This window comes from Homo sapiens, chromosome 6 (assembly GCF_000001405.40).
Source record: "Homo sapiens chromosome 6, GRCh38.p14 Primary Assembly".
NCBI lineage: Eukaryota > Metazoa > Chordata > Mammalia > Primates > Hominidae > Homo > Homo sapiens.
The window spans coordinates 76486392-77639824 of record NC_000006.12 but is presented as its reverse complement, the minus strand read 5'-3'; the positions used below and the strand labels follow the sequence as shown (position 1 = coordinate 77639824).

At 36.1% G+C, this 1153433-nt stretch overlaps 2 protein-coding genes, 6 long non-coding RNA genes and 3 pseudogenes across 20 annotated transcripts, besides 22 other annotated features; 6 read left to right on the top strand and 5 right to left on the bottom strand.

The window, feature by feature from the left end:
* Positions 52884–53053: an enhancer, noted in NCBI's record as "experimental_95327 CRE fragment used in MPRA reporter constructs". NCBI's record gives its function as "activates a minimal promoter by MPRAs in K562 erythroleukemia cells, with activity observed for the introgressed 6:78296574 variant allele {active_cell/tissue: K562}" and the evidence as "EXISTENCE:reporter gene assay evidence [ECO:0000049][PMID:34662402]".
* LOC124901493 (uncharacterized) lies at positions 135753–152156 on the bottom strand. The gene is made up of 5 exons (XR_007059926.1): positions 152012–152156; positions 151026–151120; positions 148147–148328; positions 137884–138040; positions 135753–136053 (listed from the first exon to the last, which is right to left on the bottom strand). It is a non-coding gene; the product is annotated as an uncharacterized LOC124901493 (long non-coding RNA).
* Positions 143363–143727, bottom strand: RPS6P7 (ribosomal protein S6 pseudogene 7; annotated as a pseudogene).
* Positions 152157–153685: 1529 nt separating the features above from the next.
* On the bottom strand, positions 153686–236221 carry LOC105377864 (uncharacterized). Of its 5 annotated transcripts, XM_047419660.1 has the most exons (9): positions 236135–236221; positions 233994–234066; positions 229698–229755; positions 199321–199511; positions 198392–198526; positions 165174–165299; positions 163485–163548; positions 158660–161155; positions 153686–156087 (listed from the first exon to the last, which is right to left on the bottom strand). In XM_047419660.1, exon 9 carries the CDS (start codon positions 155029–155031, stop codon positions 153994–153996), a length of 1038 nt encoding a protein of 345 aa, XP_047275616.1. In that variant the 5' UTR covers positions 155032–156087; positions 158660–161155; positions 163485–163548; positions 165174–165299; positions 198392–198526; positions 199321–199511; positions 229698–229755; positions 233994–234066; positions 236135–236221; the 3' UTR covers positions 153686–153993. The 5 variants fall into 5 exon arrangements, with proteins under 5 accessions (XP_047275616.1, XP_047275615.1, XP_047275617.1 ...); XM_047419659.1 differs by lacking the exons at positions 198392–198526; positions 199321–199511; positions 229698–229755; positions 233994–234066; positions 236135–236221 and adding exons at positions 169109–176989; positions 177225–177790; XM_047419661.1 differs by lacking the exons at positions 198392–198526; positions 199321–199511; positions 229698–229755; positions 233994–234066; positions 236135–236221 and adding exons at positions 162097–162270; positions 176707–176792.
* Positions 173285–173344: an enhancer, noted in NCBI's record as "active region_24764". NCBI's record gives its function as "activates an Ori minimal core promoter by ATAC-STARR-seq in GM12878 lymphoblastoid cells {active_cell/tissue: GM12878}" and the evidence as "EXISTENCE:reporter gene assay evidence [ECO:0000049][PMID:35858748]".
* Positions 173555–173604: an enhancer, noted in NCBI's record as "active region_24763". NCBI's record gives its function as "activates an Ori minimal core promoter by ATAC-STARR-seq in GM12878 lymphoblastoid cells {active_cell/tissue: GM12878}" and the evidence as "EXISTENCE:reporter gene assay evidence [ECO:0000049][PMID:35858748]".
* On the top strand, positions 176334–178901 carry HTR1B (5-hydroxytryptamine receptor 1B). Its single transcript, NM_000863.3, has one exon. It carries the CDS (start codon positions 176422–176424, stop codon positions 177592–177594), a length of 1173 nt encoding a protein of 390 aa, NP_000854.1. The 5' UTR covers positions 176334–176421; the 3' UTR covers positions 177595–178901.
* Positions 177324–177468: a silencer, noted in NCBI's record as "fragment chr6:78172074-78172218 (GRCh37/hg19 assembly coordinates)". NCBI's record gives its function as "represses an EF-1alpha promoter that drives an FKBP-Casp9 reporter gene in an ReSE screen in HepG2 liver carcinoma cells {active_cell/tissue: HepG2}" and the evidence as "EXISTENCE:reporter gene assay evidence [ECO:0000049][PMID:32094911]".
* Positions 301479–301648: an enhancer, noted in NCBI's record as "experimental_95197 CRE fragment used in MPRA reporter constructs". NCBI's record gives its function as "activates a minimal promoter by MPRAs in K562 erythroleukemia cells, with activity observed for both the introgressed and non-introgressed 6:78047979 variant alleles {active_cell/tissue: K562}" and the evidence as "EXISTENCE:reporter gene assay evidence [ECO:0000049][PMID:34662402]".
* Positions 308118–308287: an enhancer, noted in NCBI's record as "experimental_95189 CRE fragment used in MPRA reporter constructs". NCBI's record gives its function as "activates a minimal promoter by MPRAs in K562 erythroleukemia cells, with activity observed for both the introgressed and non-introgressed 6:78041340 variant alleles {active_cell/tissue: K562}" and the evidence as "EXISTENCE:reporter gene assay evidence [ECO:0000049][PMID:34662402]".
* On the top strand, positions 322346–571161 carry LOC101928570 (uncharacterized). 5 transcript variants are annotated; one of them, XR_241864.5, is made up of 10 exons: positions 322346–323189; positions 366518–366798; positions 368332–368485; positions 380048–380158; positions 425074–425199; positions 427772–427844; positions 487851–488006; positions 488545–488624; positions 567486–567526; positions 570687–571161. It is a non-coding gene; the product is annotated as an uncharacterized LOC101928570 (long non-coding RNA). The 5 variants fall into 5 exon arrangements; XR_001744206.2 differs by lacking the exons at positions 380048–380158; positions 425074–425199; positions 567486–567526; positions 570687–571161 and having other exon boundaries at positions 322352–323189; positions 488545–496267; XR_007059650.1 differs by lacking the exons at positions 380048–380158; positions 425074–425199; positions 427772–427844 and having other exon boundaries at positions 322353–323189; positions 567486–571161.
* Positions 465413–465913: an enhancer, noted in NCBI's record as "H3K27ac hESC enhancer chr6:77883629-77884129 (GRCh37/hg19 assembly coordinates)". NCBI's record gives its function as "activates a minimal SCP1, AML or CMV promoter by ChIP-STARR-seq in naive H9 embryonic stem cells {active_cell/tissue: H9 hESC(naive)}" and the evidence as "EXISTENCE:reporter gene assay evidence [ECO:0000049][PMID:30033119]".
* Positions 507242–507411: an enhancer, noted in NCBI's record as "experimental_95029 CRE fragment used in MPRA reporter constructs". NCBI's record gives its function as "activates a minimal promoter by MPRAs in K562 erythroleukemia cells, with activity observed for both the introgressed and non-introgressed 6:77842216 variant alleles {active_cell/tissue: K562}" and the evidence as "EXISTENCE:reporter gene assay evidence [ECO:0000049][PMID:34662402]".
* Positions 523706–523875: an enhancer, noted in NCBI's record as "experimental_95009 CRE fragment used in MPRA reporter constructs". NCBI's record gives its function as "activates a minimal promoter by MPRAs in K562 erythroleukemia cells, with activity observed for the non-introgressed 6:77825752 variant allele {active_cell/tissue: K562}" and the evidence as "EXISTENCE:reporter gene assay evidence [ECO:0000049][PMID:34662402]".
* On the bottom strand, positions 542037–864875 carry LOC105377862 (uncharacterized). 5 transcript variants are annotated; one of them, NR_187980.1, is made up of 4 exons: positions 864750–864875; positions 864559–864657; positions 566499–566611; positions 542037–542250 (listed from the first exon to the last, which is right to left on the bottom strand). It is a non-coding gene; the product is annotated as an uncharacterized LOC105377862 (long non-coding RNA). The 5 variants fall into 5 exon arrangements; NR_187979.1 differs by lacking the exons at positions 542037–542250; positions 566499–566611 and adding an exon at positions 788870–790183; NR_187978.1 differs by lacking the exons at positions 542037–542250; positions 566499–566611 and adding an exon at positions 824685–825461.
* LOC124901345 (uncharacterized) lies at positions 695026–722438 on the top strand. The gene is made up of 2 exons (XR_007059651.1): positions 695026–705755; positions 721278–722438. It is a non-coding gene; the product is annotated as an uncharacterized LOC124901345 (long non-coding RNA).
* Positions 740079–740248: an enhancer, noted in NCBI's record as "experimental_94782 CRE fragment used in MPRA reporter constructs". NCBI's record gives its function as "activates a minimal promoter by MPRAs in K562 erythroleukemia cells, with activity observed for both the introgressed and non-introgressed 6:77609379 or rs72674552 variant alleles {active_cell/tissue: K562}" and the evidence as "EXISTENCE:reporter gene assay evidence [ECO:0000049][PMID:34662402]".
* Position 740163: a transcriptional cis regulatory region, noted in NCBI's record as "Neanderthal adaptively introgressed variant 6:77609379 (GRCh37/hg19 assembly coordinates) or rs72674552 in the experimental_94782 CRE". NCBI's record gives its function as "modulates activity of the experimental_94782 enhancer by MPRAs in K562 erythroleukemia cells {active_cell/tissue: K562}" and the evidence as "EXISTENCE:reporter gene assay evidence [ECO:0000049][PMID:34662402]".
* Positions 743710–743879: an enhancer, noted in NCBI's record as "experimental_94761 CRE fragment used in MPRA reporter constructs". NCBI's record gives its function as "activates a minimal promoter by MPRAs in K562 erythroleukemia cells, with activity observed for both the introgressed and non-introgressed 6:77605748 variant alleles {active_cell/tissue: K562}" and the evidence as "EXISTENCE:reporter gene assay evidence [ECO:0000049][PMID:34662402]".
* Positions 763058–763630: an enhancer, noted in NCBI's record as "OCT4-NANOG-H3K27ac-H3K4me1 hESC enhancer chr6:77585912-77586484 (GRCh37/hg19 assembly coordinates)". NCBI's record gives its function as "activates a minimal SCP1, AML or CMV promoter by ChIP-STARR-seq in naive H9 embryonic stem cells {active_cell/tissue: H9 hESC(naive)}" and the evidence as "EXISTENCE:reporter gene assay evidence [ECO:0000049][PMID:30033119]".
* Positions 789772–790403: an enhancer, noted in NCBI's record as "H3K27ac-H3K4me1 hESC enhancer chr6:77559139-77559770 (GRCh37/hg19 assembly coordinates)". NCBI's record gives its function as "activates a minimal SCP1, AML or CMV promoter by ChIP-STARR-seq in primed H9 embryonic stem cells {active_cell/tissue: H9 hESC(primed)}" and the evidence as "EXISTENCE:reporter gene assay evidence [ECO:0000049][PMID:30033119]".
* Positions 848932–849101: an enhancer, noted in NCBI's record as "experimental_94698 CRE fragment used in MPRA reporter constructs". NCBI's record gives its function as "activates a minimal promoter by MPRAs in K562 erythroleukemia cells, with activity observed for both the introgressed and non-introgressed 6:77500526 variant alleles {active_cell/tissue: K562}" and the evidence as "EXISTENCE:reporter gene assay evidence [ECO:0000049][PMID:34662402]".
* Positions 864876–912548: 47673 nt separating the features above from the next.
* On the top strand, positions 912549–945459 carry LOC105377861 (uncharacterized). Its single transcript, XR_942697.3, has 4 exons — positions 912549–913408; positions 914532–914697; positions 915484–915581; positions 939689–945459. It is a non-coding gene; the product is annotated as an uncharacterized LOC105377861 (long non-coding RNA).
* Positions 930404–930930: an enhancer, noted in NCBI's record as "NANOG hESC enhancer chr6:77418612-77419138 (GRCh37/hg19 assembly coordinates)". NCBI's record gives its function as "activates a minimal SCP1, AML or CMV promoter by ChIP-STARR-seq in naive H9 embryonic stem cells {active_cell/tissue: H9 hESC(naive)}" and the evidence as "EXISTENCE:reporter gene assay evidence [ECO:0000049][PMID:30033119]".
* Positions 931528–931697: an enhancer, noted in NCBI's record as "experimental_94632 CRE fragment used in MPRA reporter constructs". NCBI's record gives its function as "activates a minimal promoter by MPRAs in K562 erythroleukemia cells, with activity observed for the introgressed 6:77417930 variant allele {active_cell/tissue: K562}" and the evidence as "EXISTENCE:reporter gene assay evidence [ECO:0000049][PMID:34662402]".
* Positions 935501–936330: an enhancer, noted in NCBI's record as "OCT4-NANOG hESC enhancer chr6:77413212-77414041 (GRCh37/hg19 assembly coordinates)". NCBI's record gives its function as "activates a minimal SCP1, AML or CMV promoter by ChIP-STARR-seq in primed H9 embryonic stem cells {active_cell/tissue: H9 hESC(primed)}" and the evidence as "EXISTENCE:reporter gene assay evidence [ECO:0000049][PMID:30033119]".
* A 30966-nt stretch (positions 945460–976425) lies between the features above and the next one.
* Positions 976426–979435, bottom strand: LOC100131680 (52 kDa repressor of the inhibitor of the protein kinase-like; annotated as a pseudogene).
* LINC02540 (long intergenic non-protein coding RNA 2540) lies at positions 1046202–1117377 on the top strand. The gene is made up of 3 exons (NR_149101.1): positions 1046202–1046298; positions 1053259–1053377; positions 1117021–1117377. It is a non-coding gene; the product is annotated as a long intergenic non-protein coding RNA 2540 (long non-coding RNA).
* Positions 1076834–1077371: an enhancer, noted in NCBI's record as "OCT4-NANOG-H3K27ac hESC enhancer chr6:77272171-77272708 (GRCh37/hg19 assembly coordinates)". NCBI's record gives its function as "activates a minimal SCP1, AML or CMV promoter by ChIP-STARR-seq in naive H9 embryonic stem cells {active_cell/tissue: H9 hESC(naive)}" and the evidence as "EXISTENCE:reporter gene assay evidence [ECO:0000049][PMID:30033119]".
* Positions 1077372–1077911: an enhancer, noted in NCBI's record as "OCT4-NANOG-H3K27ac hESC enhancer chr6:77271631-77272170 (GRCh37/hg19 assembly coordinates)". NCBI's record gives its function as "activates a minimal SCP1, AML or CMV promoter by ChIP-STARR-seq in naive and primed H9 embryonic stem cells {active_cell/tissue: H9 hESC(naive and primed)}" and the evidence as "EXISTENCE:reporter gene assay evidence [ECO:0000049][PMID:30033119]".
* Positions 1078451–1078990: an enhancer, noted in NCBI's record as "OCT4-NANOG-H3K27ac hESC enhancer chr6:77270552-77271091 (GRCh37/hg19 assembly coordinates)". NCBI's record gives its function as "activates a minimal SCP1, AML or CMV promoter by ChIP-STARR-seq in naive H9 embryonic stem cells {active_cell/tissue: H9 hESC(naive)}" and the evidence as "EXISTENCE:reporter gene assay evidence [ECO:0000049][PMID:30033119]".
* Positions 1082071–1082172, top strand: RNU6-84P (RNA, U6 small nuclear 84, pseudogene; annotated as a pseudogene).
* Positions 1084230–1084774: an enhancer, noted in NCBI's record as "OCT4-NANOG hESC enhancer chr6:77264768-77265312 (GRCh37/hg19 assembly coordinates)". NCBI's record gives its function as "activates a minimal SCP1, AML or CMV promoter by ChIP-STARR-seq in primed H9 embryonic stem cells {active_cell/tissue: H9 hESC(primed)}" and the evidence as "EXISTENCE:reporter gene assay evidence [ECO:0000049][PMID:30033119]".
* Positions 1117378–1153433: the final 36056 nt, after the last annotated feature.

Sequence of the window (1153433 nt, the reverse complement as noted above, 5' to 3'; positions counted from 1 at the left end):
TCAAATGCTAGCTTCAGAAAAGTTACTTAACCTCTCCAAGCCTCAGTTTTCATATCTATAAAATGAAGATTATAATAGGGCTGTGAAAATTAAATGAGAGTATTTCAAGTGCATAGCAGAGTATGACACATGGAAAATGTCCAATATGTTAATTATTGTTAAAAGATAAATAAGACATACTAATTTCCTTACTATACTCAAGACTTTCTACAAAATGACCATGGTGCTTGCCCATTAAAGCCATCAGCATTGTATGAGTATGTGTCAGGGTGAGAGTATGTGTATTAGAGGAGAAAGTAGACAGCATCATCCCTATTTTTAAATCATTTCTATGATTCTATAATCAACTTTTTTTCTGAGAAATACATTCAATTGTGGTTTTTGTTTCTGACGTTCATGTCTACAAGCCCGAACTTAATTTAGAAATTTAGAGTTGAGATATTATTTCTAAATTTAGAACAGAACAACAGAAGAGAAAATTAGGTACAAATGTTTTGTACTTCACAAATTATTGCCAGGAGCATATTATAACTATGAAAAGAAAAATTGCATATTAAAAATTTATGACTCAACACAGTAAGGTTCTATATTGCCTAAGTAGCTAATTAATTTATTGAATCAATCTAAAGATACCAAAATTGTTAAATATAAAATATGATTAGTTATTAATTTATTAATATCAAATTTGAAAAGTTACAATTTTCTCATTTGTTTTAATCTGTATGTTTTAGGTAATGCCTTGCACAAGTAAGGTTCAGAATACATGGAGTAGATTGAATAACAAAGCAAAGAATAATGCTAGCATCCTGCATAACATTGAGAGGCTGCTTAGAGAAGGTTTAAAACTGAACTCATATCAGTCCCTGTCTTGTCAAGAGATTTGAATTTTTTTTTTTTTTTTTTAGACAGAGTCTCGCTCTCTTGCACAGGCTGGAGTGCAGTGGCACCATCTCGGCTCACTGCAAGTTCTGGGCCGCCAGGATTCAGGCGATTCCCGTGTCTCAGCCTACCAAGTAGCTGGAACTACAGGTGTGCGCCACCATGACTGGATAATCTTTTTGTATTTTTAGTAGAGACTGGTTTTTGCCACGTTGACTAGGCTGGTCTCCAACTCCTGAACTCAGTAATCCGCCCACCTCAGCCTCCCAAAGTGCTGTGATTACAGGGATGAGCCACCATCCCCGGCCGGAGCCACCGCGCCGGGCCGACTAGTGAATTTCTAATTAAATGTCTAATTTTGCAACCAAAGCTAGCTGTATTCATCAAGCCTATTTTAGCTTTTAAACAATTAGCTGTGTGCCTTTGATTATGTAATTTAACCTTTCCTGGTTTCCACATTGCCTCATCTGTAAAAGGATGATGATAATGTCCTGTGTTGTTGGAAACAGCCCGAATCAGGAATATTTGACAAGGCTTGCCAAACTAGCATATTCCAGGGCTCATTTTTAGCCTTTTGATTAAAAATCTCAGTGACCAGGCTTGGGAAGCTACACTGAAAGAAACCCCTATGTGGTTCTTACGTAATCAACCTTTGAGAACCGCTGGTCCTCAAAGTTCCCATGTATGACTAATCGAAGGAAAGGAGTTACTACTTAGCATCAATGAATATGAGTTGAGCTGGCGTATTGTCTCCTCCGGGAACAGAATTTAGATATCTAACAATTTTCTAAAAGTTATAAAACAGAATAATAAAAATATTTATTTACATAGAAGTAAAAATAAATAATATCATATACTAAATTGTTATTTACTGCCTCCAGAATCAAGTAAACAATAATGAAAAACAATATTTTTTATGTGAATAATATATCACGGGCTTAGAAATTACAGTTTTTCTTAGAACTTAGGTTAGCCTTACCATACATGTATAACTTTGCTATTATGTCTATATTTTTAGTTTTCAAATCCATACAGAGCACAAAATCTGTGGCTAGGCATTGTTATAAGCACTTTACACATGCTAATACATTTAATAATCATGCAGATATGCAGCTTTTTTGGTACTATATGAGTTTCCATTTCCAGCACACGTTCATACTGGCTTATCAAAAGAATAATTAATAGGAAATGTACTTTCTTCACACAGATTCCCTCTTCAAAATTGGAATGTGAGCAAAAGAGTGCTATTCTGTTTGAATTGATTCTGTTTGGCTATTTGGCTGCCTTTTTACGGTAAAATTGAAAAGGCTCACACAGAATTTAACCATTATATGCAGAAAAGGAAGCCAAAGATACCAGGGAAAAGTAATTCAGACAGTATTCATCTCACAATGCATTTTCTAGCAGAAATAAAAAAAATTGCTAGAAACTTTCAATGTTTCTGTATTTTCAATAATAAATAATTTGAATAATGTCTCTATCCGATATTTTTACATTTTTTTTCTTTGCAAAACAGAATATATTGTTACCACTGACTCAGCTCCAGAAAAGATAAAGGAGAATCACCTTTGCTCAATGTAGCAAAGGCCTTGGACATAGCTACCAAAAACACTGTACACTTTGTAGGGAGTCTGACTACTTTTAAGCAAAGCATGAAAACTTGAAAATGGAAAAAAAATACATTAAAGTTTTAAAATACGTCAAATGATTTTTCTGCTGGCAAGTGTTTCCTAAGTCTCATTGTAATCAAAATATACTTGATTTTTCACAATTTCAGTGTATATGTCTATAATCATTTTACCAGAGACATGCTTGCATGTAAGCAGCTCCTAATGTTCAAATTGACATGACACTAAACCAGAGTCTGCAAACCAGCCCCCACAGTTTTCTTCCAGTTCTACTGTCTCACAAGTGTATTGGCTCTTTGATCATCACTTTATAATTCTCTTTATTCACTGATTTAACAAATGATTGTAAACTTAATATATGGTACTATGTTAGACTTAGTAGGTAAAACAAAAAAAAGGGACATGCTCCACCCCTTCAAAATGTTGGACTCTCAATACCCCCAAATTTCTAGAGTTTTTTTTATCTAAAGCCAAGTCCCAATCAAGTTGAGGGAAGATACTATCAAATTCTAGTGCCTGTTGATTTTATTCCTAGCACCTATCTCATATATAACTATACCCTATGTGTACGTACCTCACATGCATTGAAATTAATTGCTTTATCCAAATATTGCCCTTATTTTGTGGTGAGAAAATGTCTCTCAAAAGCAGTGAGTGCTCCTTACTTGCAATTTCTGAACTGCTATTAGTAAAATAAACTATAACCCAATACCTATTTCTTTGCAGTTTTTACATGTAATTAATATGACCAAATATTTTTAGTGATTTATAAAAGTTTATTATATATATGCTATCAGTCTCTTGCTTGGGCTAATATTTCATCAATTAAAATACTGCTATTTTAAAGTTAATGATAATAAAAATTAAAGGTTAGTTATAGGAGCTTAGGATTTTAACCAAATTTTGGAAACAATTATGCTTAAAGAATAAAGGGAAAATATAGATTTCCTGACTACAGCAGGTTATGGCCAGCATAAAGGCCTGAATGGGCTTAAACCGCCTGGAGGACCTACCTGATTATACCAGGAACCAGAAATGCTAAGAGGCTCTTATGAACACAAGTCCTCCTACTCAAAGTAAGGGTCACAGCCATGGAGCATCAGTGGCTAAAAGCAAGAGGGGGTCTTGACAAGGAGATGGAGCCGAGGATAAGGAGCCAGGGAAAGCCAAGAAAAACAGAGCAGCTCAAAAATTAAGCTGAACCAGGGTTCATAACTGCCCAAGTTTTTTCTTGATTGGACATGAGGTGGGAATATTGTCTGAAAGGTAAAATACAGGGGTAAACAGTTTTGGTTCACAGCTCTGTGACAACAGAGTAAGCACTGACTCTGTTAATAATCCCAATAATAAAGGATATTGTCTTACAAAGCTTATATAATCATTCATTCCCTCTCACAACTTTTTTAATTCTTAGAATGATACAATATCTAGTTTTCTGGACATTATTCAGAATAATCCACCTTATTTATTCATGCCACCAATAGTCATATTCAAATTCATGCTTTGAGATGAAAAGGTTGTGAAAAGCTACTGAACTCCAGAGATACAAACCTTCAAGCTAACAGGTGATGAACGAATTATAATGTTCACATTCTCTGAAAGCAATGTTATTTAGCAGATATTTAATAAATTTGTAAAGGTCTACGGATTTTAGACTGCATATTTTTTAAAAGTTATTTTGTTAAAGATTTTGCAAAAAATGTCTTCAAGTGTTTATCCTCCTATTCCCTAGTATAAAGATGAATAGCCAATTATTTTAAAATTAAGGAACATTTGTTCTTTGAAGATGATGACCATTTCTCTGTGGCTTATTGATAAAAGCTAAAATGCAGAGCTTCATGCACATATTAAAACTATAATAATTCTCTCTCGATATATATGCCCCAAATCCTCTGTTCATTTTTCTGCCAATTCATAACTCTAGCAACAAAGTTTTCTCATTTCTAAGAACAAGGAGAAACCAGTCCCCAGACTCTTCTTCCCCAGCCCCATCATCTCACAGAACCATAGAGTACATTAGGTTCAGATTACTTTTGGTAAAATAATGTATTCTTATATTACTGTTACCAGAAAGGTGTCCTGAGCCAGACCCCAAGACAGGGTTCTCGGATCTCACGCAAGAAAGAATTCCAGACAAATCCATAGAGTAAAGTGAAAGCAAGTATATTAAGAAAGTAAAGGAATAAAAGAATGGTTACTCCATAGGCAGAGCAGTGATGTGAGCTCCTCAGCTACTTATTTTTATGGTTATTTCTTGATTATATGCTAAACAAAGGGTGGATTATTGATGAGTTTTCCAGGAAAGGGGTGGGCAATTCAAGGAACTGAGGGGTCCTCTCCTTTTTAGACCATACGGAGTAACTTCTGGACTTTGTCATGGCGTTTGTAAACTTTCACGGCACTGGTGGGAGTGTCTTTTATCATGCTAATGCGTTATAATTAGCGAATAATGAGAAGTGAGGAACACCAGAGGTCACTTTCATTGCCATCTTGGTTTTGGTGGGTTTTGGCCAGCTTTTTCTTTTTTTTTTTTTTTAACTACAATCTTTTATCAGCAAGGTCTTTGTGACCTGTATTTTGTGCCGACTTTTTATATCATCCTGTGACTAAGAATACCTAACCTCCTGTGAATACAATCCAGGAGGTCTTTGCCTTATTTTACCCAGCCCCTATTCAATATGGAGTCACTCTGGTTTAAACACCTCTGACATCACTACATTCTTTTTGTAATTTTTTAAGTATTTCATTATACCCCACCCTGAGAATCACACAGCCAGATCCAGAGGTGAGGCTGACTGCACTGGCCTCCAGGGATCCACAGACTTGGCAGGAATATAGGTATCAGTGAGGCTCACATATGACTTGGGCTTTCTTTGACTCCTGCGTTTGTAGCCTGTGGCACTTCTGCTCCTTAGAACTTCTATAATTCACCAAATTCTCTATTAGTGTTCATTTGAAATAAACAGAAACCTCAATTCAAACTGGATGAAATATATAAATGTACATCACAAGATGCCCACAACTAGGTTGGATTTCAGGTTTGATTCAGCAGCTGAACAACATCTTCAGGAACCCAAGTTCTTTTCATCTCTCCATTCTCTTATCCCCAGAGTCAAATTCCAACAGTTTGTGGTTAGAAGTTGGCTGTGAGCAGCAACCACTACATAGTTTCTTATTCAAGGCCAGTGAGTGAAAAGTAGACTTCCAGTTAAGAATGATGAAGAATTTTCCCAGATGCCTCCAGAAAACTTCTTGCATCTGTGCTTAGCCCTTTACATGAATTTCCTCATTTATTTCCACAACTAGCCTATTAAATAGGTACTATTTGTATTTTTCATCTTGCAAGTGAGGACACTGAGGCTAAAGAGGTTAAGTATCTTGTTTAAGGTTGCCTAGCCAGTACCGGAAAGGAAGTCCCATCACCAAAATACGAAAAGTGGAGATGAATTCTTGCATACAGGTTGAAACTAAAAACATGTAGTTTTTTTACTGAATAACTGACATTATTTTCTGAAAAATAATGTCATAAACAGATACAGTAGTAATAGTAGTACTATTGCTTAGCTGCATTACATATGAAATAAGGAGTTTTTTTGAATCCACCTCATGGAAGCTAAACATTCTTTCAAAAAATCATTTGTATGAGAAAGCACATTCTTATGTTCAAAAAGAGAGAACATACCATAAAGTGTGATGTCAGAGGTTTAAAAACCACACACTAGGTTGAAAAAATTGAAATTGCTTAAGGGTAACTAAAAAATACACGGACTTAAAAAAATATCTGGTTCATTGTTGTTCATATTTAGGTGAATTATTGGTTATTTGATAACAAAAATTGGTGGAGAAACTTTATCCACCTTCTTTAATTTTAGAATGTACTTGAAGACAAGTAGATAAAAAGATAGTAAGTGGGATACACACTGAGTGAAAAACAAAACCAATAAAGAAATTAATTACGAAAAAAATGAATGGCAGGAGTACAATTAAAAAGAAATGCAATAGTGACACAGTCTGAAACACTGATTGACAAATGAATTAAATAATTATTTTAATAAGAAAAAATACTTTTACAGATATTTTGTCCACACTGAAGTTTGATAGGATAGCATGAGAAGGGAATTTGCAAGAACCAAAATGGTAATATTAAAATATGGGTGAAATTTTTCTAGTAATAGCTTCAGGGAAAAAGGGATAAATTATAGAAGTTTCTTGAAGGGAAAAGTAAATTTTTAGCCAAATAAGATGAAAGAAAAATGATCAAAGGTTGCCCCTGATTTGCTTGCTTGAAGGGAGTAACAATAATGGATGGGAAAGATGAGAAGAGAAACTGAGTGGAATTTTTTTCCATTCATGGACATTCAGAAATGCCACCTTGTTCGTATGATAGCTGAGGAAAAACAGGTCAAATCTATAAGGAGAAAATTAATGTGGGCCATGTACAATTGTGATTAAAGCAAGTCAAATGATGGAAAATTACAAGCTTCAGTTTAAAAGATTCATTTTAAAAACTTCAGAGTGAAAAATCACCGTCAAAAATAAGAAACCAGATTAAAGAGTATCAGAGAAAGAAGACAGTGGGAGAATAGTAGAGATGACAAAAACTACAGAAGTTATTTATTTTTATTTTTAAGAAAAAACACAAAGGTACTAAAAAATAACTTTAAAATTGTGTCAGAATTTAGTCCAAATATTTTAAATCAGAATAGTTGGGGTTATTATTTATTAAATTTGTTTCTAAAGCCTTTTCTATAACGACACAGAACTTGTGGAGAATAGCATCTTTAAAAGTACTAGAAATATAATAGTTACTATTAAAATAAAAAAACTTTCTGGTTCAATAAAATTTTTCTTTGAAGAGAGAAGACATTATGCCTGTGTACTAGTGTATAGATTCTTTACATTTAAGTCAATCAAGTTGTGTCAGTTAAAATTTTCATTGAAAGCTATTGCTTATGGCATCTAGTTTGTGTTAAATCTTGTCATCTTAAATAAAATTTTCAAAGAGCTGATAAATATTACATCATTTCAGATTGAAAACATAGCACTAAAATTGTCTAAAATATATTTTTACAGGGAAATGGAAACTCAGGTCTATAGTATTTTATGAATTTAGCCTTTAATGGTCAACTTTATTAGGTTGATAGGAAAATATATTCTGACAAACCTTCCAGAAATGATTATGGATTTGATATGTCATGTTGGTTGAATATTCCAATATTCCACACAAGTTATTAACAGAAGTCTAGAATGTAATATCGCCATAGTACTGCTTCAGTGATTTTTTTATATGATTTTATGAACTCTAAAGTAAAAATGATACTTTATTGGCTCTTTCTCAACATTAATGTAGGAATTTGGGGAGGGGAATATCAGAAAACACAATTTAGAATGTAGTATTACAGTAGCTAAAATTTGCAAGAACTGGAGATACTGAATATTCAATTGGTTAGAATCAGTTATTTGTTTATAATGGTAATAATTACAACTTTATTTTTAAAATATGTATATATATAGAGAGAGATCTCATATATATAGATCTCATATAATAGTATTCATATTAATATATATATGAGATCTCTGTCTCTCTCACTAGATAGATAGATAGATAGATAGATAGATAGATAGATAGATAGATGATAGATAGATTGATCTCAATTTTAGAAATGAGATCTTGCTATGTTGCCCAGGCTGGTCTTGAACTCCTGGACTCAGGCAATGTTCCCACTTCAGCCATCTAAAATATTGGAATTACAAGCATGAGCCATTGATAATAACTTTTTAAAAATAAATCTGTACTTTCCATTTTTCATATTGGCTCTCTGTCCCCCAAATTATTGCCTTACTTGTTTTACACATAGGAAATTAACCGTGAAGTGATTTGCCCAAGGTCATTCATTCCTGTTCAAATTGAACAACCAATATGGGTTTGCAAAACAATCTGCTCAGGGAATAAATTAAAAACATACCTCAATAGACATGAAAGTTCACAGTTTAATTATATCCACATATCCATAGCTTCTTCCACACAAATTATTTAGTCATCTCACCAGAGTGGTTACTCTGAAAGTAAGAAAACTGAGAGCCATTTTCAATTGTCATTTTAATGGCATGCTCCTGAGAAATTCCATTTGTAAGAGCATTTTCTAAATTTCTAAATTAATGCACAGTATCTCATCAGGATACTGTGACCTTCCACTAATTTAGGAAATGCAAAGTGCCATGGATCCCAGGGCACTTTGTTGCCATTCTGACTGGGTCTAAGAGAGGCCGTAGACAGCTGTTTGGGCAGAAAGTTTTTAATTAGAGATAATGGTCAATATTGAATTTTGCAAGTCTTTAGGACTCATGCATTTGCTTTTTTTAATTAAAATTCTAGTTATTCATTCATATCTTTGTTTTTCATTTTTAATGCTGGAATACTTGTCTTTCAACTCATCATTATTATCACAGGTGCAATAATTCCACATCTAAAAAAAGCAAATATGTGAGCACCAATATATCTATGTATGCTCATAATGGCATTTTTAAGAATGTATAAAAATTTGAAAGTGCTACAATAGAGAATGCAGGCTCACGCCTGCAATCCCAGCACTTTAGGAGGCGGAGGCAGGTGGATCTCTTGAAGTCAGGAGTACAAGACCAGCCTGGCCAACATGGCAAAACACTGTCTCTACTAAAAATACCAAAAAATAGCCGGGGGTGATGGTTTATGTCTGTAATCCCAGCTACTCGGAAGGCTGAGGCAGGAAAATTGCTTGAATCTAGGAGGCAGAGGTTGCAGTGAGCTAAGATTGCACCACTGCACTCCAGCTTGGGCGACAGAGGGAGACGCTGTCTCAAAAAAAAAAAAGAGAGAGAGAATGGTTAAATAAATTATGAGATCTCCTAAACCATAGCTTATTATTGTACAATTTAAGATGATTTAAACATCTTTTTTTACGTGAAAAAAATTATTAGAATGAAATATTTTAAGTGAAAAATAGGACTACAAAGTAGACATACAGCATGACATGACCTAAGTCATGTTAAAATTTACACGTGTAGATAATACTAGAAACACACTCCAATGTTAATGGTAGCTTATTTTATCAGTGGCAATTATGCATAATCATCACTTTCTTCTCTGTATTTGTCTTGATTTCCCAATTGCATCTAATGGGCACACATTTGATTTATAATTAAAAATACATACTACTTTTAAAAATGGCTATTGCTCTTGATGTAAATTTTTAAAATGTAAATCATATCTTTTACTAGTAATTATATTCAGAACAAGTCATTTCTGTGACTATACATAATTTCAGTTCCTCCTGACTGTGGAAATTGACAGGTGATATCAAAGAAAGCCATAATTATTGTTATTTTCTATAAAATCATGTTATACTTTAATGCTTCTTGGGTACTTTCAGACAGCATGGGTCTTTATAAAGTCCGTGAAACATGGCATGAATGATGTGCAAATGGAAACTAAAGCGTGTTTAGTACCCAGAGAATACAGAAATTGTTCATGCTCTCATTACCTGGAGTTTCTTCCATGGCATACCTTGAAATGTGAGTCTTGTTTCAAGAGAACAAGGCAGGAATTTCTGCTTTAAAATTCGACCAATGGAACAGAACAGAGGGCTCAGAAATACCACCACACATCTACAACCATCTGATCTTCGACAAACCTGGCACAAACAAGAACTGGGGAAAAGATTTCCTATTTAATAAGTGGTGTTGGGAAAACTGGCTAGCCATATGCAGAAAACTGAAACTGGATCCCTTCCTTACACCTTATACAAAAATTAACTCAAGATGGATCAAAGACTTAAACAAGACCTAGGATCACAAAAACCCTAGAAGAAAACCTGGGCAATACCATTAAGGACATAGGCATGGGCAAAGACTTCATGTCTAAAACACCAAAAGCAATGGCAACAAAAGCCAAAATTGACACATGGGATCTAATTAAACTAAAGAACTTCTGCACAGCAGAAGAAACTATCATCAGAGTGAACAGGCAACCTACAGAAAGGGAGAAAATTTTTGCAATCTATCCATCTGACAAAGGGCTAATATCCAGAATCTACAAAGAACTTAAACACATTTACAAGAAAAAAACGAACAACCCCATCAAAAAGTGGGCAAAGTATATGAACAAACACTTCTCAAAAGAAGACATTTATGAAGCCAACAGATGTATGAAAAAATGCTCATCACCACTGGTCATTAGAAAAATGCAAATCAAAACCACAATGAGATACCATCTCATGTCAGTTAGAATGGCAATCGTTAAAAAGTCAGGAAAAAACAGATGCTGGAGAGGATGTGGAGAAATAGGAACGCTTTTACACTGTTGGTGGGACTGTAAACTAGTTCAACCATTGTGGAAGACAGTGTGGCGATTCCTCAAGGATCTGGAACTAGCAATACCGTTTGATCCAGCAATCCCATTACTGGGTATATACAAAGGATTATAAATCATTCTACTATAAAGACACACGCACACGTATGTTTACTGCGGTACTATTCACAATAGCAAATACTTGGAACCAGCCCAAATGTTCACCAATAATAGACTGGATAAAGAAAATGTGGTGCATATACACCATGGAATACTATGCAGCCATAAAAAAGGATGAGTTCATGTCCTTTGCAGGGACATGGATGAAGCTGGAAACCATCATTCTCAGCAAACTATCACAAGAACAGAAAACTAAACACCACATGTTCTCTCTCATAAGTGGGAGTTGAACAATGAGAACACATGGACACAGGAAGGGGAACATCACACACTGGGGCCTGGGGGGGGTGGGGGGCTAGGGGAGGGATAACATTAGAAGAAATACCTAATGTAGGTGATGGGTTGATGAGTGTAGCAAACCACCATGCCACGTGTATACGTATGTAACAAAACTGCATGTTCTGCACATGTACCCCAGAACTTAAAGCATAATAAAAAAAATTCACACAATGTAAGAGATTTCAAAATCTTTGGGAAAATGTCAGTGATTAGAAAACATAGGATACCTAATTGTATACAAGAAATTAAATTAAAAAATTGCAAAGAGGAACAGAGAAATTTTATATTATTGTGGATTCATTATGAATGTCAACTTGAGAATCTCTTAATTATACCTCAAGATTCCTCACTACCTATATTAGTTTTGTAATGCTGACACAAGAATTACCACAAACGTGATGGATTAAAAGAACAGAAATTTATTTTCTCACAGTCCTGGGGGGCTAGAAGTTTAATCAAGTTGTTGGCGGCGCCAGGATCCCTCTTTAGGCTCTAGGGAAGAATCTTACCTTGCCTCTTACTAGTTTCCGATGGTTACTAGCAACACCTTCATCACTTTAATTTCTGCCTTCTTTTTCATGTGGCTATCTTCCCTCTGTGACTGTCTGTCTAAATTTATTTCTTCTTACAAGGACATCTCTTGTAAGGACATCATTGGATTTGTTCCCACTCTACCAGGGATTTTTAACTTCAACATATTTTTTGAGGAGAGACACAAATCAAAGCAAAACACACTCTCTCTTCTGTCTTTTCTTCCTTCTTTTTCTCTTACTTCCCTTTCTTCTTTCTTTCCTTCCTTCAGCAAATGGAACACTTTCTTCTCTTATCCTTGAAGCCATGATCTCAAGATGTATTTACACAGCATTGGCCACTTCCTGTCAGTCTCCTTGCTGGTTCCTCCTTTTTTTTGTTCAACCTTTAAAGTTTACTGAGCCCAGTACCTGATCCTGGGCTTCCATGCCTTTATAATCTTTACATTTTCCCTAGGTTATTGTATCAATTTCCAGGCTCTAAATACCGTGTACAAACTCTTGTATTTTGGAATTCCTCGGGCCTTGGTACCAGGCCATCTTACTACACACTCCAGTGCACTTACTATGCATCTCTTTACTATGCACTCATTCCTTGGGTGGTATTGTTCACTTTAGGCTTTCAAACATTATTTACAAGTAGAAAATGTTTATACCTGGCAATCGCCTTCCTATTTTCTGAACTCTAATCCTTTTTCCCACATGCCTATTGATCCTCTCCATTTGGTATCTCACAGGCATCTCAAAATAAACATGCCCAGAATTCATTGCAAAGAGCTCTCCCCCCAACTCCTAAGAGAATTCCTCCTTCAGTGTTTCTTATCTCAGGAATGGCCCTAACTTCCATTCAGTTGCTGATGGTAATGATTTATGTCAAATAATTCAGATTTTAAGCCCAATTCCCTTGATTTGCTTCCAAATATTAGTGGAAAAGAAAAAACTCCCAAAGGAGACTGAAAACGGGCCAAGGAGTGAGAGGATGGAGCATCATAGGAGCAAAGGGAAAAATGTCTTAAGAAGAGATTTGCCAGTGGTTTAAAAGGTGATGTATTTCTTACAATGAAAAATATAGTTTCCATTAAATAGAACAACATCAAATTCAGTGATGACTTTAGGACAGGGGTGTCCAACCTTTTGCCTTCCCTGGGCCACATTGGAAGAAGAATTGTTTTGGGCCACACATAAAATACACTAACACAAGCGATACCTGATGAGCTTAAAAAAAAAAAAAAGGCAAAAACATCTTATAATGTTTTAAGAACATCTACAAATTTGTATTGGGCCTCATTTGAAGCCATCCTGGGCTGCATGTGGCCCATGGGCTGTGGTTTGGACAAGCTTGCTTTATAAAATGGTCCTTTAATGGAGATGTTGCCAAAGAAAGCATTGAGGCATAAATGGAGGATGAGAAAGCAGAGAGGAATGGCAAATTAGGTCAACTCTTTGGAGAGAAGCATGGCTGTGAGGGCAATAAAAGAAACAGGATGGTGGCTTGACAGTGTTATGAGGTGCAAAGATAGATTTGCTGCTTAATTCATTTGTTTATTAATTTGTATTATTTTTAAATTGAAAAAGAGCAAATTTTAATGTAAATAGGAGAGTCCCATTACAACTATCAGAGATGGGGAGACAGGACACTTGATGAAACAAAATCTCTAAGAATATAAATTGGGATGAAATTTATCATATATTCTGAGAATATATAATAAACCTGATTCCTGGTAGAAAGACTTTCACCTCTGAGATTAAAATAGGTATCTTCCCCTGAAATACTTTCTAGTACAAATAAATCTGTGGTTAAGTGATGAGAAAATAAAAGAGTAAATTGTTGATGTCTTCTGTTTTTGCTGGAAATAAATGGGAAGATCTTCACTGAAAGTGAATTGATGGGGGTAGGGCATGATTTTTCTGGGGAGTGAAGAGGATGGGAAATATTTTCCATACAGATTAGGAGAATAAGCTGACTAGAGAAGCATGGAAGAGAATCTGGCAGTCTTGGGGGCCAAACTGCAATTGATAATAAAAAATTTAGGGTAATAATAATATGCCTGCTGGTTTAATAAATTGCTCTTATGTAGATTGCCAATATACTGATGAAGAAGTTGGAGATGTGGTTGTCATCTAGGGCAGCCAGCTGGTGGCTGCTGGGGACATTACAAAATGGCATTGGCCTTGGTGAATCCACCACAAATTAGAGGCTGGATCACCGCTAAGCAGAATTAGAACTTTGATGTATCAGACTCTGAAAGGTCATCTTTTGGGTGCAAATCTATGTCACTCAGACTCATAAGATATAATGTGTATAAAATTTATTAAAGACTGAAAATTTATTATTCTGTAATTATTGACAACCAGTAACTTAAAATCACAGTGGCAATTTATTAATTTATAATTCTTTGTAGAATTAAAATGCCCATACTAGCATGATTCTCACTTTTTTCTCAATGCCCCAAATACTAGATTATAATGAAATACTGGTTTTATAAACATGAAATTAAAGTGAAGGGAATTAGTAAAGAAATTATGCACTCGATTACACAGAATATACGATAGCCTTAAAAACAGCTTTTAGCTAGGAGGACAGAGATGTCAGATAAATTGGGCCCAGACACCTTATCTTTAGGCAGTGACAGGCTGTGTACAGCCAATGCAGGGACTCTACCTCATCTCTTTTTTAGCTTTCTTCACCTCTTTTTTCACTCTCCTAACACATGACTTGTTTTTTTCTATAGGCTTATGTTGGCCTGGGACCCATTAAGTAACATTCAGTGACTTCACATATCTCTGCTTTATTTCATTACATGCAAATTCATAATTAATTTCCTCATGACAATCGTAAGTTTTCTTTCCATGTTCTTGAAATAGATTGCCAAATCATATCAATCTTATCTATGCTTTAACAAAATTAGTTTATATTCAGATACTTCATTAACACAATAGAATTAAGGAATACCATATTTTCTTAGTTTTCCCCTGATTTTATAAGTTTGTTATTTTTAGTTTGTGACCAATGTATGAAAAGAAAGGTAATAAAGATAATCTTAAAATTTACAAGTGATATATGAAGATTAAGTTAAATGGTTTTCTTTAGCATTTATCAGCATCTTCTAGAGAAAATTTGCAAGTCGCTTACTGCTTATTAGCCGAGTTTACACAAAGTAAACACACAGTACTTTTAACTAGAGAACAAATTATGTCCTGTTAATTAGTTTGGTTTACGCAAAGTAAACACGCAGTACTTTTAACTATAGCTTTAATCATTTTTAAATGAAGTGTGACTATTTATGCAACATTTATCGTTTGAGTTTTACAAACTGTAGAACTAAAATGCTGAGTCAAGAAAAACTGATTTTTTTCTCAGTTTCTCAAGCAAGTTCTATCCAAAATATTTTCAAAAATCCACTTTAAGACATTTAGTTGCCATAGGAATATGCAAAAAATGAAGTCACCAATCTTATCAGAGTGCATGCATTTTTAAAATCTTTGAAAAAGTTTAAAGGACTTTTCTATTAGTCTTAATCTTACTTTGATACTTAAATCTATCCAGATTTTCTTATACTCCAACTATTTCTTTCCTAGATGGATGCTAAAAGACTGTTAAAGAGAAATAATATATTGCATATACTCATTTAGAGGCAACCAGGAGTCCTAATTTCCGATCTTCTATAAACCCATTGCTGTAAGTAAAGCTAGAAGTCAGTTGGGCTCCGTTTCTACCAATGTCCTCAATATTAAGTGTTTACACTGTGCTACCTTAAGAATAGCAATACAGTTATGACAGTAATGATGCTAATAACAATGTTTGAATATTTTTCCCCTCCAAAACTCATGTTGAAATTTAATCTCTAATGTGGCAGTATTGAAAGGTCGGAGACTTTAGGGGTGATTAGATCATGAGGGCTCTGCCTTCATCAATTGATTAATCCATTCAATTCATGAATGAATGGATTCATGGATTAATGAATTAAGGGATTATAATGAGAGGTAAACTTGTGGCTTTAAAGGAGGACAAAGAGAGACCTGGGCTAGTGTGTTAGCACAGAGGCCTCCTTACCAAGTGATACACTGCACCACCTCAGGACTCTTCTGAGAATCCCCACCAGCAAGAAGGCTCTCACCAGATGCAACCCCTTGACATGAGACTTCTCAGCCTGCATCATTGCAAGAAATAAATTTCTTTTATTTATAAATTACCAAGTTTTAGATATTCTGTTATAAGCAAAAGAAAATTGACTAAAACACCACTTTTTCAATGAGTCCCTGTGTATCAGTAATTTTCCTTATATTGTTTCTCTTAATTCCATTTAATCTTCAAAGTAAACCTCTCAGCAATAAAATTGCAGGATAGGCCCTACACTGGTTTAAGGCCTGTTAGCAGGACTCCTAGAGACTTCTGGGTACATTTTCATCATTCTGGATTCACACCTAGGGGTTTTTGAATCTACTTTCACCTGGCTCTGTTAGTCTAGGGAGGCTGATAATAAATCCTAAGAATTTCATTTAAACTTAACTGTATATCATAAATTAAATAATTCTGTGATCAACAGGGAGCACCTGGCTCAAGTAAAAGGGTTGCCAGCGTGTTTTTAGGCAAGGCTACTTGAAGGGTGACCTAGTCTTATATACGTAAAGCTGCACATCTTGGGTAACATTTAGGCCTCATGAATTTTTAATGCTACCTCACTTCCTCACTGTATGATCAACCATAAATATGCACCCTACCACCAATTCCACCAACTCCACTTTGTCTCCCACCCTACCTCTGGGGTGAAGCTCTACCCTGGATGATGTTTATCTGCCTTGTATCCTCACCATACTGACTTCCTTCTATATCCTTTAGATAAGAACATCCTATATGATTTGCTCAAATGTTTTCTCTAGGTCTTTCCATTGATTGGAACTTACTTTCACCAGGTGTTTATAGAGTGGTCACAGACCATTACTATTCCCTTTTTCATTAATTAAAGGAAAAAGGCACTGAAGGGGAACATGGTTGAGTAAAGTTACAGTGCCATCTAGCATCCAAACACAGGTCTGTGTGATTTAAATACAATATACCCTACATTTCATTATGACCCCAGTGAGATATGATATTGGCCATGGAAACCAAGGGATCATTCTAAGTAATATACCACATTCTAAACTAACACTCACAGCACTGAAGCAATAGTTGAATAAGACAAAATTTTAATCCCTGGGGCACACTGGCAATATCTAGAGACACTGTTTGATTGTTATGATTTGCAGGGGTGAGGTTGCTACTGGAAACTAGTGGATCAAGACTAGAGATGTTGCTAAACCTCCTACAATACACAGAATAGCCCCTCACAACAAAGATATATCAATAAACCAAAATATCAATAATATCAAGGTTGATGAACCCTACCTTAAGCTCGTTAGTTCTCTGTGAAATAGTACAATACTTTGACTATTCGGGAGACAGGTGTGCTTTATCTCTGACCACTCCCCACCTGTCCATCTAGACATCTCTGCTAGATGCATTATGCTGTCTCATTTACTGATTTCTCTGAAACTATTAGAGGTTGCTCATTTAAAAGTATTCACCTTCATGTATTGAATGTTTATTCCTTTGGCCTTTAGTTATGCAAATATTTTTAAAAGTGAGCACCCTAAATAATTATATGATTACAAATTTATTTCCCAAAGCCCTCAAGAAGTATATGTGGCAGGGGGGAAAAAAGAGAACTCTGATTCAACTCATTTTTGTCAGTATATAATCTGAAGCTGTTCATCTACTTTAAACATGCAACAATAATTTGTAACATATTAAAAGAAATCACAAAAGTGCATTTCTGTGTTTAACATAAGAAAACTACTTTTAGAGATGAAAAATGAGAAGAAGCATACAGAAGTATATGCACAGCTTTCTCATAGGTACTGTATTAGTTGGTTTTCATGCTGCTGATAAAGACATACTCGAGACTGGGTAATTTATAAAGAAAAAGAGGTTTAATGGACTCGCAGTTCCACATGACTGAGGAAGCCTCACAATCATGGCGGAAGGCAAAGGAGGAGAAAAGTCACATCTTACTTGGCAGCAGACAAGAGACAGAGCATGTGCAGCAGAACTCCCCTTTATAAAACCATCAGACCTCTCAGACTTATTCACTATTATAAGAACAGCACAGGAAAGACTCGCCTTCATGATTCAATTACCTGCCACGGGGTCCCTCCCACAACACGTGGGAATTATGGGGGCTACAATTTGAGATTTGGGTGGGGATACAGCCAAACCATATCAAGTACAAAAACAAGCAAAGGTAAAGAAGAATTCTACCCTTGCAGAAAAACAGAGGTAAAAAGTTTCCAGCCTCAACAACAACAACAACAAACAAACAACCCAATGAAAATATTGGCAAAAGACCTGAGGAGATATTTCTTCAAAGAAGATATAGGAATGGCCAATAAACACATGAAAAGATGCTCAACATCAGAGGTAATTAGGGTAATGCAAATTAAAACTATAATAAGATACCACCTCACACCCATTTACATGGCCATTTTATATATATATATATGTATGTATATATATATCAACAACAAATAAACAAAAAATTACAAATGTCAAGGATGTGAAGAAATCAGAATCTTTGTGCATTGCTGGTGGGACTGTAAAATAGTATAGCCACTATGGAAAACAGTGGTGTAGTTCCTCAAAAATTAAACATAAAATTACTATATGACCTTTATGGGTATATGCACAAAATAATTGCAAGTGGGGACTCCAACAGACAGTTGTACAACCATATTCATAGCAGCATTATTCAGAATAGCCAAAAGGTAGAAGCAACCCAAGTGTCCATCAATAAATAGATAAACAAAATGCAGTATATACATATGTATTGAGTATTATTCATGCTTAAAAATAGGAAAATTCTAATATATGTTACAATGTGAATGAACCTTGAAGACATGGTGCTAAGTTAAATAAGCCAGTCACAAAAAGGCAAATATTGCATGATTCCACTTACATAAGGTACGTAAAATAGACAAATTCATATAGATAAAGTGAAATGGCAGTTGCCAGGGGCTAGTGGGAAGGGGAAACAGGGAATTGTTGCCTAATGTGTATAGAATTTCAGTTTGTGAGGATAAAAAAGTTCTGGAGATGGATAGTGATGATGGTTTAACTACAATGTGAATGTACTTAATGCCACTGAACTGTACTTAAAATAGTTAAAGTGGAACATTTTATGGTACACATATTTTATCACAAAAAGCTTTCCAGTCCAACTGGAAGCGACCAAAATATCTATCAACACTCAAATGGATCAATAAATTGTGGTATATTCATACAATGGAATACCATACAGCTACAAAGCAACAGCCTGAAGAGATTTCAGAAATAATGTTGAATTAAAGAAGCCAAAGAGTAGGATTCCATTTATGTGAAGCAGATCAGGCAAAACTAACCTGCAGTTGTAGTAGAAATTAGAATAATGCTTACCTTTGTGGCAGCTATTGACTGAGAAGGGATATGAGGGAGCCTCCTAGTGGCTGGAAATGAGTGACAGCTAGATCTGGGTAGTGGTTACAGGGTATTAACATATGTAAATATTTATTGAGCTGTAGGCTTGAAACCTGTGCATTTTATGGTGTGTTTATACCTAAATTTAAATTTTTAAAATTCCCATGCAAAGCTGAGGGCCTAAGTCAGTTTTACTTCCTGAAAAACAGAGTTGGTTGGTATTCTTACACTCTTGAAGTCAGAAAAAGACTGCAGTTGACTTTGCCTGCTGCTGTAATTAAAATAAAGCTGCTGATCTGTGGAGGCAGGAGTAAAGCCAGGATGTGGCTGTGCAGGAAGAAGTAGACACTACTTGAGGCATGCACTGGGTTATTATTCCACCAGCTTGGTGATTGATTGGCAGTAACCCCAATGTCATTACAGGGTGGTTGCCCTGACCCAACAATATAAGTCCTGTGGAAGGAGAGATATAATTTAAAACTTTAATGTGTTTTTCCCTTTCTGAGTAATGACCTCCTATCAGTTTATCCCAGGAATCATTTTGTTCGAGCTGGGGAAGTGGTGATGGAAGTGGTTAGAGATTAGAATTTGTTCGGGAGGATTGCTATGAAAAAGAGGTAATAGCTTCTGTAACTCAAAGTAGTTTTATCCAATAAAAAAGTAGCCTTGCAGGCCAGCTTAATATCTTGAGAAAGAATGTTCCAAATTATACAATTCTTCCATATCCCAATTTTCCATCTCCAAGTATTTGGTACATGAAGGGAGATGGGGGAGGATATATACTGTGTAAGGAGGAGGAGAATGAAGGCAATTCCAGATATTACATGCCAAAGGAACAGCATCACAACAGTGGCAACCTTTCACCCTAACAGCTCCAAGACACTTAAGCCACATAATTGTCATGTCCCTCCAGTTAACCCTATGCTATCTATTCTGGTTATCTCTCACTGCAAAATAAACCACATCAATTAAACCATAACAATTATTTGCTTTCCTCAAGAATCTGGACTGAGGGAGTTCTCACTTGGAGTATTTCATGCAGTTATAATAAGGAGTGGCCGAAGTCATCTTGAAGTCTTCTTCTTCATGTGGTCTCTTTCCATGATGGCCTCAGGGTAACTGCATTTGTTACACGGCAGCTAAAAGTAAATGTGCTTAGGTAAACAGACAAGTTGCCTGACCTTTTAAAACCCAGCCCCAAAAGTCACAGAGCATTGCTTTGACCTGAATTGTATTTGTCTATTTATTTAGCCACAATAGTTGAGCCAGGTTCAAGTAGAGGTAACATAAACTTTATCTCAGTGATGGGAAGAATATTTCAGAATTTGCATAATTATTTAAAAAACACCACATGATATTATTATGAGAAGAAAGAGGAAAGAAGCTTTCTGAAAAACAAAAACAAAATCTTTATTTAACAGAGACTAAACACTGCCTGAAGAGACTGTTTACAATTTTTAATCTAAAAAAGCTACAATTAGATTAGATATTTAATTAATGCCTTTTTCCATCTGGATTCCCAATTAGCCAGTATTGGTGGGAGTGGGGGATGGGATGGAGGGAGAACAGGAATAGGCTCAATTAATTATATATTAAGTTAAAGAAAACCCTGCAATTTTGATAGAGTTTCCTGTGTACATAGTAAGAAAGATGATAATGTATCAAACATAAACTGGGATATAGCTTTGAGTTTGATAATATCAGCTGTTCCTCTGGTTAAACATTATTTCTGATACAAGACTTAACGAGTTTAAGAGCCCCTTATGGGAACCTCACCTAGATAGCCGTTAATATAAAGAGGAGTCATTTTCTCCATTCTAGCTACAAGCATTGTAATCTTTGAACAGACATTCTATTTTCTTTTTGATCCAGTCTAACAATGATTTTCACTACAATTTTTTCATATAAAATGTAAAATTTATATGTAAAATTTATTCATATAATTTTTTATATAAATTTCACTTATAAATAGCTAATGAGAAAATTATAGAGAAAATTATGAACACTCATACCTGAATAACATAGTAAAACTTATTAGATGTACACCAAATAATACTTGAAAGTAAAATTTGATCTTAAGAACAATTTATTAAAAACTTATTAAACATCTAAAAATAATAAAAATAAATTTATGCTATTACCCTAGCTTACACGGTGGATCCTGAAACCAAGGTCTTTCTTTATGTCTTAGTCCATTTGTGCAGCTACAACAACATGACATAGACTGGGTAATTTCTACAGAATATGATTTTTTTTCTCATAGTTCTAGGAGGTGGAAAGTCCAAAATCATGGCATTGGCATCTTGTGTGGGCCTTCTTGCTGTATCCTCCCATGGCAGAAGGTGGAAAGACAAAAAGCATGAACTGATTCTCATAAGCCCTTTTAATAGTGGCCTTAATTCATTTATGAAAGCAAGACCCTCATGACCTATACACTTCCCAAAAAGTCCCACCTACCAACACTCTTGCATTGAGAAATAAGTTTTTAGGGCATGAATTTTGAGGGACACATCCAGACCACATAACATATAGGGGCCTGAATTTCAGTCACCAGCTGAGCTGTTGTGGAGAGCTAGGCCCTACACCCTGAATCCAGAGTCATTGTAGCTCTGCACATGCTCCTGTTCCCATCTCCAGCTCCCTGGATGCTTCACAAGCACTAAATCTTACACATCATTAACAACCCAAAAGCAGGAATGCCTGCACCCCAGGCACTAGTGCCATCACCACTCCAGACTACAGAGCTATAGTCCCTAAGTACATGCCCATGTTTTAGACCTCAGCTCTGTGGCTGCACCATGGGTGCAACTCATAAGACATTTGTACCACCACTACCACAAATGGACCCACAAACCAAACCTAGTGACAATAGGGATTCCCTCAGACACAACTTTTTCCAGTGGGATAAAAAGAGATCAGGAAAATCTTAGCAACCATCACCACTAAAGGCCTTAACAGACCTCACTGCCACTGTGACACCCACCGAAGTGATCATTGAGGATCCCTGAAATTTTTAATGTCAAACTAGGTGTATAGAGCTGCACAGAAACTATGGTTCTGTACCCTAACTGGTGCCAGAACCAATGCTCTCCCCCAGGCAACACCAACTCAGTCTCCCACAGGGCAAGGTTTTTCATCACCATACCAGCCTATAAAGTTTGGAAAAGGAGTCTGGTCCACCATATGTGCCAACACCAACATGAGGCAACAAGAAACATGAAAAACCAACAACACATTTCAGCATTCACAGAACATAATAACTTCCTGGTAGCTGAGACCAAAGAAATGGAGATCTCTAGACTGCCTGACAAATAATTAAAAATAATTGTTTAAAGGAAGCCCAACAAACATCAATAAAATATAGAGAAACAATTTGATTAAATCAGTAAAATAATAAATGAACAAAATTAGAAATTTGACAGAATTTGAAATAATAAAAAACAAAAATATTTACAGCTGAAGAATACAATGAATAAAATGAAAAATGCAACAGAAAACATCAACATCAGAATTGTTCAAGTGCTAAAGAGAATATGTGAACTCAAAAAAGGTGTTATTTGAAAATATACCTCCTAATGCTATCCCTCCCCCTCCCCCTACCCCCCACCCCACAACAGTCCCTGGTGTGTGATGTTCCCCTTCCTGTGTCCATGTGTTCTCATTCTTCAATTCCCATCTATGAGTGAGAACATGCAGTGTTTGGTTTTTTGTCCTTGCAATAGCATTAGGAGATATACCTAATGTAAATGACGAGTTAATGGGTGCAGCACACCAACATGGCACATGTATACATATGTAACAAACCTGCACATTGTGCACATGTACCCTAAAACTTAAAGTATAATAATAATAAAATAAAATAAAATAAAATAAAGAAAATACACAAAGAAGAAAAAGGAAACAAATGCAAGAAAGAAAAACATAGAATTTCTGGAACTCCATCAGGGGAGCTAACTTTTGCATTATAGGAGTTAAATAAAAAAAGAGAAACAGAAAGGGGGAAGCAAGCTAAGTTAAAAAAAATAGCTAAAAATTACCAAAATCTGAGGATAGATATAAATATTTAGATACAGGAAGGTCAAAGGTCTCTCATCAGATTCAATGCAAATAGGACTACAACAAGGCACATATCAAACCGTCAAAAATTAAAGACAAAAATAGGCTCCTGAAACAGCAAGAGAAAAGAATATCACACATGACAGAATTTTAATATCATCTCATTTATCAGCAGAAACCGCACAGGCCAGGAGAGAGTAGGATGGTATATTCAAAGTCCTTTAGGAAGAAACAAAACCAGAAAACTGTTAACCAAGAATGCTTTAGCTGAAATAGCTGTGTTTCAGAAATGAAGAGCTAAAGACTTTCCCAGAAAAACAAAAACCAAAGGAATTAGGTAAAGAACAAACTAAGCTCAAAGCCCAGGACCCCATGGCTTCTCTGCTGAGTTCTACTAAACATTTAAAAAAGAATTAATACCAATTCTTCTCAAACTGTTACAGGAGGGAATAGTATAGCCATTATGAAAAACAGTTTGGAGGCTCCCCCAAAAATCAAAAATAGACTTACCATATGATTCACCAAGCCCACTACTGAGTATATATCCAAATGAATGAACTTAGTATGTCAAAGAGATCTCTGCACTTCCCTGTTCACTGCAGCATTATTCACAACAACCAAGATATGGCATCCAAGGCTGGTTCAACATACAAAAATCACTAAACGTAATCCAGCATATAAACAGAACCAAAGACAAAAACCACATGATTATCTCAATAGATGCAGAAAAGGCCTTTGACAAAATTCAACAACCCTTCATGCTAAAAACTCTCAATAAATTAGGTATCGATGGGACGTATCTCAAAATAATAAGAGCTATCTATGACAAACCCACAGCCAATATCATACTGAATGGACAAAAACTGGAAGCATTCCCTTTGAAAACTGGCACAAGACAGGGATGCCCTCTCTCACCACTCTTATTCAACGTAGTGTTGGAAGTTCTGGCCAGGGCAATTAGGCAGGAGAAGGAAATAAAGGGCGTTCAATTAGGAAAAGAGGAAGTCAAATTGTCCTTGTTTGCAGATGACATGATTGTATATCTAGAAAACCCCATCCTCTCAGCCCAAAATCTCCTTAAGCTGATAGGCAACTTCAGCAAAGTCCCAGGATACAAAATCAATGTGCAAAAATCACAAGCATTCTCATACACCAATAGCAGACAGAGAGCCAAATCATGAGTGAACTCCCATTCACAATTGCTTCAAAGAGAATAAAATACCTAGGAATCCAACTTACAAGGGATGTGAAGGACCTCTTCAAGGAGAACTACAAACCACTGCTGAATGAAATAAAAGAGGATACAAACAGATGGAAGAACGTTCCATGCTCATGGGTAGGAAGAATCAATATCATGAAAATGGCCATACTGCCCAAGGTAATTTATAGATTCAATGCCATCCCCATCAAGCTACCATGACTTTCTTCACAGAATTGGAAAAAACTACTTTAAAGTTCATATGGAACCAAAAAAGAGCCCGCATTGCCAAGTAAATCCTAAGCCAAAAGAACAAAGTTGGAGGCATCACACTACCTGACTTCAAACTATACTACAAGGCTACAGTAACCAAAACAGCACGGTACAGGTACCACAACAGAGATATAGATCAATGGAACAGAACAGAGCCCTCAGAAATAACGCCGCATATCTACAACTATCTGACCTTTGACAAACCTGAGAAAAACAAGAAATGGGGAAAGGATTCCCTATTTAATAAATGGTGCTGGGAAAACTGGCTAGCCACATGTAGAAAGCTGAAAGTGGATCCCTTTCTTACACCTTATACAAAAATTAATTCAAGATGGATTAAAGACTTACATGTTAGACCTAAAACCATAAAAACCCTAGAAGAAAACCTAGGCAATACCATTCAGGACATAGGCATGGGCAAGGACTTCATGTCTAAAACACCAAAAGCAATGGCAACAAAATTGACACATGGGATCTAATTAACCTAAAGAGCTTCTGCACAGCAAAAGAAACTACCATCAGAGTGAACAGGCAACCTACAGAATGGGAGAAAATTTTTGCAACCTACTCATCTGACAAAGGGCTAATATCCAGAATCTACAGTGAACTCAAATTTACGAGAAAAAAACAAACAACCCCATCAACAAGTGGGCAAAGGATATGAACAGATACTTCTCAAAAGAAGACATTGATGCAGCCAAAAGGCACATGAAAAAATGCTCATCATCACTGGCCATCAGAGAAATGCAAATCAAAACTGCAATGAGATACCATCTCACACCAGTTAGAATGGCGATCATTAAAAAGTCAGGAAACAACAGGGGCTGGAAAGGATGTGGAGAAATAGGAACACTTTTACACTGTTGGTGAGACTGTAAATTAGTTCAACCATTGTGGAAGTCAGTGTGGCGATTCCTCAGGGATCTAGAACTAGAAATACCATTTGACCCAGCCATCCCATTACTGGGTATATACCAAAAGGATTATAAATCATGCTGCTATAAAGACACATGCACACATATATTTATTTCGGCGTTATTCGCAATAGCAAAGACTTGGAACCAACCCAAATGTCCAACAATGATAGACTGGATTAAGAAAATGTGGCACATAATACCATGGAATACTATGCAGCCATAAAAAATGATGAGTTCATGTCCTTTGTAGGGACATGGATGAAGCTGGAAACCGTCATTCTCAGCAAACTATCACAAGGACAAAAAACCAAACACTGCATGTTCTCACTCATAGGTAGGAATTGAACAATGAGAACACATGAACACAGGAAGGAGAACATCACACACCGGGGACTGTTGTGGGGTGGAGGGAAGGGGGAGGGATAGCATTAGGAGATATACCTAATGCTAAATGACGAGTTAATGGGTGCAGCACACCAACATGGCACATGTATACATATGTAAAAAACCTGAACGTTGTGCACATGTACCCTAAAACTTAAAGTATAATAATAATAAAATTAAAAAAAAAGATATGGCATCCATTAGTGAATGAATAAGGAAAACTTGGTATATATACACAATGGAATACTATTCAGCATTAAAAAAGAAGCAAGTCTTATCATTTGTGACAACATGGATGAACCTGGAGGACATGATATTAAGTGAAATAAGTCAGACACAGAAAGACAAATACCTCATGATCTCATTTATTTGTGGAATCTAAAAACAGAGGAACTCATAGAAGCAGAGGGTAGAGTGGTGGTTGCCAGGGGCTGCTTTGGGGTTGGAGGGAATCGTGGAGATGTCAAAAGAATAGAAAGTTTAAATTAGATAGGAGGAATAGGTTTAAAATATCAATTTACAACATGGCGAATCTAGTTAATAACAATGTGTTATATACTTGAAAATTGCTAAGAGATTAAATTTTAGGTATTCTCAACACACACAAAAATAATGTATTAGTGAGGTAACGCATGTTAATTTTCTTGATTTAGCCATTTCACAATATATATATCCATCAACACATCATGTTTTATATTATAAATATATAGAATTTTTATCATTTAAAGTAAATTAAAAATTATGTGAATTAAAAGTTAAATTATAGAAGAATCTCTATTGTATTTTCATATTCCCATGAAATTTAAAACCATCTCAAATTGAATATTTTGAAAAGATAAATATGAATATTTGAGGGGATGGAAGTAAACAAGATTAGAGTGCCTTAGAAAGATCTTTGATTCTATGTATAAGTATTTGTTTATTTACAAAGACAAAATATAAAATATTTGAAACATGTATGAAGAAAATCTACAACTGAAAAAATTGCTATGTTATGGTAACAGAACCAAAGTCCTTTCTTAAAAATTCCAGTATTACTTTTATATGTTCTATTCATTTTTATAATAATTTCTTCAACATAATTATTCCTCTAATGGTGGTATTTCACCAGTTTGAACACTTCTATATAGAAGACACTTGTTCAGTGGAGCCCTATTTATCAAGCCCTATGGATCATTGTCCGTCTTACCCTGCAGCTAACCTATGCTATTGTGATGGTTAATTTTATGTGTCAACCTGGGTGGGTCATGGTGCTCAGATATTTGGTCAAACATTATTTTGGATGTTTCTGTGATGACATTTTTGGATGAGATTTAAATTGGTGAATGTTGGATAAAGCAGATAGCCCTCTCTAATGTGGGTGGGCCTCATTCAATCAGCTAAAGGCCTGAATTGAGCAAAAGATTGACTTGCCCAAACAGAAAGTAATTCTGTTGCAGATAGCCTTCAGATTTGAACTGCGGAATGCAGGATTCGTTCTCTTACCTCCAGCGTGATTGCCCAGCCTGCATATTTTGAACTTGCAAAATCACATGAACCAATTCCTATAAATAAATAGTTTTCTCTCTATGTATATACTTGCCCTATTGGGTCTGTTTCTCTGGAGAACCCTGACTAGAACAGCAACTTTTTTCTTAGATTGAGTGTTTTTATTTTTATCAAAAATGATGTTGCATTTTATAACAAATATATGGTAATGGCTCCAAATTTTCACCCTAAAATTTAGCTTATAGATAATATAACCTACCAAATAATAAAAGTCAATATAATGCTGTCGTTGTAATGTATAGGAAAACAAAGTATACATCTACAAAAATAATACATACTTTATTATGCAAATGCGCAGGCTTGACTATGCTAAAATACATAATGAAACTTTCAATAATTTGTAAGAACTTTAGCTATAAGATGAGAAAAAAGACCAGAAATTATTCTCTACCAGAAGTACCAGCAAATAAAGGTTTTTGATGTACATTAAAGTAAAAACTACAGTTAGAAGAAGACCATTATAAAGACCAGTATTCTTCTCTGATAAGGAGAGAGAAAAATAACTTTGATTGAAGTAAGAATAATGTTCCAATTCAAACTGTAGACTATTGAAATGATTGATAGAAATGATAAAATATAAAACTCTGATACTATAGCAAATGGGCTGCTGTATATTTACATGCGTTATCTCAAAGCCCTGATGGCTCACACCTGTAATCCCAGCATTTTGGGAAGCAGGTGGATCACTTGAGGTCAGGAGTTTGAGACCAGCCTGGCCAACATGGTGAAACCCTCTCTCTACTAAAAATACAAAAATTAGCAGGGTGTGGTGGCGTGAGCCTGTAGTCCCAGCTACTCCGGAGGCTGAGGCAGGAGTATCCATTGAACCTGGGAGGCAGAGGTTGCAGTGAGCTGAGATTGTGCCACTGCACGCCAGCCTGGGTGATAGAGAAAGACTCCATCTCAAAAAAGCAAAAAATTCTCCATGCTATATATATGTTATCACATAAAATACATCTTTACCTAGAATTCTATTAAATATCTCTAAAATTTAATGACATTCTTTGATAGACAACTGAGTATACCACATAACTTGAAAAAAGAAGCAGAAATTTAAAAAAGTTTCAACAAGTAATTTCACAACATGATGTCTTAGTATGGTGCTATGAAATTAGAAAATAGAAAGACTGGCAGCAAGATGAAATATTTTAAGATTTACTAATAATATTTAATAAGATCCTTGAATTTCATGTATCTTCATTAATTTAATAGTATTTGTTTCTAAGTATGTTTTTTAAAAAGAGTCTCAACTATCTCTGCTATGCAACTGAATAGGACAACTGTAAAGACAGACTAGTATTTAGGAAGTAGTATGTTGTTATCTCAAATATCATCAGCAGTGATAATGCTGTTGGTCATATGATTTTATGAAACTAAAAACTCTGAAAATTCAGAACCAAACAAGTGCAAAGGAATGTTGATTTGCACAGCAGTCACATTCCTGAAAATTTTACAATATATCAGAAAACAAATTGTTAACCTTACTGGAATTAACTCCAGTAGGACAGTCGAGGATAATGTAAAACTCAAGGAAATTCAGTTGTACAGGACTACCCTGTGCATTGTGAGAATCCCAGAATCCTTGGCCTTTGCTCCTTAAATGCCAGCTAACTCTCTCCAGTCATAATGACAACCAAAATGCCCTCATAATTTTTCAAAATACCCTCTAAGAGGTAGTAACACTCAGGTCTAGAATTAAAGTTTCTAAGCAAATTATTCACAAACTATTATCCCCCAAACCAGACAGCCTCCTGCTGCCTGCTCCACACGGCCCCTTTGATGAGAAATCAGCATCGAAAACTTGAACATGACCAAAGAAATTGTGGATCTCTCCACTCATGCTTACTTTTCGTCCCCCAATGTTACTCATCTCAGTCAGTAGCCAGTCCACTATTCCTACTCCATTATTCAGCTCAGAAACTTTGACCTCTTTCTCTTACATACTACATCTTTTACGGAATTTATCCAGAAACTAATACCTGTCACCACCTCCACTAATACCATCCAAATGCAATACAACATTATCTCTTACCTGACTTAGTGCAATTGTCTCCTAGATTCTACCCTCACCATGTGGTCAGATTTATTCTTTAATCACAGAAGTCAGACCATGTTACCTCTCTGCTGAAAAACCCCACTAGCAACTTACTATTTTCCTCAAAATAAAAGCCATTATATTTTAAGACCTGTAGGATTGGCCCCTTCCCTCACCACTTTGACCTCATCTTACACCATTCTCTCTACCTAATTTATTCCTCTTCAGCTACACTGGCTACTTTGCTGTTCCTTGATCATGCTGAATATGCTCCTGCCTCAAGGCCTGTGCACTAGCTGTTCCCATTTTTTGGACTAATTCCTTCAGATGACTTTGTGGCTAGCTCTCTCATTTCCTGCAGGCCTTTACTCAAATACAAGTTCATCAGTTTTTTTTCACTACCTTATGTAAGAAACCAAACACCGCATGTTCTCACTCATAGGTGGGAATTGAACAATGAGAACACATGGACACAGGAAGGGGAACATCACACTCTGGGGACTGTTGTGGGGTGGGGGTAGGGGTGAGGGATAGCATTAGGAGATATGCCTAATGCTAAATGACGAGTTAATGGGTGCAGCACACCAGCATGGCACATGTATACATATGTAACTAATCTGCACATTATGCACATGTACCCTAAAACTTAAAGTGTAATAATAATTAAAAAAAAAAGATAGCAATCTCTTCCTCACCATTGCCTTTACCATCCTTCTTGTATTATTAGTCAGCATTCTCTGGAGAAACAGAACCAACAGGATCACCCCCGCCTCAACCCCCACCTCTGTTGTCTTGGGAAAGATTTTAATGAATCAGCTCATGTGATTGTAGGGGTGGGCAAGTCTGAGTCTGGAAGGTAGGCTGGCAGTCTGCAAGATCCAGAGCAGAACTGTTGCAGTGATTAATCCAAATGCAGTCTAGAGGCAAGATTAATTCTTTTGAGGATCTCAGTTTTGTCTCTTATGGCCATCAATTGATTGGATAAGGCATACCCATATATGAAGAATCATCTGCTTTACTCAAAATCTACTGACTTAAATGTGAATCACATCTAAAAAATACCTTCACAGCCTCATCTAGACTGGTGTTTCACCAAAAATTAGATAACATGGCATAAGCAAGTTAACATGTAAAATTAACCATCACATCTCTTGTTTAGCTTTATGTTTCTCCATAGCACTTATTATCTGATTTTATATAATTGCTATTTGCTTCTTAGAAAGAAGCTAACACATAAGCTTCTTTAGGATAGGGACTTAGTTAATTGTTCACTGCTGTGTATCCATAGTATAGAACAGTGCCTGGGATATAGTAGGTTTTCTATAAATATTTGCTGAGTGCATAACAGAATGCTATGCATTCTATTATACGCCACTGAAACTACTTGACCACAGTCATCAATGACTATCATGTGTACAACAGAGAAAAATCCAGTTGAGGGCAATACAATTTCTCAGTTCCCAAGAGGTGAAGATTATACAAAATATATACTTTTTGTAATGTTTTATGTAAGTTTCTATACATATATAAAGGATGTTTAATTTTTATCCCAGAGTACATGTTCAACAAATAAATCTTCCTGTTGGCTTGAGAGAAAGAAAGAGAAAGAGAGAGAGGAGAGAGAGAGACAGAGAGAGAGAGAGAGAGAACTCCCTTAAAGTGATAGAGAATCATGAATCCTGTGGTCTTTGTTGCAGATGTTTTTAAAAAGCTCGTGCCTAAAAAAGATAAACAATATCTCTAACAAAACAAAAATTTATTTTTTCTAGGTACACTATGTATCACATTGCTCTTAAATATATCTTTTATAAATTTCTTGTGTAAAAAATAACAAGAAAATCAGGTTTTCATTTTCAGAGAAATAAAAAATTTATTAAAATTTCAATTTCTATTGCGTGAATAAGTTTTTTTTTCATTTTTTCCAAGCAAACACAAAATAACTATATATTTACTTTGTGGGTATGTTCAATATTTTTTGTATCCTTTATTCTCCTAAGCAGAATAGTCTAGGGCATAAATTTTTCTCAGATTTTTCAAGTCACAAAATCTTCTCCTAGCACTGAATATGGAAATGAATAAATAGTATAACTATAATACCTGACTTATAATATATTTCATCCTCTTTATCTTCAGCAATTTCTAGAATACTATATGGAGAACCTATGTGCCATTAGTCCATTTGACTAGATTTATATACCCACTTCATCTCAGGTCTTTGTCAGACTAAATTAGGGTTTTGTTAGGTGACTGATTTGTAGGTTCATATTTAGATGATATCAATATACGGACCAAATAATGATATAACATGTTTAGACTAGGAAAATCATTAATCGTGTATCATTTGCTACTCAGTGATTAGACATGTTCTTTGTACTTTGGTACAAAACACTGTTGCCCTCACAAGATTTAAAATAAGATGTGTTTTAAGTTAGATACCCTTGACCAACTAATTCCTACCTGAAGGAGTGGCTATGACATGGCTCTGAATTTTCTACCAACAGGAGAACTAAATTGCTTTTAAGGTAGAGTTCAGAGAAGGAAAGTGTAGTTCTCAAAGCTTACTGTTTTCCAAATAACAGAGGCCCAATTCAAATAAGTTAAAGCAAAACCAACTTCTCTTTTCTGACATAACTGAAATAAACGCAGGGTTCCAGGTGCTCAAATTATGTCACTGATATTCTTCTCCCCTCCCTTAATTATGATTTCCTGCATGTAGCTTCACTCTCATGAAGAAAAGCTGTTCCATTATTGTGACACGTCTACTAGCAACTCCATGCTGACATTTCCACAATTCCACCCCATGAAAACAAAGTGTGGGCCCCTTTCACTCAATAATTTCAGCAGAGGTAAGCCACATATGTATCAGTGACCTCTTCATTGTTTCCAGAGAGATAAAATATGCTGACGGGTGAATTTGTGCCGCATGTCCATTCCTGCAGTCGGGGCTGGAGAAGATACTTTAGAAAGAATGGGGCATAGCGTCATGCCAACCTAAATGATAAGGACTAAGTGTGGAAAAGAGATAGTTTGCAAAGAAGACCAAGGGGAAATGGGCAGGTGAAAACCATCATATGTCCACTACTTTCCTTTAACATTGCTTCACATTTAGAAAGAGCAGAGATTTTTTTAAAAAAAGGATTGGAAAGAGAATAGTAAAAGAAAAATGATGAGAGAGAAAACCTAGATTTTCTATACAATGGGCAGGAGTTGTCGGGGAAAATAGGGTGATATTAGTTCAGCAACAAGAAGAGAGGGAGAGAAATTCTCATAGGAATGACTTTCCACATCATTTAGTATACTTTTAATGTGGAGTTAAACATGGATTTCACCTCTTCCAATGATTACCAGCACTTCAGGAGGGAAAAATGGATGTTAGCCCAGTTATTTGAGCTTCCTTCACTCTGAAACTTTCTAGATTATGTAAGTCATGGCTTTCAATTTTATGGTCTAGAGAGTATTTCTATAATTTTTATTTTGTGCTGTTTAGGTAAAAAGCAATCTTTATGTCTCCCATTTTGTCCTGAGAAGAAAGTCTGATTTAATTGGCCACCTACAAATTGCCAGAACCTATGTTAAACACCTTTACATATATAATCTCAAAGAATACTAGGCATTCACTGGGAGAGCAAAACAGAGTCATGTAGGAAGTAAACATGGTGGGTTGGTTGCATTATATAGTGATTACAGGTATGCAGCGGTCTTCTACAGGCTGACTAAATGAAATTTACAGAGACCACTGGCTTTAGGTTGCTTGCAGCAGCAAGTTATCTTCTTTTAAGTAAATCGTTATATTCTTTCTTTTTTAAAATAGCTCTTTTTCTTTTTCTGAGATTGAAGTCCACCACTCTACTAATCTTTACATGTCTGTGTAGATTTCTCACATATATAAAAAAGTACTACTTTAATTTGACCGAAAACATTACAATGAGAAGGAAACTAGGAGTTCTAACAAAGCCAGAAGTTCATCCCTCCAGATCATGGACATTTTCTACTACCCTGTTTCGAAAGTCTTGAAAGCCATAGAGAAAAAGAAAAAGCAATACCTTTTTCTTTACATATTATCAGGCTCTCGTTTCATTTTGCTAGGATGTATGAAGAGTAAATACATATATTTTTAAGTAAATGTTAAAGTTATTTTTATTGTACTTAGGAAACAAAATCAAATACTTATGTCATAAGTTGTATTATTGATACAGAACTTTCTGAGAGATTTTTATAGAGGTTAATTATTTTTATAATCAACAAAGTTTTAAGAGTCCACAAATTTTAGTGATTACTCAGACATACATCCTTTAGAATATCAGATCATTTAAAACTGAAAATGATTTTATTTTATATATGCATATTTATTAAGAGAAAAGCTAAGTAATTACTTTGGTTACATATTCATAGTTGATATTGATTTTTAAAAAAGAAAAAGGAAGTTGATGATATAATAATTTGTTCCTACAAGATTGAAGTATTTTAGTCTGACTTTGCTACCAGTCAGCTAGATGACCTTGGGCAAGCCACTTAACTTCTAGGGACCTCATTTTCCAATCAGAGCATTGGATCATATAATTTCTGTGGATCTCTGGAGCTCTAAAATTCTAATATCCTGAAAGTAAAAACGTCTGTTATATTTAATCTGTCTCTAAATAAAATGGGATTTAAATAGTCCTGGACAGATAGATATCAGTAATATTTCAAAACAAAGCAAGTGTATAAAATGAAAAATGTGTTTCCTAAATATGTGGTAATTTTTGTCACATTGAAGTTTTATTCAATATGAGGAAGTACTGAAAAAAATTTGTACTGCAAAAAAATACATCTTGAAGTCGTATAATACAACCAACTGACTATATTTACTTCCTACATGACTGTTTTGCTTTCCCAGTGAATATCTAGTATTATTTGAGATTACATATGTAAAGGTGTTTAACATAGGTTCTGGCAATTTGTAGATGGCCACTTAAATCAGACTTTCTTCTCAGGACAATATGGGAGCATACGGATGAAGATTGTTTTTTACCTAAACAATACAGTATAAAATTCATGCATGAGGGATCAGCTATAGAATTGGTAGCTTGTAGACAAATTTTTTGCAGTACTTCCTCATCTTGGTACCCCAAATATAAACTGTATGGTTTATGACTATAGTTTAAGTTCTTTTTAGGTCCAGCTGAAAACAAACCAATACCTGAAAAATTAATGGCATTCTTCATTTTGCATATTTCAGCCAAGGTTTTTATAATTTCTTAAAATATATAGTCTTAAACCACATACAAAACTCGAGTCTTTCTTCTTTCCTAAAGATTGTTCAAACTTAGACTGACAATATCTAGACTTCCCTGTAACAAAGCGACCCTCTTCTTTGTCCCCATGTAAGGTAATGCCTCATTTCTCAATCATCTCGACAGGCTTATGTTGGGCAAAAACATAGTGCAACTAAAAAGGTCAATGTATGTGATATGTCATTTTTGGTGCTTATGTATCTTCGAAGTATGGGTAAAACTTGTGAGACTCATCAAGGTGATAAGTAGAATGGCCATCTTTTCCTCATATTCTGGACCTCAAACTGTTCTCAGTTTAAGTTCTAATTCTGTTGTAAGTATTGTTCTATAGAAGGCTAAAGCCAAGTGATAATTTATTTCATAAGAAACTCATAAGAATAAAGACTTTATAGAGCAATAGTGTATGCTAATCATTTTTTCTGGAATTTTTCACATTCTGATACAAAGCAAGTATTAAGGAGAGTTGCTACACAGTTTGTTGAGTTAAAACTAATCTATACTTTGTATTCAATTCCCCAAGCATTAGATCACATTTTAAACTATATTTCAGGGCAGGAAATACATACATACAAGTTTATATGTTTTATATTTTATTAATTTATAAATTTCAGAGTCTATTTGAGGCAAATTTAATACATTCAGTAAATAATTTTGTGACTGTTTTTCGTCTTATTTTAGATAACTCATGGGAAGAACTGTGATATTTTGCTTTTTATACCTGTCCTATTATGAAATATGAAAATTCATATTTTTTCATGTAGACTTATCAGGAGAATAAGGATTGAAATTTGATTTTCAATAATTACGTTACTCATTAAATTTGCCTTTCAGTTGTCGCTGTCACTTAAAGCTTTTTGACTGTCATATTGATAGGAAAATAAAAATAATAGAACGCTATCCATAACCTTTGTAATATTGTCATAAATTTAAAAAATCAGATAATATTAACGATGTAAAGTGACATCAATTTCAGGAACTTCCTCCCGTTGTCCCTTTTCTTGACATCAGCACCATCCTGGTCTAGGCCCTTATTGTCTCATATTTGGCTCTTTACAGAAACGTTCCCAACTCTTCCCCCTGCATCCAACATCTCCTCCTCCATGTCCTTCTGCATTTTAATGCCAGATTAATTTTTATGACCAATTTTATTATGTAAAATTACTACATAATAAAACTATGTATTATTTTTAACAATTCGTAATAAAATTATGTATTATTTTTAATAATACGTAATAAAATTGTGTATTATTTTTAATAATACGTAATAAAAGTGTGTACTATTTTTAATAATACGTAATAAAAGTGTGCATTATTTTTAATAATACGTAATAAAAGTGTGCATTATTTTTAATAATACATAATAAAAGTGTGTATTATTTTTAATAATACGTAATAAAAGTGTGCACTATTTTTAATAATACGTAATAAAAGTGTGCACTATTTTTAATAATACGTAATACAAGTGTGCATTATTTTTAATAATACGTAATACAAGTGTGTATTATTTTTAATAATACGTAATACAAGTGTGCATTATTTTTAATAATACGTAATACAAGTGTGCATTATTTTTAATAATACGTAATAAAAGTGTGCATTATTTTTAATAATACGTAATAAAAGTGTGCATTATTTTTAATAATACGTAATAAAAGTGCATTATTTTTAATAATACGTAATACAAGTGTGCATTATTTTTAATACGTAATAAAAGTGCATTATTTTTAATAATACATAATAAAAGTGTGCATTATTTTTAATATTACGTAATAAAAGTGCATTATTTTTAATAATACGTAATAAAAGTGTGCATTATTTTTAATAATATGTAATAAAAGTGCATTATTTTTAATAATACGTAATAAAAGTGCATTATTTTTAATATTACATAATAAAAGTGCATTATTTTTAATAATACGTAATAAAAGTGTGCATCATTTTTAATAATACGTAATAAAATTGTGCATTTTTAATAATACGTAATAAAATTGTGTATTATTTTTAATAATACGTAATAAAATTGTGTATTATTTTTAATAATACGTAATAAAATTGTGTATTATTTTTAATAATACGTAATAAAATTGTGTATTATTTTTAATAATACGTAATAAAATTGTGTATTATTTTTAATAATACGTAATAAAATTGTGTATTATTTTTAATAATACGTAATAAAATTGTGTATTATTTTTAATAATACGTAATAAAATTGTGTATTATTTTTAATAATACATAATTGGGAGCCTTCCTTACTGCCCACCACTGAAGTTTAAGCAGCTCAGTCCAGCATCCAGTAGTGTCTACTATGCATCCTCTCTCCTCTTAACTCTTCTTTTATTTTGTTAGGTTTTTTAATGCCATATTTACTTAGTCCTATAATTGTATTATTATTTTTCTCTTATTTATTTTTATTTTTATATATTTTTTATTATACTTGAAGTTCTAGGGTACATGTGTACAACATGCAGGTTTGTTACATATGTATACATGTGCCATGTTGATGTGCTGCACCCATTAACCCGTCTAGATTACTTAAAAAGTCACTCGATCACATTACAGCCCTTAAATTCTTGTCATAGCACTTAGTCTATCTGGTATCTTCTTTTTTTACTCCCTATTTCTCTCCTTTCTTTTTAAAATGTCTCCAATTACCATAATGTAATTGTAGGAGTTTGGAGACTTTCTCCAACTTGTTCACTTACATATGCCTAGAAACTTGAACAATGCCTGAAACTAATAAGTGCCCTACAAATATTTGTTGAATAAACAAATAAATCAGTTCTTCCGTCTTGAGTAAACTATAATAAGTATTTCAATATGGATCCTTTTAGTCTTCTTTCTCTATACTTATTATGGTAATTTAAAAATTTTGAATCAACTGTTTTTACTTTATTGATTCATCTCAAAATCTGCTAATTACATAGCTGGAACCTCAGGGGTGATGATTCTGCATCCTCTCTTTCAAGAAGCTTAACATTGTTATGTGTGAATTTGATCCTGTCATTATAATGTTAGCTGGTTATTTTGCTCGTTAGTTGATACAGTTTCTTCCTAGCATCGATGGTCTTTACAATTTGGCATGTTTTTGCAGTGGCTGGTACCAGTTGTTCCTTTCCATGTTTAGTGCTTCCTTCAGGAGCTCTTGCAGGACAGGCCTGGTGGTGACAAAATCTCTCAGCATATGTTTGTCTGTAAAGGATTTTATTTCTCCTTCACTTATGAAGCTTAGTTTGGTGGGATATGAAATTCTGGGTTGAAAATTCTTTTCTAGCCTCTAGCTAGATTGGTTTGAAAGCCAGAGCTTTAATTTCAATTTTAGGAGTAATGATTGCTTTTAAAGAAGGTATGTGAGTGATGTCATTGGACTATTATTTTTAAAATATTTTTCTGACTTCTCTTTGTGAGGAAGACTGTAGCAGGGAGGAAAACTATTGTGGTGGTCTAGAGAGCAGATTATGGAGAACTGGACCATGATGGTAGCAATAAATAGAGAGAGATGGAAACATTCAGAAAATGTTTTGGAGAGTGGAGTGACAGCATTTGGTTAGAGATTAAATATGAATATTGAGAAAGACTGAGTAATCAGAGATCAGGTTGGAACAGGAATGGAGGGTTGAGGAAGGGTGGTATCCCTTCATGAAATGGAAGATTAAGGTAGAGTAGGTTGAATGCAGGGGGAAAATCACTGTTTCTGTTTGGTCCCATTAAATTTGTGATGCTGACTAAGCATCCAATTAGAGATGTAGAATAAGCACTTGTTTTTAATTTTGGAGTTCTGGGGAGATTAGCAGATGCAGAGCTGGAGAGAAACATTTTGGAGTTGTTGATATGTAGATTCTATTTATAGCCATGAGACTAAATAAGGTCACCTTGGAAGACAGTATAGCAAAGAAAAACAGAGAGAGAAGAGGAAAGAGAATTTTATTAGATACCTCAAAGGAGAAGAGCTACAAAAAATTTATAGATAACATCACAGGCAAACAAAAAAAGAAGAAAGGAGAAGGAGAAGGAGAAGAAGGAGAAGGAGAAGGCGAAGGTGAAGAAGAAGAAGAAAAAGAAGAAGGAGGAGGAGGAGGAGGAGAAGAAGGAGGAGGAGAAGAAATAAATTGTGATGTGATGTGTCTTGGTCTGTTCAGGCTGCTATAACAAAATGCCCTAAGGTAGGTAGCTTATAAATAACCACAATTTAGTTTTCACAGACCTAGAGCCTGGAAAGTCCAAGATCAAGGTACTAGCAGATTTGTTGTCTGGTGAGGGTTTACTTTCTGGTTCTTCAACATTTCAACATTGCCTTTTTGCCATGTACTCACATGGTGAAAAGGGGAAGCTAGCTCTCTGGACTCTACTTTATAAGGTACTAATTCCATTTAGGAAAGATGACAATTTTTTTTTGTTCCCCAGTACAAAGTAGTGTCTGTCCATAGCTTCAGTATTCAAACTATTTATTACTAAATAGCAACAATCCAATTTCTACTAGAACTTAGATAAGTTCCCTGAGAGAATTAAATTTTATTTATTTTCTATTCCCAATGTACTACCTAGCACAGTGTTTGATCAATAGAAGACATTTAATAAATATTATGTTTACAATGATATTATGAATGTCTAACAAGATGGGATCATATTTTATTCATCTCTATATCTCTGAAATCTAGAACAATATCTGGTTTAGATTATCCATTCTTTCATTTCCAGGGTATTTATTGAGCAACTACTATGTGGCTCACATAGTTCAAAGTGCCTGTAACTAAATAGCAAACAAGATGTCAGGGCTAACAGTCACATGGATACTGAATAAATGTCAGTTGTATTTATCTGTTTTTATATAAGTCAGTTAGAGCTCTGTCTTCCTATAAGCTTGGCATTATGGAAAGTTGTATCTCTCTTGATTCTATCCTTGCTTGCTACATTCCCTTGTCTGGGCACAGTAATTCTGATTTTGAAACTGGAATAACCACTGCTGCTCTTGTCATTCAGAGAGTATTTTTAGAATCAACATAAACCCCTTGTCTAAAATAATTCTAACCAAAGAAACAATTTCATTGACTAAGGTGGTATTGGCAATTATACCAATATAATTGCCAGTACTTAGATAGTATGCTACAATAAGGATGGTGATTTTTATTGTTTTGTTAACTTCTATATTTTCAGAACTTAGGGTAGTGCTTGGCATAGAAAAGTTGCCCCCCAAAATTTGTTGATCACATTTGTGAATAAAGATGTCTTGTATCAGCATTAAATAAAAGTTTTATGGATGAAATATTATGTAAAATCATTTTTGTGGAAATAATAGTAGTTATGGGAGCCAAAATATGCAATACAAAATGTAAAACAAACAGAAAATTTAGGATAATTTTATAATTAAAATATTTCTTGAGTTAAAAGGTAGAGGAGTTGGGTTCTGAGTGCTTTGCCACTAACTTGCAATATGACCTATGTCTCATCTTTTTAAACTTTATGAGCCTCAGGTTTCTCATCTGTGAATTAAGATGTTAAAATCGATTTTAAACTTTCTTCCAACATCATTTTTAAATCTAAATGATTGTTTAATCTAAAAGGAATGGTACCTGGTTGGAGTTATATAAACCCTCATTGAACTATTCTATAGGCTATCTCAATAAGTTATGAGCCATTTCCCCACATTCTAATTTGATTACTGTCTCATACTGGAATGAAGGTGGTAGATGAGCAAGCTGTAAGACAAACAGCAATGTTAACTTACAGGAAAAACTGTTTCCACATGAGACTTTAACTAAAAATGAAAATAAAACAAATAGCTAAGGGGTGGGGAAGTAGAAACGAAATAAGCTGATGCATTTTTGTCTCCATCTTATATGGTGCAATTGAATTTAGGTTATCAATATCAGGAAAAGGTTAGAACATAGATTGATTCAGGAAAGCTGACTTTCTTTTTTGAAAAATCTCTCTTAGAATTTCACATTTCTAACATACCAACTCTATTACTTATATTTTAATAGTGATAAATCTTAGTAGATATATTACTTATATTTAATATATAATAATTTCTGATAAATTTCCATAAATGGGTAGAACAATGCCTTTGAAGCCATAAAATAAATAACAGTGATATTTAGTTTCTTTCTGTGCTCAGTCCTCTTGAGAATTAACACTTGCAAAACACATAGCTCACGTTATTGAGGATTGCATTGGGGAAGTCTGCAATTGCCATTTATCAAATATACAGCTATTAGAAGCTTTCATTGGAAATGAGAAAGCTTGGACAAAAACAAAGATTTACTCTGGAGTCTGAAATAGGCAGACGAAGCATAAACAGTAAGCAATCTTTTCAGATTGATTTTATTTTGGCTCATGTCAACAGTCAGTGTCACTGATGTCTGGCTTTCCCCAGGATTCATGACATGAAATCTCTATATTAAGAAATCTTTGTAAAAATAAACAAACAGAAAGTACTTAATGTGTGTTCTTCTCATGTGATTCTGGCAATCTAGCACTAGGCATATTTTTATATATTTCATAGTTATATATCTGACTGTAACTTTTTTAAAGGATCTGATTCTGTGAATACATTTTAAGTGTATATAAAGTTAACTTAAATTCAAAATATATTCTGCTTGAATTATTTCAATTTTAGATGGTTACTAAAATACAAAACCACAAAAAATTATAAATATTTATGTTTGGATTTTCAGTAGAAACTTTTAAGAAGCAAACGACTTTGATTCATTATACTTTGGGCTGGTTAAGGAAATTAGGTGATTTGTATAATTCTTCTAAATCCCTTTTTAAGGGGTGAAATAAAAAGTTTATGACTAAAAAAAAAATGACCTCTCAAAAAATTCAAGACACTAATTTTTAAAGAAAAAGCCTATGATTAGTAAGTGACATAACTACAGTGAAACTAATTTTAAAATAAAATTTTAAATAAATTTCAAGTGCATCATATTCTTCTTGAAGCTAATTCTAGTTAATTTTCCAACTTTGTATCTGAACCTAGCCTCTGTTGTCTAAATGATTGATTTTGATGTGAGTTTCAACACTCGTATTGCATATTGATTTCTTTAGACATCTCCCTGATTTTTGATTCACGTCATTTCCAGGAAATTATAGAAAATTATTTTATTAGAGTTTATATTTTATATTTCTTCAATTCAAATGCTTCAACTATAGTTGTCTTGCTAAAAAAGGGCACCTTATTCAATAGCAAAATTATCCTTTCTATTTATACAGTTCTTCAAAGAATACACCCAGTCCTTAGATCTCCAACTTTAACTTCTCAGCTAGTTATCACCAAATTCACTGAGCTATTAATTCCATCTATAGATTTTTTTTTAGTATCTTATTATGTGTTGGGTGTTGTGATGGTTAATACTGAGTGCTGACTTGATTGGATTGAAGGATGCAAAGTATCGATCCTGGATATATCTGTGAAGGTGTTGCCAAAGGAGATTAACATTTGAGTCAGTGGACTGGGAAAGCAGACCCACCCTTAATCTGGGTGGGCACAATCTAATTAGTTGTCAGCGTGGCCAGGATATAAAACAGGCAGAAAAACATGAAAAGGATAGACTGGCTTAGCTTCCCAGCCTACATTCTTCTCCCATGCTGGAAGCTTCCTACCCTCAAACATCAGACTCTAAGTTCTTCAGCTTTGGGACTTGGACTGGCTTCTTTGCTCCACAGCTTGCAGATGGCCTATTATGGGATCTTGTGATCATGTAAGTTTAATACTCCTTAATAAATTCCCTTTATATCTATTTATCTATCCTATTAGCTCTGTCCTTCTAGAGAATGCTGACATACAGATTTTGGTACCAGGAGTGGTTCTAGAGGAACAGAATATTAAGGATGGAGCTTTTTCATTGGTTTTGGGGTTTCTAGAGTTGGCTGCTTAATATAATTAGGCCCCATAATGCTAAGGACTGTACTTCTAATAGTATAGAGAACACTTATAGTCTTTGGTATGAACTGTTTAGAGAGTTGTGCAAAATATATCCGTTTATCACTCCTGATTCACCGCTCATGAGAGGCAAGGAGTTTAGTGACTCTTATACATAATACCTTTGACAATATCTGGAGAACGAAGGAATACAACGAAATTGGTTGGTTGCTCCTAAGTTCACTGGACAAAGCAATGTAAGAAAATGATAGGCTCAGAAATTCTATCTCCCGGCTTCAGAAGCAGATACTGAGACTCGAATCTGCTAAAATTGCCCTGAGTGAGAGTCTTCCTTCCTGCAGAGAAAGAGCTGAAATTGTGGAAAAACAGTCACAAGCTCTTATCTTGCAAGTAGCTGACCTTCAATGAAAGGTGCATGCAAAGCCTCTCCAGGTGTCTACTGCTAAAGTGAGGGCATTGATTGGAAAAGAATGGGACCCTACAACTTGGAATATGGATTTGTAGGAGGACCCTGATGAAGCTGGGGACACTGAGCTTGTAAACTCTGATGAATGTTTTTACCAGAAGAAACAGCTTCCCATCCCCACTACTGACAACATCCCCTTCCCAACCCATGCTGACATCAGCCTTTCCACCTTTGTCTGAGTAGATAAACCCTGCACTGCCTGAGGCAACAGTTATGGCCTCCCCTGAGGCAGTTGCCAGGCATGATAATGTTGATTCTACTCAGGAGCCATCCCCAACACCCCTGCTTGCTTCTAAACCTATAACTAGACTAAAGTCCCAGCAGGCCCCTAGAAGTGAGGTTGAGAGTGTGACCCATGAGGTGGTGTGTACTACACTCGAAAAGAACTGCTTGAGTATTCTAATTTATATAAGCAGAAATCTGGAGAACAGGCATGGGAATGGATATTAATGATGTGAGATAATGGTGGAAAGAACATAGATTTGGATCAGGCAGAATTTATTGATTTGGGTCCCCTAAATAGGGATTCTGCATTTAATGTTGCAGCTTGGGGAATTAAAAAAGGTTCTAATAATTTATTTGCTTAGTTAGCTGAAATATGGATTAGAAGATGGCACAGTGTGAGGAAGCTGGAAATACCTAATCTTCCTTGGTTTAATGTAGAGGAAGGAATCTAAAGGCTTAGGGAGATTGGGATGGTGGAGTGGATTAATCACTTTAGAACTACTTATCCCAGCTATGAGGGTCCAGAAGATATATCCTTGAGCAATGCCTTGCAAAATAGATTTGTGAGGACAGCACCTGCATCTTTGAAGAGCCCTTTAACTGCTCTTCTGTGTATGTCAGATCTCACAGTGGGAACCACAGTAGCTCAACTACAAAATTTTAAAACAATAGGAATAATTGGAGCCCGAGGTGGTAGGAGCAAAGTGGTGACACTCAACCATCAAAGGCAAGGTGGGCCTAGCTACCTTAATGGGCCAGCAGAGGCAAAGCAGCAATCAGAATAGTCTGACTAGTGTAGAATTCTGGCATTGGCTAATTTATCACAGTGTTCCTAGAAGTGAAATTGATAGGAAGCCTACTGCATTCCTACTTAATTTATATAAGCAGAAAACTTCAAGGTTGAATGGACAAAAGACTAATTTGAATTGTAAAAACAGAGTATCCCTGCCCCTCAATCAATTTCCAGAGGTGAGCCAGTTTACAGACTCAAAACCCCTTCAATGAAGGTGAGGCCAGGTCCCCTTGAGGAAGGACCCTACTATACTACCAACAATTTATGCTCTTAATCTTTCTCCCATCCTTCCCTAAGGAGACCTCTGGCCTTTTACCAGGGTAACTGTGTACTGGAGAAAAGGAAAAGATCAGACATTTTGGGGACTACTGGACACTGGCTCTGAGCTGACATTGACATCCTTAGCATCTGGCAGAACCCCCACATTGACTCCCTGACTAGCAGGGTGAGGGCTATTATGGTGGAAAAGGCCAAATGGAAGTCATTAGAGCTGCATCTACCTAGAAAAATTGTGAATCAAAAACAATATCACATTCCTGGAGGGATTGCAGAGATTAATGCCACCATCAATATCTTGAAAGACACAGGGGTGGTGATTCCCACCACATCCCCGTTCAATTCTCCCATTTGGCCTGTGCAGAAGACAGATAGATCTTGGAAAATGACAGTGGATTATCATAAGCTTAATCAAGTAGTGACTCCAATTGCAGCTGCTGTACCAAATGTGATTTCATTGCTTGAGCAAACTAACACATCTCCTGGTATCTGGTATGCAGCCATTGACTTGGCAAATGCCTTTTTCTCCATTCCTGTCCATTAGGCCCACCAGAAGCAATTTGCCTTCAACTGACAAGGCCAACCTTTACTGTCCTACGATGGGGTATATCAACTTCCCAGCTTTGTGTCATAATCTTATTTGAGAGACCTTGATTGCTTTTGCTTTCACAAAATATCACACTGGTCCATTACATTGATGACATCATGCTAATTGGATCCAATGAGCAAGCAGTAGCAAACACACTGCACTTACTGGGGAGATATTTGCATGTCAGAGGATGGGAAATAAATCTGACTAAAATTCAGGGACCTCCTACTTCAGTAAAATTTGTAGAGGTCCAAAGGTATGGTGGCCTGTCGAGATGTTCCTTTTAAGGTGAAGGATAAGTTCCTGCATTTAGCCCCTCCCACAACCAAGAAAAAGGCCCAATGCCTGGTGGGCCTATTTGGATTTTGGAGGCAACACATTCCTCATTTGGGAGTGTTATTCTGGCCCATTTATTGAGTAACTCAAAAAGCTGCCAATTTTGAGTGGGGTCCAAAACAGGAGAAGGCTCTGCAACAGGTCCAGACTGCTGTGAAAGCTGCTCTGCCACTTGGGCTGTAAGACCCAGCAGATCCAGTGGTGCTTGAGGTTTCAGTGGCATATAGGGATGCTGTTTGGAGCCTTTGACAGGCCCTCATAGGTGAATCACAGTAGATAGAGGCCTCTAGGATTTTGAAGCAAGACCATGCCATTCTTCTGCAGATTACTACTCCCCTTTTGAGAGACAGCTCTTGGCCTGTTACTGGACTTTGGCAGAAGCTGAATGTTTGTCATCAAGTCACCATGTGACCTGAACTGACTATCATGAACTGAGTGCTTTCTAACCCATCTAGCCATAAAGTGGGTCGTGCACAGTAGCAATCCATCATCAAATGGAAGTGGTATATTTGGCTTGAGCAGGTCCTGAAGGCACAAGTAAGTTACATGAGGAAGTGGCTCAAATGCCCAAGGTCTCCATTCCTGCCACCCTGCCTTCTCCTCAGGCTGCACTGATGGCCTCATGGGGAATTCCCTATGATCAGTCAACAGAGGCAGAGAATACTAGGACCTGGTTGACAGATGGTTCTGCATGACACCCAGGCACCACCCAAAAGTGGACAGCTGTTTCACTAAGTGCCCCTTTTTAGGAAATCCCTGAGGGACAGCGGTAAAGGGAAATCTTCCCAGTGGACAGAACTTTGAGTAGCGCACCTGATTATGCACTTCTCAAGGAAGAAGAAATGGCCAGATGTGCAATTATATACTGATTCATGGGCTGTAGACAATGGTTTGGCTGGATGGTCAGGAACTTGGAAGAAGCATGATTGGAAAATTAGTGACAAAAAAATCTGGGGAAGAGGTATGTTGGATGGACCTCTCTGAGTTGTCAAAAACTGTGAAGGTATTTGTATCCCACGTGAATGCTCATCAAGAGATGACCTCAGCAGAGGTCTCTCCTCACTGGAATAGACATTCCAGATATTGGTTTGCCCATCTTGCACAAAATGCTTCTGCCAAAACTACCATTCATGGACTCATGGAATGCCTTATCTACTGTCATGGTATTCCAACAGCATTGCCTCTGATCAAGGAAATCACTTTATGGCTAAAGAAGTGTGGCAGTGGGCTCATGCTCATGGAATTCACAGGTCTTACCATGTTCTCCATCATCCTGAAGCAGCTGGATTGATAGAATGGTGGAATGGCCTTTTAAAGTCACAATTACAATGCCAACTAGTTGTCAATACATTGCAGGGCTGGGGCAAATTCTCCAGAAGGCCATGTACACTCTGAATCAGCATCCAATATATGGTACCATTTCTCCCATAGCCAGGATCCATGGGTCCAGGAATCAAGGAGTGGAAGTGGAAGTGGCACCACTCACCATCACCCCTAGTGATCCACTAACAATTTTTTTGCTTTCTTTTCCTGTGACATTACATTCTGCTGGCCTAGAGGTCTTAGTTCCAGAGGGAGGAATGCAGCCACCAGGAGACACAACAACGATTCCATTAAACTGGAAGTTAATATTGCCAACTGGACACTTTGGGCTTCTCCTGCCTTTAAGTCAACAGGCTAAGAAGTGAGTTACAGTGTTGACTGGGGTGACTGACTCAGACTATCAAAAATTAATCTACTTCACATGGAGGTAAGGAAGAGTATGAATGGAATACAGGAGATCCATTAGGGCATCTTTTAGTATTACCATGCCCTGTGATTAAGGTCAATGGGAAACTACAACAGCCCAATCCAGGCAGGACTACAAATGGCCCACACCCCTCAGGAATGAAGGTTTGGGTCACTCCACAGGAAAAAAACCACAACCTGCTGAGGTGCTTGCTGAAAGCGAAGGGAATACAGAATGGGTAGTAGAAGAAGGTAGTCATCAATACCAGCTATGACTACGTGACCAGCTGCAGAAACGAGGACTGTAATTGTCAAGAGTATTTCCTTCTCCTTTTGTTAAAAACATATTTGTGCATGTATACACTTGTACTAAGAAAATATCTTCATTTTATTTCCTTTTTCCTTTATCATGTGACAGAAGATTTATTGACTTTATATCAGCATTTAGGTATTGTTAACTTTATGGAAGAGTATTTGGGTTAGGGATTGGTGTGTTTCTGGTTGTACAAAGTACAGTTGTATTATGTTAGGTGTAATTATGACCTTGGCTTTATTTGAAAAGTGTGTATGATCTCAAGAGATGTGTATGGGTTCAAGCTGAGAAGGGCAGATTTGTGATGGTCAATACTGAGTGTCAACTTGATTGGATTGAAGGATACGAAGTATTGATCCTGAGTGTGTTTGTGAGGGTGTTGCCAAAGGAGATTAACATTTGAGTCAGTGGGCTTGGAAAGGTAGACCCACCCTCAATCTGGGTGGGCACCATCTAATCAGCTGCCAGTGAGGCCAGGATATAAAGCAGGCAGAAAAACATGAAAAGGATAGACTGGCTTAGCCTGCCAGCCTACGTCTTTCTCCCATGCTGGATGCTTCCTGCCCTCAAACATCAGACTTTAAGTTCTTCAGCTTTGGGACTCAGACTGGCTTCCTTGTGCCTCAGCTTACAGATGGCCTATTGTGGGACCTTGTGATCATGAGAGTTTAATACTCCTTAATAAACTCCCATATATATATATATATATATATATATATATATATATATATGTATATATATATATATATATATAGGAGTGTATATATATATATATAGGAGTGTATATATATATATAGGAGTGTATATATATATGGGAGTTTATATATATATATGGGAGTTTATATATATATATACACTTATGACAACTATATATATTTTATATATATAACTATATATATAATATATAGTTATATATATTATATATAACTATATATATAATATATAGTTATATATATTATATATAACTATAATATATAACTATATGTATTATATATATAACTATATATATTATATATAGTTATATATTATATATGTTTTATATATAATATATAACTATATATTACATATATAACTATATATGGTTATATATAACTATATATATTATATATAACTATATATTATATATAACTATATATTATATATAACTATATATTATATATATAACTATATATTATATATAACATATATTATATATAACTATATTATATATAACTATATATTATATATAACATATATTATATATAACTATATATTATATATAACATATATTATATATAACTATATATTATATATAACATATATTATATATAACTATATATTATATATAACATATATTATATATAACTATATATTATATATAACATATATTATATATAACTATATATTATATATAACTATATATAATATATATGTAACTATATATTATATATAACTATATATATAATATATATGTAACTATATATTATATATAACTATATATATAATATATATGTAACTATATATTATATATAACCATATATTATATATAACTATATATATTATATATAACTATATATTATATATAACTATATATTATATATATAACTATATATTATATATAACTATATATTATATATATAACTATATATTATATATAACTATATATTATATATATAACTATATATTATATATATAACTATATATTATATATATAACTATATATTATATATATAACTATATATTATATATATAACTATATATTATATATATAACTATATATTATATATATAACTATATATTATATATATATAACTATATATATAGTTGTCATGAGTGTGTGTGTGTGTGTGTGTATATATATATATATATATATATGTATATATAAAATCTGTCCCTCTAGAGAAACCTGACTAATACAGGCATTGTGCTGAGAAGACACTGTTGAGAAGCTTTCCTCTCTCATAATTTATTTCTTCTTGTTCTTCATTCATTCTTTTGTTCAACAAATATTTATTGAACTGCTACTTTGTGTCAGGTAAGTACCAAGTGCTGAGGTTTACATAGGAGGCTCTGGAAGATGAACAGGCATGAAGATTCAGGGAAACTTTCTGCATTATTTAGAGTCTTGCCTGCGATAACAAACCCAAGCCAGTTGTCTTGGTTTGCGTTTACCTAAAAATTGACCCTGAGACAAGGATGCAAGTGAAAGTAGTTTATTTGATAAACTAGTAGATGAGTGTGGAAGTAAAACAGGGAGAAGCGGGAGTCAATATAAAGTGTATACAATTAAGCCAATTACTGTGGGCAGTTACAATGTATACACTCTAGGGAACTCTGAGAAAAGTGGTATACAACTGAGTTACCTACCTTACCCCATCCCAGGGTGAAAAACCTAGTTTTTATCCACCAACTCCTTGTCTGTTATTGCTGATTTGGCGGATATTGATTCTTTGAAACTTCTACTTTGTTGTATGCATGTCTGAGTATGCTTTTGTGACTGAATAAAGCCTTTAGACCAATAAGGGCAGATATTCACATTGATTAGTCTTTGGTGTATATGACTATCACAGGTATATTCACAGGATATGAATGAACTTTCTTTAGAGAAAAGACTTCCCATTAAATAAGTCCTGTGTTGAAACCCCTCTGTGCTCAGTCCTCCTGAAAGTTCTCTCTGGTAAGGAGCTATAAGTAGCACATCTCCAGGTTGCCATACCATGTGACCATGGCTGCCTTGTTTCCATTATTGTGAAATCTTGACAGAACCCTTCCTCTCACTCACTTCCTACCACATTACTCCAACATAATATTGTGTACATGGGTGTGAAGTTATGCTTCGTGACCAATTTCTCACTTTAGAAGCCAGTCATAGGCTCCATCTTTTTCTTGATTATTTGAGAAAAGCAAACACATAAACAAACATCTTAAGACTTTCAATTGTTACAAGGTTATGAGTTCCAACGTTTCTTAGAAAACCAAGAAATTTTCTAAGAGGCATAGGATTCTGATGGTTGTTTAATGGAGGATGTTAAAGGTGATGATGAGAGGGAATGTCCTGAGCAGTGACAAAGGCAGAATAAAATATGTGTTAGAAGAATCCAGAAATAAGGAGGTGAAGATATCTACTTTTATAAAGGCAATCTAGCTCAACTTCTCCTATTAAGAAACAGATGAGAAAAATTAGGCATAAATTCACTGGGTGCATTACAGACATTGTCAGGCCCAGTTCTGTGGTCTCCTGACTTCCCTTTGTCATTTGTGTTCTGCTCTGCACCCTTACTTCCGAAGTGGGTATCTCTTTTGTATAGGACTTTTCCACCAATCTTTACTAACTAATTAATTCTATTTGGAGGTCATATTCTACAAAAGAAACTGAACAGATATAAAGTGATTTGGGGTGTGAGAGGTCAAACTGAGGAGGTCATTTTGCTGGAAAATGAGAGATTTTGTTATACCAATAAAGCATAATAATTGGTGACTGAGAGCCATAATGCCTTATGCTCTGGTTAACCTAATCAACAGAATCTGCAAAATATCAATCCATTCACTGCTTACCCTAGGAGGTGCTTTTGGGGAAATGCTAGGCTTTCATATTAATTGGAACAAATTTCATGTAATGGGTTTTTCTAAATGGTCTGGTGCTTCACACTGTCAAATCTTCATAGTCCAGATCTTGAGAATCACTCTCTTGGGTATAATGATGCAAACAGCTTCATCTTCCCTAAGTTGTCCACCTGAGGTATAAGTGGATCGCTGCATGAATCATAAGTAATAGGAGTTTGCTACTCTTTTCCCGATTGTTGTTAAGCAGAAAATAAACTGCAAAGCTAAACGCTTGCCCCAGGCTTACTTACATCTTCATGTCCTTACATCTGAGAATTCAGGTGTATTTTCAACAAGTTTACAGCCTCATAAGACATTAATATGGCCCTTTGGTTGCAATAATGTTCTGTCAAGTGCAGTGTTCTCAGAATGGCACCACGTGTACTATTAAAAGTACATCAAATCTCTCTCAGGCCCTGCCAGCCACTATCATCAAGCTTGTTTCAGGAGAGCTGTTTCAAGAGGTTGCTGATTCTTAGTATCAATAACAAGAAGCCAAGAGAGAGGGCTGTTTTCAATACTGAAACTGTGTCTTGTTTTGCAACAGAAACTGATAACCCTGAGTAGGATCCTCAAAAGAGAGAGGGTAACTGGTACAATTAGGTAACAATAAAGGCATCATGTCAACTCCAGTACAAAGATGAAAACTATTAGTGGATTTTAATATTTTAATATTTTAAAGACAAATCCACTATTTTGCACCAACTAGATTGGTGCAAATGTAATTGTAGTTTTGGACTGTGAATTTTAAATCATTATAACTAGGCTCAAACACATCTTATTAATCAAAATAGGAACGATTATAATCAACATATTTTTCCCAATGAGAAATAAATGTGTTTATTCTTGTAGTGCAAAAATTGCACTTCAGGATTCAGTGAACTCTTGGAAAGCATTTTCTGCATCCTGCTGGTTGTAGAAGCGTTTTTCCTTTAAAAAGATGTTGATACACTTGAAGAAGTGGTAGTCAGTTGGCGAGAGGCTAGGTGAATATGGCCGATGAGACAAAACTTCATGGCCCAATTTGTTCAACTTTTGAGACACTGGTTGTGCAACTTGTGGTCAGGCATTGTAGGAGAGAAGAACTGGGCCCTTTCTGTTGACTGCAGACGTTTCGCTTTTTGGTACATCTCATTGAATTACTGAACATACTTCTCAGATGTAATGGCTTCGCCGGGATTCAGAAAGCTGTAGTAGCTCAGCCAGGCAGCAGACCACCAAACAGTGACCGTGACCTTTTTTTGGTGCCAGTTTGGCTTTGGGAAGTGCTTTGGAGCTGCTTCTTGGTACAACCACTGACCTGGTCATTGCCGGTTGTCGTATAAAATCCACTTTTTGTCGCACATCACAATCTGATTGAGAAATGGTTCAGTGTTGTTGCATAGAATAAAAGACAACACTTCAAAACGAGAATTTTTCTGATTTTCAGTCAGCTCATGAGGCACCCATTATCAAGCTTTTTCACCTTCCCAATTTGCTTCAAATGCCGTAGAGTGGTTCACATTGAGTTCATCGACAACTTCTGTTTTGTTTTTTGTTTGTTTGTTTTTTGAGACAGAGTCTCCCTCTGCTGGCCAGGTCAGAGTGCAGTGGTGCAATCTCAGCTCACTGCAACCTCTGCCTCCTGAGGTCAAGGGATTCTCCTGCCTCAGCCTCCCGAGTAGCTGGGATTGCAGGGGCCCACCACCACACCCAACTAATTTTTGTATTTTTAATAGAGACGAGGTTTCACTGTCTCTATTAATGGATTACTTTACAATCCATTTTCACCATGTTGGCCAGTCTGGTCTCAAACTCCTGACCTCAAGTGATCCACCGCCTAGGCCTCCCAAAGTGCTGGGATTACAGGCATGAGCCACTGCGCCCAGCCAGGAACTTCTGTAGTTGTAAAAGGATCAGTTTCGATGATTGCTCTCAATTGGTTGTTGTCAACTTCTGATGGCCGACTACCATGCTCCTCATCTTCAAGGCTCTAGTCTCCTTTGCAAAACTTCTTGAACCACCACTGCACTGTACATTCGTTAGCAGCTCCTGGGCCAAATGTGTTGTTGATGTTTCGAGTTGTTTTTGCTGCTTTACAATCCATTTTGAACTCGAATAAGAAAATCCCTCAAATTTTCTTTTTGTCTAATGTCATTTCGATAGTCTGAAATAAATATAAAATATATAGCAAGCAATGTCATTAGCAAAAAAAGTGAGAAATATACCCTAAAATGATGAATAACATAACCATATTTATTTAAGAATGTATTCCAATATCAAATGGCAAATTTTAACAATGCAAAACTGCAATTACTGTTGCACCAACCTAATAATTGGATCAGGGTTGTGCTAGCTTGTCTTGATTTTTCTGTTCTGTTTCCCAATCTTACTTAGGAAAATGTGCCTCTTGCTTAGGAAAACGTGCCCAGGTAGTTGTAATACCTTTTATCAAATAGTAAATGTTTAAGAGTAAGTAAAAGAATACTCAGACATGAGTGGCTCACTTACCATTGTGTGTGTGTGTGTGAATGTCTGTGTGTGTGTGTGTGTGTGTGTGAGTGTGGTGAGAACACTTGAGATCTACCCTCTGCTAATTTGAAGTATATAAGACAATATTATTAACTGTAGTCACCATGTTGTATATTACATTTCCAGTACTTATAATCTTTTAACTAAAGGTTTGAACCCTCTAATCAATAGCTCCCCCTTTTCCCCACATTCAGTCCCTGGTAACCACCATTCTATTCTCTGTTACTATGAGTTCAACTATGGTAACTATGTGAGGTGATTGATATATTAGCTAGCTTAATTGTGGTAATTATTTCATAGTGTATATGAAATATATATATTACGTATATCTCACATTATCATTACATATACATAGTGTATATGAAATATATATATTACATATATCTCACATTTATTAATCATACCTTACTAAAGCTGCAAAAAAGAGTGGCTCAGGCAGCAAAAACATTATCTCAAATAGCAAGAAATCAGAAAATAGGTGGTTCCAAGGTTTATTTAGATATTTAATTAAATTATCAATGATTAAGGGTCTTTCCATCTTTCTAATCTACCATCCAACATTTACTCTGCTATGGTTACTACTATGGTTGGCCAAAGACTGTGTTGACCATTTATTAATTTAAACAATTCAAGAAACAAAAAATCCCAGATTCCCTTTGGATTAAATGCTAATTTATAAAATTAGAAAAAGAATATAGATTAATACTTTTAAGACTTTATTTTAGGAAAGAAAATAACTCTTTAAAAAGTCAAAAATTTTAAAAATATTTAAAAAATATTAATTTGACTGTATTAAAATATTTTACATATCAAATTGTTATGAAGAGAGTGAAGATTTAAGCCACAAATTAAAAGATATTTGTAACACAAACAGCCAACAAAGAAATAAATTAAAAATATATATGTTATAACAATGAGTCAATAAGAAAAATACAAACATTTCAATAAAAAATTGACAAAAGGTACGATCAAGCATTTTACAGCAGAGGCAAAAGAAAAAAAAAAAGTCCTTAAGAGACATCCAACTTCTTTAGTAATTAGGTCATTAGTAATTAAAGCTATAGTGTGATTTCATGGCTGTTATGAACTGAATGTTTTTGTCCTCCTGAAATTCATATGTTGAAGCTCTAACCCCTAATATGATGATATTTGGAGATAGGGGCTTGGGGAGGTAATTAGGGTTAGATTAGGTCTTGAGGGCGAGGCTTTTATGATGGGATTAGTGGCCTTTATGATGAGAGAAAGAGAGTGCAATTTCTTTTTGTAAGTGCACACCCTTGCCAGGTGAAGATATAGCGAGATGGTGGCCATCTAGAAGCCAGGAAGAAGGCCCTCACCAGAACCTGACCATACTGGCACTCTGATCTTGAACTCCCAGCTTACATAACTCTGAGACAATAAATTTCTGTGTTTAAGCCACTGAGACTATGGTATTTTGTTATGGTAGCGTGAGCTAAGACAATAGTATACTTCAGATAGACAGCTATTTAAAAATCGGATTATATTATATGTGTGTTGGTCAATTTGTGAGCTAAAAGAATATTCACTACTGGTAAGGGTGTAAATTGGAATAATCATGTTAGAAAATAGTTTAGCATTCACTAGAAAAATTGAAAATGCAAATAATCTTACCTTTAGCTTTAGAAACTTACCCTAAGAAAACACTTCCAAATGCCCCAGGGGACAAGCATATGAATGTGTAAAACAGCACTGCCACCATGGACAAAGACTAGAAGGAGCCTAAATGTTCATCAACAGTGTAATTGATAAATATATTTTAATACATTGTACACATAAACTGCCACTAATAATCAACAGGGTTAATGTCAAAAAAAAATCTAGAATGAAAGAAGCAAGCCACAAGATATTTATTTCAATGTGATTTTATATAAAGATCAAAAGTATAAAAACAGTTTAGAAAAACATGATTAAGGCACAATTTACATACAATGAATTGTACATAAATCTGATAGGTTTTGACATATGAATATATCTGTTAAACCATAACCAAATCAGGACAGTGAAGATAACCATCACTCCAAGAAGTTTCTTTCTACCCTTTTGTAATTCTTCCTCTCCATCTCTGTCTGCTTCACATTGCTCTATTCCCAAGTCACTACTGATCTGCTTTCTGTTGGTATATATTAGTTTCCCTTTTCTACCATTTTGTACACATAAAATCATACAGTATATATAGTTTTTTTGGTCTAGTTTCTTTCACTCAGCATAACCATTTTGAGATCATCCATATTGTTGTATCAATAGCACATCTCTTTATTTCTGAGTGATATTCCATTGTATGGATATACTATTATCTTTTTAATCCATGTACCTGTTGGCAGACATTTTCATTGTTTCCAGGTTTTAGTTATTATAAGTAAACTTGCTATGGACTTTCTTGTACAAGTCTTTGTATGAACATGTATTTTCTTTTCAAGTGAAACAGTTAAACCTATGCTAGATGTATGCTTAACTATTTAAGAAGCTACCAAATTATTTTCCAAAGAGATTGTACCATTTTACACTTTCACTAGGAGAGCACTCTTGTTCCTCCATATTTTTGCCAACACCTGGTATGTTCAGTCTGTTTTATCTTAGGCATTCTGATAGGTGTGTAGTATTGTTTCACTGTGATTTTAATTTGCATGTCTTTGGTGATTGATGACATGGAGCATCTCTTCATATGTTTGCTTGCCATCCCTGTATGTTCTTTGGTGAAATGTCTGTTCAAATCTTTTGCTTGTTTTCAAAATTTGCATGTCTTTATTTCTTATTGTGTTTTAAGAGTTCTTTACATAATCTGGATACAAGTCCTTTATCAGATGTAAGCTGCAAAAATATTTATTTCTAGGCTTTTTATTCTCTTGTGTCTTTCAAGGAGCAGAAGTTCTTGATTTTGATGAAGTTTAATTTATCAATATGTTCTTTTAGGAATTACTCTTTTGGTATGATATATAAAAAAATAATTTGAGAAACCCAAACCACAAAGGCTTTCTCTTATATTTTCTTCTAGAAGTTTTATGGTTTTAGGTTTTATTATGATCTATTTTGAATTTTTAAAATATATATGAGGCATAAATAAAAGTCCATGTTTCTTTTTGTATCTGAATATTCGATTATTTCAGTACCATTTGTTGAAAAGACTCCTTTCTCTACTATAGTACCTTTGCACTGCAGCCAAAAACTCAGTTGTCCCTATCATGTGGGTTCATTTCAGGATTATTCATTCTAAAACAATTTATTGTAATATTTTATTTTATTTTTTTGGAACAGCATTTAGCTCTGTCACCCAGGCTGGAGTGCAATGGCATGATCATAGCTTACTGTAACTTTGAACTCCTGGGCTCAGGTGATCCTTCCACTTCAGCCTCCCAAGTAGCTAGGACTATAGGCATGTGCCACCACTCCTGGATAATTAAAAAAAAAATTTTTTTTTTGTAGTGATAGGAGTCTTACTCTGGTGCCCAGGCTGGTCTCAAACACCTGGCATCAAGCGATTCTCTTGTCTCTGCCACCAAAAGTGCTGGGATACCAGTCATGAGCCGCTTCGCCCAGGTAAAACAGTTTATTTTAAAACAATTCATAGGTAAGTGGTGAAACTAGAAAGCAAACAAGCACATTATTCAAAAGAATTTTTAAGACCAGTAACCCCAAGCTGATGTTCTCATAGGTTCCATTAGCCGAAACCAGTTTACATGGCTTTCTCCAATACAATCATTGCCAAAATTGTATTGAACTTCTATGTGTTGCAAGATGACCAAAGCCATTTTCTCTTCATAGCTGCAATCCCATTCTTCTATAGTTTGCTTTGTGATGCTGGGCTGGGATTCTGCAAGCATTTCTGCTTGTCTGGCTTCTCCCCTATTAGGTCCTGAGACTAGAGGAAACCAGAAAACCTTAGGAGAGAGAAGAGATACGTGACTTCCTTTTACGTATCCTTCTGTTACCATCCCAGGCAATGGGTCCCTCCACAGTCAATTGATTCAGTTTTCAGGTGGTTTTCCACAGTTTCGGACTAGCCTCAGAGTAACTGGAACTTGCCCCCTTCTCCAAGGTCTGAGAACAGCTCTCTTCCCAGCATCTAGGTTCTCATAACCCAAACTCTTCCCTTGTTTATTCAAGACCTGCTGTTGGAGGCCTGTAATTTTCTATCATTGTAACCTCCCTATTCCCTTTTTGCCTTGTAGTCTCTCAACTTCTTCCAATTAACCAATTCTATGTATAAAATTCACTCTTCTAAATAGCTGTAGTGGTTTTAGTTTTACTGATTTGATCTTGATTTTGTGTCATTCACATTTTTTTTTCTGGAAGATATGGATATCCTCAAAAAGAAAGAGATACATGAGGACTACTACATAAATTTTTCATTTTTTTTAACAGAAGGTGTGTTACAATAAGAGCACGTCTTAGACCAAATTTTGCCATATACTTCAACATTTATTAGCCAGCAGGAATGAAAATACTCATACAATCAATTCTGTAACTCAATGAAGTCCCAGTTTCTGTTCTTGTAAGTACTTGACAAAAACATTTCATAAGACAGGGTTCCATGGAGGCAGTTTCACCATTGTGTAATAGCAGGGTTCTGCTAACCTTCTAGTCAGATCAGGTGAGAAGATCTTCCACAAATATTTTCACACAGTTATTAAGCATAAGTTAGGACTAAGTCTCAAGTTCTAAGGACAACAGACTACTGGGATCACTAGATTTTTCTACCCTTTCCATGAAATGATGAAAAGCCCAACCCACTACTATTAATTAGAGATAACGGTAGTGGAAGCACTTACAGTAGATACTCTGAAATGTTGGCACCTGAATAGAATCTTTCAACTTCTAACTATTCACACCTAGATTATGTGTATTTCAAATGATAACAACCCCTAGAGTATATGAAAAAATAATATATATATATACACAAAGAACATATATATATACATATACATAATACACATACAATGTCATGACAAATCATGACATTGTAAATTTTATTTGATGATGATGTATTAGATGATAAATTATACTCAGTATAAAAGGAAGCATGGTTCATTCCCTGAGGCTGGAAGAAGAGACTTCTTTCCCTTAACACATTACTCTCCCCTTGCGTAAATAATACTGGGGTTCTGTTATCAAGGCCAACAATATATGCCTGAAACCTAACTGGATTTATAAATATTTTTACATTAGGCTGGTAAAATTTAACTTTGTTTATTTACATTAGGAAGATTACAATTTTATTTATTACTCCAGTTAAAATTTTCCAGCTTTCTTCTAGGATACATTTCTGTTGTCTTAACACACTATTAATAACAATCTATTTTATTTTTCATAATGATCAGGGTTGGACAACATGGTCGTACTAATTCTAGTAAGTAGAATAATAACATGAATGGTGATATCTATTTTCATTGTCAACATGTTAAATTACGTGGGTAGGCATATGAAATGCTGTATAGTCTAAAAATATTTTTTTAAAGTTGAAGGGTGATTATTCAAATAATTTTTCAGAACGGCATCAGATTTTACTACAATACTTGTCTAATCCTCTACATACATGTATGTATACACGTATGAGTTTAAAGTATTTTTTCTCTGTGTGTTGGGAGAATGTGCTATGTAATTAAAATAAAAAATTGAAATTGATGAGAAAAATCTGTTCTCTGTTTCCAACAAATGAAATGTCAATGTGTTCTTAGATTATATATGAGAGTTTTCAACCAAAAAATGTAAATTGATTAGGAGTGATTTAATTCAACTCACTGCATCTGTACTAATTATATAAACTAAGAAATCATCTTTACTCAGAAATTTGAAAATCTGCTACAATGTAAATGAAAGCATAAGCAGCTAAAACCTCTGACTTTTAATTGAGCTTATCAAAGCCATATAAAGAAATTAAAGAAGGAAAAAATATGTAAAAAACCAGAGAAACCTTTAAAAGTTCAAATAGTGGAAAAGAAGAGGTTATGAAAAACAGGTTCCTTGAAACTACAATAATTAGACTTGACTAACAGCTGAGCAAAAAGTGAAACATAAAACCTAAGAGAAAAAATTACTGCATCTGATTTACATGGAGGGTATCATATTTGTAAAAAAGGCTTGGAAACAATTTTTTTCTCCAATTTTGCATACATGAGAGAATAGAAATATGTATGATGTTCTATTAGCTTTGAGGTGTAGACCTCTTGAGTTTCTCTAAAGTGCTTAAGAGAAAAATATTTGAAGAAGCTCTGAAGATAATTTTAAAATGTCCTTAAAGATGAAGTCCAATGTTCTTGGGATGCAGTTGAAGGAAATGCCTTCTAATCCCAACTTTTAAAATTAATGGGTCTGGAAACACTAAGTCTAACACAATTTTCAGTCCTGTCTTTCTGCCCTTTCTTGTATAGGGCAGTGTAAAAATAATCTACAGTCCCTTCCCTTTCATCAAGTTTATAAAGATAACAGGCCATCATGCTTATCTCTGCTGATCAGGCCAGGTGTGAGGACGCTAGGCTTCTGTTTAATTTTCAGAGCTGGACCAGCTCTTCTACCAAAGGTCATTGGTGACAAAAGATTTTGATTTCCCTTATTCACTGTAGAACTATTTATTGTAAAATAACCCCTATAATTGAAATTAAAGGGGATTTACTTTGTCTAGCCTTAAGAAGATAAAGCTTAGAAAAGTGACATAATTTCTTTCTGTAGTCTATTCTATGAAGTGGTTTTTCAGTTCCATTAAAGATTGAGGCAAAAAGTATAGAGCTAAAGAACAAGATAAATGTATGGTAGACATTAGAAACTTTTGAATTTTGATTTGGGAATAACTAGGAATCATTTGTCAGATGTTTGCTTTTCTGAAGATATTTTTAAAAGAGTACCCAAATAATCATTTTCTGGAGAAGATTGGAGTACTATTTTGCTGGCCCAGAGTAAATAGTTAAATAATAATGCTATTATTTTGAAGTTGAATATATACAGCATCTATCTTGTTATTTACCTTTGAAGGTACTTTATAACTATAAATAAATTTTATGAGCCTAAATTTATCAAACGTACCTACCAACCAATGAAAACAATATGACTTTTTTGAGGAATTCAAATTCCTCAGTGGCACACATTAAGTTTATAGTAACTTGAACATTTAAACTGCTTTCTGTGTGAATGTGTGAGTGAATGGGTATATGTGTTTGTCTTGAAAGCATAGCTATGCTAATAGCTTAACTTGATCATTTCAAAACATTTACATATATCAAAACATCACATTGCACACCAGAAATGTATACAATTTTATTTGTCAGTTATACCTTATAAGGCTGAAAAAATAGTAAAGTTTTATTTCAAGGAATTTGGAAACTACAGCAATTTATATAGAATTTCTTAAATTTCATTTACTTTCAACTCAAAGACGTTTCTTAGCATTGTGATACACTGTATTCCTTTAATATGCATATGACTATTCTTCTGTCTAGGGAAGTTGTGTGTTTTTGTTTTGCATCAAAAGTAAAATATCATGTAAATAATTTTGTTTTCTAATTAACTAGTTTTTAATAAAATTATGTATGATTTTAAAAAAGCCTCAAATCAAGAATATCCTGTTTCATCTAGCTAAGTGGCTACAGAAAATAATAACAAAAAGTAAGTTCTCAAGCTGCTGTGCAAACTTGGAGGAGGGCAAGGAGTGTAAGGAATATAAGGAAATAATTGTTTTGAACTTGAACATTAACATATCCAATTATTTGGTGATTTCTTAGTGGGTCAGACATAAAACTAGAAGGTAATAACAACTTGTTCCTCAACAAGTTTAAGTCTTCATTGTTTGACAGAAACTAATAAAAGGTCTTATACCATTATAAGATGTTTTATCTGGCCATTAAAAAAACCCCCAGCTTTCTCATTTTTTACCTCTGGCAGATAGTCTCTCCAAGTAGGCATATTTATTTAGTTTTGGCTATTGAGTCCCATATTTAACTTTTAATTTTATTGCTGGCATTTTATCTTCAGTTGTAAGCACAAAAACATTTCAAATCCTGCGTTATCATGTTCTTTCCATTAGTGCAATTACAGCAATATGCTAGCTACTGTAGCCATGTGATTGTTCAAAGATATTTAGCTATTGGAGTTTATCAAAAAAAGAATTTGTTTTGTTTTGTTTTAAATAGCCTTGGTAGCATCTTTCTTCAGAATAGCCAATGAATGATGTCATTGAAAAGCATATCCTTGTAAAGAATGGAAAATGTCTTCATAAAATGGTTACTTTTGAAAGATGTTGGCATGTTCTTTTTTTTTTTTTTTTTGAGATGAAGTCTCGCTCCGTTGCCCAGGCCGGAGTGCAGTGGCGCGATCTCGGCTCACTGCAAGCTCCGCCCCCGGGGTTCACGCCATTTTCCTGCCTCAGCCTCCCGAGTAGCTGGGAATATAGGCGCCCGCCACTACGCCCGGCTAATTTTTTGTGTATTTAGTAGAGACCGGGTTTCACCGTGTTAGCCAGGATGGTCTCGATCTCCTGACCTCGTGATCCACCCGCCTCGGCCTCCCAAAGTGCTGGGATTACAGGCGTGGGCCACCCCACCTGGCCGGCATGTTCTTAATTGTTACTCTATGTGCTATGCAACATTTAGAGAAACTGAGTACGTTTCAGCAATAGCTTTTACAGGAATCTAAGTCCTTCATTTACTTCTGCTGTAGCTTCGTTTTTGTGAAGTTATGCGATTTTTTACAAATGGCTCAATTATCAGTGTGTTATTTTTATACATATATTTATAAAATATATTACAGTGTTTTATAGATAACATTCTTTGTTATACTCATCTCCTTGAACACGTTATAAAAAATTAGCAAAATGAGAAGATTCATCAAATATCCAGAATTATAAAAATGTCATACAATCTCTGTTTTTGAGCTGATCAATCAAGAAAGGTAGGTGGAGATTTTTGTAATCTCCTTGAACTGTAGTATCAGTGTTACTGATTTTTATAGTCACCTGCTCGTCTTATCTAGGTTTTACAGTATTAGCAGCACACATTTAAATAGCTCTCCCCAGTCCATAATAAGTGCTTCTCCTAATACGTTGTGATATCTTAATTCGAACTATGCTATAGGTACACTTTTATTACCTAATTGAAATGTGTTTAGGGAACCATTTCAGATCCTCTGAGGAATCCCAAATTCTATAGAATATTGCTAGTAAACTGGTCTAGGTGAAACTCAAAGCTTTTGCATTTATTAACAAAAGTTATTGTCCATGTAAATATCTACATCTACACTGATATGTTTCTAATCAGTTTGTATTTGAAATGTGGTATTATTCCATAACTGTTAAAATATATCAAGTCAGTCTATAGAAAGGCAGAATAGACTGATTTTGAGAGAGATAATAGGATAACTCATCTGTGGATTGTCAAAGCTGGATCCTAAAGAAGTTCTGACACTAACTATGATGTTGGAAAGATCATATTAAACCAGCATAACTCCAAAGTTAGTATGGCCTTAGATATTTCCACAAAGAAACGTTATCAATCCACCTACAATAAACCTCATGTCCTATACTTACAAGATCTCTGTATATGGAAAAAATCTCTACTTGGTTTATTTTCCTACTAAGAAATGATAGAGAAAAGATCAATAATCAATAATCTTTTATTCCCAAGGACAGGAGCCTATGGACTACAATAGATATAGTGTAAGCAGTTTTTTTGTATGATTTGGTTTGTTATATCAGCATAAAATTGAAAAATATATACTGATGTATACTAGTGAATGTACTTGCTCTGAAAACCAAAAAAAACAAAAAAATAGAATAGTAAAAATAATCTCTGCTGGAAATGCAGAATCTGTTTGTATTTTGAGTTTTATTAGTTTTAGATCTATGTATATATTTCAGATGTGTACAATTTACTACCACTTGGTTTCATTGCAGGCTCTGTCAGATGCACGATCAATCTGTGCTTTTATATGGAGTGTTATGGTGTCTAACGTTCTATTATCTAAACTGTGGTTATTCAACCGGATCAAGAGTTCTTACATGAAAAATCGTCTCTATTTCCAAATGAAAGACAGAGATAAGAATTATGAAAGCAAAAGAAAAAAATAATAAAACTGTTTATTGATATAGTCCTTTAAAATGTATTACTATCAGGCATAAAAATTGGAAAAATATACATGCTATTTCCTCTGCCTTAAATCCCTTTCTAGGTACTCTTGGTTGGCAAAATCTGACCAAAATATAAGGTGCAAATTAAAAATAAATTCCTCTATGAATTTTCCTGACATCCACTAGGCAAAGTCAGGCAGCTTTTCTTTTTGCTTTTACATGAATCCAGATTGGGCTCAAATAGGGTTCAGACATTTCTGGTAGTATTTGATCAAGTCTTGGGTGTGGACTGGAAGAGTAAGTTTGCTTAAGCATTTTAAGCAGCATATTGGATTCCTAGCGCTGCTCTACCAAAGTACCACAAGCTGGATGCCTTAGAAATACACATTTATTCTTTCACAGTTCTAGAGGCTAGAAGTTCAAAATCAAGGTGTAATCAGGGCCATGCTTCCTCTGTAACTTTGGGTAGAATCTTTCCTTGCCTCTTGCTCATTTCTGATGGTGGCCAGAAATCCTTGGCACTCCTTGGCTTGCAGCTCGTAGGGGCCAAAAGAAAACTTTCCTTTGTCTTCTGTAGGCTCACCAAAAATCAACTGACAAATGGCATATTAATAGGATATAAGCATAATTATTTATTAGTGTGCCCGAGGTGGGTGGGGGGAATCACAGAGTGACAACTCCACCAAACCATGGGTTACAGTTGCTTGTATACACTACATTTTAGGGGAAAGAGAGATGGGAAGTGTGGATGGTTTTAGGGGGCAGTAAATGATTTTTAGGGGAATTCATAAATATGAATTCCTCTAAAATACCTACTTGGAGAGACTCTCTGCCAGAGCTAAAAAGTGAGAAAGCCGGGTTTTTTTTCATGGCCAGATTGAACATCTTATAATTCTTTAGGGGAAGAACATATAATGGCCTGGAACAAAGTCTGTTGGATGTGCAGAGCAGACACTGATTTGTGACAAAAGTCAGCCCAGGTATGTTGACAGCTTCAGTCTTTCTTTCTGCAATATGCGTTCAATTGTTTAAAACCCAGGATAAGGACAGAGGTTTTCTTCTTCGGTAGATCTGGACTTTAGGCAGATAAGAGAACTTCAGAGAAAACTCCATCCTGTGCTTTGGGAGAGATAGAGGATTGAGAGACAGGAGGGCGGAGGTGGGGAAGGTCAGACAGACCTTGAAGCCTCTTCTTCAGTTCAGCATGTCAAAGTACTGTATTTTAGGGTCTCAGTTACTGAGCTCTGACAACTTTTATTACTCCTATCTCTGCTTCTCTCCTTCATGACATGATGGTCTCCCTGTGTCTTTCTGCCTCTTCACATAGTAAGTTCTTTCTTTGTCTTCATGTCATCTCCTTATAAGAATAGCAGTCATATTGGATTAATAGATTACTCCATTTCAATGCAATCTTACCTTAAATAGTTATATTGGTGACAACCTTATTTCCAGATAAGGTCATATTCTAAGATAATGGGGATTGAAACTTTGGCATGTCTTTTTGAGGGGATGCAATTCCATTCATAACAAGCAGAAAAGAAAAGGTATGTTTTGTTACAGAGTCTGGGTCAAAATCTAAATGTAGAATGTGTGTCAGACCCCTATTGACTTACCATATTAGAGAAGCCAAAGAAGAGATCTGGAGCCAGTGAAAAAGACAAACTGTTTATTGAGGGACTTACATATAGGGCAGTCCATTGGCAGCAGGCTGGGCAAGAGAACTGCTACCATTTATAAAAAGCATGCAGTTCTTAATAGCATTTTCATATAGTACTATCCCCTTAGCAAACTCCACCCAGAAACTTTCACTTAACCCAAAACAAAGGGCCTTGATCCCCTGCATGGCCCACATTACGTGGGATGGGTCAGGGATTCAGATATGCCACTCTCAGATTTTTAGCCCAGAACTCTGAACACACATTATTTTTAGAACATAGGGTCATCTTCAGAGTATGCTGAAGTTATTGCTGTCAGATGTGTCTGCCATACAGGGTCATTCTCAGGGTATGGTTAAGTTACTGCTGTCAGGTGCATTTGCCATATAGGAAAATAGCTTGTTGTCAGTCTCAGATATTAGTCACTCAGCTTAGCATTTTGATTTGTTTCTGAGCTCTATGAGGATAGGGCTTGCAGGTAGGGGCCCTCTCCTCATAGAGCTCAGAAACAAATCAAAAAGGGGAAAGTTAATGAGGATATACATCTGCGAGACATGGGGAAGGGCGTGAGTTTGGGGAGACAAATATGGCTGGAGTTTACAGGAAAGAATACTGAAGAGGAGAGAGCTGAATGAAGAGAAAACCCTGAAAATCTGCACACATCCCCCTTGAGTATTCAGCTGAATACTGATCAGCTCATATGTGTGAAGAAACTATTGAAGGCTGGAGAAAAGAACACCTGAAATGATTGCAGATAGCAGTGCACTACAAGAAATGTTAAAATTCATCCTTCATGCAGAAGGAAAATGCTAACACCTGGAAATATGGATTTGCAGAAAAAAAAATAAAGACCTCTGGAAATGATAACTACATGGTAAAGATATAACATTTTAAAATTATTGTTCACATCTCTTTAAAAGATTATTGTTTATGCAAACATAATAACAACGTGTGGTATTTTCTGCTAAAGAAAACATTCATTAAGGATTCTTTGCTTTTCAAGCGGGGAGCCCTGAGAAACTAGAAGAATTATTGGTAATGGAAAGTAGGTGATTTTTACCCTAAAGGGTGTCAGCTGTGAATTCTGGTAGCGGACTGTCTTTATACTAAGGAACTTATGGGTTGCCACAAGTTTGGCTTTTAACAGAATATAATTGCAAAATCTGTCAAAGGCTTTTTATTCTCTCTCTCTTTTTTTTTCCTTTGTTTTTTTTTTTTTTTCCTTGGAGACAAGGTCTGGCTCTATCACCCAGGCTAGAATGCAATGGTGTGATCTCAACTCACTGCAACCTCCACCTTTTGAGCTCAAGCCATACTCCCACCTCAGCCTCCCATGTAGCTGGAATGACAAGCGCACACCACCATGACTGGCTAATTTTTTTGTGTGTGTGTTTTTGGTACACATGGGGTTTCACCATGTTGCACAGGCTGGTTGCGAAGTCCTGAGCTCAGGAGATTCACCCACTTTGGCCTCCCAAAATGCTGGGATTACAGGCGTGGGAAACCATGCCCAGCTGATTCTCTTTCAACACTGAAATATGCCCTTAGAGCACTTTGGGTAGCTTTAAAAATTTGAGAATATTTTACTAATGTAAAGTAGCTTTTAGCTGTTTTCTGATATGAGACATTGTGGAAAGGTGTTTGGGGAGAACATTTTCTAGAAGTCCTATGGAATAATGAACTCAGTAATAAGCCTGATGAAACTTTATCCCAATAACTAAATGTGAATTTGATACTAATGTATATAGACTCATAAAAGAGCAGACAAAGCAACAGGAAAATTGAATTTTAAGTCTCTCTGAATTTTGACAACCAACATAAACATGATGCCAAATATTTCATCAAAACATATGTTTACTTTGTGAAATCAATAACAGTTGTTAAAAATATTTAAAACAAAGAGGGGGGTGTAGGAGAGGAAAACAAGAGAAGGAAGAGGAGGAGGAAAAGAAAGAGTAGGAGAATAAATCAAAATGAAATTATGAGTGAGAGTTCTAAGAGAGTTTTCCTAATAGAAGCTCCTATTGTATTGCTAAGAGAATTTTAATAATAGAAGCCCCTGTCATGTTATTTTAGTCACATGTTCCATTTATGATGTTGACTGTTCATTAGAAGATTTTTACTATGGGCAATTAAACTATTTCTGTTTTTTTTAATTTTAATTTTTATTTCCTGAGTCTGCTTGGGAACATAGATGACAATTCCATAACAGTCAGATACCAACAAAATCAGTCAGATTTAGAAATATTCAACATTTATTTCTGAGATTATTTCTGGAGTTTATCAATCTCTTGGCTTAAGATGATACAAGTAGTGCTGAATTCGGGGAGTGTACATGGCCGCATGAGCGTGGCAGTTAATAAGACTGGACAAGTCAGGAGGAGTCAGAGCAGAAGGACGTAGGAACACTGGATTCCACTGGCCCGCTGTTCACTCTTTGGCACAGGCACCAATGTTCCAAGTGGGCTGGAAGTTAAAGAATAAACATATAGCATCTTTCTGGAACATCAATTTTGTTCAAAGTACGGTAAGGTGAGATTTAAAAATTAAAAAGCTTAAAAAGTTTAATTATAACTGATATGATTATGTGATGAAGTATGAAATTTATGGTATAATCTGTTCTTTCATTATAAAATGAGATGAATACTACCTGTCCTGCCTGGATTGCAAAGTCATTGTTGAGCTGAGAAATTGTAAGCAGCAGAACCTTTTAAACTGTGAAAAATCTCCTGAAATGTAAAGAAAGAAAGAAGAATAAGGGAAGCAGCAGTGATAAAATCAGAAGAAAATTCTTAAGGATGATGAAACTTTCTCAGTTGCAGGGAAGAAACTCAAGGTTTTTTCTATAAGATTTATTCATTGTCACATAGTACTTAACTGGATACTTCTCTTACTCTATGTTTCTGAGGTGCTAGAGTACTATCCAGGTTTCCTGGCTACTTTTCAGAGTGTTAAATGTTAATTCCCTCTTGAATATCTTCTTAAATCTTAGAATGTCCTCTTCAACTATATCTTCCTTTCCCAGAGAGGTTTCTAATCTCAACTTCGGCTCTTTTAGACTCATCTTCTGCCTCTAGCCCATGCTATTCTCTTTTACACCAAGATGTGTTTCCCAAATGGACCAGGATCTCACATAGCTTTATGCCTTTTTTTTTGCAATTTTCATTCCCAAATTACATTATTGGCAAATTCCTATTCAACCCTCAGCTCGAGTATTATTTCTTCAATGAAGCATTTTCTGTTCCACTTGGTCCTTCAGGCAGAATGAGGCGTATCCTCTTTCTGTTTTGAGATATAATATGTGCAGTATGATATCATGCTATCAATTTTTAGAACTATACTATTGACTTTTTGGAATAGTTTTACTAGGATTAGTAAAGGTTCTTCTTTGTATTTCTGACAGAATTCTGTTGTAAATTCATCTTTTTTTGGTTTGTTTTTTTAACTTGGTAGGTTTTTTATTACTGATTCAATTTCGGAACTTGTTATTGGTCTGCTTAGGTTTTCACTTTCTTCCTGGCTCAAACTTCGGAGGTTGTGTGTTTCCAAAAATTTATCAATTTCCTCTAGATTTTCTAATTTTTGTGCATAGAGGTGCTCATAATTGTCTCTGAGGATATTTTATATTTCTGTGGGATCACTTGTAATCTTTGTCATTTCTGATTTGTGCTTATTTGGAACTTCACTTTTTTTTCTTAGATAATCTATTTAGCAGTCTATAAATCTTATTCATTCTTTCAAAGAACCAGCTTTTGGTTTCATTAATCTTTAGTGTTGATTTTTGCATCTCAGTTTCATTTAATTCTTCTCTGATTTTAGTTATTAATATCTCTTGTCCTCTGCTAGCTTTTCTTGTTTGTATACTAGACATTGTGGATGATGTGTGTAAAATCTTCAAAAATTATTTCTTTTTCTCTAGTATGTTATTATATTACTCATGGATCATTTAGAGCTTTTGGACACTTGCTTTTGGCTTTAAGTGGACTTATTTCAGTCTTGTCAATAGGTCTATGGCAAATTTCTTAGTTCTGGAACATATTTCTTACTCCTAAGCCGTGTTTTTCTGGCATTTCAATAAAATATGTGAGCTATTCTAATGCAGATGCTCATCAATTTACAATGCATTTATGTCCCAATTAACCATCACAATTTGAAAATATCATAAATTGAAAATGCATTTGGTATACTTAATCTACCAAACAGCATTGCTTAGCCTAAGCTACCTTAAATGTACTCCTAAACCTATACTAGCCTACATTTGGGCAAAATAATCTAACAAAAAGCCTATTTTACAATAAAGACATTTTAAAGAATTTTGAATCATGATTCAAAATTTAAAATATGTTTTTTTCTTAATGTATATCACTTTTACAGCATCATAAAATAGAAAATTGTAAAGCCAACCATCATAATTCAGGGACTACCTGTATATTGAAATTTGAACGCCAGACTTTTTCTCTTTTGCAACTGGTACTGAAATCTCTGCTAAGTTCTTTCAGCCTTCCAGTTCTTATTTCCTTCCTGGGCTTCTGTAGTTTCTTTCTTCTATGTACAGGTTAACAATTGGACAAGAATTGAAGAAAGTGTGTATGCAGATTTTGGGCTTTCTAGTCTGTGGAGCCTCCTTTCTCATTTTTTTGTTTGTTTTTTTGAGACGGAGTCTCACTCTGTTGCCCAGGCTGCAGTACAGTGGCACAATCTTGGCTCTCTGCAACCTCCGCCTCCCAGGTTTAAGGGATTCTCCTGCCTCAGCCTCCTGGATAGCTGGGACTACAGGTGTGAGCCACTGTGCCCGGCCTCCTTTCTGAGTTTTTTCCCCTTCAATTTCCAGCTACTCTGGTAATATAAATCTAGCTAGAACACAGCATGGTTCTCTTCATTCGAGTATGGACTCCCCTCAATTTTTCCTGCTGTTTTTTTTACCTATGCTGTCATCAACAGTTCTTTTTCTATTTTATCAAGAGTTAATATTTGCTACCACGTGTTCTCATTTATAAGTGGGAGATAAGCTATGGGTATGCAAAGGCATACAGGGTGGTATAATGGATATTGGAGACTCAGAAGGGAGGAGAAGGGAGGAGGGATATAAAACTTTATTTTGGGTACAATGTACATTACTCAGATGAAGGATACAGTAAAACATCAGACTTCACTGCTATACAATTTATCCATGTAACCAAAAGCCACTTGTACCCCCAAAGCTATTGAAATTATATATATAAATATACATACATATATAAAAATATATGTAACATATAAAGTAAATAAAAATTTTTCAAAAATAGTTAATATTTCATATACGTAAGAGTACACATCTAATATATGCTACTTCACCATTACTGGACTCAATAGTATGTTTTATTTCTTCTTTTTCTTTTTCTGAACACCTTGAGTGACAGAGTTTTTTCTTATTTATTTTTGTTCCTAGGACACTATCTGACATACAACTGATGCTCAGTATATGTATGTTCAATGAATGGCTATGACATTTTTGACCAGGTACCATGAAATAGGGAATTCTGAAGGCCAAAATAATCTAACAAACCTTATGAAAAGGAGAAATTTTCAAAAATTGGAAGGCGTTTAAATATTTGCCATATTGTGTTTGAGATAAAACACCTGGATATACATTACTGCTGACTATGAATTTAATGTGTTAAGGAAATAAATCCACATCTTTAGCAGTGCACTTTCATTCTATTTTGTCTCTCAGAATACTTGGAATTCTATTTACAGGAAGTCAGAATATCTCCAACAGCTACCAGTAAACAAAATCTGAAGGACTGTGGCAATGAAGATGTAGTAATAGTTTTATTTAGAAGTAGACAATACTCCTTTTTCTATTTGTATGCAAAAGCAGTCAATTCCAAGCATGTTAAATTTAAATGATCTTTTTTCCATTGTGCTTTCTTTGTGAATGGCTGCTACATTTTGCTATCTTCATAATAAACAGCCCAAACTGAAAGGCATAAGCTTTCTTGCCCTGGTCCACAGCATATGGTATTTTAACTAGTCTTGTTTGGCTGCCTTTTTTTCCTTCACGTAGTAGTAAGGATGTATTAATAATATAAGTCAGAGTTTGCACATGCAAAGAAAAAGATTAATTTTGTGAAAGAAGAATACAAGCGCTTTTGTGGCTCTAATCAATCACTTTTGACTCCTGCTGATACCTGAGACTGAAAAAGACACTGGATGATATATAGGACACCATGTGAGATACATTTTTTGTGTCTCTGTCAAGACAGTGAACTACAAAATAAATGATATTGGGGCAAGTTTAATGTAGTTCTCAATTAACTGTTTCCAAAGGAAAGAATTAAAAGAACAAAAATAGACAAAGCATAAAGAGTCTTCTTTTAGAAAACATTTGTCAAAGACAATATATCTTTTGAATATATTTCTCTGATCAATTGCTGAGTAAAGCAACCTGCATTCCAACAAAAATATAACACAGAATACAGCCACACATACTGTCTGCTGTATATAATCAATTCTGCCTTCCAATACAAGGTTTTCAGGGAACTTCACTTACTGACATCTCAAAGATGGCAGATTAGAGCTAAAGGTCACACTCTTCTTTTGAAAAAAGGGTCTGCTTATGTACCATAGTTAAAAGGGATTATCAAAATAAATTTACCTTGCAAGGATGTGTGAGAACCCACCTGAATTAAATATTTAAATTAAGATATTAAAATATTTAAATTTGGACCAGGACAGATAAAAAGACACTAATTTTATTATTATTGACAATTTAGCATTTTTGTTCAATGTACTTTAACTAACATTTGTTGAGTACTGGACTGGCCACCTCAGTGGCCATGAAGATAAGTAAAACACAATTCCTCATTTCAAGCTAATTTCCACAGCAGCTAGAATACAACCAGATTATTTTAAGTATCGTAAGAAATATATTTACAAAATGCTATGTATATTTTAAGGAGGAAGAGTGAAAATTCAATTAGGAAATTAGAACCTACTTTATCAAGGATACAGCACTTGGGATGAATCTTGAAGAAATCCTGAATATAGTTCATAGAAAGAGAAGGGAAAGAGCCATGACACTAAATCAGGATGGAAAAAAATGCAATGACACTGTTTTTTTTTTTTTTGATACAGAGTCTGGCTCTGTCATCCAGGCTGGAGTGCAGTGGCGCCATCTTTGCTCACTGCAAGCTCTGCCTCCCAGGTTCACGCCATTCTCCTGCCTCAGCCTCCTGAGTAGCTGCGACTACAGGCGCCCGCCACCACTCCTGGCTAATTTTTTGTATTTTTAGTAGAGACAGGGTTTCACCATGTTAGCCAGGATGGTCTCGATCTCCTGACCTCATGATCTGCCCGCCTCAGCCTCCCAAAGTGCTGGGATTACATGTGTGAGCCAACGCACCCGGCCTCAATGACACTTATTAAGTTGGTGCAAAAGTAATTGAGGTTTTACCATTGAATGCATGGTAAGAAAGACTTTATTAAGGACCATCAAGATAGGTCTAGGGACCACTGCAATGGGATTTTAGTCAAGCATAGGCAAGTGGGAATTTATAGCCAGGGAGAAGGGTGGGAGTTAATGGATGAAAAATTCCTGAGAAGAAACATCAGGGGTGAGGAGGATTCTGGGTAAACCAACCTAACAGGATTCTTGCTGAAAACAGGCCAGAAAGATGAGATATTACCTGAGGGATGGTAAAGGATGAGAAACTCTATGAAATATTAAGCGTGGACCATTTTGGCTAAACTGACTTAGCAGACTTCTTACTACAACTGGATTTTATAGGAAGGGCACAGATGAGCCTAGAAGGTTTAAGGAACCTGACTAAAATTTGATCAAGCATAGAACCTTTCTAAATATATTTAGAGAATAGCAAGTCAACTAGTCCTACAAAGATGCAGGAGACTAGGTTACATGAAGCTTCTATTAATGATTTACTTCTTACTTTCATATGTCTCAAAACCACACAATGTCCCCTCCTTCAAACAGATCCACCCATTAACACATGAACTAAAAATATGAAATTATGTAAAGATTTAGTGGGTAGATGCAGAAGAGTCTTCATAGCACACAAGTCAGAGAAGTGATCAAATTCCCCAATAGGTATTTCTGAGTTTCCCGTCATAGTTCATCTCTTATCAGTTGACACCACCTTATTTCTTCTGCTCCCTGCATCACCCCACTCCACTCCTTCTGGATCAAGTTTCCTGCAAGCCAGATAGTTCCTACATCACTCTAGGCCATTTATGATTTGTTTATCTGCTTCAATTTCCTGAAGCTAAGCTAAACCATCGGTACCCACTATGCTCAGGCTGGCATGACCATCACAAACAGGGGGAGCAGAGCACAGTGGCTTTACTAATGGATAGAGGTGGGTCAGCTCTGTTTATTTTATGTGGTGATTTGCTGATTTGAATAATCTGCCCTACAGAAGATCAACCAATTGTTCCTACCCTGCTAATCCTATGATTGTGGCTTTAGGGCCTGTAGTACTTTAGGAGTTGTATATTCCGCTGAAATATGTATCCAAATGTGCCTAATAATTTGACGTGAAATTAGATAAATTATATAGTGCAATTTTTTTTCATGAGAACAACAGGACATGTTATTTGCAACATCAGGAGATGTATTTATTTCTCGATTTAAGAGGCATTAGGGATTCTGAGGGTCAATGTTATCATGTCTTTGGCCTTGAACTTCATGAACAAAGACCACAATATGATGAGCTGACATTTGTTTAGAATATTCATTCATTACTAGATATCACTTTCTTCCCTTCCAGCAATTTGTTCCAAACTGCAGCTTAAAATGTCACATTATTGATGTGGCATTATCAAGTTTCATCATGATTGACCTGATGTCACACTGTTTTGTAACACAACTGGTTGCTGTCTATCAAAGGCACTTACAGAAACCTATTATAAACATGGAGAACAATTTGTGCCAGCAAAGAACCATCTGGTATACTCTTTGCTTTAAAGATGAGCCTTGTGGTTATTTAAAAATTATTAAAGTTTAAATGTGAATTTTGTTACTATTAAAGCCTTTGCTTGATCCTTGAAATTGTCAACATTTTGATACTTCTCTGAGGTAGGTAAAAAGTTTTAGGACTTTTCTTTATGTATGAGTTTTAATTAATGTTGGTGACCCACAAGAGCGATCAAAAGTGGAGGTTCACTTATAACCCTTCCTCGGAAAAGAAAAGGCATTTTTTTATGAGGATGCTTTGTGTGTGTGTGTGTGTGTGTGTGTGTGTGTGTGTGTGTGTGTGTGTTTGAGAAAGAGAGAGAGAGACAGGGACACAGAAGGGTATTGTAGGGAGAGAAAGAAAGGGAGAAGTTGAGAAACAGAGACAGAGAGATCCGGCTAAGCTACATAAAAGGGGGGAAATCAGAAAAAGTAAAGGCAGTGCTGCCAGTGAAGTTCTGAGAAACAAGCTGGGTCTCACAGAGCACCCAGCATTCATCTAGGCTCTGAAGCATGACCTCTGTTCTGGTGCCGCTGCTTTCTGCCTGATGTGTCATAAAGCCTCTACATGAACTCTCTTTTCTGGGTTAGTAAATGCTGCTATTTCCGCTGATGAAACTTTGTGTAAAAGTGACCCTCACACGTCTCACGCTTTGAAATCAGTTCTCTGGATTTTTAAAAAGCAAGGAAAGAGAGTGATGGGTATAGTTTAGAGAGAATGTGGGAGAAGGTCAAGTGTGGGCTGCAGCTCCCTCACCCTTCCTCTACTAGACAAGAGGGAGTTCTTTGTCAGTAATGGTTTGGCTGCAAGAAAATCTCTGTCTATATCCATGAAAATCACCTGGGAGTTGTGGATTATGCCCATAATCCCAGTCTGGGAGGCCAAGACAGGAGGATCACATGAGGCCCAGAGTTTGAGACCAGCCTAGCAACATAGAGAGACCCTGTCTCTCTAAAACTATGTATATTATATCCATGAAAATACTGTGGATAATTTTCCTTTTATCTTTGTGCTGCTTTTTTTTTTTTTTTTTTGAGACAGGGTCTCACTCTGTCGCCCAGGCTGGAGTGCAGTGGCTCAACCTCGGCTTACTGCAGCCTCCATCTCCCAGGCTCAAGCAATTATCCTGCCTCTGCTAATTTTTGTATTTTTAGTAGAGACAGGGTTTCACCATGTTGGCTAGGCTAGTCTCAAACTTCTGAGGTCAGGTGATCCTCTGGCCTCAGCCTCCCAAAGTGCTGGGATAACAGGTGTGAGCCACCGCACCTGGCCAGCTCCCGGCCACTGTTCTTCATTTTCTTAACCATTCCCTTGTTAAAGTCCTTCTGCTTCTCTAGATTTAGGCACCTTGATATTCCTTTTACCTAACTATGCCTTCCTGTGCTCTAAAGATAGGTATCACCAGGATCAGTCTTATGTTCTCCTTGCTTTCTTTGTCTCTCTGAAATCTCATCAACTTTACAACTTCAATAATAATTCTTATGTAGATTTCTAAAAGCTTTAGCTCAAGCCTGCAGCATATTCCTTTATGCAGAAATAAATGTTCATTATTTCTAACTCTCCAGCTTTTATTATGTAGGAGACACTTTGAAGAAAAGGCAGCATGTTAATAGTTACATAATGACCAATACAAATAATAAATCACAATGTTAACTGCCTGACAATAGCTAGTTTTAAGTCCTTTTCTTTCTTCCTTTTCAGATTACTTATTTCTCAGGACAGATAGGATTTCAATACTTATAACTCTCTTCCAGATCTGCTCTCTTCCAAATGTAACATTGGTGTCTTATTATAAAAGCTAGAAGTGGAAAACATTCAAGACATTACATGTTCTGTGGCCACTGGCAGAGTTACTTCTGACAATGAATGATTTTAGCACTTATTTCAGCATTTTAAAAGTACATTTAGAAAGTGAGACTCTTCAACTTAATTTTCTAGCTTTTTGTTATACATTCAAGCTTTAGCAAATGCCTTATAATGCCTCTCTAAATGGCTCAACAAAGGTTTGTGTGACAAGGTTGATTTTAAAATTATAATACTACACATAACATGGAACACATGACATGAGAGAGTATCTTGCCAACTCCAGTCATTTTATAAGACAAAAACCACAAAATAAAACAAAACAAAACAAAACCTGAAACACACAGAGGCAAATAGATTTGCTCACATTACACAGCTGGTAATGATGGTTATAGGATCAGAATGCCAGGAATCTGAGACATATATATCTGCTTGTTTGATTATACTTTTAAAATGTTTTTTAATGTACACATACTTTTAAAAATGTTTTCGCAAAGATTTTCTCAGTATTTGTGGCTCCTCTCTCTTTACCTGAATCAAATATTCTCAACTACTATCCAAGAGTTCTTTGAAGAAGAAAGGGTAAGCTAGAAACAAAGAGGGAAAGGTGGGAAGCCTGACAAAATGTATACTCAGTTTTAAGAGTTCCAGAAGAGCTACTTCTTTTGAGTGTCATCTCTAGTACCCACTTCTATAAATATGACTGCTTTTGAGCCCATTATCTTAATTTTTTCCTATTATGTGACCTTTAAAAGTATTTCTTTATATTTAATTTTCATTTTATTATATTTAATTTTCATCATTTTTTCTCTATATTTACTTCCTGATTATATTTGTATTTGCATAATTTGTCACATTTTAACTTGAAAACTACTTGTATTCTCTTTTCACCAGCATGTTATTAAAGTTATTTTACAACTAATTCAGTTAACACACTTAGATATGTGCTGTCTGAATCACTTCTATATGCTTGCATACTTTAAATATGTTTTTTAAATTGATTGCATTTTTTCCCTCTGAGTAATTTATTGCTTTAGATCGTTCCAGAAACTTTTCTTATTAAAATTTTATATTTTATCTCTTCTTACTTTAGTCATGATTAATTACATCTTCCTTTTCATATATTAACTGACCTATTTTCCTTTGCGGAACTTCTTTTAAAAGATCTTGACACAATTCCATCCATACCTTTTATATCAAAATTGGCCTCATGGATTTTAACAGGCAAAGTGTCCCAGGAAAATCATCCCTTAGGATGTTTTTCTCCTTCTCTCTATATTTTAACCACTTTTTCTTGTTCGTTTGCTTTTTTAATGTGACAGACATTTATGTCTTTTTCATGTTTACTCAGTAGAGAAAAGCAGGAAGACTGAAAACAGTCCTCAAAAGTTCCTCTAGTTCAGGCTTCTGTTTTACAAGCAGCTGATATGGTTTGGCTGTGTCCCAACACAAATCTCATCTTGAATTGTAGCTCCCATAATTACCACCTGTTGTGGAGGGCCCCGGTGGGAAATAATTGAATCATGGGAGTGTTTTCCCCCATATTGTTCTCGTGGTAGTGAATAATTCCCATGAGAGCTGATGATTTTATAAGGGGTTTCCCCTTTTGCTTAGCTCTCATTCTGTCCTGCCTGCTGCTGTGTAAGACATGCCTTTCACCTTCCGCCATGATTGTGAGGCCTCCCCAGCCATGTGGAAATGTGAGTCCATTAAACCTCTTTTTCTTTATACATCACCAGTCTTAGGAATGTCCTAATCAGCAGCATGAAAACGGACTAATACAGAAGCACTACTCCTACACTATGGAAATATTTAAAAATCACATCCTGTCTGACCCCTGACCTTAGGAAAGCCAACCCTCTCAGATGCTGTGTATACCTGGGAAGCTGCATTCTGACATGGCCCATTTTCTCTCTGACACCAAGCAGTGACTCCCAACTCTTGTTCACAGACCCAAATATCATCCTCTGATACTGGGCAGGGCCACCAAGGGTAGTGAGAAGGCTCAGTCTAGTTCTCACAATGGATGTTAATGACACTACTGAGCTGTGTAAGCAGACCTCCTTCTCTACATGAAATACTAGCTCCACTGTTTGTAGGATCTTGAGAAAAATGTGGAGAAGGAAGGCATCTATATTAACAGTATCCCTCTTTTAAAGAGTTTCACGAACAGGTGCAAAGGCAGCTGTATTTTGTTGTTTTTACTCGCACCTTTAGAAGAGGGTACTTTCATTTTTTCCTTCACCTTGATATCATTGCAGATTGCTGTAGTAAGACCTAGTTCTTCTATATGTTCCACCTGCTTCCAATTGGTAGGATGCTGAGGGGAACAATAAGTCAGCTTATGTGTATCCAGTAATAATAACTTTCTATTATCTTAAAAGACTGAGGGTATTCATTATGGTTAATTACTAATTTTATATTCAGACCTATACATTGTGTTTCTCTTGGCTCTTTTCAAAGCAGTCTCCTAAATTTTCAAAGTATGCTCAAAATTCTTAACACTTGAAATTGCTGGAGACCGAGTTAATGAATTGTAATTTACCTTAGGGTGGGTATCCACTCAATTACATCTTAGTTCTTCCTTTCTCTGATGATTCCACCTTATAAATCCTCACAGCCCAGTTGTGACCTAGCTTGACCACAAAGAAATTCTCTGCTGAAGCTTGCAATGAAATAATTTGAAATCCTACATCAATTTTCTATTTGAACATCTTCTGCTTTGTTACGTTTTGCTTTGTTGTAAGAGATGTGTTCCCTTTATTTCAGGCAGTTTCTATTTATACCCATTGCTTCAGTGGCAAGTTGATGGACCAACAAACTTCTGGTCGTATAACATTAGGCCAAAAAAAAAAAACCCTACTAAAAAAGAAGTTGTTTTTTTATTGGGTAAAAAGGTATCCTAGAAAGGACGCTGGACTAGAAGGAAATTATCTGTCAGTTCTCTAGTAGAGAGTTTTTATTTCTTTGTTGTTTAGTTCTTTTTCTGTTTTGAAGAGAGAATAAATGAGTCTCCAAGAGAACAAGCAAAAAATAAACTAACATTAGTCAGTGAATCAATTAATTTATTGAATCCCTACTGTGTTCTAGGCAGTGTAGTTTGCTCCCTAATCTACCCTCGGTAGACAAGCAAAATGTAATGGAGGTTTTTAATGATGAGTGAAAAAGAAGATATAAATGGCAAACCATGGGGTGCTGAATTCAATTTACAGGCAGATTAAGTAATAAAGGAAAATTCTAATAAGAATACATAAGATTATATGTTTAAAAGCATGTACCCTAGAACTTAAAGTATAATAAAAAAATATAAAAAAGCTGATAATTAAAAAGTTAAGTATTAGTAAGAATGGAGCCAGTTTTACTAAACTTTTTTTGAAAATTGATAGCTTGTTTATAAAGAATTTTTCACTTGAGTAACTGTTTAGTATATTTAATGATTTTTCATCTGAAAAGTGTCAGAAAAAATAATGTAGTTCTCTCAGTAATACTTGAATTGTTTTACTGTAACACAGTATCACCATCTGAAGATGCAGAGCCTCTGTGGCCAGATTGGTGGGATTTTTTCTTTTATTGAGGCCGAGTGTCACTCTGTCGCCCAGGCTGGAGTGCAGTGGTGCAATCTATGCTCACTACAACCTCTGCTGCCTGGGTTCAAGTGATTCTCGTGCCTCGGCCTCCTAAGTTGCTGGGACTACAGGCACGTGCCACCATGCCCGGCTAATTTTTTTGTATTTTTAGTAGAGACGGGGTTTCGCCATGTTGGCCAGGCTGGTCTTGAACTCCTGACCTCAGGTGATCTGCCCGCCTGGGCCTCCCAAAGTGCTGAGATTACAGGTGTGAGCCACTGCACCCAGCCTGGTGGTTATTTTTGACATTGAGAAGCGAATAAATTATTTTCTGAAAGTTATTTGAGTTGATTTCTGCCCGTTAGTAGTTATGCAGAGGAGTAATTCTGTGTTTTCCCAGTCATGAACCCATGGATTAAAACAACTTGTAAGGCATGATGAAGTATAAGAATGTTATGACTGCAGGTTAAATGCATAAGTTCTTTAGGTTCTTAAGCTAGCCTTGAAAGCCCCAAAGGCTGAGGAAATCGATGTATTACCACTCATGCGATCTCTAGCACACGAGTATCAGAAAGCTTTTACCTAGAGCATGCTACTGGTTAGGCAAAGCTTGATTTGTTTTGATGAACATTTCTCACATTTATTTGGTTCAGATCAGGATCGTATAACTTGAATAATAATTACAGAGCAAATTTTCTTGCTGCCAAATCATAACAAAGTTCTTAAGTAGACAAACTGATCCCCTGGAAAGTTGAATAGTGGCATAATTATCCAATTGCTCTCAGGGGTATTTTAAAACTGTTTGAGAAGCTGCATGGTTAAAATACTTTTAAAGACTTGAATATTTGGCCACAAGCACCATAATGGAGCACACAAAGAATCTCAATGTGATTGTTTCATTTTGTTGGCTAGAAGTGTTACAAGGGAAATTTGGTTCCAGTTGTTCCCTAGGAAAAATTAGTCATTTTTATTAGACATTGACTTCTAAAAAGTAGCAGAGAAAGCAGAGGAATGAAAGCACACTAGAAGCAATTTTCAGGTAACAGATGACATCTCTATGGGTGACCTAGTACTAATTTGAGAAGAAAATGTTTTCATATTCATATATTTTAAGTTAGTAGAAATGACTGCTCAAGGAAACATGATAGCCCGGTACATATTAATACTAATGAATCGGACTGTTCTCAGAAAGAGGCCTGTTAAGTGTTTGTGTGAGCGAATTCAAGCAAGGAGAAATACACAAATAAGTCTATCTTGTTAGCTAAAGTAGCCAAATGTCACAAATGTTGGTGTATGAACAATTAATTCTATGAACATAGTGGTGGTTTTACTTAGTAAGCCTTGGCAGGTGGTAAAGAGAAGCCAGAAGAGGGAATAAAATTAAACAGAAAGATTTAAATTGTAAGTTTTTCCTAATTTTGACCTACTCAATAATTCTAATAATAAATGATATCAGTATAAATGACTTCAGATGGAAATAAGAATGTTGTGTACTTCATAAAAACTTTGATGGCATAGGAATTTTGCTCTGCAAATGCAGGTAATAATTCAATCACCAAATAAAAAGAAGTTCATTTTATATTGAGTAAGCTTTATGTATAGTAAACAAATTTTGTTATCCATGTTGAACAAGAATATTGCTAATTGGTTCTATTATTTACCTTAAAAGGCAAAGCTAGCAACTAAGCCATCCCGCCTCCAGGGAGCTTTGCAGGAATCAAGTGAATTCATAATTGATCTGATTTTACATAAGGAGCTCCTGCCCATAGGGTTTAAAAAGTTCTCTTTTCACATGCCTAAGGGTGAACTTAAAAAAGTTAATCAATCCAGTGAGAACAGGAGGGTCATGTTATCATCTGGTTACCAAATTTATGTTTATCCTGCCTTTTAATAAGTGTTATTATATAGCATAGTGAGGCAAGAATAATGTTTGTGTCAGATATCTGTGTTAGACTCACAACTTTGTCCCTTTTTTGTGGTTTGGTTTCAATCAGGATGGCTGGCTGAGCACATATTCTATATCTCCCACTCACCTCAATAGCTTGAAATTACAAAAAAAAAAATTTTATAAGCATGTGTAAGCATACTGGAAGACAAAATGTAAAAACACATTTTGACAATAATAATAATAATAATAATAATAATAATAATTGGGATTGGCTAGATGGGTAAACAAATTAAAAATTAAGCTCCCTAAAAGACCTATATGATGCTGAGAGTGGAATATGTCTTTGATGCCTTCACACTGGACTTTCACTCTCTTGCAAAGAAGCAGACAACAGAAATGTTTGGTCCATGCTAAGTAGGAGATAGAACCTGAAATGCAGAACAGTAGCCAAGGCAATTTACAAGCTTCAGTAGGCAAATAGAACCCACAAAAATAGAAATCAAGTTAATTACATATCTTTCCTTCTGCACACCTTATACTTCTGCTGCTATAAAAGAAAAAAAAAAGATCTAGTGTTTGTAATTTGCATCCACAAGCAGACAAATAGGAAGTATGAGATACAAAGATACGAAGAAAAACAAGAATTACCAGACTTTGAAAAATTTATGTATGAAAGACAACAAACCAAGCAATAAATCAACAACTTGGCAAGTGAAGTAAAGTAAGCAAAAAGAAAGTTTTAAAGTAAATGTGATTAATATGCTTTGAAAGATTATATCCTATTCACAAAAGATTAGGAAACAGATGACATAAAAACCGATCTTCAAAATATGAAAATGTAAGATATAATGGAATAAAGAATAGGCTTAACTAAAGAATGAATACATTAGTTAGAAGAGTGAGTGGAAAGATTGTCCTGATCTAAAATAAAAGAAAATTATATTTAAAAAGATATTGTTAATATAATAAAATATTCCTGAAATTGCTAAAAGAAGTACTGCAAGTAAATAATATATGGGTATGTGTTTAATGGGGTATTGGAAGCAAAGAAAAATAGAAAACAATATTCCAGGGCTGAAATAATTCTAAAATCTTGGATTGAAAGATTCCAAAAGATGAATAAGATAAATTTAAAAGGATATACATAAGCCCAGGCATGGTGGCTTATGCCTTTAAGCCCAGTACTTTGGGAGGCCCAGGCTGGCGGATCACTCGAGGTCAAGAGTTCAAGACCAGCCTGGCCAATGTGACGAAACCCTGTCTCTACTAAAAATATAAAACTTAGCTGGGTGTGGTGGTGGACATCTGTAGTCTCTGCTACTCAAGAGACTAAGGTAGGAGAATCCCTTAAAACAGAGAGGCAGAGGTTGCAGTGAGCCAAGATCACTGCAATCCAGCCTGGGTGACAGAGTAAGACTCTGTCAAAAAAAAAAAAAAGTGATCTACATAAATCCATCATGGTGTATTTCACATTTCAGAGCTCTAAGAATATAAAGAAGACAAAACTGAGAAGAGAGAATAAAAGTTAACTGGAAACAAAAAAAAGCTAAAACCACATGACTATTTCAGCAACATTATAGAATGGAAGACAATTAATTAATATTTTCAATGTTCTGACAGAAAATAAATTTGAATTTAGAATCACAAAACAATGATATTAATCCTTAAGTAAGAACTGAGAACATTTATGACATTTTTGAAGTACTTATGAAAAGGTAAGCTCCAGCCAAATGGGAAGAAGGAATCAAAGTAAGGGTGTATATATATCAATTGGTTTTAGCCATTCATAAAAAATAATAATTGTAAATATGCATATTACTTAGGACTCATCACTGGACTAAATATCTATAATAAAAAAATTTATTTTTATCTTATATACTACTAAAAGTATATAATATTCTAGCAAAACAAATATTCTAGCATATCAAATGTGATCAGAAAGATATCAAGAAAGAAAACAAAAATAAATTGAAAGTAGAAAACAAAATAAGATAGAATTATGACAAAACATCAATAGCAAAACTAAACATCAATGTACTTATTTTTCTATTAAATATCTCAAACTTCAGATTGCTAAACTAAAAAATTCCATCATACACTGCTGACACAGAGAAATTGCAAATTACAGAATAGAAAAAGGCTCATTTAGCAAAATGTTTAAAAATTATAATACAATACCTAAAGAGCTAAAAAGTATTAGTACACCAAACTAGACAAAATAGATTCAACACAAAAAGTATCAAATGAAAAAAAAGACATTTCATATTAATAAAATTCCACTGCATAAATAAGGTGTAATAACCACGAACCTTGATGCAACTAACCACAAAACTTGGAAACATATAGTCTAAAAGTCTTAGGAAGAATGTGATAAAGCCTTAAAATTTGCAATATATTTCTCTTAACACAATTGGCACAATTAAACTGGAATCTCAATTTCCTTAAGAAACAATTCTCTAACCACAATACAGTGCACTTCTATGTAATGTATACGTCAAAGAATAAATCAGAATGAAAATTTAAAAATATAGTTTGAACTATGTGCATGATGGTATGTGCTTCTAGTCCCAGCTACTTGGGAGGCCGAGGCAGAAGGATTGCTTGAGCCCAGGAATTTGAGGTCAATTATAGGTTTGTGTCAGGGGACTGACTTTATTTGTTAAGCATACAATAATGATATTGTATGAACAGTTTTAGGTTTGTATTATATCTTCCAAATGTAATGCTCATGTTTTCTGTAGAATGGGAACATATGACTCATATTTCTATGACTTGTGTTTCTGTGGTCCTCATTTTCTCTGGAACTCAGTTTCTTTATCTTTAGTATAAGGAGTTTGGGTTTTATAACATTCATAGTGCCTTATATAGCTAAAATTTTAGAATCATTTGAATATAATAGAAAATATATATTTAATTATAGGGACTTTAAACCTAACTGAGAATACAGGTTTAATGATATGGACTTAAAACCTAATTTAGAATACCTGTACTATGCATATATGATTCCACCACATGCATTATGTTTTTGCCTAAAACATTTATTAGTTTTCCCTGTATATGGTGAAAAAAATTTTATTAACATATCTAAATTATGTATAGAAATACAGGAATTTCCCAACAATAGTGGGTAAATGTCAGAAAACATTAAAGCTGTCTGTGATACATGCCATGGTTAATTTCTTCTGCAGGCGTTTCAGCAAGGACACATAAAATTTGTTCTCTAATAGTGAATCAGGGAAAATAAAAGAGATGGATGAAACCAACTACTTGTGATAGTTAAAGCACGCTGACTCTCTAATGCACTAAAAATAAAGCTTAACATAGTTCTAATTGTATAATTTCCTTAACATTATTTAATGCAAATGCAATTATCCCTATAACTTTGACTATGATAGTGTTTAATAAATTAACCATGTAGTAATGAAAAAATATGAGGAAATTGATTAAAATTATGTTGATTAGGGGGTAAGTCCTAAAATTATTTTCTAAAAGATATTTTACTGAGTGAGCAAAATAAATAGAAATGGATCTAAAGAGTAAGAATGGTGATTCATTCATAAAGAATTTCATATGTGTACCTATTGTAAATAATCTCTAGAGGTAAACCAAGGCCACTACAGTGGCTTTTTATTACTTTTATTCTGTAGCAATATTTGTCTGGATTTTGGATTTGTCACAACACAGCATCATTACCTCTGTTCACCTCCAAATGATATTTGACTTCTGGTGGCAACGCAGCACAATAGCGCTGTTCACTGAGGCTTCTCAAATGCAGAGAGGCAAGACACATCACTGGGAGCAGCACATGGCATCTTGGTCCTCTTAGAAAATATTCAAAAAGCAGGCCCAGCTTCTGCATCACTTTAGAGCAGTTTGACCAAAATTTCACTGAAATTCTAAACCATATATGGGATCATAATTACTGATGTGGTTTAAACATGAACCTGAGCACCTCAGGCTCCATTACTGGCCTCACAATTTCTGGATGCTGCCACCGGCTGGTTCCATTTGCTTCTATGCTACAAAAAGGCCTCAACTAGCAGATGGTGTGTGTGTCCTCACTGTTCCCAATATTCTTGTTCTTGGGGTCTTCTGACTTTGTGGTTTCTAGCTAGCAATATTCTGATAAATGTTTAACTACTGATTCTCTGAAGGGAGGAGAAAAAAGCGCTGATCTGTAGCATTTCCCAATTTTTATGATATAAATACTCCCATCATGGCCAGTTTCAAGCTACCAATATGATACCTCAGAAGGCAGAGATGGAAAGAAATGCACACAGTTAGCTTTGCAAGCTGATATATGCTTGCTCCACCACACAGTTGCTTTGAGCTGTTTTTTTTTTTAAATCCTTTATGTTATCCTCCTTCATCCTACCAAAACCACTTGTAGTTCTCATTTATGAAGGATAGGTCAGTCCTTTCTGTTTATAGTTTCCCTGCTGCTAGTGTTTCTCCTGTTTTTGCCTCTTATTCTTCTCCTCCCTCTCTCCCTTTTCTCCTCACACTTTTTATGTGTTTAAAACTTTTGGGTCAGAGTAGATTTAAGTAGTACTACCCATTATCCCACTCCAGAGAGTATATTCTCACAGACCATTGTTTAAAAGCAAAATACCTGATTTCCCATACCTCAAAGTAAGCTTATTGCCCATCCTATGCATACCTCCACATATAAACTCAAAGAAACTATGTGAATTAGAATAGAACACATTGCAGTCCACACAATGTTTAAATAAATGGCATCATACCCAATTTTTCCCCATATGGGTATGAGAGACATAAGCTGAATTATGAACAGACAGTCACGGAGCAATGCTCAAAGTCATTAAATAATTATATTTTGCCATTTTCCCGCTTTAATGCTTTCTCTGCTATATCTATTAATTTTTCAGACCTTGGGGCAGGGACAAAGTGAGAAAGGAATATCAGTGGGGCAGATCCAGAGTTCATTTCTTTGCTTATTTTATTCTTTTTCCTAATCCAGATACTTAAAGAGCCTTAGCTTATTAGAAGAAAACAAACGCTAATCTTGAATACTTCATTTCTTTGACCTAATGAGTGGCAGATTCATAAAGGCGTTATCACAATTTGGCATTATTATAGCCAATTAAAGTGTATGCTCTTGTAAATATCATGGTTTTGGTTTTTGCTTTCTTATATTTACCGGTGCCAGCATTTCTCAATTGGGATATGCCAACAAATCAATTATTCAAAAGGTATGAAAAAGGGTTCATTGTTTCATATCTAGTGGCTGAGTTTAAGATTTGGTAAATACTGAGCCAGAATTTTAGTGTGTGGTTTTATTACATGACAATACTCATTTTTAAGTTGAGATCTCTTTAGCTTGACCCTAAGTGTTTTTATGTTTTATATACTTTCCTGAACAGTTTTTCTTCTCACCCTGTACACCCTGGTTTATACCTGCTTTCACCTTCCTGGACTGACTATTGAATCTCAAGCTTACTTTTTTGTAAGATTCAATAGTGAGCATTTACTTTTTTCCTTTTACAACTTCTAACCATTTGAATATCTTTTCTGTCAGTCCTCCTAGTACAGGAGTCTAAGGGCTGAGCTATTCCCTTGTCCAATTCTGACACCCTGTATGTAGACATGTGATTTAGATGCAGCCATTGCATGGTTTCAACTAGGACTTTGAAACTTGGACTGATGCAAATTTGAAGGGAAATGGTGAAATTAATCACTGTGGTTATATTTTTGAGAGTCCAGTTCTGATGGTAGAATCCTAGCCAGAATGTTCCTGGGACATTGACTTGATTATTTTTCTGCCCAAATTCTGACCCTGGCTTCCTACTCTTGCCACAGATCTGTAAGCCCTCTGATGTCGTTCCAAAAAATTCATGATTTCTCTTGAATGCAGCTAAATACTCTAACAGTGCCACAATTATGTAATTTACTGCAATGATACTATAAAACTGCATGTATCCTCATCCATATGTTGTAATTAGTTTCATCAACCATTTATACATTGGTAGAGTGATTTAGTTTTTACTGTGCATTCTATTGCTAAGCTCAATAAGTTCGTTAATTCTTTTAAAAATCTCCCAATTATATTCTTTAGAAATTGGCTATTTAATTTTCTAAATTGAAAGCATGTATTTGTAACAGTAAATTAAAGTGGACCTTTCCTGGTTCAGTTTCAACTGAGGCCTCAATTCATCAAAGCCTATATTCCCAAGTTAGTTTTTCAACATATGATAGCCAAGAAATGGTTAGATGACTTTACTGTATGAATGCAGGAGACTGCTTGAATTAATGGCCCTAATGCTTTCTCTTTTCTGCTTCCATGTACTTTGACATATAGCTTTGTAATTCTTTTCTACTCTGGTTCTGCACTTGGCCAAGTGACTTGCTTTGGTGTATACGGTGTTGGAAAATGTGATGCGTGGGCATGTTCTCTTTTCCTCCTCTGCCATTACTATGAGAACATGGCAAAACTAGCTGGCTAGAGGATGATACCTGAGTAGTAGTACTAACACATCTGGTTCACCTCAGCAGAGGCCATTCTAGATTGGCCAACTCACAGCTGAGTGCAGACAGATGAATAAATCTAGCTAACATATGAGTGGATAGTTCAACCAAGTACAAACCAGATTATTGAATTACAGCATGTTGGACAACATGCAAAATATTGTACAACATTATTGGGATGATAAATAAATGACATACAAAATATATAGAAGAGATTTGAGAAAGATTATTTCTATGAAGAAATCTGTGCTATGTGTCTCAATCTATTCTGTTCAATACAGGGGTGAAGATGTGCTTTCCCTTCCCCTCAAGCCTACAGAGACAGGCTTGATAGGGATCATGAATTAAATGTGACAGCTATCTCCTTGATTTTATAAACTCAGCAGACTAGAGTCTGACTTACACTTGGAAATTTATGAGAGAGACTTTGTCTACTGTTCTGAGTTATCAGAGCAAAAGGCATGCCAATTGGAAACCAGCTATACTCCCATTGCTAGCAGAGGCAAAGTATGTATGTTTCTCTCATGGACTAGGTGTAGGCCATCTTGGAGCTATTTTGTATACTTTCCAAAGATCTCTGGAAGGGTGATGAGGCCCATACTGAGAGAACCTATAGTATATTCCTCAAAACAAGGATAGTAATGGGAGTGTCAGTCAGAGGAAAACACAGCTTGCAGCAATTTCTTTGTCACCATTCCCTTGTCAGGGGTAGCACCACTGAATATTTTCAGTGAGGAATCACCGCAGAATCCTTAAAAACACTCATGAGCAATGAATAAGCAAATGAATAAATACATCTGGAAACATTTGCCAGACTAAAATGTACAGTGCCTTCAAGCCAGAATCTTCTGGCTCCCTTTTCCATTTTTCCTTCCCCAGATTTAATCTGGGAGTGGGAGCTAGATGGGGGAGAAAGGGTAGAAAAATAAGGAGGGAAACAGAAAAGGCCAAACCCTATCCAGGTGGCATGCAATTTGCCTGCAGATGGCCAGACCTGGGGAAGTGGGGAAAAGTCTTACCTGTGGTTGAAGATTGAAGTGTTGATTAATATGTTTGACTAGATATTCTAATTTTAATTTCTGAAGGAGGGTGGTTAAATTTTACTACTTAAAAGAGCAGAAGTCTTTGTGTTAGCTTTTAAAAATAATGAGATTGCCAGAATTTTCATCATGGATCAGGGTAAAATCTCTCCCACCCTCATATAAATAAATTTTAAAGAGATAGTGGAAGATGAAAATAAAAATACTTTTTGATTCTTATGCTCTACAAATACAAATTTTGCTTGCTTAATATCCCAGTTACACATATAATGAGTTCATCATTTTTCAAGTAATTAACATATAAAATATGTTCGTGATTCTAAAGCCATACTAAACTTCACTTAATTTCAACTTCAAAAGGAATGTCAGAATCTTTCAATGCCTTATGTTTTTTGTTATTCATCCACTCATCACATATTCATGAATTTCTACTATATACCTGGCATTTTGCTAAGTTATAAGAATACACTTGAGGATAAGGTGTGTATTGTCTCTGCTGAAATACAAGTAATAGCCTATGGAGTAGATTGGCATTAAATAAAAAATCACAAAGATAATTACACTGTTGAAAAGGCAAAAGATGGAAATACTTACTATAGCTACATGATTATTATGTGCCTATAAAAAAAGTCTGTGCCATCATATGGTTTTCTGCTTATGTAGGAGATAAGAAATGTATACAGAGTATTATGTTAATTATGATTACATTAAAAAATTATTATATTAAAAGTTAGAAAGTTTTAACTGCTATAAGGCAATCCTATGACAATTCAGAGCGAGAAAAAGACAATGTTACTGGTTATACAGGGAAGGCAATGATCATGCTGGTATTATAGCTGGACTTTGAAAAAAACAGTGGAGTTTTGGCTCCTGGAAATAATATGTCAGTCTGGAGAAGCAGTCTAAATAGAAAAAAGAATGGCATAGGGAAACCTTATAATATTTGCAGAGAACAGGTGATAGTTAGACAAAAGCTATACACGTTTTCCCCATCCCCATAAGAAAGACATGGCAGGATCTTGACTTCTCTCCCTGTTTGGCTCTTTGCCTTTCTTGGTTGGAGTGAAAAATCTCCCGCTAGAGTGATCAGAAGACAGAGTTCCAAGCCTTACATTTGCAACTATATGGTGGTCCAGTGGCTCCCAGCCCTGACCTATCACCACACTAGATAAGGGTAGACTGACTTAAGCACTAGACTGTAGCTGGTTCTCATGATGCTCTACCAGGGGCCAACTACCTCCTTAGGAAGTCAGATGGCACATAATAAACCTTGACCTAATTGATCCTTACCTGAAAAGAAAGTAAAGGTGGCCAGATGTGGTGGATCACTTCTGTAATCCTAGCACTTTGGGAAGCCAGTGAGGAGGATCACTTGAGCCCAGGAGTTCAAGACCAGCCTTGGCAACATGGCGAAACCCCGTCTCTACAAAAAATACAAAAATTAGCCAGGTATGGTGGCACGGTCCTGTAGTCCCAGCTACTCTGGTAGCTGAGGTGGGAAGATGGCTTGAGCCTGGGAGCTGGAAGTTGCAATAAGAGGCACTGCACTCTGTCACCCAGACCCCATCTAAAAAAAAAAAAAAAAGAAAGAAAGTAAAGATACTTTTCCCACTTGAAAGCTCTGCTAAAACATACTGAAGCCCAGAAAATTCACAGAAGCCTATCTAGCTGGGCTAGCTTATGTCCAAAGTGAAAACTAAGTATTGCCTTAGTTTGCCAGACATTGGCATCATTGGCAGGCATTGTTAGAAGCTTTGACAATTTCGAGCGTGTGAAGAAATAGCTATAAGAACTGAAAGTAGAAACTGTGACTACAGAATTCACATTGAGGTAGGAAAGGGGCGTGATAAGACAGGTGCAATAGTGTTTTTTGTTGCTTTCAGCAGTATTTGCTTTAAAAAAAAACCTATGTACATCAGTTTCTATGATTAAAACATTGTAAAACTTAGCAAAATAAGGAAAAAACACATTGTGATAAGCAGAACAAAAGGTAGTTTTAATGGACTTCACACAGGATTGCATTTAGTGCCACTGACCTCAACTTTGTTAATAAACTTAACCTGAAAGGAAAACTGTCAATTCAATATATACATGTGTTCGTGTCTGAAACATTCTGTCTTCAGAAATAAGCGTTAAATGCCAGTTGACACTTGTTCCAGCTTCCCAGCCCCCCAAGGAGCCCACACTACTACTGGTCAGATGTTGCCCAGGGTAATATACCTAGAAAAAAGACATCATTCTGACAGATTTGTCTTGTGGCTGCAAAAGGGACTCATTCCTCCAGAGTTTCAAACGTATTGAGCTGCTATTATTCAAGCTGTGTAGACCACAGCTGTGAGTAATTATATAGAAGCTTGACCTCTGTCCTGTCATGGGTCATTACTTGGAAATAGTAAGAATAACCAATTTTTAGGACAGAACATGTAAGACTATTCATTGCTATCTGTGTATTTTTTGAAATAAAGAAACAATCTTTGACCTGGAGAATTAACTTGTGACCAGAATCCTGACTCTTGGTTCTTTTGTTTCTCATGAACACCCAGTGAAGTACTTATTATCTCTATTTTTGAATGCAGACACTGTGGTAAAGTCACACAGTAATGGATATCAGTTCGATATTCCTTCAACCTTTTCAACTAAGTCACTTAGATCAAATCACTTTGACTCTTGAGGTCATAGTTTTGAAATGGTGGCTAACATACCTTACTTGGCAGACGGAATACTTCTAAGCATAAAGCATCAGAAGGTGAAAGGTAAAAACTAGTGGAGAAATCTGAGTTTCTTTTTATTTCAGCTCATTCATTTTATTCCATTCTGGTTGGCCCTCTTGACTTTCAATGTTGGTGGCATCTTACAACCACTGCAACAACACATATCCTTGGAATAAATATTAGGGGACAGAATTTTAAGGTCAAAACACCTTTGAAATTGGATTTCTTTGTCGGATGCCTTTATGTTCAAAACTTTTGGTTCTAAATAAGTCATGCACAGTGGTAGTCTCAAAGAAAAAGAGCAGAAAAATAGAATAGAACTTCAACGGAGTGAGATAGAAAATATGTGTTATCTTCTTTGTCCACATATTTTAATAGTAGCAACAACACCTTGGGCACCGTGAGAAGAAAAATTGTCACACTATGCCTTCATACTATCTGAAATAGTGACTTATTTAATAATTCCTTAAATTTTTAAGTAAGGTTCTGAGTGCTAGGCTCTGTGTTATATTCTAGAGTTACAAAATGTATAAGATCTGCACCTAGCTCTCTAGGAGCCAATAGCTTACCCAATAAGTCATTCTGTCCACACAAATCTAGATCAGTGTCTTATGTTTACAATTTGCCAGTTCATTCTTGGTTATGTTTATGTTTTCCTGGCAAATAAAGTTGTTCCACATAGATACGTTGAATACCTACTATTTACTAAGCATTGTGTTAAGTATCAGGGAGACACTGATGAGAAAACTTAATAGGACCCTATCTTCATATGAATTGCCTAGTCTGCTAATTAAAAAAAAAACTTTTCAATTCCTTCTTCCACAAAAAGCCGTATCTTCATTCAAAACTGTATTGGCCATTACTGTGGTCTCAAGAACAATGTTCTGCTTGAACCAGTTCATTTGAATTATACCAGTATTCATGTTAATAAGAGAGAAAGGGTACCTGGGAAAATGCAATGTGTAACCACATTAGAGAGCCATTCATTTCAGTCTCCTTGATTACAAAATATTTTTCAAGCTCTATTAAAACTATCAAAATTAGTTGTTGCATTATACCTTCTGTTCAATAATCATCAGTCAATATGCACTGGAAAATCAGAGAATTAAGAGATTCTTTTATTAAAATTTTACTACACATCTGCTCTTTGTGGCCAAACATTGTGCTGGGCACTCAGGTTATAAAAAAAGCTGAGTTATGTTCCATGCACTCAAGGAAGTTATCAGGAGAGACAGAGAAGTAAATGAAGTGTCTGGGTAAAAAAAATATGTATATTGATAAAATAGAATTTCCCCACAATTCTCTGTGGGCTGCTGTATTTTTGCTATTTATGCCTAAGGCTTAACCAGAAGTTGACTCAGTAGTAATAGTCAGCCCAAGTGACCATATTAAGAGAAGTTCTTATATTTCAAGCTACTTCTACCTTGTAAAAGAGAGACTTTTTCCCTGACAGTTTATGCAGATTTTCAACAAAGTAAGTTTTCTGTTAAAAATGGCTCTGGTTTGTAATAGACAAAAATGTGCGTGTCTCCGTAAGACATTTTTTAGCTACTAAAATTAAAAACAACTGCAGTACTATTTCATCACAGTTCTGCTGTGCATTTAACTTCTGCTGCTCCCTGAAAAACAGTGCTATTCAGCCTGTGCTCTTTTAGAAGACTCTAGATATAACACATTACTGTTCCTTCCCTGTATGTTGAAGGGATGCCACTTCTCATTCTTCAGTATATTATTTCTCTTGGGAAAGGACAACTTCATTCGTTGTGTCTTTCATATTCATATGGTCCTAAGAGTACACATCTCTACACTTCCCGTGTTTGATTCGGTCCTTGCAAATGACATGAAAAACAGTTTGATGTTTTAAGCAGACAGTAAATCTCAGTGGCATAGATTTGAGTTAAAATATTTTCCCTCTTCTTTCAGAGTCAAGGTTCATTTGGCAATCACTAAGAATTTGGTGAGGAAAAGATGCTGGGCAGCCCTGCAAGTGACTGGTCCTTTGAATGACTAGAAATGAAAAGTGACAGTTCACTGCTCTTTACAGTCTGAAGCAGCTGGATCACTAGAGATGCCAAGTCCCCTCTGAGAAAAATTCAAGCTCTTCTCAATTATCATTCTCACTCTTTTTTTGCACTGGTATCAAGAATACTTATAGATTAAATAATGCATATGAATATATATTAATATCTCTATCTCTATATCTATCTTCATTAATAATCCCTAAGAAGCAAAATAACTATAATACCTAATGAATAAAACAATATATTTCTCCAATATATGTATCCATAGATCTATAACTATATCCATCTTTCTCCCAAATATTTTCAGAATTTTAATTTAATATGAGATTATTATAATATAAATACATAATAATAATAATCCCTAATTAAATAAAAACTGAATGTATTGCATATTATATGTAATATATTTTCAGTTTAAAAAACATTTAGTCAGGGATTATTGTAGTATATACATGAAGTCAATATATTTACTTGCCAGGATATTAAATTTTCATGTTTTCAACTGGTCTTTGGGTTTTTTAATGTTTCTCCATGATTTATTGTCTGGTTCATGGGCATTCCATAGTGGAAAGACTAATTATACATTGGCTTGCTCTCTTTGAGGTCACATGACTGTGTAGCCTGGTTAAAAGGATGGAATCACTCACAAGTATTATCAGTACAACATGGCTTGCAGGAAAGCGATTTTGCTATTGCTGAAGTGAACAGCACCACATCAACTGCAGCACTCCTTGGCTTCCTGGGTCATTAGCCTCCACTTACAGATTGCTCAACTCCTAGCCCACAATCACCAAGGACACGACTGCATTTGGCTATCAGCTCCAGTAATGAAGCTTGAGTTTGATTATTTTATAGGTTCCTGCTTTGGTCCTTGTCCTACCATCTGTTCTTCTATTTACCTGCCTTGGATTTCTGGGCCATAAATTATGACCAGTATTACCTTACGTCTTGCAAGCCTGAGCTCTGATCAGTCATCCTCAGCCCAGCATCCTTTGCATCCACATTAACTAAAACATCTTCAAGTTCATTGTGATTGTCGAATGACCCAGTTTTTCCCTTTCTCTTTGCTACTTTTCCCCCTTTCACTTCTCCCTGCTCAGTCTCTACCAGGAAAGACCAGGAAATTTCCCTTATTAGACTTAGAATAGAGCCTCAGATCAGTTGTCAAAAATTCAGGAGGGCAGAAGTGCCAGCTGCAAGGTCTTTTGAGGCCTAGGCTCACAACTCCATCTTCTGCTGAATTCTGTTGCTCAAAACAAGACACAAAGCTAGATCAGATTCCAAGACAAAATATTAAATCCAACCTTTGGTGGAAAGAGTGGCAAAGTCACATTACAGAGATACAGGGATGTGAAGCATTATTATTTCTGTCTTTGCAAACAGCCTTCCCTCTGTCTACAATTTTTCTTATCCTTCTCACAGGCAAATACATTTATCCCTTCTCATAAGTCTCTTCCTTCTAATACATCAGGCCCAAAATTGAGGGATATGAAAACTGAATTTGGCCTGGATGTGGATTGTCAGGAGCTCAGCTGAGCTAGAGAGAGAGGGGGAGGAATGAGCTGCCATGTTTTGGAGCAGCTGAATAAAGCAAAAAGCCAAAAATGAAGGTAACCATAAAGCAAGAGTCTAAAGTGGAAGGAGTGCCAACTTCCCCTTTTCCATTTTCTCCCATGGAATGGTGCACTGGTCAAGGGTCAGGTGGATATGCACAAATGTGGGGTCATCTCACTGTTGAGAGCATCCTGAACAGAAGGATTCTGTAGTTTTATGGACTCAGGGGCTTGGAGGAGGAAGTCAGGCTAGGAGTGGAAAAAAAAAATGAGCACTGAGTTGGACTGAGGAAAAATGTCTTCAAAGTTTCCCGCTCCTTCCCCCGATAAACAGGCCTTGGTAGACGTACTTGAAGACAACCTTGGCTGAAGACCCCAGAAAGACTTGTAGGAATGAAGGTTCCTTGGCTAAAAATGCTAAAGTATGTAAAAGCATGACTGAACAGAGGATCCCGAGTCCTTGACTGCAACTCTCCTTAGTGATGTAATGCACTAGTCTGCACTAAGTATGATGTGGAGAGGGCAGCTTTTTTCCACAAGACCTATCAGTTAAAGCCTTTGTAATTGACCACAGCCAGACCTGAAAAATCGCACATAGATTTTAACCGGAAGCCAAACTCCTCATAGATAAGGCTGTAGCTTCTTCTGTGTGACTTCTTTTAATCCAGAGACAAGGGGACTAAAACGTCAAATTATACTCTCCCCTTCCCCAACCCACACACATTCAAAAATGATTTCTTATAATCCTTTGCAGACAAATTTCTCTCCCAATTCCTGGGCTTAAGCAGCCATTGATCTGCTTTCTGTTACTGTACTTTTGTCTTTTCTAGACTTTGTATTAATGTTATCATAGATTATATTATTTTGTTTGTGGCTTCTTTCATTTATCATAATACTTTAGATATTTATCCATATTTTTGCATGTATCAATAGTTCATTTCTTTCTATTGTTAACATTTCACAGTATATCTATACCATAATCTACTCTGTGGTATTATGTGTTTATTCACTAGCTGTTGTACATTTCATATTTTAATGTTCGGCTACTAACACTGAAACTCTTATGAACATTTGCAAGTAGGCATGTGTGGACATATATTTTTATTCCTCTTGAGTGCATACCTAGGAGTGAGATTCCTGGTCAATGACAAGTACATGTTTAGCTTCATAAGAAACTACCAACTTTCCTCCCTCTCCATTTTTCAATCCCATCAGAAATGTATGAGAGTTGCAGTTGCTCACATAGTTTTCAACACTTGGTAGTACTGGTCTTTTTAATTTGAGACATTGTAGTGAGTATGTAGTGATATGTCACTGTGATTGTAATTTGTACTTCCCTGATGAGCAATGTTGAACATCTCTTTATGGATTTATTGTTTGTTTGCACATTTTTTTTGTAAAATATGTGTTAAAATATTTTGCCTTTTTAAAAAACTGGGCTGTTTTTCTTGATATTATAGTAGTATAAGAGTTCTTTATGTATTCTCCATGCAAGTATTTTGTCAGATAAATGTGTGACAGACATTTTTTCCCAGTTGGTGTCTTATCTATCCATGTTTTAACCAGGTCTCTAAAAGAACGAAAGTCTTTAACTTTGATGAAGTCCATTTTATCCATTTTTGCTTCATGATTTCCTCTTTCCTATTTAAGAAATCTTGCCCTATCCCAGTGTCACAAAGATTTTTCATGTTTTCTTCCAGAAGTTTTATAATTTTAGCTATAACCATCAGGTCCATGATCCATTTTTATTTAATTTGTGTACATGGTATTAGTTAATAGTCAAGGATAAATTTTTCATATATGTAATATATATGTAAAATGTATAACATATATTACACACACACACACACACACACAGATTCTCTTTCTCTCTATTATCTCCAGCATTTCCAGATTTCCATTGAGTTACCTTGACATCCCTATGCCAAATCAGGTGACCTTATAAGGGTGGGTCTATTCCTTGACTTTCCATTGATCTAAATGACTGTCATTATTCCAATAGCTCACCACCCTGCTATGTAGTTGTATAAAATGTCTTGAAATCTTCCAATCTTGTTATTCTTTTTGAAATGATTTGATTATTTTAGTTCTTTTGCCTTTACTCACAATTTCAGAATTAGCTTGCCAATTTCTTCAAAACACCTGCTAGAATTTTTACTGATATTGCAATGACTCTGTAGCTCAATTTGTGGAAAAAGCCCATTTTAACCATATTAAGTCTACATTGGTTACATTTTCTATCTTCCAAATTACTCCAAGTGACAGCTTTGCCGAAGTTTCTGGCACTATATAACTCACTCTTTTTTGAGATACATATAGCAGCCTCTTCACTGCATCTCCACCCTCTACTAACAGTTCTTTTGTTAATGCCACCAGTCGTAGATTTTTTCCTATGGAAGCACCACCCTCTCAGTAACAAGTCACCCTAAAATTTAGTGAGTTAATACAGCAAAACATTTTATTTGCTCACATTTCTTTGGATCATTACTTTGGGCTGGCTCAACTAGGTGATTCTGCTGGTCTCATCTGGAATCACTTAGGCAGTGAATTATCTAGCCACTCCACTGGGACAGAATGGTCTAAGGTGGTCTTTGTCATATGCTTGGAAATTGTTGCTGGCTGACAGCTAGGCCATTCCTTGCTGTCTTGCATTCATAATAAGGCTGGAAAACTTCTCATGGTAATAGTAGCACTTTGGGATGAGAACAGAGGCTGCAATGCCTCCTGAGGCCTTGGTTTAGAACTCCCTAATAGATCTTCTACCATATTCTATTGGTTAATTCAAAATAAGAGGCCTGTCCAGATTCCAGGGGTGAGGAAATGAGCTCTGCCTCTTACTTACAGAGCCAACAAAGCCACATTTCAAAGAGGGTGCATGACTAGAAAAAATTATTGCTGTCATCAGTGCCAATATTCTACTAGAGATGTTTCATAAATATTTTTGTTACAAGGAAATTAGGCTAACACTAAAGTGTCTATAAATTAACCACTTATCTACTTAGCCAATATAAATATCATTTTACATTTGATTGATAAACCTAATGATGAAACCATTTCTACCATTATACTCACAGTTTCTCTCCATATACGTGTATTTTCTTCTCTTTTCTTTTCTTTCTTTGTTTTTTGTTTTTTTTTTTTTTTTTGTAAGACAGGGTCTCACTCTGTCACCCAGGTTGTAGTGCAGTGATGTGATCTTGGGTCATCCAAACCCCAATCTCCTGAGCTCAAGCTATCCTCTCCCCTCAGCCTTCTGAGTAGCTGGAACCACAGGAGTGTGCAACCACACCCAGCTAATTTTTGTATTTTTTGTAGAGACTGTGTTTCCCCATGTTACCCAGGCTGGTCTCGAACTCCTGGGCTCAAGCAATCCACCCACCTTGGCATCCCAAAGTGCTGGGATTATAGGCATGAGCCACCATGCCTGGCCCCATATATTATCCTTTTTTTTAAATTTTAAGTTCCAGGATACGTGTGCAGAATGTGCAGGTTTGTTACGTATGTATATATGTGCCATGGTGGTTTGCTGCACCTATTGACCCATCCTATAAGTTCCCTCCCCTCGCCCCCCACCTCTCAACAGGCACTGGTTTGTGGACACCCTCCCTATGTCCACATGTTCTCATTGTTCACCTCCCACCTATGAGTGAGAACATGCAGTGTTTGGTTTTCTGTTCCCATGTTAGTTTGCTGAGCATGATGGCTTCCAGCTTCATCCATGCCCCTGCAAAGGACATGATCTCATTTCTTTTTATGGCTGCATAGTATTCCATGGTATATATGTACCACATTTTCTTTATTCAGTCTATCATTCATGGGCATTTGGGTTACTTCTATGTCTTTGCTCTTGTAAATAGTGCTGCAATAAACATATGTATGCATGTGTCTTTATAGTAGAATGGTTTATATTCCTTTGGGTATATAACCAGTAATGGGATAGCTGGGTCAAATCCTTGAGGAATCACCATACTGTTTTCCACAATGGTTGAACTAATTTACATTCCCACCAACAGTGTAAGAGTGTTCACATTTCTCCACATCTTCTCCTACATCTATTGTTTCTTCACTTTTTAATGTTTGTCATTCTGATTGTTATGAGATGGTATCTCATTGTGGTTTTGATTTGCATTTCTCTAATAATCAGTGATGTTGAGCTTATTTTCATATGTTTTTTAGCCACATAAATGTCTTCTTTTGAAAAGTATCTATTATATCCTTTGCCCACTTTTTGATGGAATTTTTTTCTTGTAAATTTGTTTAAGTTTCCTGTAAATTCTGGATATTAGACCTTTGTCAGATGGGTAGATTGCAAAAATTTTCTCCTCTTCTGTAGGATTCCTGTTCACTCTTATGATAGTTTCTTTTGCCGTGCACAGGCTCTTTCATTTATTTAGATTCCATTTGTCAATTTTGGCTTTTGTTGCAATTGCTTTTGGCGTTTTCTTCATGAAGACTTTTCCCATGCCTACGTCCTGAAAGGTACGCCTTGGTTTTCTTCTAGGGTTTTTATGGCTTGGGGTTTTACATTTAAATCTTTAATCCATTTTCAGTTATGTTTTTGTATAAGGTGTAAGGAAGAGGTCCAGTTTCAGTTTTCTGCGTTTGGCTAGCCAATTTTCCCAGCACCATTTATTGAATGGGAGATCCATTCCCCATTGCTTGTTTTTGTCAGGTTTGTTGAAGATCAGATGGTTGTAGATGTGTGGTATTATTTCTGAGGTCTTTGTTCTACTCTATTGGCCTATATGTCTGTTTAGGTACCAGTACCATACTGTTTTGGTTACTGTAGACTTGTAGTATAGTTAGAAGTCAGGTAGCATGATGCCTCCAGCTTTGTTCTTTTGCTTAGGCTTGTCTTGGCTATATGGGGTCTTCTTTGATTCCATATGAAATTTAAAGTAGTTTTTTTCTAATTTTGTGAAGAATGTCAATGATAGTTTGATGGGAATAGCACTGAGTCTTTAAATTACTTTGGGCAGTATGCCCAGTTTCACAATATTTATTCTTCCTATCCATGAGCATGGAATGTTTTTCCATTTGTTAGTGTCCTCTATTATTTCCCTGGACAGTGGTTTGTAGTTCTCCTTGAAGAGGTCCTTCATATCCCTTGTTAGCTATATTTCTAGGTATTTTATCCTCTTTGTAGCAATTGTGAATGGGAGTTCACTCATGATTTGACTCTCTGCTTGTCTATTGCTGGTGTATAGGAATGCTTGTGATTTTTGCACATTGATTTTGTGTCCGGAGACTTTGCTGAAGTTACTTATCAGCTTAAGGAGTTTTTGGGCTGAGACAATGGGGTTTTCTAAATATGCAGTCATGTTATCTGCAAACAGAGGCTATTTGACTTCCTCTCTCCCTATTTAAATATACTTTATTTCTTTCCCTTGCCTGATTGCCCTGGCCAGAACTTCCAATACTATGTTGAATAGGAGTGGTGAGAGAGGGCATCCTTGTCTTGTGCAGGTTTTCAAAGGGAATGCTTCCAGCTTTTGCCCATTCAGTATGATATTGGCTGTGGGTTTGTCATAAATAGCTCTTATTATTTTGAGATATGTTCCATCAATACCTAGTATATTGAGAGTTTTTAACATGAAGCAATGTTGAATTTTATCAAAGGCCTTTTCTGCATCTATTGGGATAATCATGTGGTTTTTGTCTTTGGTTCTGTTTATGTGATGAATTACGTTTATTGAGTTGCATATGTTGAACCAGCCTTGCATCCCAGAGATGAAGCCGACTTGATTGTGGTGGATAAGCTTTTTGATGTGCTGCTGAATTCGGTTTCCCAGCATATTATCGAGGATTTTCACATAGATGTTCATTAGGGATATTGGCCTGTCATTTTCTTTTTTGTTGTGTCTCTGCCAAGTTTTGGTATGAGGATGATGCTGTCTTCATAAAATGAGTTAGGGAGGAGTCCCTCCTTTTAACTGTTTGAAATAGTTCCAGAAGGAATGGTACCAGCTCCTCTTTGTAACTCTTGTAGAATTCAGCTAGGAATCCATCTGGTCCTGTGTGTGTTTTTTTTTTTTTTTTTTTTGGTTGGTAGGCTATTAATTACTGCCTCAATTTCAGAACTTGTTATTGGTGTATTCAGAAATTCAATTTCTTCATGGTTTAGTCTTGGGAGGGTGTATGTGTCCAAGAATTTATCCCTTTCTTTTTAGATTTTCTAGTTTATTTGCACAGAGTTGTTTATAGTAGTCTCTGATGGTAGTTTGTATTTCTGTGGGGTCAGTGGTGATATCCCCTTTATCACTGTTTATTGTGTCTATTTGATTCTTCTCTCTTTTCTTCCTTATTAGTCTAGCTAGCAGTCTATCTATTTTATTAATTTTTTCAAAATAACAGCTCCTGGATTCATTAATTTTTGGAGGGTTTTTCATGTTTCTGTCTCCTTCAACACTGTTCTGATAATAGTTATTTCTCGTCTTCTGCTAGCTTTTGGATTTGCTTGCTCTTTCTTCTTTAGTTATTTTAATTGTGATGTTAGTGTGTCAATTTGAGATCTTTCTTGCTTTCTGATATGGGCATTTAGTGCTATACATCTCCCTCTTAACACTGCTTTAGCGGTGTCCTAGAGATTCTGGTATGTTGCCTCTTTCTTCTCATTGGTTTCAAAGAAATTTTTTCAAAGATTTTTTTGCCTTAATTTTGTTATTTACCCAGGAGTTATTCAGGAGTAGGTTGTTCAATTTCCATGTAATTGTGTGGTTTTGAGTGAGTTTTAATCCTGAGTTCTAATTTGTGCACCAGAGCAACTTGGACATATTCTTAATATCATGGGATGGTTTAGTTCATGTTTCTTTGAAGGTTTAAGAAATCAGCGGCAGCTGTTTCCCAACATAAAACCCCCTCCTCTGATGTGCCATGCTGTCTGCTTCTGTACTAGTAACCCCATATCTTTAGATATAGACACTGGCTTCCCATTTGAAGGACATTGATGAGTTGAGTAGAAGTATACTCTGTATTCAGACTCCTAATTAGTTTACATATTGCTTTTTTTCTGAATTTTTACCTCACATGATCTAATCTCATCACCCCAAAATTATGGAAATATTTCTAACCCACTGAACGAAGCAGTATGTGAGCTACTGACTATGAAAGCTAGAATGTGTGTGTGTGGTGTGTGTGTGTGTGTCTCCAGTATCTAGCTGAATACTTGATTCATGGTAGGTACTCAATAAACATCACAAACTTTCCACCAGAGTAAAACTGTCCCATTAAGCTGTTTCTGAGAAGCTTCATATGACATATAGTTTTGTGCCAGAAGTAGAGAGGTGGGTGCATGTCACGAAGCAATCTTCTAGAACTTTGATATTTTGTTGGTAATCGCTGCTCATTCATGTTACCATTACACCGCTCTAATTACTAAACTTGTCAGCCACTACCTTAACTTGGTGTGTCGAACTGATGACATTAGAGCAGTAATTGCCCCACCCATCCCACAGTACTCATCATTTATCAATTATGGCACTATTGCTGACTAAGCACAGCAGCAACAGGGAAATTCTTTTTAAAAACAGTGTTCTAGAATCCACTACCAATCAATTTGAGTTGAGATGAGATTTGAAACCCATTGTCGTTCTTGACTTGTTTTAGAAGATTATTTTTGTAACGTCAACTCAAGGTAAAACTTGCCGCCTAATGATATATAATAACTACTTGTTGATGTTTTTAAAAATATGATAAATATGGATCATTGGATATTGTTATATTTCTCTGATAATGCTAAAGTGAATTTGAGGAAACAATAGTTTTTTGACTAGTTAAATATATTTGTAAGAGATGAGAAGAATTGATATTTTTGTGTACCATTGTGTTTTAAGCATTGTATATCTTTTGATAATTTAAAATGTACATTTTATGTTTTTCATGTTTTAGATTGTAAAGAAATGGAGGCTTTCTTGGTAGTATCTAGAAGATGTACCCAAATCCCCACACTGTTGCAATTTGTATGACTAACTGCAAGTTGTCTCCTTAAATTAATTAGCTGAAAGCTGATAGCAATAGCTGTTTTGCCTCTAGTGAGACAACCTTTCAGGACAAAATTCTGGCAGATGTTAACACGGTTAATAGTAGACTTCTTTTTCTGTTTCTATTTACCAATTATGAAGAATATTTGGCTTCCTTGCTGTTGAATTTCTTCATAGACAACATGTAGGTTTTTTAAAGTGACATTGACTTCCAACAACACTATATGGCTATGGTATTGTTCTTCCTCCAAAGAGGAGATCAGGCAAGTGACCTGAAGCCAGGAAGCAGATTATTATATGCTCCCATTGTGTTACTTATCTATCTTTCTCACTTAAAAAAGCCCAGAATATTACTTCTCAAAACTCTATAGATAGGTGGTTAGTTACCTTATAGGTTAATCCAATCCTAACAGGAATAATTATAAAGTAAATTCATCAGACATATAGCTAATAGAAAGATGCTCGTCATGCAGGAAACTATGATAAGATTAGCAGCAGAAGATTATGAATGGAGCAATAAGTGCAAACTAAAACACACACACACACACACACACACACACACACACACACCCTGTTTGGTAGTAAAGAAAATAGATATGGTTTTGCTATTAGTTTATTCAGTCACTTGTAATAGGCAACTCTAATATGTAGCCCGTCTTATGTAATCACCCAGGATGGTACTGTGGAGATTTTAGCAGTCAACCTCAGCATGAGAACTGGATAATATTTATAAAACTCTGAATGGAGCCCAACATTTCCTTGTGTTGGATGTTAGAAAAAGGCATTGGAAGGAACACCAGCCTTTAGAGGGCAGGAACATCTTATATGGCTTAACAGTAATACTCTCCTTGACTTTCAAGTTCTCCTTCCTTACAGTAAGAAGTCAGCTAACTGGAAGAAAATTACTTCTTTTAACTCATGAAAACAAGGAGGCTTCACAACATCTGGCTTTGGTTTAATCATAAAACCTCCCTGGTAAACCCATTCACTATTACAATGGTTTTTTTGTATGTTTGTTGCTACAGATTGTTGATTCAGGTTTATTCTGTCTTGTTAGCAGGTGATCATTTGGTTGATTTAAAATGAGTCATATAGAACAGACAATATTTTCTCATTCTTAAGTATAATTTGTGGGCTTTAATAACTTGCTATCTATAGTTATGCTATAGTACAAATTCAAATCTATTTAATACCTTAGCTTGCTTATTTTATAGCTGAGAATCTATTCACTGAAGGTAAGTTTTTACATTTTTCTCACAGAAGCTCATGCATATGTCCTGGTAAAATTTTCTTCCATTGCTTTTTTCTTATTTCTTATTTTTATCTTTTTTTCCACTGAATTAATTGTGTTGCTATCACATCATATTAAATATGTCCTAAGATGAACTTATTTTTCATTTCGAACCAGACTGGTTTCTCACTTTTCCTTCTTTGTCAACGGTGGAAGTATTTGTTCATTTATAAAGTTAGAAATTTTTTTCTTTTTCTTCCACTGGTAGTCATCTATTGTGCCTTCATTTTATTCCTAGCGCCCTTTTCTCAGTCTAAAGTCAGCTCCTTGATCTGTCATGGCACTAGGAAACTCTCTGGCCTGTTTCCTGTCTCTCCCAGCTAGATTCCTAACTGTTGGATGTGAGATCTGGGTTGTATACTTCTGTATCCCAAGGTGAAGAACATGGCATGGCACACAAATATTTATCCTTCAGTAAATACATGGTGAAGAAAGGAATGAAAATTAGTTATCATTAGTTTATACTTAGAGTAAAAACTGAATTCTCTTTTTTTGTATTCTACTGCCCAGCAAATCTTACTTAAACATTGATTTAATTATCTACTCATTTGAAAAATTAAATCCCTTCTATTATTATTCTGCTGCACAAAATAAATATGTATGTTTGTGCACATCTATGTACACATATACATATATATACATACACACATACATATGTATGTATATAGTCATCTCTTTATGATTTTGTCCTCTTTGCACTTAGCCAACTTAATTTTCCACTGCCTTCAATATGAAACTTCCTTTTTTAAAAAAAAAAAAAACACTGGTCTCCCCACTGTCCAGAGAATACATCATGTTCAACTGTGCTGTTGCCTGTGTTTTTTTTTTTTTTTCCTTGAGTGGAATACCTTTATTTTTCTCTGCTTATTTAAGTTCTACACAGCCTTCCAGGCCTAACCTACTTCCACCAGCTCTGTAAAGTCTTTTTACACTACTCAATTTTTCTTTCCTTCTGATCTTCTCTGACTATGCACTCAGTGTTGTGTACATCTTGGTACTTAATGATGCATTTCATATGCATTGCTTACTGTAAAACTGTGTACTTGTCTTAGGTCCCCATTAAATGCAATCTCCTTTAGGCAATACTTTCTAGACTTTAAAACAGGAGTTCCAATTCTTGGCTGAGAAATGCTCAATAAATCACCAACATACAGATATTTAATAAATAAACATTTTCAGTCATTAGTGTTCTCTTAAAATTCAGATCTGTATATTGAAGTACTACTGGATGTTTGTGCATAGGTACTTGATTAACATGTACACAAAATAATTTATTATATACTATGTCATTTCTTCATTTATTCAATCTCTTTCTCGTCCTTTAAGATCAGAATCTTTTAACTATACTGCTATTCATCCACCAGGTACTCAACAAGAAATTTCCAGGGATACCTTTGATTTTTCAAATTTCTTTTTCCGTAACCAGTTGCTTCACAAATTCCATCATTCTGCTTTGTGAATCACACTTGATCATATTCCTTCTTTCTCCTTTACTGTGCTGGTTCAGGTTGTATAATGTGTTTCTCTGGTGTCAACTTTCTTCCTCACTTAGAGTCCAAACTTCGAAGATTGCAAAGGGCCCACCCTATATCTTCAGACCTTCTCTGTCCTCATCCTTTTAGGTTAGGCTACTTTTGTAGGAATATATATACCTCATTCTCAAGTAGGATTCCCATGCCTTTGTTTATGCTTTTCTATCCTCCAGTTACCTCTTTCACCTTTTAAAAACATAATGTATATCTGACTTAAGATTTATCTGAAACAGGCTGGGCACAGTGGCTCGCACTTGTAATCCCAGCACTTTGGGAGGCCAAGGTGGGTGATCACCTGAAGTCAGGAGTTCAAGACCAGCCTGGCCAACATGGTGAAACTCTGTCTTTACTAAAAATACAAAAAAATTAGCCAGGCATGGTGGTGTGCACCTGTAATCCCAGCTACTCGGGAGGCTGAGGCAGGAGAATTGCTTGAACCCAGGAGGTGGAGGTTGCAGTGAGTTAAGATTGTGCCACTGTACTCCAGCCTGGGCGACAGAGCCAGACTCCGTATGAGAAATACATTTTTTCGAATCCCCTCATATTCCAAGCATTGTTCCTTTCTTCTTTTCATGTTTCATATTACACCACTATATTGATATATAGCTCTCATCATATTTTATTATAGTCAATTGTTTATATGTCTCTCTGCCCAATTAAACTGAGGAGTCCTCAGGGACTTAATTTTGCTGTTTTTTATGACCTGGTCTACCACAGCACCACTCATTTAGAACACTGTTATTACTTATTTGTCTTCTCAATTCCAGCTCAGTTCTCTACTTGTAATAACAATGGCATATAATTCACATTGATCCACAAATTAGTCACATGTTCTTTTCCATTTCTATTGAATATAAACAAATTATAGCTTTTTCCTGATTTAAAAAATCCTAATCTATTGTTAAAAAAATTATTCAGTGATTCTTATTCAAGTAAGAAAAACCTTATTCAGGACCACTGTGATTGGTATAAGGACGATGACAGTGGGATTTTGTGGTGAGGGCATTAGATTGGGTTCAACTCTGCATACAGCATTGCCAGGTGGTAATTTATAGCCAAGGAGTAGCCTGGGGGTCAGTGGATAGAAAATTACTTGGAGGAAACCTCAAGGGGAAGGGGAATTTTGGCTAAACCAACCTAACAGGATTTTTGCTGAAGACAGGTCAGGATGATCAGACACTGGCGGTTTGATAGAGGATGAGGAACGAATAAGATATTGAGGGTGAAGGGTTCTTGCTAAAATGACTTAGCAGTGTCCTTGCCAAAACTGGATTTTACAGAGCAGTGTACATAGTGTACAGATGGGGTTAGAAGAAGGTTCAGGAACCTGACTAAAGTTTGGTCAAGCGAAGGGTCTTTGTCATTTGTCACTACTGGCTTGCATTTCAGGTTGGATAATTCTTTGTTGTAGAAGGCTGTCTTGTGCATTATAGAATGTTGAGCAGCATCCCTAACATCTTCCTACTAGATGCCACTATCAGTACCTCCTTCCTGTAGATGTGACAAGCAAAAATGTCTCTTGGTATTGCCAAATATTCTCTCACGGGCAAAATCTCCTGGTTGAGAACCACTGCTTTGGGAGGATCCATTCCAACTCCTCTCCTAGTAGCCCTGTGCAGCACCAAAGAACAGAAGCATTTGCCCTCCTGGTTGTGTTGGCAAGGTAACTCTTAGTAACAGGGCATACACAAACCTTGACCTTTCGGAGCTTTTTTTGTATGTAGGCCACTGAGAACTGCCAAACTCTTGGTTCATAAACTTTCTTCAAAATCCTGCACTAAGAGACTTGATGAAACTGTAACATACCTTCTGGCAACCAAAGATTTAATCCCTGGGAAGACCCATCCAGTTTTTGTCTGGGAAAGCTCAAGACTGTCAAAGCAATTTATTGTGTTCTAGCCAGCATCTGAGATAGGCCCCGACCTCCTTTATTTAGAGCATTTTCTAAAAAGTGCTTATAATTGCAAATATGTTTCTGTTCTTTAAGATATATACATATCTCCTACATCTCAGGAGTCCTCAAGGACCAGGAAGCCATTCTTAGAAATGTAATCATCAGGAAGGACAGAGCCTCTGTCCCCCAGTCTGGTGGTGGTGGTGGTTGGAGGAGACAGAATCATAACTTAAAATAACTGCCAGGTAAAATATACAGCTGGCCTAATTAGCATTTACATTGACCAACACTTTATACTTCTTAACTTCCCTGTCACTGCTCAAGCCCCTGTTAATCCCCCTCCTTTCTCTTATTCTCTCATTCTCCCTCTAAAATGCCCCGTCACCTCTGTACAAATTCAAGTTGAGTTTAGTTCACACTGGACTCTCTTCCCAACTGCAATAGTATATTACTGATTAAAATCTATCCTTATCACTTTCACTAGTGTCTGGCTTTGTTTATTTTGACATTGCACAGTTTAAGGGAAACTTACATTCCCTTCTACTCCTCCTAGTTTTAACTTCCAGAACAATTGAGAGTGGGTAGGTAAAATCCTGGTGTAAAGCATTTGGAAATACACTTGGCTGCTGGTCAAAGCTGCATTCTCAATCCAAATTTATCAAGTCTGTTCTTCATCTGTGTGATCCTTGCATATACCTCTCATTTGGATTCACATTCAGAAAAGTAGTGATATTAATTATTCCTCAACAGCACCAACAAAAACTATAAAATCTTGTACCAAAGTCTATTTATATAATCAATCACTGGTTATATTCTAACTAAATTTCAGTCCCTTTCTGTCTTGATGCTAATAGTGAATAAACCTCAATGTGTTGCACTTTTCAAGGACATTTGTCCTTTAAAGGAATTACACTGAGTTTGTAATATTTTAACTGAAAGAGTAACTCTCTTTGGTAAGAAACTTAAGCCATCTTAATAGCCTAATGGGAAAGTGGACCTAAGAGGATTGGAGACATTTAAAAAGCTGTTAATAGACTCCTCAACCCTTCCCACACTGCTGTGTCAACTCCATTGAGTCTGATCTTGTGTCTGGGTAAATAATGCTGTTTCCAAGGCACTCCTGATTTGCCTTTAGAAGAAAGTAAAATTTTCATCAGGCTAAAACTCTTGCCAAAATATCTGAGTAATAAATACTATTATTTGGGGACGAATTCTGATTTTGTTTCATTTTGTTTTTTTTTTTCTCTCACAGTGTATAATAAATAGAATTTATATTAAAATATAGTCATATGAATGTCAGAAAGTTCTATCTAAACCAATGTAATTATGAAGGCTTTGTATATTAATGTAATTGTCTACCAATTTGAAGGCAGCATAGATACAGTGAAACAAAAAATTGCTTCAAAGGTGCCACCAACTGTTTTGATTGTAAATTACAATTTGGGACCTTTATCATGAATTAAAACAGTCTGTTAAATATTATCATATTTTCAGCCCTCTCAAGTTCTATTGTTCTAGGAAACCAATCTCAACCACTTGTTCTTGATTTCTAGTGAATTCATCTAATGCTGTAAAAAGTTAAAATATTTTATCATTGCATATACTTTTTATTATGGCTAGTGGCTATGTAACTAATACAGTTATTTTCAGTGATAGCTTCTTTGAACTATTAATATTAAAAGTTACTTGTTCAGGAGGTACTATGATAGATATAACAGAGAATCTTATAATTTTGCATTGAAAACAAATATCTGGTATAATTAGTTTTGCAGGTTCTCTTACATTTGAGGAAGTTAAAAGATAATTGAGTCTAAAATATGTGTGTAGAAGAGTAAGAAGATGAGTGGATACTTGGGAAAGATTCTCTCTATTTTGTGTTTGGTATTGAAGGGAGAAGGATGTGATAGGTGGTACACAGAAGACAAATTTAGCGGTTAGATTTTGAGAGAAGATACTTTTTAAGAGATTAAACAATAACAACAAAAAGCAGCTTAAAATTGTTGACAACATATCTGTTAGAAGGAGAGAAGAAACCTTAAGAGAGTTTACTTTTTAGAAACATAAAAATAAAATATAAAAAGTAATTATCTGGTGATATTTCAGTAGAGCATTTTTTGGTTGTAGTTTTGTATACAAAGAGCCAGATATAAATTTTGAATTTGGTAAATCTTTTTGTTTTGTATCAGAAAATGACGGTTATAATTTTAGTTGTTCTTCATTATATATGTATTATGTGTAATATAATATCTATGTGTAATTCACAATTATCTCAAAACTGATTTTACAAAATAATTTCAACATCTTCAAAGATTTTAGAGATATTGCCTTTAAGCATTAGAAAAATCAAAGTAGTGTATTCTAAAAATCATGCATATTTTTTTCAAATTTTCTGAAATATGGCAAAAGCCCTAGTAGTCATCAGGTTATGTGATTTACTGATGTATCTTGAAATGTACCAGATGAGGATGTTTAGAAAAAAAGACAGAAAATCTTTTATAGCATTGTAATTATGCTACTAAGGTTTTTGCTAAGTGTAATAGTATAGCTTACAAAGCATGAGAAAAAGCTCAATTAAATAACTATGACGGCGGTCTAGACTTAGGAAGTCCTTATTTTCAGTGTTTGTCATTTAAATTACAAAATCCAGGGAGTTATAACAACTGGGAGCTTTCCATTTTTAAAATAAATGCAAAGAAAGATCAAAATATGAGATCTAGTAGAGTCTCTACCATCTGAGTCTCACATATTCAAGCTGTAAATAAAAAAAAGGAAATAAAAAAATCATTAGAGTGACATGAAGCACAGTTATTGACTCCTTTTCTTCTGACTAGAAGACTTATCATCTTCTTTAGATGGAATGGTTTTGTGTAGCATGCTTTCTACCAAATCCTGGCATGCCTTTTACTTCTTATAGAGAAACAATGGAAGCTATTTGTGGCTTATTTCTGAACATCTAAATTTTCCATTATCTACAATATTCTCAGACCTGTTTACTTTTGATAAAAAAAAAAGCTCCTCTCCTCTCCAGCTGACACCTGAGTAAGTTCCTGAGAGTTAGGTTGTCTCTTTATTCTGGATAGAACTTTCTGGGGGCTGCCAGGGGTAAGGATTTGGTGTTTTCCACTGCAGTCTGGTGGAGTACCCTTTCCTCGGGTGCCTGATAGTTGTATGAGCTCTATTTGTATGTAAATATTTTGAATAAATACTGAGATATGTCCAAGGATATATCTGCCATCTGTAAGAAAAAAATGAAATTTGCTTGTCATTGACATTTTTTATTTTCCTTTGACACTTTTTGTATTTAAAGAAGTTAAATCTGCTCTAATCTATGGAGAACTTAACCCCTATTTATTAATTCAGATCACTTCTATTAGAATAGGGGTGGGTTGTTTTGTTTTGTTTTGTAACTCAGTCACAAATATTGTGGTCGTTCCTATCTCATGCAATTCCTTTCATTTAAAACAGTCTCCATTATTTTTGCACTTACACATATTTTTCAAAGTGCAGTCTAAACCACACTTCTAGGAGGCCTTCGCTGAATACTTTAGACCCACTGACCATCTTTCCCTCTCAGGCTTTTGGGTGCGCACCCTAACATTTGGCTTTGGTTTACCCTTAGACACCCTCTTTTAGCTTATAACCATACATTCTCCCTCATAATTCTTGGCACTGATCTTGAAAATGCTCCAGTAGCTGTAAATTGTACAACTGTACAGTTGTACAATTGAACAAACTTTCTTTTTTTAAAAAAAATCAGTGAGTTGTTCAACTTTTTCAGCTTTTGTTTCTCTTGTTCTATTCTGCAAAGATTAGAAACCCGACCATTTTCTAGTTATAGTGGGGATATCTATTTGGAATCTTTTTCTTGGGAATCCTGGTGAGCCAGGTCATGCTGCCAGATGCTGTCACTACAAAGGACAACACAGAAAGCATACTGTGATGCTCACTCTTCAATAAACCTGTGATGAAAAGTCTCAAAACGTAAGTCAAAAGATAATAAACAATCTCATTAAAACAGACATAAGGAACAAGGGGAGGCAGAAGGCTCATTTTCAAGGAGGAGAAGTTGATGTTTTATGTTCTGTGATTAACCACTGGCTGGTGTTTCATACAGAAGGCAGCATTTGGTGTGCCATGGGCATTCAGTGTTCTTTGAATCAGCCAAGTGCAAACGTGTGCCAGTGTATATAAGAGAGGGGGCTCAGCCCTACATTATTTCCTTGTTGCAGACACTTCCTTCTAACTTTCTCAACTATACCCATTGCTTCAGATAGGATCCACGTGCAGAGAGGTCCTATTTGTTTATACTTTCAGCTCAGACTTCTCTTCTTAGACTTCATCCATTGCATAGGCCCAGCTATGTAATATACTCTTGAATGTCTCAAAGGCATATCAGTTCTATCTTTGTCTTCATGATACCTTGAATCTTGGATTTTTCTTCTGAACTCTTCCAAGGCTCTTATTCTGCTCAGATTTGGGTGACGTTCATTGCAGTATCTGGTTCACTGCTCTGGACTCTGGCTGTGGCTCCATGGGCTGCTCTGGTTAGATACTGAAGGCCCTGGGATACTCTGCCTCCCCTTGGCTCTACCTTCACCCTCCTACATGCATCCCAGTGCTGCTGGAACTTCACTCCTGAGACATAATAGGACAATGGACATCTGTGAATTCTTGTGTCAGTTTTTCTAAGGAGAAAATAAGAATGAGTTTGAGATGCCTTGTGACCATTGTGGGACAAGACCAGGCTGGAGTTCCATACTGGGTTTTCACATGTGCCTTTTCCAACTGAGAATATTCGTGTGAACTTACTGTCAAAATACTGAATGTAGAGTGATTTGACGTTTGTTCAAAATCCTCAACAAAAATAACCAAACTAAAGGGACTGTCCATATCAGATAGAATCAAATGGTTTATTAATATTTCAGTGGTTAATGAAGTTGCTGGTGGGCCTTTGTTATGAAATGTTTCAAAATATAAAGCATGAGCTTAGATAAAAAGTGGATTGATGATGTTCGCTGACAGGGAGAAGAAGGGAAATGAACATGACAAAAATGGATGCTACTAACACATGACTAATTAACACATGACCTCTAATTAGCAGAATATTGTGACATTTAAGTGTTTTTGGTTGAATTTCTAAAAATACTCTGGTAATTTGGAGACAGGTCTCTGAAGAAAAACAGTAAAACAGAATATGAGATACTTTAGAAATATAATTTATTTTGAGGAGCATGGCATGAGTGGCAACCTTAGCATCATGGAATCTTCCTACCCCCTAAATCTGACCTGAACCTTTGGGAGGTTTTTAACATACAAAAAAAAATAAGAGATTGTCTTGAGTTACAAACAGCAGTCTAGGGGAATACAGCTCCAAAGAGGGAAGCAAAATGAGACTAGCAGAAGACCGAATTTGTGTGGTTTATCATTCACTCATAAGGACCCAAAGAAAAATATATCCTCCCACTCCTTTCTGAGGAACTATCGTGTGACTTTGCAAGAGTGGCTCTTACAGAGTTTCTGTCATACCTTACATCAAAATTTTATTTTGATTTTTTTTCAGCCAACTATTAATTTTAGAAGCCCTGTTGTTTAGGAAATAAGAGAGGTCTTGGGAATCAATGAAACTAGCCTGTCAGACACTGGTGTAATTAAAGCACTCTTGTGACAGCTCTGAGTGCTTGGATTAATAGTCCTGTGCATTTTAACACATGCTGAGTATTGCAAATAATATGTTTTAGTTTGCTTTAGGAAAGTTTATTGGCCTGATGACCATGTATGTTTTGTCCTGCCCCCATTTTCTCCTATTACTGAGTTTCAGTCTCTGTTTATGATGCCAAGGGCAGAGCAACCTGTCAATGAGCATCTTCTGGCTGAGTCTGGGTCTAATGGTTGCTTGGGAAAGGCAACCTCTGGTAAGATGTGATCTAATGAAATTCCAAAGACTTCCTCATATCTTTGGGACCTTCTAAGCCATTGACTGTCTTTTGTCAGACCACAGTTCTGTGGACACACAGCTAAAGGATGTGTTTAGAGAAGTCACTACCCATGTCACTTTTCTAAAACCACTACTGCCTTCTGCTAAATGCCCTCATATCCACATTTTCAGAGTCTCTCTGTTAGCATTGCTTTTCCCTTTTTATCTTCCCTATTTCTTATATCCTCCTTTCTCCATTTAACTTATAGCAGACCTAGGATAGCAACAAAAGGTTAGAAATATAAAATACGAATTAAAAGGGTTAGAGATGTTAAAAGCATTATCAAGGACACAGGATTAAGAGAAATGTGCTATTGCCTCCATTGCTGTGACCTTGTGTTTGCAGGGCCTCCTCATTTTAAAAAAAGCACTTGAATAGATCTCATCACATTAAACTTTCAGATCAGCTCTAAAACCTATATCCCACAGAGTATTGCATTTTACTTATTAGAAAATTGCATTTTACTTATTAGAAATTGCTTTATAAAGAAATAAAATACTTTGTATTTTATTTTGTATTTATTTTGTATTGTATTTTATTAAAATACTTTGTATTTTATTTCTCTCAGTAGTTTTTTTAACTTTATTTCTGACATATATGCAGATATGTCACAATATAGCAGATTGCATAACATCTTGCAGGTTTATGTGAATGAATGGGTCATTTTCAAAAATTAAAAGCTTGTCATTATCTTCTACATAGCATCCCCGGAGCATGTGGTCCAGATCCGGACATATAGTTAATATCCATAAATACATGGCAGCTTTCACCTTAACACTAAGCTAAGGCTATTTGCATAGGAGTTTCCAGGTCACCTTGATAAATCCCAAAGCCATTTGTGAGAAACTTATACATTTTTCATTATTTTCAGCCTCTCAGCACCCAACGATATTTGAATCTGTTCATTAAAATTGTCAAAAAGTTTTGGCTGCTTGTCTTGACCTCTCCTGTCCATCCCCAAGATGCATTATATATATATACTTTTGTTTTGAATAAAGTTATTCAAGCACAGGTGTAGTGATCTAGGCCTCCCAGAAATGTTTATTCTGTGTAAAATGCTGAAAAAATATGTCTCCAAGTGCTGAGTTCCTTTGGCCTGATTTATAGAGCCATGCAGACTATGTACATTTAGAAGGGCAGTGCTTCAGATATTTCTCATTTGTACACATGAATATCTATTTTTCTTTAATTTATTCAAGCCATAACTTATATCATGTTTTTTTTTTATTATACTTTAAGCTCTGGGATACATGTGCAGAAGGTGCAGGGTTGTTACATAGGTATACATGTGACATGGTGGTTTGCTCCACCCATCAACCCATCATCTACATTAGGTATTTCTCCTAATGCTCCCTCCCCTTGCCTCCCACCCCTCAACAGGCCCACTGTGTTGTGTTTGGTTTTCTGTTTCTGTGTTAGTTTGCTGAGAATGATGATTTCCAGCTTCATCCATGTCCCTGCAAAGGACATGGGCTCATTCTTTTTATGGCTGCATAGTATTCCATGGTGTATATGTGCCACATTTTCTTTATCCAATCTGCCATTGATGGGCATTTGGCTTGGTTCCAAGTCTTTGCTATTGTGAATAGTGCTGCAACAAACACATGTGTATATGTGCCTTTATAGAAGAATGATTTACAATCTTTGAGCATATACCCAGTAATGGGATTGCTAGGTCAAATGGTATTTCTAGTTCTAGATCCTTGAGGAATAGCCACACTGTCTTCCACAATAGTTAAACTAATTTACATTCCCACCAACAGTGTAAAAGCATTCCTATTTCTCCACATCCTGTCCAGCATCTGTTGTTTCCTGACTTTTTAATGATCACCATTCTAATTGGGGTGAGATGGTATCTCATTGTAGTTTTAATTTGCTTTTCTCTAATGAGCAGTGATGATGAGCTTTTTTTCATGTTTGTTGGCCGCTTAAATGTCTTCTTTTGAGAAGTGTCTGTTCATATCCTTCACCCACTTTTTGATGGGGTTGTTTTTTTCTTGTAAATTTTTTTAAGTTCCTTTTAGAATCTGGATATTAGCCCTTTTCTAGATGAATAGATTGCAAAAATTTTCTCCCATTCTGTAGGTTGTCCGTTCACTCTGATGATAGTTTCTTTTGCTGTGCAGAAGGTCTTTAGTTTAATTAGATCTCATTTGTCAATTTCACTTTTTGTTGCAATTGCTTTTGGTGTATTAGCCATGATGTCTTTGCCCATGCCTATGTCCTGAATGGTATTGCCTAGATTTTCTTCTAGGGTTTTTATGATTTTTAGGTCTTACATTTAAATATTTAATCCATCTTAAGTTAATTTTTGTATAAGTTGTAAGGAAGGGATCCAGTTTCAGTGTTCTGCATATGGCTAGTCAGTTTTCCTAGCACCATTTATTGAATAGGGAATCCTTTCCACACTGCTTGTTCTTGTGAGGTTTGTCAAAGATCAGATACTTGTGGATGTGTGGTGTTATTTCTGAGGCCTCTGTTCTGTTCCATTGGTCTATATATCTGTTTTGGTACCAGTACCATGCTGTTTTGGTTATTGTAGGCTTGTAGTATAGTTTGAAGTCAGGTAGCATGATGCCTCCAGGTTTGTTCTTTTTGCTTAGGATGTTGCTCAGGGTGTTGACTTTTTTGATTCCATGTGAAATTTAAAGTAGTTTTTTCTAATTCTGTGAAGAAAGTCAATGGTAGCTTGATGGGAATAGCGTTGAATCTGTAAATTACTTGGGCCAATATGACCATTTTCACAATATTGATTCTTCCTATCCATGAGCATAGAATGTTTTTCCATTTGTTACTGTCCTCTATTATTTCCTCCAGCAGTGGTTTGTAGTTCTCCTTGAAGAGGTTCTTCACATCCCTTGTAAGTTGTATACCTAGGTATTTTATTCCCTGAGTAGTAATTGTGAATGGGAGTTTGCTCATGATTTGGCTCTCTATTATTTGTGTATAGGAATGCTTGTGATTTTTGCACATTGATTTTTTGTCCTGAGACTTTGCTGAAGTTGCTTATCAGCTTAAGGAGTTTTTGGGCTGAGATGATGGGGTTTTCTAAATATACAATCATGTCATCTGCAAACAGAGATAATTTGACTTCCTCTCTCCCTATTTGAATACGCTTTATTTCTCTTGCCTGATTGCCCTGGCCAGAACTTCCAGTACTATGTTGAGTAGGAGTAGTGAGAGAGGGCATCCTTGTCTTGTGCCAGTTTTCAAAGGGAATGCTTCCAGCTTTTGCCCATTCAGTGTGATAATGGCTGTGGGTTTGTCATAAATGGCTCTTACAATTTTGAGATATGTTCCATCAATACCTAGTTTATTGAGTGTTTTTAGCATGAATGGGTGTTGAATTTTATCAATGGTCTTTTCTGCATCTATTGAGATAATCATGTGGTTTTTGTCATTGGTTCTGTTTATAAGATGGATTATATTTATTGATTTGCATATGTTGAACCAGACTTGCATCCCTGTGATGAAGCCAACTTGATCACAGTGGATAAGCTTTTCAATATGCTGCTGGATTTGGTTTGCCAGTATTTTATTGAGGATTTTCGCATCAATATTCATCAGGGATATTGGCCTGAATTAATTTTTATATGTGTCTCTGCCAGGTTTTGGTATCAAGGTGATGCTGGCCTCATAAAAAGAGGCAGAGAGGAGTTCTTCTTTTTCTATTGTTTGGAATAGTTTCAGAAAGAATGGTACCAACTCCTCTTTGTACCTCTGGCAAAATTTGGCTGTGAATCCAGCTGGTCCTGGGCTTTTTTTGTTGGTAGGTTATTAACTGCTGTATCAATTTCAGAAATTGTTATTGGTCTATTCAGGGTGTTGACTTTTTCCTGGTTTAGTCTTGGGAGGGTGTATATTTCCAAAAATTTATGCATTTCTTCAAGACTTTCTGGTTTATTTGCATAGAGATGTTGATAGTATTCTCTGATGGTAGTTTGTATTTCTGTGGGATTGGTGGTAATCTCCCCTTTGTCATTTTTTATTGTGTCTATTTGATTCTTCTCTCTTTTCTCCTTTATTAGTCTGGCTAGCAGTCTATCTATTTTGTTAATCTTTGCAAAAATCAGCTCTTGGATTCATTGATGTTTCAAAGGGTTTTTCATGTCTCTATCTCCTTCAGTTCTGCTCTGATCTTCGTTATTTCTTGTCTTCTGCTAGCTTTTGAATTTGTTTGTTCTTTCTTCTTTAGTTCTTTTAATTGTGATGTTAGGATATCGATTTTAGATCTTTCCCACTTTCTCCTATGGGCATAAATTGGTACTGTAAATTTTCCTCTAAACACTGCTTTAACTGTGTCCAAGAGATTCTGGTACGTTGTGTCTTTGTTCTCTTTGTTTTCAAAGAACTTATTTATTTCTTCCTTAATTTTGTTATTTACCCAGTAGTCATTCAGGAACAGGTTGTTCAGTTTCCATGTAGTTGTGGGGTTTTGAGTGAGTTTCTTAATCCTGACTTCTAATTTGATTGCACTGTGGTCTGAGGGACTGTTTGTTATGATTTTTGTTCTTTTGCATTTGCTAAGAAGTGTTTTATTTCCAATTATGTGGTTGATTTTAGAATAAGTACTATGTGGTCTGAGAAGAATGTATATTCTGTTGATTTTGGATGGAGAGTTCTGTAGATGTCTATTAGGTCCACTTGGTTCAGAGCTGATTTCAAGTCCTGAATATCTTTGTTAATTTTCTGTCTCATTGATCTGTCTAATATTGACAGTGAGGTGTTAAAGTCTCCCACTGTTATTGTGTGCGAATCCAAGACTCTTTGTAGTCTCTAAGAACTTGCTTTATGAATCTGGATGCTCGTGTATTGGGTGCATATATATTTAGGTTAGTTAGCTCTTCTTGCTGCATTGATCCCTTTACCATTAGGTAATGTCCTTCTTTGCCTTTTTTGATCTTTGTTGGTTTAAAATTTGTTTTATCAGGGACTAGGGTTGCAACCCCTGTTTTTTTTTTTTCTTTCTATTTGCTTGGTAAATCTTCCTCCATCTCTTCATTTTGAGCCTACATGTGTCTTTGTGTGTGAGATGGGTCTCCTGAATACAGCACACCAATGGGTCTTGACTGTTCATCCAATTTGCCAGTCTGTGCCTTTTAATTGGGGCATTTAGCCCTTTTACATTTAATGAAAATATTGTTATGTATGAATTTGATCCTGTCATTATGATGCTAGCTGGTTATTTTGCCCATTAGTTGATGCAGTTTCTTCATAGTGTCGATGGTCTTTATATTTTGGTTTGTTTATATAGTGGCTGGAATCAGTTTTTCCTTTTCATATTTAGTGCTTTTTTCAAGAGCTCTTCTAAGGCAGGCCTGGTGGTGACCAAATCCTCAGCATTTGTTTGTCTGTAAAGGATTTTATTTCTCCTTCATTTATGAAGTTTAGTTTGGCTGGATATGGAATTCTGGGTTGAAAACTCTTTGCTTTAAGAATGTTGAATATTGATCCCCACTCTCTTCTGGCTTGTAGGGTTTCTGCAGAGAGATCCACTGTTAGTCTGGTGGGCTTCCCTTTGGGGGTAACCTGACCCTTCTCTCTGGTTGACTTTAACATTTTTTCCTTCATTTCAACCTTGGTGAATCTGACGATTATGTGTCTTAGAGTTGCTCTTCTCGAGGAGTATCTTTGTGGTGTTCTCTGTATTTCCTGAATTTGAATGTTGGCCTGTCTTGCTAGGTTAGGGAAGCTCTCCTGGATAATATCCTGAAGTGTGTTTTCCAACTTGGTTCCATTCTCCCCATCAATTTGAGGTACATCAATCAAACATAGGTTTGGTCTTTTTACATAGTCTCATATTTCTTGGAGGCTTTGTTTGTTTCCTTTCATTCTTTTTTCTCTAATCTTGTCTTCACACTTTATTTCATTAAGTTGATCTTCCGTCTCTGATAGCTCTTCTTCTGCTTGATTGATTTGGCTATTGATACTTGTGTATGCTTCATGAAGTTCTTGTGCTGAGTTTTTCAGCTCCATCAGGTCATTTATATTCTTCTCTAAACTGGTTAATCTAGTTAGCAATTCCTCTAACCTTTAATCAAGTTTCTTAGCTTCCTTGCATTGGATTAGAGCATGCTCTTTTGCTCGGAGGAGTCTGTTATTACCCACTTTCTGAAGCCTACTTCTGTTAATTCATCAAACTCATTCTCCATCCAGTTTTCTTCCCTTGCCAGTAAGGATTTATAATCCTTTGGAGGAGAAGAGGTGTTATGGTTTCTGGAATTTTCAGCCTTTTTGTGCTGGTTTTTCCTCATCTTCATGGATTTATCTACCTTTGGTCTTTGCTGTTGGTGACCTTTCGATGGAGTTTTTGCATGGTCTCCTTTTTGTTGATGTCGATGCTACTGCTGTAGCAAAGGCTGCAGAACAGCAAAGACTGCTGCTTGCTCCTTCCTCTGGAAGCTTTGTCCCAGAGGGGCACCTGCCAGATGCCAGCCAGAGCTTTCCTGTATAAGGTGATTGTTGACCCCTGTTGGGAGGTGTTTTCCTGTCAGGATGTACGGGGATCAGGGACCAACTTGAGGAGGCAGTCTGTCCCTTAGCTGAGCTCGAGTACTGTGCTGGGAGATCTGCTGCTCTCTTCAGAGATGGCAGGCAGGAACGTTTAAGTCTGCTGAAGCTGCACCCACAGCTGCCCCTTCCCCCAGGTGCTCTTTTTTCATCCCCAGGGAGATGAAAGTTTTGTCTATAAGCTGCTGACTGGGGCTGCTGCCTTTCTTTCAGAGATGTCCTGCGCGGAAAGGAGGAATCTAGAGAGCCAGTCCGGCTACCATGACTTTGTGGTGTGGTGGTGGGCTCTGCTCAGTCAAAACTTCCAAGTGGCTTTGTTTACACTGTGAGGGGAAAACTGCCTACTCAAGCCTCAATAATGGCAGACACCCCCACAACCCCCGACCAAGCTTGAGCATTTCAGGTTAACTTCAGACTGCTGCGCTGGCAGCGAGAATTTCAAGCCAGTGGATGTTAGCTTGCTGGGCTCCATAGGGGTGGGCTCCATGGAACAAGACCACTTGTCTCCTTAGCTTCAGCCCCCTTTCCAGGGGAGTGAATAGTTCTCTCTTGCTGGCATTCCAGGTGCCACTGGGGTATGAGAAAAACTCCTGCAGCTAGCTCGGTGTCTGCCCAAACAGCTGCCCAGGTTTTTGCTTGAAACCCAAGGCCATTGTGATGTAGGCACCCAAGGGAATATCCTGGCCTGTGGGTTGTGAAGACAGTGGGAAAAGCATAGTATCTGGGCCAGATAGCACTGTCTCTTTCAGCACAGTCCCTCACTGCTTCCCTTGGCTATGAGAAGGAGTTCCCTGACCCCTTGTGCTTCCCGGGTGAGGAGACACACCACCCTGCTTCTGCTCACCCTCTGTGGTCTGTACCCACTGTCTAACCAGTCCCAGTGAGAAGAACCAGTTACCTCAGTTGGAAATGCAGAAATCACCCACCTTCTGCATTGGTCTCGCTGGGAGCTGCAGACTGGAGCTGTTCCTATTCGGCCATCTTGCCAGGGAATCCATGTCATGTTATTGAAATAAATTGTTCTCTGTTTATCCCTCTAGACCAAGGGCCTTGAGGGTTTTGTATGAAGTACATAGAACAGTTCTTGGGACATAAACACCTAAGAAATATTTGTACAAGCTTATTGGAATAAACTGAGGATGGATGATGCTATTAACAGAGAAAAGCAGGATGCGTTGGTGGGGAAGGTGAGAGTAGGGGGCAAATAATCAGTTCATTGGATTGGGACATGGTAATTCTAAGTCTCAGGGGACATTCTGAGAGAAGGATTGCATAGGCAGTTGTTGATAGGAGACTAGTGCTTGAAACAAGGTCAATGTCATTGGTTTAAAGGTCATCAGCCAGTAATACCATGGAAGTAGATAAAATCATTTATAGAAAGGGCAGGATGTGAACTGAATGCCTCTTTTGGGGAGCTTGCATGAGATCCCAAGCCTGATGGTGAAAACAGCTTCTGGAGTGTGCAGTTATCACTTCAATTGAGAAGTTGTGGAAGCAAAGAGTGCTTTTCTGGTTACATGCACAGTTTGGGCTGTTTTTCTTGTGAAAGTAATTAATTAGGTCTGTGATAAATATAAGCTCATCTTGCTTGTTATAGGAGAAAAATAAACTCCTTTAAACCACTGTATTTGAATTTTATGTCAAATGTGCTGACATAAAATGTAATCCCTGATTGATAGACAAGCTCTAGCTGACTTGGTCTTCACAGAAACCCAAAGAAGTAGGTTTTATTGCTATTCTATTTTTAGCTAAGAAAAATAAAGTGTAGAGGTTAAGAAACTTGTTTTAAATCATACAGAAAATAAGTAGGAAAATCGTCATTTGAACTCAGCTCTGCCTGATTCCAAATGTCATGCCTGCTCCTCACCTTGATGGAGTAGTGTCTGCAAAATGGTAAAAAATGTGGGTTCTAGAATCAAGACATAGCTAGCTCTGTAACAGACTAGTTGTAAGACCTTAGGAAGGTTCCTTACTGACCTAACTTACTATCTAACTAATTAATTCCGTTTCCTCTCCTCTAAAATTCAGCTACTAAAATGCGGCTATTAGTAATGCCTAACTCAATTATTTATTTAATGGGTGTTTATGGTACATAAGACACCAAGTAAGGCCAAGGGGAGACAATAGCAAACAAAACATTAAAGCTTTTTTTTTTTTCTGCCTTCATAGAGGTTATGTTCTACTGGAAAGTGATAAGTAACCTATTCAGTCATCAGATAATGAGAAATATAATGGAGAAAATGAAAGCTAGAAAACGTATTTCAATACTAAGCAGTGCAACTGTTATTTCCACTTTTAAATATTATAATCAAGAAATTCCTCACTAAGAAAGAGACATTCAAGCAAAGGTCTGAAGGGATGAGGGAGTGAACCAGGCAGATAGATGACAGAAGAGTTGTCCAAAAAGAGGCCACAGAAAGGGCAAATCCCCTGAGGCATGCCTGGGCTGGCATGTTCCCAGAACAAGGAGGACAATGTGGCTGCAGTGCTCTATAGGAGGGAGAGAAAAGTAGCAGATGAGGCAAGGAGGTAATTAATGGCCAGATCATGCCAGCCTCAAAAGCCATTTTCTTTTCCATTTCTCTTTTTTGAGTATTTTGAGCAAAAGAGCAACATGATCTCACCTATATATAGAAGAAAAAGCAGGTTATCCTGTTGGAATAAACTGTAGAGTGGACAAAGGTACATGGTTAAGAAGCTATTGCAAAAATCTAGATGAGAGATAATAGTTGCATGGACCAGGGTGGTGGCAATAGAGTGATGGAAAATAGTCATGAGGCACCCTCGTCATTGCTACTCAGAGTCAGAACTGCCCAGATAAGCTACTCTTGAATTCCTGACCCACAGAAATTATGTGAAGTAGATATTTATTATTGTTTGGAACCCTAAGTTTTGGAGTGACTTGTTCCACAGCAACAAGTAATGTGTATGTGAGGTAGCACTTCAATTTTGATATTTTTACTTGCATAATCATTTCAGCATGATTTTAAAACTTCTGTCTTCAATCAACTGCAAGATTAGCTCTGTTGTATTTTCATTATTTCTTTTAAAAATGTTTTGTTAGTGACAGGGTCTTGTCCTGTTACCCTGGCTGGAGTGCAGCCTTGTACTCCTATGCTCAAGTGATCCTCCTACCTCAGCCTCCCAAGTAGTAGTTTTGTCATAAATAAAGTTTGCAATTATAAAAAAAGGTCAGATTTTGCATATATTTTGAAGGTGGCATCAACGGGATACGCTTACACATTGAATAAAGTATATGAGAGAAAGAAAAGAATCAGCATCTCAGCACTTTGAGAAGCTGAGGCAGGTAGATCACTTGAGCTCAGGCGTTTGAGACCAGCATAGGCAACAGGGCAAAACCCTGTCTTTATGAAAATACAAAAAATTAGCAAGGCTGGGTGGTGTGCGCCTGTAGTCCCAGCTACTTGAGAGGCTAAAGTGTGAAAATCACCAGAGCTCAGGAAATAGAGGCTGCAGTGAGCTGTGACTGCACCATTGCACTCCAGCCTGGCTGAAGGGAGTAAGACCCTGTCTAAAATGAACAAACAAATAAACAAACAAAAACAAAAAACAAGAGTCAACAATCACTTCAAAGTTTCTGAGCTAAGCAACCGAATCAGTTGTCATTAACTGAAATGGGAAGGGCTATATTTGTCAGGGATTAGGAACTCAGTTTTGAATATATTAAGACTGAGATGCTTATTAGACATTTAAGAGAAGATATCAAGTAAGAATTAGATATAAGAGTCTGGAATTCACAGGTGAGGTCTGAACTGCAAGCATGAATTTGGGAGTCCTCAGTGTAAAAATAGTGTTTATAGAAAGAAGAGTAGATGAAATCACCAAGATTGTGGGTATAGACAGAAAAGAGGATACTCAATGAGTGAGTTCAGGGATACTCCAGTATTTAGATGCTGGAAAACTGTGGAAGAGCCAACTAAGGATATTGAGATAGAGGGAAGTCCTTAGGACTAGAGTGGAACCAGAGTGTGAAGCATCCTGGAACTGTAACCACTCATGGTTCACCTTGCCTGCTGCCTAGATAGAGCCTATTTATCAAGACAAAGAAACCGCAATAGAGAAAGTAATTCTCGCAGAGCCCGCTATCCAGGAGACCAGAATTTTATTATTACTCAAATCAGTCTCATTGGGGATTAGTTTTTAAAGACAACTTGGTGAGTGAGAGGAAGCCAGTGAGCTTGGAGTGCTGATTGGTCAGCTTAGAAATGAGACCATAGGGAGTTGAAGCTGTCTTCTTGCACTAAGTCAGTTCCTGGGTGGGGTCCACAAGATCAGATGAGTGTTTATCAGTCTGGGTGGTACCAGTTGAGCCATCAATTACAGGGTCTACAAAACATCTCAAGCACTAGTGTTAGGTTTTACAACAGTGATTTTATCCCCAGGAGTAATTTGGGCGGGGTCCGAATTTTGTATCCTCCAGCTGCATGACTTCTAAAACATAATTGTTAATTTTGTGGCTCATTTGTTAGTTCTACAAAAGCAGTCTTGCCCCCAGGCAAAAAGGGGATTTGTTTTGGGAAAGGGCTGTTATCATTTTTTGTTTCAAACTATAAACTAAGTTTATCCCAAAGTTAGTTCAGCCTCTGCCCAGGAAAAAACAAGGACAGGTTGGAGGTTAGAAGCAAGATAGAGTTGGTTAGGTCAGATCTCTTTCACTGTCTTTGTTATAATTTTGCAATGGTGGTTTCAGAACCAAGTGAACAAAGTGTTTCAAGAAGGAGAGGGAGGTCAGCTGTATCAACTACTTTTGAAATATAAGATGATTACTGAGAATTTAGTAAGGGATTTTGGCAATTAAGAGGCATGAGTGACTTGATGAGCAGTTCAGGCAGAGTGGTAAAGGTGAAACCCTTTTTAAAATGTGTCAGGAGAGATAGAGAAAGAGACAGAGAGAGAGAGACCAGATAATGGAATTTAAAAATAGGTAATTTTCTAGAAATTTGATATAAGGGCAAACTGAGAAATGAAGTAGTAGCTGGGGAATATGTTGTCCAAAAAGGTATTTTTGTTTGTTTTTAAAATAAAATAAATTATAAGATATTTGTATGTTGCTGAGAATGATTTAGTAGTGATATAGGAGTTAAGAAGAAATCATGTAGGCAGATAGTAAGTGTATGGGAGTCCTTGGTAAGGCTTTTCTTTTTAATGAAAAACAGTCCCAAATCATTTTTTAACAAAGAGCAACCGGTAAGGTTGAGCTGCAGACATAGGCAAGCAAGCTAGGAGCTTGCATAGGTGAATGCTGGCAGGAACTAGGAGGGACTAGACATGTTCAAGATGATGGCTCAATCATCCCTTCTCTACCAGCCATGTGTATAGTAAGGGGCAGACAAGATGGCACCAGCCAAGGAGAATTCATTTGCATGATAAGATTACAGTGGGGCAACCAATCCTGCCTGTACATTATGTAAACTTCATACCTGATCAAACCAATCTGTAAGCCCTACATAAATCAGACACTGCCTCCTCGAGCTGGACTGTAAAATCCAGTGCATCTGCCATCAGCCAGTCTTTTCTGCTCAGAAGACCCCTCTATCTATAGAAAGAGAGCTGTTTTTCTTTCTCTTCTCTTCTGCCTATTAAACCTCTGCTCCTAAACTCATGTGTGTCTGTGTCCTAAGTTTTCCCGGCATGAGATGGGAAACCCTAGGGTATATAACCCAGACAACATAGCCACTTCATATTGGAGACCTCATCTGGGATACAAAGGTATAACATTAATCAAAATGTGGCTAATCCCAGTAGAGGAGCAGACTCTAACTCTATCCTTTCATTTCAAGCCTTTCAGTCTCCATTTTAGAATGAAATCAAACCAAACACTGGGCTCCCTTCAGCCATTTAAAAAGGATTAGTGTGACTGTCAGCCTTACAAGACTTGGAAGACAGGCTTGCTGGGGAGAACATGGAGAATCACCCAGCACCCACGGGTTGCTGGGCATATTGACCATGTTTGAACCAGCTTTCTTTCATGAAGGACTTAGCTGTCACATGGGGCTGGAAGAAGTTTTGGAGCAACTGAGGATTTCTGGCTGGAGCCAACCCCTGGTGTTATCCAAAGGCTTCTGGACTGACCCCAGTCTCCAACCACCTGATAGGGTGTCAGCAACAAGATCTCCAACTTTTCTATCATAATTTCTTCCTTTCCTGTCTGTAATCATTATCTCTCCTCTCCTCTCTGTATATGCAATGTGTGGGAAATTTTACAGTTCAGGGAAGTAATCCTGTTTGGCAAGTAAATGGAGATATGGCTCAAGGGATGGTGTCTTTGTAATTTTCTAGAAACAGAGGGTCCCCTACAGAGTAAGGGTCACTCTCTGCCCTTGCTCTGGAGAGCACTTGGCACTTCCAGGCCTCTCTCTGCCCTTGGTCTGGAGAGCACATGGCACTTTCAGGTCACTCTCTGCCCTTGGTCTAGAGAGCACATGGCATTTCCAGTTCTCTCTTGGCCCTTAGTCTGGAGAGCACATGGCATATCAAGGTCACTCTGCCCTTGGTCTTGAGAGTACATGGCATTTCAAAGTCAACAGTGCTGCCTAGTGGAATAGAGATCCTGTCCATGAGACACATTGTGGGTCCTTTACTGAAACACCCTAGCTTCCCAATTTTCTTTTTTTGCACCTCTCTACTAGAAACCAGGCTTCCTGCTGCTTCTGTAAACAGGAAACTTCTGCCTTCAACAACTAATGGTAAAATATCCTCTGAAGCCAAATTTTAGTCTCAATACTGTTCCATCTGCAGGAAAATGACCATTTGGTCCCTAAATTCTTTTAAAGCACTATTGTGTCTCCAATTAAAATGTCACTTAATTAGTAAGCGGATTTTAAGTTTGGAAGTTAACTGGAATCATTCTCTAAGGGTAAATGCTTTAGCACAGGCCATAATAGCAGGATATAGAGCTCCAACCAGAACACTTCCTCTATTCAAAAGGGAAGTGTAACAGTTGCCCAAATGCAACTGTCACATAGTCTTTTCTGAGATCCATTTTTTTTTCGGGGAGCCAGGCAGGTCACACAAGTCTAGGAAGTCAAAGGGAAATCACAGGCAGAGGACTAGAATTGCATGGGTGAGTGTGACTAATCCCAGTCACTTAGTTCCTCTGGTTTCAGGGCTGGGGATCACATGTGCAGCCATGGGTGGCACATTCAACAAGGTGCCATGACTCAGGAACCACAGAGGGAAAACAGCAGTGGGGTGTGCCCCCACTATCTCCCAATCCACCCTGAGTCACAACACAAGGAAGGAGACTAAAGAGTTGCCTTTTTCTCACTTCTCTTTCTAGATGGGTAACAGATCATCTTAGCCTGTACTCCTATAGAGTGCATTCTGAAGCACTTGGACTCCTTTAACCCAGAGACTTTGAAGAAAAAGTGGCTCATTTTCTTTTTCACAAGAGCATGGCCTTCTTACCCTCTTGAACCAGCCTGGCCTGTGGAAGAAAGCCTTAATTGTTAATATTATCCAACAATTAGATCTTTTCTACAGACAGGAGGGCAAATGGTCGGAGGTACCTTATGTACAGGCTTTCTTTGCCCTGTGAGACAACCCATACCTTTGCAGACAAGGCACAATTGACCCAGCCCTTTTAGCAATCATATCAGGCAGGCCCAAAGGGAATAATCCCCCAAGGCTACAAAAGCAACTTCCCCAAAAACCATCTGAGGCAGCTATTGTGTGTCCAGCCCTTCAAGTCCATGCCACCAGCTCTTCCACCTCCACCATTGCCAAAATTTCTCACTTCCCCACCTTAGCTTTCACCCCTACAGAAAATGCCCAAATGGGGGTGATGCCACTAGGGTTCAAGTTCCCTTCTTATTGCAGGAACTTAGGCAAGTAAAGGGAGACTTAGGCCAATTTTCCAATAACCTTGATAGATATATAGAAGCCTTTCAAAATTTAACTCGGGTATTTGACCTCTTATGGAGGGATGTTATGCTGCTCCTAAGCCAAACCCTAACCACAGCTGAGAAGCAGCCAGCAGAGAAATTCAGAGATGAGAAATATGTCTCCTATATTAGGCCTAAAAGGAAAAGAGAAAATAGGGAAGGTGAAGAGATAATGGAAACACCATTCCCAATACGAAGGAAAGCAGTTACTCTTGACAATCCTAGTTGGAACACCAATAATGTTGCAGATGAATGGAAAAGGAATATGCACATATTAATGTGCATATTGGAGAGCCTATGAAGAATGAAGAAATTGAGCCAAACCTCTTAAATACTCTAAACTGTCAATGATAAAGCAAAACCCAGCTGAGAATTCTGCAGCCTTTATGGAAAGACTAAGAGAGGTACTAATAAAGCATGCCTCCCTATCCTGAGTCAGTGGAGGGACAGCTCATCCTAAAGGACAATTTATTACACAGGCAGCTCCCAATATTAGATGAAAACTACAGAATCAGACTGTAGGACCAGAGAGCACCTTAGAGAACCTCCTGAAGGTGGCCACCTCAGTCTTTTATAATATATACCAGGAGGAGGACCAGGTGAAAGAGAGGAAGCAAAAGAGAAGGACATAGGCTCTAGCAGCTTCTTTGCAGGCTTGCAAAGTCCAGGATCCCTGAGATGCATTTACTAGTTGCTATTGGTGTGGCAAATTAGGGCACTTTAAGAAGGGAGTGCCCAGAAAGCAAGAAGAAACCAACATGACCCTGTTCAGAATGTGGCAGGGACCACTGGAAATCGGACTGCCCCTGGAGATGAAGGTGACTGGGTTCAGAACAATCTCACAGGTGGTGTTCAAACCCCTGGCTCCAGCAGCTCAAACTGCCATTACAGCACAGGAGCTCCAGGTGATTCTGGAAATTGAAGGAAGAAAGGTAGATCTTCTGGACCCTGGGACCAGCCTCTCTCTTCTCCTCTCTCATCCACGCCTCCCCCTTTCCCATAGCATGACTGTGAGGGGCGTCTCAGGAAAAAACTCTAATTCGATATTTTTCTCAACCCCTTAGTTGCAGATGGGGAAACCTACTATTCACACATGCATTTTTAGTCATGCCAGAAAGCCCCACTCCTTTATTATGTAGAGAGAGTTAACTCACATGGGGGCCAGCATCCTTATGGCCCCAGGACAATCTCTTTGTCTTCCCCTGGTGGAAGCTAATATCAATCCAGAAGTGTGGGCAGCTCAAGGAAGAATAGGTCGAGCTGTAACCACTAGACTAGTCCAGATCCATCTTAAGGATCCCACCATTTTTCCTAACCAGAAACAATATCCCCTGAAGCAAGATGCTAGGAAAGGGCCAGAAGCTATTATTAATAACCTGAAGATGCAGGGCCTCCTCAAACGCTGTAAGAGCCCCTGCAACACTCCAATATTAACAGTGCAAAACCAACGGGGAATGGAGACTTTTCAGGACCTCCACCTCATTAATGAGTTCATAAACCCAATCTATCTGGTAGTACCTAATCCCTATACCTTGCTGACCGAAATACCTGAGGGAACTAAATGGTTTACAGTCCTAGATTTAAAAGATACTTTCTTCTGTATACTGTTATATCCTGACTCTCAATACCTGTTTGCCTTTGACAATCTGTCTGGCCAAACCACCCAGTTTACGTGGATGGTGCTGCCTCAGGGATTTTGAGATAACCCTCATTTCTTTGGACATGCATTGTCAAAAGAACTCTCCAAGTTTTCCCATCTTCAGGGGAAGGTTTTCAATACGTGGATGATATGTTGCTCTGTACCCCAACTGAGGCAGCTTCTCAGGAAGGCACTGAAGCTCTTCTTAATTTCTTAGCCAGCAGAGGCTATAAGCTTTCAAAATCTAAGACCCAGCTTTACAAAACCTCAGTGAAGTATCTGGATTTAGTGCTGTCTAATGGGACCAGAGCATTAGGGGAAGAAAGGATTAGTCCATTTTCTCCTTCCCCTTCCACAAAACCGTCAAGCAACTAAGAGGATTTGGGGACATTCCAGGATTTTGCAGGCTATGGAAACCTGGTACAGTGAGATAGCTCATCCTCTATATCACCTCATAAGAGAAACTCAAGCAGCTAAAACTCATATCCTAACCTGGGAAACTGAAGCTCAAAAGGCCTTTAAGCAGCTAAAGCAGGCCCTACTTAAGGCAATAGCTCTCAGCCTTCCCGTTGGAAGAGCCTTCAATCTGTATGTATCAGAAAGGAAGGGAATGGCCCTGGGAGTCTTAATGCAGGCCCAAGGACCAGCTCAACAACCAGTGGGTTATCTGAGTAAGGAACTTAATTTGGTGGCTAAAGTATGGCCAGCATGCCTCTGAGCCATTGCTGCAGTGGACTTAATGGTCCCAGAAGCCTCCAAATTAACCTGGGAAATGACTTAACTGTTTATACCCCACATAATGTGGCAGGATTACAGTCCTCTAAGGGAAGCCTTTGGTAAACAGACAGCAGCCTCCTTAAGTATCAAGCTCTATTGTTAGAGGGTTCCACCATCCAGTTAAAAACTGGTTCTCACTTAAACTCAGCCACTTTTCTCCCCAAGGGAACTGGTGAACCTGAACATGACTGTGAACAAGTTGTGGTACAGACCTAAGCAGCCAGGAAAGATCTCAGGGAAACTTTCTAGAAAATCCAGATTGGACCCTCTTCACAGATGGAAGCTCCTTTGTAGAGCAAGGAGTCTAAAGGCAGGATGTGCAGTAGTCACTCTGAATAATTTTATTGAAAGTGCATCTCTCTCTCTCCAGGCACAAGCGCTCAACTAGCTGAACTGAGAGCTCTTACAAGAGCACTTGAGTTAAGCAAGGGAAAGGTAGCTAACATTTACAATGATGCCAAGTATGCTTTCTTGGTTCTCCATACTCATGCTGCCATTTGGAAGGAAAGACACTTTCCTACCACCAATGGATCTGCTATAAAATACCCTCAGGAATTTAACAGGTTATTACCCTGAGTTTTCCTTCCATGAGAGGTAGCAGTGATGCATTGTAAGGGACATCAGAAGGGAGTAGATTCAGAAATAGCTGAAGGAAACAAGCTAGCTGATTAGGTGGCCAAGTCAGCAACAAGGAAGCCTCATGATATCAACACACTTGAAGCACCTCTAATCGGGGAAGGCTTCATAAGAGAAATCAAGTACTCCCCTGCAGAAATAGAATGGGCCACTTCTCGAGGGTACACTTTTCAGCCCTCAGGATGACTTAGTCAGAACATGGCAAGCTTCACTTACCAGCCAGTGGAAAGTCCTTAAATTCTTTCATCAAGCTTTTCACTTGGGAAAGGATAAAACTTATCAATGTGTCCATAGATTGTTTTCAAGAGATAACTTACTAAAAATAGTAAAATAGATTGTTAATGCTTGTGAAGTCTGTCTTAAAAATAATCCCCTGAACAGACGGCTTATTCCTCCTCAAACCCAAAGGATGGGAAGCTATCCAGGGGAGGACTGGCAGATAGACTTTACCCACATGCCAAAGATGAAGCATCCAATACCTCCTGTATGGGTAGATACTTTTATTAACTGGGTAGAAGCATTTCCATGCTGTACAGAAAAGGCCTCTGAGGTAGGAAAGGTGTTAACTAATGAAATTACTCCCCATTTTGGTCTACCTAAGTACCTCCAAAGTGACAATGACCCCTCACTTAAGGCAGCTGTCACACAGGGGGTCTCAAGGGCACTAGACATATGGTATCATCTCCATTGCACTTGGAGATCCCAGTCCTCATGAAAGGTAGATAAGACAAATGATACCATCAAAAGACATCTCAGGAAACTGGCCCATGAAACTCACCCTCCTTGGGTAACTTTTCTTCCCATGGCTTTCCTGCCTATAAAAAACACCCTTCAAAGTTAAGTCTAAGCCCTTTTGAGATGCTGTACAGATGGGCTTTTCTCACCAATAATTTCTCATTAAACCAAGAGACCTCTGAATTGGTTAAGCATGTTGCCTCTCTGGCTTGCTTTCAACAGGAATTAACACAACTAGCAGAAGCCCAATCCCAAGAAGTAGGACCACCTTTTATTTAACCCAGGAGATTTGGCATTGATAAAATCTCTCCCTTCACTTTCTCCTTCCCTAAGCCTAAGCTGGGAAGGATCTTATACCATTCTCCTTTCAACCCCCTAGGCAGTAAAATGTACAGGTATCTATTCCTGGATACATTACACTCAAGTCAAAGCCTGGAAAGCTGAGAGAGCAACCTCTGACAGCCCAGAGGAACATCCTGGATACCAATGTGGAGGAATAGGAGACCTTAAGCTGAAAATCATAACAGATAAGTAAATGAGCAAGGGCAACTTGTCCTACTCAATTCCACCTCTACCATTCAGTCACTTCTACTTTTTCTCTTGAGATTTGCTGTCAAATATCGGAGGTTCTTTTTGACTCATAATTACAGGGATAATAGTTACCAACAAGAAGGGAACATGAAAGGTTTACTATCACTGAGTCTGCTAGGACTTTTTATTGGGTTTAGTGATACATCACACCCGTTAGCTCCTGCAATATCAGCTATGGCCCATTTGTACAGTAAGACTAATTGCTGGGTCTGTCCCAAGTAGTTTGCTCAGTTTAATAACACTAAGAAACCTCCTGATCACCCAGAACTTACTGTCTTAGGATTCCTTTTGTTAGCCTTACCTTTAATCCTAAAAGATTTATGAGGTATAAATGGGACACGGTATAGGAGCAATTTCAACTGAATAACTAACTCTGCTCAGGAAAGCACTCCACCCCTAGTGCCAAGGAATACTCTCCCCAAATATAAGCCTCACAACCTCAGGCTGGGAAAGTTGACTGGGTAATGGCAAATGTCTCCCATTGCTTTAAAGGCAGTGGGGAAGAACCATACTTTAGAGATCTCAAATATTGTAATATCACACTTGTAATTGCTGATAGTTCTAAGATTTGAGGAAGAAGGTGCCATAAGCATGATCTAAAAGGATCAGAAGCCCTATGGGGGGCTTTCAGAATCTAGCCGCTCCATCTGGTTGGAAGTCCCAATGAGAATGGCATGCTCTAAGTAACCACCTTGATTATGATGTAAATAATAACACATGGGCCTTTCCAAACATGTCCCCTCATGGAATTCCAGATCCTTGTATGATGTTTGCTAATAGTAATGGCCTACGAATTTGTGGGCAAACTGGAGACATCTGTACCAACAGCCCTTGCCACAAAGATCATCTGAGATACTGGCCAGGGCATATAATGTTAATTTTTTGAAACTTCATTTGTTGGGTGGACCCTTCTAATTTTGCATGTAAGATTCCAAATCGCATTGTGAATGACTATTCTGAGTATGGATATCCCCATCCCAAAGATGCCCCTATTATATATAAGGGGGAAAAGCTTCTAAGATATGAGAAAGATCTGCCTGTGTCCCTCACAGGTCACAACTTAAACCATCCCTTCAAGAGACAGGATTATATTTCCATTGTGGCTCCTTAATCCTCCCTAGGCACTAGAAAGGAACCTATACTATAGTAGCAGTGGTCCCCAACCTGTTACTTTTAAATTCCCCTGACAAGGATGCATCATCTAGGGACAACCCTAATCTAAGTTCCTTTTTAGAAAGTGCACCATCTCAGATACACGAAACAAAGAGATCTATCATTTCCATGCCCTCATATGGAGATTTAACCAAAAGAGAAAATTGGGGAGGGCATGCACATGACAATCCCATTTTAGAAAGATCATGGATGGGAAATTCTATAATAAGAGGAATACTTCTTCTGGTTTGCTGGTATTCCTCTTTCTGAAAGGTCAGTACTTAATATATTCATTATGATGTATTGAGGATGGAAGGCAACAGTAGGATCCATAGAAGTCTAATCCATAGACTCTTTAGCCTCACTAGTAGCACAGAATAGATGAGCCCTGGATGTTCTTACAGCCGAGGTAGGGGGTGCCTGTTCAGTCTTAAATGAAACATGCTGCTTCTAGATCAACACCTCTAGTCAAGTAGAAGAAAACCCACAAGTGCTTAAAGATCAAGTTAAAATCATTAACAGGTTAAGAAAAAATGCAGGCTCCAGCCCTGGATGGCTACAATTGCTCTTTAATGAATTTTAGTCTTTTTTGTGGAACTGATTAGCTCCATTATTAAGTCCTCTCTTGCTCATATGTTCTATATTAATGTTTGAACCCTGTCTACTCAATATTATAACTCAAATTGTTTCCTCTTACCTAGAAGCAATGAAACTTAAAATGGTGCTGCAGACTGAACCATGCATGGACACACCTTTTTTCTGAGGACCCTTGGATTGACCCCAAGAGGAGCCCCAGCTGCTGTTGTTCCCTGCATGATGCCCCTTTTCAGCAGGAAGTAGCCAGAAAGAGTCATTGCCCAATAACCCCTAACAACAGTTAGGGTGACCACTCCAGAGGGTGGAATGATATAGGAGTTAAGAAGAAATCACTTAGATAGATAGTAAACGTATGAGAGTCCTGGGTAAGGCTTTTCTTCTTAATGAAAAGCAGCCCTAAATCATTTTCTAACAAAGAGCAGACTGTAAAGTCTAGCTGCAGACATACACAAGCAAGCTGCAAGCTTGCACAGGTGAATGTCAGCAGGAACTAAGCACTAGACATGTTCAAGATGGGGGCTCCACCATCCCTTATTTGCCAGTCACCTGTACAGTAAGGGGCAGACAAGATGACGGTGGCCAAGGATAATTCATTTGCATAATAAGATTAGGGTGGGGCAACCAGCTTTCCTTCGCACTATGTAAATGTCACACCTGATCGAACCAATCTGTGAGCTCCACATAAATCACACAGCGACTCCTCAAGCTGAACTATGAAATCCAGTGCCTCCGCTGCCAGCCAACCTTTTCCACTTGGAAGACCCCTCTCTCTCTATAGAGAGAGCTGTTTTTCTTTCTCTTCTCTTCTGCCTATTAAACCTCCACTCCTAAACTCCTCGTGTGTGTCCCTGTCCTAAATTTTCCCAGCATGAGATGACTAACCCCAGGGTGTATACACCAGACAATGTGGCCACTTCAATAGTAAGAGAATAAATTAAGAATTAACTTTGAGAATTAATTCTGATAATGTGTGTAAAGCACTTAGCACAATACATAGAATACCACATAGAAACTAGGTATTAGTATTTTGTATAATAATCTTTCCCAAAATTATTATAGTATAATTGTATTTTATAATGTGTTGCAACTGTCTTCATAGATTCCCTTACTTTTATTTTTATAGATAGTTTATTTCTCACTCAACATCTTAAAATTGCTTGATTTAAAATGCTTCATGTATTAGTTAACTTACTTTGCAGTTTTTTATTTAGATCACTCACTTCCACAATATATAATTTGCACCTTCCCAATAATTTCATAATATGTACTATAGCTGTACATCTTCAGGTGAATTATTTCAGATTGATAAATTTCATCACTTTGATTAGCTGGCAATCACCTGGACACTATGTCAGCTGCAAGCCTAGGTCACTCAAATTGTTATTGAAGTGCTGTATTTGAGCTGGGATGACAAAGGGAGACAAAGAAATATAGGTTATTGGAAACTTGTGCTATTTGTTATCAAATAGATTGGGATTTATATAGAGCAGTTTCATTATGAACTATAAGAAAAATGCATTTAATTTTTTAATACTCAATGTACATCCTTATTAGGAAATTTCACCTGAAAGAGTTTCACAGAATGGATCTTAGAAGACAGAATTCATCATGAATCTTACTTCTATTTGTTAGTTCTAAGAACACAGCACAGTTGAGTACTCCCAAAGTAATGAAAACCAGTGCAGAACTAGTATTTCCAGATTCTGGCCTTATTTTAGCTATCTGTTGCTATATAACAAATTAACTAAAAACTTAGCAGCTTAAAAGGACAATACATATTTATTGTCCCACACTGTTTCTGTAGGTCAGGAATCCAGAATTGGCTTTGTTGGTTGGTTCTGGTTCAGGATCTCTCATTAAGCTGCAGTCATCTCAAGGCATCAATGAGCCTGGGGGATTTATTTCCAAGCTGTCTTGCATTCCCAGCCAAGTTAGTGCCTGTTGCTGGCCAGCACTAACTTGGCTGGGAATGCAATTTCCTTGCCATGAGAACTTAGCCACAGAGCTTGTTGAGTATCCTCACCACATGGCAATGACTTGCTCCAGATGACTAATGTAATAGAGAGCAAGGCAATGTGTTTCTACGATACTGCCTCAGGAGTCATACTCTGCTTTTTCCACAATATTCTATTAGTTACCTGGACCAGACTAGTCAGTGTGAGAGGGAAGCACTAAATACCAGGATGCAAAAATCTTTGAGGCCTATTTTAAAGGCTGGCTACCACATCACCCTTGAACGGGCTATATAGACCATGGGAATCAAATCAGGTGAATGGTTTAGCCCTAGCTGAAGCTCCTATCATGATGTAAATGTTCTCTGCCTCCATTTTTATTACAATTAATGCCCAGAACTCATACAACCCTAGTTTCTTCAGGATATATATGTATATATATATTCTGGCCAGGAGCAGTGGCTCATGTCTATAATCCAGCATTTTAGGAGAACGAGGTGGGTGGATCATTTCAGGTCAGGAGTTCGAGACCAGCCTGACCAACATGGTGAAACCCTGTCTCTACTAAAAAATACAAAAATTAGCCAGGCGTGGTGGCGGGCACCTGTAATCCCAGCTACTTGGGAGGCTGAGGCAGGAGAATCACTTGAACCCAGGAGGCAGAGGTTGCAGTGAGACGAGGTAGTGCCACTGCACCTCCAGCCTGTGCAATATAGTGAGACTCCATCTCAACACAATAAAATTTTAAAAAATCCAATCAGTATGCTTTATAGATTGTGAAAATATCAAATGGGTAGATATGTGACTTATTTCTTTTAAAAAAGAAAATATAATGTAGAAAGAAGAAAATACAAATAATGTAATACAAATGAGTTTCAGTTATTGCCGTACAAATTATTAATTGTGTTGATTTTAGGCAAGGAGTTCTCATCTCTAAAGTGAGAATTATGATGACAATAATGATAGAAAAAAACATAGTGTGATTGTAAAAATTAAATATAAATACATTTGAGAAGTCACTACAAAACTGTAATGCATTGTGAATATTGTGAAATCAAAGTGATGTCTGATAAGTGGTGGCTTACATAACACCACCTTATCCTGAGTCTGGTTCTAGCTGCATGAATAAAAATGGCAAACAACTACTACTGCTAATATGATAACTAATATCAAATTTGAAGAAAATGAAGAGAGGAAAGCAGGAGAAATCCATTAGACTGTCCTGGGGCAAAGTTCTGCAAATCAGTATGGAAGCTGGTGAATAAAACTACAGCTCCTACCATTAAGTTGAACAATTCTGGGAGGCCTTCTGTATACTTCTCAGCATGTCAATGGAATTGAGCCTCTGTTGCCCTAGCAGTGATCTCAACAATACATTTTTATATTAGCTTTTCTCCTTTCCTTATGCTTCATGGCTATGTACAAGCCACCTTTCCCCTAGTAGTTAAGATTAAGATAGGTATGTAGCATAACTGTATTGAGAATAGGAATGCTGCTTCTGGAACATAGATGCTGACAATAGCAAGCTAAGTGATTGAAGAGGTGGGAGTGTGGCAGTGGGAGCAGTCCACCAGGGTATGCAACAATGAGCTACAGTATCCACAGAGAGTACAAAAACAATAATAAAACTAACAACATATCAGAATGCTTTCCAAGAATACCATGTACCAGCAGTTTTACATAATGTCAGTGACAAAATCCTCTTTCCAGCCAGGTTAGGCTGATCTTGCCACCTGTCTTTTCGTCCTTGTGCCTCTGGATGCTGATGTTACTTTTCAAGTCCAATCATGATCTGTAAGTTGGATGCGTCATATTGATAGTTTGAACATTTAAATGTGGATGGGGTGCGGGATATGTAGCTGTGCCAGGCTCAGTTTTAACATGAGCAGTTTGATTGACTTTCAACAATAAATTGTCATTTTTTATGTTAAGCATGCTAGAGGCTCTTTTTGTTGTCCCAAACAGAGCAGCTTGGAGTGAAAGAGAGAGACAGGTTCTTGGGTGCCACAAAGATCCTAAATATTCTTTTAAAGTTTTAGGTACTATGGTAAATAATGCCTAAGTCAATGCATTTATATCCAAGAATACTATTGACTTGCTCTAAGATATGCCGCAAATCTCTAGTCAATAAGATGGAATCTCGGAACTATTCTTTGGGGATCTAGAGTTTCAGTGGACATTACCAATTTTGTTATCCAAATAAAATTAGCTGTAATATTGTATACATTCTATTGTCTTCACTTTTCTATTTTACCCCAATGCATTATGTCTTTGAGGGAAATCAATAGCTTATACTTATGTTTTTCACACAGAATTATTTCCCAGATATTTAGTAGTTTTAAATGGACATTGATGTACAGTCTTTTCAATATCCATTATTTGATAAACATGAAAGCAATAAAGGGTTTGCCAATTTGTTCCCAAATGTAATTAATCATTGACCTCAACATATTGTCTCCTGGGGAAGTACAATATTACTAATTAGGGCTTTTTCTCCTCTGTGCCAATGAAATAGAAAAAGAATATATATGAACTGATTATATAAAATGTACTTTCACAACTCTTCTTGTCATGGCAGTCATGACTAAGTCTGATCAATTTTTTCCCCACTCCTAAGTTGAAAATCTCATTGTCAAAAAATTAAGATGTATTTATTATAACATATATTAAGTTCACAAAAGAATGTGCTGGGTTAGTTCCTAACCATTAATGATCTCTTTTTAAACTTAATATGTCCTAGACCTTAGTAGTCTTATAATAATTTACTTATTTTCTTTAGCATAAATTTTTGTCTTTACTATAACAAATATGAAACCAAATATTTTAACTTGTGGTTATATATGCCATCTTTGAGAATCAGCCTTATTAGCCATCTAGATAACCTTTTACTTAGTGAAATATTTGAAAATGAAGACTGTAAAATCCCTTTTAATAAAGGAATAACTTATCGACTAATTATTTTAATAGCTTTGTGTGTTGGGGTTGTCTATGGTGGTGTGAGGAGGCAGGCTTGAATAGAACTTAGTGAGGTTTATAGAGCGGGACAGAAGAATTATTTTTATAACATAAATGAAAACAATTTAGGGGAATAAAATTTGAGAGTGTATCATAACGCATATTAAAATGACAACTTGTAACTCCAAAATTAAACTGCTATTGTTATCTGTCATTGAAAAATGCAGAAAGAGCTATGAAAAGCTGTTGAATGTTTGCATAGAGGCCACATTTGGAGGTAGTACCTCGCACCATGTAAGTAGTTGCACACCCTAGGCCAGAGTTTCTATTTGGAAAGCAGAGATATAAACTCCTTGACACAGATTAGAATGGAATATTTTGAGGCCTCACTATCATGAATTGCTATTCAGCTGCCTAGTGGTTCCTGGATTCAACATAGTGTAGGTATCAAAATTTCATAGTGGGAGTTAAGAAATGAGTGCCTTGAGCTGAATGTAAACACCCATGTGACCATCTGCAGGTTCCTAGATCCTCACAAGTAAATAGATGGCCTGTGTGCTGTTACCCTCACTCCTACTGATAGGGTTTGGCTCTCTGTCCTCACCAAAATCTCCTGTTGAATTGTGATCCCCAGTGTTGGAGATGGGGCCTGGTGGGAGGTGTTTTAATCATGGGGATGGTTTCTAATGGTTTAGCACCATCCTCTAGTGCTGTCTTGTGATAGAGTTCTCAGGATATCTGGTTGTTTGAAAGTGTGTAGCACCTCCCCCTTCACTCTCCCTTCCTCCTCCTTCTGCCATGTAAGATGTGCTGGCTTCCTTTTCCCCTTTGGCCATGATTGTAAGTTTCCTGAGGCCTCCCCAGAAGCAGAAGCCTGTACAGACTGCAGAACTGTTAGTTAATTGAATCTCTTTTTAAATTTTTTATAAATTACCCTGTCTCAGGTATCTCTCTATAGCAGTGTGAGAACAGACTAATACACCTACCAACATGAGCTTTTCCCATACTACATTTTTTTACTGACCCTGTATGTGGCTCCAGGATTCTCTCCAACACACAGAATCAAGAAGCTAATTTGCAGAAACTGGCATAAAGCTTACTTATTATGTTCTCAAAAAGGTAATTTTCACTATCTGTTTTATTTCTGTTATTTTTAATGTTTGACTATGGTTCCAGGGTGGGTGAGGGGCCTAATTTTTCCCGTGTATTAGACAGAATCTCATTGAATAGGCTAGGCGACAATCATCAGCAACCAGGGGTGGTTGAGATCATGCTATGCACCCCTTAAATACCTACTGTTGTGTTTCTCTGCCCTCTAGTTCAAAATATTTTTCCTCTTTTATGCACATATATACCAGCAGGAGCTCTAATGCAAATTCTTTTTTAATCTGTCTTCTGTTACATGCTGATTGTAGGCTTATTGGTTTAGTTGTATTTTGGTTTCCTTTTAAATTGCATCCTTCAATACAAAACTGTGAGCATAGTGACTCCAGAAACAATATAAATGAATTTTTGAAGCATGGAGTAAAAATCTTCATCAGAACTATACTGGTGTTTTAGTTATTTATTTGGGATCTCCCAGCATATAAAAATAGCATTTACTCCGCTTCTTGAGAACTGAAGGATTGGAAAAGAGGTGACTTCTGTTGAAAATCTTTCTCTCTAATAATTTTTGTATTAATAAATAGGAGAACTGTCATATTTACATACTCTGTTCATTAAAATGTATTGACTTTAAATTTTCAAGGAAATTTGCATTTCTTCTGACTTTCTTTTTGTAACCTAAGATCATCCTCTTCCATCTCAATTTAAGAAATATTTATTGAGCACCTAATATGTGTCTTAATTATTCACATCACCCACTCCCACAGTAAGGGATATCATGATGATTGAATCTGTATTTCTGGCTTCCCAAGACTCACAACTTTAGAAGGAAGTGATACACAGAATCAAGGTATATAAAGAAAAATTCCAAAGTAGGGGCACAAAAACTGCAGAGAGTGACCTGGGGAAGGAGAAATTAATTCAACCTGTGGTATAATGCAACTTAGAAACTGTCATGGGAGACATAACATTTGCTATAAGTGCTCTGCCCTATAGTTCAAAGTATTTTTCCTCTTTTGTGCACATATATACCAGCAGGAGCTCTAATGCAAATTCTTTTTTTAATCTGTCTCCGGTTACATGCTGATTGTAGGGTTATTGGTTTATTTGTATTTTGGTTTCCTTTTAAATTGCATCCTTTAATACAAAACTGTGAGCATAGCGACTCGAGAAACAATATAAATGAATTTTTGAAGCATGGAGTAAAAGTCTTCATCAGAACTATAGAGGTGTTTTAGTTATTTATTTGGGATCTCCCAGCATATAAAGATAGTATTTGCTCCACTTCTTGAGAACTGAAGGATTGAAAAAGAGGTGACTTCTGTTGAAAATCCTTCTCTCCAATAATTTCTGTATTAATAAATAGGAGAACTATCATATTTACATACTCTGTTCATTAAAATGTATGGCTAACTTGCTATAGTCTTAAAAGATGAGGATAGTGTTGTATGGCCAGGTTTTAAGAACTTTTAATGTTCTTTGCAAGTGGAGTGCAGGGCATAAACAAAGCCAAAAGAGATGTTTTTCGGAGAATGACAGGTGAGTTAATAAAGCTAAATGTTGCTTTGAACTGGAGAAATGAAAGAAAGGTATGGATTGGAAGGGTAGGTAAACAGGCTAGGACCAGGCAGTGAAGGAAACTGTCAGTCTGGAGAGGAAAAGCATTTCTTTTTAATGAGATGATGAATCTTGGTTTTTCGTTTTATGTTTAAAAAAGATTCAGTAGCTATAAATATCTAACAAAATTTTTCTTAGGAATAATACTCTAATTCTTGTATTTGATCAAACGAAGCTATTCTACATTCATTTTTCTAGCCAAGGTAGGCTTCTTTTATGCAGTTGAAAGTAATCAGGATTCTCATGGCTTAATAAATGGTTTTAATAACCAACTGCTAATCTGGAGGATAGAAGCTTGAATATTTAAATTGACCACTTGTTTGTGATACACACTATTTTTTTCTCTCTCTCTCATACACACACACACAGAGAAATATTGGGTAGGCAGAACAATGGCTCCTCAAAATATCCACATCTTAATTAATTACAAGAAACTGTGAAGATGTCACCTTACATGGCAAAGGGGACTTTGCAGGTGTGATTAAATTAAGGATCCTGAGGAGGTTATCCTACGTTATCCAGGTGGACCCACCATAATGTCAAGGGTGCATGGAAAGATGGAAAAGGCAGGGAAAAGATCAGAGAGAGAGCTTTGAAGTTGTTAGACTGCTGTCTCTGAAGATGGAGAAAGGCATCATCTGCCAAGGAATGCAGGAATCTCCGAAAACCTATTCTTTCCTGGAACCTCAGAAAGAATGCAGCTGGCCAACACCTTGATTTAATTTAATTTAGCAATTTTGTGAGGGAGACTGATCTATTTATTTGTTACTCAAAAAAAAAAAAAACTGGCTTTTGACTAGACTCAGACAAGTAGAAGCTCACAGAGAGGGCAGTCTGTGTTCCTGGTGGGTTTTTGTTTTGCTATGGTTTTATTTTTGTTTTTAGCCTCTTTCATTTACTTGGCCAAAAGCTTAGCATATTCTACAACCTCTTCCTTACTTTTCTTAGTAAGCTGTTTCTTCAGAGAAATATGCCAGCATTTATGCTTCAGGACATGTAGTAAAAATCTCAGGTGCTTTGGCCCCAGGTTTCTTACTTTCTTTTTTTGAGGGCTTTTTTTAAATTTTTTTTAAAAATTTTTTTTTACAACATATTGGCAGACATCATCTTTTTCAGACAGATTGAAAAGTTTGCAGACTCTGCTAGCTCTTTTGGGCCTCAGGCAATGAGGCACCATAGTATCAGTCAGTCCAGGAATATCCTTCTCTCTCTCTCTCTCTCTTTTACAAAAACGGTGTTAAGAATGCTCAGATTGGCATCCATAATGCAACCCTAAACAGATTTGCATTTTCTTTCTTCAGTTCTCTTTGGTCTAAAACAGGAATACCCCTTAGTCACAGGCAGATACAGCCTTGGGTCAAGATACCCTGCTTCAAGGGGAAATCTTATTTGTGGTTCCCACCACTGATGTGGACAACATAACCCTTTCATTCTTCACCCAGAGCATCTATAAAATAATGTATTTATATTGTTTTTAAGCCACTAAGTTGTGATAATTTATTTGCAGCAGGACTGGGAAATTAATACAGGTAACTATTTTACACTCAAATACTCACATGGGCAAAACTCTGTTTTTTTCTTTTTTAGGCAGAGTCTCACTCTGTTGCTCAGGCTGGAGTGCAGTGGCGCGATCTTGGCTCACTACAACCTCCACCTCCCAGGTTGAAGTGATTCTCCTGCCTCAGTCCCCTGAGTAGCTGGGATTACAGGCTCCTGCCACTATGCCTAGCTAATTTTTCTATTTTTAGTAGAGAAGGGGTTTCATCACGTTGGCCAGTCTTGTCTTGAACTCCTACCTCAGGTGATCTGCCCATCTCAGCCTCCCAAAGTGCTGAGATTACAGGTAACTTTATTTTTTATTAATCAGTCTAATTTCTGATTCAAAGTTCTTAATCAGTCACATAAAGTAAACATAACCTAGTCATTTTTCAGGTAAGCGTAGTGAAATTCTGTAACTTTTCATGCATTTTAATTTGTTCTCCTGCCCATTGCAAGCCACTAGCTCTAATGTTCACCCAAGATGTGAAAGGGTCTTTAAGAAATATCACTAAGCACTGGCAAAGAGTACATGAGTGACCTTGTTTCTACTGGACCTCACAGAGATATAGAACCATCAATTGATGGGATTTTAATTATTTTGGTCTTTAGCTTCTAACCCTGCTACTTCTACAGAGGTGTCAGATCTCCTGCCTGACCTTGGGACATCATGCCAGGAGATAGTTCAGGTAGTTCTTCCTGATTTTGATCTCTAGTCTCCATTGGTTGTGCTGGCCTATGCACAGCCCTTCTTCAGGCCTTTGATCCTTTTTCAAAGGCAAAGAAATGTTTAGTTGTTCTCTTGTTCTGCTATATTGGCCGTGGGAGACCTGGGGCTCTTGATGAGCATTGACTCTGCCCCTAACATTCCTACTCTATCTCTGTTCTATCACTATTAAGGCTAGAGGAACACCAGCAAGTTTGTTAGCCACTTCAGTTCAGAGAGGACAGAAGAAGTCCTCCAAGTATCTCTAAAATAGCAAGATGACAGAATGAAGAGACAGGCCAACTTCCTTGCTGGACTCCTTACTCCCCAATTCTCTTTTCACTCCTCAGATCATATGGTCTTTATCAAATGGGCAGGATATGGGGGGAAGTACTAGAGAAGAACCAGGAAACAACTTATCCTCCAACTAATTCTACTTTTATCTTTTTCAGTCTTGTATTTAGACCTTACCTGTTGAGCTGAAAAGCTAGGAATCTGTTACTTGGTCTAATATGATAACTAACTCCAGGACAAATGGAGGTTCCAAGGTTTAAATTATGAAGAGGTGAGTCCAGGGCTAAAACAATGGAAAGCTCTCTCAAAAAAAAAAAAGAGAGAGAGAACATTTCATATTATTTTTCCACATATAAAGGAAGAAACTGAGGCACAGGGAGATTAATAAAATGGAGTTTGTAGAGTAGGAGTCAAACTCATAGCTCTCTGAATTCCATCCCGAAGTTTTTGAGATGTCATGCTGCATCCTCAGTAAGTCATTAAAATCATTATTCAGCCTCAGTTTCTTCATCTCTAAAGTGAAAAGCTTGAACTGATGAATTCTAAGGCTCATTATAGCTCTAAATGTCCCTTAGTTTGTAAATATTCAGCACTATCTAGGTGAGAGAAAAGAAATGTGTGTGTCCTTACCCTCAGGTGGACTCATAAGCCTTCCCTTAAGAAAGAACATAAATAGGGATCCTGCACTAGACTGCAGAGACCTCTGTATTGCTAGTACCAATGTAAATTTTCTATCTATTAAAAATCAGTGGCAATAAAAGAGGACCTATAACTACCAGTAGATATTCAGATTATTTTATGTTCATATAAATATTTATTATTTTTATCTCTAAATGTAAGCCTTTGTAACTCACATACTCAGCAACTCTTTTAATCAAATTAATACATTAAAAGAGATTCACTCATAATAATAATTATTTTTTATGCAACCTAATTACTATTTGGCTCTATTTTAATATTATAATTTGTATACTTGGCATTATAACCTTCTTAATAGTGGCATTAACTTTGATTTTTCTCAATTGATTATTTCTCAAAGAGCCTGATCTTCAAATTCTTTTCCAGTATCTAATATTGAAGCTCAGGTTGTTTGCTATCCTCTATCTTAACTGCATGATTTACACCTGGCCAAATACTGACAGTTTGAGTTAGTTTCAGGCAATGAAATATGAAAACTCTGATTTACTATGTATGCTTGTCTAGAACAGACCTGCCACTGCTTCAGGAGAAGTCCCACTTCAAATTTTTTCCCAATTGATTCTGAAACTTGAACTGCAGTAGCATTTATCAAAGAGATTAGAAATGGCTCAGGTGCATTCCCTGGGGTAGAGAATACCACTGGAACGTGACTGTGCCCTTCATCTAGCATGTGTAATAAGGATAGTCACTATCTATTGGCTCATTCATCTTTTTACGAGGGAAAGACAAAAAACAAACAGCTTTCTTTAAAAACTGTGTTCTCCTATTTTTTTCTAAATTTTAGGATTCATATATAGGAAAATTCCCTCAGTTAGTCAACATTTTATCAGTTAAATTGATAGATACACCTCTTTGAATCTACAAAGTTAAATATTGTACCCAAATACATCAGAGAAGAGGTCTATTTTACAAGTTGAATTCAGAATTAAAAGCATAGAAACATATGTTTGAGTTAAGGAATTAATTGACAATTTCAGTATTTTTCAAGCCAATTTGTTTTAGAAAAGGGAAACCATGAAATTCAAAATTTTTGGTGACAGCTTATTTATTTTTCATTTATCTATATTGCCTTAGGACAAAAATGAAGCTAGAGTTAGTGAAGAAATATGAATTCAAGAGGCAGTGTTCTAATTTTGTACATGGAGGTCTGTTTTATATGAAAATTATATTGCATAGAAAACATGCAATAAAGGTAGCAAGAAACAGACAGAAGGTAACAAGTATTTCAGGGTAACAATGGATGATGAAGAAGTAGGAAAGAAAACTTGACACTTCAAATTTAGCTGGAGCAACATCAGGATGCTAAGCATTGAGGAAATGTCTGAAGACTGGTTAACTACTCTGGTACATTAGCACTAAACTTTATGAAAATGGTTTATTTGAGTCTAGGTAAAGATCTTTCTCTAAGATCTTAAGCACCTAATTTCCCTCATCAGCAGGGTTTACACATTAATATTTTCAACATAAAGCTTCCTTGTAGAGAAAAGAAGAAAAGTCATATTTACTGATTGCTCACTATGTGGAACTGTTTGGTGAGGCTGAGTGACTTGCTCATACACCCAGATCTGTCAACACTACCACACCCCGGAGCTTTGAAGTCCACAGTGCCAGCTATTTCCAGGAGGGGATTCAAAAACAGATAAAGGCCTTCTGTATTTCCGGGTACCTTATAAAGGGAACATTCACCAATCTTATTTTGTAGACTAGGGGTCAGCAAACATTTTTTTTCCCTAAAAGTTCAGATGATAAATATTTTAGGCTTTTCAAGTCTTTGCATTCTCAGTCACACCTACTCAACTCTGACACTAGCACAAAAGTAGCTATATACAATCTTGTATATAGCATAGTTGTGTTCCAATAAAACTTTTTCACAGAACAGTCAGTGGGCTAGAATCGACCTATGAGTTACAGTTGGCCAATCTCTGACGTAGACATTGGTAGAATTGATAATGACTTTTGGGACTTTAATCAATTTTCCCATTGGCATGTTTTTGTGTGTGTGTGTGTGTGTGATGGAGTTTTGCTCTTCTTGCCTGGGCTGGAGTGTAGTGGCCCGATTTCGGTTCACTGCAATCTCTCTGCCTCGCAGGTTCAAGCAATTCTCATGCCTCAGCCTGCTGAGTAGCTGAGATTATAGGCACCCACCACCACATCCAGGTAATTTTTTTTTTTTTTTTTTAAGTAGAGATGGGGCTTCGCCATGTTGGCCAGGCTGGTCTTGAACTCCTGACCTCAAGTGATCCACTGGCCTTGGCCTCCCTAAATGTTGGAATTACAGGCATGAACCACCCCACCTGGCCAGCTGGCACACTCCTTCTTAAGCATAAGAGGTAAGGGTCAATAATCATGAATGAATGCTGAAGAAGGAATTAAAAAATAAGAACTATTAAGTAGTGGTATCCTAAGCCTTGTAACAAGCTAGCCAGTAGACAACACACAGATTCCTAATTATTACAACATGTTGCTCACATTCTTTTTTCTCCTACTTAAGAAGAGAATCTGGGAAACACATATTCTTGTGTATAAAGCAGAATATCTGAAAAACTTAAAAAAGTAAAGACCAAAAAACACCTCCAAAATACACTTCCTCAAAAGTGAGTAAAGAATGATTTATCCTGGTTAGACTACTCACCTTAATATAAAAATCCTTCTGCTCAAAAAGACAGAGTACTTCCTGAGAAAGCTCAGTGATCAGAGACTGCCAAGACAGCTCCATGCCCAGGAGATGCTATTGATCCTAACTTGGTGGAAGGGAAAATTGAGGAAGTATCTGTGAGGCTAAGTCAAATAAATGGACTTGAATGGATCACAAATCTGTTGACGATAGAAGAAGAAAATGTTAACTTCACACATTATTGGAAAATGGCACATAAAATACAGTCTTAATAAAAACCAGTTTCTTATCATTGAGAAGATAAACAAACAAACAAACAAACAACCTGAGATTATATAAATGAAAGAAAAGGGAATAGATAGTATTTGGGATTTTCTTTCTTCTTAATTTTATTCCAAATGAGACAGAGCAGAGCAAAAAAAAAAAAATTCAACAAGCTAAAAACTAAACTATTCTCACAAATAAGTATGGGATTTGTATTGTTTTGGGATGACATCTGAAGTATAAGAAAATAAATTTATATAGGAATATTGAAAAATCTGCAGAAGCCTTAGTAGAAAGAGTAAAAATGAAACACATGCTCCCGTAAAAAAAAAGTAGCTGAGACATGGTTACTTATTAGGTGTAAAAGTTTCTTGAAAATCTGATTGCTAACCCAAATATTCACTTCCCATTTACGTTTTTGTAGTAATAGCTCAGCTGAATTCTGAAGGACTATATCCACCCCAGTTTGCACAGTGAATAGTTTTAAAAACCAAAGCCACACAGAGTAGAACCAATGGTGTTTTTGAAAAGTAGGTTAACAATTTTGTTCATAGCTTAGGGAGACAAGATCAATGACAGCTTTTAAATCCAATACTAGAAGATGAGAGAGAAAAATACAATCATTTAATTATAAACTTAATTTTATGTTCAGGTGAATTCAGCCTGTCAATAAAGAAGGAAGTGCAGTGTGTATGAAGATGAGCAAAGCAGTCAGGTAAAAACTATTCTCCAGATAAATTGAGCAGTTTCATATGGGAAAAATAAGTTTTCCTCAGAAAGCATGAACATACATATTTCCAAGAATAAGCAAAAAGAAAATATTTGCACATTGCTCTGGGATTATACTGACTATAAATTTCCATAAAAAATGAAATAATCAGCAAATTTTTAAACTTTTACCTTTATTTTTATTCTATAGTTAAAACTTAAAGAATTTTCAAATAGGTTTCCCAGGTAGAAAGTAATAAGTACAATCTATAATGGCATCTCTTAGAGAAAAAATTGATACAATGAACCAAGTTGAAACTTATGATTGAAACAGATTTCATATGCTTTTATCACACAATTTAGAGAAAAATATCAGGAATTACCTCTATTCTTTGATATTTATTTTTAACTGATGCTTGATTGTTTTCTTTTAAGAACTGATAATATGTAAATGTACGTTTTATTTTGGTCAATTGATCTGACCAACATGTCTTTGCTATTTGTACAAAGAGTGCTTTTTTTATAAAACAAGAACTGAATATGTTAAAGTATCCTAGTGAACACTGTTAAATGCAACAGAAATAAATATGAATCTACAGAGCACTAGGCAAGAGTCTACTGAAAACCAAAAGAGGTAGATTTTTTTTCCTTTTTTAAAATGTCAACATGTCTTCATACTTTGAAATGTTTACTAGCAGCTATTTAATATTGTCCACAGAACATATCTTATATATTTATTTGAAACCAAAAAGACTTAAGAATAAAATGTGTTATTAAAGCAATGATTTTTTTTATCATACTTTACGTTTTAGGGTACATGTGCACAACATGCAGGTTTGTTACATATGTATACATGTGCCATGTTGGTGTGCTGCATCCATCAACTCGTCATTTACATTTAGGTATATCTCCTAATGCTATCCCTCCCCCCTCCCCCCACCCCACAACAGGCCCTGGTGTGTGATGTTCCCTTTCCTGTGTCCATGTGTTTTCATTGTTCAATTCCCACCTATGAGTGAGAACATGCAGTGTTTGGTTTTTTGTCCTTGCAATAGTTTGCTGAGAATGATGGTTTCCAGCATCATCCATGTCCCTACAAAGGACATGAACTCATCCTTTTTATGGCTGCATAGTATTCCATGGTGTATATGGGCCACATTTTCTTAATCCAGTCTATCATTTTTGACAATAGGTAACCTATTCAATCCAGACGATTCAATCACCCTGATCACCTGAAATTGAAAATTTTTCTAACGCAAAGTGATGGTGTGCTTATTGTAGAAGACTAAAATTACTGCAAACTTAAAGGACAGATGTCACACCAATCCAAAGACCATTTTCTGTTGTAGAAATAACAAACTGATACATTTTGGAAGATGATTTTGACCTTAACATCTTGAATTTTTTTTCAAGAGAGGAAGTATAAAACACTAATGCATGTGTTATTTTGGACTATATTTTTAAAACAAGAAAAATGTGATGTATTGATTTAGATGTCTGGATGTGCTAGAAAGAAATACTGTCTTGTCTTTTATGCCAAAAGTTTAAAAGTTACTTATTCCCAATAAGATCTCAAAAATAAATAATTCTTGACTATTTATTCAAAACTACTCTCTCACTTTTTAATAGACTCAATTCTAGGCAAAGTTTTGAATTGAAGTAGGAGAAAGGAGTTGGTGTTCACATTTTTGTTTTCAATCCTAAAAAGAAAATCCCAGCCAATAGTGCTTTTGACTAGTGTCTAGTGAAAGCTAAGATTCTAGTTGATGCATTGCCTACAGCACCAAAATATCAGCTCATGTTTTCAATTTTCACAAATTTTTTACAGGTAGAAAGTAATAGACACAATCTATAATGGCATTTCTTAGAAAAAAAGTTGACAGCATTAACAAAAGTATAACATAATTAGAAAAGATCTTATGCACTTTTCTCACACAATTTGGAGACAATATCATGAATTCCCTCAGTCTAGGATCAGGCCTTTTACATCTTTTGTCTGTGTGGAGGTTCTTAATAAACACTTATTTAATCAAGAACAAAAAAGATTTTATTGATGAGATAATCTTATAACTTTCTCCAAAGTAAAAAAAAAAGAAAATACACAATGTGTATTATGATAAAAAAAATCACTCAAATATGCATTTTTTATTGAAAAGAGGAAAATTCTAGATAACTCTACTGCACTTATTTTACCACGTAATTAAATTAAACATGTAAGTTTCAAATTGCATTTAAAAAAGTTATTGATTTATCCGTCATGGTTAATCAAACATTGTTTAGTAGGTTAGCTCAATATAAATGTTTTGAAATATATACTGCTGATTTCTAAGCCCTAATGCGTTGCTGCTCCAAAGCTATTTGGAGAATGAAGGAAACTGTGTACACAGTTACTTCTTAATCAAGCCTTGGATATCAGTTAGCATTTATGACTAATGTTTAAAATAAGGTAATGGAAGCATTTTATGACTAGGCTATAATCATACTGTACTCACTAAGTGTCAATATTATCTTTTAAGAAAGTTAGGAACAGTGTTTGGCTGCTAACTCATAGTCTGGAAATTGCAGTGACCTACTAGAGTTAAAGAAGTCTGGAGGTAGGCAGTACAGATTTAGAATGACAGTTTCACAGACTCTTTCAGTCTTTCTGCTTCAACATCCTGAGCATGAGAGCTGCCATGCTCAAGTCTTCCTTGTTGTGCAAGATGGCTGCAGGAACACCAGCCATTTTAATTGCAAAACAGGATCTGCCCAAGAACTTCTGCTTTTATATTACTCTATTTCCCTACAAAGAAGATGAATAAATGTACTTTTTGAGGTGGGCAAATCACCCAAGTTTTATCTTAATAAGGAAAAAGAAAGAATGGATATTATGCAGGCAATCAACTGATAGTAGGTAATAAATTATATATACCTAAGATCACATAGAAGCCAAATATCTTGATTTCCTCTGGCTTTCATAACTGCCATTCTACCTGTCCCCTTGAAGAGAATAAATGGCATTACTAAATGGCAATTAAAGCTGCATATTTTGATCTAAACTGAAGAATAAAAACAATGATTTTAAAAATAAGACCAAAATAATTTCAATGAGTTATAGAAAAAGATTTTTATAGGAAAACTTTAGACTTATGTGGAAACATTATATGAAAACATTAAAAATGATCTTCAAAAAGTAAGTAATGTATGAATTTTATATATCAGATGAAATTTGTAATGACTGTTGAGGAATATTTTATAAATTTTATGAGACTGACATGTTGCTTACTGCACTGAGGCAGGTTATATTAAGTTTTAAAGCACCTTCATAAAGATCTTCAGACTAGCAATGATGTATTTATTTTATGCTCCCAGCTCTGTTTTGGAATAGCTATTGTTGACTCATGGTACAAATAGTTATTGAGCTTCCTACTATGAATCCAGCACAGTGCTTGGCCCCAAATCTATTGTGTGAAAATAAACTATTATGATCCCATCCTCAGAAAGCCATAGAGCATGATAATTTCTGCTTTATTTTCTTTGTAAATATTAAATTTATCTATTGAATAATACAGTTTTGCTGATGTTCAAACTACATTATTAAATCAGTAAAATTGGCCAGAACATGCTAAGAGTGTGACCTGGAGAAAAAATCTTCATGTAAACAATAATATTTTTCAGGTTCATGACTGAACAAAGTATGAAATATTTGTGTTGAAATATGACATTTAAATATAGATACAATAATGTTATAATTTTAAAATACAGTATTCAGAAAACTGGAATTTCAAATTAAGCTGATATTTCATTTTTAAGAAGTATTAGTCTTTATTGTGAGATAATAGCACAATTTTCTCAAATGTGTAGTCAATATGAACATAAAATTTTGGAGAAATTTGTAGTATGTAAATTATTTCACTCTATCTGGAAACATTTTCTAGGCTGCGCATAGGAGATTTGTTCCTATTACTAAATACAATTTTTTAAAACAAGTATCACAAAGCCATAGATGTACAACATAAATTACTAAAGATTAAAATTTGAGCCAGGTTATAAATCAGCATATTATCTAGCATATTAAAATATGTGTAAACATTATTTTAAGGGCTAAAATACATGTTGTCATTTTGGTACATTTTCCAAATTTGAGGATAAGTTCGACCTAATTTTTCTTGTCTATGCCCATTAACTTGCTATAATTTCCAGATATTGAGGAAACTTCCTTGAGACAGTTAAAGAGCTTATAAATCAGATACTTCAGCATAATCTCTACATGAGATATCTTTATTTAAATAGGCCTTCAGTTATGTTTTGGCATGCAGGTCTTATCTAGGATGATTCTTATTTTTAAGAGATAGAGTACAATCTCAATAGCTGCTAAATTTGAACTAATTGGTTTCCCTTGTGAATAATAGAGATATTATGCAATATTAAATAAATTCTGAGTTTAGAACTGTGTAGTATCATAATTTTTACATTGCTTAGGGCACCTAATTTATTTCTTCTACAAATAAAAATAGTTTTATTTTTATTTATTAAAATAAAAGCAATCCATACTTAATTTCAAATGAAAATAACAATTCAAAACAGAATAAAGAAGCTACAATTATCTATAATCCCTCCACCCAAAGAATATCAATGGTAAACCTGTTAGCACACATCCTTCCCAACTTTTTAGTTGAATAGAATTTTGGTATTTTTTAATGTACAGATTCTTGCACATCTAAGACTATCTTCCTGTTTACCTTACACCTAAATAACAAATAGGCTAGATATAGGAATCTGATTTTGCAACCTTTATTTTCTTGAAACTCAGCAAACATTTCTCCATCATCTGGTAATAGAGTACTGATGAAAGAAACATTTAACTGACTTCAGTCCCTTTGTTAAAGGCAATCTATTTTATTTTTTTCTGCATCAGTTTTTATAAGATTTTTTCAAATTATCCTGGAAATAAAACAAGCAAACATGATAGGCTGTATGATATATATGATATATATGATATATAGATGATATATATGATATATAGATGATATATATGATATATACATGATATATATGATATATACATGATATATATGATATATATGATATATACATGATATACATGATATATATGATATATACATGATATACATGATATACATGATATATATGATATATACATGATATATATGATATATATGATATATACATGATATATATGATATATATGATATAGACATGATATATATGATATATATGATATAGACATGATATATATGATATATATGATATAGACATGATATATATGATATATATGATATATACATGATATATATGATATATATGATATATACATGATATACATGATATATATGATATATACATGATATACATGATATATATGATATATACATGATATACATGATATATATGATATATATATGATATATACATGATATATATGATATATATGATATATATGATATATACATGATATATATGATATATATGATATATATGATATATACATGATATATATGATATATATGATACATACATGATATATATGATATATATGATACATACATGATATATATGATATATATGATACATACATGATATATATGATATATATGATATATATGATACATACATGATATATATGATATATATGATATATATGATACATACATGATATATATGATATATATGATACATACATGATATATATGATATATATGATACATACATCATATATATGATATATATGATACATACATGATATATATGATATATATGATATATACATGATATATATGATATATATGATATATACATGATATATATGATATACATGATATATACATGATATATGATATACATGATATATACATGATATATGATATACATGATATATACATGATATATATGATATATACATGGTATATATGATATATATGATATATACATGGTATATATGATTGATATATATGATACATATATGATATATATGATATATATCTTTTCTTATTAATTGGTCTTGAATTTGTAAACATTTTCAGTAAGTAAACATATTTTCCTCAATGCAGTATAGCATCTTTATTAATATCATTGGTGATTCTGTGTCTTCTTGTTTCTTTCTCCATGTATCTGTCATGTTTATCTCTTTCAACTTAATCACTTGCTTCTCTTTCCCCACATTCCATGATATTCTTAATATTGTACTTTCTATTACTGATTCAAAATTCTGTATCATTATTGCTTTTTCTTATTTCTGGAATGTACTTACATATTGATATTTTAATACTTCCTTGAATTGTTTTATCATTTGGATTGCTTTAGAATGCTGTCCCACATGAAACAGTTCCTTCCATTGACCCCTTAGTTTCATGCCCTTACACGACTTTTTAAATGTATCTAACATTTCTCAAATTTTTTCTCTTTAAAAAAACCAACTTTGTGCTATTGTATTAGTTTTTACAACAACAGCTTTATTTTCCTTTGTTATAGTTTTTAAACTTTTGGCTATAATTTTGATTTTTTTTCATTTACCATATCCAGTCAGATTACCAGAATTAGACTCACAAACTTTATTCACAAATTAATCTTAAATTCTATTGATTAGTAATATTCATTCTGGCTCTTAGTAGATAAACAATGAAATTTTAATCTTTGCCAAATTTCTGAGATGAACATAATATCACTTATAGGTTTTAAATATTTATGAATAGACTATGCATTATTAATATTTTAAAAATATTCTGATATCCTCACACAAAATGAACTATGTAAACACAAGCTATAATGAATATGCAGGCAAAGCTGATCATCAGCAGACCTGTCATACAAGCTGTTAAGCATATTGAATTTATCATATTTTATCAGGTCTAAGATAAACTTTTCTTTGTTACCTTTGAACATCACTGAAATAGGGCTGCATTTTGTAATTATGGATAAAATTGGTGATGTGGCTGTCACTTGCTTCACGTTTCTATGCATCTTGAGAAAAAGCTGGCAGAATATTGCCTTGGGAAAAAAATACCAGAGTTAATAGTGAAGCACTCTTTTAGAAAACATTATATTAGCTATGTCTTGATGATAGATAATAATGTTGTATGGAAAAATACAGAAATTAATGACTATGTTGAAAAGTGATTCAGAAGACTGAGATTCTTAATGTAAAGAAATTTTAGAAATACCTTAACCAATTAATTTTCTTATTCTGTATATGCACAAAAATGATACATGATAGAAATATATATTTCAATGTCTGAAAGCAGTTCTTTCAATGGAATAACCTAACAATTCTCAGTGATGAGAAAAACTGTGACAATGTAGTTGGTGACATTTTACCAGGAGTAAGCAAAATAATGATTCATTCTACGATTGATGCCTTTTGAGATTGAATGAAATATGATATATTAATACTTCCTCATTCATTGGTAGTTCTCACCTAAAACCACTCAGTGGGATCCTCTTTCCTACCACAGCCACTCACACCTCATCTAGAGCCTCCTGAGATCTCTCCACATTGCAGCAGTGAGTCTGCAAGACTTGCTCCAAAAAGATTTCCTGCTCTGATTCATTGGGGCTGTTTCCTGCCTCTGAAGTGAACCTGAGATGTTTAACAGGGAAAATAGTAATATCTAACCTCCATGAGTGTTTGAAAATTAACTAATAGGGATACAGGAGCAGAGCATCAGAGAAGGTGTGCTGTGGTAGGGTTACAGCTGTGTAGGGAAGGGATGTGATATAAGACAGTGATCCTTCAGCCCTTGGATGGCTCTGTAGGAACAGAACTCCTGGAACTCCATTAAACACTGACTCTAGATCAAATAGTAGTAACACATTGTTCCATCCCAAATATATAAAATGGAATGTGGTGGCTCACGCCTGTAATCCCAGCACTTTGGGAGGCTGAGGCGGGCAGATCATGAGGTCAGGAGATAGAGACCATCCTGGCCAACATGGTGAAACCCCATCTCTACTAAAAATAAAAAAAATTAGCCCGGCATGGTAGCTCATGCCTGTAGTCCCAGTTACTCAGGAGGCTGAGGCAGGAGAATTACTTGAACCTGGGAGGCGGAGGCTGCAGTGAGCCGAGATTGCACCGCAACACTCCAGTCTGGGCAACAGAGTGAGACTCTGTCTCAAAAAAAAAAAAATATGCCTCTGTAGGGATTCTGTTGCAAATCCTACAGTTATAGCTTGATCTTACTATTAGCTTAATAAAATGCCATTTCAAAAAGGCAACCAAGTTTGCATATGGGATTCAACATACTCAGGAATTCTTAATCTGTAAATCCTTATTCATTGAACCAAAGAATTTAACACACACAAAGGAAAACACGATAACAGTAACAATAACACCACCATGCAAAAACATTCACGAGCAAAAAAGCCTCTTCATAGGACATAAAGAGACCAAGACATGATGAAAATGTACTTTAACACAAAGTAGGAGTTTGAGGATAGGACAAAAATTTGGCAGAGGAGTACAGTTTTCCAACAAGAGAAATCACTTTAAACTGGAATTTTCATTCAGATTGAGAAAAAGGACATATCAGAGGGAATAATCCAACCAAATATCCTTGACTGTGTAAGAAATACTGATCAAGAAGAAGCACTTAGATATTTCCCTAGCCTTTGTGTCAGAAATCATCCTTTATTCTTTATAACTATGTGGAAGGAAGGCTGGACAAGTTTTATAAAGAGCTGATAGAGCTCTATTCTCGAACTTAATGGGGAGAGCAGAGTTAGATTTGGGAATTGGCAAATAGGTGGAGCAAATCACTATATGCCGTAACTATAAAGTACCCTGGCACTAAAGAATATATAATTTAGCCTTTCTTGAGAATATAGTCACCCCTCAGCATTCAAAATTTGTGGAAACTCAAGTCCCTTATATAAAATGGCATAGTATTTACATATAACCTATGCATATCCTTCAGTATACTTTAAATCATCTCTATGTTTCTTATAATTCCTAATTATATGTAAGAATTTATATGCTATGTAAATAATTGTCATACTGTATTGTTTTTAATTTGTATTGTTTATTGTTATATTCTTATTTTTAATTTTTTTTGTTTTCAAATATTTTCAATCCATGATTGGTTGTATCCATGGATGAGGAACCCATAGATATGAAGTGCTGACTGTACTACATTTCCCTAAGCACATGGAGTAACTGCATACAATGGGAAAAATGTGTCCTAGTTCATTGTTTTAGAGTTTGGAGGCAAATTGATTTTTAATTCATGTAAATTAAGATTATCAGAGTAAGCATAATATAACCTAAAGGTATCATTGCCTACTAGATGGCAGGGCTATAGAGCAGCTGTCATCACAGATGAGACACCAGGCATATAATCACTTTAGCATCTTTGACAATAGCAAAGCCTCACTAAAAAATCTAGTCAAATTTTAAAATTAGAATTTACACAATAGAGTGCAATTAGTATGCAATGACACCAGCAAATTTAAGGAATATTTAAATATTCCATACAATTAAATAACTGAAAAACTGCAGCACCAAACCCAGTATTCGAAATTGAATTTTCAGCTGAACATGGATATATAATTTTAGAAAATATACAGGACAAGGTTTGTATGGCCATCATGTCCTTCCGATCAGTTTTCTCCTGCTCATGAGCTCATGTGCTCAAAGTATATTTCATTCTGGGGAAAGGCTGCCATAAAACCATGCTCCATCCCTCTTTCCTTTTCCTTGGAACAAGTCCACTGAGGTCTGTAGAAGAGACAGAGAAACATGACAGTGACTCATTCATTGAACATTTACTAAGAGTTTAATTAAGGCAGGGTATTCCTATTATCTCTAAATTATTTCTGACATAGCTGGTAATGTACTTTTGTACTTCACAAACAATAGCAATGGAAACTTCATTTTGATGTTATGAGGTCTCAAAGCTTGAATACTTTCTGCCACCAACTCTACATAAATCTTTTAATTTTGTTATACTTTTTACATATTTTCTTTCTAATAGTGCATATTATTTTATCATATTCCATGTGAAAAACCTGTATACAATTTAGAAACTAAAGTATAAATTTTTTTAAAAACCTCCTTTTATTTGTATTTATTTTAAAACATTAAATTTAGTTCTAAATTATTAATAGCTTCATATAGTTCAAAAATCATAATTACACAAAACGTATTCATTAAAAAAATCTAATGGCTGTCCCTGACCCATAATCCTAAATCCTTTATCCCTTTCATAGGTAAAACCTTTAAAAATTGAAATAATTTCAGAATTACAGAAGAGTTGCAAAAATGCTACACATAATTCCTATATACTCTTACCTAGTTTCCCCTTACATTAACATCTAACATGGAATATTGATCACAACTAAGAAATTAACATTGGTAAAATACTGTCTTTCACTAATGACCTTTCCTTTGTTTCAGAATTCAGTTCAGGATCCCACATTGCATTTATGTGACATGTCTCTTTGGTTTTAGGTACTCTATGACAATTCCTTAGGCTCCCTTATCCATGACGCTGATATTTGGAAGAATACTGATTATTTATTTTGTAGAGTGTCCACCAAATGATTTGTGTGATGTTTTCCCATGTTCAGGCAGTGGTTATGGATTATGTGGTAAGAATAGTACAGAAGTGAAGTACTCTTTGGTAATATCATATAGGGGAAGGAGGCATATCACATAAGTCATTGCTGGTGAGGCTCACCTTGATCACTTGACTAAGGTTGTATCTGCTAGCCTCTCCATGGTATATTTACTATTTATCTCTTTGTGGTTCCTAATTATTTTGAGAGAGGCACTTAGAGACTATGCAAATATCCTGTTTCGGAAAATATTTTTTTATCCACTAATTTGAACATTCACTGCTGGATCTTACCTGGAGCAATTATCCCTTTGAGATTCTAGTAATAATATCATATTTCTATCATTCCTTCTATCTTTATTAATTGTATTTTTTTCTGAAGAGTTGGTATTTTCCTCTATTTATTTTATTAATCCATTAATTTATTTGCATTAGTGTAAGCTCATGGATATTATCTGATTATTTTCATTATAATCTAACAATATCATTATTTATTTTCTTATTCAATATTTTTCAACTTTGACCATTCATATTGGCTTCTTTGTTTTTAAGAGATGGGGTCTCGCTTTGTTGCCCAAGCTGGGCTTGAACTCCTGGGCTTAAGGGATCTTCCCACTTTAGCCTTCTAAGTGCCTGGGACTACAGGTGCACACCATTGTGCCCAGATAGGTTGGTTCCTGTGTGTTTTTTATATGCTCCATTCTTTTCTTTGTTTCCCCTCTTCTATCCCTTATTTTTTAAGTGCTTTCTTTTTTCTGTCATCACAGATACTTCAGACTTCTCCTAAATTTTTCTTACCCTCACCCTGGAGTCAAGTAGACCTCCAAGGAGCCCTGTCTTTTTAATTGAAAAATTATATTCATAGATCTAAATCTGGATGCCACTGATATTTGTGACTACTGGGGTGCTGCTGCTTTTGGCTTTCTCAGTAGATAGAGATAAAAAATACATATGTATAAAAAGTCATGCTTATACACATCTGTATTTGTTTCTATGTCTACTTATGTAGATAGATGTGTTTTAAAGAAACCACGATTCCACATTGGTAACTAGAACTCCTATACAACACCACGGTTCATTTTATCCTTCCTTTTTTTGTTGTTTGTAGCTTCTTTCATTGACAGCGAGAAACCTGGTTCTCATTATATTCTAACATATTTACTTGCTTGCTCAACCCTAATATACAAATAAAGTAGTTTCAGAATTTCTGGCTCCTTCCCCTCTGAGAAACAAATGTATCAACTAAAGTTTATGTCTATATATACTTATTTTTTGTCCTTAGCCTTGCATTATTAAGCCAAAGCATTTTCTAAAGTTATGGAGATCATCAACTTTCTTTCCATCTTCTTCATTGTGGTTATCTAATTCATCTGTAGTACAGTTAAATTCATTTGTCACAGTCTGCCTTCTGTCTTTTCCCTCATATTGTTGCAGTTTTTCTGCTCCTTAGCTCAGCTCAGTCCGAGGTCTTGTCACACAACCAGGAAGAATTAGGCACACGGACACTGAAGAGAGAATGGAGTAGAATTTATTAAGCAAAAGGAAAGTTCTCAGCAAAGAGGGGACATGGGGGATGGTTCCCCTACCCAAAAGCAGGAAAGTCCCCCATGTGGCTATTTCTGGGGCCTTTTATAAACTCAGAATGGGGTGCATGCTGATTGGTTTGTGAATATGCAAAAAAGATTAAAGTGAAGATACCACTCAAAGGTGGGCATGACAGTGTAGAAAAACCAATTAGGAAAGGGTAGGTATATGTAAAATAGGAGAAGGGTGGAGACCAATCAGAGGAAAATACGCCAAATGGGAAGACAAGTTCTTAATCCGATCTGAGGATTTAACCTGTAGCTTGGTTTTCAGGCTTTAAACTGTCTTTGGCTTGGAGGTCGGGTTCCACTGAGGACCCTCCCCTATCTCTGTAGGCATTTGGCTGCCTCCTGCCGCTCTCATTTCCCCCCTCTGAAGAGGTACATCTAACTGTCATTAGAATAGGGATAAAGACTGATCTTAACTGCTTTCTGCTGACAGGGTGCACTGTTTTGTGACCCACATAATTTAGACCACATATTTACATTTTGAAGACGTTTGTATTTTACCAGTTATCTTTCAAACTACTTTTATTTTTCAAAGATTAAAGTCACATGAACTAAAAGACACTATGGCCTTTATTTTTCCTTCCAAGAATATTTCTTCTAAGTGCTTATTTTCTTTAAACCAATTAATTAAAGCTTTTTTATATAACCGTCACATACATAATACATGTACAGACAGAAGAAGATCCAGTATTTATAAGATTTTTCATTCGCCCATCTCTTAAATGGATTATTGGCCTCAGGGTGGAGCCCTTCAAGAAGCAGGGCTAGGAAAGCACGCAGTTTCCAGGGCCTAATAAACAGTAATAGATGGAAGACAAAAACAGATTTGACAGAGATTTATCCACTTTTAATACCTGGGGTTCCATGAGGAAAACAGACGTTTTATCTTAAGATGGGGTCCGTAGCACCTTTTCTATTTTTCTCAAGGAGTCCCATGATCTCAGAAATTATCTTAGGGCCTCTCATGTTTGCACCAAGAATGGCAAGACAAAATGGAGAAAAATAATTCAGTCGACTGAGAAAAAAACCTTTTCCAGAAGAACAAGATCCATGAAGAGAAAAATATAAAGGCCTTTTAAATATACGTATAGCTTAGATGTTTACTTTTAATTAGGCTGAGCCCTCTTTAAGAAAAATCCTTTTAAATCCCTTTTTACCCAACTTTAGTCATGACCAGTGGTCAGTATTTCTGGCTTTCGAACTTTATCAAAAGTAACCTCACAGATGAAACCAACAAGCCTCAACTAAGGTTATGACTTAACTGGGAATGCATAAGGTATTTTCAAAGAGGGGGTAAGCAGTTTTCACAAAACCTAGACTCTTTAATGGTAGCTCAGAGAAAGGAAGATTTACAAAAGGAAGCTAGAGGCTGGGCTCCGTGGCTCACGCCTGTAATCCCAGCATTTTAGGAGGCTGAGGTGGGCAGATCACGAGGTCAGGAGATCGAGACCATCCTGGCCAACGTGGTGAAACCCTGTCTCTACTAAAAGTACAAAAAAAAAAAAAAATTAGCCAAGAGTGGTGGAGCATGCCTGTAGTCTCAGCCAATCAGGAGGCTGAGGCAGGAGAATTGCTTTTACCCAGGAGGCAGAGGTTGCAGTAAACTGAGATCATGCCACTGCACTCCAGCCTAGCGACAAAGTGAGACTCCGTCTCAAAAAAAAAAAAAAAAAAAGAAAGGAAGCTAGAAGTTGTTCATGGAGGGGAAGAGAATCAGCAAATGGTAAAAGTTACACAGATATTAAACAGAAAGTATTCATTCCCTAAGCTAGGATTGGACCTGGGGCACCATTGTAAAATGGCAGAGACCAAAAGAAAGTACTGCTACGTGGTAACAAGGTTAAGCTCCCAAAAATTTAAAACAAGATGGAGACCTGCAGCAAAGTTTGTTACTGACCAGTTTGTCAGGCTGGCTTGAACAGCAGGCTTATGAGGTCCTAGGCCCGCATTCTATCCTAAGGTACCCCTCTTTATGACAGAACCATACAGAAAGACACACAAAGCACACCAGATTGACTGTAGCTTAAGACTAGCCTCACAATTTTTTTTTCCATTAATCAAAACTTTACAGAGAATATAAACAGTGATTTTGTCACCCATTGAACTGATTTGCACAGGGAAAGGGAGGCCAGAAGTCTGACTGGTAAAAAGCTTTTACCCTTTTGCTGGCATGTCAGGCTTCTAGGTTCCCTTCCCCCAAGCTCAATTTTAAGCCAAGCAGTTTAAGGTTTGGGAAAATTACCTTTTCCCAGTTTGGCAGATGCACCCAAGGGGAGTGTCCTGTGGTATGGGTACACGATTACCATCTGCAAAGAGAGGACAGGGGAGGAAAAGGAGAAAGGTGTTTTTTTCAAAGGAGTGCCAGTGATTCAGGAGGCATTTAAGAGAAGTACAGACTGAAGATGATTGGTTACCCATATGGAAAGAGGGGAACAAGGTGTCCCTAGTTCCTTTCTCTTCCTGGAGTATGTGAGGGAGAGAAAGAAGAGGTGTCCCCCTTTCTTTCTTGCGTCCTTATATCCCAGAGTCCTGGTGACCTCGGCAGGGTGCTGCCCATGGGTGCCAATGCAGCTTTCACTCAATGTTAACAGGGTGGCCTAGGAGGTGGGAATTATCCACACTCACCCACATGCTGCCTTTCCCCCCTGCTGTAGATAACCGTAGAGGTCCCCAGAGCTCATTTATCCGATGGATACTAGCATGACCTCTATCCATGAAACAGGCACTTGGCTTAATCAACAGGAATTAGTCCTGCTCACCTACGCTGTGCCCCTTGACTTCTGCTGTCATCTTCCTCTGGATCCCTCAGATCCAGTTTTCCTTACTAGGGCTTCAACCCAAAGCATGGAATTGAGTTTGGGGCAAGAAGGTAACTCAGAAGCGTTCATGAACTCATTAAGTCCCAGGTGACCCTTGCCAGATTGCATCCAGCAGCCGGCAGGGCTGCTCCTTCCCTGCTTCCTTATCATAATTCAAATGCTAATGTAAAGCTGTGGAGGCCGGTCCTCCTCAAACGAAAGAGAAAAAAGAGAGTCCCATGAATTGGGGCCCTGGCCTAGTAAAACACCGTTCAAAAGAAAAAAAAAAACTCTCACATAGAAAAGCTCCCTGTATTTGCAGGGCTGTGTTAACTCTCGACATGGTGGAGAAGGAAAAAAACAAAAAAAACAGCTTAAGTGCAGGACGGGTAAGGTGCCTGGGGAAGAAACTCTCTTGCACTGTCCAAATTGGTTCCTCCAACAGGAAGAGGAGTTCTTAATTACTGTGCCCTTTTTCTAGTTCAGAATGAGCTGGACTAGGTTAGGAAAGACTCCACGGGTGCGTGGCAGGAGGCGGTGGTGACCGGGAAACACTGCCAGTAAGCTGCGTGGGGCCTCTGGCCCCTGAGACCACCCTGGGGCCTGGGCAGTGGCTGCGATACACTCCTGCCCTGCATGGTCATTGGATGTAGCATGTGCACACGGCGGACATGACCATGCGCCCCAGCTGGGAGTGGGGGGGTAAGTGGGCAGCCACTGCTCACCCATCCATCTGCCTCGTGTGCCTGTGGCCATTAGGGTGGGAGGAGGGATGCACCTCTAGGAACAGACAGATATCACATTTTTCTGAATCGCATGTGTGATGGCTGGGCCAAATGCTCCTTCTATGGAGTAGTATCTCTGCAATTTGCAGCAACACCCTTAACATTATAAAAGAAGAGATAGAAGCCATTTCAAACCATGAAAGAAGGAAGAAAAAATACCTTAGAAAAGTCTGGGAGTCTTGGTCAATGCCCTAATGAGTGATCAGGAAGGAAGCCAAGTCTAAGGGCCTTGTGGCAACACTGAGAAGTGGACTCAGCCAGATGCTTTCAGTTGCCCCAAGACTGTATTCTGGTCCCACGCAACAGCTAGACCTCCCTGAAGGGAAACAAAACCGACATCCCTTTTACCTGAAAGAGAGAGATAGGTGGCAGGGTTGCATCCTGTCTTCTGTAACTGCGCCATTTGTTCTTAATTGGCTCACCCGAGGTTTGGTGCTTCATCTGCCTTCAGAAAAAAGTCTGAGGATGAGAAGCCTTGAAAATGAAAGTGAAAGAGAGTTTGGGTCCGTATTTACTAACCCTCCAGGTATCCCTGTACAAGCCACCAAAATGTTGTGGTTTTTCTGCTCCTTAGATCAGCTAGATCCGAGTTCTTGTCTCACAACTAGGAAGAATTAGGTGCCTCGACACTGGGGAGTTAGTGGAGTAGAATTTATTAAGCAAAAGGAAAGTTCTCAGCAAAAAGGGGACATGGGGGATGGTTCCCCTACCCAAAAGCAGGAAAGTCCCCCATGTGGCCGGTTCTGGGGCCTTTTATAAACTCAGAATGGGGTGCATGCTGATTGGTTTGTGAATATGCAAAAAAGATTAAAGTGAAGATACCACTCAAAGGTGAGCAGAACAATGTAGAAAAACCAATTGGGAAAGGGTAGGTATATGTAAAATAAGTGAAGGGTGGGGGCCAATCGGAGGAAATTGTGCCAAACGGGAAGGCAAGTTCACAATCCAGTCTGAGGATTTAACTTGCAGCTTGGCTTTCAGGCTTTAAACTGTCTCCAGCTTGGAGGTGAGGTTTCTCTGAGGACCCGTCCCTATCTCCCTAGGCAATTAACTGCTTCATGCTGCTCTCAATATCTTGATTGATTACTTTAAATTTTTATATATATATTTTATATATTAAAATGCATCGCCATAGTACCATAGAAAGCCATTCCATCATACCAGAAGTTCTGTGCAATTCCACAGATGACTTCACCCCAACCCCAATCGCTGGTAATGACTGTCAACTGTTTTGCTCTCTGTAGTCTTGCCTTTTTCACAGTGTCATATCAATGGAATTGTACAGTTTTGGATCTGCCTTCTTTGACTTAGAAAAATGCATTCAAGTTTGATCCACATTGTTGCATGAATCAATAGTTCATTCTTTCTTATTGCTGAGTAGTACTCCATTGTATGAATGTACTACAGTTTGTTTTTCATTCATTGGTTGAAAGCCATCTGTGTTGTTTCTAAATTTTGGAAATTATAAATATAGCTACTATAAGCCATGTGCAGTTTTCTGTGTGAACATAAGTTTCATTTCTCTTGGGTAGATAACTTGGAATAGAATTGCTGGATTGTAGATGTACATTTTATTTTATAATAAACCTGCTAAACTGTTTAGCAAAGTGGCTGTGCCATTTTACATTCCAACCAACAAGATTTCCAGTTGCTCTGCATATTTGTCAGCATTTAATATTGACAGTATTTGGGGCAGGCATTATAATGGGTGCATAGTGGTATCTTATAGTGACTTAATTTGCATTTACGTGATGGTTAGTTACACTGACATTGTTTCATATGCTTTCATGTCATCTATTTACCTTTTTTGATGAAGAATCAATCACTTGAGATGTGCTTTGTGTCTGGCATATATTCTATATTTGTAAGTGTTCCAACTGCTTTTGAAGAAATATATGTTGTACAGTGGTAGAAATAGAATGTTTTCTATGCCATTTAGTTGACCTTGATTAAGTATATTGTTCAAATCTTTCATAGCCTCATTAAATTTTTGTCTATTTTACTATTTTATTAGCTAACAAGAAAATTATGTTCAAAACTAAATCGATTATGGCCTTGTCTAGTATTCCTTTTAGTCCTATCAAATTTTGTTTTGTGTAGTTTGAAGCTATGGTCCTAAGATTCTTACGTCTTTCTGCTGAACTTAAATACCTTTATCACTTATTTAGCAATGTAAGAATTTTCTAGCGTTCACTCTGTTTATACTGGACAGCAGCCCTTTGTGCTATTGTGGGCATATATTTTAATTATGCATATTTTATAGGACCGGGAAAACATTATTTTTGTATCTTTTCATAGGTTTACACTCTCCTTTGCTTTTCATCCCTTCTTGAAATCTCTGCTTTCATGTAGTATCATTTTCATTTAGCCTGAACAACTTCCTTTATTATTTCTTATGGTCCTGTTCTGCTGTCAACAAATTCCCCACCTGTTGTTTGGCTGACAGCATCTGCATTTCACCACCAATTTTTAGGATATTAATTCATGGTATAGAATTATAGGTTGCCAGATTAAAAAAACTTTTAGCTATGATAAGATGTCATTATATTACCTCCTGACTTCCATAGTTTCTGTCAATAAGTCAACCGCAGGCTTTCTGGTGCTCCTTTGAAAGTAAGTATCTCTTTCTCTAGCAGTTTTATGAATTTTTAAATTTGTCATTAGATTTTTTTTTATTTTTAATTTTTTTTACCAGTTTTATCATTATGTTCTTAGCTATGGCTTTCTGAGTGTTTATTCTGGCTAGAGTTCTTGGAGTTTCTTCAGTGCTGTTTGTTTGATGTATTCACTATGTCTGTACATTTTTGGATATTATCTCTCCAAGTACTTTTTCTTTCCCATTCTCTTGCTGTGCATGTATTTTAGATTATCTGACTCAGTCTGACTCTTACATTCTGTTTTTTTCTTTCCACTTTTCTTCTCTCAATGCTTCAGTTTATACTTTTAAAAATTATTTTGTAATTATTTTCATTACTTTGTGAGGTTGCTAATCTTATCTTTTTCTTTGTCTGGTGAGCTAATGCATCCATCCAATAAGTACTTAATATCAGATACTATATGTTTATTTCTAGAGTGCTTATTTGACTTTGTTTTTAAAGATTTCCATTCATTGTTGAACTGTTCTACCTTTCTGTCCATTTAGACTATTTTTCTTTATTTTCCTTAGCATATTAATAATAGTTATAGATGCTTCCTGACTTATGATGGAGTTACAAACTGATAAAATATCATAACTTGAAAATTCATTTAATACACCTAACCTACCAAACCTTGTAGCTTAGCCTAGCCTACCCACATTAAACATGCTCGGAACACTTACCGTACCACATGTTGCTAGCTCAGGAAAAGATCAAAATTCAAAATTCAAAGTACAGTTTCTACTGAATGGGTATAACTTTCACACCATTTTAAAGTTGAAAAATTATGTGTTGACTGTTCAAAGTACAGTTTCTACTGAATGGGTATAACTTTCGCACCATTTTAAAGTTGAAAAATTATAAGTCAGGGACTGTCTGTATTTTAAAGTCCTTTCATGCTAACTCTAATATCCATATTATGTATGGATTTATTCCTATTGTTAGGTTTTTTAAATTATTGATCAATTTTACTTCCACAATGTATATATTATACTTTTTATTGCAATCAGATATTGTACATACAAGGGCTGTAGAGGCTTCAAATATTATTTTGCCCAGACAGAATTCAATGTTTCCTCTGTCAGGAAGAATGCATGAAGAGCTGACTATATCAACCGGTCAGAGACTGAGCTGAGTCAAAGCTGATTTGTAATTAGACTCAGTCCATCTGTGATTCATCCTGTTCTTTGGGCCTTGCTTTTGATTGACAGCCTGGAAGGTCTCTCTCTCCTCAGTCCTGAAATACTGCAGAAGATTCTTCACTGCTTTCAGAAATTTGAGCTTTACTCTTGTACATTTCCCCCACTGAGCTTCAAAATCTTGCAAATTGCTTGAAGGGAAGACCAGTCATATATTTGACATAGACTCCTTCTCTATAGGGGAACTTTTTCTTCTAACCACTCCAAGACTGTGAAAGATTTGATTTGCCTATTAGAATTTCCTTACCCAATCCCCTAGTCTCCTGTTTAGTTGCAACACAGAGCAAATGTCCACATATCACCCTGACCCCAATAATCATTGAAAGCTCTGCTTCTTTCCCTTTTCCCCAGTACAATCTCTTTGCCTGGACCATGTCCAATCCACAATCTGTTCCCAGAATCAGCAAATACCTTAAGGAAATAAAACAGGCAGTAATCATTTACTCACCTAAAAAATACATTTCCTTTTGCAGAATTTTAGTTTATCTAATTATTCTTGCTTCCACACTCTTCAAAGTTTTTAAAATATGGTTTTTTTATATTTATAGCTTTTTCAGTTGTTACTTTGGTAATGTTCACCTTTCATGACATCCTGCATTTTACTCAGAAACAGAACCCATTTCTGAGGATTTCTTAAAGTGGATCTGATTCAGATTAGTTTCTAAAATATAATTGAAGCTGCAAGATGTAAAGTCAAAAGGTGTTAATGGCTATGTTTTAACAACATGAGAAAAGCCCATCTACAGTGAAATAGATGAAAGAAATCTACCTGCAGACAGCAACCAACAGAAAAAGAAGAGTTCTGCTTGCGTTCCAGAATGCTGGTTTTTCCCAAGATGCAGCTGCATTCCTACTTTGTCCAAAACTTGGTGGTTCAATTCCTTTTTTGACTCTAGGGAGCCCCAATCTCCTTGAAATAAATTCCTGTCTTTTGTTTTTAGGTTGATTAAATTGGTTTTCCATCACTTGTAATAAAAGTCTTAGTTAATATATCATATTATTAAATAGGTCAACACAAATCATAATGTTGTTATTGTCATTCTTTTAGGCTTTTGCTTCTTAATCTTTACTCTAGATTTCCTGGCTCAATTTGCAATAAAGATGATAAATGTGGCATCTTGCTGCATTCAACATGCTTATCTGACATAGTTTCTCATCCATTTCTTATATCTTCAGGGGCCTTGGAAAACATATAGCTAAACATATTAGAACTGTATATTTGGCAAGAAGAAATAAGATCTGAATGAGGCTAGGAGGAGCTCTGCCATACATAAAGTGCAAAAGTTTTAGAACATTGGCACTTAGATTTGTTTTTGCTTACATTTTTGGTGTTTGCCTTGTTCTTAGTAACTGAACATGCTACACCAGGGATTTTTGGCTAATATGTTCTTTAAATAACTTTATTCAAATAAGTGTATCACCAGGGATAGGTCTTTTTATCTTTGATGAGTTCCTGATCCATAAGGGGAAAAAGTCAGTTAAGTTCAACACACTAGGAAAAAAGAAAAGCAATTTAATTTGTATCGGTTATTTTTGTAACTGATATTCAAACTAACATGGTTAAATATGGAGAACAGGGGATATCGCTGTATTTAATACATTCCATCCTTACAATTTTTAAAAAGCTTTAATTAATTATTTATTTCAATGTGTATATTTATGGGCCTAGGGAAAGTGTTAATGATAAAGAAAAAGATAATGAGAAGGAAGAGAGAAAAAAAAAGAATGGAAGATAACAGCAAAAATTAAAGCACACCCTGAATATAATTATGCCAAAACTAATCTGGAACAGCTTAGCTTGATTTCTATTTGGGCTGTGCACATCAAACTATGTAGTATATGATCACCTATCAACAGTACTTTTGAAATGATAGCTAGCTACACATAATCACAGTGCCCAGTTTTCTACCTGATTTTTACCACAATCACCCCCAACCTCCAATCCCTACCTTCACCCCCACATAAAAATTTGAAGGCGTCTAAACGAATATTACTATGGAGACTTAAATAGCTATGAGCAATGACGTCATCTCACAGGCAGAAGGAAACGAAGTCATGGTCAGGTGAGCAAAATGGGTGGCTACGCTGAGCTGCATGGCCGATCCAGTGTAGAATACTGGTCAATGGTTGTAACTTGAAATTAGAGACTTGAACTTGAAAATTGATTCTATCACTTACCAGCTGTCTGACATTGGCAAAATTACTTCAATTCTCTAAGCCTCAACTTCTTTATCCCGAAAATGAGAATGATAATGACAACTCTCAGTGTTATAAGAAATAAGTGTAAGAATGTATGTAGAATACATAGCATATGGCTTAGTATATTGTGTTCAATAAAGGATAATGATTCTTATTCATGAATGACAGGTAAAGAAGCAATAAAGCACCAGAGAGTGATGTCATTTTTCCTGTTTGAAATTAAGAATTTTGCTTTTCTTCGGCAAAATAAGTGTTTTGACTTTTCTTTATTTGTTTGAAAATAAAGACTTTGCATTTCTATTGCTTCGTCACTTAGGCTGAAAGATAACTTCACCATCAAATTGTTTGGTTTGGTTTTTCAAGAGAGACTTCATCTTGAACAGAGCTGCTTAATTACACTGCCAACTTAAAAAAGCAAGTTGTTTGTAAGTTTGGTGGATTTATTGGCATTGTTTTTTCATTCAGATATTTCTCATTGCCAAATCTCACTCTGTCCAAGAAAAAAAAAATTCAGCACACCATACTCTATGTAACCTTACTTACATTACTTAATAGTAGCTGTAAAATAGAATTTTTTTTTGAAGACCTACGTCTTCAGCCAGGAAATATGTGATTAGATCTTAATTGGGAGCTGGCTCTTCTAGTTGGATCTGGGCTATCTTTGAACCAGTAGTAAGTTACTTGTTGCAAGTATCTGTTCAAAGTAGCAAAGTGTTTATTCATATGGAGATAGGTATTAAAAATGTCTAAGTTATATATATTTGCTCTAAGTTTTGTTTGCATTCTTCCTTAAATAGAAATATGGCTTACATGATATTTGTATCCATATATAGACACATAGGAGAATTACCAATTTTTAGGGATTAAGTTACACCAAACTAACATTTAGGGAATAAAGCACCTGCCTTCATTATTTGGTAAGAAAGACCTCAAAATTTCTAATAAAACAGATGGAATGTAAATACCATGACACAAATATCAGGTCAAAGGCCTAATGTGAGGGCCAATGAATATGGAAAGGGATCTGGGCCTCATATGGTTTGGAAATCCTCAGAATTTGTCCGCAAAAATTACATGTATATCTATGTATGTATATGGTCATTTATCTGAACATTTTCATAGTTTTCATCAAGGAAGTCACAAAGGATGGTAAGAACCAAGTCACTGGGTGGACCTGATAGTTTCATTGCCATCAGTCAGTTCTTTAAGGAATAGTTACTGGAGGAAGTATAAGATAAACCTAGAAATGGGCTGCCAGCACACATTAGGATGGTGCACACATGAGCTGGTGGTCTCCTGCTGCCCGTTTCTGAAGTGAAAATATATATATATATGCTGGCCATAGATGGAGGAAGCAGAATTTGAAAGAAGCAGCAAGACAGGCCTCCACACCAGATTTCTCAAGCAGTGGGATGGTGAGTGCGGGGTTGTATTTTCCTGTATCAAAGGAGAAAAGTGACAGGCGCATGAGTGTTCTAACGTTTTTCTTTCAGCAAAGCAAAGATAAAATCAGGACTTTCTTTGCTCCTGGGCCTGGACCTCTTTCAATAGTTACTCTCTGGATGGAAGACTCTAGGGATGCTGAAAGCAAGACTCAGTCGCCGCAGGCAAGAGAGCTGGCTAGGGCTGACTAAGGTTAGCTGACTGCCAGCTTACATAGAGTTGAGTTGCAATAAATTCCGTGAGATATCTCTTGTGGTTGCTGTAGGCAGAGTATGCTTCCCTTGACAGTGTCCAGTCTGGTTAGCGCTGCGCTTTAAACTTCCCAGCCTGCGCCTCGAATTTGGTGCTGCAGCTGTAGAACTACATCTTCCTAGCATGGGAGAGGGTTCCTCGAGGATTCATTTTTCTTTGGTTCCTCCGCAGCCAGCTCACCGCTAGGATCTGGTTTTGTGTCGGTTCACTGACTTCATTTCAGTTCCAGAGTTATTCTCCACTTACTCAGCTTCTGCCAAACGTACACGTGCGTGGAATTGATAATAAGGGAACCACATTAATTCGCAGTTTTAGTGCCCGGTGTTCATACGGGAGCTTATTTCTACTCAACTAAGTTTTGCTGCGCTCAGGTAATCCATCTCCACCCTTTCCCTTCCGCTACTGATTCCCTCTCTGCTCCTCCCCTGTCAGGTGAATTTCCCCCAAAACTTGCCTGGAGGTTCCTTCTAGCGCCGCTGGGGACTGCAGAGCTGGCACTTGGACCTTACCCAGCGACCCCTACTCCGAAGGGGTGACCCAGGCACAGGCGACTTTACAGGGTCTCTTTCTCTCTTGGGTGTTTCACACACATGCGCCTCTGTGCAAACACCTATGTTTTATGTGTTTTAAAGTGAGAAAGGAATACTTGAAATGCGGAAGTCAGGTTAAGGAAATGGGGTTCTTCACTGAACTCTGCCAACATCCGGTCAATATGATGGCGGTGTGTGTTTAAGCAGCTCTTTACCAAAGAGGGTAAAATCAAACTGCCTACAAGGGGCGGATTCCTCTGGGAGTCTGGGACTCTGCGAAGCAGTGGAGGCATGGCTGGAGAAAGCCACAGGTCCCCAAACCGCTAAAGCCAAAAACCGTGTGGGGAACAAATTTTGCTTTGTTTTTTCTCCGTCCCATGCTCCCGAGCAGAAATTAAAAGAGGAAAGGTCGCATGGAGCTGGTTACATTCCTGTCGGCCTTCCCCCGCTTCCCATCCCTTTAACACTTGTCTCTAATCGTTTCCAGTTCTCCTAGGATAACGGGAAAATTGTTTCCTGGCACCCCGCACTCCCACAGGACACACCCGCAATCGCACACACTTTTGATCCGTCCTGGCCAATGCCCCCACCTAGCGGTTTAAACTCGCCGGCTTTGCTTCCCTCTTCTATGGTTTCTAAGTGAGCGCTGCAGTTGACAAAAATAATTGTTTATCTAGGTGGATGGGGTGGGAGAATGGGAAGGATCCCTTAAAATGTGGTGAAAATGAGGCTTAAGGTTGGTGGCAAAATGCTAGGTGCTAGGACTGGAGGAGAAAAAGAGAGAAGGCTGTGCTTTTATCCTCAGGGTGGCTGCTGCAGCCCAGACCGCATCTAGAGGACGTCCTTGAAGAGCTGCCACCTTAGTTAAAGGAGTACCCTCACTCTCAATGCATGCATGTGTGTATGTGTGTTTTTCTTCAAAACACTTAACACTACAGAAAAGTATAAGTATTAATTATTTACTTGTTCATGTAGTTATTGTCTGTCTCTTCTAGAATGTAAACTGCTGGAAAAGAGGGTCTGAGTCTACTCCCACTGGCCTCCATACCTCGGATGCCTAGAAAAATACTCAGCATAGAGTAGGCACTCTATTTTTTGCCTGCTTGCCTGGTTTAGAGAACCGGGAATTAAGGGAACTTGGGTTTGTGCTTTATTGCCTTGGGTAAAAAGCTCTTCTTTCAAAGGATCTCAATTACTCTTCCTCTAAAACTGGGTGGAGGGATCAGATCAGATAGCCTTAGGTTCTGACACAGAATGATTCTCTTTAAAATATATGTGCGCTTAAACAGATGAATTCATTTACAATGCAGTTTTTATTAGATACACTCTAGGTGCCAAACATGGATCTAGGCTCTAGGAATTCGTAGTGGGGATCATTTAATCCTTCGAGCTGAAAATACCTTGTCCTTTCCTGGAGCTTTTCTTCATACTTTCTGATTTGCATCTCTACCCTACATTTGTTTCTGTTGAGGTCAGAGGAGAAACTGAGGACAGGGGATCCGTCCCTGGTCATGAGACCTAGGTACTGGTATTGCATGCTGCAGCTTATGGCTGACATTCCCACATATTAGTTGAAGGCAAAGGAGACACACAAGATGGTGCTGATGATGGTTCCAGTCCTCCCCGCCCCACCATCCCCCTTTTTTCTTGAATTCTGATGACCTCCTTTCTAGGTAGGCTGTTGGAAGGAACACGCTTACTGGCAACTGTTTTCCAGAGGCACTGAAGCACTGAGCAGCTGGAAGAGGATGGTGGAGCAGAAGGTTTAATTTCACATACAGTTGGCTTCTGTTTGTGATAACTTTTACATTTTCGCAGATAGCTTGTCTTTTTCCCTGTTGACTCATAGTTGAGTGAAAAACACAAATTTCTAAAACTAGATGAAAAAATAGTTTTTATTGTATCAAGAGTTAAGGACGGCAAAGTACAAAATGCAAACATTGGGCCCTCTACAGCGATATTACTGGTGCCTCCTAACCTGGGTGTGGCCATCAGGGCTGGATATGATTTTAGAGCGGAGAGGTCAGAGACCAGGGCTTCCCCGCCTAACACTGGCCTCCTAGGGTGGGAGTGGTAGGCAGGAGCCTAGGGCCAGACTGCTGGACTAAACCTGTGACCATGGCTAAGGACATGGGTCTCACTGGAGGTCAGCGCAGCAAGCTCTGATGTCCGTAGAGGCGAGAACAGGACGCCTTCTTCCCCTGACCAGAAATGCAGCTCCAGGTTGTCAGGGCTGGGAGGATGGCCCAGGGTGGGAAGCGGGGAGATAGGGCGGTAGGACCCGGCGGGAGCTTCCTTGGCCAGGAAAGGAACAGGGCGGGGGGAAAAGAGGGAGGGAGAGAGAAAAAGGGAAGGTGATGGGGAGCGGGCGTCCGCACCCGCCGCGCCGCACGAGTTGCACTGCTCTGGCGGACCGGACCTGGACTCTATATAAAGAGCCCATCTGCTCCGTAGCTCGCACGCTTCTCCCGGGCTGGTGCACGCCGCGTCCCTCCAGCTCCCCCAGACACCTGCCCCTTCCCAGTGTGCCGCGCCAGGTCCTCCAGACCCGCGCACCCAGTGGCATGGCTCCGAGTGGCTCCCGTGGGACCAGGGTGGCGGTGGCGGCGGCGCGGCCCGAGCAGCCGCAACTCCAGCCCCCGTGTCCCCCCTTTTATGGCTCCGTCTCCGCGGGGCAGCTCGTCCGAGTGGCCAGAGAGTGAAAAGAGAGGGAGGGCAGAGCTCCGGCGCGAGGCGCGGCGCAGCGCTGCTCCTAGACTTCACCCCACCCAGCTCTGGCGGCCGCTGCAGCCCCCCAAAAGTGCCCCAGCTTGGGGCGAGGGGTGGGAATGCAAGATCTCGGGACCTCTCGCTGGCCTGCAAGCTTTGGTCTCTACACCTAGGAAACTCCTGTGGGCAAAGTCTGCAGATCCAAAAGCGTCCAGGTTAGGAGACGCTCAGCCTCAAGCAACTGGGGTAAGAGATCCCATTTGGTCAAAGCCTTCTCCTCAAGCAGTACTTCACCCTCCTGCACTAGACGCCTCCAGGGAGCTGGAGCGGAGCAGGGCTCGGTGGGCCAGCTCTTAGCAACCCAGGTCTAAGACCCGGTGTGGAGAGGAACAACCACAGACGCGGCGGCTTAGCTAGGCGCTCTGGAAGTGCAGGGGAGGCGCCCGCCTGCCTTGGCTGCCGCACCCATGACCTCTAGTTTCAGCTGTGAACCTGGGCGGAGGAATAATTGAGGAACTCACGGAACTATCAACTGGGGACAAACCTGCGATCGCCACGGTCCTTCCGCCCTCTCCTTCGTCCGCTCCATGCCCAAGAGCTGCGCTCCGGAGCTGGGGCGAGGAGAGCCATGGAGGAACCGGGTGCTCAGTGCGCTCCACCGCCGCCCGCGGGCTCCGAGACCTGGGTTCCTCAAGCCAACTTATCCTCTGCTCCCTCCCAAAACTGCAGCGCCAAGGACTACATTTACCAGGACTCCATCTCCCTACCCTGGAAAGTACTGCTGGTTATGCTATTGGCGCTCATCACCTTGGCCACCACGCTCTCCAATGCCTTTGTGATTGCCACAGTGTACCGGACCCGGAAACTGCACACCCCGGCTAACTACCTGATCGCCTCTCTGGCGGTCACCGACCTGCTTGTGTCCATCCTGGTGATGCCCATCAGCACCATGTACACTGTCACCGGCCGCTGGACACTGGGCCAGGTGGTCTGTGACTTCTGGCTGTCGTCGGACATCACTTGTTGCACTGCCTCCATCCTGCACCTCTGTGTCATCGCCCTGGACCGCTACTGGGCCATCACGGACGCCGTGGAGTACTCAGCTAAAAGGACTCCCAAGAGGGCGGCGGTCATGATCGCGCTGGTGTGGGTCTTCTCCATCTCTATCTCGCTGCCGCCCTTCTTCTGGCGTCAGGCTAAGGCCGAAGAGGAGGTGTCGGAATGCGTGGTGAACACCGACCACATCCTCTACACGGTCTACTCCACGGTGGGTGCTTTCTACTTCCCCACCCTGCTCCTCATCGCCCTCTATGGCCGCATCTACGTAGAAGCCCGCTCCCGGATTTTGAAACAGACGCCCAACAGGACCGGCAAGCGCTTGACCCGAGCCCAGCTGATAACCGACTCCCCCGGGTCCACGTCCTCGGTCACCTCTATTAACTCGCGGGTTCCCGACGTGCCCAGCGAATCCGGATCTCCTGTGTATGTGAACCAAGTCAAAGTGCGAGTCTCCGACGCCCTGCTGGAAAAGAAGAAACTCATGGCCGCTAGGGAGCGCAAAGCCACCAAGACCCTAGGGATCATTTTGGGAGCCTTTATTGTGTGTTGGCTACCCTTCTTCATCATCTCCCTAGTGATGCCTATCTGCAAAGATGCCTGCTGGTTCCACCTAGCCATCTTTGACTTCTTCACATGGCTGGGCTATCTCAACTCCCTCATCAACCCCATAATCTATACCATGTCCAATGAGGACTTTAAACAAGCATTCCATAAACTGATACGTTTTAAGTGCACAAGTTGACTTGCCGTTTGCAGTGGGGTCGCCTAAGCGACCTTTGGGGACCAAGTTGTGTCTGGTTCCACAGGTAGGTCGAATCTTCTTTCGCGGTTTCTGGGTCCCAGCGAGGCTCTCTCTCCTGGGCAAGGGCAATGGATCCTGAGAAGCCAGAATAGTCCTGAGAGAGAGCTCTGAAAGGAGAAGTGTTGAAACTAAATGTAGAGCTTCCCTGCCCAGGAGGAGGCTCACTTCCTCCCCTCAAGCCCCGGGCTCAGCACTGACCCTGCGGCAGCCAATCCCAAAGGGGGTTGCAACTTTTAAAAATTGATAATGGAAGGGAATCCCTGCCCTGCTTTGGTATCGTGGATAATGCCCACTAGAAGCAGTGTACTTGTAATTGTTGTCTGAAGCCTGTCTGAGACAGATCTACATACAGCCTGGCAGTACTTGAACTAGACGCTTAATGCCCTGTGTTTTTGGGGGGAGAACTTTGTGTTACAGCTTAATTTAAGAACAGTTACTTTGGCATCATTCAGTCTTCACTTTTTGTCTATTTAAACTTGGTTGGAGAAACTTGTGGATTTGGTGCTTCAAACCCTATGTGTGGCTTGGATGGCGCAGAGAAACCTTGAAGAGTTAACAGCAAAATTCTGATGCTGAGATCTCTATTTTTATTATACTTGAAACTATATGGGGGTGGGTGGGTGGGAATGGGAGATGAGGAGTGTTAAACTGAGAATCAACACCTATGATTGTTTGTTTTCTGCAGATTTACAATTTTGTAATTCCTGTTTAGCGATTGTCAAGCCACAACTCTAACAAACAAACCATTATGTGTGCTAGTGCCGAAGTCTGCAGACTGCTTTATTTTTTCTCTTAATTTCATGTACCTGTCACTTTACACATTTAAATCCCCATAAATGAAGGGTATGATGGGTGACTCAGCCCACACTGCTGCTATATTTCTTACTAATGCAATTGGTAAAACCGATTAGTATTGGAAATATACTGTTTCTTAACAAGAAAAGTGTCTTTATTTCTTATCCAATTTAGTGAGATGTGAAGGAGACTGATGACATGGGGATAGTTCTTACACAATTGAGGAATGGGGTGGGGGCAATAGGAGGATGTATATTTTGACTTGTAAAAAAATCTTAAAATGCATGAAACTTTTATCTGATAGTCATTTGCACTCTCCTTCCCATCTGTGATTCCTTGTGTGCTAACATATAAAGAAACCAAGAGAACTATCTTCCTTCTCCAGAAACCTTAAAAATACAGTTAAGGGCCCTAAAAACGATATTGAAAAGAAAATAAACTTGTTTCTTTTTTGTTGTTGTTGTTATTGAAGTTTGGGCAGGAGAAAAGATTGCTAGAAAATGACATATAAGAACTTTAGAAAAGCTTAGAGAAACTAAAATTGAGCCTGTTTTTGTCTTGTTTTTTGTTTGTTTAAAAAAGAAAAAATTGCAGAACCAAACCTCAGACTTACTAACAATCAGGAAACTGGCAAGCTTTTGACCTTTGTAAATTTGTTACCAACCTGATATCTCAATTAATATAATATCTGGAATACTTTAAATTTATCAGTCTTTTCAAATTTCAAGAATACTTAGTTATTTCAAATTTCCTCTGAGAGCTCCCTAATACAGGATAAAGTCATGAAATAAAATATGAAAAAAATGTATATTTTAATAAGAAGTAGCCCTGAGGGATTATCTGCACGGAAAAAAATGTATATGTACAGCATTTAACATGCCAAAGAAAATTCACACTCCTTTCCTCAGAGGGCATTCTGCAGTTGATACCTTTTGTCTGCAGAAGCAAGTTGTCTTTGTGAAATGGATTCACTCCTTGCTTGAAACTCCCCAGTCCTGTTTGTCAGACAATAAATACATTGAGCTGAAGTACACTGCTTGCCTACTGTGCAGACCTTCACCTTGAGTAATCACTCTTGAAAATATACTATTCAAAGATTCACACATAAGCTAACTAAAAAGGGGAGTTTTGATCAATATTTATACCTGTCACTGGTGTGAGAGAAAATTTTAGGCATTAGATTTGCCTATACTTCTGCTGGATCCCAAGTTTCTTTGTTTGCTTTTTGTGATATTTCTCCTATGGAGGAATGTGCATAGAGCGTGGTGTTTGTTTTTATGTTATTAATACTGTGGTCTTCTGTTTATACAGTTGTATTTTCTTTGGTCCTAAGAGGCAATTAAGTCAACTTCTAAGAGCCTTAGGGGGAAACATTAATTGAAACAAATAGCCACTTTCAAATGATTTCTTTATAGGGTACCTGCAATGATGGTGTCCTCACATTAACAAAACACAATCAGTTTAGTCGAATGGGTTGTTTGCCATTTTGTAGATTAACCACCTAAATTATTGCTTGACTATTTGGCTGTATTGCCTGGATTTGGGGCATATTGTATGAAATAGAAGCTTGCAAACCCTTATAGTTATAAGAGATATAGAATCATCATTCAGCATTGCACATGATTATGCAAAGTGTAGTATTCATCCCAGGGGTATGTAGTTAAGACTGTTAAGCTCCTTTTCAGTTACTGTTGCCTATAGCATAGTTTATTTCATAAACTAGGCACATGGCTTTTTTGCAGAACATGAAGCGGGAGATGGAAATGTTTAACTTACATAGCAATGGAAATATATTTTCATTGGCTGTGGTAATAAACAACATTTTCCATATTGTTTAATTGCACAAATTTTCACAGAAATATATGAATGTATACTCACTCAATATTACCAGTATTGTCTTGTGTTTCTAGGAATTTTAGAGTTTCCTTTTAAAAATGGACACTACACCCATGAATGAATGTTTATTGAGTTCAACAAATTTTCTAAAGAACAATATTCTTAACTTTTCCTCTCTATTATCTTAGTTTTGTCTTCTTTAACCAGGAAACCCTGAGAAGATTATAATTCACTGAAGCAGTAAAATATCAGATTATGTGTATTTGATGGAGTTGCTGTGACTGAAAATTGCCTTTGGTATTCCATCTTTCAGGAAATGTATCATTGGAAATGAAATTTAGGAAAATAAATAAAAGTCCTTTTGTGTTCTAAAAAGCGTCGGGTAGTAGTTCTATTATTATGGAAAGATTGGTTCCTTGGATTCTGGGGTTGTGTTTAGGAGTTTGACCCTTCATGAGAGAATGACTAATAGTAAATGATACTGTGGCTGCCTGATATGTGCTGCCATGACTTGGGGGATTTAGTTTATATCTGAAGGAAGAATTTGAAAGGAAAGAAATGGGTTGTGCTTTCCTATTCTGCAAAGAGAGAGGGTTAGATCCACTATCACAAGAGTTTTCCAGATTAGTTTTTAGAGGGGACCTTTAGTCTCTAGGCTAGGTAGTGAGATTCCAAGGACTGTATGGTGCTTAAAATACAGGAGGAACTGGGTTAGAAGAAGACTTAAGAGGAGTAGACTGACCTATCTTAAGACCAGTGAAGTAGGCAGAAAGGTAGCTTTTGTAGTCAGTCCTAGGTTTGAATTGCAAATAAAGTATGTTAGAAATATGTGGTTCTTTTTCTCAAATACTGTCTACTTACAAGTTGATGTGAAGGCCTAGAACCTATACATGTAAAGCACTTATTGAGATGCCTGACACTTTTTTGGCTCTCAGCAGACAGGACTTCCTCTTAGCCATTATTTCCCATTGTCTCCTTTGTGGATGCAGAGTGCCTGTAGCACAGAACAGGGGTACTTGGGAGAAGTTGGACTGGAGAAGATCAAACTAGCCTGAATGGGAAAAACTTGGCAAAAACTAGAAGCGACTGAGCTTTACAGCCTTTTACAACTAATCCCCTATGCAGGTGACATACACCCCAAAGAACAAAAGGGAACATGAAGGATGGTTTGCGGTGGCTCTATCGGCCAAGAAGAAATTGCCAAATGTTTAATTATTTCTTATAGCGTCCTTTTATTCACTTTTAAACCCTCTTCCTCTTCCTTGTCTAGAGATTTCTGGCTGTCTTTCTAGAATCCAAAGTCCCTGGCCACATCCACATTTTTAATTTGCAGCACCTCATTTTTCACTTCTCTACTTTTTTCTTACCTGTATCAAATCATGATAACCAATAATGATGTTTATGGTTCTTGTTTTAACTGTGAAGGGCTGATTAAGTAATTAAGGGTTTTCACATTATCTAAAAGGGAATTGTTGAACCAAAGGAATGTGTAATTGGTGGGGATAAAGGCTTTCAACTGGGGCATCTACTCGAGGTAGAGAAAGGGTGGGAGAAGGGAAGTCTGCACTGTTAATCGAAACCCACCCTGGAACAATCCACCAGGGGGCAGAGTGTCTCTGAGATGTTTAGCAGAAGCAGGCGCAGACCATTCAGGATCTCTAAATCCCTCTTCCAGGACATTTTGCAACTGATACTAACGCCTCTAGACTCAGTGAAAACAAAGTTCCATGAGTCAAGGGAGAGGAGGTTTATCGCTGATTAGAAATAGCAGATTTTTCAGAGCTGTAAATTCAGGCAGAGAGTCTCCAAATCAAACCTAAAGTTTTTCTTCATATATGCAAACTCAGTTTTTTAAATTCATCTCTAGTCCTGATATAATGCTAAAATCTTAGCATTTTAAAACATTGTGACCTTTTATTAATGTGGCACTGAGCGAATCAGAAGTTAGGAGACAATGTACCTATTTCAAAATAAAAGGAGCTAATTATTTACATAAACATGTTTAACCATTATGATTTTTCTCATCACTGTGTTTTTCTTTTCAAAAATTGTTTTGATTTAAGGTTGATATATCCATAGTTCAAAGGTAGAACACTTGCCATTTATGATTGAAAGAAATGTCTGTTTTTTTTTTTTTTTGTTTGTTTTTTTTGCACAGAAGTAAGGTTTATTTATATGTCAGTTTTTCCCAAAAGACAGACCCTGAAGTCTGTGTAATTTTGACATTTTAAAAACAGGCATATAGAAATGTGAGTACAATCTTATGTTTCACAAAAATAAATTTCAGCATCAGAAAATGGATCACATAAAACGAGAAAACGAGTGAGATTATATCATTGCCATTCTCCTATAACGTAACTGTTACTCTAGCATTTTCATTATCCCCAATGGGGAGTTTTCTATGTGCCATTTCATACATCTGTCAGTTAAATCAGAATTTTAAAGTCAACACTCATATCTTAGGATTATACTAGGATTTTCAGTGCTCCCTGAGGGAGAGCTAGTCCCTGGAATTGAGCCATCTGTCAAAGAGAGTAACTTAACACTATTCCGAGTATAATTTGTAAAAGAAAATGTCCACTTCTTTTTACTTATTTGTATATATCTCAAAAGATCAGAGAAATCCTTTTCAAAACTACTAAATGAAAATCCATATGACAAGAATGGTCTTATAATATTTCCTGTACCAAAAGTGAACAGATGGTGATGAGGGGATCCATTTATGGTAAATGCTTTAAAAATCTACACAAGCCTTGCTTAAATGATGTAAGAAGGCATGACTCACATCCTCTCTGACTCTGTGGGAACATTCCACCCATCGGCCTCTGGCTGGTCATCCTATGTAGGGAGAACCAGATTTCAGGATATCTCCTGCTTACAAGTATGGTGACCATATGTGGTGATGGGACAGTAGTGATAGAGCAGTCCACAAAGGTTAGGTTCCTTGGCCTGAGAGCTGTGCCCACAGTACTATTGTAAACACTCTTGCATGTCTCTTCTAAGCCCATTTGCTTAATTCAGTTTGTGACAGAGTCTGTTGACATGCAGATCCCCCTGTGGTTCATCAGTCCATTTGCTCATTTATAATCGCAATTGGCTCAGGAGAGGGGCTGATCTGATTTTCTGGAGAAACAGTTTCACCACTCTTCATCTTTCCATCCCAGTCTTGCCTAGCCTTAAGGTTCTTGATGTTCACTCTTCTGCCCTGCCCCTCTAGGCTTTCCCATACAATGCTGCATGTTGGGGTAATCACACAATGGGAAGTTGGGAAGTAGCTACTGGTCTAAAACCCTCCAACATATTGATGGGTATAAAACGCAAGAGAAAATCTTTGAAGTCAGACAGACCCAACTTTAAATCTAGGTTTTGCTATCATGAGCAAGTTCCTCTGTGATGTAATAATGCACACCTTGATGTTTGAAGTTAAGAATTAAGTAAGATAATGTAATTGTTTTCAACCTTGGTGTCACATTTGATTTATCAGGGGAGATTTTAAAAAAAACTTGCTCAGACCCTGTATGAGATGAATTACATTACATTATTTACAGTAGGGTCTCATATTCTTATTTTAAAACTTCTCCCTAGGTAAAGCTCTTAGTATAATACTTACCTCAAACAGGATGTATAGGTGTGAAGGGGGACCTTGAATGAAATGGGAAGTCAAATAGTTTTGGTTTTTCACAATGGGGCTTCTCAAAATTTACAATGGGCCCATAAGTCACCTGAGAAGTTTGTTACAATGCAGATTCCAATTCAGTAACTGGTCTGTGATGGGGCCTGGTATTCTGCATTCCTAATAGGCTCCAGCAGATGCTGATGATGGTGGTCAATGGATCACACTTTGATTAATAAGGATCTACAGGAAAATATATCTTAGTTATGCAGCATTGGTCATTGACTATATATATATCTCAACCAAAACAAAAACAACACATAACTTGCAGATGAAAAAATTGTGCTTTTTAATGTACAAAGGTTGTGTTTTCTCAGCTTGTTTACATGGTATTCATATCTCAGTTTCAGCAGCTGTTAAATGTTTCTCCTTAAATGCTTTCTCCCAGATGCTTTAAATCCTCAATCTACCCTAAAACAAACTATTCACTTCTGGGTCTGAATCAGCAAAGCATGACCCTCACATTCAGGCCTCTGTTTTTACATAATTTCTAACTAAGGACTTTGCCTTTTGTTAAAAAAAGGAAATTCATTTAAAAATGAAAGCAAATGATAAAACAACAAAGAAATAACAATTGCTAACATATGGCAAAAGGCACAACTTCTTTGGTGCTCTATTTCACTTAATAAACCCACTAGGCTTCCTTTTGTTAATACATATGCATGCATACTCCCACATACACATTTATATGTTATATAGATATTTATGTTTTGTGAACAAAAGCAACAATTTAATCAAAGCTGCAAGAGGTGTGCTTTCATCCATTAATTTTATTATTACTGTCTTTTAGAGACGTAATACTCAGAGCAGTGATCCAGCAACTTTTTGATTTTATAGAAAGCCCCTCCTCATTTTAAATCTCCAAAATATTTTGTGAGTATTTTTCATGGAAAGTAATTTAAACTATTTAATGGGAAATGTTTGTCAACTTCTTGGCATCTGCCCATAAAACCAAAAACTGTTGTTTCCTAAGCCTAGGTTGGGAATAAAGAATCAAAGGATCTCACTTCAGAAAAGATCCATTATTTTATTTTATTTTTACTTGTGTTTGAAGTTGTGGCCAAGTAGGTCTTTATTCAGCGTTACAAAACAAAGTTAAAGGTCTTTCATCTCTTCCGTGAACAATTATGATGCTTCAAGTTTGATTCCAGAAAAGACACATTGCTGGAAATTCAACTGTTTTATTTCAAAGGAGCAGCAGCTGGGGATGGAACTGGCATGACTGAGCACTTACTGTGTGTCACATACTTAAATATCCACCCACCCCATTTAATCATCGTAACACTATCAGGGGGCAGGTATTATATTAGCATCCTCACCAATCAGGTAGTATGACAATTTGATCCAGTTTTTCAGGTTACAGAGTTATGATGACAGCCCCATTTGAATACTTTGTATTCAGATTTTAAAAGGAAACTACATTATTATGTCTGTTTCACTCAGTCTTTGAGAATAGTGGTTTTTTTAAAAATGCTATTCTGAAGCATTAAAGTAGAATAGAACTTTAGGGATATATTTCTAAGTACAACGTTGTATCTAGGGAACATGAGTTTCCTCTTGGGCTGCTCCCAAACATCTCCCCCTCCCTGTCTGACTCCAACCCTAACCAACCAGGGCACATACCTTGCCTCCTGACCTCTTCTAGGGAAGTTGGTATGTATAAAAATATAGATTTTAACTCCTGGATATGGTACTATTAAATATAGATGCTTTTGCTATGATGAGTAATGCATGACAGGAGGAGGCGTTTACCATTTATAGAACGTTAGTTCGAGATTTATATCCCGTTTTTACATGGAGTCAAATTTCTGGGTGAAAAGTAAACTCAGGCAAATAGCAAAATGTTTTCAAATGTTACGGTTGTTTTTGCATTACATAAATAAAACTTCTAAATTAATGTCTTTATCTTTTTTTATAATCATATTCCTTATTAGCAGAGTCCCTCCTGCTAAGAGCTTTAAATTGCTTTCCTCTCCCCTCATAATCCACCCCCAAACCCCAAAACAACACCATAAACAACAAAACAAATAAATCTCAGGGATAGAAACTTACCAGTATTCACAAAACTACAAAACTGACTTAAAACCCAAATATTTAGACTAGTTGTAAAAGAAATTAAGGAGCAAACATTATAATAGCGAGTGTGCAAAGTTGTAGACTCGCCTTTGGGAGAAAATTTTACTCGAAATACTTTTTGTCCTATGTCTTTGATTATTTTCATTCATTTTTAGGTGGAACAAAAAAATACACAGAAATTTTAGTAAATTTGGAAATAGAATTAAAGCCCAGGCTGACCTGGATTCAAATTCTAGATTTGTCACTTACCCGTTGTGTGACCTTAACCTCAGTAAGCATTAGTTTCTTTATCTGTTAATGTGGGGAAAATAGTGCCTTATCCATAAGCTTATTAAGAGGATTAAACAAGCTACTGTGCGGTAGGCTGAGGCAGGAGAATCGCTTGAAACCAGAAGGTGGAGGTTGCAGTGAGCCAAGATTGCACCACTGCACTCCAGCCTGGGTGACAGAGCGAGACTCCGTCTCAAAACAAAACAAAACAAAACAAGCTACTGTGTGGCATTTCTTAGTCTAAATAGTCTCTAAACATTATAGGTGTTTACCAGATACTGGCTTCATTCTGTTCAGACAAAATAAGCCAGGTGTCTATCCAAAGATTATGAAATTTGGAGTCAGCACAGCTGTTTAAAATGTTGGGTTTTTTTCTTACCAGTATGTGATTTCAGAAAAAGTATTTAATCTCTGTTAAGTCTCAGTTTTCCTGTCTCTAAAATAAGACTAATATGATCTATCTTGAAAGAATAAGGGGATTATATTATTATTATATAGTAAGCGTAGACACCTGAGACAGTTCTTGCAGCAAGGCAATTGCTCAGTAGACCTTAGTTTTCTTCTTTTTCAACTTTCTTTCCCATCTTTGGAAGTTAAGGCCTGATATCGTATTCTATGCTTCAATGTTGGTTAAAATTCCATTTATTATTGAAAGTGAGATCTGTGTAACTTTGTGAGATTGGAACCAGTTTTACTGATACTGTTTGGAAATTGCTTATATGCCGTGATTCAAGGGGTGCTAGAAAAATTACCCCATTTCCTGCCTAATATGTATTAATTAGAATCATCGTTTTGAATATTTTAAATCACAAATACATTTTGAGGTTTTAGCACATTATCCATTTACACCTTATTGTGAATTAGTTTGTTCATGCTATAGATTACTTGAGAACATTAAAATAATGTTTACTCATAGGCTGGGTGTGGTGACTCACGCCTGTAATCCCAGCACTTTGGGAGGCTGAGGCAGGCGATCACTTGAGGCCAGGAGTTCGAGACCAACCTGGCCAACATAAGGTCTCTACTGAAAATACAAAAATTAGCTGGATATAGCACGCCTATAATTCCAGCTACTTGGGTGACTGAGGCATGAGAATCACTTGAACCCAGGAGGCTGAGGATGCCGGGAGCTGAGATCACACCACTGCACTCCAGCCTGGACAATAGAGTAAGACTGTCTCAAAATAAATAAACAAATAAATAAATAAAAATAACATATTTATGCAGAACACTAAAACAGTGTGGGGTTTGTATATAAAAAGATAAGGTAGGACTTATTTTGAGCTACAACATATTTCTAGATAGGCAAAAATGAGTAGTTTGTCATACAGCCATGTGAGGGACCTGGAGAAAGAATGAAATTTAAGAGGCTATTGAAAAAAAACTTAGCCCCTTTGTAGTTTATTTGGTAAATGTATGCTTGTATGTTATACTGTCTGTTTCTGTAAGATTTTTAATATTTTTTAGATACTATGAGCATTCAAGTCTTCAGGGAGAAAAATTAATTTGGGATGGTAAATATGTCACTACACTCAGCTAGAAAAATAGAACCCAGCACATATAATCTGTCCTGCTGTGTTTCTTAATGATCACTGTGGATTTTACCATGTTAAAGGTGGCTGTCCACTGTGAACTTCTAACAGGGAAGCGTCTGACAGAAACATGGCGGTGTGCTTTCCTGACCTCGTATAGAAGCGGTCTCAGGTACCACAAGTGCATACGGAGTAGATATTTGTCCACAATAACCCAAACACTGTCCAGAAGCAGTGAAATAATTTTAAAGGTCACTTAGTCTGCATTTAATCAAGTCTGTTTTCATTTTTGACTGCTTGAGTTACTCAGTGGTATTCATAAAACACAGATATTTGCTATAGCAACTGCTGCAGGCTAACACCATAGGGCAGATAGACTGGGAAGATTATTTTCATTCCACAAAGGAGATACACCTGCCTTTATGAAATGATGTCTATGACCTATTTTAGATCAAAAGTAGAACAAAAATAAGAGTTTAAACACTGCATTATATAACATTTTAATTTTCTTATTTATTTTATTTAAATCTGACCGTTCCTGCAAAGAACAATAATAAGTATACTGGGTAAGTATAAAACTAAAGTACACCAAGGTGATTATCCACTTCAACTCCCTCTCCCAGCACACACAAAAAACATGTTGTTTACTTTTATATAAATAATGGATGCATCTCTACATTTTTCTTGTTTCTTTGCATATTCAATTTTGAAGGTGATCAAATCATTTCCTATAGAAAATTAATTGAGCAACTTGATTAGCATACACAGAGGTTTCTCAAGCTCAGCACTATTGACATTTTGGTCAGAGAATTCTTTGTTGTGGAGGCTTATTCTGTATAAGATGTTTAACAGCATTTCTGTTCTCTACTCTCTAGATGTCAGTAGTGACTCCTCTCTCCAGCAGAAAACCAAATATATTTCACAACATTGACATTATTTGTGTCTATGTGCATTTACATATTTTTCTTGGATAGGAGGATTTTTAATTTGTAGTAAAATACAAATAACATAAAGTTTATCATTTTAATAATTTCTAAATATAATGGACAAACCTTTTATTAGATTCTTTATGAGGCCTCTTGTCCAAAAAATGTTAAAAAATTATTGTTAATAGAGAGCACCAAAATGTAGGGTAATTGAACAATGTTGTTGAATGCCAAAACCTACTCCTAATCATGTAGGTCCCAGTTTACTTGCCTCCACCTCTGGAAAACCCTTTCTGATTTTCCATATTGAGATATTTGGTTCCTCTTATATGCTGCTTTTGCAGTCTTTCTCCCATATACCATGTGGGCTGTGATGCTAAAGGCCTACAAATGAGTTTTTAAGAGAATTCAATAGTATCTTAGCACAAAATAAAGGAGAACTTAGCCTGCAAGTTCTCCCTTTCTAAGTGGTTCTAGTGTTATTTGCCACTGCATTGCAGGGCCTGGCAGAGTGCCTCATACTTTGTAGGAGATCCATACGTGTTCAGTACATTAATGTGGGAATGAATGAGTGAACATTTTATCTTGCATAATAATTTTCAATAAAATATTTTTCAATCATATGGTTTCCTAAAATTCTTTTAGTTAAAAGTATACAAGTGAAAACAATGTGTTACCATAAAAGAGAAACTATTTGCTTCTAATCAGGTATTACAAGATGTTGAATCATCAGAAAAGACTAAATGATTTTACTTAGGGAGAACAGTGCACTAATACATTCTAAGAAGATTTTCAGTAAGTAGCAAGTGTCACAATTGAGGATCATGATACTTTAGAGCCAAATATGTCTCACTTAGCAACAGAAAGCAAAGTTAAAAGGACAGCCTCATTTTCTAAGCTTTCAGACAATTGCGGTCTTATTGTCATTAAATGTTTTAAATACAAATTTTCATACATTGGTCTCTCATGGGATCACGTTTTTAGTCATAGAAATGTAGGGTTATTGAACCCTACAGTAGTCATAGAAATGCCTTCTGTACTTCTACAAAGGGTGTCAAGGGAAGATTTTCTAAAGGGATGAGACTTTGGTGAACTCATTGAGTATGGAGGGAAGCCTAAAGCAGTCAGGAGGGATGCTTGGCCGGCTCTGGGGTCCGGGCCGGGAGCGCAGTGCCTGCCAGAAGGAAGGCATTTTTCTGTTTCTTGGCTGTTCTATGATTCACTCTGAGTGACACACAGTGTGGTGAAAAGTTTAGTGGGGAAGAGCTGGTGGGGATGCACGCATGTGGGTGGTGGGTTCATAGGTCCATGGATAGAAGCAGTAAAATCCAACAGGCATAAGACCTCACTCTGGCCCAATGATGGTGGTCTGTGATTCCTGTTCTACTCAATCAAGACTTTACATACTCAGATTTGAGTGACAAACATAACTACACTAAATGTCTTCCTTTACTTGTTTGCAAAATAATTAATATTTGAATTAGAATACAAAAGGATTCTTATTGGGCACATATGTTTCAACAAAGGCCTAACTTCCAAGTAAAGTTAGACTAATTTTTTTTCAAACAATTTTGGCATTTATACAACAACAAACAACGAAAGCATAAGATTTTGGTAGCCTGAATAATTAATTTAGATTTGCAGTTTACATTGATTGATTGATTTCACTGGATAAGTGCACATTTCTATTCTTTCTGCTCTTGTGAACCCACAGCATTAAACCTTTGAACAAATGTTAAATGTTGGGAAATTTTTGTTTATTATGTAATTCAACAGCCAGCATTAGAGCTGCTTATTAGGTGATTGCAAGATGCAAAGAAGAAGAAAATTACCATTTTCTTGGGCTGACTGGTACACACAATTGGATCAATTAGTTCTGGCTTTTAATTATGCAGAAATATGAAGTGCCATGCAAGTACTAAACTGGAGAATTTTTTTAAGGGAAAACAAAAGACAAGGAAAAAAGGAGAAAGATTGTGACAGAAGATTAGGTTTATTGTGACAGGCCTTATTGCTCCAATATCAAGTTATTTTCTTGGGCTGAGTGGAGAGAAGGCAAAGCAAGTACAGGAAAGAAAAGGAAAGAACTAATAGGAAAAACAGTACAACGGCAACAGCAATATTTCTGATCATTTATCATTGACACTCCCAAATGAGTGTTTGAGAATTAAATTATCTTGTCATTTCCCTAAGGATTGAGGTCATGAGTAATGAAAGAAGGAGCCAAACTCACACCCCTTCCCTGTAAAACTGACATCTATCTATGCAAGTGAATTTCATATAATGACTGGTTCTAATGAATTACTGGATTGCTTCACTACTTCTGAAGCTCCTTGTCATGTATATTGGTTCTCACTGAAAACGTCAGATGATAATGCTGCCTGGAGTCTCTGGTGTCGAAAACAGCTTTGTATAATATGCATGCCATTTCTATTACATGGCTACCCAAATGAAAAATTTTATTTGATAAACAGTGGATTTATTTTCGTACTAGGAGACATTTTTCTTCTTTTGGATTTATAGATATATAAAAAATCTCAAATCCTCTGTTCCAAAACAAGTGCCAGCATTTACTCAATGCTTAATGCAGCATCAGACCAATATTCTTCTATGCCTCATCTCCTTGAACCTTCTCAACAACATGTAGATAGTACTACTATGCTCATTGACAGTCCTATCTCCAGCTAGGCCTTCTTGTGCACCCTCTCCCAAGACACATTAAACAAACTAGCCCTTTGAATATTTGTGCCATTTCCCAGCTCCACATACCTGCTACTCCTTCTATTGCAATTGGACCTGAGAATGAGGAGTCATCTTCTGAGATGCAGCTCAAATTACAACTCTTCTTGACTTTCCTAGGCAGGGTTGGCCCCTGATTCCCTTTGTTCTTATAACACTTTATAACATCTTCTAACTCCACTATATTGCAATTATACTTTTATGTTAATATTTTTAAGTGACTTGAGCTCTTTTAAGAGTGTGCACTATCATTTATTCATCTCTTCATGGCCTTAGTGCAGAGTCTAGGTGCTGACCCATTAAAGATACTCAATAAATGTTTGCTAAGTTGTTAAATTATTATGGTTAATTTCATAGACTTATTAATGCCTCTGCATTAGCATCTAGCCTTATCACAAGCAATGTCAAGTTACTTGTTTCTTTATTCTTCCTGATAAGTATGCCTAAGTACTTTAGTATATTTATGAAAAAAAAAAGGTTTTTGCTTGTGCACATTAGAATTATATCATATACCAAAATAATAAATATACATGCTCTTGTAGGTGCACAATTAACATATACAATGTCCCATTTCCACAAAATTCTGATGAAATTTTTCAGATTTATATTCACTCACATTATCAAAAATGTGATATGCTGGGGAAAGCACAAGATTTAGAATTCAAATACATGAAATTGAGTCATAATTGTTTCCACTAATTAGCCTGGTAATATTGGGAAAACTCACTTAACTTTTATCAGCACCTTTTTACTTATGGAATCATTATGAGGTTTAAATAGGAAACTTATTGAGTCACTGCTCTTTCCATGATACTGGAAATACAGAATGAATCAAATTTCCCAGTCCTTATCCTCATGAAACTAAAATTCCTGAGGGGGAACTCATACAATAACCAAGGAAATACAGATCATGTGGTGGTGAAAAGTACCATGAAGAAAACTGCCAGTGATATGCAGCTGTGGGAGGGAGTGAGCCAAATTGGTATGGGGGAAGAGTGTTCCAGGCAGAGGTCAGCTATTATCTTTCTTTCAATAACTGCTTTGAACGTTCTGAAAAGTGTAAAAGTGTAAGACATATCAGCAATGACAATAGTATCAATGGAAGCAAAGGGGGTATAATGTAAAATTGGTTTTGAGACATCATCTCCTTTCTACAGTGCCTGAAGAGTCTGTCTTCACTGGGTTGCTTTCATTGAAATTAAAGACAGTTGACTTTCCCCAATAATGGTAGATTGTTGAATTGCTAACATATCTGTGTGTTCCCATGTGTATTTTATTTAAAAAATTATTAATTTAGAGTTTCTAAATTTGCTATCATTTTTCCTTAAAGGTAGTGCCTTTCTCCTATATATATTGGCTAAACCAATTACTTCTTTGGAAATACACTGAAAGAAAATGAGAAAAGTAAATGTATAGACAACTAATGCTAAAATGAGCTTTGCTATATAAAGTTTAGATGCATAGAGAAAAGGCTTTTTAAGTTAGCAAAATATGGCAGTTTTGAATGTGAATAATCTCAGAGTATCTTTAATATTTTATTTGTCTAAGGTACCAACTTTCATTTTGCTCTGTTCTAGCAGATAAATAAAAAAGTAGATATTTCCTTCATAACAGCACTACATATATTGGCATTTATTGATTTCCATTAGTATTTGAGGTGGTTGGCATTTTACTTCTATATGCTGCATTAATAAATTGTGGTTGAATGATGCCTGTGCACTTTAATTGCGGGCCCTCATTTCCTCTTGACTATTTTCAAAAATTCTTCTGAGTTGTGGCATTTGCATTTTCCTTGTTCTTTGTTTTCTTTTTTGAGAAATGTACATATAGCACCACACAATTCTATTTCCCAAGAAATGCTAAAGCACAGAAAGGAATATTCTATTCCAATTTGTGGAAGTTATTTAAAGGATCCCTTTGTTGTTTTCTCTTTCTAAAGTCCAAGAGAACAATGCTTTGCATATGCTTAAACTTCAAGATTGCAAATCAAAAAGTGTGAAATTCATCTTGGCACCTAGGTAAAATTGGTGTGAGCTAATGCAGTCTTTTCTGTGTCATTTTTCAAGACTGGTGTTTATCAGTGGTCAGTTTTCTCTAAATCCACAAGAAGTAAGAGAAATAATACTGATGAATTAAATTTCTTATAAGGTAGAACAAATTAAATTTGCATGTCTACTCTAAATTCAAGGATATGGCATTTTAGTTTTTTGGTGTTAAATTGTCTTTTGTATGATTGATGGAGATAGTGCATAATAACTGTAATTATTTTTATGCCTACAATAATAATTTTTATTTTTTGAATAAGAAATACATTAATGTGACTCAAATATTTTAAAAAATATCCCTTTCAACATCTGTCTCCCATATGCTGTGTTTCCCCTGACCCACACATTCAGGTAATTACTGTTATTAGTATCTGTTTGGAGTTCCTTTGTACACACGTAAGCAAAAACAAATATGATATTTTTCCCTCCTTCCCCCTTCCCACAAAGTATTAACATAATACATATACAATTCCACACAATGCTTTTTACTAACTTTTATTTTAAAAGAATTATAAACGTAGTGGAAGTAGTTTAAAAACTAAGCACGAGGAGATTTCTTGTACCCTATACCCAGTTTTCCCAAGGGTAACATCTTGTGTAACTACAGTACAATTTCAAAACTAGAAAATTGACATTTATACATTCTACAAAGTTTATTCAGATTTCACCAGTTTTGCATGTACTTGTGTAAAATTGGTGAAATCTGGCAACCATTGATCTGTTCTCCATTTTAAAACTTTTATTTCAAAAATGTTTTATATATGAAATCATATCGTTTGTAACCTTTTAAGATTGCTTTTTCTACTCAGCATAACGCTCTTGAGATTCATCAGGTTGTTACACATATCAATCAATAATTATTTTTCATTGCTGCATAGTATTCCACAACATGGATGTATCAGTTTGTTTAATCATTTGCCTGTTAATGGACATTTGGGTCATTTAAATTTTTTGACTATTAGAAATAAAACATCTATGAACATTTGTGTACAGAGTTCTGGGGTAAATACCTAACAGTACAATTACTAGGTCATATGATATGTGCCCTTTTTGATTTATGAAAAACTGCCCAGAGTGGCTGTACCATTTTACATTCCTACCACAGTGTGTGACCACAGCATTTGGTGTCACCACTTTTTCTTCTAGCTATTTTAATAGGCATGTAGTAATATTTTATTGTACTTTAAATTTTTCTAATGGCTAGTAACGTTAACATGTGCTTATTTGCCATTTACATGTTGTCTTTGGTAAAATGTCTGTTCATTTCTTTTGCCCAGCTAATAATGTGTTTTTCTACTACAGAATTTTGATAAATATATATTTATATATATAGTAGATATACGACATTTGTTTGGTATATGGCTTGCAAATATTTCATCCTTGTTTGTAGCTGATCTTTTAAAAATCATTTTTATATGAGGTTTCACAGGATAAAAGTTTTAATTTTGATTAGTTCCATTTTATCAATTTTTTCTTTCACAGATTATGTTTTTGGTGTTATGTCTAAAACTCTTCCATTTATAAGTTCTGAAAATTTTCTTCAGATGATTTGTTTGAAAAAAATATACTTTTATGGTTTATATTTAATTTCATGGCCAAATTTAAGTAATTTTTGCCTAAGGTGTGAGGTTTAGATCAGGGTTCAATTTTTTGCCTATGAATGTCCAATTTATCAAACACCATTTGTTGAAAAAGCTATTTAGCCTTCTTTTATTGAATCACTTGTGTGCCTGTATAAGAAATCAGTTGGTGGCCAGGCACGGTGGCTCACACCTGTAATCCCAGCACTTTGGGAGGGCAGAACACTGTCTCTATTGAAAATGCAAAAATTAGCCAGTGTGGTGATGCATGACTGTAGTCCCAGCTACTTGGGAGGCTGAGGCAGGAGAATTGCTTGAACCCAGGAGGCAGAGGTTGCAGTGAGCTGAGATAGTGCCATTGCACTCCAGCCTGGGCAACAGAGCAGGAAAAAATTAAAAAGCTATCAATTGGCTATACTTCTATCACATGATTTCTGAGCCCTCTGTTCTGTTCTATTGAATACTTGAATACTGTAGCTTTATTGTAAGCCTTGATATTGAGTAGAGTGATTATTTCTACTTTATTACTATTTATCAAATAGTTTTAGCTATTTTAGGTCCTTTGTCTTTGCATACAAGACAAGCTCGAATAAGCTTAAATAAGCTTGTTTATGTCTACCAGTTTCTGACAGGAATTGCATTAAATCTATGGATCACATTGGGGAGAGTTGCATCTTTACTAAATTAAATCTTTCAATCCATGAACATAGTATGTTTCATATTTATTTAGATTTTTTTCTACCATCAGCATTTTGTAATGTATAGTATACGGACATATTTTGTTATATCTATAACTATTTTATTTTCTTTGGAGCAATAATTGTACATAGCTACCTTTTTTTAATAAAAACTTAGTTCACTTTATAGAGAGATTCTTCATTTCTTTTTATAGCTTCATAATATGGCATTATGGATAAGTGCCATATTTTAATTAAGTAATGATCTACAGATAGATACTTAGACGATTTCTAATTTCTTGCTATGATATTTTTTAAAAAATTATATATAATATGTGATATATGATAATATATGTATATGTTTATGGTACACATATATCTTTATAATACATCCCCATAAGTGGGATCATTAAATCAAAGGGTATTTGATTTATAATTTTGAAACATATTTCAACACTGTCCCCCACAGAATTTGTACTACTACCAACAATATATGAGAGCAATGGTAGCCTCACCAATACAGTCTGATATCAGTCTTTCTGATACTCTCATACAGTGTAGTTTTAATTAGCATTTATCTTATTATGAGTCAGTATAAGCAAGTTTTCATTTGTTAAATGGCTATTTGTGTTTGCTTGTTTTTTTGCTTTTGGTTGATGTGATGGTTAGTTTTAGGTTATAATTTGACTGGGTTAAAGGATATACAGAAAGCTGGTAAAACATTTTATTTGAGTGTCTCTGTAAGGGTGTTTCTTAAAGAGATTAGTATTTGAACCAGTAGACTGAGTAAAAGTCTGTCTTCATCAGTGAAGATGGGCATCATTTGCTTCACTGAAGGCCCAGACAGAAGAAAAAGACAGAGGATGAGTATATTTTCTCTCTCTTCTGGAGCTAGAACATCCATCTTCTCCTGCCCTCAGGCATCAGAACTTTATGTGCTTGGGCCTTTAGACTCCGGTACTTATACTAGTGGCCCCCCAGGTTCTCAGGTCTTTGAAATCAAACTGAGAGTTACAGCATCAGCTCCCCTGGTTCTTGAGCTTTCAGGTTCAGACTGTATTACACGACCAGTTTTCCTGATTCTCCAACTTCAAACCACATATTGTGGGACTTCTCAGCCTCAGTAATTGCATGAGCCAATTCCCATAATAAATTTCCTCTTATATATCTATATTTATCCTATTTTGTTTCCCTGAAGAACCCTGAATAATAAATACAGTTGGTGTGAAGGGAGGCTGTTGCTTCATGTCTTTTACTCTTTTTTTTTTTTAAATTGGGTTATTGAGATTTCTCATGGCAGTATAGAAATCTCACTGTATGTTGGAGAGTTTAACCCTTTGTCTGCACCAGCAGTTGTCAATATTTTTCTCATGGTGTCATTAGCCTTTTGACTTTGTTTATGTTGGTTTTGGGCATGCTATAGCAAACAATGTCACAGTGAATAGTTGCGTACTTATAGCATTTCACACATGTGTGCCATATCTGCAGGATGAATTCTCAGTCGTGGAATTTTTTGCATATACAGATGTTTGTAACAATGTTCTGAAGACATAGCAATCATAAGATGTCATTTTTTTTCTAAGTTATTTTGTAATTTAACCTAGTGTCATTAATAAAAACCAACATGCGACCGGGTGTGGTGGCTCACGCTTGTAATCCCAGCACTTTGAGAGGTGGAGGCAGGTGGATCACCTGAAGTCAGGAGTTCAAGACCAGCCTGGAGCCTGGCCAACATGGTGAAACTCCGTCTCTACTAAAAAATACAAAAAAATTAGCCGTGCGTGGTGGCAGGCACCTGTAATCCTCGCTACTAGGGAGGCTGAGGCATTAAAATTGCTTGAATCTGGGAGGCAGAGGTTGCAGTGAGCCGAGATTGTGCCATTGCGCTTCAGCCTGGGCGACAAGAGCAAGACTCAGTCTCAAAAAACAAAACAAAACAAAACAATCCAACATGCTTCTTTTTTAACTGAGTGAGCTAAAGTTCATATGAAAAAATAAACAAAAAGTAATATTTTGGAAAGTTCTTCAAACTATAAAAAGTATGGGGAAACTAGTCCTACCAGGTATGAAAACATATTGAAAGTCTTGTATAATTATAATGTGATAATGCTTACAAATGAATAGACCAATAAAATGGAGTAGAATGTTCACAGATAGCTGTATCCTAAATTAATAAAGAGAAAATGGATTATGCTACATTAAGACATCATTTTTTACATATAAGCTTAGCAAAAAATCCAAGCTATATAGCACATTCTGTAAGACTATGGGAAAAACAGTCCCTCAAATTTTGCTGGTAGGTATTTAGGTGACTACGACATTTGTGAAACGCCATTGGCAATTTTTTTTTTTTTTTTTTTTTTTTGGCTTGGAGAGATGTGTTTTTTTCTGATATTTGACAAAGATTGTGTTTTTGGTTTGGTCGTCATCTTCATAAATTTACATAATATTTCTCACATTCTACTACATTGGATATTAATTTCTTAGTTTGCTACTATGCACAACAATATAGTGTTTCTTATTCTCTGTCCTCATCATTTCCTTTGTAACCCAATATCATTCATTATTTGTACTTTTTAAGTATTTACCCTGTGTCATAGCTTCTCTTTGACCCTCCAGATGTGTTCTTCATCCTGTCCTACTCTGATCTCTGCCCAGGAGGCCGACCTGTGTGGACTGTATCAACTCTTGCCACCCAGTTTCCAGTTAGGTTCAGCATAGATCTGAAAGAGGGAGGAGAGTGGAGTCAAGAACTTTCTATGGTGTCACCTCAGACTGTTGTACTCTACAATCTTTCAGGATATCCTTTTCTACAACTGTTTCTGATAACAGTTCTCACCTCTACCTATGGGCCATAGGCTTGGTAACAACTGCTTTTAGTATCTTCACAATGCTTGTACCTTTGACAATATTCTCTTTAATTAAGCCTCCCTTGAATGACGCTAATTTGACTATGCAGTTCATTTCTTCCTAGGTCTCTAAATAATTCAATTACTATATATGTATATTTACATTTTCCATACCTTATCCACAATTCTGATGTGTAAAGATTTCTAAAAGCTATTTTTTTTTTTTTGTAAATTTGGTACAACTCACTTGGTAGGCAAAACTTGAGTAGAACTCATTACAGTCTTTTTTCTATGACTCAGTATAAATATTTATATGGCTCATTACAGAAAAAATGTAAAGCTGCTTTTAGCTGTCTTTCTATTATGGAGAATTTTGAATATACACATAAGTAGAAGAGCCACATGGAGCTATCACGCAGTCCTAACATCTATCAACTCATGACCAATCTGGCCCCATTCATACTATCATTCACTTCCTCTTATGCTCAGTCAGGAAACAGAAACCACACATGAACTTGCATAGGAAAATATTAATATGAACAGTTGTTAATTATAACAAGGCATTGTAATAATGAGCCATGAGATAGTAAGAAGTAAACACTACTTTAAAGAATGTAGTTGTAATAGATATAAACACCAGTCTCTACCCCTTGGGCTGAGATACATACCCAAGGAAGAGAGCCCAGGCTGAGATCCAGACCTTTATTGGCGATCATAGGCTCACCAGATGACAGAGAAGTCACTGTGGTGCTAAGCTGGTAGAACTTGCTGGCAATCTGCCCAGTATGGTGCTATGGAAAGCCATTCATATGGAGGTGTCCTGCTGGAGTTACGTTGTTATGAAACTTCTGTTGCACTGCTACAAAGTTGAAGTTATTATTCCAACTGATATTCACATTGTCCCATCTTGCTATCTAGCATGACTATCTATTCTAATTGTATCTTATACATGTCCTATGCCAGACCTGAAATCATTTATTTCTCCAAAGAACCCTGATTCCTTTCAGTGGGAAATAATATTTGGAGACCCCTATCTATTTGCTTCGAGTGTTCTTTATTGCTGGGTTAATTAGTTTCTAGAGATTTTACAGGACATAAGTAGAGGAAAAATGTTTAAATTGTCATGAGTTCATACTGTTTTTTTTTTTTTTGAGACGGAGTCTCGCTCTGTCTCCCAGCCTGGAGTGCAGTGGCCATCTTGGCTCACTGCAAGCTCCGCCTCCCAGGTTCACGCCATTCTCCTGCCTCAGCCTCCTGAGTAGCTGGGACTACAGGCGCCCGCCATCACGCCCGGCTAATTTTTTGTATTTTTAGTAGAGACGGGGTTTCACCGTGTTAGCCAGGATGGTCTCGAGCTCCTGACCTCATGATCCGCCCGCCTCGGCCTCCCAAAGTGCTGGGATTACAGGCGTGAGTCACAGCGCCCGGCGAGTTCATACTGCTATTTTTAATTCAAATTCGGACAACAGGGCTAAGTACTTACCTTCTTTCTTTTCTCTGTTATCTCACGCTGAAAAGCCTAGCTCTCAGGAACATTGGGGTTGATAGAATTTCAAATAATTTGTCATTTGGTTTATCCTATATTAACAATGCAACAGTCTCAGAGTAGCAACTATTATATTGCTAAATGATTACTTAAACATCTATTTTATTGTTGTCTTTGATATATTTATCCAGCATCTTAAATTCACTTGTATTGGTCCCTATTTATGTGATTGTGCCACCAACTAAATAATGAATATGTTTGTTTCACTTATTTTAATTCTAAGATTTATTTTTATTTTGAGATAATTTTAGGATTACAGAACATTTGCAAATGCAGTTAAGAAAGTTCTAATATATCATTTGCCTAGTTTGCACTTATGTGAACATGTTATATAACCATAGAAAATGTATCAAAACTAAAATATTACCCTTGGTCAAATACTATTAACTAAAGCACAGAACTTGCTTGGATTTTACAAATTTTTGCATTAATGTCCTTTTTCACTTTCAGGATTCTATACAGAATCCTAGGTCATATTCGGCTTCCACATCTCCTTAGTTTCTTCCCATCTGGGGCATTTCCTCAGTCTTTCCTTGTCTTTCATGACCTTGACATGTTCAAAGAATATTGACCTGTTAGTTTGCAGAGTGTCTCTCAGTTTGGTTTTGTGTGATGTTTTCTCATTATTAGATTGAGGCTACACATTTTTGGGAAAAATGCCATGAAGGAGACGTGACCATGTGCCCTTCTCAGTGCATTATATTAAGGGATACATAGTATCCGTTTGTGCTACTGTTAATGTTAACCTTGACCATTTGGCTAAAGTGATGTCTTCTAGGATTCTCTATCATGAAGTTACTGTTTTATTTCCTTTATAATTTATACATATTGGAAGGAACGTACTTGAGACTATGCAAATATCCTGTTTTCTCTTAAACTTTGCCTGCTAATTTTAGTATCTATTAGAGAATCTTGCCTGTGGCAATTATTACTGTGGTGTTCTTATAGTAATTTTTTCTATTTTCCTATTTCTTTATTTCTTTTCCTCTTTCCTTTTTTCCTTCCTCCCTTCCTTGTTCTTTCTTATAAAATAAATACTTGTGCTTTTATTTTTTAAGAGCTGTATTGTGGTTCTAATTGATGTAGAAGGAACTATGCTTATTTAATGTGTACAATTTGAGTTTGAATATATGCATACACCTGTATTACCATCACTACAATCAAGTAATAGACATACCCAACACCTTCCAAAACTTCTTTGTGCCATCTTGTTTTTGTTTTTGATTTTTTGTTAGTTTGTTTTTTGTGGTAATGACACTTAATATAAGATCTACCCTTTTAACATTCTTTCTACATTTATTAATTTGAATTCTTCTGTGAAGATATGATATTACTTTTCTCCTATTTTATTTATTCATTTATATAAATTCATAATATTTATTTTATTATTTGGATTATAAAACAGCTACTGACATTTACTGTTTTGCTCAAGTTGTTCCAGCTTTGGCCATCTAGAGCTCCTTCACATTTGTTCGTGTGCCTTTTTGATATTTCTTCATTATTTTTGTGGGGGTAGGGAGGTCATTCATACTTTCTGGCATCATGAGACTTTCCTGGCTAACCTCGTATATTCTCTTCCCCAGCCCTAGAATCAACCACTTTTCTAAGGAGCTTTGGTTCATTTTATTGGAGAATGGTGTATTTATTTCTACATACATACATCTATATTTATTTTGTACCTCCTTATCAGAAAATATATTTTAAAAATTAGTCTGTATTGATACTTCTGACTTTAATCCAATGTCATCATGTTTATTCTAGCATCTCCTTTTTCTTATTTGTAACTTATTTCTCTCTTGGTGAGATTCCTGCCTCTCATTATGTATAATATATTTACTTACTTGTTCAACCCTAGTATACAGATAAATTGGTTTCAGAATTAGTGTTCCATATTTCTTCTTATAGCCTTGTCTTCTCCCTGATCTTAGAATAAAGCATTAAGGCTTTCACTATAAAAGACATTTGTGCATTTTTCAGTTTCTTCTTAAACTGCATTTTGTCCATAGCCTCTTCAGATTGTATTGTCCTGTACCACACTTTGTAGTGTTGAAGGAGAAGGAAGGGCTAAATAAGTTTTCAAAACTTTATACTCCAATGACTACATTTGTTGTCATAAAATATGGCTCTGGATGAACTATGTGATTTTTATACAGACCTTAATTTTTGTTCCCCAGAGCTAATTAGTGTAAAGGATTTCTTTCAACAGTCCTGGTAACACCAGTGCCTGTATTGGAATAAGTAGGCAATGCAGCTTTTCTTTTTCATGGTGAATCTCTCCATGCAATTTTTGCTGATATTTTCTGAGTTGTATTGGTACTTTATCCTATGTTCTTCTGTTCTTTTCACTTTCTATTTAATATTAGCAGTCATACTTAATTTGGAATCCGCAGATCATACAAGATTATCTCTTTCTTTTGCAGAAAATGAACATTTAAAAAATTATCTGTTGCTTTTCTATAATTTTTCAGCTTAAGAAGAGAAACAAACCACTCATTTGATTTTTAATGGCTAAATACACTTGGTAAAAGGAGAGTGTGGCAATCCTATGTAGCTCTTTCTCTCTCCCATTCTCTCCCTGTCCCTCTTTTTTAAATGTTAGCGCTACAAATTCGAACACTAGAAAACCAGTAGTGTTGGTTAACAAATCCAAATTTTATAGCTAGAGAAATCTGAATTGCAATTCTGCTTTATCACTTACTGTTTATGCAACTTACTTGTGCTGGACAACTTATTATCGAGCCATGGTTTCTTTAGATATAAAATATGGACCATTATAACCATATCACAGGGTGGTTGCAAAGACTACATGAGGAAAGCTGTTCCCAGTGTTTGGTCCTATCAGATGTTTAATATTTATTAGTGTCTTTCTTGCTGCCAAAAACCCTAATGAATTTTTCAACAGATACTTGGATAGCATTAGGAGGGTTTGTGTGTGTGTGTGTGTGTGTGTGTGTGTGTGTGTGTATGTTGTTATTGTTACTTTAACTAAATCTGTCCAAATAATACATTTTAATCTCTTAAACTGTTGTACCCCTTGGATGGGAAGAGGCCAATTCTGCAAGAAATCATTACTAAGAATATTGGTATAGGCTTTGAGTAAAAAAAAAAAAAAAACCCAAAACCTTTAATTTTTTAAGGGAAACATGGGTGAACCAGAAGTTCCTATATCAATAACCACTCAAAATGTACATTTATTAGACACATTAAATAGAGCTTGTCTAGTTGCCTTTCAAATATTATTGGAATTGGATTCTTTTCACCTAATAGTTCTGTAAGTACTATGATGTCAGGTAGAGAAATCACTTATTTTCCCTTCTTTTATCTGTGAAAAATAAAAGTCATCTCTACAGATCACTGAGAAAATTTTCTGCTGCTTCTTGTTGATTATAAGTGCACTTACTGTATTTACATGGTGTTGAATAGCTTTTGAAAACTACCATAATGTACAGGTTTTCTTTCTGACAGTTTATTTTATGAAAATCTTGTTTTCAAATTTCAAGGAACAAAGAAAAGGAAGCAAATGAGACAAGAAACAAGAATGCTTCAAAGGAAGGATGGTTAAGAATAATGTCAGTAGGTTCCTGAAACATAGCACAGAAAGTGTTTCTGTCTCGTTTTCCTCTCTACCATGCACATGCACATATATGTTCAATACTGGTGATAACAGAGCTGTGAGAAAGGAGAGCAGAGGTTTAATTTTTTCCATTTTTGAAACATTAAATATTAAATTTCTTTATAAATAGAGACATACATTTTTATATACACATTTTTTGCTACCCCTGTTCTCTTTGTGCTCCAAATATATGTAGTCTGCCTACTGGTACTCCAGGACAAGGTGAAGCAAATATGTCTGTTTGTTTTGAGAATACAAAAGGCTTTCCTACATAAGCCTTATTTATATAAAGGCATTTGAAAGACAATGTGGTTTTCTGAAGTAACTCTGGGTAGTTTCTCAAAAATATCTGGAAAAAAAGGTAAAGAAGCCCAGCTATAATACCTTATTAAACAGAAAACAACCTACATTTATATTATATGTTGTATGTTCCCACTTTGCTATTTCTTAAAAAATTCACGGACCAATATTTCTCCTCTGAAATTAAGATAACCTCCATTTAGAAAGCACAAATATCAAACCATAAAAATATGGAAACTTTAATTTTACAGAGGTTAAATAAACAGATTTGAGGTATGAGTCATTATGATAGTGATATTTGGTATTTGTAATAGTATATTTTCTGAGATATTTTATGAAAATATTACTTTTCTTCTGTACTCATCTCATTTATTATGTGAAAAGAAAACATGGTAACTAAAATGAAAATATCATGGATATAAAAACTGTATGAAATGATAATTCCAGAAAAGAAATTTTGAAAAAATGTTAATTGAAAATGGAATATAGTAATTCAAAAGTATAAGTTAAATTTAATTTATGTTTATTTCTAAACTTAATAGTTGAAATGGAATGCTATATTTTAGATTACAAATCTTTAAAGCATCCCTTGCTTTTTCAAAATAAAATACTTTTTTAGAGGGAACAACATTGAATAAATAAATAGGAAATTTGATCTCAATAAAACTGCAGCTCAGTAAAAAGGAAGAAAAAATCTGAGACAAAAGAAAACAAAACTCTAAAAAATCTCTACTATTTTATAATAATCTGATGAATTATTAAAACCCTGAGGTTAAATATTTTAACTGCATTGTCTATTGTGCATAGTATAATTGTGACTATCATAGTGTAGATATTGAATTCTCAGTTTTACTTGTAATACTTGGTTTCTATGTAATAGTGATTTAGATCTTGAGGAAATATCATGGGTTATTGAGTCCCTTCTTTCTTAACCCATGTGAGGAACGCAAGACTTGAGATAATAAGTGATTTGCCTTGAATCTTCCAGCTACTAGTATTGTGATTTCTCTATGGGATAACTCATAATTACTCATTACTAATTGAGTCCTTCAGTCTTGCCTAAGTTAAATGGGAGGAAAGCTATCATCTTCTGTACAACCATAGCTGAAGAGGCAGGATATTTTTATTACCATTTCTTGGTCTTCTCCTGGCAATGTTATTTTCGCATTTCTTACATTTTTAAAAAAGATGAAGAATTATATTTATTTTAAAAATCCTATCTATTTTTCCCAGAACAAAAACAATCTCATTTTTTCTCATTGTATTTGGAATTATATGTATTCTGTCTAGCATTTTTTGTATTTTTCTTCTATAGTTCCTTTTTCAAACCTTTGAGGCTTTTCCCATTATGCCATATTTCACCTTAGGAACTTGCTGCCTCTTGCTAATATTTGAAACTGCTTGAACATTTACAATGTCCTTTCACAGTTATCTCAATATCTGAAGTAATCCTGTAAAGCAGATGCCACTGTACTGTGGGGAGCCCTGGCTTGCCTGGTTTTACGGTTTAGTAGAACTTGATTACAAATCTTAGAGTTGAGGCTCCAGTCCTCATAATCCTTCCAGCATACCACACAGCCATCTTAGGGAAAACTGCATTGACTGTGAAGCTTAATGTTAACACAGGAAAGTACCTGTGTTTGCTCAGCAGGAGTGGAGAACGGAAGGGGCAGGATATAAAGGCTATGTTAATATGTATTACATTGGTTTAGCCATTATTCTAGCTGACTAGCTTACATAAAATTTAGGAAAATGTGGTGCGCTGAGAAGGTAATTTGAAGCTACTAAAGACAATTGAACAGAAGAAACAGGAGTCGTATGGAATACTTATTGTGCGTCAATTGCTGTAAAAAGTGCTTGTAAATACAAATGTATCGAAGATCTATTGTTTTTCTTCTGAACTTTCTCCTTTGGAAATGGCCCTTTCCTTCCTCTGAGATCACCTGTCCCCATCTCTTCTCTCTTGTTGGTAAAAACTATATATTATTGTTGTTGTAGCAACCATGTTATAAACTGACTCAATTCCTGATCACTCTTGGTTCATTCAAAGGGTGGACACTTAGGTGGCCAATGAATCTCTTCCTATATTGGACTTGAAACTTAGAAAATTACACAGTAAAGCAACAAAGCTCAAGAAATGTACAAAACCATGTTTGATGCCACAAGGAACAGGAAAAGTGAAGCATCATATGAAGAAGTAATACATTAATCAAGCCAACATGGGAAGGAGAAAACAGATGAAATATAGTCAAGGTATTCTGATGTTTTAAAATATTTTAATTTTAATGATTTTTGGAGGCTCAGATATATTCCTGTTTTTGGTCCAACAACACACTCTATGATTCATAAATTCCTAAATTTTGTTTAAACTAGTTTGAGTTGTGTTTTTGTCACTTGCAAACCAATTAACACAATTATTTTGTTTTAGAAAATAATTCTGTCAGCATTATGTGAAACATATTAGAGAAAACAGAAGCTGAAGGAAATACTAAATAGTTTAAGACAGTGGCAATAAGGGCCTGAAATTGAGGGCAGTGGGAAAGATAAGAAGAGGAAATAAGAAAGAGGGTTAGATATAAAGTAGATTACAGCTGAAGAAGTAGATTAAACAAATATAGATATATTGTTAACTGAAATGAGTGATAAGGCAAGAGTCTCAATCTATGGAGGTTCATTAAGTCAGAGCTTGAGGGTGTGCCTGGAAAAAAATAGGAGTCGCAGATGCCTCTGTGGCCAATGTTAGCTGAAGGGGTTTTCAAGAGATTTAGTATTTACACATTTCCTTAATGTGGGAAAGGCATGTAGTGGCAGATAGGCAGAAGAATGACTGATCTTGTCTTTGTTCTGTACCTAGGAAGAGAAGTATCAATCAATGTGAAATCTAAGGCTTTAGTTTTAGGAGCTAGACTTGGATCACAGATCTTTAAATTGACACATTCTTGTTTTATGAGAAGATATGCATATTGAAAGATTTTGAGGCCAGAAAGCATCTGGAGATGCCTGATTGTCTGTTTCATGGGAGTCTGGCTGATGTATACAAAGCTTTGACAAAGGTTGTGAAGTAGCAGCTATTAATTTGGAAAAAAGATGGCAGTTTTAAGTGACTCCATCTGTAGGCTTAACTTTCCCTTTGGCATAATCTGTTTGGGGGTTCTGAGATTTCTTTTTCCTTTCTAAGATATAGATATCACATACAGATATACCCAATACAAATGGGTGCACATATGTGCACACACACACATGCTATCACTTTAAACATTCTGGTTAAATGGAAGCAGCTGAAGTAAAGAATGGACATTCAAAAGTCAAGAAGTATAGGTTATTTTTTAAGAGGATGGAATCTGGTAGGCAGAAGGGAAAGTGTGAGTCAGTGGTACAGAGGATGAGAATTTGAGAACATATTACTATAGGACCTTGAAGAATATGGAAGATGTAGACAAAGCATGGTAACTTCATATGGAAGAAGAATTCTTCAGCTTCTCAGTTTCTCCTTCCAGCCATGGGCTTCGACAAAGTTCTCAGAGAAACAGACTCCCAGACGACGCTGGCCATTCCCTGGCAACGGCCAGGTTTGCCATTATCCAGCCACTCTGAGACCTGTTATCAGGCCTGAGGTGAGTCTTAAGAAGTCAGGGATAAAGTCAGAGGTCTTGGGGTGCAGTGCCCTAGCTTTCTAATATTGGGAGCTCCCCTTGCTAAGTGAGAAAGACTCCCAATTGACCCACTCTCTTCCATCCAACTTGGGACATTGGCTCTGTTTCCACCTGATACACAGGGCCTGATGGTCAGGTCCAGGACTCCTACAGATGTGCATCTGTGGCACAGGATTGTGGGCAAAAGCTTCACAATACCCAAATCCCTTAAGCTCCTGTAAGTCACAGGAGATGGGGAAACTACCCACTTCATTCTTGGAGTTCCAGGAAGGCCTTAATTCTGAGGCCTACAGTTTCCAGGGTGCTAAGAAGGGAGTAAATTTATCTCTGGGAGCGTCCTCACTACATCCCACTGCAGGTTCTGAAAGATGTCCTTGTTACAGAGACTGAGGGAAGTCTCTACTCCCCCTCACCTCTGCTCCCAACTCTGTCCTTCCCCTACTTGCAGCCTCTGTTGGTTGATTTATGCCAGATCTCTTAACTTCTATGTATGCAAACCAGTGTGAGGCTCAAGCCCTCTAATAGAGGCCCCTTAAGGTGGCTTCTTAGCCCTATGTTGTTTTAACCTCTAGATGCCATGGGACTCCCTCCAGGAACTCTTTTATGATGATAGTACATTGAACATAAAGGAAGATATAGATACACGAAAATGTTAAGTTGCAGAAGAGGAAAGATGGGGGAGCTCACATAAGATGGCTTCAATCTTCTCAGTGGAGGAGGATTGGAGGTAATTTGCTTTTAATTAAGAGGACAGAGTAGTGTTAGAGGGCCCAGGAAACTTAAAAAAAAGGCTTGGAATGACAGGCTGAGGGAAATTATGAGATTCAACATATTAATACAACTCTACTCAACAATAGTTGAAGACCCAGGATGGGTGAGTACAGTGTCTTCAGTAGAGATTTCTTTATTCCTCTAGAAAAGCTGGACAGTCTAAAAGTAGGAGCAGAGAAAAATGACACTGAGTTGTACCCTGACCTGGGAGATGCCATGTGGGAATAGCAGAAGATAAAAAGTCCTAGGGATACTAGAGGTGGTAGAGACATCTTTCAATGTTGTGACTATCACACAAGAAACAAAGCAGCAGGGGAGGAAGATAATGAGAGCCAAATGATTTGGTTTGAGTTCAAGGTTTTAAAGAAATAACAGTTGGGGGTGATTTTACAGAGAGGTTGAAGTGTAATTAAGATCAAAGTCACTGGTGAATGTAAAAAAATATGTTGTGAAGCCAAGACTTTAACAGGTTGTTCAGGAATAGAATTGTGAGTAAAACAAAAGCAAAATTAAATATCATCTCCAGCACACCACCACCACCGCTACCACTCATCACCACCAACACTAACAGCAAGAACACAATCTGTTTGCCACATGTGTAAAGCACTAGGAAATTTAGCAGAGTGTCCCAGAGGGTGAAGCATAAATTAAATAAAGGGAGTGGATTATTCGAATTATATGAATTCCAAAAGGAGAAGTTGTTGAAGGATGGGGGTAACAATATTCGCTGGAGTAAAAGTGAGTTACATAGAGTCCATTTGTGAAAAATACCATGTTATCAGGTTTCATATGAATGAAAGATGTCAAAAGAGTGTTTGAAAAAAATTTCTGAAGGGTGTTTATGGGACAGAGGAGAGGGCTGGGCAAAAAGTAGTAAGAGAGGAATTGGCCTGGAATTGATGATGCTATAAATGAGAGAAGGCAAGAAGTAATAGTGGTGAAAGATTTGGAAGGGGCTTTGGAGAGAAATGAAAGTAAAAGAGAAGGAGAAAAACAAAATAAGGCTACTCTTGGGGAGGATCACAGAAGGCTAGTAGAAGGGCATTTATCTGGAAATCTGAACAGCAAAAGCATTCAAATAAAGCAATTGTTATAAAAGGATTATGTGTGGTCATCCATTAAAAAAGAAGTCATACCAATGTACTGTTTAAAAATGATTTGCTGGAGTACTGAGGCTAAGTAATGGTGTGATGCAGAAACAGTGGTCCCTAAAAACTTGGTTTGTGATGGCAAGTTCACCTAAGTCATGGGATATAGAATCCAAGTATGGACTTTAAGACAAGCAACACTGTAACTAATAATATTTGAGAAATCAGAAATGATGGTTCCTAGTTGTTATATCTTAGCAGGTAAAAAAAGTGTTTCAATGTGTTGAATTACTAATAGGCAGATATCTAATTTTTAATAGATAGGCAGAAAATTTCACTAACAGATATTTTAACTCTTGATTTTTCTATGTATCTAAAAATAGATATTTTCCTAAAAGTAATTTAATGCTTTGAAACATTAAAATTACACACACACACACACACACACAAACACACACACACACTTTGTTACTCTGTAGGAGATGGAAAATCCAAGAGCTAAAATTTGGGAGATGGCAGGGCTACATCACATTAAGTGGTAGAAGCAAAAGGCCCTTTGGGAATAAATGTATCTAACTCCAGAAATACTGTTACTCTTGAAACAGATCAGATCCTGTTCATTTCAGGTAAATGATCTTTGAAATCAGTTTCAAGTTTCTAGTCAAGAAAGTAGATATGAGATTCTACCTCTATAAATTTACCTCCCATTACAAAATGAGCAATAGTAATATTGTTTTAGGAGCCACAACTATTTTTAGTTCAAGTAACATCTTATGTAGCATCTTTGAGAACTCATTTTTTTCCATGCAAATAGTCTAACTATTTAAGGAATATAGAGAGCACAAAACATGGGTAAAGACATACTGTTTCGGGCTGGGCATGGTGGCTCACGCCTGTAATCCTAGCACTTTGGGAGGCACAGGCAGGCAGATTGCCTGAGCTCAAGGGTTCGAGACTAGCCTGGTCAACATGGTGAGACCCTGTCTCTATTAAATTACAAAAAAAATTACCTGGGTGTGGCGGCATGCACCTGTAATCCTAGCTACTTGGGAGGCTGAGGCAGGAGAATTGCTTGAACCCAGGAGGTGGAGCTTGCAGTGAGCTGAGATCGCGCCACTGCACTCCAGCCTGGGCAACAGGGTGAGACTCCATCTTAAAAAAAAAAAAAAAAGGACATACTGTTTCTCTAACTTTTGCGATGTGTTTCACATTTTGATGTAATTGACTTCGCTTATGTTTTGGAGTTTTTGTTGTCCCTCCACCTGCCTTGGAAGACTTGTAGAAAATCAGAATTTTGTGAGATTCCAATGCAAAGGAAATCATTTAGTTTTACTTTAAGCAACTCTTAAGTAGGCAAGAGTATTAGGATTCTCCAGAGAAACAGAACTAAATATGTCTATATATGTATATAAAATATATACTTCTATGTAAATCTATATTGTACATGCAAACACACACACGCACCCACACATGCGTGTGCACACACACACAGAGAAAGTAAAAAAGTGGTTCACATTATTGTGGAGGCTGGAGTCCCAAGATCTGCAGTGGGCAAGCTGAAAATACAGGGGAAGTCATGGTATAAGATTTAGTCCAAGTTGGAAGGGCTGAGAACTCAGAGTCAATGATTAAGTTCCAGCCTGAGGGCTAGAGAAGATCAATGTCTCAGCTCAAGCTGTCAGGCAGGCTAAGTATCCTCTTAACGCAACCATTTTGCTCTATTCTGATATTCAGTTGATTAAATGAGACCCACACTCATTGGAGAAGGCAAGCCACTTTACTCAATTTACCAATTCAAGTGTTACTATCACCCAGAAACATCCTCACAAAAACGCCCAGAATAATGTTTGACCAAATGTTGGGAACCCCATTGCCCAGTCAAATGAACCCATAAAATTAATGATCACAATTGGAGAAATAATCATTTGTAACTGCTGTGCCAAATTCTTTCTGTAGTTTTGTCTATACCATGGCTAGACATGTGCATGAAAGATATTTCATATTGAAAGATAAATATATTTAAAGAATAAATATCATTATGAAAAACTTGCTTAAGACTGGTATTATCGTGAGTGTGTGTGTGTGTGTGTGTGTGTGTGTGTGTGAGTTGGGATCTCTCTCTGTCTCTCAGGCTGGAATGCAGTGGTTCTATCATGGCTCGTGGCAGCCTCAAACTTCTGGGCTCAAGCAATTCTCCCATCTCATCATCCCAAGTAGCTACGACTACAAGTGCATGTCACCATGTCTAGCTAAAGTTGTTTCTTTTTATTTTTGTACAGGCAGGATCTTGCTATGTTGCCCAGGCTGGTTTTGAACTTCTGGCCTAAAGTGATCCTCCTGCCTTGGCCTCCCAAAGTGCTGGGATTACAGACGTGACTCATCGTGCCCATCCTCCTATTATCTTTTTAACATTTTTGCTTTCTTTGAGATTTTATATACTACAAAGAATGTCAAGTTGGGTAGATTTATTGTAAATAGAATAAGGTATCTCTGGATTTGTGTTTATAGCATTAAAGACTTCAATAAAGATTTATACATTATATCTGAGTTGTGTGCCTGTTATCTAGTATGTTTTACTGTGCTCTGCTTACACAATAAGCTGCCATTGTCTTGAGTGATTTAATCTATTTCTTCTGTCTCTCTTTCCCTGTGTGTATGTGTGTGTATGTGTGTATGTGTGTCTGTGTTGTTTACACCTGACTCCCTAATGTAAAATTTCAGAAATATAAGCTGAATAAAATGAGCTAACATACTGCCCAAATGGAAAATGTTGCACAACCTAATAAATTATTTATTTCTGCAAGATGCACAGAACCCAATGAATATAGTCTATTCGTGAAGGAAACAGAAGGTTACCTTAGAAATTATTTGTATAATTAAAAAAATATAAAGAATGACACATTTTGTTCAAATAAACAAGAAATGTCAAACATTTTTGATCATTAAAAATGATTTGCTTAGGACATCTTTCTAAGCTGGACACATTTCAACAGCATGATATTTTGAGACCTACTAGCATTTCTATTTAGGATTCACTAAGCACAGCATTCCACTGGTTAAAATATGTATACATGTATGCAAGTATGCTTTATTTATTATTTTACATTTGCAGAGGAAATAGACTCAGAGAGGAGCAACAAAATATGGCATCCAAAGAAATGACCATGCTTGGAAACAATTTTCATTTCATTTACCTGGGTAGTTCAATCAAAAGAAGGAAGCCCGTGTACTTCGAACAAAGTGAGGGCACCACCAGGTTCACAAACATTATGGAAAAAATTTAAGAAAAGAATTATGTTTTCATACTTTGCATACACCATGACAAATTGCAATTATTTGCTATCATTGTTGGGGAGATAATAGTAAAAGTAAAAACTAAACCTGAGAATCTCTAACAAAAAGACCAGTTCTGACTTAGCCCTGATGATTACCATTTGGGTTGGCAAGCCTAATATTACCAGATAGTTCATATTTTTCTTTTTCTTTTTTTTTTAATTTCACTTTAAGTTCTGAGATACATGTGCAGAATGTGCTGGTTTGTTACATTGGTATACATGTGCCATGGTGGTTTGCTGCACCTTTCAACCTGTCATCTAGATTTTAAGCCCCACATGCATTAGGTATTTGTCCTAATGCTCTTCCTCCCCTTGCCCCCTACCCCTCGACAGGCCCCAGTGTGTGATGCTCCCCGCTGTGTCCATGTGTTCTCATTGTTCAACTCCTACAACTCCTTAAGCTGATAAGCAACTTCAGCAAAGTCTCAGGATACAAAATCAATGTGCAAAAATTACAAGCATTCCTATACACCAATAATAGACAAGCAGAGAGTCAAATCATGAGTGAACTCCCATTCACAATTGCTACAACGAGAATAAAATACCTAGGAATACAACTTACAAGGGATGTGAAGGACCTCTTCAAGGAGAACTACAAACCACTGCTCAACAAAATAAAAGAGGACACAAACAAATGGAAAAACATTCCATGCTCATGGATAGGAAGAATCAATACCATGAAAATGGCCATACTGCCCAAAGTAATTTATAGATTCAATGCTATTCCCATCAAGCTACTATTGACTTTCTTCACAGAACTAGAAAAAACTACTTTAAATTTCATATGGAACCAAAAAAGAGCCTGTATAGCCAAGACAATCCTAAGTAACAAGAACAAAGCTGGAGGCATCATATTTTTCATGAAAGCTGGAAATCAAAATTCATTTGTGAAATCTATTTTTATACATTGAGAAACAACCAAAATCCAAAAATGAAAACATTCTGTGGGCTAAATATAGTCTGCCAAACATAACATGTCAGCCAGTTTACACAATTTATGTAAGAGTATGAGGACTCTGGCATCTAACCCAGTTCCATTAGTTCATTGTGGTTTCCATCCTTAAATAATATCTATCTTTAGGGTATAATTGAGGAGTTAATAATAACAAGCAAACATTCATAAAATCCTCACTATATATCAGACACTATGGTATGTACTAAATACCTCATCCCATTTAATCCTCACAAATTGCAGAACTAACATTAATCTTGCTTCAGCTGAGAAAATTGAAGATTAGAGGTAAGGGATGTGCCTAAATTCACCAAATTAATAAAGTTGGGTAAAGCATCTATCACAGCAATGACAAACTCAGTAGTAGCAATCATTATGATTACTTCTAGCTGAGCAAAGTTCTGGTCATGGAGATATTTAGTGACCGTTCTCAAAGTTGCCCATGTGTTGAGTATTAGGCAACAATACCATAGACATTCCCCTTCAAACTAGTTCTTTTTCATCAAGCCAGATTGCCTTGAGTTTTAAAGTGTCTTGTCTCTGAGTTCAGTTATTTCAGTGAGCTTCATCAAATGCAATAAGGCTTTTCTTTTTGTCTCCCTCCATCTTTACCTAATCAATGTGTCAGCAGTGCATGAAGCAATTTCCTCAAGAAAGTGGGTGGAAGAAATTCTGTAGTCATATGCTTCTTCAGAAATCTTTTCTTTTAAAGTGATTTCGTGAGCATATATTGCTTTTCTGATGTATTTCTTAAATCTTTTGCTTGTACATCAAAAAGAACCTCATTATGCATATTTCTTTCTTTTACTTTGAAGATTTAAGAGGAAAATATTGGTTTACTTACACACTTCCCGAAATACCTCACAAATCTTAGAGAAGCTTGATAATCTATCTCCAGGGCCTCTAAAGGAACATAACTCCTTTACCAGAGAATGGTTATCCAAGTTTCAGAGTTTCGCAATAATAAAATGTCAAGAATCATGACTTTCTTGAAGTTAAATGCCACCTACTTCAGTCCTTTTCTTAAGTGTTTTCCCTGCAAAAATGTTAAGAAAAGTGATAACTCCTAAAGCTACTTATCTTCACAATTGTCTCTTTTCACATTATGTATGCATCATGAGAGACAATTTAACATTTCTTTATCATCAAGGCACAAATAGTAATGTTCACTCAGAGGTCCTGGTCTTTAAGCTCGGTTATTCCAGAATCCAAACTTGGAAATAAGATTTAATGGAGTGAAAACTGGAACTCTATTGAGTGTCACACAATTTGTGTGTGTGAGATTTCATGTCAGTGATTATATAGCAGATATTGTTGCCCTGTGTGATGCCAGTTATTGGACAGTCAGCCCTGAAAGTTCAAGATTCACATTTTTATTTTTGTTAATACTGCAAATCATATTGTTATTCATAATTACTGGTATAATTACTTTTCTCAAAACACTTATATTTTTGTTTTTTGTTTTTTGTTTTTTTTTCTGAGACAGAGTGTCACTCTGTTGCCCAAGCTGGAGTGCAATGGCACGATCTCTGCTCACTGCAAACTCTGCCTCCCTGGCTCAAGCAATTCTCCTGCCTCAGCCTCCCAGGTAGCTGGGATTACAGGCGCCTGCCACTACACCCAGCTAATTTTTGTATTTTTAGTAGAGATGGGGTTTCACCACGTTGGTCAAGCTGGTCTTGAACTCCTGACGTCAGGTGATCTGCCCGCCTCGGCCTCCCAAAGTGCTGGGATTACAGGCGTGAGCCACCACGCTTAGCCAAAAATACCTAATTTTTAAAATGAAGGCAAGCAGTTTTCTGCTGGGGAGCATAAGCTATATAAAAATACAGTTGTCTTTTATTTGATAATTTGTCATATACAGCCTAAGAATTATTTGAAAAGATTCATTCACTTTCTATCTTGACTCATGTGTATATCATTGCCATTTTCATTAAAAAATAAACTGTCTTTATATAAATAGCCATGAATCGTTCAACACTTTTATTCCTAAAACATACTATCAAAGAGAATTATACTTAGTGAATACAAATAGGCCAGAGTTGTCAGGAATTTTGTAGACAACTATTATTGAAACTAGAACCATAGTTGCCAATTAATATTGAGTAATAAATATGGCTTCACTGGTAGAGTTATTTGGAACACTGTTTTTATAAAACTCAGGATGTAGATTCGAATCTGAAGTGATCCAATTAATTTTGCTCAAAAGAAAAGTTTTAGATTTTAATCTTAATTTAGACTATATGTAAATTATTGCTGGCATGTAAGATTCAATAAAACCATACAGTCGATTTTGTGAAAATCCATCCGTATTTTTGCTTTAGAAGCATAGAGTTATAGAATTGGAGAATCGAAGTTGGTTTCAGAATTCATCTGATCCAATTTCTCTAGGAATCTCTTCTTTAACACCCCTGGCGAACACTCACCCAAAGCCTCATAAATTCTTCTATGAACGAGTGGTTACTTCTCATGGAAAGCATGCCCTATTATTGAGATGCCATAGCAATAAGAAACTCTTTTTGAGTTAAATATTAAAATAAACTGTTGGCTGGGCACGGTGGCTCATGCCTGTAATCCCAGCACTTTGGGAGGCCGAGGCGAGAAGATCATGAGGTCAGGAGTTCGAGACCAGCCTGGCCAACATGGTGAAACCCTGTCTTTACTAAAAATACAAAAATTAGCTAGGCGTGGTGGCAGGCACCTGTAATCCCAGCTACTAGGGAGGCTGAGGCAGGAGAATTGCTTGAACCTGGGAGGCGGAGGTTGCAGTGAGCGGAGATTGTGCCATTGCACTCCAGCCTGAGCGACAAGAGAAAGACTCTGCCTCAAAACACAAACAAAACAAAAATAAAAAATAAAATAAAATAAACTGTCTTCCTAGCATATCCTTACAATTTAATTCCTGCAGAATTTTCTCCCTTATTTACATGACTGCCTTCCAAATACTAAATGACAATTTTTGTACTTTCCCCTCATGAATTCTTACAACTATTACTTAAATAATATAGTTCAAACCTTTTACCAAGCAGGTCACATTTCCCTGAAACATACTAGAGTTTATAATTTGCATCTTTAAATGAAGGAACAAAATTGGTCACCATGTTCCACATGTACTCTGACCAGCAGAACCTACTGAGACTATCACTTCCTGTGACCTAACTATAAGCTTCTATCATCATATTCTGAGTATATACTTTTATTTGAGAGTAACATCATTTGATTTATTTATATTAAATCTGAAGTCCTGGATACCCTTTTGGTAAACATTAAAATATGATTAACTGACCATATTTTTCCATGTGCAACCAGACTGTGTGGAAGATTCAAGTTTAATTACAAATTCCTGTGCTTGGCATATTTGTTGGCTTCTTTGCCTTTGTTCTTATTTTCCACTCCTTTCACATGTGTTTCCTTTATAAAAAGAGATTAGTTGAGAACTAATGAAACATTTATATAAGTGCTTCAAAGGTCAACCTCATTGGTCCATTCATAAGTGGATTCTCTATGTCTATAACTCATTCAAATGATCAGTCAATTAAGCAGTCATTAAACTCAACTATAATTTCTGAATAATTACCATGTTCAAAGCACTGGTACAAAGAAAAAAGAGAGAAGATTTGTCATTATAGGCCCTTCTCCAAGTAACTCATAATCAACTGGGGATAAAAGACATAAAATCACAAGGTAGTGGTGCAGTGTAAAAAGTAAAATACATCTATACACCATCTATCCATCAGTCATACACTGGGACCATTAATGACATACTAGATATTTGTTCTAATTTTCTAGTGCAGAGATTATTCTCCTGCAAAAACAGAAGTTGAAAATGAATTGGAAATTGAGTAATATCTTCCTGTCTTCCAGCATTTTCAAATATTTTGAAATTTTCTTGTTGTCTTTCCAGTTTTATTTCACTGTGGTCAGAGAATATACTCTTGTTTTAAATTTGTGGAAATGTGTTTTGTGGCTATGTTATCTATTTTACTTTATGTTCTATAGATAGTTGAATAGGTTTTCTGCTATTGTTGAGTGAAATGTTCTGTAAATGGTGATTAGATCTTGTTGATTTAGTTGTCTGTAAGTTCTCATCACTGATTTTTCTCTTTAGTTGTTGTATCAATTGTTGAGAAAGGGGGTTGAAGTTCTTAACTATAATTCCAGATTTGCCTCTTTCTCCTTCTAGTTCTATCAGTTTTTGCTTCATCTAGTTTGCATCTGTATTGTTTGGTGCATATGCATTTAGGATTGATATTTTTTTCTTGTTAGTTTAACTGTTTTATCATTATATAATGTCCCTTTCTGTCACTAGTAAACTTTATTTTTTTCCAAAGTCTACTTTATCTTATGCTAATATTACTACTCCTGCTTCCCTCCAATAAATGTTTAAATATCTTTTTCCATATTTTTACTGCTGATCTGCTTATGTTGTTTTATTTGAAGTGGGTTTCTTGTAGACAGCATATAATTTGGCAATGTTTTAAAATAAATCTCTTTTAATTGGTGCTTTTGATTCCATTTACTGAAATATATGTTACAGTTACAGCGTTTTCATTTCCAAATTCCCCATTTTGTTCTTCTTTATATCTTTTTTTTTTTTTTTGCTGAGCTTTTCTAGTTTTTTGTTGTTGTTGTTTCAAGTATTTTTGTAATTGCTCATTTAATCATTTTTACTGTGGCTGCTTTAAAATTTCTCAGATTATTGTAACCTCTTTGTCATCTCAGTACTGACATCTGTTTTATTTTAAAATTTATTTATTTTGTTGCATATATATTTAATTGAAAAATGAAGATTGTATATATTTATGGTGTACAACAAATGATGTATACATATATATACACACACATACATAAACACACACACATTATCTATACATACACATTATGGAATGGTTAAATCAAGTTAATTAATATATGCATTACCTCACATGCTTATCTTCTTTTTGTGGTGAGATCACTTAAAATCTCTATTGACAATTATCAAGTATATGATAAGGTGTTATTAACTATACACACCATGTTGTACAAAAGATCTCTTGAACTTACTTCTCATACATAATTTAATTTTTGTCTCCTTTGACCAATATCTCTCCATCCCCTCCCGCAACACACACATCACACTTCGGCCCCACTCTACTCTCTGCTTCTATGAATTCCAGTTTCTTAAATTTTTACATTTAAGTGAGATTATTTTTTAGGGATAAATAGTATTCCATTGTGTTTATATGTTACATTTTATTTATTCATTTTTCTTAGCCCACTCAGAAGGCTATAACAAATAACCTCATACTGGGTAATTTACAAACAACAGAAATTTATTGCTTACAGTTCTGGAGGCTGTGAAGTCTAAGGTCAAGGCACCAGCAGATTTGGTATCTGCTGAGGTCCTGTTCCTCATAGTTGGCACTTGGTGGATGTGTCGTCACATGGCAGAAGAAAGACAGCTTTTTTCAACCTCTTTTATAAAGGCACTCATCCCATCAATGAGGACAGAGCCCTCACAACTTAATCACTTTCCAAAAGCCTTCACCTCTTAAAACTATTCAATTATCAGGGGACAACATCTGAATTTTGGGGAGACACCAACATTCAGACCACAGCATTCTTCCCATGGCCTCCACAAATTCATGTTCTTCTGACATGCAAAATACAGTAATTTCACCCCAGTAGCCCCAAGTCTTAACTTGTTCAAGTGTCAACTCAAAAGTCTAAAATGCAGTCTTGTCTAAACATCACTAAATCAGTTATGGATGAGATTCAAAGTATGATTTATCTGGAGGCAAATTCCCCTCCAGCTTTGAGCCTGTGAGATCAACTGAGTTAGGTGCTTCCAGAATACAAAAGAGGGAGAAGCACAGGCCAGCAGCCATATCTTCAAAGCTTTGCTGGTTGCTACCAAAGCCCCAGCTCACAGGGATGCCTAGGTACAACTCAAGTTTGAAAGGACACCAAGGTTTTAAGCATAGCAACATTGATTCACTGATAGACAGATTGATTACATATCTTGGTTATTATCAATAATGCTGCAAATGAACATAAGAGTATACGTATCTCTTCATTATACTGATTGCATTTCCTTTAGATCCATATCCAGCACTGAGATTGCTGGATCATATTGTAGTTCTAGTTTTAATTTTTTGAGGGACTTTTATACTGGTTTCCATAATGACTGTCTTAATTTACATTTCCACCAACAGTATGACAGGGTTCCCTTTCAATACATTCTCACCAATACCTATTATCTTTGTCTTTTTGATAATAGGTGTTCTAACAGGTATGAGATGACATCTCATTGTGGTTTTAATTTACATTTCCCTGATGATTAGTGATATTGAGCATTTTAAAATACACCTGTTGGCCATTTATATGTCTTTTTTATTTTTATTTTATGAAATGAATGGTTCTTTTTTGAGTAAAAGTTAGCAAAAATTACAGTGGTCAAGAGCATGGTCTCTGAAGTCAGAATGACTAGTGGTGTTCATAGTTACACCTATACAATTTTTTCCTGTTCATGTATGTTTTTATTGATACATAAAAATTGTACATATTTATGGGGAACATGATATTTTGATGCATGCATACCAAGTATAATGATCAAATCAGGGTAATTAGTGTATCCATCAGTTCAAACATTTATCATTTCTTTGTGTTGTGAATATTTCAAATCTCTTTTACCTATTTTGAAATATACAATAAGTTGTAAAATATAGTCACTCTATTTTTGAGAAATGTCTATTTAGGATCTTTGCTCATTTTTAAGTCATGTCTCTTGTTTTCTTACTGTCAAGTTGTTTGAGTTTCTTATGTATTTTTGATATTAACTTCTTATCAGGATGTATGGTTTGCAAATATTTTCTGTTATTTGATATGTTGTCTCTTCATTTTGTTGGTTGTTTTCCTTTGCTATGCAGAATGTTCTCAGTTTGGTGTATTCCCATCTGTCTGGCTTTTTTTTTTTTTTTTTTTTTTTTTTTTTTTCAGTTTTTTCACCTGTGCTTTGGGGATCCTATCCAAAGAGTCCTTGTCCAGACCAATGTCATGGAGCTTTCCTCATATGTTTTATTCTACTAATTTTGTAGTTTCTGATTCTACACTTATGTCTTTTTTTTCATTTTAAGTTAGTTTGTGTACATATATGAGATAAGGGCCTAATTTCATTCTTCTGTATATGTATATCTAGTTCTTCCAATACCATTTATTTATGAGGCTCTCCTTTTTCCATTGTGTGTTTTTGGCAGTGGTACTGCCATCTTTTGATTGCCTTTAAAAAATTCAGGTTGAGATCTTCCTGGTTCTTGGTATAATGAATGATTTCTTTTGTTGAAATTTGGACATTTTCATATTATAAGATGATGGATCTTATTTAAAACTTCTTAGCTTTCTCTGATACCAATGCAGAAGGAGAAAGTTGGGGCTATTTTATTACAGCTGGTCAAGGTAGAATTCTCATTTCCTATTGCCCTTAATTAACACACAAGAGAAAGGGAGTACTCTTCTTTCTAAGTGGGAGTAGGTGGTCTTGTTAACCCTGGGTGCTGCTGCAAGTCTCTACTTTCCACTAGGCCTCCTGCAACACTTTCCCAGCAGGTAATGTTACGAGGTGATGTTGCAAATTCAGGCTTTCCACTGATGGTAGTGACGGAGGAGTGGGAAGGTGAGGGGATGTCCTGGACAGCAGGGAAAAAAGTTTCAGCTTCCTAGTTGGCCCTCTTTACATTGCCCAGTAGGGGTTTTGTAGTACCTCCTCACAGCTTCACTACATTGGAAATCTTGGCTCCCCACTCAGCTTTTTCTGGCATATGGGTGAGGCCACAGTTTTTATTTTTTTATTTTTTAATTTTTTATTTTTTTCAGTGTTTAGCTGTAGTAGAGTAGTTATCATCTGAAAATTTTCTCTTGCTAGGATGCTCCTTTCCTGGTCATTTGCCTAAAGGGTTTTGTTGGGACCTTTTTTTTTTCGTCTGAACTTGTTGACATATCTGGTTTGCAAGCTTCCTCAGCTCCACATTTGTGATATGTGAGGCAAAACTCGGAGGACTCACCACCATATTGTCCCTTAAGTCTCAAGGTCCCTAGCAAGTCTATGTTTTCTTTACCTTTTGCAATCTTATGTTTGTTTTACACATACTCTCCAAACGTTTTAGTTGCAGTTAGTGGGAAGTATAAGAAACAATAATCTACTCTATCTTCTCTGAAGTGGCACTCCTGGTGGTAGTTTCCAATACAGTATCTGCTTTCTCCTTCTCACTGGGAAAACCCCATTTTGGTGGGGGAGGCAATATGCCAAGTTAGAAATACTCATGTCCCTGGATTTCCTTGCCTTTAAAGATGGCCATGAAATCAAGCTTTGGCCCATGATAAAATACCCACAATCTACTGGGTAAGACATCTGGAAAAACTATTATTCTTCTAGTAAAAACAGAAAGATGGAGGGCCATGTTTCTTTTCTCTTCTTCACCTTTCCCTGCTTCTTTCTGTCTGAAATGGGTAATGATGCTTGGAGGTTTAACAGCCAAGAGAGCAAACTGCATGCTAAGATTGGTGGAGCAGGAAGCTAAAAGGAGACTGTGTCCTCCATCAACTCCTTTTACAGCTGTGTTAGCGTCAAGCTTTCTACCTAAGGAGAGTTTATTATGTAAGAAGAAAACAAAGCAAAACAAAATTCTGTTCTTTTAAGCTACGCTAGTTCTGTGCTCTATGCCAGCTGACTTTTGTTGTGCTCACTAAACAGCATCCTGACAGTTATCCACTCTGCTGTCTTTCACCTGATTTTGGAATCAAGCTAACTTTCATTTCACCTTCATCTCAAGGCCACTTCCACAAGGATGACTCTCATGTTCTTACCATAAAAGAGAAGTTCTCTTCAGCTGCCCTAGCCAAGTGCCGCCCACCTTTGTGCCTCATCTGAATGCAGTGTTTAATTTATGATTCTGTCTTCTTCACTAGCTAACTTCTTAAGGTCAGACATTATGCTTGGTATCAGGTGTAGGCCTGAAACTTCTTAGCTACACAGTAAATGGCTGTCAAAAAGGAAGTTAAAGCTTTTTTCTTTGTGTGTGTGTGTATATATATATATATAGAGAGAGAGAGAGAGAGCGTTTGTATTACTGCAATTTGTATTTGTTATATGCAACTATTTTTCAAGTAATCAGCTCGTAGAATATGGCTGTGTTGGCATATTTCACTTTTCTCAGCACTCTTGGAAATAGCTGAGATACTGGACAGGAATTATTGCCAGAGTTATATTAAATAGATTTAATTAAAACAACATTAATTCATTTCTTCTTTATGAAATTGGCAAGCCCACTCTTCCCATTTTGCCAAATTTTGGATATATATGTATTTTGTATCTAGAAACTAGTTTACAGAGCCTGAAGGTGTGGGAGAGCTTCCTGGACAGATTTTCTAAATGTTCTGCCTCCCTAAGTTCTTATGTGATAAATGGAATTGTCCTTCTGGGATCCATTTTGGAATCACTAAGTGCTCGCAGTTTGGCTGCCTGCATGATGCTAGGATGCTTTTATGACCATCCCAAACCCTCATGATTTTGCTGGAGAAGGGGTGAACTACTTTTCCTTTCTGCTGAAGTCCTCATCTTTTATTTCCATTACTAGAGACTACTTCCCATTTCACCTCCTCTTTAACTCCTGGATTGGCTTTTTTGAGAAGATAAAATGATCCTAAGGGATACCTCAAGTCTGGCAGCTCTCTAAAGGCAGTAACAGTAACTCCCAGAACAGGTCTTCTGAAATACCCTGAGGGACGTGGGAGGCTTCTGAAGTAGAGCATGGAAAGAGTGAAGGAATGACCAGTCTGCTGGTGTTTGCCTCCTCTTTTCTTGATTGTCATGTGTGGGTCCCTTTAGTGTTTGTATCTTCTTTAAGAGGCATGTAATACACAAACTGTGTCCATATAAGATTATGAACTTCATTGGTAAATGTTGTGTGTGTTCTGACTGCTGCTCCACCAACTGACTGGTCATGCCTGAATGTTCCTATTTCCTGAGACACAGCAACATTAGAGTTAAGCTAATTATTAACCCTACACTGGCCTCTAAGTGTTCAAGTGAAAGAGAGAGTCGCATGCCTCTCACTTTAAATTAAAAGGTAAAAATGATTACACTTAGTGAAGTGGGCATGTTGAAAGGTGAGACAGGCTGAAAGCTAGGCCTCTTGTACAAGACAGCGAAGTTGTGAATGCAAAGCAAAAGTTCTTGAAGGAAATTAAAAATGCTACTTGAATGAACACAAGAATGATAAGAGAGTGAAACAGCCTTATTGCTAATATGGATAAAGTTTGTGGGATCTGAATAGAAAATCAAACCAGCCACAATATTCCCTTAAGCCAGAGTATAATCCAGAGCCAGGTCCTAGCTATTTTCAATTCTATGAAGGCTGAGAGAGGTGAGGAAGTTGCAGACAAAGTTTGGAGCTAGCAGGGGTTGGTTCATGAAGTTTAAGAAAAGAAGCTGTCTTTATAAGATAAAATAGCAAGGTGAAGCAGCAAGTGCACATGGAGAAACTGCAGCAAGTTATCTGAAGATCTAGCTAAGATAATGGATGAAGATGACTACATTAAACAACAGATATTCACGGTAGATTTTTTTGAAAAAACCTTCTATTGAAAGAAGATGCCATCTAGCTAGAGAGAAGTCAATGCCTGGCTTCAAAGTTTTCGAGGACAGGTTTACTCTATTGTTAGGGACTAATGCCATTGGTGATTTTAACTGAAGACAGTTTTAATTTACCATCCTGAAAATTCTAGGACCCTTAAGAATTATGCTACATTTCTTCTGCCTGTGTTCCTCTAACAATGGAACAACAACCTGGATGACAGTGCATTTGTTTACAGCATGAGTTACTGGATATTTTAAGCCCACTGTTGAGACCTGCTGCTCAGAAGAAAAGATTTCTTTCAAAATATTACTTTTCATTGACAATGTACCTGGTCACCCAAGAGCTGTGGTAGAAATGTACAAGGAAATTAATGTTTTTTTTCTATGCCTTTTAACACAACATCCATTCTGTAGCTCATGGGTCAAGGGGCAATTTTGATATTCTAGTTTTATTACATACAAAATACATTATGTAAGACTATAGCTGCCACAGATAGTGATTCCTCTGATGGATGTGGGCGAAGTCAATTGAAAATCTCCTAGAAAGAATTCACCATTCTAGATGCTATTAAATACATTTTTAATTCATTGGAGAAGGTCAAAATGTGAACAGTAACAGGAGTTTGGAAGAAGTTGATTCCAACCCTCATGGATGAATTTCGGGGTTCAAGGGGGAAGAAGTCACTGCAGATATGGTGGAAATAGCAAGATAACTAGAATTAGAAGTAGAGACTGAAGATGTGACTGAATTGCTGCAAACTTTTTCATGATAAACGTAAATGCATGAGGATTTTTGTGAGGATCTTTTTTAATAAATGGGCAAAGAAAGTTGTTTGTTGAGATGGAATCTACTTCTGGTAAATATGCTGTGAACATTTTAGAAATTACAACAAAAGATGCAGAATATTACATAAACTTAGTTGATAAAGCAGTGACAGGATTGACTTGATTTTTGAAAGAAGTTCTGCTGTGGGTAAAATGCTATCAAAGAACATCACATTCTATAGATAAATCTTTTATTAAAGGAAGAGACAGTTGATACTGAAAACTTCATCTTGTCTTCTTTTTAAAAATTTCCGCAGCCACTACAGCCTTCAGCAACGACCATTCTGATCAGTCAGCAGCCATCAACATCAAGACAAGACCCTTCACCAGCAAAAAGATTACAACTCTCTGAAGGCTCAGATGATTATTAGCATTTTTTAGTAATAAGATAATTTTTAATTAAGGTAAATGCATTGCTTTTTAGATATAATGTTATTGCATACTTAATAGACTACAGTGTAGTGTAAACATAACTTTTATATGCACTAGGAAGCTAAAAAATGTGTGAGTTGCTTTGTTTCAATACTTGCCTTATTGTGGTGGTCTGGAGCTGAACATACAGTATCACCAATGTATGCCTATATCTGAATTATATTCAATTATGTCCCCAAAACAGCTATAGTAGGAGATGCTTCTATATGGTTAACAAGTTTAAAATTTAAAACCACAAGCACATTATTATAATAAATCAAATAATAACAGAAGGCTGATAATCAGAAAGAACTATTTTTATTTCATTCCTATTACTCAGAAGACCACACCTGACTGCAGTGCTGTGAGACCCGAGCAGAAATATTGTGGGATAACAAATGTATGTTGTACTAAGCCACAAGTTTGAGGTAATTTATTACACAGCAATAGAAGGCTAATACACATAGCAACTTGTTCTTATTTTGTGGATGGAATGTCTTCCTCATCATCCCCCTCTGAAGATACTAACAAGAGTTTTCTTTTGTTGCCCTCCATTACTTTCATTGGTTCTTTTATTAATTTAGGCTATTTCTTGAGTTAAAAGCTCTCTTCAAATAGAGGTAATTCTTTGTCTTTCTTAAATTTAGATGTGAGACACTAAAAAAGAGATCAGGTACCCAAATGATGCTTGTGACAAGTAAGTTTCCATTTGGGTAGGCAGAAGCAGATGTATGGAGATCTTTTCCCTGTTCCTATTGAATTTCTCCAACAGAGATATGTTTGAGCTCTGGCTAAGTGCTAATGACTGGCTACTAGAATTCCACTTGTGAGATGGCCAAGGAAGTCTGAGCATTTGACCATCTTATTGGCTATTATGAAAGACAGTTTATGGGAAGTCATTGTTTTGGACTAGCCTCCTGCACTTGGTCCCAGCAGACCAGAGCAAACCAAAGTGGAGTCACTAATGCTAAGTGGAAGGAGGTCCCAAAACAGACCTTTCAGTTTTTCCTGAAAGCAGGACGTTGACACCAAACAATCAGAAAGAACTTATTCTACTTAAGTCAGCATAATAAGAAAACCAGCTCCATTTTAACCCTTACAAAGAAAGTGACCAACAGTGACCTGTTAACCAACCCCACTTTAAAAAATTGAGGTTTCCTTAAAAAAACCAACCATTCTATAATGTCCAGTGGAAAACCCATTCTATTTCATAGAATGAGAAGTTGACTGATTTTAGAATTGCTAATAAAAGACAATTCGATTTTTAAACTAAATTTATTTTAGTTTTGTCTTTTGACACCATCAATTAATTCCTATAATCAGCCCGAGGCCACATTTTTACTAGGACCATCTTCAGTTTAAATAGTTCAGAAAATACACCTCAGATCTCATCTTGTCTAGGAGTAGATGTTTGAATGCCAATGTTCTGTGTGTCTGTGCGTAGACACTTTATGTATTGACTTGCAACAAACTTTTGCAATGTGAAGCCTCAAAGCTGCTATTTGCTGTACCTATGGCTGGCCTCTGAGACCTTCTCTGGTCTTTGCCATAAATCAATTCTCTCCAATTTTGTGTTTCTTTCTATACACATATTAGATTATAGGATTCACAAATGTTGATGAATAATTAACATTTTAAAAACTGGAAATTAAGAGAAGAGAACAGCTAACATTAAAAAATTAGGATGGGGTCTAAAAATTGTGTTAAATCATTGTAACTTGGGAACCATCTGTATTAAATATTGTGCTGTGGAGCTTTACTAAGATTATTTTTTATTCATATGATATGTAAACTGCTGTTTACATTGCAGAAGCATTTACATTATAAGGGAGGAGAGAGTTAATTTATTTTATATGGTTTAGAATATGAAGCTGATAAATATTATTTTGCACACTCATGGTTTTGAGAGTGACTGCAAAATTTTGACTGACACTGGAGAGAATCAGTTGTCACAATTTCTCCCTTCTTTACAGGCCATTGTCTAGCTGTTGTCCAGCGGAAGGAAATTAAGTATTTATCTCAGGGCTTCTTTACCAGTGGCATCCAATGTTTGCCACCAACCATTTTCATTTTTTCACTGCTCATTGCTCCCGTCCACCCAAATGGCAGAATTCCTCATTTACAGAAGTGAAGCTGCTCTGCTTATGGAAACTCCCCTACTGAGTAGATAAATATCTCCATGCAGAGAGCTCATGTTAAGCAGCCCCCAGGTAGGGTTAGCATTTCATAATTGTACCTCCTCAACTTATAATGGGAGTTACATTCAGATAAACCCATTGTAAATTAAAAATTTCATAAGTTGAAAATCTGTTTAACACACCTAATCTACCAAACGTCATTGTTTAGCCTAGCCTACCTTAAACATGTTTAGAACACATACATTAGTCTACAATTGGGCAAAATCATCTAACACAAAGCCTATTTTATAATCAAGTGTTGAGTAACTCACAAAATTTATTAAATACTGTACTGAAAGTGAAAAACAAAAGGGTCATATGGGTAGTTGAGGTACGGTTTCTATTAAATATGTGTTGTTTCTGCACCATTGTAAAGTCTAAAAGTAGTAAGTTAAACCATCATAAATTAGGGACCTTCTGCATTAGGTATTGTCTCTGCCTGCTAGGTGAGGCAAAGATGAACAAAAGCAAATAAATGAAGTCTTAAAAATGTTGGAAAGGAATCTGGAAAGAAGCTATTTTTCTATATTAAGAATTCATAAATACATTAATAAGACAAATTCATAGGGGCTATGTTAAGAATGACATCAATATTAGAAATGTGAAAGACTCCTCATGCCCTTAGTCCTAAGTTCTAATGAAAACTACAGAAATTATAAATATATTATATACATGTGTGTATATATACAGAGAGAGAGAGAGAGGCATATACAGGTTAAACTATTACGAAAGTTATATAAATTAATAATGACATGTTAAATGGAAAGATCATATGAAAAAGGCGGGATTTGAGCAGAGTTTAATAATGTGCAATAAGTTACAAATATAGTGTGCTATTGCCCTATTCCTTTTGTGTGTAGATAAAATCTATGCCTTCATAACAAAGAACAAGAAAAGGATTCAGTTTATATTCAAAGATTCTGGAGGATATAGAAAAATTGACAATGACTGTTTCTAAATGACACATAGCTCATCATTATTTCCAAAGAGCTTTTAGACTTTGAGGAAATGTTCATCAAAATTATATGTAAACTGCTTACTTATTTCAACTATGTTTCTGGATTTTTAAAAATGTGATACAGCACTCACATTATTATTGCATTTTTGGAGGGAAGGAAAAAGCAATTATTATTATTAATATTAGTAATAAAAAACAGTTGTGATTGCAGAAAATAAGATCAGTAGAGGCAGCAGAAGTAAAAATCACATTTTATTTATTCATTGCACTCATTAAAATATGCCTATTGCAACAGCTTATGTGCATGTGTAAAAATATAAAAACTATAATTTTAAGTTAAAATATAAATGCTATAAGAATGTAATAAATATGGACAGAAGACAAATACATAGTACAAAAATATCCTAAATTCCCTTAGCACACTAGGTACTAAGAAAACCAGATTGGATGGTATATGATGTTACATAATTTCAAAAATATATTAATTAAGCTTCCACTATTCCCAAGAAAGAAAAAATATCTAAGCTTTTTCTCCCTTTTCATAAGTGATTTTGAGTTTTTCCTTTTTACATATGCCCAGAGGTATTCTGATGGGTTATTTTGAACATATACTATAAATATGTTCAAAATATATTTATAGAATATATTTATATTCTATAAATAGAATGAGATAATACCATGTATTTTTTCATGGGCTGAGAACCACGCTACTGAAAAAATATGTAAGGAAGATATAGTAACTATTATTTAGTGAAAAGATGAAAAATCTATTTTATCTACAAAATCTATAAAATATTCACTTACATAAGGTGAATTATCTTTTTCATGCAGCTTTGTGTATGTTTCCTCTTCTCTCAGTGACCTGAATAGCAATATCCAGACACCCCAAAGGTGCAAGTTAACATCATATCAGATGACAGTTTATTTCAGAACAATGTAATTTTACTTGTTAGGTTAAAGCTCTTCAAATGCTTGGGCAACTTTGCCAGTGACCTGACAAGCCTCAAATTAGTAATAGAAATAAATTATTTCACACATTACTTTGTTTTTTTTCTTTAATCCCATACTGGAACTGATTTTAAAATAGACACTTCAAACACAATTGCAGCTGACACCAAAAAAATGTAAAAAATCATTTATGGAGTCAAATGTGTTTACAACTAACCTTTTGCTTTTCTCTCATTTTATAAATACACAGCATACAGAGTACATGAGGCCATATGGAATAATGGAAAGTAACTGTAATAAAATTCCTTTTATATGAAAAATTTCTGTTGAGATATTTCTGTTCTTTTTTGCAAAAATTAATAACATATCTTGAATAAAAATATTTAATAATTGCTTCCTTACTATTATGGCTTTAGAATGCAATTAAAATGAATAGCTTCTTTTTTTTGTTTGTTTGTTTTCCAGAAATGTAATAATTGATACTCCCACTAGCAATGATAAGGACTCTCTTCTCACACCACATTCCCCAGTGTGGAGTATTATTTAGAAAACAAAGTACACTTTGTCAATTTGATTGGCAAAAAGTCTTATTTTTAAAAATTTGCCTATCTGTAATTACTAGTTGGTTAAAATTTTTATGTATATATTTTATATGAATTGCCTATTTTTATCATTAGCTTATATTTGCCATTACACTTATTTTTGTTTATAAAAATTCTTTCTATATTAAGTATATAAATCCTTTGCCATATTTTTTGCAAACTTTTAAAACAATTTTTTTTATTATACTTTAAGTTTTAGGGTACATGTGCACAACATGCAGGTTTGTTACATATGTATACATGTGCCATGTTGGGGTGCTGCACCCATTAACTTGGCATTTACATTAGATATATCTCCTAATGTTAACCCTCCCCCCTCCCCCCACCCCACAACAGGCCCCGGTGTGTGATGTTCCCCTTCCTGTGTCCATGTGTTCTCATTGTTCAATTCCCACCTATGAGTGACAACATGTGGTGTTTGGCTTTTTGTTCTTGCGATAGTTTGCTGAGAATGATGGTTTCCAGCTTCATCCATGTCCCTACAAAGGACATGAACTCATCATTTTTTATGGCTGTGTAGTATTCCATGGTGTATATGTGCCACATTTTCTTAATCCAGTCTATCATTATTGGACATTTGGGTTGGTTCCAAGTCTTTGCTATTGTGAATAGTGCTGCAATAAACATACATGTGCATGTGTCTTTATAGCAGCATGTTTTATAATCCTTTGGGTATATACCCAGTAATGGGATGGCTGGGTCAAATGGTATTTTTAGTTCTAGATCCCTGAGGAATCGCCATACTGACTTCCACAATGGTTGAACTAGTTTACAGTCCCACCAACAGTGTAAAAGTGTTCCTATTTCTCCATATCCTCTCCAGCACCTGTTGTTTCCTGACTTTTTAATGATTGCCATTCTAACTGGTGCGAGATGGTATCTCATTGTGGTTTTGATTTGCACTTCTCTGATGGCCAGTGATGATGAGCATTTTTTCATGTGTCTTTTGGCTGCATAAATGTCTTCTTTTGAGAAGTGTCTGTTCCTATCTTTCGCCCACTTTTTGATGGGGTTGTTTGTTTTTTCCCTGTAAATTTGTTTGAGTTCATTGTAGATTCTGGATATTAGCCCTTTGTCAGATGAGTAGATTGCAAAAATTTTCTCCCATTCTGTAGGTTGCCTGACTTGGAAATTAAGGTCCTATTTTGTGTATCTACCATTAGGAATCAATGACCTTTTTTTTGTATATAAAAAAAAACTATTGCATTAATGACCTGGTAGTTTTTAAAGTATATGAACTGTAACTTATTGGAAATTAATTTGACCAGATATCACTGGTGAATTAGCCTTTTATCTTATGATATATTCCATGTTTGAAAGTAACAGAAACTATTTCCTTAAATATAGTTGCTGTTTTATAAAATCTTATATAATTCAGAATTTTCACAGAGTCAGACTAGCCAACAACCCTGTTATTTCAAATTAATGAGTTTTTAAATTAATTTTACTTTTATTAATTCTAAAATATTTATGATGCTTTTCATATTCATCAGATCCTGTATATATGTGTTGAATGGAGCTCAGCCCTTTCTCTCAAAGAAATTTTTGTCTGGTTTGACATATGACAGGTAAATAAACAATTATAAACCAGTGTGATAAATGCAGTTACAAAGGGGCAAACAAAGTCCAGTGATGTACAGAAGGTGGAAAGTCAGGAATGTATCATAGGAGAATCAACTTTTATACTGAAATTTAAAGGTTGGGTAATTTGGATAAGCAATAGTTAAAAGAGCTTTCTACTCAAAGGAATCATATGGAAAGTCATTAAAAAATCAAAATAGAATTCTGAAGATACTTACATGAAATGATTAAAATTACTTATGAAGTCAAATTGAAATAATATCAGTTAATATTTATTTAACTGAGACTCTAAGGGCTAAGTTGAGATGAAATTCACATCAGAATTTTGTAGAATTAATGATGAAAGTCTTCTGACATCTTTAATTTAGACCAAAAGTATATCAATATCTCATAATTTATAAATATTTCATAATTTAAATGGATGTTCAAAATGGCAACAGAAGGGGAATAGGAGGTTTCAAGTACATAAAATAATAGGAAAGTGGAAAATAAGAAATAAGGCTCACTCTAATTTTTTTTATTACTATTATACTTTAAGTTCTGGGATACATGTGTAGAACGTGTAGGTTTGTTACATAGGTATGCACGTGCCATGGTGGGTTCCTGCACCCATCAACTTGTCATCTACATTAGGTATTTCTCCTAATGCTATCCACCCCACGATAGGCCCCAGTGTATGATGTTTCCCTCCCTGTGTCCATGTGCTCTCATTGTTCAACTCCCACTTATGAGTGAGAACATGTGGTGTTTGGTTTTCTGTTCCTGTGTTAGTTTGCTGAGAATGATGTTTTCCAGCTTCATCTATGTCCCTGCAAAGGACATGAACTCATCCTTTTTGTGGCTGCATAGTATTCCATGGTGTATATGGGCTCACCCTAATTTTAAAGCCAAAACATTTAACAACAGTAAAGAATCAAATTAAAAATCTAAAAGCAAACAATTAGCAACCTACAAAATGGGGGTTATATTTTCCTTCTTTTGTAGCTACTTCCAAATACTGTTGCATTCATAGACAAAGTGATGTTACACACTGTCTTAGTAACCAGGAATGCCCTAACCCATTGTTCTAACTGTCCTGCCGAGACATTGTTTTCTTAAAGGTATTCCTAGAAATCTTTCAAAATAGATATTTCTGAGAGTAGCTATCCAAACCAACTTCTAAATTAAAAGTAAATATTTCCTCCACCTTTATGTGACTCTTTGATGAAGCATCCTATATAGAGAAGCCAAATCTTTATTGACATTATTACGCAGCTTCAAATTTTAGTTTTTAGAGTGCATGCATAAGAATATGCACATGAGAGTAAAGGCTTTCTTGGGTTTAGTTCCTGGCTACCATTAACTCTGTGGTGATGGAGAAGCTACCTAGGTATTTGTTTCTATATTTGTAAAAAGAGAGACTGAGGAATACTTTAACCTATTAGACTGCTGTTTTAAAAGAACCATTGCATATAGACAATTTACCCGTATGCATGTTACATACAAAAAACTCAATAATATTAGCTGTTGTGAAAAATCATTATTGTTCTTAGTGTTCAGCTATAGATCAGAATAGATCCAGCAATAAAGTGGGCTGAAGTTTGTGTAATTTGAGGCCATGCATTAAAACATTGCAAAATATACTAAACTCAATAAAAAGATTATGTCAGTAAAAATGGAAAGGACCTCCAAATATTCTTCCCACATAAAAGTGATAAGAGTGGCAAAAATTTTCAGAATCTTTTTTAGAACTCTGGAAGTTAACCAAAGCCTTGCCAAAATCTGTAAAAACAGCTGAATCTAAGTAAGAAGAGTAAGCTTTATAGCAGTTTAACTTTTCTTATTTCCATACCCTATTGCCCAGTTCTATGGGAGTCTTAAAAGCAAACAGCCCACAATCACAGTGGAAACAGCAATTTGGCAGCTGTTAGCAGGGTACAATGGAGTTAGAGTTCCTCCAGATACCCATTCCTAATTATCACTATGTTACCTCACTGATGGATCTTGCTGGCAAGGTTGTTTTTACTTGACCTGACTTGAAGCAGGTCTCTTCCACAGAGCATCTGTCAAAAACAATCAGAGAAAACTGTTACATATTTTGACTGCCTGAGATGGCATTGAGAAGATATAATAATTATGTCTTGCACCTAGTATCAAAGTCCAAAATATAGGAAGCAAAACTGACAGAGCTAAAGGGGAAATGAACAATTCAACAATAATAGTTGGAGACTTCAATACCTCACTTTTGATATTATATAAAGTAACTAGACAGAAATAGGAGACTTGAACAACACTGTAAACTAACTACATTTAATAGTTATCTAATAGAAGGTTCCATCCAACAGAAGAATACACATTCTTTTCAAGTCCATAAAATGCTGTCCATGATAGACCATATTTAGTCTGTAAGACAAGTCTAAGTAAATGTCAAAGGATGAAAATAACACAAAGTATGTTCTCTGACCACAGTGGAATAAAATTAGAACTCAATGATGAAGGAAGTATGAGAAATTCACATATATGTGGAAATTAAATGACACACTCCTAAATAATCAGTACAGCAAAGAAGAAATCACAGGGAAATTTTAAAACACTTTGCTGTAAATAAAAACACAACATACTAAGGCTTATGGAAAGCAGAAAAAAGTGCTAAGGAAATTTGTAGCTATGAGTAGTCCAATGAAAATAAAGATGTCAATTCAACAACTTAAATTTCCACCTTCAAACACTAAAAATAAGAGAAAATTAACCCTGAAACAAAGCAAATATTAAAAATTGAAGACTACAGTAGGAATACAGGAAATAAATAATAGAACAATATAGAAAGCCAACAAAATCAAAATCCAGTTATTTAAAGAGATCAATAAAATTGACAAACCTTTAGGTAGAATGACCAAGAAAAAGCGAGAGACAGAGGGAGGCAGAAAAAGAGAGAGAGAAAAAAAGCGAAGTCAAGAATGAGAGAAGAAATGTTACAATGACCTCATTGAAGTAAGAAAGATTAAGGAATACTGGAACAATTGTATATCAGCCAAGTAGATAAACTAGATGAAATGAATACATTCCTAGAAAGACATCCAAATTACTGAAACTGACTCAAGAAGAAATTAAAAATTTGATTAAATTAGACAACGGAATTAAAAAGAAGAAAAAATTCTAAAAACCTGGTCTTATTTTATTTTCATTTGTTTCTTTCTCTAAATATACTGTGTATAATTTTTGTTTTAAAATCATGTTGGTAAATTGAATGGTCTGGTTAGTTGGGATCAAGCTAGTTTATGGGATAAAATGTCTCCCTTTATTGCTAGTCTGGACCATATGAATGACTACTCAAAAAGTTTTCTAATATTTTTTGAATGTTGGTATCGTGCTAGCTAGGAACAACATACCCGTATTTATGATTAGAAAAGGGATATCACCTTCATATTATTTCATTTTCAGGTATTATATTAAAAACACCAACAATAAACTCTTCTTTTTAGTTTTTATGGTAGGTACTTACTGTGTAGAAACTGATAAATATGTCATCATGGTAGTAACTCCTTATGGTAGCAGGAGTGATTTTTATTATGACATAAGCTGAGTACTTCTTCCAATTTAAATACATACTGTATAGTTTCTATTTGGCTCCTTACAGCATATTTGAAATTAATTCAAGTGCTCGTGAAACTCTACCTAGTGCTAATGAGAACATGATCAGTTACTCACATTTCCTTCAAATAAAGGCCCCAAAGCCAAAATTTTAAATATGGTGCCTGGACTAGATATATGCAGTTCATTAATCTAGTTTTTTTAGTTTTATATCATTATTTTTATTTTACTTTCAAAACTATGCCATCATGTGTCACTTTCCTCTCTGAGAAAAAAAATGATGATAGAAATGCATCTGAATGTCAATTCAGAATAGCAGATGATTATTCTCCAGTAGAAGTTTTATATTTCTCCTGAGTTTTATATTTCTATGTCCCTTTAGTGTGACCAGCTGACTGTAATTGCCACTTAGTGATTGGCCAGAAAGCTGTTATGTCAATCAATCAAACAAATAAATGGGTGAATTAATTAATATTTTTGTTGAAACCAATTTAAAAGAATTATAGCAAAGCAATTTTGATTTTCAACAGTCCTACTCACCATCTGCATTTGGTAAGACTCTTGACATTTGTCTGGGTTGCTAAGCAATAAATTCCTCTGCCATGACTCCTGAGTCCCTGGGATCACTCCATTATTTTGTCATTCAAGTATGTCACACTGCTTGGTGTGGGCCTCCAATTCCTGCACAGTCAGAAATATGGACCTGCTGTTTCTACAGTAGAAAAAGAGTAAATAAGAGAATTGTGGGACAGAAAGATGATTAAAAGACTGAGGAAGTAAGGCTACATAAGCCTCAGAATTTGGAGGATATACTTTTGAAAGAGAAGTCATCATAAGCTCAGAAGTTTCATCACTTTAAAAACGTAGTTAATTTTCACACCCAGCGGAAACTCACCACCACTGGGGTAGTTAAAGTAACTTTGTGATTTCAGCAACAGTTCTCATATAAAATACACTATGTTTTGTAAAAGCTTCTATCACATTTTCTATTTATCAGAGGATAGTCCTGATCATTTGATCATCAGATATGTTAGAGTCTTGACTTTAGTGAACACAGGAAAAGCTGGTGAGAATCCTTTGCTAATTTAAAGGTTTTGACAGTAGTCTGACTAGTTCAAGAAGCCTCCAACTATTAGGATGGTATATAAGTATTTACTGAAAATTGACTTTTAAAAAATGTTTTGTTTTGATGCCAGTGCTAGATTTTGTGAGACTATTTCTCTTTCTAACTATATTATGATATTGATACATAAAATGAGTAAGACTGTTTGAGCTATAGGAATAAAGAATGTATGATATGTAAATTTTTCTAAGCCTTCAATCAAAATCCTGTTCATCTATTTCAAATTAGTAACTTAGTACTTTGGAAGAACTAATTTAGATTACATAAAATAAATGGGTCTTGAAAAGATAAATTTGATCATATTAGGCAGAGCTGAGATGAAAAAGAATACAATTATCTCAACTTCCTAAACATATCTTCTTAGGTTGGTTTTTCTAGTATAAATACAAAATAGCCAGGGTTAGCACAGTTTCAAAGGTCATATTTAACTCAAAATCTTTTTCATCTTTAATGTAGGAATGGAACTAAATGCATTAAAGGAGATTTATCCAATATGGGAAATTCAGTGAAACCAAAGATAATCTGCAAAATGACCTTTGATTTCCTCTTTGTATATTACATTTTAATTTGTCTTAATGTAGCATGTTAAATAATAATCTAAAGACATTAAATTTCTGACATTCCTTAGCACTATGACAGTGAACCATCAGAGAAGTAAAGTGCATCTATGGAAAGAAATGACCAAAATGTGAAGTGACCTCAAGATCACATAGCCTGAAAGTATAAAGCTAGGATTCAGATCTACTCCTGACAGCCAGACCAGAGATGTTCATAGCATAATGCTTTCCATTATAGAATAATAAGTATCAGAATATTTTTATTTTTAAGCTAAAGTAACTGAGGCTCAGAGATGTAAAATGACTTACCCCCAGGAGGACCTTGGAATGGAGACTGGCATCCATATTTCCTGACTTTTATCCTGGTGCTCTGTCTTCTTATATCATCCAGATTCAGAGCAAATCCTCATTCTTCCTCCATTGTATTTTGAAGAATAAACATTATAGGAAAGAAAAAGTGAAAGCATTAGAATTTCACAATACTTTGGTACTAAAAATTTGGGCCAGTTTCTTGAATTGTTCAACCTTGAGTTATTTGTGTTTAATGAATTTCCCCTGCTGACTTTTTTTAAAGGTAACTCAGATATCTACTGGCTTCTCAGTCCTTGATTACAAGAAAGCAGGAGCTCAGTCTCATTTTTTAAGTATCCTTCAGCTATTTTATGATGCCCTAAAAGGGCTAGCACTTACATATGCACTTATGTATTTTGTCAGGTACAGTCTCTGTAAATGAAAATAACCCATAACAAGCATATATCATAATGCTTCACACATAAGTACACAGTAAATGATCATAATACTTCACACATAAGTACTCAATAAATGATGGAAATGAGGAATGATTATTTATTGATCACTTATGTGTGAAGCATTATGATGTATGCTTGTTATGGGTTATTTTCATGAATATCTTTTTAATATTGGTACCATATATGGTATAATATATGGTACCATATACCACAGGTACTATTAGCTCTCTCATTTGACAGGTGAGGAAACTGAAGCACAGTGCAGCTCAAGATTTTATAGCCATTACGTGGCAAAGCCAAGTTTAGATTCCTGACAGGCTGACTCTAGAGCTGATGCTCTTACTGTTGAAGTTCCACAGCAAACCTGCTATTCCCCTACTGTTCCACGTGCCACATGTTCCCACTTGTGACAAACTGAGTCATTTGAAATAGCTTTTGCACTTATATTAAGGTATGCAGTCTCCAAGTATTTGTCATGTTTCTAATTCTTAGCCATAACTGGATTATCACTCCATGACTGGAAGCCTCTATTCCAGCTCATGCTGCATTTAGTAATATGAGCCCCTAAAATACCTATGCACGTGTATATTTTTATAAAATGAACAATTGCAACATCTTCTCACCCTTTATTTCTTTTCTTTTCTTTTCTTTTTTTTTTTTTTTTTTGAGACGGAGTCTCGCTCTGTCACCCAGGCTGGAGTGCAGTGGCGCGATCTCGGCTCACTGAAAGCTCCGCCTCCCGGGTTCAGGCCATTCTCCTGCCTCAGCCTCCTGAGTAGCTGGGACTACAGGCGCCCACCACCACGCCTGGCTAATTTTTTATATTCTTAGTAGAGGCGGGGTTTCACCGTGTTAGCCAGGATGGTCTCGATCTCCTGACCTGGTGATCTGCCCGCCTAGGCCTCCCAAAGTGCTGGGATTACATGCGTGCGCCACTGTGCCCGGCCCCTTATTTCTTTTTCGCAGAAACTCAAACCAAGTGCAAGAGGCCATAGTGTAACCGAATGCAAGTCACGCTGCTTGCTGCTTGGAAGCCAAAACACAATACATGAGATGTGGTGAAAAGAAATCAGCTTTATTAATCAAATTCTAGCAGGTGAGAGATGGCCAGGCTCACTCCTCAAATAAACCATTTCCAGTTTTGAGCTGAAGGCAGGGATTTAAAAAGGGGAACCTTGGTATAGGAAATACGTAGGAGTGAGGCAGGGTGCAGGTCTGTGTGTCTTGCTCTGATAGTCATTTTGAGTTATTGTCCACCTGGAGTGCTGGCTGGTGCTATGTCAATTGCAGCCAGGCTGTAGATTATCCGTACTGAGGTAAATTCTAGGTGAAGGAGAACTAGCTGGGTTTCTACACCAGGTGTGTTTAAACTTAACCTGGAATTTCTTAACAAGCCGCAGTTAGATGAGTGTGCACGGTGCAGAGAGGTGTTTGGTGGGAAAGGGACAGAGTTTCAAAATATGTTTTAAGGCTATATTGTAAGGATAAGGGAAAACAAGGTTTTTGTTTGAAACAAAGCAAGTTTGTTTCAAAGTTGCATCTTAAGACTAAAGAGAAAGGAGAAAAATGCATTTTAAAATACATTTCAAAGCTAAAATTCTCAGTTACATGTCCAGTCTACTGATGAGCCAATTGAGAGCATTATTCATTCCTGTTATTGTGTTTTGATTTCTGCATTTCCTTTTAATTCTGAGAGTCTTCATCTCTGTACTTAAATTATTCATCTTTTTCTTCATATTATCTACTTTTTCCATCAGAAAAAGCATATCAATTATCAATTAGCATATCAATTATTTTAAATTCTCTGGTTATTTCAACATCTGTTTTATATACTCTAGTTTTGATAACTGCATTTTATCTTTACAGTATTTTATCTTGCCTTTATCATGTCTTGTAATTTTTTGTTGAAAGCTGACCACATTGCTTAGGGTAATAGGAAATGGGGTAATAGGCATGTAGTGTGAGGATTTCTGTTAATCTGGCTAGGAGTTGGGCTGTGTTTATTGTTTGATGTAGTTATAGGTATCACAGGCTTCAAATTCCTCTATAGTCCTTGTTTTTGTCTTTCCTCTTGATTTTGGGCTCCCCTGAGTACTACTTAGGAAGAGTCTATGTCTTGCAAATCCTTCCGCTATAATACAATTATTATATTGAAGCCCGGTTGGTGTGGTGGTAAGGCAGGGGAGAGGAGTGCTGTTCTATAATCTGATTAAATTGTAGTCTTTCAGTGGGTTGATGTGTTGGGACTGTAATTTTCCAAATCCAATCATGTAGCTTTTGACCATTCCCTACTTCCTTTAACCCTTCCCTGGCTACAATATTCTCAATCTGTTTCCTTAAAGCTTTGGCTCCTGATGACTATGTTTCCCACTCCCCGCCCCACCCCCACTTAGGCTTAGGTGACACAGGAATGCTTGAGGATGATCCAGTTGGGAGAAACTTTCTGTGCCTGCTGAGGTGAAGTTTCAAAATTGAGTTCTGGCAAAATCCTTGGAGAGTAGGCATTGATTGTACAGAGGGTCTAGGCCTATTTCAAAATGGCTATTTTCCCAAAACCAAGGGATTTTTCTCAAATCCTAACTATGAGAACCTGGTAGAATTCCTAGAGGGAAATTCCACAAAAGTGTGGTGAGGTCTCCTAAAATGGTAGCCCTAGGAGTTTTTCATTCTCAAGCTAATTCACACTTTGCCTCCCCCAATTCATTAACATTACCATTTCAGTGTTCCTGCCAGTTTATAGCTCCATTAACTTCTACTCCAGTTCTCAACTGTTGTATTTCACTAAGCATTCCCAAGTCTCCAGGTTTCAAGTTGCCAATATGACCTGTGACCATAGTTCTCTGATTGACACCAGCTCAGCTTTTTCTTGTTTTAAGGATAAGAGTGTCAGCTTTTAAGATGTTTAGTGTCAGAGCTCTAAAACGTGTATTTTTTATTTCACAATATATCTTGAAGTCTATCATGTAACCATGTAATCTCCTACAACATAATTAATGCCTATGTGGCATTGTACAAATTTACATTGTTGATTAAACCATTTAACCATTTTTGGGCATTTTTCATTACTACAAATAGCCTCATGATAAATATATTTGAAGCTAAGTAGATATGTTTACAAATCTATGATTATTTCCTCATTATACATGATTATAAATAAAACTTACAGGTCAGAAGGTCTTTATATTTTCAAATCCATTATTGAATATTGCTAAATTACTCTCCAGAAGATTTTACTAGTTTATGCTCCTTCTAGTCATTGAGAGGCCCTGATTTTCTGCACTTTTATTAGCACTGAATGTTTTACATTTGTAGATTCACATTTTATGTTTTTGTTTTGAATTGCATTTTTCTGATTGCCAATGAACTTGAGTATTTCAAAATATGTTTTAATATATTTTCTACTTTTTTAAAATTTGAAATTCCTGTTGATTTAATTGTTCATTTATATAATTTGCTCTTTTTTGGCTTTACAAATTTTAAATATTTAATCAATTCTTTTGTTTCATTTTTCATTTTCTTTTCTTTTTGCCTCAAATAGCTAAACATATTCTTTCAATTACGATGATGTTAAAACAGGACACAGTTAATTAAAGTTGAGTGGAATTTCAGAATACTCTTCCTGGAATAGGAAGAGTACCTATCTTAGGCTAACAAAGAGTATACTATAGACTCAGCTAAGCCTTTGCTGAGAATAACTATCCCTACCCTAAACCTGAAAGTTTCCTTGTATTTTCTCATCCTATCCACATAACGTACAAACAATTGTTTTTGCACACTAAGTAGCGTACCTTTTTCACACACTTAGGTAGCATACCTAAGGGCCTCTAGTTTTCAATTTTGAAAATATAGGCTATCTAATAAATATGTGTAGTATTCACTGTGTTGAATTACTGTAAGCCTAGGGCCTTATATTAGTGCAGTAATAATACTGAGTTAAACTCCAACAAGATAAGGTGAAACGTGGCAGCAAGCAAATTGCTTAGGTGGTAGACATGAAACATACATGTCATGCTTCTGCTATTTTGTGAACAGATAATTTGGTCTGACATAAAGTTTTAAGTGTTCATATGGCATTAATATGAGTCAGCTACAATAGTGGTAGCTGACCATGAGGAATGGTATTGTGTTTTGTATCATGCCTGGTCATGACTGATAAAGAGGAAATTTTATTTTTAAATTTAATTACTAACATCAGGCCTGTTATTCTAAATGTAAGATTTTTATTATCATAAAAATAATATTCATTATAAGAAGCAAATGAGAGACAGAAATGATGAGAGGGCGAACTTCCAAACTTAAGCATAGGCTAACAGCTTTGGTGAGGATGAAATGGGCTTTTGTGCAGCTTGGAGCAAATTGTATGCATTACTTTGGTATGAGCCTGGAAATTGAAGCCATTGGGTTGGATCAAAATGCTTAATGTCTTTCAGAATGAATACAAGAAAAGACATTAAATCTAAGAAATATCTTTCCTTCTACAATTTATTGCTCAGTTAACATTTAATTATTACTCTGAATAGTCAAGATTGCTATTCTAACATTCAAAAGAAGTTTAAGTGAATATGTTTGCAACCATGAAATGAAAATATTTGCATGCATTAGGGATTATTTACTTAAAATAAATACCAAGAAAGTGAATTTATAGATGAAAAAAAGTATGCATATTCCCACCTCATCTTGAATTCCTTAGTAGATAAACATCTTGAAGGCAGTGCTCTGTTTTACTCATGTATTATCCTCATTGCCTAACACATCTTACAGTTGAGGAAACCAGAGTCAGAGAGCTTAAGTAATTACTTAATTAATGTTAAGTGAAACAAATCGGTTAGTGAAAAAAACTTTGAAAGATTAAAGGGAAGAAAAAAGATCTTTTGAAACAGGCCACATCACACATATACCCTGGAATACTATGCAGCCACAAAAAAGAATGAGTTCATGTCCTTTGCAGGGACATGGACGAAGCTGGAAACCATCATTCTCAGCAAACTAACACAGGATCAGAAAACCAAACATCGCATGTTCTCACTCATAAATAGGAGTTGAACAATGAGAACACATGGACACAGGGAAGGGAACATCACATACCAGGGCCTGTCAGGTAGCAGGGTCAAGGGGAGGGAGAGCATTAGGACAAATACCTAATCCATGCAGGGACTTAAAACCTAGATGACGGGTTGATAGGTGCAGCAAACCACCATGGCACATGTATACCTATGTAAGACACCTTCATGTTCTGCACATGTATCCCAGAACTTAAAGTAAAATAAAAACAAACAAAAAAAACAGGCCACACAACTTAAGCTATAAATAGTTGCACAATTATCTTTAGTCTTAATCTTATGGTGACATTGATTGATTATTTTTTATCCTCTTGACTTAATTATTTCTGATGCAAAAGTGGCTGGATATTGCTAAAATTAATTATAATACACTGTTAAAATAAATATAACAACATATGTATAAAGAGACACATATTTCCAAATACCCACCTAGGATTCCACTTAGTACGAGTGCCATCTCAAGTGCTGCTTTGAAAAAAATGGGATATTTACAAATACATCATTGGATATTTTAACACATCATTCATTCAGTAGACATGCAGAATATCTTTTGTATAATACTTGTGATAAATGCTATAAGAACCAGAAAATAATAGAAAAACTGGTCTTTCCCCTCAAATAAGTTACAGTATAGTTGGATCAGAAGTACAGAGTTGAAATATCTGAAGAATGCTAGTACAGCTCCAAATAGTAATAAATATAAATATAAATATTTCTCATCGAACTCAAATGTGTGGACAACTTGTTGGCTTGAGGAACAAAGTCAATCAGTAAAGCTTTAAGAATGGAGGAATGATTGGAAACGGTAAATTGGCACCTGAATTTGAGAAGAAATTAGAGTTATAAATTGGCAAAGATGTGGGAAGCAAATACATTAATTATAGTATTGTTGTATTCAAAGGCAAGAAAGTTGTTGAAAGAACAATTTTGTAGAGAACAGAAGGGATATTCACCTGATTAAATGAGAATGAGGTTAGCAAAAAAAAAAAAAAAATGAGAAGGGAGTTGACTAAGCAGCAATCCAATGAGGGCTGAGACCACAGGGAAACTGCATGATGGTGGCAAGAGCAGCACATTTCTAGCTCACATGAATCAGAGAAAGCCAGGAAAAAAGAAATGGGAGTAGATTATCGCAGTGTCATTTTGCAGAAAAAGGATCAGCCCTTCAAAATATCAGAAGAAAGATATTTTGAGACTGCTGATTCTGGATGATTCAATGTGTGTAGTGTGCTGTGTGTGTGTGTGTGTGTGTGTGTTTCTTGGAAGAAATATAAGTAATAGTATCCAATTGATTACTTGAGCACTGAATACTCTTTTGGATTAATAATTTAAACCATAAAATACATCATCTCACCAACTTCACGCTGCTAACTCCATTTAGACACATGATATGGCTTAAATAATTTACGTTAGCTATTATATATGTATTTTTTGTATAACTGTGGTGCAAATATTATTTAATTCAGAACCACTTGATTTGCACCAAGGGCTTATCATTCATTTTTTTTTACCTGCACATCAGCAAGTTAATATGAGTTCTGAAGTTATTTGGTATTCTTTATACATGAATGATCTCTGAATAGAAGTATGAGAAAGCACCCTATGGAGACAATGAGGAAAAACTCAGGCTTTCAAACAATGAGACAGCCTGATTTTAGAGGGCCATTCTAAGTAAATCACCTGAATTTTCACAGTGTTCTTACCAGTCTTGATTTTTATTCATGTAAAAATATAGCATTTTCTAAAATTGTTGCAACAAAATTCTGAGATATAAAATGATGTTTATATCTTAAAAAATTAAACAACATATACTAATTATTTCTTTTTTTTTGCATATCACTTATTCCTAATCATCAAGGTTTTAAATCTCAACACCAAGTTACTAAAAAGTTATTTCTCAATTCTTTTAAACTTACCATAAGAAGTGTAATATTTTCCATGAAAAGATTCCCAATTTAAGAAAGGAGTGCAATGGAATTTTTTTTAGCTTATAAAAAGTGAGATAAAAAGCTCTGGAGTTCTTTAATTAGTTGTGAGTAAAACCTTGGGGTTGGCCATGAGGGTAATGGACAAAGGCAATCAAGGAAGGGACTTATGGTAACAATGATGAAAATGTAAATGGCAGACATTAGGGGAAAAGGAACCTGCATCTGACAGGGTGGCTTGAACACATCCATCAGTTTCAACAATACCTGCCACAAGCAATGAATATTATCCTAGTAATATGATAGCAACCTTGGTGGTGCCATCTCAGATCAAGTTAGCCATCCCCAGTACAGTTGCATGGGTAAGTTCCTCACAGGCATATTTTACTTTAAAACATTGATGCTGACAACATTAGAATCCACTCGTTTTTTCCTTTTAATTTGTCATAGTCTCGAGGATTGCTGTTTGAGCATGGATGATAAATATAGAAATCTTGTCAAGTCATGCACAAAACTGAACAAGCATTGCATCAATGCTAGCAGTCTATCTCCTTGATAGAACACTACATTGGGTAAAAGGAAAAGCAGAATGTGCTGATCACATTAAGATCATATTTCTGAAAAATAAGTCAAAAACTGACAGAAACACAAGTAGGCCTTTTTAAAGCTAATAAAAAAGACACAGTGAAGTTATAAAATGTAATTGACAAGATTGAAATAATAGTGAATAAATATATTACTTTTGATAACAGAATGGAACCTAATTTGAAATGTCAATGGGAATGATGAGATGAGATCACTGTTCTTTCTATAATATGTGATTAGATACACAGAAAATAAAAGAATCAATTGAAAATGTTGATGATAAATTAACAAGAATGTCCCAGCCTTGGCAACATAATGAGACCCGATCTCTAGAAAAAAAAATTTTTTTAAATCACCTGCATATGGTGGTTTGTGCCTGTAGTCCCGGCTTCTCAGGAGGCTGAGGTGGTAAGATGGCTTAAGTCTAGCAATTTGAGGTTGTGGTTAGCCATGATTGTACCACTGCACTCCAGCATGGGTGACAAAAGGAGATCCTGTCTCAAAAAAAAAAAAAAAAAGTCCAATAAATTGGCTGGATAAAACCTGAGTGGAGTCAATTGTCATTATTCTTGATTCTGTCTTTGCAAATCTGCCTATTAACTCAAATTTATTTGTAACCCCCAAATCAATGCTTGCCATGTTTTGTGTTAATTTGCAGATGTGCACAGGGTGGCAAAAATTTTGAGTGGCACATTCAAATTTTGGGTGGCACATTCCTGGCTGAGGTTAAACAAGGCAAGCCTCTGCCTTCTTGTTTCAGCTCTCATATTGTAAACAAGTGTGCCTTTTGTGAGGTATTTAATACCTTTTTTTTTCATTTTTGTGGTTTTTTCTTAGTGATTTCATTAATTAAAATGATCCCAAAGTGTAGTGCTGAAGTATAGTCTACTGTTGCTAGGCACAAGAAGGCTGTGATGTACCTTATAGAGGAAATACATATGTTAGATCAGATTTGTTCAGGTATAAGTTATAGTGCCATTGGCCGTGAGTTTAATGTTGATGAATCAATAATATATGCTAAATAAGGTGTCTTTAAACATAAAAACACATGAAACAAGGTTATAAACTGACTGATGAAAATATGGTACCAGAAGTTTTCAGAAACCTAACCCTATATTTTTCCTAGAGTCACAGACTCAATATTTGCGAATTCACTGTTCACAGTGACCTTAAAGAACATAGGTACTGTGAATAATGATAATCACCTATATATCAAAACCCACATCATCTATGGCTAATAGCAGGTTTGGAAGTACAATATAAAAATATTCAAGTGAAAATAGCAACACAGATATACTAATATAACAATGAATTTAAAATCATTTTGATGTTATTAAATACTTTGTTCTTTTCTTTCTTTAGAATTTACATGGCCTGAGGACAGATAATATCAGATTTAATGCTACAACCCCAGATCCTGAAGAGTGTCTGGCACATATAAGGAACCCAGTTAGTGGCTAGTATTATTGCTTTCTGTTGGAGTTTTGCCTTATTTTATTTTTTATACTAGTTTTAGAATTATGAACTAAATGATGAGATTTAAAAATTGTACTAGAAAAGGGAAGTGACTAGTGACTATAGGGTCAACTTTATAAGAGCAATAGAAAAAAATGTAGTGAGAAATGCAGAGCAATTTAACTCACATGCAGTTCTACAAATTAAAACACACAGTACAAAATTAATTGACAAGAGGAGAGAGAATTCAGAAAACGGCAGAATAGGAGGCTCCTGACCATTTCTCTTCCCACAGACACATCAAGTAAACACCTACACATGGATCAGTTCTCTCAGAGAGAAAGTCAGAATGCAGTTGAAAGACTCCTACACAAAAAAAGCCTGAGAAAATATCCATATCAAAATGAACAGAAAAAGTGAAGAAACACTCATACATGAAACTCCACCCTGAGCACAGCACCTCATAATTGAGAAGGAAACCCCAACTCCCACCTTTCTGTTGAAGGGTGAAGGAACATGTAGTACCCAACTTTTAAAGTCCCTGCCAAAGGGCTTGGATCTTAAATCATTATGCTTGAGGATAGGCAAGAATAGGACATTGAAAGATTTCCTTCAATCACAAAGAACAAAGGGGTTTTGAACCATATGAGCACTCCCAGCTGCTGCAGACCCTGGGATCAGCCTAGCTTCTACTTTTCTTCTGAAAAAGTTTTGACCACGTGCTTTCCTATTAGTTCCCTATTGTTCTTGCCTCCAATGAGCACTATTTGGAAGCTTACCTAGCTAATAAAGAATAAAGCCCTTTGAGCATAAACGGGAGGGATGCTATTCCTCACACCTTCTTCCCTGGCTTGCTCCAATGATAATTCCAGCTCTAGAAACTCTCCATGAAGAGTGACTGGAGGTCTCATACAGCAAGAATAGGAGGGAGGACATCTCTGCATCCTCTTCTCTGGCTTCCACCTTAAATAAATTATTGAGATAAAGTTCTCCAATTTCTCATTTAGGGAGGCTGAGGAATCTACATGTGCCTGAAGGAGAAAGGAGACACTTCTTGTGCCTTTTCTCCTGGCTTCAGTGATAACTCCAGACGAGGAATATCCTCCGGCTAGGAGGGTGTAAGACTTATAATTGCTTGAACCAGAGAGTGGGCACTCCCAGCACTTTTTTCCCTGGCTTGTCCCAGAAATACCTCAAGATCTGCAGACTTTCTCTGGAATTAGTTTCTGCCTGCATGCAGTGCCCCAACTTTTACATCCTTCATCCAAAGGACTGGCTCCTAAGTCACCTGGCTCTGGGATTTGTCAGAGCTCTGCACTCCTGAGTCTCCTAGACCACAAATAACACAATGGTGACAAATAAACTTTCAAACACTAAGCAGCTATCTCCCCAGGTTGAAAATGAGAAGTCTGATAAAAAGTATAGATATCTGCTTCAGATTCTCTCCTTAGTGTAGGGCAGAATAAGTAGAAGACAAACTCTTCCTCTCAGCTTCTCTGCAAGGAGAGGAGAAAGTGGAATGCACATCCCATACCCCAACGTCTGCAGCTGCATTTCAAGATACTGGCTTCTATCACACTACACTCAAGGTAATAGCACAACTTTTCATTCTCTAATTTCTTGGGTGTCACCAAGAACAAAGGCATTAGGTTGGACAAGCAAAGAGTGTTTGAGGCACTTAGAATCTCTGGCTGGGGTGATTAGGGAGGATAACCTTCTACACAAGCACAGCCTAACAAATTTGGAAGAGTTGGTCCTTTTACATAATGTGCAGAAACCAACACAGAGAATCAAGGAAAATGAAACAGAGAAATATGTCACGTATAAAAGAACATGATAAATCTCTGAAATCCAAACCTAATAAAATGGAAAAATGATTCATCTTACAGAAAACTCAAAAAAAAAAACAGTTATAAAGATGCTTATCGATGTAAGGAGAACAATGTATAAACAATCCAAGAATTTTATTCTTTTAATAATTAACTGTTTGAGTGAGGGTTCTTAAGTTAAACCACCCCGATTGCCCTCTGTAGGCAGAGCGCAGTTTACTTTTGTATATTCTAGGGAGACATGAAACATCAATCAACATATGCAAGCTGAACATTGGTTTGGTCTGGAAAGGTGAGACAACTCTAAGTAAAAGTGGGAAGACTTGACAACTCTAAGTAAAAGTGGGAAGACAACTCTAAGTAAAAGTGGGGAAAGGACTTCCAGGTCATAGGTAGATAAGAGACCAATGATTGCATTATTTTGAATTTCTGATTGGCCTCTCAGAAGGAGACAATCTGATATTCATTTATCTCAGTGAGCAGAGAGGTGACTTTGAATAGAATGGGAGGTAGGTTGGTCCTAAGCAGTTCCCAGGTTGACTTTTCCCTTTAGCTTAGTGATTTGGGGGCCTCAGGATTTATTTTTCTTTCACAAGTAGCATAAAAACCACTTAGGAGTAAATTTAACAAAGAAGATAAAAGATCTATACACTGAAAAGTATAAAACATTGATGAAAGAAATTGAAGAAGTCACAAATAAATGGAAAGCTATCCATGTTTATGGATTGAAATAATTAATATGATGTCCCTAATACCCAACATGATCTACAAATTCAATAAAATTTCTCTCAAAATGCTAGTGTCATTTTTTTCACAGAAATAGAAAAAAAAATCTAAAATTGGGTTAAAACCAGAAAAGATCGTGAATAGCTAAAGAAATCTTGAGCTAAAAGAACAAAACTGGAGGCATCACATTTTCTTATTTCATAATATATTATAAAGCTATTGTAATCAAAACAGCATTGCACCGGCATAAAAGCAGACTAATGGAAAAGACATAGACTAATGGAAAGGAAAGGAAGCCCAGAAATAAACTTAATTATTCACAGTCAATTGATTTTTATTAAAGGTTTCAAAAACATACAATGGGGGAATGGCAGTCTTTTCAATAAATAGTGTTGTGAAAACATGATATTCACATGAATAAAAATAAAACTGGACCTTTATTTCACAACATATACAAAAATAAACTTAAAACAGATAACATATTTACATTTAAGACCTGAAATTGTAAAACTACTAGAAGAGAACATACACACACAAAAAAACTCCATGACATTGGTCTTGGAAATTATTTCTTTGATAGGGTTCTAAAAGCAAAGGCAACAAAAGCAAAAACAGACAAATGGGATTACATCATAATAAAAAATGCTTCTGCACAGCAAAGGAAACAAGAGATTGAAGAGACAAACCAAGTATTGAGGGAAAATATGTGCAAACCATACATCTGATAAGGTGTCTGTGTAAGGTGCTCAAACAAGTCAATATCAAAAAAATCAAATAATTAAAAGATGGACAAAAGATCTTAACAGGCATTTCTCCAAATAAGCAATATGAAGGGCCAAAAATATGTTAAAATGCTTAAAAGTCTCTAACTATCAGGGAAATACAAATTAAAACCACAGTGAGATATGACTCTATACCTTTCAGAATGGCTGTTATCAAAAAGATGAAAGGTAACATGTGTTGGTGAGAATGTGAACAAAAAGGGGAACACTTGTACACTATTAGTAAGAATAGCCATTTTGGAAGATGGTATAGTGTTTACTCAAAAACTAAAAATAGAATTACCATTTGATCTAGCAGATTTCACTTCTGTGTATATATCCAAAGGAATTGAAACTGGTATATTGAAGAGATATCTACACTCTCATATTGATTTCAGCATTATTCACTATAGCCAAGATATGGAAGCAATCTAAGTGTCCATTAACAAATGAATGGATAAAGAAAAACGTGGTATATATGCATGATGGAATACCATACAACCTTAGACAATAAGGATATTCTGCCATTCAGGAAACATGAATAAAACTGGACAACATTATGTTAAGTTAAATAGGCCAAGCACAGAAAGACGAATATGGTCTGTATGACCTCATTTATATGATCTGATTTACATGGCAAATCTAAAAACAGAGGAACTCACAGAAGCAGAGAGTAAAAAGGTAGTTACCAGAGGCTTGGGATGAGGTGGGGGAAAGGAGGATCAAAGGGTACTAAGTTGTACTCTTCATTGATGAAAGGGTACAAAGTTTCAGTTAGACTGGAGGAATATGTTCTAGTTGCACTGCATGATGTTCATAGTTAACAATAATGAATTTTATATTTCAAAATCGCTAAAAGAAGAGATTCTTAACATTACCACAAAAGTGGATAAATTGATATGGTGATGAATATATTAATTGTCTTAATTGTATCTTCCAATACTGTATGTGTACATCAAAACATCACATTGTATCCCATAAATATACACAATTATTATCTGTCAAAGAATCAATAGACAAGGAACGTTTTACAAAGCAGTAAATACAAATATATATGACTAAAAGGGACTAGATGTATTTATATATATAAATCTCTCATAAAAAATAATTAGAAAACTACAGTGTCAATAAACATATACAAAAAAGGCAGACTACATAAGAGGAAATGCAAATTGATAAAACTAAAAAAAAAATTAACTTCATTTATAACCAGAAAGCTCAAATGATAAAAAACAGTGAATTCAAATTTCTGAGGCCTATCAAACAAACAAAATTGTGTGTTTTTAAGTAAGGTTAATGAGCACTGGAAAATTAGGACATAGCACAATGAACATTCTCATCTACTGTTACAAATCGGTTTGAGGTGGAGCTGAAAAACTATTATAAAAGGTTTATGCCCCATACAGAGGAAAACTACTCAAGGATGTTCATATTAGCGTTATTTATAAAAGCTGAAAATTAAGATCAAACTATACTCCGGTAAAGGAGAAAAACTGTGAGAATCATGTTATATCTACCTAATGGAAAGGTATACATTAATTAAAAACATTGTTTATGACAGCTTTTAATAATATGGGGTAAATGCTTAGGTCAGTTTATGCATTCTGCTGAATAGTAATGCTTTGGTTTAGAAATTAATGTTATAGATATAAAGGTTGCCATTATTGAATCATTTTGAGAAACTGGATTAATTACACAAACACATACACACCACACCCCCCCGCCCCAACACACACAGACACACTTAATGTTCCTTTTCTGGAAGGTTTCTCAAAGCCCCTTATATACCATGCATTTTATTAACAAAAATCACTGGCATAAATATCAATAAACTTACATTTTAGAAGAAAATGACATCACAGGAAATAAACAGAAAACTTAAAGTCATAATAATTATCATTCAGGCATTTTTTTAAGTTTACAAAGGATTTTCTCCAAAACAGATACAGTTCATTTATTTATTTATATGAGCTTTGTAAATATTAATATGTTTTTACTTTTTACAATTAACTGTTTGAGTGAGGGTTCTTAAGTTAGACCACCCAGATTGCACAGATTTAAATCTCTGCTAAGAGACTAATCATCTGTGTTCCTTTGCATTGTTACTTTTTCTTTCTAAAATTAAATTTTCTTACTTGTAAATTGAGAACAATAATAGTAAAGCCTGTCTTACTTTTTATTATGTTTTAAAAATTAAATGAAGACTAAAGCTTTTAGCAGAAGTAAATAATGTGTGTTAGCAATTATTATTATTATTTCCAATTACTAATGAAACAGAGAATTGAAGATTCTAAAGAACTTGGCCAAATATAAATAGCCACAATTCCAACTTATACCTTCTCTGATTTCAAACTCATTGTTAATCCAATTGCACATAATGCCTTAGAAAATTGTAGGATTGAAATGACCTAGAGGTAGAAAATCAGAGTATAACCCAAGCATTTTGATATAACACTGATTATTTTTCACAATTTTTTGCTTCTTCCAAATATCCTTTTCCTTTTTTTCATGACCAAAGTGCACCTCTCCTAAATGAATTCTTATGGTGGTACTCCTGCTTATCTTTGTCTTCAGCACTTGTTTTGTGGACACTAATAACCAGACAGTGGGTTTTAAGCCCATGGAATTAACCAAACTAAGCAGTCTGAAATTAAATTAAACAAATTAAAGCATCTCTTCTGAAGTGTGGTGTTTCTAAAGATATAAATGCTTCTTTAAATGTTTAAGAGAAGACAGTTAAATTCTCTTACTTGCTTTTGCATTCAATCTGTTCTATTATCACATTATCAACATTGTCACATAACATGTAGTCTCTGGAAAACTTCACTGAATAGTTGTGAGAGAATAAGAATGAAAAAGACAAACAATGTCTTAGTATTATTATGAAAATAATTTTTATATAAAGGATCTCCAATCTGCCATTGAGAACCACTGATTTAAAATACATGTAGGTAAGATATAGAACATAGAAAGTTTATAAATATGTAAAACAAGTTCTTTTTCCAGTAACAGTATGGTTCTCTTTATTTAAAAATTTAGTATTAACCTCTAAGTATGTACCAGCTATTATTTTAGAAGCTGTATATAAAGATTAGTTACTCGGATTATCTAATTTTAAGGGACTTAATAGTATAAGAAAAGGGAATCACAGGTTTGAGAAAAAATGAGAGAGAACATATTAAATGCCATAAAATGGCCCACAAAATACCAGAAAGATTCAAAGAAATGATCACATCCATTTGGGGAGGTTAAAAAGGCTTCCCATTTCTGAAAAATCAGTAGAATTTTGACACTATGTAATGTTTCTTGATAGTATATTTTCAGCCACTCACTGTTATAGGAACTTTGCATGTACCAAGTCATTTAATTCTAGTAACAACTCTCTGAGGCAAGCAGTGTGGTACCTGTGTCTTTAATAAATACAGTTATTATTTTTCCAATGGGAATTTTAAAAATGTGTATGTGTACATGAGTGTGTGTTATGAGAGGTCAGTCAGAAGAGGATTGGGTAATGTAGTTCTAATTAGATAGATTATAAAAAAATTCAAAGAAAAATGGTAAAATGTAAGCTTAAAAAGTAATTTCAGGCCAGGTACTGTGGCCATGGCTTGCACATGTAATCCTGGCACCTTAGGAGGCCAAGATGGGAGGATCACTTGAGTCCAGGACTTAGAGACCTGCCTGGGCAACATAGTGAGATCCTTTCTCTAGGAAACGATTTTTTAAAAATTCGCTGGGCATGGTGGTGTGTGCTAATAGTCCTAGCTACTTGGAAGGCTGAGGTGGGAGAACCGCTTGACCCGGGAGTTCTAGGTTACAGAGAGCTATGATTGTACCACTGCACTCCAGCCTTAGCAACAGAGTGAAACTCTGTCTCTAAAACCAAAGAAAAAAATAATTTCAGATTATACTTTGGGGACTCTTGATCAATAGATTAAGAGTTACACAGAATTAGACAAGCAGTAGAAAGATACTGAAGACATTGGGAAGACTACTAAAGTGATGAAAACTAGGAATCAGAAACATTAATCTGGCAACACAGTATAAAATGGATTGGAAGAGCTGGACACATTGAAAGTTATTTTGCTATAGAGATTGAGAATGAGCCAAAGGGGTCTAGAATTTGGATTGAGTTGTGGCAGTAAGAACAGAAATAAAGCCATGGTGGAAGCAGAATGTACAGGGCCCTGTACTTAATGAGATATTCAATGTTTTTATTTTTTAATTTTTTTTATTTTTTTAAATTTTTTTGAGACAGTTTCGCTCTTGTTGCCCAGGCTGGAGTGCAATGGCGCAATCTCAGCTCACTGCAACATCCGCCTCCTGGGTTCAAGAGATTCTCCTGCCTCAGCCTCCCAAGTAGCTGGGATTACAGGCATGCGCCACCACATCCAGCTAATTTTGTATTTTTAGTAGCGACGGGGTTTTGCCATGTTGGTCAGGCTGGTCTCGAACTCCCAATCTCAGGTGATCCCCCCGCCCCCCCGCCTTGGTCTCCCAAAGTGCTGGGATTTCAGGCATGAGCCACCGCGCCTGGCCCGATATTCAGTGTTTTTATATGTGCTGGAAGGGGATGAACGGAGGGAGGTGGTGATGAGAAAAGTGAAAAACAATATCCTATATGTTAATCTGAGCCATGGCTTTCCAAACCTCATTTGAAGCTGTTTGATCTCCGTTTGCAAGACTAGCAGTTTCAATTTGATTTTGTTATGTTTTATTATGTTATTTTCCATAATTTATTTTTTATTGTGGTAAAATACACATAATACAAAATTTACATCTTATTTTTAAGTATATAGTTCAGTGGTATTAAATACATTCAGAATATTCCTGCAACCATTATTACCATTCATCTTTATAATTCTTTTCTTCTTATAACATTAAAACTCTGAACCCATGAAACAATAACTCCCCATTTCCCGTCCCCTTCCAGCCCTTGGAGACCACCATTCTACTTTCTGTCTGTATGATTTTTGACTACTTTAGCTACCTCATTGTGATGGTTAATATTAGGTGTCAACTTGATTGGATTTGAAGGATGAAGGATGCCTAGATAGCTGGTAAAATGTGGTTTCTGGGTGTATCCGTGAGGGTATTGCCAGAGGAGATTATCATCTGAGTCAGTGGACTGGGAGAGGAAGACCCACCCTTAGTGTGGGTGGGCACCATCCAATCAGCTGCCAGTGTGGCTAGAACAAATCAGACAGAGGAAGAAGGGATAAACTGGCTTGCTGAGTTCTGTCTTTCATCTTTCTCCCATGCTGGATGCTTCCTACCCTTGGACAGCAGACTCCAGGTTCTTTGGCCTTTAGACTCTTGGACTTACACCCATGGTTTGCCGGGGGCTCTCAGGCCTGTGGCCATAAACTGAAGGCTGCACTGTTGGCTTCCCTACTTTTGAGGCTTTTGGACTCAGACTGAGCCACTACTGCTTTCCTACCTCCTCAGCTTGCAGACGGTGTATTGTGGGACTTCACCTTGTGATCCTGTGAGTCAATTTTCCTTAATAAATGCCCTTTAATATACACATGTATGCTATTAGTTCTGTTCCTCCGGAGAAACTTAATGAATACACTCATATAAGTGGAATAATATAGTATTTGTCTTTTTGCGGCTGGCTTATTTCACTTAGCATGATGTCCTCAAAGTTCATCCATCTTGTAGCATATGTCAAAATTTCCTTCCTTTTTAAGGCTGAATAATAGTCCATTGTATGTATATATAACATTTTGTTATCTATTCATCTTTCAATGGATACTTCTATTGCTTCCATCTTTTTGTATATATCCAGATGTGAACTTGCTGCATAATATAGTAATTCTATTTTTAATGTTTTGAGGAACTTCTGTACTACTTTCCACAGTGGCTATACTATTTTTACATTTCCACCAACAGTGGAAACTCTCCATTCCCTCATCAGCAGGAAGTAGCCAGAAAGAACACGCCCCCTGGTCCTTTTTATAACTATAGGGATGGATTTACAGAGCAGGAGCGAGGAGCGTCACCATCTTGGACAAGCGCTGCCATTTTAAAGTTCACCTTGATCAAAAACTGCCTAAATCCAAAGGGCATCAGCCTAATGGCTAAGGTCAGCTTGACCATAAGTCACAAATAACATCTATGACCAGAAACATTCCAAACATAAGATAAACCCCTCCCCTACCAGAGACAGGCCTGCCCTAAGATAACCTCCTCTCTGGTCAGAGAGATGTCAGCCCCAAGATAACCTCCCCTCAGACATTCCAACTCCACCATCAACTTCTCCCCCACACGAAACATTCCAGGCCTGGGTTGCAAGATAACTCTCTCACCCTGAAACCAATAAATACTCTTAGTCTATAAGAGAGTGCTCCTGACTGAAATCGGCCAGAAATCCTAAACAGTATTTCACTGTTGAGCCACTTTTTGTGTTTCTTTCCTCATTCTTTAACTCTTAAAATAAGCACATCATTGAGAGTAGGGTATCCATCCTCTCAAGCATTTATCCTTTGTGTTACAAATAATCCACTTATATTTTAAAGTTATTTTAAAAATACAATTAGTATTGATTATAGTCACCCTAATACTAGGTCTTATTTATTTTTTCTTTTTTTTTTTGTACCCATTAACCATCCCCAACTCCCCTACAACCCCCACTACTCTTCCCAGCCTCTGGTACAATACTTCTACTTTCTACGTCCTTGAGTTCAAATGATTTATTTTTAAATCCCACAAATAAGTGAGAACGTGATATTTGCCTTTCTGCACCTGACTTACTTGACGTAGTTATCTTCAGTTCCATCCATGTTGTTGCAAATGACTGGATCTCATTCTTTTATATGATTAAATAGTACTCTATTGTGTAGATGTACAATATTTTCTTTATCCATTTATCTGCTGATGAACACATAATTTGCTTCCAAATCTTAGCTATTTTAAACAATGCTGCAACAAACATAGGAGTGCAGATATCTCTTTGGTATACTGATTTCCTTTGTTTTGGGTATATACCCAGCACTGGGATTGCTGGATCATATGGTAGCTCAATTTTTAATTTTTTGAGAAACTTCCAAACTTTTTCCACAGTGGTTGTACTAATTTACATTCCCACCAACAGGGTATCAGGGTTTCCTTTTCTCCACATCCTCACCAGCATTTGTTATTGTCTGTCTTTTGAATACAAACCATTTTAACTGGGGTGGGATTATATCTCATTGTAGTTTTGATTTGCATTTCTCTGATGATCAGTGATGTTGAGCACATTTTTATATGTCTGTTTGACATTTTTATATCTTCTTTTGAGAAATGTCCATTCAAATATTTTGCCCATTTTTTTGGTCAGATTATTAAATGTTTTTCCTATAGAGTTGTTTGAAATCTTTATATATTCTGGTTATTAATCCCTTGTCACAGGAGTACTTTGCAAATATTTTCCCTCATTCTGTGGGTTATCTCTTCACTTTGTTGGTTGTAACCTTTGCTGTGCAGAAGCTTTTAAATCTGATGTGATCCCTTTTGGCCATGTTTACTTTGGTTGCCAGTGTCTCCTTTTATTTGCATTTTTCTAATGATTTATATTGTTGAGCATCTTTTCATGTGCTCATTGGCCATTTGTATGTCATCTTTGGAGAAATGTTTATTCAAGTTCTTTGCTGATTTTTTAATCAGGTTGTTTGCTTTTCACTGTTGAGTTTTAGGAGTACTCTATATATTCTAGTTTTTTTTTATAAAATATATGATTTGCAATATTTTATTCCATTGTTTTTTGCCTCTTCACTCTGTCGATAGTGTATTTTAATGTACACAAATTTCAAAAATTTCATGAAGTTTAATTTTTTCTTTTGTTGCCTATTCCTTTTTATTTTATTTTACTTTATTTATTTTTTTGAGACAGAGTCTTGCTCTGTCACCCAGGCTGGAGTGCAATGGCATGATCTCCGCTGACAGCAACCTCCATCTCCTGGGTTCAAGCGATTCTCTTGCCTCAGCCTCCTGAGTAGCTGGAATTACAGGCACACGCCACCATGCCTGGCTAATTTTTTTTTTGTATTTTAATAGAGCCGGGGTTTCACTGCGTTGCCCAGGCTGGTCTTGAACTCCCGACCTCGTGATCTGCCCACCTTGGCCTCCCAAAGTGCTGGGATTACAGGCATGAGCCACCGCGCCTGGCCCGCCTATGCCTTTTTAAAAAGATTTTTTAAAAGTATATCTTTAAAATAATATCTTAAAAGTGATAACTAAGAAATCACTTTTATTTTTTTGATGTCAACTCTTTTGTATTTTATTTCATTATTTTTATTTTATTTTATTTATTTTAAATTATACTTTAAGTTCTGGGATACATGTGCAGAACGTGCAGGTTTGTTACATAGGTGTACGTGCACCATGGTGGTTTGCTGCATGCATCAACCCATCATCTACATTAGAAATCACTTCTAAATTGAATGCTGTGAACCCTTTGCCCTATGTTTTTTTCTTATAATTTGATAGTTTTAGGTGTTAAATTTAGGTCTCTGATCCATTTTTAATTATTTTTTAAATACAGTGTTATATAAGGATTCAACTTTATTGATTTGTACATAGATATCCAGTTTTCCTAGGACTATTTGTTAAAAAAGATGACCTTTCTCCATTGAATAAGTTGACATTCTGCCAAAGATTATTGGACCATATATGTGAGAGTTTACTTCTGGGCTCTATTCTATTCCATTGGACTATGTATCTGTCTTTATGCCAGTACCTCACTGTTTGGGTTACTGTAGCTTTGTAGTAAGTTTTGAAATCACTGAGGGTGAATCCTCCAGCTTTATTCTTGTTTTTCAAGATTGTTTAGGCTGATCAGGGTTCCTTGAGATTGCATATGCATTTTAGGATGAGCTTTTCTATTTCTTTATTTCTGCAAAAAAAAAATCATTGGCATTTTAATAGAAATTGCACTGAATCCATAGATTGTTTTAAGTAGTATGAACAGCTTATTAAGTCTTCCAACCCATGAACATGAGATGTGTCTATATTTATTTATATCTTCTTTAATTTCCTTTGACAATGCTTTTATAATTTTTACTGTAGAAGTCTTTCCCCTTCTAGGTTAATTCCTAAGTATCTTATTCTTTTTGATCCTGTTGTAAATAAATGTGCTTTTGTAATTACCTTTTCAGATTGCTTATTGTTAGTGTCCAGCAATACAACTGATTATTATTATGTGTTGACTTTATATTATGTTGCTTTGTTAAATTTTTATGTTAGTTCTAACAATTTTGTGAGGGTGTGTGTGTGTAGAATCTCAGTGAATTTTCTACATACAATATTATATCCATTTTTCACAAGGGTAATTTTACTTTTTTCTTTCCAATTTGTGTGCTTTTTTTTTTAACTTGCATAATTACTCTGGCTAACATCTCATTTATTTCAAAAAACATTTTTTGATTGTTCATTATGTGCAAGACATCATACCAGATGCTTCTAGGGAAATAAAGGCTAATAACATGTATTCTTACTCTTTAAGGAAGTTTATGTTTAGAAACTCGAGTGGAAACTTCATGAAAGCAAAGATTTTTGTCTGTTTTATTAATTGCTATTGTTCTTGCATTTAGAATAATGCTTAATACATAATAAGAGCTTACTGCCAATATTAATAAATAAATTAATTAGGAGGCTACTTTGAAAATGAAACAATAAAGAAAGAAGAAAGTCCATGTCTAGACAACTGCAAAATGAATAAGGAAATAGCCAGCATCTTGATTTAACATTTGGTCACTGAATATTATAGGATAAAGAGACAATTGTAAAATCCTGTCCTCCAACCTGGATCTGAGAGCAGGAGATAGGCATCATAGAGGGAATACCTTTAAAAAGATTTTTCAAAGGCATTTAACTTTCAAAGGCATTAACATCGTTAACTTACATAATTCAATTATTACTTCAACAACTTATTTAAACAAAAATTTATTGCTATCCTACATACCAAAAACTATGCTCTCTGATGAGAAAATAATGATAAAATAATATAGAAAAGTTTTTTGTTCTCATGGAACTTACATCCTAGTAAGACAAAATTACATTGTTGGGGAATAGGGGGCATATTCTGATGTATGGAAGGAAAGTAGGAGACAAGGTCTTAGGATAGAGAGTAGGGTGGGGCCTACTTAAGTAAGGAAGATCGATGAAAGCTTTCCTGAAGAGCGTGCATTTAGGTGAGGTCTGGTTCATATGCAGGATCTAGCAAGGTGGACCAAGGAAAGAGTGCTCAAGATGAATGGAAGAACCTGGGCAAGGGCATCACCTGGGGAGCAGCTTGATGTCTGTTGGGGATGTTGGCCAACCCATGACTGGGGCCTCATGACTCAGGTAGCGAGTGGCATTAGGCAGTTTACAGAGACAGGCAGATCCAGGTCATAGTGTCTTATGAGTTAGAGTAAGCATTTTAAAAATTGAAAGGGTCCCCAGAAATCATCTAATTCAAGTTACATTCAGACAAAGAGAACAAGATTCAATAATGTCACTGATGAATGACAAATGTGGGTCTTGAAAATGTGAAGATAAAAGTCAGGATTGTACTGTGATCTATTTGAAAAAGAAAACAAAGGATTTTTTAAGTGATAGAAAACTCTTTACCTTATTGACAAATTTTTTTAAAAATACAGTTTTACCAAGTCAGTTAATTGGAGTTTTAGGAGGAAATGATAAAAGGTATTCATAAAAGCCAGAGTCTTAGCTGTGCATTGTCTCATGAACCACAAATTACTATAGTATCAGAATGTAATTAAGTTCATTTGACTGGATTGTCATTGCCATTATCTACAATAGTTGAGAGAGACTGTGGATTTCTACATCAGTGGAAATAATGCTTTTTTCAATTATTTGGAAATATTATTTGTTTAAACTTCCTTCTAAAATATATTACTTCAGTTTCAAAGAATAATTTACTTAGTTGCTTAAAAACAATGATCTAATTAAGCCTGTGCATTATGAGTAAGAGAGTTACAAATGTTAAATCAATGTTCATTTTAGAATTATACTGAGGTAGCCATTACATGATTAATTTATAAATATAAAGACCTTAATTAGTAATTAAATTTCTAGCCCTTCGGTGGCATTTTATTTCACATTGTAGAAGTTTCCTCCTGTGTTTGGGCCAAAAACAGATATAACAGTTGTTCAACTAAATTGATCTAAAGGAACAGTTAAAATAACAAAGTAATCTTTAAGGGTGATTTTTGGCTCTCAAATATTATCTGGAGTCTTAAAGCCTGACTCATCTAATATAACTCCTAATGTAATGATGAAATGAAAGAACTTTTAAAAATAAAGTAGGAAGGGGAGGAAAGACACCTGAACTGTAGCTTCTAAATATATTTGATGTTAGCCAAAAAAAATATTATTTTACATTATAGCCATTATATACGTGTGTATGTATAAAATATACAGTATAATACACGTGCAATGATATCTAAAATTGTGTGTACTCTAGTAAGTGGGACACTCTAATATTTTCATATCTGCTCTTTTTAGATATATTGCATTTCATTCCATTAAAATGAAAGCTTATCTTCTTATTTTGATCAATGAAATTATCTAACCAATGGGGCGGTAACCCAGAACTTGACTATGGCACGGCATTCTAGAGAAGATAAAAAGTTAAACAAAAAGATAGAAAAGACAAGAGTGTAACTATATACAATAAAAGGGATTTTGTGCATTTCATCAAGGATCTGATGGTGAATTCATGGAGTGCTCCTTTTCCTGGGGTTTAAAAGCCCACCTGTGAGGAGGAAACTGGACAGGCAACATAGAAGACTAGGCCAGTTGCTTCCTAGCAAAATCTTATCAAAGACAGAAATAAGGGGAGGAAATAAATTGAAAGCCGTGTCTGAAGAGCAGAGGAGTAATGAATATTTGTTTAAGGAAGAATTGAAAGAGTTCCTAGTATCTTGTAAGATCTTGTGTCTGAGGAAGAGGCCTGGGAAACAGAAGGTGCAAGCAGCAAGAAGTGACTTTATTCTAAGAAAAGGGAATAGAGTATCAGTCAACAGCTGTGGATACCATGTATGGGTTTCCTAATGATGGTTCCCTATAAATTTTTAATGTCTAAATTTAGTCTACCTACTTAAAGTTTGCTATATTGTTATAGAATAATTTCTGCTAATTAAGGCACGTTATGTAATTTTGTAACAAGACTGCTTGCTGAGTGAAGGAAAAGTAGGTTACTTTCTATCTAATAATATTTCACCAAACTGGTTAACATGAGTTATCATGAAAGTTTGCATAAATATTTGAGCTACACTGAGGCTCATTTGGGGTATTTTTTATGATTGCTTGCTTTGCTATAAATCACATCCCTGCATCTCTTGTCAGAACTGAGGTAATATCAGAGATGTGAACACTGTGTAGCAAACTGCAGAAAGAAGAATAATCAGGTGATATGGTAGTTAGAGGCCTTATGTAGTGGAAAGAACATATATTCCCCTGAGACTTGTTTGATCTTGAGAATACCCTTGGACTATGAGTGAATAAGTATTGAGAGGATGCCACTGACCATGTTGGTGCCTCTGCAGTTTAGGAGGACAAGTAATAGAGGAATCCCTTGAGCCAGAGTTACCTTTAAGATCTTCTAAAGCAGGAGTCAGCAAACTTATTCTAAAAAGAGCTCCACAGTAAGTACTTTTGCTCTGTGGCCCATACGGTTTCTGTCTCACCTTCACAACCCTGCTGTTGTTGAAACAGCATTGGTAAATGGCATTGAGCCATTGGTAAACAAATAGGTATGACTGTCTTCCAATAAAACTTTTTATTTACCAAAACAAGAAGAGGACTGGTTTGGTCTCTGGGCTGTAGTTTGCTGACTCCTACCCTAGAGAGAATATGAACATAGGCAGAGCTACAGTATTTTTGTAGAAAACTATTTACTTCTTTTTTTGTGAAGAGAACTCTCATTGGCTATTAAATTGCCCAGTTATCCTCAAGTCTTGCAAAAGCTGAAAGAGGAGCAAAGCAAGAGCAGTTAGAGGCAAGTTTGCTTCCTGAGAAGCTCCACACTTAACAGCTCAGGCATTGCATGCAGCTGGATCAAAGCAATTGTACCTGGAAAGCCTCTTTGATGCTGCCTGAGAATGTATTCCTCTCTCCTTGGTGTTTATCACCTTGTTTCCCTTTCTGTCACAATTCGATATCACCTCTAGGCCAAAGAGATACTTCCCATAGCCATTGGGTCCTCTATTTGGTTCTTTATATTTCAGTTTTCCAGCATCTTCTATAATTTATTGAATCTTAACAATTTAAAAACTCAGAGGAGAAAACCACAGCCCAAGTAAGTAGGCACAAGTGAAATTGGCTCCTTACTCCAAAGACAGCTGTCTTTCCATGATACTACACTTTCCTCCTACATTCCCAATGAAAAATCCATACCCACAAATCTGCTACAATCCAATCTGCATCAATATTGAGCATGACTTTACTGTCAGCTTTGAAATGAGCAATAGTGTTTCCAGTGTCACGGCAGAGAAAATGTATTCTTCCAAAGTCCAACTCCACCTTCCTCGGATAACTAGGGAATTTGGTTCCTAAGAGAATCCTTTGGTTTCCACTTTATCTGTAGCTCAGATTCAAATAACAGTTCAGTAAGAGCTTTCTCTCCATTCTGACTTTCAGAAAGCAGAAACATACCTTGGGGATATTATAGAGACAATTTTGAACAAATGTGGTGAAATTATTTATAATCTCTAGTCTTCCCTGAACATTTTAGTTGGATGTCTTCACTGGATAAAATGCCAGATACATCAGATTTCTGAGCATGCATCACATAAAAGGACAAGTATAGTGGCTCAGAGGGCAGGTTCTGGAGCCACACTGCTTGGCTTAGTAGCTGAGTCCCTCCATTTCCTAATCTGTAAAATGGGGATAATTATAATACATCATTGGATTGTTGTGAGGATTACAGATAAAGTACTTGGAACAGTGCCTGGCATATCAGAAAAATTCAATAAATATAAGAAAAAAGAGGTCTAAGACACATATAAATAAAGGAAAAGAGGGAGGAATAGATAGTACATATTCTCATGTAAAGTTATGCTAGTTTTCCTCTGTGGATCCATTAAAATTAAATAGTTCATAAGTATTATATCATTTATTTTCTCTCTCTTTGATTTTTTCTCTTTCTCCAGTGTACAAAGAAGAATCTTTGATTTTTATGATGTCAAAAATACATTCAGAGCAAGGTAGAAAAATTTTAAAAGTTTCTTGTGCATACTCTTGGTTCATGAACCAGGAGATCTCAAGCCAAAAGTGATAAGAAGCCCTGCTCACAGCAGTTACAGCACAATTTATAAAGCAAGAAGGAGGAGGTATTTTGACCTTTTCTGCGATTGGCTGTTACATATTAATATTCTTTTTTAGGGCAAGTAGAGCTGTTTAAGCTGATCTGTCTATAGCTGATTGGTTTAATTTCACTGAATCATGCTGACAAGGATATAAAGCTTACATTTTCTGTTTCATTTATGATTAGAGCTAGCATTTGGGGGGAATCAGGACAAGTCAAATTTTTATTATACGGTTATGAGTGGTTGGCCTTTAAATATATCTGAACTGTAGCCTGTACTTTTATTTTTATTTTTTAGCAATGGGCTTCATATCATTTGAGGAAGGTGATGGCTGTTGTACTGATTTGGAAGCTTCAGTATTTGAATTGTGACTCTGTGAATCGCTTTTTATATGATGAAGTAGAAAGTGGCATCATGATCAAAAGGTGATTCCCCTTTCTGTCTCAGCTTTCTAAAGTACAAAAAAGTTTTATAATATACACCTTGGAGAATTATTGTGTATATACAGTGGCAAACACAATAAAAAAGTTCCAGTAGTTGCTCAGTAAATTAGGGATATTATAACTATTTTATTATGTTTTTAATTCTCTGGTGATCACTACTTTTCATGTGAAACTTAAAGAAAAGAACAGTAAACTAGGAGGTTGCAATCAGAAACCTGAGTTCTGGACCCACCTGTGCCAAGAACTACCTATGAGACCTTAGGCAATTCACCTGTCTTGTCTGTATATTCCTTTTCTCTTTGAGAAGATGAAGAGGTAGTGTTAACCATGTTACCCTGAGTGAGGTATGGTGAGGCCGGAGGCACATCAAAAGAGAGAAACCAGAAAGAGTTTCACAGTTTTGTTACTCACATTTCCCTGGGAAAAACACAGCCTTGCCACACTGGGAATGAGGGAAGCATGAGGCAGAGGAAGAATGGGACACTGTGAACAAGCACGTTTTTTGTGGTTTCTGCAGGAAGAAAAGGGTGATGCAGGGTAAACAAGTTCGGTATTGGCTAATTTGCATAATATCAGCTGGCTCTGGTCATAAGGTTTGCCTCTGGTTATCTGGTACCTGGCCGTGGGGCAATTAGGGCAGGTGCACAGTGGCCTGGAGTGTGAGAGTCAGATAAGGGAAGTGGTTGAGATGTGAACTTAATTGGCTACTCAAAAAAGGTAACAACTGGCCTCTAGCCAGGACCTCAAAGCTGGGTCAAGTCAGCACACAAAAAGTTGTATTACAGAAGTTAAATTAGATGAACTTAAGATCCTTTCCAGGCTTATCTTCTAATTTGAGAATCAGTAAGTTGCTTGCTTGGCAATTGTTGGGCCAGAATATACTTGCCACACATGTGCAAGCAGGGATGGCATGGTCTTTCTTTGGTGGGATCGGCCAGGACTACTAATGCTTCTGCTTACAGACTTGCCCACAGGAAGCAACGAGGATCCTTTCCTCTGGGAAAATAATCAGTCAGGAAGGTCTGGCTTGGAGGCAATAGTCATTTTGCAGCTTACAATAAGTTGAAGTTTCTCATCTTGTTCTGTGTCCTACAGACCTGTATTCCAGGAGGACTTTCTATTGACTTTCTAAATAACAGTAGAATCTGGCATCAAATGCTCAAAGGACGTTATACACTGATTACAAACTAATTGATATGTCAACCCATTCCTGAAACTGCAGTTCCCTTCAGGGTAGAAGGTAGCAAGCAGTAAGCACTGTGCAGCATCACAAAATAGCATCCTGGCTTGCAAATTAAAGACTACCTGATCTAACTCAAAAGTTGACAGAATGCAATTAATGACAATTTGAATCTAGTCTGGGGTGAAACTGCAAAGTTTAAGAGAGAGCATAGCTTAGATAATTTCTAATTTACATTGGATCTTAGTATTTTACTGGCATAATGTCTGCAATTTCCTAATTTCTGTACTTTGAAATATGTAATGTTGGCATTTTAACTGTTTTAAGTGGATGAAATAAGCTTAAAATGAAATAGAAAAATAATATTAAAAGAGAGCAAAGGCAGATCTCTTTTGGGAAATTCTAATTGCAATAAGTCTGTGCTCCAAAATACAAATTATACTCATAATCACATTCTAACTCTTGGCTTTTTTTCCCCATAGTATCTTTTATTAGCTGACAAATGCTTATGGTTATCTATTTGAAGATTAGTCGACTTCCCAAACTAAAACGAAAGCAGGAATTTCATTTGTCTTATTGACTATGGCACCTTTACCACCTACCACTTAATACATACTTCAAAACGTTTGTTGAATATTTACATGTAAAATAATATTTACACATTTTAGCTACCATTAGCACTAATAAAAATCTTTATTTGCAAAAACAAAATTTAATATTGTTGTTGCTGCACTTTTCTTAACACATGATTTTGCTATGAAGATAGTCATACAATTGTAGACCCAAACATCTAAGTGAGAGCCTGGAAAACTTCAGTGAGGCACACCCAGTTCTTTTACAACTCTCAAGTCAAAGCCACCCACAATGCGACAGCAATAGATGGTCATTCTCCTTGTTGACTCTTTCATTTAGTAGTTCATTTGCTTTATTTTTGGGGAATTAGCCTCATTCAGCAAATACAATTTTCAACTTTTTAATCTAACTCAAAAAATAGGTTTTTCTGGAGAAATGAGATGAACTTCTTAAGTATTAAGATAGAGAGTATGTGTGAATGTTGGATACCTATCCTAACTTGTCCCATGGTAAACACATCACACTCAACATAATAACTTATTTTATTGATGAATCATGGTCATAGTTATGAGCAAGCAATGATATAATATGTATCTATCTGGAGATGGAGATAAATATGATGTGATGCATTGGGATATAGCTGCTTGTTCGAGCAGTGGCCTGAAACTTAATATTTTCTAAGAAGCCCTCCCTGAAAGTTGGTTCTTTGCCCATTTTCTTTTCTCTTGAAGATGTACAGAATCCTAACTTCCTAGGAACTATAAAGCTGATGATATTTTTGAAAATGAATTAGCACATTGAAGACTAAAACACTTACTGGTTTTCTTATGGTTCAACAATTATTTCATTGGCTTTCTAAAAATGATAATTTGCCAGCGCCAGGGAGAGGGCATTTCCTGATAGTCCACACCTATTAACATCAAAATGTTAACTGAATGCAGGCCCCAGGGAGAAGAAACGTCCTGGGCATGCAAATTAAGAAACAAAAAATAAGGAAGTATGATCTGGGTACACCCACCGGAAAAAGGAAGAAAGACTCAGATGGGCATGCATGTAACTCCCTAAACACACTGGGCGTGCTCAGTTCCTTAGGGTAAGGAGGACACTGCATGCAGGAAGCCCACCCTAAGGGAAGAATCATGACCAAGAGGTGAACCTATAAAGTCCCAGGATCAAGGTTAAAGGCCCTTCTCTTCTCTTTTCTCTCTTCGACCTCAGTGGCCATTTGGATTTCTTCCAGGCACACCTCCCTTTCTTTCCTGTTCTAAAGCCTTTTAAAAAAAACTTCCACCCCTGCTCTGGAACTCACCTGGGTCTCTTTTTCTGCTTTATGCTCTTCAGTCAAAGTCTTTCTTCTGAGGAGGTAAGGACTGAAGTTGCTATGGACTCATATGGACACACCGCCAGTAACTCAGAGTAACTCAGATCTCTTTCACCCGTAACACACTCTATTCTAGGACCTGTGCCAACTAACTGTTAAAGATGTTTTAATAAACTGGTTTCAATACTACATATTTTGTTGAGAAATTGGTTATCTGAGTTTTTTAAAAATGTATATCTCAAGGTTTGATGATTGAAATAAACATTTAGTGTTATATCACTGGATAAACAGTCTTGTAGAAAGAATAAAATGAGATCATTTATTGAGATTAAGAAGATAACAAAATATGAGTGGATAGAAGAGAAAAGAAAGTGTATAAGAGACACAGTAGAGAATGCAATGAAGAATAAGTAGGTGGTAGGTAAAAGGTTTATTTAGCAACAGAGAGAGCACAGATGGAAATAAAAAATAGACGAGATCAACATTTTTCTGTGCCTTTCTCTAGCATCTCTGTGCAATTAGATAGATTTCTTATCTGGAGGATTTACTGGGACAAAAAATAACGTGCTTTCTTATCTCTCAGGGAGTTAGAGCCCAGGAAAAAACTTGAGACTCTCTTGAGCAAGAGTAAGAGAAGGGGTTGAAATAGTGAATTTTTGAAAAATATTCAAACTTTGTGAAGTTCAAGAAGATGATAGATGTTGAGAAAAATTTTAGAGCAGACAGGTGGAAATTTGTCTATCATAGATCTAGCATATACAGGGCTTTGAGGGGCAAATCACAGTGGAAAATAACATAGGAAGTGATGAAGATTGTTGGATGGAAATGAGAGTTCCAAGAATAGTCGGAACTTATTGATACAAACAGTGTTTTGAGAGGAAGAGCAGAAATACAATCTGTATTATGGGCAGGCTGAGAATAAACAGAATATTGGGGATGGCAAGATGTTTGGCAGAGGATGGGCTTGAATATACTTTTTAAGCAAATAATCTCCCATCAGTGATGTCAAGAACATATGAGACTACAATATTGTGTTTCTGGCTTCCAGGAAGAATTCCTTAAAAAACAAGCAAAAGAACAACAAAAAGAAACACTTGACATTCTGATATCTGTTTCAACTGGCTGGATATCTTCTGTCATTCAAAATCAGGATCATCACAAGTAATTTTACGGGGGCTAATAGTGAATGATCTTTATATTTCACTATGGCCCAGAGAAGGGTCTACATTCAAAGCATGGGCAGCCATAACTCTTAGTGACTCCTAACGCACTACATCTCTCTCTTAATATTTAACTTGTTCTCTCCATTCCAGAAAATGGGGGTTGCATTAACACGCCAGTTTCTTCTTGTTAAATGACAAGTGCTTTATACTTGGTAGAAAGAAATTCTATGTGTCATGATAATTCCCAGTCTGGAGAGCATCAGATTATTTTCAGCTTCCCCTGTTCTATTTATTCTACACAGCCATTTAGCCTTTAAGGAACAACTAATAATAAAAAACTAGAGCCTGGTTCTGGGCAAAGTCTAGACTCAAGAGACATCAAATAATTCATTATCTTTGTATTTAGGGGTCAGTTTTATAGTCCCTGTGCAACTGAGGTTGACACTCATTAGCCTGCTAGTTTGCTTTTGTAAAATACCCCTTCAGTTGTTAGCAAGCAAAGGGAAGAGTAGTGACATCAAGTATTTGCTGAGCTCTGTAGGATAAGGGAAGTCTGGATTAGCTGTTGTTTTTGCAATATTGGCCAGCCTTCTGTTACTGGGATCCAATAATTTCCCAGAGAGTAGAAACTTCATGTATCATTGAAGGATCGGAAAAGCCTGGGAATGGGGCCACAGTTCTGGGAGGATTATTAATATACTTTGAAATGCATAGCTTGAATTCAAACAGTACAAAAAGGGTATCATGAAAAGAAGAATTCTGCTCTCCATATCTCCCCAGCCACCTACTTCTCTGCCCAAGCCTGTATCATCTTTAAGTTTTCATTTCATTTTATTTATCTGTGTGATGTCCTAGAGATATTCAATGCATATAAGCACAGACCATATATTTCCTTTAGTAATAATAAATGGCAGCATGACTTGTAATAATTTCTTTGTATTTAGCAACATTTTTGTGGAGATTATTCTTTGTCATTACATAAAGTTCTGCCTCATTCTTTTAAAATGGGTTAGAAATAATCCTAATTTATTTTCCTGTTATCTATTGGTGAATATTAGGACATTTCCAATCCTTGATATTGCCTACAATGCTTCAGTGAATATTCTTGTATCTATATCATTTCCTCCTATGTGAATATATTTGTAAGATAAAGTGCTAGAAGTGAAATTTCTGGGACAAATGTTATATGCGTTTAAAATTTTTGCCAAACTCTCCATAGAGTAACACAGGATTGCTGGGAAGGGAAGAGTGTAGTCCCTTTAAATGATACGGAAGCGGGGAAGGGAAGTGCTGGGTAGAGGAGGGCGTGGTCCCTGGCTAGGGCTCCACCCCCATGGACCTAGCTGAGGACAGGCACTCCTGCCTTCCACCTAAATTTTGCATTTCCCGAGACACCTTGGCCCGCCATTCCCCCGTCCTGTGCCTGTAAAAACTCCAGGCCCTAGAAGGCACACACGCACAAGTGGCTGGACTTCGTGAGGAATTCATAGGGGAAGAAGATGCAAGTGGCTGGTCATGGAGAGGACTTTTTGACGAGCGCCGGCAAAAGAGCACAGCGAAGAAATCCCAGGATACGGAAAGCCCTCTGTACTTGCAACAAGGTAAAGAGTCTAATTGAGCTGGTTAACACAAGCCGCCTATAGACTGCAAACTAAGAGAGCGCCCTGTAACACACGCCCACTGGGGCTTCAGGAGGCCTAAACATTCACCCCTAGACACTACCATGGGCTTGGAGCCCCACAGCCTGCCCGTCTGTAAGCTCCCCTAGAGGTTTGAGCAGCGGGGCACTGAAGAAGCAAACCACACCCGTTTCAGAAATAGCAATTCAAGTTTTTCACTAGCACTGTATAAGATTACCTGTGAGTACACATCCTTACTAACACAAGGTGTTATCAGATGTTTTGATCTTTTTTAATCTGACAGATTCAAAATATATCTCATAACTTTAATGTTTTAAACATCTTTTCCTATGTTAGGGTCACTTAATGTTCCTTTTCTGTAATATTTTGTTCATTTCATTTGCTGAATTCAGGGGGAAAAACAGGGTGCCTTGAGAACAAAGTACTCTTTCTCCAAATTGTAAGAATTTAAAAACTTGCATAATTAGGAGTTTGCAACATTAACAAATATTATATTTATGAGGACAGTTTAGTAGGTTGCTAAATTGAAGTTTTCAATAAACTCTAGTAGTACACAACACTTTTTAAAAATGAATACCTAATTTAGTGGTTCTTTATGCCAATTTTAAGTATTAAAAGCAAGTAACCATTTCAGACCTAAGACAAAAAGGAAATATTAGGAAGTGAATATCACTTGCTCCAAAGAATGAAATAAAAGTGTTGAATTGGGGATCAATTTATACTTCATCAATGGCTTCTCATTACCCTACCACTGTCTAATCTTTGAGAAATATTATTGTACATGGAAATAAGATCAAAGTATTTGCCAGAATATCAGACCACAATTCCTGTTTTGCAGTGAAGTGACTTTATGGACATGGCCAAATCATCTAAATTTCCTGGTTCCTAGTTTAGCTATAAATATACAGAGTTGAATTTTGATGCTTGAAAAGTCCAAAGTTGGCAAACTTCACAAAAAATATGTGTCATAACTCCTGGTGTTCTAATAATAAGACATAAATTATTCAATGGTAGTCACTAAACATTAGAAATAGAACTAGTGTCATGAATATTCCAAACCCAATTTCTCCACATTCTAGGTAAATTTAATTATTCACTTGCTCCTCTGAACCCCTATACTTGTACAATATTATTTAAAGTTATCTGAAAAGTCTTTGTGCTTTGGTGGTAAACAAAATGAATTCACATACAGAATTTATGTGACCAGATCAGTTGACTAGACACAAATGTTAATAATTATTCTTCCTCTAACAGTTTGTGTCAACACAATTGACCAGATTAAGATTGTCTCAATATGTCTAATGCAGTGATTTTCAACAATGAGAAGTTTTGCCCCCAGGGGATACTTGGTAAAGTTTGGAGACACTTTTTCTTTTCACAAGGGCAAGGAGGGGGATCCTGCTGGCATCCAGTGCATGTCAGCCAAATATGCTGTTAAGCTGTCTACAATGCAGAGGATGGTCCCCTACAACAAAGAATTATATGGCCCAAAGTGTCAACAGATCTGGAGTCTAATGACAGAAGATTCAATTAGTTCTTAGATTGCTAGATTACTGTCAAAGGGACTGATATAACGATATATCAACTTTAACATAAACATGTAGAATTTGGGTCCAGTGGTTTTTCTTCCACAAACTAGGGCATTTGTTGTCTTAAATGTATGCCACTTTTTGCTTGCTATAGTTGGTGGACTGAGATTTGTTACATTTGATGTAATGATACATTCTAATTATTCAAAGATTAAACATTTCCCTAACCTCAAGGTGGTAAATTATGTCAGAGCTAATATTAAAACCCCAATCTGACACATAATTGCCCGTTATCTTGGTAGTTTATAATCAACCTTTGGAACTTTCTCTGTTATCCCTCCAACCTCCCAGCTACTCCTTTCCCATTCCTAACCAGCCTACCTTCAGCTGTGACTTCTTTCAGAATATCTGCTTTCATTGTTGCACTATGGATGTCCTAGGGAAAGAAAAATATAATAATTCATTCAGTGAACCGTAACAATCTGAGAGCATGTTTTGCCTAAAGTGATAAAGTGAAAAAAGTTCTGTTTTTATTCTATTAACATACCAAACTAATGAAACAATCCAAAAAAGGCCTAGGTAATACCAGCCACTTGTATAGGTAAACGTTTATATGTGTATAATATATTGAATCAACTGTGTGTTTGGCTTCATGAAGAAACAGTGACAGAGCAGTAATGGAATTTGGTTGTTTAATGCATAATATACATATTGCTAATCTTTTTAAATTAACATATGCTTCAAATGCATATGGTTGTTTTAGAAATAGTACAGAAAGTTCACAGTTAAAGCACATGGATGGTATGTATACTTACAGAAGTGTGAAATCATTATAAGAGAATAATTGAGCAATTACAAGCTTTTTTATGGGAAGTTCGATAAAAAGAATAGTTCTGTGCAATTATATTAGTCCATTTGCACTGCTAGAAAGAAAGACCTGAGGCTGGGTAATTTATAAAGAAAAGAGGTTTATTTGGCTCACAGTTCTGCAGGCTGTACATGAAGGATAGTGCTGATATCTGCTTCTGATGAGGGCATCAGGGCATTTACAGTCGTGGTGGAAGGTGAAGAGGAGCCATCATGTCACATGGCAAGGGAAGGAGCAAGAGAGAGGGAGCAAGAGAGAGAGGAAGGAGGTGCCAGTCTTTTAAACAACCAGATTGTGTATGAACTCAGACTGAGAACTCACTCATTATGTTGAGGACAGCACCAAGATATTCATGAGGGACCTACTACACTCATGACCTAAATACCTCCCATTAAGCCCCACCTCCAACATTGGAGGTCACATTTCAACATGAGATTTGGAGGGGACAAGACATCCAAACCATTTCAGCAATCAAATGAATACATTTTAGCAATATATGGCACAAATTTTCATGGTTTTAATGTATCATGTTTTCCAACTCCCCATAGCAAGACAGAGAAAAGAGAAGATAACTTGTTTTATGAGTTTTACAAATAATGGGCAGTTGAGAAAAACTGTTTTTTTCCTTTTTAAAAAATTATGGTTAGTGCATTTTATTTGATAATAAAATAAGATTTCTGTTAACATATGTATCCTGTGGTTTACAATTTAGCTACATGTATGTTCACAAGAATTCTAAACTATTGTTGCTAAGTTTTGTGCTTCTTTAGGAAATGATGGTGAAACTATATATTGATATTAATAGTCTATGATATACCATCTGCATAAAAAATCATATTTTTAATAGCTTCTGGATCTCTCAGTAGTTCTATTCATTTTATTACCATAGCAAACATCTTAAGGAAATGATGTTCAAAATATTCTTGTGACCTCTGGGAAGACTCATGCCTATGCATCAGAATCCCAGTGGGGAATTTGCCATACCCTGGTATTTGAAGATAGCTAAAATTTTTCTGAGACTTTCTACAAGCTTTTCACTGTACATTTCATTACCTTTATAAGGACAAATGTTCAATGAGCCAAGGAAACTTAATGCATGTTTTAACATGCTTGTTGCCTTTATCATATTTCTATATTTATTTGGCTAAATAGCATATTTGATTCCAGAAAATATCTCTTGAAGAGATAGCAAAGATGCTTTGCAGAAAGAAAATAAAATTTGAGCATTGAAAGCAATAAAATGAGCATAAAAAGCATATTAAAGTTAGAAGATTAGTTACTTATTTCGCTGAAAAATAAATTCCTAGGTCATAAAAATTTTGAGTGTGATATCATGATGCTTCATATGGAATTGAATAAAGCCTGCAGATGGTATTACTATCAGAAGATTAGCAAACTGAGAAAAAAAAATCAAAATTTGTATGAAGTATCTATTCCAGCGAGGACAAATTGCTATCTCATTTATGAAAAAAAAAAGTCTAGTATAATTAACCTTCCACTAGCTGGCTGACTGATCCCCTAGGGTTTGTTACTTATTAAAGGATCAGGTCAGACACAGCTATTGGCAAATTGAACATTCAACTGTACTAGTCGCCAGGTCAGTCTTGGAGAGGGAAAATCTATTGAGCCCATGCATAACATCTGTTCTTTTCAACATGGACCGCTTGCTAATAAGCTTAATGAACACTCACTGAGTTGGCTGTACAATGAGGTGGATTAATATCCACAGAGCAGATCATTATATCCATTTGATTATCGAAAGCCTCATTTGCAGTAGAAACATTTTTAGAAAACATTCACATAGTATAAAAATATTCCTACATTTAAGACCCAGTCTACTACATATCTTGTTCTCAAACCACCTTGTCTTCAATCATCCAGTCTTATTCCTTCCAAGTTCTTGGTTATCTACCAGACTATTTCCCAGGAATCAATGAATCACAACAATGACTATTGGAATTTCTGGTTACCATTAATATTTTCTGACATCAGTGTGCCCTTCATGGTCACATAAGCGGGACCGCCACATAAATCTACTTCTATCAAGTGCCACTGTGTCCTGCCAAGAAACCTGAATAACTGGCTAAAATGTTTTCTTCTCAATTATCTGATCATAGGGAACCCCATCAAACCCAAAGTAGGGGTCAAGACTGGGTTGGCAGTGGAAGTTTAGGCACAACATTCACAGGAGAAACCTGCTTATGAAACTCCCTTGTGCATTTAGCACCTACCTATACTCACTCTCATATACACTACATTCACTTTGTATGCTGCTGAGGACATCACAGTTGTGAGGCTTGATAAGATAATACCCAGTTAATAAAGGTAGTTCAGGTTCATGATTCTCTCCTAGAAGTTAAGCATTCCATTTTTATTGGAGCTTAGAAGCAAGGCAAAAGCTGCCTATCAAAAGAATATTTACTTTCAAACTTTAGGGACATCTGCTGTAAATTTTTTACCAAAATGCAAGAGTCATTATTCAGCATCACAATCTGGCATAGATATTTCAAGAACATTGCATCTGTGGTCTAGTCATATCAGTCATAGCAGAGAGCCGTCTTTTGTTCAAGACCCATTCAAAGCTGGCAGCCTTTGGGTCATTCAACAAATGGGTTGTAACAACATATCCAAATGTGCCATTTGTTATCTTGAAAATGGAAAGAGTTTCACCAAATACTGTATCTTCTACTTTGAGTTAGAATTTGCAAGGTAAATGCTTTCTGGAAGCTTTATATAAAATTTTAAATAAAACGTCTCATATAGAAACAAAATATTGGTACTAAGAAGTGAGGTGTTGCTATAAAGATACCTGCAAATGTATAAGCAGCTTTAGAACTGGGTAATGGGCAGAGGTTGGAAGAGTTTGGTGTGTTCAAAAGAGGACTAAAAGATGAGCAAAGTTTGGAGCATCTTAGAAACTGGTTGAGTGGTTGTGACAAAATGCTTATAGAAACGTAGTAAAGGTCATGCTGATGAGGTCTCAGATGGAAATGAGAAACTTTTGGGGAACTGTAGAAAAGGTAAACCTTGGCCTGGCACAGTGGCTCACGCCTGTAATCCCAGTACTTTGGGAGGCCGAGGCAGGTGGATCACGAGGTCAAGAGATTGAAACCATTCTGACCAACATGATGAAACCCCGTCTCTACTAAAAATACAAAAATTAGCTGGGCGTGGTGGCACATGCCTGTGGTCCCAGCTACTCGGGAGGCTGAGGCAGGAGAATCGCTTGAAACCGGAAGGTGGAGGTTGCAGTGAGCCAAGATCGTGCCACTGCACTCCAGCCTGGGCAGTAAGAGCGAAACTCCATCCTGCCCCCACCCCCACCCCCAAAAAAGGTAACCCTTGTTATACCATAGAAAAGAAGTTCACTGCATTGTGTTCATGCCTTAGGGTTTTGTGGAAAGCTGAACTTAAGAGTGATGATCCAGGGTATCTGGAAGAAATTTTTAAGCACTAAAACGTTTAAGAAGTGGTGAGATTACTTATAACAGCTTATGATAAGAAAGGGCAGCAAAGCAATGACCTAAAGGTGGAACTTATAATTAAAAGAGAGGTAGAGTGTATAAATTAAAAAAAAAAAAGTTTACAATATGGTCGTGTGGTAGAGAAGAAAAGAAAGTTTTCAGGAAAGGAATCCAAGGGTGCTATAAAGCAACCACTTGCTAGATAGCACAGATAAAATGGAGCCAGGTGCTACCAGTCAAGGCAATGAGCAAAAGACCCCAAAGGCATTTCAGAAATCTTTGAGGATGTGCTTCCCATCAAAGACCCAGAGGTCTAGGAGAATAGAAGTGTTTCAAGAAAGAGGCCTGTAGCTCTGTTGCCCTGCACCACCTCAGGATGCTGCCTGTAGCTCTGTTGCCCTCTGCACCACCTCAGGATGCTGCTACCTGCATCCTGGTCACATTGGCTCTATCTGCAGATGACTCCAGGTACTGATCAGGCTGCCACTCCAGAGGGTACAAGCCATAAGATTTAGTGGCATCCATGTGGTGTTACATTTGCAAGCACCCAGAATGCAAGAGTGGTGGATGATTGGCATCTTCAGTCTAGATTTTAAAAGATGCATTGAAAAGCTTCACATGGCAGAGCCACTCCAGAGAGCCTCTGCTAGGGAAGTACCTAGTGGAGCTGTGAGAGCAGGGCCAGTGTACTCTAGACCCCATAATTATAGAGCCACTGGCAGTGTGAAACCCCACTCCTAGTACCAATTTTCTGTCGGTCTATTTTGTTTTGCTATAAAGGAATTCATGAGGCTGGGACATCATAAGGACAAGTAAGGACAAGGTGTTTATTCGGCACATGATTCTTCAGGATGTACAATGAGCATGGCACCAGCATCTGCTTTAAGTGAGGGCCTCAAGTTGCTTCCATGCATGGTACAAGGTGAGAGGCCTACTGATGTGTGAAGATCACATGAGAAGAGAGGAAGCAAAAGAGAGGAGGAAGATTCCAGGCTTTCTTTACAGCCAGCTTTTGAGGGAACTAATATAGTGAGAACTCAAACCCAAAGGGAGGTATTAGTCTTTTCGTGAGGGATCCACCCTTATGATAGACACACCTCCCAGTAGGCCTCATCTCTGACATTGGGAATCAAGTTTCAACATAAGATTTGAAGGGGAAAAACACTGAAACTATAGCACGCCTTATGGGCAGTCTGTAAATAATTGGGGCTGGACAATGCTCAATATATGCCCAAGCAGATAATTTTGAGGTATATTTCAGAGCTCCACAGAAAGCAGGACAGTACCATATATTTCTTACTTCCTGTCCTGTGGCAACTCTCACCATATGGCATGGAACCCAGTGGAAACATACTCAGATTTCATGACTTCACAATTTCATGACTTCACAACTACATACGTTGACCAAAGGGAAATGGAGCTGGTGAATAAATTGTTCTCTTTCTATTCCTTAGGGAAAGAGTTCAGAGGCACATTCTCTACAACTTAGAAGGTCTAAGGTGAATTGACTGACTCAATAAAATGGTTCTCTTTCCTTTCTTGTTTTACTTTTCCAAGTCCTTCACTTCTGTTTCCTTGGATCACTTCCTAAATAAACTACCTGCATGCATCAGACTCTGCTTTATGAAATGACACAGGCTAAGAAAAATGGGAAACATGCCTTGGACTCCTTGGCCATTAGCTTTACTTAAGTTGGCTAGTGCCATGTATCACCTACTTTCTGACACCTGTCTTACAAAGGCATCTGTAGTTTCATTTTCTGTTTCGCTACATTTTCTGAGCATGATGTAATGACCAAAGAAGATCAGAATGATGCCTTGGAGACTGTGGGATGATCAAGCATCCTGTGGACTAAATTGTGGTCCAGTTATGAAGAGCTAGTAAAAACCTGCTGTAGTATGCTGGGTGTGTGCAGCTGTACCTGTCAGGTGAAAATAAATAGCTTCTAGGATTTTCTAACTCAGATGGAAGTGGAAAAAAAAGAGTCAGATCAATAAATACATATCAGGTATCCAGAACTGTGGTGATTTCCTAGGAAATAGTCCCCTTCTGGGATAGCAGCTGTGATTGGAATCACTACCTGATTAAGTTTATGTTGATTACATAAAATTTCCAAGAGTCCTCTGTCTGCACATGCCAGTCAAGTTAAATGGTGATATGTTAGCAATCATCATGCCTATTTTTTCCAGTCTTTAGTGGTGACTCCCACAGAGATGTATAGTATTTTTGTTTATTATTTTGATACGGGGTGCTCAAGAGGCTTTTCTTAGCTTTATCAAAATATTCTTAACTCCATTAGTGAATGCTGGTTCAGAAGTTTATCTTTTTATCTACATTCTTGAAAAAAGCAAGATTTTAACACAAGTTGGGCTTGGGATCCCATTGGGCCCCAAATGAGATGAAATTTGTTTAAGCTCTATTTTCCACCTGAAGCATGATTTGTTCCTGCTTCAGTATTGCTCTTTTCTGCCAATGCCAAAACAGTACTTGAATGCCTGTCCTTTCTCCAGCTACGATTATGTGACAGTTCTGGCTAAGGGGATTTCAGAAGCACCTGAAGAGGACTGTACTTCCAGAATAAAGCTGGCAAAGTCATGTGAAGAAAATATTTGACTTTGTCTTTTGCCTCACTTTCTTTTTCCTGCCTAAATGCAGATGCAGTGCACAGAAGTACAGATCCCTGATCAACCTCCTTCTAAACTGCTCATTACATGAAACACATGGGAAAGGGTAGCCTCTGACATGTCATTTCACCAGTTTGGTAGATTTTTCTCATAATACGATTCACATACATAACTGAATAGATAGACCACACAAGTTATATCAGTCCCTACTCTGAGCAGTGACCATACAACCCAATCAATTTGGAATGGTGTTTTTTTTTTTCCTTTTACCCAGTCCACAGTTATGCCACTGTAAGATGAAAGTTATATTGAAAAGTGCTAGGAGAAAAATGTACTATACAGATTGTTACTGCAAGTCTTTCTTTAGGTTTATCTTATCCTTCATGTATCCAAGGAACTCTCAGTCCTGAACTGACTCAAATCTGGGATTAGTCAAGGGGCTGTGACTATTGTAACGGTATTAATGTTACATCTCTGTCATCAGACTGAGAATGTATTTACTTATGGCAAGTGCATAGACCTTAATTGGCTTTGCATGTATTTGAACATGTCGATTTCATGGCAAATAATGATTTCAGTCATCTCTATAGGTAGTATTATTTTGATTGCCACACCACCCCTACTGAGTATTACAGGAGTCGTGGTTACTTCTGCCTATGAATTAAGTAGCACAATTTGGCCTCTGCCAGCCAATAATTCCTTCATATTCTTTAAAATTAAGAAGGCTGGCCGGGCGCAGTGGCTCACACCTGTAATCCCAGCACTTTGGGAGGCTGAGGTGGGCAGATCACCTGAGGCCCGGAGTTCGAGACCAGCCTGGCCAACATGGTAAAACCCCCTCTCTACTAAAAATACAAAAAAAATTTAGCTGGGTGTGGTAGTGGGTGCCTGTAATCCCAGCTACTTGGGAGGCTGAGGCGGGAGAATCGCCGGAACCTGGGAGGTGGAGGGTGCAGTGAGCTGAGATTGCACCACTGCACTCCAGCCTGGGCAACAAGAGTGAAACTCTGTTTCAAAAAAAAAAAAAAATTAAGAAGCCCATTAATATCAGAATCTTCTACCGGTATACTTATCTTACAAAAATTATCCACTGTAACATTTTTCAAAGATTTAAGCCCTTCCATCTCCAGTGTATTTCTCAGTATTATGGTGGAAAGATCACCTTCTGTCTTACTACTGGGACCAATTTCAATATGAATCAATATTCTTAGTTGTAAAATCATAGTAAGTTTTACATAATAAATTTACAGAACCTTTATTTCTCCATATACCATTGGATTACTTTAACTCTTTAAATTTCTAGCATCTCAAACTTTAGTTCACTAGGAAGTGAACTACTAGGAAGTACATTTTTCAGTAAAACAGTGGAGAAAATTAAAGCTACTTTCACCTACCTCAGCTAGTACACTGAATTTGAAATTTTTTATAAATGTCTCTATCAGTAAATTCAATCAGATGTAAGTGTTTTTCCTTCTTTAGTCTCCTTCTTTATTTAAGAGTGGTGACTCTTAAAATCCATTCGCACCACATAGTTTCCAAATATTAAATGATATCAATTAGCAACTGTATTAGTCAGTTCTCACACTGCTACGAAGAAATACTAGAGACTGGTTAACTTATAAAGGAAAGAAGTTTAATTGACTCACAGTTCTGAATTGTTGAAGAGGGCTCAGGAAACTTACAATCATGGTGGAAGGCAAAGGGGAAGCAGGTACCTTCTTCACAGTGTGGAGGAATGGAGTGAGTACAAGCAGGGGAAATTACAGACACTTATAAAACCAGCAGATCTTGTGAGAACTCAGTTACTACCATGAGAACAGCATGAGGGAAACTGCCCCCATGACCCAATTTCCTCCACCTGGTCCCACCCTTGAAACATGGGGATTATGGAGATTATGGGGATTGCAATTCAAGATGAGATTTTGGGTGGAAACACAGTCAAACCATTTTAGTAACATATTGAATCTTAGTGCATAAATCTTTTCATCCCAGAGTCTAGAAGCAAGGATGGCTTATGAGAGGGCAAGGAGAAATTGGATTGATTTTGTGTGGCAGAAGCTATTAATTGTATATCACAACATTTTTACTTTTCTACATTGATCTCAGACCCCACTTTTTAGATGGACAGCCATATGTCCTAAGGCAAATATTTCATTTCACCAACCTTTGCACCTAGACTTTCTGTATGACCAAGTCTTGTCTATGAGAGCAATATAGACATTATATGGTCTTTCTGAGAAGCTTCCTCAAAGGTGGGGGAGTTCATCCTTCTTTATCCCTCTTCCTCTCATGCAGTCTTTTATTAGAACTAGGACTGGAGCTTAAAGTGTCATCTTGGACAATGTGACAGTACACTAAAGATGAGAAATAGAAAGATAATTGGATCCTGGGATGCTAGTGACCATGAAAAATCCATTCCAAGTTCTTGACTATCTGTTTTTAGACTACTTTTAGGTAAGGGGAAAAACAATTCTAATTTGATTAAGTAATTTAAGATGTTTTCTGATAATGAAGCTAGACTTAATTCTAATGGTTTCACTTTTCAAACTAACTGTTTGGATAAGGTTATCAAAGTGTCTTCAAGCAAGACCGAAACAGCCACATCTACCAGGAGTCCAGAGGATGGTTCTGCAGTAAAGGGAAGCTCAGTCAAACTGGGGAGTTATTATTACTCAAAGCTAGTGATTTCAATAGGAGTGCTACAGGCATTTTAGACGGAGCGATTCTTTTTTGGGCAAGATTCCCCTCCCCCCGCCCCCCGCCCCCCCATATTTTAGGGCATTTAAAATCCCTAGTACCAGCTGGGCGCGGTGGCTTACGCCTGTAATCCCAGCACTTTGGGAGGCCGAGGCGGGCGGATCACGAGGTCAGGAGATCGAGACCATCCTGGCTAACACGGTGAAACCTCATCTCTACTAAAAATAGAAAAAAATTAGCCGGGCGTGGTGGCAGGATCCTGTAGTCCCAGCTACTGGGGAGGCTGAGGCAGGAGAATGGCATGAACCTGGAGGCGGAGCTTGCAGTGCCGAGATGCGCCACAGCACTCCAGCCTGGGCGACAGAGCGAGACTCTGTCTCAAAAAAACAAAAACAAAAACAAAAAAACCCTAGTATCCAAGTGCTAAAGGCCAGTAGCATGCCTAATTAGAAGAATCTCCACATACTATAGGAGCCCTCTGGGTCTGGCAGTACTTGCAGTTGTAAACCATTACTTTAAACTGTGTGTATCTTTCCACAAATTCTGATTTCATTTCTTGGATAATATATCATTCCCAGTATGTCATTTTTAACATTTACATAAGAGATTTGGCAAAGTTGTAATTCAACTGATGTTATAAATTGACAACCATAGAGTTGTATGCCAGCTTCTTTTTTTGCATTCTTATTCCTATGGCTGCAAGTGATAAAAAATTCATTTAGCACAGTCACCAAAAATCCCTGATTTTCTGACTCTGCTTTGAATTAAAAAATTTGAGTTTGCCATCCTTTCTCTATACTTCTCCAGTGCTGTTAGGAAGCCATTAATCCATTTCATAGTCCTCATGCTCATTATATGGTTTTATATAATTACACATTGAGTCTTTCAAACTCTTGCCATGAATGTCACTTAGTGCCAAGTGACCACAGGTGATAATAAATGAGAAATCTATCTAGCCAGAGCATGTTATAGCATGGAGTCTCAATTTGTATTAGAAGTTATAATCTTACTACCTCAGATCCAATGAAGCAAGAAAAATAATCCCAGATTTAGATTTATTTATTTAAGAAACAGTTGTATGCAACTAAACTAGCACCAACTTCTGAAATAATCAGTATACTTAGTTATAACAAACAATTCTCTCAAGGTCATTTCAAATAAAAAGTAATAACCAAGATTAATCTCAGAGAACATGAGAAGAGGATCAATCCCCCAGTTATACCATAGGGGTTGCTGCAGCAAGGAAGCCGCCACAGCTGCAGCTGAGCACATTACAGGTACATTAGCAGGCCCCAGTGAGTATAGGGACAGCATGCCAAAGTTCCACCATCACAGTTCTTGATAATGAATTCCACAGTGTAACCATTTACAGGTGACTGCTTCTTAGCTGAGGTCTTACATGAGTTTGTCTGATAAAATATTGACACCATGACCAAATGCTGTTTCATAATGTTGATAGACTTGTTTCAAGTTTGTGGTATTTGGGTTCGTTAAGGAAGCCCCTCTATCATCACAGATTATTACCGCTTCATAATCACTATAATCTCCATCAGCTAGATAGTAATAGTGTTTACTAGTTTTCATGTTTTAGCAGCTTTGTTGACATATGGTATCTTTTAAAAAATATTCACTATTTTGATTACTGTGAATATTGAGAGGTTGTTATATATCAATCTCCCATTTAAATTTTTCTGTAGGAATATTTATGCTTTTTTCTCCCACTAAATTTTCAGTTGTAGTGTTGCCTGCATTCTTTATTCATAAAATATTTGTTTACTTATTGAGAATAAAAACTTTTCTTGTCATATCTGCAATAAATGTATATCCCCCCAGTTCTTTGGGATTATCTATTTTTGATTAAATATAGTTAAATCCATCCTTCATTTACTTGATAATATCTTCCATTGATTTTATTCTGAGCAAATCTTTCCTAATTCCAAACTAATTAAATTTTTGTTCATTTTGTTTAAAATAGTTTTGACTTGTTTCAATCAGCAATTTAGTCAAGGTGGATTTATTATTAGAGTACATGGTACAAATTGCAGTTATAGCTATGTTCTTTGCCCCAAATTTCCCAATTTTCCCATAACCAATGATAAATATTTTATTGTATGCCTCAGATTTTTTTTATTATTTATTTATTTTAAAATTTATATTTGTTTATTTTTTAATTTTAACTTTTAGTGGGTACATAGCAGGTATATATATTTATGGGGTACTTGAGGTGTTTTGATACAGGCGTACAGTGTATGAGTATTACATCATGGAGAATGGGATATGCATCCCCTCAATGATTTATTCTTTTTGTTACAATCCAATTACATTCTTTTAGTTATTTAAAAAATGTACAATTAAGTTATTATTTACTATAGTCACCCTATTTGTACTATCAAATAGTAGATCTTAGTCATTGTTTCTATTTTTTTTTTTTTTACCCATTAAGCATCCCTACCTCCCCACCAACCGCTCAATACCCTTCCCAGCCCTACTCTGTATGTCCATGAGTTTAAATTGTTTTGATTTTTAGATTCCACAAATTAATGAGAACATGTGATGCTTGTCTTTCTGTGCCTGGCTTATTTCACTTAACATAATGATTTCCAATTCCTTCCATGTTGTTGCAAATGAAAGGATCTCATTTGTTTTTAAGGCTGAAAAATGCTACATTGTGTATATGTACTGCATTTTCTTTATCCATTCATCTGTTGATGGACACTTGGGTTGCTTCCAAATCTTATTTATTGTGAGCAGTGCTGAAACAAGTATGAGAGTGCAGGTCTCTCTTTGATATACTAATTTCCTTTATTTTAGGTGTATACCCAGCAGTGGAATTACTGGATCATGTGGTAACTCTAGTTTTGTTTTTTTGAGGAATTTCCAAATGGTTGTCAATAGTTGTACTAATTTACATTTCCACTAACAGTGTACCAGAGTTCCCTTTTGCCCACATGCTCACCAGCATTTGTTATTGCCTGTCTTTTGGATAAAAGCCATTTTAACTAGGGTGAGATAACATGTCATTGTAGCTTTTATTTGCACTTCCTTGATGATCACATGTGATCATTTCAAGTTAAAAAGCTTCTACACAGCAAAGAAAACCATTAACAAAGTGAAGAGACAATCCACAGAATGGGAGAAAATATTTGCAAACTACCCATCTGACAAGGGATTAATAACCAGAATATAGAAGTAGCTCAAACAACTTATAGGAAAAGACCTAATAATCTAAACAAAAAAAATAGGCAGACAATTTGGATAGACATTCCTCAAAAGAAGACATATAAATGGGAAACAGGCATATGAAAAAGTGCTCAACATCGATTATCAGATTTATTGAAAGTACAAATAAGTAAAAATGGAATGATAATTACAAGAGTGTCATTCTTCTACTGTTATGTGTATTCGATTTTGTACTCATACTATTTTATATATTACAATTTTATTGTATTTCAAGTGTTGATAAAGTAATTCTCTGTCAAGACATTTATTTTTTCAAAACTTTTACAATTATTTCATCTCTTAATTTTTCTTGGAATACTATGTACTTAATTTGCTATATTACACTTCCCTATAATTAGATTGAAATTTTAATTATCTGAGGATTGAGTCTATAAACTAATTGGAATTGTTGTAATTTTAATACTGAGAAATAAGAAATGTCTACTTATGTAAATCACTGCTTTTAGTAATTAATAAAATGTTCATAACTACAAGTCTGTCACAAATATTTTGTTGAATTTCTTTCTACGTATTTTAGCATCTTTTAAAGTTCGTTTTTGTTACTGTAAATGGATTCTGTGTTCCATAAAAACAAAATTGATTATGACTGGCATAGAAAAGTGACTGGGTTTTCAATATTTATGACACATTCAAGACTTTCTGCTCAACTCACTTGTTAATTCTAGGACTTTATCAGGTTTTTGGGGGTGTTTTCAATATACCCGTGTTTTACATTAATTTCATCACCTTTTCTCCAATGGCTACTCTCCATGTTTATGTTTGGTTTTATCTAGATCTTTCAGAAAAAGTCATCAAATAATAATCATGAAGAATTTTTTATGTGAATGTTGATATTAACTGGAATTTATTTAGTGTTTTATTATTTTTCTGTTATTTAAAAAAAGGTAGTACTGGAGGCAGAGCAAGATGGCAGAATAGAAAACTCCACCAAAATTGCTGATGCCATCCCTCCTTCATCCCCAGCAACAGCAGCTTGGTGCAGAGGCATTGAATTGAGAGCTGTTCTGTTAGAGCAGAAAGAAGACCCAGACTAAACTCAGCTGATGCTCACCCACAGCAGGCCCTGGGCAAGACCTAGCACTGTGCTAGCTTCAGGTCTGACCCAGCTCAGTCATAGTTGTGATGGCCACAAGGGTGCTTGTGTCACTCCAACCCCAGCTTTAGGTGGCTCAGAACAGAGAGAGAGACTGTATGTTTTGGGAAAAGTAAGGGAAGAGAACAAGTGGCTCTGCCTGGTAATCCAGAGACTTCTTCTCTATCTTGTACAAGATCATCAAAGAAATACCTCTACAAGTCTGCAAGAACAACAGTGTTACTGAGGTTGGGGTGTTCCCTAAAGCAGAAACAGCTTAGATTGCAACACCCTAGTGATTTCAAGTATCTAAAAAGCCTTCTTAAAACAAATGGTTTGTATCCAAAAGACAGGCAATAACAAATGCTGAAAAGTATGTGGACAAAAGGGAACTGTTGGTGGGAATGTAAATTAGTACAACCACTACGGAGAACAGTTTGGAAATTACTCAGGAAACTAAACATTGCAAACATATGATCCAGCAATCCCACTGCTGGGTATACGCCCAAAAGAAAGAAATTCAGTATATCCAAGAGATATCTACACTCCATAGCTATCAACTGGAAGCAACCTAAGTGTCCGTCAACAGATGAATGGATAAAGAAACTGTGGTACATAGACACAATGTGTATTATTCAGCCATATAAAAGAATGAGATCCAGCCACTTGCAACAACGTAGATGGAACTGGAGATCATTATGTTAAGTGAAATAAGCCAGACACAGAAAGACAAACATCTCATCCTCTCACTTATTTGTGTGATCTAAAAAACAAAACAATTGAACTCATGAAGATAAAGAATAGAAGAATGGTTACCAGAGAATATGAAGGGTAGTGGGGGGTTTTGGGGTAGTTGCGGATGGTTATGGATACAAAATATCGAAAGAATTAATAAGACCTACTATTTGATATCACTGCCAGGTGACTATGGTCAGTAGTAACTGCACATTTTAAAATAATAGTGTAATTAGATAGTTTGCAAGTCAATGGATAAATGCTGGAGGGGATGGATACTCTATTTTTCATGATATGCTTATTTCACATTGCATCCCTGTGTCAAAACATCTCTTGTACTCCATAAATATGTACACCTACTATGTTTCCACAAAAATTAAAATTTTAAAAATTAAAAAATAAACTATAGACACTTTTTAAAAAGAGATAATATTTACCAAATTTAAATAATAGTTTAGTTCCAGTTTTATCAGATTCCTTTTAAGAATCAATTCTGATTTTATTGGCTTTTGACATGTATTGTCATTAATTGTTACCAATTTATGAATATTATTGATCAATACATTGATGCAATAAATAAAAATTATATATTTTCTTCTCTTACATGATCATCACATTTCACTATCAAGGCCCATGTTATTTTATGAATATTCCATTAATGTGGTGTTAATACAGTAAACATAATACAGTTTAATACAGTAGAATTTCAGATATTGTATTTCTAAGTTTTGTTTTGTTTTGGTTTTTTTAGACGGAGTCTCACTCTGTCGCCCAGGCTGGAGTGCAATGGTGTGATCTCGGCTCACTGCATGCAACCTCCACCTCCTGGGTTCAAGCGATTCTTCTGCCTCAGCCTCCTGAGTAGCTGGGATTACAAACACGCACCACCGTGCCGGGCTAATTTTTTTTTTTTTTTTACTTTTAATAGAGATGGGGTTTCACCATGTTGGTCAGGCTGGTCTCAAACTTGTGACCTCGTGATTGGCCGGCCTCAGCCTCCCAAAGTGCCGGGATTACAGGCGTGAGCCACTGCGCCCAGCAGTATTTCTAAGTTTTAATCGCTCATTGTTTTATCCTTCTATGATTGGTTTCTGGTTTATTGCATTGTGGGCAACTATTATAGTTCACATAATATTTTAAGAAAATGCAAAAAAAAAAAAATTAGCCGGGCATGGTGGTGGGCGCATGTAGTCCCAGCTACTCAGGAGGCTGAGGTAGGAGAATGGCCGTGAACCTGCGAGGTGGAGCTTGCAGTGAGCTGAGATCGGATCACGCCACTGCACTCCAGCCTGGGCGACAGAGCGAGACTCCATCTCAACAAAAAAAAAAAAAAAAAAAAAAAAAAGAAGTTACGGATACTGACCCTGTGGCCTAATATAGCATCCATTCATTTCAGAATGGGGATACTTGAAAAGTTTTAGTTTTGTAAGATACAAATTTTCAAGTTTAACATATTATCTTCATTCTTTATATCTTTATTTATTGTGTGTTTGTTATGTCAAAGTTGTTTGAATACAGTTAAATTCATCACAAAACTGTGCTTCCATTAATAGCTTATGTGTTTACTGAGTTTTTATTGTGCATAATTTGATCCATTAGTATCTTTGTATGAAATTTCTTAAATATTATATGAAGAATCCCACCCTTTTATTGTATACAGTTGTCCTTAAAAATGCACTGAATCATTGATTATATTTTCCCTTGAATTTGAATTGGTAATTACATACCAATGTAATTTTCTTTACGTTGGTATGCATTTGAGAATGCTTTATGATTTTACTTTTAACAATTGTCATTTTATTGTAGTTATGTTTTTTATCAGCCAGAAAGATTAGAAATAAAATGTTGTTCATTAAAGCTCTTTTTTTTTTTTTTTGAGACAGAGTCTCACTGTGTCAGCCAGGCTGGAGTGGCATGATCTTGGCTCACTGCAACCTCCGTCTCCCGGGCTCAAGCAATTCTCCTGCCTCAGCCTCCAGAGTAGCTGGGATTACAGGTATGTGCCACCACGGCCGGTTGATTTTTGTATTTTTAGTAGAGACAGGGTTTCACCATGTTGGCTGGGCTGGTCTTGAACTCCTGACCTCAGGTAATTCGCCCGCGTCGGCCTCCCAAAGTGCTGGGATTACAGGTGTGAACCACTATGCCCGGCCAAAACTTTTTCTTACCTTTAAAGTTTTTTCTCTTACTTAAAAGTCTTATCTATGCTGTTCCAGTAATTACATTATTTTTTATTTATTTCACTATGCCAAAGAAAATATAAAAAATTTATAATATAGTCTGTATACTTAAAATCTCATATTACCACTCTTAAATTATTATTTTTATTTTTACATTGCATATCTTGCAGTGGACATATATTGTTTTATCTTTTAAGCACTGCTTCCTTATTAAAGAGTAGTCTCTTATCTTGGCCAATTACTCCTTTCTACCCTGCAGATATATCTTTCCAACAGGAATGTTGTTTGTAGTGTATTGTCTAGGTGGCCATGGTTAATTTGCACTGTGGCTGGTCCCTAAGCAAAGACAGGCTAACCTGAATTCTTCTTCACAAATTTTAGAAGTGTGTCAAAAGATCATGTTAAACTATATTTAACATGTAATATATAAAATATATTATGGAGCAAAAATGTGAATTATGAAGTATGGGAAGTGCAAGGGCTTATGATTCTGATTCTAGACCTTTGGGAAGATGCCAGTCTAAGAGAAGAAATGGAATAATAATCAAAGAGAAACAGAGATAGAGATAGAGATGTGGTCGTGTTGTTGTTTGAACCCCAAACTTCTAACATTCTTGAGCTCCAGTTGTTTGTCTTTCCTGTTGTTGTGTTAACCATCCAGTCAATTCCCCAGACTTAACATGAAAAGATGGCTTCTGATGGGGCCAATGGCTTCTGATCCAGGCCAGTGGAGTCTGGATAGCTCTCTAAATAATTCAGAAGCCTTAAGGATAACCTCTTGATTAAAGCCTTATGTAACTAAACCCAATAGCAAACACAGGCAAATTCAGGAAAAAAGGTATATATATGCCTTTACGCATATACATACATATATGTGTGTGTTTGTATTATCTCTCTCTATATATACACACACGTATATGATATATATAACATGTATATATAACATATATAAATATACACACATGCACACATACTTTCTGTTAAACAAGCACACTTTTGTTTCTAGCATCTTAGAGCACTTTGGCCAAATTCTTAGCATATATTAAAGGTAATTTAAGATAAGACATTTACAACAAGATACTATCATATGCATTCTTTTTATTATGGATACATTTTGTTTGTTCATAAATTTGTGTTAGCTCACACTTCCTATCTCTCATTTTATATATATATATATATATACATATACACACACAGATATATATGTATACACACACACACACAGATATATATATGTATGTATATATGCACAGGGTACACAGTTTAATTGTTCCTCCATTCATTGCATTGTGTAAAAAATCATTCAGATAATTCTTCCTCTGTATGATTAAAAAAAATAAAAAGCTGATGGGTTGAAGAAGTTTAATTTGGATTGATTTGAACTTATACTAAGGAACTTTATTAGGTGAACAAAAATTTGTTCATCCCTTAATAATTCTGAAAACATTTCTGAAAATGAGTAACACCACTTCTGATCTTAATGGAATCTTAATAAAAGTGGCAGAGTACTTTTATTTGAAATATGACCTTTTCTAAAGTTGATCCATTGTAGTTCATCACCATTTTACATAAATGATGCAGTTTCACTAATTAGTGAAAAGTTTAACTTGTTTCATTTTAATTCAGAAAAATGTGCCATATTTTCAGGACTTAAATGCTGATTGGCCTAGATCTGAATGCTATTACTTACTGCTTGTCTAATAACTGCAGCTCATTAAAAAAAAAATAAAAAAGCAGTATCTACTTCACTGTAGCATAGTAAATGAGGATTTTTATCTCTAAGCAGGTCGTAATTGAGTAATTTGGGCAGCTTTGATAATTAATTTCCAGAATTATGTAGTTTTTCCACAGCTGTGAGTCCAATATCTTAGTAAAGTATTACAGAAAATTTATATATATATAGTTAATTTTTCTGTGATTATGAAAAGCAAAGACACAAATTATAGAAAGGTCAATTTATAAGACAACTATAATTTTTAGAACCTTGTTGAGCTTTTACTATTTTGGCTTTCTTATAATTATGTTAAGCCAGGTATCCTTAAATTGGATTCAATCATTTAGAAAGTCCTTGTATTTGGAAAGGAATAAATGCATCTTTATTTTCACTAATTTCTAATTGAAATTTAGATTTTTTAAACAATTTAGGTAAAATATTTAAGTAATATTACTAATAGTACTAAGCAAAAACATGGAATGAACCTGAGTGTTCATCATTGGATGAATGGATAAAGAAAATGTGGTATACCATGGAATTCTATGCAGCCATAAAAAGCAATACAATCATGCCCTTTGCAGTGACATGGATACAGCTGGAGGCCATTATCTTAACTGAATATATGCCAGAACAGAAAACCAAATATCGCATATTCTCACTTATAAGTGGGAGCTAAACATTGAGTATTCATGGATGCAAGGATGAAATCAATAGACCCAGTGGACTACTAGCAGGAAAGGGAGGAAAGGAGAGTTGAAAAATTGCCTCTTGGGTACTATGCTCATGACCTGGATGACAGGATTTATACCCTAAACCTCAGCATCATGCAATATACCTATGTAACAAACCTGTGTATGTATATTCTGTATCTAAACTAAGGTTGAAATTATAAAATAATAATAATAGTAATATTATCAGAGTCTGTAATTTGTCATCAATAGAAATTATATTTCTCCATAACATAGAACAGAAAGTACTATTTACATTTATAGTCACTTCAGAGTTATAGTAGTTATTAGACCATCTCCAATGTCTTGCAATTTTGTGCTTTAATAAAGAAGCATATATATTATCATACCGCAAATGCAAATACATTTTGAATATTTTGATACCTGCACTTCAAAATTACTGTTTGTATTTACATATATATTTTTTTGAAACAGAGTCTTGCTCTGTCGCCCAGGCTGCCATGCAATGGTGCGATCTCAGCTCACTGCAACCTCCATCTCCCAGGTTCAAGCGAGTCTCCTGCCTCAGCCTCCCCAGTAGCTGGGATTACAGGTGCCCACCACTACGCCTGGCTAATTTTGTATTATTTTTAGTAGAGATTGGGTTTCACCCTGTTGGCCAGGCTGGTCTCGAACTCCTGGCCTCAAGTGATCCGCCTGCCTCAGCCTCCCGAAGTGCTGGGATTACAGGAGTGAGGCACTACGTCCGGCCTGTATTTATAATTTATATGTTATTTTATGCATTTAAAAACATTATGGTCTGGTATGGTGGCACACATCTGTAATCCTAGCAGTTTGGGAGGCAAAGGTGGGCAGATGGCTTGAGCCCACAAGTTTGAGACCAGCATGCGCAACATGGTGAATCCTCATGTCTACAAAAATAAAAAAATTAGCCAGATGTGGTAGTGTACATCTGTAGTCTCAGTTACTTGGGAGGCTTAGGTGGGAGAATCAACTGAGCCCAGCGAGGTCCAGGCTGCAGTAAGCCGAGATCACATTACTGTACTCCAGCCTGGGCAAGAGTTGAGACTCCAACTCAAAAATATATATATATATATATATATATATATAGAGAGAGAGAGAGAGAGAGAGAGAGAGAGAGAGAGAGCTATATGTAATATGTATTATATTATAGTTTATATATTATATATCTATTGTACTATATATAATAATGTATATTATATATTATAATATATAATATATTAATTAAATTAATTATATGTAATATATATAGAGAACTCTGTATATATGTCATATATATGGTGTGTGTATATATATATATATATATATATATATATATATATATGCGCCATGGTCATAACAAAAGATTAAGAACTCTTGTTGCAAACTCATGAAAAATGAAAAAAGTAAGAAAAAGGAAGAATAAAAGATATTTTTCAAGGACCATTTCATTTTATTTTTATTTTTTATGAACATATTGCTATTTTTACTTCAAAAATGTTTATATTTTTATTAGAAATAGAACACAAATACATTAGTTACATACCATGATTTACATAATACATTCTATAAGTAAGATTAGTTAAGAAAAGTTAAGATTAACAAACTACTCATGGACCTTGCATTTACCAATAGAAGTTAAAATTCATCAATAAAAGCAAAAACACTCAAAACAATATTTAGTGTTTTACACTTATAGATACATTTTATTTGGCAGTGACTGCATGATAAAACATTTATACATAATCAATTTTAAAAGTCTGTTTAAAAAATGCACTGTAGATGTGCACAACTTTATGAAAATTCAACATTAAAAATTACAGTGTTCATAATAGGTACTTCAGGCCTGATTACAAAAGCATATTCTGAAAAGTTTTTAAAATGTGTTCTTTTTGTATAATTTCTTATTTAAATCTCATTAAATAAGGGAATGTTTATTAAAACTTCAAACTAATGTATTTAATGTTTCTACCAATTGAAGATGATATTTTCAGCAGAATTAAATGACAGATGTTTGAGTTGATGGGTATCTCAATTATGCTGATTTGGTCATTACACATTGTATGCATATATCAAAACATCACACGTATCCCATAAATATATACAATTATTATGTATCAATAAAAATAAAACATACATTTATGGTATTTCTACATCGATCTAATTGCAAAATTACATTCCATTTTCATAAGACCAGATATTTTGCATAAATTAGAGCATAACTCAAAACTCTTTTTAAAACTTTCAATTACTGTGAATACATAATACTTAGACATATTTATAGGGCACCTGTAATATTTTGACCCAAGTATATAATATGTAATGATAAAAATCAGGATAATTGCAATATTCATCACCTTAAGTATTTATCATTTCTTTTTATTAGCAAAATTCTAATTCCACTCTTAGTTATTTCAAAATATACAGTAAGTTATTGTTAGCTATCATCACCTCATGTGCTACTAAACACTAGATCTTATTCATTCCATCTAACTGTATTTTTGTACCCATTAATCATCCCCCTTTCCTCCCCTCCCCACTACTCTTCCCAGCCTCTGGTAACCATCATTCTACTTTCTATTTCTGTGAATTAAATTACATTTTAACTCCCACATGGGAGTGAGAACATGTGATATTTGTCTATCTGTGCATGGTTTATTTCACTTAACATAATATCCTCCAGGTTCATTCATGTTGCCATGAATGACAGGATTTCATTCTGTTTTATGGTTGGATAATATTCCATTGTGTATATGTACTACATTTTCTTTATCCATTCATCTAATGATGGACACTTATGTTGATTCCATTATCCTGGCTACTGTTAATAGTGCTGCAATATATTTGAGAGTGCAGACATCTCTTTGATAATACTGATTTTCTTTCTTTTGGATACATACCCAGTGGTCGATCCATGGTAGTTCTATTTTTAGTTTTTTTTTTTGAGAAAACTACATGCTGTTCTCCACAGTGGCTTTATTAATTTACATTCCCACCAACAGTGCATGAAGGTTCCTTTTTTTCCACATCTTCACCAGCATCCATTATTGCCTTTTTTTTTCCTGTAGGATTTTACTTTAGTTTTAATTGACATTTTGCCCAAAAGCACAGAACGGTAACTATTTCAATGGTTTAATGTTACAAGATTACAAAATTCTTAAACAGTTACAGTATTCTACATCAATTATTTCACATTAAATACCTGATTAAAAAAATCAGTGCTTGAATGAAGCACAAGATAAACACGTCAATTTAATAACAAATAAAATTGAATCTAGCATGTTAAAATAAATATCAATAACCACTTTATGAAAGTATCATTTCAATAGGGGGACACAGATCACCAAGGGTACAAACTAATAACAGCATTTTCAAAGCTGAGATGAAATTTGTGTAAACACACATTGGCTCATACAGTGAACATGTCCTTCTGTTCCTTGGGCCCTCCCGATGTAGGGCTGAAAGGAGATCCTGCTGGCCCTCTCTTAGATTCCAAATATGAGAAAATCTGCCTCAGGTTGCAGACCACAGGCTGGAAACACTTAAGTGCAGCAAAAGGAGATTAATGTGTCTGAGCAGGTTGGAGCCCTTTTTGTGATGGGCCGACTAGTAACATTTCCAATGCATACCTAGGGTCTTCCAAGCCAAGGGTGCACATAGTAACAGGTCGTCTACCTGATGTGACCCTGACTTCAAGGAGAGACCTGAGTGCAGGACCAGATACAGATGAGGATTGATTGATGGCCCAAGCTCCCCACAGCTGACACCACTTTTCAACCAGAGAATTCTAGGCCAACCCAGATGGAATACACACGCGTGCGCGCGCACACACACACACACACACACACACAACCATTTGTGATTCTTAGCCCGCTATGACCAAATAGCTCTTAAATACAGAATGTCTACACTGTAAGTCTCCCTTTTATTAGTATTTTCAAGCATTAATAATTAGTTCTTTCCAGTGTGATTCTTACAGATACTCACAAGCTAACCATGTTTTCTTTCTTGTAAGCACTCCATCTTTAACAATGAACTTTGGAAACTTCAGGTCTTACTTTTAACAAGTACAGTTGGAAAAGAAATACCAAGAAGCCGACTCAGTGGTAAATTATTAAGGTGATGCAAAAGTAATTGTGTTTCTATCATTGTTTTTAATGGCAAAAATTGCAATTACTTTTGCATCAACCTAATATTTGCATTACAGTGTTAGGAAAAAATAATTGCTAGTGGATTTTTTTTTCTAAATAATTCAGGGTTTAGCATTTACCAACTGTTCAGACCAAAAGTCATTTCCAATAGGAAAGCTCTTTATCCAGCTTCTGCACTGGCACTTGTGCAACATAACTTAACCTATTCCCAAATGATTATGGAAGAACTTATTTGCTTGGCTGTTACTGATGCTGAATGGACTTATAGACCTAAAATGCCATAAGGATGGCTGTTACAAGGAGGATGCTAAAATTGCTTCCTATCAACACCAGGTTCTGCATGCGCAGCACTTCGTATGTCCAACTCTGCTCTGGAGGACCCACAGGGCTCAGGGCGTCTGCCTGCTCCAAGAGGCTGCATAGGTCAAAGCATAGCCACCATAACACAAGATGCAACATCTTCCCTGGCCCCTTGACTATCTTTTCGATAAAAGCCATTATAACTAGGATGGGATGATGTCTCATTTGTGGTTTTGATTTGCATTTCTCCGATGACCAGTGATGTTGAGCACCTTTTCATATGCCTGTTTGTCATTTGTATGTCTTCTTTTGAGAAGTGTCTATTCATATCTTTTGCCCATTTTAAAAATCAGATTATTTGTTTTTCCCTATTGAGTTGTTTGACATCTGTATATATTTTGACTTTTAATCCATTGTCAATTGGGTAGTTGGTAAATATTTTATCTCATTCCATGGGTTGTCTCTTCACTTGGCTGATTGTTCTCTTTGCTCACAGAAGTTTTTTAGGTTGATGTGATCCCATACTTCTAATTTTGCTTCTGTTGCCTGTGCTTTTGAAGTCTTATTCAAGAAATTGTTGCCTAGACCGTTTTTCCAGAGTGCTTCTCTAATGTTTTCATTTAGTAGTTTCATCAAGAGATTCAAGGACAAAATCCATGTGATCGTTTTAATAGATGTTGCAAAATCTATTTTGATAAAATTCAACATCCCTTTGTGATAAAAACTCTCAAAAAACAGAGTAGAAAAGGAACATACCCCAACACGATAAAATCCATACACAACAAGCCCACAGCTAGTATCATACTTAATTGGGTAAAATGGTCAGACAGCCTTTCCTCTAAGACAGACACTCACTTTTACTACTTTTGTTCAACATAGTATTGGAAATCTTAGCTAGAACAATTAGACAAAATAAATAAATAAAACACATTCAAATTGGAAAGGAACAAGTCAAATTATTCTTGTCTGTCCATGACATAATCTTATATTTAGAAAAACCTAAAGAATCTGCAAAAAAAAGAGTTAGAAGTGATAAGTTCAGTAAAGTTGCAGAATAAAAAAAACCATACAAAATTAGTAATATTTCTATATGCCAACAGTGAACAATCTGAAAAAGAAATCAAGAAAGCAATCCCATTTACAATAGTTACAAATAAAATAAAATACCAAAGAATAAACTGAACCAAAAAAGTAAAATAAAATCTCTACAATGAAAACAATAAAATATTGATGAAAGAAATTGAAAAGGACACAAAATTGGAAAGACATCCCATGATCATGGATTGGAAGAATGAATATTGTTAAAATGTTTATATTTCCTAAAGCAATCTATGTATTCAATGCAATGCCTATCAAAATACCAATTACATTCTTCACAGAAATAGAAAATAATAAAATTTACATGAAACCAAAAAAAGACCCAGAATAGCCAAAACGATCCTAAGCAAAACGAATAAAGCTGGGAGGTTGCAGCAGGATGGTGGAATGGAAGCCTACATCATTTATCACCCTGCAGGAACACCAGATTTTAACAACTATCTGCACATAGAAAAGCACCATTGCAATAACCAAAAATCAGGTAAAAAAAAATCACAGTATCTAGTTTTAACTGAAAATCTCTAAAAGGGGTATTTAGGACAGGGTAGACAGTTTTCAATTGCCACTACTTCCCCATCTCCTGGCAGCAGCCATGTGGCATGGAGAGTTTGTGCACTTGGGAGAGGGAAAGCATAGCAACTGGGAGACTTTACATTGGACTTAGTGCTTCCTTGTCATAGCAGAGAGGAAAGCTGCTCTGGGCTTAGCCAGTGCCCACACAGGGAGGGAGCATTAGGACCAGACCTAGCCAGAGGGGAAGTGCCCATCCCAGTGGTCAAAACTTGAGTTTCTCAGCAAGCCTTGCCACTGCACGCCAAAGTGCTCTTGGGTCCTATGTAAACTTGAAAGGCAGTATAGAACACTAGGACTGTAATTCCTAGGCAACTTTTAGTACTGAGCTGGGCTCAGAGCCAGTGAACTAGGCTGGCATGTGACCTAGGGAGATAACAAGCTGACATGGTTAAGGGAGTGCTTGTGCCATTTCACCCCTTACTGCATGCAGTGCAGCTAACAGCAAAGAAAGTGACTTCTTCCTTCTGTTTAAGGAGAGGAGAGTGAACAGTAAAGAGGACTTTGTATGTATCTTTGATACTAGCTCAGACACAGTAGGATAAGGGCACTGGGCAGGGTCGTGAGGCCCCCATTCCAGGGTCTGGCTCATGGACAACATTTCTAGATATACCCTGGGCCAAAAGCCAAAAGGGTATCTGCTACCTTGAAGGACAGGAACTATGAATAGTTCTGGCAGGATTCATCGCCTGCTGATTAAAGAGCCCTTGGGCCCTGAATAACCAGCAGCAATACCAGATAGGGTAAACATTGTTTTCTTTCAGCACTTTATGTCATGCCACTCTCTCCTGGTCTGTAAGGTTGCCGCTTAAAAGTCTGCTGCCAGACATATTGGAGCTCCCTTGCAGGTTGTTTCTTTTTTCTTGCTATTTTTAGGATCCTTTCTTTATCCTTGATCTTCAGGAGTTTTATTATTAAACACCATCAGATAGCCTTCTTTTGGTTAAATCTGCTTGATGTTCTATAACCTTCTTGTACTTCGATATTGATATTGCTGTCTAGTTTTGGGAAGTTCTTTGTTATTATCCCTTTAAATAAACTTTAAGGGATACACCATAGACCTTGGACTATACACCATAGGTCTTGGACGTCATAGACCTAGTACACCATAGACCTTGGACTCTGAGACATGCTTATTTCAGGTATGACCCATCACATTCCCAACTGTGGTGATTGTGAAAGACTCCTATTTGACAATTGCAGAGGTAAAGGGGACTTTGTCTTGAACCTTAGGTACCAGCTAAGCCACAGTGGGGTAGAGCAACAGGCAGGCTCTTGGTGTCCCTGAGTCCAGGCATAGCCTCTTAGAGAGTACTTCTGGACCTGCCCTGGACCAGAGGGGATTTCACTTCCCTGAAGGGTGAATCACAGGCCTGGTGGCATTCACCACGAGCTGACTGAAGAACCTCGGCAGTGTCATGGCAGAAGCTCCCATGGGCTGCTGGTCGTGGTGGCCACAGGGAGAGGTTCCTCTGCCTGTGGAAAGGGAAGGGAAGGGCAAGAAGGACCTTGTATTGTGGTTTGAATGCCAGTTTAGCCACAGTAACGTAGAATATCAGGTAAATTTCTAAGGTTTTTGATTCTAATCCTTGGCTGCCAGTCATCATCTCTGGACTTGACTGGGGCCAGAGGAAGCTTGCTGCCCTGAAGGGGAGAACACAAACATAGCTGGCTTCATTACCTGCTAATCATAGAGCTCTAGGGCCTTGAGTGAACATAAGTAGTAGTTAGGTAGTGGTTACAGCGAGCCTTGTGTGACACCTAGTGCTGTGCTGGCTTCAGTTCTGAATCAGCTTAATCCTATTGGTGGTGGCCACAGGGGCGCTTGCATCATGACACCACCAGTTGGAGGCAGCTCAGCACAGAAAGAGAGACTGTTTGTTTGGGAGAAAGTAATGGAAAAGAAAAATAATTTCTTCCTAATAATCAAGAGAATTCTTCTGGGTCTTATCCAACACCAAGAAGGCTGTTCCTCCATGAGTCTGCAAAAGCCACACTGTTACTGAGCTTGGGGCCCAAGTCCCTTTGAATGCCTGGGAAGCCTTCTCAAGAAGAAAAGACACAAAACAGCCCAGACTGTGAAGACTACAATAAATACCAAACTCTTTAATGCCTGGACATATGAGCATCCACAAGCATTAAGATCATCCAGGAAAACATGACCTCACCAGATGAGCTAAATAAGGCACAAGGGACCAATGTCAAGGAAACAGAGATATGTGACCTTTCACAGAGAGAAGTAAAAATAGATGTCTTGAGGAAACTCGAAGAAATTAAAGATAACACAGATAAGAACTTCAGGATTTTATCTGATAAATTTAACAAAGAGATTGGAATAATTTTACAAAATCAAGCAGAAATTCTGGCATTTCAAATGCAATTGGCATACTAAAGAATGCATGACAGTTCTTTAATAGCAGCATTAATCAAGCAGAAGAAAGAGTTAGTGAGCTTGAAGACGGGGCATCTGAAAATACACAGATAAAGGAGACAAAAGAAAAAAATGATAAAATACACCTCTGAGATCTAGAAAATAGCCTCAAAAAGGCAAATCTAAGAGTTACTGGCCTTTAAGAGGAGGTAGAGAAAGAGATTGGTGTAGAAAGTTTATTTAAAGGGATAGTAACAAAGAACCTCCCAAAACTAGACAACAATATCAGTATGCAAGTACAAGAAGGTTATAGAACATCAAGCAGATTTAACCAAAAGAAGGCTATCTGATGGTGTTTAATAATAAAACTCCTGAAGATCAAGGATAAAGAAAGGATCCTAAAAATATCAAGAAAAATGAAACAACCTGCAATGGAGCTCCAATATGTCTGGCAGCAGACTTTTAAGTGGCAACCCTGCAGACCAGGAGAGAGTGGCATGACATAAAGTGCTGAAAGAAAACAATGTTTACCCTAGAATAGCATATCTGATGAAAATATCCTTCAACCATAAAGGAGAAATAAAGACTTTCCCAGAAGACAAAAGTCGAGGGCTTTCATTAACAGGAGACTTGTACTAAAAGAAATGCTAATGGGAGTTCTTCAGTATGAAAGAAAAGGTTGCTAATGGGTAAGAAGAAATCATCAGAAGCTACAAAACTCACTGGTAGTAGTAAGCACACAGAAAACCATAGAATATTATAACATTGTAATTGTTATATGTAAACTACTCTTAGGCAGAAAGACTAAATGATAAATCCATAAAAAATAATAACTACAACAACTTTTTTAGACACAATACAATAAAGCTAAAGAAAATCAATAAAAATTAAAAAGGGGGGACAAAGTTAAAGTGTGGAGTTCTTATTACTATTATTTTCATATATTTGTTTATGCAATCAGTGTTAAATTATCAGTTTAAAATAATGAGTCATAAGATATTATTTGCAAGCCTAATGATAACCACAAATCAAAAAACATACCATGGATATAAAAAAATAGAAATGAAGAAATTAAATCATGCCACGAGAGAAAAATTACCTTTTCTTAAAGGAAGACATGGAGGAAGGAAAGAAAAAAAGGCCGCAAAACAACCAGAAAACAAGTAACAGAATGGCAGGAGTAACTCCTTACTTATCAGTAATAACACTGAGTTTAATTGGACTGAACTCTCCAATCAGAAGACATGGAGTGGATAAAAAAACAAGACCCAGTGATTTGTTGCCTACAAAAACACACTGCACCTAAAAAGATACACATAGAATAAAATTAAAGGGATGTAAAAAGATAGTTCATGCCCTGGGAGGTGGAGCTTGCAGTGAGCCCAGATCGCACCACTGCACTCCAGCCTGGGCAACAGAGTGAAACTCAGTCTCAAAAAAAAAAGATAGTTCATGTCAATGGAAACAAAAGAAAAGCAAGAGTAGCTATATTAATATCAGACAAAATAAATTTCAAGACAAATTTGTAAGAAGAGACAAAGAAATTCACCATATAGTGATAAAGGGGTCAATTGAGCAAGAGGATACAAAAATTATTAATATATATGCACCCAACACTGGAGCACTCAGATAAATATAATATTATTAGAGTTAAAAAGAGAGAAATCTTATGAGCCCCAAGAATTTGAGACAGGTCACAATTAATTTAGAAAATTTATTTTTCCAAGGTTGAGGGCACACATGCCCATGACACAGTGTCAGGAGGTCCTGATGACATGTACCCAACATGTTCAGAACAGAACTTAGTTTTATACATTTTAGGAGGAAATGAGACATCAGTAAACATGTAAGATGATCATTGGTTCAGTCTGGAAAGGCAAGACAACTGGAAGCAGGAGGGGGCTTACAGGTTGTAGGTAGAACAGAGACAAATGTTTGCATTCTTTTGAGTTTCTGATTAGCCTCTCCAAAGGCAGCCAGATATGCATTTATCTCAGTGAGCAAAAGGGAGACTTTGAATAGAATGAGAGGCAGATCTGCCCTAAGCAGTTCCCAGCTTGACTTTTCCCTTTAGCTTAGTGATTTTGGGGCCCCAAGATATTTTCCTTTCACAAAATCAATACAATAATAGTTGGAGCCTTCAACACCTCACTTTCAGAATTGGACAGATTTTCCACACAGAAAATCAACAAAGAAACATCAGACTTAATCTTCACTATAAAAGAAATGGACTTTATAGCTGTATACAGACTTACAGTTTCTTTTCATCAGCACATAATTACTCTCAAGGATAGACCATATGTTCAGTCAAAAAACAAATCTTAAAACTTTCAAAAAATTGAAATAATATCAAGCATCTTCTTTGACCACAATGGAATAAAACTAGAAATCAACAACAAAAGGAATTTGGGAAACTATACAAACATGAAAATTAAACAATATGTTTGTGAATGACAAGTGTGTCAACAAAAAAAATTAAGAAGAAAATTTAAAAATTTATTGAAACAAATTATAATGCAAACATATCATTTCAAAACCTATGAGATACAGGGGAAAAGTCCTAAGAGGCAAATTTATAACTATTAGTTATAAATAAATAATATAAATATTATAATATAAATAAAAAAGAATAAAAACTTCCAATAAATAATCTAATGATGCATCTTAAGAAACTAAAAATGAAAGAGCAATCCAAACCCAAAATTAGTAAAAAAAAAGAGATAATAAAGACCAGAGCAGAAATACATGGAAATGAAGTGAAGAAAACACTATACAAGATCAACAAAACAAAAAGTTATTTTCTGAAAAAACAATCAAAACTGACAAATCTTTATCTAGACTAATAAAAAGTGAAAAGACTCAAGTAAATAAAATCAGATATTAAAAATGAGACATTACAACTGATTCTGAGAAATTCAAAGGATCATTATGGGCTACTATGAGTAACTATATACCAATAAATTGAAAGGCCTAGAAGAAATAAATTCATGGAAACATACAACCTACCAAGATTAAACAATGAGGAAATCCAAAACCTGAACAGACCAATAACAAGTAATGAGATTTATTCTGTGATAAAATTTCTCCCAGGAAATAAAAAGGTCAGGACCCAATGGCTTCACTACTGAATTCTACCAAACATTTGAAGAACTAATGCCAATCCTACTCAGACTATTCCTAAAAATAGAGAAGGAGGGAATACTTGGAAACTCATTCTACAAGGCCAGCATTACTATGATACCAAAACCAGATAAAGACACATTAAAAAAAAGAAAACTATAGGCCAATATCTCTGATGCATACTAATGCAAAAGTACTAAAAAAATACTAGCAAAACAAATTCAACAATGCATTAAAAAGATTGTTTATCAGATCCAAGGGTGATTTATCCCAGGGATGCCAGGATGGTTCAATATATGCAAATCTATCAGTGTGATATATCATATGAACAAAATAAAGGACAAAAACCACATAATCATTTCAATTGATGCTGAAAAAGCACTTGGTAAAATTCAACATTTCTTCATGATACAAACCCTCAAAAAATGAGTGTAGAAGGAATTTATCTTAACATAAAAATGCCACGTATGACAGACCCACAGTAGTAGCATTCTGAAGGAGAACACTGATAGCCTTTCCTTTAAGATTCAAAACACAACAAAGATGCCCACATTCAAAACTCAATATTCAACATAATAATGGAAGACTTAGCTGGAGCAAACTGACAAGAGAAAGACAGGACATCCAAATTGAAAAGGAAGAAGTCAAATTATCCGTGTTTGGAAATGATATAATCTATGTTAAAAAGCCGTTAAGACTCCATAAAAAACTATTAGAACTGATAAACAAATTCTGTAATGTTGCCAGATACAAAATCAACACACAAAAATTAGTTTCATTTCTATATATCAACATTGAACAATCTGAAAAAGACATTAAAAAGTATCCCCATTTACAATAGTCATAAATAAAATTAAATACCTAGGAGTTAACCAAATATTGAAAGATTTCTACAACTAAAACTATAAAACAATGATGAAAGAAACAAGACAACACAAAAGATTGGAAATATATTTTATGTTCATAATTTGGAAGAATCAATATTGTTAAAATGTCCATAGTACCCAAAGCAATCTATAAATTCAATGCAATCCCTATCAATATGCCAATGACATTCTTCAGTGAAATAGAAAAAGTAATCCTAAAATTTATATGGAACCACAAAAGACTCAGAGTATCAAAAGCTATCCTGAGCAAAGAGAACGAAACTGGAAGAATCACATTACTTGACTTCAAATTATATTACAGAGCTATAGTAACCAAAGCAGCACAGTAGTGACATAAAAACAGACACATAAACCAATGGAACAAAATAGAGAACCCAGAAACAAATCTGCATACTGACAATGAACTAATTTTTGACTGAGGTGCCAACAGTATATACTGGGGAAAAAACAATCTCCTCAGTAAATGATCCTGGGAACACTGTATATCCATGTGGAGAAAAATGAAACTAGATGTCTGTCTCTCACAATATACAAAAATAAAATCAAAATGGGTTAAAGACATAAATCTAAGACCTCAAGCTATGAAACTACTACAAGAAAACTTTGGGGAAACTTCAGTGCATTGTACTGGGCAAAGATTTCTTGAGTAATATCCCATAAGCACAGGCAACCAAAGCAAAATGGGCAAGTGGAAAAATGAGAATCCTTGTACACTGTTGGTGAGAATATGAATTATTAAAACCATTATGGAGATCAGTGTGAATTTCCCTCAAAAACTTAAAAGTAGAGCCACCATGTGATCCAGCAATCCCACTGCTGCATATATATATCCCCAAAATGAAGGAAAACAGTACCTTAAAAAGATACCTGCATTCACATGTTTTTTGCAGCACTGTTCACAATAGCCAAGATTTGGAAGCAAGCTGAGTCCACCAACAGATGAATGGATAAAGCAAATGTGGTACCTATACACAATGGATTATTATTCAGCCATAAAAAAGAATGAGATCCTGTTTCACAATAACATGAATGGAACTGTCACAGGATCCTTAGGGTATGGCTTCACCAGCCAGAAACTTCTGTGGCTGGCGGCACCTCTGCTTGGGTTTGCTCATGCCCCAAAGCTCGAAGACTCCAGGATGGTAGACCCCCAAAGACAGTGTTACAGTATGTCACAGCCCAGGCTTGGGAAGCCCCAAGGTCTGGAACCCCAGAAGGGCCAAAGCTCTTCTCTCCTTCTTGCTGCCTGGAGCACAGTGAGCTGAAGGGCATGTTTCAGGGGGGCGTGTTTCAGCCCATTTTTGTTATAGCTCTTTTAATCCCACCACCCAACTCCAACCTGTGGCTCCTGGGCTGGCCCAGCCCTGTCACTGCTTCTCAGGCACCAGGGGAGGGCAGGAGGGCTATAGTATTATAGCAGCTTTTGCTCAGGGAACCCTGAGGTCTGGGCCCCTGGAAGGGTTGCCACTCTTCACTCCCACAGTCTGGGAGTGTGTCACTGCCTGCAGCTCAATGAGCCGGCCTGGTACATGTTACAACTCCTTCCACTCCCGCCATTCAGCAGGTCTCAAGTTGTCCCATGTCCAAGAAGAATGAGGTTATGCAGACAATTGGTGGGTGAGCAAGGTGGAGAGGTGCTTTATTGAGCAACAGAACAGTTCTCAGGAGACCTGAAGTGGGTAGCTCCTTTCCTTAGGCAGGTCATCCCAAAGGGTCTAAATCTGGCTGAATGTGGTCTCTTTATGTGCTCAGAATGGAGGAAGTGTGTGCTGGTTGATTCATGGGCAGCCATAGGCGGGCCTGGAAAAAGCACCATCTGATTGGCCTAAAGGCATCAGTGAAGTTCTGGCTCCAGTCCCGACTCCACACGAAACTGGCAGGCTGGCCTCCAAGCTTCAGGCCATCCCTGGATTAAAGGTTGGGTTTCACCAGGGACCCACCCCTTCCTGCCTAGGAATCTTTCTGCCTCCCACCACCATCAACATGCCATCCATGATGCCCAGGCTTGTCTGCACCAAAGGGTACCGTCAAGCACATGCCAAGCCACCCCCAGCACCCCTTGCTTCCATTCTCCACTCCTTGGCACCCAAAGTTCAGAGGGGGGCAGAGCGGTAGGGGGCTAGTGTGTCAGCACTGCCCTGAGTGCACTTACACCTGGCTATGTCACAGCAGTGCCCGGTCTCGACCACAGCTTTGCTCCACACCTGATTGGGTGCCGCAACTTTGTTTCACACCAGTTTGGATGCTGGGAGTTGAGAGAGGCCAGATAGCAGGAGCAGGCACTTACAAGCCTGCAGGGGCAAGCGGCTTCTCAGACCCCCGAGAGTGCAGGAATGCCTGGGTCTGGAGATGTGCCTGGGCACTTACAGCTGTGCCCAAGAGCATGTTCTCCTGCTCCGCCAACTCGGTAGAGTGTGGGGCTCCCACTGGGATCACCTATTCCCAGCCCCTGCTGGCTCTGCGGAGCGTGCAGCCCAGGCGGTACCTCCCCCACTGCAACTGGAGTCCTTGCAGCAGCCACTCCAGATGGGCCACCACTGCCATCAGAACTGGAGGTCATTATGTTAAATGAAATGAGCTAGGCACAGAAAGACGAACATCGCATGTTCTCACTTACTTGCGGGATTCAAAAATCGAAACAGTTGAATTCGTGAACATAGAGAGTAGAAGAATGGTTACCAGAGGCTGGGAAGGGTAATGGGAAAGTGGGAAGGAGATGGGATTGTTAACTGGTACAGAAAAAAAAGAATCAGTAGGACCTAGTATTATTTGATATCACAAAAGGGTGGCTCTAGTCAATAATAATTTAACTATACATTCTAAAATAACTAAAAGAATATAATTGGATTGTTTATAACACAAAGAATAAATTCTTAAGTGGAAGGATACCCTGTTTTACATGACTTTATATTATGCAATGCATGCTTGTATTAAAATATCTCATTTACCTTATAAATATATACACCCATTATATACCCACAAAAATTAAAAATCAAGAAAAAGAATAAAGTTAGAGTATTCACATTGCCTGTATTCAAGTTACACTACAAACCTATAGTAACCAAGGCAGCATGGTACTGGCATTGAAACAGACCCGTAGACCAATGGAACAGAATAGAGAACCCAGAAATAAATCCCTGCATTTACAGTCAACTCATTTGTGTTAAAGGCACCAAAAATATACATTAGAGAAAGGACAATCTCTTCAATAATTGGTGCTGGGAAACTGGATATCCACCTGCAGAAGAATAAAACAAGGTCCCTATCTTTCTTCATATACAAAAATCAAACCAAAATGAATTAAAGAGAAATCTAAGATATGAAACTACTAGAAGAAAAATTATATTTTAATATTTCATGAAAATAGAAGTAAATTAATGTCTTAAAGACAAGCCATAATAGTATTTTAGCTATGCTTTCTAGTTTGCCTGGGAGAGTCCTGTTTTAGCCTGCTTTCCTAGAACAATTATTAAAGTATTCTTTTTCACTCTCAAAACAGTCTCAGGTTGATTATAAATGATATATGTATGTGGCATGGTATGTTTCTAAACACATAAGAAAGTTTGACATTAATTTATTATAATATGAAGGAAGAATAAATAGAATATTTAGTTTTCTTTCATTTTTTTCACTTTCCCAGTTTCTTTTATTGGTTAAATGCAGGAAAACAACCAAATAAAATTTTCTTTGATATTTTCTTTTAAACTCGCAAGTGTCAAGATGTCAGTTTCTTTGGTACTCAAAATATTGGAAAACAATGGAGTATTTTCAGTAAGTTTCTATGATTAATTAAAAGCCCTCTTAAGTGGAACAGAAATATTCATTGCCTTACCCTGTCCTATCTTCTTTTTTCTAGTTTAATATAATCCACACAATAATCATAATCTAAAATCTTGAATAAACAAAAAGGCCATGCAGTAGAATATAGACTGTTATTCACATTGGGATATTATTTAAACATCTAAAAAGCCATCCAACATTGACTTTTCTTAATGCATGTGAAACAAGTTCTTACCCAAACAGGAGAATATGAGGATTGTATATGAATAAAAAAATTTCTTTGTAAAACTATAGAATAGGGTTGCAAGAGTTCATCATATAAAACTTGGGGAAACCTTTTAAAAAATAGACCCCTAAAAACTATTTTATAATATAGTTTTATCATGTTTACAGATTAATAGAAAATTTCCATGGTAAGCAGAATAAGCAATTTATGCAACAGTGGTACTATTTTATTGGTAAGAAAATATGCAACAGCAGAAATCGGCAAAAGCTGACTCAAGGAAGTGTAAAATCTCAGTGTGCTTTTTGTTAACAATTAGATTTTTCTGTTCCAATGCTTGCAGAAAGAAACTACAAAGCATTTATAATCTCTCAGCTGGCTTGTCTTCAGAAACAAGGGTATTCACCTTTGACAGGTGAATCATAGAAGTCGCTTTCCATATTCTTTGGTTGCCTTAAAATAGATTTTTTGTCCTCACATTTTTGCTTTAATCAGGAATGGGTCAATAGCGTTTTGTCCTTGCCTTCCTTCTTATTTAGATGGCAGTTAGCAAAGATTTTGTAGTTGTTATTGTTCTCCTAATCTATTTCTTCGTAAATACCAAAAACTTCCAAATGAAAATCTATATGCTGCTATTACTTTAAAAGTGAAATAATGTCATTCCAAAGAGTGAAATTTCCTTTGTGAGTGATTTAAGACAATTTTTAAAAAGACAATAGCATGTTATGAAAGGTACATAAGAAGCAAAGTTGTCTTTTCAAAATAAATGGTCTGAAAGAAAAGCAAAAGCGTGTGTTTAAAAAATCAAAAGCAGCCATAGCAAGATGTAATCCAAATATTCTATGGACTCTAATCTGAAATACTGTGATGAGATTTTGTAGAAATATGCTTTTGAGGGACATTCTTAGTAAATTAGTGGACTGTTGTTTTGTTTTGTATTTTGTATTTGAATCATTAAATCATTGAGAAACAAGTGAAGTTAAACATATCAGAGAATATTACAAAGTAGAATAAATTTAAAACATACACAACAAAATATGTTTCAAAATATTTATACAAGGTCAAAAGAAAGATTTCCTATTAAGTAAAATTTTTAAAAATTACCCAAAAGATGAGTTAACCAACAAGCATAGAAAACAGAGATAGAGAAAAAAAAGCTATAACAAAATTACTACCAGAAATAATGCAGGAACCAGATTTTTTCAGTGAGTTAAAAACAAACAAAAATTGATGTGAAAGATACTTCTTATAATATGTAAACTCATCTAGAGTATAAAATGATAGAAAGATGTAGAAAATATTTTTACCATTATAAAGTAGATTTGAGAGCTTGAAACAAAAACAAAACTAGAGATAATCTTTTATAAAAATTAAAGAAAAATATGCAAATAAAATGAAATCCAACTGCATACTTCAGAATGAATTATAATGCAAAATATCAGTATTTTATTAGAGAAAAACTTCTTTACTGTCCACAAAATGGATAGTTAAAAATTTTACATCCATAGATGCTAAAAATATTTTAATGCAAGAATGGGAAGTAGACTGATAGTTACACACATACATACATATATATTCTTTTACATATATTTCTTTTATACACACATACACACACATATTCTTATATGTAATCCAAAAATACATACACACATATATATACATATATACACAATGTAAAGCTATATACATATAACACCTTATATATACATAGTATGTGCTAAATTTGAAAGGCGAATGACTAAAAAGTTACAAAATATTATAAACTCATCAAAGTGAGCTTGACTATTTGCAGAAACATTTCAATGGGATTTCAGTAGAATTCAATAGAATGGACCATTCAGTAAAAATATGAACTTGGACAAGGGACTTTTACAAATTATCTGAGAAAATACATGGATAGAGGGGACAAGACAATTCTGAAAAACTAAAAAGGAGATTTGTGTTTCTTTTAGACAGTTACATATTTTTATAGAGGAAAAAATAACTAAAATGATGTGATGTTTCTGAACAAATAGACAAAGTATTGGAATAGGCCAGAAAGCCTTAAAATATTCTTTATTTATACATAAAACTAATATTTATAAAGAAGGATTCATCAATACATGGAGCTGGAGTAATTATTTATTTTTTAAAAAATTACCTGAGCACCAAAATATAGTCCAGATGGATAAAATACTTAAGAGCAGAAGGTAAAACCATAAGAAAGTAGAGATAAGTATGATTAATTTTTTAGCTAACTTTCTCAGCTTACTGGGTAAGAAAATAAATAAATAAAAATTGATAGGTAAATCTAGTTCAAACTTGGAAATGTTCTCTTTAAGATGTAATACAAATTATTTTAAGAAACTAAAAATCTAGAAAAAATTGTGTTATATATACTTAGTATATTTAATACATAAGGAACTGTTATTACAAATTAATAAGAAAATTATGAAAATCCAGATAGAGATTGTGAAAGGCAATTCATAAGGGAAAAGTAAAAATTGCTAAACTTTGATTTTAAAATTACTATTATACAAACATATAAATTAAACATAGTTTGTATTTTTTTAAATTAAAAAGAAAAATTATAGTTTTGGTGTAGTTGCACTGAAACTGAAAATATAGTACCCTGCTCTTAGAAATGTAAACTACTAGAACCTTTCAGGTAAGAAATACAATATCCAGTTATCAAAAATGTAAAATTGTTCATATCTTTTCTGAGCATTTGAATCTTATCCTAAAAATAAAAAAATAAAAAAGAAAGAAAATAATATAACAGGATCTTTATCCTATATTATTTGTCATAATACAGATAAGCAATAAAATGTTCAATCAGAAAATTATAGTGTATCCACATGAAATGTGAGGTACATATTATAGATCATAGTCTTTAAAACAGTAAGGAAGGATAAACACTATAATGCAAAAATTTTATATACATTTATACACATCAAATATAATCCTCAAAATTATCTATTATCTCAAAAATGTATACATACATATTTATATTTACATGTAACCAGAAGTTTACCTTATTAGAGTATCATACATTAGCTGTGAATAATATAATAAACTATATTATTTTCTTGTTAAAATTATCTCAACTTTGGGAATTTTCTACATTAATATATTACTTTTATAATCAGAAAATGTTATATGATATTGCTTGTTTTTATGCTTGTGGCTATTATTCTCTTTCCAATATGGCATTAACTTTGCAGAAAATGATTTGGCCTATCACAGGATGGTTAGAGAATACAGTGCACCTGTTATGAGCAATATTTTTCTGCCACTTGGCTGAAGTGCTCTAGTTGGTCCAGTGGCTTTCTGACAAGAAATTGGAATGATTTTGAAATGACATTTGGCTGTGGATAGAAAAAAATATAAATTTCTGGTAGATAAAAATCATATTTAAATGACCAGTTTTCCTCTTTTAACATATTAAAAGACAGTTTGCCACCTCCAATCTTTCTGAAAGTTGAAAATACTATGAATTAATATTTTATTTAAGCAAAAATAAAGTTCAAGATTTCTATCAAGGAAGTTGGAGAGGATACAAACTAGGATCTCTTTACATAAAATTCTAATTATATTTCTCTTTTAGTGAGATTCACTTATTAAAAATTCCAAAATTTCTTTAAATGTGGTTATTTTGGCATAATCTGTAATTTTCTCTGTTTTCAAGTTTGGGTATACTCCAAAATATGCAATTTAAATTCCAATGTAAACAAAGGTTTAGCTGATTGTATTGTTCAGCATATCTTAGTTTTGCTATACTTTATGACATTCTTGAGTGAGTTTTTTGTTAACTATATATATGTATGTGTGTATGTGCATGCATGTGTGTATTTGTAGTTTTGACAAAGTGAAAAATTAATTTGAAATGTCTGAAGTTGTTATATCTATTTATAAAATAAATGCAAATACCATGTCATCCTTAAAATTAATATATGTAAAGCTCACAAGATATTGGGAAATATGAGCCAATGCTTCATCTGTTCCAATTCAAAAGACTCCTTCTTCCAACCTCAAACTTCCAAACAATAACAATTACAACAATATGCATGTAGCTAAAACAATGCAAATATCACTTATACAAGTACAATTTTGCTTTTCTTTGTCTCCAAATGTTGTTAACAAAAATTTCAACAGTTAATGCCATCTTCTTCAAGGTCAAATTCTCATATTGTTTTTATTCCTCCTCTAGTTATTGCTTTTGGATATTCTCTAAACTATGAACTAAAAACTGTTAAAACTAGCCACTACCTACATACCCTGCATCTAAGAAGAAAGGAACAGAGAAAGGGAACAAATATAAACAAGTTAAAATCACTTAAATCAGATCGTGACACTGAAAGGGTACAGATATGAGTAGATACCACAGCTCATGAGTTCACAATCAAGTCTATGTGCTAGTACATTCTGAGGACCTACCTGTACTCTAGGCCTTCAGGACTGATACAGTTTGGCTGTGTCCCCACCCAAATCTCATCTTGGATTGTAGCTCCCATAATTCCCTCAGGTTGTGGGAGAAAGCAGTGGGAGATAATTGAATCATGGGGGCAGTTTCCCCCATTCTGTTCTCATGGTAGTAAATAAGTCTCATGAGATTTGGTGGTTATATAAGGGAAACCCCGTCCAGTTGGATCTCATTCTTTCTTGCCTGTTGCCACCTAAGATGTGCCTTTCACCTCCCTCCATGATTGTGAGGCCTCTTCAGCCACGTGGAACTGTGAGTCCATTAAACCTCTTTTTCTTTGTAAAGTTCCCAGTCTTGGTTATGTCTTTATCAGCAGCGTGAGAACCATTTAATACAAGGACTTACCTTACATTAGGATAGAATAGCTCCCAACAGTCACTAAGCCCTGTCTATTATGGACTTCACTTCACCTCCTAACATTACAGATAGTGTCAGCCTCCTTCAGTTCAAGGTCTGGGCTTTTGCCAGGCCCCACATAGTCTATCGGCCCCAGTGCCCAGGTTCATTACAAATAAAACCACTAAATCTCTGACTTTTCCAAAGTTAGTAAGAGGGGCTGATTAACACAAGCTGGAAGAGAGGGGCTCTTATCTACCCATTGGTTGAACTTTGACCAGTGAAAGAGAGTGTGAAGTATCCAGTAGATTCATTGCATCCCCTTCCTGCCTATAACGGACCATTCCTAGAGGTAATGGTTTTATATGGTTTCTCTAAAAACTCCCTTGACCTAGAAATCACTGGGTTCTTTTAAGAAACTCGGAAAGTATAAAATGCACTACTCTTTTTTTGCTTCTCCTTCTTTCTGAGTCATTTCTTTTTTTTTCCTTTCACTATTGCTTTCCTGGAATTGAACACTCATCCCTAAAACATTACTATATAAACTGTGCCTTAAGCTATACTTTCTAGAGAACCCGAATTAAGACATTATTTTTCTGCTGTTGTCAGAAGGCTACTTCTGATATTTATGCTTTCATTCTCCATTAATCATTTAATATTTTATTTTCCTTCATCAGCCAACACTGCAGGCAGTTGAGGCTTTTTCCATGATGAAGTAAATCCAACTATGATTTCTGAAGAATAGAATTTATTGGTGGTCCTACCTGTGTGATGTTTCTGCAGTCTCTGAGGTTTCCGGAGTCTTCCAATAAATTTTACTCCTGTATGTGTCAGACTAGGAGGCACCCAAGATAAGACCTTGGGGTCTAAATATACTACAACCGTATCCCCAGCAAACCTGTTTCTCCTTGATAATCAAGATCGATACCTTCTATTTTGCATCTTTGACCTGCAGTATGAAGAACTTGAAATGGACAAATGGCAATTTGAGACTCCAATTCAGCGAGACCATTGTAGGGTCTTCTGATGGAGTAGCTTATCCTTGTGTTCTAAAACTTCTCATCAAGGCCCTAATACAGGCTAGCAGGACCCAGAAATGGAAGAATGGAAACACCTTGTGAAGGTTTCATTAGGTATGAGAGTGACAGTTGTAACACACACTCTGGCCTGATTCAGAGAATACACACACTTCACATTGGATAGCAGTCTAATTTATTAGATGTTACCTATGGTCTTACTTCCATTCGGTTTTCAGACAATTTCAACTCTCCGTAAGGCCACGTGATTCTGTGGGATAAGGTACATGGTAAGACAGTAAATTCTATGATTTTTAGGCCATTATCTCAGTTGTGTCCACATAAAATTAGTAATTTGGTCAGAAGCAACATTATAAATAAAGCATTATGTAAGCCCAGAGATGGAGTTGCTGGCAGGAATGGAAGAAAAATCCTAATCCAGAGTAAATGCCTAGTCTAGTTGGAAAAAACTATTATCCCCTTCATGATGGAAGAGGCCCAATATTTTAATCCAAAATCTGTGGTTGGCTGGATCATCAGAGATTAACACATTTAGATTTGGTCTCTTTCACTGGTTCTGGCAATTTAAATATTGAGCAGAGGCGAAAGCCAGTAAGCTGTGGAGTAGGGAAGTATTTGTTGCCACATAGCATCTGACTCTGCCAGCAAGATTGTGGAGTTCATTGGCCAAGCAGTAAGGAAGCTTGGAAGAGAGGCCAACTGAGAACCACTAGAGAATTGAGAGTCCCAAGTAGTTTTAGTGAACATTCACATTTTACATGTTGCATAATATCCTCACACTCTGAATCCATTTCAAAAGTTCCATCTATATACTTCTTTCTAAAACATCCTAGTAACCAATCCCAACATACCAGTTTTTTTCCAAGTTCTTCTCTGTCCAAACAATTGTCCACCCCCTACTTATGTAGATTTTTATCTTTGTTTTATCCAGCCGTTCTATCTTTTGCCAGAAGAATTAGATGCTACATAATTCAACTCGTGAGTCGGACTGAAACGCTACAACTCTTCTTTTCCTATTTCCAGCGTACTATGGAAGGTCTTCAGGAAATCTTTTGGCTCTTGTTTACAGCATGCTCCTCCTTCTGCAGTTATGTATTGAGGGAGGGGTAGAATTATGTCAGGTGTAAATTCAGTGGAGGCATTAGTTATTTATTAAAGTAACATACATGTGCTTTCAGATTCTGTTCACATTTTTGCTTCATGATTTAGGGCTGAAGAACATGCTTGATTTCTCAGGCTCATACAATCTGATAACATCCAGACATGATAGGCAGCTCAGGTTACCTGCCTACCGAGTTTTATAATTAGGCATTCAGTCTCTACCAGGACTCAGGAGTAAGCCAATAATTATTTCTCTAAAGGAGAATAATTACTTGTCAGTGAAGGTCTGACTTTACTTTAAAAACATAGAAACTTTGCTGTGATTCTCTGAGTGTGGGCTTACCACAAATGCCATATATTATCCAGGTATGCCACAGACACTTTGAACAATATTGGATTCCTTAGGTCATAAGGTTTCAGTGAGAGGCTACTGGCATAAAGCCCAAATCAGTTTGGCTATCTTTTCTTTTTTATTTTTCTCTCAATACTGGTATCATTTTGGGCTACTCTGTAAATGAATTAGAGCAACACACACAAATAAATTATATTTTTCCCGGAAAAATCCAAAAGAATGTACTATGTGTTATTTTTCATTCTTTGTGCTATAGAGTGCAAGGTGAAGCAAACTATCTTTCATTTTGAAAGGAATATCCCAATATTTGTAGACTTCTAAATTCTCCAGAGTTTCACTCAGGAATCCTGCTCCTGTGTTTTCATAATATTTATTTATTTATTTCCTATCCTCTAGAAATAGTGTTTTCCCAGCCACCTGGCAGACCTGTTGTTTTCTGTTCATCAGATCTTGGGAACCTGATATTATCAAGGTAGTAGAGTAGTGTACAGCCTTGGTGAGAAGATTGAAGATTAAAATGTCTTGAGTGACACAGATCCATGCAAGCAACTTAATAAAGATACAGTGCTACCCTTACTAAATAAATGAATCCTGATTATTTTGATAACTTTTGGGATAGAGGAAGAAAACATATTCAAGGTTAATACTTGCATATAACTTGCTAGGAGTTATGTTGATATGCCCAAGAAGACACCACATGATTACAATGTGATAATGAATAAAATGTGAAATAATATCAGTAACTTGAATCACTAACTTATTGAATTTATGGTAATTTACTCATTCTCCAAGATCCACCAACCTTCTGCATGGAACAATAGACATGTGAAATCATGATATGATTGCAACTAACACTGCTATATCTCTTGCTTTTATCAGTGGCACTAATTTCACTCACCCGTGAGATTTTACAAATGTTTTACTTTTTTGAGAGGAAGAATGATGATCAGAATCTTCCTATTGGCTCTTCCATCCATATTATCTTTTAGACCAGAGAACAGAGAGTTATTATGGATACTGTCTCAGGTTCCGATTATATTTATTCTTGTCTTAATTTGGGAATCAAGGTGACAACTTGTTTGGTTCAAAGATTCACTGGACCACATGAAAAGAGTTAGTTAATTAGTCACTTATTACCAATTTCAATAAACTACCACTTGGATCTGTCTACTAAAGTGTTCTGGATTCCCAAGTGTTAGATTAGGATAAAAACAGTAGAACCCAAATAGTCCAAGAAATATCAGGATTTTTCCATTTCCTCATGTGTTCGTGCTCTTGTAAATAGCTGCAAATCCCTTTGGGGAAAGACAGAATAAATTTATAGCACATGCTTCTGATATCGCAAGGTCTTTTTCAAGTGTGTTCACTGTATTATGTCTGTTGTCCTCTTCTCTATGCTTCACTAAGAAGACAAACATCCTACGCAAGACAAAATTTATTGCAAGATCAGCAAAGTTTTAATAAACATGCCTCACACCAATATTATTTTTCATCTACTACAAAAAACTTGTTTGAATTCCAAAGAGTTAGTTAGAATACACTGCAATGAGATATTTATGTTCAACTACTGGTATCACATAATTTATTAAAAGTGATTTCAAATGGGATTAAGAAAATTTAAACTTTCCTTCATGTGGTCATAAGAAAATACAAACTTTCTTTTCAACGGTCATAATACACAGAAAACATTTTAAAAAATTCTATTCAGTGTTTTGACAGGGTTGACAAACAGCAAAGCAGTCACTTGTTAATGTTGATTTACCAATTATCTCTAACAGGGTTCCATTCCTGGCCTCTAGAACTTGCTGTTTGACCATGATTAACTACTGAATGGGACTTTCATTAGTGATACTGAATTGAAAAAAGAAATATCACTTTTCATAAAGACATAAATTAAGTTTATATTATACTTTAGCATTTAGACACTGTAAACATGTTCATCACATTGATCAAATGCTTAAATGAAGAAAAAGCTGCCTTTGAATGTATTTGCACTAGATAAGACAGTTTGTTCAAGATTAAAGGTGACAAGGCATGTTTCCAAAATTATTCTACACTTAAAATTTTACTAGAAGGCAAAATGTCATAAAGAAAATAACATTTTAAAAAAATATCTAAGATACCTAAGTTTGCATAGTGGATATGCTACCAGATACACACACACACACACACACACACACACACACACACACACACACACATAATATATGATAATTATTATATATTATATATAATTATCATATATATTATATATATTTAATTTAGACAAGGGATTTAACTTTTCTAAGCACTAACTTGTGAATTTTCTATTGGAAATAGAACTATCTACCTTTCTTATTCAGCAATAATGTTTAAAAAGCACATAGCCAGAGTTTGGTGCATAGCAATTAAATAGTAGCCATTGAGTATAGGATGTAAAAGATACAAATTATGAGATCATTATTTCATGAAAGAGTATTCTGAATAAATACCCTTAAAAAGAGAGAGAAGGTTGTCATTCATATGGGTGACATTCATATGGATCTTTACAGAGGTGTGTGACAGCAAGATCTCTTCTTTCACATTCTACTTCCATTTCAGTCAGTCCTTACTAATGACTGTGCATGCTGGGGCCTAATTCATACTAGGCTTGTGGGGGTTGGTTCTTAGCAATTGTGGAATATTGAGGTAAATAAGTCCAGGAGTACAAGGCCAAGGAGTCACAAAATAGCTTTAACCAGAGGGACAATATTGGTAACCATTTTAAATGTTGACCTTGGAAGTAAGATTTAATCTGAAGAATTGATTATATGCTGCCTATTTTTTGAAAACTAGCCTAGACCATATCTTCACGGCCTTTGAGAATAATAGACGTTAGTGAAAACACAAACAAGTGCCAGATGAATGTTATCTTCTGTTTCTTCATTAAACACATACTTTATCTTTCCGTAATGATAGACAAGCACAAAGCCACAGTAAATGTGTCTTGTGTTTTTATGTCCCTATAAAAGGAAATTTAGTTTTTGTTCTAGCATGTCCCTTTATAGTGAAGTGAAGTAAAATATTCTAACTCTCATAATTAAAAACATAAATATTATCTTATTTCAAAAATTTTAATATAATTTTCCCTTTTTAAGACTAAATGGTTGTGATTAATTTATTACAGTAACCAACAATATCAGACTGGAGGAAAGTCATATTCTTTACTGAGGTACAATATCTCACCATTTTATAAGAAATTAATCAGCATTTTCTCTGAGGGTAAGAACGTATTATGGAAAGTAAGCACATTGACAAGTCTCTAGGGCCTTTATGTACATTACTGTCTCTAAAATATTTATATTAGTAATATTTTAAATGTGCAAAATTAACATAGAAAGGACAAAGTTTCTCTTCTGGTTTGACCACTGTTCCCAAAAAGCTCTTCTAATAGTGCTGAGCTAATTAATAAATATGGAGTTACCAAATAACTAATTATTTCTTGCATTCATTTTTCATAAGGTAAAACAGTATTTTTTTTTCAGAGGCCTCTGAAAAATCTAAAAATTAGTTTCAGGTGAAAAAACAATTCTGAATATTTTTTTCTAAATTTATATCCATGTCATAGGAAAGTGAAAATCATGAGTCAGTTGGACCAAAGATATTTGGTCACTTAAGTACAATATGGTCATATATGCCTCAGAAAAAGTATGCAAAGTTGTTTCTCCATTCTTCTTCTGTCAGTTCCAAAAATGATAGCTAATGATTATCCAACATTCAAAATCTGTGTCATCATTCTTGCATCTTTAAAAAGAAAGCAACCCACTTTGTCAAGCATTTTATAGCATTTTATGGCTACTCTTACACACTAAGTTTTTTTTCATTCATTTAGCATTTAAGTAAAATTGATTTGGTTATCTTTTCTGGAAATAAGCAGGACTAGGCTAAAGTGAGAGGTTTGGAGTTCATGGAGATACTCCTGGATGCACATATTACATATTACTGAGTCCTTAATACCTGGATTTTGAATGCCCCTTCTCAATTAGGAGAACAGTAAATGCAATTCATATAGCTTGCAGTTATCTTTATAATTTCATCTTCCATAAGAATTCTTGGAACAACTCTTTCTTGCCGTTATACTCTACATTTGTCCTCAAGGGAATTGCTTGGCTAGCTGAAACTGCTGTGCTTTTCGAAACTACCCTCCAGAAGAATCAAGATTCTTTCTTCTCTGGCATGCTTTCTGTCTAAAGATACTTAAGTTCTAACAATTTATTTTTCTATAGTATTTACAGTGTCCACTACTGGAAAAAATATATCATCCAATACTAAATAACAATAACAAATACCTAAATCCGTTAATTTAGCAGGCCATTAATCTAGTTATCAGATCACAGTTGAATTTTTATTAAATAAAGTCAGAGGTAAATGTTGACTTTTCAATAATCATTAAAAATCTGTAAAATTATCTTAAAATTTCACCAGAATTTGTATTATGAATATATCACCTAAGATAAAAAACCAGTCATAAAAACTCTCAAAGATGTTTATTCTCATATTTTTTAATCATGGTAACCCCAACAGTGACAAAACTATATCTCTACTATTTACTAGAGAAATCGGTAAGCTGACTGTAGAAACATTTCTGAATGGAACATTCAGAAATAAAGTCCTATAAAATTATTACATTAGTGATTATATTAATATGGAAATGACTTACGTTGTCATGTTAAGTAAAAAAAGCAAAATGAAAATGTGTGATCATAACTATGTAATACAAATGAAAAAAAAATAATAGCAAAGAATCTAAAATTAAGTAACCTATATTTTATATTGAGTTGTTTTAAGTATGAGATATTTAAGCAATTTTTTCATTTTATTTTCTGTGCTTTCAAGTTCACTTATTCAAATATTTTAAAAATACCTATAATGATGTAGAAATCATCATGGGCATTGGAAAGATAAGAAGAAAAAGACAGACATAGCCATTTTCTCATAGAGCTTTCCATGTAATGGAAGCAATGATTATTCAACAAATATATAAAAACTTCTAAAATTACAGTGAGGACAGGTAATGTGCAATGTAAGCATGTAATATAAAGATATAACTTGTCCTAAAGTTTTATTTTGTGGGAGAAGTAATATATAATCTCTGACTGTATAATTCTCATAACACAAATATTTTCTTTTCTAATAAACATTCTTAAACACATTGCTTAGTCTAAGAATTAACACGACTAGTTTAATTGTACCTGTGTGCTCTTCCATTATATTAGTCTATTACTGCTTTCTACAGCAAATTAGCATGCTTAATTTTGAGTTGATCACTTATTTGCGTTTTTGACCTTTTGTTATCATAACGTATCTTTAAATACACACCAATGTTATTGATTTTTTTGCTGGATTTTACACTATAATATACTGCTTACGCTGTGTATAATCATGTGGGACGTCTTTTCCCCTCAGCATTAAGTTACACAATTCTAATGTTCACAAGTGTTCTCCTCTCTTTCTCAGCTTTCTCATACTTGGTTTGGAACACAGGGTCAATTTTGAGAAACAGACCCTGAGCAGAAGTAGTGTGTATAAATTCTGGACTGCAACAATTGTTGGTATAAAATTGCCTCCAGTGCTCTTTTTAAAATGATATTGTGATCTTGGAGAAGCCCTGATTCTGAGGTGCCAAAGGATCAAAGCAGACTGAGTCTCTGACTACTACAAAAAGCTTTTCTGTGGTATATTTTAGTATATTTTTAAAATATATCTAAAAACTGCAGAAAGCTTTTCTGTAGTAGCTCAGAGGTGCTCTTGGAAATCATCCAGAACAAGGATCGGCAACTATGATCATGGACTAAATCCAACCCCCTGCCTGTTTTTGAAGATAAAAATTTATTGGAACACAGCCATGCCCAATACAATCATTTATTGGTGTATTGTCTATGGTTGATTTCATATTTTGATGAAGGTAAGCAGTTGCAACAAAGACTCTGTAGCCTGCAAAGTCTGAAATATTTGTCATCTAGCTCCTTACAAAAAGAGTTTGCTGATCCCTGCTTTGGACCGATGGCAGTGTTAGAATGTGTAGTATTAAGCCGGTGTTCTCTTTAGTCATAAAGATTATCATATATTGTTTCTGAAGTGGCATAATATGTCTAACACCAAATATTATATAACATTCACTTATGCTGTGGGATATAGCTATAACTCATTCATTTTTAGGGTTGCTTAACACTCCTTTTTGTGATTATAACACAATTTATGTAACCGTACCACTGCCGGTGGACACTGGGTTATATGCAGTTTTTTGCTACCGAAAACATTGCTTCAAAATTTTCAGTTTTTGCAATGGTGGAATAGCTCCTATTGGGACAAATAACAACCACAAACTCTAGACACGAAATTAAAATAACTATCTGAGAGCACTGGAGAGTGACTGAAAGCAGGAAGATCTGGTTGGAGTCCCTTCTTGGAAGAAAAAAACTGTACTGTGTGAGATTTTGTCCCTTTAAGAATAAAATATGTTTCAGTATGTGCTGTGCCAGGTGGCTAATATGGGCATAAGAAAACCATCATTCCTGGCTAACATGGTGAAACCCTGTCTGTACTAAAAATACAAAAAATTAGCTGGGCGTGGTGGCGGGCGCCTGTAGTCCTATCTACTCGGGAGGCTGAGGCAGGAGAATGGCGTGAACCCAGAAGGCGGAACTTGCAGTGAGCAGAGATTGCGCCACTGCACTCCAGCCTGGGCGACAGAGTAAGGCTCTGTCTCAAAAAAAAAAAAAAAAAAAAAAAAAAAAACTGCTGCACACCTATTAGGATGGCTAAAATCCCAAACACTGTTAACATCAAATGCTGACAAGACTGTGGGACAACAGCAACTCTCATTCAGTATTGACTCATCTATTGTAACAATTTGTCCCAATTTGTCCCAGCATATTTTAGTGAATAATTTATTCTATTCTCACTGAAATCAAGTTTAGCCATCATAATAATGAATTGTCCATATATCTAAGTATCTATTTCTAGATTTTCTATTCTCTTTGAAATACATCTATTCAAATACTAGTACCATACATTTTATTACTATGATTTTAATATATTTTATATGTAGTAGGGAAATCCCCTACTTCTTTATTCTTTAGATGAAACTAAATATTGATATACCAAATTGTTACAAGAAAAAGAATGCCCTGAGAACTTGATTGTAATAACATTAAATTTATCAAATAATTGGGGGATAATTGACTTAATCATAATTACAAGAGCTGTTTCAAATCTTTTTAAGTACCAAACACAATAATATTGTTGAAATACATTTGCCATGTTTATGAAATTCTTAATGTAATATTATTTGTAATGGTAATATTAGTAATAGTTTGATATATTAATAATTCAGTTGATCTAAGCATGCATTCTTTCATGATGATGATTATGGTCAAAATATGCCAAATGTGTCTGTAAATATCATGCATAATATAATCACTTAGCAAATAAATTGCTGAAAGAGAAGGAAAAACGTAGAGTTGGTTCTAAAGCTGTGGCAATGTTGCTTTTAGTCATATGTTCTCATTTACTCCATTCCAGAATGTTTATGTGCTATTGCATAGTCCCTGGCGTGCCATCTGTTCCTGCAGTCAAGACCAGTAAACTCAGGTGAATAGAGGATGTTACATTTTTTATTTCTGAATAGATCAGTTAGCCACGCACAGAGAAGCATTCTGTTTTGTGGCCACTTATTATACTCTCAAATCATATAAACTCTCCTGCAAATGTGTGCAATGTATTACATGGGAGATTAGATAAAAGAGCATAAAGCGAAGATAATCATATTACAGCATTTAAGGGCATATTTTTTAATTGAACACTCTAAACTGAAATTTGGCTCAGCCATTTACTAGCTCCATGACCTTGGGCAAATTAATAACGTACTTTAAGCCTTAATATCCTCAGTTGTAAATCTTAAAGATAAAAAAGGAACTATGTATTATGTATTTTTATGTATGTGAAACTGTTATTACCGTACCTCACTTACTGTAAGCATTCAATCTTCATTAGTTGCCATTATGATGCGCTTTACTAAGTTAGTGCAAATAGCAACTTTAGTAGGTTGTTAATGATATCATTTATATTATAAAATAAAAGGGAAACATAAAGTGTATTTTACTTTACTGTGGATTAAAGATAACTGATAGAATATTTGTAAGATCATATAATGTTATTCTTAACTGATTTGGAAGTAAAATCTAGTCCTTCTGATAGAAATCAAAGTTCTTTCCACCAGCCTGGCATACTTAAACAAACTTTCTTTTTAAAGACTTGTCAGTTTACGCAAAGTATTTACTGGGTTTTACATGGTTTAGTTGAAGTAAGACATCTATTTTATTTTTTTATATTTTATTTTTATTTTATTTTATTTATTTTATTTAATTTTATTTTTTTATTATACTTTAAGTTTTAGGGTACATGTGCACAACGTTCAGGTTTCTTACATATGTATACATGTGCCGTGTTGGTGTGCTGCACCCATTAACTTGTCATTTAACATTAGGTATACCTCCTAATGCTATCCCTCCCCCCTCCCCCCACCCCACAACAGGCCCCAGTGTGTGATGTTCCACTTCCTGTGTCCATGTGTTCTCATTGTTCGATTCCCACCTGTGAGTGAGAACATGCGGTGTTTGGTTTTTTGTCCTTGTGATAGTTTGCTGAGAATGATGGTTTCCAGCTTCATCCGTGTCAAACAAATTTACAAGAAAAAAACAAACAACCCCATCAAAAAGTGGGCAAAGGATATGAACAGACACTTCTCAAAAGAAGACATTTATGCAGTCAAAAGACACATGAAAAGATGCTCATCATCACTGGCCATCAGAGAAATGCAAATCAAAACCACAATGAGATACCATCTCACACCAGTTAGAATGGCGATCATTAAAAAGTCAGGAAACAGCAGGTGCTGGAGAGGATGTGGAGAAACAGGAACACTTTTACACTGTTGGTGGGACTGTAAACTAGTTCAACCATTGTGGAAGTCAGTGTGGCGATTCCTCAGGGATCTAGAACTAGACATACCATTTGACCCAGCCATCCCATTACTGGGTATATACCCAAAGGATTATAAATCATGTGGTTATAAAGACACATGGACATGTATGTTTATTGTGGCACTATTCACAATAGCAAATACTTGGAACCAAGCAAATGTCCAACAATGATAGACTGGATTAAGAAAATGTGGCACATATACACCATGGAATACTATGCAGACATCTATTGTTATTTGATTTCAAAATAAGCATAGTTTCAGCCTACTGGCCACAAGTAGCAATATATAGAAAAATATGAAAGGTGGAGGAAAGGGTCATGGCAATTTTGAGAATCACTTGGAGAGATATAACTTTAATGAGTAATTTTTGGTTAAAACAAAATCCATGTTATTTATTCAAATAGTACTACAATTTGCCCTGCATATACATAAACAAAGTCAATTACAATCTGAGACATGTTACTTGAAGTCAATCAATAAAACCTAGTCAACAAAACTCAAAAAGGGGCAAAATTCCACTACTTCTTTCTTGTTAAAAGAGAGGGATTGCTGTCTCTTTTCCAGATAATTATTTATTTTTTTTCATAAACCACATTTCTTTTTCGAACATATTTTCAAACATTTTGTTCGCCTTTAGAATTTTCCCTTGCCATTCTACGAATTTTTCTGCAATGGGTCCCAAAAATATGTTCTGTACCAAAATGTACCTTATAAATTTAGCAATGCCTTACAAAATGTTTGCTGCACTCAAATGAGCAAATACTTTCCCAAATGTGGTATTTTCTATTATTCTTGATCACCCGTCATAGTTACTGAAATCTAGATATATTTAACTAAAGGATGGAGATTTTGTAATATATAAATTTTTATAGAAATTATATTTATCCTATAATCTTTGCATTTGGCTCATTTATATTTTCTGACACTACCTAATTTTCCTCCACGACATTTTTATACCATTATTCATATGAGTATATTAGAAAATAATGGATAATGTAAGAGTTTCTTTAGTATCTAATACTATGTTAAAAATACTTTGTTAGCCAATAGGAGCCTAAGGCACAACTAAATAAGACAGACTCTTCAGTTAAGGATTAAGGATTTCTCAGTGCAGTGCTGGAGACAAAGAGCTAAAAAACAGACCCTAATTAGCATCATGAGGAATATGCTAAGATAATGATGAAAATATGACAAAACAGAAAGAAGGCTGCATTTAATTATGATTAGTGTTCCATGACACTTCCCAGTGGGTAGTCTGGCCTTGTAATAAGTTATGATTTCCAAAGTGTCTATTGGAAGGGAATAGGCAGAGCTCAGTAGGAAGTAAATATGGTTCCTGAGGCTTTGCCTTATTTCTATTCCTTGAATCTATCAACCTCATTCCTTCCCTGGGTCTATAGCTGATACTTTCACCTCTACTGGTAATCATCTTTCATAAGAATTTTACCATGGACAGCTCCTTCTTACCATTCAGGTCTCATTTCAAATTTTACCTCTTCAGATGGGCCTTCCTCCGTCTTTCAAATCATTTCTTTTTATTTTCTATAAGCATGTTTCAATCTTTATCATTTATATATTTTCTTATTGTCAATTCACCCCCACTCATTCCTCCCACTATAATGCAAATGTCATAAGGATGAGCACCTTGCCTTAGTCCCCACTCTGTCCCCAGCACTGAGGACAGTACTGGATAACTAATAGTTGCTCAATAAATATGTACCCAATGACAAAATGGATGAATTACAATGAGGGAATAAAATCACTGGGGACCAAACTAGAGGGTCTTTATTTTAGGGCAGCCCTTCATCTACTGAAAGGAGAGAAGTGTAATTGAGGATAAGGGACTTGCAACTTGCAATGAGGCGAAATAATGATGATGAGCTGCTAGTGTAGAATTTCTTTAATTCATCTTCTTAGGACTATTACTCACAAACTAATGGTGTGTAAAAGTCTGAACCTATAGATAAGGGTTAAATAAATCTTAAAGAAACATAGAAAAAGAGGAAAAAAATTATTATATTGTTTTATTTGCCCCTTATGAAAAAGCAAAAATCTTTTAGCAAAAGCCTCCCTGATATTTGAGTTAGTTGAAAGTTAGATTCCCAAAACTAGTGCACTTACATTTGACATATAAGACAAAAGCATCTGATTGTTTTAGATAACTGTCTCGTTACACTTGTTTTTGTATTTCAACAGCAAAATGATGACTTTCCACCACAAGCATCTTTTAATAGAGTTGAAGTTTAGAGACTAAGAGACATGAATACAATTTTTTTTGGCCCTTCAAACAGATTAGATTAAGGTTCTAGGTCCTTGCAGTACTATCCCACTTCAAGACTAGTTTATTCCAAGGATAGTGCAAACTAGTGTGTTTGCAAAGAGAAATTGAGAGAGAACATTATGACACAGTAGAGTTTGGTCCAGGATTGCAAAAAGGCTTAATATAAAGAGCTTTAGATAATATTCACACCTAGTTATAATTAAACAGATTTAAACTTCAGTAAGCAAAGGGCACAAGCACAGTCTCTATTTCAGTATAAAGGTAAAAACAAAACTACACTAAGCAACATATGTGATAGTAAAAAATTAATTATATTCTCAACAAAGACTGTACAGTAAGAAAAGATTGCCCATTGTCACTGCTACTATTCAGTATTTCACTGGAGATTAACAAGAGAAAAAAAAGAAAAGCACTTGTAACTATTTGAAGGCACTATTACTGTTTATTTATAAAATCTAAGTAAATCAATTAAAAAATTATAACTCATAAGATAGTCTATTAAGGTAGCTAAAAAAAGATCAACATCCAAAATAAATAGAACTTCTTCTGCTTAAAAATACATCAGAATTTATTCAGGAACAGAAGAAATCAATCTATTTTACTATTGCAAGAAAATAAAACACATAGGAATAAGTCTAAGAATTGTTCCTTTATTAAAAAAACTTTTCCGAGGGAGGTATGCAAATCAATCAATTAAAGAGCCTTACTATTAATGTAAATTCTATGAATTCAATGTCATTTCTACTGGATGCAAGGAGGATAATTTATAAAATTTGACAAAATTTAAAATCACTCTATAAGGAAAAATTGCAAAATAATGCTAATATTTTGAAAAAAATCCCAGTGTGCTGTGACCTACATTACCATATACTTAATTATACCTAAAAGCTATAGTAATTTTAAAAATTATATTGAGACATTAAAAGACAAGTAGAAAAACATTGCTTTAAATAGCATTCATAAAGAGATATTTTTACATAAGAATTTGGTTGATGATATATATAGAATTTTAAACTAGGCTTGCCAGGTGGGTCAGAGAAAATACATTATTTTAAATTAGAAAAATGGGTTATTCATCTGGAGGAAAAAACAGGTTAGACGCAATGCTACCTCATTCCCTGACAAAACATAACTCCAGGTGAATTAAGACCAAGTGTAAAACACACAAAAAACAAACTAAAACAAAATTAAAGAAAACATTAATCTGAAAAATAATCTTAAAATGAGAAATGCTTCCCTGAGTAAGACATAACCTAGCAGCCACAGGAAAGAATGCTAGATCAGATGACATGCAAGTTCACAGTAGATCAATAAGGATTTTACATACAAAGTTAAAAGACAATTAGCAAACTAGAAGAAAATCTGTGCAATACATTTAACTGAAAAGGATTTCTATGCAGAATATATAGAGACTAAAAGGACAAGGATCTCAATTAAAAAATGTGGAAAGGCTTTCATCAGTCATTCACAAAGAGAATACGACTGTCTAATAAACATATAAAAAGTGCTGAATCACAGTTGTATTTGAGAATTTAAAAAAGTGAGATTGTTTTCATCTATAACATTAATACATATTTTAAGTTTGAAAATGTCACGTTTTGTTGAGAACACAGAAATATGGGCATAGTCACACTCTTGTATCTGTTAGAGACAATGAGAGGAACCTAAATGTACCAACACAAAAAGACATGTAAGTTATAATAATTACATAGGAAGCATAGCATACATACAATGATTTTAATTTACATGTGAAATCTATGTATAAAAATAAATCTGTACACATAGAGAGGCCTGACAGAAAGCAGAAAGCATACTGGATCTCTGGCAGTGGCTTACCTGTGTAAAGGAAGTGGTAGCAATAGTTGGTAGTGGAGAGGCTCCTATTTTGCTTTGTCTATTTCTATACCACTTAACCTTTTCTAAAGAGAATGTTTTAATGTGATTAAAAATTTTTTAAAGCAAGAGAAAGTTATGTACTAAGAAAATTTCATCTGCCATTGGTCAAAGCAATTGCATTTTGATACTAAGACTGCTTCTTTCTATCAACATCAAACTTAACATATTTTCATTGAAATACCTACCTATTCATCATGTATTTTTTGAACTTCTAATAGGTCTTAGCAGAAAAAAAATGCAATTATAAATTTAAGACTCACACAGACAAAATTCTGAAAACTATTCTTCTTTCAGGTGATTGGTCTTGGTTTTATTTATTCTTTCACTGACTTACTAGTCTATTAACTAGAAAGAACTAGAAAATAAAAGTATAACTGACATCAACAGCAAGATAGAGCTGACATATTTATTGGCCTAGGTACACGAAACCTGGGAGTTAGTTTAATACCCTGAAGTGTGGTTTATTTATTAAAGGAAAATACATGCCTGTCAAAGAAGTTCCTACCTAAACTGGTTATATTCTTGTTTCTGAGACAAGAAGTATGGTATACTATGCACACACAAACACACATTTACAGGCGTGCAAGTGCACACAATAACACATATAAAAAACCTGAAAATGCACATCTGAAACATCAAGAAAAAATGATCTATTCTATGTTTACCAAGGTCACAGCATATCTGATTTGGAGAGAGGCCATAAAGACTGTGTAGTCCTTCTCATGCTATAGATGAAAAGATGAGACCTGGGTTTGTTCAAAGCCATGTTAATTATTAATGTATAGGTTAAACTAAATCCCAATTATCCCAATTTCTATCCTAGCATTGTTGCTATTATACCCATTTTCCATGATGATAATGAATGTCCATTTTTATTTGGATGAAAATAAGGTTGTCATGGATACTAACGGAAGATTTAGCTTAGAGAATCATTGCTTCTGAAATAATTTTTCAAATGAAAGAGTGTGAGACTTTTCTGCTATGGCCTAATTTTAGCAGAAAGTGTGAAAATTTTATTTGTGGGCTATTATTTTCCTACATGTGAACTATGTTGGCTGCCCTAAAAGACACTCTTCTGGTAGTCAGTGAATTACTTTAAAAGACAGTATTACTTAACTATTAATATTACTTAATCAACTAGATTAGCCTGCCTTTCAGACATAATCTTCCCTTAGGTATTATTAGTGAAATAATACCTATTTCTTTCCATGTTATTTTACCTATTTTCATTCCACAACATCTATTTCTTTATTCAACAAATAATACTCATTTGCTAGACATTTGTTTAATAGAAGCATACAAAATAAACAAAAATTTTTCTCTGTTAAGGAATTTCCCACTTATATTTCAGTCTCCATCTAAAACATCAAAATCTGTAAGGTCATAGGTCAGACATAGCTTTTTTTCTGCCTGTTCTTGGCTTTCATAAAACTTTGTACATCGTTTTATTATAGTGCTTATTACACTAAAGGTATTTGGACGCTTATAACTAGTTTTCATTATTAAAATGTGAATCTTCTGAGGAAAGTTCTCAGTTCATCAACAGATTTTCTTATAATACACACCATCTTTCCCACTATCCTAAGAATGTCTGAAGTTTTAGAGTTGTACATTTACCATAAGTTTTCATTGGTTTTTAATTAACAGGGAACATATAGCACAAATATCAAACACTGACATTACACCCAGCATAGTAACACAGAAAATTTTAGGGAAACATATTTTAAATAGTTATTTCATCTTTCTTGTAACTATTGTTACTCTTTCCTAACTCCTTAAATGAAGGATTATGAATCCAAAATCCTCTGAGTATCACAACTCTATGTTGACTGTAGTCCAATGTCTGAAAATTATCTCATATATTTTACCAGTTTAGAGTTGGACAATATATCAGTCCCTGTTACTCTGTCATGGCTGGAAGTGGAAGTTGCCTTCTTCTTCATTAATGAAACATAAGAGAAATCCTCTAAATCTGGGATAGCCTAGCTATGTTAAACTGTACTCACTTTTGTGCATAAAGCCTGTAATCGCAGCACTTTGGGAGGCCAAGGCAGATGGATCACGTGGTCAGAAAATCGAGACCATCCTGCCTAACACGGTGAAACCCCGTCACTACTAAAAATACAAAAAATTAGCCGGGCGTGGTGGTGAGTGCCTGTAGTCCCAGCTACTCGGGAGGCCGAGGCAGGAGAATGGCATGAACCAGGGAGGTGGAGCTTGCAGTGAGCTGAGATCGTGCCACTGCACTCCAGCCTGGGCGACAGAGCGAAACTCCATCTCAAAAAAAAAAAAAAAAAAGTTTACCCAGAAACTGGAAAATCATGATAAACTCATTACATATCTTACAATTTGTTTTAATCTTATTTAAGCATATTCATCTTGTTTATAACCTGTAATTGTGTCAGCCTAATTAATGTAATTCTTATCAGCATTTTTCAAGCTTGGCCTTTTAGTATATAAGATCTGTATGCTATAGGAACCTTACAATCTTTGGGGGAACAAAAAACAAAACAAAACAAAGTAACAAAAAGCTCAACAACTTTTGGCCAGCTGAGTTACACTCTCCAAAGTTCTTTTATAGTCTCCTTTCCATAAAACCTCCAAATGCTAATCCGGTCTGAATTAAACTATTTTACATCATTCTTTTGTTAAAGGTGAATTTCATGACTGTTTAACATTTCTTTATGCTATAAGCATGTGCTCTACTAACTTTACAGATGTTCCTCCTAGAAATCCTGATAGAATATTATTTGTTGAGGTCTTGTATCTTAATCAAGGAATATTATATGTTAGACATGTTATAACATCTGAACCACCAACAACTCATTCTGTTTAATTGGCTAAATGGATAGCTCTCACACATTATGTCCCCTTGGTCTGTTTTTGTTGTTGTTGTTGTTGTTTGAGACAGAGTCTTGCTCTTTCATCCAGGCTGAAGTACGGTGGCAAGATCTTGGCTCACTGCAACATCTGCCTCCCAGGTTCAAGTGATTCTTGTGCCTCAGCCTCCCAAGGAGTTGGGATTATAGGCATGCACCACCATGTCCAGCCAAATTTTTTTTTGTCTTTTTGGAAGAGACAGGGTCTCACCATGTTGTCTAGGTTGGTCTCGAACTCCTGGCCTCAAGTGATCCACCTGCCTTGGCCTCCAAAGTGCTAGGAGTGCAGATGTGAGCCATCATGTCCAGCTATATGTTTTAATAGTAATATCTATACTTATTATAAATATATCTTCCAGCTTGTACACTATTTTATCATGATATAGATATGAAAAACGTTTCTAAGTAACTAAGGAATCTCATTACATTAAAAAAACAAAAAACAAATCTATGACTTTCCAACATGCAAAGAAAATCTTTATTATTAAGATGGAAATACATACTAAATGTATACTTTAAAAGCAAAGGGACTGTCCTTGTTAACCTGCAAAATGAATATTACTTATTGATTTTACAAGTAATGGCATTATAAACATAAAGGGTTGATTTGATTCTCAGAATCCAGAAGAATATATTTAAATAAAATCACATACCCATACAGATGAGAAACCATGTTGGCCATTTTAATACTCTCTCGTGGATGATGTTGGATGATGAAAATTCCAAGGCTTAGCCAGCATTGTGATGTGCACCTGTAGTCCCAGCCACTCAGGAGGCTGAGATAGGAGGATCACTTGGGCCCAAGATTTTGAGGTTGCAGTGAGCCGCGATCATGCCATTGCACTCAGCCTGGGTGACGGAGTAAGTCACTTTGTCTCAAACAAAACAAAACAAGCAACAAAAATTCCAAGCAGTTTCCTTGGAGGTTCCTAAGGCCAATTGCAAAACCTTCATGCTATTGCTTCAAGAGAGCATCCATAATTACAGCAATAGGTTGGTTTAAACTTCACAAACATGAGAGGGGGATTTAAATTGAAAGACTTAATGAGTGACTGAATCTTGCCTTTCCTATAATTTACATAAACTGTGGATTTGCTACACAAGTAGGGCAAGTCTGATAACCTGTATTTCAATGATGATTTGAATAGTTACAAAGGATGTCATTTATGCAAGTCACAAGCCATTGTGCAAATCATAACATATAGAATGTGTTTTAGAAATAGTATATTTTCTTGCTGAATTGAGGCGTACCCTTACCAAAAGGTGGATGGCCTGTTATACGAAAGTTTATGATTCATTTATCGGCATTTATTGAGCTTCCTTTATAAGTTTACACTGGGCTAAGAAATGTGGATCCAGTAATTAGCAAGACAAACTCATTTCTGAGGAGGTAAAGCAAGATGGCTGAATGGAAGCCTCTACTCATCCCACAGTAACACCAAATTTAACAACTATCCAAATATAGAAAGCCAAGAACCAATTCAGGCAAGTGATCACAGTACTTGATTTTCACTTTATGTCTCTGAAAGAGGTACTGGAGAGAGTAGAAAAGACAGTCTTGAATCACCAAGGTCACCTCTCCTCCAACATCCCCAGTAGCAGTTGCATGGCATGGATAAATAATCTGGGCACATGGGCAGTGAGAGTGCAGGAATTGTGGGACTTTGCATTGGAACACCGTGCTGCCAACATTGTGCAGAAATCAGCCATTCCCCACAGAGAGAGCATTTAGCCCAACCCTAACTAGAGGGGAATCACCCATCCCAGCAATTGGAACTTGAATTTTAGCAAGATTCAACATGCAGGCTACAGTGCTTTGGGGTTCTAAATAAACATAAAAGGTTATCTAGACTACAAAGTCTGCAATTCATGGACAAGTGCTAGTGCTGTGCTGGGCTGGGAGCCAGTGAAACTGGGGGACACATGACTTGGTGAGACACCAGTGGGGCAGTCAAGGGAGTGCTTATATTACCCCTTCCCCAAACCGAGGCAGCAAAGCTCACGGCTCCAAAAGAGACACCTTCCTTTGGCTTGAGGAGAGAAGTGGGGAGTACAATAAGATATTTTGAATTTTTATTTATTTTCTTTTTGCTTGTTTGTTTTTGCAATCAGTGTTATGTTGTCATCAGTATAAAATAATGTCTTATAATATGGTATTTGCAAGCCTCATAGTAATCTCAAATGTAAAAACATACAACAGATACACACAAAATAAAAATTAAGAAATTAAATCATATCACTGGTGAAAATTCCCTTCACTGAAAGAAAGAGAGGAAGGAAAAAAAGAGGGAAGAGAAGACCATAAAACAACCAGAAAATAAATAACAAAATGACAGCAGTACGTTCTTACTTATCAATGATAATATTGAATGTAAATGGACTAAACTGTCTCATCAAAAGAGAGAGTGGCTGAATGGATAAAAAACAAGGCCCAGTGATCTGTTGCCTACAAGAAACACACTTCCCCTATAAAGATACACATAGACTGAAAATAAGATATGGAAAAAGATCTTCCATGCCAATGGATACCAAAAAAAAAAAAAAATAGGAGCAGGAGTAGCTATGCTTATAGCAGACACAATAGCTTTCAAGACAAAAATTATATATAAGACAAGAAAAAGAAGAAAAGAAGAACTCTATGTCATGATTCGGGGTTCAATTCAGCAAGAGGATATAATGATTATAAATATGTGTACACCCAACACTGGAGCACCCAGATATATCAAGCAAATATTAGAGCTAAACAGAGCTAAATGGAGAGAGAGAACTACGTCCAATAATATCCAGGCACTTCGACACACCACTTTCAGCATTAGACAGATTATCTAAACAGTAAACCAGCAAAGAAACATGAAATCTAGTCTACCCTATAGACCCAATGGACCTAACAGATATTTAAAGAACATTTCATCCAATGGCTGCTGAATAAAAATTCTTCTCAGCACATGGATTATTCTCAAGGACAGACCATAGGCTAGGACACAAAGCAAGCCCTAAAACGTTCAAAATAATTGAAATAATATCAAGTATCTTTTCTGACCACAATGGAATAAAACTAGAAATCAATAAGAAGAGAAATTTTGGAAACTAGACAAACACATGAAAATTAAACAATATGCTGCTAAATCACCAATGGGTCAATGCAAAGACAAAGAAGAAAATTGAAAAATTTTTTGAAACAAATTATAATAGAAACACAACATACCAAAACCTATGGGATACAACAAAAGGGATACTATGAGGAAAGTTTATAGCTATAAGTGCCTACTTCAAAAAAGAAGAAAAGCTGAATTAGTAACCTATTGACATATGTTAAAGAAGTAGAAAAGGAAGATCAGAAGAAAATAAATAATAAAGTGAGTAGAATAAAAGAAATAATAAAGATCAGAGCAGAAATAAATGAAATTGAAATGAAAAAACAATACAAAAGGTCAATGAAATAAATTTTTTATAAAAAAAGATAAAATTGACAAACCAATAGGCAGATTAACTAAGAAAAATACAGAGAAGACCCACACAAACAAGATCAGAGACGAGAAAGAAGACACCAATACAGCAGAAATTCAAAGGATCATTAGAGGTTAGTAAGTGCAACTATATGTCAATAAATGGGAAAACCTAGAAGAAATGCATAAATTCCTTGACACATGCAACCTACCAAGATTGAACCATGAAGAAATTTAAAATCTGAACAAACAAATAACAAGTAATGAGATCAAAGCCATAATAAAGTCTCTCAGCAAATAAAATATTGAGAGCCAATGGCATCCCTGCTGAATTTTATCAAACATTTAAAGAAGAATAAATACCAAACCTATTCAAATTATTATTTAAGATAGAGGCAAAGAGAATAACTTCCAAACTCATTCTATGAGGCCAGTATTTCCCTGATATCAAAATATCAAAACCAAATAAACACATGTCAAAAAAAAAACAACACTACAGGACAATATATCTGATGAACACTGATGCAAAAATCCTTAACAAAATACTAGAAAATCTAATTCAAGAACACATTAAAAAGTTCATTCATCATGACCAAATGTGATTTATCCCAGAGATACAAGGATGGTTCAATACAGTCACATCAAGAGAATGAAGGACAAAAACCACATGATCATTTAAATGGTTCATGAAAAAAACATTTGACAAAATTGAGCATTCGGTCATGATAAAAACTCTAAAAAAGGCTGGATGTATAGAACACACCTTATTATAACACAACCATATATAACAGACTCACAACTAGTATCCTACTGAATGGGGAAAAAATGAAAGCCTTTTCTTTAAGATCTGGCACATGATGAGGATGCCCACTGTCACTACTGTTATGCAACATAGTACTGGAAGTCCTAACTACAGGAATCAGACAAGAGAAGGTAATAAAGGGCATCCATATTGGAAAGGTAGAAGTCAAATTATCCTTGCTGATGATATAATCTTATATTTGAAAAAACCTAAAGACTCCACTGAAAAATTATTACAATTGATAAATTCAACAAAGGTGCAGGATACAAAATCAACATACAAAAATCGATAGCATTTCCATATGCCACCAGTGAAAAATCTGAAGAGAAATCAAGAAAGTATTTCCATTTACAATAGCCACAAATAAAATTAAGTACCTAGAATTAACTTAGCCAAAGAAGTGAAAGATCTCTAAAATGAAAACTATAAAACACTGGTGAAATAAATTAAAGAGGATAGAAAAAAATGAAAACATATTTCGTGTTCATAGATTAGAAGAATCAATATAGTTAAAATGTCCACAGTACCCAAAGCGATCTACAGATTCAATGCAATGCCTATCAAAATACCAGTGACATTTTTTAAAGAAATAGAAACAACAGTTCTAAAATTTATATGGAGCCACAAAAGACCCAGAATAGCCAAAGCTATCCTGAGCAAAAAGAACAAAACTGGAGGAATCACATTACCTTACTTCTAAATATACCACAGAGCTACAGTAAGCAAAGTAGCATGGTACTGGCATAAACACGTAGACCAACAAAACAGAATAGAGAACCCAGAAACAAATCTATATATCTACAGTCAATGCATTTTTGACAGAGGTGCCAAAAACATACATCGGGGAAAGGACAGTCTCTTCAATATATGGTGCTGGGAAAACTGGGTGTCCATACGCAGAAGAATGAAACTAGACACTTATCTCTCACCATATACAAAAATCAAATCATAGCGGATTAAAGACCTAAGAGCTCAAAATGTGAAACTACCACAAGAAAATGTTGAAGAAACTCTCCAGGTCAGTTAAATGGGCAAACATAATTCTTGAGTAATACACCATAAGCACAGGCAATCAAAGCAAAAATGGAAAAATGGGATCACATCAGGTTAAAAAGATTCTGCACAGCAAAGAAAAAATATCAACAACATGAACAAACAACATGAAGAAACAACCAACAAAATGGGAGAAAATATTGGCAAACTACCCATCTGACAAGAGATTAATAATCAGCCTATATAAGAAGCACAAATGATAGGAAAAATAATAATCAGATTTTAAAATGGGTAAAAGATCTGAATAGACATTTCTCAAAAGAAGACATACTAATGGCAAATAGGCATATGAAAAGGTGTTCAACATCATTGATCATCACAAAAAGGCAAATCAAAACTACAAGGAAGTATCATCTCATCCTAGTAAAAGTGGCTTTTAACCAAAAGTCAGGCAAGAGCAGCAGCTGGCGAGGATGTGAAGAAAAGAGAACCCTGTATACTGTTGGTGAGAGTGTAAATCAGAACAACCAGTATGGAGAAGTTTGGAAGTTCCTAAAAAACTAAAAAAGAGGCCAGGCATGGTGGCTCACACCAGTAATGCCAGCAATTTGGGAGGCCAAGGTGGGTGGATCTCCTGAGGTCAGGAGTTCAAGATCAGCCTGGCCAACATTGCAAAACCCTGTCTCTACTAAAAATAAAAAATTATCCAGGCATGGTGGAACACGCCTGTAATCCCAGCTACTCAGGAGGCTGACGTGGGAGAATCGCTTGAACCCAGGAGACAGAGGTTGCAGTGAGCCGAGATTGTGCCACTGCATTCCAACCTGGGTGACAGAGTGAGACTCCATCTCCCAAACAAACAAACAAACAAAAAACCCTAAATAATAGGTACTATATGAGTCAGCAGTTCCACTGCTATATATGCAAAAGAAAGGAAATGAGTATATCCAAGACATATCTGCACTCTTATGTTTGTTGCAGCACTATTTACAATAGTCAAGATTTGGAAGCAATCTAAGTGTCCACCAGCAGATGAATGAATAAAGCAAATGTGGTACTAATATGCAATGGAGTACTGTTCAGTTCTAAAGAAGAATGAGATCCTGTCATTTGTAACATCATGGATGGAATGGAAGGTCATTAATTTAAGTGAAATAAGCCAGGGACAAAAAGACAAACTTCACATGTTGTTCTCACTTACTAGTGGGACCTAAAATCAAAACTATTAAACTCATGGAGATAGAGAGTCGAAAGATGGTTACGAGACTGGGAAGGATAGTGGGGGAGTTGAGTGTGGGTGTTTAATGGGTACAAAAAATAGAAAGGATGAGTAAGACCTAGTATTTGATAGCACAATAGAGTGACTATAGTCAATTATAGTTAGTTGTCCATTTAAAACTTAACTGAAAGAGTGTAATTGAATTTAACATAAAGGATAAATGCTTGAGGTGTTGAATACCTGATTTGCCTTGATGTGATTATTACTTATTGTATGTCTGTATCAAAATATCCCATGTACTTCATAAATATATATACTTACTATATAACCACAAAAATTAAAATTAAAAACAAACAAAACAAAACTTATTTCCTGCTGTTATACCTTATATTGTCTCATGTGTAGTAACCATTGACCATAAAAGGTATCCAAAGTAAATGTTGAAATGCAGTCTGGAAAACATAATGGGATAGAACATCTGCTTAAAGAGCTAAGTGCACTATTCAAATTAATAATTCTAGATTCCTCTAGCAATATTCACAAACAATTGTTAATTGAAATACGAGACACAATAAAGCATTTGAATGTTTTACTGAAGAATGAACATACTGTTTCTTAACTAGAGATGTGCATCAGGATTATATGGGGAAATTTTAATAATACCTATGCCAAGTCTCATTTCTAGAGGTTCCTCTTTGGGAGGCATTTCTATTTTAAATATTTCTCAAGTGATCTTATCTCATATCTAAGAACTGTTATGATGTTGAAAATCCTTATCAGAGAGGCAGGTAGCCTACATGCCTCACTAATTGTAATAATATTTTAAAAGGCAAAACAAAGATAGACATGTAGTGATTAAATACATTAACCAATAAGAGGCTAAGCAATATTCAGTGACTCAAGTGAAGGATGCTTTTTAACTGTTAGTGATCCTTAGTGTGCAACTTCTGAAGTGGTTAATGCCTGAGGTAAATGGACCAGTAGAATCAAGAGAAAATTTCTTCCACTTATTCTATGGATTTAAATACTTGAGCAAAGGACTAAAGGAGTTCAGTTCTTGACATAGTAATATATCTCTAGTAGCTGGGATTACAGGTGTGAATTCGAAAGAGTCAAGGGAAAGGTATTAGGTGATAGTACCTGGTGTATTTGAATTGTTTCCTTTTGTTTCCCAATAACTCGAGAAAAGAAAAGAAAAAAAATAGAGTGGCCACTAAAGATCAGTGACAATGTAGAAAATGCTAGAAAAAATTATCCCCCAGTAAGTTTTATTAAGTATATAACTAAGAGAAGTATAATCTCTTATCAAATTATTCTATCCAACTGAAAAACTTCTTGGAGTTTATGCTTAATTCTTTTAAGTTAACATAAAGAAACAGAACACATTGACTATACAATGCACTTGTATTTACTATCCAGTTATTTATGCCTTTATAAATAGTGTTAGAAAAAGTGTTTCTGCGAGGGCACATATACTTTTAGATATTTTATTTAATCACATTGCTGCCTGCCAAAATAAAACATATTTCTAAAAGGATTTGCCCTTCTGAATGTGCCAACATGATTTCTGTTGTCATTAGGAATGCAGATGGTGTGGGGTCTGAGAGGCCAAATCTTTTTTCATTCTGTTGTGACTAGAAATAATAAATGAATCCTTAATTAGTATGCAAGGAAATATGTTTCATTCCATAATACAAATGCATTATGTTTACTATGTTAATTATATTACCAAGGAAACCTAAAGCTTTGGGTAGAAATTCTTCAAAGTGAATGAGTGAGTGAAACAAAGTAGAGAAAAGAGGATTTGGAATTAGGTGTTTGGGTTCAATACACATATTTCTAAAAAATAAGACTTATTTAATTTAATTATATAAGTATAAACTTTATAAATGCTTGTAAACACTTGACATAGGGTATTTATTTTATATCTTGCACATCTGTCTATCTTGTGTCAGTTCTTTACCTCTCTTTGTATTGTGAAACTTTTTTTTTTTTTTTTTTGAGACGGAGTCTGGCTCTGTCCCCCAGGCTGGAGTGCAGTGGCGCAATCTCGGCTCACTGCAAGTTCCACCTCCGGGGTTCACGCAATTCCCCTGCCTCAGCCTCCCGAGTAGCTAGCACTACAGGCGCCCGCCACCACACCCAGCTAATTTTTTGTATTTTTAGTAGAGATGGGGTTTCACTGTGTTAGCCAGGATGGTCTCGATCTCCTGACCTCATGATCCACCCGCCTTGGCCTCCCAAAGTGCTGGATTTACAGGCATGAGCCACCGCACCCAGCCTCTATTGTGAAACTTTTAGAGGTAAATAAAGGACTTGGGTTATCAGAAACTTCCTGTCTCTAATTCCTAGAAATTCATAAAATAGATGAAATCTCTCCATTGCTACTTTTCTATATTAAATTTCATTTAACATGTTTCTTCAATTATTTTTCTTAACCTGTCAATTTCTGAAGGAGTAGGTGAATAAAAATCCATATGTGAAAAAATAGAGGAAATAATGATATAAAAGTAGTATTTAGATTTGGGTCTGCAGAGCTGGTGAGAAGTTGATAAAGAAGAAAATTAAAAACAGTAGACAGTTTCAGTAATGCTCAGTGATGTTCTCTATAAAGAGGAAAATAGACTCAAAGGAAGAAGAAAAAATGCTTCTGTATCTACAAACACTCACTTTCTCTACATGTTGCTACTGAGATACAGGTTACATTTTTGGGCTAGCTTTGTATGTATCTCAGATAATATTGAATTCATTGATGTGCAAGTTGTGAGCATATCAGCTTTTCTCTGTATAAGATTTGCTAGGTGGGAAACATGTAACTGATACTTTGAAGCAACTTATACCTTCATAGCATGTTTCCCACCTAGCAAATCTTATACAAAGAAAAACCCTGTTGTGCTCACAGCTTTTTATTATTTTTGTCAAAGAAGCCTCATAATAATTAATTTTGCATGTTAATAAAACTTCTAAGAAGCTCTTTTCAAGCTTAAAATTCTAGATCAAAGTTCTGTTTTAACAATTTCTGTATAAACCTAACTACTTTTTATGAAAACTATTGAGTGTAGGGAAGGGTTGTTTAGAAAAAAAAAAAAAAAACTTTTGATTACAATAGCATTTTCCACTGATGACATTTATTCATATATTTGCTAGATAATCAAGAGAAGTTTAAACAAGACTAGTGCTTCCCATGCAGACAATGAGGTCAAACATTGCTTTGATAATAATACTAAGTTATTTGCCTTTTTCACTGTGTTGACGTTTTCACTGATGTTGCAGAAGCAATGGTAAATAAAACTGAGAATGTCTTGGCCTAGAGTCAAATCACTAGTACTAAACTGTTCCTGTAATCATTGTTTTCTTTACTGTCATCCACTCATAGTTAAATATTTTTAAAAACATAAAAATAGTTTCACTTAAAAATGCTCATAGTGGAGCCATAATACATTAATTGTGTTAAATCTCTGACTTTATATACACTATTCTTTAATATTTTGTGTGACAAAAGAGGTGATTTGAATAGAGCGCTTCTGTCAGTTGGCAAAACGGAATGGTTGTTTCAGAAAAAAAAGAAGCGTTTGTATAATTTTTTGATCTGTGAGCTGAAATTAGCAACTTTATAAAAAATTGGACATTACCTTTACTTGAAAGAATGATAGACAGACAAACGTGCTTTGAAACATTTGGATATTAGGCCAAATTTTCTGGGAAACAAACAAAAGAGCTCATCAGGTCAAGAAAAAACAGACAATATTTATTGCCAATTATAAAATTTAAATTTTCAAGCAAAAATCAGAATTTTGGAAAATTTTTATCCACCATCATGAGCTTCATGGCTTTCCAATATGTAAAGACTTTTCTAATATATGTTGTAATATTTAAAATGTGATATTTTGAAATTATATGATGAAACATGCCAACATTTAGATGAACCATGTAATTTGGTGAACCAACATTTCTCAAATGGCCAATGTCTGATTTTATAAAATCAGACATGGAAAATATAACCATTTAAATTATAAGCTGGTAACTAAAGAGTATAATTGGAATGTTAATAACACAAAGAAATTATAAATGCTTGAGGTGATAGATACCCATTTACCCTTATGTGATTATTACGATTTGTATGCCTATTTCAAAATAGTTCATCTATAAGTATATGCACCTACTATATACCTGTAATAATTAAAAATTTTAAAATAAAATTATAATGCAAGATGAACCAATGGATTTTATTATAATAGAATATGAAAGGGAGTATAAAAAATGATCATATAGATTCAGATTCTATACTGCAACTAATATTTAAGGAATAATACTTATAAAATCTTGGTGTCACATCAAAGAAGAATATTCAAAGTTATTTGAAAAGGTTATTAAATACTCCTTCCTTTTCTAAGTAGTTGTTTTTGTAAGGCTGCATTTTCTTCATATATTTCAACCAAAACAAGATATTGCAGTACATTGGATAAAGAAACAGATATAAGAATCTAACTTTCTTCTCTTAAGAAAAATGAAAGAAATTTTCAAATGCATTAATAAAGCAATGTTACTCTCCTGAACAATTTTATAGAAAATAGTTTTTTAGAACAAAATCTATGTTATTTATATTAACATATAATGTCTTTATTATTATTAGCACTATTATTATTTTTGAGAAAGGGTCTCACTCTGACACCTATGCTGGGGTACAGTGACACGATCGTAGCTCACTGCAGCCTTGAACACCTGGGCTCAAGCGATACTCTTGCCTCAGCCTCCTGAGCAGCTAGGACTACAGGAGTCCATTGCCACATCAATTTTTAAATTTTTGTAGAGACTTGGTCTTGCTGTGTTTCCCGGGTTGGTTTCAAAGTTCTGGTCTCAAGCAATGCTCTTGCCTCAGCCTCCCAATGTGCTAGGATTACAGTTATGAGCCATTGAGTCCAGCCTGTTATTTTAAAAACAATTTATAAGTAAATATGTTTAAATGTGTATATTAATTCTAATATGGTGAATATTGATAGATATAACTCATATGTTATAAAAAAGCTCTTTGACGTTTCTCCAACGAAGATACAAATAGCCTACAGGCATATGAAGAGATGTTCAACATCACTAATTATGAAGAAAATGCCAATCAAAACCATAATGAGATATCACCTTACCCCGGGTAGAGTGGCTGTTAGTGGAAAGACAGAAGATAGCCAGTATTGGCAAGGATGTGGATAAAAAGGAACCCTTTACACACTGTGGGTGGAAATGTAAATTAGTACAGAAATTACTATTATGCCATTATGGAAAACTGTGTGGAGGTTCCTCAAAAAAGTAAAAATAGAACTTCCATGTGACCCAGCAATCTCACTACTGGGTATTATTCAAAGGAAATAAAATCAGTTGTCAAAGAGATACATGCACATTCAGTTTATTGCAGCACTATTCTCCATGGCTAAGATAGGGAATCAACCTAAATGTCCATCAACAGATGAGTAAAGAAAATGTGGTATGTGTACAGAATGGAATGCTATTCAGCCATAAAAAAGAATAAAGTCCAGTCATTTACAACAATATGGAAGAATCTGGAGGGTATTACGTTAAGTGAAATAAGCCAGGCACAGAAAGACAAATACCACATGATCTCACTTATACACAGAGTCTTAAAAAGTTCATCTCATAAAAGTAGGAAAATAGAATGGAATTTACCAGAGGCTGGGGTGGTTGGCAGGAAGGAGACAATGGAGAGAAGTTGGTCATAAGATGGATAATTACAGTAAAGTAGGAGAAATAAGGCCAGGAGCTCTATTATGAAAGCATGGTGATTATAGTTAATGATGATATATTTTATTCTTAAAAAATGCAAAGAGAATGAATGTAAGTTTTCTCATTACAAAAGTAATACCTATGTGAGGCAATACATTTGCTAATTACCTAGAATTAACTATTCCACAATGTACCTATACTTCAAAACATCCTATTGGACACAATAAATGCATACAATTTCATCTGTCAATTAAAAAAATTTAACAACTCCGCTCTTTGGGGCCCGTAATGGTTTCTAAGAGTATATATAATTCCTATGCCATCATCACATATATTAATAATATTCCATTACTAATACCCAACATCTTGTCTATATTAAAATATTTCCAATTTTCCACAAACATATGATTATAGATAATTGTTTGTCAAATTAGAATCAAATTAAGTTCTCATTGTTGTGATTTGTTTCTGTTTCAACTCCAAATGTGCAGCCCACACCCTACTTTTGATGCCATTGCTATGTTGGAGAAACCAGTTCTCTTATTCAATGGAATGCTTCAATTTCCACGTTTGGATGAGCATTTCCTTTGATGTAATTAATTTTTCTTCTATTCTCCGTGAACTTGTAGTTAGATGTGGAGGAGTGATTAGATTCAGACACATTATTTGGCAAAAATACGTCCCATATGGGTGGATGCTTTCAACTTCCCCTTGAAGGATATCTTGAAACACAATGTCTTGTTCTTGTGTTTTTAGTGAATGCTGAAGTTGATCAGTGGGTACAGGTGGGGTTAACCTAATTTATACCACAAAGTTTCTCATTAACATTTCACTTAATACCTTTAGAATCCATTTAATAATTATGTCTTGGGGCCATTAGCTTACTTTGGGTGATTTTCTAATTCTATCATGCTTCTTGCATTTTTTAAGCTGAACCTTTTCTATAAAGAACAATTTTTCCTCACTTTCTATTGGTTATTCTGAAAATCAAGCCATTTAGTAATTATAGAATAAATGCTTGAACATTTTCCTTTATTTTTCAATGTTAATGTTAATGAATTGGTGCACTAGTAGTCAGCAATGCTGTCCAATAGGGACTTTTAAAAAATAATTTAACAATACAGTAATTTTATATATGATTTATTTTAATCAATTGCAATCAATATTATTTTAATAACAAAATTAGTCCAACATTACTAGTAGCAGGCCCTTCATGTTGGTTCCTAGGTTGCATGTCATGACTCTGACTAGTCATTTGAAAACTCTTCTTCCTGGTAAACTAAGATTTCCCAGGCTTGTCTTGTACATTTCTTGCCCCAAATATGGAAATAGCCATTTCTGCAGAAGTGCCTCAACATCCCTACTTAAAACAATTTAGAATGTCCTAAATACTTAGGGAAAGAAAGATAAATGAGGCAAACTCAAAACTTTCAGATTTTGAGGTCATAATATTTAATTCGGGTATTCTGTTTGATCAAATTACTCAGATAATTTATAAACACCATTACAATTTTGATAAGATATAAAAGATGTACAGTTCATTGTGTTATCACTTTGATAAACTTTTTTCAAATCCATTATTTTAACACTTCTTTTAAATAGAGTATTACCTATAGCCCCAATAATGGCAAATATAAAAAAAAAGCATGACTAGCTACTGTGTTTGAAGCAGAGATTCGTGGGGGTCCAGGCTGAGAGTGAAACGCTGAACCAGGAGACTCCAGCCTTGCCCATTGAAACATTTCTTGGCTGACCCTTATGTGAGACCCTCTAGATACCCCCTAGGGTTCTCAGGCTTTGTTGAATGTAGCTTGAAAGCAATTGATTTATATCAGTTATTTTCAAAGTGTGCTACCCAGACCTGCAACATCTGCATCACCTGGTACTTTAGAAATGCACATTTTCAGCCCTAACCCACACCCACTGAGTCAGAAATCCTGGGACTAGAACCCAGAAATCTATGTTTTAACAAATCTTGATGCACACTGAAGTTTGGGTGTCACTGCTTTTATAACAGTCCATGTTTTTCAAAGTGCCCTTTCCTATACCCACTCCTTATATTTTTATAACACCCATGGTGTGCAGATGCTATCTCTTCTTTGTAGATGGGAGACCCTAAGAAGGTTATAATTAACATTCAGGTTTTCTCACTTTTGAATTGGGACACTTTTTATCATATCATTTAACCATGATGACCTGTCTCTTCTGTCATGGAAATTCTGTATTTCAAATGCTGGGATGTATTTTTAAATGATACTTGGCAATTATGTAAGGAGAGCAAGAAATGCTTCACTTGTGAAAATTCCAGAGTTGTTGATGGAATACATATACATGCCTGTAAAACTGTAATCTGCATGCAGAAGTTACATTTATCTTGTGGGGCTGCAGGAGCATCACATGAAATCCAGCTCTGGGTCTTCACTTAGGGACAGCAGTGTATTGCTGCACACATGTGAACTTAGCTACTCCCAACATTCCCCCTTCTATTGTTTCTTAAGCAATCACCTATCTAGAGAACTGGCTGCAGGATAAAATGCCTCTATTTTAAATGACTCATTCTTGAGGCATCCTGGACTATAAGAAACACTTTAGACTTCAGTCATTCCTTGCAAGACATGCAAGAAACTGAGTTTAAAGATAAGAGTATATTTTTTCCTCCCAAGAGACAAATGGCTTGATTATTTGTTCAGGTCTCTGGAGCTGCTGGAGCAGTGGCTACGGTGTAAAGGGCATCGTGGGCAGTGAGAAGGAGATTTAGCACCCAAGGAAATGAAAAAAAATATTAGCACTGTTGTTATCTGTACTTACAAAGGAAGACCTGCATGGCAGATAACAGCATTCGAAGTTCTCTTTTCTATTTATCTTGCTTTACATCTTCTGAACAAAACCAACGTGTAGACAACTGAAGCTTGTTCTAATAACAAAATTGTTGCCTGAAATGAAATTCTTGACATACCAATCATTCTCTATAGCCAAATCATTTTTTTCATACAAAACATGTTTGAAGAACACTTTAATGAATGTTTTGCACTTAGTCATCTACTTTATTTTCTTTGCTAAGAGGTCCTTCAATAACCATAAAAGAACAAATTTTGCTGGGAGGCATAAAGTATTTCCTGGAATGTTATGAGCATAAGGTCTTCCTAAGATGTTAACGGAAACAAAAACCGATGATAACTAGAACAAAAATGACTTTGTGTAAGAGTGTTCTAAGAGAATTGCCTAATAGACTTTAGAAAGGCCAAATACTAATTAGACTCTTAACTGATGAGATAGACCATGACAAGTTTAAGGCCATAGTCTTTGAGTTTGTGGAGAGTGCCTGGAGACACATTTTAGGGAAGGAGGCAGTGACTCTGGGCTTAGCCCAGATAAACCAGTGTCTGCATGTATATTATAATTTCCCTTGAGTGAGGCACACCTCCCCGCCTTGTCCTGAACCTCACTATATCTGAACCTTTTATGCCACTGATAGAAGTCAAATTTTGCATGAGCTATCCTTGAGTAGAATAAAATTTTTTAACACTATGGTTAATATCAGCTTCTTTTCTGAGAGCAGGTGTTGGAAACCAAATGGAGTATGAAACAGGGAGTTTATATCTCCACTTAGTTAGACTGCCTTCTGAAATACCTGTAGAAAGAATTTAAAAAGCAAGCATCTATCAATACAGTCACTTGTAAAATAACGTCCAGTGAACTTTACACAAAATTGGTTAGAAACAGAGGCAATGAACTTGCTCTTCTGTCTCACCTCATGCCCTGCCAAGGGCAAAGGCTGTGGTTTGAATACAAAGAACAGTTAAATCAAGGGCTTATTTACTAGATATTTTATTTTACTTCACTTACAATGTAGGTTCTACGAAGCTGGATAGATTGACTCTATTTAATCATATTTGCCAGGAGTTTTTGCAGTTACTGTTTTCTCCATCTCGTTTTTTAATTAACTTTATTTCTTTTTAAAATATATTTTCATATTTCAATCACTACTCTTCTTTATAATTATATCCTTATTGTGATTAAATGGGCTTATTTTATTGCTGATTTTATGTCTAATCACTAGAATTGAAAATTTTGTTCTTCAAATGCCTTTTAACATTCAAATATTGTTCTTACCTAATTTTGTAATACTCAAGCATTTTATTGTACTTTTGGTTTATTTCAAGCTTAAATATTTTGTAATGTCTTCCTGATTTCCACTTTAGCTTATGAATTATTTAAAGTTAACATTTTAGCTTTTGAATGTTATATTTTAGCAAACATTTTGTTTTGAATTCTAATCACACTGAATTGCAGGCAGTGAACATGGACTCTATGATACTGATTTTTTGGAGAAAATTCATGAGATTTTGTTTGTGATCTAATAAATGTATAGTGAGTATTTTATATCATTCTTGTTTCTTTTTATTAATGTTATTTGTATCTCTGATTTCCCATCAATAACTTTTCCTTGAAGTATATTTTGTCCAATGAAACTGGATTTTATTTACTATTTGTGCAATATAATTCATTCCAGTCTTTATTCTCATCAGCTCTATATTATTTACTTTTAGTTTCATTAGTTATAATTTAAAAATTATATTAAAAAAATCTAATCTGATAATTTTCTAGTAACTAATATATATATACATATATGTGTATATATATTCATATATCATCTAACATATACCTATATCATATATACATATATCATATATATATCATATATACATATATGATGTGTGTCTGTGTGTGTGTGTGTGTGTATATATATATGTATATATATATATGATTTGGCAAAATGTTAACGTTCTCTACATTTCACATTCCCCTGAACAAAATGAAAAGATTGTCATAGTATTAGCAAATTTACACCTGGAGATTAGGTCAGAAATGATCTCGCTTCCTTTATAACAGAGGGTAATGTGATAGAAAGAGAGAAAACAACAGGAAAAAGAGAAAAGAGAATTCTAGGGAGTACCAACAGCCTGAACTGGACTTCCTGTTAAGAGGGGGAAATGGATGACTGTGTCCACTGATTACAATGATTACTAGATTACTGTGCACATTGGTAGGAAGTAAATACATGTGATAGCCATTCAGTTAGAGAACTCTCTGTTCAGTATGCCTATTAGGCATTGCTTGTAATTTTATATCTCTACACAATAAAAGTAAACATTATTTAATACTATAATCAGAAGACATATACTGTGTTGAAGACACTTTAAAGAGATAACTGTATAAAACAGAAGTTTGGTGTCTCTAAAACTGTCTTTGGGGACAAGAAACTCCTGGTCCCTAAACTGATGGCAAAGGAATAAAAGTACTTGGCAAGGATAATGGCAGAGGCTTTTTAATAAGTGTGGCTCTGGATCTCCTTAATCAAAGAAAACATACTCAATGGATTCAGGTGAGTCAGAATCCTTTGGGACCCTGAACACATTAAAGAGAGAATCTGAAAGTATCCCACTTTACATCCTCCATTTCATTTTGCAAATGCTGCTTAGAAAGCAGAAATAGCATCTGAGTTACTTTCTGTCTTCAGTGCAATAATCTGAAAGAATCGTCCACTTTCCAGGAAAATGAGATTTCACCTTCCCCATTTCCCCTTTGTTTCCTAGGAAAAAGAAGAAGAGAATGTTAGGCAGAAATCAGGAAAAACAGGCAAATAATTTTGACCTTGTGTGGTCTTCTTTTTTTTTTTTTTATATTTGGAGAGGGAGTGAGAGGAAAGGAGTACGTATGTGGCAAGATGAATAGCTGAGAAAATATATCTCCATTGGAGGGAAAAATTTCAGTGATAGTGCGAGGGTCTGTAATTTACCATATCCAGATTTTCTACACTCTGATCTCTGTCACTGGTTCTTCTCTATTTTGGGTTTCTCCCCAGACTATGATATAGCTACTGTGTCTGAAACTTTAGACTCTAATTTATTTGTTTTTAAAATTTCTGAGCGGCCTACTTGCGTTGTCATTTATACTTGAGCGCTGGTAAATTAGCGACACAAGTACTGAATGTCTTCATGGAATAAGGTGTTTCCAAGGGTTCATATTCTACCATAGCTTGAGTCTGCTAATGTAGCTATCTGGGGATGTTAAGAGAAATATGTGTCTTTATCTTTGGTTACATGAGGATGTGTTAGACTTGTAAATGTTATTATTTATTGTTTCCAGAAACAATAGTCAACTTTGTGCAAGTTGACATAGAGAAAGAAAAAAAATGAGATTTTCTTGCTCCCATTTATTTCCTACTATGAAATCTATTTTAAGATATGTTTACTTCTAGGACAATTCTATACAATGTATACATATGGACTCTTCTTCATTCTTCAATTGAATTGAGTGACAAGAACAATGGATCACACACACAAAATAGAAATATAATATATTTCAACTTTCACAGAGATTTTGGTTTAGTTACACAAGACAAACTTATACAAAAATAAAATAGTTTAAATCACACTCACATTTAGTGCATCTAGCCAATTCAAGATTCCACAACTGTAGGTATAGAGGTTTAATGTTCTCCTCAGGGAGAGAAGATTATAAACAAAGTAAAGTGTTAATAAAAATTTACTCTGAGTCCAAAATAGCCTAGGATATTCTCTTGATCATTTGTGTGTTTTCAAACTTTTTTTTAGATCATACCCATTGTCAAATAAATCTTATGCAAAAATATGATTATGAAAAGATATCAGTGAAATTTGTATTCATTTATTTTCTAAAATTAAAGTTCAGGATAATTATGATTTTTAAAGTAAGCGAATCAGTAAAAATAATTTAATGAATGTAGCCATTTTAAATTCATGGTTATGGATTATAGTTTCAGAATTATATTAATCACAGTATATAGTTATGCTTTACATTTTTTGGTTAAATAAAATTATGAAAAGGCTGAGTCAACCAGGTACATGTTTTTTTTTGAAAATGAAAAAAGTTAAGATATAATACCTTGCAATCTCAGAGTATTCTTCAAGCAAACTGACACAGGGCACAATTTTTATCTCAAAAGTTTTTTGAAATTGAATTACAGAAACTGACATGTTCTTGCTCTGTCAGCAAAGAAGCAATGTTACTCCAAAGGCGATGTGTTTTTATGGAACAGATCTTTATTTTTAATACTATTCTCCAATAAAAGATGTCATGGCTTCTTAAACAAATGAGTGGTCTAGCACTGGAGAAGAAAATTTATGAGATAAGTCTAGAGCATCTTTTAGAGCCAGACAGTATGGTGAATATGGTGAACTAAAAAATCAAACCCCACAATGAGTGGGTATATCAAAAGTACACAGGAGCAAACTGAAATAGTCCGTGATTGTCAAAGCTGGCAGAATTTGAGTAACAAGATAAATAATGTAGTGTTGGACTATAGCCCAAAGTATAAATTAAATATTCATAAATCCATAGACACATATGCAAATGATTGAATAAATAAATAAATAAATAGAGGAAAATATACAAATCTCCTATGTCGAATAATTTCAAATAATTTATATTGATATTCTTCTCTAAAGGAGGAGTAACATAAATCCCCACTTCTTAAGTGATTGTCTTTCAAAAAGTATGCTATAGAAAGTGAATAAACAGAATATGGAAAGGGCAAGAAAAGAGTCACCTACAGTGGAGAATCCTGATCGGTACTAGTTCAGCCAGGGAATTAAAAGTTAATGCTGTAAATAATAATTCATGTTGATATGATCTTGTGTGAGTGAGGTAATAAAAATGACGCTTGATCTCTGTGATCTCTACCCTTCACTGAAGAAAACGCCCACAAATCCAATTTAAACAAAAGAAAAACATCAAACAAATTCCCACAGAGGAGCATTCTACAAAATACCTAGCCAGCACTTATCAAAACTGTCAAGGATATCAAAACCAAGTCTATAGAATATTGAACAAAACGAAGAGTTTAATTGTGATAACAACAAATATGATAAAATACTTAGAAATAAATTTAACATAAATGTTGGAACACATAAAAATATCAAATACTCTGGAATTTTACAAAAGTAATATTGAAAAAAATAGCTCTTTAGGATATCGAAACAGCATCAAGATATAAATTCTCCCTAAATTAATTTATAGACTTAATGTGATATGAATAAAAATACCATAGAGTTTTCTCCGGAGCTAATCAAGTTGACTAGGAAAATTTACACATAAATATAGCTAGGTTTTGGCATCAGAGTGATGCTAGCCTCATAAAATGGGTTTAAAGTGCTTCCTTTGCTTGTGTATTTTTGGAAGAGTTTGAAAGGGTTGATATTAATTCTTCTTTGAATATTTGGTAAAATTTACCCATGCAACCATCTGGTCCTGGGATTTTCTTTGTTGGGAGGTTTTTGATTACTGATTCTATCTCCTTATTTGTTATTGATCTGTTCAGGCTTTCAATTTCTTCTTAATTCAGTCTTGGCAGATTGTATGTGTTTAGGAATGTGTTTATTCCTTCTAGGCTATTCAGTTTGTTGGCATATAATTGTTCATAATAGCCCCTTATGAATATTTTTATTTCTGAGGCATCTATTGTAGTGTCTCCTCCTTCATTTCTGATTGTGAGTCCTTTGTCTTAGTCTAGCTAAGAATTTGTCAATTTTGTTTATCTTTTCAAAAAACAACTTAGTTTTGTAGTTTTTTCTTTACTTTTTACTATTTTAGTTTTTCTCTAATCTTTATTATTTATTTTCTTCTTCTGGCTTTGAGATTTGTTTGTCCTTCTTGTCCTAGTTTATTAAGATGTAAACCTAGGTTATGTATTTGAGATCTTTCTTCTTTCTAAAGGTAGGAATTTCTTGCTCCATCTTGCTCCAAAAGCACTGCTTTTACTTATGGGTTATAATTTCCGGTATGATGTGTTCTCACTTCATTTGTTGCTAGATACTTTTTAAATTCCCTTTTGATTTCCTTTTTGATCCGATGGTTGTTCACAGCTATATTATTTAGTTTCTACGTATTTGGGATACCAAAGGTGTATGGTCCTTTCAATGTGCTGTTGAATTCTGTTTGCTAGTATTTTATTGGGGATTTTTCATCTATGTTTATTAAGGATATGGGCTGTAGTTTTTCTTTTTTTGACATGTTTGTTGGGCTTTGGTTTTAGAGTGATGCTGGCCTTGTAAAAAGAGGCTGAAAATGTTCCTTCTTCTCAATAATATGTGAAACATAAAATAGTCAAACTATTAGGAAAAGAGAATAGAATGGTGGTTGCCAGAGGCGAAGGGAGGGAAAAAGGAAAAATGTTAGTGAAGGGGTATAAAGTTTTAGTTACGCAATATACAAAAGTTCTCAAAATATAATGTACAGCACTGTGACTATGGTTAATAATACCATATTATATGTTTTAAATTTGCTGAAATATTCTCACCACACGCACACACACACAGATACATCCACACACAAGAAGATTGTAACTATGTGAAATGATGAATGTTAATTATCTTGATTGTGATAATTAATTCATAATTCATGCCTATATAAACTCAACTTGTGCATTTTAAAGCTAAAAATAGATAAGACACTACTGGAAAGGTAGAGCTTTGTGTAGAAATCATCTTTTACAATATGTTAATATACTACAAAGTCTTTATAATGAAAATATGTATGATTGGCACATGACTAAACAAATAATTCCAGAAATAAACCCAAGTACATATGCAAATATAGCACATGGTAAAGAAACATCTCAAATAGGGCAAAGTTCAGTTTTTAAGCAAATGATGTTGGAACATTTAGATACATTTTTGAAAAATAAAATTAGACATTTCCTTCAAAACATACACAGAATATATTTCAAATAAATCAGAGTTCTGATTATAAAATATAAAACTGTTGAAGTACTAGAGGTAAACTTGAATGAATTTCTTTATGACAGTGTAGGGAAAGGCTTTCTAGCTACATATCACAAAATTTGGATACAGTACAAATAAGCATAATTACTTCAGACTTTATATGTATTTGTTTTATAAATATTTATTTAGATATACGTAAGTGTGTATAAATGCTTATACATACTTATGTCAATAAATGATTATATATTTATAATAAATATTGTACATTCATTAAAATTTGTATGGAAAATACAAACTTTTCATCATAAGAACATCATAAGCAAAATCAAAAGGCAAATGACAAACTGGAAGAAAATATTTTCAACATCTAACACAGATATGAAGTTAATATTCCCAATATATAAAGAAATTTTAATAATTTTGAGGAAGAAAAAATCTTACAGAAAAATAGGCAAATGGCATGAATAGACATATACATCTGTAGACACATACATAGAATTTTTAAATTTTTAAATATATGAACAGATGTTCAGCTTTACTCATAACTGAAACACTGGACAAAATTCAAAAGCTTGACAGTATATTTTACTAGGTCTATGTTGGTGAAACTCTCGGGAAACTGTCCATCTCAGACGTTATTGGTGAGACTAAAACGATACAACCACTACAGAGGGGAATTTGGCAAAGCCTAAAATTCTACATATGTGTTTATCCTTTGACTCACCAATCTATATTTTGGGAATTAACTCTGAAGATACACCTCCAACCGTACAAAAATAGCTTGTGTCAATGTTATTTATTAAAAATTGTTTGTAATTATAAAATATTAATTTAAATGTCCAAATACAGGGAAATGTTTAAATTAGGTATGGTGCACACAACCAAATAGATACTGTTCAGCTGTGACAAAAAATGAAAAAGACATCTATAAACCGATTGAATTTATTTAAAAAAGTATTGTGATATATTTTATAATATGTAATATATTAGAAAAGTAAATTATTTTTTCCATTGCATAAGAAAGATGAAGGAACAAGAAAAGCTACATGAATTTGCTTATTTTTGTTAGAGAAAAACACAGGATGGATAACTAGAACGCTGTGAAATTGGCGAGTTATGGTGTCAGGCTAGGCGAAAAGGGATAGAATAACACTTCTTTTGAGTATACTTTTTTATTAGTTTTGGAAGCACATTCATATTCTAATCATTCAAAATTAAATCAACAAAGATAAAAAGAATTCTAAAATGAACTGCAAACAGAAGGAAAAGAACCCAACTATTATTGTAAGTGAATAACAACCACAATGAACCAGTAAAGAAAATAGCTAAATAACCACTAGACAATAAGACTTTGACTAATTAGGGAAATATTAGGAAAACAATTTGACTCAAATTAGGGAAATTAAACTGAACTAAACTAAAAATCTGTACCTATATCTTATCTCTGTCCACTAAACGACCTAAAAGTGATGATGATCTAGTAGTAATAAGTATACCTAGCTGCCGAAATTTTGGTTTATAAATACCATTTCCCACTATAAAGGATTAGACCTCCTTGGAAAAATGGCTCATTCCATGCCTGGGGCAGAAAAGGTCCAAGGTGAGCCCAGAATTTATTGTTATGCTGCAAAATAAGTAGTGTAAAAAAAACTGAAGGGGATGCAGGAGAAAGATTAACGAGATTCCCACTGACCAAATTTGGTTCACTTTGAATATCAAATGAAATGTGTTCAATAATAAATTATAACTTTTTGTAAAAAATAGTTTATTAGCTAGATAGATTAGATAAGTATCTCTTATAGAAAAATGCAGATTGATAAATATACGTGGAGTAATAGAGTTGGAGAATTATTATTTTGCAATTAGCATTTTAAATATTTCAAGAATCATGAATCAGTATTAAATCTAGGGGAGCAAAATTTGATGGAGATTAGGATATCTGCATAATTTCATTGTCTACCCATAGATTGCTTATTAGTTGCAAAGCAAAAATAGTAGCTATTCAGTGAGGAAACTAGAGAACATTCTGACCTTGTGATCAAAATTAACATCACCAATAAAGGGTAGGTAGATGCCGTGTGCCTCCAAATGGGATATTCTGTAAAGATCAAAATATTTTTTACACAGTATACCTAGAGGTGGGAATACATTACTTGAACTGATTATGAAGAGACATCAGACAAAACCAAACAGGAATATTCTATAAAATAATTATCCAGGGCCGGGTGCGGTGCCTCATGCCTGTTATCCCAACACTTTGGGAGGCCGAGGCGGGTGGATCACCTAAGGTCAGGAGTTCGAGACCAGCCTGGCCAACATGGTGAAACCCCATCTCTACTAAAAATACAAAAATTAGCCAGGCATGGTGGCATGCGCCTGTAATCCCAGCTACTCGGGAGGCTGATGCAGGAGAATCGCTTGAACCCAGGAGGCAGAGGTTGCAGTGAGCCAAGATCATGCCACTGCACTCCAGCCTGGGTGACAGAGCAAGTCTCCTTCTCAAAATAATAATAATAATAATGATAATAAAGAATTATCCAGTATCTTTTAAGCTGTTAATGTTATGAAACACAAAGAAAAGCAAAGGCATTCTTCCAGATTACAGGAGATTAAAGAAACCTGAGTAATTGCAACATGTAATCCTAAAGTAGATATTGTCCTGTAGGGAAAAGTGCCATAAAATAAATTGTTGTGATAGGTAATGAAATTAGAATATATACTGTATACTAAATTAAATGATTTTAACAATCTTAATTTTTCTGAATTTGCAACATTACTATGGGTATAAAAATATTCTTATTTGTAGCTTTCTTTACTCTCCTCCTTATAGGTTTATGTATTTATCTACATACACAGAAAATCACAGCAAAAAAGGTGTAAATTTTCATTTTATTTGTCATACATATTTTTAAAACATAAGAGGAAAAATGATTTTTATTTTTACCAACATATTTACCATGTATCTTTTATTCTTGAAGTTTACAGTTTACCTCTAGTTTTCTTTTTTTTTTTTTTTTGACGGAGTGTCACTCTGTGCCCAGGCTGGAGTGCAGTGGTGTAGTTAACTGCAACCTCTGCCTCCCAGGTTCAAGAAATTCTCGTGCCTCAGCCTCCCAAGTAGCTGGGATTACAGACGAGTGCCACCACACCTGGCTAATTTTTGTATTTTTAGTAGAGACAGGGTTTCACCACGTTGGCCAGCCTGATCTCAAACTCCCAACCTCAGGTGATCTGCCCGCCTTGGCCCAAAGTGCTGGGATTTCAGGTGTGAGCCACCGTGGCTGGCCTCAAGTTTCATTATCCTTCAGCCTGAACAACTTTCTTTAGCATTGTTTTAGAGCAGGACTGCTGGCAACAAGTTCTCTTGGTTTTCCTTCGTCTAAAGTTATACATAGTTCACTTCATTACTGCAAAATGTTTTGTTGGATGAAGAATACTGGGTTGTTTTAAAGATGTTTCACACATGGTCTACTAGCCTCCACAGCTGTCCCATTAATATCCCATTTTCTTTTATATATATTGAATTAAGTTTTTTTCTTTAGCTTATATTTTCAGTAGTTTAATTTATGAATTACCTGGACATAGTTTTCTTTGACTTTATTTTATTTTGATTTGATGAGTTTTTCCAATCACTTATTTATATCTTTCACCAAACTTGGAAAGATTTCTGTTTTCTCAAAAAATGTTTTTTTCTGTTTACTCTGTTGATAGTTTCTTTTGCTGTGCAGAAGTTCTTTAGTTTAATTAGATCTTATTTGTCAATTTTTGCTGTTGTTTCAGTTGCTTTTGGTGTCTTTGTCATGAAATCTTTTCCCATTCCTATGTTCTGAATGGCATCGCCCAGGTTGATTTCTAGAGTTTTTATGATAGAGGCAGGAGGCTGACAGGGACAAGTCCTTGGTGAAACCCCACCTTCAAGCCAAAAAGCCTGAAACCCACAGCCCAAAATGAGAACTTCTATTTTGTTTGCCCACTCTCTCCTGATTGGTTCTTTTTGAATAATGCCTTTTTGCCAGTCTAATGTTGCCTTTTCCAAAACTACTATGGCCAGCCCTGCTCCCCCATCCTGTGCCTGTAAAGACCCCAGGCTCAGTTGGTAGGGGAGAGAGAGGCAGCTTGACTGGAGAGAGGCAACTTGACTTTAGAGAGATGGCTGTACTTCAGATGAAAAAGGTGACTTGACTTTGGAGAGATGTCTTGACTTCAGGGAAGAGCTGACAGGACTTCAGGGGAAGAATACCTGCCCATCTTGTCCCCTCTCCAGCTCCCCTCTCCACTGAGAGCCATTTCTGTTGCTAAATAAAATTCTCTGCCTTCATCATCCTTCAAGTGTCCACATGACCTTATTCTTCTTGGATGCCGGACAAGAGCCTGGGATCCACCGCTGTGGATACCCAAAAAATGATGTCACGCTGGCCCTTTGCCATTGCTGGTGAAAAACAGCCACCCCCACACAATAAGGCAAGGAGCCAAGTGAACTGATACACACAGTGGAGCTAAAGGAGCATTGTAACATGTTCTCTGGGGCTTCAGGGTCACAGGCACCCCTACTGGGGCACTGCCACTGGCCCTGCATGGAGCTTGTTTCTGTTGGCAGCAAGATGGATCCCTCACTAACTTGCTCACATGCTCCCTCCTGCAAGGGATTGAGTGTGGTGTGCCAAGTAAACAGGGCACCACTGTTGCAAGTCTGATGAAGAGGCTGAGGAAAATCCTGCATCATTTAGAGTGTGGGGCTTTTACATTTAAGTCTTTAATCCATCTTGAGTTTTTTTTTGTATATGGTATGAGGAAGGGATCTAGTTTCAATCTTCTACATGTGGTGAGCAAATTGTCCCAGCACCATTTATTGAAGAGGGTATCCTTTCCCCATTGCTTGTTTTGTCAGGTTTGTTGTAGATCAGATAGTTGTAGGTGTGTGGTCTAATTTCTGGGTTCTCTATTCTGTTCCATTGGTCTAGGTGTCTGTTATTGTACCAGTTTCATGCTGTTTTGGTTACTACAGCCCTGTAGTATAGTTTGAAGTTGGATAGCATGATGCCTCCAGCTATGTTCCTTTTGCTTAGGATTGCAGTGCCTTGGCTATTTAGTCTTTTTTTGGTTCCATCTAAGTTGTAAAATAGTTTTCTTTTCCTAGTTCTCTGAAGAATGTCAGTGGTAGTTTAATGAGAATACCATTGAATCTATAAATTACTTTGGGCAGTATGGCCATTTTAATGATATTGATTCTTCCTATCCATAGCATGGAATGTTTTTTTATTTGTGTGTGCATCACTGCTTTCTTTGAGCAATGGTTTGTAGTTCTCCTTGTGGAGATCTTTTGCCTTCCTAGTTAGCTATGTTTCTAGGTATTTTATTCTTTGGTCCTTGGCTTGCCTGTCGTTGGTGTATAGGAATGCTAGCCATTTTTGCACATTTATTTTATATCCTGAGACTTTGCTGAAGTTGCTTATCAGCTTTAATAAGCTTTTGGGCTGAGATGATGGGGTTTTCTAGATATAAAATCATGTCATCTGCAAACAAAGATACTTTGACTGTCTCTCTTTCTATTTAAATACGTTTTATTTCATTCTCTTACCTGATTGCCCTGGCCAGAACTTCCAATACTATGTTGAATAGACATGGTGAGAGAAGGCATCCTTGTCTTGTGCCAGTTTTCAAGGGGAATGCTTCCAGCTTTTGCCCCTTCAGTATAATGTTGGCTGTGCATTTGGCTTTTATTATTTTGAGGTATGTTTCTTTAACACCTAGTTTATTGAGAGTTTTTAACATGGGATGTTGAATTTTATTGAAATCCCTTTCTACATCTTTTGAGATTATCATGTTGTTTTGGTCTTTAGCTTTGTTTATGTGATGAATCACATTTATTGATTTGCATGTGTTGAACCAACCTTGCATTCTTGGGATGAAGCCTACTTGATCGTGGGGGATAAACTGTTTTATCGTGGGGGATAAAATGTGCTCCTAGATTCAATTTGCCAGTATCTAGTTGAGGATTTTTACATCAATGTACATGAAGGATACTGGCCTGAAGGTTTTTGTTTTTTTGTATCTCTTCCAGGTTTTGGTATTAGGATGATGCTGGCCTCAGAATGCATTAGCGAGGAGTTTTTCTTCCTCAGTTTTTTGACATAGTTTCAGTAGGAATGGTACCAGCTCTTCTTTGTACATCTGGTAGAATTCAGCTGTGAATCTGTTTGGTTCTGGGCTTCTTTTTGTTGGTAGGCTATTATTGCCTCAATTTCAGAACACATTATTGGTCTGTTCAGGGATTTAATCTCTTCCTGGTTCAGTCTTGGCATGGTGTCTGTGTCAAGGATTTTATGCATTTCTTCTAGATTTTCTAGTTTGTGGGCACAGAGATGTTTATAATATTCTCTAATGGTTGTTTGTATTTCTGTGGGGCCAGTTGTAATATCCCCTTTATTGTTTCTGATTGTGTTTATTTGAATCTTCTCTCTTTTCTTCATTATTAATCTAGCTAGTAATCTATTTTATTTTTTCAAAAAAACAGCTGCTTGATTTGTTGATCAGTTGAATAGTTTTTCATGTCTCTGGTTCCTTCAGTTTATCTCTGATTTTGGTTATTTCTTGTCTTCTGTGTGCTTTGGTATTTCTTTGCTCTTGGTTCTCTAGTTTTTTTAGTTGTGATGTTAGGTTGTTACCTTGAAATCTTTCTAAATTTTTAATATAGGCATTTAGTGCTATGCATTTCCCTCTTAACATTGCCTTAGCTGTGTCTCAAATTCTGGTACTTTGTATTTTTGTTCTCATTAGTTTTAAAGAAGTTTTTGATTTCTGCCTTAATTTCATTATTTACCCAAAAGTCATTTGGGAACAGCTTATTCAATTTCCATGTAATTGTTGGTTTTGTCTGAATTTGTTAGTCTTGAGGTCTAATTTAATTGCACTTTGTTCTAACAGTTTGTTATGATTTTAGTTTTTTGCATTTGGTGAGGAGTGTCTTACTTTCAATTATATGATCAATTTTAAAGTAAGTGCCATGTGTCAATGAGAAGAGTGTATGTTCTATTGTTTTGGGATGAAGAATTCTGTAGATTTCCTTCAGGTCCATTTGATCCAGTGCTGAGTTCAGGTCCTGAATATCTTTGTTAATTTTCTGTCTCAGTGATCTATCTAATATTTTCAGTGGGGTGTTAAAGACTCCCACTGTTATTGTGTGGGATTCTAAGTCTCTTTGAAGGTTTCTAAAAACTTGCTTTGTAAATCTTGGTTCATCTGTGTTGGTGCATATATATGGAAGGTGTTAAGAGGGAGAAGATCAGGATAAACAACTAATGGTTACTAGGCTTAATACCTGGGTGATAAAATAATCTGTACAACAGTCTTCCACCACACAGGTTTATCTGTGTAACAAACCGGCACATGTACCCCTGAACTTAAAATAAAAGTTGGTATTTTTTCTGCATTGTCTTTCTCCTCTGCTTCTGAAACTTCAAATACATAAATCGTTAGCCTTTTGTTATTGTATCATAAGCTCTGGAGGCTTTGATATTTTTTAAAAAGTATTGTATCTGTTGATTCCACGAATTAGATAATTTCTTTTGTTCTATATTCAAGGTCACTAACTTTTTTTCTCTGTTGTTGCCATTCTGCTACTGAGCCTATTTAGTGAATTTTCTACTTTAGATAATATATTTTTATTTCTGAAATTTCCAGTTAGTTGTTTTAAAGTTTCTATTTGTCTGCTCAGAACTCTCTCTCCATTCATTTTAAGCAAGCTTAATGTCTACCTTGCCTCATGGTTATCATAGCTTCTTCAAAGTCTTTGTGCGATAATTCCTACATGTGAGTCAAATCAGGTTTATCATCAGTTGGTTGTCTTTTTCCTTGAGAATTAGGTATAGTCATAGATCATATTCTCTATGATGTATTTATGCCATGTAATTTTAGATTGTATCCTCAATGTATAGATCATTTTGTTATGAAAATTTGGATCCTATTTAAATCCTCCAGATAATATTGATTTGTTGCTGCTATTGCTGATGTTGTTTTTCTTGGTAATCAACCTGGTTAGGCCTAACCGCAAGTTCTTTCTTGCCTTCTGCCAGCAATGATTCCATTATCAATTAAGTTTTTGAAGCCTCTGTTATAGTGTTTGAATGTTACCATGCCACTCTTTGATTTCCAGGAGTTGGTAGTGGTTCTCAAAACCTTCACTATGCTGTTGGGGGCCTTTTTCACACATACCCAGGTTGTGGGTAAGTCCAGTAGTTGTCTTGGTTTATATACATAATTATCGAATTCCTTCTCAAGTTCTATCCTCTCTGAATTTACCTCTAACCTCTGGCTACCAAGGATCCTCTTTCCCAGTTTCTTTGGCCAGAAAAATTAGCTTCTTTCATAGTTTTATCTGGCCGAGTTGGCAAATCTCACTGACTGGGGATTATTACCCACACGGCGAAGTTGTGAGAGAAAGGAGAGAAAAAAAATTAGAAAATTCATGCCATGCACTTTTTAGACAGCATTCACTCCTTTTCTTGGCTCATCTAGCCATAGACACAGGTTTCACATTGAAATTTTATATACCTATGGCTCCACCTCTGCTACTGCAAGACTGATTCATCTCTGCAATAGGGTTTGCTTTGCAGCAGGGCTGCAAAAAAAAAAAAAAAAAAAAAAATTCACCCAGTACTCCCCACTTTTCCTGGCCTCAGGGTAGAAAATGTTTTCCTTCCAGTGTTCACTGCACAGTTTCATAACCTGAGCTACTAGATCTTTCTTGGGTGCAGGCTTAGAAATAAATAGAGAAAACAAAACAAAACAAACAACTTATGAAATGTGCTGTTGCTGGTCCTTCTTCAAGTTTTAAATTGCCCCTTTATCTTTCTGTTCTTCTTTACCTTTTCAGAGTCCTCGGGTAGTTGATGAGTTTATTCATTTCAGAATTTACACTTGTGACCAGGCCCTTGCTATCTTATTCCATTTTGAATGGTACTGAAAATTCCCATTCTTACTTTTGGAAAAATTCCTTAAGTATCAAATGGTAAAGCAACATATTGTATGCAGGTTATACTGAAATAGTCCATAAAGAGTAATTATATGTATATAGATAGATAGATCTAAATATAGATATAGATATAGAGAGAATGTTAAAATGTAGCAAGAAGTTAATAATTCATGAATCTGTGTAAAATATATAGTTATCTGTTTTATCCTTATAACTTTTCATTAAATTTAAATTATTTCAAGAAAAAGTTTTTCTTTTTTTTACAAAAAGAAAAATAACTCTGAAACATCTTCAATCCAACACTAATTATTTAAATAAAATTGTCTAATGCACTTCATTTGCCAATACTGTTTGAAAGATCTTGGCATCTTCATTGGTGACTTGTGCTTTCCTGGGCAACTTGGAATGACAGATTTAACACAATAAATCTTCATTTTATAAAAGAATCTGTTCCTGGAGCAATTATTAAAATTTATTTTGCCTAATAAACTTAGAAGCCACTGTTCTGCTATAAATTAATATGATGAGATGCTAAAAACTGATGGAAATACTTTAGGGCACCTTTGTTATATATGTGTCAAGTGTTTTGAAATTATTTTATTTTCATTGTATTCACTAGTATAAAAACTGCATAAAAATCAGCAAAAAAGAGATGAACACAATGACTGTGCTCTATTCTAGCTGAACTGTAATATCCTGCTGAATCATAAAAATGTCACCACATCTTATTCTTTAAATACATTCATCAGTTATTCTAGGTGTTAATATTTGGATTAAACAGTGATAAGAACTACATTATTTTTTGTAACATTTGCTCATAAAAACACCTCTTTCAATGTGAATGGCATAAAACTTGGAAGATTTTTTTTCTGTCTACCATTATGTTTCTTCCTTTCCTCAAAATAAAAAAATTTTAATATCATAGTGTCTATAGAGTTTTTGGGCAACATTTCACTATAGAAAATACTAACTAATTTGTTTTACTATAAAACATGAAAGTTTATGTATTATCCTAGTTTTTTTGTTCAAATGACTTTGGATGGAAGTATTTAGTGATTTATGCTTTAATTTAGTATCACTAATTGACAGTTGAAAAACATTTGGTTGATGGATACTGTATTAGTTTGTTTTCATGCTGCTAATAAAGACATACCCGAGACTGGGTAATTTATACAGGAAAAAGGTTTAATTGACTTACAGTTCCACATAGCTGGGGAGGCCACACAAGTATGGCAGAAGGCAAGGAAGAGCAAGTCACATTTTACATGATGGCAGCAGGCAAATAATGAGAGCTTGTGCAGGGAAACTAGTTTATAAAATCATCAGATCTCATGAAACTTATTCACTGCCATGAGGACAGCAAAGAAAAGACCTGCCCTCATGATTCAGTCACCTCCCACTAGGTTCCTCCTATGACATGTGGGAATTGTGGGAGTTACAATTTAAGATGAAATTTGGGTGGAGACACAACCAAACCATATCATTCCACCCCTGGCCTCTCCCAAATCTCATGTCCTCACATTTCAAAACCAATCATGCCTTCCCAACAGTCCCTCAAACTCTTAACTCATTTCAGCATTAACTCAAAAGTCCACAGTCCAACATCTCATCTGAGCAAGGCAAGTCTCTTCCGTCAATGAGCCTGTAAAATCAAAAGCAAGTTAGTTACTTCCTAGATACAATGGGGGTATAGGCATTAGGTAAATACAGCCATTCCAAATGGGAGAAATTGGCCAAAACAAAGGGACTACAGGTCCCTTGCAAGTTCAAAATCCAGTGGGGCAGTCAAATCTTAAAGCTCCAAAGTGATCTCCTTTGGCTCCATGTCTCACATCTAGGTCATGCTGATGCAAGAGGTGGTTTCCCATGGTCTTGGGCAGTTCCACTGCTGTGACTCTGCAGGGTACGGCTTCCCTCCCAGCTGCTTTCATGGGCTGGTGTTGAGTATCTGCAGCTTTTCCAAGTGCACAGTGCAAGGTGTCAGTGGATCTGCCATTCTGGGGTCTGAAGGACGGAGGCCCTCTTCTCATGGCTCCACTAAGTGGTGCCCCAGTAGGGACTCTGTGTGGGTGCTCCGGCCTCACATTTCCCTTTTATACTGCCCAAGCAGAGGTTCTCCATGAGGGCCCCACCCTTGCAGCAAACTTCTGCCTGGACATCCAGGCATTTCCATACATTTTTTGAAACCTAAACAGAGGTTCCCCAACTCCAATTCTTGACTTCTGTGTACTTGCAGGCTCAACACCACATGGAAGTTGCCAAGTCTTGGGGCTGGCACCCTCTGAAGCCATGACCTGAGCTCTACATTGGCCCCTTTCAGCCATGGCTGTAGCAGTTTGGATTCAGGGCACCAAGTCTCTAGGCTGCACACAGCACAGGGACCCTGAGCCCACCCCATGAAACCACTTTTTCCTCCTAGGCCTTCAGGTCTGTGTTGGGAAGGCCTGCTGTGAAGACCTCTGACATGTCCTGGAGACATTTTCCCTGTTGTCCTGGAGATTAATATTCGGCTCTTTGTTACTTATGCAAATTTCTGCAGCCAGCTTGAATTTCTCCTCAGAAAATGGGATTTTCTTTTCTATCGCATTGTCAGGCTGCACATTTTCTGAACTTTTATTCTCTTCTTTCCTTATAAAACTGAATGCCTTTAACAGAACACAAGTCACCTCTTGAATACTTTGCTGTTTAGAAATTTCTTCAGCCAGATACTGTAACTCATCTCTCTCAAGTTCAAAGTTCCAAAAATTTCTAGGAAAGGGCCAAAATGCCATCAGTCTCTTTGCTAAAACATAACAAGAGTCACTTTACTCCAGTTAACAAGTTCCTCATCTCCATCTGAGACCACCTCAGACTGGACCTTATTGTTCATATCACTATCAGCATTTTTGTCAAAGCCATTCAACAAGTCTGTAGGAAGTTCCAAACTTTCCCACATTTGTCTGTCTTCTTCTGGGCCTGCCAAACTGTTCCAACCTCTGCCTGTTACCCCGTTCTAAAGTCGCTTCCACATTTTTTGAGTATCTTTTCCCACATTTGTCTGTCTTCTTCTGAGCCCTCCAAACTGTTCCAACCTCTGCCTGTTACCCAGTTCCAAAGTCAGTTCCACACTTTTGTGTGTCTTTTCAGTAGCACCCCACTCCTGATACTAATTTACTGTATTAGTCTGTTTTCATGCTGTTAATAAAGACACATTGATACTGGATAATTTATGAAGGAAAAGGGTTTAATGAACTTACAGTTACACATGGTTGGGGAGGCCTCACAGTCATGGTAGAAGGCAAGGAGGAGCAAGTCACATCTTACATGGATGGCAGCAGGCAAAAAGAGAGAGCTTGTGCAGGAAAATTCCCTTTTTTAAAACTATCAGATCTCATGAGACATATTCACTACCATGGGAACAGCATGGGAAAGACCCACCCCCATAACTCAATTACCTCCCACCAGGTTCCTCCCATAACACATGGGAATTGTGGAAGTTACAATTCAAGATGAGATTTGGGTGGGGACACAGCCAAACCATATCAGATACTATATATCAATCAGTTCAACGTTTATCCTGCCTTCATGGAATACAAATTTAATGGGAAGAAATATAAGAATGATTGACAAATAGATAAATGAGGTTGATTTCAAATAGTGATTAATAGTGTTTTAGAAGATACAAGTTTTAGAAGACCAAAGAATGGGAATATTTCAGGGAGAGAAAACTCTCAAAAATGTAAGATGAAGAGCTACTTAGTATTCTTGAGAAATGAACGGAAGGTAAATGAGGTTGGAGGTTAGTGAATGAAAGGGAGAGTGGCAAGATCTCACTGTGAAATAAATCTATTAGTTATTCCAGGTGTTAACTGGAATATCATGTGGGACTGGGAAAAGCATGTGTGATGTCATAATAAAGGATGGGTATTTTATTCTAAATGCTAAGGTAAGACATTACAGTTTTTGTTTTAGGTATGAGCCTTGCAAGAAGACATACATATTTTGCTGATTGCCAAGGGGATAATGCATTGGGTATAAGAAGAAGGAAAGTAGAGGAACCAATTAAGAAATATTTACTACAATTAAGAAGAGATGATAATAACTTCGACCAAGGTGGAGGCTATGAAGATGGAGCAATGCGAATACATGGAGACATGTTTTTGATGTAGACTCAGCAAGAAATTCTAATATATTAGATTTTATGTTTTGGGAGAAAAAGAGACATCTCCAAGATTATGGCTTGAATAGATTGGGTAATTATGCAATTTGTTTTTATGGTGAAGAATGGGGGGGATATTTGTGAGGAATTTAGGAATTTGATTTTGGTCATGTTAAGCCTGAGATTCCCTAAGCAGTAAGCAAATAGAGATGGCAAGTAGAGTGGTGGAATATACTTCTTAGCTAGAACTTCAGAAGACAAGGCTGAATCAACGACATTAGAATTCACTAACAAGTTGGAGATAAAGGCATGGGACAGCATGAGGAGAAAAAGAGAAGAGACATAGGATCTAGTTCTAATTGAAAGCATCATTTAGTGGTTGTGTAGAGAAGGAGTCAATGAAAAAACATGAAAAAAGGTGACAGTGAGGTAGAAAAAAAATCATGAGAGGGTGCTGTTACAACAGCTGATAAAGATAAATGTTTCAAGTAGGAAGAGGTAATCAACTGTGATGAATATGGCAGACAAGTGTAGTAGTATTAGAAAAACGTCCATTTTCCTATGGTAATGTAGAGGTTCTTTGAGATAAGCAACATAAACTTTACATAAGCCTTTGTGAAGTAGGGGCAGTGCCAGATGGCAGTAGATTTAAGAGTAAAATATAGAGGAGGAAGAAGAGAAAGTGTGCGTAAGACAGATGGGTCTTTTGAGGTTTAGCTAGAAAGTAAGTGGGTGGTAGCTGGGATATTTTTATGTAATTTTTTTAAGAATAAAGGGAAAAGAGTACAGTCTTACATTAATGCAAACAACTTAGTAGAGAAGGAGAACCTAATAATGTAGAATGAAAATAATAATAGAAGGGAAATAGTTCCTGAAAAGACAGAAAAAAATGAGATCCAGAGCAAAAATGGAGGGGGTTTAGCTCTTAAAAAGAGGACTCATCTTCAATCTAAGAAAGGGATGAAAGATGAAAATTATGATAGCTTTTTATGTTTGCTATTAATGAGATTAGGGATATACTTTGAGTGGGTTTTAATCCCTCAATAGCACACAAAATAAGATCACTAGCTGAGAGAGATAGAGATAGAGAGACAGAGACAGAGGTAGAGGTAGAGATAGAGATAAGAGAGAGATAAAATATTACATGGGGCTAAGACAAAGTTTCTGGGTTTGCTATCAACTGATATTTGGACATCAGTGGGATTAATGTGAAAGAGCCCATAAAGGAAGAAATTTAATAATGGTTAAAAAATACTATTGCAGAAAGATTAATCTGGCAAAGTCATAAGAAATACATTGAAGGAATGGAAGAAAAATAAAACAAGAAATTATACTACTAAAATAATTTTGAACATGCAGTGCCATGGACTGAAATCAGAGGCGTAATTTGGGTAATAGAAGGTTGAGATAGATTTGAAAGGTCTTATAAAGTATAGATAAACAGTGCTTATGTATTACCTGGAGATGGTATTATAATTAAAAAATAAAAATCTGGATTTTAGTTTTATTTTATTATTTTAAGTGTTAAGATATGGTAGTATGGTGGTGCTATTGAAAGAAATTTAAATGTATAATGTAAGTTTTTTAGGGAGAAGATGGGTTAAAGTTTGAATGTGTTTTATTTTAGGACTAATAGTGAAACTTGAGAGTGATCACATATGGAGATGAAAGATTGAAAGACCTCTCGCTGAACATAATATAGAAGGTCTAAAATACTCTCAAGTCCCCTCCATCTCAAAATGACAGCAGTAACAGTGAAAACTAAACATAGCTGTACCAAGGTAACAAATAATCTCTTTGTTTTATTCTTTCCTTAATTCATTTATTTAATTAATATTTCTTAATTTCTTTATATGTTCATTATATGTTCAAAATCCTGTGATCTGCTTTTGTGAATGATGAGAAAAAGGGCGGGGGATAGTGAAGCAGGTATGACCCCTGCTCACTCTCACATAGCATATAGCTTTCAGTGTGGAGATAGATTAAACAAATGGTTACATAATTAGATAATTACATTTATAATAAGAGGTAATGAAGAGAAGTTTATAATTATATGAGAGCACATAATGGGGTTGCCTTTGTACTGTGAGTAGTTGGAAGAAACAAGAAAGTTGGAACTAAAAAGGTGAGAAGGAATTGGCTAGGTTAAGAGACAGCAGAGTTCTGTGCAGAGACAACAGTATGACACAGTCAAATAAGAAAGAGGGTTGGTGTGCCTTAGACGGAGAAAACAAGAAGAAAGGTCATGAGCTCTGTGGCAGAAGTAAGGGGCTCAAATCTATAATTTTTTAAATTCATATTTGCATTTACAATGGCATAATGCATATCTCCATTTAGATTTTTTATTGGCTTCTGAACTACTGAGTGCATCAGGCTGAATTAATTAATTTCCCTCTCCTATGATATATTGATTAAAGGCATTAAAATCTATTAGTCATTCACACACACTCTAAAATCTGTTTATCTTTAATTTTTCTCCTTTATCCTTCACACTCAATGACTCACAGAGGATGATTCTACCTATGAAATTGTTTTTCCTGTGAAATTTGTCTTTTGTCAGAGAAAAGTGAATGTATCATTTAGTTAAGTTTTTGTAACTTTGCATTTTCTATCTCCTAAGCATCTATAATTCTAACCTCTATTACCCAATTAGCCAATGGGCTATGAGCCATATTTCATCTTGACACTTTGTATCTAGCATATAACATACATCTATTAATAGGTACCAAATGGTAAATATATATAAATATAAATATATATATATATATATATATATATATATATATATATATATATATATATGTATGTTGCATGAATGGAGGGAATGTAGAATGATAATTGTATGAATATTATCAATAGAAAATAGAAAGATTTGAAGGCAAAGCAGAATGTGAAATTGTTGGATAAGTGGTTCCCCACATTAAAATTGCTCAGGGGGCAGCTGTTGAAGTAATTTAAAAAAATCGATTCCCAACAGTTATGACAAGATACCTATATGACAACATACTCAAATCTTGTCATAAGAAATTTTTTATTTAACTGGTCTTGGTGAGGCATAGGAACAATAAATTATTTTCTTTCTTTATTGAAACTCTGATCACTTCTTAGCTCAATAACTCTTTATTGATTTTATTTGTCCCATCCCAAACTCATCTCTCCTAATTCATAGATGGGATGGGACAAATAAAAACAATAAAGGGTGATTGACTCAGGATAAAGGTACTCCATGGGTGATTTTAACATGTAATTCTTTCAGGGAACAACTTATCTAACAATTTTACATTCTACTTTGCCTTCAAATATTTCTGTTTTCTATTGATAATATTCCCACAATTCTCATTCTACAGTTCTTCCATTCATTCAGTATACATATTTATTTATCATTTCCAATCTTGGCATAAGTAATTCTGATTTAACTGGCCTTGGTGAGGCATAGGAACAGTTATATTAAAAAAAAAATCCTCAAGTGGGTATGTTATACAGTCTTAGGTAAGAATCATTAGAATAGATGAGTTTGGGATGGGACAAATAAAACCAAAAGAGTTATTGAGCTAAGAAGTGATTAGAGTTTCAATGAAGAAAAAATAATTTATTGATATAGCCAAAACACCTTACACTCTGGCCAACATACAGTGCTACAGAGAGAGAAACAGGAGTTTATATATTTTAAAAATCTGTTGGTGTTTATGTTTAAAAAGTCATCATCAAACTTTAAAGCAGCAATTTTACTTGTGCAGAGAGAAACAGATTACAGAGAAGTGGTAAAACAAGTCTTGGGAGAGTGAAGGGTTAATAAAATATATTTAAGAAATTTAAGTAATTTGAGAGAAACTGGTTGTTAGCATGAAGAAGCGATCATTGAAAGATTTTAATTTTTTTTTCTTGTAGTACCGATCTAATATATTGGAAAACATGGTAGGAAATAGTAAAGAGAGAGAAATTATTTAGGGTCAAGTATCTCAGAGGAAGTGGCAGAGTATAGTATTTAGGGCAGATGTACAAGTTAACCTTGGGAAATAGAAGGGAATTTGTCATTTTTTCTCTTAGTGAAGTGGACAAAGGAGTGACTCAGAATTTAAAGACAGAGAAGTATATTTTGTGTAACAATTATGAAAATTGTACTAAATAATTGTATTATTCAGGGTTATCCATAGAAACATAACCAATAGGATATATAGTATATATATGTGTGTGTGTGTGTGTGTGTGTGTGTGTGTCTGTGTATGAGGAAATTTATTATAGAAATCTGTTCACAAAATTATGATGGCCAAGATGTCCCACAATATGCTGTCTTCAAGCTGGAGAACGAAGAAAGTCGGTGGTGTAATTTAGCCTGAGGTTAAAGGCCTGAGAACCCAGTGGGTAAAAGGACTGCTGGTGTAAGTCCCTGAAACCAAAGGCTCCGGAACCTGGAGTCCTGATACTCTCTTACACAGGAAAAGATGGATGCACCAGCTCAAGAAGAGAGAGAGAGAGAATTTGCCCTTCCTCACAGATTGGATGATGTCCATCCACATTAGTGATAGTGGATGGATCTTCTTTACTCAATCTACTGACTCAAATTCTAATGTCTTACAGGAACACCCTTGCAGACACACTGAGAAATGTTTTCACCAACTATCTGGGTATTCTTTAGCTCAATCAAGTTGACACATAAAATTAGCCACCACCACACATTCTTAAACTTAAGGAGTCCTTTCTGGAATGCAACTCTGCACACTTGAAATTTTAATGAATGTTAAAATCTTCTGGTACTGGGCTGAGGAATCACTTATTATGAAAAAGTTTGATGACATTCTGCAACAAAAATTTCCTAACTTTATTCAGATAATTTTTAAATGGCTTTGCCTTCTATGTTATGAGCAACATTTACACCCAAAATTGTGTTTAAAATTTCCGTAACTTGGAATGATTTATTTTTCTCAGCTAAGAATGTTTAAATTTCTAAGTGAGGCAAGCTTAGGGTCTGGGCTCCAAGATAGGAATGTGTTGAAAACAAATGAAGAGAATTTGAGATGATTTTGCAACTACTGAGAGTATATTGGTGTTATGAGTGTGTTGTTTAAAACGTAGTGTTATAACAGATAGCACCTCTCCTTGATCCTCTTGATCCTGAGACCACTAAGTTTAGCTGATTGTCTTAGTCTGATTGTCTTTGTTTTCTGTTTCTATAAAGGAATACCTGAGGCTGGGTAATTTATAAAGAAAAGAGGTTTATTTGGCTCATGGTTCTGCAGGCTGCACAAAAAGCATGGTGCCAGCACCTGCTTCTGATGAGGGCCTCGGGCTGCTTCCACTCATTGCGGAAAGGAAGGGTGTGCAGAGACCACATGGTGATAAAGGAAGTAGGAGAGAGGGGAGGGAGATACTGAGCTCTTTATAACTTTAGTTTCCAAGGAAACTGATAGGACAACTCACTCACTCTTGAGGGATGGCATTAATCTAATATTTATGGGGTATCTGACCCCATGACCAAACACCTCCAGTTAGGCCCCGCCTCAAGCACTGTGGATCAAATTTTGGCATGAAGTTTGGAGGGTCAAACATCCAATCTATAGCACTGATTAAAGACTTAGAGGCAGGCCTTGGGGTGCTCTTGACATAAGATGATTTCTCCCTTGATGACTCTACTGGCTTATACCAATTTCATGGAATCAATATTGGTTGCCATTCAAATGTTGCATTGACTGGATAGAGTAGCCACTTGTTAAGGATGTAAGGTTGGATCTGAAAGCTTTGTATGGAGAAAATATTTAGAGTCCCCAGAAAAACTGAAAGTAATAAAAGAGGGAGTAAATTTGCATCATTTTGGTAAATATGGTAAAATTTAGTGGAGTTGATTGCCAGTAATTACAAATAGAACCAAGAATAAGTCTTTCAATTTTTGGCATAGCTACCATTACTTGGCGATAATGTGCTTAGATGAGATTTTTAAGAGGAATCTCATTTATAAAACAAGATCTGTCCCCACATGCCTTGTAGTGCTATTTAGTATGTTGAAAGGTGACCTCAGATATTGCTAATACAGGCCATTGGTTGGGATTTTCTTTTTTAAAGCTGCAGGCATAGAGAGAACATAAAATTACCCTGTAAAGCTGTGTTTTTGGTAAAGTATGTTGGAATATTCCATACTAATTTTGCTGTAGTAAGTATATGAACCATTTTTCTCTTATCATATGTACCAGACACCAATGTGCACCAGTGAAATGACTCTGGGCAAACACAATGGATAAATTCTATCTATCCCTTGAGAAGAAGTGTAATATAATAGTTAATGACATATACTCTGGAACAAAACCACTTAGCTTTAAATTCTGTCTCTGTCACATACCAGCTGAGTGATCTTGGCAACATCATTTTATTACTTTGGGTATCAGTTTTCTCATTTTAAAATGAAGGTGATACTATACTTAACCATACAGGGTTGTTGGTGAAATTAATACATATAAATATTCATGTTCAATGTATTATGGCACTAAGAGCACTGTCTGTGGGAGAGCAAGCACAAAGGAATGTTTTACTGTCATGTTGATAAGAACGGGGGGCAAGAATAAGCTTTTGGGTTTTAAACGGTGCCTCCTTGAATCATAACTAGAAATTTTTGCAACAGCTCCTGAATACCTTCCTTGATTAAAGTCCAATTTAATTCCCAGCCTGTATCTCAGTTTATTTATTTTTTTATTATCTCAATCTGTTGGTACTGCTGTCAGAATTTGCTTTTTGCTTCTGTGATTCCTCTTTTGATTCCTGGTATGGTCTGAATGTTAGTGCGTCTCCACCCCCAATTTATACATCAAAACCTAATCCTCAGTGTGATAGGATCCTCAATGTGTATTAGAAGTCAGGGCATTTGGGTAGTGATTAGTCATTAAGTCAGATCCCTCATGAATGGGATTAGTGCCTTTATAAAAGAGACCCAAAAGAGCTATCTCGCCTTTCCACCATGTGAGGACATAGTGAGAGGCACCTAATACAAGGGCCCTCGCCAGACACCAGATCTGCTGTGCCGGGGCCTGGACTTCCCAGCTTCCATAACTGAAAAATAAATATTTGTTTATAAGCTACCAACTTTCTGGTGTTTTTGTTATAGCACCCTAAACAGACTAAGACAATTCCTCATCAAGGACTTTTCTTGTATCTACCTCATATCTTCTAAATTGTACTCACTTTGTAATGTATCCACTTCAGATGCTTGGGAGAGCTGGCATTTAGCTGACCCAACAGGCAGAACATTAATGAAAACAGATGAGGGTCAAAGATTATTCCCACTTGGAGGCCAAGTGTCCTGATTAGAACTGGAATTCCTTATTCCCTTTCTTAATAAGAACATAGGGCTCTAGTAAAGAGGGTTGTTGGTTTAATGAACTTTTACTGGAGCACCTTTGGCTCCAATAGTGTGTACACTCCGCTAGCAGGGATGTTGTCTCATGGCACTCACTAGTAAGTAGGCAGGCATAATCGTAGTCCTGAAGTGCAGGCAACATAGTGATTAAGCAGCCAGTCTCCATAACCAGATGGCTTAGATGCCAATACTGACTCCTTCACAGCCCTGCTCAGTGACCTCGGATAGGGTACCTAAGCCATCAAATAATCTGCTTGGTTTTCTCATCTATAAAATGGAGGATAATTATATTTTCCTCTGAAGGTATTCTGAAGATAAAATGAATTCATGGATGGGAAATAGGGCTTTACATATGGGTTACTCACTGTTACTATTAAATAAATACTTGATATTCTTTGTGGAATTAACTTATTAGCCCTGCACGCCTTTTAGAGTGTGTGTGGAAACGGTCATGGCAACCCACAGGATTTGTGAGCAGTGAACACATCACCACCCTAGGTACTAAAGGAAATGGTGAGATGATGGCACTAATGCTAGTGAAAAGTTGAACAAGAACAATGGGTACCCGGTTGACCTTTGTGGCAAGGCTCCAGCAGGAGGCAGCACCTGCTATGCCCATCTCAATGAACACCTGCTTTCGTTTTACGACAGATGTGTGACTGCTCCAAAGTTTGGCTGTAAAAACTATCCTGAACCCTTAAACATGATATAGAGGCAATCTTGCCTGTCTACCAATGGGAGACAATCTGGCCTCGAATCTTCTTCACAGCCCCTGGAAAAGTGTGACATTCCTCATGGTGGGGCTTACATCCTAGGATGCCCATACACAGAGTGGCCTGTTTTACCGTCACCATGTAGTGTAGCGTGGTACTATGTCCAGTCCCCAACCCCACTGCCAGTAGGTTATGAACACTTTCACTCCATGACATTCTGTTGCCATTAAAATGTTTTTGAAGAGTGTATAACAATATGGGAACTTTATGTTATAAACCAAGTGAGAGAAAGTATGAAGTTTTCTAAAACAGTATTATTTTTTATTTCTTACTCCACTCTTGAAAAAATGATAAACTCACCTCTCTTGTATGTGCCTATTTTCATCACCATACAGATAAGTACATTTTGAGTCACATATTGCTTTTTTAAAAATGGCATTTTAAATTAGAAATAAATTCCTCAAGGGCAGATATAAAATCTCACTTATTTTTCTACGCCAAGCCCTAATACAGTGCCTCACATATAGCAGTTATCCAATGAAAGTTTACTGAGTGAATAAATAAATGAGCAAAAATGTTTGCCATTGAGATATGGAATTAACCTGAGTGTCCATCAACAAAAGAATAGATAGGCCGGGTGCGGTGGCTCACACCTGTAATCCTAGCACTTTGGGAGGCCGAGGCAGGCGGATCACTAGGTCAGGAGATCGAGACCATCCTGGCTAACACGGTGAAACCCCGTCTCTACTAAAAATACAAAAAAATTAGCCGGGCGTCGTAGTGGGCGCCTGTAGTCCCAGCTACTCGCGAGGCTGAGGCAGGAGAATGGCGTGAACTGGCGAGGCGGAGCTTGCAGTGAGCGGAGATCGCACCACTGCACTCCAGCCTGGGCAACAGAGTGAGACTCCGTCTCAAAAAATAAATAAATAAATAAATAAATAAATAAATAAAAGAATGGATAAAGAAAATGTAGTATATATACACAGTGGAATACTATTCAGCCACAGAAAAGAACAAAATCTAGTCATTATCATCAACATGAATAAACCTGGAAAGCATTATGTTAAGTGAAATAAATCAGTCACAGAAAGACACATGCCACACCATCTCACTCATAAGTGGAATCAAAGAGTTGATCTCATAGAAATAGAGAGTAGAATGATGGTTACCAGAGGCTGGGTTGGCTATCAGGGAGGGGAGGATCTAGAGAGCTTGATCAAAGGATACGTAATTACGGTAAAATAGGAGGATTGAATTTTGAGAGATCTATTGTACAGCAAGGTGATAATAGTTAATGATAATATATTCTTGAAAAATATAAAATTAGGAAACATTGAGTGCTCTTATCACAAAAATTATAACTATGCGAGACAATGCATTTGTTCATTAGCTAGGTTTAACCATTCCACTATATATATATTATATATATGTATATATATACACACACACACACAGAAATATGTTATTTGTATGTGTTATCTGTCAAATTAAATTTAAAAAATAAATTAAGGAACAATTTTATTTTTAACATCTGACAATGTTATCTGTCAAATTAAATTTAAAAAATAAATTAAGGAACAATTATATTTTTATGTACTTTCAATATCATTCTTAGAAACATGGAAATAACCTCTTTGTTTCCTTTTGTCCTAAGTCTCGGTGGTCAGTTTCTTTTTATAAACTCACATAAATTAGACTAAATAACATCTTTCTTTCTGTGGAAAAATGGTATTACTGTTCAGACTCATGGGCCTCATTGTCATTACATCACCAATCTATACACATTTAGCTCCTTAGGCCTAACTTGGAAATTGATGTTTCCCCTCCCTAGTCATTTCTGTTGCCTGTCTCTCGCACTCTTGATGAGGCTGTATTACCTCAGACACTGTTATCTGATGCAGTCTCCCCAGAGTTTTGTAGGAAAAGGCTATTACTTTCCCATCCTAGGATCTAATGTCTCTTCATATGCAGCCTTGAAAATCACTGCCTGTCTGGGTACCGTATTACATTGTGTGCAATTCTAATTTGTCTTCAGTTTTCAGCCATTTGTCTCCTTTGGTGATACTGATTTCTGGAGCAATTCTGCTCTTTGACTTCAGACTATTTTCCTGAGGTCTATTCTTGTTTGTTCTCTTCAGCATTTATGGAGAATTTTAGAAGTTAGCATTCAGTCTTATATACACTCACTTTAGGATAAGTCTCACATCTTTGAAATATTAACAGCTCTTTTCATTTCACCACAAGTAACAGAAATGTACAACAAACCTCTCTAAGATGAATGAATTTTCTGTGCAAACTAAATTAGGAAAATGCACTAGGGAAGCTGGGGTGGAGATGATGATTACAAAAATCTCGTTGACCTCTTTATATGCCCTTGGACAAGTCAATTGACTTTCTAAAATCTCATCTTGCAAATTTGTATAGAAGGTAAAAAAAGGCTTCTTAAAATCCTTATCCACAACCTATTTCATATACTTGTTATAAGGATCAATTGAAATATTGGCTATAAATATTTTACAAAGACTTCACAAAGGTGAGTTTAGTTCAGGATAAAGAAGCAGTGATCATGTTCAATATAATTTAAGTTAAATGTTAAGAAGAGTTAACAATGAATTAAATGAAATAATCACTAATGCCGACTGCTGGTTGAAGTTTTGTTTTTGTTTGTTTGTTTACAGTTTTCCAATTGTGCCTGCATCATAGTCACCTGCATGTTCACTAAAAGGGGATGCTATTCACTGAGGTTGCTCTTAGATGTGTCCTATCTCCTAAAAATTAAAAACATCTATAAGAATTTAAAAGTACTCAATCAGGCCGGGCTTGGTGGCTCACCCCTGTAATACCAGCATTCTGGGAGGCTGAGTTGGGCTGATCACCTGATATCAGGAGTTCAAGATCAGCCTGGCCAACTGGTGAAACCCCTTCTCTACAAAAATACAAAAATTAGCTGGGCATAATGACAGGTGCCTACAGTCCCAGCTACTTGGGGGGCTGAGGCAGGAGAATCACTTGAACCTGGGAGGTGGAGGTTGCAGTGAGCCGAGATCACACTCCAGCCTGGGCGACAGAGGGAGACTCCATTTCTAAAAATATAGATTAATTAAAAAAATAAAAGTACTCAATCAGATAGACCTGGTTTGAATCTCAGCTCCACTGCTTACTAGCTTACATGTGGTTGGAAGAGTCATTTAATTTCCACTGTCAGTTTCCTCAACTATAACATGAGCACAATGTGTCATCATCTGGGTGAAGATTGAAGGAGAATGCAAGCCAAGCCATGAAAACAATGTCTGGCACATATTTAGTCTCAATAAATATGTGCTATTCCTAAATATCCTTTTAGATACATTTGACTATGAGCATTCCTGGACTTATCCATCTATCACTGGAAAAATGGCTGTGTATTCCTTTCTTTCTTCATGTGGTAGGTTTCTATGTTGGATGCTGGTGGTATAGAAATGAATTAAATTGAATGTGCATTCACTAGCTAGGACTTGAACTTGTTCATTGGTGTTCCTACTGACTAACACTGCACCTGGTGCATAGTCCTTACTCAATAGTTTTTTTTTAATTAAATGACTTAATGTCTCATCATGCTTTCAGCTGAGCAATGGAGATGATTATGTAAACAATTTTATGAAGTGCACTGCAACAAGTGCTATAACTTAGGTGTCTTCTTCTCGATTTAATTTTGTTTCTTCAGCTATTCTATTATTGTTTATCTAAATTTTATTTTCTTCCCTTTTAATTTTTCCTGTTATGGCATCATTGTTTTTGGTTCTTAGGCTTTTCCAACACTTGCAGTGTCTCCTTATTTTGTATCATGTAAAAATTTCATTAACTTGGTGTTTATTTCCTCTGCCTGACATTGAATAAAAATAATTTCATACAACAGTTACTGAGACCCACACTCATTCAACAACTGTCCTTCCTAGCCTGTTAAACACATTTCATTATTTGCTTTGATCTCTGGCCTTTGAGCAAGTTTGAATTTTCACAATTAGAATTTTATCACAGGCAATTTTTAAAACATTTTTCGGGAACATTCTTAGGGAAAAATTTATGAGGCCTACCACTGTAGGTGTGTGTGTGTGTGTGTGTGTTTGTATATGTGAGTGTGTGTGTGTGAGAGAGAGAGAGAGGGAGAGAGAGAGAGGGTCATGTAAATCTTAATTGTGTTGAATGTCTTATGTTTAATACTAATCATGTGATAAAATCATCTCAAGGGAAACTTTTTTCAAAAGCAGAATATATGTTAGATTATGAATGAGGATGTTCAGTCTCAAGTAAAATAATATTAGCTAATATTTTTTGAATATTGCAGATTGTCAGGTATTGCTTTAGGTGATTTTATAAATTAAACATTTTTATGAATCAATTTGAGAATTTTCATTCATTTACAGATAAATAATTTGGGGTACAAATCAGTTGAAGAAGTTATGCTACATCACAGAGCTGGTGAACACATGGCAGAACTGGGATTCCAATTCCCATATGTGGGCTGCTGGGCTCATTTTCTTCTCTACTAGAATTTTTAGCTTTTATAATTTTGGCTGTCCAGAGTTCAGTCTTTCTGTTTCTGTTAAGAGCAACTTGATTTAGCTTTGGGCACCACCCCAGACCCATTGATGAAAGACTCAGTAGGTCTATCCATCAGGCTTCCTGACCTCTCTTTACGAAGAGATTTGTGTGTGACCCAAGAGCAATCACACTCTTTCTTTCCAAAACTTTTATCTAGATTGCAGAAACAAAGACTGAAAATGATTGGAGTTGATTCACCATGAAGGCCACAACCCGAAGAGACTTTCCGTTAGTTCCTGCTTTTAAGTCTCTAAAGCATCTCTGAGTTTTGAACTTCCAAAGTATGGTTTTTATCATTTTCTTCAGTTCTGTGAGGCTCTGGAGTAAGCCTGTGGATTATGATCATATGGGTTATGCACTGCCCAACTGCAGAGGGTACGAGCCTCGGGCAAAGGCAGCCTTGACCCTCACATCCTATCAGCACACTACTTTTGGGTGAAATGAGTTGCAATCAGTATCTATTGCTTGCAATTAACGAACCCTAATTAGTGTTCCAGGATACAGTGGCTGTTATGGACTAAAGTGTGTATGCATTAGAGCCTTAATCCCCAAAGTGATTGTACGTGCAGAATCAGCCTTCAGGGAGGTAATAAAGGTTACATGAGGTCATAAGGGTGGGGCTGCAATCCAATAGGACTCTTGTTCTCATAAGAAGAGGAAGAGACACTAGAAATATCTCTCTCTCTCTGTCTTTTGTACACACTCAGAGGAAAGGCCATATGAGGACATAGCAAGAAGGTGGCTGTATACAAGTCAGGAAAAGAGGCTTCAACAGAAACCCACTCTGACCAAGCATCTTGAACTTGGACTTCATAATTGTGAGAAAACAAACTTCTGCTGTTTAAACCACCTGGTCTATGGTATTTTGTTACGGTATTCCCAGAAACCCATGAATGTTGGCACCACAAAGTGTCGTGCTACTGTAATAAATGTCTAAAAATGTGGAGTGACTTTGGAACTAGGTGCTGAGTGCAGGCTGAAAGAGTTTTGAGGTGCATGCTAGAAAAAGCCTATGGTGCTTTGAAGGGACTCTTCGCAGAAATATAAATGCTAAGGGTGATTCTAGTGAGGTCTCAGGTGGAAGTGAAAAACATGTTATTAGAAGCTGAAGGAAAGACATTCTTTTCATAAAGTGGCAAAGAATTTGGATGAACTATTTGTTTTTTATTATTTTGGAGAAGAGAGAACATGTTTTCTAGACGTGTTGATAATCTGGCCTTATTTCTCTTTAGTTCTTAGAGTAAAATGCAAAAGGAGAGAGAGAAACTGAAAAATTTCTTGGCTGGGTGTGGTGGCTCACTCTTGTACTCTCAGGACTTTGGGAGGCCAAGGCAAGATCGCTTGAACTCGGGAGTTTGAGACCAGCCTGGGCAGCATAGCAAGGCCCTGTATCTACAGAAAAATAGAAAAAAAATAGTCAGGCCTGTTGGTAGCATGCACTTGTGGTCCCAGCTACTTGGGAGGCTGAGGCAGAAGGATCACTTGAGCCCAGAAGATCGAGATTGCAGTGAGCTGAGCCACTGTACTCCAGCTTGGGTGACAAACCAAGATGCTGTCTCAATTTAGAAGAAAGAAAAAGAGAGATAGAAAGAAGGAAGGAAGGAAAGAGAGAGAGAAAGAAAGAGAGAGAGGAAGGAAGGAAGGAAAGAGAGAGAAAGAAAGAGAGGAAGGAAGGAAGGAGAAAGAAAAGAGAAAGAAAGAAAGAGAAAGAAAGAAAGGAAGAAAATGAAAAAAAAAACTGTTAAAGTGGAACCAGAACTTGAAGATTTGGAAAATCTATCATTCTATTCATATTGCAAAAAAATGAGAAAATGTTTTCCAGAGAGAACATCAAAGATGGCTGGACAATCAGTCCATAGGGAGATTATCCATGGAGTTAATCAGCCATCTAAGCAGCACCAGCAATAGAGGTGGAATTACATTAGCTGAGACACTGCCAGTTTGGACTGAAGGGAAGATAAAAAGAAGAAATAAAAAAAGGCTTTCAGGCTTCTGAGATTCCACAGGACTGGACAATAGAGCTATTGGGCTCCAACATGCTTTATCGTTCAAGAAAACGGAATCCCCAGTGGTTATCAGAGCTACCACTCTCACTACACTCCTGGAGGGCAAGTCTCAGTTTCATAGGGTGGGACCTCCTACTTGGTTTTAGCAGGCCAAGCCATATCTGCCCAGTGCCCCAAGAGCAAGACCTCTGCCCAGAACTGAGGGGGCAAGGCTGCAGTCTTGGGCTGTGGGAGGGATGTTGCCACTGGACTGGGCCTGCAGGAAGAGCATCAAGACAAAGAGGAATATTATTGAGCTTTAAGATCTAGAATAATTTGCCTTTCTAGATTTTGGACTTTCTTGGGACCGGTCATCCCTTTCTTTTTTCTGATTTCTTCCTTTTGAAATGACAATATATATCCTACACCTGTCCTGTCACCGTATTTTGGAATCATATAATGTGTCTAGTTAAAAAGTTTAGAGATAGAAACTGTAATTTTGCCTCAGAATGAATCATACCTAAAGTCTCACCCATACCTGACTTAGATAATATTTAGATGAGACTTTGAACTTGGAATTGATGCTTGAATTCGTTAAGGCTTTTGTGGCTGTTGGTATGAGGGGAATGTATTTTGCATGTGGTAAGGACATGAATTAGGGTAGGAAGCAGAGAAATGTGCTATGAACTGAGTGGTGCCCCCTCCCCATTCATATATTAAAGCCTGAACCCCCAGTGTGACTGCATTTGGAGGTAGAGCCTTTAAGAAGGTAATTAAGATTAAATAAGGTCATTAGAGTAGCACCCTAATCCAACAGGACTGGTGTCTTTTTTTTTTTTTTATACTTTAAGTTCTAGGGTACATGTGCACAATGTGCAGGTTTGTTACATATGTATACATGCACCATGTCAGTGTGCTGCACCCATTAACTCGTCATTTACATTAGGTATATCTCCTAATGCTATCCCTCCCTGCTCCCCCCACCCCATGACAGGCCCCAGTGTGTGATGTTCCCCACCCTGTGTCCAAGTGTTTACATTGTTCAATTCCCACCTATGAATGAGAACATGCAGTGTTTGGCTTTTTGTCCTTGCGATAGTTTGCTGAGAATGATGGTTTCCAGCTTCATCCATGTCCCTACAAAGGACATGAACTCATCCTTTTTTATGGCTGCATAGTATTCCATGGTGTATATGTGCCACATTTTCTTAATCCAGTCTATCATTGATGGACATTTGGGTTGGTTCCAAGTCTTTGCTATTATGAATAGTGCTGCAATAAACATACGTGTGCATGTGTCTTTATAGCAGCTTGATTTATAATCCTTTGGGTATATACCCAGTAGTGGGATGGCTGGGTCAAATGGTACTTCTAGTTCTAGATCCTTGAGGCATCACCACACTGTCTTCCACAATGGTTGAACTAGTTTACAGTCCCACTGACAGTGTAAAAGTGTTCCTATTTCTCCACATCCTCTCCAGCACCAGTACCTGTTGTTTCCTGACTTTTTAATGATCGCCATTCTAACTGGTTTGAGATGGTATCTCATTGTGGTTTTGATTTGCATTTCTCTGATGGCCAGTGATGATGAGCATTTTTTCATGTGTCTGTTGGCTGCATAAATGTCTTCTTTTGAGAAGTCTCTGTTCGTATCCTTCACCCACGTGTTGATGGGGTTGTTTGTTTTTTTCTTGTAAATTTGTTTGAGTCCTTTGTAGATTCTGGATATTAGCCCTTTGTCAGATGAGTAGATTGCAAACATTTTCTCCCATTCTGTAGGCTGCCTGTTCACTCTGATGGTAGTTTCTTTTGCTGTGCAGAAGCTCTTCAGTTTAATTAGATCCCATTTGTCAATTTTGGCTTTTGTTGCCATTGCTTTTCGTGTTTTAGACATGAAGTCCTTGCCCATGCCTATGTCCTGAATGGTATTGCCTAGGTTTTCTTCTAGGGTTTTTATGGTTTTAGGTCTAACGTTTAAGTCTCTAATCGAACTTGAATTAATTTTTGTATAGGGTGTAAGGAAGGGATCCAGTTTCAGCTTTCTACGTATGGCTAGCCAGTTTTCCCAGCACCATTTATTAAATAGGGAATCCTTTCCCCATTTCTTGTTTTTGTCAGGTTTGTCAAAGATCAGATGGTTGTAGATGTATGGTATTATTTCTGAGGTCTGTGTTCTGTTCCATTGGTCTATATCTCTGCTTTGGTACCAGTACCATGCTGTTTTGGTTACTGTAGCCTTGTAATATAGTTTGAAGTCAGGTAGCATGATGTCTCCAGCTTTGTTCTTTTGGCTTAGGATTGTCTTGGCAATGCGGGCCCTTTTTTGGTTCCATATGAACTTTAAAGTAGTTTTTTCCAATTCTGTGAAGAAAGTCATTGGTAGCTTGATGGGGGTGGCATTGAATCTATAAATTACCTTGGGCAGTATGGCCATTTTCATGATCTTGATTCTTTCTATCCATGAGCATGGAATGTTCTTCCATTTGTTTGTGTCCTGTTTTATTTCGTTGGGCAGTGGTTTGTAGTTCTCCTTGAAGAGGTCCTTCACATCCCTTGTAAGTTGGATTCCTAAGTATTTTATTCTCTTTGAAGCAATTGTGAATGGGAGTTCACTCATGATTTAGCTCTCTGTTTGTCTGCTGTTGGTATATAAGAATGCTTGTTATTTTTGCACATTGATTTTGTATCCTGAGACTTTGCTGAAGTTGCTTATCAGCTTAAGGAGATTTTGGGCTGAGACTTGGGTGTTCTAAATATGCAATCATGTCATCTGCAAACAGGGACAATTTGACTTCCTCTTTTCCTAATTGATAACCTTCATTTCTTTCTCCTGCCTGATTGCCCTGGCCAGAACTTCCAACACTCTGTTGAATAGGAGTGGTGAGAGAGGGCATCCCTGTCTTGTGCCAGTTTTCAAAGGGAATGCTTCCAGTTTTTGCACATTCAGTGTGATATTGGCTGTGGGTTTGTCATAAATAGCTCTTATTATTTTGAGATACGTCCCATCAATACCTAATTTATTGAGTTTTTAGCATGAAGGGCTGTTGAATTTTGTCAAAGGCCTTTTCTGCATCTATTGAGATAATCCTGTGGTTTTTGTCTTTGGTTCCGTTTATATGCTGGATAAAGTTTATTGATTTGCATATGTTGAACCAGCTTTGCATCCCAGGGATGAAGCCCACTTGATCATGGTAGATAAGCTTTTTGATGTGCTGCTGGATTCGGTTTTCCAGTATTTTATTGAGGATTTTTGCATCGATGTTCCTCAGGGATATTGGTCTAAAATTCTCTTTTTTTTTGGTGTGTCTCTGTCAGGCTTTGGTATCAGGATGATGCTGGCCTCATAAAATGATTTAGGGAGGATTCTCTCTTTTTCTATTGATTGGAATCGTTTTAGAAGGAATGGCACCAGCTCCTCCTTGTATCTCTGATAGAATTCGGCTGTGAATCCATCTGGTCCTGGACTTTTTTTGTTTGGTAGTCTATTAATTATTGCCTCAATTTCAGAGCCTGTTATTGGTCTATTCAGGGATTCAACTTCTTCCTGGTTTAGTCTTGGGAGGGTGTATGTGTCCAGGAATTCATCCATTTCTTCTAGATTTTCTAGTTTATTTGCGTAGAGGTGTTTATAGTATTCTCTGATAGTAGTTTGTATTTCTGTGGGATTGGTGGTGATATCCCCTTTATCATTTATTATTGCATCTATTTGATTCTTCTCTCTTTTCTTCTTTATTAGTCTTGCTAGCGTCTATCAATTTTGTTGATCTTTTCAAAAAACCAGCTCCTGGATTCATTGATTTTTTTGAAGGGTTTTTTGTGTCTCTATCTCCTTCAATTCTGCTCTGATCTTAGTTATTTCTTGCCTTCTGCTAGCTTTTGAATGTGTTTGCTCTTGCTTCTCTAGTTCTTTTAATTGTTATGTTAGGGTGTCAATTTTAGATCTTTCCTGCTTTCTCTTGTGGGCATTTAGTGCTATAAATTTCCCTGTACACACTGCTTTAAATATGTCCCAGAGATGCTGGTATGTTGTGTCTTTGTCCTCATTGGTTTCAAAGAACATCTTTATTTCTGCCTTCATTTTGTTATGTACCCAGTGGTCATTCAGGAGTAAGTTGTTCAGTTTACATGTAGCTGAGCGGTTTTGAGTGAGTTTCTTAATCCTGAGTTCTAGTTTGATTACACTGTGGTCTGAGAGACAGTTTGTTATAATTTCTGTTCTTTTACATTTGCTGAGGAGTGCTTTACTTCCAACTATGTGGTCAATTTTGTAATATGTGTGATGTGGTGCTGAGAAGAATGTATATTCTGTTGATGTGGGGTGGAGAGTTCTGTAGATGTCTATTAGGTCCACTTGGTGCAGAGCTGAGTTCAATTCCTGGATATCCTTGTTAACTTTCTGTGCTGTGGATCTGTCTAATGTTGACAGTGGGGTGTTAAAGTCTCCCATTACTATTGTGTGGGAGTCTAAGTCTCTTGTAGGTCTCTAAGGACTTGCTTTATGAATCTGGGTGCTCCTGTATTGGGTGCAAATATGTTTAGGATAGCTAGCTCTTCTTGTTGAATTGATCCCTTTACCATTATGTAATGGTCTTCTTTGTCTCTTTTGATCTTTGTTGGTTTAAAGTCTGTTTTGTCAGAGACTAGGATTGCAACCCCTGCCTTTTTTTGTTTTCCATTTGCTTGGTAGATCTTCCTCCATCCCTTTATTTTGAGCCTATGTGTGTCTCTCCACGTGAGATGGGTCTCCTGAATACAGCACACTGATGGGTCTTGACTCTTTATCCAATTTGCCAGTCTGTGTCTTTGAATTGGAACATTTAGCCCATTTACATTTAAGGTTAATATTGTTATGTGTGAATTTGATCCTGTCATTATGATGTTCTCTGGTTATTTTGCTCGTTAGTTGATGCAGTTTCTTCCTAGCATTGATGGTCTTTACAATTTGGCATGTTTTTGCAGTGGCTGGTACCGGTTGTTCCTTTCCATGTTTAGTGCTTCCTTCATGAGCTCTTGTAGGGCGGGCCTAGTGGTAGCAAAATCTCTCAGCATTTGCTTGTCTGTAAACTATTTTATTTCTCCTTCACTTGTGAAGCTTAGTTTGGCTGCATATGAAATTCTGGGTTGAAAATTCTTTTCTTGAAGAGTGTTGAATGTTGGCCCCCACTCTCATCTGGCTTGTAGAGTTTCTGCTGAGAGATCCGCTGTTAGTCTGATGGGCTTCCCTTTGTGGGTAACCTGACCTTTCTCTCTGGCTGCCCTTAACATTTTTTCCTTCATTTCAACTTTGGTGAATCTGATAATTTTGTGTCTTGGAGTTGCTCTTCTTGAGGAGTATCTTTGTGGAATTCTCTGTATTTCCTGAATTTGAATGTTGGCCTGCCTTGCTAGGTTGGGGAAGTTCTCCTGGATAATATCCTGCAGAGTGTTTTCCAATTTGGTTCTGTTCTCCCCACCACTTCAGGTATACCAATCAGATGTAGATTTGGTCTTTTCACATAGTCCCATATTTCTTGGAGGCTTTGTTCGTTTCTTTTTACTCTTTTTTCTCTAAACTTCTCTTCTCGCTTCATTTCATTCATTTGATCTTCAATCACTCATACCCTTTCTTCCAGTTGATTGAATCAGCTACTGAGGCTTGTGCATTCATCACGTAGTTCTGATGGCATGTTTTTCAGCTCCATCAGGTCATTTAAGGACTTCTCTACATTGGTTATTTTAGTTAGCCATTCATCTAATCTTTGTTCAAGGTTTTTAGCTTCTTTGCGATGGGTTCGAACTTCCTCCTTTACCTTGGAGAAGTTTGATCTTCTGAAGCCTTCTACTCTCAACTCTTCAAAGTCATTCTTTGTCCAGTTTTGTTCCATTGCTGGTGAGGAGCTGCATTCCTTCAGAGGGGGAGAGGCGCTCTGATTTTTAGAGTTTTCAGCTTTTCTGCTCCATTTTTTCCCCATCTTTGTGGTTTTATCTACCTTTGGTCTTTGATGATGGTGATGTACAGATGGGTTTTTGGTGTGGATGTCCTTTCTGTTTGTTAGTTTTCCTTCTAACAGTCAAGACCCTCAGCTGCAGGTCTGTTGGAGTTTGCCGGAGGTCCACTCCCGACCCTGTTTGCCTGGGTATCAGCAGCAGAGGCTGCAGAACAGTGAATATTGCTGAACATCAAATGTTGCTGCCTGATTGTTCCTCTGGAAGCTTCATCTCAGAGGGGTACCCTGCCATGTGAGGTGTCAGTCTGCCCCTACTGGAGGTTGCCTCCCAGTTAGGCTACTCGGGAGTCAGGGACCCACTTGAGGAGGCAGTCTGTCCATTCTCAGATCTCATACTTCGTGCTGGGAGAACCACTACTCACTTCAAAGCTGTCAGACAGGGACATTTAAGTCTGCAGAGGTTTCTGCTGCCTTTTGTTTAGCTATGCCCTGCCCCCAGAGGTGGAGTCTACATAGCCAGGCAGGCCTCCTTGAGCTGTGGTGGGCTCCACCCATTTCAAGCTTCCTGGCTGCTTTGTTTACCTACTCACGCCTCAGCAATGGCAGGGGCACCTCCCCCAGCCTTGCTGCCACCTTGCAGATCGATCTCAGACTGCTGTACTAGCAATCAGCGAGGCTCTGAGGGTGTGGGATGCTCTGAGCCTGGCGCGATATATAACCTCCTGGTGTGCTGTTTGCTAAGACTGTTGGAAAAGCGCAGTATTATGGTGGGAGTGACCTGATTTTCCAGGTGCCATCTGTCACTGCTTCCCTTGGCTAGGAAAGGGAATTCCCTGACCCCTTGCGCTTCCCGGGTGAGGCAATTCCTTGCCCTACATGGGCTCACACTCAGTGGGCTGCACCCACTGTCCTGCCCCCACTGTCTGACAAGCCCCAGTGAGATGAACCCGGTACCTCAGTTGGAAATGCAGAAATCACCCATCTTGCGTGTCGCTCATGCTGGGAGCTGTAGACTGGAGCTGTTCCTATTAGGCCATCTTCTACACTCGTGTCTTTTTAAGAAGAGAAAAAAGACACCAGAAAGACTCTCTCTCTGTCCACATACACACAGAGTAAAGGCCATATGAGAACACAGCAAGAAGGTGGCTGTGTACAAGTCAGGAGAGGCTTCACAAGAAACTAGCCTTGATGTTACCTTAATTTTGAATTTGTGGCCTCTAGAACTATGAGAAAATAAATTTCTTTTGTTCAAGTCACCCATTCTATGGTATTTATTAGTTAATACCATTAATTAATATTTATGGCAGCCCTAGAAAACTAATACGATTGCCTTGAGCTCTTTCAGGGTTTGAAGGGGTATAACTCTGTCCCCTCTTCTGTCTGTCCAGAGGCTAATAAAGGCTATTTTGGTTATCCATCCCAGAGTTCATTATTGTATGTTAAGCAGTATGCAAAGCAAGGAGGAGTCAATGGTGAACAAGATAGACCCATGTCTTACCCTCATAGAGCTGAGTTAATATATATTAAATTAATTTTATGCACAGCCCCTTTACTTCCTTAAGATTTATGCTAAAACATTAATTCGTCAGAGGTCTTCCCTGACCACCTAGCCAAAGAAACAGTCCTTTAAGTGTGAGCTCTCCCAGTCCTGCTATGGTATCTTTCTTCTACAACATTTGTCAGTTGACATGTTATATATGCATTTTCTAATCTGCTCATCTTATGTTTTCTCACTAAAAGGTAATCTTGAGTCCATGGTCCTATTTTTTCCACTACCGCATCTCTTTCACTTAATGCCAGACATCTGAAGATACTTGACATATTTTTATTAATTTGCATTAATTAGAGAGTAAATAAAGTACATAGCAAAGTAAAACTGAATTAATGTCAACTCAAAATTTCTTTAACTGCTTTCTGTACGCTTTTCCACTGCATGAATTGCTTCTTTCTTCCTTGGCGTGTTTCTTTTCAGCATAATTTTTTCCCCTCGGCTTTTTAACTCTGTCCTTACCACTCGCTCTCTTTTTTTCTGTCTTCAAACCTGCCTCTTCTGCTCACTCTCCCACTCATATCCATTTTTAGTTACCATCTTCATAACTTATCATAAGATACATTATATCCTATATATTCAATACTTAAGTGGTGTATGTATCCTTGATACTTACAAAGCAGATTAAGTCATTTAGTTTATATTAAAAAATGTGTAGGCAAAGTTGTAGTTGATCTACGTCATAATCAAATTGACTTGTGAATCATGAATTTAAAAATAATATTTCTCAGCCCTATAACAACTCCAGTGCTTCATTCTGAAGCCATGATATTCCCACAAACATGTATATCTTTTTAAAATTAAATTTAGTTATCAACATAAAAATTGCTTAATGCCATACGTTAAAAACTCTAAAAACTTGGATTTCTGGCTCTTCTTAGGAAATAATATCCTGAAGAGGTCCCTGTTGCTGGCTTATTATCAGCTGCCCTGTGTGCTCTAGAGATTTTCCCTTCTTTTCCCTCATTGTTCCTTTTCAGATTCCCTGCATCTGGCTGCATTTGCCCATGTGCACCTCATGGTTGACCCCTGGAGGTATGTGACATCGTAACACTGATTTACCCAAAGCAATATTTTTGTAGGATATATTAGATCTTCTTAAGTAGAGCTACTGCATTGAGTTGAACCTTTCTAGAATATCTGCATGGGGTAAAAGGGATTTCAAATTTAGATCAATTGGGACAAGTATTATAGTTAATTATCTATTCATCAAACTTACGGTTTTCCTTATGACTCACCTCCTGTCTGTCCTCTAAATGGCTACAGCAAAGGTTAAAAACATCTCTGGCTAAGGAAACAATACTTCTTTAGGATATGGACCCAGCATTATCAGTCTTCAAAAAGGGCTCTTGTCAAAAATCTCAATCTTACAGCTAATTCTGCTCTTCCTTTCCATCCCAAGTTCTAAGAGCTAGGATCTTTCATTGTGGCTGTGGCCAAGACCACAGCTTGCAGCTCCATTTAAGTAACAAGCCTTTCTCTTCCTGGCCTTTTCAGTAATTCCAGTATTGATGGCCCATCTGTTCTTACCAATTCTTATAGGGACCAGATTATTGCCTTTGAACTCATATACATACAGTTTATATACTCTTCCTTTATGGGATTTAGGAATCCCTAATTATCTAAGTTCTTTAACAATTTGAGAAGTAGATGTATAGTGCCAACTGAAAGCAAAGCACAGCATTAGTCCTATTTCGAGTAAAGTTGGACTGGAGACCATGTTTATGGTTTTACTGGAAAGAAGACCTCTCCCTATTCTCAAAGCTATATCTTGAGACATTTGTTCATAAAGTTGGCACACAGACATGGCATTTTTACTTGGAGATGCCACAAAACCTCATCAGAAATTTAATTATCAAAGGATGAAGAATTCCAGAAACAAAGGAGGAAGACAGCCAGGTAGTCCTCCAGGTAGACCTTTAGACAGTCTGTTTTACTACCTGGGTCAGAGAGATAAAAACCCTCATTAGTAATTAGAATAGCAATAGAGAGATAAGCCCAGGCCCTCTTCTTTTGTTTCATGCTGTGACACCACTCAGGGTTAATGTGATTGCATATATCGGGCTTTGCTTAGGTCTAATTAGAATGTCATTCCTCTTCTTTACATTTCAGTAAGCAAGGGAAAAAAAATGCTAGAGAGGAGGCAGTGACGTTTAGCAGTGTCCTCTCTTGGAGATAGAGTGATTGTCCACAATTGCCAATATAAGAACAGGAGAATGTTTCCTCTGATAGTCATAACAATTTCTGGCATCAACATAATTACAATGTTTGTTTTACAAGTGAGGAAACTAAGACTTAGAGATATTAAGTAAATTGCAGAAGGGCAGATGTATGTCTAGTAAGTGGACAATCTGAACTTGAACTTGACCTCTATACCTCGGACTACCCTGAATAGGAACACCTGCCTGGCTAGCATTTCATCTATACTGCCGTGAATGGAACCAGAGTTCTTATCTCATTCTAGTTTGTAGGTCTGTTCTGGAGGCTTTTCCCCATCTCTCATTATGTCCACACATGGCAGCTAAGCCCTAATTCTGACTATTTCAATGAATTACAAATAATCTGCTTTGGGTAAAATGTGGGGTATTAGGAAGAAACATGAGAAGAATAACTCTAATATTTTTGTTTAACTTTGTAGGGTCCAAAATGAGAATAATATTCTTAAAGTCATTAAATGTCTATTTTGGGGAGTGGCATCATGCAGAGAGTAGGTACTGTACTTTCTTAACAAGAGAAGCAGATGTCCTGGCACAGATAAATTAATTTACTTGCTCATTCAGAGCAAAGACACTTTTGTAGATAATAAAAAAGATTTAATTTATTTCATTATTTGAGAAAATACCCGACTTGTAATCTGTAAGCAAAAGTGCCCCGTGGCTTTTAGAGAGATCTATGATAGATCTACCTAATAGGAAATAGTGTAGTGAAATTAAATTTAGAGGATAAATTTTAAAGCTAGAATGTAAGTCCCCTGAGTGACTTTTGCCCATCAAATTCATAGCTATAACCCTAGCACTTAGAACACTGGATCATAATATGTTAGACATATTCTTAATAAGTATTTCTCTTCTTAATAAATATTTGTTGAATGAATGAGTAAAATTTTGAAAGAATATTAAGTTATAGGAAGTTGGGGCATCAGAGTATGGAGATGAATTATCAGTACTGTGATAGGACGTTGTTGTTCAGAATTTACTTCATTTTGGTGCAACTCAGTTAGCCATGAGTGTACCTCTGAATTAGCTGAAGTTTGCATTTGGCCCCCAATGCACTTGAGCCCCTTGGAGACACCCCCTTTTTACTCAGTTTAAGTGTCCATTTCCCTATGGTCCTTCTTTTCATTTTCACTTTATGGCTCCCAAATCAAGCACATGCTTTTTTCTTTTTAATTTTTGTGATTATACGTATCAGGTGATGCACATACACCCTGATTTTAAATTTTTTTATGAGGATGAACATATAAACTCAATACAATAAAAAGAAAAATGAAAAAGGAGTCCCACTGGTTTAATTTCAGGTAAGTGACAGCAAGTATAGAATTTACTAATGAAGCCGTCAGATCCTTGCTGGCCCCTCTGTCATGGCGGTGCAGGCTGCGCCTGTTCAATCTGCATTTCTGACCAGTCCGGGAAACTGAGTTTGTGACTACACAGACACATTTATTAATATTACTTTAAAGTGTTTAGTGTTACTCTTAGGGTGTCTTTCTGGGTAATAAGAGCTACTCAATATGATTATATTTTGGACTTAAAGGAATAGTTTTTAAATGGAGCTGCTTCAATTACAGATTTATTAAGGTTCAAAGTAGAACCTTGAGAAAGAAGAGTATAGAGTCATCAGGATGTCAAGTTCGTTCACTTCACGATAAATCTATGTAACATAATGAAAAGATTCATCATGTGGAGGTAGTAGCAGAGGTAATCATACAAAGACAAGCCACAGAGCAGAGGGAATCTAAATGTATTATGTATGTAATTTAACGAATCTGCCCGTGAATCTAATTCCTTCAGGGATTTATAAACACTAGTGCATAACCTAGGGAAAGGGGAGTCATTGCTTTAAATGTCAGCCTTGTATTCACTTACTGAGGGAAGAAAATGAAAAGTTTATGGAGAAATAAAAGAAATGATAATATGTTCCTCAGGTTATTTGGCTTATCCTAAATTTAGACTGAGCAATTTCCAAATTGCGAAAATGTAGAGTATGGAAACAATAGGAATATTCCCCTTGGTATGTCATATTATATGTGAGACTTTAATTATTTTAAGTCAATACCTAGTGTATCTGTGGAAACTGCTTTCTTATTTTCTATAATACAAATTATAGTAGCAGGCGTATGAATATTGCTGCTCAATAAATATTACTTTGTGGCAAGAATCAATAATTTCTCCCCACCCTTCTATAATTTCTCTATTTAGTGTCATATTGGAACATCAACTATAATGATACAGGTAAAATATATATAGAAATACAAAATAGTACTTACTATTCTCTCTCTAGAAATTTTTATCTACTTTCACATTTTCAGTTTGTCAGACTCATAGTCTGACAAGACTATGTCAAAGTATTCTGCAACAGGAGCATAGAATAGCAGGGAGTCATTCTTATTATTAAATTGTATTTTTTTGTTGTTGTTATTGTCTATTTGGGTAGGGGAACGAGAGAAAATAGTTTGTTCGGGATTAACGTTGTTCTATTAAGCAGTTAGTATTTTATTCTGTGCTAAGGCCCATGCATTAGGCTGGAGACTGCAGGGAGAATTCTGTACTATCCTTCCCAATGATGCCTGTCTTCAAGTTAAATGTACCTCTGGTGCAGCATCAGAAGCATCATCCTAATATTTATATCAGCTTATACCAGATTGAAGCCTTACAGATGCGCCCTCTGGTGTGTTGGTCAGGTCCTGAGGAACGACCCCTCATCTCCACACTCAGCCTCCTCCAGAAAGAGCTCCTTGCATTGGCTCTGGGACTTGTTTCCATAACCTTTTATGGTGACCGATTCCTAGACTCTATTCTGTTATCTCAAGCAGATGGACACCAATATTACTTGATGGGAGAAGGCACAAAGCAACAGTGTCAAGAAATACAAATTAAGAGAATTAGGAACGTTCCCATTCGTATAAGAGCTCCTAATGGGAAGGAAGGCAGTGGAGTTTAGTGGGGAACAATGCTGGAGCAAAACCACTTAGGTCTGGATTCTTCCTCAACCACTGATTAGCCCCGGTGTCCTTGGGCAACTTAGTTCAGCCTCTTTAAGCCTCACTTTCCCTACAATGACTCCTACTTCAAAAAGTAGAAGTTGTGAACTTCAAGAGAGATAATATATGCAAAGTTGTAATACACAGTAAAAACTCATATTAATATTATAATATCTTGTTTTTCATGAAAACCAGCTTAACCATTGCTGGCGTAGTAAATTTTCATGTGTCTCGGCATAATTCTTGATAAGTTTTAATAACTATGTCTTTCAATTATCAAAACAAATTGGAAATTTTTAACCTTACAAATAGCTCAAAATATGATTTTCAGCTAAAATTATACTATACACAAGCTGGATCTAAAATTTGTTGGGTGCTTCTAGTTGTTACATAAAACTTGAACAAAAGAGAAGTCTGAATAATGCTACAGCTTCCTTTTATCCTCTTCCCGCTCAGAGACTTTTAGTCTTCAAAAAGATTCTTTGATAAGTCAGAGTACAGTCTGTGGTTTCTCATTTTCCTGAAGAAATGAGTAAGTTCTATGTTTTTAATTGTTATTTAAGACCTTAGCTTCTCTCTTGGGAGGATGAAGACAAGTACGGCATGTGAGCCACACTTTCCTCATTCATAAGCACAGTTCAGGGAGAAAAAAAAAGTCCTTGAGTACTTCACAGGCTTAGTAGCTCTGCAGCTCTGGAAGTACAATGTACTTCCAAGAAGGCTTATACAGTGGCCTGTTAGCAAGACCTGAGAGCATGACTCTTTCTTCTGGCTGTATTTAAAATTATAAAGAACAGAAAGGGTATTGGTTTTTCTCAGTGCGGCAGAGACATTGTGCCTATTCCTTGTACAAAGCTTGATTTGGTCATGTTGAAAAACAGAAAGAAAAAAAAAAGAAGGAAGGAAGGAAACTTATTTTAGGTAAGGAATGTGATATGGCTTGGATTTGTGTCCCCACCCAAATCTCATGTCAAGTTGTAATCCCCAGTGTTTGAGGTGGGGCCTGGTGAGAGGTGATTGGATCATGGAGGTAAATTTTCCCCTTTGGTGCTGTTCTCATGATAGAGTTCTCATGAGATCTGGTTGTTTAAAAGTGTGTAGCACCTCCCCTCTTGCTGGCTTCCCCCTGCTTCAGCCATGTGAGATGTGCCTTCTTCCCCTTTGCCTTCTGCCATGATTTAAAGTTTCCTGAGGCCTCCTCAGCCATGCTTCCTATAAAGCTTGGAGAACTACCAGTCTCAGGTAGTTCTTTATAGCAGTGCGAGAATGGACTAACACAGAATGGTTCCTTTCCATCTTTTAAGATCACTAAGAATTCTGTAGCTATACTCACACAAATTTAATGCCTTGTTCCTATCCTACTGTGTTCTTGCTGCAATACCTCCAACCCTGCCCCCACTTTGAGAATAAATTTGAAAGAAGACTAATTTTTCACTTTCCTATTTCTTCACAATATGTTCACCCCACTTGGAATTCCCTCTTCCATTTCTCTCCATCCATCCTTGTTCAAGTATCTAACCTTCTTCTCAAACCTACCCTAAACATTGTAAATCCAAATAAGCTCTTCTTTATCTGTAAACTGATACTTGAGTTACTTGCGCCTCTCATTTGACACTTAATCATGTACTGCCTCAAGGGACAGGTCTGAGGTTGTTGTTTTGCAATGCTATTAAATTGCATAGAGTGAAATCTTTTCTTCTAATCCAGATTGTAGGTTTCAGGGTACCATTTATTCTGCTTTATACAAGGAAGTTTCTCAGCATTTCTTTTTCCTTTTGAAATGGACGCTTATTATTTTATTCTGAAATTTCTTTTTATAAACTGCATCTTTATTGTCTGCTTGTCAAAGAGTCAAGAAGAATAAGACAGATACTCTAATTTGTTGCTTAATTTGCTTCTACAGTGTCCATATAAAAGCTGACATCCCCTAGAATCCTGACACTATTGGGAATCTGCGAAATCACTTTTTGCTTCATCTTTAGTTCTGTATTGACTCATATGCTCAGAGTACATGTATGTCTCTTTTTAATAAAGATGTGGTATTTACCCTAAAATTTATAAGAAGATGTTAGAGATCAAAACAGAATCACATTAATTAACTAATAGGGCTTTGGGATAATGAAAATTAAAGTGAGTCTGTAAGATTTTTTTTTTTTTTGAGACAGAGTCTTATTCTGTCACCCAGGCTGGAGTGCAGTGGCACGATCTTGGCTCACTGCAACCTCCGTCTCCCGGGTTCACGCGATTCTCCGGCCTCAGCCTCCTGAGTAGCTGGGATTACAGGCGCACACCACCACACTTGGCTAATTTTTTGCGTATTTTTAGTAGAGACAGGGTTTCACTATGTTGGCCAGACTGGTCTCGAACTCCTGACCTCGTGATCTGCCCGCCTCGGCTTCCCAAAGTGCTGGGATTACAGGCGTGAGCCACTGCGCCTGGCCTGTAAGATTTTAATCAATGTAATTAATTCATTGATCTGAAAGGCAGTGGTCCCTATTAGTGTATCTCAAAATAGTTCTTGTTAAAATCATTGTCTTTGGATGTATTGATGTCTTATAACTATTTGAAAAAGGATATATGATTAGAATATTGAGCTTAATATAATTACTAGGCAGGCATGTGTCTGGAGTCTGCCTGCTCACCCACCCCTCCAAAAAAGCATGGAAGCAGTTGGAATGTGGCTGAAGTCGTGAAGGGTTCCAGGTAAGATTGTCCCTCTCACTTCAACACCCGGAGTGTGTACCACATGGTCCAAGCAACCCTGTCTCTCCACCTTCACCTTGCCTTGCCAAAACTGCCTTGAGCCAAAAGGGTAAATCTCATGCCCTTAGTTCATGTTTATGTCAGTATTCAAAAAGTGCAGCAGGTCGTCCCTTCCCTCACAGGGCATCTCCTCCCAATGTAGCTCAATGGCCTGTGGTTCACCGTCACTCTCCCTGTCCCTTCTTTCCTTAATTTTTGTCCATAGCTCTTATTGCCAGCTGAAATACTTTATGTTTTACTAATTATCTGTCTCCCCGACTCAGATGAATGCTCTGTGAGGGCAGGTTTACATGTGCATGTGTGTACAAATTGTTTCCATATCTCCAGTGTTTAGAATAGTGCCAGCACATAGCAGGCACTGAATAGGTACTTACGGAATAAATGCGTGAACACACACACGAAAGTCCTCCTGGTCTACAAAGGAGGCCAGGCTTGCAGAGGCAAGCCATGACTGGGCAGTCGCTGAAAAAGTTCTACTTAGTTACAGCTGCTTGTTTGCAGCTGCTACCACTTGGCTATGCCTTAAAATGTTTGTGAATGTTTTCAAAGCCATTTTGAAATATTTAAACTTCAAGGGCTCTATGCTAAGGGTTAATCCAAAAGAAGGGTAAACTTTAATATCCATAAATGCTTGCTGAAATCTCATTGAAAATAACAAGCCATTCATTCATTCATCTGTTTATCTGTCTGTTTCTCTATTTAACAAATTTTCCCCTTCCACATATTATGGGCTAGAAAATGTGTTAGATGCCAAGAGTATAATGGTGAGCAAAATCGTCAGTCCTTGTTCTGAAGGAGCGTTTATAGCTAGTGGAAATGACATAAATTTTTAATATCAATACAATAACTCTGTAGGTTGAATTGGATATGATTACTTGTATCATATTTTATCTACTGGTGATAAAAGGATTGTGTATTGTCATATTATTATCCTCCTCCCCCTCTCTAGCCACCCTACCTTACCTCCACTCCAGACCTTTTCCTCATTAAGTTCTATGCCTGGAATGCCCTGTATTCCCTCAACTCCCTTCCTGAATGAGGCTCATTTTCTCTTGTCTGCTGCTATCTGCATATCTTTATCATAAATCACCACATTGTTCTGTAATTTTCTGCGTATTTATTAGCCTTCTCCCTTTCAGTACCAGCTATTCAAAATAAAGTGTGTTCTTTAGTAATTACTGAATCTCTGACACTGAAAACACTCTCTGACAATACATGTATGTGAAACAATGCTTGAATAGATGATACAATTTTAGCACTCTATAAAATTATAGAAAAAGTTGAAATTTGATATGGTCATTCTTTAATATTTTAATCATATTCAGTAAATACAAATTTAATCTGCGAAGTGAACTTTTATCTTCCGAGTTTTCTTATAATTGTTGCCCTCACTTATATATGAGAAATTTGAGCTTCTCTGCCCCAGAGGTTGATGCCTCTAATTTGTAAGTGATAGGGAGAAAAAAGATACCCTGAAAATCTGTATCCCCTTAATGCAATATATCTACCCCCTTAATGTACTCTAAATCTCTATTTCTGCAAATTAATTTAATTTCTATAGAGCCTGTTAGAATTTACATTACCAGTAATATGGGGATAATATTATTCTCATTATGATTGATCCCCTTTAGGTTTACTAAATTATTTTTGTTGGGATTTCTATTTTGTTTGATTTAGGATACAGTCAATTGTGTAGTTTAAAAAATATTTACTTAGGGTTTAATATACAACAGTCACTGTGCTAGGGCCATAGTGAGAAATACACAAGGCAGACACATTTCATGACAAAAAATATTTATTTCAGAACTTTCCTACCTATTTAATATCCTGTAGCCTGAATGTCACAATCTCCACTATCATTTTTCCCCTGCAAAATTGCTTTTCAGTAGGTGCATTGGTCATAATCACTCACATTGGCTAACATGATGCAGTCTCGTGATCATAGCTCACTGCAGTCTCCAACTCATGGGCTCAAGCAGTCCTCCTGCCTCAGTCCCCTGAGTAGCTGGGAAGATAGGCATGCCATAAATACCGTAACATGTTTTTATATAGTATGTAATGAAGTTATCTATGAACATTTATCAAAATGCACCTTATCATTTGCCTTCAATTTATCAGTTCGTCATGTTTTTAATGAAAAATAGCAAACATACAAAAATATAAAAAATACATTCAGCAGAATGGGGAATTCCCAAGAACCAACAACTCTGCTTCAATAATTGTCAACTCTTGGTCAATCTTATTTGAGCTATACCTTTACCAATTTCTCTTTCCCATTCCACCTCCACCCTGCATATTGTCTTGAAGTAAGTATATGAATTCATCTCTAAATATTTCTATATATATCATTAAATATAGGTACTAAATTACTATTTTAACAAAATCACAAATGTCATCCTAAAAATTTTAACAATAATTTCTTAATTTCAGTGTTCATATTTTCAGTTGTTACATATACATCATTATTTTTCTTGTTGAGTCAAGATACAAACAAATTACATGTATTGAAATTGGTTAATATAACCCTTAATTTTCTTTTATATTGTAGGTCTTATCTTCTGTAATTTTTTCGTTTTCAATATATTGTTAAAGATTATTTGTCTTTTGTTCTGAAGAGTGTTGCAAAGTCTGGATTTTGCTGATTTTATCCCTGTAGTATCGTATTACATCTTCTTCTGTTCTGAAGAGTGTTGCAAAGTCTGGATTTTGCTGATTTTATCCCTGTAGTATCTTACTGCATGTTCTTCCATCCTGTGTATTTCTTATAAGTTAGTGGTTGGATCTCAAATAGTAATAAAATTTAGATTCAACATTTTTGTCAAAAAATTATCAAAAATGGAGATTTGATTTTCTGTCATATGACAAGTATCATATGTCAGTATCATTTTTGTGATAATTGATACTCAGTTTCTATATCAATTCATTTATTAGTACCTGTGAAAAAGTGATATCCTAAAACTGGCCTTGCTTTATTTATTACTGAAATATTTCTATAAAATAATTTCCTTCCTTGGCTATGTACAATTAGTATAGAGGAGTCAAAATAAATACCTAAATTCTGTCCTTAATTTTCTACTTTTCAAACTAATGAATTATTTTATTGATATCCATTAACAATGACTTTTCTTTTTGATTATTATAATGAATTAAAGAGTTAAAATATATTTGATACTTCAATGCATTGCAATTATTATCATTATTACTCAAAGTGTCCCAACTTTGGCCAGTTGGAAATGGTTCAAATTGCACTTGAATCTTTAGATAGAACCCTACTGTATTAGTTGGGGTTCTCTAGAGGGACAGAAATAATAGGAGATATATAAGTGTGTATATATATATATATATATATCCTATTATATAATATCCTAATATACATACACATATATATACACATATATGCACACATATGTGTGTGTGTGCATATATGTGTATATATATATGGGAGTTTTTTAAGTAGTATTAACTCACATGATCACAAGGCCCCACAATAGGTCATCTGCAAGCTGAGGAGCAAGGAAGCCAGTCCAAGTTCCAAAGCAGAACTTTGAGTTCGATGTTTGAGGGTTTGAAGCATCCAGCACAAGAGAAAGATGTAGGCTGTGAGACTAGGCCAGTCTAGCCTTTTCACATTTTTCTGTCTGCTTTATATTCTAGTCACACTGGAGCTGATTAGATGTTGCCCACCCAGATTAAGGGTGGTCTGCCTTTGCCAGCCCACTGACTCAAATGTTAATCTCCTCTGGCAACACCCTCACAGACACACCCAGGAACAATACTTTGTATCCTTCAATACTTTGTATCCTTCAATCCAATCAAGTTGACATTCAGTTTTAACCATCACAAGTCCACCCCTTGTCAACTTGAACCCACATGCATCTCCGGAGATCATACATAATCTTCTAATAAAGACAATAATAAGGTCATTATTATGCCTAACATAATACAACTATACTTTGTACAACTGGAAACACACCAATACCCAACCCAAATACTATTACATAAAGTTAACAATACTTAAATGCTGACATGAAGTCAATAAATCTTGCATCACATGAAAAAGGGAAAAGGAAATAAAGTATATTTTGTTAATACAAGTGTATACATGCACAAACACGTTTTTAAGAAAAGGAGGAAATACTCATGACAATTATGGTCCTCATTTCTGCAGATGGTCATGTGGTCATACCTGGTATTGCTGACTACCTTCTTCTACTACCCATTCTGTATTCCCTTTGCCTTCAGCAAGCACCTCAGCCGGTTCTGTTTTTTTTTTTTTTTTTTTTTTTTCCCGGTAGAGTGGCCCAAACCTTCATTCCGGAATGGTCTGTGCCATTTGTGGTCTTGCCTGGATTGGGCTGTTGTAGTTTCCCATTGACCTTAATCACAGGGCATAGTAATACTTAGAGATGTCCTAATGGATCTCCTGTATTCCATGCATACTCTTTACTTCTGTTGTGGAGTAGTAGACTGATTTCATCTGGATAGTCCAAGTCACTCAATAAAGGGGCTGGAGTAACACACCCAAATGAGGAGTGTGTTGCTTCCAAAATCCAGACAGGCCCACTAGCCATTGTGCCTCTTTCTTGATTGTAGGAGGGGTCAAATGCAGCAACTTATCCTTCACCATAAAAGGAATATCTCAACAGTCCCCACACCACTGGACCCCTAAAAATTTTATTGAAGTAGAAGTTCCCTGGAATTTAGTGGGATTTATTTCCTACCTTCTGGCACAAAAATGTCTCACCAATAAGTCTAGTATGTTTGCTACTTCTTGCTCACTAGATCCAGTCAGCATAATGTCATCAATGTATTGGACCAGTTTGATATCTTATGGAAGTGAAAAGTGAATAAGATTATGACACAAAGCCGGAGAGGTGATAATACCCCTGAGGTAGGACAGTAAAAATATATTGCTGACCTGGCTAGCTGAAGGCAAATTGCTTCTGGTGGGCTTTATGGATATGAATGGAGAAAAAGACATTTGCCAACTCAATGGCTGCATACCAGGTACTAGGAGCTGTGTTGATTTGCTCAAGCAATGAAATCACATCTGGTATAGGAGCTATAATTGGAGTCACCACTTGGTTAAGCTTATGATAATCTACTGTCATTCTCCAAGATCCATCTGTCTTCTGCACAGGCCAAATAGGAGAGTTGAATGCAGATGTGGTGGGAATACCACCCGTGCATCATTCAAGTCCTTGATGGTGGCACTAATCTCTGCAATCCCTCCAGTGATACTATATTGTATTTGACTTACTATTTTTCTAGGTAGAGGCAGCTCTGATAGCTTCCATTTGGCCTTTCCCACTATAATAGCCCTCACTCTACCAATCATAGAGCCTACGTGGGGGTTCTGCCAGCTGCTAAGTATGTCTATGTCAATTACGCATTCTGGCACTAGGGAAATGACCACAGGATGAGTCCCAGGACCCACTGGACCCACTGGACATTAGACCTGAGCTAAAACTCCATTACTTGCTGACCTCCATAAGCCCCTACATTAACTGGAAGCCCACAATAATGTTTTGGGTCCCCTGGAATCAATATCAGCTTAGCTCCAGGGTCGAGTAGTCCCTTAAATTTCTCATCATTTCCCTTTCCTCAATGCAGTTATCCTGGTAGAATGCTGGGGATCTCCTTGGGGAAAGACAGGAGAAAGATTAACATCATAAATTGTTGGTAGTACAGTGGGGTCCTTCCTTAAGGGGACCCAGCCTCCCCTTCACTTAATGAGTTCTGGGTCTGTAAACTTGCTCAAGTCTGGAAATTGATTGAGAGGCTGTGATTCTCTGTTTTTATAATTCAAATTAGTCTTTTGTCCATTCCTGATAGTCCGGGTCACTCAATAAATGGGCTGGAGTAACACACCCAAATGAGGATATTGATTGAGGGGCTGTGATTCTCTGTTTTTATAATACAAATTAGTCTTTTATCCATTCAACCTTAAAGTTTCTGCTTATATAAATTAAGTAGGAATGCAGTAGGCCTCCTATCAATTTCACTTCTAGGAACACCGTGATTAATTAGCCAATGCCAGAGTTCTACACAAGTCAGACTATTCTGATTGCTGCTTTGCCTCTGCTGTCCATTATGGTAGCTATGTCCACCTTATCTTTGATGGTTGAGTGCTGCCACTTGGCCCCTGCTACCTCGGGATCCAATTATTCCCATTTTATTTAAATTTTATAGTTGAGTGACTATGGTTTCCACTGTTAGATGTGATATCCAGAGAAGAGTAATTGCAGGACTCTTCAAAGATGCAGGTGCTGCCTTCACAAATCTATTTCACAAAGCATTTGTCAAAGATATATCTTCTGGACCCTCCTAGCTGGGATGAGTAGGTCTAAAGTGACTAATCTGCTCCACCATCCTAATCTCCCTAAGCCTTTGGATCCCTTCCTCTGCATTAAACCAAAAGAGATCAGACATTTCCAGCTCTCTCACAGTGGGCCATATTTTAATCCATATTTCAGTTAGCCAAAGAACTATTAGAACCTTCTTTAACTCCCTGAGCTGCAACATTAAATGCAGGATCCCTACTTCGTGGGCCCAAATCAATAAATTCAGCCTGATTCAATGGTGTTCCTTCCACCATTATCCCACGCTCTTAATATCCATTTCCATGCCAGTTCTCCAGATTTCTGCTTATATAAATTAGAAAACTCAAGCAGTTCTTTTCAAGTGTAGCACACCTCCTCATGGGTCACACTATGAACTTCACCTTTAGGGGCCCACCAGGACTTTAATTATAGGTCTAGAAGCAGACAGGGGTGTTGAGGGTGGCTCCTGAGGAGAATCAACATTATCTTGCCTGGCAACTGCCTCAGGGGAGGCCATCACTGTTGCTTCAGGCAGCACAGGGTTTATCTCCTCAGACAAAAGTGGAAAGGTTGATGGCAGCATGGGTCCGGGAGGGGATGTTGCCACTACTGGGGATGGGGAAGCTGTTTCTTCTAGCAAAAAAGGTTCATCAGCGTTTACAAGCTCAGTGTCCCCAGCTTCATCAGGGTCCTCCCACAAATCACCATTCCAAGTTATAGGGTCCCATTTTTTTCCAATCAATTCCCTCACTTTAACAGTAGACACTTGGCAAAGCTGTGCATGCACCTTTTGTTGCAGGTCAGCCACTTACATGATAAGAACTTGTGTCTGTTTTTCCACAATTTCAGCTCTTTCTCTAAAGGAGATAAGACTCTCACTCAGGGTAATCTTAACAGATTTGAGGCTCAGTATCTGCTTCTGAAGCCAGGAGTTAGAATCCCTGAATTCATAATTTTCTTTCATCACTTTGTCCAGTGAACTTAGGAACAACCAACCAACTTAATTATGATCCTTAGTTCTCCACATATAGTCAAAAGTATTTTGTATAGAGGCACTAAACACCTTTTCTCTCATGAACAGTGCATCAGCAGTGTCAAATGCATTTATTTTGCATAACTATCAAACAGTTCATGCCAAGGACTATCAATATTCTCCATAATATTAGAAGTATAATCCTTAGCATTTTTGGGTCTACTCATATTAAGCTGCCAAAACCAGCAACCTCAAAACCAATGAAAGAACTCCGTCCTTAATATTCTGTTCCTCTAGAACCACTCTTGGTACCAAAATCTGTATTAGTCAGAGTTCTCTAGAGGAACAGAACTAATAGGAGATACATATATATATATATATATTTTTTTTATGAGTTTATTAAGTAGTATTAACTCACACAATCACAGGGTCCCACAATAAGCCACTTGCAAGCTGAGGAGAAAGGAAGCCAGTCTCAGTTCCAAAACTGAGGAGTCTGGAGTCTGATGTTGGAGGGCAGGAAGCACCCAGCACAAGAGAAACATGTAGGCTGGAAAGCTAGACCAGTCTAGTTTTTTCCTGTTTTTCTGCCTTCTTTATATTCTAGCCATTCTGATAGCTGATTAGATTGTATCCACCCAGATTAAGAGTGGGTCTGCCTTTCCCAGCCCACCGACTCAAATGTTAATCTCTTTTAGCAACAACCTCACAGACACACCCAAGATTAATAATTGGCATCCTTCAATCCAATCAAGTTGACACTCAGTATTTACCATCACATGTACTCTACTTTGGTGGACTTCTTATTGTTTAGTAAAACATGTGGATCTAGCATATTTTAAGCCTTAAGTATGGAATTATCCATTACTCCAAAGAATTCGTGTTTATTTTAGTAGGAAAGGATATTTGAAAAACTGAATCTACATATTAGAGGTATTGATTCCTATTAGATTATTACTATTTACAGGCATCTTCAGTGAACCTAGGAAATAAATTTGAATGCTTATTTTTTAAAGATTAAATACTAAATAATAAATAAATATTGATAGTTTTCATTAAAATGTAGAATACAGAGTTCTTAATGTCTTAGTTCATTCATGCTGCCATAACAAAATACTTAAGGGATTGGGAAATTTACAACAGATTTCATTGCTCTTCAGTTCTGGAGTTTGGAAAGTCTAAGATCAATGTGCCAGCAGATTAATTGTCTAGTAAGAGCCCATTCCTGATCCTCATAGATGGATTCTTCTTGCTGTGCCTTCCCAAGGTGGAAGAGCTAGCCGTTTAAGAGATGATAGGTCATAAGAATGCCAGCAGATTCAGTGTCTGGGAGAGCCTGCTGTTTTCTGTTTCAAAGATGGCATCTTCTTGCTCTGTCCTCAAGTGGTGGAAGGGGCAAAAACTGAGAAGTTCCCTCAAGCCTCTTTTATAAGGGCATAGATTTTATTCATGAGGGCTGCCCTCATGATTTGATCACCTCCCAAAGGCCACATCTTTTAATACTGTCACACTGGGGATTCAATTTCAACATGTGCATTTTGTGGGGACAAACATTTAGATCATACTTTCTTCTAATTTATATATGTCTCTCCTTTCTCCCACAATAATAATCCTGACCACTCTGTGAATGATAGAACCTGAAAATTGCACACTCAATTACTTAATCCCATAATATATACAGTGTATGTATCCCATAGAGATAATCATTAGAACATATGTTAGAGTTTACCATTTCTTAATATTGCATATATTTACATATATCTCCATGTATGTATCATATATACATATATAAAATATGTGTATATTTGCATACACATATGTGCATATATTTACTTTTTTCTCTTCTTAGCTAAATATTATATTAGTAGGCTTTCCCTAGGGTTTCTACTTTATTTGTTATTTATCTAGTTGTTTTGTTTAAAGAAATATTCTATATTGATTTTAATGGTTATCTTTATGGTAGTACTCTTATAATATTTGTAGTTTTCTCTTTTTTGGTTATTATCTTTTGGTTCACTTTGATAATTAATATTGCATTTAACTAGTAGCTTATGTTTTCCCATCTTTTGTTTTTCCTCCTTTTCATAGTACCATTTGACATGTGGTCCTTTGATTTTTGGCTTTTTTTATTGAAAGGTTCAGGTAGATCTAAGAAGCATGTAGCTTCTGTCTCTGTCTTTCCAGTTAGTACACTAATATAAAACTTACTTTTCTATTTCCATTGAAGGACATTATTGGGAATTTACCATGGGAAATAAAGAGCTGAAATGTATTATTTAACTTTTTCTCTTACAATATTTCCAACACAAAGGGAAGTAATTTAAAATATGTTATGTTCAAAATAGAAAGTAAAGAAGTTTGTGGATTCTAAATGTTCAAAAAGTAAATGTTCATCAGATTCAAACCTTAACATTACAAATTGCCGTGTAATTGCTATTCTCTAAATGTTAAAATGCTGTGAAAAGTTCTACACATTTGGTATTTGTCAAATGTAGTCCAGGTTACTTTGCCTTTAGTCCTTTTCTTAAAAAAAGTTAATTTCGTAATTAACAAAAAGCAATTACAAAGTACTCATAAGTACTCATGTCTATAACTCAAAAGGGTTTTAGACATACTCAATAATAACTTTGAACTCTGTATGCCTTTTATAATTTGTAAAATTTTACATTGGATAAAAAACAACTACCCTAGAAAATAATGGATAGCTCCACTTTGATGCATTCAGTAACTGTGGATAGCAGGTTGAGGGGTCTCTGAGGAAGAAGTTATAAAACAATCATTGCACTGATGGCAGTGGGGGTACAGCTTGTGTATTTTCCCAACCAAATCCCTTCAGTAATGAAGTATAGCTTTTGCTCTGGGTAAACCCCTCTCTGGATCCTTGAATTTTAGACCCAGCATTTGTGCTGTGGAAGAGATTCATCCCAAAGTCTCCCATGCTTCTGTTGAATTCTGGAATTACATTTGTGCTCTGGGTTGAGTTACAATTATTTGCTCCTAGCAGTGTGATTACCTTATTAGAAAAAATAAAAGGGGGAAAGCTGATTTCTGGTGGCAAATACTCAAAATATATCTTCTTTCCTATATGAGAGATTGTTCTTTTCAAATTTTTTAGTTCTACATAAACAGCAGGTAACAGGGAGTAAAAGATATCTGTGACTATAAAGAATATATTTGTGGAGTTTTACCCTACCATGTGTGCTGTTTGAAGGCTGTCTTGTGCTATATGTATGAGACACTGATTGGGGGAAAATCATGAAGTAAAAGTTTGTCTTTACCTCTATCTCTGCCTTTGCCTCTGTATTGCAAATCTGGGAAGGAGACAAATAAATCCATTTTGGAAGAAATTTTTTATAACATGTTGTTGTCTGCACTCAGAATTAGGTTCTACCCCTTCCCCAAATGTTACCAAAGAACTATTTCAGTTGATGCAGATCAAATGGAAGATTATTTACACCTTGAATGTGAGTTCTGTAATCATTAGTTTCTGAACAGAGATTTGTGTCCTGGTTTGCCAATGAGAAGGAGCCAGAGTCTTTAAGACTATTCCTGAGACTAAATCAGAATAGAGAGGGATTAAAGCCCTGGGGTTTGGGTCTTTTCTGAGCTGAACAGTCAGCAGAAAAGCATTCCTCATTCCTACTGGGCTGGTTGAAGGAGGAATTTCCCAGACCCTGCACTCTGTGCCTTTTGGTGGTAATTTCTTTCATAAAGGCTGACATAATGACATTACCACCTACTTAACAATGTAGTGATAATGAAAGCTGTTTTTCCAGGGAACAACACACTGCAGCTAGAAGTTCAGCAGAGGTAGAGAAAGGCAGCACCAACTTGGTGCAAGCTGGCAAACTGATAAAAAGCACTCAGACCTCAGTGACTTGCTCCTGAGTGCACTTGAAAGACTTCAGTAGTTATTTCTTATTTCCTCTTACAACATTGCCATTGCCCATGCCCACAATGCCCAGTTTCAGCCGATTGCCACAGCTTATTTCTCCAGATACACTGGCTTTCATTTGTTGACTTCATCATGCCAAGCTCCCTTCCTGCATCAGGGTCTTCTCTGGCTTTCTTCTCTGCCTGGAATGCTTTGCTCCAGATCTGCTGCCAGATCTTCCCATGGATGACTCATCTGGCCAATCAATTTTTGCAGAAGTTATTGTTTTCTCTCCATCTCTAATGTAGCCCTATTCATTCCCTAGCACACCATCTTACAGCATTTTATTTATATAATCTCATGTGATTTTGCTTATTTATTGATTTAATTATTTTGTAAACTGAGCCCTTGTATTAGTTCATTCACACACTGCCTTAAAGATACTACCTGAGACTGGGTAATTTATGAAGCAAAGAGGTTTAATTGACTCACAGTACCACATGGCTGGGAATGCCTCAGGAAACTTATAATCATGGTGGATGGTGAAGGGGAAGCAAGGTGTGTCTTACGTGGTGGCAGGAGAGAGAGAGGTGAGAAGTATCATACTTTAAAACCATCAGATCTTGTGATAACTCACTATCACAAGAACAGCATGGGTGAAATGGCTCCCATGATCCAGTCACCTCCCACCAGGTCCCTCCCTTGACATGTGAGGATTACAATTTGAGATGAGATTTGGATTGGGACACAGAGCCAAACCGTATCAGCCCTCTCCCCAACACACAAACATTAGAATGTGTGCTTTATCAAAGAAAAGTCTTCATCTATTTTGTGTACTGTTGTATCTCCAATGCCTCAATAAGCAGGCACTCAGTAAATATTTTTTGAATAAATAATCATTCATATTTTCTGTCTTTTGTTGAAGGCAAATCTCTAGTCTGATAAAGTATTTTAAAATCAAGAGCATTTGATTTTTCTTGAATATAACTGTTATAGCAGGTACTAAATGGCTATCCAAAATGTGAATGCACTTCTGCAAAAGCCAAAATTCTGATAAAGGCTTAAAGAGTCATTAACGATCTATGGAAGAATCCATACTGACAATGTGGTTCACCCTTAAATGACTCATCAATTGGCTCAAATGACTTTGATGACATAGGTTCCACTCCCTTCACCATGAGCTAAAAGGGTATAACTGATTTAGTGTTGTTAGCAGATTTTTGCTCTTAAGTTGGATAATTTTAAGTATTGATGTTATTTTATATATATATATACTTATGTCCTTTCATATATTTCAAAGTAGAGGGGAAAAAAGATTTACAGTTTGGTAAATATAAATTAAAAGGACTCATTAGCCTTTATGTAGCTTTCAGTTACACATTGTTGTTCTGTTTTTCTCTATGTAATTCATCCTATTTTGTGACTTTCTGGAATTGATTTTCACATTATTGACTAAATTGATAGAAGCATCTAATGCCCCCCACCATCTGTAAAGAGTTTTATTATGTTGATATAAATGTTTGTCGGAATTTTGAATCAGCATAATTGAGTGATTGGTTGGGGCCATTTGGACAAGCTCTCCAAATAGCAGGTTTCACCAGAGTGACTGATGGGGCCACATTTGTACTCAGCCTTATAAAAAATGGGATATCTCAAGGCTCCTTTCCTGAGAGGCTCTATACAGAAGTCTTCACTTTGCAGCCGTGCCCACTGCAGTTACTGCTGGACTCCATGGTCGGGTATGGTGACTAGAAGAAGCTGACTTAGTATCGTATTGGAACCAAATTTGCTGAGATGAGCTCTTACATTCCTTTCTCTCCATTTGAGGGTGGTAACTTTTGCATGAAAATATAGGAGATGCCTTCCACTAGAGATCCACCCTCTTTTCCTTCTGAGAGAAGGGTTTGAGGGAAATGATCATTTGCTTTAAGCAAAATGAGGTCTTTGGTTTAAAAGTGTGTTTTGCCCCTTGCCGTTTGAAACAGATGAAAGTTTTTTTGTTTTGTTTCTTTGTTTGTTTGTTTTTTAAGACTAGGTACAAATGTGCTACTAGATCTGTGGCCTGGTCATAACTGATACATATAATTGTACCCTACATTTTCTTGCTTTTCATCTAAGTTATCTATTAGATAACCCAATTCCATAATTTATTGAGAACAAAACAGACTATATAATAGGTTGGTCTTTAATTTTGGAAGATGTGAACTTTACCTTTTACATATTATTTTTTTTCATCTAAATGTTTAGTGAGTTCAATTATGGTAAACTATTTGTCAAGAATTGTGATCTGGCTATTAACACAGTACCTAAATTCTAAAGTTTACAGGCCAAGAGATTTTCCAGCATCTTATTAAAAATCATGGTTTTTGAAATCAGAAACTTTGTTTCCAGTTTTGGCAAAATACACACTAGCTGCATTAATTTAGGCAAAATACTCAAACTATTTAATCTTCCCTGCTCCTGCTTTAAGATGATGATGATATCTATTTGATGAGGTTGTTAGGAGAGTAAAATGGAAAATAATTATGCAAATCTTCTCAAACAGGACAATAAATAGAAGATATTATTTATATTAGAGATTTTAAATTAGGTTGAGTTACTGGATCCCAGTTGAGGAGATCTCTTGAAGCCAGAAAATAATGAATGATTATTGTTATTATGTCACTATTGAGTAAAATAATTTAATTAAATAGTAGTACAAATTTGCATCCTGACAAAGGAGAGAAAAACTAGAAGACATCTAAGAATTTCCAGCTATATGTATATAAGCTATCTATAGAGAGATTATGTCTGTCTATCCATATATATATAATCTACCTATCTTATAGATTATATAGATATAATAAATATATATTATATTTATTATATAATCTTATAGATTATATAATAATCTATAAATCTGCAATAATATATTTTGTATGATTTTATAGATTATATCTATATATAATCTATAAGATGGGTATATAACATAGACATAGATAGGAAGATATACATACACACACACACACACATATATATATATATCTCTACCAATCTAACATGTTCATATCTAGACAGGGAAAATAATTAGAACCTTTGGATTTTCTCTGCATTTAGACATTTAAAAACATAATAAAACATTGTCAGTCTAAGTAGAGTACTCTATTTGCCTTTGGGGGTTAGGGTCAGGTAAGTTTCTGTGTCAATAATTGTGCCTGGACTAATAGACTTTGGTCATCTATGCTCAGGTACAGTACATTGATCCTATTAATGTGAGAAAAATTTATTTATTTATTTAATTTATTTAGTTATTATATTCCAGCAGCAGAGAAGGGATGGAAATGGAATAGAAAGCCTGAGGCACAGATTGATTAGGCCTATGGATAGGGAAAGTGAAATTCACTACAGAAGTGAAACTATCAGTGAGAGAGCTTCTTGGAGTGGAATGACCCAGAGAGGTAGAGTGGTTGGTGATACAGGATAACACAAACACTCTTTGCTTATTTCAAAAGTTAAGACTTGTGTTTTCTCTGAGAATAATTTCTCACTCTCTTCTCAGATGTCAGTTCAATCTGATTTGAAGTCTAAAGAAGTTATTAAGAGAACAAAAGAGGCTGATTTGTTTTTACTTGGCAACAGCTGACTCTCCCTGCCTAAAACAGTACCAAACACTTGGTAGGCATTCAGTAAATGTTTGTTGAACAAATTAATGAATAGTTTATATCCTAAGAGCATGGTTTTATTGTCCTCCTGAGAGTCACATTTAACTTGAAAGTCTGCAAGATTTCTAAGAATGTTGTTGTGGGGCGTGGGAAGGTGAATTTAGGTGAAGAGATCCACCTAGCTTAAAAGAAGTAATTTACTTCACAGTAAGAAGACCTCTGAAAAATGTATCATTGTATAAGAAAAAGTAAAACTGTTGCTACTTTAGAAATTTTTTTAAAAACTGTCAGATTTAAGAAAAATCTTTAATCAAGAATGACTTGTTTAAAGCAATCTGTATTCTTTGTGGCATTCAATATGGAACCAAATCTGACACCTTGTCTTGCCTCTATAAGATAGTGTGCACATCACAAACCACAATCATAGAGTGAAAATGGCACCTTTAAAACTGAAATAAACAAAAAATACATGGTAACCCTGTATACTTCTGGTCTCCCAAATAAATTAGCTTTGAGACTTTTCTGTAAGTTACGGATTGACTTCCTAAAAATCCACCAGTATTCCTGACTTTCATAGTGCCTATGTCTAAGATACAGAATAACCTTTGCAAATATAGTAAATATCTGAAGAAAATAGTTAATTTTCCACCATAAATTGACTAACTGGAAGATAACTTTTGTAATATAGATTTATTTTTCTTTAATTTTATTTCTTTATTTTTTTCAATGTGGAGATCAATTTCTAAAGCCTAGATTCCCTTGCACAACCTTTTTTCCAAAACATTACTTTACTTTTCTAAATAATTTTATCACTTTAATACTTCCGTCACGAATATAAAGCAAATATATTAAGTATTATAACACAAATATATTAAAATGTTTTCTGAAAATTATGTATTATAGGCTGTTATGGTTTAGCTGTGTCCCCACCCAAACCTCATCTTGAATTGTGGCTTCCATAATTCCTATGTGTTGTGGGAGGGACCCAGTGGGAGATAATTGAATCATGGGACAGTTTCCCCCATGCTGTTCTCATGGCCTTCTGCCATGATTGTGAAGCCTCCCCAGCCACTTGGAACTGTGAGTCCATTAAATCTCTTTCTTTGTAAATTACTCAGTCTCGAGTATGTCTTTATCAACAGCATGAAAACTGACTAATACATAGGCCAACATAGGTATTAATGTGTCTTAGAAGAAACAGATGGTGAATTCTAATGTAGGACTTTAATGTGGTTTGGTTGTAGTATTCCTCTATGCAAGCAGTAAATTAATAGTAAACATAGTAAAAGCAAGAGAGAATTTATAATAATTTTAAAAAACTTTATTAAAGAACATGAAATCACAATAATTGGAGAGATATACTACTATCATCGTTTTTGTTGTTGTTTGTTTTGAGATGGAGTTTTGCTCTTGTTGCCCAGGCTGGAGTGCAGTGGTGCAATCTCAGCTCACAGCAACCTCTGCCTCCCGGGTTCAAGCAATTCTCCTGCGTCAGCCTCCCAAGTAGCTGGGATTACAGATCTGCACCACCACATCTGGCTATTTTTTTTTTGTTGTTGTTGTATTTTCAGTACTGATGGGTTTCACCATGTTGGTCAGGCTGGTCTCAAACTCCTGACATCAAGTTATCCACCCACCTCGGCCTCTCAAAGTGCTGGGATTACAGGTGTGAGCCACTGCGCCTGGCCTAATCATTGTTGAATTCACTCGAGTACAAAGATTTTCAACCTCTCCCAAAACTATTAAGCAATTAGAATAAAAATTCCAACTAGATGATTTCAGAACTAAATAATTTTGGACAAGCATATTCTAAAATATATGTGCAAGAATAATAAGTAAAAGATAGGCAAGTCAATTTTAAAAAAGAAAAGCCAAGTAAGAACTTGCCCAACAATATTTTAAAAATCTACTTAAAATTTATGATAATAACACAAATGGAACTGGTTCAGGAATAGAAAAATAGAGCAGTAGAGCAGAATAGTGATATCAGGAGAAGAACTACATAAATATAGAAAATCGATTGGTGGTAAAACCAGTACAACAAAAAAATGAGGTAGGGTTAGGAAGCTGTCTCAAATATAAACAAATTCAAAGCAAGATACTTAGCTTATACCATACGTAAAAACTGTAAATGTAAAAAACAAAAGTATAAGGCTAATAAAACAACATTTATGAGAATATTTTTGTCACTTAAAAGTGGGTAGATTTTTTTAAAAGGTCCAAACAGCATAGATCATATGTCAAAAAACTTGATTGATTTGTTGATATTAAGATAATAGCTCTGAGGTCAATGAGATTACATGAACAAAATTGATAGATAATAGATGACTGTTTAGGAAAAGATATTTTCAATTCTTAAAACCACAATAGGGATTTATATATTTACTGTAAAGTGAAATATTTCAAAACCAAGGAATATATGGCAGAATACCCAGTTAAAAAGATGGCTAAAAGATAAGAAGATTTTAATAGGCAATTCATAGATTCGGAAACTCACGTATATAACAAGCATATGGAGATGCTAAAACTCAGTAGCAAATTTGAAAAATGCAAATTGAAATAACATGCATATTCATCTGAATCACAAAAACTAGAAAAACAATAATAACAATTGTTGACAATAAGTTTTGGGGTAAAAATTCTCATGCCAAAATTATGGCACTATGTGCTGGTACAAGTCTAATGTTTTTTGAAAATTGTTTTTTTAAAAAAATAAATCTGGCAGTATTTAACAGAATTAAGAATGTGTATCTTCAGTGTCACTATAGGTAGCACTCCTGGATATATAAACCAATTAGTTCACAAACAGATTGTAAGAAACATAAACAAGGACAATTATTCTTGTTATGTTCTGGATAGTAGAGAGCTGGAAGCAAACTAGGTATACTTTCAGGGAAGGATAAATAAAATGCAGCCACTGCATACTGTAGTGTTCTCTGTAGCAGCTACAATCAACACATAGACACTCTAAATGTGTATATGGTAGCATGACTAGATCTCTAGTGTGGAGTGAAAGAAGAAACAGAATGCAATTTATAGCATAATGCCATTTAAAACAAAACAATGCACTTATTTGATGAAGACATATGCATATTTAAGTAATTATCAAGCTACCAGATGGGTTCTTATAGCTATAGAGGGAAATGGGAATACGGATTTGCAAACAGGGTGGGAAGCTGAAATAAAATAAAACAGTAGAGGGACTGTATGGACTGATGATGATAACATATTGTGAAATGAGGAGTATGATTATCACAACCCATATCTTTGAATGCTACCCCTTCCCCTACCACAGACTCATAGTGAGCATCAACTCTTTTTAATTCAATTAGTTTAATGTGTTAATGACAGAAGCACACTCTCTTTCAGTCTCTCTCTCTCTTTCCTTTCTCTTACCATGGAGAAAAATTATTTTTGAGCTTTGTCTTCTAAAAATATTGTGTATTCTCTCTTTTTGTACTCTCAAGAAATAACCAAGAAAGAAGATTTCCTATCACATGCCTGAATTCTTGCAATTCAACTGAAGTGATAATTAAGAAGTCCCAGTTGAAAGAACCTCTGGGGTTTGCCTAACAGAGACTTTAATTTTCTCTCTGCCTGGAATAATTTTATTGTTCATTTCCAATCCTGCGTGAAAGGAGGAGTGAGCTTTTATATTGACCTCCTTTGACATTTATCTATTGGTATTATTATCTTCACATGACTTTAGGATGACAAAATCTGTATGGTTTTGTTTTGTTGATGACAAACCAGGTTCTTTTGGGCATGGAGCTAATGACTTCTACCCCTTTACAGTAAAAATACAAGTCCTCCAACTCTGCCAACCATTAAAGATCCATGTGAGCTTTTTGGATTTGCATGTGCAACAGTACTTAATTATATATTTATCTATCTTCATTGACATGGAATTAGATGTAAGGGCATTTCTATACAGAAACTGTCCCAATGTAGATAGCTATTTCTAATCTCTGTTAATGTTGTCTTAGTTGTTTTTAAATGATGTATTTTGAGAACTGGATGCAGGGTATCCAAATAATCTCAATAAAAGATGGTAGTCCTTAATTTGAAGTGCCATGCTTTGCTCTGAATTCCAATGAAGGAAAAAAAGGAAAAGAAACTTTTATCTCTTATCTTTCATATCTTAATGCAAATGCATGCCAACACTTTTTTTCTGTCAATAAAATAAGAGAAAGCCAGAAGTTTGAAAATGAGGTATTAGCAAACAAATCCCATAACATTTACTACAATATAAATCTTGCCCTCTTTTCTTACTTTGTAAGTTAGAGGAAAGTTTACTTGATTAAGATCAGTCATCTAGACAAGCAAAGATTTGTGTCTAAGCTCTAAAGCAAACTAGCTGCGTTACTTAGAGAAACAAACTTCAATTTTCAGGCCCAAGTTTGCTTGAAAGATTAAATAAAATAATGCATAAAATAGTTATTCACCACATGTAACACTTGACAAGTGTGTGCGGTAAAATATATAATATGATATTTGAATTAGTGTGTTTCCATGCTGTTGATAAAGACATACCTGAGACTGGGCAATTTATAAAAGAAAGAGGTTTAATTGGACTTACAGTTCCACATGGCTGGGGAGGCCTCACAATCATGGTAGAAGACAAGGAGGAGCAAGTCACATCTTACGTGGATGTTGGCAGGCAAAGAGAGCTTGTGCAGGGAAACTCCCCCTTATAATTCCATTAGATCTCTTGAGACTTATTTGAGAACAGCAATGGAAAGACCCACCCCCATAACCATAATTCAGTCATCTCCCACCAGGTCCATCCCACAGAAGGTAGGAATTATGGGAGCTACAAGATGAGATTTGGGTGGGCACACAGAAGCAAACCATATCATTCTGCCCCTGGCCCCTCCCAAACCTCATATCTTCACATTTCAAAACCAATCATGCCTTCCCAACAGCCCCCCAAAGTCTCAACTCACTTCAGCATTAACCCAAAAGTCCAAGTCCAAGGTCTCATCTGAAACAATGCAAGTCCCTTCTGCCTATGAGCCCATAAAATCAAATGCAAGTTAGTTACTTCCTAGATACAATGTGAGTACAGGCATTGGATAAATATAGTCATTCCAAATATGAGAAATTGGCCAAAATGAAGGGGCTACAGACACCATGCAATTCCAGAATCGAGCCGGGCAGTCAAATCTTAAAGTTCCGAAATGATCTCCTTTGACTCCATGTCTCGTATCCGGGTCATGCTGATGCAAGAGGTGGGTTCCCATGGTCTTGGGCAGCTCCACTCTTGTGGTTTTGCAGGGTACAGTGTCCATCCTGGCTGCTTTCATGGGCTGGCATTGAATGTCTGCAGCTTTTCCAGGCACACAGTGCAAGCTGTTGGTGGATCTACCATTCTGGGGTCTGGAGGACAGTGGCCCTCTTCTCACAGCTCCACTAGGTGTTGCCCCAGTAAGGACCCTGTGTGGGGGCTCCAAGCCCACATTTCCCTTCTAGGGATTTTTCATGAGGGCCCCACCCCTGTATCAAACTTCTGCATTGGCATCCAGGCATTTCCATACATCTTCTTAAATCAAGGTGGAGGTTCCCAAACCTCAATCCTTGACTTCTGTGCACCCACAGGCTCAACACCATGTGGCAGCTGCCAAGCCTTAGGGCTTCCACCCTCTGAAGCAACAGCCTAACCTGTACATTGGCCCCTTTTAGTCACAGGTGGAGCAGCTGGGACACAGGGCACCAAGTGCCTAGGATGAACACAGCATGGGGACCCTGGGCCCAGCCCACAAAACCATTTTTTCCTCCTAGGCTTCTGGGCCTGTGATTGGAGAGGCTGCCTTGAAGACCTCTGCCATGCCCTGGAGACATTTTCTCCATTGTCTTGGGGATTAACATTTGTCTCCTCGTTACTCATGCAAATTTCTGCAGCCAGCTTGAATTTCTTCTCAGAAAATGGAATTTTCTTTGCTATCGCATTGTCAGGCTGCAAATTTTACAAACCTTTATGCTGTGTTTCCCTTTTGAAACTGAATGTCTTTAACAGCCCCCAAGTAAGCTCTTGAGTTCTTTGCTGCTTAGAAATTTCTTCCGCCAGTTACCCTAAATAATCTCTCTCAAGTTCAAAGTTCCACAAATATCTGGGGCGGGGCAAAATGCCACCTGTTTATTTACTAAAACATAACAAGAGTCACCTTTACTCCAGTTAACAAGTTCCTTTCCATCTGAGACCACCCCCGACTGGACCTTATTGTTCATATCACTATCAGCAATTTTGTCAAAGCCATTCAACAAGTCTCTAGGAAATTCAAAACTTTCCCACATCTGTCTGTCTTCTGAGCCTTCCAAACTCTTCCAACCTCTGCCTGTTACCCAGTTCTAAAGTTGCTTCCACATTTTTGAGTATCTTTTCAGCAATGTCCCACTCTATTGGTACCAATTTACTTTATTGGTCTGTTTCATGCTGCCGATAAAGACATACCAGAGACTGGGCAATTTACAAAAGAAAGAGTTTTAATTGGATTCATAGTTCCACATGCTTGGGGAGACCTCACAATCATGGTTGAAGGCAAGGAGGAGCAAATCACATTTTATGTGGATGGTGGCAGGCAAAGAGAGCTTGTGCTGGGATACTCCCCCTTATAATACTGTCACATCTCATGAGATTTATTTGCTATCACGAGAACAGCACAGGAACAACCTGCCCCCATAATTCAATAATCTACCACTGGGTCTGTCCCACAACATGTGGGAATTATGGGAGCTACAAAATGAGATTTGGGTGGGGACAAAGAGCCAAACCATATCAATATTTAATTTTTTTCTTTGCCCTTAGTGTCTCAATGTGTATATTGTTTTTTTTTTTTTTTTAATTTTATTTTAGGACAGGCACAGTGGCTCACGCCTGTAATCCCAGCACTTTGGGAGGCCGAGGCAGGTAGATTACCTGAGGTCAGGAGTTTGTGACCACCCTGGTCAACATGGTGAAACCTTGTCTCTATTAAAAATACCAAAAATTAGCCAGGCATAGTGGCAGGTGCCTGTAATCCCAGCTACTCAGGAGGCTGAGACAGGAGAATCACTTGAACTGGGGAGGCGGAGCTTGCAGTGAGCCGAGATCATGCCATTGCACTCCAGCCTGGGCAAAAGAGCAAAACTCCATCTCAAGAAAAAAAAAAAACAACTTTTATTTTAGGTTCGGGGGTACATCTGAAGTTTTCTTATATAGGTAAACTGTGTGTTCACAGGGCTTTGGTGTATAGATTATTTTTTAACTCAGGCAATAAGTATAGTATTGACTAAGTACCTTTTCTGATCCTTGCCTTCCTCCCACCCACCACCCTAAGTAGACTCCAGTGTCTGTTGTTTCCAACTTTGTGTCCATGCATTCTCATTGTTTAGCTCCCACTTATAAGTGAGAACATGCAGTATTTGGTTTTCTGTTCCTGCATTAGTTTGCTTAGGAGAGTGGCCTCCATCTCCAACCACGTCCCTAGAAAGGACATGATCTCATTCTTTTTTTATGGCTTCATAGCATTCCATGGTGTATATGTACCATATGTACCATATTTTTTGTATCTAGCCTACCACTGATGGGAATTTAGGTTGATTCCATGTTTTTGCTACTGTGAATAGTGCTTCAGTGAACATATGCATGGATATGTCTTTATGGTAGAAAAATTTATATCCCTTTGGGTATATACCCAGTTATGGGATTGCTAAATGGACTGGTATTTCTGCTTCAAGATTTTTGAGGAATTGACACACTGCTTTTTGCAATGGCTGAACTAATTTACACTCTCACCAACAGTGTGTAAGCATTCCTTTTTCTCTGCAACCTTGCCAGCATCTGATATTTTTTGATGTTTTCATAGTAGCCATTCTGACTGGTGTGAGATGGTATCTCATTGTGGTTTTGATTTGCATCTCTCTAATAATCAATGATGTTGAGCAGTTTTTATATGCTTGTTGGCAGCATGTATGTCTTCTTTTGAGAAGTGTTTGTTTATGCCCTGTGCCCAATTTTTAATGGGGTTGCATGTTCTTTGCTTATAAATTTGTTTAAGTTCCTTACACATTCTGGATGTTAGACCACTGTCAAATGCACAGTTTACAAATATTTTCTCCCATTCTGTAGGTTATCTGTTTACTCTGTTGACACTTTGTTTTGCTGTACAGAAGTTCTTTAGTTTGATTAGGTCCTATTTGTCAACTTTTGCTTTTGTTGCAATTGCTTTTGGCATCTTCACTGTGAATTTTTTTCTAGGTCTTATGTCCAGAATGATAGTTCTTAAGTTTTCTTCCAGGGTTTTACCTATAATTAAATGTAAAAGCTATAATTTTAGGTTTTACATTTAAGTCTTTAATCCATCTTGAGTTGATTTTTGCATATGGTGTAAGGAAGGCGTCCAATTTTACTCTTTTGCATATTACTAGCCTTTTATTTCAGCACTATTTATTGAATAAGGAGTCCTTTTCCTATTGCTTGTTATTGTTGGTTTTGTTAAAGAGCAAATGGTTGTGTGTGGCTTTATTTGTGGGTTCTCTAATCTGTTCTGTTGGTCTGTGTCTCTGTTTTTGTACCAGTACCATGCTGTTTTGGTTACAATAGCCTGGTAGTATAGTTTGAAGACAGGTAACATAATATCTCCAGCTTTGGTCTTTTTGCTTAGGATTGCCTTGGCTATTCAGGCTCTTTAAAGAGTTTATGTAATATGATAGAAGTATAAGGGAAATAAGAAAAAATATTAATTAACACTAATTTTTGGGAGATGATGCATTAAATAAGAGACTATTTTCAAATTCTGCTTTCCTTGGAGAGTCAATATTTAGAGAATATGTTAATATTATCCAGTCTCCATAAGTGGAGTCCTAGAAGATTCTTTTCAATTTCTTTGATAATTAGTTGCTGAATTGTACTGCTTGTGTAAGATTACAGTATAAGGATATCTCTGAACTTACATCAACTTGCTTGTAAATAGTATCCTTTATGTCAGTAAGTTTTTTTAAAGAGCATAAAATTCTTTACCCTTAGATTTTATTTTCTTTAAAACAACCACTATTTGGAAATGAGGTGTTTACTGATAAACTAGAAAAAATATTTTTATTATGCATGAATAATTTGTAAACATTGTTAAAATAAATCATACTGCAGCAGGTAAGCAGCCAGAGCCAACACTTACACATTTGCAAATAAATATATATTGACACATGATTTTCAACAAAAACATGCACAGAAATATTTACAATTATGGAAAAATCTGTTCTTTAATTATACACCAGTTAGTTGTCTCAATAATTAATAATTATTCATGTAAAATGAGTAACACTAGGAAAGCTACTTTGCTTCCTGGATATAAATGGGATATTTTCATATAATGAGCTTTCTAACAGAAATTTATTGGTAGTTTTTAACTGACATGGTGACCCTTTACTTATTTGGAATAAAAGTATGTTGAATAAAGCCACTTTATCTACATCATTATTACTAGGTAATCTGTTAATAGGGTTAGAATTCCCAGAACTTGAGATCATTTTCACTGTAATCTTTTCTGATAGAGGTCTAGGAATCACTTGTTAAAATGTAGGTACCCCTGGCATTAGCTAATAACTATCAATTATCTATTATCATCATAGCATTGGCTATCATATTAACTGCATTCATCTAGCTGCGCTCTTCAGGAGACCATACTGGGAAATAATTGTCTATGAGTCTTTTATGTTTCTGCATGTCTTGACAGTAAGATCACAGAGTGCCCTTTGTTCTTTTCAAAGATTTTTTTCAATTCCAAACTACCTTGGAAGATAGAAATGGTATCTCTTTCCAGAGCAAGAAATTGTTTTCTGCCTAGTATAATAAATTAATGTCTTTCACCAAAGCCAAGTTTAGGTAGGTTTCTTGCAGCCCATTATAAAAGACTTTTTCCTAAGCTTGAAATTCCTTAACAAAACCCACTGTGTGGAGCATCCATCTAGATTTCTATATATCATTTCCATGTGACTTGAGTGCCAAAAGGAACAAATGTAACCAGTAAACTCATGCTGCTTGCTGTGCTGTGAGTAATGAAGACTTTTTTCTCTGAACAAGTGTTTCATATTTTCTACCTGCATCCATGAAACTGAAGCAGGCTAACTCATTAGCTTACAAGTAGGATGCTATCACAAACCATTCAGCATTCTTGACAGGCCACAAAGGAGATAACACTGTGTTGGGAAAGTGAAGAAAGGGATAGATCCAGAATGTGGGTAGTCTATGGAGAATAAGTACACATGTGTTATCTGGATGCAGAAATATGTAGAAAGTGAGGGGTACTGGAATCTCAAGGGAAAATGTTTGAAGAAGAGAGGATAATTTCAGAGAAGAATGAAGGGACTTTGTAAGAGACAATGATCCATTTTACTTTTTGAAATTAACAATCTAATGCCTTTTAAGTCTTTAGCATGAGGAGAAGGTAGGGCTTATGTTCAGTCTCAATGACCCTAGAATATGAAAAGGGAAAGTCCTATTGTCAATTTGTGTCCCTGGAGAGATGAAATAAATTGTGCTAAAATGAGAAAACACTCTTTTAAATGAAGAGAATATTGAAATCAAGTAAAGTCATCAAAGAAAATAATGAAATATGCTTCTATGCTGCAGTAACAAGTGAATAAACAGTAAAGAAAATACTCAGGCCTTCTAACTATTCCCATCCCCCTTCCACTTTCAGTCCATTTTCCATATAGCAGCTAGAATAATTCCTCTAAAATCTAAGCCACGTCCTATCAGTCTACTGCTCAAAATTCTTCCTGTGCATTCCTAGAGTTTTCAAAACTAAACCCAAATTTACTCTCCATGACATATAAAGCCCACTATGACTTGGTTGCTTACTATCCCTCTGGCTTCAACAGTGATCATTCTTCCACTCATTTTCTCATCTCCAGCCACTCTGGCCACCTTGCTATTCATCATACATGCCAAGATTTCTCTCATCTTGGAGTCTTTGTACTTGCTGTTTTCCCTGTCTGGGGTGCTTCCCCACTATACATCCTTCGGGCTTGATTACTTATCTTCTGGGGTTTTTGTTTTTGTTGTTAAATTTTTCTCTTTAAGAAAGACTTTCTGACCTCCATCTATAAAATAGCACTTATTTGCCAACTGCCACTCTCTATTCTATTTTTTATTCTTTTTAAAAATTATACTTAATGCCACATGACATAATATATGTACACATGTACACATGACATGTAAGTGCACACACATGCACACATAGCCACTTCCAGGTTACTTCATCTGCCATGTATATGAACATCTAAAAATCTCCTTTGTATGTGCATTTGATCAGGTGACATTTATTAGGAAGCAGTTGATGATTATGTCCTCATTTACAGTTTTACAAAAATGAGTTTATCATTCAACAAGGCCTCTGATATTTGATAAGTAGAGTGACTATAAAGTTTACTATTCAAAGGAACCTAGAGAACAGCACCTTGAGAATCAAAGATATAGTTGATAATTTCTTTAGGATACAAGCAAACTTGGATTTTCTTAGGCAATCCATGAGGCATAGTTATCCTATTGATAAGTGAAGCTGGTTGGGAATTCAGGCAAGAAGCTTCCTCCTGTGTCAGGATTGCCCCACTCCACCAATATTTTATGCTTCTGTTTATGCTTCAAGACTCTCCTCCTACTTCACTTCCTTCCTGAGACCTCTGAGGATGCCATTATGCCCTTAAGGGTCAGAAGAGACAGCTACCATTGTCTTTCTCTCAGACTTTTTTACATATCTAAGTTCAGTTGTGACCCCTCATGACCTAGCAGTGCCTAACTCCCATTAGACACTCAATAAATCTCCACTGTATGATTTAATTAATGACTTGAGGCTAACTTCTTACAGAAATGTGCAGATCCATCTGGGAATGGGGCTTGGGTTGGAATATCAGACCACAAAATCCACTAACAGGTTGATGGAGAGAGTCAATAGTCTCTTGATGCAGGTCTCGGTCCTGACCCTATTATCAGAGATGAAAGTTCTGACCTTTATATCTGAGAGAGTGATGCTCTACACCACAAAATTCCAAGGGAAAACTCATTTTTCTTTTCAAGATAGCTTTTTTTTTTTTTTGGCCAACTTCACATTTTTTCTAAAAGGCAAGAAGCCAACTGCCCGTCTTTCTAGCAGCCATTTGAGCTGCCTGCTTTACTCTCCTCTGGAGCTTGGCAATTAACTACTGCTAGAAACTCTCTCGTCAGGACTCTAGGAAGTCTTTTAATACCATCACTTCTTCAATTTTCTCTACTAAGGAAGTCTTCACAGTTCATTAACTGAGTATCAATTCTAGCATAATCTTTCTGTATGTTTTTCTTAAACCTGCAACATTTCACCTTTTGGGCATTGGACATATATCACATAAGTTTTTTTATTATTATTTTATTTTCTTGTTTTAGTTTGTTGTTTTTTCCCCCATTTTTTCTTAATAAGAACATCATTATTTATGGAGGAGTCATGTCTTTTGCTGGAAAAAGAAAAACCTTCAGAAAAGAAATCACTGAAGAGTAGTTTGTTATTATTATTATTTTTTTGGTGGGTGGGGAGAGTGCTTAACAAACATGGCAGGTTATTTTATTTCCAAGAATAGTAAAGGAGCCATAAGAACAAAAACCATGGTCTTATTATCAGTTCATCTTAGAACATAACTCCATGTTGTATAGATCCTGGTGTTCAAAAAACACAAAGAGCTGAAATGTCTAATATGGTAATCACTAACTTAGGTGGCTAGTTCAAATTGAGATGTGTTATGTGTTAAATGCACACTGATTCCAAGACACAATGTATAAAAAAGAATGTAAAATATACTATGAATACTTTTTATATTGATTGCATTTTGAAATGATAATATTTTCTATATAGTATGTTAAATAAAATACTTTTTTTTGAGATGGGGTCTGGCTATGTTGCCCATGCTGGTCTTGAATTCTTGGCCTCAAGTGATCTTCCCTTTTCACCCTCCCAGTAGCTGGGATTACAGGAGTGCAGCACTGCAACTAGCTAAAATACATTTTTAAAATGTCACTTATTTGTTTTTATGTATTTAATGTGGCCAGTAGAGAAATTTACAAGTACATATGCAATTCACATTATATTTCTCCTGGAAAACACTGACTTAGAGGATTAAAAACAATAAGTAATCAATAAAATAGCTATGCAAAACATTTAATTCTTTTTGCCTAATGATTATTATACCCATTGATGTCCCTCTTTCTGAAGGAGTATAAAGAGAGTATGCCTTTGTTTCATGCTCACTGTTTTGAGTTCTAATGCTGCTTTGACAATTTAGGCTTCTGTTTGTTGTCTTTGGCAAGTGGCTTAACCTCATGAGCTCTAATTTTCTCACTTGTAAAATCTGGCAATATCTATATCCACCAATAAGGGGGATTTTGAAACTATTTTATTCACAGTAAATATTATAAGTATTTTATTTGTCTTGTTTTATAGGAAGCTGTATTATTTTACTATTCAATTATGTTTTGAATGTTTAAATATTTGATTAGACATTTTGGCTGAATGGAAACTTGCCTAATATCTTTAAAAGAAGAAATACATGATTAACTTCATCATCTGGTAGAAAAAGATTCTGAAAGGTAGACAATCTGTGGAGAAGAAAGTAAAGAAGTTGAGTAAGTATGCAACAAACATACCAAAGCACCTATGCACAAGTGTACACTGTATGTGTCAAGGTAGTCTCTGTTTTTACTTTCATATTTAGTAGCAACCTGTGTAAGTATATTTTATGCAAATTTCCTTCAAGTACTGATTTTCAGATAATTTTGTCAAGTTGATGCATTCTTCTTTTCAAATTCTTCCATAAATACCATATATATTAGGGACCCACTTGCCCTGGATTCATGTTTAAATGTTCAATTAAGAGAAAATTCTGTCTAACACCTTTTCTAAACACTCTGTGGCTTGCTTATAGGCAATGACTATTCCTGGGAAGCCCCTGTGTCTAAAAGCCCATTCACCTCACCTGCAACCAGGAATACTCAATTCATCTTGGCTTGGCCTGCAAACCCATGAGGTGCATTTGCCTCTCAATTAAAGATATGCATTTATTTCTTCTGAAAATTTCTTCAAGTTCTTGACCTATATATTAAGAGTAAACACATACTTTCAGGACTATCGAGCCCTGCCAAAGAACACAGACAAAGTCTTAGAGGCAGACAGGCAAACTCTTGAATATGTCTCAGCTCAAGTGTCATTTCTGGTCTTCAACTGTGGCGTATCCATAGGCCATAAATAGACTCTCTACCTAAGGCTCGCATGTGGCTGAAAACATCCAAGATTTAACAAGGAAGAAAGGAAAATCAATACTCATTTTTATCTCACTTTTTCCCTTTTTTTCCAAGCAGTCTTGAGTCACCTCCATTGCTATCTCATTTCTTTCTTCGCTTTATCCTCTGATGACCTCTCTTTACCATTTGTATTCTGGACTGAATCTCTAATATCGTCCTCAATTTGCTCGTTGTTATTTTTAAAACTTTTCTTTTGAAACTGTTTTCAAAGTCAATTGTCTTTCATATTAAATAGCCATTTATTATCAACCTCTAAATGTGCGTCAGTAGTTCCCACATTTAAGCCTGCATCAGAATCACCTGGAGGTTTGTCAAAACTCAGAGTTTCCGATTTAGTAGGTTTGGGGTGGGATGTAAGCATTTGCATTTCTAACAAGTTCCAAAGTGATGCTGAAGCTCTTTGAGAACTGCTAACTTAAGCAATGCTGTTTGGGGCCATCATCATGACAACTAGTTTGAAGTAATATAACTATCATGACTGATTTCTACTTAGGTTTTGGGCGATTGCATTGAAAGCAAGATCCCTAGCTTTGGAAGTTTGAAGGCTTGAGGAGTCTGAGGCTATAGTGCTGGGTCAGTGCTCAATTTGGTCGATACACAACGGGCATGAGGACTAGTGGATTAGTTGGGGAGTCTTTTTTTTTAAAATGCTCTGAACTGAGAAATAGTTGGCTACTGCAAAAGATTATTCTTCTATCTTTTTTTCCAGGTGTCTGCTGTGTGCTTGCTAATTAAATTTGAGAATCTGTAATACACTGCTTAGAACAGCAGGGATTTGTCATATTTGGACGAAAACAGAACAAAATTAAAAAAAAAATCTAGATAGCCTGTCTTTTTGCCATCCTTTTATTTAACTTAAATAAAAGAAATAGTATAAATACTAGGCTCTGTCATTTTTCACAAATTTAGCTCTTAAAGAACATCATTTCTCTCTGGTTAAAAGCCTGTGGGCTCAGTACCACGGCCCTCAGGATCTTATTTCTCCATTCTCTCTCTTGTTTCCTCCTCTTTGATAAATGTATATTTCTATGGTGACTCAGTTTTTAGCTACTTAGTATTTTACTGTTGCTTCAGCAGAAACATGAAGGAGGCCTTTGAATTAGGCCTTCCAGCCTCTAAATTGTTACATGCCATTAAGGGACATTAGTGCCCATAAACCACAAACTAACCAATGAAAACTGAACTGCTGGTTGCATTTATAATAACGAAGGAAATGCAGTATATGAAAAATCATGGAGGAATATAGTTTCCTAATATATTCTGAAAGTGTGTGTTTAGGGATCTTTTTTTCTTTTCTTTTTTAATAATTTAGTTTGGAATGGATTGCACTAGATGATAGCTTGATGAATTTTGCTGACTGGGGGCAGTAGGGTAAAATGAATTCTAATTGTTTATTTTTAAAAATCAATGTCTTCCAGTAATGTCGGGAACTAAATGCACTCTGGTAAAGAGGATATGCTAACTAAAGCCATGTTTGATAAGTGTTTAGTTTCCTTGTCAGTTGTTTTAGTTGAGTCCAAGTCAGCATTATCTTTCTGAATGGATATAGGGCTTATCTAATAACACTTCCAAAATAGAAAGTCAAATAATCTCAGTCAATGAGTTAAACTACATGCTTCACCTTGCCTGTTTGCTTAGTTTCATCCATCTCCAAGCTGCCTAAATTCCAAGTATTCAAATTATCCTTTCATTTTTAAATGACTCGCCTTCAAGGTTTAAAAAATGACAGCACAACTACCATTTGCCCCAATCTGTGATGATTAAACGTAGCAACTCACGTACTCAGATGGCTAGTGCAGAAAGAAAAAGAGGGAGACAGTGAAATGAAATTAGAAGTGTTAAGAATCCTTTCCATTACTCGTATCTTTTTTATCCCTTGTTCTTATCACTCTATTAGGTCTTTATGTGGCTATTGCTTTGAAGACAAAGAATAACGAAGATTGAGCCCAGCATCTTGCTATTAAGGAAAAGTGAGTTCTTTTCCTTCTCTCATAAACTAAATTAGGCCAAATAAATATTGTATTTCCCTTGTTTACCTATTTTTTGTTCATCTTACAAATATGGCAAGTCTAGGGCTACAAATCAAAGATAAGTCATATAATTATCTGATTACCAACTATTTTAATGTTTACAATCATGGCTGTCACATAGAGGTTTAGCTTGAAATTATTACTATTATTATTATGATTACTATTTGGGGGGTGGGGGGAGACGGAGTCTCACTCTGTTGCCCAGGCCGGAGCACAGTGGCACGATCTTGGCTCACTGCAACCTCTGCCTCCTGGGTTCAAGCAATTCTCCTGCCTCAGCCTCCTGGGTAGCTGGGATTACAGGCATTTGCCACCACTCCAAGCTAATTTTTGTATTTTTAGTAGAGACAGGGTTTTGCCATGTTGGCCAGGCTGATCTCGAACTCTGGACCTCGTGATCTGCCTGCCTCGACCTCCCAAAGTGCTGGGATTACAGGTGTGAACCACTGCACCCTGTCAAAAATTTTTAGTCCAAATTGCCACCATTCTACTGCTGTGTGGCCAGGGTTTGGGGTCTATATAAAGAGTCCCATAGTTATTACCTCCTGCCGTAGGCTGGGCATAGGTGCTATAAATTTGTTTTCATTGTTGGTTATAATTTATACTCTTCTAAGGTAATGGTGCACATATAAGTTAAGCATAGCAGTAAAAATTTGCTTCAAACAAATAAACAAAATACCTATTTTTAAAGTGAAAAATGTGCAAAGAATATACATTTTAGGCCCATAAAAAGGATATGGGACATTCTCTTTCCTATCCCAATATACCTATTCATTTCCTTCAGCTCACTGAAACTTCATTTTATGAACTTACTTAATGTAAATAAACAAATGAAAAAATAAACAAATAAACTTCTTGGTGCCATGCTAAATGTTTCAACTATGTTGCAATTAAATATCTTGTATCAAAAATTTTAAGAAAACTAAAAGTTGAAACTAAAAGGTGTGAACAATCAATCACAGGACAATGATTTTATGCCTTTATTTTAAAAATGGAAGGTGAAATTGAGCTTTGCTTTTCTACAACATCCATTAACTGCTCTTTTAAAAAAGAAATACCAAAAAGCATAACGTCGTAGTAATAAATTGATTTGGGATAGAAATATACACACAAAAATGTTACTGCTGAAAAATCTAAAGACTCCACCAAAAAAGTATTTGGACTGGTAAACAAATTCAATAAAAATGCAGGATACAAAATCAGCATACAAAAATCAGTAGCATTTTTTTTTTTTTTTTTTTTTTTTTTGAGACGGAGTCTCGCTCTGTCGCCCAGGCTGGAGTGCAGTGGCGGGATCTCGGCTCACTGCAAGCTCCGCCTCCCGGGTTCATGCCATTCTCCTGCCTCAGCCTCCCAAGTAGCTGGGACTACAGGCGCCCGCCACTACGCCCGGCTAATTTTTTTGTATTTTTAGTAGAGACGGGGTTTCACCGTTTTAGCCGGGATGGTCTCGATCTCCTGACCTCGTGATCCGCCCGCCTCGGCCTCCCAAAGTGCTGGGATTACAGGCGTGAGCCACAAAAATCAGTAGCATTTTTATGTTCCAGCAGCAAACAACCCAAAAAGGAATTAAGAAAGTAATTCCATTTACAAAGTAAAAAAAACACATACCTAGCGATAAACTAAATCAAAGGAGGGAAAGTTATCTACAATGAAAACTATAAAGTTGATACCAGAAATTGAAGCAGACACGAAAAAATGGAAAACTATTCTATGTTTGTGGATTGGAAGAATCAACATTGGTAAAATGTCTACATTACCCAAAGTAATCTACAGACTCAATGCAATCCCTTCCAAATATCAATGACATTTTTCACAGACATAGAAAAAAATCCTAAAATTTAAGTGGAACTACAAAAGACCCAGAATATCCAAAGCCATCCTGAGCAAAAGGAACAATACTGGAGTAATCACATTACCTGACTTCCAGTTATACTACAGAACATCATGGTACTGGCATAAAAATAGACACAGAGACCAATGGAACAGAATAGAAAATCCAAAAACAAATCCAAATCCATACATCTATAGTGAACTCATTTTCAACAAAGGTGCCAATAACATATATTAGGAAAAGGATAGTCTCTTCAATAAATAGTGCTGGAAAAACTGGATATCCAGACACAGAAGAAAGAAACTAGACCCCTATCTCTCACTATATACAAAAATCAAATTCAAATTGATTAAAGACTTATATCTAAAACCTCATACTGTGAAACTACTAAAAGAACACATTGATAAACTCTCCAGGACATTAGTTTGGGCAAAGATTTCTTGAGTAATTCTCCACAAGCACAGGCAACCAAAGCAAAAATGGACAAATGGAATCATATCAAGTGAAAAAGCTTTCACACAGCATTGGAAACATAAAAAAAGTGATGAATTTATTTATCTGGGAATTATTTATCTGGGAAGCCCCGTCTAAATGAGGTGATGAATAGCCCATTTACCTTGATGTGATTATTACATATTTTATACCTGTATCAAAGTATCTTCTGTACCCAATAAATATATACACCTACTATGTACCCATAAAAATTAAAAATAAAATTATTTTAAAAATTAAATTATATATAATTCCATCTGCAAACCATGAACAATTATGAGATTTTTGTTTTACTGTGGTTTTAACCATTGTTCTTTAAAATACCTTGTCCCTCCTTCTAGTAATATTTCAATTTTAGATTAAATGAGTTGTTATAAGTACAGGTCTAATTCAATTAACTAAAAAATATTGTAGTCTAGCTTATTGTATTAACTATATAAAATGTGTGAGCAAAAGAAGGTGAACACTATTTAAAATATAACACATTTCTGGGAGGCTAAATTGGGGCTAAATTGGTCATTCTGCCATATTATTATTCATGAAAAAGAATACTCTCCCTCAAAAAGATGAATATTTGCTATCCAAGGGGCATATATAAACAGAGTAGAAGAGAAAACCTCTAATTATTTTTACCAAGGACACAGCTAGATTGCCTGTTTCCTGGTGTTCTGATACGATACTTATCAAACAACCTTCAGATTTTAATTTGACTATCCATGTGGCTGTTCCACAGGGAAAGAATAAACTAACCATTAAATGTAGATATTCATTCTACTTGGAAGAGTCTTTTTATATAAATGAATACATTTTAATTTCAATTTTATGCATTAGCCCCTTGAGATTGGTTAGCTTGAATCTATCCCAGAGAGACTGATTAATTCTCAATGCATTGATAAAACAGAATTTCTCATCACTCAAAACTGATGAGATATTGGAAATAGTGACAAAACTGAGGTGCTATTTTAGACGGGGCTTCCCAGATATTAGAAGACTGAATTCAATTTGTGAATAAACAAGGTGGCAAATAATGTGTGTCATGAAAAAAATACTTGAGAAGTAAAATCACCAGTTTAATATAATTGATTGGGAAATGCATAAGTATATGATACTGTCTATAATGCTGGGAGTAAAAGTAACAAATCAATAAAATATTTCTATCTTTTGTCAATGCAATGCTGTTCAACCCTTCTTGCAGGTGGTAGGTGTCATATTCTTTTAGGGATGCTGTAATAAAATAGCATAAACTGAGTAGCTCATAAAGAAACAGAAATATATTTCTCACAGTTGTGGAGTCTGTGAAGTACAAGATCAAAGCACCAACAGATCCAGCAAGTTCCCACTTCCTGGTTCACAGAACAATGCCTTCTTGCTGTGTCCTCGCATGGAGGAGGAGGCCAACAGTCTCCCTCAGGCCCCTTTTGTAGGGCATAAATTCCATTCATGAGTTTGAAGCCCTCATGATCTAATCACCTTCTGAACCCCACCTCTCAATACCATCACCTTGGAGGTTACAACTTCAACATATAAATTTTGAGAGGGCACAAACATTCATAGTATAGCAGCAGATGAGGCCATCTAGAGAGTGCTTACATAAGCCAGTACCACAGCATACTCACCAGCAGCCAGTGCTTAACAGGCAGACATTTTGCTAAGGAAGGGATGACATGGACCAAGCCAAAAGCTAGTTTCTTGGCCTGCCACAGGAACAGTGAGGGAAAAGCCAAAGATGAACTTTTGAATAATGAGGCTGAGAATGACAATCTATAAGAGAGATTAGAATTGAAACAGCTGGTCAATATTAAAATGCTGAGGGAAAGAAATTGTATTCGAGTGAACTGGGAAGGACTCATCATATTCATGCTCTAGATTTTCTCATCAGCCTTCAGTCGAAACTATAACCTTCCCATCTATGCAGTTGAGTTCAGTTTTGTCCTGACTACTTGGAGCATCAGGTATGTGATGATTAATTTTATGTGTTAAATTAACTGGGTCACAGAATGTCCAGACATTTGGTCAGAGATTATTTTGAGTGTGTCTCTGAGGGTGTTTCTGGATGATAGTAATATTTGATTAGGTAGAGTGAGTATAAAGGGGATTGTTCTTTCTAATGTGAGTTGGCTTAATCTAGTCAATTAGAAACACAAGTAGAACCAAAAGTTTGAATAACGAGGAACTTTTGCCTGACTGCTTGAGTAGGAACACTGGTCTTCCTAGCTTTTGGACTATGATTGGGACAACATATTGGCTTTCCTGGATCTCCAGTTTGCCAACTGCAGATCATGAGATGTCTCAGCCTCCAAAATCATGTGAGCCAGTTTCTTGTAATAAATCAGTAAATCTCTTTCTTTATAGATAGGTTGATATCTATAAAGATATAAATATAGATTGAATGTAGATATAAATATAGATTGAATAGATAAAGATTTTCTGAATCTCTCTTTGGTTCTGTTTCTCTGGAGAACACTAATGCAGTTCTTTTGGTACCAAGAAGTGGGGTGCTGCTATAACAATTGCCTAAACATAAGGAAGGGACTTTAGAACTAGGTGATGGCTAGAGGATGAAAAAGTTTTGAGGTACATAGAAATATGGATGTTAAGAGTGATTTTGGTGAGTCTCAGATGAAAATGAAGAATATATTACTGAAAATTGGAGAAAAGGAGATTCTTTTACAGTGGCAAATAACTTGGCTGAACTGTGCTCTAGTGTTTTGTGGAAAGTTGAACTTGTGAGTAATAAAGCTGGATATTTAGCTGAGGAAATTTCTAAGCAATATTATTGAAGAAGCAGCTTGGATCCTCCTGACTGTATTAAAATGTAAAAGGAGAAAGTCAAATTGAAGGATTTGTTAAAAAGAAAAAAGAAACTAGAACTTGAAGATATGGATAATCCGTAGCCTATCCATATTCAATAAATTAGAAAACAGTGTTCTAAAGAGAACGTCATGGGTGTGGCTAGACTATTAATTGATAGAGATTTAATAGGATTATGAAGGTAGAAACACTGCCAGTTCAAACTGAAGAGGATGAAGATGGGACAAAAGGAAAAAACACTATCAGACTTCTTGAATTTGACAGGACAAGGCGATAGAGGTATTTGGCTGCAAATGTATCCTCTTCTTAAAGAAGAGAAAAAAATGACCCTGAAAGAGATTCATATATCCCGGCCACTGGCTAAGTTTCAGCAGCCAGATGGCCTCAACCTGGGATGATTCTGCCACTCTTATGGAGCTAGATGGCAAGGCATTGAGTCAAAGAGGATGATTCTTGAGCCTTAAGATCTATAATGGCAATTGCTTTGCTAAATTTTGGATTTGCTTGGGACACATCAAACTTTCTTTATTTCAATTTATTTTTTTTGGAATGAAAATGTCTATCTTATGTCTGCCCCACCATTGTATTTTGGAAGCCAGACATAAGTTGTCTGGTTTCACAAGTTCACATGAGAGGAATTTTGCCTTAGGATGAAACATTCCTTGAGTCTCATCTGTTTCTGGTTTAGATGATGTTTTGATGAGACTTTGCACTTTAGACTTTAGAGTTCATGCTGGGACAAGTTAATATTATTAGAGCTAATGGATGGAATGAATGCATTTTGTATGTGATAAGGACATGGATTTTGGAAGGCCAGGGATACAGTGGTATGTGTTGTAGCCCTAACCCCAAATGTACCGGTATTTAGGTTGAGGTCCTTAAGAAATAATTGCATATATAGAAGAGACACCAGAGGGCTTGCTCAGTCTGTCTCTCTCTGCCATGTGAGGAACCAGCAAGAAAGCAGCTATCTGTAAGCCAAGAACAGAGCCCTCACCAGAAGTCAAACATGCTGACATCTTGATCTTGGTCTTTCTGACTCCAGACCTGTGAGAAAGTTAATTTCTGTTGTTTAATCCACCTAGTCTAGGGTATTTTGTATGGCAGCCCAAGCTGGCTAAGACAAAGAGAGACTGTCAGAGACTGGACATACAATACTGAAATCAGAAGAGAGGACTGAGTGAAAGAGTTATCCAAAAGTCATTAGGGAGGAATGAGAATCATAATCACATATAAATGCTCATCTAGTCAGAAAAGGGACATGAGAGACATACAGGTAGGGGAACTGGTTCAAGGAAAAGTTTGAAGCCAGGAATAAGCTTATGATGTGCTTGAAAATAGTAACTTAAAAAGCTAGCTCAAAGGGAGGGTTTTTGAAGGAAGACATAAAGGCTCAAAGTCCGTTTTGGGCCATAGGGTAATGAATCATGTTTTAAGATGATGCATGCATTTCTGAGACTCTATGCATTGTCTGGTTTGGTGGCTGTAGGGATAAATTTATACTGATCTTTCCATATTTTTTCTATACTACTTCTTGAAAGTAATACAGTAGGACAATTGAAGTCCTTTCAAATCTCAAGGTACTCTGATCCAATTGCACATTTTTAACATGCCTGACTGAGAGGAAGGACATAGTCTGTATATATAAAAAGATATTAAATGGCCGTAAGAACTATCAAAGCTATGACCTTCAATTTGCTGACAACAATATTTAGTATAGTGATCACCAAATTGGGTCTGCAAACTCCTCAGGAGTATACAATGTGATCTATGAGGCCACTGTCAGAAAAAAAAATATTGGCATGTTTATTTATGTTCTTATTTATTTGTTTTGGAAAATATTTTAAGATATGCATAACATAGCAATTATATGCTATGAAGCAATTATATACTTATGAAGGTGTATTTAAAATATTTGCGAATAGAATTGTGCAACATAAGATTTTAAAGATCATTGCTTCAGTCAACTGAATTATTCAGTAGATGAAAGATGACTGTCTGGTAGGGATATTAGGTGGTTTCCCTGAGAAGCTGAAAATCAGATGAAGGAATTTAAATATGGAAATTACAAAGTCAGATTGTTTTTCAGAGAGCTCATTCTGAAAATTCACTGGAATACAGGGGTGGGGATGACACTGAAAAGCAGTTTAAGCAGTCAATAACTTCTTCTCTTCAGGTAGTGAGGGTTTGCTCTAGAGGGGATGATAATGGGGACTGAGAGGAAAAGACTGAACAGATAAATAATGATCAGGTAAAATAAGCCGAACCTGGCGATTGATTGAATGAGGAGTGTGAAAGAAAAAGAGAAATGAAGGATGCCTCCACAGTTTTTAACGTAGACGACCATTTAAACATTAATTGCAATAGATAATAAAACTAGGGAAGGTTTGTGGGTAATTTATGACCAGTACAGTTGTAACCATGTTGAGTTTGAGATACTCAAATCCCTTTTTAGGTGAAGATAAACAGAAAAGAGCTGGAATATGAGGCTCAGAGGAGAAGTCTAGATAAACATATTGATTTGAGAATCAGAACAGGTATAAGTGGAGGGGCTATGAAAGCATAAAGAGTAATAGTATCAGATAACACATGCAGGACCAAGAATGCCCCAAAATATTAAGAATATACATGTGCCAGGAAAACAAATACAAAACACTTTATCTGATAAAAACTTTGTAATGTGATTTTTTAAGGGAATGGTGAAATGAAATGGTGATTCATAGTGATATGAAATGATGACTAATAGATAGTGATATTTTTCAATTTTTGAAAGCATCTGCTATTCAAGATGGCATCATGAGGTGTGAAAAAAATTTCATCCTAAAGAATTGGTAGAAATGTAATTTTTTTCTATATTACAAAGAATAATGACCTTAGAATAAATGTTGGAATTAAAATAGCTAAATACATGTGAATTTATGCATTTCATTTTGCAAAACATTGGCCAAAATTGGTTCAGATAAATTAAAAATAACTCCATCTAAATTAATATTTTACTTTATCATACCCTCAGGAAAATATGTATGAAAAAATTAGAAAATTTATTGTTTTATCTCAGACAATAAAAATAGGCCATTCTTTTACTTTTTTGAGCCTTTGATTATATTGTTTAAAATAATTTCAACTTTTATTTTAGATCCAAGGGGTATACATACAGGTTGGTTACCTAGGTGTACTGTGTGATGCTGCGGTTTAGGGTATGGTTGATCCTGTCACTGCAGTAGTGAGCATAGTACTTAATAGTAAGTTTCTCAACCCTTACCTCCCTCTCTCGCTCACCCCTCTAGTAGTCCCCAGTGTCTATTGCTGTCACCTTTATGTCCGTGAGTACTCATTATTTAGCACCTTCCTATAAGTGAGTATGTTTAGTATTTGTTTTTCCATTTCCCTGTTAATTTACTTATAATAATGACCTCCAGATGCATCCAGTTGTTGCAAAATACATGAGTTTATTCTTTTTTATGGCTATGTAGTATTTCATAATGCATATATATGACATTTTCTTTATATAATTCACCATTGATGGGTATGTAGGTGGATTCCATGTCTTTGCTATTGTGAATACTGCTGTGAAGAACTTATGTGTGCATGTGTGTTTTTGGTAGAAAGATTTATTTTCTTTTGGATATATACCCAGTAAGAGGATTGCTGGGTCAAATGATAGTCCTATTTTAAGTGTTTTGAAAAATCTGGAAACATCTGTCCATGGTGGCTGAACTAATTTACATTCCCACCAATAGTGTGTATAAGTGGTCCCTTTTCTCCAGAGTCTCACTAGTATTGTTTTTTGACTTTTAAATAATAGCCATTCTGATGGGTGTGAAATGGTATCTCATTATAGTTTTGATTTGTATTTCTCTGATGATTAGTGATGCTGAACATTTTTTCATGTTTTTTGGTCACTAGCATGTCTTCTTTTGAGAATCGTCTGTTCATGCCTTCCCCATTTTTAATGAGGCTATTTGGTTTTTGCTTGTTGAAATGTTTAAGTTCCTTACAGATTCTAAACATTAGACCTTTGTTGGATGATCAGTTTGTGAATATTTTCTTTCATTCTGTAGGTTGTATGTTTATTCTGTTGATAGTTTCTTTTGCTGTGCAGAAGCTCTTTAGTTTAATTAGGTCCTATTGTCAATTTTTGTTTTCATTGCAATTGCTTCTGAGAACTTAGCTATACATTCTTTCCCAATGCCATTGTACAGAATGGTGTTTCCTAGGTTTTCTTCTAGAATTCTTACAGTTTGAGGTCTTACATTTTAATCTTTAATTCATCTTGAACTAATTTTGTATATAGAAATAGGTAAGATCCCAGTTTCATTCTTCTGCACATGGCTAGCCAGCTATTCTGGCACCACTTATTAAGTAGAGAATTATTTCCCTGTTGCTTAATTTTGTCAACTTTGTTGAAGATCAGATGGCTGTAGGTGTGTGGCTTGATTTAAGTGTTCCCTTTTCTTTTCCATTAGTCTATGTGTCTGCTTTTGTACCAGGACCATGCTATTTTTGTTACTATAGCTGTATTTGTCCATTTTCATGCTGCTGATAAAGTCGTACCTGAGACTGGAAAGAAGAAGAGATTTAATAGACTTACAGTTCCATGTGGCTGGGGAGGCCTCACAATCATGGTGGAAGGCAAGGAGAAGCAAGTCCTGTCTTACATGGATAATGGCAGTCAAAGAGAGAGCTTGTACAGGGAAGCACCTGTTTTTAAAACCATCAGATCTCATGAGACTCATTCACTATCACGAGAACAGTACAGGAAAGACTTGCCCCCATAATTCAATCACCTCCCACTGGGTTCCTCTCATGACATGTGGGAATTGTGGGAGTTACAATTCAAGATGAGATTTTGGTAGGGACACAGCCAAACTATATCATTCTGCCCCTGGCTCCTCCCAAAACTCATGTCCTCACATTTCAAAACGAATCATGCCTTTCCAACAGTCCCCCAAAGTCTTAACTCATTTTAGCATTAACTCAGAAGCCCACAGTCCAATGTCTCATCTGAGACAAGGCAAGTCACTTCTGGTTATGAGCCTGTAAAATCAAAAGCAAGTTAGTTACTTCCTAGATACAATGAAGGTTCAGACATTGGGTAAATACATCCATTCCAAATGGGATAAATTGGCCAAATCAAAGGGACTACAGGCCCCATGTAAGTCTGAAATCCAGCAGGGGAGTCAAATCTTAAAGTCCAAATGATCTCTTTTGATTCCGTGTCTCACATCCAGGTCATGCTGATGTAAGAAGTGGGTTTCTATGGTCTTGGGCAGCTCCAACCCTGTAGCTCTGCAGGGTTCAGCCTCTCTCCTTGCTGCTTTAATGGGCTGGCATTGAGTGTCTGTGGCTTTTCCAAGCACACAGTACAAACTGTCCATGGATCTACCATTCCGGGGTCTGGAGGATGGTGGTCCTCTTCACACAGCTCCATTAAGTGATGCCCCAGTAGGGACTCTATGTGGGGGGTCCAACCCCACATTTCCCTTCTACACTGCCCTGGCAGAGGTTCTCCATGAGAGCCCTGCCCTTGTAGCAAACTTCTGCCTGGACATCCAGGTGTTTCTGTATATCTTCTGAAATCTAGGGGGAGGTTACCAAATCTAAATTCTTGACTTCTGTGCATCCATAGGCTCAATGCAACATGGAAGCTGCCAAGGCTTGAAGCTGGCACCCTCTGATGCCATGGTGCAAGCTGTACCTTGGCCCCTTTTAGTCATGGGTGGAGTGTCTAGGACACAGGGCACCAAGTCCCTAGACTGCACACAGCATGCTGACCCTCAGTCTGGATCATGAAATCATTTTTCCTCCTAGGGCTACAGGCCTGCGATGGGAGAGGCTGCCATGAAGACTTCTGCCATACCCTGGAGATATATTTCCCATTGTCTTGGAGATTAACATTTGGTTCCTCATTACTTATGCAAATTTCTACAGCCAGCTTGAAGTTTTCCTCAAAAAATGAGATTTTCTTTTCTATCACATTGTCAGGCTTCAAATTTTCCAAACTTTTATGCTCTGCTTCTCTTGTAAAACTGAATACCTTTACCAGCACCAAAGTTATCTCTTGAATGCTTTGCTGCTTAGAAATCTATTCTGCCAGATACCCTAAATCATGCCTCTCAAGTTCAAAGTTTCACAAATTTCTAGGCAGAGGCAAAATGGCACCAGTCTGTTTGCTAAAACATAACAAGAGTTACCTTTGCTCTAGTTCCCATGGTGGAAGGCAAGGAGGAGAAAGTCACATTTTACATGGATAGCAGCAGGCAAAGAGAGACCTCGTGGAGGAAAACTCCCATTTTTAAAGCCATTTTTAAAGGTCTCATGGGACTCATTCACTATCATGAGAACAGCATAGGAAACACCTGCATCCATAATGCAATCACCTCCCACTGGGTTCCTCCCATGACATGTGGGAGTTGTAGGAGTTACAAGTCAAGATGAGATTTGGGTGGGGACACAGCCAAACCATGTTAGTAGCCTTATAGTATAGTTTGAAGTTGGGTAATGTGATGCCTCTGGCTGTATTCTTTTTGCTTAGGATTTAGTTGGCTATTCAGGCTTTTTTTGGTTCTATATGAATTTTAGAATAATTTTGTCTAGTTATGTGAAAAATGACCTTGGTAATGTAATAGAAATGATGTTAAATATGTAGTTTGCTTTGGACAGTGTGGCCCTTTTAATGATATTGACTCTTCAAATCCAGGAGCATGATATGTTTTTCCATTTGTTTGTGGTGTCATCTCTGACCTTTTTCAGCAGTGTTTTGTAGTTACACTTGTAGAGAACTTTCACTTTCTCGGTTAGATATATTTTTAGGTATTTTTTGTTTATTTGTATTTTGAGGCTACTGTAAATGTTATTGCAGTCTTGATTTGGCTGTCAGCTTCAATGTGATTGGTGTAGAAATGCTTCTAACTTTTGTACATAATTTTGTATCCTGAAAGTTTACTGAAGCCATTTATCAGTTGCAGGAGCCTTTTGGCCAAGCCTTTGGGGTTTTCTATTTATTGAATTATCTCATCAATGAAGAGAGAGTTTGGCTTTATCTGTTCCTATTTGGATCTATTTTAATTCTTTCTCTTGCCTAATTGCTCTGGCAAAGATTCCATGATTATATTGAACAGGAGTGGTGAGAGTGAAGATACTTGTCTTGTTCCAGTTCTCAAGGAGAATGCTTCCAGTTTTTCTCCGTTAAGTATGATTTTGGCTGTGTGTTTGTCATAGATGGCTCTTATTATTTTTAGGTATGTTTCTTTGATGCCTAGTTTCTCCAGAATACTCCACCCATCAAATACAGAATATACATTCTTCACATATACACATAGAACATACTCTAAGATTGATCACTTGCTTGGCCATTAAGCCAGTCTCAATAAATTAAAAAAAAATCAAAGGAATACCAACCGCTTTCTTAGTGGAAAAAAAATAGAAATCAATATCAATATCAAGAGTATCTCTCAAAACCACATATTACCTGGAAATTAAACAATTTACTCATGAATGACTTTTAGGTAAACAATAAAATTAAATAATAAATAATAAATGTAAAAATCATTTAAATTAAACAGAAATGCAACATACCAAAATCTCTGGGATGCAGCAAAAGCAGTTTTAAGGTAAAATTTTAGAGTTAAATGCCTACCTCAAAAAGTTAGAAAGATATCAAATTAAAGATCTAACATCTCACCTATAGGAGCTAGAAAAACAATAATGAAGTAACTCTAAAGATAGCAGAATAAAAGAAATAACTAAAATCAGAAAAGTACTGAATGAAATTGAGACACAAAAATTTATACCAAGTACCAACAAAACAAAAAATTGGTTAATTGAAAGAATAAACAAGATCGATAGACTGAGTAGTTTGACTAATAAAAAAAGAGTGAAGATCCAAATAAGCACAGTCAGAAATAAAAAGGGTGGCATTATAACTGATCCCACACAAATACAAAAGATCCTCAGACTATTATGAACACTTCTGTGCACACAAACTAGACAATCTAGATGAAATTGACAAATTTCTTAAAACACACAACCTTCTAAAATTGAATCAGGAAGAAATTTAAACCCAGCATAGACCAATATCAAATTCCTAAATTGATTCAGTAATAAAAAACCTACCAACCAATAAAAGCCCAGACCCAGTGAATTCACAGCAGAGTGCTTCCAGATATACAAAGAACAGTTGGTATCAATCCTTCTGAAACTATTCCAAAATATTGAGGAGGAAAGAATCCTCCCTAACACATTCTGAAACCTGACAAAGACACAAGGAAACAACAAAAGTACAGGCCAATTGCTAGGATGAACCTAGAGACAAAACATACTCAGCCAAATACTAGGAAATTGAATCCAGCAACATATCACAATGTTAATCCACTGTGATCAAGTAGGCTTCATTCCTAGAATGTGAGGCTTTTTCAACATGTGCAAACCAATAAATGTGATTAACCACATAAACAGAATTAAAAACAGTAACTGTATGATCATCTCAGTGGATGTGGAAAAAGCTTTCCACAAAATCTAACATTCTGTCATTATAGAAGCCCTTATGAATATCCCTTTTTCTTCATCTTAAATGTTCTTCCTTCACATTGCTGCTTAACCTTCAATACCCAATTCCTAGGTAGCATGCCCATAAAACTTTACTTGACTTCTACGTGTGTTGTCTCACTTATCTTTCCTACCCTACAGGTTTTTTTTAACCTAATTTATCATATTTTCCTCTAATCATTTATTCTCTTTCATTGTAGATTGCATTTATTTATTTACTTTTAATAGAACATAGTTGTTGTATTTTTTCTTATTGACTCTCAGGTACAGAGAATTAATTATGTTCTTTAGTTCATGGTACATCATCATTCTTTTCCCATTTGCATTCTTCTCCCCCATCCATAGGTAACATACTCATGTATCTGTTATTTATTGTCATAAAAGTATGGTATAAAGAATGTACCTTAAAAGTGTTTCTTCTTTTTTGGTCGAAAAAAGAGATAGACATCTATATATAGATCTAGACATAGATAGATAGATATAGAATCCATTGATATATGGGTATATATGTATGGTATATAGGTATCTATCCATATGTATGGGAATATATCTATAGTATCTGTCTATAGCTGTATACTCATACATATACAGTGTATGTGTATATGTACATACACAATATATAGCGTGTATAGTATTTATATGTGTAGTATATATAGTATATGTATATACACAAAATATAGTATACTATATATTATAGTATATAGAGATATATATAGAGGTATATATACTGTATAGTATATATCCATATATGATATGTACATTCATAGATATATATACTATATAGTATATATATGCATATGTATATCATACATGGATATATAGATATATAGCCTATATATCTGTGGATATATAGGCTATATATAGATATAGATACTATATATATAGTACCTATATATAGTGTGTGTATATATCTACATATAGGATCATATATTCATAGATGTATAGGCTATATATCTATACACTATATAGTACATATGAATATATATCTTATATATCATATATATCCATATATATGATATATATTCATATGTGCTATATAGTATATAGACCTATATATCTCACTATATATCCATAAGTAGTATATCTATATCTATGGATATATATATAAAATAAATATATTCATAGACATATATATCCATAGATAGTATACCTGTATTATATATTATTATAGATATACGTATACATATATGTTATAGATATAGATATTTTATATATCTGTATAGTATATGTAGACATCTAGGTTGTATTGCACATTTTAATCTGTTGCTTTTAAGAACTTCATAATATCCCTGGTGTGCTTTCTCTACATTTTACTTCAACTTGGAGTTAACACAAAGACTGCTGTAATGTATATTCTTGAATATATTCACATAGAGTCATAATTGATACAGTTTTTCAGCTGTTGAATTACTGAGTCCTGGAATATATGTGATTTTAATGTAAATAACTATCAGACTATTCCCAAGAGTAACAACAGGAACAGGAGAGCTCTTCTATCATTATATCTCTAACAATACTTGGCAACAGCTAGTATTTTAACTTTTGCAAACATTTCAGTGTAAATGGATAACTCATCTTAATTTTGCATTTCTAATTAATGAATTTGAAGATCTCTTCAAAAATTGGTTGGACATTTGAAGCACCTTGTATAATTTGCCTGATTATAGTTTTTGTTAATTTATTATAAAATTTTGTTTCTCTTTTTGATTTGCAAGCATTTGGGTATACTTTAGATATTATATTTGTATCAGTTTCAGATACTACAGGCATCTCTTTTCAGCCCATCAATCATCTGCTAACTTTTCTCATAGTGTCCTTAATTGAAGAAGAATATATGAATGTGATATAATTTAAGTCCTTAACCATGTGCCTTTATATATTTACATAAATTATAAAACATGTTTGCTAGATTTATTTTAAAAATCTAGCAGATATATGATTAGGACTTTTGGTAATACTTTTGTAACACTTGAAATGTTCATAATATTAATATTCCAATGGAGTAGCATGGCATTTCTCTCCATTTTGAAAGGTTTTATATATTATTAGAGTTTTAGATTATTTTCCACATTTTTGGTGTATTCTTTGTTGATTCTTAGGTATTTTAATTTTTAACTGATATTACAAATTATATTTTACTACTGGTAATATTTTGTAGTTTGTTATGGCTGATATACAGAAACAGCATTTATTTTCATATGTTGATCTTGTTCCAGAAAACATACTAAATTCTGATACCTTATTCATTCTATTGGTTTTTGATAATTTATTGGTAATAATTGGTAAATTATTTTATTATCTTTAAACAATAACAGTTAATTTCTTCATTTGCAAAGTTAATACTTCTTATGTGTCTTTTCCTATTGTATTTTTTCAGAACCCCAGTATTCTTATTATTGTGAAACAATAAAAATTATAACTGACATTTTGGACATTCTTGTCTTGTTCCTTATTTTAACAGGAGACTATATCTAAAATGTCTATTTTAAATGAAATATTCACTGTCAGTGTTTTGGATTAGAAACTTGACCATATCAATGAAACTCTCTTCTGTTTATTATTTGGTTTCCTTCCTCATGCTATGTGTTGATTTATACCAGATGCTGTTTCTATATCTCTTAAGTAATCATGAGTTGCTACTTTTATCTGTGGCCAATTACATGGATATATTTTCTGATATGGAATCATCCTTGCATTCTTGAGATAAACAATACTTGATTATTAGGTATTGTAATCACATATAGCAATCTGTTGGATTTAAATGGTATTTTTAAAAATATGTGCCTCTATGATCATACATTAAAAAGGACTATAATTTCTTTAACACTGTCTGTATTGAAAATTGGAATGAAAGGTCCAGTGGTCTTGTAAAATGGCAATATTTTGGTGTATTTCTTTCTCTCACTCTTAATTGGTACATGGATAGATATAAAATATAGTTATTTAAAATAGTATTATCCTATATATCTGTCTATATATCTATCTAGTTTTTATATTTCTTATTTTCCTTAACAGTGTATCTCCATCTCACCACATTTCAAAGTTATCATTTTTATAGTAATATAATATGCTATGAAATAGTAATGAAATATTCTATTAAAGTAATCTGAATTTTTTGGAAATGTTTTTCTTTTAAATAATAAAGCTATAATGATAACTACATGCTTTTGACAACTCAGTGCACCTATCCCAATACTAGTAAGTTCCCTTACCCCAGGGCTACATTTTCAACTTTGTATCCTTAGCACATAGGACAGCTGAGTTGTTTATTGTCTGTTGTTTTCCCATGATTTTTTAAAAAAATTTTCTGTTGGATGATAATGAAAGCTACTTTTGGGGAAATTTTTATGTTTTATTCTACTTGTAAACACTATTCATGAAGGACCCTCTTTTTTGGCTCAGAGTAGTTGCAATTTCTCAGGGCTGCATTTTCATTTTACAACGTGGTTCTCATGAGAGTGTCTCCACTGAATATAAGCACTTCGTTAGATAATGTTAGAGATAACTTAATACATTTTGCTAGCTACAGGAAAGCAATCACACTCCAAGCTCTGAATTTCATCCCTTAGTGAATCAAGAGCAAGTTTCCTATGGAAAGATAGGTTTTTAGCTGAGCTTTTGTTGTTTGAGGAAAGTTAAAGTACAGGATCAAAGGTGAATTATATTGTTATGTCTGCAAAGCCTTTTATTGTTGTGCTGACGTGTTTTGCTTATAGATGAATTCACCAAGAGAGAAGGAGAATGTTTCAGGTGCTACTAGCAAGTGTATATAGAAATAATGACAATTAGGCCTGTGTATATCCACCATTAATAAGAGAATAATTGAGTCGTTTGTGAAATTTTGTGGTCAAAGGAAAGAAAACATATAAGAACTGGATATACACAAGTCTTCTACTGTAATTTTCACCACAGCACGATTCACAACAGCAAAGACGGAATAAACCTAGATGCCCAGCAATGTTAAGAAATCTTTTATTATAGTTTGTGAACTCCATGCCTAAGGGCACCAAGATTCTTTCCACTGTATATGTGGATACCTCTGGTTTTCTTTTTCCTCTGTCTTCCTGCCTTGGGCCCTTGTCCTTGTACAATCTTAACTGAGAAAAAATAAAGAAAGAAATTCCTAACACTAATTGAGTAGGCACGTCTTCCCTCCTGATAAAGGTATTGTGCCATAATGCAAAAGGTGTAGGTTTGAAGTATACTTTGCAAAATGCAGAACTGCAAAATTCCATTATGAATAGGAAAACATTCCTTGTATTTTATGTTATGCTTTATTTTCTGGGATACAACTCAGAATTGTAAAATAGTTTGATTATAAAGATCACATATGCCCTTATACTGGAGCTGCAGGAGCTGCATACTTAATGTTTGTATTATATACGTTTTCTTCTCAATGTATTTTAATCAGTGAATTATAATTGCCTGGAATTTTGTCAGTCATAGACATTTTTCAACATCAAAGTGCTTTAATAAAGGAGACAAAGAATAGGAATAGTATTGTACCAAAGGCATATAAATGCACAGCTGTAGTCTCTATCTTCCAGACACTTTCTATCCTAGACATAAACAAATAAAATGAGCTTTTATTTTTATTGTATAGATTATTCTGATCAATACCCATATTAGCAAATTGTGTAGGCTAGGCCACACAATGTTTTACAGGACTACTTAAATTAGAGTTAATATTAGAATATGTCTGTAGAATGGATGCCGTAAATCAATTAGGTTGCAGTTAATATTTTTGAGTCTCAAAGAAAGGAAGCTATATTAATAAACAGCACTTCCATTAATAATTTTACTCTGTTCTAGAAACAAATCTACTTTTCAGTCCACAATTGGTGTAATGTTACCTGACTTCATTTCATTAATCCGTGCATAGAAATAAAGAAAATATAAATACATAAAAATAAGAGAAAAATAATGACAAATAATGAAAAGATGTAACAATTTAAAACAATTTTTGAGAGTTGAAAGGTAAATGGTTTATACAAAGATTCAAATTAATAGAATTTTTTTCTAAATGTGGTAAAGTGTATAACTATGCATGTGTATACATTTCTTTTTAAACATCTTTTTGTGTTTATAAAAATTGTTCTCACTATAAAACTTCTGGAAAATTTAGCAGCATGTGAAAAGAAAAAAGCACCCAATCTCTCATTATCATTCAAACCCTTGATTCTGTTTGGCATATTTACTTCGAAGCCCTTTTCTGTATTTGTAAACATAGTTGAGACAATTTTGTTTATATGTATTTTAATTATTTTTATTTGATTTTATATCTCCAAGTTTTACCCTTAGTAGCAAATCACCCCTGTTATTAAAACTTATTAAGCAGTGGGTTTTCATCTTACTGGCAATGAGATAAATGATCCTGGCTTACCATGGGACTTTATTTTCTCCCACTCTCTTCTCACTCACTCCACACCAGCCAGCCAATACCTACTTGTTCTTTCTCGACCATGCCAAGAACACCTCTTTCTTTTGGGGTCTTTCCCTTTGCCATCCCCTCTGCTCACAGTGCCCTTTCTCTTAGTGTATATATGGCTTGCTCTCCCTCTTAATTCGAGTGTCTGTTCTAATAACAGCTCATAAGAAAGCCTATCCTTTAAGAAGCTTTATCTAAATAAAGTTTCTCATTCCATCACTGTGTATATTCCTAGTTTACTTGGTTTTCTTCATATTACCTATGATAAGTATTTCTTTTCCTATAGTCTACTTTTTTCCCTGATTTTAGACACACACACCCCCCAAAATTCTAGTAGAGTCTTGTTTTATTGACTGCTCAATTAAGAGAACCTAGACCAATGTTTGATGCATAGTACATAATAATTTTTTTATTTTAGCATTATTTTTTTGAGACAGAGTCTTGCTCTGTCACCCAGGTTGGAGTGCAGTGTTGCGATCTTGGCTCACTGCAACCTCCATCTCCCAGGTTCAGACAATTCTCCTGACTCAGCCTCCCCAGTATGGATTACAGGCATGTGGCACCACGCCCGGCTAATTTTTGTATTTTTAGTAGAGATGGGGTTTCACCATGTTGGCCAGGCTGGTCTCCAACTCCTGATCTCAAGTGATCTGCCCACTTCAGCCTCCCAAAGTGCTGGGATTACAGGCATGAGCCACTGTGCCCGGCCACATATATAATAAATAATTGTTGAATGAATAAGTTATTGGTTTTAAATATTCAATTTCATATATATATCTTATTTCATTTAACTGTATGGTTGGGCAGTGCTTCATTAAATAGTGAAATAATTAGCATATTTAAAATAAGTTTTTTCAAACTATACCACAGGGCTACAGTAACCAACACAGCATGGTACAGGTACAAAAACGGACATATAGACCAATGGAAAAGAATAGAGAACCCAGAAATAAGGCTGCACACTATCAGATCAGATACAAAAATCGGATCTTCCATGAACCTGACTAAAACAAGCAATGGGGAAAGGACTCTCTATTCAATAAATGTTGCTGGGATAACTGGCTAGCCAGATGCAGAAGATTGAAACTGGACTCCTTCCTTATACCATATACAAAGATTAACTCAAAATGGATTAAGGACTTAAATGTAAAACCCAAAACTATAAAAACCCTGGAAGACAACCTAAGCAATATCATTCTGGACATAGGAATGGGCAAAAGATTCATGACAAAGACACCTAAAGCAATTGCAGCAAAAGCAAACATTGACAAATGGGATCTAATTAAACTCAAGAGCTTCTACACAGCAAAGGAGACAGTCAACAGAATAAACAGACAACCTGCAGAATGGGAGAAAATTTTGCAAACTATGAATCTCATACAGGTCTAATATCCAGCATCTATAAGCAACTAAAACAAATTTACAAGAAAAAACAACCCCATTAGAAAGTGAGCAAAATAAAATGTGGTACATATACACTATGGAATACTATGCCGACATAAAAAAAACACAAGATTATATCCTTTGCAGAGACATGGATGTAGCTGGATGCCATTATCCTTAGCAAACTAATGCAGAAACAGAAAACCAAGTATTGCATGTTCTCACTTACACGTGGGAGCTAAATGATGAGAACACATGGGCACATAGAGAGTAACAACCCATACATAATCTGTACAACAAACCACCATGACACAAGTTTACCCATTTAGCAAACCTGCCTATGTTCCCATGAACTTAAAATAAAGTTTAAAAAAGTGAGCCATGGACAGGGACAGATGCTTTTCAAAAGAAGAGATACATGCAGCCAACAAGCACATAAGAAAAGCTCAGCATTATTGATGATTACAGAAATGCAGATCAAAACCACAATGAGATACCATCTCACACCAGTCAGAATGGCTATTAATAAAAAGACAAAAAATAGATGCTGGAAAGGTTGTGGAGAAAAAGGAACACTTATACATTGGTGGGAGTTTAAATTAGTTCAACCTTTGTGGAATACAGTGTGATGATTCCTCAAAGACCTAAAAACAGAAATACCATTCAACCTAGAGATCCCATTACTAGGTAGTGTTTTTTTTAAAGTAAACATTAGTGTTCTTCTTTGCTTTTTCCTTTTTTTCTGGTGTTTTGCCTGTAGTCTTTGGCATTTCTTGGCTTGTAGATACATCACTCAATCTTTCACCTTCAGGTGGCATTTTCACTGTGTCTTTGCATCATTTTCCTGTGTCCAAATTTTCACGTTTTATAAGGACACTAATCATATTGGATTAGGGCCTGCTCTAATAAATGCAGCTTAACTTGATTACCTCTTTAAATACCCTATTTCCAAATGGGGTCACATTCATAGTTATTGAGGATAAGAATTGCAATGTCCTTTGAGAGGGATGCAATTCAACCAATAACACTAATGTTTACTTAAAAAAAACATGTTTTACTTTATTTTATTGATCAATATCTGTATTGTAAAGTGCACTGATTTAATAATTATAGTTTCATACTGTTTTATTTGTATAATACAATCAGCCTTCATATATCAACTTTTAAAAATATCTTATTCTCATTTTTATTTACAGATGGGTTTCAGAATATTTTTCTTCCCACATCTGCTAAATCTATAATTTAATCAGGAAAAAATTAATATTTTTCAAGTTTTTTTTCTGTTTAGGAGCATGGTATATTTCTCTATTTTTTTCTTTTATATATGCTCACATGGTTTTATACTTTTCTTCATAAAATACTGTCAGAATGCTTGAGCAGGTTATTTTTTAATTTTTGTGGGTACGTAGTAGGTGTATATATTCATGGGTTGCATGAGATATTTTGATATCAGCATGCAATGTTTAAGAATCATATCAGGATAAATGGGCTGTCCATCACCTCAAGCATTTATCCTTTATGTTATAAACAACCCAGTTATACACTTTTAGTTATTTTAAAATGAACAACTAAATAGTTTTGTACTATAGTCACCCTGTTGTGATATCAAATAGTAGGTCTTACACATTCTTTCTATTTTTGTACCCACTAACCATTCCCACTTCCTCCTTACATCCCCCTCCCCTACCTTTCCCAGCCTCTGGTACCTATCCTGCTATTCTGTCTCCGTGAGTTGAATTGTTTTGATTTTCAGATTCCACAAATAAATGAGAATATGTGATGCTTGTCATTCTGTGCCTGGCTTATTTCACTTAACATAATGTCCTCCAGTTCCATCCACGTTGTTGCAAGTGACTGGATCTCATTCTTTTTTATGGCTGAACATTACTTTATTGTATATATGTACCACATTTTCTTTGTCCATTCGTTGATTGATGGGCACTTAGATTGCTTCTAAATCTTGAATATTGTGAATAGTGCTGCACTAAACATGGGAGTGCAGATATCTCTTTAATATATTGATTTCCTTTCTTTGGGGTATATAGCTAAAAGGGGGATTGCTGGATCATATGGTAGCTCTATTTTTAGATTTTTGAGGAACCTCTAAACTGTGGTTCCTCTGTAGTGGTTTTACTTAGGTACATTTCCACCAACAGTGTTCAAGGGTTTCCTTTCACCACACCCTCACCAGCATTTGTTATTGACTGTCTTTTGGATACATGCCATTTTAACTGGGGTGAGATGATATCTCATTTTAGTTTTGATTTGCATTTCTCTGATTATCAATTATGTTGCACACCTTTTCACATACCTGTTTTCCATTTGTACATCTTCTGAGAATTGTCTATTCAGATCTTTTGCCCATTTTCTAATTGGATTATTAGACATTTTTCTATATAGTTGTTTGAGCTCCTTATGTATTCTGGTTATTAATTTCTTGTCAGAGGGGTAGTTTGCAAATATTTTCTCCCATTCTGTGGGTTGTCTCTTCACTTTGTTGATTGTTACTTTTGCCATACAAAAGTTCTTTAACTTGATATGATTCGATTTGTCCCTTTTTTGCTTTGGTTTCTTTTGCTTGTAGAGAATTACTCAAGAAATTTTGCCCAGACAGATGCCCCGGAGAGTTTCCTTGATGCTTTCTTGTATAATAGTAGTTTCATAGTTTGAGGTCTTACATTTATGTCTTTAATACATTTGATTGGATTTTTATACATGGTTAGAGATAAGAGTCTAGTTTCATTTTTCTGCATATGGATATCCAGTGTTCCCAGACCATTTGGTAAAGATGTCCATTTCCTAATATATGTTATTGGAATCTTTGTCAAAAATGAGATGTATGGATTTAGCTTTGGGTTCTCTATTCTGTTCCATTGATTTATATGTCTGTCTTTATAGAAATACCATGCAGTTTTTGTTACTATAGCTTGGCAGTATAATTTATAGTCAGATAAAGTGATTTCTTCAGTTTTGTTTGGCTTGCTTAGGATAGCTGTGGCTATTCTTGAATTTTGGTGGTTCTATATAAATTTTAGGATATTTTTCTATTTTTGTGAAGAATGTCATTGCTATTTTGATAGGGATTGCATTGACTCTGTAGACTGCTTTTGGAAATGTGCATGTTTTACCAGTACTACTTATTCTATTGGAAAATATTTTCCCTTTTTTTTGTGTCCTCTTCAATTTCCTGAACCAATATTTTATAGTTTTCATTTTAGAGACTTTTCACTTGTTTGGTTAGTTAATTCCTAGGTATTTTATTTTCTTTGTAACTATTGCAAAGTAAGTAGAATTATTTATTTTTCAAATTGTTATCTCTCTGACATATCAAACTGCTATTAATTTTTTAATTTTTATCTTGTACCTTGCAACCACGCTGAATTCATTTATCCATTCGAATAGTTTTTTTGTGTGGAGTATTTAGTTGTTTCCAAATATAAGAGAATTACACCATCTTCAAACAAGAATAATTTTGATGCCTTTATTTTTTCCTGTTGCCTGATTGCTTTGGCCAGGACTTCCAGTACTATGTTGAATAACAGTGGTGAAACTGGACATGCTGTCATGTTCCTGACCTTAGAGAAAAGGCTTTTGTTTTTCCCCATTTGGTATGATACTAGCTATGTGTCTTTTATTATGTTGAGAAATGTATTAATAACTTCTATACCCAGTCTTTTGAGAGTTTTTTAAATGAAATCATTTGAATTTTATCATATGCTTTTCCAGCATCAATTTAAATGCTCATACGGTTTTTGTCCTTCATTCTGTTGATATGATGTGTCACATTGATAGATGTGCATATGTTCATCATTTTTGCATACTTGGAGTAAATCCCATTTGGTCAAGTTGGATAATCTTTTTAATGTGTTGTTAAATTTCGTTTGCTAGTACTTTGTTGAGGATCCTTGCATCAATATTTATCAGTGATATTGGCCTATAATCTTTTTCTGTTGTGTCTCTGTCTGGATTTGGTATCAGCATAATACTGGCCTCAGAGAATGAGCTTGGAAGTTTTCCCTCCATCTTTATTTTTCATAATAGTTTGAGTAAAATTGATATTAATTGTTCTTTAAATGTTTGCTACAATTCAGCAGTGAAACCATCGGGCGTGGGTTTTTCTTTGATGGGAGACTTATTATTACAGCTTCAATTTTATTACTTGTTATTGGTCTGATAAAGCCTTGGATTTCTTCATGGTTTAATCTTTGTCAGTTGTATGTGTCTAGGTATTTATCCATTTCTTCTTGATTTTCCTATGTATTGGCATATACGTTGTTCATAGTAGCCTCTAATAATCTTTTGAATTTCTGCAGTATTAGTTGTAGTGTCTCCTTTTTCATCTCTGATTTTATTTATTTGGGTCTTCTCTCTTTTTGTCTTAATCAGTCTAACTAAAGCTTTATCAATTTTCTTTATCTTTTCAAAATATCAGCTTTTTGTTTTGTTGATTTCATATATTATTTTCTTCATTTCAGATTTATTTCTGCTTTAATCTTGATTATTTCTTTTCTTCTACTAATTTTGAGTCTGGTTGGCTCTTGCTATCGTAGTTCTTTAAAATGCATCATTAGTTTGTTTATGTGATGTTTTTCTTCTTTTTTGATGTAGGCACGTATAGCTATAAACTTCCTTCTTATACTGCTTTTGCTGTGTCACTTAGGGTTTCAGGGTTTTTTTTTTTTTAATTTTTTTTTTGTAGACAAGGTCTCACTATGTTGTTTAGGCTGGCTTTGAACTCCTGGGCTTAAGCAATCCTCCCACCTCAGCCTCCAAAGTGTTTGCCTTACAGGTGCGAACCATCACACCTGGCCCAAAACTGTTTTTTTCTGTTCAGTATCTTCAAGTTGAGTATGTTTAACAATGTGCAATATTTGCATTTTATGTTTGAGATTTGTTTTTATATGAAATTGTCATATATAGTAAAAGAAAAATATTATCCTTCAATGACATTTATTTTTTCCAGTAATTAGGTTTTCTATGTGTGTGCGTGTGTGTGTGTGTGTGTGTGTGTGTCACAGTTTTACTCTGTTGCCAAGGCTGGAGTGCAGTGGCACAATCTCGGCTCACTGCAATCTCCATCTCCCGGGTTCAAGTGATTCTTGTGCCTCAGCCTCCTGAGTAGATGTACTACAGGCATGCACCACCACACCTGGCTAACTGTATTATTAATAGAGATGGGGTTTCTCCATGTTGGTCTGGCTGGGCTCAAACTCTTGACCTCAAGTGATCCACCTGCCTTGCCTAGGTTTTCTACTTCTTAAATGAGTTTTTCATATCATTAAAACCCTTGTTATTTTTTGGTATGTTGTGTTTCCATTATCATTTGTTTCAAGAAAATTTTCAATTACATTCTTAATTTTTTCGTTGGCCTACTGATCATTCAGATGCATACTGTTTAATTTCCATGTGTTTGTATTGTTTCCCAAATTCCTCTTGTTATTGATTTCTAGTTTTATTTTATCATAGTCAGAGAAGATATTTGATATAATTTCAGTTTTTTTGAATGTCTTAAGACTTGTTTTGTGACCTAACATATGGTCTGTCCTTGAGAATGGTCCATGTGCTGTGGAAAAGAATGTGTATTCTGCAGCCATTGAATGGAATGTTCTGTAAATATCTGTTAGGTCCATTTGGTCTATATTAAGATTAGGTCCAATGTTTCTTGGTTGATTATCCTATATATAAGATTAAGTGCAGTGTTTCTTTGTTGATTTTCTGTTTAGAAGATCCATCCAATGCTGCTTAAAGTGGGTGTTGAAGTCTGTAGCTATTATTGTACTGAAGTCTTACCTTTCTTTTTTTTTTTTTTTTTTTTTTTTTGACAGAGTCTCACTTTGTCGCCCAGGCTGGAGTGCAGTGGTGTGATCTCAGCTCACTGTAAGCTCCGCCTCCCGGGTTCACATCATTCTCCTGCCTCAGCCTCCCGAGTAGCTGGGACTACAGGCGCCTGCCACCATGCCCGGCTAATTTTTTTGTATTTTTAGTAGAGACAGGGTTTCACTGTGTTAGCCAGGATGGTCTCGATCTCCTGACCTTGTGATCTGCCTGCCTCGGCCTCCCAAAGTGCTGGAATTACAGGCGTGAGCCACCGCAACCAGCCTATCTCTTTCTTTAGCTCTAATAATATTATCTTTATTATCTCAGCGCTCCAGTGCTGGGCACATATATTTTTAAAATTGTTATATTCTATTGCTGAATTGACCCCTTTATCATTTATAATGACCTTTTTTTGTCTCTTCTTATAGTTTTTGTCTTGAAATCTATTTCATCTGCCTTAAGTATAGCTACTCCTGTTCTTTTTTGGTTTCTATTGACATGAACTATCTTTTTCAATCTGTTTATTTTCAGTCTATGTGTCTTTATAGGTGAAGTGTGTTTCTTGAAGGCAACATATCATTGACTTTTCTTTTTATATCCATTCAGCCAGTCTGCATCCTTGATTGGAGAGTTTAGTTCATCTGCATTCAATGTTGTTAAGTAAGAACTTACTCCTGCCATTTTGTCATTTGTTTTCTGGTCTTCTCTTTCTTCTTTCCTATATCTTTTAGTGAAGGCAATTTTCCCTACTATGATTTAATTTCTTACTTTTTCATTTTTTATATATTCATTGTATTTTTTTTATTTCAAGTTACCACGAGGCTTGCAAATAGTATCTTACAACACATTATTTTAAGCTGATAACAACTTAATACTATTTGCATAAATAAACCATTAGAAAACTAATTTTAAAACTCTACACCTTATCTTTATCCCCCTACTTTTTAACTTTTTGTTGTTTCTATTTATATCTTATTGTACTGCCTATGTCTTGAAAAGTTGTAGTTATTATTCTTGATTGAATAATCTTTTAGTCTTTCTACTTAAGAGTAGTTTACACACAACATTTACAGTTTTATAATATTCTTTGTTTTTCTGTGCACTTCCTATCTGAATTCCTTCTCCGTTGTCTTGAATGTCACTGAGTTTCCTCAAAACAGCTGTTTTGAATTATCTGTCTGAAAGGTCAAATATCTCTGTCTCTCTGGGATTGGCCTCTGGTGCCTGATGTAGTTCATTTCAAGAGGTCATGTTTTTCTAGACAGTCTTAATGCTTGTGGATGTTTGTCAGTTTCTGGACATTGAACAGTTAGGTGTTTATTGTGATCTTTGCAGTGTGAGCTTGTTTGTACCAATCCTTTTTGGGAAGACTTTCTAGATATTTGAAAGATCTTGAGTATTGTGATCTAAGTCATATCTGCATTAAGGGGCAAGCCTACTAACATGTGGTTACCCAAGCCTACTAACACTGTGGCTCTTGCAGACTTGTAGAGGCACCACCTTGTTGACCTTGGATAATATCTGGAAGAATTCTCTGGATTACCAGGCAGAAACTTGTTTTCTTTCCGTACTTTCTCTCAAACTAATAGAATCTCTCTCTCATTATGAACTACCTGGAGCTGGGGGTGAAGTGACCCGAGCACCCTGTGGCCACCACCACTGGGTCTGTGCTTGGTCGGACAGACCTGAAGCCAGGACTGCACCAGGCCTCACCCAAGGCCTGCTGTAACTACTACCTAGCTATTGCTTATGTTTCCTCAAGGCCCTGGGGCTTTACAATCAGCATGTGGAGAAGCCAGCGGGGCTTCGTTCTTCCCTTCAGGTTGGCAAGTTCCCCCAGGCCCTAGGTGAGTCCAGAGGTGCTGTCTAGGAGCCAGGGATGCAGTCAAAACCTTAGAAGTCTACCCTGTGTTCTACTGTACTGTGGGTGTGCTGATGCAAACCATGAAATGCAGTACTTTCAATTCCGTCTTACCCTTTCCAAAGGTAGAACAGCCACACCCTATGGCTACCACCATCACAGGCCCACAGGAAGTACTGTCAGGCTACTGCCAATGTTCTCTTAATTCACACAGGTATTGCTGGGTGTTTCACAGGTGTGTTGTTATTGTGAATGGGTTATTATTTTTTATTTTCCCAATGGTTATTACTAGTATACATAATGATACTATTAATTTTTGTACACTGATATAATATATAGCACATTTGTTTAATCACTTTATTTATTGTAACAACATATAAACTAGTTTTAATGCATGTCCTAAGCATGTAATCATATTACCTACAAGGACTTCCATTTTTACAAAATGATTACACTATTTTGGTTTATTTCCAGACATATTTTATAGTTAAAAACTTTTAGGAATAATAATTATAAAAAACTAGAGTGAATACCATGGTCCTTTTCTTAGGCACTTTATTATCTATAATATTTTATCATTTATCTATGATTTTGCATGCTCGGTAGACGTATTCATTTCTTATTCACAAATATTATTCACTTTTATTTTGAGGTTTTAAATGAAAAATTGAGTATTTTAGTTTTATAAATAGCTTTTGTTTTACATAATCTGTCATATTACCTAATAAATCTGTTGATAGGAAACATGGCAGTTTACCATAGGAATCTACATCATATGAAATTGCTTTGTCCTAATTTTTCTATTCTAGGCCAATATCATTGATTGTAAAATCCTGATCTCTAATCAGAGTACCTGTGGTTTTATGATGAAATTCTGTGAAGAAATTTTAAAGTACTATTTTCCCTTTTAAATCTCAGTTCAATATAATTAACATCTAGAAAATGTGGAACCAACTCCTAGAAAGAGTGCTTTTTATTGTATATAAATTGTATCTCAATAAAATTGATTTTTCTAAATACTGAACCCACATTTGTTTAGTTTTTGTATTAATCTATTAATAAATTTAACTCTAGGTACTATGTTAGAACACTGGGGATACAAAAATGAGCAATGAAGAGTAAGAGCAGAAAACATACATTTTCTCCTTCTATTATGGGAGGAAGTGGTAGCACATAACATTCAAATATTCACATTATGGAAGAGGAGTTTATAAATGCAATAAATAATCTAATAGAATAAAAATATTTAATGGAAGCATGCAGGAATAGGGAAAACAGTTATGTTGATGAGGGAGTGGTGGTCTGAGAAGGCTTTCTAGCAATGGTAATTTTTGAGATGAGTTTGGAAGTATTAGTGAGAATGACAGTTTGAAGGAGAGAGGTAGGAGTGTCATAAAGAAGGGGAAATGCTTATGTAAAACCCTTGTGTCCTAAGCAGCTGAAATGCCTAAGAAACTGAAAGATTATTAAAGAAGCTGTAACTCTATAAAGTGAGCAGGAGAATATTAGATGCAATTGGTAGGGCCAGATGATGCCATGTCTCTATGGATTATGCAAGGAATTTTTATTTTTATCCTAAGAACACTGGGCAGTTGCTGAGGGATTTAGCATAGTTAGGATGAGTTAAATTATCATGGATCATGGTGGAGACAGGTGAAATGAAGAGGAGTGGATGAAGTGACACTTATTTAGAAAATAAAAGTCTATAGCTAAATGAGAAATTAAATCTTCTTCAAAGGTCCCGCCAAATTAGGAAAATGAAACTATGCAGGTCTCATGTCAGGTTGAGCTGCAACAGTGTCTGTTTCCTTCTGAAACTGGAAGATGTGCTTCAGAAAGTGAACAATTGCTCTGGGAGATCGAGTGTATTGCTGAAAACTGGAGTTTTTCTATACCTTATGGATTCTTTTACGTAATATTCTTACACCCCAATATTACAGTTTTGAACCAAAAAACATTTTCTTTAAAACTATATAGCTCACACCTTTAAATTAAGAATGAGTACTTTCATTTTACAAATAGCTTTCATTTTGCATATATAATCCTTGGTCTTTGAGACCTCGCACTTCCTTTAATTTCAATGTATCCATTATCTCTATGCATTAGTTAAGACTATTTTGGTTATAATTCATATAAATTAACTGCGGTAGCATAAGCAAAAGCCACTGCTCTTGCGGAGGACGCATTAATTGTTGAGAAACCAGATTGCATACTTTCTGTGTCCATCTCTCTCTTCTGCCTTCTCTATGTGTCATTTCTCTCAAATGACTTAGTGAAATGTGACTGCCATCAAGTTTACATATTATAGATCCATTTACCAGCCCCCCTTTGTCTCTCTCTCTTTCTCTCTCTTTTTCTCATTGACTAAATTCTAAATTCCAGTGGAAGGGACTCTGATTAAACCAGTTAGGATCAAGTTTCCATCCCTTGTGCAATTAGCCACAATCAGAATGATTGGTTATAAATGAAGATGGCTTCTGTGGATGCCTCTTGATCTGGGAAAAGGAAGTGGCTGGGAGTAAAGGGGTTGAGTTGAGGTGGGAGAACATTCTAAAAAGTTTGCAATTTTGCAGATAATTTTTCTCAAATACTCAATTTAAAAATGGCCTTGATAATACTGTATTTTAATACATCTTTCACAAAGTACAACTGTTAATATGTTATCAAGACCCCTAGAACATACACTTGGAAATATTTTATAGTATTCTAACATAACTATTTTACATAAAGATTTATAAATGTAATATATATTATGACCTGTTATTTTGAAGGCACAACACACATGAGGATAACAACAGAAACTCTTTTTTTTCTATTAAGTTTGCTTAACAATTCCTTTCTCCCCTGGAATGAAATTTTGTGTAAGTCCCATTGCTTTCCCAGTCCATCTAAATAATGAAAGTTGTCTGGTCACTTCAAAAATCTTAAAGAATACGTTTTAGTGTGATAACTGAAATTTGTAACATCCAAGTTAAATTTTTTCTCATCTCTGAGCTTGAGTTTACCTCAGGTAAAAAAGTAGATGGGTAGTTCCCCGTCCCTCATTTGACCTCCTTCCAATTCACCAGCCCTTGTTTCTGCCCTTAAGAAAGAAGATTTAGGTTAAAAGGCACAGATTCATGTCACTGATAGAGTTGTTCTGGGGCATTGGAATGCCTGAGAAGTGGCATATTTGAAAACTAATTTTTCTGTTATGAGAACATGATTGAAGAATCCTTCTGGTTGATTGCTTATGACTCATTGCTTAGCTCATCCACGTGGCCCTCTTGGAGGAGGGTCTTTAAGATAACTCCAGGCCAGCTCTGATTGACAGGTATCACAGCTAGACACCAGAAAACAAACATTTTCCAAGTTAATGAAAGTGCCACTTGCTGTTCATGCAGCCGTGTCTTGGCAGCCTAAAGCAATATAGTCAGAGCCTCTCTCTTCAGACTTTTAAGATATAGGTCAGAGTCCTGTGCTTTCGTCCCTTAACTCCATGAGATCTATGTCATGCTGTTTTAGTGATCATCTTGCAGCCTCTGTCCCTGGACTTAATATAAAAAGGAAGCACTCTTCTTATTCTCCACAGAGCACACCAAAAATTATTCTTAAATTTCCCTTTCACTCTTGAAGTATGGTCTGTGGAGCCGCAGTATGACCTAAGAAATTGTTGAAATTATACAATCTCAGGTCTCCCCTCAGATCTAATGCATTTTAGCAAGATCCCCAAGTGATTTGTACACAAATTAAAGTTTAAGAGCATTGTTTTATTTCACCTCTACTATTTTATAACTTCAATATGGAAGATGGATTAATATTGGCTGAAATGGATTTTGTAATCTCAGCATATCCCGCATAAGTAGTGCAGCACTTGGAAAGGGATTTTGGTCTTTGAGACCTCAGCTAAGACAGAATAAGAGAACTGCTTCAATATATGCATTATTCTAATACTTATCATAAAAATGCAAAATTCAAGAAAATAGGAAGTTGTTATGATTATACTAGTCAAAGACAATTATTGGGAATGTTTTCACTTTTATGTCTATGCCAAATTACATATTTGATATTTCCTTCAAAATAACAATGTAATAAGAATGTGCAATGTTAGTATATTCATAAAGGAGAAACAAAATATTTTATTTTTAATATATTTATTATTCATGAACACGTGCTTATAAAATCATACTACCAAGGAATTTGGTTAAAAGCCTATAATTCCCTTTCATTCCTCTACTCACTATCTCATAACTGATCCCCTCTTCTTAGCCAATTTTCCTATATTATTTGGTAAATATTGTTCAAGACTTTTTTTCTACATATACACATACTGGAAAATGTTTAACATAAATTGGTCTGTAATAGAAATCTGTTTTGCAACATGATTTTTACAGCCTGGAATGCCACAGTGATCCTTGTGTGTTAATACATTTAGATCTAAGTCATCTTGTTAATTACCAGTGTACTAATTATGAATATGCCAGACATTAAGCCACTTCCCTATTGGTGTGTATTTAGATTGTCTTTAAGTTTTACTGTTCTAACATAGCTGCTCTGAACCAAGACTGTTCTAACATAGCTGCTCTGAACCAAGCATCAATTCTACTCCTGCATCACTTCTCATGTTATCAGTGCACTGGAGTTCCTTTAAGTTTTCTATTCTTAGAAAGTATTTGGCCTACACCTCTATTTGAAGTACAGATTTCTCACTCATGCGCTACACTGTTGAAGATCCATGAGACTCACTGTGAGTCAACAATCTTCCTCAAAGCAATTTGGCAAGACTTTCCCACAAAGTCTCATTCTCTGGCTGCTCACTGTCTACGGCCTAATTCTTGGATATTTTTCTTTCCATTTTTAGATTATCATGTCTACTTTTGGTCTCCTGAGTTTAAACTGCCTTCTCTTTCTTTGTAGAAACAGATTCCAACTGAGTCCCTGGCACTACCCACCCATCCAGGTTCAGCACTCTCTCCAGCTTTGGGTGTGAAAATTCTCAAACCAGCTCCCAAAAGATTCACCCAGCATTAGGCATATGAATGCAAATTAAAACCATGATGTGACAATTTTTTGTGACATTAAAAGAAAGAAAAAAAAATTACAAAACACAGTGTTGATGAAGATGTGTGGAAGTCAGTACTCCTTTTCACTGCTTCTAGTAGAATTTATATCACAAGCTTTAAAACGGCGCTTCCCTATTGACGCAACCGTTAAACTTCAAGAAAAAGTGTTCTGAGAACATATTCATGATACTTGCAAATCTTTATCTTTAGTGATTTCAGATCCAGAATGGTTTATAATTGCAATACATTTGAAGCTACTGTTTGTCCTAGAAAGGACTAGTATTTCGTTTTGAAGGCGGGGGGTGATAAAATCATTAAAAATAATGATGTGAAAGATTAACTGATAACATAAAAAACTTTTCCTTATATTGTTAAATGAGCCAAAGCAAGTTATAAACCAGTTTATACAGACTACTCTTTAAGGAACTGTAGATCAATACTTTCTCTGTCTAGTTTTCTAAATTTAACCTTACTACAGATAATTTCTCACAATCAGACAGAATAGTCAGGATAGCACATGCTGGAAGCCTAATGACAATGCCCTTGATGTCAGTGAGTTTTAGTAGCCTGATAAAGTATATTACTTATAATGTGATTTGTTTTATATTTTAATTAAAATCATTGTTTACTAGTAACTTAGTTTGTAGACTAATTTATTTTGAGCATAAAACCTCTAGTCTTTTGCTAATTTGAATTGATACCATTTTTATAAGAATTAGTGAGAAATGCTAACGTCAGTCTTTCTGCCGTATTTGACACAGTAGAGTTATCTTCCTGATTAAATCTCTCTGTCTTGCCTTACAAAACATTTTATAGTCCAGCTTTCTCCCTCCCTGATAGTACTATTCTCTGGCTTCCTTTCTTCTTGTTTCTCCATTATTATGAATATTCCCAAAAATTCCACCTTTGAGCTTTGCCCTTATTTCTCATTTCTAATGGCAATAGCAATTCATTCATTCACTCACTCACTCATTCATAAATATGTTTTTTCAACACATACTTATTACTTAATGTTCCACACACTGGGATGGATGATGTCATACAATTTTGAGTAGGTCAGACTGACTTACTTAAATCACACAAGACATTTAAAGTTTAGTGATGTTGATGTATGAATAATAGTAGCCAACATTATTAAGTGTTTTTAATGAGTAAGGTACTAATACATTACATTAAGTTCTCACAAAACCTAATGAAGTGGACATTAATTTCATCCAGAATTTAGAGAAGAGTCTTATCATCATAAGTATGTTTTCTATGTTGTATTTATATGAGCAGGTGAGGATTTTTTCAATAGGTCCATTCTCTTCACCTGCCTAGTAGGGGCGAACCATGCAGTGGTTTAATGACAGTAGTTACTGCCTGGGAATCCCATTACAATCACCTGGAGGAGCTTTTGCAACTTTCAATTCCCAGGACACCTTTCAAACCAACTAAATCAGAAACTCCTGGGAAGGCAGGGGGGCATCAATGTTATTTAAAACTCCCAAGATAATTTCAATATACTGAAGTTAAGAATCACAGCTTAAACTTTGTTTGCATATCAGAATTATCCAAGGGGCTTCAAAACCTGATGTTAGGCATTCCTAGCAATTTTGATGTAATTGTCCTGAGGTTGAGACCAGGCATTAATACTTTTGAAAATCCATAGATAGATAATTAGATAGGATTAAGAATCTCTGTAATGGGACCCCCCATTTACTTACTTATAATTGTTAGATATGTTAAATTATCTTAAATGATTGTTTAGCCCTACCTTAAACCTTTTTCACTCAAAGAAAATAGAATGTCTTTGAGAGTTTATTTAGTCTTTCTGCAAAGAAGTTGGTTCTATAATCATAGTTGGCTTTATTCCATTTGCTAAAAACAATACCCTTAACAGGGAATTGCTCACTCATTCATTTGTTTTAGTTTTAAAATATTGTTTTTCCTTACCAAATTGTTTAATATTCAACCAAGACAAAATAATTCAAGTAATTCAATAGGTATTTGTTTACTAATAATTATGTGAAATGCCATACCATACCATTTTCTGCCAACTTAATGCAAAGAAATACATGAACATAAAATAATCATTGACGTAGTCATTCTGAATATCACATAAAAGAAAGTTAATTCTAAAATGTGTAGTTTAACATTGACTTAGAATTGGTGAGAAAGCACACCAATATCACACTATTAAACTATGCAATAATTAATTGAATATTTAAATTATTATATTTTAATATTTGTACTTGTCTAACCACATATTGTCCAATATATTAATAAAACATCTGTAATCCCTTCTTGTAGCTGTAATTAAAACAGAGCCTTGCTTTAACTGAAAAATGATTTTAACTAATAATGTATATTTACACAAAACTTACCATATGTAACATAATACATATAATATTATAATACAATACATATTGGACAAGACAATTTTTGTGGCCACGTATTTGCAGCATTCTTTAACAGGAATTGTTGGTGCTATTTGAAAACATACCCTGAATATAATTATTTATCATATTTCTACTGTCAAAACTCTAATCCAGTTCTCCATAGTCTTTCACCTGGACTACTGTGGTACCCTACTATCTAGTCTTCCTACTTAATTATTTTTCCCTATAATCCATCCACTCCACATTAACAAAAGTAATATTTTAGGAATACAAATCAGGTGATATACTTTTCTTGTTTACAACTCTCCAATGGTTTCTGTCAGAATTAGAGAGGCCGGGCACCATGGCTCACACCTGTAATCCCAGCACTTTGGGAGGCCGAGGCGGGCAGATCACCTGAGTTCAGGAGTTCCAGACCAGTCTGGCTAACATGAAAAAATCCTGTCTCTACTAAAAATACAAAATTAACCAGGCATGATGTTGCATGCCTGTAATCCCAGCTACTCTGGAGGCTGAGGTAGGAGAATCACCTGAACCTGGGAGGTGGAGGTTGCAGTGAGCCAAGATAGAGTCACTGCACTCCAGCCTGGGCAACGGAGTGAGACTCTATCTGAAAAAGAAAAAAAAGATTTAGAATAATTTTTATCACAATTAAAATAGAAGGTCCTACCTCTCTTTCCTCTCCTCATGTCATTTACTCTGTCATTCACTAAGCTGTAGTGGCATTAATCTTTTTTATTGTTGTTGTTCCTCTAATATGCCAGAGCATTTGCAACAGCTCTAGCTTCTACTTGAAATGTTCTTCCTGTAGATCTTTGTGTGATCCCTTTAGTACCATGAAGAACTGAATGATCAAAGCATCCTCTCACAAACCATAGCACTTACCAATACAAGAGTGCCAAATAATTACTAAAGTATACAAGGAAAAAGCAAGTAAACAAACCATATTTCACCATTGTTTCCAGGATAGCCAATTGAAATCATAGGCATGTGATTCATTTGTTACACAAGATAGATTAGAAAACCTGAATAGCTATATGACTGTTAGGGAAATTGAATTTGTAGTTACAGCCTTCTGAAAAATAAATTTCTAGGCTCAGATATATCCACTATAAAGTCTACCAAACACTTAGTGGAGAAATAATACCAAATCTGCACAATCTGTGCCAAAGAATAGAAGAGAAGATTACACGTCCTAACTCATGTTATAAAGTCAGGATTAGCCTTGTATCAAAATTATACAGATAATAAAAAAGAAAAGAAAATACAAACCTATTTCCATCATGAATATGGATGCAAAAATTCTCAAAAATATGTTAGCAAATAATGCCCATGAATATATTAAAACATACTAAAACACTAATGTACCATGACCAAGTGGGATTTAGTCCAGGCATACAAGGATGGTTTAATATTAGAAAATCAGTCAATGTCACCCACCACATCAGTAGTCTAAGGAAGAAAAGTCGCATTTTCTTATCAATGGATGTAAAAATATTTGAACAAAAATCCAACACCTATTGAGATTAAAGGTTGAACTTATTTTTTTCCCCAAGATGGTGGATTAGAGGCTTTGTTAGCATGCCTCATCTACTTGTAAATAGCAAAATAGTGTGTGGAATTTCACAGTGATCTTTTATTCAAGAAGGAAAATGAGAATTCATTGGAAAAGTGAAGTACACTTCAGATTCCGGGAAAGAGAAGTTGGGCAAGCAGCCTTTATGATCACATTTGGCTGAGAACTGTGAGTGTAACCCCAATATGGGAGAAGGACAGAGAGTGTACCTCTGTGATCTACCTTTCAATGGGGGAACCATACAACCAGGCCATGGAAGAGCACCTTGTCCCTCCCAAGTGCTGGATCTGACTTGGGGAGTGGCTGAGTGACTGTGAAAAGGAAAGGCGCTAGAAAAGACTTCAGGCATTTTCCCAGGAGGATGCCATTCTCTATCCAGGCACATACCAAGCCAGGTAATATTTGGCAATCTGGCTGCAGTGGCCACTGAGTACATTTAAGTCTTGGGCTGGAGATTGAAGCACTTGGTTTGGAGTATGGGAAGGGCGCCCATCAGCAGAACTGAGAGGCAAGTGTGGAATGTACTCCAGCTGCAGGCACTGGAATTGGGCTCTCTCCCTCATGGGACTAGAGCAGGAGGAGATTTTGCTGGAGCCACAGTTTTGCCTGGGTGGCAAGATTGCAGACAGCAACAGCTTTGTACCTGGGGACCAGTCTATGTGTGACATTGCAGGGTACCTCATCTTGCTCTCTTAGGAAAGAGACTGAACTCTGCTGATTCCGAGGAGTGGGAGGGAGGCTGATCCCAATCCTACTTGCCTGGATTGAAAGCGTGGGCCACCCCTCCCTTCCTGTGCGGGGAACTTGGTGCATCAGTGGTTTCTCAACTCCTTGCCTGGGCATATCTCTGGGCATTTGGTGGCTGCCCCTTGGACTCCCACTGAAGCTGGTGCTTGCACCAGCCATTGGGGGACTCACGTGTCATCTTGTCCAGTCCAGCTCTGCCCAGCTTCATTTCCCCCACTCTGGAGCTAAGTATGGAGCCCGGGTGACGGTACATTCCATGGCCCTGCCCATTGCCTGAGACACTGGAGAACTCCTGGTAAACAAAGATCAAGCAGAAGGCCTACTGTTACTTCCACATCCAGCTTTTGCCTGCTAGCGTCACCTACTGGCCTAGAGGTAGGCCTGAACAACCCAATACATAATCTGCTGACACAACTGTATGGCACTTGGGAAAAACATACAGTTCTTAAAAATCCTGCCACCTCAGCTTCACAGGAGGCTGTGAGACTGCTCACATGCACAGTGTACCACTTCTACAACCAGCATTTGAGCCACCACAATAAGGCTATCTATAACCAAGGAATTCATACGGTGCGTCACCATTGAAAACATACAGAAGCAAAGCCAAATAATCCATGAAAACATACAGAAGCAAAGCCAAATAATCAACATACATTATAGTCACATCCTCAAGGAAAACAAAGTCCTGTCCCAGTGAAAATAAACTCGGAGAGTGGACGGAAGAAAGACACAGAAGCTGGGATGAAGGGAGAGAAAGTTGGGAACCCGCATGGGCTATTGTGCACCAGGATTCGTTTTTAACCACAATAGCTCTGAGGCAATGGGTGAGTTGAACTGGCAAGGAGCAACCCACTCTCACCATGGGCTCTGAAACCCCACCAGGAAGGGACCCCTTGACCACCACAGACACTTGAGATGACTGGGAGAGTTGCTTAAAGAAGTGGGGTGGGGCAGCAACCAGCTGATGTGGAGCCCAGAGGGTTGGTGCTGGAGCACCTGTAGTGGAGCATGGCCAGGGACAGCCATTCTTCTAGGCTCAACTTTCTCCCATAAGAGACTTTAGCCCCAGGGGCACTATTTGATGTGATCTTTGCAGGATGGTCTTGCACATCAGACGGTGCTGGTCGGACCTGAGCACCCGTTGGTCTGCTGGCCTCTCCCAGGGGCCCAGCCTGCCCACATCTGCTTACAGGGCAGTCTTGGTTGCCCTGCGGGCCCACACCATAGCTTCTGTGCCTGACCAGTAGAGAGCTCCAGTGAGGTGACCCCTATGGCCGCACACTAGCCTGCATGCTCTCTTCCTATACTGCAGCATCCCCTGAGCCCATGGCAATGGGACTGGTATGTGTCTGCATGGGTGCGTTTTACTTTACTTGCACCACTAGCAAATGAGAGTGCAGTCCATCACCTCTCTCCATGCTTGCCACCTTTGCAGAGCAAGCCTTGGTGAGCACAGAGCCAGCCAGCCCCATCCCCACCAGTGCCCCAACCCTGCACTAACACTGTGCAGAGAACAGTGGATCCTCCCATACCCTGAACAATCATTCCTGCTTGTGAGGCTAGCCAAATCCAGTAGTGCCTCAAAAAGTTTATCCACCACAGTCAAGTAGGCTTTATCCCTGGATGCAAACTTGGTTCAACATACACAAATCATTAAATGTAATTCATCACATAAACAGGACCAAAGACAAAAACAACATGATTATCTCAATAGAAGCAGAAAGGTCTTTCAACAAATGTCAACATCTCTTCATATTAACAACCCTGAATAAACTTCGTATTGAAAGAACATACCTCAAAATAATAAGACGCATGTATGAAAAACACACAGCCAACATCATACTAAATGTGCAAAAGCTGGAAATATTTTCCTTGAAAACCAGTATAAGAGAAGTACGCCCTCTCTCACCACTCCTATTTAACATAGTATTGGAAGTTCTGGCCAGGACAGTCAGGCAAGAGAAATAAATAAAAGTCATCCAAATAAAAGAGGAAGTCAAACTATCCCTGTCTGCAGATGACATGATTCTATATCTAGAAAACCCCATAGCCTCAGCCCAAAAGATTCTTAAGCTGATAAACAACTTCAGCAAAATCTGAGGATACTAAATAAATGTGAATAAAATTACTAGCATTCCTACAGTCAATGTAAGAGCCAAATGAGGAACATACTCCCATTCACAATTGCCATGAAAATAAAGAATACCTAGGAATACCGCTAACTAGGGAGGTGAAAGAGCCCTGCACGGAGAACTACAAAACACTGCCCAAAGAAATCAGAGACAGCACAAAGAAATGTTAAAATATTTTATGCTTATGGGATAGGAATAATCAATATCATTAAAATGTCATACTGCTTAAAACAGCTTACAGATTCAATGCTACTCCTATTAAGCCACCATGAAATTCTTCACAGAACTAGAAAAAAAAAACTGTTTTAAAATTCATATGGAACCAAAAGAGCCCGAATATCCAGAGAAATCCTAAGCAAAAAGAACATGGCTGGAGGCATTGTGCTACCTGACTTCAAACTATACTACAGGGCAAGAGTAACCAAAACAGCATGGTACTGATACAAAAACAGACACATAGACCAATGGAAAAGAATAGAGAACCCAGACATAAGACTGCATACCAACAAGTATCTGATCTTCATTGAATCTGACAAAAACAAGCAATGGGGAAAGGATTCCCTATTCGATAAATGGTGGTGGGATAACTGGCTAGCCACATACAGAAGACTGAAACTCACTCGTTTTGTATACCATATACAAAAATTAGCTCAAGATAAATTAAAGACTTAAATGTAAAACCAACCCAAAACTTTAAAAAACCTGGAAGATAACTTAGGCAATAACGTTCTGGACATAGGAACAGACAAAAAATTTATGAAAAGACACCAAAAGCAATTACATAAAAAGCAAAAATTGACAAATGGGATCTAATTAAACTCAAGAGCTTCTGCCCAGCCAACTGTCAATAGAGCAAACAGACAATCTAAAAAATGGGAAAAAAAATTTGCAAACTCTTCATCTGACAAAGGTCTAACATCCAGCATCTATAAGGAACTTAAGCAAACTCACAAAAAAATAAAAAATGGGCAAAGGACATGGAGAGACACTTCCTAAGAAAACATATATGTGACCAATAATCATATGAAAAGATAAAAACTCAACATCACTGATGATCAGAGAAATGCAAACAAAAACCACAATGAGATACCATCTCAAACCAACCGAGTGGCTATTACTAAATAGTCAAAAAATAACAGATGCCAGTAAGGTTGTGGAGGAAAAGATGTACTTATACACTGTTGGTGGGAATGTCTATTAGTTCAACTACTGTGGAAGATAGTGTGGAAATTCCTCAAAGACCAACATACAGAAATACCATTTGACCCAGCAATCTTATTACTGTGTTTATACCCAAAGGAATATATATTTTTATGTTATAAAGACACATGCTGGCCAGGTGAGGTGGCTCATGCCTATAATCCCAGCATTTTGGGAGGCTGAGGTGGGTGAATCACTTGAGATCAGGAGTTCGAGACCAGCCTGATCAACGTGGCAAAACCCTGTCTGTACTAAAAATCCAAAAAAAAAAAAAAAAAAAAAGCTGCACATTGTGGCACACGCCTGTAATCCCAGCTACTTGGGAGGCTGAGGGAGAATTGCTTGAGCCTGGGAGGTGGAGGTTTCAGTGAGCTGAGATAGTGCCACTGCACTCCAGCCTGGGCAACAGAGCGAAACTCCATTTCCCAAAAAAAAAAAAAAAAAAAAAAAAAAAAGACACATACATATGTTCATTACTGCGCTATTCAGAATAGCAAAGACAGAATAGAGTTAACCTAAATGCCCATCAATGACAGACTGGATAAAGAAAATGTGGTAAATATACATCATGGAATACTATGCAGATATAAAAAAAGAATGAGATTAAGTTGTTTGCGGGACATGGATAAAGCTGGAGGCCGTTACCTTCTAACAAACTAATGCAGGAACAGAAAACCAAACACCACATTCTCTCACTTATACATGGGAACTAAATGATGAGAACACAGGGACTTACAGAGGGAAACAAATCACATTGGGACTTATAAGAGGGTAGAGGTTGGGAAGAGGGAGATGATCAGAAAAAAATAAATAATGGGTACTAGACTTAATACCTGGGTGATGAAATAATCTGTACAACAAACCTCCATGATACAAGTTTACCTATGTAACAAACCAGCACATATACCTCTGAACTTAAAAGTTAAAAATAATATTTTTAAAAGTACACTCAAAAATAAGAAGTGACAGTCACTGCAGATGAAAAGAAACCAAAATAACAATTCTAAAACTATTTTAAAAAACTGTTTTATGAAACTCCTAAAGGATCACACTAACTTTCCAGCAATGGGTCCTAAGCAAAATGAAGTTATTGAAATACCAGATACAGAATTCAAAATACTGATTTTTAAAGAAGCTCAATTAGGATAAAGAGCAAACTGAAAATGGTTACAAATAAATCAGAAAATCAATCTAGAACATGAATGACAAATTTACCAGATAAACAGATGTTTAAAACATCAAAAAGAACTTCTGAAAATGAAAAATCTCTTGAAGAAATTACAAAAAATAGATAAAGTCTTCAGCAACAGACTAGATGAAGCAGAAGAAAATAAATCTCAGAACTTGAAGAAAAGTCTTTTGGATTAATCCAGTAAGACAAAAACATTTTTTAAAAATGAATTAAAAATAATGAAAAAGGAGTACAAAATATGGCCAAACATATAAGTCAAGCAAAAAATTTGGAAAACTTATTTAGGAAAGTAATTAGTAAAAAATTCCCTAGTCTAGCAAAAGATTTAGGTATCCAGATACAAAAGTCACAACAAAACCCAGAAAAATACATTGCAGGAAAGGCTTCATCATGAAATACAGTCATCAGACTTTCTAAGGCCAATGTGAAGGAAATAAATATTAAAATCAGGAGGAGAAAAGCATCTATCACCTATAAAGGTAACTCCATCAGACTAACAGCAAACTTCTCAGCAGAAGCATTACAAGCCAGCAAAGATTAGGATTCTATTTTCAAAGTGCATAAAGAAAAAAAAATGTCAATCCTGATTTTTGTGTCCTACTAGAATAAGTTTTATAAATGAGGAAATAAAGTCTTTCCCTGACAAGCAGATGCTGAGGGACTTTATCACCACTAGACCAGACCTCCAAGCAATGTTCAGTGAAGTTGTAAACATGGAAACAAAAGACTGATACTCACCTTCATAAAATCACACAAAACTATAAAACTCACAAGTATAAAAAACAATTTCACAAGTGAAGAAGAGAAAGAAATCAAACACCAATATGACAGAATTCAAGCAAACTAAAAGACAAAAAGAGAAAAAAAAACAATGAATCTACACAGCAACTAGACAACAATTAACATCATGACAGGAACAAAACACTCAGATTAACCTTGAACATAAATAAATTTAATGCTCCACTTAGAAATAAAGTGGTGAAATGGATTAAAAATACAAACCAACTATATGTTACTTATAAAAAACTTCAACTTACTGGTAAAGACAGTTACAGTCCGAAGGCAAATGGGTGGAAAAGGATATTTTATGCAAATGGAAAGAAAAAGCAAGCAGGAGTAGCTACCATTATATCAAATCAAACATACTTTAAATCATCAACAGTTAAAAAAAAAAAAGAAAAAGAAACTCATATCATGGTAAAGGGACCAATTCACAAGAAGATATGAAAATTCCAAATATACATGCACTTAACACTGGAGCACCCAGATTCATGAAACAAATATTACCAGACCTAAAAGAGACAGACAACAATACAATAATAGTGGAGGACTTCAACACCCCATTGACAACACTAGAAAGATAATTGAAACAGAAAATCAAGAAAGAACAGTAGACTTAAATTGAACTTTAGACCAAATAAACTTAATTTGTAGAGATTTCTGCCCAAGAACTGCATAATACACATTCTTTTCATCAGTACATGACACATTCTCCAAGATAGACCATATGTTATGCTACAAAACAAGTCTCAATTAATGTAAAAAATATAAATTATGCCAAGTATTTTGTCAGACCACAGAGGAATAAAACTAAAAAATAAATTAAAGACAAACACTTGAAATTATACAAATATAAAAAAATTAAACAACATACTCCTGAACAATATTTAGGTCAACAACAAAATTAAGACATATTTTGAAAATTTTATTGAAACAAAAAGGGAAACACAACATACAAAAAACTCTGAGATAAAGCACAGCAGTGCAAGAGGGAAGTTTACAGTATTAAATGCCTAGATCAAAATATCACAAATTAGCAACCAAACATCTCATTTACCTCAATTAAGAAGTAAAACAAGAACAAACCAAACCCAAAGCTAACAAAAGAAAGGAAATAACAAAGATCAGAGAAGAACTAAATGAAACTGAGAATGAAAAAATCATACAAAGGACCAAAAAAACAAAAAGTTTGCTCTTTTTGTTCTTTGAAAAGATACAAAAAATTGATTGAACAATAGCTATATTAACCAAGTTAAGAGAATACTATGCAGCCATAAAAAATGATGAGTTCATGTCCTTTGTAGGGACATGGGTGAAGCTGGAAACCATCATTCTCAGCAAAGTATCGCAAGGACAAAAAACCAAACACTGCATGTTCTCACTCATAGGTGGGAATTGAACAATGAGAACACATGGACACAGGAAGGGGAACATCACACACCAGGGACTGTTGTGGGGTGGGGGAAGCGGGGAGGGATAGCATTAGGAGATATACCTAATGCTAAATGACGAGTTAATGGGTGCAGCACAGCAACATGGCACATGTACACATACGTAACAAACCTGCACGTTGTGCACACGTACCCTAAAACTTAAAGTATAATAATAATAAAATTTTAAAAAAGACTCAAGCAGATATAATCAAAAATTTAAAAAGAAACATTGCAACTGATATGACAGAAATACAAAAAATTATCAGACTACTATGGAAAACTGTATGTCCACAAACAGGAGGAAATGAATACATTCCTGGAAACTTCCCAAGATTGAACCAGCAAGAAGTAGAAATCCTGAACATATCAATAACAAGTAGTGAGAATGAATCAATAATATCTCCCTAGTACCCCTAGAAAAAAGTGAAGACCAAATGAATTCACAGCCAAACTCTACCAACTGTGCAAGGAAGAACTATTACCAATCCTCCTAAAATGCTTTCAAAAAAATCAAGGAAGAAGCTTTCTAACTCACTTTACAAAGCCAGTGTTAACCTGAAATCAAAGCCAGGCAAGAGCACAACAGAAAAGGAAAACTTAAGACTAATATTTCTAATAAACATAGATGAAAAATCCTTAACAAAATATGAGGAAACGGAATCCAACAGCAAATCACAAAGATAATACACTGTGATCAGGTGGGTTTTATTCCAGGGAAACAAGGATGGCTCAAATACACAACTCAATATACGTGATTTATCACATAAACAGAATTAAAAACAGAAACCATATGATCATCTCAATAGATTAAAAAAAGCACCTAATAAAAGTTAGAATCCCTTCATGATGAGAACCTTCAACAAATGAAAACCATCAACAAACTAAGCATCAAAGGCACATTCCTTAAAATAATAAGTCATTCATGGCCAGGTGTGATGGCTCACACCTGTAATCCCAGCACTTTGAGAGGCAGGAGGATCACTTGAGCCAAGGAGTTTTAGATTAGCCTGGGCAACACAGTGAGACCTCATCTCTAGAGAAAATACAAAAATTAGCTGAGTGTGGTGGCATACACCTGTAGTCCCATCTACTCAGGAGGCTGAGGTAGGAGGATCACTTGAGCCTTGGAAGTCAAGGCTATAGAGAGCCATGATTGCACCACTGCACTCCAGCCTGGGCAACAAAGTGAGACCCTGTTTAAAAAAACTTAAAAGCTATTTATAACAAATCCAGAGTAAATATCATTCCTAACAAGAAAAAGCTGAAAGCACTTTTCCTGAGATCTTGAACAAGGCAAGGATACCCACTTTCACTATTCCTTAACATAGTACTGGAAGTCCTAGCCAGAGCAATCAAGAACGAGAAAGAAATAAAATGCATCTGAATTGGAAAAAGAGGTAGTAAAATTATTTCTATTTGCTGATGATGTGATCTTACATCTAGAAAACCCTAAAGGTGCCTCCAAATGATTGCTAGATTTAATGAAGCAATTTAGTAAAGTTACAAGCTACAACATAAATATACAAAAATTAGTCGCATTTCTAAACACCAATAATGATAAAGCTAAGAACCAAATCAAGTAGTGAATCCTATTTACAATCATTAAGACATTCCTAGAAATATATTTAACCAAAGAAGTAAAAGCATTCCATGTTCATGGATTGAAAGAAGCAACGTCATTAAAATGACCAAACTGCCCAAAGCAATCTACAGATTCATTGAAATTCCTATGAAAATACCAAATTCACTTTTCATAGAATTAGAAAAAAATCTAAAATTCAAATTTAGATGAAACCAATAAAACAGGCCGAATAGCCAGAGCAATTCTAAGCTGAAATAATAACGACAAGCTGGAGGCGTTACAGTACCTGACTCCAAATTAGACTACAAGGCTATGGTAACCAAAACATCACGCTACTAGCACAAAAATAAATACATTGATCAATGGAACAGAATAGAGAACCAATAGAGCAACATAATTATATCCAACTGATCTTTGACAAAGTTGACAAAAACATAACCTGGGGAAAGAACTCCCTATTCAAGATATGGTGCTTGGAAAACTGGACTGCCATATATAAAAGAATAAAGCTGTAGCCCTCTCCCTCACCATATACAAAGACTTAAACATAAGACCAAAAACTATAAAAATCCTCCAAAATAAGCTAGGAAAAACTCTTTTGGATATTGGCTTGGGCATATAACTTATGACTAAGGCCTCAAAGGCAAATGTAACAAAAATCACAATAGATAAATGGGACTTAATTCAACTAAAAAGCTTATTCACAGCAAAAGAAATAATCAACAGTTAAAAAAAAAAAGACGTACAGGAAAAGAAAATATTTTCAAAGTATGCATCCAATGAGGTAAATATCCAGAATCTACAAGGAATTCAAACAACTCAACAAGAAGAAAACAAACAATCCCATTAAAAAGTAGGCAAAGGACATGAATAGACATTTTGCAAAAGAAGACATAAAAATGGCCAAGAAGCATATGAAAAAATGCTCATCATCACTAATCATTACAGAAATGCAAATTAAAACCACGATGAGATGCCATCTTATGCCAGTCAGAATGGGTGTTATTAAAAAGCCAAAAAATAACAGATGTTGGTGAAGATGCAGAGAAAAGGAATGGTTATACAATTTTTGGTGAGAATGTAAATTTTTACAATCTCTACGTAAAACGCTAGAAGATTTCTCTAAGAACTAAAAATAGTACTACTATTTCATCCAGTAATCCCACTACTGGGTATCTACCTAAGGAAAAGAAATCATCATTTTGAAAAGATACATGTACAGCACTACTCACAATAGCAGAGATATGGTATCAAGTTTACATCAGTGGATGATTGAATAAAGAAAATGTCACATATATAAATAGAGCTTACCATGAATGAAGCTTGCAGAAATGGGAGCTGCTCTGGGTGAGTCAGTGAGTGAGTGGCAAATGAATGTGAGGGCCTAGGAGTTTACTGTACACTGTTATAGAATTTATAAGCACTATAAACTTAGTCTACACTAAATTAAAAAATAAAATACCATCAATATTCAATTAATCTTAGCTTACTGTTAACTTTTTTACTTTCTAAACTTAATTTTTTTTATTATTTATTTATTTATTTTTTTTTTTGAGGCGGAGTCTCGCTCTGTCACCCAGGCTGGAGTGCAGTGGCGCGATCTCGGCTCACTGCAAGTTCCATCTCCCGGGTTCACCCCATTCTCCTGCCTCAGCCTCCTGCGTAGCTGGGACTACAGGCGCCTGCCACCGTGCCCGGCTAATTTTGTGTATATTTAGTAGAGACGGGGTTTCACCATGTTAGCCAGGATGGTCTCGATCTCCTGACCTTCTGATCCGCCCGCCTCGGCCTCCCTATAAACTTAATTTTTTAACTTTTTGACTCTTTATAATTCAGTAATTCATAACTCTTTGTAGTAATACTTAAACATAAACATTGTACAGCTATACAAAAATATTATCTTTCCTTATGTCATTATTTAACCTTTTTTCTATTTTTACATTGTTTCTTTATTTTTCTTTCACTTTTTAAATGTCTTTGTTAAAAGCTAAGACACAAACCCAATCATTAGCCTACACCACACAGGTTAAGAATCATCAATATTACTGCCTTCCACCTCCACATCTTGTCTCACTGGAAGGTCTCTGACCTGCTTGGAGCAGTCATCTCCTATGATAACAATACCTTCTTTTGGGATACCTCCTGAAGGACCTGCCTGAAGCTTTTTTACAGTATACCTTTTTTAACAAGCGGAAAGAGTAAACTCTAAAATGACAAAATGTGTAGTATAGTAAATACATAAACCTGTAACATGGTAATTTATTATCATTATCAAGTATTATGTATGTTACATAATTGTATTGCTATACTTTTATACAACTGATAGCTGAGAGGGTTTGTTTACATCAGAATCCCACAAACATGTGAGTAATGCATTGTTATGATGTTAGGAAGGCTATGATGTAGATAAGTAATAGTAATGTTTTAGTTCTGTTATGTCACAACTTATAGAATGATTTTCAGAGATGTGGCTCAATGTTGACCAAAAGATTGTTAAGTGGCATATGACTGTATCAGTGTTGAACATAAAAATTAAATTCAATACAATTTAAAATTACTCCAAAAAATGAAATAGTTATATACTTTAAAAATGCCTGATATCCATAGACTGACAATTATAAAATACAGATGGAAAAATTAAAGTAGGCCTACATAAATAGAAAGGCATATATTTATGAATTAGAAGTCAACATAGTAAAGATATTAATTATCCCTAAATTGATCTATAATTTTAATGCAATGTTATCAAAATTTAAGTAGCTATGTTTTTCAGATATAGACAAGCTAATTCTAAAACTTACATGAAAGATGAAGAAAGTAGACTAGCTAAATATAATATTGAAAAAGAAGACTAAAGTTTAAGGAATTATATTCCCCAATTTTAAAACTATATAACCACCGTAACTAAGTCAGTGTGGTGTTGGAGGAGGGACAGACATGTAAATCAATGGAGCAGAATAGAAAATGTATAAATTGACCCACAAATATATAGCAAAAGCAATTCGATGAGGAAAGAGTAGCCTTTTCAATACATTATTTGAAATAGTATGAATCTAACCCAAACTTCATATCACACATAAATTTACTTAAAATGGATAATAGATACAAATTTAAAACATTGAACTATAAATCTTTTAGGAGAAAATCTTTGTAACAAAAGGCTAGTTTCAGTGTTCTTAAACATGACACCAAAAAGGTGATCCAGAAAAAAAGGATAAATTGAAACTTCATCAAAATTAGCATTTTTCCGTCAAACACCTAGTGAAGAGGATAAAAAGTTAAGCCACAGACTGGGAGATAACATTTGCAAAGCACAGAAGAAGTCAGTCAAATCCCTTCTACAATATATAGAGAAAGATGTTTCGCCAAAAAGCATATGCAGATGTCAACTAAATATATAAAAAATGTTCACATCATAAGCCAGATTAGAGAACAAATTAGAGTCATAATGAGATACCTATACCACACACAGCAATGAGAATGACTAAAATAAAAAAAAGAATACTGATAATATCAAGTGCTAGCAATGATGCAGAGCTACTAGAACTCTCTGACTTTGCTGGTAGGAATGTAAAACGGTATAGCCACCTTGAAGAGGTATTTGTCACCTCTTTGTCCATTTCTTATGAAGTTAAACATTCACTTACTGTATGATCTAGTGATCACTTCTGTGTATATATTTATACTCAAGAAATAAAATTTTGTGTCTATTCAAAAACCTGTGCATAACAGTTCAGAGCGGCTTTATTTGTAATAGATAAAACTGAAAACAAGTAAAATGTTATTGAATAGGCAAATGTATGAACAAGCTGTGGTACATACATACATACACACTATGAAATATTACCTACCTATATAAAGAAATAAATTATTTTTATACAGGCACCCACCAAGTAGGATGGATTGAAAGGGTATAATGCTGAATGAAAATAAAAGCCCATCTCAAAGGGTTACATATTATACGATTTCATTTATACAACACTTCCAAAATGACAAAACTGTATTGATGGAGAATAAGTATCTAGGGTTTAGGGATAGAGTAGAGTCTGACTATGAAGAGGAAGCAAGAGGGTGTTTCTTTCCGGCAATGTAGCATATTTGTGTAATGTTTGCAGTGGTTGTTAAACCAATCTATACATGTGATAAAATTTTGTCACACTATACCCCAAAAAGAATACAAGTGTGTGTAAAATTTGGTAAAATCTGAAAAAAATTATAGTTTGACTAATAATATTTATACCAATATCAATTTTCTAGCTTTAAAAAATGTACTATGACTATATAATATGTTGTTATTGGGGAAAAAGTTGAGTGAAGGTTACATGAAAACTACTATTTTTGCAACTTCTTGTGAGTTTTATCTCCAAATAAAAAATTAAAAACAAAAATGGAGCACCCACTATGACCAAGAATAGGTCTCTTTTGCTAGAGATATAGGGGTATCTTTGCCCCCAAGTAGCTCGCATTAAAGCAATACTGGGCCTTTAACTGAAATGGAAAACATAAGAGGCAAGCTAGAAAGTGAAATTTTGGCGATGTCTGCAGAAATCTAAGTGCCAAGTACAAGAGAAGATTGTATATAATCGTAGTTCAGAAGAAAGGACAACTATGTATGTTTGAGAGTCATCAACATAGGGTGAGATTATCAGCATAGAGTGGGGATATGTTAATAAAAGAGGACCTAGAAAGGCACTCTAATAATTGCTAGACATGTTCTCTGTGAGCTGCACAACTACACTAGCTTGAGGTGGTGCCTTCTCTCACTCCATAAACATATTGGTACTTTGATGGAGGTCACAAACACAAATGCTAAAAAATAACATAAATACATAATTTGAGCCTGGTATAAACAAGATAGAAATTCAGAAGGGCCACTGGAAAATGGGAAGAAGCATTTAAACACTTGTTTAAAGTCATTAAAATTCAAGCATTGCACAAACACTTTTTTGTTAGCCAAACAAAACAAGATTGCAGCCAGATTCTGCTAAGAGCAGCTGGTTTGCAACCTGTGTTTGGGTAAATTAATTGACTTGTTTTCTAATCTCTTATTAAACAATGGCACATCAATGGCTTAATATGTTACCTTTTTCAGCTATATACATTTTGGAAAAGAATTTTGTAAGATGCAGTATTTTTACCCCATGGAAATTTCACAGAAACACCGTAAGGTATTATAGGAGATTTATTTAAGCAATGCCTTCTAAATTACACTACAAAAAACAAGTCATGTGAAAAACTGACCATTGTTTAAAAGGTATGTCTCACAAGAAAGAGACCACAAAACAACTAGAAAACAAAGTTAAAAAATGGCAGGATTAAATCCTTACTTATCAAAAATAGCATTGAATGTAAATAGATTCACCAATCAAAACGTATAGAGTGGCTGGATGAATAAAAAAGCAAGAACCATTGATCTGTTGCCTGTAAGAAATGCACTTCACCTATAAAGACACACATAGACTGAAAATAAAGGGATGGAAAAACACAGTTCATGCCAATGGAAACCAAAAAAGAGCAGGAGTTGCTATACTTAGACAAAATAGATTTCAAGACAAAAACATTAGGAAGAGACAAAGAAGGTAACTATATAATGATAAGGAGGTTAATTCAGCAAGGGGACACAACAATTTTAAACATATATGCACCCAACACTGGAGCACTCAGATATGTAAAGCAAATATTATTAGAGCTAAATGGAGAGATAAGCTCCAATAAAATAATAGATGGAGACTTCAGCACCCCACTTTCAGCACTGGACAGATCTTTCAGAAAGAAAATTAACAAACAAACATCCAACTTAATCTGCACTATAGAACAAATGGATCTAGTAGATATTTAGAGAACATTTCATCAAAGATCTGTGAAATACACATTCTTTTCCTCAGCACATGGATTATTCTCAAGGATAGATCTTAGATTAGGTCACAAAACAAGTCTGAAAGCATTCAAAAAAGTTGAAATAAAATCAAGCATCATGGTGTTTTAGACATGAAGTCCTTGCCCATGCCTATGTCCTGAATGGTAATGCCTAGGTTTTCTTCTAGGGTTTTTATGGTTTTCAGTCTAATGTTTAAGTCTTTAATCCACTTGAATTAATTTTTGTATAAGGTGTAAGGAAGGGATCCAGTTTCAGCTTTCTACATATGGCTAGCCAATTTTCCCAGCACCATTTATTAAATAGGGAATCCTTTCCCCATGGCTTGTTTTTCTCAGGTTTGTCAAAGATCAGATAGTTGTACATATGCGGCGTTATTTCTGAGGGCTCTGTTCTGTTCCATTGCTCTATATCTCTGTTTTGGTACCAGTACCATGCTGTTTTGGTTACTGTAGCCTTGTAGTATAGTTTGAAGTCAGGTAGCGTGATGCCTCCAGCTTTGTTCTTTTGGCTTAGGATTGACTTGGTGATGCGGGCTCTTTTTTGGTTCCATATGAACTTTAAAGTAGTTTTTTCCAATTCCATTGGTAGCTTGATGGGGATGGCATTGAATCTATAAATTACCTTGGGCAGTATGGCCATTTTCACGATATTGATTCTTCCTACCCATGAGCATGGAATGTTCTTCCATTTCTTTGTATCTTCTTTTATTTCATTGAGCAGTGGTTTGTAGTTCTCCTTGAAGAGGTCCTTCACATCCCTTGTAAGTTGGATTCCTAGGTATTTTATTCTCTTTGAAGCAATTGTGAATGGGAGTTCACTCATGATTTCGCTCTCTGTTTGTCTATTATTGGTTTATAAGAATGCTTGTGATTTTTGTACATTGATTTTGTATCCTGATACTTTGCTTAAGTTGCTTATCAGCTTAAGGAGATTTTGGGCTGAGACAGTGGGGTTTTCTAGATATACAATCATGTCATCTGCAAACAGGGACAATTTGACTTCCTCTTTTCCTAATTGAATACCCTTTATTTCCTTCTCCTGCCTAATTGCCCTGGCCAGAACTTCCAACACTATGTTGAATAGGAGTGGTGAGAGAGGGCATCCCTGTCTTGTGCCAGTTTTCAAAGGGAATGCTTCCAGTTTTTGCCCATTCAGTATGCTATTGGCTGTGGATTTGTCATAGATAGCTCTTATTATTTTGAGATACGTCCCATCAATACCTAATTTATTGAGAGTTTTTAGCATGAAGGGTTGTTGAATTTTGTCAAAGTCATTTTCTGAATCTATTGAGATAACCATGTGGTTTTTGTCTTTGGTTCTGTTTATATGCTGGATTACATTTATTGATTTGCATATATTGAACCAGTCGTGCATCCCAGGGATGAAGCCCACTTGATCATGGTGGATAAATGGGATCTAATTAAACTAAAGAGCTTCTGCACAGCAAAAGAAATGACTATCAGAGTGAACAGGCGACCTACAAAATGGGAGAAAATTTTTTCAACCTACTCATCTGACAAAGGGCTAATATCCAGAATCTACAATGAACTCAAACAAATTTACGAGAAAAAAACAACCCCATCAAAAAGTGGGCGAAGGATATGAACAGACACTTCTCAAAAGAAGACATTTATGCAGCCAAAAGACACATGAAAAAATGCTCATCATCACTGGCCATCAGAGAAATGCAAATCAAAACCACAATGAGATACCATCTCACACCAGTTAGAATGGCAATCATTAAAAAGTCAGGAAACAACAGGTGCTGGAGAGGATGTGGAGAAATAGGAACACTTTTACACTGTTGGTGGGACTGTAAACTAGTTCAACCATTGTGGAAGTCAGTGTGGCGATTCCTCAGGGATCTAGAACTAGAAATACCATTTGACTCAGCCATCCCATTACTGGGTACATACCCAAAGGACTATAAATCATGCTGCTATAAAGACGCATGCACACGTATGTTTATTGCGGCACTATTCACAGTAGCAAAGACTTGGAACCAACCCAAATGTCCATCAGTGATAGACTGGATTAAGAAAATGTGGCACATATATACCATGGAATATTATGCAGCCATAAAAAATGATGAGTTCATGTCCTTTGTAGGGACATGGATGAAATTGGAAATCATCATTCTCAGTAAACTGTCACAAGAACAAAAAACCAAACACTGCATATTCTCACTCATAGATGGGAATTGAACAGTGAGAACACATGGACACAGGAAGGGGAACATCACACTCTGGGGACTGTTGCGGGGTGGGGGGAGGGGGGAGGGATAGCTTTAAGAGATATACCTAATGCTAAATGACGAGTTAATGGGTGCAGCTCACCAGCATGGCACATGTATACATATGTAACTAACCTGCACATTGTGCACATGTACCCTAAAACTCAAAGTATAATAATAATAAAAAATAAAAAAATAAAATAAAATAAAATCAAGCATCTTTTCTGACCACAACAAGGTAAAATTAGGAATCAATGACAATAGAAATTTGGAAACCACAAAGATACATTGAGATTAAACAACATGCTGCTGAATGACCAGTGATTCAATGAAGCAATTAAGAAGGAAATTGAAAATTTCTTGAAACAAATGATAATGGAAACACAACATACTAAAACCTATGGGATACAAGAAAAGCTGTACTAAGAGGAAATTTTATAGCTATTAAGTGCTTACATTAAAAAAGCAGAAAAACTTCAAATATATCACCTAGTGATGCATCTAAAGGAACTAGAAAAGCTAGAGCAAATCGAACCCAAAATTAGTAGAAGAAAAAAATAAAGATTAGAGCAGAAATAAATAAAATTAAAATTAAAAATACAAAAGATCAATGAATTAAAAAGCTGGTTTTATTAAAACATTTAACAAATTTGGCAAACCTTTAGCAAGACTGACTAAGAAAAAAGAAAGACGACCAAAATAAATAAAATCAGAGATGAAAGAAACATTACAGTTGATACTTCAGAATTTCAAAGGATCATTAGAGGCTATGATGAGCAATTATATGCCAGTAAATTGGAAAATCTAAAATAAATAGACAAATTCAACCTACCAAGATTGAACCATGATGAAACCCAAAACCTGAACAGACCGGCAACAAGTAATGGGATCAAAGCCATAATAAAAAGTTTCCCAGTAAAGAAAAGCCCAGAACCCAATGTCTTTGTTGCTGAATTCTACCAAACATTTAAAGAACTAAAACCAATACTACTTGAACTATTCTTAAAAGTTGAGGTGGCGGGAATACTTCCAAACTCGTTCTATGAGCCAGTATTACTCTAATACCAATACCAGACAAAGACACATCCAAAAAAGAAAACTACTGGTAAATAACTCCGATGTGTATTGATGTAAAAATACTCAACACAATACTAGTAAATCAAATTCAACAATACATTAGAAGGATTATTCATCATGACCAAGTAGGGTTTATCCCAGGATGCAAGAATGGTTTAACATATGCAAATCAATCAATGTGATACATCATATCAACAGAATGAAGGACAAAACCCATATGATCATTTCAACTGATGCCTATAAAGCAATTGATAAAGTTTAACATTCCTTCATGATAAAAAAATATAAAAACTGGTTATAGAAGAATAACAACATAATAAAAGCCACATGACCAACCCACACCCTAATATCATGCAGAATGGAGAAAAACTGAAAGCCTTTTCTCTGAGACCTGGAACATGATGAGGATGCTCACTGTGACCACTGTTATTCAATGTAATCCTGGAAGTCCTAGCTGGAGCAATCAGACAAGAGAAAGAAATAAAGGCATCAAAATTGGAAAGGAAGAAATCAAATAATCCATGTTTGTAGATGATAGGATCTTATATTCAGGAAAACCTAGAGACTCCACAAGAAAACCATTAGAAACTATTGCCATTTTTATGTGTGATCAACAAGTTCATTAAAATTGCCAGACACAAAATCAACATACAAAATTCAGTAGCGTTCCAATATGCCAACAGTGAACAATCTGAAAAAATATCAAAAAAGTAATCCCATTTACAATAGCCAAAAATAATTAAATACCTAGGAATTAACCAAAGAAGTGTAAGATCTCTGTAGTGAAAATTATAAAACATTGATGAAAGAAGCTGAAGAAGATACCAAAAAGTGAAAAAAAATTTCATGTTTATGGATTGGAAAAAAACAATATTTTAAATTGTTAAATTTTACCATATGGATATGGTAAAATGTCCATACTACTCAAAGTAATCTACAGGTTCAATGCAATCTCTATCAAAATACTAATGACATTCCTTGCAGAAATAGAGAAAAATCTTAAAATTAATAGGCCACTACAAACGACCCAGAACAGCAAAAGCTATCCAAAACAAACAAACAAAACAAAAAACAAAAAACAAAAAAAACTAAAGGAATCACAATATCTGATTTCAAATTATTCTGCAGAGCTATAGTAACAAAACAGCATGGTACTGGCAAAAAAACGAAAAACAAAAAACAAACAAACAAAAAAACAACCAACCAACCAACCAACCAACCAACCAAACAAAAAACCCCACACATATAGACCAATGAGAACTCAGAAACAAATCCACACACCTACAGTGAACTCATTTTTGACAAAGTTACCAAGAGCATACATTGAGAAAAAGATAATCTCTTCAATAAATGGTGCTGAGAAAACTGAATATCTATATGCAAAAGAATGAAACTAGATTCCTATCTCTTGCCATACACAAAAATCAAAACAAAATGGATTAAAAACTTAAATTTAAGACCTCAAACAGTGAAATTACTACAAGAAAACACTGGGGAAAATCTCCAGGAAATTAGTCTGAGCAAAAAATTTCTTGAGGAATACCCCACAAGTGCAAGCAACCAAAGCAAAAATGCACAATTGGGATCACAGCAAGTTAAAAAGTTAACAGCTTATCTGTGCACTTTGTCAGTTGTTTTGGATATAAAATCATTGGCTTGTACATTTTTTTTCTTGAATACATTAAACGTTTTTCTCAATTTTCTTCTTTCTTAAAGCGTGGCTCTGGAAATTGTCATAATAATTTAATATATTTTCCCATATAAGTCAAATGCTATATTTTCTAGGTGCACAGCAAATAAGACATGAAGAAAGTGAAGAAAAACACCCACAGAGTAGAAGAAAATACTTGCAAACTATCCATACATCGGACAAGAGATTAAAAATCAGAATATATAAGGGGCTAACACAATTCTATAGGAAAAAAATCTAATAATCTGATTTGAAAATGGGCAAAAGATATTAATAGATATTTCTCGAAATAAGACATAAAAATGGCAAGCAAGTATATGAAAAGATGCTCTACATCATTGTTCATCAGAGAACTACAAATCAAAACTACAATGAGATATCATCTCACCTTAGTTAAAATGGCTTATATCCAAAAGACAGGCAATAACAAATGATGGTGAGGATGTGGAGGAAAGGGAAGCCTTGTACAATGTTGGTGGGAAGGTAAATTAGTATAGTCACTATGAAAAACAGTTTAGAGGTTCTTGAAAAAAGTAAAATTAAAGTTACCACATGACCCAGCCATCCCACTGCTGAGTATATACTGAAAAGAAAGGAAATCAATATATCAAAGAGATATCTGCACTACTATGTTTGTTGTAGCATTGTTCAAAATGGCCAAGATTTGGAAGCAACTTAAGTGTCCATCTACAGATGAGTGAATAAATAAACTGTAGTACATGTTCACAATGGAGTACTATTCTGCTATAAAAAGGAATGAGAGCCTGTCATTTGCATCAGTCTGAATGGAACTGGAGATCATTATGTTAAGTGAAATAAGCCAGGCAAATAAAGACAAATATCACATGTTCTCTTATTTGTGGGTTCTAAAATCAAAACAATCGAACTTATGGACATAGAGAATAGAATGATGGTTACCAGAGGCTTGGAAGGGTAGGGGGGATGCTGGGTGGAGGTGGGGATGGTTAATGGGTACAAAAAATTAAAAAGAATGAATAAGACCTACTATTTGATAGCATAAATGTGACCATAGTCAATATGTACACTTTGAAATAAATAAAATAATATAATTGAATTGTTTGTAACACAAAGAATAAATGCTTGAAAGGATGAATATCCCATTGTCTATGATATGATTATTATGCATTTCATGTCTGTATCAAAACATCTAATGTACCCCATAAATATATACAACTACTATGTACCCACAAAGATAAAAATTAAACAGATATGTTACTCTAACACAAAGCGAAAGTGACCTTTGGAAATTCTCTGTTTATTCAATCAAAACAATTTATCCTGCCCTTGTTGATTGATTTATGAGAAATGCTATATAAATAAAAGCATACCTTCTTATTTGTACTTGTTAGTTTTTAATATAAAAAGTTTCACTCAGCAAATTAATCAACTAGCAAGGATTTTGAGATACATAACATGGACCAATCATTTTTATAATTATGATTGGAATCAGACACTTCACATCTTGTGCTAATATAACGATTCAGGTGACATAGTAATTTGAAATAAATTATTTATGCAAAGCGTCATCCCAACATTGATAACAAACAGAGGTTAGGAAGAAATTGCTTTAAGGATATCAGATTGCAACAAGTGTCTAAGGAGCAACACATAATGTTTACTGTGTTAAGAAATTTGGAAGCTATGTGAGGCTACAGAACGTAAGTGTTACTAATCGATAAATTCCTTACTCTGGTTTACAAGGTACTATATGATTTGGTCCATGTCTACACCTCCAAGTTTATCTACTATTTTCTAGCTATATGGTTTTGTTTTTCATTTATTTAATATGCCATACCTGTTGTAGCTTTTGTCTCTACATTAACTTTTCCCTTTGCCTAGGAAGCTCTTCCTCAAGGTATTTGAACTCCTAATTTTTTCTTGTGATTTGGATTATTGTTGAAATACCACTAATTCCTAGAGACTTTCCAGAAAAATTAATCTTAAACAGTTACCTAATGACTTTCTATAATATAGCTTCAATTATCTGCAGGTACCAGTTGCTGGCTGATTTTTGTTGTTGTTGTTGTTCATTTGTAGTCTCTCTTGCATCTGCACCCATCTATAAGCTTCATAAGAGCTGACAGATAACACAGGCTTCCTGTAGTGGGTTGAATTTGGCTCTGAAAAAAAAATATGCTCATATCCTAATATCAATAACCTGTGAATATTACCGGATATAGCAAAGGATGTGATAAAGTAAAAGATCTTGAGAGAAGCAGCTTATCGTAGACAATCTGTGTGAGTGGGGCAGAAGGAGTTTTGAGACATACAATGAGGGATGCCAAGGCATACCAGCAGTCACCAGAATCTAGGACAGGCAAGAAAGGATTCTCCCCAAAATCTCCAGAGTGGCCATGGACCTGCTGAAAGCTTTATTTCAGACTTATGACCATTAGTTATTATATTGGACAGTGAAAATATGAAATAATTTCATTATTATTGAAAATTTTGTAAAAAATGGTGCAGAGCCATAAGGACTCCCAGGTCATAGCACCTAGGTGGAATGTCTCCTTTTACCATAGCCTGGTCCCTTTTGAGGCCTTTCTTGCTTTAGGTATCACTGAAAGCTGACAGTCTTTCAAATCACTGAGGAAATGAATTAGGACCAAGTTTCCCAAGAATATGCTGCCTCCAGAAATCAGCATCTTATGAGGTCCTGTGTTTCTTACTTGTGGGATATGCAAAATTTGATTATTCGTCCTATACATTCGATTGGGTGTACCAATATGACCTGGATTTCTGGAGCCACAAAACTTCACCTACATGGCACATTCTTGAATCTTTATAGAGTTTATCTCCCACCCTCTAGGGCCTGTGTATCTTACTTCGCCCTCCTTGTGAGTTGCCACTTCCTGTTCATCCTCCTATCAACGTGATATAAACACCAAAATAGACCAAAGTAATTATCTGGGGAATGTCCAGAGGGTGTTTACCTTCAGAAAATTAACAGCTTTGAGACTAAATCGTAAGTATATACTGTTGTTCATCTCATGTGGCGCTAACTATTTGTTATGCTCCTTTAAATATGATACGGAAAATAAGCTGTTAGCCAGGTCAATAGCTACATGTGCCATAAGCTAAATTAATCTGCTCTAGCAAAGATACCGTATTTGGCATAATAGCTGTAATTAGAGCTACTACTAAGTAAAGTTTATATGAGGCCACTGTGATCCATATAATCTATTTTTTTAGGGACTAGAGCACTGAATTATATGGGAATCTGGTGGGGACAATCACACCTGTTGCTATGGATGAAATGTGTCCCGCAACATCAATGCGTTGGAAAGTTAATCCCCAATGCAACAGTGTTTAGAGGTGAGACCTTTAAAGAGTCGATTAGGTTATAAGGGCTCTGACGTCATGAGTGGATTAATACCATTATCACTGGAGTGGGTTAGTTATCTCAGGTATGGGTTTGTTATCAAAATAATGCATTTGCTATAAAAACTAGTTAGGCCCCCTCTAGCTCTCATTTGCTCTCTTGTCTTTCTGTCTTCTGCTAGGATGACCCAGCAAGAAGGTTCTCATCAGTGGCTGACCAGATGCCAGAAACATGCCATTGGAGTGCCCAGCCTTCAGAACAGTGAGCCAAACCAATTTCTGTTCATTATAAATTACCCAGTCTCAGCTATGCAGTTATAGCAGCACAAAGCAGGCAAGACACCAGTTATCTTTTAATATTTTAAGGTGACACTAATCAATTTTTTTCAAATATATAATATTGTTTCTTTTTTTTTTCTGGGGAAATGAATAGTTTAAGAAGTTTCCAATGGGCCTTCCCCACTATAATACCTCTTACCACACAAACCAACAAATCAATGTTGGGATTCTGCCAACTACCAAGTCTCTTTATTCAGGTTATATTTAGAAATCAGGAACATGCCCACTGGACAGTTCATAGATCCATTAGATCCATAGTGAACCAGACATGTTCCAGAACTTCATTAATAATGTCACTCTAACAAGAGGAAAATGGTGGTGCTTTGGGTCCACAGATATCAATGCCAATTCAGATCCATATCCAATAATCCCCAAAAGGTGTGGCTACGTCCTTTCCTTCAAATGTCCTTATTTACTACGTAATTGTCAGTTATTTTCAGAAAGAATAGGAGGAATTACTTTTTAATATACTTGTGGTGTTGCCTCATCCTTTCTCACGCCGCTGATTCTGGATCTGAGAACTGTACTCAGGTCTTAGGACTGGGAAAGGGAAAACAATATTTTATTAGTATAGTTGCATTCAGTCTCCTAATTATCCATTCTTTATTTATTTTAATTATGTAAATTTAGAAACATATTTGATGGTTTCCTAAGTTGTCTTTGAAAATATTGTGTTATATTAATCATATGTATAATCATATCACTAGTCATATATCATGCATATATATAATCATATATATAACATCTCTGAGGTGCATGCCTCCTCTGCCTGCCACTTCAGCTTTGGTTCCCAGGGTGGTAAATGTGTCCTTCTTGCTTTGACAGTTAAGAGCCACTATCTGGCTTCTTTTTATTTCAGGATACTCTCATACCTGTTTCTTTCAGGGAGGCCAGTCCTGTCACAGTATTCCCTGGCCTACAGAGGAGAACCATACTGAGTTCAGAAATGACGGTGCCTTTTTCACCAGTGTAATGCGTGTTGCTTTAGTGAATTAGCTGTGCTTCTAATCTTTCTTGCAATATAGTTTACTGATGGTTATTCTGATCTTACATAGTATGCCACTGTAGCATGCACATTTAATGCCTTCGTCTTCTATCTGTCACACAATTCTGGCACTTCTGCTACATTTATATGGGCCATTACTTTTTCAAACTTCCCTAGTGCCTTTCTGCTGATATATCAGTGTTTCCTGGTGTCCTTGCCAGTGTGTTAAATTACATATCATGAGAGAGTGCTCCATATTGATAAAGTATCTCATATCCAACTCTAAGTTCTATGCTCCTTTTTACATCACCTTCAGATCCAGTTTCATTCATGTTCTCCTGGCTCCCATGGTACCTATTAGACAGCTGCTACAATTCCTTTACATATAGTCTCTTTCTTCCCTTAACTAGTTCAGCACTTGTCTCATTGGAATGTGCTGGTAATTAACCCTTATTATTGGAATATTTGCCTGGAAGGGAAAAAGGATAGTTCCTTAGTGTGTGGGGGTCTTAGACGGAAGCATTGTCTTTTAAAGGACCTAAGTCATTTGAAATTTCTGTATTATCTCCAAGCAATGCTTTCTTTAAAATAATACCACTGTCTTGTATCAAAGGAATTAGAAGATGCTTCCACCAAAAAAGAGCATTTGGGGGGAAAATAGAACTTCAAGGTTTTCAGCTACGTCTAATCAATTATCTTCATTCCAAATCTAAGGGGAATATTTCTTTCTTGTTAGTATCTTGACATTGGCTTACAAAACCTGCTGAGGCTGAGAATCCAACTATCTCTGAAGCTCCACTAGTTGTATTATTAACTTTTGAATTTAGTCCTCTAGTGACTGCCCACCAGTGGCAGATGATTAGAGTCTCCTTAGATTCTGCCAAGAATCCTTCTGGCTTTCACATTTTACCTTGGAATGATAACTAATTAATCACCTGAGCTCATCATTATCGATGCTTAAATTAAAATAAAATGATTCTCAATAAAGTCTATTTACTTTGTAGCCCTTATACTTACTATTTTCTATATGACATTAAGTTCCAGAAGTAATTACATAGCCAGTGTGTCTTCTTCTACCAGTACTGCACTTGAGTTCTGAGTTCACTACTTGCAACAATTTTATCAACTGTGAAAGGTGAAGTCTACTCATCCTCCATTTACCACCAGCAATGCAGCCCTCATTGCTAGATGGCCTGAACATTTTGATCCAGCTTTGGAATATTATTCTACAGTTTGTTTTCTAGGACCCCTTCTAGTAACAACAGAATCATATGAAGTTCCCTAGACATAGTCTCTAAGATGGAGAGTTTTATGCAGAGAGGATTTATTGGGGAATGCTCTTGGTAGATGTTATCTGTGATGAACCAAAAAAAGCAGGATTGAGCAGAAAGAGAAGTCAACCCATAACACAGTTTCAATAAAGCTTTAGAACTGGAATGGCTCTTCAGTGTTTTTCTGACATGAAATATAGTGTCTAGGCCTTTATATCATTGCATGATCCAGTGACGGAGTATGGTGTCTCCCTAGTAGGAGAATACTTTTAGAATAGAGTTCTCTGTGGCCAAGGGCAATTTCAAGGGAGGAAGTCACCTCTGAGCTATCAGTCTCAGACATCCTCAGTAGCTGGGGTATACAAGGTTTACCAGAGTGTCAATTATCTATTATAGCATACACACGGAAAAATTTACAAGTGTATGTGTACACCTGTATTTGATAAATTATTATATAGAAAGCATACACATATAGCCACTATACAGTTCAAGAAATGTAACACCTTTAAACTGCAGAAACCTTTACAGGGCCTACTTAGTTATTAACCCCATTTCCACAATAAAAATAAATTACCTAACTTTTAGCACCATAGCTTAGTTTAGCTTGTTTTCAAACTTTGCATAAATTGAATCAAAGCAGTGGGATTTTCGTGTCTAACATTCTTCTTTCAATATTATGATTTGGGAATTCACTGGAGTGATTATATACATCAGTTGTTCATTAAATATATTTTTGTATGAATATATTACAATGTGTTATTCTAAGTTTGATTGACGTTTTAGTTGTTTCTAATTTTTTACTGTTATCAATAATGCAGCAATAACATGTTTACACCTATATTTTGGTGAAAATAGATATGTAATTCTGTTGTAGTTATACAAAAGAGTAAAACTTGTAACAGATTCAAAAGATACTATCAAACAGGGTTTTTGCCAGAGGTTAGATCAATACATAGTCCCACTAGAAGAAAATTGATGCTTCAGTTGGCCTGCATCTTCTCCCACACTTACACTTAAGAGTAGTCAGAGTTCTTTTTAATTTATCATTTTATTTTAGTTGGTATGGAATACTATCTCTTTGTAGTTTAATTCACCCAAGATATAACACCTTAAAAATGTATATTGATATTTTTATGTAAAACTCAAGACTACAGAACTTTGATGTTTTTGTTATCTCTTGGTTCTAAAGAAGAAGATGATAAAATTTGGATATTCAATAATTTCTCATTTGTTATATATTACTTTTAGAATAACAGTACAAGTATTAGCACTTAAATGACTATTGATCATTTTACTTTTTATCTTTCTCCATTGTTTACCACAATCCCTTCATAAACAAATGGTCAGAATGCATAGTCATTGTATACTGTCTTCGTCTTAGCTCTCATGTCATCTTAATTCTATGGGCAACCATATGGTTAATGCTCACATCAGTCCTTATGTCTGGGTCTCTCTGGTCATTGTGGTTATCTATATGTTATTCTATGGTATATTTTGGAGGAAATGCTCATGGGAACATTATTTTTTGAGTGCTTTCATGTTGTTAAAAGCTTATCTGTGCACTTTGTCAGTTTTGGATATAAAACCATTGGCTTATACATTTTTTTTTCTTGAGTAAATTAAACATTTTTCTCAATTTTCTTCTTTCTTAAAATGTGGCTCTGGAAATTGTCATGATAATTTAATATACTTTCCCATATAAGTCAAATACTATATTTTCTAGGTGCATAAATAATTTGTCCTTTTCTAATAATTTTACTGGAATGTGTAATGGTATTGGTGACTCTGGGGCAACACTCTTAGATTTATGGTTTGCTATGTCAGTATATATTTCAAGTCTTTTACATTATTATTTCAGGGAAGTTATTTTATTATCTCGCTTTGGCTTTCATTTCTGTAACTTCTATTAAATACTTTAAACCTTTTCTGCCTATCTTTGATATTTGTCATTTTTTAAAATTATTTTCATCTCTTCTAATTTTTAATACTACTTTTAAAATGTACTCTTTTATACATTCTATTTCTCTTAAAGATTATCTACATTTATTCATTATAATTTTCTTCTTACTTTAGTATTATTTTCTAAATAATTATTTTTATTTTTGTTTCCTGAAGACTGACATATTATTTCTGAATTTTTTTAAATTTTTATTTATGTTATATTGTTCTTTTATGTCTTGTATCATTTCCTTAGTGTCATTTAGCTTTCTTATGGGTGTATCTTTATGATATGCTTTCATTGTTGGGGTATATTCTTCTTATTCTTTTTCTTGTAATAATTTTATATTGTACATTTTTATGTAAAATTAGGCTCCATACACTTTTAGGATGAAGGGACATTTCAAGAAAGCTTTGATAACTTCACATGGCTCCCCTCTGCTGTTCTCTGTAATGCTCAAATGCTGGCAGCTTACTTTCTGAGATATTCTGCATCTAGACTCCTCACCCACTTTGGTTTAGATCTTTTTTTATTTGTCTCTACTGCCCCTGTCCTCCTCAATTTTGATTCTTCTCTCAGAAGTTTTTCTTTAATCTGAGGCCTTGTCCCCCAGTGGAGAGCTGGAGGGCCAGTTTTTCAAGTTCATAGGCACCAGACTGTTCCAGCAGTTAATTATCTTTTTTTGTAAAACTTTGACACATTTTATTATTCTCTTGAGAGATACTAGGGAAGTGGGTTCCACATTAAATAGTAAGAATGTTAAAATTTTCAAATGTATTGATATATGATCCCAAACTTCTTTCATGATATTTCATGCCGATTTTATCCTTATCAGAATGGAATCACAAGCCCCATCTTATCATACACATCCAGGTCCTGAATATTGTTTTTTATGCTTGACAATTTAATAGGTAAAAGGTGGTTTATCATTGCTAATTTAATTTGCATCTCAGTTTACACAAACAAATATGCTTATATGCCTCAGTAATATGATATCCATGAGTTAAGTGGTATGTGTGGTTCGCAAACTCTGAAGTAATTGTAGCAACTCTTGGACATTAGATGAGGCATCAAAATCCAGATTTATTGTGACTGGCTTTCTTTCATTATTCATGTCAGAATTAAAGAATTCTTCCAGACTCTTGTCATGATGCTCCTCTTCCTGCTGCCCTGCCAGTCTCTTCTCTTCTGATGATGCTCCTTAATTCCTCAATAGTTTTAACACAAAGTTTCTCCTTTATACCACATATTTTTCACACTAATGGCTGCTGATCCACCACAGTGCTTAAACTCCAGCACACAAGCACACACACATATACACACACAATCACAGATGCCTTATTTTCTCACAAAAATGATCTTTTTCCTACAAATCTGGACACTCTAAAATTCTAGTGTAAAAGCTGAAGTTTCACAAGCACTCCTAGGATCCTAAGGTTTCATTTTGCAGTCTAGAAAAGAGGTCACAGGCCTAAGAAGCTTTCAAATATTCATCACGTGACAATTCCCAAGTGAGTAGATTTAGAATCTAAACCCTTTTCTTTTTAAAAAATGCATTAAAACATCAAGTATTTAGAGTCTATGGTCTTTGAATAATATTAAAATTACCTATTACAGTGCATTTTAAGATATATATAGTAAAAATTAGAGTGATTCATAAGTGTAATAATAACCTGATATTTCTAAAATCTGATTAGAATAAATCAAACCAGATTTTTATTCAAATATCTTCTGTTCATAGGTCCATGAGTGTTTCTTGTGAGGGGGCAGAGGAGAGTCAATGAGTGGGTGTGTGTCAGGGTGGGCTGCCTGCCTCTTCTGCAAACTTTGGTTCTTTTCCATAGGTTTGGTTAACTTTTATGCCCTGTCTGCTTCTAACTAGGCCTAGACAGATTAGCATGACATTTTGATGGGAAATTGCATAAGATTTGCTAATTTTGCCATTAAGAGATGATTTTCTCTTCTTAACCCACTCCTCCATTCTGCAACACAAAGGCCTTACTTAATATGATAATTTAACTAGTTTCAGTGTACAGTATTAAGAGAAAGGAGGAAGAATTTTTCGTGAAAGATCTTCTTGGTTATTACCAAAATAAATACTTCTAGAAATGTTATTTTATAATTTTAAGCTTATTTTAAGTTTGCTTAAGCTTTATTGATTCCATTTCATAAAGAACAATTCCTTAATCATGAAAGAAATTACCAATGCTGGTATACTGTTTTAAAATCATGACAATAAACAAATGCTATCTTGCATTTAATTTTTCTCTATATTTTGATTATCTGAGTTAGGTTACAGAATACTCTACCCCTACTTTCTAAAATGAATTTTTAAAGAAGTTAAAAACGATCATTTTTCTGAATATATACTACCATTTACTAATGAGTTATCTCTTTTTCTCTAGCATTGTGATTAGTATGTCATAATTTTGTTCATTCAGCATTCTGATAAGAAAAGTAATAAAAAATACAAAACAAAATTAAAATGCACAATTAGATATATTACCATAACTTGGCTTTGCCCTTTCAAGTAATTTTATTGATTTTCCTAAATCTACATATGTTTTATAGTAAAACCAAATTTACTAGAAATTATACTTCTTTCTAAAGCCAAAATGTCACCTGAAATTTGCCAAGCATTTCTGAGTTCAGACCGAGTGGTGTCCAGCTGTCTGTTCTCACGGTCCAATAACAAGATACAGGCAGACTGGGAAAGAAGGGAGTTTATTTCTACAACTGGTTACAGTGAGAAGATCGGAGTAACTCACCAGACCAACTCAAAGTTAAAAGTGTTCTCTAGTGCTTGTATACATTCAATGCACCTACAAACTGAAAACCAAAGTGTTTTACTCTATCTAATCTTTAATTAGGGTACTGGGCCTAGACAATTACTTCAGACCCTTGGAAAAATTATCTATCTAAAGTGGGTTCTGGTACAAGGTGTGTAAGACCTTATCCATTACTTTAATTAAACTCTAAGGTTCTGAGAAAGCATAGGTGTGGTCTTAATGGACTTGTTTTTACGTTCTAGCCTTTGTACCAAGGTACCAGTTTCTTCTTTTAATGTTTAACTTACACATTCATCAGAGTTACATTAAGGTGTTGGTGAAGGCCGACTGCTCTGGTTGCTGATGGAAACCTGGCTTGCCACATTTTGAGAGTTTTAATACCCAGCAAATGTTACTTGTACTTGAAAATTTTGTTTTGATTTTCTCAAACTTGTCCCTTACATAACAACTCTGTTTTGCTCTTTGCATGACCTTCTTTCCAATGAAAATTTTAATTTCATATATATGTAAGAGAAGTCATTTAAATACCATTTTGTGCTTCTCTTTTTAGTAGCTCTTATCTCAAACAAGAAAAATAGAATGTATAAGCATTTAAATATATATTATATATTTATAATTTTATATTATATGGTATATATTTATATTTTATAAATATAAAATATTTATATATTTTTATATATTTTATATATTATAAATATATTTTTATATATTTTATATATTTTTCAAAATATTTTTTGAAAAATATATTTATATTTTATAAATATTTTATATTTACTATATTTTAATATATTTTAATAAATATAAAATATTAATATTTTATATTTTTCAAAAAATATTTAAAATATGGTAAAGTATATGTTTACTTAAAAATAATTTAAATAAAATAATTATATAATGGTGAAGTGTTAAATATATAAATGTGTATGTATATATATATTTATATATTCTTCAAATGAAAGGGAAAACTATTTATTTTGTGTGTCCTTACATCAAATATTTTAGATGCTGCTAGATTTCTGGTATATTCATTATTAGATATTAGGGCCTTTATTAGATATTATTAGATATTAGGGCCTTTAAACTATTTTAAATAATTAGATATTAGGGCCTTTAAAATATTTTAAATAAATAAGTGAATGAATGGAAAACTTCATGAATAGCACATTTTATCATCTCTGAAAACACTGATGCTCAGAGAGATTGAATAATGTGCCCAGGATTACCTGGCTAGTTAAAATGAGCCAAACTTTTAGATACGTCAGTCTGCCTTACAAAAAACCTATGGTCTTCTTACCAAACCAATTTGTGTAACAATATGGTAGGCTGGAGTACATGCATTTGGTAACTCAAGCACAAGGAAGGCATTTACAAAGGCAAAATAACTCAGGAAAATTTTGCCCTCATATAAAGCATAGCTAGCTCATTCTGCATTGTAACTTTAAAATAATACCACTATTAATCCTATTTTTCATCTAATTATAAAATCCTTTATGATCAGAAGATTTGGGGTATGACTTAAATAGTATAACTAAAGAAAAGATAAATATGTTTGGATTTTTTACTTTTTGGAAATTTTTGATGTCTGGAAAAATTAATTATAAGGGTTATCTAGATTCACTATTGCTAATACAACATTCATATGGGAGAAAGATAATACTGCGTGAGATAAGAGCTACTACAAAGAGAAGCATTAAATGGCCTTAAATGACTCTTTTATAATCTATGTAAGGAAAAGATACTTTATTTACATATTCATATCCACATATATTTTAATTTGTAAGGAAAACATCACTCTGTGAGGTACACATTATAAAATAACTAAGGATCTATGACAGAAAACAAAATATGCAGATATTTTTAAATAAAATGAGATTAACAGGCTTATCCCAGTTCCAGCTTTATTCTATGACAAGGTTATCTTAATTATCTTATCCATCCTGCCCGGACCTCAGAATGCTGACAGCAATATTCGTAGGGTTTTGATTAGATACCATTTCTTAAAGATATTTGCAGGAACTTTTACAATATGTGATATTAGACTGACTATGTGAATTCTATTCACTTTATAAAACAGTGAATAGGAATGTATTCACTTTATAAAACAATGAATAGAAATATACAGTTTCCTACATTTATTCACTAATTCAGCACATATTTCTTGAGTATCTGTTACAGGTCTGGTATTTTACTGGACTTCGTAGATATTGAATGAGCCAAACCAGTCACATCTTCTGCATCTAGAACAAATATATCTCAATCAAATTGTCTAATATAAAATTATTGCTAAATATATTTTTTAAATTCATGCTTGCTCTTTCCCAAGATTGAATTTACTAGTAAATCTTACTGACTTTACCTCCAAAGTATATGCAGATCCTAAATACTTATCATCTCCATTTCTATCTGATCCTAGCTCCCATCTCTGAGTCCAGAATTATTCTAATTATTCTATTGGTCTCCCTTTTTCTGTCCTTTGGCTTACCTTCTCTCAATGCCTACTCTCAACACAGTAGCTACAGTGACACTTTCAAAATACGTTAGATCATGTCACTTCTTTGCTTAAAATCTTCCGGTGGCATAATGTCTCACCCAGAATTCATATTCAAAGTCCTCTCCATGACCCTACATCTGAAATATGCTTTTCCTGTCGCACTCTCTGATGTCTTCTACCAACCATCCCCCCAACGTCTTTGAATTCCTTGTTTTTTCTCAAATGCCAGACACATCCATGCCTCACCATCCCTGCCTTGCGCTTCTTACTGTCTGCAATTTTTGCCTCATGTATTCACTTGGCTCACTTTCTCACTCCCTTCAGGTACCAACTCAAGTGAAACCTTAGTGAGGTCTCTTATTCCTTACATGGAAAAGTTACACTAATCCTGCCCCTTTTATCCTTAACCTGCTTTATTATTTTATTGTATTCTCTGTATTGGACACCATTTGCTACCTGGTAATTCTCATATGACTTAATTTACTACCTGATACATTGCAAGTATTCATTAAGTATTTGTTTTTGAATAAATATAGCTAAATTATATGTTGTCATTACAATATGTTGCTATATGTCATTCTATATAGAGGTGACTAATGATGTAGAAAATTTGCAAAACACATTAAGCTAAAAGATAGATGATAGATAGATAGATGGTAGATAAAATCAAAATGTTATTTTGGTGTGGGCTTTGTTATGGGTGATGTTTTTATGTGTGACTTCCTATTTATTTCTATTTTTATGATATAACACAAAATATCAGTAAAATGCAACAAAAAAGTTTTAAATAAATGAAGAAAACAATTCAAAGAAGTGTTCAGATATGTAACAATAAAATTAGGAATAATGTCCTGGGATAACTTTAGCAGTAGTATTTTACTACTAATCAATCATTTCCTAGTATGGATTACTTGGGGGCTGAAGCCTTTTATAGTTAGGAAAAAAGAGAATTGTGGTCCTGTTCACAAACTTGATCATCTTTTTTCATCATGTTTCTGTGGCTTTGATTTCCATTCTCCTTTTTCACCATCTCATTGCTCTGACCTATTACTAATATCAAAGATTCCTGCTCATGCAAGAATTATTAGTTTCTTTACCTTAGAGGCCATCTGTTCTGTTTCTAAAAGAGCTCAACAACTCTATTTCTATTGTTCTTGCAAGTTCTGTTTTGGTTTCTAATTTTACTTACATGAAACCGTGCTACATCATGCATTCCAGGAAGGGAAATCTTCTGGTATAATTCCTTTGGAAGGTAGATGTACGCTGGCCTGAATTATTGCCTATGACTATATATAAAAAGTGCATTGTGAAATATTCTATTTTATATATTGGACACTTCCCATAAAGTTCTTCTGTACTATTCTTTAAATGCTCATCCTTAGCTGATGATAATTTTTTTCATAACAGATATGTTCACCATATTCTATCTTGATATTGAATTTAATTGAGTCCCCTGGGGCTTTGCTCTTTTACTGTTTGGTAGAAAATCATGCCAGGTTTTGGGTTAACTTGACTTCAAATATCTACTAAAATCATAGAGATAAAAGAACCCTAAAATAATATACTGGAAATCCTTAGTGGTTTTGAATATTAGCACTTGAAATTGAGTTGGGGTTGGCCTGGGAAGGGGTTTCCGTGAAATTTGACAACATTCTATTGGTATAGCAACTTTGTTTCTTAGTTCCCAGAAACTTCAAATTATTTGGCCATCTTTTCTGTGCTGACCTAGTTTTATTTTAGGGCAATTAGATTGTGACCTAAAATATCCATTACTTTGTAAATATATTGACAAATGTAAGACATATTTACCAAGATATTCCATATCGTAAGACTATAATGAACACTTGGGCGTGTGTGTATACCACATATTTGTATATGCTACATCTATATGTATAGCATAGGTATTACATATATGTGTAGTATATATGGCACACAAATATGTACATGCATATACATAAATATATTTATATATTAAATTTTATTAACTATTGAAAATCTTTAAAATCTATGATTATTCTTGTTTACTTGATCTGATAAATTCTTTATTTATTTTTTCTGAGATGGAGTCTCACTCTGTCACCCAGGCTGGATTGCAATGGGGTAATCTTAGCTCGCTGCAACCTCCGCCTCCCGGATTCAAGTGATTCTTGTGCCTCAGCCTCTCAAGTAGCTGGTATTACAGGCCCACGCCACCACGCCTAGCTAATTTTTGTATTTTTAGTAGAGATGGGGTTTCACTATGTTGGCCAGGCTGGTCTTGAACTCCTGACCTCAAGTGATCCTCCTGCCTCGGCCTCCCAAAGTGCTAGGATTACAGACATGAGCCACCGTGCCCAGCCTGATAAATTCTTAAAGATGAGTATTTCGATCACATGAATTTCTCATTACATTTACAGTAGTTCTTTCCTTGATGTGCTTCTCTGCTAGTTATTTTACCTTCTTCAGTAGACAATCACTTTGTCAGTGGTTTTGTCCTTCAGGTCCACTTTACATGATACTATTCATTGTATTTTATAATTTTTAAATTATGATCTCCATTTTGTTCTAATTTTATATTTTATAACTAAGATACTCATATATCTTTGAACAGCCTTATTTTACACCTGCTGTATAAGTGCAGTTAGTGACCAAATACACACATGCCCAGGAGGAAAATAACAGATGCCAAAATTTTCCTCTGACTTTCTGTTGTTTTTCTGACTTGAACACTTTTGTTATTGCCTACTTTTTATGAAGTAGGTCCATATAAATGCTTAGTTTGTTTCTCCATCTTGAATGTTATTTTCCTATTATTACTAGACTAAAACCATGTTTTATCATATATTAAAATATTTGATTTCCATTTTATTATAATAATAAATAAAAATAAAACAGGTATTATTCTATTTTCCATTCAGTAGGGTCTTATTAGATATTTAAAATTCCCCTTCTCTCCCTTTCTCTTTCTCTCTCTGTGTGTGTGTAAATATTATTTTCCCTTTCTCATTTTCTATAAAGATTTTTTCCTATATTCTGGTTTCTAATTTTGTACTCAAGAAGTGTAACACTAGTATATTTTTTTCCTAATTCAAAAACTTATATTTCTGTATGGAAGCTGATAATTTTTTTTTACTTTTAGGACATAGAATTGTTATCAGTATCTGTCTAGGTAAAATCTAAATGTGTGTCTTTTTACGTTTTAGTTATTAACCCTGAATAAAATTTTTAATTTATTTTCATTAGGAGACCCAGCATTCCTATTAATGTAAGATTCTTTTCATAATTTCATTAATTATTGTATCTATCTTTTATTATTTTTCTTCCTGGAAAAACATTACTTGCATGTTAGTGCTTTTGAATCTGCCCTTGAAGGCATTAGTATGTTTTCTTATTATTTACATTAATTTTTTTGTTAAACATTATGGGAATTTTTTTTAAGTTTGTGAAGCCTACCGCTTAGTTTTAGAACATGTGTATCAGATTTTTCTTCCAGTTTATCCATTGAATTATTACATTTAGAAATTATGATCTTATTTCTTTACATTGTTTTGTATCTTATGTTTTTCTCCTTGAGAGTCCTTAGTATCACTCCTAAATGTTTTCTACTGCCTCCATAGGAGCTAACAATTTTAACATCTAGCTTTTTTTGTCCTCCCTTACATCCACAACTCCTTGTAAATAAGCATATTTACTTTTATCTTTGCGGATATTGTTTCCAAAGTAGGGAAATTGTTCACTGACAGGAAGTGATAAACCAGTTGCAGAACATGAACTTACCTTTGCAGTGGATCACTGGCTGACTGACATGGGGAGAGTGGATGGCTTCTCTGCTTCCAGGTTTCTTCATGTACAAGGGAGGATGGTGTGATCCTGCAAGACATAATGAAGCAATTTAAGTTCCATCGTCAACTCAGAATCCACTAGCAGAGTAGGTATATAACAGACAGCTCTTAAAACTGTCAAAGCAATGCTCTGACACCTCCAACAGCCAAGTATTCCGTGGATATTTCCCCAGATGCTACTGTTAACTTAGAAGCCCTGGGCTCATCAGGCATCCCAGACAATTTTCTCTGGAAAGTTGCTAGGCCTGTAATGCACGAAGATTTCTCTCATCCATTCATCCATCATACTTATTTTATTTTGTGAGTACTTTTTTGGTAGGTGTTAGAAGAGAGGGGAGTTTAAAATGTATGTTTCTAAAATATCTTCACCTTTTTCTGATATCCCACTTTATTTTACATATTATAAACCATTTAAAAGTCAGCAAATGGGAATCTAAAAAGGAATGGGTTGTTGTCTTTAAACAAGCAAAATGGAAATAATAATCATGATGATGATGATGGTAAAGAAACCTTATTGTCAAATGATACAAAAAAGGTATATACACAAAAGTGCTAGTAGAGAATAGACCTAGTAATCACATTTATTCACACATTCACTTACTAAGCCAACAGTTATTTATGCTAGGCACTCTGTTTTTTGCTGGGAATACAAAGATGAGTAAGAAACAATTTCTTGTCTTGAGAGGCTCACAGTCTGAAAGTTTTCATAGCATTAGCTGCAGCAATAGCATAGCACTAATAATCAACATTTCTTTTATACCTAGAATATTCTATGTTCTCTACTAAGTGCTCTGCCTGTGTTTTCTCATTTACAAGCGTTCAAAATGTTTTTATGAATAGGATATTGTTATTATCCTCATTTTGCAAGTTAGGAAACAAAGGCATTTGGAGACTAAGCAACTTGTCCGAGATCATGCAACTAGTATAGAATTCAAATGAAAGTAGTCCAACTCCAGGATCACCTTGTATGTAACAATGATGTCTTCTTGAGCCTATATAGTTTAGAAAGCCATTCATTAAATAGTGATAATACTAACAATAAAAGAAGAGACATTTAACAATCATCTAAGCAACACCGAGTAAGCAGGGAAGAGCACTGCTGTGGAAGAGCAATTAGAGAGTTTTTAGTAATCCATGCATTGATCAACATGATGTTGATTTTATTGGGCTAGCTGAAAGGTTTGTATTGGAAGGGAGCACCATGGGAAAAAAATTTGGATTATAAAAATTATCTTGTTGAAGAAGAACATGATAAAACAGGGAAATGTAATGTAGAAAAGCTTACAGTATTAGGTAATTAAGTTCAACTCTTCAAATATATGAGCAATTAATTTTTTTAAACTCCTTCAGATCATGAGGATTAATATATCAATTCTTATGAAAAACATTTTGGAAATTGAAGAAAATACCAAGTCATTTCAGTAAAAAGCAGAAAAAAATTATCTGAATAATATGAATCATTGAGAATTCTTGACAAGGTGAACACACCTTATCTCCATTTTAGTCAGAAAGAAGAAAAGAAAGAAAATATTATTTCAGTTGAGTCATTTGAACATTTAAGCAAATACAAGTATGATGACTTAACAACTCTTAGGTGTGAGTAAGAGTTTAGTGTTCTATTATTACTAACAAGATAGACTTTTGTTAACTTTCTTCTAAGAACTGTTTCTTTTCACTTATTCAGCACATGTGGCAAAACAAAGTCATCAAGCAAAATGGACCCTACAAACCATGGATAATATAAATTGTAGAAAATTCTAAGATGAATTTTTACACATTGCCTTTTCAGTGAGGAAAACATTTATTGACAGAAGTTGTTGTAGGAAAATTGAGCTGCTTCTTTTGGGTGCTGAGGAAAGAGTACAAGAATCTCAGGCCGTATATTTTAAAAATTTCATAGGTCTATTCTGAACTGTTTTAATATATCTTATTTTTGGATAGTGAAAACTAAATCACTTTAACTTCAGTACCCAGAGCTCCTCATTCATGTTCACATCTATGCAGATACCTTAACAATTACTATGTTTATATCCATAATATCCACAAATAAACAGCTTTAATTTTTTCTTTCTAATTTTTGTGACTTTTTCTTGCCTTAGAGCACAGACTAAGATTTGCAATATAATGTCGAATAGAAGTAGTAAGAGAAGTCAAGCTTGTATTATTCCTCATCTTAATATTTCACCATTAAATATGATTAAAGTATTTTGTTAGTAAATGCCCTTTATTGGATGGAAGAAACCATCATTTATTGCAAATTTGCTAAGATTTTTTTTTTATTATGAATGATTGATGAAGTCTAACAAATGTTTTCTCTATATCTACTGTAGACTCACACATTTTTATTATGCTTATGTGATGCATTATGTGAATTAGTTAATGATGAATCAACCATTATTGCATTTAAAATATATTTCTGGATTTACATTGTTGATTTTTGACAATGATTTTGCTTGTCTTATCAAGAGTAGTATCGGTATGTAATTTCCTTTTGATATAATGTCCCTGGCCTCATATAATAACTTGGTAAGTGTTTAATTCTTGTGTACTTTCAAAATTAAAAATATGTAACATATGTATTATTTCTTCCTTCAGAGTATGATATAATTCATCAGAGAAGAGCTCCAGAGGCCTGGAGTTTTCTTCATAAGAAGTTTTTGGTCTAATCAATTTTTAAAATTTATTAGATACATTTCAATTAGTTTAATGATTACATAACTGTTTTATTAAATGCACTTAATAAAAATACTTAATGTGTAGTATTTTAATAGCAATACTAAGTATATTTATATATTGATAATTACATTTAATAATTATGCATTTCATGTTTATTTTGATAAATTGTATTTTTAAGGAATTTGTGCGTTTTGTCAAAATTGCCGATTTTAGTGTCATAAAGTAATTCATATTTCCTCATTTTCTTTGCTCTTTATTGACAAATAATATTGTGTTATTATCCTTTTTATGTTTATAGAATCTCTTATGATATGAAATTTTTTATTCCTGATATTAGTGAATAGTAATTTCTGACTCCTTTTATCATAATTTTTAATAGCTATTTAGTGGTTTTAGTAATCATTACAAAAAAAGAATCCTTTGCATCTGTTTATTTTCTTTAATGAATGCATGTTTTAAATTGCATTAGTTCTGTTCTTATTTTTATCATTTTATTTCTCCTATTTCCTTTAAAGTTATATTCTTTTATTTTCTCAATCCTAATGTCTTTCAGAACTATTTGAGTTCTATCTTTTAATCCGATCTAAAATCTTATTTTTACTGTATCTACATTTAACCTATTACTGTTATTATTGCCTGTAAGTCTGTCATCCTGATATGTTTTTGTCTTTTTGACTTGTTCCTTTATTTGTTCTTTCTTTATTTCTTTTGTATTATTCCAAAATATGTATTTTTAAATTTTTCCATTTTGTCTCCTGCTTGCTTTTTAATTTCATTTTTGTGATGCTTTCAGTATAATTAATTTATTGATTATTCTAGAAATTACAAAATGCAAGCTTAGCTTAAAACAATTTTCTTTATGTTAGTACTTTTACCATCTTCCACAATATAAAATCTTACTATAGTTTAACTACCATTGTTTTATCTCTGCTTTTTGTGATACAAACTGCATACATGGGACATCCTTTAATATATCTATCTCTGCTACATCCTGTTTAGTTAAGTTGTTTTTCATTCTTTTTTGTCTTTCAGTTTCCTTCTGGATAATTTTCTGCCCACTAATTTACTAAGCCTTTCTATATTCCATATATTTATTTTTATAGCTCTAGAATGGTCATGGGATTATTTTTCTAGATTCTGTTTTCAATTGAAATATTCTATTGATTCATCCAATTTACCCACATTTAGTTCTGTTTCCTTTCACATGTTAGATGTAGTTAAGTTCTTGTTGCTGATCAGGATCGCTATAATCTCTGGGTTTACTTCTATTGGCTGCCTTCACTCTTCATTATCAGTCAAATTCTTCTCAATGTATCTAGTAAATTTTGATTAATGAAACATATTGAAGATGACATAATATAGGAGCTCTGGACTATGTTATTTTCCCCCAAAGAGTAGTGGATTTAGTTCTGTCTTGTAGCCAAATTACCTGCTGATTTTACTAATCTTCCTGAGGCATGGTTTTAGGCTTGATTGGGATAGTTCTATTTTAATTTTTCTCTTTCTCCAAGGGTATAGTTCTTCTTCATAGGCTTTACAGATAGGATATGTATTTTTCTGGAATCTTCATTCAACAGCCAAGGTATGCATTAAGGCTCCTCCACTCTGGCTGGGCCTGAATATCAAAGTCAACATTGCTCCAACACTCAGCAACTTTTGAAATATCTTTAGCTTCCTGTCAATTTCTTGTCCTTGTTCTCTCTCTCTCTCTCTCTCTCTCTCACTTGCAATAGTCACAGTCCTTGCCTTTACAGTTTAGAAGGTGGCCAAAGATCGGATGGAAATGTTTCATAGATATCTAGGGCTTCTATTCTGTAGATACCTTCTTTCCAGTAATCTGACTCTTCCTCCATCTTTGCTGCCTTAGCAGTATTGAAGCCAATCTGTTTCTTCCCACTCTGTGGCTCTCCGTTTGCACTGTAGTTCAGAATGTGCCCTCAAGGAGTAAATACGGTGTAAACATGGGCTCACTTAGTGTGCCATCCGTCTCTTGAAAATCATAGCCCAGTATTAGTTGCTGTCTAGTGCCTGCAGAAAGTTCTTTTTAACATTTTATATTTTTTATTTTGATATATATATATATATATTGTAGTCGTGGAGGGTAAGGCATTCATGGCCAGAACCTAAAGGCCCATTGTCATTTAATTACTCAAAATTATTTATCGCAAGACTGAGTTAGTTTCTGAGAATTCGATGTTGTGCAAAATAACAGGCTCTGCTTTCAATACCCATGTTTTCATGGAGAATGCACACAACTAGAGACATATAGCATTTTGTGTCTGGCAAGGAATTTATAGTCTCATAAAGCACTCCAAAATTGATTTTTAAAATCTTTAAAACTCTTCATGTATCTTAGGTTTCTTTCCCCACGAGTCTCCACAGAATACCTTTGACAAGAAGATATAATTGAGATATATGGCCCTAACTTACTGGCATAAATTATCAATCTTTGAAGATGGTCATTAAAATATTGATGAAAACTTTAAATATAGCATGCTTTCTTCTTTAAAAATATAATACATATATCAATGTGCATTATATCTTTAGTTATATATACATTTTGAGATTTATGACCATAGAATGATGCAGTTATTTTCAAACAGAAATGTAGAGTGAAGAATTTTGCCAAAGTATCTATCTCTGCAGAAACAAGCACATATATTACACATTTACATGTAGATAAAATACTAAACAAAAAATTAGTATATTAGTATTTTTCTGTAAACAGCTAATGTTAGTATTTTTTAACATATCAAGGAGTTTAGCAGAAAATTTTCTAAAACCTTCCATTATCTGCAGACCCTTATTTAGTCAGTTGATGTAGGTGAAATTAGACTGTGTAGAATTTTTATTCTCATTACAAATAAGTATTTTTTAAATGACCTTTCAAAAAGTTGTGTAGTATATCCCAGAATGTCATAAGTAAAATAAGAACTTTTTCTTTATCTATAATTTCCAAAAGCAGGGGATTTCTTATTTAAAGTTTAAGTAAATTGCTCACAAATTAATAGAATTACGGTCATCCCTAGATTGTTCATAAGGTGGTTTTAATATCCTAAACTATTTGAAATGAATTTTATAATGCTTCTGATGTTTTTATGTGGAGAAAGTCTTAATCCAGATAAACAATTTCTGGTTCCAAAGAATATGAAAACTTAAAAAAAAACCTCCAATTAATTCAGCCTTAATCTGATTTTACTGAAGATGTGTTGATTTTTGTTATTGTTTTTAAAGCTTTTACCACATATCTTAGAGTATTTAGAAGGTCTTAGTTTTCATAATCTATAAAAAACATATGACCTGCTGTATAAGTCTCAGTCTATCTTGGAAGCATACAAATGACAGTGTTTCATATTTCTTTGTTTATATTAAAGATAAGTCTGGGAAGCAAGATGCTACTCAGAGTTTCTCAACCTCACCACTATTGACATTTTGGGTGAGATAATTATTACCTGTTGTGATAGGCTATCCTTCGCATCACTGGCCATTTAGCAGCATTCCCACCTTCCAGCTACTTCATATTTTCCACCCTAGTGTGACAATCAAATACATTTCCGGACATTGCCAAATGTTCCCTGGCATGGGAGAGGGTTTTGTGTGTGTGCTAGACCAAATGATCTAGCTCGCAATAGAGAAAATGTTGCTAGAGAAGATATGTCCGCAACAGCAGAATGGCAAAGCAGAAGGGCACAGAGTAGTAACAGGTACAATAGAACAAAACAATAACTAACACATGTAGTGCTTTTTAAGCGTCAGACATTGCTATAAAACTTTCTGTTTAAAGTTGCGTTATATTCTCAACAAGCTTATTAGTTAAGTATTATCATCTGCATTTTACAGACTAGGAAACTGATGTACACAGATTTAAAATTACTGCAACATACAACTAGTAAGTGGTTTTAATCTTGAGAAGCATATCTCTAATATGAATTTGCTTATCATTTTTGTTTGTTTTGAGATGAAGTCTCCCTCTTGTCACCCAGGCTGGAGTGCAATGGAGTGATTTTGGCTCACTGCAACCTCCGCCTCCCAGGTTCAAGCAATTCTCCTGCCTCAGCCTCCCGAGTACCTGGAATTACAAGCGTCTGCCACCATGCCCAGCTAATTTTTGTATTTTTAGTAGAGATAGGGTTTTACCATGTTGGTCAGGCTGGTCTCAAACTCCTGACCTCAGGTGGTCTGCCCACCTCACCCTCCTGAAGTGCTAGGTTTACAGGCATGCGCCACTGCGCCTGGACTATTTATCAATTTTTAATATAATTTTTATTTATAATAGTTTTATTTTATTTACTTTTTTTATATAATTTCAACTTTTGTTTAGGATTCAGGGGGTCCATGTGCACATCTGCTACATGAGTATATTGTGTGATGCTTAGGTTTTGGGTATGATTGAACCCATCACCCAGGAAGTGAGCATAGTACCCAACAGTTAGTTTTTCAACACTTGCCCTCCCACCCTCACCTCCCTTTCCCCTTTGGTAATCTCCAGTATCTATTATTACCATCTTTAATTCTGTGAATACCCAATATTTAGCTTCCATTTATAAGTGAGAATTTGTGGCATTTGGTTTTCTGTTCCCGTATTTATTCACTTAGACTAATGGCCTCCAGCTGTATTCATGTTGCTGTAAGGGACATGATTTTATTCTTTGTATGGCTGCATAACATTCCATGTTTTATACGTGACACATTTTCTTCATCCAATCCACCAGTGATGGACAGCTAGGTGGATTCCATGTCTTTGCTACTGTGAAAAGTGTTGTGATAAACATACAAGTGCATAGGCCTTTTTGGTAGAATGATTTTTTTTTCATATATGTCTAGTAACAGGATTGCTGGGGAAAATTGTAATTCTGTTTTAAGTTTTTTGAGAAATCTTCAAACTGGTTTCCACAGTGGCTGAACTGATTTACATTCTCACCAACAGTGTATAAGCCTTCCTTTTTCTCTGCCAGCATCATTTGTTTTTTGACTTTTTAATAATGGCCGTTTTGATTCGTATGAGATGGTATCTCATGAATTTGATTTTCATTTCTCTGATGATTTGTGATGTTGAGAATTTTTTCATTTGTTTCTTGGTCACTTGTATGTCTCCTTTTGTTGGTTCATGTCCTTTGCCTACTTTTTCGTGAGGTTGTTTTTTTCTTGTTGAATTGTTTAAGTTCCTTACAGATTCTGGATGTTAGAACTTTGTTGCATGCATAGTTTAGAAGTATTTTCTCCCTTTCTGTGTGTTGTCTGTTTACCAGGTTGATAGTTTCTTTTGATAAGCAAAATCTCTTTAGATTAATTAGGCTCCCCTTGTCAAGTTTTGTTCTTATTGCAATTGCTTTGGAGGACTAGGTTATAAATTCTTTCCCAAAGCAGATGTCCATAATGATGTTACTTAGGCTTTCTTCCAGGATTCTTGTATTTTGATGTCTTACATTTAAATGTTTTACATTTATTTTTTATTTTTTTGAGATGGAGTTTCACTCTTGTTGCCCAGGCTGGAGTGCAATGGCACAATCTCGGCTCACCACAACCTCTGCTTCCTGGGTTCAAGTGATTCTCCTGCCTCAACCTCCTGAGTAACTGAGATTACAGGCATGTGCCACCACGCCCAGCTAATTTTGTATTTTTAGTAGAGACGGGGTTTCTCCATGTTGGTCAGACTGGTCTTGAACTCCCAACCTCAGGTGATCTGCCTGCCTCAGCCTCCCAAAGTGCTGGGATTACAGGTGTGAGCCACCGCACCCAGCCTACATTTAAATCTTTAATGCAAACTGAGTTAATGTTCATATATACTGAAAAATAGGGGCTCTGTTTCATTCTTCTGCATATGGCTGGACAGTCATGCCAGCACAATTTACTGAATAGAAAGTCCTTTCTCATTGCTTAGTTTTGTCAACTTTGTCAAAGATCAGAAGGCTGCAAGTGTGCAGCTTTATGTGTGAGTTGTCTATTCTGTTCTATTGGTCCATGTGTCTGCTTTTGTACCAGTACCATGCTGTTTTGGCTACTGTAGCCTTGTAGTATGGTTTAAAGTCAGGTAATGTGATGCCTCTGGCTTTGTTCCTTTTGCTTAGGATGACTTTGGCCTCTTTTTTGGTTACATATGAATTGTAGAAGAGACTTTTATAATTCTGTAAAAAATGACATTGATAGTTTGATAGGAATAACATTGAATCTGTAGATTGCATTGGGCAGTATGGCCATTTTAACAATATTGTTTCTTTCAACCATGGCCATGGAATATTTTTCCATTTATTTGTGCCATCTCTGGTTTATTTCAGCAGTGCTTTGTAGTTCTCCTTTTACAGACCTTTCATCTCCTTGGTTAGATGGATTCATAGGTATTTTATTTTTCCTGTGGCCATTGTCAATGGGATTGAGTTCTTGATTTGGCTCTCAGCTTGAATATTATTAGTGTATACCAATGCTACTGATTCTTGTATATTGTCTTTGTATTTTGAAACTCTACTGAAACTATTTATCAGTTCCAGGAGACTTTGGGCAGAATCTTTATGGTATTTGATCTATAGAATCATATTGTCAGCAAAGATAGATAGTTTGACTTCATCTTTTCCTATTTGGATGCCCTTCATTACCCTCTCTTGCCTGATAACCTGGCTGGGACTTCCAGCACTATGTTGAATAAGAGTAGTGAGAGTGGACATACTTGTCTTGTTCCAATTCTCAACAGAAATATTTCCAATTTTTGCCCATTCTGTGTGATGTTGGCTGTGGGTTTTTCAGAGATTGCTCTATTTTTCTGAGGTATGTTCCTTCAGTGACTAATTTGTTGACAGCTTTATCATAAAGGGATGTTGGATTTTATTGAAGGCTTTCTCTGCATCTGTTGAAATGATCATAAGGTTTTTGTTTTGAATTCTGCTTATGTGGTGAATGTCATCCATTCATATGCGTACACATATGTTGAAACAACCTTGCATCCCAGGGATCAAGCTTACTTGATCATGATGAATTAACTTTTTGACGTGCAGCTGAGTTTGGTTTGATGGCATTTTGTTGAGGATTTTTGTGTCTATTGTCTTCAGGGATATTGGCCTATAGTTTTATTATTATTGTTATTCATTTTGTGTTTGCCAGGTTTCGGTACCAGGATAATGCTGGCTTCATAGAGTGAGTTATGGAGAGTCCTTCCTCTTCATTTTTTTTGGAATAGTTTCAGTAGAAATGGTACCAGCTCTTACTTGTACATCTCATAGAATTCTGCTATGAATCCATATGGTCTAGGGTTTTTTTGGTTGCTAGTTTTTTTTTTTTAATTAATGATTCAATTAGGAGCTTGTTATTTGTCTGTTCAGGGTTTGAATTTCTTCCGATTCAATCTTGGGAGGTTGTGTGTTTCCAGGAATTTATGCAATTCCTCTAGATTTTCTGATTTATATGCATAGAAGTGTTCATAATAGTGTCTGAGGGTTTTTGTATTTCTGTGGGATCAGTTGTAATGCCTCCTTTGTCATTTCTGATTGTGCTTATTTGGATCTTTTTTTTTCTTTATTAATCTAGCTAGTGGTCTATTAATCTTTTTCATCCTTTCAATAAACTAAGTTTGGTTTCATTGATTTTTAATGGATTTTTTGCATCTTAATTTGGTTCAGTTTTGCTCTGATTTTAGTTATTTCTTTTTGTGCTAGTTTTAAGGTTAGGTTGTGCTTGTTTTTCTAGTCCCTCTAGATTTGATGGTAGATTGTTAATCTGAGATGTCCAGGTAGGAATTTAGCACTATAAACTAACCTCTTACCACTGCTTTGCTATGTCCTAGAGATTTTGGTATGTTGCGTCTCTGTTTCATTTATTTCAAAGAATTTTTGGATTTCTGCCTTAATTTTGTTGTCTATCCAAATGTCAATCAGGAAGAATTTGTTTAATTTCCATGTAACTGTGCAGTTCAGGGAGATCTTCTTGGTATTGATTTCTATTTTTATTCCACTGTGATCCAAGAGTGTGGTTTGTATGATTTTGGTTTTTTTTTTTTTTTTTTTTTTTTTTGAGACGGAGTCTCGCTCTGTCGCCCAGGCTGGAGTGCAGTGGCGGGATCTCGGCTCACTGCAAGCTCCGCCTCCCGGGTTCATGCCATTCCCCTGCCTTAGCCTCCCAAGTAGCTGGGACTACAGGCGCCCGCCACTACGCCCGGCTAATTTTTTGTATTTTTAGTAGAGACGGGGTTTCACCGTTTTAGCCGGGATGGTCTCGATCTCCTGACCTCGTGATCCGCCCGCCTCGGCCTCCCAAAGTGCTGGGATTACAGGCGTGAGCCACCGCACCTGGCCGGTTTTTTTTTTTTTTGAAATTATTGAGATTTGATTTATGGCTGAGCATGTGGTTAATCTTGGACTATGTTCTGAGTGCGGATAAGAAAAATGTGTATTCTGAGGTTGATGGGTGGAGCGTTCTGTAGATGTCTATTAGGTCCAATTGGTCAAGTGTCAAATTTAACTCCACAATTTATTTGTTAGTTTTTTGCCTCAATGATCTATCTAACACTGTCAGTAGGATATTGAAGTCCCCCAGTATTACTGCCTGGCCATCCAAGTCTTTTCATGTATCTGGAAGTAGTGGTTTCACAAATTTGGGTGCTGTAATGTTGAGTGTATATATATTTAGAATAGTTAAATCTCCTTGTTAAATTGAAAATTTTATCATTATGTAATGACCTCCTTGTCCTTTTTTGTTAGTGATCCTTTAAAGTCTATTTTATCTAATATAACAGAAGCAATCTCTGCTCTTTTTTTCCCATTTGCATGATAGATCTTTCTCCAATTCATTATTTGAAACTATGAGTGTTGTTATGTGTGAGGTGAATTTTTTGACAACAGCAGATGGATGGGTCTTGTTTATTTAACTGGCAACTCTTTGCCTTTCACATGGGGCATTTAAACTGTTTACATTCAAGGTTAATACTGATATGTATGGCTTTGATCCTATTGTGATGTTTTTAGCTGGTTGCTTTGTAGTTTCTATCATATGGTTGCTTTATAGGGTCTGTTGGCTATGTACTTAAATGTGGTTTTATGGTAGCCAGTATCATTCTTTCATTCCCATTTTTAGAACCTTGTATCTCTTGTAAGGCTGGTCTAGTGGTAACAAATTTTCTTTGTGCTTGTTCGCCTGGAAGATTTTATTTCTTTTTTCACGGATGAACCTTAGTTTGGTAGGATATAAAATTCTTGCTTGGATGTTCTGTTTAAAAATGCTGAAATAGACCCATAGTATCTCCAGGCTTCTAAAGTTTCCGCTAAGAAGTCTGCTCTTAGCCTGGTGGGGTTTCCTTTGTATGTAATCTGACTTTTTCTCTATCTGCCTTAAGGATTTTTCCTTTAGTGTCAACCTTGGACAGTCTGATGACTATATGAGTTAGTGATGTTCATTTCATATATTGTCTCTCAGATGTTTTCTGAATTTCCTGTATCTGGATGGCTATCTCTCTTGCAAGATTAGAGAGATTTTTACCAATTTCCTCAAATATGTTTTCCTATTTGTTTACCTTTTTTCCCCTCTCAGGAATTTCAATAATTCATAGGCTTGGTTACTTTACAGAATTTCAAATTTCTCAAATATTATGTTTGTTTAAAGTGTTTTTTATTTATTTTTGTCTGACTGTAAAAGATTGATTTTCAAGTTCTAAAATTTTTCTGCTTTGTTCAGACTAATGATAAATCTTTCAGTTGTACTTTGAAATTACTTAAGTTTTTTTTTTTTTTTTTTTTTCAATTCTAGAAGCTCTGCTTGACTCCTTTTTAGGATTTTTATTTCTTCCTTCATTTCCTGGATTGGGGTAGAAGTTTATTTGTGTTGATTTTCTACCTTGTTTTAGATCTCATTACGCTTCCTTGCAATCCATGCTTTGAATTCTTTTTTTTTTTGGCTTGAGTTTCTTTTTTTTTTTAATTTTGTTATTATTATACTTTAAGTTTTAGGGTATCTGTTATTTCTGAGTTTCCATTTTGGTTAGGAATCATTACTGGAGAGATAGTGAGATCCTTTGGTGAATCCCACATTCAGATCTTTCATGGTGCCAGAATTCTTGTGCTTACTCCTTTTCATCTAAAGACACCGGCACGTCTCATTTTTGTAATTATTTTCATGCACGTAGGATTTTTTCCCTCCTTTCCCTATAATATTATTGTTGCCTTTTACTTTCCTTTTTTCTTTTTCCTTTTCCCAAGGTGGCGTGACTGTAGAGAATGCTGGGTAGGATATATTGGCTTTGCTTCTATAACCCTATGCAGTTCTTTTATCAGACTTTGTATTGGGCTGTGCAGTTTGACTTACAAGGCAGTAGAGGGTGCTTATGGGTAACAGCTATCTGCAGCCAACATAGCTAGGTGTATACTTAATCTTTGTTTACTGGGTCTCAGAAGCTCTCTGTTACCTCAGGCAATGGGCTGATTCATGGAGTGCACAGTGGTCTGAGCTCCCTGCTCTACCCTGGGAGGTTTGAAAAGCAAAATAAATGTGGTCAGATTAGGCAGGCCAACCTGCAGGTCCTCCAATGGCAGGCACAATCACCAGTGCTGAAGGAGAATCCAGAGGACAGACACTAAGCAACCAGAGGCGAGCCTAGACATGGACCTAGGAAACTTCCTAGGCCCCAAGTTCTCTTTACAGAAAGTGGGGCAACCTGAATTCTTAATCCAGGATAGTGAGTGCTCCAGATTTATGGATATCTGCCTGGCCATGAAGCAAAGAGGACCCCTGTGCTCCAACACACACACACACACACACACACACACACACACACACTCACCCCAGGATCTCGGCACAAGAAGGGTGGGGTGGGTCAGGCTGGTGATTCAGGCAAGCATGTGCTCTGAATGCCTGAAGATCTGCTTGGGGTTGGGGCAGAGAGGGTCCCACTGCACCACAATCTGCTTCCATGAAGGTTGGGGTAGCTTAAGCTGCAGGTTCAGGCAAGTGAGTGCTCCAAATGCCTGGAATTCTTCCTGGTCATAGAGCAGAGAGGGCTCCACTGCACCATGATCTCAGTGGAGTAGTCTGGGGTACCTAGCAATGACACATGCAGAGTGGCTCCAGGTCATCAAGTTGGCCTTGTCTTCAAGGCCACTTGTCACTCAGAAGAAACCACGGCAGTAGCAGCTTTCCTACCACCCCAGGTCTGTGAGAGGGCAGAGCACAATTCCAGAGTTTACTACTCAGCTGCTTTTCAAAATTCTGTCTGTTAAGTCCCCTCACTCACTCCAGAACAAGGGCCCCAATCTCTTGCCCAAGACAGAAATGTCCATACAGCCACGCTGTCGGGTTGCCAATGAACAGATGAGTTTGTATGAGCCCAGATAAAAAATGGCATCTTGCTCTCAGTCCTAGATCTGGAAAAATGCCTGCAGCTTCTGGTGTCATTCCCTTTCAGTGCCTCCAAGCCTCTCCCCAAGTTAGCACCAGCACTTGGGAGAAAGTACTCTCCCTCAGCCTGGGATGCTTCACTCTTCGGTGGAAAGGTGAGTCACAGAAGGAGGCTCTCTGTCTCTTTCACATACTGGGGTTTCACTCACTTTTATCAGCTAGTTGCTGTCATGGGGGCTGTTTGGCTATGTTATCCTCCCTGGGATCTGGAGTGTCCATAATTTTAGTGTGTTCCTATTTTCCTTTTTGAATTAAAGCTCACAGAGTTGATGTTTATGCATTGTCTCGCTATTTCCAAGTAGCCGAGGCACACTAAAAACCTCTAATCCACCATCTTAGGGGAAAAAAAAAAAACACAAACACTTTAAATTTACAGAAAAGTTGCAATTATAGTACAAAGATTTCCCCTGTGGACCATACCTAGTTCTCCCTATAGTTTCCCCTACTTTTTATTACTATGGTATATTTTTCACAAATAATGAATAAATCATAATACATTAGGATTAACAAAAGTTTATACATTATTCAAATTTTTCAGTGTTACCTAATGTTCTCTTTTTCCTCTAGGATCTCATCCAGATAACATGTTATATTTAGTGTCTTAGTTCCTTAGGCTCCTCTAGACTGAGTTTCACAGATCTTCCTTGGTTTTTTTTATGACCTTGACAATTTTGAGGGGTACTGGTCAGGTATTTTATGGAAAGGTAATTGGCTGGAATTTGTCTGATGTTTTTCTCAGTAGCAGATTGGGTTCATGGGTTTTAGAGAAGAAGAACACAGAGGTAAACTGACATTCTCTTCTCCTTAATTTTAAGCTGCATTCAAAAGTACAACTACCCCACCTCCAAGCAGATCTCCAGGCATTCAGAGCACATGCTTGCCCGAACCAGCAGCCTGACCCACCCCACTCTTCCTGTGCAGAGATCCTGGTGTGTGTGTGTGTGTGTGTGTCTTTGTGTGGGGGGCCCTCTGCTCTATCACCAGGCAGATACTATCAACTTGAATTATCACGGATGATGCTAACTTCACATACCTGACTGAGATATTGCTTGTCAGATTTCTGTAAAGTTACTCTTTTACTCAAGTTCCTCTTTTTTAACTGTAAGGTGTTTTTTTCAATACTTCTTTTTCATACTGCACCTCTGGGAGAAGATCACTATGCGCAGCCTAAAATTAAGGAGTGGGGAGTTCTGTTGCACCATAAATGCATGTACATAAATTACTCTGGATTCTTCTGTATGTGATATTTGTTTAAACTGCCCATTTATTTATTTAATCATTTAGTTATATTAATATGAACTTATGGCTATTTGTTTTGCATTTTGTGTTATAAACCGGTACTCCTTTACTTATTGCTAAATTATTTCCAGCTTTGGCCATTGAGAGCTTTTTCAGTTGACTCCTGTGTCCCATTGACATACCCCCATTAATGTGTGTGACTCTGTGTGTGTGTGTGTGTGTGTGTGTGTATGTGTGTGTGTGTGTTTGTTGAAGCACTTTCTCTCTTTCTGGCATTATAAGATGTTCCACAGGCATCTTGTACATTCCCTGCCTTAGCCGTAGAATCAATCATATCTCCAAGAAGTCCTGGTTCATTTTATTGGAGAATGATGTTGGAAAGAAAGATCTGGGCACTTGGAGCATTCATTGCCACTGAGGAACCCTTGCTTCTAGGCCCTCTCAACTAACAAAGGAAGGGAATATATGTGTGTATAATAAGTTTTATATATACCTATATCTATAAATATTTACATATGTATTCCTCTGTATTTCTTCTGTGTTTGTATTATACTGATTACACTGATATCTCCAACTAATTAACTGCTTCATGAATCATACAGGTTTTCACCCCTTACTTATCTGAGCTTTTATAAAACTAATTATTAAAGTGTATAATCATATTATAGAACTGTTTTTTGTACTTCAATATAGGGTGATTGAAAGGGAAGTTTGTGAGCATTTATTTAAAAATCTGTCATTTAACAAATATAAAAACTGAGGCATATAGTCTGCATTCAAAAGAAAATAATTAGAGAATTTCATTTCACATATCTTTAAAATGACCTATAAATAGAGCTTTTCTAAGAATAAGTTGAATATATTCTGCTCTCACCTAGGATAATGCCTCTTGTCATTGACTTCTCCCTATGTTAAGTAAAAATTTCCTATCCTCCACTCCTTTGGAGCCTCTGAAAAGTCTACATGTCCCAGCACCTTTACAGTCAGGCAGGGAGTGACAGTGATACTTCCAGGCTGAAGGTGGTGAGTGAAATCCCAGGTGACCTTTCAGCAATCTCTTACCCTAAGGGGAAGCAAAAAGTATAAATTTTTTGTCTTGCTTTTGTTTATGTAATAGATAATAAATGGCAATTTATGTTAGCATTCAGCCACTTTGAAATGTTCTGTTTCAATTTTAGCTTAAAAAATCACACATTATACATAACCTTTTATTGTTATTGCTATTAAATTAAATGGCATTTATAGTTGAGTGGTTGTAATTCTGGGTATATTGAGTGATTCTGGAAATAAATGACAAGTTTTGTAATGACAATTTAATGGTATTGAAAGAGAAAATACCTGCTAGTAGAAATAAGGGATATTTTTGGGGGGATAATTTTTTGTTGTTTTTAGCACCTAGATTTAGCACTCTGAAAGGGTAGAGCCTATTTGTCAATTTAGGAGAATTCCAGGGGAGTAATTTCATTCTGGTGGAAGACTGTCAGATGCAGTTGAAAATGGAAATGGCTAAACTAGAGCTCATAAACTGGTGACAATAATTTTGAAGTGGATACATTTAGGCAAAATAAAAAGAGATTTTACACACACACACAACCATCATTATGTACATAACTAGGACATTTTATATTTAAATTACATCGTAGAAATAGTTGCTCAGAAAAGTTCACCTATCGATACCCCTGGAGAATGTGTAATCGCTTGAAATTATCTTAAATTGTATTTGATAAAGTCTCAGTGGAAACTTATATGTTTTGCTCAAATAATATTTTGTATTAAATATAGTTTCACATTTTCATTGTCATAAAAAGAGACTCTCACTCAAGTCACTATGAGGTTTGACATTGAAAAGACAAAATAATACATACATTGATTCCTACTAGACAGCTGGAATCTGAAAGCTCCTGAAGAATAAATGAAACAACAAAAACTGAGCCTGGAAAAAGTAATGGAATGGTATTTGTTCTAACACAATCCTTTCAGACTATATCAGAATTTCCCAAAACAAATAAATTCTTCTCTGGAATGTTTCTGAAAATCAGAAGAAATTTCAGAATACTTTTAGTTTAAGTTTTATAGATACCAAAATTAAAAAATCAAATGAAATCAGTTCAAAAACAAACCTCTTTGAACATCGAGTACTCAGAGATGGAAAACATCTGGGCATCATATTTGAGGAGCACACAGGCAGGGAAAGAACACAAAGACCAAGTGTAATCAGCACTCTAATAGAGCCTGGTATTCACTACTAGGAATACAGCGATGTATTCCTACATCTCTGTTTTGATTACAAGGTCTGGTTACAAGGTGGCATGAGGGGAAGAAGATAGGAACAGATAAAAGAGCAAGGTTTTATGCTCTCAGTTCATTGTCCAACAATTTAATACACAACTCTTAGACTCTCATTACACTAATCACTAAAATAATAAAGAATTGAGAACAATAAAGAACAAAAATGATTGCTGCCATAGTGCAGTCTTCCAGTGAGGACATGACCTTGTAGACACCTCACACTAAAATAGGATCTTAAAATTCGGGGCCCTCTGAAGACCCTGCTTTTTGGAATAGAGGATTTCTTCTTGAGAAATTATTTCATGTTGTATATTTGACTGAAATAAGAAATTTAAATAAAAGATACAATAGAAAACTAGAGACTATTTAGAGAAAAATGTTGGGCTTGAATTTGTTTTACTTAAGAAAACACAAAATATCTCCATTACCCATTCAGATTGAAGACATAAGCTGTTCATCTATCATAATGATTTTATTTATGTATTTGAAATATTAATAGAAGGATTTAATAAAATATAAGCAAAAGATGGCGGCAGCCTAAGAATTTGGCAATGAAGGAAATTATATTTTTCCTTAAAAGGTAAAATAAGCATACAAGATGAGAAGAAATCGTGAACATTACCAAAAGGGAAAATATGTTTTGATCCTTGAGGACAACTGAATGGATGAAAAGTATATGAACTCAGATAAGTGGAAGAGTAGAAGAGATAATGGTCAACAAAAATAGTCCAGGGAGCAACCAAAGAATTTTTAAGTGTGTTATGTATGTCTGCCCCCATCACAGAAAGCAAGCTTTAAGAGACTAATGACATTAAACATTTAAAATATGCAAGTGACCTTCTTTGTTCTTGTTCCGCACTTATTAAGAATGCTTCTTTTAATTTGAATTCCCATGAGCTGCCTTTAAAAAATATTCTCAGCCAAGTCACTATGAGATAGTGATGTTTCTGGACAGTTATTTGTCTCATTGTAAAGTATTAAAGAAGGAATATTTTTTGCTTTTTGTTCTGTTCTTCGGGAATATTTCATATCCCATGAAGTGCTAACTTCAAGACAGTTACAGTTCAATGATAGACATATAGAAAAAATTATAATTTATGTTTCTTAAAAGAATAACTTTTTGAAGCATTTGAGCAAAAGGCCACAAAAATGGCAAGCTGAACACCACCTCAAAGAAACCACAACTCATTTTGGTACTACTTGTGTTAACTAGAGAGATGAGGAGAAAACGTTCTAGTAGTAAAGAGGTACTATACCTAGGAAGGAGTAAACATAGGACATAAAAGCTATGGATTCTTACTTTGATGTCTGTTCCAGGAGATGTTTGGATAGCAAACGTATTAGAACACTAAAATTCCTCCCAGTATTCCCATTAGACCTGTATTCAAGGTTTATTTCAAGTTCAAATATACAAATAAAGCCTTGGGTTCTCTGTGATCACAGAGAGAGTAGGAGATGGGAGTTTTGGGGAAAGCTTCCCAGCAGCTGAGCATGGACTGGGCCATTTCTTCATTCTCCCTGTATTTAGCTTGCCCTTAGTAGGCCAGTCTGCTGTGCACTGAGATACACTACATGGAGCTGTACTTCTGTGAGACTATTACCTTCTCCTAAACTAAGAGCTCTGCAAACAGTCTTCAACAGATAAACTGCTTTAGCTAGTGCTCTTAGAAAGATAGTAGGAAGTATAATGTGGAATGGAATGCTTAGAACGGAAGTTCTATGGACTGCTGTTGCCATTCTTAGTGGAATTAGGCAGGACAGCAATGTTTGGAGGTCTAAGCATGGCCTGAAGTGGTAACCCACTCTCTGAGCTTGCCTTACCACTCCTCATTCTCTGGTCTGTGGTAATTTGCAGCTATGCTGAATTTCCTTTGTTTGATTAGATTGAAAAAAGAGAGGGACAATATACAATTTTTAACTGTAAAAATAATGATTGTAAATGATTTGAAAGAATTAAGTTCTAGATAATTGTAAAGCTCTTCGTAATAAACTGAAAATTACCCCGCACCTTATAGCTTCAGAGCTGGAAGGGCCTTTTGAGAGCTATTTAGTTCAAACATCTTTTTTCACAGATGAGAAATTGGATCTCCAGTTGCTGAGGCTTGAAAGAGAAGATATGGGAAAAGAAAGCTCATTCATAATTGAACAAATGAAATTTGAGTTTCTAGTAAGATGTCTGGTGGGAAATATTAATTAGGCATTAGGAAATTTGATCACAGAACAAGGATTCTTCCTCTTTCTATATAGTATTTATTTTGGAACAATTTTTTTTTCCAAAATATTATGGCTCTGATAAGTATCACACATGTGTTCCACCAAGAAGGATTATATTTCTCTATCTATTAGGAACAAAGCAATTAAACTAATATTACTCCAAAATTTTCCACCAAGTCCTTTCTCTCTAGGATTATGTTTATGAATCTGCAGCAATTGTAGCTTTTCCTGGGCCTTCCTTTACTCTTTGAGAGTTACTCTCTAGAACTTCTGAACACAGTTCTTTTTGTAGTAGCCACATCCTCTATGTAAGTGCCTGAAGTCTGTGAATGCAGAACATGCTGCTGTGGGCCTCCAACTTCAAAACACAAACCTGCACAGGTGTTTCAATATGCATCGCTGGGGTGAAAAAGTCAATTACAACATAGGAGGAAGGTTAAAACCACATATTTGTCCCTTTCTCCATTGTTCAATTAAGAAAAATGTATCCGAAAATGAAGCACACTTGAAGCATTCTTTTATGGAAATGTCCTGGCTTCAAGTCCTATTTTAAAACCTAATGATTATCATTTCTGGTTTCCCATTAGAATCACTAAAGTTGTTTGTTTGATTGTTTGTTTTGTTAAATGCAAATGTCTGACTTGTCATCGGACAAGTGAAATTAATATCTTTGAGGAGGTAGACCAAATAATTGTAGTTTAAAAAAAAAAAAACTTGTCAGGTGATTCTAAGTACAACCAGGTTGAGAAACATGGCCCTAATTGCTGTGTAGTATTCTCCATCCACTGTTTCTGAAAACCCGCTCCACTCATTGTGACTCCTCCCAGTTTGGGCTCCAAATTCACAAGTGACAAAAAATTACTTGGGACTGAGACAGAGCTGGATGATAGGCCTAACAATATAGTAAGTGGTAGTTACTTTTGGCAGTACAATTCCTGAGATAAGGGAGGGATTTTGATGCTGTAGGCAACACCGTACAGTTCATCTTATACATAGGATACCAAACAAAAACCTTCTGAGCTCTTTCAACAAGCCATAGATACCAGTCAGCAAGGATTACAAGCAAATTTTCATATTATTTAGGTCTTCCAATTGGTAAACACTAGAATGCTTTGAGAGCCAGGCATATAATACGCACTTCAGAATTGAATCTGTGTAAAGCAGTAAGGAGTGGGGACACCCATAATGACCAGAAAGAAAGTGTCATATTCACACAAAAAACCCCCCAAAACAGTAGATTTTTTTTTTGGAGTTTGTCTAACATGTTATTAGCTACAGAAGTGTTCGTTTCTTTATTTTTTTAAATCCACATCTTCTTGTACTTATAAATTGTGCTCCCTTAGTTCTGTGGGGAATAATACACAGAACCACTGTGAAGCCCAATAGCTTTCATTGGCTGCTACCTAAAGACACACTGAAAATTTTCCATTGCCTTTCCCAAGGGTTCCATTAATTTTTGCCAGTGGGCTTTTTTGTTGTTGTTGTTGTTGTTGTTGTTGTTGAGATGGAGTCTCACTCTGTTGCCAGGCTGGAGTGCGGTGGTGCAATCTCGGCTCACTGCAACCTCCTCTTCCTGGGTTCAGGCGATTCTCCTGCCTCAGCCTCCCAAGTAGCTGGGCCTACAGGCACACGCCACCATGGCTGGCTAATTTTTGTATTTTTAGTACAGACAGGGTTTCACCATACTGGCCAGGATGGTCTCTATCTCTTGACCTTGTGATCCGCCTGCCTCAGCCTACCAAAGTGCTGGGGTTACAGGCGTGAGCCACCGTGCCCGGCCCCAGTGGTCATTTTTATTTCCACTCTCTCTCTAATAGGGATCTGAAAAGGATAGGAAGGAAATTTTGTCTGTTTGATTTGTGGTTCTTCTATGCCCACTGAAGGTAAATTGCTCACAAATCCAGGCTCAATCAGCTACAACAGAAGCTCACACAATCACCAAAGTATGGACACAAATTACAATATTTTAAATTTTATATCTTTAAATATAGCATGAGGTAATGATAATTAGTTACATATTTATCAGGACATCTTTTAAAGGATTTTCTATGTAGTATTTCAAAAGAAGACAAAGCAATTGCAGGAGAAAAATATTTGAACATACTTTTCTTATCTTCTCCAATAGAATGCAGGGACTGTGAAGACAGGAGGCATGCTTTACTCTATGTGTGTAATAGGTAGTGCTTATATAATGCTGAACACATTGAAGGCACCCAAGAAGCATTAGTTTGATCATATATAATTCTACATTGTGTATTATACAAAAAAAAAACCTATAAGGCATCATCTTTCACTGGGCTACAATAGATACTAGGCTGGTTTCCTCTGCATCTTGAGAAAGACTGGAGAGATATTCCTTTCAGTACTAATGAACACTACTATAAAAGTGCTGAATAGCTTGCTAGGAGGAACATAGCAACACAGGGACCCTGGGGAGGAAACCTTGAACTTTAGGTACACTAATATAAGAGGTTGCATTATCATGTTCATTTACTGTTTGTTGTTTGCTTGTTTTTTGTTTTTGCTGGAAATATTTTGAGACCATTTTTTTAGGTGTTGCTCTGGTAATTGTTGGGCTGCAAGTACCCACCGTTAATGTACCACTGCTTATGATTCCTCAAAAATCACTGTGTCTAAGCAGGGACACATGTCAACAAGAAAAGTTATTCCTACAAATTCATTTGTTCATTCAAAAATTTTATTGAGATTCTACTCTGTGCATGTGTTATTCAGGAAACTTGGGGCAGAATAAAGAACAGAGCAGACATAAATCTCTTCCCTCGTTATGTTTCAATTCTAGTGAATAGAATTCTTTTCAAGTATAGTTAAATATTCATGAATACTAACCAATTAGTGTAGTTGACAAAATGTTGATACACATTTTGCAGATGTTTAGTGGAATATCCATTAATTTAAATTTTATGGTTTTCCTTTAGCATTTTAAATCACATATGTATATAAGTGCATACATACATGTATACATGCACATACACATACTATATATAGTTATATAAATATATTTTATACAAATAAAACGTGAGTATATTTTTTTTCCTATTTTTACCTTTCTTGAGCCCATGACAAGCTCAAGTTTCTAGGCCCTCTTTCTAGTTCATAAAAATGGTACAACTGTTCTGGCCTAAATTCAATGTACTGAATTAGAGAAATGTTCGTTGGCTCAGTGCTAAAAATAGTGCACAAAACACAATGAATAAAAAGTGCTAAATAAAACCTGTGATATGCAAACCTTCAGTACCAAAATGGTGCAGAATACATATCGATTAATTCACATTAAGATTTCCATCAAAGACCAAAGCTTTTAAACTTTCAGGATATTTGAGGTCAATTAAGCTGTGATATCAGGATATTACTATATTTTTTAGGAAACCATCACTATTTTATTCTTCACTTCTGATCTTTTCCAAGACCTACAAAAGACACGTCAGTAACCTTTTGTCAAGGCATTGGTTTCCTGCAACCATTCTAGGAGTGTATGATAACAACCACAGCTTCATTTCTTGTTGCTTAAAGCAACAACAAACTCTATAGATATGTTCTAGGGCCAAAGGCTTCCACAGAATAAATGACAGTGTGCCCGTGATTTATTGACATTTTCTGTTTGTTTGTTTTTTTGAGATGGAGTCTTGCTCTGTTGCCAGGCTGGAGTGCAGTGGCATGATCTCGGCTTACTGCAACTTCCACCTCCCAGGTTCAAGTGATTCTCCTGCCTCAACCTCCCAAGTAGCTGGGACTATAGGCATATGCCACCATGCCCAGCTAATTTTTTTGTATTTTTAGTAAAGACAGGGTCTCACCATGTTGGACATGATGGTCTCAATCTCTTGACCTCGTGATCCACCTGCCTCAGCCTCCCACAGTGCTGGGATTACAGGCGTGAGCCACAGTGCCACATTTCTATTACCAGATGTAATCTTTTACTTCAGATAATTATTGTAGCATTCAAGGTGTTTTTGTAAAAAACGTTGAAACTTTTCAAGAACTGAATCTCTCCTTAGATTTTCCTCTTTTATGATAAGAAGATATTTGGGGCAACTTTATTTTTTTCAAAATTCAACTCAGTTAACAATGGCCCTGAATTATGTGTTCTGTTTCTTTTTCCCTGAGGTTTAAAAGAACATATGCATCCTTACAGTGTAAATGACCCTAGAATAATAGCCCCCATGAATATAGGCTATGTTCAAACTCATATTCAAAATAAAGGCATTAGAAATTCTAGTAATTTTTAGTCAATGTTCTGCATCACCACATCCAAAACAAGATGCTACCAGGAAAAAATCTTGATTAAATTTTACCTTATTTTCATCAGACTAATGGTAATAGCTGGTATATAATATGAAAAACTGTTTTTACTTTGAAATCAATTTCATCTTTTATTTTCTCATTTTAACAATTATACATACATATAATAGAAATTATGCAAAAATAGCAGCAACATCACTAAAAAATCACCCATAGCCCCACAGTACAGGGATACCCAATATAAATACATTTATATTCTAATATTTTCATATAATAAATATTTGAGTTTTTAAAGAGCTATAAACACACTATAGCTAAGATTTTATAGTCTGCATTTAGTAAATTATTGTTTTATCTTTAAAATTTTCTGCAGGACTGACTTGTAAATATTGTCTTTTAGATTTTGTCTTCTACCTGAGGAAGAGAGTGAGACAGAGTAACATATACATAGAACAACAAGGATGGTCGTGTGAAAGAAAAATCAAAGGAACAGTGTAATAGAAAGACAGTCGAGCTGGCACTCCAACTGCTGGAGCTGCTCCTGTCTATCCTGTCAATACCCAGCTGTGTTATGCCTTCTCACTCCATCAAAACATAAAATAAATAAAAGAAAAACGTATGTGCTTGTAATGAACAGACTCTAAAAGGGCCTTCAATTATACTCACCTTTTTGTATTCATATTCTTGTGTATTCCCCTTCCTTTGAGCATGAGTGGGACCTGTAACTTGCTTCCAACCAGTGGGACATGGCAAAAGTAATGAGATGTCACTTATACAGTTACATTATATAAGAAATAGTAACTGTCTTGCAAAGAGATTCCCTCCCTTGCTGGCTTGGCTAAAGCAGGTGACAATGTTGAGGAGTTCCGCATGGCAAGAAACTGAGAGTAGCCTCCAGGTAGTAGGCAGAAAGAAAGTGAGGCCCTCAATCTAACAGCCTTTCAGGAATTAAATTCTGCCAACAACCACATGAACTTAGAAATAAATCTTTCCCCGTTCAGACCTTCAGATGAGAACTCAGCCCTTTCTATCACTATGATGGTAACCTTGGAGAAGACCCAACTAAGCTATGCCTGGGCTCCTGATCCACAGAAACTGTGAGATAATAAATGTGAATTGTTTTAAACTGTTAAATGTGTGGCAATACTGTTATGCAGTAATAGGGAACTAATATGGTGATATTAACTATGTTTTGACACTGTGCTAAAGGTATAGAATTAAGCAAATATTATATAATGTAAGGGACTTCTCACTTCCTTGTTATGCAAATAATTTAAAACAATACAAATTATAAAATTAGTTGGTGCAAAGATCTGTTGAGGAAAGTAAACAGCAGAAAAAATTATTTTATTTGGAGAAATTAAGGATGCCTTCAAAGATAAGATAGATCTTGAGGAATAAATAAAGAACAAATGGAAAAAGAAGGATGAGAAGGAACTTAGGGGTATAAGTCAAATGAAAATGGACTGATGTGAGATCAATTTCTCTTATGTATGGAAAAGGAAAACCAATCAGTAAGCAAAGTGGTGTCTTTGGAAGAACACTTGTGGCAGCAGGGAATGCAAAATTGTACCTCATGAAGAGTACCATTTCATTAGGTCAGCATTAGGCACATTTTTTCATTGTTTGTCTCTCTTCCTCAGCTCTCCTGTACATCTCCCAACTAGCAAACATTCATATGTGTGTGAGCACATACACACAAGCACAGTAACAACTGGCTTTGTGATTTAGAAACACACTGGCTTTCCTCTACTCTTTTGAATGTGTAGAAGAATATAAAGTATCAGTTTTCCAGGGAGCTATTATAATGCCTGGGACAGGTGGAGTATGCAACACTTGGGAATTGTGACAAGAGATAGGTGTCAGATGGGAATGTCTCTTCCTCAGTTTCTGGAAGATTGGACTCATTCTATAGAAATTAGAAAGTCAAGCACTGGTAACTAATTAGAAAATATTTCCTAGTCTTCTTATCAATATGTTTATATTTATATATTTTTAACATTTTAACAGCTTTATTAAGAAAAGCAATGGTGGAAGACCTTATTAGATTGACAATGAGAAAGACTATTCTGTAAGCTTTTATTAAAAGGTCTTCAATTGAACCTCTATAATGTTAATGAATTAGTGTCATTTATTCACATTTCTTTTTCTTTTTAGAGTTTTGTTTCCATACGTAAACCTTGTATAATGCAAATTTTCACTTACAGAGGGGTTACTTTTCTTCTTGATTGCAGGGGTTACTTTTCTTTTTAATGTTCTCTTCTTGATAGCAACCATGGCTATCAAGCCAATAATAAACTTCAGGTTATGGGAAAAAATTGATTTCTTTGACTTATGTTTATTTCATGAGTAAAGAGTGAGAAGGCCAGGCTCGGTGGCTCACATCCGTAATCCCAGCACTTTGGAAGGCCAAGGTGGGCAGATCACTTGAGGTCAGGAGTTAGAGACCAGCCTGGCCAACATGGTGAAACCCTGTCACTACTAAAAATACCAAAAGTAGTTGGACATGGTGGCAGGCGACTGTAGTCCCAGCTACTTGGGAGGCTGAGGCAGGAGAATTGCTTGACCCCTGGGGGCACAGTTTGCAGTGAGCTGAGGTTGTGCCACTGCACTCTGCCCTGGGCAACAGAGAGGGACTCCATCTCAAAAAAAAAAAAAAAGTGAGAAAATCTTTTATCTGTGGAAGTGTCTTAGTCTTGAAGAACAAAACTATTTGAAATTTAAAACTATAGAAAATGAAATAATGTTTACTTTTTATGGTTAACATTTTGGTGGTTTTTTAATCAATATACACTATTTATAATTCAAATTTTGAGGAATTACCTTTTTAAGCAATACATTCAACAAATTCATAGGAAGACTTGAATTACAATGTTTATACATTTTACCCTGGTGCATTAATAAAGCACAATTTAAAATCATATGTTTCTTTAAGCATTTAAAGAAAATTATTAGAAAATGATACTTGTCAATAGATGCACTTCCTTATTTGTCAGCCTCTTTTAGAAGAATACTCCTTAGAAGGACTCCAGGTGTGATTTTTTTTCGGTGAGAAAAACATACAAAGAATCTTTGTTTCTGGTCCTTCATCTGAGTAACATTTCACTACATATCTTTTTGCCTCATATTAACTATGTAATCAACTGGCTTTGTGATTTAGAAAACAATGAAATACCTGTTAAGTTTTCCATAAATCTCTTTCTGTAAGAATTATACACCCCAACTGTCATGATTCTATTCCATCGTTTTTCCCACCATCATGCCTACAGTTGATTGAACCAGTTAAGGATGTCTACTCCTAGCTAGACCAATTATTTTTCAATTTGAAATTTGGTATAAAGACTAAGAAAATTTGTATTTAATCTGGTTAGATCAAGAAAATAAAGAAACTAAACTCAGGAAACCAAGGTTTTTCATTTGTATATGAAGAATCACAGAGAACAAGCATGCAAGGAAAGAAGAATGAATCAGACAATGGAAAGATAAAAGGATGAGAGAGTGAAGAAGGTGTGCTGTTTAGGTTTCTGATGGCTTTCTACTTATTAGTTCCAATCATGGCCACAGTTATAAGGATCAACTGCTTTTGATTTCCATGAAATGGCAAAAGCTTCATCAAATGCATTTACTTATTTTGCTTAAGCTCACTTCAGTTTGGTCAGAGGCGTTTCAACCAGTGCAACTCCATGTTGAATAGGGGCTGGGTAAAATAAGGGTGAGACCTACTGGGCTGCCTCCGCAAATGGTTAGACATTCTAAGTCACAGGATGAGTTAGGAGGTTGGCACAAGATACAGGTCGTAAAGACCTTGCTGATAAAACAGTGTGCAGTAAAGAAGCCAGATGGCGACCACAGTAACCCCTGATCGTCCTACTGCTAGGCTCCCACCAGCACCGTGACTGTTTAAAATGTCATGGCCATGTCAGGAATTTACCCTATATGTCTAAAAGGAGAGGCATGAATAATCCACCCCTTGTTTAGCATATAATCAAGAAATAACCATAAAAATGGGCAACCAGCAGCCCTCGGGGCTGCCCTGCCCATAAAATAGCCATGCTTTCTTCCTTTACTTTCTTAATAAATTTGCTTTTAGTTTATTCTACAGACTAGCTCAAGAATTACTTCTTGCAGTAGATCCAAGAACTTTTTCTTGGGGTCTGGATCTGGACCCTTTTCGGGTAACAGCTTCTTTCTGTTATTTACAATTCAAATAGTCATAACTGAGGTATTTCCTAGTTCTCCTTCAAGTAGAAACAAAATGTTTTCATATTGGAAAAATTAATAGAATAAATTTTTCAGAAACTAAATGGAAAACTCAATATATATTCCTAATACTATAGACAGATTAGAGAGAGAGAGAGAGAGACAGAGAGTGAACTCCCAAAATCTGAGACAGGTTTCAATTTAGGATGTTTATTTTGCCAGAGTTAAGGAAGCATGCCTGTGACACAGCCTCAGGAGGTTCTGATGACATGTGCCCAAGGTGGTTGGAGCACAGCTTGGTTTTATACATTTTCGGGAGACCTAAGACATCAATCAGCATATATAGGATGAATGTTGGTTCAGTCCTTAAAGGTGGGGCAACTGGAAGCAAAGGTGGGACAACTCAAAGTAGGGAAGGGGCTTCCAGATCATAGGTGTATAAGAGAAAAATGGTTGCTCTCTTCTGAGTTTCTGATTAGCCTTTCCAAAGGAGGCAATCCGATATGCATTTACCACACTGAGAAGAGGAATGACTTTGAATAGAACGGGAGGCAGGTTTGCCCTAAGCAGTTACCAGCTTGACTTTTCCCTTTAGCTTAGTGATTTTGGAGCCCCAAGATTTATTAGATAGACAGGTTAATTTGAGACGCTGCTGTGGGATCATACCTCATTTTTGGTTGAGTTCCACAATATTTTATTGCACATATATTTTGGTCAGAAGGGAGACTCAGTAATGAGAAAAATATTTCTGTCTTTTGGAAGCTTAATGTAGCAGTGAATATATATGTCTGAAGAGAAATATTTAAGTGTTTGCCCTTAATTTTTTTAATGAAATTGTAATTGTAATTTTGTAATTTGGGGTAACACATGGAACGAGTTAAGAATGGAGTTGGGCTATCCTAGGGAGAGTCTTAAAAGGAGATTTATCAGGGCTACCGCCTTGCTCTAAATTATTCAGTAAAAGCAGCATTTAGTATATTTCTATGCCTCAGAAATATTTTGAGAATAAATGAAATAATATATGTGAAGTTTCTACATTGGAAAAAGGCAGTGCTATGTGTCTGTAAGTAGGGGAGAGATCTAGAATTCAGTTTCAGGGACTGCTTTTCATGGGCTTAACCAGGATTAGTATTAACTATAGATATAATTTTGTATCCTATTGCTGGGTTATGAAAACTAGCAAATAAGCAAAATTGATGTCACAGGTGGAAATGATTTACACTTGTAATTGACACATACTTCTGATAACCTGCAATTTGACAGGGAAAACAACTTATTCATAAACCTGTGGGCAGTATAATTTTATAATAGGCTGAATGCTTTAAAATGGAAGTGAAAAAATTCTCTCTGAATTTTAAAAGTTATAATTCAAAAGAATTCACAATGCCTATGAACAATACTATTTTCTGTATAACACCCACTTTGTCCTCAGCACCATATTAAATGTGATACAGCAAAAAAACAGTCTCCTTTCTCCTTTAAGGCATTTTCATCTCAGTAAGGCATAACCATTACACAGATTCCTCTCTTCTTTTGAAAAATGAGCTGGATAAAACTGGCAAATAGATTTGCTCTTCTATATATTGTTTCACTTGTTTGTTGGCATAAGGTAATGTTCAGAGTTACACCCATCTCACGTGAGTTAGGCACATGAATGTATAAGAGAGAGTGGAATTGGCTTCAAGCATGTGAAAAGAGACAACAATAAAAAGAAGTGAAGAATGAGCCATCTAGAAGGTCCAGGAAGGAGAGTAGGAGGGAGTAAATGTAGCCATGAGCAAAGCTTTTATTAGTGAAGCATAAACAGGAATGTGGGCATATTATGGAATATCTGCATGTCATGGCAATGAGGCAGATTAATGAAGGCTCTACAACCTAGAAACAATTAAATTTGCTAGAGAGTTTGAGAGTCTTGTAAAGAGAAATTTCCTGTACAAAGGAGGTGGTAAGAAAAAGTATTATGAGAGTATCTTGAGAGTTTTCTTTCCATTTTAAAGAATTAAGCCCCAAGGTATTCATTGCCTTAGGAAAGAAGGAGAAAGTGAGAAGTCCAAAAGTGTACCAAAGGAGTCTAAATATGTCTTGTGGGAAGAAAGAAAAAGCAGGAGATTCAAGGAAAAAATAAAATGGCCTAGAACAACTACATGGAGGGTGACAACTTCTATATTTACAAAGAAGTAACAAGGAAAGATGAGTAATAATTGGGGAATAAAACTTGGGTGACGGAAAAGACAATGTTCACGTTATTTCAGCAGGATGTGTTTACCTCTGGGCTCCTAGAAAACAACAAACAAGGGTGAGGGGAGGTCATTCATTTTCACACCCAACTAGGAGGGTGGCAGAAACTATTTCTAGGTTGTGTGACTCAGAGCAGCCAAGGCCTAGCCACTGAAATTCTACCTCCTGAGCTGAAAGGATCTGCACCTCTCTTGTAACTAGGTCTGAACTAGGTGTTATGTTTTGTTTTGCTTTCGTTCTAGGTTATATTGTCAGTGGCAATAAAAAAAAGTGAAATATTTCATTGGTTGGTTTAAACACAGACACATTGGCAGTAATCGCCATGAATTATATGATGAAATTAGCTCTGTTCTCTAGCAATGAGTAATTTTTTCCACAGAGTAAAAAAAAAATAAATAAATAAAATGAGATAAAAGAAACCGGAGAAAGAAACATAAAAGATGAAGCTTCATGACCAATAGGAAAGGGAGGAAGGATGAATGGGTGGAAATAAAAAGAATTGTCTATCTCACACATTCTAGGGCCTCTGTGAATATGTGTGGTATATTCACAAACAACATCTGTGAGGTGGATTTACTAAACATGTTTTATAGATGAGAAAATCTGCAAGGTAAAAAACAATCTGCTCACATTCATATATCCGGTGGCTTTATGCTCCTGACTTTTCATACATTTCCTTTCCAATAAATGGCTCTACCCTTTCTGTCTGGTAAAATCATATTCATAAAGCCATGCTTGGCCCTAATTTTCTCTGTGAAGATTTCACCAACATTTACCTAACAATAAAACTGTTTTCAATTAACATAAGTCCAAATTCAGAAAAATAATATTGCCTCGAATGTGCAACCTTAGTACCGCTGACCAAGACAGTTTTAATTTCCCTTCAGCTTGCCTAAACTTCAGAGAAATTTCTTCCTGACACTAGTCCCCTGATTTCCCTTTTGTTAGAACTACTTTAGAAAACTTGTAATTTGAATTTTTTTCTCTGTCTCTTTTGTAATGTACATAAATCTTCCAGCCTCTTGTTAATTTTAGAACCCAAGGGTGTCTTTCTTAAGGACCTGGGAGTCATCTTGTTGAAACGTAATCATGAAGGCAAATGTGCTTCTATTGCCTAGTCTCTGTGGGAAGGTATGAACATAACTTCCATGGACACAAATTAGCAAACACAGATGGTTTAATTACAGAATGAAATATTCACAAACTCAGAGATAATTCCATATACTCCACATATCCTATTGATCAACCTCACCACACCCAATATCCTTCAGCACTTTTCCACTAGCTCACTCCAGAGCTTAAAAAGCCTTCTGCCTCTTGTTTCAGTGGAGTTATATTTAATCTCTCTCCTCTATTGTAATGTTGTAATAGTCTTGAATAAGTCTTTCTTGTCTAACTTTGTCCAGTGCAATTGTTATTTGACACTGAAAGAGAATAACATAGATGAGGGTAATGGTATTATCCTGGGTTATCATTGAAGAGGGACTTATTACTTGAGCACCTATTATGTACAAAGAGCTACACTAAATACTTTTATTCATAATCTCATTTAGCTGTTATACTATTTAATCCTGTTAGGAAGCTGTAGTCATCCTATTTTTTTGCAAATGAGAAATGAGCTGAAGAGAAATTAATTTATTAGGTAGATATGTATAGATATAGATTAATATGTAGGAAGGTTAGGATTCTAATCCTGGTTTGTTCCCCCAAAACATGTTCTTTTGTACATTTTTGCATACTACTTTCCAAAGTGTTTTTGCATATCTTAACTAAATATTCCTTTTCTAAATCTTATAAAATAGATGTTATCACTCTCATTTTGTAGAAAAATATATTGGAGATAAACTGGTAAATATTTTGTGTATGGTACATGGTGATGGTCAAAACAGAAAGTTATAAGCTATATTTTGAAAAATTTATATCTTGGGGATAAATGAGAATGAAACAGAAGTTACAGGTGTCAGCCAAGTGAAAGAAAATATGAGTATGTAGGCTTAGGAGCATTGAAAAGACAAGCACTTAGCTAAGCATTGAATCTTGCCAGAGAGATAGTACGTTAGCAAATATTTACATGCCTATTACCATAAAGTTAAATATATACTATTGTCTACTTTATTATCATAAAGTTGTGTTTCTAAGCCTGTTTGAGTAACGGATAAGAGAGCTATTCTTTACTATTAAGTGATTGTTTTACCTGTTTTAAGGCTTACTGACTTGTAACCTTAAACTGGAAAATATTTGGTGTAGAAAACTGCATTTGTATGAATGTTTGCTGAAGGAAACTATTCACTTAAAGTTGTAAACTGTCTTTGTCACAGAGGTTAAGTTTGCCTACCGGTCTTGATAATTAGCTCATTATGACCTAACTAAAATTGTTCCAATTAACTATATTGGTATAAAAGAACTGTGCAGAAACTGTTAACATTAGGGATATTAGCTGAAGGCAAATTCTTCCTGATAAAAATGTATTTTACAAGTAAAAATAATGTGATTAACTGTTCCAGTAAAAAAAACATGGTGCATTCAAGGGAGGATAGTTGAGAAATTTGAATGGAGAGGCAAATTACCAAAGAAGTGAACAGGATTAGGGAAAACTAACCAAAGATGGTGAAGCTCTCTGGTGCTGGAAGGGAGCACTTACTTGACTATTTCAGAATGATTAAGAAATGAGAGCAGTTACAAGCATTCAGAAAGTAGTTGTAGCTGTGTGTAGTGCTACTCATAGGAGCTAAGGTTTTTGGTAGATACATTCAGCTTATCATGTAGGCTTATCATGAAAAAAGATGGTGAAATAAATATCCTAACACTCTTCCAGCTCTCTGATCTTCTGCTGGTGACTTCCACAAACCCAATCCAACAAGAAGCTAGAGGGCAAGATATCATATTGATTCATCAGGAAAGGTCTGCATCCCAGGGCACAGACTTGGCACAGGAGGTGGAGAGCAGATATGGAGCAGCAGTTCAAAGTCTTTTACTCCTGTCCCTCCATAGCCACACTTATCCTTTGCCCAGATTAAAAATCTCACTTCAGGGAGTATGCAAGTCTTATCAGCTACAATGTCATCATGAGGTGAAGTCAATTCAGTAAAAAAATCACACCTAAGACGTAGTCAATGAGCAAAAATGGATGGAGGAACTAATTAACACAATTCACTGTTGCTATAGGTCCCACTTATGTAGGTGGTCAAAATGCTTTAACAAGAACAGCTTCACTCTTCCACACCCATGCCATGTTCTCTTTATGTTCTGTTTGCTAGTATCATAGTTGGACAAGCTGGGGAGACCGAATATTTTATTGCTATATGATCTGAGTCCTTGCTTCTCTTTCTTTATTGGGTCACTGCAGTTCTTCACTAAGAAAAAGAGTCCTAAGAAAGTCATTCAAGTTAATTTCCATGGCTGGTGACCCTCTCTCTGCCTGTTGGTTCAGTGGCAGGAACATCCTACTCACAAATTACCAAGAGAAATCATCAAATTTCAAATTAATACAATAAGTATGATTCCTGGTGGAAACAATTCCTTCCTTGTACACCCTCCAAATGAACCAAGCCCTGAATTTCAGGAAGGGGAAGTTTCAAAAAATGAATCTCTTATATGGGATCTACTGCTACCTATAACGGAGGCTGCTAGTTTAAGAAATCCACCCTTTTCTATAGGATAGTGCCCCAACTGTACAGGGTGTTCTCTCCCATCTGGTTCTTTAAGTGAACATTCATATTGTTATTCCACCACTCTATCTGGTAACTTCTTTTGGGTGATGGCACACATGTAAGTCTTTATTTCACAGGTGGGAACCCTCTAAACACTTTATTTGCCATAAATGAATTCTCTATTTGGGGCAATTTTGTATTGGTATAAAACTTTTCCATGGAAATAAAAAAGAATGTTGTAAATTGTATTAGTCAGGGTTCTCTAGGGGGACAGATGGGAGTTTATTTAGTATTAACTTCCATAATCACAAGGTCCCACAATAGGCTGTCTGAAAGCTGAGGAGCAAGAAGAGCCAGTCTGAGTCCCCAGACTGAAGAACTTGGAGTCTGATGTTCAAGGGCGGGAAGCATCCATCACGAGAGAAAGATGTAGGCTGGGAGGCTAGACCGGTCTCTCCTTTTCACATTTTTCTGTCTGCTTTATATTCACTGGCAGCTGATTAGATTGTGCCTACCAGATTAAGGGTGGATCTGCCTTCCCCAGCCCAATGACTCAGATGTTGATCTTTTTCTGGCAACACCCTCACAGACACACCCAGGATCAATACTTTGTATTCTTCAGTCCAATCAAGTTGACACTCAGTATTAACCATCACATAAGTCAATAAATTCTGACATTAGCAGAAGTGTTGTGAGCAGTGAAGGTAAGTCAGTATCTACTTCTTTAATTCTTTTAGCTCATAAGCTATCTGCTTCTGGGCCAAGTCTTGTACCTCTGCATCTGCCTATATTTAACTCTTCCCAATTCTCACTATAAGCCTGGGAGCAATGAGGTCCTAAGGAAAAAACCATCTCTTTGTGAGGCAGTTGTGAAATCATTGAAAGGCCTTCATCTGGTAGAAAACATGTTCTCTCAGCTTAGAGCAGCAGGAAAGAGACTTCACTCACAGTAAGAAAGAATTTTGGAATACAGCGTTCTTAACTTTCCTTGGGTATATTCATCTATCCCTGTCTCACACTTCAGGCTCCATTTCTTCCCCTCTAGTGTCTTTACCTTATTATAAAAGACTTGGCATTGTTCTTCAGGTGATTGTAGCTGAAATTATACCTTTACAATCAGACCCTAAACTTCAGCCTCAACTATGTCTATCCTTGGGCTATAGAAAATAAACCACTCCTTCAAACCTAGCATATATATATATATATATATATATATATATATATATATATATATATATATATATTTGCTAGGTTTAGCGCATATATATATATTAGCATACATATATTAGCATATGTATATATATATTAGCATATATATATATATTTGCTATTCTACCCATGTTCTGAATTAGGCATTCAGGTTATTAGTTTGTCATTTTTTTCTCTGTATAATTTCTAGATCCATCAAAAGCAGCAATCCATTGCAATAATTTGTTTTAGTGACTGCTGTTGCAATAGTGACTAAGAATCACAGCTACTTGCTCTACCAATGTCTGCCCTTCCACTTGTACATCATATCAAACCACTACCTGTGATAATCCATGATAATCTGTGATATCTCACTTTATGCTAAGTATTAACACTTTCTTATTTTCCCCTGGCAAGGGAGTTATCCATGTACTTCTCAAATATGTGCACAGTCAAAGCTGGGCTTCCAATCTTTGCAAGGGAAAGCCTTGACAGTGCCAACCCAAGACCTGGAAGGAAGGAAATCTAGCCTCTTTTTCTGAACCTGCTCTTTTCCTGACTTCCAAATTTATGCTTGTGATTTTAATGGCCCAGATCCAAATTGAAGTTGTGTGGCAAGGAGCCTGTTGATGTAGTTTATATGTCTGGAACATATAGCAAAGTAAGATCGAGTAGAGCAGATATAAGAACTAGGCAAACAGAATATTCAGCACATTTGCAGAATACTTTAAAAAACAATGCAAAATCTTCATTGGAAATGATGGTTATAGGAGTTAAACTCAGGTTGTTTGACTATGTCAATCTTTTTCTCATTGCCTATGTTGTAAATACCCATTTTGATAACTTTCCTACCTCATTCTCAAATCTCACTGCAGACCTTTAAAATGAAATAATTAAATAACCACTAAGCAGGACAAGATGAGCTAGAAGTCAGCAATATCGTAGCTTTCTCTAGTTCTCAGCATTCACTATCAAATCCATCTTGTATATTTTGCATACCATATTTAACTCAGGAATATAAATGGAGATAAAAATAAAAGACAGTGTGAGTAGCTTCTTAAAAAGGAGATGGCATAGGAAAGTGGATAGACTTCTATTCTCATTAGCACTTTTCTGATCCTGTGAGATTTGGGAATTATCATCCATTTGAAGCTATTAAAATTGTCAAATAATACCTTGCTAAATAAATAACTCAGTGTTTTTCTCTCCAACCCCCTGGAATTCCTGATGCATCCAATTCCCCTGAGAAGCCTGAGTTGGCATCCAGGCCTCCACATGTGATTTGTAGGCCTTGATGGAACAGGTGTGGGCAGAATTGAATCTTTAAACATGTTAACTGTTTATGCTCATCTCATTTGTCCCTTCACAATGGAAATTTGAGAAGCGGTGATCCACCATTTCTCTATGTGTCCCACTTCTCTGTGTTCTCGACTCTTCCTTTGTTATCACTAGACAGATGTTTTTATATGCTCAGCATTAAAACTTTGATGAACTTCTCTGAAATGCTACTTTAGGGATATATACTGAATATATTATTAGTATTATATACCACTAGATGATGAAAAAAATCTAGATTCTCCATTGCTCTGTTATTAAGAGCAACAAAAAAACATGAGTTCTTTGCAAATAAAGTCCTCAGCAAAATAATTTTGTAGCTCTTCATGAACTTATAATGTTAAATTATTAAAAGCCTTCTTAAGGATTTTGTACTTGAATTCACTAATAAAAAAGGGCTTGCAAGCAATAGAGTGACAGCACTATTTTATACTTTAATATACACAAACATATATGTATGTATATATATATATATGTGTATCTATATTTAAAATAAAGTCCATTTTACCTCTTGAAGATTTCTTTTTCTACTTAGTATGGAGATTGACCAAGAACCTTATCATTGACCCATGTCAACCCTACAAAGCCTATCCACTGATTTCATGCTCACTCCCAGCTGTGTGGCTGTGCTATTATTTTTGTTTTCCTCTCCTGCCTACACATTTAGATTGTACTCATCCTTGTCTTTGTGTATCAGAATATTCCATTTCTTTCAAAATACCTCAAATCCTTCCCCATGAAACTTTTCCAAAGGCTTCATCTCCTTCTGAAGTGGAAGTTTTTATATTATTGTTGCAGAACTTTCTCCTTAGTTCAGCAAAAACCGGGCTCTTGTCACACAGCTAGGAAAGATTAGGCTAACAGACACCTAGAAGCATGAGGAAAATAGAAGTTACTGGGCGTAAAGGAAATAGAAAAAATAACTTTCAGCAAAGTGAGAGAGAGGTCTGCTAGCAGATTTCCAGCCTCACAGACTGAAGCCCAGGTCATCACACAGGAACAGGAGAGGCTAGGCTTCTCCCCACTGCAAACAGCATGAACTTCCCAAGCTCCGCACTGTCCAGTGCACAGGTGGGCATTATTCAGAAAGAATCAGTCAGGAAAGGGCAGGCATTATCTGGGACCAGAAATCCAGCTTTTCAGCCTTCAGGGTGTTTTAGGCTTGAAGGCAGGGTTTCGCCAGGGACCCTTGGCTGTCTCCTGTCTCTATCATTCCCCCCTCTGAAAAGTACACCTGATTGCCATTAGAATAAAGATAAGGAAAAGGATGAAGACTGATCTTAACTGCTTCCTGCTGACAGGTAGCACTGTTTTGGGAAAAGAGCAGTCAGATCTCCCTTAGAGGCCTATCTAAGGGTTCCCAGCAAAAGGAACAATTGAACCAGGCTCCGGTTGCATGACCATTTGGAGATTGATGGCCAGAAGGCAAGAAGAGACAAACTGGGTTATTAGAAAACAAGTCTTAAAACAAAACAAGGTGGTGGGGGAGGTTAATGACAGCTCAAAAATCCCAAGACTTTTTACTAATTTGCATGGGTAGAGGAAGCCCAAAAGTGTGGTTGGAAAAAAAAAAAAAAACTTTTACTGTTCTTTAGGCATGCCAGTCTTCTGGTTTCCCTTTCCTTGAGCCCAGTCCTAAGCCAACCAGTCTAAGGTTTGGCAAATTAACTCTTTCCAGTTTGGAGGATGCATCCTAGGGGAGTGTGCTGTAGTATAAAGACATAATTACCTATCCATGAAGGAGGACAGAGGAGAAAAAAGGGGGAAAAAGGCATTTTTTTTCAAAGGAGTCCCGGGGTGCAGGATGAATTCAAAAGGTGTACATACTGAAGACAAATGGCTACTCATCTAGAAAGAGAGGAGCAGGCCTCCCTGGTTCCCTTCTTTTCCTAGCAAATACCCGGGGTACATGAGGGAGAGAAATCAAGGCATCTCTCATTCTTTATTCCGTCCTTGTATCTCTGAGTCCTAATAACTGTGACAAGGTGCCACCCAGTAGTGTCAAAATGATGTTAACAGGGGGTTTAGGTGGTAAGAATATCTGCTCTTACCCACATATGCCCTATCTCCCCTGCTCAGTACCTTTGAATTCCCTGGACCTCATTTATGCCATGGTTACTAGCATGATCTTTATCCATGAAATGGGAAACTTGGCTTAATTGACAGGAATCAGTTATGCTCACCTGCACTATGCCTTTTAACTCTCATTATCATCTACCTCTGAATCTCTCAGATCCAGTTTTTTGGATGCAAAGCTTGGAATTAAGTTTGAGACAAAAAAATGTGTTTCAGGGATTGCAAGAACTCCTTATCATAAACCAAACGCTAAGGTGAAGCTGTGGAATTGAGTCCTCCTCCAACAGGGGAGAGAAAAAGATGTCTTGTGACATGCCCAGATAACTGGTGGCTATAGTTATACTTGCTAAGATTTTGGTGCATGGGGCTTGGCTTTCGTTGGCTCCCTTGGTCTTACTTTTGCAAAAAGGCATCCTCCAGGTGATGGGCATCCTATTTATTCCCATTACCCAGCAGGATTTGCAGGACAATTGCTCAGAACCAGAATAATTGATCCAGAGTTTTATATCACCCATCCCTTTTTTTCCTTCTGAGCTGCAGTCAGAGATTGCTGGTTGGTTCACAGGAAAAAGCAGGGTTAGTCTAATGTGGGCAAAAGCTTAAAAACAGCTAATGAGTCTAGAATCAAATGACAAATGTATAATACATTTTGAAACATAATTTCTCTCTCTCCAGTCCTCATTCTGTTAAAAAAATCATAATAGGACTGAATGTTTGCAAAATAAATTTTAGTCTTATAATTGACCTGATTATTTGTGTAAAGTGCAGCAGGAATAATTATTTATACATAAGCCTTTTAGATTGGCTTGGATGAAACTCTGTTCCACAAGGAATCTCAGATAAGACCATTTAAATCCAAGCCCAGCCATGGGTTTGTAGCCTCAAATACCTGTGAGTTGCATAATCCTCTCCTATTAAGGTCCCAAAATAAACTTGGAGCTCCTGTGCCTGTCAGAAAGTGACACTCTTTACTAACCCTAGGTCAGGAACCCTGTACAAGACCGCATAGACAAGAGTATGATGCCAGTTTTCTCAAAGACTTTTTATCAGCTCTGCAAGTCGAAATTGACTCCTTAAAGGGAGGCACTCCCTTCTAGTCAAAGCCCTGATAAAACAACCAGTTTCTCCAATTGTGCCCTGTTGCAAAACAAAATGGATCTTATTTCACTGATGCAAACAACTATATTGCTATAAGTTAAGAATACTCACAACTAGTTTCCAAATTCTGGAAAAGCCAGGCAGAGACAAATATGCTTCAAATTTTGTTCACAGGAGTATACATTACTCAATAATTAAAGGCCATAAATAGTTCAAAATAAATTTTATTGACTCTAAAAAACAAAACAAGAATCAGCAATATTCCAAACAAAAGTAAAAAAGATGGCTTCATTTTTCTGTGAGTTTAGTCCATTTAGTTAACTCTTGTTTAGCTTGATATTCGTGAACATTTAAGCTCTTCATGAGTCCTGTACATTTTTCCTTTATTCCAATGTCCCAATCTCCAAAGTTATCAGAAACCTGTATTTGAGAGCACGTGTCAGAGTTCTATGGCTGATTATAAACCATCTTTTGAAAAGGATCAAAACAAGGAAACAATTGTCTGTGAACAACAAAATGTCCAAGGCAGTTACAGTTAGAAACACAATTGACAAATAAGTTTGGTTATCTCTGTGGTTCACAATAACTTAGCATAACAACCTTAATTATGATTGATACCATATACTTTAGACATTAAAATTCTAGAAATCTCCTACAGTTTTAGAACATATATTAATATTATTCACCAAAATATAACCTAAAGAATATTGAACACCACTTTGGCAAGTCCATGTAACTAAACATGTCAAATAATCCTGTTTACCTCTCTTGTGAATACTACAGGGGCCCTCTGTAGCAGCCAAAGCTTGGCATCAGAAAAGACAATTTTGAAACTGAAGTTTGATTTTGGGAAGTCTGATAGATGTGTTAGAGGTTTAAAACACTTCATGTTATTAAATAGAATTTCAGATTACCATAAGTTATTTATTTTGCCAAAATGATGACTCAGAAATTTTAAAAAGCAAAAACCTTTTATAACCCCTTACAAATTTTGCTAAAAAGCAGATTAGCACCTTAAGAATACCTTGTTGTGCTTTTATTTCAATGCTCAATGTACAGAAAACCCCTACTGAATTTAGTCAATATGCTCATACGTGGAATTTATTTTGCAATATTAATTTTTACAATCTTTCCACCAGTTGTTTGAATTTATAGCTTTATCTTATCTAATTTAAAACAATTATTTAACCCTAGGCAAGAATTTATTTTTTTGCCTTTTAATAATCTTTTATTAAAAACAAATTTTACTGTTTTTACACACCTTGTATGTAAATATATTTCCAGCAGTTTCTATTACATGTTATAACGGCAACTCCTAGCAATTTTTAACTTTAATGTAAAGCCTGGTAAGTTGTTTTAATTGTGTTCTAGGTGCAGCCACGGTTTGAATGTTTGACTCCTTTAAGCATAATTAAGGGTGTGATTAGTTCCATATGTTCCCAGGTCTTACCAGTTGTTAGGCAGGAAGTCAAACAGTTCTCAAAAACCAAAAAAGTAGTTAATAACCCCAAAACATTTAGCAAACCTAGTACCTAACCTGCATAATTTAGTTCACCTATTTACATTTTGATGACCTCTGCATTTTACTAATAATTTTTAAGGCTGTTTTTATTTTTCAAAGATTAAAGTCACATGAACTATAAGGCACCGCAGCTTTTATCTTCCCTTAAAAAATATTTGGTCCAAGCACTTATTTTTCTTTATGCCAATTAATTACAGCTCTCTTTTATAGACATCACACACAACCCATATGTAACTACATAGACTGGCAGAAGAAAACCCAGTGGCTATAAGATTTTTCATTTGCTAATCTCCTAATTGGATTATTATCCTCTCATGCATACATTAAGAGTGGCAAGACAAGGTGGAGAAAAAGAATTCAGTCAACTGAAAAAGAATCAGTCAACTGGAAAAAACTTGTTCCAACAAAACAAGATCCCAGAAGAGAAAAACATAAAGGCCTTTTAAATATACCTATAACTTGAATATTTACTTGCAATTAAGCTGAACACTCTCTAAGAAAATCCTTTTAACTCTCTTACTACCCGACTTTAACTGAACCAGGAACCCAATATTTTTGTCTTTTAAACTTTACTAATGGTAACCTCACAGGTTAAACCAACAAGCCTCAATTAAGGTTATGATTTAACTGTGAGTATATGAGGTATTTCCAAGCGGTGTGAGCAGTTCTTACAAAATTTAGAACCTTTCAAGATAACCCAGAGAAAAGAAGATTTAAGAAAAAGGCTAGAAGTTGTTCATAGAGGTGAAGAGAATCAGCAAATGGCAATAGCTATACAGATATCAACCTAAAGTACTCATTCTCTAAGCCGGAATTGAACCTAGGTGCCATTGTAAAATGGTGGAGGCTAGAACAAAACATCGCCATGTGGTTTCAGATCATGGTAAAACAAGATGGAGGCCTGCAGCAAAGTTTGCTACTGAACATACAGAAAGTTAGGCAAAGCACACTGGATTTGCTTCAGTTTAAGACCAACCCCACAAATCCTTTTTCATAATTAAAATTTTACAGAGAATATAAACAGTGATAGCTGGGGTCCTGCCCTGTAAAATGTTTTCTAAAAAGAAAAAAAAAAGCCTCTCACATAAAAGTTAACTTCTGACAGGTAGAGAAAAGGAAAAAATAGTTAAAGTGCAGGGTTGGAAAGATGCCTGGAGGAAGAACCTCTAATTCTTATGCCAATGGGTTCCTAAACTTAAGAGGGGTTGCTGGGGAACCACCAGTTCACCAGTCCATCCTGAAAAGAGAATGAAATGGCCAACAATTCTGACCCCCAGGAGTAATGTGGTCTGGTGAGGCATAATTTTCTCCACCCTCAGAAAAAGGGTGAGGACAAAAACAGCTTAGAAGTCAAAGAAAAAAAGATGTTTTAGTTTATATGTTACCATCCTTCTTCAAGCCCCATGTCTGGATGCCAAAAGTATTGCAGAACTTTGTCCTTAGTTCAGCTAAAACAGGGCTTTTGTCACATGACCAGGAAAGGTTAGGCTCACAGACACATAGAAAGGTGAGGAAAATGGAATTTACTGCGTGAAAAGGGAAAAGAAAAAATAACTCTCAGCAAAGCAAGAGAGAGTCCTGTTAGGTTTCCTGCCTCACAGGTTGAATCCCAGTTCACAGCACAGGAACAGGAGGGGCCAGGCTCCTCTCCACTCCCCTCCCCCGCAAAACGGTGCAAACTTCCTGAACTCTACCCCCTCCTCCTAGTGTACAGGTGGGCATTATTCAGAAAGAATCAATTGGGAAAGGGCGGGTTTCATTTGCGACCAGCAGTCTGGTTTTTCAGCCTTCAGACTGTTTTAGGCTTGAAGGCAGGGTTTCACCTGGGACCCTTGGCTGTCTGCTGTCTCTCTGGACATTTTTCTGTGATTTAATTATCTGAGCCACACACCGTGGTATTTTATTAAATAATGATGCAAAGTAGTTTCATAAAATTTAGCAATTTTAAAAATCAGACTACAATTTAATGCTTAATTTAGTGTTTCCCAGCCTGGGAAGCCTTGAAAAGGAAAAAAAAAAAAAAAAAGTTGGAGATATTATTGCATGCGATTGGTACTATAGGGACTACAGCACATTACAATGAGCATCTCTGAAATGCATAAACTTTCTAAAGCATCTAAATCATCAATATAGAGCTACAGAGAAATAAGCAGGATAATCTAAAAATGACCCTGGGAACTTACTAGGGTTTTCTGGACAAGATAGCTTGGACTGTAAGGTCCAATTTTCCTCAGAGACAGGATATGCCCCCAGGTTCAGGCTTTCATCAAACTAATGACTCTATCCCTATGACAAGGCCTTGCAATATTCCACAGGCCTTCAGGTCTCTGGATGCTGGGCAGCCTATATTGCAGATAATGCCTACAAAGAGCTGGCACACTGATCCAGACTCTTCTGCTTTGACAGCCTCTAATCTCCTCATTGGCAAGTCTACTTTCCCCCAGCTGACCTTTAAAAAGGGGGAAAAGCTGGGAGGAGGAAATAGGTGTCCACACTGTAGGCGCTGTAGCATCTGGGTAGCAGCACTCACCTCTGGGGGACAATAAGGGAATTAAAGATTGTGTAACTGTATCATCCCTACGCTTGCTTATCCTTGGGTTTTGTAAAATTTCCAAACGAGGTCTACCCCTAAATCTTGCTGTATGACTTTGTGGCATTTGTCTAGAATTCCTTTTCGTGACAGGAAATCTAGAGGGAATCCACCATTTAGGACAGAAAATTAAAAAAAAAAGTTAAATGTACAGTTTATGTCGTAAAACCTGGTAAAAGCCTTACTCTGAGAGGAGCACCTTACAAATACCTTGTGTTTGTATGACAGAATGTTCTAAAAAGAAACTGATCCTCCAAACAAATTTATGGAGAAGTAGAGTAGATGATCACCTTTTTCCTGTCCTGGGCAGTATAACTTGTTCAGTGTTGCTGGACAAAGGGGTCTTGATCCAGACCCTGAGATAGGGTTCTTTGATCTTGCACAGGAAGGAATGCAAGGCAAGTCACAGAGTTCGGTGAGAAAGATAGTTTATTGAAAGCTACTCAGCTACAGAGTAGGGTGTTCTCAGAAAGCAAGAGGAGGAACACGTCATCTTTGTTTTAAACTCTTCTTACATAGGGGCCTCATCTGTGTAAAAGCTAAGCTAAATTAGCTCTACTTGTGGGTGAGCTGACAACATGACAAAATTTAGTACTTTGTTGATTTAAAGAAAGTTATATTTGGTATTATAGTGCCTAAGTACATCAGACATGACTATTACTATCTTAAAAGCATGTGTTGTTATGTGATATCAGGACATCTGAACATTCCACTGTCGTAGGAATTTGTCCTTGTGGGAAAGCATTACTAAACTGCTTCAGTAGTTGTAAACATCTCATGACCATTGCTCATGACTATCAAGGAATATGCTTTGCTAGTTTTAAGATGATGTTGATTTTAAAATGATGTTGCCCTGGCTCTCCTATGGTCCTTTTTCCCTAACAAAAGCATATGCATGCTCAGGTCACCACACTGCTGAAACCCTGTAAACGTCCCTCCTGCCTGGGTAAAATAAGTTTGAGTTTCTTAGCTTATGAGTGAGAGTTTCCATGATGTGGCCTTTGTCTATCATGGAAAAGATCCATGATACCCATGGTTTCCAAAACTTGCCATACTCTTCCACATTACCTTACCTTTGCAGAGGCTGATTCTCCTGCCTTAGCTAAGTTCCTTTTCAATGCCCTGACACTAATTACGGAATGCCAATTTCTTCGTAACAACTCTGTTACATTTGTATTTTGGTCCATATTTTTTCTATTTTATGTTGTCTTTTTAAAAATTATGTTTATTTCCCCCTACTAGATTGCTGCAAACTTTGGAGTTCATTGTTTTATGTACCTGCCATGTAGCATAAGGCCTGGACCATTGTAAATTCTCAGTAATGAATATTCAGTGTCATTAAATTGTATTACTATTATTTTTCCTTTGAAGGATGACATAGAAACTCTGCTGGACCAATATCCTAGCTGATAAAAGTCATAGTTGATACTTGAATTTGCCTTTTTACCTTAGCTCAAAGAAGTTCTGTCTACCATACTGATAATATGAATAGTAACAATAAAGTTATTCTTTAAAATTTTACTTTTAAAAGATGGAATTAGAACAAAAAAATTAAGAAAGGGTTTCCTTTTTAACTTGAGTCAGTCAATTTAACAGGTTTAACATTGAAAATCTTATAAAAATTCAATTTATTCTCTGGTGGATATTTTAAACTTCCATTTTTTTAATGACAAAGGATAGTATTACTGACATCTGAATGTACTTACTTACCCTTCCTAATGTTGTAAACAAATTTTTCTTAGAATTCTGACATTTTAATTAATCATTTAATCGGGAAATTAAAAAAACTAAATGTATATTTTAAAAGGAATATTTATATTACTGGTCCTTTAAGATAGTATTTTTTAAATTATTCTTTCATATTAGTCTAAAATACTCTCTAGTTTAAATAATTCTGGAAATTATACTATATCACCTTTTATAGATTCATCAAGCATATGAATAAAACAAAACAAAATAGAAGACCGAAATAAAACCATTAATTTGACTTAAGCCAAGATTTCCCAAACATGTTTGTCCACAGAACTTACTGTGGCATTACATCTATTAAAATCCTATTTGTATTTTTTTTAAATCATTATTATTTTGGTTTGTGGGGAAAGTTTGCTTAATGCCAAGGGGGTGAATATTGTTTCACATCAGGCTGGAGTGCCACATCTTATCCACAGGAGGTAACTAATGCCCCATCAAGGAATTCAAACTAAAGCACACAAAATCTCCCTCCCTTCACTTTTTAGATAGTTGGTCACAAAGTTGTATTTTTGAAAAACAATTTGTTTAACACTGATCAGGGAGTTTGTGACTTAAAAATAATAGCAAGAGCAAATTGTGGGTTGCTGATTAATCCAAATAAAATATTTCTGCCAAATTACTACTCAAGAGACAGATTCTAAAATTCTAATGTGAAATAGAATCAGTCTATGTCACAAATAAGGTGAAACATTCCTGTCAATAAATCCTAAAAGAAGAAACCTAAAATTAAATTGAGCTAAATTGAAAGAAATTTTATCTCAGGGAAAAATCCTGATGGAGTAAAGTCTGGAGGATTCCAGTGGGGAGAGGAGTGGAATGGATGGGGGGGAGCCTACCTATGAAACCCCAAGCCTAGCCCCCTAATGGTTGAAACCAGAGTGGGGATGAAGACGACGGTGATGAGGGATGGGAAGAGAACAATCAATATCAAACTGTATTGATCTGACTGAAATCTATTAATTGCACTGATGATTGTTCAGTTGGTCACTCTAATTCTCCCCTTATGGAAGTAACTACTTAGGACCCATTTTATGGCTGTGACAAAGAGTTTGTGCAATTTTGTGGAGTTTGCTATACTATACTTTACTGTAAAAGCCTAGTTGGGCTGCAGTGACTGGATAAACATATTTAGTGTAGAAGTTTTCCCTGATTAGCTTCAAATCTAAGGGAACTAAATTTAAGTCTGTGAGAGAAGTAACCATATACTTGAAGTGTTTCTCATGTAATTATAAACCTGTTGTCAGAGACACTATCTTACAATGTTGAGGCCTGTTTAGGAAGCACCCACTGATAAGAGCTCATCTACTGCTATACAGAATGAAAATGTAGTCTCATAGAATAAAAGCTACCTGAACCTCTTCATTTTTGTTAATACTTAATTTTTTCACTAAACCTTGTAAAGCTTCTAGAACTCCTGAAAACAACCAGAACAAGTTTGTTTCATTTACATTCTCAGATAAAATATTTTGGCCTCTTTAAAAAATTTTCCCTCTCAGTCAAGAGGATTTTGAACAAATCCACAAAGCAATGATATATTTTCAACACCTACAGAATTCCTAAGTGTTAAAATATTTTCTTTTTCTGATTCTCAGAGACTATTTTGAAAGTGCTATTATCTTAGTGGTGAATCAATATACTCAGTTATGAGAATCTCGTACATTTCCACAAGAATGCTCTGAAATAAAAATGAATTTGTTGGATGGAAAATTGGTGTTTTTTAATGAAGAATGAGATCACTGGCTTCTCAATGGTAGTATAAGGAACAATTCCACTTATGGTGCTGTTTTTCAAAGGGAATGCTTCCCTGCTATAGCAAAAAAAAATGTAGCAGAACAGGGGGTATGGCTGGGTTGATCTGGTTTACATCTCTCTAAAAATGCTTGAAGTATGCTCTTGGATCTCTGTAAAAATTTCCTTTAGAGATCCGAGATTGAAAAAGAAAAAGTAACTACAGCATAAGGAGGATGTTAACTAAAGGATGTTGTCATTATAAATAGGGTGGGGAGGGTAAAACTTATTGAAAAGGTGACATTTGAACAAAGGTTGGAAGAAGGTACAGGAGGCAACCACATTGATTCTGGGGGAAGAAAATTCCAGGCAGAGGAAACAGCTCTTACAAAGTCTCCAAGGAAGGAGCATGACTCAGGTATTAAGAAATAGCAAGGATGACTGGAACAGAATGAGCAAAGATGAGAATAATTGGAGATGGGGCTGGAGAGCAAAGGGAGTGGAGGTGGAGATCAAGTCAGGCCTTGTAAATCTCACAAGAACTTTGACTTTTATCCTGAGTGAAATAGAATGCCAATGGAGGATTTTGAACTGAGGAGCAAATGAGTTTTAAAAGGATCAGTTGGATTCTCTGTGAAGAACAGTAGGTAAGGACAAGAATGTAAGCAAATGACCATTAGGATGCTATTGAAACATTCAAGTGAAAAATAATGGTGGCTTAAAACAGAGTGGTAGCTGTGAAGATGGTGTGAAAGGGCCAGATTCTGGATATGTTTTGAAGGTAGAGACAAAAGGATTTCCAGAGAAATTGAACAAAGGGTGTGAGAGAAAGAGAATTGTTGATCATAATTCCAAGGTCTGTGGCCTGAGAAACTGAAATACTATTTGCATGGTGGAGTTTCATATTCCTGAATTCCCAATTAATGTGATATCCAATTAAGGAGGTTGTGCTTTGGTGACAACTAGCATGAACTGCTTTAATCCAATTTTGTAACAGTTTAGAAAACCTGATTCCAGTTGTATAATCTTTTGGTTAAATTTCACCCAAAGACCCAAAGCCAGTCTATAGCACCTAGAAAAATGACCCACTAACATCCTAATGTGACACCTGTAACTATAATATAGGTGTGCATATTTGCCAGAATCCATCTACACTAACACTGGGCTGAGTACACCATCCAGGAACGGCTAGAGCAGCATCTTGCTTTGACTGGTGTGCAGAGGTAGATAATTCTAAGAGCAAAACACTGGCTTTGGAATGAGGCCCAGGTAAGTTTGAATTTTAGTTCTGGCCCTTTAAACTCATCTTGAGGCTTTCATCTATAAGATAAGGCATATAATATTACTTCCTCTGTTTTTTTAAATTATCATTGAATGAGATGCATACATACTCTAATAACTGCTGATTCTCATTCTCTGCTCATCTTTCTCCTAACTTCTGATCCCTGATCATGTGCTAGTACTGGTAGTCTGGATGGTACTTGTATCATGTTTCACTGTCAGCCAAAAAACTCATTAAAGCCTGCATCCCTTTGTATTCCACTTAAACTGTTCTCTTTTGGGTGCCTTTTGTGAAGTACAAAAAGTCTTCTTACCTAGACTTAGTAAAAATCCTATTTTAAAAAGTAGGTTTTCTAGTTATGTTACCAAAGCTTTTCATTTTTGATTTTACTACCTTTATGGTTTATATAGTTGTTCCTGTGTGGCTCATGGCAAGAACTTACTGAACATTATCTGTTTTTAATAATAGTAACATTATTATTTGACAATTACAGGTGATGGAAATCAAAGTCTATGGTGTGGCTCCCTTTAAAAGCTTATGGCTGCCCATGAGTTTATGAGAACCTTTTTTTCACAAAAAGCCTCCATTCCCATTGTTGTTTTCTACTGTCAATTGAAAATGCCTGGAGAAGCCAAGATGGCCGAATAGGAACAGCTCCGGTCTACAGCTCCCAGCGTGAGTGACGCAGAAGACGGGTGATTTCTGCATTTCCATCTGAGGTACCGGGTTCATCTCACTAGGGAGTGCCAGACAGTGGGCGCAGGTCAGTGGGTGCACGCACCCTGCGCCAGCCAAAGCAGGGCGAGGCATTGCCTCACTTGGGAAGCGCAAGGGGTCAGGGAGTTCCCTTTCCGAGTCAAAGAAAGGGGTGACAGACGCACCTGGAAAATCAGGTCACTCCCACCCGAATATTGCGCTTTTCGGACTGGCTTAAAAAACGGCACACCACGAGATTATACCCCGCACCTGGCTCGGAGGGTCCTACCCCACGGAGTCTCGCTGATTGCTAGCACAGCAGTCTGCGATCAAACTGCAAGGCGGCAGCGAGGCTGGGGGAGGGGCGCCCACCATTGCCCAGGCTTGATTAGGTAAACAAAGCCAGCCAGGGAAGCTCAAACTGGGTGGAGCCCACCACAGCTCAAGGAGGCCTGCCTGCCTCTGTAGGCTCCACCTCTGGGGGCAGGGCACAGACAAACAAAAAGACAGCAGTAACCTGTGCAGACTTCAATGTCCCTGTCTGACAGCTTTGAAGAGAGCAGTGGTTCTCCCAGCACGCAGCTGGAGATCTGAGAACGGGCAGACTGCCTCCTCAAGTGGGTCCCTGACCCCTGACCCCCGAGCAGCCTAACTGGGAGGCACCCCCCAGCAGGGGCACACTGACACCTCACACGGCAGGGTATTCCAACAGACCTGCAGCTGAGGGTCCTGTCTGTTAGAAGGAAAACTAACAGAAAGGACATCCACACCAGAAACCCATCTGTACATCACCATCATCAAAGACCAAAAGTAGATAAAACCACAAAGATGGGGAAAAAACAGAACAGAAAAACTGGAAACTCTAAAACGCAGAGCGCCTCTCCTCCTCCAAAGGAACACAGTTCCTCACCAGCAACGGAACAAAGCTGGATGGAGAATGACTTTGACGAGCTGAGAGAAGAAGGCTTCAGATGATGAAATTACTCTGAGCTACGGGAGGACATTCAAACCAAAGGCAAAGAAGTTGAAAACTTTGAAAAAAATTTAGAAGAATGTATAACTAGAATAACCAATACAGAGAAGTGCTTAAAGGAGCTGATGGAGCTGAAAACCAAGGCTCAAGAACTACGTGAGGAATGCAGAAGCCTCAGGAGCCGATGAGATCAACTGGAAGAAAGGGTATCAGCAATGGAAGATGAAATGAATGAAATGAAGTGAGAAGGGAAGTTTAGAGAAAAAAGAATAAAAAGAAATGAGCAAAGCCTCCAAGAAGTATGGGACTATGTGAAAAGACCAAATCTACGTCTGATTGATGTGCCTGAAAGTGACGGGGAGAATGGAACCAAGTTGGAAAACACTCTGCAGGATATTATCCGGGAGAACTTCCCAATCTAGCAAGGCAGGCCAACGTTCAGATTCAGGAAATACAGAGAACGCCACAAAGATACTCCTCGAGAAGAGCAACTCCAAGACACATAATTGTCAGATTCACCAAAGTTGAAATGAAGGAAAAAATGTTAAGGGCAGCCAGAGAGAAAGGTCGGGTTACCCTCAAAGGGAAGCCCATCAGACTAACAGCAGATCTCTCGGCAGAAACCCTACCAGCCAGAAGAGAATGGGGGCCAGTATTCAACATTCTTCAAGAAAAGAATTTTCAACCCAGAATTTCATATCCAGCCAAACTAAGCTTCATAAGTGAAGGAGAAATAAAATACTTTACAGACAAGCAAATGCTGAGAGATTTTGTCACCACCAGGCCTGCCCTAAAAGAGCTCCTGAAGGAAGCACTAAACATAGAAAGGAACAACCGGTACCAGCGGCTGCAAAATCATGCCAAAATGTAAAGACCATCGAGACTAGGAAGAAACTGCATCAACTAACGAGCAAAATCACCAGCTAACATCATAATGACAGGATCAAATTCACACATAACAATATTAACTTTAAATGTAAATGGACTAAATGCTCCAATTAAAAGACACAGACTGGCAAATTGGATAAAGAGTCAAGACCCACCAGTGTGTTGTATTCAGAAAACCCATCTCACGTGCAGAGACACACATAGGCTCAAAATAAAAGGATGGAGGAAGATCTACCAAGCAAATGGAAAACAAAAAAAGGCAGGGGTTGCAATCCTAGTCTCTGATAAAACAGACTTTAAACCAACAAAGATCAAAAGAGACAAAGAAGGCCATTACTTAATGGTAAAGGGATCAATTCAACAAGAAGAGCTAACTATCCTAAATATATATGCACCCAATACAGGAGCACCCAGATTCATAAAGCAAGTCCTGAGTGACCTACAAAGAGACTTAGACTCCCACACATTAATAATGGGAGAATTTAACACCCCACTGTCAACATTAGACAGATCAACAAGACGGAAAGTCAACAAGGATACCCAGGAATTGAACTCAGCTCTGCACCAAGCGGACCTAATAGACATCTACAGAACTCTCCACCCCAAATCAACAGAATATACATTTTTTTCAGCACCACACCACACCTATTCCAAAATTGACCACATACTTGGAAGTAAAGCTCTCCTCAGCAAATGTAAAAGAACAGAGATTATAACAAACTATCTCTCAGACCACAGTGCAATCAAACTAGAACTCAGGATTAAGAATCTCACTCAAAACCACTCAACTACATGGAAACTGAACAACCTGCTCCTGAATGACTACTAGGTACATAATGAAATGAAGGCAGAAATAAAGATGTTCTTTGAAACCAACGAGAACAAAGACACAACATACCAGAATCTCTGGGACACATTCAAAACAGTGTGTAGAGGGAAATTTATAGCACTAAATGCCCACAAGAGAAAGCAGGAAAGATCCAAAATTGACACCCTAACATCACAATTAAAAGAACTAGAAAAGCAAGAGCAAACACATTCAAAAGCTAGCAGAAGGCAAGAAATAACCAAAATCAGAGCAGAACTGAAGGAAATAGAGACACAAAAAACCCTTCAAAAAATTAATGAATCCAGGAGCTGGCTTTTTGAAAGGATCAACAAAATTGATAGAGAGCTAGCAAGACTAATAAAGAAAAAAAGAGAGAAGAATCAAATAGACACAATAAAAAATGATAAAGGGGATATCACCACCAATCCCACAGAAATACAAACTACCATCAGAGAATACTACAAACATCTCTACACAAATAAACTAGAAAATCTAGAAGAAATGGTTAAATTCCTGGACACATACACTCTCCCAAGACTAAACCAGGAAGAAGTTGAATCTCTGAATAGACCAATAACAGGAGCTGAAATTGTGGCAATAATCAATAGTTTACCAACCAAAAAGAGTCCAGGACCAGATGGATTCACAGCCGAATTCTATCAGAGGTACAAGGAGGAACTGGTACCATTCCTTCTGAAACTATTCCAATCAATAGAAAAAGAGGGAATCCTCCCTAACTCATTTTATGAGGCCAGCATCATTCTGATACCAAAGCCGGGCAGAGACACAACCAAAAAAGAGAATTTTAGACCAATATCCTTGATGAACATTGATACAAAAATCCTCAATAAAATACTGGCAAATCGAATCCAGCAGCACATCAAAAAGCTTATCCACCATGATCAAGTGGGCTTCATCTCTGGGATGCAAGGCTGGTTCAACATACACAGCTCAATAAATGTAATCCAGCATATAAACAGAGCCAAAGACAAAAACCACATGATTATCTCAATAGATGCAGAAAAAGCCTTTGACAAAATTCAACAACCCTTCATGCTAAAAACTCTCAATAAGCTAGGTATTCATGGGATGTATTTCAAAATAATAAGAGCTATCTATGACAAACCCACAACCAATATCATACTGAATGGGCAAAAACTGGAAGCATTCCCTTTGAAAACTGGCACAAGACAGGGATGTCCTCTCTCACCACTCCTATTCAACATAGTGTTGGAAGTTCTGGCCAGGGCAATTAGGCAGGAGAAGGAAATAAAGGGTATTGAATTAGGAAAAGAGGAAGTCAAATTGTCCCTGTTTGCAGACGACATGATTGTATATCTAGAAAACCCCATTGTCTCAGCCCAAAATCTCCTTAAGCTGATAAGCAACTTCAGCAAAGTCTCAGGATACAAAATCAATGTACAAAAATCACAAGCATTCTTATACACCAATAACAGACAAACAGAGCCAAATCATGAGTGAACTCCCATTCACAATTGCTTCAAAGAGAATAAAATACCTAGGAATCCAACTTACAAGGGATGTGAAGGATCTCTTCAAGGAGAACTACAAACCACTGCTCAATGAAATAAAAGAGGATACAAACAAATGGAAGAACATTCCATGCTCATGGGTAGGAAGAATCAATATCATGAAAATGGCCATATTGCCCAAGGTAATTTACAGATTCAATGCCATCCCCATCAAGCTACCAATGACTTTCTTCACAGAATTGGAAAAAACTACTTTAAAGTTCATATGGAACCAAAAAAGAGCCCGCATCGCCAAGTCAATCCTAAGCCAAAAGAACAAAGCTGGAAGCATCACACTACATGACTTCAAACTATACTACAATGCTATAGTAACCAAAACAGCATGGTACTGGTACCAAAACAGAGATATAGATCAATGGAACAGAACAGAGCCCTCAGAAATAATGCTGCATATCTACAACTATCTGATCTTTGACAAACCTGAGAAAAACAAGCAATGGGGAAAGGATTCCCTATTTAATAAATGGTGCTGGGAAAACTGGCTAGCCATATGTAGAAAGCTGAAACCGGATCCCTTCCTTACACCTTATACAAAAATCAATTCAAGATGGATTAAAGACTTAAACGTTAGACCTAAAACCATAAAAACCCTAGAAGAAAACCTAGGCATTACCATTCAGGACATAGGCATGGGCAAGGACTTCATGTCCAAAACACCAAAAGCAATGGCAACAAAAGACAAAATTGACAAATGGGATCCAATTAAACTAAAGAGCTTCTGCACAGCAAAAGAAACTACCATCAGAGTGAACAGGCAACCTACAAAATGGGAGAAAATTTTCTCAACCTACTCATCTGACAAAGGGCTAATATCCAGAATCTACAATGAACTCAAACAAATTTAGAAGAAAAAAACAAACAACCCCATCAAAAAGTGGGCGAAGGACATGAACAGACACTTCTCAAAAGAAGACATTTATGCAGCCAAAAAACACATGAAAAAATGCTCATCATCACTGGCCATCAGAGAAATGCAACTCAAAACCACAATGAGATACCATCTCACACCAGTTAGAATGGCAATCATTAAAAAGTCAGTAAACAACAGGTGCTGGAGAGGATGTGGAGAAATAGGAACACTTTTACACTGTTGGTGGGACTGTAAACTAGTTCAATCATTGTAGAGGTCAGTGTGGCGATTCCTCAGGGATCTAGAACTGGAAATATCATTTGACCCAGCCATCCCATTACTCGGTATATACCCAAAGGACTATAAATCATGCTGCTATAAAGACACATGCACACGTATGTTTATTGTGGCATTATTCACAATAGCAAAGACTTGGAACCAACCCAAATGTCCAACAATGATAGACTGGATTAAGAAAATGTGGCACATATACACCATGGAATACTATGCATTCATAAAAAATGATGAGTTCATGTCCTTTGTAGGGACATGGATGAAATTGGAAGTCATCATTCTCAGTAAACTATTGCAAGAACAAAAAACCAAACACCACATATTCTCACTCATAGATGGGAATTGAACAATGAGATCACATGGACACAGGAAGGGGAATAGCACACTCTGGGGACTGTGGTGGGGTGGGGGGAGGAGGGAGGGATAGCATTGGGAGATATACCTAATGCTAGATGACGAGTTAGTGGGTGCAGCGCACCAGCGTGGCACATGTATACATATGTAACTAACCTGCACAATGTGCACATGTACCCTAAAACTTAAAGTATAAAAAAAAAAAATTAAAATTAAAAAAAATAAATAAAAAAAAAAAAAAAGAAAATGCCTTGCTGCCTGTCTCAGGTCTAAGCCAACCCAGCTTGGGGTTTGCTGCTTACGTGCGTCGTGTTCTTCCTCATGGGCTCCACAGAGGTGTGGATCTGATAATTTTTCAGGTGAATAAAATAAAATTGACAAGGATCTGGTAAAGGTAATAGGAGAAGAAACTGAGTATGGGAATGGAATTCAGGTTCTCTGTAAAAGCAGCAGTTGAAAGATGTACATTAAAAAATCAATTCAGATTTTTCAATTTTTCTTCTCTCAAGGGCCAATTTGCTGAGGAAAATATTTTATTTAGATATGCAAAGTCGGCCTTGTTCGCAGTAAACTCACTAAGTAAATTATAAATTAAACGCTAATTTCAAAAGCATTAATTAAACCTTTTGATTAAACCCTTCTGCCCTAAAGAGAAAAAAAAATTTTTTCACAAAAATGCTTTTTTATGCATTTTTCATGGTTGAATCTTTAGTACTCATCACTGTCTATATTCACACAAGGCTTCTGTGGATTTCAACAAGTAACTGTAATGTTTTAAAAAATTAATTAATACATAATAGATATACATATCTTCTGGGTACAGGTGATAATTTAATACACACTTAAAATGTATAAAGATCAAATTAGTGTAATTTGGATTCTACCACTTAAATATATGTCTTTTATTTATGCTAAATCCCTTCAAATTATTCTCCTCTAGCTGTTTTAAAATATACAAGAGATTATTGTAAACTGTAGTCACCGTATTGATCTATCAAATTCTAGGTCTTAATTCTTTAGTCAAACGGTATATTTATACCCATTAATCAACCTCTCCTCATTGTCCCTCACCATTGCCCTTCACAGCCTCTGGTAATCACCACTAGTCTCTGTCTTTAAGAGATAACTTTTTTAACTTTTGCATGTGAGTGAGAACATATGATATTTGTCTTCCTGTGCTTGGCCTATTTTATTTAGTGACTTCCATTTCCATCCATGTTGCTGGAAATGACAGAATTTCATTCTTTTTATGGCTAAAAAATATTCCATTATGTATATATATCACATTTTATTTACCCATTCATAGATTCATGGACACTTAGGTTGTTTTCATATGTTGGCCATTGTGAATAGTGCTGAAATAAACATGGGAGAGCAGGTATTGCCTTGATATATGATTTTCTTTTTCTTTTTGTATATATACCCAGTAGTGGAATTACTGGATCATATGGGAGTTCTATTTTTAGTTTTTTTGAGGAACGTTCATATGATTTTCCTTAGTGGCTGTACTGATTTACATTTCCATCAACAGTATACAAGGGTTTTCCTTTCTCCACATCCTCACCAGCATCTGTTATTACTTGTATTTTTAAGCCATTTTAACCAACATGAGATGATATTTTATGTGGTAATCATTTCTCTGATGACTGGTGATATTGAACTTTTTTTCCTGTATTTGACGGTCACTTGCGTGTCTTCTGTTGAGAACCATCTACTCAGATTCTTAGCCCAATTTTAATTGGATTTTTTTCCCAAGTAGAGTTGTGTTTGCTCCTTACATATTCTGGTTACTAATCCTTTGTCAGATGAATAATTTGCAAATATTTTCTCCCATTCTGTGGGTTGTCACTTCACTTTGTTGACTGTTTTCTTTGCTGTGAAGAAGCTTGTTAACTTGATATAATATTATTTATCTTTTTTGCTTTGGTGGCCTATGCTTATAAGGTCTTATACAAAAATTCCTTGCCCAGACCAATCTCATAAGCATTTCCCAATGTTTTATTCTAAGAGTTACATAGATTCAGGTGATAGATTTAAGTTTTTAATTCATCTTGATTCAATTTTTGTATATGGTGAGAGATAGGAGTATAGTTTCATTCTTCTGTATATGATTATTCAGTTTTCCCAGAACCATTTATTGAAGAAACTGTCTTTTCCCCAATGTTTGTTTTTGGTTCTTTTCTCAAAAAAATAAGTTGGCCATAAGTGCATAGGTTTATATCTGGGCTCTCTATCCTTTCCCGTTGGTTTGTGTGTCTATTTTTATGATTGTACCATGCTGATTTAGTTACTATAGGTTTGTAGCGTATTTTGAAGTGAGGTAGTATGATGTCTCCAGCTTTGTTCTTTTTGCTCAGCATTGTCTATAAGAGGTTTTTTGTGGTTCTATATAATTTTTAGAATTGTTTTCATATTTCTATGAAGAAAGACATTGGTATTTTGATAGAAATTGTATTGAATCTAAGTTTCTTCAGGCAGTATTTTCATTTTAACAATATTAATTCTTTCAATCCATGGGCATGGAATTTTTTTCAATTTTTTGTGTCCTCTTCAATGTCTTTCATCAGAGTTTTATTGTTTTTCTTACATAGCTCTTTCACTTCTTTGGTTAAATTGGTTCATAAATATTTTATTTTCTTTGTAGCTATTGCAAATGGGATTGCTTTTCTGATTTCTTGTTCAGATTGTTTGCTGTTGATGTATATAAATGGTACTGATTTCTGGATGTTCATTTTGTATCCTGAACTTTACTGAATTTGCTTATCATATTTAACAGTATTTTTGGTGGAAGGTATTTCTAAGTATTACATTTTGTTATCTGAGTTAAAAGCCAATCTGACTCCTTCCTTTTCAATTTGTATGCCTTTTCTTTCTTTCTCTTGTTTAATTGCTCTGGCCAGGGCTTCCAGTATCATATTGAATAAAACTGATGAAAGTGGCCATCCTTGTCTTGTTCTTCATCTTTGAGGAAAGACTTTTGTTTTTTACCCTGTTCAGTCCAATGTTCATCATGGGTTTGTCATATATAGCCTTGTATCATTTTTAGGTATTTCCCTTCTATACCCATTTTGTTGAAGGGTTTTAATCGTAAAGGAATGTTGAATTTTATTGAATGCTTTCAGCATCTATTGAGATGAGAGTATGATTTTTGTTCTTGCTTCTATTAACGTAATGCATCATGTTTATTGATTGGCACATGTTGCATTCATCACTTGCATTCCTAGGATGAATCCCACTGGTTCATGGTGAATGATCTTTTTAATGTGTTGTTAAATCATATTTGCTCATATTTTGTTGAGGATTTTGGAACTATATTCATCAAGGACATTGGCCTGTAGTTTTCTTTTTTGGTTATGTCTTTGTCTGGTTTTGCATCAGGAAAATGCTAACTTTGCATAACAAGTTTGAAACCTTGTTATGCAAAGGTTTCCTTCTCTTAATTTTTTGAAGAGTTTGAAAAGAATTGTTATTAATTCTCCTTTAAATGTTTGGTAGAATTAAACAGTGAAGCCATCATGTCTTGGGCTTTTCTTTGATGAGAGACTGTTTATTACAGCTTTAATCTTATTACACATTATTTATTTGCTGAGGTTTTCTATTTTGTTGTGGTTCAATCTTGGTAGGTTGTACATGTCCAGCAATTTACCCATCTCTTCAGGTTTTCCAGTTTGTTGACATGTAGATGTTCATAATGGTATCTACTGATCTTTGTGTTCTGTGGTCTGAGTTGTCTTCTTTTTCATTATTGATTTTATTTATTTAGATTTTCCCTCTTTTTTCCTTAGTCTAGCTAAAGGTTTGTTGATTTTATCTTTTCAAAAAACCAAGTTATGTAGTTGTTCTTCTGTTTCTGTTTTATTTTCTTTTATAAGATACCACTTTTAGCTGTTTCTGCTCTTATCTTTATTATTTGTCTCCTACTAATTTTTAATTTGCTTTGTTCTTGTTTTCTTGTTTCTTGAGGTGTATCATTCAGTTGTTTATTTGAAGTCTTTTCACTTTTTTTCTTGTAAACTCTGATGAAAACTTTTTTGAAGTGTGTTTCTATAAACTTTCCTCTTAGTACTGTTTTTGCTGTGTTGTGTACACTTTGCTATATTGTATTTCCATTTTGATTTGTTTAAATTTTTTAAATTACCTTATTAATGTCTTCATTGACCCATTGTTAGTTTTGGAGCATATTGTTTAACTTCTAGGTGTTTGTATATTTTCCAAGTTCCTCTTGTTAATGATTTCTAAATTTATTCACTTGTGGTCAGAAAAGATGATCGACTTGATTTCTACCTTTTTAAATTTGTCAAGACTTATTTTGTGGCTGACAATATGGTCTATTCAAGAAAATGTTTCATGTCCTGATTAAAATAATGTGTATTGTGCAGCAATTGAGTGAAATGTTCTATAAATGACAACTAGGCCTATTTGATCTAGTGTGTAGTTTAATTCTGATGTTTCTTTGTTGATTTTTTGTCTGTGTTACCTTCTCATTACTGAGAGTGGAGTGTTGAAGTTTCCTATAATTAAGGTATTGTAATCTATCTCTTCTTTTAGATCTATTAATATTTGCTTTATATACTTAGGCACTCTGGTGTTAGGCATATGGATACTTAAAATTGTTATGTCCTCTTCATAAACTGAGCCCTTTATCATTTTATAGTGATCTTTTTGTGTGCTTTTAAAGTTATTGATTTGTATTCTATATTGTGTGATATAAGAATAGCTACTCCTGCTATTTTTTGGTTTCTGGATGCATGGAATATTTTTTCCACCCCTTCAATTTCAGTCTAAATGTGTCTTTATATGTGAAGTGTTGCTTTCTTTCTTTCTTTCTTTTTTTTTGGAATATGGATCATGTTGTTGAGTCTTGTTTCTTTATTCATTCAGCCACTCTATGCCTTTTAATTGAAGAATTGAATCCATTTACATTCAGTGTTATTAATGATAAGTAAGGGCTTACTACTGCCATATTGTTCTTTGTTTACTGGTTGTTTTGTAACTCCCCTCTTCCTTTCTTCTTTGCTTACTCTGTTTCCTGTGGCTAGGTGATTTTCTCTGGTAGTATGTCTTAATGTGTTGCTTTTGATTTTTAATGAATCTATTAAAAGTTTTGCATTGCAGTTACCATGTGGCTTACAAGAAACATCGTATAGATATTATAGATATGACAAGTTATTTTAAATAAAGATTCCATCTTAGATCACAAAAAGAAAAATAATGGAAAGAAATATGCTACACCAACTTCATTTTTAACTACACATTTACTTTACGTTGTCTCAATTCATGTCTTTTAATGTTGCCTATCTCTTCACAGGTTGCTATTGCTATTATTATTCTTGATAGAGTTATCTTTGGGCTTTATAATAGAGTTACAAGTGAATTGCACAACACAATTACAATATTAGAGTATTCTGGGTTAGTTCATGTACTTAATTTTACCAGTGTGTTTTATACCTTCTAATGTTTTCAATGTTAGTGTTTTTTTTTTTTTTCATCAGATTTTTTTCAGATGGAAGAACTCCCTTTTGCATTTCTTATAAAAGGGTCTGGCGTTGGCAATTTTTTTCAGCTTTTGTTTGTCCGGGAAATACTTTCTCTTTCATGTGTAAAAGATAGCTCTGTGGGATAAAATATTCTTAAATGGCAGTTACTTCTTTCAGTACATTGAAAATGCCTTCCCACACCTTGTTGGTCTGTGTGGTATTCATTCAGATGTCAGCTCCCTGATGAATTGGAGCTCTTTTACAACTTGTTTTCTTCTTACTCTTACTCTTTTTAGAACCCTCTCCTTGTTTTAACCTTTGAAAGTTTGATTAATTCCTGCCCTGAGGTAGTCTTATTTGGGTCAAGTTATGTAGTGTTCTCTAGCCTTCCTGTACTTAAATATTTGTCCGTTTTTCAGAGTTTGGAAAGTTTTCTGTTTGAGTAAGTTTTCTATCCCTTGTTTTTGCTCAGCTCGTTCTTAAAAAGCAATAATTCTTAGATTTGATCTTTTGAGGTAGTTTTCTATATCTTGTAGGTAAGCTTTCCTTTTCATTTTTTTCTCATCATATATATTATTGAATAGCTCACTGATCATTTTCATGCTTGATCCATTCTGCTCATGAGAGCCTCTAATGTATTTCTCAGTTCAGCAAATGTTTTTCTTAGTTAGAAGATTTTTGTTTGATTTTTAAAATTATTTCAATCTCTTTGTTAAATGTGTCTAGTAAATGTCTGGACTGCTTTTCTGTGTTATCTTGGAAATCACTGAGGTTCCTTAAAACTACTATTTAGAATTTTATTAAGAGCATTCACATGTCATCGTCCCAGTGGAGCCAGTCACTGGTTCCTTGCTTTGCTCATTTGAAGAGTTCATGATTCCATTTTTTTTCCTTGTAGATGTATGTCTATATATTTGCATTGAATAATTAGTTACTTCTTCTAGTGTTTGCTGTCTGTTTTGTTTTTTATAGGATATGTTTGCTTAGATTTTTTTTTTTGTAATTTGCCTGTTGATGTTTTTATTTTTACCCCAACAAGGTCACTGTCTCCTTTTCAGCACTTGATGGCCTTAAAGCCTAGGTTTGTCTCAGTTCTAGTAAACAATCAGAATGCTGAAGGTCAGAATGGGAAGGTCCCTAAGCGGGTATTCCATTAGTGTGGGAAGGCTGGCTACAGATGTGTGTTCAGGGGACCTGTGGAACAAACTTTCTACAATGTGATGCTTCTGAACAGCCACTCTGATTTGGCAACTCCTTTAGCAGAGTTATAGAGCAGAGTTTCCAGAGCAGGGGATGGTAGTCCTACCTCCCTCCTTTGTTTAGGGTGATTCTCAGGGATATTCCTCCCTTCAGACACTGTTGGTGATTTCTGTGGGTTGAAGTAAGGACAGGTCTCCTGCCAGGGAATCTAAAATGATTGGGAAGCTGGTAGTCCATCTTAATTTCATTTTTCCCTCTCTAGAAATCATGAGTCATAAAATTCTCATGCACTTGATGTGGGGCATTTTCGGGGCAGGGGCATCATGGATATAGAGGTTTGATTCTCTTTCCATGTGCTTCGAGTCTTTTCACTTCCCTTTGGCTCTGGGAACTGTCTTATCCTCTTATTTGAATTCTGGGATATTGCTGGTGATAATCTCAGTGCTATATATTTGTTTTTGGTTTTCTGTGGGGGAGAGTTAAGCCAGCTTGCTTCTTTGTCACTATTTTGGAACCAGAAGTCTTTCCAACAAGTAACTGTTTGATGTCATTTTTATATGCCTATTAGGTCAAGTTCTGATTTGAGTTAAATGTGGGATATGCAGTAAATATATAGTTTTCTAGAGAAAGTAAGTTAATTTATAACTTTGAATGGGGAACAAGAATGCTCAATTCAGTGTTATTGCCAAATGTGTTCATATTCTGTCTATATTTTTCTCAGTGAATAATGATAATGCAGTTCTGAGGCCTGAAAAATTCTTACAGTCTCTTACCAAGTCTTTGATCTATCTTGGGATTTCATTTGTTTCCTTACTGCTAGGAGAAAGGTGTTACTATATACCTCGAAGAGATGCTATAAGAATCTGTCTCAAATCATTATTTAAACACTTAGAAAACATGCCCATTTGTTGTTCTACAAGAGACAAGTAAGATGATAAATGCTGTGTGTTATATAAATTCTGTCCTAAAATAGAGGTTCATGAATACATTGAATATGTATCTGAGAAATTGTATTAGGACAGTGGTGACTCATGCAATACTAAGGAAAATTTTATCCTGTGATTTTAACTTTTGGAATAATTTAAAACAGAATGTAATCCATACTTACAATTACTTAGGAATATTTCTCAAAACTGTAAATGCATATTTGCTTACATAATTAGAAGTGAGAAAATTACTGGTGCTTTCTGTGTTACTCTCCTCCAGACAATGAGGGAGGATGAAGATAATCATTAATACTTTTGGGAATCAAAGTAAATTAATTACGCATTTATTTTCGAGTACCTGAAGAAACAGTTAAACTTCGGTGGCTAGCCAGTCTGTTCTTTTGGTAATTCTGCTCTTTGTTAATGATCTTTTAAATGCGTATTTTCTACACAGTTTCTTTAACAGGGTGAAAGTAAAAGAAAGCTCCCTCATAATAAATACACTTTCACTTCCCTAAAGTAAATAGTAGCTTTCATCAAAATGCTTGAGAGAGGACTGTGCAGACATTTTTCACTGAATATTTAAGCAAAAGACAATAGATTTGTCATTATCAGTAGTGTATTAGTCTGTTTTCACACTGCTGATAAAGACGTACCCAAAACTGGGAACAAAAAAAGATTTTATTGGACTTACAGTTCCACATGGCAGGGGAGGCCTCAGAATCATGGTAGGAAGTGAAAGACTCTTACATGGCAAAGGCAAAAGAAAATGAGAAAGAAGCAAAAGCAGAAAAGTGGAAACCCCTGATAAACCCATCAGAGACTTACTATCATGAGAATAGCACGAGAAAGACCGGCCCCCATGATGCAATTACCTGCCCATAGGTCCCTCCTGAAACACGTGGGAACTCTGGGAGGTACAATTCAAGTTGAGATTTTGGTGAGGACACAGCCAAATCATATCAACTATCATCATATATCTTTTTGGCCATAGTTGTTTTCTTTTAGCTTTCGTGCTTATTTCACTATCCTTATTTTTTTCAAGTGAGTTTTAGAAAAATAACTTAAAAAAAGAAGAATAAAAGCTCTGGTCACTTAATTTTAGGTTAATATAATTTGGTAATTTACTAGTAGTTAACCCTCATGCAATCCATGAAGATTATTTGATGTGAACATATAAATGGCATACTTGCAAGAGTTCTTGTAAAATAAAGTGAACAAGATCTACCCCACCCTTATCCCTGAAGAAGCGAGTCTATCTAGGAAACATAAATCCAACCTTGAAAGTGGAAAATGTATTTACTGATTGTGACCAAATAAATTTGTCACTCTTTTCCTTTTTTTAACATCCTATTTAGTGTAAAATTTGAAGGTCATTTAACTGATGAGTTTCACTAAAAATACAAATTATGTTTGGTTTAAAATATTGGACTTGAAAAGTTACTGGTGTCCAGGTATTCTGATTTTTCAGATTTCAGTTCCCAGTTCTGAGTGATTACCTAATCAGTGAATTTCATGAAGCCTAAAATTCTCATCTCATAAAGTCTAAAATGCTCACAAAACAGGAAAAGAACCTAGGATTACCTCTTTCCTGCCTTAGCTGCCACTCAGCTCCTCCATTTCTTAACAATGGCTCAGCATATATTCGTTTTATAAATTGAAATTCTTGTGAGGTTTCATTTGAAGAAGTAATTCTGCTGATTCCAAAATTTTGAAAACTGCAGTTATAAACTATTGGGAGATTACTTACTCACCAGTTTTGATGTTCTGCCAGAATCCAAAGGCCAGAACTTGCGGACCTTGTTGACAGGTGTGACTACCAGGTCAGAACAGAAGGGGATCAGGAACTCACATAGGAAATCCTTTGCTACGGAGAAAGCAGGCATAAAATGTTAGAGCAGAATAAAGTTCTACATTCTAGGCAGAGAGGTAAAGTTTCATTAGTTGGAACACCATGAAATGGAATTGACTTCGTTCTGTATGTTCCAATTAGATTGGTCCCAGGGTGTGGGTTTTTTGATTTTGTAAGCACAAACTGATTAAGGTCTGTTCCTGGTTGCAGAGCTGATGAGAATGTGTTCTTATTTGACAAACAAGTTCTCCTAATGTGCTTTGCCATTTTGTTAAGTAGTTAAACAGATTATGAGTTGCAGCGTATGGTTTAGATTGGTGGTACTCCAACTGTTGTGTACATTGGAATCAGCTGGAGGACTTGTTAAAAGGCAGACTGCTGGTTTCCACCTCCAGTTTCTGATTCAGAGACTGGGTTTGGAAGTGTGGTCCAAGACTACATTTCTGAGTTACCAGTGATGCTTCTGCTGCTGCTCTAGGAAACACACTTTAAGATTGCATCTCTGGTTTAGAAATGACTATAGTTCACTTTTTAGTTAAATGATTTCTATATACCAGGGTAAAGTATTTTTCTTTCCTAAGTGACTTTTTTTTTCTGCCTTAATCCCCATTCCCCCATCCTTTTTCTGTGGAAATTCTTAACACAATATGTGAAATTTTTGCCAAGAAGATCAAAATTTAATCTTATAAAAAGGTATCTAAAAACCCTACAACTAACAATGATGATACAATGAATTATTTTTCTCTAAAGTCAGAATAAGGCAAGTCTGTCCACTGTCACCACTCCTATTTACACTATACTGGAAGTCTTAACCACCAAAATCAGCTATGAAAAATAGAAATGAAAGATGAAGATTGGGGAAAAATCAACATATTTTCTCTTTTTGCAGGAAACATGGCTGTATAAGTAGAAAACTTTGAAGAATTTGCTGTAAGTAACAAATATGTTTAGAAAGGTTACAGACTACAATATCTAATTTAGAAGTCCTTTGTATTTCTACATATTAGTAATAAATAATTGGAATTTAAAATTTATAAAAAGTACTATTATAATAGTACTATCTAAAATGAAATACTTCAATATAATCTAACAAACATTTGAAGGATCTATATACTGAAAAGTAAAAAATATTGATTAAAAAATGAAAGTCATATATAAAAGGAGATATTATTCAATTACCAGATTGGAAGTCTTATATTGTCAGTCCTCCTCAAAAGAATTCATAGATTTAACGCAATCACAATCAAATTTCTAGAATTATTTTGGTAGATGTTTAACTATTTATAATACATATGTATATATAGAAAAAGCAAGGGGATTAGAAAAATGACAAGGAATGAGAGTAGACAAAATAATTTTGAGAAAAAACCCACAAAATTGGAGGACTCACATTACCCAATTTCATGACTTATCATAAAAATATAGTAATCATGGCAGTAGGTATTGGCTGAAGCATGTATGCACTGAGCTAAACATGGTGGCTTGAACATATAATCCCAGCTACTCAGGATGCTGAGGTGAGAGAATCACTTGAGCCCAGGAGTTTAAGACTGGCCTGGACAACATAGCACTATCCCATATTAAAAAATAGTAAATAAAAACTAAAAAGAATAGACACATCAGTCAGTGGAACTGAATACAGAAACAAAAACCTGCCCTGTACAAATACAGCAAGCTCACATGAACAAGCATGAAAAGGCAATTCAATGAAGAAAAAATGAATAATTCATAATCTCAATGCCAATGAAGAGAATCTTAGCCTATACCTTTCATCTTAGACAAAAAGCCTTAAAATAGATTATAAGACTAAATATAAAATCTAAAACTATAAAACTTCTAGAAAAAAAGATAGAAATATATATGTGTGACTTTGGGCCAGGCACGGTGGCTTGCACCTGTAATCCCAGCACTTTGGGAGGCTGAGGCGAGTGGATCACGAGGTCAGGAGATCGAGACCATCCTGGCTAACACGGTGAAACCTCATCTCTACTAAAAATAGAAAAAAATTAGCCGGGTGTGGTGGCATATGCCTGTAATCCCAGCTACTTGGGAGGCTGAGGCAGCGGAATCACATGAACCCGGGAGGCGGAGGCTGCTGTGAGCTGAGATTGTGCCATTGCACTCCAGCCTGGCAAAAGAGCAAGACTCCATCTCAAAAAATATCTATATCTATATCTGTATCTAGATATAGATATATCTGTGTGACTTTAGTTGGGCAAAGAGTTTTAGATATGACACCAAAAGCATGATGAATAAAAGAAAAAAATTGATTGGATTTCATTAAAATTACAAATTTTGGCATAGTGAAAGATAACTGTTTAGAGAAAGAAAGGCAAAACACACTCTGAGAAAAATATTTGGAAATTATAGTTGATATGGTTAGGCTTTGTGTCCCCACCCAAATCTCATCTTGATAAATTGTTATCCCCGGTTGTTGAGGGTGAGACCTGGTGGGAGGTGATTGGAACATGGGAGTGGTTTTTCCCATGCTGTTCTCATGATAGTGCGTGAATTCTCATGAGATCTGATGGTTTTATCAGTGGCAATTTTTCCTCCCTTGCTCTCATTCCCTCCTGTGGCCTTGTGAAGAAGGTGCCTTCTTCCCCCTCAGCTTCTGCCATGATTCTAATTTTCCTGAGGTTTCCCCCAGCCATTCAGAACTGGGAGTTAATTAAACCTCTTTCCTTTATAAATTACCCAGTCTCATGTATTTCTTTATAGCAGTGCAAAAGCTAATTAATGCATTAAATTGGTACTACAGAGAGTGGGGTATTGCTATAAAGACACACAAAAATGTGAAAGTGATTTTGGCTCTGAGTAGTGGGCAGAGGTTGGAACAGTTTGGAAGGCTCAGAAGACAAGAAAATTTGGGAAAGTTTGGAACTTCCTAGAGACTTGTTGAATGCTTTTGACCAAAATGTTGATAGCATGGACAATGAAGTCTGGGGTGAGGTGGTCTCAGATGGAGATGAGAAACTTATTGGAAATTGGAGCAAAGGACACTCTTGCTATGCTTTAGCAAGGAGACTGGTGACATTTTGCCCCTGCCCTAGAGATCTGTGTAACTTTAAATTTGAGAGAGATCATTAAGGGTATCTTGCAAAAGAAATACCTAAGTGGCAAAGCATTCAAGAGGAAGCAGAGAGTAGAAGTTTGGAAAATATGCAGCCCAATCATGATGTTTTAAAGAAAAACCCATTTTCTAGGGAGAAATTCAAGTTGGCTGCAGAAATTTCGATAAGTAACAAGGAGCCAAATGTTAATTTTCAAGGCAATGTGAAAAATGTCTCCAGGGTATGTCAGAGACCTTCACAGCATCCCTCCTCTCATCACAGGCCCAGAGGCCTAGAAGGGAAAAAAGATTTCATGGGCCAGGCCCAGGGACTTCCACTTTGTGCAGCCTCAGGACTTGGTGCTCTCTGTCCCAGCTGCTCCACGTCCAGCCATGGCTAAAAGAGGCCAAGGTATAGCTCTTGCCATTGCTGCAGAGGGTGAAAGCCCCAAGTCTTGGTGGTTTCCACATAGTGTTGGGCCTGTGGGTGCACAGAACTCAAGAATTGAGGTTGGGAAACTTCAGCCTAGATTTCAGAGGATGTGTGGAAATGCCTGGATGTCCAGGCAGAAGTCTACTGCTGATATGATCATGGATAACCTCTGTCAGGGCAGTGCAGAAAAGGAATGTGGGGTTGGAGCACCCATATACAGTTCCCATTGAGGCACTGCCTAGTGGAACAGTGAGGAGAGGGCCACCATCCTCCAGACCCCAGAATGGTAGATCCACTGACAGCTTGCACTGTGCATCTGGAAAAGCCACAGGCACTCAATACCAGCCTGTGAAGAAATTGCACAAGGCCATGGGAGCCCAACCCTTGCATCAGCATGCCCCCGAATGTGAAGTGGAGTCAAAGGAGATCATTTCGGAGCTTTGAATTTTAATGACTGCCCCACTGGATTTTGGATTTTCATGGGGCCTGTAGCTCCTTTGTTTTGGTCAATTTCTCCCATTTGGAATAGAAGAATTTACCCAATGCCCATACCCCCATTGTATCTAGGAAGCAACTAACTTGTTTTTAATTTTACATCCTCATAGGTGGCAAGGACTTGCCTTCTCTCAGATGAGACTTTGGACTGTGGACTTTTGTGTTAATGCTGGAATGAATTAAGATGTTGGGGGACTGTTGGGAAGGCATGATTGGTTTTGAAATGTGAAAGGGACATGAGATTTTGGGAGGGCCCGGGGTGAAATGATATGGTTAGGCTTTGTGTTGCCACCCAAATCTCACCTTAAATTATAATCCCCAGGTGTTGAGGGAGAGACCTGGTGGGAGGTAATTGGATCATGTGGGTGGTTTTCCTTATGCTTTTCTCATGAGAATGAGTGAGTTCTCATGAGATCTGATAGTTTTCTACATGGCAGTTTTTATTCCTTTGCTCTCACTCCCTCCTGCCACCTTTTGAAAAAGGTGCCTGCTTCCCCTTCACCTTCCTCCATGATTGTAAGTTTCCTGAGGCCTCCCAGCCATGTGGAACTGTGAGTCAATTAAATCTCTTCCCTTTATAAATTACCCAGTCTCAGGTATTTCGTTATAGCAGTGCGAAAATGTACTAATACAATATTTCTGACAGAGAACTTGTATCTGAACTATAGAAATAATTATCAAAGCACATCAATAAGAAAAATAAACAATGGACCAAATATATGAACAGACACTGCATCAGGAACATATGTGATGGCAAATAATTACATGAGCAGATGATCTACATTATAATCTATTAGAGAAATGCAAATTAAAACCACAATGAGATACCAAAGTATACATTTCAGACTGCCTTAAAAAGCTAGAACAGAGGTAAAGAAATTGAATTAGTAACCAAAAAACTTCCCACCAAGAAAAACTCAGGCCAAGGTGGTTTCACTAGCAAACTTTAGCAAACATTTAAAGAAGAAATAATGCAATACTCCACACATTGCAATACTTCACAATCTCTTTCAGAATAAAAATGAGATACACTTCTCAGTTAATTCAGTGACAATAGTATTACCCTTATACAAAAAGCAGATAAACGTTACAATAAAAGAAAATGACAACTCTATTAAATGTAGACAAAAATATTCAACAAAATTTCTGTGAATAAAATTTAATGATATACAAAAAGACTATCAGTATGACTAATTAGGACTTATCCCAGAAATGCAAGATTAGTTTAACATCAGAAAATGAGTTATGTAGTATACCATATTAATATAGTAAAGAAAAAAATGGTTTTAATCATCTCAATAGATACAGAGAAAGCATTTGACAAAATGAAATATCAATTCATGATTTAAAAACAAACAAAATTTTTTAAAAAACATTCTTGACAAAGTTGGAATAGAAGAGAACTTCCTTGACATAAAGGGCTCTTACAAAAAAAAAAAAAGCAAATATACTCAATGGTGAAAGATTGAATACCTTTCCCATAAATCAGAAAAAAGGTGAAGATATTTGCTCTCTGCATTCCTATTAAACTTTGTACTGGAAGACTCACTGCATGCAATAAGAGAAGCAAAAGAGGCCAGGCGCGGTGGCTCATGCCTGTAATCCCAGCACTTTGAGAGGCCGAGGCAGGCAGATCATGAGGTCAGGAGATCGAGACCATCCTGGCTAACACGGTGAAACCCTGTCTCTACTAAAAATACAAAAAATTAGCCGTGCGTGGTGGCGAGTGCCTATAGTCCCAGCTACTCAGGAGGCTAAGGCGAACCCAGGAGGCGGAGCTTGCAGTAAGCTGAGATCGCGCCACTGCACTCCACCCAGCCTGGGCAACAGAGTGAGACTCCATCTCAAAAAAAAAAAAAAAGAAGCAAAAGAAATAAAAGGCACCCATAATGAGAATTAAGAAGTAAAACAGTGTTCACTGGCAAATGACGTGATCTTGTTTGTAGACTATTTTTTAAAAATCCACAAGAAGTTATTAGGATTAATAAGCAACTACAACAAGGTGGCAGAAGGTAAGTAAACAAAACAATTATCTTTTACATATGAGCAATGAATAATCTGAAAATGAAATAAAGAATATAATTCATAATGAAAATGGGAATAAGATTCAATTAGAAATACATATTAAAATCTGTGAACTTCAACTAAAGCAGTGCCAAGAGATAAATTTATAGAACCAAATACATTAGATAAGAGGAAAAGTATAAAATCAATAACCTAAGCTTCTTCCTCTAAGAGCTAAAATTAGAATGGCAAAGCAATATTAAGATAAGCAGAAGTAAAATAAAAAGCAGAAATTAATAAAATTAAAAACCAGAATACAATAGCAAATAACAAAAACTTCATTTTTTGGAAAGAATAACACAAACTTCCAAGACAACTGAGAAATAAAAATACATAAAGTATAGATTACCAACAACAAGAATAAAATGAGGACAATACTATAGGCCCAGCAGACATCAAAATAATATGAAAATACTACAGATGACACTACACATGAATTTTTAATGACCATTTTTCAAAAGCACAAACCACCAAAACTCATCCATTACAAAATAAATATCTACTTACAAAACTTCAAATAGTTTTATAACCAATAAGGACATGGAATTTTTAACTTTAAATCTCTTAAATGATAAATATCTGGGCTCAGTTGGTTTTACTGGAAAATTCTACTATATATTTAAAGAAGAATTAACATTTCTACACAATATCCTGAAGAAAACAAAAGAGGAAGAAAGATTTCTCAATAGGTTTTATGAAGTTAATATTACCCTGATACTAAAACCACATAAAGATGGTATGAAAAAATGTAGATACATACCTCTCATAAATATAATTTCAAGATTCTCAAAAGAATACTAGCAAATAGAATTTAGCAATATATAAAAATAATTATACACCATGCGTAAGTGGTGTTTATTACAAGGATGCAACATTGGTTTGATATTTGAAAATCAATCAAAGTAATCTACCATTTGACAGTTGAAAGAAACAATATATGATTATATTAATGCAGAAAAATTTGAATTAATTCATCATTGCTTATTTAAAAAACTCAGATAAACATATAGAAATTGATTTTATTACTATATACTAGCATTAAACATACATATACAAAACATTAACAATAGTTTACAATCACTGAAAAAATAAAATATGTATAAATCTAACAAAAAATATATATAACTGACCTTCAGAAAAGAAAAATACTACAAAAAGCTGGTGAAATAAATCAAAGAAAATCACACTATTTATATTTTGGAAAACCCAACATAATAAAGACTTAAATTCTCCCCTAGCTGGTATACCTATTTTAAAAAATCCAAGAAAAATCTCTGTCAAAATGACAGCATTATTTTTAGGTATAAATAAGATTATTCTAAAATTCATATGAAAAAGATAACAAGAGAAACTCCTAGAATAGTGAAACAATTTTGAAAATGAAGAATGCAGTGGGAGAAATGATTCTCCAGTTTTTAAAAATGTATTATATAACTACAGTAGTCAATATTGTATGGTATTGGTGGAAATTTAGATATAATAGATTAATGAAACAGTTTCAAATACTGACACTTAGGAATTCATTGAGTGAAATACAAAATATATTTATAAACTTCAACAATAGACTAGATCAAACAGCGTAAAGAATCTCAGAGCTTGAACACCAAGACTTTTGAAAGAAGAAGCCAAAAATTGCCCAATGCAGGCATAGCAAGATGAAAAAGCAATTCAGTGGAACTTTGAAAAGTGGCTTTTTCATCAGATTGTGAGAGAACAATTGGACATTCATAAGCAACAACAATAACAACAAAAATTAAACTTGACCTACATCTCACACCTTGTATAAAAATTAATGCAAAATGAACATGTAAATTTAAACTAAAAATCTTTTAGAAAAAATTAGAACACTTTCAGAATCTAGGACTAAGCAAAGAATTGTTGACTTGACACCAAAAGCAAAATTCATTAAAGGAAAAAATTGATTAATTGAACTTCATCAAAATTAAAAATTTTGCACTGTGAAAGATCTTGTTAAGAGAATGAAAACACAAGCTACAGACTTGGAGAGAGTATTTGCAAACCAGATATATGAAGAACTAGGGTCTATCTCTCTATCTTCCATCAGTCTATCTATCTATCTATCATCTATCTATCTATCCATCTATCTTCTAATCTATCTATCTAGTAAGCACATAAAATGATGGCACAATATCATTATTAGAGAAATCCAAACCAAAACCATAATGAGATATCATTGTACACCTATCAGAATGGCTAAAGCAAAAAATACTGGCAATACCAAGTGCTGGTGGAGATGAAGAGAAACTGGATCATCTATACATTGCTGTGAGGAAGTCAAACGATACATCCATTCTGGAAAACAATTTGGCAAATTCAAATTCTAAAGAAAAACATGTAACTATCCTTTGACGTAGTCATTGAACTCCTGAGCTTAATCTAGATAAACAAAGATTATGTTTATACAAAAACCTGTAATAGTCAAAAACTAAAAACAAATAAGAAATGCTTAAACAAATATAGTACATCTATAACATTAAATAGAATTCAGCAACAAAAAGGAAGAAACTATTGATAAACACAAGAAATAGGTTGAATCTCAGAATTATGATGAATGATAAAAGTCAATAACAACAAATTATGTATAATCCAATTCAATTTATATAATATACTTGAAATAAAAAAATTATGAAAATGATAGGAGCTTTAAGATGGGTGACTAAATGTGTCTGGTACTTGCCTCTTCCACAGAGAGGAACCAAAACAATGAATAGACAATCACACTTTAAATAGATCATCTAAGAGAGAACATTGAAATTCAACAGAGAAATGATGGGAAGCACCACAAACAAGGAAGGAGAGGGAAGGGAGGAAGCCTGTTTGGCCAGGATTGGCTGGAACTCTGGACGGGCTCCCTAATGCAGGAAAAGGGTGAGTGAAAGACACCCAGTGATCCACATTCCAAATATGAGTCCTACAATCCTAGCCATGAGAGAGCACCTCGACCTTCATGGGACCTGAGACTAACATAGGAAGCTGCCTGCAGACGAAAAGAAGTTATTGCTGCAGAGGTAGCTCATACTGGGTCCCACAAACTCCCAAGTCCTAAGAAGTATGGTGCCACTTTGAAAGCCCATCCTGCACTAGACTGCATCCTGCCCTGGGTTACAACAGCCGCTGAATCTCTACATCCCTAGAGCCCCATTGACGCTCCCTCACCACAGCTGCCACCACTGGGGCCAACTGCCAGTAACCTAGCCCACCTACAGCATAAGGGCAGCTATGCATTTTCAAATGCCTTGAGGACAAATTCCACTGCCTATAACATCCACTGCTACAGACTTCTGTGAAGCTGAGGCATGAATGAAGCGTGTGCCCCATTGACATCTGCTGATGGCTGCTCCCACTGCAAGCAACTCTGCCTTCCTCAGTAATAGAACCACAGAACAGTGGCTGCTGCCCCCAACTGAGCACTCCACTGGGGGCCTGGCTCTACCCTGTTCCTGCCTATAAAAGCCAGTCCCTACACGCACCACTGGGAGGCTTGAGGGTAAGTCTCTTCGGCCCAGCTCCACCCCCACCAGGTACCCGAACATGCCAACTAAGGAACTGGGGATCACCTAGCCCAGCCCACAGTTTGCACCTGAGCATTCCTTTCAGCATTTGAGATCAGGTCCATGCCACCTTTCACTACCACCACAGCTTGCAAACCACTCATGTGCAGCACCTGTGGGCCTGAGGACTGGTGCACCCAGCCCTCTGTAGACACCACCACCACCAGTACGACCACCTGGGTCTCAAGGGACATGGACAAATATTTAAAAATTGAAATCATATTAAATATCTTCTCAAACTGCAATGGAATAAAGCTAGAAATCAATAACAAGAACTTTGCAAACTGTACAAGTACATGGAAATTTAACAACATGCTGTTGAATATCCATTAGGTCAAGGAAAAAAATTAAGAAGTAAATAAAAAATTTTCTTGAAGCGAACTGAAATAAAAACACAGCATACAAAAAACCTACGGGATATTGCAAAAGCAGTACTAAGAGGGAAGTTTATAGCAATAAACACCTACATCAAAAAAGTAGAAAGATTTCAAATACACAATTTAATGATGCACCTAAAGGAACTAGAAAAGCAAGAACAAACCAAAGCCAAAATTAGTAGAAGTAAGGAAATAATAAAAATCAGAGTAGAGCTAAATAAAATCCAGGCAAAACACAAAATAAAAGATCAATGAAATTAAATGTTGGTGTTTGAAAAAAATGAAAAAAATGGATAAACCATTTGATAAGCTAACAAAAAAGAGAGAGAGAAGACCCATATAAAATCAGAAATGAAGTAGGAGGTGTTACAACTGATAAGACAGACTGATACATCTGAGACTATGATGAACAACTGTATACTTAACAAACTGGAAAACCTAGAATAAATGCATAAATTCCTGGAAATATACAATCTGCTAAGATTGAATCAGAAAGAAACAGAAAACCTGCACAGACCAATAATGAGTAATGAGATTGAATCAGTAATTAAAAGTCTTCCAACAAATAAAAGCCCAGGATCAGAGAGCTTCACTACTGATTTGTGCCAAACTTTTTTTTTTTTTTTTTTTTAATATGGTTGGGGCCTTTGAAGCAAAGAACTGTGTGTAGACATAGATCAATAACAGAAGTGAATACCATAGCATATTGTGTTATGATATGCCACATGGATTTAATTAGAATTTCAGCTGGGGTTTTTTTTTTTAATTTTTTAATTTTTTTTATTATACTTTAAGTTTTAGGGTACATGTGCACATTGTGCAGGTTAGTTACATATGTATACATGTGCCATGCTGGTGTGCTGCACCCACTAACTCGTCATCTAGCATTAGGTATATCTCCCAATGCTATCCCTCCCCCCTCCCCCCACCCCACCACAGTCCCCAGAGTGTGATATTCCCCTTCCTGTGTCCATGTGATCTCATTGTTCAATTCCCATCTATGAGTGAGAATATGTGGTGTTTGGTTTTTTGTTCTTGCGATAGTTTACTGAGAATGATGATTTCCAATTGCATCCATGTCCCTACAAAGCACATGAACTCATCATTTTTTATGGCTGCATAGTATTCCATGGTGTATATGTGCCACATTTTCTTAATCCAGTCTATCATTGTTGGACATTTGGGTTGGTTCCAAGTCTGCTATTGTGAATAATGCCACAATAAACATACGTGTGCATGTGTCTTTATAGAAGCATGATTTATAGTCCTTTGGGTATATACCCAGTAATGGGATGGCTGAGTCAAATGGTATTTCCAGTTCTAGATCCCTGAGGAATCGCCACACTGACTTCCACAATGGTTGAACTAGTTTACAGTCCCACCAACAGTGTAAAAGTGTTACTATTTCTCCACGTCCTCTCCAGCACCTTTTGTTTCCTGGCTTTTTAATGATGGCCATTCTAACTGGTGTGAGATGGTATCTCATTGTGGTTTTGAGTTGCATTTCTCTGATGGCCAGTGATGATGAGCATTTTTTCATGTGTTTTTTGGTTGCATAAATGTCTTCTTTTGAGAAGTGTCTGTTCATGTCCTTCGCCCACTTTTTGATGGGGTTGTTTGTTTTTTTCTTGTAAATTTGTTTGAGTTCATTGTAGATTCTGGATATTAGCCCTTTGTCAGATGAGTAGGTTGCGAAAATTTTCTCCCATGTTGTAGGTTGCCTGTTCACTCTAATGGTAGTTTCTTTTGCTGTGCAGAAGCTCTTTAGTTTAATTAGATCCCATTTGTCAATTTTGTCTTTTGTTGCCATTGCTTTTGGTGTTTTGGACATGAAGTCCTTGCCCATGCCTATGTCCTGAATGGTAATGCCTAGGTTTTCTTCTAGGGTTTTTATGGTTTTAGGTCTAACGTTTAAGGCTTTAATCCATCTTGAATTGATTTTTGTATAAGGTGTAAGGAAGGGATCCAGTTTCAGCTTTCTACATATGGCTAGCCAGTTTTCCCAGCACCATTTATTAAATAGGGAATCCTTTCCCCATTGCTTGTTTTTCTCAGGTTTGTCAAAGATCTGATAGTTGTAGATATGCGGCGTTATTTCTGAGGGCTCTGTTCTGTTCCATTGATCTATATCTCTGTTTTGGTACCAGTACCATGCTGTTTTGGTTACTGTAGCCTTTTAGTATAGTTTGAAGTCAGGTAGTGTGATGCCTCCAGCTTTGTTCTTTTGGCTTAGGATTGCCTTGGCGATGCAGGCTCTTTTTTGGTTCCATATGAACTTTAAAGTAGTTTTTCAATGAAGGACTAACACAAAATCTCCTCAAATTGTTCCAAAAAATGAAGAGGAGAGAATTATCCCTAACTCAATTTATGATGCCAGAATTACCTTAACACCAAAACCAAATAAAGACATAATGAAAACAAACACTGCAAGCCAATATCCTTGATGAATATAGATGCAAAATTCTCAACAAAATACTAGAAAAATGAATCCAAGAGCACACTCAAACATAATACCCCATGATCAAGTGGGATTTATTCAAGTTTCATACTTTAATCAATAAATGTGATACATAACATCAACAGAATGAAGAAGAAAAAACACGAGCATCTCAGTAGACATATAAAAAGCACTTGATAAAATTTAACATCCCTTCATTACAAAACTCTCAACAAACTAGGCACAGAAGCAACATAGCTTAACATAATGAAGCCTATATGGGACAAATCCACTGTTAACATGACACCAAATGAGGAAGAGCCGAAAGTCTTTATCCTGAGAATGGAACAAGACAGGATATCCACTTTCAGTACTTTAATTCAACAAAGTACTGGAAGTCCTAGCCAAAGCAATGAGGCAAAAGAAAAAAAAAAAGGCGTTGTATTTAGAAAATAAGTCAAACTTTCCCTTTTTACTGACAATATGGTCTTATATCTGCAAAAAACCTAATGACTCAGTAAAGTTGCAATGGATCCAAAGTCAACATACAAAAATTGTTGCTATAGAGAGTAAATAGATATCCGAGGCAGGTAAGAGTATGTGCGGGGGTGAGGGTATGAAGCGAGGTTTATCAATAGGTACAAACATACAGTTAGGTAGAAGACAAAAGTTTCAATGTGCGATAACAGAGTAGGGTGACTATAGTTAGCAACAACATATTGTGTGTTTCAAAGTAGTTGGAGAAGATAACTTGAAATGTTCTGAACATATAAAAATAAAAAGTACTGAAGGTGATGCATACCCCAAATACCCTGACTTGATCATTCTAATGCTATGCATGTAACAAAAATCACATGTAGCACATAAATATGCAAAATATTATGTATTTAAAAATATTCTACCAAAAAGTTACAGCAATAGAAAACAGTTAGTAGTTGCTAGTGGCTAAGGAGGAAGAGAAGGGAAGTGGACGTGGCTAAAATTGGGCAACATGAGTTACCTTTTGGTGACGAAACTCTTCTGTACCTTTACTGTATCAGTGTATGTTGATGGTAATAGTATACTATAATTTGCAAAATGAAACCATTTGGGAAACTGGGGAGATGGGGCAAAACAACTCTCTATACTACATCTTACAATCGCATGTGAATATGCAATTATCTCAAAATGAAACGATTAATCGAAGCTAGCAGTTGTGTTTCTACACACAATTAACAATCCCAAAACAATACAGAATACAACTTAATTCACAACAGCATGAAAAGAGTAAAATATGTAGCAACAAAATTAACACAAAGTACAAATGAAATTTATTGCTTATACACTGAAAGTGACAGAATATTGTCACAGTAAATAAAGGAATACTTAAATAAATGAAGGAATATTTTGTATTCATGGGTTGGAGGACTCATTAATGTCAAGATGGCAATTGTCCCCAAATTTATCTATAAATTCAACATAATATCAAAATTCCAGCAGACATTTTTATAGAAATTACAAACTGATCCAAATACTTATATGAAGATACATAATAATTTAGAGTAATCAATTTTTAAAAATTAATGTTGGAGGACTTCCACTCCACACCCAACACTTTAAAGCTGTAGTTATCTAGACAGTATGGTACTAACATAAGACTAGACATGTAGATCAAGATATCTGTACTGATTAAATTGAGAGTCCAAAAATAAGTCATTATATTTAAGGTCTACTGATTTTCAACAAAGGATATATGCCAACTTATTGGGAAATCATACACTTTTCAAGTAAAGTTTCTGGAACAATTAGATATTCATGCACAAATAATAAATCATATACAACAACTGTGTAATTCACAATGTTTTCAGTCACAGATAACTTTTAAAAATTGGTTTTGTATTGAATAATAAAGTCAATACATTTCAATAGCTTCGTATCATAAATATATTTTTTGGCTGTAACATAATTAAAATAGAACAAAATTTATGTATGTTTACATGTTAAGAAACATTATTTCCAAATAATCTCTGAATAAATTAGAAAGGGAAAATGATCAAAACTGAGTGATTAAAATGCTACTTATTGAAAATTGGATACAGTTAAATTAGTATCCTGAGTGGAAGTCTGGAGTCTTAAAATCTTACTTAAAAAAAGAAAATCAGTGACTGAATTATCTATTTTGAGTCAGAAAAATACCAAAAGAAAACATGGATAAAATAGAAGTAATAAAATGATTAAAACTGAAAAGGTTAATTACATAGAAAACAAATGTATAACAGTGAAAATGAAAAAAGTAGTTTCGTTAAAAAGCTTCATAAATTATCAATTTTCCTAAAAATTGACTAAGAAAATAAAAAAGAGGGCTTGAGATCAAATAGAATTAAAAATTATACATGAATACAGATGTGGCAAACATTAAAAAGATAGCAAAAAAATTGCTTCAATATATTTGAATATTTATGTGGAATTGACAAATAAAAGAGATACAACTAACATATATAACAAAGAACTACCATAAGAAAACAAAATATGGATAGACATATTTATTGAAGAAATTAAATTATTAAACTCTTTCCACAAAGAGAACTCTAGGCACAAAGAGTAATATTAAATAATTATTAGTAAATTCCTTTCTGGCAAATGATTCTACTCTCATAAAACTACTCTTGAATGTAGAAAAAGAATGAAAACTCATTAACTCATTTTTTTTTAAGACTTGCATAACTTTCATTCCAAAAACCTGATGAGGAGAATTCTAAAAGGAAATTCACTGGGAAATCTCACTCATGGATTCAGATACAAATATACTGAACAACATTTTAATCAACTGAATGCAACAATATATAACAAACATAATTTACCATTATCAATATATTAATAGTTTAACATATGAATGAAAGTTGTTTAATGATAAATTAACTGAGTAAAACTATAATTTATATATCTTATTAGCTTCAGTAAAAGCAATTGAAAAAAGTTATATAGCCTCTTATGATAAAATCTATAGCAAAATATTAATAAAATATTAATGAAAACATTAGTAACCTATTTAAAGGTATTCATAAAAACCTACAGCAAATATCTTGTTTAAAGATTAAATGTTAAAAAATAATTCTGAAATCAAAAATGAAACAAAGGGTGCCTCCTTTAACCACTTTTCTCTGTAATTATACTGAAAGTCCTAGGCAGATTTGTTGGGCAAGGAATATAAAAAAAGTCATTGCTTACAGATTCTTATTTCAAAATAATTGTAAAACATGCTCTAAAATATTCAAGAATATGTTAATATACTGATAATATTAACAAAACAATGAAAATTAACAATACTACCTCTGAGATAGATTAATGTACCAAACCCACCATGTATTTGTATGGTGGTAGAATCAGATCATCTTTTTTTTTTTTTAATTTTATTATTATTATACTTTAAGTTTTAGGGTACATGTGCACGACGTGGAGGTTTGTTACATATGTATACATGTGCCATGCTGGTATGCTGCACCATTAACTTGTCATTTAGCATTAGGTATATCTCCTAATGCTATCCCTCCCCCCTCCCCCCACCCCACAACAGTCCCTGGTGTGTGATGTTCCCCTTCCTGTGTCCATGTGTTCTCATTCAGTTCCCACCTATGAGTGAGAACATGCGGTGTTTGGTTTCTTGTCCTTGCAATAGTTTGCTGAGAATGATGGTTTCCAGCTTCATCCATGTCCCTACAAAGGACATGAACTCATCATTTTTTATGGCTGCATAGTATTCCATGGTGTATATGTGCCACATTTTCTTAATCCAGTCTATCGCTGTTGGACATTTAGATTGGTTCCAAGTCTTTGCTATTGTGAATAGTTCCACAATAAACACACGTGTGCCTGTGTCTTTATAGAAGCATGATTTATAATCCTTTGGGTATATACCCCGTAATGGGATGGCTGGGTCAAATGGTATTTCTAGTTCTAGATCCCTGAGGAATTGCCACACTGACTTACACATGAACAGGCAACCTACAGTATGGGAGAAAATTTTTGCAACCTACTCATCTGACAAAGGGCTAATATCCAGAATCTACAATGAACTCAAACAAATTTACAAGAAAAAAACAAACAACCCCATCAAAAAGTGGGCGAAGGATATGAACAGACACTTTTCAAAAGAAGACATTTATGCAGCCAAAAAACACATGAAAAAATGCTCATCATCACTGGCCATCAGAGAAATGCACATCAAAACGCACATCAAAACCGCAATGAGATACCATCTCATGCCAGTTATAATGGCGATCATTAAAAAGTCATCCTGGAGAGGATGTGGAGAAATAGGAATGAGACCATCTTTGATTGCAGACCTGGCTTTAATACTCACTGGCTCTACAGGCTCTCTCTCGTATCTTTCCCTTCCTCAGCTGTAAATTATAGATAACATGTTTGCCTTGAAAATTTGTTTCAAGGATAAAATAATATAATGCACACTATGCACCTTATTCATAATATATAATTATTTATTTTACTAATATTGTTAGTATTAATTGCAGGTTTTTCTCGGTTTCCTTTGCCACAGTTCAACCACCCGCATAAAATATTTTATTTAAATGTAAATGTCCATATTGTAATTTTTGTGTTTGTAAATCTCAGAAATAAAACCAATTTTAAAGTAAAATATTTGTTTTTCTTCATCTGTGAGTTTAATTCAGCAGGTTATGATTGAGTTTTACCATTTCAGAAAACTTGTAATTGGCTACAAAAATGCTAATTTTTGTATTGCTTCAATATTGGGTGGAAAGTGCAACTGTAAATATGAAAAGATAGATGGCTTATTTCCTATCCTGTCTGCCCTTCCTCCTGCCTACCTAAGAGATTGGTCTAGTTTCAGTCTGCTAGTGCAGCTGTTCAGCTGGCCAGATTCCTTAGTTTACAGATGGGCATTTGGAACCTAATCCAGGCATCCCTTAAATTGCCACCGGTACATATTTTTCTTTTGCAGCCAAGTTTCTAAACAGCTCAACTCGCACCCCCTCCTTCACTCTCATCTGTCTTGGTCATTGCGTTTGCTATAATACCCCTGCTGTATCATCTTTTAACCTCCACACTGCTCATAGCTGATTACCTTCTGCGTTCACTCCATCATAGTTATATATACCCCTGTCCTATGGCCGTAATCTCCAACCATACTTGGACTGTTCCTCCTGGCTTGCCAAAGCCTCTGGGACCTTTTCTGCCTCCTTCTGTAGGAGAGACTCTCACCTGGCTTTATAATCCAAGGTAATACTGGAGAGATGAAATCAATTTTGCAAAATTTGCGGTGAGCTCAAAGTGTCTTGTTCTTGGGCATAAATGTAGGTTATGGATGGCCCTCAATCAAATGTATGCACAGGTTAGTGCATCCCAGAATCAGCATCCCTAAAACTCTAACCAAAACTTCCCCCTACAGTCATAGTCATTGTAGTCTGTAACTGACTTTGACATCTTCTCCCTTACCTTACCCTTTAGGGAAAGGGAGGTAAGATGAATAAATAAAGATGGTCAATTAAATGACCCATTTAGTCTAAAGCCTATATTCCTATGCTACTTTAGGAGACGGTTGCATTTGCAGTGCCAGATCTTTCTATTTTTGAAGAGAAATCTGCTACTATATGTGAAATATCCTAATGTTTTAATATTTACAAGTAATTAAGAGTCTTGGAGTCTTGCTGCAAGCCCAACAAAAAGACAGACAAGGACTAAGTCTGATCAGTGGACCACCAATTTGAAGCCTCTATTTCAGGAGTTGACCTAGAGGCAAAGTCTGTTTTCTACCCTCCCATCTCAAGGGACATTTAAGCTTCCATGATTGAGTTTTTGTTTTTATTTGAAGAGCAGAAATACAAAAATGTAACGGTTATAGCTCCATATTTCCTGTAAAAGATTTAAGAATGGGTGAGATTACTTTTGTTTAGGCTGGTGTATGACTTTAGATTCCTTAAGGTTTATCATTAGTTTATACTAAAAATCCTTGGAATGCTGTTTGCAGCATTAATGTTTTATAAAAGTTTGAAAAATGATCCATTTTTGGTTGCTAGGTTTTACCACTAGTATTGTTGCTTTCTGGTATAACTCAGTTTGTCCCTGAAACATACCTCCTTTTGCCAAGCACTTGAAGATGTGACAGCAGTACAAATTATATTATTATCATGCTTTAAGGCATTCCAAACCTGTGTAATGAGAAAAAATGTCCTGGCAAGAAGGAACAAATATAAAGGAAGCAGTATATATTCACTGATTTCACAGATTCATAGATGTTTCCTCACTGCACAAAAGAAGGGCTCGTGGCTTCTAAATTCCAATATATTCTAAATCAAACTGTTATACCTAAGGCAAAATAGCAGCCACTGATAAAATTCATAAAAAAGACTTTGAGGAAATTAATTGATTGGCAGATGTAAGAACTTTTGATGGGTCTCCCACTTCAATGAGTTCAAAAAAGAAGGAACTCAGCGTGACTAAATAAAAACCTAATATTAGTCAATCATGGGAGTTTGAAATATGCACTGAATTAGAATAAGCCAAGTCTGATAGGCCACTTTTATTATTATTTTTTAAAATTCAAGAAAGATTTTATTCTTTAGAATATAGTAAACAAAGTAAAATCTTAGACGAAGATGTTAACTTTATGTTTAATGCCTTTGGGGGGTTTTTATGCTACTTTCTTATGACCACCATTCATGCAGACTTACAATTTAAAAAGTCCATTATCATCTCTACATCTAAGACTTTGACTAGTACAAAACCTTCATAACAATTCTTCTCTGAAAGCTTCTTTTTTTATTATACTTTACGTTCTAGGGTACATGTGCACAATGTGCAGGTTTGTTACATTTGTATACATGTGCCATGTTGGTGTGCTGCACCCATTAACTCATCATTTACATTAGGTATATCTCCTAATGCTATCCCTGCCCCCGCCCCTCACCCCTCGACAGGCCCCGGTGTGTGATATTCCCCTTCCTGTGTCCATGTGTTCTCATTGTTCAATTCCCACCTATGACTGACAACATGCGGTGTTTGGTTTTTTTGTCCCTGTGATAGTTTGCTGAGAATGATGGTTTCCAGCTTCATCCATGTCCCTACAAAGGACATGAACTCATCCTTTTTTATGGCTGCATAGTATCCCATGGTGTATATGTGCCACATTTTCTTAATCCAGTTTATCATTGATGGACATTTGGGTTGGTTCCAAGTCTTTGCTATTGTGAATAGTGCCACAATAACAATCCTAAGCTAAAAGAACAAAGCTGAGGGCATCATGCTACCTGACTTCAAACTATACTACAAGGCTACAGTAACCAAAACAGCATGGTACTGGTACCAAAACAGAGATATAGGCCAATGGAACAGAACAGAGCCCTTAGAAATAATACCACACCTCTACAACCATCTGATCTTTGACAAACCTGACAAAAACGAGCAATGGAGAAAAGATTCCCTATTTAATAAATGGTGCTGGGAAAACTGGCTAGCCATATGTAGAAAGCTGAAGTTGGATCCCTTCCTTACGCCTTATACAAAAATTAATTCAAGATGGATTAAAGATTTAAATGTTAGACCTAAAACCATAAAAACCCTAGATGAAAGCTTCTTATTGAAATGTTCACTTTTGAAATTCTAGAGGATTCTGAGTTCAGTGTACATCTCCCATTTCTTTATTTTGAATAATTACACTGAAGACCTGGAATACATATCAAATGTTGTCTGTAGATTATGAATCTGAGCTGCACATGAACAATTATATTCCACAAAATAAATCCAGTTCAGCCAACAGCTTCCATACGTGTATAACAATAATAAATTATAATGCACCCCCTTCTTTTCTTCCAAAATACATTTATTGAATAACAGACAAAATTAAAATGAATGCAATGAAGTTTTAATGCTATAGAAATATGTCAATCTCAGGCCAGAGGCGGTGGCTCACGCCTGTAATCCCAGCACTTTGGGAGGCTGAGGTGGGCAGGTCACGAGGTCAGGAGTTCGAGACCAGTCTGGTCAGCATGGTGAAACTCCGTCTCTACTAAAAACAGAAAAAATTAACCGGGCATGGTGGAGCACACATGTAATCACAGCTAGCTACATGGGAGGCTGAGGCAGGAGAATTGCTTGAACCCAAGAGGTGGAGGTTGCAGTGAGCCGAGATCACATCACTGCAATCCAGCCTGGGTGACAGAGTGAGACTCAAAAAAAAAAAAAAAAAAAAAAAAGAAAGAAAAAAGAAAAGAAAGAAAAAAATATGTCAGTCTCATGTTCAGTTAAAATGTTCAGTAGAACATAATGTTGGGTTCAATGTTCTACTCAGCCTGGGAATGGTTCTATATTTAGAAAACAAACCAACAAAGTAAAAATTGTTGCCCAACGTGGAGAAGGGTACAGAAGGCATGTTCTTTGGTGGAAGGTTCTAGCAGTGAGTAACTGGGAGGAGAGAAGGTTTCCCTCTTCAGAACATTACAGCTGTCTTCAAATATTGACATGATGCTTGCGATGGGATACACCTGATTCTGAATTGCTCTAGCAAGCAGAACTAGTACCAAAGAATACCAGGAAACATACCTTGACTTCTTTAAGGGAAAAATTTCTAATAATTAGAAGTGGTTAGCAACAAAATGGACCACTTTATGAAAAGGCAATTTCTTTTTATTTCATTTATTTATTTATTTATTTTATTATACTTTAAGTTCTGGGATACATGTGCAGAACGTGCAGTTTTGTTACATAGATATACACATGCGATGGTGGTTTGCTGCACCTATCAACCTGTCACCTACATTAGGTATTTCTCCTAATGTTATCCCTCTCCTAGCCTCCCACCCCACAACAGGCCCCAGTGTGTGATGTTCCCCTCTCTATGTCCATGTGTTCTCATTGTTCACCTTTCACTTATGAGTGAGAACATGTGGTGTTTGGTTGTCCTTTCTTGTGATAGTTTGATGAGAGCAATGGTTTCCAGCTTCATCCATGTCCCTACAAAGGACATGAACTCATCCCTTTTCATGGCTGCATAGTATTCCATGGTGTATATGTGCCACATTTTCTTTATCCAGTCTATTATTGATGGATATTTGGGTTGGTTCCAAGTCTTTGCTATTGTGAATAGTGCCACAATAAACATACATGTGCATGTGTCTTTATAGCAGCATGATTTATAATCCTTTAGGTATATATCCAGTAATGGGATTGTTGGGTCAAATAGTAGTTTTAGCTCTAGATCCTTGAGGAATCACCACACTGTCTTCCACAATGGTTGAACTAATTTACACTCCCATCAATAGTCTAAAAGTATTCCTGTTTCTTCACATCCTCTCCAGCATCTGTTGTTTCCTGACTTTTTAAGGATCGCCATTCTAACTGACGTGAGATGGCATCGCATTGTGGTTTTGATTTGCATTTCTCTAATGACCAGTGATGATGAGCATTTTTTCATATGTCTGTTGGCTGCATAAATGTCTTCTTTTGAGAAGTGTCTGTTCATATCCTTTGCCCACTTTTTGATGGGGTTGCTTGTTTTTTTTCTTGTAAATTTGTTTAAGTTCTATGTAGATTCTGCATATTAGCCCTTTGTCAGATGGATAGATTGCAAAAAATTTCTCCCATTCTGTAGGTTGCCTGTTCACTCTGATGATAGTTTCATTTACTGTGCAGAAGCTCTTTAGTTTAGTTAGATCCTATTTGTCAATTATGACTTTTGTTGCCATTGCTTTTTGTGTTTTAGACATGAAGTGTTTGCCCATGCCTTTGTCCTGAATGGTATTGCCCAGGTTTTCTTCTAGGATTTTTATGGTCCTAGGTCTTACATTTAAGTCTTTGATCTGTCTTGAGTTTATTTTCGTATAAGGTGTAAGGAAGGGGTCCAGTCTCAGTTTTCTGCATATGGCTAGCCAGTTTTCCCAACACTTATTAAATAGGGAATCTTTTACCCATTGCTTGTTTGTGTCAGGTTTGTCAAAGATCAGATGGTTGTAGATGTATGGTGTTATTTCTGAGGGCTCTGTTCTGTTCCATTGGTCTACATATCTGTTTTTGTACAAGTACCAAGCTGTTTTGGTTACTGTAGCCTTGTAGTATAGTTTGAAGTCAGGTAGCGTGATGCCTCCAGCTTTATTCTTCTTGCCCAGGTTTGTCTTGGGTATGTGGGCTCTTTTTTTTTTTTTTTTTTTTTTTTTTTTTTTTTTTTTTGGCTCCGTATGAAGGTTAAAGTAATTTTTTCTAATTCTGTGAAGAAAGTCAGTGGTAGCTTGATGGGGATAACACTGAATCTATAAATTACTTCGGGCAGTATGACCATTTTCATGATATTGATTCTCCCTATCAATGAGCATGGAATGTTTTTCCATTTGTTTGTGTCCTCTCTTATTTCCTTGAGCAGTTGTTTGTAATTCTCCTTGAAGAGGTCCTTCACATCCGTTGTAAGTTGTATTCCTAGGCATTTTATTCTGTTTGTAGCAATTGTGAATGGGAGTTCACTGATGATTTGGCTCTCTGTTTGTCTGTTATTTGTGTATAGGAATGCTTGTGATTTTCGCTCATTGATTTTGTATCCTGAGACTTTGCTGAAGTTGCTTATCAGCTTAAGGAGATTTTGGGCTGAGACTATGGGGTTTTCTAAATATAAAATCATGTCATCTGCAAACAGAGACAATTTGACATCCTCTCTTCCTATTTGAATACACTTTATTTCTTTCTCTTGCCTGATTGCCCTGGCCAGAACTTCCAATACTATGTTGAATAGGAGTGGTGAGAGATGGCATCCTTGTCTTGTGCCAGTTTTCAAAGGGAATGCTTCCAGTTTTTGCCCATTCAGTATACCAGGAAGAAGTGGAATCCCTGAATAGACCAATAAGAAGTTCCAAAATTGAGGCAATAATTAATAGCCTACCAACCAAAAAAGTCCAGGACCAGATGAATTAACAGCCGAATTCTACCAGAGGTACAAAGAGGAGCTGGTACCATTCCTTCAAAAACTACTCCAAACAATAGATAAAGAGGGAATCCTCCCTAACTCATTTTATGAGACCAGCATCATCCTGATACCAAAATCTTGCAGAGACAGAACAACAACAAAAAAATTTCAGGCCAATATCACTGATGAACATCTATGTGAAAATCCTCAATAAACTACTGGCAAACCAAATCCAGCAGCACATCAAAAAGCTTATCCACCACGATCAAGTCAGCTTCATCCCTGGGATGCAAGGCTGGTTCAACATACACAAATCAATAAACATAATCCATCACATAAACAGAACCAATGACAAAAACCACGTGATTATCTCAATAAATGCAGAAAAGGCCTTCGACAAAATTCAACACCCCTTCATGCTAAAACTCTCAATAAACTTGGTATCGATGGAACGTGTCTCAAAATAATAAGAGCTACTTATGAAATAGGCAATTTCAAATTTCAAAATGTTCTGAAAAACTGGACAATCATCTGGATTTCAGGTATTATTCTATCAAAAAAGAAAAAATATACAGTGCCTTTCTCCTCTAACTTACTGTGAAATTTTTCTTCTAAAGTCATGTTTACTAGTATCTAGTCTCTCTGTCATCTTTTCTAAGAGAAGTATCCTTTGCCCATGGCCATATCCTTCCAACCTGGTAACCATCACTAATAAATTTCAGTGCAAATTAGGTACAACTATAATTCCCTGGAGTCCATTATGCTAATGTACTTACTCCCTAAGATTACTCCCTAAGATTATCCAAGTACTTTACAGAACACCTATTCCTTAAACTAGAATGATTCAAAACTTAGCTTGGCAAAGTGTCTCACTCCTATAATACCAGCACTTTGGGAGTCTGAGGCGGGCTGATCACTTGAGATCAGGAGTTCGAGACCAGCCTGACCAACATGGTGAAACCCCATCTCTACCAAAAAATATAAACAAACAAACAAACAAAATTAGCTGGGTATGGTGGTGTGTGCCTGTAGTTCCAGCTACTTGGGGGGCTGAGGCAAGAGAATCACTTGAACCTGGAAGGTGGAGGTTGCAGTGAGCCGAGATTGCACTACTGCACTCCAGCCTGTGTGCCAAAGCAAGACTCTGTCTCCAAAAAACACACACAAACAAACAAAACTCATTGAATATCTATTTAACTACCTTTAAAAGCTTAGTTATTGAATGTTTATAATTTTCCAGGCACCAGGCCCAATGTCTTGATAAACAGGATGAACACCATCTTCACAGACTGTTAAAGAGGTGTTAAGTGACCTCTTATCCCTTTTAAAGCATACAAGCTCCAAAGTGACTGATTTCCTTATACTAATTGTCTAGGCAAATATTTAGATGCAATTTATGTAATTGTACTTTGTATAGGTTTCTACAGATGAATGCTTAAATTCTAAGCATCCCTAAATTTTGGGATTTTGTGTAGTTGCCACAGTTGTACTTGATTGAAGTAAAGTTGATAAAAGTCACAGATAAATTATATTAATTCTTATAATTAGCTTTTACAACTGTAAAGGCAGCATTATTCTTATTTGAAATAGATCCCCAATCTCTATAACCACCTCATTAGAGTAATAGTACTGTTCAGTTTTTTTGAGAAGTTTAATCTATTTTGTTTTATGGAGGAGTGGTTATTTTTTATATTTCCGAGGCCATTCTTGGGTGTTTGGAGAGGTACTTGGCAATCCCTTTCATATATATTTCTACAGGCCTGGTTCAGAACGGTACAAACAATGAATCCACTAGATTAGGTTATTAGTGCATTTTGCCATGGTATTATTCATACCTATGCCTCTTACGCCTCTTGTTAACATTTGGCTTTTGCAAGCCATTATAACACATCCTTGAACTTATTCATTTGCCAGGTTGAAGCAGAAGCTAATGATAGCTGTTGCTAGATTCTGACAATCTCTCTTGAGATCAGATTTCAAATATATGTAAAACCCTATCACTATAAATTGGACAGTTCTTTCTCGATATATCATCGTTTATGTATTTTGGAATCTTAATTATTTCAATCTATATGTATTAGGTTTGATGGATTATGCCAAGCACATTATTGACATGTAGAAGCAAATGATGCTGGCTATAGGCGGTGGCTCATGTCTATAATCCCAGCATTTTGGGAGGCCAACGTGGGCAGATCACTTGAGCCCAGGAGTTCGAGACCAGCCTAGGCAAAATAGTGAAACCTGTGTCTCTACAAAAAAGCAGAAAAAATTAGTTTGGTGTGGTGGTGTGTGCCTGTAGTCCCAGTTACTTGGGAGGCTGAAGTAAAAGGATCCCTTAATCCCAGGAAGTTAAGGCTGCAGTGAGCCTAATTGTGCCACTGCACTCCAGGCTGGGAGACAAAGTGAGATCCCATCTAAAAAAAAAAAAAAAAAAAAAAATTAGAGCTGGGCTCGGTGGCTCATGCCTGTAATCTCAGCACTTTGGGAGTTCAAGGAGGGTGGATCACGAGGTCAGGAGTTCGAGACTAGCCTGGGCAACATGGTGAAACCGCGCCTCTACTAAAAGTACAAAAATTAGCTGGGCGTGGTGGCGGGTGCCTGTAATCCCAGCTACTGGGGAGGCTGAGGCAGGAGAATCACTTGAAACTGAAAGATGGAGGTTGCAGTAGGCCAAGATTGCACCACTGCACTTCAGCCTGGGCAACAAGAGTGAAACTTCCATCAAAAAAAAAAAGAAAACAGAAAGAAAGAAAGTAAATGCTGCTGATGTTTCAAATCATTGTTGTATCAAATGTAGCAGGTTAAGACAGGCAGTCAGTGGATTTTTTTTTTCAGTTTTCTTTTTTTTTTATACCAATGGAAAATTTCTAGTTTAATATTGTACTATATTATTATTATATTATTATACTTTAAGTTTTAGGGTACATGTGCACAATGTGCCAGCTAGTTACATATGTATACATGTGCCATGCTGGTGTGCTGCACCCATTAACTCGTCATTTAGCATGAGGTATAATTATATCCTTTTCTAAAACACTCATTCCCTCACCAACACATTCCAGCCAGAACATAAAAAGCAAGTGTTAGGTCAGAATGACTCCTGTTTCTCATTTGGTATGGATTTATCTTAAGATATGAAGATGTTCCTCAAGGTGCCCATATTGTTCTCGTGCCAGGATATCTGTATGGAGAATAACTATTTCATTTAAAGCGTTTATTAGTATTACATCTTTAATTAATCTCTTCATTTACAAATGTTCAGTGTTCACATGTACCATTTGAATTATATGAAAATACCATATATTAAAAATTTTCACAAGTCTCCCTGCCATTCTACGTCATCAGATTGTGACACATGGACCAACAATATCAGCATCATCTGGGAGCTTGTTAGACATTCAGAATATCAAGGCCCTTCCCACATCTCCACCAGTCAACGTCCAGTCAGGAAGAAAAGGATAAGACTGTCATTTTATCAGATAGAATGTAAGATTAAGAATTAAGTAGAATTAAAGATGCTACATAGATACATTTTTAAAGGCAAAAAGAAAACACTAGGGTATTATAGATGTAACAAGTGTAAGAAGCGGCTCCACTCCAAGGGCTAAATTATTAAATCTTAGGAGCATGAAGAGACTCCATGGAGATAACCAGACCAACAGAAGAGGGATGCTGGTAGCTGATATTGGTGACACTGAACATAGAGAACGGACTCCACTGGGCTGGGACACTTCATAAGAGCCAACTGGCACTGGCATCTCAGCTCAAAGAAGCAGCCTCCATGAATCTGATGATCAAGTCTTTGAGTGGGGAACTCTTATGGACTAGTGCTGGTTTTCTGTGATGGAGGGGAAATGCAATGAGACTACTTCCACAAGTGTTAGAAAATATAAACCAAATTCATCTGTTGCTGCAGGAAGGAACTGTACTGTCAGTATGAAACAATATTGTTAAAATGACATTCACAGGCACATGAAACAGACAGGAAGCCCAGAGAAAACAAACAGGAAGGAACAGATTTCCTTTTCCTTCATCCTTGCAGTCTTCATCTAGTGCTCAACTGTTAGAGTCTAACACAGACCAACTTGGCAAAACAGAAATGTTAACTGAAAAGCCTTAGCTTCATCCATCAAAACACAGACTACAGAAGGGAGGCTATGGAGACAGAAGTGATGCCATCTTGGATGCTAGTCTGCTATTTGGACTTCTGATTAACTCCAGTCCCACGAATGCCTCCTGATTCCTATTTTATTTACTGTCTTTAGTGTAATAACATGTATTTAGTATAAATCTTGCCTTTAGATAGAAGCAATCTTGATGTTATCACAGAAAATATAGGCTACGAAGCACATAGCTTTCTTATCTGTTCTGGAGGGTTGCCTTTAATTGTCTCACGTATAGACCCCATAGACTCATGGTATATAGGTCCTGGGTCTAGAGAGTAATGGTGCTGAGACCTACCTGTCTTGCTACTGTCCAAGACCATGCTTCTGTCTGTAAATTCCCCCAATAAATCACCCTTTGTCAACAAACAATTTTTCTAACTAATTATTAGGTTTCTAGACTCCTTCTGTGTTTGGGGGTCACTTTGCATATTATGGCCTTTTTACAAAACAGTGGCTTTGGAGCTCACAGTCTCTAGCTCACCCACAGAATAAAAATCTTCAGTTTAATGACTTTCTTCCCCTCATTCTCCATACCCCACAATTCACAAGCACAGTCAAATATTAGCAGCTCTCTTTCAGAGTTTTTTTGTTTTTTTTTTGTTTTGTTTTGTTTTTTGTTTTTTTTTATTATACTTTAAGTTTTAGGGTACATGTGCACATTGTGCAGGTTAGTTACATATGTATACATGTGCCATGCTGGTGCGCTGCACCCACTAACTCGTCATCTAGCATTAGGTATATCTCCCAATGCTATCCCTCCCTCCTCCCCCCACCCCACCACAGTCCCCAGAATGTGATATTCCCCTTCCTGTGTCCATGTGATCTCATTGTTCAATTCCCACCTATGAGTGAGAATATGCGGTGTTTGGTTTTTTGTTCTTGCGATAGTTTACTGAGAATGATGGTTTCCAATTTCATCCATGTCCCTACAAAGGACATGAACTCATCATTTTTTATGGCTGCATAGTATTCCATGGTGTATATGTGCCACATTTTCTTAATCCAGTCTATCATTGTTGGACATTTGGGTTGGTTCCAAGTCTTTGCTATTGTGAATAATGCTGCAATAAACATACGTGTGCATGTGTCTTTATAGCAGCATGATTTATAGTCATTTGGGTATATACCCAGTAATGGGATGGCTCGGTCAAATGGTATTTCTAGTTCTAGATCCCTGAGGAATCGCCACACTGACTTCCACAATGGTTGAACTAGTTTACAGTCCCACCAACAGTGTAAGAGTGTTCCTATTTCTCCACATCCTCTCCAGCACCTGTTGTTTCCTGACTTTTTAATGATTGCCATTCTAACTGGTGTGAGATGATATCTCATAGTGGTTTTGATTTGCATTTCTCTGATGGCCAGTGATGATGAGCATTTTTTCATGTATTTTTTGGCTGCATAAATGTCTTCTTTTGAGAAGTGTCTGTTCATGTCCTTCGCCCACTTTTTGATGGGGTTGTTTGTTTTTTTCTTGTAAATTTGTTTGAGTTCATTGTAGATTCTGGATATTAGCCCTTTGTCAGATGAGTAGGTTGCGAAAATTTTCTCCCATGTTGTAGGTTGCCTGTTCACTCTGATGGTAGTTTCTTTTGCTGTGCAGAAGCTCTTTAGTTTAATTAGATCCCATTTGTCAATTTTGTCTTTTGTTGCCATTGCTTTTGGTGTTTTGGACATGAAGTCCTTGCCCACGCCTATGTCCTGAATGGTAATGCCTAGGTTTTCTTCTAGGGTTTTTATGGTTTTAGGTCTAACGTTTAAATCTTTAATCCATCTTGAATTGATTTTTGTATAAGGTGTAAGGAAGGGATCCAGTTTCAGCTTTCTCCATATGGCTAGCCAGTTTTCCCAGCACCATTTATTAAATAACAAAGTCTCAGGATACAAAATCAATGTAAAAAAATCACAAGCATTCTTATACACCAACAACAGACAAACAGAGAGCCAAATCATGAGTGAACTCCCATTCACAATTGCTTCAAAGAGAATAAAATACCTAGGAATCCAACTTACAAGGGATGTGAAGGACCTCTTCAAGGAGAACTACAAACCACTGCTCAAGAAAATAAAAGAGGATACAAACAAATGGAAGAACATTCCATGCTCATGGGTAGGAAGAATCAATATTGTGAAAATGGCCATACTGCCCAAGGTAATTTACAGATTCAATGCCATCCCCATCAAGCTACCAATGACTTTCTTCACAGAATTGGAAAAAACTACTTTAAAGTTCATATGGAACCAAAAAAGAGCCCGCATCGCCAAGTCAATCCTAAGCCAAAAGAACAAAGCTGGAGGCATCACACTACCTGACTTCAAACTATACTACAAGGCTACAGTAACCAAAACAGCATGGTACTGGTACCAAAACAGAGATATAGATCAATGGAACAGAACAGAGCTCTCAGAAATAACGCCGCATACCTACAACTATCTGATCTTTGACAAACCTGAGAAAAACAAGCAATGGGGAAAGGATTCAGAGTTTTTTTGTAAGTGATAGAATATCTTATTTGGAATGTTTAGTTTAAATTCTTCCAAAAAGATTAGCAATTATTCTAACCTAATGGTGTTGGTCTTTACTTACATGTCTGAAGCAACATTAGTTTTTAGTAAATATTAATCTTAGTTTCCATTTTTTGAAATAATAAAGCTGATAGAATATTATCTATCTGTGACATCACATAGCAAATTTATGAGGATCTGGTTGGTTTGTACAGATAGCTCGATACTTCAATAATAAGAATAATTGTTAACTTGTGATCTCTGACTCTCTGAAGAATTTAAGCAGAATTTCATGCATGAGTACTTGCAGCTTCTGTTGTAAGAATCAGGCATATTTTGTAGGTGTATATTGAGGCTGTGTTTGTGGTTTCATCATTACCTTTATTATCCTTTTTGCAGTGAGTTCTTTAACTTGTGCCACCACATAAATGGAAATGTGACTTACCAGCTCTGTTCCTCAAAATTGTGTAAATATATGTTGGGCTTTCAAGTTATGAACCTCAGGAGAAATAATGCATGTATGAAAGTGAAGTGCAGGTATAAAGAAGTAGTATTTCTTTGGGGCAAAAATTCCAGCATTTACCTACTAATTTCAAAATTATCACCCTGGAGGGCTATAATGTTTGTATATTCCTAACTGGAACTTCTTCCTGGGATTATACTTACAGAATTAGATTTAGTTTTAGAGATAAATGTTTCTGAATATTCTGTGTTGTAGCACAAAATCCTTTTGAGTGGGATTTATTTTAGAAATACACCCTTTCAGCACTCTCATTAGCCCATCCCACTAAGGAAAAAAAATCTCTATCTTGATTTTTATAATTCTAGTGCTAAATTAGGGCATGACATGTAGAAGACTGCACCAAGGTTTGTTGAATAAGAGAACAAATGAATGGCTAAGTAAAAGAATATGGGCGAACAATGTAATTTAACTTTTTGCTGAGCTATAACAGTAAAATTGTTATAAATACAGCTAGAAAATAGATATAAAAAGTATTTACCAAAAGGAAAATCCAAAAAGAAAAGTATATTAAGCAAGGAAATAAGCATAGAATTGCAAATGAAAGAGAAAGCATTGACCTCTCAAGATAATTTCTTGTTAGGTTTACACTACTCTAATTATAATAATACATATATATTATAATATGCTTTTATATTTACAAAGATGATTAAAAGTTATGTTTATTATATTTGTAAGTGTATCTCTCCATGAATTATTTTCCAAAATTGCCACAGTGCTGAGAATCAACTCAGATACACTAAATCCTCAGTAGTAATATTAGCCTTTTTAGTGTAAATTGCTAATATTTGTGTAAAGCCAGGATTGGTCAATAACTGAGTTTCTGATCATCAGCTGAGAATTCTATTTAACTGCATTGATCCACAAAATGTCATGCCACTCCAGGATGCAATAGCTCTCGAGATCTTTGCAGCTGCACACTGACCTATTCAGAAAAGATGACATTTGGCTGGCTAAGACTGTATGTCTGGAAATTGTTTAGGTTGGAAGAAAGGTCTGCCATTAGATTGAAATATTGAAGCATTCTACATGGAAACCCTAGAGAGTAGTAGCGAGTAGTACTAGACCCATATGGCAAAGACAGAGCAGTGGCTGGAAGCTCTGGAGCCAGGGCCCTTCCTTGTATGTCTCTTATCCCCACAAGGCCTAGAATGCCAGTACGGATATTTTGACACAAAATGATAAACAAATGGTGCAAATTCCCTGAGAGAACACAAAGATAAACAAATCTGAAAATGTAGAAATTGTAATATAAAGACCTTTATCTGGTGACTTAAAAAATGTATTATGTATTAATGTTCATTTGATAGATGCCCAGAACCACTTGTCATCAGACTCATGATCAATTATTATGTGACAAAACATTTCCCATTTTGATTAAATATACAATAGAGCAGCAAAAATTTTAAAATAACTGTGACAATTGTTGTCATAATTATTATCATCTTTCAGGGAAGAAAAAAAAAAACATTCTTTCCAGGCTGGCCTTAGGCAATATTATGAAATGAGATTACTCTTCCTTCTCCTTTTCTCTGTCTTCAAAGAATAAATTCAATGGCATAAAGTTGTGTGAATTATGATAGAACAGCTATAGAGCAGTCACTGGGTACCAGGCACTCTACTTTCAGTGTATGACACCTTTAATCCTTAATCAACCCTGACTGACACATTCTATCTTTTCTATATTTTACAGATGAAGTACTCAGACAGAAACAAGTTAAACAACTTGCCCAAATGCCCTAGGCCACAAAAAAATAACTCCAGAGTCAACGTGCACAAGCACTAGCATTTATAGGAAAATATCCTTGAATAAACGCATTTGCAGTTTAAGAGATTTAGTTCAAAGAAATATCTTAGTAAATAGCCTAAGCGATTTTGTCAGTGGAGTTCATGAACTGAGTCTGAACTGAGTCACAGGCTGTATTCATTGAGAAAGGACTTGTTAATGTTCTTGGAACAGACACTCATGGGGAGCTAACCCCCTCTGACTAATTCAGGTTTTGCCAAATTTGGGGCCATAGAAAGGGAATCAGGGATGCAGGCTGTGAATCTGATGAAAATGTAATCTTCTATGCAGTCTGTTAAACCTTTTCTTTTGTGGACCTTCATGTGTCCTTGACATGGGAGAGATGTTTGCTCTTGCTGCAGCCTCCCAGGACTTCCTCCACTACCTTCTAGAAAAAGTTAATTGCTTCTTCTCTGAGTCCCCAGGACATTTTCCCTCATTCTGTCCAGCACTGCCTATGCTGTAATGATGCCACGTGTTTGGTGCTTGCTTCTTATTAGAGGTGAATGAGTTCCTGCAGTAGAGGGACCACGCCACTCTTCCCTAGATTCTCACCCCCTAATACAGTCCCATAAATGCCAGGTTTTAGGACTCAAGATCTTTACGATGCTGGTGTTTGTCAACAAAATTTAAACAAAACATGCTCCTGATTTGAGGTCTCAAATACAACTGAGTTCACAAGTGGAATTGAGCTTAGAGGAGAAGAATAGCATTAGATACACTGTGCCAGCGCAGGTCAGTCAAGATCTCTCTAGCTTGGGACTCTAAGAAACCCTATGTAAGGGTGATAATGAAGGTGAAGACTGAAGAAGTTAAAGGAAGAAAATTACAATAAACAATGGCATACTTCCTTTTGAGGTTTAAGTCTATAACTCAATAAGAATCCCCTGGAGGCTATAATTTTAATTTCTGTCATTGTCTTTTGTAAGTAAATATTGTAATGTTCTTTATATAGTAGATGTCAAATGAAATTCTTGGACTTTACATTTTTTCACCCTAAAATTGTACGAAATCTGGTGTAGAATGTCAACGTAGTCTCTCCTATCTAAAGTACTCATACATTTGTAGATTTAGGCTTTGTGCTGCTGATATTCCATGTTTCTGGTTCCTTCACCTATGGTGAGGTTACATACTTTGTCTCTCAAACCCATGAAAGCATCATACATTCATATTTAAATGTTATCACTCACAAGTCACCTAAATAGGTAATAATAGAAGTTAACATTTATGGCAGGCTAATTACATATTGCAGACCTTTAGCCTAGCACTATATGACGACTAATATTGTCCTCACAAGAATCCTGTAAAGCAGTTTTACAAATAGAGAAACAGAGATGAGGTAACTTGCCTGAAGTTGCTCATCTAATAAACGATGGAGCCAGCATTTATTCTTGGGCACTCTGAACTCAGGGAAGTTACACTATACATCTTTATTATAAACTGATGAGGACACCCAGGAAGAGCAATCTCACATACTGGGAAAACATTTAGCTATAACTAAAACATATAAACCCACATGAATACGGCTCAGAAAGCAGGACTGTGCCACAGCCCTTCCTCTCTTATGCTGACTCCAAAGCAGACAGCCCAGTGGCATGCTACATGGTGTCAATCAGGATCAAGCCTTGAGGTGACACATGGGAAATGGTGTGAAGCCAGATTTAAGGCTACATGTTCCATTTTCCTGAATCTCATTTGAAGGCAGTGTGTTACCATAAGAAAGCTGTGAAAGAATGAATAGCCCATTCCTCCAAGTTCTGATTGGCCTTATAACCTTAAGTATAAAGAAACAAGGTATTTGAAAAGAGTATTTCAATATCTCACATAATTCATGGAATTTGGCCTATTCTAGAATCTGTGGAGTGTCAGATTTCTCTGTATCCAGTGAAATACTGTGACTCACCCTTACAAAATCCTACAAACTCAAGCTGAAGCATCCAAATCCGAGAGAGGAAAGGCCGTGTCACAGTCCTGCTTTCTGAGCGGCATTGAGTGCCTGTGGCTTTTCTAGGTGCCTGGTGCAAGCTCTCTACCATTCTGGGGTCTGCAGGATGGTGGCCTCTTCTCATAGCTCCACTAGGCAGTGCCCCAGTGGGGACTCCATGTAGGGGCTCCAACCTCCTATTTCCCATCCAGACTGCTCTGGAAGTTCTCCATGAGAGCTCTGTCCCCACATCAGACTTCTGCCTGGACATCCAGGCATTTCTACATGTCTTCTGAAATCTAGGTGGAGGCTCTCAAGCTTTAACTCTAGCCCTCTGTATACCTGCAGGCCCAACACCACATGGAAGCTTCCAGGGCTTCTTATAGCTTGCATCCTCTGGAGCAGTGGACTGAGATGTATCTGTGGACTTTTAATCATGGCTGGAAATGGAGTGGCTGAGATTCGGGGCACCATGTCCTGATGCTGCACAGAGCAGTGGGGCCCTGGGCCTGGCCCATGAAACCACTTTTTTCCTCTTAGGTCTCCAGGCCTGTGATGGGAGAAGCTGCCACAAAGGTCTCTGAAATGTACTGGAGGCATTTTCCCATCATCCTGGCTATTAATATTTGACTCTTCTTTACTTATGCAAAGTTCTGCAGCCCTGAATTCCTCCTCAAAAAAATGTGTTTTTCTTTTCTACCACATGGTCAGGCTGAAAATTTTCCAAACTTTTATGCTCTGCTTCCCTTTTAAATATAAATTCTAGTTTCAGGTCATTTATTTGCTTTTGCAAATGAGAATAGGCTTTTAGAAGCAGCCAGGCCACATCTTGAATGCTTTGCTGCTTAGAAACTTCTTCCACCAGATACCCTAAATCATCAATCTCAAGTTCAAAGTTCTACAGATGCCTAGAGCAGGGGCACAATGCTTCCAGTCTCTTTGTTAAAGTATAGAAAGCGTGACATTTACTCTAGTTCCCAATAAGTTTCTCATCTCCATCTGAGACCACCTCAGCCTGGACTTCACTGTCCATATCACTATCAGTATTTTTGTACATTCAGTATATAAAACCATTCAACAAGTCTCTAGGAGTTCCAAATTTTCCCACATCTTCCTGTCTTCTTTTGAGCCTTCAAGCTGTTCCAAACTCTGCCTGTTACCCAGTTCCAAAGTCACTTCCACATTTTCAGTATCTTTATAGTAATGTCTTACCTCTCTGGTACCAATTTTTTGTATTAGTCCATTCTCAAACTGCTACAAAGAACTACCTGAGACTGGGTAAGCTATGAAGAAAAGAGGCTTAATTGACTCACATTTCTGCAGGCTTAACAGGAAGCATGACTGGGCAAGCCTCAGGACATTTACCATCATGGCAGAAGGGTGAAGGTGAAGTAAGGACCTTCTTCATATGACATAGTGGGAATGAGCGAGAGTGAAGGAGGTAGTGCTACTCACTTTTAAACAACCATATCTCATGAGAACTCACTCACTATCATGAGAACAGCAAGGGGGATATCTGCATGATCCAATCACCTCCCACCAGGTCCCTCCCCCAACACTGGGAATTACAATTCAACATGAGATTTGGGTGGGGTCACAGAGCCAAACCATATCACTGGATAGTTTATGAAGAAAAGAGGTTTAAATGACTCACAGTTCCATGGTCTGTACAGGAAGCATGGCTGGGAGGCCTCAGGAAACTTATAATCATGGCCGAAGGCTGAAGGGGAAGCAAGCATGTCTTCACATCATGGCAGGAGAGAGGGGGAGAGAGAGGAGGAGGTGCTGCACACTTTAAACAACCGGATCTCTTGAAAACTCTATCATGAGAAAAGCAAGGAGCAAGTCTGTCCCCCTGTGTTTCAATCACATTCCACCAGGCTCCTCCTTCAACACTGAGAATTGTAATTCAGTTTCAGATTTGAGTAGGGACACAGAGCCAAACCATATCAGGAAATATGGTAGCATTTGCTTCTGGGAAGACCTCAGGGAGCTTCCACTAAGGGCAGAAGGCAAAGGGGAAGCAGACACTTCACATGGCAAATACAAGAGCAGGAGAGAGTGTGGCAGGAAGTGCTACACACTTTTAAACAACTAGATCTCATGAGAATCCACTCGCTATCATGAGAACAGCACCAAGGGGATGGTACTAAACCATACATGAGAAATCCTCTCTTATGATCTAATTACCTCCTACTAGGCCCTACCTCCAACACTAGGGATTACAATTCAACATGAGATTTGGGCAGGGACACGAATCCAACCTATTTCAGTCAGCTAGGCTGGTTCTCTTTTGAAGTCCCTCTATGGTAACCCATCCCTTTACCTTTTCTAGTTTCTAGAGTCTGCTTGCGTTCCTTGGGTCCTGGCCCACTTTCATTTTCAAAGCTAGGAATGGTGTGGTGAATCATCATATTGCTTCACTTCAATCTTGCTGCCATTGTCACATCTTTTTCTCTCTCTTTTGACAGAGCCAGACCCTGTCCCTGTTAGAGACAGGGTCTAGGACTGTCATCCAGGCTGGAGGGTAGTAGTGCTATTAAAGATCACTACAGCCTTGACTTCCCAGGCTCAAGCGACCCTCTCCCCTCAGCCGCCATGGTAGCTGGGACTACAGGCATGTGCCGCCATGCCTGGCTAGCAGAAATGGAGTCTTTCTGTGTTGCCCAGGCTGGTCTTGATCTCTTGGGTCCAAGCAATCTCCCCACCTCAGCCTCCCAAAGTGCTGCAATTACCGTCATAAAACATTGCACCAGGCGCTTCCACTTTTAAAGATCCTGTGAGCATTGAGCTTATCTGAACAATCTAGGATAATCTTCCTATTTTAAGGTTGATTAATTATCAACCTTAATTCCATCTACAATCTTAATTCCTCCTTGCCATATAAAATAACATACTCTCAGGTTCCACAGATTAGGACATAGACATCTTTGGGAAACACTGTTCTGCTGACCACCAATAGGAATTATTTTATATCCCCATTTCACAAATAAGGAAACAGAGACAGAGGGTTTAAAAATTTTCACAGGGTCACATAAGTAATAATTGACAGAGTTAAGAATTTGACTCTTTCGCTCAGACCCCAAACTCAGTGGATTATTTTTAGAAGACAGAAAAGTTGTTCTCAAATAGCTTTCTGAAGAATGCTATATTTTCATTGTTTAATGTGACAAATTCACATCACATCACATTTAAATATGAAATAGAACATTCTGAAACTATAGTGGGAAAATTATCTTTTTGCTGGATACATAAATATTAATTTGATCATAAGCTTCTTTGAATGAATGTAAAGAAAAATAATTTCTCATCATTGGGTCCTCAACTCAAAGTTATCTTAGGGATGCTGTCCATGAGCCCCAGTTTAAACAGTAGCCCACCCTCACCTCCATGCTGTTCCTTTGTCACATTATCCTTTATTTTCCTCATGGTACTAACAACTATATAAAATTATCACGTCAAGGTATTTTTTAAGCTCTCTCCTCTCACAAACACACAGCAATTTAAGTTTTCTGAGAATAGTGAATATATCTCTTTTATTTATTTATCACCACAATTAATGTAGGATCTGGTATTTATTGGAAAATTGATAAATAGCTATTCAATGAATGATAGACAAAATCATCCAGGTCGAAGAGGGCTAGACCAGGGTGGGGTAGAAGAGGGTCTTTGACCAATTCTGTTCTATACCATAGATAATGAAGAAGCAACAACATTTTTATGCAACAAAGTTTATGTCGTCATCCCCTTATGATTTGATTTTCAAGGAATTTATTGTTTCCTTTTTTTTCTGTTAAAATTAACAGTGTGATTAACATCATTTTACAAGTTTATTTTTCTTTGTCTTGATTTTATCGTTGGATTAAACTCTGACCTATTGAGTAGAAGTGTCAATATATTTTTAAGATTCTTGATAAATATTGTCTATTTTTTTCTAGAAAATTTGTATTATGAGTATTTACTACTAAAACGTTCGCTAATTTGAGAAGCAAAATAAAGAAAATCTCATTGCTTTTTTGTGGGGGCTGTTTTACTTTATTAATGAGCTGCACAATTTTCATGATCACTATGTTTTATAAATCTATTTATGATTTCATATGTTACAAATTGTTTATATCTTTGTCCCTTTTTAAAATTAAATTATTCTATTTTTTAATTTAACCTTTTTTAATGTTAATTATATTAAATCCTTTTACATTTGTGGTATTTCTCTACTTTCTCATTTATATTTTTATTTTCTTTGATATATATAGAATTTTTTTTTTAGATCACTACACGTATGTTGACTACAACCCTAAGTTTATTACATGTTGTGTTTATCAAGCTATAAAATGTTCTCCTTTTTCTTCCTTAATATGTATTTGGTATGCATAGCTTAAAACATACAGTGTTTTATTTCACATATATGTTTTATTTAAAATATTATTTTTATTAATTTTGATTCTATCTTGATTTTGAAATCTACTTATGATGCCATGTGAAAATAGGTAATGGCCGTGTAGCACTAAATCGCATGTTTTAATCACAGTAGCAGATGTTGTTGGTGTTCTGCCCATCCCCTCAGACTTCCTTGCTATTTCTGTGTTTATCAGATTGATTTCCAATGACTAGTACTTGAGGTCTGTCAGTGGTTTGCCGTTGACCTGCAGGAATTCACTTTGCTGAAATGCATAGCATTCCAGAGTGCTTGGAAATTCACATCCACTGGGCAGCTCTTCACAATTGCTACTTGGTGAGAGTGTATAAATACCTTTGCTCCTCCGTTGGCTGAGATTGTTCTGAGATGTGTGTTTTTCACAATTTTCCACAGCCTGCCTGCGGATTAAGTTTCAGTTGCCCACTGTAGTAGCTGGCTTAAGAACGAAGCACTTATTGGCTACTTTCCCTTGCTGTTTTAACTTCCCACTTCCCTGAGGAAGTCTGGGAATACTTGCCCTTCTAGACATTATAAAGCAGAATTGATTAAAACTGTGCTGACACCCTTTTGGTATCCTCAGTGCTTGTCTTAAAATCTGCTTCTGGAGAAAACCCTAGTAAGTAGCCCTAGCAAGGCAGTCACTCTTTTCTTATCTATACTCTTTGTGGTTGGTTGATAGTTGTTTCCAATACTTTGTTACCATTAACAAAACACATTGTGATAAACATAATTGTACATTTTCTCACGAACTTATGCAGGAATTTTTGTAGGTTATATTACCCATGAGTCAATTATAGAGATATCAGGTGTATTATCCAAAGCCATGTAGTATATAAATATGTAATTTTACTTTGTGCTTCAGATTACTTTTGAGAATTGCTTCCCAAGTACAATATATTCTCTTTCTCCCCCACACCCTTAGCAGGAATTCATATCATGCAACTTTCCAGTTTTTGCCATAATGTGGGTACCAAGTGGTTTTTTATTGCTATTTGATTTGTGTAAATCTAATTACTGGTAAAGTTAGTTGTATTTTTTTCTACTCTTCTTAACTGAATGAGTTTCTATTCTGTGAAATGTGTGTTTTTACCCTTAATCCCATGTTTCCTCTGAGCTTCCTATTTTTCTTGCTGATTTACAAAAACTCCTATATATTCTAGGTGATAATTATTTCTTGTCTTTTTTTTGATATTACAAACACATCTTCTTATGTGTCACCATTTTATTCATGTTGTGTGTAGTGTCATCCATGGAACAAATACCTTTGACTTTGATGCAGTGAAATCCACCAAACTTCCTCATTGTAGCTTATGCTTTTGGGGTCTTAAAAACTTCTTCCCTACCCCAAGGTCACAAATATATTTTCTTTCATTTAGTTTTTTTCTAGTATTATTCCATTTATATTTACAATTTTAATACATTTAAAGGTTTTATTTCTATCTATTGCGTGATGTAGAAACCCAACTTTTATCTTTCTTCAGATCATAATCTAACTTTCCTTACACCATCAGGCATATAGTCAATTCACACTGCACCGATTAGCGATGCTATTCTATACTTTTATAGGCTTACGACTTTGTTGGACAGCTCCATTTGTAAGCGCATGTATTAATACAACACAGTTTTAATCAATTCTGCTTTATAATGTCTAGAAGGGCAAGCATTCCCAAACTTTACCTCTTCATTTGCAAAACTGCCTTAGATCTTAACAGATTGTTTTTTCCACGTTTTTAATCAGTCTGCTAAATTTCTCAAGAAAAATTCTTCTGAGCAATTGATCAAATTGCATTAAATTTATGGGATAATTAGTAATGAATTTAATTCATGGAAATTGTGCTTACAATGTATTTTCTTATCCTCAAGACATATATTCACATATACTTTTAATTTTTAATAAGTTTATTTTTAAACATTTAACTCAATCATTACATCTGGAATTCATATTTTAAGTTATAAGGGTAAAGTTTTGATTATATTTTTGCAATGAGTTAATCTTTGTTTAGCTGCTTCTTCACTAATTTGGGATACAAATCCTATTTCAACTTCTTACAGAGCTAGGATTATTTGTTTTCTGCTATCTGTTCTGTGGCAAAGTTTGTTGATTACATTTTGTAATTATAAGAGGTTTAAAAATATATGTAATTCTTGGAAGGGTAATAGCCCCACTAATTATTCTTATTTCCCAACATTTTGAGAGACCCTTCTTGTTTCTTTATTCTTATATATGAACAATTGGAATACCTTATCAATTTTAATAAAATATCACATTGAAACTTTTTTTTTTTTTTTTGTGAGACAGAGTCTTGCTCTGTCACCCAGGCTGGAGTGCAGTGGCCCAATCTCAGCTCACTGCAAGCTCTGCCTCCTAGGTTCACGCCATTCTCCTGCCTCAGCCTCCTGAGTAGCTGGGACTACAGGCACCCGCTACCACGCCCGGCTAATTTTTTGTATTTTTAGTAGAGACGGGGTTTCATCGTGTTAGCCAGGATGGTCTCGATCTCCTGACCTCATGAACCGCCACTTCACATTATTTTGTGAAATTACATACTCATAACTATATATTTTTAATATGTAGTCTTATTCATCCAAGTCTTCTTCCATATCATTCATATGTGTCTTTCATATACAACTTGCCTTAGAGATCATCTTTCTAAGTAGTCTCAGGTCTCTCTCTCTTCTGGTGGCAGGAACTGATAAGATTGGGAATTATTTGGAAATATTTTGTCAAATTAAATACATTGTATAAGAATAACTTTGAATGTTAGTAGGATTGATGCAGAGCTATATCTCTCCTGAGATCAATTGTGACGTGTAACAAAGAAATACCACAATATCCAAAATCAACAGATAAATATTCCATGTATTAATTAGGAAAGGGCTGCATACAAAGAAGGTTATAGAATTGAATGACTGAATGCTGTAATTCTAACTTTAAGGTAATTTTTCTAAATATTATATACTTGAATAATTTATTTAGTAATTTAACAGGGCTGGGCTATCACAATTTAAAAGTGGATCCTGTCATGTCAATTCAAATAGTCATACTTCTGAGCTTTGCAAACCACACATTGTTTGCATTCACTTTTGATTTAGCAACAGCTTCAGAAATTTTGCACGCTGCAGATATTTTCTACACATGACGTCACTAATCATTACAGAGCTGGGAAAGAAGACAGAACACTTGACACTCATGCCGCTTTTTGTTGAAAATCTGCATTTGCAGTGTGCCCCTTTATTTTTTGTTGGTATTTTTTTTAATGACTTTAATTGCATTGTGGCAGAGGTCTGTAAGGATTGAGTCAGGAAAACAAGATTCAGGATATCCCTGAGGATCAACTCTCCAGGCAGCTTATTAATCTTTACCTAGGCAGCTCATGTTGCACTGGTGTTTCCAATCATAGACTGGTGCAAAACGTAATTAAAAGTTCAGAGTAGTCACAGAGTTATCAGGTGGATGATTCATATGCCTGTATCCTGACAGCAGCACTCATTCTCAGCTGTGGGAGAGCAACGTTCCCTTTCATTTTCAACTACTGAAGTCCCAGAAGATTCACCATAAGAATCTCTCGAGTAGCCGTTGGCTATGGTAGAGAAGTTATTGCAATACACACAAAAAAATTCAAGTTCAGATTATTAAAAACACAAACCTACAGATAGCTGTGACTTTTTCAGTACCAAACCTGTAGGTGCCTGAAGTGAATGAAATCACCTGCTAAATTCCAAATCATATTCCATTCTAAGGCTTGGTTCATGAAGCCTCACTTTGTCTTAGCCTTGAATCCAGCTGTACGGTTCACCTTAGTATCTACAAATGTACCCCAAATATCTTGCTCACATTCATCACCTACTGCTATTATTTGTCTCCATACAGCTACTAGGTTCTTACCTATAAAAAAGATACTGCATCACTTCCATATTCAAAATTGTCTAATGTCAAAATAAAATCCATTCTTCATTATCACCAAAAAGGTGTTGCATAATCTCACCTCTGACTTCTTTTTTGAAGTCATTTCTTTTCACTTTCCTTTTGGCTCTCTCCATTCCAACCATACTAGCCTATCTATGCGCTGTTCCATGGACTCACTAAGCTTATTCCTGCCTCAATGCTTTGCTCAATCTCTTCCCTCTGCTTAATGTGATCTTTCCCAATGTTATCACAAATTACTTTACTTAATGCAAGTCTCTGTTTAGGTGAAATATTGTCTAGGATCCTTTCCTAAACAATCTCTATAGAACACCACTCATCATTTTCTTGATCTGCCTGTTTTTACCTTTATCTTCATAGTTTGTCTTCTATACTAAAATTTCAGCCACACAAAACAAAAATTATTGTATGTTGTTTCTCATTTGGTACTCCATTCTGTGTTTCATAGATATTTGTTCATGAGCACCAAACATATGTGAGAATCAAACTCACATTGGCTGCAACTTAACTGATCCCAGTTGTGGAGGAGTTTAAAAGAATATGGCTTCTAGACTTATTCAGTTATGGGGATATTTGATCTTCAGTTGTTCAATAGTAAACAATTATCAACTGAGTACTTGCTATGAGTTGGGCACTGTTCAGGGCACTAAGAATACAGTGGTGAGAAAAACAAACATGGTCTCTGATGTCCAGAGTTTACATTTTAGTGACGGTGTTCATATTGCAATTATGGCAAGCTTTCACTCATAGGTAAATCTGTGATAATCTTGGATCTCAATAAGAAGAAATCCTTGCCACTTAAAAGACTAGGCTTTCTTATTTCAAGAGTGTCTGAAGAATGTAGGGACAGAAAAAGCACTCAATAGCATGTCCAGTGACAGGGCAGTCTCAGCACCCAGTAAACACTTTTATCAGCTAATTCTGGAGAAGTAAGAGATCTGTAGAAGATATTCAGTAGCACATATTTCAAAGGAAATGACCACTTCCTTAAAAATACTCTTTTAAAAAATTATTATTATACTTTAAGTTTTAGGGTACATGACTAGAAATACCATTTGACCCAGCCATCCCATTATTGGGTATATACCCAAAGGATTATAAATCATGCTTCTATAAAGACACATGCACATGTATGTTTATTGAAGCACTACTCACAATATTAAAGACTTGGAACCAACCCAAAAGTCCAACAATGATAGACTGGATTAAGAAAATGTGGCACATATACACCATGGAATACTATGAAGCCATAAAAAATGATGAGTTCATGTCCTTTGCAGGGACATGGATGAAGCTGGAAACCATCATTCTCAGCAAACTATCAGAAGGATAAAAATACTCTTAAGGAAGACTGTGTTAAGGAAGATATGTTACAAAGGGAAGGGGAAGTAGCTCTAAATCAGCTCACTGAATGTTTCTCCAATTTTAAAATTCTTTTACATCCAAATGAACTTCTTGATTCTATATCTAATCATCAGGAAAACATGAACTGGATAATTCAGTTTGAATCGCACACACAATCTCAATGGCAAATGTCATCAGTGTCAGAACTCCGTTGTTCTACTATTTTATTTTCCTTATGTACCAAATAGGAAATATCTATATCTTAAATATTAAGTCTTCAGATTTACCCATAGTGTGAGGTCTAGTATTGTTGACTTTACCAACATGATTACTTAAGCTTTCCATCCCAGAGCATATTGCTGTTCTAAGTACATTGGATCAAATCTCTTTTTTGAGTGAAAGCCTACACTTCCAATATGGAGGGCTAATACTGTCCTTTGTCACCAGTTCTACCTGTAAAATTTCTGAGGGCTGAACAGGGAGCTTTGCCTAATTTCCCTATTATTGAATGAACATGGTTAATTAGCCCCTTAAATGTACTCTTAATGTGCAGACTTTATTTAATTTTAAATTATGTGTCTCCTTTATTCATGGATGTTTGTCCATGTGTTTGACTTTGCAGTGAGTTTCAAGGCATAGAGTATGTCTCATTCTTTTTTCCCTCCCCATGACTTGCCTAGTTTCTAATACATACATAAAAGGTGCTCAATAAAAACAAAACAAAATAAAAACCCACACTACTAAATGAATGAAGTAATGCTCTGGAATCAGTAAACAGAAAAATTTGCTTATAAGGGGGAGTGTTGTTGTAAAATATTACAGTAGTTCAGAAGATAAAATGTTTTCAGAAAATTATTTATAATTTCATTTTCTCTTTATTTAATATACAGCCATAATTTTTATCATCAAGAAGTACTACCCAAAATTCTATCTCTGATCTGATTGCTTCATAAAGCAGTGCCCTGTATTAGAACCTTAACTGATGAAAGGGATTTTATATAAATATATATATGCACACCTATATATATATATATATAAAATATATGTACCAATTTTATAGTGTATATATAATATATATAACACATATATTTATATACATAAATTTGTAGTGTATGTATTATATATCATATATATAATATATACCAATTTTGTAGTGTGTATATATTACACACTACATATATAACATTATATATATACACACTACAAAATTGGTGTATATATATATTATATATATGAGAGAGTGAGAGAGAAAACTGATATGTATTTACTACAAAATTGATAAGATAATATGACCTTAAAAGTACCTGTTGGCTATTTTGGATATTTCTTTCTTTTCTTTATTTATAGCAGTTTATAAGCAGTGTAAGGAAAACTTTTGAAGGCTATAATTGGAAATGTAATCGGATAAAATACATTGCCAATAAAATAGCTGAATACAAGAGGCTAGATGGTCATTCTTTTTTTTTTTTTTAAGGTTTCTTTTCTCCTTAGACCCAACCATTTGACCTAGCAGAAGGACTGTAGAAATTTGGAATACAAAGACACTGATTTTTTTCTTTTTTGGTCTGTTTTGAGACAACAAACTTCAAGGGGAACTGAGTGGAGAGATTTGTCGATCTAAAACAAAGGCTTAAAATACCATCAGAAAATATGAAATCTGCAATTTTTGAATGATAATGGAGGCTAACTTTTGGGAGTTGGTGTATTTTTCCATAAAAATACTTAATTTTTTATTTAAAAAGTCTTTCATAATAATTTATTTGCCACAGTGTTCTCTTTAGAGTAGGTTGATATTTTTCCCATAGCATGAAAAATTTGTCATAGAGATGTTTAACAAAACAGCCAAAGTCTTAAGTGTTTAACTTCAAGATTTTTTAAATGTCTACCTCCACAACTCTTTCTTGGACTTCCTTTCAATTAAGGTTTTAATATAGGGCACTGCTTTCTGAAGCAATCAGATCAGTGATAGGACTTTGGGAATACCACTTGATTAAAAAAAAAAATGCTCTCAGCTTGCAGAGAAGCCACGTTGCTTTGCCGGCCACTGAGCCGTCTAGGTTTGACATTCCAGTCATGGTGTGGTCGTCCTTTGGATGTATGACCATGACTGTCACCAGTTTTGCATCTTGCTTCCTAAGAAGGAAAGATTGCCTTAAAAAATATCACCTCCGTTAGGTAAGTAGGATCAAAAAAGGAGGAGTAAAAATGAGACACAGAACCATGAGCTTCATTTATGTGACCCGGGGTGTGAAAAGCACTGGAAGCAAAATTGAGTTCAATTGAGCAGAAGATAATAAAATCTGTGAGTTTCCAGATGAGAAGGGATTTGCTCTGGCCTTTCATTTATAACTGCAATTATGGAAGTATTATCACAAACAAAAGAAAATGATTTTCAGTAATCAGACCTTCTGTAGAAAAGTATCAGAACTGGCTAGCCAGAGTTCAGGAAGTACAGAGGCAGTTGCAATAGGATATTACAGGGGTAACAGATCCATGCACATTGCTGAAAAGAACGAAATTGAGATAAGTGGGTGATTTAAAACACAAACAAAGCAAAAGTGAAACTATTTCTGATAATAGGGAAAATTCAAGGTAAAATAAAGCAATTAGACACATATTACCATTTTAAAACCAATAAATTCTGAACAATATTTGGTGGCATATGTTGCAATTTCTGAAGTAAAGGTGGTAGAACAGCTCTTCAAATAACTAATGGGATGAGACATGACATCTTGTATAGTGACGTAAGCTTAGTCTCTGAGATTTTGTTATAGATAAGATACCAAATTCCTCCATTGGAATAAACCAATTTTCTAAGCCAGTAGTCAGCAAAATACAGCCTGCAGGCCAAATATGGCCCACTGACGGTTTTCATAAGTAAAGTTTTATTGTAATAGAGCTACACTTATTGTTTATGAATTGTCTATGACTGCTTTTGGAAAGCAAAACAATAGCAGAGTTGAGTTGTTGCAGCAGAATTGTATAGCCTGCAAAGCTGAAAATATTTACTATCTGACCTTTACAGAAAAACATTTGCCAATTTCTACTCTATGCCAAAGTATATTTTGATTTTTTCCGTCATTATATTAGATAGAAATATTAGGACACAAAAAGAAACCACTAACAGGGTTTCACAAAATCTTTCTCTTATTATCATAAGGTCCCCCCCCCAAAACTCAGATATTACTCCTTCCTGAAGGTAGAAAAGAAATCCAGGCAGTTGTGAGTCTCTGAGTTGCCTTGCTCATGTTAAGGACAGACAGATAGAGTCAGTGCACACAGTTTAAGGCTGAATTCTGCGGGGAAGTACCAGATCCTAAGAACCTGACAACTGGACTAAGTGCCCTAACAGCCTATTTTTGAGCCCGAGGGGATAGATGTTGTGGTTTAAGAACCAGATTTGTTCACAGTCTCCTGGGATTTAATCCCATTATTTCTTGCTGGGAAAAATACTTGCTCAGGCTATATTACAGCAACAGCAATGACAACAAAAGCATTTTCCTAAGGAGAGAAGAGCAAATAGATAGAGGCAGGACTCCTGAACAAAGACATGGCATTTGCAAATGTGCTCGATACGTCCTTAACACAAACCTGCAAACATCTTTTTCCTTTGCATGTTTTTTGGGGTATTTCATGTCATCTTTTTAGAATACTCAAATGACAGATAGGACTAGCCAGCAAGTTTGCCTAAGCAGGAGAAAGTAAAACTCCTATAATGTTGCTCACATAATATTCATTGTATTACTTTTCTTGGAAACAAAACTACAATTTTATTCAGGGTGGCAATATACATAGCTGAAACACAACTTTTCCCAGATACCTTTGTGTTCTGGGCCAGGAGCTATAAGGTGAGATTAATAGATAGGACTCTGAGGGAAATTCATTAGTGGGAAGACAAGATACCTGATAAGCACTCTTTTTAGCTCTTCCTCCCCTACGGTAATTCTTGCTTTAAATGTAAATGTAATAGTTGTATTTCCAGAAACCATCTGGGACCGTGAGGTACCTTTTAGTGGGAGGAGAATAATAATATTTTAAGGTTGACAAACTGGATATACAGAAGAGACCTGAACTCCCGGGGTACCCTGGTGTTGCCGTACTTTATGTTATTTGAGAGAAAAGTAACTCTTTAAACCTTATTTAGGCCATTGTTATTTGTATTTTATCTTATATGCAGCCCCCCAATCATATTCTGAATATTACAAATAAAAAAGTCCTAGAGAATTGTCCACAATAACTCCTACCAAACCCTTTTAAAAGAGAATGACCAGCAAATGTATCTCATCAAGAAATACACACACACACACACACACACACACACACACACATTTGTCTACCTAGGAATACAAAACACAATAAAAAAAGACATTATTAAATACAAACAAATATTTATTGTAAAATAAATGTGGATGAAGAGAAGTAATGGATGACAATAGGAATAGATACTACTTTTAGTCTTTAATATTAGAAAAAGTAAGTTTAACGGAACCACTAGAAAAATACAAATAAAACGTGACTTTCAAACATTTTTAAACTTTTATGTTAAAAGTCTACATAATACTTAATGCTATTTTGAATGTATAAAAAATATTAATATTTGAATTAAAATATAAAACATGCCCCAATATCTAAAATACATACTGATTTAACTTTTCTTATCATTCATACATTTGGTTCATATACCACTACATTATAATCACAGTCACATAGCAGAAAATAATAAAATTTTCACGTGTGATAAATATAAACTTTTTTTTCCCAAATGAGGGGAGTCAACCATATGAGAAAATGGAGTAGTGCCTTTTAAGCACTATATCAAATTTAATGTTCTGGTTAGAGTGATCTTAAATTTGAGAATAAGGCAAAGTAAGACAGAACTGAGCATTTAGAATGCTACAGAAAAATAATAGGAAATAGTTTATGTTTAAGCTCAATGACTTATTTTTGATCAGTGATATTCTTATTTGAACACTGTGTTTTTACTATAGAAGAAATACTTTTGAAAGAATATGTTTATCCCCAATATTATTTGCTTACCATGTGGTACAGTTCATGTAGGAAACACAAGATAAATCTTGCTATTTTTCCTTTATTTACTGAGTTTTCAAGAGAATGTATTGATTTCTTATCATCTTCAAAAGGTAAGTGTGTGTAGACAGGTAAATATAAATACACACACACACTACATGTATATACAATTATATATATACAATTATATATATACACAATTATATATATATACATATATATAGTCATTTGTTTAAACATATTTATTGAGTTCCAACCTATTATAATTTCCTATTCACGTGAAAACTTAAATTGGTCTATATGTGGCCACTGGGCCCTCTTCAAACTGGCTAGACTTGGTAACCCTTTGATATTTTGATATGTCTGTAGTAGTTTTCAATAGGTTCCTTGTCATTTGGGATAGATCTTCCAGGTTCATCCTTAACATTTCCTGCCACAGACCAGGTTCAGACAATTCTCAAAAATGTCCTGATATTTCATGATATTTAATAGGAAACATTATTTTAGAAACTCAACCAGAGTAGTCACACTGATTTTTTTTTAAGTAACTTATTTAATGTAGATTTTCCACTTGGTTTAAACCATAAAATGGTGTTATTATTCCTAATAAATGCTACTAATTGTGCTTTATTTTCCCAAAAAATCACTATAAAATTTGTCAAGCATACAAAAAATGATAAACTATATAGGGACCATTCATTATCCCTTTATCTAGATTCTGCCATCAACATTTTACTGCATATATCATCATCTAACCATACCATTATCTATCCATCAACACTCCCCAAATATCCGTTCTTATAATTTTATTTACATATAGCTTGCATAACATAAAATTCCTTCACTATAACTGTACAGTTTGCTGAAATTTAGCAAATTTATACAATTATGTAGCTATCACTACCATCTGGTTTTAATTATTATTATTTTTAATTGCCAAAAAATTGTACATTTTATCATGTACAAAATGTCTGACATATGCATATATCATGGAATGGCTAAATCGAGCTAAATAATATATTCATAACCTCACATACTTATCATTTTTTTCTGGTAAGAACACTTAAATTCTACTGTGCTAATGATTTTTAAGAATACAATAAATCGTGTTAACTATTGTCACCATGTTATATAATAGATCTCTTGAACTTAGTCCTCTTATCTATCAAAAACTTTGTATCCTTAGACCAACACCTTATCCAGCCCCTGGTAACCACCATTCTAATCTCTGTTTCTGGGAGTTCAATTTTTTTCAGATTTCTCATGTAAATGAGATCATGAGGTATTTGTTTTTCTGTGCCTGGGTATTTTGCTTAACATAACATCTTCTAGGTTGTCACAAATAACAAATTTTGCCCACTTTAAAGGCTGAATAGCATTTCATCGTGTATACAGTCAACCTTCTGTATCTTCAGGTTCCATGTCCACAATTGAACCAACCCCAGATCAAAAATATTAGGAAAAAGCATTTAAAAGTAACAATAAAATAATACAAAATACAAATTAAAACAAGTATAACAACTATTTACATAGTATTTATATTATGTTAGGTATTATAAATAATATACACATAATTTAAAGGAGAATGTCCCTAGGTAATATGCAAATATTACACCATTTTTATTGATAGATAATATTAATACATGTGATACAGGGTACTTGTGATATTTGGTGACATGCAAAGACAGTGTAATGTTGAAGTCAGGGCACTGGGGTGTCCGTCACCTCAAGTATCTATCATTTCTATGACCATACTCTCTTATATAAGAGACTTGAGCATCCACAGATTTTGATATTCCAGGGGGTCCTGAAACAAATCTTTTTTGTATGCCAATAACAATTGTATTTACCACGTCTTCTTTATCCATTTATCTATCGATGGACACTTAGGTTGATTCCATATCTTAACTGTTGTGAATGCTGAAATAAACATGGAAGTCTAAATATATCTTTGACATACTGATATTATTTTCTTTGAATATGTACTCAGTAGTGACACTGCTGGATCACATCTACTTCTATTTTTAATTTTTTGAGGAACTTTTATACTTTTTTTCATGATGACTGTACCAATTTTTATTCCCACCAACAGTGTACAAGGGTTGACTTTTCTTAACACCCCCAGAGATATTTGTTAACTTTGGTCTTTGTAATAATAGCCATTCTAACACGTGTGAGGACGTCTAATTGTTGTTTTAATGTGCATTTTCCTGATGATTAGTGATGCTGAGCATTTTTCATACATTTTCATTTTATATTGGCCATTTGAATATCTTCTTTTGAAAAATGTCTACTCAGGTTATTTGCCCACTTTTAAAAATTAGGTTATTTGCTTTCGTGCTATTGTGTTGAATTCCTTACATATTTTGGACATTAACCCCTTATCACATGTATGTTTGTAAAATTTTCTCCCGTTTTGTAAATTTTCTCTCCACTCTGTCAATTGTTTACTTTGCTATACGGAAGATTTTTATTTTTATGCAATCCCATTTGCCCATTTTCACTTCTGTTGCCTGTGCTTTTTGGGTCATATCCAAAATAATTATTGCCCTTAAAAGTGTCACGAAGTTTTTTTCCTATGTTTACTTCTAGTAGTTTTATAGTTTCAGATCTTACATTTAAGTATTTAATCCATTTTGAACCACTAATTTAGAACACTTCCATCTAATTTAGAATTTAGAACACTTCCATCATTCCAGAAAGTTTTAGAACTTCTGAATGCATTTTACATTCAGTTTTAAAACATTCCAGAAAGTTTTCTTATGCATGCATAAATTCTACATAAAATAAATATGTTGAATGAACAGTATCTAACACAATAATCTTTTCCTAAACAGCACCATCTAGTTAGCTGTTTGCAATCTGCAATGAATTGAAGATCTGTCTAATAAATCATGTTGTAGTTTTGTCTAATGATAGAAATGCTTAGATTTGTGTTGACTATAGTATATGAAGTTCAGTGAAGGTGCTGACTTTTTATTTTCTGGTTAGCTACAATCTTAATGAAGTTACTGGAGAAGAAACTTCTTGCAAAGTGAGATATTACCATATTTATTTCATGAATTTGAATCATATCATTCCCCAAACTACCAAATACTGTTTAACACCCAATCAATTTTCCATAAATATTCGTTAAGGGATTGGAAATATTTTCTCTCATAGTTGTAATTTGGGGGTTTTTAGTTTCAAAAGAATATAAGAGGTATGTTTTTCATCACCATGTATACTCTCCATCAAGCCAGTAGGCTCAGTGCAATAGCTGTCCAAAAAGAATCACTTGAGTGGTAATATGAATATTTAGTTTAGATTATAGATGCATAGTTGATATTCTATAGGATGTCTTCTTGCACACTTTCTGTTAACTTAAAAGAGATTTCAGAATCTGATATATTGCATCCACTGTTCTCAATTTAATATTGTAAATAATTTTTCTGAAAAGAAATTGTTTTTGACATATTTCAAAGAGCAATTTTGAAGATTAATTTGGACTATAAAAATGTCTAAGGTGTCTTTCAACTTCCTTGAAGTTCATATAGGAAATGCACTTAAGCCATATGGCTCTGCTCATTACCTTGTGCTTATTCATTTATCTCGTAAGGTGTTATAAAAGTGGACAGATAAACTTGAATAAACAGCTGCACTGTTTTCAAATGCTTTTACTTATTTAAAGTTACATAATTCAAAAAGTGAATCTAATTATCATAAATAAATGTATTTAATTTATCCTAGATTATAGTACTCAAATTATTGAACACTTTTCATAGGTAACCAAAAAGTAAAACTTCACCATTCCCTCTTAAACTCTTCAACTCCCCTCCCTCTTAAACTTACAAGTGAGGTTACTGTTAAGGCCAGTTTTTTTTTTTTATTCAAAAGTTGTCCTACTGAAAGGAAAATCAATCAAGCTCTTTCCATCATAACATGACCTGACCTGAGAATATGTTTTATCCATGTCATATATTCTACAATAATCTGTCATCTTGAACTTCACAAGTAATAGGACAAGTACATTTTTCTATTATTTTATCTCAGATCTTATTTGTGGTGATAGCTCAGCCTCTATTTCAACTCCTACTCTTTCCAATCAGGTACAGTATGGCAGCAAATCTTCCAAGGCAATGTCATAGCTTCCCTTCTGTAGTCTTTGTATAAATTATTTGATGATAATGGCTTCAAAAGAAAATAATTAGCTAAAAAAGAGTCAGTGGGTAGCAATTACCACTAAATACATTATGTTTTAATGAGAACAATGACATTCATCAGAAAAATGTAGATTAACTGGTTTCTTTTAATACATTTCTTTGTAATCATAATCTTCAAATTTTAATATTGAAGATAAGGTTATTGTAAAGTTTATACATTCTGAGTTTGAAATATGGGAGTCAAATCAATGTCATAAATTCTGTGTATATTTTGCTTTTTTGTTTGTTTTTGACTGTCAACTCAACCAAATTGAAAAAAATTTACCTATCACTATCTACAGAAGAAAATTGTGAATAGTATTACAGTTTTAGCACCTTTTAACTAACCAGGATGGACATTTCAATAATAAATATATCACAGTTAAATTAAAATGCCTGAACAAGAGCAAAACATTTTAGTAAACAGTATCAATTAATTTGCATTTGTGACAGTAGATTATAATAACTAATTTGATTAGGTATTTGAAATTTCACATTTCCATTCTGGAAATGCCTACTTTTCAAAGGCATTTTATAAAGTAGAAGATGATAAGTAGTAGATTCAGTTAATGAATTTTTAAATATATATTTTCAGTGCACTTTGCACTTAGACTATGCAACCACAGATCTAATAAATTATGTAAACAAAACATTGCATCACTTCTTAAAAAAATATTTTCCTTAACTAGAAATTTGAGAATTTAATGACATGATCAACTTCAGACAGGAAGTTATGATACATTAAAAGATGACCATTAAAAAACAAAGTAGCCACATTTAAAATCTCCTGTGTTATCTTTCATAAATTATGGATGCTTACTACAGCTGTCATCTTTTGTTTACGTCTAGAAATTTATCCAGTGCCCACTGTGGCCGGAAATTGTTGTCAATCCTGAAAACCAAGACCTCAATCTTGATACGAAGACTTCTTCAGCTTTCTAATTTTAAATAGATTTCTTTTTCTACCAGATACTTGAGATTTTCTCAGTGATTTATAATGATTTTCTTTATTCATATTATCCCATATATTTAGTACTTAAATCTATTTATTTCTCAAAATAATTTGGATTCTTTTTTTAAAGTTATACTCTACAAATCTCTGAACTATATCCAATAACTATGTTTTGAATCCTGCTTATGTTCTTTCATATTTCCAGCTTTAATTTGATTGTCTTACATTTCAAAAAAGTTCCTGGATAATCTTGCAGAGAATATAATTTGTATTTTTTATATTCATATTCTATAAATCCCCAAATAATTAACTAAAATATATTTTTCTTTCAAGAATAATATGAAACTTCACATTTCTAAAGAATTTTTGAAAGTTTATAATAGCCTAACTTTATTTTTTAATTATTAGGTTTAAATTTTTCTATAGTAGGGCTCAAATCATTGATTAATAACTTGCCAGTGACAAAATATATTTAGAAAATGTTTCTAAACTATTTTTTCCAAGTAAAATCATAAAATTGATATTTTTATATGTATTAATTTTTTTTCAAGACAAAACCTAAGAGGAAGTAAAATGTTAGTGAAATCAATTTCAGAAATTGCCAAAACAATATTGCTCAAACAATGAGTGACAGATTGCTAAAGGACATTAAATGCACATTTTACTGGGTTATTAGCATACATAGCTATCAAATATATAGCCTAATATTTAGGAGAAACATTAACATTTTCATTACATAACTCTTACTTTGAAGTATGAAGAGGATAGGTTAATGCAATTAACTATGATATGTACCATTTTGTTGTGTTGTGTTTTGTTTTGTTTGAAGCCAATATGTATGACAAGAATATCTAATACCTCTCCCTCACTTTATAGGAGCAACATTGATGCAGATCTGTTTGAATAAATTAGATTCTATTTTGTATTGTCTTATTTTATTGGAAGTGGCAAGATTACATGGCCATGATCTAGCTAGTTACACCTATATTTCCATCTATAATAGTAGCCTTATATATTCACATATCCCATTTGTTTAGATAGTTTCTACTACCTATTACCTATTACTGAACAAATTCTAAATTAGCTAGGAAAAGTTGAATTCCTAATCTCTGCCACACATCACTCACTTGTTCACTCAGCCCCTGGGATGCTGTGATTCTCCAGGGGCATGCCTTCTACCTCATTGCCTACCCATCACTATAAGTTTTAATAAACATTATGGGGTCTTTTATAATAGCCATGGAAAAAAACTAGCTACCTGTATTGCAGTCCTCAAGCAATCCTTACCAACTAGGTCATTAAATGGGACAGCTGACAGATTTCTGGGAGCTGATCTCTCCAGCAGTTCATGTAGTTTATGACCTCTATGCCCGTCTCCAAATGTTGACCAAAGTTCAGAACCTAAAATTACAGAATTCAACCTCATGGCATTGCCACATTCTATTGATATTTCTTGCTTTTCTCTTGAGGCCCGTATTTTTTTTTCTGACCTGTACACATTGCCCAATCCATGTGTTTGAAGCCTGACAATGACATTTTAGCCAACTAACCTTGCTGCTCCTCAAGCAAGCTATTTTGGAATATTAATAGAATCACAAAGATCTCTGCAGTGTGTAGTTTATTTGCCATAAGAAAATGCCAAAAGAATGGAAGATAACAAGATTCCCATTAAAGAGCTGCTTCTTCCACTTTCCTAACAAAGAAACTTCAACTTTGTAAAACTTCCAAGCAGAGGTAGCCTATGGTAGAAAACACCCCGAATGTCCCTTGTCTAATTTTTATTATGTTGTTATGAACATTTTCTAACAATGGTTCCACTTAGAGTAGGCACTAAACCTCATTATTATGTGAATCAAATTCACTCTAGCTTTATGTGAATCAAATTCACTCAGCTTCATGGCCCCTTCTCTTGCTGTTTCCTCTGCCTACCTCGTGCTATCCCAAAATATTCACAGAAGAGGTCTCTTCTCATCTTTCAGCTCTTAGTTCATTGCTCATTCTCTTCATCAAGCTCTCCCTATCCATCCTAGAGCACACTCCATCTTTTATTATCTTTTTTACTGTCTCATTTAAAAAATTAGCAATTAATACCATTGGATTTATCTTATATATTTGCTTTCATTTTCATTGCCAGTTTCTTCTCACAAGAATGGAAGCTTTATTAGGGCAGAGAATGTGTCTGTCTGAATATGTCAGAAGGTACTCTGCCAAATTCCCAGATATTAATAAATACTTCTTGAATCAATGAAATTAAATTACAATGAAACTATAAAGCTATGAAAATGGATGATCTGTTGAAAATAAATGTCACTCTTAAAAATATTTTTGTTCCATTTCCCGTGCTTCTAAAGAACATCCTCTTTCATTGTTATAGCCCTGTTCATATTGAATTTAATTGCTCATGAATTTATCATTCCCCTAGAATGACAGCATTACAAGTGTCGTGGCTTTGCATCAACTGTGGCACCCTGTCATGGTTCCTGGAAACAAAGAGAAATTCAGTCTATTTGTTGAATTATTAAATAGGTAGATTAATTCATTTAGTATTTATGAGAAAGTGTTACAAGTGTGCTATTCACTTTTCTAAATATCTGTGTCATATTTACAAAAATAAGCATTAGGAGATTCTGGTTTGAATAACATGTATCTCCAAGTAAATGTTTTAAATTTCTCAGAACATTGTTACTTAATACCTAGTACAAGATTCACATCTGTGTATCTTCAATTCTGTAGGAGAGTGCATAAAATAGATACAAATTTGGTCAATTTATTGCATAGCCAAATTAGTCACGGAATGCCTGTCACTAGTTTAGAAAGTGATCTTCAAGATCTTCACGAGATTCTAGGGTTCCCTCAACCAAGCCAACATTCTTGTTTTTTTGAAGCCAACCTCACACCTTATCTTATGGAGCCTAGTTCATCCTGCCTGTCATTAAACAACTATACTCCTGGGTCCCTTCACTTCACCTAAGATCTTCCCAAAGTAATCATGTTTCCTCTTAGGTACTCTGTTTGATGATGGCCTTCCTACTATAAGTATCATTCTTGTACACAATGTGTACTTAATAACTATTGCATGAGGATGATGGTTGCATCACAGGACGTGAATTCAGGTGCAAACTATTGTCATTATCTTCACGTCGTCAATTAGGAGAATTTTCTTTTCACTTCTTGATATGCTGCATTTTCTTGTGGTCAACAATTTTCTTCTGTTTTCATTATTTTCTCATCATTCTCTGATAGTTTTGTAGGCAGATTATTATTTTTTCTTAATTCTGAAAGTTAATACATGTTCCTAGGATTATTAATAATAATCCTGTTATTATTATTCTTTGTTGAGAATAAAACTCTAAATAAGCCATTTTTTCCTACATGAGTGTCTTCCCTCAATTGCTTTTTGAGCTATGAAATGAAGATCATCTTTACCTGACATTACAAATGCAGTGCTAAGGACACTGGAAGTGGGAGTACTTATTTCTAAAAGCCTTTGGAATAGACAGCTTCCAGATTAGGATCTTTCCTCTTCAAATCCACTTTCAGACATGTGAGAAAGTAGAACTTAGGAAAGTAAGCTACAGGGAGATTTCTGCTGGTGAGTCATACAACTGCCACCAGTCCAAGCTCTTTCAGAATGCTCTGTATGTAACTGGGTCGAATTGAAGAAACTGGAAGCTGCAAAAGAACAGATTGACTATGTACAAGTTGGTAGGTTTAAACAAATAATAAGTGGCTGTTAAAAGAAATCAATTTTCATGAATGAGCTAAAAGGGGTGACTATGGAAACAAATAATTAGAATGGCAATTCTAATCAGCTGCTTCCAGCAGGTCTTTAAAATAATTACATTCCCATATTTTGACTGCCAGAGAAAAGCCACATGCTGTGGATTACTAATGAAGTTTAATACTTTTGAAATAAGTCTATTATTTGCTTCTTCCCTTTCTTACTTCCTTTTTTCCTTTCTCTTTCTTTCTTTGGGACAAAAAGAGGCTGTAGAAAAAAAAACAAATCCAAAGCAGGGAAATGAGAAAAATCTCTTCTACTGCGCATGAGATTATACCTCAAATTAGAGTGTAGTTAAAATATAAAATCCCAAATGACATATTCTAATTAATGAGTAGCTGTTACTATTTTTAACTGTTCTGTGTCAATGTTATTTAATAAATATGCCTTTTAAAGTCCCATGGCTGCAATCCCTAGTTTTAGTTGCTTAGATAGAAGCGTATCCTCTCTAATTGTAATGTTTCATGGGGCTTTGACAGGAACTTTTTCTTGACAGAAATTATGTGGGTGATATTTCATATTTGTCTGCCATAATAATTATTTTTGGCAATTGTAATATGAACATTTCATTCTGACAGATTAGCTTTGAATAAAGCTTTTTGTTTTCTTTTCTTTTCTCTCCCCAACAATCTGAAAGAGTTATTGACCAATGTTTTCTGGAATTTTTCATTCACTAATCTGTTAAGCCAAGCAGCCACCATTTGAGTCTGACAAAAACTCTGTCCTTGGCCAAACTTTAGTAAAACTCCTCTGAGCTCTCTTCTCAATAAGGCCTCAACCTCGGCCTCTGTTTTGTCTTTGGCCTACCCAGCTCAGTTTTAGCAAAGAGTCCTGCTAAGTCAGTTTAGTGAGAATCACCCAATCCTTGATATTTGATTACTCTTAATATCTGATCAGTTTCTTTATCATCCACCTTTGATGTCTAAGTCCTTGACCTGTCTTTAGCAAAATTCCATTTAAGATACTTGATGTCTCCGCTTAGTAATTTTCCATCCACTGACCTCCACACCCTGTTCCTTGGTTAGAAATCTGCAATTGGGCCGGGCGCGCAGGGGCTCACGCCTGTAATCCCAACATTTTGGAGGCCAAGGCGGGCGGATCACCTGAGGTCGGGAGTTAGAGACAGCCTGACCAACATGGAGAAACCCCATCTCTACTAAAAATACAAAATTAGCCAGGTGTGGTGGCACATGCCTGTAATCCCAGCTACTCGGGAGGCTGAGGCAGGAGAATCGCTTGAACCTGGAAGGTGGAGGCTGTGGTGAGCCAAGATTGTGCCATTGCACTCCAGCCTGGGTGACAAGAGCAAAACTCTGACTCAAAAAAAAAAAAAATCTGCAATTGGACAATTGTATATTGTCCTTGTTGTGTTCAGAAAGGAATCCAATCACTCCCTTATTGCAATATCTCTATTGCAATACTCTTGAATAAACATTTCCTTACCATTTAAAAAAAGTTTCAGGATAATTTTTTCTTTATCAGCATGGTTCCCATACAGAATCAGATTCATTATTGTCCCCTGGACCTCTCACCAAGGCCCCCAAGTCCACATCTTTGAAGCCTTTGTCTTTACTCCTTAGCAATTGATTAGGGATCTGTTGGTGAGTCTTGCTTTGGATCCAGTCCAGTGCTCTGGATAATATTTTGCTGAAGCTCCGCAATAACAGATTTAGAGTTTCTGAGCATACACTCTGAGGCTGGTTTAGAGTCTTGAGCTTCTTTGTTTGGGACACACTATTAGTTAAAAACATGGGAGTTTCTCAGTGCACTGACATCACCGATCTCTAACCCCTCTGACCATATCGTCCACCACTGTGGCACTTATCCACTCCCTTTCTTGTTGGCATGATTTTACTAATGATAATATGGAATATCATTGCCTTCTTGGGAAACTTAAGATCATCCCAAACTAGCTTATCTAGGACTCCTCCCTTTCCCTTGCCTCGATTTTTTACCTCCATATCTCCTTCCTCCTTTTAACCACTTTCAGTTCTTCCTTCAGTTCCTTTCAATACATTGATATATCTCTCTTCAAATCTTTTCCTCTACAATCCCTCTATTTACCCCTAAAAGACATTTCTTTTTCCATTGCAGCCCCTGAACTTCCTACAAGATATCAGGGCGAATGAAAATTTTAAAAGTCTCCTCCACAAATAAAGTCTTATTTGAATTTTATCACAAAAGTTACAGTACATATATGACATTATAACTATTTATTGGGCTATATGCTCACAATCTGTGCACTTTTCTCTTTTCAGAAAACTGATAGCAAATTTTGCTATGTTTCACAGAATAGTCATTTTAGTTGGCATATTTGCAATTCTTGAAATGTGTTACCTTTCCAGGCAAATGGCAATTTGAAGCTAGATAGTTAAGAATCTTGAGATAGGGAAATTATCCTGAATTATTCCTATCTCAACGGATATGGAATACCCCTTGAGATATGGGCCTACTATATCACAAGGACATGGGCCTACTATAATCGCAGGATCTTTATAAGTAGAAAAGGGAGGCAGGGAATTCAGAGGGGATGTGATGATGGAAGCAGAGTCAATACTATGTGAGTATGTGAACATACTTTGCTTTCATTGCCTTAGATGAGAATTCAGTTGTCTAATACAGTCACTTTGTTGAAGGAAATGTGTCTTTTTTTCTTACTGCTTTCAATTTTTTTGGTTCATTGTTTATTTTTACCAGACTTGTTACATTGCCCAGACCTAGTTTTCTTTATGTTTACTCTGTTGTCTGTTTGTAGAACTTCTTGAGTTTGTAGCTTGATACTTTTGGCTAATTGTAAAAAGTTCTTAGCTTTCAACTTTTAAATATCTCTTCTGCCTATTCTTCTTTTCTCCCACTCTTGGATTACAATTATGTATATGATAGTGTCACAGGCTCCTTGGGGTGTCACCAGCCTAAAATCTTTGTGGCTGGCGGTGCCTTCTGCCCGAGTATTGCTTGTGCCTGATGGGCACGTTCTGCCCACTTGGCCTGACAGGCTGTGCTCAGTTTGCACTATTGGCCTGGATCCCACACCTGCCAAGGGTGAGCCAGGTATGGAGTGGTGAGGGGTGTGTGGGTGAGTGAGCAAGGGTCCCCCCACTGTGCACAGCCAGGCGTGCTGGCTGCTGTGGCAGGGCCGACAGCTCCAGATGCTGGCTCTGTGTGAGGCTGCAGCTAGACCAGATGTACTGCATGTAGCTTCCACTGCAGGCATCCGCCCCTGGATGAAGGCAACACAGTGGTGCCCAGAGGGTGTCACAGCCGTGGTTCAGGGAGATCCTAGTTCCGGGCTCCCTGAAGGGCAGCAGCTCTTCTCTCATTGACTGCAACATGGAGAGCAGGGGGGCTTGTTTCAGCCCTGTTTATGTTACAGCTCTTCCAGTCCCGCCATTTGGCAGGTCGCAAGTTCTTGTCTCATGTTCAGGAAGAATGAGGTAGGCAGACAACTGGAGGGTTAGCAAGGTGGAGAGCAGCTTCACTGAGCACCAAAACAGCTCTCAGGAGTCCGCAGTGGGTAGTTCCTTTCCACAGGCTTCCTTCCAATGAGTGTCCAGCTCTCAGTGGAGAGGGGACCCACAGTGGGTGGCTCCTTTCCAACAGGCAGATCATCCCAATTAGTCGAGGAGACCAAAGCAGATAGCTCCTTCCTGCAGCTGGTAGGCTCAACATCTGCTTGAGTCTGACTGATTCCAGGGTTTGTATGGGCTCAGAAAGAAGGAAACATGTGCTAAGTGGTCCATAGGCAGCCATAAGTGTACCCAGAAAAAGCACCATATGTTCTCACTTTGGGCTACAAACTCTACCTGGCACTGGCAGTCTGGCCCCTAGGCTTCATGCTGTTCTTGGCTTGAAGATGAGGTTTCACCAGGGACCTGCCCCTTTACACCCAGGAACCTGTCTGCCTCCCGCCATCAACATGTCATCCAGACACCCCGGCTGTTCGTGCCAAGGAGCGTCTGCAGGCCCCTGCTGAACTGCCTTCAGCGCCCCCCGCCCCACCCTGCCGGCCTTCCTCCCATGCTCCCTGGCGCCTAAAGTCCAGAAGGGGCTGAGGAGGCCGCGGCTAGTATGTCAGCACTTCCCCAAGCACGTGCACACCCAGCCAGGTTGCGGCAGCACCCAGGCTTGGCCACAACTTTGCTTTGAAATAGAAGTGGGTGCCAGGAGAGGGAAGAGTCTAGGGAGGGGGAGCAGGAACTTCTGTGCCTGTAGGTGAAGGGAAACATCCTGGGCCCTGGAGAGCACAGGGATGCCCGGGTTCGGAGCCATTGCTGAGAGGCTGCACCCTGGAAGGGCAGGGCTCCCACCACTTTAACTCAGCAGTGGGCAGGGATCTCACCTGTTTCCGGCCCCTGCCGGCTTCATGGAGCACATAATCCCTTCGTTGCAGTGACCACTCCAGACTGGCTTCCACTGCCATCAATAGCCATTTAAAATATGTATCATGTATCTCTTATGCTTTTTTCCATATTTTTCATTCTTTTTCTTTCTTTTTACTATGGCTCATCATTTTCTACTGACTTATATTCCAGTTCACAAATCATTTCTTCAATTATACTGACCTATATTCCAGTTCACAAATCATTCCTTCAATTATTTAATCTGATATTAAACTTAACTATTGAGTTCTCAGTTACAATTATTATATTTGTTGGTTCCATACATTATATTTGATTTCTCTTTTAGACATTCAAATTTTCTGCTGAAATTATCTATCTTGATTTCCATCTCTTGAGCATATTGATTTAAATTCCATGTTTGATTAATATCAAGATCTGTATTTCATTTTCCTGCGTTCTCAATGTTACTTAATGTTTTGCATTTAGTCATTTTTGTATGCTAGATAACTTTAATTAAATGCTGGGTATAGTGTTTGAAAGTCTGTAGGAATATTTTGAGAATCTAGATGTTCTGTTTTGCTACCAAGAATTCTTTTGTAAATGGAAAGTTGTTAGACTTGGAAAATCTCACATCCAACCAGTTTGAGACTGTGGTAATTTGTGACAAGTCTTCAGACTTTGTAATGGTGGATCTAGTTCTAGACTCAACCTGTTTCTATTGAAAACCTATGGTGTTTATAAGATTCTTTTTACTACGATTGGCTCAATTCTGAAAATTCAACTCCAAATTCCTATAAAATGGCTCACCTCTCAGCCTCCTGACCTCTGATTGCTGTATGGCTCTGCTGCCACTTAAATCCTCTGCTACTAGATTTATTCAACAGTTCACTTTTAGCCTTTAGGTTGCAGTTGTTTAAAATTTGGCAAACATCTCAAGAGAAATAATGGCTCTGAATCTCAGTATCACTCTTAAACTTTGCTTTGTAATCTTGACCCCTCAAAATCTTGAGGTCTTGGTGATGCTCAAATAGAATTTAATTTGCAATAGTTTTATATATATTTTCTTGTTATTCACAGAAAGGTCTGATACGAGCTAGAACACCACAATAAAAAACAGGAATTCTAGTTACCTTTTAAAATGATTAGTTTTAATCAGAGTTTTAGAAGTAATGACTTCATATAATGATTTCTTTCAAAGTAACTTAATAACATTCTACGTGGAGGCTTAGTAATAGCTCTTATCACATAATAACCAGAAGACCCTGATTCACTATATATATATATACACGTATATGTATATGTAGCCAGAGCTTTACAATAATTTAAAAAGGAAGTGATAAAAGTTGTATTTCATATCACTATTTGAATCTTTATTTTTAATTCAGATAAAATAACTGTTTCCCTTAACTAATTTCACATATTTTTTATTCCAAGCATTTTTGTACATGCATATCATGGGAAGTAATAGCTTTAATTCTTTGATTCCATTAGCAGAAGAACATTCCAAAAATTTCTCTGTTTGCTACCTGCCACGAATATGATTTTTTAAAATAATTGAAACTTTGAATAACTGCTTTGAAAATGTTACAAAATTAAATACAGTACCAGTGTCTTCAGTGCTTTGAAAAATTTGATCATTGTTCAAAACTCACTTAAAAATCTGTAATCAGCAATTAAAATGTTCAAACTCCAACTTTTCAAGTTTTTAAAAAATTTCAATTACTGAAAGAAAGGTTGCAAATGGCTGAGTAACTGAATAAAATATGTGAAAATATAATAATAATATCTATTCTGCTGTGCTATTTTCTTAAAGTTCCAATAATCAAATAAAAGAAGCTTTAATTTGTTTGTTTTAATACATGATAAGTTCTTATTATTTTAGAAATGTTTTTTGAAATTAACCTCTAAAAATATCAATACTGTCTAATAAACTGGCCTGTCATTAAATAAATAAAATAAACAAATTTCAATAATTATCTCATTTTAATTATTTTATCACCTCTGGTTATTTTTATTTTGGTAAAACACACATAATATATATCTTTTAAACAAAAGTTTAAGTATACAGAACAGCAATGTTAACTATAAATGCAATGTGGTTCCACAGATCTCTAGAACTTTTCATCTTGCGTTACTGAAATTCTATAAATATTGAACAGCAACCTCAAATGTATTCTTTTTCTCAGCCGCTGGCAACAACCATTCTACCTGCAATGAGTCAGACTACTTTAGATACTTGATATAGGTGGTTTCATGCAGTGTTTGTACATCTGTCCCAAGTTTTTTCACTTAGTATCATGTGCTCAAAGTTCATTCATGTTGTAGCATACAACAGGATTTTCTCTTTTTTATGGCTGAATAATATTTCATTGTATGTATAGACCACATTTCCTTTATTCATTAATCTATCCATGGACGTTTAAATTGTTTTCCTAACTAAGATATTGTGAATGATGGAGCAATGAACAGCAGAGTGCAAATATTTCTTTAAGATACTGTCTTCAATTTGTTAATATACATACCCAGAAGTAGGATTGCTAGGTCATACAGTAGTTCTACATTTAATTTTTTGAAGAACCTCTATACTGTTTTTTATAGCACCTGCACCTTCATCATTTTACATTACCACTAGTAGTACACAAGTATTTCAATTTCTTCATATCCCTGGCAACACTTGTTATATTCTGGGGATTTTTTGTTTGTTTGTTTGTTTTTCTGAGATGGAATCTTGCTCTGTCACCCAGGCTGGAGTGTAATGGTGCGATCTCGGCTCACTGCAACCTCTGCCTCCCAGGTTCAAGCCATTCTCCTGCTTCAGCTTCCTAGGTAGCTGGAACTCCAGGCATGCACCACCACACCCGGCTAATTTTTGTATTTTTAGTAGAGATGGGGTTTCACCATGTTGGCTAGGCTGGTCTCGAACGCCTGATCTCAAGTGATCCACCTGCCTTGGCCTCCTAAAGTGCTGGGATTACAGACGTGAACCACTGTCCCTGACTGTTTTTGTTTTTTGTAATGGTAATCTGAATCGTTGTGAAGTGATACCTCATTATAGTTTTTCTTTGCATTTCGCTGATGATTAATAATGTGCACTACCTTTCCATTTACCTGTCTGCCATTTGAATGTCTTCTTTGAAGAAGTGTCTATTAAAGTCCTTTATCTATATTGTAATAGGGTTGTTTGGTTTTCTGCTATTGAGTTTTAAGGGGTTGTTATATATTTTGGTTGTTAACCTTTTAACAAATAGATGGTTTGCAAATATTTTCCCCTATTCTATTAGGTTGCGTTTTCATGCTGTCAATTATTTCCTTTGCTTTGCAGAAACTTTTTGGTTTCATTGGTCCCACTTGTCTATTTTTTCTCTTATTGCCTCTGTTTTTGGTGTCATGGCTGAGAAATCATTGCCACGACCAGTGTCAAAAAGATTTTCCCCTGTATTTTCTTCAATGTGTTTTATAGTTTCAGGTCTTATGCTTAAGTTTTTAATCCATTTTAGTAGATATTTGTGTATTGGTGTAATATAAGTGTCCAATTACATTCTTTTGTGTGGGGGTATAGTTTCTTTACACCATTTGTTGAAGACACTATCCTTTCTGCACTGCGTAGTCTTGGTACCCTTATTGAAAACTAGTTGACCATGTATGAATGGATTTATTTGTAGATTCTGTATTCTGTTCCATTGGTCTATATGTCTTTCTTATGCCAGTACCATACTGTTTTGATTATTATAGCTGTGTAATAGGTTTTGAAATGAGGCTATATGTGGTATTTATCTTTAACTAATTTCTCAAGATGGTTTTGGCTATTTTAGGTGCTTTATGACTACAAATGAATTTTAATATTTTTTTCTATTTCTGTAGAATAAAAATGTTATTGAAGTTTTGGCAGGTGCTGCATTGAATCTATAGATCACTTCGAGTATTATGGATATTTCAACAATAGTAACTATTTTAATCCATGAACATGAGATGACTTTTCATTCATTTTTGTCTTCTTTAATTTCTTTCTGCATTTTTTTTTCGGTTTTTAGTGTACAACTCTTTTACCTCCTTGATTGAGTCCTATCTATTTTTATTCTTTTTGCACTATTGCAAATGAAATTGTTTTCTCAATTTCCTTTTCAGTGTGTTTGCTATAAGTTTATACAAATACAACTGATTTTTGTACGTTGATTTTGTATCCTGCAACTTTGCTGAATTTATTAGTTCCAGCAGTATTTTTGCAGAATATTCAGTGTTTTCTGCATTTGAGATTATATATTCTGCAAATAGAGATAATTTCTCTTCTTCTTTCCAATTTAAATATCTTTTATTTATTTTTTATGACCTAGTTGCTGTGAATAGTATTTCTATAACTATTTTGAATGGAGTAATACTGTTTCGAATAGAGTAATACTGTTTTCAGAATAGAAGCTTTGTTCCTGATTTGAGAGTAAAAGCTTTCAGATTTTTATCATCGAATATGTTAAGTGGTGGGCTTTTCATATATAGCCTTTATTATGTTCATATAATTTCCTCCTAAGGCTAGTTTGTTGAGTGTCTTTTATCATGAAAGGATGTCGCATTTTGTAACATGCTTTTCTGTATCTATTGAGATGATCATGTGATTCTTTTGATTCTTTATTTTTATTGTGATGTATCAAATTAATTGATTTTCATATGTTGAACTACTCTTGCATCTCAGGAATAAACCCCACGTGGTCATGGTGTATGATTTTTTTAATTTGATATTAAATTCTGTTTGCTACTATTTTGCTGAGTATTTTTTTGTATTCATCAGGGATTTTGACTTGTAGTTTTTGTTTCATTTTTAAAACTTTTTTTTATTAAAAAATTTTTTTTCTTCCCTTTGTGAAATGGCATACTTTTTTTTTTCTCCTTTTCATGTCTTACGACTTTGGTATTAAGGTTATATTTGCTTCATAAAATGAGTTTAGATGTGTTCTCTCCTCTTAAATGTTTTTTGAAATAATTTAAGAAAAATTGGCATTAATTCTTTTTGAATGTTCAGTAGAATTCACCAATGAAGCCATCTGGTCCTAGGCTTTTCATTTTGGGGATTTTTTTTTTTTTTACTAATTTAATATTCTTGCTAAGTAGAGGTCTACTCAGACTTTCTTTTTCTTCATAATTCAATTTTACTTGTTTGTTTCTGGAAATTTATTCATGTCTTTTATGTTATCCAATTTGCTGACATACATTTATAATAGTTTCTAATAATCTTTTCATTTCTGTGGCATCAGTTCTAACTTCTCCTTTTTCACTTCTGAATTTATTAGTCTTTTTTTCTTTATTTAATTTAACTAAAAGTTTGTCAGTTATGTTGTTCTTTTCAAAATACCAACTCAGCTTTATTGATCTTTTTTATTATTTTTCTATACTCTATCATGTTAATTTCTGCTCTAAACTCAATTATTGTCTTCATTTTGATAACTTTGGGTTTAGTTTGTTCTTTCTCTAGTTGCTTAAAGTACAAAGTTAGGTTGTTTATTTAATATTGTTCTTTTTTGTAAATGTAGGTATATAACTCTAAACATCTCTCTTGTTACTGTCTTTGTTTTATACCATAAGTTTTTGGTAGTATCTCTTTGAATTACAGTTTAAATAATAAATTATATGACAGTTTTACTGGCAGGTTATCATTATATTGGAAAGACTCCTGAAGAAAGAGTCAGAATATCAAATATGTTTCTGATTTCTGATTATGTTGGAACCTTAGATACTCTTATGATTTTCGGCAGGCTTAGGTTTCCTTACTAATTTTACTAGTCAAAATAACTAATGCTTGGTGATGCATAAAACTACAAGTTTAAAAGCTTAACAAACTAGAAGAGTTCTTTTTCTGTTCACTGAAAGTCAATACTGAGTTAGTTGACTCTTCTGGGTAGCACTCCTACTGAAAGAGTGCAAGAATTGGGCTTCTTCCACTTTGTGATCTGCCATCTTGAATTACCTCTCTTTTAGCTACATGAGCAGGGAAAAGAATGTGTCAGTGTGATAGACCATACGCTTTATGTGTTGTCTCCAAAGTGACACCTATTATTTATGTTCACCTTATATTATCACTAAAATACAGCAGAAAACTTAATAACTAAAAGAAAGGATTTGGGTACTTATGAGCACAGCAGTCTTTACCACTAAGAGTGATAAAAATTAATTTTTAAAGTTTATATCTCAAATTTTCTGTTATTATAAGCCTTTAATCTCATTTGTATGGTTATTTTAGGAACCATTTATGTACAAACAATTATTAGATTCACAACTTTCTTCTCTCTTTCAAGCACTTCTCAAAATCTTCAACTCTGTCACATCTGTATTAGTCTGAGTTCTTCAGAGAAACAGAAACAATAGGATGTGCACATATATAGAAAAGATTTACAGGGAATTGACTCATGTGACTATGGAGGTTAGTAATTCCAAAATCTGTGGGGTTGGCCAGCAGGCTAATGACCCTGGAACACCAATGTTGCAGCTGTATGAATGTATGAAGGCTGGTGGGCTGGAGACCCAGGAGAACTAATGTTCCAGTTTGAGTCTAAAGGCAGTCTTCTATAGAACCAGTACAGGCCTATGCTGCAAATGATATCTGAAAGAAGCATGCTAGACAATTCTCTCTTCCTCAGGGGAGGCTGGTCTTCTCGTTTCACTCAGGTCTTCAACTGTTTGAATGAGGCCCATGCACATTATGGAGGGCAATGTACTTTATTCGAAGTCCATGAAATTTAAATGTTCATCTCATCCAAAATACCCTTACAAAGGCAACCAAAGTAAGATTTGGTCACACATGTGGACAACCTGTGACCCAGCCAAGTTGACACATAAAATTAACTATCACAACATCCAAACTCCTCTTTTCATAATTTTCTTAGATTGAATTAAAATTATTTCATGTCTTTCTTCACAGATAATGAGCTCCTTATAATAAGTTTTCTCAACTTTTTCACTGTTGTCATTTTACACTAGATAATTATTGTGAGAGGCTGTTCTGTTCATTGCAGCAGGTTGACAGTATCATAGTCTTTACCTACTCCATGCCAGTAGCATCTTCTGTCCTTCAGTTACAGGGATAAAAAATGTCCCCAGACACTGTTCAAAAGTGCTCTTGGGCAAATTGACCCCATCAAGAGCCACCACTTGAATAGGGGTTCTGGGTTTTCATCTTGGAATGATAAGCCCTGAACATAGGAGTGAAATGTTGAAATATTTGCTATAGTAATCAATATATCAGTAAATGAATGAATAAAATGTCAAAAATAAATAATGCCATTGAAGTTTAGTGGGATTTTTTTTTTAACAGAGTCTCACTCTGTGGCCTAGGCTGGAGTGCAATGGTGTGACCTTGGCTCATTGCAACCTCTGCCTCCTGGGTTCAAGCAATTCTTGTGGCTTAGCCTCCTGATGTAGCTGGGATTACAGGCGTGTGCCACCATACCTGGCTAATGTTTGTACTTTTAGTAGAGATGGGGTTTTACCATGTTGGCCAGGCTGGTCTCAAACTCCTGGCCTCAAGAAATCTGCCCAACTCAGCTTCCCAAAGTGCTGGAATTATAGATGTTAGCCACAGTGCCCAGCTGGGAAAAATTATTAATGTTTAGCTTTTACTCAACAACACCCTCACTTAGCTCTAAAGAAAAGCATTGCCTGGTCTCTCCTTAGACTGTTAGCACCCTGAGGGTAAGTACTTTTTAAAACAAATCAATACATGCTAAATCCCAGCACATAAAAGGAGTTTGATAAAAAACGTGGTTGACTAAGTGAACAATAAACTCTTCTAAAAGTAAAAGCAAAATTATGGGCTTGGCTCTTGCTCTGCTGTGTGCTTTTATCTGTGTTGACATCTCTCCTAACCTCCATAAGACTATCTCTTAGTACCTTGTCATTCCAATTGGCTTTACATGTTACCATACTAGAAGTACCAAGGCATTCGGGCACAAATGATAGTGATGGATTACAGAATGTACTGAATTTATATGTCATTTTATTACTTCTAAGTAGTTTAGGGAGTGATAATTTTTTCTAAGTGGTATTCTTTTGGAGTAATGACACAAGCACAGAAAATACAAAATGTTTGCTTTTTAAAGCCATTTTCTTTCTTTAGTTATAAGACAGTTTTTTTAACAATGGCTTAAAAAAATCAATTTTATCTTTCTACTACAGAGAGCTTTTACTTTTAGCTATCGTTACATCTTAATATTGCACCTACTTCAATGAACTGAATGTTCATATTCCCCCAAATTTATATGTTGAAATTCTAATCCCCAAGGTAATGATATTAGGAAAAGGGGTTAGGCCTTTGGGAGGTGATTAGATCATGAGGCAGAGCCCTCATAAATGGGATTAATGCTCATGGAAAAGAAGCCCCAGAGATATCCCTCGCCTCTTCCACAACATCAGGTTAGAGCAAAAAGATTGCAATCTATAAACTGTCGGAGCTCTCATCAGACAATGAAATTGTAGGTGCTTTGATCTTGAACTCCCAGCCTCCGCAGCTGTGAGAAGCAAATTTATGTTTATAAGTGACCTGGTTTATGGTATTTTGTTATAGCAGCCTGAACAGACTAATACAACATACTGTTTGCCACTTAAAAATTGATGCTGATAATCTCTTCTATGTTTCACTTCTAGTTTCATTCTTATTCATTGAAGATACAAATTAATTTTATGCAAATATTCTTTCCCATTTAAAATAATAATTTAAAATCAACTATATCGAGGTAAAATGTACAGATAATAACATTTACAAAGTTTAATTGTACAGTTGGGTTGGTTTGACAAATCAACTCATCTGTGTAGCCCCACACTAATCAAGATATAGAATAAAAGCTCCCTCATTTCCCTTTACAATTAATATCTCCCCGCTTCCTAAGCTAATTGATCCAACGTAGGTTTTACCTTTTCTAAAACCTTACACGAATAAATTCATACAGTAAGCAATTTTTTTCTTTCAGGTTTACTTATTCTGTTGGCTATATTGGCAATTTAATCATTTTTATCCTGATTAGCATTCCATTGTGCGAACCTGCCACAATTTGTTTTCTAATACATCTGCTGATGGACATTTGAGATGTTTCCACTTTTTTTCTATTATAAATACAGCTTTTCTAAACAGTGTGCATAACTTCTTGAAGGCTTGTGTTTTCATTTCTCTAGGATAAGTAGCTAGAAATAGAACTGTTGAAGATTAGGCTAGGCATACATTTAACTCTTAAAACATTACCAAAGTGACAGTACCATTTAACACTGGCTATAATAATATGAGTTAACAGCTGCTCCACATCCTAGCTAGCATTTGATATTGCCAATATTTTTACTGCTATTCATTCAAATGAGTGTGAAATTGAATCTCATTGTAGTTTTAATTTGCATTTTCTTGATGGCTACAAATGTTAAGCATCTTTCCATTTACTTATTGTCCATTCAAATGTCTTCTTTTGTGTCAATTTAAGATTTTTGCCCATTTTTAAAATAGTTCTGTTTCTCTTATTGAGTTAAAAAGGTTTTTTATGTAGTCTGGATACAAGACCTTTCTCAGATGTGTATACCGGATATGTTTTTTTTCCAATTTATAGAATACCATTTCATTTTTTAATGGTGGTTTTGAAATAGAATTTTAAAATTTTGATGAAGTTTAATTTATTACTTTTTCCATTTGCATATGAGTTAAGAAATATTTGCCTAATCCAAGGTCATGATGTTTTCTTCTAACTTCTTTCTTAAAAATTTAACAGATTGTGATTTATGTTGTCTATTATCCACTTAAAATTAATTTTTGTGTATGACGTTATTTTAGGGTTAAGTTATAGTTAATCAACCATACCTAGCTGATTCAGCACCATTTGTTGAAAACATTATTTCTTTTCTTTGTAATCATTTTGGCTATTAGTATAAATAAAATTATTATGCATATGTTTATTTACTGCTTGATTCTATAAACTGTTCCATTACTTTCTTTTTCTATCTTTATACCACTATCACACAGTCTTGAGTATTACCAAATTATGAGAAGCCTTGAAATCAAATAAGGTGAGTTCGCAAACTTTGTTATTTTTATTTTTTGCAACACTGATTTTGCTGTTTAAGGTCTCTTGAAATTCCCAATAATTTTAAAATCAGTTTGTCAAACCATGCTAGGTGTTAGGTTTGTGATTATGTTAATCTATGTAACAATATTGGGAAAATTAGTATCTCTAGTTCATAAATTTGTCATATTTCTTCATTTATTTGACACATTTTAGTTTATCTCAATGATGTTTTGTAGCTTGCAGTCTAGAGTCCCTCTACACTATTGTAAATAAAAATTTGTTAAGTTTTATTTACCAATTGTTTGTGTGAGCTTATCAAAATAGAAATTATTTTTTATATGAAGCTTATATTCTTCAACCTTGTTGCTTAACAAATTTAATGAGCTTTTATTGATTTCTTGATATGTCCTATGTAGACAATATGTCATATACCAGTAAAGACAGTTTTGATTTCAGCTTTCCAACATTTTAAACATTATCAAATAATTTATTGTATTTATTGAGTTAATCACATAATTTATTGTATATATTGAGTTAATCATATAATTTATATCCCTAATTAGATTAATATGGTTGAATAACTTAATTGATTTTCAAATATTGAACTAATGTTGCATTTTAGGGACAAATCTTACTTGATCATGATATATTAAGCTCCTTATATATTGCTAAATTCTAATTTCTAATACTTTATGATGATAGTTACATCATGTTTATTAGGATTATTGGCTTGTAATTAATTTTTTATGGTTATTAGAATTATTGTAATTAATTACTTTTCAGATTTTATTATCAGGGTTATGCTAACCTCATAAGACAAGCTGAGAAGTTATTTTCTCCTCTTCTGTATTGTGAAAGTGCCTGCAAAATTGATTTATTTTTAATATTTGATAGAACTCATCTTGTAAAATGACTTGGGCATGGTGTTTTCTTTTTGGTATTCATATTATAAATTCAATTTTTAACAGCTATTGAACTAGTCACATGTTATTACCTCTCCAGTATTATTAAATTGCCTTTTAGAACAAATTATCAATTGTTCATATTTGGCCCTTGTTATCCTCTCAACAGCTGAGGTTTTGACAATATTTCTGTCTTTTATAGCCAGTATTGATCATTTGTGCTTCATCTCTTTTTCCCCATTCAATTTTGCTAAGAATTTATTCATGTAAGGTTAATTCAAAGAAGAATATTTTGGCTTTGTTAAATTTATTTATTGTTTGGTATTTCATTTACAACTGCTCTTATATGTGTTGTCTTCTTTCTCTTATTAATTTGATTTAATTTGTTTTTCTTTTCAAACCTGAGAAAACTTAGATAACGATTTTAAACTTTTGTTCTTTTCTAATAGCATTGGATGATATATATTTCCTTCTAAGCACTACTTTGCATTCAACAAATTTTGATGTATTGTCTTTTTATTTTCATTGCTTTAAAATGTTTTCTAATTTTCACTGTAATTTTTTCTTGAATTTTTAAGATATTTAAGTGTGTGTTTAATTTCCATTATTTATGGATTTTTCAGATATCTTATTAGTACTGAATTTCATTTTCATTATAGTCAGAAGACATATTTTATAAAACTTCCGTTTTTTGAAATTTATTGACATTTCTAGACATCCAGCATATGGCTCTTCTTGGTGAATTTTCCATGTGTACTTAAAAAAAAATGTGTATTTAATAGTGTTGGGCTTCATATTTGGTAAATATTAATGTGACCAATTTGATTGACAGGGTTATTTAAATCTATATCCTTACTAATTTTTTCCTACTTATTACATTAATTACTAAGACATGGTTGTTAAAATCTCCACTTATGATTGTGAATTTATCTATTTATTCCATTTAGTTCTGTCAGTTTTTAATTCATGTATTTTTAAACTCTTTTATCAGGTACATTTTTATATCTTCCTATTGAATTTATCCTTTTTATCAGCAAGCATTATACTTCTTTATCTCTATTAATATATTTGGCTTGTAAGTCTACTTTTTCTGATATTAATATGACCACATCAGCTTTCTAATTTTTAGTATTTGCAAGTCATGGCATATATGATTTTCTATACTTTTAGTTTCAACTGGATTTTGTTTTTATAATTAAAGTGTAATTTTTACAAACATCCTATGTAGGCTAAAATGCTATTAAGATAATCATTGCATTTTATTTAATTTATACATAGTATAATTATTTGTTTATTTTTAAGTCTACTGTACTGTTATTTGTTTTCTATTTTTGCCATAAAAGTGAGTAGCCAATTTTTATTAAGTTCTTACATTTCAATTTGACATCCACAAATATTAATGAACAACACATCTAACACCACTGGAAAACTGGGCTTAAATAACACAAGGCCATTATTAAATGATCAATTCAGAAGAGTTAATCGTGAAGTAGTACTATGCTGAATCTAGCAGACTGTGGTAAGTTAAGAATTTTTATTGTAATTTCTAACATAATATGGAATTTTATAAAATATTATATAATTAATATAGGAAACAAAATAAAATATTAGAATTATTAAATTTTACTTAAAAATTTTAAATAAATTTTTTAAATTAAATTATCACAAAAGAAAGAAGAGAAAAAGGAACAGAAAAAGTATAGGCCTTTCTTGTTCCTACTGGTGCAATATTCCTAGAAAATTTGTTTACAGTTTTGTTTCATTATGTTTTGAAACATTAATCTTAGAAGTTTATGACCTGTGTATCTGTCAGTCCTTTTTCTCTTAATAACATCCTTCCTTGGAAGTCTTAAAGTCTTTTGGAAAGTAAAATTCCTGGAGACTTGCTCTAATTTCCTAAAGGTCCTATGCAAAGTACATATATAAAACCCCCATTGTTACCCTTGCCATAACCAGAAGAAAAATAGTAATAATAACTATTAGAAAAACATATTATTTGTTTATTGCTTACTGTGCACCACATGTGAGCTAAGCACTTTATATATGGAATCTCATTTAAATGCACAAAAATTCTGGAAAGTAACCTTATTGCACAAGTAAGTAATTTGCCCAAGGCAATTTGGAACGATGGAAGAATGATGCTTCAAATCTAGATTGGTTTGGCTCCAAAGCATTTTCTCTAACCTTACCCTACATTGCTGTAGAAAATAAATCTCATTATTCTATCCACATTTTGAAGAAATACACATTCTACTTCCTGATGATTCTACACATAATACACTGCTGCTGCACACTCCTTCAGTCTGTCTTGATTATCTTAGAGCTGGGCCATGAAATCATTTTGTTGATCAGCTGTCCATTTTGTGTTTCTATTAAGTTGTAACCATTCTAATCCAAGCTCTTAAAAGTCTTCTGAGGGTCTGGGTTTTTATTTCTGTATCTTGACATAGATTAACATTTGAAACATATCTGTTTTTCTGTGATTACGAATCAGTATTTTAATAATTTTAGACATTTTGCAGCATCCATAGTTGCCCACAGATCTCTACAATACCTAGTGCTTTAAAAATAGGCTTGGAACTTTGACTCTCTTTTTAATCCCTTATTGTTTTTTTCTACAAGGTATCTTTGGGCAAATTTTTGTTGTTAATCTAAGCTTCTAAAGCAATGTACTGGTGTTCATGAGCATGGTCTGTCTGATTATAGCTTCATTACATATGATTTATTAATTCTTGCAAGGACTAAGCTGAATTTAGAGACCAATCTTCTGCAAGCATGTAGAGAACCAAAACCTGTGATCAACAACCATCAGTTACTTTAATTCTTTTGACCATTTACTTTATTATAATTAAATAAGACTGAAATACCTTTAGCACATTCAAATTACGGGCATTGCTGCCACAGAGATCTTACTGTATTAAAAACAAATTTAAAGGATCATTACTTCTGTTAAGTTGAAAACTTGTTAAGAAAGTCTACCTTGCATCTAATTGAGCTTTCCCTTAAGACAGTATGTCACAACTTTCTCCTCATCTTCACATAGTGAAACCTTTAGACACGTTATGCCTTTACCAAAAGTGATACTGATTCTCAGAAATCCTCACCCTTGCCTTGGTTATGGCCCTACTTATCCAAAAAAGGTATGTGGGAAAATTCCTCATGCTATGAGAGGAAAGAAGGAGAAAAAACTCTAGTATTATCTGGTAAAGAGACTTAAAAATTGAATATCAAAAGCTTAATTCTGACATGATGCCATTTCTTAAAGAGGGAGTCTTCTAAAAAGAACATGTATTTTAGTACTTAGGATTGGCATAGTGTAGGTTAAGTATGCCCTTGGCAATTTTATTAATAATGATTTGACTAAATAGTTTTTACACATAGAAATTATTCAAGCAATGAAGATAATGATATCAATTAATGGTCCAATGGCAATGCTCTAATCCTTTACCAGTGCTAGAAACCATGGAGGTGGTGATAATACTGCCATTTATTGAGTGCTTATTTTATAGAAGAAAGAAAATATACATTTTTTCATTTAATTTTATGAACAACCATAAGAACTAGATACTTTATTTCTGATTTTCAGATAAAGGAATTAAGTCTCAGTCCCTAATGTCAAAACTGGTAAGTTGAGCCAAGATTGGACTGTAAGTTCTGTTTGGTTCTATATGCCTGCATTAATATTAAAAAGCTAAATGACAGGTTTATGCCACTAGACTACTTAAAAAATTAAAATTAAAACTTTGGAAAAATTGCTGGTAGACTATGGAACAAAATTTGTGCACCTTTGTTTTTTGGTTTAAGTCTCCAAACAAGAGTGTGATCCAAAAAAGAGTTTCAATAGAACTCTTTATTAAAAGATATGAAGCTTTTGAATGCACTGTCAGGACAGCCAAAGATCATTCTTTATCAGCTGGGAACCGTCTTCTATTTTGGGACTTTTCCTTGATGTCTAATAGGCTAAGTCTGGACAATATCATTTTAAGCAGCAGGTTTTCCAGATTGCCAAAGAAGGGGAGAGTTAGCAGGCTTTTCAAGATTACGGTTAAAAAACTCTCTAAAAATAACAATTCTCAGAGCCATTCAATCAACAGAGCCATTCATATAGGAAATATTCTTTTGTTTGTTTGTTTGTTTGTTTGTTTGTTTTGAGACGGAGTCTCGCTCTGTCGCGCAGGCTGAATGGAGTGCAGTGGCGCGATCTCCGCTCACTGCAAGCTCCGCCTCCCAGGTTCATGCCATTCTCCTGCCTCAGCGTCTCAAGTAGCTGGGATTACAGGCACCCGCCACCATACCTGTCTAATTTTTTGTATTTTCAGTAGAGACGGGGTTTCACCGTGTTAGCCAGGATGGTCTCCGATCTCCTGACCTCGTGATCCACCCACCTTGGCCTCCCAAAGTGCTGGGATTACAGGTGTGAGCTACCGCGCCCGGCTAGTATTCTTTCTTTTACTAAAAGTGGCCACCTTGTGTTGCTCCACATACTGCAATATATTAGACAGATATAAATATCCACTACATCAGGCATTTGAGGACCCTAATCTAGGCCCTGTGCATTAGAGTCCCACTTTGTTTCACTCTAATTGCATTCCACCCCAAGGTGAAGGAGTCCCTGGAATCACTAAGATATATCCATCAGGATCCATCTAGAGTTCACAACCCAGCTTGAACTTCAGAAATATCTGTTTAAATAAACTTGCTAACCTGTAAACAGAGGTGCATTCTCTCTCCCAAGTCACATTTCTTGAGGATGTTTTGAGCTGCCAGTTGTTCGGGGAGGGTGAGTAAAAAGATTTTGGATGTGTGACTGGATAGCCGCATGCATGTAAGAAAGGCAACCTGCAATGTATGGTAGTGTTAGAGGTAGGAAGGGAAGGCAGATGGCCCACACATGTATTAAATATTAATAACAGAAGTGGTTGAGAGTATGTGCATGAATTAACAGGGGTAAATGCATATGTATTTGCTAGGATGATCAATGAAAAAGATGAAACTATACTTCATGAACCTTCAATTTCAACTTGGTATATAATCTATATAATGTCTGTTGTTACTGATCCACCCATGCCTCACCTCACTGAGATCTTAAATTATATCAGTCTTTTTTTATTGTTAAAATAACTTCCATGAAAAATCTGGAGTAGCTTGGCTGTAATGATCATAAAGAACTGTTTCTCAAATATAATCCTCAAATTTGCAATTCATAAATAACTTTAGAGAGGCCTCATTTTGTCATGCCTTTTCACTATTAAAAATTTGTATGATGAACCTAATTAGGATTACATCATTTTACATATTCATGTGAAAAAGATGGCATGTCAAATAATGTGTGGACAAAAAGTATAATAATGCTATGGATGCTTTTCTTAATATTCTGAAAGAGTCCCTTTATGATGCCACAAAGGATTTCGAGTGGTTTGATTATGACCATAGTCTGTCAAAATAACAAAATCAATTTGGTCAAACTTCAACCAAAAGGGGAAAAGGTTGAAACTGTTATTGAATCTTAATTGATTTGAGGGTAAATTGAACTTACCAGTTAATTATTTCAAGAAAGCTGATGTAGTAGTTCTACATGAAATATTTATCTTCCTTCTTAATAGTCCCTTGTCCTTTTATATAAATATTTTTAAATTTCTATAAAAGCCTGTGTTAAGCTTAGTTGTAAGGAAACAAAAATAAATCTAAATAATACCTTTGTTTTATGGAACATTGAACCCCGAATCTTATAATCTAAACAATTATTGCTATTTTCTATTTCTCAGAGGATTGTGCTTAATTGCATATTTGTTATTCTAGCTTTTCACATTTCCACAAACTTCTTAAGTTTTGGTTCAAAGAGGAGAAAAAACTATTAAATTTGTTTTTTTAGTTTGATGATACAAAACCTAGTGCTGAGCTAAGGTGTATCAGTTTACATAGTAAATAATGGAATATATCATCACAACTAAAAAGTACAATCCAAGGAAATCATCTTTTTTAACCCTCTTTGTCAAGTGAGATGTGTCACTAAAGAAATGGCTAATTATCAGCTAAACCTCTGCTTAGAATGCCTACTGACAGCAAATAAAATATCTCAAGAAGAAAAACAACATAGTGGGGGATTAAATAAAAATGTAGTAAGAAGGATTCAAACTGAACTTTACTAAAACAATGCATCTTCTTGAGGAAAACATCTGAGTCCTAGAAATGACTTAAAAGAATAAAAAGAAGAGGCGACACCTGAAAAACACTAGATCTTCAAAATGACTTAGAAGGCACAAGAGAATTAATGAGCAATCTAACATTGTTGGTGGATCCAATGATAAACTCATCATTTGGGGAAATTATTCTAGAAAGAATCTCAAAACTAAGTATACAAGAATCATTCAAATTGGCTTTGAAGAGCTAGGGAATTTTGTAATGTAACTGACTTTCCAACATGGTACAACATGAACTAATTGAAAATTCTCTTTTGGAGAAATTGGAGTTCTCACATACAGTCTTATTGAGACATATCTCATTTGGTCTATTAGCTTAGGAAAATCTCTTAATTCTGGGCAGGATGTAGCAACATGGGACCAAGACAGGAACAGGCCACTAGGCTCAGGCAGGTGATGGGATGCCCTAGGCTTTATGTCCTACCAGCAGGACTTCACAAGAGAAAGGCAAAAGGATAGACATCAAAGGTCTGAAATAGAATATATTTTGAACACTGTTGATCCAAAATGTTATGGTGGGACATATAAACATATGTCAAGCAGTCTAGGCTTCTTTGTAATTGATGCAGACAAACCCTGTGCATTTGGGAGACTATCCTAAACGTCTGGGTTGGTCCCACTCTTGGGGAATTCATTCAAGGCTGGATCTCCAAAAACAAGAAAATTAACTGAGCGGAGTGGAGGGGGAAACTAAGCACTGTCTTTGAATATGTTTCTGTCTCACCCGGGGAGGTTTTTAAAAATATAGATCACAACCCCTACTCAAAATCTCTCGGATAAAAATTTACTGGGGCAAAGACCATGAATCTGCATTTTAGATAAATACCCAAGTCATCCTGTGTTGTGAAATGAAAATCAAACAGTGGAGGATATGATAAACTTGATGGTTTAGTTGAATAAGACTTCATGATGGAGTTCAAAGAGCAACTAAGTATTAGAATGAGAGATGTTAAAGGTGGAAGTGGAATGAGATATAGGTATGAGAATTGTATGTACTAGTTTTATTGAGATGGGAAAAGCTCTTTTTTTCCCCTGGAAGGGTGTGCAACAGGGGTGTGACTCGCTTCTTCAGTGCCCCTCTGCTCAAACTCCTAGGGGGAGCATGCAGTCGGGCATGTTGTGGGGAACGTTTGGGTTCTGGCCCCAAGGCAGCGTCTAGGGTTGTGTTTACAGCTCCCGAAGCCCCAGTCGGCATGCGGTTACAGTGTGCTCTTTGTTTTGCCTTCTGCAGGCAGCTTGTGTTAATCAGCTCAATTGGATGTTCTGCCTTATCACAAGGACAGAGGGCTTTCCGTGCTCTAGTGTACCAGAAAAATCAGATCACACGTGGGCTTGGAAGATGGGTGCAGGTTCTATGGAGTAGAGGTACCTCTCAGTGAGGTGGATGGGGAGGCAAGAAGGGGGAAGAAGTGGGAAGGTGGTCCTCCCTTGGGGTCAGCTGCCCAGCAGCCGAACTCTCCACCGACCATCCCCCGGCTGACTTCCATATTTTCCCACTGTCGATGGACGATAGACTGCCAGCGTCTGCTGGCATCTGCCCTTTTGCTCCTCTGCTCCTTTTGACATCTAACCACTTGTGTGTGTGCCCACTAGGGTCTCAGGATTTTTATAGGCACAGAATTAGGGGTGGGAGGATCCCTGGTGGGCCAGAGCGGTCTTGAAAAATGCAACATTTGGGCACAAAAACAGGAGTGTCTGTCCTCACTTAGGTCCATGGGCACATGTCCAAGGGTGGAGCCCTTGCCAGGGACCCTGCCCTTCTCTATCCAGCACTTCCCTGCCCCTCTCCTGTATCATTTCTCTCCTCTGAAGAGACATATCTAACTGCTGTTAGAATATGGAGGACAACCGGTCTTAGCTATTTCCTGCTGACAGGGGGGTCTTGTTTTGGGGAAAATGGCAGTCAGATTCCTCCCAGAGGTCTATCTAAGGGTTCCTGGCAAAGGAGAGCCATCGTCTGAGGCACCAGTTGCCTGTCTGTTTGGAGTTTGATGGCCTGTAAGTGAGAGAAAAGAAACAAATTTTATAAGGTTTAGTATGCATGTGTTAAACATGTGTATTATACCAGGAAAGAATCTAGTGCCAAGGATTACAGAGATAAGAAGTGAAATATACTAACAACAACATTGTACCCTGAGCTGTTTCACCCTGGTGAAAGAAATTAAACTTTGTATGTGAGCAGTTAAACTTTAGAAGAGAGATAACTGTTCTTGCCATATCTTTAACAGTTAACAGGTGTACCATGGGGCTTCTGGGGTTGGTGGGCTTGCACAGTGATTATTAAAGCTTCTGCCTCTTTCTTGTGTCTCCCTTTCTCCATTGTAAAAGACCAAGGTGGCCACTTTCAGGAGGTCCTCTAATGTACTATCTGGTCCGGAGGCCCGTTTCTGCAACTTCCTCCTGATATCAGGAGCTGCCTCAGTAATAAATTTATTCTTTAGGATTAGCTGTCCCTCGACCGAATCAGGAGATAAAGAGGTGTGCTTTACCAAGGCCTCTCTTAGCCTTTCCAGGAATACAGTGGGATTTTTATTAAACCACTGGTCAGTTATGGACAACTTAGTATAATTGAGAGTCGTGGTCCTAGTTCTACATAAGCCTTCCATTATGTACATTTGAAAGTGTCTCCTCTTCCAGTCTTCCATCTTGTCATTGTGATCCCATTTAGAGTCATTTAAAGGTACTTCTTCTCTTCTAGTTGGATAATATTTGACCCCTTCTCTGGTGCTATATATGATGCAAAGCTCATCCCCAAATTTCTCTGCTGCTTGCAGAGTGGCCTGCTTCTCATTATCCATCAGGGTCTGATTCAAAAGTAACATAACAGCTCTAGGGGAGAGTTCAAATATTTGGGTGAAATTCTGGAAAGCCTCTATGTATCTCGCAGGGTCATCTGAAAACTTGCCAAGATCTCCTTTAATTTGCTTTTAAGTCTTGTAGGGAGAAGGGGACCTAGACCTTACTGAGCCCAAATTCACTGGACATCTGTTGGAGGGACAAGAGTAAGACTGGGACTTGTTTAGGATGAGGATTTCTAGGAGTGGTTAAATGAGAGGCTGAAACTGGGTAGGGAAGTCAGGGTGGACCTGGAGGAGCAAGGCTTGAGGGGGCTGGCTTCTCTGCTGGGAATGACTCTTGGATTCGTATCTTTAATTCTCTGGGCTTGCCCATTGCAGCATTCCCTGAGACAGCAAACAGGAGGGCTGGATCAATTCTACACTCTTGGCAAAGGTCTGAATTGCCTTGTGAGGTATAGAAAGCCTGAACATATGGGGCCTCAGACCATCTGTCCTTAGATCTACAGAAGAGTTCCAACTGCTGGATGGTATTGAAATGAATGGCTCCTTCCTGGGGCTAAACCAGTCCTTTATAATTTGGTCACACCTTTGTACAGAGGTGTACAAATGCCTCTATGAGGCATTTTTCCTCCAGATTCTGAGAGTCAAAGCAGACCCAATGTTTCAGGATACACTCCAGAGGAGTACAAGCTGGGGGTGGTGAAGTGAGCTGGTTGCCCATTCTGAAAGACAGGGAATAGAGGCATTCCCCATTTCCCTTCTTTCTTTCAGTGAAAACTCAGGGTGTGACAGAGAGTGAAGGCGAGTGCCCTCCTTTCCCTCCCATATTTTTATCCCTGAGTCCCAGGGTTATTGGCAGGTGCCAGCCATAGGTACAATGCAGTGTGTACCCATGAAGCAGGGAAAAACCTAGAGAATGGGAATTAACCACCCTCACCTACGCCTCCATTTTCCCCTGCTATCGACAACCTTTGAGTTCCCTGGGCCTGTCAATGCCATGGAGCATGGCCTCCTTCCATAGGGTGGGGGGTTCAGTCAGCAGGAATTGGTCCTGTCCATTTACATTCTGCCTGTTGCCTAGCTTTAGATCCATCAGACCTAGCTTTCCTTTCTAGGACCTCAGCCTGAAGTTTGGAATCTAGTTTGGGACTGAAAAGGTATTTCAGAGGTTGTTTGTATCTATCTGGAGTGTCTCAAATGAACCCTGCCAAATTTGCTGTTATCAGCCAGTGGGGCTATTCCTCCATTAACTTCTCTATCACAAACAGAGTGCTAGGAAGGGGAGCCCTCTAGAAAAGGAAAAAAGAAAAAAACAGTTTATGGAGAAAAATGGGGAGGCCCTGGGGGAAGAACCCATTGCTCAGTGCAAATGGGCCCCTTTAATCCTTGTATCTGTCCCCAGGTTTGGACTGGCTTGAATTTCTTGGCTAGGGGAGAAAAGTTCCATTGGCCCAGTGGGCGAGAAGCATCCGCTCATGGGCCCTGTGGGGTCCTGGCTACTAGCTGTGGTTTTCCCCCACCCCCACCTCATGGCTGTTGGACTTTGCATGCAGTGAATGTGCCCACGTGCTCAAGCTGGGAGAGGAGAGGGGAAGGGAGGTGCCCTGAGCAGCACACGCCTGCCACAGTCCGTGTGGGGGTAGAGATGGTACCTCTAGGAACAGTTGGTCTGATTTGCACCTTTGGCAGCCTGTAGCAAAACTCTTAACATTATAAAGAAAGATATAAGAGCCATTTCAAACAGTGAAAGAGAGAAAAAAATAAGAAGTCTGGGGATTTTAACCAGCCCAGTTAGGGCAGTTAAGACTCCATGAAGGGAAACAGAGCTTTTTACCCACAGGAAAGAGAGAGAGAGGTGGCCGGGTTTTGGAAAAGAGGCAGATCTGACAGTTTCACATTTGCACTCACCTTTGGGGATTCCGGACAAGCCCCCAGTTGAAACAAGAAAAGTTCCTTTATCCCCTTCATAGGGACTGCAACAGGGGTGTGACTGGCTTCTTTGGTGCCCCTCTGCTCAAACCCCAAGCGGGTGGGGAGCATGCAGTCAGGGAGGCTGTGGAAAGCATTTTGGGCTCCAATCCCATGGTAGTATCTAGGCTTGAGTGTTTACAGCTCCTGAGGCCCCAGTGGGCATGTGTTACAGTGTGCACTTTCAGTTTTGCCATCTGCAAGTGGCTTTTGTTAATTAGCTCAACAAGGACAGAGGGCTTTCTGTATCCTGGGTTCTTGCCTTCATGTACCGGAAAAATTGGATCACACATAGGCTTTGAGGGTGGGTGCAAGATTTTATTGAGCGGAGGTAGCTCTCAGCAAGATGGATGGGGAGAACAGAAGGAGGATTAAGTGGGAATGTGGAGTTGGCTGCCCAGTGGCCAGACTCTCCTCTAATCATCCCCTGCCAAATTCCAAGTCATCCTCATCCTGCCCTCGATGGCCTGCGAGCATTTGCTGGTGTCTGTCAGTGTGCTCTTCTGCTCCTCTCAACGTCCAGCCACTTCTGTGTGTGCCTGTTAGGGTCTCGGGATTTTTATAAGCACAGGATGGAGCATGTGTTGGGTCAGAGTGGTCTTGGAAAATGCAACATTTGGGTGCAAAAACAGGAGTGCTTGTCCATACTTAGGTCCATGGGCACAGGCCTGAGGGTGGAGCCCTCACCAGGGACCCCATCCTTCTCTATCCAGAACTTTGCTGCCTCCGTCCTGTATCATTATTAGCAAAATGAGGTTGATATAGCATATTGAGAAATCATATAAATCCAGAGTTTAGAAGATTAGAGTCTTCCTTGGAGACAAGTTTTGCACAGAAATACATCTGGATACAAACAAAACATAGAGATCAAAATAACAGAAAGATTGATCTTGATGCAAAAATCACCTAACAGAAAAACAACCCTAATAAAATACACTCCTGGAAGTCTTAGTGTTAGAGCAACAAGACCAAAGATAATAAATTGACTGCAGATTTAAAAAAATAAAAATTAAAAATAAAAGTAAAGTTAGATAACACAGGTTATTTTCTGTAATAAGCAACACCCAAATCCCAGTGGCTCACATTTATTACATATCACAATCTAATCATCTTGTGGAAAATCATTATGTTTCTAGGATCCTGTCCCAGTGCCAAACAAGCATCTGTATCTCTAGGTGAAAAGCAGGAAAATTTTCTTGCCAAAGGTGAGCCAACTGCAGATTATAGGCATGATTTGCTGCAATGGATAGAGTTGCAGAAAAGCTAACGGAAAAAACAAAAAACAAAACTAGAACCAGGACATAGTGCTCTAAGTCTGAGACTGGATCTAAACCACATAGAAACTTTCTGCCTCCTTCAAAAGCCTAGCACCAAGTAACAAGCTAGAGTAGTCCACTGCTGGGAAAAGGGTAAGACCATGAAGCAAGACTCCCTTTGTGGCACATGTGTAGGATAACCAAATTACAGAGTCAACCCATAACAATGCCATACCAGAACAACAACAAAAATATATATAATAATATAATGTATAGTCAATTATTATATATTTTAACATAAGAATATGACAAACAGGTATTTATTTGAAATTATGTATGTTCCATTTTTTTTTCCTTTTCTGATACATAAATACTATTGATTAATCAAAACCATTATAGGACTATCCCACAGTGACAATTAGTAATTAATAGTAAAACTAATAGAATAATTCTAAAAGAATAGACATTTAGGTATGAGAAAAATATAATATTTTTATGATGTTTATGTCATATGATACAGCAATTCATTTAAACTTGTGAAACTATGGGATATTTAAATTTTCCAGACTATGTTATTTTGTAATAGCAATTTTGTAGGCACATGTCTAAGGAGACTATTCCCTTCCATTTCAATAAAGTAAGAAATTAAATTATAATATATAAGCGTTTTTAAAGAGAGCATAAATTACACAAATATTGTGTTTCTTCAATAAAAATAGCAGTGATACGTTTCTTTTATCACGTAGTACAATAAGATAATTTTACTTATTTTTCCTTTTCTAATAATACTTTCCCAAACAGCCTGCAGACTTTAAAAACATCTTTCTTTTCTTTTATATAGTGGCAAAGTTGAAATAATAATAAACTTTATTCTGACTTGCAGCTCTGTTTTGATCAAGTCTACATCATACACCCTTCTGATATGAAGTCCAATATGATGACATTAAACAAAATGTCCCCTCAACAAAAGCATTTGAATATTGGACACTAAAAATTTTCACTAACTTTTAGACATATAGGCATTAGTTTCCAGCTCTCCAGAAATGGTCACCCACTTTGCATCTACAAGATTGTTTTGGTAGACCAGCTATTTGTCAATTAGGTCCTTTGGATCTATAAATTCATCATATAAGTGGCCCATGCCAAAAATTTTCAATAGTTTTTAAATACTCTGAAACACATTGAATATTATCATTAGTTAAACCTCTCTTTCTCAGGGAAATGGTTTTAAAACACAAAGTTAATTCAAAAATGTAAAAGTTGCATTCTAAAAAAGTCACGGTTTTAGTAAAGTGTGAAAGTTGTGCTTAATTTGGCTGCTTTTATCTGGTGACATGTTTTTGAGTTCTGAAGCAATCTTATTTCCAAAAATGTTGTCTTTGTGTGTGTGTGTGTGAGTTTCTATTACAACCTAAACATAACATTAAACAACACAAGCATAGTCAGTTCATCCTTTTCTTGGCAAGTGATGGCCTCCTTAGAATCATCCGTTTGGAGAAACAAAATGTAAATTTCTATTTTTCTGTAATCATTTACTTAATTCTTATATCCATTAATTTTTAAATTGGAAGACACTATTCTTGTCCCACAGTTTAAAAATGTCATTTTATGGCAGAACAATATTTTGACATATTTTCTATGGCAGAAACTAATAAGCATTTTGTAAATATATATCTAAGGAGACTATCTCTTTCCATTTTAATAAAGTTAAAAAATCTCATTAAGTGTTCCTGTGCATTTTGAGGAAACTAAAAACTAAACAAAAAATTTTATGAAAACCTCAAAATCACAGGTAAACAAGTTATACTCCCTTTTGGAGTGTCGTGTACAAGGTGTATAGGACATTTAGTAGATAAGACCTTTCAGGTTTCCTTGATGAAGAAGTTTATAGACTTAATTACATTTGCCAACATTTACATTTTTACTATTTGCCAAATATGCAGATAGAGAAGAAAAGTATACTGTGTATTTGGACAAAAATATCCATAATCTTTAGTTTTATATTTTCTTACATTTCATTTAAACCTTTATAGAAATCAAAAAGGTGATTTGAGACTCTATCACTCAAATAAATGTTCCTTCTAATTGTTTGAAACGAATATTCTTGTTGTTGCCGTGATTCAAAAAAACTAATGCAGTAACAGAAAACCAAATACCGCATGTTCTCAGTTATAAGTGGGTACTAAATGATGCGAACACATGGACACATAGAGGAGAACAACACACAATGGGGCATTTTGGAGGGTGGATGGTGGGAGGAGGGAGAGGATCAGGAAAAATCACTAGTGGGTACTAGGCTTAATACCTGGAGATGAAATAATCTCTACAACAAATCCCCATGGCACATGTTACAAATGTAATAACAAACCTGCATATGTAACCCTGAACTTATTAAAATAAAAGTTTTTAAAAATCACTTTATATACTCTGGAAAGCATGATCTTCATTAAGATTTTAAGGAATCTCCATACTGAAGGGAGCACCACATCTGTTATTAAAATTTTCTCTTCAGTACTTCCACAGAACATTTTAATTGCCAGTTTTGAATAAGGAAATGTATATTTATTGAGTTTCATACAGCAATCAAAGGAACAGTACTTTAATATATGTTTGATCATGTAGTATCCCCAAACAAATTCAGTCACCCTTATTTTTATCTGAGCATTGGTTTCTTTTGGGGAGGCTAAAAACTTTTTCTTGGCTTGAAGTATCTGCCTATTGCATGTTGGACTTCAAAGCTTCCATCTTCCTGTGTGCTTTCTTATTCTCTTCTCCCCTGTGTTTAAGCCCAAATTCTTTTTTATGTATTGTACACTATGCTCTGTTTTGATTATTTATCCCCTTATTCCAGTCGTGTGTGTCCTTTCATTTGTTATTCAAATTGCCCAGTAATTTATCCTACTTTTTCAGTGATGTCTTCTGCATGCTTGTTTTCATATTGCAATTGCTTCATAATTTTAGTACTTAGAAAACATGGTCACAATATTCACAATGTTGAAAGCTAAAGTAGCACTAAGCATAACAGTCAATCCCTGGGCAAAATCAAAGATGAACTGCTAAAGGTCATAATTATTAAATTGCACATTTAAGTCATATCAATCAGTGTGATGAATCATGGATGATTCATTGTCATGAACTGCAAATCATATAGTATTCACTTGAAACTAAAAACATGGGTGCTTTCAGCCACTATTTTGGAAAATACAGCATGAGTTTTGTACATTTCCATCAATTTTTTGCCCCATCACCAAAAAGCCAAAATTTTCTGCCTCCTAGGGAGGGGTTTCTGGAAAGTAGGTTAAAACTGGAACAGACCCGGCCGGGCTCTGTGGTTCACACCTTGTATTCCCAGAACTTTGGGAGGCTGAGGCAGGTGGATCGCCTGAGGTCAGGAGTTCAAGACCAGCCTGACCAACATGGAGAAACCCCATCTCTACTAAAAATACAAAATTAGCTGTGCGTAGTTGTGCATGCCTGTAATCCCAGCTACTCGGGATGCTGAGACAGGAGAATTGCTTGAACCCGGGAGGCGGAGGTTCCAGTGAGCCGAGATAGCGCCATTGGACTCCAGCCTGGGCAACAAGAGTGAAACTCCGTCTCAAAAACAAACAAACAAACAAAAAACTGGAACAGACCCAGGCAAAGTGGGACAGTTGATGACCCAATCAGCTAGGCAGGGACTACTGAAAATTGAGTATGGAGTAGAACACTGAGAAAAACCTCCAAAGTTAAATTAATCTTGCATTTTTAGTATAAACCACCATTGTATATAGTATAGACTTTTTATGTTTCCAGATTGTATTTGCTGATAATTTGTTAAGAATTGTGTTAAAGAGTTTTGAATGTATGTTGATAGGGGATATTGGTCTATAGTTTTATTTTCTTATGATATTTTTGTCTGGTTTTTATACTTCGTTAATACTGCCTTCATAATATGAATTGGGAAGTGAATGGATCTAAGACGACCAAAATGTCCTCTTCCTTTCCATTCAGATTCTATCATCTTATTCTAGGTTTATTTCACCAAACTGGTCTTTTTCAACACTTCTAATTTCCTGTTAGGCATCTAGTCATCTCCCTTATCCAGTCCTACTTGCATACCACTGTCAATTCAATGTTAAAGATGCACAAATTTTATATCTTTATTATTGTATTTAAAGGACTCCTGGTTTCCTATGTAACAAAATAGAAATATTTTTTTAACATCACATCTAAAGTCCTTCACCATCTGTAATTTTCCTTTGGATCTTCAAATTCTTTATCCCAGCAGTTTTTAACTGAGCTGCATATTAAAACCACTTGTGGAACATTTTAAAAATAGGTTACATCATGTCGTAAATTATGTTGTTGCCGTTGTGGCCTCCAAGTATGCACTGAGCAAGCTATTTAAGAGGTCACAGAATTGAAAAGTTCACAGACCAAACAAAAATTCTTGAAAGGGTTGGTAATTAAGTCAATTTAAACATACACTGAGAAGCAAAGAGACAAAGATGTATGGATTATCACATTCATAATAACATACAAGCAGGAAGGACTCACAACTGAATCCTGACGTGTTCAATGATTACATGTGTTGTATCTCTCTCTCTGCCACATCAGGCTTCCCCACTGATGGTACGGTCATAAGGACCAGAATTGTTTTAAGCAATGGACCCCTCATATGGAAGGTGACTTGGTCTTGCTTTTTTGGATAAATGCAAGAACAACTACTTCTGTCAGCAGCTATAGCTTGCCAATTTGGCTGACAAGCTCCCATGGATTTTATTAGTGTGTTTTGGGCAAAGAACACATGGGGCTGAAAAGTTCTCCAGATGGTTCCACTGTACATCTGTGGCTGAGATTTCCTACTGTATTCCACTGAGGCTGGCTAAGAAACCACCCCTACCAATATGCACCACACCAAGAGTCCTTACCTCCTCCACATTCTTATGCATGCCATTGCATCTCACACTCCTGGGATCTCCCTTTCTAGCAAAATTTTATCTAAGATTCATTTCCCCGTAAAGCTTTCTGTAATCATTCATCTATGTTACAAATTCAGCGTCTCAGATGTTAATTTGCAATGAATTTAGAACAATCCGCAATTCAAATTTTTTTCTGAATATCCACTATCATTTTCTACTTATTCCTACATATGCTGGACTATTACTCTTACAGTGTTTCCATTTATTTATGTATGGTACTTGATTTATTGTTACTGAACTCCTCATTTGTGTATATTTACACTGTGCAATGATAAGAATTTGGGCAGCAGCTGAAGAAAGAGTGAATATGAAACAACCTCAAGCAACCTCAGGGTAGTTAAACTTATGAAAATAATTATGATACAGCCAAACAGACTTGACCTATTGTTGCCAGGAGAGAAAGAGGGAGTAGGAGAAAGAAAGACAGGGAGCTTTTAAATTTTAAAAATGAAAATTCCTGTAAGTAAAACAGAATCTTCCCTGACCACCTCAGTGGATCCAAAGACATCATCATCTAATGAAAAACTGCACTTCATTTCAAATTACCCTACTTATCCCTTTTATAGACTATAGTTTTTTAAAAAAAAATCTTGAAGACATATTTGTGTTGTTAGTTATGGCGTATCCCATCTTTGTTCACATTCTCAGCAGTAAGTGGCACCTAATTTACATAGACAACATCACACACTAGAACAAATAATAAAAAGCCCAATAAATAAAACTCTGTTTTTGCTGACACCAAGTAGGATAGCATTTAGAAAACTTGTATCTTTGTTTTTGTTTTCTAATAACCTTGTTTTGTTTTCTTATAATTTATAACACCATTTAGTAAGTTACCTGTATTTGCCATTAAAGAAAAAATTTCTTATGTTACGCAAACTTTAAAATTATCTATTTGGGCCGGGCGCGGTGGCTCATGCCTGTAATCCCAGCACTTTGGGAGGCCGAGATGGGAGGATCACGAGGTCAGGAGATCGAGACCATCCTGGCTAACATGGTGAAACCCCGACTTTACTAAAAAATACAAAAAATTAGCCGGGCATGGTGGCGGGGGGCCTGTAGTCCCAGCTACTTGGGAGGCTGAGGCAGGAGAATGGCATGAACCTGGGAGGCAGAGCTTGCAGTAAGCCAAGACAGCGCCACTGCACTCCAGCCTGGGCGACAGAGCGAGACTCCGTCTCAAAAAAAAAAAAAATTCATCTCTTTGATTTGATGATATAGTTGTTTTAATTAATTCAAAAATATTATCTTAAAATTTGATTTTGAACACATATCTGACTGAATTAATGCTGTTTATTAAAATTATGCAAAATAAAACTTTAATATCAGGTTTGTTATGTGTGTAAAGAGAAATACACTCCCAGTAGAATTATTGGGGGATAGAATTTTCCATTAGGTTGTTAGAATTATTGATTGAAACTACTGCTATTACATTACACATGACAAAAAGTATTAAGGAACTGTTGCTCACAAAGTGTTATGAAACACTGTCTCCTAATCCGTCAGTAAGCAGCTGGGAAATACCTGAAGGTATGCTGTGGCCTTGGTTAGATATTAGGTAAATTATTAATTTATCTTGTCAAAAGTTGCTATATATTATAGATGGTTAGAATTAAAAGTGCCACTTTCATTACTGATATCTTTAAGCAATTAACCTCATTTGATTTTTTTAACGTCCTCAATTCCTGCAGCAAGTGGAATACCTTAAAATCTCCTTCTACGCTTGAATGATTATTATTATTACATTATAAATGCTAATAAATACAAAATGTTATCAGGATTATAACTTATGTTATATTTATTTTATTGTTTGTTTGGGCTAGACTGAACTACCAGTAAAAGTTAAAGGTTTTGAAAAGTTTAATGCCAAGATAAAGACAAATTATGTGTGTGCCTTAGTCTGTTTGTATTTCTATAAAGGAATATCTGAGGCTGGGTAATTTATTTATTTTTATTTTTATTTTATTATTTTTTATTATACTTTAAGTTCTGGGATACATGTGCAGAACGTGCAGGTTTATTACATAGGTATACACACGCCATGATGGTTTTCTGCACCCATAAACCTGTCATCTACAATAAGTATTTCTCCTAATTCTATCCTTCCCCTAGTCCCCCAACCCCCGAGAGGCCTCCGTGTGTGATGTTCCACTCCCTGTGACCATGTGTTCTCAATGTTCTACTCCCAAATTGACCACATTATTGGAAGTGAAACACTCCTCAGCAAATGCAAAAGAACGGAAATCATAACAAATAGTCTCTCAGGCCACAGTGCAATCAAATTAGAACTCAGGATTAAGAAACTCACCCAAAACTGCACAACTACGTGGAAACTGAACAACATGCCCCTGAATGACTACTGGGTAAATAACGAAATTAAGCCAGAAATAAACAAGTTCTTTGAAGCCAATGAGAACAAAGACACAACGTACCAGAATCTCTGGGACACAGCTAAAGCAGTGTTTACAGGGAACTTTATAGCACTAAATGCCCACAGGAGAAAGTGGGAAAGATCTAAAATTGACAACCTAACATTACAATTAAAAGAACTAGAGAAGCAAGGGCAAACAAATTCAAAAACTAGCAGAAGACAAGAAAGAACTAAGATTAGAGCAGAACCGAAGGAGATAGAGACACGAAAAACCCTTCAAAAAATCAATGAATGCAGGAGGTGGTTTTTCGAAAAAAATTAACAAAATAGGTAGACCACTAGGCCAGACTAATAAAGAAGAAAAGAGAGAAGAATCAAATAGACACAACAAAAATGATAAAGGGGATATCACCACTGATCCCACAGAAACACAAACTATCATCAGAAAATACTATAAACACCTCTACACAAATAAACTAGAAAATCTAGAGGAAATGTACAAATTCCTGGACACATGCACCCTCCCAAGACTAGACAAGGAAGAAGGCGAATCCCTGAATAGACCAATAACAGGTTCTGAAATTGAGGCAGTAATTAATAGCCTACCCACCAAAAAGAGCCCAGGACCAGATGGATTCACAGCCGAATTCTACCAGAGGTACAAAGAGGAGCTGGTACCATTCCTTCTGAAACTTTTCCAAACAACAGAAAAAGAGGGACTCCTCCCTAACTCATTTTATGAGGTCAGCATTATCCTGATAACAAAACCTGGCAGAGACCCAACAAAAAAAGAAAATTTCAGGCCAATATCCCCGATGAACATCAATGTGAAAATCCTCAATAAAATACTGGCAAATCGAATCCAGCAGCACATCAAAAAGCTTATCCACCATATCAAGTCGGCTTCATCCCTGGGATGCAAGGCTCATTCAACATATACAAATCAATAAATGTAACCCATCACATAAACAGAACCAATGACAAAAATCACGTGATTATCTCAATAGATGCAGAAAAGGGCTTTGATAAAATTCAACACCCCTTTATGCTAAAAAATCTCAATAAACTAGGTATTGATGGAATGTATCTCAAAATAATAAGAGCTATTTATGACAAATCCACAGCCAATAGCATACTGAATGGGCAAAAGCTGGAAGCATTCCCTTTGAAAACCGGCACAAGACAAGGATGTCCTCTCTCACCACTCCTATTCAACATAGTGCTGGAAGTTCTGGCCAGGGCAATCAGGCAAGATAAAGAAATAAAGGGGATTCAAATAGGAAGAGAGGAAGTCAAATTGTCTCTGTTTGCAGATGACATGATTGCATATTTAGAAAACCCCATCGTCTCAGCCCCAAATCTCCTTAAGCTGATAAGCAACTTTAACAAAGTCCCAGGATACAAAATCAACGTGCAAAAATCAGAAGCATTCTTATACGCCAATAACGGACAGAGAGCCAAATCATGAGTGAACTCCCATTCATAATTGCTTCAAAGAGAATAAAATATCTAGGAATCCAACTTACAAGGGATGTGAAGGAACTGTTCAAGGAGAACTACAAACCACTGCTCAAGGAAATAAGAGAGGACACAAACAAATGGAAAAACATTCCATGCTCATGGATAGGAAGAATCAATATCATGAAAATGGCCATACTGCCCAAAGTAATTTATAGATTTAATGCTATCCCCATCAAGATACCACTGACTTTCTTCACAGAATTAAAAAAAACTACTTAAATTTCATATGAAACAAACTATACATATATATATGTGTATATATAATATATATATTTTGTGTATATATTATATATATATTTTATAAATATATATTTTATTTTATTATATATATAAAATATATATTTTATATATAATATAAATATTTATATTTTATATATATAATATAAATATTTATATTATATATAATATATATTATATAATATATATTTTATATATATTATAAATAATTTTATAAAATAAATTTTATAAATAAATATACATATATATATTTTAAAAAGGTTTATCTGGCTCATGGTTATGTAGGCTGTACTAGAAGCATGGCACCACATCTGAATTTGGTGAGGGTCCCAGGCTGCTTCCACTTATGGCAGAGGGTGAAGGGGAGACTGTGTGTAGAGATCATATGGCCAGAGAGGAAGCAAGAGGCAGTGGGCAGATGTCAGGCTCTTTTCAACAACAAGTTCTCATGGAAACTAATAGGGAGAACTTATTACCAAAGAGAATGGCACCAAGCTATTCATGAGAGATTTGCCCCAACGACTCAAAACACCTTCTACCAGGCCCCACCTTCAACACTGGGGAACAAATTTTAACATGAAACTTGGTGGGGGCCAAACAAACCATACTCAAACCATAGCAGTGGGCCTTTAGGTAGATTAGATAATTATATAAGAAATAGTAACTGGCTTCTAATCCTGGAAATTTCAATTTTTGGCAAAAATATAACATTTCAAGTTTTTGAATGTTCAAATTAATTTATAGTAATGAAAATCATATTCTTTTATTTATCATTTATAATATAGCAATATATAGCATACTTACCTTTTACATAAAACATTTAAAAAGGAAATTCTTGTGGAAAGTTAAAAACTTATCTTTTATAAAATGCTAGATTTCTTTATTTGAATAGCATCTGTCCTGATATAAGTGCCTCCTTTGCAAAGATGATATGAAAAACTCACCACTTAAGGATTCCCTATTTAATAAATGGTGCTGGGAAAACTGGCTAGCCATATGTAGAAAGCTGAAACTGGATCCCTTCCTTACACCTTATACAAAAATCAATTCAAGATGGATTAAAGACTTACATGTTAGACCTAAAACCATAAAAACCCTAGAAGAAAACCTAGGCAATACCATTCAGGACATAGGCATGGGCAAGGACTTCATGTCTAAAACACCAAAAGCAATGGCAACAAAAGCCAAAATTGACAAATTGGATCTAATTAAACTAAAGAGCTTCTGCACAGCAAAACAAACTATCATCAGAGTGAACAGGCAACCTACAGAATGGGAGAAAATTTTCACAACCTACTCATCTGACAAAGGGCTAATATCTAGAATCTACAATGAACTCAAACAAATTTACAAGAAAAAATCAAACAACCCCATCAAAAAGTGGGTGAAGGACATGAACAGTCACTTCTCAAAAGAAGACATTTATGCAGCCAAAAAACACATGAAAAAATGCTCATCATCACTGGCCATCAGAGAAATGCAAATCAAAACCACAATGAGATACCATCTCACACCAGTTAGAATGACGATCATTAAAAAGTCAGGAAACAACAGGTGCTGGAGAGGATGTGGAGAAATAGGAACACTTTTACACTGTTGGTGGGACTGTAAACTGGTTCAACCATTGTGGAAGTCAGTGTGGCGATTCCTCAGGGATCTAGAACTAGAAATACCATTTGATCCAGCCATCCCATTACTGGGTATATACCCAAAGGATTATAAATCATGCTGCTATAAAGACACATGCACACGTATGTTTATTGCGGCATTAATCACAGTAGCAAAGACTTGGAACCAACCCAAATGTCCAACAATGATAGACTGGATTAAGAAAATGTGGCACATATACACCATGGAATACTATGCAGCCATAAAAAATGATGAGTTCATGTCCTTTGTAGGGACATGGATGAAATTGGAAATCATCATTCTCAGTAAACTATCGCAAGAACAAAAAACCAAACACCGCATATTCTCACTCATAGGTGGGAATTGAACAATGAGATCACATGGACACAGGAAGGGGAACATCACACTCTGAGGACTGTGGTGGGGTGGGGAGAGGGGGGAGGGATAGCACTGGGAGATATACCTAATGCTAAATGACGAGTTAATGGGTGCAGCACACCAACATGGCACATGTATACATATGTAACAAACCTGCACGTTGTGCACATGTATCCTAAAACTTAAAATATAATAATAATAAAATAAAAAATAAAATAAATAAATAAATAAAATAAAAAGAAGATTGAGGGGAGTAACTAACTCATCTCTTTGTTTCTGCCCAGTCTGGGCCTTTTAATACAAGGTGTTTTCTAAAAGCTTGTTTTATAAAACAATGTTTTACATTACATTATTATGGAATCATATACAAGCTTATAATCCATTAGGGGAACAATATTTAACCTAAATCCTTATTATTGCAGTTTTTCAAAAGCTAGAAAAGCAGATTTAGTATTTTATATTTCTCTTAATTTATGAATGCCAACTATTAATAGTTTAGAGGTAGTATTAATAAGTATAAATTTATCAATTTGGGCAAAAAATAAAGAAAGAAAAGTAACTCCTCCTAAAGAAGGCATTCAGAATAAAAACTACTTTTCTAATCTAACTATTTTCTAATCTAACTATTTTCTAATCTAACTATTTTCTAATCTAACTATATGACCTGCTAGCAGTAGGTATATTAGCAAATAATAAGAGGAAATACCGAGAAAATCAATCTTGCTCTGCATGGTTCAAAGGGAACCATCAAGAAAATGAAAAGACAACACACACAGTGGGAGAAAATGCTTGAAAGTCATGTATCTTCATAGGGGACTTATACCTAGAACAGCTAAAGAAGTTTTACAACTCAATCATAAAAAGACAAATAGCTCAATTAAAAATGGGCAATATATTTGTTTGTTTGAAAAATTCACTGTGTATATTTGGAGTATATAACATGATGTTATAAGATATATATATATATACCTTAATATCATTGCTATAATGAAAAAAATTAACATATCTATTATTTCACAAAGTTACCCATCTCCCCCACCATGTTAAGAGCAACTACAATCTACTCATTTAACAAAAATTCTCAATGCAATACACTATTATTAACTATAATCCTCATGTTGCACATTAAATCTTTTGACTTATTCATCCTACATATTTTCTTTTTCTAATTTGAATAGTTTTAGGACATGAATATTCCTCCAAAGAATACACACATATCATTAGCAAATACATAAAAAGTTGCTCAACATCGTTATTCATTAGCAAAATGCAAATAAAGACTAAAGTTGCATGTTACTTTACACCCACTTGGATAACTAAAATAAAAGACAGAAAAAAGTGCTGACAAGAATGCTGACAAATTAGAACCCACATACATCACTGGTGGGATTGAAAAAAATGGGAAAACCACTTTGGAAAACATACCGGCAATTCCTCACAATGTTAAACAAAAAGTTACTATATGACCCTGAAATTTCATTCATGAATATATATCCAAAAGAAATAAAAATTTGTGTCCATGTAAAACCTTGTACGTGAATGTTCATAGCATCATGATTCCTAATAGCTCAAAAGTAGAAAACATCAAAAGTTTCCATCAACCTATGATTGGATAAACAAAATGTGGTATATTTATACTATGTAATACTATTCAGCCTTATAAAGAAAGGAAGTACTGATACTTACCACAACATGGGTGAACTCCGAAAATCTTATTCTAAGTGAAGCAAACTAGACACAAAGGCAACATACTGTATAACTCCATTTATGCGAAATTTCTAGTATAGCAGTAGGATTGGAATAGAGTAGAATGGGGAGTGACTGCTAATGGTTATGGGCTTTCTATTTTGGTGATAAAGTGTTAAAAATACATAAAGGTGATGGTTGCACAACTATGTGAATACATACTTTAAAATGATGAATTTATAGTATGTATGTAAGTTATATCTCCAAAAAGCTGTTATAAGAACAAAGACTTAAAACATTTTATAAAGCTTGCAGAATCTGTGTGCTTTGGGCCAGGCATTGTCAGAATGGCTTGACTTTGTCTCATATTGTCTGGATCTTCTGCTGGAAAGACTCAAGGGACTGCATGTGGCTCTATGGCTGGAGGCTAGGATCATCTAGAAGCATCATCACTTTTGTGTCAGTCAGTTGATGTTGATTGTTTTCTGAGACTTTCAGCTGGGACTGTTGGTAGCATTTACTCATCACCTCTTCATGTGCTCTGGGCTTTCTCACCACAGCATGGTGGCCACACAGCAATCAGACTTCTTATATGGCAACTCAGTGCTCCACAAGCAAGTGTTGCAGCAAGGAACACAAAATTATATTGTCTTCTCCACATAGCATCAGAATTTATGCATCACACTTCAGCCTCTTTCTATTGGTTTTGAGCAAGTCAGGAACTCATCTTAGATTCAAAGGGAGAAGATGCAGAGTCTGCCTCTAAAACAATGTCAAATAATTTATGCTTGTGTTTTTTATTATTGTGGTAAAATAAATACAAGATTTGCTATCTTAACCATTTCTAAGTGCACACTTCATTTGCATAAGTACATTCACATTGTTAATCTCCAGAATTCATATCATATTAAAAAACTAAAACTGTACCCATTAAATAACAACTTCACATTGCCTCCTTCCAGCCGCTGGCAAACATCATTCTACATTATGCCTTTATGCATTTGCCTACTTCTAGGTACCTCATATAAGTAGAATAATATAGTATTTGTCCTTTTGTGACTGGCTTGTTATACTTAGTATTATGACCTCACGATCTGCCATGTTGTAGCACATGTCAAAATCTCCTTCTTTGTTAAAGTTGGATAATATTTAATTGCATGTACATACCACATATTTTTATCCATTCATACATTGATGGACACGGTTTGCTTCTATGTTTTGGTTATTGCAGTTAATGTTGCTATGAACACGGGTGTACAAATAATCTCTATGAGACACTGTTTTCAATTCTTTTGGGTATATACCCCAAAGTGGAATTGCTGGATCATATAATAACTCTATTTTTAATATTTTGAAGAACTATTATACCATTTTCTACAGTGACTATACAATTTTATATTCCTACCACCAGTGTATAAAACTTTGAATTTCTCCACATCCCCAACAACACTTGTATTTTCTGTTTTCTCGTTTTGTTTTAGATAGTAGCCAACCCATTGAGTGTAAGATGCCATAGCTCTGCTTAAATACAAATAGGATGATAGATGCAAGAGGAAAATATCACCATTAAACTGCTCTCTTGTTTCATCAAAATGTTTTGTTTTGTTAAATTTGAGATAGCCTTGTGCCTTCGCTAATAGGATGGAAAAGAAATCGCATATTATGAAACTTCAGAGCAGAGTGTCAATAGGTGTTAAAGTTGTTTCTATTACCTTCTTAGAAATCTTCCCTGGAGTTGCCAAGTAAAAAAACAACACACTAGCCTGCTATGGTATGAGAGTTCATGTGGAGGAGATTTAAGGTATCCCAGCCTACAGTGAGCACCAATTGCCAGACATGTGAGTGAGGTCATCTTAGTCCATCCAGGCCCTACTGAGATTTCAACTGACTACCACCACATGAGTGAGTGATCCCAGAAAAACAGAAAAAAAAAAAAAAAAACACAACAGCATAGGAACTACCCAGTGATGCCACCCAACAATTTTAAGCAAATAATCAGTTGTTTAAAGCTGATCAGTTGGGGTAGTTCATTACATCACAACAGAAAACTGATACTGTCAAGTTTGTGGTGTGTTGGATGCAGCTCCTAACAGGCCAAAAAAGTCATGTGTGTGCAACTCTTCTTGACTTCACGTTTAGTGAACTTACATTGCAATTAATAGCATGAAATTGTTCATGCTGGGAGTATTTACGCATGGAAATTAGTAAACAAACGAGCTATTTTGTTTGCTTTACAGAGTCAAACATTTACAACACATCAGTAGATACAGCCATTTAGATGCTAAGAAGATAACACTTAGCTATCTGGTGGCAAAGAAACAAACTTGAAAAATCCTGTGAAACTGCTGACAGAAGCAACTGTTGGGAACTAGTGGAGCTGCTGGCTCTGGCTGTAAAGTTATTTAGAGCTCCTATTACTGTTTGGAGTTGTGCTGCCACTGTTACTGGCTTGGGTTGCTGGTTCTGTGGCTCATTGTGTGCTAATGGAGCTGCTGCAACTAGAGAGAGGATGTGACAATATTCATCAGAACTGAAAGTTGCTAAATATATCTGCAATGGGACCAACTGCCCTGCACAGAGTGGGTAGATTACATGGGATATAGGATATAGGCTTAGCTTCTCTAACAGACATCTCAGAGGTGGAATCTCAAATGGTAGAGAAGTTTATTTCCCTCTCATCACAGACCAAAAGGATATGGATTGTGTGTAGGTGGTTTTGTTTCATGAGGTCTTCTAGGTGCCCAGATTATTGCTAACTTGTTGCTCCTCCATCTCTCAGGGTGTGGCCCTTGTCTGCATGCCAAAGCTTCCTTGTCAGGTTTTCAAGTAATGACAATAAACAGAAGGAACATAATTTTTTTCCATGAAAGTGACTCAGAATTTGCACACATCACATTTGCTCACATACCCTTTATACGCATATATTCACATTATTCCCCTGAGTACATGGGGAAATTTGTTTCTAACCAAGCAGCCATATGCCCAGCTGAAACTCAGGGAGCAATGTCTATTGGTAAAGGAAGAGGGAAGAATGATGTTGAGGAATAATTAGCAGTCTTTGCCACATACAAAATCATTATTTATAGAATCATCCATTGATCTGACAAACGTGAATTGAATTATATCATGAGGCTGGTACTATTTTAGGTACCATCCCACCACAGAGAAGAAAAACTTAGTAATTACCCACAAAGTTCTCACAGTATAAGATGGAGTGTAATAACACGTGAAGTTATAGGAGTGCTGTGAACAAAATTCTGTGGAACCACTGAAGAAAGATCAGTTAATTTTGCCCTGGGATGTTAGGAAAGGTTTTGGTGAGTTGGAATGTAAGTAGAATCTTGAAGAATAAATAAATAGGCATCATGAGACAGAAAAAGGAAGGCTTTACAAACATAACAAGTCCCTTGATATCCATGACATGTCCTAGATTTGTTGAGCCCTATGGTAAAACCTAAGGAAACTGTAAGCTCAGAAACACATCAGTCAGAATTGTGCAGGAGAATGTGGTTCAAAGAATTAAAAAAAAAGGGTATCATAAAGTTATAGATGAAACTGCTTAGTGTAATATGCATAAACCTTGCATGTATTTATAAAGTTCATGTAAAATGCCTTTCCAAATTTTAGCCCTAAAATGTAAATATTTAAATGTTAAATGTGTCTGCGTGAGAGAATCAAGAGGATATTGTCACCTGATGCATTTTTCTTATTTTTTTTTCAACTTTTATATTAGTTTCAGGGGGTAGATGTGCAAGTTTGCTACATGAGCAAACTGCATGTCACTAGGGATTGGTGTACAAATGATTTCATCACCCAGGTAGTGAGCATTGTACCTGATAGGAAGTTTTCCAATACTTACCCTCCTCCCACTCTCCACCCTCAAGTAGGCCCTGGTATCTATTATTCTCCTGTTTGTGTTCATGTAAACTCAGTGTTTAGCTCCCACTTATAAGTGACAATACACAGTATTTGGTTTTCTGTTCCTGTATTAATTCACTTAGAATAATCGCCACCAGTTGCATCCATGTTACTGCAAAGGAAATGACTTAATTATGGCTGCATACTAGTCCATGTTATATGTATACCACATTTTCTGTATCCAGTCCACCAGTGATGGACAATCCAGGTTGATTCCATGTCTTTGCTATTGTGAATAGCGCTGCAATAAACACACAAGAGCATCTGTCTTTTTGGTGGAAATATTTATATTTGTTTGGGTATATACCCAGTAATGAGATTACTCGGTCAAAAGGTAGATCTGTTTTAAGTTCACTGATAGATCTCCAAACTGCTTTTCACTGTGGCTGAACTAATTTCCATTCACAGTATCAGCATTTCCTTTTCTCTGCAACCTCACCAATATCTGTATTCTCTGACTCTTTAATAATAGACATTCTGACTGATAGGAGATGATATTTTATTATTATTTTGATTTGCAGTTATGTGGTAATCAGAGATAATGAGCATTTTTTATATGCTTGTTGGCTGCATGTATGTCTTCTTTCGAGAAATTCCTTTTCATGTCCTTTGCCCATTGGTGAATGGGGTTGTTTTTTGTTTCTTGGTTTGTTTAAGATCCTTATAGATTCAGGATATTAGACCTTTATCAGATGCATAGCTTGCAAATATTTTCTCTCATTCTGTAGGTAAATATTTTCTGTCATTCTGTAGGTTGTCTGAGTACTCTGTTGATAGATAGATACATTTTTGGTGCAGAAGCTCTTTACTTTAATTAGTCCAACTTCTCTATTTTTGTTCTTGCTGCAATTGCTCTTGGGGACTTCATCATGAAATCTTTGCCAAGGCTAATGTCCAAAATGGTATATCCTAGGTTTTCTTCTAGGGTTTATATAGTTTTAGATCTTACATTTAAGTATTTATCCATCTTGAGTTTATTTTTGTATATTTTGAAGGGGAATGGTCAGTTTCAATCTTCTGCATATGGCTAGCCAGTTATCCCAGCACCATTTACTGAATAGAGAGTTCTTTCCCTATTGCTTGTTTTTGTTGACTTTGTCAAAGATCAGATGGTTGTAGGTGTGCAGCTTTATTACTGGATTCTCTATTCTGTTCCATTGGTCCATGTGTCTATGTTGTACCAGTACCATGCTTTTTTGGTTACTGTAGACATGTAGTATAGCTTGAAGTCAGGTAATGTGATGCCTCCAGCTTTGTTCTTTTTTTGTAGGTTTGCTTTGGCCATTTGGGCTCTTTTTTGGTTACATATGCACGTTAGAATAGTTTTTTTTTTTTTTCTAATTCTGTGAGGAATGTCATTGGTAGTTTGATAGGAATAGCATTGAATCTATAAATGGCTTTGGGCAATATTGCCATTTAGACAACATTGATTCTTCCTATCCATAAGCATGGAATGTTCTTTTATTTGTTTGTTTCATCTCTGATTTGTTTCAGCAGTGTTTTATAATTCCCATTGCAGAGATTTTTCACCTCCTTGGTTAACTGCATTCCTAAATATTTTATTTTTGTGGCTATTGTGAATAGAATTGCATTCTTGATTTGGCTCTCATCTTGGATGTTGTAGGTGTATAGAAATGCTACTCATTTTTGTAAATTGACTTTCCATCCTGGAACTTTTCTAATGTTTATCAGATCTAGAAGTTTTGGGGCAGAAACTATGGGTTTTTCTATGTATAGAATCATATTATCTGCAAACAGAGATATTTTGATAGGTAATAACGTTTGTTAGTTCTCTGCCTCAGTGATCTATCTCACACTGTCACTGGGGTGTTCAAGTCTAGCAGTATGTATGATTATCAGTTTATTCATAGGTCTCTAAGAACTTGTTTTACGATGTTCTCTCTTCCTATTTGGATACCTTTCATTTATTTCTCTTGCCTGATTGCTCTGGCTGGGACTTCCAGTATTATGTTTAATAGGAGTTTTAGGTACTCCAGTATTATGTTCCACTTGTCAAGGGGAATGCTTCCAGCTTTTGCCCATTCATTATGATGTTGGCTGTGGGTTTGTCATAGATGGCACTTATTATTTTGAGGTATGTTGCTTTGATGTACAGTTTGTTGAGGAATTTTAATGTTAATGGGATATTGAATTTTATCAAAAACCTTTCTGCATCTATTGAGATAATCATACAGTTTGTGTTTTTAGTTCTGTTCGTGTGATAAATCATACTTCTTTATTTGTTTGTTGGACCAACATTGTGTCTCAGGAATGAAGCTTACTTGATCATGGTGAATTCACTTTTTAATCTGCTGGATTTGATTTGCTAGCATTTTGTTGAGGATTTTTACATCTATGTTCATCAAGGATAATCCCCTAAAGTTTTCTTTTTTCATTGTGTCTGCCAAGTTTTGGTATCAGAATGATGCTGGTCTCATGAAATGAGTTAAAGAAGAGTCTCTCATTCTCAATTTTTTGGAATAGTTTCACTAGGATTGGTACCAGCTTTTCCTTGCACATCTGGTAAAATTTAGCTGTGAATCCATCTGGTCCAGGGCTTTTTCTGGTTGATAGGTTTTTTTTATATACTGATTACATTTTGGAACCTATTCTTGGTCTTTTTAGAGTTTCAGTTCCTTCCTCGTTCAATCTTGAGAGGTTGTTCCTTTCCAGGAATTTATCTTTTTCTTCTAGTTTATCTAGTTTCTGTATATATAGGTGTTTGTACTAGTCTCTGAGTGTTGTCTGTATTTCTGTGGTGTTGGTGGTAATGTTCCCTTTGCAGTTTCTAATTATGTTTATTTGGATTTTTTCTCTTTTTTCTTTAATAATCTAGCTACTGATCTATCATCTTATTTATTGTTTCAAGTAATGAACTTTTGATTTCATTAATCTTTTGTATGAATTTTTGGATATCAATTTCATTCCCTTCAGCTCTGATATTGGTTATTTATTTTCTTATAGCTTTGGGGTTAGTTTGCTCTTGTTTTTCTAGTTTCTGTAAGTGTGATGTTAGATGTTAATTTGAGATTTTTCTGATTTTTTTATTTAGGCATTTAGAGTTACAAAACTTCCTTTCACTGCTCTAGCTGTGTCCCAGAGATAGTGTTAAGTTATATCCTTGTTTTCATTTGTTTCAACTAGAGTTTTATTTTTGCTTTAATTTCATTATTTACCCAAAAGTCATACAGTTCAATTTCCATGTAATTGCATGGTTTTGAGAGAACTTCCTGCTATTGGTTTTCTATTTTCATTGTGCTGTGGTCTGAGACTGCGTTTGGTATGTGTATTAGGCCATTTTCATGTTGCCAATAAAGACATACCCAAGACTGGGCAATTTACAAAAGAAAGAGGTTAAATTGGACTCACAGTTCCACATGGCTAAGGAGGACTCACAATCATGGCAGAAGGCAAGGATGAGCAAGTCACGTCTTACATGGATGGCAGCAGGCAAAAAGAGAGCTTTTGCAGGGAAACTCCCCTTTTTTAAAACCACCAGATCTCATGAGACTTAGTCCTTATCACTAGAAAAGCATGGGAAAGACCTGCCACCATGATTTAGTTACCTCCCACTGGGTTCTTCCCACAACATGTGAGAATTCAAGATGAGATTCAGGCAGGGACACAACCAAACCACATCATTCTGCCCCTGGCCCCTCCCAAATCTCATGTCCTCACATTTCAAGCAAATCTTGCCTTCCCAACAGTCTCCCAAAGCCTTAATTCATTTCAGAGTTATCTCAAAGGTCCACAGTCCAATGTCCGAAGTCTCATTCAAGACAATGCAAGTCACTTCTGCCTATGAGCCTATAAAATCAAAAGCAAGTTAGTTACTTCCTAGATACAATGAAGGTACAGGCATTGGGTAAATACAGCCACTCCGAATGGGAGAAATTGGCCAAAACAAAGGGGCTACAGGCCCCATGCAAGTCCAAAATCCAGCAGGGCAGTCAAATCTTAAAGGTCCAAAATGATCTCCTTTGACTCCATGTCTCACATCCAGGTTATGCTGATGCAAGAGGTGGGTCCCTATGCTTTTGGGAAGCTCCACCCTTGTAGCTTTGCAGGTCACAGGCTCCATCTCAGCTGCCTTTAAGGGGTTGGAATTGAGTGCAGCTTTCCCAGGTGCATGGTGCAAGCTGTCAGTCGATCTATCATTCTGGGGTCTAGAGGACAATAGCCCTCTTCTCACAGCTCCACTAGGCAGTGCCCTCATAGGGACTCTGTGTGGGGGCTCCAACCCCACATTTCCCTTTAGCACTGCCCTAGCAGAGGTTCTCCATGAGGGCCACGCCCTTGAAGCAAACTTCTGCTTGGGCATTTAGGAGTTTCCATACATCTTCTGAAATCTGGGAAGAGTTTTTCCAACCCTAATTCTTGACTTTTGTGCACTTGCAGGCTCAACACCATGTGAAAGAGCTGCTGAGGCTTAGGGCTTGTACCCACTGAAGCCATGGCCAGAGCTCCATATTGGCCACTTTCAGTCATGGCCAGAGTGGCTGGGATGCAGGGCACCAAGTCCCTAGGCTGCACACAGCATGGAGACCCTGGGCCGGGATCACAAAACCACTTTTTCCAACTAGGCATCCATGCCTATAATGAGAGAAGCTACCGTGCAGACTTCTGACATGGCCTGGAGAAATTTTCCCCATTGTCTTGAAGATTAATATTTGCTCCATGTTTCTTATGAAAATTTCTGCAACCAGCTTAAATTTCTCCTCAGAAAATGGAATTTTGTTTTCTATAGCATTGTCAGGCTGTAAATTTTCTGAAACTTTATGCTCTGCTTCCCTTATAAAACTAAATGCCTTTAACAGCACCCAAGTCACATCTTGACTGCTTTGCTGCTTAGAAATTTCTTCCACCAGATACTCCAAATCATCTCTTCCAAGTTCAAAGTTCCACAAATCTCTAGGGCAGGGGAAAAATGCCATGAGTCCCTTTGCTAAAACATAACAAGAATCATCTTTCCTCCTGTTCCCAACAAGTTTCTCATCTCCAGCTGAGACCACCTGAGCCTGCACCTTATTGTTAACATCACTACCAGCATTTTTTCAAAGCCATTCAACAAATCTCTAGTAAGTTTCAAACTTTCCTACATTTTCTTGTCCTCTTCTGAGCCCTCCAAACAGTTCCAACCTCTTCCTGTTACCCAGTTCCAAAGTCACTTCCACATTTTCAGGTATCTTTTCAGCAACACCCTATTCTACTGGTACCAATTTGCTGCATTAGTCTGTTTTCACACTGCTGGCAAAAACATACCTGAGACTGGGCAATTTACAAAAGAAAGAGGTTTACTATGACTCACAATTCCACGTGGCTGGGGAGGACTCACAATCACGGAGGAAGGCAAGGAGGAGCAAGTCACATTTTATGTGGATGGCAGCAGGCAAAGAGTGAGCTTGTGCAGGGAAATTCCCCTTTTCTAAAACCATTAGATTTCATGAGACTTATTCACTATCACGAGAACAGCACAAGAAAGACCTCTTCCCATGATTCAATTACCTCCCACCGGGTCCCTCCCCCAACACATGGGAATTCAGGATGAGATTTGGGTGGGGATACAGCCAAACCTTACTAGTATAACTTTTTAAAAAAATTTTGGTTTGAGAATTGCTTTATGGGTGAGTATGTGGTTGATCTTAGAGTATGTGCATTGTGAAGATGGGAATAAAGTATATTCTGTAGTTGTTGGGTGAAGTATTCTGTAGATATGTGTTAAGTCCATTGGGTCAAGTGTTTATTTACGTTCTGAATCTGTTTGCTAGTTCTCTGCCTCAGTGTTCTGTCTAACACTATCAGTGGAATCTTGAAGTCCAGCACTCTTATTACATGTGATTATCTAAGTTTATTCATAGGTTTCTGAGAACTTGTTTTATGAATCTGGGTGCTCCAGTGTTGGATGTAAATATATTTAGGATAGTTAAGTCTTCTTGTTGAATTAAACTCTTTATCATCATGTGATGTCCTTCTTTGTCCTTTTGGATCCTTGTTGGTTTAAAATCTGTTTTCTCTTACACAAGCATAGAAACCTCTGCTCTTTTTTGTTTTCTGTTTGCTTGGTATCTCTCTCTCCATTTCTTTAAGTTCATGGTTTCCATTATATGTAAGATGGCTCTCTTGAAGACAGCATTCAGTTGAGTGCTGCTTCTTTTTTATTTATTTATTTATTTATTTATTTATTTATTTATTTATTATACTTTAAGTTTTAGGGTACATGTGCACATTGTGCAGGTTAGTTACATATGTATACATGTGCCATGTTGGTGCGCTGCACCCACTAACTCGTCATCTAGCATTAGGTATATCTCCCAGTGCTATCCCTCCCCCCTCTCCCCACCCCACAACAGTCCTCAGAGTGTGATGTTCCCCTTCCTGTGTCCATGTGATCTCATTGTTCAATTCCCACCTATGAGTGAGAATATGCGGTGTTTGGTTTTTTGTTCTTGCGATAGTTTACTGAGAATGATGATTTCCAATTTCATCCATGTCCCTACAAAGGACATGAACTCATCATTTTTTATGGCTGCATAGTATTCCATGGTGTATATGTGCCACATTTTCTTAATCCAGTCTATCATTGTTGGACATTTGGGTTGGTTCCAAGTCTTTGCTACTGTGATTAATGCCGCAATAAACATACGTGTGCATGTGTCTTTATAGCAGCATGATTTATAATCCTTTGGGTATATACCCAGTAATGGGATGGCTGGATCAAATGGTATTTCTAGTTCTAGATCCCTGAGGAATCGCCACACTGACTTCCACAATGGTTGAACCAGTTTACAGTCCCACCAACAGTGTAAAAGTGTTCCTATTTCTCCACATCCTCTCCAGCACCTGTTGTTTCCTGACTTTTTAATGATCGTCATTCTAACTGGTGTGAGATGGTATCTCATTGTGGTTTTGATTTGCATTTCTCTGATGGCCAGTGATGATGAGCATTTTTTCATGTGTTTTTTGGCTGCATAAATGTCTTCTTTTGAGAAGTGTCTGTTCATGTCCTTCGCCCACTTTTTGATGGGGTTGTTTGTTTTTTTCTTGTAAATTTGTTTGAGTTCATTGTAGATTCTGGATATTAGCCCTTTGTCAGATGAGTAGGTTGTGAAAATTTTCTCCCATTTTATAGGTTGCCTGTTTACTCTGATGATAGTTTCTTTTGCTGTGCAGAAGCTCTTTAGGTTAATTAGATCCAATTTGTCAATTTTGGCTTTTGTTGCCATTGCTTTTGGTGTTTTAGACATGAAGTCCTTGCCCATGCCTATGTCCTGAATGGTAATGCCTAGGTTTTCTTCTAGGGTTTTTATGGTTTTAGGTCTAAGGTTTAAGTCTTTAATCCATCTTGAATTGATTTTTGTATAAGGTGTAAGGAAGGGATCCAGTTTCAGCTTTCTACATATGGCTAGCCAATTTTCCCAGCACCATTTATTAAATAGGGAATCCTTTCCCCATTGCTTGTTTTTCTCAGGTTTGTCAAAGATCAGATAGTTGTAGATATCCGGCGTTATTTCTGAGGGCTCTGTTCTGTTCCGTTGACCTATATCTCTGTTTCGGTACCAGTACCATGCTGTTTTGGTTACTGTAGCCTTGCAATATAGTTTGAAGTCAGGTAGTGTGATGCCTCCAGCTTTGTTCTTTTGGCTTAGGATTGATTTGGTGATGCGGGCTCTTTTTTGGTTCCATATGAACTTTAAAGTAGTTTTTTCCAATTCTGTGAAGAAAGTCATTGGTAGCTTGATGGGGATGGCATTGAATCTGTAAATTACCTTGGGCAGTATGGCCATTTTCACGATATTGATTCTTCTTACCCATGAGCATGGAATGTCCTTCCATTTGTTTGTATCCTCTTTTATTTCCTTGAGCAGTGGTTTGTAGTTCTCCTTGAAGAGGTCCTTCACGTCCCTTGTAAATTGGATTCCTAGGTATTTTATTCTCTTTGAAGCAATTGTGAATGGGAGTTCACTCATGATTTGGCTCTCTGTTTGTCTGTTGTTGGTGTATAAGAATGCTTGTGATTTTTGTACATTGATTTTGTATCCTGAGATTTTGCTGAAGTTGCTTATCAGCTTAAGGAGATTTTGGGCTGAGACGATGGGGTTTTCTAGATATACAATCATGTCGTCTGCAAACAGGGACAATTTGACTTCCTCTTTTCCTAATTGAATACCCTTTATTTCCTTCTCCTGCCTTATTGCCCTGGCCAGAAATTCCAACACTATGTTGAATAGGAGTGGTGAGAGAGGGCATCCATGCCTTGTGCCAGTTTTCAAAGGGAATGCTTCCAGTTTTTGCCCATTCTGTATGATATTGGCTGTGGGTTTGTCCTAGATAGCCCTTATTATTTTGAAATACGTCCCATCAATACCTAATTTATTGAGAGTTTTTAGCATGAAGGTTGTTGAATTTTGTCAAAGGCCTTTTCTGCATCTATTGAGATAATCATGTGGTTTTTGTCTTTGGTTCTGTTTATATGCTGGATTACATTTATTGATTTGTGTATATTGAACCAGCCTTGCATCCCAGGGATGAAGCCCACTTGATTACGGTGGATAAGCTTTTTGATGTGCTGCTGGATTCATTTTGCCAGTATTTTATTGAGGATTTTTGCATCAATGTTCATCAAGGATATTGGTCTAAAATTCTCTTTTTTGGTTGTGTCTCTGCCTGGCTTTGGTATCAGAATGATGCTGGTCTCATAAAATGAGTTAGGGAGGATTCCCTCTTTTTCTATTGATTGGAATAGTTTCAGAAGGAATGGTACCAGTTCCTCCTTGTACCTCTGGTAGAATTCGGCTGTGAATCCATCTGGTCCTGGACTCTTTTTGGTTGGTAAGCTATTGATTATTGCCACAATTTCAGATCCTGTTATTGGTCTATTCAGAGATTCTACTTCTTCCTGGTTTAGTCTTGGGAGAGTGTATGTGTCCAGGAATTTATCCATTTCTTCTAGATTTTCTAGTTAATTTGCGTAGAGGTGTTTGTAGTATTCTCTGATGGTAGTTTGTATTTCTGTGGGATTGGTGGTGATATCCCCTTTATCATTTTTTATTGCATCTATTTGATTCTTCTCTCTTTTTTTCTTTATTAGTCTTGCTAGCAGTCTATCTATTTTGTTGATCCTTTCAAAAAACCAGCTCCTGGATTCATTAATTTTTTGAAGGGTTTTTTGTGTCTCTATTTCCTTCAGTTCTGCTCTGATTTTAGTTCTTTCTTGCCTTCTGCTAGCTTTTGAATGTGTTTGCTCTTGCTTTTCTAGTTCTTTTAATTGTGATGTTAGGGTGTCAATTTTGGATCTTTCCTGCTTTCTCTTGTGGGCATTTAGTGCTATAAATTTCCCTCTACACACTGCTTTGAATGTGTCCCAGAGATTCTGGTATGTTGTGTGTTTGTTCTCGTTGGTTTCAGAGAACATCTTTATTTCTGCCTTCATTTCATTGTGTACCCAGTAGTCATTCAGGAGCAGGTTGTTCAGTTTCCATGTAGTTGAGCGGTTTTGAGTGATATTCTTAATCCTGAGTTCTAGTTTGATTGCACTGTGGTCTGAGAGATAGTTTGTTATAATTTCTGTTCTTTTACATTTGCTGAGGAGAGCTTCACTTCCAAATATGTGGTCAATTTTGGAATAGGTGTGGTGTGGTGCTGAAAAAAATGTATATTCTGTTGTTTTGGGGTGGAGAGATCTGTAGATGTCAATTAGGTCCTCTTGGTGCAGAGCTGAGTTCAATTCCTGGATATCCTTGTTAACTTTCTGTCTCATGATCTGTCTAATGTTGACAGTGGGGTGTTAAAGTCTCCCATTATTAATGTGTGGGAGTCTAAGTCTCTTTGTAGGTCACTCAGGACTTGCTTTATGAATCTGGGTGCTCCTGTATTGGGTGCATATATATTTAGGATAGTTAGCTCTTCTTGTTGAATTGATCCCTTTACCATTATGTAATGGCCTTTTTTGTCTCTTTTGATCTTTGTTGGTTTAAAGTCTGTTTTATCAGAGACTAGGATTGCAACCCCTGCCTTTTTTTGTTTTCCATTTGCTTGGTATATCTTCCCCCATCCTTTTATTTTGAGCCTATGTGTGTCTCTGCACGTGAGATGGGTTTCCTGAATACAGCACACTGATGGGTCTTGACTCTTTATCCAATTTGCCAGTCTGTGTCTTTTAATTGGAGCATTTAGTCCATTTACATTTAAAGTTAATATTGTTATGTGTGAATTTGATCTGGTCATTATGATGTTAGCTGGTTATTTTGCTTGTTAGTTGATGCAGTTTCTTCCTAGTCTCGATGGTCTTTACATTTTGGCATGATTTTGCAGCAGCTGGTACTCGTTGTTCCTTTCCATGTTTAGCGCTTCCTTCAGGAGCTCTTTTAGGGCAGGCCTGGTGGTGACAAAATCTCTCAGCATTTGCTTGTCTGTAAAGTATTTTATTTCTCCTTCACTTATGAAGCTTAGTTTGGCTGGATATGAAATTCTGGGTTGAAAATTCTTTAAGAACGTTGAATATTGGCCCCCACTGTCTTCTGGCTTTTAGGGTTTCTGCCGAGAAATCTGCTGTTAGTCTGATGGGCTTCCCTTTGAGGGTAACCCGACCTTTCTTTCTGGCTGCCTTTAACATTTTTTCCTTCATTTCAACTTTAATGAATCTGACAATTATGTGTCTTGGAGTTGCTCTTCTCGAGGAGTATCTTTATGGTGTTCTCTGTATTTCCTGAATCTGAACGTTGGCCTGCCTTGCTAGAATGGGGAAGTTCTCCTGGATAATATCCTGCAGAGTGTTTTCCAACTTGGTTCCATTCTCCCCATCACTTTCAGGTACACCAGTCAGACGTAGATTTGGTCTTTTCACATAGTCCCATATTTCTTGGAGGCTTTGCTCGTTTCCTTTTTTTTCTTTTTTCTCTAAACTTCCCTTCTAGCTTCATTTCATTCATTTCATCTTCCATTGCTGATACCCTTTCTTCCAGTTCATCACATCAGCTCCTGAGGCTTCTGCATTCTTCACGTAATTCTCGAGCCTTGGTTTTCAGCTCCAACAGCTCCTTTAATCACTTCTCTGTATTGGTTATTCTAGTTATACATTCTTCTAAATTTTTTTCAAAGTTTTCAACTTCTTTGCCTTTGGTTTTAATGTCCTCCCGTAGCTCAGAGTAATTTGATCATCTGAAGCCTTCTTCTCTCAGCTCGTCAAAATCATTCTCTGTCCAGCTTTGTTCCATTGCTGGTGAGGAACTGCGTTCCTTTGGAGGAGGAGAGGCACTCTGCTTTTTAGAGTTTCCAGTTTTTCTATTCTGTTTTTTCCCCATCTTTGTGGTTTTATTTACTTTTGGTCTTTGATGATGGTGATGTACAGATGGGTTTTTGGTGTGGATGTCCTTTCTGTTTGTTAGTTTTCCTTCTAACAGACACGACCCTCAGCTGCAGGTCTGTTGGAGTACCCGGCTGTGTGAGGTGTCATTCTGCCCCTGCTGGGGGGTGCCTCCCAGTTAGGCTGCTTGGGGGTCAGATGTCAGAGACCCACTTGAGGAGGCAGTCTGCCCGTTCTCAGATCTCCAGCTGCGTGCTGGGAGAACCACTGCTCTCTTCAAAGCTGTCAGACAGGGATATTTAAGTCTGCAGAGGTTACTGCTGTCTTTTTGTTTGTCTGTGCTCTGCCCCCAGAGGTGGAGCCTACAGAGGCAGGCAGGCCTCCTTGAGCTGTGGTAGGCTCCACCCAGTTCGAGCTTCCCTGCTGCTTTGTTTACCTAAGCAAGACTGGGCAATGGTGGGCGCCCCTCCCCCAGCCTCGCTGTGGCCTTGCAGTTTGATCGCAGACTGCTGTGCTAGCAATCAGCGAGACTCCGTGGGCCTAGGAGCCTCCAAGCCAGGTGCGGGATATAATCTCGTGGTGCGCTGTTTTTTAATCCCGTCGGAAAAGCGCAGTATTAGCGCAGTATTTGGGTAGGAGTGACCCGATTTTCCAGGTGCCGTCAATCACCCCTTTCTTTGACTAGGAAAGGGAACTCCCTGACCCCTTGCGCTTCCGGAGTGAGGCAATGGCTCGCCCTGCTTCGGCTCGTGCACGGTGCGCGCACCCACTGACCTGCGCCCACTGTCTGGCACTCCCTAGTGAGATGAACCCGGTACCTCAGATGGAAATGCAGAAATCACCAGTCTTCTGCGTCGCTCACGCTGGGAGCTGTAGACCGGAGCTGTTCCTTTTTGGCCATCTTGGCTCCTCGGAGTGCTGCTTCTTTGTCCAACTTACCACTCTGTGTCTATAAGTGGGGCATTTAGGCCATTTACATTTAAGATTAATATTGAAATGTGAGAATTTCATGTTGTCATTGTGTTGTTAGCTGGTTATTATGTAGACATTATCATATACTTGCGTTATAGTGTCCGTGTGCTATGTACTTACTTACCTGTGAGTTTTTATCGTGACAAGTATTGGTCGTTTGCTTTTATGGTCGAACACTCCCTTTATGATATCTTGTAAGGCAGATCTGGTGGTAACAAATTCCCTTAGCAGTTGCTTACCTGAAAAGTATTTTATTTCTCTTTCTTTTATGAAGCTTAGTTTGGTTGGATGTGAAATTCTTGCTTGTATTTTTTTAAGGATGCTAAATATAAGCCACCAATCTCTTGTGGCTTGAATGGTTTCTGCTGAAAAGTCTGCTTTTGGTCTGATGGGGTTCCCTTTGTATGTGACCCCACCCTCCTGCCTTTAAGATTTTTTTCTTTCACATTGACTTTGAGGAATCTGATGACCATATTGCTTTCTACAGTGGTTGAACTAATTTACACTACCACCAACAGTGTATAAGTGTTCCCTTTTCTCAACAAGCTTGCCAGCGTCTGCTATTTTTGACATTTTATTAATAGCAATTCTGACTGATGTGAGATGGTATCTCATTCTGGTTTTGATTTACATCTTTCTAATGATAAGTGAAATTGAGCTTTTCTTCATATGCTTGTTGGCTGCATGTTTGCCATCTTTTGAAAAGTGTCTATTCAAGTTCTTTGCCAACTTTTTAATGAGGTTGTTGGTGTTTGTATTGTAATTTGTTTAAGTTCCTTATAAATGCTTGCTATTAGACCTTTGTCAGATGGATAGATTTCAAATATTTTCTCCCATTCTGTAGGTTGTCTGTTCACTCTGATGGTTTCTTTTGCTGTGCAAGTGCTCTTAAGTTTAATTAGATCCCACTCGTCAGTTTTCGTTTTTGTTGCATTTGCTTTTGGTGTCTTCATTATGAAATCTTTGCCCATTCCTATGTCCAAAATGGTTACGCCTATGTTGCCTTCAGGAATTTTACAGTTTTAAGTTTAACATTTAAGTCTTTAATCCATCCTGAGTTGATTTTTGTATATAGTGTAAGGAAGGGGTCCAGCTTCAGTCTTCCGCATATGGCTAGCCAGTTATCCCAGCACCACTGATTAAATAGAAAGTATTTTCCCTATTGCTTGTTTTTGTCAGCTTTGTCAAGATCAGGTAGTCATAGGTCTGTGGCCTTATCTCTGGGCTCTATATTCTGTTCCATTGGTCTATGTGCCTGTTTTTGTACCAGTACCATGATGTTTTGGTTACTGTAGCCCTGTAATATTGTTTGAAATAGGGTAACGTGATGCCTCCAACTTTGTTCTTTTTGCTTAGGATTGCCTTGGCTATTTGGGCTCTTTTTTTGGTTCCATATGAATTTTAAAATAGTTTCTTTCTAGTTCTGTGAAGAATGCTGTTGGTAGTTTGATAGGAATAGCACTGAATCTGTAAATGGCTTTGGGCAGCATGGTCATTTTAATTATATTGAGTTTTCCTATCCATGAGCATGGGATATTTGTCATTTGTGTCTTCTCTGATTTCTTTGAGCAGTGTTTTATAATTCTCATTGTAGAGATCTTTTGAATCCCAATTAGCTGTATTCCTAGGTATTTTAAACATTTTTTGTGTCAATTATCTACTTAATTCTAGTAAACTCCATGTACTGTAGTGAAATTCATAATCCTTTTAGTCATATGCCTACCTTTCTAGACTTAATTGTGTGTATCTTGAACCTCTCAGGTTTCCAGAAGTTAGCTAAAGCATTAGCTGATTCTCTCTGGGCATCACTGAACACCACCTTTATACACAGAGAATGTAACTAGATTAATGCAACATCCCTGATTTGATCAATTCTATGGAGATCGTGTTTTAATCCACGTTGAGAAGTTTCCTTTCCAGACCAACCAATACTACATTTCTGGACTCTCTCTATCCTTTTAATTTCTGCTTGAGAAATGGCTACTATTTTTCTGATGTAGCTTTTTTCATCACCTTTTTTCACTACACCTTTTTTCAAATGTAGCTAATAGTACTTAACCTATGCTACTAATATTGTGTTTTATAACCTCTTCACCTAAAGTCACAGACTCATTAGAGACACCATGTTCCTTTTACGTTATTTAAGGTAAGCATTTTATCATGTTTTGACACTTCATAATCTCAATGATGATCATTCTATCCTCCAATAATACTATAACAGGTATTAAGAGCCAGTGTATATAAAAATAGTCAGTCAATACAGAGTAAAGAACAGTGATATATTTATATTAAAATTGACCATCCACAGAATAAAGTAATTTGTAGTTATTTAGTAAGTTTTTACTAAAGGATAAAACAGTTTTATGTCTGAGAATAAAATAGGTGAACCATATGTGATAAGCACGATAAATTCTTATTTGGCATTTACAGTATGACAGGCACTTTTAAAATTACTTACAGGTTGAGCATCCTTAATCCAAAAATCTGAAATGCTCCAAAATCTGAAATGCTCCAAAATCTGAAATTTTTTGAGTGCCAATGTAATGCCACAAGTGGAAAATTCCACACCCTATCTCATTTGACAGGTTTCAGTCAAAATGCAGTGACACAACACACATTTTATTCAGTATCCTCAAAAGGAAAAAAAAAAAAAAAAGACCTTTCAGCCCTCTCAGTTGCAATGTAACTTTTCTACACATGCCCAGAATTTTCCATATAAGCATCCCATCCAAAAAGGGCTATTATATGGTACGTGTCCAAGATGGACATATCAAAGGCAGATTTTCAACAATGCCCTACATGAAGCCAAGATCTACGAGCTTTACTCACTGTGATTTTTTTTTTTTTTTTTTTTTTTTTTTGCTTATTACCTGCTTTATGGTGTAAAAATATTGCTGAAAATGTCAAAAAGGTCTGCAGACACCACATGGGGAACAGTCATTAGGAAAAGGGGAAGGATTATGTCTATTTACAGCTAAAAAGTCAAGCTGTTGGAGAACCTGAACAGTGGTATGAGTCTTAAAAGAAGAGTAGGGTAGTAGAATGATCACCAAACATGACCTGAAGAAACAGAAGAATAAACTCTTGAAGGTGTATGCTGAAAATAATGAACATAAGTTTATAAAACATTTTATAAACTTAAAGTTAAAAATGAAGATCCCTATTGTGTATTGCTAGAATTGACCTGTTAACATCACAGTGAACACATGCCACTCAATGGTACGCTAATCATAAAACAAAGAAAGATCTGTTGCTATGAACTGAAAATTAATGGAAATTGTGAAAATTCAATGGGCTGGTTGCAGAAACTTCTGAAAAGACACAACATTAAATTTTTAAATATTTGTGGTATAAATCATCTGCTGATCATGAAGCAGTGGGGAAATTAATTGACAAGTTTGCCAAGGTTATCGCTGATGAAAATCTGATGCCAGAACAAATCTGTAATGCTGATTACACATCTCTGTTCTGGCATTATTGTCCCAGAAAGACATTAACTACAGCTAATTAGACAGCCCCTACAGTAATTAAGAATGCCAAAGACAGGATAACTGTGCCGGGATGTGCTAATTTAGTAGGCATGCATAAATGTAAATTTGCTCTGATAGGCAAAAGCTTGTATTCTCCCTATTTTCAAGGGGTGAACTTTTATCAGTCCATTATTATGGTAACAAAGAGGCATAGACCACCAGCAACATCTTTTCTGATTGGTTTCACAAATATTTTGTACCATTGTCTCATGCTCATTGCAGGGAAGCTGGACTAGGTGACAACTGTAAGACTTTGTTATTCCTTGAAAACAGTCTGCTCATTCTCCAGCTAAAATTCTCATTTAAAAAAGGTTTATTTCATGTACTTTCCCCAAAAGGTGATTTTATTAATTCATCCATGTAACCAGGGTATCCTTACAGCAACAAACAGAAATATAAAAACAATTTTTGAACAGCATGCTAGCAGCAGTGAACAGATGATGGATAGGGAAGGTTTTCAAAAGGAGTTTATCATGAAATTTAGCATATTTTTGCCAAATATGCTGTTGCCAACACTTAGAACACAATGACTGGAGACACAGTTGTGCGTGCCTGGCACAACCTCCAGCCTGTGTCTATGTTCAGTGATGATGATGAGCAAGGTGGTGACTTTGAAGGATTTTGTATATCAAGTGAAAAGAAATGATATCTGACCTCCTTACATATCTAAAACATATACCTTCAAAATCCATCAATAAGCTGAAAGAAATAGATATCAAAGAATATTTTAACATCATTAATGAGGCTCCAGTTATTCATTCATTGACCAATGGTAATATAGCTGAAATGATTCTGAATCAAGCTGATTATGATAATAGTGATGATGAAGATGATGTTAATACTGCAGAAAAAGTGCCTATAAATGACACAGTGAAAACGTGTGGTTGAACAGCATGCATTTGTAACAACAAGAAATTATGTCAGTTTATACAATCAAAGAGAGACCACTGAGTGAAAGCCATTGTTAATGAGGCAGATGAGTCTGCAGGAAACATTTTAAAAATTCATGCAACAAAATGCCTTCTTATTCCTAAAGGACTCACTTCTTCTATGCTTCGGATGTTTCTTCTCATCAAAAAAAAAAAAAAAAAGTAAAATGTAGCATATAGCATATAGTTAACCTTGAGTCAAAACACAGCATTGTAAGTGGAGACTGAAAGACTACCATTGCTTGTTATTGCTGTTGTTTAACAGCTGATACAGGTATTCTGGTGATGCTGCTGTGCTGCTTCATTGCCCTGAAAATACTGTTTTCCACTATATTAATGGTATGTCATATTTTTACCACCAATTATAAAAAATTGATTGAGGCCGGGCGCGGTGGCCCACGCCTGTAATCCCAGCACTTTGGGAGGCCGAGGCGGGTGGATCACGAGGTCAGGAGATCAAGACCATCCTGACTAAGATGGTGAAACCCCGTCTCTACTAAAAATACAAAAAAAAAAAAAAAAATTAGCTGGGCGTGGTGGCGGGCGCCTGTAGTCCCAGCTACTCGGGAGGCAGAGGCAGGAGAATGGCATAGCCAAGATCGTGCCACTGCACTCCAGCCTGGGCAACAGAGCAAGACCCTGTCTCAAAAAAAAAAAATTGATTGCTTATTGGTAGCATGTCAATTCAGAGTCAGGAATGACGGTGATGCCAGACAGCCACAGATTATCCACATGTGTTGATGGGGTAGTGACACCTTTGCTTCCTAATGGTTCAGTGTACCCATACTTTGTTTCATCCACAAAATTATTATAAATATTGTATAATATCAGCTTCAGACTATGCATACAAGGTGTATATAAGACATAATGAGTTTCCTGAGTATACTTGGATACCATCCTCAAGATATCTTATTTTGTATATATGCAAGTATTTCAAAATCTGAAAAAAAAAGTCCAAAATTCAAAACACTTCTGGTCCTAAGCATGTTGAATAAGGGATACTCAATCTGTAATATGCACTAACTAATTTAACCATCACAATGACCCTGAAAGTACATCCAATTTGTACCTCATTCGCAATATGAAGAAACTGAGACAGAGTTTAAGAATTTGCCCAAAGTTATCCATTTAACAAGTGTCAAAGCTAGTATTTAAACATACACAAAAAAAAACTGACTCCATAGTTAGCGTTCTAAACAAGTGCATTTCAATCGTTAATATACATGATTCAGCTGGGGATCTGTTAAAATGGAGATCCATATTCAGGAAACTGATGAGGGTTGGGTTTTTATTTCTAACAACCTCTTTGGCAGATTGCTCATGTGAACTCCCACTGTTGAAATGGTACAGCTACCAAATACTATGGCTCTAGATATTTTTCTGATCCCTTAGTCATCAAAAGTTTTCAGATGGATTTATTGATGGATTTTTCCACATTAACACTTTCTGACATAATTCAGTGAGATAATAGAATCCAATTAAGGAAACTGATTACATGAATTATGTAGTATTACTAGGACATTGATGACTCTCCAGCATCTAACTTGTTGTATAACTTGTATGTGTGATAGCCTTCTTATTCTGCAAATTAGAACACATCTCTCACCTGCTATCAACCTCTGAAAATAATGATGCTTGACATCAGGGTGGAGAATAGATGTTGCCTATCTGCCTTGGCAGCAGTGGTCAGAAACTGAGATGCAATGTGTAAGCTTTCCTTCACCAGACTCTTATCTATTCTTTCTTTCCTCATTTTAATCCCATCCCACATCCCCTTTTACACATTCTATTGTCACATTTTTTTTCTTCCTGACAGATGCTGCTATGTTTGGACATCACTTAAACTTCTGTCATGTTATTGCTTTTGGATTTGTAACAAACATGATAAAAGGCCCAGCGAGATGAATAACATACAAGGGTTTGATGGCTATTCACTGTGAAAGTGGACATATGATAATTAATTGTATGCATCATCTTTACTGGGCCAAAGGGATGCCCAGAAACTTGGTAAAACAGTATTTCTGGATATGTCTGTGAAGATATTTTCAGAAGAGATAAGCATTTAAATTGGTGGACTGAGGAAAGAAGATTGCCCTCCCAAGTGTGAGTGGACATCATCCAACCCCTTCAGAGCTCAAATAGAACAAAAACACAGAGGAGGGTCGAATTCCCTCTCTGTATGACTGCCTGAACTGAGATATCAGTCTGCTCTTGCCCTTTGACTGGTACTTATACCAGTGATTCTCCAGGTTGTCAGGCCTTTGGACTTAGACTAGAATTTACACTACCAGCTTTCCTGGATCTCCAACTTCAGATGGAAGATTGTGAGGCTTCTCGGCCTTCATAATCACATGAGTCAATTTCTTATATAGTTGACCCTTGAACATGGCTTGGAACTGTCCACATCCACTTATACACATATTATTTTCGAACCAAAAGAAGATTGGAAATACGGTATTCAAGGGATGCAAAAACTGTGTATTCAAAGGGACAATTTTTTTTAATATATATGAGTTCCGCAGGATCACTGTGGGACTTGAGTATGTGCAGATTTTTGTATACTCAGGAAGTCCTGGAATCAATCTCCCATGTGTATACTGAGAGATGATGATAATACATACCACTCTAAATATATATCCATCATTTCTGTTTCTCTGGAGAACCCTGACTAATATAGAATGCCTGCATATGGATACAGGTTCTATTCACACCTCACCTAACCCTCATTTTAATAGCTGTGGACATTTTTGAGCTGTGGACGTTTTTGGTATAACTTTAAGGAATTGAAACTGTTACTGACTGGAAGAATCTTTAGAGATTTTATGAGGGACACATGCATTCAAATTATTCACTCAGATTTATAAGCAATAATATTAGAATTTTTCCACTCCTGCAGAAACCCTTCCCTTTTCTACACCATGGCAATGAGAATAATGAAAGGGTCAATAATAGGATAGCTTGATGCTGACTTGTCCAAGAGACTTGGTTTTTCTATGTGATTTTCCAAAGTTTTTACCACCATCAGCAAATTAGTCTTTATGCTTTAAGGAAGCAAATTTCCTTAAATTTATTTATCATTAGTATTGTTTCCCTTGAGGGAGTTTGGGAGAGAGTGTTTTAAATAACAGTGCATTCTGAAGCAATCAATTACTTAATTAAATCCAAAGGAAAATCACAAGGTAATTTTCTATGGAAATCTATGTCCATCCAGTGTCGTTCCAAAGAGAGGAAGATTCTAAATTTAAAAGTGCTTATTTATTATAAGTATCTGTCTTTTGTATGCTGCTTAGTATTAGTCCTCAATAGATAGATGTGAGCCAGTCCAAAATTAGAAAAGCTGGGACAAAATTAAGATCTAGCAGCAAGATACCTTGTAATTAGAACTGAGCAGATTATGAAAAAACTTTAGCCTAGGACATAAATAAAGATATAAAACTTCAGATAGGCTGAAGTAGGAGAAGAAAGGTTATAGAAGCATAAAAAAGTTTAGACCACAAATATACATTGAATTGTGTACCAGGAATTAACTGGCACAGCAGCAAGTGTGGGGTTAGATTCAATTCAGGGAGTCAGAAATTAGACTAGATCATATGAAGTTATAGACAGATGAGAGAGAGAGAGAGAAACAAAATTCTGCTAGGTCCAAGCAGAATTCTTTTGGACTTCTGTAGCTGTTAAATATTCATCTTGTTTCACTTTAGACACCATTGTTACTCTCCCTATCTCCTCTCATTGTTGTAATAATACATATACAAGTATATACTGATATAAAATATGCACAGACCTTACTTAGAGACACGAAGTAGTTCTTGATACTAACCTGTGCCCTTTCTGTATTTCCTTTCTAATAGAATTCAAGCTCTCTGAAGGTAACGATTTTGTCCGATTACCTCACTACTGAATCCTCAGTGCCTAGTGTAATCAATGTCTTGCATAAAGCTGAGTGAATTAATTTATACAAAAGCAATTCTATTTTCTTTCTTTACAATGTCATGTCATTACTCAAAGCAGTCCTCAAGAAACCACCATCTAATAAACTGCCAAAACCTTGGAGTAGCTGAGTTGATAGTACAAAATACACCTGCCATTTATTCCCCATCATACTTTGATCATGGCTGTTGATCTCGGTTATCCTCAGAAGCTTCACCTCCCTGGTCATCATCATTACCTAGATTTATAAAACTCCACTTCCTTTGCCATTCCATACATCTGCCACATGCTATGAAACTTGAGTTATATTTTCCAGTAAAATAAAAATATCCTTGTCTTCATTAACTTTTCCTTAAAAACACCACTTTCTTTGCAGGCCTTTCAAATTCAAGCTCTTTTATTCTATCAGGCACTGTATTTCTCAAAGGCCAAAAAGTGGCATTAGTGACATTCTTGCTACCAGTTTCCACTTCAAGAATATCACTGTCATCTCCTGACAAATTTCCTTAAAGGCTTGCTGGTCTCGTGAAGGGCCTGACCAGGCACCTTGGTTCTGGGAACTCACTTGAGGTTTTTGTAAGTATTTTTTCACTGAGAACAGATCTCCTGGTTTGGGATCAATTTTCAGACTTACTTCCTATTGGGACATTCCTTAAATGTTTAATCAAAAGCCTTGTTTCAAGTTGACATCAGTTCTCATCCTACACTGTTTTTTCTTGAACTCTTGTGCTTTTGTGACCTTTTCCCCAGCAACAGAGCCTGAGTTCTGACAATTAATTAATGTGGCTGCTAGTCTTCCTTAATTTTCAATTGCTTTTTCCATAGTAACAACCCAATCATTGCCATGGTCAGCATGTATAGAGATTGTTTCACCTAAAAGGAGTCTCCTAGTTTGGATCAAGGAGTTGACAACAGCATATTCTAAAATAAAATTCGAACTTCCTAGCAAAGCTAATTAAACTGCTGAAATGTGTTAGAGTTTATTTACTATAACAATGTTTATGAATTCAAGATGGTCTAGAAATGGATATCATTGACTAAAAGAGAGATGATTCGATTTAAGTATTTTCAAGTAATTATATTATAAAAAACAATATATTCATTATTCTAATCTTATCATACCTTATTTTATTCTGTATTTGTTGATCAGATTCTAGTGGAGTTCAGAGTCATTGAAATGAAGGCCAATTTTTGTTGTAAAATATTATGTCTTGTAAATTTAGAAAGTGTTCAGATGGGGCTAAATAAAATTTGATGGTTCAAGCAACCCAGGAATGTATGTGCTGTTTATTTATTTATTATTTTTGTGAGTATATAGTTGGTGTATACATTTATGGTGTACATGAGATGTTTTGGTATAGGCATGCAATGGAGAAAGGTGTAATCATCCCCTCCAGCATTTATCCTTTGAGTTACAACAAACAATCCAATTACACTCTTTAAATTATTTTAAAATGTACAATTAAGCTATTATTGACAATAATCACCCAATTGTGTTATCAAATAGCATGCTTTATATATTATTTCTATTTTTTTTTTTTTTTTTTTTTTTTTTACCTATTAGCTATTCCCACCTCCCCTGTGAGCCCTCCAACTACCCTTCCCAGCCTCTGGAAGCTATCGTTTTACTCTCTGTGTCCATGAGTTTAATTGTTTTGATTTTTAGGTCTCACAAATAAGTGATAACATGTGATATTTGTTTTTCTGTGCTTGACTTATTTCACTTAATATGAGTATCTCTAGTTCCATCCATGTTGTTGCAAATGACTGGATCTTACTCATTTTTGTGGCTGAATAGTACTTAATTGTGTATATCTACCATAGTTTCTTTAATCATTCGTCTATTCATGAACACTTAGGTTGCTTCTAAATCTTAGCTATTGTAAACAATGCCATAACAAACATAAGAGTACAGATAACTCTTCAGTATACTGATTTCCTTTCTTTGGGGTATATGCCCAGAAATGGGATTGCTGGATCACTGAGCATAAGAATTGGTACCTCAATTCTTCGTTTTTTGAGGACCCTCCAAACTGTTTTCCAAAGTGGTTATGCTAATTTACATTCCTACCAACAGTGTAGAAGGGCTCCCTTTTCTCCGCATCCTCACCATCATTTCTAATTGCCTGTTTTTTGGATAAAAGCCATTTTAACTGGAGTGATATGATGTTTCATTATAGTTTTGGTTTACATTTTTCTAATGATCAATGACATTGAGTACCTTTTCATATGCCTGTTTGCCATTAGTATGTCTTCTTTTGAGAAATGTCTATTCAGATTTTTTGCCCATTTTTCTGATTGGATTGTTTTTCTTATAGAGTTGTTCGAGCTTCTTATGTATTCCAGTTATTAATCCCTTGTCAGATGAGTACTTTGTAAATATTTCCTCCCATTTTGTGGGTTGTCTCTTCACTTTGTTGATTGTATCTTTTGCTCTGCAGATGCATTTTAAGTTGATGGGATTCTTCTCATTTGTCCATTTTTGCTTTGATTTGCCTATGCTTGTGGGGTCTTGCTCAAGAAATTTTTGCCCAGACCAATGTCCTGGAGATGTTCCCCAAAGTTTTTTTGTAGTAATTTTATAGTTTGAGGTCTTAGGTTTAGTTCTTTAATCCATTTTGATTTGATTTTTGTATATGGTAAGAAATAGGGCTCAAGTTTAATTCTACTGCATATGGATATCCAGTTTTCCCAGAAATCATTTATGAAGAGACCATCTTTTCCCCAGTATATGTTCTTGGCACCATTGTCAAAAATGAGTTCACTGTAGGTGTGTGAATTTGTTTCTGGGTTCTCTATTCCTTTCTATTGGTCTACGTGCCTGTTTTTGACAGTGTCATGGTATTTTGATTACTATAACTCCATTATATAATACAAAGTCAGGTAATGTAATTCCTCCAATTTTATTCTTTTTGCTTAGGAAATGTTTGGCTATTCTGAGTCTTTTGTGGTTTCATATAAATTTTAGTATTTTTTCCTATTTCTGTGAAGATTGCCATTGGTACTTTGACAAGGATTGCATTGGATAGTATGGACATTTTAACAATATTGATTCTTCCAATTCATAAATATAAAATACCTTTCCATTTTTTGTGTTCTCTTCAATTTCTTTCATCAGAGTTTTATAATTTCCATTATAGACGTCTTTCACTTCTTTTATTAAGTTAATTCCTAAGCATTTAATTTTATGTGTGGCTATTGTAAATAGCATTACTTTTTTATTTCTTTTTCACATGGTACGCTATTGGCATATAGAAATGCTACTAATTTTTGTATGTTGATTTTGTATCTTGTAACTTTACTGAATTTATTGGTTCTAATAGTTTTCTTGTGCATTCTAGGTTTTTCCAAATATGAGATCACATCATCTGCAAACAAGGATAATTGTACTTCTTTTTCAATTTGGATGCTTTTTATATCTTATATCCTTCTCTTGTCTGATTGCTCTAGCTAGGATTTCCAGTGCTATGTTAAATAACAGTGGTGACAGTGGGTATTCTTGTTGTGCTCCTGATCTTAGAGGAAAGCTTTTCAGTTTGTCCCCATTCAGTATGATACTAGCTGTGGGTCTGTTGTATATGACTTTTATTATGTTGAGGTATATTCCTTCTATCACCAGGATTTTTGAGGGTTTTTATCATGAAGAAATGTAGAATTTCATTGAATGCTTTTTTAGCATCAATTTAAATGATCATACAGTTTCTAACCTTCATTCTATTGATAAGATGGATCACATTGATTGATTTATGTTGAAACATCCTTGCATCTCAGGCATAAATCCTACTTGGTCATAATAAATACTTTTTCTAATATAATGTTGAATTTGTTTGCCTCATATCTCGTTGAGGCTTTCTGCATCAATATTCATCAGAGATACTGGCTTGTTTAACTGTCCTTGTATCCCAGACACAAATACCATTTGGTCATAAAGGATGTAATGCTGAATTTGTTTTGCTCATATCTTGTTGAGGATTTTTGCATCAGTATTCATCAGAGATATTGGTCTGTAGTTTTCTTTTTTTTTAATGTATCTTTGTCTGGTTTTGGTATCAAGGTAATACTGGCCTCATAGAATAAGTTTTGAAGTATTCCCTCGTGGTCTATTTTCCAGAATAGTTTGAGTAGGACTGGTGTTAGTTTTTTGAATGTTTAGTAGAATTCAGCAGTGAAGCCATTGGGTTCTAGGCTTTTCTTTACTAGGAGAGTTTTTATTACAGCTTTGATCTCATTATTTGTTATTGGTCTGTTCAGGTCTTGGATTTCTTTCTTGTCCAATCTTGGTAGTTTGTATGAGTCTAGGAATTTATTCATTTATTCTAGATTATCCAACTTATTGGCATATAGTTGCCCATAGTAGTCATTAATGATCCTTTGAATTTCTGCAGTGACAGTTGCAATGTCTTTTTTTTTTTCATTTCTGATTTTATGTATTTGTATGTCCTCTCTTTTTTTCTTTTTTTTAAATTATACTTTAAGTTCTAGGGTACATGTGCACAACATGCAGGTTTGTTACATAGGTATACATGTGCCATGTTGGTTTGCTGCACCCATCAACTTGTCATTTACATTAGGTATTTCTCCTAATGCTGTCCCTCCTCCAGCCCCCTACCCCCTCACAGGCCCCAGTATGTGATGTTCCCCTCCCTCTGTCCATGTATTCTCATTGTTCAACTCCCACCTATGAGTGAGAACATGTGGTGTTTGGTTTTCTGTCCGTGTGATAGTTTGCTTAGAATGCTGGTTTCCAGCTTCATCCATGTCCCTGCTGTCCTCTCTTGTTTTCTTATGGCTAAAGTTTTGTCAATTTTATTTAACTTTACCAGAAACCAACTTTTTCTTTTGTTGAGCTTTTTTTAAAAATTTTATTTATTTCTGCTTTGATCTTTATTATTTATCTTCTCTACTAATTTGGGGTTTGGTTTTTGTTGCTTTTGTCGTTCTTTAAGATGCCTCATTAGATTGTTCATTTGAAGGTTTTCCTCTTTTTTGATGTGGGCACTTACAGTTATAAACTTCCCTCTTAGTACTGCTTTTGCTGTATTCCATAGGTTTTGGTATATTGTGTTTTCATTATCATTTGTTTCGAGAAATTTTTCAATTTTTCTCTTAGTTTTTTCATTGACTCACTCATCATTCAGGAACATATTGTTTAATTTCCATGTATTTGTATAGTTTCCAAAATTTCTCTTGTTATTAATTTCTAGTTTCATACTATTGTGGTGAGAGAAGTTGCTTGATACTGTTTCAATTTTTTCAGTATTTTAAGACTTGTTTTGTGACCTAACATATGGTCTATCTTTGAAAATGATCCATGTGCTGAGGAAAAGAATGTGTATCCTGTAGCTTCTGTATGAAACGTTCTGTAAATGTCTACTGGATACATTTGGTCTATAGTGCAGATTAAGTCTGGCATTTCTTTGCTGATTTTCTGCCTGGAAGATTTGTCCAGTGCTGTAAGTGGGTTGTTGAATTCTCCAGTCATTATTTTATTGAGGCCTATCTCTCTCTTTAGCTCTAATTATATTCGCTTTATATATCTGAATGTTCTAGTGTTGGGTGCATATATATTTAAAATTGTTATATCCTCTTGCTGAATTGACCCCTTTATCATTATATAGTGAACTTCTTTGTGTCTTCTTGTAGTTTTTGTTTTGAAATCTATTTTGTTTGATATAAGCATGATGGCTTCTTCTCTTTTTTGGTTTCCATTATCATGGAATATCTTTTCCCATCCCTTTATTGTCAGTATATATGTGTCTTTATAGGTGAAGTATGTTTCTTGTTGACAACAGATTAGGGTCTTGTTTTTGCATCCATTCAGCCAGTCTATGTCTTTTGGAGAGTTTAGTTCATTTACATTCAGTGTTATTATTGATAAGTTAGGACTTACTCCTGGCATTTTGTGATTTGTTTTCTGGATGTTTTATGTCTTCTCTTTCTTCCTTTTTTCCTTCCTGTCTTCTTGTAGTTAAGGTGATTTTCTCTGGTAATATGATTTAGTTTATTGCTTATTTGTATGTATGCATAGTATGTTTTTTGCTTTGAGGTTACCATGAGGCTTCTAAATACTATCTCATAATCCATAATTTTAACCTGATAACACTATTTGCATAAACAAGCAAGCAAGCAAAAACAAAAAAGATTAAAAACTTTATGTCTTGACTTTATCCCCCTACTCTTTAACTTTTTGTTGTTTCTATTTGTATCTTATTGTACTATGTCTTGAAAAGTTATTGTAGTTATTATTTTTGATTGATTAATCATTTAATCTTTCTACTTAGGACAACAGTAGTTTACACACCACAGTTACAGTAATATTTTATGGTTTTCTGTGTACTTAATAGAACCAGTGAGTTTTTTACCTTCAGGTGGTCACTTATTGTTCATTAATGTCCTTTTCTTTCTGATTGAAGTACTCCCTTTAGCAGTTTTTGTGGGACAACTCTGGTGTAGATGAAATCATTCTGATTTTCTTTGGGAGAGTCTTTACTTCTCCTTCATGCTTGAAAGATATTTTCAGCAGACATGCTCTTCTAGAGTAAAAGTGTTTTTCTTTCAGCACTTTAAATATTGCATGCCATTCTCTCCTAGCCTGTAAGGTTGCCACTGAAAAGTCTGTTTCAGACTTATTGAAGCTCCATTGTACATTGTTTGTTTCTTTTCTCTTGCTGTTTTTGGGATCCTTTCTTTATCATTGATCTTTAGGAATTTGATTATTAAAGGCCTTAAGGTAGTCTTCTCTGGGCAACATCTGCTTGTTGTTCTGTAATCTTCTTATACTTAGATACTGGTATCGTTCTCTAGGTTTGGGAAATTATCTGTTACTATATCTTTGAATGAACTTTCTACCCCTATCTCTTTCTCTACCTCCATGTTAAGGCCACTAACTCTTAGATTTGCCCTTTTGAGGCTGTTTCCAGATCCTGTAAGCATGCTTCATTTTTATTATTTTTTCTTCTGTCTCTTCTGTGTATTTTCAAATAGCCTGTCTTCAAGCTCACTATTTCTTTCTTCTGCTTCATTAATTCTGCTATTAAAGGACTCTAATGCATTCTTCAGTATGCCTCTTACATTTTTCAGCTCTAAAATTTCTGCTTGATTCACTTTCATTATTTTAATCTCTTCAGTAAATTTATCTGATAGAATTCTGAATTTCTTCTAGGCATTATCTTGAATTTCTTTGAGTTTCCTTAACACTGCTATTTTGAATTCTCTGTCTGAAAGGTCACGTATCTCTTTCTCCAGGATTGGTTCCTGGTGCCTTATTCAGTTCATTTGGCGAGGTCATGATTTCCTGGATGGTCTTGGTGATTGTGGATATTCGTCAGTGTCTGGGCACTGAAGAGTTAGGTATTTACTGTAGTCTTCACTGTCTGGGCTTATTTGTACCCATCCTTCTTGGGATGGCTTTCCAGATATTTGAAAGGACTTGGGTGTTGTGATCTAAGCTGTATGTGCTTTAGGGGGCACCCTAAGTCCAGCAACTCTGTTTATTGCTGACTCATAGAGGGACTGCCTTGATGGTCTTGGACAAGATCTGAGAGAATTCTCTGGATTACCAGGCAGAAACTTTTATTCTGTTCCCTTACTTTCTCCCAGAGTGTCTTTCCCTGCTCTGAGCCATGTAAAGCTGGGGGTGGAGTGACACAAGCACCCCTGTGGCCACCACCACTATGACTGCACTGAGTCAGACCTGAGGCCAGCGCAGCACTGGGTCTCACCCAAGGCCTGCTGTAACCACTCCCTAGCTACAGCTTATGTTTGTTGAGGGCCCTGGGGCTCTACAATTAGCCTCAGCTGGTGGCAAAGTAAACCAGGCCTATGTCCTTTCCTTCAGGGCAGCAAGGTCCCCAGGTCCTGGGTGGGTCCAGAGATGCCTTTCTAGAGCCAGAAACTATAGTCAAGAACCTTAGAAGTCTCCCTGCTATTCTATTGTACTGCAGCTGAGTGGTACTCAAACTACAAAACATAGTCCTTCCCATTCTTCCCACCCCTTTCCAAAGGCAGAGGAGTCTTACCCCATAGCCACTGCCACCCCAGACCACTGTGAGTTCAATGACTCACAATTACTGCATTCTCCCTCCTCTAGTGCCTGGAGAGGCACTCTGCATTACTGCCAGACTGGCTAGCCAATGTTCCCATAAGGGCCAAAGTCTCTTAACTCAGCATGTGGTAAATACTGCATGGCCTGGGACACACCCTTCAGGACAGTGGGCTTCTCTTTGGCCCAGGGCAGGTCCATAAATGCTATGACTCAAATCCTGGAATTAGCGACCCCCAAAAGCCTGCTTGTTGCTCTTCACCCCTGTAGCTGTGCTGCTACCTAAGATGCAAGACGAAGTCCCCTTTACTCTTCCCTCTGCTTTTCTCAAGCAGAAGAAATTTTGCCCCATAGGCACCACATCTGGTAATGTCCTGAGTCTCATCTGAAGCCAATAAGTCTCAGATACTCACCCCAGGCCATTAATGTAGTACCTGGGTATAACTGCTGGTTATTCAGGGCCTAAGGGCTTTTCAGTTAGCAGATGATGAATGCTGTCAGGACTAGGGTCTTTCCTTCAAGACAGTGGGTTCCCTTCTGGCCCAGAGTGTGCCTAGAAATGTTGTCTGGAAGCTAGGCTTTGGAATGGAGGCCTCATGAGTCTGACAGGTACCCTATCTTGCTGTGGCTGAGCTGGTATCCAAGATGCAAGAAAATGTCCTCCCTACTCTTCCCTCTTCTTTCCTCAAGCAGAAGGAAGCGGTCTCTTTTGGAACCACAAGCTGGTCAGCCTTGCCTTAGGGGAGAGGTGATGCCAGCACTCCCTTAGCTGCCTTAGCTTGTGTCACAGTAGATCACGTGCCCCTCCCTTCCATCCAAGTTCACTGTCTCTGTGCCTAGTTCAGCACTAGGAGTTGCCTAAGATTTGCAGATCCTAAGGCCTAGACTGCCTTTCAAGTTTACTTGGAGACACAGAGTACTGTAGACCTTGACAGCAAGGATTGACAGAACTCAAGTATCAACTACTAGGATCAGTGATTCCCATCTGGCTAAGGCCGGTTTAAATGCTCCCTTTCTGGGAAGGCATCAGCTGAATTTGATCTGGTTTTCCTTTCTGCTCTAACAGAACAGCACTGAGTTCAATGCCTCAGAAAGCCTGTGTTCTCCCTCTCGCAGCACCCAGAGAGGTTCTCTGCACCACAGGGCCACTGCTGGGGTAGGGGAGGGATAGCCTCAGTGATTCTGGACTGTTCTATGTCTCAGTGCCTCTTTCAGTGATATGAAGTTAAAACTGGGTACTAAGAGTGTTCATCTGATTTTTTGTTCTTATGAAGGTTTTTTTTCTGCATAGCTAGTTGTTAACTTGGTGTCCTTGTAGTGGGAACAATCAGTAGAGCCTTCTATTCTGTCATCTTGCTCCACCTCTCTATGCTGTTGTTTTAAATATAACTATAAAGCAAAGTACTCCTAAAGTAAGAGTCAGTGCCTTGAAAATAAGTACATAATAATTATTGTATTTTAATGTTTTAAATGTTTTACAGACTAACTGAAAATAGCAGAAAATGACAAAAATTTCCTTTTTCCATATCTTTCCTACAATCAAATTCCTCTTGTTCTGTCTTGCAGTGTTTTAGTTCTGTGAACTTTTACTTCCTTTCCTTTTTAATAAGCAGGATCTTTTTCAATTACACTTATTATTTTTTAATAATTACAGATTATCATGGTGTTGTCACAGATAGTACAAAAATATTTCATGTACACTTTGCCCAGTTTCCACAGTGGTAAAACTTTCAAAACAATAGTAAAGCGTCACAATCAGGGTATTTACTTTGATACAATCAAAAGACAGAACATTACCATCACCATATGGATTACTCATTTTTTTCTTCTTTTTATAGCCACGCTAATTTTCCTTTTTCCTCTCCTTCATTCTACTTACTTAAAGCTTGAAAACCAATAATCTGTTCTCCATTCACTATTTTTTTTTAATTTCAAGCATATCATTTAAATGCATTCATGTAGTATATAATATTTGGAGATTGGCTTTTTTTCACTCATCATTTTATTTAGGAATTTATCCAAATTTCTGTGCATTTCAACATTTTGGTCTTTTGTATTGTTGCTTAGTATTGCATCACATGGCTGTTTCAAAGTTTGTCTAATTATTCACCCACTGGAAGACATTTGGATTGTTTCCACTTTGGGGCTATTATGAATAAAACTGCTATCAACATTTATGTATAGGTTTTTCTGTCAAGATAAAATTTTATTTCTCCATTGTATATTTAATTTTTTAAGAAACTGACAGTTTTTCAGAGTAGCTGTACCATTTCACATGTGCCCGTTTCACCACTTCCTTATCAGCATTTGGTGTTGTCACTACTTTTTACTATAATTTTTCTGATAGGTGTGTAGTGATAAACAACTGTGATTTTTATTCGTATTTCTGTAATGGTTAATGATGTTGAACACCTATTCATGTGCTTATTTGTCATCTGTATGTCCTCTTCAGTGAAATAACTGTTCATTATTTTGCCATTTTCTAATGGGATTTTTAAAAATGTGTTGTTTGTTTTTGTTTCTTAGTGTTGACTTTTGATAGTTTCTTATATATTATAAACACTAGGCCTTTGTCAGCTATATAATTTGCAACTATTTTCTTTCAGTCTGTAGTTTGGTTTTTCATTTTCTTAACAGGGTCTTTCATGGAGCAAAAGTACTTTGGTGAAGTCCAATTTATAAAAAATTTGCTTATGTGAATTGTACTTTTGATGTTAAGAACTCTTTGCCTAGCCATAGATTCTGAGGATTTTCTGTTTCTTTCTAAAAGCTTTACAGTTTTATATACTACATTAAGTCTGTGATCCATGTTGAGTGAGTTTTTATATGAAGTGTGAGATTTAAGTCTTAAGTCAAGGTTTTGTTGTATTTTTCTTTTGCCTAGCAATGACCCATGGCTGAAATGGCTTTCAATATTCTAAGAAATTGCTTTTGCACATTTAACAAAAATCAGATACTCCACTCAGAATAAGTGGAGTTATTTCTGAGTTTGCTATTTCTTTTGATCTACCTGTCTATTTATCTGCCAATACAACTAGAATCTTGATAGCTATAGATATATAATAAATCTGGATATTGGCTAAACTATTTATCTCACTTTATTTTTTCAAAATTGTTTTAGCTATTTGAATCATTTGATTTTCCATATAAATTTAAACAATCTTGTCTATATCTACAAAAAACTCTTGCTGAGATTTTATAGGTATTGTAGTAAACCTGTTTATGAATTGGAAGATATTTGACATCTTTATTATTTTGAGCCTTCCAATCCATGAACACTGTACATCTTTCCATTTGTTTACATCTTCCTTGACTTCTTTCATCAGCGTATTCTAATTTTCAGTATGCGAGACCTATACATATTTTGATATAATTGCACCTAGATATTTCATTTTATTTTTAGTTATTTTACACAGTATTGCATCCTTAATTTCAGTGACCATGTTTTCTAATACACAGAAATTAAACTGATTTTTTATGTCTATCTATTTTATGTTCTGTATGTCTTCCAATGTTAGTGGATGCATCTATTTATTCTCAAATGATGTTTATAGATTCCTTGCAATCTAAAAAATCTATGTTTGCCTGCAAACAGGAAGTTTTCTATTCAATTTTTGTATAAAATTATTATTATTTACCTGATTATATTATCCCAGAACTTTAGTGAAATGTTGAACAAGAGTGGAGAGAGCATGTATTTTTGCCTTGTTTTTATCCTAAAGAAGGCTAATTGTCTATTTTTGTTGTTGTTGTTTGTGTTTCTGCTGTCTCAATTTAAAAAGCAATAACCTAATGTAAGGTTATAAATATTTATTTCTGCATTTTCTTCTAAAAATTGTATGGTTTTATTGTTTACATTTCCATCTCTGATCCATTTTGAGTTATGTTTTGTATAATACATTTGATAGAGATTCAGTTGTGTTGTTTTCCATGTGAATATCCATTTCATTTGTCCCAGCATCATTTTGGAAAAGGCTGTGTTTCCCCAATTGTGTTGTCTTGGCATCTTTCTCAAAAATCAATTGACTGTTAATGTAAGGTTTATTTCTGAATTATCAGTCATATTTCATAGATTTTTATGTCTATCCTTATGTCAGGAAATGTTATTTTTATTATTGTAGCTTTGTAGTAGATTTTGAAATCAGAAAATGTAAGACTTTCAACTTTTATTTATCAAGGTTGTTTTGGTTATTCTGGATCCTTTGCATTTCCATATGAATTCTAGGATTAGCCTATACATTTCTGGGGGGAAAAGGCAGCTAGAATTTTGATTGGGTTTGTGTTGAATCTATAGTTCAATTTGAAGAGTATTTAATCGCAAGAACATTAAGTTTTTCAATTCATGGAATAGGATGTCCTCCAGTTATTTAGATATTTCTTAATTACTTTTAGTAATATTTTGTGGTTTTTAATGCTAAAATTTTATACTTTGTCAAATTTATTCTTAAATATATTATCATTTTGATAATTCTGTGAATAAGTTGCTTTCTTAATTTTAGTTTTCAATTGTTAATTGCTAATGTGTGTCTGCAAAATTGACTTTTTATAGTGATCTTGGACCTGCAACCTTGATTAGCTATTTTTTAATTTTAACTTTTTAAATGTGTGAATTACTTAGGGTTTTTTAATATAAATAATCATTTCATCTGTGGAGAAAAAAATTTACTTTTTCCTTTTTTATCAGAATGCCAATTATAATTTTTTATCTTAACTAATTGCTCTGGCTAGAACTCCTAGTGCAATGTTGAATAGAAATAAAAAACAGTAGATGTATTTGTTTTGTTTCTGATATAAGGAGAAAGCATTGTCTTCATTAAATATGATGTTAGCTGTGAGTTTTTCATAGATATACTTAAGATGATGAGATCATTTCTTTCTACTTCTAGTATGTTGAGTGTTTTTATCATAAACACATAATGGATTTTATTAAGTAATTTTTTTTACATCTATTCAGATGATCATATGCTTTTGTTCTTTATTCTGTTAACATGCTATTTTACAATAATTGATTTTCAGATATTAATCCAACCATAGATTATTTTGATAAGTCAAACCAGGTCATGATGTATAATCTGACTTTCTATTTATATTTTTGTCCTTCATTTGTTTCTCAGACTAAATAATCTCCACTGACCTATCTTCTAGTGCGCTGTGCCTTTCTTTTCGCAGTTCAAGTCTGGTTGTGATTGCCTCTAGTGAATTCTCTTTCATTTCAGTAATTATACTTTTCAATTTCTGAATTTTAACTAGGTTCTTTTTTAATAATTTCTATCTCATTGATGTTTGGTGGCACATTATTCTCATACTTGTGTTTAATTACATGTGTTTTTCTTTACTGTTTTCAGGATATTTATTATGGTTGATTTAAAGTGTATTTCAGATAAGTCTAACATCTGGATTTCCTCAGATACACGATCTATTGCTTCTTTTTTGTCTGTGTATGAGCTATACTAATTTCCTATTTTTTACATGCGTCATAATTTTGTGTTAAAAACTAGACATTCAAATATGGATATCTAGTGGCAAATTCAGAATAGTTTTCCACCAAACCAAGATGTGCTGTTTTTATTTGTTGTTGTTACTGTTGTTGCTGTTTGTTTGTATAATGACTTTATTAATTTTGTAAAGTATGTTGTATTCTTTTTCATGTGTGAACACTTATGTCTTTCTTGGCCACTTTATTCATCACCAAATGATTGGACAAAGATTTCCTTAAGTGCCTTGAACAAATAAATCTCCCAACCTTTGTCAAAGGACCCCTGTTTATATTGGGAGAATCTTTCGACACTCCAGTGGACAGTTTACATCTCTAGTTTTGCCTTCACTCCCTGGTTACATCAAGCCTTATCCTCAGCCAGCTGTGAGAGATTAGGGCCCTCTTAGGTCTTTCCTAAGTGTATTCACAACCCTAATCATATGCATAATTTTTTTAGGTTTCCATGAGTGTATTAGTTTTTATTTTTAAGGGTATTTTATTTTTCTAAAACAGCTTCTTGTTAGTCACAACTGGAATCTCCACTGAAGGCAGCTGCAATATTAAGCAATTGCCTCTGATGGGTTGTGCTAGTTGCACAAAGCAAGCTCTGAATCAGCTCAAATAAAGACAAATGTCGACAGTAGAGCTTTTTATGCGACTTTCAGATGGGCTAAATAGTGACAATTTTCTGGGAATGGGACTTTCTCCAAACACATTCTGCCCTTACAGTGACTTCTAGGATGCTCGTTTTCACAACTCCTGTATTTGCAAAGTTATGGTTTTCAAGGCTACGTGGAACTGGAAAGAAGGGAATAAGAATGGGACAAAGTAAAACACCACAAAACTCACTGTTCTTACTAAGATACACACATTTGTCTTGAATAATTATTCCCCAGATTGTTTCAACCCTTGGCTTATTCCTAGAATTCTTTATTTTGAAATTGAATTCTAAAAAAAAAATTGATTTTAACAATTTTTGCAAGTGCTCTCATTTTTTTTATTTTGGAGGAGTAGATATTGGAGGTTTTCATTTTTTTTTATTTCAGATGTGCTTTTGTATTTAGATTATTTTTAATAACAGCCTTAAATATTTGTCAATATTTTCTTAATTAAATCTTGCTTTAAGTTGCTCAACTGCTGCCTATAGAGTAGAACAAAATACCTTAGTTAAATATTCAAAATTTTCAATATTCTGACTCCAACCAATCTTAAAAACTTAATTCTAAATATTTCTTTCTTATATTATACCTAACCCTCTCAGTCAGTCTGCTAAAAATTCACTTATTTACTTCAAACTTTAAAAAAAAGTTTTCTTTAGAAAAGTAAAGATATGTATATCTGGGATGGACTTTGTATCTGCCATCTCTGTATGGCCAAGCAAAGATGCTATCTATTCTATGATCATTTTATTTAATAACTCAGAAAGAAATATTATCTTTTTTAAATTCTTAAAGCAATTATTTTTAACAAATATAATATTTTCAATTATATTCTTTGTCTTTATATGAATTAGTATTTTGTTATATTTCTTCTATTATAAGAAAAGCTCTTAGGAAATAGGATAATAATAATATATGTAGCCTTGGAAATATGTCAGGCATTCAATAACTACTTCCTGAACGATTAAACTGATAATGAATGAATGAAAAAAATATAAATAAATACTATTCTCTTATCACCATTAAATAATTATTTCTAATTTTTATTTTTCACCAGTATTTCCTAATGGCATCTTTTGCATGTAATAACAGGATATTAAATTACTAATCAAAAAAGAAACTATTTTATAATGTATGAGTTGAAAGTTACATTTGTTGGTAATTTCCAAATCTTTGAAAACATTTTTAATGTTTCAAGGGGTGACTGTACAAGGGCACTGACACTGAAATAATTTGAACCAATTTTCTTCTAATATCAAATGCTTATATTTGATATACAGTAGCTAGCATATTAAAAACCTCAGCTTATAATTTGTATACCTAATTTATACTGACTATATCAGTGTTATGGATTCCTAACAATAAACATTCATAATCTATAGGCTGAAATAGATTAGCTACTTTATTTGTTGATTGCAAATATGCATTAAAAAGTCAAAAACAACTATTTTGACAGAATTTTTCTGTATGACGTAGCAGAAAAAGAATATGGATAATACAAATGCATCATCTATCAAATACATAGCCAGATATCACCTAAAAGTACTTGCATTCTGCTAAAAATACACTATTGTCCCTCTACTACGAGAATGAAATCCTGCTTTGGAAAATCCTCTTATCTTTCTCAAGAACCATTTAGTAATTTACTTTTAAGTAATGGAAAGGATATGCTTTAAAGTTTCACTCCTATTTTTATTGCAAAATATAGATAAAGAAATAATATCTTGGCTGGATTAGTAATAAAAATTAATAAAATTGGCTGAATTATTGCTTTGGTGTGACTGATATTAACTTGAGATTTATTGAGATACCCTTGTAATATAATTTAAATTAAAGCAATATAGCTTATTTTGTCAGTTATACTTTCTTCTTTCCTTGAATTTTTCCTTTGAGTAAAAATTTGTTAAGGTTACAGCACAGCTTTTCTATATTTTTCCTCATGATAGGCATTTTCTGAAATGCTTAACATTTTATGAAAAGCAGCCTCATACCAATATTTGTTTTCATAGCCAGTCTCTACAACTGGATGAAAATGCATCAAATCCTTCTGTTCCCCTCATTTGAAGATGTCTGGACATGAACACATGCTCCCAAGAGAATGAACTGAGGATTTGTCTTTATAATCACTGTCTTGATTCCATGCTTCCTATTTCTTCATAAAAGTAGAGAGAGACATTTAAGAGAGAGACATGGAGTTGTAAATATTATTCAAGAAGAAGAACGAATTCTAAAGTCATCCAGAAAACAGTGGGAGCTTCCCAGTCAAAATTGGTGAGCCACAACACAAAGATAATAAAACATCTTCTATCCTTAGAATAACATTATAGATGTATCATATAAAAAAGTAAATCATACTCTAATTCTCTCCATAAAAGGTGTATTGAAAATATGTTTAATTTGTTATGTATTTTAAAATAAATATTATATAGTAACAATGATTTTTGGCTTAGTTAGTTATAACAGCATTTGTTAAATTATGTATCAGAATTAAATGGAATCATGTACCTAGAGATGTTAAGATATATTTCCAAATGTATGTTTGGATCACAGTCAAAATGGAGTTAAATCAAATTAGTAGGCTTTTTGTCTTTGGATTTTAAAATAATACATTTTATTTTTAAGTATATGTTATGAATTCCTAAAAAAGAATTTCCCACACCACACTTATTTTGCTAGAGTCATACTCCTACTGTACTTTTTTTTTTTTTTTTTTTTTGGCTAGAATGCAGTGACACAATCGTAGCTCACTGCAGTATCATACTCCCAGGTTCAAACAATCCTCTTGCTTCAGTCTCTTAAGTAGCTAGGACTACAGGCATGCACTACCATGCTCAGCTAATTTTTCAAATCTTTTTGTAAAGATATGGTCTCACTGTGTTGCTCAGGCTGGTGTTGAATTCCTAGCCTCAAGTGCTCCTCCAGCCTTAGTCTTTCAAAGCACTGAGATTACAGGTGTGTGCCACAACAACCAGCCTCCTATTGTATTCTTATTGTTATCTCATGTATGCTCTTTGAAAAGTAATTTAGAATACATATTTTCAGAATTTTATACAATTTTGCACTGTCCAAAATCTGATGAAGTTAATTATCCTTGTTTTGTTGCATAACCCAATGCAGATGACCATCTCTAAACTTTCTAGAATAGTCCTAAGGAGAGCTGATAAAGAAATAAGAAGACCAGTGCAAAGGCAGGTTCCACAATTAAGAAAATAGCTACAACATGGCATGCTTTATGATTCTAAAAAAAATAAATTGTATAGTAAAAAAACATTTAAACTGATTTATCTTTTAATTTCTTTTGTTTTCTTTCACATTTTTATTATAGTAAGAAAGTTACACAGAAAAGTGGAAAATAATGAAACCCTCCAATGCATGTACCTATTATCATATGCCACTTTTAAAGCTTATGGGGAAGTCAGCTTTACCCAAACCACCTAGACTGAGAGTAAGACAGTGGTGGCCCATTGAGGACAAGGGAATTCTGTTATACCCACAAAGAAGAAATTATGATTAGGAAAAATAAGATATTTTCATGGTAATTATGTTGCACAGAGTTATAACAAATAGAAGTATAAAAAAATTACAACTCTTCCAAATTGCCTGAATTAAAACACACACACACTCATATATGCATACACATCCAAAAACATAGGAAAGAAGAGCCTAATCATTTTTATTGTATAAAAACTCTCAGAAAATAAAAACATAAAAATAACAACAATAGAACAAATAGCCCCTTTAAAAATTGGGTAAAGGATATGTATAGACATTTTTCAAAGAAGACGTACAAATAACCAAAGAGCATATGAAAAAATGTTTAACATCACTAATAATCAGAGAAATGCAAATTAAAAACAAAATGAGATATCATATTATACAAGTCAAAATGGCTATTATAAAAATAAAATAACAGATGATACTTATACACTGTTGGTAGAAATGTACAATAGTACAACCTACATGAAAAATATGGAGATTTCTACCATTCGAATCAGCAATATCACCATTGAGTATTTACTCAAATGAAAATAAATCATTATATCAAAAAGACCTGTGCTTGTATATTTATTGCAGCACTATTCACAACAGCAATGATATAGAAGCAATCTAATTGTCTATCAACAGATTGGATAAAGAAAATGTGGTACACATACACAATGGAATACTACTTAGTCATAAAAAAGAATAAAAGCATGTCTTTTGCAGCAACATTTAATGAAACTCTAGGCCATTATCTTAAGTGAAGCAACTCAGAAACAGAAAAACAAATACCACATGTTCTCACCTAAAAGTGGGAGCTTAATACTTAATGAGTACAATGTACATTATTCAGTGATGAACACTCTAAAAGCCCAGACTTCACCACTATGCAATATATTCAAGTAACAAAATTGCACTTTTGCCCCTTAAATTTATACAAGTATAAAGAACTGCACAATTAAAGCAAAATAGTACAGTATAACAACAAATATAAATGGTGACAACTCATCTACTTAAATTTTGAAAAAAGAAAAAGCTAAGGTGTATTAATCAAATGCTGTGGTTGTGATACTGGAACCAGATAAAGATAATTTAGTATACAAATATGCTGAAAGGTTCAGTCCATTAAAGGTATCAAATCAAACGAAAATTCCACAATAAGGTCTACTTCAGCTAATTAATAAATTAGGAAATATTAATAACAAAATTTGCGAAGTATAAATTTTGTGAACTGAGAGGAGATGACAACAGATAATAATAGGTAATATTTATTCATATAATCATAACAAATCATATAGACAAATCATATAAAAATGTAGGGAATCTGAAATATGTAACCAATAAATCTGAGTAAATATAACTTAATTTTAATAACTTTATAGATAGCAAATTTTTCATGTGTTCACTTTACATATACAAAGTGATTATGTATTAGAACACAAAAAATACATTTTAAATTTTAAATACAGATAATATTTTGACAAAATTAGTTGCTAGTAGAAATTAGTGAAAATATAGGAATAAAAATTCCTTAAGCAACTGGAATTTGAAAACACTTTCTTTACAATTCTTAGGTGAGGAAAGGAAATCAAATTCAGTCAGAGATAGCCAAAAATAATATTAATGGAAAGGCAACATATCCAAATATGGAATGCTGCTAGAGATTGCTATAGAAAATTTGTTATTAAACTGATTTAAACATGTATTAATAAATATAAAGAAATGAAATTACTCAGAATTCAATTCACGAAGTTAGACTAGACAACATAAAACAAAGGATCATGGGGAGAACAAAATAAAGATAATACCAACAAAAACAAAAACAAAATTTGTAAATTAATCCAAAAAATAATCCACCAGAAGTGAAATATGATACTTTTTTTGCCAACCTATGCAAGAAAAAATGTAAATTGCAAAAAAAAAAGTTTAGAAATACGATTTACAGGGGAAAATCATAGATATAGAAGATACTCTGAAAAATTTAATTTTTAAGCAACTTTTAACAATTCTAAAAATGTGTTTGCAAGCAAAGGTCTATTCAAATACACTCAAAAATGTGAATTAATTAAACAATTTTAGAGAGAATGTAAATACCACTAATGTTCTTGTCATCCCAGGGTGCGCTTTAATTTGTTTTACGTCTGTTTTAAGAAGGCTAAAAATGCTTTTAGAGAATTTCTTCTCTCTGAAAACACACAGGTACAGATACACACACACACACAGACACACACACACACACAAATCCCTGTTGATTAATAGATAAATAATTATTTTTAAATTTTTTTTCCAATTTTCAAAATTATAGAAATCAAATACTAATGTAATGTCTCCCCAAAAAATTAAGCCGAAACTCTTCTCAATTTATCACACATTTAGGTGGTACATGTGAATATATTTCACATGCATAGGATGTATAATGATCAAGTCAGAGTATTTGAGGTGTGCATCACCCTCAGTATTTATCATTTCCATGTTCTGGTAACATTTCAAGTCCTCTCTTCTAGTTGCTTTGAAATATACAATATATTGTTGCTAACTATAGTCAACCTAGTCTGCAATCTAACATTAGAACTTATTTCTTCTCTCTATTGGTAAGTTTGTACCCATTCACTAACCTCTCTTTATTTTCCCCTCTTACCTTCATACACTTTCCAGTGTCATTCCACTGTATCTCCATGAGGTGAAACATTTTAACTGTAAGATGGGAATTTTTAAGTGTTTGAAAAGCTAAAGAAGGCAATGTCAAGGGAAGCTGCCACTAACCATCACTGTTTAGCTAGTTAACACATTGCAGAAACTACAGAAAAACACGAGGGATGAGCACAGCTGCTGGAATCTTTGAAACAAGTGATTTTTGGGGAATTTTCTGGAGACAGCTATAGAAGATCAATAGTCCAAATCGCTTGTTTAAAAGTTTATATTTTTCCAAAAATGGTTGCAGTGATATCCCGTTTTCTCCGTACTTTTCTGCCATGCTGCTTTCCACTACTACAATAAGATATGGAATTCTCTATTACCATTGTTATGGACTGAATATTTGTTTCCCTGCAAAATTTAAATGCTGAAGCTCTAAACCCCATTGCTATGGTATTTGGAAGCAATTATCTTTGAATTAGGTTTGGATGTGGTTTCTCTGATGGATGTGTTGATATTGACATCTATATGATTAAGATGAAATATATTAATGTAGCTAGAATTCAGAATAAAGCTAATTACATTTCAAGAAGTAAGAAGAAACAAAACACCTCCCATTTGTTACTCATTATTAGGCCTATATTATTCAAATGATTTTCACAAATGTTCTGAAAATAAACGTACCAGAAAGAAAAGCTTTATCATCCACAGTGATCTCCTACACTATCTTGTTTCCCCTGTTCTCTCTCTGAACTACCTCTTTCTGTAGGTCTAAACTGGAATAGTTAGTGCCATTATTATGACTGGCCTTCCTTTTTTAAATATTCATCCAGTTCAGTGTGATAAGGTTGCAATATTTCTAGAACTTATTTTAAGAGAAATAAGCATTATTTAATAATTTAGAAATGTATCTGTAATTTGCTAACATAAAGACAGACTTTGTAAATGTAAGGTACTAAGCTTTCTGTTTGTGACCCAAATGTCTCTTTGTTGATATAAATACTATATATAATGTAACATATAGTATATATATAAAATATATATACTATATATTATATTATATATTATATATACTGTATATGTTATATATAATATAATACTATATATATAATGTAATATATAGTATATATATAAATATATACTATATATATATATTTTTTCTTTTTTCCAAGATGGAGTCTTGCTCTGTCACCCAGGCCGGAGGGCTGGAGTGCAGTGGCATGATCTTGGCTCACTGCAACCTCCGCCTCCCAGGTTCACGCCATTCTCCTGCCTCAGCCTCCCGAGTAGCTGGGATTACAGGTGTGTGCCACCACGCTCAGCTAAGTTTTTTGTTTTTTTAGTAGAGATTGGTTTCACCATGTTGGCCAGGTTGGTCTCAAACTCCTGACCTCGTGATCCACCCACCTTGGCCTCCCAAAGTGCTGGGATTACAGACATGAGCCACCTCATCCGGCCAGTTGATAAATATATTAAAACTTGTATTCATGTTTAAGTTGAGATCAGTCCTGACATGTTTTCTGAGAGAATGTTTATTCCTATCTAGAATATATTTTTTATCCTTCTCTTAGACTATGAATCTCCTCTACTTGATTTATTCTCAATGTTACTTTGAGTTTTTAAAAAACAAAATTAACAAAGTTTGTTTGCCAGTGGCTGCATTTAGATAGTCAATTGTTTTACTATTTGGAATCCCTAGCTTACTTGCCTTTAGGTCTCTGGTCCTATAAAGAATTAAAACAGAAGGCTCCTGATTAATTTGAAAGGCAAATGCTTGTCATTGATATATGGCTACAGACACTTTTTTAGCTCCTGAAGATATCTCTTACTTTCTTTTGAGTTTGGCTATGTATGTAAACAACATTTGCTATATTACCTCTAGCATTTCGAAGTTTTGAGTTGAGAGGATTTTCAGGACATTTGACCTGTCATAAGGCAGAAATAGAGTCTTCAATTAATGTTTTATTAATTTGCTCAAACACATCAAATTGAGTTGCTATTGTGTTAGGAATACCTTTAGCACTATGATTCAGCCATGATGAAAACAGACAAAAATCTCTGCCCTCTTAAAATATGCAATCCAGTGGGGGTGATAAATATGAAAAAAAAAAAAAACGTACACATAAGAATACTTGGGCATTCTGGTGGGACTTCTGGGTGGAGTGATCAGAATGTGCAAAGGCCCTGTGAACAGAGTGTGTCTGGCATGTTTAAGGCCCATCTAGTTTTCTAGAGCAAGCAAGAGGTGAGTTCAGAGAAGACCTGGGGTGAATAGGGTTATGACCATGCATAACCTTAGAGATTATTTTAATGACTTGGACTTTTGCTCTATGATGCAGAGCTATTCAGGGGATTTATGCAGAGAAATGACATGATCTGACTTCAGTTTTAGCAAGATCACTTTTAAGAATAGCTATGATATGACATTGCCTTATGTATTAGTGAACTTAAGACCATTTGACATGAATACCAAAAGTATAGGTTTGGAGGTCACATTAATTGACTACTGTTGACAACTAAATTGGATAATTTGACTTCCAACATAGAAATTTTGGCTTCAGTTTTTCTAAATTAGATGTACATTTTTATTAATTTAATTTTGTTTCTCCAAGCTTCTAATGTACATTTTGTGATTACTATCTGAGTCCTTGGTCTCTCCAGTTCTCCAAAATTGAGTGTAGGTCAAGTAAGAAGCAATAAAAATGAGATCTCTATGTAAAAGTAAATCTGTACTAGATTTCAAAGATGGATTCTATAAGCAAAACCAATTAAAACTGTGTTTTACAAATCAGGATTCAAAATGTTTTAGTAACTCTATCTTTCATAAAATCTTTATTCCTAAATTCTGTCAAAGTACAATTCAAAATACAGTAATCCAATGTCTGGAATAAAAGCTAAATGAGGGAAAAATGGCATACAAAGGAACTAGAAAATGCTGCATCATTTTAATTTGCTTTTACAACCTTCCACAATGACCTTTCCTTGAATATGGCAGCATATTCTAGCAAACAACTAAATTTTACTAAAATCAATAAAATGACCTACCTCTAACTTTTAAAGCAGCAAGACAAATGTCATATTTTATATTTATATTCAATTACCCGTACCTAAAAATATAAGATGTGGAGTTTAAATTTGACCATTATGACCTCCATAATGCAATTTTGCACAACCCCATCTTAAGATATTATCTCAGATTTCTTGCTGGAAACCAAAGGATTATCAGAAAGAAGCTTAAATAATTATGGGAATGGGAAGAAAAAAATTAATAAAAACCTATAAAGGTAGCACTTGAAAGCATAAAATTCAGACTCTGGAAGAAAATAAGTGCTCAAAAATTATTTGAACATAATTTTAACTAATTTCTCTAAGAATCAGATAAACATCTATAGGGTAATCTATTAATATATTAATTTTGTGTATTACCTATATCACCCATGTTATAAGACATTTTATAACTCATTGTCTTAGAGAATTTTGCTGTTCAAAAAGCAGAATTTATTTCAAAATATTTTCATTTCTGAGTTTCATTTTTCTAGAGCTTGAGTCCTTGCATGGATTGTGCTAGGAGTACCACAAGGAAGACAAAGGGCAGAGTACCTCTAAGAAGCAGAGAGGTAGAGGTAAGATTCATTCAGCCTCAAGAGGGTAGATCTGTCTGTCCCCTCTTGGGACCAGCACCTGCAAAGGTAGGACACCAAGAAGCCTAGACATTAGTTTAGGGGTTTCCAGGGTCACTAAAGATGGGGTGTTCCTTGTAGTGGTCCAGAGAAAGCAAACACATTGTATTGAATATTCTTGGCAATTGAGCCCCCATTAGAGGAGTTTCCTTCATACCTTAGTGACTTTTATACAACTGTAGGGTAGCAGAAATCCCAATGATAACTAAAATTTAATGCCCATTGATTTATATAAGATGTTAACTTCGATTCCTTTCAAGTAGATGAACTAACTTGAGCTGATTTTTTCACAATTAATTCTGAAAAATTTGGGAAGGAGAGTAAAGCATGGAACCCAGTAACTACCACAGTCAACTAGATAAAACAGAAAGAAATCTTTTCAGGTGACCAAAGGTGCCTTACAATCATGGTGGAAGAAGAAGCAAACTCATCCTTCTTTACATGGTGACAGGAGAGAGAAGTGCAGAGTGAAGGAGGGGAAAAGCCCCTTATAAAGTGATCAGATCTTGTGAGAACTCACTCACTGTCATGAGAACAGCATGGAGGTAATCGCCCCCATGATTCTATTACCTTCCACTAGGTCCTCCTGTGACACGTGGGGATTATGGGAACTACAGTTCAACATGAGATTTGGGTGGGAACACAGCAAACCATATAACACTCATAATGTCCAGGCTGATAGTCAAATCAAGCACACAATCCCCTTTACAATAGCCACAAGTAAAATCAAATACCTAGGAATACAGCTAACCAAGAAAGTAAAAGGTCTCAACGAGAGATCAGTATCATTAACATGGTCATACTATCCAAAGCAATCTACAAATTTAACAGTATGCTTATCAAACTACCAACATCATACTTCACAGAATTAGAAAAAAAATTCTAAAATTCACATCGAACTAAAAAAAAAGAGCCCAAATATTCAAAGCAATCTGTGTAGTCCATTTTCTCATTGCTATAAACGAATACTTGAGACTGGGTAATTTATAATGAAAATAAATATAATTAGTTCATGGTTCCACAGGCTATACAGAAAGCATGATGCTGGCATCTGCTTGACTTCTAGGGAGGCCTTAAGAAACTTACAATCATGGTGGAAAACAAAGTGGGGGCAGGTACTTCATATAGCAGGAGCAAGAGTAAGGGGAGGAGGTGCTGCACACTTTTAAACAACCAGATCTCATGAGAACTCACTCTCACAATCATAACACAGTACCAAAGAGATGGTTGGTGTTAAACCACTGATTAGCAATCTGCCCCCATGATCTAATTACCCTCCACCAGGCCCCACCTCCAACTTTGGGGATTACAATTTGAAGTGAGGTTTGGTGGGAACACAAATCCAAACCAGATTTTTCCACCCCTGGTCCCCTAAATCTTACGTTCCACTCACATTGCAAAATATAATCATGCCTTCTCAATAGTCCTCTAATCTTAATACATCTCAACATTAACTCAAAAGTCCAAATTCAAGTCTCATCTTAGACAAGGCTAGTTTATTCAACCTATGAGCCTGTAAAAATCCAAAAAAAATGTTTGTTACTTTCAAGATACAATGGGGGTACAAGCGCTGGGTATACATTCTCATTCCAAAAGGGAGAAATTAGCCCAAAGAAAGGAGCTACAGGCCCCATGCAAATCCAAAACCCAGCAGGGCAGCTATTAAATCTTAAAGCTCCAAAATAATCTCCTTTGACTCTGTGTCCCACATCTAAACCATACTGGTGCAAAGGTTTTGCTCCCAAAAACTTGGGCAACTCCACCTCTGGGCTCTGCAGGATTCTGTCCCCTCAGCTACTATCAAGGGCTGGTGTTGAGTGCCTGCAGCTTTTCCAAGCTCAGTGTGCAAGCTGCCAGTGGATATACCATTCTGTGGTCTGGAGGAAAGTGGTCCTCTTCTTACAGCTCCACTAGGCAGTGCCCCAGAGGGGACTCTAAAGCAGCTCTAACTTCACATTTCCCCTCCATGCTGCCCTAGTAGAGGTTCTCCATGAGGGCTTTGCCCTTGTAGCAGGCTTCTGCCTGGACATACAGGCTTTCCCATATATCCTCTGAAATCTAGGCAGAGGCTCTCAAGCCTCAACTCTTGCACTCTGTACACCTACAGGCTTAACACCATGTGGAAGCAGCCAAGGCTTACAGCTTGCATCTGAACCAGCAACCTGAAGTGTACCTGGTGATCTTTTTAGCTACAGCTGATGCTAGAGCAGCTGGGATGCCATGAGCAGTGTCTTTGGGCTTTGTAGGGTAGCAGGGCTCTGGGCCTGGCCCAGGAAACCATTCTTCTTTCCTAGGCCTCTGGGCCTGTGATGGGAGGCACTGCCTCAAAGGTCTCTGAAATGCCCTCAAGGCCTTTTCTTCATTATCTTGGCTATTAGTACTTGGTTCCTTCTTACTTATGGAAATTTCTGCAGCCTGCTTGAATTTCTCCCCAGAAAATGGGCTTTCTTTTCTACCACATAGCCAGGCTGAAAATTTTCCAAACTTTTACACTCTGCTTCCCCTTTAATTATAAGCTCCAACTTTAGGTCATTTCTCTTCTCATGCATATGAGCATAGGTTGTTAGAAGCATCCAGGTCAATATTGAGCACTTCGCTGCTTAGAAATTTCTTCTGCCAGATTCTCTTAATCATCACTCTCAAGTTCAAGGTTCCACAGGTCCCTAGGGTAGTGGCACAATACAGCCAAGCCCTTTCCTAAAGCATAACAAAAGTGACCTTTGCTGCCATTCTCAATAATTGCCTCATTTCACTCTGAGACCTCCTCGGCCTGGACTTCACTGTCCACATCACTATCAGCATTTTGGTCATAATCATTTAACTAGTCTCTAAGATGTTCCAAATTTTCCCTTATCTTCCCCTCTCTTCTTCTGAACTCTTCAAACTCTTCCAATCCTCCCTGTTACCCAATTCCAAAGCTGCTTCCACATTTTCAGGTATCTTAATAGCAATACCCATCCCTAGTAACAGTTTTCTATGTTAATCTGCTCGCTCATTGCTATCAAAAAATACTTGAGACTGGACAATTTATAATGATCCTCTCTTTGGATCCTCAAAGACCTTTGGAAGTTTGATTTCTGTGTTTCTTTGTGTAGTCTTATTTGGTTTGAATCCATTTGGTATTCTCTGACCCCCATTTACCTTGGTATTTTTATCCTTCTTAAGTTGGGGGAAGGTTCCTATTATTATATCTTTGAATAAGCTTTGTACCCCTTGTTCTTGCCTAAGTCCATCTTGAGTACTAAGAATTCTTAGATCTGGTCTTTTGAGGTAATTTTCTATATCTTTTAGGTGATTCTTGTTCCTTTTTCTTTTTTCTCCTCTGTAAAAAAAGCCTGTGTCAAGCTCACTGAGTCTTCTTTCTGCTTGATTTGTTCTGCTATTGAGAGTCTCTAATAAATTTTTCAATTCAGTAAATGTATTTTTCAGTTCTGGGATTTTTGTTTAATATTTAAAATTATTTTAATCTATTTTTTAAATTTCATAGATAAATTTATGAATTGGTTTTCTGTGTTATCTTGGAGATACTGTGTTTCCTTAAGACTTCTATTTTGAATTCTTGGTGAGAGAGTTTACATACCTTTGTCTTGTTCGAGTCTATCACTGGTTTCTTGCTTTGTCCATTTGGGGAGGTCACGGTTCCCTGTTCGCTACTATGAATGTATATGTTTCATATGAACGTATCTGTATGACTTTGCATTGAATGATTAGTTATTTATTCCATTCTTCTCTGTCTTGTTTTGGTTTTTATTGGGTATGTTTGCTTAGATATTGTTTGTAATTTACCTGTTGATTTTCTTTCTTTTTTTTTTAAATTCCATTGGTTCACTGCCTCCTTTTTGGCACTAGATGGCTACTGAAGCCTTGCCTCTAGCAAATGATTAGAGTACTGCTCATACTGAATGGGGGTCTTCCCAAGGTGGATATTCCTAGCAGTGTGGGGAGGCTAGCTATAGATTTGTGCCAAAAGGACCTGTGGAACGTACCTCCTATAGCAAGTAGCTGCTGAACAGTCAATGACATTTGGCATCTCCTTTGGAAGAGTTGCAGAGCACAGTTTCTAGGACTAGGGTTGGTAGTGCCACTTGCCTCCTCTGTCTTAGGCTGTCATCAGGAACATTACTCCATTCAGGCACTGGCAATTCTTCCCATAGAGTCAGGCAGGAACAGGGCTCCTGCCAGGGAACCCATGATGGTGGGGAAGCTAGTTTTCCACCTCAGTTGTGCTTTTTCCAGTGCAGAAACCATGAGTTGGGAGAAATTTTTCTATGTACTTCATGCTGGGCTTGTTGAGAAAAGGGTTGTTGTGGATAGGAAAGTCTTGTTTTCTGACAAGCTATTTGAAGATTGTTTACTTCTCTGTAGCTCTGGGAAATGGTGCACTCTCCTATTTGAATTCTGAGATATTGCTGGTGATAATTCCATCACTGTACATTTGGTTTTGGATTTCTGTGTGAGAGGGTAGAGCCAGCTTGCTTCTAAGCTCTGATTGTGGAACAAGACTCCCCACCTTTTTTAGCTACTTTGAATAAAGCTGCTATGAACATGAAGGTACAAATACTTATTTGAGTTCCTGCTTTCAGTTCCTTAAAGCATATACCCAGAAGTTGAATTCCTAGATTATATGGTAATTGTATTTTTGATTTTACAAGGAATTGCCACATTGTTTTCCACAGTGACTGCAATATTTTACATTCCCACCAGCAATGTATATGGTTCCAATTTCTCCATATCCTTGCCAAAAACTGTAACCTGTTTTGTTTTGTTTAATACTAGCCATTCTAATAGGTATGAGGTGGCAGCATTACTTTTAAAAAGTAAATTTTTATCTCTCTCATTTGGTATACTTATCTATCATATTTTGAATTTCTGTAGGATTTGAGTCCATTTCGGAACTTTCCTTTTTTTTCTATTGATCTGTCTATTCATTGGCCAGTTACCACTTTATTTATTGAGGCTGGTAGTATGGGTCATTGTTTGATAGGGCTAGTCTTTTCTCACTAATGTTCTTTTCCCAAGTTTTCCTGATTATTTAACTTCTAATATAAACTTCAGAATCAGCTTTTATAATTTAAAAAAGTTGGCATTTTTACTGAATTTTAAAAAGAAGTTATCTTGGGAAGAATATGCACTTTGCAGAAGCTGATTGTTCTTAAGGTAATGATATAGCTTTCTATTGATTTATATCTACCATTATGTCCAACATAAATATTATAAAGATTTTTTTCAAAGAAGTCTTACATATTTCTTGTAAATTCACTCCTAGGTGTTTTGACTTCTTGGATTGCCATTGTAAATATTGGAATGCCTTCTGTTATATCTTCTGACTGGTTTTTGAGTGTATACAAATATATATATATACACATATATTATATATATTATATAAACATACACACATATACATTCATACACCTATATAAAATTATGTTAACAAATGCATATGTAATTTATGTATAAATATTAAGGAAATATTTGTTAATATTTTAAATGTTTTTTTCTCTAGAGTGGGTATTGAATGTTTATTAAGTGCATTTTTATTCGATATGAGGCAAATTATAAAATTTTCTATTTCACTGCATTAAATATAAAAATATATTATTAAGCATTTCAATTATGAAACATCTTCGCATTTCTAAAAAATCCACATACCATGGTATTTTATTATACAATGTGATGTTGAATTCTATTAATATATGCAAATATCTAACAGAATTTTTGCATAAATTGATCTATAGTTTATTTTAGAAATTTTGATATCAATGTATTTGTATTATAAAAGCAATCTCGGAGTTGGGATTTTAATTTATTTTTTACTTTTTTATACTCTGAGAAGGCTTAGCAAACATCAAAATCTTATCTTTGTAAGTTTAGTAGAAGTGGCTGTGGAAGCATGAGAATCCAGTTCTTTAGAAGAAAGAGATTTAGCTCTTTTGCAACTTTCCCTTTCTCTATTGCAGAAATTATAAGTTTTAATCTGTTTTATAAAACAAAGTCTGTTTTAATGAATTCCATTTTTTCTCAAAAATTATCCATTTCATTCAAGATATTTTTACAGATTTGTGCAAAGTGGTGTTTTATTATTATAAATTTTTATCTCAGTTTCTGTGATTGTTTTCCCCATTGGTCACTTCTATTGTGCTGTGAGTACCTTTATTTATTCCTTAGTTAAATCAGCTAATGATTTAACTATTTTACTGACTTCCAAAGAATAAAGCTTTAAAAATTTGTTCTATCATTTTTCTAATAATATTTTTATAAAATATTTTGTTTAGTATATTTTGTTTTTTAACATTTCAAAATCAGATGCTTAATTTACATATGTATGGATAACATCAAGTTTAATTTGTAACAATACATAAGAAAATTTAATATTATGAATGTTCCCATTAGTATTATTTCATCTGTACTTTCATTTGTACTTACATGCAAATCTTATGATATTAATTGAACCTCTCCTGTATCAAGAATTTCTTAAGATAAAGTTTTAAAATCCCTTGTCAGGGAAACTATTTTTTCTAACTTTTAAAACTTTAATTTCTATTTTTATTAAGCTGTGATCCAAGAATATTGTATTTATTATTTTTATTTATTTGGAATTTGTTAAAGTTGGCTTGTGTGTTTTTTTTTTTCATAGTTGGTCCATTTTATGTACGTTTTATGGGCAGATAAAAAGAAGGTATAGGCTTTACGCCTGTAGTCCCAGCACTTTGGGAGGCCGAAGCTGGTGGATCACGAGGTCAGGAGATCGAGACCATCCTGGCTAACACGGTGAAACCCCGTCTCTACTAAAAATACAAAAAATTAGCCGGGCGCGGAGTCAGGCGCCTGTAGTCCCAGCTACTGGGGAGGCTGAGGCAGGAGAATGGCGTGAACCTGGGAGGCGGAGCTTGCAGTGAGCTGAGATCGCTCCACTGCACTCCAGCCTGGGAGACAGAGCGAGACTCCATTTCAAAAAAAAAAAAAAAGTAAAATATTAAATATATATTCCTCAGATTTATCATATTGATTTGAATGTGTAAGTATTTGATAATCTTTTTTTGTTCATTTGATCTGTCTTGGAACGTGACAGACTCAAACCTTCTAATATTAGTGTTGTGTAATTTTTTTTTATCTCTTGTAATTTCTGCTTAATAAAAATTATTGTTAAATTACTTGGCATAAAGATAATTACAAATGTTACATTTATATTATGAATCTTACCTTTTGGTATAATAATTTGTGTTTTTCTTATGTAATGAGTTGTAGCCAAAATTTTACCGTGTCTGGTAGAGAAAGACCTCTGCTTCGTTTTACTCCATTTTACTGAAATACAGCTGTCCAAAATTTTATTTTAGCATTTTGAAATAATTTTGTTTACTGTGACACTTGTATAAACAACACAGTTGTCACTTGCTTTGTGATACAATATGAAATATTTTTATTTTAATAGGTTAATTAAACCTATTTACAGGTATTGAATCACATTTCATTGGCTTTCTCTCTCTCACACATTATATAATTTATAATTTTTTTACAGTTTTAAGATTTTCATTGTCTTGTCTGCTTACATTGCTTTGTGTGTGTGTGTATGCTTGGCTTCTTTCTTGGTGGTAACCATAATATTTTTATTGAATGGAATCTTAGCATCTTTTTAATTTAGACAATTAATTTAGATAATTAGATATTTAATTTAGATAATTCTTATTTATTCCCCACTACAAGCAAAAATAAAATTTTTGTCTCCTTTTCTTTTATTACCCAATTTTATTCAATAATGTTATTCATTCTATTGCACTCTAAATTTCTACTGCTGTATTTATTAGGTTTAATTGATGCTGTTTGACTGTTATTAAAGATTTAGAAATTAACTGTACAATTTGACTTAGCCTGTCTTCCTTTGTTTTTATTTCTTCTTTGTGGAAATATAGAACATTAGGGTGGGGCAAAAGTAATTGCAGCTTTTGCAATTACTGTTATTTTATTTTGTCACTCTTAAGCTTTACTTGTTCTTGTATTTCAGCTTAAATACTCAATGCTCTGCAGCATTTTTACATTTTTTGCTGAGGTTTCCTCAAAACATCTGTTCAGCTGAATTTTGTTTGAAACCTTTTCCAGAAGAACCTATATCAACAATATTTCCTTAGTCCTCCCTCTCCTCCTCCCTTTGGACTTTATACCTGAAGTACATTAAATAAGTTGAGGAAGAAAGAAGAGCAATGGAAGTGAGAATGTGAATAAGAATACCTACAATAATAATGTGACATAAGCTGTAGTTAGAAAAGTATTAAATGCTACACTTGATAAACACCTGAATTTTGGACATGAAATTCATACGCACTAAATATCATCATTCTAGACAATCTTTTAGGATCCAGGGATGAAGTAAAACTGTCTATGTTAATCTATTTTAAATGATGCTACTCTATGAGTTGTAATTACAGGCTGTTTATTCATTCAACTATTTACTCTGCAACAACGTATGCCAAGCACGGTTCTTTGTGCAAAGAAAATAGACAACAATTTTCGTCCATCTGGAGCTTACGGTTTCGTTAGTTCGAAGTATTTGTGCTTCAGAATATATCTTAACCTAATCTTTGGACATTCTGTTTTTCTGAGTCTGTGATAGGCACTGAATTTTAACAAAATTTGTTTATATTTCTGCAACGTCTTTTAGTTATAGAGAACTACATATGTCATTATTTGGCTCACTAAGTACTGTGTTTAAAAGAACAATAATGTCAATTGTGTTTATCAGGAAATATATCAGTCAATAACTAAAATATAGTTTACAAATAATGATTAAGATTCATAAGAACCATAAATATTGGAGCTAGCTTACCTGAATTAGCCAAGAATTTAATTAACTCTAATTCCTTACAGCTCTTAGGTATTTTATGTAGTAACATGTTCTTTTGCCTTCAAAAGGCAAAGGAACATTGTTTTTAAGTTGAATTGGAGATTAAGCAGACTTGTTTTACATGAAAATGTTCAAATTCTATTTATATATTCTACAACAGCACTTTATGTACATCTGTATCTTAGTTCTTGCTATATGCTACTGAAATTGTCTATTTCTGAGCCCAATTCCCCATCTGGAATATAAACTCTTTCATGGATACGGATGTATTATCCCTTCATCTTTATATCTACTATGCTCATTAAAGGATCTGGCACATCATAAGACCTTTAGTATATGTTTTCTGCCTTGAATTACACCTTGCCCTGCAGGATAGAAGCTGTGATCATACTCGATTTGCTATTCGAATGCTTATATAAATAATAGAATACTTCCTGCCTGTGTCTACCTCAGTTTTTTTCTCCAAGAAAATAGGAGTGATTTGCTTATATTTCCAGCTGTGGATGGCCAGATTTACATGGTAGAGAGGGAACTAGGTCACAGAAACCACTTAGGTTATCTACAGGGAGACCTGCATCTCAGCACCGATAAATGTTGCCCCTTGGTGAGATGCTTTCTAGCACCCTACTCAGTGTGTTGCACATAAGGAGTGGATTCAGTGGCTACTCTCTCCTGATTCTCAGCCCTCTGGTTTTTCTGTGTGTCAGCCTCATACAGAATGCTTTCCTTAAATTGTCTCCCCTGAGCTTCATACAATTTAGTCGTGTCCTAAATAACTAAGAAGTGGAAAATGGATGCACAGGAATTGGCATTTTCTGCCAGGCAACTGGAAACAGTGTGCCATCAAGTTGTGAAACCAAATTGAAAGTCGGTGTGGATAATGTAAAGTCACAGGAAGCTAGAGGTCAAGCAGAGAACAAGTCCAAATGTGCTCACTCCTGAAGGCCAGAAGCCTACAAACCTACAGAATTCTAGGATCCGACAGGTAGAAAGGACTTCAAAAGTCAGCTAGTAACTTCTAGTTTCCATAGAACAATCCCTTCTGCACTGCCAGAGCAAAAGGCCATCCAGGCCTTTCTGGAGCACGTTCATTGAAGGAAGAAAATGTAGGCTGTAGTATCTCTTATCTTTAGAATATAACTCACCAAATCTATGTGTAGTAACTGAAGCCAAAGAGATCATATGTGTATTAACATTACATTTTGAGGGGTAGACAAAAATGAAATCTATTTCAATATACAAAGGCAAAAAATTATTGAGGCAATGACCAAATTAGATGAATTAAAATATACAGCTTTACCTGAAATACATGTACTATTTAATGCCTAATACTGGGAGAATTAATCACACTTTCTGTTTTCTTTCTAAAACAACATTAGAAATAAAAACAATTCTTCCTTACTTCTAAAACTCCATCTTGCATTATACTTTTTTAAAAACTGACACACAGTAAGAAATACATTTTTTATCACATCCTGATACAATACACACATACAGCTGAGATGAAAACAAAAGCATCCCAGAATAATATTTGCCCCAAATATTGACATCACCTGATGTTTTCCATTATTTTCTATTCTATTCTACTTTTTTGTTGTTCTTTCATATCTTCAAAACCTTAATTCTTGTTCACATTAAGTGTACATTCTAAGTCAGCTGTGACTCTGCTACATACTGTCTTCAATAAGAACCTAGCTGATGGAATAGGTTCTATGTTAAACATTATTCTTTCTTGTGGCACAAAAAAATGAGAGGTCATGGAAAGACTATATGCCAATAACTTAAGTCTTTTGTTCAGAAATGAAACACATCATTCTACCTACATACCATTCGCCAAAGCAAACCACATGTCTAAGTGTGATGTTATTGAGTTGGGGAAACATAATTCATCTTCAGTGATGAATCACAAATATTTGTGAAAAATGGTGCAGCCTAACTCAGTGCTTTAACATACATACATAATTTAATATAAGTATTAAAGCCATGCTGATATTAAGTTTGATTCTCCCTATTTAAATGATAAAAAATGAGGCTCATTGACCATAGAACTATTAAATGACATAGCCTATATTCAGAGCAGTTCTAAGATATATATAGCCCATTTTCATAACGTATCCTGCATATGTTTTTAATCAGATCCCAATAGACTAAGTTTTTTTTTTCAAAGATCTCTTAAAAACTAATTGTGGTACTAAAAACATAAACATGATTTTCTTATCCTGTTATTTAAAAACATTTATTGTCACAATCACTTGTAAAGGACTCAGGTCTACAATTTGGAAAATACCATTCTATGGAAGTTCAAAGAGATTCAGAATATAGAGAAACATCTTTGTTTTTCATAATGACTGATTCTCAGAAAAATAATATTGAATTGAGAAACTAATATTACAGAGCCATGAGATACTAGAAGTGCTGGAACTAACACTGAAATAAATTCTACAGACAAATGGTAGTTAAATCTTATCTCAGAAAAAGACTTGTCTAAATTAAAGCCAATTTTTATGCAAGATACCTGTCTGTAAATATTCATGATGGAAAAGTAGAATTAAAAAATCCCTGCTAAAATAAATTGTTAGCAATTTTCTGTTTTCCTGCATTTTTATTAGAAGACACCTTTGAATAATAATAATTCGTAGCCCTCTATGAACACTTACAATGGGTGAAGCCCTGTTCTAACTGCTTTCCATATTTTATTGTAATTAATCTACACAACAACTTATGAGGCAAAGACTGTTGTCTCCATTTGACAAATAGAAGAACAGAAAGGGAAAGATTAATGTGCTTATGATCACTCGGCCACTGAATAGCAGAGCCAGGGTCACACCCACACACTCAGGCTCTAGAGATTATGTTCTTTTTAAAAATATTGTGATAATGCACCACATAATATAAAATTTACTGTTTTAATCATTTTGAAGTGTACAGTCAGTGGCATTAAGTATACTCACATTATTGTGCAACCATAACCATCTATCTCCAGAACTCTTTTCACCTTACAAAACTGAAATTCTCTATCTGTTAAATAACTCCTTATTCTCTCTTACCTCCAGCCCCTTTCTGCTGAAATACCATTCTACTTTCTATCTCTATAAACTGGATTATTCTAGATACCTCATTTAAGAGGAATTATACAATATTTGTTATTTTGTGACTAGCTAATTTCACATAGCATAATGTCTTCAAGGTTCATCCATGTTGTAGCATATTTCAGAACTGCCTTCCTTTAGAAGGTTGCATAATATTCATTATATATATATAAATGTGATATATATATATATTTGCCCCAAATATTGACAAATATAATATTTGCCCCAAATATTGACATCACCTGATGTTTTCCATTATTTTCTATTCTATTCTACTTTTTTGTTGTTCTTTCATATCTTCAAAACCTTAATTCTTGTTAACATTAAGTGTACATTCTAAGTCAGCTGTGACTCTGCTACATACTGTCTTCAATAAGACCCTAGTGTGTATATATATATATACCACATTTTGTTTATCTATTTATCCATCAATAATACTTGAGTTTCTTCCAATTTTGGCTATTGTACATAATGTTTCTATGAACATGGGTGTACAAATATCTCTTAAGATTGCTGCTTACAATTCTTTTGGGTATCGGAATTGCTGGATCATACGGTCATTCTGTTTTTAATTTTTGAGGAACTGCCATACTGTTTTCTATAGCAGATGCACAATTTGACATGTCTACAATAGTGTCCAAGGTTGTCAAATTCTCCTAATCCTCACCAAAACTGCCTATATTTTGTTTGCTTTTTAAACTAATAGTCATTCTAATGTATATAAATTGGTATCTCATTATGGTTTTGATTGCATTTCCCTAATGATTATTGATGTTGAGTATCTTTTTTATGTATCTGATGTGTTCATGAATTTGCTTTGCATCTGTGCTTAATGGCCATTTGCATAGCTTCATTAGAGAAACTCCTATTTAAGTTATATGCCCATTTTTAATAGGATTATTAGCTTTTTGTTGTTGAGTTTCATGAATTCTTTTTGTACTGTGGATATTAATTCCTTATCAGATATGTGATTTGTAAATATTTTCTCCCATTCTATGGGTTGTCTTTTTACTCTGTTGATAATGTCTTTTGGCATACAAAATCTCTAAATTTTGGTGTCCAATTTGTCTATTTTTCCATTTGTTGCAACCTGTGTTTTAGGTGTTATATATCGAAACATTGCCAGATCCAGTGTCATGAAACTTTTTAATTATTTTGCCTTAAGCCTTTCTTCTATGAGTTGTTATAAATTTGGCCCTTACATTTAGGTTTTTGTTCAATTTTGAGTTAATTTTTGTATGTGGTGTTAGGTAAGGGACCAACTTTATTCTTTTGCATGTTGATGTCCAGATATCCCAAAACCATTTGTTGAAAAGATTGTCTGCTCTCCATTGTGTGGACTTGGTACCTTTATCAAAAATAATTTGATCACACATACAAGGGTTTATTTCTGGATTTTCCGTTCTATTCCATTGGTCTATATGTCTGTCTTTATGCCAGTACCACATTATTTTGTTTACTGTGGCTTTGTAGTAACTTTTGAAACAAGAAGTCTGAGACTCCAACTTTATGCTTCTTTTCCAAGATTGTTTTGACTATTTTGGTTTTCCTGAGATTCCACGTGAACTTTAAGATTGATTTGTTTATTTCTGAAAACAAAAACAAAAACAAAAACACTGTCTTGGTCCATTTTGTGTTGCTGAAACAGAATATTTGAGACTAGGTAATTTATAAAGAAAAGAGATTTACTTAGCTCACGTTCTGAAGACTGACAAAGACTGGGCAGCTTATCTGGTAAGGGCCTGGTGCTGCTTAAATTTATAGTGGAAAGCAGAAGGGGAAGACTTTTACAAAAAGAAAAATCACTACGGGGAACTTTGCTTTATAGCAATTAGCTCCCAGGGTAACTCGTCAAGTACCTTGAGAAGAAGAACTCACTTCCACAAGAGGGCATTAATCCATTCATTAGAAATCTGCTGTCATGACAAAAATGTCTCCCACTAGGCCCCACCTCCCAATACCTTATTGAAAATTGAGACCAGGCCTGGCACGGTGGTTTATGCTTGTAATCCCAGCAATTTGGGAAGACAAGATGGCAGATCACACTTGAGCTCAGGAGTTTGAGATTAGCCTGGACAACATAGCAAAACCCTGTCTCTACCAATAAATACAAAAATAAACCAGGGAGGTGGTGCATGCCTGTCGTCCCTGCTACTGGGAGGAGCTGAGGCATGAGGATCACTTGAGCCTGGGAGGCAGAGGTTGCTGTGAGCCATAATTGGGGCACTGTACTCCATTTTGGGCATCAGAGCTGCACCCTGTCTAAAATTTAAAAAAAAAAGAAAAGAAAAAGAAAATTGAATTTCAACATAAGTTTCAGAGAAGACAAACCATATTTAAATCATAGCAACATCATTGGGATTTGATAGGACTTCCATTAAATTTGTAAAACATTGAGGGAATTAATATAATAACAATATTAAGTCTTTCTATTCATAAATAGGAGATTTATTTTTCCATTTATTTGTGTCTTCTTTATTTTCTTTCAGCAATGTTTTGTAGTTTCCAATGTATAAGTCTCTCACCTCCCTGGTAAATTCTTAGGTATTTCTATTCTTTTGGATGTTATTGTAAGTGGAACTGTTTTCTAATTTTCTTTTCAGATTGTTCTTTGTTAGTGTATAGAAACATATTAGCTGATTTTTCTGTGTTGATTTTGCATCCTGATACTTTGCTAAATTTATTATTTGTAACAATTATTTTTGTGGAATTTTTAGGGGGTTCTATGTATAATATTATATTATCTGTGAACATAGATAATTTTATTCCATTCGCAATTTAAATAAATTTAATTTCTCATTTCTAATTTATCTGGCTAATATTTTCAATATTGTGTTGAATAGAAATGGCAAAAGCAGGCATCCTTGTGTTTTTTCTTATCTTAAAGGAACAGCTTTCATACTTATACCATTGAGAATGATGTTATCTGTGTGTTTGTTTGTTTTCATAATGGCTTCTATTATGTTGAGGTAGTTTCATTTTATTCCTAGTTTGTTGAGTGTTCATATCATGAAAAAGTGTTAAATTTTGTCAATTTTTTTCTGTGTCTGTTGAGATAATCATGTCATTGTTATGTTTTATTTTTTTCATTCTGCTAATGTGGTATATTAAATAGATTGAATTTGGAAATTGAATCATTCTTGCATTCCAGGAACAAACTCCAGCTGGTCATGTTGTATAATCCTTTAAATATGCTGTTGATTTTGGTTTGCTAGTATTTTTTAGAATTTTTCCATCAATATTCATCAGTAATATGTGTCTGTGGCATTTTTTTCTTGTAGTTCTTTATCTGGCTTTTGTATCAGCATAATGCTGTCCTCATCTAATGAGCCTGAAAATGCCCCCTCCTCTTCAGTTTTTTGGGAAGACTTTCAGAAAAACTAGTATGTTGGTGCTTCCTTAAATGTTTGCTAGAATTGGCCGGGCGCGGTGGCTCACGCCTGTAATCCTAGCACTTTGGGAGGCCGAGGTGGGCGGATCACGAGGTCAGGAGATCGAGACCATCCTTGCTAACACGGTGAGACCCCATCTCTACTAAAAATACAAAAAATTAGCCGGGCGTAGTGGCAGACGCCTGTAGTCCCAGCTACTCAGGAGGCTAAGGCAGGAGAATTGCGTGAACCCGGGAGGCAGAGCTTTCAGTGAGCCGAGATTGCACCACTTCACTCCAGCCTGGGTGACAGGGCGAGACTCCGTCTCAAAAAAAAAAAAAATGTTTGCTAGAATTTATCAGTGAATTCAACAGGTCCAGGGATTTTGTTTGTCAGATTTTTAAATTATTGATTCTGTTGCCTTACTAGTTTTAGATTGATTCAGATTTTCTATTTCTTTATGATTCATATTTTTATGTTTAATGTTGCTAAGAATTTGTTCATTTTATCTAGGTTATGCAATTTTTTGGCAAACAGTTATTCATAATACTGTCTTATAATCCTTTTGACCTCTGTAGAATAAGTGCAATGTCCTAACATTTATTCCTGATTTTGACAATTTAAGTTTTCTCTCTTTCTCTTAGTCAATCTAGGTAAAGATTTTCCATTTTTCTAATCATTTTTAAAGAATCAAATTTGGATTTCTTGAATTTTCTCTATTGTTTTCTGTTCTTTATAGATCGCAGCTCTAATCATTATTTTCTTCATTCTGCTAGCTGTGGATTTTATGTTGTTTATTTTTATTATTAATATTATTAATAATATAATTATTCCTTTTGTATTTCCCTAAGTTGTAAAGTCAGGTGTTAATTTGGGATTTATTTTTCTTTTTAAATGTGCTTATTACTATAAATTTTCTCCTTGATATCACTGTTGTTTCATCCCAGAAGTTTTGGTATATTGTGTTTTTATTTCATTGTGATTTATTACTTGGCCCTATTATTATTTAAGCATGCTTTGTTTAATTTCCACACATTTATAATTTTTTTCAGTTTTTCTTAGTTATTGATTTCTAATTTCATTTAATTGTGGTTGGAAAACATACTTTTCTTAGTATATATCTTTTTATTCCCATTGAGACTTAATTTGTGACCTAACATGTCTATTCTGAAAAATATGTCATGTACACTTGAGAAGAATATGTGTTCTGTTGTTGTTGAGTACAGTATTCTGTGTATATCTGTCACACATAGTTAATTTTATTGTGCTATTCAAGCCTCTCCCTACCCTTTTGGTTTTAATTTACCTCTGTGTGGTTGTCCTATACATTAATGAGAATAAGTTACTGAATTCTAATACTGTTATGGTAGAACTGCCTATCTCTCCCTTCAATTATATCATTTTTTGCTTCAGAAAATTTTTGACTGTCAATGCTTCAAATATTTTGATTGTCTATTATTATGTGCACAAATGTTTATAATTGTTATAAACATTTCTTGCTGCATTGAGCCTTTTGTTGTAATGCCCGTTTTTAATTGTAAACATTTTTTATTTAAAGTCTATTTTGTCTGATATTAATACTGTCATACCAGTTCTCTTTTGGTTACTATTTGCATGAATGTCTTTTTATATCTTTCACTTTCAACACGTTTGTGTCTTTGGATCTAAAATGAGTAGAGAACATATAATTGAAACATTTTTTAAAAAATGTATTCTTCCAATATCTCTTGATTGGAGAATTGAATTCATTTACATGTAAAATAATTACTAATGAGAAGTGCCTTACTTCTATCATTATGTTATTTGTTTTCTATATGTCCCATTGGGATTCCCCCTACCCAGCTTTCTTCTGCATATTACTTTCTTTTGCATTTAGCTGACTTTTTGTACTAAAACTTTTTAATTCCCTTTTCATTTCCTTTATTTATATTCTATAGCTACTTTCTTTGTAGTTACCATGAGATATTTAAGTTATAACAATTTAATTTGAACTCATATCAGCTTAGTTTCAATAAAATACTAAAGCCCTGTTTCAATATAGCTTCTTTATAACATTTTTCAGTTATTGATATCATAAAATTACTTATAATAGTTCTTATGCATTAGTATTTTAAATAATGTAAAAAAAGATGAAATTATAAACCTAAGTTGAAGCAATACTTACCTTTATAATTATCCATGAATTTATTTTGACCAGAAATCCTATTCTTTCACACAGCTTTGAGTTACTGTCTCAGTCCTTTTATTTCAACCTGAAAGAATTCCTTATGATTTTTTAAAGGGCATGCCTAGTTGTAATGAATTCCCTCAGCTTTTGTTTGTCTGGAAACACTTTTAAAAGATAGTTTTTTTTAAACTCACTTTTAAAAGATAGTTTTTTGAGATGCAAAGTTCTCATTCTTTGGGTTTTTTTTTTTTTCTTCAGCACTTTAAATATATCAACCCACTGCATTCTGGCTTCCAGGGCTTCTCATCAAAAATGTCCTGATCATATTATTATGGATCCCTTCTATGTAATGAGTCAATTCTTTCTTGCTGTTTTCAAGGTTCTCTCTTTGTCTTTGGCTATGACTGATTATAATGTGTCTTGGTGTGGAGTTCTTTGAGTTTATCCTACTTGGAATTTGTTGAACTTATTGGATATTTATATTTTGTCTTCTATTATATTTGGGAACTTTTCAACCATTATTTCTTCAAATAATCTTTGCCCCTTTCTCTTTTCTTCTCACAATGTGTATGCTGCTTCTCTTGACAGTGTCCCACAGACCCCTAAGCTTTGTTCACTTTTCTTTTTTAAAAAAATTGTTCCTAAAACTTGGTGATTTTAATAGTCCTGTCTTCAAATTCACTGATACTTTCTCCTGCCTGCTGTGTTTCTGGGACTCCTAAGTGAATTATTAATAACAATTGTTATAATTTTCAACTGGAGAATTTGGAATGGTAGGTCCTTTTTACATTTTCTTTTTATTTAGATTTTTATTTTGTCAACTTATTATTTTCTTGACTTTGTTAAAAATCTTCTTTTAACTCTTGAGTGTTTTTAGATCTTTTTCTAGTAAGGCTGCCATCTGGTATTTCTCAGGGATGATTTTTGTTGACCTTTTAAATCTTTTTTGAATTGATCTATTTTAATGTTTCCTGGTAATTTTTATTGAAAATTGGATATATTAATCTTTTAATGTAGTAACATCAGATATGAGAGTATCCCCCTTTCCCAGGGCTTATTGGTAGTTGTCATTTGATTTCTTGTAGGGGTTCTTGGTGCCAAGCCTGAGTGTAAACTTATGGTCTTCTCAGTTCTCTGCTTGTATATCTCTCCCTAGACATGTGATGTGACTTTCTAAATTATCCTTTATCTATGGTTGATTTTGAATATTCTAGTCCTTAATTTTCTGTCTCCCATAAGGAGAAAAAAAGAAAATGAAGGAGGAAAAGAATGCTGGACCATTAAATCTCCCAGATATCTCTTCAACCATAAAGAGAAAGAGAGAGGCTTGCAACATTTGTGGTAGGGGATGCAATGATGGCTGCCCACTTTTGTGTCTGCACCTCCACAATCAGAACCATCAATAAATTATCAGAAAGCAAGTCCCTAGTATTTAAAGGGTAGGGTCTTTATTGCCCATCCTGACTCCCACAAGCTACTTGTAAGTTCTTCTAAAAACACATGCACAGTCAGCTCCCATAAAGCTGTAAAGTGGAGAATAGGTAGCTGCTACTGCACTAAGAGTTGTACCTGGCTGACATTAACTGCGATTTAACATCCAAGCCTTCCTCTAGAAATCACAAACTTTTAATATATTCCACAGTACCAATACTGTTATATTGGAGAGATGCTGCCATTATAATTGCTGACTAAATGGGGAGTTGGATTCCTGGTGCTTCCTACATTGCCATCTTCCCTAAAATTACTCTTTAGAGAATATATTCTTGACCACTACACCACAATTTCCCATCAATGTATTTTTTCCTCCCCTGAACAAAATTAGCCAGTTGGCTTTGTTATAATTGGATATATGAGATACACAGGATAAAAATATTGTCCAGACTTTTCAAAATAAATCAAATCAACAAGGACTGTGTGGCCTACACTCAAGGCTCGAGCTGCTCTGTTAGCCTAGGAAGGATTTCAATTTTCCAGTTCTCTGTTCATGCTACTCTACTGCCTTGCGATGATCACTCTTTTCTCTTAGAGTTAAAATAGGTCTAACTATGTAAATAATTCATAAAGTTTACTTTGTATTCTCATTTTTCCTGAAATTCTATTAACAATATTCATTTCCCTTTCAACATCACAAAGGGATCTGGATGATATGGGAAAGGGAATGTTCTTTAACAAATGTCAATAACCTTTAAGTATAATTCTATTGATTCTATCTCCTGGATGTTCATCTGTCCTGCTCTTTACCATGACAAGTACTAGTGGTATCCTAAACCAGCCTTTCTTCATTTCTCTTTTAAATTTTGTTATTTATCTTCTAATTGCCTTTCTGTCTCCACTATCTCCTCCTCTAATTGGTCTTCTATACTAGCATAGTGTAATCTTTCAAAAACACATGTCTGATCACATCACTAGTCTGTTCAAAAATTATGTTCTTGGTATATGAGCACAAATGTTCACATAGTGTTGTCGTTGGTCACCATTAGTTTGATGCAGTGTGAGTCTCCATCTCTGGAGCTATGAATAGGTGATATGTGGAAAGCTACAGCCCACTGAAGATTATTGTCCTGTGGTTAGAAATAGGGAAACCAAGGTATAGAGAGTGGTAATGGTGGATTTAATAAATACTATGTTGAAAGAGACAAGTGAGAAACAGAACAAGATATATATATATAAATATATATGTATAAAATATGTATGTATGCATATTACATATAAAACAATATTAAATATATAATATTCTTGGAAAATGTTTAAATTTAATCATGAGAAAACAATTTAAAAAATTAAGTATGTGAACTTTCAAGAAGGCAGATGGCCTGTGTTCTTCAAAGATTTGATTTTATAAAAAACAAAATTAGGGGGAGGAGCCAAGATGGCCGAATAGGAACAGCTCCGGTCTACAGCTCCCAGCACGAGCGACGCAGAAGATGGGTGATTTCTGCATTTCCATCTGAGGTACCGGGTTCATCAAACTAGGGAGTGCCAGAGAGTGGGCGCAGGTCAGTGGGTGTGCGCACTGTGCACAAGCTGAAGCAGGGCGAGGCATTGCCTCACTCGGGAAGTGCAAGGGGTCAGGGAGTTCCCTTTCCTAGTCAAAGAAAGGGGTGACAGACAGCACCTGGAAAATCGGGTAACTCCCACCTGAATGCAGCGCTTTTCCGATGGGCTTAAAAAAGGGTGCACCAGGAGATTATATCCTGCACCTGGCTCAGAGGGTCCTATGCCCACGGAGTCTCGCTGATTGCTAGCACAGCAGTCTGAGATCAAATTGCAAGGCAGCAGTGAGGCTGGGGGAGGGGCGTCCGCCATTGCCCAGGCTTGCTTAGGTAAACAAAGCAGCCAGGAAGCTCAAACTGGGTGGAGCCCACCACAGCTCAAGGAGGCCTGCCTGCCTCTGCAGGCTCCACCTCTGGGGGCAGGACACAAACAAAAAGAAAGCAGTAACCTCTGCAGACTTAAATGTTCCTGTCTGACAGCTTTGAAGAGAGCAGTGGCTCTCCCAGCACCCAGCTGGAGATCTGAGAATGGGCAGACTGCCTCCTCAAGTGGGTCCCTGACCCCTGACCCCCGAGCAGCCTAACTGGGAGGCACCCCCCAGCAGGGGCAGACTGACACCTCACAAGGCCGGGTACTCCAACAGACCTGCAGCTGAGGGTCCTGTCTGTTAGAAGAAAAACTAACAAACAGAAAGGACATCCACACCAAAAACCCATCTGTACATCACCATCATCAAAGACCAAAAGTAGATAAAACCACAAAGATGGGGAAAAAACAGAACAGAAAAACTGGAAACTCTAAAAAGCAGAGTGCCTCTCCTCATCCAAAGGAACGCAGTTCCTCAACAGCAACAGAACAAAGCTGGACAGACAATGACTTTGACGAGCTGAGAGAAGAGGGCTTCAGACGATCAAATTACTCCAAGCTACGGGAGGACATTCAAACCAAAGGCAAAGAAGTTGAAAACTTTGAAAAAAATTTAGAAGAATTTGTAACTAGAATAACCAATACAGAAAAGTGCTTAAAGGACCTGATGGAGCTGAAAACCAAGGCTTGAGAACGACGTGAAGAATGCAGAAGCCTCAGGAGCCGAGGCAAACAACTGGAAGAAAGGGTATCAGCAATGGAAGATGAAATGAATGAAATGAAGTGAGAAGGGAAGTTTAGAGAAAAAAGAATAAAAAGAAATGAGCAAAGCCTCCAAGAAATATGGGACTATGTGAAAAGACCAAATCTACGTCTGAATGGTGTACCTGAAAGTGACGGGGAGAATGGAACCAAGTTGGAAAACACTCTGCAGGATATTATCCAGGAGAACTTCCCCAATCTAGCAAGGCAGGCCAACATTCAGATTCAGAAAATATACAGAATGCCACAAAGATACTCCTCGAGAAGAGCAACTCCAAGACACATAATTGTCAGATTCACCAAAGTTGAAATGAAGGAAAAAATGATAAGGGCAGCCAGAGAGAAAGGTCGGGTTACCCTCAAAGGGAAGCCCATCAGACTAACAGTGGATCTCTCGGCAGAAACTCTACAAGCCAGAAGAGAGTGGGGGCCAATATTCGACATTCTTAAAGAAAAGAATTTTCAACCCAGAATTTCATATCCAGCCAAACTAAGCTTCATAAGTGAAGGAGAAATAAAATACTTTACAGAAAAGCAAATGCTGACAGATTTTGTCACCACCAGGCCTGCCCTAAAAGAGCTCCTGAAGGAAGCACTAAACATGGAAAGGAACTACCGGTACCAGCTGCTGCAAAATCATGCCAAAATGTAAAGACCATCAAGACTAGGAAGAAACTGCATCAACTAACTAGCAAAATAACCAGCTAACATCATAATGGCAGGCTCAAATTCACACATAACAATATTAACTTTAAATGGAAATGGACTAAACGCTCCAATTAAAAGACACAGGCTGGCAAATTGGATAAAGAGTCAAGACCCATCAGTGTGCTGTATTCAGGAAACCCATCTCACGGGCAGAGACACACATAGGCTCAAAATAAAAGGATGGAGGAAGATCTACCAAGCAAATGGAAAATAAAAAAAGGCAGGGGTTGCAATCCTAGTCTCTGATAAAACAGACTTTAAACCAACAAAGATCAAAAGAGACAAAGAAGGCCATTACATAATGGTAAAGGGATCAATTCAACAAGAAGAGCTAACTATCCTAAATATATATGCACCCAATACAGGAGCACCCAGATTCATAAAGCAAGTTCTGAGTGACCTACAAAGAGACTTAGACTCCCACACATTAATAATGGGAGACTTTAACACCCCACTGTCAACATTAGACAGATCAACGAGACAGAAACTCAACAAGGATATCCAGGAATTGAACTCAGCTCTGCACCAAGAGGACCTAATAGACATCTACAGAAATCTCCACCCCAAATCAACAGAATATACATTTTTTTCAGCACCACACCACACCTATTCAAAAATTGACCACATACTTGGAAGTAAAGCTCTCCTCACCAATGTAAAAGAACAGAAATTATAACAAACTATCTCTCAGACCACAGTGCAATCAAACTAGAACTCAGGATTAAGAATCTCACTCAAAACCGCTCAACTACATGGAAACTGAACAACCTGCTCCTGAATGACTACTGGATACATAACGAAATGAAGGCAGAAATAAAGATGTTCTTTGAAACCAACGAGAACAAAGACACAACATACCAGAATCTCTGGGACGCATTCAAAGCAGTGTGTAGAGGGAAATTTATAGCACTGTATGCCCACAAGAGAAAGCAGGAAAGATCCAAAATTGACACCCTAACATCACAATTAAAAGAACTAGAAAAGCAAGAGCAAACACATTCAAAAGCTAGCAGAAGGCAAGAAATAACTAAAATCAGAGCAGAACTGAAGGAAATAGAGACACAAAAAAACCTTCAAAAAATTAATGAATCCAGGAGCTGGCTTTCTGAAAGCATCAACAAAATTGATAGACTGCTAGCAAGACTAATAAAGAAAAAAAGAAGAATCAAATAGATGCAATAAAAAAGATAAAGGGGATATCACCACCGATCCCACAGAAATACAAACTACCATCAGAGAATACTACAAACACCTCTACGCAAATTAACTAGAAAATCTAGAAGAAATGGATAAATTCCTGGACACATACACTCTCCCAAGACTAAACCAGGAAGAAGTTGAATCTCTCAATAGACCAATAACAGGCTCTGAAATTGTGGCAATAATCAATAGCTTACCAACCAAAAAGAGTCCAGGACCAGATGGATTCACAGCCGAATTCTACCAGAGGTACAAGGAGGAACTGGTACCATTCCTTCTGAAACTATTCCAATCAATAGAAAAAGAGGGAATCCTCCCTAACTCATTTTATGAGGCCAGCATCATCCTGATACCAAAGCCGGGCAGAGACACAACCAAAAAAGAGAATTTTAGACCAATATCCTTGATGAACATTGATGCAAAAATTCTCAATAAAATACCAGCAAACCGAATCCAACAGCACATCAAAAAGCTTATCCACCATGATCAAGGGGGCTTCATCCCTGGGATGCAAGGCTGGTCCAATATATGCAAATCAGTAAATGTAATCCAGCATATAAACAGAACCAAAGACAAAAACCACATGATTATCTCAATAGATGCAGAAAAGGCCTTTGACAAAATTCAACAGCCCTTCATGCTAAAAACTCTCAATAAATTAGGTATTGATGGGACGTATTTCAAAATAATAAGAGCTATCTGTGACAAACCCACAGCCAATATCATACTGAATGGGCAAAAACTGGAAGCATTCCCTTCGAAAACTGGCACAAGACAGGGATGCCCTCTCTCACCACTCCTATTCAACATAGTGTTGGAAGTTCTGGCCAGGGCAATCAGGCAGGAGAAGGAAATAAAGGGTATTCAATTAGGAAAAGAGGAAGTCAAATTGTCCCTGTTTGCAGATGACATGATTGTATATCTAGAAAACCCCATTGTCTCAGCCCCAAATCTCTTTAAGCTGATAAGCAACTTCAGCAAAATCTCAGGATACAAAATCAATGTACAAAAATCACAAGCATTCTTATACACCAACAACAGACAAACAGAGAGCCAAATCATGAGTGAACTCCCATTCACAATTGCTTCAAAGAGAATAAAATACCTAGGAATCCAACTTACAAGGGACGTGAAGGACCTCTTCAAGGAGAACTACAAACCACTGCTCAAGGAAATAAAAGAAGATACAAACAAATGGAAAAACATTCCATGCTCATGGGTAGGAAGAATCAGTATCGTGAAAATGGCCATACTGCCCAAGGTAATTTACAGATTCAATGCTATCCCCATCAAGCTACCAATGACTTTCTTCAAGAATTGGAAAAAACTACCTTAAAGTTCATATGGAACCAAAAAAGAGCCCGTATCGCCAAGTCAATCCTAAGCCAAAAGAACAAAGCTGGAGGCATCACACTCCCTGACTTCAAACTGTACTACAAGGCTACAGTAACCAAAACAGCATGTTACTGGTACCAAAACAGAGATATAGATCAATGGAACAGAACAGAGCCCTCAGAAATAACGCCGCATATCTGCAACTATCTGATCTTTGACAAATCTGAGAAAAACAAGCCATGGGGAAAGGATTCCCTATTTAATAAATGGTGCTGGGAAAACTGGCTAGCCATATGTAGAAAGCTGAAACTGGATCCCTTCCTTACACCTTATACAAAAATTAATTCAAGATGGATTAAAGACTTAAACGTTAGACCTAAAACCATAAAAATCCTAGAAGAAAACCTAGGCATTACCATTCAGGACATAGGAATGGGCAAGGACTTCATGTCTAAAACACCAAAAGCAATGGCAACAAAAGCCAAAATTGACAAACGGGATCTAATTAAACTAAAGAGCTTCTGCACAGCAACAGAAACTACCATCAGAGTGAACAGGCAACCTACAAAATGGGAGAAAATTTTTACAACCTACTCATCTGACAAAGGGCTACAGAATCTACAATGAACTCAAACAAATTTAGAAGAAAAAAACAAACAACCCCATCAAAAAGTGGGCGAAGGACATGAACAGACACTTCTCAAAAGAAGACATTTATGCAGCCAAAAAACACATGAAAAAATGCTCACCATCACTGGCCATCAGAGAAATGCAAATCAAAACCACAATGAGATATCATCTCACACCAGTTAGAATGGCAATCATTAAAAAGTCAGGAAACAACAGGTGCTGGAGAGGATGTGGAGAAATAGGGACACTTTTACACTGTTGGTGGGACTGTAAACTAGTTCAACCATTGTGGAAGTCAGTGTGGCGATTCCTCAGGGATCTAGAACTTGAAATACCATTTGACCCAGCCATCCCATTACTGGGTATATACCCAAAGGACTATAAATCATGCTGCTATAAAGACACATGCACACGTATGTTTATTGCCGCATTATTCACAATAGCAAAGACTTGGAACCAACCCAAATGTCCAACAATGATAGACTGGATTAAGAAAATGTGGCACATATACACCATGGAATACTATGCAGCCATAAAAAATGATGAGTTCATGTCCTTTGTAGGGACATGGATGAAATTGGAAATCATCATTCTCAGTAAACTATCGCAAGAACAAAAAACCAAACACCGCATATTCTCACTCATAGGTGGGAACTGAACAATGAGAACACATGGACACAGGAAGGGGAACATCACACTCTGGGGACTGTTGTGGGGTGGGGAGAGGGGGGAGGGATAGCATTAGGAGATATACCTAATGCTAGATGATGATGACGAGTTAGTGGGTGCAGCGCACCAGCATGGCACATGTATACATATGTAACTAAGCTGCACATTGTGCACATGTACCCTAAAACTTAAAGTATAATAAATAAATAAATAAATAAATAAACAACAACAATAAAAAACTAAAGTGTGAAGATAGTTCTGGATTTCAAGAGTAGAATATGAGGATGCATTGCATGAACTTTAAAGGGCCTCTGAATCAGAAAACACACACACACACATTCACGTAGCTATACAAGTTTTTATGGTATAACTGGAGAAATTAAAATATGGCTACATTCTAGTTAATAATACTACATTACTATTGATATCTTTAGTTGGGATCTTGCTCTGGGAGAAAGTTAGAAGTGCTGCCTGAAGATGAAGCCATCTTGATTTGACAAGAATAATTATCCCAACACCCTGTACCTCAAATTCAGCTAGAAAGCATACAAACAGATAGAAAAAAAATCTCCTGTTACTACTGAGATAAACTCTAATTCCCTTAGTATTATCCATGAGTCTACTTGTCTATCACTTCTGACAAACTGCTTCATTATCTTCCCTCTATCCTACACAGGCACCAGGCAAAAGTACAGTGATTCTTGTAGACTGCTATGCTCTTTCATATTTCTACTGTTTTGTTCATGCTGATTTCCCTGCAAAAAAAAAGAAAGCGTTTTTCCTTTCTATATCTAGCAAAAATCTACTTATTTTTTCAGATGTATGAATTTGTTAAAAACTTCTCTACTCCACTCTTGCCACTTTTTGAACTCTCACCTCCCTCTTTCTCACTGTCTCTCTCTCCCCCACTTTATCTCTCTCTTTCTTTCCCCTTTCCCTTCTATTTCCCACTACATATTGAACTCTTCTTAAGGTAGAATTCATGTTTTATTCAGGTTCGCTTTTCCAAAACTGAGCATAATTATTGATATGTGGATTGTCTTTATCTGTTTTGCATTGCTATAATAGAATGTCACAAACTGGGTAATTTAGAAGGAGAAGAATTTTATTTCTCACAGTTCTAGAGGCTGGGAAGTCTAATATCAAGGTACCAACATCTAGTGAAGGCCTTCTTGCTGCATCATCCCATAGCAAGAGGCTTCTGCCTCTGATCCAACTGAGAGACTGAAACTCTTTTATTACTGACATTCATTCATTCATGAAGGTGAAGCTCTCATGGACTAATCACCTGTCAAAAGTCCTACCTCTTAACATTGTTGCATTAGAGATTAAGTTTCCAACACATACTTTTGGGGAACACATTGAATTGAAAGCATGGAAGCTCAACAAATATCTGGTATATGAATTTAGGAAAGAAGAACAGCATGGTCTTTGATATGGTTTGACAGTATTCCCTGCCCCACCCATCTCCCACCAATTTTCACTTGAATTGTATTTCACAGAATTCCCACATGTTGTGGGAGGGACCCAGGGGGAGCCAACTGAATCATGGGGTTTGGTCTTTCCCATGTTATTCTTGTGATGGTGAATAAGTCTTATGAGATCTGATGGGTTTATCAGGGGTTTCTGCTTTTGCTTCTTCCTGATTTTTCTCTGCCGCCACCATGTCAGAAGTGCCTTTCCCCTCTCACCGTGATTCTGAGGCCTCCCCAGCCGTGTGGAACTGCAAGTCCAATTAGACCTTTTTGTCCCAGTTTCTGGTGTGTCTTTAACAGCAGTGTGAAAACAGACTAATACAGTCTTATTATATTCTCAGGTTGCTGACCAGAAGGTGAATTGTTTGGCAAGGTCAATAAGTGAACAAATGAATCAGTAATAGCTAAATCTTAGAACAGAGCCTCCTGATACAGTACCTTATGCAATCATGCTGTCTTCAATCATTTGCATCCATTTATTGACTACCCACAATCTTCTTGAAATAATTTATGGATCTGGGGAAATAGATGAGTAAGACACTATTTTTCTGCTCAAATATCTTATAATCTAGTGGAAACAATAAAACATATCATGCATTTGTAATATCGTAAATGATATCTTAAAATAAAAAATAAAATGTTTGAGAGGTTTATAAGAGAGATTAGTCCAAATTTAGTGTAGAAAATGAAAATTTTTGAGAAAAAATGGTTGCACTGATCTTAAAAGTTGCATAAAATTCAGACAGGTAGGGGGAAAGTAGAAGGAAAATAGGAACAGTAAAGGGGATACCACAGAAATAAGATAAACTGTGGTATGAGATAGGTGGGGAATAAGAGCGAGTGAATACCTCAATCCTTTCTGTCCTACTTGTGAAACTTATATTCTATGAAACACCTTGAATTATCTTTGCTAAAAAAAACAGATATGGTAAGTCACTGACTCAATATCTAATCCTCTGCTTCACCTCATTAACAGAAATCTGTTTTGAGTGTGTCAATTTACCCACCTAAAAACTATTTTTCCATTTCTCTTGAAGATTTGGGTGACCAATATTATGTAAAGTAAAGATGTTAAGAGAAGCCTCCAAGAAAGCTCCTTAAAGGGACTAATTTTGTTAACCCATATTGCCATTTATCTTCCCCCCATTTCCCCTTCTTTCTTCTTGGAAATCAAATATAATGTCTAGAGCTGTAGCCACCATCTTGCTGCCAGGAGGATAAAAATCATGCTCTAAGGTTAGTGGTGCAGGAGGAGCAAAGGAGATTGGATCAGTGACAACATCATGGAACCACTGCTCTCCCTGTAAACTGCCTGCTTCCAGACTTAAGAGACAAGGAAATACCTTTTTATCTTGTTTAAGACACTGTTCTTCATGTTGTAACAGCTAAATTTAATTACTAACAAATATAGTAGAAAATAGGAGTCCATGAAAATATCTGAGAAGCAATGACAGAGGGATCAGATGGGAGACTAGAATGATATTTTAAAAGAAGATAACTTGATTTTGTTAGGGTGCTGTGGTAGAAAGTAGAGAATAAAGCATGTAGAATGTACATTCCATATTTTAACTGAAGAAGAGGCCAAGGGATAAATCAAAGGGAAAATCAAGGATGGAGCTAAAGAGGTTGAAAGGAAGTTGGAAACATTGTCAGACATGGGAAAGTTGAGGACAATTTAATCAGGTACAACAGGGAACAAGTCATTTTATATAAACTGGTGGTGGTAAGCCAATTAGATACCTGTGTGGTGATGTCTATGAGGCTCTCAGACATTTAGGAATGAAGGTAGCAGACAGGTCTGGATTTGAGCTTAACATTTAACATTCATACACACAGACTTAGAGCAACACTCAAACATTATCAAGGGAGAGTGAAAGACAGGAAAAGGAGAGTACTGGTCTTTGAGGAGCAACACCATGAAGAGGCAGCAAGGATGTCCTTTTTCATAGTAAAACCGGAAGAGGTCGGTGTCATGTAACTAAATAAAAAAAGAAAAACAAGTGGTGTTATGTGTCAGTGTACACTTCAGTAAACTTTGATCATATTTAGATTGCAGGCTCTTTGAAAGTAAAGGCTATAGCTTAAAGAATATTTTTAATTACCAAATTTCTTAGCAAAATCCAGTAGATAGTTGGCTCTGAAAAAAATATTTGCAGTTTTGATTTTTCTTGATCCATTTAGGTCAGGGGAAGGCTTCATGCTGTGCAGACAATGAGGCGCTTTTGGGTATTTCCAGACTGCTGATGCTGAACTTTGCATGTAACTTGCTCTGTTCTTTGGGATACTTTAGAAGTGAAGTATAAATATTTAAAAAGGAAAGGGTTATTACTGTGTTCACTTTGATTGATATAAGTGAGGAAGGAAACCTGAAAATTTAAAGATATTCTATATGTTCTCTCTTTGAATCAACTGAAATAGCGTCAACTCTAATCACCTCCAGGTTGCTCTGGTAATGTCTTTTCTAAGGTAAAATATAAAGTAACATGGATATTACATTATTATTTTAATATATGACAAGATTCCAAGAAAAAAATAGCTTATCCCTGCGTACATGTAAGAAATCAGTAAATGTTAAAATAAGCAGATTGCTATAAAAATGAACCTGACTTTTAGCCATAGCAAGTTGCTTCAATTTGTAAATAGCAGAAATCTTTTGGTAAAATGATATGAATTGAAAGTGAGAATTCTCCAGCCTTTTATGAGGAAGACTAACAATGGCACAACCTAAAGTACATATATTTTTATCAGTCTTAGCAAAATTGCACTTAACAGAAGTTTGCATGATTTCTACATCACAACCTAGTCCTCTTTACAACACTAATCTGTTTTTGCACAAGGCTGCTATGCTGAACCCCCTGGTGCTTCCTGACATTATTATTAACTACCACGTTATTCCATCATTTTTTTATGTCTATCTTCTCCAGTGTGCCTGACAGTTTGTGTTAGGCCATTGTCACATTGCTATAAAAAATACCTGAGGCTGGGTAAATTATAAAGAAAAGAGCTTTAATTGGCTCATGGTTCTGCAGTCTGTATAGAAAGAATGGTGCTGGCATCTGCTTCTGGTGAAGCCTCAGGGAGTTTACAATCATGGCAGAGGTGAAGAGGAAGCTGCTGACATTTCACATGGAAGTAGTGGCAGTGAGACAGGGAGAAGTGCCACACTTTTAAGCAACCAGATCTCATGAGACCTCATTCACTAACTTGAAGACATCACCAAGCCATGAGGGATCCACCCCCATGACCAACCAGGCCCCACCTCCAACACTGGGGATGACATTTCAACATTAGATTTGGGAGAGGACAAATATCCAAACTGTATCAGCATAATTTCTACTATAATTTCTAGTATAGACAATTGATATGATTTGGCTGTGTCTTCACTCAAATCTCATCCTGAATTGTGGTTCCCATAATCCCCATGTGTTGTGGGAGGGACCAGGTGGAAATAATTGAATCATGGGGTGGTTCCCCCATCCTGTTCTTGTGTAAAACCCTTTATAAGGGTTTCCCCTTTTGCTGGGTGCTCATTCTTCTCTCTTCTGCTACCTTGTGAAGGAGGACATCTTTGCTTCCCCAACTGCCATGATTGTAAGTTTCCAGAGGCCTCCCCAGCCATGCTAACAGTGAGCTAATTAAACATCTTTCCTTTATAAATTACTCAGTCTCAGATATGTCCTTTATAGCAGCATGAGAATGCACTAATACAGTAAATTGGTACCACAAAGAGTGGGGTGCTCTTGTAAAGATACCCAGAAATGTGGAAGCAACCTTGGAACTGGGTAACAGGCTGAGGTTGGAACAGTTTGCGGGGCTCAGAAGAAGACAGAAAAATGTGGAAAATTTGAATCTTCCTAGAGACTTGGAGGGCTCAGAAGACAGAAGATGTGGAAAAGTTTGGAACTTCCTAGAGACTTTTTTAGTGGCTTTGACTAAAATGCTGATAGTGATATGAACAATAAAGTCCAGGCTGAGGTGGTCTCAGATGGAGATGAGCGACTTATTGGGAACAGGAGTAAAGGTCACGCTTGCTATGCAAAACACTGGTGGCATTTTGCCCCTGCCCTAGAGACCTGGGGAACCTTGAACTTGAGAGACATTATTTAGAGTATGTGGCAGAAGAAATTTCTAAGTGGGCAAGTGTTTAAGAGGAAGAAGAGCATAAAAGTTTGGAAAATTTGCAGCCTGACAATGCAATAGTAAAGAAAAACCCATTTTCTGGGGCGAATTCAAGCCAGCTGCAGAAATTTGCAGAAGTAACAAGAAGCCAAATGTTAGTCAGCAAGACAATAGAGAAAATTCTCCAGGGCATGTCAGAGACTTTCAGAGCAGCCCTTTGTATCACAGGCCTGGAGGCCTAGGAAGGAAAAATGGTTTCCTGGGCTGGGTCCAGGGAAGTCTGCTCTATGCATACTCAGGACATGGTGCCCTGCATTCCAGCTGCTTCAGTTCCAGCCATGGCTAAAAGGGGCCAATGTACAGCTCAGGCCGTTGCTTCAGTGGGTGCAAGCCCCAAACCTTGGTGGCTTACATGTGGTATTGGGCCAGTGGGCACATGCAAGTCAGGAATTGAGGTTTAGGAACCTCCACCCAGATTTCAGAGGATGTATGGAAATGCCTGGATGACCAGGCAGAAATTTGCTACAGGAGTAGAGCCTTCATGGAAAAACTCTGCTAGGGCACTGCGGAAGAGAAATATGGGATTGAAGCCCCCATACAGAGTTGCCACTGGGGCACTGCCTGATGGAGTTATGAGAAAAGGCCTATTGTCCTTCTGACCCCAGAATGGTAAATTCACTGACAGCCTACATTGTGTGCCTGGAAAAGCCACAGACACTCAATGCCAGCCCATGTAAGCAGCCAGAAGGAGGGCTATGCCTTGGAAAGCCACAGGGATGGAGCTTCCCAAAGCTGTGGGTGCCCACCTCTTGCATCAGCATGACCTGGATATGAGACATGGAGTCAAAGGAGATAATTTTGGAACTTTAATGATGGCCCTATTGGATTTCATACTTGCATGGGTCCTGTAGCCCTTTGTTTTTGCCAACTTCTCCTATTTGGAATGGTTGTATTTACCCAATGCCTGTATTACCATTGTATTAGGAAGTAACTAACTTGCTTTTGATTTTACAGGCTCATAGGCAGAAGGAACTTGCCTTGTCTCAGATGAGACTTTGGACTTGGTCTTTTGAGTTAATGCTGGAATGAGTTAAGGTACTTGGGGGACTGTTGGAAGGGCATGATTGTGTTTTGAATTTTGAGGACATGAGATTTGGGAGGGGACAAGGGAGGAATTATGTGGTTAGGCTTAGTGTCCCCACCCAAATCTCATCTTGAATTGTAGTTTCTATAATCTCCATGTGTTGTGGGAGGGAACAGGTGGAGACAATTAAATTATGGGGGTGGTTTCCCCATTTTCTTCATGTGATAGTGAGTTAGTTCTCATGAGATCTGATGGTTTTTTAAGGGGCTTCCCCCTTCACTGGGAACTCATTCTTCTCTGTCCTGCTCCCTTGTGAAAAAGAATGTGTTTGCTTCCCCTTACACCATGATTGTAAATTTCCTGAGGCCTCCCCATCCCTGTGGAACTGTAAGTCAATTAAACCTCTTTCCTTTATAAGTTACCCAGTCTCAGGTATGTTCTTTATAGCAGCTTGAGAACAAACTAATACAATACATAAAAATATAAAGATTTTATCTGTACCACGAAAAAAGTGTTAAAAATATATATTACTTTGATTAACCTCAGAGAAATATTTTGATCTTAAAATTTCCTGAAAGTATTTAGTAGTTATGTGAGGTTCACCCATTCCTGCAGAATAGAAATTAAGAACCCAGAGCTATATTCAAATTTCTGTTCTGATTACTGACTGTATGACCTTAGGCAAGCTGCTTTATCATCTTGTAGCTCAGTTTTCTTATTCACACAATATAGACAAAGCTATACTTACGCTAGGATTTTTGCAAGAATAATTATATGGAAAGTCCTTCGCTAAGACAATTCCTGAATTACAGTAAGCCATCACAAAATATTAGCAATTGTTCTTTAAACATACTTAAGAAATTTCTGCTCATGAAAGTCTATGTATATTTTGCTGTGGGAAATGGAAAGAAAAGACCAAACTTTCTGCTGGTCAGTCCCCAGGCATCACAGACAAGCAGACAGTGATGATGGTAGTAATGCCTCCTTCGAGCTACTTCATTTCCAAAATTCCTAAGTATATACTACCAATTATTTGCAATGCAAAACCGATGCTCATGCAGAGGAAAATGCTGAAACTATTATGTTAATCTTCAAGTAGAATAAATCTCAAGCCCGAATATATATTTCACTTGCATTTTTATTAAAAGTGTTTTTGTTTATTTCTTTTGCCTTGCTTTTGATAGTTCCATAAGAAGTTATTGCCAGTAAATGAGAACACACATGGAGAGTATGCAGAATGTCACTTTTATCAGCAGTTAAAAGAGTAAAAACTTTATATGTTTTGTACAATTATTTAAGTGTGAATCACCAGTTCTTTCTCAATCTATTCAGTGTTCTCTCTAGAGGGATTCTCAGCAGATCTCTTGATGGTTCCAATGCACTATTCTGAAGAAAAAATGGTTTCCACTGGAATTTTATTAAGTCAAACTGGGACAAGCTGAATATAAGTAGAAAATGCTAGAAAATGGGACAAGCTGAATATAAGTAGAAAACGCTAAAATAAAAATGGCATGAAGAATAAAGTCTCAACATGCTCAGTCAGTATTTTTTTAATTATATCTTCTTTAAGTACACAATTTCCTGTACCTTTTAGGAAGATTTCAAAGAGGATATTTAAGTGTATGATCTTTTTGATCTGAAAATTAGCCTGCCATGCAGTAGGCAAAAAATCATTTTCTTTCTTCACATATAGTATATTCATACTGCTTTTGTTTGAAATTGAAATTAGGATGAATACTTACCTTTCTATGTTGTAACTCAAATAATTTTCTTTTTTTATATTTTATTATTATTATACTTTAAGTTTTAGGGTACATGTACACAATGTGCAGGTTAGTTACAGATGTATACATGTGCCATGCTGGTGCGCTGCACCCATTAACTTATCATTTAGCATTAGGTATATCTCCTAATGCTATCCCTCCCCCCTCCCCCCACCCCACAACAGTCCCCAGAGTGTGATGTTCCCTTTCCTGTGTCCATGTGTTCTCATTGTTCAATTCCCACCTATGAGTGAGAATATGCAGTGTTTGGCTTTTTGTTCTTGCGATAGTTTACTGAGAATGATGATTTCCAATTTCATCCATGTCCCTACAAAGGACATGAACTCATCATTTTTTATGGCTGCATAGTATTCCATGGTGTATATGTGCCACATTTTCTTAATCCAGTCTATCATTGTTGGACATTTGGGTTGGTTCCAAGTCTTTGCTATTGTGAATAGTGCCGCAATAAACATACGTGTGCATGTGTCTTTATAGCAGCATGATTTATAGTCCTTTGGGTATATACCCAGTAATGGGATGGCTGGATCAAATGGTATTTCAAGTTCTAGATCCCTGAGGAATCGCCACACTGACTTCCACAATGGTTGAACTAGTTTACAGTCCCACCAACAGTGTAAAAGTGTCCCTATTTCTCCACATCCTCTCCAGCACCTGTTGTTTCCTGACTTTTTAATGATTGCCATTCTAACTGGTGTGAGATGGTATCTCATTGTGGTTTTGATTTGCATTTCTCTGATGGCCAGTGATGATGAGCATTTTTTCATGTGTTTTTTGGCTGCATAAATGTCTTCTTTTGAGAAGTGTCTGTTCATGTCCTTCGCCCACTTTTTGATGGGGTTGTTTGTTTTTTTCTTGTAAATTTGTTTGTTAACTCAAATAATTTTCAATACATGATGGTAAATTCAGTATCCGTGGGCTGTGCCCACCAAATAACAGGGACTAGGTTTGCCTTCATATATCAAATGTATAGACATAATGTTTCAAAGTCAGGAAAACCTTGAAATTTAATGTTTTTTGTCCACAGTGGTTAGATATCCCTTTAGGAAATAAGTCTATTAATGAATATCAGGACTTCAGAAGTAAAAATAAATGGCCCTTTGAACTATGTAATACATAAATTCGTAAACCAAACAAATAAAATATGCAAAAAATGATCATGCAAAGCATAAATGAAAAATGATACATTTATTCATTTTTATAAGACTTACAATATGCCAGGAGGTTTTAGTTGCTGAAGATAAAGTGTTAAATATGAAAAGAACTTGTCCTCCTAGAAATTAGCACTGTAATAACAGTGATGCCTAAAAATGTATATGTACACAGACTTACATCAGTTAAGATGCCTAACTGTATCTTCATGCTTGAAGAAATAATTACTTTGGGATCCTTTCTGTTTTACTATTTCAGTACTTTGAAAAAGCTGTAGGTGTATCTATGTAAAAATAAAAATCAACTAATAGCACTATCTTTAGAATTATGATGTCTAGCATTTAGAAAGTATAAACGACAAAATGTTATAAAGTTGTCAGACATTTTTATGCCTGTTTATGTAGAAATGATTTTAATCTGAGAAGAAGGGCAAAGTCTGGCATAATGACAGAAATAATGGCATGAAATAAATGATATGAAATAAATGGCTATTTAGAACTAAAAATAATGAAATGAGGTGAGTTCTACGAAGATAGTGGGTAATTATCTAAGGGCTAGTGATTAAAATGTAGATGTGATGTCCAAAACTGTAGCAGCCATTTGGGACTATGAAGCAACAATCCTGTGAAAGAAGAGCATGCATGGTGAAAATAGTGGAAATCAACAAACTCATTATTTGTTTAAGCTACTGTTACAGGTTTTTTTCTTATTTGCAGCTGAAGGTATTTTTCATATGACAACTAGCATGAGTGAAAAGCAAAGTTTGGATCAAGAATTTTTCATACCGTGACATGAAGGCTGTTTAACATGATGGTAACAAACCTACACTAGGGTCATGATTTGACTGAAAGAATAACCTGGCTACTAATCCTGCGGGACAGAACAAGAACAGAATGCAAAGATGTGCAGACAGAACAGAAAGCAATAAGCAAGCTTTGCATATACAATTGAAAGTAGTAATTTGCTAAGGTAAAATAATTCAAGAGAAGGCTTTGTCTGTGCTAACGTTGTAAGCATAAGGGGAAAGGGCAACTCTTAGTGCAGTGGTAACTCCTAAACCCTCATTTCATCTCTGTGCTCCACATATCCATCTGTGTAGTTAATCAAGCTTTTCTTTCCCTTATGTGTATTCATTTTTCCTGGTATTAATTCCTATGTAGCATTAATTTGTAACAAGCAATGAACCTTCCGTAAGCATTATTTTCTATCTTGGAAAGAGTAAAATTAATTAACACCTTTGACATTTGAAAAGTATAAAACTTGCCTATGGTCACCAAAATAAGCACTCTTGGGTCTTTATTATCAACATTTTGCTTAGTCCACCTGGTACCTACCTGTAGGTCTATTTTTATCAGAATGTTTAAATAAATAAATTATTTATGTCCTAATTATAAAGAGGTATTATTTCACCAGGTTATTAAAAATGGCCAGAGGAAATATATCAAACTGTGAAGTAAAATCATATTCTTTGACTATAGAAAGATAAAAAGCAGTTTTTGAAAGGAATAAAAGGGAATGGTACAGTTTAGGGAAGTAACATACAGATATAGATAAAAGACATAATTAAAACTAAAACAGAAAAACTAGGAAAGATCCTTAAAAAACAGTATGCTGTATTCTAGAGAGAATTTTAGAAAAAATACAGCAGCATAAAAAAAACAGCATAACAAATATCTCTTCAGTTCATCCTTACAAAGCAAACATTGAATGAATTTAGATTTTGTAAATTGCTTCAAGCCTTTACATTGAATTATTTTACAAGAATTAAGAATATTGCAAATATTATATAATTTTAGTAGGATACATATTTTAATGTAAAGTCCCTCTGCTATAGTTTAGTTTGTTTGACTCTCCCAAATCTCATGTTGTAATTGGATCGCTAGTGTTAGAGGTGGGGCCCAATGGGAGGTGTTTTCGTCATGGGGGTGGATCCCTTATGAATGGGTTGGTGCCATCCTAATGGTAATGAATGAGTTCTCACTCTCTTAGTTCTTGCGAGAGCTATTTATTAAAAACAGTGTGTCACCTCCCTTCTCTCCTTCTTGGCTTTCTTTTTTGCTATGTGGTCTGTGCATGCACTGGCTTCATGAGTGGAAGCAGCCTGACACCCTCACCAGAAACAGATGCTGGCACTATGCTTCTTGCACAGCCTTCAGAATCATGAGCCAAATAAACCTCTTTTCCTTATAAATTACCCAGCCTCAGGCATTCCTTTGCAGCAACACAAAGGAGCTAAGACACTCTCTTTCAGGACTATTGCCAATGATCTGGCTTTTTCCTAGAAATGTAGCAAAGTAAAATCAATTCCAAGTCCCCAGTTTATTGATTTTTTCCTTGTGCTACATATATACTTTCCTGTTACACATCCTCCAGATTGGCCAGGATTTAGTGAAGGGGACAGAAATGTAATATATCTGTTCAAAAAAAAGCTTTCCATTTTAGATTCAATGCCATTTGAGAATAATACTAAATTCCTAGACACTGCATCTTCTTCTCTTTTCAGTACATTTAGCTAAAAGGGATAGTGGTGGTATTAAATACAAGGTAACATGGGGTTCTGAAAAATATCTAACTCACAGGCAATTAATTAGAAGGTAAAGAAAATAGTCTTCCCTTTTATAGCATCTGCCAACCCGAAATGGGTTGGTACTATTTGCCTTCATGTGTGTCCCTTAGTCATTAAAAAAGAATTTCATTTTACTCGATAAGGACCAAATTATGAAATTATGTTTTATGATTTGGGGAAAACAAATTAAACCACTTACAACTTACAAAAATGTGCAAGATTATTTTCTTGTAAAAAATGTTGATCCTATAGTTATTTGTAAACTGCAGGAAAATGCAGATAGAAAACAAAGTTTAAAAACAGCAAATAAATAGTTTGTTTCACCACATGAAATTCTATGCATTATTTAAATTATTTGATGTGGAGCTCATTTGTTGATCAAGAAAGACATATATTATATTTTAAGTAAAAAATTAAGCTTAATGTCATAAAAATCCATTTTTATTGAAATGAGTTTTTGTATGTGGAGTTTCTACATCAGTGAAATGCACAGGGGGAAAAGTGTAGAATGATACACAGCAATTGTAACAATACTGTTTTTTAAGGGATGTGATTTTTATGGACATTTTTTATTTTCTTCCTTGTCTTTTGTTTTTGACTTTGATAATGGCAGATAAAAATATTATTTTTAAAAAATAATATCGTAGAACTTTAAATTTAGAACTTTATCAGTCCCATCTTCTACCTAATAAATTAGAAGTTTATCCAGTTCCATCTTCTACCTAGTATTAAGATGCCTTCTGTAGTATTCCTATCATATGATAACTCAGATCCTAGTTCAATACCTCTAGGCAAATGTGGTTTACTTAATTTCTAGGCGGGCTAAATAGAAAGCTTCTATCATGGGAAATGTCTAATTTTTTATATTTAAATTCAGGTCTCCCTGTTTATAACTCCTCTTTGGCTCTCCTTGTCTTCTACAAGTGGGTCTAACAGGCTTATTCCTTCTTTTAGAAAGCAGGCTCCCCAATACTTAGGACAACTTTACACTCCAACTCCTTCTTTTTTCATGACTCTTTGATCTCTTGGCAGAGGCAGATGGTGTAAGGGTGTAATGAAGGGCAAGTAGATCAATCAAGATTTTTGCTGCTTGAATAGATTATCTGTTTCCGTGAACAAGCTGCCAGTTGGCCCCTCTTCAAGGACTGCATTCCCTATAAGCAGGTCTCCCATGGGTTCCTTCAGGAGGCTGGGGATGAGGGCGGGTGGCAAAGCACCTAACACAAGATAACGTAAAGACACATGCACTTCTTCCTGGCCTAATAACATGAGATTCTGCCTCACCTTCTGCTTATGTGATCTTGCTAATATCTGGAAGTGGTCAGATATTCAATGGACCCATGGTGAAAGGAGAAGAATGGAAAGATGAACTAAATATAACAAAGTTGAATACATGAAGAAAATCTTAAAATGATATTTTAAAACCTACAACTAATCACATGTATTTTAAATATTTCTATTATTAGATTGTCAGTTATTTGAGCAATTTAAGGCTGGAGTGTTTCTTTGAGTCACTGCTAGTACCTGATTTAAGCTTTGTATTGACCAACACTTAATGATATTTCTTATGCTTAACTGCATTTTGACCTTCAAACATATCCATAGTCAGGCAAGCATAGACCCTCATGATTAGAATCGCATGTGCCTAGGCTCTCTTGAAACAAGCCTATCAATAATTCTACATATTAAAAAAATCCACATTGAAAAATAAGCAACTTATAATTGTACCGGTCAGTTAAACTACACACAGAGCATGAATAAAAAAATTGACAAATTATTCTCCCCTTTTTGGATATGGGCTGGCTTTATTATAGCATTATTAGTAAATTAGCTTAGAAATTAATTGAAAAAAATCCCATACGATCTTCAAGGGATTAAATGGGCATTTGCTGGTTAAAGTCAGGTTTCTTAAATACTTGGTGGTCTTAGTCTGGTCTCTGGATATAAGCATTGGTTTCAAATTGCCTCCAGAATCTTTCTGGCCAAAGAAAATACAACAATGCAAGAACAGTTTCCAACTTGGCAGAAAATACGTATTGAGAAACATTTAGATCCTTTGGGAAACATTAACTCATGAACATTATAAAAGCAGGTAATAATTCAAAATGCTATTTTCTAGGATCCTAAAATCTCCCACAGAGGCCCTATTTATTCAGATTTTCAAAATAGCTCAGCACAGAATAGAGCATGAAATGCATTTGGGCCACTGTGTACATAAAAACATCACAGTGAGTCAGCAGTCAGTCACAGTTCTCTGTCCCATGGGTCATGGATCTGTCTGTTCAAAACCCTGTGAGGAAAAATTCCTGTCAGGTTATATAGGGTGAAAATTCTCCTCTTACTTAAGCAGGAGAGGAGGGCAGCTCTCCACAGGACTCGTTTAGTTCTGCTACTCAGTTGTCACCCAGGGACAACAACGGCTCACGTTCTTGATGGTAACCAGAGACTGGTAGCACTCACCCATGCACCTCAAAGCAGAGCAGAACTGTGGCAGAACCATCCCTACTTCAACAACTCAGCCTGAGTGCAAAAGCAGCTTCCTCGGCCCAAGGAAAAGCCAATGCCAGACAGGATAGAACCATGCAAGACTAGGTCAAGGGCAAGAGAGACAAACATGTAAAGATGGAGAGAGACAGATACACCTATGTCAAACTGTGTAGCAACACTTTGGCCTGCCTCTCCTCCCTCCTTTAGTTGGGTCTATTTACTGGTTTAATTTGTCCATGCGGTTTTTAATTTCAATTACCATATACATCATTTCTAGTAGTGTTGTGTTGTTCCTTTCTCAAATCTGATTGGTCATTTTTGTTTCTTTCTGTGGTCCCTTGTTCTCTGGTAACATTTTCATTCTTTTTAGTTCTCTAAGAATATTTAGCATAATAATTTTATATTTCTTGTCTGGTAATTCTAATATCTGAAGTCTCTGTGGGTCTGTTTCAGCCCTGTGTTGTTTCTGCTGGATCTCACTCTTAGGAACTTGTTTTGTGATTTTCTTTTTTTTTTTTTTGAGGTGGAGTTTCGCTCTTTTTGCCCAGGCTGGAGTGCAATGGCATGATCTCAGCTCACCGCAACCTCCGCCTCCTGTCTCAAGCTCCCTAGTAGCTGGGATTACAGGTATGCACCACCACGCCTGGCTAATTTTACATTTTTAGTAGAGACGGGGTTTCTCCATGTTGGTCAGGCTGGTCTTGAACTCCTGACCTCAGGTGATCCACCCGTCTCGGCCTCCCAAAGTGCTGGGATTACAAGTGTGAGCCACGGCGCCCAGCCTGTTTTGTGATTTTTGACTATAAATGAAGCATTTTTCTTTCAACCTTGTTTATGAGAATTTGTTGAGATGTGAGTTGAAGTTGAATTCCTCAGAAAGACTCTGGGCTTTCTTCAGTCAGTCTCTGGAGCAACCTCTGATTCAGAACAATTTGCAATTAAATTATTAGCTTGAGGCTGATCAGTCTACTCTGGGTGTGTGAATTCAGAACACAGCTCTTGAAAGATATTCAGTGTTATTGATGCTCAATATAGATCTCCTCAGCACAACTCAAAGCCATATCAGGCTCTATTTCTCCACTTGGCAGGGGTTACATCATCTTACACTGAGGGTATAGCCTGCTAGCACCTATGCAGGAGTTTGTTTTTAGATCCCCAACCCCGAATCATGCCAGCATCCTAGTCTTTATTTATGTCTTTACTCCATGAAGCCATCAAAATGAAAGACTAATTTATCTTCCGAGGTTGTCAATCTGATATCTTTTTTCAATTTTGAGTTTTTCTTATTTTGTTGTGCCAGGTCAGCTCAATATTTTAATTGTTTCACACAAGAGGGTAACTGAATATATCTATTCCACCAAACTGCCAGAAATAGAAGTTATTGCTGTCTTAAAAATGATTTATGTTTTGACATATTTCTGCCATGGACTATGTTAATAATCAGTCTATTTCTAGGACCTTGTGCAGAGCCGACCCAGAGTGGAACTAAGTTAAGACTTAGATTAGCAAAACAAATGCATTTTCATGCCATCCTCCCCATGTGGACTCTGACCTCAGCCACATTGGCTTTGTTTGGTTCTTCATATTTATCATGTTCATCCCCACATCAAGACTATTGCTTCTTCACCTCTCACCTTCATTAATTCCAGCTCAAAGGTCTCTTCAAACAAGGTCGAGTCTGCCTAATTTACATTTATGTAGCACTCTTTAGATTCTCTTCCATGGCGTTATCACAATCACAATGAAATGAGGATTGTTTAATGCCAATCTCCCTAGCCAGAAAAGAAGCTCATGAGGAAAAAAAGTGTGTCTTGCTCATGGGAAGGTCTGCAGTGCCTGGCAGAGCGCCTGGCACATAATAGGTGTTTGTTAATTCTTTGTTGAATGAGTATGTAAATAAATAATTGAGAGGCATTATGTAGAAATAGTTGTTTTTTTTTAAAGTAGGAATTGCACAGAAATCTCTTTCTTACCTTTTACCTTAAATGTATAACAAATATGTGAATTTAGAAAGGTAGCCAGGAAGTCATTCCTTTCTTTAGGCCTTGGAAGTTGCATTATTTAAATCCTCAGTGGTTTAAAATCGAGAATAACATTTATTTTAACCTACTTATATGATTTAAACTTTTTATCCTCTCAAATTGACTTGAAATTAGACATTGCATGCTTAAAATATATAATTATTCATGATTCAACTTCAATATTTCCTATGGGGCATTTTAAAATAAAGATAATATAAAAGACAACTGCTGTCTGTATAAACCAGGGAACAATCCAAAATACTAGCATCAATAATCAAATGTATATTTTCCCCTTTACTGTGTTATATCATTTTGGGTATCAAATGAACCTTTATGACAGTCTTATTTGATAAATTTCCATTTTATTCTAACGTGAAATGAAACTGTAAGAATAGAAAACTCATAAAATAATGTTTTCGAGAAATATCATATTTATTCTAGATTCCTTTAGTAGCATTCTCTTTATGATATGACAAGAATGGGAAACTCATCTTAAAGATATAAGAAATAAATTTATGCTAGAACCCTAAGACAATGCTGAATATTTCATAATAATGTTAGTATATTCACTTCAATTGGAATATTCTGTAATTATACTTAATTCCATATATCTGCATGACAAAAGGCATTTTTCTTTCTTATATTTCCTATGAAGAACAAAAACAAAAACAAAGCAAATCCTCTACACTGAACATATATAGGTTTACGTTATAAAGATAATTAAAAAGAGAATTTCAATTAAGTCAGAAATGAATCGGCAAAATTGTTTTGCAACATTTCATATTCAGGAATTGTTAACATTTCTGTAAATAAAACTGAAAATGAACAAATAGCACCTCTTGTTTAAAAAAATCACTTTTTATACCCAGACGATTCAGAATGTGTGTGGTATGTAAATGATAGCAGCCAAAAAATCAATTCACAGGGTCAGCAAATTACTTTGTTTCACTAAGGGAAAGGTGGAAGAGGGAGGTTTTGTTTTTTTTTTTTTAAGGCAAGCAGGAGTGTTAGCTAAATCAAATAGGGGAGATTTAACCAGGAAAAATAAGTGAAATTAGAAATATTTGTGACCCACTTCACAATTTATAAACCACTTACAAAACATGTTATTATTTCACTCATACAACAATTACATTTGGTGACTCAAGGAAGGCACCAGATAACCTTTTAAAAATGAGGCGTCTCATAGAGCAACTCGCCCTTTTTTTTTTTGAGGATCAAACAGCCTATATACAGCAGAATCAAAACTGGAGGCCAGGTCTTCTTACTACAAGTTAGATGTTTTCCCCATTAATACTGGGTTACTGAATTCTAACCGAGAAAATGAACTGTTCCAGCAGAGTATGGGAAGATATGGTGCTGCGAGAGAAATGAAAAAATAGCATGGCACAACATGAAAGTATAGTGTTCATTAAACAGTGGGCCAGATTAATAGAAACATAGATGAGTGTAAAGGAGGTGATCTCTGCTTTTAATCTGTGTTGCACAGACCATAATAAGAATATTGTGTCAAGTTCTGAGACTTTGGCTTTAGAAAAATTATATCAAAAATTATTATTAGATAGCAGGCCCAGTGAAATCCAGCCCACACTGGATTTACTCAGCCAAAAGAGAATGAAAAAGTGGAAACATTAATAACTTTAGGCAATACAGGCATTCAATTTCCCATGAACTTGACCACTCTCTAGTGTCTCATTTACAACTATTGTACACATTTCTTATATTTCCCTACCCCTTGCAGGGATTTGATTTTCCAGACTATTTATATAAAGACTTTTTTTTCCAAAAAGAGTGGCTAAATGGTGAAAGGACAGATGGTGTCATTTGGGAAGTGGTTAAAGAACTGAGTATATCTAATCCAAAAAGGATAAGGCATGGCTATGCGATCAAATTAAATGAAATTTAAAGGCAGATTTCATTGTGTCACTTCTCTCTGCTTTTAACCATTTAAAGACTGCTCATGCCTATAGAGCAAAGTCAAGTTATTGCCTTCTCCTATAATCAGACCTTTCCCTAAACTTATTTTCTCTCAATGAGGAAAACTACAATTAACCACTTTAATCCAGATGTTCTCATGACTGCATGTTCTTGCTCAGAGTAGCTTATCTGACGTTAACATTTTTGTCCAAATAGATCATCTGCTTTCTGCAATTCCACTCAAGCATTCCTTCTTCTTAGAAGCCCTCTGACAAGTGACACTTGCTCAGGCCCAGGCTGTATTTTTATTGTGGGTCACTTTTCCCCCTCCTACCTTACCCCAAGATACCTTTCAGGAAAGGATTGTGTTTTCTTTATTTTTAAGCTCTTAGTCCTTACTGCAGTGTCTGGCGCATGGAAGGTCCTCAATTAATGCTTATCAAATGATACTAATATCTCCTTTTCAATATTTGAACACCTGGTGAATGGAAGAAAAATTAGGATTACCTTATGTAGCTGAGGACTAAACTAGGACTGGTGAGTGAAACTCACAGCAGTACAGATTTCTATGTAATGAGAGAAAATCTTTCCAAGAAATCAGAGCTCTCCCAAAGACGAAAAGTCCTCCCTCAGTTCAGGAGTGAGGAAGACAGCCAAGACATGTCAAGACAGCCTTTAGCATGGGCCAGGGACTGAGTATGGTACTTAAAAGTGAGTTGGTTCAGTGGGACTTTAAAATTCCCTTCAATTCTGAGCCCAGTAATTCTCCAAATGTGTGACTGCCCATGTGAAGAAGCTGCCGTGCACAGAAGTACCATGCTAAGTTTTGGGGGAAGTAGTCTCCTCCCTGAGGCTGGGAGTAGGAGGGTATTCTACTGCAATAAGTTGGATCTTAAGGCAAAAGAAAATCAGAAGGGTCAATCTGGTAATTAGTGTGGTTCTGATGACTCTTGCTGAGGTTTTCAGAATGTTTCTAAATCACTAGTTTTCACACGGAAACATGGCCAGCAATGTAACTTCCTCAGGTTCACAACCAGAAATAGAAACCACAGGCTTTCTCTTATTGAAGGATAGACATTATGCTCTTTAAAGGCTCCAGGAATCTGGGCACCTTGAATTAAAATTCATGAATAAAGACCAAAAATAAATATGTTCAGCAATCTGGAGAGAAAAAATTTTTAGAACACAAATACTTTGTTCCCCTTTTTGACTTGCCACAAACCACCCTCCACCTTCTATTCTCCTTTCTTTGTGCCTAAATACTTATCAAACTTGGGTCCTTTCTCTCTCTCAACTTCCATTTATCTATCTGCCTACCTATCTATTTACCCATCTGAATCCATTTAGGTTGTTGTTCTGTTTTTTAACGGTATCTTTCTTTCTTCTGCTTAAGTGTAGAAATATTCTCTGTATTCATTTCAAATTTCACTGAATTACAGAGACACGACGTTGCTTAAAACTGTTTCTTCAGGCTGGGCATGGTGGCTCACACCTGTAATCCCAGCACTTTGGGAGGCCGAGGCCGGCAGATCACTGGAGGTCAGGAGTTCGAGACCAGCCTGACCAACATGGAGAAAGCCCGTCTCTACTAAAAATACAAAATTAGCCAGGCGTGGTGGTGCATGCCTGTAATCCTAGCTACTCGGGAACCTCAGGCAGGAGAATCGCTTGAACCAGGGATGCAGGGGTTGCGGTGAGCCAAGATCATGCCATTGCACTCCAGCCTGGGCAACAAGAGTGAAACTCCATCTCAAAAAAAAAAAAAAAAAAAAAGGAAAGAAGAAAAGAAAAAACAAAACTGTTTCTTCTAATAATCCAGTCACAAAGATTCTACCTTCTACCTAGAGTTCGCCCAGATAGGAATGGAGATGTTTTAATTCTTGCTTCACACAGAACATTGAGTTTCTAAAAGTCCGCAAAAGTGTTACATAGCTACAATTTATGGAATCCGAAGTTTTAAAAGATGAATGAATACAGATGAAAGGTAGAGAGATAACCAAATTGTTATTAAAATCCACAAATGTTGACATATGGCACTTTATGAGGCAATTCTTTTCAGAAGAGGGCACATGGCCTGTTCTCTGAAGCAATCTCCAAGAAGGCAATACCATGGAGTATTTAATGTGCAGATGCTGGAGTCAGACCATTCAGGTCATATACATGATTCACCACAATACCAGCTGTGTTGTTGTCAAAAGCTTCTTCAATTTTGTACATTTGTTTTTATGTGTATAGTAATAACAGTACTTATATCATGTTTTTTTGTATGGATTAATGAAATTAATCCTTGCGAAATGCCTAGATATCCTGAGTGTTTAAAAAGTGCCTTTAAAAATCTTGTTTAAGTTTGTTATGAGGTCAAATGGCCCCCAAGATATTGAATTCACTGCAATCCAGATAATAGAATAAATCTCAAACCTTGCTGTATATTTAAGTGTAAACAATTGGTCACAAGACATGTGTGACATTGTAAATGAATCAGTATAAAATTATCCCTACTGCTATGGAGAAAGAAGTCAAATATGATTCAAAAGAGATATTCATTCATTCATTCATAACTCATACATATTTATTGATGTCCATCTAGGTACAGCATTTATAAGAACAGCTCTTTCCCAGAAGAACTGATGGGATGCAAAGTTAGCATTTCCTTTGTCAACTGCGAGACAAAATGAGCAAACAAACCCAGCTTATGCCTTTATTTTAAACGTATGTTTCCAGGTATGGTGCCCCAAAACAATTGCCCCTTGCATTACTCAATAGTTTTATTTCCTTCAATAAAAGCAATTAGATTTCATATCACATAAACCAAGTGTCTTCTGAATTGTCAAATCTTAAGTGATATAAGCATATGACACACAAAAAAAGTGCCTGGAGTATTTTTTTATTATCCATACATGGCTAAATAATTAATTGTGATTCTAATGTGATTACAGTGCCCAATGGGGCACTGGCTTTCTAAATGGTGTGCACACAGGATGGACAGTGATGGTCCTGCTAAGATTTCATAGCCCAAAACCACACAAGTCACACAACAGCAGGATCATCAGTAAATGTTACACATTAGATGCAATATCTCTCTCTCTCTCTCTCTCTCACACACACACACACACACACACACACACAAATAGAACAAATGAAAACTATTGGCTATAAGGAAACAGCACTTACTTATTAGATCATACATTTCTGAAGAATTACTAGATTTAGACTACAAATAGTCTATTGAAAAATTCCATTCATCTCAATGAACATTTCCATTGAAAGGAATTTGCTTTAGATGGTCAGTGTTAAGAAACTTTCATTTTATGACTACAGTGAGTAATTTCAGTTATTTCCAGTAATGCCAGTGATTATGTTTTCCTTGCATTTTCTTTAGGTTTAGGAAAAGTCTTCAAATCTAATTTTAATTTGATAAATTAAAATTTCTAGAAGTTTTTCACCCTCCAGATCAATTTTCATCAGACCTGCTCTTCATCCCTAATTCTGCCCCATTTCTTACAAATTTTCACTTCCCTTTGGCTTGGATGGTTGATAAATTATCCTAATAATGCTATCTGTGTTGAAGCTAATGACCTGTCTAAAGGAATTAGAGATTTATGTTACAAGTGAGAAATGTAACTACCAAAACAGAAGGTAAAAGAAGTCCAGTCTGGAATAACAGTTTTGGGGCTGTAAGAGTGATTTTTCTTTTAATTTGCTAGAATTTTATATCATCTGAGCAATAGTTATAGTATATATCAAACATGAGCTTCAGTATGTTGAATTAAACTCTTGGTAGAAATAGTACATAAAGAACACATCTTCAAGCAATGTCAAATGAAATATAGATTTCAAGTAATTTTATACAAAATATAAAATTATATGTTTTATACATAAGATATAGATACTTAAACATGACTCACAGTTTAAATGTACCAAATAATGCCTTTTTTTAAAGCTATTTTATCTGTTGCATAAAAAATTATTTCCTATTCTGAGGAGTTCCTTATGATTCTTTATATTGCCTGTTTCAAAACTGGACCACCTTATTCTGTGCCTTTGCTGAATCCTACTTAAATGGATCTTGGGCAAAGGCTCAAAAGGCAACTTGAGGCATCGACATGAAAAATAATATTCCTTTCTCATGATCCTCAATTTTTTTAAAAAAAGCAAATTAATTTTGGGACCCACAAACATAATTATCGAATTCTATGAAATTTTGGAAATTGATTTGTTTATTTTAGGGTGAGAAAATTTTAAGCTAAAAAAGAAAAGAACTGAAACACACACACACAAAAACACTACTCTAATGAATTTAACAGAAAAAAATCTATGTTGAAAGTTTATAGCTGCTGTTTAAAGGATTATATAGTTTAAAATATCATATGTTATAACCTAATTTATAATAGAAACTTGATAAATATGAAATGATAGCCTTCTGGTGGGTAAATGTAGGTCTCATTTTTAATGTGGTAGCCTAAACACCACCAGTCAAGGTCATAGATCTCGCAATTTATTTTGGTATGAAAAGAGTATATTTTTGACCTACATATTCAATAAATAGCCAGGTATTTCAGTTATAAGTGTATTGACTCTCAGATCCCAATTTACCTTTCAATATTTGTCCTGCAATAATAGAAGAAACTCAAACATCTCTTCTTTACAGTATGCGCGATGTTAAACTTTCTCAGTAGGGGTCGCTGGTGGGATATGGCAGGAAGAAGGGACACTCCTGCTCTTTTTGTCTACAGCTTCATGGGGGAGGAGCCAAGATGGCCAAATAGGAACAGCTCCGGTCTACAGCTCCCAGCGTGAGCTACGCAGAAGACGGGTGATTTCTGCATTTCCATCTGAGGTACCGGGTTCATCTCACTAGGGAGTGCCAGACAGTGGGCGCAGGCCAGTGGGTGCACGCACCGTGCGCAAGCCGAAGCAGGGCGAGGCATTGCCTCACCTGGGAAGCGCAAGGGGTCAGGGAGTTCCCTTTCCGAGTCAAAGAAAGGGGTGATGGACGCACCTGGAAAATCGGGTCACTCCCACCCGAATATTGCGCTTTTCAGACCGGCTTAAAAAACGGCGCACCACGAGACTATATCCCACACCTGGCTCGGAGGGTCCTACGCCCACGGAATCTCGCTGATTGCTAGCACAGCAGTCTGCGATCAAACTGCAAGGCGGCAGCGAGGCTGGGGGAGGGGCGCCCGCCATTGCCCAGGCTTGCTTAGGTAAACAAAGCAGCCAGCCGGGAAGCTCAAACTGGGTGGAGCCCACCACAGCTCAAGGAGGCCTGCCTGCCTCTGTAGGCTCCACCTCTGGGGGCAGGGCACAGACAAACAAAAAGACAGCAGTAACCTCTGCAGACTTAAATGTCCCTGTCTGACAGCTTTGAAGAGAGCAGTGGTTCTCCCAGCACGCAGCTGGAGATCTGAGAACGGGCAGATTGCCTCCTCAAGTGGGTCCCTGACCCCTGACCCCCGAGCAGCCTAACTGGGAGGCACCCCCCAGCAGGGGCAGACTGACACCTCACACGGCAGTGTATTCCAACAGACCTGCAGCTGAGGGTCCTGTCTGTTAGAAGGAAAACTAACAAACAGAAAGGACATCCACACCAGAAACCCATCTGTACATCACCATCATCAAAGACCAAAAGTAGATAAAACCACAAAGATGGGGAAAAAACAGAACAGAAAAACTGGAAACTCTAAAACGCAGAGCGCCTCTCCTCCTCCAAAGGAACGCAGTTCCTCACCAGCAACGGAACAAAGCTGGATGGAGAATGATTTTGATGAGCTGAGAGAGGAAGGCTTCAGATGATCAAATTACTCTGAGCTACGGGAGGACATTCAAACCAAAGGCAAAGAAGTTGAAAACTTTGAAAAAAATTTAGAAGAATGTATAACTAGAATAACCAATACAGAGAAGTGATTAAAGGAGCTGATGGAGCTGAAAACCAAGGCTCAAGAACTACGTGAAGAATGCAGAAGCCTCAGGAGCCGATGCGATCAACTGGAAAAAAGGGTATCAGTGATGGAAGATGAAATGAATGAAATGAAGCGAGAAGGGAAGTTTAGAGCTTCATGGGTTAGCCCTATGGGTGTAAGAACATTCAGTGGAGTTCTGCGCCAGAGCGACGTCCCGAAGTGCATGGTTCGTCAGTAACCTTGATATTTAACTTGGCAATAACCTTACAGCTGCCCTCTCATTCCAAAACCATCACCCAAAGGCTTCCTATCCAAACCATTAACAAACCTACTCCCCACTACACACTCAAGGACATCTCGCCCATGACGGCACCCATATTCCTAGGGCAATCCCACTCACAGTCGACCTTTCTTCCCTCCAGGAGGTGTCCAGTGAGACTTTGCTCCCTCTTAGAGCCTGCACATCTTGCCTGTGTTCTGGAAAGGCTCCAACCCCTCTCCTCCCTAGCTGCGCTTACTTTCTGCTCACCCAAAGACTGGAAACCAACTCCAGCCTGGCCAAACCGGCAAAACTGTTAGCTAGTGCTTGGAATTACACCTTCTCCAGCAAGTTCTGAATATCTTCGAAGTTTGTACTTCCTAGGGTACTCTCCCTTATCCCTAGGGTACCATATTGAGTTTTCTTATATCATATAGTTAATTTTTTATTATAGTTAAATAATTATTTATATTAACTTTTCCCTGTTTAATCTACTATGGAGATTCTACCTCCTGAAGGAACTCAGACTGATATATCAGAATACGTAGCTCTAAATCTGCATATATCCATATTAGGAATAAAAATAAAATTATATGTAAAATTTCAGGGCTCTCCATTTAGGCTTCATAAAGTCTCTTCTCACTTTTCAAGATCTTTATACTGAAAAAAATGAGTCAATTTTTCTTGCCATAAAAACACTGATTAATAATTTTACACTAATGAGATAAGAAGCAAGCACATTGCTAATAATTTTATTAGTATTTAATCTTATTTTATTAAAATAATAACCTCTGAAATTCTGCATATGGCCATAATATTAGATTTGGTATTAGATTCTTCTTCCATAAACAACTAGAATACTAAGCCAAATATATAAAAATATTTTTTTCAGGCTTTGGACAGCATGCAACACTGGAGTATCCTACCTGAGAGAAGTAAAACAATGTAAATCCTAAAATAAGACTGATTTTATCCTTTGAAGCACTTTTCAGGCCTCAACATAGAGAGAGGCAATCTAAGCAGAGAATGCTAGCCTCACTAATTTGAGAAAACAAAGATAAAGTGTTTGAAGGCTAAGATGATGTATGTAGCGCAACACCAGAAGGGAGGGATATATGCTGAGAAAAAGCTCTAGAAATCTGCCTAAGGGTTACAGTGCCACATATATATTGAATGAAAGTTTATAATGACAGGCAAGGTGTGACTGGGGACCTGTGAGCTAAATGGGCCCTACAGCTCATACAGGGCTGGTGGATATTTAATTTCTAGTGGACCAAGGTGGAAACATGTAGTTTAATGCTTGTAACACCTAATGATACCAGAGGTTCACACTCTGGTAAGTAGGGCTAACCTACTCAAAGGCAAAGGCTACCCTGGGCCTGCTCTATTAAATCTCACAAATGAGGCTTGATGCGATGAAGATAATCTACAAGTAGTTTAACACCTTCTTAAAATGAATTTCAACACTGTCTACACAGAGAAAACAGAACCAAGATACTCATCAATGTAATATTAACAATGTCCCATATCTAATAAAAAATTACTAGACATTCAAAGAAACAGTAAAGTATGATCATTAGTTACAAAATAATTAGTTAATAGAATAGATCCCAAATGGCAGAGATGTGAAAATACCAGATAAAAATTTTAAAACATCAATTATAAGTCTACTCAAAGATTTACTGTAAAATAAACATAATGAGTAAACAAATAATTCTTTAGAGAGATACTACTGAAGAAAATACCAGAAAAATTAAATATGAGTAGACACTATACAAAATAAGAAATGTTGAAAATTTGAAAACATTAATTTAAAAAGTAAATAATATATTACACAGTCTGTTTGAATTTGGGTAAAGAAAAAATGTTTGTATTTTGGTAGAAAAACAATTATGTTAAATATCAAGAAATAATTATTTCTAGTTTATTTGAATTTGTAAATTTTGGCTTTGGCACATTTCCTTTGCATCAAGCATTTAGCAATATAAAACTTAAAAAAAAGCATAAGCCTATGACATAAATATTCCTAAAATAAAACTAGCAATATAAAAAAATGAAGACTAAGAAAATAAGAGAAATTACACAAATAAAAACTTGACAAAAGGGAACAGATGAAAACAGGATAGAAATTTTTAAAATCATAAATTGAAAAATATTTGTGTAAACACATTTTAAAATTATATAAAGTGAAAAATGTATTAGAAAATGCAAATTTCTGAAATGGACTCCAGAAGTAATAGAAAAGCCGAATGAACCAATAAAATTCATCTAAGAAGTTGTGTTTCTTTGGGACTTATCTCTTTTCTTCTTTATTAATCTAGCTAGTAGTCTATTTTATTAATTTTTTCTAAAAACCAGCTCCTGAATCCATTGCTCTTTTGAATTTTTTGTGGGTCTTGATTTCCTCCAGTTCAGATCTGATTTGTGTTATTTATTGTCTTCTGCTAGCCTTGGAGTTGATTTGTTCTTGTTTCTCTAATTCTTTCCATTTTGAAGTTAGGTTTAATTTGAGCTGTTTCTAATTTTTTGATGTGGGCATTTAGTGCTATGAATTTCCTTCCTAACAATACCTGAGCTGTGTCCAAGAGATTCTGCACAGTAAAAGAAACTATCATCAGAGTGAACAGACAACCTACAGAATGGGAGAAAATTTTTGCAAACTATGCATCTGACAAAGATCTAATATCCAACATCTATAAGGAACTTAGAAAAATTTACAAAAGAAAAACTAACAACCCCATTGAAAGATGGGCAAAGAACATGAACAGACATTTTTCAAAAGAAAACATACATTCAGCCAATAAGCATATGAAAAAAGCTCAATATCACTGATCATTACAGAAATGCAAATCAAAACCATAATGAGATATCATCCCACACCAATCAGAATGGCTATTAAAACGTCAAAAAATAACAGATGCTCACAAGATTGCAGAGAAAAGGGAACACTCACACACTGTTGGTGGGAGTGTAAATTAGTTCAACCATTGAAAAGCAGTATGATGATTCCTCAAAGAGCTGAAAACGGAACTACCATTCTATCCAACAATCCCTTTATTGGGTATATACCCAGAGGAATATAAATCATTCTACCATAAAGATACATGTATGCAAATGTTCATTGCAGCACTTTTCACAATAGCAAAGACGTGGTGTCAACCTAAGTGTCCATCGATGACAGATGAGATAAAGAAAAGATACATATATACCATAGAATACTGTGCAGCCATAAAAAAAGAACCAGATCATGTCTTTTGTGGGAACATGGATGGAGCTGGAGGCTATTATGCTCAGCAAACTAATGCAAGAACAGAAAACCAAACACCACACATTCTCACTTACGAGTGGGAGCTAAATAATAAGAACTTATGAACACAAAGAAGGAAACAATGGACACTGGGTTCTACTTGAGGGTGGAGGGTGGAAGGGGGGAAAGGAGCAGAAAAGATAACTATTTGGTACTGGGCTTTATACCTGGGTGATAAAATAGGATGTACAACAACCCCCTCGTGACACATGTTTACCTATGTAGCACACTTCAGTTGTACCCCCAAACCTAAAACAAAAGTTAAAAAAAAATTGAATCTAATGTCAAGTATCTCTCTCTTCAAAAATACATCAATCTCAATTTATTTTTATGAGTTAATTTTATTTTTAAGATTGTAAATGCTATTTTTATTTTTAAATTCACTGTCCACATGTTCATTGCTAGAATATAGAAATACTATTAATTTTTGTATTTTTACCTTGTGTTCCTGAAGTCTTGCTGAACCTAGTTATTAGCTCTCGGAAATATTTTAAAGATTTCTTGGGATTTTCTACCTAAACAATCATGTCATCTGCAAGTAGAGATCATTTTTTCTTCATTTTAAATCTATTGATATATGCATTTTATTTTATTTTATTGCCTTATTTCCCATGCTTGAATTTCCAGTACTATGTTGAAAAAGGTAGTGAGAACAGATACTTTTCCTGGCTTCTCATCTTAGAAGTAAAGCATACATTCTTTCACCATTAAATATAATGTTAGCTGTAATATTTTTTACATATTTTTATCAAGTTGAAGAGGTTTTCTCTATTCTTATTTTTCTGAGAGTTTTGTTTCTATTTTGTTTCTAAAAAAGTATTGCATTAAGTGAAATGTATTGTTTCTGCATGAATTGATACAATAATGTGATTTTCAAAAAAATATTTAGCCTATTAATATGGTGGCTTATATTCATTGATTTTCAAATATTGAAGCATTTTTGCATCCCTAAAATAAGATCTACTTGATCTTGGTGTATAATTCTTTTTATTTATTGCTGAATTCTATTTCTTCTATTTTTGTTAGTTTTGAGTCTATATTTATGAAGGACATCGGTCTGCAATTTTCTTCTTCCGTACTGACTTTGCTTTGGAATCAGTGCATTAATAGCTTCATAAAATGAATTGGAAAATGCTCTCTCCTTTTCTTTTTTCTGAAAGAAATTGTACAGAAATTCTTCTTTAAGCTGTTGGTTGAATTTTCCAATGAAATAGCTTGGCTATATTTCCTTTGGGAGTGGTTTTAAATTATAAATGTAACATTTGTGGGTCTTTAATAGTTTTAGAACTATTCAAATTGCTATATTGGGAGAATTGTAGCTATTTGTGTTTTTAAGGAACTAATTGATGCTTATCTAAGTGTTCTAATTTTAGGTATAGAGTTTTTTTTTTTGGTAGTATCATTTCTTATCATATTGATGTCTGCAGGCTCTAGATATCCCGTTTCATTTCTAATATTGGCAATTTGTGTCTTATCTCTTATTTGTCAGTCTTTCTAGAAATTGTCAACCTTACTTTACTTTCAAATAACGAACTTCTTGTTTTATTGATTTTCTCTATTATTTATCTGTTTTCAATTTTATTGATTTCTGCTTTTATTTTTATTACCTTTCTTCTTTCTTTGCCTTTATTTTGATCTTTTTTTTTCTAAGTTTTTAATATGGAGTCTTAGATCCTTGATTTAAGTTTATTTTCTTTTTTCTAATCTGTGCATTTAATTCTATACATTTTCCTCTCAGCACTGCCATAACTTTGCCACACAAATTTGGTATATTGCATTAATAATTTCATTTTCAATGTATTTTAAAATTGATTTCCCTTGGGACTTCTTTGACATGTGGATTATTTGTAAGTATATTGTTTAGTTTCCAGTTTTTACATATTTTTCTGTATTTTTTTTTTGTTGTTGCTATTGATATCTAGTTTATTTTTATTTGAGTCGCAAATAAATGAAAAAAATACAATTCTAAATGATTTCAATTATTTTAAATTTTTTGAGCCTTTTTTTATACACCAGAATGTGGTGGTTTTTCTGACACATTGTGTGGACACTAGAAAGGCTCTATTCTGCTGTTGTTGGGTGAAGTGTTCTATAAATATCAATTAGATCCTGTTGGTTGATAGTGTTGTTGAGTTGTCTTATATCTATATCTTCTATATATATACCTTATATAATATGTCACACATATCTCATAGGTATCATAAATATACATGATATATGACATATTATATATTATATTTTTATGAGATATATGTCATATATGATACATATGATATATTATATGAAAAATACATATATATGAGAGATATATAAGACAAATATATCTACATCTGCTATAAGTATATTAGTAAGATTTACTGTCTACTAGTTCTATCAATTACAAAGTAAGGTATTGAAGTCTTGAAATGTAATTGTTGGTTTCCTCTACTTTTTCCTTCAGTTCATTCAGTTTTTCTTCACATATTTTGAAGCTCTGTTAATTGGTGCATTAACATTTTGAATTTCTATGGGAGGATCGACTCTTTTATCATTATATAACATCCTTCTCTGTCTTTTGTTATTTTCTTTGTTCTGAAGTCTAGTTAATCTGACATTGATATAGTCTCTTTCTTTTTGTTTAATGTTTGGGCAGTATATCTTTTTTCATTTTTTTGAGACAGGGTCTGGCTGTCTCACCCAGACTGGAGTACAGTGGTGTGATTTCGGCTCACTGCAACCTCCACCTCCCACGTTCAAGTGATTCTCATGCCTCAGCCTTCCAAGTAGCTGGGATTACAGGCATGTGCCACCAAGCTCAGCTAATTGTTGTATTTTTAGTAAAGACAGGTTTTCGCCGTGTTGGCCAGGCTGGTCTCGAACTCCTGACCTCAAGCAATCCTCCTGCCTTGGCCTCCCAAAATACTGAGATTACAGGCAAGAGCTACCGCACTGGGTCACAATATATTTTTTTTTATTCTTTTACTGTTGACTTATATATTTCACTATATTCAACAGAACTTCTAATAGTACATATTTAGATCATATTTTGTAATTAACTTCATATTTTAATTGGTGTTATTTAGACTATTCACATGTAATATACTTCTTGATATGTTATGGCTTAACCCCATCATTTTTTTTTTCTTTTGGATGTTTTCTGTTTGTTCTCACTGGTTTTTATTTCTCTGTTGTTGTTGTTTTTCCCTGCCTCCCCACTGATCCCTTGAACTTTTTTTTAGAATTGCATTTTGACTTATTTATAGTACACTTAAGCTATTTCTTTTTATGGCATTTTTGTCTTTTTTGGGTATTACATAACATTCTTGTTGACTGGTTTTATCATTTTGTCGGTTCAAATGAATTGTGAAAACCTTTTATAACCCTTGAACCTTTTATAAATCTCCATTTGCGTCTCTTTTCCCTCCGCCCTTTATAATGTAATTGGCTTAAATATTTTTCTACATACATTTAGAACCACATCATACCGTGTTATAGATTTTGTTTCAACTGCCAAACATAAGACTCAGAAAAAAGGGATAATGTATTTGTTCTTATTTTTTCTCCTTCCATTGGTTGCTTTTCTTTCTTAATGTTTCAAAATGTCTTCTATTATAATGTTATTTTCATTTTTAAAACTTCATTTAATCATTTCTTTATAGTAAGCCTGATTGATTACAAATTATCTAGCTTTTCTCATCTGAGAATGTCTTGATATCCCCTTTATTCCTAAATATAATTTTACTAGACATAAGATTCTGGGTTAGATGTTTACTTTCAGCACTTGCAAAATGTTGTGCCACTTCATTCTGGCCTCCAGGAGTCCTGATAGGAAATCTGATGCTATTGAAATTATTTTTTTATTATAGGTAAGATTGTGACTCTTTGGCTGCTCTTAAGATTTTTCTTTGTTATTTTCACAAGTTTGTCTGTGATGTGCATGGGTGTGAAATTCTTGCATTTGTATTATTTGAGGTTCACTTAGTCTCTTGAATCTCTGGGTTTATTTCTTTTGCTAAATTTGGGAACTTTAAAACCATTAATTATTTGAATGATTTTTCAGCCTTAACCTCCTTTTTCTTTCCTTTCATTTTAGTATTCCACTGACACAAATGTTAAATATTTGCTATATACCCATAGGTCCCTGAGACTTTGTTTTTTGTTCCACTCTACTTTCTGTGTTGTTCGAATTGGATAATTTGTATTATTTTGTTTTCAAGTTTACTGATTCTCTCCTTTGTTCCCTCCTTTCTGCTCTTGAGCCCATCCATTGACTTTATAAATTTAATTTATTGCATTTTTCAGTTGCAAAATTTCCCATTTAATTTGACTTTCTATCTTTTATATATTTGCTGTGACCTTCTATTTTTTCAGTTTTTTAAAATGTGTTAGTTGCTCACTAAAGCATTTTTATGATAGCTTCTTTAAAATACTTTTCAGGTAATTCTAATGTCTTTGTCATCTCAGTGTTAGCTTCAGTTGATTTTTTTTTTCTCATTCAGATTTAGGTTTTCCTCATTCTTAGTATAATAAAGGATTTTCAGTGGTAACCTCAACATTATTGGTAGCATATTGTGAAACTCTTGGTCAGTTTAAAACCTATTTTAACTGGCTTTTCTGATACCATTATGGCAGAGGATTGTCATTGCCCCTTGTTATTGCCACGTGAAGTTATAAGTCCAGATTCAACACTTGACCTCTGTTTACACCCAAGTTGGGGGCTTTAAATTGCTACCAGGAGAGAGAGAGAGACAGAGAGAGAGAGAGAGAGAGAGAGAGAGAGACTGGTGGGGAGTCTTTTAACTTCCTACTGGGCTTCCACAATGCCATCCTGGTTGGGATAGCTGAGGGTGTCTTGTTGCTCCTTCTCATAAGGCCTAAACTGACTCTGAGGAAGTGGAGTGAGTGGCAGTCTTATTATCGTTGAATAGTGAAGAGATACCTGATTCTCTATTCGACCACCTCTGACCTCATCCCAACAGTGTTTGTGTTGTGGGGCATTAGGGAAAGAGGCAGTTGTTGCTACCTTTTAGAGATGGAAATTCAAGAACTCCATGTGGTCTCCACTGACACCAAAGTGAGGAGGGTTTTCATCCTTGTGAGGATAAATCCAGGCCCTCTATTCAGGCTTCTCTGACCCCACCCCAATATTGTCGTTGGACAACCTTATTTTAATCTGATGCTGGTGGAAATGTGGCTATCCACTTAGCCTTTGCTAATGTGTTCGATAATGAGGCTACAGTTTTTCCTGTGATGTTTGGCTGGAATAGAGTGGCTGTTTTTACAAGTTTTGGTCCTCAGCTAGAGAGCAAAATATTGTTCAGGCTTTTTTTGTCTGTATCCATTGACCTATGTAGGTTGCTGGCTTTTCCAGCACCCAGTCTTGGATATATGGGGCAAACATAAAACTGAGAAAATTCACCATCATGTCGTTCTTTGAATCCAAAGATCCCTAGCTGATCAGCCTTCTCTCCAAATTTCAGAGGATTCTTAACATTTCTTTTATATATAACGTCCATAGTTTTTAGTTGTGTTTGGCTAGAAGAATAGGAAACATACATGTACTTCATCTTCACAGAAATAGAAATATGCCATGGAATCTTTTCAAATAAATAAACTGAACAGTGACCACAATGGCCAAGAATGTCAATTTGGGATCAGACTGTGTTTGACTTCCAGCTCCAAAACATTTTAGCTTTGTGATCATGTGAGAAATAATGAATCATTACAAGTATCAGCTTCTTCATCTCCAATAGAGATAAATACTAGCACCTCCACCACAGGATTATTATGAGCGGTAAATGAGAGTCTATATATGAAATACTTATTACAGTGCCTATCACTGGAAAAAATTTTAAATAATTATTTGTATTGTAGAAAGAGTTTGTAGCAGGCATGCAATCTATTCCTGTCCTTTACTGGTGAATGTCTCATAAAACAAATAAAAGAAAACGAGAAGAATCTCCTTGTAAGCAAGCCAACTGCAAATCTTTTGGCAAACACACTAATATCATAGTGACTAGGAGATTGTCCACATTTATGGAATGGTTTCGGCAGGATGTGCCAGGTCTGTGTAATATTAATTATAGGAAAAATCCTGGATTCTATTGACTTATGAAGTATGGCTCCCTGGAAAATGTCACATAAGCTTTGTAAATATTGGAGAACAAAATGGAGATGTTTTCGTGATTAAACCAGTTCCCTTTTGTGTAAGTGATGACCATATATAGCCTTTAAATGCCTCATATATTAAATCTACATTAGAGCACCTACTAGAACAGCAAGATAAAAGGGATCTGTGTTGACAATCCTGGACTTTTCATGCTTGGTCTGTGCTTCACAACCGCCTGAGTTTGACATTGGGTAAAACTTCTGATTTTATGTTCCTCTGACTTCACAATGCAACTCTTTGTATTATCTCTATAGTATATACAAAATTATCCGTAAATCCATATCATCACTCATAGAAAACTGTATGTAATGTTTCAGTCTTTTCTTTTTCTGTCTCTTTGAATAAACACCCCTAAAATTCAATCATACGATACATAGTAATGTTTACTTTTTTATTTTTTTCACTTTTTATCATGTTGCGAATATTTTCCACACCACGTGTCTTAAAACAATATTTTTATTGATTAAATAAATCTATCAAATCATTATTATATTTTATTTAATACTCATGTCTTAAAAACCAAGAAGGTTGGTACATTTTTGTAGTTAATGCAAATGTGTCTAGGTTTATTCTTGTATGTTTTTCTAATTACCTTTTTAGAATAAAATCGTAGGGTTTTATCTATTGGGCAATGTTTATGATCACTTTTAAGTCTTTTGATAGTTTGCCTAGTTTTCCTCCCAAAAACTATGATCAATTTATACTACAGTTCAAGTATGACAATTTGTCGCATCCCCACAATACTGGGTACAAATTTTTAAAATTTTGAAAATAATTTTTGAAAAATAATAAATAATACATCACTTTATTTTAATTAGCATTGTATTGTACCTGAGGTTGAAAATATACCCATTTATAGTTGTTATTTCCCTATGAAGTCCTATTTTTTATACAGTTTTGAATAAGGTATCCATACTTTTTGATGATTTGTTCTAGTATTTTTATGTATTAACAATATGAGTATATTGGTTCTATCTAATTGGTTGCAATTATTTTCTCCACTTCCTAATGATTTTTAAATCCATGTGTTAGCATTAAGAGGACTTGTCTTATTTTTATGAAAGTAGAAAATTTTCAAAATAAAATAAAAGGAAGGTGAAACTCACAATAATCTCACCCTAGAGAGACAAATGCCTTTAAGATTTTGAGTATTTCTTATAATTTTTATATATTTTCTGTTTATTCAAATTTTGCTAGAAATTTTCATAGGAAACTAGAAGGCAGACTATTAAGCACTTGTGCTTACAAAATCATCTCAACCAGAAAAATTTCAATACTTTACCTATTTTTAGGAAGGATGATATTTCAAAATAAGAGCACAATAAAACATGCTGTCACTAAAAAAGAATGGCTTTCCATTCCTCATATGCTAGGACTTTTATAGAGAGAGCAGGTAATTTTGACCAATAAGAAAGATAATTATAGAAGAAGAAGCCTTCCTCAGTTGATTAGCATGGTTCAATGAGCTTCTATCTCATGTTCCAGTGCTGTAGCTGCTGCTAACAGAAATGGAAAAGAATCAAAACATCCTCCTCTGTCATTTCTTTCAACATGACCTCCACTGTTGGCTGCAGTAATATAAGAAACTTGAAAAAGTCTTAAAATCACATGAAGAATTTTAAATATAACACATACAGCTAACTGTTTAAGAAGGACATTCATACCTGCTCTCTCCCGGGTAGGCAGGGCAGAAATTTGGGAACTAGGATTTGGACACAGCAAATTCTTAAACCAAGTTAACAGAAAATACTCTGAAAGAGAGCTCAAGGTTGGGACGGGCTTCAGTACTCTTTGAACATAATAAGGCCAATTTTATAATAGCAAGGGGATTATGAGTCTTATTTGAAAAGCCGGTAGAGACTAATCAGATCTGTGTAAGATATATTTGATCTATCTAGACATTCAGGGTAACCAAAAATTTTTTTTCAAATAACATAAAATGCAATGCATAGTGCAGGATTACAAACACTGTCTTTTCTCTTTGCCTCCTTTCCTGGCATTCAAAGTTTGTCATGAACTCCTTCTCCCAGAGATATAGGTCATAGGAAGATAAAATATCTCTGACTAACAACACAAGTTGGGATGCTGCAAGTTGTAAACTGTAAGGGCTCCAAATAGAGGCTGGATAGTGTTAACTTTTAACTGGAAGAATAGTGGGCCTAAAAAGCAGGAGATTTTGTGATGTGAGAGGAAGTTAAAAAGTCAAAGGCAAGGGATAAGAGGTAATGTAGGCAGACAGAAGCAATCCTAAGAAAGAATTATTCAAGTGGAAGACACTCCCCTGGCCTAGAAATCATCTGTGTATAGACATCATGATAGTGTAGCCAGTGAAGCTGTACAATCATTTACAGATTGAGGGTTAGAGTAATTATTCAATAGTAGGCTTTCATATCTGAGATCCTTCACAGAGTGCCATTTTAATTTTACTACTGGAAACCTAAAATAAACAGATGCTTAAAACTTCTTTGAAATATATGTATGTGAGTATTTACTAAAGGGATCAAGATTGTAACTGGCAAATAGAGGGATGCATTTTCTCCAGTCCTTTGCAGTCAATGTCAAGGATGGAGAATCCTTTAATGGAGAAAGCGTGGCAAAAGATCAATTAAGAGAAGAGAATAAACCAAAGATAAAGTTATAGGTTTCCTCCCAAAAATCATTGCCTCTCCTACACACCAACAAAAACTCCCCAGGAAAGCTACAAAGACACCCTTTAAGCCAAAACTGATCCCCTGGCCTTGGGTACGTTTCCAAAAGAAAGTCAAATTATAAAACTTTTCTCTTGGCTAAATTACTTGTATTAAGGAAATGAGGACAAAGCATAACATTTAAAAATTTTAAATTCTGGGGCAGCAGTTGGATAACATAAAGCTAAGTAAGTACATACATTTGCTAGTGTGTTAGATATTAGATGATAATTCACAATGACACTATGCCCACCCACTTGAATTTTATAACACAATTAAAAACAGACCTAAATACATAGATGATCCTCTCACCACAATTATGCATATTTAGTAATGCAGAAATGTATGACAACAGTGAATACTGACATTAGCTTGAGCATTGTGTATCTCTGCAGTGGGGAAGCAGTCCAACAATAACTTTTTATCTCACTTTTTAAAAACTCTGGCAGAACTACCAGAGAAATGGCCTTGCAGAGAATGAACGCACAAGGAAAAAGGGATTTTTCTGCATCACCTCTAAGGCATAACAAGTAGAAACAGCCTATCTCTTAATCTCTTAAATTAATAAGTACATTTAAACAATTCTCAAATTGCAATGAAATATGATACCATATTAAGGTAGGAAAATTTAGTAAATAAAAGAATGAATTTTTTTTTCTTACAAATCATTGCATTTTGCTCTACTGAACTTGGTCAAATTACATTTGCTTCCATTTCCAAATGATTTCTTTGAGGATAGAGAAATCTTAGCTTTTGTGGATACAACAGTAAAAGGTTGAATCATTTTTCAATCATTGCTTTTAATTGAGCCCTCTGAGCCTCATGACGCAGCTAAATAATGTTTCCTTTAATGACATCTCAACATATTTCATGACTTTTTCATCTCTTTCAGTATTTTAACAAACTCATTTTAGTTGCTGAGAGTTGGTCCCCCTCATTTTAAACGTCATTACCTTGTCTGATTTAACATGCTTTCATTCCTTCCCCAAAATTCATTTACCATCTTGGAATGGAGTGAAAGAGACATGAGCTTCTACCATGCACTTTTTTTTTCTCTTTTACTAACTTTATCCTCTGAAGTTGGGGCAGTGCTCAAGGTCAATTCCATGGAAATTAATTTGCTGAAATCAGTTCACCAAAAAACAATTATTCTAATGGTCAGATTGCCAAATGGTTGATTGGATGAAAAACCTATTTGTTTCTTTTAACTATACATAAATTCTATAGCAATTTCATATTGCATGCTATTTCTGTGGGTTTTAAGTTTTTTATGAGGGTTATTTTAATGACTTTTCATTTTATCTTCTTTTACAGCATTTTATACTTTCCTGCCACATATGGTTGTGTGGGATTTTACTGTAGCAAGATTCTCAGGAAGAAAGGAGGGTTGCTGAACTTCAACCCATGTTCTGATTGTGAAGTTATGAATTTATGGAGCTCTTTCAAACTGGAAGAAATTATTTATTTAATATAATGTAAAAAAAGAGATGTGCTATAAGGAATTAATAGAGAATGAGGCACTGAGAGGAAGGAACAAGAAAAAGGATCCTTTACTGGGAATAAGGTGTAAAAGAGCATAAAAAGGTAACATTTCTTAGGCTGCTAAAATGCAGGATGTAATGATGGGGGAAAAGAAAGGTCAACTGAGGGGGCAAAGATAGGAGATAGTAAAGATATTAACACCGAAAGGCTAAAAGAGGGTTGAAGCAGTAGGAAGTAGAGGTCTCTGATAAAGTTAGCATTACTTTTCTGGTATTTGAGTTGGACAGGTGAAGGGCCAACTTGTCCTACTGCAAAGGAGGTTCATTTATGTGTAGTTTGTTTAAGCTCAAGGTGTTCCTTTAGTCTCAAATGGATGACATCCCGCTGGCACCCTCTGGTGTGTATGACTATTTGTAACCACATGGTGGCAGTACTGGTAATACTGTATTCTCCATCTCCCTTTCACCCTTCCACCACCCTACCCTACCCAGAGGTGTCCAATTTTTTAGCTTCCGTGGGCCACATTGCAAGAAGAAGAATTGTCTTGGGCTACACATAAAATACACTAACATTAATGATAGCTGATGAGCTACAAAAAAAAAAAAAAATCTCATAATGTTTTAAGAAAGTTTATGATTTTGTGTTGGGCTGTATTCAAAGGCGTCCTGGGCTGCATGTGACCCACAGGTCACGGGTTGGACAAGCTTGCTAGACCCTTGGCAGATCTTGGACATATGAGAAGGTGAAAAATCTAACTCCTGTTTCTCTTAGTAATCTGTAAATTAAGGAGGAACAGTACCTGTCCCATTTCTACAGGCAGTCTACCTTTCTTTTTGATGTTCCGCCAATAGCACAAGAGAAGATCACGATGTTTCCAAGTCAATGGGCATATCATTGCCAGTCTTCCATTTGTGAAAGCAACCTCCCTGATGAGAAGGAACTGAATTTTACAGAGCTGTTCTCCTGGTCTTCTGACATTATCAGAGGGTAAAAGTGAAAATAGTATTAGCTTTTAGAGCCACATTGGTTTTTTACAGCTGGCATCCATTTGAATTAGTCAGTGTTGTGCCAAACTGGTTAGTAACTATTTTGAATATCATACATGGTTGAATTTATTCTCTGAGCTGGACCCTCTCAATAATTCTTTTTGAAGGGGTGGCTGGCCCTAATCTCAAGTAATTCTCAGAACCTACTAATTGTAATACTTCCTCTGGTCTCCAGCTTTGGGCCTTGGTAATAATTCTAGGGTGAAGAAAAATCCAGCTGGTCATTTTATACCAGTCTCCTAAAGAGTTTAATAATGCTGCCATGACAATAGGTAGTTCATTCCGTTTTTATTTAATAAGAATCTCTTTTATTATCTTATGCTTGCTTTGATTAATAGTAGAGTACATTATGATGTTTATCCATTTACTCATATAGGTATTCAACACATAAATACGTAGTTTGTATTATGTTTTAAGCAATTTAAGTAAAACAAAAATAAATATAAATAAAATTATAGCCATAAAACCAAGATGCTTAAGTTTTGAGATGAGAAGAAAAAAAGGTCTTAGTATGTTTAGATAAAGCATAGTGACAGTTGAACCAAAGAGATTATGTATATATTTGGAGCAGATTAATTTTACCTGGTTCTTGAAGGAAAGATAGGAATTGAAGCCTCAAAAATAGAAAAGATGTAAGATGGAATGGAGATATCATCAGAGCATTTATCTTCTCATCTGATTTTTTTCTTAAAAGTAGTTAATAATTTTTTCTGCTTTGAATTATATTTCTCTATTCTTATAAAATCTTGTCTGCATCTTGATTAATTTAGACATTCTTAATGACCACATCATAAACTTTTAAGAAAATAATTTCTCTATCTAAATTTTAGTTACATTTTGAGTGCCTACTTATTTGCCTTTCAGAAATAAAAGATACTGTCTTTACCGTCAAGGAACTCACAATCTAGTAATAAGGAAATATGATGGGTAATTAATACTATTCCATTCAAAGTTTCAATTTTGATAGAGAAGCAGGCAACTTACAGTCAAGGTTATTCTTTGTGTGTCAAAGAATTATTGAGAGGGGCAATAATGTGTGTCAAATAATAATCTGCATTTTGCCATCCCTGAATTAGTCTTTCCCCATCTCTCAGTAAGTAAAAATTACTTATTGATGGTCAGGGAAGGTTTCATCTTCATTTCACCCTAGGAGTTCTGGACTGGCATATACATGTCTTCACTTCTTAAAATCGACAGAATTTGAGTAGCTTGTGTTCACTGAATTCTCAGCAACGTGTGACTCACCTTGCACCAACTTCGTACCAGGAATTATTTAGAAAAAGCTTTCTACTGAACTCATCATTTTTTCCTGATGTAGAATATATATACACAATGTGAACAAAATAACACAGCAGACCCTCTTGTTGTGAATTAAAAACAGAATATTTATAAACTTAACAAAAAGATAGGTAGATTTTTAAATGTCATGAACAACTTTAAAATGTTACTTATAAAATCTGAAATTTAAAATGTTTATATATAATATGATTAGTCTTAATATTAAATGGATTTTATGATACTCTTTTAGAAAGGAGTTAAAACACAAAAGAAAAATGAAAGGATCGAGACATCATTATATAATTCACCATATATATTTACTATGATTAAAACTAAATAATAATAAAAATTCTCTATCAATAACTTCTAGAACATAAATATCTCAAACCTTTAAGATAAGTTATTTCTGATGGTAGAACCATAGCTGAATTTTATTTTACTTATAATTTACTGTATTTTCCAAAATTTCTAAAACATATGTATATTATTTTTATCATCATAAAATATTAACATTTCTATAACGAAAAATTTCAAACATACATTGAGAGAAAAGTCCATTCAACTTTCACACATGCAAGTTCCTATTAACAATTAAGATTTGCCCTAGATTGCTTCATCTATCCCTTATTTTATTTTCTTTTTTCAATGTTGAATTTATTTTAAAGCAAATCACAGCTATCATCATTTGCCTCTACATACTTCAGTGTGTATCTCCAAAAAGTATGAACGATTTCTTGTATAAAAACAATGTCGTTATCATTCATAACAAAACTAGCAATAATTCCTTAATACTAAATAATATCAAGCACATAAGCAATTTCCCCAGATTTTTAAAAAACTCTTTTGTACTATTTGTTTTGTCTGAATCAAGATCTACCAAATTTCCACACATTGTTAACACTTGTGTGGAACACTTATGTCTCTGTATGTCTTTCAATATGTAACTGTTCTCACTAATTTTTCTAAGCCACTGATTTGTTTCAGAAAAAAAAAATTTTAACTTCTGGAGTGGTCCTATGCTTAACTTCCTATCTCTTATACTAGTCATAATTATAATCTTTTCTTTTTCATTCCATTTAGTCTACGTATCTCTCTACGTATCTGTCTATGAAGATTTTCTTCATGTCCTGGCTTTCATTTTAGAAGAAATTCCTTCAATCGAGGATTTCTTTCTATTTTACCATTTTCTCTGACATATTTAGAGGAGCAGGATTTCCAATATATTTAGAAAGGAAGAAAAATATTTTCCTTTCTGTGGGAATGGTTTTTGTTTTTATGTTAGAGAAATCCTGCCAGAGGATGATAATTTGAAATATTTGTTCAATGCTTCTGCTCTTTCAGATGTAGAAAAATCCAGCACTCCAAATTGTTAAAAAATTTGTTTGTAAGAATTTCCCTTTTGTCACTTTTGATTAATTAAAATGTTTCTCTCTTTCTCAAGACTTTCCCTATAATAATTTTAGATCATATTCATCATATACTTGATTACTTTTTGCCTTTTTTCTTAATTTTTCTTTTGTATTATTTCATATTTATTAATCTGTGATTAATATAGGAATACAAAACAGTATACTTAATATACACAAATTCAAATAACAGATGCTGGTGAGGATGCAGAGAAAAAGGAATGCTTACACACTGTTGGTGGGAACATAAATTAGTACAACCTCTATGAAAAACAGGATGTAGATTTCTCAAAGAACTAAAAATAGAGCTATTATTTGATCCACTAACCTCACAACTAGGTATCAATCCAAAGGAAAAGAAATCATTATATCAAAAAGATACCTGCACTTGTATGTTTATTCACAGCGCTGTTCACAATAGCAAAGATATGTAATCACTCTAAGTGTTCATCAATGGATGATTGGATAAAGAAAATATGGTATTTATATACCATGTAATACTATGCAGCCATAAAAAGAATGAAATAATGTCATTTGCAGCAACGTGGATGGAACTGAAGGCCATTATCTTAAGTGAAACAACTCAGACACAGAAAAACAAATACCACATGTTCTCACTTATAAGTAGGAGCTAAATAATATGTACACATTAATGTAAAGTATGGAATGATAAACAATGAATACTCAAAGGGTGAGAGGATAGGAGGAGCTGGATGATGAGAAATTAACTAATGAATTCAAAGTAGGTTATTCTGGTGATGAATACACTTGAATCCCTGACTTCACCACTACACATTATATCCGTGAAACAAAAGTACACCTGTACCTCATAAATTTATACAAATAAAAAGCAGTGTTAACCTAATTTTTTGAAACATTGAACCTTGTGCTAAATATTTTTTAAATTATTAAATATGCCACTATGTCAACTTTATATTCCAAAATAGCTTTATTTAATAAGGACATTGAGTACATTTTTTAGAAGTCTGATCTTTTATACATTTGAAAGAGAATTTTTTTGTTGTTCTGAAAAAAAAAAATCTTATTCAAACTTTAGTGTTTTCTTTAAACCGGATGAATAAAATCCTGCCAGATTATTTCAGCAGTGCTTGCAACCTAGCTTCATTTTCTCTCTTCTAGAATCAGATTTGGCTTCCATGAAGAAAATAGGGCACAGTAGAACAGATTCAATAGCTCCCCACTGTCATCACAACTCAGTCACCTTAAACACTGTGTACCATGCCACAGTGTCCTCCCCCCAGTCAAAATGTATATATTTATTTAGCTTTATCTGAACATATGCTTGTTTTCCTCAACCATGTAGAATTACATTGTTTGGGAAAAAGATGTACTATAACCAAACAAAAGCAAAGCACATAAATACTTGCTGTTTTCTTATAAAGACTATTTTCAACAAAGTAAATATTACAGATATTCCTTTACTCTAAGATCATGATAAATTTTTCTGAGCCCAGCAACAGAAACTAGGAATTACTGATCAGGTTGCTGGAGTAATTCATCCCTTTTACATTCAATTCATGGAGGTTTTTGTTTCTCTTTTACTATTTTAGTGAATTATTTCAAGCACATGACAGTCAGGAGTGAACTGAGAGAAGATCAGTACTTGCTTTAAATATTCCTTCTATTTGGATCCAAAGAGCAAATTCACATTCCTAGTCCAGTTTTTGACACTGAGACACATTGAGCCAATTCCTTTTCTTTCTTGAAATTTCCCACCACTGTGGTTTTTTTTGCTCTTTTCTGTGATTGTCCCAGCCAAGCATGCAACTTCATTGACCAGTCTTTATTATGCCGTTGTACCTTCATATACGTTCCTGTGACTCAAGTATTGAGAGACTAGTGAGTTATTTGAAAGAAAACATATTCGAAGTATCAGAGCACAAATTATTGCATTTAGAGTTATTTATTATTACTACATTTAAGTTCACCTATTTATCTATCTGTTTAATGCTGATTTCTTTGCCCGAATTGCCTTGGCAGCACCTGTGTCAGCATTATCAGTGTTGGATTGTAAATTCCTCAGGGACAGATTACGTCTGTCTCGCTTGCTGTGCGCAACAACTAATAAAGCATGTTACAAAGATAGATTCTCAATGTGTTCTGATGGTGATAAATTTTACTGAGTATATTCTAATATCTTATTCTGGTTAAATTTTAAAGGAAAAACTTTACTATCAGTAGATCACACAATTAGCCCCAGTGCATTTGAAAAAGAAAACTAAGATATGAAATGTATTTCAAGTTTAGATCTGAATTATCTGAACTGTATTAATTTTGAATAAATAATTTGTGTAAGATACAATCCAAACATCATTGAGTGGCCAGTAATTTTAAAATACCTTGAAGATGAGGCTCCTGTTAATATCCAGTTAATGATGCAATGGTTTAAAAATATGTTTAATTTAGTCTTTAGTCATTTAAAATTTTAAAGTTAGGTTTGGCTGAAGATTATTATACTTCATTATGGACTGATACCATAGTTATATAATTCTTCAGTAATTAACATGCTGTTAGTATTCTCAGTTTATTTTAAGGTTGCAGTTGTAAGTGGAAGGATGTGAAAATAAATCACTTATAAAACAAGCAAAGATTTGTCACAATATTTTTATTTGACATTAGTAATAATAAATTATACTCCAATGAATTTAGCAACTACTTTTTCTGTCAAAATATTAAAGTGAATTTTATTACAGAAAAGTTTTTTTTAACTTATTGCCCAATGTATTTTCATCCAATGTAAGCAACAGGATTGTGGACTTGTTTTTAGACATCGCCATCTTGGAACATGCCTAATTTACTCTAGCTTCAGAAGAATGTCTACTCTAGAAATTTTAAGAGAAACAATGTGATTTGGATTTTGCAATATTCATAGCTAGGAAGTATTGTTCATCTTTTAGATGGAGATGAACCAACAGTCAGAGAATGCTCCATAGCCCTTCCATAATCCAATCTGCACAATGTCACATCAAACAAATTCTATTTGAATTTCAATACAAAGCACATTCCAAAGGAAATTAAATATTTCACTATTTTAAATAAAGAATGTTTCTTATCTATTCAATTAATTTAGAAATAGGAATATATGTAGATTGTTTTAATGTTAGGCTCTCTCATACTTTGTAAATTAAAGCTACTATGGTGACACTCTTGCATTGCCTGTCTGATCCCTCTAATACTGCCAAGTGAATTAGTGCATTAAGAGGCATTTACCTTCTGTTACCTACCATGGCATTTTTGCTTAGGTCCCTTTTTTGGAATGTTCTTTCTTCCTTTTCTTGGAATATTATTTTTTCTCTTAAAATTGATTTCCCGCACCTGTTACAAGTTTCCAGTTCAAGTTGTACCTTTAATTTGAGGGCTTCCTTGACCATTCTCATTCACAATCCTCTAAGAATATGCCAAAATGTATTAGACACTCATAAAAAATTGTCATATGACAATTGCCATCTTTGTTATTTAAGTGTTATGTTATTGTTAAACTTTGAATGTTTACAAACTTTTCTGTAGAAAATTCTATGTATTTATTTCTTTGCCAAGTGGAATACAGAGGGTTCAATAAATATATACTAAAAAGAGTGAACAAAGAAAATGAATGAAGGAAATGGTCTACAGGGCATTCTCAAACTGAGTAAACATTGTATGGCTCTATGAAGTTGTTTCATTTGGGTAATACCAAATCAGCACTTTGATGGCAAGCAAAAACAGGCTTGTCTGTTAATGCTGGGAACGTAGAACTCATGTTATAAAGACAGATGATTTAATGCTATGAATACTATGGTTTGCTACTAGATATTATATTTTTGATGGATTAGAACTAGTCATATGTTCAGAAGTCTTGGCAACAAACACACTTTTACAAATTGGAAAAATAATTTAAAGTACTATTTCTTTCATAAGTGAGTAATGAAAAAATATAGCAGTCACAAGTGGCTATTTGAGATAAGTTGGATTCAACATACACTCTAATTGGCAAGCACTATCTTTCTTTATTCTTTTTTCACCCATTAAAAATAAACAGGAATGGATATTTTCATAACTTTTGAAGGGCAAGGAAGTTATTAAGAAATAATTTCGCCTTGAAGGGTAAATATTTGTCAGTGTAGGACAAGGGCTTTTCACATTTTGTTCACTTTATTTGCTTGTTTTTTATTTGATTGTTTTTAACTGAAATGTTATATATACATAGATGCACACAAACAAAAAAACAAACAAAATTGAAGTTCTTGCAGAAAAAAAGATGAACCATAAAGAGAAATCATTTGGTATTTAAAATTTTTGTTTTTTTTATATTTACAATGATAGGAAGCAGAGAAAATATGAGAAGAAAAAATATATTAGGAGAGAGAAAAATCTTTTTAAAGAATAGATCATTTTTATTCATCACAATAGATATTGACCTTTTATTTCTGAAGACTTATCTTACAACCATACTTCCACTTATGTTTGGAATTCAGAGCCCCTGTGTTTCTGAGAACCCTAAATCACTAAGGAAGGCTACTTCCCTACCTCTTCTATTTTTCATGCAGACTTTACAGAAAAATATAAGGTGCCTTGTGAAATAACAAAAAAAAAAAAAAATGAAGCAAAATGCATTAACATTTTATGGGAGAACCACTTTTTTCCTTCAACAGTTTTCATATTTCACAAAGTTGGGCCTAAGTTAGCTTTGTCATGAGCACTGAGTGTGAAAGTCCATAAACTTCTCAAACTGGGGTTAGCAAATATATTTTTAGGATTTATAGATTATCTACCAGAATTTTATGTTAATATTCTATTTTCATTTAAATAATTACCCCAAAAAGACAACAAAATAAAAGCAACCTAAAAATAAGCTGAGACTTTTTATATTTCACCTTCCATGGGATGTTGCATTTAGCATAACAAACATAGCAACTGAAATAATTTAAAATACATTTAACCTTTTTGACGTGTCAAAAGGACCTTGAAATCAATCTCATTTGTAATCCAAAATAATGCTTTCTGAAAACTCTCTCCTGTTCCTCTAGCTTTCAATATTGCTCACATCCTTCAGCCTCTGTCTCTAAATTTTTACTATTAAACCTTCTCTAAGCTCCTGCCCATATAATGATTCTTTTCTTTTTTCCCCTTTCCCTTTCCTCTCTTCTTTATTTCCTCTTCTTTATTTTTTCTCAGGTAACTGAATCTTAACCATTTCATAAGCAAATACTTCCTCCTCCCATTTAGTATCTCTTGCCCACATCCCCAAACTAACCAAATGTGAAAGTACTTTGACACATGTAAAGAAACATTATAATCTGCAAAGTAAGCACTAAGAAAAGAAGAGAGAATGCTCAGCTGGTGAGTCATGCAAAAGTAAGAAAGAGAAGAGGCTGTGAATATCCATAAACCAGTAGCTTTCAATTGTTAAATAGCATAACCTTTTTTGGATGGCCAAATAATTTCCATTCTGTTTTTGAGCAACAGTCCCGTTAGTGCTGTGTGACCACATAAATTAAGAGTACTTGCACTTTACCATTACATTAAAAATTTTTCAACCTAAGGACTAGAGTTTGGGAGAGACCATAGTTATTTTCTCAACAGTCCTCACATTTTCACATTTGAGAATGAATATAATGAAGTGGAAGTAGAATGAACCTTCTAAAGTGAGGGTAGATGATTGGATAGAATTGCACAGTATGCTTGGGATGAAAAAAAATGGGAGAATAGTAGGGAATGAAAAAATGAAGAGATCTAGGTGTCACTGAGCACAAAATAGCGAATATAAGAAGGAAAGGGAAATAGATAGGGAAATGCCAAGTGTGTCCTGTGAGAGGAAGCAATAATTTCTACAGCCATCTAAGTTGGCTGGCTTGAACAAAAAAAAGATGGAAATTCATTTTGTTAAAGGGGCCAGTTTAATCAACATTCTTTCAATAATATATATTCACTTATTTTTATTTTCTAATTGACACATAATTGTACATATTTATAGGGTATAACGTGATGTTTCAACACATGTATATATTGTGTAATGATCAAATCAGGATAATTAGCATATCCATCACCTCAAACATTCATTATTTCTTCGTGGTAGGAGCATAAAAAAATCTTCTTTTCTAGTTGTTTTGAGGTATACAATACTTTCTGTTGACTGTAGTCATGCAACTGTGCAATATAACCCCAGAATTTATTCATTTTTTCTATTGTAACTTTTACTGCTTGACCGTTCTTTTCATATATACCCCTTCAGCCTCCCCTCTCCAGTCTCTGGTAATCACTCTTCTACTTTCTACTTCTATGATATCAACTCCTTTAGAATCTGCAAGTGAGTGAGAACATGCAGTATTATCTTTCTGTGTCTGGCTTATTTTACTTAACATAATGATCTTCAGATTTATCTAAGTTGTGGCAAATGACAGGATTTTACTCTTTTTTAAGGCTGAATGGTATTCTGTTGTATATGCCACATATTTTTATTCATTCATTCATTGTTGGACACAAGTTGAGTCCACATTTTGACTGTTGTTAACAGTGCTGCAATAAACATGGGAGTACAGATATCTCTTCAACATACTGGTTTCATTTCCCTAGGATATATACTCAGTAGTGAAATTTTTGGATTATATGGAAGTTCTATTTTTAATTATTTGAGGAAACTCTGTACTGTTTTCCATAACGGCTATAATTTTTTTAAAAAGAGGGAAAAGGATTAAGTATTGTTAAGGATGTGAAGAATTTTCAACCCTCAGACATTGCTGGTTGGAAAGCAAAATGATCTAGTTGTCATGGAAAACAGTTTGGCATTTCCTCAAAAAACTAAACATTGAATTACTTTATGATTCAGCAATTTCACTCCTACATATATAACCTAAAAATTGAAAACAGGTACTCAAATATCTATACACAAATGTCTGTAGCAGCAAAAGTTCATAATAGGCAAAAGGTGAACAAAATCCAACTTTTCACAAATGAATCAATGCATAAAGAAATTGTGGTATATACATAAAATGGGATGTTAAACAGTCATAAAAAGGAATGAAATACTGATATATGCTACAATGTGGATGAACCTCAAAACATTTTGCTAAGTGTAGAAAGCCAAACAAAAACTATTTTGTATAATTCCATTTATAGGAAATATCTAGATTGGATAGATTCATGGAGACTGAAAGCAGACTAATGATTGCTAGGAGCTGAGGAGAGGGGAAAATGATAGCTGACTGATTAATAAGTATGAAGTTTTCTTTTGGGGTGATAAAAATGTTTGAAACTTAACAAAAGTAGTGATTCCACAACATGGTAAATGTATTAAATTTCACTTTATTTTTCATCCTAAAATGTTTAATTTTATGTTATGCTAATTTTATTTATTTTATATATGTACACAAATATATGTATATATGTGTGTATATGTGTATATATGTATGAGTATATATGTGTGTATATATACACACATATATATATAAACTATGCTGGGATACCATTTTTAATTTATTAGATTTGAAAAATACAAAAGCTTGATAATGAACAAAGTGGACTAAATTGTGAAGAAACAGTTACATTCATACATTGCTGTTAGAAATGTTGATTAAGACAAATGTCAAGGAAGAGCAATGCATTTTAATATGGCAACTCCAAAATATAATTGCAGCATCATGTATAATAATATAAGATATACCCCAAATAGCTAAAGTATAATAGAGTCACACAATGGAATGCTGCACTATGCAGCTGAAGAAACAACAACAACAACAAAACTCTGTATAAGCTAATATAAAAAACTTTCAAGCTATATTGCTAAGTATAAAATAATCCAAATTCAAGTGCCTTAGTGTAAAAGAAGATAAAATAGATTTTACATTTATGTATGTGTATGCATATAAAATCTTTGATGATCCTGTGGCAAGATGGCCAAACAGGGACAGCTCCGGTCTGCAGCTCCCAGTGAGATCGATGCAGAAGGTGGGTGATTTCTGCATTACCAACTGAGGTACCCGGTTCATCTCACTGGGACTGGTAGGACAGTGGGTGAAGCCCACCGAGGGTGAGCTGAAGCAGGGCGGAGCATCGCCTCTCCTGGGAAGCGCAAGGGATCGGGAGATTTTTCTCCCCTACCCAAGGGAAGCCATGAGGGACTGAGCCTGAGGAACTCCAGCACAGATACTGCGCTTATCCCATGGTCTTCACAACTCACAAACCAGGAGATTCCCTCCAGTGCCTACCCCACCAGGACCCTGGGTTTCAAGCATAAAACTGGGCGGCCATTTGGGCAGTGAGTGAACTAGCTGCTGGAGTTCTTTTTTTCCATACCCTAGTGGCACCTGGATCGCCAGTGAGACAGAACCGTTCACTCCCCTGCAAAGGGGTGCTGAAGCCAGGGAGCCAAGTGGTCTGGCTTGGCAGGTCCCAACCCCACGGAGCCCAGGAAACTAAGATCCACTGGCTTGAAATTCTCACTGCCAGCACAGCAGCAGTCTGAGATCTACCCAGGACATTTGAGCTTGGTGTGGGGAGGGGCGTCCACCATTGCTGAGGCTTGAGTAGGCAGTTTTATGCTCCACAGCTCACAGTGTAAACAAAGCCGCTGGGAAGTTCCAACTGGTCGGATCCCACTGCAGGTCAGCAAAGCTGCTGTGGCCAGACTGCCAGATTTCTCTTCTATGGGTAGGTCATCTCTGAAAAAAAGGCAGCAGCCCCAGTCAGGAACTTATAGATAAAACCTCCATCTCCCTGGGGCAGAGCACCTGGGTAAAGGGGCCGCTGTGGGCACAGCTTCAGCAGACTTAAACATCCCTGCCTGACAGCTCTGAAGAGAGCAGTGGACCTCCCAGCACAGCGTATGAGCTCTGCTAAAGTTCAGACTGCTTGCTCAAGTGGGTCCCTGACCCCCGTGTATCCTGACTGGGAGACATCTCCCAGTAGGGGCCGACAGACATCTCATACAGGAGAGCTCTGGCTGGCATCTGGCAGGTGCCCCTCTGGGACGAAGCTTCCAGAGGAAAGATCAGGCAGCAATCTTTGCTGTTCTGCAGCCTCTGCTGGTGATACCCAGGCAAACAGGGTCAGGAGTGGACCTACAGCACATTCCAGCAGACCTTCAGCAGAGGGGGCTGTCAGAAGGAAAACTAACAAACAGAAAGGAATAGCACATCCACTCAAAGACCCCATCCGAAGGTCACCAATATCAAAGACCAAAAGTAGATACTTCCACAAAGATGGCGAGAAACCAGCACAAAAAGGCTGAAAATTCCAAAAACCAGATTGCCTCTTCTCCTCCAAAGGACCACAACTCCTCACCAGAAAGGGAACAAAACTGGACAGAGAATGAGTTTGACGAATTGACAGAAGTAGGCTTCAGAAGGTGGGCAATAACAAACTCCTCTGAGCTAAAGGAGCATGTTCTAACCCAATGTAAGGAAGTTAAGAACCTTGAAAAAAGGTTCAAAGGGAAGCCCATCAGACTAACAGCAGATCTCTCTGCAGAAACCCTGCAAGCCAGAAGAGAGTGGGGGCCAATATTTAACATTCTTAAAGAAAAGAATTTTCAAACCAGAATTTCATATCCAGCCAAACTAGGCTTCATTAGTGAAGGAGAAATAAAATCCTTTGCAGACAAGCAAATGCTGAGAGATTTTGTCACCACCAGGCCTGCCTTACAAGAGCTCCTGAAGGAAGCACTAAACACAGAAAGGAACAACCAGTACTAGCCACTGCAAAAACATACCAAATTGTAAAGAACATCAACACTGTGAAGAAACTGCATCAACTAATGGGCAAAACAACCAGCTAGCATCATAATGACAGGAACAAATTCACACATAACAATATTAACCTTAAATGTAAAAGGACTAAATGCCTCAATTAAAAGACACAGACTGGCAAATTGGATAAAGAGTAAAAACTCAGTAGCATGCTGTATTCAGGAGACACATCTCACGTGCAAAGACACACATAGGCTCAAAATAAAGGGATGGAGGAATATTTACCAAGAAAATGGAAAGCATAAAAAGCAGGAGCTGCAATCCTAATCTCTGATAAAACAGACTTCAAACCAACAAAGATCAAAAGAGGCAAAGCAAAGAAGGGCATTATATAATGGTAAAGGGATCAATGCAACAAAAAGAGCTAACTGTCATAAATACATATGCATCCAATACAGGAGCATGCAGATTCATAAAGCAAGTTCTTAGAGACCTACAAAGAGACCTAGACTCCCACACAATAATAGTGGGAGACTTTAACACCCCATTGTCAATATTAGACAGATCAAACAGACAGAAAATTAACAAGGATATTCAGTACTTGAAGTCAGCTCTGGACCAAGCTGACCTAATAGACTTCTATAGGACTCTCCACCCCAAATCAACAGAATATACAGTCTTCTCAGCACCTCATTGCACTTATTCTAAAATCAACAACATAATTGGAAGTGAAACAGTCCTCAGCAAATGTAAAAGAACAGAAATCATAACAAAAAGTCTCTCACACCACAGTGCAATCAAATTAGAACTCAGGATTAAGAAACTCACTCAAAGCTGCACAATGATATGTAAACTGAACAACCTGCTCCTGAATGACTACTAGGTAAACAATGAAATGAAAGCAGAAATAAAGATGTTCTTTGAAACCAATAAGAACAAAGACACAATGTACCAGAATCTCTGGGACACATTTAAAGCAGTATGTAGAGGGAAATTTATAGCACTAAATGCCCACAAGAGAAAGCAGGAAGGATCTAAAATTGACACCCTAACATCAAAATTGAGCTAGAGAAGCAACAGCAAACAAATTCAAAATCTAGCAAAACACCAGAAATAACTAATATCAGAGCAGAACTGAAGGAGATAAAGACACGAAAAACCCTTCAAAAAATCAATGAATCCAGGAGCTGGTGTTTTGAAAAGATCAACAAAACAGATAGACCACTAGCCAGACGAATAAAGAAGAAAAGAAAGAAGAATCAAATAGACATAAAAAAATGATATAGGGGATATCACCACTGATCCCACAGAAATATGAACTACCATCAGAGAATACTATAGACACCCCTATGTAAATAAACTAGAAAATCTAGAAGAAATGGATAAATTCCTGGACACATACACCCTCCCAAGTCTAAACCAGGAAGAAGTCAAATCCCTGAATAAACCAATAACAAGTTCTGAAACTGAGGCAGCAATTAATAGCCTACCAACCGAAAAAAGTCCAGGACCAGACGGATTCACAGGCGAATTCTACCAGAGGTACAAAGAGGAGCTGGTACTATTCCTTCTGAAACTATTGCAAACAATAGAAGAAGATGGAATCCTTCCTAACTCATTTTATGAGGCCAACATCATCCCGATACCAAACCTAGCAGAGACACAACAAAAAAAGAAAATTTCCGGCCAATATCCCTGATGAACATCGATGCAAACATCCTGAATAAAATACTGGCAAACCGAATCCAGCAGCACATCAAAAAGCTTATCCATCACGATCAAGTTGGCTTCATCCCTGGGATGCAAGGCTGGTTCAACATACGCAAATCAATAAACGTAATCCATCACATAATCAGAACCAATGACAAAAACCACATGATTATCTCAATAGATGCAGAAAAGGCCTTCAACAAAATTCAATACCCCTTCGTGCTAAAAACTCTCAATAAACTAGGTATCAATGGAACATATATCAAAATAATAAGAGCTATTTATGAAAAACCCACAGCCAATATCATATTGCATGGGCAAAAAGTGGAAGCATTCCCTTTGAAAACCAGCACAAGACAAGGATGCCCTCTTTCACCACTCCTGTTCAACATAGTATTGGAAGTTCTGGCCAGGGCAATCAGTCAAGAGAAAGAAATAGAGGTATTCAAATAGGAAGAGAGGAAGTCAAATTGTCTCTGTGTGCAGATGACATGATTGTATATTTAGCAAACCCCATCGTCTCAGCCCAAAATCTCCTTGCACTGATAAGCAACTTCAGCAGAGTCTCAGGATACAAAATCAATGTGAAAAAATTGCATTTCTATACACCAATAATAGACAGACAAAGAGCTAAATCATGAGTGAACTCACATTCACAATTGCTACAAAGAGAATAAAATACCTAGGAATGCAACTTACAAGGGATGTGAAGGACCTCTTCAAAGAGAACTACAAACTGCTGCTCAAGGAAATAAGACACAAACAAATGGAAAAACATTCCATGCTCATGTATAGGAAGCATCAATATCGTGAAAATGGCCATACTGCTCAAAGTAATTTATAGATTCAATGCTATCCCCATCAAGCTACCAATGGCTTTCTTCACAGAATTGGAAAAAAACTACTTTAAACTTCATATGGAACCAAAAAACAGCCTGAATAGCCAAGACAATCCTGGGCAAGAGGAACAAAGCTGGAGGCATAACACTATGTGACTTCAAACTATACTATAAGGCTACAGTAACCAAAACAGCATGGTACTGGTACCAAAACTGATACATAGACGAATGGAACAGAACAGAGGCCTCAGAAATAATACCACACTTCTACAGCCATCTGATCTTTGACAAACTTAACACAAACAAGCAATGGGGAAAAGATTCCCTATTTAATAAATGTTGTTGGGAAAACTGGCTAGCCATATGCAGAAAACTGAAACTGGACCCCTTCCTTACACCTTATACAGAAATCAACTCAAGATGGATCAAAGACTTAAATCTAAGACCCAGGACCATAGAAATCCTAGAAGAAAACCTGGGCAATACCATTCAGGACATAGGCACGGGCAAGGACTTCAGGTCTAAAACACCAAAAGCAATGGCAACAAAAGTCAAAATTGACAAATGGGATCTAATTAAACTAAAGAGCTTCTGCACAGCAAAATAAACTATCATCAGAGTGAACAGGCAACCTACAGAATGGGAGAAATTTTTTGCAATCTACCCATCTGGCAAAAGGCTAATATCCAGAATCTACAAAGAACTTAAACAAATTTTCAAGAAAAAAACAAACAACCCCATCAAAAAGTGGGCAAAGGATATGAACAGACACTTCTCAAAAGAAGATATTTATGCAGCCAACAGACACATGAAAAAATGCTTATTATTACTGGTCATCAGAGAAATGCATATCAAAACCACTATGAGATACCATCTCATGCCAGTTAGAATGGCGATCATTAAAAAGTCAGGAAACAACAGATGCTAGAGAGGATGTGGAGAAATAGGGAAGCTTTTACACTTTTGGCGGGAGTGTAAATTAGCTCAACCATTGTGGAAGACAGTGTGGCAATTCCTCAAGGATCTAGAACTAGAAATACCATTTGACCCAGCCATCCCATTACTGGGTATATACCCGAAGTATTATAAATCATTCTACTATAAAGACACATGCACACATATGTTTATTGTGTTACTATTCGCAATAGCAGAGACTTGGTACCAATCCAAATGTCCATCAGTAATAGACTGGATAAAGAAAATGTGGCACATATACACCGTGGAATACTATGCAGCCATAAAAAGGATGAGTTCATGTCCTTTGCATGAGTTCATGTCATGAATGAATCTGGAAACCATCATTCTCAGCAAACTATCACAAGAACAGAAAACCAAACACTGCATGTTCTCACTCATAAGTGTGAGCTGAAATATGAGAACACATGGACATAGGAAGGGGAACATCACACACCGGGACTTGTTGGGGGGTGTAGGGCTACGGGAGGGATAACAGTAGGAGAAATACCTAATGTAGGTAATGGGTTGATGGGTGTAGCCAGCCATGTCACGTGTATGCCTGTGTAGCAAAACTGCACGTTCTGCACACGTACCTCAGAACTTAAAGTATAATAAAGAAAAAAATAAAAAGTTGTTAAACCACATGATTCTTTCTGATTTTAAAACAATATAACTGTTTGGAATCCGTTTTTCATTGAAATATTGAAGTTATCTTACAGCATTTTAAAACATAATTTTCTTTGGATCTTGTATGAAATTACAATAAATGACGTCAACAAGTAAAAACAAATCTTTGGAAGAAAAGTGAAGACAGCAATAACAAAAAGGATGTTTATATATAGGTGTTCACTTCATCCCTTCTCTACTCCTATTATCCCTTTCCCACCTGCACTCTGTTATTTTCCAATGCATTATTGCATCTACTGTCAAAGACACCTCTATTTCACCAAAATTGTATATACGTCTGTGTCTGCATCTCCCAGAAACTCTCTCCCCAACTCTTGACCAAATAAAAGCATATTCCTTCTTGAAGCTCTCCCATTCACAGCATCTAGAGCACCACACTATTCTGATTCGCTGTTAAGTTTCTGATTGCTCCTTCTCAGTTGTGTTTGTTTGTTTTGGCTTCTCTTTGTCTTAACTTCTAAATCCTCTTTGCCTCAAAGCTTAGCCCTAAGCCTTCCTTTCTTTTCATCTAGAATCTTGGTCCCCAGGGAATCTCATCAATGCATATGGATAAGATTCAAATATTATGCATATGCTGTGGACTCCTTGTGTTTCCTCTTTCACAAATTCCAGGTTTGTATGTCCAAGTGATTACTGGATATCTCTTGGCTATCACATAAATACCTCAAATTTGGTACATCGAAAAGGAACCCTTGCTATTCTCCTATGTATTTCTCCCTCAGTGTGTCCTACCTTAGTGAAAGGCACTATGTCTATCTTAGTGCTCCAGGCAAAAGCTGAGGAATTATCTTACTCCTCCCTAATTCATTCTCAAGTCCTATTTATTCTACCTCAAAAATATGTATCTACTTTCACTCCCTCCAAATCACTGTCATCTCTCCCATGGGCAATCATAAAAGTGTTGTAACTCTTCTCATTACTTCCTCTCTTGCCTTTTCAAAACCATTCTCCACAAAACAGCCAGAATGACACTTTAAAAGCATAAATTATTCCCACTTACAAGTTTTTAATTGGCTTCTGATTGAATTTAGAATAAAATTCATATTTCTCTTCATCCTACAAAGCATGACACAATCTGACCATGGTCTGGCTACCCTTTCATTTCCTGTTTCTAATAAACTTTTTCCAGCCACACTGACTTCTTGCATTTCTTGGAACCATCCATCTTGCCTTGGCTTCTTTCCATTTACTTTGAAATGGATGCATATGCTTCCAGTTTTTCACATGGCTAACATCTCCTGTTTCATCTCTCAGCTTAAAGATCTCCTGCCCAGAAAAGCCTTTTCTGACAACACTATCTGAAATAAGGCCCTCCTCCATTATTCTCTATATAGCTGGTCCTACAGATTTTCATCTTTAGCAATTCCAAATTCGGTATTTATTTGTGTGCTGTTATTTTCCATTTGCTATATTGGACTGTACGTGCCAACAAAAGAGGCTTTTTCCCTCTTTTTCATCATGCCTTTTAGCTACCCTCCAAGAAATACAAGAGAAATAGGGGAACTATCAGACTATTCCCACATCTAGTATATTTTCTGCTGCATATCATTTTTCTAATAAGTATTTTTAATTTAATGAATTATTTACTGATTATCTATTACCTACCTGACACTCTAATAGGAGCTAAGCAATCAACAGGGAGGAGCAGTTTACAGTCTTAGGTGGACTACTGGTAGGTGAAAGGACATACTAATCATACGTGCTCCAATAGGAGGCAGCACACAGCGATGTATGAAGCGTATGTCTTTACTTCCTTGAAAATGCATGAACCCTGGATCCAATTCCAGGCACAGTCCTTAACAAGTGTGACAGCTGATTCTTTTCTTTCTTTCCTTTTTTCAAACCCCAGTTGTGGTGCAGTCAGACACGTAAACCTCATGGAGAATCCCTATGTAAGTGCTCCAGTTCACTGCCAGCTGTGTGAAACTGTCTTGAATATCCAGGTGAAGCCAAGGCTTCAGATTACTCAAATCCCAACCACCATTTTTCTGACTGTAACTGCAGGAGAGATCCCAAGGAAGATCACAGTTGAGCCTGACCCAAAGCCAACCCAAATATCTGTAAGAAATAGTAATAAATTGTTGTAAGCCACTAACTTTTAAAGTGGTGTGTTATATAGCAATGGGTAACTAAAACAGCAATGAAATTTTTGTTTTTGCTCTAGTGTTGCTAGATTGTGTTTGTTAATACATGACAAGAAAAGAAGAAGGAATGCAATTGTTTAGCTAAGAGCAAATAAGGCAAAAGAAAACATTCAGATCAGCTTCACATTGCTTTGTGGACACTCAGGCAGTCTCTTAATGCTTCTGAAGCCCCCTTTCCATACATGGATCCACTCATCCATCCATCCATCCATTCATTTCCCCACCCATCATTCATTTAACATTTATGGAGGGAGCTCCTACTCTGAGGCAGGCTCTTCATTAAGCAATGAGATGCAAAATGGAATGAAACAGGATTTTGCTCTCAAAGAAAATCTGTCCAATTAGGAAAATTTATCATTCTAAAAAAAAGTACAGGTAGGTTGGGAGAGTTATAAAAATAGAAGATAACATTTTTGTTTGTTTATTTTCCTCCATGGCATTTTTGAAAACAACCATTTATCCTAAAAGTCTCAGATAGTTCTGTTAAATCAAAATCTCAAACCCACTTCTCTGTTCTCCCTATGTATTGGTTAAAACAAGTCTTGACTGAAAATAGTTGGGAATCTACTGAGGAAGATGTGTTGCTGTGGGGGATAGGTCTGGAAACAGAGAAGAGATGGAGCAATTGAAAAAACAGGTATGTGCATCGTGTGCACTAGCCACTCACCAAGAAACACCAACAGATGCAGAAGTATGGGAGTCAGAGAAATAAGAATAATCAGGTAGTCAGCTTTAGAAACATCAGGTTTGCTAGTCACATCGATTGCAATTTCTTAATTTTATCTACATTTATTTATTCACTTTGATTCATAAGTACACAGCTATATTCATACAATATCAAATATTAAAGCAGATGAGATGCCTGGCAACATTTATATCCATTTAATTGATGTAGGCTATATAATATGGTTGGTGCTAATTTGAAAGCCATATTAGATTATTTACAGTTTTATTATCCAGGTGATTCTGCATTTCTTATATATTTTTATCAAGTATCTGCCCTGCTGCAATGACACCGGGAGTAACTTAAAGTGTTCTGAACTGATTATAAATATCTATGCATTTTATTTTTTGTTTCCCTTCCATCCACCTAGTGTTTTTTCTACAAGTATGTTTATCTTTGGTAGTCAGACCATGTTGCATGCAGTGAACCATAAAAAATTCATAAGTTTCTCAAGTTCACTTCAAAAGCAATACCTGATCTGTCAAAACACATTTTAAACTGTCAAAATGCTTTTCCATTATGGCCTTATTTGGTGCTGTGGTGCTTTATAACCCCAACGTGCTGGGAAAAAAGAGGTGAAAAGACTCACGTGGAGATGTTCTGCTGCAAAAAGTCAAAAAGCAATGCATTGATGTTTGGCTGAACATCCATAACCAGCAATGATTTAATAATTTATATTTGTAAATTATGTAAATACCCATTTAGACCTTGAGGAAAAAACATGTCTTTAAAAATGAAAATTAAAATCTATCATCAGGATTTTTAGATTATTTAAGATAAAACTAGCAACATTAGCCCCCTCACAGTTTACACTCTTAATTTTAAGGTATATATTAACCAGTAAAAATTTTTTGGACAACTAGGTGTGAAGATACTGACAGTTTCAGTCTTAACACGTACTTTTATATGCAGTGTCAACTGGGGGCATAAAGCATAGTAGAATCATTATAAAAAACTTGATAACTGCTGAACTGTAATTCTGAAACTCATTAGTCATCGCATTTCAGTATTTATTACTTATCTTGCTACATAGTTCAAAATACTTCATTGTATTGCTGCTAAGATCACTTGCTCAAAAAAAAAAAAAAAAGCTTATTGGTTCCTGTTATCAGCAAGGCCAGTTAGCTTTGTTCAAATTCCTGATCTTAGGTGACCCTAGCACCTCAGCCTCACTCCTTCACAATATATTAGTAAATCTGTGTGATAACGAATATATATTAAACATATTAATGCAACTTCATCATTATAAGAGAAAAAAATCTCAAATAGAGGGCATACTCATAGTAAAACCATAACCACAAGTACATGTGTGAGAGTTCATAATCATTACATAAATGTCTGTCTTACTTTTATACAGACATGAACAAAAGTATTCTACTATGTGACAGACACTGTGCTGAGAATTGAGAATACTCATAGCTGGGAAGCAATATAGACATTGTGCCTGTCCTCCTTGATTTACATTCCCATAAGGAACATGATGTAGAGGAAAGTACAAGTACCTTAGCCTCAACCTAGGGCCTCAGCATAAGGTGACTTCAGCACCAAGTCATCTTGGTTTAGCCTATGCCAACAGATGACTTAATTTATATGATCTTGCTTACCTTATGAGGAAAAAAAAAGAGTTCTAGAATATAAACTGAAAGAAAACAAATGTAATATAAAACAATACATAATATACATTAAGTCAGCTTAAGAATCTGATACTTAGAATTTTACGGAAGATAAAAAAGTAATTATTCCTTTGATTTGTTTTTTCTGTGAACACAGTCATTTTCTTCTATTCTGTGAATCATTTTGAGATAGAGAAAAGGAAGATTGACGTTAGGCAGAATCCAGTCTCCCCTGGGACCTTATGTCTGACTGTCAAGTTTTCTGTGTTCATATTTCTCTATAATACTGTAACCCTATAATACTGTAACCCTGACACTAGTTGGGCTGCCTATTCTCTGAAAGATTTAAATTATATTTGTTCAAGTTCTTATCCCACACTCTAAAGGAAGTCCAGTGACCTAATCAAGAGTTCTGTGATGTACTAGGCACTTAAATATACCAGATGCCTTCTGACCCGGAACCACTACCCTCGCCGAACCCATGACTTCAGTCATTTTTCAACTCTTACTGCTGTTTCTCACCTTCTCTCCCCTGGCCACCATAAATTTCTATGCCTATTCCTTTTCTTTGATTTCCCCTATGTCTTAGTTTGTCTTGTGCTACTATAACAGAGTACCTGAGACTGGGTAATTTATAGGCAACAGAAATTTATTTCTTACAGTTCTGGAACCTAAGAAGTCCAGGGCCAAGGCTCTACCATCTAGTGAGGGCATGCTTGCTGTGTCCTTACATGGCAGAAGGCAGAAAGGGAAAAGAGGATAAATGCTATGCCCGTACATGGCAGAGGAGCAGAGGAGTGAGAAAACTCCCTCCTGAAAGCCATTTTTTTACATTGATATTACTCTATTAATGAAGGCAGAGCTCTCATGACCTAAACATCTCTTGAAAGTCCCCACCACCTCCCAACACCGTTGGCATTGGTGATTAAGTTTCCAACACATGAATTTTGGGGGACATGTTAAGATCATAGCACCCCAAGATGACTTCATTAATATTTATCTTTGAATATGTAGCAGCCTTCATTAAGTATTGAAGTAAAAGATAAGCTTTAAAGTTACTAAAATATGAGGCTTTAAGACTTAACCATCTTTCTTTAAAAAGACGGTGCTCATTTTCTGCCAAGCTGTGCAGGAATCTTTCCTCTGCAAAATTTCTGCATTTCAATTCTTTTCACATTATTATGCAGAACATTAGCTCCTGCTACCCAGTTCACTCTTGCCTGCTAAAATAAAGGACCATCCACTCCAGACATGAGTCTTTGCTAGCACAGGAGACCTATTCAAAGCTTTCTTTTTCTTTTATTTTTTATTTATCAATCTCTGTTGCAAGATAGATGAGAATCATATACTAAAGTGATTTAACTTCCCACTACTTAACTACTCTGCTTCAACTAGAAGACAGTGGAGAACAAAGGCACTTTGGGTTTTAAATAATGTTTTTTTCACTCTGTTAAAAAAAAATCGTGCTCTGATTTGGAGTTAGGTGCCTCCTCCTCACTCCCACAGGAGTCATCACAGTACAGATTACCCTCTATTGTCATTATCTATTTAATCATCTATGGCTCTCACTAGGTTAGATTTCCACAAGGAAAGAAACTCTGTACATTTTTATCTGTTTTTTTTTTTATAATATCTAGCATTGCCTAAAAGTAGCTACTCAAGAAATATTTGTTATGTGAATGGACGAAAAATATTATATTCCTGACAATAACAAAACCTGGATTTTCTACATTTTCTATATTTATAATGTTTACAATATAGCAGATACTATGATCAAATGATTATAATAAACACTACAAACAAAAAACCCAAAACATACTGCTAGACAAGTCTCTCACTCAAAAGCTGAGGACCTTGTGGTGAGAGAAGAGAAATGAGAGCTTAGTCTTCTCACTCTGTAAGGACTTTCCTGGGGTTAGAAATCAGGCTTCCTCTCTTTCTGGGTCCTGCATCTTTCCATTATACCACATCTTAGCCTGAGGAGTCAGATAGCCTGCCACCCTGAATTATGGAAGAAGCTAGTAAACAGCTTTCCAGAAGCAAGCATCGATTGTTTTTGCATCTCCTTACAAGCAGTGTAGAATAAGAAGCAGCTTCCAACTCCCAGAAGCTTGAGATGGCTTTTCAAGTGTGGAAAAATAACCAAGCGGGAGCACCAGCGCCTTGAGCCTCCAAGGTTGCCTTATATTCTTGGCAAAAGTACACTGGTTGTTCAAGGGCATTTTACGTTTTCAAAAGCTGTTTTTGGACACTGGGAAGGTTTAGTTTCATGAAGGTGATTTAAACTGCTTGCTTTGGGTGTGGAAAGATTAGGATTTAAGAATCGTTAAGTGAAATTCATTTAAGAATAATAAGGATTAACAGTCAAATACTGCTTGCTTGCTTGCTTATTTGTTCTGCAGCTATATCTTCCAAGAAATATTTGCATTGCACATCAAAAATGAAAATAGTTTGAAAATAACTGATAATCCATAGATTAGAAAAACCTCATTGAGGATAACCATTGGATATTTAATTTCTACTGTGTCCCTCTCCTCACTCTTAAAGTTTTTCTGCATCCTATCTCTTTGGCCTCATTTCCAACCTGTCCTTCATTCAATCCTTCATGCAGCTATAGATAAGTTGCTAGAGTATATTGTAAGAGAGGTAATATATCAAAAATTGCCTCAATTCAAATCCCTGCCCCATCACTTTCTAGCTATGTGACCTTCTAGCTGTATTGACTTAGTGGTCTTGTTACTCGTCCGTTGTTAAAACATGTAAGGCACTTGCATAGCACATAATAATTTATCAATAAATGTTACATAAGGCTGACAACACCTTCTCTACAATTCCAAAGCTACAAATTTGAATGTTTCTGTGTAGTTTCTTTTATAACAAACCCTGACCTGACCTGAACACATCTGACAGCAAAGCCTGACTTGGACTGACTTTAGAGTGTATCTAGTCTATATTTATTCCACATAGTGTAAATATTTATTTATTTTATTGGAAAAATTAATTCATTTGATTACAGGGTACATTATCAGATCCCATTGAGTGTTATAGAGTATGTGTGCCTTACTGTGTTTCTGAAATATAAAAAAGATCTGAATTCTGAAACACATCTGTATCCAAGAGCTTGTATAAGTCACGATGGGACTCCAGGTTATAATTACTTTAATACAAGCTTCTAAATAGACTATGTTTGCTTTCAATACCATTACCTCCTTCACAATGTTTGAGCTACTCTCATCCTACCCTGTACCCCTGATTCAGTAAGTCCCAGATCAAGTGTGTATAGCTCTGTAGAAGTCCCTTTACTATTCCAAACATTGGAACTTTTCCTCTTTTTGTCCCTCTAGTTCTTAACACTGTGCTCCATACAGTTTTCTTTGCTTTACTTTGTAAATTGTATTTTTTAAAAAGTAAGTGTCACTTCAGTGAACATATAAAATTGTTCCCAATGATGATTTATGCTAACACTGTTTACTTTAGAAAAGCAATCATTGAATTTTCTAAAATCTGGTTTAAACTGATACCAAAGTGTCAGTCATTTTTAATAACATAATTAAATTATGTATATAATAAAAATACATTCTTTTTGTGATTTTAAAAGATAAAGCGTGTTATTGTGAGAAAACATGTACTTATATGTACTTATGTATAATTTCATGAAAAGTACATGTAAACAACAACAACAAAACAGCAATCTGCTCATTGCCAAAAGAGAAAGTATTCCCATTGAGTACTAAACAACCACAAATGTTTCCATAATCTGCTATTTCAGATAGTTTCATGGGACCAATTCCAGCAAGATATTAGAGGATATTTTAAAGCTTCTTGAATCTGTAAAGTTACTATGCACTATATTTATTTTAAGACTTTAGGCCAAAATAATTTGAGAAATTGTTCTTTTTTTCACATTTATTTTTTCTCAGTACAAAAATAACACGGTTGTAGTAGAAAAATTAGAAAATACCTATAAGCAAAAAGTTAAAAAAATGTTGCTAGCAATCTCACTATTCAGAAATGTTATTTATATATTTACAAAATTATTTGCCTATGTATGCATATTTAAATAGCATGTGGAGGTATGTTTATGTGTTCTTATATACATGCATATATCAAAAGAAGATTATCATGGATCTACTATGTTTTAGTTACAATAAAGTTGTTATGAGGCCAAGAAAACAGTCATACTTCAGAATTTTTAAATATAATTAGATGTAGAGGAGGAAAAATTAATGAGTCACAAACACATAAGTATACAGTCACAAATTGTGATTTGCTATTGAGGAAACAAACAAGGCACCAAAGCATAGGAAAATGGTGGCAGTAGATAGGGTAATTAGAGGAGATGTCCCTGAGGAGAAAATTGTAAAGGGCTTTGTGTCTGAAATACTGAGCAAAGTAGAGAGTGACAAAGGATGAAGTGGAGAGGTCAATAGAGACTAGATCATGCAGTGGCTTGCATTGCATTGCATGAATAACTTACTTTGATGAACAATGGGAAAACATCATCACTCTCTATAGAGAGACTGATGTGATTTGTATAACCTAGTGATATTTTGAATCGGATAATTCTTTGTTATAGGGAGATAGCCTTCACATTTTAAGATTTTTAGAAGGACCCCTGGCCTCTATACACCAAATGTCATTAAGACCTTCCTCAGATATAACAAACAAAATGTTCCCAACGACTTCCAAATGCTCCCTGTTGGTTAAGAGCACAATCATCCTGCTTAACATCACTAGTTTAAGTGAATGAAAACTCTTCTGCCTACTAAGCAAAGAATAAATTTGCTTCTTCTTTTATTGGAGCATACCTGACCAAAACAGGCAGCCACCTTATGACCACAAAGAGAATCAGCCTTAAAAATGACACTCGGTGGATTTCAGAGCAACATTAAATAAACTGGATCCTTGATGCATTCATTAGCAGCTGGACCAACCAGCCTTGAATCTAACATTATGTTTATCTTATTATTATATGATAAATATTAAAACTGTAATGTAATAGAATGTGGGAGTGAAGATGAGAAAGCAAGTCAAAATGCAAAATGGAAGACAAGCAAGTGAGGTAGCTAGTTGTTCATGTAGAAGATGATATGTTGGACAATGGAAACATGCCTTCAATTTGTGTACATGCTTTCTAGAGTGTCTTGGCATTGTGGCCATGGAGAAGTTATAATAGTCAAGATTTTTTTTTGGAGCTAGAATAGGCATGGCTTGGCTCTATACTTCAGTCCAGGTATTTCCTCATTCCTTTGCTCCATTTCACAGCAAAACCTCTCATAGGGGTTTTTCATTTTCTAGAAAAAGAGGAAAATACATTGTGTGTATTATCTTGGCATATAGCCAAGATTACTATCTATATCAAATCAGATAAAATGGAATGTTTGATAAATGTTGTTGGAACAAGTGACATTCTGAATTATACAAAAAAAAATCCCTATACTTGGAAAATAAAATTCAAATAGGTTAAACACTTAAATTGGAAAACAAGATTTTAAAACTATGAGAAATAATACAGGAGAAGTTTTTCATGATACTGGGATAGCAAGGGATATTTATTGATGATACCAAACAAATCACATGAAAGAAAAAAATAATTAAAATATGTGACATCTGTGACATCATTAGAACAAAATTTTTCTATCTTGTAAAAAGACTCCATAAACAAAGTATAAAGGCAAAACAGTCTTAGAAAATATGTTTATATGTATAATAGGCAGAATGTACATACAAAATACATGAAGAACTTTTTCACATCCAAAAGAAAACAGTAATCCAATTGAGATATGTGTTAAGTGATTCCTAACAGAGATACACCACATGCCCCTTCCCTCACCAAAAATAGTATATATATTCAGCTACCCAACTTTACTAAATTAGGAAAACACAAGTTAAAGCAAGAACAGTAAATTTCACTCACAGAATATATTATACTTACAAAAGCAATCCTGACAATTCCCAATGTTATTAAACATGTAGAATGCAAGAATTCTGACAGTGTCTGATAAAAACAAATCAGGATAAACTGTTTCTCACAGTGATTTGTGAATATTCAAGACTATTTCAACTGTGCTAATTTAAAAACATCAAGACATTTAGCTTCTGGGTATATGTATACCTTAGAGAAATTCTGTACAAGTGTATCATGAGACATTGCAATACTGTTTATAGTAACAAGAAAATCTTAATAGTCACACAATGAAAATATCTAAAGCAGTTAAAATGAAAGAACTGTATCCATCTATCAACAGCCTAGAACTGAAAAAATATATAATGTTAGCTATTATAAATAATGTGCTATTGAACATTCTTGTGCACATACTTTTGGTACTCATGTATACACATGTACGTTGGGTGTTCGCCTGAAAGTGAAATTCCTGGTTTAGACAGTATAATGTGTTTTGCTTTAGTAGATTAGTTTAGCAGATTATATTACAGCCCAGCAGTTTTCAAAGCGATTATGCCAATTTACATTCCCATCAATAGTAGAAAACTGGAAATAATCCAAATATAACCAGCAATAGAATGGATCAATAAATTGCAATACATTCATACAATGAAATGCTACTGACAGAACAAATGTTTCACACTAAAGAAAGAGATAAATATCATACGCATAATGCTAAGTCAAAGTGTGTGTATACACGTACACACACACATAAAGCATATATATGTGTGTATGTTGTGTGAAAACTTTTAAAAATAGATTGGAAAAATTGAGATGAAATTCAGAATAGTGTTTGTTTCTAGGGAAGAAGAAAAGCCAGAGAATGAACCTGGGAAAAGTTGAAAATAAAGAACTTCATTTCTCTGTAGTATTGAATTTATGTTATTAAACACCTCAGCACTAAAATTGACAAATGTGGTAGGGGTGTGGATGTTTAACACCTTATTACCTGTATATTTCAGTTACTTTTAAATGTATAAAATATTTTAGACATTAAAATGTAGAAGTTTCTTATTCCCAGAAAATTGCAATCTAGTAGCCATGATGACCGGGAAGGTTATGATAAGTAATCTGAGAGAGGCACTAAGTGCCTTGGGAAAGCAGTAAGAAGAGGTCATTTGGTAAGGCGGGATATGGCAGAGTCATGTTCAGTGATCTGGTAGAAAAGAGTAATGGACTTGGAGCCACCTGCCTGGATTCGAATCTTGGCTTCACTGCTTTCTTATTTTGTGATCTTGGATAAATTACTTCACCTCTTCACTCCTGCCTTTCTTCAGGCTGTTAAGTAGAGATAATGATAACACCTACTTCACAAGCTGTGAGATTATGAGTTAACGAATATGAAACAGAACCTTGCTGAGCACAAAGGGACACTGATACGGACCATGATGATTGTTTTCACCATAGAGGGATAAAAATTCATCAAGAAGTATAATTAGCCTTTTAGCAGTAGAACTTTGGAAGTGTCGCTTTGTCATCTACCATATAACTGAGTTTAGTAAATTGACAGTTTTTACTCTTCGAAAATACATGTTTAATAGACGTGTGTATGGACATGTGTATATGTATCTCTCTGTATATGCATGCATAAATATTCTCTGAAACTTATCTCTTGCTGCAGATGTGAATATAATTAAGTGAATGAAACTTGCTATATTCAGTAGCCTCAAAAAGGAATGACAAATGTCTTAAGTTAGATTAAACTCTAATCTTTAATCATGGAGCAATGTCATTACCCTGTCTCCATAGAAAAACTCCGTTATAGTAGAAGATTTAATTATTCAAGTTTAATGGCTAATTACAAGCTTCAAAATTTACATTTTTTATTTCAAAAATGACAAATGAGACAATCAGCAGAGAGGACAAGTTTGGGTTCGTTACAATGCATATAAATGTTACTGAACTGTCTATTTATCTATCAGTTTAATTGCTCTGTTTATTCAATACATGATGTGGTATGCTTTTTATCCCAAATCATTATGACCCTTGTCTTTACTCCAGTTCTACTTTATAATTATCACCAACAACATGGTAAAAGATCTCAGATATGCACTGGTTTTAAAAATAAATAAACAAGAAGGCCAAGACTTTGTGATTTAAAGATAAGTTTAAATACTGGCTTTTATTCATTAGAAATGTCTATAGGAAGTAAAAACATACAGGATATACAATAATTTACCTGAACTCTAGCTAATAACTCTCTTTCAGACAAATACAAATTTTCTAATATAGGAGAGCCAGTGCATTGAATTGATTGAATCAAGCACTTGCTTTAAAAAATAATTGTATTACTATTTATTGAGCACATACCATATGCTGACACTTGACTGGTCCTGAGGATAAGTGGTGGTCAAATAAGATTAGTTTTCCATTCTCTTAATGTTTAATGTCTTTTGGAAAAGACAGCACATAATTATGCGGAGCAGCTGCAATTGTGATAAGTGCCCTGAAGGATAAATATTACCTGATATGAAAGCACTGAACAAGTTGGGCAGGACAGGACCTGTCAGGAAAAGCTAGTGAGACTGTTCTTTCATTAAATGCATTCTTAGTGTGGGAGCAAAAAAAAAAAATGCTTCTGCTACATTGTCTCAAGAAACTCTAACCCGGCTTAAGGGGATTGACATACGATGTGAGTAAAATTTATACATTTATTTTTGTTCTTTTACTGTGTTTCCCTAAACCTGATTTGAAAACCATGATCAGCTTTTAAGGTAATAAGAAGTAGGACTTAAGCCAAAAATAAATACATTCTTAATGAACACATTATCATTTTTATGCTCTTGTATTTAAAATGTGTACATAGGAATGTTGTTTATAGAATTCAAAATTGATCAAGTAATTCCTTGTGGGGTTTTATTTTTGTAGAGCGTGGGAAGAAGTAAGTAACTCATTCAAGGCCTTCTTCATACTACAAAGTTAAATAGAAGACCCTAATCAGAATAAACTTTTCCCATATTTTGACACTGAAGTGAAAATAATTTAAACACAGAGGTTTAAAATACTAAACTATGATAGCATGATAATGACAATACATTATCTTCTCAACAAAAAAGTATGTGTATTTTGCTTCTAAAAATAACTGGTATCTAAACTTTAAAACAATGTAAGTCATAATGGATTAAGGTGGGAAGGCAGCTTGATTTAGCAGAATGGAAACAATATGTATTAGAGTTCAATTCTTGAAAACTCTTCCAGATTTAATACATCTTAATGTCCTCAATGACCTGCTCCCAGACCGATTTTCAGAAAATCATTCACAGGATCCTGACATAGTTGAAGAAGTGTTTTGGAATCACTGAATTGAAATGTCCCCTCTAACTCTAACTCTAGCATTATATGATTTTATATATAACAGAAAGGGAAAACCATTGGAATATATATACACATATACATATATATGTGCTATATAGATATGTGTATATACTGGAATATATATACATATGTATACATTATATATACATATATACATGTTTACATTATATATGTATATATATTCCAATATTTACACATATCTATATAGCATTATATATAATGCTATTATATCTAATAGCATACACACACACGTTTACATTATATATGTATATATATTCCAATATATACACATATCTATATAGCATTATATATAATGTTATTTTATATATATCTAATAGCAAACACACACACGCACACATATACACATATGTATCTATATGTTCAGGTGTAGTACCAGCCATAAAAATTCCAGCCATTTTGTTGACTTTTAGAAAAACATCTTTGTGAGTAATTTTTTGGTTATGGAAGGCAAGATTTAGTTACAAAACTTTGAAAGAAGTTTGGCCAAAAAAGAAATATTAAGAAGGAAAGATGCATAAAATAACATGTTGCAGTCATCACAGATCAAGTACTAACTTTATAATATTCTGTAATACTTTAAGTCATGTAAGTCAAATGGTTTTTAATGCTTCATAAATATTAATATAAATGAAATACACTTTTGTCCCTTCTTTACAGATGAGGAAACTGAGGCATAGAGAGATGAAGTTATTTCTCAAGTCCAAAGAGCCAGGAAGTCTCAGAGTATGATTTGAACCCAGGCAATCAAGATCCACAGGCTATAATCTTAACTTCAGTTCTATGCAGTTTTTCTAATAGATAATTGAAACATATAGATATCTAGGTTGAATTATAAAATATATAAGACACTGACTTAAGATAACAGAAAACTTAGATAATTTGGACCAAAATAGCTAATAATGAAAATTAGAAAACCTAGACATTTAATAGAATTTGCCAGAAGTTGTCAAAGAACTGACACTGCAGTGAGAAACAGGAGACCAAGAAAGAGGCCTGACATATTTACTTATTGATATGAGAAACCAAGTGATAAATTGGGTAGCATTTTTGAGTTTCATGGATCTAAGCCACAGAAGTTGAAGCACAAGGCCCATGAAGAGTGGAATGTCTAGCAACCCACCCACTATGTGTAGTTATAATGGCAAAAGGCTGCACTCAGGGAATAAACAAAAATTTAATATGCAACAGTCTCTGCACAGACCATAGCTAAACTTCAAATCATCTGGATATGCCCCAAAATGTTAATTATTGAAATTGAATTATAATGATACCACATTGTTAGTGGTGTCAGTGCCAAACAAACAAAATCCTTCCTGGAGCAAAATGATATTGTTTTTATCTAGAAAATCTTCCTAATTCTATTCAAACAAACTATTCAGTACAAAATGAAAAATTAAAAGAGACATAAATATAATAAGCAACATGATATAAAATCAGCAAAACAACTAACGGTGGAAGCAGTAGCTCCAGAAATAAAAATAATCAGACAGATTTTAACATAAGGTTATCACTACATTAGGGAGATAAAAATTAGACAGAAAATTAAAGCACACAGCTGAAATTAGAGCACTGTGGGAAAGGAGCCAAAAATATAGAAATGAAAAACATAGTAACTGAAATTAGGAAGGTTGTAGTGAGATCATAGCACTGATGAGTTAATTATGAAACTAAAAAATAAAGTTAGAAGAAAATAAGTAGAAGTAAAAGCACGAACAAGCAGAAAAGATGAAATAAAGAAAGAGGCACATGGTAAAAAGATATAACATACATATAATTGGCATCCCAGGAAAAGAGGAAAGCAAGAAATAGAGTAGAATCAACGTACAGAGTGTGGCTAAGATTTTTCTCAATTTAATAAAAGACATCAAGCTACACATTTGGTAAGCATATTCGAGAAATTCAACTTAACCTCCAGGTTCAAGAAATTCACACTTAGAAATATGATAATAAAAGTACAGAAAAACAACAACAAAGAAAATGTAGTCAAACTAACCAGAAAAAAAGAGATAGTCTACAAAGAGTAACTTACAAGTCACTTCTATGTGAAAAATGGAAGCCAAAGACAGTGGTATGACACATTCCTAGTGGTGAAAGAAAACATTACCAGAAAAAAATGCTATACTAATAAAAATAAATTTTAAAAAAGAAAGTGAAAGAAAGAAATGTTCTGTTCAAAAACTCAAAAACAAAATATTATACTGCAGACATTGCACTGAAAGAAATATTATAATAAAGACATTTTTCATCTGAAACAAATCATAAATATTATGGAAGGTTAAAGACTCAGGAAAGAATAAAAAGAAACCAAAAGGTAAATGTGTGATAAACATAAATAAATACTGACCAGATAAAATAATAATATTTATAATAGCATATTAATAACAGAGTATACATAAGTATTATTAAAAATAAATTAAAAATCATAAAAGTAGTAAATAAAACTAAAATATTATAAGGTTTTAGTGTTGGCTGAAAAGAGGAAAGTATTGGCAATGAACGTTAGATTTTAATTAACCAAGGACATGTAATGTGAATTAGCACTAAAATAATAATAAAGTCACTTATAGTTTACAAATGACAAAGCAAAGCAAGTTAATAATAAAAAATATAGAATCATCCTAAAGGAAGTTAAGAACATTATGAACATGGATTATAGAACTGTCAGGAGAAGTATGAAGTATTCACTAACATGGTAAACATTAGTATTTCACTAGTTACTAATATTAGCAATCACACTGAAAGTAATTGGACAATTAGGTGAATTTTACAAATAATGTTATATTCTGGAAATAAAGCTCCATTCTATGTGTAAGAAACACATGTAAAACATAAGTAAACTGAAGAATAAAGAAGACATACCATGCAAATATTGACTAAAATAAAGGTGGTTCAGCTATAGCAATATTTGAAAAAAAAAAAAAGGCACTTTAAAGGAAAGGAATATCAGTAGTAAATAGAGACAATTAAAATCATTACAGATTCCATTCACAGTGAAAATACAGGAGTTTTAAATTCTAAATTTCTATACATGAATTAAATGACACAAATATAAGATATATATGGTTTTATGTCTGTGAGTGTGTGTGTAGGTGTGTGGTGTGTACTTCACAATTGAAAATTGACAGACTGCAAGGTAAAAACTAAATCAACAATCTAACTGGGAATTTTTAATATGCTTCTATCTGTAACTCATAAAATGAAAAGACTATAACTCAGTAAATCTTTAGAATATTTGAACAAAAGATTTACAAAACTGCTCCAAGGCTATACAGAACATAGTTGGAAAATTACAGAATCCACATTATTTTCAAGCACATATGAAATATATTTAAATGTTGAACAATTTATTGAGACTTAAAGCAAGTCTTTGAGAATGTTCAAAGGATTAGAATCACAGTTTATGTCCTCACAACAGTAAAATTAAATTAGAAATTAATAATAATAAAATTATTAGATGATACCAATCTTTTGGAAAATTAAGTTATAGTTTAATCATGAGTCATAGGTATAATAATAATGAAAACTAGAAAAAATAAATCTAATGACCAAAATAATTTTACATATTTTATATAAATGTTATTATATAAAAATGTGTAGTTTAAAATACATGTGTCAGAAAATAAGAAAGTCTTCAAATTAACGATCTTGTCATTCACTTCAAAAAATTTAGTAAAAAGACACATTAAATATAAAAAAGAAGAAAATAATAAAGACAAATACAGACCATAATGAATAGAAAATAAATACACACTAGAGAATAAATAAAGCCAAAAGATGCTTCTTGACAAAATGAATAAACCTATTTTAAGATTTTTCAAGAAAATATAAATAATATTCTCTCTTGCTTCAAATATAAAGGATAAATGATGGACAAGTAGCTGGATTCACCAAGATAAAAAGAGAAGTTTCAAGTGAGCACAATCAAAAATGATAAATGTGACATCACAGCACATATCACAGAAATTCAAAAGATCATCAGAGTAAAGTTTCAGGATACAAAACTACCATACAAATACTAGCTGCATTTCTATACATCGACAATGTTCAAGTTGAGAACCAAATCAAGAATTCATTGTGTTTACAATAGCCACACATACACACACCTAGGAATACATTTAACTAAGGAGGTGAACAATATCTACAAGGTGAACAAGAAACACCGATGAAAGAAATTGTAGATGACAAAAACAAATGGAAAAATATTCCCTTCTCACGAATAGGAAAAATCAATATTGTTAAAATGACCATACTGCCCAAAGCAATCTACAGATTCAACACAATTCCTGTCAAATTACTAACATAATTTTTCACATAATTAGAAAAAAAACAATTCTAAAATTCATATGGAACCAAAAAAGAGCTTGAATAGCCAAAGCAATCCTAAGCAAAAATAACAAAGCTAGAAGCATCACATCACCTGACTTCAAGCTATACTATAAGGCTATGGTAACAAAAACAGCATGGTACTGGTACAAAACACAGACACATAGATAAATGGAACAGACTGCACAGCTGAGAAATAAAGACATACCTGCAACCAACTGATTTTCAAAAACTCAACAAAAAGAAACAATGGGGGAAGGACATCCTATTCAATGCTATTCAATGAATGGTGCTGGGAAAACTGGCTACCCAAATGCAGAAGAATGAAACTGGACCTCTATCTCTCACCGTATACCAAAATTAACTCAAGATGGATTAAAGACTTAAATATAAGACCTGAAACTATAAAAATCCTAGAAGAAAGCCAAGGAAAAACTCTTTTGGACATTAGTCCATGGAAAGAATTTATGACTAAGTCCTCAAAAAGAGACACAACAAAAACAAAAATGGACAAATAGGACTTAAACCAAAAAAGCTTCTGCATAGCAAAATAAATAATCAATAGAGTAAACAGATAACATACAGAAGAGAATAATTTAAAGGGAGAAAATATTTGCAAACTATGCATCTGACAAAGGGATAATATCCAGAATCTAAAAGGAATTCAAACAACTTAATAACAAAAGCTAAATAACCCTGTTTTAAAGTGGGAAAAAAAACATGAATAGACATTTTCCAAAGAAGACATACAAGCAGCTGACAAACATAAAAAATCTCAACATTACTTATTATCAGATAATTCAAATTAATACCACAACGAGATACCGTCTCACACCAGTTGGAATGGATATTATGAAAAAGTCAAAAAACAATAGATGTTGGAGAGAATGTTGGAAAAGTGAAGGCTTATATGCTGCTGGGAAGAATGTAAACTAGTACAACCTCTATTGTAAACAGCTTGGATATTCATCAAAGGAATGAAAATATAAGTACCATTTAACCCAGCAATTCCACTACTGAGTGTCTTCCCAAAGGAACAGAATTTTATCAAAAAGTCACGTGGACTCACATGTTTATCACAGCAAACAATATTTACAATAGCGAAGTCACAGATTCAAACTAAGTGTCCATCAGAGGATGATAGTTTTTTAAACATCATGTAAATATATACTAATTGTATGTACGGTTGAATACTAATCAGTTATAAAAAGAATAAAGAATCAGAAGTGATAGGGGTAACATCACCTCTGACCCCACAGAAATACAAGCAACCATCAGAGAGTACTATAAACACCTCTATGCACATAAACTAGAAAAATCTAGAAGAAATGGATAAATTCCTGCAAACCTACACCCTCCCAAGACTGAAAAAGGAAGAAATTATATACCTGAATAGACCAATAATGAGCTCTGAAATTGAGGCAGTAATTAATAGCCTACCAACCAAAAAAAATGCTCAGGACCAGATGGATTCACAGCTGAATTCTACCAGAGGTACAAATAGGAGTTGGTACCATTTCTACTGAAACTAACCAAAAAAATTTAAAAGAAGGTACTCCCCTCTAACTCATTCTATGAGGGCAGCATCATCCTGATACCAAAACCTGGCAGAGATACAACAAAGAAAAGAAAACTTCAGGCCAAAATTCTTGATGAACATTGATGCAAAAATTCTCAACAAAATACTGGCAGACTGAATCCAGCAGCACATCGAAAAGCTTATCCACCACGATCAAATTGGCTTCTTCCTTGGTATTCAAAGTTGGTTCAACATTCGCAAATCAATAAATGTGATTCATCACATAAACTGAATTAAAGACAAAACCACATGAGTATCTCAATAGATGCAGAAAAGGCCTTCAATAAAATTCAAGATCTCTTCATGTTAACTCTCAATAAACTACATACTAAAGAAACATATCTTCCGGGAAGTCAGGGACCCCGAACAGAGGGACCAGCTGGAGCCACGGCAGAGGAACATAAATTGTAAAGATTTCATGGACATGTATCAGTTCCCAAATAATACTTTTATAATTTTTTATGCCTGTCTTTACTTTAATCTCTTAATCCTGTTATCTTTGTAAGCTGAGGATGTATGTCACCTCAGGATCACTGTGATAATTGTGTTAACTGTACAAAGTGACTGTAAAACATGTGTGTTTGAACAATATGAAATCAGTGCACCTTGAAAAAGAACAGAATAACAGTGATTTTTTAGGGAATGAGGGAAGACAACCATAAGGTCTGACTGCCTGTGGAGGTGGGCAAAAAGAGCCATATTTTTCTTCTTGCAGAGAGCCTATAAATGGACATGCAAGTAGGAGGGATATCACTAAATTCTTTTCCTAGCAAGGAATATTAATATTAATACCCTGGGAAAGGAATGCATTCCTTGTGGGGAGGTCTATAAACGGCCACTCTGGGAATGTCTGTCTTATGCCGTTGAGATAAGGACTGAGATACGCCCTGGTCTCCTGCAGTACTCTCAGGCTTACTAGGGTGGGGAAAAACTCCGCCCTGGTAAATCTGTGGTCAGACCGGTTCTCTGCCCTTGAACCTTGTTTTCTGTTATTTAAGATGTTCATCAAGACAATAAGTGCACCACTGAACATAGACTCTTATCAGCAGTTCTGCTTTTTGCCCTTTGAAGCATGTGATCTTTGTACCTACTCTCTGTTATTACATCCCCTCCCCTTTTGAAACCCTTAATAAAAAACTTGCTGATTCGAGCCTCAGGTGGGCATCATTGTCCTACCAATATGTGATGTCACCCCCTGCAGCCCAGTCATAAAATTCCTCTCTTTGTACTGTGTCTCTTTATTTCTCAGTCAGCTGACACTTAGGGAAAATAGAAAGAATCTATGTTGAAATATTGGAGGTGGGTTCCCCGATAAACATACCTCAAAATAATAAGAGCCATGTATGAAAAAGCCACAGCCAATATCATATTGAATGAGCAAAAGCTAGAAGCATTCTTCCTAGAAAACCAGCACAAGACAAAGATGTCCTCTCTCACCACTCCTATTCAACATAGCATTGAAAGTTCTGGCCAGGAAAATCAGTTAAAAGAAAGAAAGAAAGTGTGTTTAAATAGGAAGAGAGGAAGTCAAACTATCCTTGTCTACAAGATGACATGACCCTATATCTAGAAAACCCCATTATCTCAGCCCAACAGCTTCTCTCTCTTTTTTTTTTTTTTTTTTTCAGATGGAGTTTCATTCTGTTGCCCAGGCTGAAGTGCAGTGGCATGAACTTAGCTCACTGCAACCTCTGTCTCCTGGGTTCAAGTGATCCTCCCACATCAGCCTCCCAACTAGCTGGGATTACAAGTGTGACCCACCACACCTGGCTAATTTTTGTAGAGACTCAGTTTCATCATGTTGGCCAGGCTGATCTCAAACTCTTGACTTCAAGTGATGCACCTACCCCCGCCTCCCAAAGTGCTGGGATTACAGGTGTGAGTTTCCACACCAGGTCCCCAAAATCTCCTTAAGCTGGTAAGAAACTTCAGCAACATTTCAGGATACAAAATCAATGTGCAAAAATGGCTAGCATTTCTATACACCAACAACAGTCAAGCTGAGAGCCAAATCATGAATGAACAACCATTCACAACTGCCATAAAAAGAATAAAATACCTAGGAATACAGCTAACAAGGAAAGTGTAGGACCTCTTCAAGGAGAACTACAAACCACTGCTCAAGGAAATCAGAGCGGATACAAACAAATGAAAAAACATTCCATGCTCATGGATTGGAAGAATCAGCATTGTGAAAATGGCCATAGAGCCCACCAAAATTTATAGGTTCAATGCTATTCCCATTAAACTACCATTGGCATTCTTCACAGAATTAGAAACACACTATTTTAAAATTCATATGGTACCAAAAAAGACCGCAAACAGCCAAGGCAATCCTAAGCAAAAAGAACAAAGCTGGAGGCATCATGCTACCCAACTTCAAACTATACTACAGGGCTGCAATAATCAAAACAGCATGGCACCCATACAAAAACAGACACATAGACCAATGGGAACAGAATAGAGAACCCAGAAATAAGACTGCATACCTAAACTATTTGATCTTCAACAAACCTAACAAAAACAAGCAATGGGAAAAGGATTCCCTGTTTAATATGTGGTGTTGGGAGAACTGGCTAGCCATATGCAGAAAATTGAAACTGGATCCCTTTCTTATATCATATACAAAAATAAACTCAAAATGGATTAAAGACTTAAATGTAAAACCAAAAACTATAAAAATCTAGAAGAAATGAATGGCAAAACCATTCAGGGCATAGGCATGAGCAAAGATTTCATGGTGAAGACAGTGGAAGCAATTGCAACAGAAGCAAAAATTGACAAATGAGATCTAATTAAACTAAAGAGCTTCTGCACAGCAAAAGAAACTGTCAACAGAGTAAACAGAAAACCTACAGAATGAGAGAAAATTTTTGCAATTTATCCATCTGTCCAAGGTCTAATAACCAGACTCTATAAAGAACTTAAAAAATTTACAAGGAAAAAACCATTAGTTCGACCATTGTGGAAGACAGTGTTGCGATTCCTCAAAGACCTAGAGGCAGAAATACCATTTAACCCAGCAATTCCATTACTGAGTATATACCCAAAGGAATATAAATCACTCTGTTATAAAGATGCATGCACGCATATATTTATTGTGGCACTACTCACAATAGCAAAGACATGGAATCAACCTTAATGCCCATCGATGGTAGACTGGATAAAGAAAATGTGGTACATATACACTATGAAATACTATGCAACCATAAAAGGGAACGTGATCATGTCTTTGCAGGGACATGGATGGAGCTGTAAGCCATTATCTTCAGCAAACTAATGCAGAAACAGAAAACCAAATACCATGTGTTCTCACTTACAAATGGGAGTTAATGATGAGAACATATGGACACATAGGAGGAACAACACACACTGGGGCCTGTCACATGGTGGGAATGGGAGAAGGGAGAGCATTAGGAAAAATAGCTAATGGAAGCTGCACTTAATATGCAGGTGATGGAATGACCTGTGCAGCAAACAACAATGGCACACATTTACCTATGTAACAAACCTGAACATCCTGCACATGTACCCCACAACTTAAAATAAAAGTTGGAAATTAAAAAAAATAAAATAAAATCATGTCATTTGCAGCAACATGGATGGAGCTGGTCATCATTATCCTTAGAGAAATGACTAAGAAGCAGAAAGTTAAAAGTTGCCTGTTCTCACTTATAAGTTGGAGCTAAACAATGGGTGCACACAGACATATAGAGTGGAATAATAGATACTGAAGATTCCAAAAGATGGGAGGATGAGAGGGGGGTGAGAACTGAAATACTACCTACTGGGTACAATGTACATTATTCCATTGTACCTGTTGGGTACAATGTACTTTAAAAGCCCAGATTTCACCACTACCCAATATATCTTGTAAAACAACTGCACTTGTACCCCAAATTCATGAAAATTAAAAAATAAATAAATAAAAATAAATTAAAAGTCAATGTTGTTTCACATTCTAGTATGAAAATGTAGAATTTGTGTAGTGTGTATCAATGAAATCATATAGTGCATACATATTATTTTCTGTGTAGTATCTTTCACTCGATGTTAGGTTTATATGATCACACCATGATGTGGCTGCAGTTCATCCATACTGCATTCTATAAATATATAAAAATTATTTTCACATTCTACCATTGATTATTTGAGTTGTTTCTATTTTATGACTTGTGAAAAATTCCATTATGAACACTCATCTATATAGTTCTTAGTAGCCTACTGGGTAAATACCAAAAATGGAGAGCTAACCAATGGATGCATATGGACATAAAGATGGAAATAATAGAACTGGGGACTCCAAAATTAAGGAGTGTAGAAGTGGAGTGAGAGCTGGAAAATTATCTAATATGTACAATGTTTACTGTCTGGATAATGGGTACACTAGAAGCCCAATCCCCACCAGTACATATTGTATCCATGTAAGAAACATGTACATGTACTCCCTGAATCAAAAATAAAGTAAAAATTAAGTTCAATTTTACAAAGAAAAAATGCTAGAGTAATTAACTATGGCCATGGATTCAAGAATAGACAAAATTTTAAAACCTAGTGAGAATACCCACACGTATAATGATACGTGATTTAAAGCAAAGATGGCACAGCTGAGCAGTGGAGGAAGAACAAGTAGACTGTTTTCAAAAACTTGTGCTTAGACATTTAGAAATCTGTCTAGATAAAAAGAGAATTGGACCCTATATCACATCACTCACTTAACAATAAATTCCACACATTATAGACTCTTATGTGAAGCATATAGACTCTTATGTGAAGCATAGAACATAATGCTTTTAGAAGATAATATAAGCGAATATCTTCATGTCATCATTCTAGAGAAAGATTTCTTAACTAGGACACAAAGCACACTAACAATCAAGGGAAAACCTTTCCCATTTGGCCACATTCAAATTACGAACTTTTAAAAAGAACAACTGAGAGTATGAAAAGGCAAGCCACATATCAGTAAAAATTTGTAACCCTGTAACAGACAAGGAGTTTGTATCCAGATTTTGTAAAGAAGTACAAATCAATAAGAAAAACACAAGAGACAGATTTTCCATTAAAAGACAGAGAGAGAGAGAGAAGACTTGAATAGGCACTTTATATAGAGGGATATTAATAGCTCGTAAATATGAAAATGTAACCGTCTCAAGAGAAATAAAAAAATGCACATTAAAACCGCAGGGAGAAGCAACCACTGCCCACTAAATAGATACAATAAAAAAGACCAATAATACCAACTGCTGTCAAGTATTGAAGCTACAGGAACTCATATATACTGATGATGGGACAACTGTTGGGAAAAAAACTTGGCATTATTTACTAAAGTTTAACAAGTTTGAACTGTGCATTCCCTATGACCAAGCAATTCCACTTCTATACTGCATTGTATAAATATATAAAAATTATATATTTATTTGTTCAGCAGGACACTAAAAACTATTTAGAAGAGTGTTCATAATGAAATTGTTCACAATAGTTATAAAATAGAAACAACCCAAATGATCAATAGTAAAATGTGAAATTAATTTATATATTTATACAATGCAGTATGAACTGCAGCCACATGCATGATATGATCATATAAGGATAACATTGAGTGAAAGAGCCCATATACAAAATAATATTTAGACACTATATGATTTCATTTGCACACACGACCTAAATTGGCAAAATTAAAATTTCTGTAGAAGCTCTTCCAACGAACATGTTATGAATTATGAAAATAAAAGAAGTGATTACGTAAAAATCAGGATAGTAATTAAGGGGAAGGAAGGAGACATAGGGTTGGGGATGGGGAATATGAGAAGCAGGCCTCTGGAGTACGATAATGTTCAATCTCTTGACCAGAGTGATGTCACGGGATCCTTGGAGTGTCACTTCTTCAGCCAGAAACCTCCCTGGCCAGTGGTGCCTTTGCCCAAGTTTTACTTGGGCCCCCTGGGCTCATTCCACCCACCCAACCTGGCAGGCTGCACTAGGCTGGCACTACCAGCCCACATCCCATACCTGCCAAGGGCAAGCCAGGTGCGGAGCAGTGAGGGGCGTGTGAGCTTGTGATCATGGGGTCTGGCCACTGCACAGAGCCGGGCATGTTGGCTGCAGTGGGGCAGGCAGCTCCAGGCAGACATGGGTGCTGGCTCCCTGTGAGGCTGTGTCTGGACCAGGCATACTGCAAGTGGTTTCCACTGCAGGCACCAGGGAAGGCAGTGGCATCTGGAAGCTTGGGGACACCAGGAACCGCAGAGCCCCAAAGAGGGAGTCACAGCCCTGGCTCAGGGAGCTCCTAGGTCTGGGCTCCCCAAAGGGCCTCAGCTCTTCTCGTCACCTGCAATGTGGCAAGTAGGGGACGTGTTTCAGCCTTGTTTGTATTACAGCTCTTTCAGCCCCAACATTCAGTGAGTCCTAAGTTCTTGTACCAGGTCCAAGAAAAATGAGACATCTGGACAAGTGGAGGGTGAGCAAGGTGAAGAGGTGCTTTCCTGAGTGACAGACAGAGGAGACCTGCAGTGGGTAGCTCCTCTCCAAAGGCAAGTCATCCCAACAAGTGCAGCTCTCAGCAGAGAGGAGACCCACAGTGGGTAGCTCCTCTCCACAGGCAGTTTGTCCCATTTTCTGCCCAAGTCTAGGAGACTCTGGAGTCTTTATGGGCTTCCGAGGGGAGGAAGTGCATGCTGATTGGTCCATGAGTGGCCATGGGCAGGCTGGAAAAAGCACCGTAAGTTCTCACTCCAGTCCACAAAACTGGCAGCCCAGCCCCCAGGCCTCAGGCCGTCACTGGCCTGAAGGTAGGATTTCATAGAGTACCTTCCCCTTTTTGCCCAGGAGCCTGTCTGCCTTCTGCTGCCATTAACCTGCCATCCACAGTGCCCACAGCACCCAGTGCATGTTGAGGGGTGTCTGCAGGCCCATACTGAGCCGCTCTTAAGCCCCCCATGGGGTCCCTCTTGTGCTTCTAGATGCCCAAAGTCTGGAGGCAGCCAAGGTGGCAGGGAACTGGCGTGTCAGCACTGCCCTCAGCATATGCACACCTGGCTGGGTTGTGACAGTGCCCAGGCTCAGTCACAACTTTGCTCTGAAACTGGAGTGGGAACTGGGAGCGGGTAGAGGCCAGGCAGCAGGAGTAGGTACTTCTGTGTCTGCAGGGGCAGGGAGGCTTCCTGGGCCCCCGAGAATGCAGAGATGCCTAGGTCTGAAGCCATGGCTGGGTGGCTGCAGCTGTGCCTGGGACGGTAGGGCTCTCGCCCCTCCAACCTGCAAGGGGACAGGGCTTCCACCTGTTCCCAGCTCCTGCTTGCTCCCTGGATCATGTAGCCCAGGCAGAGCCTCCCCCACTGCAGCCAGCATCATGGCAGCCTGCTCTTAGACAGGCCATAGATGCCAACAGTGGTAGTTACACAGATGCTCATTTTATAATAATAAATGTGACCATTTGTTGAGGGGTTGCATTTTTGGCATGTGTGTTAAATTTCACAATAATAAAGTATAAAAGTTATATATTTGTTTCAAAGTATATTCAGGAGACTATTTTTTATTAACCTGTTTAAATTTGTATCACTAAAATAAAATAACACTATATGGATGAAGGGGATGAAGGATGGGCAACAAGTGCAATATCATTATTATTGTTTCTCTTATATCCGCAAGGAGCTCTAATATATTAACCAAAGGAAGAAAATACAGAGAAAAAGATACTCAAATTATTTGAGTCATATGGATGCAAACAGGCACTATCAACTTTTTTATTGCATGATTACAATGAGTAAATATGATACAAGAGATGTTTCTTACTGCTAATATAATTGAGGAATATACAAATCATGTAGTCTCTTGAAGATCTGTTTAAGACTATTAATTTGTAGACTCCTGATATTAAGTGGACCAGGTGTCTCATCACTTGAGAAAAATACTGGACAAAATTTGTTGAGGTGTCATACAGGTATTTCCTTTGCAAATATAATGAAGGAAAGATTGCCTTTTTGCCTTTGACTTGTTCTGGGTTTTGTTTTTGCTTTTTATCATAGTTCATTATTTTTCAGTTGAATAAATCTACATTTTATTCCATAATAATCTACATTTGAGTGATTATGAATCCCACATATGCATATTATGCATATTCTTGACACAATGAATTTAACATAATACAAATGGAGCCTGATATATGAATGACGTTTCAGATATATATCCATGTGTCATACTTATTGCATGCATCTTATTTATGCTGGTTTGTACAGTCTTCAAAAGAGTGTTCTGATCAACTTTCTGTCAGACCAGTGTGATTCATTTATAAGAAGGCATATTAGGCAACACAAAGAAGCATTAGTTTTTCCATGAATTATAGAAAGTCTGTTCTAACAGATTTGACTAAATGCTGTTAGATGTGCAAATGCTTCTTGATTATTTGTTAAGTATATAAACCAAACCTTGAACCTAAAATTGAGCCTATCCATAAAAATATCTGACATTTGATGAGCGTGTTACTTATTAAACCTTTCCTGTTTCAAATTGGTATACATGCAATAAAAAGCAACAAATACAATATCACCCATCATGAAAATTTAGGTATATATTATTATTTCTATTTTATAAAAAAAAAATCCCTCCCCCTCAAAAATTAGGTACATGGCAAAAACATGGCAGATGAAAAATGAAAAACAAGTTATTTTTTCTACAAAATTGGTTCTTTTTTTTTTCAGACAAAGATATCCACTTCATTAAAAAGTACTCTTTTGGAAATTTGTAAGTTTGTTGTTGTTTTAATATTTTTTTAAACATTGTTTTAACATTTTCTTTTTCTGCTTAGATGTAGACTTCACTTGTCAAATGACATAACCACAAATTCTAAATTGTTTCTCACTCAGGGGAGAATTTAATTCAGTATGTTTTTTACACTGTTTTACACAAATAATACTTTGAAACATAGATTATTGATGCAGAAAAAAAGTAAATATAAACTTAAATCCCTGCATACTTAGTACATAAGAACATAAATGTTTCCTTTCCTGAAAACAGAAATTCAATCTATTTTAAAATACAGAATAACAGATTGATTCATAGTTTTTCACCCAAATGCAAACCCTCTTTTAAGCAGTAATCATTAGAACTGCATATCACAGAAGATTAAAACTATGAAATCATAGAAACATTTTATTCTGAGTAGTTATTAAACATATATTTATTTGGTAAATGTTCTCTACCACTAAGAATATTTTATAATTATGTCTGTGCAAGACAGTGTAGAAGGCATTCTTTTGAATTGTCACTCTGCAAGAGCCTGTTTATAGAATGGAAGCTTGCTGATTATCGTTTTACTACTCTCCCAAATCTATAATTCTGTATTCAATAAATGCTAGTTTTACACTCCTTTGCTTCAGCTACTTAAATAATCACTTAAGCTTTCACTACATGTGGATTGACAAAACTCACCACGTATTTCCAACGTAGTGTGCCTAGCTAAGAACATGCCTGTAGCTCAAAGTAGCTGCAAGTAATTTTCCTTCTGCCAGATAACAGCAGTTGCTTGTATTGCCTTTCAGTAGTTAACGTGGGAGCAGCTTGTGTTAGAGGCTACTGATACTGTGGACTTTTTAAAAAATGTATTCTTTCTTTAATCTCATGCTCTGTGCTCTTGCTCTTATTCCTAAAATTCCATAACTGACTGCAGTAGTTAACTGTAGCCCCTAACCTCAGCTGCTTTCTAGATAGTCACTTTCCCAAGGGAGAAAAACATTTTGTGATCTTGACCTTATGAAACATGTTCAATAATGTTGGAAAAAAAAGAGAGGAGAGTACATCTTACGAAGATGTAAGATGGGAAAGACCAGATGTCAAGACATAATAACAATTTGATTACTTAAATGTTTCTATAAATGTTTGACTTTCTTAATTAACCCTCCACCCCCATTCTCCAAAATTTAAAATAAAGGGCAGAGAGATAAAGTTGTTTAGAGGACAAAGTACTACAGAGTGGAAATTTTCATCTGACCCTAGTGTACAAAAATGTCTTCTGGATTTTTCCCTCCGATTTACAAGGTCTATGTTTAGAAATCTGGCTGTGGGATGACTTTGCGAAATAGCACTCTGAAAAATCACATAGTCAGTGCTTAGGCAATTCACACTGGCTCTTATCTAGGACAAGTGTTTAAGGTATTTTTTTCTTAATTCAAAGTCATTTTTCTAGGTTGAAAGCACTCTTTAGTCTCCATAGTAATCTTTTGACTATTCAATAACATAATCTTAAATAACTTCATGTTTGTTCTGAAATAAAAGATCCTGCTGTCTTTCTTATTACTTGAACACTTGGAAGAAGAGGAAAAAATGCTCCAGAATAATTCCATGACTAAAGGATGAAAGCTCTTCAACAAAAAATTCCTGGTTCTCATCTGTCAGGGCTCTGTGGGAAAAGAAAAAATCTGGGAACAAGTTCTAATAAATATCTTGGCCCCTTTTCTGAAAACAGTTTAACATCCAAAGTATAATAGGGAATAGCCTACTTAATATTAATACTTGATATATAAATAGATTATATACATAGATATTTTATATTCATTTATATATTTGCATATATGATATATATACTATATATACACTTTATATTTAGAATATGTAACCACAGAATATAAACACTATGTAACCACAGTATATAAAATATTTTGCAATTATATTAATTTTAGATTTGCAATTATATTAATTATACATTTGCAATTATATTTAGGACTAGGTAGAACTAAACTCTAGAAGCTTACTGAGATAAATTGAAACAAACATGCAGGTGAACATTTTTGTACTCTTATTAATATGAAGAGATTGTTGCCTACCATGCCTAATAATAACCAATGCCATATGTGTTTGTATTAGACCAAGTTTCAGGAAGCCAGAATAATGCATAATAGATATCTCGATTGATAATGTAAAAGGAAAATAAAGTCTCAGGACCCCAAACTTACTATGCCGAAGGGAAAAGTTAATCTTGGTAACTTAGTCACACAAAAAGTACCTTCCTTTTGTTCCCAAAGCCATGACTCTAATTTTACATGGTTACTTGTATTAGGTAAAAAATCTAGATTTACTGAGAACAAGATTAATGCATAATTGACTTTCCCTCTACCCACTTCTTTCCACTTGTAAAATGTAGATTCACTGAGCACTAATCAGAGCCTCACAAGAAAATAACCACTTGCCTCATTGTCTACCCTCCCTTCCTTTTTTTTTTCTTTTTTCTTTCTCACATGTTCTTTCCCTTTAAATATCGAAGGTCTCATAACCCTCTTTGAAAAAAGCATGGGACACAGATCCTACATTGACTTGTGTTTCTTTTTCCTGGGCATGTCCTTAATATTGACAAAATAAACCTCTAAATTGATTGAGATCTGCCTCAGTCACTTTTTGGTTTACAATAAGGAGTCTAATGTCTTTAATTAATGATGGGAAGAAAACCACATGGCAGTGGTGAGGGAATAGCAAGATGGTAAATTATAATGGTGTTAGCCTCAATGTAGTAGTGGCTCTTTCTAGCAAAGAAAATAAAAATAATAGTTTCCAAAAAATGCAGCTTGCAAAGAAGCTGTTGACCCAAGCTGTTATCTTAGAATACTTCATTTTGAGAATGCAGTCTTCATGAGATAGCCAAGTTTAGTTAAGATTTGAAGGTAGAAGAGATATTCAGAAAGGAGACTGCGGATTCAGGGCTGATCACTCATTTGCAATTCTAAGAACACAGACTTGGATAGCACAGGAGGAGTGCACAGATTAGTGCACCGTAAAGGTAGGAGTTCCACTGATAATGGTGACTATGGAACCTCAAAATTGTACCAGTGCCTAAATTAAATGAGCATGGGCCATGTTGGAGTTTGTCCTGATAGTGTCTTAGAGGACAGTGGATGTTCATACTAGTAAGAGTAAGGTAGCATCAGTAAGATGGCTTATGAGACAGCCTTTCCCTGACACAGTGTATCTCACAATGACTGGAAATAGGATGGGAGATAAGAGTCAATAAATAAACTGATGTTACAGATAGACAAGCTCAAGAGAGCACTACTAACAAAGTTATGCGGCATAAACAAACCTGGCAACATTCAGAGACTTCAAATAGTTAAGTATGGCTGAAGTGAAGCCAGTAGAGAGGGTTCCTTTGAGAGTGAGTGCTGGAGACAGTCAGAAGTGGCTATGAGGGCCTTGCTGGTTACATCAAGACAATTTTCTTGAAACAGTGGTCTAAAGGCCACGTGCACCTAAAGCACCTTGAGTTATTGTTAAACACCCAAACTTCCAAATCCCTCTCCATTCCTAATAAGTAAGAATTGCTGAAATACAGGGCCTGGGAATCGGCTCCTTAAAAGGAGGCAGGGGATTACTACAAAGACTACCTGAAAGCAAGTTTTTTGACATTTAATTTCATAGGCAAAGGGAGAAAATGAAGTGTTCAGAAAGGGAGTATCATCATCATCATCCTATTTTTATGGCTCCATATAGAAAAGTATTTGGTGTACATACAAAACTACTGCCTTCTAATGCACTTTATAAGTTTTAAGTTAAACTAAAATTTAGAAATGGATACTTTATTTTTATTACATTTTGCTTTTACCAACTATTTCATCTTACTCATCCTGAATATGCCAAATATGAAAATACTAACAGTAGCTGGCTATGAAGTTGAGATTATTAGTGATCTCTGTTTAAATTATATTTGGTGTTTTCTCCACTTGGTTATGAAATTAGATTACTTAAGTAATAATAAATATTTTATATGTGATAAAAATGAAAGAAAAGGCAAAATGTTATCAATCTAATGTAAGCAAATCCTGGATCAGCTACATTTAAATGAGAGTGAGATATTAAAGATGAAAAATTATTGAACGGAAAAGGGAAGGTCATTTTACATAAATGAAACTAAAGTCTACAAATTTTAAGGGCAATTAAATAACGTTACATAAAAAATAAGAAAGCTATATAAATATATTTGTTATAGGTAACACTTTAATATAACTCTCTATAGATTACAAAAATAAAAATTTAAATAAGATAAAATTTAACTAAGTAAAATAATTAAGCAATATAGGCCAGGCACGGTGGCTCCCACCTGTAATCCCAGCACTTTGAGAGGCCGAGGTGGGCGGATCATGAGGTCAACAGATGGATACCATTCTGGCCAAAATGGTGAAACCCTAAAATACTAACAGTACAAAAGTTATCTGGGTGTGGTGGCACATGCCTGTAGTCCCAGCTATTCGGGAGGCTGAGGCAGGAGAATCGCTTGGACCCGGGACACAGAGGTTGCAGTGAGCCAAGATCATGCCACTGCCTTCCAGCCTGGTGACAGAGTGAGACTCCATCTCAGAAAAAAAAAAAAAAATTAATCAATATAATGAACATTTTTTTCTATAAATATTTTCCATTTCCTTAGGCTACCAAGGTATTGATCATTTGTTTGTGAACTCTATCATTTAGAGTCTTGGCAGGAAACAAATTGCACACAAAAGATAGCTAATTTGAGAAGAGTTTTAAAAATAGGCTATTTACAAAGAAAAGGTCAAGATATAGAGAAACCACAGGGAGGATGCAACATCCAGAAGCTAGCTCCAGATTCCTGAAAATGTGAGGGGAGGGAGCCTAAAAACCCTGAAAGAACTATCAGAAAATGTTGTAACGTTCAAAAAAGGGAAGGAGCCGAGGGAATAAATATCTTAATTGTCTTCTCTCTCTTTTGTCTCCAGAGGAGCTTACTCTTTCCTCCTCTATGGGTAAAGACAGTCAGCAGCCAGTGGGCTCACAAGACCATGGATTATAGCCATACAATTCAGCCTCCTGTGAGACATGTAATGCAGAAAAATGTGCACATCTGATCCGTCAGGTCAAACAGAAGATAGCAAGCATCATCACAAGGACAAATTCCAATATGAAAATAAAATAGATGAACTTCATTCTCTAATCATAATTATTTCAATTTACTCCTAATTTAGCTAGACTCATTGAACTAGATGAAAATCATTGTCACTCTCATACCAGAACCATAAAGAAAAAAATTGGGTGTTGTATGTAGAAAAAGACTGAATGCATGTACATATGAAAGACCATATCTTGACTGATCTCCCCATTCTCAGTTACTCCCTCAGTGGGAAAACTGAAGGACAAAGCCATCATGCAACTCTCATGACCAGGTTCTGAAAGGAGAGACTTCCCTGATTCCCCTCGCAGGAAGTGCGACAAGGGTGGGTGTCGCCAGCTTGGTCGCCCAGCAGCTCAGACCCCTAGCGGGAGCACGCAGGCAGGCGCAGAGGCCCACGGGAGCGCTTTTGGGCTCCAACCCCAGACAGTGTCTAGGAGTGGGTGTCTGCGACTCCCTAAGCCCAAGTGGGCGTGTGTTACCAAACTCTTTCAGACTTGCGGTCTGCAGATGGTTTGTGTGTTAACCAGCTCAATGGACCCTTTGCCTTATCGCAAGGGCAGGGGGCCAGTGTGACAGCCTACTATATCCTGAGTCCTTCCCCAGTGTACCAGAAGAATCGGATCACAAGTGGGCTGGAAGGATGAATGCAAAGTTTTATTGAGTGGTGGAAGTGGCTCTCTGTGAGATGGATGCGGAGCTGGAATTGGGGGATGGAGTGGGAAGGTGGTCTTTCCCTGGAGTTGGGCCGCCCAGCGGCAGGACTCTTCTCCGCCTGCCCGCTGCTGAACTCCCCTCAAGTCCAATCCCTACTCTTCTCTCTTTTTCTGCTGCGTTGTTCCGCAGTGGCTTGGTCTGCTGGTCCCGATGTTCAGCCGCTTCTGTTTGTGCCCGCTAAGGTTTCAGGTTTATATGGGGGAAGAATGGGGGTGCAGCGGGCCAAAAGGCAACTTTTGGGGCGTGAAAACAGAAATGCCTGTCCTCATTTAGGGCCACAAGTCTTCAGGCTTGAGAGTCGGGCCTTTGCTGGAGAACCGCCCTCTTCTACCCAGTATTTTCCTGTCTCCCGTCCGTATCATTTCCAGGCCATCCTTAGAGTTTTCCCCAACTTCTGTCTGTATAAGTCAGACCTGCTAAATTGCTCTATCCCAAAAGTTGGCAAAATATGGCCCATAGGCCAAATCCAACTTAACACTTGTTTTAAAACAACACAAAGCAACAATCACAAAAAAAAAAAAAAAAAACAGTTGTATTGGAACACAGCCATGCACATTAATTTACATATTGTCTATGTCTTCTTTTACACTACAACACAGTTGAGTAGCTGCAATATAGACAATACAACTGGCAAAAGTTAAAATATTTACCATCTGGTCCTTTACAGAAAAAGTGTGGCAGCTCCTTCTCTGTCCCCCTATATTAGTTACCTCTGCAGTAGAAGGCATATTTTCTATTGATATATTTACTTCTACAGCTTGCTAATTAGAATATCGCTGAATTTATTAGCTCAATTCTTTCATCTTGCTTAGTTAGACAAAACTTAGAGGTATTAAAACAATATCAGGGCCAGGCTTGGTGACTTACTCCTGTAATCCCAGCACTTTGGGAGGCTGAGGCAGGCAGATCACTTGAGGCCAGGAGTTTGATACCAGCCTGGCCAACATGGTGAAACCCCTTTTTTACTAAAACTACAAAAAAAAAAAAAAAAAAAAATTAGCCAGGCACAGTGGCATGTGCCTGTAATCCCAGCAACTCAGGAGGGTGAAGGACAAGAATTGCTTGAACCCGGGAGGTGGAGGTTGCAGTGAGCCAAGATCACACCACTGCACTCCAGCTTGGGCAACAGAGTAAGACTCTGTCTCCAAAAAATAAAAATAAAAATAAAATAAAACAAAACAATATCCCTGGTAGAATTTGGCTATTGTTTTATTTTATTTTTATTTTTTGGAGACAGAGTCTACTATAAAGACACATGCACATGTATGTTTATTGCAGCACTATTCACAATAGCAAAGACTTGGAACCAACCAAAATGTCCACCAGTGGCAGACTGGATAAAGAAAATGTGGCACATATACACCATGGAATACTATGCAGCCATAAAAACAGATAAGTTCATGTCCTTTGAAGGGACATGGATGAAGCTGGAAACCATCATTCTTAGCAAACTATCACAAGAACGGAAAACCAAACACCACATGTTCTCACTCATAAGTGGGAGTTGAACAATGAGAACACATGGACACAGGAAGGGGAACATCACACACCAGAGCCTGTCAGTGGGTGGGGGGCTAGGGAAGGGATAACATTAGGACACATACCTAATGTAGGTGACAGGTTGATGGGTGCACCAGACCACCATGGCACGGGTATACCTATGTAACAAAACTGCATGTTCTGCACATGTACCCCAGAACTTAAAGTATAATTTAAAAAAAAAAGAAAAAAAAAGTAACAATCATAATTATGATCGAATGCAGTTATTAAAAGAAGACAATATCAGGTTAACTATTTTGTGCTTAGTACATAGTATTTGCCTCTTATCATACTGCATATAAACAATTTTGAAAATTATTCTTTGATTCTCATGAACAAATTTAAAGTTTTTCTTTCCCCTAAATATGAAATAACCATTAGCCTAAATATGAGATAATCACAAATAAAATTGAATTTCCTAAATTAGAGCTTAAAAGGACAATTATCTGCATAAGGTGTGTGAAATTGGTCAGGTATAAAACAATAGGTGCTGAATTTCTAGAGTTATAATCAATTCCTGCATAGTTAACATTGCATCTTAAAGACTATTCACAGACATAACAAAATTTCTAAACAAAATATGTCCCTTGGTGGAATGCAGCCTTGTGGCCACCAGTGTGATACCTACTGAACAGAGTAATTTAAAAATGTAATAATTAAAGTTCAAGCAAGTAATTTCAGTTACTTAAAAAGCAAATGCTGTTCCTATAAATAACGGGTAAAAAAACTAATACAAATAATTGCAGATGATTTATAAAGTTATGAAAATGATTACATTATTCACAGAAATATTTCTTATAAAGTCAGAGTTGCACACAAATATAAAATTGCATACATCACTTCACAAGAAAACTTTTAAACTAAAGTAATATTGTGAGACAATAGAAAAGAAGCTGTTAATGCTTCCAGAAAAGACAAATAAAAGAAAGCAGAAATTAATGAGATTGCTTTAGAGTTTCAAAAATAAGAATAGTTATTGTAAAGAGTGAGAAAATTATTTCCCAATACTATTTGTCTTTTTAAGGCACAAGAGCAATATTCAGTAAAATTTATTAGAAGGAAAAAATACAGGTATCTCCCTGGTTACAAAATAAATGTTCACAAAGTAAAATTTATTTATACACTGAATAATCTCAGGAAATTTAATGGAAATAAAATATTGTGTAAAAGGGAGTTTTTTTTTTTTTTTTTTTTTTGAGACAGGGTCTCACTCTGTCACCCAGGCTGGAGTGCAGCAGCTCCATCACAACTCATTGCAGTCTCCACCACTGGGCTCAGTGATCCTCCCATCTCAGCCTCCCCAGTAGATGGAACTACAGGCACGCACCACCATGCCCAGATAATTTTTTTTATTATTTGTAGAGATAGGGCTTTGCCATGCTGCCCAAGCTGGTCTCAAACTCCTAGGCTCAAGTGATCCAGCCGCCTCCGCCTCCCAAAGTGCTGGGATTGCAGCCATGAGCCACTGCACCCAGCCAAATATTGTATTTTAAAAATCTACAAACTTATCTTAAATAATCTGTAACCATCTTAACAAGAAATATAAGAAACATAAATAAATAACTAAAATATTTACTACAAAGTCTTAAAAGGAGACTTATATAAAGTGGGGAACAAAGGCTTATTTTCTTGAAAATAAAAGCATGATATTATACAAATTATTCCTAACAAATATTTATAAATATGTAATGTACTTGCAAATAACATTCCCATAGACACATGCTTTTCATTTCTCTGAAGTCTATCAGGAAGGAATAAACAGAAAAGCAAATACTTTTTTTTCCTGGAACAGTGAAGAATGAGACAATCTTATATCTGCAAAATATTAGTGTAATATAAAGAAAAAAAATCAGGCTTCTGGTTATAAATAGTGAACTAAGCATATGTATTTTCCTCTGCTTCTTTCTAAACTCCTTAAAATAACAGTAAAATATGTTGTGTTGTGTTTTGTTTTGTCACAAAATTCCAGAAAGAAAAGAGACTGGAAGAGGAGAAAATAGAAACAAAATCTGAGATGTTTAGCAGGAAATGAGTGGTAAATAACTTAGAAGACCCCAGAAAACTGAACTGTAAGCAGGCACCGGAGTAAATTCCATTACACTGCAGAAACTTCTGAAGACTGAAGATGGATGGCATCATGTAGCTCTGGAAGTGCGGATAAAATTAGGGCTAATGGATCAGTTAAAATTGCAACTAACAAGTTACACCCTTGAGTACTCATGTTGATTCTGAGCAGAATAGTCCCTCCCATTCATCTCTCTTACTATGGATTGAGGATTTTTTTTTCTAGTGAAAATAACAGAATTCTGGCCTGGGAATCACTAGCACAGTTGAGGGTTAAGAGTCCAGCACTTACTGCAAACAGGGGCCTCAGTGAACCTTTACTCACTGAAGTATTGAAATATCTGGTATGACTTCCACACATACAGCTGCCATAATGTTGGCATTTTATACCTCTAGATAACTCATTGTAAAATTATTTTTCAGAAAATCTAACCAGGCCACGAAAAACATTCTACTAATAAAGATACATTGAGGTCAAAGTAATCCTTGTCAAACTATGTTCCATAGGAGAATTAATCATTACTTCTCTAGGGCTTCTGTCATATACAAATAATTAGCCTATCTTCTCTCCATTTAGAATGATACTAGCTATATAGCTTCCTTTGAAAGAATAAGAAAATAGTCACTCAAATAATATTCTGTCGCACTTATTTATTCTCTACTAGAAACCTAATGAGACAGATAGAACCTACCATGAAGTCTACAAAGCCCATTTATGCATAGAATGTGTCTAGGCATAGAATTATGCATAGAAGTTGTCAATCAGCTCCATGTCCTCTCAAATGTAAAAAAGTAAGCTATCTCAGACACACATAAGAAATGCCTGTTCTCATTTAGGGCCACAGGTCTTCAGGCTTGTGTGTGTGTGTCTGAGGTAGTCCTCCAATGTAAGAAATTGAGGCCAAGACAAACAAGTAAATATGCAAAGAGGAAAACAATACTTAGTAAAACAGACTACACAATATTTCTAAAATATTGCATCCATGAAACAAAAGCAAAGTGCTTTAATAAATGAATATTAGAGAAAAAAGAACATTTAGAAATCATAAACATGTTGGCAGAAATGAGAAAACAATAGAATGATTGGAAGATAAATTAAGATGATATGCTGGGAAGCAGATCAAAATTTTAAAAATGAAGAAAGGTAGTAAAAATATTTTTAAAGCTCACTTCAGTAGATCCAATATGCAAATCAGAGTACTATAAAGAAATTTGGGAAAGGGAATCATCAAAGAAATTTCCCAGAAGTAGGATTATGAATTTTTACTTTGAAATGATCCATTGAGTACTCAACACAATGGAAAAAATAAATTCACACACTCTCAGAATAATTTAAAATGTAAGGTACATCCCCATAAAATTTTAAAATGTAAGGGACATAGAAGAAAAATAAAAAAGCACCATACAAAGAATAATGAATCAGAATGTCGACAGCAACATGATATTGCCTTTAAAATTCTAGAGGGATGAATATTTCGAACCTAGCATTCTATCGCAGGCTGACTAATACAAAAATGGCAGAGCAGAATAGAAAACACTTTCCGACACACAATACCTCCAAAATCTTATCTTCCATGCAGCCGTTCTAAGGAAGAAACTGAGAGAGATCAAGAAAGAGGGAGACGTGGGATTCAGGAAACAAGAGATCGCTATGCATAAAAGAGACAAACAAAATGGATAATGGCAAAAGAAGATAATAAATAGCCTTGCAGGAGTGCTAGAAAACTACCGGTCTTGATTGGATCAGGCCATGAGTCCCTGGGAAAGATGTCTGGAAGAAAATGAAATTAATAAAATACTGCTCTGTTTAAAGACATTGAGAGGCAATTTAAGCTAGTGGAAGAGATTTAAAGGACACACTACATATAGATGAGGATAATTATTAATTCAGGAGAAAAGTATAGTTTTCAAACTATACTATATCATATTGTGCAACATAGGTCGTCTTTGAATTCATTCTATATAGTCAAAATATATAAAAATAAAAATAATGCAAACATTATTACGATATAACCAACTTGGAGTCATGAGGAGACAGGATTTATGCATGTGAGTAATAGAGTGGTAGAGAATATAATAATACTCATCTTGAAGAGTGGAAAGTTAATAGATAACAAAAATATAATGAAGCAGCCAGATAAACACATGATTCATAGATATGGAGGTAAACATCAAAAGTAACACCTGAAAGAGTTGCCAGAGCTTGCCACTTGCACCACAGATGCACTACCTTCTCTCTTATTCTATGTGCCCTAGTGTCTCCTGCCACAGAATCTGTAATCATGGGGTTCTTCCTGACCCTTCAATCCTTTTACACATTAACATCTACTCAATTTTTAGCTTTCACTCAATTGTCACTTCCTTAGAAAAGACATCTTAAACATTTAGAAACTCCATACTATGTCAAATTCTCTTATTTTGTCCTCTTATGACATTGTAAACTGTTTTGTAAAATGTGCCGTGGTTCCAATTGTACCTTACACTGTGAGCTCAGAAACCACATTAGTTTTGATATCCACTGTACTCTTGATACACAGCATAATGACTGCTGCAAAGTGGTGCCAATTAAGTATTTGCAAAATAACAAAATTAAACACTACAACTAATTAGCACAAAAGTACAAATTATAAGCCTACCTTAAAGGTTATGAATTTTAAAATTCTAAATAATATATTTACAAATAAAATTTAGCTATATATTAAAGAACAAATTTACCACAATTCAGCAACATTGTTTTCTGCAATGCATCTGTTACGAGAATTGATCTAATTAACATGAGAAATTAAAAAAGAAATATGAACACAGGGATTAAGATGGCAGAGAGAGGGCAGGACTAGCTTGCAGTTCCTGCTTGGATAGACAGAGCAGCATGTGGAGACTCATATCATGAACTTTTGTTACAAGAACTACTGTGGGAACATACTAGGAAAGCCAAGAGAATCCACAGACCCTTCAAAGGAAGGAATTAGATCACTGCTGGAGGCTTCCTGGGATGCTGAAAACCTGTGAGTCTGCTTGCTTTCTCAGCTGAGAGGCTTGTAGTCTGAGGCAAGTTCTCAGCCCTGGTTACCAGCTGCCTGGAAATATAGACTCGGTCCTGTTCGGGGGGTGGGGCACGATGGGAGTGAGACTGGCCTTAGGACTATGGGCTGCATGGGAGTGGTGAGTCCTGTGACTGCCAGCTTTTCCCCACTTCCCTGGGGACCTGTATGACTTAGCAGAAGCAGAATAATCCCCTGGGGAATATAACTCCATTGGCCTGGGAACCACATACCCCTCCCTCACAACACACACAGCAAGCCCTGCCCAAGGAGAGGCGGAGCTTAAACACACCGTTCCCTGTCCCCACATGGTGCACTTTCTCTACCTGCCCTGGTAGCTGAAGACAAAGGTCATAATCTCTTGGGAGCTCTATGGCCTTGCCCAACACCTGATAAGCCTGAATACTTAACCAGGTATTCCTATGGCAAGTTTGCATCCTCATTATAGGGCCACAGCTGAGACACTCTTGAAAGTGCTACCTCCTGGCTGGGGGTCAACCGACACAAAACCAGTGCACTAAACAAAAACACAACCAAAGATCCTCACAGAGTCCCCTTCCCTCCTCCCCTGCTACCTCCACCGGAGCAGTTGCTGGTATCTATGGCTGCAAGAACTGAAGATGGATCATATCAAAGGACTCTTTGCAGACACTCCTCAGTACCAGCTCAGGGCCCAGTAGATTCACTGGGTGGCTAGACCCAGAAGAGCAAAGACAATCACTACCATTTGGCTTTCAGGAAGCCCCATTCCTAGGGGAAGGGAAAGGACACCACATCAAGGGAGCACCCCATGGTACAAAAGAATCTGACCAGCAGCCCTTGAATCCCAGATCTTCCCTCTGACATAGTCAACCCAAATGAGAAAGAACCCAAAAAACAATTCTGGTAATATGACAAAACAAAGTAATTTAACATGCACAAAAGATCATATCAGCTCACCAGCAATAGAGCCAAACCAAAACAAAATCTCTGAGTTGCCAGAAAAATAATCCAGAAGTCTGATTATTAAGCTAATCAAGGAGGCACAAGAGAAAGGTGAAGTCCAACTTAAAGAAATCAAAAACATAATACCAAATATGAAAAAAAAAATTCTTCAGTGAAATGGATGGCATTAATAAAAACAATCACAACTTCTGGAAATCAAGGTCATACTTAGAGAAATGCAAAATGCACTGGAAAGTCTCAGCAACTGAATTGAACAAACAGAAAAAAAAAGAACCTTAGGGCTCAAAGACAAGGTTTTTGAATTAACCCAATCCACCAAAGACAAAGAAACAATAATTTTTAAAACGGAGCAAAGCCTCTAAGAAGATTGGGACTATATTAAATGTCAACCTAAGAATAATTGGTGTTCCCAAGAAAGAAGAGAAATCTAAAAGTTTGAAAAATATGTTTGAGGGAATAATCAAGGAAAACTTCCCCAGCCTTGGTAGAGATCCAGACATCCACATACAAGAAGCTCAAAGAACACCTGGGAAATTCATTGCAAAAAGATCATCACCTAGGCACATAGACATCAGGTTATCTAAAGTCAAGAAAATGGAAAGAATCTTAAGAGCTGTGAGGGAAAAGCACTAGGTAAACTGTAAAGAAAAACTTGTCAGTTTAACAGCAGATTTCTCAGCAGAAACCCTATAAGCTAGAAGGGATTGGGGCCCTATCTTCAGCCTCCTTAAACAAAACAATTATCAGTCAAGAATTTTGTATCCAGCGAAACTAAGCTTCATAAATGAAGGAAAGATACAGTCTTTTCCAGACAAAATGGTGAGAAAATTTGCCACTAACAAGCCAGCACTACAAGAACTGCTAAACGGAGCTCTAAATCTTGAAACAAATCCTTAAAATATGCTAAAATAGAACCTCCTTAAGGCATTAATCTCACAGGACCTATATAACAATAACACTTCGGAAAAAAAAAAACAAAGTATTCAAGCAACAAATAGCATGATGAATACAATAGTACCTCACATTTCAATACTAACACTGAATGTAAAAGGCCTAAATGTTCCACTTAAAAGATACAGAATGGCAGAATGGATAAGAATTCAACAGCCAAGTTTCTGCTGTCTTCAGGAGACTTAACTAACACATAAGGACTCACATAAACTTAAGGTAAAGAGGTGGAGGCCGGGCAGGGTGGCTCACGCCTGTAATCCCAACACTTTGGGAGGCCGTGGCGGGCAGATCACAAGGTCAGGAGATTGAGACCATCCTGGCCAACATGGTGAAACCACATCTAAAATACAAAAATACTAAAATTACAAAATTTTACTAAATTTACAAAAATACAAAATTTAGTTGGGTATGGTGGTGCATGCCTGTAATCCCAGCTAAAATAACAACTACAAAAATTACAAAAAGTAGTTGGGTGTGGTGGTGCATGCCTGTAATCCCAGCTACTCAGGAGGCTGAGGCATGAAAATCACTAGAACCTGGGAGGCAGAGTTTGCAGTGAGCCGAATCACACCACTGCACTCCAGCTTGGTGACAGAGCAACACACTCCATCTAAAAAAAAAGAAAGAGGTGGAAAAAGATATCCCATGCAAATGGACAACAAAAGCAAGCAGGAGTAGCTATTCTTATATCAGACAAAACAAACTTTAAAACAACAGCAGTTAAAAAAGACAAAGAGGGGGGCCAGGTGAGGTGGCTCACACCTGTAATCCCAGCACTTTGGGAGGCCAAGACAGGTGGATCACGAGGTCAGGAGATCAAGACCAATGTGGCTAACACGGTAAAACCCCATCTCTACTAAAAATACAAAAAATTAGCTGGGTGTGGTGGCAGGCACCACTAGTCCCAGCTACTCGGGAGGCTGAAGCAGGAGAATGGCGTGAACCCTGGAGGCGGAGGTTGCAGTGAGCTGAGATCGCACCACTGCACTCCAGCTTGGGTGACAGAGCAAGACTCCGTCTTAAAAAAAAGAAAAAAAGACAGAGGGATATTATATACTGATAAAAGGACTAGTTGAACAAGAAAATATCACAATTCTAAATATATATGGACCTAACATTGAAGTTCCCAAATTTATAAAACCATGACTACTAGAACTAAGAACTGAGATAGATGGCAGCACAATAATAGGGGGGAAGTTAAATACTCCACTGACAACACTGGAGAGGTCATCAAGACAGAAAGTCAACAAAGAAACAATGGACCTAAACTATACCCTACAACAAATGGACTTAACAGATATTTACAGAACATTCTACTGAACAACTAAAGAATATACATTCTATTCATCAGCAAATGAAACAATCTCTGAGACAGACCATATCGTAGGCCACAAAACAAGTCTCAAAAATTTTCAGAAAATCGAAATTATATCAAGTACTCTCTCAGACCACAGTAGAATAAAATTGGAACTCAACTCCAAAAGGAACCCTCAAAACCATGAAAATACATGAAAATTAAATAAACTGCTCCTGAATGATCATTGGGTCAACAATGAAATCAAGATGGGAATTCAAAAAAATTCTTTGAACTGAAAGATAATAGTGATGCAACCTATCAAAACTTCTGGGATACAGCAAAAGCTAAGAGGAAAGTTCACAGCATTAAATGCCGACATTAAAAAGTCTGAAAGAGCACAAATAGACAATCTAAGGACACACCTCGGGGAACTGGAGAAACAAGAACATTCCAAACCCAAACCTAGCAGAAGAAAAGAAATAATGATCAGAGCAGAACTAAGTGAAATTGAAACCAAAAAAAATACAAAATATAAATGAAACAAAAAGTTGGTTCTTTGAAAAGATAGATAAAATTGATAGACCATTAATGAGATTAACCAAGAAAAGAAGAGAGAAGCTCCAAATAAGTTCAATTAGAAACAAAATGGGAGCTATTACTACTGATACCACAGAAATACAAAATATTATTCAAGGCTACTATGAACACCTTTATGTGCATAAACTAGAAAACTTAGAGGAGATGGATAAATTCCTGGAAATATACAACCCTTCTAGATTAAACCAGGAAGATATAGAATCTCTCAGCAGACCAGTAACAGTGAAATTGAAATGGTAATTTTAAAAATGCCAACAAAAAAAGTCCAGGACCAGACAGATTCACAGCTGAATTCCATCAGACTTTCAAAGAAGAATCAGTACCAATACTATTGACATTATTCAAAAAGATAGAGAAAGAGGGAATCCTCCCTAAATCATTCTATGAAGCCAGTATCACCCTAATACCAAAACCAGGGAAGGACATAACAAAAAAATAAAACTACACAACAATATCCCTGATTAACATAGATGCGAAAATCCTCAATAAAATACTAGCCAACTGAATCCAACAGAATATCGAAAAGATAATCCACCATGATCAAGTGGGTTTCATGACAGGGATGCAGGGATGGTTTGACAAAATAAATGTGATACATTACATAAACAGAATTAAAAACAAAAATCACGTGATTATCTTAGTAGATGCAGAAAAAGTATTTGACAAAAATCCAGTATACCTTTATGATTAAAATGCTCAGTAAAATCAGCATAGAAGAGACATAACTTAATGTAATAAAAGCTGTCTATGACAAACCCACAGCCAACATTATATTAAATGAGGAAAAGTTGAAAACATTCCCCCTGAGAACTGGAACAAGACAAGAATGCTCACTTTCACCATAGTACTGGAAGTCCTCACCAGAGCAATCAGACAAGAGAAAAAAAAAAATAAGGGCATCCAAATTGGTAAAGAAGAAGTCAAACTGTCACTGTTGGCTGATGATATGATAGTCTACATAGAAAACCCTAAAGACTCCAAAAAGCTCCTAGAACTGGTAAATAAATTCAGCAAAGTTTCAAGATAAAAAATTAATTGTACACAAATCAGTAGCTGTGCTATACACCAACAGCCACCAAGCTGAGAATCAAATCAAGGGCTCAACTCCTTTCACAATAGCTGCAAAAAAAGTACTTAGACATATACTTAACCAAAAAGGTGAAAGACCTCTACAAGCAAAATTACAAAACACTGCTAAAAGAAGTCATAGACAACACAAACAAATGGAAACACATCCCATGCTCATGGATGGGTAGAATCAATATTGTGAAAATGACCATACTACAAAAGCAATCTATAAATTCAATGCAATTCCCATCAAAATACTACCACCACTCTTCACAGTACTAGAAAAATAATTCTAAAATTTATATGGAACAAAAAAAAAATCCCACATAGCTAAAGCAAGATTAAGCAAAAAGAGTAAATCTGGAGGCATCACATTACCCAACATCAAACTATACTATAAGGCCATACCCACCCAAAGAGCGTAGTACTGGTATAAAAATAGGCACATATACCAATGGAACAGAATAGAGAACCCAGAAATAAAGCCAAATACTTGCATCAAACTGATCTTCAACCAAGCTAACAGAAACACAAAGTGGGAAAAAAAAAGACATCCTATTCAGCAAATGGTGCTGGGTAAATGGCAAGCCACATCTAGAAGAATGAAACTAAATCCTCATCTCTTATACAAAAATCAACACAAGATGGATCAAAGACTTAAATTTAACACCTGCAACTGTAAAGATTTTAAAAGATAACATTGGAAAAACCCTTCTAGACATGGGCTTAGGCAAAGACTTCATGACCAACAACCCAAAAGCAAATGCAACAAAAACAAAGATAAGTAGATGGGACTTAATTAAACTAAAAGCTTCTGCACAGCAAAATAAATAATCAGCAGTTAACAGACAACCCACAGAGTGGGAGAAAGTCTTCACAATCTGTATATCCATAAAAGGACTAATATCCAGAATCTATAAAGAACTAAAATCAGCAAGAAAAAAACAAACAATCCTATCAAAAAGTGGGTTAAGGACATGATTAGAAAATTCTCAAAAGAAGACATATGAAGGGCCAACAAGCATGTGGATAAATGCTCAACATCACTAATTATCAGGAAAATGCAAATCAAAACCACAATGCGATACCACCTCACTCCTGCAAGAATGGCCATAATTAAAAAAATCAAAAAATAATAAATGTTGGTGTGGATGCAGTGAACAGGCAACACTGTTGATGGGAATGTAAACTAGTATAACCACTATGGAAAACAGTGTGGAGATTCCTAAAACTAGATCTTCCATTTGATCCTGCAATCCCACTCCTGGGTGTTACCCAGAAGAAAAGAAGTCATTATATAAAAAAGATACTTGCACATTCATGTTAATAACAGCAAAATTTGCAATTGCAAAAATATGTAACCAGCTCAAATGCCTATCAATCAATGAGTGGATAAAGCAAATGTGATATACAGACACACACACACATGCACACACACACACACCCCATGGAATACTACTCAGCCATAAAATGGAATGAAATACTGGCATTCACAGCAACCTGGATGGAATTGGAGACTATTATTCTAAGCTAAGTAACTCAGGAATGGAAAATCAAACATTGCATGTTCTCATTCATATGTCAAATCTAAGCTATTAGGATGCAAAGGCATAAGAATGATATGATTGGATTTCGGGGACTTGGGGTAAAGGGTGGTAGGTGGAGAGGGACAAATGACTATATGTTAGGTACTGTGTACACTGCTCTGGTGATGGGTGCACCAAAATCTCAGAAATCACCACTGAAGAACTTATTCATGTAACCAAACACTACCTGTTCTCCAAAAAACCATTGAAACAAAAAAAAATTAACGTTAAGAAAATATACAGTATACCAAAAAAAGAACAGAAATATGTGGTTATCTCACCATTAGAAAAGATGTAATTATCTTCCATATCAGAAAGTCTAGAAATAGATCCCATTATTAAAGAAATTATATTTATAAAACATAGAAGAATAATAATGACAGGCCAGCAACATCATTATATTTGATGGTAAAGCACTGCAATTACTCACTTTAAGAACTAACAGTAGTGTGCTTATTGTCTCAAGCATTGTTTAACATTATTTGCAATTGAAAGACTAAAATGAAACAAACAAAAAACTCTCAGAAAAATCTTTCACTAGGATCACAGTTCTTTTAGCACCTGTCCACTAGAACCAGTTGAAAAAGTATAGTAAAAAAGATCCTGCTTACCATAGTGAAAACAAATATAAAAAACTAAGCAGAAATTCATGGTAGTACTCAGAGGCACTAGAAGAAAAACAATAGAGAAAGCCATTTTTAGATCAGAGAAAAGAATGTTTTAAGAAAGAGAATTTAGAAGAGTATCAAAATCTGGTTAACATTCCAGTAAAATGAAGACTTAAGTATGGATATTGGATATCAAGACAAAGAGGTTACTGGTATCCTAATGAAACCTCCAAATAAATAAACCAGAAAATTTTACTGAAGAACATAAAATACTTAGCCAATAGGAAGGTATGCTGTATTTCATGATGCAAATATTTAATTTACTGAGACTAATAGTTAAATTAGTTCAGTTTCACTCAATATTGTAATTGTTATTTTTTAAACTCAGTGAAAAGTTATAGATTGTTTTCCAACATGAAAATATGTATTTGATTTAGCCCAATTCCCAGTATTATTCTTTAGGGAGAAACACTAGAAAATTTTCTAATTAAATAAAGAAAAAGATACCAGATACCACTGCTATTATTTGACATTTACTGGAAGTAAAATGAAAGAAGCTAAAGCTATAAAAAATGAACGAGATAGAACTAACACTATTCGCAGATAATATGACAAATTGTAAGAGAATTCAGTAAGATAGGCATAAAATTGACATACAGAGACTAGTGTCATTAATATAATCAGTTAGAGTTTAATGTAGAAAAAACATTCAATTTCCAGTAGCCATAAAAATATAAATTACCAAGAAAGGAACTTAACTATGAATGTGTAAAACCTTTATGAAGAGAAGTTTAAAATACTACTAAAGGATACAGTAGAATACCTGAACAAGTGGAAGAATATAACAAGCTCTTGTTTGAAACTTCCAACAGCAACATTATGTCATTATTCCTAATCGATAACTTTATTATGATTCAAGCTTATTAAAGAGGATTCTTTGGAAGTAAATAATCATAAAATATAGAAAAATAAGCAAAATATATAGAAAAGTCTCTGGAAAAAGAGCAATGGGGGACAGACACTACCAGATGCTCAAATGTATTATAAAATCTCAACAGTAAAAGCAGTAGGAATGCATATAAGTAGCTACACCAATGAAATTAGAATAGAAAGCCCAGAAATAGACTCTAAGTGGGAATTTAATATATAATCAAAGTAGAATATAAAATCAGTAAAAAAAAAAGGAATTGAGAATTTTATAATTTCATATTTCCCCTAATTTCATAGAAAATTAAGCAAAAAAATATTGAACTTATACTTCAAGTCATATGGGGGATAATTCTAAAAGAATCAATAATATATACTTTAAAATGAAATAATGAAAATATAAAAAATAAACGTAAAATTTCTTTATAACTAAAGAAGAAAAGGCCTCTCTAACAATGAGTCAAACTCAGAATCCATAAAATTGACTGATATAATTTAATTACATTTTAAAATCTGAAAAAAAGTCAAGCCAAAAATAAATAATAAATTGGGGGAAGATATCTTTAACTCATATCACAGAGTATATTGTTTTTATATTTATACAGAGCTCCTAGAAAATTTTCCAATAAAAATCGAAGAACTAGATTTTTAAAAGATCATAGACTATAAATAGATAGTTTGCTTTAAAAAAAAGAAGTATAATGACTGTTAGACATGTGAACAGATGATTATTATCACTCATAGTAGGAAAAATATAAATGTGATGTCATTTTTCATGTTCAGATTAGCAAAAAGTCAGAAGTTTGATAGTACACAATGTTGTTACAGCACAGCTATCCTCATACATTGCTGTGAAGATTATAAATTTGTGTGACCTTATATAGCAATTTGGTGAGAACTATCAAAATTATAAATACTTGTACTTTTTGACCCAACAAGTATTTCTGATAAATTGTTCTACTGACAAACTTGTTCTTATGCTAATTTGTGCAGGTACAAGTTTTCTCACTGTAGTATTCTTTGTAAGAGCAGAAATTTGGCAAAACATTAACTGTCCACTAATAATAGACTGGTTATATAAATTACAGTACATCCATAAAATGCAATCAAATAATAAAAAAGAATAAAGATGCTGTCAATACATTAAAATGAAGATATTCCTAAGTATATTGTTAAATAAAAATATCTTGATAAGTAGTTCCTTTTTTCATAAAAATGAAATTCTGGAAGGATACATATGAAGCAAATATTAGGGCTTACTTTTTTGTAGGAGGCAGGTGGCATGGAAACCAGGCAAACAAGTCTGGAGGGGGAATTTTCACTGTATACCTTTTAATATCTTTGGCTTTGAATACCATGAATGTTAAAAAAATGTATTCACATAATGACAAATGATTTTGAAATTTATCACAAAGAATAAACTATTAGGAATAGACAAATACAATTGTGAAAAGATGCCTTCCGCTATTGGATGGTAAAAGGCACATGTAAAATGTTATCATTAAAACTGTGTTTCATTGGCCCCAATAAATATAGATGTGGCAAAGGCACCGGACATAGAAATATGTCTACATATGTACAATGTATGGTATTTGATAAGTACGATAAATGTCAGTAGAGAAAAGACAGATTACTCAACAAGTGATAATTAAGTTAATGGGCAACAATTTAAGAAAGAAAATTTTATGTCCCTATCTCATACCATATTGTAATGTCATCCTAAAAAAGCAAAAGAAAAAAAAATGAGACACTTTCAATAACAGACATAGTACCAAGATAATCCTAGATATTGTTTATAAGAGTGGGGTGATTGCATTTGTAATCCATGTCCAAAAACCATTTAAAATGTTCTGTGAATAAGCCAAATTAGGACTCCCTCAGAGAAGACATCTTTCAGAACCATCTCAGTCTCAATAGCCCATGAAAAACAAGTTATTTCAAATCAGTTATTTGCAGGCAGCTAAACAGAAACTTCTGTTGATTATGCTGCAAAGTATCTTCCTTACTAAAAATTCGCAGTTGTTCTTTGTTTTCAGCTTGAACTATCCAGCAGTATTAGTTTTGGTTATTTTTTCCAGGTTTAATCCTACAGCAGTTACCTAAGTAGTTATTGTAATTGGCCCATCTTCTGGGTTGTGTTGATATCTTGGTATTTTCCTAAAAGTGCTCTTGATTTGCACTAGAACCCTAAACCTAGATTCTCAGCATTAAATGTCTTTGTTTTCCTGGACTCTTTTCTCCCAGCATCAGTTTTCTTCATGAATTTATATTTTATTGATAAAATACTGCCTTTAACACTATAATGTGTGAGTTAGGCAAACAACTATTTTTTAAATCTGAATTTATTTTAGAATTTCTTTTCTCATTCCGTTCTCTGTCCTTCTTCCTCTCTATCAAAGATTTTACTCATGACCCTCTAATCTGACAATTATATAGAAAGAGAAATATTTACAAACACATAAGGTATCTGAATACACCTGGCTTAACCCTCCTATTTTGTTTTTTGTTTGCTCATTTGTTTGTTACTGGCTACTTTGTTTTAATAAAGCAAAGCTAAAGAGTAAGGGTGGAGTCAAAATGTATCTGCGTTCAATCCCCATATTTGCCCGTAATAGTGAGATCACAGACACACTACCCAACCTTGCTGAGACTGATTCCTATCTATAAATGAGGAATGTTAACACTTGTTAATTGTAGCAAGGATTAAGTAAAATAGTTTTGCTATAACACTAACTGTACTGGTGCTAACAATAAATACTAGTTGTTTATTTAAATTCCTAAATAACAGCATTTTGGCAATTATAAATATTCATACTATTATTTCTGAAAGGATGATGTGAAAAATGAATCAGTGTCCTCAGCAATCTAACAGTCTCATTGTGAATGCCTGTCTGTTGTTATGCAATGCTTGCTATCATTCTTTTGATGTGTGTCACATAAATGTATTCTAGACCCTCAGAGACTCATGTTTTTTGCAAGATGTAATTCCACAGGGATGCCTTCAGGCAGAGAAGCTGAACCCTTCGCAACCATCCTCCCATTTCAGAAACCACACAGGGTGTTGTATGGCTGCCCACAGACAGATATACTCCTACACAGGGAGAGACATAATCTTTAAGAAGTTAACCTGAGGAAATGGGTTAGTAGTCAGGAAGATTAGAAAATGGATCACAAGTAATGAACTCATCCTGACATTAAACTCTGTTTCAGAAACCCATGCAGAGACCCTGATTGAAGCAACCAATTGAACAGAGCAGCACTGTGGAAACTGTAAGTTAATGCACTGCTCCAGCACAGGAAGAGATTTGCTTCAGAATTGCAGACCTGCTTGTGAGTGTACCCTTCTTTAAATCATATCTGTAATTGATGTAAATCAGTGGTTTAAATGTTCAACTGAACACATCTCTGGCCACAGAACAGAGTAACTTCTGGGGATTTATCTCTATATTCAGATGTGGAAACCTAAATTTACAAGTACACCAGCATCTGCTTAGCAAAAGTTATTTAGTCTAACCCACATAAATTCTGACAATGCATATACAGTGGTGAGGCTAAAAGGTTTCAAGGGTGTGATGGACACCAAAAAGTACTAGAAGCCTGTACTGAAGAAACATGGTAATCAAGTTTGTATCTTTGTCCCTTCCCAAATCACATGTTGAAATGTAATCTCCGTTGTTGCAGGTGATGCCTGGTGGGAGGTGATGGGATCATAGAGGAGTATTCCTCGTGAATGGTTTAGCACAATCCCCTTGGTGCTAATCTTGTAATAGCAAATGAGTTCTCATGAGATCTGGTCATTTATAAATGTGTGCCGCCTCCTCCCCACTGCTGTCTCTCTCTTATAAATTATCCAGTCTAAGGTATTTATTTATAGCAATGCAAAAACAGTTTAATACACATGGGACAGGTAAAAGTGGTAATTCTCTCATGAGTAGTGTAAGCAGTAAACAGTCTTTAGAACTAACTCCAGATGGTCTTAGATATGGCGAATGGTGCATATAGGTACATTGATATTCCACCTCAGATTTCAGCTTATGACAGCTAGAAAAAGGTGTAAACATATTTGATGTACCACAAAGAATCAGAGGGAATTACTTTAAGAAAAAGAATGCGAATTGGTCATCTTTTTCTAAGTCCTATGTGTTTCTATATCTTCCTCAAGTTTCCACAGCCAGAATTAACAGAAGTTAACCTGATGGCATTGAGGAGTAGAGAGAGAAGGTGCCTTCCCTTGACGTCTTGGCACCGGGTGTCAATGTGCCATCTGATATGGTTGGGGTCTGTGTCCCCACCCAAATCTCATGTTAAATTGTAATCCCCAATATTGCAGGTGGGATCTGGTAGGAGGTGATTGGATCATGGGAGCAGATTTCCTCCTTTGGTGCTATTCTCATGACACATTCTCATGAAATCTGGTTGTTTAAAACTATGTAGCAATCTCCCCTCTTACTCCTTCTCTGGTCATGTAAGACATGCTCACTCTCCTTTTGCTTTCTGCCAAGATTTTGAGTTTCCTGAGGCCTCCCCAAGAGCAGATCTTGCCATGCTTCCTGTTCAACCTATGGAACTGTGAGCCAATTAATCCTCTTTTCTTTATAAATTACCCATTCTCAGGTATTTCTTATAGCAGTGTGAGAATGGACTCATACTGAAAATTGGAATCAAGGAATGAGGCATTCCTATAAAGGTGCCTGAAAATGTGACAGCAACTTTTGAAGTGGGTAACAGGCATATGTTGAAAGAGTGTGGAGGACTCAGAAGAAGACAGGAAGATGAGGAAAAATTTGAAACTTCCTAGAGACTTGTTAAGTTGTTGTGACCAAAATGCTGATAGTGATATGGACAGTGAAAGCCAAGCTGAGAAGGTATCAGATGAAAATAGAGAAGTTATTGAGAACCAGAGCAAAGGTCACTTTTGTTATTCATTAGCCAAGAACTTGGCAGCATTGTGCTCCTACTCTATGGATATGTGGAACTTTGAACTTGAGAGTGATAATTTAGGGTATCTGGTGGAAGAAGTTTCTAAGCAGGCAAGCATTCAAGATGTTTCCTTGTTGCTTCTAGCAACCTATTCTCATACGCATGAACAAAGAAAGGACCTGAAACTTATATTTAAAAGGGAAGCAGAGTATAAAAGGATAGAATATTTGTAGCCTGGCCATTTGGTAGAAAATGAAAGGCCATGTTTGCCGGGAAGGGGAATTCAAGCTGGCTGAAGTAGTTTGCTTAAGTAAATAGGACCACGATGCTGATAGCCAAGACAATGGGAAAAAGGCCTCCAAGGCACTTCAGAGACCTTTGAGGTAGCCCCTCCCATCACAGGCCCAGAGGCCTAGGGGAAAGAAATGGTTTCATGGGCCAGGACCAGGGCCCTACTTCCCTGTGCAGCCTCAGACACTGCTCGTCACATCCTAGCTGCTCCATATCCAGTCCTGATTAAAAGGTGCCCAGGTACAGCTCAGGCTAGTGCTTCAGAAGGTGCATGCCATAAGGCTGGGCAATTTCTGCTTGGTGTTAAGCCTGAGGGTGCTCAGAGTGCAAAAGTTGAAGCTTGAGAGCCTCTGCCTGGATTTCAGAGGGCGAATGGAAAAGCCTGGATGTTCAGGCAGAAGCCTGCTGCAGGGGTGGAGTCCCCATGGAGAACCTCTACTAGGCCAGTGCAGAGGGAAAATGTGGGGTTGGGGTGCCCACACGGAGTCCTCACTGGGGCACTCCCTAGTGGAGCTGTGGGAAGAGGGCCACCATTCTTCACATTCCAGAATGGTAGGGGCACTGACAGCTTGCACTATGTGCCTGGAAAAGCCACAGGCACTCAACACTTGCCCATGAGAACAGCCACAGAGACGGGGAGCTTCCCAAGGTCTTTGAAGTGCACCCCTTGCATCAGCATGCTCTGGATGTGAGACATAAAGTCAAAGGAGAATATTTTGGGGCTTTCTTAACAACAGCCCTGCTGGATTTTGGACTTGCATGGGGCCTCTAGCCTCTTTCTCTTGGCCAATTTCTCTCTTTTGGAATGGCAGTATCTACCCAATGCCTGTATCCCCATTGAATTATGGAAGTAACTAATTTGTTTTTTATTTTATAGACTCATAGGCAGAAGGGACTGGTGTTTTTTCACATGAAACTTTGGACATTTGAGTTAATGCTGAAATTAGTTAAGACTTAGGGGAATGTTGAGAAGGTATAATTGTATTTTGCAACGTGAGAAGGACATAAGATTTGGTATGAACCAGGAACAGAATGATATGGTTTGGATTTGTGTCTCCACTCAAATCTCCTGTTGAATTGTAATCCCCAATGTTCGAGGTGGGACCTGGTAGGAGGTGATTGGATGATGGGGGCAGATTGCTCCTTTGGTGCTGTTCTCATCATAGAGTTCTCATGAGATCTGGTTGTTTAAAAGTGTGTAGCATCTTGTTCCTGCTCCAGTCTTGTAACATGTGCTTGTTCTCACTTTGCCTTCTGTCATGATTTTGAGTTTCCAGAGGCTTCTCCAAAAGCAAGTCATGCCATGATTCCTGTACAGCTTGCAGAACTGTGAGCCAATTAATCCTCTTTTCTTTATAAATTACCCAGTCTCAGGTATTTCTTTATAGCAGTGTGAGAACAGACTAATACAACATCTCACACTATCCTTTAACATGCCATTTAGAAACATTCTGTGAAACAAAACCATGAGCAATACCAACAGATATTCATGAGGTTTAGCAAAGTGATAGACTCTTATAGATTTTATTTTTACTCTGTAAAGAATTAAGTCTAACTAAAGTCTTTAGGAGACCTACTAGAAAAAAAGAAATAAAGTATCTCAAAGTCAGAGGACATACTCTCTAACACGTCCTTATGCATAACTTATAAATAAAATTGTTATAATAGATGTACATAGTTAGATTTACAGAAATAAATTTAGACTTACAGATACATTGCAAAGATACTCATATACAGTACACACAGTTTCGACTATTGTTAACATCTTACACTACTGCAATACCTGTGTCACAGCTAATGAACCAATAATGCAGCATTATTGTTAACTAAAGTCCATACTTTCATTATATTGTTCACTAATGTCCTTTTTCTGTTCCAGGATTTCATACAGGACATCATATTATATTTAGTCATCATGTCACCTTAGGCTCCTCACAGCTGTGTCAGTGTCTCATTTTTGTTGTTTTTTGATGACCTTGACATTTTATGGAGTACTGGTTGAATACTCTGTAGAGTATCTCCTCAATAAGAATTTGTTTGGTGTTTCTCTCATGATTAGACTGGGTTTTGACTTTTGAGGAGTGAGATAAAAGAGAACTGTCCTTCACCTCATATTATATCATATTAAGAGTACATACTATCAAATGGACTTATTATTGATTATGTTAACCTTCATTAAGTGAAGTACTGTTTGTCAGATTTCTCCAATGTAAAGTTGTCCTTCTTTCCCATTTTCCATATTATTCTCTTTGGAAGCAAGTCACTAAGCACAGCTCACACTTAAGAAGAAGTGGGTAATGCTCACATTCTTGAAGGGAGAGTCTGTTCATAGACTATATGGAATTCTTCTATACAAGAGATTTGTCTCTTGACTTCCATTTGTTTTTTATTCCTTCATTTATTTATAATAGTATGAACTAATGGGTATTTATTTTACTTTGTATTACAATCTAGTACTATCATATTTATTTTATTGCTCTAATTGCTCCAGCTTTGGTCATTAGGAGCTCTTTCAATTGTCTTCCGTTTCCCTTTGACAAACACCCATTGTGTTGTTTTTGGATTACTTTACTACTTTCTGGCACTAAAAGATGGCCCAGGATTATCTTGTATATTCTCTGATCCAGCATGAAATGGATTTTAGCCCAGCATATTATTCTAAGCTTTCCATAATGTATTTTCATATAAAAGATTATGCCATAACTTTGGAGAAACAATGCCTTTGTAGACTAGTTCTCACTAAGTTTATTCAATTTAAAATGAATCTCTTAGATATATTCAACAAAACGAAACATGATATCTGGTACATTTTACTAACTTTCAACTTGCATGGGTTATATATGAGAACTCTTCAAATTTTTCTTATCTAGGGAAAAAAGATATTCAAGTTTCCTGGGCACTAGGGAATATTTCTTACCAAAAGAAGCCACGAAAATAAGAAATAATAATAATAAATTCAAAAGATGGGTGAAATTATGAAACCAATAAAATGGGTAGAACTCAAAGATTTTTTAAAATCCAGTAAGGCTGAAAAAATCTAAATAGTGGGGAAAAGAGTAAAGCGAGATAAGAGATTAGAGGATCTTTAAGACTTACATATATGAAAGCAGCAGATAAAATGTGGGGGCCACTGGGCAGATTTCTGGAATATAAATTGTTAGAAACCCTATGACTTTCAGAGAATAAGAAATGTCAGCTATACAAAGCATTAATTTTATAATTTTTTTTTAAGTTACACTTCAAGTTCTGGAATACACGTGCAGAACGTGCAGTTTTGTTACATAGGTATACACGTGCCATGGTGGTCTGGTGCACCCATTAACCCATCATATACATTAGGTATTTCTCCTAATGCCATCCCTCCCCTTCCCCCCCATCCCCCAACAGGCCCTTGTGTGTGATGTTCCCCTCCCTGTGTCCATGTGTTCTCATTGTTCAACTCCCACTTATGAGTGAGAACATGCGGTGTTTGGTTTTCTGTTCCTGTGTTAGTTTGCTGAGAATGATGGTTTCCAGCTTCATCCATGGCCCTGCAAAGAACATGAACTCATCCTTTTTATGGCTGCATAGTACACCATGGTGTATATGTGCCACATTTTCTTTATCTAGTCTATCATTTGTGGGCATTTGGGTTGGTTCCAAGTCTTTGCTATTGCAAATAGTGTGGCAATAAACATACATGTGCATGTGTCTTTATAGTAGCATGATTTATAATCTTTTGGGTATATACCCCATAATGGGATTGCTGTGTCAAATGGTATTTCTGGTTCTAGATCCTTGAGGAATTGCCACACTGTCTTCCACAATGGTTGAACTAATTTACACTCCCACCAACAGTGTAAACGCATTCCTATTTCTCCACAGCCTCACCAGCATCTATTGTTTCCTGACTTTTTCATGATTGCCATTCTAACTGGTGTGAGATGGTATCTCATTGTGGTTTTGATTTGCATTTCTCTAATGACCAGTGATGATGAGCTTTTTTTCATTATGTTTCTTGGCCGCATAAATGTCTTCTTTTGAGAAGTGTCTGTTCATATCCTTTGCCCACTTTTCAATGGGTTGTTTTTTCTTGTAAATTTGTTTAAGTTTCTTGTAGATTCTGGATATTAGCTATTAGCCCTCTGTCAGATGGATAGATTGTAAAAATTTTCTCCCATTCTGTAGGTTGCCTGTTCACTCTGATGATAGTTTCTTTTGCTGTGCAGTAGCTTTTTAGTTTAATTAGATCCCATTTGTCAATTTTGGCTTTGTTGCCATTGTTTTTGGTGGTTTAGTCATGAAGTCTTTGCCCACGCCTATGTCCTGAATGGTATTTTCTAGGTTTTCCTCTAGGGTTTTTATGATTTTAGGTCTTACATTTAAGTCTTTAATTCATCTTGAGTTAATTTTTGTGTAAGGTGTAAGGAAGGGGGCCAGTTTTAGTTTACCGCATATGACTAGCCACTTTTCCCAACACCAATTTTTAAATAGGGAATCCTTTCCTCACTGCTTGTTTTTGAGAGCTCCAGCTGGTATCTGGTTGGTGCCCCTCTGAGATAAAGTTTCCAGAGGATGGAACGGGCAGAAGTCAATTTTTAGATCAAGAATTTTTAGTCTTTAAAAGTAATTTTTATAGAGACAAGGTCTTGCTATGTTGCCCAGGTTGGTCTTGAACCTCTGAGCTCAAGCAATCCTCTGCCTTGGCCTCCCAAAGTGTTGAGATTACAGGTGTGACCCACTGCACCTGGCCATTTTACTCCTATAAAAAGAGAAACTTTCTTAGCACCCTTATATCAACTGATGTATATCCAAAGTTTTAGCACATCACTGATGAAAAATTAATTTTACTTCCCAAATGCTCACAGATTACCTATCCCTGTGCTAGGACCCCATGCATTCTAGGCACTATGCATACAGCAGAATGAAATAGACAAGATAGCTATATTTGGAAAACCTACATTCTAGTGGAGAGATATAAACAAAATAACAACAACAATAGGAGAAGAAAGAAGAGAAAAAAGGGGAAGGAAGAGGAGATGAATAAGAGGGAGGAGAAGAAGGCAGCAGCCATGTCAGCTGGTTGTGGTTATAGTACTTAAGAATAAAAAAGAAACAGAAAAATGAAGTTACAAAGTGATTGGGTGGAGGGTGCAGTGGTCAGAGAATACTTCTTTAAAAGGCATTTGAACAGAAACCTAAAAGAGTGAAGAAAAATATATAAGTAGTAGGAAAGTATTCCAGGCAGAGAAAAAGCAAATGCAAATACTCTGAAGTGTGCAGTTTGACTTGTTGAAAAACACCAAGACCAGTGACACAAGAAGGTCAGAGAAGCACCAAGAAAGAGAGAAGCACAATATGTTATGTCTTGTGGGACTTAGTGGAAATGGGAAGCCATTACAAGATTTTTAAAATAGAAATTACATGATCTGGCATATTTTTAAAGGTTCATCTGGTTGCTCTATGTAGATTAGATTTAGAGACAGAGGGGTGGCTTTCATAGATCAAAATAGAGAAAGTATTTAGGAGACTATTCAATAATGTAGGCCACAGGAAATAGCAGTAAATGACTGCATTAAGGTATTTATTGAAGGTACAGTTGACAGGCTTTGAGGATGATTTAGATGTGGTATATGAGAGAAAGAGGGAAGTCAAGGACAATTCCAAGATTCTGGGCTGAATCTACTGAAAGAATAGAGTTTCCACTGATTAAGATGGAAAGGACTATAAGAGGAAGGGAGCATAAAATCAAGTGCCTGGTTTTGAACTTGCTAATTTTAAGAAGCTGTCTGTTTTGTGTTGCTACAAAGGAATATCTGAGGCTAGGTATTCCTCAAATAAACTGAAAGGTGTATTTGACTCAGGGTTGTAGATGGCTGCAAAGTTTAAGATTTGACATCTACATCAGCTGAGGGCCACATCAGGCAGCTTCCACTCATGGAAGAAGGCGAAGGGGAGTGGCATGTGTACAGATTGCATGAAGAGAGAAAAGGAAAAGGGCGGTGGAGGCAGGGAAGTGCCAGGGTCTTTTAACACCCAGCTTTTATAGGAACTAATAGAGTGAGAAGTCATTCACTCCCCCAAGGAAGGACATTAATCTAGTCATAAGGGATCTGCCCCCATGACTTAAATACCTCCCACTGGGCCCCAACACCCAGCACCATCACACTGGGGATCAAATTTCAATATGACACTTGATAGGGATTAAAAAAATGATATTCAAACTATAGCAGAAGCCATTAGATATCTAGATATCAGCTAGGCAATTCAATATGTGAGTCTGGAATCAAGGAGATGATCTGGGCTGGATATATACATTTTTTCTATTTTTATTGAAATATAGTGGTCATACATATTTTGCAGGTACATGTGATATTTTTACACATGTATGCAATGTGTAATGAGCAAATTGTGGCAATTTAGATTTCCATCACTTCAAATATTTATCTTTTTCTGTTCTGGGAATGTTCAAATTCTTCTCTTCTAGCTATTTTGAAATATTCAATGAAGTATTACTAACTATAATCTCCCTACTGTACTATTGAATACTAGAATGTATTTGTTCTATTTTACTGTATTTTTGTACCACTACCAAACTTCTCTTCATTCCCACCCTTACCATTTCCAGCCTCTGGTAACTACCATTCCACTCTCGACCTCCATGAGATCCACTTTTTTTTTTTTGCACCCATATATGAATGCAAACATGTAATATTTGTTTTTCTGTGCCTGGATTATTTCACTTAACATAATGATCTTCAGTTCCATCCATGCCACTGCAAATGACGGGGTGCCATTTATCTGGCTAAATAATATTCCACTCTGTATATATACCACATTTTCTTTACCTATTCATCCATTCGTGGACACTTAAATTGATTCCATATCTTGGCTATTGTGAATAGTGCTGCAATAAACATTGGAGTACAGATATCTCTTTGATATACCAAGTTCTTTCATTTTAGACATATCCAGCAGTGGGATTGCTAAATCATGAGGTAATTCTATTTTTTAGTTTTCTGAGGAACATCCATACTGTTTTCTATAGTGGATGTACTACTTTACATTCTCACCAAAGTGTACAGGCATTCCGCTTTCTCTGTATTCTCACCGGCATCTGTTATTTTTTATCTTTTTGATAATAACTTTTAACTGGGGTAAAATGCTATCTCATTATGGTTTCAATTTGCATTTCCCTGATGATTAGTGATGTTGATCATTTTTTATATATACTTATTGGCCATTTGTATATTTTCTTTTAAGAAATGTCTATTCAGGTCTTTGGAGATAAAAATTTTAGAATCATTAGCATATAGATGTCGTCAATTATTCTTTTCTCTATATTACAAGGCCAACTGCTTCTGCGTGTAAAATTACTAAGTCTCTTGAGAGCTAACTTACTACTTCATTTGTGTTATTGTAAAATAAATTCTTTGATCAGAAGCAATAATAGATGGGATACATAACATAGAATAAGGCATTCAGCAAACCAGAGAATGGTGTCTTGGTAGAAGCATGATGGGCAGAATTATATATAATTATTACATTAAAATAAATTGTTTTTTCCTCCATGATGGAAGGGACTCCATGTAATTGACCTGCTCCAAGGTGGCTGACTAGTCCCTCCAGATTCTATATCTGGAGCTCGGCATTATTCTCTGCTGTTGTCAAGTAATGTTTCAGCAATGACAGTAGTCATTGTAGAGAAAGTCCAAGTTGCAAAACCCATGCATGGCTTGAATCTCTGCCACCATAGCCACCCTCTTTCATGAGCCCATAGGGAAAGCATAGAGTCGTAGAAAAAGATAGTGATATGCACAAAGTATTTGTTCACCTGATTATTTAGAGCCATATCTGCAGTTAATGTCATTTATAAACTATTTTTAGAGAAAAAATATTCTCCCATTTGGAGACAGCCATCAACATACCTCTTCCCTTTTGCTCATACCTTGCCATCAATCTTCCAATCCTATTCTTCCCAAGCCCCTGACCATCTGGTCATACCACTAGTGAAGCAGCATAAATCCAAACATCAGATAATCTGAACCAGATAAAGGAGATAGCCAATTCTTCCTATGGGGTAATTACTCTGTCTTTCATAACTACCCTTTAATGGAGTTGTAGTATTACAGCAATGCCCTTATGGCAAGAGTCAACATGTAATATAAAATCACCTATAAACCAGACTCTAATTTGTTCTTTCTTATTCAATTCATTATGGGAGTGTCCTTAGCTGTCTATAGGTATAAGTTGAAGTGAATGTGTCAGTGCAGCAGAAGAAGGTACACTGTGGTGTGAACCAACTGATCATATAATGTTCTCCAGTCCAACCTCATGTGTACTATCTCCATTTGATAATGGAATGCCACTTGGGACACCAATTTTATAGCTTGATGGATCAGATAATATCCAATTTGTAATGGCCATCTCAAGTCATCTAGTCACATTGTGTTTCATCTTTAAGCATTTAGTCTCAATCAGGGTCCATTTGCAAACCAGGAATTTTCTTAAAATAAGTGATTTACAGAAAACTGCATAGCTTTACAGAAAAGTCTAGGGAACTGTACTCTGATTCTCTTATCAGGGTTTTCCATAGGCTCCATTCAGTATCCTGTTTTGTCATGGACACTTAGAATAACATTGACTCTACTGTTTCATACGAGCCAAGTGGTGCAACTTATACCAAAGCTGCAACAAGCTAAAGGGACTTATCTTTCTCTATAGTCCTCTCAAAGCCTATGAACTACTAGTTAAGAAGGTAACACATACCATAATGTGTACTATATGTCCATATACCTACAAAAATCAAAAAATGCCAACAAGGCTTGCTTCCATTCTAGTAGCTTAAAATGAAGCATCTTGTTTTCACTTGAGATGGGATATCACAACATGCCATAAAACTGCTAAATTCGAGAAACTTTACTATAACTTTATTAAATGTTTGTGAGATTTGTGTTGTTTGCCTATTTGCTTTTTCATTGGTTGGTGACTTGACAAAACTATTCTATTGATGTTTATTTCCCCTACAGTATATAGCTTCTGATGTTGCTCCTCAGAAAACACACCTTGGGAATACACAGAACCTTTCTGAGATGATTGTGGTTTTCATCAGCATTCACTTTGTCTCCTTCTGTGATCTTCCTGTTACATTTCTGGCTGATCTAGCACTATGGATATCATGCCCAGCTATTAGTATCCACTCATTGCTAGCTGATTGCTGTATTGTTTTTGACAGTACTGAGACATAAATTGCGCCAAAATGTGATCTGATTAAAGTCAGGCTTCTTTGAAAAGCTAGGTTTTGTCAGTTTTTGAGGATTCTCCAACCCTAGGAGGGCTTTTTTATGCTCTTTCTCTAGTTCACTCTGATAAACTTCTATTTGATCTACATTTTCACTTGTTGCTATTAATATCATGGAATTACCTGCCTCCTTTATGTGTTCACCATGAATATCTCCATTGTTATAGATGATAAACGTCCTCACATTGTGTTTCAGATGAAGTCAGCTCTCTTACAAAGAGCTTCAGCACCTTCTGTTCTCACTGCCTGCCTCCACCCTTGTAGAATCTCTGCCCCACTGCCCTGGAGATGTAAGCAAGTACAATGTCCCACTTATTCTTTAGTGACACTCTAGTGACTTTAAATGGTTAACTTTTATAATTTTTTATTAAATTCTTATTTCTCTGGGACAGACTCTGCTGCGCTCTGTATACAGTCATTTCAGATATTGATCTCCGTTCACTCATTTTATTATTTTTTGAGATATAACTTACATACCATAAAATTCATCTATTTAAAGTGTAGAACTCAGTGGAGTTTGAGTAGAATCACAATATTTTGCAACCATCAACACTATCGAATACCAATATGTTTTTATAATCCCAGAAAGAAGCCCAATGGCCATTAAATCATTTCCCATTTTACCCTATTCTGAGCCCCAGGAAGCAATTTTCTATATCTACACATTTGCCTATTCTACGCATTTCATATACATGGATTCACATAATATATGACCTTTTGTTTGTGGCCTATTTCACTTAATGTAATGTTTTCAAGTTCATCAATGTTATAGCATGTATTAATATTTTCTTACCTTTTTGGCTGAATAATATTCCATTGTATGCATATATTATATGAATATAATTTGGTTTATCTGCTCAATAGCTGATAAATATGTCCTATTTCCACTACATTGCTATCATGAATAATGAAGCTATAAACATTTGTGAACAATTTTTTGTGTGGACATGTGTTTATGATTCTCTTCAGTATACGTAGCTACAACATTTTGTAGTTCCACCAGTAATATATGAGGATTCCCATTTCTCCCAAATCCATGCCGACACTTATTATTATCTGTCTGCTTTGATGATAACATTCTAGTGTGTTTGAAGTGGTATCTCATTGTGGTTTGGATTTGCATTTCCCTAATGATTAATAATGTTTAGTATCTTTTAATGCTTTTATTAGATATTTGTATATCTCTTTGAAGATACGTCTATTCAAATCTTTTGCTCATTTTTCATAAAGGCATTTGTCTTATTGTTGTATTCTCAGTTACCTATATATTCTAAAACTTAGCTCTTACCAGTTATGATTGCAAATATTTTGTCCTATTCTGTGGATGATTTTACCACTTTCTTGATAATGTTCTTTGAAGTACAAAAGCTTTAATTTTTATAAAGAACAATTTGCCATATATATATATATATATATATATATATATATATATATATATATATTTCTTGGCTGCTTTTGCTTTTGGTGTCATATCTAAGAAATCATTGTTTTAATCAATGTCAAAATGATTTATGCTTATTTTCTTCTAAGAGTTGTATAGTTTTAGCTGCAACATTACAGCCTCCAATCTTTTTTTAGTTAGTTCCATTTTGAGTCAATTTTTAAAATATGGTACAAAGTATGACCACTGAAATTTCTGCTTGGTTGGTGTTTTGGTCAGCTAATGGTTAGAAAAAGGTGTTTTTAAATGTGTGGAACTAATCTTTGCCAAGGAGCTTAGCATGTGTATTGAGATAACATCTTAAACACTCAGCCACTTGTTTACAACTCTGACTTCACCTTTACTTCTTGTTTGCACAAAGCCTCAAGGTTAATTAGAAGTGAGAGCTTAGGACTTTCTCATATATTTCCAGAGCAATCACACAACTCTGGACATACCTAGAGCTGTACACATATGCAGCAAGCCATGTAGATTTTTAGAAATAAGTCAAAGTTTTTCCAAACTCCTCATAAACATCTCATTCTTAAGATTTACCTTGCAAACGTCTTACTTTGCCTAAGTTCATCATTGCCAAACTCTATAGTTTGGATTTAATGTTATCTACTGTCTCACAGAGCCATAATGTTAAACTTTGCCCATGGATTTTTTTTTTCTTTTTTTAACCAATGCCCCTGAGGATAAAGCTGTTAATACTACCCAAGCTCCAAATCAGGTCAAATAAAGGCAGTCTTGTAAGTGGAGTTTTCCAGGAATTGAGAGACAGTTTAAATAATCACAATTTTCTGGAAATGAGGCTTTGTAGAATATCCAACATTATATTTCAATCCCAGTGTCTGCCAGACTTCTGGCTGTCAGCATGATTGTGGGCTGCTTGTTTTCAAAGCTACTGCGGAGCTGTACAAGGAGATAGGATAGAGCAAGTTAAAATGATACAAAGCTCACTGTTTTTACTTAGATTCAGCCATTTTTCTTGAAAAAACACTTCCTGGGTTGCTGCAAGTCTTTCTTAATTTGAGTGGTTTTTGAAAAAGTTGACTGAACATTTTTTGCCAGTGTTTTTATTGCTTTAACGAAAGAGAAAATTTTTGGAGGTCCTTACTCTGACATCACCCACATGGATTCATTTTTAATATTCTACTTAGAATGTTTCTCTGTTCTCATCTTCAAGGATATATTTATAAGGTTTATTTTTAATTTCACCTCCTCAAGATAATCATGCTTAAATAGAAGATATTCTTTCATCTTCTGAACTCTCCTGTAATAGCTATCATATTTGTAATTTATTTTACTAAAATGTCATCTATTCCAGGGATTACCTAAACTCTTATTTGAAGCTAATATTGTTTAACTTTTGACATGTGTATTTATAATTTATTTATCCATCAAAATTATAATTATTTTAAAGACAGGAACGTTAACTTTTACACCTATATATCCTGAAATAGTTCCAGTTACATAAACTTAATTCAATGGATCACTTATTTAAATCAAAGTTATGTACTTCACTATGATAATTGTTATCAGAATTTTATTTATGCCATATATTCCAGAGATGGAAGGTTTGGGGACCAAAAACATTTCATGGCTTTGGTAGAATATTACTTCATATTATTTTTGAGGCATTTTCCATGTGATAAATTTCATACTTTTTTATTATCTTCCTGGTTGTTTGGCCTGGATCTTCACAGGTATTTAAATATTTAGCATTCCCCAGTTTTTACTTGCCACAAAATAATTTATAGTTACTCTCTTTATACTACACACACTACCTTAATATCCTATTAATTAGAGTACCAATGACATATATAGTTATATTTATTTCCGGTAAAAATGCTATACTTTTCTAACTCATGTTAGACGTTCGGAAACTTCATATATTGAAAAATTATTTAATGTGAAAGGATGTTAATTATTTATAAAATGAAATTGCTACTGTTGAAATCATTTGAAATTATTCACATGCACACACATCACACACAAGAAAAGCATGATGCAGTTTTGTCCTTCAAACAAATACTGTCACTTGCATGCCAGGGAAGGCTGTGTCTCCCTGAGCCTCGCTGAAACTTTAAAATATTTATGGCAAAAGCAGCCATGCCTTTTCTAAGTACTGAGAATGAGAGTAGTTATATATGAGATGACAATACCTATTCCTGTTTCCCTTGAAGTATATATTTGGGTTTTGCTGCAAATGAAAGAATAAGCTCAATTATCTTTTTTCATTCTCCCTATTCCCACAGGCAGAGGGAACAGGCATACAAGAAAATAAAATCACTATATGTTTAAGCAGAGGCTGGAAGAGACTCCATGTGGGATATTCCTCATCTGTGCACTGCACCAGAATTAAAATGAATGCTCTCTCTGTATACACTCCTTCTCTTGCCTGCCACCACCTCACTACACAAAAAATTGTTTTCTCTCTGTTGAGTTGGAAGAGATGTAAGTGATAAGTCATCATGTAAGCCTGATCCAATCAGAAGGCTTTTGTTTTTCCCCAGGAAAACTCTCCTTGGTATGACAGAAAAACAACTTGGAAACAATGAGTGGAAACAAAGAACAGAAATGATTTCCACATCAAATGCTAATGCACCTGTTAATTCCCTGACACAGTCATTTTTAAGTCAACACTTAAAAATAAATCTTCTCCTTGTGATTCATTAAATCTCCCACGATAGATATGAACCAGAAGCAATACTTACCTACTGTACTGCAGAGATAGTCAACCATAACCAAGATATTATTTAGGGACCAAAAAATGTAAGTTGTGATGGTTAAACCAAATGGAAAACAAACTTTATCAAAGTCTATGAATTTCACTGGAATATGAAAGTACTTTTACTTTTTATGTGTTCCACCACTGCACTAAAACCCTGATTAAAGATTGAAGACAAAGGAAAGTCTATTTCTATAACTAAGAAACCACGTAATTCTTTTACAACCATTTTGTTGGAGGTTGGTATATGTTCTGAATCTTTTAACATCTAAGAACGTATGTCTATTCCCTTCAAAGTGAAAGACAACTTAGCTATATTAAAAGCTAAGGTTACAAATTTTCTTTTTTCCTCTAAATTCTGAAGCAGTTGTTTTACCACCCTCAGATTTTTAGTATTGGAAAGTCTGAGGACGGTCTGGTTTTCTTGTTTTGTTGTTTACCCTGAGTACTTGTCACCTTCTTTATAAATAATATGGAGACACCTCAGAAGAAAATACTCAGAAGCTAGTATCATTCTATTAACTTCCCATATATTCAAGGGATACTTTTGAGATGCAGAATTAGATCTTGATATTATTTTAAAATATTTTTTCCTGTTAACTGTATTTATATGTTTCCATACTCTCCACCAACTGCCCTGTTGCTCAACATCTTCTTACAAAATATGAAGGGTTTCCTCTGCTAATACGGGCCAGTTATGATGACATCTGTTAGGAGAAAGAGTTGCAGGTTGACTCAGTGTACTGAGTTGTTATCAATACTATCTCAAGCACAAACGCTCGACAATTTGGTATGTGGAAGGTATACTTCATTGTCCCCCAGACATGATGTAGGTCTTCTTTAATTTGTCTCATCTATTGGTCATTGCACTGAGAACTGGGAATCAGGGATTAAGAGGACCCTGGTGGGGCTCATGCTACTATCTTTATAGTAAATACAACTGATAGTTTTAACTGATTTTTTTTCACATTCAAAGACTACGTGATGTATAAAATGTATAAAATATATAAGTTGAAAGCTTAAAGAATATTTGGTAGGCACTTGAGATTTTTATTGAGATATTCAAAATTATTTCATCAACAACACTTTTATCAGGATAATAGAGGTATTAAAATTAGAATAAAAAGCTATTCTGAACTGACCTCCAAACTGAAACATCACTGAGATTCTCAAAATCCAACTGAGAGTCAAATTGGCTGAACTAGGCAAATAAAGAAGAAATGAGGGTTTTTAACCTTACATTTTAGATTTATTGGGGCAGGGGAACTTTCTAAAATACAGAAGTATCACACCCAACCTAGGGAATCATATTTAAAGGCAGCGACGCTCTAATAGATGTTTGTAGTAGTCCATATTGGTTTGTAATTTTAAAGATAAAATATCTAAGTTTTCGATGATTGCTAAGATGAAATAAGCCAACTAGAATCTATCTAATGCACTGTTCACCACTAAAACTGAACAAACTACAAAAAACAAACAAACAAACAAACAAAAACAAGCACTTAAACACTCTGAAAAGTAAAAACTAGCAGGAGGATCTGAAGTTAAAGCTTGAAAGCAGCCCACAGTGGGTAGTGAGTTTCGTATTGTTTTCTTCCTTTATCACTTTGCTTGGATGTTTACCTGAGCTGTCTCCCATGAAAGGTTCTGAACTTCAATTCCAGTCTCCACAGCTCCCTGATAGCGCTGACATCGCTGCTTAACCTTTTAGCTTCTAAGCATCTGTGAAGCAGGTTCACTAATTACTATTTGCCTGACTCTGTTGAGACAGAACACACTCACACACACAATATATGAAGGAGATTTTTACTTACAGACAGCAAGGGACAAAAGCAGCTTATGATTCATTGTGAGCTGACCACCTAATCTTCAACAAACTGCCCAGAGTGAATAAAGTCTCAACGGAGCATGCCCCACTTGCACTGCAGCTGAGGAAACACAGCTGGCAGCCTGTTCTGAGTTATATAACCCAGGGGCCGCATGATCACTGGGCAAAGCTTTGAAGGATATCTCGCTTCCACAGGAAGGAGGAGTAAAGCCCAGGCTGTACCAGAGCAGTTCCTCCCTAACTCAAGATGTTGCATTCCCAGCACATTCTATAGTTATTTTTGAGAACTACAAGCAAGAAACAGGGATAACTAGGTATGTCCAAGGCCACCTGGAGAATTGTCCTAAGGTCTACCCCTCTAGCCAGACATCTCTCGTAGCAAAGTCAGTGCATTTCAAATGCCCACCAACCTCTCTGGATCTGGAGGAAGAGGTTTATCTAGCCAGACTGATGTAGCACCTTGACTGACCCAAACTCAGTGCAACACTGTTGAGTAACAGACAGAAAATCCTTTACTGGATCCCAAAGGACTACACCACTAGCAGGACAGCCAGACCTGCTTGAGGCAGTGACCTAATCCAGGATACCAGTGTCTCAGGTAAGAAGTTGCTAAAAAAAAAAGGCAAAGAAGGATTATCAGATAGCCCCACTGTTTGTAGCCAGTGGACCTGCTTCCAGATCTCCTCTACTTATGTCTCTACTGTACCTAAGGTGTTTATCTAGCTACAGCAGTAGGAATTGCCAAACACATACACTCCTCTCAATTGAGCTAAAAGAAAGTCTCGGGCAATTCCACTGTCTAAAACAACTTTCCTGAGGAATCTGGGGGATGTCTAGGGCTTCCAAGACAGTGGCAGTGGAAAAGCAATATCTGCATGGTCAGAGGCAGGGTTCTTACTACTTTTTTATGAGTACCAACTCATGTGTGACATCAAAGATCTAATAAAGGACATAAACCCAAAGTCAATCCCACCTCCTGGTGGGTTCCTAGTAAGCCTGTGTAAAAGCTTAAGGCCACTGGCCTAATGGAGCATCTCCTTCCCAGGGTGATATCTAGGGGCACCCCTAGTACACCCAATGTGCAGGATCCCACCAGCTACCAGCTTTACAGGCATGGCATTGTCTATCCTGTATCTAGGCCATCCCCAGCCACCTGCAGAGAGAGATGCAACGCTTGGGCACACACAGCACCCCTTTCTTTGTTTCTTTGTTCAGTGAGCCACTCATTGGTAAAGAGGCATTGACATTTCCCAGCCAAGTCTCATTGATGGCATAGTTGCATGAGCCCAATTTCCTTCATATAATATTGTTCATGAAACTCCTATGCAGAGGACTAGCACTGGTCCAGTTCTTGTTTTCTTTATTACCACTGTAACATTTCTGATCCATGTAATCAGAGGAGCTTAGTGCATCAGAGCACAAGCCCACCAAGATTCTGTTTAGTTATAGTTGTGATATTTTGCCACACAGTCAGTTATAAGTTAAAACAGAGAACCTTCTGCTCTCTCCCATGCAACAGGTACCAGATCCTCATTCAATAAGCTAGGGCTGCTCAGGTTCTGTTAGTGTACACTGTGGCATTAAGGAATGCTGGTGTGGTTTTATCACTGGCAGGTAACTGTGGTCTGTGACAGAATGAGGCCCATATGAAAGATCCAACACTTTATCAGATTATCCACATTGCCACAGTCTGGGAGAGCCTAAAAATGATATTATATTTCTAGGCCTGTACTACCCTGTCCTCGTGGAAAAAGCAGATTAACAAGTTAGTTTCCCACCCCTCTACCCTCCCAGGATCTCAGGTATCCCCTACCTATTGCATAAGGGTTGGGCTGAGTTGGTGTAGTGAACCCATCTGTCTGCCCCAGTCCCAAGGCTAATACCTTTGTGATCACTCATTATTCTTGTTGCTTGACCCAGACCTTTGGGCCTGTGTCATCCAGCCTAGGAAGGGAGGTTATATCCTGTATTAACTTGACATGTCTGATAACATCCACTATACTGGAAGGATTAAACGCTCCCTGCCTCCAGGGGAACCCTAGCATCCTGGTATTCCTTGGTCTTGTTCTCCACCTCTGTGGAATCCCATAGAGGAGAAGAACCCAGGAGAAGTATCACCTTGAAGTTAGGGAGCCTTGTCTGGGGTACTAGGGTGGCCTAAACTGCAAACCACCCTCCAGGACATGCACTGTAAAGGGGAAGAACAAAAATCATAGTTTGGAACACTGGAATTGGGATTTTGCAGGCACAGCCTAATCAGGCAGCTACTTAGTCCACCTCCACCTCCACCAAGCTCTGCATCTCTGTCAACCTCCAGGCAGCTACTTAGTCCACCTCCACCTCCACCAAGCTCTGTCAACTTGAGCTGCAGTACCATGTTTCCCTTGGATTAGAGTGCAGTGTTTAGTGACCACATTGCTCTAGTCAGAAGGGGTTGTCACTCCATTAGCAGGCCATCTTGATGTCATTTCTTCAGTTGTTTTGTGAGTTGGCTCCACCACCATTCAACAGCTCCATTGGCCTGAGGATGACAAAGTGTATGGAAAGTCCATTGTATTTTAGGAGAATGCACACATTGTTGTGTTATTTGGGTAGTAACCATTCCTTGGTCAGAGTGAAGTTCCGTGGGGTAATCAAAAACATGACATGTGTTCCTTTTAAGAGAAGCTATGTTAGTCCCATCCTCCACATGAGTGACATATATACTTTCCCATTCCAGACAGCAAGTTATTGTAATAGTACTTGTCCTTTAATAATCCATCCACTTAGTTGCCTTTCTTCTGACGAGATGTCTAGGTTGTTGGCAACAGCTGATGAGTCAGTGAAAATGTAGCAAGATAGGGTGGTAGAGGAAGTCTATGTGGCTATCACCACTGCATGTAGTTTGGCCCATTGTTCAAAATGCCCATGTCCAGTCTCAGCCATGAGATACCTATCCACTGGCTAGATGGCTACCACAGCCCAGGGAACCCTGCCTGCTTGCCATTTGGAAGAGCCATCAGTAAACAAGCCATGTCATACTGTCAGTAGGCACGTCTCAGTCTTGGGCCCCAGGTATCCATAGGAGGATCCAAAACATCCCCTACATGTTGTTTAGTCCCTTCTGGCAAGTTAGCCACTTGCTCATGGAGCCTACTGGTCTCTTGGCTGCTAAGCCCAATCTTTTGAATGTATCCTATCCATTTGATCATTGAGCTGTATTGAGCCTGTCCAATTTCATTGGCAAGGTTTGTGAGTGCCCAGGTGAGAATGGACAGTTCAAGTTGCAGTGTCTTTTGTGGCAGTTCAGTCACAAGATGCTCAGTCTCCTTTAGTGTCCAATGGCAAGCAAGGAGTTGTCATTCAAAAGAGGTGTATCTGCAGGCGGCCTCAGGCAACTTACATGTCCAAACTCCAAGAGGCTTGCACACCCCATTGGCAATTTTCTGTTGCCACAGACTCCAATCCACATGCAGAGTGGTTATGCACACATGTCATTTCATCAGGGTAGCAGGCTTTAAAGCTTTTAAAGTCAGTGCCTGGGCCACAGCTCATTGAATGGCTTCCAAAGCCTGCTGCTGCAAAGGGTTCCACTTAAAGTTAGTAGCTTTGCTGGTCACCTGACTAAGGGGACCAACAGAACACCCAGGTGGGGTACATACTGTCTCTAGTACCCAAAGATGCCTGCCAGCTATTAGGCCTCCTTTTTATTAGTGAGTACCTCCAGGGTTAAAAATATTTATTTCACTGTCTCTGGAATACCTTTTTGGCATCCTGCCCAAGTGACTCTGGCATTCAGCCTGGACAGTCCATTGTTAGTCTCTGTGCCCCAAAGGCCTTTTTGACCAGCCAGAAGAGGCTGTTACATTGTGATAGTGTAGTGTGTAGCAAGGCCTGAATTAGCAAAATAATACCCTATTTTCCACTTAGCTTGCAGTACTGCTTTTGCGGAAGAAACTTGGGACTTGGGTAGCTTAGGTGGCAGGCTGAAGTGGATATGTTCCACTGTTAGGCTCGAATTCTTGGCTATGATGTGGTGATATTCTGTTCCACAAGCAGCCAGAGTGTCAATGCGTATGTCAACTAAAGAAAAAAAAAGCTTTTAAAGAGTTACGGTGGGTTTTATTTATAAGTTTTATTGAGGACTATAGACCAAGGCCTATAGCCTGGTGGCAGCCCTGTGGAGGGTTTTTATTAGACTGTTTGGCACAGTATTTTAGCCCAATGCTTATATAGAGATGGTAAGTGTTTAGTACATGTAAAATTGTATTAAACTTGTTCAGAAGTTATATTAGAGCAGAATCAGATCAAGGTTTGGGTGTAAGAGTACATCTGGCTATAGATTACAGAGGCATAATCACTAACCCTGTCAGACATTATCTTATCTGTAGAAGAGGAAAGGACTAGGATTATTTATCTTCTAAGGAATACAGTGACTAGGGCAAGAGGCATGGGGGTGGGAGTGGTCTATCCTGTTTTGTCTTTAAAGCGTCTTTCTGAGAGCTGCACATCATCACAGAGTCAGGGGCTTTGTGAAATCATGCTGGAAAGCAGAAATGAGCATAGTGTGATGGTTACTACTGAGTGTCAACTCGATTGGATTGAAGGATGCAAAGTATTGATTCTGGGTGTATCTGTGAGGGTGTTGCCAAGGGAGACTAACATTTGAGTCAGTGAACTGGAAAAGACAGACTCAGCCTTAATCTGGGTGGACACAATCTAATCAGCTGCCAGCATGACTAGGATAAATTGCAAGCAGAAGAATGTGAAAAGACTAGACTGTCTTAGCCTCCCAGCCTACATGTTTCTCCTGTGCTGAATGCTTCCTGCCCTTAAACATAGGACTTAAAGTTCTTCAGCTCTGGGACTCGGGCTGGCTTCCTTGCTCCTCAGTTTGCAGACGGCCTATTGTGGGACCTTGTGATCGTATTAGTTTAATACTCTTTAATAAACTCCTATATATATAATAGGTGATATATATATATACAAAATAGGCTATATATACATATCGCCTATTAGTTCTGTCCCTCTACAGAACCCTGACTTATACACATGGCTTCTTTTTATTTTTTATGTTTGTGGGCACATAGTAGGTGTATATATTTAAGGGATGCATGATGCTTGCTACTTTGTCTCACAACTCTCATGTACTCAGCTATGGGAACCACAGTCTCTGGCACCTGAAATGGCTCAAAGGACCCCAAGCATAAGCAAATAAGTACTGCGAGTCACATATTTGTCCCCAATTCTCCTGAGGTCATCAGTTTAATTTTTCCCCTAAGGGGACCTGGAAGTATTGTTATGTGGGCTCTAATATCCAAGAGCCCCCAGAAAAGTCCGAGTTCCTTTCTTTTCTCCTCTTGTTTTAACAGGATTATAGGGACATTGGCATTGACCTCCAGTTGAGAACCTAATTTCTCAGGCTGACTGGCCCCATTTCTAACTGTACCATTCTGCCTGAGACATTTGGATTTGCAATGTCCCTTGATTTAAAAAAAAAAAAAATCAACCAGGCTGCATGAGATTCCTCTGGCCTTTCTCTATATTTATGCTTTAGATAATGAGTCTCTCTTTCTGTGAAGGCCCACATAGCACACGTGTTAGTTCCCTTTCAGGGTTCTTCTGAGTACTCACTTTCCCAGTTCTCTAGCCAGGAATGAACAGTCACATAAGTGTCCAAAGCCAGGGGATCCTGTGCCGTGCTCCCCTGTTTCTGCATTCCTCTCTCTCTGCCTCAATCAGCAACCAGCTCACACATCTGGGTGGGGGAGGTGACCTATGCCTACCTTATCACCCTTCTTTCCTGATCAAACATCCAGCTGCACATCCAGCCCCTGTTTGCCCAGGCTGATGCTTATTGGCAAAGTGGGTAGAGCAGTAACCCCCAGTGCCAGCCTGGGGGTTATTTGCTGCCCCTACTTTGCCCATAAGCCATGGTTCTTTCAGACCAGCCTCTACTCACTATGTCAATTTTGTAAAGCAGGTTTACTAATTACCATTTGTCTGAGTCTGGTGAGACAAAACATACACACAACAAGTTATGTGCAACAGATTTATTACTCACAGATAGGCAGCAAGAGACAAAAGAAGCTTAGGATCTGTTGTGAGCCAATCCCTCCATGCCTCAACAAAGCTGCACAGGGCAAGTGAAGTCTCAACTGAGCATGTCCCACTTGCATTACAGCTGAGGAACCCCAACAGGAAGCCCACCCTGGATTATATACATCAGAGGCACGTAACTCATCAGGCAAATCTTTGAAAGACATCTGGCTTCCAGGGAAAAGTGGAGTAAAGCCAAGGCTGTACCAGAGTAGTTCCTCCCTAACTCAAGACGTTGCATTCCCATCACAATCTACAGCTGTTCCTGAGAACTCCAAGCAAGAAAAGGGAGAGAACTAGGTCACTCCAAGGCCACCCAGACAACTGACCTGCAGCACCAAATGTCTATACAATGTTGGTTTCACTTCTCTGTGGTACCCTTTTTCCAGGGCCTTGGCCTAGCTGACTTTTTTATTCCTTGATTATAATTTTTCCCAGGAGACTTTTAAAACTGTTCAGTCTCTACTTTCTGCTTGGCTTCTCTGACACACTCAGGAAACACACAGAGGGGAAAGCACAGTAGACAAGGTCAGCCTATGCTCTCTCTGTAGCCTTGACTTTTCAGGTCCTGGTTTTCTTTCTTTGTTCTTCAATCTAGGCTTTCTTGTTGTCTCAGTGTGATAGTTGATTTGATAAAAGCTACTATGATGTAGCAAGAAATGGACGTCTTAATAATTTATGGTTTTAGAAGTTATTAATTTTTAGTTTTATTGCCCAAACGTTTTCCAAGAAAGTTTTAAAAATTAATAATGCTTAAGTACATGATACATGTAATGCGCTCTGTGGTTTCTTCAGCTTATGCAGAATTCACAGGGGACTAACTGACATATTTAGCTAGTACGCACCTATTTTCTATGTAACCAATGTATATGTCCTCCTTTTTTATAAAGATTTTCTAGACATGTAGGCCCATTTAAATGTGAAAATATATGTATTTTCATATATACATGTATACAAAATTTTTTCCAAGTGTTCAAGGATATTCACAATTTTTTAATGTTTTCAATATGCTTAAATAATTACAAGCAATTAAGTGTATATTTAGTATATTCTTGCTTGGGAATTTAGATCAGTATTGGGTTATAGATGTCTCAAATCTTATATAATCTAATGTGGGAATTTGTATGTTGTATAAAATGTATTTAAATGTAGAACTGCCTTCCCAAATTAGGTTAAATGTGATTAAACATAACCTCAAGCATGCCTAAAGAAATTCTAAACTTAACTAGTGTAATAATTTTTGTAAAAGATATGGAACAATTATTTGATAAAATTTATTATGCCAGAAAAATCCAGCCTTGCTGCTGCAGCAACTATAAATCTGGCCTGATTTTAAAATTCGACAGGTAACATTTTTACAACCACAAGATTTGAGATACTAGTTATAAATGAGGATTCTCTGTGGGACCACTATTCCTGCTGAAGAAAATGAATTCTTCAAAGTCCTCTACATATTATGTGACTTTAATATCTGAATAGTCACTGACATAAAGGGTTGACTTACTTTTAAGTTATTAGTGCCAGCTTTCTATTGGCTTTAAGCTCAGAAATGTAAAAAATTCACCTTCTGAGAAATATGACACACTTTGATTAATTAATTTTTAACCAAAAAAAATCAGGATGGGAAATTTGATTGGCAAGGTATAATGAAAAATGTACCCAATGTCTTTTGCATGTTAGTTTCATCAAGGGAGATAGCTTCAGTCACATAAGGTCCTACCATATTTTGAAAAGTAAAACACAACAGAGTACCATCACCATCTTAATATTGTGTTACTTTCTGGCCTTGTCTTCTTCAGCTATTCAGATCTTGAATGTCTGTAGGACATTCTGGCTTCTATCAGAAAGAAGGCTAAACTTTTTCTTCTTAGTATAAGGAGTGACCATAAACAATGGCTTGCCAAATCAAGGCATTCCTCGTGGTGCAGTATTACAAAATAAAGCTTCACCCTCCTTGGATGTGTAAATTGCATGCTAGGTGAGAGCACTTAGAACCACACCTTAGGTCTTTACTCTAAAATACATGGTCTGGATTCACCAAAATGGCATGAACCCTCAGTCATACTGCAGGAAAACTGACCTCACATCAACTATTCAGCCCAATGTTGGTGGCAAGATTGTCCAGATCACATCCAAAGACTCTTCAGCTTTCTGCCATCAAGCATATAAAGCTCCTAGAAAAACTTCCATATAATTTAAAACACCAAACCTTCTCAGTGAAGCAGAACCCCATGGAAAGCAGGTTTAGAGAATTGCTCCAATTCTATGAGACCTCTCAAAATATAGAGCTAAGAACCAACAAAAGATAAGACAGCAGCTCCTTAGATAGCATAAACATCAGTGACATTCACAGTTTACATCTCATACATGTAGAATAAAGATAAAACCATCAGTTTTAACTATTCAATAATGCAGTGTTAAAGTCTCAGATACTCATAGAGTATTATCTAATAGTGACCTCCTTATCTATATGAATCCAACTTCTTCCAGTTTATGTTAAGCTTTTATTTATTTTTTATGCATTTTTTCTTGTATGCATTTATCTCAGCAGTGTATAGTGATGTCTTGTATACAAACATTTGGAAAAGATAACTATAAAAAATCAAAATGAGTTTGTGACTGCAATTTTCTACTTGGCAATTTTTAATATACATTAGGGCACATGTATGAAGATATGTTTGATGAAAGAAATGAAATGTCTGGGGGAATTTGAAGTAGCTTCTTCCTTCATTTACTGACAGAAATAATTCAGATAAGATCTTAAAATATTCTGTAACATTTGCAGAGTGCTTTAAACATGAGGTAGATCTTATTTTTTTATTTAACATCAAATTGGCTCCCATTCTCAAAAAATCTATTGTCACTAAATCTTTCTGAAACAGAAATATACACATATATACATGTCTGAATAATAAAATGGAAACATTTTAAAATTTTTGATAAATATTTCATGATCTGCTATGGACTTATTTTCCCTCAAATTCAAATCTTTAATATCTTCTATAGTCTTAATGAATACCTGTTTCCAAAAGGCATATATTTTTGGTGTTAGTATAAATATTTTTACATTATCATCTCGCTTTGGTCTTCATTATTTTGAAGGATTTTTTTCTAGATATAACTGTAGCTCCCTAGCCATGACTTCAACCACTTTCTCAGAAAAATGTCTTTTCCCCCACTATACATTTGTGTTTGCAATAGAAGATCCATTGATCCTTCTTTGGTGGCCCAGGAGTAAGCTCCTATTCCATGCTGAGTTACATCATTTTACCCATACCTAGGGCCAGATATAAGTGGTTCGGGAATGTGCACCTGATCCAAGTTGGATCTGTAAGGAAGCTTCCTTAGAATTTTTCTTTTTAATTTGAGAATAGTGACATTTCATCTTAATCACTTTTTGGTGAAGAAGTTGAGAGCCATCAGCCGACTTTCTTCCATCCTCATAGAAGGAACTTATCTGAGATAAAGTAGTTGCTATGAATAGAGTTTGACAAGCAAGATGGAAAAAGAGAGGCTTGACAGAGTTGGAGTCATTGGTGTGGTTTTCCTGAGGTGAGCCTGCCTCCCTCAAGTGTTAATTAGGTAAGTAAATAAATTAACTGTCTTGCCTAGACTGATCAAGCTGGATTTCCCTCATCTGAAAACAACAAAAAGTCCTGACTAGTCTGCCCTGTAATACATATTTTATTGCCTCCATTTCTAATAATTTTCATATTGACACATTAGATATCCCAGATCTCACCTTTGTTTCTTTCCCCTAGGATTTTTGCCTTGAAGATTTTCTTAAATTTTATCTTTAATATTTTTTGTATTCTTAGCTCTTCATATTTAGATATTTCTTTCATTATATAATTAAGAAAAGTTAGCTAGTGGTTCAATTATTAACAGACACTCATTTATTTAATAACTTATTAACAACTGTATTTTATATCCCAAATGTGTCCACTATTTATAACATTTAGATTCCTTTTATCAATGTAACTATTCCAAAAAGTCATAAAAAGAAAGTCTCATTTTAGAATGAGTCAGGTACTAGCTTTTGAAATTTTCATAGCTGTCATAATGATTGACTTACTGTCACATTTTAAAAACAATACAAATATATCTGTGATAATATCAAAGTCCTAGGAGACCAACTTTCTATTTTATTCTATTAATGACATAATGGTCAAGGATTTTAAAATTAATGAACCAATGAGATTTTTCCAAAGCAGAACGAACAGAAAAATCTGAGAAAATAATAATAACGTGTACCTGTACAATATGTGAAGATGTAGACTCAGTATTAAATTGTTTTTAGATTTAGAAAAAAATTATAAAATTTTGTAAGGTACATTCTTGGTGTTGTTTCAATATCCAATATGTCTTAAGAAAGTGAGTTATATTTCCAGAGGAACAAATAAGGCAATAAAAATAAAACCTAATATTACTTCTCAGGAACAATAGAGTGTCAAACATTGCAAAGAACAAGAAATAAGACAGATTATGTCTCTAAAAATCTTGGCATGGATTCAAAACAAACTAGATACTAAATAATATCAATGTCTGAAAGAGATTATTTTAATATTTTAGAAAAAGTAACGAGTTCTTCATGAGAATTTTCACTTTCCTAGTGTATATCTATAACTCCACTTTTGTTTCTGTAGCTACATCTTGACCTTAACATCCAAGATAAGCTATTCATTTAAGTGTTCCTCGTACTCTTTCTGTCTCTCACATAACATGTCTTATCATTGTCCTACAATATAAAACAGATTATGAGGGAAGGTTTTCCAGAGTCATAAAAACAAGATACATTTTATTATCCAACATTAGGTAATTAAAAATGTGAACATATTGCTGCAAGCAATCTACAGGGGTTTTTTTTTTGCAATCCAATCTGTACTATCTTTTAAATATATAGACAATTATACACATATAATTATATTTTTATGTGCACAGTATATGTAATTATATTTTTATATAAATAATTTTAAATATTGGTGCTTTAGCTCTAATTAAACTTATTTTGCTCATCGAAAATTTGCAGATAAGGCTCTGGAGTTCCTTCTTTTTTGAATAATATAAAACGTCCTCAAAATGTAAAATAATTACACTTGCTTAAAATATTCGAGTGCTTTTACTCTAGCCATTTACAATATGTTTCACACGTATATTTGACTAAGACTTTGCTAGTAACCTAAATGTAGTATAAAACTGGACCCTAGCATATATTCAAAGTCACCTCATTAGGGGATAATATTCTGACACTTTTCTAGAGAGTGTGACATGAAAGACCTTCAAGAATTAGAGCTCAAGAGGGGAACATCTCAGAGATGAATTTATCTATCAACTTTTTAAATATTTGCAATAATATATCCACATTTTAAAGTTTAAAAGACAATATTCCATATTTAAATTAATATGGATATTGCATCAGCAGTTGGGATTCCCAATTCCTTTCCACTTGCTCCTCTGGCTCCTGAGAATGCTCAGCTTTCATAAAAGTTCTATCAAATCCCTAGTGAGACACCCCAAAGTGGAATTCAAGATGCTTCCAATCTTTTCATGTTTCAATCTGGGTTTATTATTTTTATCATCCAATACTTTATAAATGTTTATCCAAATGTTTATTTTCACACAAAAATTGAGAGGTTTTCCTCTTTATATATTAAAGAATAGCACTTCTTTAATTGCTATTAAAGGAGGTCTGCCCCATGATCTAATCCCCTCCCACCAGGTCCCTCCCTTGACATGTGGGGATTACAATTTGAGATGGGATTTGGGTGGAGATACAAAGTCAAACCGTATCACAGACCAAACCCAATTTAACACAAAATCTCTAAGCTGCATTTGGTATTAGCTAGGATAGCTGGTGTAACAGCAGAGCACGGCAATAGCTTATGACAATAGCAGTTAGTTTTTCTTTATTTAACAGGACAATGCAGACGTTATTAGCTGGCAGATGGCTTTTCCACATATAATTTCTTCTGTCTGATAACTTCATCATTCCCTTGGGTTTGTGACCTCTGAATTCAGACAGGAAGGGAAAAAGAGAAGGTAGGAAAGGCATACCTGCCTTTTCATTCATCTAGGCCCAAAAGTGACATATTTTTTTGATTCATATAGCCCAACCTAGAAGCAAAAGGATGTGGGATGGGGAGACTTGAAATTTTAGCCAGCAGAAATTCTATAATAAAAGGCGTTGAGTAAGTTTTCACGGATATTTAAACCTTCCAAAACAATAGAGAATAATTATTTTATACACTAATAAAAAAATACCTAACTACATATTACAAAGACACTTTACCTGGCATAATACTTAGCATTTTTGCCACACACTCCATCCTATCAGTTACAATATCTGTTAATATTTATATCCAAAACGATCACCTAACATGTAACATCAGCTCGACTTTTTTCCTGGAGCATTTCTTACTGGAGCCCTCTGTCCTTCTGCTCTAATCTGGATTAGAAGCTCTTTGGCCTCTGATATGCTTTGGCTGTGTTCCCGCCCAAATCTCATCTTGAATTGTAGTTCCCATAATCCCAAGTCGTGGGAGGGACCATGTAGAGACAATTGAATCATGGGGGTGGTTTCCCTATCCTGTTCTCATGAGAGTGAGTTCTCACAAGATCTGATGGTTTTATAAAGCACTTTCCCCTTCGCTGGGCACTCATTCTTCCCCTTCCTGCTGCCATGAGAAGAAAGACATATTTTCTTCCTCTTCCACCATGATTTTAATTTTCTTGAGTCCGCCCCATCCCTGTGGAAATGTGAGTCAATTAAACCTCTTTCCTTTATGAATTACACACTCTTGGGCATGTCCGCATAGCAGTTTGAGAATAGACTAATACAGTACATTGGTACCAGGAGTGGGCTTTACTTTGCAAAACCACAGGGGCAGAGCTGCCCAAGGCCATGGGAGCCCACCTCTTGCATCAACATGACCTGGATGTGAGTCATGGAGTCAAAAGGAGATCATTTTGGAGCTTTAAGATTTGACTGCCCTGTTGGATTTCAGACCTGCATGGGGCCTATAACCCCTTTATTTTGACCAATTTCTCCCATTTGGAATGGGTGTATTTACCTAATGCCTGTACCCCCATTGTATCTAGGTAGTAACTAACTTGCTTTTGATTTTATAGGCTTATAGGCAGAAGGGACTTGCCTTGTCTCAGATGAGACTTTGGAATTGGACTTTTGAGTTAATGCTGGAATGAGTTAAGACTTTGGAGGACTGTTGGAAGGGCATGATTGTGTTTTGAATTGTTAAGTACATGAGATTTGGGAGGGGCCAGGGGCAGAATGATATGGTTTGGCTGTGTCCCTACCCAAATCTCATCTTGAATTGTAGTTCCCATAATTCCCATATGTCATGGGAGGGACCAGGCGGAGATGATTGAATCATGGGAACAGTTTTCCCCATCCTATTCTTGTGATAGTGTGTTAGTTCTCATGAGATCTGATAATTTTATGAGGGGCTTCCCCCTTCACTGGGCACTCATTCTTCCTCTTGCTGCCACCATGAGAAGAAGGATGTGTTTGCTTCCCTTCTGCCATGATTGTAATTTTCCTGAGGCCTACCCAGCACTGCAGAACTGTAAGTCAATTAAACTTCTCTCTTTATATAAATTACCCAGTCACAGGTATATGTCCTTATAGCAGTGGGAGAATGGACTAATACATTCTGATAATAATGTTAACCTTCAACCTCTCTTTACTGCTTTCTTTAATTGGAATTTCTATTTCCTAGTTCTATTTCAGTCTCTTTCCTGTTTAATCTGCTTGTGTTGCTGAAGCATACGCTCTAAATCTTCCTACAAAGCATGAAAAGGAAAAATTTTCTGTCTTTCATACTTTACATTTTTTATTCTATTTTTGCTGTGGTGTGAATGTGTCCTTCTCTGATAATGTAAAATATTTATTTGGCCTTTATTTCATTTCTTGTCTTAGACCTCCTAAAAATCCCTGAAATCTCTAAAGTAATAAATGTCTTTGTGTATGCCAATGAGTTGACTGATGCCTGGCAGCCCCCAAGTAGTTTTAGGATGGAGCCTGGTCACCAAAAAGACCAGGCATGATTGCAGAGTTGTTATTTTCAGCTCCACCCCAACCTCCAAGGAGAAGACAGGTACTGAAGGTTGAGTTGATCACCAGTAACCAGTGGGCCAATGATTTCATTAATCATGCCTATGTAATGAAGCCTCCATAAAAAAACAAAAGGACTGGGTTCAGAGAGCTTCCAGATAGCTGAACATGTAGAGATTTGGGGAGGGTGGCTCCACGTCATTTCTCACATCTCTTGCCCTATGCATCTCTTCATCTGTATCGTTTGTAATATCATTTATAGTAAGCCAGTAAATGTAAGTAAAGTGTTTCCCTGAGTTCTGTGAGCTGCTTCAGCAAATTAATCCAACCCATAAAAGGGGTTGTGGGAACCCCAGTTTATAGCCAGTGGATCAGAACATAGACATAATAACCTGAGCTGTGCAATTAGCATTGGAAACGGGGCTCTGTGAGACTGAACTTTCAACCAGGGGGATATAATGCTGTCTTCAGGTACATAGTGTCAGAATTGAATTGAATTAGAGGACACCCAACTGGTGTCCACTGCAGAATTAATTGCTTGCTTGCCGGTAGAGAGAAAACCCCAGACATCTGGTCAGACATGTGTTTTGAGTGTATAGTAGAAGAAACTGAATGTTTTTTCCTACTCAGCCCCAAAGTTCATGTGTTGGAAACTTAATCCCCAGTGCAACAGTGTTAGGAAGTGGGGCCTAATACAAAGTAATTGGGTCATGAGGGCCCTGCTTTCAAGAATGGATGAATGTCATTATTATGGGAGAGGGTTAGTTACCTAGAAAGTGGGCTTGTAACAAAAAAAGTGAGTTCTGCCACCTCTTGCTTTCTTGCCCTTCTACCTTTTGCCATGGGATAAGGTAGCATGAAGGCCCTCACAAGATTCCAGCACCATGCTCTTGGGCCTCCAGAATCGTGAGTCAAATGAACTTCTATTGTTTATAAATTATTCAGTCTGTGACAGTCTGTTTATAGCAGCAGAAAAATAACTAAGACAATCTTCACACTTGATTGATAATTTGGCTGATCATTAAATTCTAAATTAAAATTGTTTTCACTGAAAAGTTTGAAAAAATTGCTTTATTTCCTTCTAGAATCTATTATTATTTTTGAAGTTAAATATTAATTGTATTCCTAGTCTTTTATATGTGACCCATGGAAGATTTTAGGATCTTTACACACAGGCAGGGCCAACTGCATGTGCATGTAACCAGTTCAGTTACACAGGGCCCTATGTTCTGAAGGGCCCCAAGCTTGGTTTAATGTTTTGCTTTGGTTTTATGTCTTAAGATTGTTAATAATTGTTTCTAAATGTGTGTTACAACTGAAGACTGATGGAACAAGGGAACGTGTAAGTGCTCACACATGGTAGCACCTCCTGCCATCTTACTGCATTCCTTCAGCTGTCCATTCCCTAGACCCCTAGCACACCAAGCCCTACCCAGCTTTCTCCTCTCCCCGGATCCTGTCCAGTGATCCTTGCAGCCCCCCACCCACAGTGGGGCCTGGGTGGAGGCTAAGGGGCACAGATATTTGGTGTCTGGGTAGCAAGCACATTTTGCATTGCAGAGTTGCAATACTTTGGTGTTGCCCATCTGTAGTGGGCTGGGGTAAAAGTTTTGTGAGACAGGGGATTGCCTGGCTTGACATATCCATCACTGGCTGGAGCACAGACCTGAATTTGGTAGCTGAGATGACAGGGAACTCACTCAATCAAGGGAGGGAGTCCCTAACCCTCTATGAGGGCCTACACTTATGCTGTCAGTATCATCATGCACAAGGGAGTGTACCATCAATATCCAATAAAATATATCATAATAGGCTGAGAGACACTGCAGAATAAAGAATGCTGTTTGATATTTTAGTTACTTTAATGACACTTTTTGCCTGCTTTTTGAACAAGGGACCTTCATTTTCAGTTTGCACTAAGCCTCACAATTATGTAGCCAGGATTCTGACTTTTTTTTTCTGACATGCCTCAGGGAGTATCTTTCTTCATTCACCAAGCTGGACATACATTGGGCTCTGTAAATTAAGAGGTATGTGTACCTTAGCTTTGGACATTTTTATTATATTATGTAGGTATTTTATTATATTATGTAGGTAATTATAGATAATTACCTACTCTTTGTTTTCTTTTAACTACTTTTTTGTAACTTCTATTAGTCAGCTGTTGCTCATCCACTTTTATACTTTAAGTTAATATTTTCTTGCCGTTTTTTTATCTTTTCTTTTCCTGCCTCTTCTTGGAAGATTTCCCAGGCCATATATTTCAACTCCTGTTTGTAATATTTTATCTTGGCTATTACATTCTTAATTTCTAAATCTTATTCTTTTGTCTTTTGTAAGTATCCTATAAATATCCCCATTCTGCTTTTTTTAATCATTTTTTATTTTTAACTTTTACGGGTACATAGTGGGTGTATGTATTAATAGGGTATATGAGATATTTTGATACAGGCATACAATATGTAATAATCATGGTAAATGAGATATTCATCACCTCAAGCATTTATTATTTATTTGTGATACAGACTTTCCAATTATACTTTTAGTTATTTTTAAATGCGAAATGAATTACTGTTGACTGTAGTCACCCTCTTGTGCTATCAAATACTAGACTTTATTCATTCAGTCTAACTATATTTTTGTACCCTTTAACCATCACCACTCCCTCCACTCTTCACTACCCTTACCAACCTCCGGTAGCCATTATTCTACTCTCTGACTCCTTAAGTTCAATTGTTTTAATTTTTAGTTTCCACAAATGTGTGAAAACATATGAAGCTTGTCTTTCTGTGCCTAGCTTATTTCACTTAACGTTATGTATTCCAGTTCCATACATGTTGTTGCAAATGACAGAATCTTATTTTTTTATGGCTGAATCGTACTCCATTGAGTAATGTACCACATTTTCTTTATCCATTCATCTGTTGATGGACACTTAGGTTGCTTCAAAGTCTTGCTATTGTGAATAGTGCTGTGATAAAAACAGGAGTACAGATATCTCTTCAACTTACAGATTGCCTTTTGTTTAGATATATGCCCAGCAGTGGGCTTGCTGGATCATGTAGTAGCTTTATTTTCAGTTTTCTGAGGAACCGCCATACCATTTTTAATAGTGTCTGTACTAATTTACATTCCCACCAACAGTGTACAAGGTTTTCCTTTTCTCCACATCCCTGAGATTAATCCCTCTTGGCCGGGATGAATTATCTTTTTAATGTGTTGTTGAACTTGGTTTTCTAGTATTTTGTTGAGGATTTTCATAAATGTTTATCGGGGATATTGGCCTCTAGTTTTCTTTTTCTTTTTTTTTTTTTTTTTGATATGTCTTTGGTTTTGGTATGAGGGCAATATTGACCTCTAGAATGGGTTTGTATTCTCTCTTCCTCTATTTTTCAAAGTGGTTTGAGTAGGATTGGTATTAGTCTATAACTGTTTGGTAAAATTTAGCAATGAAGCCATCGGGTCCTGGACTTTTCTTTGGTGGGAGAATTTTTTACAGGTTATTACTTGCTATTGGTCCATTCAGGTTTTGAATTTCTTCATGGCTCAATCTTCACAGGTTATATTTGTCTAGGAATTTATCCATTTCTTGTAGGTTTTCCAATTTATTGGCATATGATTTCTTATAGTAGCCTCTAATAATCCTTTGAATTTTTATGGTATACGTTGTAATGTCTCCTTTTTCAACTCTAATTTTATTTATTTGGGCCTTTTTTCCTGTTAGTCTGGCTAAAGGTTTGTCAATTTTGTTGATTTTTTAAAAAGAACTTTTTTTATTTCATTGATTTTTTTGTGTTGTTTGTTGTTGTTGTTTATGTTTTATTTATTTCTGCTCTGATTTTTATTATGTCCTTTATCAATTTGAGGTTTGGTTTGCTTTTGCTTTTCTAGTTCTTTAAGATGCATCATTAGGTCGCTTTTCTGAAGTTTTTCTACTTTTTTGTTGTAGGTGATAAACTTTTCTTTTAGTATTTATTTTGCTGTATTCCATTGGTTTTGGTATGTTGTGTCTCCACTTTCATTTGTTGCAATACATTTTTCAATTTCCCTCTTAATTTCTTCATTGACTCCTGTTCATTTAGAAGTATATTGCTTAATTTCCATGTGTTTGTGTAGTTACTGAAATTCCTCTTGTTGATTTCTAGTTTTATTATGTTGTGGTCAGAGAAGATACTTGATATGATTTCAATTGTTTTGAGTGTTTCAAGCCTTGTTTTGTGGACTAACATATGATCTATCCTTGAGAATGATCCAAATGATCCATGTATTCAGGAGAAGACTGTGTATTCTTCAGCCACTCGATGACATATTCTGTAAATGTCAACTAGGTACATTTGATCTATAATGCAGATAAAGTCCAAAGTTTCTTTAATGATTTTCTGTTTGGATGATATCTCCAAAGCTGAATGTGGGGTGTTGAAGTCTCCAGCTATTACTGTATTGGTGTCTATCTTTCTTTTTAGCTCTAATAATACTTGCTTCATGTATCTGAGTGTTCTAGTTTTGGGTATGTATATATTTACAACTATTATATCCTCTTGTTGAACTGACCTCATATCATTATATAATGACCTTCTTTGTCTCTTTTTATAGCTTTTTCTTGAAATCTATTTTGTGTGATATAAGTATAGTTATTCCTGCTCTTTTTCAGTTTCCATTTGCATGGAATATCTTTTTTTTAATCCTTTTGTTTTCAGTCTATGGGTGTCTTTGTAGGTTTATTGTATGCAAGAGATAGCTGTGTCTTATTATTTTTATCCATTTAGTTACTTTATGTATTTTGATTGGGGAGTTCAGTCCATTTCCATTCAATGTTATTATGGATAAATAAATACTACTTTCATTTTGTTATTTATTTTCTCGTTGCTTTGTGGTCTTCTCTTTCTGTCTTCTTTTCTTCCTGTCTTCCTTTTTGTGAAGGTAATTTTTTCTGATGCTATGTTTTCATTTCTTCCTTTGTATTTTTTGTGTATCTAGGGAAGGTTTTTTTATTTCAGATTACCATTTGGCTTGAAAATAATATCTTCTAACCGATTTTAAACTGATGATGACAGTGATTCCAAAAGAAACACACTAACAAACAAGCAAATAGAAAACTAATAAAAAGTCTTCACTTTAACTTCATCTCCTCCTGCCTTGTAACTTTTTGTTGTCTCTATTTATATCTTACTATACTGTTTATGTCTTGAAAAGTCGTCATAGGTATTATTTTTGATAGGTTCATCTTTAGTCTTTTTACTAAAGCCATGTATATTTCACACCACACAATTACAGTTATTATTCTGTGTTTGTCTGTGTACTTTCTACTACAAGTGAGTTTTGTACCTTCAGATGATTTCTTATTACTCATGAACCTCCTTTTCTTTCACATTGAAGAACCCCTTTAGCATTTTTATAGGACACATCTGGTGTTGATGAAATTCCTCAGCTTTTATTTGTCTGGGAAAGTCTTTATTTCTCCTTCATGTTTGAAGGGTATTTTTGCTGGATATACTATTCTAGGATATAAGTACTTTTTTTTCCTTCAGTACTTTAAATATGTCATGCCCCTCTCTCCTAACCTGTAAGGTTTCCACTGACAGGTTGGCTGCTGGATGTATTGGAGTTCCTTGTATGTTATTTATTTCTTCTCTATTTCTGCTTTTAGGATTCTTTCTTTATCCTGGATCTTTAGGAGTTTGATTATTAAGTGTCATGAGGTAGTCTTCTTTGGGTTAAATCTACTTGGTAATCCACAACTTTCTTGCCCTTGAATATGGATATCTTTCTCTAGGTTTGGAAAGTTCTCGGTTATTATGCCTTTAAATTAATTTTCTAATCTGATCTCTTTCTCTACCTCCCCTTTAAGGCCAATGACTCTTAGTCTTGCCCTTTCGGAGGCCATTTTCTAGATCTTGTAGGAATGTTTTATTTTATTCATTTTATTTATTTATTTATTTATTTACTTATTTATGAGACAGATTCTCGCTCTGTCACCCAGGCTGGACTGCAGTGGCATGATCTCAGCTCACTGCTACCTCCACCTACCGGATTCAAGTGGTTCTTCTGCCTCAGCCTTCTGAGTAGCTGGGACTACAGGCATGCGCCACCACACCTGGCTACTTTTTTGTATTTTTAGTAGAGATGGGGTTTCACTATGTTGGCCAGGCTGGTCTAGACCTCCTGACCTCAGGTGACCTGCCTGCCTCAGCCTCCCCGAAGTAGGATTACAGGCATGAGCCAGTGTGCCTGGCTGCTTTATTCTTTTTTATTATTTTTCCTTTTGTCTGCTCTGTGTACTTTCAAATAGCCTGTCTTTAAGCTAACTAATTCTTTCTTCTTCTTGATCAGTTCTGCTGCTGAGATATCTTGAGGTATTCTTCAGTATATCAATTGAAGTTTTCAGCTCTAGAGTTTCTGTTTTATTTTGCTTAAATTATTTCAACCTTTGTTAAAGTTATCTGGTAGGATTATGAATTCCTTCATTTTGTTATTTAAATTTTGTTGATCTTCCTTAAAACAGCTATTTTGAATTCTCTGTCTGAAAGTTCACATATCTTTCTCAGGTGGGATTGGTCATTGGTTCCTAGTTTAGTTCATCTGGTGAGGTCGTATCTTCCTGTATGGTATTGATACTTGCAGATGTTTGTCAATATCTAGGTATTAAACAGTTAGGTTTTTATTGTAGTCTTTGCTGTCTGGACTTACTTGTACCCATCCTTCTTGGCAAGGCTTTCCAAGTGTAAAAAGGGAATTGAGTGTTGTGATTTAAATCTGGTCACTGCAATTATATCTGCATTAGGAGGCACCCCAAGGCCAGTAACACTGTGACTCTTGCAGACTCATACAGGTACCACCTTGGTGGTCTTGGCTAAGATCTTGGAAAGTTCTCTAGATTACCAGGTAGACACACTTGTTCTCTTCTTACTTTCCCTCAATCAAACATAGTCTCTCACTATGTGCTGGGCTGCCTGGAACTGAGGAGGTGTGACACAAGCATTCCTGTTGCCAACACCACCGGTATTGTGCTGGGCCAGACTCAAAGCCAGCACAACACTAGGTCTCACCCAAGGCCCACGGTGACCACTGCTTGGCCAACACTGATGCTCACTCAAGGCTCAAGGGCTCTACTGTCAGTAGGTGTCAAATTAAGTCAGCCTCATGTCTTTCCTTTCAGGGTGGCAAGCCCCTCACTGTCCCAGGGTAGGTCCAGAAATGCCATCTGGTAGCCAGAACCTGGATTTAGGAACATTAGGAATCTACTTGGTGCTCCATTCTACTGTGGCCAACTGTCACCCAAGCTGCAAAACAAAGTCCTTCCCACTCTTCCTTCTCCCTTCGTCATGAAGTTTCTCCCCATGGTCACTACAGCCCCAGGCCCACAGTGAGTACTGCCTGGCTACCAACAGCATTCACTCAAGGCCCAAGAGCTCTTCAGTAAGCTTGAGGTGAATTCTGCCAGGACTGGGTCTCTGACTTCAAGGCAGGGGCCTCCCCTTGGACTAGAGCAGGCCTAGAAATCCTGTCTAGTAGCCAAGACCTGGAACTGGGAAACTCAGGAGACTTCTTGGTGCTCTACCCCACTGTGGCCAAGTCGATGCTCAACTGCAAGACAAAGTCCACTTTATTTTTTCTTCTTCTTTTCCCAAACATAAGGAGCCTCCCTCTATGACCACCAGAGCTGGGAATGCATGGTGTAACATCTGAGGCCAGCATGGCCCTGTGTCAACTATGGCCTGAGTACTGCTGATGTTTACTCAGGGCCCAAGGCTCTTCATTCAGCTTGTGGTGAATTCTTCTAGGACTTGCTCCTTCCTTCCAAGGCAGCGGGTTGCCTTCTGCCCCAGGGTGTGTCTAGAAATGTCATCCAGGAGCTAGGGCCTGGGATGGGATTCCAGGACTCTGACGCCCTATGCTACTGTGGCTGAGCTGGTATCTAAGGTGCAAGACAAAGTCCTCTTTACTCTCCCCTCTCCTCAAATGGAAGGAATGTGTCCCTCCCAAACTGCAAACTGCACTGCCTGGGGTTGCAGAAGGGATGATGCAAGCACTCCCTTGGCCACCCTGGCTGGTGTCTCACTAGGTCACATGCACCACAAGACTACTGTCTCTAAGCCCAAATAAATACCAAGACATCTCCAGGAATTGCAGCCCTTATGGCCTGGATTGCCTTTCAATTTTGCTTAGGACCTCAGAGTGTTTTAGCCTGCAGTAGTGGGGCTAGCCAGAAATCAGGTTCCATCCACTGGGATGAATAACTCCTCTCTGGTGAGGGCTGATCTAAATGTTCTCTCCATGAGCACTGGCTAAATTCTGTACCATGTTGCTTTCCACTGTGACAGGGCTGCACTGAGTTTCAATGCAGAGTCTCACAGTCATTGCACTCTCTCTTGCCCAAGACACAGATTCTCTGTCACACAGCTACTGCCAGCAGATAAAAGAGGGGTGGTTTCAGCAATTCAAGACTGTCTTTCCTTCCCTCTAGTGCCTCTTTCCTTGATGTGATGTTAAAACCAGGTACTGTGATCACTTCCTTGATTTTTGATTCTTATAAAGGTGCTTTTTTGTATTGATAGTTGTTCAATTTAGTGTTCCTGTGGCAGGGATGGGGGAGCAATCTCTGGAGGATTCTATTCAGTCATCTTGCTCTGCCTACTCCTCCATATTCTTTACCCATTCTGTTTTTTTAAGTGTAATATTGTCTCATATCAAAATGCCTTTTTGTTTGTTTGTTTTAATGGTTTTTGTTCATTTGTTTCTATTTCTAGCACTCTGTTTCTTCAGAGTTTTTCTCAGAGTTATTTCTTTTGGTCTCTTTTTTCATGTTGAAGAGGTTTCCTAAAATGTTTCTTAATCCTTAGAAATCTCTATACCTTTAAGAGTGAAATACCTATAGAAATGGATGGTCTTTGTGCCTCTGCAAGACTTGTTAATTTAAATGTATCAAAGGAAAATGAATGATGGCCATCTTTGCATTTGTGACTCACAAATGTTTATAACTATAAGTTTATTCCCTAGAATTGGTCAGAACGAAATTACCCAGACTTCAACCTGATGGTCATGTGTCTGAATATTTACATTTGAATGAGCTGCACAAACTTATGTAAACTTTCATGTAATCCCTCTATGTTTAGTTCTGTGCCCTTTGTTTAGTTCCAACCCATTGATTTTTCTGCCATCAATGAGTTCAGAGTTTCTCTGGTAAAATAATAATAATAATAATAATAATAATAATAATAATAATAATAATCATCTAGAATTGCATTTTGCTAAACTTATAACCTGAAAGTAGGTTAGGTAGATAAAATGAGGCGGAGGCAGCTGCTTGGACAAATAGAGTAAAGGAGGGGAAGTGGGTTCCAATCACTCTGCATGCAAACTTTTAAATTCCAACTGTTCACCTAATTTCTGTCACTCCCTAGGGGTTCTGCAAGGTGTTTATGCTCACTACTAAACCAAAGATCCTCTCTGGGTACAATAAATTATATCCCAATCCATTATATTCAGACAATTATCTCCCCTCCATCTGCTTTCTCTCCCTCAAAAACATTGAAGTCTCTTTCCCACATATGTATCAACTCTCTTTCTCTTTGTACTTGTGTTTGCAAACTTTGTTTTGTTTCTGTACTACCATTCAATAGCATTTCATAAAATTGAAAGAATATGGGTGTGCTCAATTTAGCAACTCTAACTAGATCCCTCAACCATAATTTTAATGGTTATATAGCACTTGCCTGTGGTAATAAATAGTAATTGACCATACTAATTTCACCTTTAGAAACTTTAGTTTAGGGGGAGCAGCCAAGATGGCCAAATAGGAACAGCTCCCGTCTACAGCTCCCAGCGTGAGCGAGGCAGAAGATGGGTGATTTCTGCATTTCCATCTGAGCTTTGAAGAGAGCAGTGGTTCTCCCAGCATGCAGCTGGAGATCTGAGAATGGGCAGACTGCCTCCTCAAGTGGGTCCCTGACCCCTGACCCCCGAGCAGCCTAACTGGGAGGCATCCCCTAGCAGGGGCAGACTGACACCTCACACGGCCAGGTACTCCAAAAGACCTGCAGCTGAGGGTCCTGTCTGTTAGAAGGAAAACTAACAGAAAGGACATCCACACCAAAAATCTATCTGTACATCACCATCATCAAAGACCAAAAGTAGATAAAACCACAAAGATGGGAAAAAAACAGAACAGAAAAACTGGAAACTCTACAGAGCACCTCTCCTTCTCCAAAGAAACACAGTTCCTCACCAGCAACGGAACAAAGCTGGACGGAGAATGACTTTGACAAGCTCAGAGAAGAAGCCTTCAGACAATCAAATTACTCCGAGCTATGGGAGGACATTCAAATCAAAGGCAAAGAACTTGAAAACTTTGAAAAAAATTAAGAAGAATGTATAACTAGAATAACCAATACAGAGAAGTGCTTAAAGGAGCTGATGGAGCTGAAAACCAAGGCTCGAGAACTACGTGAAGAATGCAGAAGCCTCAGGAGCCGATGCGATCAACTGGAAGAAAGGGTATCAGCGATGGAAGATGAAATGAATGAAATGAAGTGAGAAGGGAAGTTTAGAGAAAAAAGAATAAAAAGAAATGAGCAAAGCCTCCAAGAAATATGGGACTATGTGAAAAGACCAAATCTATGTCTGATTGGTGTACCTGAAAGTGACAGGGAGAATGGAACCAAGTTGGAAAACACTCTGCAGGATATTATCCAGGAGAACTTCCCCAATCTAGCAAGGCAGGCCAACATTCACATTCAGGAAATACAGAGAATGACACAAAGATACTCCTCGAGAAGAGCAACTCCAAGACACATAATTGTCAGATTCACCAAAGTTGAAATGAAGGAAAAAATGTTAAGGGCAGCCAGAGAGAAAGGTCGGGTTACCCTCAAAGAGAAGCACATCAGACTAACAGCAGATCTCTCAGTAGACACTCTACAAGCCAGAAGAGAGCGGGGGCCAATATTCCACATTCTTAAAGAAAAGAATTTTCAACCCAGAATTTCATATCCAGCCAAACTAAGCTTCATAAGTGAAGGAGAAATAAAATACTTTACAGATAAGCAAATGCTGAGAGATTTTGTCACCACCAGGCCTGCCTTACAAGAGCTCCTGAAGGAAGCACTAAACATGGAAAGGAAAAACCGGTACCAGCCCCTGCAAAATCATGCCAAAATGTAAAGCGCATCGAGACTAGGAAGAAACTGCATCAACTAACCAGCAAAATAACCAGCTAACATCATAATGACCAGATCAAATTCACACATAACAATATTAACTTTAAATGTAAATGGATTAAATGCTCCAATTAAAAGACACAGACTGGCAAATTGGATAAAGAGTCAAGACCCATCAGTGTGCTGTATTCAGGAAACCCGTCGCACGTGCAGAGATGCACATAGGCTCAAAATAAAAGGATGGAGGAATATCTACCAAGCAAATGGAAAATAAAAAAAGGCAGGAGTTGCAATCCTAGTCTCTGATAAAACAGACTTTAAACCAACAAAATCAAAAGAGACAAAGAAGGCCATTACTTAATGGTAAAGGGATCAATTCAACAAGAAGAGCTAACTATCCTAAATATATATGCACCCAATACAGGAGCACCCAGATTCATAAAATAAGTCCTGAGTGACCTACAAAGAGACTTAGACTCCCACACATTAATAATGAGAGACTTTAACACCCGACTGTCAACATTAGACCAATCAACGAGACACAAAGTCAACAAGGATACCCAGGAATTGTACTCAGCTCTGCACTAAGCATACCTAATAGACATCTACAGAACTCTCCACCCCAAATCAACAGAATATACATTCTTTGCAGCACCACACCACACCTATTCCAAAAGTGACCACATACTTGCAAGTAAAGCTCTCCTCAGCAAATGTAAAAGAACAGAAATTATAACAAACTATCTCTCAGACCACAGTGCAATCAAACTAGAACTCAGGATTAAGAATCTCACTCAAAACCACTCAACTACATGGAAACTGAACAACCTGCTCCTGAATGACTACTAGGTACATAACGAAATGAAGGCAGAAATAAAGATGTTCTTTGAAACGAATGAGAACAAAGACACAACATATCAGAATCTCTGGGACACATTCAAAGCAGTGTGTAGAGGGAAATTTATAGCACTAAATGCCCACAAGAGAAAGCAGGAAAGATCCAATATTGACACCCTAACATCACAATTAAAAAAACTAGAAAAGCAAGAGCAAACACATTCAAAAGCTAGCAGAAGGCAAGAAATAACTAAAATCAGAGCAGAACTGAAGGAAATAGAGACACAAAAAACCCTTCAAAAAATTAACAAATCCAGGAGCTGGTTTTTTGAAAGGATCAACAAAATTGATAGACCGCTAGCAAGACTAATAAAGAAAAAGAGAAGAATCAAATAGACGCAGTAAAAAATGATAAGGGGGATATCACCACCCATCCCACAGAAATACAAACTACCATCAGAGAATATAACAAACACCTCTATGCAAATAAACTAGAAAATCTAGAAGAAATGGATAAATTCCTCGACACATACACTCTCCCAAGACTAAACCAGGAAGAAGCTGAATCTCTGAATAGACCAATAACAGGAGCTGAAATTGTGGCAATAATCAATAGCTTGCCAACGAAAAAGAGTCCAGGACCACATGGATTCACAGCCGAATTCTACCAGAGGTACAAGGAGGAACTGGTACCATTCCGTCTGAAACTATTCCAATCAATAGAAGAAGAGGGAATCCTCCCTAACTCATTTTATGAGGCCAGCATCATCCTGATACCAAAGCCTGGCAGAGACACAACAAAAAAAGAGAATTTTAGACCAATATCCTTAATGAACATTGATGCAAAAATCCTCAATAAAGTACTGGCAAACCGAAACCAGCAGCACATCAAAAAGCTTATCCACCATGATCAAGTGGGCTTCATCCCTGGGGTGCAAGGCTGGTTCAATATATGCAAATCAATAAATGTAATCCAGCATATAAACAGAACCAAAGACAAAAAACACATGATTATCTCAATAGATGCAGAAAAGGCCTTTGACAAAATTCAACAGCCCTTCATGCTAAAAACTCTCAAAAAATTAGGTATTGATGGGATGTATTTCAAAATAATAAGAGCTATCTATGACAAACCCACAGCCAATGTCGTACTGAATGGGCAAAACCTGGAAGCATTCCCTTTGAAAACTGGCACAAGACAGGGATGCCCTCTCTCACCACTCCTATTCAACATAGTGTTGGAAGTTCTGGCCAGGGCAATAAGGCAGGAGAAGGAAATAAAGGGTATTAAATTAGGAAAAGAGGAAGTCAAATTGTCCCTGTTTGCAGACGACATGACTGTATATCTAGAAAACCCCATTGTCTCAGCCCAAAATCTCCTTAAGCTGATAAGCAACTTCAGCGAAATCTCAGGATACAAAATCAATGTACAAAAATCACAAGCATTCTTATACACCAACAACAGACAAACAGAGAGCCAAATCATGAGTGAACTCCCATTCACAATTGCTTCAAAGATAATAAAATACCTAGGAATTCAACTTACAAGGGATGTGAAGGACCTCTTCAAGGAGAACTACAAACCACTGCTCAAGGAAATAAAAGAGGATACAAACAAATGTAAGGATATTCCATGCTCATGGGTAGGAAGAATCAATATCATGAAAATGGCCATAATGCCCAAGGTAATTTACAGATTCAATACTATCCCCATCAAGCTACAAATGACTTTCTTCACAGAATTGGAAAAAACTACTTTAAAGTTCATATGGAAACAACAAAGAGCCTGCATTGCCAAGTGAATCCTAAGCCAAAAGAACAAAGCTGGAGGCATCACACTACCTGACTTCAAACTATACTACAAGGCTACAGTAACCAAAACAGCATGGTACTGGTACCAAAACAGAGATATAGATCAATGGAACAGAACAGAGCCCTCAGATATAACACCACATATCTACAAGTATCTGATCTTTGACAAACCTGAGAAAAACAAGCAATGGGGAAAGGATTCCCTATTTAATAAATGGTGTTGGGAAAACTGGCTAGCCATATGTAGAAAGCTGAAACTGGATCCCTTCCTTACACCTTACACAAAAATCAATTCAAGATGGATTAAAGACTTAAACGTTAGACCTAAAACCATAAAAACCCTAGAAGAAAACCTAGGCATTACCATTCAGGACATAGGCATGGGCAAGGACTTCATGTCTAAAACACCAAAAGCAATGGCAACAAAAGCCAAAATTGACAAATTGGATCTAATTAACCTAAAGAGCTTCTGCACAGCAAAAGAAACTATCATCAGAGTAAACAGGCAACCTACAAAATGGGAGAAAATTTTCACAACCTACTCATCTGACAAAGGGCTAATATCCAGAATCTACAATGAACTCAAACAAATTTACAAGAAAAAAACAAACAACCCCATCAAAAAGTGGGCGAAGGACATGAACAGACACTTCTCAAAAGAAGACATTTATGCAGCCAAAAGACACATGAAAAAATGCTCACCATCACTGGTCATCAGAGAAATGCAAATCAAAACCATAATGAGATACCATCTCACACCAGTTAGAATGGCGATCATTAAAAAGTCAGGAAACAACAGGTGCTGGAGAGGATGTGGAGAAATACGAACACTTTTACACTGTTGGTGGGACTGTAAACTAGTTCAACCATTGTGGAAGTCAGTGTGGCGATTCCTCAGGGATCTAGAACTAGAAATATCATTTGACCCAGCCATCCCATTACTGGGTATATGCCCAAAGGACTATAAATCATGCTGCTATAAAGACACATGCACACGTATATTTATTGCGGCACTATTCACAATAGCAAAGACTTGGAACCAACCCAAATGTCCAACAATGATAGACTGGATTAAGAAAATGTGGGACATATACACCATGGAATATTATGCAGCCATAAAAAATGATGAGTTCATGTCCTTTATAGGGACATGGATGAAATTGGAAATCATCATTCTCAGTAAACTATCGCAAGAACAAAAAACCAAACACCGCATATTCTCACTCATAGGTGGGAATTGAACAATGAGAACACATGGACACAGGAAGGGGAACATCACACTCTGGGGACTGTTGTGGGGTGGGGGACGGGGGAGGGATAGCATTGGGAGATATACCTAATGCTAGATGACGAGTTAGTGGGTGCAGCGCACCAGCATGGCACATGTATACATATGTAACTAACCTGCACATTGTGCACATGTACGCTAAAACTTAAAGTATAATAATAATAAATAAATAAATAAATAAATAAATAAAAACAAATAAAATAAAATAAAATAAAATAAAAATAATAATAAAAAGAAATGTTATTACCTTATATTAACAATTATAAATAATATGTTATACATGCATCCTTATATAATAATTTTCTTTTTTTTTTTTAATTTATTTTTTATTGATAATTGGGTGTTTCTCACAGAGGGGGATTTGGCAGGGTCATAGGACAATAGTGGAGGGAAGGTCAGCAGATAAACAAGTGAACAAAGGTCTCTGGTTTTCCTAGGCAGAGGACCCTGCGGCCTTCTGCAGTGTTTGTGTCCCTGGGTACTTGAGATTAGGGAGTGGTGATGACTCTTAAGGAGCATGCTGCCTTCAAGCATCTGTTTAACAAAGCACATCTTGCACCGCCCTTAATCCATTTAACCCTGAGTGGACACAGCACATGTTTCAGAGAGCACAGGGTTGGGGGTAAGGTCACAGATCAACAGGATCCCATGGCAGAAGAAGTTTTCTTAGTACAGAACAAAATGAAAAGTCTCCCATGTCTACTTCTTTCTACACAGACACGGCAACCATCCGATTTCTCAATCTTTTCCCCACCTTTCCCACCTTTCTATTCCACAAAGCCGCCATTGTCATCCTGGCCAGTTCTCAATGAGCTGTTGGGCACACCTCCCAGATGGGGTGGTGGCTGGGCAGAGGGGCTCCTCACTTCCCAGTAGGGGAGGCCGGGCAGAGGCGCCCCTCACCTCCCGGGTGGGGCGGCTGGCCAGGCAGGGGGCTGACCCCCCCACCTCCCTCCCGGGCGGGGCGGCTGGCCGGGCGGGGGGCTGACCCCCCCACCTCCCTCCCGGAGGGGGCGGCTGGCCGGGCAGAGGGGCTCCTCACTTCCCAGTAGGGGCAGCCGGGCAGAGGGGCTCCTCACTTCCCAGTAGGGGTGGCCGGGTAGAGGCACCCCTCACCTCCCGGACGGGGCGGCTGGCCGGATGGGGGGCTGACCCCCCCACCTCCCTCCCGGACGGGGCGGCTGGCCGGGCGGGGGGCTGATGCCCCCACCTCCCTCCCGGACAGGGCGGCTGGCGGGGCAGGGGGCTGACCCCCCCACCTCCCTCCCAGATGGGGCGGCTGCCAGGCGGAGATGCTCCTCACTTCCCAGACTGGGTGGCTGCCGGGCGGAGAGGCTCCTCACTTCTCAGACAGGGCGGCTGCCGGGCGGAGGGGCTCCTTACTTCTCAGACGGGGCGGTTGCCGGGCAGAGGGTCTCCTAACTTCTCAGACGGGGCGGCCGGGCAGAGATGCTCCTCACCTCCCAGACGGGGTCGCAGCCGGGCAGAGGTGCTCCTCACATCCCAGACGGGGCGGCAGGGCAGAGTCACTCCCCATATCTCAGACGATGGGCGGCCGGGCAGAGATGCTCCTCACTTCCTAGATGTGATGGCGGCCGGGAAGAGGTGCTCCTCACTTCCTAGGTGGGATGGCGGCCGGGCGGAGACACTCCTCACTTTCCAGACTGGGCAGCCAGGCAGAGGGGCTCCTCACATCCCAGACGATGGGCGGCCAGGCAGAGACGCTCCTCACTTCCCAGACGGGGTGGCAGCCGGGCAGAGGCTGCTATCTCAGCACTGTGGGAGGCCAAGGCAGGCGGCTGGGAGGTGGAGGTTGTAGCGAGCCGAGATCACACCACTGCACTCCAGCCTGGGCACCATTGAGCACTGAGTGAACGAGACTCCATCTGCAATCCCGGCACCTCGGGAGGCCGAGGCTGGCGGATCACTTGCGGTTAGGGGCTGGAGACCGGCCTGGCCAACACAGCGAAACCCTGTCTCCACCAAAACCAGTCAGGCATGGCGGCGCGAGCCTGCAATCGCAGGCACTCGGCAGGCTGAGTCAGGAGAATCAGGCAGGGAGGCTGCAGTGAGCCGAGATGGCAGCAGTACAGTCCAGCTTTGGCTCAGCATGAGAGGGAGACCGTGGAAAGAGAGGGAGAGGGAGACCGTGGGGAGAGGGGAGAGGGGAGAGGGGAGAGGGGAGAGGGAGGGGGAGAGCTAATAATTTTCTAAGAAGAAATCTCATAGTAGAATTGTTGAGTTGGGTTGTATGCATTGTCAAAATGTTGACATATATACATACAGTTTATTTGTGAGAAAGTTTTTATTAATTATGATTAAGCATGGAGTTGGTTATTGACATAACATAATTTGTATTTCCTTTGCAATTATTCTTCTACAGATTTCTTTAAACTGTGAATAAATGTTGAATTTTGTAAGAGCTCAATGGATTCTTCTTGCCTGCTGTCCAGAAAAAGCTAATGCACTGAGGACAGCAGGTTTGCAGCAAAGAAACTTTAATTATCACAGGGATGGCCAAGAGGAAGAACCGGAGACATTTCTGAAATCCACTTCTTTGAGAGCTTGAAAACCAGGGTTTTTAAGGATAATTTGACAGGCATGAATTAGGAATGGTGCTGCTGATTGGTTAGCAATGAAATCACAGGAGTGTCCATACTGTCTGAGCATGCTGTCAGTTCCTGGGTGGGGGTCACCAGTTGAGTCAGTTCCTTGATATGAGTCATTAGTCCCGGTGGAGTCAGTCATAATTAGAAAGTCTGCAAAATGTCTCAAAGACCAAGCTTGTGTTTTGACAATGTATTGTTATCTATAGGAGGAATTATGGAAGTTATAAATCCTGTGATTTCTGGCTGCATGACTCTTAAGCATTAAGGAATTATAGAGAGTCAAGCTAGAGAACAATGGCTGGTTGCTGTTTAACTACATCCTAGAATTTAGGCCTTTCCCATAATCCTAGTCTTCTGGTCTTTCATTAGTCTTACAAAGACAGTTTCAGTCCCTCAAATAAAAGAAGGTGATTTTCAGAAAGGGACTGTTTACATCTTTGTTTTGTAGTTAACAAAGGCAGTTAGCATGTGAGGTTAGACACAAGATGGAGCCATCAATGTTAGATTTCTTTCACTGTCATTGTTTTTGCAAAGGCAGATTCAGTTCTATTAAACACTCATCCCCATTCTGTATTTAGAACATACGTTATATTTTCTTTTTACTATTAATAAGATTAATTGTTAAAAAGATTTGTGTCAAACTTTTGAATTCTCACTTGATTATGGCATATTAGTTATTTAAAATAACTTTACTGCCAGAAATACAAAAGATTATTCAAAGCTACTATGAATACCTTTACATGCATAAACTAGAAAACCTAGAGGAGATGGATAAATTCCTGGAAAGATACAACCCTCTTAGCATAAATAAAGAATTAGATACCCTGAACAGACCAATAATAAGCAGTGAGATTGAAATGGTAACAAAAAAGTCACCAACAAAAAAAAGTCCAGGACAAGACTGATTTAGAGCTGAATTCTACCAGTTCTACCAGACAGTCCAAGAATTGGTATCAATTCTATTGACACTATTCCACAAGATAGGCAAAGAGGGAATCCTCCCTAAATTATCCTATGAAGCCAGTATCCCCTAATACCCAAACCACGAAAAAACCTAACAAAAAAAGAATTTAACTACAGATCAATATCCCTGATATACATAAATGAAAAAATCCTTTAAAAAATTAGCTAACCAAATCCAACAACATATCAAAAAGATAATCCACCATGATAAAGTGGGTTTTATACCACAGATGCAGGGATAATTTAACATACTCAAGTCAATAAATGTGATACACCATATAAACAGAATTAAAAACAAAAATTACATTGTCATTTCAATAGATGCAGAAAAAGCATTTGACAAAATCCAGCATCCCTTTGTAATTAAAACCCTCCGCAAAATCAGCATACAAGGGACATACCTCAATGTAATAAAAGCCATCTATGACAAAACTACAGCCAATATAATATTGAATGGGGAAAAGTTGAAAGCATTTACTCTTGAGACAAGAATGCCCACTCTTACTACTTCTATTCAACATAGTACTGGAAGTGCTAGCCAGAGCAGACAAGAGAAAGAAATAAAGAGCGTCCAAATCGGTAAAGAGGAAGTCAGATTGTCACTGTTTGCTGATGATGTGATTGTATACCTGGAAAACCCTAAAGACTCCTCCAAAAAGCTCTTTGAATTGATAAATGAATTCACCAGTGTTTCAGAATACAAAATGAATATACACAAATCAGTAACTCTCCTATACACCCACAGTGACCAAGCTGAGACTCAAATCAAGAACTCAACTCCTTTTACAATACCTGCAAAAAAAATAAAATAAAATACTTAGGAATATATCTAACCAAGGAGGTGAAAGACTTCCACAAGGAAAACTACAAAACACTGCTGAAAAAAATCATAAATGACGCAAACAAATGGAAACACATCCCATGCTCACAGATGGGTAGAATCAATATTGTGAAAATGACCATACTGCCAAAAGCAATCTACAAATTCAGTGCAATTCTCATAAAAATACCACTATCATTCTCCACAGAACTAGAAAAGACAATCCTAAAATTCATATAGAACAAAAAAAGAGCCCACAGAGCCAAAGCAAGATTAAGTGAAAAGAACAAATCTGGAGGCATCACATTACCTGATTTCAAACTATACTATAAGGCTATAGTCACCAAAACAGCATGGTACTGGTATAAAAACAGGCACACAGACCAGTGGAACAAAATAGAGATCCCAGAAATAAACCTAAATATTTACAGCCAACTGGTCTTTGACAAAGCAAACAAGAACAAAGTGGGGAAAGGACACCCTATTCAACAAATGGTGCTGGTATAATTGGCAAGCCACATGTGGGAGAATGAAACTACATCCTCATCTCTCACTGTACACAAAACTCAAGATGGATCAACGACTTAAATCTAACACCTGAAACTATTAAAAATTCTAGGAGATAACATCAGAAAAACCTTTCTAGACATTGGGCTTAGGCAAGGATTTCATGACCAAGAACCCAAAAGCAAATACAATAAAAACAAAGATAAATAGGTGGGACTTAATTAAACTAAAGAGCTTTTGCATGGCAAAAGGAACAGTCAGCAGAGTAAACAGTAAACCAACAGAGTGAAAGAAAATCTTCAAAATGTATACATCTGACAAAGGATTAATATTCAGAATCTACAATGAACTCACACAAATCAGCAAGAAAAAAATCACATCAAAGGGTGGGCTAGGGACATGAATAGATGATTCTCGAAACAGGATATACAAATGGCCAACAAACATATGAAAAGGTGCTCAGCATCACTGATGATCAGGAAAGTGCAAATCAAAACCAAAACGCAATACCACCTTACTCCCGCAAAAATAGCCAGAATAAACAAAAAATTAAAAAATAATAGACTCTGGCATGGATGTGATGAAAGGGGAACACTTCTACACTGCTGGTGGGAATGTAAACTGGTGCAGCCACTGTGGAAAACAGTTTGGAGGATCCTTAAGGGACTAAAAGTAGAATTACCATTTGATCCAGCAATCCCACTGCTGGGTATCTACCCAGAGGAAAAGAAGTCATTATACAAAAAAGATACTTACACATGTATGTTTATAGCAGCACAATTCACAATTGCAAAAATGTGGAACCAACCCAAATGCCCATCAATCAACGAGTAGTTAAAGAAACTGTGGTGTGTGCATATATATATATATATATATATATATACCATCATATATATATATATATATATATGATGGAATACTACTCAGCCATAACAAGAATGAATTAAAGGCATTTGCAGCAACCTGGATGGGATTGGAGACTTATTCTAAGTGAAGTTACTCAGGAATGGAAAACCAAACGTTGTATGTTCTCACTCATAAGTGGGAGCTAAGCTATGAGGATGCAAAGTCATAAAGCAACATAATGGACTTTGGGGACTCAAGGGGAAAGTGTGGGAAGAGGATGAAGGATAAAAGACTACAAATTGGATTCAGTGTATACTGCTCTGGTGATGGGTGCACCAAAATCTCACAAATCATCACTAAAAAGTTATTCATGTAACTAAATGCCACCTGTTTCCCAAAAAATCTATGGAAATATAAAATAAATAATAATAATACTTTCCTTTGGATATATACCCAGAAGTGGGATTGTTGGATCCATATGGTAGTATGGTATTTTTGATTTTTTGAGGAACTTCCATAGTGTTTTTCATGGTGACTTCGCCAGTTTACATTCCCACCAACAGCTTACAAGGTTTCCCTTTCCTCTAAGAGTTTACCAATACTTTATCTTTTATCTTTTTGATAGTAGGCATTCTGATAGGTGTGAGGTGATATCTCCATGGTTTTGATTTGCATTTCCCTGATTATTAGTGATATTGAACACCTTTTCTACATAACCATTGACCATTTGCATGTCTTCTTATAAGAAATATTTGTTTAGGTCTTTAGCCCATTTTTGGATTTTTTTTCTTTGCTAATAAGTTATTTGCAGTTCTTATATATTTTAGATGTTAACCTCTTATCAGGTACATCATCTGCAAATATTTTCTCCCGTTCCATAGGTTCCCTTTTCAATCTGTTGATTGTTTCCTTTGCGATTGTTAGGCTTTTAATATTCATCTCTATTAATGTTTTCTGAATACACACACAAGGTTTTAAGATCAGAGGCAGATTTCTTTTTACACTCAACAAAAAGATCAACAAGTGAAGTAACACTGCAGCATTGGTCCCCACACCCAGCCTGCCTTCAGAGTACCATGTGAGTGCCAGATGGAATAAATGCCCTATACAAGTGGTGGGTCACTCTATAAGTGACATACAACAAAATGTGGATTTCTTTTGTTTCTAAAAAGCAAAGACATCACTCTCCCTCCTCGCCTTCTGAGTATCCTTGGAGATCAGATGGAAGGATCCTTAACCTAACCCTTTGGTATGAAAGTAAACCTCTGAGGAAAAAGATGGGCCCAGTGTCTCCAGTTTGACAACTCAGAGATGTATACAAGGCCCTGAGCCTCTTACTGCCAGAGTTAGGTCAATCTCTTTGGAAGGTTTTCATTATCTGATCAGTCATAAATTGCCTTCTAAGCTTGCTCTCAGGCCAGGAAACACATTTTTGTAAAATTTATTCAGAAAGCCCTAACTGCAGAAACATATTCTCCAGAATCTTACAAATTTATAATAAATGGGTGAAGATAATATCACTTGAACTCACAGATCAATCTTACAACACACAAAAAAACCAGATAACCAGACTGTATATTCATTATGATATGATATATTAATAATAGGAAGCTCACAGTGTTGCCTTTGAAGTAGTTTTGCCAAATAATCAACTTAATCTAATAGAGCCTCTAGACCCAACTATCAGTTTAAAAGAAGTATAGAAAAGAACAAGTTAAATGATGCCACAAGAATGCAATCAGCCAAAGCCAGAATCTGGGATATTCTACAAAATAAAGGACTTATTTTCTACAACAATCAAGTTGTAAGAAGAATGGGGGAAGCAGAAATTTAGAAATTAGAAGAGACTTAAAAGACCTACCAACAAATTAAGGTATACAGATTTGGTTTTGATCTTGATTCAAACATATCAACTGGGGGAAAAAATGGCTATGTATAGACAATAGGGAAAATTGAACATTGGCTGGATATTAGATGACAGTAATAAATTACTGTTAATTTCTTTTAATTATACTTTAAGTTCTATGGTACATGTGCACAACGTGCAGGTTTGTTACATATGTATACATGTGCCATGTTGGTGTGCTGCACCCATTAACTCGTCATTTACATTAGGTCTATCTCCTAATGCTATCCCTCCCCCATCCCCCGACCCCAGGACAGGCCCCAGTGTGTGGTGTTCCCCTTCCTGTGTCCAGGTGTTCTCATTGTTCAATTCCCAACTATGAGTGAGAACATGCGGTGTTTGGTTTTTTGTCCTTGCGATAGTTTGCTCAGAATGATGGTTTCCAGCTTCATCCATGTCCCTATAAAGGACATGAAATCATCCTTTTTTATGGCTGCATAGTATTCCATCATGTATATATGCCACATTTTCTTAATCCAGTCTATCATTGATGGACATTTGGGTTGCTTCCAAGTCTTTGCTATTGTGAATAGTGCCGCAATAAACATATGTGTGCATGTGTCTTTATACCAGCATGATTTATAATCCTTTGGGTATATACCCAGTAATGGGATGGCTGGGTCAAATGGTATTTCTAGTTCTAGATTCTTGAGGAATCGCCACACTGTCTTCCACAATGGTTGAACTAGTTTACAGTCCCACCAACAGTGTAAAAGTGTTCCTATTTCTCCACATCCTCTCCAGCACCAGTTGTTTCCTGACTTTTTAATGAACGCCATTCTAACTGGTGTGAGATGGTATCACATTGTGGTTTTGATTTGCATTTCTCCGATGGCCAATAATGATGAGCATTTTTTCACGTGTCTTTTGGCTGCATAAATGTCTTCTTTTGAGGAGTGTCTGTTCATATCCTTAGCCCACTTTTTGATGGGGTTGTTTGTATTTTTCTTGTAAGTTTGTTTGAGTTCTTTGTAGATTCTGATGTTAGCCTTTTGTCAGATGAGTAGATTGCAAAAACTTTCTCCCATTCTGTAGGTTGCCTGTTCACTCTGATGGTAGTTTCTTTTGCTGTGCAGAAGCTCTTTAGTTTAATTAGATCCCATTTGTCAATTTTAGCTTTTGTTGCCATTGCTTTTGGTGTTTTAGACATGAAGTCCTTGCCCTTGCCTATGTCCCGAATGGTATTGCCTAGGTTTTCTTCTAGGGTTTTTATGGTTTTAGGTCTAACATTTAAGTCTTTTAATCCATCTTGAATTAATTTTTGTATAAGGTGTAAGGAAGGGATCCAGTTTCAGCTTTCTACATATGGCTAGCCAGTTTTCCCAGCACCATTTATTAAATAGGGAATCCTTTCCCCATTTCTTGTTTTTGTCAGGTTTGTCAAAGATCAAATGGTTGTAGATGTGTGGTATTATTTCCGAGGTCTCTGTTCTGTTCCATTGGTCTATATTTCTGCTTTGGTACCAGTACCATGCTGTTTTGGTTACTGTAGCCTTGTAGTATAGTTTGAAGTCAGGTAGCGTGATGCCTGCAGCTTTGTTCTTTTGGCTTAGGATTGTCTTGGCAATGCATGCTGTTTTTTGGTTCCATATGAATTTTAAAGTAGTTTTTCCAATTCTGTGAAGAAAGTCATTGGTAGTTTGATGCGGATGGCATTGAATCTTTGGTAAATTACTTTGGATACTATGGCCATTTTCACAATATTGATTCTTCCTATCCATGAGCATGGAATATTCTTACGTTTGTTTGTGTCCTCTTTTATTTCTTTGAGCAGTGGTTTGTACTTCTCCTTGAAGAAGTCCTTCACATCCCTTGTAAATTGGCTTCCTAGGTATTTTATTCTCTTTGAAGCAATTGTGAATGGGAGTTCACTCATGATTTGGCTCTCTGTTTGTCTGTTATTGGTGTATAAGAATGCTTGTGATTTTTGCATGTTGATTTTGTATGCTGAGACTTTACTGAAGTTGCTTATCAGCTTAAGGGGATTTTGGGCTGAGACAATGGGTTTTTGTAAATATACAATCATTTCATCTGCAAACAGGGACAATTTGACTTCCTCTTTTCCTAATTGAGTACCCTTTATTTCTTTCTCCTGCCTGATTGTCCTTGCCAGAACTTCCAACACTATATTGAATAGGAGTGGTGAGAGAGGGCATCCCTGTCTTGTGCCAGTTGTAAAAGGGAATGCTTCCAGTTTTTGCCCATTCAGTATGATATTGGCTGTGGGTCTGTCATAAATAGCTGTTATTATTTTGAGATACGTCCCATCAATACCTAATTTATTGAGAGGTTTTAGCATGAAGGGCTGTTGAATTTTGTCAAAGGCCTTTTCTGCATCTATTGAGATAATCACGTGGTTTTTGTCTTTGGTTCTGTTTATATGATGGATTATCTTTATTGATTTGCGTATGTTGAACCAGCCTTATATCCCAGGGACGAAGCCCACTTGATCATGGTGGATAAGCTTTTTGATGTGCTGCTGGATTCAGTTTGCCAGTATTTTATTGAGGATTTTTGCATCAATGTTCATCAAGGATATTGGTCTAAAATTCTCTTTTTTGGTTGTGTCTCTGCCAGGCTTTGGTATCAGGATGATGCTGGCCTCATAAAATGAGTTAGGGAGGATTCCCTCTTTTTCTATTGATTGGAATAGTTTCAGAAAGAATGGTAGCAATTCCTCCTTTTACCTCTGGTAGAATTCGGCTGTGAATCCATCTGGTCCTGGACTTTTTTTGGTTGGTAGACTATTAATTATTTCCTCAATTTCAGAGCCTGTTATTGGTCTATTCAGGGATTCAACTTCTTCCTGGTTTAGTCTTGGGAGGGTGTATGTGGACTGCTGGGTACATAACGAAATGAAGGCAGAAATAAAGATGTCCTTTGAAACCAATGAAAACAAAGACACAACATACCAGAATCTCTGGGATACATTTAAAGCAGTGTGTACAGGGAAATTTATAGCACTAAATGCCCACAAGAGAAAGTAGGAAAGATCTAAAATTGACACCGTAACATCACAATTAAAAGAACTAGAGAAGCAATAGCAAACACATTCAAAAGCTAGCAGAAGGGAAGAAATAACTAAGATCAGAGCAGAACTGAAGGAGATAGAGACACAAAAAAGCCTTCAAAAAATCAGTGAATCCAGGAGCTGGTTTTCTGAAGAGATCAACAAAATTGATAGACCGCTAGCAAGACTAATAAAGAAGAAAAGAGAGAAGAATCAAATAGATGCAATAAAAAATGATAAAGGGAATATCACCACCGATCCCACAGAAATACAAACCATGATCCGAGAATACTATAAACCCCTTACACAAATAAACTAGAAAATCTAGAAGAAATTGATAAATTACTGTTAATTTTTAAAGATATGATAATGGCATTATGGTTCTGTTTTAAAAATAGAGTTATTGTCTCTATTTGGAAATATTTACAGATGGAAATTACATGATAATTGGGATTTACTTTAAAATAATAGGTGGAGATCCAGAGGAAATGAGGGAGTACAGAAGGAACAAAATTGGCCATATTTTGACAATTGTTGAAGCTGGGTCATGTGTAACTTAGGGTTCATTATTCTATTCTCTCTACTTTTATATATGTTTGCAAATTTCCATAATAAAAAGTTTTGTGTTTTAAAAATAATAATAAAATAAAAATAATTTGATTCCTAGTTGTTATCTTTAAATTTTGGAATTTTGAATATTTATTTGTAAATATATTTAGTTTGCAGTTATATTTTATAAGCTCCCTTCTAAAGATTTGGTGCAAGAATTGTATCTGCCTGAGAAATTGCCTTAAAAAAAATTGGGAAGTTTTTCTTCCTAGCCAAAGTTCTAGCTTTACTATCACAAAGCATATCTCATAAAATTCTGGATCAGAAAAATTGTTTCAACCCTTTATTTACAAAATAGTCTTGAAACTTTATGTTCAAAGTTTAAGATAAAAAATTAGCGTTGGTTTTGGATACTGGGAAGCGTGCCATAGGTTGTTCTGTTTGGAAGGCAGCATGAAGAAATGATGAAATCTCTTACCCTGGAATTAAATAGCTCCATCTTTGGATTCTAAGTATACTATTTACTAACTATATAATTTCTTTGAGTCACAGGTAAAATAAATTAATAATGATTAAATAAGATGCTATGTTTAAAATAGTAGCAGAATAGTTCAATAAATAGCAACTTTACTTACATTTGCAGTAAAACTTTTGAAATCTCTAAAATCATGCTATGCTATTTTCGCAAAAGCAAAAAAAGTAAAAATGTAGAGAAATATAACACAAAAATAAAATCTACCAATAATTAAATAAGGACTTTTTCTCAACTAAGAGCTAAAAACAGCTAGAAAATAACTTGAGCATCAAAAATGAAAATGTAGACTTCTTGGCATGTGACAATGTCTCCATAGATACTTTTGAAGATGAAGACTCCTGTTGAAGATTTCTGGGTTGAAAATCATTAACAGAACATTTTCTGAGCTCAGAGCAGAGACTAGTACATTTAGCAATCTATTAGAGCTGTGCTTATCATACTTCATCTTGTATCAGAATCACCTGGAGGGCTCATTAAAGCCTAGTGGTTCTAATTCAACAAGTCTTGAATGAGGGTAGATAATTTGCATTTCTAACAAGGTTCTAGGACATATGGACATTGCTGTCCGATGACCACACTTAGAGAATTACTGCTATTGATAAATTGGTGCTTCCATCAGTCAAGCCATTCCCTGGGACAACTATTTGCAGTAGTCAAGGCTTATCATAAATTACATCTCTTTTGGTCATCACACTTCCATGAGATTCTCAGACAGGTAGTAGTTACTATCTCTGTTTTTCACATGAGAAAGTCAGGTGATCCATCTCAAAATGCACACTTAATATCACTGTTAGAACCTTGACCTGGATCAAGAGAATCATCCTGGGCACCTGAAGCCTTTTAAGACTAAAAACTCCATACTGTACTAAGCCACCATTTTTAATAGTGAAAATTTATTAACACAAATCTCTGAGTTTTATATGTAAGTCAAGGAGATGGAAAAAATGGAGATTTTGAAAAATTGTATTGTAAGCACACTGAAAGCAGGGACAAAATTTATTTCTAGGAAGCACTTAGTTGCATGCCTGGCTTAAATTAGAAATTTAATATTTTTAAAAATAAATAGGATACGCACTTACTTGTTCTACATTATTGAAGTCCCCTTTATTTTTGTGCTATCTCCAGTTCTATAATGTGATACTTCAATGTGAGACATATTTGGAATGCCAGAGAAACAAATTTAATTCTAGTACGTCCCTTAAGGGAAGCCAACAACAAATTAGGAAAAATGCATTTTAATATCTCAAAACTTATTGTACTATGTGAGTCATTTTACTATGTATTTTAGGGACAGTACAGTATACTATACTGTCCTTATTTAATTATTGGTAGATTTTATTTTTGTGTTATATTTTTCTATATTTTTACTTTTTTTGCTTTTGCTAAAATAGCATAGCATGATTTTAGAGATTTCAAAAATTTTACTGCAAATGTAAGTAAAGATGCTATTTATTGTACTATTCTGCTATATAGCACTGTATACTATACTGTCCCTAAAATGACTATAGAAAAGTCATTTTACTATACTTGTAATTTTATAAGTAATTAAGTTCATTCAAACCAAAGCTCTCTGTCCTCAAAAGCAGCTTTCCTAGGGGAAAATTATTGCAATTCTATTAGATGTTTTGGTATTAATTATTGACATTATTATGGTAATATACACTTAAATTTCTGGTATGTATACTTATCTACCCAGAAATTTATTCCAAAAAACATTTTAAAAAGCCACCTGACAGGTTTGTGTCACTGAATTTGGGTAGAACCAGACACTCAAGAGGCTCAGGTGGGAGGATCACTTGAGTGGATCCCCATCACTTAAAAAATAATCAATTAATTAATTAAATTAAAAGTCACTTGACCTTTATGTTGGTTTTCTCTCTAATCAACATGTGCCAAACCCATGCAAAAAGAAAAAAAGCCAGTTATTCTAAACTACATTGATAATGCACTGAAAAAAAAATCTCAAAGTTTCTAATAATTGATGAATCAGAACGTTTCATCCTAAAATATAGAGTTCATTATAAAATATTTCTCAGAACATAGTGATTTTTTAAAAGATGCATTATTATTTAAAACCCCTGCTGTCATAAAATTAAACATTACTCAAGCTTGTTAGCAAAAAACATTAATCTGTAAACCAGCAGCCATTCCGAACAATTATTAATACAAGCATAAACCTATTATCTACAGGGCTACCATTCTGTATGAGCAGAAAACACAGAGAAAATACAGTAACTAAAATGCATCAACTGAATAAAGGAGTCATGAAGTAAGTCTGTATCCTTCCAGAACAATGGTCAAGATACTGTTCATAACTCAGTCTTCTAATTTACAACACCTTGGATTCATTGAGTGTGGAGCAGGTTATAAACAAAAATATAGCCAAGTAATTAAGGTCATTCACAACCAAAGCTCTCTGTCCATGAAAGCTCCTTTCCAAGGGGAAAATTACTGCAATTCTATTAAATGTTTTAGTATTAAGCATTAATATTTTTATGCTAATATACTCTGTACATTTTCTAAAAGATAAGAAAGCATGTAGCATTTCTGAAATTTATTTGGCCAGTGCATTAGTTCCCTATTGCTGCTATAACAAATTACTGCAGACTTAGTGGCTTGAAGCAATACGGATTTGTTCTTTTACAGTTCCAAAGTCTGAAAAGGGTCGCCTTATGTACAAAACACTATTTGGCAAGACTGTAAAGAAGTTTCCATGAAAAAGAGGACTCTTTTCATGTCAGGGCCACATTCCCTCTGGATGTTCTAGGGAAGAATCTAGAAGCCTTTTTTATCTTCCACAGGCTTTCTGCATTTCTGGAGTCATGACTTCATCCTCCATCTTCAAGCCAGCAGGATCTTCGAATCTCTTTCCTGTCCCTCTACTTTCATTGTCATACCTCTTACCCAGATCCTTTTGTTTCTGTCTTATAAGGACCCTAGTAAATTGCACTGGGCCCACAAAAATATTCTGCAATAATCTTACCCATCTTTTAATCACATGTGAAAAGTCCCTACAGTCATGTAAGAACATATTCACAGATTCTGGGAGATAAAGATGTGGCCGTTTTAGGGAGGCCAACCACAGCCATGGAGTTCTCTTTTCCATGGAACCTTCTTTACAGTTTTGCCAAATAGTGTTTTGTACATGAGATGTGATATACAAAATGACATCACTTCGGTTCACAGCTCCAAAATGAAGTCAGAAAGCCATGTGAAAAAAGAACTACTTGCACAACCTGTGTATTAGTCCATTTTCATGCTACTGATAAAGACATACCCAAGACTGGGAAATTTGTGAAAGAAAGAGGTTTAATTGGACTCACAGTGCCATGTGGCTGGGGAAACCTCACAATCATGGCAGAAGGCAAGAAGGAGCAAGTAACATCTTACGTGGATGGTGGCAGGCAAAAAAACAAAAGAGCTTGCGCAGAGAAACTCCCATTTTTAAACCGTCACTTCTCATGAGACCCATTCACTATCATGAGAACAGCATGGAAAAGACCAATTCTCATGATACAATCATCTCCCACCAGGTCCCTCCCACAACATATGGGAATTATGGGAGCTACAAAATGAGATTTTGGTGGGACACAGAGCCAAATCATATCAACCTGCAACCAAAAAAAAAAAAAAAAAACCTGAGAAAAATAGGAACTTGCCTTGAACCTTTCAAACTTAGCCAAACGGCAGTGACCACAATATCCTGGAAAACAGCTGAATTTCACCAGTGCTACAACTCCTGAACGGTGACAACCAGTGAACTGTGAACTCATGTACTAAGACAGCCACCTCCATTAACAATAATTCTTTCAAAATAACTTATGTAAACACCCTCAGCATTCTTTCATAAACCCCTACACCCTTCCCTCTGGAACTCAATTTGACCTTTGGCCAAATCTGTGTCTCCAAAATTGCAATTCCTAAAATCCCAATAAATGCCTTCTCTTACTGCTTTGCAGTCTGGTCTTTCACCTCTTTCGTGCTGACATGTAGAACAAAGTTTGGAAAACGTGTGTTTTTGTAAGAATATGAAAAAGATGGGGCAGTTCCAAGATGGCCAAATAGGAAGAGCTCCAGTCTACAGCTCCCAGCGTGAGCAATGCAGAAGATGGGTGATTTCTGCATTTCCAACTGAGGTACTGGGTTCATTTCACTGGGGCTTTTCGGACAGAGGGGCCAGGACAATGGGTACAGCCCACCGAGCATGAGCTGAAGCAGGGCAAGGCATTGCCTCACCGGGGAAGCACAAGGGGTCAGGGAATTCCCTTTCCTAGCCAAGGGAAGCTGTGACAGATGGCACCTGGGAAATTGGGTCACTCCCACCCTAATACTGCACTTTTCCAATGGTCTTAGCAAATGGCACACCAGGAGATTATATCCTGTGCATAGCTCAGAGGGTCTCACACCCACGGAGCCTTGCTCATTGCTAGCACAGCACTCTGAGATCAAACTGCAAGGCAGCAGCGAGGCTGGGGGAGGGTGCCCGCCATTGCTGAGGCTTGAATAGGTAAACTAAGCAGTCTGGAGGTTTCAAATTGGGTGGAAACACCACAGCTCAAGGAGGCCTGCCTGCCTCTGTAGACTCCACCTCTGGGGGCAGGGCATAGCCAAACAAAAGGTGGCAGAAACCTCTGCAGACTTAAATGTCCCTGTCTGACAGCTTGGAAGAGAGTAGTGGTTCTTCCAGCATGGAGTTTGAGATCTGAGAATGGACAGACTGCCTCCTCAAGTGGGTCCCTGAACCTCGAGTAGCCTAAGTGGGAGGTATCCCACAGTAGAGGCAGATGGACACCTCACACGGCTGGGTACTCCTCTGAGATGAAGCTTCCAGAGGAACAATCAGGCAGCAACATTTGCTGTTCAGCAATATTCGCTGTTCTGCAGCTTCCGCTGCTGATACACAGGCAAACAGGGTCTGGAGTGGACCTCCAGCAAACTCCAACAGACCTGCAGCTGAGGGTCCTGTCTGTTAGAAGGAAAACTAACAAACAGAAAGGACAACCACACCAAAACCCCATCTGTACGTCACCATCAACAAAGACCAAAGGTAGATAAAACCACAAAGATAGGAAAAAAACAGAGCAGAAAAACTGAAAATTCTAAAAATCATAGCACCTCTCCCCCTCCAAAGGAACGCAACTCCTTGCCAGCAACAGAACAAAGCTGGATGGAGAATGACTTTGATGAGTTGAGAGAAGAAGGCTTCAGAAAATCAAACTTCTCCGAGCTAAAGGAGGAAGTTCGAACCCATCGAAAAGAAGCTAAAAACCTTGAAAAAAGATTAGACGAATGGCTAACTAGAATAATCAGTGTAGAGAAGTCCTTAAATGACCTGATGGAGCTGAAAACCATGGCACAAGAACTATGTGACACATGCACAAGCTTCAATAGCTGATTCAATCAACTGGAAGAAAGGGTATCAGTGATTAAAGATCAAATGAATGAAATGAAGCAAGAAGAGAAGTTTAGAGAAAAAAGAGTAAAAAGAAACGAACAAAGCTTCCAAGAAATATGGGACTATGTGAAAAGACCAAATCTACGTCCGATTGATGTACCTGAAAGTGACGGGGAGAATGGAACCAAGTTGGAAAACACTCTGCAGGATATTATCCAGGAGAACTTCCCCAACCTAGCAAGGCAGGCCAACATTCAAATTCAGGAAATACAGAGAATGCCACAAAGATACTCCTCGAGAAGAGCAACTCCAAGACACAAAATTGTCAGATTCACCAAAGTTGAAATGAAGAAAAAAATGTTAAGGGCAGCCAGAGAGAAAGGTCGGGTTGCCCACAAAGGTAAGCCCATCAGACTAACAGCTGATATCTCAGCAGAAACTCTACAAGCCAGAAGAGAGTGGGGACCAATATTCAACATTCTTAAAGAAAAGAATTTTCAACCCAGAATTTCATATCCAGCCAAACTAAGCTTCATAAGTGAAAGAGAAATAAAATCCTTTACAGATAAGCAAAAGCTGACAGATTTTGTCACCACCAGGCCTGCCCTAAAAGAGCTCCTGAAGGAAGCACTAAACATGGAAAGGAACAACCAGTACCAGCCACTGCAAAAACTTGCCAAATTGTGAAGACCATTGATGCTAGGAAGAAACTGCATCAACTAAAGAGCAAAATAACCAGCTAACATCATAATGACAGGATCAAATTCACACATAACAATATTAACCTTAAATGTAAATGGACTAAATGCTCCAGTTAAAAGACACAGACTGGCAAATTGGATAAAGAGTCAAGACCCATCAGTGTGCTGTATTCAGGAGACCCATCTCACGTGCAGAGACACACATAAGTTCAAAATAAAGGGATGGAGGAAGATCTATGAAGCAAATGGAAAACCAAAAATGGCAGGGGTTGCAATCCTAGTCTCTAATAAAACAGACTTTAAACCAACAAAGATCAGAAGAGACAAAGAAGGCCATTACATAATAGTAAAGGGATCAATTCAACAAGAAGAACTAACTATCCTAAATATGTATGCGCCCAATACAGGAGCATCCAGATTCATAAAGCAAGTCCTTAGAGACCTACAAAGAGACTTAGACTCCCACACAATAATAATGGAGACTTTAACACCCCACTGTCAACATTAGACAGATCAACGAGACAGAAAGTTAACAAGGATATCCAGGAATTGAACTCAGCTCTGCACTAAGAGGATCTGATAGGTTTAGCGGCACTATTCACAATAGCAAAGACTTGGAACCAACCCAAATGTCCATCAATGATAGACTGGATTAAGAAAATGTGGCACATATACACCATGGAATACTATGCAGCCATAAAACAGGATGATTTCATGTCCTTTGTACCCTAGAACTTAAAGTATAATAAAAAAAAAAAAAGAAAATGATTCCAGACTGTGGAAGCATAAATGAGAAGATGAAGAATGAACTGTACTGTAAGAAAAAATTTACTGTGGATAAGTCGTAATTGTAGGAGCCCTGTGGCTTGTGATTTGAAGCCATTGTGTCAACACAAATGGTCAAATGAAGTAAGGAAAAGTACTAGGACCTTGTTCTAACATGCCTCCAGAATCCTTAAATACTATGTTGAATGCTTCTTAAAATGATGTTGTAATAATGCAAAAGTGTAATAAATTTACAAAAGATGAATATGAATACTATGATCTGTTGGATTAGGGAAATTCATGCCATGATGTATGGCAATGAGAGGTAATTAGAAGGTTGGATTTGGAAACTTATAAGGTTATATGATGTTGACATCAGTTGCAGATCTTATGTTGTGCTAGGTGAACACCAAAAAGTAGGAGGAGGAGGAAGTGGAGGAAGAAAAGGAGAAGGAGGAGGAAGGAAAAAGGAAGAGAAGGAGGAGAAATCTTCATTCAATGAAAAGACAGGACAGTATAGTGGTTACCAGCTCACGCTCTAAGGCCAGATTGCCATGTCATAATCATTGCTTTGCCACCTTAACTGCCCCTTGCCTCTTTGACCAGTTTTCTTATCTGTAAAATGAGTACAATAATCATATCTGTCATAGTATTTGTGAATATTAAATGGTTAATTTGGGTGCATTATATAGCATGGACTGAAACCATATTATCTATTATTATTACAATTGTTCTTGTTTCCCAGGACGAAAGTGAGGGGATACACGAGCAGGAAAAGATGACCTAGAGCTAAATATGTGAGCATGTCTTCTGACTACATCCTCTCTGACAATAAGTGAATAAATGTCTAGCTATACACGTTCTAGAACAGTGAATTCAAAGAAAGAATAATGTAATTTATAATAAGATAATCCTATTTGATGACATGAGATGACTATTCATCCTACATTCATTAATAGAATACAAAGAATGCCTTATAGAAAGAAACTCCCTTGTCACATGGTTTGTAAACACTAATGCATTTTGGGATTAGCTTGGAATACTAAAAAATACCCATTTCCAGGCATTCTGATTTATCTTTTCTGGGGTGCCAACCTTGGCATTGGTTTTATAAATCCCCTTGGATAAATGTAAAGTGCAGTAAAGTTTGGGAACTACTGCCTTTGCTCGCGAAAAGATTGTTGACTAATGAGGAAGTGACATCAACTTTGCCAGAGAACAATGGGCTTTAGGTTTGCACTTTACTTTTAAGTTCATACTAATGTTTCGTCATTTGAGTTGCTGTAAATATAATATATTGAATCATATTAAATTACTGGATATTTGAATGCTTTGACCTATAAAAATGACAATTTCATATGCAATAATTTTGAGTAAGATTTAGGTAGAGCAGCTCTTGTCCAGAGTAACCTAAATGTCCATTGATGGATAAAGAAAATGTTATGTATACATAAAAGGGAATATTATTCATCTATACAAAGGTAATCCTATCATATGCTACACGTGTGAACCCTAAGGACATTATATTAAGTCAAATAAGCCAGTCACAGAAAGACAAATACTGCATGATTCCATTTATATGAGGTATCTAAAGTAGTCAAACTCATAGAAACAGAAAGTAAAATGGTGGTTGCCAGGGGCTTGGGAGAAGCAGAAATGGGGTACTGTTCAATGCATATAGATATAGAAATCCAGTCGTACAAGATGAAAAGTTCTAGATATCTAGTGTATAACATTGTGGCTTATACTTAACAATATTGTACTGTACACTTAAAACTTTTTCAATAAGGTATCTCAGGTTTATGTGGTTTTACCACAATAAAAAATGTGCCTCTTAGTAAGAGACTGCTTTGCTAGCAAACACAGTACTTCCGCCACTTCTTTCATCCAGAATGTCTTCATTTTAAACTCCATTTGCAGAAATCTTATCTAACTTTGGAGTTCCAAGTTCCAGTGCTACATTCTCCATCAGTGCCTTATGTTAGAGAATGTGATGAGCTTTGCCTGTGGAGACAGGATCCCAGGGAAATGACAATAACAAAAGAAAGAAGAAAGAATATGAGCTTCCTCCAGACATCATCAAAGAGTTAAGTAAAAAAAATATGTTTGGAAAACCAATAAGTAAGAAAGGGTGGGGAGAAGAACTCTTGGAGAATGGGGGAAGTGAGTGGGAATAATGACATCGCATTCCAGAAATTTCATGATAACAGTGAAATGCAAGAACAGGTACAGCAGGAGTAAGAAATGGGAAGCAGAGCCTCAGGCAACACTGAAAAGCTTCAGCATCCAATTGATGGCATTGAGATCAGCTGAAAATAGAGTGTTACGTGTACATGTTGGGATAGTGTGGTAAAAGCACAATATTGCTGCAAGTAATTAGATGCTGGAATTAGATTACGCTTACTGCTATTATATTTATATCCAATTCAAGTTGTGTATAATCAAGTGAACTAGCATAAGCGATTGACATAAGCCATTTTCATGGCTTCTTTCTTGGCATGAAAGAAGGAAGGAAACAAGCAGATGGTGAACTAACATCATGTGGCACCACTCTCTATTTATGGCTGATTCCTGGTGGACCCTGTATAACAAAGAACAGTGTGAGGTTTCATGGCACACTCAGAAGAGGAATATCTCATTTGAAAACAAAAGGGAGAATCTAAAGTAGTACTCCCATCACCACAAGACTTTAGCCCTCTTCCCCATAATCCAAAGCTTCCCTTTTCCTGAGTCAGGAAGAGTAGGCTTAACTCCACTCCTCATGCCCTCCATGTTCCAGGACTCAGAGAGACAACACACAAAATTTTCATTAACAACCTCAGCGCAGGTAGTCCCCACTTACTTAAGCACTTTTGTACTTCTTTTTTGATAGTCATTGCCAAAGTTTTGATGGGCTTTGATTAAGGTATCCTGGGACCTCAGCACAACCAACAATAAAGAGAGAAGGAAGAAGACCCAGGACCAGGACAGGTAAAGGAAAACCAACCCAGCAGCAGGGCTGTTCCTGAGGGACAGTAGCTACATTAACACATAAAGTAAGTGACATCTGTGTAGACTTAGACCCATTGACAACAGCTGTTTCGGGAAATTCCAAGTGTGGTTAAAACAAGACAGAATGAGGGGATATACTTGATGTTACAATGGTAGTTTAATGTTTCCAGGCCATTAGTGTATGAAGAGCAGATATCTGGCCAGCAATTTGCAGTGTGTAAAGAGCCATACTCACTGGGGAAAAAAGGTGTGCTAGAGATAGAATTAGTGTTAAAATGGTGTAGGTGGGCCAAGCACAGTGGATCATGCCTGTAATTCCAGCACTTTGGGAGGCCAAGGCTGGAAGATCACCTCAATTCAGGAGTTTGAGACCAGTCTGGGCAACATGGCAAAACCCTGTCTCTACAAAAAATACAAAAATTAGCCAGGTGTGGTGGTATGCTCCTATAGTCCCAGCTCCTCTGGAGGCTGAAGCAGGAGAATCCCTTGAGCCCGGGAGGTGGAGATTGCAGTAAGCTGAGATGGTGCCACTGCACTCCAGCCTGAGTGACAACGCAAGACCCTATCTCAAAAAATGAAATAAACAAGTAAACATAAATAAGACAAGAAGGTGTAGGTGTTCACCAACACTCAGTGGGAAACAGCAGTACTAGACAGAGAAATGAAAACAGAATCTAACTGAGGATACTGACACTTTGGTCTGAGCCTGTGTTTGCCTGTGTAAGCCTGTTTAAGGCAAGAGGATGTCAGCAACTAAAAACTTTTAGACTACTAGAAAATTAAATCAGTAGCTAGAGGTAAAAATACTAAGAGCATAGTCAGCTTTGTGTAACAATTAACATATGTGCTTAACATATTCCTTGTACCAGAGGGTAAACACTTTGCAGGCAAGAATAATGCTTAATTTATATAGAATCCCAAGAGAAATGTATGTTTATTATAAATTTGGAAGATAAAAAGCACAGAAAATTGTGGAAGTTCCTCTATGATAATATCCAGGGCTTCTTGATGAATTTATATTGAGTTCCATTCTATAGATACACTTGTTATTTAATTATAATTGGTACATCATTGCCATCTGTCACTTCATGGCTATGCAAAGAACCCTCTCCGGAAAGTGAAAAGTCAGTGGTAATAAATAGCAACTTGCGTCCACTGTAATGAAATAACATAGTTTCTAGGCTTTAATCTACTTTCACCATAACACTTTGAATAGAAAAGGAATAAAACATTAGAAAAAAAAACCTATCATGATGCATAATGCCAAACAAAGGAATGGTAATAAGAAATGTATTGAGCTTTTTTAGAGAATTGTTACTCCAATCTGGCTGGTGGTTAAATGATTTGTCAAATGCCACACTGCTGCCCATGTTATTTTGCTGGTGCAGCTCCTTACTGTCTCAACTTCTTCCTGCCAGCATTACTGTGAAAATTCTGCCCATACTTTAGTCATGGTTCAAATGACATCCCTTACATAAAGCTTTCTCTGATCCCAGATCTATGAGTGCCATCTCAGTACTTTTTTTGATGTTCCTTATCCATATGTCAACGTGTCAGTGTCTCCTGGTCTTGGTGTTTGAGCCTCTTCTCTTCCAATTCTTACCTTCATTTCTAAGTGATCTCATCTAGTCTCAAAAGTTTCTATGTCATCTATAATTGGTTAGCTCCATTTTGTCCAACACTGACCTCTCCTCTGATGTAGTCAACTCTCTATATTACATCTACACTTGGATATTAACAGAAATCTCAAATTTAACATGAGCAAAACAGAACTTTCACTATTCTTCTCCCAAGTGACGTTCTCTCATTCTTCTTTTTAAAAAGACAGGAAAATCAGGCATTATTTTTGATTCTTCTATTTCCATCACACCACATATCCAATATACTCTGAGCAAGTGTCATCAGCTCTGTCTTACAAATGTAGTTGTGAATTGGATGGAACATTTCTTATCTTTCAACCATCACCTGAGCCTAAGCAACTATTTTCTGTAGGCTAGATCTCAGCAAGAGCCTTCTCACAGATATTCTGGATTCCACTTCCTTTTGAAATTTTTCCACAGAGCACCTGGAATAATTCTTTCAAAATTAAACTATGTGAGTTTATAGATATGTTCACTTCCTTGATTGTAGTAAACATTTCACTATCTATGTATATCTAAAAAACCATGTTGTATACCTTAAATATACACAATATTTTAAAAAGCCATCCAACCCCAAGTCCCTTATAGCAGCCTATAAAGTCACATATTCTTTATTTTTGAGCCTGCCTTCCAAGTTTGACTTCTGACACCCACCCTCCAAATCCATTTATCTCCCTGTGGATGTGCCTTCTTCATTTCCTTTGGGTATCCAGGCTCACTGTCCCTTTGGCCCTTTCAACTGTTGCTCTTTTTCCTGGAATGCTCTTCCTTAATATCCTCCTGTGGCTGGCTATCTCATTTCATTAGGTCTCTGTCACACAGTCCTATCTTCTGAGAGAACTTTCTTTACAGCACTTCCCAAAAGAACTTCCTGACTATATTGTTACTTTTTGTTCCTTTATTCTAGTTTATTTGCCTCCATATGATTTATGTCCATCTTCCAAAATACTATATATGGATTTATTTATTAATCTGTGTATTATTTTTAACTCTTTTTAAATATTAGCTCCATTGGGGTAAGATCTTTGCCTTGCTTGCTGTTACATCCACAACATACAGCATAGCAATAGGCACCCTAACCCTAACCCTGTGATAGGCACAGGGTAGGCATTCAATAAATATTTGTTAAATAGATAAATTGAATGTAATAAAATTTTCTTTGAAATCTATTCATAGTATTTTTTATTTTTTAGAGGTACTTAAGTATACATTTACTCTCCCTGGAATGCTATAAGCTTCTTGGGGGCAAAAAAGTATCCAACTATATACTCTGTTCATCTAGACTAAATCTTTGTATTTAGTAATACAGAAAACAATACATTTTTACTAAATTAATTAAAGATGAGTGAAAGTTGTGCTTTGAAGTTTCACATTTTAGGCAAAGAAGATTAAGAGCTGAGAAGTAATCAGTGTTGAGAAATTTGTATAGGTTCTAGGAGAAATACATAGCTACCTGATACCTCAATTAATAAATGCCGTCTTCTTAAAAATATAGAGAATAACTGAAATACTTAAGTAATTACTGCTATGGTAAGCCTGTGATATAAAAAGAATTGGAGATGAGGAAAAAGTAAATACAAGAGATCAATTTAGAAACTATTACAATAGGCTTGATGAAAAGTCATGGAACTCCAACTAGGGGCAAAGCCAATAAGATTAGAGACAGAGAGAGTTGTAACAGGACCTTCAGAGGTTTAGTTAATAATACTTAATGAATTTGGTCACAAATTAGAGAGGAAGGTCATGGAAACAACAGGAATCAAAGCAACTTTACAGTTTTGTACCTAAATAACAGAGAGGACAGTAAGGCAAATAAAAATTTAAAAGTAAAGAGGAAGCAACAATTCAAAAGGAAAAATTAATTCAGTTCAGGCATTTTGGATCAGAAAAAAAAGAGATAAATGCATAAATACAAGAATGGGAAGAAATACAGAGATGTCTATTGTGCCAAGGACTAAAATTCCATTTCTAAAATGATTATCCAGGTTTAAAAATTGAGAGAGATGATGGGTAGATGTTGACCCCCGAGTTCTAAGAGGTAGAAGTGAAAAACAGAGTGTTCTGAAATAAAGGAAACACTTTATGATCACCCAGGAGCCAAAGCTAAATGGTTTAGAAACTGAAGAATCTATCACAGTGCAGTTTTCTTGTGTTGGACTTCAGTTTAATTGAATATTGTGCTGATTTTCTGCTGTTATAAAAGAAACTATGACCTAGGTAATATTAAGTTCTGAAAATCTTGTCTTTAAAAAGGAAAAACACTGATCCATGTTATACAAGAAAGTATAAAGAAAATCAAATTAATTTTAGATTCATTAAAATGAAATTCAGAATACTTGAGTTGCCAAGTTTATGTTATAAAGTGAAAATACATCTAAAATCAAACAATGTTGACATTCCCTTAAAATGTGTATTTATATAAATAATTTGAAGATGCACCCAAAAGACATGCTTTTTCTTTCTGAGGATGATACATCATTTAAATCAATGTTATCATAGATAATTCATTTGGAATACAGTGCATCAAGCTCCCTCTGTCTCTTTAGAGCTTTAATAAGAACCTTGCGATGCAGAGCTATAAATTTTTTGTTTTATGTAGCCTCCATCTTATGGCTGACTCCTCTAAAATATGATTCTCCAACTGAAGTTAATTTAACAATAAACATCTCCTCTAAAATATGATTCTCCAACTGAAGTTAATGTAACAATAAGCATGCATCTTTAATTTTATTTTTGTTAAATCTCATGGGTTTTAATTTGGCAGGTAATGAATCAATTTTGTACATGTTGTTTTATTACACATATAAAAAGTCTTGGATAATCGTTGATGTATCTTTAAGTATTCTATTCTCATCTCATCAATTGCTTCCACTTCAGTTTAGAAAATTTGCTCAATACTTGTCATTTCTAGTACATTCTGGACAAAACTGCAGAATAGACAAAATTTTCTTTTCTAACTTTTTGCACATTTTAGTGTCCATTTCACTCCAGGAACACTATGTCCTTCAGTTGCATATTACATGACTGTGTCTTCACTGTCTGAAGAACTTTAAGTGTGCTTGCTGCATCCACAAACTGTGGACAAATTTACATTATATGCTCTCAAGTGCCTGTACTTTCACCAGAAATTTCTCTAGTCTACACTCTCTTTTGCCTTTGCCAATAGTCTCCTTCCATCGCCCAAGACTTGCCTTCAAATGTGAAGAGTAATGGCCCCTATTAGTACATTTTTATTTTGGCAGACCCCCTTGTCTGGGATTGAGTTTTTAAAATGTACTCCTTGTAGTTAGTAAATATTATGAGCAAAAACCATTCTGACAATTTGCAATTGCACAAAGCTATGTGCGCCATCATAGCTAATACACCTTACCTACTGTGAGGTTCCAATAATCCCAAAATTATCCCTTATTATAATTTACAAATACTGAGCACTGTGGAATTATATGTTAAATTGCTAGGATTTTCATGGTAACCCTCTCAATCAAGCTATACTAGGTCCCTCTGTCACTGCACCTGAAAGATGTCTTTGGACATCAAGAAGATAGCATGAGTTAAAAGAATCAATAAAAATAGATAATTCAGAAGAGGCTAGCAAAATGTTACCTTCATAACTCTGCTCTCTCACTTCATAAAGCTAAAAGTGGAAGCTAGGCAGGTCATTAATTTTTGTACAGATTGTAGTACACGTAAACATGTGCTACATAGCAACATAGTGTCACCTCCTCCTTTTTTCCCCTTGGTAGATAAATCTGGGAAATTTACAAGTCTTTACACATTTGTTTGTGTGTGATTTGTGAACAAAAAGTACTCACAAAAATTACCAAATCTATTATTTTTCAGATTCATCATTCAGAAACTGTTTATAGACTTAAAATAAATATTAAAAGTTTCTTAAGAAACGTATGGTTTCTTGATACATTTTGAGCAACTGGAACAGGAGTTATAATGAAAGACATCTTTCAACCTTGCCACCTTTTACTCCCATGAACACAATAATAAGTGGCATAAGTTTACACAGTCAGGTAAAAATGTCTCCATGAAACCATCCTTATGACCTAAATACAGCCTCACTGCATTAACTAATCAGGGAACATGCTGATAACAGCAACAACAAAACAGTTTTCCTTACACCTGGCAAATCAACATTGACCAACTTGTTCCTAGGTATACCTACTGCCCCCAGAAGCTAAATTATAACTAGATCATCCATGTCTGAATCATAAAAACCCTCAATATACAGTACTAGGCACTTCTAGTCACTTTGGGGAGCTTGATGGAAATACCATCTCAAAAATATATTTAATTAGTTCCCATATTGATGGTAAGTTCAGGAATCAAGGAAAAAAATTCTCAGAAACAGAATCCCCAGAGTATGACTTGATGCAAAGGTTTTAGAACTGTCTTCACAAACATACACAAAATAAATAAATAAATATGTTACAATATGATCTCCAGGTAAAAGAAAAAATACTTTTTAAAATTTAATAATAGCTCCGGGTCCTGAAATTAAGCATAGCAGGAAATGAGAGTTATGGATTTCAAAAGACATTGCACACTCTTTTTAAAGCTACAGTTGGCATATTTCTGTGTAAACTCTTAACACTTTTGTGTAACTGCAAACACAGCACGAAGGTAACATGGAGTCTCTATAAAATTACAGCAGGCAGACAATGCTAAGAAAAAAAAAACCTGTGTGTTCTTGGAATTTAATCTTATTTCATTTGATTAAGAATTCTAATATAAAATCAATGTAAGGTCTCTGATTAATTAAGTAATAAAAATTGCTGTGTTATGGATCTAGTGATCCAGTGATGGTGCTACATAAATGATGTACTCCATTAGCAAGTATTTTATTAATCATTTCATAAGTGGTAGGCAATATCCAAAGGGCAAAGGATATAGCATGAATAAAACAATTAAGATTCATGTCTTTATGGAGCTTAACATTCTAATTTAGGAGAATAGACAATAAGTTACATAAGATGTGTGTATTCCGGAAAACAGAGATTACTGTGGAGAGAAATAAAACATAGGAGAGGGGAAAAAATATTGAGGAGAGTAGTAGGTTTATAGTTTTTACTATCATTTCCAGAGTTGGCTTCACTGGAAAGGCGAACTGAACAAAGATTGAAACCATGCAGATGTTTGTGAAACAGGGAAAGGAAGTAGGCAGTGGAAAGCCTTGAGGCTTGAGGTATGACTAGGAAGAGCAAGGAGCCGGTGGGAACTTATGGGGGTGGGTAAAAATGTGTGGAGAATAAGAGATGAGAGCCTTGTGAGCCATTTAGTAGATATCGGCTTTTACTCTGAGTGAAATGTTAAGGAAAGATGTGGTTTCATCGATGATTTCAAGAAATACTTTCCTTGCTTGGCTAAGAATAGACAGAAAGCAAGAGCAGAGACAAAAATCACTTAGGAGGATACTGGGGCAAGAGAATATGGTGGCTTGTACCAGGATTTCAGCAACGTAGGTGGTAATAAGTAGTCATATTCTGGGTATATTTAGAATGTAGAGGCAAAAATGACTTGCCGACAGAATGGTTGTGGGATGTGAAAGAGAGGAAGAAATCAAGAAGGACTCTAAGCGTTTTTTTTTTTCTTTTTACCTGGGTAACCTGGGCATCCACTCTTTAAATGGATAAAACTGACATTTAAAGGGAAAAAAGTGCACTGAAGCAGAGTTAGGTTCAGGAGTAGAGGGGAGAGCAAGTGTTTGGATTGGGACGTACTATGCTTGTCATAACTATTACACAGCTAGTTGTTGGTGTTGAGTGAGGAGACCTTCAGGTGTGAAAGATAAACTTGGGTGTAACCAGAATGAAGACAGTTTTTAAAACCAGGACACTGGATGCAATCACCAAGGTGTGAATGTACAGGGCAAATAGAAGGGCTCCTAGTACCGAGCCCTGGGGCACATCAACATTCAGAGGTTGAAGAAAAGGGACAAGCAAGGAAACTGCAAAGGTGATTAATGAGGTAAGAGAGAAAGTGTAAGCGTGAATTGAGTCTTGGAAGCCAGGTGAAGAAAATATTTCAAGGAGGAAATACAGATCAATTCTCTCTAAAAATGTTGATGTGTCAGTCAAAGGGTCATTGGATTTAACACTAAATCATTGGTGACCTCTGTAAGAACAGTTTCAGCAGAGTTGTGAGAGAGTGAGTTGGTTCAGGAGAAAATAGACAGGAGGAAGAGTTAGAAAAAATTCAGAGAAGTTTTGCTATAGAGGGGTCACAGTAATGAGAGGGTTACTAGACATAAATGATGTGGAATCAAGAAAAAGCTTTGCTTTGTTTTAAGATGGGAGAAATTACAGCACATCTGTATGCTGACAGAAATGATCCTGTTGAAAGCATTCTCAAAAGGTAATCTAATAAGAATTATCTGACATGTTCTAATAAATTATATACTTCTTCTATAGAAGCCTGAGCCACTAAACTGCAATTGCTAATGAAAAAAGAAAAACTTTAACATATTTACAACAACAAATTGAGAACATAAATGGCTCATGCTATATCTCATAATTTTTCAGTGTGTCTACTCAAATATTCATCATCGTTGACCATCATTTTTGCCAAAAAAATTCTCACAATTTCAATTGTCACCACCAACAGCTTGATTGAAAAGATTCTTTGGAAAAATTTTTCCCAAATAATTGATATATTTATAAAGACCTATGTGATAGGTGTTCTGATCAGGGGCCTTCTCTAAGATTAAAATTTCTAAAAAAAGGAGCTGTGATCTTTTCAGAGAGAGGTGTTACTAAAGAAATGCAGGTAGAGAGGCAGGGGTCACCTTGGGCAATTGATTCTCAATTATGGGTGAAGAATAGAATTACATGAGAAGATTTTAAAATACCTATGCCCTAGATTCATCCTCAGAAATTCTGAGGTTTAGTTGGTTTTAGATAGGGCCCAAGCATCTGAATTTTTAACAGTTCTTCAGTGGATTGTCATGAACAGTACTTAAATTCTTGGCACAGATCTTTAATAGTCATCAACTGTCAGCCTCTAAGTTCTGAGGGTTTAGTGGCAGGGAATAAAGAAACACTGGGATGACCTTCAAGTCCTCTCAAGAGGCAGTGGTGTGATAGGGTTTCCGGCTCAAGAATAACATTTATCTTAGTAAAAGACTTATGCATATACCTTAACCAAGCTTGTGTTTATCTAAATTATCTAACAACTCTGTTCCTCATCTCTCCCAAGTTTTTACAAATCTAACTTAAAGATTTGATTCAAGGGCTAACTCATGGACTTAGACTATTAAAGAATATCTGTCTAGACTATGGTTAGAAAGTAATTTCTACTCATATTACCTCATTAAGCAAAACCCAGAACACAGACATAAGGCATCCTTGGGGTGCTATGATTGTGTGTATAAATGGCATGCTTCAATTTCCTGTTTCTTTTCCTATATTACTATAACTTGTTCTCGGCCTCCTTTAAACTACTGTTTTTCATTTACCTCTTTTTGGTTTCTGCATTTATTTTTACCCTTCTCTGCCTTTCTCTTCATTTTGTAGTGTCTTCTTTCACTTTTTTTTAATCATTATTGGCAATAGCTGGAACACGGAAATGGAAGAGAAGTTACATTCAAGGAATGTAAAATATTGGGAGTTCTTTATAATCATTTAGAAAGCATTTCATACAGAAGGGGTGCTAAAAATTATGTATCTGAGCAATAAAGCCCAGAAAATAACTTCCAAAGCAGTTCTACTACTTACCCCAAATAAAGAAACCAAGAAATGGAAAATCACATATACAAAATAATTGTATACATTTTAAATGTACAAGCTGTTTATTTCATAGAGAATCTTATTGCCTGACTATATTTTAAAAATGAAACAATGGTTCTTCTGCATTTTAAGGCAACAGTATCCTCTTGGAAGAGTAATATATATAATACATTCACAATATAATCAACATAAAGGGTCTTTTGGATACAGTGCATATATGAACAAGAATCTGTAAAAGAAATTATTTAAGACTAAAGAGGAAAATCATGCATTATTGCCATGTACTGTGCCTAGCTCTCCATCCTGTGCACATATTAATTTAGTACTTACTAAACATTAGAAAATAAATGAAGTGCTACAATAATTCTTAGACTTCAGATCAAACCACTCTTTAAAATCTGTTTTCACTCTCTGTATAACAACGTCTCTATGATAAGCCAGCCCTTTCTCAAAATCAGTGAGAATTCTGGCAAAAATGCTAGATATCTGTAATATGATTTAATTCTATTAAAATAACTTCAATAAACCATTTGCATACTAGAAATTACAGACACTAGCTCATTTAGGATAAATTCAAACAATACAAAAATGTTGCTAGGAGATAGGAAAAAATAGCTAATTGAGTTCAGCAAAGGAAAGTGTCTTCATGATTCCAATTGAGATAATCATTTCATTCTTCACTAACACTCTTTGGATGCTACCCTGAAATTATGGAAAGAAACACAGCTAATCAACTATGAATTTTAGAATGTTCATCAATTGTTTTCCATTTATAATAACTTGATCAATATTTCAATGGTAAACAGATTTTCAGAATTTCAGTCTCCCTATAAAAATTTTGTAACCATTTGCATTTCAGCCTTAAACAACATGGTTCATTGCCCTATTTTATTTATGTAAAGTCATTTTGATGCCTAATACAAAGTATCTTACTCTCTAATAGAAAGGATTCTACAACAGGTATGAATTTGAATTCATACATTCATTTATTCTGAATCATTATTTATTTATTTAAATATCTCTATCACCTAGTATATTGTGAGTTTCTTTAGAATAGAGCCTATTCATGGCCAACATGGTGAAACCCCATCTCTATTAAAAATAAAAAATTATCCAGGCGTGATGGCAGGTGCCTGTAATCCCAGCTCCTCGGGAGGCTGAGGCAGGAGAATAGCTTGAACCCAGGAGGCAGAGGTTGCAGTGAGCCGAGACCGCGCCATTGTACTCCAGCCTGGGCGACAAGAGCGAAACTCCATCTCGAAAAATAATTAAAAAAAAAATTTAAAAAGAAGAATAGAACCTATTCAAATCTTTATTCCCAATAACTAGACAGTGACCACATGCAGGATACATTTAATACATATTTGTATATCAGATTTCCTAACTGCTTGGCACAAAAAACTATATTGTTTTAAATTTTATTTTAGAGAGATAGACTATAAAATGTCATCTCTCAATCATTCTTCTAAACGGGTAATCCTAGAGTAGAATCTCACTCTTCAGGCCATAAAATTCATGTGATCATAGAATGTTTCTGGTCATTTCATTTGGTCTGAAGAGTGTTTTAAAATACTGTAACTAGGCAGGAAGTGTGCCTTTGGTGATAGCAATGGTACAAGTGTAGACCCGTTGTCTTACTGTAGGACCACTTCACACTACATGTCACAATGTCAACTGTGAATGCATTTGAGTTTATGACACTTACCTCCTGAGCCCAAAGTTTTAGAATTGAAAGAGCCTCAGGAATGTATCTACCTAAGCCTAGATTCTAGAAAGTGTCTGTATGGTTCTATTAGAATGAGTGGTATACATAACTTCTGAATAAATTATTACATTTGTTTTTTATTGCTGTGTAATAAGTTGCCATAAATGTAGTTGCTTAAAATCATACTTTTTTGTAATATTTCTGTGAATCAGGAGACCAGGCACAACTTAGCTAGGTCCTCTGCTAAGGGTCTCACAGGCTGCAAACAAGATATCAGTGGGGCTGCATTTCTTACTAAAGTTCGAAGTTTTCCACCAACCTAAGTGGTTTTCAGAATTAAGTTCCATTCCATACCGCTGTTGGATTGAGATCCTGCTCTCTTGCTGGATGTTGGCCAGGACTAGATCTCAGCTCCTGACCATGTGATCTGCTCACAGACCCTCTCACAATACAGCACCTTACTTCATCATTTTTTTTTTTTTTTTTGAGACGGAGTTTCACTCTTGTTGCCCAGGCTAGAGTACAGTTGTGCAATCTCAGCTCACCGCAACCTCTGCCTCCTGGGTTCAAGCAATTCTCCTGTCTCAGCCTCCTGAGTACCTGGGATTACAGGCGTGCACCACCACGCCTGGCTAATTTTTTTTTTTTTCTAATTTTTAGTAGAGACAGGGTTTCTCCATGTTGGTCAGGCTGGTCTCGAACTCCTGACCTCGGGTGATCTGCCCACCTCGGCCTCCCAAAGTGCTGGGATTACAGGCGGGAGCCACCACTCCTAGCACCCAGACCCATTTTTAAGAACGTTAACAAGATTGTATCTGGCCCACCCAGGATATTCTTCTTTTGGATGAACTCAAAATCAACTAATTTGACCTAAATTACATCACAAAATCATCTCACTTTTGCCATATCACATGACCTAATCACAGCTGTGACATCCCATCATGTTCACAAGTTGCACCCAAACTCAAGGAGAGGGGGTAATACAGAGGCCAGAAATCTTGGAGATCCTCTTAGAATTCTGCCTATCACAATCACAGATGCTTTTCAGACAATCATATTTCCCAGGATACAAAAGTGTGTTAACACATATAGATGTACACATATATTTATATAACACATAAACTATACAAATTTATATCACATTAGTTTAGTTTAAAATATTACTAGACTGTACCTGCCTATGCATACATATGTAGGTATATATAATACATGTAAATATATATATTTATATATTTATTTTTCCTTCTAGTTGTCTTTCTCCTTAATTTGTACTTTTCCTCTTTCTCCTTCTTCTTTCCTTCCCCTTTTCCTGCTTCATCTTCTTTTCATCAACAAAATACCAAACGGAATTAATTTGTATAAACTGCCAAAAAGGAAGAGACTTAATCTTTGACTATGAAAAATTAGGCTAATGTTTTTATTTTTATTCATAAAAGAGCATTTGGTGAAATGCCATGGTAGATTTTATGTTTGCACACTACAAATGAGATGGAGTTTACTTTTACTCTCTAGAAAAGAAAACACTGTAACTTCTTAGCTATTCATGATTTTATATATATAAAAGTAAACCATCTGTAAGCCAATTTCCTTAAGGAAATTAGGAACATTTTTAGAGGTTTCATGATAAGGTGAAATAAATGTTTGATGGAGCCAATTCTCTTCTTTGTTCAATAGAAATTATTTTTTAAGAAACTGGATTAAAGTGACTTTACTCAATGTATTTGTCTAATGGATTTTCTCAAATTTGCAAGGCATAAGGAAATAAAATGAGTAAGAAAGTGACAGAGATTTTCCTATCTAATCAGAGATTTAAAAAGTCTTTATTTATAAGCATTCAGGAGTGAGAATTAAAGGGAGAATTTTGCAGAGTGCTTACTTTGACATGGTAAGAAAAGCAAAAGTATGCATCATAAACTGGACCTCTGAGAGGTCCATACAAGGGAATTCCACCCAAAGAGATCTGGTTAAAGGCCTATTCTACTATTAAAGAGCTCTGTCATTTAAGAAGAAAGTTCACTTTCTCCATGTATGGATTATGAATATGATTAACTTCTCTATCCAATTCTCAGGATTACTGTAATTAAGTAGTATGACAATAAAAAGAGCACAGATACACAACTCAGAGAGAATTCTGTTGTAGTTCTGACTTTATTACTTCCTAACTACATGTACCTGGGCAAGTTATTTATCTAGCCTTAACCCAAGTTTCCTCACATGGCAAATAATACAGAGTCTCAAGGCAAACTTCTAGAATTAGAAAGACCCCCCAAGCTAGAGTGAAAAATGACTAGTGAAATGTTTCTGCATGTAAGAATACAGTGCAGAGAATGCCTACTTTCACATCCTCCCAACAACCTCATTCATTTATCTCAGAGTCAAATGTATAAAGCAAGAAAGACTAGAGAATGGGTAGAATTTACCTTTTCTGGGATCTGAGACTATCCAAAATGATTCTATATATCTGGACTTTATATTTGTTATTTAATTCATTATTGTTTCAAAATAAATGAATAAGTAACAAAACTTAAAAAAAACTTTTCTGGATAAAAGGTGTTCCAGAACATTTATTCTTTATACTGTATCATAAAGTCAATATAGAATGTTGAGTATAATATTCATTTATTCTAGACAGTTATTGCTTCATGTATGACATGAGGAAAATGTATCCATGCTCTAATATTTTGCATGCCATAAAGTATAAAGGATACTTTATAGTAAGAAAGAATCCACTTTTTTGAAGTTTTGCACAAAATATGGTTAAAAAATCATTTAGATGGTGACCAGAGTGACTCTGTGAAAGATAATAGATTACATGTTAGTTAATATGTAGGTAGCAAGGGAAAGGAAATAAATTCTAAACCTACATGTTTGAGCTGAAGAGAGGAGACTCTTTCTATTAAATTAGTTTGTATATATTGAGCATGGGAACTTCTGCTCTAAAACCATAATGTAAATATTCTGTTGAACCTAAGCTGCTGGAAGATGAGGATTAGGAAGACAAAGGATTCCTATTTGCTTACAATCACTGTGCCAGGTTCTAAATAAAAGCAAATTACAGACTAAATTCTGCCACATATACTGCCATTTGTAAGCCCAACTCTTATTAATAAGCAGGCACAAAAACACTTATACAACCTGCTTTTGTCAGCTTGATAAAGTCCCAATTCTCTGGGTTTTGTGATAAAGCAACCACTTCCTACATAAAAAATTCTCTAGCCCAAAAATATTTTAGAGGCAGGATTCAGTTAACCTAATATTTGAAACAGCCAGCTGGAATATTCTAACCTGTAACCACATTAGAATCCTGCCTTCAGTGACATTCTAAAAGATGAGGAGGAAAATGCTTTCCTGACTTGATTATCCTATATAAGCAGTGGGGGAAGTCTAACATAGTTAGATCTGTATATGTTGAATACACCTAAATTCACATATAATTTACAGGCATCTTCATTATTCTCATTAAAAAGCCACTAAGTTCACCAGTGAAAATCCTCTTCTAATATACATTCACAAAGCCTCTGGTGTTGATCAGGGATAATCGCTAAACCACTTATAGTTGCCTTTTGATTAAATGTTATTACCCTTCATGTGTATAAAGCATTCCCTATTAGGAAAATTAACTGTCTCTTGAGCGAAATTGAATTAAGACATATATAACTTCCTATCTCTATGCTGAAATAGTTTAAAGCGCATTTCCAGTGTCATAACACTCAGAAGTATTTATCTCCAATCCAGACCTTTCCTATAAACTTCAGACTCAGCATAAGTGGCCTACTAAACATAATCAATAGCCTCCTGATTGGTTTCCTGTTACTGTCCTTAGCCCCCTACAGTCTGTTAACAATACCACAAAGAGTAGTTCTGGCTCCTTCTGATAGAAATCTAGAACCGCTCAGAGCAAGGGTCAGATCTTATCATCCTGTGCATGAAACCCTTTAGTGACTCCTCACCTCACAGAAGTAAGAATGAACATCTGACTGGGTCTTCAATTCCTCTGATCTTTCTGATTCTATCTCCTACTGCCCTCATCCTGCTCACAGCAGGGAGTCTCAGTGGCTGCCTTAATGTCTCCTCAATCATGCCGGGTACTCACTTCCACCTCAAGGTGGATTGGACATGAGGCCTTCCTCTGCCTGGTTCCCATTCCTCATATATACGCATGGCTTGCTCCCTTACCTCCTTTAGGAATTTGTGTTAATATCATCGTATTATTTTCCCATGGCTGCTATAACAAACTACCACAAACTCGGTGTCATAAAACAATAGAAATTCCATTCTCTCACAGTTCTGGAAGGCAGAATGAAATGTTTCACTGGGCCCAAATCAAGGTATTGGGAAGGCCACACTCCCTCTAGAGGCTCTACAGGAAATCTGTTCCTTGCCTCTCCTAGCTTCTGGTGGAAGCTGGACTTGTGGCCTCACCATTCCAATCTCTACCTCTATGGTCACATTGCCTCCTCTTCTCTCTCTATAAAATCATCTCTGCCTCTCTATTACAAAGGTACCTACCATAACATTTAGCACCTACCCGGATAATACAGAATAATCTCCTCGTCTCTTAATCTTTAACTTAATTACATCAGGAAACTTTGCCTGTATGTTAACATTCACATGTTCTGAGGCTGAACCTGTTTCCTATGGGGAAGATGTTTGTCAGTCTACCACAGTCATTTCTCATAAAGGCCTTCCCATAATGTCACAATTAAAATGTCAGCCATCCTCTCCCACAGCACTTTCTGTCTCCCTTCTCTGCTTTATTATTTTTTCCAGAGCATTGATCACCAGATGACATTCCTTATATTTACATATTTCTTATATTATTTGGCTTCTTCAACTATAATATGAGTACCATGAAGCCAGAGTTGTCATCTTTTCTCTTCATTGCTCTTTTCCCTAATACCTTGAAAGAACAATGTCTTTCATACAGCAAGCCTTAGATGAATATTTCTGAATGAATAGATAGATGAATGAAGGAAGAAAGGGGTTCAAGTATTTTAGTTGAATGGAAAATGTATCTAGTAAGTTAAAGGGTGCCCCTTCAAAATATTTGTCCATGTCTGAATTCCCAGAATTAGTGAATATTAGCTTGTATGAGGAAAGAGTGAACAGTTGTAAAACATGTGATTCAGTTAAGGATCTGAAGAGGAAAAACTTATCCTGGATAGTCTGGCTGGGTCCTAAATCAAGCACATGTATCTTTATAAGAAAGAGAGGCAGAGGTAGAACAGAAAGAGACACACAGAGACACACAGAGGAAAAGTCACAGAAGAGGAAGCAATGTGACCATGAATCACTCTGGTAATTAGAGTGATAGGGCCATAAGTCAAGGCATGCCAGCAGCCACCAGGAGCTGGAAATGGCAAGGAACATACCCTCCCCTGAAGCCTTCAGAAGCAGTCTGGCCCTGACAAAGACATTTTGATTTCAGACTTCTGGTCTCCAAAACTATGACAGAACAAATTTCCATTATTTTAAGCCACCTAGCTTGTGGCAATCTGTTATGGCAGCCCTAGGAAATTACTACAATGTGGACATTCTAAATGGCTTCTAATTATAGGAAGACAGATTATTTTAGGAAAGGCATTCTTATTTTGAATTTATTATCTGGGTTCCTGTCACTCAATTAAGAGCACAGACTCTGCAGTCAGAAGTCAGATATCCTGTGTTGCAATTATTTTGTTAACTTCTGAGGACCTTGGGGTCCATTGATCTTTTTGCCTTGGTTTTAGCATCTGTAGAAGAAGAATAAACCAATGGTAGGCCTGGAATTAAAATATTTAAGAATTACAAAGCAGTTAGAAATGTGCCTACACCTAACATGCATTAAATGTTGTCATTATTTTGCTATTATTTGCATTATATTATGAAAATCTAGTTTATTAGAAATATCTTAGCAGTGTGATACATTTTTGCCCATCAAAAAGTACAAGAACACAATCTGTTCTCAAGGGGGTGATGGTCTAGGCATTATCACATATTGATGGTAGGAGTAAAATTGCTATAACTGCAATGGGGGGGCAATTGGTACTATTTATCAAAAGTAAAAATTCACTTACACTTGTGAGATAACTTGGTTAGGCACTGCAGCATTGTTTTAATAGCAGAAGACTGGAAACCTAAATTCCAGCAATACAGGCCAAGTTAAAATATGGAATATTCATTCAATGGATTATTGTGAAGCAGTCAAAAAATGAGGCAAATATTTCCAGTTCTGGCAATAGAAGAGTAACTTTTTGCTAACCACAGTCCCACTGAGAATAATAGATATGCTAGACAAAATATAAATGTGTGTGTGTGTGTGTGTGTGTGTGTGTGTTGTGTGTTTGAATAAACGGCTAAGATACTGGAGAGAAAGAAAGCTCATGGAAGTAAGCCAGACATTCTATGCAGCTTTTCTCCTCAAATACTGCCAATTTGGAAGTGGCATAGAACCAAGAGGCTAAATACCTAGCAGTAAACAGCAGCTAAGAAGCTGAGTTGAACTTTTGAAAGTCTTATGGGGTTGGGGAGATAAAATTTTAAACATAATGAATAGAAAGATAGTTGGGAATCCTGAACTCGTAATCTTGGAGGGAAGGGAAGGACAGAAGTAAGCCCAACAGTTGGTCCTGCTCTTTCCCTTAAAACATTGCTCAGGTTGCCAAACATAGATCTGATAAGGAGTTTGCATGTAGAATATGTAGAGATGCCTACATCTTAACAACATATAAACAACTCAATTTAAAAATTGGCAAAGTACTTAAACAGACATTTCTTCAAGGAACATCAACAAATGGCCAATAAGCAGATGAAAATATTTTCAACATCATTAGTCATTAGGGAAATGAGAATCCAAACCACAATGAGGTATCATTTCACACCTACTCGGATGACTACAATAAAAATGATGAATAATGACAAGTAATGGCAGGGATTTGGGGAAACTGAAGCCTTCATATGTAGCTGACAGTATAATGATGCAGCTGCTGTGGAAAACAGTTTAGTGGTCACTCAAAAAATTAAACATAGAATTACCATACGACCAGTAATTGCACTCCTAGGTGTATACCCAAAAGAATTATAAACAGGGACTAATCAGATACTTGTACACAAATGTTCACTGTAGCATTATTTACATAGCCAAAAGTTGGAAATAACTCATGTCCATCAACAAATAAATGGATAAAGAAAATGTGAGTGGCAGGGTGCGGTGGCTGACACCTGTAATCCCAGCACTTTGGGAGGCCAAGGCGGGAAGATCACAAGGTCAGGAGCTTGAGACCAACCTGGACAATATGGTGAAACTCCATCTCTACTAAAAATACAGAAGTTAGCCAGGCATGATGGCAGGCACCTGTAGTCCCAGCTACTCGGGAGGCTGAGGCAGGAGAATCACTTGAACCTGGGAGGCAGAGGTTGCAGTGAGCCGAGATCAAGCCACTGTACTCTAGACTGGGTGACAGAGCAAGATTCCAGCAAAAATAAAAATGATAAATACAGTCAATGGACTGTTATTCAGCAATAAAAAGAATGAAATTCTGATACATGCTACAACATGGATAAACCTTGATAACATTATGCTAAGTGAAATAAGCCAGACAATGAAAACAACACATGTAGTTTGATTTCACTAACATGAAATTATCTATAAGCACCTAATTCACAGAGACATAAAAATTAGAGGTTAAGAGAGGCTAGAGAGAGAGAGAATAGAAAATTATTGCTTAATGGATGCTGAGTTTCTGTTTGAATGATGTAAATATTTTGAAAATAGATGTGACAGTTGTACAACATTGTGCATATAAACTAACGTCACCATGGGCTTCTGGATTGAGTTGGGCACTGTAGGGGCCAAGATGGCTCTCTGAAGTTCTGCTGAAAAAAATAACAAACTCATAAAAGGCGTATTAATTGGTGAAAATGTAACAATTTTGTTTAACATCTATGCAAGGGACCTTTCAGAATGGTGACCCAAAGATACAAGAGAAATTGTCTATTTTTATGCTTAGGTTCAAAAAAAACAGTTGTGTAAAAATATGACAGTTGTGTAAAAATATGATTAAACAAAAAGGGCATAATCTCATACAAATAGACGGAGTCTGGAAGCCCAGCAAGGCCAGTCTGTCTAGATTCTTCTTGGCCTCTTTGAGCGTCATTTCTTCCCTCTGGGGGTGGTGCGGGACCCTTTCTGGAATGGGGGTCTCAGAACCTACAGTCAAACAACTAGGTCAGATAATTTCTTTATGGCCAGTTTTCACACAGAAAATCAGAAGGAAAGTTAAAGTAATATTTTTAGGTTTTATGGCTGGTTTTGGGGAAAAGGGATTCTGGTTTCTACGAAAATCCTTGGGGAAAAGGAATTCTAGTTTCTATGGTTAGCCTTCGGGGAGAATAGACTGAGGGGCAGGAGGGCAAGAGAAGGTCAGGGAAAAACTTTTGCTTCTGTGGCTGCTGCTGAGGCCTTCATTTGGGGGTATTATTTTCTGAGCTGCAGAGGCACCAGGATTTCTATTGTTATTCCCACATTTTCACACCGCACATCACACATACTTAGCATTCAAATTATATTAAATAAATATTTGACTGTCCACCTTCTTCCTATTGTCCTTCCTTCCCCTGGCCTGCCATACTTTCTTTCTCTTGATATCTTTTAATTCAAAAGTTCAAGAACAAAAGGCTGTTCTTGGCATGCAGCAAAAATATTTTAAGAAAATTTCTTGATTTAAATTTAAATGAGCAGTTCATTACATAACACGTATGAATTAAACAGAAATATTGTTGGGAAATATAATTAAAAACAAAGCCTTTTTCCAACCCAGAAATCCTCTCCTTAAAAGTAGTAGTGGAAAACAAAAACAGAAAGTTTTATTATTGACAAGCACTAAGCCAGACTGTGACGTACATCACCATCAATCCACTAAGAGATTGCAAAGACAGAAATCTCAACCTTTCATGTAGACAAGCAGATACAACCTATTACATACATGTTTTCAAGATAAACAATGACTAGTCCTTGACAAGAACATTTGTCACACATAATCCATCCTCACTTTACCTGATCATTGAGGTGACCATCTGTGTTAGCTAATTAGCTGTATCCAGAGGAAAAACAAATTCCTCATCTCTATATGAGAGGAGGTAGTTTCGCAATCCTCCAGCTGAAGTTAGGCTCCTACCTTAACCACAGAAACTGAGAGATAGAGGTGCTATCTCCCTTGATGTTTGCATTTCAAAGAAATCCCTCCCATGTTCTTGAGAAAGATGTCCCTAGGTCATAGAGGTGACAAAAGTCCTATCCAGTCTTCAAAAGGATTTATATACATTTCAAAGACACAAGAAAGTATTTAAGATATTCTAAGATAAGTGCTCTAAGAAAAAGGAGGGGAGAGAGCTCTTACCTCATTCTTAACAGGGAGAACTAAGCCTCTTACTTTTAATTTGCATTTGTTCTTACAATATGCAAATCCATCTTAAATTTAATTAATCTCACTGTGCAATCTTGGTATATTTCATTCCAGTCATTGATATATGTGTGTATCTATCATTTTACATAGGCATTTTATTATTTATTATTTAATGTTATTTATTACTCATATATTTCCTCAGGTATTCAGATCTTTCTGTAAATTCTAATGTGAATAGTCACCTTTGATCTGTGAAAAGAATAAAAAACAAAGTGATTCATAAATAACTAAAGGCTTAGTTTACTCTTAGGAAATATTACATATATTTGAGATGTAGTCTTGCTCTGTCACACAGGCTGAAATGCAGTGGCACGATCTCGGCTCACTGCAACCTCCACCTCCTGAGTTAAAGCAATTCTCCTGCCTCAGTCTCCCAAGTAGCTGGTATTACAGGCATCTGCCACAACACCCAGCTAATTTTTTACTTTTAGTAGAGACAGGTTACCACCATGTTGGCCAGGCTGGTTTCAATCTTCTGACCTCAAGTGATCTGTCCACCTCAGCCTTCCAAAGTCCTGGGATTAGAGGTGTGAGCCACCATGCCTGGTCAGAATATATATACATATTTTTTTTCTTAATTTTTCTACAGCTAGAAACTGAAACCCGCAGGATTTCAGTGTGATGCTTGAGATGACCAACATGACTAGTTTGCTGTGAACTGTATTTTGTGTATTGATTATTTTAAGAAATATTTATCCTCTAAGGAGCTTGCAAACTACCCAGGAAAAGAATGTAGCACAATGAATTGTTATGTATTATTCCATTTGTTTTAATAATAGACATCATGTTAGTCCATTTTCACAGTGCTATAAAGACATACCCGAGACTGAGTAATTTACAAAGAAACAAGGTTTAATTGACTCACAGTTCCGCATGGCTGGGGAGGCCTTAGGAAACTTAACAATCATGGTGGAAGGGGAAGCAGGCACGTCTTACATGGCAGCAGGTGAGAGAGAGAGTGTGTGAGAGCACAGGAAAAACTACCCTTTATAAAACCATCAGATCTCCTAGGAACTCACTCACTATCATGAGAACAGCAAGGAGGAAACCGCCCCCATAATCTAATCACTTCCCTCCCTTCACACGTGAGGATTACAGGTCTCTCCCTTCACATGTGGGAATTACAATTCCAGATGAGATGTGGGTGAGGACACAGAGTCAAACCATATCAATAAGCAATATGCTTATTGCATAAGCAATATGTTATGGGGAGAGAAGTGGGAGTGGTTAAGTTGGCCTGGAAAGTTCAGGAAGAACTACACAGAGGTTAAAAGTACAGTCTAGCCAGAGGGAGGAGCTCAAGCAGAGGAAAAGACTTATGGGAAGGTCTGGCATACTTAAGCAATGGATTGCGAATTCCAGTGAGGTTTATCAGATTTGCCTAGGGAGTTTATTGAAAATATGGATCCAGAGACTCCATATCAGTGTTCCCAAAATGTTTTACATTAATGCCCACCCATTTTGATTTCAATGTCCACCTGAGTTTGTGAATCACTGCTTTAGGGCTTATGCCTGGAACCCAGTACAGATAAGAAGTGGGAGAGACAAGCAGAGGCTAGATAATGAAAAGCTTTGTGGGTTGTCCCTAGAGAGGCTGAATTTTATCCTGAAAGTTTTTGGCCAAGATTTGTCATTAATTTCCACCTAGGCTGGGCATTAAAAGCCTGAGGATATGAGAGGAAGAAAGAAAGTAAAAGAAACGAGTCAGGATTGAGAAGTGAATGTTAATTTAGGCTCTCCTCCTTCCCCACCAGCCAGGGGCAAGCTGTTTCTGCTACTTTAACCGTTTTCTGTCCTGTCAGGGACAAAGCACAATTTATTAGAAAAGATTTTTCCAAGGAAAGCATTTTGCTTCCAGCTGTGAATCTGCCTGCTGTTCTTAGAGTCATAAAGAAGCCTCTGCTGGTAGGTATGGTCACTGTTTCAAGGAAGAAAGTTAAAGTCTATGTTTTGGAAAGCATGGGGGAAGAACCCCTTTCTTCTCCCAATCTGTGGAATACATTATGTGTAAGCAGAAAAATACGTTGTGTAAGTGAGGTGTTGAGGAGGGGCAAGCTCACCTCCTACTTTTCACATATCAATTATGACTGAGATTAAGACATCTATACATATAAAAGCACAAAATATATTTTAAAACTTACAAGACATTCCAATACCTATTGAGAAGGCTTAAGATTTCCTAAAATAATGTAATGAGCTAAAATGGTATTGGAACCTTCCAGAGCACTAGCTATTACACAGGACTGCTTATTGCCTGGCTTCTCAGCCTCAGCATTATTGACATTTTAACTGGACAAATTTTTGTTATTGTTGGGATAGGCCTGTGTATTATAGGATGTTCATCAGCTGCTCTGGCCTCTGCCTGCTAGATTCCTGTAGTACTCTTAACCAGTTGTGACAGCTAAACATGTCACAAATACATGAATATTGCCAAATATCTCTTAGAAAGGAGAAGACCAAAATTGCCCCTGCTTGAGAACTAGTCATTTATTAATAACATATGGAGATGAGATCTTTCTGCAAATTCAGTAATTTAAACCCCCATATAGAGAGGATATAAGTCTAATCTAGATAAAATTTATTAATGTTTCACAAATTCCACCTAAACCCAATTATGTTAATGCACGGGTTTATCATTCTGTTCATAAATAGCCTATAGTAATGATTGAGGAGTTAAGGCTTGGAGATAGACTTTCATAAAAATCTTAATGACAAGCATGCCACTCATTTTCATTTTTTTTCCGGGTATTAAATTGTATCCCAGGGTCCCAAAGAATTAATATAACTCAAAACCATCACTGATGTATTCCTTTCTGGATCCAATTACATGGTCTATAATAAAGCCCTGTAGCTCCCGGAGGTAGAATGGGGGAATAAAAAGTAAATGCATTCTCCACTTAAAATTCCTACGTATTCCACAGACCATCAGAAAACTTCTGAAGTCAGCATCTCTGAACTCCAAATACTGCTGATTCACAGTGTCTCTTTCACTTATGACCCTGACCTATCTATGCAGAATTTGGGGTTCATTTTCTTTGGAATGACCATTCTTAGATGTAAAGGTAAATTTGACTCCCAAAAAGAGTAAGGCAATAACTAACCTCGAACCATTCTGAGTGTGACTTCTATAGATCTCATTTCAATTTTTTGCCTCTAAAGAGTCTTAAATCTAAAATACTTATTTAAATTTGACAGTAAATACTGGCACCTTCCCCAGTGTTCACAACTCCATTTCTAAATGTATTTTCAGTGATATATGGCTTGGGTAAAATTTATGTGTTCTATACTTATGGAAACAACTTAACTCTCCAACAATAAAGGGATGGTTAAATAAATTACTCTACATCTACATACATTCATTTAAAAATTATGGCTGAGAAGAATAATTACCAGCATATTTATGATATAAAGTAGAAGTTATAAGGTAAAATAGAAAATTATATACAGTATGATCTTTAGTATACATATATAAATATATATGATTTTATAAAGCATTTTACCCATCAAATGATAAATATTTCAATTCATGTATTTATTTTGTATTTTTTCTCTGCTTTTCTCAAAGCCTCCATGTCAGAAATGAAGAAGGAATCTGCACGTTCAGACAAAATAGACCTACTGCCCTCTAGATACTTCCTTCAGCCTCTCAACTTAAGATAAACTTTTGTGTCTTCATTCTTATCATTTTTGTACCAAGAAATACTGGACATCCTTCATCTCCAGCAGATTATATTTCCATCTGGCTCTGTCTGTCCTCTTTTATGACTAGTCTCTTGAAAGTTTTTCTAATTCATCTATGAACTCAAGGTCAATCATCAGTGAAAGCCTAGTCATTAGAGAAACTTTAATGTCAACCACTTCTGTAGACATTCTTTTTGCGTTTTGCTCTAACAGGAATCTGACTCTCTCCTGTGGACTCCGTTCCTTGAAATCCAAAACTTAAAGTATAATAATAATAAAATTAAAAAAAAAAGAAAGAAATCAAGTCAAGCAGAAATTGAGTTGATTCTTCTATCCCTTGTATCTCTCAGCTTGGAGAAGTCCTTTTTACTCCACATTGTCATTCACAAACAACTGATTAAAAGAGGGACAACATGGTTTCACTGAGCAAACATAGCCCCGTGTAGGAGTGGGAAAAAGCACAAGGCAGTGACAGACTGAAACTCTCTGGAGAAGTCACTCATCTCAGCTGACTATGAAGACTCCATGTGGGACACCATAGAGACCTCTCCATTCTTAATAACTGCTCCCTATAGTACTATAATCCTTGGGCTCTGTTGCTTCAACATTCTATGGTTTATTAATGAGATCCAATATGAGTTCACTCCTGTCCATTATAGTTGCTTCTTATGAAAAGAAAGGAGATCCTATGAGGTTTTGTTCCATCTGTTCAGTACCTCCAATGCCAACAGTATGATCTCCTTTCTCAGAAACACAGAAAACCAGACATACTGGGGTGGGCATGCTTCACATTTCTCCATAGCTAATGCATGACCTCCAATCATATTCAACCCATGCTCAATTCATCATTTGCTTATGCTGTCTGCCAACCTAAAAAATCTTCTAGTATTTGTGTATTCTCTCACCACATAATACTAATACTCTGAAATTAATTGTGTTTTCCACTACTTTTGCATACCATCCAAAATCTTGCACACTAAGCAAGGATTGACTTTTAAAATGCATATTTATTTTTACACATTAGCACTTTGGAGAAAGAAAGAAATCCCTTCTCCTTTTTATAATTGAGTGCTCAGCAGTCGTGGGCTCATAGTTGACATCTAACCAAAAAGCTTAACATCTACTGCTAGTTTCAGCCCAAACACCAATAAGCTGGATACATTTGTGTCAGTTCCTTACTTTCTCTATCAGTTTTTTTCACTTGAATGGGCTGAACACAATAAGTGATTACTTAGCAACTAAACTTCATATTAAACAAGCAATTATTGTGTGTCAAGGACTGTGCTAAGCAGTGTCAACATTCTGTGGTGACTTACAGATTCATTTCTTAGCAAATGTCTCTGTGGTTGTTAAAGTTTATATTAATTATATTTTGAAATATTTGAACAGTTATGATTGCACTTTTAGAAACATTCACCTTCCAATGTCTAAATTTTACTGGGATTTTAAGCTTTATTTTATTCAAGATTTTTAATATTTTCCAAGTATTATTGATCATACAAATAGGAATGTTCTTGGCAAGATATTTCAAGGAATATTAACGGTTATTGGCAGAATTGGATGAGGAGGTTAATTAGAAGTTATTGAGGACACATTCTATTTGTTAGGTTCTGCACATATGTTCACTAATTTAGGTATTATTAGTCCCGTTTTATGACTAAAAATAGAGAGTCAGGGAAAGTAATGGTCACATAATTACAAAGGCAATGCTAAAAGCCGAGTTTCACCTGTTGACCTCATCTGAGCACAAAGCCCTTCAATACACCAGAGTACCACACTTCTGTGGAAAGGCAGTGATTTATTCTGGTCATTTTCTAGCATATATAATATTGGCCACATTTCCTAGTAACCCACTATTGTTTAAATAAAATGCCACACAGCTCAGGTCAAAGGGGCCATTTTTTTCTGTTGACTTCCTTTTCATATCTTTGACACTATATTTTGCTGTCTCTTCTCAAAATTCCTACAAAAGCATTTTGATGCTAAAGTCGAGCTTGGAATAGAAGTTTATAAATGTTTAGAAGGAAATAAGAAATGCAATAACTGCTTTATTAAGTATAAGAGATTACTATACACTGAGTTTAATTAAAACTATGGGAGCTGGTGAGATGGAGAGACAGATAATCCAGATCAGACCGGTTTCTACAAATTCCACTCCCTTCCTGCAGATCACACCCTGAGAATAGGACAGTGCCCCCTGGTATCAAAGGAAATGGCCAGATCTCACAGATTAACCCTTGCAGGTACATTGCACAAACCAATAAAGTTTCAGTATCATCAGTGCCACCTTCAGGGGCATAAATGAAATAGCAAATTTTTCTATTTCTCAAATGTTTTTAGAATTAATGCTGGAGCAGGAATATATGCTAATATGTATCTTTGTACATTTTCTACAAACAATATAGTTTCCTAAATTTTTATAATAATATATTCCGTTGTAATGAGCTATATGCTAAGATTTCCCAATAGCTGATAACTCTTTAATCCCAGTAGAAATATGTGAAGAATTTGTGGCTAAATATAAAATAGGCTGGGGAAAAATTGTTAGTGGTTTTCAGATATGTAATATTAGTTAAACTTGGTGTCAAAAAGGACACTAGTTGGCAAGGTGCGGGATTTTGTTGTTGTTGTTTTGTTTTGTTTTGTTTTTTTTAGCTTACAGAAAAACAGAATGAAATCATAGGTCTTTTAGAAATCCTACCTCTTGCCTCCTGCCAACTGCTGAAAGCATCTGTAATAGAAGTATTGCCTAATGCAGTTTGGAAAGAGGGATACATGTGCCCAAAGGAAATCCAATTAAGAGAATATATAACAACAACAAAAAAGATATGTGATTTAATGCCAATGGGTAATAATTAATTATAGTGAATTTATTTAACCAATAAGTGATTTAATTTTTATCAAAACTTGGAATTAACTACCATACTTAGCCTTTTGATTGCATGTTCTGCCCCTCCCTGACCCTATTTCTGCATGACTTTCTGCCCAGTGGACTGCACTCTGTAGGCCCCAAGGTCCTCAGCTGCTGGCACTTCTCCAGGGGGCTCCCTTGGAGATCAATTCTTTCTATTTTCTGCACCTCATTATGATTATCAAGCTTTCTCTCTACCAAATGCCTCTAATTCTTATTTCATTCCTTGAGCTCTATGAATTACTGTTGCTGGCTGGTTCTATTAACTTGAATGAGTATTAAGTGCTAATCTTGTCTCCTCTTCTAGTATAACTTTTAACAAACATTTAAGTTTAGTGTTTAGCTTCAATCCATATTGAATATTCTGATGGAAATTTCCAGTGCTATGGCTTGTGGTTGAAAGAATTATCATGAATATGAGATATAGTTAAATGTAACCGAGATAACACTAAATATATAGATGAGAACATTAGACTCTACTTATGTCCCTACAGTTAGCCATCTATGTGATATTGAGCAGGGCATTCCTCACTTTCTAGATCCCAATTTTACAGTCGTAGAAGAAAGTCATGAGACACACAACCTGTACGCATCCTTCTAAGTCTCCAGGATTCTTGCTTTATAGAGTTACAATGCTAAGACATATATGTGTGAACAAACATAGGTCCAAATTCTTAAGGAATGTTGTCTTCAGACCTAATTGGTGAAAACAATCTATAATTATAAAATGCACTTGAATAGTTTAACTGAATCTCCACAGTATTCCACGTGTGTATCAGTTAAGACAGGTTAGGTTACACTTCTTTAACAAGCAATCCTCAAATCTCACTGCCAGAACACCACTTTACTTGCTGCTGTTGCAAAGTCCACTGCAGTTTCAAGCAGTTCTCCAGAACACCTCTCCTCCTTGTTTTGGTTTAATGCTCCAAGTTGCTTGGATCTTATTTTACCTCTGTATTACGATGTGCTTCTGTGAACAAGGAAAGCAGATGAAAGGCAGTGTGGAGAGTTGAACACCATCAATAAATGCTTATCCACAGTTCTGCTTATATAGCCACACTTCATCTTTTAAGGGAAGATATGTAGTCACGCCTAACTTCAATAAAATAGAGAATAGTGATCCACACATGTACCCAGAAGTAGAAAAGAATCAGATATTGGTGAAGAGAAGTAATACTTACTACAGTGTAACATGGGCATTGAGAATCATCAGAAATTCAAAGTAACAACCACAATGAGTAATATAATGTGTTTACATGAGAAGACAATGAATACAAAACACAGTAACAAGTCTACAGAAGTCTGCTGGAATTCTTGCTGTAAAGATACACATGGACCTGTGGATTCATTTATTTATTCATTTAGCATTTAATTAATATTCATTCTTTGAGTGCCCACAGTGTGCTAGGTACCAGAAATAAAGCTGTCCCTAATTTAACACATTTAATTCATTCCTGAAAACACTGCTGACAAGTGAAAAATTATTAAATGAAAAATACATTTCCATTAATTTTAGGGGGAACAATTATAATGCATTCTATTCCAACTGGAGATGCTCGAATAATTTTCACAGATAAACATATCAGTTTAGCAGTGTAAACAAGTTTAAGTAGGCAATAAACAATAATTGAAAAGTAAAAAAAATAGTTTGCAGATAAATGAATACACAGAAAGGGACTCATCATGTTTACGAGACCAAAAGAAGAGATAGCTAGAAAGGGAGACAGAAAATATTATAGACAACGGATATGTAGAATGATCATTATATATAGCAGATATGTAGAATGATCATTATATGTAGCAGGTATGTAGAATTTGTCATTGGAATCAGGACAATTTTGTGCATTGAAGCCAGTGCTATAGATAAATATACACTGGGACAATAGGCATAAACCAGTACCCTCCTGGGAAAACTAAGAATTATGCTCATTATACTCATATGCAATGTTATTTATGAGAAATCATGAGACAAATGTTAAAAGCTGGTGTTTCAGGATGCACTCCACCAATCACTGACACATCTTTCACAGTTTCAGTTTACACAGTCCAACACACATTCATTTTGACCAGCGGGAGGTAGCATAGGGAGAGTGGTCAGCAACCCTCTCTGGTGTTAGTTTGGCCAAGCTTCCCAACCTCCCTCAGGCACATGCTAGCTAACAGTCTGCAAGAAGCCTGCCTGAGCCAGACTGCATAGCAATTCTGAGGGCACTCACCCCCTGCCACAGGTCCCCTATTTTCAGTCAGGCAGTGCTTGACTGTAAGAAGCCTGACTGATACTTATCTCAAGTTAATCTGCACAACTGAAAAGATTTGTGTACAAAGTCCACAATGCAAAAAAATAAACCTATAGACACAATCTGAATATAAGCAGCTGTTTATATCCCTTAAGGCCAGCTGTAATGGGACTTGCATTTTTGGCATTTTCTCACCTGAACCTCCTTGCTCCATGTAGGGAATCACTGAAGAGTTAGAAGCAAAGAAGTGCAATGGTCCTACTTGGGTTGACCCTATTTGGGTATTTGTTTTGTCACTCACAATGTGCTTGTCTGTAAATAAATTATATAATCTGTCTAAGCCTCAGTTTTCTCATCTGTAGAGCATAAATAATACGATTTATATTTCCGTTATTGAAAGAATCATATGAATCAAGGTATGTAAAGTGCCTGGTATATTAGAGATCCTTTTCTTTTAATAATTTTGAAATGCTAATAAAGACACTTACATGTCAGGTATTAGTCTAAGTACTTTATACCTATTAATTCATTTAATACCCATAGTAACCAATGAGGTAAGTATCATGTTTGTTTATATATGAGAAAACTAAGACATGGTGGGGGAAAGGAGGGCTAACTAAATTGTCAACTTCACAAAGTGGGAAGGCTGGGATTTGAACCAGCAGTCTGAGTCAGGGGTCTAGTACTTTTAATCATCACACCATTCTGCCTTCCCACCTGGTCTCTGTCACTGTCTTGTATTTCATTTTCTGTCCCTAACTATATATCAATTCCATTGCTTGACCCTACTGCTTCCTTTCTTCTCTGACATCACAGAACAAGTTATCTACAGGTTTTGTTGTCAGGGAAGTTTTCATGGAAAATATGATACTTAAGCTGTAAATCATTCTCTTGCCAATTTTTGGACATCCTAAAGTGTACCTATTGTTTAGTGTGTGTTTTCAAAATCAGTAATTTTTTAACATCAAAATCATTTTTTAAAAAGTAATCAATGTATTACACTCTTGTTATGATTGGTATTAAAAATATTTGCCAGGCACAGAGGTTCGTTCCTACAATCCCAGGACTTTAGGAGGCCAAAGTGGGAGGACTGCTTGAGCCAGCAGTTCTAGACCAGCCTGAGCAACATAGTGCAACCCTGTCTCTACAAAAAGTTTAAAAAAATTAGCCAGGTATGGTGGCACACATCTGTGGTCCCAACGACTCAGGAGGCTAAGGCAGGAGGATCTCTTGAGCCAAAGAGGTCGAGGCTGCAGTCAGCCATGTTTGTGCCACTGCACTCCAGCCTGGGTGACACAGGGAGATGCTGTCTTGTCTCAAAAATGAAAGAAAATTTGCCTGAACCTCAAAAAGATTAGATATATCTGAGATAGACGTTGAATAAAGGATTTAGTCTGAATGAAGACTGGCATTTTATTATTATAAACACCTGTGTCAAGCTCCTTTCTCAAAACAAGAGATTAAACAACTGGCAAAGAATTCAGTAGTAACATAGATTTGCTCAAAATATTTATTTTGGCAAATTTTCCATATAGCAAGTTATTGAATATGTATTTACTGAGAAGATATCTTGGGAACCTTATTTTGTCCTGTTACACATTTCTTTTCTCCTGAAGATCTTACTATCTTAAATTTACAGCATTTTCCAAAAAATTACTCATAGGAAAAGAGAAGATATATCAAAAGTCAAATTCAATTCAAAGTCGAGAATCTAGGAAAAGTGTCTTTAGATGATAAGGAGAAAGAAAGATTATTATTATTATTATTATTATTATTATTATTTTGCTTTTCTTAGTGTATGTACTCTTCCCATATTGAACAATGTAAAATAATTCCCAGCAAGTTGACTACCCAGAAAATCAGGTACCCAGAAAACTACCCAGAAAAGCAAATGTCTGCTTCTCTTCTCCACCCTGCTTTCTCCTTGTGTTGACCCTAAGCCAAACAATTGACTGGCACAAGGCCCTAATCTTTCTAACAGAGACTTCAGGATGTATAAAACTCCTCATTATTGTTGTTGTCTACTTAAGTTCTAAGCTCCAAACAGTAACTCAAATAGATGTATGATAATTTAAAATATCAGAATTTATATTTCAGGAAGGCAGAGAATAGAACAGAACTCCTCATTTATAGATATGGAATTAAAACTTTTCTTTATTTCCTTCTTTGTTTTGTTTGTTTTGGTTTTGGCTGTTTGTTTCTGGAAACAGATTCTCTGTCACACAGGCTGGAATGCAGTGGTGCACTCACTCAGTGCAGCCTCAAACTCCTGTGTTCAAAATATTCTGCTACTTAAGCCTTCCAAGTAGCTGGGACTACAGGTATATGTCACCATGTCTGGCTAAATTTTTTATTTAAAAATTTTGTTTTTCTAGAGACAGGGTCTTGCTTTGCTGCCTAGGCTGGTCTTGAACTCCTAGCTTCAAGTGATCCTCCTTCCTCAGTCTCCTAAAGTGCTGGGATTACAGGCATGAGCTACCACACCTAGCCAAAGCTTTTCTTTTTAATCAGTTAATGTATCCTATTTGCTCATTTTAAATTACTCAATTTCTTATTAGAAGTGACTATCACCATGAATATACCAGAAGTAGTTGGTACTGTGATGTACCACCCAAATTCCCCTTCAGAAATATAGACATATAATCTGACAAAGATTATTTGCTTGTCCAAACTTTAGTTGGGCTTCTGAAACTTCCCCTAGGCCCATCTGTGCACTTCCTTATAAAATCCAGTTTTAGCAAAGAACTCTGCTAAGTCAGTTTAGCAAGAATCCCTCATCGCCAATATTTGGTGACCCCTGATATGTGATCAGGATCCTTATCCTCCACCAACCCACAGGTGATGTCTGATTACCCTGGATTGACTTCAAGTCACAATTGCACCCCCGACCCATGTTTCCTCTTAGTAATTTTTCATCTACTGACTCCCACCCTGATCCTTACCCATAAATTCCCACTTGCCTATGCTGTATTCAGAGTTGAGTCCAATCTCTCTCTCCTTGCAAGACCCCACTACAGTGGTCTTTATACCTATTGCAATGGTCATGAATAAAGTCTTCGTTATTGTTATTTAACAAGTATCATTAAATATTTGTTTTTCTTTAATAGATCCCAGCTACTAAGAGTGCTGCTAACAGCCCTTAGCGAGGACCAACTACATAATTTTTTGGACCCAATACAAAATTAAGTTGTGAGACCTTTTGTTAAAATATTGTTAAGAATTTTAATGTGGTGGCAGCAGAGCATTAACCAAATGCTGGGCCCTCGTGAGCATGAGGCCCAGGGAGTCTGCACAGGTTGCATGCCTATAAAACTGCCCTTGCCCCTAACTGTCAGCCACCAGCAGTGATGGTTCAGCAAAAGAGAGCTGCCTCACCCAGGGCAGTGTCTACTTCTAGGGTGGACAAAATTTAATCATTGTATTGACACAGGATTATAAAGTTCCGCTCTCTTCACTCAAAGTCTGTAGGGCCATGCCAACTTCAGAGCTGTGGTAGAATTGGCTAAGAACTCCCCTGAGATTACTTCACATCTCAGCTTTTCCCTGTTCTCAATCAGACTTCTTTTCCTCCCTTTTCTTCCCTTCCCTTGCCTTTCACAGTTGAGGGTCTGAGGAGCATTCCCTAATATAATTTCTGCATGCTAATGCCTCCTAGAGTCCACTTCCCATATAACACAACCTGTGAAACTGGTCTTTCCCAAACCCTGTTCTTACAAACACAAGAAACAGTAGCACAACAGCCTATTCTGTGCTAATTTGTAATATATCAATTTCCAGATGGCATTGAGCTGTTGCATGGTGGAGTTTGCTGTGGAAAAGATTAAACATTCTAGGGGCAAGAGACCACACAGTTAGCAGTTGGTGTCCGTGGTCATTTGGTCTTTTGTTAAGATGTATTGAACACTTACTGTGGTAAATATTTTACATAATTTAAGTTATTTAATTCTTCATAATAAATCTTTGTTGTAGATATTCCAAATAGCCCAATTCCACAAATTAAAAAAAGAAAATAGCAACAGAGAAGTTAAGTGACCTCCCAATAATCAGTCATGAAAGTGTAGCATAGTTCCTCTGTCTAATCAAAGCCAGAGCTCTTGATCTCTACCCTATAATTCCTGTCTGATGCTATTTTTCTTCTACTGGTGTTTCTTACTGAACACAGACACTCTCAAGTCAGTAGTCCTAATCTATACACCCACGGTGTGCAGAAAAGCAGGCTTCAGGTTCACAAATCCTTATATTCTCAAGAAAGACCTGTTTTCGGGAGTAGCCATTCATGGACTCTAGACAATTGAACTCTGAGTCCTTGGAATGCTCTGCCTAAGTGTTTTTGTATGCCTAAGACCTTGGGTCACACTATAACAGTTCGACCAAAGAGTTTATGTTACCAATGTGATTTATGGTAAACACTTGTTTTTGCACTAGGGGCTGAAGTTGAGTAGCTGAGGTCAGTCACATAGGTGCTGCACACTACGTGACTGAACCCCCATAAAAAACCTGAACACCAGGATTTTGATGAGCTTCCCTAGTTGACAACACTTTGCATGTGATGTCGTACATTATTGCTAGGAAAATTAAGTCCATCCTGTACAACTCCACTGAGAAGGGTACCTGAAAGCTTGTGCCTTCTCTTCTGGACTTCTCCCCCTGAGGTTTTTTCTTTGCTGATTTTAACCTGTATTGTTTTCCTGTAATAAATCATGACCATGAGTATAAGAGCTTCTGATTCCTGTAAGCTCTTCTAGTGAATCATCAAGTTTGAAATGGTCTTGGAAACCTCAATAGATATAGTGAGTGGAGAAATGGCTGAATTTTAGACAGATCAAGATGAAAAAAGAAATACTTTTTTGTTGTTGTTCTTTATCTCAAAGATAAATGACCTGGATGTCTTGCTAAAAACCTATTAAGATCATGCTGCTATTGAATATATTATTGAATATATCAACTGAAGACCAATTGCCTCCAGAAAAGGAGATGCATTCCGCCATTTGCCTTGCTGCAAAGAAACACCCGAGACAGGGTAGTTTATAGTGAAAAGAGGTTTATCTCGCTTATAGTTCTGCAGGCTGCACAAGCATGATACCAGCATCTGCTCAGCTTCTGCTGAGGCCCCAGGAAGCCTACAATCATGGCAGAAAGTAAAGGGGGTGCCAATGTATCACATGCCAAGAGAGGGAGCAAGAGAGAGAAGAAGGAGCTGCCACCTCTTTTAAACAACCATATCTCATGTGAACTCATAGAGTGAGAAGTCACCCCTTACTGCAAGCACAGCACCAAGCCATTCATGAGGTATCCACTGGCATGACCCAAACACCTCCCACTAGGTCCAAGTCCAGCATTGAGGACACATTTCAGCATGAGATTTGGAAGGGACAAAAGCATCTAAACCCTATAAGAAGGCATGAGTAAAGTAACAAAAACATTGTTTTCCTGCCACTTGCATATGCATCTAAACTGGATAAATTTGTATTTTCTTAGCAGATGTTATTGTTATGTTGAGAGATAGACTCAACATAATAGAGATAGACTCTGTTGAGAGTATATTTTTTAATGATAGAGAAAGACTTTAGGGCCCAGGAGTCAGATGATAAAGAGGTTTCATCAGAAAGACAAGAGGTAGGGTACAGGGAGAAGGAAGAATGAGGTAGAGAAAAGCAGTTGAAAAGAATAGGGATGAAAGAGCATAGCAGGAAAGAGAGGCCAGGTAACTGAGAACCAAATTAACCACTGATCATAAGTTATAATATATGTATATCTCTACGTTTTTTTCAAGGCAAGATGAAGAACCAGGGGCACTGCTCAAAGTTCTGCCCACCGAGAGGACTTTCCTTCACCACAGCATTTCACAGCCACTTCTGGGTAGGGCTGTAGTGCTGCCACTGCCTGGTTTCTGGTAGTGCCAGTATATTGTGCAGAATCATTTGCTTCCTCAGTCAAATAGTCAAAGGCCACCCCCCATGAAGCCTTAGGTGCAAGGTGAGAGGGAGGAGTGGCGGAGGTTGGGCCATGAGCCCATGCTTATCCCCTACAAATAATTTTGGCACCATTGGATCTGTTGGTTCATATGACATATATGGCAGAGCAGCTTGCATGGCAGCCTGGACCTCTTTCATCACCTGCTCTTTTTCCAGGATCCAGTAAAAAAATGGCAGCTTTTTGGTTTATTTGTTACCTAGTCAGAGTAGTATAACCAAATGAGATCTGTTTTCTTCAGGAAGAACACAAAGTGCTGGGCCTCTTTCTTGGTGGTAGGAGGGACCAGATGCAGCGACCTGTCCTTTCTCTTGGCAAGATAACTTAACATGGCTCAGTTCACAGGAGCAAGAGTTGGCAAACCATGGCCCATAGGCTAAATATTGCCATCTGCCTCCTTTTTATACAGTTCATAAGCTAAGGATATTGTTTTTACATTTTTAAAGGGTTGAGAAGCAAAATAGGATGGAGGAGGAGGAGAAGGAAACGGAGGAAGAAGAGAATGAGGAGGAAAAGAGGAGATGAAAGTAGAGATAGAAGAAGAATGACTAGAAGAAGAAGAGGTGGAGGAACAGGAAGCAGAAGAAAAAGGAAAAGGAGAAGACTTGGACCCAATCCAAATGTCCATCAGTGATAGACTGGATTAAGAAAATGTGGCACATATACACCATGGAATACTATGCAGCCATAAAAAAGGATGAGTTCATGTCCTTTGCGGGGACATGGATGAAGCTGGAAACCATCATTCTCATCAAACTATTACAAGAAAAGACAACTAAACACCGCATGTTCTCACTCATAAGTGGGAGTTGAACAATGAGAACACATGGACATAGGGAGGGGAACATCACACACTGGGGCCTGTCGGGGCATGGGGGACTGGGAGAGGGATAGCATTAGGAGAAATACCTAATGTAAATGATGAGTTGATGGGTGCAGCAAACCAACATGGCACATGTATACTTATGTATCAAACCTGCACATTGTGCATATGTACCCTAGAACTTAAACTTATTATTAACTTTATTAATAATAATAAAGAATGTTAAGGAGAAGAAAAGGAGGAGGAGGAGGAAGTGAAGAAGGAAGAAAATAGAAAGAGAAGGAGGAAGAGGTGAAGAAACAGAGGCTATATGTGTCCCACAAAGCCTAAAATATTTATTAATTTACAGGCCCCTTACAGAAAAAGTTTGCTGACCTCTGGTCTAGACAATTATAATGGTTTCTATTTACCCTTCCTTGTCCGTAATACCTCTAATTCCACAGGTCAGAGGAACAATGTGAGGCTTCAGACACTAATAGCATGTCTACTCCAAATATGAATTCCAAATCGAGAAAATAACCACAAGGTTAGTTCAGGGACCCATTGGGCCCACAGTAAGATGGACCCAAGCCAAAACTCCCCTGATCATCTGACTTCCGTAAGTCCCTATTCTGACTGATGGACTACAGTAACATTTTAGGTGCCTAAGGATTAGTGTCAGCTCTGAACCAGTGTCTAATAGTTTCTTAAATATCTCATTATTTCCTTTCTGCTATAAATGGTCAGTCCAGGAAATGGATTCACATCTCCTTGGGGGAAAATTAGGGTTAGACGGAATATTTACATTAGAAATTTTGGTCTGGTAGCACGTCCTTGTTTAAGAAGATCTGGCCTCTCCTTCATTTGGGGGTCTCTGGGTCTGTCAATTGGCTTATTGTTAGAAATTCATTCAGGGGTCACAATTTCTGTTCACCAGATCTAAAACCTTTTTGCTTTACACAAATCATTTAAGATTTTAGTAGGCTGGGAGAGGAGGGAGAGGAAGAGGATCATAGGATCATAACTAAACTAAAGACAAATACCTGTGCTGTTCAGACCATTCTGATCACTGTTTTTTGTTTTTTTTTTTTTTGTTTGTTTGTTTGTTTTTTTTTTTTTGAGACAGAGTCTCACTCTGTTGCCCAGAGTGCAGTGGCACGATCTCGGCTCACTGCAAGCTCCGTCTCCTGGGTTCACGCCATTCTCCTGCCTCAGCCTCCCGAGTAGCTGGGACTACAGGCACCCACCACCACACTTGGCTAATTTTTTGTATTTTTAGTAGAGATGGGGTTTCACCGTGTTAGCCAGGATGGTCTCGATCTCCTGACCGCAAGTGATCCACCCGCCTCAGCCTCCCAAAGTGCTGGGATTACAAGCATGAGCCACCGCACCCGGCCTCTGATCACTGCTTTATGTCTACCACCCATTCCCGCTACCAGGCCTACACTGTCTTTCACATTTGGCCACTTGGTTCCTGCCACCCAGGAATGCCATCCCTTCCACTGAATCCAAGGAATCCAGCCCATTAATCATTTCTGGCCTACAGAAAATATCTATCACAGAGCTCTTCAATAATGTTAACGATTCCCTCTTAAATGTATTTCTGAGAGACTTAGAGAAAGAAATGTACTCTTTCTGGAGGATCTATTTAGGGAAAGGACATATAGATCTTGCTATATAGATCCACTCTGGCATCACAATGTCTCTATTTTTCTATTTAGTATAACAAGGAAGTCGGGTATTTTGATCTATTTCAGTACAGGCCACAAACACATCCAGGTTTTAAACAAGCAACCACATAAGCTGTTAGAGCCATTCTCAGCTCCTCAAGTGAATACAGGGAATCTACAAATTCTGCTTAGTGTCCAGTTTCAATGAATTTGGTTGTATCCAATTTTATATTCCTTCAGACCTCATCCCACACCCCAGGGTCCATTCCCACATTTGTTCTCCAGACCTCTATGGAACTAAATTGGCAAAGAGCTTGCAATTTTTAAAATGTATATCATACCTCCTCACTGGTTGCACCTTGTGCCTCACACTCTGAATCTTGTTGGGATTTTAGTCTGGTTATAGATTTAGAGATAATGAGAAGGAATGAAGGTAGGTCAGGAGGAGGATCATCAGCTTATTGCAAGGCAACTACCTCAGGAAAGGCTATTAAAGTGTCTTTGGGCAAAGGGAGACCAACTTCTCACACAGGGGAAAAGAGGTTGTTTGTACTGTCAAAGCAGACAAAAAATGTGTGCATTCAAGGTCTCTGCTTCATCAAAATATGATCATATAACTCCTTTCCAATTAACGAGGTCCCCCTCTTTCTCAATTAATGCCCTAACTTTAACATACACTATTGATTAGACACTATATGTTCTTGATTACAAGTGCATAATATGATAATTTAAATAAATATTTTCCATTGTGTGTCATGGAACACCAGTGCTACCTTTCACACACAAAAAAAGGGTTATTAATGAATTTAAGTGTAACCAAATTAGAGAACATATTCCAAATATCCCTTAACCAAATTCAGATAATTCATACTTAGGGTTAGATTCTCCAGGAACTGCCTCTCAGACTTATTTATTGGTCAGGGCTTGGTTTCAGAAAAAGAACTACAAGAAGTGATACACAAAACAATGGATCTATCATAGAAATTGGCTTTACTGTATTGTGAGAACCTACTAAAGTTTTCATATATGCCTATTGTTTTTGCACCTGAGCTACAGCCTGGAGCTGGTAAGGCAAGCAGTTGAAAAGGACATATGAGTGTAAGGACAGACTTATGTAAGGTGTGTGGTAGGGGAAGGTGGATAAAGGGAGGGTGGAGCAAGAAAAAATAGCAATCTGTGAGAATAAGATGGGAACCTCAAGGACAACCTGGAAGTTGCCTTGGTCTCTCATCTTTTCTATGCTTCCTATATGTGGGTAACATGCAAGGGAACCTGATGCCTTTTGTAATGGAACAAAATGAGGACATCTGGAGGAAGTTGCAGGAAGAGCTGGTGGATCCACAACAACAGAGGAGCTGCAGCAGCATGTAACCGTACATTGACCTCCCAAGCACAATCATAGCTGCTGCTTCACATCCCCTTCCCAGTCTCATGTAAATGCCTCTTGTGACTAAGACTAGCTCAGTAACAAATGGGGAAGAGAGTTTCAGCTTCGAATAGTCGATACAGGACAAAGCCAGTACGTGTACGTGTGTGGGTGTGTGTGTGTGTGTGTCTTTAATATAAAAACAGATAACTAATGCAATATATCTAGTGTGCTTGGATTTCTTGTGAAGGAGAGTGAGAGCTAAGTTTTGCATTAAAGTTGGGGTGGAGCGGAAATAGGGAGTCCTTGGTGGATGGAATGGGACAGCGGAAATGGGAAGCAGTTGTATTTGGATTAGGCAAATGATAGTCATTAGGGAACTAAAGAATAAGGTCTCAAAAAAAGGGGAGAATTGGGTATTTTGGATTTGTATACAAGTTTCTAAGGAGAAGCATCCTGAGCCTGGTCAGGTACTATATTTTCACCCCAAAATACGATGAATTAGGGAGGTGAAATCAGAGAAATAAGTGTGGCCTAAGCCTGCTAAAACAAATGCTTTCTTCAAGTGTGTCAAAGGGAATTAACTTATGACTATTCACTCTCGTACTGAACACCACGACCACAAGATGAACATTTGACTTTCAGAATCTGAGGTAGAGAAAGACAAGATACTTTCTCAAGGATTCTGGCAGCTCCTTAAATAAGAAGTGAGAAAAAGCACATGGAAGGGAGATGGAGGAAGAAAAGTCCTGTATCAGCCAAGGTGGGGAAGTAGGAATGTGGATGTTCTTGTCTGTAATACCAATGGCAGAGCAAACCTGAGGCATCTGCAGGATGCACCAAGCTGCCTGGCAGGTAGCACAGTTCCCAGGTGACCACGTTTACCAGACACAGCAGGGTAGCAGCTGCAGCCCAGAGCCCAACAATCCCAGGCCAGAGCGGAGCACCACAGAAAGAGAGCATATTTGCCCACATTAAGATTTACTGAGTAATCACAAGCCCAGGACCACATTGGCCATCTGGGGAAATAGGAAGCTGAGAGAAGGGCCTCTGACTATGGGCAGGGTGCATGCCTCTGGGAGGGGAAGGAAGCAGTTTCGGTGACTACATTTTTGGTCATTCTCAATGAAGAGCAATTCCAATAACAGAAAAACCAGCTTCCCCAAACTTAGATTACATGTGATTCCTAATTATGTCAGTGTGCTTTGATTTTTATCTGCATTTACAGCATGCAAACTTTTTCTTTTTCAATTGACAGATATCATTGTATGTCTTTATAGTGTAAACTTTAAGATAAAATTCTACAGTTGATTTATATATCTTCACATTCTCAAATGACTAAGTTGTCTTTGATTATAGAAAATAATATTTGTTTGTTTATTTGCACCTTAGATTTAATTAGAATACAGTTTTAAATTTTGGAAAAGAGTAGATATTTTGCTACTTTATTCTATGAAATATACATTATGATAAGTAATAAATGCTGTGTCTACATTATAAAAATTACTATTCCAATACAGACTAGGTAGTAATTGAATGTATTGCTGATTAGAAAATTACTATACTTGGAAGGAGTAGAGAAGCTTTTTCAGGCTGCTAAGCTACTATAGGTTAAGCGTAAGTATGGTATATATGGGGAATTTGAAATTTTTGCTTTTGGGTTTTCTATGACTGCATGAACATCCTCTTATATATTTTGCAGATATTTCCAGTTTTGAGATATTCTAATTTTTGCACTCAATTATCAAAATTTAGTAGGTTTTATTTCCTTTTTATACTAAAATTATAAATTTTGCAGGTATTTGCAGTTTTTAGATATTTTAATTTTTGTACTCAATTACCAAAACTTAATAGGTTGTATTTCCTTTTCCTACTAAAATTAGATGCACACAAAGCAAAACTCCTGCCCCTCTTGCTTTATCAGGGTGAGTATGCACATGTGAAACTGAGGGAGGAAGAAACAGTACCTACCTGGTGACATTACTCTAAACATGGTGTTTTTTTAGCATAAGAGAAATAAAAGGGAAATGTCTCTACTGTTGCCACCTTGTGGCTAAATATGTATAAACAGACCGGAAAAGTTTTTTTTTGTTTTGTTTTGTTTAATAGTAAAGAGCTGTTTAAGAACTGGGTGAATATTTATTTATAAATAAATAATTACCATAACATTTATTATACATGACAATTACATTCACATATTTTATTTTTAAATTATTTTTTTAAAATATGGAATATATGTGTTATATGATATACCTTCATAGAAATTTTATCTTGAGGGAATATCTTTAGTTATCTAACTAAATCTTTTAATTTTACAAGTGAGAAAATTAGGAAATAGTGGTATAGTCTTATTTTGCTTTCCACTATATCATAACTGGTTAAATAGAGAAATAAAAACGTAGAATACAATTCTTTAAACTATATAGGATGAATAATTTTAGGACATATAAACTTTCTAAAGTTTTATAAGAATAATTAGAAATGATTTTGGTGATAAAATAAAATCAAACTGATAGATTAAATTCATTTTTTAGTGCCTAGTATATATAAAACTGTTTTGGAAATCAATTTTTCCTTCCTCTCTGGTTTTAGAATCCCCACCTTTTAGTTGGTCTCAGCTGGCATGCCTATGTGACTAATTCCTGACCTATGGTTTGTAAGGACAAGAGATGTGCACAGTTTTCAGGTCATTCCTTAAAGGGCTGATTGTGCTCTTTCTCCCTCCTGAAATGTAGACATGGAGGTAATCTATTTGGGGTCACATGAAGGAAAACAATCCCCAAGCATTTCAAAGCAAATTCTTAGAATGAACTTGGGTCCCTGACACCACAGAGTGACCACACTAGCCCTGGACTTACACTCTGATTCTTAAGTATGAGTCTGTTATTTTGAGACTCTTTTACTCTAGCAAAGTTTCTATCAGAACTAATAAAATGCAACAATTTTTCAATGGTGCTAATGCTGCCATAACAAATACTGCTAACAGTGTAGCTTAAACAACAGAAATGTGTTCTGTCAGTTTTGGAGGATGGAAGCCAAAACTGTATCAGCTGGCTTGTTTCTTCTGAGTCATCTCTTCTTGTTTTGTTCTTGGCCACCTTCTCACTGGTCTTTCCTCTGTGTGCACACATGTATGTGTTCTAACCTCCTCTTCCTATAAAGATCCCAGTCAGATTGGATTAGGGCCCAACTGAATAAGCTCATTTTATTTATCACCTCTTTAAAGACATTATCTCCAAATACATTCACACTCTGTAGTTTTGAGGGTTAGGACTTCAACATGCATTTTGCTGGGACACAATTCAGCGCAGAACAGTGAAAATGTTACTTGTTTAACTTAAAAATGCTATATAGCAGATAGTTCAGACTGAGATGCCAGTAGCACAAACCAAAAGACAAATATATTGGGTAAGTAACCATTAAAAAAAAATATCAAAAGCTCTGTGCCTGTGTCTCCCTATTAATAATTTGTGTTTTCTCTGACATGACTTTGTCTTCTCAGTTTCTTTTTTTTTTCCTCTTCAACCTTGAAAATTTGGTCAATTCTCCTGCATCTACATCGTCTCACTAGGACCACTCATTCAGTAACATATGCCCTACTACTACTGTCTCAGTCTTTCCACACATCTCCAGGCTCATATATTCATGCATTTCCTTCTTCACATCTCTATATAGATATATAATAGGTATCTCAAACTTAGGGTAGCCCAAATAGAAGCCTTGATTTCTTCCTTAAAGCCAATTCCTTCTCACCTTCATAAACGGCACCACTATCCACAAGTTTTCTAAAGCCAGGACCTAGGAACAACCCTCAATTCTTCTCATTCATCATCCCTGACTCTCCACCCACCCTCATATGATCTGTCATGAAGCTAACTCAGTTCTTCTACTAAAACATACCTAGTTTCCATCCTCCTCTCCACTGCTGTGAAACCTGTAGTTCAAGTATCATAGTCTGTCATGGGGACTCCTGCAATAGCTCCTAATTGGTCTTTATGCTTCTACTCCTGCCTTCTACAGCCCGTTTTCAACACAGCAGCTAACTCATATTTTTTAAACATAAATCAGAGCATATCACTCTTTTGCTTTAACCACTGCTAGTTTTCCATTGCACATGAAATAATACCCAAGTCCCTTACAATGGCCTGACGGGCCCTGTAAGATCTGCTCCCTGTCCCTCCCACTTACTTCATCTCATGCTGCTCTCCCCTTGTTCACTTTGCTCTTCCACACTGGCCTTCTTCCTTTCTTTAAATGCTTTATATGCATGCCCATTTGATCACTTTCGACTTGTTGTTTTCTCTGTTTGGAATGCGCTTCTTCCAAGTCATTAGGGTGTCTCCTCCAATGTTACCTTTCAGTGAGGCGCTCCTTGACTACCGAGAGTAGGCCCCAATCCAAGCACTCTTTATCACATCACTCCCATTTATTTATTTATGTATTTATTTACTTTACAGTACTTACCATGATCTTCCTTTGTTTAGTCATTTTTTTTAAATTCCGAAACTATTTCTTTTCCCCACTATAGTATCAGCTACCTGAAAACGGGAACCTTATCTGCTTTGTTAATCATTTTACCCCTAATACCTAAAATAGGGTCTAGCAATAAACATTTTTGAATGAATGGACACATGAATGGTGTGAACAGCTTTGTGGAATGTGTATTAGTATGATGATGAGCATCTTAATCTGTTCAAGATGCTATAATATATTACCATAAACTCAGTGGCTTACAAACAACAGAAATTTATTTCTCGAGGTTCTGGAGGCTGGGAAGTCTAAGATCAAGGCACTTGCAAATTCGATGTCTGTTGAGGATTCGTAGCATCTACTAGCTGAGTCCTCACCTGGTGGAAGGAACAAACTAGTTTTCTGTGGTGTCTTTTATAAGGGCACTAATCTCATTCATGAGGTCTCTACCTTCATGACCTACTCCCCTCCCAAAGTCTCCACCTCCTAATACTATCACATTGGTGATTACACTTCAACATAGGAATTTTGGGAGAGTACACACATTCAGATCATAGCAATAGGGAGAAGCTGGATGGATAGAAGGATAATGTGATATTAATGGCCAGGCATAACTCACAATATTTTTGAAATTTCCCCCTTTGAGTCAGATTTAAGATACCTAAGTGTTTCATTAGCGGACATCCTTCACATCATCCTATATTCTTACAGGTCTGAAATCCTTATCTTTTGAACTATTTCCCTAAAGTCCCAACATAATTAACAAAGTATTTCTTAGACATCATCTAGGAAATCTCACAAGCTTATCAAATTCAGCATGTCTAAAAAATAGTGCTTTGTTTCTTCCTCCTCCTCAATCTGGAAGTCAAAAACATCTGCAAATTTTTAGTTCTGATTCTGCTACTAAACATAGAACTTTGAGCAAGTTTACCTCTCTGGGTCACTTTAAAGGATAAAATTAAAGCATAAGTCTTGGTGACTTCTATGTGTTTTTTAATAAATTTATATAATGTAATTATCGAGTCATGTTAAAACATTTTTACCTCCAATGACTATATCTGAGTAGCCACAGAATGATCAAGCAGCTAATTGTCCTACAGGATCCAGAGTGGACATACTCAAATAAACTGACTGTAATGTCATTTTCCAATATAGTCAAACATTCCTATGACTTAAGAAGATTCCTAGACACACCTTTAAGGATCACACTCCCCACTTTTTGTTTATGCACCAGAAAACCTGAAATTTAGGACCAAAGCGTAACTGAATTTCCCTCCATAGTATTTCACATTCCTAAATTCTATTTATGTTTTAATGTTTTAAGATTTTGATTAACATCTTTCTCCTTTGTGAACAGACTCTAGATTACATGCATCTTGTCAACTGATGGCTTTTTTCTGAGTAAGTTTGTATATATATATACAGTCTTCAGTACAGTTTATTATCCCTCTGGTGTCCTATATAGATCCTTGCATATGCAGGGTGATTGATAAATATCTGAGAATAGAAACTGCTACTGTACCAGAAACCTACCCCCTTCCCCCCTCCCCCTACAGAAAAATATTATGAATACCAATTTGGCTGCCACAGCTTGAGAAATTTATTGCCCATGTGGTGCCAACAAGAGTCTATAAAACCCCTTAAGCAGTTAGAACAAAATGTCAAACACCTGAAAATAGTCTACTCATTTGATTAAGGAATTGCAGTAAGTTAAATAAAAATGTTTTTATTCATAATGTAGTCACTAAGCATAGCTATGTAATGAAATTTACTTTATAGGAGGTGTTGTTAATCACAAAATTTTTTGAGTAGAACAATATATGTTGGTGCAGGGGTAGCAGAATACAGTGAGCCAAGGGGAGGTGGCCAGGGAAAGTTAAAATGATTCTCCTTCTTAAACGGTCATCTGGCATTCCCACCCACATAATGATGAGGATTGCCTTTGTAGGCCTCCCATGAAAGATGAGTTTGTGATCAAAGATCAAGATTATACTTTTCTTATAAGATAGAAGAGACAAATTGTAGATATTCTCAGAGAAACATATTAATAAATAGAACCTGTGTAGGAAGAATAATGCAAGAGTGTCATTGTTGTCCCCATTTTAATACACGGTGTGATGGAAGACTAAGAACACTATGACACCAAAAATGAGAACAACACACATAAGTACTCTCTTAAATTTAAATTATATTTGCAACATAGAATACAGAGGCAAAAAAATAACCAAGTCTAACCCAGAAGGGGAAAAGCCTTTTAATTCTTACAGAAAGAAGCCTATGTAAGCATCATCAGCAGGTAGAAAAAAATGCTAAGAACAAGAGGTTAGGTGAGTTTAGGAGAAAAGAGAAAAGGGGAATAGTACCAATATAGTTTCTATGTTAAACAAATGATGAAGAGAAGAGGCAGCAATGAGGAAGAATCTTGCCTGTATTATCCTCTTTGTATGATTCAAGTGAGTTCATATGTGAGGTTTTCCCCGCTGAGGTACCTCACAATTTGAAAGGGACAAACAAATCGGATTGAACATCAGGAAACTACAAGACAGTAATCATTACACATAGATCTGAAGAGAAAAGAAAGATCCTGGGGGAAAGAAGGGATGGATGGCAACTCTGTCAGAGAAAAATGAGATTAAGAGTCAAAATAATCTGAAATTGATGATAACTTTGCCTAATTCGGTCATCTGAATGAATAGAACAGTATTCAATGAGATGTGCTAAAGGACTCGAACATTGCAACTGAAAAATTCTTTAGACATTAAAAGCATTTACTCTGACTTTTGTTTTCATTGACAAGAGAAAGGTTTTGTTTCTTGTGGTTTTTCAAATGCTGTGGCAGAAAATTTCCTTAAGACAAATCATGCCCTCAGGTAGGATGCAACTAAAACTTTTGAACTGTTGTGGAGCTTTCCTTCTTGGTCAACAGACAACTTCAAATCTGCTTGCTTATTGAGAATTGAAGAGGGGAGAAAGGCAGGCACCTGGGGACCCCACAAGGCAGTTCAGGGCCTGTGGCAGGCAAATGTTCATTATTTGTACCATTCCACTGAAATGACAGTCCCAGAACTTGCAAGAAATGACCCCAGAATAACAATGTATTTCTGGTTAACCTTTGTACCATTGCTTCTATTTGATTCTGAAGTTTATTGAAGAAGCCTGACAAAACCAGTATTATAGTGCTTAATTGGTATATATTAAGCTATAATATGGATAATTAGAAACCAATCAATGTTCCGTCTTTCATAAAGGAGGGCAGAGGTTAGTTAGGCTATCTCCTTAGCAGTCTAAGTTTGTGATCTGGTTTAAAGGTGAAAATAAATTAGTAACCCTTTCTTCAATAAAATTTGAATAACTTGCCAAGCAGAATAACTTCGGTTTCTGTTTACTGTCACTTCATCACTATGACAGCTTTTAGTTTCATAGGCACAGTTTTACAATTCTGTTAGGTTATAACAAAAATGAAGTATCTTTAAGTATCAGAATAAAGTATCTTTAAGTATCAGAATACAGTGGATAGACTGGGTAACCTCTGATAATACAGGCCCATGATTATTTGTCACTATATCTTGAGATAGGATAATAATACTAATCATAAACAAGAAATTTCTAATACTGCTTAAGGATTTGTGGAAATATACTCTTAGATGCTAATACAAGGATTATAAATTGTTATAAAACATTTCTGGAACAATTCAACAAATATATCATAAGATATTACATTGTTCATACCTTTCAAGAACAATTTTCCAAGAATATATCCTAAGACAAAAAAATAGAAATGTAATGAAGGTTAATGTAAAAGTATGAATATCATAGCATTATTTGTAATATTGAATTAGTGGAATTAACTTTGAGGGTTAATAGGAGTATCTCTTATTTAAAGTTTACAAATATAAAAAAATTTCTAACCATCATGTCTATAAAAATGTTTAAAACCAAAGTGCTTACATTATAATATCAACTTAAAAAATGGGATATAATTAATTCATCATAATTTCAAACATAACTAGAGAGAGAGCTAGATAGAGAAATACAATGAGGCAGATTTATAGTAGAAATCTGTTAGAATTATGGGAAATTTTTACTTCTCTGTTTTGTTTGTTTTGTTTTTTGGAGAAGGAGTCTCGCTCTGTCGCCCAGGCTGGAGTACAGTGGTGCGATCTCGGCTCACTGCAACCTCTGCCTCCTGGGTTCAAGCAATTCTCCTGCCTCAGCCTCCTGAGTAGCTGGGACTACAGCTGCACACCACCATGCCCAGCCAATTTTTTGTATTTTAGTAGAGACAGGGTTTCACTGTGTTGCCCAGGCTGGTCTCGAACTCCTGAGCTCAGGCAATCCGCCCGCCTCATCCTCCCAAAGTGCTGGGATTACAGGTGGGAGCCACCACACCCAGACACTTCTGTGTTTTCTACAATGACCATACACCACTAACATAACCATAAATATTAATAATGTGACTCATTCCTCTGCTTGAGCACCCAAAGATATTGAATAGGTCTATTCCTAAGTGCTAAAATCATTTGTACAAATTAGAAGTTAGACAAAAACATGCTGTTAATTTTCCTTAATTAAAATAATTATTCTCATCAGAGCTACCCCAAATGCATAGCCTAAACTTTTAGGAAGGCCTTGTTATGACTATGACAGTTGGAATAGAGAAACTGGCATTGTTAAAAGTGTTGCCATAGCATCTTTAATGTGATATATTTTTACTAATGCCTGCATGTTAGAGTTCATTTTAAAACTCAGAAAGAAGGAAGGAAGGAAGGAAAAAAGGAAGGAAGGAGAGAAGGAGGGAAGGAAGGAAAGAAGGAGGGGGGAGGGAAGGAAGGAAGGAAAGAAAGAGGGAGGGAGGGAGGGAAAAAAGGAAGGTGGGAAGGAAGGAAGGAGGGAAGGAAGGAAGGAAGGACGGACGCAGGGAAGGAAGGAAGGAGGGAGGGAGAGAAGGGAAGGGAAGGGGAAGGGAAAGGGGAAGGGATACTATGCAGCCATAACAAACAATGAGATAAGTCCTTTGCAGCAACATGGACGGAGCTGGAGGCCATTATCTAAGCAAACTAACACAGGAACAGAAAATCAAATACTGCATGCTCTCACTTAGAAGTGGGAGCTAAACATTGAGTACACATGGACACAAAAAAGGAAACAACAGATATTGGGGCCTATTTGAGGGTAGAGGGAGGGAGGAGGGTGAGGATAAAAATACTACCTATCCATTACTATGGTTATCACCTGGGTGGCAAAATAATCTGTATGCCAAACTCCCATGACATGTAATTGGCTTACGTAACAAACCTGCACATCTGTAAACCTACAAAAAAGTTTTTAAATTGGGAAAAAAATAGGAAAAACAACATGAGCAAAAAGCCACTGTGGGTAATTCCCAGAGGAAAAAACAATCATGTACCCATATAATCTATGGGTTTGGCTAACACTCTGGATTTAATTGAATGTAGTATTAAAGTTTCCAGGGCAACAAAATCAATGTGTCCCCTTCCCTTGATTTCTAATTCTTGTCCACAAAGGTGAGAAAATTATCTAGGATCTCGACAAAATTGGAGAGAGCTCAGATACGTTCCTCCAGATGATCAAGACTATTAGGCCTAGATCATGTCTACAATGATGCTAACAAATAAGAACAGGATACCAGGACTCACTTTGGTAACTTCTACAGCTCTCTAAATTCTGTCTTTCTGCTCAGCAATTGGACAACATATGCCCAACTGTGACCAGATCTTACCAGGAGACACTGGCTGTCACACAAATAGTCATGAAAACAGCTAATGGGAAGTACAAAGCTAAGAATAACAAAACACTGGCACTCTGTGGACCACCTGCCAGCCAGCCAGATCCTGGAAAGCTAGTTAGTGTCAAGCAGATGGTGACTCTGACTGTTTTTTTTGTTTTGGTTTTTTTTTTTTTTTTTGAGACGGAGTCTCGCTCTGTCGCCCAGGCCGGACTGCGGACTGCAGTGGCGCAATCTCGGCTCACTGCAAGCTCCGCTTCCCGGGTTCACGCCATTCTCCTGCCTCAGCCTCCCGAGTAGCTGGGACTACAGGCGCCCGCCACCGCGCCCGGCTAATTTTTTGTATTTTTAGTAGAGACGGGGTTTCACCTTGTTAGCCAGGATGGTCTCGATCTCCTGACCTCATGATCCACCCGCCTCGGCCTCCCAAAGTGCTGGGATTACAGGCGTGAGCCACCGCGCCCGGCGACTCTGACTGTTTTTACACAGAGTGAGTATTGGCCACTTTGTAATGAATCAGAAGACCTACTTGAAATCATTTGGCATAAAACATAAAAAGCTTGATGACATAGTTTCACCCAGACCCATAGTCTAACCATTGGGAGAGTGGATTATGTGCAACAGTACCAGCCATCCAGCCTCAGAAAGGGACTATTAGGATTCTCAGGCCTACATCAAATGGTTTGGGGTCAGGGCAAGATTTTATTCATGGCTGAAGAGGTGGCATGGGAGGCAGTACAACAAATAATTTAAGTGCTTCACAAAACAACAAATGAAAACCAAGCAAGGAGCCTTGAAGAAGTGAATACTGCTCATTAGAGAACCAGGATGTTGGAGGGGTGAGTTAGGAATTCTCTTATTTCAGTGTCACATGAGTATCTGGGTTTTCACTTGCCACATAGTTCCCAAGAAAGGTTAACAGCAGAGATTTATGCAATGCTGAAAAGGATGGGCAGTGGGCAGTATGAATACAAAACTGTTAGGAATGGAACAGAACCATCTTCTGGAGAGCAGCATTCTGGTGCTATCTTGGAAGATCTAGAATTATGTTAAGTCCTGAGAAATTCTCAACATAGATCATAAGTTTTACACAGATAAGCAAAATATTCCAGTGTCATGATCTACCTGAACCACCAGTTCACATATATATGCTGTTCAATCCCAGGAAAACTAGAGCAAAATATATTTATAGCTCAGCCTAAACTTTTACATTACCACCTCCAAACATAAACAGTGCAAAGCTGATATCTTGCCACTTATGAAACACTGTGGATGGAAAAGCACATATATGTATTATGCTCATGCTAACAAGTTAAAAAAAGTATTTGCTCTTCTTTAATCCTCACTATTTATCTATAAAAGGAATGCATCAGTAGATCAAGATGATGAACTTCATCACCATGTAAGACAAAAAAAATCTCTTTCTAATGAAGAAATATCTTACCCAAATGGCTTTGACTAAGTGTGTATATTGGGTACCAAACAGAAATAGGCACAGATATAGAAATGGAATTAAAAGCAAAGGCATCATTTCTCCTGAAAGTCTCTATTTCACGTAACTGATGGTCGTTTAGTACTATCTTATTAATAAAAGAGCACTGTTATTAATCTACACATTACATTCAATTAGTTAATGTATTAATGTTATTTTTCCCACATGTGGTCTGCCAGTGCAAGGAGCTGATCCTGATTATTATCACTTTTATTATATTGATAATTTGCCCTCTATTATTTCAGGGACCTTAGAATAGATGTATTTTATAATGAAGAACCAAAAAATAGTATGTAGTGCATTAAATTTTGAAAGAAAGATAAATAGAGTTAGAAAGAGTCTAAGAAAATATAATCATAAAGATGTCCTGCATGAAACTAACTTATGGATATTTACATGTATTTGTGTGAAAAGTGGTACAAGAATCATCATTGCATTTCCAACTTGCTTGTGATTCCCCCATCATGGATTAATTTTAATTTAATCATTCTCTTAAGGCAAGAATTCAGAGTATTTATGTCACCCAATTCAAGTTTCGTAAGTAGAGTACAATTTGTCAATTGAACACTTACAATGCAGGTCAAGTCTGCCCTTAAATAGTTTAAAATCATCTGGGGAAAGTAATTATATATGGAAGTAACTACTTTAAACAGCACAATTTATATTTAATTAATGTATGTTTTACATAATGCAAGGGAAGGAGAGTTAATTATAGCTAACACTTACTTGGCACTTACTATGAGCAGGATATTCTCCTAGGCACTAAAAGCCTTCTTCAAGAAGTTGTCATCTGAATTAAGTAATAAAGATGGAAAAAATTTCAACAGTTAGAGAAACATTGAAATATGCTTTAGGCAAAGAAAAGACCATGAATAAGAAAAGTAGCAGGTAGGAAAATAGTGCTTATGGCTACTGGAAGCTAATTGTGCATGACCACAGTGTAAGTAGCAAGAAGGTAAGATATAAATCTGGACACCAAAGCAGGGGTGATAAGGTGGAAACCTTGGATGCCATTTATCTTAGAAGTATTTTGAATGGAGAAATGACTAATCAACTCTCCAAAAACTGCATTTTAAAAACCATTACATTTGGTTCCAATGGATGAAATAACGGACCAAGCTTTGAAAATAGGAGAACATTTCATAGGATTTCAGGAAAACACAACTAGCTCAACAAAACTTAACAAGTAAACAGACAGACTCAACCACTAACGTGTCAATTGGGAACTTTGTTCTACTTCCTAAAATACTTAAAAAATAACTTCAATAATGACACAATTTTTTATTGTTTGTTTATCTGATTTTTAATCACTTGTCAGCAATCCAAGGCTAGTAAGGAGGCTCAATGACATCTCCAGGACTCATTCAACTCTTTTTCCTGTTTTGCCGAACTTAGCAGGGACTTTTGACCTTAAATTTGCAAGCTGGCTGCTGCATTTCCAGTCATGCATTGGCATCTGAGCAGAATAAGAGCAAGAACAAAAGACTCGTACAGTCACTGTATACAGTCATCCCTCAGTATCTGCAGGGGGATTAGCTCCAGTATCCCCCACGAATACCAAATCCACAGATGCTCAAGTGCCTTATAAAACATGATATTGTATTTGCATGTAACCTACATACATCCTCCAGTATACTTTAAGTAACCAGTTCTTATACTGTATTGTTCTTTTTACTTGTGATATTTTTTATTATTGTATTGCTGTGTCTTATTGTTTTTTTTCAAACATTTTTGTTTGTTGTTTTCGAGACAGGGCTTCACTCTGTTGACACCTGGAGTCCAGCGGCTCAATCTTGGCTCATTGCAGCCTTGACCTCCCCAGGCTCAGATGATCCTCTCACCTTATCCTCCAGAGTAGCTGGGACTACAGGTGCATGCCACCATGCCTGGCTAATTTTTGTAATTTTTGTAGAGATGGGGTTTCAACATGTTGCCCAGGCTTGTCTTGAATTTCTGGGCTCAAGCGATCCACCCACCTCAGCCTCCCAAAGTACGAGGATTACAGGCATGAGCCACGGTGCCTAGCCTCTGAATATTATTGATTGGTAGTTGGTTGAGTGTGCACATGCAGAACCTGCAGATAAGTAAAGCCAACTGTACTAGCAAAGTTTTGCCTTATCATTAAGGATAGCAAGACTTCCTCAAATATTTGGACTCACAACTACCTGCCAGAAACGTGTACCATGACCACCCACTGTCATAAGGAAATGAAGTTTACTTTCCAGTCTCTATGATATAGTAAATAAAAAAAGAAATCTCAATGAGAGAGAAAGAGAAAAGAAGCCTTCAGTAGCTGCCAAAGCAGTAGATTCAGTGGTATTACCTGGGGGAGGAAAAGGTACTTCTCTTAATGTACTTGTTCAATTCTTGACTATACTTTCCTAATACTGGTCTAAGAATTTATACTCAGAATCACGAGTAGAAGTGGATGGCTCCCAACAGATTAAAGACTACTTTGACAGGAAGAGTGAAACTAGTTCCATGTGGACAGAGAATTGAATGAGACAAAATTCATGATAAAGGGATTACGGCAATGGAAAGCCGCAGGGCAACAAACATCACATAGGTACTTATGTCTAACACCATTCTGACTACTCAACAATGATCGTCCCCATCTTCCTGCAGTGCTTTTGTCCAGTAATCTGTAGCCTTGTTCATATGGAAGGTGGGTATCCCTGGGTAGATTATAATTCATCTTAGCCAGTCATAAAAATCCAAAACTCCTTTGCCAGTGATTAGACTAACAGTGATTATATGACCCCCAGTTTTAGCCAATGAGACATAAGGACAAAATCTACTGGGAGTGTATAGAATAAGGTTTTCTTCTGGATTTAAAAAAAAAGCAATATTTTTTGTGTGCCTCAGAGTTGCTATTGCCATCTGTGAGAATGAAAAGAGCTGTAACCTACACAAATAGCAAAAAGGGAAAATGTAAAAAACATGTGGGTACCTGATGATTTAACTTAGTTACTGAAGCAGCCCTGAAATCACCCTCTCCTGGATTTCTTATTGAGATAATAATTATTTAAGTCGCCATTAATTGGGGAGTTTGTACTTGCAGCCTAGAGCATTTTAAATGATATTATATCAGTTAAAAAGCAACATTCACATTAAGAGTGTAACATTCAAATTAAGATTTTAGGAATCCAAAGAAGAAATTAAGGGGCTAATTTAGATCACAGATCATGGTCTCGGATTTAGGCCCATGAATACAGATGCAGGAGAGAACAGAAGTAAATAAAAAGAGGAAGTGTTCACAATAAAGTAACTTCATGATTTAAGTACATTTTGTTCATACAAAATGGAATCTTGGAATCTAAATAGAAGATTAGCTCTCACTCTTTGGCCAACACAGATGTGACAGTTTATTGACTCACTTATTATCAGTACAAAAGTCACTGTGCTATTACGCACTGGGTCTCAAAGTAGCATATGCAACAGCCCAGAAAATGGCTTTGATGGGAATAAGACACTAATTAGGGCTTTTGCAAGGGTCCAGCAGGTCTGCCGTGGCACATCTGGCAGAAAAACAATGGAGAGTATCTGTGATTGACATGAGGAAACTCTGACATTAAAGTATTTCTGTCAGATTAACACTTTTCTCATGCTATGATTCTACTGGCTTTTATGAAATATAAACCTTTATTAAGCTGAATAAAATTTATAGCAGAACAAAAATGATGATGAATAACATATGAAGTTATTTCATTGTAAAATGTACTTTTCAGGAGGCATTAGAGGAAGAAAATGCAATATAACTGATATATACTTTGTGATAATATCCATTTACAATTAGGATCATTTCTGGGCTATGTGGTGTGATTGCTAGGACAAATCACAGTGTATGCCGTAACCTTCCCACACTCAATATTTTTATCCAGTAAAATATTGTGTTCAAAATAAATCTCAAGGGCAGCCTTGAAGGAGAAAAGAAGTAGGAAAAGAGTATAACACTTTGGTCTGTGGAGAAGGAACAGCACAGTCCCTCCAGCTATTCATTAATGGTAGTGGAGGGATTTATAAACTGATTAAATGTGTTAGAATCTCATCTGACTTTGCCAGCACTATCATGGTTCACAAAGACTTTAATATACGAAATCTCACTTAAATTTGAACCAATCATGAGTAACAGACATTAATATTCTTCTCCTGATGTTCTGTATTAACCTCTTCCACAACATTCAGTGTCTACCCTTCTCCTCAGTTCCCTGTGACCCAAAAGAATGAACTCTACCAATGATACCACCCGAGCTAGCTTCTACTTGGATTCAGCCAATGGGAGGAATGACTGGGAAATCAGAAGGCGGGAAGAGGAATAATTCTTCCCCAGCTCCCTCACTATGTCGGTACCACAGTTCTTGCAGTGCTGTATCCATCTATGGCTTCAGCATCTAATGGGAGTCCCCCTCCTCAGTGGCTCCTATTCTCACCAGGCTCCAGTGACACATTTTTCCCTTTGAATTTTCAAGCCTAGTGTGGTAACAGCTTCCATGATATTTAGGTCTTAGATGTGTTGATATCTGCTAACAATTTCCTTAACCCTGACCATACCTCTATAAATAATTTATCAGAGTGTGACTTCTCTTTCTGTTGAGACCCCAAATCGACACATTCCCCACTTCAATTATGAGGTTTAGCATTGTTAACTGACTTTTCCAAACACACAGCTGGTAAGTAAGAGTAACTTACCTATCTTGTGTTCCCAGTCCACAGCTCATTCCCTTACACCATATTGTCTTTATATGTATATGCATTTTAAATACCTGCTTTCCTCTTTCCACTTCTGTGTATCACCAGAGAAACTCAATTATCAATAGTCAAGACCTAGAAGACTTCTCAATTTGTCATAATTTCAAAAAGGCTTTGATCAATGTTCATTTCAGAAAAGTATCTGAAATGTAAACTCATTGAAGCATTTTTTCCATCACTTTCATAAAAATTATTCTTCTAAGTAAACAATTATGATCCTCACAATGCTGAAAAGTTTTGGGAAGGAATGACTTATTAAGAAGTAAGCAGTTCAGCAGAATAAGACTATTTTTTCTGAAATATTTTTTCAGAAAAATATGATTAAACAAAGTAATAAAACAAAGTGTCTTATAATAGCCATTCAATTCTTCATTCATATCAGTATAGCCCTGAAGGCACACAATACTTAGGCCAGCATTTAATTGACTGAGGACATGAAAATAGCTATAGGGAAGTCATATCAAGAAGCAGAGATACATTCTCTGTTTCATTTTTTTCCTTTTTTCTGTGGTTGGTTTAGAATGCATAAACTCATTTATAGAAATAACTAAAAAATTATAACAATCTTTCAGTTCTATTTTGCTCTTTCTGAAATCATGATGATTTTGGATATATGTAGAATGATACTATTAAAATTGTCAGCTGGGCATGGTGGCTCATGCCTGCGATCCCAGCACTTTGGGAGGAGGAGGTGGTTGGATCACCTCGGACCAGGAGTTCAAGACCAGTCTGGCCAACATGGCAAAACCCTGTCTCTATTAAAAACACAAAAATTGGCCAGGCATGGTAGCATACTCCTGTAGTCGCAGCTATTCTGGAGGCTGAGGCAGGAGAATTGCTTGAACCCAGGAGGCGGAGGTTGCAGTGAGCTGATATCGAGCCAGTGCACTCCAGCCTGGGTGACAAAGCAAGACTCTGTCTCAAAAAAAAAAAAAAAAATTACAATGTTATAAAATTAAAAACTAGATCTTGTCTTTAATTATATGATGACTTCCTCCTAGGTGAACTTTATGTTTTTATTTCAAAGACAAGCTAAATGTTTTAAGTTGAGCATGAACCAGATTATTATAATTACAACTATTTGACTATGAGTACTTTTTCTTCTAAACTCTAGGTTCCTTAAGAGCAGGTACCACATCATAATCATTTCTGTAATTTCAGAACTACTCTGAAATATAGTGGGCACTAGCTAAATGTATGCTGAATTAATTGTGATATTTTAGCACAAATATACCCTGATAATTCTTTGCCATATTTGTACTAAATTCAAAATGTTTCCTAATGACTATAATGCTGTTTCTGTGAAATAGGGTTATATATTTTCTTCTAATATTCCTCAAAGACAGTATGTCAGTCAACCACCTTAGAACATTCACACTTCTATCTATGAGATTCTCAGCCTTCTTTTCCCCAAATTTACAGTAACAGTGTAACTGCTAGCTACAGTTTCTATATGAGTGTGTGTCTTCACAAGCACTCTGGACATGAAATGCTTTTGTACATGTATAACTGACAGCACATAAGACAGAAAAAAGACTTTACTTGAACTTTTTAAAAAGTAGATATTGTTGACTCTGGACACCAGAATCTTAATTTCAAATTGCTCAATCGTTGGTTGAGTCTCAAGTTCAATCAAGTTGAGCTTTGGGAAGGAATGACTTATTAAGAAGTAAGAAGTTCAGCATAATACGACTATTTTTTCTGAAACTAATTTTCAGAAAAATATGATTGAAAAAGGCAATAAAACAAAGTGTCTCAAAATAGCCATTCAATTCTTCATTTATATCAGTATAGCCCTGAAGGTACAAAATACTTAGGGCAACATTTAATTGGAGGGGCCATAATGCTTGCCAAATTGTAATACATGTACACATCTTCCTTCTTTCTTCCACTTGTTTGAATTGAGAATTTTTTTTCCCATTCCACGTATTTTTATTTCTGTGAATTTGAAAGTTACTCTTATTGTTTGCCCTAAAATGTCAGGCGCATATTTAACTCTTGAAAGATTAAATTATTATTTTTATCTTCTCAAATGAAATAATACAACTTTAACATCCAACCATTGATATCACCTGAAAGATATATTTCTCTCTCTCATTTATTAAGCACTATGGATCGCTTTTTTTAACCACCATTCATTTTATTGCACTTTGCGAAAGAAATTATACTGAATATGTAAAAATAACTGTAAAATGTTCAAATAATAAATTAATAGAATTAAAAAGTACATCCTTCTTTATCTTCCTCCCTACCGCCCGCCCCTTCTAGTAATAATCCCTGTTAACAATTTAGTTTGTATCCATCTGGATTTACTCTTCTACATTTACAAACAGGTAGATATAGATGCAGATATGCATATGTATGATTTGAAATGATTATTATTTTGAAGGTTTTAATAAATTGGATCATGTTTTCTTTTTCTTTTTCCTTTACATCTTCAAGAGATTTTTCTGTCTGTACAATACATCATTTCACTGAAGAGGAAATAAAGACCCAGAAAGGTGAAGTGACTTGCCCAAAGTCACACAGCTATTAGCCCCAAAGATCTTTATGAAAGATTTTCCTCGCTTATCAGTCAGGATAGGCTAGATTGTACTTCCGGAAACAATTAATCTTTAAAATCACAGGGGCCTGCCACTACAAAGATGTGTTTCACACTCATTTAATAAGTCCATCACTGTCTCTCCACTCACCTTACCTCCAGGACTCAGAAGCAGCCTCTGCCAGTCTCACAGCAGAGGGAGAAGGAAGATGCCAAATCATTACCTGGCCCAGAAAGCTTCCTCAATAACATTCCATTGGTTAGAGCAAATTACAGGAACAAACCTGACATCAAGATGGAAGTATAATTGTCAACAACAAGAGGAGCCATAATGCTTGGCAAATTGTAATACATGTGCATGTCCTCCTTCTTTCTTCCATTTGTTTGAATTGATTGAGAACTTTTTTCCTATCCCATTTTTTTCTCTCTGTGAATTTGAAAGTTACTCTTAGTTTTTACCTTAAAATGTTAGAAGCATATTTAATTCTTCAAAGATTATTATTTTTATCCTCTCAAACAAAATTATTTAACTGTAATGTCTAAGCATTGACTTACATGCTATTATTCTCTACTATTTTAGTTATTTTTATTATTTCACAAATCATATTCTATTGCTTTGGGTTTTACAGACAACATTTGTGGTGATTTATCCATTTTTATCACATATTCTAGTAACTCTTTCCTTTTTTAATTACAGATATTCATTGTGGAATTATTTTCTAGCCTTTCAGAGTGTATCCTTTAGAATATCTTTCGGTAAGGAGCCATTAGTAATAAACTCTCTGTTTGACTCTCACTGAAAATGTCTTTGTATCTCCCTCTTCCTTGGTTATACTATTCCAGGTTAAGATTTATTTTTGTATCACACTTTGAAAATGTTATTTTGCTATTTTTTGGCTCCATTATTGAGGATGAGAAATATTTGGCTGATCTAAATGTTGTTTCCAGTATTTAATCTGTCTTTTCCTTCTGGGTGCTTCTAAGATTTTCTTCTTTGTCTTTGATCATCTTCAGTTTCAGTAGGATGGATCTTAGGTTTGACCACAAATCTCACAAGAGTTATAGTTAGATTGTCTTAAGAGAGATTATATTTTCTCCCGAACCCAGAACCTCAGCAAAGAGTAATTACTCCTTGTTGGCCGGGCGTGGTGGCTCACGCCTGTAATCCCAGCACTTTGGGAGGCCAAGGTGGGCGGATCACGAGGTCAGGAGATCGAGACCATCCTGGCTAACATGGTGAAACCCCATCTCTACTAAAAATGCAAAAAATTAGCCGGGCGTGGTGGTGGGTGCCTGTAGTCCCCGCTACTCGGGACGCTAAGGCAGGAGAATGATGTGAACCTGGGAAGCAGAGCTTGCAGTGAGCCAAGATCGCGCCACTGCACTCCAGCCTGGAAGGCAGAGCGAGACTCCGTCTCAAAAAAAAAAAGAAAAAGAAAAAGGAAAAAAAAGGAGTAATTACTCCTTGTTGATTATTTTACAGATGGTGTAACCATCGCTGGTCTGACTTTATGCAGAGGTTCTCTTGTTAAACTTCTGACATAGCAGGACCTAGGCTTTGTCTTTTGACTCTATAGTCCTATGCAGCCATATAAATGAAGCTCATGGAACAAACCATGGATAAATGGAGTTCCCTAGAACAGTCAGGGACTTGAATCTTGCTCACCCAACTCTAGATTAATGATCTTCACTATATGCTTCCCTTTTGAGGATTTATTTGACTTCTTTCTGAATCAGCAATGCAGTTATAGATGTATTTATAGATGATTTTCATAAGTGGGTAGGGAAGATAATGTGCCAAAGCACTGCCAAGGAAATTCCTGATGGGCTTGTTTAACAAAAAATTCATAAGCATAAAGCTTGCCGCTCGCTCGAGCTCTCTGTGTGTGTGTGTGTGTGTGTGTGTGTGTGTGACATTTCCCACTTGCAATTTTTTAAATAGGAAGAAAAGAGTTTAATTTAATTGAACCTATTTGGTGAAATAAATGAAATATCACTTGCTAAATACATACATATAATAAAAAACAATATACAGAATACTTTTTAAACAAAATTTACATTTAGATTAAAATAAATTATACAAAATTGATTTTCTTCAAAAATAGCAATATTTTCTATAATATTTCTAGATAAAATAAAAAACACTTATTTTTGTAGTTTTCCAGCTTTTGCTTATAAATCAAGATGAGGCAGAAGATATAGTCATGGAAAAAGACAGAAGAAAACAGACAAGTCAGTTGTCAGTATTCACGGCCTCTGATTCTGCCTTGACCATAAATGAAAGTGTTATACATACACCTGCTAAAAAGCATATGAAGATGTAGGTTCAACAAAGAAATATAAACAGTAACAACCAAATGTGGAACAACAACGGCAGGCTTTTCCATTCAACTTTAACTGTAACTTGTTCCCTTAAGTTCATTTACTAAAGATAAAACCTGCACTAAAATCCTTGTTTCTTGATCTCACAAGCTTCTCACTCTGGTAATTCTTTAACTGTCAATTACAGATTTTTAACAACATACCTGAAATCCTTATTAGTCAAAGGTCAATTATGAGGTTTATTGTAACATATTATAAGATGTAATCCTTACTCCCACACTTCCCCAAAATATATTTCTTCAAAGAATTGATAACTCAATATCCAAGAATCAAATCCAAAATGATAATAAATGTTATACCCAAAATGACTTAACTAGAACAATTCCAGAGTGCCAGTAGCAGAGATAATGCAGACATAAAACAGGGTGTTTTCAATGCTAGCTTCTGGAAGAAAAAAATAGGTCCTCAAAGCATCAGATTTCAAGCAGGAGCCATTTAAATAGTAAGATTATCAGTAATTAATGTATTCAATGGGAGGCCTATCAGCAGAGATAGTCAGTGATTGAGTGACCTGCATACAACTTACAGCTTTTCTTCCAAATATCAAATGTAAGATAAAGCCCGTTTAGAGAAGCTTTTCAGTATTTGTAATGATTTCTGAATTATCTGTGGGGAATTCTGACTTAATTGGATAATGTTTGATATATGTGTCCACCATTAAATCCAGATCATGCTTTAGATCAAAATTTATGTTAAGCAAAGCCAAGTTACTCAATCTTTGGTCTGTCAAAGGGTTCCTCAAGTATGTTTTGAGATGCTTTTGTCCATTTTCATTTTATGTTGATAAAAATTCTCAACTTTTATCACAGGAAGGATACACAGGACCTTCAGCAATGCATACACATTAGTAAAAAACTTGATTTAGTCAAGTGGAGAGTTTCATAAATGGTGGATGGAAGCTCTACACTCTTCCCTCTGTCTTTCCATTTGATTCCCCAACAATGCAGTTTGGCTGAGAGCACACTGGGATGGGGTAAGTCACTTCTATACATGCCAGTATAGTGTTCCTCTAATGTGTAAAATTTGAGCTGACCTATGACTGAGGGTACCAGAGATAAGCACTTAAGAGCTTTGAGGTGCTGTTCTGAAAATCTGTCTTTAAGTTCCTGAATAATGTGCTCCACTGTTGAACACAGGTTTTCTTTATAAAAACTCTCATAGGGTAGTTGGAATTTCAGGTTACCTTGCTGAGCTCTGTGGAATTTCCCAGGGAATTTCATTTGAACATCAAGTTGGATTGTCATATTGTGGCTTCCTCAAACCAAAACTCATTATAAACTTCAATTTTTTCTGTCACTTTACTGAGTGACTGCAGTATTGCAGTCAAGCTACTGGCTGCAGACAAGACCTCAGAGGTTTGCCCCTAGAGATTTTTCCAAAAGTCTCTTGTAAAAAAAAAAAAAAAAAAAAAAAAATAGGACATTTTAAAGAACAACAATGGTAACAATTAAATCAAAATCTGTTACTGTACTTCAGGGTACAAATGCTTGGGCAGCTATACGATTATTGCATCTGATATTTGTGTCACTATTTGTACCATGCCAACATAAAATAAGTGCTTTCACAAGGTCCACTAAAATTTCAAAAGCATCCTGCCCTCTTGTCCATGGAGAATGGCAAATTTCCTTCAGTTCTTTACCCCTTTCTTCACTCTTCAGGAAAAGAAAAAAAATAACATTTTCATGTTCTAAAAGCAGTTGTGGTAACTGATTGATAGAAAAAAAGAACAGGCTGGGCGCAGTGGCTCACGCCTGTAATCCAACACTTTGTGAGGCCAAGGCGGGGGGATCACGAGGTCAGGAGATCGAGACCATCCTAGCTAACATGGTGAAACCCCGTCTCTACTAAAAATACAAAAAAAATTAGCCAGGCGTGGTGGCGGGTGCCTGTAGTCCCAGCTACTGGGGAGGCTGAGGCAGAATGGCGTGAACCCGGGAGGCGGAGCTTGCAGACAGCCGAGATTACGCCACTGCACTCCAGCCTGGGGGACAGAGCGAGACTCCGTCTCAAAAAAAAAAAAAAGAAAAAAGGAACAAACTTCAATTGTTCCCAATGCAACAGAAACTCCCCATAACAGTCAGTGATTCTACCAACCACATATTTAAGACATAAGAAGAGGAAGAGATATCTCCTCTGTAGGTATCTTGGGGATATGTTTTTCAAAGTCTAGAAGCAAGTACTTCATTTTGGAAGAAAATTCAGTGGACAGAATGGAAGCCTGCCCATAATGATACTCCATTTGTAGCCCCCACTTCTCAGTTGCCACAGTGTGGAATTTTAAAGCCAAACTTTGTGCATCAGCTTCCTAAGGTGGGAAGCCTACAACATCCTCTTTCAGGTTATGAGATTCATGGACAAATCTCACCAACATAGGTGATGCTCTTCCCCCATTATGTCCTCTATATTGACAGTGATAAGGGAAAGAAGAGCGAGTCTCTTACTTCCCTGAACATTTCTTCCTGAATATAGCTGTGACAGATCTCTAGCATCTGTTTCTGATAGGTTTCTTAACAGAACAGTGTGTTAACTGCAGTTGTCTCAAAGTGCTTTCTCAGGACCTCTTGAACAGAATTTACCAGCCACTCTACCAGTTCTTAGAAGTTATCAGGAGTAAAGAGACCTTCTGGGATTTCATCAGCTTCATGTTTATATAGAGGTACGTTTTGCTTTCCTGTAAGAATACAAATTTCTAATAGAAATTTTAGGTATTCTTTGTTTTGCTTCTCTTCAAGGGTTAAAGATAAAATGTCCTCATCTCCTTCTTCCGCACTTGGGATTCTAAGCATTGCTGTTACTAGTTTCTTTATATTATTTTCTTTTCCTGTTGAGAAGTTTGGTCATTTTTTTTTTTTCTGTTTCCATGTTCTGATTTCATCTTCACTCAACTCTTTTATTCATTTTCTATGTCTACTATGTGGATTGTCTAAATGATTGGTAAGAGCGCATCGTGTGGATGTTGCATTATCTCAAAGAACTGCCCTATAAATACAAGGTCTACAGATCATAGAGTTCTCAAAGTGTTCGGCATATAATTTATAATGTTTATTTAGTTGATTAGGTGTTTTATTTTCTAAGTCTCTGCTCTGCTACAATTCTCCACCCTCTCCTGGCATCTGGCCACAACCCCCAGAACCTGAAGAAGGCCAGGTCAGACTCCTTGCTCTTCCCCTTGCAGTTGGGGGCAGTGCTGAAGTTCAGCCTTGTCACTGCCTGCCTGCTGACCCAGACCCTCATCCCACATCCTCAGAGTAGCCTACAGGCCTGTCTGGCTGGAGAGAGAAGCCTGGCTGGTGACAAAGGGAGGGGCAGGCTACACATGCTTTTCTGCTTTTAAATTCCAGTCTTTATTCAGGTAGGATATGTTTTCTCTCTAAGCTCAGTGTTTTGAAATCATCAATACCACCAATAACATGGCAAACACACTATGAGCATTGACAAATTGCTGACAAGAGGACTAAGAATTCTCCAGAACCACAATTAATGATTACTAGTTGAACTCTATTTCTATTTTCACATAGATTCAAGTAAGTTTTCAGAAAAATTCATCATTATCCAAACCTCTCACTATCCCATATCTAAAGGGAACCAAATAATTCAGATATTCAGATATCACAGCATCCTTTAACATGTGAACACAACTATCCAAACAAGTTATCTAAACCCAGGAACAAGTTATCTAAACCCAGGAACTGAGTAAATTCAAAGAACAAAGGTTACTTGTATTAAATAAGACCTAGTATAAGAAAGTGATATGTATGGCATAGATGAGGTAAAGAGTATAGACTTTATGGACATAAGGAAGATCAGTGGAAGATAGAGAACTAGGTAACAAAAGAAAAAGACATTACATTTCACTAACTATAGGCAAGAAGAGAAAAGCATCATATAGGTGAAATGTAATTTCCAAGAGCCATTCGTCATTCATCTTCTTGAAAAGTCTATGATTTTTTTCCTATATCATCCTATCAGATGTCTTTTCTGTATTGATTAAATATGGTTAAGAATATCCACTTGTTTCTATGGCAGGGTGCTTTCAGTTTAACAGCTTCAGTCCTACTTACATGCATTCCAGCCATAGTTTGGATATATCACTGACCAAGAAAAATGAGTGGAACTGCACAGATAAATTTGTGAAACAAATTCTCTGCAACCTCTTTCTTTCTTCTCCTCTGCCCCCATCTATAACTCTCAGTGCCAAATGCAAGCACATTTCTAAATCTCCTTGTTAAACCGAGAAAGATTCAAATACATTTATACTTTGAAAAAAAAAAAACACATTTCTTCTGTGTTAACTATTCTTGTTCTATTTGTTTGTATGGTGAGCTTTCATCTCTAATTGTGAAATGCAAAGTTGTCTTCTGTTTAAGAGTATCTAGCTTCAGCCTGCCAAGCAGAAATTGTTGCAGGATGCCTGAGAAATCTTCTAGGAAGGATAATAATTTGATTTTTCCTGTTCCCACTTCCCTCTCCAAATATTGGCATTTGCTTCCTTGGAGAATATTAATCCTTGGCCTCCAGTTCGCTTAAACTGCTAAATAAGGGAGGCTATATTCCACAAACATGTCTTCCCCTTTAACCACTCTACCAGTCCAAAAATAAGAGATAAAAAAAATCCCATACAGATCAATAATAATTTTACAAATTTGTTTTTTACTTCTTCCAAACGTGTCCTGGATGTCATTCCAAATGAATCTCTATTAGTGGAATTTCAAATGTTGTGCTAAGTAGCAGGAATGTAAGTTTGGGGCCTAGACTCTTGGCTATTAAACAAAACCCAACAAAACCCTAGCTGTGGTGTTTTAAACTTAAAATTTGTTTGTGGTCTGGTTATATATGAAATTCAGCTATTTCTTTTTGGTTTGTATGTTTGTTTGCGTGGTCATTTTGGTTTTAATTTTTTTATTTTTAATTAATTTTTAATTGACGAAAATTGCATGTATAGTGTACAATGTGATGTTTTGATATATATATACAGTAAAATGGCTAAATCAAACTAATGAACATATCTGTCCATTACTTTACATACTTGCCTTTTTTTGTGGTGAGAACATTTAAATCTACTATCTTAGCAATTTTTCAGTATACAATACATTGTTTTTAACCATAGTCACCATGTTTTACAGTAGCTCTACTGAACTTTTTATTTTGTCTAACCGAAAATTTGTATCCTTTGAACATCTTCTCTATTCCACACTGCAGCCTCTAGTAACTACCATCATACATTCTACTTCTATAAATTTGACGTTTAAAAATTCCACATATAAATGAGATTATGCAGTACTTGTCTTTCTGTGCCTGGATTATTTAACTTAGCACAATTTCCTCTAGTTTTATCCTTGTTATTTCAAATGATAGAATTTCATTCTTTTTTAAGACTGAATATTATTCAATCTTAAAAATTGTGTATATTTCCCACATTTTCCTAATCCATCCATCCACCCATGATATTTAGGTCTTTCCATGCCTTAGCTACTGTGAACAATGCTGCAATGAAAGTGGGCGTGCCGATACCTCTTCAGCACCATGATTTCATTTCCTTTCTAGATATATCCAAAAGTGGAATTGCTGAGCCATATGATAGCTCTATTTTTAATTTTTTGAAGAACCTCCCCACTATTTTCCAATATGGCTGTACTAATTCACATCCCCTCCAATGGTGTTACAAGGGTTCCCTTTCTCTATATCCTCCTTAACACTTATCTCTTGTCTTTTTGATAATAGCCATCCTAACAGTATGAGGTAATATCTCATTGTAGTTTTGATTTGCATTTCCCTGATGACTAGTGATATTAACAATTTTTTCATGTACTTTTTGGCCATTTGTATATCTTTATTTGAGAACTTTTTTTAGGTCTTTTGCCAAATCCTTAAGGAAATCAAATAACCCAATTTGTAATTGGGTTATTTGCGTTCTTGCTATTGAGTTGTTTGATTTTCTTAAGTATTTTGAATATTTAACCCCTTATCAGAGGTATGGATTGCAAATATTTTCTCACATTCAATAGGTTGTCTCTTCACTCTGTTGATTGTTTTCTTGTTCTGCAAAGGCTTTTACTTTGCTTTTGCAAACATTTGTAATTCCATTTATCTATTTGTAATTCCATTTATCTATTTTTGCTTTTGTTGCTTGTGCTTTTGAGGTCACATACAAAAAAAAAAAAAGCATCTTTGCCCAGGTCAATGTCAAGGAGCATTTATCCCATTTTCTTCTAGAAGTATTACAGTTTGAGGTCTTACATTTAAGTCTTTATTTTTAGTTGATTTTTATATATAGTGAGAGATAAGGCCCTAATTTATTTTGCATATGAATATGCAGTTGTTTCAACACCATTTGTTGAAGTGTGTGTTCTTGGCAACTTCGTTGTAGATCAGTTGACCACGAATGCAAGGATTTATTTATGGGCTTTGTATTCTGTTCTATTAGACTACATACCTGTCTTGTACAGTACCATGCTGTTTTGATTACTATAGCTTTATTCTCTTTGCTCAAGATTGCATTGGCAATTTGGGGTCTTTAGTGGTTTCATATGAATTTTAAAATTATTTTTTCTATTTCTATAAAAAATGTCCTTGGGATTTTGATAGAAATTGAGTTGAATCTGTAGATCACTTTGGGTAGCATGGACAGTTTAAGCAACATTAATTCTTCCAATCTCTGAACATGGGATATCTTTTCATTTATTTGTGCCTTCAATTTCTTTCATATATGTTTTCTAGTTTTCAGTGTACATACACATCTTTTATCTGTGGTTAAATTTATTCCTAAGTATTTTTTATATGCCATTGTAGGCTGGGAGTGGTGGCTCACGCCTGTAATCCCAGCACTTTGGGAGGCTGAGGTGAGTGGATCACGAGGTCAGGTGTTCAAGACCAACCTGGCCAACATAATGAAACTCCATCTCTACTAAAAATACAAAAAATTAGCCAGGCATGGTGGTGGGTGCCTATAATCCCAGCTACTTGGGAGGCTAAGGCAGGAGAATCCCTTGAAACTGGGAGGTGGAGGTTGCCGTGAGCCGAGATGGTGCCACTGCACTCAGCCCTGGCAACAGTGCGAGACTCCGAATTGAAAAAAAAAAAAAAGCTATTGTTTAATTTCTAGTTCTTTCCATCACTCACTATTTTCTGCTTTATTGGATAGTAGGGTGTTTCTGGCTTTGTAGACCTTAATTTTTTCCATTGCCCCTACTCAACTAAATTTATTCAATCAAAATAATTTATCTTAAATCTCACCCACTCCTTGGATTTAAAAGGCCCCTAAACTAATCCATTCACATGGGTACACTAGCAGTATTTCTACCTCCAACCATAAGGCTGAATCATGGTGGTTTTCTATTACGCTGTTGAGCTGTGTCTATGATGTGTTTAGAGAATTATGAGAAAATTCTTTTTTCAAGTTCTCCAAGTTATTAATGAGAAAAAAAGATGAGCTATTTCTTAAATTAAATATTTAATTGTTGCACAATTCTAGCAAATGAATTAGTCATACTCATGTATAGAATGCCTTTTTTTTAAAAAAAAAAAAGCCCTGAGAGTTAGTATGACATAAGCCAGAGCAGGAAAAATACTTTTTTAAAAAGTTCTTCTTCTTATTATTATTTATTTATTTATTTATTTATTTATTTATTTATTTTAAATTCTAATTGACAGAAAATAATTGTATATAATTCTGGGTCCATGTGATGTTTTGATATATGTATACATTGTAAAATTATTAAACCAAGTGAATACACATATGCTTTCAAAATGGATGAAGCAAAATGAAGCAGTTAAAAATCCTGGTACTAGAAGTTTATGTAGATGAGTTTAGTTTTTCCACGGTTGTTCAATCTCAGAAAAAGAAAATAGCTCATATTGGTGCTAAGAGTACATGACCTGAAGTATGCCAGCTGGAAAAACCTTCCTTTAGAGGTTATTGACCTAAATTTCAAAATTGGAGTTCCATTTTGAGACAACTTACAGACATTTGATCCCCTATTAAAATAAAATCCATCCTATTTCCATCTTCATCCCATGGGTATTATCATCTTTTGTTCTAGTAATACTTTCTGGATAATCAGTTTAAAATTTAATTTTAAAATATGACATCTGAGATAGCAGATGAATATATTAAGGAGGATATCATAGTGTTGCTGAGGATTGGACCTGTAATGTGAGTGATTTATTAGTTGTGAAAACACCAATATTTCTGTTTTGCTATAGTGATCAGAAGCTCTTGCTTGGAATACAAAAATGAATTTTTAAAATATAATTTACATATTCAACGAATCAAGCTGTTACAGTTATTATCCTACAAAGAAAATTTTATGGTCCTATTTCTTCAGTTTATTTGAGAAAGTAATGTTGAAAGAAAAGTCGTAAGACCAACAGAATCACTCATTTGCTGTTCATACTTTTGCTTTCCTATAACAGTTCTACAGTCCCTCTAAAGATTTATCTGCAGCCTATGAAGAGCATCAGCCATAATAAAATCATAGTAATAAAAACTCTCAGCTCAAAACTAAATGTTTAATTATTAGAAAGTCAAAATTAAGTTAAATTATACCAAATCAATTGTTCTCTCTCATGTAAAGAGAATGAAATGTGAAGGACAAGAAAGCACTAAACACATTTGTGATTTTATTTTTACCAGCAGGAAGCAAAAGAAGAATGTTCCCTAGTGAAGAACTGAGACAGATTATTAATTTTATAATGACAGTCCCAAGATTAAGCAGTAATCATTCTCTTTGGTTGTATAATTGCTAATTCAAAACTATCCAAAAAAGAAAAACCTCTTAACATCAACATAATGGACCTGGGATGGCTGAATGGAACATCTTGCCTAGATTTGAGAAGTCCATTGTACACCACATTAAAAAATAAAGCTATGGCTTGAAGATTAACACAGGAAGAAAACTTATGTTTGAAGAAATATTCTAGTTGTTTCACCACAATTTTAATATCAAATTTTTAAAAATATACTAGTTGTTTTACCTTCTGACCAAGAAGGATTCTCTTCAAACTTACGTGGTTCCTTGAAAGTTCTCTAATAAACATCAAGCCCAACCTCTTTTAACTACTTGCTATACGCTACCTACAATTTGTATTTTACTATATGTAGGTTGGTTTATTGTCTTCATAGGTTTTATAGTGAAAAAAGAGTTAACTAGCTGACACACAAAAGGATATAGAGCAATTTTAACAAAACAAATATTTGGTAAAATAGAAATGTATGTTTATTGCAGCACTATTCACAATAGCAAAGACTTGGAACCAACCCAAATGTCCATCAATGATAGACTGGATTAAGAAAATGTGGCACATATACACCATGGAATACTATGCAGCCATAAAAAAGGATAAGTTCATGTCCTTTGTAGGGACATGGATGAAGCTGGAAACCATCATTCTCAGCAAACTATCACAAGGACAAAACACCAAACACCACATGTTCTCACTCACAGATGGGAATTAAACAATAAGAACACTTGGACACAGGAAGGGGAACATCACACACTGGGGCCTGTCGTGGGGTCGGGGGATGGGGGAGGGATAGCATTAGGAGATATACCTAATGTAAATGATGAGTTAATGGGTGCAGCACACCAACATGGCTCATGTAGACATATGTAACAAACCTGCACGTTGTGCACATGTACACTAGAACTTAAAGTATAATAATAAAAAAAAGAAATTTTGTACACCGTAAGCAAAGATAGCATTGTAGTCATCAGCAACATAGGTATTAAAAGCTGATCTAATAATGCCTTTTTTATCCCAATGGTCCAAAGTCATAGTGGCTTCTAGAATATAACCAAGGATGGGAATTAAAGTTTAATGCTCTGCCAGGAAGGCATTATAGACCATGTCCTTGATTTCCAATTCCCTACTTAGTGATTGTTTTTGCTTGTGTCAGGTGGAAATGTTCAGAAGAATAAACATTATTTAATAATTTCTGCAGAGCTGGAAGACTATCACTCAAAATAACATCTTTGAAATTGTTTTATATATAAAATGGTGAGACAAACAAATAATTATGTATGCATCAATAGAAAAAAATCACAGTTTATGGTTTAAGAGAAATACATATAAAATCAGCAAATTCAAGTGAAAACAAGTAATAAAATTTTGAGTCAGAAATATTAGTATAAACTTAACTTTCATTTTTTAAAAAGGTGCAATTTATTAACTCTGTCCATTGAAAAGGTCTAGGAAAAAAATGAAAATTCCAACAGTAAAGAGCATCCCTACTGCCTAAATTATACCAAAGCCTCATAAAGAAATAGATAATTATAAGGCTAGGAAAGAAAATATACATGATGAGTCTGGGACATCTGTTCATAGTAGAAAGTAATAAAAATATTAAAACATCAAAAAGACCAGAGATTCAACTTGAAGAGTTTTCCTTTATATATAGGTGGGGTTATTTGAGCCTCGATAAGTATAATAACTACAGTGGATTGAAACAAACCAAATATGAGTTTACAAGTATATTTTAAAAGTATATTTGGTCAGCTCCTTAGAAGGATTCTAGGAAAGCAACTAAGTTTGATGAAAGTTGGCACACTGAGGGAAATAATTAAGCATCTATCCTTCTCTGTATCAACAAAACTTTAGAGTAACTAAATCAAATAATTGATAAGCAAGAAGCTTCTCTTTATAATAGTATTCCAGCTTTTTAATGAAAGGAAGCAAAAAGAATAAAATTACAATATTACCATTTTGCAATTCTATAATAAATAATCTAAAGAGTTATTATCAGTATTTCCTAATATCATAAAATGAAGGATGGTGAGATATTAGATACCTTCCAATGGAAGTACAAAATTCCACTCATAAAGTAATTCTGGCCACATGATATTTAAAAAATCAAACCTGCATCTAATAAATATCTATCTATCTATCTATCTATCTATCTATCTATCTATCTATGTACAGAAAATGCAAGGAACACAGGAACATGCCAAACAAAGCCACAGTGATGCAAAGTAAATTGGCAAAAAAAAAAAAAAAAGTAGGCAATTGGGATGATTTGAACACAAACTTATTCTAAGGAATTATTATTTACTTCTAGGTGGTGAATGGTATTATACTTTTAGAAGGGTATTTATCTTTTTAAAACATTCAGTAAAGTATTTAAAGATGAAAAATGCTATATCTGGAATTTGTTTCTAAACAATCCAGATGGGCTGAGTGTAGAGACATAATTAAACCAAGTATGTCACTGAATTGATGGTAGGTGACAGGTACACAGAGGACTTGTACTACTCTTGTATATGTCTGTGCATGTTTAAAATTTCACATAATTAAAATGTTTTTTAATCATAGCATTACAACAGAGTAAACAGGATGCTTGCTATCCAACCACACATTTTCCCAACACTTTATATAAGAGCAGCAAATACTCAACAGAATATCCAAATTATAATCTGAATGATTCAAATACAGTTTATATTTATTTAACTCTGTCCATTGAAAAGGTCTAGGAAAGCCGGGCGCGGTGGCTCACGCCTGTAATCCCAGCACTTTGGGAGGCCAAGGCGAGCAGATCACGAGGTCAGGAGATCGAGACCATCCTGGCTAACATGGTAAAACCCTGTCTCTACTAAAAAACAAAAAATTAGCTGGGTGTGGTGGTGGGCACCTGTAGTCCCAGCTACTCGGGAGGCTGAGGAAGGAGAATGGCATAAACCCGGGAGGCAGAGCTTTCAGTGAGCCGAGATGGTGCCACTGCACTCCAGCCTGGGTGACAGAGTGAGACTCTGTTTCAAAAAAAAAAAAAAAAAGAAAGAAAAGAAAAGGTCTAGGAAAAAATGAAAATTCCAACAGTAATGAGAATCAAATTATAATTTGAATGATTCAAATTATAATTTAGAAAATATCAATTTAGAAAAGATTAAGAGACCTAATTTATTCAATTGTTTAGAGAACAAATTTAGGCTCACCTCAATCCTAACTATTCTGTCATTTTGAGTAATCAATGGAGACAAGTTCTGTTAAAAATGTCCACAATTAATATTTATTTGAAAAGTGTAGATAGATAAAATGATCTTAGACTCATTTGTAGGAATTCTGAAAGAAAGTTTTTAATTACCTTTAAACACAGAGGGCTCTGGAGATCTGAGAAATATTTCTGATTTATATAAAGGGGCAGATGTCAGGATAGCAATTTCCAGTTTAAAAATAGTGCTACTAAACATAGCTTTTATATGATAGTAAAAATAATTTGACTGCTTAGTAAGGTAGAAGACAGTGCAATAAGAACAAATAAAACAAGGTATGAGATAATAGGGGTGGCTCTAGCTTCAGAAGAGTGCCTAGAAACAGTACAGAGATATGAATGTTTTGGACACTCACTGTGTTTGTGGAGAAGAATAACTGTGGAGACACCTTCCAAGCTCACTAGGAAAATAAAGTATAAGAGCTTAATGAATTGAGTGAAGTTCTATAATATTCTATTATACAATAAGTTCTCCTGACAGTAATGTTTATACAGCAGGACATGCTTACATTCCGATATAAATCAACAGATTGATGACTAAGATAAATACAAACAATATGCACACCTGAGAGGTGAGGCTTTAGCCAAGCCCATTTGGAATTGTTAGAACTGATAATAATTTTTTGAAGATGTTCAGGACACAAATTTTGGAAAGAAACTTTATGGAAATGTGATATGGACAAATCCTGCATCCACTAAATCATTTTCCCCCAAAAGAAATTCATATTTTCAGGATTAAATTTAGTTAGAAATGCTAAAATGTTGACTACTGTATCAAGATAAAAAATCAAGTTCATGGGTTTTTGTACATGTTGCTGAAAACAGAAGATACATTCATATAAACTGAGCAGCAAGGAGTATCTCAATACCCTTGAAATAATTATTTATATTTCTTTTGGAAACCACTAGAACATCCTGAATAGACATATATAGAAATACAGATTATAATACACTGAACTATATAACATCTATTCATCATAGTAAAATAAATTTTTTATGATGTTTAATAAATTGGAGGGCTACATTTCTGGATATTAGATCCTAAACTCAGGATTACTCAAAGAGAGTAATGAAAATATCAACTATACATTCAAGCAATATAACTTTCAATAGAATCCTTGAGTGGAACAATGTCTATGCAGATTACGTCCTTATAATCTATTTACTTGATTTACATTCTTATAATCTATTACTAATCTATTACTAATCTACGTTCTTATAATCTATTTACTTGATCATTACATGAAGAAGTATGTTTCAGAATCAAAGCATTTTACATATTAAAATGTATTACGTACAATTTAGAAACATGAAAACTTAGATATTAAACTTAGTGGAATAAGCACAGAAAAAAGTTAAAGCAAAATTTGATCACTTAGGATTAAAGATCTTACATATTACATTAGTGGCATTAATAAGTTCATGCATCTAGAAATAAGTTGAAGTACATAGTCTGGTAATACCAAAAAACACCTAACTTAATTACCATTTCTCTGTATATGAAATGTTTACATATATTACAAAGATTAAGATTCTTAATATTTTCTATTGATTTTTATATCTCATATATTAAGAAATAACTTTCTATATCTGCTAAACTATATTGAGAGACAATTCTCTGTGGTATCTCACGTTTCTGTAGAACTTGTGAGCAAAGGCACTGTCTTTTTTCTAGCCTATTTTTCTAAGGATGCTTGCATTTAAAACAGCCATGGAAGACAGAGATAGTATCCCCCTTGGAGCAAGGACAGGTTTGCTTACAGCTTTCAGGGTCTGCCTCCTAAAAGAAGGACAGGTATGTGCATTGCCCATCATAAAAGATTCAAGTTTCCTAAGCTCAGAGTTCTGTCGTGTGCACACACAGATGTCATCTTGCTTCCTTAATGTCACCTTGTAGGAATTGCGACTTGTCAAGCTAGCACAAAAATGCTGATACTCTGCCCACTGCTATTGCTGTAAGTAATAAATAAACCTTTTTCTCTATTCCAGGAGTCTCATGTCTTTGACTAGCATCCATGAACTTTGGCAGGCTAACATGTTGCCTTGGAATTGGATAAACTCTCTGACCCTTGACATTCTGTTATATGTATTTTAATGTACTAAGTGAGGTTTAATTCTAAAAATATGAAAAGAATTAAAGGACGGATCTCATCTTTAATTCTTTGGGAAGTCTATTTTACTGCTGTTTCTGCAAATGCTATGAATGAGTACCACAATTACTCCACATGTGTTTCATCAGTTCTACTATTGCTTCTAATTTCTTGATTCTAACCATTTCTACCAAAAGTGTTGCTTGGAAAGAGATCATCCCTGCTTGACCAGGCTACCAGTCAAAATCTACCTATCCCTGGATCATGTACCCGCTGGTGATATAATCAGACATGGCTGAGTATGAGGAGAAGGAAGGAGAGTACATAATACAAATATGACTTTCTAAAGCTTCCATTATGAATAGGGATTCTAGAAAGGACAGGTTCTATCTGAAGGGTCCCTTATTCTATCAGACACCAAAACTAGCATGGCTATTAGACATTCACCCTCTTTAAATAACCTCAATAGCAGTTACTACATGTCGATTTCTCTATGCCTCAATTTATTTGTAACAAAAAAAAAAGGATTACAATAATTCAAACACAATTTACAACTACTTTCCGAAAGCTAATAAGCAAATGTGACTGAGTTCTTTAAATGAAAAGCGACATAAATTAAAATTATTATTTGATTTCAACACTCCTTCTCCTGAGGGTGCTTTTGTGTTTTCCTCTAAAGACACTGCAATTTGTTCCCAGTAGGAAAGTATCTTTCCTGTTCAGTACTTGGTGGTATAGGATGAGTGCCAAATCTCCCTAAATTATATTTCTGCTCACTTCTAACAATTTATTAATTTTTTTTCTTTTTTTTTGAGACGGAGTCTCACTCTGTCACCCAGGCTGGAGTGCAGTGGCGCGATCTCGGCTCACTGCAAGCTCCGCCTCCCAGGTTCACGCCATTCTCCTGCCTCAGCCTCCCGAGTAGCTGGGACTACAGGCGCCCGCCACCACGCCTACCTAATTTTTTGTATTTTTTTTTTTTTTTTTTAGTAGAGACGGGGTTTCACCGTGTTAGCCAGGATGGTCTCAATCTCCTGACCTTGTGATCCGTCCACCTCGGCCTCCCAAAGTGCTGGGATTACAGGCGTGAGCCACTGTGCCCGGCCAACAATTTATTAATTTTATAAGCCAACATCTTGACTAGTCTCTCAGCAGGTATAGATTTTGCAGTTCCTCAAACTTCCTATTTAGATCTCCCTTTTCCCACTATTTAATTTTCATCAAGATAAATTTTTATAGTTATTATCTTATAATGGTAAAATTAAGAAAGCCGAGGTGAAAGTGGTCAAATGAAGGTGATTCCCAAATTTACCTTGAGCTGGACATAGAAATGAAGTCAAATAACAATTTTCTTTAATGTATAAAAATACAAAAAGTCACAGACAAGAGTTGTCTCGTTAGCCTTGCTTAAAACCATCCTTTTTCTACTGAAAATGCTCCCATATCCAAATTTCTGTCTTAAGGATCTACTTCACATTAGGACTAGAATCATTATACCTTAAAACAAAGATTTGATATGGTTCATTCTTCATTAAATTAAGCTAAAGAAAAAAAATCCAGATTAATTTGTTTACTTCACTTTATCAAACAATAAAATTTTTATTGCTCAAGGGTTTTTTTCCCCGCTACTGTCTTGAAAGTATAGTACTAAATTTTCTGCTACTGTCAGAAAACATAGTACATTTAATGTCCCATTAAAATAAATAACTATCTCAAGGGCCTGCTGTTTTTTAATCCATCTAAATAATTTTAATTTTTGTATCCTTGCCTATTTCTGTATTATGGTATTTTATTAAGTTTAAACGCACATTTAAAGCAAATTTTTCCCATTTTAATATCTCTAAAACTCAAATGAGTCTTACACTCAATGACATCTTGGATTCACTAAAATAGGGCATCCTCCATATTCTCTGTTGGTCCCCTCAACATTCACTTTCCACCTAATGAAACTTTTCTCTGGACTGAGGTGTCGGCAGAATGCACTGAATTATCCGGGCTTTCTTGTCCTCTAGCTTCTGGTAGGATCCTTGAATGGGATACTCTAGCAGTAGATCAGAGAAAATAAATCAGAGAATGTATTCCCTTCAGTCCTCATTAATAGGCATGACAATAGCAGTATTCTTCCACCCGAAAACACAGCTATTTTCTGGATGCTATTCTCTTAAGGCATTAGACTCTGACAACTGCTTACTGCCCGCAGGTCTTCAAACTAAGGGTTGTTCATAGCTTCCAGCTGTTGCAAGATTCTAGTTTCTTTGCAAGCACTTATTTGTTTCCTTAACCTTCCCACACCTTTGCAAATTGTCTCTGTAATTTTTTTATTTTAGAATACTTAATAGACAAATAAAGATTGTTTATATTCAAGGTGTTCAACATAATAATTTGATATACGTACACATTGTGTGGTTATTGCCACAGCCAAATTAACTAACACATCCATCATCACCCATGCTGTACATTAGATTCCCACAATTTGTTCATCTTGCAGGTTTGTACTATTTGATCAAATTATTGCTGTATTTAATTCTCTCTACCTTTACAGTTGTGCCATTTCTTTCCTGATGGGCTTCCTAATCAATAAAGTAATTTTTACCAGAAGCAGCCTGAGGGAGGAAACAGCCATCAAAATGGAATTCTGGGGTTTGGTTGCACATGTCTTCAATGATCACATTGAGGTTATACTGGTAGTCTGTGGCACAGCCTCGTATCATGGTTGTTCAGTTTATGGGCTGCAGCATATGGTCACTGTGGTGACAATGGTGATTATGATTGTAGGGTGAGTTGGTTGCTCTGATTGCCCTTGAGAAAGCAGGCTAAGAAAAGTTTCTATTGAAAGTAATAAATTCAAAATTAAAGGCACAAATGGAAAATCAGGAAAACCATGTCAGCTTTAAAGGAACATATTATTGTCTGTAACGGCAAATTACTTGTGAATGACAATCAGGTTCACATATTAATTAATTAAAAGAGTTACAGAGTATTGGCATCAATTTAATTTTCAATGACTCTTATGCTAAAGAAAGAAACATCCTTGCTAATGAAAGCAGTACCTCCTGCCCTTAAAAAATTTTTTTAAAAAGATACACTGATTTCACCTGGGAAATTTATCTATAAAAGTCATACAGGTTCTCTTTGGGGGCCTTCCTTATCACTTCTTGCCTCCAGGCTCATAAACAGAATTAGAACCCAAAATTACTCAGAAAATACACAAGATATATTATTTAAGTACACATAGACTAAATTGGCAAGATCTTGTCAATTTGTATCTGTAGGACTTGTACTGCAATGTCCTCCTAAACTATTAATATAAGGAAAACAAAATATTATACTAGGTCAAATTTATGTGAGTGAGTACATTTACTAAGGATTTATGACTTAATGTCTTGGTTCAAGTGAAACTGGGACCCAACAGTGTCTACAGTTACTTGAGATGCCAGAACTCCCCTGGCATTTGAGAGAAAGGAGTCTTAAGGCTCAGAGAGATAAAATGGATCCATCATATGCAATCCAATCAACCACTTCCTAATCTCTTCTCATGGGAGAGCCCATAGGATAATAACCTTACTAAGATATTAAGAAATGTATTTCAGAGAGGCCACAAGCATCCTTGAAGATCTCTGCAGGTTTGAGATGATAGTGGTGATGGTGTGTAGTGCAGTGAAAATTATTTCTTTAATTTCAGTGAAAATAAGAGGATCTTAGAGTACTAGATGCCAGAGAGCAGTAATTGCAATCACAGCCAGAAGGGTTGACCAAGGCCACAGGGAAAATGGTAATCAGAGTGGTTTAAATAGTGGGCTTCTGTGGCAATGGCTGCGTGATCATTGAATAAAATAAACGGCAAGACTACCAAGCCTATGAAGGTATTTCTTGACAAAAATTAGTGGAAAAATTCTAGATTTAGTAGACAAATCTAAGTTCAAGTACAGTAGTGAGGACTCAAGATTTTCCCGGTTCACAACTTAAAGCTCCTCCAGTTAAAAATAGGCCATGTCTATTTGATGAAGGATGCTAAAATGTATATATTTTTAAATCTTTCTACATTCTTTCCCCAGAGAGACCTGCAGCTACGTGTCAAGGTGACTATGCATTAGGGGAGGGTCAAAACACAAACATTTTAAGAGACATTAGATATTGGCTCCAAACTTCTTCCAGTCTCCAGAGAAAACAAAAAGCCATCACAGACCACAGGGTCAGAGTTAGGGCTTATGGAAGTTAGAAGACAGATGGAGCTTTGGCCTTAGTTCATCTCACAATAATATTAGTGGGACTACAGAACTTTCCTGTAGTTACTACCCCCGAAATTCATACTGAGAACAGATACACTTAGCAACTGGCAGAATCCTGCATTCATTCCAGCACCAGTGGAATAATAGTTAATTTTGTGGGAAGGACCAGAAGGATGTCCGAAGAACTAACCTTCACCCACATCACTAACAAAGTAAACTAAAAATCAGCCCTGTGTTCCTGGGGGTATTGCAGAGATTATTGCCATTTTCAAAGATTCAAAGGAGGTAGAGGTGGTGACAGATGTCATTTTCCTATTCAATACATATTTTAACCACTGGAAAACTGAAATGCATTCATTTTATAAACAACAACTGTAGATTATGGTAATCTTAATCAGGTGGGTAAAGCCAATTCAAGCTACAGATTTGCTGAGCAAAAACCAAATTGCAAATCAACTCAGTTCCTGGCAGCTAGTGGCAGCTATTAACCTATGAAATTTTTATTTTCTATACCGCTTGGTAAGGGTAATCAGAAGCACCTTGCCTTCTTATGTCCATGATAGTAATACACCCTCAATATCATACTTCAAGTCAATAACAACTCTTACCCCTTGTCATTATAGAGTCTATTAAAAATACACTCTTTTTCTCATCTCAAAGAACTTACACTGGTTCATTACCAGATAGAAGTTAGAAAATCCCACAATTCTCAAGAGCCTTCTACGAAGTAGAAGGCCACTATAGGAGTATACCAAATTGTAAAAAATTTTAAAAGTACAATGGTCAGATAATTTCTGGTCCCTTAAAACTGGATAACCAGTGAGGCTTCTAGTTTTGAAAAAAAAAAAAAAAAAAAAGAAGGCTCTATAGCAGGTCTAGACTACAGGCAAGCTGCCCTAACTCCTGGACCTTATGATTCATATGGTGGTATGAGCAGTGTCTAGTTTAGATAGAGAGGTTCTGTGGAATTTCTTCCAGGCCCTGATAGTTGAATCATGGTACAAATCCCTAGAGTTTTAGAGTGAGGCCATGGCATATTCTGCTCATAACTATTCTCTATTTGAAAAGTAGAGTAGAAACTCAATGTTGGATCATGGCACATCAAATAACTATGTCACCTAAACTATCTGAACTGAGCGTTACTTATCCATCAAATCATAACATTTAATGTGCAGAGCAGCATCCCACTGTATGACACCTGGCCCCAGCTACTCCAAAAGGCAAAAATAAGCTTCATAAATACTTATGGCCTCATGGGGAGAGGAAGAGAAGTGAAGGCCAGCAATATGGATGGGTCTGCGTGGGAATGTGGAGCCAGCTAGAAATGAATAGTTGCTGTATTATCTTTCTAGTTAGGGTAACCCTAAAATACAGAAATAAAAGAGTAGGCTCCCAGTTTAAAAAATTTCATCTCATATGGTTGTTTATTTTATAAGAAGAAATACTCTGAGATACAAATCTACACTTACTCAGATGCAGTGTCTAACTTGGTCAAGAACACATAAAAGAATATTTGAAGACGAGTGTTATAGCACAAGGAATTGATTGTAAAATCAGATTCACACATATATTTATTACTCAGTACCAACATTTACACATATTTCAGAGGATAATCACTAAGCAAAGGCAGAGATAAAAGCTCTTTATGAGTTCAACAAAGCTGGTCTAAATATCATAAGTATCCGTACTGCCAAATGCAAAGGACACTGCTAAGCTTTGGTTATGGCAGCATTCCAGGTCAAAACCAGTCAGACACTTTGAGGCATGTTAATTATATTGAACTCCTTCCACAGTGGAAAGGGTCTTGTGTTTGTCTTCCTGGGAGGAGATACATATTAAATATTTATACCTCCTTCTCTGCCCACAAAATTTATGACCACACTGCCATTTCTAGATTTACATGATTCCTTAATAAACTGCAGCAATATTACCTCTAACAAACGAATGTATTATATAGCAAAGAAAGCATGGAAATGTGCTTACAGTGAGACTATTAGCTAGTCTTAAATATCTACCAACTCCAGGAGCCGTTGAATTGATAGAACAATGATGGAATGGTGTGTTGAAGCCTTTGTTATTTGTCAGCTAAGAAACAAAACTGAAGAAAAGAGGCATTTTCCAATAGAATATGAAAAATATCTTAAGCCAGGTACCAATATATGACATTATTCCCCCAAATTCAGAACTCATGGGTCTGAAAACCAAAGGGTAGAGGCCAGAATGGCTCATCCCACTGAAATTTTTTTTATTCCTTGCCTTGCATCCAACCTTGGGCTTAGTGGATTTACAGTACTTATTCCTCAAGAGAGACACAAGCAAAGATCCATTAAATTGGAAATGAGTATATATCTATTATCTCTTGCTCTTGTAACAAATTATCACAAATTTAGTGTCTTAAAATAACACAGATTTATTATTTTATAGTTCTGTAGGTTTGATGTTCAACATAGACCTCATGGGGCTAAAATTAATATACCAATAGGGATGAGTTTCTTTACAAATGTTCTAAGGAAGAATAATTTTTTTCTTAACTTTTATAATTTCCAGAGGCTACATGCATTCCTTCACTCATGGTTCCTTTTGTCCATCTTTTTTTGTTTGTTTGTTTGTTTTGTTTTGTTTTGAGACAGAGTATCACTCTGTTGCCCAGGCTGGAATGCAGTGGCGTGATCTCGGCTCACCGCAACCTCCGCCTTCCAGGTTCAAGCGATTCTCCTGCCTCAGACTCCCAAGTAGCTGGGATTACAGGTGTCTGCCACCATGCCAGCTAATTTTTATACTTTTCGTAGAGATGGGGTTTCGCCATGTTGGTCAGGCTGTTCTTGAACTCCTGACCTCAGGCTATCTACCCACCTCAGCCTCCCAAAGTGATAGGATTACAGGCATGAGCCACCAGGACCGGCCCCTTTTGTCCATTTTCAAGGTCAGCAATGCTGCATCTCTCTAGCCACACTTTCATAGTCACATTTTCCTCTGTCTCTCCTTTCCGCCTCCTTCTTTCACTTTCAAGGACCATTGTGATAACACTGGACTCACTTAGATTATCTAGGATAATCTCACTATCATAAAGTCAGATTATTATCCACTTTAATTCCATTTACAACCTCTCCTGTGTAACCTAACATATTTAACAATTCTGGAGATTAGGATATGGACGTCTTTGGGGGAGACATTATTCTGCCAACCACAGTGTACCTTGGCTATTTGAGGCTCTTCCTGCTGCTAAGCAGAAACTAAGGTCACTTAGTTAGAAGTGGTGATTAATCCTTTTTGTCAAGAAGAAACTGCATAATAGACTCAAGGGTTACTATTTCTGAAATCCAGAGGATTCACTAGGTTAGCCTGTGGTACTTCCATGGTCAATAGATAATTGAGAGCTACAGGAACTAATAAATACAGGACCACTAAGGACTTAGATCTCCTGTGAATAAAAGTTTTAATCATTCCACCAGATTGAAGATCAAACCAGTCAACATGCTAGTAGAGAGTACAGGAAAGACAGAAGGGATCGTGGAAGCAAAGAGCTATTTATTGACTTAATCCTTGAGACAAACTACATTAAGAGTGGACAATAGCAGCTATGTTTTATGTAAATTGATCATTTATTCCCCTCCCCCTTTTTTCTTCTAGTATATCTGAAGGGCACGGGTGGCCCTAATATATTAAGTAAAAGGTGAGATTAAAACTTGTGATATCATTCTGTGATGATATAACTGTGTTTTCTTCTTGTTATATAAGAATTGTGGCTGATGGACAAGAGGAGTAGATATTTTCCATTTGTCTTCGATAGCCACTTCCCACTTTTCTCCAACCTACTCTGTGCTCTGTAAGGTGACATCTATGAACTGCCTCATCTGGGCTCCCTTGATGTTTGAGTTCAGACAATGAGAGGCACCAGCAGGAGATAAGAGGACAGGAGGAAAGACAGGACAGAATATTTACTCCCTAATTCTTCCCCAGCAAGTTTGTGACCATGGCTACACTTCTCTGGCTATCATCACAGATTTCAATAAAACTGCATAAACTCTCTACCACAGCGCCTATTATTATGGGTTCTAATAACTGTTTCCTCCCCTTGCTCATTCAGGTTCAAGGATGGGAACAACTTTCAGCTGTTGCTAGTCCCTTTGTGTGTTGGCATCCCTTATGATTTTCCTAATCCTACCTACCCCTGTAATGAGATAGTGTCTTCATTTAACTCTTTCTGGCTACACTTTTACTATATCATCTGTTTCCTGCCTGAACCCCGAGTGAGACATATGACAAATGCCTATTTTAATGATGTAAGCCAACCCACATCGACCTATCTTTTGATCTATTTTATCTTTCTCTCATTCTTTTTCCTATTAGTGACCTCTCTTCTGTTCCAGCTCCTGTTCCTGCCCCTGTTCTCCTTCAGCTATCTTCGCATAACACAATAGAAATCACAGGCCACTTTTTTTTTACTTTGCAAAATACAAATACAAAAGAAAAGTCAAGGATTCTTCTTCATATATAAAATGCAGAATGCAGTGATTAAGATAAGGGTTGGGAATTATTTACATTACTGTCTAAATCTTCATTTTCCTCGTTTTACTATAATCAAGCAAGGTTTCTGGAACTCTAGTGCTGGTCAAGAAGGAATAAATCTACTACAGCCTATCTCCCCCATTGATTACAACTGAAACCTCTGGACAAAATACAAAAAGAAACTAACTAGCTGAGGACTCTGAAAAGTTAATAATAACAGGCATATTGAGGAGGGAAGTCAATGCCTGAAGACTGATTTATAATAGGGCAAATTTTCTGGGCTTTTCTTCCTCTTTTATTTCAGCTTTAACCCAACAGGAGCCCCAGTGCAGTCTCATATGCAGTAGAGCAGGGGCAGCAAAAACACAGAGAGAAACCCTGTCTTTCTGTCCAGAAGATTAGGGATGGAGGTCCTTGTAAACTAGAGTTTACAGGGCAAAGTGCCGTTTTACTTTATTTTTGCACTGTCCCAAAGGCAACCACCCAGTGATGGTGATAGCTACACAGGCACCTAAAATCCTGGGAGAAAATCCATCTTTCTGACCAGAGAAAGATGGCTTCCTTGGTCTGAAGAATGCAGAAAGGATTCCTGTATTTTTTTTTTCTCTCTCTCTTTTCTTTCACTTTGTCCCAAAGAGATCTGATTCTGACAGAATGGTGGGAGCAGCATAGGTGGCTGAGCCTCTGAGAGAAATCCCACCTTTCTAAACTGAGGACTGGGAAAATACATCCTGGGATCCAGAGATTATGTGAGACATTCCAAAGAGGAATAGTCAGCAAAAGGTATTTCCTACTCTGCTTTGAAACGACACAAGTCCTAGGCTCATCTTCAAGCTATGGAGGTATAACACACTACAAAAAGTAGCATAGCTAGAGCTTTAATAACTGAACTGACATTGAAACTATCCCCAAAAGACCAAACTTGTAATCTAAATACAACATGATGGATCATCTGTGACATAATGCAACATTCTCTGAAGAATTTTAAGAACACCTAGAGTCTTAAAACATAATACTCAAAATGTCTAGGAAGTAATTCAAAGCTATTCAGCATTAAATAAAACATAATATGTGATTAACTCTAAAGGGAAAGAGCAGTCAACAGATGTCAACCTCAAGAAGATCAGACAAGATCTTTAGATCAACTATAATATTCATGTTCTGTAAGAAAAAGGTAAATACTTTAAATGGATGGAAAGATAGAAGTCCTCAGCAAGAAATAGTATTGTAAACACTATGTTTTAAAAAGCAAAATGGAAAGATTACAACTAAAAATAAGTTATCTAAAAAACAATAGAAAAATAAAATTAAAATTTGCTGTCTTTACTAAGTAACAGAATAGATACGACAGAGAAAAAGTTAGTGGGCCTGAAGATAGATCAATAGAAATTATCCAGTCTGAATAAATAGAAAAAAATTAATGGAAAGAGAAACTCAGGAATTTGTGGGACAATAATGAATGATGCTTTATATTGTATCATCAAAATTCTAAAAAGAGAAGAAAACGTGCAGAAAAATTATTTGTAAAATAACCATAACTACATCAATTTTAGAATATTTTCATTATCCAAAAAAGAAGGTAAGTACCCTTTAACAGTCACTCTTCATTTCTCCCAATCCCCTCAGCATTATGCAACTACCAACTCTCTGTCTCTATAGATTTGGCTGTTCCAGACATTTTGCATAAATTGAATGGTCCAATGTGTTGTCTTGAGTGACTGACTTTCACTCAGCATAACGTTTTCAAGGTTCATCCATGTGATACCATATATCAGTACTTCATTTTTTGGTACCAAACTAATATTCCATTTTGTAGATATACCACATTTTATATATCTATTCAGCAGCTGATAGCAATTTGTGTTGTTTCCACTTTTTGGCTATTATGAATAATGCTGCTATGAATACTTATGTACAAGTGATTGGTGTTGCTGTATATTTTCATTTCTCTTGAGTATACACCTAATTGTAGAATTACTGTGTCATATGGTTATTCAGTATTTAATATTTGAGTAACTGTCAAACTGTTTTCCAAAGAAGCTGTACATTTCCAAACAAAAGCATTTCTCCACATCCTTGCTAATACTTGTTATCTGTATTTCTATTATAGCTATCTTAGTGTGATGAAGTGGTATCTCATTGTGGTGGTCATTTGACTTTTGACAAAGGCAATTCAATTTAAAAAACAGTGGAGCCAGACGTAGTGGCTCACTCCTGTAATCCCAGCACTTTGGGAGGCTGAGGTGGGTGGATTACCTGAGGTCAAGAGTTCAAGACCAGCCTGGCCAACATGGTGAAACTCTGTCTCTACTAAAAATAAAATTTAAAAAAACCTGGGTGTGGTGGTGCATACCTGTAATCCCAGCTACTTTGGAGGCTGAGGCAGAAGACTCGCTTGAACCCAGGAGGTGGAGGTTGCAGTGATCCTAGATCACACCATTGCACTCCAGCCTGAGCGACAGAGTGAGACCTCATCTCAAAAGAAAAAAAAAAACACATATATTTGCACACAAACATATACACAAATATATACCCATACATACACATCATAGGATTACCTTTAGAATTAAATTAACAAATTTACCTAAAGCATTTAGCACAGTCTCTGCTAATGCATGCTGAACAAATGGTAGTCTTAATTATTGTACATATCCTGCTGAAAATAACAACAAGCTAGAAAAGAGACAAATAATAAAAGGATTAAGAACTCAGAACTAGAAAAATGGAATTAAAAACAGATGTGCACAAATTACTTGGACATTTTAACCATTTGGGGAGTAGTTGCAATGTCATGTCTGTGTCAGGAACTCATTAAAACATAACAAAAGGCGACAAGCCTCCCTTCTTTCTCAGTAGAAATCTGCTGAAAAGCCAGAAAACAAAGTGCACTTAAGATTGTGTAAAGTTAAGGGATCACTATCAGTCAGATCATCTCAAAATGCCCAGGAGAATCACTAAGATTTATAAGTATAAACTGATGCAATTTCCCTCATTCTGTACAGGCAGTCCTGACTACAATTGATAAGATCAATTTTAATGAAAAATCTTTCAACTATCCAGGACAAGTTAGTGTTAAACCATTCCTTTTCACTGTGAGGAACAAAAAATAGAATCATTCTACGCAACTGACTGAATTTTTTTTCTGCATATATTATCAGTCCCAGTCATCATTGTTGCTTTCACAGATCCTCATGAATACTTTCGTATTTTTATATTTATATCATTTAAACTGTTTGTTAGTCTGTCTCCCTTATATTTGACTCAAAGATAGAAACTTTTTCATTCATATCTGCTTGATCACATAACACAATGCCTAGCAAATAACAATGAATATTCATAAAATAATGAGTTATAAGCTGGGCGTGGTGGTATTTGCCTGTAGTACCAGCCATTGAGGAGTCTGAGGCAGAGGAGTAGCTTCAGCCCAGAGTTCAAGGCTGCAGTGAGCTATGATCATGCCACTGCACTCTAGGCTGAACAACAGATTAAGACACTGTCCCTCAAAAAAAGAAAAAGAATGAATTATGGAGTCTGCTTTACATACATAAAGCAATTTCCATCTTTGATAATAATAGTTGTTCGATAGAAATATTAAGTACTGATTATGAACCAGATACTCTTCTAAATATTTGACATAACATTAACTCATTAAATACTTACAACTTTCACTATGAGACTAATACTATTATCTCTTCTTTCCCAATAAAAGGTATCAGCAAATGTTTAAACAAGTGGCCATTTAATTTTACTTGTTCATAGAGAGCCGGAGCAAAAAGAGTTTGCAATTATTATTTTTTCTTTCCTTTGGTATGTTAGAGCTGCTATGACAAGATACCATAGACCAGGTGGCTTAAACAATATTTTTTTCTCACAGTTCTGGAGGCTGGAAGTCCAAGATTAAGGTACTGACAGATTTGATATCTGACAAGGGCCTGTTTCCTAGTTCATAGATGGCCATCTTCTTGCTGTATCTTCACATGACAGAAAGAAAAAGAGAGCTCTCTGGGGAGTCTCTTTTATAGGCGAACTAGTGCCTTTCAAGAGGGCTCTACCCCCATGATCTAATTACCCCCCACAAAGGCCCCACCTCCTAATGATGTCCCATTGGGGGTTAGGATCTCAACATATAAATTTTGAGGGACACAAACATTTAGTCATTTAGTCCATAACAATAAATATCCTTGAAGAAAAACATGCATTATGGACTTAATATTTTTCCTTTGGTACCAGTTCTATTACTCAATTTCTCTCTACTCTATCACTAGAGGCACTAGCAGAGCTACAGTCCTAAAGCAGACATCCTTTCATCAGGAACCATTTATTTAAGATGTGTTGACAGGACACCAATTTTACTACGGGGGCATAGTAAATAGATTGATTTTCAGATTTTTTTCAGAGTTCAGATATGTGTTTAAATGAGATTTTAGAAACAAGTTAGTTTCTTGAAAGAGTCCAAATAATCTATAGAAGTATGAGAACCATTTATATGCTTAGTTCATACACATCATACAGAAGAGAATCAGCCTCTTTTTTCTCAACATAGGGACTTTTAAAGCTGTAGTGTTGCTTCCGGTACACTTCTCTCACAACAGCATTCCCTCCTCTTGTATCATCTTTTGTTCTTTAATTGGTGCAATAGCTGTTGTACTTCCTGCATTCAAATATCATCCCAATATGGAAATACTGTATAAGGATGTTTTATACTTAACTATTGAAAACTTTTGTTGTTCTCATATCTCAAAGATATACCTCATCTGTATATTTTTGTGTTTTTTACGCTTTCTCTTTGTAATAGCATAATCCATCTAATGCCAGAAATCTACTGACTGCTAACAGAGAAGAAATTTATGATCTGCTGAGATTTGGGGGTTGTTTGTTACTACAACATGAGGCTATCCAATCTGGACTAGTATAGCACTTACCTACAGAAGAAGATAATTATAAATGAGTGGGGAAAAAATGACTTAGAATTATTCTAAGGAAATTATCTTCTGATCTGCTCTAATATCAGTTCTGATCAATTCTTCCAAGCAAATGATTTTCTGAGTGTCTATTAAATCTAATAAAGCATTTAATAAAATGATACAAAGTCAGAGATTTGCTTTAACATATGTCAGGAAATAAGCTGAAACAGATGAAATAAGCGTGCCAAAATCCTGATAATTGTTAAATCCAGGTGATGGCTATTCCTTCTACTTTTAAATATATTTGAAAATTTTTATAAAACAAAATTGGAGATGAATCCTCAAAAAGACATGGCTGAAATATAATTGATATAAGAAGTTGTAATATGTTTATTTTAATTGGTATGAAATAATACTTATGATGATGAATAAAAACTGTACTAAAATAAGATTTGCTGAGGTTATTTCACAACTGTATGAAACATATACTACAAGGCACATATAATTCCTTTGTCTTTTATTGACCTAAATAAAATACACTTCAATATAATTTATCAGTTGATTTTATAATTATTAACTTGGCATAGTGATATTGTTAATGAGTAGCTATTCTGGTGACTGGAAAGATTTTTTTAAATAAATGTATTGATATTGTATCATAGTCAAAACAGCCCAGGCCTTGGAATAAGAAAGACTAGAATGGCCAACAAATATTTATTATGACTTCATTTGGAATCCACTGAAGAGATGGCTATGAACAAGACTAAGTACATGACCTTAAAATATTAACATTCCAATGGTTTGCATCTCGTATTTTGCTGCTAAAAAATTCTGTAACCTAGGGGAAATAGTTTAATTTCACTGGGGCTTAGTTTCTTATCTAAACAATGAGGTTAATCCTGGTTACTTTATAGAATGGTAGAAATTAAATGTGTCATAGTATGAAGCACATAACATAGAGCCTGGAACACACCAAAACTATTTTTACTTTGTAATTTATAGATAATTCCTTTACAAGTTTTGTTAGCATAAAGAAACATTTTGAATCCTACTACTTCTTGCTGAATTGACAAAATGAAATTTCTGATCCAGCAAGTTGAGAAGATATGTTTTTTTTAGACACTGCCCAAGTTTATGAGACTTTGCATAAAGTCAATAAGTAGTTGCTATTTCTCAATTTTTTTAATTAAAAGTTCTAAGTGCAGGCATAGGAAACATCAGAAAATTAAAATTTATCCCCATGCTCAGCCATTTATGTCTTGTTTCTGAGCAAGTAATTAGTAAAGTCTTTTGTGACATTATTTAGAGTGACAGGTAAGCTTTAACTCAATTACCATGTTATCTAGGCTACTTATGGTGTATCCTCAGGGGAAAGTTCTCTATTGAAAAGTTATATGAATGCTTTGTTTTCATTTGTTTGAAATTCTTGAGGAATTTACTTGGTGTTTGGATATCCATAATTGCCTTTCTTTAACCACTAGTTTCTGGTGGCAGTTTCAAAATAATCATTTCACATAATTGTTTCACATAAACAGTGCCCAAAATAGGAATGAACAGTACAATAATAATTAACCAAAGATTTCTTCAAATATTGTCAAACATATGAATAGTTGGATGTATCCAAATGACTCATTAAGGCTTTTAGACCTAGTTTCATTTAATTCATTTCAATTAAATCTTAATTTTAAGTAGCTCTAAGATTTTCCTACATTGCCACCAAAAAATGGTATTATATTTTGCTTGTCAAACTGATACAGGAGGGAGGCAGGAAGTGCTGGGTAGAGAAGGGTGGGTCCCTGGCAAGGGCTCCACCCCGGGGCCTGTGCCCACAGACCTAGGTGAGGACAAGCATTTCAGTTTGCCTGCCCAAATGTTACATTTCCCAAGGCCACCTTGGCTCGTCACACCCCCACTCCGTGCCTATAAAAACCCCCGAGACCCCCACACACGAGCGGCTGGATGTTAAGAGGAACACATGGGCGGAAGAAGACTCAAGTGGCTGGAAGAAGACACAAGTGGCTGGAAGAAGACACAAGTGGCTGGACGTCAAGAGGACACCAAGGGGAGCGTGCCTGCAGAAGAGCACACCAACAGAAGCCAGCAGGCCAACAAGCCATCCGCTGGAGGAGCAACAGAGTTTGGCCAGGTAGGTCAGAGGAGAGCTCAGGCTGCTCAGCAGCCCAACTCCAGCGGAAAACCATCTCCCTTCTGGCTCCTCCATCTGCTGAGAGCTACTTCCACACAATAAAACCTTGCATTCATTCTCTAAGCCCAATTGAGATCCGATTCTTCCAGTGCACCAAGGCAAGAACCCCAGAATACAGAAAGCACTCTGTCCTTGAGATAAGGCAGGGGTCTAATTGAGCTGACTAACACAAGCCGCCTACAGACAGCCAAACTAAAAGAGCACTCTGTAACACATGCCCACTGGGGCTTCAGCTGTGTTTACACTGTGTTCACCCCTAGACACTGCCGTGGGGTTGGAGTCCCACAGCCTGCCCATCTGCCTGCTCCCTCTAGGGGTTTTGAGCAGCGAGGCACCAAAGAAGCGAGCCACACCCTCATTGCATGCCCTGTGAGGGGAACAAGGGAATATTTCCCGTTTGAAAACCAAGGCAATCTTCTATTTTTTATAAAATAATGTTCAGATGTTGCTAAATATATTAACTGTGTTGAAACCTGAGTTGCATCTTTATCATTTTCTATAAATATAGTAGAACCAGTGGATAATTATTTAATTCTACTATACATTAAGTATAAAATTAAGAAGAAATGTATCCTTCAAACCCTGACCATCAACTTTAGAAACAGAGTTTCAGAAATACTGGTACATTAGCAGAAAAATTAATTTTAGATACTCATTGTAGCATTGCTAATAATTATGAAAAAGTTGAAACAACGTAAGTATCTATCAATAGGTGAGGGGATAAACTATAACCCGTCCATACTATAAAATATAGAAGCCAAAAAATACAATAAAATACGGAAGCCTCTTTTTTTCCCAAAGCCTGTGTGTATATATGTATTTTTTGTGTTTGCATCTTTAAATGTTATTGAGATATAATTAATTGATATATAGAAAATAATACTGATATGATGTATCCATTTTGATGGGTTTGGACACATACGTATTTTTATCACTAACAAGGCACTGAACATATCCAAACACCTCCAAAATTTCTTTTGGTTATTTTGTGGCTTTGTTTTCGTCTGTTTGCTTGTGCTAAGAGCACTTAACATATGATCTATCCTCTTAACATTTTGAAGTGCACAGTCTTCATTGTTAAGTAACGGTACTACCTTGTACGGCAGGTCTTTCAGAACTTATTCATGTCGTGTAACTGTAACTTTATACCCCTTGAGCAACAATTCCTTATTTGCCCCTTCCCCCATCCCCTAGCAGCCACCATTCTGTCCTCTGCTTCTATGCATTTGGCTGTTTTAGATACATCATGTAAGTGGAATCATACTGACACAGGATGAGAGCAGGCAAGTGCTGGGTAGAGATGGGTGGGGTCCCTGGCAAGGGCTCCACCCTCGGACCTGCACCCATGGACCTAAGTGAGAATAGGAACTCCTGTTTTCATGCCCCAATGTTACATTTTCCAAGACTGCTCTGGCCTTCCATGCCCCCCATCCTGTGCCCACATAAACCCAAGATCTTAGCGGGTACACACACAGCGGCTGAATGTGGAGACTAGCAGAACAGCCGACCAGCGAGGATGGAATGACGCAGCAGAAACAGAGACGAGGAGGGACATCTGGAGGCCAATGGGAGTAAGTAGGGGCAGTCGGAGAGCAGTCCAGTGGCTGGGACGCCGGACCTCAGGGGAAGACCACCTTCGCACTCCATCCCCTTCTCTGGCTCCCCATCCATCTCACTGAGAGCCACCTCCACTACTCAATAAAACTTTGCACTCATCCTTTGAGCCTGGGTGTGATCCTATTTCGGGGCACTGGGGAAGAGCTCCAGATACAGAAGGGTGTCACACTGGCCCTCTGCCTTTGCGATAAGGCAGAGGGTCCATTAAGATGATTAACACGCAAGCCATCTGCAGATGGCAAATCTGAAAGAGCTTTGTAACACGCGCCCACTTGGACTTCTGGAGTCTCAGACATCCACCCCTAGAAGCTGCCTTGGGGCCGGGGCGGAGCCCAGAAGCACTCACCCAGGCCTCTGCACCTGCCCATCTGCATGTTCCCCCTAGGGGGTTTGAGCTGTGGTGACCAGGCAGGCCAGCCACACCCTTGTCACATGCCCTGTGATGGTATTCGGGGAACTCTCCCGTTTCAATACAATATTTATCCTTTTGCAACTGGCTTATTTCATTTAGCTTATTGTCCTCTAGTTCCACCCATATTGTTGCAAGCAGTGATTTTTCTTCTTCTTTATGGTTGAATAATATTTCATTGCATATGTATACCACACTCTGTTTATCTATTCATCTGTTGTGTCCATATCTTGGCTATTACAAACAATGCTACAGTGAACATGGGGGATGCAGGTATTTCTTTGAGATATCAATTTCAATTATATTTTATATATACCAAGGAGTGGGATTACTGGATCATATGGGAGTCGTATTTTTTGAGGAACACCCATACTATTTTCTGTAGTGGCTGCAACATTCGACATTTTCACCAACAGTAAACAAGTGTTTCGTTTTCCCCACACCCTTGCCAACACCTGTTATCTCTTATCTCTGCTAACAGCCATCCTAAAAGGTGTGAGGTGATAGTTCATTGTAGTTTTGATCTGCATTCCCCTGTTGATTAGCGATGCTAGGCATCTTTTCATATAGGTGGTAGACATTTGGATGTCTTCTTTGGAAAAATGTCATCTACTTTTAACCAACTTTATACTAATGAAAATTTATTGAAATCACATGACAGCTTTGTTGTTTTTCACCTTTGGATTCACAACAAATAGATTTTTTTTTTTTTTTGTAATGGAGTCTGTCACCCAGGCTGGAGTGTGGTGGCATGATCTCAGCTCACTGCAACCTCCCAGGCTGGAGTTCAGTGGCGTGATCTCGGCTCACTGTAACTTCCACCTCAAGGGTTCAAGAGATTCTCCTGCCTCAGCTTCCCAAGTAGCTGGGACTACAGGTGCGCACCTGTCATGGAACTTCTCATCTTTCATAATTATGTGAGATAATTCCCCTAATAAATCCTCTTACATCTATCTATATGTGTATATCCTATTGGTTCCGTGTCTCTGGAGAATCTTGATTAATACAGTAGTTAACTAACAATAACATGAAAATAAGATGACTCTATTAGACAGAAAACTAATTTTTCTAAAGGAAAAGCTACTTTTTGGAAAATAATACTATGTCTTATTTTTGTGACAAGAATCACACAAAAGATTGAAAGTACACATACTAAATGTCCCTCAAAACATTTTCAGTCATAGCATTAAACAATATATATAGTTATTGAACAAAATAAAATTCAAAGTAAAAACATTTTCATATATTCAGTTACATTTTTGAAAAAAAATTTGAAAAGCAGTTCATTGTGGATAATTTTGTCTTGTAAAATTTACTGTTTACTATTTTGAGCATTATGTTTTCTGCTCTACTGTGGATTATATCATTTAATCTCATCGCACTCTTGTAAAATAAATTCTACTTCATCAATTCTATTTTATAAATTAAAAAAACTACATTATAGAAGGCAATTTGGTAGTACCTATTGAAAGTTTTAAGCAATATTTATCCTTTAGCCCATAAATTCTACTTCTGGCATTTTGTTTTATAAATACACATACCCATATGTGAAATGAAGCATATAGGAAGTTACTCATTGCAGCTCCGTTTATAATAGCAAATGTTTAGAAACAGTCCAAGTGCCCATCAAGAGAAAAATGGCAAAATACACCATAAATTTATTGCAAATATCTAATGCTATTTAAAAAGCATAGTGACTTGAAACAATAACAATCTTTTTTTTTTTTTTTTTTTTTTTTTTGAGACAGAGTCTTGCTCTGTCACCCAGGCTGGAGTGCAGTGGCACCATCTCAGCTCACTGCAAGCTCTGCCTCCCAGGTTCACACCATTCTCCTGCCTCAGCCTCCCGCATAGCTGGGACTACAAGCGCCCACCACCACACCTGGCTAATTTTTTGTATTTTTGGTAGAGACGGTGGTTCACCATGTTAGCCAGGATGGTCTCTATCTCCTGACCTCATGATTCACCAGCGTCAGCCTCCCTTTTTTTTTTTCAATGAATCCACCATTTGGGTAGGTCTTAGCAAGGACAGTTCATTGTTGCTGGATGCAACACCATATGAAGTTACTCAACTAGGACCTGGAGTAGCTGCTTTCAATTTGACTCATTCAAACACCTGGCAAGTAGGTGCTGCCTGGCAGCTAGAGGCTGAGGTTAAGGCTCTGGGCCATGGACCAAGGTTCCTCTGCACCTTGAGTGCTTGGGCTTCTTTAAAATGTGTTAGCTGGGTTCAAGAGCAATCATCTTGCAAAAAACAGAAGGAAACTAAAATTCTCTGTATGACCTAACCTCCAAAGTCTATATCACTTCCACCTTCCTCAGAAATCCTCACATATACAATCTGTCACATTTTCTGAGATATAGTAAGTAAAAAAAAATGAGACTTCTAGATCTGCAAGTTTGGCTAGATACCTTTAGTGTAAAACAGAAAGAAAAAAGAAGCATTTGCGGGATTAGACAAGATGGCCGAATAGGAACAGCTCCAGTCTACAGCTCCCAGCGTAAGCGATGCAGAAGATGGGTGATTTCTGCATTTCCAGCTGAGGTACCGGGTTCATCTCACTGAGGCTTGTTGGACAGTGGGTACAGGACAGTGGGTGCAGCCCACGGTCCATGAACCAAAGCAGGGCAAGGCATCACCTCACTCGAGAAGCTCAAGGGGTCGGGAAATTCCCTTTCCTATCCAAGGGAAGCTATGACAGACGGTACCTGGAAAATCAGGACACTCCCACCCTAAAACTACACTTTTCCAACAGTCTTAGCAAACAGCACACCAGGAGATTATATCCCATGCCTGGCTTGGAGGGTCCCATGCCCACGGAGCCTTGCTCATTGCTAGCACAGCAGTCTGATATTGAACTGGAAGGCAGCAGCAAGGCTGGGGGAAGGGCGCCCCCCATTGCTGAGGCTTGAGTAGGTAAACAAAGTGGTCTGGAAGCTCGAACTGGGTGGAGCCCACTGCAGCTCAAAGAGGCCTGCCTGCCTCTGTAGACTCCACCTCTGGGGGCAGGGCATATCTGAAAAAATGGCAGCGGAAACTTCTGCAGACTTAAAGGTCCCTGTCTGACAGTTTTGAAAAGAGTAGTGGTTCTTCCAGCATGGAAGTTGAGATCTGAGAACGGACAGACTGCATCCTCAAGTGGGTCCCTGAACCCTGAGTAGCCTAACTGGGAGGCACCCCCCAGTAGAGGCTGACTGACACCTCATACGGCCGGGTGCCCCTCTGAGACGAGCTTACAGAGGAACGATTAGGCAGCAACATTTGCCATTCTGCAATATTTGCTGTTCTGCAGCCTCTGCTGGTGATACCAAGGCAAACAGCGTCTGGAGTGGACCTCCAGCAAACTCCAACAGACCTGCAGCTGAGGGTCCTGTTAGAAGGAAAACTAACAAACAGAAAAGACATCCACACCAAAACCCTATCTGTACATCACCATCATCAAACACCAAAGGTAGATAAAACCACAAAGATGGGGAGAAACCAGAGCAGTAAAGCTGAAAATTCTAAAAGTCAGAGCACCTCTTCTCCTCCAAAGGAATGCAGCTCCTCACCATCAATGGATCAAAGCTGGACGGAGAATGACTTTGACGAGTAGACAGAAGGCTTCAGAAGATCAGAAATAACAAACTTCTCCAAGCTAAAGGAGGATGTTCGAACCCATCACAAAGAAGCTAAAAACTTTGAAAAAAGATTGGATGAATGGCTAACTAGAATAAACAGGGTACATAAGAACTTAAATGACCTGATAGAGCTGAAAACAATGGCACAAGAACTGTGTGACGCATGCACAAGCTTCAGTAGCCAATTCGATTAACTGGAAGAAAGGGTATCAGTGACTGAAGATCAAATGAATGAAAAGAAGTGAGAAGAGAAGTTTAGAGAGAGAAGAGTAAAAAGAAATGAACAAAGCCTCCAAGAAATACGGGATTATGTGAAAAGACCAAATCTACGTCTGATTGGTGTACCTGAAAGATACAGGGAGAATGAAACCAAGTTGGAAAACACTCTACAGGATATTATCCAGGAGAACTTCCCCAAACTAGCAAGGCAGGCCAACATTCAGATTCAGGAAATACTGAGAACGCCATGAAGATACTCCTCAAGAAGAGCAACTCCAAGACACATAATTGTCAGATTCACCAAAGTTGAAATGAAGGAAAAAAATGTTAAGGGCAGCCAGAGAGAAAGGTCGGGTTACCCACAAAGGGAAGCCCATCAGACTAACAGCACATCTCTTGGCAGAAATTCTACAAGCCAGAAGAGAGTGGGGGTCAATATTCAACATTCTTAAAGAAAAGAATTTTAACCCAGAATTTCATATCCAGCCAAACTAAGCTTCATAAATGACGGAGAAATAAAATCCTTTATAGACAAGCAAATGCTGAGAGATTTTGTCATCACCAGGCCTGCCTTACAAGAGTTCCTGAAGGAAGCACTAAACATGGAAAGGAACAACCAGTACCAGCCACTGCAAAAACATGCCAAATTGTAAAGACCGTCAATGCTAGGAAGAAACTGCATAACTAATGAGCAAAATATCCAGCTAACATCATAATGACAGGATCATATTCACACATAACAATACAAACCTTAAATGTAAATGCGCTAAATGCTCCAAATAAAAGACACAGACTGGCAAATTGGATAAAGAGTCAAGAACCATCAGCGTGCTGTATTCAGGAGACCCATCTCACATGCAGAGACACACATAGGCTCAAAATAAAGGGATGGAGGAAGATCTACCAAGCAAATGGAAAACAAAAAAAAAGCAGGGGTTGCCATCTTAGTCTCTGATAAAACAGACTTTAAACCAACAAAGATCAAAAGAGACAAAGAAGGCGATTACATAATGGTAAAGGGATCAATTCAACAAGAAGAGCTAACTATCCTAAATATATATGCACCCAATACAGGAGCACCAAGATTCATAAAGCAAGTCCTTAGAGACCTACAAAGAGACTTAGACTCCCACACAATAATAATGGGAGACTTTAACATCCCACTGTCAACATTAGGCAGATCCACGAGACAGAAAGTTAACAAGGATATCCAGGAATTGAACTCAGCTCTGCACCAAGCAGATCTAATAGACATCTACAGAACTCTCCACCCCAAATCAACAGAATATACATTCTTCTCAGCATCACATAGCACTTATTCCAAAACTGACCAAATAGTTGGAAGTAAAGCACTCCTCAGCAAATGTAAAAGAACAGAAATTATAAGAAACTGTCTCTTAGACCAGAGTGCAATCAAACTAGAACTCAGGATTAAGAAACTCACTCAAAACCATTCAAATACATGGAAACTGAACAACCTGCTCCTGAATGACTACTGGGTACATAATGAAATGAAGGCAGAAATAAAGATGTTCTTTGAAACCAATGAGAACAAAGACTAACATACCAGAATCTCTGGGACACATTTAAAGCAGTGTGTAGAGGGAAATTTATAGCACTAAGTGCCCACAAGAGAAAGCAGCAAAGATCTAAAATTGACACCGTAATATCACAATTAAAAAAACTAGAGAAGCAAGAGCAAACACATTAAAAAGCTAGCAGAAGGCAAGAAATAACTAAGATCAGAGCAGAACTGAAGGAGATAGAGACACGAAAAACCCTTCAAAAAATCAATGAATCCAGGAGCTGGTTTTTTGAAAAGATCAACAAAATAGATAGACTGCTAGCAAGACTAATAAAGAAGAAAAAAGAGAAGAATCAAATAGATGCAATAAAAAATGTTAAAGGGGATATCACCACTGATCCCACAGAAATACAAACTACCATCAGAGAATACTATAAACACCTCTACGCAAATAAACTAGAAAATCTAGAAGAAATGGATAAATTCCTCAACACATATACCCTCCCAAGACCAAACCAGGAAGAAGTTGAATGCCTGAATAGACCAATAACAGGCTCTGAAATTGAAGCAATAATTAATAGCCTACCAACCAAAAAAAGTCCAGGACCAGACAGCTTCACAGCCGAATTCTACCAGAGGTACAAGAAGGAGCCTGTACCATTCCTTCCGAAACTATTCCAATCAATAGAAAAAGAGGGAATCCTCCCTAACTCATTTTATGAAGCCACCATCATCCTGATACCAAAGCCTGGCAGAGACACAACAAAAAAAGAGAATTTTAGACCAATATCCCTGATGAACAGAGATGCAAAAATCCTCAATAAAATACTGGCAAACCGAATCCAGCAGCACATCAAAAAGCTTATCCACCATGATCAAGTGGACTTCATCCCTGGGATGCAAGGCTGGTTCAACATATGCAAATCAATAAATGTAATCCAACATATAAACAGAATCAAAGACAAAAACCACATGGTTATCTCAATAGATGCAGAAAAGGCCTTTGACAAAATTCAACAGCCCTTCATGCTAAAAATTCTCAATAAAGTAGGTATTGATGGAAAATATCTTAAAATAATAAGAGCTGTTTATGACAAACCCACAGCCAGTATCATACTGAATGAGCAAAAACTGGAAGCATTCCCTTTGAAAACTGGCACAAGGCCGGGCGCGGTGGCTCACGCCTGTAATCCCAGCACTTTGGGAGGCAGAGGCGGGCGGATCACGAGGTCAGGAGATCCAGACCACCGTGAAACCCCGTCTCTACTAAAAATACAAAAAATTAGCTGGGCGCAATGGCGGGCCTGTAGTCCCAGCTACTTGGGAGGCTGAGGCAGGAGAATGGCGTGAACCCGGAAGGCAGAGCTTACAGTGAGCCGAGATCATGCCACTGCACTCCAGCCTGGGCGACAGAGCAAGACTCTGTCTCCAAAAAAAAAAAAAAGAAAAGAAAACTGGCACAAGACAGGGATGCCCTCTCTCACCACTCCTATTCAACATAGTGTTGGAAGTTCTGGCCAGGGCAATCAGGCAGGAGAAAGAAATAAAGGGTATTCAATTACAAAAAGAGGAAGTCAAATTGTCCCTGTTTGCAGATGACATGATTGTATATTTAGAAAACCCCACTGTCTCAGCCCAAAATTTCCTTAAGCTTTGATAAGCAACTTCGGCAAAGTCTCAGGATACGAAATCAATGTGGAAAAAGTCACAAGCATTCCTATACACCAATAACAGAGAAACAGAGAGCCAAATCATGAGCGAATTCTCATTCACAATTGCTTCCAAGAGAATAAAATACCTAAGAATCCATCTTATAAGGGATGTGAAGGACCCCTTCAAGGAGAATTACAAACCACTGCTCAACAAAATAAAAGAGGACACAAACAAATGGAAGAACATTCCATGCTCATGGATAGGAAGAATCAATATTGTGAAAATGGCCATACTGCCCAAGGTAATTTATAGATTCAATGCCATCCCCATCAAGCTACAAATGACTTTCTTCAAAGAATTGGAAAAAACTACTTTAAAGTTCATATGGAACCAAAAAAGAGCCTGCATTGCCAAGACAATCCTAAGCCAAAAGAACAAAGCTGGAGGCATCAGGCTACCCATACTACAAGGCTACAGTAACCAAAACAGCATGGTGCTGGTACCGAAACAGAGATATAGACCAATGGAACAGAACAGAGGCCTCAGAAATAATACCACACGTCTACCACCATCTGATCTTTGACAAACCTGACAAAAACAAGAAATGGGGAAAGGATTCCCTATTTAATAAATGGTGCTGGGAAAACTGGCTAGCCATATGTAGAAAGCTGAAACTGGATCCCTTCCTTACACCTTACACAAAAATTAATTCAAGATGGATTAAATACTTAAATGTTAGACCTAAAACCATAAAAACCCTAGAAGAAAACCTAGGCAATACCATTCAGGACATAGGCATGGGCAAGGACCTCATGTCTAAAACAACAAAAGCAATGGAAACAAAAGCCAAAATTGAGAAATGGGATCTAATTAAACTAAAGAGCTTCTGCACAGCAAAAGAAACTACCATCAGAGTGAACAGGCAACCTACAGAATGGGAGAAAATTTTTACAATCTACCCATCTGACAAAGGGCTAATATCTAGAATCTACAAAGAACTTGAACAAATTTACAAGAAAAAATCAAGCAATCCCATCAACAAGTTGGCGAAGAATATGAACAGACACTTCTCAAAAGAAGACATTTATGCAGCCAACAGACAGATGAAAAAATGCTCATCATCACTGGCCATCAGAGAAATGCAAATCAAAACCACAATGAGATACCATCTCACACCAGTTAGAATAGCGATCATTAAAAAGTCAGGAAAAAAGAGGTGCTGGAGAGGATATGGAGAAATAGGAACACTTTTACACTGTTGGTGGGACTGTAAACTAGTTCAACCATTGTGGAAGACAGTGTGGCGATTCCTGAAGGATCTAGAACTAGAAGTACCATTTGACCCAGCCATCCCATTAGTGGGTATATACCCAAAGGATTATAAATCATGCTGCTATAAAGACACATTCACATGTATGTTCACTGTGGCACTATTCACAATAGCAAAGTCTTGGAACCAACCCAAATGTCCATCAGTGATAGACTGGATTAAGAAAATGTGGCACATATACACCATGGAATACTATGCAGCCATTAAAAAGGATGATTTCATGTCCTTTGTGGGGACATGGATGAAGCTGGAAACCATCATTCTCAGCAAACTATCGCAAGGACAGAAAACCAAACACTGCATGTTCTCACTCATAGGTGGGAATTGAACAATGAGAACACTTGGACACAGGGTGGGAAACATCACACACTGGGGCCTGACATAGGGTGGAGGCAGAGGGGAGGGATAGCATTAGGAGATATACCTAATGTAAATGACGAGTTAATGGATGCAGCACACGAACATGGCACATATACACATATGTAACAAACCTGCACATTGTGCACATGTATCCTAGAACTTAAAGTACAATTTAAAAAAAGAAAAAAGAAGCATTTGCATTAAGAAGTCTAAAATATTACATAAATGTTTGGTTTTTTTTTTTTTTTTTTTTTTTGAGACGAAGTCTTGCTCTGTCGCCCAGGCTGGAGGGCAGTGGCGCCATCTCCACTCACTGCAAGCTCTGCCTCCCTGGCTCACCCCATCCTCCTGCCTCAGCCTCCTGAGTAGCTGGGATTACAGGCACACGCCACCACGCCTGGCTAATTTTTTGTATTATTGGTAGAGACGGGGTTTCACCATGTTAGCCAGTAAGGTCTCGATCTCCTGACCTCGTGATCCACCCGCCTCGGCCTCTCAAAATGCTGGGATTACAGGAGTGAGCCGCCGCGCCCTGCCAAATATTTGTGTTTTAAGTGAAATGGGAAGTAGTAATTGGGGGTAATGGTAAAAGCAAGATTTTTCATTTTATATATTTTCATATTGTTTTGATTCTTGAATTGTTTGACTGTATGGCATATTCAAAACTTCAAGTGTGTGTGTGTGTGTGTGTGTGTGTGTGTGTGTGTGTGTGTGTTTATCCCAATAATAAATAATCCCGATAATAAATAATCTACCTACTATCACCCAGGTAGTAGGTCACAGAGTAGGGAATTAAAGCCTGGTAGATCTAACTTTGAAGGCTTCAGTCTTAGCCACATTGTCATCCTGCCTCCTGATCTAGGATCAAACTCTCTCCCTATATCAAGGCAGCTGTACTGCATTATGACTCCTTGAGGACATGGTGGACTAGGTCCCCCCTTTCCCACAATGAATGACCCTTAGTGCTCGGGACATTACTGGATGCTATACATCTGCCTGGTGCAGGTTCTTCTTCAAATTGAATATAACAGATTCCTTTGATAATGTGATTTTTTAATTTATCTTATTAGTTTTAAAAGAGAAAAATGAAACTAAGAAGTACTTTTATGTTTCCAGAGTTTTCAATAGCCACATAAGATTTTCTCCTTAGATCATATGTAAAAAAATGAGCAATGTCTACTTTACATATCTCATCTGGGTTGTCTAAAAATCCCATAATCCACAACAGTTTGTTGTCTGCGTTATTTATTTTTCAGATAGCGCAAAAACAAATCATCTTAATATATTTAGAAACATCAAAAGTAAAAAGCAGTCTTAAACAAATTGATTACCATAAATGCTTAGAATGTTAGGTAGGTATTTTCTCCCAAACTTCTATTTCCACCAAATCTCACCCACTGGTGTTCTTGTGTTATGGAAAAAACGTGGAAGAGAATGACTTATATTCTATTTGGGATAGATCACAGCACCACCGTGGCCTTGTGATCTTAGAAAGTGACATGAACCATGGCAGCAAATAGGATTAAATTTAAGGTGAAATTAACTAACACCTTCATTCTGGCAGCTCTGCTCTCTTGGGGGCTCTTTGAACGATGATGAGCTTGCTAAAATATATTTGTGCCGTAGAAAGCCCTGGTAAGTTTATTTGTACTTTGATGCATTGTGTCAGGACACATATGATAGTCTGTGTTGAATTTTTGGAGGTGAGTAAGGGAGCCACTGATGAAGGCTTGGGTTCGTCTTAATTTCACCACTGAGAATGATAACACACACCTGCACTGCTTCTTTTACCAAGCTGATGTGAGGCTCAAAAGCACTTTGTAACCTGAATGCAATAAGTCTTTGTAATTATTACATTAAGGAAAACGAGTCAAGCAGTAAATAACTCCATGGAATTATTTGGTTTGAATCAGAACTTTGACACAGCGTGAATGAAGCAAACTGATGCATTTTTTTTACAAATGTAAGAGAAAATTCAATTTCCATGGTGATTGCATCTTAGATTAACCATTTCTTGCTTTAGAATCTACTACAGAGTCAAATAAGAGAGAGATGTTGATGATGCAATGACTATAAAGCATGTATACACGGGCCTTGTCATTATTGTTATTACTGTTTTCTCCAAATGGTCAATTGTTGGGACACTGAAAACAAAACAAAAATAAAATAGAGAAGTACCTGTGTTCTGCTTTGTTAAATTATTTAATTGCCTCATGTACGGGGGATCAGCTCTTTTCTGCACGTCTCCCTTAGATGAGATACTTAGAGTAAGAGAAGGAGCCATCATTGTGGGTAAATAGCTCTTTAAGGGAGCGAGATGAAGTAGTCTTACTAAACAAGTGAAACAAAAATGTCATAATAAGTCCCTAACATCCAAACCACCCTAAAAGAGAACAAAAAGCATGACTTTGAACACACACTTTTTATGGAAGGGTTGAACTACCATTTTATTTATCTCAATGTGAGAAAAGGAGCCTTTTGGGTAATATTAGAAGGAATCTAAGTTGGCTTAATTTAATCTAGAAAATTAAAAAAAAAAGTAAAAGCTAAGAAACCATATATGACAGAGTCCTATTGAAAAATCCTTCTGTCTTGGGTGTCAAACACTCATAAATCACAGATTAAATCTTTAAATGGAAGATATACTAATAAATTCTCTTCAATAAGGAAAAAAGTGTTACTCAGTTTAAAAGAAATGAAGTGAGGATTACGGTAATATGATCCAACACTTAGGCACTCAAATTATCAGAAAATTGCTTTAGGTTTTCTATTAAGAAACAATCAGATATATATTCTGCTTAGCACAAAATGTCCTTATCTTTGCTGATACAAATCACTATTTTCAATACAATCTCTTTAACCAAATTCACAAATGATTTGCAATTTGTTTACAAACTAATCATAGATGTTTTCAAATTTTTGTCTTGCATACCTCAAAATGACTGTGCAACGCATGAGCTGCTTCAGGCAGAAACAGAATTTTTTATTTTAATGCCTTATACACATCTGCTGAAAATGATCAGGGGGAGGAAAATGCAGACAAGCAAAGAGGTTTAGAAAAAAACATGAAAAGGAATGTAAAGTAAGCAGAAGCCTTGAGAGTCACATTTTGTTGGAAATGCCTTTGGAATATTTTGAATTTCATTTTTTTTTCAATAATCTTTTACATGACATATGGAGTACTTGTTAAGAATAATGGATCCCAGTAAGACATTGACAACTCTTCTGATAAGACTGCTCTGCATTGCCCATTGAATTTAATATACAGTAGCCAAACTTATAGAGACAATGTAGTGTAGGTTCTAAAAAATAAATTCCTTAAAAAGTATTTATAGAAATTAAACGGAGGAAGAAAAAGAACTTCAGAATTCAAATAATTTTTCCATATTAATCTTTACTGGGTATATTTTACACTGATGCTTTTAGAATTAATGCAAGCATTCTCTTATTTGAAAGTATAAGATCTATTTTAAGAGAGAGGGAATTGCTTATTAAATTGTATAGAAGTCTCTTCCTATACAATTTGTACTTGGAGACCCATTAGACCATATTCATTCCCCTTGAATTTATATTACACATTTAATGACATAATTTCACACTTAAATAAAGCAACATTTTTTGCTATTAAAGATGTTTCTTCTTAAGATATTTAAAACACACCCACTCTATATATATATCTTATACATACATCTTAAGATATTTAAAACATGCCAACTTTAAGAAAAAATAACGTATTTACAATTGGAATATAAATGGTAACTTTATTTGGCTAATGTACAGCAGTCATCAACCCCCTGATGTAGGGGTATTTTGCCACCTACACAACTTATTTCCCCTGAAACACTTTGTGCTGAGCTATGCTGTGCTCTAAACATCTTCAAGCTGTGTTCTTTAAATGACAGAGAGAAAATGACTTTTGTTTGCAAATTCTTCATTTGTGATACATTATGTTGAATGTCATACAATCCACAAGAACTCAAAAGGTTTCAGAAAGTGTATTGTTGAAGTTTTCTTATTGTTAACTAAAGTACTCAAAGAAACCTTCTTAACAGATGGACTACTACAAGCAGGAAAATAACATATATTTGAAACAGCATGCCATATTGTACATGTCAGGACAGTTCAATAGGCTGAATTAATGATGATTTTCTCTTCTTCCTCTTTACTTAATACCTGCTGTGAAGAGTTTGAAATCTGACTATTTCTAGGTTTCAATATTAGAACATGATAAGTTTAAACAATGAATACTAGCTTCTCAGAGCATTTCTGTGCATTTTGTTGATGCTTTGCCCATGTTCTCTGTCAGTGGGGAGCAGAGGAACCCAACCAGCCCTAGCAAGCAGGAGATTTAAACTACTGTCTTGATGAAATATATTATGTTTATAAAAGGCAAAATTATTTTCTGGGGTTTGCCATCTGCCAAGTATTGAAAGAGTAAATTGTAGATATTCCCTCCAGGTATTACAAATTCAAAGTGTCTTTGAAAATATCTGTTTAACATTTCCTTAAACCTATAAATATATACACTGATGAAACCATAAGGAGAAGAATCTCCTCCCCTGTAATTGGTTTTCAAATGTAATTGGCTTCATAACTGTTTCAACTAACTGGTTAAATGTTTAATCTTATAGGTAAACTCATGCATGAGATTTTCCTTTTTTTAACAAAGTGTCTGTAATTTACAACTGGAATATCCATAATTAAATACGAATACAGATATTGAATAGTGTCATGGAAAAAACTAGGACTAGTATCTATAAACAAGATTTGAAGTCATGGATAATTCATTAACTGATGTGTACTTCAATCGCTGCTTTCTCTCAGTGAAGAAAGTCATCAAGTAACTGAGCCTCTATCCATAGTATGGTCCCCACCACTTCGGTGCCACCACTTTTGTCAAGGTCACCAATTACTTCCATGTTGCCAGAGTGGTCACTACTCTGTCTTCATCTCAGTGAACCATGGGCAATGTCCAGCAGAGTTAACCACTCCCTCCCTGTCTTCTGTAACATCACACCCTACAGGTATCCCTCCTCCCTACTGGCCTTTCCTTCCCAGAAGCCTTGGATGACTTGTCTTCTATTAAAACATCAAATATTGGCTCAAACTGTTAACTATACCTTTTCTATAAGTGACCCCCTTCCCTTGGGTTTAAATCCTATTCATAATATTATGTTTACTCCCCAACTTGTATCATCAGCTCAAAGGCACATAGTCACCTACCAATCTGACATCTCCACCTGACTTCTAATAGACATCTCAATATTTACATGATCAAAGCAGAACTCTTGGTTTTTTTTTTCCCCCTAAAAATCTTATGCATCCCATTCTTCCTTGGCTACTCCATTCATGAGTACCTGAAGCCAAAATCCAAAGTTCTAACCTTGAGTTTTTTCTGGTTCCTTACTCTCTTCATCCACAAACAGTTTTTGTTGATTCAAACTCCAAATTACATCACAAGTTTATCCACTTCTCCACACATCCATGGTTTCAACCCTCCTTCAGGATATCATCATATGTATCTTGAATCACTGCAATATTCTCCTTCTTCTATGTACTACACAGTATGTCAAGTAACAAGTAGGGTGATCTGTGCTCAGTAAATCAGATTGTGTTATTCTCTTGCTTAATAATAACAATTCTTTGCTTGTTTACTTTGGCTTATGAGGCTACATATAAACTAGCATCTGCCTGTCTCTCAAAACTCATCTCATATAATGCTGTCCCTTTTTGCTATGTTCCAACCGCTCTGGCATTCTGTTACTCCAGTGTGGAAGGCTCTTTCCAACTATAAACCTTTATACTATCAATAGTTATTTCCTCTATCTGGAAAGGTCTTTGACAAGATCTTTGCAGACATTTTGCAGACATCTTACTCTTCTCATGAAGACTGTAGATTAAAATTTCCCTTCCTCGAAGAATTCTTCTTTGGACATTAAGTTTAAAATAAACCCCCTCTCCCACTCTACACCAAACACTTAATATGATACCAACATGTTTTACAACATTTGTCATTGATGGATACTTTCTTTTTTTATTGTTTGTATTCCTCTACTGGAAGACAAGCTTAAAACAAGCATAATTCTTGCTCGTTGAGCTCGCTGCCAATTGCCAGCAGCTGGAACAGGGCTTGGAATATAACGTGCTAATAAATGCTATTGAATAATATGCATGTTATCATATTGGGAGTACCCACAAAGAAGCTTCAATTGAAGAAGGATACAGTCATCACAAGAAGCTGTTTCTGCATATGAAATGACCTTTGGCTTTGTTAATCTCTTTTTTGATTTCAGTCTTGTCTTCATTTATCACTACCACTAGCTGTACCTGGGACCTTGGGCAAATGCTTACTGTCTCTAAATGCATTTTTTTAATTAAAATAAAATTGTACAGACTCAGTTTATTTAACACATAAATAGTTTTTGTACACTTACTATATACTTGGCACTGTCCTAGATACTCAGGATACAGCAGTAAACAACAGAGACAAAAATCTCTACCTTCATGAATTTATATTGTATTGGGAAGATATAGATCATAATCAAGAAAAACAAACAATATGTACATGTGTAAATGATGGTAGATGTTAAACACAAAAACAAAAACTGGAAAGGAATATAGGGATCCCCAACTCATGGAGAAAAAGAGGTATAATTTTAGCTAGGGTGGCCATTGAAGGTGGCATTTCTGTGAACATATAAATGAAGTGAAGTAATGAATCATCCACATGGCAGTGCAACTCTGGCAGAGACAACAAATGCCATGCACATGGCCTGTGAGCTGGAGGACAAGGAGGAGGCCAGTGTGGCTGGAGAGGAATGATGGGGGAAAAGGTAGGAAATAAGGTCAAAAAGGTAGCAGTGGGGAGCAGATCACAAGGAGTCTTGCCAAAAGAACACCGGCTTTTACGCCAGTGAGATACGCAGCAATGGAGGGTCTGAGTGGAGGAGAGGCATGATCTGCCTTCTCTTTTAATTCTCTGTGGCTGCCTCCCTAAGAATAGACAGTGAGAGAGGAAGAGTAAAACCATTGTCTTTCAAGTGAGCATTGAAGAGTTAGGTATTTATTGTAGTCTTTGTACTCTGGGCTTGTTCATATCCATCTTTCTTGGGAAGGGTTTCCAGGTATTCAAAGAGATGTGGGTGTTGTAATTTAAGCGATATATGCATTAGGAGGCACCCCAAACCCAGTAATGCTGTGGTTCTTGCAGACTTGTAGAGGTACTGCTTTGGTGGTCTTAGATAAGATCTGAAAAAAATTCTCTGCATTACCAGACAGAGACTCTTACTCTCTTCCCTTACTTTCTCCCAAACTAATGAAGTCTCTGTCTCTCTGTGCTGAGCCACTGGAGCTGGAAGATGGATGACACAAGCACCCTTGTGGCCACCATCACTGGGACTGTGCTGGGTCAGACCTGAAGCCAGGACAGCACTGGGTGTCGCTCCAGGCCTACTGCAATCACTACCTGGCTGCCATCTATGTTTATGTAAGACCCTAGAGCTCTACAATCAGCAGGCAGGAAAGCCAGATAGGTCTTTTCCTTCAGGGCAGCGAGTTTACCCAGGGCCCAGGAAGATGTCATTCAGGAGGCAGGCACTGGAGTTAAAAACCTTAGAAATCTACCTGTTGTTTTATTCTACTGCAGTTAAGCTGGCACTCGAACCAAAGACAAAGTCCTCCCCATTCTTCCCTCCCCTTTCCACAGGCAGAGTAGCCTTTCCCCATGGCTATTACCACCACAGAGCCACAAGTACTACCAGGCTACTGCTGAGGTTCACTTAAGGCCCAAGGGCTCTTCAGTCAGCTTGTGGTGAAAGCAGCCAGGCCTAGGACTCACCATTCAGAGCAGTGGGATGCTCTCTGGCCCTGGGCATGTCCAGAAATGCTGTCCAAGAGCCTAGAGCCTGCTTGGTGCTCTACCCCATGGTGTCTGACCTGGTACCTGATTTTTGGTTCTTATAAATGTGTTTTTTATGTAGAAAGTTGTTAAATTTGGTGTTCCTGTGGGGGAGATGACTGGTGGAGGCTTCTATTTTACCGTGATGTTCTTCCCTTCCATCCAGAGTATTTTTTTTTTTAATACGGAGAGCTTCTGTAACTAAGCAAGACTTTTCCATATTTATTTTGTAAAAAACCTAGGTGGAAATAGTCTAAAACACATTTTTAGAATCAAGGATCTGAACGTCATGTTTCCTCTCAATGAACACCTGATGGTGAGTAAACACAATGACATATTATAATCAGGCTGCCAGCTTTCACCTTTGTGTACAAGTATATTATACCCAAATGAAATAAAACATGTCCTGAAAATAAGTTTAGTATTATTGATGATGTTGGGGAAATAGAATTAAAAACAAACCCTTCTCTCAACCTAGAAATCTTCTCCACAAAAGTAGCAGAGAATAAAATACTTTGATGATTGAATAAGCATTAAATTTCCATGTAATGCACATCACAGGTAATCTGCCAAGAGACAGAAAAGATAGAAAGAGATCTCACCCTTCATATAGCCGAGCAAATACAATCTATCATATACATATCCTTAAGGGAAACAATGTTAGTTCTCCAGTAAGAGGCCCTGACAGCACCATTTATTTCACATAATTTATCTTAAATTCACCTAATAATTGAAGTTACCATCTGTGTTAGTTAATTGGCTTATACAAAAGAAAAATAATTTTCTCATATCTTTATGAAATTAGGTAGTTTTATAACTTGGAGCCAGGCATCAGCTAAAGTTAGGCTTGTATCCTCCTGAAAATAGAATACAGGAGTGCTATCTTTTTAGGTGTTTATGTTCAAAGGATATAATTCCCAAGTCCTTGAAAAAGACATCTCTGGGTCATAAAACTGACAACCTATCTAGTTTTCAAAAGTATTCATATACAGTTTTTATAAGAGGAGAAACTACTTATAATTTCTAAAATAAATGCACTAAGAAAAAGAGGCGAAGGAAATCTCTTCTTTTCAACAGGGAAATTAAGCCTCCTATATTTTATTTATAATTGTCCTTACAATGACTGAAAGCATTCTGGCCAAACTTACCTATAGAGAAATAAAGTTGCTAGTACCTATGCTAGAAACAAAGGCACAACTAGATAAATTAAAAATTATTTTAGAAACAGTGATTCAGGTGTCAAACTACTATATTTTCCTTAACTGGAAAGCTGATTAATCTTAATGAATTGTCTTCTATTTCTAGTTCAAAGCTTATCCTTTAATAGCTGAAAAATAAAACTCTGTTTATTTAAAATTTATAGACACACATTTCTCTGTCTTTCCTCTTCTGCCTACAAAATTTAGGCCAATTCAGAGACCTCATCTTTTAGATAATCTTTCTGATCTTTTAAAATGGAAAATTAAAACCAAATACTTTGCAAAAACACTTTTTTATTTTCTCATTTTGGCTTTAGCATTATAACTAAAAAAAGAATAAGAAGCTGCAAATTAAGAAAAAAATATTCTACCAAGATCATAATTTGGTACATGGTTACAAATGCCAACTGAAACTTTCTTGTCATTTTGCCTGGTTGAAGTGGAATACAATGGTAATAGGAAAATTTCTTACCTACATTACTATTTGCCTGATCCGCATTTTTCATGCCACAGTTATGAGATGTCAGAGAGTTCATCTTCCCCTATTCTCTCAGATCATTGTAATGCTACTGGGCAGGAGACACTGTCTGCCTCCATCCTTTGCTTCAGTGCTGTCATTTTTCTTTCATTGCTTTCTCTCTGCAGGCTCAATTTGAATGGAAACTAAACCCACTAGGCACTCAGAGTCAATTAACAAGTGATAAGCAGCTATCAGGTCTCAAAAAAAAAAAAAGGCTAAATGGTATTTTAAAGCAGTGAGGAGATGTATGGAAATGCAATACTTTGGTCCAGCTTTTCCCTGTGGGTTTAATCATTTCAATATCCTTACTTAACCTCTATTGTTCTCCCAATATATTAGCCTCTATTATCTGGTTTCAGGCGCCAGGAGGGAGAGTGAATACAGGGGAATGGAAATGAATGCAGCAGTGCAGCAGAGAGTAAAAGAGCTGACAATTTCACCTGTGTTTATAAAGCTGCTTGCTGGTAGGAGTGCAGCTCTAATCATCTGAACACAGCCTAGAAGGATGAGACCACTGGGTTTATATTTATTTTATGTGTCGCTAATATCTTACCTTGTTTATAAAGAAGATTTCAGGTGTATCATGGAGTTGAATTGGCTAATATTGTTTTTCTGATAGTTTCTTAGGCTGCCGGTACATCTGTTCTATCTTTAAAGGTCAGGTTGCAAATTAGGATGAAGGTGGCAAACTGGCTGCCCACAGGTTGCATATGGCCATTGCACATATTTTCTGCGACACAGTGTTTTACAAAAATTAAATTGAAATCCTTTCAGGAAGTGCACAGAAACGTACTCTTTTCAGCCCACATCCCACACTATTGTTTTGCACTCAACCTGATTCACACATAAGTTTATCTGCCCAGCTTATAGATATTTCAGATAGAAACCTCATAATTTTTCAATTTGATTTGGATGAGCCAATAAAGGGAGTTTAAAGCCATGATACATTTCTATTTGATTAATATAAATGTGCTTCAATGGGCATTAGAACATTTCAGGTTTTCGTGTCCTGTATACTCCCTCTCAGTTTACCAGATGGTAAAAAAATGAATGTTTTGTGTTTCTAAATCGGCTCCATTATAATTTATTTAATTTCTCTCATTTTCTACCCAGGAAGGCAGCAAACTGTCATCTTTTTCTGTGCCTTCAAAGTGAGAGGTAACTATTAAGATGTAATTTGAGATTAAAATATATGCAGTCATCCCTTGTTAACTGTAGGGGTTTGCTTCCAGGATCTCCCATGGATACAAAATTCTTGGATGCTAAAGGCCTTGATATAAAATGTAGTATTTGCATATGACCTATGCAAATACTCCCTATACTTTAATCTCTACTTATAATACCCAATACAATGTAAATGCTATGTAAATAGTTGTTATACTGTATTGCTTAGAGAATAATTACAAGAAAATAAGCCTATACATGTTCAGTACAGACACAATTTTTTTCCAAATATTTTCATGTGGAACTCACAGATACGGAGGGCCAACTGTATTTAAGAATTGGATGAACAATAAGTAATTTCCTTTGATCTATTAATCAGATAGTTCAATCTTTATCTTGCATGGCTAAATTTGTGATATATTTTAGCAATCGAGATACGTAGCTACGCAGTCCTGTATGGAGCTGGAAGTGATGGATGGACCTCTCTCAGGTTCTACCCTCTCACCTTATCTACCTGTGCAATTTTACCCCTTAACACTCAAGGGTTTGCATTCACAGTGCTACAATCCAGTTTATTTTCATTCTCACCTTGTCTCTTTTCCTTTTTTTTTTTTTTTTTTTTGAGTTCGATTCTTGCTATGTTTCTCAGGCTTGTCTCCAACTCCTGGGATTAAAAATGACCCTACCACCTCAGCCTTCTGATTAGCTGGGACTACAGGCGGGTATCACCATGCCCTGTTATACATCCCTTTTCATCCTCACATATAAAGTGTTCATTCTACCTAAAATAGACTTCATTTCCCACTTCACAAACCCAGAACTTCCCATCCATCCTAGCTCAAGTGAAACACCACTTTTCCCCTATAAACTTATGCCTGAATAATGTTATCCTCTTCTTAACTTCAGAATTCTAAATTGTCCAGATGTTCCATATGTTTGGCATACACTCAGAATTAGATTTTAAGTTCCTGGAGGTCAACAGCTATATATTTACTATTCTTTTACAACCACCTTACATTACTTTAATTCTTAGGTTATCCTAAAAGAATATACATTTCATATTTACTCTCCTGTTAGCCCATAAACAATCAGTATAATGAAAATATGCCAACTTTTTAGCCTCATTGTCTCCTGAACTGCCACTTATACCAAGAAGGGGCATAAAAATATTTTGTCAGATCATATATCCTGATTTGTGGTTTAGAAAATATAGCTGCCACTCAGCCCTGACTAAAAACCCGCCTAATAACTATGTTCACTACTTGCGTGATGGGTTCATTAGAAGCCCAAACCTCAGCATTATGCAATATATCCATGTAACAGACCTGCACCTATACCCCCAGACCTAAAAATTTTAAAAATTTAAAATACCTTTTTAAACCCACATAATGTTGCTAGTGTTAGGCAACATTTTTGTTGGTTAGATTCCAACACATGGCTCAGGCTGCTTAAACTAATAGTCAAGACACAGAGAAAAACAATTTAAAATGCCATCTTCCTGTCTGACTACTACTTCCATTTGGCCGGAACAATCAGAGTTGACATTGGTTCTCATGTGGGAGTAAGCAGAGCCAGGTTGGTCTCTCACCTCCATTTCCCACCATGAGGTAAATGTCATAAACTACCCACATGTTTTTGTCTGGAAACAAGTTGTGGCTGGTTTGACAGACAATGTGTCTTCTCTCCTCTCATACAGCTGGTTGTAAGTGGTAAGATCTGAGTCTCAGGTGTGACTTAGAGGGGGTGGTCAGTGGGATGCAGTATTCTTTTGGAGGGCAATGCTTTTATGTTCTTGCTAGTGGTAAAGCAAAGGGGAGAATAGTCATATCTTTAGTTCGGTGTATAGCCTCCCAGTCAGTTGAGCAGAGTTATTGCTATTGGAGTTTAGGACCCAAACATTTAACAATAAGTATTATTATACATTTCTTTTTTTTTCTCGGTTTAGATCCAACTCCTGACTTTATTATTATTATTATTATTACACTTTAAGTTCTAGGGTACATGTGCATAACATGCAGGTTTGTTACATATGTATACATGTGCCATGCTGGTGTGCTGCACCCATTAACTCGTCATTTACATCATTAAGTATATGTCCTAATGCTATCCCTCCCCGCTCCTCCCACCCCACGACAGGCCCCGGTGTGTGATGTTCCCCCTCCTGTGTCCAAGTCTTACCATTGCTCAATTCCCACCTATGAGTGAGAATATGCGGTGTTTGTTTTTTTTTTGTCCTTGTGATAGTTTGCTGAGAATGATGGTTTCCAGCTTCATCCATGACGCTACAAAGGACATGAACTCATCCTTTTTTATGGTTGCATAGTATTCCATTTCTAAGCCACTATTCTCTATATATTTAGCTTCCTCAGACATGTAATTGGGATGAATAACTGTGGTGTGTGGCAGGATTTGCCTATTCCTGGGTCCTTCACCAATAATGCCAGCAAAAACATCCTAATTTTTATTGTCAGCATATTATAATATCACAGCAAGATATTTCCCTGACCCCTTCATGGGACTTGCAAAGGGGATGCTCCACTTACTCAGCCTGCAGCTCTTAACTCCTCACGGAAGGGAGCTCACGAGTGAAAAAGGCAGGAACTGGAGTACATGAGCGCTGGAGTCAGCCAGCGCTCTGGCACTGGCAGGAGTGAAGTCCACTCACTCAGACCCACTGCATTGCATCCCTTGTGGGAGGGGGCACACAGGTAAGCAGGTGCAGTAGCCAGGGCGAGCGCTTTGGGGTGCCAGCAGGAACCAACTCCATGCCAGACCCACGGCAGAGTCTGGGGGAGGGACTCTCATGACCCTCAAAGCCCCAGAGGGAGTCTTACAGTGTTCTTTTAGCTCTGCCATCCACAGACAGTATAAGTGTTAACAGCTCAGTGCGCCCTCTGCCTTTTCACATGAGGCAGCTACCTTCCACCAGGAAGGCAAAGGACCAGTGTGACAGCCTTTTGCATCCACACTCATGGCACCCAAGCTTAGGGGATTTTATTGTCAGTGGAGGTGGCTCTCAGTGGAAAAAGAAGCTGAAAAGAAGACAGAGAAGGAAGGTAATCTTCCCTTGAAGTCTTCTCTGAAGTTCCACCATCAAGCTGTCCCTCAGAAGTCAAGCCACTTATTTCCAATGCCCAACCACAGTCTCTGACATCCAGGTACTTCTCTTTCTGCCGGCTGAGTCTGGGGTTTTTTATAGGCACAGGATGGGGATGGGGCTGGTCATGGCTGGTTTTGGAAAAGGCAACATTCAAGCAGGAAAACTGGTTCCCACTTTGAGCCTCAGTCTCAGGCTTTTTGGCTTGAGGGTGGGCCCTCACCATTCCTGACTAGAATTTCTCTGCCTCCTGTCTCTATCATTTATACCAAATACAGCACTATTTGTACAACAAATACTTAATATTTGTTTATTGAAAGTTATGTAACTTGCTGAAAATATATATTTTAGAGTATTTCATAGTAGAGTACAAACTTTATTATTATTATTACTGTTTTTTTTGAGACAGAGTCTCGGTCTGTCGCCCAGGCTGGAGTGCAACGGCAAAATATCAGCTCACTGCAACTTCTGCCTCTTGGGTTCAAGTGATTCTCATGTCTCAGCCTCCTGAGTAGCTGGGATTACAGGTGTGTGCCACCACACCTGGATAATTTTTATATTTTTAGTAGAGCCAGTGTTTCACCATGTTGGCCAGGCTGGTCTCAAACCCGTGACCTCAAGTGATCCCGCAAGCCTCAGCCTCCCAAAGTGCTGGGATTACAGGATTACAGGTGTGAGCCACTGCGCCCAGCCTAGAGTACAAACTTTGTAAAGAGCACAAAGCAAAGACTAGAGATATATAAGATATACTCTATGAAGGGATTTTGTCTAATTAGAAATAGAGGCACAATAGTGAAAAAAGGACTTTTTAGATTATAATGAAGAAAGCTGTATCACAGAATGTTCTGCAAACTAATTTTTTAAGCAAGAAAAATATTCACCATCAACAAGCAAGCAAAGGGTTACAACATAATATGGTAAGCATCTAGCCAAAAGATAAAGACAAAAGTTGCTATGCAACTTTTATTAAGCAAATCCTATTCCTGAGAAGTAAGTAAACTTATTCTAAGAATTTTTATTAATATTCCAAAATCTGAATGGAAACTGATTTTTCACCCTCACTCATATCTCAAAACTCAAAGAAAAACTGAGTAAGCCATGCAATTTTTAACTCTATCTCACTCCCCAACAATGAGTCAAATAATCCTAACAAATCTCACTAATAGCCTAAAATCAGAAGAGAAATTGACAGAAGGAAATAAGCAATTGTTACTAAAGAAAGTTAAGTATAATGGGGAAACTAAACAACTGGAGTTAAATATTTAAAGCATCAGATATTTCCCCATGGCAAACAGCTCCAATAATGTGATGTAAACTTTACTGTAGTAAATTTAACAAACATCTAATGAGGGCCAGTTTTTCAATGGACTGCACAGTTTCCCCTGAGTTCTTGGTTCCCTTATGAGATAGACTGCAACATACCAACACTTGAAACTACTAGGAAAAAAAAATGTGTTTGGATAGGGATGATCCTGTTAATTTAAGTACATGACTGAGACAAGTGGCAGAGCAACCATCCAATAAAACAACAGGCAAAATATAATAGAAAAGAAAGAAAAGTTGTGTGCTATAAACAACAAACTCAGACCAGAAGAAAGCATAATCAAAGGAAACAAAATAAAAGATTGTGATTGCAAAAAATAAGAACACCAGTAAAATGACATAACAATATCACTAGCAGACTAAGTTAGATTTGCAAGCTGCATCTGAAAATCAAATTAATTTTTTATTTCTCTGAAGAATGTCATTGGTATTTGATAAAAATTTCATTGACTTTGTAAATTGTTTTGTTTAGTATTGTTGTTTTAACACTATTAATACTTCCAATCCATGAGTATAGAATATCTGTCTAGATTTGGTGTGTCCTCTTTAATTTCTTCCATCAGAGTTTTAAAGTTTTCCTTATATAGACTTTTCACTTCTTTGGTTAGATTGATCCCTAAGTATTTTGTATTCTTTGTAGCTAGTGTAAATGGGATTGCTTTCTTGACTTCTTTTTCAGATTGTTCACTATTGGCATATATAATTGCTACTGATTTTTGTATGTTGATCTTGTATCCCACAACTTTACTGAATTCATTTATCAGTTCTAATGGATTTCTAGTGGAGTCGTAGGTTTATCTAGGTATAAGATCATGTCATCTGCAAACAAGGCAAATTTGTCATCTGCCTTTCCAGTTGGGGTGTCTTTTATTTCTTTCTCTTGCCTAATTTCTCTGGACAGTATTTCCAGTATTATGTTGAATTAAAGTGGTGAGAGTACACATCCTTGTCTCAGAGGCTGCTGAATATCATAGTTAATGTAGAGGAAAACCATAAAAGTAAAACAATTAAAAAAAATAAGAAGAACAAAAACAACTCAACATAAATATCATTGATTACTAAGATAGAAAGTCCAACAAAGCAGAAATTGTATTCAAATATAAAATAATAATTTGCTTATATATAGTAATAACTAAATATATATATTAAAATAACATGCTATTTCAGAAAAAAATTTGAGAAAAAATATTAAAACCATAAGTATTCTGGGGAAGTTATTAAACTTCAAAAATAAAAATATTTTAAACATTAGGTTAAAATATGGGGGAATAAATCAGACTGGCTTTAGACTTCTTTAAATTAATGTTTATTTGCAAGAGAAATTTTTAAATGCTTCCAAAGTTGTCAAGTATAGAATTATGACCTAAGAATATTATAAGCAGTTAAAGATGCAAAAGTGTTCTTCAATTATAAGTATTACATGTAGGTGTTGTATTAGTTTCTTATTGCTGCTGTAACAAATTACTACAAACCTGATGATTGAAAACAATACAAAATTATTCTTGTACAGTCCTGGAGGCTGGAATTGCAAAATGAGTCTTGTGGGCCTAAAATCAAAGTATCAGCAGGGCTGGTTTGTCTTGGAGTTTTTGGGGGAGAATCCATTCCTCATGTCTTCTAATTTCTAAAGGTTGCATGACTTGGCTTCTGGCCATATCACTTCAACCTCTGCTTGTTTCATCACATTTCTTCTCTCTCACTCTAATTCTGCCTCCCTCTTAGAAGGTCATGTATAATTACATTGGACCCACTTAGAGCTATACAGGCTAATCTCCAAATCTTAAAATCTTTACCTTAACCACATGTGTGAATTCTCTCTTGCCATATAAAGCAATTTATTCACCGTTTCTGGGGATTAAGATGTGGATCTCTTTAAAAGGCCATTATTCAGCATGTCATAGATATTTTAATATGCAAGAACCAAAATCCAGTAATTAAAAAACAAATGAAAATAGCATCCATGGGACCTGATTAGCTGTTTTAAATGAGTAGTGAGTCTAAGTAACTTAAAGATAGAATTAAAACTATGCAATTTTATAGTGACACAGTACACTGTAAATGTCATACACCTTGAAAATTTTTTTTTAAACTATAGCTAAAATTTGGGAGATGGTAGTATGAGGTAACAGAATGTTAAGTTTTTTCAATATTATATCAAAATCTATTAATATAGCCCAAAATTTAAACTTCATAGTTAAAAATAAGTCAAATCCTATCTTTAAAAATATTTTAACCTTAGAGAGTCCTCTTTAAGAAATAATATCACATTAAAAATTATCTGTTGCCAGTTTAAAGTTTATGACTATAAATGTGCTTTTAACATAATCCCATGTTGCTTGGAAGCTGAAAAATAGTTGTATAGTTCTTTAACAAGAGCAATAACAAAATATCAACTGTGTCAAAAGAGATTTTAGCTGCATCTTTCACTAAGAAATTTAAATGTTCGCAAAACGAGCAATATAAAATTACCTATGCTGTATATTTTAATCTCCTGTGGCAATCTATATTTTTCAAGTTTTATTTAGATTCAGGAGGTACCTGTGCAGGTTTGTTACCTGGGTATATTGAATAATGCTGAGGTTTGGAGTACAAATGATCCCATCAGCCAGGTACTGAGCATAGTACCCAATAGTGAGATTTTCAATCTTTGCCCTCCTTCTTTCTTCCCACCTTTTGTAGTCACGAGTGTCAACTGCTGCCATCTTTATGTCCATGAGTATCCAGTGTTTAGCTCCCACTTATAAGTGAGGAAATTGGGTATTTGGTTTTCTGCTAGTGCATTAATTTGCTTAGAATAATGCCCTCCAGCTGCATCCATGTTGCTGCAAAGAACATAATTTCATCCATTTTATGGCTGCATAATATTCCATGATGCATATGTAACACATTACCACATTTTCTTTATCCAATACACCATTAATGTGCACCTAGATTGATTCCACATCTTTGTTATTGTGAATAGTGCTAGATAGCATAGAATTACACGTCTTTTGGTAGAACAACTTGTTTTCTGAAGCTATATACTCAGTAGTCAGATTGCTGTTTTGAATGGTAGTTCTGTTTTAAATTCTTTGAGAAATCTCCAGACTGCTTTCCACAGCGGCTGAACTAATTTACAATACCATCAACAGTATATAAGTATTCCTTTTTTTCCAGAGCCTCACTTACATCTGTTATTTTTTGACTTTTGAATAATAGCCATTCTGACAGGTGTGAGATGATATCTCATTGTGGATTTGATTTGCATTTCTCTAATGATTGGTAATGTGGAGTGTTTTTTCAAATGTTTGTTGGCTGCTTGTATGTCTTCTTTTGAGAAGTGTCTGTTCATGTCTTTTGCACTTTTTTAATGGGGCTATTTGTTTTTTGCTTGTTCAATTGTTTAAGTTCCTTATAGATTCTGTATACTAGCTCTTTGTCAGATGCATAGTTTGTGAATATTTTCTCTCATTATGCTAGTTGTTTGTTTATTCTGTTGATAGTTTCTTTTGCTTCACAGAAGCTCTTTAGTTTAATTAGGTCCCACTTGTCAATTTTTGTTTTTGCTATATTAGCTTTTGAGGACTTAGTCATAATTTGTTTTAGTTTTTTTTTAATTTTTGTAATTTAATTTTAAATTCCAGGATTATGTGCAGGACGTACAGGTTTGTTACATAGATAAACGTGTGCCATGGTGGTTTGCTGCACCTATCAGCCCATCACCTAGGTATTAAGCCCCACATGCATTAGCTATTTATCCTGATGCTCTCCCTCCCCATTGTGTATTGTTCCGCTCTCTGTGTCCACATGTTCTCATTGTTCACCTCCCACTTATAAGTGAGAACATGTGGTGATTGGTTTTCTATTTCTCTGTTAGTTTGCTGAGGATAATGGTTTCCAGCTCCATCGCTGCCCCTGCAAAGGACATGATCTCTTTCCTTTTAATGGCTGCATAGTATTCTATAGTGTATAGGTGCCACATCTTTCTTTATCCAGCCTATCATTGATGGGTATTTGGGTTGATTCCATGTCTTTGTTATTGTGAATAGTGCTGCAGTGAACATACATGTGCATGTATCTTTATAATAGAATAATTTATATTCCTTTGGGTATATACTCAGTAATGGAATTTTTGGGTCAAATGGTATTTCTAGTCTAGGTCTTTGAGGAATCACCACACTGTCTTCCACAATGGTTGAACTAAGTTACATTCCCACCAACAGTGTAAAGGCATTCCTATTTCTCCACAACTACACCAGCACGTGTTGTTTCTTGACTTTTTAATTATTGCCATTCTGACTGGCATGAGATGGTATCTCCTTGTGGTTCTGACTTGCATTTCTCTAATGATCAGTGATGTTCAGCTTTTCTCCATATGTTTCTTGGCCACATAAATGTCTTCTTTTTAGAACTGTTATGTCCTTTGCTCACTCTTTAATGGGGTTGTTTTTTCTTATAAATTCGTTTAAGTTTCTTGTTAAAAAAATTTAACAATACATTTGTTCCTTAAGTAAATTTGTTAAGACTCTGGATATTAGATCTTTGTCAGATGGATAGATTGCAAAATTTTTCTTCCATTCTGTAGGCTGTCTGTTCACTCTGATGATACTTTCTTTTGCTGTGCAGATGCTCTTCAGTTTAATTGGATCCAATTTGTCAATTTTGCTTTTTGCAATTGTTTCTGATGTTTCATCATAAAATTTTTGCCCATGCCTATGTCCTGAATGGTTTTCCCTAGATTTTCTTCTGGGGTTTTTATAGTTTTGGGTTTTACATTTAAGTCTTTAATCCATCTTGAGGTAATATTTGAATAAAGTGTAAGGAAGAAATCCAGTTTCAATTTTCTGCATATGGCTAGCCAGTTTTCCCAGTACCATTTATTAAATAGGGAATTATTTTCCCATTGCTTGTTTTCTCAGGTTTGACGAAGATCAGATGGTTGTAGATGTATGGTCTTATTTCTGAGATCTCTACTCTGTTCCATCAGTCTATGTATCTGTTTTTGTACCACTACCATGTTGTTTTGGTTACTGCAGCCTTGCAATATAGTTTGAAGTCAGGTAATGTGATGCCTCCAGCCTCATTGTTTTTCCTTAGGATTGTCTTGGCTATTCAAGCTCTTTTTTGGTTCCATATGAATTTTAAAGTAGTTTTTTCTAATTCTGTGAAGAATGTAAATGGTGGTTTAATGGGAATAGCATTAAATCTATAAATTGGGCAGTATGACCATTTTCACAATATTAATTCTTCCTATCCATGAGCATGGAATGTTTTTCCATTTGTTTTTGTCTTCTCTTACTTCATTGAGCAGTGGATTGTAGTTCTCCTTGAAGAGGTTCTTCTCTTCCCTTGTTAACTGTATTCCTAGGTATTTTATTGTTTTTATAGCAATTGTGAATTATGAAGCTTGTTCATAATTTGGCTCTCTGCTTGCCTATTGTTGGTGTATAGGAATGCTTGTGATTTTTGTGCATTAATTTGTATCCTGAGACTTTGCTGAAGTTCAACGACCTTTTGGGCTGAGACAATGAGATTTTCTAGACATAAGATCACGTGGCCTGCAAATTTAGACAGTTGGACTTTCTCTCTTCCTATTTGAATACACTTTATTTCTTTCTCTTGTCTGATTGCTCTGGCCAGAACTTCCAATACTATGTGGAATAGGCATGGTGAGAGAGGGCATTCTTGACTTGTGCCGGTTTTCAAGGAGAATGCTTCCAGCTTTTGCCCATTCAGTATGATACTGGCAGTGGGTTTGTCATAAATGGCTCTTATTATTTTGAGATGTTTCATCAATCTAGGTATGTTTCATCAATACCTAGTTCATCATCAATACCTAGTTCATTGAGAGTTTTTAACGTAATGTTGAATTTTATAAAGGCCTTTTCTATGTCTATTGAGATAATCATGTGTTTTTTGTCTTTAGTTCTGTTTACGTAATGATTTACGTTTATTGATTTGCATATGTTGAACCAGCCTTGCATCCTGGGGACAAAGCCGACTTGATCCTGATGGATAATCTGTTTTTTAGTTTTGTTTTGTTTTTGTTTTTGAGACAGAGTTTCACTCTGTCACCCAGGCTGGAGTGCAGCGACATGATCTCGGCTTACTGCCACCTATGCCTCCTGGGTTCAAGCAATTCTCCTGCCTCAGCCTCCTGAGTAGCTGGAATACAGGCAAGTGTCACCACACCTGTCTAATTTTTGTATTTTTAGTAGAGACAGGATTTTGCCATGTTGGCCAGGCTGGTCTCAAACTCCTGACCTCAGGTGATCCACCCCATTCAGCTTCCCAAAGTGCTGGGATTACAGGCGTGAGCCACTGCACCCGCCCATGGTGTATAATCTTTATTATTATCATTATACTTTAAGTTCTGGGGTACATGTGCAGAATGTGCAGTTTTGTTACATAGGCATACATATGCTATGGTGGTTTGCTGCACCCATCAACCCGTCACCTACATTAGGTATTTCTCCTTATGCTATCCCTCCCCAGCCCCCTACCCCTCAGCAGGCCCCGGTGTGTGATGCTCCTCTCCCTGTGTCCGTGTGTTCTCATTGTTCAACTCCCACTTATGAGTGAAAACATGTGGTGTTTGGTTTTCTGTTCTTGTGATAGTTTGCTGAGAAAGATGGTTTCCAGCTTCATCCATGTCCCTGCAAAGGACATTAACTCATCCTTTTTTATGGCTGCATAGTATTCCATGGTACATATGTGCCATATTTTCTTTATCCAGTCTGTCATTGATGGACATTTGGGTTGGTTTCAAGTCTTTGCTATTGTGAATAGTGCTGCAATAAACATATGTGTGCATGTATCTTTAGAGTAGAATGATTTATGATCCTTTGGGTATATACCCAGTAATGGGATTGCTGGGTCAAATGGTATTTCTAGTTCTAGATCATGAATGCATGATTCAGATTTTAGTGATGCAATGTCTAACATCAAAGATCAGCCAAGAAACTTTAGATTCCTCTAGATTCTAGAGGAATCACCACACTGTCTTCTACAATGGTTGAACAAATTTACACTCCCACCAACAGTGTAGAAGCATTCCTATTTCTCCACATCCTCTCCAGCATCTACTGAATTCTGTTTGCCAGTATTTTATTGAGGATTTTTGCATCAGTGTTCATCAGGGATGTTGGCCACAAAAAAAAAAAAAAAAAAAAAAAAGAAGAAGAAGTTTTCTTTTTTTGTTGTATCTCTGCCAGGTTTTGGTATCAGGATGATGCTGGCCTCATACAATGAGTTAGGGAGATGTCCCTACTTCTCAATTGTTTGGAATAGTTTCTGAAGAAATGGTACCAGCTCCTCTTTGTACCTGCGGTAGAAGTCAGCTATATGTCTGTCTGGTCCTGGGCTTTTTTTGGTTGCTAGGCTATTTATTACTATTATTTCAGAACTTCTTATTGGTCTTTTCAGGGATTCAACTTCTTCCTGGTTTAGTCTTGGGAGGGTGTATATTTGCAGGAATTCATCCATTTCTTCTAGATTTTCTAGTTTATGTGCATAGAGGGTGTTTATAATATTCTCTGATGGTTGTTTGTATTTCTGTAGGGTCAGTGGTGATTTCCCCTTTATCCTTTTTTAGTATGTCTAATTGATTCTTCTCTCATTTCTTCTTTATTAGTCTAGCTAGCAGTCTATCTATTTTGTTATGTTTTTCAAAAAAACAGCTCCTGAATTCATTGATTTTTTTCAAGGATTATTCACGTCTCTATCTCCTTCAGTTCCATTCTGATCTTGGTTATTTCTTGTCTTCTGCTAGCTTTTGGGATTGTTTGCTCTTGGTTCATTAGTTCCTTTAGTTGTGATGTTAGGGTGTCGATTTGAGATCTTTCTACCTTTTTGATGTAGACAATTAATGCTATAAACTTTCCTAACTGCCTTAGCTAAGTCCCAGAGACTCTGGTACATTGTCCCTTTGTTCTCATTGGTTTCAAATAACTTACTTATTTCTGCCTTAATTTCATTATTTGCCCAGTAGTCATTCAGGAGCAGATTGTTCAATTTCCATGTAGTTGTGTAGTTTTGAGTGACTTTCTTAATCTTTAGTTCTAACTTGATTATGCTGTGGTCTGAGACATGGTTATGATTCCAGTTTCTTGCATTTGCTGTGGAGTGTTTTACTTCCCGTTTTGTGATCTATTTTAGAGTAAGTGCCATGTGGTGCCAAGATGAATGTATATTCTGTTGCTTTGGGGTGGAGAATTTTGTAGATATCTATCAGGTCCACTTCATCCAGAGCTGAGTTCAAGTCCTGAATATCCTTGTTGATTTTCTGCCTTGATGATATGTCTAATATTGACGGTGGAGTGTTAAAGTCCCCCACTATTATTGTGTGGGAGTCTAAGTATCCTTGTAAGGTCTAAGAACTTGTTTTATGAATCTGGGTGCTCCTGTATTGAGTATATATATATTTAGGACAGTTAGCTTTTCTTGCTGAATTGATCTCGTTACATTATTTAATGCCCTTGTTTGTCTTTTTTTATCTTTGTTGGTTTAAAGTCTGTTTTTCAGAAACTAGAATTGCAACCCCTGCTTTTTTCTGCTTTCCATTTGCTTGGTAAAGTTTCCTCCATCCCTTTATTTTGAGTCTATGTGTGTCTTTGCATGTGAGATGGGCCTTTTGAATACAGCACACCGATAGGTCTCTTAGTCATAAATTCTTTCTTAAGGCCAATGTCCAGAGTGGTGATTCCTAGGTTTTCTTCTAAGATTCTTACAGTTTGTAGTCTTACATTTATATCTTTAATGCATCTTGATTTAATTTTTGTATATGGTGAAAGTAAGTGTTCAGTTTCAATCTTCCGCATATTACCCCAGAACCATTTATCGAATAGAGAGTCCTTTCCCCCCTTGTTGCAATCTTTACTCTTCCTTGCACATTGTTTTACCCTTCCACTTAGATTATCTTTGGTTACATTCAGATATTACAAGTCTACTAAAAATGTCTTTATTTTTTCCTCAATTTTGTCATCTACTGAGCAAACCCACACAAAAATATTTCATCTGCAAAATATGCATTTTGGAATTTTTCAAATCAAACAGCAATTATTCTCAATTGAGCAAAGTTTATGTGATGAGTTATACATGTGTGCATGTGTGTATCAAGTAATATCAATTCTTATTCAGTTATTTTCATAAACCCATTTATTATTGTCTTATTCAGTTGTTTTTCATGCCCCAAATAACATGTAGTTGTTTTGGTGGCAATATTTGTATTCTGCATAAATGTTTCCCATAATATTCAAATTTTGCTACAGTTCCTGCCAAATGCAAAAGTTCTCATAATCATGCTCATAAAGTTTCTTGGCTAATCTTTGATGTTAGACATTGCATCACTAAAAACTGAATCATGCATTCAAATGCCACATGGCATTATTTTCCTCATTTACATATAGTTTCTTTACTGCACCATGGTAATTATAAATATTTAAAATCAGAATACAATTAGAAATATTTAATTTAACATATATTCCCCTTTCTTCATGTTTATCTGAAATACATGAAAAACCTGTCACTCTTGGGTCCATTTTGTTCTGTCAGCAAAGCGTTTAAAACATAGACAAAATGAAGAATCATTTGAAATAGGATGAAGTAAAAAGATTCTAATCATTTATTTTGCCATTTGAAATGTTTGTATAATATTCATTTCCAAAACTTCCTACCATCTGGAAAGTTAGAATTTCTTGCTTGAGATCAATAATTTTCAAAAAGAGAGTAATTTATTAGTCAAATTACATAATCATATGCTTAGATTTGCAAAATCTAGAGTCAGTTTTAATAATTCTTGAGATTTTTTTTCTGTTTTAGTTTTTGGTGAAATTTATCAGTCGTATTTTATGTTTCTAAGATATATATAACTGAAACTAAAACATTTTTTCTTTTTCCCTGGCACTCTATATTTTTCTCCCCAAATTTTTTGTTTGATGCAAATAATTTTTTTAATTTTTAATTTTTTTTCTAATATCTTTCCATGCTCTATGGTTGATCTTGATTATGGCACTTATTATTATTTTATTACCTTCTTTTTGGAACTCTTAAACTTTGTATCATTTAAGATATCATGTAGGCAAAGAAAGGAAAAATAGACACCAGGGCCTTCTTGAGGGTGGAGGTTAAGAAGAGGGAGAGGACAAAAAATAAATAAATAAATAAATAAAAACCCGATTGGTTACTAGGCTTAGTTTCTGGATGACAAACTAATCTGTACAACATATCCCCATGACACAAATTTACCTATGTAATAAAGGTACACATGTACCCCTAAACCTAAAATAAAAGTTAAAAAAAAAAACACGTAGAAATACATCACTAAATTTTAATAGAGTTAGTATTTGTACTAGTAAAAGTATCATTAAACCCAACAAGCTGCAATAATACAATTAGTGGGCCATTACATATTACTTACTAATTTATACCAATGAAATATCTACCTTGTGGATTACTAACAGTAAAAAACTATTAGTTATTTATAGTGATTCATGAGTGCTATTTACTATATTAACAATCACTAATAGAAAACTAATTTCTATAGTTTTGACTATGTTTTTTTAATAAAAACAATTATTTTTAAATTTTAATTTCTGTGTTTCAGTAGGTTTTTGGGGAAAAGGTGGTGTTTGGTTACATGGATAAGTTCCTTAGTGGTGATTTCTGAGATTTTAGGTCACTCATCACTCACACAGTGTATGCTATACTAATGTGTAGTCTTTTATCCCACGCCACTCACCACCCTTACCCTCAGGTCCCCTAATTCCAATGTATCATTCTTATGCCTTTGCATCCTCATAGCTTAGCTCTGACATAGAGTGAGAACATACAATGTTTGGTTTTCAATTCCAGAGTTATTTCTCTTAGAATCATAGTCTCCAAATTCATCCAGATTGTTGTGAGTGCCATTATTTTGTTCCTTTTTATGGCTGAGTATTATTCCATGGTTGGGGTGTGTGTGTGTGTGTGTGTGTGTGTGTGTGTAACATTTTCTTTATCCACTTGTTGATTGATGGGCATTTAGGATGGTTCCACGTTTTTGCAATTGCAAATTGTGCTGCTATAAACATGCATGTGCAAGTATCTTTTTTGTATAATGACTTCTTTTCTTCTGGGTAGATACCCAGGAGTAGGATTGCTAGATCAAACGGTAGATCTACTTTTTGTTCTTTAAGAAATCTCCACACTGTTTTCCACAGTGGTTGCACTAGTTTACATTCCCACCAGCAGTGTAAAAGCAGTTTATTCTTGTTTCTCTTGTTCCTTGAGATATGACTTTAGGTTGTCTATTTGAGCTCTTTTAGACTTTTTGATGCAGGCATTCAATGCTATGAACTTACCTTTTAGCACTGCTTTTGCTGTATCCCAAAGGTTTTGATAGATTCTGTCACTATAATCATTCAGTTCAAATAATTCTTTAATTTCCGTCTGATTTCATTGTTGACCCAACGATCATTCAGGAGCAGATTTTTTAATTTCCACGTATTTGCATGATTTTGAATATTCCTATTGGAGTTGATTTCCATTTTTATCCCACTGTGATCTGAGAGAATACCTGATATAATTTCAATTTTCTTAAATGTTTGGAGGCTTGTTTTGTGGCCCATCATATGGTCTATCTTGGAGAATGTTCCATGTGCTGATGAATAGAATGTATATTCTGCAGTTGGATAGAATGTATCTGCAAATATCTGCTAAGTCCATTTGTTCTAGGGTATTTGGGCCATTGTCTCTTTGTTGACTTTCTGTCTTCATGACCTGTCTAGTGCTTTCAGTGGAGTATTGAAGTCCTCTACTACTATTGTATTGCTGTCTATCTCATTTCTTAGGGCTAGGCGCAATTGTTTTATAAATTTGGGAGCTCCAGTGTTAGGTGCATATATATTTAGGATTGTAATATTTTCCTATTGGGCTAGTCCTTTCATTATTATTTAATGTCCCTCTTTGTCTTTCTAACTGTTGTTGCTTTAATGTCTGTTTTTTCTGATATAAGAATAGCTACTCCTACTTGCTTTTGGTGTCCATTTGCATGGAATGTTGTTTTCCACTTCTTTAAGTTTATATGAGTTACTATGTTTTAGGTGAATCTCTTGAAGACAGCAGATACTTGCTTGATAAATTCTTATTCATTCTGCCATCCTATATCTTTTAAGTGGAGGATTTAGGCCATTTACATTCAATATCGGTATTGAGAAGTGAGGTACTATTCTATTCATTGTGTTGGTTGATGCCTGAATACCTTGTTTTTCATTGTGTTTTTGTTTTATAGATATGAAATTTATGCTTTAAGGTGGTTCTTTTTGGTGTATTTTGAGAATTTGTTTAAAGATGTGGAGCCCCTTTAGCAGTTCTTGTAGTGCTGGCTTGGTAGTGGCAAATTCTCTCAGCATTTATTTGTCTGAAACATACTGTATCTTTCCTTCATTTATGAAGCTTAGTTTCACTGGATACAAAATCGTTGGATGATAATTGCTTTGTTAAAAGAGGCTAAAGATAGGACCCCAATCTCTTCTAACTTGTAGGGTTTCTACTGAGAAATCTGCTTTTAATCTGATAGGTTTTCCTTTATAGGTTACCTGATGCTTTTGCCTCACAGTTCTTAAGATTCAAAGCCAGCAATGACAGGTCTCACCCAGCTCACAGGCAGTAATCTAACCTGATTACTTTGAGTCTAGGTGATGATGTTTTTACAATGTGTTTCCTAGGTGTTCTTTGTGCTTCTTGTATTTGGATGTCTAGATCTCTAGCAAGGCCAGGGGAGTTTTCCTCAATTATTCCCTCAAATATGTTTTTCAAACTTTTAGATTTCTTTTCTTCCTTGGGAAGACCATTTCTTACGTTTCGTTGTTTAACATAATCCCAAACTTCTCAGAGGCTTTGTTCATTTTTTAAAATTACTTTTTCTTTGTCTTTTTCAAGTTGGGTTAATTCTAAAGCCTTGTCTTCAAGCTCCAAAGTCCTTTCTTCTACTTGTTGGATTCTATTGCTCAAACTTTCCAGTATATTTTGCATTTATCTAAGTGGGTCCTTCATTTCCAGAAGCTGTGATTGTTTTCTATTTATGCTATCTATTTGTCTGGAATTTTTTCCATCTATATTCTATATCACTTGTTTTCATTTATTTAAGTTGGTATTCACCTTTCTCTGGTGCCTCCTTGAGTAGCTTAATGATTGACTTTCCAAATTCTTTTTCTGGCAATTCAGAGATTTCTTCTTGGTTTGGATCCATTGCTTGTGAGCTAGTGTGATGTTTTGGGGGTGTTAAGGAAACTTGTTTTGTCATATTACCAGAACTGGTTTTCTGGTTCCTTCTCATTTGGGTAGACTATGTCAGAGGAAACATCTGGGGCTCAAGGACGGTTGCTCAGATTCTTTGGTCCCACAGAGTGCTCCCCTGATGTGGCGCTCTCCCCTTTCCCCTGTGGATGAGGTTTCCTGAGAGCCAAACTGCAGTGATTGTTACTTGTCTTCTGGGTCTAGCCACCCAGCAGAGCTACCAGGCTCTGGGCTAGTACTGAGGAGTGCCTGCAACGAGTCCTGTGATGCAATCTCTCTTCAGGTCTCTCAGCCATGCATACAAGCACCTGCTCTAGTGAAGGCAGCAGGGAAGTGCAGTTGACTCTGTGAGGGTCCTTGGTTGTGTTTTTGTTTAGTGCATTGGCTTTCTGTTGCTTGGTCTACAGCCCAGAGGTGGTGCTTTCAAGAGAGTATCAGCTGTGGTCATATAAGGTAGGATACAATTTTGTCCTAGGGTGGCCTGAATAAGTATTCAGGTTGCTCAGGCAGTGGGCGGGGCCATAGAGCTCCCAAGAGATCATGTCATTTGTCTTTGCCCACCAGGGCAGGCAAGGAAGACCATCAGGTGGGGGCAGGGTGTCTGAGCTCAGACTCCCCTTGGGCAGGGTTTGCTGCTGCTGTGGAGGACTGGGTGTGGTTCTCAGGCTGATGGAGGTATGTTCCCAGGGGGGATTATGACTGCCTCTGCTGCATCATACAAGTTGCCAGGGAAGTGAGGGAAAGCCAGCAATGACAGGTCTCACCCAGCTCGCAGGCAGCCCAAAAGGTCAGTCTCACTCCCACTATGTCTCCCCTCAACAGCACCGAGTTTGTTTCCAGGCAGCTGGTGAGCAGAGCTGACACCTTTCCTCAGGCTATAAGCCTCCCCACTGACAATGCAAGGAGGGCTTTCAGGTTTATGCCTCCCCACCTGCCGCGGTTTCCTCCCCAAGGACCCCTGCAAGAAAAAGTCAGGAATGGATTCCTGGAACAAAGAATGTCCACAGGGCTCTTGATGCTGCTGCCTCTACCCCTATATTTTATATAGGTAAGGTCAAATCCTTTCCTCGTGATCTGGACCTTCAGGTTCCCCGGTAAGGATGTGTGTTCAGGGATGGACATTCCCCCTCTCACACTTTGAGTACCCACAGTTTTTCAGCCATCTCACAGAGCCTGTTGCAGCAAGCCACTTCCTTCTAAGGGTCTGTGGATTATCGTAGCTTTCCTGGTATGTCCCTGCAGTTGTTCTTGCAGCAAAAGTTTATGATGTGAGTCTTCTAATGCTGCTCCGTCTGTCTGAGTGGGAGCTGCATGTTAGTCCTGCTTCCTATATGCCATTTTTCCTGACTGTCCATGTCAATACCATCTCCAAAGAGAGTTTTGGGCAAACATTTTCATTTTTCAGTATTTTAATACTTTATATTTTAAAATGCTACTTAAATTTAGTATTCTAAATATGCATAATTTTAGTAATTTGATAAATATTTATTCATCTAACAAATGTTTACTGGACACCTACTATGTGCCAGGGCACTATTCCAGGTGATACATTCTAGGTATTCTAGGTGATGACACTAAGGCCGTAAGTTTCAATATGATTTTACTTAATATAAAATAATATGGCTTATGAAAATCAGAACATCAAAATTAGATAATTTGAATTTCATCACTTTGGACTTTTTCTACTAATATTTATATTTCTGTAAAAATTACAAGTCCTGGAGAGCAAGATCATTGTCTGTCAACCTTTGAATATTTCACACCCTGTCTGGCATGATACCAGAAAACTAGGTGAATAGCTCACCCATCCTGTCTCCATTTGCTGGGCCTCTGGACTACTTCCAGATTCTTCCTCCTGTGAAATGTGTGACTATGAGCATTCTGGCACAGTTTCCTATTGTACATTTCCTATTGAATACATGCCTATAGATTCTTTTGTGTCATACAGTTTGTGATTATTAAACTTTAAAGGATAATACCAAACCATTTGCAAAATTTGTTGCACCATTTAAACCTCCCACCAACAAGGTATAAGACAGCTGGTGAACACACATCTCTTGATATTGCCAAGAATATCTCTTGATATTGCCAAGAATATCTCTTGATATTGCCTTTAACATTGCCAATAAAATAAGTGTAAAAATTAACATCGATACTGTCTTGTTTTGCATTTCCTTGATCACTAAGGATATTGAACACCTCTTCATATATTTATTGGCTGCATGTATTTCCTCTTCAGTAAAATGTTTTTGCATATATTTTGCTTATTTTTTTATTGAGTTGTTTGTGCTTTGTTTATTGGTTGGTAGAAGTTCTTTGCTATTCTTGATACTAATATGTTGCTGGTCATATGTAACAAGAATATCCTCTTCTAATTTATATAATCTTGTCACTTATAAAAATTATGTCCTGACGAACAAATATTCTTACTTTTAACGTTGTAATATTTATCAATATTTTCTTTATGTGTTTTTTTTGGATTTTAAGAAAATATTTCCTACCCCAAGATTTTAAAAATATCTACCTTTATTTTTAATCATTGTTTTTGAAATTTAAGTATTTAATCCATCTAGAATTTACTTTTGTGTGTGGTTTGAGGTAGGAGTTCAATGTAACCTTTTAAAATATAGACAGCCAATTTTCTAGTCCATGTATTGATCAGTTCTACTTTCACCTATGATCTAGAATGTTACTTCTGTCATATATCAATATTCATAAAGGCATAGGTGTATTCCACTTACCTAATTCTACTGCATTGGTTACAAATTTTTTTTAATTTATGGATTAGTACCACAGTATTTTAATCAAAAATTTTATAAATCCTGAAACTTGGTAGGATAATTTCTTGCTCCTTGTAGTTATTTAGAAATATCCTGGCTCTTCTAGTCTGTTTACTTATTCTACCACAGAAATTTTAGAATCATCTAATAAAGTTTCTTGTAAGGCCCTGTAATTAGATTTGCGTTAATTTTTCTCACAACCTTTAATTGGGATTTTATTGAGTCTATAGATCAATTGGGAAAATTGATAACTTTATAGCATGAATCCTTCTTATTTATAACCATGACATAAATTCTTACTTATTTAGGCATCCTTACTATCAAACAACAGAATTTTATACTTTTCGGTCAGCTTTACTTATAGATACTTGATATTATTTATTAATACTATAAATAATGTCACAGACAAAACATGTTTCTTATTGTTTGCTTTTGGTATTTAGAAATTCAACAGGCTTTGTATTAGGTTGAACCATAACATATACCATTTTTATATGTCTAAAGGATCACATAATAGCAAATTTAATATGATTTTCTCTAATACATGAATCTTATAGTTACTTGGATAAATATCCTTATCATGTCTAATAATTTGTTCTAGTTTTTTAAGATATTCTATATAACTGAATATGGCATGTATAGCAATATAGTATTCTTCCTCAACCATCTATTGTAAAAATTTGTCATGTTTTCCTAGAACTTCCACTATAAAATAGAATGGAAGTGGTGATTATGTGACTTTTTTGCGTATTTCCATATTTCCAACTCTTTTGTTTTTTCCCAATTAGTATAAAAAGTGTAACTTAAAAAATAGAATCAATTTTTCAGGAAAACAAAGTTATCGTCTAACACTAATTTTCTAATAAGGATTTTTGTGAATTATGGTTAATTTTTTAATCAAATGTTTTTTCTGCATCAACTGAGTCGATCATATGATTTTTCTTTTTTATATGTTAACATGAATTACATTTATGTATTTTGTAAAACAAAACTGTTCCTTTACACGTAAAATATACCTAACATAATTGGAGTGTATCTTTTTTTCATACACATTGAATAATGTTAATATTTTCTTTGTGGATTTTGTTATATATGTATGATTAAAATGTATATGTAATTTTTTTCTCCTAATAATTTTGATTTTGGTAAATGAATTGGAGAATGGGGCAAATAACTTTTCTGTTTTTCTGTTGTTTAGAAAATTTGATAAAAAATTGGGATGAAGTGCTGATTGAACAAGTATAGTTCAGATGCCTGGGAGCAGTTAAGAATAAAGAAAAATGATGGGAAGCTTCCTGTGGCTGTCAAAGCTCTGCAAGATTAAAAGGAGGTGCAGAAATGGAAGCTGCTCTCTTAGGAGCAAGAGAAGTGGAGGGTTCTTCTAATGTCCCTGCTTTCAGTGTGCTCCTGAGGGCTAGTTTCTGTTTCATTTTACCTGGAGCACTGGTGGAACTTTCACAGTTTGGCAGGGGTTTGGGGGTGGGGGCGGTAGTGGCAGCTAATAGCAAAGAAAAAGGGGCAGAGTACCTGATATGCCTAGCATGGCTCAGAAAGATTGGGAGAGGCACAGAACACAAGCCTTCTCCACAAGAAAGGAAGGGAGAGGAGTGGAACATGCCTCCAATGTCTTGGCTCGTGGTACATATAACTCCAGAGATAATACATCCATAGAGAAGGTTTGAGAGGATCCCAGAATCTCTAGATGGGCAGACTGAGGAAAATATTTTCTTGCCAAAGTCAATCTGTAAAGATTGGGAGAGGTGGCTGTTTCTTTACATGACCAGACACCAATGCAAACTACAATAAACGTGAAGAATCAGGAAAACAACAGAATTAAAAGAACAAATAATAAAACTAAATATTTAATAACTGACCCTAAAGAAATGCCAATTTATGAATTGTCTGACAAATAACTCAAAATAATCACCTTAAAGAAGCTTAGTGAGTTACAAAGAATACAGAGAGAGAACTAAACAAAATCAGGAAAATAATACAAGATCTCATGTTAAACATTCTTACCACAAAAAAAAAGAAAGAAAATTGGTATGGTTTCTTTCTTATTTGATATAGCTTGTAAAATCATCATGGCCTGGTATTTTATTTGAGGAATAATATTTTTAACAAGTGCTTCCATTGCTTTGACAGACATAGAACTATTGATGTTTTTATTTCATCATGAGTCAATTCTCATAATTGCAGTTTTCTAGACATTAATATATTTTTAAAATTTTCAAAATTATTGCTATATTTTTATAGTGTTTGTCTTATCATTGTAATCGCTATTGTGTGTATGCCTTCCTTTTATTCACAATACTTATCTGTATCTTCTTTAATTCCTGTTTTAATCAATCACAACACAGGTTTGTCTTTTCTATTAGTGTTTTTATGAAACATCAACTTTGTTTGCTTTGTTGTACATCTCTTTTGCATCCTTTATTTCTTTTTTACTGATTTTCACTCTTTTTTTCATTTTCCTCTTTAATTCTTAGACTTTTTCTATGTATTCTCCGTGATTTTTACTGTCTCTGTTAAATAAGACTGAAGATATATTGCTTACATGAAAAAAGACTTCTGTGGTCTTCCACCTGTCTTTGGAATCATGGAGAATTTCCCAGTTTCTAGTCCATAAGTCCATTGAATAGTAGCGTATATTAATCTTAGTCTTTGATTTTTCCTTATAATTTTTTGTGTATTTCTTCTTGTTATTATGCAAATTAATTTGTGCTAGTAAAGTGTTTGAAACTGTAAAAGTATTAAATGAATATTTGTTAAATGAGTGAATAAGATATAGTTAAGTCATATGCATATTAATTAATCCACTGTCAATAAAAAGCAATTAGTTTTTTCATAGGAGAAACTTGTATTTCCCTAATCTACTCAGTATGTTTGCATGTTAGCTCTTTATTGGTTAGCATCTACTTCTCTTCCAAATTGCATTCAAGCTTGTTTACCAGAACTAGAGCAAATGCTGTTTATTTAACCTGTAAACTCAAAATATATATTCTTGAACTCCAAATTGCACAGGAGAATTTTAAAAAGAAACAGAAACTAAATTAAAGCTGTGCATATGAAGCTAAAATGGTAATATGAATACAAATTCTGGTTTTAATTAGTGATACTGTTGTGGGTGAATAGTATTTTTTTAAGTCATTGGTAATGTAGAGGATGAGACTAACAGGTATCTCTTTCAGTTAACTTTTTAGCTTAATAAGGTACCCCTTTACTAAATTATGTAGACTACTACAGACATTTTCCATGCAAAGGGAAGTAAACCATTTAGCTATTTAACCAGAAACTTATTTTTCTAGTTTACTTGTAGATAATGTTTTCTAAAAGAAAAATAAAATTTTACTATCAGGTAGCATGGGAGACTCATATTTTACTCTACCTTTTTGTTGTTGTTGTTGGTCATTATCAACCAAGCTAGCTATGCAAGGTAGTTCCACAGTGGCACTAACAGAATCCATAAAACCAGCATCAGCTTTCCAGCCATATTTCATACACAGTATTTATTTAATTTCAAAATAAATATATAATTTCATAAGTGCAATATTGGATACATAAACCTATTTGAGACCAGGAATCTCAAATAATGTGGATGGACTTAAGGTAGGCAAAGCAGAATATCAGTCCTTCCCAAAATGTTAAAACTAGATGCTAACAACCTAACTGGTTCCCAGGCCTTAGGGTAACACTTTTGGAAAATTATTTTGGACACCAGACAAATCGATATAAGAGTCCTATTAAGAGCAGCTGGAAAGAATAACAGTTATCATTGCAGCTACAGGATAGCCGATTACTTGCTCACAGCTGATTAGAATGACATTTCTATGTGATTGTTTTAGGGCCTCTCTTTTATTTCATTTTCCCAAAATTGGCAAATTGTAAGATTACTGAGTTAGAAAAAGTCACTGATGAGTAGGGGACAGAGAATGTTCACAAGCAAAAATAGGCATATCATTAATTGATAGTGAATTTAGTGACAACAATCATATCTATTTTTTTACTACTTTCAGACATAACATTCATTACTATACAATGAGTAATAGGGTCAAGTCCTTTACAGAGAATATCCCATTTAATGCTCAAAAACCCTTTGAGATAATATACAATTAGCTCTTGCTATTCAAAAATTTCACTATTCATTCACTAAAATGACTTGAAAATTTTTTTGACCAAAACTTCACTATCAAAGTCCAAAGGTCCCTAAGCAAAATTGCATGTGCATATTGGCAAAGACATCTAAATTGGGCATTCCTCCTTGTAAGAAAACATCGATCATATTGCGGTTTTATCTCTGCTGTTCTCCTGATAAGATTATGATGTATATTAAAGTTGTTTAAACTTTTTACATATTATTACTATTATGTTCTCCACACTTTACTTTGAAGTTTATACTATAACAGATTCCTGTTTGCTATGTCAGATGCCTGAGGGCACTATTAACAAGTTTCAATTTAGTTAGACACTTTTCTATATTTATCATATTATTTTATTTTTTATTTGCATTGGAGTACTTGCCCTTTGCAGTGTGAAAGGAACTCACAATAATATTGTATACTGCACACAAACATACCAGTAAAGTAACTTCACTTTATTACTTGTTAAATAATTAGGTATGCTATATTCTGACTGTTTTATGCTATCCAGAAATCATTTGTGGATTATGACTTTGATATTTTTAAATGTTTTAATAACACTTGGTTGGCATTTTGGGATGTGCTTAGAACTTATTATGTTTTTTTCCATTAAAAATAATGAAATATAGGCTCCTGCTATCTGGAAATTTGCTATCACTCTTTTTAGGAATGAAAAAGTTTTGGCTAATAAGAGATGTCTATACTTTCATTATCAAAAATATACAGATGAAGAAGCAGATCTCCATGTTAGCTCATTATTGATTTAAAAAACATTTATTATGCACATTCTATGTGTCAGACACCGACAATAAAGTAGTGAATAAATAAAGGTATCTACCCTCATTTAACTATCATTCTAGAGAATTCTGGAAAATTAAAAAAAAAACAACAACTGGCAAAAATGAGTAAATTAGACTGGAGATTAAGAAATGATTAGTACTATGGAGAAAAATAAAGCAGAGAATGGAGATGGGGGTGAATGGGTCAAAACAGAGGTAAGGGTTTTATTATCACAAGAGTTTTTATGGTTAAATAACTCTGAGCAAGTGATATATCAAAAGTCGATTATTTTTCTCTGATTCTTGCCAGTTCTGGAAGTACTCACTGCAGAGACAAATGGAAATGAGTCCACTCTAGGAAGAAGAATAACTGGAAGCTTGAGCTGTGTAAATGTGACTTGGAAATGTGACTTCAGGAGAAAGAACCAGGTTTGACACTGTGGGCTAATCTTAAACAGGGACAGTAATTGGAGCAGAATGGCCACAAATGAGCCGAATAAATCAGCCATTGACAAATAGGGACACATATAAGTATTTAGTAAGTAATATGATAAACCCACACCAGCATCGACTGGATAGTTCCTGAATTAGGCTGCTACATTTGAGAGCTATAACATGCTAAAAGAATAAATCTCCTAAATTAAGAAGGCACTATTAATTTTAACAATTATTACTATTATTTCTCCAATGACAAGTATTTCTCTTCACCTTTTGCCATTTGACACAGGCTTTCAACATTATTTAAAATAAAATGATAATGTATAGTCACATTACAGCTCTTGCAGAAGCTTCCTATAACAGCAGTTCCTATAGGGAATCTTCCAGTGACAGCTAGAGACCATGTCTTGACTTTTGAACTGAACTGGTGGTTTTCTTTAACTCCTTTTGGCATGGTTGGCATACCTTGCCAATTAGGATCAGAGCTACAGGTGGAAAGGCCATGTGACAATAATCACTATATGAAGGTTAAATTAAAAATATCCTCCCTGTATATTATAGACCTTGCCTTCTAAATTTGTGTTAGGTTTTTCTCTTCTCAATTTAATTTAGAATTGACAAATTCTGTTGAGCTCTTCTAACCAATTTTGTCTATCTTTTTCCTCATTTCTCCTTTCTTGAAAGTTTGTGCATACTTTGTCTTATTGAAAACACTTAGATCTAACAAGGAATCATACTTATAGAGGTATGTGGGTAGAAAAACATTATAGGACATGTTGAATCACTGAAAAACCAGCTCCTGCTATTTATTTCCACATCATTATATTGTTTTCTTCTCTATATCTGACCCACTTTCAGCGATAACAGATTAATTTACCATATTGACCTTGAAATATTAAATGTAGTCAGCCACCTGAAGATAAGCTTGTATTATAATCAGAGAATAAGTGATGTTTATTAATAATTACTGTAGAAGAAAAAGTGTGAATTAGTAGACTCAGTGTTAGCAGTCATAAATCCAAATTCCAACTCCTACTTTCTAGCTGTGAGACAAAGTCTAAGTCACTTAACATCTAGCCTACTCTCCTTCTCAGTAAAAATGTGTATACACCATCTTCTACTGCCTTGGCTTACAAGGTTATTATAAAGCTTCAATAAAAAGGTAGTTGCAACATGGTATTATGAAATACCAATTTTTGTAGGACAAAAATGGTCAAATATTGGGAATTTCATAGGGTTCAATCTAAAAACACTCAATTAGTACCTTTATTTTTAGAAAAGCTTTATAGAGCTTTTTTGAAACATAAAATAACCTTTAATGAGTAAGATTCAATAGTTAAAGAGCAATTAGCAGCATGTACAAATATAAAATGAGGCCAAATTTGGTCACTGACAGGAAATGCATATTTGGGCTAATGTCACACATTTCTGAAGTCAAGTATATCAGCTACTGGATAATGCTGAATAATAAGTTAGGGCAAATTAATAAATGATTATAACTAAAATTATAAATAAAATATAGTTTTATGAATAAATGTAGTGACAGGTAGTAAAATAGTCATGAATGTAAGTCAGCACTAAATAACACTATTAGCTTTTTGAATGGTATTAGTAATGGTGACATTGCAACTTTTCACTACATTTTCTTTTATGTTCAAAGGATGCACATCTCCCCTTTTATGTCCTAGACAGATTCTAAGACTATCTTTTCCTTGGTCATCCAGAAAAGGTTTATTCTGCCAGTGATAGTCACAGGATCTTAACAGATTTAATCAGATAATAATAAGCCAGGAACACTGTGATTTCTAATTTCAATTTAAACTTGAATTTGATAAAATACACTGTTTCGGTTACCTATGGCTACGTAACAAATTACCCCAAAATTTAATGGTTTACAAGCACAATTTGTTATTATCTCTCAGGATTCTACAGGTTGATTAGGTTAACCTGGGTGTTCTCTTTGGGGGGTCTCTCAAGCAGTTTTATCCTATAGAGGCTGGGACTGAAGTCATCAGAAGCCTCAATTGGGATGGTCATCCAAGATAACTTCTTCACTCACACACCTACACTTCCACGTAGCCTCTCTCTCCAGCCTGGAATTTTTACATGACAGCTCAGAGCTCCGAGATAGGAGGCAGAAACTGCTAGTCCTCTTAACAGGAGGTCTGGAACTGGAGCAGCTTTACTTCTGCTGTATTCTCTTGATCAAAACAGGCAAAAGTCAGTCCTGGTTCAAGGGGGTGGAGAAACATATTCCACCCCTCATGGGAGGGGAAGTTATGGATAGTAACCATCTTTGGAAACAAGGTGCCACAAAAATATTAGCAAATAAGAGCTGAAAACTTATACATCAGGGTCCAGAAAACAAAAACTGCCATATTGTCATCTTTTACATCTCTTATTCAGTCCTAACTCTGCTACTTATTGGTTGAGAAATTTTGAGCAATTTACTTAATCTCTCTAGCCTTAGTTTTCTCACCCATAAAATGGAGCTGATTATCACTAACATATATGCTTGTGAGAATTCAAAGCATAATGTCCTCAAAGTTTAAGTCTCAAATACAATGGGACTTATAAAATTAGATAGTTTCTTTTTTTTATGTACAGGCCTGTTTTGACCTCTTCACCTTTATGTGTTTCTGATTGCTTTTTACTCTTTCTTATTGGCATGAATGGGACTTCAGTTGTATTTTGGATTTAAATTACATTATATCTATAAAAATAATCCATAAAAAGTACCTATTTTAGAGAAACAGGAAAATTGTTCCCATGATGCATTATTCATTCATTCACTCACTCATTTCAAAATATTATGCTTAGAAGAGTTGTCAGAATATATGCTATGCCCAAGGATAGTACAACTGACTATGACATCTTCTCATGTAATGTTCACATACTAGCTAGGAAAAATAGTACTATGAACTGATTAGTTGGCTAAGGTGTTACAAATGCTGTACCAAAAACAAACAAACAAAAAAACATGAATAAGGCAATGGAAAATGTTAAGGAATTAAACCTAGATTCAGAAAAAGAGGCAGCATATAAAAAAAATAGGATAATTTTAGAAAATTCTATTAAATCTATTTCTCAGAGTAAAATGGGATAAGACAAAAGGAAAATATGTCATCAAGTCCTCAATAAATTAGGAAATATGCAAAATGGGCTAGAGGTAAGATTTTCTGATCAATAGCAGTTATTTTCCTGTTGTCAGCTCCTACCACTCTCAAACTCCTAACCCAACCTGAGGTAGCAGTGCCCCAAATTCCACCCCATGCCCAAGTCACATTTAATGGATAAGACAATGTTCAGCATCTTCAGTTCTACTCATTAAAATTAGCTGATTTCGCAAGAAGCGGATGCTACCCTTGGGGAAGAGAACTGGGAGCCTCTGTAGGAATCCATTGCGGGATAGTTTCTTTTTTAAAAAATGCAGGCCTATTTTGATCTCTTTGCCTCTATGTATTTCTGGTTGTTTTTCACTCTTATCGTCATGGGGTACTGAAAGTACTGCTCATTCTATTCCTCCCTGTAAGTTCAATTCACAAATGATTACGACTGTGTTTTGGGAAAACTTAGCCTCTCAGTTCCTTTGTTCAGAGCTGTGATAAGGAACAAGATAGATATTGATAAAGACAGGAAAGAAATCACAGATCCCTGTATCCTCTGCTTTGCTACTGTCAGTGATTTTTCATCAGCATCATTTAAACGTGTAAGTTTCTTCCCTATTTTAATATTTTAAATAGTTCATCCTACTCCAGGCTTCTCATCCACATTCACAGCCAAAATTGTTGAAATCATTCCTAATCCTCACTTCCTCACTTGTCATTCACTATTCCACCCTTAGAATTCCCATGATGTTGTTCATTCCCACAATGTCACTGAAGCTGCTTCTTGAAAAGAAAGGTTGCCAATCACTATATGTTCTAAACACAAAATATATTTTAGCTCTTCTCCTACTTAGCCTCTCAGCAGAATTGTACATCAATATTTGTTCAACATCAATACTCTTCAGTTTCCATTAAACCACTCTCTGCCTCAGTTTTCATTCTTCCTCTGTGGCCCTTCTATTTCATTCTCCTCCTCTGCCTTTCCAGTGCTCATTCTAAGTGTCAGTGTTCCTGGGGTTCTGGGCCAGGTTATCATTTTTATTCACCTTCCCTAGACTTCTTTGCTGATTTCATTCACTTACATGGTTTCAATCGACCTCTATATCACATTGACTCCAAAACTTATGGCACTAGCTAATATATCATTTTGCTTTAGTGCCAGTAGATTGATCCATCTTTTAAGCATTTTTACTTAAAATATAGTACCACGAATTCATCATAAAATTAAATTACTCATTTTATGTTTCTCTTGTTGTATATTCTCTCTTACCTGTATTACCCACTACCTTACATCCGTTTATCTAACTCTTAATAAAATCCTACAAAATCCTACAAAAATCTAACACATTACTTATATTTGACCATCTCCTTTAAAACAGTGTACTCCAAACATTTTATTTCAAAACATTATTATATGTGTATACATTTATATGTTATAAAAATATGCAAAACTAAAAACATGGTTGAAATAAAATAAAAATAAATAGAAGTTCTAATGTTTCTTTTGTTGTCTGGCCCATTAGCCGCTCTTACGTATCCCAGGAATATATACCCCATACTTCGGATACCACGGGTCTAGGTATCATCATGCTACACTGCCTAGAATGTTGCAGTAGTGTTCTATCTTCATTTATGGCACTATAGACAGAAGAGTCATTCTCAAAAGAAAACATGACTCCTGTGTAAAATCCTTCAGTAGCTTATCACTGCCTCAGGGGAAAAAAAACCCTAATTCAGCAACGAGACCCCTTTTGGTCTATTATCTCCCCTAGCCTATATCTGGGCTTCTTCCCTGCACCCTGACTGCAATAAACCTTACAAAGCTTACTCCCTCCTCTTAAAACCCACTTCTGACTTCACTGATTTCACTCTTATACACTGTTTAATGTTTAGCTCAGAATTCATACCCAAAAAACCTACCGAGACAGGGATAGGTGGCCTTACTCTGTGCTTCCAAGCCATCCTAGGGTTTCCTTTTGTCAAATCATAACTCATTTACTTGAAAATATAATCATCTGTTTCAGCCTGACTCTGGTACCATTCAAGACCATAGATTATTTGCTTCTGTATTTCATGCTCATGAAATGTCTTACAAGTTAGTGAATATTGTCTATGAGCTTTAAGTTTAAATTTAACTATTATATTTTCTTTCTTCTTGAATGTAGAGGTGCACGTAGCAGAAATGTTAAGAGCTTAGGCTTTGGAGTCAGCCAGACTAGGCTGAAATCCTTTTTCATTTCTTATTTGTGTAATATTGAGCAAGTTACATTCAATCTCTGAACCTCAGTTTGTGCATCTGTCAAATGGAGTAAAAAACATTACCTGATATGATTACTGTAGGGATAATGCATGTAATATATCTAGCATATTTGAAGATACATTGTAGAAATTCAACAAATTGAGCATTTATTCATTTATTATTTTCAAGGGTTCCCAGAAATGGTGATTTCAAGTGCATCTTAGGGTAGAACAGTTTAGGTATTAATTTATTCATTCAATAAATAATTGTTGTCCTCTATATGCAAGGTGCTTTGCAAGTGTTTTAAGCATTTGTTTTAGGTAGTCATGCTATTGGCATTTTATAACTTGTTTCCATATTTTATTAATAAGCTTTTTTTTGAAACAGGGTCTTGGTCTATTACCTAGCCCAGAGTGCAGTGGTATAATCATAGCTCACTGTAGCCTTGACCTTCTAGGTTCAAGTGATCCTCCCATAGCTGGGACTACAGGCATGTACCACCACTCCTGGCTAATTTTCTTTATTTTTTATAGAGATTAAGCCTCAATACATTACCCTGACTGGTCTTCAAGAGAGCCTCCCACCTTGGCCTCTCAAAGCTCTGAGATTACAGGTTGCACTGCCGCACCCAGGGCTATTAACAAATGTTCATCATCTCATTTCATTTTAATTTCATATTTTTAAATGTTTTGTTTCTGCTTCTCTTAATCAAACATATACCTTTCAATTTTAATACATTTTTTCTTCTAATAGATCTCTCCCTCTATATCTAGTGTCATGTTTTTTTATATCAATTTTCTACATCATGTTTTATTTAGAAGACTGCATCCAATCACCCATAAAGTACCTCCTATAAAATTTCAGGTCCTTTAATAAAGGTCATGGGGTTCTATAGGCTATTATATTCATATATTTTTCATTTGACTTTTTTTGTTCTCTCTCACTTAGAGGGACACAGAAGCTAATTTGGCCCTATAGTTAGTTTGAAACTTCATGTGTACATTATCTACACTAATGTCCAACCAATGATAATTACCATGAAAATAAAAGAGCTATTAAGCCTAAAAAATCAGTAGTTAATCTGGCCTGACATTCTGTATCTATCAGTGAGTACTGTTTAAAGCTTAGGGGGAGAAGGAGAACACATTATATTTCTAACTGTGCAAAACCGTTCCAAGAAAAATGGTTTTCTTCTGTTAAATAATCATCAGTTTAAGGCCAAAATATAAGGATTGAGGAATCCAATGCTTGGGAAATATTCTGCATAGTAAAAGGGCAAAAGCTATACTCATGCTTCGGTATCCTCCTATAGTCAACATTTTCCACGGTAAATTCAGTCCCATGTCATAGACTGCTGACAGTACTTTTTAAAAATAAATAAGCAATTCTTTTTATTTTTTCTCTTTAAGTCTTAACTTTAGTTGAAGATAACGTTAGAAATAACCTAGATAAAATAACTTTTATCTAGGACAGCCTAGATAAAAAGGTAGTGTCCAAGAAAAGAGAAGCTGAGCAGCAACAAGGAAAATAATCGGAACAAGTTGATATTGACACTGACAGGAAAAGGTAACAAAAATTGTGCTACAGGGTATGCACATGTGAGTTTCCCCTCTTGTCTGTAAAAAAAAGCTGTGCATTGAGCATCTAAAGTTCTGTGAGTCTAATATGAAGTTTCAGTCAAGCAAGATAATAAAAGGCAAACATGGACTGGTTTCATAGGGTGATAAATTTAGATATGTAAATGATGGTGAGTGTTTAATAAAAATTATCCAACTGAGAAATTTCGAATGATTAGAATTGAGATGGGAAGTCATCTGTTGCATAAACTTGTGGTGACTAGCCTCCAAGATGTCCCTGAATGATTCTTGCCTACTCATATTCACACTGTGTGGTTCTCTCCTACATAGAATAAGGCTGACCTGGATAACTAATAGTTTGACTTTTGAAGGCTAGGTAATAGAAGACGTTGCACTTTCTCTCTTACTCTCTTTTGGTTCATTTACTTTGAAGGAAATGAGCTGCTGTATGATGAGTAACTCAAACAGCCCTCTGAAGAGAAACACATATAAAGGAACTGAAGCCTCCTGTCAATAACCAGCACTAATTTGCCAGGAACATGAGTAAGCTAATTGTAGGTGAATCCTGCAGCTTCAGTCAAGCCTTTGCTAACATCTTGCCTGGAACTCATGAGAGATTACCAGCTGAAATTACCAGAACACCCAGCTAAGCTGTTCCCAAATTCCTGATCCATGGAAATTCTGTGAGATACCCATTTATTGTTGTTTTAACTTGATCATTTTAGGGAAAATTTGTTATGCAGCAACAAATAAGTATACATCATTGGAGGGGGAAAATATCTAGAATAGTTTGTAACAAAGGGTAAAGTTAAGTCCATGAAAATGGGGAGTAAGGTAAGATGTAGAGGAGAAAACCCACATAATATTAAGAAAAGGCACAAACTCCTCTGAGCTTTTTACCTGCTCATAGAATAAAAAACAGGAAGCAAGTCAAAGTAAATATGAAATAAAAAAGAATGAATTAGGTCGCAATAAATAGAAAAGCCAGGAGATAAAGAACAAAACAAAAGTTCATTTTGACAAAAATGGTCACAAAATCCAGAATGGCATCTTTTGAAAAGAGAGTAAAATCAGGTCCATTTAAAACAAAATCACTAGTGACTTGTAACACAAAGCATCTAATTCTCCATATTATATTATATTACAAAGAATCAGAAGTACAGGCTTCATATGGTTTTAGGCAGGTCAGTCCTAAGAGACATATGGGGCACAAGGTAAAGGGAGAAAAATAGGGAAGAAAAATTTAGTTATCGTTTTGTATAAATATGTAAACATGTAAATCTAACCCAAATATTTGAGAGTATTTTGGGTACCACAAATATGGTATTCTTGTTGACTCCAATCATGTCAATACATGCAATAAATCCTTTAGTTGCATGCTCTTTTACCAGTTGGCTTTGCTACATAAGGAGAGTGGTACAACCTTGGTTCTCATTTCGCTCCACTAACATGTCTCAGGATGATAACTTTTCCAGTATACAAATGTGGACACATGTACTGCATTATCAGGCAGTATCTAAACGGGCAGCATTACCATAAGCTTATATATTTTGTATCTTATTTTAAACTCCAAATAAAACTTAGCTTGGCATGCATATGAATAATAACCTTATGAATGATAAGGTAAAGATTTCGCCAATTTCAAATACAGTACCTAAAACAGTGATTTAGATTGAGTGGTATATTCTCCAAAAATCCTTAGTTGAGAAAAGAAGACATGCTTGCAACCAGATAAAATTTTATATAAGAATACATTATTATAATGTATTATTTTGCCACAAAAACTTAATGGCAATGAGTCATTTTGCACTAAAATAAATAGAAATATTGTAAAACATAAAACATTTAACTCATACTGCTAAACAGCTTGGGTAAATGACAAAATTGTCAATTTTTACATTTTATTTTGTTTGTTTTATATCTATTCAAATAACTGCTTATTAAGGCATGCTCACTGATTTTGAGTAAGTCTACAAAAAAACTTATTTTAGAACCTTCTCTAACATATACATAAATTTATTGGCTCATTAACTACATTAGAGAATCAACCAAGTCAAAAGTTAATAACTTTGTTTTCCAGACTGTATCTGCTTTCTATTTTATAAAAATAAAGAGCAACACTTTATAACACAGTTACAAGTTCTAAGTGAACTATACTTTAACTCAAACTGATAGAAATAATGTGAGATATATCTTAATTATAATTGCTTATTACATCTGATCCCTAATAACTACACAAGTTATTTTGTAGAATGTTCTATGCTAAAGAAATCTTCACCTTTCAATATTATTTAGAAGCCAAAACACAAACTCATATACAGTACTTTGCAATTCTTTAATGCTTTTCCATTTCTTTATTCTACGAGCTCTTGGAGAGCCAATCTCCTATCTAACCTCAATTTCAAATTCCAATACCCAGAGTAGTGCACGAGCACAGTGTATTACTCATGTGGGCTAGAACTATGGCTTCAACATTATTCTGCCTCTGATTCTTTGGGGTGTTTTCCTTCAATGATCTTACATGGATAGGCTTAATTCTCTATATTGTTTTCTTAATACACATTTCCTTTTCAAAACTATCCCCTAACCTTAATACAACATTTTGACTCCACTTCAATAGTGCATAGACTGAAGTTTTAATTTTCCTATTCTTTTCCTGGACCCCAATTAACCTAACCTAGATTAAGAAATGTATTCTAAAATGTTAGTGGAACATTAATACTAGTAAATAACATCAGAGTCCTAAAGTTTAATCCTTAAGGACTAAACGTGGTAACTAAATTTTACCTAATCATTTGAGTACCATGGTTTTCTACGGAGCAGCAACAGAAGAGACACCTGCCCTCTCCCACAGGCTAATTTTAATTCTTTCACAAATCACTGAGAAGTCCTGTGAGTCATACACATAATTTCCACATGAATATGTATGAGTATATTTTATTAAAGCATACATTTGAAATAAAATCTTTCTGATGTAGCCATTTATGAAAACATATTTCTATTAACCAATGAGTTGCTAACATTTTTATAATCTCTTAAATCTTATGCTATATTTCTTGCTGAAAGTAACAAGCTGTATGAATTTCAACAAATGGTACCAATGCAGCACAGATGAAACATAAATTCTTCAAAATTCATTTCTCTTTAATACCACTTTGCTATACTGCACCTCAGTCTTTCATGTTCTACTTTTCTATTTCACTCTCAAGTACCAAGCATTAGAATTTTGATTCTATAGACAATATTTAAGTGGACTGAACCATTTTGTTCAATAAGAATATTACAGTAGTAAAGCATGTCAAACAATTGCCAAATCTATTATTTAAATAATTTTGAATATATAAAACTTAATACCCATGGTTATTTTGAGAAATGAGCAATAAAATATTAACATAAAACTTTATTATGCTGATGGCAATTGGCTAATTAATCATAATAGAGGAAGAAATAATCAATAATATTGATTTGACTTATCGTCTACCTATTATTTATTCAGCTATAAAGAACGTTGGTTGATGTAAATACTGCATCAGCCCAAAATGATATCAGTAATATTTTTTTGTCAAAGCAAGAAAGTACCAACAATTATTCATCTTATTGTTTCAGTGGGTTTAATATGCCACTTGTTTAACTCTGAAAAAAATTTTAGCTTAGTTGGCTAAGTAATATAGTAACATATCTCTTTGGAGATAATTTTTGGTGAAATTGTCACTGTCAGTTATGTCTTTAATAGATGTTAAAAATTTAGCAAGAACATTTCATATGTTTTAATTTCCCAATATCTCTAACTACAACTTCCTTAAAAGCCTTAGTTCTTTAATGTTACATTAAGCCAAATCACTTTTTTTCCTGAATTCTAAAAATTTTGGCTTGTGTACTGATGTTTTCTTAATATAATAATTTTTTACTCTTTTGAGTTTTTAAATGTATATAATATTTTAACATTTAAATATATTTTAAAATTGAATTATAGTGAACCATTGTTTTTTTAAAACCTTTATGTTACCTGCAATTTTACTGCACCTAGATTTGGGTGCAGTACTACAGTACTACACTCTATGAGGCTAATAATACAAACAAGAAACAAATCCACAAACCCCTCTTTTACTGTTTCCTGAAGCCCCAACATTTAAGCCAGTAACTAATCAGCTTACACACAGTCCACACCTTATGAACTCTCCCATTCATGTTCATCATTTAATTTTGTGTTATATATATTTCCCCCAGAGGATGACATTTCAATTCTGTCTGACTTCTGAAGGCTTACTTCAGCAGATGTTCCATACGGAGCTAGAATGACTTGCCTAGTAACTCTGTTTCTCTAATTTTAATCAAATGTTCAGTCATGTAAAGCCAGAGGGAATTTCTTTTTAAATTAATATAAATTTCACACGGAGCTACTGTGTGGTGCAAAGAATCCAAAATGCTATTTTCTAAAAGGTTAGAAAGTCAGTTGAAACACAGTTGAATACAAATAAAAGTATTTATGCAAGTGAGTGGCCTGAGTCCCTCTCTTGCTTTGTCTAAACTTCAAAGCCAAGATGCTCTCATCTGTTGACTGAAAAGTTTCCACCAAACGACGTGATTTGAGAGGTGCTAGAAAGCAGCTCTTGTTCCCCAAAGCCCCTCTCCCATCCGATGTATGAAATGTTTTTCAAAGGATATACAAGGGCTCTTCTATTATCACAGACAGTTTAAAATACATGGATTCTTAAGAAAAGGAAAACTAGTGACTTCAATTTGTGCAAAGATGTAATTTACTGGCATTAGACCTGAGTTGAATCTGTGACTGTGTTTATATGTGTGAAAACAGCGGAGGAAAGGAGAGGTGTTGACAGGGAATAGAGCAGAGGACAAAGAAATAACTCAGAGATAGCAAAAGCCAAACTTTCTCTAATTTACAACTTTAAGCTCTTCCTTGAGTCTTGGATAAGATACTATAAAGACAGAAAAGAATTTCCAATTTCAGTGAAAAATATGAAATAAAAAGGAAAAATAAAAAGGAAAAATTAAAATGATTAAAACTGAGCTCATATACTGGTTTAGAGTTCTCATGGCAATAGCTGTACCTTATATTGTCCTGCTTTATAACCAGGCTCAGCCAGCCATTTAACAAGAAAAACTTAAACCTTTAAAATGGTAAAAAATATATTTCAGATCTACACAGATTTTCGATTTTTTTTAAGTAACATGATATACAGTTTAAGCTAATATAACAGCTTAAAGACAAAAGTAGGATAAGTCAGAGACCATTTTATCTGCTTTTATATAGTTTTGCTTAAACACTTGGTGTTCAAAATAATTTTAATTGGTGTATATATATAAAACAGGAAACAAATGTTTTAAATGGATTTTTTTTGGCATGATGGAAAACCTTTTTTGACTTTATAATTTACCACCTGCATTTCAAGGTCCAATTGTCTAAATAATATAAATTTAATATAAATATAAATATATAATAAATATATAAATATCTTTGCAGAAGTTATATGTTTATAACTTACAATTATATTATATAACATAATGTAACAATTAGTTAATTATAATTAAATTTACAAATATATAATCAAATAACTTTATATATACTTAGCAACAAATACACACACACACACACACACACACATATATATATAGCAACAATTATCTAGATATATGGTTGTTGTTGTTTCAGAGACAGAGTCTCACTATATTGCCTATACTAGACTCAAACTGCCTGAGCAGTTTATATTGCTGGGTTCAAGCAATCCTCCCACCTCAGCTTCCTGAGTAGCTGGAACTACTGGCATGTACCACTGTGCCCAGCTTAATTGCCATTTTGACTAAGGGTTATAAACATATAATTTCTGTGGAGATATCATTTATATTTTCTAGACAATTGGACTTTGCAATGTAGGGGACAAATTATAAAGAAAGTCAAAAAAGAGATTTTCCATCATGCAAAAATAAAGATCAATTTTAAAAATTTGTTTCCCATGATTATATAATGGAAGTATTCTGGATTAAAATAAGAATAAGCTTTCAAAACTCAACTTTCAAATCATTCACCAGTTTTAGCTGGTGAAACAGTCAAGTTGAATAGAAAATTGCCAAGTTCTAAGTATAAAGTGAGTCAGAATAAGCTAATTTATGCTGTAGTAATAAACAAGCTCAAATTTTCAGTGGTCTAATGCTTCATGTCCACTGCAGATTTGAAAGAAGGCCCTGCTCTTTGTGATTATTCAAAGATGCTGCTGACATACATTTGATATTAGCTCTTATTTTCATGATCTCTGAAGCAGGAAAAAGTGATTGTGACAAAGCATGCACTGACTCTTAAAGCTTCCACATGGAAATGGCACATGACATTTCTCTTCAACATTTCTTTGCCCAAGGCAAGTTAGATGACCACACTTAATTGAAAATTACTAGTAAAATGCAATTCTACCATGTTTCTGTAAGGAGAGGCAAATTGGAGTATTTGTGAACAGACCTAATAACCACTATAATAGAAAAGGTAGGCCTTTTCTATTATTAGAAGTAATCCTTCTCTTAATTACAGGAAATTGGGGCTTACGTTAAACTTAGAGGTAAAGTGGGTGTTGTACAGAGACAGCCAGGATGGTGGTGGGCATGGAAATAGGCAGTAGGTTTTGCTCCATGGGAGAGATGAATCAAACTATTCTACTGTAGGAAGATGGCTATTAATAAGACACAAAATAGCTCGGACCCAAAAGAGCTTGCTGCTTATAATTCTCACTAACAATAGTAAGCAAGAGGACAATATTAACCTGGAGGCAAATGGATCATGAGGACTGAAAGCACAACTGCAAATGACCTTTGTATATTAATCAGTGTTAACTACATTGGTAATGAATTGCTGGTTGCACTTGGCTTTTATTTTACTTTCCTTTGTTCTATAATAAAAAAAAAAAACATGTTGTCTTGTTATTGGCAGTATGTCTTTTAGTCTCACAGAAATGGATTGAGTAATTGATTACCCAGAGTGTTAACTGCAGGCCTTAGGCCTCATCCAGCCCCCAATGTAGTCTCCACTGGTTGTGCTCTAACTGTGGTTGTCACCCCTCACTACTAGAAACCAAGAAATGGGAGAAGACACAGGTCTAAAGACTAAGCATACATTCTTGTCCCAACCTTCTGAACAGTAGTTGAAATAAGTTGATATCTATCTATCTATCTAACCTAGCTATATTACTATTTTCATATGGGTCTGATAAATAGTTTTGTTTATTCATAGACAAGACATTCCTCTAATCTATGTACTGAAGTTGAATAGAAAAGAAATTAATGATAGCAGTTTCTTCTCTATGAACATGACAAAAATTGCAACTTATACCATTACTTCAACCTCAAGGCTGTTTATACATCTGTATATTAATATTTACAGTATCTCCAAATTTTTCTAATCCTCTTAATTACAGACACTTCAAATGACTCTGAGGTACACAGTCTTGTCTCTAGTCGCTATTGAATTTAGCAGGATCCAAGGCTGATGGGATGTTTGGGTAAGAGCAGAATGTGGCCTTACTTATAAACCTCTCCCATGCCCCAGGGTCTTTAGGCAGTAGAATTTAAATTTCTTCCATGTCATCACTGGTGACTACAGACTTAAACTAGACTTTGACAGGATGTTCTTTCTTCAAGCAAAAATGTGTGCTAACTAAATTTGGGGGGCAAGTATGAGCAGCACTGAACTGTGTGCTTTGGAACCACACCCTGGCATGATATTCTGGTTGAGAATTATTGTAATTATACATGTATTCATCCTGTGGCTCTCCTGCTTAACTTCCAATAAATTGGTCATTAAAGTTAGAATTGGCGATTACACTAGGTTCCTTTTTTTTTTTTTTAAATTCTGACCAAATTCTTTTACAAAATTCATAATGCCATAAATTATAATGAAAAATAAAATAGAAACTATGAAAGAGCATTATGTTTATTCATAATAATCTTTGATTTTCTAATTTTACTCTGTTTCTGAATTTTTAATGTCTGTGAAAAAGCATACTTTTTGGAGAGGGAACATGAGCTCTTCCTGAGATTATATTTAAAAACTCATCCCTTCTCTTAGTGAAAATTAAGAGGAAAATACATTTGATTTGCACACCCTAAAATATCTCCATTTGTTTTCATAACTCCTGATAATAAGTGGTTTAGGGGATTATTATTTTAAAATAAATAACTTTGTCCAAGAGCATGAAACTAAATTGAGAGTAATAAACAGTATTAATGAATTCTTAAGTTCAATCTTAAGCACAATCATAGTTGATCTCCAATGAGAGGACTGTTGTTAACCAAAATTAAGTATCTTAGGTAAAGCAATGATAATTTAAAATATTTTTATTTTGAATATGAATTGGAATGTATCATTTCCCATTGACAGTAGTGGAATATTAATCAATGTATTGTACTGTTCCTGATTTCTTTAATAGGAGAGAAAATGAATGAAAGTGGTCCTGTCAAGTATGGAAAATGTTCCTTATCCATTCATGATAATATGACTATCTCTAGTATCAACAAAGGTGCTGTATTTCCCACTGTACTGCACTGTCAAAAAGTTTAAGTGAAACCAAGTCAAATGAGCAAGTTCAGTGTCTATAAGAGGCATCCAAAAACCAGTACCTATTATTGTAACACAGGCAGTGGTTTGCACCAGAAATTTCAAGTGATCTTTTCGTCCTCTCCCTCATTCACATCCTGCCCAAACCCAATTAATCATTAAGTTCTAGCCTACATTTTATTAATCTTTAAGTTCTAGTTGAGTATCATTTGAATCTAATTACTTCTCTCTCTTCATACTACAACTATTTTTCTCCTGGTTTGCTCTCCATAAATATTTATTGACTGAATGAATATTTGGCCATCAATATCTTCTAAACTAAAATGATTTGCCTTTCTCCAAATCTACTCTGAGCAGATTTTGTTGCTGGTGCTCACATTATTGTTCATTCCTGGAAAGCCTTTTTCCCATGGATCCTATTAAGACCTAATAGTTTATCAAAACTTTATTCAGAAAGCCTGCTCTCTTACATTTCTCCTTTCCAAAAGGAAAGTAATCTACTCTTACATTTAGCTAATGTAAGAGTACTTTTCTTAAGAGATTGTTAGGGCAACTATCTTCTAACAGATTAAGTTCTTTGAGAAGAGGATCTAGGAAATGATCATCTATGCTTCCAAGAGTCTAGAACAATTTATTCTATGTAACTAAAGCACAATATTCATTTTTCCTAACATAATTGATATTTTAACATGTTGCAGTACTTCCCAAGTTTAGTTGCAAATTATCTGAAGAAATTTTTTAGGATGCAGATTTCTAGGCCCTATCCCAGTCTAATAAATCCAAACTCCTGAAAGAGGGCTGCAGACTGGACTCTTCCGGTTCTGCTGCATTGTGGATGTGAATAGGCAAGCTAAAATATTTATCTATCCATTACCTAAACCCAACAGCATTAAACATTCATTGAGAGTCAGAAAGCAGTATGTATCTGGCCCTTTTGAAATTTTCCTATTTTTCTTAGTCCAACAACTTACATTTTTACGTCTTTTTCCTAGTCCTTTCTTTAAAACCATAGAATTGAATATTGTCTTTTTCTTTAATCGAATGAAGGCAAAAGATTTCAGCAAAACTAAAAAATCCATATCATACCCTTACTTCATTTTTAAAAGTTCCTACTACCACTTTATATAAACATAATATTTTATAATTTGTTCACTTAACATGTATTTACCATTTCCATTATTTCACCTGTTTTTTTAGCTATTTATCTTCAGCTTTGTTGATAATCATTATGAATATTTTAACAGTTCAATATTATCACTAAGTTCTTTAAGGGCCATCTTCAATTAAATGTACTTTTTTATCTGCTTTTTCAACATTTGAAGTTATTCTCCAATATTTGATCATCTTTTTTTATCCTCTATAGTTTATTTTCCAGCCAAATCATCCCTTTTCATTCTATCAAGATGGTAGCATTATTTCCTTTCACAAATACAATAGCACATAGATCCTCATTCTATTCTTAGATTTGAAATGATGAATAAAAACTTGCCTGGTGAGCAAATATCCACAATTTTTTTCCTTTTCTTAAAAAAAAAAACAAAAATTATATGTATTCATATTCCTCTGATGTAATTTAATTCAAAGCACTCAACAGGAAAACATGATCAATAATGAAAGTAATATAAGATCAAAATAACCTCATATCAAAATTCATTCTAAAGAACAGAAAAAAAATTGATCTATTTTGAAAAAACTCAAATGTAATGAATCTACAACAAATAATAACAGCATTTCTTTTGATAATAAACTCTGATAGTTAACACTGGTTTAAAGCCTACTTTGAATCAGATATTTTACATAATTATGTCTACTTCTATCTACAGTAGCCCTATCAGATTAAGTCCTATTACCCCCAGTTTATGGATGTAGAGAAGCCTGTTAAATAACTTTTCTAAGGCACATGGCCATAAGTAGCCTTACCAGGTTTCAAGCCCAAGTCTACCAGGCTCTAAAGCCTTTTACCAAACCATTCTGCCTATCAGTGAAAAAGACTCATTATCACTGCTAAATGCCTAAGGGCCCAGTTGTACTCTGTTACCTTTGATTTAGTCACTTAGCATTCCTGGGTATCAATTTCTTCTTATCAATATTAGGATATTGTATTAAAAGCTTTCAAAGTCCCTTGCAGCATTGAAACTCTGAGGTTCTAGCATAGAAAATCTAAAGTTTTATCACCACTTCATCTGCTAATATCCTATACAGTGAAAAGCCATTACCATTGATATGGTTTGGATATGTCTTCCCCAAATCTAATGTTGAAATGCAATCCCCAGTGTTGCAGGTGAGGCCTGGTGGAAGGCATTGGAATCATGGGGGTATATCCCTCATGAATGGCTTAGTGCCATCCCCTTTATTATGAGTGAGTTTATGTGAGATCCAATTGTTTAAAAATGTGTGGCACCTCCTACTCGCTCTCTCTTGCTCCTACCCATGCCATGTGAGATACCTGTTCCACCTTCACCTACTATCATGATTAGAAGCTTCCTAAGGCCCTCACCAGAAGCTGATGCCAGTACTATGTTTCCTACACAGCCTGCAAAGCCATGAGCCAACTATACCTCTTTTCTTATAAATTACCCACCCTCAGGTAATTTTATAGCAATGCAAGAACAAATAGCCTAACACAAAAAAATGGTACTGAGGAGTGGAGCATTGATATAAGTATACCTGAAAATGTGGAAGAAATTTTGGAATGGGAAGAGGTTGAAAGATTCTGGAGGACTCAGAAGAAGACAAGAATATCAAAGAAAGTTTGGATCTTCTGGTGCTGGGTGCAGTGGCTTGTGCCTGTAATCCAGCACTTTGGGAGGCCAAGGCGGGCAGATCATGAGGTCAGGAGATCAAGACCATCCTGGCTAACACAGTGAAACCCCATCTCTACTAAAAATACAAAAAAATTGCCCGTGGTGGTGGACACCTGTAGTCTCAGCTACTCAGGAGGCTGAGGCAGGAGAATGGTGTGAACCCAGGAGGCGGAGCTTGCAGTGAGCCAAGATCACACCACTGCACTCCAGCCTGGGGGACAGAGCAAGACTCTGTCTCAAAAAACAAACAAACAAAAAAAAAAAAACAAAGGTTTGGATCTTCTTAGAGACTGGTTAAATGGTTGTGGCCAAAATGCTGATAGTGACATGGACAGGGAAGTCAGGATGAAGAGGTCTCAAATGGAAATAAGGAACTTATTGGAAACTGTAGCAAAAGTCATGTGTGTTATCCCTTAGCAAAGAGTTTGGCTGCATTCTGTTCATGCTGTGGGGATCTGTGGAAGTTTGGACTTCATAGTGATGATTTATGGTATCTTGTGGAGGAAATTTCTAAGAAGCAAAGTGTTCAATATGTGGTGTGGCTGCTTCTAACATCCTATGCTTAGATGTGCGAGCAAACAAATGACCTAAAATTGAAGCTCATATTTAAAAGGGAAGCAGAAGTATAAAAGTGTGAAAAATTTGCAGCCTGGCAACATGGTAGAAAAGAAAAGCCCCTTTTCAGGGGAAGAATCCAAGCAGGCCGCAGAGCAACCACTTGCTAGAGAAATTTGCATAACTAAAAGGGAGCTATGAACTAATAGCCAAGACAATGGGAAAAAGTCCTCCAAGCCATTTCAGAGATCTTCCAAGATAACGCCTCCCATCACAAGTCCAGAGGCCCAGAAGAACAGAATGGTTTCCTGGGTCAGGCCAGGAGCACAAACGCCTTGTGCCACCTAGGGTGGCTGCTCCCTGCATCCCCACTCTACAGCTCTAGCTCAAAGGTGCCTAGATACAGCTCAGACCAACACTCCAGAAGGTAAAAGCTGTAAGCTTTGGTGGCTTCAATGTGGTATTAAGCCTGAAGGTGCACAGAGGACAAGAGTGAAGGAAGCTTGGCAGTCTCCACTGAGATTTCAGAGGATGTATAGAAAAGCCTAGGGTACCTAAGCAGAAGCCTGCCACAGGAACAGGGTCCTCACAGAAAACCTCTACTAGGGTAGGGAGGAGGAAAAAGGTGGGGTTAGAGCCCCAGCACAGAGGTCCCACTGGAACATACCTAGTGGAACTGTGGGAAAGGAGTCACCATCCACCAGACCCCATAATGGTATATCCACAATCAGCTTCCATGATGCACCTGGAAAACCTATTGGCACTCAACTCCAACCTGTAAAAGCAGCTGTGGTGGCTCAACCCTCAAAGGACATAGGGACAGAGCTGCCCAACACCTTGGGAGCCCACCCCCTTGCAGCAGTGTGCCCTGGATGTGGGACATGGAGTCAAAAGAGATCATTTTGGAGCTTTAAGGTATAATGACTGTTCTGCTGGGTTTCAGACTTGTGTGGAGCCCATAGCCCTTTTCTTTTGGCCAATTTCTCCCTTCTGGGCAGAGAATGTCTACCTAATGCCCATACCCCCATTGTATCTTTGAAGTAAATAACTTGGTTTGATTTTACGGTCTCATGGGTGAAAGAAACTCATTTCCAAATGAGATTTCGGACTTGAGACTTAGGACTTCTGAGTTAATGCTGGAATGAGTTCTGGCTTTGGGGGGACTATTGTGAAGAGAGAATTTTATCTTGCAATGTGAGAAGGACATGAGATTTGTGGGGACCAGGGCAGAATAATATAGTTTGGATCTGTGTACTCTCCAAATATCATGTTGAAATGTAATCTCCAGTGCTGGAGGTAAGGCCTGGTGGAAAGTATGGGGATCATGGGGGCATATCCTTCATGAATGGCTTAGCACCATCACCTTTGTTTTGAGTGAGTTCATGCAAGATCTGATTGTTTAACATTGTGTGGCATCTCCCACTCTCTTTCTCCTACACATGCCATATGAGACACCTGCTCTCCCCCTCACCTTCTACCACTGGAAGCTTCCTGAGGCCCTCACTAAATGCCAGTGCCTGCACTGTGTTTCCTGTACAAACTGCAGAGCCTTGAGCCAATTAAACCCCTTTTCTTGTAAGGAACCCAGCCTCAGGTATTTCTTTACAGCAAGGCAAGAACAGCCCAACACAATCATCTAACTGGAGCTTTAATTTCCTTTGACTATCTAATTTTATAGATCTTGTTTATTTTCTGAAAACCATTTAATTTATCATTCAGATTACGGGCTAATAGAAAATGGAAATTTTGCTCAGCATGGCATTGACATATGGCATGTTTAGTTTGCACATATAGACAAGTCAAGACCTGATAAGTCATATGTGACAGTTAATACATCCTCATGCTGCTTTTGTGAAAACAATGATCTTGATATGACTGGATTATTTGCCTTTTTGCTACATTTATTTTCTAATGTGTAATATCTTTAAACTGACTCCTGTCCATCAGTGAAGTAAAATGTGATGGGATTTCTAATGAAAAAAATAAAACAACAAATTTTTCCTTTATAAAGAGGAAACATTTTATTTAACTTAATACCATATTTGAAACATTGCTTCCAAGATCAGCTAACATATTTCATGTATTCATGTATAAAACTAGAGTGACATATACTCAGTAAGGCTTTGATTAGATGGGTTTGCCCATGACTTTTAAGTTTATCTAATGAGCTGAGCATTTTGTTAGAGATATTTTCTTACTATTTTTTGAAGCAATCCTCAAAGATCATTTACATAATAGAGATATGTTGATACTGTTTTACATTTTTCTTTCTAGTTTTACATATTTAGGTGAGACAATATCATGGATGAAAAGAACACAAGACTTAGAATTAGATGGCTTAGATTTGAAATCTAGTACCACTTTTGTTAGGTAGATTAGCAAATTACCTAACATCTCTGGGTTTTAGAATCTCCCTCTGCAAAAATAAAAGTAAAAAACACCCACATGTTTAACAGTGCAATTCTTAGGAAAATTAATGAAATGGCAAATGGTTAATACTTATTAGTTGAAGTTATGCTTTCTGTCCCCACTGAGAAAAATTACTTATTGTATAAACTAATTCTGTTGCTACAAAAACATTAAGATATATAGACTTTAGTGGAAGTGTCACTAACCATATAATGGGAGTCTCAAAACAACCAAAAATAGAAAAGAATGAAAATATTTATAATACATGACTACAAATGTCCCAAAATTAAAGAAGAATGAAAGATTTTAGAATAAAACATTTAAGCAAGCATAAGAAGTCCAACACATAGAAACATAATGAGCCTGTGTCTTCATGCATAAATGGAATCAAATAGAGAACTCAGACATAAAGCTACATATTTACAGCCAACTCATCTTTGAAAAAGAATGACAAGAACATACTCTTGGAAAAGAACACCTTTTCAATAAATGGTGCTGGGAAATTTGGGTTGCTGTATTCAGAAGAATAAAACTGGACCTTATCTCTCACCATGTAAAAAATCAACTCAAGATAGGTTAAAGACTTAAATGTAAAACCTGAAACTATAAAAATACTAGAAGAAAATCTAGGAAAACTCCTCAGGACATTGAGCTAGGCAAAGAATTCATGACAAAGACCTCAAATCACAGGCATCAGAAACAAAAATAGTCAAATGGGACTCAAAAAGCTTCCCTACAGCAAAATAAATAATCAAAAGAATGAACAGTCAACTTGCATAATGGGAGAAAATATTTGCAAACTATATGTGGCATAGTTACATAAATAATATATTTATAAAATTTAATATCCGAATTCAAAGAACTCAAGGAACTCAACAGCAACAACAACAAACAAATAATCTCGTTAAAAATTAGACAAAGGACATGAATAGACGTATTTCAAAAGAGAACATACAAATGGCCAACATATGAAAAAACAATCCCACTAATCATCAGAGAAACACAAATTAAAACCACAATGAGATATCATCTTATAGCAACTGGCATGGCTATTATTAAAAGACAAATAATAACAGATGTTGGTGAGGACGTGGAGAAAATGGAACTCTTAGACACTGTTGGCAATGTAAATTAGTGAAACCTTTAGTATGAAGATTTTTCAAAGAATAAAAAATAGGACTATCATTGAATCCAGCAATCCCACTACTGAATATCTACTCAAAGGAAAAGAAATCATTACATCAAAGAGATACCTACACCTGTATGTTTATCACAGCATTATTCACAATAGCAAACATGTGGAAACCACCAAAGTGTCCCCCAACAGATGACTGGATGAAGACAATGTATCATACATGCAAAATAAAATATTATTCATTCATAAAAAATAAAATCATGTCTTTCGCAACAACATGAATAGAGCTGGAGGCCATTATCTTAAGTGACAGAAGTCAGACATAAAATGACAAATACTGCATGTTCTCACTTAAAAGGTGGGAACTAAATAATGTATATACATGGATATAGAGTGTATAGAGTGTGGGATGATAGATATTGAAGACCCAGAAGGGTAAGGAGGTAGAAGAAGGATGGATGATGAGAGATAACTTAATGGGTACAATGTATGTTATTTAAGTGATTGATACTCTAAAAGCCCTGATTTCCCAAATATGCAATCTATACCTGTAACAAAATAACACTTGTACCCCATAAACTTATACGTACAAAAATAAAAGAAAAAGAAAGAACTTGTGTCTTCCTATAAAAAAAAAAATCAGATTTACATTAGGTTCTCAAGAGTAACACTTTAAGAAAAAAAAATGTGGTAATGTTTTCAGAAGTATTTCAATTTATAGTACTTACATACAGCAAAACTATTATTTAATAAGAGGGTAAATGAAAACATTCTCAATGCCTCTGAAGTTTTATCACACAAAGACTCCGTAAAACACTCTGGGAAACAGAACTCCATCAAGAAGATAAATAAATACAGGAAATCATTAAAATATATAATGGAAGTGGGCTAAAATAAGTAACTTGTAACATTCTGTCATTACCTAAAATAGGATACCCAAAGTCTGCCAGAACAAGAAATCGATGAAACCAATATGTCAGGGTTAAAGGATGGGAAGGGCAAGAGATACCAGAAAGCTAGAAAGGGGATCATGCTAACATCATTGCCTTGTTTGCCCAAAAATATAAAGATACTGATCGACTTCAGAAATGATAGAGAAAAATAAACTTAGGTATGTATCTTAATAAATTAGAGGTAGCTTCCAGAAAACTAACATACACTTTTAAAAAAACTCTCAAACTAGAATAATCAGCCTTTTCAATGGGGTTAGAAAATGACAAAAAGAAGCAAAACAGAAATACAGAAATAGAAAATGTGAATATGAAATAAGATGGCAAAATAAGTCCTAATGTAATATTACTTATATGTATTAAATGTATGTATGACATGTATTAGTAATACAAATTTCTAATTTGTATTACTGGTGTGTCCGTGTGAAGAGACCACCAAACAGGCTTTGTGTGAGCAATAAAGCTTTTAATCACCTGGGTGCAGGCAGGCTGAGTCCGAAAAGAGAGTCAGCGAAGGGAGATGGGGTGGGGCCTTTTTATAGGATTTGGGTAGGTAAAGGAAAAAGGGGGGTTGTTCTCTGGCGGGCAGGAGTGGGGGTCACAAGGTACTCAGTGGGGGAGCTTTTGAGCCAGGATGAGCCAGGAGAAGGAATTTCACAAGACAATGTCATCAGTTAAGGCAGGAACAGGCCATTTTCACTTCTTTTGTGGTAGAATGTCATCAGTTAAGGCAGGAACCGGCCATCTGGATGTGTATGTGCAGGTCACAGGGGATAAGATGGCTTAGCTTGGGCTCAGAGGCCTGAAAATAAATATATGTGCATTAAATGTATTAGTTAAAAGACAGGAATCTGAGGCTTGATACAAAATAAATAAGAAAATAAAGATCCAGAAATATGTTTCCTATAAGAGGCAAACTTAAAGTAAATGAATGTAGAAATTTTGAATGTAAGTTAATGAAAATAGATGTATCAAACAAATAAGAAATAAAAAGAAGCCAGGTGAAAAATTTAATAATAAGCAAAGTAGAATTCACCAAGGAAAATTCACAATGTAAAACAAAAGATGTCACGTATCTGGAAAAGAACAATAGATTAAAAAAATGCAATATCACAAACATATATGCACCTATCAACATAGCCTCAACATTGATTTTTTTAAGAACTTAAAGCTGTGAGTAAGCAGATAAACCAACTATTATGCTGGAAATTTATTTACAAAAAAACCTCAGAGTCTAATACATAAGCAATATAAATATGAGCAAAGATCTAGAAGATTTTTAAAGCACAATAAGCCTGAACAAAAGAATTATAGTAGTTCTGAGACACCATATGACCATTTTCATGTTTCTGTATGGGTAGGATTTCTAAGCAAAGAAAACTGAAATGTCATAAAAAAAATGTTTCTTTTCTTTCCCCAGACCCATTTCCTCACATACCAAGTGTCAGACCTGGAGCCATCTGCTTCCATTCAAAGGGCAATAAAACTTTTCTTCTCCGGTGCCAAGTGCTTGCATAATGAGGGCAGGGATCTTCACCTTTTTCTTCTCAGAGAAAACTCAGCTTACTTTAGAGAAGAGAGTGGTATGTGTAGAGCAATATCTACATAAACTTCCAAATTCACAAGCTTGGATTTCTTCTTTTGTAGTGCAAAATATATTCTGTCAGTATGTATAGGGTTTCACGCGCATCCGTGTGAAGAGACCACCAAACAGGTTTTGTGTGAGCAACAAGGCTGTTTATTTCACCTGGGTGCAGGCGGGCTGAGTCCGAAAAGAGAGTCAGCGAAGGGAGATAGGGGTGGGGCCGTTTTATAGCATTTGGGTAGGTAGTGGAAAATTACAGTCAAAGGGGGTTGTTCTCTGGCTGGCAGGGGTGGGGGTCACAAGGTGCTCAGTGGGGGAGCTTTTGAGCCAGGATGAGCCAGGAGAAGGAATTTCACAAGGTAATGTCATCAGTTAAGGCAAGAACAGGCCAGTTTCACTTCTTTTGTGATTCTTCAGTTACTTTAGGCCATCTGGATGTATATGTGCAGGTCACAGGGGATATGATGGCTTAGCTTGGGCTCAGAGGCCTGACACAGGGTAACATCTGCTATCATTGAATCACTCTTGAAAGAGGAAGAATGGGCCATGTGGAATCAATGTGATGGTAATCGATTATTACTTACTACTTAATCTATTATTAAGTAATAATAGTAATAAGTAATAGATTACTTATTATTATGTAATATAAGTAATCTTGTTTTAGAATACTAAAAAAAATTAAAAGTTTATCAAGAACATTATACTTAATAATAAATACATATTCATTTAAATTCCTAAGCTATAACCAAATCCCTATGAATTTCTAACAATTAAGATTATATAGTTTATGTTCTCTGGCCATAATTAATTAAACGTAACTAACAACAACAACAAAACCTTGGTCGGGAGAAGTATAAATGTATTAATGAGTCACCCATGAACAAAGCACTACATTAAAGTTTATAGTACACTGTTAGTGCAGTACCTAGAGGAAATGTATAGCTTTAAACATGTCAATCAAAACAGTAAAAATAGTAATAAAACATTTTGAATTCAATTAACACAATTAGAAAAAAAATAGAGCAAATCCAAAGAAGCAGGAATAAAAAATTAATTTCATAATTGCAGCATAAATCATTGAATTAGAGAACAACCACTAAGTAAAAATTAATTTAAAAATTGAACATTGTGTTAATATTGGAAAACCCTTGACAAAGCTGACAAGAACAATCTGAAACCAGAAATCCTCGTCAGCATGAGAAAATAAAGAAACAAATGATAGATAAAATATTTGAATGTGTAAATAATTATGAATGAGAAAGTCATCTACATCAGCAGTTCTCAAATGTAATCTGAAAATTTTGGAGGTTCCTGAGACCCTTTCAGAGAGTTCATAAGGTCAGAACTATTTTCATAATACTAAGTTGTGTTTGACCTTTTCATTTTTATTTTCTTATGATTGTACAGTGATTTCAGAAGCTATACGCCATCTAACATGGCAACAGACTGAAATAAAAAGCATATATAAAAATTCAGCAACTTCTACTAAGTCAAACATTAAAGGCTTTGCAAAAAGCTAAAACAACTCAATTCTTTTGAATATATTCTTATTTTGGAAATATTTACTCATTTTTGACTAGAAAAATGTTATTTATATTAACATCTAATGAGTTATTATATTCAATAAATTAATAGGTTAAAATTTTCTATTTTAATTTTTAATACAATAAATATCACCACACATAAATGAAAGCTCATCAAAATCTTTGGGATTAATAATTTTGAGATCATCAATAATTGTTAAGATTATAAAGGGGTCATGGGACCACAAGTTTTAAAATCTGACCGTGTACATAGAAAGCTCAATAGTGTCAACAAGCAAACTCTATAACAGCAATAACTAGATAATGTGATAGAAATGACACTATTCACAATAGCATCAAATCCCATGAATTATCTAGAAGTTAAAATATGAATGAATGATTACAAGTTTTATAGAAAATAGCAGTGAACTTTTCACAGAACATAAAAAGATATGAGTAAGTGGACAAATAAATATATAGCATATATGAGATTGTTATTGAACCCCCAAATTTGGGTTCATAAACTCAATGTACTGTAAATAAGACAAACACTGACACATCAACACTTAGGAGCAAAGAAAGGTTTATTCTGATCTGGCCTAAGCTTGGGAACGAGAGAGACAAACTCTCAAATCTGACCTGCCTTTGAACATAACTGGGGGCTTTAATGAATAGAGTAGGTATAGGGGAGGTGGGATCCCCCGAAGATCAAGATATTTTCATCCTTCAGCCAAATAAAACTTATGGACATCATCAAGGAGATCTACATAACCTAAAAATCATTGCTCTTTCAAAGAAAAACAAGTTCATCAGTCTTGTGGGAAGCCCTAGGAATTAGGATATGACATTAATCAATTACTAGTAAATACTGACTACTGAATGACTATGTGTAAGCAAGCACACATAGAGGAAGAAAACAACAAGGAAAAATAAAAAAATAAGTATAACAAACATCTTATGATCTTTATAATAAAGGCTCAGTTACAAGATGACTAAAATTTTAAAGATGTATACTTTCCTCCCAATTAATCTATAAATCCAATGTAATCAGAATTTGAAGATAAAGAAACTATAAATAACTAAGAAATGTTTAAAAAAGAATAACAAATAAAGAACCAGCCCTAAGAAATGTTAAGGCATACTAAACATCCTGGTAATAGACAGAGGTGGATAAAATAGATTTTTTATTCTGTTCCAGAAACTAGTCCACGCAGCTGATACTCTTTGTGCATTGCATCCCCTCATGTGCTGGTTTTCCAACTGCAAGCGCCTGTATTTATTTTGCCTGGAGATGTTCTCTTGTCACTGGAGACTTTTTGCCACCTGCACAGATGGTCCAAGTGCCAAAGACTTAACAGTCTTCAGGAACAGCCCTCAACAAATAACTATTAATTGGGTTTGCAGCGTTGTGCTGGAGCTGGCTCCTACCAGCTCAAGGGAACCAATTGTTAAAATTTCAGAAACTTTGCAAGCTAGGTGAAATCACTCAGCAGTTTGCAATTCTGCCTGGTGAGGATATTTACACTGCAGATATCACAAATGCTATGAACTGTTTGTTTCCTGAAAGGCAGTTGTTAACCATTTATCAGCATTCCATTGGTTTGGTGTACCTACACCCCTGGATTCCTTACTCTGGGTGTACCAATTCCTGTATCTACTCTGGCTCCCAGAGTTTACTACTGGGATTAAAGTGGTAGTATAAATGAAATGTAGGTTCAGTTGCTCACCACTTGCAGAGTCCAGTTAATAAGAGCAAGGTCTGATATAAAGAAAGTGACTTTTTATTCCCAAGCTAGCTTAGGGGAATAAGTACTGACTTCCTTCTTTAAGAGTATTGCTTTGCTTTTGGAGTAGAAAGCAGGCACTTTTAAAAGGAGTCTGCATGAAAGTTATGCAGGGGAGATGGGAGTCCACACTTGCTTCAGTGCCTTGTCTACCGGGTGCTCAAGCTAGCGACCACTGGTGCCTTCATGGGCAGAATTAGGTTGTAAGAGTGGCCAAAAATCTCCAGGTGAGAGAGAGTTTCATAGTGGGCATATTTTGTGTTGTAAATTGGCTGTTGTCTCTTGAGGCAATCTCCTGGTGGGAGAGAGTACTGTTCTGGAGCTCTAAGGATATAGTTAGATAAGCTTGCCCTGTAAGGAGTATCTGGTGAAGGAGAGGTAAAAGGTTTTAATTGCATTTCTAAAGCACTAAGTAAGAAGTGGGGAAAAGGAGGAAAGAGAAAAGAGAAAAAAATAATACTTGCTTCGGCGGCGCATATTAAAATTGGAACAATACAGAGAAGATTAGCATGGCCTCTGCAGAGGGGTGACACGCCAATTCATGAAGTGTTCCATATGTTTAACATTTAAAATATATATATATAAAAAAAAAACTATCTTTTTTTTTTTTTTTTTTTGAGACAGAGTCTCTGTCACCCAGGCTGGAGTACAGTGGCGCGATCTCAGCTCACTGCGACCTCCGCCTCCCTGGTTCAAGTGATTCTTCTGTCTCAGCCTCCCGAATAGCTGGGACTACAGGCATATGCCACCATGCCCAGCTAATTTTTGTATTTTTAGTAGAGACGGGGTTTCACCATATTGGCCAGGCTGGTCTCAAACTCCTGACCTCGTGATCTGCCCGCCTTGGCCTCCCAAAGTGCTGGGATTACAGGCGTGAGCCATTGAGCCCAGCCAACTATCTCTTAGAAAAATGAAGGTACTCATTTATAGTAGCTACATTCAAAATGCACCTGTATCCAAATAAACTATGTGTAATCAAATGCTTGCCTGAGGATTCACTTTGGAGAACTTCACACTAAAACAACCCACTAAATGTGGGCAATTAATACTTAATAGAAATGACACTACAAATTAGAAAGGAAAAAATGATTTGGTTAGCAGATTATTTTGGGAAAAGAATTACTAAGGAAGAAAATAAAGTTTGTTTAATTCCTCATATTATATATAACTCCCATTTGATAAGAACTTAAATGTAGAATGATAAAATATAGTATTAATAGAAGATAACATAGAATATCATTCTTTAAACAAAGGAAGACTTTCCTAAATTCAAAATTCAAAAGTGTAAATTTAACAATTGATGAATGATGACATAAATAAAAATAAGAACTACTCTTCTCAAAGAAAGATTATATAGATAACCACAGTAGACAAAAGACAGACTTAACAATTGATGATTGATTACATAAATAAAAATAAGAACTACTCTTCTCAAAGAAAGATTATATAGATAACCACAGTAGACAAAAGACAGACTGGGAAAGTTATTTATATTTCCCAAACTAATACCTGATTGTTTTATGTATGATATATAAATAATTAATTGAAATAGATAAGAAAAAAAAGTAACCCAAAAGTAAATGTTCAATAGATACGTAAAGTCAATTACTAGAAGGAGAAACTTGAATGGTTTATAAGTATATAAAGATGTTTAATAACACAAGTAATCAGTAAATGTATGTTAAAACATCAATAAGACACAATTTTACTTCATCATATTGTCAAAAAATAAAGTGAGCTAACACCAAGTGATGACAAAGAACCGATGCGTGGAAAAATTTAAACCATCATTAATGGGCACAAACTGTTATAGCCATTCTCCAGAGCAATCCAGCTCAACTAAATCAATTAGATTAGGTATGTGTAAAACAAAATTCAGTAGTTTCATTTTTTAGTATGTATGTATTCTAAGGAAATTCTCATGTGCTCCTTGAAAAACATGTTTTTTCAACAATGTTTATTTCAATGTACATTGTACGTTGTGGTCATGGGAAGTCACAGACAGCCCAACTAGTCATTTCAAGGGAAATGAATACATCAAATTTGGTAGATACATACTATATATATCACGTATACATAGTATTCAGCTACCAGCAGCAAAGATATAGCAGTAAAAAGAGCAACATGGATAAGGATTGCAAGTGAGATTGCATAGAAACAGAAAGATCTGCAGCCTAATATTTATGTAAATAAAATCATGTGTATACACAAATATGAATGGAATACCAAATATTTTGACTGAGATACATTCATATTAAATGATATGTATGAAACACATGAAAATGAGAATCTATAGAGGAATATGGACCATGGGGATGGGGATTCAAAATAAATATAACAAGAAGGAGGGTCTAACAAATGTACTTTCTCAATACTTAAGAATTTTGTCTCTCTTTTTTTTTTTTTTTTAATTCAGTTGGAGTCTTGCTCTGTTGCCCAGGCTGGAGTACAGTGGCATGATCTCAGCTCACTGCAACCTCCACCTCCAGAGTTCAAGCGATTTTCCTGCCTCAGCCTCCTGAGTAGCTGGGATTACAGGCGTGCACCAACACATACGGCTAATTTTTGTATTTTTAGTAGAGACAGGGTTTCACCATGTTGGTCAGGCTGGTCTCAAACTCCTGACCTCGTGATCTACCTGCCTCGGTCTCCCAAAGTGCTGGGATCACAGGCATGAGCCACCGCACCCGGCCAAGAATTTTCTCTTTATCCATTGATTTCAACATAATGCTTTCCTTCTGCTAATAATTTATGAAGGTTTCTGGCTGTCGATTTTACTTGGAAATCTCATGAGTGTCTTTTGGGTGTGGGAGTGCTTTCTCTCTGTGACATCTGGTGCTCTGTTTACATTGCCTTTGCATCTGTATTCTCTCTATTAGAGCTACTTTCTCTGCAGGATTAGGTAGGAGGAGCCACATGGAGCTTGCACTTGAAGCTAAAGAGACCACCCACCAGCCTGCCCCATTTTCTTGCACCATGATATCTGATCTGTTCTAGTTTGGCTGAATCATTCCAAGTAACTCAGGGTGTGCCATGCTATACTTTGATGTAATTTAAATTTTGACCATTTTAAACAGTTCAGCCATGAACTATGTTAAATACATAGTGAGTGTTCTATCAAGATTTGTCTTCATCCCAAGAAAAATAAGAAAGCCCTTGAAAGGTTTTAAGTGCATCACACTCAACTTGAATGAAGATACTGGTGTAAATACAGAACAAAGAAAAGATGAAGCTTAACAATAATCAAGATAAAAATATTTTATATGCAAAAATTGATAAATAATTTCAGGGCTCCCAGACCAGAAAAGTCAGTTGTTACCTCAGCCTCCAAGATTCTTACATCACTTAAAAGGGTAGTAAAGGAAGAGAAGAAAGGAATCCTGACTTTATCTAAAGGACACAAAGTTTTAAACCAAAACTGACTAAGTTGTCTTGACTTGGTGAGTTTAAGTTTTCTGCTATGAAGCAGAAATGTGGGCTTATATGTTAAATCAAGTCCAGATATGGAGAAACAAAGAACATTACAGTTTTTGCACATGTGATGTTACTATGTAAATTCATATGCCCTAAATATGTAAATAGATTTCTGTGCTCCCAAAAGCCTTCCCATGGACCCATCTTAAAGAAGCCTGAGCAAGCAGACTAAGATAAGACTTGCCTATGTGTTTGATCATGCTAAAGTAACTGCATTTACTTATTCCACCCGTCTGGCCAGGTGCAGTGGCTCATGCCTGTAATCCCAGCACTTTGGGAGGTCGAGGCGGGTGGATCATGAGGTCAGGAGATCAAGACCATCCTGGCCAACATGGTGAAACCCTGTCTCTACTAAAAATACAAAAATTAGCCAGGCATGGTGGCATGCTCCTGTAGTCCCAGCTACTAAGGAGGCTAAGGCAGGAGAATCGCTTAAACCCAGGAGGCGGAGGTTGCAGTGAGCTGAGATCGCAACACTGCACTCCAGCCTGGGCAACAGAGTGAGACTCCATCTCAAAAAAAAAAGAAAAAGAAAAAGAAAAAAAAATACACAGTTCTATAAAGGCTAAAATAATTGTAACAGAGGTGGCAGGGCTAATATAACATCAATATTGTATACATTCTTCATGCAGAAGAAATACATGTAGGCAAGAAAAGGAATTGACTTATTAGTGTACAATTTTCCCCAAAAAACACTAGAGAAATATGTCTTTAAAATATTTACATTGTGTATTGGAAAATATTTTTAATGCTATCTATAATTTAATGCTATCAAAATGTACTTTTTTTTTTTTTTTAGACAGAGTCTCGCTCTGTTGCCCAGGCTGGAGTGCAGTGGCACGATCTCAGCTCACTGTAATCTCCGCCTCCTAGGTTCAAGCGATTCTCCTGCCTCAGCTTCCCGAGTAGCTGGGACTACAGGCATGTGCTACCACACCTGGCTAATTTTTTGTGTTTTTAGTAGAGATGAGGTTTCACCATGTTAGCCAGGATGGTCTTGATCTCCTGACCTTGTGATCTGCCCGCCCTGGCTTCCCAAATATCTGGGATTACAGGCATGAGCCACTGTACCTGGCCAACATATTGTAAAATTAATAGAAAATGTAAAACCCTTCAGGTCATTACAAATTATTACCAGAAATTTTCAAAGCTCAAATTACATAAACATAAGAGAAAAATGAAAACAACATTCAAAAATAGTAATTTAAGAAATTGCAGGTGCATTTTCTGAGCATTTACATTTTACAGTCTGATGGAAACCAGGAGTAGAGCCAGAATATTTGGGGAGCCAAGAGAAAGCATTACAGATGACTTTGTCTTCAGTTGAAAAGAATTACAGAGATTTTGCCAAGAGTAGGTAGTTCTAAAAGTTAAGATGGATGCAGTAAATATGAATGTTGGGAAGCAAATTAAACCTGTGCATCCATCCTGTAGTCAACATTCATTACAATTGGACATTCTATCTCTCTTTGAACATTTCCCAGTGTTTGAAAAATCTCAGTAAAGCAATACATTTTATTTTCCAGAAAGTCCTTAAAGATAAAAGGTTATTCTTGAGTTAAAACTTATTTCTGTGTAACTCCTGTCCATTGGTCCTGATCCTTCCCACTGGAGCCACAAATAAATCCATTTTTATCTGCAGTCCATTTTAGAATTAGTAACACTTTATATTGAAAATAATGACAAAACTCTTGATTACTTTTGCACCAACCTAATAAATTGTCTTTTTTCCAAGTCATCCTCTCAGAATTTTACATCATTTTTTATAAATTAAAATTGTCAGAATCTTCCCCCATTCTATGAACCCTAATTTGTGTATCACAATTTTAGAGTGAGTTCTGAGAACTGAACACATAGTAACAGGAATAATTTAACCATAAAAAAAGGAAAAATTAACCAAAAAGTAAATCCATAAAGGATTTTAAAAGGTAAGCACATATAGGTACATAATAAATATTTATTTAGTAAACAAAACTGTTGGTTCATGTTGATTTTATAGACAAAATTTTTCTATATGAAATAAAGATGACATTTTTCCTAAAAAAGTTAAATGTAGTACTTCAGGTTTTTTTCCAAGTAAGTTTCATTTTGTTAAAGAACTGTTTTGCAACATATAGAGGTCATGTTAGATGATGATTCTGTCACTAAACATATTTGTAATACTCCCAGCTTCATGCTTTCTACAAACTTAGAAAGAATTATTTCTGTGTCAACATTCAAGTCAGTGATATTAATAGAATAACTCAACAACATACCACCAGACATCTATGTCCCGCAGGCTGATGACAGTATAATCAGTAGGACTCTTCAAGTGCCGCGGTTTCACTGATTAAGAATTCACTTAATTTCCTATCAAGTATTATACATGTATTTTTCCATGAGATATGATATTTAACATTTGTCAAATTGTTACTGACATTAGAATTTGCTATATTACTTGTACTACCATGAGAAACTACTTCACCGAAAGAAATGCGTTTTATCAAAGTGTGCCTTCTTAGTAAATCCACCCTGTCCCTTAGGGAGTGATGTCCTCTTTAAACTCTCACATTCAAATCTTGTTGAGCTAAATATTCCTCTCTTTTCGAAAACTGAGATAGCATATCTGGGTTTCCAGCACACCTGTTTTGACGATTCAAAGGCTTTCAATGTTTTGGAAAATAAGTAAATAGAGCAGAATGTATATAGATAGATATAGATACAGATGTAGGGTTGGCTGGGGGGAGCACTTTCTACTAAAATTAGTATTATTAATGTTATGGTCTTATTATTTTTGCCAAATGTCCTTTAATATTCATATCTATCAGAGTAGACTCTGATAGCAATGAAATTTGTGAAGACAGAATTCCAAAAACAGCATCGCATCGCTTACCTTGTTTTGTGCATATAGACAGGATATACCAAGTACAGTATCCACATTAATAATCATTGAAAAAATTCTCTAACTGTGGATTCCTTAAAGACGACAAAACAAATGTTAGGAATTATTTATTCTGCCTTATATATCATTGATTAAGTTTATATACAACAAATAATACAGGGATTCTAATACCAAGATTCAGCTCCTCTTCATATTATTAATCATTTTAAACAATTATGAGTGAAAGCATAGCCTTGTTCTATTCTCTCAATTCTCTAATTCCAGTGGCTTCTTTCCTAATGCTATCTGGGCCATAATATCTTACTTTTTTATACAAGTCCTTTATTATTGATTCAATTTGTTATTCATCAAATGCATTCTTCAAGAACTGAATTTTTATCAGTTCATTCATTCACCCGATATTTATCAAATATCTGCTCTTGCTGCACACTATTCTAGGTTCTAACTACAACATTAAAAAGTTGTCAAATTCCTCTCCTCATCAAGCTTATATTTTAGTGGAGTTTGTTTTTCATGCTCATCAGAGATAATAATAGTGCCATGAAGAAATAAAAAAGGAGGTTAAATAGTAGGAGTGAAGGTTGGATTCTTTAGCCAGGCTAGAAGACCACTTTGCAGAGATGACATTTAAGCTGAGGACTAAATGAAAAGGAGATAATCTTTTAAAAATCTGGAAGAAGGCCAGGTGCAGTAGCTCACACCTGTAATCCCAGCACTTTGGGAGGCCGAGGTGGGTGGATCACTTGAGGTCAGGGGTTCGAGACCAGCCTGGCCAACATGGTGAAACTCTGTCTCTACTAAAAATACAAAAATTAGCCAGCTATGGTTGCATGTGCCTGTAATCCCAGCTACACGGGAGGCTGGGGCAGGAGAATTGCTTGAACCCAGGAGGCAGAGGTTGTAGTGAGCAGAGATCATGCCACTGCACTCCAGCCTGGGCAACAGAGTGAGACTCCATCTCAAAGAAAATTAAAAAAAAAAATCTGGAAGAAGTTTATAGGCATAGAGAAGTGCAAATGAAAAGTCCTGGAAGTTTGGTATATTTGAAAGGAGGAAAGAAGACCATTTCATCTGGAGCATATGAAAGTGAGCTATAGGCACTGTGCAGGTAAGACAGAGGCCTGTACACCATATTCACATTTGTTACTTAATTCTCACCATATTCTCTTAAGAAAAAGAGGGATATGATCTCATTTAAGATTACAAGAGCATTTTGAAGGCTGGATGAAGAATTCACAGTAGAAAAATGTAAGAAAGCTTGGAAGCTTGGATGGGTATAGAATAGTAGAGAGAAGGGTCATATTCAGGAAGTTTCAGCAGGTGTTACTGACTTGATAACAAATGAGAAATGGGGTATAAAGAAAACTGAGGAATCAAGAGTGCTTCTTTTTTTATTATACTTTAAGTTCTGGGATACATGTGCAGAACGTACAGGTTTGCTACATAGGTATACACATGCCGTGGTGGTTTGCTGCATCTCTCAATCCGTCATCTATATTAGGTATTTCTCCTAATGCTATCCCTCCCCTAGGCCCCCACCCCCACCGACAGGCCCGGTGTGTGATGTTCCCCTCCCTGTGCCCACATGTTCTCATTGTTCAACTCTCACTTACGAGAGAGAACATGCGGTGTTTGGTGTTCTGTTCTTGTGTTAGTTTGCTGAGAATGACGGTTTCCAGCTTCATCCATATCCCTGCAAATGAGAATGCTTCTTAAGAGTGCGAACGCACAAAGAGGGGAATAACAGACACTGGTGCTTACCTGAGGATGGAGAGTGGGAGGAGAGAGAGGATCAGAAGAAAAAACTATTGGGTACTAGGCTTAGTATCTGGATGGCAAAATAATCTGTACAACAAATCCCTGTGACATGAGTGTACATAGATAACAAACCTGCACAGGTACCCCAGAATCTAAAATGAAAGTTTAAAAAAGGAGCTGGATCTAAGTAATTTGATGGTAGGTATTGTCATTATTGAGATAATGAGGAATGAGGGTTGAAGGTGGGGTGAGAAATCAAAAGTCCTATGGATATATTTAAGTTTAACATCCCAATTAGACATCTACCACTTATTTTAAATAGAGTCTAAGAGAAAATATTAAGGCCGGACATAGACATTTGTGAAACGTCAACACAAAAATGATACCTTAACCTAGGAAGAGTATGCAGATAGAGAAGAGGAATTAGGAAACTCAAAACACATAAGACAAAGGAAGAGGAACCAGCAATGAGGCCAAGAAGATAAGTGGGAGTGCAGCATGAAGAAATTCACGGGGATGGTATCAGAGAGGACTGGAGATGACAGTGTTTCAAGAAGGCCAAACTGAACTGATAAAGCTGCTGAGAGGTCACGTGAGATGAGTACTGATAAGGGAGCAGGTGGTAAGGTGGAGACCAGAGGTGTCTCATTGGGAGAGCAGTGAGGAAACAAGAATCAGGGAGGATTGAGTTAAGAAAAGGATAATTGGTGAAGAATGGAATTATCTGCTGAGTCCTGCTTTATCCAGTTTGCTCCACAAAATGCTGGCTGTTAATGTGGGATCTTCCAGGTCTTCATTTGCCAGTTCAGTGCTCTCTGTACATTATTCACCTGATGGGTTAAAGAAGAGTAATTCTAAGGCATGATTAACCAGGAAGAGTTACTTCTTGGTTAGATTCCAAAAATAATAATAATAATAATGTGGATTGTCCAGAGATACATGTATTGTTACAATCTGTCTTTCCAAAAACCATCCTCTATCATCTTTGAAGGAATAGCTCAGGAGCAATCTGATTTAATATATTTTGGCTTATTATGCAGTGAATTACATAAATAAATTAGCTAACTCTCAATTATTTGGCTGCTGTTTATCCCAGTAGTTACTTTCTTTTCTATTTTTATATTTGTATAAATGCACACACACACACACAGACACACACACACACCCTGTTGTTTGTATGTTTTCTTTGAAATAAAAACAAGTATTCTCTAAATTGCATGTCTCACTGAAGTAGAAATAGCAAAAATAGGGATTTTTAGTCCAGGCCAACATTTCTAGGTCGATACATAAGCCATGAGTTATTTAATTTTATTAAGAATAATATCTGAGATTGTGCCATCATGTTACCAGCACTTATTAAATTTACTCACATTATTTGTATATAACAAAATGATTTTTGCATGAAACAATACAATGACATAATTCCCAGACTCTCAGTTTGCCACAATCAACGTTGTTAATTGTGAAATCTCACATCCATACACGAAAGTACATAGTACAGTTAATTAACTAGCAAGGAAGTCATTGAAAATCTAAGTATATCAGATATTAGAACTTATTATGTAGCAGTCACTATTCTTAAATGTATCAACATATTTAATCCTTACAACAACTTTATGAGGCATTGCTATTATCATATCTATTTTAATAAACCATTTTGAAATACAGCAGAGTATTCTGTTTATCTTAACAAGGCCTGCCCTCTGGAGAAACTATTTTATGACAGCCTAACCTGGCAGGGTTTTATCAGACTCTAATCTATCTAGAGGAAGGAAAATACCTAACATCATCTGGCCTTCCACATGGGGGAAAGGAAATACCCAAATTTAGCTCCCTCTATGCTTCCACATGAGGAAAGGAAATGCCAAATTCCAAACCCCTCTAGCCATCCTGTCCCACTTAAGGGTTGGAGGTACTGAGAAACACTGTTGAAGCTCACAGTCTAGTCACAGGCTCACAAAAAGACTAAGATCTAATCATAGGACTATAAAATGCTTTTTCTCCTCCCACATCTTCGTGTCATACCACTAAAAGTCTATCTACCAGAGTTCTTTTCACCCGGTACATCAGGTCCGGATTTCAACAAAAATTACAAGGCATACTAAAAGGCAAAAAATAGCTTAAAGAAAGTGAACAAACCTCAGAGCCAGAGTGAGATATGGCAGATATGTTGGTATTATCAGATTGAGAATATAAAACAACTGTGATTAATATGCTAAGATTTCTACTGAAAAAGTAAACATGCAAGAACAGATGGCATTATAAGAAAAGAGATGAAAACTCCAAGACAGAATCAAAAACTAATGCCAGAGATAAAAAACTGTAACAGAATGAAGAATGCCTTTGATAAGCTCATTAGTAGACCAGACACAGCTGAAGAAAGAATCTCAACACCACCACCAATCAACTGAATATAAATGACTTTTATAAACTATTTCACCAACAGCAGCATACTATACATTCTTCTCCAAGATCACATGAAACATTCATCAAGATAGACCACATTCTAAGTCATAAAATACATCTTAACAAAATTTTAAAAATAGGTCATACAATGTCTGCTCTTAGACCACAGTGTAATTAAACTAGAAATCAATAACAGAAAGATAGCTGGAAAGTCCCTGTATTAGTCAGGGTTCTTTAGAGGGACAGAACTAATAGAATATATATATGATATATATATGATATATATATGCTATATCATATATATATGATATATATATCATATATCATATATATGATATGATATATGATATATCATATATCATATATCATATATATGATGATATATGATATATGATATATCATATATATATGATATATCATATATCATATATATATGATATGATATATGATATATGATATATATGATATATATATGATATGTGATATATATGATATATATATGATATGTGATATATATGATATATCATATATATGATATGATATATGATATATATGATATATCATATATATGATATGATATATGATATATATGATATATCATATATATGATATGATATATGATATATATGATATATCATATATATATGATATGATATATGATATATATGATATATATAATATATATATTATATATATATAATAGGAGATATATATGAGTTTATTAAGGAGTATTAACTCACACAATCACAAGGTCCCACAATAGGCCATCTGCAAGCTGAGGAGCAAGGAAGTCAGTCCAAGTCCCAAAGCTGGAGAGCTTAGAGTTCAATGTTCGAGGGCAGGAAGCATCCAGCATAGGAGAAAGATGTAGGCTGGGAGGCTAAGCCAGTCTAATCTCCCCACGTTCTTCTGCCTGCTTTTTATTCTGTCCACACTGGCAGACAATTAGATAGTGCCCACTCGGATTGAAGGTGGGTCTGCCTCTCCCAGTCCACTGACTCAAATGGTAATCTCCTTTGGCAACACCTTCACAGACACACCCAAAATCAATACTTTGCATCCTTCAATCCAGCCAAATTGACACTCGGTATTAACCACCACAGTCCCCAAATACTTGGAGATTAAGCAACATACTTCTAAATAACACATAAGTAAAAAAAAAAAAACTCCAGAGAAATTTTAAAATATTATAAACTAAAGGAAAATGGAAATACAACTTATTCAAAATTTGTGGTATACATCAAAAGCAGTGCTTAGAGGGAAATTTATAACATTGATGGCACATATTTGAAAAGAAGAAATATCTAAAATCAAATATCTAAGCTTCTACTTTAAAAATCTAGTTGAAGAAGAACACATTAAATTCAAAGAAGAAGAAAAGAAATAATAAAAATTAGAACATATATCAATTAAACTGAAAAAAACCCCAGAAAATCGATAGAGAAAAATCAAAGAAACCAAAAGATGGATCTTTGAAAAGATTAATAAAACTTATAGGTCTCTAGCCAGGCTAACTAAAACAGCAAGAGAGAAAACTAAAACACTAACATCAGAAGTGAAAAGGGCAACATCAATACAGATCCCCTGGACATTAAAATGATAATAAAAGAACAGCATAAGCAACTCTATGTCTACACATTTGATAACCTAGATTAAATGGATCAAATTCTTGATAGATACAGTCTTCCAAGACTTATACAAGATCTGAATAGTCCTATGTCTTAGTCTGTTCTAGCTTTTGTAACAAAACACCACAGATTGAGCGGCTTCCAAATAAAAATTCTCACAGTTCTGGAGGCTGGAAAGTCTAAGATCAAAGTGCCAGCAGATTTGGTATCTGATGAGGGTCTAGATGGCCACCTTCTCACTGTAATTTCACATGGCAAAAGGGGCAAAGGATCTCTCTGAAGTCACTTTTGTGAGAGCACCAACTCTATTAATAAGGGCTTTGCCATTATGGCCCAGTCACTTTCCAAAGACCACATATCCTAATATCAACACCTTGGGAGTTAGGATTTCAGCATATAAATCTGGGGTTGGGGGACACAAACATTCAGAATATAGCAAACAATATCTATTAAAGAAATTGAAAAAAAAATTAATAACCTTTTAAAATTGAGTACCCAGGTTCAGATAAATTCCCTAATGAATTCAACCAAACCTTGAAGAAAGATTTTATACCAATTCTCTACATTCTCTTTCAGAATATAGAAGCAGAGGGAATACTTCCTAACTCATTCTATAAGGCAAGCACTACCAGAATATCTAAACCACACAAACAACCTACAAGAAAAGAAGGCTACAGACCAATTTCTCTCATGAACATAGATGCAAAAATTCTCAACAAAGTGTTAGCAAATGGAATCTAACAATGTATATATATATATATATAAAGAATTCTATATTGTGACCAAGTGAGATTTACTCCGGGTATGCAAGGCTGGTTCAACATTCAAAAATCAGTCAATGTTATAAATATATATTTTTAAAAAAACAACAAATATAATCCATCATATCAATAGCCTAAGGAAGATAATTCACATGGTTATATGAATAGATGTAGAAAAAAGCATTTAACAAAATCCAACACCCATTCATGATAGAAGTTCTCAGCAAACTGGAAATAGTAGGGAACATCTTCAACCTGATAAAGAATATCTACAAAAGATGTATAGCTAGCATCATACTTAATGGTGAGAGATTTCAAGCTTTCTTGCTAAGATGAAGAACAAGCCAAGGATGTCTCCTCACACCACTGGTTTTCAACACCGTACTGGAAGTCTTGGCTAATGCAATCAAACAAGAAATAAAAAGTCTACATATTGGTAAGGAAGAAATAAAACTATTTTTGTTTACAGAGGACATAGGGATTCGGATATATAGGAACTCTCTAACTCTCTGTACTATCTGTTCAATTTTGCTGTGAATCTAAAACTGCTCTTAAAAGTAACATTTAATAATTAAAATTTAAAAAACTTTGGGAGGCTGAGGCAGGAGAATGGCATGAACCTGGGAGGCAGAGGTTGCAGTAAGCCAAGATCACACCACTGTACTCCAGCCTGGGTGACAGAGCGAGACTCTGTCAAAAAAAAAAAAAAAAAAAAAAAAATTACAGGCTATAACAAAATAACTCAGAGAAATTCAAGCTCCAAATCACATTTTAGAGTAGTTCTTTTGCACTTTGTCTCTGGAAAATAACATTAATCTTTTTAAAATATATCATGGATCAAAACAGCTCTTTTGTGTGTACCACATTATAATCTTAATTTTTACAGCCTCCCTTTTTATTTCATTTATACTTTGCATTGTTTAATGCTTAATGTTATCCAACATAGGATCTAGACATCAAGCAAAGGAAAAAAAGTGGGTTATTCACATACAGTAGTGTATCTATCAGTTAAATTCTTTCAATATTAATAATAGAGTAGGTTTATCTAGTTTAATATGAGAGGTGAGATTGTGGATGAACTGCTATTTCAGCAATCATCTGATATGAGCCATAGATGTCCTTTAAAAGCAAAAAAGTCTATTTTTTATTTATATTATTCAGTGTTTATGTTTTTTTCACAAATTATGTTAAATGGCTACTGTCTCACAAATTATTTTTACTCTCTGTTTATTATTTTCTAAATGATATATTAATTCCCTGAAAGTGATAAACCATACTATTTGAATCACAAAAGAGCTGACTGTATATGAAGTAAAACTTTAATGGCATGGGTTTAATTTGTACATGTGTCTTGTGGAATCAGTAAACAATATTATACATACTTATTGACCATCTATTATGTGATAAAAACTAGCAAGCCATGTTGGATACAGTGACAAATGGAGCTCAGTTTCTGTCCATAAGAAACTCATAATCTAATGGAGAAGGCAAAAACAACAACCACAAAAGTATTAAAATAGTCAATGACAAACACAAAGAAAGAAATGTAATGTGACCAAGATACAAGGGAAGGCTCAACCACAAGACGGCCAAAGAGTGTTTCCAAAAGCTAGTCCTCATACACAAAGTCACAAAGTTATGAGACATCATGGCATATTCAGGAGACTGACTTAAGTTTCTGTATACACAGATAATTGTGTGCTTGAAGAGATGTGACAGGAAATGAGGCTGGGATCAAATCTCTAAGTGCTGCAGGTGCACTGCTAAGGCACGTGGACATTCAGAGAAAAATAAAGATCTATTCAAAAACTCTGATAACTAATAACTAAAAAGATGATTCAATGGAGGGTTTGGAATATATGAGAGGAAATCCACCAAAACATAAGAGAAAAATCAAGATAAAAATAGGGGGGAAAAGGATAGTATCCAGAATGTAAAATATTAAACCAATAGAAATTTGAGAATAAGAAAGCGGATATGAAAATAAAGGGAATCACTGAAAAAATAAGAAAATTATATTTTCCACAACTTGGGAACCTCTAAGCTATAAGAAAATGACTACCCAAGTACCCAAATAATTGGAAAGAAAAAAATTAAACCTACACTAAATAACTGTATTGAGACACATTATCATAAAAATTCAAAATAAAATAATAAAAAGGAAGCCTTCAAATATTCCCAAGAGAGGACTAAAGTCACATAGAAAAAATAAAAGATGCCAATCTCATCTTTTCAAAGGCCATATTAGAAGCCAGAAGACAATGAAGCCATACTTTCAAAATTCTAAGTGAAAATGAGATTCAGTATTGATTTCTTCCCTTACTTAAACTAACTAGTAAAGGGAATATATAAAATAAAAACATTTTTCAATAGGTAAATCCTTATATATTTGCTTGCCATGGGCCCATTTATTTTCAGGAAACTACTAGAAAAACATTGCCACCAAGAAAAGAGTAAATCAAGAATAAGAAAGACTAACAAAGGGGCAGAAAGGCAAGAATTTCCAAGGCAAATGCTATACCACTGCCAAAAGAGTTGGTGGGTCTGAATAGAAGAAGAGATCAGAGAGTTCCAGGAAGATGTCTCCAGGAAAAAAAAGTGATTGAACTGATAAGTTATTTAGCAGACTCGTCCATATAGAAAACCGTATTGGAAAATATTTTACAAAAATGATACTGCAAATAGTTATTCTAATAACTATTAGAAAATAAAAAATGAGGCATTGTTAATAAACTTATATAAGAAAAAACAAAATTATAGACACTATTTGGAATAGAAATAAACTATTTAAATTATCGTATAACAGTGAAGTTACTAAATATGCTATCCAAAATTTTATGTATAATTATATCGTGATGAGATGGTTAGAGGAAGAGAAGGTATAAACTAAAATACTCACAGAACAAAAAATTTAAATTAAAGTCTAAAGTTAAGTTTTTAGCTTGTCGAATAAGAAAACTACTTACAATTACAATGTATGTACCAAGGAAACATCTAAAAGGTTAGAAGTTGTTTGCCTCTAGAGGGTTGTGGAGAAGGGTACTGCTGGGTGGTGACCAGGACCGTTATTATTATGATGATTTTTTACTATGATGCCTTTAGTATATATGACTTTTTTTGTATGAAATATTTTTAAACAAAAAAACAAATTTTTATTTTTTAAGTGCTTTTAAAAACACACAGAAACCAATAGAATCAAATGTAATAGAGAAGCTAATAGGCCGAAGCTAAATATCCAGATGGATTTATTAATGAAAAGAAGCTAATTACTGACCTTGACAGGAGCAATTTCAGGGGAAAAGTGAAGATAAAGTAAAATTACAGTAAGTGTAGATAGAAGCTGTAGGTTTTATTCAAGTTTGAGAAGGGGAAAGTATAGCAGTAGCTCATTCATTCACTCATTACTGAATGAGAAAGAGAACTTTCCTATTCTTCTAAGAATTCTAAGGTAGCATCATAATTTATTTCATTTTATTTTCAAAAATCGTTTCCAGATAGGACATTAAGAATCAATTCTGCATCTCCTCCTGTATCAGCGCATGGCTTTGCTGTCCCTTCGTGTTTTGCTCTCCACACACAATCCCAGCTGTTACCCATCTTCTTTTTTCATCTTTGTGATTTGTCTTGTTTCTTTCAACTGGATGAAAGAGCTAATACTACCCACAGTAGATATTAAGATGTTAGACTATTTTGTCAAAATGTTATGATTACCATGCCCAAACATAAAGTTAGTGTCTCCATAAATTAATTTAGAAAATAATGAAAAATCAGAGCTGCTTACAATATAGCAGACTGAATTTAAATTGAATCATACCCAAGTAAGCCACTCTATATTCTATCTCAAACAAGGTCCATATAAACAAAAACACTTTAAAAAAGTAATTTATTTAAACAAGTGAACTGCACTGCAGAGAAATCGTAGCATTCACTCACAACCTGCTTTCCTTTTTACCTGTTACAGAGGAACTTCAGTCAAGTACAACAAAAGTTAGTGGGTCTACGCCAAAGCTAACAAACAAGTAACCTTATATATAATTAGCAAAGTACGCCCAGAATCAGAAAATCGTATTACATTTTTCTTTTAATTTAAAAAACCTAACTATTAGCTATTCAAATCTATAAACATTATAGTAAATAATACAATTGTTATATTAGAATATAATAATAAATGACCCTCCTGTAATATATTAAAACAAAAATTACCCTTAGGATTCTTAAAATTAGGACAAAAATAAGCAAAAAAGAATTTTGTATAAGATAACCTATAATTTTACAATGTATAAAATTATAAACAAAATTTATCAAACATTTTGGTTAAATATAAAGAATTGATTACAAGTACACCTTATAAGCAAATTTTTCTTTTAGAGGCAACCAATCATTCATCAGATGAGAATTTCATGAAAATTCTCTAGCCAGTGTTCCCTGTATCCCCTGCCCCCTTTTGGCCTTTCTCAGCTTGTCTATTCTCATCTCTTTTCTCATCTACACATTGAAGTTCCCCTTGGCAACTTTAAGACATTGAATTGAAAGAATTAACAGATACAGCAGCTAGATCACACACCATTTTCAAAGCTTCCTCTGGGCCTTTGTTAATGAATGGCATGGTACACACCAAACATCATGAAGCCTTGTTAAGAGAAGAAGGAACGTTTACCTGATCTGCCCACTGCTGAACTCCAAGAGCAGGGTGACCATTTTTTTATAGATGTATCTAAGTAGGATCCATTCTTATTTCAGCCTCTGTAAAGAAAAGATGGTACAGGATATAAGCAAGTATGTCCATGTGGGTAACACAGCACTTAAACTAGATATGCCTTGTTAAGGGTTTCAACACTTTCTTAACTAGGGAAGAATGTAAATTAATCACTACTTGAATACTCTTCTATATGGTTTATAGTTGATTATGTGTTTAAATTAAATGGGGAGTAAACTCTGTACCATTCTAATTTACAGTGTGGGTTCAGTTCCCCTCAATTTTTTTGGTAGCTTATAAACTAAGCATGTATTATAAAAGTAGGCTACAGTCTGATGTTTTAGGAAACTCTTTATCCTCTTCATCTCATGCTTGTTTACATCTTCCTTAGAACAACAACAAAAAAAAATCTTTCTTACTCCTCTCTTAGTTCCTTGGTACTGATAACCTTCTTGACTCTTCCTTATTGCAAGAGATAAGACTTGATTTTTAGTTTTATTAGTCCTCTAGTGTAGAAGGGATTTGATTTCTAGAGGATTACCCAGTGTTATGGCCTGAATACTTTTGTTCTCTCAAAATTCATATGTTGAAATCCTAACCCCCTAAGGTGACGGTATTAGGTGATAGGGATTCTGGGAGGTGACTACGGCGCAAGGGCAGAGAGCCCTCATGAATGAGATTATACCTTATAAAAGAGGTCCAAGGGAGCTCAGTCACTTCTTCCACTATGTGAGGACAGCATAAGAATGTGAAATAAATAAATCAGAAAATAGACTTTAACCAGACAACAAATCTGCCTTCATCTTGAATTTCCCAGCCTTCAAATATATTTCTGTTGTTTATAAGGCTACCTAATTTATTGTATTTTGTTATTGCACTAAAAGGACTAAAACATGCATCACCCATTCTCCTTCCTAACAGCATTGCCATTTCCTTTTGGGAAATTATTCATCTCTCATTGTGCATATTATTATAGGAATCCTTTCAAAGTCCCTTGCACTGATCAGCTAAGACCCAAGTCACATCAACAGATGTCTTTTGTGAGGTTTGAATCTTGGACAGAGAGCTCCACAGATTTAAAAATGTCTGGTGTGCTCTTGATCCAGCTGCTCCTCCCAGGCAGAACAGTATTGCAGTTATGCACAGTCACCCAGGGCAGCCTAGTTCCTGTCCTGGGGCCTGTACTGCACTTGCTGTGTACCCTTGAACAATTTACTTAATTCTCCGTCCCTCCGTTTCTTTAGCTGTAAACAAGAACAATAAAACACATCTTAGGCTTATAGTAAAGATTTAATGAGGCAATTCAAGTACTGAGAACAGCTCTTTTCACCTATTAAGCACCCAATAAATGTAGTCCATTAAGCCTGGTTCTCCAGCCTTACAAGAAACTTCTTTTTGGCTTAATTTAGTCCTGGTTCACTTTGTTACTTAGGACCAGTGAACCCAAGTGATTTATTTGTCATCTTCCACAGTCTTAGATGAGGACTTCTCCCTCCAACCCATCAGACCATGTCCTGGCCAGACAAGCCTGAGCACCCCAAGAAAAGGAATAGACTAAGACAGTCATTATCAGCCTTCTAAGGACAACTTTGAGGCCGTGTGGATTATAAGCTTAATTTTCACTTACTCATAGTCCTCAATAACCTTGTCTTAAAGTAGCAAAAAGTTAGACTCCAATTGGAATACCAGCAAGAACATTTGCTTAGGTAATAAGATGAACATTAAAACTGCGGCACTTTTAAAATTTTCTTACTTTAAAGCAGCCCCTGTTATATATACAGCTGACCAGGATTAAATTACATCAAGTGCCTTGATAAGTCAGCTGAAACTCTCAAAAGGACAAATTATTCTGTATCCATTATATGACTGATTACTGCATGTGATCAATGTTAGTGGTCAATTCTCAAAGCAATATTAATTTGCATAATTACTGTGTATAGGTAAAAGTCTCTAAGAACTTAACTAAACTGGCATAATAAATCCTATTGAAATTTAGCTATTGAAAATATTACATAAAATATTATAAGAATACTGCAATGTAGTTATAAAAATAGCAAATGCCCTTTGTCTTTTAATAGATTGCTACTTATGACTTTAATGCTAAAATTACATAGGGCTTAAATAAACTTTATGACCTTAAAAAATTAGAATTTCAGCTTCAAGATAGCGGTCTAGAAGTATTTTATGCTCACCTGCTCCACTTAGAAGAACCAAAATAGTGTACAGACAGCTACACTTTGAATAATTATCCGAGAAAGGACACTGGAATTTAACAGAAAACTGACAGGAAACACCAAAACCAAGGAAGGAGAAGAAAAAGAGACAGTCTGCTTGGCCAGGATCAGCTGGGAGCCAGAGTGACTTCCCAACCTTGGGATAAGACTTCCAGCATTCCACATCCCCACTGTGGAACTGTGTAATCCTGACCACAGAATAGCCCCTCCACCCTCCCGAGATCTAAAACTAATACAGGGAGCTACCAGGAGACCATGAGATGGCACTTCTCCAGGAGGGAATCTCCTGCTGGATCTCGTACCCTTTCTGAAACCCAAGCAGCTACAGCAAGGAGCCATTTTCAGTCACAGCCTTTGTCCTAGGGCCCAGCATTAGGGAAACTCATGTTCTATGGCTGTTGTCCCGGGGACAGAGGCGTTAGAATAACACAGGCTGTCGCTGCTGGGACTGCGGGATGAGCTGTGAACAGACTTCTCAGCAGAAGCTGAGAATCAAGTGGGACATGGGCTGCAGCTGCCAGTGCTAGGATGCGAGCATTGACAGGACTGAAACTGGGACACAAGTGGGGCACAAGATGCTGCTGCGACTTAGTTGTAAAGCAGGAAGAGGGCTCCTATAGCGGGGAGTTGGGGAGAACCCCACCAGAACTGGGGCAAGAGAGGGATATGCATTCCCCCACTACTGGCCCAGGCTATGGACACTGAGGCAAGCCCCACCCAAGTGGTATGGCCTCAGTGCTGCTCCTATTGCCCATCAACCTAGGTCTCTGCCTGGAGCCTCAGAATCAACTCTCTCCCACACATCATGGCTAGTGTGTGCTCTCACCATTGAGAAGCCTGAACACAAGTAAGTCAAAACTGGCATCACATTTCCCTCTGAGACATAGCACATAATCCAGGGTCTTGGATAATCCAACCCAAGCCACCACTTGAGCATTCCTTCTAGGTACCTGAAGTTGGGTCTAAATTCCCGGCTACTACTACCTCAGCTGGCACCTACCTGCAAGCACCACCTCTGAGCCTGGAGACTGGCATACCCAACCCACCACAGCCACTGCCAACATCAAAACACGCTGCTCAGGACCCAATAAATTGTCTTGTCATGGCTACTGCCATTGCCCATGACACACAGGCTGCCTAGGGACCTACCTCACCCACCCACCAGGTCTACTGCTTCAACTACCAACATCCAAGCAAGCCACCTGGAAGTTCAAAAATTTCTCTCAACAAATTTTTAAAAATGGAAATAGTAGCCAGCATCTTTTCTGACCATAATGGAATAAAATAGAAATCAATACCAAGAGGAACTTAGGAAGCTATGCAAATACACAGAAATTAAAAAACATGCACCTGAATAACCATTGAGTCAATGAAGAAATTAAGACGGAAATAAAAAATTTCTTGAAACAAATGGAAATGAAGACACAATGTAACAAAACCTATGGGATACAGCAAAAGCATTGCTAAGAGAGAAGTTTATAGCAATAAATGCTTACATCAAAAAAGTAGAAAAAAATCTATTTTCTAATTGTTGTTAATTCTAATAACACCTAGAAATATATGTTAAATATAACACTTTGGGAGGCCGAGATGGGTGGATCAACTGAGGTGAGGAGTTCGAGATCAACCTGACCAACACAGTGAAATCCCCTCTCTACTAAAAATACAAAAATTAGCCAGGCCTTGTGGTGCATGACTGTAATCTCAGCTACTCAGGAGGCTGAGGCAGGAGAATCATTTGAACCTGGGAGGCAGAGGTTGTGGTGAACCAAGATCATGCCATTGCACTCTAACCTGGGCAACAAGAGCAAAACTCCGTCTCAAAAAAAAAAAAAAAAAAATCTATATAAAACATGAATGGAACGAAAAGTTGGTTTCTCAAAAAGATAAACAAAATTGATAAACCTGTAGCTGGACTAAGAAAAAGAGAGAAGACCCAAATAAATAAAATCGGAAATGAAAAAGGGGACATTACAACTGATACCACGGAATTATGAAAGATCATCAGAGACTATTAGGAACAACTATATGCTGACAAACTGAAAAATCTAGAGAAAATGGATAAGTTTACAGAAATATATAACCTGCAAAGATTGAATTAGGAAGAAATAGAACATCTGAATAGATCAATAACAAGTAGCAAAATTGAATCAGTGATAAAAATCTCCCAAAAAAGAAAAGCCCAGGCCCAGATGGATTCACAACCAAATTCTACCAAATACATAAAGAAGAGCCAATGGCAACCCTCCTAAAACCATATCAAAAAATAATTTAAAAAGGAGAGAATTCTCCCTAACTCATTTTAGGAGGCCATCATAACCCTGATACTAAAACCATACAATGGTACAACCACAAACACTACAAGCCAATATCCCCGATTAATGCAGATATGAAAATCCTCAACAAAATACTAGCAAACTGAATCCAGTGGCAAGCGGGTTTTATTCTAGGGATGCAAGGATGGTTCCACATACGCAAATCAGTAAGTCTCATACATCAGTAGAATTAAGAACAAAAACCACATGATCATCTCAATAGATGCAGAAAAAGCATTTGATAAAATTAGCATCCCTTCATGATAAAAGCTCAACAAACTAGGCATAGAAGGTACCATACCTCAAAATAATAACAGTCATATATGACAAACCCACAGCTAACACCATAATGAATGGGGAAAAGTTGAAAGCCTTTTCTCTAAGAAAAGGAACAAGACAAGGATACCCCCTTCCACCCCACTTATTCAACATAGTACTGGAAGTCCTAGCCAGAGCCATCAGACAAGAGAAAGAAATAAAAAGTGTGAAAGGAAAATAAATCTCGGGGCCCCCAAATCACTAAGCTAAGGGAAAAATCAAGTTGGAAACTGCTTAGGGCCAACCTGCCTCCCATTCTATTCAGTCACCCCTCTGCTCACTGAGATAAATGCATATCTGATTGCCTCCTTTGGAGAGGCCAATCAGAAACTCAAAAGAATGCAACCATTTGTCTGTTATCTATCTCTGACCTGGAAGACACCCCCCTCACTTTCAGTCTTCCCACCTTTGCTTTGAGCTGTTGCATCTTTCCAGACCTAACCAATGTTCATCTTGCATACGTTGATTGATGTCTCATGTCTCCCTAGAATGTATAAAACCAAACTGTGCTCTGACCACCTTGGGCACATGCCATTAGGACCTCCTGAGGCTGTGTCCCTGGCATGCATCCTCAACCTTGACAAAATAAACTGTCTAAATGAACTGAAATCTGTCTCAGAGTTTTGGGGTTCACAAAGGCAACCAAATTTGAAAAGAAGTCAAATTGTTCTTTTTTGATGATATCATGTAAGATCATATATGTTATATCTAGAACAAACAAAGGACTCCACCAAAAAACTCCTATATGTGATCAATGAATTCAGGAAAGTTGCAGGATACAAGATCAATATACAAAAATCAGTAGCATTTCTATATATCAACAATGATCTAGCCAAGAAAGACCTCAAGAAAGCAATCCCACTTACAATAACTACAAGAAAAAACAGCTAGAAATAAATTTCACAAAGGGTGTTACAGATCTCTACAAGGAAAATTACAAAACACTGATAAAAGAAATTGAAACTGACACAAATGGAAGAAAACATTCCATGCTCATGTATCAGAAGAATTAATGTCAGTAAAATAATCATATTGCCCAAAGCAATCCACAAATTCAAAGCAATCCCTATCAAAATACCAGAATCATTTCTGACCGAAAAAATAATCCTAAAATTCATATGGAACCAAAAAGAGCCCAAATAGCCAAAGCAATCCTATGCAAAAAGAACAAAGCTGGAGGTATCACACTGATTTAGGCAAAGAATTTATGACTAAGATCGAAAGCACAGGTATCAAAAACAAAAATAGCCAAATAAGGCTCAGATAAACCAACTTCTGCACAGCAAAAGAAATACTGAACAGAGTGAACAGACAAACCTCTTGAATGGGAAAGAGTATTTTCAAACTGTTTATATGACAGAGAACTAATATCTAGACTGTGCTAGGAACACAACAGGAAAAAGAAAATACACACAAATAATCCCATTAAAAATGGGCAAAGGGCATGAATAGACATTTCTAAAATAAGACATAAAAATAGCAAACAGGTATATGAAAAAATACTCAACACTACTAATCAACAGAGACATGCAATTCAAAACCACAATTAGATATTATCTTATACCAGTTAGAATGACTATATTAAAAAGATAAAAAATAACAGATGCTGGCAAGGATGCAGGAAAGGGGTACTCATACACTGTTGGTGAAAATGTAAACTAGTACAGCTAGTATGGAAAACAGTATGGATATTTCTTAAAGAACTAAAAATGGAATTACTATTTGATACAGCAACCCCCCTACTGAGTATCTACCAAAAAGGAAAATAAATCAATATATCAACGGGATATCTGCACTCACATGTTTGTTGTAGCACTACACACAAGAGCAAATGTATGGGATCAACCTAAATGCTTATCAACAGATGAATGGATAAAGAAAATGTGGGCATTGCTGGCTGCAGCTGCAGCAACTAAGAAGTCAGCCTTCTTCACATGCCTCCAGAAAAGGGGCCAAGTCCAAGAAGCTGAGCAGCAATGGACTGTATGCCTCGCTTCCACTGCACCTTGCAGGATAAGGTCCCCTGGTCTAGAACTAAAGCTACCCCCCGCCTCCGCTCTCATCCCACCCCCTTGGGCTGGGAGAAGCTCTGCATTTCCCCAAGATGGAGCTCCCAGAAGGAGAAGCAGGCCACCATCTCGGGTGTCTCACAGCCCTCCCTGCTGTTGCCTTCACGTTCTACAGAGTGGGTGGTTACGAGGGACTAAGGTGGATCCCCAGTACAGTGCAGCTGCCCCACGGAAAAGCAGCCAGAGGCAGGTCCCTGATCCCGTTTTTCCTCACTGGGCAGAACCTACCGACCTGGGACTACAGCTACCCTACACAGGGGCTCTCCAGCTGGTAGCAGTTCTGAGATTCCCTGGGAAGGAGCTCTCAGAGGGAAAGGCAGACTGCCATCTTGGCTGTCCTCCGTCTCTTGCCACTCTTGCTCTCAGGCTCTGGAGGGTGCTTGGTGATTAGGGACTGGCCTGGATCCCTAGGACAGTGCAGCCACCCCACAGAAATGTGGTCAGACTGTTCACGTGGGTCCCTATTGCACTTCTCCTCATTAGGTGGGGCCTCCAGACCTGGGACTCCAGCACAACTACCCTAGCCCACCTGGATACCAGAAGGAGGCAGCTCTGCGTTTCTCTGAGGAGGAAATCCCAGAGTCAACCCACAAGCTCTCTACCATTGCACCTGCAGTGGTGCCACCCTAACCCCTCTGGGGCTGAGGAAGGAACGAAGAGCCTAGTCCTACACTGGTACTTCTGGTACACTGCAGCCCCCATATGGGAAGAAGTCCAGTCCCCCTTCCCTGTGAGCCTCTCCCATGCCCCATTCTTCACCAACAGGGGCCCTGACTCAGGACCACAGATCAGCCACCCCAACCACAACTGAGAATACCTACTGATGGTGCTCTCAGTTTGCCTGTGGAGACAACCAACAGCTCTTCTATTACTGCCACAGCAGTGGTTTTGCCCTTGCTGCCTTCGGTTTGGTAAAGAAACAAAGAGCCTGAATGCTTCATCTGGGCTTCCAGTGCACCAGTCACTACATGGAGAGGAGCCCAGTTTCTCCTCCCTATGAGCCTTCAACACCCCAACTCCTCAGCACATGAAGTCCTCAGATCAGGCCAGCAGTGCAACCACCTTAACCCCTGGCTGAACATTACCAGTAGCAGCAGCTCCATGTTTCTTTGAGGTGGAGCTCCCAGAGGGAACTAAAATCCCCTCTGCCATGGCCACTGTAGTGGTACTGCCCTTGCTGCCTTTGGACTAGGGAAGGAACAAAGACCCTGAGTGCTTTCACTACATCTTCAGCAAGCTGCACTTTCCCCTAAGGAGAAGAGACCAATCTGTCTAACCTGGGGACCCACTCCCTCAACCGCCCTCCCCACCCCCACGTACAGCTACTGCATCCCAGGTGACTGCACTGATTGATAGCAGCTCTGCATCTCTCTGGGGTGGAGCCCCAACAGACAAGTGAAAGACCCCCTGCCATAGCCACTGCTTAGGTCCCTTAGCCTGCTGCCTCCAAGCTGGGAAAGGAACATAAAGCCTGAACTTGCCCCAGAGCTTTGCAGTGTGCAGCCCAGGAGTGCCAAGCCAAGATCTGTAGCCAGTACTCAAGTGGGCAAGGATACCACACTTTTAGAGAAGAAAGAGGGAGCTCCGCTGCAATCCTGCGGAAATATAGAGGAGTCACTTGGCCAAGCAGGACCCTACCTACTGGCCATTACACTTAAGTACCGTCTACTGGATCGCAGCCCAAAACTTCAACACCAAAAATACTTTTCTAATATACCCCCCCGTGAAATCAAAGGCAAGAATTCAGCTACAAATAAAGACCCTACAGAAAGCCCTGGCCCTTTGAAAACATCCAGAAGTCCACTCACTGTACTCAATGTACACTACAGTTAAAGGAACACCAACTCACACAGATGAGAAAGAACCAGAACAATAACTGTGTCAACTCAAAAAGTCAGAGTGCTTTCTTTCCTCTAAATGATTGTACTATGTCCTCAGCAAGGGTTCTTAACTAGCCTGAATGACAGAAATAGAATTCAGAATATGGATAGGAATGAAGATCATTGAGATTTAGGAGAAAGTCAAAACCCAATCCAAGGAATGTAAAGATTACAATAAAATAATGCAGGAGCTAACATACAAAACAGTCATTACAAAAAAGAACCAAACTGACCTGATAGATCTGAAAAACACACTGCAAGAATTTCATAATGCAATCTCAAGTATTAACAGCAGAATAGAGCATGCTAGGAAAGAATCTCAGAGCTTGAAGACTGGCTCTCTGAAATTACTCAGACAACTTTTTTTTTTTTTTTTTTTTTGAGTCAGAGTCTCGCTCTGTCACCCAGGTTGGAGTGCAGTGGCGCGATCTTGGATCACTGAAAGCTCCACCCGGTTCACGCCATTCTCCTGCCTCAGCCTTCCGAGTAGCTGGGACTGTAGGTGCCCGCCACCACGCCCAGCTAATTTTTTGTATTTTTTTTTTTTTTTAGTAGAGATGGGGTTTCACCATAGCCAGGATAGTCTTGATTTCCTGACCTCGTGATCCACTCGCCTCGGCCTCCCAAAGTGCTGGGATTACAGGCATGAGCCACTGTGCCCAGCCCAAAATTTTTTTAAAAAAGAATTAAAATGAATGAACAAAACCTCCAAGAAACATGGGATTATGTAGAGACCAAATCTATAATTCATTGGTGTCCCTGAAAAAGATAGGGAGAAAGCAAGCAACTTGAAAAACATATTTCAGGATATCATCCATGGAAACTTCTCCAACATCACTCGAGAGGCTAACACTCAAACTCAGGAAATGCTGAGAACCCATGTGAGATACTACAAAAGAAGATCACCCTGAAGACACATAATCATCAGATACTCCAAGGTCAAAATAAAAGAAAAAAGTGTTAAAGCCAGCTAGAGACAAAGGGCAGGTCACCTACAAATGAAACCCCATTAGGCTAACAGTAGACCTTTCAGCAAAAACCCTACAAGCCAGAAGAGATTGGGGGCCAATATTTAGCATTCTTAAAGAAAATAATTTTTTAAGCAAAAATTTCATACCCTGCCAAACTAATCTTCATAAGTGAAGGAAAAATAAGATTCTTTTCAGACAAGCAAATGCTAACAGAATTTGTTACAACCAGACCTGCCTTACAAAAGGTCCTGAAAGGAGTGCTAAGTATGGAAAGAAAAGAAAGTACCAGCCACTACAAAAACACACATAAGTATACAGACCACTGACACTATAAAGCAATCACACAAATAAGTATGCATAATATCCAGCTAACAACATGATGAAAGGATCAAATTCATATATGTCTATACTCACGTTGAATGTAGATGGCCTAAAATGCCCAAATTAAAAGACACAGAGTGGCAACTTGGATAATAAACAAGACCCAACAGTTCTGTCTTCAAGACACCCATTTCCCATGCAATGACACATATTATATAATGGTATTATGTAATGGTAGAGGGCCTGATTCAACAAAAAGACCTCATTAATCTAAATATATACACACCAACACAGGAGCTCCCAGATTCATGAAGCGAACTCTTCAAGACCTACAAAGAGACTTAGATTCCCACAGAATAATAGTGGGACATTTCAACACCTCACTGACAGTTTAGACAGATCATCAAGGCAGAATATTAACAAAGATATTCAGGACCTCAAATCAACACTTGACCAAATATATATATGAGGGGGGTTTATTAAGTATTAACTTACAAAATCACAAGGTCCCATGATAAGCTGTCTGTAAGCTGAGGAGCAAGGAGAGCTAGTCTGAGTCCCAAAACTGAAGAACTTGGAGTCCGATGTTTACAGCAGGAAGCATCCAGCACGGGAGAAAGATGTAGGCTGGGAACTAGGTCAGTCTCTCTTTGCACATTTTTCTGCCTGCTTATATTCTATCCATGCTGGCAGCTGATTAGATGGTGCCCACCCAGATTAAGGGTGGGTTTTCCTTTCCCAGCCCACTGACTCAATTGTTAATCTCTTTTGGCAACACCCTCACAGACAAACCCAGGATCAATACTTTGTACCCTTCAATCAAACCAAGTTAACAGTATTAACTGTCACACCACCCAAAACAATAGATTATCTCAGTATAAGCAGAAAACACTTTTGATAAAATTCAACATTTTTTCATGTTAAAAATGCTCAAGAAACTAAGCACCAAAGAAACATACTTCAAAATAATAAGAGCTATCTATGACAGACACATAGCCAACATCATACTGACTGAGTAAAAGCTTGAAGCACTCTCTTGAAAACTGGCACAAGACAAGGGTGCCCTCTCTTTTCACTCCTATTTAACATAGTATTGGAAGTCTCGGCCAGGTCAGTTAGGCACAAGGAAGAAATAAAAGGCATCCTGATAGGAAGAGAGGAAGTCAAACTATCCCTGTATACAGATTACATGATTCTATATCTAGAAATCATAATCTCTGCCCAAAAGCTCCTTGATCTGATAAACAACTTCAACAAAGTTTCAGAATACAAAATGAACATACAAAGATCAGTAGCATCCCTATACATCAACAAGATCTAAGCCAGGAGCTAAATCAGGATTGCAATTCCATTAACAATTGACACAAAAAGAATATAATACCTAGGAATGCAGCTAACCAGGAAGGTGAAAAGAGGTGACAAAAACAAGTGGAAAAACACAATGACATACCATCTCACACCAGTCATAATGGTCATTATTAAAATGTGAAAAAATAACAGATGCTGGCAAGGTAGCAGAGAAAAGAGAAAGTTTATACACTTTTGGTAGGAGTGTAAATTAGTTCAGCCATTATGGAAAGCAGTGTGTCGATTCCTCAAAGAACTTAGCATTTGACCCAGTAATCGCACTATTAAGTATATACCGAAAGGAATCTAACTCATTGTACCATAAAGACACATGCACGTGTATGTTCATTGCAGCACTATTCACAATAGCAAAGACATGGAATCAACCTAAATGCACATGAACAATAGACTTGATAAAGAAAATGTGGTATGTGTACCACATGCACCATGGAATATGTACCACATACACCATGGAATAGTATACAGCCATAAAAAGAATGAGATCATGTCTTGTGCAGCAACATGAATGGAGATGGAGGCCATTACCTTAAGCAAATTAATGCAGGATCAGAAAACCAAATACTATATGTTCTCACTTATAAGTGGGAGCTGAACAACAAGAACACATGGACACAAAGAGGGAAACAACAGACACTGGGGCCTATTTGAGGGTGGAGGGTGGGAGAAGGGAGAGGATCAGAAAAATTACCTATCAGATACTATGTCTGTCACCTAGATGGTGAAATAATCTGTACACCAAAGCCCCAGGACCTGCAGTTCACCTATAAAACAAACCTGCACATGTACCCTGTACCTAAAAGTTTAAAAACAATGTGATATATGTACACAATGGAATTCTATTCAGCCATAAAAAAGAGTTAAATCATATCATTTGGAGCAATATGGATGGATCTAGAGGTTATTATCATAGTGAAATAAGCCAGACACAAAAGGATAAATACCTCATGCTGTTAACTTACATGTGAGAGTTAAAAATGTGATCACATGGAGGTAGATAGTGGAAAGATAGATAACTGAGACTGGGAAAGGTGAGTGTGCGGGGACAGTATGAGGAATGACAAAGAGAAACTCTGTTAAAAGTACAAATATACAGTGGGAAGAAATAAATTTAATATTTGATGGTACAGTAGGGTGATTATAGCTAATAAAAGTGTGTTGTACTCAGGTGATGGACACTCTAAATACCTTCACTTGATCACTACACATCATGTATGTGTAACCAAGTGCCCCATAAATTTGTACAAATAAAAAATTCAATTAAAAGATTAAGAAAAAAATGGTGAGCTTTTCCATTCAGTTGCAAATTTGACTTAGAAAGAAACTATGTTTGCCATAATCTGAAAAGTTTAACACGCTGCTTATAACACAGACACCGTGCTTATAACACAGACACTGAATTGGTGATTCTAAATAATTCTAACACTGCTCATCAGGTACTATGTTAATAACAGACAATCTCCAAACGTTCTGACTCAGTTTGGGATGACATAGTATTTTAAGTTTGGAACATGTTTTGAAAATAATGTAACAGTTTAACATCTTATGTGCCAATAGCTACAGATACTTATACTGATTTTTAAAAAAATATTGTTTGATTTCATTGAACAACATAATTTGAAATTATAACCAAAATATATGAATATATTTTGGAAAATATATAGACTTGGAAAGGAAATTGACTTAGCTAAGCATATTCATTCAGGTTGAGCTTCTAACACTGGTAGGTTTTTATTGTAGTCCAATTATTTATTTCTATGAAATACATGTACGATAAATTTAAGTGGCATTGAAAGTTAGATTCAAATAGCTGTGGTTTAACCAATAGTAAAATGAAAGTTTTTCATTCCTCTTTCCAACTCTGTCCCCATAGGCAATAGCCTACAATTGATGTGGTTGATCATGTCAATAATAACCCAATTGAGAACAACTGAAATGTTCCTTTGACATGCACTACAATTCAACTCAATTATTCTATATTTTTAAAATTTGTATGGAGAAAAGGGAAAATATCTTATGCTTTCTATATGCCACTGAATCTGTCTAAAAGTTAAGCAAAATTATTTTTCCCTGTCATAGAACTTTGCTATTCGGTTCCCATATGAAGTCAAACATAATTTTTAGCACTGGCATGCTTTATAATTTAGACTGTAGAAAAGCAATTACCTTGTTTCATCTCCTCTGTGTTTTGGGGGAAGAGTTTAGTCACTATTTTACTTAAATAATAACACTAGTGTCTTTACTAGTATTCTCATCAATTAGCAATTCAGGTAGATGGCTCTCTCTTTTTTAAATTCTGAAATCTCGTGTTAACTCATTTCAGCACTGTTTTGTTTGGCTGCCAGTATATAAAAATGGATTATTAATATAAATATTCATGGTAATATTCTTTGAATATGAGTTATCTGAATTGGATAAAACTTTGGTTTCCTTGCTGTCTGAGCTAGCTAATAATAAATAAATTAGGGAGTGTTTTATTTGGGTACCTCAGTTTTCTGTTTCTATATAATCAATCTTTATGTGATGGAAGCTGAAAATGCTGTTTTAAGAAATATTGCAGATAATTTAACTAGCTCATATTTTAGAACCAACACCGGTTGATTATGATCACTCACTCTGTAGTGGGAACTTCTATAGTTACGTGAAGGAGGTTTCATGTTTTTGTCGGAGTCAGATTTTTAGCTATGGTACAGGAAATTTTTAAAAAAATACTTATCAATTACAGAGAGAATCTATTCATTTTTTCTCTAATAACAAATATAACTGAAAACTGCAATCAATCATTGCCTTTTAAATTGTTATTATCGACATCTTTTTTTTTTTTCTTTTTTTGAGATGGAGCCTTGCTCTGTCGCCCAGGCTGAAGTGCAGTGGCGCGATCTCGGCTCACTGCATGCCCCGCCTCCCAGGTTCACGCCATCCTCCTGCCTCTGCCTGCCGAGTAGCTGGGACTACAGGTGCCTGCCACCACACCCAGCTAATTTTTTGTATTTTTAGTAGAGACGGGGTTTCACCATGTTAGCCAGGATGGTCTCCATCTCCTGACCTGTGATCCACCCACCTTGGCCTCCCAAAGTGTAGGGATTACAGGCGTGAGCCACTGCGCCCGGCCTAGATCTTTTAAATTATTACATGTTTTTAAATAATATTAATGAAATATCAAATTTATCAGTAAACCCTTTCCATTCAAATTTATTAACCTATAATAAATTACACAAGAATAGCTGAAAATTTATTTTTAGCTGGAAAAGAATCAATGGAAGACCATGAATTTGTGTAATTAGTAATGGCAACTGAGTTTATATTCCTTTGTAGATTAGCTTACATTTAAGTTGTGCAAGATCCATTGTTTTGCTATAACATTCATCAATACTTGTGAGAAATGATGAATGGAAATAAAAACCTAAAATAAATACTTATCAAATTTTAAAACAATATTCTGAAAGAACTTCTGATTTTAAAATATTTTATGTCCGTCATCATTTTCTAGGACTTTGTTCTCAGTAGTCTCCATTTTTTCTGTAGATGTATGTGCTAAATTTCTACAATTACCATACTCTGTTCTTCTCTATATGAGTATCTTTTGCCATGTGACATCATAGCTTCTCTTACGAAGAAGTCCATAAATCTCCACCCCTTCAATCTGAGATGATTCTGTGGTGGCACATACAATACAGTAAAAATAATAGTGTAGCAGTTCAAAGACCAGACCTCCAGAGTCCTTGCATGCTTCCTTTCCTCTTGATACTCTGCCCAGCCACCATGTGAACAAGCCTGGGATAGTCTCCTGGATGATAAGAGATTGTGTGAACCAGGACAGAGTCTATCTAGTTGTCTTATAAAAGCCCTCCGACATATGAGAAAGCCCAGCCAAGATCACCAAAGCTGCTGATCACATCTTGACTAAAAATGTCTGAAGGAGCTCATCCAAGAAGAAAAATTGTCCAACTGAGCCCAGCCTAATTTGACATCCAGCAAAATCATAAGCTAAATAAATGGTTTTAAGCTGGTAAGTTTTGAGATGGTTTATTTCATAGTAGCATCTATTTGATGCAATTAGACATTGCAAAGTCTAATACATTAGGGTTCTGAATGGATATGTCACTATGAAATAGCATTCTTAACATATTTTTTCACTAAGGATAATTCTTGTGTAAAATGTCAAAAGGCTATGCTTTTTTTCTTGCCATTATCTAGAATTATGCACACTAAAGTATGTTGCAATTGTTTCACTGAAAATCATAGGAACATTCTCTGCTATTCGGTTCCCATATGAAGTCTTCGTTTTCTCTATTTATCTGTACTTCCATTCTGTTTTTCTTCTCTCTCTCACATAAAAGAACTCATTGCTCCAATAAACACTACACTACAGAGGTAGTTTACTCCTTCCTTTGGCAAATTAGGTTATTTACTGATTTATATAGAAATTTATCAGAACCCTATTTCCCAGACTTTCTCTCAAAACATTTAGTACAAGAATTTAACAATGTGCCACTTTGTGTATTCTGCCTTCCATTATTTATTAGGAATTCAATCAACTGTTCAGAAATGATGATGGAAAGTTCCTATGGCTTTCTATTATTTACACTTAATGAAGCAATCTGAATGGAACAGAGATTGCCACTCTTTTGATTTCAAATGGTTTTCCAGCAATTTCCATAAAATTATATTGCCTGAATATACAAGAGCTCTCAGGAACTATTTACTTCATTGAGACATATTTTAGAACATGTTCTTTCCTAGTCTTTTTCTATTGTCTTGTACATTTAGTTATCTCAATATACTATCATAAAAATGAAATCTTCAAATGGTATACAATTGTATAGAAAACATTCCAGTTCAATCATATTATTACATGCTTATTTTCTTTATATACAAAAACTATTTGAGGAATCAAACTGAATTTTCTTGGCCATAACTTTTAATCTTAGGTTACTAAGTTTTGCTAAATAATAGGTACCATGGAAGACTCTCTCAGTGAAATGGTTCTAAATGGTTGCTGAGCCCCAGCTAAAAAGAAGAACATATATTTGGATATATTGATTTTTCTAACCAATAATTCTGAGCAAATACTTAGTATTCTGCATATTACTAGTTACTAGGAATAAAAAGAGAATTTTTTCTTTGAGATGCTCACGATATGTGAGAGAAGATAATATGCACCAATAAAAAGTGTCATACTATAAAGAGATTAATAAAAATTAGAAATAGTAAAGAAAATGGAGTAAATCTTCCTGATAAGTTGAAAAACCTTTACGAAAGAAGACACTTTAGGCTAGATAAGTCAAAGAAATGTTCAGATTTACAAGCAGAGGAATTATTTCAATAGCTCCCTATTCATCTCATTGGTGAGAGAGGTTTTCTTGCCCTATGGTTGTAGGAACAATTGCATATATATTCCCAACACTGGACAAATTAGATCAACAGCAGCTATTAGTCACATACACTCACATCTAGGAGGAAGGGGACACTGCACCACACAGGGATTGTGCATAGGAACAGAGTGAGCAGCCAGGGGTCATGGAAGACTGGCTTTGTGGCATCAAGAGGGTGGGGTACTCCTGTTTCCTGTAGGACAATGTGATTTCCTTATTTGAATAATTTCATAGCTGTTGGGAAACTGAACTCACAATACAGAGATGAACCAGAATTATGCCTGATCCTTTGATAGATAGGGTTGGTTATCTAGGGGGCCTTATCTGTGGAGTCAGAATGTAGAGGGGAACTTGCGGTTAGGACATTCAAGCCCTCCTGATTTTACCAGATATCAAGGTAGCACATAATTCTGAGTATTAATTTTAAGTCTTACACCACAGAAATGAATTGACAAGACCCAGAATTCTAAATATTCTTGCTATTTTATGAAAATGGTGAAAAATTCAGCTGCAGGACATGGATGGGAAGGAGACAGGATGGAAAGTTTTACACATATATTTAATGTGTCTGACAGATTTTTATGAAAACAGTAATTCTATATGTCTCCTTCAAAACTGTATATCCAGAATCTAGACAAATAATTGATATTGTAGGAATTCTTGAAAAGTGTTTGGAATCAATTAATAAAAAAATTTTGTGGCAAACTTTTTTTGGCACTGAGATGCGCAGGTAAATAAAACCTGCCCCTTTTCTAATAGGCATACTGTCTAGAAAACATAGAATAAAATACTGTCAAGTTAAGCTAATTATTAAAAGCATACACAAATATTATGTTGGGGACAGATTTTTACAGACACTGTAGGCTAAAATACAGGTTTACATTTAATTCCCTAGTCAATGGTGAAATTAGAGAAGTTTTTAAACATTATAATGACATAATTATATTTGTTATTTAGGTAGAAAACCCTGATGGTGAAAGCAAGTTTTAACTGAAATGAGAAGAAACTGAAAGTTACATTACCATGGCTTTTATGAGTCAAAGAAGAGACATTATGGGTATGTGAACTAAAATAATGACATTTGGCATGGGGAAAGTGATAGATACAGTAATTTCAATTTTCTGCAAGATAGAGAACACACAGAGAAGTAGTGATTGATATACAGTATGAGAATCCATCCCCTATGATGTGTGCAAAGGAAATTAATATGACTGGCTAGACCCTGGAAACGTTTAATACTATAAATCACCGGTGTGAAAAAAAAGGTGGGTATGAAAATTGGAATAATTGGATAATAAATACTAAACAATGAAACTTTCCACTTCAGTGTACAGAATGCCTGGCAGGCAAGGATTTATCCCGTTAGCCAAATAAAAGAAAGAAATCACAAAAAAACAACAACAATGTGTTTATCTTCAAACTGGTCTATCAGTATTAACATGCATTTTTGCCTTAGTATATGCCCACATTCTGAAATTTGAGATGTTGCCACTTCTGGGAAAGTCAGCAGAAGACAGACAGCAGACAAAATCTCTAAAAATAATATTTTTAATTAAAAATGTACATGCAGACGGGCATGGTGGCTCGCACCTGTAATCCCAGCACTTTGGGAGGCTGAGGCGGGCAGATCACAAGGTCAGGAGTTCAAGACCAGCCTGGCCAATAGGGTGAAACCCTGTCTCTACTAAAAATACAAAAATTAGCCGGGCATGGTGGCAGGCGCCTGTAGTCCCAGCTACTCGGGAGGCTGAGGCAGGAGAATAGCTTGAATCTGGGAAGCAGAGGTTGCAGTGAGCCAAGATCGTGCCATTGCACTTCAGCCTGGGCAACAGAGCGAGACACCATCTCAAAAAAAAAAATGCAAAAATACCAAACATTAAAGATATTGGACACTATAAATAAAAAAGATTAAACAAAAAATGACTGCAGATTCAAAAATTACAATCCAGGGAAAAGCACCAACTTAGAAGAGTTTAACATCCAACTAATAAGAACATAGAGTGAGAAAACAGAGGGAAGAAATTTTCAAAGAAATAATAGAAAACAATATTATAGATCTGAAGTTCCATGTGAGTCTTTAGATAAGTGCCAAGCATGTGAGTTGTAAATTGAATAATAAAAATCAAGACATCAATGCAAATTATTGTAAATTTAAAAGCATCACATATAAATAAAAAGTTCAAATGCTCTCAGAGAGAAAAAAAATTCGGTGATTTATAATGGATCATGGATCAGAATAACATAAAACTTCTTATCAACAACCATAAGTACTAGGGGTCATGAGGAAAAGGAATCAAGGGTGTCTTCATTCCACATTTCTCTGAGGTTGGGTCTTCTGCTCTGGCCACAGAATATGACTGTGTCATTCACTGATTGTCCTTTATTTCTCTATCATCAGTCATTTTTTTTATTTCAACTTTTATTTTAGATATAGAGGATATGTGTGCAAGTTTGTTACATGGATATATTGCACCCAGGTAGTGAGTGTAGTACCCAACAGTTTTTCAACCCATACCCAACAGTTTCCAAGTGAAGAATTAAATTAAGAACTCAACCCCTTTTACAATAGCTGCAAAAAAATAAAATAAATAAAATACTCAGGAATATACCTAACCAAGGAGTCAAAAAACCTCTACAAGGAAAACTACAAAACACTGCTGAAAGAAATCACAGATGACATGAACAGATGGAAACACATCCCATGCCCATGGATAAGTATGGTCAATATTGTGAAAATGAACATACTGCCAAAAGCAATCTATAAATTCAATGCAATCCCCATCAAAATACTGCCATCATTCTTCACAGCATTCTTCACAGAACTAGAAAAAACAACTCTAAAATTCATATGGAACCAAAAAAGAGCCCACATAGCCATAGCAAGACCAAGCAAAAAAAAAAAAAAAAAAAAAAAACTAAAACAAATCTAGAGGCATTATATTACCTGACTTCAAACTATACTATAAAGCCATAGTCACCAAAACAGCATGGTACTGGTACAAAAATAGGCACATACACCAATGGAACAAAATAGAGAACCCAGAAATAAACGCAAATATTTATGGCCAACTGATCTTCAACAAAGCAAACAAAAACATAAAGTGGGGAACAGACACCCTCTTCAACAAATGCTGCTGGATAATTGGCTAGCTACATGTAGGAGAATGAAACTGGATCCTTATCTGTCACCTTATACAAAAATCAACTCAAGATGGATTAAGGACTTACACATAAGATCTGAAAGTATAAAAATTTTCAAAGATAACATTGGAAAAACCCTTCTAGATATTGGCTTAGGCAAGGATTTTATGAACAAGAACCCAAAATCAAATGCAATACAAACAAAGATAAATAGCTGGGACCTAATTAAAATAAAGAGCTTTTGCACGGCAAAAGGAACAGTCAGCAGAGTAAACAGACAACCCACAAAGTGGGAGAAAATCTTCACAATCTATACATCTGACAAAGGAGTAACATCCAGAATCTACAACAAACTCAAACAAATCAGTAAGAAAAAAACAAACAGTCCCATCAAAAAGTGGGCCAAGGACATGAATTGACAATTATCACCAGTCTTGAAATTAATTTTTAAGAACTCTCAGAATCTGACAATACGGTAACACTATCTGTATTTTCAGTGATGAGTTTTCATCTTTTCATTGTTTTCACAGGGACTTAGAGGAAGAGTTGGGAGAATTCCTAGGTATCCATTTTAAATCAGATGCCTAAATAAAGCACATTATAAAATGCTAGCTCAAATAACATAGTTCAGCAGGGTTTTCTAGTCTCCCTTTATTGCCCTCCATTGGCAGAACCTAACAGGAAGAGAGCTGATAAGCACTCTTGCCAGCAATATATTTGCAATATATTTTGCAAAGTCCCAGCCCCATCATCACAAAACAGAATAGAGAAGGGTGAATTTGGAGCTGAGAGACAATAGCTAATGGCAGTCTATCTTTTTGGCTACTTTGCACCTTTACACATATAACAACAACAGCTTTATGCTTTATAAGATAAGATGTAACTATCCTTCACACAAATTAAAATACTTTCATTTTTAAATACTCTCCCCCGAAAAGCAGACGCAGTGTCCCAACTGTCATTCTGTTCATTTCTAATAGACTGCTTCAGTGTCAATATCTGGGCAATGTCAATTCTCCTCTAATTCTGTCAACATTTCATGAGTATTGAGAAACTTAAAAACTTAATTGTAAAATTAACCATCAACAACAATCTTTATGTAAAATTAGAAGATGAAAGAAGGGAGAAAAAATTAGTTCATATGTATACACATATGATAATCACAGAAGGAAATATGTACAGCTGTAGTAGTCTTAATTCTGTAGCTTGCCATGAGTATAGTTGATATGTATAACCTCCTTCTTTCACAAACCATTCTGTATTCCCTTTGTAGCTGGCCAGCACCTTAGTAGGTTGAAAATATCTACTTGGTCATTTAAGACACTAAAGCGTCTGAAACCTCAGTGTCTTGCAAATTTTGGATTATTTTGATTTTCCATTAATATTTATTAATACATATGGCACCCCAGAGGACTCCCTTGGGTCCATAGGTAGTGCTCCCTGACCCATTGTATAGCCACAATAGTATTTCCCCTTGATAACTTGGACCCATCACTTCATCCAATATTGTAACTCACTAAAATAGTCAGGTGAAAGTCTCAACTTCCATTTTAACGGAACCATTGTGCATTGACTGGTGGAAGCATTATTTTTTTTCCCTTGGGAACCAAGACCTTTGAATCAGCAATGCTCAAAGTTACAGAGATGAGAAGCAAAAGTTCTGCAGGTAGGTTAAGGATAATAGTGAAGGAAGCCACTCTCATTCCACCCTGGGAAAAAAGGAGCTAAAGTTGCCAAGTGATCAATTTCTCTGTCAGTTGCAAAGATGAGGGGGAATAATACCCAAGGGAAAGAAAGAAGACAGACAGCTGTGGTCTAATCAACTTACAAACAAGTTGATATCTCACTATCTTGGTAAATAAACTAATGACATTAAATAGAAAGAAAATCTTTATGGATACTTTTTAAAGGATTTCCTTGTCTTTGGTTTAGAGTTGCTTATGGTATGCCAACTTATGAATTCATGAGTCATGGCTTCCTAAAGAATGACACAGACTTCTCCTGCTTCATCTGTGCCTTTTGATTGTTTGTACCCTTGAATTTATTAGTAAAGCATGTTACTGGGTAATATCTCTGAGCCTGATTAGATAATTCAATTCTTTGTGTTAGTTTACATCCCTTGATTCTTGGACTCATGTATTACATGTATTACATGGGAGAAATAGCACCATATATTGATCACTAATTCAAAGACAATACTACAATCAGCAAAGTAGATCTACATAAACAAATTCATTTTTAGAGTGGAAAACTATTAATAGATGTTTTCTACGAAACAGAATTAAATTTGTAATACATTAAACTGGAAAATTTTAGATACAGTAGTAAAACGCAATTCCTATTCTATTTCTCTTAAATTTAACATTAAAAAATAGAAGTAGCACAATGTATCTTCTATGCAGGGAGAATAGCTGACAGCAAGTGCTATGCCCTAGGACATGACTGTTCAAATCCTCTGGGGTTATTTTCTACAAAACTTGTCTAAAAATGAAGATTCTGACATTATTGAGGCAAAACCAAATGGCAGGTATAGATTTTGAAAAATGGTCACCTGTCACCCATCAGTTCTTCCCAGGAGCAACACATGACTTAGGTCAAGGGTCTGTTGATGTGTCCAAGTATTGCTCAAGGTAAAACATGCTTCTTATTAATGAATGGATAACTCATTGGAGTTATAATTAAATTGACCAAATTAGCAATCACATCACACATGAACATGAATAACTATGGCTTAATTGGATCTGCTGATATTAAAAACATTAATCAGTTTATCACTGAGAAATTTTAATGAAAAATTTTCCTAGTGCTATATCTGGTTAACCATAGGGATATAGACTGGTACTGTCCTTTGTTTCTCTCAGGCAGTGGCTTTTACCTAAATTAAACATCCGACTAGGAGAAAGCTAGAGGAAAATTATGTTACAGAAAGTGGTGTAGCAGGACTTATCTTGACAAGGAGGTTTCTCAAATTGAAATCAATGTTGGTTTGTACACCTTGAATGATTATCTATCTTTGTACTAATACCTAAGGATTTATGTGAGAAGAACAAATCAACACTGCTTAGGTTGACATTGATTCTATTGTCAAATCTGTGGCTAAGAAGCACAATAGAAGATCTCCTGCCTCAGTATTATTCTCTATAGTATAAAGAAAAAAATATAGTCCCAGCTACTCGGGAGGTTGAGGCAGGAGAATGGCGTGAACCCGGGAGGTGGAGCTTGCAGTGAGCCGAGATTGCGCCACTGCACTCCAGCCTGGGCAACAGAGAGAGACTCTGTCTCAAAAAAAAAAAAAAAAAAAAAAAAAATCCACAGGATCTCCGTGTCTGTCTTGGTCAAGGTTTAGGACAAGAAACAAGACATTATATTTTAAAGCAGGAAGCAATTTAATCATGGAATTACATACCTAAATATCGTAAGAACCAGATTCTAGACTGGAACTCTCAGAATGAATACCAGAACAATGTGAAGCCAATGCCCTGAAATCATCACCATACAGAAATTGAAACCAAGAATGCATATCAGCCACCAATGCTTCTCACACTCAGAATAAAAAATAAAATAAAACTTGAAACTCAACCCTAGGGTTTAGGAAGAAGGAGCAAGAACCATCACCACTGCCATCACTGCTTCTTTACGCCTGAAAGCTAGAGACAGACCCCATGGAGGCAAGCAAACGTGTCCATTTGCTGGTCAGCAGCAAAGCCAGGAACATCAGGCATGTGGCCTCCAACTCACTTCTGCCTTTTGAATACTACATAACTGTATCTAAATGGTGGAAACTAATTCACAAGAAACCTAGTTGCAAGAGAATTTGGGAAAGGTCATTTTCAGCTTTCCAACTTCTCCAACAAGAAGGATATAAAATAGAAGTTGAGTAGGACAATCCAAAGTAGTCAAAGAAAATCAAAGAATGTCAGGAATTTTATGATAAATGAAAGAAAAATAAACATCTGTTCTCATCTAAAAAGAAAACTAATAACCTAATTATCATATAACTGAAGTTATAGGTTTACAGGCAGCATCATTTGCTTAACAGCATCAACAAAAAGATAAATATTTAAAAGAAAGAGAATAATAAACATAAAAAAAACAGATCCTATGATTTCATGTGCCTGGTTACCCTATTACATTTACAGGGAGTTTACCTTTACTACTCCAGGGAAAGATTATCTTGTAAAAAGTTAATCAGAGCAGATTTAAAAGAGCTAAGTGGACCATATGATATGAATTTAGCAGCTTCTCTACTACCCAATGCGGGACTAGCAAATTGATTATCTTTGTCATGTTTTTAAATAACTGCTGCTTCTTTACATATGATTTTTTTATTTCTAGTTTTTTTTTTGTCTTTTTTATTGATTAGTCTTACCAGAAGTTATTTTCATTCTATTTTTAAAGAATTGGTCTTATCTTTGTTCATCCTTTCAAGGATATATTTGTTTTCTATTTGTTAATTTATTTTATGGTATTAAAATTTTTCTTTTTATTATTTTACTTTGGGTTTATTTTTTTCTTCCTTAAGATAGAAAATATTTCTATAACATTTTCTAGTTTTTTTCTCAAATTGATTTCTTAGCCTCTATTTTCCACCCTCATTCCTTAGGAAAAAAAATTAATATTTTAATCCTATAAGTTGTCCATTTATATATGCTTTGACAAGTAGAATTATTATTATTTTTCAAATTTAAATATTTTCTAATTTACCTGTTTATTTTTCCCTTGACCCACTGTTACTGAAACTCTAGAGGTTTCATTTAGGTCCTGCTGCTCACTGCAGAGAAAGCCAATCACTGAGACAATGAGTATTGCCAGGGAAGAAGGCTTTACTTAGGTGCTGTAGGTGAGGAAATGGGAGATCAGCTAGGGAGGGGTAAGGAAGAATAATTGGCTAACAGTAAGCAGGTAATCAGTTAGGCATTAATGGCAGGTGAGGGGTCTGGCCATCTCATTGTCCATATTTGGTTATCAGTAAGTTTCAGTTCCTTGATACCATCTGGGAGGCCTGAAACTTGGTTTCCTGAGAAAAGAACTCAGATAAGACAAATGTAACAATTGTAAGTCTGGGAGGGTCAATTCCTATGTTTATTCAAAATAAATAATAAACATCAGTTCTATGGGACAATTAGGCCAGTTCCACCATGATCATTTGAAATATGCCTTTTAAATATCTGAATATACAGAATAAGACCACTTTTGTAATTTATTTCTAGTATATATAAATTTATTTCCATTTTTATAACTCAAAAATGGCAGTGTATTTCTTCTGTCTATAACTGTATTTCAATCGGACAACAATGATGTATAATACTTGCATTTTATTATTTATTCAGCTTATAGCCTTTTATGTCATCAATTTTTGCAAAATGTTTACAAAATTTGTAAAGCATGTTTATTCTTCAGTTTTGGAGCACATGGTGCTATATATGTCCACTAGACCAAACCTGCTAATGGAGCTGTTTAAATCTTAAATCCTTCTTGATTTTTAAAAAATAATTTAATCTAGATTTTTTATAAGAATGTAATAATGGATATATCTATTTTCCCTGGAGTTATGTAGATTTTGCTTTATATATTTTAAAGCTATATGTATTGAAACTTTTTTTCCAAAATAGTACCCTCTTTTTATCTTTTAAGATTTTTGCTTTAAAATCTGTTTTGTAAAGTATTAGTATGGTTCCAATGGCCATCTTTAGTTGATTTATACCTGATGTACATTTTTTAAACCACTTATGTTGAACCCTCCTTTCATGTCATATTTCAGCTGTATCTCACATAAAGCAGTTTAATTGATGTTTGACAATCAATGTCTTTTATTAAGGGAGTTAAGACCACTTACAAATGATTATGCTGATCTCCAGGATTTCAATTCTAGCTTGATTTTAACCCCCCAAACTAGATATGTTTATTATTATTATTATATAACAAATGTTTGTTCAGTTTACTCAGAAACTTGCCATTTTATTTGTTGACATTTCCTTCTAGTATACCAGATCTGTGATCTTTTCTCCCCTGTAAAGGGTAAAAGTTCCTTTAGGGAGAATTTGTTGGTAACGAACACTCTCAGTATTTGCTGTCTGACAATACCTTTATTCCAGTGTCATGATGATATGGGCAGAAGGCAGGAGGGTGGGATTCCTAGTGAGGGCTCCACCCTTAAACTTGGACCCGTGGCCCTAAATGAATTCTCACACCTGATATGGTTTGGCTCTGTGTCCCTACCCAAATGTCATCTTGAATTGTACTCCCATAATCCCCAGGTGTTGTGGAAGGGACTTGGTGGGAGATAATCTGAATCATGGGGGTGGTTTCCCCCATACTGTTCTGGTGGTAGTGAATAAGTCTCATGAGATCTGATGGTTTTACCAGGGGTTTCCACTTTTGCATCTTCCTCATTTTCTCTTGCCCCCACCATGTAAGAAGTGCCTTTTGCCTCCCGCCATGATTCTGAGGCCTCCCCAGCCATGTGGAACTATAAGTCCAATTAAACATCCCTTTCTTCCCAGTCTCAGGTATGTCTTTATCAGCAGCATGAAAACAAGTTAATACAGCATCTGAATGTTGCCTTTTCCAAGACAACTCTGGTCCACCCCACCCCCATCCTCCTGCCCATAAGAACCCCAAACCCCAAGCTCCATGAGCAGAAGAGTGGCAGAGAGGCAGAGCAGCAGAGAAGGTAAGAAGGAAGAAGCATCTGAATGACAAGAGGAGTTCAGCTGGGGACAATGTGAGAGGAGTCCGGCCAGTGACTACCGAACTCCAGGGGAAGAATATCTTCACACTCCATCCCCTTTCCAGCTCCCCATTCCCCTGAGAGCCACCTCCATCACTCAGTAAAACGTCCACATTGACCATCCTTCAAGTCCATATTACCTGATTCTTCCTGGATGCCAGACAAGGACCTGGGTACCAAGAGGGCAGGGTGTAAAAGGCTGTCACCCTGACTCTCCACTGAGCTGGTTAACACTTAGCCCTCCACGGATGGCAACTGCTAAAAGAGTATTAATTGTAACACACCCCTAGATACTACAGTGGGGTCGGAGCCCAAAAGCACTAGCCCCAGCCCCAGCCCCCGAATGCTCCCTTTCACCTGCATGCTCCACCTCCTTCAAGGGGTTTGAGTGCAGTGGCCGAACAAAATGAGCCATCACCCAGGACAAGTCCCACAAAGGGGTCCAGGGAAGTCTTCCATCTCAATTATTGAAGGGTAGTCTTTCTGAATTTACATTTATGGGCTGAATGTTCTTTCTCAGCACATGAAAGATATCATTGCCATTTCCTTTCAGTTTCTATTGTTGCAATGTTAACAGTCAATTTTTAAGTAATCAGTCTTTTTTTCTTCTGATTGGTTTTAAAATCTTTCCTTTGTCTTCTGGGTTCTTCAGTTTTACTACAGTCTAGGTATGACTTTTTAAAAATTTTCCTGCTTGAGATATGTGAACCTTTCTGAATCTGAGGATTTGTATCTTTAACAAATTCTAGGGCAGAAAAACAGCTGTTATCTCACAAAATACCAGCTTTCTGCCTCTTATTATCTCCTTCTGGAACCCTTTTTGACATGGAGTGGACTGTCTCTCTGTAATCCAGATTTGCTCAAATTTCACCTTTGCTTTTTCCACTTCTTTTTCTGTCATCTTCATTCTGAACAAATTTCCTCTGCTCTCTCTTCCATTTAATTAATTACAACTTTAACTCTGTAATAAGTTGCTTTTCTTTCAATTGCTATATACTGTTCTGATTTCTGGAAATTCCATCAGATTCTTTTTTTAAAGAAATCTAGCTGTGAATTTTGGCAGGCTTTTATTTCACAATCATACTTTAAATTCCACCTTTTATTCTTTAAACACAGTAGCCTTATTTTATATTTTTTTATTTCATCATTCCTGTACCTCTTATCTCTCTAGGGGCCTGATCCTGCAGTTTGTTATTTCTGCTAAATCCTGCTTGCAGTGGATTGTTTCTTCATATAAGAATGTACGACATTTACTTATCCTTTTCCTTTTTTAATTAACATTTAATTTGTTTACAATTCATCTATGTTCTTATCTCCTTTAGCAGATGTGCTAATCTCTTTTGCAGATACCTAGAATCAAAACTGCTGGTCACAGTGTATACACTTTCAGTTTATAGCCTCTGAAATGATGGCAATACATTCAATCCCCACTAACAGTGTAGTAGAGTTGCTGTTTTCCAGAAAATCTCAAAACCTGACATTGTTAGAATTTTACATTTTTCCCAATCCTATGGGTTCCAAAATAAGTATGTAACTATTTTTACACTTGTAGTCCCCTAATCACAGTAGCATAACACATCTTTTCAAATGGTTATGGCCATGAATTTTTTTTTAATTTTTTTTCCATTTCTCTAAAAAATAATAATGGTTGTTATTCATTGAGTAGCATATTGTTTTATACTAAGATTTCTAGTGAAAACTAGAAATGTGGCATTGTTGATTGAAAAGAGATGTGTATGCCTTATGTTCAGACATGGAGATAGCACTGTTGCAATATTTTTACTTTATGATCAACCAATGTTAAGAATTTGCATGAAGCTGGGCACAGTGGCTCTAGCCTGTAATCCCAACACTTCAGAAGGCCAACGTGGAAGGACTGCTTGAGCCCAGGAGTTCAAGACCAGCCCGGGAAACATGGCAAGACCTGGTCTCTATTTTTAAATAAAAAGAAGTTGCATGCCAAGAAACATCATTCTTAATTCTTCCACCCCCAAAATCTCTACTACTTATAACCATTCTTTTCCTGAAGTAGCACATGGGAATATATCACAGTAAGTGGCAAAAAAAAATAATTTGCACATGTTTCTTGAATGCTGTGTGTAAAACAAGACTCTACACATAAAGTATAGGATTTCATTTTTTGAAAAGTCATATGATGACTCAAGCAAAGAGAAATAAACTTTAGATGAATTTAGACACCATTGTAGTTTTTACAAACCAAAGTTAATGTCCTGAATTTAAGGCATCAAGGAATGATCTATCTTGCTAATGCCATATTATAAGATGTTAAAGTGCAAATGCAAAATCTCAAGGTATTACTTGTCTCTAGTATTATATCAGGTTTTACAAAGGGATATTATAATTGCTTCAAAGGCTTTGGAAAAGAGCAAGTAACAAACCCAAGGCAACAATCCGCTAGTCTTACATCAGTTAACATAGCCACAAACTAATTAGCTCTAATGTGAACTGTCAGAACTATTTTCAGGCTGATTACTGAGAAATATCTGATTACTCCAAATGCCTGCACACTTTCAGTGATTTACATGGTCACGTTGAGAAAAACGTGCTTCAGAAGAACCTAAGGACTACAAGTATTAAAAACCCCAAAGAAATTATGAGAGGGCTCTCTTTAACAAACTAATATTTATGTATATGAACAAAGCTATTCACTGTGATATTTAGTAAAACTAAGGGTTTATGTTAGCTTAATTTGAATTCATTTCTAAAATCAGCAACAACCAATGACAAATTTATTAATAAAGGGCCTGTTTATACATCCATTGTGAAGGTTAATTATTTGATAGTTTAAATAAAGCTGTGCTTTGACTATTGCTGTTATTACAAGTATGTATTTAGTAAGGCTGAATACTTACCAAATATATAGGAAACATACAATTTTGTAGATGTTTGTGAAATTCAAGGACAGTAGCTCTTACTGATAGGCAGTAATGATTGTAATAAAAGAGATGTCAGTAAAAAAATAAAATACTATAATTATGATGAATAAGTAAAATATAATTTCTTTAAAAATTGTCTAAGAGTTGTTAACCCATGTTATAACACCCATGGTTCTTAGTCATGGTCATCAAATTATTGTTCACATAATGAGCTGTAGAAATGCCACAGATTTGTTTGGTAAGTGTGAACAATAGTTTAGTAGTGCATAGATGTGTCCATCAGCTCTGTTGCCAAAGTGGGCATTCAGAAAACACTGTTGCTAGGCAACAGGCTGCCCTCCTAACTACTGCCAGGCATTTTGAAAGATCTAGTGTGACTATGAAAAAGTATGTCAAGAATGTAAAAAAATCACCAATATTCAATCATTCTGCAAAAATGAAACAGTTACTTGGAAAGCAAATGAATATAGAGGAAAGACTAAATTTGCACATTGATTTACAGTTTAAGAAGCATCTTAAATAAATCTGACTTGATTCTCATAACATCTTGTGAGACAACAAGAGAGATATTTTTATTATTTTCATTCTACAAGTGAGAAAACTGTGACCCAGAGAAGTTACACACCTATTAGGTTGAAGGCACACAACGCTCAGGTTATTGGTACTTTATTTCTTTTTAATACACATTTTTTTTTTGCAAACACATGACTGAGAAAAAAATATATTTTAATATAGTGGTTCTGTCATCACTGGTAAGTCCAGTTTGACATGGAATGAGTATAAGAAAAAGCATTCTAATGAATCTCACAAGATTTTGCTTCAAATGTAAAAAAATAATGAATCAACAATAAGCCAAAGCAAAGAAATAACCACTATAGCATAGAAGTAACTTGAGAGGCTGTTACAACTATATATTCACACTAACCCTTCAATAGCTCCATTTTATAAATTAAAAAGTTGAAGCTCATAGAAATTAGCGGTACTCCATCACTGGTAATCGGCAGAGGTAGGGTTTGAACTATCTAATATCAAAACCAATGATTTTTTTTTCTTTTCTAAATCCCACAAGGCATCATAGAACTCGAAGATAGCCAGAAATATGTTATATGTGAACTACAGTGATACAGCATTAAGAATTTGTACTCACCTTAGGTAATCAACTCAGATTTTTACTTATGTCAATAGATAGCAAACAGATTACTTTTGAAACAAAACTATGTAAATTGTATTTCATTTGGACACGGTGTTAATTACCTCCATTTTATCCAGGTAATTTTAAGAAAATAAGGCACGTCTTCATGTCTCAGTTAATTGTACAATGCTTCTTTCACTCCTTCCCTTAGCCAAGGTTTTCTCTCTGTGCTTTCATTCTGACTCACTGGGGAGATATAAGCTGATTTTTGGCTCATAGGTTTGCACACTCAGTCAGAGAAATGGACTGAGTTATACTTTGTTATTTCTGGGTTTACAGTGTCTGGCCCATGTAAGTTAGAGAGAATGCAAGATTCAGACTAGAGTACACTTCTATAAAGAAAAAAATGAACCAGTTTATCCCTATCAATGAGAGAATAGAGTGTCACAGGCTGCACATTGACATGCCAGTCCCTTGTTGCTTTCAGATATATCAAAAACATTAATATATTTTAATACATTTGTATTTCTGCTAGACTGAAAAGAAAAACAAAATCTGTCCATTTGTTTTGGCAATTCCTATCACCAAATAATATTTTAGTAATCACTTAAAATATTTTATAGTCATATTTCTGAGCTTTTACTTTCTGGAACCTTTGGAACTATGTGACAATGTAGGAAATCTCATTTTTTCTTCTTTCTTTCAAACACCTCAAAATATCCTAATGAATTTGTGACAGTAATTTCAGATTAAATATCATGCGACACAAGCTGTGATGGTAGAAATTCTAAAAATATGACAATCCCACCAATTAAAAAGAAACCCAAGTGACATTTAAGAACACAAGGTGATGAGGTCAGGAGTTTGAGACCAGCCTGGCCAACCTGGTGAAACACTGTCTCTACTAACAATACAAAAATTAGCTGGGCGTGGTGGCAGATGCCTATAGTCCCAGCTACTTGGGAGACTGAGGCAGGAGAATTGCTTGAGCCCGGGAGGCTGAGGTTGCAGTGAGCTGAAATAGTGCCACTGCACTCCAGCCTGTGCAACAGAGCAAGACCTCACCTCAAAAAAAAAGAATACAAGTTGAAGAATAAGCCAAATACAGACAATAATTTACCCATTACACCTTAATATTCTGCTGGCTAGTAGTTGTTTGAACACTTGAAAACTCAGACGTTCAACAACTGTCACTTGTTTGTATAACAGATTTAGAAATATCTATTCATCCATGACTGTAAAATAGAGCCATAAATTGTATCTACTAAAATATTTTTTGTAACATTTTTAGGTTACACATATTCGAATATTTATATTATTCTATTAAAGCTAATAAATCTATCCTATAGTTTTTGAAAGAGAATCTGGAGTCTTAAAAAAAAGCAGTGGCTCCAAAACAACCATTTTGTAGATTTTACTATGTACAGTTAAATTAACATATTTGAATATAACCCAATTCAGGGTGAATTATAACATAGATGATTGTGGAACAGGAAATATTATATGAGTAATTTTGTGAAGAAAATAAATTTTTGACGAATATCTGTTTTCTAATTTGTAGGCCAAATTTGAAATGTACATTTATACAGTTTTCCTCAATAGAATTGCAACATAATTTTATGTTGACAGATTATCGAATAAGAAAAAGAGATCATAATATTAGTCACCAAACACTGTACTGCAGTTTGCCTACACATATTCATATTTAAATTTGAAACAACTCTATTATTTGCTCCATTTTATAGGCTTACAAATGATAAATAAATAACCCACAATCACATTGATTGTAAATAGAACAATTGGAACTTAAATTCATGCTAACTCCTGACTCAGTACTTTCAACTACCATAACTCACAGTTACCCTGGAGTACTTAGGCAGATAGTACAGCAAAAGAGATCATTATAAGCATTTCTATATTATTTAATAAGCTATATTATAATAATATTTTCCATAGATTTCAAAAAGGTATTATCTTTCTCAAGTTATATCTGGCATTGCAAGTTATGTAATTAGATAGATGAATGTAATTCAATGCCTATTTATTCAGCAAAAATATAATTCCCCCTGCCACAGAACATGATTCCATTTCAGTCTCACATATTTCACATGACAGTACTCCAAACTACACAGAGTTTAAACGCACAGAAGGAAAGTGCCTAGAAAAGATATAGAAGTCCATTCAATATAGATTTAATTATAAAAGCATTTAACTGTACTGGTAGTGATCATTACACGGTAGTTCACACATTAAATGGAGAGTCTATTAGGAAAGATAGATTACCTCAGAACTGAAAGTCATTTACGTATCACCAAATTGTTAGACATCTTACGTATTTCAAACAATGATTTGTTAAAAGTCAAAGACCAGGTCTGTCAAATACCTCAATACTAGAGCAGCTGGCCTCAAATTCTTTGGACGGAAGCTAGTTAAACATGCACACCCAAATTTAACACTTCCCTTGCACTAAGTTAAATATTCAAGAGAGTATAATATTCAATGATACAGCAGGTGATAATGAAGCTATTACTAAAAATAACTACTTGCATTTCTACTAGATACATTTTATATTCTATAGCACTCACTAATTGAATAAACTACTTCAATTTGTTATATAATCATTTTTAAAAATGCCATTTAAACTCCATAATATACACTTTACACTGCACTGTTGTAATATCATTAATGGCAAGACACAAACCCTCAGGGGTATATTTACAGAAGAAATGAGATAGTGCACTCAGCATATGAAGGTTTTGTCATTTAAAATTACTTTAACATATGGAAAAGTCTTTCAGAAATGTTTCACAAGAATTGGAGTCAAATCAAGTTCTTAAGAGAGAGCCAAGTGTCAAACCATGGTGACCAAATATCAACATAAATATAAGAAATTAAGGAACAGGATGGTAAGCCAAAAGTTAAGGCAAGAGTGAAATGTTAAGTGGAGCAGTGCTGTGAAACATATAGGGCATCTGCCACTCACCTACGTTGTTAGTCAGTAGACAAGTTTCAAAAATATACAGGGCTGCCTTCATTCAAGATATGGCAGAACAATACAATTGGTGATGACACACTGCATTAAAATGTACAGGCTTATAGGACCTGAACTCAGCTCTGGATCAAGTGGACTTGATAAATATCAACAGATCTCTCCATCCAAAAACAAAAGAATATCCATTCTTATCACTGTATGGCACTTACTTTAAAATTGATCAAATAATTGGAAGTAAAACACTCCTCAGCAAGTGCAAAAGAACTGAAATCATAATAAATGGTCTCTCAGACCACAGCACAACCAATTTAGGACTCAAGATTAAGAAACTCATTCAAAACCACACAACTACACGGAAACTGAACAATCTGCCCCTGAATGACACTTGGGTAAATAATAAAATTAAGGTAGAAATCAAGAAGTTCTTTGAAACTAATGAAAACAAGGAGACAACATACCAGAATCTCTGGAATGCAGCTAAAAAGCAGTGTTAAGAGGGAAATTTATAGTGCTAAATGGCCACATTAAAAAGCTAGAAAGATCACAAGTTAACAACCTAACATCACAACTAAAAGAACTAGAGAACTTAGAGCAAACAAATCTCAAAGCTAGCAGAAGACAAGAAATAAACAAGATCAGAGCTAAACTGAAGGTTATAGACATGAAAAACCCTTAAAAAATCGACAAGTTCAGGAGCAATTTTTTAAAAAAATTAATAAAATAGATAGACTGATAGCTAAACTAATAAAGAATAAAAGAGAGAAGAGCCAAACAGACCCAATCAGAAATGATAAGGGGGAGTCACTATTGAAACCACAGAAACACAAACAGCCATCAGAGAATAATATAAACACCTCTATGCACATATACTAGAAAATCTAGAAAAAATGGACGAGTTCCTGCAAACATACACCCTCCCAAGACTGAACCAGGAAGAAGTTGAATCCCTGAATAGACCAATAATAAGTTCTGAAATTCAGGCAGTAGTAAATAGACTGCCAACCAAAAAAAGTGGACCAGACAGATTTATAGCTGCATTCAACCAGAGATACAAAGAGCTGGTACCATTTTTACTGAAACTATTCCAAACAGTTGAAAAGGAGGGACTCTTCCCTATCTCATTTTATGAGGCCAGCATTATCCTGGTACCAAAACCTGTCAGAGATACAGAAAAAAAAAAAGAAAGCTTCAGGCCAATATCCCTGATGAATACCAATGCAAAAATCCTCAATAAAATACTGGCAAACTGAATCCAGTAGCACATCTAAAAGCTTATCCACCACAATCAAGTCAGCTTCATCCTGGGATGCAAGGTTGGTTCAGCATACACAAATCAATAAATATAATTCATGACATAAACTGAACTAAAGACAAAAACCACATGATTATCTATACAGATACAGAAAATACCTTCAATAAAATTCAACATCTCTTCATGTTAAAAACTCCCAATAAACTAGGTATTGAAAGAACATACTTCAAATTAATAAAAGCCATATATGACAAAACCACAGCCATTATTATACTGAATGGGCAAGAGCTAGAAGCATTCCCCTTGAAAACTGGCACAAACAATAATTCTCTCAGTACTCTTATTCAACATAGTAGTGAAAGTTCTGGCCAGAGCTATCAGGAAAGAGAAAAAAAAATAAGGGGTATCCAAATAGGAAGAGAGGAAGTCAAATTATCTTTGTCTGCAGATGACATAATCCTGTATCTAGAAAACTCCATCATCTCAGCCAAAAGCTTCTTAAGCCGATAAGCAACTTCAGCAAAGTCTCAGCATAGAAAATCAATGCACAAAAATCACTAGCATTTCTATACACTAACAACAGGCAAGCAGAGAGCCAAATCATGAATGAACTCCCATTCACAATTGCTACAAAGATAATAAAATACCTAGGAATACAGCTAACAAGGGAAATGAAGGACCACTTCAATGAGAACTACAAACCACTGCTCCAAATAATCAGAGGATACAAATAAATTTCTTTAAAAATCCATGGTCATGGCTAGCAAGAATCTATATCATGAAAATGGCCATACTGCCCAAAGTAATTTATAGGTTCAATGCTATTTCCATTAAACTACCATTGACATTCTTCACAGAATTAGAAAAACATATTTTAAAATTTATATAGAACAAAAAAGCCCAAATGAACAAAACGATCCTAAGCAAAAACAACAAAGCTGGAGGCATCATGCTGATAGACTTCACACTACACTACAGGGCTACAGTAACCAAAAAGCATGGTGCTGATACAAAAACAGACACATAGACCAATGGAACAGAACAGAGAACTTAGAAATAAGACTGCACACTTACAACCATCTGATCTTTGACAAACCTGACAAAAACAAGCAATGGGGAAAGGATCCCCTATTGAATAAATGGTGCTGGGAGAAGAGGCTAGCCATATGTAGAAAATTGAAACTGGACCCCTTCCTTACACCTTATGCAAAAAATAACTCAAGATGGATTAAAGACTTACATGTAAAACCCAAAACTATAAAAACCCCTAGAAGAAACCTAGGCAATACGATTCAAGACATAAGCACAGGCAATGATTTCTTGACAAAAATGCCAAATACAATAGCAACGAATGCAAAAATTGGCAAATGTAATCTAATTAAACTAAAAAGCTTCTGCACAGCAAAAGAAACTATCATCAGAGTGAACAGACAACCTACAGAATTGGAGAAAATCTTTGCAATCTACCCATCTGACAAAGATCTAATATCCAGAATCTACAAGAAACTTAAACAAATTTACAAGAAAAAAAAATCCCATTAAAAAGTGGGCAAAGGACAACACACTTCACAAAAGAAGACATTCATGTAGCCAACAAATATATGAAAAAAAAACTCAACATCACTGATTAGAAAAACGCAAATCAAAACCACAATTAGATACCATCTCATGCCAGTCAGAATGGTGATTATTAAAAAGTCAAAAAACAACAGATGCTGGAGAGGTTGCAGATAGAAAGAAACACTTTTACACTATTGGTAGGGGTTTAAATTAGTTCAACCATTGTGAAAGATAGTGTGGCTATTCCTCAAAGACCTAGAGGCAGAAATACCATTTGGTCCAGCAATCCCGTTACTAAGTATAGACCCAAATGAATATAAATTATTCCATTATAAAGATACATGCATGTGTATGTTCACTGTAGCACTGTTCACAATAGCAAAGACATGGAATCAACCCAGCTGCCCATCAATGATAGACTGGATTAAGAAAATGTGGTACATATACACCATGGAGTACTATGCAGCCATATAAAGGAAAGAGGTCATGTCCTTTGCAGGGACATGAATCGAGCTGAAAACCATTATCCTCAGCAAACCAATGGCAGAAACAGAAAACCAAACACCGCATGTTCTCACTTATAAGTGGGAACTGAACAATGAGAACACATGGACACATGAAGGGGAACAACACTCACTGGGGCCTTTCATGGGGGATAGGCAGGGGGAGGGAGAGCATCAGGAAGAATAGCTAATGGGTGCTGGGCTTAATACCTAGGCGACGGGTTGAACCGCGCAGCAAACCACCGTGGCATATGTTTACCTATGTAACAAACCTGCACATCCTGCACATGTACCCTGGAACTTAAAAGTTGAAGGGCAGAAATAGAAATGAGAGAGACAGAGAGTCAGCAATGGAGAGCTAGAGAGAAAGGGAACCTTACAGTCAGAATACGAGGCAACCTGGATATAGGAAACAGAACCAATACCATTAATACCGCTAAAGGAATGTTATGTGGCCAGAATGAAATCATGCATAGAAAACTCTCTGGTATTGTTAGTGTCAGCATATCATAGATGCTCAGTTAATATTGGTAGCTGAATCTAAATTTAATGAATGCCTGTTTGGCTATCAAAATACCTTTCTTCCTCATCCAGTATCATTTATATTACAAATATAATAAGAAAAAAATAAGAAGAAATAACAAGAGACAACCACTGGACCTCTAGAGTCAGCTAAGAGAGAAAGCCATGTAAAATACAGCCAGTGTAGCTTGTAGCCCCTTGTTCTACTAACATAAATTAGGATTACTGTAGCTCATTTTTCTATCAGTATATGTTCTGGTTATTTTATGCTGAAAACTTTTAACTGGAGTAGAATAACAATCATCAACTTCATCATCATATATTCCTGATTTTAATCCTCGGTCACTACCTATTTATTGTCTGTAAATTTTAACAAATTGCTAACTCCTCTGAACAGATAAAATGCAGGCAATATTGTGTACCTCATCAGGTCATTGAGCAGACTAATTTTCAGAACATAACATAGTGACTGTCATTTAGTACATTCTACATAAATGGATGTCATATGTAAATACAAATGTCAAGAAATTGTGAAGTCTGCCTCTCTAGTTTTCTCACTTAATTCTCAATTAATTTTCATGCAGCTTAAGGATTTTTAATTGTCTATACTTCCTTTAAAATTTACCAATTTGTTAATGATGCCATTTGAAATAAACCTGAATTCCACGAACTGTAATACAATTCAGAATGTTACAGGATAAAGTTGATAAAAATGTTTTCATCGGTCAGGCTTAAATTTTTATTTTAATGAAGAAACACATTAGGATGAGTTGATTCCTGATTCCTATTTTTATGCTTATTGTTATCTACTTATTCTTCAATTCCAATAAAATTGGTTCATCAAAAAAAAAATTCAGGCCTAAAATGACAATAGCCCACTGTATTTTACAACACAAATAAAAAGATAAATTTATAAGTATAGATGAAATAATTTTGTTACTCATTGATGAGAAATTAAAAATCAGCACCAGATGAAATGTATGTAGTAAACTGTCCTCAAGAACTTTAGATTTTGTAACACATAGACTCCTGCCCAAGAATAAAAATGAGAGCTGGGGTTTGAAAGGAAATGAGAAGAGAGAAAGTTAGAGAGAGAGGAAGGTGAGTTTAATATACTTGTCTTCTATGATTTCTTTTTTTTTTTTTTTGAGACAGAGTCTCACTCTGTTGCCCAGGCTGGAGTGCAGTGGCGCCATCTGGGCTCACTGCAACCTCCACCTCCTGGGCTCAAGTGATTCTCCTGTGTCAGCCGCCGGAGTAGCTGGGACTACAGGCACATGCCACCACACCCAGCTGATTTTTGTATTTTGGTAGAGAAGGGGTTTCACTTTGTTGGTCAGGCTGGTCTCAAACTCCTGACCTCAAGTGATCCACCCGCCTTGGCCTCCCAAAGTGCTGGGATTACAGGTGTGCATCACTGCACCCGGCCTATGATTTCTTTATTTAAGGCCCTTTCAGAAATTTACTTTTTTTCACGTTTAGTGATTTGAGACTATTCAGGATAGGTATAAACTTAACATATAAAATATACTTTTCTGTGAGACGATAAATATCTCTGCTTACTCATTGGTTACATTATACGTTATTAAAAATGCCATTCCATTTTCCACCATTTAACTTTTACAAATGAAGAGCTGTCTTTTTTTTATATCCCTCCCCTAAGGGCTACACTGAATTTTAGCTCATTGGAATTTTATATCCAATAGCAAATATGACATAAGAACATTAAAATGATTGTAATTGCTTTTGTCACTCACTAAAACTTGCCTAGACATTGGGGGAAATAATGGTGAGAATTTAATCATTTATAAACACATTAAAACATATAAATGACGAAACCCACAAATGAGGTATTTTCAGCAGTGATTCTTAGTATAACTTTGGTTGAGATACTGAGAGAACAGACTGCAATTACTCTAGTTCAATGCTACTTGACTGTTTGGAGGGTTTGGGTTTCTTTTTTTTTTTTTTTTGAGACAGAGTCTTGCTCTATTACCCAGGCTGGAGTGCAGTGGCATGATCTCAGCTCACTGCAAGCTCCGCCTCCCGGGTTCACGCCATTCTCCTACCTCAGCCTCCCGACTAGCTGGGACCACAGGCGCTCGCCACTACACCCAGCTAATTTTTTGTATTTTTAGTAGAGACAGGGTTTCACCGTGTTAGCCAGGATGGTCTCGATCTCCTGACCTCGTGATCTGCCCGCCTCCGCCTCCCAAAATGCTGGGATTACAGACTTGAGCCACCGCGCCCAGCCTGGAGGGTTTCTATTTAATGGAAGCTAAGAGCTTTCTCTCCAGAAATATGCAGAGGAATACAAAATAATTTTACAAATTATTTTGGGTGGTAAGGTTGGTGGCAGGTATGGGGGTAGGAACTCAACCTCTAGTGTTACCTCTCATCTGACTTTCTATTCTAGTTTTTCAAAAATCTTCACAAAAATATCTTTTTATGAACATTGTAGATATTTTAGCCATAATATGCAAATACTAGTTTCATCTCTCTTCTTTTTTAAATTATCTGACATCCTTGCCAAATGTCCCATATTTTTAAAATGTAATCTATTCAGTTAAAAAATATGTCCCCAATGAACTATTTTAATATCAGTAAATAAGCAAAGTAAAATGTCAGGCTTATGCATGTAACCAGTTACATATATCCAAGACAATCTAAAATAAATGATATAATTAAAAATGCATCTAGCTATTTCAGCTTTTTATAATTACCCTCTGAGATGATTTTTTGAAACTAAGTCACTTTTAAGCAAAGAAAACATATTCAAAATTTGTCTGAAAATTTTGTGCTCAATAAATATTTGTGGAATAGATTAATGTTACCTTTGGATTCTTTATTATAAGATGTGTGTGTGTGTGTGTGTGTGTGTGTGTGTGTGTGTGTGTTTAAGGGAAGCTAACACAGCATTTCCTCTGTTTTTCTTGTTCACAGTAACTTTTCTTGTTCACATTTAGTGTTTTTATATATCTTACTCTAATATACCACATATATTGTGTTAAGATGTTATGAATAATTCAAAATAATTAGTTTTTCAACTGGGGTCAGGCATTACTTGAGTCTACAGATCTGTATAACATTTATATATTCTCCCCATTTCAACAGCTGATATTGTGAATAATTTAACCTTTTCTTAGTGATTCATGTTCACCTTTAACAACATCAATAAATGCCAAGATTTCCAGCTTCAGGGGCATGCCCTCAGGGGCTCTCAAGTTGTGTCTAATAGATGGTTTTTCTGTATTAAACAACCACAGAAAAACTTTAAAATAATTTTGTCTGAATTTTACTGTTTGTTTTTTTTTTCTGTTCTCCTCATTGTTAGATTGCTAAATATTCCAACTTTGGATCTGTCTTTGCCTACACCTGACAGTCCATTTTACCTCACTAAATTGCTAATCTTGTCGGCTTTCAATTAGCACACAGGGTAATTTTGTGCAAAATTAGAGTAAATAAGTAGATTCTGAGTGAAGGCCTCTGAATAAAGTGGTTGGCTATTATACTTTCATTGTTGAAAATCAGTAACTGTTGTTCTGTACTACGTGGAGTTGCCAGACAGTTATATTCATGTGCCATATTTTACTATAAATATGGTGACCATTGAGGAGACCCAATCTTATCTTTGGGAACATGCATTATGTACAAAGGTTATCTCTGTGTAGATCTGTGTGTACAGGCAAATAATCTTTGTATACAATGCATGTACACACAGGTGGTAGCTTTGACCAAAGAGGACACTGGAAGATAATTAGAAGGCTGGAGGTGAGAAAAACCAGGTTATTTCTCCCGCCCCATAAATCTGCTTTAAGTGGCTTCGTTTCCTTTCAGCAGCTGCATCTCTCTTAACATTTTAGTTTTCATTGAGCACCTTCACCCTCCTTTGGTCTAGTTTTTCCTGGTTTCGGGTTCTGGTAACACCATCTCTTCTTTACATTTCTCCGGCTATAGGAGTACTATCAGTGTCCTCTTGTTAATAATCCCCGGAGATATCTGTCATGATATTGTATGCTTACGGGAACACAATCTGGAATGTATCGCAGTTTCATTCTACATACCCTGGGAGAAAATGAGTGCCTTGAGATTATTTTTGAGCCTCAAGAATATTTGAAGTGAAGGTATATGGAGAATGACGGTTTTACAGTCTAGAGATTTCATTACTACCTCCTTTAACATTTAAATTGGAAATGTGGTCAGGGATCAAAGGCTGGAAAATAGGTTATATAGACAAATGAGACACAGACAAGTCGGTTTTTGTGGTTTAATTTAAAAAAAAAGCAGAAGCTGGATTGTAAAACTGCCATGGTAATCATGTCACAATAATTACAGGGAAGTTAATATATCCCATAAGAACAAAAGCAATACAGCAATCTAGGCTAGATCTCTGTCAAGTAGGTTTGCCAGTGAAGATAGAACTTAATGTCTGAAGTAGAAAATTTTGAGAGTAAAAAGGGGCACAAGAAATAATGCAATAAGAAAATTATACACTTTGGGGATATTTACATAGAGAATGACGATTAGTTTTATTTTCTTGGCATACTTATACAATGATTCTATTAAAAAAAGAACAGTTCTATTAAAACAGTCACTCCATTTGACACAAGTAATGGCTTCATTTACCAGAATGATTCTGTCAAAAGCAAATTTTTGGATAAAACATTTTATAAAAATTAAAATGCTATATATCTTTGTGTATCAATGTGTATTAAAACAAGATAAAGTCTTTATATTGATTATAAGCAATTTTAAGCTTGGTATACATTCATCTACTTTAATTAGTTTTCTGACCTCATGTGTACCAAATATAATGTCATAGGTATTTTTTAAAATAATGTATTTTTAAAAAGGTTATTATTTAAATTTTTAATACATTTTGCCTTCTAATTTGATCAGGGTTGAATTATATAATTAATTTTTTCATATGTTGATACTCTCAGTTGACTCTTTTCAGCATCCCAAAATATTTTTAATCATGAAAATTATCTCTCTACAATTATTGATGTACCTGGTAAACTCAGTGAAAATTCTGCAAAGTGAAGAATATTTCCAATTCAAATTTTTGTTTAAATTGTGTAAATATTTCAGCCCAAGTATTTTTATAGGTAGTCTTTCCTCTGTTCAAAGTATCTCTCTTCAACAAATGTTTTTACCGTAAAATTTACTAATGTTATTTATATTTATAATTCCTTTAAAAATATTGCTAAAGTTAGGTGCTACATTTTAACAAGGCACAGAATCTACATTTGTCTAATTACACATAAATGCTCCATCAAAAAAATCTTCCTACAATCAAGATTCCAAACCATAATTTTAGAATTTCAAAATTAGACCTTCTGCAAATTCTGTCCTCTCATTGTCTATTTGTTGAGTTCTTCTCTTGATTTTGTAAGTAGAGATTTCAAAGCCTTCCTATTTGTAAGCTTAGTGTTTAGTAATCACAATTTGCTAAAATATTCAAAAGTTAAAATTTTTAACACCCTACATAACTGAGTATTTTGATTAAAGATTTTCAATTGATTTCAAGCAAAATTCAATAAATATTTACAAGGCTCACAAACAGGAAGTTTAACAAAATGTTTTGTAAAGTCAAATATTTTTAAAATCTGATAAGAATAGCAAAGAGAGAAAGTATGTCTGTTATGCTACAGTATTGTGTATAGGTGTTACTAGTTTATATATAAAAATATTTTTAAATTTTGCCAACTACAGCTGTTTGTTTGGTCAGTAGACAATTGCAGCTTATTCAAATGCAATTATGAACTATGTGTTCAGAAATGTCAATTCCAAGTTCATTTTTGATTCATGAATTTCTTAATTTAGCAGGAATGTTGCTGGTACCATGATAATGTAGTGCACCAAAATGCACATTCCTATCATCACCACAAAAACGAATTTATCTTCAATTTTGAACATGTTCACCAAATTTACAATAGCAATCATAATATTGTCAAATATTTCATCTTCAACAGAGTGAACATCCAGTGTGTTTGATTCTGTAACCACAGAGTGAACATCCAATGTGTTTGATTCTGTAACCACAGAAGCAGCCCAATCTGGTTCAAGTTTGTGTAATAAAATGATGAGTTTTTTTCAGTTGCCATGAATCCCCATGTTTCAAGTTATGTAACCTGAGCAAACCCAGATGAAAAAGGCATGCCACCAGCAGTGGAACCTAGGTGCTCAGATGAAGGAACAGGGACTGAATTAAGAAGTAGTCACCTTCATGACATGATCCATTATCATGAACCCTGGCATCACCCCATGACATGATCTAGTCAGAGAGTGCCTCCTGGCATCAAATCATTCCAAGATCCAGTCAGATCATGCCTGTTGCAGGAAGTCAGGGACCCTGAACAGAGGGACTGGCTGAAGCCATGGCAGAAGAACATAAATTGTGAAGATTTCATGGACATTTATTAGTTCCCCAAATTAATACTTCTTTAATTTCTTATGCCTGTCTTTACTGCAATCTCTGAACATAAATTGTGAAGATTTCATGTACATTTATCACTTTCCCAATCAATCCTCTTATAATTTCCTATGCCTGTCTTTATTTTAATCTCTTAATCCCATCATCTTTGTAAGCTGAGGATGTATGTTGCCTCAGGATCCTGTGATGATTGTGTTAACTGCACAAATTGTTCATAAAGCATGTGTGTTTGAACAATCTGAAATCTGGGCATCCAAAAGGAACAGGATGGCTGTGATTTTCAGGGAACAAGGAAGATAAACATTGGGCCTGACTGCCTGCTGGGCTGGACAGAACAGAGTCAGATTTCTCTTCTTACAAAAGCAAATAGGAGAAGAAATATTGCTGAATTCTTTTTCTCAGCAAGGAACAGCTCTGAGAAAGAGAATGCATTTCCCAGGGGGAGGTCTCTAAAATGGCCACTCTGGGAGAGTCTGTCTTATAAGGTTGTTGATAAGGGATGAAATAAACACCAGTCTCCTGTAGTGCCCCCAGGCTTATTAGGATTAGGAAATTCCTGCCTAGTAAATTTTAGTCAGACCGGTTATCTGCTCTCAAACCCTGTCTCCTGATAAGATGTTATCAATGGCAGTGCGTGCCCACTGGGACATGAAACTTCATCAGCAATCTAATTTTGCCCTGGTCCTGTGATCTCACTCTGCCCCCATTTGCCTTGTGATCTTTTATTGCCGTTGAAGCATGTGATCTCTGTGACCCACACCCTATTCATACACCCCTCCTCTTTTGAAATCCATAATAAAAACTTGCTGGTTTTGCAGCTCAGGGGGCATCACAGAACCTGCCAACATATGATGTGTCCCCCGGACACCCAGCCTTAAAATTTCTCTCTTTTGTACTCTTTCCCTTTATTCACAGACCAGCTGACACTTAAGGAAAATAGAAAAGAACCTACATTGAAATATTGGGGGCTAGTTCCCCCAATATCTGGCACTCCAACATAGTCTTTCTTTTTTCCCAAGTGCATGTGGGAATCCAATTCCCTTTGGTAGGTGCAGAGAAATGTCATCAGTTAGGTCTACAGAAACACTTGTTCGACTCCCTGATGACTGGTGAGTAGTCTGTGTATGGTCTGGGTTAACTATGGGTCACATGGAGTCTAAACATTATACTTATCTCTGCTATATTAAACTCCTGTTAAAACAGGGTGGTGTCCCAGTAACTATGGAAAATATGGTCACTCTATTCAGGGCAGTGGAAGAACACTGTCCTTGGTTTCCTGAAAAAGGAATCTTAGATGTACAACTATGGGATCATGTTGGTGCAATATTCCGGGAACTGGTCTCCACAGGGAATTATGTTCCTGCCACTGTTTGGGGTGACTGGGCCTTGGTACGTGCTGTCCTAATGACATACCAATCCTGTGACCCCCTACAGTTACCACAGTTTTCTGAATCTGATGACCCTCCACCTCTTCCCCAACCTTCCTCTGCCTCATGGCTTTCATTATCTGATCAGCCTCTCCCTTTGGCTACTCCTCCCCCACCTGACAATGTTGAGAATTCAAAGTCTAACTCTGGTGACTCTGGATTACAGTCACCCCCTAATGATCTTATTTCTTTTCATGAAGAGCTGGTATTTGTGGCTCCCACGGCCCCGACTCAGACAGCCTGGGACCATATATACACTAATTCTTCTCTCTTCAAACCTCTGGAGTCACCTGCTGGCTCCGGGACCAAACTACAATGTACCTATAATTCTTCAGGCCCTCCCCCATCCACTTCAGCCCCTCACCCTCCTGTCCTTTCGGTTCCTCAACCAGTCACTTTGCCATTCATTCAGCCTGCTTCTCTGTACCCTTCTTCACACATGGACGCCAGTAACCACCAGTATACTTCTGCTCTCCCAACACCCCTTTCTTACACTCTCATTCCGGTCTGACTCCCTCACCCTTAGTTTCCCTTATCTACACATGCTTTTCCTGTCACTTCTATGCCAACTCTGTCTCAGATGCCTACTCTTGAAACTTCAATGCAACACTTATTATGCCAAAACAAAGAAACAAGTGGATTAGATGCATGGGATTATCTGGTCGCACTAGAACCTCTCAACTTCCAAGGGGTACAAATGCATCATTATGTACCTCTCAATCTTACCTTTTTAAAAGAATTTAAGGATGCTTGTACTCAGTATGGCCCTACTTCTCCTTATGTTAAAATGGTATTACAAACTTTTTGTACTGAGGTCATTTTGCTTCCTTTAGACTGGGACCTTTTGGCAAAAGCTGTTCTAACCCCGTCTCAGCATTTACAGTTTTGTACCTGGTGGTCAGAGGAGGCCTGTCTGCAGGCTCAGCTAAATTGGACTAATGGCATTCTAATCACTTAGGCTCAGCTCACAGGCTCCAGTAGTTTCTCTAATACTTATGCCCCATTAAACTTTGATGCTCTTACCACAAAACAAGTAACAAAGGTGTGTATGAGAGCTTGGGATAAATTACATGCCCCAGGCCAAGCTCCTGTTTCTTTTACTATGGTTAAACAAGGTCATGCTGAATTATACCCTGATTTTTTAGCTAAATTACAAGACGCTGTTGAAAACTCTGTCTCTGATGAGCATGCTCAAGGTATTCTCCCTCGTATGTTAGCTTTTGAAAATGCAAACCATGAGTGTAAAATGGCCATGCATTCCATCCAACGACAAAATTTACCTGATCACGAGGTGTTGCCTACATATATTAAAGCTTGTGAAGGCATTGGATCAGACATCCACAAAGCTATTCTGTGGGCACGGGCCATGAAGGACACCAATCAAACTGGCCCCACTAATTCTTTTCTTGGAGCCTGCTGTAATTGTGGTCAACTTGGTCATACTTGGAAAAATTGCACTGTTAAAAACTTAAAAGCAGCCAAGCCGGCTCAACAAACACAGCCAAATGCTACTGCTACTGTTTGCCCACATTGTTGCAAAGGTAAACATTGGGCAAGTACCACTCTAAGTATGATATAGATGGAAACCCCCTGCCACAAAACCAGGGAAATGGGGAGCGGGGCCAGTCCCAGGACCTAATATCAAATGGGATGCTTCAGACTCAGACCAACATTGCGTTTCCACTTCAGGCGGTCCCAATGCAGCCCCCAGCACAAATAAATTTACCTACAGCCAACCCAGATGGGTCCCATCCTCTCCTTCCATCTCAGTACAATGCTTGTCCACCTCCACAGTAGGGGGGCAGGGTGGTCAATCTCTGTAGTACTATTCCTCTAAATTTACTACCTCTTTGCCTTTAATTGTCCCCATGGGGGTCACTGGCCCTTTACCTTAAGTTTCGGTGGGCCTGGTGTTAGGTAGGGCATCCACCTCTGCTAAAGGAATCACCATTCATACTGGTCTCATTAATTCTGATTCCATTGATGAGATTAAATTAATCATGCCTGCCAAGTTTCCTGTTTCCATTCTGGCCGGTGAGTTAATTGGTCAATTGCTTTTACTACCTAATATTGTTTTAAACAAAGGAGATAAGACATGTGGCCCTGGGATGGGCTCCAGTGATGAAAAAGCCACTTATTGGATTAATGTAATTTCTAAAAAACAGCCCACTTGCACCATACACATTTAAGGAAAATGTTTGAGGGCCTAGTAGATACTGGGGCTGATGTTTCTATTATTTCCTCTAGTTTATGGCCTTCCTCCTGGCTTAAACATCCAGCTAACATGGGACTAGTAGGTGTTGGAAAAGCCAAGGAAGTTTATGAGAGTACATTTATCTTGCCTTGCACTGGCCCTGATGGGCAAAAGGGTAAAATTCAGCTTTATATCATGCCAATCCCCATTAATCTTTGGGGTAGAGATTTACTGGCACAATGGGGGGCTGAAATTAATATTCCAGATAACTCTTATAGTGCTCCCAGTCAGCATATGATGGAAAACCTGGGGTTTGTTCCTGGACTCAGCCTCAGTCCAAAACAGGAAGGGATTACTAAACCCCTCCCAATTACTGTAAAAGAAGACAGAGCTGGTTTACGTTATCCTTTTTAGTGGTGGCCGCTGCTATGCCTCCTAATCCTATACCCTTACAATGGAAATCTGACATACCTGTTTTGATACAGTAGCAGCCGCTTTCTAAAGAAAAACTGGAGGCTTTAACTCAATTAGTTTCTGGACAGTTACAACTTGGAAATGTGGAACCTTCTATTTCCCCCTGGAATTATCCTGTGTTTCTAGTAAAAAAGAAATCAGGCAAGTGGCGGATGGTAACTGATTTAAGGGCTATTAATGCTGTAATTAAACCTATGGGGGCCATCCAACCCAGCATGCCTGCCCCTGCTTTGATACCTAAAAATTAGCCTCTCATAGTTATTGATCTTAAAGATTGTTGTTTTATATTGCTTTACATAAATCAGATTGTGAAAAATTTGCTTTTACTGTACCATCTATCAATAATCAGGAGCCTGCAGCTCATTATCAATGGAAAGTACTTCCTCAAGGAATGCTAAATAGCCCTACAATCTGCCAGCTTTATGTTGGGCAAGTGCTTTTGCCAGTTTGAGCCCAGTTTCCCCAGGCCTATATTCTTCATTATATTGATGATATTTTAATTGCTGCCCCCACTGATAAAGAATTAATTGACTGTTATCAAATTTTGAGCCACCGTGTTACAGAGGCTGGATTACACATAGCTCAGGATAAAATTCAACAGACCACTCCTGTTCAATATTTAGGAATGGTGGTCAACAAACAACGTATTCAACCTCAAAAAGTTCAAATTAGGAGAGATTTTTTGAAAACTTTAAATAACTTCCAAAAACTTTTGGGTAACATTATTTAAGACCTACTTTAGGCATTCTGACCTATGTGCTGTCTAACTTGTTTTCTATGCTGCAGGGAGATTCCAATCTCCACAGTCCCAGGACTTTGACCCCTGAGGCTTCACTAGAACTGGAATTCATAGAGGAAAGAATCCAGACCACCCAGTTATCTAGAGTACAGCCATCTCAACCTTTTCAGCTTCTAGTTTTTGCTTCATCGCACTCCCCTACTGGGCTAATAGTTCAACATAATGATTTAGTGGAGTGGTATTTTCTTCCTCATTCTTTGTCAAAAACTTTGTCTGTTTATCTAGACCAATTGGCCATCTTAATTGGACAAGCTCGGTGTAGAATACTTAAAATTTCTGGATTTGATCTGAATTTAATTGTAGTTCCTTTAAATCGGCCCAAAGTTCAAGCCGCTTTTCAACATTCCGTATTGTGGCAAATTCACATGGCTGATTTTATTGGCGTTATTTACAATCATTATCCAAAAAACAAATTGTTTGATTTTATAAAATGACTTCTTGGGTGGTCCCTCGATTAACCAAAGACCAGCCCATTCCTGAGGCTGCTACAGTGTTCAGTGATGGCTCCAGCAATGGAATCCTGGTTATGTAGGTCCTACAGACAAACTTATTCCTACCTCTTATACTTCTGCTCAAAAGGTGGAGTTAATTGCTGTGATTACTGCCTTACAGTATTTCCCCAAACCTTTAAATACTGTCTGTGATTCTGCTTATGTCGTACATGCTACTAAAAATATAGAAACCACTACTATCAAACATATTGATAATTCTGAATTGGCTTCTTGATTTTCAAGGTTACAACAGGTGGTTCACCAACATAAACACCCTTTCTATATTACACATATTAGATCTCATACCACTTTACCAGGACCCATGACTGCCGGTAACCATAAAGTCAAATCTTTGGTCTCTTTTGCAACCCAAGAAGCTCAGGAGTTCCATAATCTCACTCATGTCAGTGCTGCTGGATTAAAAGATAAATTTGCTCTTATCTGGAAAAAGGCTAAGCTTATTGTTCACAGCTGTTCTCAGTGTCAGGTTTTTGTACTTCCAAATCAGAAAACTGGCATTAATTCCAGAGGCCTAACTACTAATGATTTATGGCAAATGGATGTGACTCATGTTAGCTCCTTTTGTAGACTTTCATATGTGCATGTTTCTGTAGATACTTTCCCAGGTTTTATCTGGGCTATTTGCCAACCAGGGGAAGGCATGGCCCATGTTAAAAAACATCTGTATTCTTGCTTTGCAGTTATGGGGCTTCCATATCAAATAAAGACAGACAATGCCCCTGGATATGTTAGTAAGGCTTTTGATTTATTTATGCAAGAGTGAGGAATTCCCCACATTACTGGAATCCCTTACAATCCTCAGGGACAGGCTGTGGTGGAACAGGCCAATTGCACCTTAAAAACTCAATCATCCAAATAGTCTGAACAACAAAAATATAATTTAACTACCCCCCCCCCCACTCCCAATTACATTTGGCATTGTTTACTTTAAATTTTTTAAATGTTCCTAAAGATAATAATCTAACTGCAGCCAAATGCCATTATACAGGCAAAAAATTCTCCCTAAATGAAGGAAAGCCAGTGTTGTGGAAAAACTCCCAAACTAATACCTGGGAACCTGGCACAATTATAACGTGGGAGAGAGAATATGCTTGTGTTTCATCAAGAGATCATCAATCCCATAGCTGGATACCCACTAGGAGACTCAAGCTTTGTGTGAATACTGACGACAAAAACCATAGGGAAAAGACGTCCACATCAGAGACCGCCCTCAGACGTGGTGAGATCTGTGCCAACTCCTCAGAAGCTGGCACATCAAATCAAATTGGGTCTGGTTCAATCCTCCCTGATGGCAATGGAGACCCATGTAACTAATCCCACTTCTCCTAATTACCTTTCTTTTTCCTCTTACAAACCTAAAAATCTCACCATTTATATTAGCCTGAAAATAACATCCCTCTGTTCTTCTCTTCCTCCTTCATCACTGAATCTCGCTTACACTAGGTTTTATTTAATGATTCTCCTCCTTATACTTTCTCTCTCACCAGTTTCTTCTCACACTGATTTACCTGCTAAAGAAAATTATTCTTATCGGGCTTATGTGCCTTTTCCTCCACTTATTCAACCTCTCACCTGGTTGGATGCTCCTGCAGAAATCTACACTAATGATAGTGTGTGGATGCCTGGAGCTACAGATGACCATTGCCCCACTCAACCAGGAGAGTAAGGCACTGCATTTAATGTTACTGCGGGTTATAGATACCCTCCTCTGTGCTCAGACATACACCTGGTTGTATCCATCTAGAAACCCAAGTCTGGGCTGCTTATCTTCCTGAGAGATCAGCTACAGAGAAACCAGGACATTTGGTCTCCAGCCTCTCCCTTTTTCCTTTAAAACAAATGAAAGGGGAAGTAATGGGAGATACCCCATACTTTCAATATAAACCTGCAGGAAAACCATGCCCTAAAAATTTTGAGGGCCCATCTAAAACTTTAATTTGGGAAGATTGTGTTAACTTACATGCAGTAATATTAAAAAACGACTCATATGGTTTAGTAATAGACTGGGCATCAAAGGGCTATTTAAAAAACAATTGCTCCTCTGGCGGAAGGGAATGTCTGGAGGCTACTTATTTTATTTCTTATTGGGAGAACGAGAATCATCATTCTACTTTGCATAGGAGGTTCAGCTCATTCTTTCCCTTAAAATGGGAAGATAAATGCATTACCCCACCAAGGCCTCATATGATATTCCCCATTTTGAGCCCAGAACACCCAGAACTTTGGAAATTGTCTATTGTCATGTCTGGACTGCAAGTATGGGAAGGGGAAACTATTCTGTCTGTTGTCCCCGCTACCATCCTCCTCTCTCAGTATCAACACAGATTCAGACATTCTGCTTTGCTTACCTCCAACCTGACTGTTCCCATACAGAGTTGTGTTAAGCCTCCTTACATGCTGTTAGTGTGAAATATCAAAATTTGGACAAACAATCAAACTGTTCAATGCATTAATTGTCATTTATACACTTGTATTAACTCTCATTTTGACTCCAGGAAAAGTGTAATGTTGGTTCTAGCTCAAGAAGGAATTTGGATTCTGGTAACTTTGCTGAGACCTTGGGAATCCTCCCCCTTGACACATTTAATTAATGAAGTGTTACAGCAAATTCTAAAAGATGCAAGAGATTTGTTTTCACTTTAATCACTGTGATCATGGGCCAAATTACAGTAACTGCAATGGCCACCATGGCCAGAATGGCATTACATCGATCGATTCAAATGGCTCATTTTCTTAATAATTGGCAAGCCAATTCCTCCCAAGTGTGGAATTCTCAATAAGGCATTGATCAAAAATTGGCTAATCAAATTAATGATTTAAGACAGTCTGTTATTTGGCTTTGAGATCAGGTAGTGAATCTTGAACATCACATGCAAATGCAGTGTGATTGGAACACTTCTGATTTCTGTATCACCCCGTATTCCTACAATGAGACTGATCATTCATGGGAAATGGTCAAAGGACACCTTCTGGGTAGGGAAGATAACTTATCATTGGACATAACTAGAGAAACAAATTTTTGAAGCCTCTCAAGCTTATTTATCCATTTTGCCTGGAGCTGAGGCATTAGATCAGGTGGCAGAAAATCTTTCTGGACTAAACCCCATGACTTGGATTAAGTCTACTGGGGGCTCCACTATAGTACATTTTGGAATTATGTTTCTCTGTTTAATTGGATTGTCTTTAGTGTGCCAGACCAGTCAAAGAATCCTGCATCAAAATCAAGAGAACAAACAAGCCTTCATCGCCTGGCACATTTATATAAAAAGAAAGAGAGAGATGTTGTGGGAAGTCAGGGACCCTGAATGGAGAGACTGGCTGAAACCATGGCAGAAGAACATAAATTGTGAAGATTTCATGGACATTTATTAGTTCCCCAAATTAATACTTTTATAATTTCTTGCGCCTGTCTTTACTGCAATCTCTGAACATAAATTGTGAAGATTTCATGGGTATTTATCACTTTCCCAATCAATCCTCTTATAATTTCCTATGCCTGTCTTTACTTTAATCTCTTAATCCCATCATCTTCATAAGCTGAGGATGTAAGTCACTTCAGAATCCTGTGATGATTGTGTTAACTGCACAAATTTTTCTTAAAGCATGTGTATTTGAACAATATGAAATCTGGGCATCCAAAAGGAACAGGATGGCTGTGATTTTCAGGGAACAAGGGAGATAATCATTGGGCCTGACTGCCTGTGGGGACAGACAGAACAGAGTCATATTTCTGTTCTTACAAAAGCAAATAGGAGAAATATCACTGAATTCTTTCTCTCAGCAAGGAACAGCCCTGAGAAAGAGAATGCATTTCCCAGGAGGAGGTCTCTAAAATGGCCACTCTGGGAGTTTCTTTCTGAAACTATTCCAATCAATAGAAAAAGAGGGAATCCTCCCTAACTCATTTTATGAGGCCAGCATCATCCTGATACCAAAGCCTGGCAGAGACACACACACACACAAAATAATTTTAGACCAATATCCCTGATGAACATTGATGCAAAAATCCTCAGTAAAATACTGGCAAACTGAATCCAGCAGCACATCAAAAAGCTTATCCACTATGATTAAGTGTGCTTCATCCCTGGGATGTGAGGCTGGTTCAACATATGCAAATCAATAAACATAATCCAGCATATAAACAGAACCAATGACAAAAACCACATGATTATCTCAATAGATGCAGAAAAGGCCTTTGACAAAATTCAACAACTCTTCATGCTAAAAACTCTCAATAAATTAGGTATTGATGGGACATATCTCAGAATAATAAGAGCTATCTATGACAAACACACAGCCAATATCATACTGAATGGGCAAAAATGGGAAGCATTCCCTTTGAAAACTGGCACAAGACAGGGATGCCCTCTCTCACCATTCCTATTCAACATAGTGTTGGAAGTTCTGGCCAGGGCAATCAGGCAGGAGAAGGAAATAAAGGGTATTCAAGTAGGAAAAGAGGAAGTCAAATTGTCCCTGTTTGCAGATGACATGATTGTACATCTAGAAAACCCCATCCTCTCAGCCCAAAATCTCCTTAAGCTGATAAGCAACTTCAGCAAAGTCTCAGGATACAAAATCAATGTACAAAAATCACAAGCATTCTTATACACCAACAACAGACAAACAGAGAGCCAAATCATGAGTGAACTCTCATTCACAATTGCTTCAAAGAGAATAAAATACCTAGGAATCCAACTTACAAGGGACGTGAAGGACCTCTTCAAGGAGAACTACAAACCATTGCTCCATGAAATAAAAGAGGATACAAACAAATGGAAGAACATTCCATGCTCATG

Coding starts and splice junctions, on each gene's coding strand:
- LOC105377864 (XM_047419660.1), bottom strand. CDS start 155,031: ATGTATATATCATATATATCATATATACCATGTATATATCATATATAT.
- HTR1B (NM_000863.3), top strand. CDS start 176,422: ATGGAGGAACCGGGTGCTCAGTGCGCTCCACCGCCGCCCGCGGGCTCC.